Source organism: Rhinatrema bivittatum, chromosome 8 (assembly GCF_901001135.1).
Source record: "Rhinatrema bivittatum chromosome 8, aRhiBiv1.1, whole genome shotgun sequence".
Lineage (NCBI taxonomy): Eukaryota > Metazoa > Chordata > Amphibia > Gymnophiona > Rhinatrematidae > Rhinatrema > Rhinatrema bivittatum.
In genome coordinates, this window is record NC_042622.1 from 48,626,276 (window position 1) to 49,713,012 (window position 1,086,737).

A 1,086,737-nucleotide genomic window follows, 5' to 3' on the forward strand; every position below is an offset into this window, starting at 1 on the left:
GACCCTTGGTCTGACCCAGCATGGCAATTTCTTATGTTCTTATGTAGATCTGAAACCAATTTCCAGACTCGCTGGGTAAGAGAGCAAAGGTTCTTTATGACACCCCAGTCCTAGGGCTCTGCTAATGGCTTTGGGTTGAATTAAGGACCTTTCCAAGTTACATTTCAGGTACAGTAGGTAAGTCCCTGCCCCAGAGCTTACTATCTAGTTTGTACCTAAGGCATCAGAAGGTGAAGTGACTTGCCTAAGCAGCATTGGTGGGAGAAGTGGGATTTGTTCCCAGCTCACTGCTCTAACCACTAGGCAGTTTATTCCACTCCTGCACCTGAGTGTTAGCCTGCCCTGCTATAGCCCCAAAGCACACTGCTCAACAAAATAAGATAAATTATAAGATTTGGAAACTCCTGCTACTTTATCAGTTCTTCCGTTGTTCCTATAGGCAAAGATTTGTTTTTGATGAGATTACAGTTCCTTAGGACTACTGTACACAAACTTTGGATGTGTTTGCCCCTTCATACTTAACCCCTGCTTCCCCTTTATTGTGACCAAGGCACGGAATAAACATAGCTCTTGAAACACCTTCCTCACAAGAGCAAAGCCTAAATGTGCCTGTATGGGAACTCCCTCCTCTTGCCAAGCTCAAGCAGTTTGAAGAAGGTCAGTGGGTGTTGCTATATAGTCAAGTGTACGCCATCCTTTTCTTTGACTTCAGGACTGTAAGATGTAAGAGTAAACTTAAGAACAACTGATTGTGCAATACAACAGAACAGAAATATCATACAGGAATTGCTAGCATATCTGTCAGGGGTATATATTTGCAGAACTTCAACATTTAAAATTTAGTAGCTGTGGCTAAAATGAATTAGACACCACTACGGAGACTCTGTGCATGTATGACTTACAGCCTCACTTATCCATAAAGGGAGGATGAATATTGCTTAAAAGGTAACTAGCATGGCCAATCTCTGCCAAGACACATGAACCAAATTATTAGTTTGTTCTGTGGTCTGTTTCTGCCATCTTTTACAATGCTATTATATCTCCAGTTCATCAGGCCTTGTTTTGCCCCACCCTACTTATGCATGGCTAGTCCTGTTGGAACTACAACTCCTTTTAATTCCAACAGGACTAGCCAATCAAAAGTATAATGGGGCACAACCAAGCCTGATGGATTGGGGATATAATAGCACTGTAAAAGATGGTAAAAAATGACCAGCCATTCAGTCTGCACTGCTAAGGATACGTGCCAGCTGCCAGCCACCGAGTGTGGCCACTTGCAAGGATTCTCCTTATCCAGGACAGTCGTTTTCACCTTCCTCCTTTGCACGTCACTATCTTGGGAAGAACAGCAGTGAAGATCCCCTATTACTTCCCACCAACACCAATCTTTCCCATGCCTAACCACAAAATGTTGTAATGATTTAAATAGCCTATTCTTTAGCAATTAGACAGGATGATCCAGAACAAGTGGGTTATGCACATCTACCAGCAGATGGAGACGGAGCAAAGCTAACATCACAGTATATATACACACCTGCAGTGACATCATACCACCTCCAGCAGATGGTGAACGTGCATCTCCCTACTGGAGATTGTTTAAAGTTTTAGAAGGCGAAAAGGAGGAAAATAATTCATCTCACTCTCCTGTGGTAATACCATATGGTCCCTCCTTCAATTGCGAATTCCTGAGGTGAGATGAGTGCCTTGGTCCATAGCTGGTTTTCAGCTGGCATGGAATTAGCTGTAAAAAAACAAACAAACCAAAAAAAATCCAGCTGAACGACAAGCAGGTGCAAGAAGCTGAGTGCAGCAGTGTCAGTATGTGCTCTTCCCCCCCAACAGCCTGAGACCGACTCTGTACTCAGCCGGGATGGGCTGAGCTCAGGTAAAGAAGAATTTAAAAACCGAGTGATTGGAGAAGAGTGGTGGTGGTCCCGCTTCACAAGAGTGGGAGCAGAGAGGAGGCTGGAAACTCAGGCCGGTTAGCCTCACCTCGGTGGTGGGAAAAGTAATAGAGTCGCTGCTGAAAGAAAGAATAGTGAACTATCTACAGTCTGAAGAGTTGCTGGACCAGAGGCAGCATGGATTCACCAGGGGAAGGTCCTGTCAGACAAATCTGATTGACTTTTTTGATTGGGTGACTAGGGAATTGGATCGAGGAAGAGCGCTCAATGTCATCTACTTGGATTTCAGCAAAGCTTTTGATACGGTCCCGCACAGAAGGCTTGTGAATAAAATGAGAAGCTTAGGAGTGAGTGCCAAGGTGGTGGCCTGGATTGAAAACTGGTTGACGGACAGAAGACAATGTGTGATGGTAAATGGAACGTACTCTGAAGAGAGAGCGGTGTTAAGCGGAGTGCCGCAAGGATCGGTGTTGGGACCGGTCCTGTTCAATATCTTTATGAGAGACATTGCGGATGGGATAGAAGGTAAGGTTTGTCTTTTTGCGGATGATACTAAGATCTGCAACAGAGTGGACACACCAGAAGAGTGGAGAGAATGAGACGGGATTTAAGGAAGCTGGCAGAGTGGTCGAAGATATGGCAGCTGAGATTCAATGCCAAGAAGTGCAGAGTCATGAATATGGGGTGTGGAAATCCAAAAGAACTGTATTTGATGGGGGGTGAAGGGCTGATGTGCACTGAGCAGGAGAGAGACCTTGAGGCGATAGTGTCTTTTGATCTGAAGTTGGCGAACAATATGACAAGGTGATAGCTAAAGCCAGAAGAATGCTGGGCTGCATAGAGAGAAGAATATCTAGTAAGAGAAAGGAAGTGATGATCCCCTTGTACAGGGCCTTGGTGAGGCCTCACCTGGGGAACTGTGTTCAGACCTGGAGACCATATCTCCAAAGGGACAGAGACAGGATGGAGGTGGTCCAGAGAAGGGCAACCAAAAAGGTGGATGGTCTTCATAAAATGACTTATGAGAAGAGATTGAAGAACCTAAATATGTATACCCTGGAGGAGAGGAGGAGCAGAGGTGATATGATACAGACTTTCAGACACTTGAAAAGTTTTAATGATCCATGGTCAACAAACCTTTTCCATTGGAAAAAAATCAGTAGAACTAGGGGTCACGATTTGAAACTCCAGGGAGGAAGACTCAGAACCAATGTCAGGAAGTATTTCTTCATGGAAAGGGTTGTGGATGCCTGGAATGCCCTTCTGGGCATCCACAATCCTGTGAAGGATTTCAAAGGGGCATGGGATAAACACTGTGGATCCATAAAAGCTAGAGGATGGGAATGAAGAGAAGAGGCATGGGGGTGGCTTGCTGGAATGGTGACTACTACCTGGTGATTGCTACCCTTACTCAATAAGCCTTCACACGGTTAATGCAACTCCAACATTGCTCTCTGCTTCAACAGCAAGGGGAAATGTGGAAAAGAGGATTTGCATTCAGACAATAACCAACAAGGACTGAACTACACAGTCTGGGTAGGCAGATAAGCGTGGGGGTAGCTTGCTTATTGTGGTGGTTACTACCCTAAACCAATTAAGCCTGATACTTCACTTTGAATGCATATACAGCATTGCTTTCTGCTTCAACGGCAGGGAGAAATGTGGAAAAGAGGATTTACATTCAGACAACATCTAACAAGACATTGATCTGTGCAGTCTGGGTAAACAAGCATTGGGGTAACTTGCTTGATGCGGCAGTTACTACCCTTAACCATTAAGCCTTATGATTCACCTATGATGCAGCTCCAACATTGCTCTCTGCATCGGCGGCAGGAGGTGGCGGGAAGTTCAAGTTGGATAGTTGCCAATAAGGGCCCTGAACTTGGTGGTGGGTGAGACAGATAAGTATGGGAAAATAAGTGTGGGAGCTTGCTGGATGGGCCGTTTGGTCTTTTTCTGCCATCATTTCTATATTTCTATGCTAAGGGTTTTTTTGTAGGGGTTCCTCTTCCCTTTAGTCTCCGTGCTTGGTGCACGGATCCGATGTTCATTCCTGCCTCCGGAGGAGCTTGGGAGCCATGGGCAGCCTGGCAGATTGAGCGGCCATTTTTGGCTAGGCCCTGCTCTCAGGTTTTGCTTGTTTGTGGCCTGGTAGACCGAGGCAGCATTTCACGTGCATTTCCTAAACATTAGGCTGCCCTCTGCAGTTCTGTTGGTTCGTGCAAGTATGACGAGTTGTGCACCCAGTTTATGCGTCTAGTTGGGCGCCTGGTTGGGTGTCCAGTGATAGAGGCATCTATCTGAGTGTTATACACACACACCTACATGCACAATCTGAGTGGCCTTTCGGGGAGCTCAGTTTTTGGACACTTATAAAGGCACAGGGTTGTACGCCTAAATTTTGGATACCTAGTATTTTGTAGCGGGGATACAGCTGGATGCACACTTCAGTTGCCTGTTAAAGCATACTGACAGACTGATGGCGCCTATATTGAAGAAACCTAAATGCCTTACCCTTAGTGCTGCTTGTCATATTTGGGCATCTCAGCTTGGCGTTCCCTCTAACTTATGTCAGCGCTGCTTGGAAGATCGGGGCATTGCCTTTGTCTGATTTTACTAAGCCTGGTTCCTCCCAGCCTGATGCGGGCCTGGGTAAAGAGATGCCAGAAGGGTTGCCTGACTTTGGAGCTCCCTTAACTAGTTCGTCAGGGAGGGAAGATAGTTTAGTAGGCACAGGACAGGTGCCCCCTGGATTTGGCATGGATCCCTCTACCTTTTCTTGGGTGAAATGTTTTAAAGGATTGTAGACTTTTCTTCAGGCGCAGTCCTCGGCCCCATCCAATGTTACCAGGTCAGAGTCTCAGGCGCAAGCCTAGTGCTGCAGCTAAGCTTCAGAGTAAATCTAGATTGGTTGCCAGCCTTCTCGATAGGGATCCAGATGGCACGGATGATGAAAACAATCCTTACTCCTTGGAGGATGGGGAAATTCCTCTGGGATTGGAGCCATATAGAACTATATTGCGATTCTTTCATAGGGATGAGTTACTAGCTCTGATTTCCGAGACCTTGAAGATGCTGGGTGTTCCTGGGGCTGGATCTGTGCTGAAGAAAGATTCCATTTTGATTTCTTTGCATAAAGCCTCATGTTTCTTCCTGATTATGGAGGCCATTCAAGAATTGTTTGATCTTGACTGGGGCACCCTAGAAGCTAATTTCAAATGGAGACAAATCTTGGAAGGACTGTACCCCTGGATCCAATGGCGAAAGAGCAATTATGTTTTCTGAAAGTGGATGAGCTTGTGTATGCTTGGGAACCGGCAGCTGCCTTTTTGGCAGATATGGGCTGCAATTTGGTCCACACCTCAGCCAGAGGGGTGGCTTCAGTAATAGCAGCCAAGCATCAGTTATAGCTGAGAAATTTATCGGCCAATGCTCCCTCCAAGGTTAACCTTATGAAATTGCCCTTTAAAGGCTCGCTCCTGTTTCAGAGCCAGCTGGAGAAAATGGCCAATAAGCGGGGTGAGTCCCAGGTTTCTCAGTTACCGAAGGATAAGAAACAGACGCTGTGCTCCTTTAACATTTATTTATTTGAAAATTTTTATATACCGACATTAGTAGGGGGACATCACATCGGTTTACATAAAACTGTAAATTTAGCAAACAGGCTTTACATCAAACTCGGAACTGAATAATGAACAGCTTAATAAATAATGAACAGCTTAATTGTGCTAAAGAAATGGCAGGAGGGATGACAGGGAGAACATAGGGTAAACAACTGATTATGCTATACTATAACAACATTGGTAGAAATGTAGAAATCAACTGATAGAATTAAAACAACACGGTAGTAATCAACTGATTGTACTATATTAAGAGTAAAAATGTGCGATAAAACAGGAGGATGGGAACAAGAACAGAGGAAGAGAATATGAGAGGTCGTATTAGGGAATCCAAGCATTTTAAACCCCACAGAGGAGTGGCTTTCAGAGGGCTCGACCTTTGGGTAAGTCGAGTAAGTAGTGGAGCCTCCCAAGCCTCCTAATGAAGGTGTGACAACCCTCCTCTGGGAGTAGGAGATGGAAGGGGGGGGGGGGGGAATTGCCTCTCTTTCTTTTATTGAAGGTGGGTTGAAATCATGGGAGGTGATATGAGATGGATATGCGCTGGAGTTTCATGGTATTTCTCAGGATTTTTTCATGGTGTCTTCCTGCAACTCCCCACAGAAGAGGCAGGCAGTGGAGTGTATTTTTCCAGGACTTCTCAGTCTGAGGGCTGTGGTCCCAGTGCTCATGTCTCAAGAAAATATGGACTGATATTCCATTCATTTTGTTGTGCCCAAGAAAGAGAGCTCTTTTTGTCCCATCCTGGATCTTAAGGGGTTCAACCTTCATTTACGAGTGACCCGTTTTCACATGGAAACCTTGTGCTCAGTGATAATGGCAGTGCAGTCAGGGGAATTTCTGACGTCCTTGGATTTGTCCGAGGCATACCTGCATATTCCCATCCGGCTAGAGCATCAACTATTTCTGCGCTTCACGGTTTTGGAGCGTCATTATCAGTTTCAAGCAATACCTTTTGGTTTGGCCACCGCATCCAGAACTTTTTCCAAGGTTATGGTGGTGATGGCAGCGTTGAGAAAGGATGGTATTTTGGTCTACCTGTACTTGGACAACTGGCTGATTTGGGCCAGGACTCTGGAAGAGAGCCTCCAGGTGTCTCTTTGTTGCAGAAGCTAGGTTGGGTGTTAAACCTGTCCAAGAGCAGTCTTCAGCCATCTCAGTCACCAGAGTATCTCTATGTTCAGTTCAAAATGAAGCAGGGCAGGGCAGGATATTCCTGCCAGAGGGTCATATTTAGAAGCTGATGGCTTAGGTGAGTTTATTGATAAACACAATATGCCCAACAATGTGCTACAGGTGCTTGGATTGATGGTGCCGGCCCTGGAAGATGTGCCGTGGGCAGGGGCAAATATGTGACCTCTTCAGCACACTCTGCTGTCTTGTTGGAGCCCACAGTCTCAGGACTATTTGATTCAGCTTTACCTATCGATGGAAGTCTGCACACCTACAGTGGTGGTTAGATGCGGATCATCTGAGAAAGGGGGTTTCCCTAAGATCACTGGACTGGCTAGATGCGAGACTCCAGGGTTGGGGAGCTCACTGTCAGGAGCTGACAGCACAAGGGCTCTGGAGTACAGAAAAATCTCTCTGGAGCATCACTCAGCTGGAAGCCTGTGCCATACAGTGATCGTTTACAGGGCTGAGCAGTCTGAATAATGTTGGACAATGCAATGACAGTGGCTTACATCATTTGGCAGGGAGGAATCAAGAGCCATCAAGGGTTGCAGAAAATTGTCCAACTTATGGAATGGGTGGAAGTGCAACTTCAGGAGATCTCGGCCTCGCACATAGCAGGAAAAGACAATGTAAGAGCAGACTTTCTCAGCAGACAGACCCAGGAGAATGGGAATTGTCAGATGAGGTGTTTCGGCTGATAGTGAATCACTGGGGCCTTCCATTTCTGGACCTGATGGCGACTTCTCACACTGCAAAGGTTCATCGTTTCTTCAGTTGCAGGAGAGATCCAAAGTCCCAGGGCATTGATACCCTCATGCAGGAATGGCCGGAGGGCAAACTGCTGTATGCCTTTCCCCCGTGGCTCATGTTGGACAGGATGGTTTGGAAGATTGAGAGTCACAGGGGGATGGTGCTTTTGGTGGCACCAGATTAACCCAGGAGACCATGGTATACAGATCTGTTAAGGTTCCTGGTGGACTTCCCCTTTCAGTTTCCAGCACACAGAGATCTGCTGCAGCAGGGGCCTATTCTTCACGAAGATCCGAGTCAATTTTGTCTTACGGTATGGCCCTTGAAAGGGCTCAGTTGCTGACATGGGTATTCTACTGCGGTGATTGCCATATTGCTACGAGCAAGAAAGTTCTCCACTTTCTTAGCATACATGCGGGTTTGGCGAGTATTTGAGGCTTGGTTTGAAGATTGAGGGTTTTTTCCTTGCGGTTAAGATCCCGCTCATTTTGGAATTTTTGCAGGATGAACTGAATGATGGGTTGACCCTTAATTCCTTAAAGGTGCAGGTGGCGGCTCTTGCCTGTTTCAGGGGTCAGTCATATGAATCCAGAACAAGAGGGTTATGCATTCCTACCAGCAGATGGAGATGGAGTAAACTGACATCACAGTATATATACCCCTGCAGTTAAATCAGCCTGCCAGTGTTCTCTTCAAAAGTATCTATGGCCAGAGAAGCAAAAAACATGATGAAAAACAGATAACCATTGCAATAAGAACATAAGAACATGCCATACTGGGTCAGACCAAGGGTCCATCAAGCCCAGCATCCTGTTTCCAACAGTGGCCAATCCAGGCCACAAGAACCTGGCAAGTACCCAAAAACTAAGTCTATTCCATGTTACCATTGCTAGTAATAGCAGTGGCTATTTTCTAAGTCAACTTAATTAATAGCAGGTAATGGACTTCTCCTCCAAGAACTTATCCAATCCTTTTTTAAACACAGCTATACTAACTGCACTAACCACATCCGCTGGCAACAAATTCCAGAGTTTAATGGTGCATTGAGTAAAAACTAACTTTCTCCGATTAGTTTTAAATGTGCCACATGCTAACTTCATGGAGTGCCCCCTAGTCTTTCTATTATCCGAAAGAGTAAATAACTGATACACATCTACCCGTTCTAGACCTCTCATGTTTTTAAACACCTCTATCATATCCCCCCCTCAGCCGTCTCTTCTCCAAGCTGAAAAGTCCTAACCTCTTTAGTCTTTCCTCATAGGGGAGCTGTTCCATTCCCCTTATCATTTTGGTAGCCCTTCTCTGTACCTTCTCCATTGCAGTTATATCTTTTTTGAGATGCGGCGACCAGAATTGTACACAGTATTCAAGGTGCGGTCTCACCATGGAGCGATACATAGGCATTATGACATGTTCTGTTTTATTCACCATTCCCTTTCTAATAATTCCCAACATTCTGTTTGCTTTTTTGACTGCCGCAGCACACTGAACCAATGATTTCAATGTGTTATCCACTATGACGCTTAGATTTCTTTCTTGGGTTGTAGCACCTAATATAGAACCTAACATTGTGTAACTATAGCATGGGTTATTTTTCCCTATATGCATCACCTTGCACTTATCCACATTAAATTTCATCTGCCATTTTGATGCCCAATTTTCCAGTCTCACAAGGTCTTCCTGCAATTTATCACAATCTGCTTGTGATTTAACTACTCTGAACAATTTTGTATCATCTGCAAATTTGATTATCTCACTCGTGGTATTTCTTTCCAGATCATTTATAAATATATTGAAAAGTAAGGGTCCCAATACAGATCTCTGAGGCACTCCACTGCCCACTCCCTTCCACTGAGAAAATTGTCCATTTAATCCTACTCTCTGTTTCCTGTCTTTTAGCCAGTTTGCCTTCCATGAAAGGACATTGCCACCTATCCCATGACTTTTTACTTTTCCTAGAAGCCTCTCATGAGGAACCTTGTCAAATGCCTTCTGAAAATCCAAGTATACTACATCTACTGGTTCACCTTTATCAACATGTTTATTAACTCCTTCAAAAAAGTGAAGCAGATTTGTGAGGCAAGACTTGCATTGGGTAAAGCCATGCTGACTTTGTTCCATTAAACCATGTTCTGTGATTTTGATGTTTAGAACACTTTCCACTATTTTTCCCGGCACTGAGGTCAGGCTAACTGGTCTGTAGTTTCCCAGATCGCCCCTGGAGCCCTTTTTAAATATTGGGGTTACATTAGCTATCCTCCAGTCTTCAGGTACAATGGATGATTTTATTGATAGGTTACAAATTTTTACTAATAGGTCTGAAATTTCATTTTTTAGTTCCTTCAGAACTCTGGGGTGTATACCATCCGGTCCAGGTGATTTACTACTCTTCAGTTTGTCAATCAGGTCTACCACATCTTCTAGGTTCACCGTGATTTGATTCAGTCCATCTGAATCATTGCCCATGAAAACCTTCTCCAGTACGGAGTCAACAGGCAACATTGAGGTCAGACAAGAATGTAATTAACACTAGTCTAGGGACTGGAGTAACACTTACCAGTAAGCTCTGTAACACCTAGGCACACAGGAGGATAATTATGTGATCATACAGCAGCCAAGGGAGGGAAGCTGGATTCAACTGACTGTCCTAAAGAAAAGGAAATTATCAGGTAAGTAGTAATTTCTCATTTCTTAGCATCCAGTCAGATGAATCCAGAACAAGAGGAATATACCCAAGTTACTCCTGAATAGTGCAGGAGGCTCCCCGTGGTCCAGTCAAAACCACACTTGCAAAGACTGTGTCCTCCCAGGCTTGCACATCCAGACGATAATACCTGGAAAAGGTATGTAAGGAGGACCATGTTGCAGCTCGGCAAATATCAATTGGAGACAACAATCTAATCTCCGCCAATGACACTGCCCGAGCCCTAGTGGAAATAGCCCTAACCTGACTGGGCAACGGCTGACTAGCATCCACATATGTGCCTGTGACCACCTCCTTTAATCCAGCGGGCTATTGTAGCCCACAAGACTGGCTCTCCCTGTCTAGTACCACCATGGAGGATAAAGAGACGATTTGGCCTATGCAAAGGCCAAGTGACCTCCAGATACCTGACTATATATGCCTCTTGACATCCAAGGGCTGCAACAGGTAAGACTGTTCTATATCTCTCTCCCTGACCAGAGATGGCAGGGAGACAGACTGGTTCAATTGAGACTTAAAGACCAATTTCGGTAAAAAGAGAAATGGCTCCTGGCAAGACAAGGCCTGCAGCTCGGAAACCCTACTCGCAGAACAATTTGTCACAAGAAACACTATTTTCAAGGTAAAAAAATGCAAGGACAGAGTTCATAGAGTCAAAACATAGGGCCTACCAAAAAATCCAAAACCAAATTGAGACTCCATAGGGGCACCGGAAACACAAAGGAGGATGAAGATGTTCCACTCTTTTCAGAAAATAGACCACATCAGAATGAGCCGACAAGGATCCATCTTTGACCAGACCCCTGAAACAGGCAAAAGCAGTTATATGTACGTTGAAGGAATAAAGGGCCAAGCCTTTATTCAAGCCATCCTACAAAAATTCTAAAATGAACGGTATCTTGACCGAAAAAGGAAATTACCGAGATCCTCACACCAGGCCTCAAACACTCTCCAAATCTGCACATAGGTCAAGGAAGTGGAGAACACTCTAGCTCTTAGCAAGGCAGAGATCACTGCCCCAGAGTATCCACGGTTCAGCAAGCGAGCCCTGTCAAGAGCCATACCGTAAGACAAAATCTAGTCTGATCTTCATGAAGAAGAGGCCCCTGCTGCAACAGGTTCCTGTGTGCCGGAAGTCGAAGAGGCGAATCCACCAGAAACCTACTCAGATCTGCATGCCATGGTTTCCTGGGCCAATCTGGAGCAACCAAGAGCACCATCCTTCTGTGGCGTTCGATACTTTGAATCAATCTGCCCAACATGGGCCATGGAGGAAAGGCATACAGCAGCTTGTCTTCTGGCCACTCCTGCACTAGGGCATCACTCTCCCAATGACCTCAGATCTCTTCTGCGGCTGAAGAATCGCAAAACTTTTGCCGTGTGCAAAGTCGTCAACAGGTCCAGGAACAGGAGACCCCAGTGATCCCGAATCAGCTGAAACTCTTTGTCTGACAATGCCCACTCTCCTGGGTCCAGACTCTCCCTGCTGAGAAAGTCTGCTTTTATGTTGTCTTAGCCTGCGATGTGTGAAGTTGAGATCATCTGGAGATGCAGCTCTGCCCATTCCATAAGATGATCTATTTCCTGCGACACTTGCTGGCTCTTGGTACCTCCTTGTCGATTGATTTAAGCCATGGTCATTGCATTGTCCGACATTATGCGGACTGAGCGACCCTGCAGCTTGTCATCAAACTATAAATATGCCAACTGGCCCGCCCTAGGCTCCAGAGAGACTCTCTGCACTCCAGCGCTCTTGTGCTGTCAGCTCTTGACAGTAAGCTCCACAACTAAGGAGACTCACATCTGTTGTCAGGTCTAGCCAGTTCAGAGGGGATAGCGAAACTGCTTTCCGTAGATGATCTGCCTGCAGCCACCACTGCAGGGGGGAGAAAACCTTCATCAGCAGGTGGAGCCGAATCAAATAGTCCTAAGACTGCAGATTCAACGAAACAGCAGGGAGTGCTGAAGAGGACGCATATATGCCATCACCCATGGCATCACTTCCAGGGTCACTGCCATTAAGCCAAGGACCTGCAGGTAAAACCATACGGTTGGGCGCAGAGTGCTCAACAACAGATGGAGTTGAGCAAGCAATTTCTGAATTCGAGCTTCCAGCAGGAACACCTTGCCCTGCTTTGTGTCGAACTGAACCCCCAGGTGTTCCAGCAACTGAGCAGGCTAAAGACTGCTCTTGGCTAGGTTCACCACCCGCCCGAGCTCCCGCAACAGGGAAATCACCAGGCAGCTCTCTTCCAGCAACTTGGCGTGAATCAGCTAGTCATCTAAATACTGGTGTACTAGGAGTCCATCCTTGGAACAGGTTCTGGGAGCAGTGGCCAGACTAAGGGCAGCACCCGAAACTGAAAGTGGCATCCCAGAACTGCAAACCGCAGGAAGCGTGTTGTTCTAGTCAGATGGGAATGTGGAGATATGCATCTGACATTCCCCCATCTGCACGACCATTATCACCGAGTGCAATGTCTTCATGCACAAATGCTTCACTCGCAGATGATGATTGACGCCTTTGACGTCCAGGATGGGACAAAAAGAGCCATCCTTCTTTGGCACAATGAAATAATGAAAAATCACCCCATATTTTCTTGAGACGTGGGCACTGGAACCACAACCCTCATACTGAGGAGCCTTATCAATGCAGTTTACACTGCCTGATTATTTATTTATTTATTTTTATAGTGAATGGCAGGAAGACACCATGAACATGTCCAGAGGAACACTGTGAAAGCCTGGCGCATATCCTCTCATTTCACCTCCAGGGCCCACTGATCCGATGTGATTTCACCCCACCTCATAAAGGAGAGAGAAATGTCCCCCTATCTCCTGTTCCTGTGGGTGGGTAGGCAAACCTTCAATGGGAGGCTCAGGAGGTTCCACTACCCGAGCCTGCACCTCTTCTGGGTTGTCAGGGACGAAGGACTGAGACCCACTGAAGGGTCGAGTCCTCTGAAGGTCCCTCCTCTACAGGGTTAAAAAAACTTGGATCTTCTAGCACGCCCTCTTGTGTGAAGGGTGTGCTGCACCTGCTTCTTATCCTCCGGAAAATGAGGAACTGGAAATTCGCCCCACTTGCCAGTTTCTCCAACTCGGAACCAAACAAAAGTGAGCCGTTAAGGGGCAATTTGGTGAGGTTAGCCTTGGAAGTCGCATTAGCCAACCTATTTCTCAACTATAACTAATGCCTGTTGGCTACTATCGAAGCCACCTTTCTGGCTGAAGTGCGGATCAAATTGCAGCCTGCTTCCGCCAAGAAGGCAGCAGCTGGTTCCACAACTGCCCTGGAGTTTACCCCAGAGTCATCAACCTCCTGGGAGAGAAGTAAACAAGAGCGAGCCACCAAGGAACAACAAGAAGTGATCTGCAAGGTAAATGTCACAGCTTCAAATGCTCGCTTAAGGATAATCTCAATTGTTTTAGCATGAGCATCCTTCAAGGCCACTTCTCCTTCCAGGGGAATAGTGATCCCCTTGGAGACAGCATACGCAAGTGCATTTCCACCTTGGGAAAAACATAAGCGTTCTCTTACCACTGGATCCATAGGGTACAGGCCTTCCAAAATCCGATCCCCTTTAAAAATAGCCTCTGGGGCAACCCACTCAAGATCAATTAATTCTTGAATGCCCTCCATTACGGAGAAAAAACATGAGGCTTTATGCAAGGAAACCAAAATGGGATTTCTCTTTGGCGCAGACACTGAATCTGCCCCAGGAACTCCAGGCAATTTTAAAGGTCTGGGAAATCAGAGCAGGCAGTTCATCTCTATGAATGAACCGCAACATAGTTCCATACTGTTCTAAGCCAGGGGATTTTCACTATCCTCAAGAGAGGCAGGATCGGCATCATCGTCTGTGCCATCCAGATCTCCATCCAGAGGATCTCCTGCTGCTCCAGGAGTGCTCTGGCGCCCAACAAAAAATCCAGGCAAGGTTTCCCCCTGCGCCTCGGCTCTAGGAGCATGGGACAGGGCCGAGGACTGCAGCTGAAGAAAGGACTGCACCCCCTGGAAAAATTCTACCGCTGAAAAAGTAGAAGCATCCAGACTAGATGGGACCTGAGGAGGACCCACTGAGCTACCTTCCCCTGCTGAGGAACCAGTTAGGGGAGTTCCAAAATCAGGCGCCCCACCTGAATCAGCTTTACCATAAACATAAGAACATGCCATACTGGGTCAGACCAAGGGTCCATCAAGCCCAGCATCCTGTTTCCAACAGTGGCCAATCCAGGCCACAAGAACCTGGCAAGTACCCAAACATTAGATAGATCACAAGCTACTATTGCTTATTAATTACCTTAATGGCAGTTTATGGATTTATCCTCTAGGAACTTATCCAAATCTTTTTTAAACCCAGTTACATTAACTGCTAAAACCACATTCTCTGCAATGAATTCCAGAGCTTAACTATGTGCGATTTGTTTTAAATGAGCTACTTGCTAACTTCATGGAGTGCCCCCTGGTCCTTCTGTTATCTGAGAGAGTAAATAAATGATGTACATTGACTTGTTTAAGTCCTTTCATGATTTTGTAGACTTCTATCATATCCCCCCTCAGTCACATCTTCTCCAAACTGAACAGCCCTAACTTCTTTAGCCTTTCCTTGTAGGGCAGCCGTTCCATGCCCCTTATCATTTTGGTCGTCATTCTCTGCACTTTCTCCAGTACAGCTATATTCTTTTTGAGATGCGGTGACCAAAATTGCACACAGCATTCAAGGTGTGGTCTCACCATGGAGCGATACAGAGGTATTATGACATCCTCCGTTTTATTTTCCATTCCCTTTCTAATAATATCCAGACCCACATCCGCCTGGCAAGTACCAGGCTTAGTGAAATCAAAGGAAGACAATTCACTCTGAGTCTCCAAACAGCACTGGCACAAATCAGCGGGCACTCCTGGCTGAGATGCCTGTATATAACAAGCAATAAACAGTGCAAAGAGAAAGATGCTAAGGCTTCTTAGGCACAGGTGCCATGATGGCCGACAACATGGTGAGCAGCAGCCAGAGCATGTGTCTAGCTGGGAATTTTTTTATTTTTTTTAAATAGGCACTCAACTAGGCGCCTAGAAATTATGCGTCCAACAGTTAGGCGTACACACCTAGGCGCTTACCTAGGCAGCCAAAACTTAAGCCCACCAAAAAGTTTTAAGACCTCCAGGAACAAGTTCAACTCTAGCTAGCACCCCTACTCCCTGCTGGGGACTGTCATGTGAAGGCTGCATTACAGAGGGAGGAGAATAGGGGCTCCCCTGATAGCTGTACATGAACACCCATTATACCTCAGTTTCAGTCTTTTCCCCACCCGTCACCAACGACAGTGTGTGAGATTGGGGATAGGTTCCAGCTGGGGCAGAAAGTCAACCGTCCCACCCTCCAAAAGTTATAGAGCAGTAGATACCCCCAAGACTCACTCAATGTCCCTGGTGGTCCAGCAGGGGACCCGAGAGCTCAGAGCCATCTCCAGCTCCCGGGGGCCGTCAGCTGCCAGTATTCAAAATGGCGTGGGCCATCCATTGCTCCTACCATGTGAGAGGAGCCATGCAATGGCATCGGTAGCCCCTGTCACATGATAAGGGCAAAGGGCTGCCGGTGCCATTTTGAATACTGGCAGCTGATGGCTCCCGGGAACTGGAGATCGCTCTGAACTCTCAGGCCACCCGCTGGACCATCAGGGACATTGAGTGAGTCTTGGGGGGAGTGGGAGGGTGGGGGGGGGGCTTTCCATTTAATTAAATTTGAAGGACGGGGGCTTTTTTCGGGGGGGGGGGGGGGGTTAACAAAATTGGCAATAGAAGAAAAATTTCTGATTCGGGGATGGACCGAAATGGCCCACCCCCAAACCGAAAAACGAACCGGCACAAAATTCTTTTTTATGCTCTTCTCAATACCATTACTGCTCTTATACACTATATTTGCTATCTACTGTTCCATAAATTTTGGAGGGTGGGACGGTTGACTTTCTGCCCCAGCTGGAACCTATCCCCAATCTCACACACTGTCGCTGGTGACGGGTGGGGAAAAGACTGAAACAGAGGTATAATGGGTGTTCATGCACAGCTATCGGGGGCACCCCTATTCTCCTCCCTCTGTAATGCACCCCTACTCCCAGCAGGGAGTAGGGGTGCTAGCTCTAGTTGAACTTGTTCCTGGAAGTTTCATACCATGGCATAATGGCTGTAAATGTAATTGTAGCTCATTTATTGTGGAGAGAACAGCATCAGGCTATGTGTGCATCAGAATTTCCTGTCTTTGCAAAGTCTGAAGCCATTGCATGAACAAAACAATATTTAATTATACCTCATAACACCATGAATCCCTTTTACCACATTTAATGAAATAAGAAAGCACTTATGTATTCAGCATGTCTGTCTGTGACACTGATGTCACAGGCAGCGAGCAGTGGGGAGCAGGTGGATCAGGCAAGCACTAAGTGCTGATGGAATAACAGGGTGGTGTTGAAAGCAGCAGGGCTGACGGACCTCCCCAGGCCTTTCCAGCTGAAGAAGAGGAGGAAGCTGGAGTAGCAGAGCTGATGGAGTTCTCCAGGCCCCGCCATCCAAAGCAAAGAAGAGCTGGCAGGCAAGCCCCTTGGAGAAATAGCTACCGCCTCCAGCGCCTAACCCTGCCCTGAGCCCTCTGCTGTTTCTACACATACACCCCTATTCCTTAGTATGTGCGCATCATTCAAAAAGAAAAGAAAGCTAGATAATTCAGACTGACTGCTAGAAAAGAAAAGTAGTTAATTCTAAGGGTGTCTCTTTCCCTCCCTTCCACTCCCCCCATTAGCAGATTCTTTGATTTATAGACTATCCCAATTAAAAGGACAAGAGACATTCTCCCACCAAAAATCAATCAGGGATTTATCTAAAACAAGAGAGTGACCCAGCCCTTATCAATAGATTAATTATTGTCCCCTTGCAGGCCTTTGCTAAATTAACATTAAATACACCACATAAATTTAAAGGACTATAGTTTACAAATCCCTACTCCCTTAGCAACCTAAATTAACTAAGAACACAACAATATTAAGATGCAGACAGCAGTCTAGCAGTGAGATGGTGGCCTTCCAATTTTTGTATCAAGTGCCACCTGCATGATTATTAGGGACCTGCATTTTTGGGTTTTATTGTTCTTTTTTCCCCCCAGGAATTTATCAGGGTTTATTATAAGAACAAAGGAGAAAATCAGTTGACAAAAATGACTAATTTTTCCAGGTAAATATCAGTTTATTTTGGTTGATAGAAGCCAGGACCATAAAATATTAAACAGGTGCTTCTGGTGGATAGGGCCTGCTTCAAATGTATTCCTGGCACCAGACAGCTGGCACTTTGGCTGCTTGCGGGGGTGAGGAAGCAGGACTTGGAAATGGTAAGGACAGCACTGGAGGATGAGCGCTTTAACTGGTAGGGAGTGGGACTTGAAACACAGCAGGCTGGCCCCAACTGGCTTCCAGCAGTTGCTGGAGACCTTGAAGCACTGGATCTGCAACTCTAGAGCAGCTTTTTAATAATCCTAAAATCTGGGTGAATATCAGTTTAAACTCATTGTCATCGTTGGAAAAAATCCAGGAATTTATGGGTGAAAATCAGTTTAAACTGAAAACGAAGGACCCTAATGATTTTCTACCAGTTGGTGAGAGATTGGATGTGCACATCTGCTATAAAGAGCTCCTGCCTCAGTCCAGTCTCTGGAGGATAGACCTAGAGGGGCTGAGGCAGACAAAGAGATATATAGAGGAGACCTTCAGGGACAGAGTAGCCAAGTCCCAACTTCAGTCTAGCAGCCCCTGTATGCTTTTGCAGAGCAAGGTCACCTGGGCAGAGAACACACAGTTGTTGTAGTAGGAAGTGATCCTGTAGCTAGGATCTGCTCTCCAGATGATCCATTATCCTCTCACATGGAAGATGGGTCCCCAAGGGCTTGTGCCCTGGAGGGAAGGGTTAGATTGGCATTCATACCAGGTCATTCAATCATTAGGAATGTAGGTAGCTGGGTGGATGGTGGACATGAGGATTGCTTGGTTAACTTGCCTGCCTGGTGTGAAGGTAGCAGACCTCACCCATCACCTTGGTAAGATTTTAGACAATGCTGGGGAGGAACCAACTGATATGGTACATGTGGACACCAGAACCTCCAGGGTAGCATTCTCAAAATTGCTCCCTGTTTCACGCCCAGGTCCCCAGAGGTAGGCAGAGCTCCAGAGTCTCAATGATTGGATGAGACGATGGTGCAGAGAAGAGGATTTGGGTTTTATTAGCTTATTTTGAAATTATGATCTTTTCTTAACTGGAGTGGAACTAGGCTGCTGGCGCTAAGCTTTAAAAAGAGGATAGAGCAACTTTTAAACTAGAACAAGGGGGAAAGCTGACAGTTGATTCAGCAGTGTATGGTTCGATGGGAGGTATCTTCAAAGAATACTAAAATAACAGGGGAGTTAGGGCATCCCAATAGAAAGGTTCCTATAAGTAAAGAACAGATTGAGAAGAGATTGCTGAAAGAACTGAAAAATGAAATTGCAGACTTGCTATTAGTAATTTGTAAACTATCATTAAAATCGTCTGTGGACCTGAAGACCGGACGGTTGCCAATGTAACACCAATTTTTGAAAAAGGATCCGGAGATGGTTTTCAGGGGTGATGAGTCAGATGAACTGAACGAAATCATTGTGAACCTGGAAGATGTAGTAGGCCAGTTTGACAAACTAAAGAGTAGCAAGTCACCTGGACCGGATGGTATGCATCCTAGGGTTCTGAAGGAACTAAAAAATGAAATTTCTGATCTATTAGTTAAAATTTGTAACCTATCATTAAAATCATCCATTGTACCTGAAGACTGGAGGGTGGCCAATGTAACCCCAATATTTAAAAAAGGCTCTAGGGGCGATCCGGGTAACCATAGACCAGTGAGCCTGACTTCAGTGCCGGGAAAAATAGTGGAAACAATTCTCAAGATCAAAATCGTAGAGCATATAGAAAGACATTGTTTAATGGAACACAGTCAACATGGATTTACCCAAAGGAAGTCTTGCGTCACAAATCTGCTTCATTTTTTTGAAGGGGTTAATAAACATGTGGATAAAGGTGAACCGGTAGAAGTAGTGTTTTTGGATTTTCAGAAGTCGTTTGACAAAGTCCCTCATGAGAGACTTCTAAGAAAACTAAAAAGTCATGGGATAGGAGGCAATGTACTTTCGTGGATTACAAACTGGTTAAAAGACAGGAAACAGAGAGTAGGATTAAATGGTCAATTTTCTCAGTGGAAAGGGATAAACAGTGGAGTGCCTCAGGGATCTGTACTTGGACCGGTGCTTTTCAATATATATATATATATATAAATGATCTGGAAAGGAATACGACGAGTGATGTTTCTCCCGGCAAAATGGTAGAAACTATCCTAAAGAACAAAATTGCTGAACATATATTTATTTATTTATTTAGAAACTTTTATATACCGGTATTTGTGGGGACATCATACCGGTTCACATAGTAACTGAAAAAGATTGGAAAATACATTGCAACAGGGGAATGTAACTGGGCGGGGGGAAGAACAGAAAGGCAGTAGGAAGGATAGGAGAACAAGAAGGTAATAACCAAAACAATTTACAATGAAAGTCTCCTTAATATAAGGAGGTCACCTGAAAGGGGACTGCGAGGGGGAGTGGAAGGAGTTATTCTGTGTAAGCATGGTTGAACAGGAGAGTTTTTAATTTCTTTTTGAATTTAAATGCACAGGGTTCAAGTCGCATGTGGACAGGTAGTGTATAGATAGGCATAGTTTAATGTGACAAAGCCAACATGGATTTAGCAAAGGGAAGTCTTGCCTCACAAATTTGCTACTTTTTTTTGAGGGCGTAAATATGTGGATAAAGGCGAGTCACTTGATACACTATATCTGGATTTCCAGAAAGCATTTGACAAAGTCCCTCATGAAAGACATCTTAGGAAATTAAAAAAGTCATGGGATAGGGGGCAGCCTCCTATTGTGCACTGAGAACTGGTTAAAAAATAGAAAACAGAGAGCAAGTCTAAATGGTAAATTTTCCCAATGGAGAAAGGTGAATAGTGGATTGCCCCAGGGATCTGTTCTGGGACCACTGCTTTTTAATAAATTTAGAAAACAACCTGGAAATAGGAATAAGAGAGGTAATCAAATTTGCCGATGACACCAAATTATTCAAAGTTGTTAAATCACATGAGGATTGTGAGAAAAGACTGCAAAACTGGGAGATTGAGCATGCAACTGGAAAATGAAATTTAATATGGACAGGTTAAAGTGATGCACTTAGGGAAAAGTAACCCAAATTATAGCTATACAATGCAAGGTTCCACATTAGGACTAACCATTCAGGAAAAGGATCTAGGTGTCATTGATAATGTATTGAAATCTTCTGCTTTATGTGCAGCAGCAGCCAAGAAAGCAAATACAATGCTAGGAATTATTAGAAAAAGAATGGAGAATAAAATAGAGAATATCATAATGCCTCTGCTTCGCTCCATGGTGTGACCTCACCTTGAATATTATGTGCAGTTCTGGTCATCACATCTCAAAAAAGATATAGCAGAATTAGAAAAGATACAGAGACATGATGGAAAGAAGATAACCAATGGCCGGGGTACAAGTAATATTGCAATGACAGAGAGGTGGTGCTTTATGTCCGGGATGGCATAGAGTCCAACAGGATAAAGATCCTGCATGAGACTAAATGCACAATCAAATCTTTATAGGTAGAAATCCCTTGTTTGTTGGGAAAGAGAATAGTGTTAGGAGTATACTACCGTCCATCTGGCCAAAATGGTGAGACGGACAGTGAAATGCTAAGAGAAATTAGGGAAGCTAACCAAACTGTTAGTGCAATAATAATGTGAGATTTCAATTACCCTAATATTGACTGGGTAAGTGAAACCTGGAAGATGTGGTAGGCCTGATTGACAAACTGAAGTGTAGTAAATCACCTGGACCAGATGGTATACCCCAGGGTTCTGAAAGAACTAAAAAAATGAAATTTCAGACCAATTTCAATTAATTTGTGACCTATCATTAAAATCATCCAATGTCCCTGAAAATTGGAAGATGGCCAATGTAACCCCTATATTTAAAAAGGGATCCAGGGGTGATCTAGGAAACTATAGACCAGGGAGCCTGACTTCAGTGCTGGGAAAAATCATGGAAACTGTTATAAAGAATAAAATCACAAAACATTTAGATAGACATGGGTTTATGGGATACAGCCAGAAAGGATTTACCCAAGGAAAGTCTTGCCTCACAAATCTACATTTTTTTGAAGGGGTGAATAAACATGGACAAATGTGAACCAGTAGATGGTGTATTTGGATTTTCAGAAGATATACGGCAAAGTCCCTCATGAGAGGCTTCTAAAAAAACTAAAATGTCATGGGATAAGAGGCAATGTCCTGTTGTCCGTGCCGGTGGAAGGGTGTCCAGCCACCTTAGACAGAGATGTTGTCATGTGATAGAGTGAGAGGAAGAGAGAGATCACATTCATTGCACACAACAAATGACCCCCAACTCCTCAAAGAAATACCCACCCAAAAATGGAAAATGACCTCCAGCTCCATGTCGTACCTGCGCCACTTCTCATCTCATCCGTTCTTTCAAAACTGCTAACCTTACCGGCTACTCTGACACCCTGCCCACTTCTAGCACCCTAGGCTACTGCCTATCCCGCTTAATGCTTCCACTTGCCCTGCCTATTGTGAACTGCAAACTGGTTAAAAGACAGGAAACAGAGAGTAGGACTAAATGGTCAGTTTTCTCAGTGGAGAAAGGTAAACAGTGGAGTGCCTCAGGGATCTGTATTTGGATCGTGTATTTTAATATATTTATAAATGATCTTAAGAACATAAGAAATTGCCATGCTGGGTCAGACCAAGGGTCCATCAAGCCCAGCATCCTGTTTCCAACAGAGGCCAAACCAGGCCACAAGAACCTGGCAATTACCCAAACACTAAGAAGATCCAAGCTACTGATGCAATTAATAACAGTGGCTATTCCCTAAGTAAATTTGATTAATAGCCGTTAATGGACTTCTCCTCCAAGAACTTATCCAAACTTTATTTGAACCCAACTACACTACTGCACTAACCACATCCTCTGGCAAGAAATTCCAGAGCTTTATTGTGCGTTGAGTGAAAAAGAATTTTCTCTGATTAGTCTTAAATGTGCTACTTGCTAACTTCATGGAATGCCCCCTAGTCCTTCTATTATTCGAAAGTGTAAATAACCGATTCACATCTACTCGTTCAAGACCTCTCATGATCTTAAAGACCTCTATCATATCCCCCCTCAGCTGTCTTTTCTCCAAGTTGAACAGCCCTAACCTCTTCAGCCTTTCTTCAAGTCATTGAAAAGGGAATGACAAGTGAGGTGATCAAATGTGCGGATGACACAAAATTATTCTGAGTAGTGAAATCACAAGCGGATTGTGATATATTGCAGAAAGATCTTGCATGATTGGGAGATGGGCATCCAAATGCCAGATGAAATTTAATGTGGACAAGTTTGTAACATGATATACATGGGGAAAAGTAGCCCCACTACAGTTCCACAATGTTAAGTTCCATATCAGGAGTTACTACCCAGGAAAAAGATCTGGGCATCATTGTGGACAATACTTTGATATCCTGGCTCAGTGCAGTGGTGGTCATAAAAGCAAACAGGAATTATTAGGAAATTGTTATGGATGTGGACCCTTGGACTGAGATGAAGTTGGCACAACCTGCAGAGTGAAGCCCTGCAGGTCCTCACCGTCAGCTGGTGGAGTTGGATGAGGCAGAGGACTAACTGGAGCTTTGCTATATCAGCCCATGTTGCCCTTACGTTGAGCCCTCGGGTGCTGGGGCCAGCAGGTCTTAGTTGGGGGCCTCTACTGAGGGACAGAAGATCCGTGGATGAGGTGGAGGCGAGCAGGAGCAGTCGGCAGGCTCGGGTCAGTGCAGGTGGCGTTCAAGGAGATCCAGGAACAGACAGTGGTCAGTGGTAGGCGGCAATCAAGGACAGTCCATAAGGCAGGCTGAAGAAGGTGGGACAGAAGGCAGATCAGGGAAGCAAGGAGTAGCACAGGAGGGCAAACGAGATGAAGAGAAACATTGAAGAACTGAAGAATTGACCACAAGACCTGAGGAAGAACTGAAGACAAGACAAAGATCAAGAACTGAAGGTCAAACGAGGATTAGGTACTGAAGACATGAAGGAAACCAGGAATTGGAGAACACTGAGGAAATTCACTTTACACAGGCTGTAGAGAGACCTGTTGCTGAGGCACTGGGAGGGGCATCTGCAGAGGCCTTTTATAGGCCTGAAGAATGATGTCATCAAAGGGTTCCTCCAGGCCTTTCCTGCCGCTGGCCCTTAAACATGGAGAGGTTGCGCATGCGCGTGCTCTAGGAAGAACGGGGCCTGCTGCGGGAATTGTTGTCGATGTCCAGCCGCATCATGGTGCGGCATTGGAGAGAGAGGCATTCAGGCAGCACTGGAGATAGCAAACAAGGTCCAACCCAAGGGGTAAGTGCAGCGGTTTGCGGGTCCTGCCCGAGGACTGCCAAGCACAACAGAAATGAATGGAGCATAAAACAGAGAATGTCATAATACCTCTGTATCACTCCAAGGTGAGACCGCAACTGTGTGCATTTCTGGTCACCACAATTCAAAAAAGATGTAGCTGAACTGGAAAAGGTACAGAGAATGATAATGGAGATGAAATAGCTCCCCTGTGAGGAAAGGCTGTAGAGATTAGGGTTCTTCAGCTTGGACAAGAGACAACTGAGAAGAGTATATGATAGAGATCTATAAAAGCATGAGTGGAATAAAATAGGTAAATGTGAATTGGTTACTTACACTTTCAAAAAACACAAAAACTTGTTGACATTCTATGAAGTTAGGGAGCAGCACATTTAAAAAAAATCAGAGAAAATTATTTTTCACTCAATGCAGAATTAAGCTCTGGAATTCAATGCCGCTGGATGTGGTAAAGGCAGATAGTATGGATAGGTTTAAAAAAGGTTTGGACAAGCTCCTGGAAAAGAGGTCCACAAACTGTTATTAACCAGACAGACTTGGAAATGCTACTGCTTATTCCTGGGCATTAGAGGCATGGAATCTCTTTACCTTTTGGGATCCTGCCAGGAACTTGTGACCTGGATTGGCCATTGTTAGAAACAGGATACTGGGCTTGATGGACGTTTGGTCTGACCCAATATGGCAATTCTTATGTTCTTATGACCACCTCTGCTAGTATATGTCTTATAAAGAACAGAGATAATACTAGTTCATTTGGAAAAGATTGTGATGAGACATACATGTAGCATGTGACATTACATACATAACATTAACATAACCTTTAATAATTAAATGTAGGGGTTTTATTCATTCTTGTATTACATATACTGTATAACTCTACACATATCCTGTTCCTAGGGACCTGTTTTCATTTTACTTTGCCTGGAATATCAATGTTGTATCCAAAAACGTCAGTGAAAAAGTGACTTTTGATATAATACACAGGAGAAAAATCAGTGGAAAAGTCATTTTCCTCTGATTTCTTTTTTGTTCTAAACATTGAAATTCTCACAAAATAAAAACTGAAAACGAAGGTCCCTACGTATTCCTTATACACGTTCCCTCAGCCTTCCCACCTTTGATCTGATCCAGCTGTGCAGTTCTCAATTGCCTCCCTTTGCAACACAGAACTGCAGGTAAGGCTCATAAAGCCCATCTGGTCTGCCTAATTTACTTCCTGGGGCAGTGCCATAGACCCAAGGCCGGTGCAAGGGTATTAGGCTCCCTAGGTGAACCTTCTGTCTTGCTCCCCCGCCCCCCTTCCCCGGTCCAGGCCTCAGTTCTGGCACCGACCTCATTCACTCAGACACACACTTAGGTTCACTCTTACACACACTTAGGTTCCCCGTCTCATTCACACACGCACCTTACACAGGCTCTCTCACTCTCTCTAACACCATTGCTCTCTCATACACACAATCCCTCCTACTCAACACACACACACACACACACAAAGAGAAGCTGCTTGCCGCCTGCCGAGCCTCTGCTTCGCTTGGCCATGAGTGGGATGGGCTCCGCTCGTGGTCCCACATGGCTGCTCTCTGCCTCCCCCTAATGGCTGGCACTCCAGGCGACCGCTTAGTTCGCCTATTGGGACGCACCAGCCCTGCATAGACTCCACTGACTAGGGATCCTTCTGTGCTTATCCCAATACCATTTTGCTTGTACTATCTCCTCTGCAAAGCTGTTACATCTATCCACTAACTTGAGAAACATCCCTCTTGTTTGGAGTAAATGTAAGTCCACTGTCCCTGACTAATTTCTCTTTTCCAAAAGGATCAGCTATTGCAAAGTGTAGCAGTGGTGTAGGAGAAGTGTGTGTTGAGGATGGGGGAACAATAGGGGAAACAAAATGTTCTGAATAGCTGTCAGAGGTTGGCCTGTTGGTTTGGATGATCTATCCTTATCTGAAGCAACTGGATCAACCAAGAGACTTGTGAACAGCTGGAGTCACAGATCTTCTGTCTTCAGGTCTGCAGTACAATGGGAACAAGACTCTGGCCATTAGCAGAGATTGGAAAGGGGATTAATTCTAAAGCAGGCTCAAGCACCCAAGTTCACGCTGCATTTCTAGAGTCTTTTTTCATGGTGATTAGCTGATGACAGCGTCCGAATGGGGCCCATTCACACCTGATGCGCTCTCTACTTGGGCTACTCTTCCCTATAACAAAAGACCTTCTTCTGCTCCTAACAGTCTCTAGCTCGGGCACAGCAGGGGGTGTTATCAGTCCCCATAGGTAAACACGCATCTCTTAATAAAAGCAAACATTTTGTACATTCCCTTCTAGGATAAGCTTACAAGGTGTATATTCTTTCTGTTAAACACCATTAGGGAGACAACCAGTGCTATCAATGTGTATTTTTCATACAATTTTTTTTAAACTTCAAATCTAGGCTGGCTTTGAGGTCACATGACCTTCCATTGATTACTGCCATTCCTGTAAGAAGGACCTGTGTACAAGCTGCAGGAGCCCAGATTTTCCTGACTAATGCACTGGGGGGGGGGTCTCTTTGCTTGCACTGGCTGCCTTCCTGCTGTGTTCTTTCTTAAAGACGTGTAAATCAACACAATCTGCTTAGTCTTTCTTTTGCTCTCCTACCCAAAACTGATTTTTAATTTTGCATTTGGTTAATACTCTGCCTTTTCAGGAAGATGAGGTGTAGTGGGTACTATGAGCACTGAATGTCTTGAGACGTGAGTCAGAGCACTGTTTCGCAGGGGCCAGCCGGTTGCAACGATAATGGTGCGGGAAGGGGGGAGGGGTACTGGGGTATAATCCCTTCCCCACCTAATCTTTTTTTTCAAGCTATTTAACCAAAGTACACATAATAGAGGAGGCTCGCTGCTCGCTCTACAAAACCTCGGTGCCCTACAATACAAAACAAGTACATCACTAGCATAACGTGATAAATGGTTCCCTAAACATTCGCATAGATCCCGGTACGTGCCCGTTTGACCTCGGAAAGCACCCACCAGCTTTTCTAAACGAGCAGTTTCCAGCGCTTTACATTCCCAACCAATCTTCCACATCCGAGCCGTGGTTAATCTTGCAGCATGTAACAGTTGGTTTGTCAGCTTCCACCGACCACGCATAATGGATCGATTAAACCACACGGCCAATACACGCAAAAAGGGATCCGCATGTCCCTTTTCTCCACGAATGGTAGAAAAACAATCCAGTACGGATCCCCAGAAGGGTCTGTACTTCCCTGCAGTCCCACCGCAGGTGTAAGGAGGGCCCCTCCCGCCCACAGCCCCTCCACCAAAGAGGACTGCTCTTACTACATTTTGCGAAAAGCACTGGAGTAAGACACATACGGTTCAACCACTTAAACCGCAGTTCTTGCCCTTTAACGCACTCCTGGATGCTTTTCAGATAAATGCGCATGCCTTAGTGTCCAAATCCCCCGACGATCCGAGTTCCATTGCTGAATAGCCACCCAGCCATGGGCCAGCCCTGCAGCTGGTCTGTGTCAATTTGCAAAGGATTAACTAACCACTGTAAGAAAATTATTTTTAAGAAAATGTTGCTCTTATTTAAAAAATAAAGTCCTTCCCCTCCCAGTCAGGATTGTCCTCAGAAAAGAAAAGACCTCTCCTTCCCAGGCAGCCATCAGATCAATGGGGGGGGGGGGGGGGGGGGGGGGGGTCGAGTCCCTTCCCTCTCTCTTCCTCCTCTGCCAGCCAATTAATACCCCGCCCCATGGACCTTTTATCCCTGTTGGGGGCCAATCCTGAAGACTTGGTTTCTGGAGAGGAGAACCTGTAGCTGACTGTTAATAAGCCAGTAATATAGACTGAGTCAGCATTTGCTCTGCTCTGGTTCAGCAGTCTCCTCCCCTATCCCCGTCCTGGCTTCTCCACAGGAGGCGGGGCCTGAGAGCAGAGCGGATGCTGACTCAGACTTAACGCTGGCGCATTAACATTCAGCTGCAGCCCCAACTGGAAAAAAAATAACAAGGTCTACAGGACAGGGTAGGACTGGGGGAGTGAGTTAGGGGAAGTCTCTGCTGCAGTACAGCACGTCCAGTTGCAGGGCAGGTCTTGCTTTCTCCTCAACCTTCTGTAATTCACTGCCGCTCTGTGGACCAGCAGAAATGCTGCTAGGGATCAGTGGTGAGAAACACTGATTGAGGGCGCCCAGGGCCTGATTTATCTAGGTCAAGGATGGTCAACCGGTGTCTTGCGAGCCACGTGCGGCTCTCTTAACCCTGAAGGATGGCTCCTTTAATGCCGCCAGCATCAACGGCTGCTGTAGCAGCAGTGGAGTGATCAGGCCGCATGGCTGAAGCAAGGAGGGATGGTGTCATCGGGTACATGGTCCAATGAGAGGAGCAGGAGGTACGTCAGCAGTCTACGTGGCGAAAGTTAAGCTAGTACATTGCACGAACCCTGCCTCCCTACTGGCGTGCTGTCCATACTTTCAGAATCACAGAGATTGCAGCTTGAGTGGCTTCCCATGCTGCCGTGTTTCCCCGAAAATAAGACAGCGTCTTACTTTCTTTTTACCCCCAAAAGTCCCACTATGTCTTACTTTCAGGGTATGTCTTATATTGGAAAAAAAGTCGAATTTGGTTTTAACGGTGTAGCTCTTCCTTTTACCACTGGAACCGGAAGCGCTCATGTCTAGGGGCAAAAATATAGGGTACGGTAAAAGCACTGCTTATGGTTCCATATCACAGTCTCCCATAGGGTTACAGCCTCATACAGTATCCCAAACAGGGATAGTATATGTGTTATGCGAACAGGGGACATAGGCAATATACTATAGGTGTTATGTGAACAACAGGGGGCAATATTACCCCCTGCTATGCACACAGGACACAGAACAAGTACTGTATGGCGATATCTCACCGCTGCAACAGCTACCGTACCTCTCTATCCTGTGTCTTCGCAGACAGCGCGATATCAGTGCGGGAGATCGCGCGGGGCACATCCAATGAGAGCTGCCGGAGACACATGACGCTATGTCTCTGACAGCTCTCATTGGCTGTGCCCATGTGACCTCCTGCTCTGCTACACAATTCAATGAAGCCGGCGCCACCGTCCTCCTCCGCGCTATGCCGTAGCTACCTTTTACTTTACTACGTCTTACTTTCGGGGGATGTGTTACATTAGCCGACCCCCCTAAAATTCCCACTACGTCTTACTATCAGGGGTGTCTTACTATCGGGGAAACACGGTACCACCAACTTCCTGACTTTTTTCCCCCAAGTCCCAGACAACCTCCTCACGAAAGTAACCACAGAGAGCTGCTGGCTTTGCAGCCAAGAAAGCTGCTGCTGCTGAATCCAGGCCCCTTAAAAGGGGCAGAATCCCATACACTGGCCTCCACTGTGAGTATTTTAAAAAATTACTTTTTGACTCCTGGTTACACAGAAACTGCAGTGGAAACCAACAAGTTGAGGAAGAGAGATGGAAGATTCAAATTGCCTGGAGAATGATTGGTTGAAAGTAACAATTTGTGGTGATGGGGCTGGCTAGCTGGCTGGGGGTGGTAACTGGGGAGTGGAGGGTGATTGGTTAGTGGGAGGGGGGATTGACTGGTCAGTTGAAGGGGTGAGGGAGGAAGGGAAAGGCTGCGTGAGAGTTGAGACTGGATGGGGCAAGGGTGGGAATGAGAGAGAGAGGCTGGTAGGGGCTATGGTGGGGAATTGAGAGAGACAGATTGGTGGGGGCTAAAGTAGGGGATTGATAGACACTAGAGGGGGCTAGAGTGGAGGATCAAGGGTGAGAGTTTGAGGGTAGCTAGGGATAGGGGACAGAGAGAGAGAATGGTAGGGGCTAGAGTGGGGGAATTGAGAAGAAAGACTGGTGGGGGATAGGGTGAGAGATAGAGAATGGTGGAGGATTGAGAGAGACTGGTGAAGCCAGGGTGGGGGCATTGAGGGAGACTGGTGGGGCTAGGGTGGGAGCAATTTGTAGAGAGTGATTAAAACCTCTACAGTATGGATGAGGAGAAGGTTTAGAGAGTTGGCCTTTTCTTTTGCAGGGGTGCCTTCTTTCCCTCCTCCTCCCCCTGTCTGCTTCTTAAAGTAGAGGTAGCGCTCTCTTACTGTGAATCCTGGGTTCTTGATGTGGGAAAGACTGACCTCTCCAATCTAGGTAGTTCCCATAGACCAGGGTTCTTAATCTGAGTCCATGGATGGGCTTCATGGGGGTCCATGAATCAGGCACCAAAATTTCTGCATTCATTTTTGTTTTGTGCATTTTTCTGGGGAGTGGAAGCCAAAGCTTTCATCAGATTCTCCCCCCAAAAAAGGTTAAGACTCAAAGAATGATTAAGAACCACTGCCATAGATACAGAAGAGAGCATTGAATGTCTCAGGAATGTCATTTCATTGTCTTGTATCTCCCAATTGAAAAGAAGACATTTCTCACAAGCTATTTATTTATTTGTTCTTATTTTTTCCTCCTCCTCCACTGGACTAATTTTCCTCTACTGGGCCCTTCCCTCTCTTCTCCTCAGCTAAGAAAAATCACAGTTTCAGAATGTGAAAAAGATGTGTCATGATTCAGTAGAATCCATGCAATGAAACAGTCTGTGTCTCAGCCCATGAGGCTATGCCAGCTCCCATCCCATTGACCAGTAATTAACTGTCAGCCTGTTTATGAGGGTCTGAAGTGAATTCCTTGAACCCGACTGAGCTCCACATTTAAATGCTGTAGACTTTGCTCTAAAAAAGAATGTGACATTTCTGGTTTGCAGGGCCAGTGAAAGAAAAGGAGAGCGCTTGACTGGCATCAAACACAAATGATTAAAAATAAAAATCCTGGAGGAGGAGGGTATTAGTATTAGCAGCAGACAGTGCCAGGAAGAAAGCTGATGGGGAAACAAGAGAAGCCTGAGCTTTGTCACCGGGTGTTAAATGATATATAGGGTAGACGTAAATACATAAAAAGATCCGTCCTGCTCCAGCTGGAGCAGGTGACTGCGGCTCTGGAGGGTCTCTTGCTGGTCCCGTTGGGAATTCCTTGGTCCCAAACATGATTTCCAGTCTGCATCAGCATAAAGTGTGAGAGGAGAGTAATATCATCGGATCATATTTAGTTATTTATTTAGATTTGATTTCTCTCCTTTTCCTACCTACTTCAAAGCAAGGTCAATTAAAAATAGTTGAATATAAATGCAATATTAAAATGGAATTAAAAAAAAAACCATAAACACGTCGTCATCATACTTCGACATGATTATGCATGAAACGCCATCATATCAACCTGGACCTGACTCATCCTCCAGGGAGGAGGAGTGGCCTAGTGGTTAGAGCAATAGTCTACAACCCAGGGAACTCATTACCCTCCACTGACACTGCTGGTGACCTTGGGCAAGTCACCTTATTTCCTGTTGCCTCAGATACCCACCTAAATTGTAAGCTCTTTGGAGGAGGGATTTATCACATTTTAATTTGAACAAAGCCACCTTGAGTATTAATTGGAAAGTTCAGCTAAAAATAAACACTTTCAGCCTCAGACTATGACTGGGAAGGGTGACCAACTGGACAGCCCGGTTTTGCAGTCTGTTGCACAGTGTCCGGTTACACAGCGCTCCAATCACCTTCCGGTTTTCAGGGCTCAGTCTGATTCTCCCCCTCCTCTGCCTCTCCCATAGCTGCGCCACACTTGTTGCTACTTCAGGCTGACCTCCTGAGAGTCACAGAGGAAGAGGAGAGACAGACAGGTGGAATCTGCCTGGGAAAAAATCAACGCTCGATTTGAAAGGGGAATTGGGAGGGGGGGGGTGACTGCTGCTGCCCCCCCAAGTGTCCAGTCCTGCTCCATGGAAAAGCTGGCAACCCTACTGGGAATGCCTCTGAGAAGCATTGTTTGGGATTTTGTGAGGATACTGGCTTGCCTTGTCACCGCAAGATCACATGGAAAATCTGACTGCGCTGGGTTCAGCTCCAGTTCAGGATGGGAATGTCGGGGAAAGCTGGAGCGTAGAGGAATAAGACTGAAGAAGCTGTGTACTCTTCCCGATACTCCCTCAAGCTGTGTGTGTTCTCCCTTTAGTTAACCAAATTCACTAATTCATTCCAAATGTCAGCAAAAGTATAGGATCATGCACGGCTCCTATTTGACTTCACTTTACAGCCGAGCAACAGCAAATTCTCACTGGGGGAAGTTTATGGCTCAAGGTCGTTAGCAGCCTCCCCCCTCCCCTTCCACCCACTGCAAAAAAAAGGAAAGAAAATGTCCTTTGCAGTGAGTAGACCTGAATCTCCCAGCCAGCCTAGAACAGTCAAGGCCAAATGTGTACCGTCTGAATACAACAACACGATCCTCCCAACCAACTACCAGCAGCAGAGGCCCAGGGCAAATGCAAACAAATCCAAGCAGAGGAAAACGTCTTGGCCTTATAGTCAGAGTCGCTGGTCCTGGTGAGATGATTATTAATAGCGACCCCTGGTTTCTTGCTCAAATGTGCACACTTTGCTTGGCTTTGCTCACTGTCTGAGGAATTTTTATTCTTTAACACGAGGTTTAGAACTCCAGCTTTGGCCGTGGCTGTAATCGTGTCCCCCGTTTAGGAGCAAGATGTCAGCCCCCATAATGTGCACAAGTCCTCAGACTCAGCTGAAGGTTAAGAAGGAATCGTCCCTCTGCTCCAGGCTCAGATCTTACAAAAGGGAGGCAACTGACAAACGGGCCGATACAGGAAGATCGCGGGAGAGCACAGGCCACTCTCCTGTGCGCACGATACAGTATTTTAATTTATTTAAATTAGGCCCGGCGGTAAAAAGAGGCACTAGGGACACTAGCGCGTCCCTAGCGCCTCTTTTTTTGATGGAAGCAGTGGCTGTCACCGGGTTTGACAGCCGATGCTCAATTTTGCCGGCGTCTGTTCTCGAGCCCGTTGACAGCCACGGATTCAGAAACCGGAAGCCGGCAAAATTGAGCGTCCGGTTTTCAACCCGCCAGCCGCGGGCCCATTTTAAATTTTTTGATTTTTTACTTTTTTAAACTTTCGGGACCTCCGACTTAATATCGCCATGATATCACCTGCCAGTTTTTGGGCCTCAGCCTGCCTCTCCCCCCTCCTCTGCCTCTCCCATAGCTGCGCCGCACTTGTTGCTACTTCAGGCTGACCTCCTGGGAGTCGCAGAGGAAGAGGAGAGACGAACCGAGCCCCAAAGACAGACAGGTGGAATCTGCCTAGGAAAAAATCAACGCTCGATTTGAAAGGGGAACCGTGGGGGGGGGGGTGGGGGGACTTAATATCGCCATGATATTAAGTCGGAGGGTGCACAGAAAAGCAGTTTTTACTGCTTTTCTGTGCACTTTCCCAATGTCTGGAGAAATTAGCGCCTACCTTTGGGTAGGCGCTAATTTCTGAAAGTAAAATGTGCAGCTTGGCTGCACATTTTGCTTTCTGAATCGTGCGGGAATACCTAATAGGGCCATCAACATGCATTTGCATGTTGCGGGCGCTATTAGGTTTCGGGGGGGTTGGACGCACGTTTTGGACGCGCTATTACCTCTTACTGAATAAGGAGGTAAAGCTAGCGCGTCCAAAATGCGTGTCCAAATGTCGGCTAACAGTGCGCTCCATCGGAGCACTGTACTGTACTGTATCGGCCTGAGTGCGAGGAGGCTAAAAGTTTTTCTTCATATGGAAATCTCGAATTCTGGTGTGCAGCTGTAAAGTCACAGATGTCTGTGACTATGTGTGCTCTTTCCGCTCTTCTGAATGGCCAATGTTTCCTGCTAAAAAAAAAAAAAAGCCACGCATCTTCCTGTCTGTGGGTGCAATGGTAGAAACGAAACTTTTTTGGGAGGGAGGGGATATTTTCAAATGGTCCGCATTAATTCAAACACCTAATGCTTACATTTTACCTGTGGGCTTTGCACCAATTCTCAAAGCGAAAGGATGTGTGCTCGTTCACGCTGAAATTTTCCGCGGCTGCGAAGTGCACAAGGATATTTGCGTTCACTTTTTCTGCGGGCAGAATTTTTTGCTGGTTAAGTCATGCGAAGATTTGGAAATCCCATCTAGGCACTTACTTTTCCAGTCTCTTCCCCCCCGGTAAAGCCTCCTCTGAGGCTAAAAAGCACGCGTGTTGTGTAGCGACACTCGGATATCTCGCTACGTCGAGGAAAGGCAATTTCCAGACGGCCGTCGAGGGCAGGAAAAATGCTTTTTGACTGGGGAAGTCACTTTGAAAATGTTTCTCTTTTCTAGGTTTTGTGGGCAGACATTACTATAAATAAATTCAAAAAAAAGGTAAATTATTCTGACTCATGAATGCTCCAAGGCCACATGTGAAATGACACAATCAAATGAACATCTTGTCCCCCGAACAGTGATTTTTCCACTGGATATTACACACAAGGATTTGCACTATTTTACATATCCAGGCCTATCCATTTTCTGCTCTGTGAACGGACATCCTTGCTGTCTGGCACTATAAAAAAAAAAACTATTTTTCTCTGTTGTCCCTCTAGTAAACGGCCATCTTTCAGCAAACTTGAATAGGAGATTAAGAGATCTTCCTTTTCAAGAAGCACTTCAGCTCCTTCAACATGAAAAGCAGGACTGCATGTCCATAGATTCAGTGGGGAAAAGTCAGGGCTTGTTCCATCTGTCCCATGATGACCTAGAACCATCTGATATTCCTCATCAAGCAGATGGGTTGGTACAAAATTCAGGACATATGAGGCAAGAGACACATGGCTGCAAATAGTGGAGGATACCCCAGAACCTTTCCGTTTTCTTTTTTGACCTGTCCAGTTCAATCAGAACCAGGGCTGGGATCCAATGCCCTGAGTATTCATTTGCAATTACCTGGGGATTCTTCTCCTATTTGATATCACCTACCAACTTGCTTTTGTCCAGTCATTGCCGCGAAGGTCCTTAGCCAGGGTCTGTGCATCGGGGCTCCTCTCTGGAACCCTGCAATTTTGGTCCACAAATCCTGTCACTAAGTGCCACCGTTGTACAATGACCAAGTTACCATGGATGCCCCTTGGTGTCCAGTGGTGCATAAGGCAGCCGCCGCTCCTTGGTCCTCGTGCCCTAGTGTGTATTTGGCATAGGAGTCTCAACTCCTAGCTGTTGGGACCCCTGGGTTGGGGGAACAATGGTAGGTGGCCATAAGCAAGAGGGGAGAGGCTGGCCTGGGCACTCAGTACCCCAGGTCTAGTTGGCTGATAAATGTGGGGATGGGTTAGTCCAGAAAGTTATAAAGGCACAGAGTGGGAGAGAGAGGGTGCAGAAATATTAACTACAGCAGCAGGAAAGGCTGGGAGCGACAGAAGCCCAGAGACAAAGTTACACAGTCGGCACCGGTGGCGAGCGAGTAGCAAGAAAACAGCAGGCGGATCCTGTGCAAACAAGTCAAGAAATCATAATGGTAGCAAACAGGGTGTCAAGAAGGTGTAGGAAAAGGTATTTAAATGGTGGCATGTACCGGCAGCCAACCACCCACCCCATTATCCGGTGCGCTCTTTATGCAATTGTGGCATCCAATCTGAGGGGTCACTGAATAGTGGGCATTGATCCGATCATCGGAGGAAGAAAATAGTCCAGTTAGTTAATGCCTGGCTCTTCAGCAAAAAGACATAGATTAACTTACTTTGCCTCTGGATCCCCCTCCCTGAGTATGCCGGCGGGCTGCCTGGTGCACAAGAACCATTCGCGGATTGAATTCCACTGAGTTCATTCCCAGTTCAAGCCACCAATACCTTACCCGACCTACCTCAAGTTGCAGCCTGCCCAGGACCCCTCTCTCTGGTCCTCACTTCTGGCAGCCATCTTGAACAGGAACCCCGTGGTCTCACCTCCGGGATCAGTGGGCAGATCTGTGAGGTCACGACCAGTGGCCATTTTAAGAAGTCTTCCCGCGGTCACTTCTAACAGCCATATTGTGTATACCTGGCACATTCAATTCAGAGGCCATCTTGGGATTGGCTTCTAGTGAGACAGAGTGCTCAAGTCATCAATCTGCCTTTATTATAATGGCATCAACAACCAACCATCAAGGAAACTCCCCGATGCGTGGTAATGTGCGGTTGCTATATATGAGGAAACCCTTTGTGATCCCCTCTTTAATAGCTGCCGACTTTATTCTTTCAATGGTTGTATTTTTTATTTATGCAATCCTTCATTTTATATTCCACAATGAACCGTGTTTGTAGCTTCCGTTTCAGTAAGTGTCCTTCCCCTGGCGGTCAAATTGACCTTCTTTAGCGCTCCCGCTCTTTTAAATGAATACTTATCGGTTCTGCCCGAACTCCTGTGCTTCTATAAGGTCGAAGCCGCCTGCCCGACACCGGCCATGTTTCGACTGCTTGTCTGCTTCAGGGACCATGGAGGGGTCTTATTTAAGGCTTACGGTTCAAGCTTCTCCCCCGCTTTGTGGTTTCACCACCTTTCAAGTGTTTTTCTATCGAGTTTCTTTTATAACTTTCGTTTCAATGAGAGATGCCTTCAGCAGCTCCCCCCTCCAAAGCCAAGTGACATGGTACCCCCTCAAAACTTTGGGGGAAGGGAGCAAGGAATGAAAATCAGCAAGGAACTAAGGTCCTGCACAAGAAAAGGAGCCACAGTGATGCTGATACCGAATACAAGGAAGGAGATGTGGGAAGCAGATTCACCCCTTTGGCTGGACACCCGCCCCCTACCCTCCATGAGATCCATGGATCCACTGGAGCTCCATTCCAGCAGCTTGACCAGCTGCAACAAAGATGCAGGACTTGGCTGTAAGGAACCCTGGGTGGGGGGGCCTACTCTAGGCACAGTACCCCACTTTCCAGGGGGAGCTTCTGCAGTCACTCCAGCCTCCATGGCTTCCGATCCCTCATTGCAGCAGCTACAGGGAAAGCAAGGAACAGCAAGCGCACAGCCACAGACATCATCACCACAGTGAGTACCAACACAGGCACGAAGACATATCCTGCCAGCTTTGCCACAGCCATAGAATCCAGCAGGCCCCCTGTAAGCGGTGGCCTGAATGGTGGTATATTAAGTCATAGAACACACAACACAGATTTGTAAAAAGCAAAAACTCAGTTGACTAAATATGGTAAAATATAGTAAAAAATCATCAAAGAAAAATACCACACAACATCACAGCAATATTGTAAAAATCAGTAAAAAGCCAATAGTGTTACAATAATAAAAGATAAAGATTTGTACAAGAAGAAAAAGAGATACCTTCCTCACAAGTCTTCCTATTGCGAGTCAACGTATCTGTAAATAAATCCTGAGACAACAGGCCTGGAGATAAGACAACGGGGTGGCTAATGGCGCTTTCCCTCTGGTAATTCTAAAGACACTGCAATTGCTGTTCTTCTATTCTGTTTTCTGGCTCTAATTCAGGTTTTGCAAGTTTAGTTAGTATAATTAGAACTCATAACTTCAACAAGATTTATGTCTCAGCTGTGATTCATTAAGGATCCTGCTCCTCCATAGCTCCAGACAGCTCAAACACTGAACCTTATCTGACAGAAAAAAACCTTATCAGACAGAAAAAAAACAGATGTTCCTGGAACGCAGGATTTGGTGAGAGAGGTAACGGTGGTGGGGCCACTTGGCAACAGTAATCATAACATGATCAAATTTAAACTAATAACTGGAAGGGGGACAATAAGTATATCTGCAGCTCTAACACTAAACTTTCAAAAGGGAAACTTTGATAAAGAGGAAAATAGAAAAAAACTGAAAGGTGCAGCTGCAAAGCTTAAGTGTTCAACAGGCTTGGACATTGTTTAAAAATACAAACCTAGAGGCGCGGTCCATATGTATTCCACGCATTAAGAAAGGTGGAAGGAAGGCAAAACGATTACCATCATGGTTAAAAGGTGAGGTGAAGAGGCTATTTTAGCCAAATAAACATCCTTCAAAAATTGGAAGAAGGATCCATCTGAAGAAAATAGGATAAAACATAAGCATTGTCAAGTTAAGTGTAAAACATTGATAAGACAGGCGAAGAGAGAATTTGAAATGAAGTTGGCCATAGAGGCAGAAACTCATAATAAAAACTTTTTTAAATATATCCAAAGCAAGAAACCTGTGAAGGAGTCGGTTGGACCATAAGATGACCAAGGGGTTAAAGGGGCTCTTAGGGAAGATAAGGCCATTGCAGAAAAACTAAATTAATTCTTTGCTTCCGTGTTTACTAATGAGGATGATGGGGAGATACCAGTTCCGGAGATGGTTTTCAGGGGTGATGAGTCAGACAAACTGAACGAAATCACTGTGAACCTGGAAGATGTTGAAGGCCAGATTGACAAATTAAAGAGTAGCAAATCACCTGGACCGGATGGTATGCATCCTAGAGTACTGAAGGAACTCAAAAATGAAATTTCTGATCTATTAGTTAAAATTTGTAACCTTTCATTAAAATCATCCATTGTACCTGAAGACTGGAGGGTGGCCAATGTAACCCCAATATTTAAAAAAGGCTCCAGGGACGATCCGGGTAATTATAGACCAGTGAGACTAACTTCAGTGCTGGGAAAAATAGTGGAAACTATTCTCAAGATCAAAATCGTAGTGCATATAGAAAGACATGATTTAATGGAACACAGTCAACACGGATTTACCCAAGGGAAGTCTTACCTAACAAATCTGCTTCATGTTTTTGAAGGGGTTAATAAACATGTGGATAAAGGTGAACCGGTAGATATAGTGTATTTGGATTTTCAGAAGGCGTTTGACAAAGTCCCTCATGAGAGGCTTCTACAAAAACTAAAAAGTCATGGGATAGGAGGCGATGTCCTTTCGTGGATTACAAACTGACTAAAAGACAGGAAACAGAGAGTAGGATTAAATGGACAATTTTCTCAGTGGAAAAGGGTAAACAATGGGGTGCCTCAGGGATCTGTACTTGGACAGGTGCTTTTCAATATATATATAAATGATCTGGAAAGGAATACGACGAGTGAGGTTATCAAATTTGCAGATGATACAAAATTGTTTAGAGTAGTTAAATCACAAGCAGATTGTGATACATTATAGGAGGACCTTGCAAGACTGGAAGATTGGGCATCCAAATGGCAGATGAAATTTAATGTGGACAAGTGCAAGGTGTTCCATATAGGGAAAAATAACCCTTGCTGGTTAGGGCTGTTCAGCTTAGAGAAGAGATGGCTGTGGGGGGATATGATAAGAGGTCTGTAAGATCATGAGAGGTCTTGAACGAGTAGATGTGACTCAGTTATTTACACTTTCGAATAATAGAAGGACTAGGAGGCATTCCATGAAGTTAGCAAGTAGCTCATTTAAGACTAATCGGAGAAAATTCTTTTTCACTCAACGCACAATAAAGCTCTGGAATTTGTTGCCAGAGGATGTGGTTAGTGCAGTTAGTGTAGCTGGGTTCAAAAAAGGTTTGGATAAGTTCTTGGAGGAGAAGTCCATTATCGGCTATTAATCAAGTTTACTTAGAGAATAGCCACTTGTATTAATTGCATCAGTAGCATGGGATTTTCTTAGTGTTTGGATAATTGCCAGGTTCTTGTGGCCTGGTTTGGCCTCTTTTGGAACAGGATGCTGGGCTTGATGGACCCTTGGTCTGATCCAGCATGGCAATTTCTTATGTTCTTATGTTCTTATCTCAGCTAGTTACTGAGCTAAAGAAGAAGAGGAAAAAAAACAGTATGCAGCAGTTTCATGTCTTACTCTAAACTATGCAATATATATTGATCCACATTTACTAGTTTATTGATTTATTTATTGATTGGTGATTGCTTTGTTCCTCTATTATTATTATTTCCCACCTGTGTTTACAAATCTCTTATGGTCCACTAATTTACTAACTACCTATATCTTCCAATACCCTGGCGGAGGCCAGCAGTCTGAGAAACAATGATGTTGACCAGAGCTGCGAACCCCATGGAGCCAGAAACATCAAGAAGGGTGGGGCTAGTAGCATCTCCAGGATGGAGATGGAAACCCCGGCACCAGAATAGAAAAGAGCAAAGCAGTAGAATTGTGCAGGCAAGGAGGACAGTGGTAAGCAAATTCAAGAAGGATGGAAAAAGCACATGCCAAGAAGGATGGTAAGCGAAAGAAAGGAAAAAACAGCAGCAAAGAAGGTCAGGAGCGAAAAGGGAAAGAGCATAGAGAACAGGAACACCGGAAAGATGGAAGGGCAAGCTGGTGTGGACATCATAGATGGCAGTCAGCAACAAAGACTGGTTTCCGGTGAAGACCAGCAACTCCTGGACTTACTAAAACTGTGGGGAGCCGCAGCAGCTAGACAGGGCAGGGAAGAGCTGCAAAGTCTCATCGCTGCGGCACAAAGCGCGTCGCCATCACAGCCGTCCGCAACCAGGGAGGCTGGACCACCAGGGACTACCCGGTCCGGAAGAAAGCAGGCAATGGCAGAAGGCTTAGAAGAGAATATGGGAGGAGGCACCCAACAGCAGAGTGAGTGCGAATATTCAGGAGGCGCAAAGGCACACGTGGGCGAGAGCCCTCCAGGGGAAGGGGGAGAGGTTAAAGGGAGGGGAAAATGAGATGTCCCTGGAGCGGGGGGGGGGGGGGGGCAGATGTGTGGCAGGGTAACAAAGGGCAAGCTGGGGGGGGGGGGCGACTCACTGTTGTTGAAAGCAATGAACAAACTCCTAGAGAAAACGGACACCTTTGGGAATGCAGGAAGAGTCAGGTGGGTGCGGGAGAGGGTGGGGGAAGGACGGAGAAGGGAGGGCTCAATTAAAAGGCAGTAACTGTGAGCAGGGCAAAGGGGTGGGGGAGTAATGCTGAGCCAGCAGCGACAGCTACTGAGGGAGGTGGGAAGGTGGCACAGATAGAAAAAGGGATCAAGGGAGAAATGAAGAAAAATATAAAGAACCTGTCACCGGGGAAGTAGTGGGGAGAAGGTCAATGGAGGCAGCAGAGCTGGTTTGTACAACCCGCCTGATGAGCTGTCATGTGCAGGTATCAATCGAAGAAAAAAATCCTGAACATTGAATATGTTGATATATTTGAGCTATTGAAAAAAGAAATTGAAACGTGGGGCTTGGATTGTAAAGAAAAACGTAATAAACTGGTAAAGCGCAAAAGCCTGGTGGTAAAGATTATAGTGAATTGGTGCGCAGCTTTCAGATAATGGCCAGTGTCATCGGGGAGCGCTCTCCAGAAAAGCACTGTGCCTTGTTTACATACAAGGACGACGTCAGTGAGGGGGAAATGCATGGCTAGATCATGATGAGCATTTTAGGTGCAATGAGGCGAGGAAGAGTAACCTCGACTGGGACAAGAAGGACATTGATTTGTGGCTAGCAACAATGACAAGGCCAGCCCGGGAACAACAGGGCTGTGACGAGCCAGGCAGGTGACGCCCCGCAGTGCAACAGCATGGGTTGGAGGTTAACAGTTTTTTCAAGGCCCCAGACTGGACAGGGTTGGACACCCAGCCGGGTAAAAGGGGCAGGTGCCACAAAGGGCCAGGATATGCAGGTTATATAACATATAACACGGGTTTCTGCAGGTACCAGGATAGCTGCAGAGTCAAGCATATCTGCAGTGAGTGTAAGGGGAATCACCCACAGGCAAAATGCTTTAGAAGAGTAGGCAGGGGAACAGGGACGCCAGCTATACAAGAGCTTCTACACCAATTAAGATAGATAGACTCCAGGAGGAGTCAGACACACAATTCATTCTAAATGGCTTCACTATACCATATGTGAGCCCACAAGCAGAATATTCCACTATCAACCTCAAATCAGTCCTGGAAGATGGGTGTCCCCCTAGCACAGAATAAAACTGAAGGGCCAGTACAAGCAATTACTTTCTTGGGGATTGAGATTGATTCGGTTAGCATAGAGACAAGTCTACCAATGGACAAAATGGAAACAGTGAAGGAGATCAATTGGGGTTACAACACAAAACAAGAAAGTAACACTGAAGCACCTGCAAGCCCTCATTGGTCATCTTGATTTTGCTTGTTGAGTGATGCCCATGGGTAGGGCCGTTCATAAGGAGGCTAGTGAGTGCTAGAGCTGGAGCCGAGAAAGCGCACCACTTCATTAGAGTCACGGAGGGGATGACAAAAGACCTAATGGTATGGAGCCAATTCCTGGAGGGTTACAATGGGAGAACAATGATTAAGCACCCAGCAATTAGCAGCGAGCACATGCAGCTGGGGGAAAGGACTTTGGAGCATAGCTTAAGGGAAAATGGTGGCCAAACAAAATGGCAACTTGAAAGTAGAACCAAGGATGTTACATTTCTGGAATTGCTTTACATATTTGGGAGGCAGATTTAAAAAAATAGGAGAGTGGTGTTCTAGGCCAATAGCATGGCAGTAGCACAAGCAAGAAAGAGGCAAAAGCGCACTCGAATTCGGTGATGAACCTACTCAGGCAGCTAGTTTAGAAATGCCTGGAGCTAAACACCAAGTTCAAGGCGAAGCATTGCCTGGTAAGAGGAACGACATTGCTAATGCTCTTTGTCACTTCCAGTGGTGTGGGTTCCGGCTGCTGGCACCAGAGGCAGAAGCACAGCCTACAAGAGTACAGCTGTGGTTCAGGGGATGGTATTAGAACATAAGAACATGCCATACTGGGTCAGACCGAGGGTCCATCAAGCCCAGCATCCTGCTTCCAACAGTGGCCAAACCAGGCTACAAGTACCTGGCAATTACCCAAAAACTAATTATATCCCATGCTACTGATGCTAGTAAAAGCAGTGGCTATTTTCTAAGTCAACTTAATTAACAGCAGATAAGGGATGGAAGGGGAAGATAATTACAGAAAGGGGGGGGGGGGGGGGGGAGCAAGACATAGCATTTTCTGGTGCACATGACAAATAGAAATTGCCATGCCAATGCACCTGCCAGTCAGGTAGGTGCCACCAGGATGGGTCTCTTCCCATTTCACTGCTGCTCCTGTGCCTGCACCCCAGAAAACACGGCGTGAATCCCTTTCCAAAACCTCGGTTCCCAGGTATGAATATCTGGATATGACCATGTATGGGGGAGAGTATAGGGAATATCATTAAACACAGAAACAGAGAACCAGGTGGCAGATAAAGACCATCAGACCCATCTAGTCTGCTCAGAGTACCTACTCCTTCATCTTCACCTCCCTCTTCCGTGCTGCTCCCAGGCTTTCTCAAATTCTGATGCAGTTTTTGTCTCCACCTCCTCTGCTGTGTGTGAGGTTGTTCCATGCATCCACCACCTTTTTCTGTGAAGAATCATTTCCACAGATTGCTCCGGTGTCTTCTCCCTTTCACCTTCAGGATCTAAGGAAATATTCTGCAGGTGAGTTTGACCGGGTGGCAGGGTGGATAGATGTAAGGGTGTGAGTCTGCAACACGCAAATAGTGGTCTGGTGTGTGTCCTGTGTGTGCCACATTGCCCTTATGAACATGAGGTTTCCAAACTCCCTTTCTAAAAAGAGGTGGAACACTGATGCCCTGTCACAGAAAAGCAGGAGAACAGCTTAAGGCCAATGAAAAGATGACAACACAAGCAGGAAATCAAATTTAAGGAAGCAAATTGTCCGATGGAAGCACAGCCTCAGAGGATCTCTCTCAAGCTATCTTTGCACAACTGTTTGGTGGTTTGTTTTTTTTTGGAGGGGGGGGGGGTGGCGATGCAAAAACGCTGAGCATTAAACCTGTACACTGAAATTCAGCGCAGTTTCTTAACCTACAAGCTCATTTTTTTGAACTCCGAATGCAGTAAGCTAACGGTATGCTAATGCATCAGGAGTTAAGAAAAGGCACATAAACTGAAAAATGTGCTCAAAGAAAAGGCTTAGAGCACAGCAAAACTTGATTTATACATATAAATCTAATTTTATTCACAAAAAACAGAGGCTAATTTTAGGACAAGTCTTCGGTGCAACAAGAGTTAGCTGGATACGTTATTCAGCTAACTCTGCATTTGAGAGTCAAAACTTATCCGGCCAAGAGGCACTGAACATGGACTTCATAGTTTATGTGCACAAATCATATTTTCTGTGAATAAAATGTGCTATCTACGTAAAAAAAAAAACCCCGTTATCTGCATATAAATACAAAGCACAGGGCCCGGCACTGGAACTTCAGCTTCCCTTCCGCCCATAGACTAGCGTTAGCCCTGGAAACTTTACTCCACCTTGGACTCGCAGTTAAGTTTCCAGCATTAAGAAAACAGGAGGTAAGGCGGCACATGGCTCTGCATGCAACCTCCATGCAAGGACGCTAATGTAAACACACATTGTCAAGTACAAAACTCCTCTCCAGTGAGCACAAAAATATATGTGTACCACTGACTGTGCGCTGCGTGGCGCGCACCTTATCGCATCGGCCTCTGGGTCAGCTAATTTCAAACAGACCTTTAATGCCCGGAGCACAACGCCTTGGTTGAAACACAAAGTAGCCTTGCAGACAAATATCACCAAGCCCAACTCGTCTGCCCATCTCCCCCCTACCCAATGGCCAGAATACTGTGGACCCTGCTGGGTCTCTGGCTTTACCCTTGCTTCTGGCCGCACTCTTCTGTCTCCGCTATGCTTGCCTCGTGCTTTCCTGAATTCCAAGAGAAGAGAAATGCTTTGATTTAAAAGTGTAGGGGCAAGGGGTGGACTTTTTTGCTGAGAAGGCAATTTTGAAAAAGCCATCTGTAGAGGTAAATGGCTATTTATCTGGATAAAAGTCCGTGCGTTGTGGCGCACCGGGTGGAGGCGTTTCCAGAGAGAGGACGGAGAATGCATCAGCGCCTGGAGCTTTGCAGGGGAAAAGTTATCTGCAAACAAAGCGGGTGCAAATCTCCGCGGGTGTTTGACTTTATTTTTTTTTTCCCTGAGGCAGTTTTCAAAGGGAAACTAGACAAGCGTTTTCCTTCCGAGAATGGTGCAAAGTCTGCAGGTAACGGGAGGACTCCTGGACTCTGCAGCTGATCTGAAAATTGCCACCCACCGTTTTCCAAATTCATCCCTACATTTTTCAGATGCCGTCACTGGTTCACAGCTGTAGCACCCATCCTGTGGAGGTGCCGGTGTCAGAAATGCTTAGGAGAATGCAGGCCTGAAGAGAGCTGCGAGGAAGCATTTCCTTTCTTTACTCTGTCTCATCTCCCTTCCCCCACCTCCTACCCTAAAGCCTTTCATTAAGTATTAACTCTATTTAACTCTGTCTCCTCTGATCCCCTTCACCCTCCCCCCCACTCTCATCCTTGTAACAATAGAGTAAACACCACAGAGAAAAACCTGCTAACTTTTTTACCCACTGACAATGTCTACCCTAGGGCACCTAATTAACTATTTGGAGTCTGCCTGGCCTCTGCTGTTTACCATGGCATTAATTAAAATGCATTTTGCTAGTCAGAGAGAAAAAAAACCCCTAACACCAGGCAAACGTTTTATTCTTTGCTGCTCAATATCTCCAGTTTATCTCTTTCTCGGCCTCAGGTCATCTAGGTCTGTTGATTAAAAGTGGATTTGACTCTGCCAATGAAACTTAACATTATTGTTACTACAAATACTATTATTTTTCTTATACAATATCCAGACCTACAAGCTATCTAAAGTCAACAAGGTCACTTTTAAATAGCTGGAAGTAGGAGAGCACCAAGGCAGTGCAACTCCCCCCCTAATTTTTGCATTATTCTGAAGGGAGCTAGTATCATCCTGACCCACTGAATCTCACCAGACAGCTAGGTAGGGTACAGGATCACAATCTTGCATCCCGGTTGTTTTGCCCATACTTAATTCTTAATTATTGTGTTTGCTTTAACAACTACCAAGTTTATTTTTAATTATGTATTTTTACTTTTATTTTTTTGTGATTATTATTGTATATTTAAAATGTGATTTCATTTGTTGTAATCCACTTTGAAGTAGTTTTGAACTGTGTAAGGCAGAATATAAATATGTAAATTAAATTGCATTAAAACTGGGTTACCTAAAAAAAAGTGTTGTCTGTACTGCTGAGGATGTCTGGGATTTGCAGTCCTGTGTATTGGAGTCTTTGTAGAGTGCAACATTTTTTTATTGAATCAACATAAAGGGTAAGTAAAAAGAATCCAGGATCTATATGGCTACTAGAACTCTATATTATACTAATAAGAACAAAACTACAATTCCTAAAATTCCTACAGTGGAAGTTAAAAACAAAAAATCAGGATGAATTCATAGTACCTGATAGCTTGTTGGCAGGACAGAGCAAATCCTTAATATATGATTGAGAGAGATTAACTCATTTATTTACTTATGGATTGCCATACCCAATAAGGTTCATGGCGATTTATATGCCTAGGGGAATTCTGCACAGCACAGAATTTCCCTCATATGCAGTATTTGCTGACTAGCATGCAGAATTTACCTCAGGGACCCACAAGTGGTGGTATTAGTATGGATGGGAAGAGGAGGGCGGTACAGCATCGCTCTGTGAAGGACCTGGAGAGGAGGGTCTGACAGTGTCTGTCTATGCGGGGGAATGGAGAAGAGGGAGGCAGCAGCAACTGGGGCTGGAACACTAGGGAGAGGGCAGTGTTGGCCTGTGTGGGGATGGAAGAGAAACTTCGGCTGCACAGGATGGAGAAATTACTACTTACCTGATAATTTCCTTTCTTTTAGTGAACAATCAAGTGGGTTATGCACCTCTGCTAGCAGATGGATCAGAGCAAAAGCTGATGCATTGGCTATATAATCCCGCCCCGACATCAACCCGCCAATATTCTCAGGAAAGCCAAACTGTGGACGAACCTGATTAAACTTGAACATTATTAGCAACAGGCAACCATTTGGGTTTCTCAACCAACGGGGACACTGAGCTCAGCCAAAAGAAGGAACACATCTAGAAAACGAAGAGCTAGAGAAGCCACTTACCAGTTATCAATGAAGAGCAGGAATCGTACTCTGTATCACTCACACTAAGAAAGCTAACCACGAAATCCAAAACCGGGAGCCGAGGGATTGATCCTTCCTTCACCAAAGGAAAGGAAATTATCAGGTAAGTAGTAATTTCTCCTTCCTAAGCATTCAGGTAGGTTCATCCCAATGAGTGGGATGTACAAAAGATAATCCCGTAAAGGGTGGGAGGCTGGCAGTGGCCCGGTCAAAACCGCCGGCCCAAAAGCGGCATCCTCCCTAGCTCTAATGTCCAAGCGGTAATGCTTGAAGAAAGTGTGCAAAGATGACCCTGTCGCTGCTCAGCAAATTTCAGCTGGCGACAACAAATGAAGCTCTGCCAATGATACCATCATGGAATGTGGTCTAATCTGCTTCAGTAAGACAACCTCAGCAGCCACATAGGCCGCCGTAATGACCTCCTTAACCCAGCGGGCAATTGGTGCCCATGTTGCTCTCTAGCTCTATCATATCCCCCCTTAGCCGTCTCTTCTCCAAGCTGAAAAGTCCTAACCTCTTTAGTCTTTCCTCATAGGGGAGCTGTTCCATTCCCCTTATTTTGGTAGCCCTTCTCTGTACCTTCTCCATCGCAATTATATCTTTTTTGAGATGCGGCGACCAGAATTGTACACAGTATTCAAGATGCGGTCTCACCATGGAGCGATACAGAGGCATTATGACATTTTCCGTTTTATTCACCATTCCCTTCCTAATAATTCCCAACATTCTGTTTGCTTTTTTGACTGCCGCAGCACACTGAACCGACGATTTCAATGTGTTATCCACTATGACGCCTAGATCTCTTTCTTGGGTTGTAGCACCTAATATGGAACCCAACATTGTGTAATTTAAAGCATGGGTTATTTTTCCCTATATGCATCACCTTGCACTTATCCACATTAAATTTCATCTGCCATTTGGATGCCCAATTTTCCAGTCTCACAAGGTCTTCCTGCAATTTATCACAAAAGGAGAAAATAGAGGAGCAAGAGAGAGAGCTGGGGGACAAGTCATAGCAGGAGTAGAAGTGAGAGAGAACAAGAACATTATGAATGGGTCAAGCCTGGGGAGAGGAAGAGCTGGGGGCACAGTGGGCAAGCCTCCAGCAGTGGCTCCAGAAACTTTTGTACATGGGGGCACAGAGGGGACCCTGTGAATTTCAGGATGGGCAAGCGCCAAGTGCCTTTCCTACCAACCGATGAAAGTGGTTAAGCCAGAATGGAAGGGCAGCTGGCAGGGTCAAGCTTATTGTCGGGGGAGGAGGACCCTAACTCACTCTCAGGCTGATACAGTAAAGTGTGCTCCAGCGGAGCGCACTGTTAGCCCACGTTTGGCTGCATGTTTTTGACACGCTATTTTGACCCCTTATACAGTAAGGGGTAATAGCGCATCGAAAACGCACGGCCAACCCCCCCCCCCCCCCGAAACTAATAGCGCCCGCAACATGCAAATGCATGTCGATGGGCCAATTAGTCATTCCCGCGCGATACAGAAAGCAAACCAGCACCGGGAAAGTGTACAGAAAAGCAGAAAAAACTACTTTTCTGTACACCCTCTGACTTAATATCATAGCGATATTAAGTTGGAGGCCCCCAAAATTAAAAAAAAATTTAAATTTAAAAAAAAAATAAAATTTTTAATTAAAAATCTGCCCGTGGCCTGCGGATTGAAGACGAACGCTCAATTTAGCCGGTGTCCATTTTCCGAACCCATGGCTGTCAGCGGGTTTGAGAACTGACACCGGTAAAATTGAGCGTCGGCTGTCAAACCCGCTGTCAGCCACCGCTTCTGTCAAAAAGGAGGCGCTAGGGACGCGCTAGTGTCCCTAGCGCCTCCTTTTACCTCGGGCTCTCATTTACATATTTTTCTTTTCTGAATCACGCGCCAAGGAGAGCGGGCACTCGCCGGCTCTCCCAACGGTTTTTCTGAATCGGCCCGTCTGCTAGCCTCCAGAGTAGGGGAGAAGAAAGCAAACTATGGTGGTTGGGCCTGGGGAGAAGAAGGACAGAAGAGCAAACTGGAGAGGTCTAGACTGGAGAGGGGGCGGGAAGACAGCAAGCTGTAGGGGAGTTGAATCTGGAGAGAGAGGAGGGAAGAGAATAAGCTGAGGGAGTGGGTGGGGTAGGGAGAAATTGCAAGCTGGAGGGGTCAAAGCAGGGAGGGGGAAGCTGGGGAAGGAGAGCGCTGTGAAGGGTTTTCAAGCCTGGGGCATAGAGGCCTGGCATAACATATATTTGCAGTACTCCTGGAGGAATTCAGCACCTTTAAGTAATAATTTAAAATGCAATACCAAAAAGAGTTAATTATTACTCAAAGTCAGTGATTACAATGTGTTGTTTTGACAATAGAGTCTGCAGAATTTTGCAGTATTTTTAAAAATATTTTTTGCACAGAATTCCCCCAGGAGAAATGATTTATAACACAATGAAACACATACAGTAGTGACTTATAATCAATAAGGTCACTTTACAGCATCACATATAATAAATTGTCAGAATAATAATGTTATAGATACAATATAATAAACATTATAATTGAGAGATAAATCCATTCTAAACTAAAACACATTACAAAGTAAAATATAAAAATCAGTAAGATGCAAGAAAGTCAACCATCAACAAAAAATAAAACAAATGGCGCAGTTAAAAGCCAGGAGACTGATATTCAGCGCCACTTAGCCAGTTAAATGTCAAGCACTGAATATTCAGCTTCATTCAGCAGTCAACACTTAGCCAGATATATTCTTATCTGGCTAATTGGTGGGCAAGAAACAGGTGTTTTGGGGAGGAATTACTTATCCGGTTAACTTAGCTGGATAAGTGCTAATATTCAGGCTTATCTGGTTAAGTTAACCGGATAAATTAGACTTGCTCAATAGCAGGTTAAAATTTAGCCAGGTAAGACTTTGACTTTTACAGGGATATGCAGCAGCATAGCCGTGCTGCTGACTATCCCTTGTAAGTTACATAGATAAGTCTTATCCACCTAACTTACTTAACTGTTTAGATTTGAATATTGACTGCCAGGTTTTTAGGGCTTTTCTAAAACGAAGGCAGGCTTATTGCAAACATATCTCTTTGGGCAGACCACGCCACAACTTGTGAGCCACTATTGAAAAAAAGAGAAATTTGTTCTTACCTGATAATTTCCTTTCCTTGAATCCAGCCAGACTAAGCAGATGAAAAACATAGCAGAATTAGAAAAGTACAAAGAAGGGCAACCAAAATGATAAAGGAGGTAGAATGATTCCCCTATGAGGAAAGGTTAAAGAGGTTAGGGCTCTTCAGTTTGGAGAAGAGATGGCTGAGGAGAGACATGATAGAGATTAATAAAATGAGTGGAACGGGTAAATCCAAATCTGTTGTTTACGCTTTCAAAAAGTACAGAGACTAGGGGACATTCAATGAAGTTACTAGGTGATACATTTAAGACAAATAGGAGAAAATATTTTTTTACTCAACACATAATTAAACTTTGGAATTTGTTTCCAGAGAATGTGATGAAAGCTATTAGAGTAGTTGGGTTTACAAAAGGTTTAGACAAGATCCTGGAAAAAAAAAGTCCATAAACCATTATTAAGGTGGACTTGGGGAAATCCACTGATTATCCCTGGGATGTAGCATGGAATCTATCAACCTTTTGGGATCCTTGCCAGATACTTGTCACCTGGATTAGCCACTGTTGGAAACAGGATACTGGGCTTGATGGACCTTTGGTCTGACTCAGGATGGCAAATCTTATGTTCTTATGTAATGGGTTATGTCCACCAACCAGCAGAGACTCCCATGCGGTCCTCAGCCTGCCAGTATTACCTGAAACAAGCTAGCTCACGAGAAACTTAATTCCTCTCATACATAATTAGGGAGCTTCCAATAAAAACATAAACAAGAGGACAAATTAAGTACAACATTAGAGTAGCATTTACCTCTTAACTGATTTAATAAATCGCTAGGTTTACTTCTTTTACTTTTTTAACCAGTACGACATTGCAATGTTTGGCAGACCACGGAGCATTCTAGACTGGTCTGGCTGGATTCAAGGAAAAGAAATTATCATGTAAGAACAAATTTCTCCTTCCTTTTCATCCAGCCAGATCAATTCAGACTAAAGAGATGTACCCAAGCTACTCCAGAATTGGCTGAAATACTTCCAAACCCATTCTCATCACCTCAGAGGCAAAGAATGCTTCCTCCCTGATTTTTTTCATTCAAACAGAAATACATAAAGAATGCTAGGACTTCCTGCCTTCTTCTTACAAACCATCAATGGATGAACTAAATGAAGCTCCTCCCATGACAACAATGGATCCCTAGGCAAAGGCACCCTGAACCTCCTGGGTGAAAGCTTTCCCAAATAATGAATACCTCAGTAATCACCTCCTTAATCCAACTAGCCAAAAGGATTTAGATGCTGCTTCTCCTTTCCTGGATCTACAATACAAAACAAAGATGAACTGACTTCCCAAAGACATTTGTCACTAGCAAACACTGGACCAGAGTCCTCATCGTGACTAGGTGGGGAAGTTGAGTATAATCTCCTTCATCAGACTCACTACAGAAGAAGGCCACACACCCACCTGGTCAAATGAAAGGACGACACAATCTCCCGAAGAAAACCCCGCTTGAATCTTTATTTCATCCTTAATAAAGACAAAAACGGTGCCCTACAGAAAAAGCCCTCAACATTTAATTATGTTGAGGACATTTAATTAGCCAAACAGATAGTTACCAAACACTGCTTTTACAGTGAGAAAACTGCAACAAAGCCACTCAGAAGTTCTGAAAACAAGAGCTTGTCATAAGAACAGAAACAATTCAAACCCCCAGGAAGATTAAAATCCCTGACTGGAAGTCTAATATGGTTGACTCCTCAAAGGAAATGAGAAACATACAAATGAGAGGACAAAACCCTCTCAAAACTTTATCGCTGTAACAAGAGATAGTTGTGCTCCAAACCTTCAATAAATTAGAAGCCAATCCTTTATGAAATCTTACTGCAAAAATTCCCCAAAAAAGCAAGGAACTGAGGTACTTCTGAACACTAGATGCCAACCTGCGCACCATGGACCAAACTTTCACTAATTATGACATGTCAAAGAAATTTCCTCTAGCACTTAACAGGAATACCTTTTTTTTTTCCCCTAAGACCTCTCTGAAAAACAAATTAATCCAAACCTTGAAGAAGAAATGGACCCTGTGCCAGTAGCTCCTTGTGCTAAAGGAACTGTAATTGTTTCACAATCAACATTTGGATGAAATCCATAAATCAAGGTTGCCCTGACCAATTTCGAGCCACAAGGATCACCAAACCTTGATGATCTGAAAACAGGTAAAATTTCTGCTCAGTAGTAGATAAGAAAGAAGACGGACAACATCTCTCCTAACAACCATTTCTGAAATTAAGGCATCCATACCAGATACTCCTCGTTCTGTCCTTCAAATGAAAAAAAACAGTGCACCTTCATATTCTTTCAGGCCACTATAAGGTCCATCCCAGGCTCTCCCACCTGTGCAAAATCTGACTGCATGCTTTCATGGACAACATTCATTCGCTGGGACCCATAAAAATGCAACTGAGAGAATCTGCCTGAATAAACTACACTTCCGACTGCTGGAACTTCTCTGATAGTTTACATATGTCATTGCTGTTACATTGCCTGATACACAACCTGACAGTTTTACGTCTGAAAAAAAGCAAAATGCAGGAGCACCAAACAAATCGGTGTACTGTCTCCAACAATTGATAGACCCCTTGATCTTCTCTTCTGAGCAGAATCCCTGAGTCACTCATCTCAGACATTGTGCTCTCCATCCTGACAGACTAGCTTTCGACATCACCTTCAAGCAGGATGGCATCTCAGGATGTAATGTACCTACAAATACTTGCATTCAGACACCACAGTAAACTGTATCTTACTGCATCTGGAACAGGAAGCTTTATTGTGCAGTCTGTGAATGAAAGGCTATGTGGAAAGCAATGTTCACTGTAGAAATCTCATGCTCTCTCTCGCCTGAGGACTAGCTCCAGTGCTCCTACTATAGAACCCCCAAACAGGTAGATTTTAAAAGCGTTGCTCACACAAAAACGGCTCCATATACGTGTGTGGGTCACAAAGAGGGGCACTTTCAATTTAGGATGGATTTGGGGGGCGGGGTGTTACATTGGTCTGCCTAGGGTGCAAGGGTCTGTAGACCCTTGTAACACTACCCCTACAAAACCTACTCTAAGTTAAAAGTGCCCCTCTTACAGCAGGAGATATATAGAGAGTATCAGATTCTCTCTCTCCCCCTCCCCCTCATTCCATGGTCACCTGTGCGAGCAAGTTATTAAAATATGCGCATAAAGGCTACACGCATATGCGTGGCAGGGATATTTTAAATAATACGCATGTTTTTGCACGCACAATATAAAATCAAGCGTATCTGTGCTCGCGTGCCCAATGCGCGCGTTTATGGGCACACGCACGTTCCTTTTAAAATTTCCCTGAAAGTCTGAAGCAAACTTCGTATCATTGGAGTCCTGTTGCAGCTCCAAACTCTCCACCCTGTGAAATTAACTCCACTGAACTTCGTGGGAAACAGAGCCCCAGCATTCCAGAGACTATGAGGGAACTAGGACTGCTCTTACCGTAGTAAGGTTCACCACCCATCCCACCTCCTGCCGTAACTAGATTACCCTTTCCGTGGCAGACACACTCTTTCGATCAGACTTTGCGTCTGCTGCCACCGATCTCATTACATTCGCAAGGCACTCCTTCTTGAGCAGCCACCAAATAAACTGAATTCTGGCCCTGACTCTGTTTGTCTCCTGGAAATGGCACCATCTGAGAAAAATGGTGAGAGTTGACCTCCTTTGCTTCCTCCTTTTTCTTTTTTATATGAAGTGACAAGGGAAAACTCTGAAAATGACAAAAATAGGATGGGAAAACATCCAAGGCATAACCATCCCAATTTCTATCCAAACCCCACTGATCTGAGGCAAATTGGATCCCTCTCCAATAAAAACTTAATGGACTCTCTCTCTTTTTTTTTGTTCACACAGGCCTTTCCTAACTCCAATATCACTTAACTCTCTTCAACTACCACGCTTCTCTAGCTATAGCATTAACAGCCACCTCGTACAATGTTATTATTTACATATATAATTATCTGATCTTCTTTTTCCTTCTTAATCCAAGTTATTGTTTCCCTGTTATATGTAACTGCTTCTCTACACTACAGTTCAAATTGTAATGTTTATTATATTTACACCCCTGTTCTTTGTGAACCAGCATGATGGGACTTCTGTCTTGAATGTTGGTATATAAAAAACCTTAAATAAATAAAAATAAATAGTCACAATTTAGGGATAACAGATAACACAATAAAGAAACAGTGCTCTCAGACGGTTCCATATGAAGATAGGCATGAAAGTAAACAAAGTAAATCCCCCACCTACGTATGGATTGTCGTCATACTAAAGAAACAGTCCCCCACAAATGCTCACAATAGTCCACATTCGGCCTCCATATACGCATAAACTTAGAATGAGCATTCATGTGATCAAACTGTAAATGTTCAGTGTCAGCAATATCTTGGCTTGTGCGTGTCAGTAGTTCATATTGGAATTGGATTACCAGAATTTAGCGATCGTGAATTGAGCAGCCAATAGTAACTGCCCAACCAACAATCTGTTTTTTACAGGTATTGTAGAGCCAGACCATCTTCCCAAAAGTCCAAGACCTGGTCCAATAAAGATGGGTTGGCCTAAAATATCAGCCATGACCTAGGTGACCCGAAACCAGAAAAACTGGGTACTTTGACAACCCCACCACATATACCAAAAGGAACCAATCTCCTTACAGTCCCACCAGCATAATCTGCTAGCCTCAGGATATAGTATAAAGTAGAATAAGGGCAACCAGTAAGTGCGATGCAAGAGCTGAATCATAGGGGAGACCCGTTTTGCACAAATTGAGACATGATGAGCAGAAGTCATAAGAACATAAGAAATTGCCATGTTGGGTCAGACCAAGGGTCTATCAAGCCCAGCATCCTGTTTCCAACAGAGGCCAAACCAGGCCACAAGAACCTGGCAAGTACCCAAACACCAAGAAGATCCCATGCTACTGATGCCAGTAATAGCAGAGGCCATTCCCTAAGTCAACTTGATTAATAGCCTGACATAGCTGCGTATATTGGGCCAAGAACTTATCCAAACCTTTTTTGAGCCCAGCTACACTAACTGCACTAACCACATCCTCTGGCAACAAATTCCAGAGCTTAATTGTGTGTTGAGTGAAAAATAATTTTCTCTGATTAGTCTTAAATGTGCTGCTTGCTAACTTCATGGAGTGCCCCCTAGTCCTTCTATTATCCGAAAGTGTAAATAACCGATTCACATCTACTCATTCAAGACATCTCGTGATTTTAAAGACCTCTATCATATCCCCCCTCAGCCATCTCTTCTCCAAGCTGAACAGCCTTAACCTCTTCAGCCTTTCCTCATAGGGGAGCTGTTCCATCCCCTTTATTATTGTGTTGCCCTTCTCTGTACCTTCTCCATTGCAACTATATCTTTTTTGAGATGTGGCGACCAGAATTGTACACAGTATTCAAGGTGCGATCTCACTATGGAGCGATACAGAGGCATTATGACATTTTCCGTTCTATTAACCATTCCCTTCCTAATAATTCGTAACATTCTGTTTGCTTTTTTGACTGCTGCAGCACACTGAGCCGACGATTTCAAAGTATTATCCACTATGATGCCTAGATCTTTTTCCTGGGTGGTAGCTCCTAATATGGAAACTAACATGCTCTTCCAATCCCTGGTATTTAATACCACATCAAGATCAGCGTTCCAGGCGTCAATTAGATTGGAAGACGTCCCCGTATTTACTACACAAAATACCACAATAAATAAGCGCAAACACCCTGCAGTCACAGCTTAGGATCACACAAAAATAATTCCATGCCATTCAATGGCCTAAGAGGGCTAGCCAGCTCGAGACGCCTGCGCAAAGCCTGACATAGCTGCGTATATTGGGCCTCCGAATTTGTATCACTGTCAATATCCTCAACCAGAGTAGAGAAGGGTGCCACTCCCTCCCCCTCCTCTTCGCTCCACATATGCACTAGAGAAATCAACCCTTGCTCCCATCAGGCTTTAAAAACTGAAGAAAAAGTACACCTAGACAAAAGCGAGTTACGGTATAAGGGAGAGAGGTGAAATCTCCTCCCCATCCAGCCGAAGAAACCGAGAGACTTGACGCCAAACCTGCAAAGTACGTGCCAAGATACGGCTTCCACGGCACACCTTGCAACATACGGGAGAGACCTGCGGCAAAAAAAGGTAACAAAGCCAGCTGGGCAACATCAGCCTGCTCCCGTTCTAGTGCAACCCAAGATGTGTCTGGCCACAATCCAGGCCTGCAGACACACCAACCTTGCAGCCCAATAGTAAATTCAAAGATTTGGCAAGGCCATTCCAACTTGTTGCTTGCTTAACCACAGCTGACTTAACCGGATCTGAGCAGGTTTATAATTCCAGATGAACTTGCCCATCAAACCATGTAAATCTGCAAAGACTTTGTTAGGCACATCACACGGGACATGCTGAAAATGATAGCATCCTCTCTCTTAATCATCTTTTTACTAAGCACTTTTGCACTCCTTGTGGAGAAGGAAAGACCAGAGTGGACCTTGGGACCAAACTTCACCCCTTACTGAATGCCTGGTGAATATTTATCAAGAACTTCTTGAAAACCAGACAGGGGGAGACAATGCTAAACTGAGAATGAAGGTGCTGTATCTTTAAAATTAGCAGGCACCATGAGTTCCAAGTGGACCAGTCTGCTGTGTCCTGTGCGACCGAGAGAGGAAAGCTGTAGCTCCATGTCTCCTTGCCATGTTAAGATGGCCACCGTTCCTGCTTCAGCGAGACCGTTGCCAGTGGGAACTGTGACAATGGCCAGCTCCACTAGCGCTCAAATGCATCGGGCGCCCACAACCACAACGAGAACTCAGTACGAGCATCTGATTTATCCCGCTTCAAGTTGATTTCGCCCAATATACACACACACAATATAGCATGGGGCAAAATCGGCCTGGAGCGTGTCTCTTGTGCGTCCAGAATTATTTTTTATCAAGCCATTACATTATGCTTTTATTCTTAAACACCGCAAGCAGCAGATTTAAGTATCACAATGATACTAAGAAGGAGGAACCATAGAGGACAGTATTTTTTTAAATTTCTCCTGAGCCCTTGACTCACAGATTGACTTTACGGCACCTCCGGGGCTGGACTTAAATTTGCCGTGTTAAAAAGCGATTTTCTGCATGGGAGGGGGAGGGTGTAATAGCGAATAGTCTCATCTTCATGGAATTCACATGTGATGAGCGCTGTCGGTTACGCATGTGTTTGGGCGTGCAATTTGGATGCACTAATCTCCTTATTTTATCTAGCGCGTCAAAAACGCACGTAAACCTGTGTGCTAGGCTAGGCGCCCTTTATTGCATGTGCTCCATAAAGTGCTGCACACACTGATGGCACTCTATAAAGGATAATAATGAGCGCTTGTGACTTTAGCCACAGGAAGGCAGGGAAAATAATAAGCCCAAGAGATGGGTAAAAGGCACAGGGAAGTGAGCTGGCTGGCTGGAGGTGATGCTGCAAGGCAGAGGTTAAAGGCAGGACTGGAATCCATATGGCCCCTTGGAGTTCACACCTACCAGAGTTCCTTCCTCCTAGATTTATCCTGGCTGTTGACATCTTGGAATGACAACTTGATCACTTCTCCTCCCTGGACTGCCAACTAAAATACCATGAACAGGAAATAGAAAGGGCAGCAAGAGCTTCCTCCATGAAGAGAAAGCCAGAGAGAGAGATGCAACAACATGGATCTAGGAGAAGCAGATATGAAAACCAGGGACTGAAAGAAACATCAGAATATATAATGTTTGGCATAATCTTACTAATGACTTTCAGATTACTCAACAATACTCAGCTTTCCTGAGAAGCAGAAGAGACACTGTTTTATTTGGAATTGATAGCAAATAAGATACATAGAAAACTAACAAATGCAATTAGATTTTGGGAAGAATCGCTCTGCTATTCGCCCTAAAATGAAAATAAAAGCTAAATGTGGATTTCCCACATAATTCATTTATTTTCTGGTCTTCTGTCTTAATTTTGTCTTTTTGCTCCTGTTATGGCTCTGCTAAAATTTGCCAAATTGGAAGCTTGTAAAGAGACTGCACAATTTGAAATAAATCAAATAGAGTAAAACTAACTATCCCGTCCCCTTTGAAAGGCTGTGTTTGTCAGTGACAGACTGAAACGCAGCTCCCATCCCCCACTTCCTTGACAACAGTCAAAAGTCTGATCCCACCTCCCAGTCTCCAGCTCTTAATGGGGGCGGGGGTGTTCTGCCGGATCCTGCTTTCCAGCCTCCAGAATTTAGTGAGAAATGTTTAAAATCTGATTCTCTCCATGAAGGGGGGGGGGGGGGGGGCTGTCGAAATGCCGTTGACCCTTTCTGCTTGATCCCACTCCCAGTCTCATTAAGGTAGAGGCAGTTTGAAAGCTGTTGATCCTCTGCTCTATCCCACCTCCTAGTTTCCAGCTCCTAATTAGGGAAGGGGGTTGTCGATCTTTTGCCTGATTTTGGATTCCCAATCTCCAAACTTTACGGAGGAGGGGGTTCAGTTTGAAAGCTGACTTTCCTCTGCCTGGTCCCACCTCTGGGGGGGGGGGTGTGAGGGGGGGGGTGTTAGTTTGAAAACTGTAGTCTCAGTCTTTCTTGCGGTGCAGTCCGGCAGCAGCAGACGCAGCCATTGGAGGGAGGGGGAGCGAGTCCGTGACGTCACCGCCGAGAGGTGGTTTCCAGGCCGAGCTGTCAGACGGTGTCAGGTATTAAACACGTTCAGCTCGGTCTCAGTTTAAAGCTCTCCCACACACCCCCCGCCCCTCTTCTCCCCAGGAGAGACGGGGCTTTGAGATCTTCGCTCCCTAAAGGACGTGCAATAGCCCCATCACCCCAGGCCCGGGGAACTAGCAACATGAGGCCGGCGATCAAGCTCCAGGAGTCAAGTAAGTTTGCTTTTTTTTTTCTCTCTTTCTCCCCCTGTTTAAAACAAAGCGAAATCCGTGCGCGCCATTGCCATGTGCTGCAACGCTGCTCACGTGGCTTTTGTTTGAACATAACTTTTCTTTTGCTTTACTGCTAACCAGATCGCCTCTAGATCCAGGTAGGGAGGGGTACGCAGAAAAAACTCTCCCCCGACAGTATAGATCGGAAGCCGGGAAGTAAGAGCCCTAACTTTAGGGAAAAAAGAAAAACAAACCAATCTTCACATCACTCAGCTATGGAAAGGGGGAAAAAGGAGAGAGGCGGAAAAGCGAGGGCAGGCTTTTGTGTCTGTTTACATTTATTGCAGGAGAAATGAACATACAACTAACTCTTCATGACTATTCTCCTCCCCCCCCCTCCCTCCCAAAAAAACCCCCCCAACTCTGAATACAATAAAAAATAAATAAATACAACTTTCTCCAAACGGATCTCTCGGCAAAAATAACGGGAGGGAGCCCGTCCGTCTCCGTTTCAAACCAAACAAACGCAAAGTTTTATGTTTTTATGTGCTTCTTGCTGAGGCTTGTAGTGAAGTGACAGCTGGGGGGGGCGGTTGATGGTGGAGAGACGAGGGAGGGTGAAGAAGCAGGGAGGAGGGCTGGGGGAGCCCGCGCAAGTTCCTGTTTCTTTTTGGAAACAAAGAAAACTCTGTGCAGGCATCTGTCACTGAGAGGGAGAGAAAGAGAGAGAGAGAGAGAGAGAGAGAAAAAACTTCGGCCTCTGCAGCGCCAGAAAACTTCTTTTTTTTTTTTCATTGTTGTTGCGTCCTCCACCCCCCCCCCCCCCCGTCCCTTTGTTGCCGGGCGCCGCTGATACAAAGTAACCAAATAAAGCCCCTCATGGAAAGAGACGGCAGGAATTTTCTGGGTGAGACGGAATTTTTATTTAGAAGGGGGGGGGGGAGGGAAAACATGGAGTCTGCGGGATGGCAGCAAAGTTTGTTTTGTGATCGAGCTGGTGGTAGGGGGTAGAGATTTAAAGGGCAAACGGCAGAGAGACGGTTTGGGTCGGGGGTAGCTGCACTGGGGGGTGGGGGGAGCGCCTCTCTCGCGCCCCCTTTATTTTTCTTCACAGAAAAATAGCTTTTCGGTCGTCCCCCCCCCCCCCCACGCACTTTTTTTTTTTTTTTTTTTAAAGAGTGGCAAGCCCCCCGCTCCCTCCCTGTGCTGATATTTTCTATCGGGTTTGAAATCCATTTAATTTAAAAAAAAAAAAAAGATATTGGCTCTTTTTTTTTTCTTCTAGAGATTCAGGCTCGGGGCAGTTTGAAAAATAACTGCACATTGTGTCTGTTAGAGCAGGCCTCGCCGCCCCCCCCCCTCCTCCCCGAGCCAATGTGAGGGAGGGGGCTTTTGTTATGGCAAACAGAAAAAGTTGCTTGTTTTGTGTGTAAACTTTTTTTTTTCCACTTTAAATCTCTACTTACTTTTTCTTCTTGTTTCTTTCTGAATCCGTTAAAGAGCTAAGCAAAAAAAAAAATTAAAATTTTTTTTTTTCAAATATCACAGTTTGATGTTGGGAGGGAAATAGCTGTTCATAAAAAAAAAAAAAAGTTCTAAATATGAAAATGAAACTTAATTTAGCTTCCTGAAATTCCTGGTTAATTTACTTTTTTTTGTTGTTGTTTGACGGGGGGGGGCTGCCATTTTCCGGCCCAGGGGCCGGTGGTGAAGTGGATGCAGGAGGGGGAGGCTGCTTCTCTCCCAGGCCCTGGCACAGGCTGGATCCATACTCGGAGTTTCTCACATGCTCGGCCTCAGACGCCCCCTTGACTGCCGGAGGGAGGGGAACAAGATCCCATTAGGGAGAACACAATGGCATTTTCGCCTTGTTTCAGAGGCGCATTATTCCCTGCTGATTTGGATTCAGTTTGTTTAGGGAGGTGGGAGAATGCCAATACTTATGTTCATTTTCTAAGATTTGAACTTTTTTTTTATTTTATTTTTTTAAACCACGTGTCGGACTTCTTGTATCATTTTTTTTTAATATGAGATTTCTTTCCAGGATTCAACCAGTTAATTAAGAAAACAATTTTAGAAGATCAAATTTTCTTGATTTTTTTTCTTTGTTTATTTAAATATTAAAATCATAATTTTGAATGAATTATTAAAACACCTTTGCAAACCTTCTCCTTGTTGAAAGTAACATGATTTTGACAGTTCAGGATCTGAATTAATCTGTGGTTAATATCATCTTCATCTTATCCCATTTGCAAGAATGGTTTTACTTGCAAAAATCTGGAAAGTGAATTTTATAAGCAGGGTGGTAGTAAACTTCCAAAAAACAATTTTTCTTTTCTACCTCAAAAAATGGAAATTGATTTGACTGCCAAACTGTTTGTTTGGTTTTCTTTTTTTTTTTTAGTCTTGCCCATACTCCACAGTGTGTTACAAGACTTGAGGGGGACATAATAGATTAAAGTAGTATTTGGAATTTAAATAAAAAGGTTTTTGCTCTGTCAAAATTTGACATTGAAAGTAACAATAATAGAAAGTGTGATAGTTTTGGAAAGTAGGGTATGTTTCACCTGCTATTTATTTATTTAAATTCTTTTAATATACCGATGCTCAAGACCATGTCTTATCGTACCGGTTTACTAACAACAATACTTGGACACAAACTTAAAATTGTGGTTCTAGTTCCAAGCTTCACCAATTAACAAATCAAGTTCCATGAAGTCAGTAAAACCTTTTCACCCCTTGTTACCTGCATGATTTGCAGATGCTTTGCTGTAGGCTTGCAATCACTTGTCTACAGATCTCTTCTGTAATGTGCTAGATAACGTTAGCAGTATATAGAAAGGTAGAAATACATGCAGGCTTTAATAGTTCATTTGACAAGCTAGAACAAGCACATCCTTTCAGAGGCCATGTGCTGCTAGCATGGATTGTTGAGCAGTGCTTTTGCTTCCTTTAAGGTGCCTGTCCACTTTAGGTCTGGAGCATACTTGCGCCAGATCATGGAGGGGAGGAGGGCTTGATGGTCTCTGATTTCTTTGCTTTCCTCTCTGCGCACTCTAGTATAGTGATGGAGGCCTTCCCAGCAGAGGCATCCAGTTTGCTGATTATAGAGAGGGTTTGTTGTGTGCAGCACACCATGGACCTTTGCTTTTGTTAGCACTCCAGGAGGAGACCTATGTACTAAAGGGTTTCTTTAATTTTGTGCCTCTGGGAGTGGGGAATGCCAAGTACACCTAGCCCTAGGTTGGTTATAGAGGGGCTCAGCATATCTGTGTTTCTGCTTCCACCTATGAGAAGGGAGCCCCCATCCTTATTTATTTATTTTTTTATACTTTTCTGTTATTAGAGAGCTGTACAGTGAGCTGCTTTTAAGAGTGACTCAAATCTCAAAGGCACCCCTCTCACTCAAGTGACCTTAACATTTAAGTGTCAGTTCTGATTCTGTGTGGTTTGAAGTTCTTTGTGGTGTAAAATAACCACACAGAATACTCTGAGCACCCAAATGTGGTTTCCGAGCCACAGGCTGAGCATGGATGGGTTCACACTTTCTTTGAGAGAATGAGAGATTCTGTGGCCCAGATGGAACACTTGTGTGACCCTGCAGTTACTCGATGGTTGCATGACTGGGAATTAATAGCCTCCGAGGTGCTTGATGTTATAAACAAACATGAATCTCCACAGCAACCAGAGTTGGGTTTTTTTTTGGGTTTTTTTCCTCTGGCATCCTTATGTTATAATTTATTCTTTCAGAATAAAAAAATTAATTATAGCAGCATCTCTCTATTTGTTAATGACTCAGGGACTTCTGACCCTCTTCCTGGACTGTTAAATATGAAAGTAGCTACCCACTTCATTGGATATCATTTCTTAAATAAATAAATAATGCATCAGAACAGAACCTGGGGATAAATCAACATTCAGGCTGAGCAATTTTTACATTTTTCCATTCTGAATGGCTAATTGGATAAGAATTCTTATACAAGGTGTGCGGAACAAGCTGTAATAATCTTCCTTGATGGCTGAAGTATCTTCTGCTGACCAGTTCTTCCAGGGTGCAAGGCCATCTCAGTACTTGTATTAGCATCTCATAGGTTTTCACTGTTAGTGACTTCAAACACATGAGTAAGCTATTAAAAAGAGAATGAGACAAATTATTGGAACATTAAGAGACAAAAGCGATTGGTATGGTGGCCTTAATTGACTGAACTTGTTGGATTAAAACATCACTGGCATATTTCATAAGGCCTTACCTTGTGCCTGGACTTCTCAAACTTGTCCCACTGATCCTAGTCAGTCAGGTTTTCAAGAGATTCACAATGAATATGCATCAGATACATTTTCATATGCTAGATCTCCACATGTATGCTTGTCTTTCTCTCATGCGTATTCATTGTGAGTCTCCTGTAAAGCAGCTGGCTATAGGGTCCCCAGGTCAGGTTTGAGAAGCACCAAGATACAGTTTACACATTGCGATTATAGGCAACTGACCCACTGGAATCAGCCATTGAAAGGCAAATACTATTCCATTTCTTGGTGGAGAAGGCATGGAAGAAGCAGAGGGAGATCATGGATGCATTTTTTTTTTTTTTAATATGGTAATGCTCAAGCTCTTTTGATACTCTCTGCAACTCCATGCATGCCTCATACCATGCACTTGTAATATGTTTATCTACAATACAAGCCAGTCTGATGCCTGCTCCTACACAGCACTTATAGATGGTGTTTAAGCACAAAAGGAAATCAATTTCAACAAATTGCCCCTCCACCAGCGCCAAAAAAAGCAAAAAACTTGATGCACAACATGTTGAATAATAAATCTATTTTATCTTAAATACCGAGTTGCTGTCTTGTGTGTCACCAAGCGCTGATCATTGTTACTTCATGTATGTATTTCTCAGTGATCAGCTGAATAACAAAAAATTATTAAAATGAAGGCATCTCTAAATACAAAGGGGGAAATTTTCAAAAGCATTTAGAGGCTTAAAATTGAGTGTAAATGGGCTTTTGAAATTAGCTGCAGTATATGCCATTGAATTGCCCTTAAATTTTATGCGCTACGATAGTATTTTACATATATACGTGTAATTCCTTTCAAAATTACCTTCCCTGTGTACAGCCCAAAGGGCATCTAAATACATGATTTGTCCAGGTAACTCACCAAAATTATTTCAGAAAAAGCTGGAGTGCTGTTGATTTAAATGTCTGTCCCCCTTTTTTTTTTTTTTAAGGGAATTTTATGCACCAGAGGTGATGATAAAAGCTTGTGTTGCATTGCACATTTGCTGGATCCTCTCATAAGGTTGAGTAGGGTTTACCGGGGTGTCTGACAGAAAAGTTACAGCTGATTGAGAATAGCACCGTGATACTGGTATGTGGGAAATCCTAGAAGGGAACAAATTTTCCCGATGTTGGCCTCATTGCACTGGTTATCATTAGTGGGGAGGGCAAAACTTTAGCTAATTGTTAGCTTAATTTAATTTTTAGCTTAAATTTTCATAGCTTATATTTGAAGGGGCCAATATTTATCCTCCAAATTGTTTGGCATAATTCTAGATAGCCTATGCAGTCATCAAAGTCTGCACAGTTAGATCTGTCACATAGAACTAGTAGAGGTTCAAAGTGGGCTTTTACTGCTCTTGTTCTTTGACTCTGGAATGATTTACCTGTGGTAACTAGGAATGACTGTAATTATTTACGGTTGTGAAAATTGGTTGTTACATCTATTTCCTAAAATTGTGCACTAATATCAATAAGGTCTGATAAGTGATGGATTGTGGGGTGGATGATGGGTGGAGAGCTGTCTGTACAGTCTAGTGTGTTTTTTGTTTTTATGTTCTGTATTTGGTTTTGTTATGTGAACTATTGTAAGTCACTTATTTTTTGACAGGTTATGTGGTATATACATTTTAAACATTAAATAAGCTGTTCTTTGAGATTTATATCAATTTGTTTTTTATTTATTTATTTTTTGTTTGTTTTTTTCCTCCTAGCATTTAGCCAGGAAAAGCATGTAGACTTTTCCACAATGTCAGACAGTGACCTGGGGGATGAAGAGAGCTCAATCTCTTTTGACCTCCCCCAGTCCAATAAGAGGAAGAGGCGAGGAAACCTGCCCAAGGAGTCTGTGAAAATCTTGCGGGACTGGCTGTATGAGCATAGGTTTAACGCCTACCCCTCAGAGCAGGAGAAGCTCAGCTTATCTGGGCAGACCAGTCTGTCTGTGCTGCAGGTGAGTAATTCTCTCTCGCTGTTTCTCATCATAAGTCTGTGACAAGATGTGTAGTAGAATTCTCAGATTCATGGGAATCTGGCAGGAACCACAGGGGTAGATTTTCAAACTATGCGAATAGGCCTACTTTTGCTGGCGCATCAGGCGCAAGCAAAAGTACGCTGGATTTTAGTAGATACGCGCGGAGCCGCGCGTATCCACTAAAATCCTGGATCGGCGCGCGCAAGGCTATCAATTCTGTATAGCCGGCGCGCGCCGAGCCGCGCAGCCTACCCCCGTTCCCTCCAAGGCCGCTCCGAAATTGGAGCGGCCTCGGAGGGAACTTCCTTTTGCCCCCCCCTTACCTTTGTCGGGGGATTTACGCCTCCCTCTGGGAGGCGTAAATCCCCGCGCGTCAGCGGGCCTCCTGCGTGCCGGGACGCGACCTGGGGGCGGGTCCGGAGGGCGCGGCCACGCCCCCGGGCCGCCCCGGGCCGTAACCACGCCTCTGGGTCCGCCCCTGAAATGCTCCCGGCATGCCCCCTAAACGCTGCGCGGTTCAGGCCCGCCCCCCGACAGGCCCCGACACGCCCCCCTCGGAGAACCCCGGGACTTACGCGAGTCCCGGGGCTCTGCGCGCGCCGGTAGGCCTATGTAAAATAGGCTCACCGGCGCGCAGGGCCCTGCTCGCCTAAATCCGCACGGTTTTTGGCGGATTTAGGCGAGCAGGGCTCTGAAAATCCGCCCCACAGTGTGAACACTTCTGCTGTGGCCCTGGAACTGAACTGAGAGCACTGGCTCATTTCACATAGGCCACCTGAGCTGGCATTTGAACAGTGAAAGTCTCTATTATGCTGTGTCCAGTCCCTTGAGCCATCCAGTCTCTAGAAGTGAGTAGTGAATAGATCCCACTGAAAGTTCTGTTACATTATTAGTTTTCCCTTTCTAGAAAAGATACTTCTCATATTGCAGCAATTTTTCTGCCTTTTCTCCTCCAAAATGTTATCTAGATTTCAAGCTTCTTGGTGACATTAAGATGTCTCTCTCCTTTTCTCCCCCTAAACCAAGAACCTTCGAATGTCAACAGCGGCATGATCTGTAATTCAGATGCTTCCATCACCTTGCACAGGACACACTTTGGGATGTTTTTTGATCAAGAGATTTACACAAAAAACTGAATCTATGTAAAATGTAGGCAGATAGCTCCCCCAGTCATCTTGACACCAACATGAAAACATTATGATGGGAATGACTTACTACATAATACCTGGCTAAAACAGCAGTGGTAGCTGCATTCTTCCAAATATTAATTTGTCTGTATATTAGCTCAAATGCTTACTCCTATCCTTTTTCCTCTTTTGCTCTTCCATTTTATTTCTCTTCTGGAATAGTTGGTACACACCAGTATGTTCGCAAGTCCTGTTTTTATATGCCTGTTTTTTAAGCCTCCTCTGATTCTAGTTTGCATGCCTTACATGCATTGGTGTGATGCCTGCATGCAGCTCTCATATGAATCAACTGTGGGAAACAAAATAAAATACAAATTAATAAAAACATAAAATGCAAAAAAAATAGCCAGTAAAAACTACCAAAACAGCAAGCCATTAGAAACATAGAAAGGAGGCCAGCTACTACAAACAAAAGGATCAGACTGGCCTCAAGCGCCTCTATAAACAAAAAAAGTTTTTATAACTTCTTAAAGGTATGGTAAATTTTCTGGCAGAGAATTCCATAGAACAGTGCCAGACACAGAAAGCTCGCTCACATGTCTCTGTAACCTAGGCTAGAGAGGGAGAAGGGACCTCTAAAAGATTTTGATGTACTGATTTTATAATCTGAGAGGGCTTGTAAATGCACAAGGTTGCACTAAGCCAAGGATGGCATGGAGATGTTTAGCAAGTTAAGTATCAATGAAAGAACTTTATATTGCCTAGGGTACTGGAAGCCAGTTGTAGAGCTTATAAAACAGGTGTAATATGTTATTTATTTAGTTATTGATCTGTTACTATGTTCTAGGTTACACAATGTTCCTTGTAAAGGCTTTGCCTATATATATCCTTGTTTTAAGTTATCTGTAAACCGGCACGATGTGCAAACGGTTGCCGGTATATAAAATTAAATAAATAAATAAATAAAATAAATAAAGCGACCTGAGGATGTGTGCTGGTCCTCCTAAATAGATGGCATTATAATAATCTAGACTCGGGAGAATCAAAACTTGCAATGCAGAACAGAAATCTGATTTCAGCAAAAGCTTTAGCTGTTGAATCATACAAAATTTCAAAAATATTGCCTTGGCAACAGATTTAGCTTGAAAACAAAGTGATAGATTGGGCTCAATCCAGACTCCTAAATTCTTGACCTGTGACAAAATCGATCTATTACAGCCATTAAACTGAAGTTGGTGGGGGCATCTTTTGGCAAAAACAACTAAGAATGATAATTGTTGGGGAAGCTTTTAAACACCAATATTTTGTTAAGACTGAAATAACTCTTGGTCCATAGTAATTTTTCTCATTTTATTGGGATATTTATTACTCGTCTTACTGCAGAGGCACCCCAAGGTGAGGTACAAAGGCAAAAGATAAATCCAAATGATAAAAATCAAACTTATGCACCAATAATAAAATATCATTCAACTTTTAAAACAATAAGATAAAAATGAAAGACAATTGCCAAACTAAAGCAAAACCTTCCCCAGAACAATATACCCTGTATTACATAGTAAAATATTAAAGCAAATTAAAACATGCAACAGTTTTCATTTTAATTTTGTTTTAAATACCAACTGGATTGGGGTGCCTCTGCTAATGCTGAGAGCTACGATCACTTTTTGTACTGGCATAAAACTGCACTATATCTTTCAGTTCAGTGCACAAACAGCAGTTTGAAAGAATTCTTCTGTTCTCAGGGAAAATACCGTAAGTAGTTCCCTGCTCTGGGGCAGAGCATAAAATGTGTGCTTCACAATACTGTCACTCTAAAATATCCGGTGAGTTTTTTTTTCTCCAATGCGGAAGGCAAATCTAGTAGATGTGTTTCATTTTTTTGAAAAAAAAAAGAATACAAGATTTTTGTTTGGTTTCTTTCTTACCCGATCTGTTGGCTCCAAATGGAGCAGGCGTGATCTCCAGTCGCTTCTGCCCTGCTGTGGCTAGTTTTCAAATTGGTGTTTGTGCCATTTTGCTGTATGGTGTCGACAGGCTACACTGCAAAACGGTGCGAGCATTGGGTCACCAGCACCATTTTGAAAACTAGCAGTAGGAGATTGCTACTGCCACATTTGGAGCCAACAAATGGGGTAAGATGCTGAAAGGGTTGGAGAAAGGAGTCCTGGATTTATTTTTGTTGGCGGGAGGGGATAAAATCCAAGTTCTGACACCATTTTTTATTTTGTATTTTATGGGGATTTTTTTTTTTTCATTTACAAATTCTTATATTCTGCCCAATCCAAGACCCATAGTTCTGGGTTAATATTTAATTTATATTAAATGAAACAAAAAAAATAAGGGAAAAAAAGAAAATGTGCAGTGCATACCCTTTAAAAACAGTATTTTGACTGTTTTACTGAAAGCTTTGTGACTTTGATCTGTTAGGGTTTTTTTAAATTTCTCTTTATATCTAGCAGAGATATTATCTTTAACTATTTTTGTAAGCTCTGTGGCCTGGTATGAATGGTCAAATTTATTTAAAAGTTAGTTTTGCCATACATGTAGAAAAGGAACACATCATCGATTTTTACTTTGTGGGTTGTTTTTTTTTTTTACCCTGTTAGTTTTTGAGAATGCTCTTGGCTGTGCTACTTGTAAGAGAAGCAGGAAGGCATGACCCCTGCTGGGATGTAATGTCCCTCCCCCACCCTAGGAATGTAAAGAAGCAACTGAATGGAAAACACTTGAAGGTGTCAATTAACAGCAAATTGTAGGCAAATTCCTCCATTTCCATGTGACATCCTGATGCACACCCTAGCCTGTAACAATTGAAACAGTTTGCATATCAAAGGCCATACCAGTAGATTTGTGTGCTATATATTTGGGATATCAATGGCCTCTCTGAAACAAAATGAGATTTGGTTTTTAAATATTGAAGTGTCTTTGTGGGAATCATGGGTAGCACTGGTATGAAGGAAATGACAGAGACCTTGGCCACAAGCCCTAGCTATATCTCACACTTTCAGGAGTCTGGATGATTTCTAGTAGTGGCCCACATCTCTTATCCGTATAGGACATGTAACAAGATCACAGGCTTCCACTGAACAGTTTTTTTTCTTTAGAAATCTCTACATTCTCTTCTCATCTCTCCTCCCATGTTTCCCTCTCTTATCATCTTTCTGCCCCAGACACTTTGCCGGAGCAACACTAGGACCCTTGTCAACCCGGAGGGGATGTCACCTTAGAGACCAGCCTTCAGCACTGCTTTGTGGCCAGCAAGGGTCACCCTAGTAATGGCAGATGCCTTCCCACTCTCCTGGGCTTGAGTGATTGAAAGTTTCAAGCATGTTCTGGAGCCTTCTCAGACAAGAGGTTTAGTACAGTGCTGCAGCCTGATTCATGGGGCCAACCCAAGATGTTACAGGTGTTAATTTTTCTTTTCCATGTTTTTAGCCTCCGTTCTATCTGAAGAGAAGCTTATGAGATTACATATAAACAGAAAAATTGCCATACTGGGTCAGACCAAGGGTCCATCAAGCCCAGATCCTGTTTCCAACAGTGGCCAATCTAGGTCACAAGTACTGGCAAGATCCCAAACAATAAATAGATCCCATGCTGCTGTTGCATAGTCATAAGTAGTGACTATTCCCTAACAAGAAAATTTTCAAAGGCCGATGCGTGCAAATGCTGGGCCCTGAATGCCCTGTGAGCATTTTCTAAAGGGGCTAGCCACACATGTTATCACCTCTCAGAAGGGGCGGGGTCTGGGTGGGGGTGGGCTCACTGACTGGCACGTGGAAAAAAATTTGAGTTAGGTAGGGGTCGGGGAGGAGAGGGGAAGAGATAGGAAGGGTAGGCCTAGACATAGGAAAGTTCCCTCTAAGTCCGCTCCTTAATTAGAGGGTACTGGGAGAGACATGATTGCATCGCCACGCGTGGGCTTTTAAAATCCCACCCCCCACATGCGGAGGTGGCAAACCATCCGCACATGCGCGTTCGGATATCATATTTTATAACACGCGTGAGTGTTTATAAAATAGCCACGTCCATGTGCACACGGGCCAGGAACTGCATGCACATGACGCATGCATGCGTGTCTTAAAATTGATCCCCTAAGTCTGCTTGGCTAATAACTTGTCCAAACCTTTTTTTACACCCAGCTATGCTAACTTCCTTAACTACATTCTGTAGCAATTAATTCCAAAGCTTAATTGTGGGTTGAGTGTGAGAATTTTTTTCCGATTTTGTTTTACACGTGCTACTTGCTAACTTCTACTCTCTCTTTCCTATCTTTTTAACCAGTTTGCAATCCGTAAAAGGACCTTGACTTTTATCCCCTGGCTTTTTAATTTTCTTAGGTGTCTCTCATGGGGTACTTTGTCAAACACCTTATACTACATCTACTGGCTCAACTTTAGCCACATGTTTATTAACCCCTTCAAAAAAAAATGTAGCTGATTTGTAAGGCAAGACTTCCCTTGGTTAGATATGTTTTGTGATTTTGTTCTTTAGAATAGTTTCCACTATTTTTCCTGGCTCTGGTCTATAGTTTCCTGCATCACCCCTGGAGCCCTTTTTAAATATTGGGGTTACATTAGCCACCCTCCAGTCTTCAGATAGAAAAGATGATTTTAATGATAGGTTACAGATTACTAGCAATAGAGCTGAAATTTCATTTTTTAGTTCTTTCAGAATTCTGGAGTGTATACCATCTGGTCCAGGTGATTTGCTACTCTAGGTTGTCAATTTGGCCTACTACATCTTCCAGGTTCACTATGATTTGTTTCAGTTCATCTGAATCATCATCCTTGAAAAACATTACTGGAACGGGTATCTCCCCAACATCCTTATTAGTAAACACCAAAGCAAAGAATTTAATTTAGTTTTTCCACAATGGCCTTATCTTCCCTAAGCGCCCCTTTAACCCTTCTATCACCTAACAGTCCAACAGACTGCCTCTACAGCCAGCTTCTTTTTAAATTCTCTCTTAGCCTGCTTATCAAAGTTTTTTACATTTAACTTGCCAGTGCTTATGCTTTTTCCTATTTGCTTTAGATGGATCTTTCTTCCAGTTTTTAAAGGAAGTTCTTTTGGCTGTCTTAAGGGGTATCAAGGGACAGAGGCAGGGATGTGATCATTGTAGTTTAGTTGGGTGGGACACAATTTCTCAGGGAGGTGTGTAGCAAAGAAATGTGTGCCCTGGGTGATTTGAATGTGAATCAATATGTATATGTAGAATCAAGGTTGTCTTAGAATCTGTTGGTTTCTGCTTGTATAGGTAGGGGGACATTTTCAAAAGAATTTTTTGCATAAACTCCAGTTTGTATGCAAATTGGATTAGGAATATTGGGGGAGGGGGCTGTTGTGGGGAAATATACACATCCTTTTTCTCACGCTTACAGTATGCATTCCAGGGGGGTGGAGTTAGGATGGGGAAAGCATTTGCGCTCTTAATTTCAATTTTCAAAAGCATGCATGTAAATGTACAAAAAGCTCAAAGGAGGGGCTAGCCAAGCACGCGAGTGAAAAGAACAATGTTTTTATACTATATAAATATAAAAAATGGTGAAAGAGTATGTGTAGCTTACTGCTGTGTGATAGAGAATGGTAAAGCATACCCATACAGCCAGAGGCTTCCATCAGTTGCAGCGTTTGAGTTCTGCAAATAATGTTGCTAAAGGCCATTAACGTTTATCCCTTCATTAGTATTGACTTGTCATTATTTATTATTTACTGATTGGTTTATTTACTATTCAGTTTTTTTTGTGTTTAAATGACATTTAAGTGACTGGTTAGCAGTCAGATTTTTATGTACACTGTTTGATTTGGCTTTACCTTTACATTCCTCTCTCTCTCTCTTTCTTGGTCACCACCCACATTTTATTATTTTCATGCAGGAAGCTACATCTGTTGGGGAGCTGGTATAACTTCCTGTGTGCATGTGCGTGTCTGCTCTGGGGCCACCTGCAAATTTTCAGCTGCATAATGCAGCTTTGAAAATTTGGGATAAAATCTGTTCCTCCGGACTTTAGCCATACGTGGGCTGCAGAAAATGACCCCCTCTCTCTCTAAACTGTACCTTGTGGTGATTAGCACATTACCGCCCTGCTTGCCTTGCTTTTCCTTATAGACTGTCCATGATGCTGAGGGAGGACTTTGTAGCCCAGAGCAGCTGCACCTAACTGAAAGGTCACAGAGTATGGTGGATCCTTTTTCCAGACAGACTTATTGAGGCTTGAGCTTTCAAGGACAGAGTCCACTTCCTCAGATGCATCCAAGAAAATGGATTCTTGTCCTCGAAAGCTGACGTCCTAGTTTAATCTGAGACCATGAGGTGCCACCAGCTTCTGTTTTTGCTATTACTGATTTGAACATGGCTATCCTCTTGCAGATAAAACGTGTTCGGCACATTCTCCTGCATGCTGTGACTCAGTAGCTGGAACATCCCAAAGCTTGATAGGAAATGCTGCTTCGCCTTTTTCTATTTATAGGTTGATGCATCCGCTTGCTTTTTAAGTCAGATTATTTACATTTTCTGCTATTGGTTCCTCCACCTTCTTCATTAGATTGTAAGGAAAGACTTCAATTGGATTTCCCTTGCCCATGAGGAAGTGGATGGACACTGTCTTGTACCCTCTGCCCAGCAAAGAGAACAGTAGTATTGGCTCCTTCTCTCTTTCTCAATCACAATAGCTGCCATTAAATTGGTTTTGATGCTTTCCATCTCAGAGGTGGCTGCATTCATGTTTCTGAGGTGCATTTAGATTCCATTTGGATTTATTCATTTCATACTTCTTATATTCTGCAACCTGCACAGTCAGTGTGGCGCACATGACAGCCATACACAATATAAATTTAAATAATACAGCACTTCGGTCTACAGCATAACATACAACATGAATGTAGTAATAAAACTACTACTGAACACATCTATAGTGCTACACGACATACACAGCACTGAAACTATCAACTAAAATACTAGCAAAAAAACATTAAAACAGATAATGTTCGGGTGTGTGGGTTTTTTTTGTTTTTGTTTTTTTTCCTTTCTAGAGCGTGGCGCCCTTACACACTTTCAAGGTCACAGGCCAAAAATATTTCCAGCTATCCCTGAATGATGCTTGTATGTGTCAGTAAATGCTTCTAGGGTTGTTCGTATCTTTGATTAGTTCTAGCACAACAATTGGATGATTAATTTGGACTTTCTTTCAGATTTGCAACTGGTTCATCAACGCAAGGAGGCGACTCCTTCCGGATATGCTGCGGAAGGATGGAAAGGATCCTAACCAGTTTACCATTTCGCGAAGAGGAGGTAAAACTTCGGAGGTCATCCTGCCTCGAGGGGGGACCCCAGGTGGTGGTCTGCTGGTGGTACCGCCTGTCGCAGCAGTAGGTGCTTCTTCTGATGCGTCTACCACGGCCACCACCCCCACTAATGTACTGTCCCTGGGAGTCGGCCCACAGGTCATCTGCCATCCTGGATCCCAGCCCTTGATTGGCAACCTTGCCATGATTGGCAGCCACAGTACAGACTTGGCTGAGAAGCCAAGCAGCCAACGGCGAGTGCAACTGGATCATCCCAAACCACACATCCCGCCCGGAAGCACCACGTCTCTGCTGGCCAGAACAGATGCAAGCAGCCCCACCACAGGACTTTTCAACACGCCACCACCAACGCCACCAGAGCTCTTTGGCCAGGACTTCAGCAGCTTTCAGCTGCTGGTGGAAGTGGCACTGCAGAAAGCCGCAGAGTTAGAATCGCAGCGTCAGAGTGAGCAGGTGCCTCTGTTGCACAGAGAAATGCCAGTGGGTAGCAGAAATCCCAATTAATCTTTGTTTGTTTGAATAGTTCCAATGTAACTTTTTACAATTTTTGTTCGAGATTTATTGCTGGAGTTGTGGGAGGTTTTTTTTTGTTTTGTTTGTTTTAGTACTCTCTAGTGGACTTTTTCTATTTGCAAAAGCAATGGCAGTGGGGAGAGAGACAAATACCCTCCCTTCCCCCCCCCCCCCCCCCCTTCTGATACACGCTGTGATGTGGCATCTCCTCCTGTGCCCCTTCTCCTCTTTACAGGGAGAATATGCCAGAAGTGAGCAATATTTTAGGACCAAGAACATTTTGAACCTTTTTCCATGTGGACTGTACTGGAAGCCTCCCCTCTCCCAGGATTTACATCTTCAACTGGCAAAACATTTTATATTATATTTAAAGAAAAAAAAGAAATGGTCATTGGTTTATGAACTAGTGAAGAGGTGACTCTCCTCTCCTCCCCCCCCCTCACCCCCACCCTTTGTAAGGATGATTGAGCGCATTATACTTTTGCCAAAGGAAGCTGGTAGTTTCTTCATGAATCTAGACTTGTAAAATCTGACCTACTCCAGCTTCTGAAGGTGGGACCATATGGATGCTAGTTTGCATTTTGCAGTGTCTTCCAAAATCATCATCACTACAGGGCAGATCTTGAGAGAGAGAAAACGTTCTGTCCAAATCCTTTATTTTCCTGTCTCGTCTTCTGTGTTTCTAATCCATTCTCCTGTGCTTTTTTTTGTTTGCTTTTAAACAGGAGCTTAAACTTTTAGCTGATTTAAATGAGTCAGTTTGAGAAAAGATACTGCAGTGGCTGGACTTGGCTTGCCCTCTCCAGATAACGTTACCTCTTGTTCACCCATTTCAGATATTACATCATAGAAGTAGCAAATATCAAATACATTTCATGGAACCATTTCTGGCAGTAGAGGCAGTTAATTTTTGATCCCTTGTTCCAGTGCTCTGTTAACTATTTGCAATAATATGAAAAAGCCATTAAATGAAATGAGTTGCCTCGGCTGTAAGTACAGGGCATGTTTCTAAATATGCACAGTGGGCTAGAATAAGCGGTAACCACCACAATGACTACAATTTGCTGGTCACAGATGTCATTACTTGCAGAAATTAATGGGCAAATGTTGTTTTAATGGTTGCCATTGGCTGCGGAGTTATTGAATTTCTGTTACTGTGCTTAAAGTCTTCTGGGTTGGCTCCCTCTGAAATACCCCCTTACGCCTCCTTTCAGAGAGAGGTTATCTGATTGTATAGCTCTATGGCAGGTTCTTAATAGTAGCTCAGAACCCAGAATGAATGTGATTTTGTTGTGTTTCGTGTCACCAATTCTAAAGGCAATCTAAAAAATTTCATGGTTTAGTTTTTGGCCAGCAGATTTTTAATAATATTTAGCAGAAAGGTTCAGTCCTGTGTATAAGTAACTGGTTCTCCACCTCTACTGTTTGGCAGTTGTGATGTCAGGTAGCAGCTATTAGAAAGAAGGGGCTTAATTTTTCATATAATGTGAGTTAGATCAATCCAGCAGAGTTACTATTAAATCAGACTGTATAAGTAAAAGGCATAATTGTTTGCAGATCACCCTTAAGGTTGAGATGGTGATAAGATTATTGGCTGCAAGTGCCCCCTGAGCTCCCACTTTCCCCAGCCGGCAGTATATACCAAAAGGGGTTCACTATTTTAATCTTCTGGTTGTGAGTCTTGGAGTTATTGTAAATAAAATTCACTGGATGGCTTTGAGAGGTGGGAGTTGCAAGAGGATTATAAGGCAGGGGCAAATGGAAATTAAAGAGGAGCAAAAGAAGAAAATGTCATTCCAGTTCTGTATGGCAGGAGGAAAAAGGCTAGATTTCCTGTCTCTGAGGTTTGAGGCCTTGAGAAACAGAATTTCACTCTTTTTTTTTTTTTTTTTTTTTTTTTAAACTGTATTTTGAAGCTCAGATGCTTCTGCTGTGAGTACAGGCCTCTGTTCCCTTCCCTCTCTCTGATCTGTGGGCTGAGAGGGGGGGCTTGGATGCTGTGGCAGTGAGGTGATAAGATAACAACAAGGGGTGGGAATGGATGGTGGAACTGAAGGGGACTGAACTCTTGAAATGTTACACTAGGGAGAGGAGGAGGCGTTAAGGCTATCAAACATTTGTGTCTGAACTTCATTTCAGTCTGGGGAAAAAAGATGTGGGGGAAGGGACAGAAAGGGGCTCCTGATCATGTTTACACTAGAACTGAGCTGAAAGTCCCCATATCCAATCTTCTTCAGGAAGTGCAAACCTTGTTATTGTGTGGGCCACTGCACTTGCATGCGGTGTTATGGTGCTCAGAGACACAGCACCATCTAATGGTCAGTATGCTTAAGAAGGAACAGGACCTAATGTCCCACTTTGTCTATAGTTCCCCTGCATTACCTACCTGCCATCACCTCTTCCAGTGATTTTTGTTTTGTTTTCATCCATTTTATTTGCCCTTCAGATTTTGTTTAATTACTGACAAAATAATCTTCTTATAATCAAGACTTAGGATTTTTTTTTTCCTGCCTTTTATCTTCCCCCATGCAAAGATCTAATTTTCACTCCTATCCATCTGGCTTCCATCGCGAACCATCATGTACAGTCTCTGGTATTTCTCCCATTACCTTACATTTTAAAGTTTGTTTTTTTTTGGTAGCTGAAAAAAAAGTCAGACAATTCTATTTGGTGCTGTATCCACTGCTGCCCTTTGGCCCTACACTAGGTGCTGCTGTAAGAGCAACTGTTTGCTTTTCTGCGCCATGCACTCAGTACTACTGCTCTGAGAGCTTGTCGTAGGATCAAAGTCTTCTTGGCAGTTAACAGTACTTATTAATGGGCCATCGAGCTAATAAATTTCAGGTGAATAAATGATAACCTATGGTGTGATATCGTAAAACGACACCACCTTACCTGTTTCTGGCTTTCTTTCCTTGAGGGGTATAGCTGATATGTCTTCCATTTGATGTCTTGTAGTACCCTGGTGTAACACTAGAATATCTCTAGGCATATTCATTAATGATAATGTGTATTAATTGCCAGTGGCTCCATTATTTGTAGTGGGGCCAATTCACTAAACCTGTGTTGGGTACATTAAGGTTAGTGTGGGTTACTGCGCTTTAGTGAATATGTCTCTGAGCCATAATATAGGCATTAAATAGTCCCTTCTCTTTCCACGGCCCCAGAATCCTTTGGAGAAGACATTTGGGGTCCCTGTGAAACAAGAGGCCCTGAGTATTTAACGTCTACTAGAGCTGATCCCAAGTCTCCTGGTTTAACATTGACAGCCAATCAGATTATTGGAGGTGAGGAATTTACTGGACTTTTGAGGCTTAAATAAGCAAATGACTTAGTGTAGAAATAAACAATTGAGTTGCAAATTCAGGTAGATTTGATTATTATTATTTTTTTTTATTTTGCAGCTCTTTACCCTGTAGCCTTTAGAATTTGGTGACTGGGTTGACATTAGTAACCAGGTGTCAGCATTGATTGATTGGCATTACAATTCCTCCATTCTTTTGAATTCAATGTGAACAAAAGATGGCAATGTACACGATTACAAGAAACAATCCTAGTTGATGGTGTAATTCTTCTATGCCATGAATACTGATGTTAGATTCTATATGGCTTTTTTTTTTTTTTTTGTAGTAAGACTACCATTGAACCCAACATAGTCCAAACCTGGGGGGGGGGGAGAAGGTGTGAGTGTGAACTATGTAGCAGGTTTAATAAAATAAGGAAGGGAATAATGCACAATGTGATGGGAGGTGCTACGACAATGTCTCTTGCCTTCAGTAGCAGGGAAGAGTAGGTTTTCATGATGGTACACATTGTGGATTTATTTTTAAATTCAATAACTTCTCCTCCACTGCCATGCAAACTGATGTGTATTGATTTATACTTTTTATTTTGAGGCACAATTTGTACCTTTAAATTCTCAGTCTGTTTTACTGCAGGATGTCATTGGCCACTTCCAGCAGAAAACAAGGCACGTGTTGGTCATAAACGGCTCTGCCTTTTTCTGTTGGTCAGAATCCAGCATTTATAAGTGTGTAATGGGCACATTTAACTGTAGCTGGAGCATGTGTGACCAAGGTGAAGGTGGGGGCAGTCATTAACATGCAGTGTGCTCCTTGCAATGGAAGAATTCCTGTTCTAAGGATATTTTTCATCTAGTTACGTACTGTTTTTGAAATGGGGGGGGGGGGGGGCGGTGAGGATCATTATGTTCAACCACCTTTCAATGTCCTGGAACAACTATTGTGTTTGGTCTCGCTCTCGTTTCCTCCCTCCCCTCCTGTACTTGCTGATGTTATCAGTTAAGAATCTGATCCCAAATGTGTCATCGGAAGAGGCAGCTACTGTACAAATTTTTATTTTAAACGTTCTTCATGACTACTGCTGGATAAGTCTCTCTACAATGGTTGGCCTACAATCAAATGTGCTAAACTCCAGCATGCTGTTTGAATACCTCTTTAGTTGCTAACCAAGGCTATTTAGACAATTTGATAAGTGCAATAAACACCTGTTCAATAAGCCCCAGCTCCATCCCCACCCCTATCTTTCTAATTCTGCTGGTGGCAGAGAAGCTTGGTTTGCAAACCAGTTTTTTCAGAGGCCTGGCTGTGCCTTTGTAATGTTACATGGGTTAAGGGGTGGGGTGGGAATAGAATAACATTTCTCATTGTGTTTTTTTTCTTTATCTGCAGAACCATGCTGCTGCATCCTGTTGGGCATCTTTTTTTTTAATTTTTTTTATTTTGTGAGTAATGAATGGCTTATTGGCTAAGGCTAGACCTCTTACTGGGATGTAAAGTGGCTGACATGATGGGGTGGGGAAGGGGGTGATGTGAATGGTAGTTGTCATTGACTGTAACTTTATTGAGCAATAGACTACTGTAAATAACTTTTCAACCTCTGTTTTTGTTAAATAAAGATTTTTTTTTAAATAGAAAGTTTGTCCTTACAATCCTTTAGCTGTACTTTTACAGTTTTGTAGTCAGGATGTACAGTCTAAATGTTTTTGCAGAACTGCAAAATAGGAGTTTTTTTGCTCGCTATCAGTACCACTCACAGATGAATTCCACTAATGCTTTATAATCATAAATAATTGTACTGTAATTTAGCAGGGGGATGCTGGATTGTTCTTATGGGATCAAAGTACACATTTGATGTTTGTAAGCCTTCAGCCCAGAGACTTGTGCAAGAATCTTTGCTGACACAGGTTTGGAGGCTGCTAAGTTTTTAATATAAAATGATCCTAAACAAGAAATGGCTCTCTTTGCATTGCTGGCCATCAGAGGAGGGAGATCTTGTCAAGCAAACGTGATTGAGTTCTTTGGTCACCTCCATCAGAGTGATGTAATGGATGTGGGCCATCTAGAATTCAATAAAGCCTTTCAGTAAGAATTGGCTGAAGATGAATAAAGTACTAACAGATAGCCTTGTCTGTAGAAATATGAAGGAGGGTGTTGACCAGGGACACAGTAAATAGGGCCAGGGCTTCTCAAACCTGTCCTAGGGCCCCCACAGCAAAAATGCATGAGATAAATATCCTTACATTGTAGACTGGGTCTATGCACATTTTTCTCCTGTATATTCATTGTGGTTACCGGGAAAACATCACTGGACAGCTTTGGGAAGCCCTAACATAGGGTAATTTTGGCATGCCAAGTGGTCTTTATCTGCTGTCAACTGCTGTGTTAAACCCAAACATAAACCCTGGCTGCACCGGTTTTCAGTATCACTTTATATTTTATGCCACCTACTGTACAACTGCACGCACCTTACCTTAGATACAAGATGCAGAGAGGCTAGATGTACAGCTCAGAGGCAACTAAAAGTCAAAAGGATTAAGATTGGCAATATTTACCCAGTCTTGTTTTATTTCTTTTCCAAAGCATTCTGAAGGCTGTGTGGAGTGCTCTCCTCAGTAACGGCAGCATACTTTTAGGATTGGGGAAACGAACGTGCTTGACACTTTGTAATATGGTGCAAGGTGGCCATCTGCCAGTTAGCATTAGAGTTCTAAAAAGACATTTCATAGCAAACTTTCAGGTCGATACAGTACAGTGCGCTCCGATGGAGCGCACTGTTAGCCTGCTCTTGGACGCGCGTTTTCCCTTACCCCTTATTCAGTAAGGGGAGGAAAATGTGCGTCCAACCCGCGGCACCTAATAGCACCCTCAACATGCAAATGCATGTTGAGGGCGCTATTAGGTATGCGCGCGGGATACAGAAAGTAAATGTGCAGCCAAGCCGCACATTTTACTTTCACATTTTACTTTCAGAAATTAGCGCCGACCCAAAGGTCGGCGCTAATTTCTTCCAGTGCCGGGAAAGTGCACAGTAAAAACTGCTTTTCTGTGCACCCTCCAACTTAATATCTTAGCGATATTAAGTTAGAGGTCCCGAAAAGTAAAAAAATAAAAAAATAAAAAATTGAATTCGGCCTGCGGCTGTTGGGCCGAAAACCGGAAGCTCAATTTTGCCGGCGTCTGGTTTCTGAGTCCGTGGCTGTCAGCGGGCTCGAGAACCGACACCGGCAAAATTGAGCGTCGGCTGTCAAACCCGCTGACAGCCGCCGCTCCTGTCAAAAAGGAGGCACTAGGGACACCGCTAGTGTCCCTAGCGCCTCCTTTTACCCGGATCTACCGCGTCACCTAATTTAAATAGAGAATCGTGCGCACCGGCAAAGGGCCGGTGCACGCGCCAGGAGAGCGGGCGTTCGTCCGCTCTCCCGCGGACATTACTGTATTGGCCCGTTTGACTTTCTCTAGAGTTGATAGTCCATCAGGGGGCAGTGTCTATCTCCCTGTGATAAATGCATGCCCCCCCCCCCCACCCCACCCCACCCCCTCATTCCACATTAAGGCAAACATTTCAAACAAAAACAAATAGTGATCAAAGAAGCAAACTTAACACTGGAGAAAGATTGAATAAACTCTGAAATCTAATACAATTGTAGGTCCCTGGCTAGATCCTATTTTTTTTTTGTTTGCCTTTATATACAACAGTTGCACAGTCCTTTTTAGTCATTGTGCAGTTCGTCTGAATGGGGGAAGCTGTAGCTCCCCAGTTAAGGCCCCTTCAGCATTTACCACACAGTCTTCAGCCTTGAACTGTGAGTGCTTTGGAAAGTAACAGTATGAGAAATGTGCAACTTCTGGCTCAGATTTCTGTGCAATAGAATTATAGGAATTAAAATATTGGATCTGTCTTCAGCTACTTTCCATTCCTTACCCACCTGGAAGAAGAGCTGAGGTTCATAGCCTCCTTTCTAGATTTGTGAGGATTTATTTATTTGAAATTATTTCTAAACCACAGGCTCACATGGTTTACAAAATCTAAAATTAACATACATGATTTAAAAGCAATCCTTAAAAACAGAACTGACAATACCAAAAAGCTTACATAACAGAAATAACATCTGTGTTTCCAGCTGAGTCAGTTCAGGTTATAACCATGGAAAAGTAGTAGGTAAGTAAGTATGCTCTTATCTGCTTTAATCTGGCATGCTTGCTCCTTAGATATTTACTTCAAATTCCCATTGAAACAACCTTGTTTTTAAAGCTTTTTTAAAATGCCTTGGTGTCTACCTTTTGTTCCTAATGCTACTGCCATGGTGTTCCAAAGATTTGGAGCGGCCACTGAAAAGGCCTGGTCTCTAATTTCCCTTAGGAGACCAGGACAGTCAGTACCCGTAATAGTCCTTGATTTTGAGAACGTAATACATGTGAAAGCTTGTATATTTGCAAAGCTGCACCTAGAAATGGATCAAAAACCACTCTGTGAATCGAAACTCATCTGCTTCCCCCTGCCCTGGCCAATGAACCTTGAATCACAAGATATAAATGAGGAAAGACCCAAACAAATTGCAGATATGCCTGGAAGGTCTGCGGGATCATATGCTCCAACTGGCATTTCCTAAACCAGTGTCTCTCAATCATATGCATGCCAAGGACTGGCTAGCTATCTTCCTGAAATTGTATGGACTGGCTTCAGCCTTGATGAGTGGAGGAGGAGGGGGGCTGTCTCACAGAAAATTAAACAATAGGGGTGAGGAGGATATCATCACTCCCTCATTCCCAGCTCTTTAATTTCATGGGTCTGCCCTGCAGCTGGTCTGTGTCATTTTAAGAATGTAGCTAACTATTCCATGCATCAACCACCCTCTCTGGAAAGAAATATTTCCTGAGTCTACCTCCTTTCACCCTCATCCCATGCCCCCTTGTTCTAAAGCCGCCTTTCAATTGAAAGATGCTTGTCTCCTGTGCATGGAAACCTTTTGAGATATTTAAGTCTATCATATCTCCTCTGCCTTGCCCTCTAGATGTACATGTTTAGATCTTTAAGTCTATCCCCAAATGCTTTAGAAGTAAGACCATTGATCATTTGGGTAACCACTCCCTGGACTTACTCCAACCGGTTAATATCCTTTTGAAGGTGCAGTCTCCAGCATTGTACACAGTATTCCCAATGAAGTCTCACCAAGCGCCTATACAGGGGCAATATCACCTCCCTTTTTATTGCTGACCATTCCTCTCCCTATGCAGCCAAGCATCTTTCTGGCTTTCCTTGTTGCTTTATCCACCTTAAGATCATCAGATACAATGACCCCCAGATCCCGCTCCTCTTTGGTGCTTAGAAGAATATCACCTCCAATACTATACCTCGCCCTTGGGTTTTTGCAGCCCAAATGCATTACTCTGCATTTTTTTTTTGCATTAAATCTTAGCTGCCAGTCTCTAGACTATTCCTCGAGCTTCGCTAGACCCCCTTCTCATATTTTCCTCACCTTCCTGGCTGTCTATCCTGCTGCAAGTTTTGGTATCATCGGCATAAAGACAAACCTTTCCGACAATCCTTTTGCGATGTCGCTCATAAAAATGTGGAAAGGAACCAGTCCCAGGACTGATCCCTGAGGTACAGTGCTTGTAACAGCCCCCTCCTCCGAGTAAACGCCACTTACCACTACATTTTGTTGCCTCCCACTCAGCCAGTTTCTAACTAGTTAGCTACTCTAGGTTCCATACCAAGGGTGCTCGATTTATGTCTCTCCTGCAAACTGTGTCAAAAGCCTTACTGAAATCATCTAGAGCTCTCCCTTGATCCAACTTTTCCGGTCACTCAATCAAAGAAATAAATCTTGTCAGATGAATCTGATCATTATCTTTAATAAAAGCAGGATCGTCATTGGCACACCGTGTCCTGAATCTAAAGTTAAGTGGCCCGGGTTTCAGCTGTGGCCACTGCTAAGCTTTTTCTTTCTTTCTTTCTTTTTTTTTTTTTAATTCCCTGCCGCTTTTGCTTACTGGGCCCCTACCCCATGCCAACCAAAGGGAGGAGGCTGCCGCATCTGCAGGGCCCCCAAGGCAGAAGAGAGGAAGGTGCTGCTGCTGTCTGCAGAGCTGAAGAGAAGACTGCTTCTGCTGGCTGCAGACCCAAGAAAAGAGGCTTCTGCTGCCTACATCTGGGGGGAGAGAGAGTGTCTGTGTGTGTGTGTGTGTGTGTGTGTGTGCTGCTGCCTGCACATTCTGGGAAAGAGAGAGAGCGCAGATATGTGTGAGCATGTGAAAAAGTATGTGTATATGTGAAAACATGTTTCAGGGAGAGAGAACTTGTGTGCCTAAGGAGGAGATTGCTGCGGCCTGCACATTCTGGGGCGAGAGGGCATGTGTGAGTGAGTGAGTGAGTATGTGTTTGTGAAAGAAGAGCAAGTTTGTGTGCCCCCTCCCCACTACACACTAACCTGCAACAATCTCAAGGTGGCTGGAAATCAAAAGTTCCCAGATATGGAGAGCGGTGGATTTTAAAATCTTTATTAGTTTTAATTATTGTGTGTTATTTGATGTGTCTGCTGTTTTGAAATATTTTATTGGTGCTTGGGAAATTTTTGAAAATGTTATGAGCTTTGAATTATTGGATATTCTTTTTGTCAGCTGTCTTGAAATATTTTTATGAGTATATTTTGACTATTATGATTTATAATTCTTGATTTTATGGTTTGATGTTGAATTGGAATGGTGATTTTTCTGTTTTTCCATTGTTGCACTGCATACACAGTTTGGCTTGTTGTGGTTTCCAGTTCAGTTTTTGTCTACATATTTCTATTTAGACTTTATGGTGTCTTTATTCTGTATGTGATGAGAATTTGTCTGTGTTCTGCATGTTTGACCAAAGTGAGGTATTTTACTAATGTGTAGTTTCTGTGTAGGGATCTAGAGCAGCTTGGCTTCTTCATAATAGGAGGAGTATTGATGTTTTAGGCTTAGTATCATTTTTGTGTTGCTTTTTCATAGTTTGGGTTGTTACTATTTGAGTAGTGGCAGTTAGTGCTGTTTTGGTATGGGGGGGTTACTATATTGTAACTGTAATTCACTTTTTCATAGGATTAATTGTCAATTTGTTTTTGGCATCAAATTAAAAAGACAGCATGGAGTTACGCTTGGTGGCTGTGGCAGGCTCTTGCAACCAACATCACTGACCCCGCGCCGGTCACACTGTCCCGACGCAGCAGGAAACATGGTGGTGATCTTGCAGGTCCTAGCCCTAACGCCGGCTAACTCAGTTCAGCTGCTGTTGGGGCTGGACTACGTGCCCCAGTACAGCTTTTAAAGGCTCTGCAGCGGGAACCTACATACGGTGCCCCTTGATGAAGCAGGCCCCTTGGGCCATTTAAACCCCGCAGAAACTCTGATTTATCGCCTCAGTAACAGGTCCCCTGGTGTGCCTTGTGTCCTAAAATGTGTTGCTTCATCCTTGCCTTATTCCTTGCCTTGCTTGTTGCCCTGTTCCTTGTTTGACTTGATGTCTTGTTCCTTGCCTTGTTCATGCCTTGCTGTGTCTTCGTCCTGTTTTCCTTCAGCTTGACTTCATGGACTCTGACCTGACCCGCTGCCTTGGACCTGACTCTGCCTTGACTGCTGCTTGCCCCGACCTCCAGCCTGGTACCCATATATGCTGCCTGCCCTAACCTCCAGTCTGGTATTCTGCATCTGCTACCTGCCCCAACCTTGGGGACTCACTCTGGATAGCCCTAGGGATCCACCTAAAACCTGCCAGCTGCCAGAACCCAAGGGCTTAACCTGCAGGGGAGGCAACTGGAATAGATGAAGCTCTAACTGGTCCTGCCCAAGGGCTTCTCCGCCAGCTTCCGATGTGAGCCTAGTGGGCTCGCTCGTTAGGTAGCACATCATACCGCAGCACTAAGGGTCCACTATTTTCATCAGTTTACAGGTTGCTGAGGGCATGGACCTGGTGGTTCTGGCAACCCTGCAGGCCATTCCCGGTATGGCCAACAAATATAACAGCAGCAAAATGTATTAGACCAGGTTATTGAGGTTCTGGACACAGTCTGGTGACTCGTCTGCCCCAGACTGGTATTGCAGCTTCTACCTCCACCTCATTTTCATGGGAGCCCACAGAATGCAAGGGCTTCCTCAACTAATGTCATATGCTCTTCAACCTATAGACAATCCTCTTTCCTTCAGACAAAGTGAAGTTGACCCAAATTCTGTCCCAGCTAGGAGGATCAGTGTTGGCCTGGGCCTTTCTGCTCTGGGAAAGTGTTGATCCCCTTCTCTCCAACCTGGACCAGTTCCTTAAAGAGTTCCACCTCATCTTCGATGAACCCAACCACACTACTTCTGCTGCGAAGGAACTCCTCCAGAACTGGCAAAGCTCCATCTTGGTAGTGGAAGATGTGGTTTGCTTTTGAACCTTGGCCTTAGAGCTTCAATGGAGAGAGGACAGCCTAATGGTAATCTTCCACCAAGGCCTCTCAGAGTCCATAAAGGATAAGCTTGCTGGACAAGACTTTCCAGCCACCTTGGAGGGCCTCATCAGCCTGGCCATTCGATTGGAATCACAGATCCAATCTTTGGACTGCCTCCAGGATCTCCAGCCCCTCAGCCCTGCCCAGCCACCTCAGCTCAGGAGGGGTTACTGCCCCACAGGAGGAGCCCATGCAAGTTGACTGATGCTGACTTTTGCCTGAAGAAAAACCAGAGGAGGAGGCGCAATAATCTCTGCCTCTACTGCGCTGCTCCAGGGCACTTTGCAGCCCGCTGTCCTGTCAAGTTGGGAAACACCAGGGCCTAGGGTTGGTAGGGGAGGCCACACTACATCATTCCAGTCCCTCTCCCCAAATTCCAGTCCCAATTTCCTTCTGCTGGGAAGAATCCCACATCCATATGCAAGCTTTTCTTGACTCAGGAGTGGTTGGGAACTTAGTTGCTGAGGATCGAGTATGCTGACACAAGATCCCTACGGAATCATTGGAAACGGCACTCACCACATCTTCAGTCACCGAAGAATCTCTGTCTGGTCAAGTTGCCAGGACCACTGGACTCCTGAAGATGCAAACTGGCCAGCTCCATTGGGAGCATATTCACCTATATGTTCTGCCGGGGACCATTAATCACGTTATGTTGAGCCTTCCTTAGATAAGGAAGCACCGGCCCCACATTGAATGGGGCACTCTGTAGATTTCCCGATGGGGGATCTCCTGCCAGACACTATCTAACCCAGGGTCAACCGAAGAAGCTTCTGGGCCAGATGTCAGGCCTAGATTTGCCAATAGGCACACTAGGCTTATGCCTAGGGCAGTAAATTCTGGGGGGACGACGACGACAGCAGAGCAGCTGAAGATTTCTTCCCTCCAGGCTGTGCTGAATCCCACTCAGCAGAGAACAGGAGGGAAGGGGTGAGGCTGGAAGGGACAGAGCAAAGAAAAGCTTCTCTACTCCCTATTCCAGGTTGCACTTCTCCATGCCACCCTGGATTGGCGTGGGGGGGGGGGGGGGTAATCTAAAAAAGCCACTCTGCTCCCTAATCCAGCCCTTCCTTTCCTATCATTCAGAGACATAAAGAGAGGAGGTGAGCAAGGAACAGGTAGAGCAAAGTAAAGAAGGCTGTGCCTTAGACCTGCTCATTGTCCCTTGTCCAGGGGAGGGAGGGAGGGAGGCAATATCACCACTAGTGCCCAGGGGTGGCAAAATCCTAAATTCATCATTGCCAGACATCTGTCGTTAAAATGTCTGGCCTGCCCTCCCAATAGTTGGACTATTCTGATGTATTTAGTAAGCAGCAGGCCAAGACCTTACTGCCTCTTTGAGTCTATGACTGCGCCATAGAACTGCTCCCAGGCAAACGTCCACCTAGAGGCCAAGTCACCACCTTTCTGCTCCTAAAACAGAAGCGATGACCAAGTATATTAAGGAAAATTTGAACAGAGGCTTTATCCATCCTTCCTTGTCACCCATTATTAGTACATAAGAGGTTCTTAACTTTTGTTGCTTAATTTATTACATTTTATTTACTATTTTGATTTTAATTTCCTTTATTGTTCTTTTATAACATTGACTAGCCGTTAAGCCCGTAACAATGGGCTACATTAACATTTTTTTTCAGTCCATTTCCTTACCCCTCATTCTTCCCTCCCTCCCCCTCATTCTCCTTCAGCCTCTAGACTCTCTCCCCCCTCCCCTCACTCCCCCTCCCCCCTCCCCTCAGTCACTCTCTCCTCCCCTCCCCATGAGCCTCACTGTCAGGAGGCTAGGTCTCAGCAGAGAAGGCACAAAATGAATAGTCTTTATTAAAGAGATAGAAGCACTACCCGTGGAACAGGGGGTGTCAGGGAGAGAGAGAGAGAGTCCACACAGGCCCTGAGACACAGGGTCGATGAGATAGGTTGTGCCCTGAGTGAATACTTCCGTAGGCCTCGTAGGAGTCCGTGAAGCGAGTATACCGGAAAGGTCTCCAGTAGAGATGGTAGTGGCCTGCGAAGCGGGGTACATCGAAGAGACCTTGAAGGAGATGGTAGTGGCCTGCAGGGCAGGATACACCTATGATGTCCTCGGTAAGGATGGTAAAACCTGCAGAGTAGGAAATGCAGATGAAGCCCTCAGAAGAGGTGACAGCAGTCCGTAGAGAGAAGAGCACAGTTGAGGCCCTAAGTGGAGGTGGTAATGGCCCGCAGTGCGGGGTACACCAGTGAGGGTCCTCGGTCAGTCTGGTAGTGGTCCGCAAGGTGGGCTGCGCCTGTGAGGTCCTCAATAGCGTGGCAAAGATCCGTGGAGCAGGCACTTCTGACGGCGCTCTCTGTAGTGATGGTAATGGCCCGCAGTGCTGGGTACACACGATAGGCACTTAGTAGGTAGAAAGTGATTCGCAGGGCGGAGTACTCACAAGGAACGAATTGGTTCCAGGAAGCCCCGAGGAACGGAGCAGACGGAGTTCCAGGCGTCAGGCCCTCTGGGGAGCGGATAGCCAGGACGAGAGAAAGGCCCCCTGAGGAGTGGGTATCTGAGACGTCCACGTTGGAACTGGAATTGGAACGCAGGGTCCTCAGGAAGCGAGGCGGAAATAACAAGGATGTCACTCTTTGCTAAATCATCTTTGGAGAGGGCCAGCAGGTTTAAATATCCACAGATACTGACGTCATCTGGAAGGGACGCCCCTGAGGTTCCCGCCATGACGTGGATAAGACTGACCTGTGTGGGCGTGTGTGCGCGCACCTAGAGAGATCAGATGGCAAGATGGCAGTAAGCGGCATTCATGTCGACCCTGGAAGAGGTAGGCAGGTCGTAGGTAGCTAGCAGATGCTGCCAATCTACCCCATAGAGTTAGGGGGGGTGAAGATAGAGGTGAGCAGAAGTGGTCGTAGCCATCTGCAACCGACGGGCATAACAGCCGCATTGTATTGTGAGTATGGGCTTGGTTCTTCAAAGAAATTAAATTCCTGGGGTGCTTGAATTTACTGCCTATGTTCAGCATTTAACAGTCTGAAGGGAAGGAGCCTGTCTCAACTCTGAAGAAAGGGAAAAACACAACACAAATCAGCCAACCCTCGCTGTCTCAGAAGTTTACTGTTTTCCTGGGCAATGGAACCAACTGCTGACCATGGCAAGGAGGGAAAAATTAAAGAATGTTAATTTTACCTTCCTTCCTAAAGAGAATTATACAATACATCAGTATCAGAGGATGCAGAGAGAGAAATAAAAATGAACGCAGACTGTGGAACTTAGTCTTGGTTTTGCTGAATTATATATGGCACCTACTCCATGGGGCAAGGTTCCAGGTACAATTCTGCAGGCCGAAGACAAGACTCCTGCTAATTTCTGTGACCCAAGATGACATGCTACAAAATGCTGGCGCTAGTGAAAAAGCCAGGATCAACGTCGTTGCTGAAACTGCTGAGAACTGTCTCTAGCTCCTTTTGTGCATGCAGACGCTGCAAGGCCACTCTCCTGTTCCATCTGCTTTACCAAAACAATTGCAGACAGATCTCTTTGCAAAGCCACAACTGCTAAACAGAAAGTCATAGTGACTCTGTCCAGAGTGCACGTAACATGATCCATGCATTCTCCCATGACTGTCAGAGAGACACACTGTTGAAAAGATACAAGAAAAGAGATAAGACAAAGGAACTTTGGAGCTGTCAGCATCGTCATCATGAAACAAATTCAGGTGCAGACTGATGATCTAACCCCCTACAAGAAGCAGTTTTGGCCAAACTTCTGGTAAATCCTATTGTATTGCTCTTGCAAAGATAATTTAGCAGAACCTTACTCTCTGTTTCAAATTCTCTGAGATCCAAAGTACATACCAATATCTACATTTCTGTATACATATGCACTATAAGCTAATTTGTATTGTAAGTGTAGTAAATTATAATAAAGTGTCTAGTCTGGTGACTTTCTAGACTCCAACAATTATTTTTTTTATTCCTTAATTTTGGCATTACCTTTTTTTAATTGAATAAAATGTTACATTGCCAGATGAAAGCAGATAAATCTGTATAATTGATATATATTGAAAAATATCTCATCTGATCAAAAAGAACTAAAGCAAAAAGGCCAACAGACACCATTCATTTTAAATCTTTATGCAATCCAAGTATCAATGGAGAGATGGGCTCCAGAATACTAAAATCTCAAAAAGAGATAATCAATCACTCCCAAAATTACAAATTCTTGCTATTGTAATTATACTTACACTCAATGTCTATATGTCAAGATATGCCTCAATTTCCCAAACCACACACAGACCAACTATAGCACTGAGAGCAGAAGAAGTGTGATTTTGGAATGAAAACGCTCCCAAAACTTAGGTACATTAGGATGGAAACCGATCTCCAGTGGAAAGCAACATTTTGCCTGGCTGCGACTAACAGATGATTTGCCAGACTACCGGTAATTCCCCCTTCTTAACCGGAGGGAAAATACCCTGCAGTTCATCCGCATGGGGCGGATTTTAAAAGGGTTAAGCGTGTAACCGCGAGTACCCGCTCCTGCGCGTGCCGAGCCTATTTTGCTTAGGCGTGGCGACGCACGCAAGCCCCGGGACGCATGTAAGTCCTAGGGCATGAAAAAATGGGCGGGGCGGTCCAGGGGGTGGGCGTGGCCAGAGACCTCTCCACTGCCGCTGGGCCTGGGGATTGGGTGCCGGCACTTGGCTGGTGCATGCAACCTACGCCTGACCAGAGGCAGACTTAAATAAAAAAATTAAAGGTGGGGGGCATTTAGGTAGGGCTGGGGGGCGGGTTAGATAGGGGAAGGAAGAGGAAGGGGGACGGAACGCGAAAAGCCATCAGGGCTCCCCTAGGGCTCAGTGCGCACAAGTGTGCACCCCCTTGCGCACACCGACCCCAGATTTTATAACATGCATGTGGCTGCTCGCGCATGTTATAAAATCGGGTGTAGATTTGTGCGCGCCGGGTTGCGCGCACAAATCTACACCCGCACGTAGGTACGAATATCTGGCCCATAGGCTTTAAGGGCAGTTTAAGCCCTGTAAAGTGATGTACTGTAACCAAGAAAGAACCTCAGACCAGTACACTTGTATTTTAGGACATGTCCACCAAATATGGGAAAAGGTGCTTCTATTTCCACAATCATGCCAACACTTATGACTCATAAGACCTTTTTTTTTTTACTTATTTGGGGTTTAATCCATTGATACAGGATTTTGTATCCATTTTCTTATGTAGTGACACTGTGAGATAGATCTTAAATAAGTACGCCAGATTTTATAAGATACACGCGTAGCCGTGCGTATCTTATAAAATCCGGGGTTGGCGCTCACAAGGCTGCGCAAAATCGTCAGCCTGCGCGCGCCGAGCCGCGCAGCCTGCCTCCGTTCCCTCCGAGGCCACTCCGAAATCAGAACGGCCTCGGAGGGAACTTTCCTTCTGCTTCCCAGCACCTTCCCCTCCCTTCCCCTCCCTTCCCCTATCTACCCCACCCCCCAGCCCTAACTAAATCCCCCCTCTACCTTTGTTGTGCAAGTTACGCCTGCTTGAAGCAGGCGTAACTTGCGCGTGCCGCCTCGGTATCCCCTGGCACAGGCCGCAGTGCCGGGGAACTCGAGACTGCCCTCCCGGCCCGCCCCCGCCCCCGGACCGTCACCACGCCCCCGGACCGCCCCCTGACCCTGGACACGCCCCCTCCCGCCCCTTTTACAAAGCCCCGGGACTTATGCGCGTCCCAGGGCTTTGCGCGCGCTGGCGGCCTGTGCAAAATAGGTGCACCGGCATGCGAGTGCCCTGTGCGTGTAAATCCAGCAGGATTTACACGTGCAGGGCTTTTAAAATCTAGCCCAGAGGGAATTACCCTTTTTAATATGGCAACAAATTTTCCCCCAGCTCAAATCGGGTATTCCCCTCCCTAAAATACCTTCCCATTTCTCCTTTACTTTTCTAATTTCATCTTCTTCCTAAGATTGCAGAAGGCAGTATATTTTAGAAATTAGGCCTTTACTATGATAGGTGCAAGTGTGAACTGCAGGAATTTCCAATGGGAACTTTAGATAAAAAGCCTTTGAGTTGCAGGTAGTGGAACCCTGGTAACTTTTCACCATTTCCTAACCATTGCAGTAGTTGAATGAAGAAAATTTCTCCAGTCAGATTGTAGCATCTTCCATCTGCCAAAGACCCGTGAACAGAGGTGTACCTAGAATATTTGGCACCTGGGGCAGATCCTTCTTTGGCCCCCACCCCTCCCCCCAATATATAATTTTAAAATGTCCTCAACATCGATAACATATTTCAAATAACACACAATAATTAAAAATCTCACACTCTCCATCTCAGTCATCCTAAGATTATTGTAGACTGGGGGCACACATGCACACACTTTACAATATGCTCCCTCTCTCTCATACACACACATACATGCTTGATGAGAGACAGAGTTGAGCATGTGTGTGTGTGAGAGAGAGAGAGACACACACACACATTCTCTCTCTTTTCTCTGTACCTCTCTCACACATCCACACACGCTTCTCCCTCTGTGTCTATCTCAGTCTTTCTCACATGCAGACAAAAAATGGACTGGAAACTACAAGCCAGATTCTGTATTCAGTGCAACAATGGAAAAGCAGAAACAATAAAATCAAGAAATATAAATCAATCAGAATAGTAAAACCATACTAAAAAATATACATTTCAAAACAGTTGATAAATAGAATAATATTCAATAATTAGAAGCTCCTGTACAAATTTTTTTAAATTTCCTAAACATCGATAAAATATTTCAAAACAGCAGACACCAAATAACACCCAGTAATTAAAACGAATGATTTTAAAAATCCCCCACTCTCCATAACTGTCATTCTGAGATTGTCGTTAACTGGGGACACACACACACACACGCTCAAGTTCCCTCTGTCTCTCACCAAGCGTGTATGTGTATGAGAGACAGAGGGAGCATATTTTGTTTGTGTGTGTGTGTGTGAAAGAGACAGACACACAGATTTCCTCAGTCTCTCTCTCACATACATACACACTTCCTCTTTATTTCTCACACAAGATTCCTGTCTCACCTATGCTCACACACATACATGCTTCCTCTCTCTCACCCCCACCCCCCACACAGGCACCCTCTCACACATATGCACCCACAGACACACACCCTCACTCTTCTATCCACTCACCATCTCATACACACAGGCATCCTCTCTTACACATCCACACACACCCGCACCCCCTCATACACACTCTCATACATTGGTACTTACTCTCACAGGGCCAGTCTCTCCCTTCTTCGGCTGCTGGCGGCACTGCAGAACCTCTTCTTCTGCCGCCAGCTTCCGGAGTGCCGGCGGCAATGCTGGGTCTGTTCTTCTGCCACTGCTCCCCGGATCGCCAGCGGCAACACTGGGACTGTTCTTTGTCGCCACGCCAACTCTAGGAAATGCCAGCAGCACCGCTGACCTCTGCCACTGCAGCTCCTTGCTTTTGCTGGAGGGGTTTCCCCTGCCACGTCACTGTTCCGCGCCGCTGCAGGACCTTCCTGCCGGCGGCAATGGCACTCCTCCCCCTGTTGCCACCTAGGGCAGACCACCACCCCTCACCCCCCACCCTAGCACGCCTCTGTCCGTGAACTAGATTGCTTTGCAAAATCTGGATTAACTCATAGAGGAGACAATGGGGAACGAATTGACGAGACTCGATTACCAAGAAGCACTCTATTCCAAGTGCTCAAAATAATTCCTAAAAAAGGAGTGCTTATCACAACTGTTATTAAAGTCATCGGATGTAAGAATGTTGGTATATAAAAATAAAAAATAAATAAATAAATAAATATAAATGAAACCCAGGGAGGCAAGTTCTAGCCCTTATCTGTAGCCCAATCTTTCTCCAGCTTGACCCAATGTTTTTCCTCAGGACAGATATGCCAAGCAATTATACTTTTCAAATGTACTGCTTTTTGATAAAGCATAAAATCTGAGTTTTGGGGCACAGATGACATTTTCCAAGAGATTCTCAGCTTCTTCCCTTGCCAAATAAACGTAGATATCGTTAAGTTAAAAGAGGTGAAGAATTTATTTGGAATTTTAATGGAGAGCATTCAAGTGGCAACTCTGCCCAGCCTAGAGATTGAATATGGGGGCCATACTTCGAAGTCCTCCTTTAACTTCCTCAACGGAGGTACAAATTTCAGAGAATACAGATTTTCCAAGTTACTAGAAATAAAAATTCCCAAATACTTAATAAAATCCTACAAGCTCTTAAAAGTGTAGAATTTTCTTATAGTATCCGTAACTTCGTTCCTAATGTTCACTTCTAAAATATCTGTCTTTAAAGCAGTAATTTTATAACCTGATAGTTTGCTGAAACACTCAGTGAAGGTTATAATGGCCCGCAACAAGATGCATGGATCTGAAACATAAAATAAGGTGTCACCTACAAATAATGCTAGTTTATGATTAATTCCCAGATTTGTAGTAAACACCTTGATATCCATATGGACCTTAATTTTGGTTGCTAAAAGTTCCAGAGCTATTGCAAAAAGAAGAGGGGAAAGCAGACAGCCCCGTCTAGTAGGGGTGTGCAGGGATAAAACGTTTACATAAGAACAGAAGAACATAAGACCTGCCATACTGGGTCGGACCAAGGGTCCATCAAGCCCAGGATCCTATTTCCAAAAGTGGCCAATCAAAGTCACAAATACCTGGCATTACCCAAACATTAGATAGATCACAAGCTACTACTGCTTATTTATTACCATAATAGCAGTTTATGGATTTTTCCTCTAGGAACTTATCCAAACCTTTTTTAAACCCAGTTACAGTAACTGCTTTAACCACATCCACTGGCAATGAATTCCAGAGCTTAACCATGCACTGAGTGAAAAAGAATTTCCTTTGATTTGTTTTAAATGAGCTACTTACTAACTTTATGGCATTCTCCCTAGTCCTTCTATTATCTGAGAGAGTAAATAACTGATTTACATTAACTTGTTCAGGTCCTTTCATGATTTTGTAGACTTCTATCATATCACCCCCTCAGTCGTCTCTTCTCCAAACTGAACAGCCCTAATTTATTTAGCCTTTCCTCATAGGCAGCCATACCATGCCCCATAGCTTTTTGGTTGCCTTTATCTGCACTTTCTCCAGTGCAACTATATCTTTTTTGAGATGCGGTGACCAGAATTGCACACAGTAATCAAGATGCAGTCTCACCATGGAGCAATATAGAAGCATTATGACATCCACTAATAATTCCTAACATTCTGCTTGCTTTTTTTAATCGCCACAGCTCATTGAGTCGACAATTTCAATGTATTATCCACTATGACACCTAGATCTCTTTCCTTGGTGGTAACTCCTAAGATAGAACCTAACATTGTGTAACTACAGCAAGGGTTATATTTCCCTGTATGCATCACTTTGCACTTGTCCACGTTAAATTTCATCTGCCATTTGGAAGCCCAATCTTCCAGTCTCACAAGGTCCTCCTGTAATTCATCACACTCTGCTTGAGATTTAACTACTCTACATCATACCTCTTTCCAGATCATTTATAAATATATTAAAATGCACCTATCCAAGTACAGATCTCTGAGGCATTCCACTGTTTACCTTTTTCCACTGTGAAAACAGACCATTTAATCCTTTTAACCAGCTTGAAATCCACAAAAGGACATCACCTCCTATCCCATGACTTTTTAATTTTCTTAGAAGCCTCTCATGTGGGACTTTGTCGAACACCTTCTGAATATCCAAATATACCACATCTGCCAATTCACCTTTATCCAATGTTTATTCAGTCCTTCAAAAAATGTAGATTTGTGAGGCAAGACTTCCCTTGGGTAAATCCATGTTGGATGTGTCCTATCAAATCATGTGCATCTAAATGTATTGTGATTTTATTCTTTATGACAGTTTCCATGATTTTTCCTGGCACTGAAGTCAGGCTCACCGGTCTATAGTTTCGCGGATCACCCTTTTTAAATATAGGGGTTACATTGGCCATCTTCTGATCATCGGATGATTTTAATGATAGGTTACAAATTAATTGAAATAGGTCTGAAATTTCATTTTTTGTTCTTTCAGAACCCTGGGGTATATACTATCTGGTCCAGGTGATTTACTGTTCTTCAGTTTGTCAATCAGGCCTACCAAACCTTCCAGGTTTACAGTGAATTGGTTCAGTTGATCTGAATCATCACCCATGAAAACCTTCTCTGGAACGGGTATCTCTCCAACATCTTCTTCAGTAAACACCGAAGCAAAAAAATTGTTTAATCTTTCCACGATGGCCTTACCTTCTCTAAGTGCCCCTTTAAGCCCATGATCATCCAACGGCCCAACCAACTCCTTCGCAGGCTTTCTGTTTCAGATATATTTTTAAAAGTATTTATTGTGAGTTTCTGCCTCTATGGCCAACTTCTTTTCAAATTTTCTCTTAGCCTGTCTTATCAATGTCTTACATTTAATTTGCCAATGCTTATGCTTTATCCTATTTTCTCCTGTTGGATCCTTCTTCCAATTTTTTAATGAAGATCTTTTGGCTAAAATAGCCTCTTTCACCTCATCGTTTAACCATGTCGGTAATCATTTTGCTTCCTTCCACCTTTCTTAATGCATGGAATACATCTGGACTGTGCTTCTAGGATGGTATTTTTTTTTTAACTATGTCCACACCTGATGCACACTTTTTACCTTTGTAGCTGCACCTTTCAGTTTTTTTCTATTTTTCTCATTTTATCAAAGTTTCCCTTTTGAAAGTTTAGCACTAGAGCCGTGGATTTACTTACTGTCCCCCTTCTAGTCATTCATTCAAATTTGATCATGTTATGATCACTATTGCCAAGCAGCCCCACCATCGTTACCTCTCTCACCAAATCCTGCGCTCCACTGAGAATTAGATCTAATATTGCTTCCTCACTTGCTGGCTTCTGAACCAATTGCTCCATAAAACTGTCATTTATTCCATCCACAAACGTTATCTCTCTATCATGCCCTGATGTTTCACTTACCCAGTCAATATTGGGGTAATTGAAATCTCCCATTATTACTGCACTACCAGTTTGGTTAGCTTCCCTAATTTCTCTTAGCATTTCACTGTCTGTCTCACCATCTTGGCCAGGTGGACGGTAGTATACTCCTATCACTATACCCTTTCCCCAACACACAAGGAATTTCTACCCATTCAGATTCGATTGTACATTTAGTCTCATGCAGGATGTTTATCCTGTTCAATTCCATGCCATCCTGGACATAAAGCGCCACCCCACCACCAAGATGCTCCTCTCTGTCATTGCGATATAATTTGTACCCTGGTATAGCACTGGTATAGCACTGGTTAACCTCTTTCCACCATGTCTCTGAGATGCCAATTAAGTCTATGTCATCATTCATTGCTGTACACTCTAATTCTCACATCTTACTTCTTAGACTTCTAGTATTAGCATATAAACATTTCAAAGGGTGTTTTCTGTTTGTATTTACATTCTGTTTTTCAGTTAACAGGGATAAATTGGAATCTTTTAGCTCAGGTAAGTTTTTAATTATAGGCACTTGGACTACTTTTCTTATTATTGGAACCTCTCTGTTGGGATGCCCTAACTCTAATGCTTCATTAATATCCTCTCAACCATGTGCGGCTTTCCCCTTTGTTTTAGTTTAAAAGCTGCTCTACTTCCTTTTTAAAGGTTAGCGCCAGCAGCCTGGTTTTACCCTGGTTAAGATGGAGCCCATCCCTTCATAAAAGATTCCCCCTTCCCCAAAAAGATTTCCCACTTCCTTACAAAACTGAATCCCTCTTCCTTGTACCTTCGTCTCATCCACGCATTGAGACTCCAGAGCTCTGCTTGCCTCTGGGGACCTGCGCATGGAAGAGGGAGCTTCCCTGGAGGTTCTGGATTTCAGCTTTCTACTTAAGAGCCTAAATTTGGCTTCCAGAACCTCCCTCTCAGATTTTCCTATGTCATTGGTGCCCACATGTAACATGACAGCCAGCTCCTCCCCAGCACTGTCTAAAATCCTATCTAGGTGACGCGCGAAGTCCACCACCTTCACACCAGGTAGGCATGTTACCAGGCGATTCTCTCACCCACCAGCCACCCACAAGCACACAAACTTCTGTTTGTTGCCTGACTTTCTGACTACCTTTTTAAAACAAAAATACACAAACACACTAAATAATATATCCCAATAGTTTATTTCTCCCCAATACTTTTACGTTTTAAAAATTTCTCCAAGCAGTACTTACTGATTCTTTCCAGCCACCAGCAAAGTGATCCTCTCTTCTCAGTGCTCCCACTGTTTGTTTTGGGTTTTTTTGGTTCATTTTGGGTTCTTTTTCCCACTAATTTAATTTCGTGGAATGTTTGAGTCATTTAATTCATTTAAAAAAACAAATCAAACATTTAAAAAAAAGAAAAATAATAATAAAAAACATAGGGCTCCAAGGCCTCCCATCCCCACACCCAGAAAAATGCCAGGGCCAGGCTCTCCCCTGCCCATACTTACCTGGTCTGGTAGGGATCCGCCAGCAAGGCCTCAGCTGGAGCCTGGGCCCAGGCCCAATGCCACAGCCCAGCCCAGAGACCGGGTCCCGATGCCGGGGCCTCAGCCCGGACCTAGGCCTGACACCGGGGGCCCAGCTTGAAGGCCAGGTCTTGACACCGGGGCCCAGCCCAGAGGCCGGGTACAACTCCTGGGTCTTGGCCTAGGGACAGGCCCAGGCCCGGATCCCAGAGACTTTGGTGCTCCGATGATCACGTCTTCTTCTTTCTTCTTAAACTGATGCCATCTGCTGGGGAGGTAAAAACCTACATCCAAGGTTACAGTATATTCCCAGCGTAAATTCCTCTTCTAGGAATGGGAGGTGTGAACTTATTATGGTGTATCTGGTAGCAGGGAATATTGAAGACTGTAATCTGCTCTTGTTCATTGTTCAGCAGAGGAGAGCTTCTCTACATTGACTCCTTAATGAAAGTGGAATGAGAGGGAGTTTTAAGAGCAAGAATGACAGGAGGATAAAAAGTAAAAGATAAAAGAATGAACAACATGGGAAAGCTACAAGCAACTTGGTTTGTGGGGCAGAGAATGCTCTAGACTGGGGTTCAGAGAGGCAGGAATTTGAGAAACATAATTAGAGGTGGTCCCTGTAAGGAATCTGTTTCTCCTGAGGTTCAAGCCTGAGAGCTATCACTCAAAGAAGCTTTCTTGTACCATTTGACTCATTTCACAAAAATAGTCACTTTTATTCTCCCTTGTAACCTGCTGTCTTTGCTGCCCCTTTCCCAGATGCCACGCCTGGGTGGCTCAAGGCTCTCTTGTTGGCTCAAGAGTTGGAGGGTTGCCTCCTCCAAGGCATTCCTTCAACCTCACTCGTTGCCAGTCAAGGGCGATACACTAGTAGCAGCCATGTTCCCATTCGCCCTGGCTCCGAGCACACCACAGCCAGGCGCAGTGCATGTCAATAGTTTGTTATGTATCCCTCCTTTTTAGACAACCCATTAGTGCCTTCATAACATCTGAATTTTCAGCTCCATGAACGCTACCACTACATTTCAGAAACAGTCCTGCATGCTGCTCTTTTGAATGTTGAACAAGGGAGCACAGCACCTGTGACACAAAAGTGCAACTAGTGCTAGGCATGTGCATTTCCTCACATGCACACGTCCTTTGTGTACACCCAGAAAGGAGATGATTTATGGCAGAAATCTCTGGCTCTCTGTTTTCAACCTTGTCCCAAAGTAACTCCTAGCCAGATGGATTTGCATGCATTGCCTTCAGTGCATGCAAACTCATCTCATAAATATTCCTTGTGAATATCCTGAAAATACCAGCTGGCTAGGGAAGCAATTGAGGATGGAGTAGAAAATCCTTAGAGTGACTAATATACCTTTCCATCCACTACCTCTGGCCTGAGTAAATAGAGCCTAATCTTTCCGCTGTCAGATACTGCAGAGGCATCTATACTTGGATGTCAGAAGTGCAAGACAGCAAAGCCAGGGAAAGCAAAAGGAAGACTAGGGCAGATGACTGGCTAGCTAGAGTGCCTCAGTTTTGGTGGCGGTAGGATTGGACTAAACTGGTGACTGGGGCCTGAATCGTGCCATAGAGGTGGGAGCTTTGCCAATGTGCCCTCTTTTTTATTATTATTTTCAATCAGCCAATAAATAGTAATCTTGCATTAAAAATTGCAGAAAGATGTCACGTTTACAGTAACTTTGTACAATGTAGAGGCTGTATCAGTTTCTGTATCGCTCCATGGTGAGACCGCACCTTGAATACTGTGTACAATTCTGGTCGCCACATCTCAAAAAAGATATAATTGCGATGGAGAAGGTACAGAGAAGGGTTACCAAAATGATAAGGGGAATGGAACAACTCCCCTATGAGGAAAGACTAAAGAGGTTAGGACTTTTCAGCTTGGAGAAGAGACGACTGAGGGGGGATATGATAGAGGTGTTTAAAATCATGAGAGGTCTAGAACGGGTAGATGGGAATCGGTTATTTACTCTTTCGGATAATAGAAAGACTAGGGGGCACTCCATGAAGTTAGCATGGGGCACATTTAAAACTAATCAGAGAAAGTTCTTTTTTACTCAACGCACAATTAAACTCTGGAATTTGTTGCCAGAGGATGTGGTTAGTGCAGTTAGTATAGCTGTGTTTAAAAAAGGATTGGATAGGTTCTTGGAGGAGAAGTCCATTACCTGCTATTAAGTTCACTTAAAGAATAGCCACTGCCATTAGCAATGGTTACATGGAATAGACTTAGTTTTTGGGTACTTGCCAGGTTCTTATGGCCTGGATTGGCCACTGTTGGAAACAGGATGCTGGGCTTGATGGACCCTTGGTCTGATCCAGTATGGCATTTTCTTATGTTCTGTTCGCTTAGAGATTCATTGAAACACATTCAGTTTCATCAAGGCTGCCTAAACGTTTGCACACAGCCATACCTAGAATCTGTTAGATGTTCATATAGGGTACTCTGACAGTCACACTCAAAAAGACATATTTATACTGCCTTTTGGGCCATTTAATGATTCATTTTGTTTCCTTAGAGGGTACCTGCCTTATCCTATTCAACACTGGAGCTTAGGAATCGTAATTTTATTTATTTATTTATTTTACAATAATTGAAGAAATATGATAAAAATGGATTTCTCACAGTAGCACCTAAGGATGTACAGAGAAAAAAAATGTTTGTTTTCATTATTCGGTTCATTTTTGTGAGTTTTTCCCCACAAATTTTGGTTTCTGCATTGTTTGATTCATTTTCATTTATGAGAAAAAAAAAGAACCAAACAATTAAAAAAACAAACAAAAAAAACCAAAACAAAAAAAAAAAACAAAACCCCAAAAATGAAGCCTCCCACCTGCAAAAATGCCGGAACCAGGTATGGCTAGACATCTCTCTATAGGAGCAAAAGGGGTGGGGGGGTCAACTTAGTTGGAGGCTAAATGAATCCCTACTTAAGGATAAATCCTGTCTCCAAAAGCTTAAAACCCAGTTACAGGAATATTTTGAACTTAATGCCCAATCAGTTGCCCCTTGGGAACTGTATGGGAGTGCTCAAAAGTTGTGATGAGAGGCCTACTTATTGCTAAAAGCAGTGGCCAATAAGTGCAAGCGAGATTCTCTGCTCAAGTCTCTGTTGTCCAAAATTGACCACCTATTTCGCTTACCCAGGCATACCCAATCTCATAAGATCTACAATAAACTGCTTGCCACTAGAGCAGAACTACACCAGCTAGATGATCACAAAATCCTACACTCGTTAGAACTTAAACAACAAGCCCACTTCGAAGGTGGAAACAAGGCAGCCAACTCAAATCAAGAACTGTCCACAACATGGTTTCTAAAATCAAAGACCCCTTGGGGAATTTCTGCACTGATTCAACTGACATAAGGAAGTGTTTTTCTGCTTTCTATGCTAGCCTATATAGAACAGATTCCTCAGTTCAAAACGCTGACATAGATCAATATTTACAGCATATTGATTTACCTACTTTGACCACGTCTCAGCAGCAAATACTTATTGGCCCTATCTCAATCGATGAGATACTCTCAGTGATTAAATCCCTAAAAGCCAATAAAGCTCCTGGACTGGATGGATTTTCTAGTGTGTATTATCGTACTCTCCCTAGCACTTCGGTCGATCCTTTAGTCACCTTTTTTAATTCCCTCCGGGAGGGAGGATCACTTCACCCTCATACTAATGTTGCCGGTATTACTATCATCGCTAAGCCTGGGAGGGACCCTTCCTTGTGTGGGTCTTATAGACCTATATCTTTAATTAATCTAGACTTGAAGATTCTAGCCAGAATTCTAGCCCTCCAGCTGAATCATTTCCTGCCACACAAGTACACCCGGACCAGGTCGGCTTCATTCCCCAGTGTATGGCCTCTGACAACGTCCGTAAGATTTCTGAAAGAGGAACTGCGTGTCCTTCTCTCCATTGATGCAGAGAAGACCTATGACCTAGTCCATTGGCCTTTCCTTTTTGCTACATTGAAGAAGATGCAATTTGCCCATTTTTTTCTACATTGGCTACAACAGCTTTAGTCCTCTCCTATGGCCAAAGTGAGAGTGATCAGTGAATATGGTCTGGAATTTCCTATTGGGAGAGGTACCAGACAAGGGTGCCATCTTTCTCCCCTTTTATTTGCCCTCTTTTTAGAACCCTTTTCCATGAGAATTAGATCTTTCCCAAACCATTAAAGGTCTTGGCTTGGGGGAATCTGAGTATAGGTTATAATTATTTGCAGGCGACATTTTGCTTACACTCTCAGACCCCTGAGCTTCTTTAGAAGAGGTTGTCTCTGAAATAACTCTAATTTAACAAGGTCTCTGTGTTGTGTTCCGCGCCCCGGCAACATCGGGAGAGGAGCCTACGGACACGGGCCTCGGGTTGACCGCCGGGCTGGGAGCCGTCCCTGCTCCTCCCGCGTGGCATCAGACAGCTTATCCTCCACGACCGGAATCCAAGATGGCCACCGCCATCTTAGGCGCGAGGCCGTGCCTCCTCACCAGATTTAAAGGGACCTGATCCCTTTAACTATCTTCAGCTGTCTCCAATGAGCCAGAGCAGAGGAAGTTTAAAAGGAGGCTTCCTCTGCTCATTCCTTGACTTGGCAACATCCTCCGTTGGTCAGGTCTGCTTGCCTCGGTGAGTTCTTGTACTTCGGACTCTTGCTCCTTGGTTCCTGTCTCGTCTTAGTGATTCCCAGTTCCTAACTTCGGATTGGCAAGCAGTGATTCCCGGTGTGTGACTTTGGACTGGCAAGCAGTGATTCCTGGTGTGTGACTTCGGACTGGCAAGCGGTGATCCCTTGGTGTGTGACCTCGGACTGGTAAGTGACAACCCTCTGGCACTTGACCTTGGACTTCTTCTGGACCACCGTCTCCAAGGGCCCACCTAAGTCCCAGCGGCCCGGGTCCCTACGGGCTTCTCCCGGGGGGACCGCGGGCTTCCAGGGGTGAAGCTCCAGTTAGCCCTTGCACCGAACTCTCGACTCCTTGACCTCTCAAAGGTCCACCTAAGTCCCCGCGGTCCGGGTCCCTACGGGCTCCTCCTGGGGGGACCACGGACTTCCAGTGACGAAGATACCGTTCCTCTCCTCGACGTCACGACTCTTCGTTTGCCTCCACAGTCGCCTCAGTCTCCAGTGCCGGGGGTCAGCTGGCCGCATCTTCTGTTCTGCCTCGCCACCTGTCAGGAGAGCCTACGGATCCACCTCCTCAGGTATACCATCCTCCCGTCAGCCCAAGGGTTCACAAACCTGAGCATAACACTCTGGATTGAAAGTAAATGCGGAGAAATCTGAACTCCTTAATATTAATCTTCCAGTCTCAGAAGTCTCTATAATCGGCCGCCAGTTTCCTTTCCGCTAGGCTAAGTCTTGGGGTCTTCCTTAGCTCGCATATTTCTGAATTTTACTCCAACAATTATGTACCCTTACTCCATGCCATCGGCAAAGATTTGGAGAAATGAGATAGAGGACAGTTTTCGTAGTTAGGATGAATTGCAATAATTAAGATGAATGTTCTGCCCCGCTTTTTATATTTGTTCAATACATTGCCAATATATCTTACAGCAGCCAACTTGCACAAGTGGCAGAAAAAGATATTTGATTTTATCTGGCGACGGCACCCCGCGGGTAGCACTTTGCACTTTCCAGCTTCCTAAAACACGTCGGGGTTTGGGAGTCCCCAACTTATTATTATGCAGCATCTCAACTACAAGCCCTAGTCGATACACATCAGAGTGGGGATAAACAATGGATAACAATAGAACAGTCTATATTAGGAGTCATGCCCCTGAACTCTTTATTTTGGCAACCTCGAATCACCTGGCGGTCAATTCATTGTATTCCCTGCTCCACTCTTACTACACTAAAGCTCTGGGCAAGCTGGAGGGTGAAATTGGTTGGGAAATTTTCCTTTTTCTATCACTCATTTATTCCATAATATTCAATTCCCGGCTGGGTTTCAAACCTCATTATTTCAGAGTTGGCACTTTTCAGGGATTACCACTATTGGACATCTCTTTATACAAGGTACTATTGCCTCAATAGATCAACTTACATATAAATATTCCTTAGAGGTTTTCTTTTTAGCTTATGCTCAGGTTAGACATTTTATTGAATCCCAGATTCAAAGGCAGGTGCTGCATCCATCTAGATCACTTTTTTTAAATTTTAGTATGCATGCAGCTACTATGAGAAGCATAATCTCAAAGATCTATGTGTTGCTCATTGAACCATCCTCATATAGTCCTGCACATATTATTAACTGGGAGATTGATTTGGGAAAATCTCTTGACCTGATAATTTGGAGGAGGATTTTTCTCACTGCTAGTAAATGTTCTATCTCTACTCGATTACAGGAAAACTGTTTTAAACTGCTATACCGTTGGCATTATACTCCTGAGAAACTTCACAAAATATATCCCAATCAATCCAATTTATGCTGGAGGAAATGTGGGTCTACAGGCACTTTCCTTCACCTATGGTGGGATTGCCCTAAAATTGCCTCTTTTTGGTGCTTAGTCTTTGATTGGCTTGGGAACATACATAAGACAGATTTGCTTCCTGGCATAAGCTCTGTTTTACTCAATGTCCCTATTCCAGGATTACCAATTGTACAACAGACATTTTGTCAACAAGTGTTTATTGCCACAAACTTAGCATTGCTTCACGTTGGAAATCAGAGCGGATCCCTGAGTTTGTTGAAGTCCTTAATCGTGTTTATGCTATTGGTCAACTACCTTATCTTACTGCAGCCAATCGATTAGCCCCTTTCCAATCAGGCCTCATGAAGCACAGCGGCTAAGCTGAGGCTCAAGTTGACTATTCTCTCCATATGTGAACTAAATATTTTTGTCTTATTGCTGGCTATATGTTTAACTTCATGCTTATACTTTACTCAGGGTATACTATATTTATCCATTAACATATTTGTTGTTGCATATTAGTATAGAAGTGAAAGTAATGGTCCTCTTATGTTAACTGAATCATAATAGAGAACAGAAGGGGGGGGGGGATGGGTTAACTGCCTGCTGTCTTTTTAATACTTTTATCAGTTATATTATATTTTGGCTATATTGGCATTATATCCTTTTAAAAACTAATGACATGTGAATTGAAAAAAAAAAAAAAATGCTGGAACCAGGATCCTCTCCCCCAACCCCACTTACCCAGTCTGGTGAGGATCCGCTGGCTTCAGCCTACGCCCAGGCCGAAGGCTTCGGCTTCAGCCTGACCCGGAGGCCAGGTCCTGGTGCCAGGGCCTTTGCCCAGACACAGGCCTGATGACACGACCCAATCTGTCCCGGAGGCATGTCCCAATGCCGGATCCTTGGCCTGGAACCAGGCCCGTCACTGTGACCCGAACTGGAGGCCGGGTCCTGCCTTTGGAGCCTTGGCCCGGACCCAGGCCTATCCCCCTATCTCGACCTAAAGGATCTCCCCCATCTGATGCCTTCTTTCTTCAGCTCTTCATTGCCAAATGATGGCGTCCACTGGGGTTGCACTGGAGTGAATTAACTCCAGCGTATTCACCTCCATGAATGACGCCATTTTGATTTACAGCAATGTATGGATTGGGTTGTGGCATCGAGCCTGGGTCTGTCCCGAGGCCCTGACATCAAGACCTGGCCTTTGGGCTGGATCATGGTGTCAGGCCTGGGTCCAGGCCCAGCCTAGGGAGCTGGCCCTCGAGTCAGGTCATGGCCTTGGGCCTGGTCTGGGCCCCAGGCTCCGGCCTCCATGTCAGGTTGCAGTGTTGGGCCCGGGTCTCGGCCTCTGACAGATCAGGTAAGGTCTTTTGTTTTTTAAATTTTCAGGGGCCTTGGCTGAGATGCCAGCATCACAGTCAGGCCTAGCCGTGGTCCCTGCTTTGGGCCTCAGCCTATGCCCTGTGCAAGACCCTGGCTTCAGGCCTAGAACTAGGCTCAATGCATTTTTAAAAAAAATGAAATTAACGAATTATCCTTATTTGTTGCATTTTGCAGTTTTGTTTTACACGAATGCACATCCCTAATAGCACCTGCTTCTGAACGCTGTCTGGCATCCGTGTGGATAAAAGTGTTCGTGCTCTGCAACTGCACACATGAATGTGCACATCTATCCATGGTGGAGAAAAGGAAAACCAAGCATTGGCAAAGGCAGGGGAAGGTTGAGGGAGCCTTGGGTTAAGAAACTGGGCCAAGTTTCAGCACACGATCTTAATGCCAGCACTAATAAGAAATTTACTTCCGAATGCATCAGGAGTTAAAAATGTGTGCAAACATACAAATGTGCACACAAACCACAGTTAAAATGTGTTCAGCACAGGCTGATTTCACATTATTCCTCTTCTACCAGAGTTAATCTCTTTGGCAAGATTTATACACATAAAAAAGTTTATTTTATTTATTTATTTAACATTTTTTCTATACCGTCGTTAAGTTAAATACCATCACAATGGTTTCGTGCACATAAGAATTTTATGTGCACGAACCATGATTTATGCTTGTTCTGTGCACATAAAATATGATTTATGTGCGCAAAAATGCTTTCAGCACAGAAAACATTTTTTCCACACCTAAATCCCGACTACAGGTCTGGGCACCAGAACTTCTGCTTCTGCCTATAGGCTAACACTAGCGCTGGAAACTTTATTCCACCTCTGACTAGGAGTAAAATTTCCAGTGCTAAGAAAAACTGAGTTAAACCAGAGCACCTCTCTGCACTCCCTGCAAGGCTGCTAACCTTGTGCACAGTGTTGTGAGCACATTTTTTTGTGTGCAAAACGTCTTGTTGCATTAGACCTACAGTTTAATGTGCACACCACTTTCGGTAACTAAACGTACGAGGATAAAAGAATTTCCCCACGCTAAGTCTTCCACTTCACTCTTACCCCCTTTTCCCTTTCCCTCTCACCCCTTCCCTTTTCTTCTCTCTTACTTTTCACTCACTCCCTTCTCGTCCCTCTCACTTGCACTTCCTGTCGATGTATTCATGTGTGTGGCAGAAGGAGGTGGGGAGATGGTTTAAGATGGATGAAGGGGGAAGCCAAGGACCACAGTCCCCCTCACCTCCCCTCTCAGCAGGCATAAACTGCAAGCATACCAGACCAACACTTTACCCCCACTCCTGACAGTTTAAATTTAGCTTTTGCTCTGGGTCTGTTGTACATCGCATGCATATACTGAATCGTTAATATTAATATGCTGGCATCTTATCTAAACAATATGGGTTTTAATTTTTTCTAAACATCAGGGGCCTTTGTACATCATCTGTAAAATTAATGAAAATAGTACCAGGAACTAGTGCATGCCTGCACTAATTGTAATGCACATTTGGTAAATTAGCCTCTAAAAATGTTTCTTTTGCAGCCTTTGGGGTGCATGCCTCTCTCCCAGCTTTCCTGATAATAACCCTATTAGGTTAACAACTGTTTAAAGATGCAAGAGTTTAGGACTGGTGAGATCACTGTCAGAGCAATGGAGAGACACTTTTCTCTCCTCTCCCCCCCATCCCCTAAAAAACCCAAACTAAACTTTTCAGAACACAGGTGCTCATGGGTAAACTTGGGATCAATTCTAGAATACAGCATGAGATTCAGCTAATGCCTCTTTTGGCCTGAACTTAAGGATCTCCATGTCTCATTTGAGAAAAGTGTATATTACGGACTCTAAAGTGCTGGCCAACATGGTTCTTAAAAATCAGTACACTCTGGGGTAGATTTTAAAAAAGTACGCCCGCGCAAACAAGAGTACGCCGGATTTTAATAGAAACGCGTGTAGCAGCGCGTATCCTTTAAAATCCAGGGTCGGTGCGCGCAGGCTGCCAATTTTGCACAGCCTTCAACATAGGCTCGGCGCACGCAGGGGGAACTTGGGGCAGGTTTGCGGGGGGTACGCGTGTATCTTACGCGCGTACCCCTTTGAAAATCTGCTCCTCTGTATTCTTATGCAAAGTAGCCAACAGCACATAAGATATCATGAAGCAGAGGCCAGTGCCAGGCATCGAGCAGGGTGTTAAGAGTGAGTTATTTCATAAACAAGGACAGGGCAGAGGGAACGGTGGAAGGATACAAGGCCACCACACTGTGCTGCTGCAGGACCTCCCAAACCTGACTTCATGACCCCCACCGCCAGTTAGGTTTTTAGGATACCTGCAATGAATATGCACGAGATTACTTTACATGCACTGTGTGCAAATTTAGGTAATGTATTTCACTGTGGAGAGTGTGAAATTGGAACGCCCTGCACAGAGGTTCTCCATTCCAGTCCTTTTGGGCTGCCTCATGGCACATTTCCAGAGTAAACATAATATGCAAGTTCTCAGTTCCTGGACACACTTTATGCAAATATATCTGCTAAATACAACGCGAGGGGCCAGGTATCTCCCATCTGGTGTCTCAGAAAATGCACAGTGCCTCCCAAACCTGTCCCACAGATCCCACAGCCGGTTGGGTTTTTAGGGAATACGGAATGAATATGCACAAGATAAAAGTCTGCATACAATATGTCTGTAATGCCTGCAAATTTATCTCAAGCATATTCATTTTGGATACCCTGAGGCTTCCTGCTCTCTGGTGCATTTGCCACAGTAAGAGAAGTTAAAATGCTGCAGGGAGGAATGTTGTTGTTTAAAAATACCATTTTGGAAGCCCAGACCAGATGTTTTCCGCACACTAAAAAAAAGGGGGAGAGGTCAAACAACTGCAAGCATGGTTAAAAGGTGAAAGGCGATTATAGGCATAGAAACATTATGGATGAAAAAGACCGTATGACCTATCTAGTCTACCCATTATCAGTATAATTCTCATCACTTCCTTAGTGATCTCCTATATTTATCCCATGCTTTCTTGAATTTCAGATATTCTTTAAAAAAAAATGGAAAAAAGGGATTTGAATGAAGAAAACAGGAAAGAACATAAGCACGGGCAAGTTAGAAGCAAAGCATTGATAATGAAGACAAAGGGAGAATTTGAAAAGAAGTTTGCCGTAGAAGCAAAAACTCATAATAAAAACTTGTTCAGGTACATTCAAAGCAAAAAGCATATGAGGGAGTCAGTTGGGTCATTCTATGCTCAAGAGGGAAAATGGACACTAAGGAAGGATAAGGCCCGGGAGCGATCTGCCGCTCATCAAAATGGCGCCGGTGGCCTTCAGCCCCTACCATGTGACAGGGGCTACCGGTGCCATTGATTGACCCCTGTCACATGATGGGGGCTAAAGGCCACCGGCGCCATTTTGGTTAGTGGCAGCCGAGGCCCCGGGAGCGGCAGATCACTCCCGGGCCCTCCGCTGGACTACCAGGGGGGCGTCGGGAGGGGATGTCCCCCGAGAAGTCCATGAGTAACGGCAGCCGTGGGTGGGATGCTGAGTCCATCTATCTACACTAAGAAAAACAAAATTATCAGGTAAGTAATTTCTCCATTTTCTAGCATGTAGCAGATGGACTCAGAACCAATGGGATGTATAAAAGCTATTCCTGAACCGGGTGGGAGGCTGCCCGTTGCCCTTGCAAATGCGGTGTCCTCCCGAGCCTGAACATCCAGGCGGTAAAACCTGGAGAAGGTGTGGATGGAGGACCATGTCGCCGCCCTGCAGATCTCGGCGGGTCACAGCACCTTGGTTTCCGCCCAGGACACTGCCTGGGCTCTAGTAGAATGGGCCTTGACTTGTAAAGGCAGTGGCTTGCCTGCGTCTATGTAGGCCGCCTTGATGACTTCGTTGATGCTTCTTTAAAAACTCACTTTTTCAAAGAAGCATTTGGGAACTAGATTTTATTTAGTCTTGTTTAATCTAGGTATGAAAGTTAATCATGTGTTGCCACAGTTAACCAGGTTTCAATTATTATTTGTTATTTCTATCTCTTATTTGTAAGATAGTGATTAAAGTTATTCTATCATAATATATTTTGTTGATATTGATCATGATGTTAATTGTACTTTTTATTCTTTTATATTTAAATTTTTTTATTTCATTTAATTTATGTTAATTTAATTTAATTTTTATTTATTTTTATTTTTAGAAAAATTATTGTAAACCGTTTCGGTCATTCATGGATTGGTGAAACGGTATATAAATGTACTAAATAAATTGATCCAGCGGGCTATGGTTGCTCGTGAGGCCGCTTCCCCTTGCTTCTTCCCGCTGTGAAGGACGAACAGATGATCCGTCTTTTGTGCGGATTCCAACATTTCCAGGTATCTGGATAGAAGTCTGCCGATGTTGAGGTGGCGTAGACTTCTGGCCTCTTCCGAATTCTTATATTCATCTGGCGATGGTAATGAGATGGTTTGGTTGAGATGGAAGTGAGACACCACTTTGGGGAGGAACGAGGGAACCGAACTGGATGGTTCCTGGGGTGAACCTGAGAAACGGCTCACGACAGGACAGTGCTTGTAGCTCGGATATACGACGGGCCGAACAAACTGCCAGCAGGAAGGCAACTTCAATGTTAATAGTCGGAGAGACAGGCCGCGGAGAGGTCTGAAAGAGGCTCCGGCTAAGAAATCCAGGACCAGGTTGAGGTTCCAAAGAGGAACCGGCCACTTTAAGGGTGGTCGGATGTGCTTAACTCCTTTCAGGAAGCGGGAAACATCCAGGTGAGAGGCTATGCTATCGCTCTCGCTCTTGGTTCCGTAGCATGACAATGCGGCCACCTGTACCTTGATGGAGTTGAGAGACAATCCATTCTGTAGGCCGTTCTGTAGGAATTCCAAGACCGCAGGGATTTTGACTGAGCGTGGTATGATGTGTGGTCCTCGCATCAGGCTTCAAATACTCTCCAAATCCTTATGTATGTTAGAGATGTGGAGAACTTGCGTGCCCTCTCAATGGCCAGACCTTAAGAGAGAATCGAGCTGGATCCTCGTGGAGGATCGGTCCTTGTTGGAGCAGGTCTCTGTGTGGGGGTAGTGGCAGGGGGTCCCTGTCAATAGTCTTCGCATGTCTGCATACCAAGGTCTTCCTGGCCAGTCCGGGGCCACCAAAAGTACTGGTCCCCTGTGTTGTTCTATCTTGTGAATGATGGCGCCCAATAGGGGCCACGGTGGGAAGGCATATAACAGAGTCTCCTGTGGCCAGGTCTGTACCAGGGCATCGATTCCCTGGGACTGGGGTTCCCGCCTGCAGCTGAAGAAACGGGGCACTTGGGCATTGAACCGGTTTGCCAGGAGGTCCATGGTTGGTGATCCTCAACGGTTCACTATCAGTTGGAACGCTGTGGTCGACAGCTTCCATTCTCCTAGGTCTAGACTTTCTCTGCTGAGGTAATCCGCTGTGATGTTGTCTTTTCCGGCGATGTGGACGGCCGAAATCTCCTGGAGATTCACCTCCACCCATGACATTAGGGGGTCTATTTCCAGAGACACCTGTTGGCTTCTGATTCTTCCCTGATGGTTGACGTAGGCTACTGTTGTGGCGTTGTCCGACATTACTCTGATCACTTTGTCTCGGAGCCTGTGACCAAACTGTAGGCAGGCTAGTCTGACTGCCCGGGCTTCTAGGCGATTGATGTTTCATCCTGACTCATCTGTGTTCCACTGCCCTTGGGCAGTTGAACACAGATGAGTCAGGCAGTTAGCTCTTCGCAGTGTGCTCCCCATCCTCGTAGGCTGGCATCCGTGATGAGCAGGATCCAGGTCGGTGAGGATAGTCTTGTTCCCTGGCTCAGGTGGTCATCTTGTAGCCACCATCGTAGTTGGGTCCGAACTCTGCCTGGGAGCTGTAGGCGAAAGGTGTAGTTCTTGGACAGTGGATTCCATCGCAATAAGAGTGAGCACTGTAGGGGTCTCATGTGAGCTCGTACCCATGGCACTACTTCCAGTGTGGATGCCATGAGACCGAGGACTTGTAGATAATCCCATGCTGTGGGGCGAGGTTCGCTCAGCAAGGTTTGCAACTGGTTCCTCAGTTTTGACCTCCTTGTCGGTGTCAGGATGGCCTTGTCTTCTTTGGTGTCGAATCAGACTCCCAAGTATTCTAGAGACTGTGAGGGCTGCAGACAGCTCTTGTTTGTGTTGACTACCCATCCGAGGTTCTCCAGTAGAGTTTTGACTCTGTTGGTTGCTTGGTGGCTTTCCTCCGGGGATTTCGCCCTGATCAGCCAATCGTCTAGGTAAGGGTGTACGAGGATTCCTTCCTTCCTCAGTGTTGCCACCACCACTATGATCTTGGTGAACGTCCAGGGCTCTGTCCGGAACTGGTAGTGACGGTCCAAGATTTTGAAGTGTAGAAAGTGCTGATGTTCTTGATGAATCGGGATGTGTAGGTAGGCTTCCGACAGATCCAGGGATGTGAGAAACTCTCCCTGTTGTGTCGCCCTTATTACAGAGCGTAGGGTTTCCATGCGGAAGCGAGGAATCCTCAGGTGACGGTTGACAGACTTGAGGTCCAGGATGGGCCTGAACATTCCCTCTTTCTTGGGGACGATAAAATAAATGGAATAATGCCCAGTATTTATTTGTTGTGGAGGCACTGGGGTTATGGCCTCTAGGGCCAGTAATCTGGTCAGTGTAGCTTCCACTGCCACCCTCTTGGAGGGGTCATGGCAGGGGGATTCCATGAACTTGTCTGGAGGAAATCCAGGTAATATCCCTCTCGAATGATGGTTAGGACCCGCTTGTCCGAATTTATCTCGACCCATCTTTGGTAGAATAGGGCAGGTATGCCCCCTATGGCTTCTTACTTTGAACTGGTCGGTTGATTCTTATTGTGGGGTGTGGCTAGGGCCTGGTCCCAAGCTGGTTCCCCTTTTGTTGCGCTTGTTTCGAAAGGACTGGTTCCTGCCTGTAGGACGAGGTGCTTGATAAGTGTTTCTGTATGGATTGAAGTGCTATGAACCTCTGCCCCTGGAAGATCGGGGGAAGGGTCCCTGGCTTCTCTTATTCCTGTTCTCTGGTAGCCGCGGCAGTGAGGACACGCCCCATTTGTTAGCAAGTTTCTCTAGCTCGCTGCCAAACAGGAGGGATCCCTTGAAGGGCATCCTTGTGAGTCTCGTTTTGGAAGACACATCAGCCGACCAGCTTTGGAGCCAGAGTTGCCTCCTGGCTGCCACAGCTGATGACACTCCTCTAGCTAAGGTGCGCACCAGATCGGAAGCAGCATCTGCGAGGAATGATACTGCTGGTTCCTTGGCTTCCCCAGGAGTGTTGCTCCTGGTCTGTGATAGGCAGGCACTTGTCACCACGGTGTAGCGGGCTGCTATCTGTAGGGACATAGCGGCGACGTCAAAGGACTGTTTAAGGATGGATTCCAGACGTCTGTCTTGAGCATCTTTGAGTGCTGCCCCTCCCTCCACTGGGATAGTAGTGCACTTCGAGACCGCGCAGACCATGGCATCCACTTTTGGGCATGTCAGAAGGTCTTTGGCTGCCGGGTCCAGAGGATACATGGCTGCCATAGCCCGTCCCCCTTTGAAAGTTGACTCTGGAGCAATCCATTCCAGGTCAATTTGCTGTTGGACGGTTTGTAACAGGGGGAAATGGCGGGAGGTCTGACAGAGTCCCTCTAGCAGGGGATTCGTCTTAGGCTCCCCCGAGGCACTTGTGCCCGGGATAGCAAGTTCCTTCAGGCTGTGGGTGACCAGGTCAGGAAGCTCGTCCTTGGTGAAGAAGCGCCTCATGGTTCGGTGAGGCTCTGTCCCCGGAGGAAGTTCCCCCTTCTCCAGGGGCTCTGACTCCTCCTCCGAGTTGTCGGTGTCCCCGTAGGTGAGGCTTCTGGGCGGTGGATTCACTTCTCTGGGCCTAGAGGGGCCCAGGGTGTAAAGGTCCTCTGGTGGAGGCTGTGGCCCTGTTATCGGAGGCTTCGTCTGCATGTGAACGAAGGTGTGCAGGCCTTTGAAGAATTCCACCCGGGAGATAGACGCTGGGTGCAAGCTAGGAGGCGCTGTGTCCCTGGGGGGGTCCCGTTTGAGAGGGGTCCCGCTGGGGTTCGCTAGGTCCGGGGTACTTATTGAGGAGCTAGCACTCTGTCCCGATTGGGGCTGGCCCTGGGCTGGATCCCCCAGGGCCTCCTTGCACTGGATACACAGGGCGTTGGCCTCTTCGTGCTGGGCGGCTCTGATGTGGCATGCTGGGCAGAGGCCCTGAGCTCCTTTTCCGGTGGTGCAATGGGTATAGGCGCGTAAAATCTGTTATGCGCTCCGGTGCTTCGAAGATGTGCGTGTGGATTAGGTGTGCGCTCAGGATGTGCGCGCTGGTGTGCGCACAAGTTGCAGTTATGCGCCCGGCACAGTAAACGCATGATACGCGCGTATCTTGTGCGCACGGTACTTGTGCGTGCAATGTTGTGCGCACGGATCAAGATGGCGGACAGGGCGATGAACAGGGCCAAAATGGTGACGGCGACCACGCGGACAATATGGCGACCATCTCGGAGGGTCTCCACGTGGGAGGACCCTTGGATCTAACCGGGGTCTAGCCCTGCTAGGGCGGATTAACCCGGTGGCACTGGTCCCGGTCGGCAACCTGTGCGACTCCTCGAGCTTTGGAGACCGGAGTCTTTAAAGAAGATTTCTACCTTACCTTGTCTTCAGCGCTTCCCGGTTTCATTCCAGGCGGTCTCCAGCTGCTGGGGGAGAGGGCAAACACCTTCACTGCCAAGCTCTAGGTTGTACCTGCTGCCTCTCAGCCACACCCGAAATCGGGGGCTAGGTCCCCGCCGAGGGTCGGCCGCCGGATCGAGACTTACCTCCGAGGAATCACGGAAATCATCTCAGGAATTCTCAACTGGGGGAGGGACCCGAGGGTGTCACCACAGGAGAGCGGGGCTCGTCTGAAGAGGTAAGATTTCTTATTTTGGGTTTTCTCCGTTTAATTTACTCTAACGCTGTGAGAGCGTGCATAGAGTCCCTAACTGCTCTGGAGACGGAAAATACTGAAGAGCTGCACTTCCTGCAGGGGTATATGTACTGGGGGCTGACGTCAGATTGAAATCTTATCCGTCTCCAACTGCTATCAGGAGTACACTATACCCATTGGTCCTGGGTCCATCTGCAACACGCTAGGAAATGTGTATATTTATTTTATTTGTAATGTTTGCTTTTATTATGTATTGTTTAACTTGTACAGTGCACCAGCCAGTTTTCTCCGAGTGAGCGGTTAATAAGAATGAATAAATAAAATACTTAAAACACACACCCTGCATTAAAATATGTTGGATTCCTTTTGAGGTAGGTGGTGATACTTCCAAACAAATGGCACCCAGGGGGCTCATTGGAGCTGCAGCCCAATAGCCTTAATTTGTTTAAAAAATAGCAGTAAAATGTGTAAGTAATCCATGAGGAATATTACTGCTAGATGTGTGTACATCTGAGCTATTACGTGAACAAGCAGCATCGTGCTTTCTATTGCTTAAAAAAAAAAAAAAGACAAAATGAACATAGCTGTACAAAAGCTTCTTACCCTATATTTAAAACAAACAAACAAATACATTGAAGTAGCTGCTGCTCCAGCTACCATTCGATGAGGGAGAGGGACCTGGCTGGTGTACACCCAACCCGGAATTGCTTACCCTACACATGCATGGAAGGAAGGATTGGGTGTGCTTAGAGTATTTTAACATTAATATTCCTACTCCAACGCTAGCCTCTATGGTGTAGGGGTCATACTGAGTTATTTTCACTTTGGCTTCTGGGGCCATTAAAATCAAGGTAAGCAAGAGCTCAGGAGAATATACACGAGCTCTTGTGCCCAGTTCAAAATAATACAAACGGATGATCACATGCACAGTGTAGCCTAACTTCACCGATAGTAGCAGATACAGCTGGGTTTTTTTAGCAGAATAAAAAAAAAAAAAGTTCAATTTATTGCAGGTGCAGAGCATCCCCACTGCTGGCCTAGACTAGAATTAGAAAACTGTTAGCAGCAGAGATGATGCATTTCACAGTAGACATTATAACCACACAGAACTGGCAGAGCTCATCTTAGGGGAATAGAGGTTTTCCATCTGTAACCAGGGCTGGTGGCAAGTTCCTGCTACAGCTCAAACCAGGATGTAAAATAACTATACATAAAGGAGTGCTCACTACACCTGTTCATACCTGGAAACGCTCCAGATTTCACTTGGCAACTACACAAAGTTGTAACAATTGCTAAAACTCCAGGGAAACATTCAGGGCCGGTGGAAGCACTAGGCAGCCACCTGGACAGAGCATCACACTTTATAAGGCAGCCCACCTAATACTTCCACCATCCCTGCTCAGCTGTAGGATTACCAACCAGCCAGTTTTTGACCAGACTAGCAAACTTTTTGGCCACTGTAAATGACAGTTTTCTGGCATCTTTCATCTGCCAGACTGGCTGGGACTCCCAACACCTGCTTCTCCTCTGTACAGTACTGCATACTGGCCTGGGGTACTCAGCTCACCCTCCGGCAGACAGGATGCCAAGGCCTCTTCAAAGCATTCACTGCTCCCGATTGCATCAGTGCTCAGTGACACGGAACTGCAAAATCAGTTTTAGAAGAGAAGGTGCAGGCAGCAGCTCCACAGGAACGGGGACAGACTCTGCCCTGCCTCTTGCTGGCAGGAGGAAGATGGGGCTTGTTAGAGGAACACGTGCCAACTCCATCCTTCTCCTTCTGGTCTGAAACTGATTTTGCTGCAGTGGCACACACTCCCCTCAGCCGAGCCTAAAGTGCACAGCAACACAGTGCACCTTGCACTACTGCCACACCATGTGCAGCCTGCAGGAGCACTGCAGGAGCACTGCCCACCCCCAGCCAATCCAAAAGTGCAGAATGCACTTCTTTGCATCATGTTATGTACTGCTCAGCCCGATAGAGTGTAGGTGCATGAATATGAGTGTGTATGCAAGAAAGATAAGAACGTTTGCACATAACCCCTTCTCCTCTCCCCCCACAAAAAAAAATAAAAAAAAAATCCACAGTATCAGCATGATTGGAAATCAAAAAAGTTCATAAGTATTAAAAGTTTTTATTTGTTTTTAAATCCTTATTAGGTCTAATTATTTGGTATGGCTGTTTTAAAATATTCTTTTTATTACTATTGTTTTTACTTTTATATGAGATGTTTTATATTTCTTGATTTTTTTTTCTGAGGAATGGGAGCAATTGCGTTTTCCATTGTTGCACTGCATGCAGAATCTGGCTTGTTGCAGTTTCCAGTTCAGTTTGTCAGCACATTTCTGTTTATACTTTATTCTGTATTAGGCAAGGATGTCTCTGTTCTGCACATGTGACCAACACAAAGTCTACTAGCATGTAGTTTTTGTGTAGGGATCAATACCAGCCTGGCTTGGTTTGTTTTTCTAACCAGAGGTGTATTGGTGTTTTAGGGTCAGGTGTAATATTTGCAGTGTTGCATTTTCACAGGTAGGGTTTTTAGTGCTTTGAGTGTTGGCACTTAGGTTTGCTATATTGTAATTGTTTACTCATGCTTTATGAAGGCCAAGCCCACCCTCAACAAGTGTTAGAATAGGCTTAAATGGGCTCCACGAGTCTGGTTAGCCCGACAATCGTAGAAGTAAATATAATATACACGTTGGTGGGATATTTTCCCTCAGATTATCTTTTCATATAACATTTTTTTTTTTTTTTTATAAAAGTATAATTTTTAAATCGTGGGTGTGGGGTGTTGGAGTGCTAGGCTGCTATGTTCACCTAGGGCACTTAATACCCTTGTAATGGCACTAGAAGCATCAGAATGCTCCAGCCCCTCCCCTTCAGGAAGCCTATACGGAACAAGAAAAGAGGGGCTGAGACTAGAACAGACACGGGAGGCTGCATCTGGAGAGAAAGTGGAGGGCAGCAGCTAGAATAGCCACAGCTTAGCCTGCAGCTGTATTACAGGAGTCAGGATTCAGCTATGAATAGAGTAAGGGAGTATTAAAAGGATTTCATCCCACCTATCAACTGCAATATGAGGATGACCATAATCATTGCTGGCAGGTATGCCCCCATTTCCTCTTAAGTACTCCAACGGTGAATAAGACTTGTAAAAATAAGTGCCCATTAGTTCATACACAAATTATTCAGAAAGTGCCAAAACTGCTGTGATGTTAGAGTAGTAACTACTTCCGTTGTTAAACACTTGAGAGCTGATGCAATAAGGTGCAGCCAGCCTAGAACACGGATTTACGGGTGGTTGGGCGCTCAAGACTAGCACTGATGCAGATTAGCGCATCCAAAACGCACACCCTAACAAATGCGAACCTGAAAGCGCCCAACGCATGTAAATTCCATGTAAATGAGGACATTAGCTATTACCACCCGATACAGGAAAGTACAAGGTGCCCAACACAATTTTTAATGCAGTGAATTTAACTCCTGCCCCAGAGGTGGAGTAAAGTTAACTTGTAGTCAAGGGCTCATGAGAAACCTTACAAAATATGGTGCTCTGGGTTGGGATAAATGTGTCCTCCTGCTTAGTATTATCCTAGCTCTTAAATTTACTGCTTGTGGTGCAAAAAATACACATATATTGATTTGTTCAAAAGTTGCACATTTCTCACGCCCACACAATTTAGCTGCCAGTAGCAATGGGCACCTGCTATAATAAACTGCAGCTTACAAAATCCACCCCTTGGCAAAATAACCAAAGCAAGCACTATCAAAACAGACGCTCATATTGAGCGCCCATTGCACTTGTGGGCATCTGATGCAATAAGCTGTTTTGAGTGCCAAAGACGCACATTCTCCCATACCACGCCCTTTTTTTTTTTTTTTACACTGTCTCATTTACATATTGCATCAGGGCGCATCAGGATGTGGCTGCATGTGCATTAGGGCACTCAATATGAGCGCCCATTTTCAGCACACATCTTATTGCATAATAAGAGAGGCAGGTGTTAGGGAAGAAGAGAAATAAATCTTCAGTTGAATTAAGCACCACAGAATGGGGGAAGGGAGGGTAAAATGTAACCATATACCTGGGAATAAGCAGCATGGAATCTATTTACCTTTTGGGATCCTGCCAGGTACTTGTGACCTGCACTGGTCCCTGTTGGAAACAGAACACTGGGCTTGATGGACCTTGCTCTGACCCAGTGTGGCAAATCTTGTCTTCTTATTGCCATGTGCTTTCTGCAGCTGAGAAATGAAAGCAGATGCACACAACTTCAAGAATCTCTACAGCATTGGCACCTGCTACTCCTTCTACTCCTTCTAAAAGGGGGGAGGGACAGTCTGATTCTTGGTAAAGAAGATACAATATATATCTGTTCTACTTCTCTAATACAACCATCTCTGCTCCTTCAACACTAGCGCAATATCAGCCTTTGAATCAGCAAATTTAAACTTAAATAAGGTTAAATCAGTTTGTGTGTATGAATAATTATTCCTGAGATCTCAAGAACCAGAACAGGTAGCATTTAACAGAACTAAAGCACTGTTCGATATAAAAAAACCCCAGCAACTATAATTGCTTTCAGAAGCTGGCAGATTAGTGAGGATGCTCCCAAGGACAGGGAGACAAACCACTGTACTAAAAATGCATTATCTTAAATCAATCGTTATCAGCTCAACGTCTGGTTCACAGTACAACCAGTCTAAGGGTACAAGCCCAATTCTTAGACCTAGGGGTAGATTTTATAAGAGTACGCCCGTGCAAACAAAATACGCCGGATTTTAATAGATACGCGCGTATCCTTTAAAATTCAGGGTCGGCGCTCGCAAGGCTGCCCAAAATCGGCAGCCTGTGAGCGCCGAGCCGTGCAGCCTGCCTCCGTCCCTTCCACCCCCCCTTCCCCTACCTACCCACCCCCCCCAGCACTATCTAAACCCCCCTACCTTTGTTTTAAAAGTTACTCCTGCCAGAGGCAGGCGTAACTCGCGCACGCCGGCTGCGCGATTCCCCGGCCCGGGAGCTGTTTCGGAGGCCTCGGCCACGCCTCCGAAACGCCCCCGAATGACACATCGCCGTGACATGCCCCCCCCCCAGGAAAGCCCCGGGACTTACGCGTGTCCCGGGGCTTGTGCACACCACCGAGCCTATTCAACATAGGCTCGGCGGTGCGCCCATTTTGAAAATCTGCCCCCTAGTATACACCATCCCATTTTGTGCATATTAATTGGGGATATCCTGAAAATGTAGGCAATGAACCATGCCCTTAACTCCTAAAGCCTATATCTGGCACAATCACTGCACTCTTTGGAAAGTCACGTGAGCATTCCGATAGCCATATTCAGCATCAATTGTCTGGATTACATTTGGATTTAGCCAGCCACATAGCACTATTTCAATATCCTGCCACACTGAGCGGCTGGCCCTTATCTGTCCTGGTTTTTTTTTTTTGCCATTTATGAATAAACGATTTTTATTGAGCAGAAACAAAACACATGACCCGGGCGGCTGTGTGGACACTTCTACAGCCAGAAGATACATAAAAAGAACAGTATACTCTCTCATTTACATGTTCACTGGGACCCCACCCTCCTCCTACCTCCCTTCCTTTCATCCTGGATTCACGACTCTGTCACATCTTGGCCGTGGGCCCAAGAATCTAAATGCAACACGAGGCCCATGTTAAATATCCAATGGTACGCAAACCGACCTGTCCAGCGTGCATTGGGCCCGCATACCGTCATTTAAGATCAAGCTCCGAGCTCGGTGTGTTAAAGAGTGGATGTAAATGTTCCAAATCTTCAGAAATTTACGGCGGTGCAGCAGTGACAGTCTGGATGCTAACCTTTCCATCTCCAACAGTCTATGAAAAGCATTCCTCCACATCCAATATGCGGGGGCCTCAGAGGAACGCCACTGAAGTAAAATCAATTTTTTCCCAACTTGACAGGCCTTATAAATGAGCAGGCGATGCTCTGACCCCCTCATCATGGCCGAGGTTATGCAACCCAACAAAAGGGCTGACGGAGAGAAGGGAACTCGAACATCCATTAAATCCCCCAAATAATTTGTAATGCGGGTCCAGAAGGAGCGGATGCTCGGGCAGCCCCAAAAAGCATGCGAAAGAGTGCAGGTGTCGGCGAAACATTTCTCAGACTGGTCTGAAGCTTTTAACTTGGCCTTAAATAAAATAAGCAGGGGACAGATAGGCTCTCCACAGAAATTTGTACTGCATCTCCCAAAAGGTACATATTGCTGGAAACCCATGGGATCCATTTAAAGCTACCTTGCAGCATCCCCGGGGACACTACAAACACCCTGGCACTGTTCCATCTCTCTGCCAGCTTCACACGTGAGTCACAGCCAGCCATGCTCTTTAGCCCCTTATGCACCCCTGCCAATGTCAATTTTACTGATTTCTCCAACTGCAGCATCTTGTTCACCGCCCCAAAGACCGTTGCCGCCCTGCTAGTTATCAGGAAGGAGTTCACAGTGTTGCAGCTGTAGATAGGGGAAGACCTGATTGGGTCTTAACTTATAAATATCACCGAGGTGGGGAAGTGGAATAAGTGCCCCCTCTCCATCCAGGACGTGCCCTAATTGAGTGATTCCCTGCTTTGGTCGTTGTCAGAAAGCCATGGTGTGTGAGCTCGGCATAAATTGCACATTCCCCTGTAAGGGAAGAAGGTAAGCACATTGGGAGGGGATGCCCAAGATTTTGCACAGCCTTTGCCAAGCCTGCGGTATGGGCTCCAGTAGGATATGTTGCCTCAGTGTGTCTGGAAAGTGGGAGGTCCATGCCTGCAAAACAAATCTTAAGTCCAGGAGCGCCATCAGCGTTTGGTCAGCCTGGATGTACGTATAACTCCTCACATTATGAAGATTGCTAGCCAAATTATAAAGAGCAAGGTCAGGGATTCCCATACCAGCCTGTCCCCATCTCTCTCGAAGCCGCACCAAGACAATGCGTGGGTGCTTGCCCTGCCACAAAAATTTACGGAGGAGCGCTTCCAAAACACCCACGTCCATCCGTTGGAGATGGAGCAGCAGGTTCTGAAGCACATGCTGCCATTTAGGGAACAAAATAATTTTAAACATATTAATACGGACCCCCAAAGCGAATGGCAAATCCTTCCATGCTTGGCGTTTGGTCCTTGTGTGCAACAACAGGGAAGATATATTAAGAGCATATAAGGCCTCCAAATCTGTGGACACCAAGATCCACAGATCCACACCAAGATCCCTAAATATCTAATGTGTTCAGTCACCCAGCAAAGCGGGAAAGGCCCCTGCCACTGGTCCCTAACTGTAGTGGGAAAACTTAGAGCTTCTGATTTATCCAGAGTCTGGAAAAAAAACAAACCCCCCAAAGTCTGAAAAATCCGTAGGGATGGAGGGAGCGAGAGTTCGGGCACAGTAAGGAACAATAAGATATCGTCCGTGAAAGTGGCCTACTTGAACACTGGCCCCTGAAGCCAGATACCTCTAATGTCTGAGGTGGCCTGAATACTCCACCGCAAGGGCTCCAGTCAAGAGAAATAGCAGGGGGGACAGCAGGCCTCCCTGTCTGGTGCCTCAGTGGACTGAAAATGGGGAGGACGGCGAATTATTGTCAATAATGGAGGCTGTTGGGTCTGCGTACAACAGATGGATATTATTTTTAAAAAAAACCAAAAAAACAAACACTTCTCGAGGCCCAAACGACAAAGAAGAAACATATAGCTCCATTCGACTTGGTCAAATGCCTTTTCCACGTCCAAGCTAACTACCAGGAACGGATCTCTCACCCTCCAGCACAGTGCCATAGCGGTAGTAACCAGACAAATATTATTGAGGGTGTGGCATCCCTGGACAAAACACACCTGTCCCGATTGTATCATCTCTAGCAATATAACCCCCCCAGCCACTCCGCCAAAATCTTGGAAAGCAGCTTCTGGTTGAAATTTAAAAGGAAAATGGGGTGGTAGGAAGCTGGGGACAAGGGGTCTCTACAGAGTTTGGGGATTAATGTAATGTACACTGTGTGTTGGAGTGCATCGGATATGCCCGTCTGAATTAATTCATTGAAGACAGAGGACAAAAGTCCCCCAGTTCCGCGGTCAGGGTTTTATAGAACTCCACCGTGAACCGTCCGGGCCGGGAGCTTTAAGACAAGGCGCTAGCTGGATAGCTGAAGAACCTCCTGGGTAGTAATGGGACCATTTAAAGGGGCTTGCTGCTCTAATGTGAAATTTGGAAGGGTCACTTGGGAAAGAAAACTGTCTGCCTCGATTGAGTGCACTCCATCTGAGGAGTAAAGAGTCGAATAAAACAGATGAAAAGTGGTCAAGATTGTGGGCATAATCGGTAATGACGTGCCCAGTGGGATCACATAGCACCACAATGTGTCTGGAGCAATGGGCTGTGCGAATTAAGTTGGCCATCATTTGCCCCGCCTTATAGTGATAGGAGTATACTACTGCCCACCTGGACAAAATGGTCAGACAGATGATGAAATGCTAAGAGAAATCAGGGAAGCAAACCAATTTGGCAGTGCAATAATAATGGGAGATTACATTTACCATCAATATTGGGGTAACTGAAACATCAGGACTTGCTAGAGACAAAGTTCCTGGATGTAATAAATGATTGCTTCATGGAGCAATTGGTTCAAGAACCAACAAGAGAGGAAGCTATTTTAGATTTAATTCTTAGTGGAACACAAGATTTGGTGAGAGAAGTTAACGGTGGTAGGGCCACTTGGCAACAGTGATCATAACATGATCACATTTAAACTAATAACTGGAAGGGGGACAATAAGTAAATCTGCAGCTCTAACACTAAATTTTAAAAAGGGTGTATTCTGCGCATTAAGAAAGGTGGAAGGAAGGCAAAACAATTACCATCATGGTTAAAAGGTGAAGTGAAAGAGGCTATTTTAGCCAAAAAAAACATCCTTCAAAAATTGGAAGAAGGATTCATCTGAAGAAAATAGGATAAAACATAAGCATTGTCAAGGTAAGTGTAAAACATTAATAAGACAGGTGAAGAGAGAATTTAAAATGAAGTTAGCCATAGAGGCAAAAACTCATAATAAAAATTTTTAAATATATCCAAAGCAAGAAACCTGTGAGGGAGTCGGTTGGACCATTAGATGACAGAGGGGTTAAAAGGGGTTCTTAGGGAAGATAAGGCCATTGCAGAAAGACTAAATGAATTCTTTACCTCCGTGTTTACTAATGAGGATGTTGGGGAGATACCAGTTCCAGAGATGGTTTTCAGGGGTGATGAGTCAAACGAACTGAACGAAATCACTGTGAACCTGGAAGATGTAGTAGGCCAGATTGACAAACTAAAGAGTAGCAAATCACCTGGACCAGATGGTATGCATCCTAGGGTTCTGAAGAAACTAAAAAATGAAATTTCTGATCTATTAGTTAAAATTTGTAACCTATCATTAAAATCATCCATTGTACCTGAAGACTGGAGGGTGGCCAATGTAACCCCAATATTTAAAAAAGGCTCCAGGGGCAATCCGGGTAACTATAGACCAGTGAGCCTGACTTCAGTGCCGGGAAAAATAGTGGAAACTATTCTCAAGATCAAAATCATAGAGCATATAGAAAGACATGATTTAATGGGACACAATCAACATGGATTTACCCAAGGGAAGTCTTGCCTAACAAATCTGCTTCACTTTTTTTGAAGGGGTTAATAAACATGTGGATAAAGGTGAACCAGTAGATGTAGTGTATTTGGATTTTCAGAAGGCGTTTGACAAAGTCCCTCATGAGAGGCTTCTATGAAAACTAAAAAGTCATGGGATGGGAGGCGATGTCCTTTCGTGGATTGCAAACCGGTTAGAAGACAGGAAACAGAGTAGGATTAAATGGTCAATTTTCTCAGTGGAAAAGAGTAAACAGTGGAGTGTCTCAGGGATCTGTACTTGGACCAGTGCTTTTCAATATATATATATATATATATATATATATATATATATAGGGTTTATTTGAATGAATTGTATTTTCTCTTTTTCATTACTATTGTTTTCTTTCTTCTATTTTATTTTTATTTTATCTTACTTAATTTAGTTATTATTTAATTTAATTTAATTTTCTATTTTAATATTTGCTTATTTTGTAAACCGTTTTGGTGAGCGTTCTCTTTTTTGAAAGACGGTATATAAATGTTTTTAAATAAATAAAATAAATAAATAAATGATCTGGAAAGGAATACGAGTGAGGTTATCAAATTTGCGTATGACACAAAAGTATTCAGAGTAGTTAAATCACAAACAGACTGTGATACATTACAGGAGGACCTTGCAAGACTGGAAGATTGGGCATCCAAATGGCAGATGAAATTTAAGGTGGACAAGTGCAAGGTGTTGCATATAGGGAAAAATAACCCTTGCTGTAGTTACATGATGTTAGGTTCCATATTAGGAGCTACCACCCAGGAAAAAGATCTAGGCATCATAGTGGATAATACTTTAAAATTGTCGGCTCAGTGTGCTGCAGCAGTCAAAAAAGCAAATAGAATGTTAAAAATTATTAGGAAGGGAATGGTTAATAGAACGGAAAATGTCATAATGCCTCTGTATCGCTCCATGGTGAGACCGCACCTTGAATACTGTGTACAATTCTGGTCGCCGCATCTAAAAAAAGATATAGTTGTGATGGAGAAAGTACAGAGAAGGGCAACCAAAATGATAAAGGGGATGGAACAACTCACCTATGAGGAAAGGCTGAAGAGGTTAGGGCTGTTCAGCTTGGAGAAGAGATGGCTGAGGGGGGATATGATAGAGGTCTTTAAGATCATGAGAGGTCTTGAACAAGTAGATGTGACTCGGTTATTCACACTTTCGAATAATAGAAGGACTAGGGGGGCATTCCATGAAGTTAGCAAGTAACACCTTTAAGACTAATCAGAGAAAATTCTTTTTCACTCAACGCACAATAAAGCTCTGGAATTTGTTGCCAGAGGATGTGGTTAGTGTAGCTGGTTTCAAAGAAGGTTTGGATAAGTTCTTGGAGAAGTCCATTAATGGCTATTAATCAATTTTACTTAGGGAATAGCCACTGCTATTAATTGCATCAGTTGCATGGGATCTTCTTAGTGTTTGGGTAATTGCCAGGTTCTTGTGGCCTGGTTTTGGCCTCTGTTGGAAACAGGATGCTGGGCTTGATGGACCCTTGGTCTGACCCAGCATGGCAATTTCTTATGTTCTACATTGATGATAGACAGCAAAAAAGAGCTTGTTCTAACGAATGCTGCTTGGACCACCACCAAATGTTCGATTGGTTTGAGTGTGAGAGTGAATAAAGGATCGTTTGGCCTTATAGAATTGGGCAGTCAATGACAGCAAACGCTTGTCCAACACTTTCCGGCAGTAGGCCAAATATGAAATATCACCGTGGATTACAGAACAGGGTCCTTTGCATGTTCCCGATTGCGTTACGAGTAACCCGATCACTTAGCCCGAAGAAACTCCTGAAAATGAGTGTCCTCGGCTAAAAAATATGGATATCGGCACAGTTTAGAAGAGGACCAAGAAAGCTGAATCCATATAGGTGCATGGTCTGATATACTAAGCTCCTCTATTTTGGCATCCAGCACTTTAGGGAAGGCATGGTCACTAATGAAGAGGTAGTCCAAGCTTGAGTAGGAGGCATGATCCCAAGAGAGATGGGTAAAAATCAGTCTCCGTAGGGTGAAGTGTCCGCCGTACGTCCACCAAATGCAAGGAGTGTTCTAAAAAAAAAAAAAAGCAGTTCCTTTACTAGGCAGTCGAGTAGGATGGGTCCCATGCGATGAATCCAAAATGGGGTCCCTAACTGCGTTAAGGTCTCCTCATACAATTAAAATATGATCCAAGTAAGGCACAAACTAACAATAAATGTCCCTAAAAAAGGCAGGAGTGTAATTATTCGGGGCATATACGTTACATAACACCAATGGAGTATTAAAAAGTTCTGTAATTATGGATTAGTATGGCCACCCCTGTGGACTGTGTGGTAGCAGAGGCATAATGCACCTCACCCACCCATCCCTGCTTCAGTTTAAGGTGTTCATGATCTGAGAGGTGAGTCTCTTGGAGGAAGGCTATGTTAGTGAGTTTCTTCCGCAAGACTGTGCGGATCTTAGTACGCGTGACCGGGGAGTGAATTCCACGAAACCACCAGAGGCCTGAGGGCCATCAGAGCAAGGGCCTACAACCATTAATGAAAGCATAAAACTCCTGAAAGGAGGCAGGGGTGCCCTCCCAGCACAAGCAACACCCCCCCCCCCCCCCCCCAGCTCCAAACTAACATTGCCTCAGCAAACCAGACAACAAAGACCCCACATATCAATAAGAGATAAAGAATCCAAGACTAACCCCAATGTTTCCCCCTCCCCCCCACCCCCAAGTCCCATACCCACATCCCGCTATCCCCGTTGACTACTGCAACGGGAGATCACCACTGTGCAAACCGGGCCCTCTCCCCCCACCATCTGTTTAAAAAAAAAAAAAAAAAAAAAAAAGGGATGAAACAAACCTATGTGGATCCCATCTTTGCAAAACTAATCAGAGACATTTACAATGATATCCCAGACCGCTGTACGACATTTTATAAATCCGGACACCTCGGCAACCCATACCTATTCAGATAAATAATAAAAAGAATTAAAAAAAAAAAGACCAGATTGGTTGCTGAGCCTGCACTTCCCTAAGTCTGCCATCGCATATGGGGAAATCCTGTGTAATGCCGGAGTCCCAAAGTGTAATAAAACTCCAGAAAAACCTATATATTGAAAAAAGGAGATGAGGAGAAAAAAAAAATACAAATGTTCCCATCTGCCAGGTACACTGTTGTGAGAGTGTTAAGTGAGATTGGTGGCAGATCCTGGGGAAGTTATTCCGTTCTCCTTGAGCTAAAAATGAGCTGCTAGGCAACCAGAAAAAACAAGAGGAAACCGGGGGAGTAGAAGCATAAAGCTCCCCCCTACTATGACCAGAACAAACCATGGCCTAAAGCTGAAGACACAAATTTTCTCAACGGCAGCCCTCACTTCCACCATGGACACATCAGGTGTCACCCGAAGCATTGTTTCGGACGTCTTAAGGGGGGCCCCGTCGAGATGGTGCAAAGATACTGTTGAATTGCGAGAGCATCAGAAAACCAACGGATCCCAGATGGCATCTGCACCCTTACTTTTGCCAGATTACTGCACGCTGGCCCAGAGCAAACAACTGGGTGCAAAATGGGGCCATCACTTGCTGTTGTGCCTAGAGAGACACTGAAAAGTCAGGATTTTAGTATTTGCATGCGTCAGCGTTTTCCCCTGCTGAATGGCACGCGTCAAAAGTTCAGGAGCTTTGCGATGACCACCCTCGGCTTTTCTCCTTCAGCTCTCTTGGGGCCCAGCCGATGCGCGCATTCCACCTGAAGCGGGCCGTGCACAGAAGTCAGCTTCAGCTCTTCCGAGAGCCACTTTTCAAGAAAGCATTGTAAGGTTATTCTCCTCTATGGTTTCGGGCAGCCCAACGAACCGCAAGTTGGACTGCCGGGCACGATCTTCCACCTTAGCGCCTTGTTTTTCCACGGTGGCCTTCAAGGCCGCGATGTCAGTCTGTGCAGTATGGAGGCCATTCTTTGTTCGCTGCAATGCGCGCCTCCACGTCTGCAAATCTTTTTTCGAATCCTGCCATGGCGGTTGAGAGTTCTGCGAGTTGCGCAGAGATCTGTTTAAACTCCGGGGACAGAGCTGCGACGACTGCCGCTGTCAGTTCTGCTAGCATAGCCAATGGTGGAGCCACTGTGTCTGCCAGCCCTGTATCCTCCTCAGGCGCATGAGTCTTCTATCTTTGTCCTTTTTTGTGCTGTGAGATGCCATCTGCCCACAAAAACGGCTCAGGATGCTGCAGGATTGCTGCCCCCGCAATGACAAATGGGATAGGTGGGATGGGGTTAGATGGTGCAGTCAAACCCAGAGAAGGAGATCACATCTGCTCCCTGCAATGCGACACGTGATCTCCCTCATCTGGCTTTTTATCTAGCTAAAAAGTTAGCTAGGTAAGTTGGGGAGCGGCAGGAGTGTGGCAAGGCAGAGTCAGCGAACTGGCTAGCTTAGCTGGATAAAACAGGCAATCAGTGTTACCAGCTAAGTAACCAGATAAACTACTTTCCTGTAGTCCTGAAATTATCAGACTAAATTTGAAATAGCTGGGGCTATTCAGCAGCACACTGATAACTTGGCAATTCGGCCAGCAGATGAATATGGACCTCTCTGCCCCTAGTTTTAGCTAATGACTATGGTGTTTCATGTGTTGCGATCAGCAGCTATGAGATCCACCCCAGAGAAAGCTGCCTCCGAGTTTAACCTGAATAACTATATATGCTTTTTGATACTCTTGGAATACAAAGCGCTACACCGAAGCTAATGTCAATTTTTAGATGCCACCACTCCTTACTACGTTTCCCAATATATATATTTACTTTTAAATCACAATACCGGCAGCATTTAGGTTCTTAGCCTAAATGACCAGAGTTCAGCAGCCCATTTTACGAGGCTGTGTATGGTTCCCAGTCGTTCCCATCCCCTACACCTTGTTGCACCCTTTCAAACTTTTTTTTGTGTGGGGCTGAATGAGACACTATCACAGCCCATTCTTTCCTCTGTTTAACAATTTGGGTTTGGTCCCAAGGGCTAGCTCTAGCAAAGAAGCAGGAGCCCTTCTCAGTGATGACCAGAGGAGTCAATAGCCCAAGTGGTTGCTTGAAAAGGCGATCACTACAAGAATCTCTCTTTAACATGAACAAGACAAACTGTTTTGATGGTTCTGCAGCCCTACCAAGTCTCTTCAAGCTATCAAGGGCATTCCTGAAGTTCAGCTGTGAGTTTTCAGGGCAGGCACTAAGCATTCTGGGAGTTGCAGTCCTGTTTCTCCTCAATACAAAAAGCAGGAGAAGTCCCAGAGCTTTCCGAAAAGGAAAAGAAGAAACCCAAACTGAAACAAGAAGCATCCTCAGTGGTTTGGATGTAACTGGCAGCAGATACGAAGGTATTTCTCTGTGCGAGGTAGGGGATAAAAAACCAACTCTTTCCACCTACTGCAAAAGTAAAACACAAATAGTAAAAAAAAATTCCCATTGTGTCACTTTTAAAGAAACGCAGAGCAGAGACAAGAAGCAGCTGTCTGTACCTGCTCACACAGCTCAAAGCAGAATGTAAGCCGTGTGAACAGAAGAGGTGACGCATGATGTGGCTGCCACACAAATCTTTCTCTAGTCAGCTACTGCATTTCCCCTCAATTTTACAACGGAGGCAAATGTGCTTTTCAGATCTTTTACTCTTACTGTTCTGAAGTGCAATTAAGCACATACATTCTTTTTTTTTTTTTCCATTTATAAAAACAGGCGGGGGAACAAACATACAGGCTGTGTTACAAGTGTTGTAATCCATTACACGCCCCCGGGTTACTCCTCCACTGGCAGGAAACTTTTAGTGCGTACGGGGAATATAGAAAGGAATTTGCTACGAAAAGGGCTTCCATATATAAAGATCTATGAACTATTAAGTTGATAACACTCAGTTAAGCCGACAGTGGAACCCGCAGGTCAAAGCCCTTTTCTTTTTTTACAGAACTATTTTATTTACATTAAGGATGGAAGGTTATGGACAGCCCTTACTAAGCTGGATTCTTGCTCATTCTGCATGTGGATAATGAATCTAATCTAACGTAGTTACAGCAGCTGCTTCCAAGGCCAGAGAAGCAAACACAGATCATACAAATTAGGTTAAGTGTCTGTGCTATAGTGAACAAATCAGGATTTTAGTAACCTGGGCGTGGGGTGCAAAGACAGCTTTTTTTTTTTTTTGTTGGGGTTGGGGAGGAAGTAGCCCATGGGCATCAAAACAATGCAACAGGAGAAGCTCCCCCACATAGTCAAGAAAGAAAAAAAAAAAAAGTTACACACATGGTTTATAGGTGTATATATATTTTTACACACACTTTAACAAACGTCTAGAATAGTACTTATGTAAAAATATATGCTGTACATACAGACATACACACACAGGTTCCGCCAGATGCTTTCTTATTGAATGCACAGGTGTGCCTGGGTATGGTATGTATGACTGTGTATGCATTAAATATAGAAATCCTAGTACACATGATCTTTGCATATGTACACATACATACAGGTCAAGAAGATGGGCAAATCCTGCAGTAACAGGGTGAGGGAGTGGTCACTCCGATACCACCAAGGTCAGGACTGTATACAATCCGTCACCCCCCCGTTCCCCCCCCCCCCCAAAAAAAAAAAAGAAACACACATCTCATTATGCAACCCTTTAAAAAATTAAAAAAAAAAAAAAGTCATGATTCCGATAGCGTTGGAGCAAGCTACGCTCCCAAGAGAAAAAGGGAGATTTTGTGCGTTGTGAGAGGGCTAGACGTGTGTACTGTCCTCTCCCCAGCAGTGGGGCGAGCTCACCACCCTTTGCTGCACCTCAGCTTGCAGACTGAATAACTGTCTTTACATTCTCTTCGTTAACAGCTGCTGGTTGCTCTGGTTTTTTTTTTGTTTTGTTTTTTTTTTGCACTTGTCATTTTAATAAAATACAGGATAATGGTACACCTCTCCCTATTCTGCAAAAATATATTTAAAAAAAACCCAAAAAACTAAGGCATAACGCAACACAAAATTAATATGCTCTTTATAGCCTCTAAGGGAAGACATGCCTGTCCTCGGAGTGAACACCCGGGAAAGGAGAAAGGTCAGTATAGCAAACTGGGTTATTAAAATGCAGAAAGACAGAGAAATGAAGAGAGAGAAGTAGAGAGGTGGAGATATAAGAACATAGAAAAACAGGTGGTGTGAGGAAAAAACATGGGAAAGGGAGGAAGAGAAAGCAAGATGAGAGAGATACAGGGCAAAAGTAAAGAAAAGAGAAGAGCTACAACTAAAGAAAGCTTGAAAGAAAGGCAGGACAAGTAACAAGAGAAGGGGGAAAAAAAAAAAAAGAGGGAGCAGCAGCAAGGCATGAACACAGAACAGGTACTGAGACACGGCAGAGGAAGGGAGGAGGAGAGAGACTGGCGAGCCCAACACCGGCTTCCCCCTTCACCAGGGTCTCCTAAACAAGCCCGTAACAGTTCATATTGGAAAGAACAATATATCTTAACAAGAAAAAAAAAAAAAAAAAAAAAAAAAAAAAAAAAGATTGCAGTTCTCCGGCAGCAGGGAGGGTGTGTGTGGGGAAGGGGAGCGAGTAGGGTGGGCACAGGAGTTCCTGCTTAGTGTGTAAGGACATTGCCGCTCACAAGATCAAAAGCCGCAGAGGCCAGGAGAAGGAAAGGGCCTGGGGGGGGAGGGTGCAGGGATTCTTTTTTTTCCCAGAATCTTCCTGAAGCTGAAAAAAAAAACGTGGAATCGAGTGCTCTTTTCCAGGTAGCCCGAGGTCTCTTGAATAACACTAAAAGTTTATAAAGAACTAGTTTTTGTTTCTTATAATTTTTTAATCACTTTTGTTTAGATGGGTTTTGCTCCCCATTGTTCAAAGTCGGGTCTGGGCTTCAGGGACGTAGATTTCGATGCTGTCAGCACTCTCTGTGGCAGAATTCTGTCGGACGGAGGCGGCCCGCTTGGCCGCCATGAGACGCTTGCGGGCCTCCTGGCGCTGTTTGTCCACAGAGTCGGAGGCTTTGTCACGGTTTAGAGGGGTTTTGGACTTGGCTGGCTTCTTTGGCACAGGAGGGGGCTGTTTCTTCACTTCCTTAAAAAGAGAAATCATAAAAACGAGACAAAAGATCAAAACACACAAAAAAAAAGCAGGTCTCTCCGCTTTAAACTAAAAAAGAAAGACAGAAGAGCCCAATGGCAAAAGGAGATCACAGAAATGGAACATGATGGTAGATGAGCACCGTTCAAATAGTCCCTGCCCTTCTCCTGTCGATGACCCCAAGAGATTCGGGGGGGGGGGGGGGGGGGGGGGGGGGGAGCTCTAAAAATTTCAAACTAAAATGTCCTAAACTCATTTTTGCAACACAACAGAGTCACAATACCCAAGAACTGGGAACTTGGTCTTGGATAAGACACAGAACACGATGGCAAATAAAGACAATACAGTCCATCCAGATCCCCCATTCAGCTTAATAGTCTCTTCCTGAGATCCTCTGTGTGCTTCCTTGTCTACACCACCCCCTCCACTAGAGGCTGCTCCATTCATCCAGCACAGGAGTCTACCCTCTTTCACCCCCATCCCTCACTCCAGAGCCTTTCTGCTAAAAAAAAAAAAAAGAGAGAGGCCATTTTCCTGTACATTTAATCCTTGGAAGTATTTAAATGTCTGAAATATCTTCCTTTCCCTCCAAGTTATAAATGTTTAGGACTTCTTATGATGAAAGCCAGTAACCACTATAGTAGCTGCCCTCTAGACACCAACTATTCAGTTTATATCCTTTTGAAGGTTCAGCCTCCAGAATGATGCACAAAATGCCAAATGAAGTCTCAGAGTCTTATATCCTCCTTTTTCCTGCTAGCTATTGCTCTCTCTCTGAACCTAAGCACCCTTCTGGCTTTTGTCGTTATCTTAAGATCAGCTATGATCATCCCCTCAGATCCCATTCCCGTTTCATGTGCAGAACACCTTCACTCCCTAGACTGTACTGTTCCCTTGGATTTTGGAAAACCAAATGCAGGACCCTGAAATTTTTAGCTTTCGATCTTAGCTGCCAGACTCTAGACCATTCTTCAAGCTTCACTACATCCCTCCTTGTGTTTCCCACACCTTCCAGGGAGGTCTAACCTGTTGCCGATGTTTATTATCTACAAAAAGGCAAACCTTTCCCAATATTGCTAATGAAAGTGTTGATGAAGTCCCTTTTCCACTCTCTTTTGTTGCCTCCCACTCAACCAGTGTTTAACCTAGTCGGTCACTTTAGGATTCATACCCCGGGCGCTCAGTTTGTTTACAAGTCACCTATGCACAACTTACTGAAACCCATCCAGCGCTCTCCCCTGATCTAACTCTTCTTGGTCACCCAATCAGAAATGCTCGCCATTGCTCAATGTTCCAGTAAGAAAGCTCTGTTGAGAGTGGGGGCCAGAGAGATGCAACTCCTCTTGGTTCTGCTGATCTCAGTAACTGCCTGAAAATAACTGGATTGAAAAAATGTAAAGAGCAATTTTTTTTTTTTTTTTTTTAAATAGCTCTTGTAACTCATCCTGTAGGGTGAGTTGCCTGATTACATAGGCTCTATTATTATTAACTTAAAGAGTTTATTGTCCAAAATATGACAGTGTATGTATTATTCACATTAAAATAAGATTATAGCAACTTGAAGCTACTCCATGGCAGGTACATAGAATAGAATTTTAATATTTCTTTTTTCTCATCTTACAGATTTATTTACAGATGCCAGTCTTATTACACGTCGAGGACTGAAGAGGACAAAATTACTCATTTAAGAAAAACAGTATAAGTAGCAAAGGCTAAACGTTAAAAATCATTTATTTAAAATCTTTTCTATACCGTCGTTAAGTAGTATACCATCACAATGGTTTACAGTGAGGCACATATATACATATTTGAAAGCTGTATAAATTAATTCAAACTATAGGAAGTGCCAATAAGTTCCGGTGACAGTTATGTAATAAAGACTATTTGCAAAAGTTAAAGATCATGTCCTTTTCATCACTTCTTAGTTATAACTGTATATATATAGCTCTATTGTGAAATGCGATTTTTTAATAAAGCGCTAATTGATCTTAAAGGTGCTGCGTTCTGCTGTGCTGCTGCCAGAATTCATATTCCACTATCCACTGCTCTCTTTGTAAAATGCTTGCTTGTAAAGCCAGGTTTTTAAACTCTTTTTAAATATTTTGAAATCTCTCTGTAGTCTGTATGGGCATGGTGTTCCATAGTATTGGTCTGGCTAGGGATAGGGCCCGTTCTCTAACCTGGGTTAGTCTGGCTGTTTTAACTGAAGGGATGGTTAGGAGTGCTTTGTTCGCAGATCTGAGGTTTCTATTTGGGACTTGAATGCGCAGTGCTGTGTTCAGCCATTCTGCTTTTCCGTCGTGTATTAATTTATGTATTGTGCAAAGTGTTTTGTATTGAATTCTGTATTCGATGGGCAGCCAGTGTAGGTCTGCTAGAGTTTCGGTAATGTGATCATTTTTTTTGTTTACCAGCAAGTATTCTTGCGGCAGAGTTTTGCAGTATTTGGAGTGGTCTTATTGTTGTGTATGTTAATCCAAGGAGGGCATTACAGTAATCTGTGCTAGCAAATATTAGTGCTTGTAAGACTGTTCTGAAGTTTGTCAGAGTTAAAGGTTTTAATCTCCTAAATACCATGAGTTTGGCGTAGCCCTTCAACTTTTAGCGCTGTGTTTGAGGTTCAGTTCTGTGTCAATAATTACCCTGAGGTTTCGTACTTTTTCAGTTAATTCTATTTTCTGATTATTTCTGAGCAGTATTGGGGTTTGGACAATAGTTAGATTTTTTTCGCTCTAAATGTAAGAATTCAGTGTTCGATGTTAATTACCAGCTCCATTTGGTTTAGTAGCTGTTTGATGATGTCTAGGTACATATTTGCTAGATTAAGTGTTTTTTCCAATGTGTCTTCAATTGGTAGTAGTTGAATGTCGTCAGCATACATATAGTGAATGACTCCCTTGCCTGCTAAGAGGTGGCATAGCGGCAGCAGGTAAATATTAAATAGTGTGGCTGATAGTGCTGATCCCTGTGGGACTCCTGTTTGTAGATTTATTTTTTCTGACAGTATGTTATTTATACAGACTTGGTAAAATCTGTTACTTAGGTATGATCTGAACCAGGCTATAGTCTTTTTCTGTAATCCAATTTCTTCTAATCTTTTTAGAAGTATGTCGTGATTTACTGTGTCAAATGCTGATAGATCTAACATCAGGATATAATGTTTTCCGCTATCGAATCCTCTCAGGATGTTGTCAGTCAGTGAGAGCAGTACGGTCTCAGTGCTTTAGTGTTTACGGAATCCATGTTGTGCAGGGTATAGTATATTGTGCTCTAAATGTTCAGACAGTTGCTTTTGTACAGTTTTTTCTATTAATTTTGCGATTAATGGTAGGTTTGAGACTGGTCTGTAATTGCTTAGAACCAGGGGGTTGCTGTTTTTTTTTTTCTTTAGAATTGGTTTAATGATTGCTCCTTTTAGTGTGTCCGGCATGGATCCTTCTGTAAGCTAAAATATAAAACCTGCTCATTTACACAGCTTTTTCCATCACTAACTGTCAGAATGGAACTGGTATTCCCCATCTGTGAGCTTCTTCAAATGTCAAAACAGCCCATGTTTTAGTTAATCAACCTTCCCTGTGGGCAGGCTTAAAGGTTTTCCCTTTTCTCACAACAGAGCACCAGGGATATTTTTAGATGCCAGGCAAAGAAATAACCTTTGAATGCCAAAAATGGACAATCTGCACCAACTATGTGTTAGATCTTTTTATACACAGATTCCCATAAGGGCTTCACTTCCAGATGTGTCCATCCGAAGAGGAAGTCTCAGGCCCAGTCCTCCACATTTCCTTCAGTCACTGGGAATCCAAAGCTGCTGTTCGCACCCTTTCACCTATGACTCACAGTGGCCCACGCTCACCTTTTTCTCTGGCGTTTCAGCCAGCTGCCAGTTGTTTGCCTTTAGGTGGTAGAGCTCATCAAATTTCATGCTGATATCCTCAATGGAGAGCTGCAGGAGGTCCCAAAACCCAGCAAGGTCCTGAGCGGTGGGTCTAGGATTGGAGTTGGGGTTCTATAGGGTGAGGGGAAAACAGAGGAGGGTCAGACAGCTCATACCATAGGGTGGCTGGGCAATGCTCGATATTCCCCCTTTATCAACCCCTAGACGTTGTACTATACAGGGGACCACACCCAGAGCGAACAAATGACAGCACTGATGCTACTGTCTGTATGAAACAGACTTTTGTAGAGATAAGACAGACCAAATTAGGTATTTTAGTTTTTGGTTTTTTTTTATTAAATAAAATGGAATCTGAAAAAGGCTTTTATTAGAATAGGCTTAAGGGTGGCCAGCACAGTAATCATCATTACCCCTAACTGCCTACTGCTCTCTAGCATAATAAAACATTACAAACTTGCAATAATGACCAGCAAGGGATGCAGTCAGCTTCATGGAGGTTTTTGGTTTTTGTTTTTTTTTAAATTGGTCTCAGATGAGAGGGATGAAGTAACATGCCCTCTGCCCTTACTGCTGAGTTATACCATTTTATTTAAACATATCAAAAGAAACAGGGTGGAACCTGCACGTGAGACAGAAAGAGACCAACGTCCAGCAGCTCATGCATGTCAAACGGCCAGGGGCAGAGTGGCTGAGCTCTACGCTCTGCTCTCAGAGCTGGCTCACCATGTGCAGTGGAAGGGCGGCTCCTTCAGTAAAAGGGAATTCTCTGCCTGTAAATCCCTAGAGCCTGGCACCATTGGGTCCTACTCACCAAGTTCTGCTCACAGAGGCCACGAAACTGCTGGAATTTCTGAGACATAAGAAGCTGTGCGCTCCCAACCGCACTCAGCACTTTTCCAATCACTGTGAAGAGAGAAAAAAAAAAGAGGGGAGGAGAATAGGAAAGAGAGAAAAATCAAACAGAGAAGACGACACGTCTAATAAACCTTTTCGGGGTGGGAAGGAAACAAGGCTGTGGCAGAGTGGGCAGCGGACCCCAGTTCTCACACCCCCGGCTTTAAGGCCTGCTGTGCTCAGAATTTTCTCTGCGGGAAACATCTTTTGCAAACCTGCTTTTTTTTTTTTTTTTTTTGTTTACCGGTACAGGACAGCTTTCAACATGTTTGACAAAGCTGCAGGTTGGTTTAGCAAAACAAAACAAAAAAAACACACAAACAAAAACAAAAAACCTTGTCTTTTGCTCATTTAGTGCTCTTCGAAGCCCATCAAAAAAATAGCTCTCCAAGAATGGAAAGTTAACGGGATCACTCTTGCTTTCCGCTGGCCAGGTGGTTAGGGGAAAGCACTACAGCTCTTCGCAGCCTCAGGCAGAAGTGACCTTTGTTGTGACTCACAACCAGTACACTACATAACCTTTGGGGGCAATCATAAGACAAGTCCAGCACTGCTTTCCCCAGACTCTCACCCCCAGGAGGACAAGGACCAGACAAGGCAACATGAATTGAACCAAAATTTTTATAGGCGTCTTGGATTTAGATTAGTGACATTGGTTTGGGTCTTTATTCTTCCCCTTCTCACCCACCACTTAAAAAGTTACAAACGTTACCTCTGCAGATGAGCAATCAATCGTCACCAGCCCGAGGGTGCCCCTGAATCTCTGCTTCCCAGGCTAGTAATGAAAGCTCCACTTGTTTTTATAACAGCTGCTTCTCTGTTTACTTGTCCTGGCCACAAGCAAAGCACTTCCACTCCTATACCAATGTCTTAAATGACCTGATTATGAGGACCAATTTTCTTTTTGTCTCCTTTAATTCTGCCTTGATCTGCTGCCAAAAGTCAGAGCCACTGCTGCTCTGCCCATTACAGGATGGCACTTGGCCAGGATATTTCTGCTATCCAGACCACCACAGAGCATAGGTTTTTCTGCCCAAATCTCCTCCTCCTCCCCCCCCCTTCTTAACCCTAATTCTGAGCTTTTCCACAATTTGCTAACCTCTTCACCCCTCGTCCCAGGAAAAAAAAAAAAAAAAAAAAAAAAAAAAAAAAAAGCATGGGTAAAAATAAAATTAAACATAAAACAATGCCAACCATAACATGCAGGCTGCTCCCTATTCTCGTCCCCCTCTGTATAATGTGCGCAGCTGCTCTGGGCAGATGTTCCCTTACCATTGAGCAGAATAATGAGGCACTGCACGGCATCTCCACCCACCAACCCAAGTCACTGGCTAGGCTGAAACCGAGACCAGTCACTTAAAAGACCATGATGTTATATTCTTCAGCGTTCTTAGCAACACAGACCATGATGGCACATAACGTCCCATTTAAGTCTGCTCAATTGCATTCTTGATGCAATGGCATTAGACCCCCAGATGTCCTCTAGCTTTCCTCCCCCCCTCACTTCTTCGGGCATATTTCATGTTGTTTTCTCGAATTTGGTTACTGTTTGACTTCACCAGCCTTTTCCACGACTGCTTTATTCCCCAATGTTGCTTGAGTTTGCCCTCCTTGGAGCCTTATATGAAGACCTCATACTGTGAAAAAGGTTTGCTTCTTGTGTCCGATTTATACTTTTTTTGAATGTCCAATCGATCACATCCATAATCATTTCTCTAGGGCACAGGTGGGCACATTACAGCTCACTGTGGCAAGTGCCAGCATCACCGCCAGATGGAAGTGATGCTGCCGCTGCGCCACCAGTGGGACCCTGCCCCCTCCTCCCTTCACACCCCGACTTCCAGGGGAGACCCACTGCCCTCATCCAGATCTTTAGCCCTCCCACTCCCTTCTTGGACCAGGCCCCCACGTATCTCCCGGACTGAAAAGCTCGCCCACCATTACTCTAGAGTGCCCATAGTTAGATGACATTCGGTAGCCTCTTTGTCCCGCCCCCACTTTTGTCTGTATCCTTTCAGAAGTCCGGCCTCCGGAGCTGGACATGCTACTCCAGATGAGGTCTTACCAAATGGCCTAGAGGGGCATCTTCATGTACTTTCTGGCAAGCCAAGGGAACATGTGTGGGCCGTACACAATCCAGCACAGAGGTTTTGGGGGGGGGGGGGGGGGGGGGGGGGGGGGCTCGAGCACAGTCAGACGCTGAAACCGAGACGTGCCTTCAAGCAACATGTGGTACCATGAATTCTGGGGATGTCCACAAGAAGGGCGAGAGGCGCCTTATGGCGTTCCTCTCACAGAGCACACCTATAGCCTGTGCTAATCTCCAGTTAAGGTTTCTCCTTTCTGCGCCTCAAACAAGATAACCCCACAGCAATTTTGGGAGGGCTTCAACTCTGGTCCCGTCCCCCATCACAGGCCTTGCACAACTGGCACTGGGCAATGATTCTTCCAACTGGCAGAAGTTCAGCAATGTGCAAGAACATAGCAGAAGGGAAAGGCTACAAAAAGCAGCAGCAAATGCTGTCAAAAAGGATACAAATGAGTGTTCTGCTCTCAGCCCTGGCTCCTGGTGCTATTTTTAAGAGGTTTCTAATTTTGGACATGGTTTCTTCTTATTTATTTATCTTCCCTCTCTCATCACAGATTTAAGTGCCCAGAAGAGCTGGCTTTGACCACCGCTATTATCAGCCATCACGCCAAGTCCACAATTGAGACGATGGCCCTTTTTCCCCGCAGGCTTTGCCAAATAAGAGAAAAATCTGTTTACTGAAGAAATATTTCTAAAATGATATTTACTGTCAGCTTATTTACAGGAAGCTCAATGCATCACAGCAGGATGAACCATTACTTTGGAGTTTTTTTTGTTAAAGGATTCCAGGACTTTGCATTCTGCCAACTGCAAGTTTGTAGATTTGTTTAATGTTATAGAATATTAACCCGGAGTCAAAAGGGTGTAGAAAACCCAGTCCCTTACCAGGGCAGACAAGTCTAGTGTTCAGGGTAACCAAGATATGCAAATTAACTTGCTTTATAGATCAAATGGTTGTAAATACATATCATGAACACTTCTAACAAATATCCTAAAAAACAGATAAACCACCTGTCCCTAGCCCTTTAGACTGGCCTTGCTTATTCCTATTTGCCCAGTCGGTGTCACTGTTGTGCAATACTGCAGGAGTCCTACCACCACTGCACCAGACGGCTATGGAGCCAGGCATCAAATCTGGGTCTCCCGACAACAGTATTCCTCAGCCTTTTGCATGTCAGGGACCGGTTAGCTATCTTCCTTAAATTACATGGACTGGCTGCAGCACTGATGAGCCAGGCAGTGGGGGGGGGGGGAGGTGGCAGAGGGTGCCCCACACATTAAAGAGCGGGGGAGGGGGAATATGTGCATTCTATCTTTAATCTTATGGGTCAGCCTTCATTTTAAGAAGGCTACTGGCCAAATTTTCTAACAAAAAAAGGTGCTTATATTAAAAAAGCCAAACAAAAAAAACCCCCCAAAACCTACCTCCTCTTCCAACTCCCAGTCAGTCAACAGCATTGTCCTCAGAAAATAATAAAAAAAAAAAACAAAACACACTCCCCCCAAGCCGGCCACCAGTTTTCATTAAGAAAAAATAAAAATAGATGATATAGAGATATCCCTCCCTCCCTCCCCTATACCAGCTATAAACGCTACAATTATCGCTTCCAACCCATGGAAATTTGTTTTTCTAGCTGGGGCCAGTCCCGAGACCCCAATCTCTGGGCGGGGAGCAGCTGTAGCTGAATATTAACAAGTCAGTGAGAGACCGAGTTGGCATTAAGCTCTGCTCTCAGGTCCTGTGGTGGCCCCATTTCCTCCTGGCTTCTGCACGGGAGATGGGGCCTGAGAGTAGAGCAGAGCAGAAGGAGGTGGTCTTCGGGGCATGAGGGGGTGGAGTGGGGGGGCAAGTTGCAGGGTAGGGTCTTGCTTCCTCCTCCTCATCCTCCTACCAATCACCACGGCTCAGCCTAAGGGCCGGTGGTCGAGAGACACTATCCTGCAGAGTCAGAACTACATTTGGGGTGAATTTCAGGCCATTAAACTGTGTTTGCAGTCAGGCTCTCTCCCTCTGAGAGAACATGCGTCAACCCTGACCAGAGGCAGCCCATGGCTAATCAAGCCCTGGCCTCCACAAAGTCACTTTGCCCATGGCCAAAACACCTCCAATCTTGACCTGCCACACCCCTTGGTTTCTGACTTGAGCCATTCATGAGACAAAATTCAGACATACTGAACTATGCCCCACTTTTGGAGTGATCATCAACTGGGTCAGGTTGCATCTAATTTCTATATCATTAACCCGGCGACGCGGAACGTTCTGCCTCCTCTGCCCAGTTCCCTCCCTTCTCAATCTTTACCTTCTTCACACAGGTTGTTTTCTTTGGTCTCTTTCTCCATCTGACGACACCATCCTTCTAACCTCTCGGTCTCCGCCTGCAATAACTTCAAAAACCAATGCCCATCTCGCCGACATGCCCCGGGTTGTGTTGGCTCAGAGGGTGAATTGGACGACATCTCCAGCCAGGGATCAGGAGGTGGGAGGGAGTTAGGCTCTAGGGCTGGGTCCGTGCTATCTCCATAGGAGAGGTTCCGCTTCATTTCGGAGATCTTGGCTGGTGGCCTGTTGCCTGTGTCCGTGTTGTTAGTGTTGTGTCGCGACTGTGGGCAGTTGGAAAGACTTTTGTCGGAGGATTTACAGCTGGAGTTACTTTGCTCTTGCGTGTCAGAGTCTGTCTCTTGTTTGGAGGTCATGCTGCTGGAACGACTATGTCTGCAGGAAATTAGAGCAAGAGATAACTATTGTAGCAACTTAGCTAGAGGGTGCACAGAATTAAATATCGGCCCAGAGAAGTAAGGCTACTGACCAGAGGTGAGTAAACTCTAAAAAAAAAAAAATGTAGACACCCGGCCAAACCAGGCAAAGGTCTAGTATAGGCTAAATGACCCTAGAAATTAGGCCAACTGAAGTCAGTTGTACAATTACAACTCTATTCAAATTTGACAGTATCAAAATTTCATCAGTACAAGTGCAACTTTCCTTTCTGGAAGCTGGAAATTTGAGATGCACAATGCCAGATCAACTATTTCATGACTGAGCTGTAAGTAGGGAATTGTTGTAGTGGTCTAGTTTCCCATTCTCACATTGAGATGGTGTCAGCACCAAGCCGTGCCGTGACCTCACACGAGGATGAGCCCAGTGTCTTCCACTTTCCATACATTGTGCAGTGCTCAGGAAGCACAGATGGTAAATTCAGGGACACACACACATCACAATCCAGGTTTCTGTTGTAATAAGGTTAGGGTGGGGGCATTCCTGCAAACAGTTTAACAGATGGAGCAATATGGTAAAGCCACATAGAAAAGTGACTAATTAGTCCAGGAAATAAATTGATCCATCCGATAGTATAAAGAGAAATGATACTTCAACCTAATCTATGTGCTTACCTCCACTCGTCCTCCACCTGAACTCCAATAGACTGGAATTTGGTGGGGGGAGGGGGATCCGGAATCAGCACTGGTTGAATGCAGTCAACCTTAATAAAAAATAAGAGAGACAAAAGCAATCAGCCTTAATGATGAAACAAAAAAAGCAATTGAAATGCAGCTATCACATGACTAGTATATATACATTGTGCCCCTACAGTCACATGTAAAAAAGATAGGCATATATATGCACACACATGAACATACATGTGTTGACAAATGCATGCATAGGAAGAAATGGAAACACACAAATGCATGCCCACACTCACTCAACACACTGTTACACTCCACACTGAAAATATACACTTCCTAGCAATTTTTCCACATTTGATATCTGGATTCGTCTGAGATCTTACTGAAAGCTGAATTTGTTATACTGTTACAGTGGTTTCTGCTTCCATTTTTTAATCCTATTGCACACCATGGCATCGGCAAAGCTCTAAATAAGGAGAACAAGATAAACACACACCACCGCCCACGACAAAGAGTGCAAAGTGCTGCGTACTTGTATTCCTATCGATGACAGTTTCCTTTTAGGAACAGTCACTTCCACCTTCGGCTCCTCGTTGGTTATGGTCCCTTTATCGCTTTTCAAGGCTGCATTTTTGGGTGGTACAGGCGGCGGTTCTCGGGCCGGGGTTACCAGGCTGACTTGCGTCACGCTGGGTGCTTTGGTGCTGTCCAAGCTATCCGAGGAATTGCTGAGGCCGGACTGGCTATTGGCGTCGCTCTTCTGGTCCTGGCTGTCCAGGTACGTATCCTGGGCAGACTCTGTGCTGCTCTGCACCGTGACCGAGATAAACGGCTTAGACGTGGTCCGAGGTGGTACAGGGGGTGGAGTCTTTTTATATGCCACTATGCATGATGAACCTGCAGCAGAAGGGGAGAAAAAAAAAAAAAAAACAAACAAAAAAAAAACAGATAGAGTAATCCAAGGAGAAAAATAGTGTATCTGGGAATTCACCAGGACTGCAAGGAAAGGATCCAATACAGGCCCCAAAACAGTTTCAATCTTCTGCATTCAATTTTAGTTTTTGTAAACATGTGTTATTTGCCAAATAAAAAAAAAAATTCTAAAGGTACAATATATTAAATACAATTAAAAAAACAAGAAAACAAAAATACAGAAATAAGATACCAACAACAATATGAAATAAAACAAATTAAATAAATGAAAAAATATAAAACTAAATATAAAAACAAAAACACAAATTTCATAAATATGAGTAAAATAAAAATTAGAGACTTGAGTTTTGAGAAAAGTCAAATGATTCTCTTCAACAAGAATAAAACATTAGAAGTGGAGGCACACAGATGTGTGTTGGTGGTAAAGGAATGCCCCTTACACTCCGACAGCCTGGTAGGTTGATCCTTAGTTCTTTTTTATAGGATAGAGAGCCTGGGGCTGAAATATGCTGGTGTTTGATCCTACAGGAAAGGATGCGTTGATAGTCCTATTAAAAAGTAGAAACGTGGTTGGCAGAATAGGAAGGTGGGAATAAGATAGCAGCACAGTTCTCCTTAAAATGAGTCAGGTACTCATGATTATGTGGACTAATGGGCAGCGTGACAATCACCTGAGAAGAACAAATACACCCTGACAAACCCTCCTGCCAACTTCTCAAAACCATCCCTAAAAAAACACCCTCAAGGGGACACATTTTGTGCCGTTTATTGACAAATGTATGACAATTAGCAAACAGGGAACTCGTTCTAGTTTCTAGATTTCTAAAATTTCCATTAGAAAACAAACCGCAAGGGATCAGGGCAGACAAAGATACCCGCCCAGAAAACAAAGCATTCTGAGCTTGGTAAAGCTGTTTCACCATACAAACGCCAACATGGGAAGAAGCAAGCTGAACTAGGTGCAGCATGTCACATACAGGTCGGAGGGTCCTGTTAAATCAATTCATCAGCCAAAGGCATCACAGGTTCCATCTTCTCCTGAAGGAGAGCTCCAAGTCTGGAGCGCTCATGTATATCAACTCTGGATCTATCAAAAAGGTATCACCACCACATTGGTGGTGGCTGGGAAACGTCCAGCAGGCAAGGAAGCAGGGACCTAGATGGCCAGCTGGATGTTCAGGCAACAGCCTCGAAAGAGGGAAAACAGCACAAAAGGCTGAATAAAGTAGTAATATCTTACAAGTGTTTACGCTTCTGTGGCTGGTATATCACAGGAATCGCTGGACGGCTCTCGCACGGTCTCAGTCTGCTGCCCTCACCCGCTATGCTGTTGCTACTCTATTAACTTGCAGAAAATCTCTGTTTCCCCACCAGCACCAAATACGACCAACAAAGCTCTGTACTATCGCCAAAGACCGAAACATTTATTCGGGGTCACGTACCACAGTTTATTTAAAATGTCAATTTCATTCCGTTTTTAAATTCAGCTCTAGGCAGAAAGTTTAGTAAATGATTTTCCCCCATGATATCTCCTGCTCTGATTGCTCACCATGATCTTCTCTTCCAGTCATTTGTTACAACGCACTTAAGAATTACATTCATCGGGACAGGGGGACTCCACCTCAGAGCGAGTCCCTGCTCCATTCATTATTACCACAAACACAGGCCGGTATAGTTTTGTGTTAAGAACTTGCAGCAGAGTCACTGATGTCAGTCAGGCAGCCTGCAGGACTGAGATAAGAACCTCCATAATTACAGCAACTGGGACTGGGTCCCAGCTGTTGCCTTTTATGTCAGACTCTCCCCCCCCCCCCAATCACATCAGGGAGTCTATTAGATTTAATAGGATCGACTTCTACAGAGGTTTTCAATGAACTGGACAGAATCCTCACTGATAAAGGAAAAGGATATAATGCACGAGAGTCTCCGAGGCAGGCTCAACATGCCCTCTTTCTATCCAGGGGGGCGTGTTACAAACATGTACCCATGCACGTAGCACTGCTCCGAGAAACGTGCAAAGCAATGGGAAGCACACTGCGACAGCTTCTGCAGGGCTCCTTCAGCAGCAGCACTTCCAGCCATGCCAGGTTTTACACAGCACACCTGAAGGGTTTTGCTATTTATTTTTTTATTTATTTAAACATACAGAATATATAGCTGATGGATTCTTGCTTGTTCAAGTCTGGTTAATTAAGCTCCCGGCGAAAATTTGGAATGATGAAGTCCTTTGGAATGGGAACCTTCCAAAGTTTCCTGCAGGTGGGCTGAAAATGAGCCTTTGTGCACTGCCACGCTGTAGGGTTAATATGAAGTCAGAATCCCTTAGAGTTAAAGCACTGTGGGAGAAGAGCTACAGCGTCATGAGGTGCACGTGGCTAGCTAACCAGACGTTCACGGCTCCCACCGTGCACTGGGGTGCGGTTCTCCGTTCCAGTAAGCGACCAGCACTCCGGTCGCACCACAGGCTGCTGCTGCCATGTAAGTGACCAGCGCTTCACCCTAAAGTGTTGGAGTGTGCCCTACGGCAGAAAGCCAGAAATCGTTCCCAGACCTCCCCATCTGCATTCAGGCTGTGTGATAGGGGCTCTGGATGCCGATTTTCCCTTGAAAAGGGAGATAGCAGCTTTGCCTAGGTTAAGATGGTGAGGGGTTTAAGTCAAATAGAGGATGAGCAGCGAAATTCTGCATCTCCTGAGAGCCAACAAGATCAAGACTGGAATGCTTGCTTACCTCGTTTGCCGTTGGTCCATTGCTCTCTCTTTTGTGATGGTGTCATTCATTGCTGTCCCACAATGATGCAGCAAATGCTGGGAATTGACAATTTGGTGTCTTCTTCTCTTCTTTATAATAGAATAGCAACTGAGATTTGCTATAATAGTATTTATTATTTTTATTTATTTACTTTTTACAACAGAGTGCGACTCACTGAATAATACACAGGAATTTTTTCTGGGGGAAATGTCTTCACTTTGCTAGAAATAGGGATCACTATTTCATTATAGAACACCTGCATTTTTTTTTTTTTTTTTTTTTAATTACAGCTATGTTTGAATGTTTCCTCACGAGTACATTTTGCAGTGCAATTCTACTTTAAGAATATATATCTATGAAAAAACAAACATGCAAACCACCCCCCCCCCCCCCCTACACACTACTTTTTATTCTAACCATATCAGCAGCAGTCTCCTGGCTCCTGGTCCCATAGTTGCCTTCTGACCTTCCACATAGCCCTATCGGGCCCAGACAGGGTACCAGAGCTTTGCCAGACCAGCAGTAGGAAAGAATCATCATTCCTGGCATGCATTCTCTAAAAATAGACAGCGACAGCCTAAGAAGGGGCTACATGCTGCCATGCAGGAGACCTGAGCCCCAAGTCCAGCTTCTCCAGCACTTTGCATTGGCTCCAGAGGCCTTCGGGGAAGAATAGCCCAGTCACCACTCAGCAGCATCCCTAATACCCAGACATCGGGTGCAGGCATCCCAGCTTCTGCACCACACGACAGGATGGCCAAGAAGTGAGGGAAAGAACCCCCCCTGGGAGTTGTGAACCAAGGCTTGCTTATGGGGGATGTAGTCCCAGCTAGGGGCTGGTTTCAACTAAGCTGCAAGTCGGAAGGAGGGAGTCAGTGGTATAAAATAGGCCCTAGACAAGATGAAGAGCACTGTATGTTTGTAGCGCAGCTTTAAGTGCACTTACCGGGTCCTAAAGCAAGAACCAAAAGAACAATATTTCATTTGGAACAAGAGAGACTTTCACAATGAAAGTGAGGCAGGTAGTATTAATATTTTGCCTGGGGACTGTGTGCCTGTCGTATTTAGCCAGAGGGTGTGCAGTTCTGGTAGACAGACAACGTGCGAGGAGAATTCTGCACTTTATTTAGAATCAAGAGGGTAGAGAGGTATCTGTTTTGAGGCAAAAAGAGTACTGCGTCAGATTTATGATCTGAAAATCAGCCAAAACCCAGATCAGTCTTTTACCCTGGAGAAAATCTTTGATTCACCTGCCTCTGAAAATACTGCAATATTCCTCAAAACCCTAAGAGTTGAGCAGGGAAAAAGAAAGGATGGGCTCAGCAGATGCTTTCACCTTACCCAGAGTAAATCTTTTATTAGAACACGATACTCGCTGGACAGCTTCAGTGGTACAAGATCCTACGGGCTCCAACTCTGATAAAGAACCATGCAAGCTGCCGTCTTACCCCAGGGTCAGCATTTCTCTGCTGCAACCAAATTTTCTTTTCTTTTTTAAAAGACTTTTTTTTTTAGTACTGGAGAAAACCAAAACGTTCAGTAGTTTATCAATATATGAATTTTAAAAAGCCATCAAGAGAATCTAAAAAGTAATCTGTGATCTCCCCCACCCTGAAGTATATAAAAAAAAAAACAAAAAAAAACCTTATTCATGGCCCCTAAAGTGGCAATATTAGTCCTGAACAAAAAATAATAAAAGCCCCTCTTGCTCCCCATTAGCAATGTTTTATTTCCACCACGTGACTTACCCACTTGCTAAGGTCCCCAGCTGTCCAACCTGCTGACTCTCCGCAGCTAGCTCAGCACTTACTCACTGGCGACTGGTTAGGTCCCTCTCAGCACAGGAGATGATTCATTGCTGCTCTAGGTCCTTGTTCACCATTCAAATCACAGAGCTCTCTCCGGGCACTGCCGGGCAACAGGATGCTGCACACAGAGAGCTTAATGAAGGGAGACAAAGAGCGCTACAGGAGCGAGGATCAAATGAATGCAAGAGGGAACTCTGTCCGGGCACACGGTGCCATACGAGATTAAATAGCATCTAGGTACAAGGAGCATATTGTAGTGGAAGTCAGAGTATACAAGAGACCGTCTGTGTGACAGAGAATAGACGAAGTGGGATTCCAATCAGGGACCAATGAACTCAACTGTGCACGCTTTTTGCAGACTGGGTCTTAAACCTGTAAAAATGTGCGAAAAGACGCTGGCGTTTTCGGCATTTGCACATTTTTTCCATAGCCTGTTTGTGAAAACACTTGCAAAACGTCCCCATGCCCTCCATGCATAGTAAACCAACATGCGCAAGTTTACAAAAAGTAAAAAATGAGCAGCTGCAACGCCTCAATTCAGAATTCAGCAAATACCAGTTTTGCATGCCAGCTTTCACAAACCAAAATAAATATATTAAAAAAAACAAACCAAAACCTACTACTAATCTGGAGCCCAGATTCGCATGGGAAATTTCTACACAGGTGGTTGGCACAAACTAAGCTGCCAATCCACAGGAAATCCCACAGGTTAGTAAGTCAGCTTCTAGATCTCCCATGTTCCTCTCTCTATGGCCTTACAAATATAGTCAGCCCAAAGACTGCCTCTGAAGAGACCCTGACTGCCAGAAGAACCTAAGAAAAATACATTCTAGGTTTTCTAGATTTCAAATAGTTAAAAAAAGCCAAAGAAGCTGTAGGTGATAGCCCTTTATATAGTCAGTAAAACGTATGTGACTAACTTTCGAGGAGATGTAATAAGTCAATCCAATAAAAAAAGGTTCTTCCCGACAATATGTTTGACCTTTTTTTTTTTTTACCTATCCAAGTGGAATAACCTGGCATCCACAAAACCCCACTCTAGATTTTAGTATTGCTCTGCTTTTAAGCTCTAGTTCTGCTGCCTTTTGAACGTCCAATACAATGGCGTTTTACCTGGCTCCCCTTTCACCTAGACGAATGATCCAAGGCCATGTGTGCGTGCTCGGAAAAAATGAAGGACTGTACTCACCGGAGGTCACCAGGCCTTATGCAGGTTTAGACAAGAGGAACAAGAACACATGGGATCACTGCAGGCCCCAAACAAATCCTGCAAGCAGGTACTGGGGGCTTTTCTTTAGGCCAACTTCAGAATTTCCCACGCAAGATAAATTCTAATGAATTCTGTGCATGCCAAAAAGGTGCCCGGCCGATTCGGTGCACATGAAATCCTGAAGGAGGAGGTCGTCGTACAAAAGAGAAGGGAGGACTTACTAGAAGATCCGAGAATGGCTCTCAGACCCATGAAATGCTAACAGACACTACAAACAAACACAATGAGGAGGCATCATCTAAGTGTTCAAAAAGGAAGGCACAGTGGCATAAATCCATGGACTATTTTGTCAGCAGATGTAATGACTACAGCACTATGAAAATTAAATTGGAGAGGTTTGCAGAGAAAAAACATGATTTTGGTAGATGCAACAGGGAAAAGTCCTAATCCAGACATTCCAAGCGGATCACCATACTTAGGGTTGGGAAGAGGACTTTTTTTTTTTTTTGCACCATTGCAGAACTGGCTACGGATGCAGCATTTTACTGCCTTCCCTTGGATCATCACCTAGCGAAAGCACCTGGGCAACCAGGAGGCGGCTGGACTTGAAGGAAGAGCCGGGAGTACGTAAGCATGCAAGCAGTGCAATCACAGGAGGTTCAGCTGAAGCTACTGCAACTGATGTTCCAACTCCCATCCTGAGAGGAGAGACACTGGGAAAAGGAAAATCCGGCCTTCCAGATGGAAGATGAATACTACTAGTTCAGTCCAGGTGGATTTCCCAAACAAGATCCCCAGGACTTTGCACAGATTCTGAGTTTCAGAATATGCACAATTAGTGAGCATGAGCCGCACACATGCATATAAATTTGGTCAATCAACCAGGCTAATCTGCATAGTTTTTCTTAAAAACCAGAAACAGTTGGGGGGGGGGGGGGGTCCTGAAGAGTGACTTTGGGAGAGTATTATTGACTTTGGTAGTTACTGCTCCCCACAGGAATCACCTAGGGGGGGGGGGGGGGGGGAGAGAGAGGGAAGACTATCAAAATACCTCAAAAAGGTATAAATCATGCAGAGAAAGCAAAGTTTAGGAAAGGAATTTTTAGAAAAGATGTCAAAGGAAGTCCAGGAAGAATCTGCCTTCGCAGGGTGTGGTGAACACACGGGACAGCTTCCTGGTGGAGGCCAAAGCAGTAACGGCATTCAAGACAGGAGCGCGCTGCGAAAGTTAACTTAAAGCCAGAGATCAACTGGAATCTACGGCATTGCAAAAGGAAGCCGACCCGCATGGGGGGGGGGGGGGGTAGTGGCGATTTGCTGCCAGGTTACAAGCCCGGGACCTTTTCCCCACGCTGCAGCATGGAAGATGGAGACCACCGCAGGCCCCAGCCAGAAGATTACCCCTGCGCGGGGTCCTTACCTGCCACCCTAATGTCTGCCTCAGAGGATTACATGGTGACGTCAGAAACGTGAACTATCAGTTTCCACCTATGTAACAGGAAACGTAATTTAACTTGTGATCTCACCAATCAGGTGCTTCATCCCTTCCCGAATTACTGCGCACAAAAATAAAAAAATAAACAAACAAACAAACATGCAGAGACTGGGCTCATGCAAAGACACCAGGTTAATTTCATTGTAAAAACAGCGCTAAAAATCAAATCAAGGCGGCTAAAATGTTATTAAATCAGTTCCTCTACACGTCAGGTAAATCTATTTCTATCTCCACCAGCAGGATGGTCTGTGGGGGGGGGGGGGGGGGAAGATTAACAAGCAGCACAGGGAATGTCCTGGGGGGGGGGGGGGGGGAGCAGCAAGTGGGACCCCCGGATTTACACAGGAGATTACAGGGCTGCTAGCAAAATGGGGTTTTTGGGTCCTCACATGGAAAAAGTGCACGCAACATTGGTTGTTGCTAATAGCAACAATTATCCAGTCTGCAAAGAGCCTCGGGAGTTTTACTCCCCTTGTATTAATGATTTCTGTGTAAGTGCCCAATGAATGGTTTTCTTTTGGGGGGGGGGGGGGGGGGGGGGGGGGGAGAGAGATGCGGGGGTGCACAGCTCCTATTACTGCCTCTAAGTAGAGCTAAGGGGCGCTGTGTGGGTCAGTAATACGTACCTGTGAAAGGAGGGGCTCAAAGCTGCAGCAGGCAGAGAAGCACTGAACTAGCAAAACTCATCTCACATCATTAAATTTAGCGCTGCTCCATTGCACGAGAGACATATGGAAAAGGGAAGGGGAAAAACTATCCTTAGATGAGGTTGTTACAATATAATTCTGAAGGTTTATGAGTCACACTTAATATTTTTATCCAAACGGTTTCTTTCTCTGTCTAAAATAAAAACCGGAATGATAAGAGGGAGTGTTTATTATTATTATTTTTTTTATTCTACAATTAAAATGAACACAAATGTTTTTAGATGTTCGTACTGCTGCTAAAAGGCACAGCAAAGGTAAGCACTGGAAAACTAGCTGGTTCCACCTTAACGGGATGACTACCTTTTTCCTGCTGACTGGGCGTGAGAGAGGCAGATTACCATGAACTGCTGACAAGGCAGCACACCTGCAACACCCAAAACAATGATATCGGCCTATAAATTATAGCGACCTGTAATTTCTCTTCCTTGTCTGGCACACATCCGTGCGTGCGCTCCCGCTTCCCAATAAGATGAGTCTTTTTTTTTTTTTTTTATTTTGCTTAAAAAAGGGGCAACATCTGGAAAGCGGTGAACACTGATGATCGTAGTATAGGACACAAAATCCATGACCTACAGGCAGTCACGGAAGAGGGGCGACTTCAATAAAGAGGCGATCAGAGAGATGGTACAAAGAGAACCATGACTGGGATACAGTTATACCAGGCTATAATCTATTCAGGAAGGTCAGGGCGGCACTATATATGAAATTAAATATTAATGCAACAGAACTACAGGGCTTACTTATGAGGTAAGGAGGGGGCACTGGGCTAATCTGGAAAGAGGAAAATAGAATATCCATTTGTACGGTGCGATATACACAACGCCACTGCAGGCAGAAGAAAGACAGACAGGGATCTAATTGAAGACATTCGCAAAATTGCTATGAAAGGGGAGGTGCCCTTGGCTAGGTGATTTCACGCTCTGACTGAGACGTCCCGTCTGTGGCATCATCTAGAAGCAGGGAGGGTCCTTGGATTGTTTGCCAGAAGAATCGTTCTGGCAACTGTTGGTAAAAATCAGCATCGGGAGGGGGAAACGATACTGATTCTGATACTTATGAATGGGGGAGAGGGTTTCTGATGTCCTAGTGAGTGATCATGCGGGATCCAATGATGACAGGATGGTCCGGTTCGGTATTAAGAGTGCAGCCATTCAAAGATGAGTCCTGGACTTTGCTAAAACTCTGTCACGATGATTCCTCAACGAGTTAACCGGATGGGATAGGCTACGGAGAAGAGAAGAGCACTAGGCAAAACCGAAAGGAGATATTGTAAGGGTGATAAACTTGTTAGGAAAATAAACATAAGGGGGGAGGGAAGAGAGGCTTATTAGTTTTCCAAAAAAGGTGTATGAAAAGTTAAAGGGAAAAAAAAAGTGGTCAAACTCAAGAAATCACAATATCTGGAAAAGCTAAGAAGCTGGGAGAGCAACAGTGCAAGTGAAAAAAAAATAGCTAATACGTTTAAAAAAAGAAGGGGTACTTTACATTTAAGATGTTTTAGTGACTGGAAGACGTGCAAAAGTGGAACTGTATGTCTCAAAGGTGAAAGGGGAGCCGGGGGAGACGGAGGATTACTTACATTTCTGTTCAGCATTCACCGACAGAGAGCAGAGAAAGCTGCCACAAACACAAACCAAAGTGAAGCAGCCTTCAGCTTTCAGAAGAAGACGGTGCTCATGAGCAGCTAGCAAAAGTAAAAAAATGGCTAAAGCAGTGGGGATACATCCGAGGGTACTGAGGGAACTCAGATAAGTCCCGACGCCTCTGCCGTCTTGACTCTTGAAATGCTTCTTTAGTATCGGGAGTGGTTCCCAAAGACCTTGAGATAGGCAGATGTGGTCCCTCTTCAGAAGAGCGGAAGTAAGGAGTCAGAATTACAGGCTGGTTAGTTTGTCCTCAGTGGGGGAAAGTTTGTGTGTTTTGTGGATAATACCAAAATGCGCAATGGGGTAGACACCCTGGATAGTGTGGAAAGCACAAGGGATCTAGTGAAGCTTGAGGAATGGTCTACACAGTCTGGCAGCGAAGATTTCATGTTAAAAATACAAGGTCATGCATTTGGGTTGTGCAAACCAGAGTATAAAGAGTATGGGTGGGTGACGTTCTGCATACAAACCGAGAGAAGGGTCAGAGGATGATCATATCCAATGAGCTTAAAGCGGTTAAAGGTAGATAAGGTGACCGTGAAAGCCAGGAAGAGGAATAGGTAGCAGTAAAAAGGAGGTGATATTGCCTCTGTATAAAGTCTTTTGCAAGACCTCATTTGGATGTCTAGACTGCACCTTCAAAATGGATATAAACCAGATGGTGTCAGTCCACAGCACAGTTACTAAAATGGTCAGCACATGGAGATAGACAAAGATCTAAACATGTATACTCTGGAGAACAAGGGGAGATATGACAACATTTAATACTCCTTGAAGGTAAGGAGGCTCTAGAACATGGGGGTCATGAGATGAGGGTGAAAGAAGCTACTTCTGGGGTAATTTTGTGCAAGAAAAAAAAAAAAGTTAAAAATTGCACAGCCTATTTAAAAATTCTGCACATAATAAACATTTTTTTTCTGTTTACATTACATTATTCAAAGATGCAGAACTTTCCCATCATAAGGCCTGGACTCTCCAGACTGCTCTCCTCTTTCCTCAGGCTCAATGGATCCTCCCCCAGCTCTCTCCCCCCCCCTTATGTCTTGAACCCCCTTCCCCTTGGATCAATCCCCCAGTTCACTCACTAACTCTCCTTCACCCCAGGGTGGACTGCTCTCCCATCCCATTCCCTCCAACCTTTTCTGCTCCACCAGGCTCAACCCTTCATCCAATTCACTCTCCCTTCTGTCCCCTAAGATCACCCCCCAAGTTCACTCTCTCTGCATTCACCCCCCCCCCCCCGTACTCTCCCCTCTCCCCAGCAAGACCTCCCCTAGCTTTCTGTCTGTCATGCCCTATTTAGCAAGACCCCAACTCTTCTACCTTCTCCCAAGTTTGCTGTCTACCTCATTCGTTCAGGCTCCACCGGACCTCCACTGCTTTCTTCTTTGTTCAAGCTGCATAGGCCAAGGCTCGTGTCTTCTGGCCTGGTCTTCACTTCCACTGGCATTGCTACTGTTGCTGCCTCCTGCTCTCAGTACCTACTTCCATGGGGCAAATGCAGAATTATACGAGGGGAGGGAATTCTGCCCAAACATTGGGCTACTGCATAATGCAAGATTTCCCAAGGAGCATGAAGTGGAGGAGGAGGAGTAACACGGTGGTTAGAGCAGACTGGGAACCAAGGAAGCCAAAGTTAAAATGCTGCCGACACTTCTTGGGACTTTGTACAAATTACTTCACCCTCCATACCTTAGGTACAGACAGACTGTAAACCCTCTGGGAACAGGGAAATACTTAGGGGACCTGAAATGTAATCTACTTTGAAGTGACTGACCAATGCACAAAAAGGCAGAATATAAAATTGGAAGCTGAATCAGTCAAAAAGATGATAAAATCAGGAGTAATCTAAGGGACTATTTCTTTATAGACATGGTGTTAGTTCACCCATCCACCACCGAGTGGAGGTGCTGGAGCTTAATTAAGAGAGCCCGACGAGGACCTTGGAGGGAGAGGAAGGGATTATAAAGCTGTGTGAGAGCTGTGGATGGACAGACTGGATGGGTCATATGGTCTATGTTTCTAGGAGCCAGAAACAAGAACAATTTAAGAAAGTCCCACCTTCAACTTGTTTTTTGGTGGGTACGGGAGTTCTAGAACAAGGAGTCCTGACAGAAGCCCGGAACAGGACAGACTCAGGAGTAGTGCAAGGACTTTTCTTCACAGAGAGGCTGTGCATACGTTAAACAGACTCTCACAAGAGATGGAGCAAAAAAAAAAAAAAAGAGAAGATGGCAGAGATGAGAAAGCAGGAAAAACTGCTTTATTGCAGTCGGAAGTATAAACCTGAAGGTTAGACAGAACTGCAAGCCTTTTTCTGCTGTCAAGTTCTGTGTTTCTATATTTAAGAACACAATTCGCAATGCACAGATCACAGCAAAAGCAGAACGACAAGAGGAAACAATTTACAATAAAAAAAGGAAAGTAAATGCACTGCTCTGAGAGAGGATGCCAAGTTCTACGTTAAGTGCATACACATCAAGGACGCAAACGGCTCCCGAGTAATCACAGACTGATCTCTTTCCGATAATGCACCTCAAGCACTCACACGCTGCACAGGAGCAGATCGATACAAGCAGTCAGGACAGAGATGCTTTCGCTCGGCTCACTGCCTGCAGTGCAAGTAAGCTGCAGTTTATCCAGAAACAGGAAAATTAGGGATTGCAAAGGAAGATATCCATTTGTGATGGCGTGCGGAGAAGATATAGTTTGATGGGGTTAAGCCGGGGGACCGTCATGGACAGAGTCCATGATGGAGGAGAAAGTACCTTCTTGCAGAAACTGGAACCAGAAGTCCGTGAATGCAACTGGATAGCTGCACGACTGGCTTAGCCGCTCCCTTACGACAAGGCGTTTGCTGGCAAAATCCTAGCTCTGAACTGAAAGTGATTCATACAGCTGGAGAGGTTTCCTTCCTTCCCTAAACTGGTATCGTGGGATAAGTGCTGACCTACAGTTTTTAAGAGGTCATACCAGAATACGGCTGCCCCAGGAGCCTGGAACCACTAGCAGTAACTAGGCTGTAGCAAGATGTACTGGTTACCTAGGCAGAATGCTCCGTTGGGGCTTTCCTCCCATTTACCTTGTGTGTCCCTAAGGTGTAGGAGTGTGCAGGGTGTCTCCCTTTCAAGCTACAAGGATGTGTTGGAGGGATCTCCCCTCAGAAGCTGCAGGACTGAGGCTCCTCCAAAGATGTGAGGCGAGGCTCCTCCTCTCCCACCTCAGACCTGGAGCTGCCCCTCTGTGTCTCTATAAGCGTTCCCCTCCAGAGGCCTTCCTGCTCCTCCTTCCCCACTGCTGAGCACCCACCCTGGGGGTCAGTAACCAGCAGTAACAGAGTGATGCATTTGTAAAGCGGTGCAGGGAGGGTCACTGACCTGCCTGGAACTTAGCAGACCTGCGCACCAGGGTCAACGGGTCACATAAACCACCGAAGAAACACTAAAAACAACAAAAAAAAGAGACAGCAGGTGCCCTCTCATTACTGTACAGTTCCCGGCACTGTTTGCAACTCAACTCCTGAGCCAGCTGGATTTATGCAAGCAAATGTTACCACCCCAGAAAAAAAAAAAACCAAACACCACAACCCAGCATGAGTCAGGTGTGCCACCATAAATCAGTGCAAACAAACTATGTGCAGAAAAATAAAGATCTGACCTACCAGGAAAAGCAGAAACAGCCAGGGCGCACTCCCCTACGACAAGGATTTACAGTACAGATGGACAGAATGAAAGAAATGCGATGCCGAGCACCACAACTCCACAACCCAGAAAAGAAGCCATAAGCAAAATCCTGGGAAACTAGAAAACGGCACAGGTCAAAATGGACAAGTTATAGAAAGGTGAGTGTGGAAGAAGTGGCCATGCGATTCTTGAATATAAAGTTTTTCTTCAGTTTCGCCTAGAATAAGAAACATCTTTACAAACTTCTTTCTACACACACACACACACACACACCAATGGTTACTGGCCAATATAATTATGGAAAAAATATGTGATTGTTTATAGCACAGCACTGCTTTGGAACCAATTATTTTAGCTGCGAGGTGCTGAAAACTTTAATTAGCTCATCAGAAAAACAAGGCACTTTTTTTTTTTAAACTCTGGCTACAAAAAAAAAAAAAAAAGGCAAGCAGCTATAAATGAAAGTGAGCGCTAGTCCTTTAATAAATGGCAGACTGCCAACGCGCAGGGCACGTGCTACCTATGCACTTTTCCACCCTGGCTAGAAGGTGGTCTCGTTATCTCCTATTGCTAATCTCTCCATTTCCAGCGCTACACATCACAGGTTCAGGTGGCGCTCTGCCAGCCATGACTTCACTGCACAAGGAGGAAATGACTCATCGGGCAGACCAGTGGGGACGGACGGGTTTTGCAATTATAGGGGTCAGGCGCAGTACGGTGTAACTGTGATAGACAGTTTGCGATAGAAAAAAAAATATATTAGGGGAAGGATTCTTTCACCCCTTTCACTGCCTGCATTTCTTGGCACAAAAAAAAAACCCCCCAAAAACCGACAAACACAGATGTTCCGAACAAAACATTTATTGCTGTTTAAAGCCAACTATCTCACTTTTCTGCAGTGTAGGTGGAAAATGCAGTTGGTTTAAATTTTTTTTTTAAACCACATAAAGCAGTAAGATGGTAAGGTGGATGGTGAAAGTTTAATATACCAAGAACTGGAAAGATTTTAAACACCCCCCACCCCCCCAAAAAAAAAAAAAAAATTCAGACTAGAGTCCTTATCTCTCATCACATCAATGGGAAGAGGATTTCCACTTTAATGCAAGTGGTCACATACAAAGAAGGGATGTAGATGGCCTCAAAACTTGATGCACTGCACAGCTCTGGCTCATGTTGGTCCAATGAAAGGCATCACAACGTAGAGAGAAAAGTCTGCTCCAGAAGCAAACCACTAGAACCCCATACCACGGAACTGCAGTTAGCAAGCTCGTCCTTCAGCACTTCAAAAACGCCTTTATTCCCAAAAGATTGTAGTATCAGCCAAGTGGGCACCATAGGGACATAAGATGGGAGCCAGAGGCTAAATGACAACCACTGGGCAAAAAAATCAGTGAAGTAACCAAAGTCGAGGGGTGTAGGGCACCTCTGTCTTGGGAGTTACAATCTTATTAGTGGGGCAATGGATCACTTTCATCCAACGGTTCTAGCTCCTATGAACTTAGGTAAAAAAGGTGTTAAATATTTTAGAAAAGGCCATCGAAATGAAATTAGCAAGAACATCCCTGCCCCCCCCAAGTCAAGAGATCAGGAAAATTTTCTCCCAGGAGTTTGACTTGTTACAAAAGCTGGCACACAGGCCCCTGCTCTTCTCCCCAGTTTAGGTCAACTCCTAACCAAAAGGATGATGCATTCTTTTCTCCAATACTGTTATAGTCCTAGCTCTCCAATGGGATGCAATGCAAGCATCTGACTGCAGCTCCTTGTGCATAACCCAAATCAGTTATACAAAAGGTAGATCTAGACACATTCCAGGTAAGAACCTGAAATCCCCTATTGCTTTCGGTTTCCAGATTCGTTTGAAACAGTTGACGCATGAGCTAAATGGAGAGCTAATGTAACTGTTTACAAAAACTAAACAAAAACATACCCCCCCCCCTTTTCTTAAAAAAACCAAACAAAAACTGTTCAGCTTGGGTTTGCAAAAATTAAGGCTACTGTGGGGGGGGGGGGGGGGGGGAGGGCAGAACAAGCCAAGCTTACGGTTCAGCCCAGTTAAGTTTGAGATCTCCCGCAACACCTTAATAGAGCTTTTTGGATGGAATCCTGTTTCTAAGATTACTCAGTGTAAAAAAACATTTCCTCAAATCTGGTGTGTGCAGTGATAAATGCACTGTATTAACTGTTATAGCATATTCACAATTACATTGCAGCAACAAAATCTGGAGCTTCTGGACACCAGCTATAAAAATTACACCAATAATAAGAAATCAGTCCCATTGTTAACAGACTAGCCATCGAACATTCCCCCACTGAAATCCGGGTAGCAATCAAGATCTTTCAAGAAGCTTTTGACGAGAGGCACTAAAAATATTTTTCATGGACAAACAGCTGAAGAAACCCCCTGAGCCCACTGATTTTTCGGCTAGTTTAACTCCACCCTTCCACTTCAGTCCTGAACTGGATAAACCCCTCTTCTCGTGGGAGGAAAGACCATTCACTGCCCATCGTCTGCTAGCCCTGGGTTTAATACCCCACTGCTCAGGATCTCCATTTTTTCTCCTGAGACAAGGGGGACCCGGGCTCCATGTACAAGTAACCACAAGTTCCTCAGGCCTTCACCAAGCATAAGCCAAACTGTTGAGAAAGGATTTGGGCTATTTCAGTCTCTCGTTTATTTGCACTTGTTCTGCCTATGGCCTGTTATTTTGCAACTAACTCATGGAATATCCATTGCATAAATACCCACAAAGTTGTATTATACACTTGTTCCTAAAAATGGTTATTATTACACACCTTTTAGAGCTGTTTAGTTCCTTCAGTAGGGTCAGCATTTCTCATCGGTTCCTTATCTGTCTGGCAGGTTGTGCAAGAGAGCCTAGGATGCCAAAATGTCTGGTATTGCTGGCTATTTAGATTTGACTGTGATGATGGAATTAAAGTTAGCAGGCTGCAAGCAGAGCAATTAAGACATCCTAGGAGAAATGCAGGTGCTTGTGTGGCAGGGTCCCTCTGGCAGGCTATCACAGGGACCTAGGCAGCAGGCTGACACCGGTAAATATTTAGATTACAAAACTTTGTGGATAGACAAGGAAAGGGAGGGGTGCTGGGTGTGAACGAAGCAGGATCTTGCATGCTCATCTATCTGCCTAAGAAGGTAGAGTACAGGGGAGAAAGAGGAATTGTCCTGGATAAGGAGAAACCCTACAAAGCAGCCACCCTCATTACAGTGTGGACAGGAATACCTGGCCACATCAGCAGAGGACGGCAAGTAGAGACCACGTAAGATCAAATTGCAAGCCATACCTAATGTTTGTATTTGTACCTGCTTGCTAATGTTTGAATGAGTTGTATGTTTCACAGTTGGTTCTTTGAATTAAGGCAAAGTGCCCCAGTTTAAAAACCATGGTCACTTAGGTCAAATTCAATAAACAAAAGGATGCAGATTTATGAGAAAATTAAAATCCCACATCATTTACTAAAAACAAAATATTCTATATTCCTGGAACTTAGGGAACTGTTCTACTTTAAGGAACTTAGTGCCACTATTTTGTCCTATAAATAAAAGAGCGACAGTTCCAAGAACTGAAAGTTTCTAGAGACTGACGCAGGGAAGAAAAAAAAAAAAAAAGCACACGTACTGGAGACAAATTATGATGGAGGTGGCTGAGGCCATACATTGCTTCATCCCTCCAACAGGCGAGCAAGTGCGACCTTGCCCTGCAGAAATCTTGTCCCATTGAGTAGCCTACAGTGTACCTGTGGTCTAGGTGGTGATAAGTTGGTACCTGTATATCTCAGACGGCTAAAAGTTGTGCTACTCCTCTCCCCTGCATCTATTCAACTAGAGCAGTTTAGCCGATGCAGAGGAATAGAGCAAGTAGTTGTAATTTGAGGGTTTTAGGATTTTTTTTTTAAATAAGAAGGAGAAAGATCTCTATTTTATGCAATATTTAAACCCCTCTAAATTATTTCAGATTGTGAGTGCATTACTGGCATAACTTAAGATTCAAAAATTGAAAAAAAAAAAAAAAAAAAAAAAAAAAAAAGGGGTCATAGCTTTATGCCTCTGAACTGCATTCCCCACTCAGGGGGTGGGGGAGGGATCACCATCGCCTGGATTAGTGAAGAGAAACAAACATCCCACATATATCTGTGCATCTTTGCTCTCAGGTTTCATCAGCTGTAATACAAACAGGAACTTTGACAATCCAGCAAAAAAATAAATAAATAAATAAATCCGTCACACGATCCAGCAGGGCTCGCCGAGACCAGCTGCGATGACTTATGCCGTCGCTATGGGAAACAGAAAGCAAAATAAGCGCCTGTGGTACACCCACACCTGGAAAAGGACATCCTAGGAAGCTCACAAACCAGCCACACCCCAGCCCTGGCAGGCTGTAAACAGCAGCAAAGCGGATCACAGCAAAGAGAATGTGAGAAAATGCTTGAGAGCGAGCAGTCATCATCCACACCCCACCAAAAGAAAGGTTTACTGTCCCATCCAAGAACCCAAAATCAGGTCTTTGGGAGGCCAGCGGACTGTTGGACCTGCCCCACAGTACGGAACCAGCTCATAAATCTGGTCCAGCCGCCAGGCTTCTCTCAGAAGAGGCCCCAGGCTATCACAGCATTATGCAGATCTTTGTACCTGTAATATCTGTGATATTTAACCAATTGCAACGCCCAAATCTGTCCTCTCACACTCCATGCCCGACTGGAAAGGAGTGATGATGAGGATGCAAAATGTCAATGCTCCTCCAGTCATCATAACGCAGCTCCTTTCTTGCCCTGCTACTCACTCAATGGGGAATGAAGATGTGCACCTTTAATTGCAACTCTGCCCCAAATAAAAATATCTTCCCCACTTAAGCTCAGTTATTTTATTTACCCTACGATACCTGAACACAATCCACTCTGAAGAGGCTGACCAGTCACGAAAGGTGAAACAGAAAACGTTTTGGAATTTATGCAGTGCCCCGGTTTAGGATACTGGATAACTAATCCCTGCCGTCTTATACACAGAAAGGAGACACCTTAAAAAGAAATTTAAAAAAAAAAAAAAAAAAAGTGATTTGCACAGACTGCTCGCTCTTTCAAAGACCCCGGGAGACCTCCTGGCCCTTGCTGATTCTTTATTTTGCAGGGGGATTGGGGAGGGGATCCCTGGGCACACAATGCCCATGCGACACAAGGGTGTGGATGCACTACCCCTGCAGCTCCATTTTTACAGCTAAAATAGAAGACAAAAAAAAAAAAAGTACGATAAAGAAAAACAAACACAAAACCCTATTTATTTAGGGCAAAACTTGGCCTTTTAACCCTCTCTAAAGGAAGCAAGATACAATCATTAGGGGAATGGGAAACCCGGCAGCAGAGATTCCTTGTAAATGCTATGGCTGTGTTACTACCGTAGTACATAGCTACAATGGCCGTGTCCTTTTGCACGCGTTAGCATATGTGCCTACGTATGCGCCCACTCGCCGCTTTTCAAATTCGCTAAATAGGGGCACTGTGTGTTCATCCTGTAGCTATGTAAAAAATAAATTAAAAAAAGACTGTGAAGCAGGAACAACACACCCAAGTACAAGAAGCAACCAGGTAAGCCTAGAACAATTTCAGCCTGGCTAAGTGACGCCCCGTGTTAAAACCAAATTCTGGCGCCCCTCCCCACTCCGGAAATGGCAGCGGCTTCAGCACAGTGCAGCCACCCCCCCCCCCCCCCCCAACCCTCACCCGTGACCCTGCTCTGGAGCCCGGCATCTTCCCCCGGGCTGACCGATCCTTCGCCTACCACCAGACACAGGTGCCTCGCCGCCTCCTCTCGCGCAGTGCGCTCCTGAGCGGGCCTCCCAGATTCCTAGGTGGCCGCAGGGCCCTTGAAAGCTGAGCCCTGCGGTCAGGGCTGACACCGGGAGGGGCCATCTCTCCCGGGGCGGATCAACCGCAGCGAAGATCTGGGATGCTGAAATGTAGTAATCGGGGGGTGGGTGGGGGGGGGCTACCCATGAGGCTGCGGGACCCAAGGCGTGGCTGTTATTTGCTGCTGCTCCCCCCCCCCATCCCCTGCACAGGAACGCCCTCAAAAAAAAAAAAAAAAAGGTACACACAGAAATGCCGGCGTGGTGTGTTTAGAGGCTCGGTACTGCTGTGGAGGCAGGGCAGGAACAAAACCCACATGTGCCCCGTGCAGACTACACTCGTCTCCCTTTCTTGGGGGAAAAAAAAAAAATTAAAAAATTCTCAGACGACTTAAAATCAAATGTGGTATAGCAAGGAGGTGGAACGCCGGTACAGATGACGGTAAATGATACGCTGCGCTGTCTACCGAAGCTTTCTACCTGCTGGGAGGCAGACACGGGCAAGCCAGGCCGCACGTCACTAGCGCTCCATGCTGGCGGCGGAAATTCTCGGCAGCAATCTCCACACCCCCCCCCCCCAAAAAAAAAAATGTACGTGTATATATCTATATATATCATATACAGTAGGAAACACAGGGCCTTATTTTTTTTAAAAATTCTCATTCTGTACCTATGAGGGGGAATGGGGAGAGGAGATCGACTTTACGGAATAAGACTCAAAGGAGGCAAAAGCAAACAAGAAAGGAAGGTGAAAAAAAAAAAAAAAGACAAAACCTCCTGGCAGATCATTTTTCCTCCTCCACTTCCATTCTCTTACAGACTCATGGAAAATGTGCCATACAAGGCTACGGTTCTGCTCTTCCTGTAAACTGCCGGCCCTCGCCTGCCATCCGTGACTTCACCCAGCAAAGAATCTGAGCTATCGCAGGCATCTGAGAGGCTGAATTCCTAGAACAGGATATTTGGGTGGGCTGGCAAAGTTTTGTAATTTATAAAAGGAGTCCTTCAGCACAAACAATGGCATTTGAGGTTGGGGTGGGAATCTCAGAAACAGATGAGGTACGGCGCGAGCTTTGTCACACGTTTTTCAAGGCTTAGAAGTATTCCAGGAAGCTCCCTGGATCTCTGCCAGTCAGCAATGCCAAGACGTCCATCTTACTATGGCATTTTACTTCCTCTCTCTAGCAAAGCTAACTTAGGGCACTCATTGATAGGGTAGAGCTGGATTCCCAAAACTTGCCATTAATCATTGCCCGAGTCTTTCTGATTTATGGTACTCTCCTTCTTCATGGCCAAGCTGCAGACTCGGGTTCAGTTTCTGGGCCAGCCGGGGTTGGAGGTGCTGTGGAGGCAGCGTTCGCAGTCCCTGGCTGTAGTGGGGGTGGAGTCTCAATCGCTGCACAACCGTGAAACCTCGTTGCCAGACGTAGGGAGCAGGGGTTCTGGCCCAAGGCTCCTCACTGCAATGGCCAGGCTAGCTGGAGGGGGGTTAGGGACGAGGAATGAAGGCGCATGCTATCCTAGCCAAGTACAAACAGATTCTGAATGAGCTGGAAGCCCAAAGAAGGGGAAACTTCCAGGCATAAAAAAAAAAAACCCCAAACAAAAAAAACACAAAAACAAAACAAAACCCAAAAAAACACACGCAGCACTGGAGAGAACAAATAGGAAATAGCACCATGCAATGACTAATTCTGCATGCACTCTCTCTCATTCTTACACATTTCTTGTGGCATGTCAAAATCAGGTCCTCTAAAGTCCTAGATACGACTGAGTTTTAGAAAGAAAACTATTTAGCAGCAGATGTGCACAGCACCAGACCAAGGAATATGTTTTACTTTCAGGCAGCAATTACTCTGTTGACAGTCAACTGCATTAATTACAAAAAAAAAAAAAAAAAATGGCTCTGCAAAATAGAAAAAGGAAGCAGTAATATATTTTGACTTTATGACAGCGAGAAATTAGTACTGAATGATTGTTTCTTCCCCTCCCCCCACTGATAAATAATTCACTCCCAGTTTACAAAGAACAAAATGCCCCAAGCTCTTACTTCATTGCAAAGATGATTCAGCTCACGTGCTGCTATTAAACAGACCAAAATATAGAATACAAAATCAGCATATATCTAAAAGCTAAAAGTAATATATTCACTTTATTAACAACCATCTCTGGCCCTGGCTATACCCCAAGGCCTCCCCAATCAATAATGTTGTGTGTTGGCGGTAGATAATGGAAGCGCTTGCTTTTACAGAACTTTTTGCATAGTTTGAGGGCTCTTAGATGTTACATCAGCTCACAAATTGGGTTTGAAGAACACTTCTGGGATAGCACAAAATGAGCTGGAGGGAGTGGAAGTAGAGGCTCTAGTGTTAGTGGCCGGTGGTGGCCTCCTCTAGTTAGGTCTCAGCGACTTCCTTATTTCTGTTGATCACCACCTGTGCGCCCCCCCAAAACCGTTTTATAAGAAATGCCTCCGGAAAGAAACCACTTTTTTTTTGCCGGGCCAGATTCCTATCATCATCTTTTGTGTGGTCCTAATCCCCTGATGGGTGAGAGGGCCGGGGGAGGAGACTGGAGCTGATGGAATGTCAAAGGCATCTCCCTGCTGTTCCCCCGCTCCCCCTCCTCGCTGACGCTTACTCCCACAACACCCGGCCCACTGCTCTGAGTCATGAGATCTGAGGAGGCTGAAGCAGCAAAGCGCCCAACACGTTGAGTCACCCTGGGAGGTTTTTTTTGCAAGCTCCAAACACGTAAAAGCAAAATCATATTCTGCTTCTGAATTGTGCTACGTATGGGCTTAAGAGAGAGACTGTCTTTCTAGGAGGGTGGTACCTTGCAGTAAGATACAGGGCAGGCTGAGAGGTAAACTTAGGTTGTTGTAAAATGTGATGGGATCTCTATCCATACTCTACTAGAAAAATCAAAAGCAGCCCCATCTGCTTTTCTACAGGACTGTAAAGTGCTCCGGCAGACATAACCAAGGACAAGAGGCTAAGAACATAAGAAATTGCCATACTAGGGGGTCAGGCCAAGGGTCCATCAAGCCCAGCATCCTGTTTCCAACAGAGGCCAATCCAGGCCACAAGAACCTGGCAAGTGCCCAAACATTAAATAGATCCAATGCTACTAATGCCAGTAATAGCAGTGGCTATTCTTATAAGTCAACTCGATTAATAGTTTATGGACTTCTCCTCCAGGAACCTATTCAAACCCAGGTTTGTGAAAGCGACAGAATATTTAAACATATTAAAAACAAAAAGAACAAAAATGGAGGGGTAAGGCTTAAAGCGTATAAAATTACTGCTTAATATACCACACTAGGACATTTGAGGCAAATGTGAACCTAGATCCCAATGTCAGATTTCTGTAAAATAAAGTCAGACAGTAATGGGCTTACTGTGCGGCAGAGCTGGAGAAACATGACCCTGGAGAACTGACTTCAGTTCTTTTATCCATCAATCATCTGGGGACCTTGATCAAGTCACTTTAAATTTCCTGCAATTTAAAAGACTGTAAGCTCTTAATATTCATATTTTTTTCTACAGCTCTGTGCACACTGATTGCTCAGTATATAAATATAAAACGAAGGTCATCACCAAGGACAAGATACATCTACTAAACAAAACCATGTTGCTCAGCTTAGCAGATTTCTCCCATTCTGTGACTACAGAAAATAGGAACTGAAGTCCCCCCTAAGCAGTCTCTTCCTCCCATGCACAGTAGCACATGGATATCCCCCACCTTTGCTAAGTTACATAAGTGCTGCAAATCTTTTCCTGAGAGCCTGCCACTAATCTGAACAATATCAGCTGTGCGGTTTTGCATTTCTCACCGCTACGACGACATCGTCTGAGCTGTCAGTCTATGCAGCGCCGATGACACAGATGGCTACAAGGTGCCGTGGCTCGAAGCTTTATGATCTGCTTGAATACAGAGGGCTCGATGTCACAAAGTGCATGGTGGAAAGGTGGCTTGAATTTGGGCCATTAGAAATTCACAGCTCTGGAGCTTTCCTGTCACTTAATTAGCCTACATACGGCGGAAAATGGAGTACATTATAGGCTATGTCATTTTGTTTTCCTTTGGGTGGGGGCGGCGCGAGGATATTTTCTTCTCTTTATCCTATTTTCCTTTCAGGATACATCTTCTAATGTTTGGTACATTTTACTTTTTTTTTTGTACAGTTTCCTTTTTAAATGTTTTAAAACGGGGAAAGAATTTTATATACGAGTGAAATGCCATACAAAAAAATTGCTTTCCCAGTATCAATAAGCACAAAAAAAAGGGGACAAAGACAGATCAGCTTTCAGGACTGACATCCCTGCCCCCCTTCCCTGCAAACAAAAAAAAACAAAACAAAACACACACACACACTATAGGAATTTTGCTATGAAGGAGATCAGATGAAACATTATAAAAATATTGCAGCAGTCAGGGCAGCCTTGTCCTTTCTCAGCATACCCTCAACTTCAGCCATTAATCCCCCAAATCATACTAACTTCAGTAAAATAAAAACCACCACCAACCAAAAAACCCAAACCACCACATATGGCTCTTCGGCCACCAGATAAAGGCTAACTGCTCGATTCCTGGTCCGCAGCTACAAGACGAAGGTGGTTCAGTCGTACAACACAAAATAAAGTCCAAAGAGATCAATACTGAAAAGAAAAACCGAAGCAATACCTGGACCACTTACCCGTCCCAAAAAAGGCTGCAAGAGGATTTTTCTGCGGTGCAGAGAAAGCAAGTCACCTGAAGAGCTGCCGCCAGCCCCAGGCTTCCCGGGGGGTGAGCGCTCTGCTGCTGCCAAGGAGGGACAGCATCAGAGTCTCGGCATGGGACCCGATGCAGATCTTCTGCTCTCGCTGTTAGCAACACCACTGTCAAACTGACCCGCACAAACAAGGAGCCCTCAATTTATTAATTTTACAAGTAAATGAGATCCACTCCCCAACCAGGCATTGGGACCACGAGAAGTCTTGTGAGCAACCAAAAAAAAAAAAAAAAAAAAAAAAAGAGGGGGCGTGGGTAGTTATCGATTCTGGGCGGGGTGTCCAGACTGTTCAGGAACACTGTCCTTCCCCCTCCTCTCAAACATGTTCCAGGGAGGACGGTCATTTCTTGGGTCATCAAGCCGGTCCTGTCCGGTGACATTCACAACATGCAAAAATTAACCAAGGAACTGCTCGTCTCTTGAACTTTAACATGCAAGCACAGCTAACAAGAGTGCCCAAACGCTCCCCTGTGGGTGTCCGTCCTCTAGTATAAAAAGTGGCTACCTAATGTCCTCCAATCACTGCTTACAAACTCAAGCACCGATGCAGAAAGGCGCATTCAGCGAAATGCGCCATTTTACCTGCACTTCAAAGCACATTTCCTGCACACAAGACGCACTGCCGACGCAGCAAGGAGTTCTGCGCTCGCAAAAAGTGCGTTCTACAACCAGAGTACTGTTTTAGCGCTCTTGCATGGAAATCCCAGGCAAATGAGAGCATTAAGCAGTACTCCCCGAGGCAGGGAGGTGCGTTGGCCCAACTCGGATTTTCTTAGTAATGGGGGGGAAGGGAATAGATAAGAACAGATTTATCCAGCTGATTGTGGTTTATTTATTTATTTAACATTTTTTCTATACCGTCGTTAAGTTAAATACCATCACAATGGTTTATAGAAGGGCACGATAAAGAGAAATATGGGTGGTATAGATTACAAATTACTCGTGTGCCATCATAGTACGGTTCATCTTAGCTTAACAAGTCAGCACTTATCCAGCTAAGTGGCAGCCACTGCTCTCTCCCCCTACTCCACACTTCCAGAGTTAAAATGTGTGCTTGCCCTGTGCTGAACGCACATTTACCTTTCAAATGCACTTTTTAAAACTCCCGATGCATTAGCTTACTGCATCGAGGAGTGTAAACAAAATTGTAATCTGCACATTAAAGTCGTGCGCTGAAATCCAGATTACTGCATTAGCCTGTCAATAAGCAATAAAGTATGGTCACTCTAGTTCAGTTTCTTCCAGCAGTGTACACGCTTCTGCTACTTTTTAATGTAAAAAAAACAAAACCCAAAAACGCAAGTTCTCAGAATTACTTCCCCTACAGCTCAATTAACTTCCCCATGATAGTTTTCAAAAAAATATGCCAGGATTTGCAGTTCTGAATTTTCTGTGGAGGAAACTGGAGAGTAAAGTTAAAAGACGGCACTTGGGAGGGAGGCAGGGAGTTTACAGTCACTCGCTCTAAATTAGAGTAGCACTTCCATGGTGAGCTAAACTCCAGAACAGCTCTTCTGCACCCCTATTCTCTTGTACGGAGTGAAATAACTACCACTATATATTAAACAAAACAAATCATCTCATCCAGCAAAAGACTATTTGGCATGGCGTACCCTACAGAACACAAGATGACTCCTGCATCGGAATTTTCAGTAATTTAAAAATTTAATCGTTTAAAAAAAAAAAAGTCCATACTACTCATTATCACAGACCATACAATTTTTAACCATGCATCTCAGGATTACAGTTTGCAAACCCCTCTGGCTTCAAATTAGAAACTTGTATCACCAAGTAAATTGGAGCTCTTCATTGCTTGAAGCTGCTCATATTCAGGAGGTAGGCAACCTCCAGTCCTGTGTACACTAATCTGCTCAGGATTTTCTGGATGCAGTGTGCATGCAAAGTTCTCAGGCATACTCACTAGAGATCTTGAAAACCTGAGCAGATCAGTTTCCATGGGGGACTGGAAGTTGCCCACCTTCGCTCATATTTCCTCATCTTATAACCAGTGCCCCCCCCCCCCCGCGACTGTGCGGCCACAGCAGAAATTGCATAAATTAGCTTGCCGCTGCATAATTGACAACCTGCCACAAAATCAATATTCCTAAAATGTTCCCACCTCTTAGTTCAATCTCTCTGAAGGGTGCCTGCGGTCAGTCTCTCTCTCTGCTCCCTTTATTTGTATTTTAAATTATTTTTCAACCGCCACATGCGCGAGCATGTTATAAAATACATGGGTCGCGCCCATGGGGGGGGGGGGGGGGGAATTTATGCAATCTTTGTGTGGAATTGCATCCCGGACTTCCCCAGTTCCCTCCCAGTCCCAGGAGTGGACTGGGAAGGAACCTCCCTATCCCAACCACCCTTTCCCTCTCCTCCCCAACTCCTAAATCCTACCTTTTTAATTTTTTTGGTTTTCCAACTTACTTCAGGGCACTGTCCTGGCCCGCCCTGCCACTCCCAGAACATGCCCCCCCCGGCCCGCCCCTTGCAGGAAGGCCGGCACTCGTGCAAGCCCCGGCTTTTAAGCATGTGGTTGGGTCTTTTGGAAAATAGGCCATGCGCATAAAGGCCGCATTTTACATGCGCGGCCTATTTAAAATCTACCCATTAGTGTACAGACATGGCGTTCCACCTTGCTAGATGGTTATTTCTTCAAAGGCCTGTTGAAACAGCCATGTTCTTCGTGCTTTTTCAAATACTTTTGGGTCAAGCAGTATTCTAAGGTGCTCAGGCACAGTATTCCAGATTACTGGACCAGCGACAGATACTGCACAATTTCTTACCTTGAGCCCAAGTGAGTTTGTGGAACAGATGGGACCCTGAGGCTGTAATAGATGAGAGGCACTCTGCTCCCTAATCCAGCACCTTCTGTTGTTCCCTACCCCCTTCTCCTGTACTGAAGGGAACAGGAGGGCAGGGATGAAGTCAGAGTGGACAGAGAAAGCAGTCTATATTTGATCCCTCAAAGATCACTTAAATCGAACCAAAGATGATTTGGATATAAGTCCTGAAAGGAGTGCTTCCCCTTTAGAAGAATTCCATCTTTATGTAAAAGGTTCTTGTACCTGTATGTGTGTGAATTTATTTCAGAGAATTCCTTAACTGCATTATATACAATGCTAGGCAGTTCACAAAAACCAAACAAACATTCACAATGAAATTAATCACAATGCATCTCAGAGCAGTTTGCCATGTGGCCAATTATACAATTATACAAAGACTTGGATGTGTTTTTTGGAAATCTGCAACTGCTTGTGTCTCACAGCTAGCAGGGAGGGAATTAATTTATAGAAGCCCTGATGACTGGCTTTACTGCGGACAAGTTTCAAACTTGTGTTAGTTCAACCCCCTTTTTGTATCTGCTAAAGCTAACATGTGCCCAATATGTGCGCACCCAAGTTTGTGTAATTAACAGCAGGACAAACTGCTGATGTTGACGGCATTTTTATCGTACATAAGCTCATCTACTCAGAAAGATGAGGGCTCTCAAGAAAATATATATATAAAAAAAAGGATGGCTGCATGCTCAACTCAAAAGAAAAAAAGTGATTGTTACGAACTTAACCGTGAAATATCCTGTGAATAAGTTGTTGATTTTTGTACTTGGTACTTTTTTTTTTATTTGCGTACAATTTAAATACTGCATAGTCAGGAGTGGATCTTTATGAAGAATTATGCTAATCTGCCATAACTACTAAAGAATTTTGAAAAAAAAAAAAAAATCTGCCACAGGAAATTGGGGGATCTTATAATCATAGGTGGCTCATGACACCCCTTTCAAAATGATTTTGTTAAAGGAGGGTGCTTCCGCTATGAAAAACACACTTCAGAGAATAAAAAGGGCAATGGAAAATTGATCCAGTCGGGCTCTCTAGTCCAAGGGTCCCACACTTGGTCCTAGAGGGCTGCAACCCAGTCAGGTTTTCGGGACTGCTCCAACATGAGACATTTATATGCAGTGAAGTCACAGTGCATGCAAATCTCTCTCATGCATATTCATCATGGACAGCCCCAACTGCCTGGGTTTGAGAATCGCTGTTGCAGGGAATGCTTGCCGGGCACCCCAGACCCATGATCCAGTTTCTGCAGAACTCATAAGCCCTGCCGCTCTCTCTTAATATGCAAGGGCATTTGGGGAGACAGCCAGAGGCGGAAGGAGGTCTAGTGATCTGCAAGAAATCCCTAAATGAGTGGGCTGGTTCTCCTGTCAAGTCTCTCGCAAGAAAAAAAAAAGTTCAAAAGCAATTGTTGTGGCTTGCTCAGCTCTCCCAGTTCCCAGGCTGCTGCTGCCGCCTGTCTCACTTGTACATAATTTTATAAAAAAAAAAAAAGCGGGAGCGCGTACTTTTGTTCGCACACCAGGCGCAAACAAAAGTACGCCAGATTTTATAAAATCCGGGCTTGGCGCACGCAAGGGGGTGCACATTTGTGCACCTTGTGCGCACGCAGAGCCCTGCCTTTTCCCTCTGCCTCCCCCACCTTCCCCTACCTAACCCACCCCTATCTACACCCCCACCATCTTTATTCCCAAAGTTACGCCTGCTCAAGGCAGGTGTAACTCGAGCGTGCGGGCCAGCTGCTGTCGCGCAGGTTCTGGTCCGGAGGCCACGGCCACGCCCCCTGGAACGCCCCCGGGCCGGACCCACACCCCTGGATGACGCACTGCCGCAACATGTGTCCCGGGGCTTGCGCACGCCGCCAAGCCCATGCAAGATAGGCTCGGCGCGTGCGGTGGGGGGGGGTGTTTGGGTTAGGTTTTCAAGGGTTACAAGCGTAACCCTTGGAAAAATCTACCCCAATACATTTGTGCATCATTCCTGATCATTCAAGAAATGCAACTTCTGTGTCAAAGCAAAAATCGGTCTCAACCAATGCCTAGCAAAGTAAAACAAGTACCGCCAGGAAGTGCTATCTTGCACGTATGAGCAGTGGATTTGGTTCAGCTTGGTGCCTCCCAGTACTTCTGGTGCCGCTCAAAACAGCAAAGAGCCTCGAGTACTTCCATTTACAAAAGTCTTCTCCCAGGAGTACACAGGCCGGCGCGGATTTTCAACCCTGTCCTCAAGTACCTCCCCTAGCCAGCTGGGTTTTCAGGATATCCACAATGAATATGCAAGAGATAGATTTACATACAATGACATAAAACAAACAAGTCACTCTCGTGCATATTTCATTGTGGATATCCTGAAAACCTGACTGGGTTGGGGGGGGGGGGGGGGGTGGGAAGGACACTCTGGGATTGGGAACTATCATCCTTTGCAGACTGAAATCCTAACTCTGCAAACCTTGCTGAGCTCCTTCCCTCCTCCACATTGCTATTCTAGATATCCTCCTGATAGTCTTCCCAGTGTCTCTGAATCCTTTGCACTATTTAACTATATTTTATAGAATATAACTGAGAACAGATACCTTGCTAGTAAAAAAAAAAAAAAAAAAAAGCCACTAGCTGAATATACAAACTGACAAATTACTACTGCAAAAGACCAAGAGCGTCACACCCACCCACCCACCCTCTGAATCCTGCTTTCTGCATTGAGGAACAGTTGCACTTCTAACTAACTAAGCAACTGGAAAAAAAAAAAAAAAAAAAAGAGAGCACCAAAAGCTAACACACACCTAAAAAGAGCATGCCCTGATTCAAGCCTACCTCAGGGTAGCGTGTGTGTGTGTGTGTGTGTGTGGTAGTAGGGCAGCTCCCATGCACATTCCAGGAAAGGGGAGCTAGCTCCAGATGCCTGTTGCCTAGCAACAGCCCACATTCCTGGTTGCCCAGGGAACGCGTTGCTTGCCTTCTCATTAAACAGCTGTCTGCTGGAATTGGCGCTGCTGCAGCCCCTATCCTGCCTGCTTGGAGGAGAGCCCCTCTGCACCCTGCTGAAGGCTAAGGCATCACTTCCAGTCCGGCTGCTGCTTTGCAAGGGGGGGGGGGGGGGGGAAGATTTAAAAAAAGGAGCAACACAGCCCTAAAGCAAACCCTAAAAAACCCCATCCTTCATGGTAAATGATAGAGAACAGAAGGAGCTGTGTGCTAACTTGCCAGCTAGCTGCTTCACTCCCCCTTATTTGCAAATAAAGTGCTTCTATAATTGCTATTGTAAGGTGCTGGCCACAATGGCTAACAAAATTCATCAGTAGTCTGGTATCCTTTGGAGACTTTTAAAGGTTTGCGCTCTTAAGGTTTTGCACCGACCTGAAGGGAGCGTAGCCTTTGAAATTTAATCACAAAAAAACCATGAACGAAAAATAGGCAAAAGCTGACCCATTATTAAAGTATCAGCACCAACCCTGCCAGTGTGTACCCCGGCCCGCAAGCCTCCGAGACTAAACTGAGATTTACTTGTAAATCAGTGACAGCAGCACATCTCCCAGGTTTACCGATAATAACCGGCATCCCCACCGATGCCATGAGTCGTTTTAGGGGTTTCTTAGAAATGCTCAGTCAGTCCATGTAACCAGAGCCGCTGGTCCTAAAAATACTTGCTCCTAGCAGATAACAGCTAAAAAAAGATTAAAAAAAAGACTGGTTTCCATAAACCAACCCTGCTCCAGTAGGGCAAGCTTGTAGTCCAGAAATCCTGCAAGGCCACTGCCACATTTACTAGCTGCTAGAGGCAGGGCTGTAACTGGGGGGGTGTAAAACAAAACAAAACAAAACAAAAAAAAAAAACCAACACACACACACAAAACTGACATGCAAGTATGGGTCAGCAATGGACCAAGAACACAAATATGTGTTTACTTGCCCCGAGGACGTCTGAATTCCATTACTGTTCTCATCTTCTCTACCTCTTCTGGGAGGGCATGTCACACAGCCACCACCCTTTCCGCAAAGAACTATATAGCGACGTTGTTCCTGGAGTTTCACTGGAAGAGAGTTTTGATTCTTGTATAAATCGATACCTCACGGTCTCACTCACTACCAGATGGGACTGCTCTCTCCGCCAGCATCCTCACCACTTTTCTTCTGGCCTTCCTACACTTACTTTTGTAATGCAAACTGCCATTTTAGCCACGCAATATCCTATCCTTTGCATCAACCTGTTCATTTTGCCCTAATCTGACAATAGACCGCAGTAAGGCTAATTAGAAATATATTATGTTAATCAAAAAAAAAAACAAAACACCTACAACGGACGACTTTTATTGCCAGGAAATCAAGAAATCCAAATCTTGCTTTTACAAAAAAAGGTCCTTGCTCTAACCCGTCACTTATACCTTAATTTACAAGCTTCGTTATCTGTTAACCTACTGCATGAAAAGGGTAGGCGTGCTTTTGTTCCTGCACGCATCACTACATAGTACAGCTAAATATAGCCTCCTTCCCAGCAGGACCACTTTTGCTGCTTATTGTGGTTCCATGGCAGCCACAGTACATCAAGATCTCCCCTTATTGTACTCCAGAGCTCTCTACAACCCTGAAATGCAGGCTCGCATGTCATGCAGAGTTGTTAATAAGGCCAGAGTGTCCGAATGATAGACTCCGAACCACTGCCCCGCTGCTTGGGTGCTGATTTAATGAGGTGCACAGCAGCCAAGTGACAGCAAAATTTACACAAGGCAAACAAAAAAACAAAAAACAAAACCCGCTTCTACGAAAAGCACTGCACACCAGCACAAGGGTTGTGAAAGGCTCGCTGCAAATCTGCAGGCGTGAGCTTGCCCCTCAAGCATGTGCATCACGAGGCCAGATACTCCAATTTATAGTAAACATGTTCTGCCATGAGATGAATAGTCATTCCAGCAGGATTCCTCTCTAAACACCGCAGATGGTAAATTAAAGTTGAGGGAAGGGTCAACTAGGGCTTGAGACATTAAAAATTCATATCATCTTAAGTGATCAAGAGTGGGCAAATCTTTTCATATTAAATCTACTTGCAGGGGTAAAAAAAAAGAGTTTTTTCAAATTACTCCCTATACATGTAATAAAGCCAGATACCTTCAAAGGAACAATGTGTGAACTTTAATGATGTCCAATTTCTTCATTTGGTGCAGAAATACTAAGAGTTACTGCAACATTCATTATGTGAATTTCTGTGCAGTAAGTACCTCTGGGGGAATTAAAATTCCTCAAACTTTATATTGGTCAAAACAACACAATTTACATGACAGTCTAAGTAATTACATTTTAAATTAATACAGAAAAATGTTATTACTTAAAGTTGCAGAATTTTAAATATTTTGAGCAGAATTTCCCTAAAATTCACTGGCCACTTTGCCCCTCTCAGGCCCAAACTCCTCCACCTGCCAGTATCTTCTCTCCTTTCCCTCTAGGCTCAACCCTTTCCACTATCACCACTCCCAGAGTTTGACCCTGCTCTCAGTACTGCCCCTCACACAGGCTCCCTCTGTCCCTCCCTCTCTCACACACATGCTCCCTCGCTACAGGTATTAAGACAAACGCTCCAAAATTCCAATTTTAAAGGCAGAACTAACTAACTTTTATGTTTTGTGTGTGCAATATTTAATGTATGTTTTATTATTTTGTCTTAATTTGTCTTAACTTTACCCTTGAAAACCACACTGAGGAATAGCAATCTATAATTTTTATCTTTACTTGTACAGCTATATTTCTATGTGCTTTTAATTAATTTTAGCTGTCATCTTTTATTGAATTGTTTTACTGTATTATCTCTAATTTGTATATTGTAAACCGCTGTGAAGGCTAACGCCAATACGGCGGTATAAAAAATCTAATAAACTATAAACTCTCTAATACACATACACACACTCTCATACAGGCTCCCTTACTCTCTCACACACAACCCCTCACACAGGACCCTCTTTCTTGCATACACACCCACACAAGCTCCCTTTCTCTTACACATACATCCTCACACAGGCTACATGTGTCTCTCTCTCACGCACCCGTTCATACAAGCTCTGTCTCACACATACACAATCCCTTCACACCGGTTAGCACCCTCACACACACACACATGATCCTTTTTTCATACACATGAGCTCCCAATCTCTCACACACATACACACTCCTTCACAGTCTCCTCATATAGGCTCCCTCTTTCTGAAACCCACACACAAGAATTCCCACCCCCCCCACCCTCACTGGGGCCTTCCATCTTCACTTCGAGCGGAGCACTTCCATTTCACTATGAACAGCATGCCGGGGTCTCCTCTGCCACTTTCTGTGCAGAATTTGGCAATTCTGCCCAAATTCTACGCTCCACAGTAGCTCAGAATTCCCCCAGGACTAAGTAAGCACTTTAGAGGAGAGGAAGCGAGAAATGGAGTCGGCAGGTGACCACCAATGGCAAGGCAGCTTTAAAAATGCTCAGATTCAACCAAGGGTAGGGCAACTTTCAGTATACCCGATGCCATCCCAATATGTGTTTTACCTTTACAAAGGAACTGGTCCACTTCTCTAGAAGAAATAAAAAAAAAAAAGTGGTTTCTGTCTGGCAGGACACAGGCATCTAGGCAGATCCCATGGAAGTAGGCAGCCCTCCACATTTGGCTTTGAGAGAAAATTCAGGGTAGTACAGAAATTAATGCTCCGTAGCTTGCCCCATTTTTTAAATTTTTAGTGTTTCTGTATGACATTTTATCTGCTGTGTATTATGACTGTGGCAACTCAGTTTCTACACGGTGTTCGATTTTGCATGGGCATATGCCTGGAGAAGCAGTTTCCTGGCAAATGCCTTCTCTTTTGGAGGCTCCCCTGACTTGTTGCTATGCACTAGCTCTTTGGCATGCTTGACCCTCTGGATGTTTGGAAGGAGAAATTATTATTTTCCCTATAGGAAAAACTAAAGAAAAAAAACAAACCAAACACACAAAAAAAACAAAACAAAAAACACAACCCACACATTTTCTGTTTGTTAAATTAAAAAAATAAATAAAATCCTTCAATATTTTAGAGAGCACCCATACCTAGAATGGCTCATTCCATCCCGAGTCCCATTTAAAAAAGGAATCACTCGTAGGACCCAAACAGCAGTCAGAACCTGAGAGAGGGTCTGAAGAGAGACTTTAGGGCAAAAGGTCCCACCTACTTAGCTGCGGTGTTTGCTTCGTTTGACATGCCGCTTTCATACTGAGAAAAAAAGCTTACTATAAAGGGAGGGGGTTGGAAACAGTTCTAGTTGTACTCCTGCCGATGCCATTCCTGGTGATGATACTTTGACTTTCCTCACGGTTGTTTCCTGAATTACACAAGCCTTCAAAATCCTGGCGCTCCCTCCCGCTCAGACACCGCGACACATGTCGACTGGTTGAGGGAGACGTCAGAGACCTGTTTTCGCACCACAGGCACTTAACATAGCAGATGACGACCCAACACAGATACCCCCGCTCGGTGTCTAGAGCTTAGCATGGGATTTTTCTGGAACTTTGCTAGATATCGGCTGAGGACTCTTAGATGCTGAAAGGGCCGGAGGTGCCAACAAAAACAGAGAAAGCAGGAAAGCCAGAGGCATCTCCAGGAGATTTAGATGGTATAAAGGACATTTATTTAAAAAAACAAACAAACACAAAGTCGTATATTCAGTTATTTCCTAAAATAGTTCAATGCGGATTACATATTACACTCCTAAAATTTCAACAAAGCTTTTCCATATTACACCAATGTGACTCAATATTGTACTCAGGCAGCATGAAAGGGAAACTGATTCGCTGCTTTAAAAATAAAAAAAAAATATGGAGGGAGGGTGGTATAAAGGAGCACCTTATGACCAAACCCAGACTAAGAGGGGACAGCAGCCACAGGGCTCGGCTGATCCGGGGGACCCTCCAGCCTCTGCGTAATACGGAACAGAATTCTGAAGTCCGGTTAAGGTCACCTCGCTTTTTTTATTTACTTAACGATGAAAGCCTGTCTTCATTTTCTTAATTCAGCTCAGACGTCAAAATCTTGATAAGAACAAAAAAAAAAACCCCCAGAAGCGCATATCAAAAACATCTAACACATATCAGCTTAACCCAACTGTTGAGCTATGATGGATTTTGGAACTTGGAAACTAGATCCACTCTAAGATAACAAAATGTACTGCTGGTAGCTGCATGGCTACGTATTCCTCGGACCACAGATCTTTACTAGGCTGGCATTACTCATTCCAGGGACATCTCTTCAAGGCCACAGAAGCCAACTTTTCAAATGACTGGCGTGCTAAGCTGAACATGCATTACCTCTCCCTGGAGACAGTGAAGTTTACCCTAAACTAGGCACGCTCAAGCACTCAGAGCTGGCACCTATGTCAAAGGGAGGACTTCATTTCTCTTATTTCCAATTCATGAGTTTGTTGTAAATTCCTCTGACCGCGCCGTGGGTGTGTGTGGCAGATGAACGTGCATCTGCAGATCAGAACACCTCGTTTTTATATACGCGGGCAGGGGGATACAGACTGCGATGTGTTATCAAGGTTTTCATCAGCTCTGCCCCCGCCGGACGAGACGCTTTGGTTCTGAAAACATTTAACAACGGGGCTGCCTCACAGCAAACAGACATTGCAATGAAACAAGAGCTGAAGAAAAAAAAAGCAAAAAGCAACAAACACCCTGACAATGCTGACAGTAAAGGGAGGCTGCAGTTTTCCAGGATTTTTTCACAATGAGGCCCCTGCATCCAGAACTTTCATAGTCTCGCTTGACAGGGAATGTGACAATAAAGGGAGTTTTAGAGAGTATGAGAGCCAGTCACTCAAAAGGGACCCCCCCCCCTACCAGGACCAAGATTAGGGGACTGACCAGAGAGGAAGAATGAGCTCCGTGGAGGTTTAAAGGACTATTGGAGTAATTTTAAGCAGGAAGAGACGGCGAGTCAGTGAAGCTTTCAACACACAGGACAAATGCAATTATGCTGTTGAGTGAGCTCAGCAGCAATATGAAGCAATTTAAATGTGTAATATTTATGAATTTGTATTTTAAACTTGTTTATAACCTGTCAGCAAACCTTTGATTGATAAGGCAAGAGATTTGAGTATGCCACAGAATGGGAAACAAACCAAAAAAAAGGTTAAAAATCAAGGCCGCTCTTTAAAGACGGATGAGGAGACATTTTGCAGAAATCAACTTGAAAACAGCCTGGAGTCAATGCAGGAGAACAAAGTAGCGAGGGGACAGGACTAAAAGAGCTGAAGGAGACATAATATCAGGGAATTTATCTATAAGAGTAGCAATGGAGACTGAAGTCAAAAGCAGAAGGTAAAGAGAAAGAAAAAAAACTTAAGAATTTAGCACGAGATGGAACGTGTAGAAAAGAAATGCACGGTAGAAGCAGACGTTAAGAGAAGACAGACAGACAAGGAACCAAAGGCTCCAGGATGCTCTGAAGGTCAGCTAAGCCTAAAACAAAGAGCAAGGAGCTACAGCATGTACGGGAATGGTTTCAGTCCTGGGATTGTTCTGGTCACGCTGCTGAAAGCTATCGAACATCTTAAAAAAAAAAAATAAATAAAGTAAAACTAGAAAGAGATACAAAGAAAGGACAACAAAAAATGATAACGTGGATTGAGTGGCTCTTATGAAATAAGGGAAAATAGATTAGGGCTCTGCGGCTTGGGGACGAGATGACAGAGGGAATAGAATAGGAAGTTTATAAAAACGATGAGTGGGGTGGAACAGGTAGATAGAGAATTATAATTTACCATGGCACACAGTAATGAAGCTAGGAGACGCTCCATGAAACTTAACAAAATCTGAGTAAGTACTCTCTCTCTCAAGCTGTGGAAATTGTTGCCAAAGCAGCATCCATAGGCTTTGCCGAGTTTAAAAGGGGGTTGGACAAGTTCCTGGAGGAAAAATTCATAAACAATTAGGCAGGTGGATTCAGGGAACCCCACCGCTTACCCTTGGGAGCGAATTACAAGGAACAGCCCTAACTGACAGCACTCAAACAGTAAGTGTCCTGCTTATGAAAAGGCAACACTGTAAATATTATACCATGTCCTAAAACACCAATATACCTCCTATTAGGAAAACACCACAAGCCAGGCTGCTATAGATCCCTACACAAAAAATACATGCTAGCAGTTTTCCTCACTTCTGATACATGTATAGAACGTAGGCAGACCCTCACTAAATACAAAATAAAGAGACCATAAATTATAGATAGAAATGTGAAGACAAATACTGAACTGGAAAATGCAAAAAGCCAGACTCTACATGCAGTGCAACAAGGGAAAAACATTCCTCTCAAAACAAAAGAAATATAAAACAATCATAATAGTAAAACCATAGTAATAAAAAGAAATATTTCAAAATAGCTGACAAATAGAATGGCATCTAATAATTAAACTCAAAACTTTACCATATGGCAATAAAATTTCTAAACAGCAGATATAATTATTGGGTATTATTTAATGTAACTAACAGGGATTAATAAATCCCCCGCTTTCCATACCTGGGAACTTTTGATTTCCAGATGCTCTAAGACTGTTGTGGATTAGTGGGGGGGGGGGGGGGGGGGGGGGGGGGGAAGCTGTTTGTTACACACAATTGTTCTCTCCTCTAACTCACTCACACGCTCAACCATACAAACACACACATGCTTATTTGCTCTATTTATTTTATTTACATATTTTATATACCATCGTTCCATGTAAAGATCACGTTTACAAAAGTAACATTCATAGCTAAGTGTCAACACAAAGACAGGTTACAGAGTTAGTATTCATCAACTGAAATGTTTCATTACATTTTAACTAAACATCTAGGACATAAGGCAAGAGATACAGAACACAATACAGCAGATTTCACATAAAAGCCAGTGCGTTGCATTGGGGTGCTTACATTCACTCATTAGATTTATACCTCATGCTCAAAAAGTCACACAAACCACTCATTTCACTCTCACATGCTCAGTCATACACATGTACACACTCTCCTGTGCTCACATGCTCATTCACAAACTCTTTGCTGTCTCGTGTTCAATTAGACATACACACGCTCATTCGCTTTCTCACAATCACACATGCTCGCTCACTCTCAAATATACAGACATATTTGCTCACTCGCACACGTTTGTTTTCTCTTTTACATATACAATTATACACACAAATGCTTCTTTGCTCTCACATGCTCAATTATATACACAAAAGACGCTTGTTTGCCTTCTCACATTCAGGTCATACACATGCTCCAGTCTCACACATGCACATAGACATATGCTCATTTGCTTATTCACATACATATGCTTCTGCGCTGTCTCTCACACACACAATCAACCATACATGTGTGCTCAGTCATACACACACACACACACATATGTTCCTTCTTTCTCTCTTTGCAGGCATGCTTCTTCTGACTGCAGGGGCAGAATATTTTTTGGGGTTTGCTTTTTTTTTCCCCTTCGGGTGGAGCAAGCTCAGAGTCTTGCCCATGCTGGAAGCACTGCTCAGTCTTATTTTCTTGTGCACTAAATTTTAAACACAGCAAAACCAGACCAACCCCCTTTAGCTTGGACATCAAGCAAAATGACAGAGCAAGGAGAAATTTAAATATGCCTACGAGGATTGCCCATCATGTTTGTGGATCACTTTCATTCCAACAATTTCCTGCCCATCTCCCAACCTCTAACACACACACTTCCTGTGGTCTCCTGCTATCACGCAATGCACACGAGTTACCAAACAATGCAAATGATAAAACATCAGGCAGACTAATACTGTAAAAGAGGATTTAAGTTTAAATTTAATTGACTGGTTTTAGAATATAAAATGAGCCAACAGCTTATCCCAAGTATCGATTCTGATCACAACGGCAGCGCAATGCCAATCACGTGTACCAGTTAAGCCTCATTAGCTCTTTAAACTCTGCATTTGCTGCTCAGTGACAATACATTTCTGCAGCTGTGTCATCTGGAGACATTAGCACAGCTGGATGGTAAGTATTTTTATTTCCCTGCTGCACGATTTATTATAAGGTCCATAGCAAGATGGACCCAAAACATTCTAGACATAGGAAGTGATGCTGACCAGCCCTGCTAGACTAATTATGAACGCTATAAAATTAAGCGTTTACAAAGGGCATCAGAATGGGACTCTAAAAGGCAGCTTTTCTAAAAAGGTTAATTTAGAAACTAGCCCCTCATTCCAGGCTTTCAAGACATAGATTTGCCAATGTCTCCCTCCTCAACAAGTGCGTTTTAACGTGTCCCAGCCGTGCGTGCACAGGATTACACTGGTCACACCGCTAAGCACATGTGCAGATTAAAACCAGCTGCAAAAAACAGTGGAAGCCTGCAGCTGGATCTAAGACATTTCCAGCTAAAAAAAAAAAAAAGGTGGCCGGGTGTTAAGAGTGGGGAGGGAGGAGAGGAACAGTTTCTCCAATGGAAATTCCATTGGCTTCTGTATTATTAACGTACCCATTACGGTAACCACCAGGGGTGGTGTGAATGACTGCTAACTTTTTCCACTCTTGTGTTTTTCTAAGAGCCTAGGTTGCTGGGGGTGGGGACAGGGAGCAGGAGACAAAGGCTGTGGGGTGAAAGCACGTTCATGCTGCTGAAACATCAAAACGACACTACCAATAGGCACTGGTTTTGGGTAGAGCTCGTTATGTTTATTCCTTCCCAACCACCATTTACACGGAAGCGTTTCAATGCAAGCCTATGGGCATACCATGCTTCCTTATCCAACCGCTCCTCTGCGGAGCTCTTCAAACCCGAGCAGACTACAGGCAATAGTTTTACCCTCCCCCACACGGCATCCCGTAATATTACCTTTCCTCAAAGTCACATATCGCCTCTTGCAAATGATAAACACACCAGGAGAAAAAAAGTTGACAAAGTCAGCCATTAAAAAGAAAAAAAAAAAAGAAAAAAAAAGCTGAATCCTTGCTTGCCAGCTCCAGTGCCCGTTGAGAAATTTAATATTTTAACCTACTTTACCACCTGGAATCTGGCTGTGCCGATGCAGAAGAGGGTGACAACATTAAGTGAAGGAAATAAAAAGATGTCAAGATGTTTCTTTTCGGGCAGACGACCTGCCCTGAGATAGTACGAAACTAGTCAGGGGCATTCAGAGACCACAGTGGCAACTGTCAAATTATTGAAGCTTTAACAGCACTCTCTTTTGGGTTATAAAACCAAAAGCCTATTAAAAAAAAAACCAAAAAAAAAAAAAAAAACCCCACACCCCCCAGTCTTAGTTGGAGTTGTACTCATTGTGCTCTACTTCCCCCCAGGAGGATGAACATGCATACCTGCCCATATTGGAGTATTTTAGTACAGACACGTTTTGCACCAGTACACAGCACTTGGCCAAAAGTCTCTTTACCACTTTAACCAGTGTCCTTTGTTCTGAGCCAAGCACCATGCAGTGTCCTTGAAGCGATCATCCCAAGGGAATTTTTTTGTGTATATGAAATAGGGAAACTGGATCATTGAGCACGGACATGCTTTTATGAATGCCTCATGTAGGATGAAACACAAACACCCCCCCCCCCCCCAGCGTTTGGTTCAGGATGGGGGGGGGAAGGGTATAACTCACCATGGCATGCAGTAAGCATACAAATGGGCAGAGACAGCCAGGGCTGAATGTTTCAGTCACTCAAGAAGCCGCAGTTACTTCCCCAAATACCTAATCCCCGCTTGCAGGCTTAGGGATCAGATGAAACAAGATTAGTAGAATGGCTAAGAGCAACTTTGTTTTTTCTATTTCTTATGCTACAGTTTTCTCCTTGCACAGGGAACATCAACGGTGAAAACCCCTCACATCACTCAAAGTCACACAACTCCTCACATCTCCATGTTGGAGGGTGCAAGGCAACAATTTTCTTTGCCTCTCTCACCAAGAACAACTTAGGGAAGACTCACTCAGGTTAAAAGCAAATGCCTAAATCTTAAAGTGATATCTCAATTGAGATTGAATGTTGGTATATAAATATAATAATAATAATAATAATAATAAAGGTTTTGATCCAAGCTACCATTCAGTCTTGCAAAGCTTTGCGTGAAGGGCAACACCGGCTCTGGAAGCAGAAAAAGCACCTTGCACTGTTGAGCAACTGAAAAATCGGTGCCACAGAGCATTCTATAATGCTCCTCCAGTTCAACACGGCTGCCGTTCAGTGAAATCGTAAAAGGCCTGATAGAGAAACTTTATAGCTCAGATCTTCTCCTTTGAGCTGTTCACAGCCGACCAGAGCATCAGAAGGAAGGGTCAAACTTGTTCCAAAGTTTCATATAACATGCACCAATTAAAAAAAAAAAGAAAAAAAAAAGGCAGGCTTTTCTTGGTTTGTTTTGTTTATTTAAAACCAGTGTGATGGTCATGGAATGTTTTTGCTCCCAGGGGAAAATGACTTAACTTCAGTTCTGTCCCTAAGCAAAACAAGCTGAACAGGTTGCTGCTGGGTGACCAGGGAAACAGCTGGCAAAACCTTGCCAGGAGTGAGGATTCTCAGCCCAGAAGAGTTAGCTGTGCGATGGAGCTGGATATGCATTGCCAGACAGTGCAGGGGATGCCAAAAAAAAAGTAAATAAAAAAAAGCAAACCGTGAACGTAGATCCTGAGTGCTTTTCATCGATGAGGAGGGGTGCTTGCTGCTTTCTTTTAAAGACAATTGTGGGAATGCATGGGGTGTCAGAGGGAACATTGCAGAAGGAAAGAGTCAAGAATCCTTACTGAAGTCCAGTCTTGAAGTGGCAGGAAACCGTAGGTGTATGGCGGCCAGTCTTAAGCCCATGGACTCTGCCAAAACCTCTTACAGGACACTGCAGATGTCCACTGCCTATCCTTAGGAGAATGACAGTCAGGGCAAACTCCCATAGAATCATTAAACAAAACAAAAGTTTTTACTGCAGAAATTCTCTTGTGGTAAAACCCTGCAAGGCCAAATACACCCACAACCAAATCCTACACCAGAAGCAAGCCCTTCCTGAAGAGGAGATGTGAATGACTAATTACAGACTTACAGGATGTGGTCTGAGCACCAGGACAAGGAGCTGCCATTCCAACTGGCTGAGCAAGTCATAGAACCGGGCATAGAGAGGAGCAGTTCTGCAAGGTCTCTGAATAACCAGCAACCCTTTAACCTGTTACCACCATTATGAACCTGCGCAAAAATGGGTGCGATCGTGCCGACACTTCAGTGCTGCATTCAGTGGCTACACCAATTCATGGAAAGCAGAAACGGGGCACAAATTAAGAGTAAGCTCAGGGAACGGCATTATAAAAACAAAATGTGGTTACAACAGAACATGCACAGCTTTTATTCCAAAAGGATGTAAAAATGTATAATAAGAAGAGTGCACAAGAGAAAGGAGGAGATCAAAAGATAGATGAAATAACTGAACAGCAAAAAAGAGGCAAACTGAGCAAGGTTTTTAGGTACAGTACAATCAGTGTTTAAAGCAGCAGAGTCTGACCAGGGGCCAAGCCACCATGGTAGCTAGTGACATGGCCCATAACGAGTGGCAGAGGTAACATAAAACATGCCAACATTATTGCAGCCAAGAATACTCATTTATGAAGTTTTTTTTGTTTTAAGACTGTCCATCGAAAACCCTTTATTAATCTGTTAATAGCTCCATTTGCAGATTCTCTGTGTTTCTGGTAAAGCCCTCAATACATCCTCTTGAATGTCAACAACCTTCATACCAAGGTTCTTTTCTGAACATATCTCCCATTGTTAATCAGTTCACGGTTATTCTCTGTGTTTCTTATAAAGCCTGTTGCTGCATTATGTTACTTATAAACAGAGGTGATGTTCCCAACGTGCCACGGTATATAAATACTAAATAAAATAAATATTCTTGAAACAAATCTTGATTTTTTCTTTTTTTTTAGTATGCTTATTGCAGTGGAGACAGGTATAGGACAGGCACGTCAAGCTGATCTCTGATGGTTTCTGTAAGTCACAAGCATCCTAAAGGTAGTTTCTACTTTCAAGTTGGCAGCGAACTAGGAAGAGCGATGCTTTAAACTCTCTCAAGATACATTCTAAGCCACAGCACACCTGCATTTACATAAATGTTGTGTAGCACACCAACCCCCATGGGGCAGGCAATGCAGACACGAAGAGAACGCATAGGATCAAAATGAAGAGCTAGGGAAAAACTGAAAGCCCAACCAGTCTCTCTGCAAATGTTAAAGAAAAAAAAAGTGGGGGAGACACAGCAGAGAAAGGCAAACTTGCTACAGTGGGCGAGTTCCTTCTATATATACCAGTGCAGGAGCAGGAATATAGGTAGTCTGCTTGGCTGCTGCATGTGACTGCCAGAGCTCCTTCACTGCTTCCACTCCCAACACGCAGAGTGCGTGACATCCAGTGCTCAGTACATGCTCACTATCTCACTCAGCCTGGAAGGACTCAAAAGAGGAAGGTCAGAAAGGGCAATATGAGAAGGTGCTGTGTGTACTGAACAAAGCAGAGCCTGGCTATCCATGCCCTGCATGCTTCCCACAGCTAACACTCCGGGACTCATGCATGATTACAAATGCTACACATTCGAGAGCCACTGCCAGTGACCCTTGTTGCTGTGAGATGTTAAGAGCAGAGCTCAGATGCTGAACATCAGACAGTGGGAGCTTTGCTGTGGCACAACAGTTAGGAAACACTCTTCTAAGCCACTTTCAAAATGCTGGCTGAAAGCCCTTAGCTTTGCAGTTAAAACCCATTAAATGCTTGCTTCCAGACACTCCTTGAGGTGTAAAAGGTTAAGTGAGGACTGCACTGTAGCAATGTGTGCTAAGATAAGACTTGCACATCAGTGGTGGTGGAAGGGCCTATCTTTATAGCGAGCCTCATTCTTCTAACTTCTTCCAGCAGGCTGGAATCCAGGGAATGAATCAGACAGGCAGGGGTGCCGACTGCACAAGAAAAGTTTGAGACACAGAAGAGTCTTCAGTTTTACAACAGTGAACAATAGGAAAAGAACGAAAGAAAAGCATACCGCCCAAGATCATTAAAATGAAGCTCTGCTTAGCACCTCGGAATGAGTAATTCTCAGCCTGTCAGATCACCGCATGTAGAAAGAGCATTTGGGAAGCAATTAAAACAAGTTGTGCTCAGATCAGCAGACAGTCCCTCAAATAGCTCAATCTTTTTAAGATGGAATGAAAAAAAAGGAGTTGTAATGTCGAATTTCAGTTTTACTTCTTGCTCTGACTTCACATGATCAATTTAGTTGGTAGCTTCTGCCAGATCATCTTTCCAGGGAAAAAGGTTAATTGCAGGGCAGAAAGACAAAAAAAAATGCTAAAACAAAAAAAAATTATTTTCCCTATTTTTTTTAATCCTGCAATCTAGGTAAACAACGCATCACTCTAAAAAGACTACACCCTTCTGAATAAGCTGTTTAGCAGGAAATATGAAGTGTCTTGCTTTCTACATACACAGAAAAAAAAACAAAAAACACAAACGAGATCTTTTTTCCTTCATGAATTTAATGTTTGTGGAAAATGCCAGACAGTGAGCTGGAGCCAGCTGACCGCGCCAGTTATAATGTGGGCACCTGTCCACTGGAAACCAGACCGACCATCAACTTACTTCCAAGCTCAAGATCTCAGCTGAAAATAAATTGCTGCTTTGCATGAACAGCTGCTTTTCATTACTCATTTTTTAAATAACTGGGAACTTCCTTATTGGCAAAGCTATCAGGAATGTCAGAGATTCTGTGTGCCTCTGATGCTGGTCACCAACACAAGATTAAAACAGACCTGCTGGTTAAAGCATTTTCACAACCCAAAAAATGCACCCATTTCAGTTTTGCTCTCTTTTATAAAGAAACAGGATTTTCTCAAGCCTGTACACATGCTTTGAACACTTTCAGTGACCTCTAATTAAAACTGTTACTTTTGATTCATGAGCCACAATTTCCAAAATAAAATGTGACTTTTTGTAGATGGCATGAACATCTGCAACACAGTGGACACCTCAGAGAGCAGACAGAATGAGAATTCATCTAAGAAAGCAGGAGTGGCTGAGTGCTTGGCAGTTACAGTTCAATGTAAAAACAAAAAAAAAAAATATTCACAGATATATCTGAGGAAGCAGAAGAGGGGCAGGGCAAGATGACTACATGCACCACCCAATGGAGACTAAGGTGATTAGGTCTAATCTCGAGTCCGTGAAAGGGTGATAATGCAGTGGCCAGGAGGGATGCTGGGGTACATATGACAACATATAACCAGTACAAATTGAAGTTTCCTATCGTGACACCTAGTTCTAATGTTTGCTTTCCTCTGGAAAAAGGTTCAAGGAAGATGCATCATTAAAATCTTTCAGGTATCTGAAGGTCTGGATCATATCTTCCCTGCCCCTCTCCTCTCTTCCAGGGTATGAATATTCAGATCCCTGAGCCTCTCCACATAGGTTTTCCGATACAGACCCCACACCATTTTGGTTGCCCTTCTCTCCATCCTGTCTCTATCCTTTTTTAGATATGGGCTCCAGAAATGAATACAGTACTCCAGGTGAGGCCTCACTAAGGACCTGTACAAGGGCACCACTACCTCTCTTTTTTTCTTACCACTTATTCCTCTCTCTATGCAACCCAGCATTCTTCTGGCTTTAGATATTGCCCTGTCACAATCACCCTAAGCGCCCTCTCCCAATCTATGCACATTAGTCTTTCAACTCCCATTACACACAGCTCTTTTGGATTACCATATGCCAGTCCAAAAGCAAAGCACATATAAGCAGCAGCACTGTATGAATTAATCAAGAAGACTGCTCACCCTGTAAAAGTGTTGCTAGCAGTAGTTTTGTTATGGGTTTGGCAGTTGCTTGGTTTTCACAGTTAATACTACCCTTAACAGAATCAAAGGGTTAACTTGCATGGAGCAGACATTACTACCATAAGAAGCTTTCTGGGCAAACTGGATGGACCATTTGGTCTTTTTCTGCTGTCATTACTATGTTACTATAAGCCCTCTGTACAGGTCACTGGCGAGATCTGACCTAGTACAGCACACACAATTTTAAAAGGTGCACCAGGAACTGGTACCAAACACCAAAAGTTATACGAGGAAGACTTAAGGATTTAAAATATACAACCTGGATTTTAGGAGGGTGCGGGACCTAGGGTGACACCCACTGCGGAGCCCTGGAATATTGAAATTATATAGTGTTGAGGATGGCATTACCATGGTAGCCATCCTTATTCACCCCAGGGTCAGCCCTGTAAATATATAAAATATGACCCAACAGCATCAAAATATTTCTTCCCTGTTATGCACTCAGAATGGCCTCCCAGGGGAGGTGATGGAGACAGTAGTGGTAATTTTCAAAAGATTTATGCATGTAAAATGGTCATTTGCTACTTTTACACATGCAAATCCTTTGAAAATTATCTCCAAAAGAGTAACAAATCAAGAAAGCACATAAGGGCATTTGACGGGCTATTTTTACCCCTTATACAGTAAGGGGTAATAGTGCGTGGAAAACACGCAGCCAAACCCCCCCCCCCCCCCCCCCCCCGAAACTAACAGCGCCCGCAACATGCAAATGCATATTGATGAGCCTATTAGTTAGTCCCATGCGATCCAGGAAGTAAAATGTGCAGCCAATGTACACCCTCTGACTTAATATCATAGGGATACTAAGTCGGAGGACCCCAAAAAAAAAAAAAAAAAAAAAAAAATATAAAAAAATAAATCAGCCCATGGCTTGGAAGACGGATGCTCAATTTTGCTACCGTCCATTTTCCTAACCCGTGGCTGTCAGCGGGTTCGACAACAGATGCCGGTAAAATTAAGTGTCAGCTGTCAAACTCGCTGACAGTCGCCGCTTCTGTCAATAAGGAGGAGCTAGGGACGCGCTAGTGTCCCTAGTGCCTCCTTATTACCTTGGGCCCTAATTTGCATACCTTTGCTTAGTGAATCGCACGCTCAGGAGAGTGGCCTGGGTGCTTGCCGGCTCTCCCGCACGGTTTACTTTATCGGCTCGATAATAAGCACAGAGAATTCCTGGTTGCAAAGAAGTGAGGGGAAAAACCCAGAGATCATCTGGGCTCTATGGCATCACACCACATTTAAATTAAGTAAATTATACAGGCCTAATGGTCTTTACCAGTTATTCTAAATTTTCAGATTACCATAAAATCAAATAGCTTGGCCAAAATCCCATCAATTAATTTCAAGCTTTTGTTTGCAACATTAATTTGATTTCCAGTCCTTGGTCATAACCACCAACTTTGTCTTCATACCGATATAAACTCTCAAATTAGCAAAAGATGTCAAATCTCCCCATAGCAATTATGGTAACTGATGTTAAAAACATTCAAAAGGCAGTTTTAATATCGACTCAACATACCTACCAGGTAAAAAATGTACCCATTACAAAAACAAGGAAGCCAAAGGAGGGAAGTCCTTTACACATTATCGTCCATCAATGTGCTATTTAAATAGCCACATGCCAGTCACAACCCACAATGAGGCCATTACAGAAAAAAATGAAACCAAGAAAATCAGCATCTCACCAAACGAAAAAAAAATATAAAAGTTCTGCTATGTTGATCCTCAGATAAAGACTAAAGCCTAAACCCTCCACCTAAAACCCCGTTAAGAAAATCTAAAGTAACAGTCTGTTTAGATGGGTTTAGTTAGCGAAGCTGTCACTGTAGCTCCCGTTAAAGTTGAGTTACAGTGCTCAGACCCATCCTCTCAATGCCGAATCGCAAGAATACTTCCAGAACACTAGCTACACCTTAAACACACACTACCCCATCCAGCACCTGAAAAGGACGTGTCAAATTCTCAATAGAAAACACGGGGCAGAACTGAACGTGACAGCTTAAATGATAAAGACCCACATTTTGCATTTTTTCAGTCTTCTTAAAAAGAACATTATAAATTGCTCTTCCCTACCAGTGAAATAGCAACTACACGCTGCCGCCGGTCGGCGTTTCAGACCTTTTTTTTTTTTTTCGCCTCGCAAACTGTGGCGACCGATCGGTGCAGATAATTGCATCTCCCTTTTCTTTAGGCTTTGGAGAGTGCAAACAAAACACCACAAAAAAAAAAAAAGTTAAGGTTGTAACACTTACCTTGTTATTAAAAAGGTGCACACATTTCAACCCTCTTCCCTCATTGGAGAAAGTGAGAGGGGCTCACAGGCAGCGTTACAAGAAAAAGAGCTGGTCGGTTAGGCGACCGGTGCTCCCCCTCTCCTCCTATGAATGAAGCTCCGGGATGTGCTAGCTCACCCCTCCCATTGTCGGAGGAGGCGGCCGCGCTGGAGCCCGCATCCGCCTCCCTCCCCCTCACCGAGTCACGTGCTTGAAGGGCCCAGCCTCAGGATCCAGGGAGAGTGACGTATTTCCTCCCTCGTGACATCCGGCTCCGACTTGTTCTTTTAGCCTGTGCCAACGGGGTCGAGGCTGGGGCAGCTGAGCTGGAGCTTGGAGGGAGAATGGTAGCCATATTGCGCCCTCTTCTGTTGGGAAAAAGGAAAAAAAACAAACCACCTTTTTGTACGCTGCTTAAAGAGCTTCGCTAGCTGCGGAAGTGAAGTCAGGATATATCTACGCCCGTGACGTCATTTAAGAGTTGCGATAATCTTGGTCCGCTAAGTCGCTAGCACGGGACGTAGAGGTGAAAGGCGCCGAAGGCTTTTTGCATTCGCTGCCTGGTTGAAGAACGGCCTTTACAGTACCTAAATCTAATGCGCTTTGAAGCACCGAAAAGCGGAATATAAAATTTTATCATCAGATCCTGTAGGGGTAGGAGATGGCTGTATGCAATGGGGCTAAAACTAGAACTAGCTCAGATTATGTGGAGTACTCCGATAACACTCACAGGAAATGACTGGAACACTAAGCCTTCATATAAGAAATGACACAGCGGACCCGCTTCTTATGGTTCTATAGATCTCCCGCGTAGCCTTCACGTTGATAAAAGTAATAGGTGTATCGTATTTTATTTTTCAGCACACCTGGAGCCATCTCGTACCATACTATTATAAATGAATACTTATTCTCGCTGCACTAATGGGAGCATATTAAGAGTGATTATAATGAACAACTTACAAAGCACCTGCTCAAGGGCACCTTGCTGATCTCACTTTTACTCATCATATGAACGATATTTTTAGAATAATGGAGCTGCACCACAAAGGGAAAAAAAAAACCAGACTTCAACAATGCTTAAGCTCCCAAAAGCAGCTGAAAAATAAGAAGGTAATCAAAAGCATGCATATTCATAGAGAGCTGGAGAGCGTTTGTTTGTTTTTTTTAATGATCGAGTTCTGTGAATTCCATACCTTCAAATGGACAGATGGAAGTCATGTAAGTGCTTTTGAGTGGTAAAATTAAAATAACCAAAGTTTGAAAATTGCTTTTTCTAAAAAAAACAAAACAAAAACCCCCCCCCACATTCTAGACTTAAAACCCCTGAATATTTTTTTAGAAAATGGGAGCAGATAAGGACTACAACGACCTATCGAGCCTGCCCAATAGCAGACTTTACCCTCATCTCTAAAGGACCCCATGTGTTTCTGCTCTTTCATTTCAGGAAGGCTTTTTCATATATTCTCTCTTCTTATTCCTAACCTATCCCTTTCGAGCCTAGATGACCTCTTATTCTTGAGTTTGTGCCACTGGAAAAAGGTTTTAGCGCTTGTACATTCTACCTTTGAGCTATTTTAATGTCTCATTACTTCTACGGGTATATATTTATGTCCTTAAATGTGACATTTTAGGGTTTAAGCTCCTGAGCAGTCACTGCATACCTGGCAGAAAAATGATAGAAATGCAAGCACAGTTCTTAAAGTACCAATTTCATTGGGCCTATGATGCAGACACTGCACCATTTTGGCTCAGGACTGCCTCTAAAGCTGACACTATTGGAGATAAGGTCTCACTTATAACCCCACAGCAGAATTTAATTACTAGTGGAAAAAAAAAAAGTTCTCTCTTTTTATGGAGTTTAGTATTCTTCCATCCCTCACCTCTGCCTTGTCACTTTTGAAAATGTATAATTCCCCACTCTCTTCAGTTTGGTACACATCAGCATATACAGCCAGTTGTACATTTGAAAATTTTCTTTAAGAAGATCAGCTAAACACTCAGACACTAATGTATTACAGATATACAAGTAATGACTACACACTCTCACTGTCTACACACGTGGGAATGGCATGTTTGTTGCAATAAGGGCTAATTTATTTTCCTATGGCCAAAACACAATTAGTGCACGTAAAACCTGTGTAGCTCATAGAGCAGGCACATACTATGTTAACACAAACCAGATCAGAAGCAAATGATACCCCCCCCCCCCCATCCTCCTCCCACAAAAAAAAAAGTTTGCAGCATTGAGATTAGACCATAGCATTGCCCAAAGTGTGCAATCTCAAATTTCACTTCAGTTAGTTCACTAGTTTGACTGCTACTACAAAGTTATAGACTGATGAATGGACACAATATCTCCCATAGGTAAATGAATGCCACAAAAGGGCACAAAATGTCTTCAGTGAGAGGGTGGAAGGCCATGGGCAATAAAAGTGCTGGTTTTAGTCTGATATAATCAGAAAACACAAGTACAGGAATACTAACCAAGGGTTCGGCCCAGAGGTAGCGGCAGGCAGAGGATCCACGTTCCATTCCTGGGTTGGCTGGGAATACTGCAGGGAGAGCATTCACAGCTCCCAGCTGGGAGACTGTTCCAGCCATTATTCCAAATCTCCTAGGGATCAGAGTTGGTAGGTCCACCTTATCCTGTTCCAATGATCTGTAATCCCTCCCCAACGACTGTAGGTGCAATTGGGAATAAAAGCTCATGGTGCCCTAGCTCCAAAATCGGGTGCTGACTGAACTGAAAGTCCAAAAAAGGAGGAAACTGCCAAGCCCTCCACTCCACACCCCCCCCCCAATTAAAAAAGGCAAGGCTTGTAAAAAAGGCATGAAATGCAGTTAAATTCCCACAAAAAAAAATGATATAGACTAGCATAATACAGTGGCACAATTCCTTCAAACTGGTTTTAATGGCAAGAGAAGAATTCAGAGCATAGAGGAACAGTGGCAATTTAACAGCATCCTATTGCTCTAGATGGAAGGCTTGGTTTGCATTTTATTCACCCCACTTGTTCTATTAAGATAAAAATGTTTCCTCGTAGTTGTAACTGAATTTATAGATTTCTATTGCCATGGGGCACTAGAACCAACCATGGAAAAAAAATGAAGTTATCCAAAGGGACTAATAAAACATTGGAGAGAAGAGAAAAAAAAAAAAAAAGCAACACTGAGCCATTTCCTTCTGTGACTCATTTGAAGTTTTCAAGACTGATTTCCCCTCCCCATAAAAAAACAAATGTTTTTAATATGCCCTTACACCAAATCCTCATGAATTAAAAATATGGAATGTTACAGCAGGAAAGTATGAGTGGGATATTTGAGATCATGTACAACAGTCTGGCTTAAGTTCATTCTGTCATTAGCAGAGAGGGCCCATCACTAGCAATGGGATGAAAAAGTTGGATGTGAACTCCCACACTATAGTTTGGATTTCTCCTGAAAAATTCATCTTGATCCATGAACTTCAAGAATGATTAGGGGGAGCATCCCATCTTCAGCAAACAGAGTGGAATCTCTGCATTCCACTTTAGGAGAAAAGGTGCAGAATGTTAACAGAAGGCATGGGAGTAACCTACACCGAGCAGCAGTTATTATCCTTAACAGAATAAAAAAAAAAAGTCTTACTGGATAGACCACATGGGTGTTTTTCTGCCATCATTTACTATGGTACTAAGGTAGCCTGAGTTGTTTTGGTCAGGCTTTCACTGTACAGAGCTAGAGGCTACAGATTATGCTTTTATTCCTGGAAGTGCTGTGTACATCACTTCTTCCAGCAAGTTGTGCAATAACTTTCCTGGAGTATGGCTAGTACTTTTCCCAACAAGTTCATTAAAAAAAAAAGGGGGGGGGGGCCAAGGTTATAGAGGCTGTTTGCTAGGTAAATTAACAAATGAAAAATACTGTGCAATCTTAAGAAACACTGAATATGAATGACAGCAGATAAGGACTAGAAGGCCTATCGTGTCTCTTGGTGTAATATACTGTAGACCAGGAGTGGCCAACTCCAGACCTCAAGGGCTGCAAACCAGCCAGCTTTTCAAGATCTCTCTAATGAATATGCATGAGAGATTTGCATACAATAGAGGCAATATTTCATACATAAGTTTATCCTAAAAACCTGAAGGAATGTAGCCATTGAGGACTACAATTGCCTACCCTTAGGGGTAGATTTTAAAAAAGGGCGCCCTCGCGTACTTTTGTAGGCGCATCAGGCGCAAACAAAAGTACGCTGGATTTTAGTAGATACGCACGTAGCCGCGCGTATCTACTAAAATCCTGGATCGGCGCGTGCAAGGCTACCGATTTCGTGTAGCCGATGTGCGCAGCCTACCTCCGTTCCCTCCGAGGCCGCTCCGAAATTGGAGCGGCCTCGGAGGGAATTCGCTATCGCTCTCCCCTCACCTTCCCCTCCCTTCCTCTACCTAACCCCCCCCTACCTTTGTTGGGGGATTTACGCCTCCCGGAGGGAGAAGTAAATCCCCGCGCGCCAGCGGGCCACTGGCGCGCCTAGACGCAACCCGAGGGCGGTTCCGGAGGGCGTGGCCACGCGCCCGGGCCCGCCCCCAAAACGCTGCATCAATCGGCCCCACCCCCGACACGCCCCCCTCGGAAAACCCCGGGACTTACGCGAGTCCCAGGGCTCTGCGCGCGCCGGCAGGCCTATGTAAAATAGGCGCACCGGCGCGCAAGGCCCTGCTCGCGTAAATCCTGGCGGATTTACGCGAGCAGGGCTTTTAAAATCCGCCCCTTAATGTAGACTGCATTAGAGCCATCTGGTTCTTTGACACTAAACACAGTCTGGGATAAAGAGTTTCTTGAATTCCTTTACTTTTTTTGCCTTCACCATCTCTATTAGAAGGCTGTTCTAGGCATTCACCATCCTTTCTAAGGATGCCTTGTTCTAGAACCTTCAACTGAACCAGATCTGCTTCTTGTGCACTATTTACAAATGCGATATGTTTAAATGTCTGTTACTTACTTTGAAGCCTTGGTAGACAAGAGCCTTAATAAATGAAACTGATGATCATATCCCTTATTTACTCCTTGCTAAGACATACATATTTAGTTCACTTTGATATAGAGTTGGTACTAAAAGCCCTACCATTTTTGTAACTCTTCTGAGCTACCTCAATTCTGTTTATAGTCCTAGCTAGCAGGAACTGGATCATATTTCAGATGAAATTTCACCAATGCCTTGGAGAGTCGTTATCACCTTTTTTTCCTCGTTTAGAGCTCTTATCAATTGTTTATTACGCACTAACAGAGGAGATCAAAGCATGTTACAATGCAGCAGAAAAGGAACTGCCGCGGTAACAAAACAAGATAGGGATAATGCCACAGGATCAGGCCATATGCACAAACAGCATCAACAGAACACCAACGGAGAGGCAAGCATATGAGAGAGAGAGAGAGAGAGAGAGAGAGAGAGACACACACACACACACACACACACACACTCTAGAGGGCAGGTCCAATGCACACAAAGAAGAGGGAACACCCCTCTGCTAAGGCCTCCCTGAACAAGGTTTTCCCAGATTCCTCCTGTAGGTCAACTGCAGATTTCACCTTACGTCCGGTGGCAGGAGTTCCTAAAAGCCAGGACCGTGCAGATGGGTGAGATTTCCTTAGGGGCAGGGCCTAGCAGGCATGTGTTTGCTAGCATAGAAGTCATTATAGAGCAGGGCTTTGGCTTGTCACATTGTTCTGCAACCTTGAGCTTATCAGATATGACCACCTTTAGGTCTTTTGCTTGGAGCACATCAGTATCTCAGCCCCAGTTTATAACTCTACATTTCTGTGTGCATTTCTTAGCTGCCAAACAGGTGACCACTCCTCAAACTCTTATCAGTGCTAGTAGTTTGAGACATGAAGGACTAAACATCAAAAAGCCAGGTACAGAGACTTTCCTGTACAGCATCTTCTATTCTTCCTAACTCCTAAAATTCTTTTTTTTTTTTTTACAGGCAGTCTGGAAAAGGGAAACAATAAGAACACAGTAGGTCAGGGGTTAGTTTTAAAATGCTTTTTTTGATCATAAAGATCCAACTTCAATTCTATTTGAATTCCCAGTTTCTTACAAGGGAAGCAGCCAGTCAGGAAAAAGTAATGCCATCTCCTATGAGGACTTTAAGGGTTACACGGGTAACCCTGGAAAACCTACCCCAAATACCCCCTGCGCACGCCGAGCCTATCTTGCATAGGCTGCCAGCGCACGCAAAGCTCCAGGATGCGTGTAAGTCCCGGGGCTTTCCTTGGGGATGGGCCGCAGCTTCCGGACCCGACCATGGCGCGCCGGCATAACTTGTGCAACAAAGTGGGGGGGGGGGGGGGGGGGGGAGGGAGTGGAAGGAAAGTTCCCTCCGAAGCCGCTCCGATTTCGGAGCGGCCTGGTAGGGAAAGTAGGCAGGCTGCGCGGCTCGGTGCGCACAGGCTGCCGATTTTGGGCAGCCTTGCGCGTGTGCCGAGCCCGGATTTTAAACGGCTACGCGAGTATCTACTGAAATCCGGTGTACTTTTGTTTGCACCTGGTGCGCGAACGGAAGTACGCGCGCACGTAGTTTTATAAAATCTGCCCCATTATGCATCTTTAGGCAGCCTGGATTGGCTAAACTGGTGGTTCTGGCATCTACTAGGTAACTTTATTGCAGAATGTTCATAGCCCTTAAACTTAATTTGCAAAAGCAAATTAAAAGCATGCACAGTGATTGGATCACTTTAAACCAGCTGTTTCTCTGCAGCTGAAATAGACTTATCCTATTACATTGCACTGCATCCATGCTTACCAAAACATACAGATATCAGCCAGTCTACTGTGGCACAGCAAGCCATTAACAAACATTTTACACCATCTATTATAGTCTAAGAAGTTACAATAACCAAATGACATTTTTAAAGAGGTTTGGTTTGGGTTTTTTTTTTGTTTTTTTTTTTAAATTATACCCACCCTGATGTCCCTTCAATTTGTTATATCAGAAAAATCTTGTGAGGCCAGTGGCATGGCCAGCCACTGAAAATATCAAAACAGACTATTCCTGTAATCTGAACAGCATATGCTGTTCACATGCTGGGGACCTCTTCACCAGAATTACCTGCAAGACAGAATTAGAGTTGCTCAGAACAAGAACTCATTTCCTGACTGTTCCTATTGAATTAAGAACTACTTAAGCCGCAGAACAGGCTACCAGCCCTAATAAAAAACTGGTGTTCAAGAAAACCATAATGGAGGCATAACAAAACACAGGGTATTTGGCATATTACTGTAATTCACTTTACTCTGGGGTTAAGGGTTTGTCACTCCATCAGTTATGACTGGATCAGAACATGGATGCACAGATCTTGTTGAACTCAAGACTTTATGATCATACTTCACCTGCCTAAGTGTTCTTTACATTGGTTACCCAACAGGTGACAAGCAGGTGGGATTGGTCTCACATAGTGACAAGTGTTCATAAAATTGCTTCTGTGGAGTCGATCCATCAGCAGATACCATCTTTTTTTTACTGAGCCTGGATGTAGAAGCCTTCGATAGGCTGGAGTGGGATTTTATGTACTGAGCTTGTCAAGCCTTTGATCTAGAAGGCTTGTTTGTAACCCTGTATAATGATTTAAAGATCTGCAGGCATCCATCTGTGTTAATGGTTAAATCTGATAATATTCATCTGGGACATAATACCAGGCAGCGTACTCCTTATCTTCATTATTTATTTTGTCTTTGGTTCCCTTACTATTTAAAATTAAAGAGTCCCAATAGGCAACGTCTTAAGAGTCTGGGTTTAAGCTGACAGTTTTTGCTGCCAACATCTTCCTCCACAAGGCAGATCCAGTGACTTCTTTGGAAGCTTTTATGGAGATTTCAGTATATGGCAGAGTAGGAGGTCTGAAGTTGAAATATGGAGAGAAAAAAAAAAAAAAATCAGACGTTACTGATTCAGAATCAAGTGCACCAACTCTGGGGTGTAGATTTTCCAATTACACTGGGTAACAGTCAATTACATATTTGGGGACACTGTTGCAGTAGGATCAATCCCAAATATATAAAATTTCAGTAATTACTGGAAACAAAAAATGTTTCAAAGTTTGAAAGATTATCCCTTATCGTTGGCAGATAGAATTAACCTATTTCAGATGATTTTCTTGCCTAAATGGCAATAATATGGGAGAATTCGAGAGAGTGCTGTGGGGATATCTGGACACATAGGAAACCACAAATTGGGATAAGGGAGGTCTGGGAGTAACAAATTTAAAGTTCTATTCATTGCTTGCAATCAAACATGTGGCAGATTGGCTTCTTGAAACCAGTTTTTATATTCTTCTGGCTTTGGAGAAAAAGAGCTCTTTACAATGAGTCCAGGGTTTGTGTTACATTCCTCTCTGGCAGCTTTGCCAGACACCCTTACAGATAATGGTTTAGTAACACTTGTTCAAAGCTGGATGTATGTATGTTCTACACTTCCCTTTTTGCCCAGTTCTCAGAGCTGCATCTTCACTAGCTGGGATAAGGAGGATCATATAAAATCATTTCAGGAGATGCATACAGAAGAATCTGACCTAGGTAACAGCTGTTTTTGCATACTTGCAAGCACGAAATTACATACAACTTGGGGCAAAAGACTGGACACGTGAAAATAGTGAATTCCTATCCGAAATAGGACATGGAAGATCCAGATTGCCATATATCGTTTTTATACTGAAAATTGGTGGAGAATTAAAAAAAATAAAAAATCAGAGTATGGGACAATTATACAAAGTTGGAGATGTGTAACCGAGTGCCAACTTCCAGATAAGCAGTATATGCAATGCTTTAAACAAGTACGCTCTGTTACTTGTGGGTGGCTGAAACGCAGTATACATTTGTAATGAGATTTTACATTGCACAGCACTTAGCAGATACAATGAAGATTGCATTTGATACTAATCTCAGAAGTGGCAAATTTGTTCCAAGCATGATAGGACCCCAGTTCTGGGAATGTTCACATACTGCTGTGTTTTGGAGAAGAAAAAAAAAAAAATCACATACATCCACATAGTAACATGGATACAGCTTCCCTTTCAGTCTAAGGTGCTCCTTTTTGATAATTTGGCAGGCATGTTTTTGGTCAACAATATTTGAAGCTTTGGATACGCAAAGCATTTTTGTGGGCAAAGAAAGTTATTTTGCAACGTTGGGTACAAGACCCAGCAACGCTAACCCAGTGGAGAAATCCACTATAAACCATGTGCATGTTTGAGAAGCAGATTAAAGAGAGTGGCATATTGTGGGAAAGAAAAAGTATTTTTGTGGATATGGGACTCCTATTTGCAATCATTGCCACATAAAGCTCGTAGTGAAATTGTTAATGATTTGAGACTAGCCAAAATTAAAAAAATTTATGTAGGCAGAGAGTGAGACACGGAATGAGAGGTCTTGCCTGGGGAGCACTGGAAAGAACTCAGTGTACGCAGTATGTTCAAGGTAAAGAGGAACATGTTAACTGATGTTGAAAGTTTAATAAAACTCATTTAAAAAAGCTTTACATTGGCTACCCATCTCTTTTAGAAATTGGTTTGCTTTTAAAGTTCTTCATAAATTGAGCTCCAATAACTTAGTATTTAACAAGGAGTTTACCTTCTTCTCAGGAACTATTACTAGAAATTCCCTTCAGTAAAAGATGTTAATAGAAACTTTAAAAAAGTTCTTGCTTTTTAACTCCTCTTTGGAACACAATACCTAGTGATTTGTGTTTCATGGATGATGATTATCTGTTTTTTTAAATATCTATCTATATCTATCTCTCTCTAACAACTTTAGCATTTTATGAGAACTGTAATTTTTTTTGTAAGCCGCTGTCAGCTCCCATACGGAACATGCGGGATGAAATAATTTTTTTAAGCAAATAACTAATGCAATCGGAGTTCCGTGCAGCATCGTTCATGCAAAAAGAAGGGCTGAATGCAGTTTGAAAGCGGGTTAGTATATATGGAGGTCGTCCATGGTGCAGGACTAACACCAGGTAGAGGGTAGGCTGTAAACTAACAGGCTAAGGATGCGGCAAAATAGCGGATTACAAAGGAGATAATCGGAGCGTGCGTCACAGTATCGGGAGGGAATAGCTAATTCCTTCACTAAATAGCTAATTCGTTCATTTACATATGATATACATGCTGGGTGCGAAAAGGGTTATGCGTCGGTTTCAAGAAGCGCTAAGGACGCGTGAAATTGGAGACTGTATCGCTGGATCGCTTTACGCGTCCCAATTGTGCGCCCACAGCGAGTTGCAGACGGGGAATCTCCAACCGCACTTTACAGTATAGACCTGACAGTAAGTCAGCCATTCTACCCTTTATCTGCCATCATTTACAATGTTTCTTAATCCCCTTACTATGGCTACAAGGCTTTGAAACATTTCTCAAGAGACATGCTCTGGAGGTCCTAGACAGGACCGAAGACTACAAGTGACTTATCCATGTCACCACCGTAGGAATCCCTGTTCCTACAAGGAATACACACTCAACAATTGCAAGGGTTTTAATATTTTTCTCCAGCACTACATCAGCCTAGTGGTCCATTTCATTGTGTGTGTTCACGACTAAGGTGGATTGAAGTTTTTTTATTCACACTAGCTCTCTGTCTACTTTGGCCACAGTGAGCAACAATTCTGGCTAGGGCTATTTGATTTTATCAGGGCAGAACATCTTATTCAAGTATTTTCTGTTGGAATTTTCCCACTCTTGGCCATTATGTAATTGAAAATATATTATACACCAATTTGATGTTCTTGAAAAGTCGGTTTATTAAATAAAAATTGCCATTTCTGCAGGTGCAAGAATGAACTAGCAGAGACAGCTTACCTTTACATGAAGAGGCCAGATTGGGGGTCTCCCTGCAAAGATTCTTTTTGCTAGTTTAAAGAGAATACATATTTACTGCCTTTTAAAAAAAAAGTGCAGCCTCAATTTCATCCTCTCAATAACCCAGCATGCTTAGGATAATATGGTTCTGCCTCATTAAGATCTTAATCTGAAAACCAAGGGTAGTTGACCTCATGATATTCTGCAAAGCGTTGCATCTTCAAGATCAGATTCTGAATTATACAGGTACTTAATTCCCCCCCCCCCCCCCCCCATTTACACTTCCTTGCAGTTTCCTCTTGATCTTTTGAGATTCCCCCCCCCCCCCCTCACATACACAGTTCTTTACTGGCTGTCAGTTCACCTGCCACACCTACCCCTTCCTCTCCTGTACAGATGTGTGCATTTCTCCTCTCTCCCCTTAATTCCATTCCACCCTCTCCAGACATGATCTTTTCCCTTGTGAGAGCATGTCTTACTTACATCTGCCTGCAGCAATCTAAGTTTGAATCTGCGGTACTCAGTCCTGTGGGACTTTGTCACATGCCAGAACGTCACAATGAAGCCAGTAAGCAGCACTGTTCTCTCCACCCCAAAGGGGTCACCCCAATTCCCACTATACTATGGAGAAAGCCCCCCCCAAAAAAAGTGGCCCCCAATTCAACTGCTGCTATTCCTTTGAGAAGACGGCAGAGGCTCCCCTACTGCAGCTGGTAACTCACTCAGTTGTGTGCCACTGGCAAGCTCCTCATTGCCAAAGCAACCCACCCGTGGCTGCCTCCAATGGGCATCTACAGCCCATAAAACCATATAGGGCTGGTGAGGGAGTGGGAAGAGGAAAGCAGGTTTGCATGTCACAGTGGGCTGCTAGGTTTTTGATTTTGTTTGGAACTATCTGTGGATGAACTGCACCTCCACCTTGCTGGAGGTAGATCAAGTAAGCATGCCCTTTATACAGGAAGGAGACTATAGTACCTGAATGTAATCCACTTCGAGAGATCAAAAAGCATAATATTGAAAAAAATCAAATAAATGTGCCTGACTTTGGTTAGTCTCCATCTAATGAATTTGAGGGAAACAAAAAAAAAAAAAAAGCCTGTCAATTTAATAAAGAATATTTAAAAAAAAAAAAAAAAGCAAAAAACAAAACAAAAAAAACACAAACACAAAACCCAAATGTCTTTTGTGGAAAAGCATATATTACTTTCGGCAGCTCATCTCTTCACACCGTAACTTTTCCATATACAATGCCTGTATAGAAGCTACCTCAATTAGAGCTGATGGCAAACTAAATATGCTTGGACTATTACACACATTCAAAGTAAAATCTATTTTTGTCTTTAAAAATTTGCAAAGCTAAGCAAGCAGTACAGATGATCATCATGATGTAGCTAGTAAAACAGAATTTTTACTTAAAAGCAGTTTATTCTCGCCTCCTGGCTTCGAAAGAGGGGTTTCCCTAATGGCACTTTAGTCCAAGGCCCACCTGCTGGTCTCTTTTCAAAAACTTTCATAGGCTTGGGATAGCCTCTAAAAGCCAGACCAGTCTGTAACCCATGAGGGCACGAATTATCCACCAATGCCCTACTATCTCCATATAAGGGTTGAGAGACTTTCTGTATTTGATAGCTCCTTGATGCAGAACAATGTTTCTCCAATTAAGAGCTCTGGATGAAAGCCTCACATTTTCTGTCTCCATACAATGATATCCAGTCAGCAAAAGGGGCAACTTCCAAAACCAAGCTATTTTAAGCCTGGCTGATCATTTTTCCCTTAAAAATTCCCACCACGCCAATCTGAACACTGTCAATCAACCCTTTAGTAATTTTATGAAGGCTAAGGGGTCTGTCTTCTAGTCTCTCTGCCTGGAAGATTTCACACATACTAGAAATAGGCTGTGGCAACAACTGAGTAACCAGATACTCATGGACATTTGACAAAACGCCACACTAGGAGCCCAATTGTGTGGCAGCATGATGGAGGCCACCTTGAGAAGAAAACCCAATGGTAAAAAAATGCCAGCAGAAGCCTAGAGAAAAAAAATAAAAAATGGTAACTATTGAATTTGACACATGTGGTGCCCATTTGCTTCAATTTAATTTGACACTTGGGGCCTTACACAATGAAGATCGTGTGGATAAAGCACAGAATGGGAGCATGTTTTTTGGCCTTACAGTTCCCCTCCTGCTCCTTTGGGCTTCCAGTTCAATTCGTACCAGCCTCAGTTGGGCTAGGTATGGCACCAGCCGCCTTCCATTTGCAGCTGCCGAATGGTTTTTCCCTTGCCCAACTCAGTCGTCATTATGGTGACAATCCTTTGACAGCTCCATAAGCCCTGGCTCGTTCTCCAGAACCATAAAAATATGGAACCTAGTTCTGGCCAGTAGACGTCACCATTGAGCAACAGGGACTCTGCACCCCAAAGGGTGCATCCCCAGCCAACTGGACGACATGCTGAAGCCTGGTTCTAAAACAGAATCTACATCCCCTGCATGGCACTAGGCAGCACTTGCCATGAAGCCTGCCCTTGAAGAAAAAAAAGAAACCCAAACATTTTTATTATGGTCCTAGATGCTTAAGCATTACAATATAAACAAAAGCAAAGGGAGGTAGCTTTCTGTAGTTGATGGGAAGTACTTAAAATACACTGGCCAACAATAGTCCAGCATAAAACATAGGGGATTAAGTTTACATTTAAGATCCGATATCCTGCAAACTGTGGCCACAGCAAGGTCCAAATACTCAGGCCCCCTATTGTGGAATTCTATGGTGCCTATTGAAATTGCAGGAACTGAATTTGGAAGGTGCACATCCTCAGACCATTCCGGTAAGTCATGAAATTCTACGCAGTCAGCGTGAACTCAGACCATGTTTGCCAGCACATGCATAGGTGAGACAAACTATCTGCATCAGAAATGGACTGTAGGACCTTTCGGTAGGCTGCGATTCTTGGCTTCTGAGACTATTTGTTTAATACTAAACCATGAAGAGACCAGAAGCGTGATGTGGGCTGTATCGAGTGGCCCGTGGTATGCAAAAAATGCCACAACTATAAGTATGCATAACAGTCTGAGCTAGGAAGAAGGAATGTCTCTTGGAGCTCTGGAAAGGTGAGCAATTGTCCCGTGTCTTTAGAAAAACATTGATACATCCAAATCAAGCCCTTACTCCTCCATTTTATGGAATATGGAGCCAGAGCAGGCAGGGGGAAAAAGGGAGTGATCGCAAATATCTAAGAACGCGGTCAGTTTCGAGCACAAAAAAAAAAAAAGTCCAAGCTTTTCAACATGCCTGAATCAGGGGTTGGGAGGCCACAAAGGGTGGCAGGTGATTTCTGGGCATTTGGACCACCGAATTAAAGGACCTAACCCCCAGCCAGGATTGTAAAGCCGGCAAATGTGTGTAATAGGTGGTGCCCACAATCATATCTCGCAGGTGTCTCATTAGAGATGCCAGATTCTATGTGCGCAAATTAGGACAATTCAGACCCCCCTTATGATATGGTTGCATTAAAATCCTCAGAGCTATACGTGCCTTCTTCCCGTTCCAAAGGAATTTGCGTAACGGAGTGCCCAGCTCTTTACAATCTCTAGAGGTAAGCCACACCGGCAGCATTTGTAATACATATAGCCATTTTGGCAAGATCATCGTTTTAAGCAGTTGAATTCTGCCTGTGAGTGAAAGAGGTAGGCCCTGCCATTGCTTGAAAGCCTGCCCCATGGAGAGAAGGGCACACATTAACCTTGTATAAATCTGTCAGTTCACTGGGAATCCTGATACCTAGATATTTCATAGTGTCTTTGACCCATTTCAAAGGGAAGTGACCCGGCCAAGAGCCCCTCACTTGGCCCCCAATATCTAACGCTTCGGACTTGTCCTGATTCACCCATAGACCCACAAATTTACCATAGGCTGACTGTATGGACAAGAGCAGGTGCAAAGAATTTTGAGGATGGGACAAGAATATTAAGTGTCGTCCGTGAATATGGCTACCTTAAATTCATGTTCCCCTTGGCCCACACCTCTAATATTTGAATTCTGAGCTATTTTCCTAAGCAGAGGATCTATAGCTAAGATGTAAAGGAGAGTGGAGAGAGAGGACACCCTTGCCGCACTCCCCTTCCAATGTGGACAGCCTCTGCTTTGTAGCCATTGGCTACTATGGGGGATTTGGGATTCCAATAGAGCAAGGATGTGTGTGTCAAAGTTACCCTGAACCCCATATCTTATTTGTATGTTTTTATATACTGAAGTTTAGCAATGGGTCTTCACTCTGGTTTACAGGTACAACAGTTTACATAAAAGATCAACTGTTTACATTCATAACTGTGGGAGGTGGCGCAGGCCTTCACTCAGAACAATTAGAAAACACAGGTTTATAAGAACGGGCCTGCGGGTTATAAGGTAACTGTGGGAGAGGTTAAAACAAGAGAATATATGAACCAATGTATAAAGCAAGGCAATATATGAACCATCATACTATGTATGTTAATACAGCAGGGTATTGTCATGGTATTTATATCATCTAGTATTAGTGGTTTCACAGCGTGGTGATGTCTCGTGTTGAGTATAATTTACTATTGAGTATATCTCTGCAAACTAGGAAACATATATGGCCACGACTCCCGGTCAAAAGCTTTTTCAGAATCAAAGCCTATTGCTAACGCCGAGGTCTTGCAATGTAAGGATGTCGCCATGGCCTTTAATAGCCGTATAATGCGAGTGTAAGCAGGTCTGGTTTTTTTTTTGTTTTTTTTTTTACAAAGCCCATCTGGTATTCTGATATAAGATTGGGCAACAGGTGGCTAAGCCTATCCGCCAGAATCTTAGCCAGTATTTTGAGATCGCAATTGAGCAATGATATAAGGTGATAAGAGACTGGGGACTGCGGATCTGTCCCCGGCTTGGGCAAAAACGTAATATATGCCATATTAAAATCGTCCTGCAAGGAATCTCTCTGCACCACATCGTTAAAAAGTGTGTGAGTGGCGAGACCACCTGAAATTGTAAGAGTTTATAAAAATCAAAAGAAAAGCCATCCGGACCAGGGGCTTTCCCACTTTTACTGGTAGATATGGCATGCACATCTCTCCTTAATTCCTCCTCCCTCATCCCCTGGGCTCCCTTTTGCACACTTCTAGCTAGCAGTATTAAAGCAATAGGGGGCTTCCTCCATGAACTTTGCAGGCCTACAGTGTCCAGCTCAGCAAAGTAGGCAGAGAGGAGCAAGAGATAATCTGCTCCCCCTACTGGCCAGACCAGTGCAGAGAAGGGGGAAGAATAGTGCCAAAGGGAAGGACAAAGATGACGTGGAGGACAATGAGAGAGAGGAAAGATACCTTCTTCCCTCCCCCAATCCAGAACAGCCTTCTCTTTCTCCCTCCAAATCCCAAAACCTCATTCTCCTCTCACATCAATACCCAATATCCCTTCACCCAAAAATAGAAGTTATACAAAATACAAGCCAGGTTCATAAGGATTTATAAAATAAAAACATAAGATATTTAACTAAATGCAGAGTTTATGCATGTGTACCAACTGCCTCCAACTTTGTTACAGAATCTACTCCAGAGCTGCAGCAGAAAATTGAGGGTTGCAGATAACATTACACAGAGACCAGGAAACTGCTTCCTGAAAAGATGGCTCGGATGTGACTTGAAGGGCACTCACCTACCCCAGTGAAGGTATACTAAGGGCAGAGATATTTCTTTTGGCAATGGGTAGGATGCACACAGGAGAGAGAAATTAAAATGGGCAAAAAAAGTGTCCACTTATGTGTCAGCCAGCCATAGCAAATAACACCAGAACCTCGGAATACATTAATTTTTCTTTAATGAATTTTGCCTTGGGGAAAATACTATTCCACGCTGCATGGACATGACCTAAACCTCTCTTAATCAAACACCACAAGACAAAATTACAGAGGCAATATTGAATTTATTTTAATAAAACTACTAAACATAACAAAACATGATGATAAATGATGGCGAAACCGAACGACGGTATATAAAACTCGATAAATAAATAAGACCATCAAGGCCTTTTAGATTAATAAAAATCTGAGGCCACAAGTTTGTCTCGGAATTGCAGTGAAACTGAGTTGTGCAGGATTAGAAAGCTTTGCCCAGTTGTGGACTACAAAAAAAAAAAATAGTTATCTAGTAAGAACGCTTGCATCATTTTTAATATTCCAATAATATATATGTGCCATTTTCTCGAACAGAGCATCCATCCTGTCACCTTAACTAAAAATAAAGTGTAGCAATTTAGACAAATTCAAAACCTCGAATTAGCAATCATTCTGACAATTATAATCAGAGAGCCATGCAACGGGAGACCAGGACACTGGCAGAAGTGCCACGAAGTCTGATCTCGTCGATTGTCAAAATTCATCTTTAAAAAAAAAAAAAAAAAAAAAGGAGCAGCAAAACCATCACGACGGCAAACAAAAATCCCAATAAGCAAAATATAAAAAGCAAGCTAAGCAGAATGCTGTTTTCAAGCCTGAGGCCAACTGCCCAACATCTCACCACCCACCCAGCTTATACAGCGCCTCGGATTTCAAATGCGATTTCGCGACCATTTTATTTTGCTAAAAAAACAAACAAAAAAACCCCAAAGCATTGATCGATTTCATACATACGTTTTGCAAAGCGAACGCAAAATGAAAAAAAAAAGTCAAACAATACCAATGCAACTCCAACATAGCATGCAACACAATGCAATGAAAATCCCCCCCACAATATCTGAAGACTCACATTGCTTAAATAGTTCCAGACACAAAGCCATGAGGAGACACAGAGAACGGAGAGCGTGTGAAGGAAAAAACAAGAGAGACACAGGCTGGGGCGGCTCTTCGTCTGCCCGGAGAATTAAAAACAAAAACCAAAACAAAAACACTACTGAAGGGAAAAAAAAAAAAGACACGGATCCCAGAAAATGAGCAAGAAAAAAAAAATTACAGGGATCCGCCCTGTTCATTCATAAAACAAAGAACGGACCGGACGAGAAAGACAAAAATAAAACAAGAAAACCGCTGGAGATGGGGAGGACTGGTTCCCCCGCGATCCGGAGCGTGATGGCGGCAGCAGGTGCCGGATCGGACAAACACAGTGGTGGGCAGAGAGGAGATGCACAGACAGACGCCACAAGCACTCACCCACTCCGGCCCTGGCCGCTTCCGTTATGTACTGCCGAGGGGGGCGGAGCGCCAGGCTTAAAGCGCCCCGAGCTCGCCCCGCCCTGCCGGCAGCCAGCCGCTGACGTAGTTTCAAAGCCCCGCCTCTTCTGCCCCAGCTCCTTTACAAACGGGAAACTCGCTCGATTTTAGAAAGAACCTTCAAACTACCATGCCAGCTCCTTTCTCCAATAGCGGGGGGGATCATGTTAGCAGCAGCGTGACCTACGCCATTGTAGTACCAGCAGGCTGCTGCCTTTATTGCACTGGGGGATCAGGCATAAACATAGGCGACAGCTCTGTGGGTTAAACACCCCCAATATTGAGTAAACCTCTAGAGCCCAGTTGGAAAAGTTGGCTCCTATAGACTTAAGCCCCCTCCCCAGTGCAGAAAGACAATCCGGGATACATTAGCCCTTTCAGAACCCCCCCCCCCCCAAACCTATTTCTTATTCGCCAAGTGATTTGTCCTGTGTTATGTCTATGAGACAAATGATTAGTAGATTTTATTTTTACTTCACTTCATTAGATTTGTGTTTTTATATGTATTTCATCCTTTCACAGCTGTAGCCAGGCAATTTGGCGCCTATGGCCAAGTGAAAAACTGCACCCTCACCCATTACACAATACATGACACCAGGAGCTGGGAGAATCTGTTCAATGTTTGTACAGCAATGCTCATGGCCAGTGCAAGGTGCCCTAGGAAAACTTTACAGCTTTGCACCCCCTACACCTTTACACCCCCCTCACACACAATTAAAAATTAGGCATTTATAATATATTTTACATGAAAAAGAACATTCAAAGCACAGTTTTCTGAGGTAAAAATATCACTTACAATATGTATATTATATTTACATGCACTGCTGAGGCCAACCAGAAAACCCTGCAAAAAAGCAAGGGATACTAGGAACCTATATGGTATTAGGCCTACTGTAATGCATCTTGGGCATGGGCATGACCCTCAGAGAGCCTCTCAAACAGCAACAACCCTACCTATGAAACATAAGGCCATACCAAACTGGGTCAGACCAAGAATTTATTCAAGCCCAGTATCCTGTCTCCAACAGTGGACAATCCAGGCCATAAGAACCTGGCAAATACCCAAAAACTAAGTCTATTCCATGTTACCGTTGCTAGTAATAGCAGTGGCTATTTTCTAAGTCAACTTAATATCAGATAATGGACTTCTCCAAGAACTTATCCAATCCTTTTTTAAACCCAGCTACACTAACCACATCCCCTGGCAACAAATTCCAGAGTTTAATTGTGCATTGAGTGAAAAAGAACTTTCTCCGATTAGTTTTAAATGTGCCCCATGCTAACTTCATGGAGTGCCCCCTAGTTCTCCTATTATCTGAAAGACGGGCCGATAGAGTAAAAGCCGCGGGAGAGCCGGTGCTCCGAGGCGAGCACCCACTCTTCCGACGTGCGCTCAGGCCATTCTCCTGGGCGCACGATTTAGTATCCAAATGAGGGCCCGCGGTAATAAGGAGGCGCTAGGGACTCCTTTGGCAGGAGTTAATTTCTGAGAGTAAAATGTGCGGCTTGGCACATTTTATTTTCTGGATCACACAGGACTAACTAATAGGCTCATCAACATGCATTTGCATGTTGCAGGTGCTATTAGTTTCGGGGGGGGGGGGGGGGGGGGGTGTTGGCCGTGCATTTTCCACACGCTATTACCCCTTACTGTATAAGGGATAAAAATAGCGCGTGGAAAACACGCAACCAAACGGGGGCTAACGGTGCGCTCGGTCGAGCGCACCATACTGCATCAGCCCAAGAATAAATAACCGATTCACATTTACCCGTTCTAGACCTCTCATGATTTTAAACACCTCTATCATATCCCCCCTCAGCCGTCTCTTCTCCAAGCTGAAAAGTCCTAACCTCTTCAGCCTTTCCTCATAGGGGAGCTTGTTCCATTCCCCTTATCATTTTGGTAGCCCTTCTCTGTACCTTCTCCATTGCAATTATATCTTTTTTGATATGCAGCGACCAGAATTGTACACAGTATTCAAGGTGCGGTCTCACCATGGAGCGATACAGCGGCATTATGACATTTTCCATTTTATTCACCATTCCCTTTCTAATAATTTCCAACATTCTGTTTACTACTATAAAAATTACACCAGACCTAAAATAGTAATAAACCCCCTTATTAGAACAATCCAAGCTGCTATTTTTCCCTACATAGAAACTACACACTAATGGAATAACTCACTTCAGTTACACATGCAAAACACAGAGAGATCCTCAAATACAGAATATAGAGACCATACAGTATAAACAGAAATATATAGACAAAAACTGAACTGAAAACCGCAACAAGCCAAATTCTGTATGCATTGCAACAATGTAAAAAACAGAAATATTACCATTCCTCATAAAACAAAATTAGTAGAACCATACCAATAAAAAGAATAATTCAAACAATGAATAGAATAATATTCAATAATTAAAAACTCATATAAAAATCTTCCAAACATCAATACAATATTTCAAAACAGACACATTAAATAACATCCAACAATTAAAATAAGGATTTAAAAAAATTCCCCGTTATCCATAACTTGGAACTTTTGATTTCCAGATGCCCTGAAATTGTCATAGATTAGCAGGTAGAGAGTAACTGGGGTAGTTGTGCACACACATGCTCCCTATCCTACACACACACACACACATACTCTCACTCTCAAACACATTCATGCTCTCCTTCTCCCAAACATAAACACACATGCTCGCACTCTCCCATACACAGACACACATGCTCTCTTACTCTCCCACACACATGCACACAAGCGCACATGCTCTCTCTCACTCTCCCACACATAAGCTTGCATGCTCTCTCTCCCACACACTTGCACACATGCTATCTCCCTCTCCCATACACATGCTCTCTCACTTTCCCACAAAGAAGCACACATGTTCTCTCTCTCCCACACTGAAGCACATGCTCTCTCTCACTCATTTCCAGCAGCAGTCTCCTTCTTCAGCGCCTGTGGCCAAGGGGACGACTTCCGGCCACAGGGCACTGGACTCCTTCGGGCAGGGCATGCTCCTCCTCCGATGCAGCGCAGCCCCGCCAAAATCAGTGGCATGGTAGGCGGGCATTATTAAGTGGAAAAGCAGCATGGTCCCGCCAGAATCAGCAGCGTTGCTAGCAGGGTCATGCTGCTTTTCCACTTACTAAGGCCGCGCTGGGTACACGCCAGCCGCACTGTTCTCCTCGGCACATGGCAGCGCTAGCGGCATCTTTTGATAGTGGCGCCTAGGCTCGCTACGGCTCTGCATCCCTTTATAACATTGGAACTGCTAAGCCAAGCTTTGAGTGGAGGGGGGTGAGATGGGGCCAGCGGAGAGACGTCTGACTTTTCCCACTTCTTGAAGTTGGTAAATGAGGGGGGTGGGGGTGGCAAAATTGACAGTTTTGACATTACAAACCGTGTGTGTATTCCCCCCTCCCCCCCTTTATAACTTTGGAACTATTGGATCTAACTCTATCAGACTTTTTTGTGGAGCAAAATCCTTGCTGGAGACATCAGAATTTTCCATTTTTTAAAGTTGCTGAGTGATCCAGTGGGGTGGCACAGGAGTTGGGCAAATTTGGCACCTTTCAAAAAGAAATGTTCCCAACTCTCAGATTTCATCGAAGACAACAATCTTCTCTTCACACCACAACACGGCTTCCGAAAAAATCGAGGCACAGAATCCCTCCTCACCTCGCTGACAGACCATATATTACTGGGCCTCGACAAAGGAAACTCTTTCCTATTGATCTTGTTAGACCTATCCGCAGCGTTCGACACTGTCAACCACGCCATCCTCCTAAACCAGTTGTCGTCCATAGGAATCTGCGGCACCGTCCTATCTTGGTTCAAAACCTTTCTCAATAACAGAAGTTACAAAGTTAAACTCCAAAACAAGGAATCCTCAAGATTTGACTCTGCCATAGGAGTCCCACAAGGTTCTTCATTATCTCCGACTCTATTCAATATTTACCTGCTTCCTCTCTGCCAACTTCTCACTGACCTCAATCTAAAGTACTTCCTATACGCAGATGATATTCAAATCATCATCCCCATCAAAGACTCATACTCTAAAACTCTTGACTACTGGGAATCATGCCACCAAAAAATCAAACATCTATTCAACAGCCTTCACCTCATCTTAAATTCCTCCAAGACAGAAATCCTACTCATCTCTCCTGAGAACAATACACCTAACATTGCTCTTCCTACCAACCTACATACCACACAAGTTAGAGACTTAGGAGTGTTATTGGATAACCGGCTAAACTTCAAGGCACACATCAACAAAACAACCAAAGACTGCTTCTTTAAACTCCAGGTCTTGAAAAGGATAAGACCTCTCTTCCATGCTCAAGACTTCAGAACGATAATCCAGGCAGTCATTTTTTCAAAATTAGACTATTGCAATTCCCTATTGCTAGGTCTGCCTTCTTCCTATTCCAAACCATTACAGATGGTGCAAAATTCAGCAGCCTGACTACTAACAGGCACAAGAAAAAGAGACCACATATCACCCATCCTGAAAGAGCTACATTGGCTACCCGTATACTTCCGTATCATGTACAAAGCCATATGTAACATTTTCAAAACTATACATCAATGCACTTCCCTCGATCTTCAATTCCCTCTCCAAGTATACAACTCGACAAGACCTACCAGAGATGTTTATAGAGGCACACTCCAAGTTCCCCCTGCGAAAACGACTAGACACATTACCCTAAGAGATCGCGCCACCTCCACAGCTGGCCCCCTTCTGTGGAATTCCTTGCCCACAGATCTCAGACTAGAACCCTGCCTCCTAACTTTTAGGAAAAGACTTAAGACTTGGTTATTCAAGCAAGCTTTCCCAGACACAATTTAATGACACAATCCAAGGACACAATCCAAGGACTCCTCTAAAACATTCAGCCATTAATCATGCCATTTGCACATAACTTGTAATTTGACTTGTATATCGTTTAACCAGTTTATTCTTTCCTATTTCTTCCTCTTCACCAAGTTTTGCTACCCTTGTTAATTGTAACTGTACCTTCGGTCACCTCAGTTCTAGTTTGATGTATTTAATGCACTCCCGTTTCATGTAAACCAGCAAGATATGTTCTCATGATTGCCGGTATATAAAAACCTTAAATAAATAAATAAAATAAATAAATGTATGGTGTTGAAAGTCACATCTACTTTTTTAAGGTTATGTTTTTTTCTTTAGAACAACTGTAGTCCACCTTTTTTTCCATTGTGACAGACGTGACGAGCAATGTTCACATGTGTGACACACTGCTCAATACAGTCCATGGTGAACATTTTATTATTATTATTATTATTATTATTATTAATAATAATGACACTAGGGAAAGATAAGAGTACTCTTTCTGAACAGAAATCACATAAGTAGTAAATCTCCCATACCAGAAGAGCAGTACTTGCCAACACTCAAACAGAAACAACCCCACCTATGAAAAGACAATATTACATCAGGTCCTAAAACACCAATACTGGTGCTAGAAATCCCTACACAGAACCTACATGGTGCTAGAAATCCCTACACAGAACCTACATGGTAGTAGCATACTTCACCTTGGTCACATGTGCAGAATGCAGACAGGCCTTCACTTAACATAGAATAAAGAGACCATAAAGTGTAAATAGAAATGTGCAGACAAAAACTGAACTGGAAACCACAATAAGCCAGACCCTGTAGACAGTGAAACAATGGAAAAACAGAAACATCACCAGTCTTCATAAAATATCAAGAAATATAAAATTAATAGTAGTAAAATCATACTAATAAAAAGAACAAAGTATTTCAAAATAGTAGATGAATAGAACATCCAATAATTAAAAGCTCATATAAAAATGTTCCAGATAACAATAAAATATTTCAGAACAAAAACATGCAGGTCATATTCAGACACAGTCTGGCTAGTAAAGTTAGCTGGATAAATTTATCCAGTTAACTGTGGAGAGAGAGAGAGAGAGACAAGCCATAATGCCCTCACGCTAGATAGGTATTTATATCTCTATGGGAGGCCCACCTAGTAACTCGAGGTGAGGTGTAGGTATTAGTGTAGGTGGTTAGGGGCCACTTTGACATTCAAAGTGAGACGTACGAACAGAACAGTGCTCTCTTGTGAAGATTTGATGATCTTCGGAGTCAGGAAACTCACTCCAAGATGATATTTGTGCAAGGTTAGCTTGATGGACTCTCTATCTGGGTAACATCAAGCTAGGTGGAGAGAACATTGCACAAATCTCAGTATTTAGGGAGAAGACATTATGGCTAGTCAGTCAGTCAGTCAGTCAGTCAGTCTCTCTCTCTCTCTCTCTCTCTCTCCCCAATGGCTAGGCTGGTGGTCCGGGAGCTTCAAACCTACTAAAACAGGCCTTTCAGGTGACATCGCGAAATGCACTAATACCTTGCCGCCCCATAATGCAAGCTATCGCACGGCTTAACGCTACTGAACAAGGTGTAGTTAAAATCAGCGTTAAGTCTGTGCGATAGCACTTCGCAGACTGGCAAACCCAGCCCACCCCTAACTCCTCCTCTTTTTCGGATTTGCATCGCATCATATGATATGGTGCTATCGCATGCGTTAAAGGCATTTTCGCATGCGTTAAGGGCCTATTGCATGCATTAACAGGGCTTTTCACATGCAATAAGCCCTTAACAAATGTGAAAACGCATTACCGCATTTTGATAAATGACCCCCTAAGTCATCTGGCTAACTCTGAATCAGAGTTAGCCAGCTAACTCAATTCCTCCCAGTTAGGTCCCTAACTTACCCTGCTAAATTCTAGCTGGCTAATAAGATAACTGGCTAGAATTTAGCTGGATAATTTCCCAAATATTCATTTAGCCGGCTAAAAAAAAAAGCTAAATAAATAAATAAATAAATAAATAAATAACTAACTAACTTCTGAGTTAGTCGGCTAAATGCTTTTGAATATGGACCTCCTAATGATTAAAATAAATAAAGATTTAAAAAAATCTGCTCTCCATACCTGTGAAATTGTCATGAATTAGCAGAAGAGGAAGGGGATTTTTGCTTGCAGACTTTCTCCTCTCTCTCTCTCTCACACACACACACACACGCACGCACACATATACAAATGTGCTCTCAATCACATACATGATCTCTCTCTCGTTTACACATGCTCTCAATCACACACACACTCTCAATCATATATACGGTCTCTCTGACACACACATTCTTGATCACACACACACTCTCATACACATGCTTTCAATCACATAGGCACATACACACTCTCTCGCATAGTGAATGACAGTAATAGAAGCCAAAATAATCTATTTGGTCTGCCCAACAAGTTTTATTTTAAGAGTAGTAACAACTGCCCCCCACATATGCTATCTCCAAGCCTTCTGTTGAGGGTAGTAGCAACTGCTGCTCCATGCAGGCTATCCCCAAATCTGCTCTTAAGGGTAATAGCAACTGCAGCTCTATGCAGACTACTCCCAAGCTTTCTGTTAAGGGAGGTAGCAACTGCTGCTCCATGCAGGCTATCCCCAAATCTGCTCTTAAGGGTAATAGCAACTGCTGATCAATGCAGGCTACTCCCAAGCCTTCTGTTAATGGTGGTAGCAACTGCAGCTCCATGCAGGCTATCTCCAAGCAGAAATGTAAACCTCAGGTGTAAGAGTAAAGCTTCCCCATTTGTTCATTTCCATTGTTTAGCCAGCAAGGATCCTCTGTGTTTGTCCCATGCCCCTTTGAATTACATTACTGTTTTTGTCTTCATCACCTCTTCTGGGAGGGCATTCCATACCTCCACTACTCTTTCAATGAAAAATTATTTCCTGACATTGAGTCTTCCCTCTCGGAGTTTCATATTGTGACTCAAGTTTTGCAGCTTCCTTTCATCATGAAAGATTTGAATTTTGAACATCATTAATTCCTTTCTGGTATTTGAAGGTCTGTATCATATCTCCCCTGTCTCTTCTCTCTTCCATGGTATACATGTAAAGATCCTTCGGCATCATCTCATATGGCTTTCTACACAGACCTCCACACTATTTTTGTTGCCTTTCTCTGGACTGCTTCCATTCTATCCTTATCCTTTGTGAGATGAGGTCTCCTGAATTGAACATTGTATTCCAGGTGAGACCTCACCAAGGATCTGTACAGTGGCATCAACACCTCCTTTTTACTGCTGGTTATGCCTCTTTCTCATTTACACATACATTCTTAAGACGCACATACACACACACACCTTCTCTCACTTATGCATGCACATGCACACATACACACACACACACATACATACACGCACACACACTACACGCTCTCTCTCACACACAACTCCTCACCTCCTGCCTCCCCTCTGAAGCACAAGTGCAGCATCCTCCTCTTCCAGCCTCCACAGACCCATGAAAGAAGAAGAGTCCCATCGGCTGCAGTTGACGCTGCTTTGCCTCCTACTCATGACTACTGGCTGATCCTCATTTTCCTCCGGTCCCACATGCTGCTCCTTGTTTTTAGTTGGGCCTATGCTGCTGGTATTTCTGCATGGTTTCTCCTTCTTCCCATGAGCGCATGGGGGCCCACTGCACACCACTTCCTCTTCTGGTCTGTAGGGACAGGAAAAAGCAGAGGCCATACCCCTATTGCCCCTGCTTCCACTAATTCTTCTGCTGTTCTGCCCTGGTAGAGGAAGAATGTGCATGTCTGGAGGAGGGGGAGGGAAGAGCAGTCAGGCCAGCAGGAGACCAGGAAGGGCAACACACGTCTGTGCTTGGCGACATACTGGAGTTTTGTGACACTTTGGTTGAGAATTGCTACTTTAGAAGATGTGACAAAATAATATGATAGAGATGTTTAAAATCATGAGAGGTCTAGAACGGGTAGATGTGAATTAGTTATTTACTCTTTCGGATAATAGAAAGACTAGGGGGCACTCCATGAAGTTAGCATGGGGCACATTTAAAACTAATCGGAGAAAGTTCTTTTTCACTCAACGCACAATTAAACTCTGGAATTTGTTGCCAGCAGATGTGGTTAGTGCAGTTAGTGTAGCTGTGTTTAAAAAAGGATTGGATAAGTTCTTGGAGGAGAAGTCAATTACCTGCTATTAATTAAGTTGATTTAGAAAATAGTCACTGCTATTACTAGCAACAGTAGCATGGAATAGACTTAGTTTTTGGGTACTTGCCAGGTACTTATAACCTGGATTGGCCACTGTTGGAAACAGGATGCTGGGCTTGATGGACCCTTGGTCTGACCCAGTATGGCATGTTCTTATGTTCTTATTTCTTACTACCACTTGGGCCGATTCAGTAAAGTCCATGGGAGAGCGGACGAATGCCCGCTCTCCCGGCGTGCGCACAGGCCACTTGCCTGTGCGTGCGATTCTGTATTTAAATTAGGTGGTGCGGTAGAAACGGGCAAAAGGAGGCGCTAGGGACACTAGCGCCTCCCTAGCACCTACTTTTGACCCGGAGCGGTGGCTGTCAGTGGGTTTGACAGCCGACGCTCAATTTTGCCGGCGTCGGTTCTCGAGCCCGCTGACAGCCACGGGCTCGGAAATCGGATGCCAGCAAAATTGAGCATCCGGTTTTCGGCCCAACAGCCACCGGCCCATTTAAAATTTATTTTTTATTTTTTTACCCTTCGGGACCTCCGACTTAATATCGCCATGATATTAAGTGGGAGGGTGCACAGAAAAGCAGTTTTTATTGCTTTTCTGTGCACTTTCCCGGTGCTGGCAGAAACTAGCGCCTACCTTTGGGTAGGCACTAATTTCTTAAAGTAAAATGTGCGGCTTGGCCGCACATTTTACTTTCTGTATCGCGCGGGCATACCTAATAGGGCCATCAACATGCATTTGCATGTTGAGGGCGCTATTAGGTGCCGCGGGTTGGACGCGCGTTTTCCGCCCCTTACTGAATAAGGGTAAGGGAAAATGCGCGTCCAAGGGCAGGTTAACAGTGCGCTCCGTCGGAGCGCACTGTACTGTATCAGCTTTACTGTTACTTATTTCTAAAGTGCTACAAGATGTCTGCAGTGCTATAAAGTAGTACTCAATTAAAAGGTATCATTTACAACCTCATTGTTCATATTTATTTCTTATATATTGTGCCATAGATGCACCTCTACAATCTGCTTTATAAATACAGTTGCAAGATGCCACTGTAGAACCTTTCACCCTCTTTGCTTCTGATTGGACTGCGTAAGATAAATGACTCTGTGCTGGGGAATCTGGTAAAAGGCTTAGCAACAATAACTGAACAGCATCAAAGGTTAGATGTCAAACAACAATAGCCCTCCACATCCTTAAGAAGCACTCCTAAAGTAAACCACAGGCATATGCCAAATACACAGAAAGACAAACAGCTCCAGTGTACGAAAAGCCTAAGTCAAAAGGCAATCTTACATTTCTCTTTACTGTTGTTGTTTGGCATGGATCTAACTAACTACCTTCCAACTGTTTACTTTCAAAATGCCTCCAGCCAGTGATATTATTATCCTTCAGCAAACCGTGATTTTTGTTCTGGTGGATCCTGTTTGACTATTGTTTTGAAATTCACTGACCTGCCTGGATTCTTCTCTAGATAATCGTTTTCTCTTGGAACACTGAGTGGGAGGTCGGTTCTGTAAAGATGTGACTGATTCCCCTGTAAAACATCCTCACAGGACCAGAGGTGCCTCTGCTGCACTGTCCCACCTAAGCTTGTGGAGGAGTATCTTAATAACTAGAGCAGTAGGCTGCGAATCAGGAACACCAGGGTTCAAAGAATGCTGATGCTCCTTGGGCAAGTCGCTTCATCCTCTGTTGCCTCAGATGCAAACTCAGAGGCTGATACAATAAGGTGCATTTGGCAGACTGCACACTTTACCTCTCAATTGTACACACATTATTTGTGCGCAAACTTTACTGCTGATGCAGCGAGGAGTTTCCACACAAAAAAGTGCATATGACAATATGCGTTTAAATGAGAGCCCTGGCATGGAAACCTCATGCTAATAATGTCATTAGCTACTACCTATAGTAAGCAGAAGTGTGAGAGTAGTCTTTAAGATTTCAGAAGACATCTATTCCCAGAGAGATCATAATAACGTCACAGAAAACCAAACACAGTTTATTAAACATTCACAGATATGTCTTCAGAGTAAACAATCACAGTCAGTCCCGCTGCATCCGGAGGAACCTTTCTGTCAAATAAAAACATAATATAAACCAACTCCTAGCTTATTTGTTTTGATTAGCTTTTACCCTTCAAGGCAGAGAGAGAGTTGCGCTAGCTTACTTCATGTTTTCTTAGCGCTGGAAATTTTACTCCTACTCCGAGGTGTAGTAAAGTTTCCAGGGCTAATGTTAATTTATGGGCTGAAACAGGAATTCCAGTGCACAAAAAGCATGTTTTCCATGCATAAAATATGATTTATGTGCACAAAAAATGCTTTCTGCATATCATCTTTCACATCACCCACCATGTTTAACTGGAAAAGTCAGCTGGTACTCTGATTAGGCTTAAGCCGAGGCAGACCTTGCTTTTTTTGCTCGGACCTTGCTTGCATCCTGTCTCTGCTGCTCTCAGACTTTGCTTTCTGTTGACTTTCCATTTCTCACACTCTGCCTAGCTAGGATTTCTTTGGTTCTTTGTTTTTTTTTTCTTTGCCTCTGGGAACCTACTCCATCTGCTGCTTTACCACAGTCTTATCTGCAGTTCTGCAGAGCCATTCTCTGGCACCATTGCTCCATTAAGAACAGCAACAGTAATGCATATTAAAGTAGTAGCACTAAGCCCGAGTACTTACAGTATTAATCTGCCTGCTTCCTGGCTCTGCAGTTTCCTTTTATATTCCAAGGTCTTTTCTTTGCTGTCATAATATTTATTTCTTTTTTCTTTACAATATTTTTTTTAAATAAAATGCCTGTATATGTTATTATGGCTACTCACTTCCTGTTTCTATAAATTCCCTTCCCTGAATCCAGCCTTGGGTTAATTTTTGCTGTAGTAGTAGTAGTAGTAGTAGTAGTTTGTTTTTATTTTTTTTTTTTTTAGCATAACAGCCACTTGGCCATATTGCTCCAAGCACATAGTTAAAAGTTCATACTGTAAGATGCCCCCGGCCCCCCTATATGGCCTAGGTGGGTACTTCCCAAAAGGATCAGCCCAGCAGCTCTCCATTTGCTTAGGTTGGGAACCGTGGAAAACAGCCAAGAAGGAGGAGTTTCCAAAATCTGTAAACATTAGTATTGCCTCAGGAATTACATTGATGGCAATATCAATAGGAAATCTTAATACATTTGTTTTCTCCCTTCCAGTGTCTCCAAATAATAACTATTTAATACAATTTTTTTTATCCCAGCTTTTCAAATGAAACTGAATTCAGGTACAATAAGTCCATGCCCTACAGAGATTATAATTTAAGTGGATACCTGAGGCAACGGGAGATAAAATGAGTTGCTGAAGGAGGCTCAGTGGCATTTGAACCCCGGTTCCCTTGCTGTTTAGTCTATTGCTCTAATCACTAGGATAGCCCTCCTCTAAAGTCCACCAATGTGGGAATATATGACGATTTACTGTTGTACACAACTTTGGGCGCTTCCTTTTGGTCAGGGGAAGTGGTATAGAAATGTAAAAAAATAAAATAAATCAAATTAAACATGCACGAGCATGCCTGAGGCTTTTAACAGGCTTTCTGCTCCCGGAAAGCCATGAATCACTTAGCAGACAACATTCATCCTCAAGCAGTTCATATTAAGTCCCTACTAGGGCCAGATTTACAAAGAATTTTCCCCATAAACAAAGAACTGGTGAAAAGCCTTAGCAAACCAGGCCTTGCATGTTCTTCCTTCCACTGGCTTATCTTCAGCAGCAGATTTATACCCCCTGGTTGCCCTTGCGCATGTGGACAGTCGGCCTTCCCCCTCAACCCCACAAGGTACTGCGGGGCGGCAGCTGATGATGTAAAGCAAGAGACTCACACGGCACTGCGCCTGCCCACAGGCACTCACTTACTCTGCCTACTGGCATTCCTACTCACTGCTGCTCGTAGTTGCTATTTCTTGTGCATGGATTACGGTGCAGTAGGTTTATCACCACAGATATCTCTATGAACCTTAGGGTATTCTATCTGTTCTATGATCTCCAGTGATCCATGCAAAGGTAAATTTATGCTTCAGTTTCCCCCAATCCTGACCAACAGCACAGTTTATTAGACTAATCCTAGGCCCTCATGCAGCTCCAATACACTTCTAAGCTAACCTGCAGTATTTTCTGCTGTTTTATTTTTTTTGTCTGGCGACTTCTTCCTGCTTCTTTGGGTTTCTCAGTTTAATTGGAACTTACCTCTGCTACGGCTACGCAGCCAGGAGTCCCCATTTGCGGTTACTCAAGATTTTCCTGTGAGTATAATTTTCTCACAGGTTCATAACCCTCTAGTCACTACAATAAGTCACTGCAAGCAAGCCTGGATTCAGGTGTAACAACTGCCTAGGGTGCCAGATTTGGGCTGAAAAGGAGCCATCTCCTGCCTTCTTCAAAGGGTGGCTGCTGTGGCATTTTTGTCCATCCCATCCCACGGCCACTCTCCTGTGGTCCTGCCTACAGGAGTCCGTGCAAAACTGCCACTGAACCCTCAGGCCAGCGCCCATTCCCTGCTACTCTTGCTCCTAACTGTCTCATGGAGCTCTCACATCCCTCTACTCATGAACACGTCTTGATCTGCAGAACCCTGTGCTAATCAAGTAACAACAGCTCTCCCACACAGCTCTTTCTCCACAACATACTGGGGCCACCCCTGGTCCCTCCAAGCTCACCCCGCTCCCTCTACTATGATCCTTAAAATCTCAAACAACTCTGCTATCCAGTCTCTGTCCTGATATTCCACTAGTGACCAGGTTCTTGATTTCTAAAATGAAAGATGCCAGAGTCCTGACTATAACTGTAACAGCTACAGCACACGGCCAGACAGCAGCAGTCTTTTCAGAGGTTAATATATTCGAAATGCACTTCCAGCTCAACTTGCATTATCCAAAATCTCTGAAATTCATACTTCTGTGCTTCTAATTGCTTTAGGTATAACATCCACAAAGCCATGAAGTAGAAAGAGAAGAAACCGGGGTTTAAGAGCTGATCAAAAGAAGTAGATAGAGCAAAACAAAGGGGATGGTACTCTACTATAAGGTGCATTTGAATTTTGGCAAAAAAAAAATAAAAAAAATTCATGTATTCAAATGTACAAGTCAGAACCACAACAAAGACTCTGGAGTGTCAACCCTGCTGAAAAACAGCAGTACCTCCCCTTCCAATCATGCTGTGATATGGAATACAAAAACAAGGAATGGAACCCATTCCAGGACAGAGATCCCTGTGGCACTCTACTGATCACCCGCCTTTCCTTGGAGTGAGCTTTGTTTACTACCATCCTTAGTTGTTTTGGAAATACTAACCTTCAATACACAAAAACATAGAAACCAATGGTAGATAAGAGTTGTAGGAACCATCTAGTCTACCCAGTTTGCTTCCTGGTGCATTGCCATTGAATCCAGTCGATCTCCTTATCCTTATCTTTTCAGCCATCACTTTGAAAATCATACAGGACTTGTCCTCATCTTGCTTTGTTTACTTTGTTAGTGTAAAGGCACTTGCCTTTGTACCATCTGATTTTGCTTTTGTTCTTACATTGGACCATACTGTCTGGCTATCACTGAACCCCAAGCAGGGCTGATCTTAGGGGAGTGCAAGTCCCAGGGCAAAATGACCACAGCATTGTCCTGCACTGAAGTGAAAAGTCAGCCGGTAGAGGAAAGGAGTGCCATGTCTTCCCGAGGAGCGTTGGAAAGGGTGGTATTAACACTTCACGCTGCACATCTCTGCCACTACCGATGCTGGCCTGCCAATACTCTAGTACTCCTCCTACTGCCTCTTACAGCAGAGGAACTGGAAATGACCGGGCGGGTTGTGCCAGGGTGGGGTTAGTGCATCAATGCCCCCAAAGAATGGTCTCTTCTCCAAGTAGCCACCCACCAAGAGTAACTACTACCCTCAATACCACGTACTCATGTACGGACTTTGGAATTAGTTATATAGTACTAAAATAGCTTTTGGCAGATAAAGGCCACTTGGCTCATCTAATCTGCTCAGTCGTCTCCGCTTACACTGCTCTAACTAATGATATCTCCCAACTCTCAGATGTATAAACCTAACAGCCTCTAGGAGATTGTGCCTTCTCAATTTTGTCCTTAGCTGGTAAGTGTATCCTGCCACTACTGCATGCTCGTTGAAGGGAGCATCCTGCAAGGGTCTAACATCAACCTGCTCCAAGCTGCAGCTGGAATGTTCCAATTAACATTAGGGAGATTTAACTATACCTTTGTCAACACCTTCCCCTTCCCCTCACTCATGCATAGGATTTACATCTTCTTATGTCACTTAATCTTTATTACGAACTTTGAACATATAGTATCCATATGCACATTTGTATAATTTAACCATAAATAATATATTATCTCTGTATTGCAAATTGAGCAATACATTATTTCCATTGGGCACAAGTTAGAAAATATATTAAAATAATGCTGAACCCACAACAGTTATGACAAATATCCCTATACCAAGAACCCAGGTTTACATCTGATGGATGGTTTCCACTATCTTTTCTCCCTGTACTGTAAGTCTGCAGATCTCACCAAGATGAGAGGCAGGTCCATTCCAGTCTCTAGTCTCTAGCTTGTTGCCTATATTTCTTGTGTTTTTATGCTGTCCTTCATAAAGATCCACTGTATCACTTCTGAATGAGACAACAAGATAATTATTGTCTAGTGAGGTCTGATGAAACCCATCATTTAAACCCTATCATAAGTTTAGTATCAACATGCAGAACTGGGACATCTTACAAATATTTTAACCAGCATTATCAGATGTGAGCTGGAAGTCACAGAGCAAGCAACATGTACAACCCATAAATCTCAATTTTACAATGTTAATTTTAGGACCATAGGGCAAATGTTAAGCACTTCTCTGGGTGATGTCATGGCTATTGATAGCATTGGGACACTGCACAATAACCTAAGAAAAGGAAAAAAAAAACAGTATATTGTTTGACAATGCTACTCAATTTCATTTGAGATTACTTGAATCTAGAAAGCATCAATCGGTGATATCATTGAGGAATATTTGCCACTGTCACACTTGTAGAAAAGAAGGGACAAGAGTCTTCTTTCAGCTTCAGATTATGAATGTGGGCCAGTGGCTTGCAGAAGGTCTGCAGTTTTATCTCCAGGTCTTCTGGGTGCCCTCCTGGGGTCTGTCTGTGTGAGAATGGGTGCCTGCCTGTTTGTGTGTGTGTGAAAATAAATTGGTGCCTGCCTGGGGTCTGTGTGTGAGAATGAATGTGTGCATGCCTGGGGGTAGGGGTGGGGGGGGAGCAGTGTGAGAATGAATGGGAGCTTGCCTGGGTGTGTGTGTATGTGACAGAGCCAGTGAGAACATAAGAACATGCCATACTGGGTCAGACCAAGAGTCCATCAAGCCCAGCATCCTGTTCCCAACAGAGGCCAAACCAGGCCACAAGAACCTGGCAATTACCCAAACACTAAGAAGATCCCATGCTACTGATGCAATTAATAGCAGTGGCTATTTTCTAAGTCAACTTGATTAATAGCAGGTAATTGACTTCTCCAAGAACTTATCCAAACCTTTTTTAAACCCAGCTACACTAACTGCACTAACCACATCCTCTGGGAACAAATTCCAGAGCTTAATTGTGCATTGAGTGAAAAAGAACTTTCTCCGATTAGTTTTAAATGTGCTACATGCCAACTTCATGGAGTGCCCCTATTCCTTCTATTATCTGAACGAGTAAATAACCGATTCACATTTACCTGTTCTAGACCTCTCATGATTTTAAACACCTCTATCATATCCCCCCCTCAGCCATCTCTTCTCCAAGCTGAACAGCCCTAACCTCTTCAGCCTTTCCTCATAGGGGAGCTCTTCCATCCCCTTTATCATTTTGTTCACCCTTCTCTGTATTTTCTCCATCGCAATTATATCTTTTTTGAGATGCGGCAACCAGAATTGTACACAGTATTCAAGATGTGATCTCACCATGGAGCGATACAGAGGCATTATGACATTTTCCGTTTTATTCACCATTCCCTTTCTAATAATTCCCAACATTTTGTTTGCTTTTTTGACTGCCGCAGCACACTGAACCGACAATTTCAATGTGTTATCCACTATGACACCTAGATCTCTTTCTTGGGTGGTAGCTCCTAATATGGAACCTAACTTTCTGTAACTATAGCATGGGCTATTTTTCCCTATGTGCATCACCTTGCACTTATCCACATTAAATTTCATCTGCCATTTGGATGCCCAATTTTCCAGTCTCACAAGGTCTTCCTGCAATTTAGCACAATCTGCCTATGATTTAACTACTCTGAATAACATGTTCTCTCTCACACACACACACACACGTTCTCTCACACAGGATCCCACTCTTCCATGCTCTCTCTCACATACACACATATAGGCTCTCACTCTTACATGCTCTCTTTCACACAGGCTCCCACTCCCACAAACACACACACAGGCTCTCATTCTCACATGCTCTTACACACATGCTTTCATTCCCACAAACACAACACACAGGCACTCACTCTCACATGCTCTCTCTCACATGCAGGGTCCTGCTCCCACTTCTATACATATGTACACACACACAGGCTGTCACTCTCATATGTAGGCTACCACTCTCACACAAACACATAGGATCCCACTCTCACCTGCTCTCTCTCACATGCAGGCTCCCACTCCCACACATACAAGTTCTCACCCTCACATGCTCTCTCTCTCACACCCTCCCCCCAGCTAGGCTATCATTTACATCGCCCTCAAGCAGGCTCCCATTCAACACCCCCCCCCCCCCCAGTCCACCAGGCAGGCTCCCATTCACACCCCCCCAACCTCCCAGGCAGGCTACCATTCATACACACATACACACCCAGACAGACTACCATTCACACACACAGTCACACCCAGACAGGCTACTATTCACATTCACACACACACACACACACACACACACACACACACACACACACACACACACTTCTCCAGGTAGGTTACCATCCACATACACACTTACACCCAGGCAGGCTACCATTCACATTCCCCCCCCCCCCACCCTAAGGCCAGCTACCATTCACACACACTCCCCTCCCCAAGCAGGCTACCATTCACATCCAGGCAGGCTACCATTCACATTCTCACACACACACACACACACACACACACTCCCCAGGCAGGCTACCATCCACATACACACACACCCAGGCAGGTTACCATTCACATTCACACACCTCCATCCCCAGGCAGGAACCCATTTACACCCCCCACCACACCACCAGGCAGGCTCCCTTTCACATACACCCCCCCACCCCAGGCAGAGTAACATTTTCATACACACACAGACAAACATAAAACACAGGCAGGCTCCCCATCGGTAGCAAAATGGGGATCCTGTTCTGCTGCTGCTCGTGTGCCTGCTCGCGGTATTCAAAACTGTCGAGATGCACAAGATCAGCATAGAGCACTTACTGGCTGCACGTTTTTTGAATGCGCAGGGCCAGCACACGTGGAGGAGCAGAACGAGCACCCTCCAGTGAGGTGTTTGACTGCCTGCCTCCTGGTCCTACTCCTCGGCAGCGTCATGGGCCTCCTCCTCTTCTCAGCTGCTGGTGGGATGGGGGTCCACTGGCAGCCTCACAGGCCTCTTCCTCTTGGCCGTGGTGGGATGGCAGCTTCGTGGGCCTCTTCTCTCGGCCACAGTGGGATGGGGATCCACCATCTGCCTCGTGGCCTTCTTCCTCCTCTCGCCCAGCGAGTCTGCTGCAGCCGTGTGACAGGACCTCTCTTCTTGGGCCACTGGGCAACATTGATTGGGTGGGCCTGAGCCCAAAATGGGTGGGCTACAGCCCACCCAGTCCCACCCATGCTGTGCCACTGGCCCTGAAAGTTAACTCTTTCCCTCCACAAAAAGAATCTACACTCTGGGGAAGGAGTCCGAGAGAAGAGCTAGTCAAGTGTCCCTGCCCTGAAGAGCTATAAATAAGTTTATGGCCCTGCTGGAGTATGACAAACCTCCCAAGGGGAGGCCGGAAGGGGATAACAGCTACATTACCAACAGATGCTCAAGTATAATTTTGAGGCTTGTGGTTGATTATAAAAACAATATTTAATAATCCATCATCAGAATCATCAGATCTCATGCAGCAGCGATTAAACACTTGACGAATATATATATATCTTGCAGTAAATAGTGAGTAATTTGTGGCTCTATCTATATTTAATATTCAAAATCGCTGGCAAATGAAAAAGGTCCAGGGAAGCACTGAATGGTTTATAATAAGGAATTTAGAATTCTCCTCTCTCCCCTCAAAATTTACACTGCATTGGTGAAAAAAAAAAAAACAACCCAAGAATATAAACCAGCCAAAACGTGTTAAGTATTGCCTTTGTTGTGGATGTGTTATGTTTGTTCAAATTCTAATTAAAGAAAGTTAGCAGCACAGGAAAAGTGTCATAAAATTCTAGTACTGAATAAATACAATCTGATGAAAAGTTGAACAAATCAACATGAGGAATATCAGTTTTTGCACATCAAATAGAAAAGGCTTGAAGAGCTCATGATTATTCTTGGGGGGGGGGAGGGGAAGAGGTGGGAGCTAGGTTTGTAACTGAGTCAGAAAATTAATTTCTAAGGCTGGCAAACAGTTTATTTTTCCTTCATGTCTTCTGTGCTATCACAGAGATGGCTGTCAGCAAGCTACAGCACCTTAACACATGCTGAAGTGAGAAGAAAGGGCGAGAAAGAGTGACAGAGCAAGAAAGCAAGTGCGAAAATGAGACAGGACTAGCGACAATGCAGAGAAAAAAAGGAGATAATAAGATTGACAAAGAGGAAAGAGAGTGAGATAGGGTGAGAGAGTGAGAAGAGCAGAAGATAACCAGGGCAAGCTAAATACAGCATACCAGAGAGGGGAAGAAAAACCAGGTTTAAGGTACAGTGAATGTAGGAAAGCTAAAATGGGAAAAAAATCACTGGGGAGAAGAGGGGAGATGGAAGAGAGAGTTAGAGCTAGTGAGGGGAAGAAAGCTAGAGAGAGAGAGAGAGAGAATGAGCAGGGAAGAGTAAGAGGCAGATTCAGAGTGTGCATGAGGAAAAGAGACTTGGTTCACATGGTCATGAATAGGAGAAACCATTTGAAAAATATGGTGGAAAGAAAAAAATCAGAGAGAGAGAGAGAGAGAGAGAGACAGAAAACCAGTGACACCCAGAGCTTGGTATTTAATTATCTGTGAGCTGCCTGTAGATACCTCAGAGACCAGACAAACCCTCTTATCTTTCCTTCTAGAGGAGAGAAGCAAAAAGGAAAAAAAAAAGAAAAGACTGCAGCTGACAACATTGCCAGTCTTCTGCTTTGCTCCGTACATTCAAAGCCTCTTTCAAAGAGAAGATGCATTGACAAAGGAGAAGATGAACTCCACCTGTCAAATATCGTGCAGGCAGGGAATGAGCAGAGAAGAGAGAGAACTGGGACTCCCTGAATACCCTCAGCTACGTCTGCAGGTAGATATTTAAAGGCCTTATGGCTAAGTAACTCAGCTGGATATTACTTATTCAGCGGCATGGCTACGAGCAGGTCTAATTTAGAGGGACAACTTTTCCCGGCAAGTCTAACTATCACTGCTTAGCTGGATAAGTTATCTGGCTCAGCAGTGCCGCCTCAATCCACCCACTGCCCACCCATAAAGTTCTCTGGCTAAGAGATAGTCAGATAAGTGACTTATCCGGCTATCTAGCGGCTGCTAAACTTAAGCGGATATTCAGCAGCCACTAGATAGTCGGATAAGTTCTACTTATCTGGCTAACTGCTGGCTGAATATTGGGCCCATGCTTTCTAGGATGTGAGGCGTGAGATTTTTTTTTTCTTAAAGTGGCTTTCAAAAATGACTTTTATTTTACAATTGCGGATTAGACATCGGAAAGCTACAACAGCCTACCCAGGTAACAAAAGAGCAGGAAACTAGCTGGGACATCAGCAGCAGCCCATTGAGAGGATCTGATGAGCAGAGCTGCCAATTATCCAGTTCTGGGAGGGACAGTGTGTTTGGTCAGTCCTGAACTTACATCCCAATGCATTGTGGGACTTGTAGTCCCTGCTTCTACTTCCACCATCTGAAATCAGCGCTGCAGGTACCGCTATGCGACAGGATGGGGGCTCTCAGAAATCCAGGACTGCTCTCAAAATCTCCCTCCTGAAACTGGGTAACCTGGCACCTCTGGGAGAGGAGAAGGGGAAAGGAGCAGGAAAAAAAAAAATTACCGATAAAAAAAATCTCTCTTTTTATGTCATGGCTGACCTACACCAGCTCCAGTACCCCGTGGTGGGCCTGATTCAGCAACCAAGTTCATGATTTTCTTTTTTTTTTTTTTTTGTAATATATTTATTGAGTTTTTGAACAGGAACAATCAACAAAAAACACATCATCCATTAAGGTAAGACATCCACATCCGGGAAACTTCCTCAAAATACAACCATAACATAGAGCAGATGCATCCTACAATGCGTTAAATGCCCTGAACATTTTTGCCCCCCTCCCCTTAGTACCTTCCCTCCCCCTTCCCCCTAGGTTGCATGGTCGGCAATAACCCAGCATATCTTAGAACATCGCCAAAGCGCATGTGAGCTAGGGCTTTCCACTCGTATGGTCGGGTTTGTGGTATTAGTGGTAGAAGTATTGAGTGAGCCACAAAAGAAAGTTGGGACATTAATTAGGAAGCACCAGGGAACCCCAGATACTTTGCTCAGCACGGATGGTCGGGATGGGTAAATACAAGTGCAGTGCTGACCTGCCATCCATACCCTTTCACCCCTTATCTGGAGACGCCGGGGACGGTGAGGGTTTCAAATATTCCAGGAACGGGGCCCAGATCACCTCATTCAACTTGCCCCCACTTATATTTTGATGTTTAAGACAATACATCTCATGGGTACAGAGAGTCAGCATCTGTTTAAACCATTGATCCTTAGCCGGTACATCCGCATCAAGCCACTTAGTGAGAATGACTTTCTTGCCAATCACCGCTGCTTTCAGAAGGAAGCGCGGCATACCCGACTTTGCTGTTGACCGCGCTAATTGAGAGGTAGTCCCAAACAACCATGTGCCCGGGTCCAGGGGTAACGAACATTTCCACAGTTGTGTACAAAACTGTAATACCTCACCCCAAAAAACCTGTATAACAGGGCAGTCCCAAAAAACATGGTAGAAGGATCCTGGGAATTGTCTACATTTCCTACAAAGTGGTGAGTCAGAAAGGCCAAATCGGAACGCCTGGTCTGGAGTAATGTACCCCTGCCATAGAAATTTGAATTGGGTTTCACGTAAGGTTTCATTAACAGTGATTAGTGGAATCTCTGAGAAGCCCTTTAAAAAAACTGGATAGGTAAGAGTGAATCCCGGCCATAAACTCCATTTGTCAAACAAAGCTTGCAGTAAATGGGGCTGATTACTTTTAGACCTTACCGCCTTGTAGTAGGGTTCATGATTTTCAAATGTGTTCCCACTGGAAATGGGTATGTGGGGAGGGGAGAAGGAGGAATGTCATCATATCTGAGATTGTCTGAATATTTCAGCTTTGAAATAATAATAAAAAAGCACCAAACCAAATAGCGGGGAAGCAATCAAGATTTATTCATTTTATTTTGATCAGCTGCATTAAATAAGCAAAAAAAAAAAACCAAAACAAAAAACAAACAAACCCCAAAAACAATTAGGCTGGGAATTTGTTTCTACAACATGAAACACCCTTTGTCCCTGCTTTTCTCTCACTTTTTAAACCCCCTCCCTAGATCTGGCCGAGGGCTGGAGTCATAGTCTCCTCTGCCTTGTGCCAAGAGGGGGGCAGGCCCAGTACCAGCAGTCACCCGCCTTCCCAGCCAAGGCTCCAGCATATCATTTCGTTGTGCCCTGAACGTGACTCTCCTGCACTGCAATGTGTGTAGTGCTAAAGTTGAGCCCTGGGGTTGGTGGTGAAACGCCCTTTTAAAACCATACATAGGCCTATGCACTATGAAATATATGTTGAGAAGAAAACGAATGGGTCACGAGAAGTCGCAGAAAATGACATCAAGGCTCCAGTCCTGGCAATTCTGCCGCTTTACAGGGTTATCTTTCATCTCCAGTGAATTTAGTGCTTGAGAAAATGTTAAGGTGACAGCGCTGGAAGCAATGGCAGATTTAATCCTCTGGCTGCCCCTTGGCAAGGACAGCTGGCCTTCCTCTCAGAATGGGTCTTGGGGGATGGAAATCAGGCCCTCCTTTGAAGTCACAATTTGCGGCCAGTCGGGGTGTCACCTCTTAAAAATACATCAGCTGTGATGCGGCCCCACAGGAGCAGCCGTTGGTGCTGGTTTCAGTGACCGGGTGGACGTCTGGTAGCAAGACGGTCTCTCCTAGAAAGTTGCCTACTCTTCCTAATGGGAAGTCCGCTCTTGATTAGAAACTGAAGTCCTCTGTTCTTCCTCAGAACAGAGCACGGGTGACGGCAATACAAGCTTTCCCACACAGCTCTGCCAATGGGCGCCTCAGCCCTGCACCGGCAGGACCACCTTTAGGGGTGAAAAGGGAATCCAATCTCCAAGCCTTCTCCACCTACCTCTGAGTCTTCTAATCAGTGCCAAAGGAGGGCTCCTGATTATTAGTCATGTAGACACCTGTCTAGTGCCCAGATCTGAAACCCCTAAATCATTCCTCATAGCTCAGAGAACAGCCTACAGATGAGCACAACGTCTGACTCCATGTGGGTTTCACTTTAGAAATATACTAAGAAAGCATGACCCTCTCATCCTCTCCCCCTCTTACTCTGCACGCTCATGTTTTCTCTACATTTCAATTACAGCTTACGTCATGAACCATTTTTTTTTCTTCTGCCCACGTATCCAGATTAGTAATATGATCAGCTTAGACTAATTTCCCCGATATGCTGATGTTGTTAAAGCAGCCCACATCCTAGCTTCATACGCCCGCCTCTCTCTTTCTCTGGCTCCGAGAATGACGATAGGCAGGTAGATCAGCAGGCACAGTGGTGGGCTTTGTCCCTGTGCTCGGGGGAGGGGTGTTCAGGCAGCCTCAGTAACACAACCTCATAAGTGCTACAGTGTGCGAAAGCGAATATTAGAGACTCTGGAGGCGGCGAGATCTGGGCACTCATCTTTCAAATGAAATGCAATAGAGCAGATCAACATTTTATTTTATTTTATTTATTTTCTATTTATCATTTTACAATATTTCAACAAAGATTACATTTTGTATGAAAAATGTAAGAGATTATGACAAGAAATTTTAACAACCAAAACTTCTATAAAGGTAATTAAAGGGCAGGAGTACATTATAAACATGACCCCCATCCAAAACTTCATATCTCAAACCCATAAAGGAAACATGGGGGAGTAATTTCTAGCATGCATTTAAGGAGATAACAAAATCACTATCCAAACAAAGTAACAGATAAGACGATTATTACAATCACGGTATATTTCTCTTAGATCCACAGATATTATTCATTTGCAGTGCTTTACTTTCTGCTATCTAGGAACTCCTTCAAGTGGTCAGGGTTAAAAACAAAATAAAGGTATTATTAGAAATTTTCATGACACATCTGCACGGATAGCGCAGTTGGAACGTCGCCCCAACTGCATTCACTTCAGATCTCATAGAAAGAAACACTTTTCGTCTAAGTTGCATTGGTCTTGCCAGGTCGGGAAATACACGAACAGGCTGCCCTTGAAAGGATATATTTAAATTTTTAAAGTAAGCCTTCATTATAAGAGTAAAGTCCTGTTTGGAATAAAGAGAAACAAATAATACGACTCTTTCTATAACTTCTAGATCTGAATTTTCCAGATATTGGGTTAGATTAAGGAAATCAGGCCTATTCTCTACTACATTTTGAATATTACCAGTTCTCTGTACCAGAAAGCTGATTTTCTTTATAGGAGGTATCTGTTCTAAAGGGATTTTTAAGACCTCTTGAAGATATCTTTTGAAAGTTATAATCGGTAATTCACCCATAATCTTTGGAAAATTCAGCAGTCTTATATTTAGATGCCTTAAAAAATTCTCAACCGCCTCTAATCTTCTTGAGGAAATCAAAGTGTCCCGAACAAGACTCGCAGAGGTGTCCTGCAATTTCTTAACATCCGTTTTAATGGTCTCAGTAACTTGCACTTGCTCTTGCAATGCTAGTTGGTTTTCTTTTGTTACAGACTCCAATTCCTTCCCCAATGCTTCCACTCAACAGGTTTGTTCACGAAGTAGCTTAGACATACCTGCCACCAGGTCCCACAGAGAGTGCAGCGTGACAACCTCCGGTTTGGAAATATCCTCTATCCACGAGTTGGTCGTTCCGGGTCCTCTCACCATGTCTCTCTCCTCTCCTACTGAGGGCCCGACACCACCAGCCGTTCCCTCCTCCGTAGGATCCTCAGACCGTGTGACCCCAGAAGTGGTCAATTCTTCCGGGTAAACGCCAGCGTTCCCGGCTGGCTTAGGTTGTCTGATGAGGTCGTCATCCTTCGCTTGGTGCAGCGACGGCGATTCTGGGAGAGAAAGCCGAGGGAGGTGGGCTCAGTGAAATTTCCCTGGGCGAAAACCAATGGGGCTGGAAGCTCGCAAGTCCTGCATTGGGACGGCAAACTCGGATATCAATCTCTGCTCCAAAGGAAGAACGGGCTCAGCCTGGTAAACCCTTATTTTCCCCTTAAGTTTATGTGGCATCTTTCTTAAAGAGTATTTCAACCAGAACGTCTCAGGTTGATTTTTAAAGAAATTCAAGAGGAGTAGCACGTCTGTTCAAATTGCCATCTTGAACTAGCACCTTTCTCCAGATTAACATTTTAGATGAAATAGGCATGAACAGGCTAATATGTGATCCATGTCATGAAAGTCGGTATAGTAAAAATTATAAATAAATAAATAAATAAAATAATAGGTATTTGTGAATCAGATTGAAGTAGGCTTCTTTGCCTTGTTTCTTCTTTAGAATTTTTTTTCAGCTCTTCTTGTAGTTTTTATTTTATTTTTTCCTCCTTCACTTGAGTTAAGTAAAGAGTACTTAGATTTTAGTTTATAAAGAAAGCAAATAAAACTAGCAAAGGGATTTGAAATGAATTGTATTTTTCTCTAACTTTTACTATCTTTTGTTTTATCTTTATTTTATTTTAACTATTTTATTTTTACTATTTATGTTTAAACAAAGTTGGAAAGTAATTAGTGCATTTCTTATGTGCAACCATTTGATTTCTATTTATTTTTAGTTGTTTTATCTTTATTTTTATTGACTATGTAAACCGCTTTGATCAATTATATAATTGCTAAAACAGTATAGAAAAAAAATTAAATAAATAAATAAAGATTGTTTTGGGCTGTCGAAAATTGGGGTCTGTATCCCAAGGGTGGTTTAAAACTCTGCCTTTAGTACAATGCAGAGAGAAGGATATGCAGGTGGCACTAGGCACCTTGGAGGGTGTGAAGGAGTGCCAAGGTCCATTACCATTACTTGTGCATCTGGAAACAGTGCCACTGCTTTATAGCAATCCTGACCCAGGTTTCTCTTTTCAAGGGACCTGTTTGGCTCCCCTTAGCTCAAACACAAATATTTGGAGGTACAGTCACCTGAGGCAGATGCAAGTCTTTCCTAGTACTAGCATCCATTCCACACCTGGTGTCCTGAATGTTAGTGTTTGGGTCACATAAGTGAAAAAGTACAGGACTGCTTCTAGGGCCAACTCCATAAGCAAAAACATGTCGGTACTCTGACTTTTCAAGAAGTCTCATTGAATAACTGCACGGAGTGGCAGATGCTACCCTTAATAGAAACATGGCTGAGGCAGATATACTACCACAAGATGTTTGCTGGGTGGACTGGATGGATCATTTGGTCCTTTTCCGCCATCATTACTATGCCTTCTTCACTTTCCCACTTAGCACCTACACCCACTGTGGTATAAATCTTCTATATATATATAATGCTCTTAGGACCAAGTGATGACTGTCTGCAGTAGAGGACCTGAAGGCTTATTTGCATACAGTAATTCTTCCAGCAACTGGTTCCAGAGAACACTGCAGGCTGTCTAGTTTTCAGCTTTCACAGCCTCCACACTGTTTCCAGCTGCAAAAAACTAAAGGCTTATTTGCATACTTCTCCTAGCAGAGAACACTGAAGGCCATCTAGGACAGAGGACCTACTTGTTTATTTACATATTTTTGCTCAGTGTTGGATTCCAGAAGACACTGTGAGCTTTCTAGATTTCAGCTTTCACAGCACCTGTACTCTTTATAGTACCAGAGGACCTGTGGTCTCATTTGCATACTTTCCCCAGCAGTTGGAGCAAAGGCTTCCAGAAGATACTAAAAACAGTCTGGATTTCAGCTTTTATAGCCCCTGTACTCTTTTTAGTAGTAGTGAACAAGAATGCTCATTTGTATACTTTTTCTAGCAGACTTCTCGGAGAATTCCAGAGGACACTGCGAGTTGTCTATGTTTTAGCTTTCATAGCCTGTGTGTTCTTTCTAACACCTGAAGGCTCATATACAAACTTGCTCTAGCAGACGACACTATATGCTGTCTAGGCTCAGCTTCCACAACCTCTGCATGGTTTATAAATATAAAAAGCTAAAGGCTTATTTGTATACTTCTCCTAGCAGAAAACACCAGTGAGTGGTGCAGGCTATTTAGGATTCAGTTTTTATTGCTCTCTCTCTCTCTAATCCCATAGGACCTATTGGTTTATTTATATATTTTTTATATATATTTATATATAATATTTATATATTTTTTATGCTTATGTTTTTACTCATCAATAAGAAATTTTCCCCCTTCTTCCCCCCTCCACGAACAACCTTCCTTCCCCCTCCCCCCCATTAGCAAACCTCCCTCCCCATGCGCTAGTTTCACTCTAATAGTGCATACTGCTACTGTTCCTAGTTATGTTATGTTATATTATCCAAGTTGTTCACTCCCTTGTTCATTGTAAGACATATGTTGTCATTGTTTTCTACTTGTTATAATGTAAACCAGAGTGATAAGTAATTCTGTTACCTGAACTTCGGTATAAAAAAAAAGTTATAAATAAATAAATAAATATTTTTCCTCACTGGTGGATTCCAGAGGACACTGTGAGCTTCCTAGATTTCAGCTTTCACAGCACCTGCACCTTTGTAGCACTAGAGGACCTGAGGTCTCATTTGCATACTTTTCCCAGACTCCTGAAGACACTAAAAATAGTCTACTTTTCAGCTTTTATAGCCCCTGTACTCTTTCTAGTAGTAGGGGACAAGAATGCTCTTTTGTATACTTTTTCTAGCAGACTTCGCAGAGAATTCCAGAGGACACTGTGAGTTGTCTATGTTTTAGGTTTCACAGCCTCCACATTCTTTGTAGTATTAAGGAATTTATGGGCTAATTTGTTTACTTCTCTTTCTTGCTAAGAGAGGGTTATTGAGTATATTGTAAGCTAGTTAATTTTCAAGTCTCTGCATTCTTTCTATCACCAGAGAATCTAAATGCTCATTTGCATACTTTTTGCAGTAAATGTTATACTAGAAGGCTCATTTGCATACTTCTCCTAGTAGCCCTGTCAGAGTATTCTTTCTAACACCAAAAGACCTGAATGCCTATTTGCATACTTGTTCTAGTAGAGGACCATATGAGTTGTCTAGGCCCAGCTTCCACAGCCTCTGCCATGTTTTCAGAGGCAGAAAACTGGCAGTCTAATTTGCATACTTTTCCCAGTATCCCCAGCATAGGATGCCAGATGACACTGTGAATCATCTAGGTTTCAGCTTTAATAGCCCCTCTACTTTTTTTTTTTATTATGGTAGCAGAGAACCTAAGGGCTTATTTGCACACTTTTCCAGCTGAGGTTGCCAGAGAACACCCTGAATATAAGGGGCTGGTTGATTTGGGGATATTCCCAAGCAGGCAGGTTAGGTGTATAGTCTGCTGTAGATGCTAAGAGCAGGCAGCACTGGGGAAAAAAAAAAAAAACCAAACCCTTTTCTGTCTGATTATATTTTCTTTGGGTTGAGTCCTCTGGTGCTGGTGGCTAGCAGGTCTTCTGGAGGGAGCTCTACTGGGTCAGGAACAAGAAGTGCACTGGTGAGACAGGCCACTGGTAGACCTAGAAGGGAGACAGGATGGCTATAAGAAGACCCACAGCGAGCAGAAGCACAACTGGGAAATGTACAGACAAGGGAGGTCACTGGAGGACTCAGACAGGACAGAGAATACAGGTAGATAAAATAGGCCCAAACAAGAAAAGAGACAAGACTAGGCCTTCTAGCCTGTCTGCTCTGCCTTAACAGGGCAGGAGCTATACTCAGAACAAGGAGAAGGTTAAAAGGCAAAGGTCCAAGAACAAAAAACAAGGGCAAGGTTATACAAGCAAGAGCACCAGAACATGTGGCCAAAGGCAGAGAGAAGACGCCACAAGGAAGAAGGGAGTATACTGTGAGGGAGATTCTTACAGGGTTGGTCTCACTGTGTCATGTAACCTCCAAGGCAGTGGCTAGAGCAGGTCTGAACGTGGCCCAGTGAGGGCCCCCACTGGCTGAGGGGGGCTATCCAGCAGTCAAATTCATGTCATTGAAATGTCTAGGCTTCAGTTTCCGCAGCAGAGGAGACCTGGAAGGCTCATTTACATACTTTTCCCAGCAGCCCCATCAGAGGATTCCAGAGGACATTGTGGGCTGCCTATGTGCAGCTTCCACAGCCTCCACACTGTTTTCAGCTGCAGAGAACTGGAAGGCTCATTTGCATACTTCTCCTAGCAGCCCTAGCAGAAGATACTGTGAGCAATCTACATTTGAGCTTTCACACTCCCCACACTCTTTCCAACAGCAGAGGACCAGAAGGCTCCTCTGTATACTGCTCCTAGCAGCAGATGCTGAAGGACACCATGACCCATCTAGACTTCAGCACTCATAACCCTGTTTCCACATCTCCCTTCCTTTCCAATAGTAGAGGATGGGCAGATGTGCTAGAACAGTAGTTCTTAGAAATTTTCTGTAAGAGATTTATTTGCTATAGTAACAGAGCGTTAGTTCAAAACCAGGGTTGATAAGGTGTGTAACTGGGTTAAGCAGGTTAATTGTAGTCTCTATAGGGTTAGTGACAAATATAAAATAAACCAATAGATTAAAGTACTTTAGACTAGTTTGAACATCCCTACTGCCTTAGAAATTTTAAATTGCTATTAACTGAAGAAAAGTCAGATGCAGACAGTAGTCCAGGAAGAGGGGGGGAGGGGATACCCAGTCTTGTGCACTGAGTGCTACATATACGATTATCTACCAGTTGGCGAGAGGTTACATGTGTTTACTTGGTGCAAAGTGATCCTAGCCTTTGGAGAACAAATACAATATCTAGAAGACAGAATGGTTGGGAAAGGGGAGGGGAGGGGGGAGGGGGGATGGGGAGCAGGCTGTGCTGGGGCTAAGGGGAAGGGGCTTGGCCTGGGGGGGGGGGGGGCTTGCTCTGTTGGGACTGGGTGAGTGCGGACTGTGCTGAAGCTGCTAGGGGGGGTGAAAGCAGGCTCCTCTGAGGATGGGGCTGCAGGGATAGGCAGTGCTGGGGCTGGAGAGCAATACATTGGAGCCTCTGGGGAATTTCCATGGGTGGTTATACTTCAGCTGGGAGTGGGAGGGGGAGGGAGAAGCCAGCAGTGCTACTTCTGGGGGGAGAGCAACCTGTGAGGGGCTGAGTAGACTGTACTGGGGCTCAGAGCGGAAGGGTGGGCTGTGGGGGAACGGCAATTCGTAGGGGACCCTGGGAAATTTCCACAGATGTCAGCTATTTGTGACATAATTACAGTATATTTCTAGAGTATTAGAGCTGGCAGATGCTAAAACTGCACCTAGCAGCTTCATCAGCCCTAGAGTTTACTGGATTACAGATACAATATAACAGAGGTCTGTAAATCATTGCTTGTCTGCATTACCTATTAAATATGTCAGAGATCTGAATATACATCAGAATGATTATGACTGTATATATCCTTTATTAGCATCTTCAAACTATTTAGACTTGTTTTCCCTGGATCAGCAGGATACTATAAAGGTAGGTACATTATCTTCTTCTCTCCTCAACACAAGCTGTTACAGCTTCTATTTTGGAGACCAACAGATCCTGTCTGTGGATCCGCTGACCGCTTCCCTCCTCAGGGCTACTAATATTGTTCCTGCATGAGTACTGAGAACTTTCACTTCTGGACAACAGAAGGATTCCCCCGTGGGCACTGAGAACATCCATCCATAGCGTGGAGTCACATTTTACGGTGGCAGTAATTTACAGGGCAGGAGATGTCAAAATAATAATGGCTGGAGAGCTGCTGAGATGGAAAACCTTCCACTTGCCAGGGGACTTGAAAACTAAGAGGGAATAATTCCTTTTGAAAATTCAGGTCAGCGCACATAGCGCAGGTGCAAAGTAACCACAAACTTTGTACTTGCATTGAAACAGGTGCAAAGTAATCACTTGAGAGAGTATGTGCATGGATTTCTGAAGGAAATCCCCATGTACACTTTCCTATGTCTGTCCAAGCACCGCTCCCAGGACCACCCACATTCATGCACTGGATGACAAGCATGGCCATCCAGCGCACTGTCATCTAGCATGCAGACTTCAAGCTGCATTCTCACAATTTTCAAACCTTGTTTTTATACAGGTAAACACGCAGTTACCTGCATAAAACTTTTGATGAATGCCCCTCTATTGCACTAATTTTAGCCTCTGATACACTGGGCAACAATGAAAGTGTTACTGACCTAAAAAGGTCCTACTCTGTAGTATCTTGAAGTGCTGAACACGAATATGACCATGAAAAGTTTTTATTGGCTCTCGTTTTGAAGATATTTAATATAGTTCACTTTCTATGTTTAGTTATGTAAATGTATCCAGTAGGACTGTAAATAAGCCTAGAATGATGTAATATTGCATCATATTGCATAATACCATCATGCACACATCATCCAGAGTTTATTACATCATTTTCTGATGCAATGCAGTTCTACTGCCATGCTGCTGCTGAGTAAGCTGACGTCAGCAGTGTACTGTATGAAGCCCAGTCAGAAAGGGTGAGCATTTGAAATATTCATGCTGGCTGACTACTGCTGGACACGCCGCAGAGATGCTCCCGAACAGGTGTACAAGAGACAAGCAAAGAAATCTAAGACGTAGTCTATGACTTCATTTTTCAAACGGTAATAACCATAGGTCTCCTACTATTAGCATACAATTCAAGATGTAATTATATTATGCATATTACAAAAAAACTAGAGCCAATTTTGCATTTTCACAGCCACATTCATGTTTAGCACATGGAAATTTATAAGAATTGACTAATTTCATTTCCGTAACATGACTTTTGTGAAAATTTGTTGCCCAGTGTATAATGTTTAACCCTATGGGGCGCCAGGACTTGTGACTTTCCAGTACTAAGAACAAATGCAGATTCCTGGATCATGGATGTAACCTGTGCAGTCTGGCCTCTGGAGATCCAAGGGTTACTTGCCAAATCAGCGCTCAGTGTCCCTAAGTTCAACCCAAATGCTTCTTTACGGCAACACCTTGATGAAGAGGAACACTGGATTTTGCTTTCTGTCAGGCTGTAGACTGCTTTTACACGCACATGGAAGATCAATGTTGTGTTTGGTCTATAATTATTAGAAAGCAGTGCGGGAGAAAATGGAAAATACTGGAAGCCAGACATGACAATCACTAAGGAAATCTACTTAGTAAAGAGTCAGAACACACTACAGACCTGGCAGAAGAGGATGTTTAAAAAACCGGGTGCAAGCAACCTGTGATGAAACATACCGGGTATGATAACATGTGATCCTGGATCTCAAATTCATATTGCAATGCACTTATTGTTAGTGCTTCTGATACTTTTAACTTTTATTGCTACACAATCTTGTATTTATCCTTAGCCTTCATTTCATTGAACTGTGTGGCCTGTCTCATTAACTCTCATCACAATGCATTCTGGCTCCAATAGATCTGCCAGGCTTTAACAGGACGATGATATCATTTATGTGCCAAAATGGAACTTGAAATAGATTTGTCTGAAAACACTCCTTTTTGGACAAACAAATGAAAAAACCTTGAAACCCTAGACATATTGCTTTCATGGGAAACATCCATTATATACAAGAACAAGTCATTTTAGCTGGAAAAAGCAATTCACTCATTTATCTGTGTTGGAAATGCATGACAGGGGCCTGCCCGATGGTCCAGTTGCTGCCCTGTGGCAGATCTGATTTTGACTCTCAGACTCAGCCACTATTTTAGGCTGGTGGGAGCTGGAGATTCTACATCTGCAACCCCATGAAAAAGAACTAAAGCCATCGCTCCAGAGTGACTCCCCCTGGCTGGCTCCAGAGCGTGCTTGTGCAGGGGTTTCAGAGGGAACCACAGAACATGTCTCTCAGTCAGAAGGACTGTCACTGCAATGGCTGGGCTAGATGGGGAGGAGTGAGAGGGAGTAAAATAACTGTGAATAAAGATGCTGGTGGCCAACAGAAGCTGGCTCTAATTTGAGACGGACGTCCCAAAGGAGCAGGAGGGGAGTGCCATGGAATAATAACCCCTCCACAAAACCTCAAATGCATAAAAACACACCAGGTTCAGATTGCAAAAAATGCAAGAAACACACGGCTCTTCAATCTTACCTTTTCCCGACGCCACTGCAAATTGCATACTTTCTGCATAAACAGCTAGATCATGAAACAAATGACATGACTACCAGTTCTACCATGGCAACAGCCTGTGTCACTGTGATTTATTACTGCAAGGAGACTCCTTCACTAGAAGGGTATTTTTGGAAAAAATGTTTGAAACAAAATCCAATTTCAGGCACAGATTTGCTATAAGGGGTTTCCACGAGACTGTGTGTAATTTCGCAGCACAGCCATCTTGTTAGAGTAGGACTGAAAGAGACCATGTCTAGGGTTAGCGTGCACATGTCCTGATGGAAGACATATCAGGTTGAGGGAGTGGGGGAGGAGAGGGGGTTGCTGGAGGAAGGATGTGATGGTACCTCTTTCTCACATCAGATATGGTTTTTGACAGCCCGCCTGGTTATATTCTCAGTGGAACATGAGAAATTAAAGAAGACATATCAGGTAGTCAAAAACCAAAAGGATTTATCCTCGATAATAAAGAGTGAGGGAAAGGTCAGTGCTTCATGGCAGAGTCACCAGGACTTTGTAAACTTCCGGAGTTCCAACTTTTTGGACAGCCCCCCCGTTATCTTTCTTGTCTATTCCATGTACAATTGGCAATTTTTTGGTGTTTTTGTTTAAGAGGATGTTACACTATCTCCTAATGTGGCTGCTGGAAGCTGTGCACAGTGCCCCTGCCATTGGTGCAATGCCTTTTGATGTTAACCTGCGAAATCATTAGCTGTCTCAGGCTGTCTCACAGGGTCAGCCTGTGGCAATACTGCAGTCCAATTGCAAGGCAGTAGGGACGTGCAGCCCACCATATGATTTGCCATGCTGGGTCAGACCAAAGGTCCATCAATCCCAGTAGCCTGTTTCCAACAGTCGCCAATCCAGGTCACAAATACCTGGCAGGATCCCAAAAGATAAATAGATTCCATGTTATTTTTTTTTTATTTTTTTGTTTGTTTAATGTTTTTTTTGGGGTTTTTTTTTCCCCCCAAACCTTTCCAATCTGCTCCCACCCCCAGAACATCCATGGGGCCTGGGCCTACCCTGCTGGCCCTCTTGAATCTAATGAGGCCTCCTAGGATTCTCAGACCCTCCTCCCTCCCACCCAGTAAAAATCAAGGCCAGAGCAGGGCCTTCCCAGGCCCTTTCAACCCCCCACTCCCACCTCAACAATCATTTCTGGGCCCGGGGACTTTCCAGGCCTCAACCTACTCCATCCGTTAGGCCACAAAGTACAAAGGGCAGGAGCCTTCTGTAGATTTAAAAATGGTGCCAGCTGCCTGGGCAACATATTGGCCCTGCTCACACTTCAGACAGGTGCCAAGGTGATGTCACTTTGGTGCGGACATCTGGGCCACTGGTACCGTTTTAAATATATGAAAGGAAGGGCAGGAATGAGTGGGCATCACTCCTGCCCTTTGGACTTTGTGGCCCTATAGATGGGGGTAAGTGGGGGCTGGGGTAGTCCCTGGACCTGGAAATGATTGACAGGGTGGGAGCGGGTCAGAGGGGCCCAAGGAGGCCCAGGCCCTGATCCTGATTTTTACTGGGTGGGAGAAGGGGGCCTGGGGAGGACCTCTCTGGTCCTTGGTTGCCCAGTCAAGTAGGCCTGGGCCACGGACTGATTTTACAGGCTGGAGGGTCTCGGGAAGGCCCTTTTTAATATGAAAACAAAAATACGCCATCATTTTCAGGCATCTTCATGAAAGGCCATTTTTGGTTCATTCCCAAAATGGCCTCATTCCTCTTGTTTTCAGCATTTGTTTTAAACAAATTCACATAACTTCAAATCAGTACTTTAAAAAGTAAAAACAAAAAATATAGGAAAAAAATACCACATGATGTTTTCTTGAAGCTCATGAATGCTTCTTGAAAGTGTATTTAAGAGATACACAAAGAAAGTTTTGTATAAGGCGGCCACTGACCCCACACACTTGACACAATTAGATTTCACTTATTTATTCTTGCATTGGTATTTAGATTCCTCCGTTGCTCTGATTGGCTCAGGGTACTCACCCCTCCCACTGGATTAAACCAGTGTCCGTGGAGCATGGGTGGGAGATAATCACTGCTGCGGAACAAAATTGATCGCAGGGAGATTGCCAAGCGTCATCCCAGGTGCTGGTACTTCTGTGAACTCTAGAGCCTAATGTTCTCCTGGCATCTCCCTTCCATCCCTCAGACTCAGAAAAATGGCTGCTATGATTAACAATCATTAGCCAACTTCTAGCTCTTTCCCGAGCCTTCCGGAAGCTTACTTCTTTATTTACCCAGAAGGCAGCAGTGCTGTGTACTCAGGTACCCAAGAGGAGCTGAGATTTCCTGTTCATAAACTATAATACTACTTTCTATGAATAAAAAATCAGCTGCAGTTTTGCTACTGCATGCTACGAGAGATTTCTCTCCAACTGTGGGGAGGTGGCATTTTAGAAGCTCAGTAACTGAATTTCTTTGACTCACAACAGGCTTTGCAGTGTTCCTTTGTTTGATAAAGGGCTGGGCACAGCATCCATGAATGCCACCCCAAATGGATGCTGGATTGCCTCAGAAGAGAGTTGGAGCCAGTGAAAGCCCTGCCTGGAAGCTGTTATTGGGGAATCGGTGCTAGAAGGAAGCCCTCTGGTGCCACGCTGTGCATTGCTTGATAAAGAGAACACCAGCAATAATCCTTGCACAGCATATTTACTCAATCTGATGTGAGCTGATTACAAAACTATGCACTACAAATCAGGCATGAGGTTTCAACATCTTTTAAATATATAGGCCTCACTCAATTCCACAAAATTTGGAGGTGTGTCTGGTCAGGAGATAAATAACCTCTGAACTAGCGCAAATGGTTTTTGGTTTTTTTTTTTTTTGTAGCAGTAGAAAACTGTCCCGAGCTGACTATCTCCAGATATTCAGCCATTTTCACACAGAATTCAAACCGCAATTTCTTTTTCACAAAAGTAAGAAAACTGGTAGAGGCCGCGAAGAGAGGCCCTGGGGTTGGGGTGGGAGGAAGAGAGATACATGGCAGGGGTAAGAGGACCAAGAGATTGGAGCGAGAGAGAGAGAGAGAAAAGAGCTTGACTAAGTGGCAAGAGATAAAGATGCTTAGCAAAAGGGAAGCCAGCTGGGCGGAGGAGGAAAGGAAGAGCAAGCTTGACAGGAGAAAGGAGAGCGCAGAATCCTGGAATTGTCCTTGTCACGGACTTTCATACCCTGTGTGAGAAAGAGGTAGCATCACCTCCTTCCTCTAGTAAATCCTCCCCCATCCCCAGCCATCCCCTAACCTCATCTGTCTTCCTTCCAACCTAACTGTATTTTACTATAATCTTTAAGCCTGGAGAGAGCAATTTTTGGAAGTATTTACCCGGGCAAAACTTTCCTCCTCAAATGGTTATAAAAGTCCATGCGGGTTTTGCAGCATGTGCACGTTTAGCTGTGGGGGAAAAGAGGTTGGAGGAAGGCAAGCAGCATGCGCACATAACATTTTCTAATGCATGCACCACATTTTGCCCCCCCCCCCCTCGCCCGCTCGCTTCTCCTGGCCGCACAAGCAGCAGGTGCAAGGCAAGGAAATGTTACTGGCATGCACGCTTTGCACTGGCTGATTTTCAAAGGGAAGCAGCACGGGTAGATTTCTCTTTCAAAATCTGCGTAAAGTACCACGTGCTGGAAATGCCCATGTCATTTGCAGCTAATGTGGGCCGTTTGGAAACTTGCTCCCTTTTAGGCATGACTTTGGCAACAGAGGCATAAAATTGTCATAATCGATAAAGTTTCTTGAATTGGGGACTAGGCTTGGGAAGTGAGGGGGGGGGGAGGGGAAGACTTGGGGATGGAAATCTGCAAACTGGAGAGAGGACAGACAGACCGGGAGAGAGAAACATAGGCGGGTGAGTGAACACGAAGGATAAGAAAAGACAAGGAGAGAAAAATGAGACAGGAACAAGGGCGATGGCCCGAGAAGAAAAAAAACAGGATGATTTAAAAATAAAATTCTAAAAAAGGGCACAAGCAATACACAAGAGTTAAAGAAAACGGAGATGAGTAAAGTCGTGGGCAGGGCAATTTTTGAAGCCACTTACTTGGGTAAGTAGCGATCTGCACGGGTAAATAGTCTGTCTGATAATGCCACCCCCTGAATGCTGATGCACAATGAGCCTGCTTTTAGCTGCCTTTTGGAGGAGGCCTTCCCAGGGACAGGTTTAGTTCAGGTAACATGCGGAGCTTTGCATGTTCCATAGCAAAAAAAAAAAAAAAAAAAGGTACCCGCGGAAAAAGCAGGGGGAACTCTTTGCAGGTACTTTGTGCCTGCAGAAAGTTTCTAAGCAAAAATGCCCACTTTCCCTTTGAAAACTGGTGCCAAGCTGACAGGTTAAAAGTACCCGGGGACTTTGTCTCATTGCGGACAGCTGGGAAACTGTTCCCCAAGGAAAACAGTAGAGAAGAAATTGTGAGAAAATGCACCAGGGCAGGTAAAGGAGAGGCTATGGAAAAGAAGAAACAAGTAAATAGAAGTAAAAATAAATACATTGGCGCCAGGCAGCCAAGGATTAGAAATGTTATTTTTCTCATCTGAAAGATTATTTTGCTATTGCTTACATTCAGAGGTTCTGTGGAATTAGTTCTTTGGAGGTAATTTTTTTTATTGAGCTGGCAATTTCCACCTGCTCCTTTGGTCTGTGAGCTTAATCAGAACCCGTCTCTATTGGATCCTGGTGCCGTGAGACTATCATGTATACCCGCCCAGGCGTTTCATTTTTTTCTCCTAGTTTTATATCCCCATCCAAAGTCATCTGAGCCACTGCAGTGACAGCCATTGGCCAGTGGCCAAAGGCCATGAACTCCCTCAGGAGCCCAGCTAGCACGGACCCTAACTCTGGCCATTAGGTGTCAGCACAGAGCAATGGCAGAGGTTTACCTCCACGTAAGAGGATGTGCCTCCTCAGCATCCCCACAGCTAGTCTGGGGATCACATGGCAGTGCACAGCAATTTCCATCAAGCCACTGGGCAGGCCTCAAATATTTACAACCAGTGCGGAATTTGTATTTTTTTTTTTTTGTCGACCATCTGGTAACTTCCTCCTTTTACGGCAGTTGCTGTTCTGCAAAGCCCTAATATTTCAAATCATCAGCCGCCCCCCCTCCCCCAGAAGGCCAAAAATCGTGCTCAGTAGGATTATCTTGTTATCTGCAACCTCAAATAGCATGACAAGGCCTAAATGCCTGTTCAGTAGTGGCTTTGTGCTACTAAAAGTTGCAGTCTTGGTAATGAGATGTTTCAAGTCTAGACAATGTCACAGCAAATGAGAAAAGCTTATCTTCCTAAATCCAACTGTCTTTTAAAGCTTCCCTCCCTAAAGAGGCAGAACAATGATGATCCTAAGTGCCTGAAAGACTATGAATTATTTTTTTCAGTTCTGCTTAGAAGGGTAAGATACCTACAGCAGGAGAAATTACATCGGAGCAGTGCTGTGGTTTGGTTTATGCAGAACACAAGAAACTAAGCCTTATTACACCGCTTAAGAGCTGCTGCCTCTGATCAAGTAGAGACTGGTTACATGGCGGCAGTGAAGGGAAGTCTGCTCCTTGTGCATATCATGTAGTGAAGGGTACAAGGAGTCAACACTGGTGCTGGTGAAACCTAGATTCTTTCAGCTTGTCATACTTTTGAATTACCCAGTGAAGTTATTTATAAGCTATCAAGGCTGCAGCGCTCCCATCTTCGGATGTACAGACCTATGAGCTCTTGAAAGTTCACATACAATGCTGGATAATTTTTAGGGCAGGTCTAATTGAAGATACTGCAAGCCGCAATGATTCTATATATCTGGGACAGTACAAGAGCCCAAGGGGACCACTGTTATGATTCAAGAAGAATCTAATCTAATACGGTTTCACTGTAAGTTGAACACCTGGCTGATGATCACTGAGTTATAATTAATAAAGGATTAGATGGGCCTAGCAGCAAATTGTTTTGTTTTAATTTTAAGTTAATGGTAGAAGTATGTTTCTTTGTTGGGGTAATGTTTTTATCTATTTTATTGTATAATTGGGGTGTTCTATTTTTCTGTTTTATTTTATTGTACATTGCTTTGGGAGATTTTACTATAAAACCTGGAAAGCGATTCATAAATTGTATAAATAAATAAACTCTGAACTGAAATCTCCTTCCAGTCTTTGCCTGCTCATGGCCCTTAGCTTGCAGGGAACTCACCGTTATTCCGGGGCAGGGTCCTGCTGGCATTAGCGGCAAGGGGCGGTGACATGGATTGCATGGAAGTGGTGTCCTCATCCTGGGAGCACCCTGCTTGGATGGCACGGAGGTAGCTATGGCTCCGGGAGCGAAAGTAGTTGGGCAGCGGCAGGTCCAGTACCTCCACAGGCAGTGACTCCGGCTCACTGTACAAGGAATCGCAGGGCATTTCATACGGCACAGGCAGCTCAATCTCACGCACCTGTGGGGGGTACTGGAATAAAAATCAGGACGGCAAGATATGTAATTGTTACATCTCAGCGATCACAACACCTTGTGCATTCCAAAACTGTCTGATGTGCTAAGAGTGGGTCAGGGGAATCCGGTGATATCTGCAGTTCTTTACTCCCATACCTTCCCATTTTAAGACCATCACCGATTCTCCTGCGACTCCTCTCCTAATACCTTTAGTTAAACTTTTCAGGAATTTTATCCTGATTCTTCTCATCTCCACCTTTCATAACTTTTGGTAGGTATATATATCTATTAGGGATGTGAATCGTTTTCCATATCGTCTTAACGATAGAAATCGTGTGGCAGGGCAAGAAAATCGTCTTAGGCATGATTTTTTAGTTAAAAAATCGTTAAAAATCGTTTTTTCCGATTAGTGCGCACTAACTCGAGTTAGTGCGCACTAACTGGGAGTTAGTGCGCACTAACTGAAAATGATACAATTTGACACTTTTCAGGTCAGTTAAGGTCAGTTTAGGAATGAATATGTATTCCTATTGGCTGCCCTCTTATTTATTCATGTTACCAAGTTTCCTACTGACAGTATATGGGGGATGGGAAATGGAAACAGTTGGTAGCTTGACAAAACAAGTAATGTGATCAGTCAATGTGACTAGAACTTGTGCCCTAACCCTGATACCAGGGGTATTGTGATCTTCCTGCACACAGTGCCCTATCCCTATTAATACCAGGAGTGTTGTGATCTTCCTGCACACAGTGCCCTATCCCTAATACCAGGGGTGTTGTGATCTTCCTGCACACAGTGCCCTATTCCTGATACTGGGGATGTTGTGATCTTCCTGCACACAGTGCCCTATTCCTGATACCGGGGGTGTTGTTATCTTCTTGCACACATCCCGATATCAGGGATAGGGCACTGCATGCAGGAAGATCACAACACTCCTGGTATTAATAGGGATAGGGCACTGCATGCAGGAAGATCACAACACTCCTGGTATTAATAGGGATAGGGCACTGCATGCAGGAAGATCACAACACCCCTGGTATCAGGGATAGGGCACTGTGTGCAGGAAGATCACAATACCCCGGAGGAGTGAGGGTCAGGCAGCTCCCCCTGTCTGTGAAGCCAGCCTCTCACTAGTAATGCAGGGAGGGAGCTGTCTCAGACTTCACCATCCTCCCCCCCCCCCCCCCTTACCCACACACCATTCACTAGCTGGGACAAGGGGGAAGTCAGGAGTGAGGGTCAGGCAGCTCCCCCCTGTCTGTGAAGCCAGCCTCTCACTAGTAATGCAGGGAGGGAGCTGTCTCAGACTTCACCATCCACCCCCCCCCCCTCACCCACACACCATTCACTAGCTGGGACATGGGGGAAGTCAGGAGTGAGGGACAGGCAGCTCCCCCCTGTCTGTGAAGCCAGCCTCTCACTAGTAATGCAGGGAGGGAGCTGTCTCAGACTTCACCATCCCCCCCCCCCCCTCACCCACACACCATTCACTAGCTGGGACATGGGGGAAGTCAGGAGTGAGGGTCAGGCAGCTCCCCCCTGTCTGTGAAGCCAGCCTCTCACTAGTAATGCAGGGAGGGAGCTGTCTCAGACTTCACCATCCTCCCCCCCCCCCTCACCCACACACCATTCATTAGCTGGGACATGGGGGAAGTCAGGAGTGAGGGTCAGGCAGCTGCCCCCTGTCTGTGAAGCCAGCCTCTCACTAGTAATGCAGGGAGGGAGCTGTCTCAGACTTCACCATCCTCCCCCCCCCTCACCCACACACCATTCACTAGCTGGGACATGGGGGAAGTCAGGAGTGAGGGGTCAGGCAGCTCCCCCCTGTCTGCGAAGCCAGCCTCTCACTAGTAATGCAGGGAGGGAGCTGTCTCAGACTTCACCATCCTCCCCCCCCCCTCACCCACACACCATTCACTAGCTGGGACATGGGGGAAGTCAGGAGGGAGGGTCAGGCAGCTCCCCCCTGTCTGTGAAGCCAGCCTCTCACTAGTAATGCAGGGAGGGAGCTGTCTCAGACTTCACCATCCTCCCCCCCCCTCACCCACACACCATTCACTAGCTGGGACATGGGGGAAGTCAGGAGTGAGGGTCAGGCAGCTCCCCCCTGTCTGTGAAGCCAGCCTCTCACTAGTAATGCAGGGAGGGAGCTGTCTCAGACTTCACCATCCTCCCCCCCCCCCCTTACCCACACACCCTTCACTAGCTGGGACATGGGGGAAGTCAGGAGTGAGGGTCAGGCAGCTCCCCCCTGTCTGTGAAGCCAGCCTCTCACTAGTAATGCAGGGAGGGAGCTGTCTCAGACTTCACCATCCACCCCCCCCCCTCACCCACACACCATTCACTAGCTGGGACATGGGGGAAGTCAGGAGTGAGGGACAGGCAGCTCCCCCCTGTCTGTGAAGCCAGCCTCTCACTAGTAATGCAGGGAGGGAGCTGTCTCAGACTTCACCCATCCTCCCCCCCCCCTCACCCACACACCATTCACTAGCTGGGACATGGGGGAAGTCAGGAGTGAGGGTCAGGCAGCTCCCCCCTGTCTGTGAAGCCAGCCTCTCACTAGTAATGCAGGGAGGGAGCTGTCTCAGACTTCACCATCCTCCCCCCCCCCCCCCCCCTCACCCACACACCATTCACTAGCTGGGACATGGGGGAAGTCAGGAGTGAGGGTCAGGCAGCTCCCCCCTGTTTGCGAAGCCAGCCTCTCACTAGTAATGCAGGGAGGGAGCTGTCTCAGACTTCACCATCCTCCCCCCCCCCTCACCCACACACCATTCACTAGCTGGGACATGGGGGAAGTCAGGAGTGAGGGTCAGGCAGCTCCCCCCTGTCTGTGAAGCCAGCCTCTCACTAGTAATGCAGGGAGGGAGCTGTCTCAGACTTCACCATCCTCCCCCCCCCCCCCTCACCCACACACCATTCACTAGCTGGGACATGGGGGAAGTCAGGAGTGAGGGTCAGGCAGCTCCCCCCTGTCTGTGAAGCCAGCCTCTCACTAGTAATGCAGGGAGGGAGCTGTCTCAGACTTCACCATCCACCCCCCCCCCTCACCCACACACCATTCACTAGCTGGGACATGGGGGAAGTCAGGAGTGAGGGACAGGCAGCTCCCCCCTGTCTGTGAAGCCAGCCTCTCACTAGTAATGCAGGGAGGGAGCTGTCTCAGACTTCACCATCCTCCCCCCCCCCCTCACCCACACACCATTCACTAGCTGGGACATGGGGGAAGTCAGGAGTGAGGGTCAGGCAGCTCCCCCCTGTCTGTGAAGCCAGCCTCTCACTAGTAATGCAGGGAGGGAGCTGTCTCAGACTTCACCATCCTCCCCCCCCCCTCACCCACACACCATTCACTAGCTGGGACATGGGGGAAGTCAGGAGTGAGGGTCAGGCAGCTCCCCCCTGTCTGCGAAGCCAGCCTCTCACTAGTAATGCAGGGAGGGAGCTGTCTCAGACTTCACCATCCTCCCCCCCCCCCTCACCCACACACCATTCACTAGCTGGGACATGGGGGAAGTCAGGAGTGAGGGTCAGGCAGCTCCCCCCTGTCTGTGAAGCCAGCCTCTCACTAGTAATGCAGGGAGGGAGCTGTCTCAGACTTCACCATCCTCCCCCCCCCCCCTCACCCACACACCATTCACTAGCTGGGACATGGGGGAAGTCAGGAGTGAGGGTCAGGCAGCTCCCCCCTGTCTGTGAAGCCAGCCTCTCACTAGTAATGCAGGGAGGGAGCTGTCTCAGACTTCACCATCCTCCCCCCCCCCCTTACCCACACACCATTCACTAGCTGGGACATGGGGGAAGTCAGGAGTGAGGGTCAGGCAGCTCCCCCCTGTCTGTGAAGCCAGCCTCTCACTAGTAATGCAGGGAGGGAGCTGTCTCAGACTTCACCATCCTCCCCCCCCCCCTCACCCACACACCATTCACTAGCTGGGACATGGGGGAAGTCAGGAGTGAGGGTCAGGCAGCTCCCCCCTGTCTGTGAAGCCAGCCTCTCACTAGTAATGCAGGGAGGGAGCTGTCTCAGACTTCACCATCCTCCCCCCCCCCCCTCACCCACACACCATTCACTAGCTGGGACATGGGGGAAGTCAGGAGTGAGGGTCAGGCAGCTCCCCCCTGTCTGTGAAGCCAGCCTCTCACTAGTAATGCAGGGAGGGAGCTGTCTCAGACTGGTATCAGGGTTAGGGCACTGTGTGCAGGAAGATCACAACACTCCTGGTATTAATAGGGATAGGGCACTGTAAGAGATGACTGTAGTAGATTGAATAAAGATCTGATGTTTCTGCTCTCCTCACACCAAACAAAAACAACACACAAGCAGAGAAGCCCTTCTTACAAAGCTGAGCTAGTGAGTTAAGTAGGAGGAAAAGTAAACATACTTGTGCCAGTGTGGCTACTTAAAAAATACACTAACCAACAATCAATTACATATATTTGAACTGTGTACAGTTCCAGCCAGGACCACCTTTCTAAAATGCACAGTGATTGGCAAATTCAACATGCACTAGCATTTCAGGTGCCTGCTAACAAAAATAATAAACAAACAAGTTCTAGTCACGTGAGTGCTGATCATTACATTACTTTTTTTGTCAAGCTTCCAACTGTTTCCATTTCACATCCCCCCAACCATATTGGTAACATCAATAGATAAGAGCACAGCCAGCCAATAGGAATACATACATACATATTCATTCCTAAGTGACCTTTACTGACCTGGGAAGTGTGAACACTTTGTTTCATTTTCTGTTGGTGTTCGTTAGTTTCCAGTTCCATTTCCCATCCCCCCAACCATCACCTCAGTGGTAACCTTGGTAATATCAATAGATAAGAGGGCAGCCAGCCAATAGGAACACATATTCATTCCTAACTGACCTTCAGTGACCTGGAAAGTGTTTATTTGTATCATTTTCAGTTAGTGCGCACTAAATCGAGTTAGTGCGCACTAACCGGGAGTTAGTGCGCACTAACTCGAGTTAGTGCGCACTAACACGATTTAACGATTTTTAACGATAAATCGTTAGAATTTCTATTGTATCGTGTTCTATAACGATTTAAGACGATATAAACATTATCGGACGATAATTTTAATCGTTGAAAAACGATTCACATCCCTAATATCTATTCCCTTGCCTGTGGAACAAATTTGAGTAGAGTGTCTGTAGAATAGCCATAGATTTATGGCCTGTGCACATCACCGTGGAATGCATTCCACACATTTATGAAGAATATTCAAACCAATGGAATACAAGTGGAACAGTATGGTAGAAAGGGGAGAGGCATGGACACAACACAGGGAATTTCAACCACACATGAGCATAGCGTTTGGATGATGACAGGATGTCCTTCTCACCCAACTCATTTCGGACAGTTTAGATAACAGAAGTAAATGTTGAAACATTCACTACAGATGTGCATTCATTTTAAACAAATTTATAAATACGTTCTTTGGTTTGTTCCAAATGGAACGAACCAAATCAGCAGTGCCTCTGAAAAGAATGAAAATTTTCATTTGCATTCACTTTTAGAAGTTTGTGTGTGCAAGTCATAACCGTGTGCAAAAAAAGCACTTTGTTTATGCTCATCGAAGGTGTGCGCACAAATTGCCAATGAGTGCACACAACTTCCAAGGTGCACACACAAATATGTTTCTTTAATGCTTTCTACTACGGAACTATGTGCACAAACTTCTGAACATGAAAAAAAAAAAGAAACAGAATGAAACAAGAACATGGAACGAAAATAAATTAAAACCCCTACCAAAATGAATTAAATCAAATCCAAAGAAATCTTTGGCCTGAACATCCCTAACATCTACATCCTTGTGGGATACAAATGGATGTTAGAAGCTCACTATATGGAATGCTTGGAGGAATGATCCCGTACAAGTTCTTTATTGGAAGCCTTCCTCCATAGATCATTCCATGTGAAACAGGATGACTATGTAGTTCCAGATCAAAAGGGACTGAGCCAGTCCTAGGTTTTCCTCCCATCCCATCCATAGACCTCTAGTTCCAGTTTCATAAGAAGTCCACAAATGTGATGGAAGGAAAACCAGGACTGGCTCAGTCTCTCCTTTTTTTGACTTGGAATAAACATACATAGCAATTTGGCAGATGAAGGTGGAAAAAGAGCAATTATTTCATCTCATTTGCCCGCTTATTTCTGCCCATACTTCAAGGACATAGCTCGGCTGCTAGTCATGGAAGTCTGACTGCTCATGGGGAATCACTCCTTAACCTTGTCAGTTTTTATTTGCTTCCGCATTGAACCTGGTTCTCTACCCTCCTGGATAGATGACTGTACAAGATCCCTTACTTAATCCAACACCCAGCACCTCCTTCCCCCATTGGCATGTCTTAAGTAAGATTTGTAAACATCTACAGCTACCAAATCTAGTGAGGCTGCTGACTGAATATCCAGCAACAGCCCAACTGGGTTTCTGGGGAGCTGAAGCCTGCTGCTACCAGTCCAGCTATTTATTTTATCTATTTACTAGGGATGTGAATCGTTTTAGGACGATTAAAATTATCGTCCGATAATTTTAATATCGTCTTAAACCATTATGGAACACAATACAATAGAGATTCTAACGATTTATCGTTATAAATCGTTAGAATCGTGAGCCGGCACACTAAAACCCCCTAAAACCCACCCCCGACCCTTTAAATTAAATCCCCCACCCTCCTGAACCCCCCCCAAATGACTTAAATAACCTGCGGGTCCAGCGGCGGTCCGGAACGGCAGCGGTCCGGAACGGGCTCCTGCTACTGAATCTTGTTGTCTTCAGCCGGCGCCATTTTCCAAAATGGCGCCGAAAAATGGCGGCGGCCATAGACGAACACGATTGGACGGCAGGAGGTCCTTCCGGACCCCCGCTGGACTTTTGGCAAGTCTTGTGGGGGTCAGGAGGCCCCCCCCAAGCTGGCCAAAAGTTCCTGGAGGTCCAGCGGGGGTCAGGGAGCGATTTCCCGCCGCGAATCGTTTTCGTACGGAAAATGGCGCCGGCAGGAGATCGACTGCAGGAGGTCGTTCAGCGAGGCGCCGGAACCCTCGCTGAACGACCTCCTGCAGTCGATCTCCTGCCGGCACCATTTTCCGTACGAAAACGATTCGCGGCGGGAAATCGCTCCCTGACCCCCGCTGGACCTCCAGGAACTTTTGGCCAGCTTGGGGGGGGGCCTCCTGACCCCCACAAGACTTGCCAAAAGTCCAGCGGGGGTCCGGAAGGACCTCCTGCCGTCCAATCGTGTTCGTCTATGGCCGCCGCCATTTTTCGGCGCCATTTTGGAAAATGGCGCCGGCTGAAGACAACAAGATTCAGTAGCAGGAGCCCGTTCCGGACCGCTGCCGTTCCAGACCGCCGCTGGACCCGCAGGTTATTTAAGTCATTTGGGGGGGGGGTTCGGGAGGGTGGGGGATTTAATTTAAAGGGTCGGGGGTGGGTTTTAGGGGGTTTTAATGTGCCGGTTTTGCGATTTTACGTTTTTTTCGATTTTTTACGATTTTTCACGATTTTTCACGATATTTTTACCCCCCAAACGGCAAACAATACGATTCCCTCCCCCTCCAGCCGAAATCGATCGTTAAGACGATCGAGGACACGATTCACATCTCTACTATTTACATTTGGCTATTGTAGCTCCTCCTCAGCCTGCAGTATCCTTAGGTCAGGCTTCCTTTCTCTGCCCTATTTTCGGCCTTGTCTCCAGCTCTCTTCCTCCCTCTGCTGTGGAGTGAGTGATGGGTGGATTGTTTTTAATACTGCAACCTCCTAAGCCTGTACCTACTACTGCCATAGAATATTTATTTAAAGGTACATTTTAAAAAGGCCGCGCTGATTTTATAGTATGCAGGTGTCGCCGCATGCATGTTATAGCAGGAAGGAAATAAAACACTCTAATAATTAGAAGGCAAGCAATGACTTGAGAAGTTTTAACATCAATGAGCTCTTACCCTACTCCTTTTAGTTTGTCAATTTTATCCATTTTTGGTTATCGTATATTAATAATTTTTATTTGATTTCTTCACTGTATTTAATATTTTATTTCAGGGATTCATAATTTTATTGTTTTATATAATGTATTGGTTTTATAATTTTACTTTTTAATTGTATAATGTGTTTTCTTTTAATGTTTTATGCTTTGTTAACCGTTGTGATAGAATACTGGATGATGGTATAGCAAACCAATAAATAAAATAAATGATAAAATCTGATACCTGCACGTGCATGTGGGGGGGAGATTTTATTTAAAAGTGGGCGGCGATGTGCTCGGGCCTTCCCCAGTTCCCTCCCAGTCCGCTCCAATAAAGGAGTGCACTGGGAGGGAACTTCCCTAACCCCCTAACTATCCTTCCTCCCTTTTCCCCTCTCCGCCCTGACCCCTAGCCCCTCCTTAACTCACCTACATTTTTTTACTTTAAAACTTACCTGCTCTCACGAGCAGAAGTAAGTTCCACGCACCGGCAGCTGGCCAGCGCGCGCTTCACCAGGACAGTGACTAATGGCGTTGTCCCGGCCGCCCCCCCCCCCCCGCTCCCGCCCTGGCCCTCCCCCGGCCCATCCCCTTTTTAGGAACCTGGCACTTCTGCGTGTACCGGGAGATATGAGCATGGCCGGGCCGCTTGGAAAATGAGCGTGGTCCGGCCACGCGTGTATCTCCCGGTATTTGCGCTCGCCGGGGATTTAAAATTGACCCGTTATTGTATATTCTAATTTTCAGGCACCTCAAAAGAAATTACTTTCAGGTACTAATAATCGGTATTTCCCTGTCCCCAGAAGGCTAAGGGGGTCATTTACTAAAGGTTTTCTCCCATTTTGTGCATATAGGAAAAATGATTAGTAAACAGGGCCCTAGATTTGTATTTGAGGCAATAGTGGATACAGCAGCAGGATTTGAACCCTGGCTTACAGCCCACTGCTCTAACCAGCAGGCTATGCCTCTATTTAATCTGGCGACCTTCACTCCTGGTGCAAGACCACAGATTCCAGCTTCCCCATTAAGCAGTGTGAAATGGTGCATTGTTCTGTTTGAGAAATATGGCCTCTGGGACTTTATATCAGGGACTACCAGCCCAGGGGCTACCTCTGCATGGCTGCGGAATGAGGGACAGAGGAGGTAGGTGGAGGGAGAGCTTAATGACCTGGAATACTTTGACCTCTCTCTTCTTCTCAATAAGCACAAACCTTTTTTCCCTTTGCAGGTTCTCTCCCACCTTACACCTTACGAGGACCCCCCCTCCACCACTACTACCACCACCACCACCACCACTTAGGTACCGATACTGCGCAATAAAGAGCCGTTTTCTTGCTCTGAATCCCCGTGGACTCTCACTCACCTGGATTAAACTGCTGGATTCAATGCTGCATGAGATCTGATTGTACTCTTCCTCCCAGCTCGGAAACTTTGGTGGCAACAGGATTTCCACTGAATCCATGTGGTCGAGGCTCCTGGAAGGCAGAGACGGTACCCAAAGAGATGAGACACAGGATGCGGAGTGACACAAAAGGTGCTAGGAGAGGCTGCTGTATGTAACGCGACAGTTGAACGCAGATATAAACTGATATTACCACCTGTAAGTAGAAAAAAGCACCTAGGATTTTTTAAAAAGGGCAGAGGATTTTTCCCCTGGAATTAAAGCAGCAAAGCTAGCAAAATAAATTAAGATACTTCAGTTGGCAATTAAAACAGTCATTAAAATATCTCATTTTCATTCTGATTTTTATCTCACACCTGTGCATATTACACTTTCTGAAATCTGCCCCCCGTTTAGCCATTCCCATGATTATGAATCTAAATATATTTGTGCACAACTTACACAGATCCTTCTTAGATCCTCAGGAGAGATTTCACATGGATAAATGAAACTGGAATATAGCATGAACACCTGAAGAGAGGACTCATGGAGGAGATTTTGAAAAACATGAGATATGGCCAAAATAAAAAAGAGCACACCTGTAAATCCAGACAATGTAAAAATATGAGAAGCACTATACATTAGGAAAGAAGATAGACGAATAAACCCAACAGTGCATTAAAGCTCATTTCTTGGAAACTGGAAGGCCTTTGGTGATGTCTTTAGTCCTCTGTGGCCGTGTGGTTGCTTGACTGAGGGAAGGGGAGCGCTGGAGCAGCATCTCCTTGCTAGAGACCGGGACACAGTGAACTGTCCGTCTCAGTGATGTCATGGAACGCATAATCCCTGCCATTATGATGTGCACTGATTCTCCATCTCTTATTCTTGGTGCACAAAAATTGCCATAGCTTACTACAGTGGCATACATGGATCTCCGGCACCCGGAGGCTAATGCTTGCATTTGCACCCCCTTCCTCCCCATTCTGGCTGCACATCAGCTAAGTCTGACCCCAGCAAGCTCCCCCTTCCAAAGGCCCCATCCCGGCACTCTACCCCCATCTCCAGGCCTGACTCTAACATTGTCCTTCATACCCCCTCACTTCAGCTCCAGCATCAACCCCAACAATCTCTTTCTCTACCTCCACAGGTCCAACCTCAGCACTCTCTGTATCCCCCCCCCCCCAACTCTTAATCTACTGCACTGCTGCCATTTCCTTTGGCCTCTGCAAACCAATTTACCCCCATGGTCACCAGAGCTGCTGCTTCTGGCCTGCATGGGCCGTTGACCACCTTCTTTTCCTTCCAGCCCGCATGGTCTGATGTGACACCAGCTCCTCCTCCTTCCAGCCTGTATGGACTGGTGATGTCCCTTCTTCTCTGTACATGGGCCAGCACCCCTCCCCCCAACCACCACCACCAGGCCAATTCTTAGGAGCCAAGACCCTGCTCCATCCTCCTCAGTTCACCTCTGGCTCACTGAAAACTCTCACAAACCTAACAAATCCTGTACATTTAACTTCATATGCCTTTTCCGTTATCATCTGTTTTCAATCAGCACTGAAGTTGGAAACATTTCTTGCATGGCAGGGATAAAGACAGCAATGCAGATCTTTCCCATCTGATCTTTCATAAAAATAAATAGAAGGTTTCCAGGGGAAAATTCATATGTCAAAATACATCCCCTCAAACAATATCTAGGAGCTGTTCAGCACCATGCTCTGGACAGCTCCTGGGCCAGATGGAAAAAGAGAAATGAGTACAGTACTGCTTTTCACATTTCTGAAATGCATTCACAAAAGAAATGAGACCTATGAATAAGACAAAAAGGGACCAAGTAAGCTAAGAAAGGCAAAAATGGTAATTCTGCTTCAGTTTAACCTGCTAGTATTTCAATTTGATAAAGCAAACTGGGCCTGGGATATTTAAATGTATTTAATACATGAAGCTCTGTATTTTCCATTTAATTTTTTTTTATAAAAAAAAATTCTTACAAATGTATTAGTATTTCACTACTTCAAATATGGTTTAAAATCAACATAAACAATATGAAGTCAATATTCAGCAGTGCAGTCAGTGGACAATTTATTTGACTAAAGTTAGTTGGATAAATTGTCACGGGCATTCAGCGACTATCCAGCTTGTTGAATATAGCTAGATAAACACCTAGATAGCTGGATAAACTTATTTAGCTAACTTTAGGACTGCTCTTTGGCATGACCAGACTTATCTGGATACGTTATATGGCTAACTCTGAATATTGGAGTTAACCGGATAAGTTATTCAGCTAACTTAACTCCAGCCCAGAATGCCTTTGACTTATATGGATAACTTTTATCCAGCTAAATAGGCATTCAGAGAAGTAGAAATTTAAACCCGCAGTTTGTCTGGCTTAAGTCCCAAACTTAGCTGGAAAAATTGTCTGAATATTGACTCTTTTTTTTTTTCAATATTTTTGTACCCAAAACATGCAATAATAAGCAGCAAAAAAAAAAAAAAGAATTATCTTGTTTCTTCTTTGAAATGTCACTGAAGTTAAAAGACAGAAAAACTGTAACAAACCTAGAGGAACATAAGCTGAAAGTGCAGGTAACAGACAAATCTCATCGAGGGCAGGGACTGGGCTGAAGGGGATCTCCAGGAGTCTCTTGTTAAATTATGATGTGATATATGTTATTTTATGTATTTTATGTTATTTATGTTATTATATGTATGCCCTCTCAGAAGAGGTGGTAAAGATGGGCAAGATCCTAAAAGCTTAAAGAAAGGGATGGAATAACAATTCTGCATGGAGGTAACCTGCACGGAGCAGCAGTTTCTACCTTTAACAGAAGGCATGGGGTTAACCTGCACGGAGCAGCAGTTACTATCCTTAATAGAAGGCATGGGGTTAACCTGCACGGAGCAGCAGTTTCTACCTTTAACAGAAGGCATGGGGTTAACCTGCACGGAGCAGCAGTTACTACCCTTAACAGAATGCATGGGGGTAACCTGCACGGAGTAGCAGTTACTATCCTTAACAGAAGGCATGGGGTTAACCTGCATGGAGCAGCAGTTACTATCCTTAACAGAATGCATGGGGGTAACCTGCACGGAGCAGCAGTTACTATCCTTAACAGAAGGCATGGGGGTAACCTGCACGGAGCAGCAGTTACTATCCTTAACAGAAGGCATGGGGTTAACCTGCACGGAGCAGCAGTTACTACCCTTAACAGAATGCATGGGGTTAACCTGCATGGAACAGCAGTTACTATCCTTAACAGAAGGCATGGGGGTATCCTGCCCAAAGCAGCAGTTACTACCCTTAACAGAATGCATGGGGGTAACCTGCAAGGAGTGTCAGTTACTACCCTTAACAGAATGCATGGGGTAACCTGCATGGAGCAGCAGTTACTATCCTGAACAGAATGCATGGGGGTAACCTGCAAGGAGTGTCAGTTACTACCCTTAACAGAATGCATGGGGATAACCTGCATGGAGCAGCAGTTACTATCCTTAACAGAATGCATGGGGGTAACCTGCATGGAGCGGCAGTTACTATCCCTAACAGAAGGCATGGGGTTAACCTGCATGGAACAGCAGTTACAATCCTTAACAGAATGCATGGGGGTAACCTGCATGGAACAGCAGTTACTACTTTTAATTGAAGGCATGGGGGTCTAACCTGCATGGAACAGCAGTTACTACTTTTAATTGAAGGCATGGGGGTCTAACCTGCATGGAGCAGTAGTTACTACCCTTAATAGAGGTAGTTACTACCCTTAATAGAGGTAACCTGCCAGAGTGCCAGTTATTACCCTTAACAGAACGCATGGGGTACCCTGCATGGAAGCAGTACTATCCTTCGCATGGTGTCTAACCTGCACAGAGCGGCAGTTACTACCCTTAAAAGAAGTCATGGGGTAACCTGCACAGAATGGCGGTTACTACCCTTAACAGAAGGATTGGGGGTAACCTGCATGGAGTGGCAGTTACTACCCTTAACAGAAGGCATGGGAGTAACCTGCACAGAGTGGCAGTTACTACTCTTAACAGAAGGCTTGGGGGTAACTTGCATGGAGTGGCAGTTATTATCCTTAACAGAAGGCTTGGGGGTAACTTGCATGGAGTGGCAGTTACTACTCTTAACAGAAGGCTTTGAAGTAACTTGCATGGAGTTGCAGTTATTATCCTTAACAAAAGGCTTGGGGGTAACCTGCACAGAGTGGCAGTTACTACCCTTAACAGAAGGCATGGGATTTGGAGTAACCTGCACAGAGTGGCAGTTACTACTCTTAACAGATGGCTTGGGGGTAACCTGCACTGAGTGGCAGTTACCCTTAACAGAATGTAAGGGGGTAACCTGCATGCAGCAGCAGTTGCTGGGTAGACTGGATGGACCATTTGATCTTTATCTGCTGTCATTACTATGTTACTATGTTATTGGAATTCACAACTGAACAGAGTTTTCTGGAATATGCAGAGCACAAGATTAAATAAATAACTAACTAAAAGACCATCTCATCCCATGGAGCTGAGCAGCTGAGAGCCCTCAGGAGCTTCTCAAACACGAACCTCTACACAAAACTAATGAAGCCTTCTTTCTGGGATGTGAAAGCAGGATAAAAAGATATAGCAGAATTAGAAAAGGTACAGAGAAGAGCAACCAAAATGACAAAGGGGCTGGAATGGCTCCTTTATGAAAAAAGGCTAAACAGGTTTGGGATCTTCAACAGAGAGGAGATGACAGAGAGGGGATATGATGGAGGTTTATAACAATCATGAGGGGTATGGAACAAGTTTGTACTTATTTACCCTTTCCTATAGTTTCACGGAGAGTCTCCTACTAGTATTTTTACTAACTGATGTCAGATTGAAAACAAAATTAACTAAGAATTTTTTCCAGTCAGCCTACAATTAAGTTGTGGAATTTGTTGCGGGAGCATGCTATCAAGCTGAGCTGAAAAAAAAAAGGTTTGGACGTGCTTCTGAAGGGCTGCTCCATCGGGGGCAATTAGCCAGGTAGATGAGGATTTGCCAGGAGTGGATTTATCATTAGACAGAGTAAGCAAAGGCCCATGGGTTGCCACCCTGTTGTGCGAGTCACTTGTTTTACATTATCAGCCGTGCTGCTGTGCTATCTTGTGGGGCGGAGGAGACAGCTGGCTTGTCCACATGCCTAACGGCAACCAAGGGTATAAATCTGACACAAGGGGTTGTCACGTCTGAGAATGAGCGATTAGGATCTGCTGGGTAAGTCCAAACGACTCGGCATGGCCACCAGCCAGAGGCAGGATGCTGCGCTCAGTGCAGCCAGCAGGGTACTTCTTATGTTCTTAAGAAACCTGACGGCAAACCACTGGGCAAGGGATATAAAACACAGGCTTCTTAAACCAGCGAGGAGGCTTCAGCGTCACTGCTGTCAGCAGAGCTAGCCTTATTATTCATTCAAAGTGATTGTTCAGCACTCACTGAAAGAACCTCTCCAGGAAACTCACCAAAAACCAGGGGGGGGAAAAATAAAAAATAAAAACCCAGCAGCCAAATTCCAGACACCTGGAACCTCTGAGGAAAAACTGGTAAAATCCTTAAAAGCCAATGCCTTTAGAGAAAGAATACCCATCTGTGTCTAACTGGAGTGACCACAAGGTGGCACTGCTGTTTCGTTTAAATCAGGTATCATGACAATATTCCTATGTCGATTGCACAAGCCAACTCCAGTCCTTAAGATCCACAAACAGGTCTGGTTTTCAGGATATCCATAAAGAATATGCACGAAATATATTTGCATACAATGGAGGCAATGCATTCATATCTATCTCATGCATATTCATTTTGGATATCCTGTATACCAGACCTGTTTATGGTGCTTGAGGACTGGAGTTGGCCACCCCTGGTCTATGATATTATGAGGCCAGAGGTGCTCAGACCGGTCCTTGGGGGGGTCCATCCCCCCCCCCCCCCCAAGAAAGTCAGGTTTTCAGAATATCTCTAATGAATATGCATGAGATTTATTTGCATGCACTACATACTATATATACAAATATTTCTCATGCATATTCATTAGGGAAATCCTGAAAACCCAGCTGGCTGAGGTGAAGGACCCAAAGACCGGTTTGAGCACCCCTGTTATTAGGGTTGCCACTTGACTCCATGACATAAGGCACAGGCTAATCCAACTCCTGGTTTTACCTCAATGTATACATGAACTTGTAGTTCTGATTGTCCCATTGATTATTATGAAAACCAGAATTGCAAAGTCCATGCATGTATTGGTTTAAAGCCAGGACTGGATTAGCCTGGTTCTTACGATAGGGAGCCAGGTGGCAACCCTAAGCACTAACAGGCCGATTCAGAAAAATGCGTGGGAGAGCGGGCGAGCGCACAGGCCACTCTCCTGGGTGCGCGATGCAGGAGGGTGGCCTATGCAAATTAGGGCCCACGGTAAAAGGAGGCGCTAGGGACACTAGCGCGTCCCTAGTGCCTCCTTTTTGACAGGAGCGGCGGCTGTCAGCGGGTTTGACAGCCGACGCTCAATTTTGCCAGCATCGGTTCTCAAACCCGCTGACAGCCACGGGTTCGGAAAATGGACGCCGGCATAATTGAGCGTCTGTCTTACGACCCGCGGGCTGATTTTTAATTTTTACTTTTTTTTTACTTTTGGGGCCTCCGACTTAATATCGCTATGATATTAAGTCGGAGGAAGCACAGAAATGCAGTTTTCACTGCTTTTCTGTGCACTTCCCCGGCGCCAGCAGAAATTAACGCCAACCTTTGGGTAGGCGTTAATTTCTGAAAGTAAAATGTGCGGCTTGGCTGCACATTTTACTTTCTGTATCGCGCGGGAATAACTAATAGCACCTGCAACATGCATTTGCATGTTGCAGGCGCTATTAGTTTTGGGGGGGGGGGGGTTGGCCGCGTGTTTTCAACGCGCTATTACCCCTTACTGAATAAGGGGTAAAGCTAGCGCGTCGAAAAACCACGTCCAAATGCGGGTTAACAGTGCGCACTGTACTGTATCGGCCTGAAAATAAGCACAGTCTCTCTTCTAGATTTTCCTGAGAAGGCAAGGGTCACACTCAATCCCAGGGCTAATTCCTTCCATAATCAGTGGGCTATAGAGCAGTAAAGCCAGGGTTCAAACCTCAGTACTGCTCCTCGTGACCTAAGACACTTTCCCTTCTCCTGCCTCAGGCACAAACTTAGATTGTAAGCCCTCTGGGGACAGGGAAATACCTACAGTCCCTGAATATAATCTGCTTTGAAGTGTCTGAAAGGCAGAATATAAATCAAATAAATAAATAATCCCAACAGCCCTGGGGTGTGGATTCTCTGAAAAGGGGGGGAAGGACAGCCTTCCAGTCCCCAAAGTGCGGGGGGGGGGGGGGGGGGGCAAAACTCTTCACTGGGTGTGGTTTATCTAAATGCTGGGTGGATGTAACTGCCGGCTAATTAGAATGGAGTCCAACTTAATCCTTACTGAAGCCGTTCTTCAAGGGGAACTGACTGGCATCAGACACATTTCTTCCTTGTTACAGCCATGTTCCAATTCAGTTTTTCCAGAACGTCTCTTTATCTGTGACTATGTCCCTAGTATTTGGGATATCCAGGATATCCTATGCTCCAGGGGCACGGGAAAGTAACAATTTCAGGCTGGCAGGAGGCTCCTGGATGTCGCAGAATTCCCTTTCCAAAAACACCTGAAGTCCTGAAGTCTCTTGTCTGCAAATCTTCATTTCCCTAGGCAGAGACTTTAGTGGAGTCCACCCAGATGAAATCCTCTTCCTCTAAGTTCTCCTTTTTAGAGGGTGAGAACATCCTTATCTCCCCACTCCTGGGCAGGAAGGATGGCAGCAAAATCCCCCTCTCAAAACCAAAAAAGGGCAAAAGCTTCAGAAAAATACTCAAATCAAATTCACACTATGCAGCGTCGTCATTGTCCATCCACTGGGCATGAGGTGGGGCAGCTCTTCCTACCCTTCCCAAGGCAGAGGACGTCCCTCCCCGAGCCGGGACTAGGGAATCCAAGAAAGCTCCCAAAAATAAACTCCGAAAATTCCTTAAACAATCGTGAAACCTGAGACTACCTCACCGAGCAGGCTGTGGACTAGAGAGGCCGGACGTGTGAGGAAAAATAGCTCCTTCTCTGTCAGCTGTTAAAAAAAGATCTCTCATCAGAAGCAAAGCACTGCATATCACCCCTGCCCGCATTCAGCAGGCAGGAGCAGAGCACTGCAGCCAGCACACAGGAGTGCCGTACCACTTCTAAATGCCTCTGCTGACTAAGGCCAACTATTGGAGATCCCAAGGGGGGAGGGGGCCTTTCTACATAGGTATACCTGACGTGCTCAGTGCCTTTCTTCTGTGTACAATATTCATATCTGCTAGAGAAACAGATAAGGCTTTGAGGACAATAAAACAAGAGCTTTAGTACTGGTGCTCGATATTAGTTGGCCATTTAGAGAAAAAGAAAAATATAACTTACCCCTTTAGTTTTTTTTGGTCTCAGTCTCATAGAGTTAAAAAAAAAATGCCTATTTAATATTTTGCCAAACCCTTCCGACCTTTCCACTGCCACTGCTACGAAGCTAAAATATTACAGCGTGACTGTGCTGTTCATCATCAGAACGCCTTCTTAGGCCTAGATGCACCATTTTTCAATAAATATAACAAGAATAGTGCCCATGAGAAGAAAAGGGGCATGGATAGGGTAATTTTCCTGAAACTGCTTCTCATAGCTATTTTACCACAACGTAGAGAGAAACAGAGAGAGAGCACTTCTGTAGAGGATCCTCAAAACGTTAACTATTTATACTACTGTAAGAGGGGGCACTAGTAACTCGGGGTGAGGATTGTGGGGTGGGGTGGGGTTTAGGAGGCAGTTTTACATGCGCAGTCGTACGTACGAACAGCACAGTTACCATCAGTGAAGATTTAATGTGATTTAGAGTGATGAAAGGTGAAAGAAGAGTAGATTGCACCCTAACGCAATTTGATGAATGACCCCACCTTAGTGATAACCTTCTCAGTGCTGAAGTATGATAACTGTACACCACACAGAGCTGAAGAGTAACAAGCCAAAAACAAGTGAAAAGAGCACTAATATAGTAGCAAATGCAAAGAGTTACTTTGACAATCATTTGCAGATCAAGAGCTGACACATAAGTGATTAAAAAGAGGTGAACCTAACCCAAAAGTTGAGAGATTGCTAACTGCAGCACAGGAAAGTGGACAGTATAGAAAAGGGTTTACAGGAAGCATGGGGAAAAAAAAAACTGGAAAAACAGACGACAGACACCATAGCACAGAACTGGCGAGGGTTTCCTGTCTCGTGACTGAGTGGGAAGTGCTGGCATCAGAGGGCCTGTGCACAGAAAGCCACAATAAGGTAGCACAGCTCCTCCTCTGGAAACTGTGCAAATACTAGTACAAACTTCCAGTACCAGCCAAGCACTGACATGACAAAACCTGACAGCACCGCAGAAGATGAAGACGTTGTGATCACCTCAGACATTTCCGTACCAGCTGATGAAAAAGCTCAGTGCCAGAAAAGCCAGACATAATGAATGGTGAAGGAGGAAAACACAAGAACAGTAGGGCTATGCAGGGAAAATATTTTCATTTTGTTTTCAATTTGTTTTTGTTTTCTATTGTTCTTCTTTCATTCCAGTTGCTCCATTTAAAACTTATTTTTCGTTTCAGCCATTCCCTTTCTGTTAGGGTCAATGAGTGCCTTCCTCCTCATTGACCTTAATAGAAACAAAAGGATACCCCCCTTCCGGAATTTGTCCCTGCCCCATGGTTCCCCACTCCCCCAGACTAATCCATTCCCTGGCCTGGAAGCCTGGCAGTTCCAGCCTCTTTTCTCCTCTTTGGCCACTGGTGGGATCAGCTCTGCTAGCGGTACTGGGCCATCTCTGCTTCTCTTTGGCCACTGGTAGGATGGGCTCTGCTATCGTCCCAGGCCTCCACTGACAGGATAGTTCCTCAGCAGTCCAGACCATCTCCCTTCTCTTATGAAAATGAAATGCTAATGAAATTAAAACAACATTTTGTTACCTTTTTTTTTTCTCATGTCGTTTCCAAAACAACACAGCTTGTTATGTTGGAGTTTTCATGCCTTTTGAAAATGAAAGTGCATACCTAAAGAACAGCATCACTAATAGATATATATCAGCTTCCAGTGACTACACTGTACAGTGTATGGAGAGACAGAAGATCCTCAGGGACCAGGATATGAAATGAGAGAAAAATACAGAAATTGTCCTAATTATCTTGGGCACCACAAGAACCTCTAAATGCACCTCTATATGTTTCCTGTACATATTACATCCTATGAGCTCTAGAAGGATGCCCTTAGGCACAATCAGGCCTATCCTGTAAAGTGCGGCCGCGTTTACCCTGCTCCTAAGCCGCTTTTAACTCACGTTCCGGCCGCGTTAGCCCTTCCTGCGATCCCGAATCCCCTTTAACCTACTCCTACCGCGTCCTAAATTCCCCAAGTAACCCCTTCCGCCCGCGGCATGTATATTGCATGCAAACGAGCGAATTAGCTCGATATTGCATGCAAACGAGCCAATTAGCTATTCCCCTAGCATCCCATAACCCGCGCCCCGACTAACGCTACCTTTCCCTGCCATTTTGTCGCGCGTTTAACCTGCAAACTTACCGCCTACCCTGACCCAGGCGGTAGAGGCATGGGTAAGGGTAGGTGGCAAGCTTTCCCCCCGCTCACCTGCCACGGCCGCGATCATGGGTGCCGGTCTCCGTGGCAGCCCCAGTCCTCTCCCCTCCTCCCGAAGCCAAAAAAACATCACGTCTTGAGCGGCCAATTGCACGCTTTCCCCGTGTAGGCGGCCATCTTGTTGGGAGGAGCTACGGGAGCCAGATCGTGTTCCTGCTCATGGCTGGCTGCAAAAAAGTAAGTTTTTTGCCGGCGTCCGGGCTGGGGGAAAGCTTCACCGTTGCTAGTGTCCCCCCTCCTCCCGGAGCAAGGCGGCTTTTCCGCCCTGCTCCGAGAGGAGGGGGGACACTGAAAAGTCATTTCGCCGCTGTCTTCGCCGTTGCTTCGCCGCTGTCAGTGTCCCCCCTCCTCCCGGAGCAAGGCGGCTTTTCGCGCCCTGCTCCGAGAGGAGGGGGGACACTGACAAGTCGTTTCGCCGTTGCTTCTGCGCTGTCAGTGTCCCCCCTCCTCCCGGAGCAAGGCGGCTTTTCCGCCCTGCTCCGAGAGGAGGGGGGACACTGAAAAGTCGTTTCGCCGCTGTCTTCGCCGTTGCTTCGCCGCTGTCAGTGTCCCTCCTCCTCCCAGAGCAAGGCGGCTTTTCGCGCCCTGCTCCGAGAGGAGGGGGGACACTGACAAGTCGTTTCGCCGTTGCTTCTGCGCTGTCGCCGCCGTTGCTTCCTGGTATCTGTCATTTCAAATGACATTTGAAATGACAGATACCAGCGTGGCGTGAAGCCTTAGGCCCGCGCACCCAGGATCCTGTATAGGCGCTCTATCCAGTATCCTGGGTTGCGCGGGCCTAAGGCTTTTCGGACGCGGCTTACATTTACATATAATTAGGCTTCAGGATCGAGCGGTAGGTGAGCTGCACTGTGCGGGCGGTAACCGCGGGTGCCGTAGGCACTAACGCAGCTCTTCCTACCGCTCGGTACTGGATAGGCCTGAATGTAAGTATTATGAAGAGTATTAGATCTTACCCTACACATTCTGGCCTACGAATGAGGTTCATTCCCGACACGATATGTGCAAAACAAAACCCATTTAGAGACACGAACTGAAGAGTAACCATATGAGAAAAGATGAGCAGAGAACTTGGCACTCCTGTTGTGGTGTATGATTAATTACAGACCTCTTGCTTTACAAATGGGCAAGTGAATTAAAAGCACCCCAAGGAGGAATTTAAAGATGTCAGTGAATACCTCACTGCTTACTAAAAGGACAAGGATTATTTTGCTAGTCAGCTAGTCCTGTTGCACTCAGGACTGGGAACTCTTTAGCGCACGGATTCAGTGCACTTGTATAGAATTTGTTCTACGGCATCTTGGTTTAGGGTAGCACATGCACACCAAAATAAATCAATACAAATAAAGGCAGAAGATCACCCTGGGGCTGAGACAGCAGGTTGTCACGATGTAGCTTGAAAAGAAAGATCCTGCGAAACGCGATGGGGCAGTTCTTATCTTTGTTGTAAATCTGTGCCCCTTGCATGTGCATCAGAGACAAGCTCGTCGGTGGAGAAGGCGAAACGTTGACGAGCCCTGCGATAAGGCCTCTGCTTGGACTATGGGTGTTCTCTGTGCTGCCTATTGCAGCAGGACGATCATACAATTGGGCCATGGCTGAAGGTGAATGACACCCCCAGTCCAAGTCTCACAAGGTCTTTAACAGCAAACCTGTTTTATTTAGCTGATTGACTTCTTTTCACCTTTTTACTTCTGCAGAAAGGACCAATTCAGGGGTATATTAACAGACATAATGACTATCCAGAGTAATCAGGAGCCTGAGACAAAGGATCTTTACGTGCAGTATAAAGGGCCAAATAACTAGTGCCTGAAGTAATCAATATAGAACCTGCTCAATAGAAGAACCAATCGAGTGTAGGCTTGTTTACTTCAGTCATCCTTCGCCCATACGGATGGAGATTTTACTCAGATCATTCAGTTTCCCTTTGAAAATTAGCCTGAAGGTATGCGGACCTTCAAACTACCCACCCTGCTGAAAAGTGCTGGCTTTGCCAGCGGAAGTAGTTTATGGCTGCAACACCAGATCCATTGGAGAGTGTAAGTGCTCAAATATTTAGGGGAAAGCAGATACTGGCAGGTAGGGTGATAGGATCCTCCCTTCGCGTGTAACTCTGTTACACTTCTGAGCCGACTGCCCTAACTGGGGTTAGGTAAGCACTTATTTCACTGCCGTGGAAGTGCCTATAGATGCCAGGGATTTTTCACCTTACCCTGGAGTAGGGTAGAGAGAGCTCTTCGATAATCAGAAGGTAGGACTTGGTCCTCTGTCCTCAGTTATATATCCATGTGACTAGCTCCGGGCCTGACAGGCCAATGCTATTTTGTTTTTAGTGCCTGCTATTTTGCTATCAAGCATTCTATGCAAATCAGCTCAGTAGCTAAACAATGCAGGCAGTTTTTCTTCTGGACTTTATCACAGAATGCGCAACAACAACATCCTGTGGGATAGTTACGTTTCTTGTGTTATAACATTTGCAAAGCATTTTTCACGTGTAGTTTAACTGTCCATACATAGTCAATGAACTGTTTTGCATAATTTTGCATCACAGTCACTCTTTAGCATTGAATTTGTGTGAAAACTTGCAAAAGGAAAATTCTGCACACTAAAAATACTGGCTGTGAGAAAAGTACAACTTTGCGCATTAAAAGGTCAAATAGCGCAGGTTATCCCGTTTAATGCATGCTAACACAGATTTCAGCAAACAAGCTTGCCTTTGACAATTTCGGCAGAACTTAGTCCATTGGCCTCCCAAGTGAGGAGAAGCAGAATTTAAGGTATGATTCAGGAACAAAGGCTTGCACATATTCCTGACACAGACACATGGAGAGCACATGGATTGCTGCTGTAATAGACAGGTACAGAGCTAGAATATTCTAGGTGGCCACCTAACCATTGGAACTAACATTTACCTGCTATACAGAACTGTAAATGTGGGATCCTGGCAGTTGTCCTCTGGTACTGATCCAGCTTACCTTCGTAAAAGCTGCATCTCCCCACCCTCTGCCCTGCACTGTATCTGCACTTTCAATGGTTATTTGTACCGCACAAGGAACCCCTGTGTGGATGATATCATGAAATATCCACAGATTATTAATACTGCTGAATTTAATTAGCCAACACAAATACTACCTTTGCTTTACTGACATGCCAGCAGGATTAGTATTAAACAATAAGACATTGTGAGGTCAATATTCACTAATGCAGTGAATGGAAAATCTGTCTGGGGACTTATATGCATAAATCTCCCTCTGAATATCTGCGGATAAAGTTATGTGTATAACTTTGTGCATAACTTGATCTGGATAAATTTAGGGCTGTGATTTCTCCGAACAGACTTGCATGCATACAGGCTGATGCAATATAGTGCACTCAGCCTAGCACACTATGACATGCGGTTGGATGTGCGTTTTGGTCATTCTAGAATAACTCCCGATGCAATAATGGGATTAGCATGTCCAAAATGTGAGTCCAAACCAGTGCGTAGATAATATTTTCCGGTGATAAGCAGGGCATTTAGCTTTGACGTGCTCATGACCTCGGGTTCCCGTGCTCCTCGAGCTCCCTCTCAGTTTTAGTTTTCCACGGTTACACTCGGATGTGTGGCTACTCTCGCCCTGACTAAAATTCAAACTGAAAAAAAAACACCCAAAAAACATTGCGCCGGACAACTGGAAGAAGAAAGAAGAAAAAATGCCAAGAAGCCCAGGTTTTAAATATTGTATCTGCGGCAAAATTATGTCGGTGACCGATGGGCATAATTATTGCTATTTATGCCTCGGTCCCGACCATGATCAGGCCACGTGCAGGGACTGTGGTAAAATGTCCCCACGGGCCAGAAGACAACAAAAGGAAAAAATGGAAAGGTTGAGGCAAACATATGCCCCCTCTCCGACGGATGATCGATCGACCAAGTCTTCCCCGGGTGGGCATAAGCCCCAATCCGAGGCCCCTCGACGCGCGCACTGCGTCACATAGTGAATCGGCATCCACACATCATGCGTCGACTCGTTCCGCAGACTACGACACATGCGCCGTTAAAACCGGCATCGCGTCCTGCGTCAATGCCTCGTACGATGTTACCGACGCATGCATCGACTCCATTAAAGAAGTCGATTTCTACGACGCATCTTATCAATCTACGACGCAATTACCAAATAAATCGGGGAAATCTTTTTCAAAGATGAAACATACTATAACTCCATCTCAGCAAGGAGGTCATCACTCTCCCTTATCAGTTTTGTCAGATGTTGTTATTGAGAACTCTCCAGGGGGCTGGGAATCATCCCCAGATTGTGGAGCTCGTCCTAAACAATCCAAAAAGAGACCAAGGTCTCCTCATTCATCAGTCCCTAAGACGCCATCTAAACAATCAAAAAAATCGACCAGATTACCTGACCATCCACATTGTCAAACAGCTGAAGAGACAATATCTCAAATAACTACGCTGTTACATACATTTTTTCATGGTTTACCATCTGATCCTAATGTTTTACCACCAGATCCTCAGATTCATACATCACCTCAGGTTTCTCCGGATCCAGCTCATAACCAGCCATCTCCACAACCATCACATTCCCCTCTCTCTTCTGTTCACACTATCTCACCAGATCCTTCTCCGATATCATCGCCTGGAAGTTCAACAGGTATTCCATTGGACCCTCCACAAGATCTTCCTCAACCAACTTCTCCACTGGAAGATTTAACTTACGCTAAATTCCTAGAGAAATTGGGGTTAGCCTTAAATATAGAAACTCGAAAACTTCCAGACCCAAGAACTGAAGTTATGGGGATTCTCCAAATACTAGACACGTTCCATCTGAACCAACTGTTCTACCTCCCCACCAAATATTGGAGGGTCTTATGGATAAAGCTTGGGATACTCCACACCTTCTTCCATCTATTTCTAAGAAAATAGATTAAAAATACAGAATGCAAAAAGCCTCCTACTACTAAAATGTGCAGGTTCCTCACAATTCAATAGTCGTTGAATCGGTAATGAAGAGAGCCAAGAAAAACCGACTATACTCCAATACACCTCCCAGAAAGGACAATAAACTCTTAGACGACTTTGCAAAAAAGATTTACCAACATCCTATGCTTAATTCTAGAATTAACCATCACCAGTTTTATATTATGCAATATGTATTCAATTGTACTCAACAGCTGCAGCCCTTCCTAACTACCTCACAAGGAGATGCTCCACTGCCTCAGCCCTTCCTGGACCTGCAGGAAGGCTTACGTCATTTGTTGCGGATATCATATGAAGCCTTGACACCTCTGCGAGATCATCAGCTACTTCCATTTCTGCTAGACATCTGGCATAGCTCAGGGCCAGCAGTATTAGAGAAGATGTACATGACCGGCTAACCAATTTGCCTTGCAGACCAGATAATCTCTTTGGGGAGAAGCTATGAGAGACAGTTTCTCTTATTAAAGAACAGAATATAGCGATCCAGTCTTTAACGACACCTCTGGATATGCCTTCAACATCTAAGCACTTCTTGGGTCAATATAAAAGAGGTTACTACTATCGCAGACCATACCGCTACTATCAACCTTACCAACCTAGTTATAGGCAACAGCCTTTCCAACCTCAGAGACAGCAATCCCAGCTGCAAGGACAGAGACCATGGCAAAGAACACCAAGACAACAAAAACCACAAACCTCTCAACAGACACCAATGAAGTCTTTTTAAATCATCTTGCCACAACAACAGTTCACGTGGGGGGAGACTATCCTTATTTCATTCCCAGTGGTCCACAATCACCACAGATCGATGGGTGTTAAGTATCATACTTCAAGGGTACCAGCTACATTTCAGCTCCTTCCCAGCTCTTCCACATCTCATCACTTCCAAGACTCCTCAAAATCAAGTCCCTTCTCTCATGACGGAAGTTTCCATTCTCTTTCGCCAGAGGGCAATCAAACCAATTCCTTCTTCTCAAAAGGAGAATAATTTCTACTCCCAATATTTCCTCACTCTCAAGAAGTCGGGAGGCTTACGCCCTATTTTAGACCTTTGAGCCCTAAACAAACACCTCACAAGAGAAAGATTCAAAATTACTTCTCTCAAAACAGTACTTCCCTTTCTACATGCGAACGACTGGATGTGTTCACTGGATCTAAAGGATGCATACACTCACATACCAATCCACAAGGATTTTTGGTGTTACCTTTGTTTTCAAGTTGCGAATCATCACTATCAATACAAGGTACTCCCATTTGGTCTTTCCTCTGCCCTGCGAGTATTCACGAAATGTCTTGCTGTTGTTGTGGCACACTTACACAAACAAGGAATAAACATATTCCCTTACTTGGACGATTGGCTTCTGGTATCTCCCAATCCACAACACCTGAAGCAACAAGTGGAATGCACGCTCCTTTGTCTACAAGACTTGGGATGGATAGTGAATTACGAAAAATCTCAACTCCATCCCTCACAAACCATTCAATTCATAGGAGCATTGATTCAAACACCAATATCTAGAGCTTTTCTCCCTCTGGACAGAATCAAAACCTTTTTAAATCATCCCTTTCTCAGACTCTTTTACGTCGGACTCTTTTATGTCCAGCTCATCAAATAATGGTGTTCTTAGGACATATGGCGGCAGCAATTCATGTAGTCCAGAATACCCGTCTACACATGAGATGTCTCCAGTGGAGTCTAAAATCTCAATGGAACCAGCTGAAGCAGCAACAGGCCCACAAAGTATGGGTGACACGCTCCATGAAAAAAGACATCAAATGGTGGCTCCAACCGCCTGTTCTGAATGAAGAAAGTCCCTTCCAGCTTCCCCCTCATCAGATAATACTCACAATAGACGCATCTACAAAGGGCTGGGGTGCCCATCTCTTACATCTAGACACTCAGGATCTTTGGTCAGAAACAGAACAAGGTCTCCAAATAAATCTGCTGGAATTAAAAGTAATCAAGAACTCTTTGATTGCATTCCAGTCATGGCTACAAGAGAAATCAGTAATAATCCATACCGATAATCAGGTAGCCATGTTCAATATCAACAAACAAGGGGGATCGGGTTCGTTGACACTTTGCAAGGAAGCGGTTCAGATATGGGAATGGGCAGAACGCAACAAGATCTTCTTACAGGCGTCCTTCTTTCCAGGTCTTGCGAACACGAGACCAGACAAACTAAGCAGAGTTTTCCATCCCCACAAATGGTCGCTCAATCAAGTGGAAGCAGATAAGATTTTCGCACACTGGGGAACTCCGGACATAGACCTCTTTGTATTAGAAAACAATCGGAAGGTGCAAAAGTTTTGTTCTCTTCTTCCCAGTGCACACAGAATGTCACAAGACGATTTCCTGATTTCTTGGGAAAAAGGCCTTCTGTACGCATTTCCTCCCATTCCGCTAATTTCACGCCCAGTCCAGAAATGTGTTGCGGACAAATCAGACCTAATCCGAATCACTCCAGTGTGGCCGAGACAACTGTAGTATCCTTATCTACTTCGTCTCTCAGTCACTCATCCAATACTCTTACCGAAAGACCCCTTTCTCCTTTCTCAAGACGCAGGGAATCTGATTCACCCCATGCAGTCCACCCTTCATCGGACAGCATGGAGATTGAATGGCAGTTACTGAGTTCCCTGAACCTTTCTCCAGACATTTTGGATGTCCTCATAGCATCACGAAAGCCTTCTACCAGAAAGAATTATGCCTTCAAATGGAATGGATATTCAAAATGGTGCACCAATCAGAGGCTTGACCCTCTATCTTGCCCACCTGAGACACTGTTAACTTATCTCCATCATTTATCCCGTTCAGGCCTGGCAGTAACTTCTATTAGGGTACACCTTAGTGCTATTGCAGCTTACCATCTCACGAATGAAGGCTGTTCCATCTCTACCCATCCGTTAATCTCCAAGTTCATGAAAGGCTTGCTTCGTCTGCACCCGCCTTTCAAAAAGCCAGTAGTGCCATGGGATATTAACATAGTCCTTGAAGCATTGATGAATCCACCTTTTGAGCCCATGTTAACCTCCACACTTAAATTCTCGACGTGGAAGGTGCTTTTTCTAGTGGCTATCACTTCGGCCAGAAGAATAAGTGAACTTCATGCGCTAGTGATCAATTTTCCATATCTTCAATTTCACCATGATAAGGTGGTTTTACGAACCCACCCTTCATTTCTGCCGAAGGTAGTATCTGCTTTTCATCTAAATGAAACAATCTCCCTTCCGGTTTTTACCCCAAAACCACATTCTGACGATTGACAGAAGTCTCTTCATACCTTAGATTGTAAAAGAGCTTTAGCGTATTACAAGAACAAGACAACCTCACTCAGACATTCGTCTTAATTATTTGTCTCCTTCAACCGAAACAATCCAGGTCAAGCGGTATCAAAGAGAACACTCTCTAACTGGCTTACCGCCTGCATCCAATACTGTTATTCTACAAAAGAAATGCCTCTTACTGGTCCTGTGAAAGCTCATCAGATTAGAGCCACTGCAGCTTCTATAGCGCACATTCAAGGAGTGCCTATCCAGGAAATTTGCAGAGCAGCAACCTGGTCGTCTGTTCATACGTTTACATCACACTACTGTCTCGATCAGAAGTCTGCTTCAGATTCCTCCTTGGGATCTGCAATTCTAAAAACCTATCCACCTTCCATTGGTTGCAAAAAAAAATAAAATTTCAATTTGGTAATATCTTTTTGCAACCTATGTTCTTGAGACTCCCACTATGCATGGCTAAATGCCCTGCTTATCGCCAGAAAAAAGCAAGTTTGCTTACCGTAAACGATGTTTTCTGTAGATAGCAAGGAATTTAGCCATGCATTCCCACCCACCTCCCTGGACAGCCTTCCATCCTCACAACACCTACACCAGTACTTAGCTTGGAAAATCAACTGAGAGGGAGCTCGAGGAGCGCGGGAACCCGAGGTCATGCACACTTCAAAGTTCTTCGAGCTAAGAGAGTAGCTCCGCCTTCGTGACATCACGGATGACGTCACCCGCTATGCATGGTTAAATTCCCTGCTATCTACGGAAAACACCGTTTACGGTAAGCAAACTTGCTTGTACTCATCACATTCCACATTGATGAGGCTATTAGCTAATACTCCCGATGTAAAAATTCACTGTGTGCATATCACAAAAATTAACACCAGCCCCGAATACTGCTTTTCTGTGGTTCTTCCGACTTAATATCATCGCGATACTAAGTAGGAGGAACCACAGAAAGCAGCATCATGAAAAAAGTCTCAACGCAGTCAGGTTAGGAAAAACGGATGCTCAATTTACCAGCATCCGTTTTCCTAACCCGTGGCTATGTGCCATTATTTATTCTCAAGTGAGCAGTGGAGCACCTTTTATCTGAAGATCCATTATCACGTCTCCTGGGCGCCCGATGCCAAGGACGTGCTAGGGATGCACAATTTATCCCCAGCGCATCCTTTTTAGCGCGACACCTCATTAACATATCCGCTTCGGGTGCCCAGGAGAGGTGGATGGACGCGCATTAAGAAAACAGGTGCGCAGTGTGAGAGCCCATTTTCTAAGCGCTTTTATTGAATCAGCCCCATAATCTTTAGCCTGACTGTGCTGAATATTTGTGCTCATCAACTAATGTTTACCCCCACCCCTAGAACATGTACACTGAGGCCCCTTTTATGTGTGCACAAAATGTATGCAGTCGGTGAAGGGGAAATATTGAAAGCTTGACTTTTCGTGTGCGAAACTTGAAAAGTTAACAGCACAAAAGCTTTCAATATTGACCTCTATGGTGTTTGAAGGGTCTTGTATCACAGCTTATATGAGCCTGAGACTACAGACAGATATTTTTAAACAGTCAAGAAATGTAACTATCCTCAGAAATATCCAAGGCAGTGCTGTGCTACTGGCTCTGTGAAAGGATTTCAATGGAAAGAAGCAGGCTTTAATGCTCCAGGGCCAGTTTAACAGCCAAGAGGATAGGTGAGGGGAAGGAAGGAGGAGATGAGAGCCTGTCAGACATACACTTGGCTTTAGATTAAATGAATTTTAATCATGGCTGTTTCATGAACAGACTGCTTTGGAAAAGTGGTTCTACAGTGATTCTTTTCCCTTGGTGCAATAAAGGTCATCCTCCTAACTATCGGAGGCACACCGGCTTTAATAATTATCTGTCTATACTAAGTACAGTAGAGCATCTTTTATCTGAAATGGATGTTTTTTTCCCAGATAATGGGAGTTTTTCCAGATATCGGAAGATATGAAGCCAACCAATTTTTGGATAATAGAAGGCTTTCTGGACAGTGGAACATGGCTGGGGGACTGCAGTTCTTTCCGAATAATGGGAGTTTCCAGATAATGGATCTCAGATAAAAGGTGCTCCACTGCTCACTTGAGAATAAATAATGGTATCTGCTTTTTAGTTTGCCACCCTAGTTTGGGTGTACGCCGGGCACAGGATTCTGGAATTTGAAGCACGTCTAAAAAATAAACGAGTAAAAAACACAACGAAAGGCAGCACAGTTTGACAGGTGAGTGGCCAGAAGGTGGCACCACGTCTCAGTTTATTGGACACAGGCGGTATCACTCAGTGGATATGTAAGGACGTGGTGGGGGAATCTTATATTGGCTGCCAGTGACACAGAGGTTGCAATATAAAATTGTAATGCTGGTGTATAAGTCCTTACAGATGGAGTGTCCCTGGTATTTGAAGGAACTGCTGGAGGAAAATATGCCTCCCCGCAGACACTGCGGTCAGAAAATAAACTTTTGCTCAAAGTTCCAACATATAAAGTGCACCACTTGTAAAAAAATTTGAAAAGGGGGCATTTTCAAATATTGGCCCTGTTCTCTGGAGTGAACTTTCACGACAGATGAAGATAGAAAATGATATTAATATTTGAAAAAGAAGTTGAAGGCTTTGCTTTTTAAACAGGCTTTTGATGTTAATTATAGACAGCAGTTGGGGTGAGCCGAATCATTGTTTGAATTTATGTGTGAAAGTTAGTCCAGTTTGTCAATGTGCTTGTTTTATGTGTAATTTTATGAATGTTTTCAAATGTAACTCGCCTTGAACAAGTGTTGTATAAGTGGGCTCTAAGCAATTAAATAAAATAAACCTTGCTGAGGGTCACGTTTCAATGTTTTTCTGAACTGTGTGCTCCTCCAATTTCCCAGCCCATGACTGGGACCTCCAGTACCGTGCGTGACTTGTGCTGGGAGCAGGAAAGGGGTGTTCGGTCTCCATCCCGCCTCTGAAAGCGCTTGGTCCCTGCCTGTGGCTTCTGCTCTGCTGGATCCCTAAGGCACAGCAAACTGAGATTGCGGGGAATCAGCGGAGTGGGTGACTTGATGGGAGTCATGCAAGAGCGAGCTCGCCTCTCTTTCCATAAAAAATGAAGAGCAACAACAAACTCCTCTGTCCTTCCTTGTGGCTTCTAGGATTAGTTTGCATGATCTTACGTAGATCGGAGTAAACTCAGAAATAATTTACCAGAGATAATGCATATGTGATAGGATACAGTAGCCCCAGGCCTCTTGATGCCTTGTATGCAAAATGAAACACAAAATCTAACGAGTAAGGGAGAGAATTTCAAATGTGGAGTGAAGAGAGAACAATAACATCCTCAGGGTCAGGGAGAAGCTGAAGGAAACCTCGGCAAGATCTGCTGCAGAGAGCCTTCTGTCACCTGACTTCCATACCCGATCAAAGGGCAGGATGGACAGGGGAAAAATGTTACCAAGTAGAGTAAAGCAGCAGGCAGCGTAAGATTATAGCGACCATGTAGCTCCATACAGTAACGGGTAGGCTGATCAAGTCCTGGTTTTACTCCATTTTCACTTCTGGACTGGACTTGCACTTTCAGTTTCTTTAAGAGCAACATGAATACAATTCCAGAAATGCAAAAGGCATCAAACCAGGACCTGCCCTTTAAGACATGGAGCTACCTGGTCACCTTAGAATAATAGTGCACAGGAATACTCCCTGCCTGCCTCCAGGCCATTACAGGCAAGTGAACCCGCCCAGTTTTGAGAACTCCCATACCAATACAATGCAATGCAATACCTGGCTGGTATGTAAGTTAATAAAATACAGCAATACCCTAGGCACAGGGAACAGCAAAAGCATTCCCAGGAAGTTCATTTCCCTATATTCCTGGGATAAGCCAAAGCTGGCAAGAGTGGGAAAATGATCAGTGCAGCTGGGTCCTCACTGCTGGATGCTGAAATGGGTTTTTGAAGGACTCCAGGACATGATTTGTAGTGGATGTAAGGAACTCTCATACCAGCTTTTCTCCCTATTATTCCAGTTAGGGTCAATATTAGGGTGAGAAGTTAGCTTTCCAGTTCAATTTTATTTTTTTCTAATTTCTAGCCTGCATCTTCCTGATGCTCATGGTGGGGATACAACAAACAAATAAATAAATATTTATTTATTTATTTATTTATTTATTTATTAGTTTTTATATACCGGGGTTCCTGTATAAAATACATATCACCTCGGTTTACAAGGAAATAAAACTACGATTTACATTGAAACGAGAAAAAAATATCATCAAATAACAATAACATGCTAAATTTATTTTCTTCCGCTGCTTAAAAAAAATGTAAGAAATGCTCATGAATCATAGGAAACTTGTTTGATAATTAAAAATTTTACTTATGGTCTTGTCTGAATGAACTGAGATGGGAATTAGGAAAGAAGGCAGTTTATGAAAAAGCTCATAAATAGTTATTAGCCAGGTAGGCTTGGGAAAGCCATCGCTTATCCCCGGGAGTGAAACAGATCAACTTTTTGGGATCTGCTGGGTACCTGTGACCCAGACTGGCCACTGTTGGAGACAGAATGCTGGGTTCGGTGCACCTTGGTCTGACCCAGTGTGGCACTTCTTATGTCCTTATCTGTCCCAACAGCAAGATTCCAGGGAAGCATGGAACTGAGTGTGTGTAACATGTTTATAAGAGAGATGTCCCCTCCTAAGTGTCAACAGAAGGTGGGAAACCGAGAAATGTTATAGGAAAAGTGCAGAAATCTTGAAAGCTGATCACATTTATTTATTTATTTATTTATTTATTTATTTATTTATTTATTTAGATGTTTTATATACTGTCATCATGCCAAAATTCAGGTTATGGTAGTGTAAAGAGTTGTCAAACACGTACACTGCGTGAAAAAAAAATAATGAAACCCCATGTCTGTTGCAAACACAATTGTTTGAGGAGATCCAATAAAATATGAAACCTGCACTGGTTAGCAACACCAAAATGCTATATATTTAACAAGAACATGTCTGTTCTTTGCAGATTTGTTGCATTTTTTTTTTATGAGGCAGTTTCCTCCTACTCCTTTGTATTTCCAGCTCAGTTGGAACCAGGGCTGGGATCTGGCACTATAAGCTTTCATTTGTGAATGCCCGAGGATTGCTTTTCTCCTATTTTATATCTCCTCTCAGCTTGCTTTGGTCTCATTATTTTGGTGACAGCTCAAGGCCAGGCGTGATGCATCAGGAGCCCTGCAATCATGGGCAGTTATAACCCTTAAGAGAAAAATGGGGGTAACCTGCACGGAGCGGCAGTTACTACCTTGGGAAGCTTGCTGGGCAGACTAGATGGACCATTTTGGTCTTTTTTTGCTGTCATTACTATGTTACTATGTAATCTGGCCCCTAGGTGTCACTGTTGCATGAAATCTAAGACCCCATGGGACTGTCTCCCATGGGATACTTAACTGCCACTGCACAGACTGTCCTCCATGGGTTTGGTACCTGGACAATCTCAGCTTTCTGCAGGGATATGTTGAAATTTTGGGCTCCCTGGTAGCACAGCTAGGATTTAGATAACTCTTCGCCTTTCAACCAACACCAATGAGCTGAAGTGACTTCTTTTCTCAATGCTTTTATGTGCTCCTGTGATACCTCACTCTCTAAGGGTGGTGCCATGTTGCAGAATTCATATTAATTCCTGTTCCATGGAGAGTCCACTGCAAAGTCAAAACACATACCTGCTAGTTTAGGAACTTGTAATTATTTATTTATATGAATTAAGAAATATTATTCTTCCTTCTCTTCTCTCCTTGTTAGAAGCTGTCACACAGATTGACAATCAAATCTGGCAGCCAGACTTGTCAACTCTAAGGTGGCTCTATGTATATTTCTGAAGTATTAAATTGCAAAGCATGCTGTTGGTTATGGCTACCAACTCGTTATTTATTTTTTGTGATTTTAATCATTGCGCTTATTGTTACAATGCAGCATGCGTGAACTGCTTTGACTGTGCACAGAGAAGTGGCATATAAAAGTCAATAATTAAATAATTCCATTCAAAATTTATAATTAAATTAACACAGAAATTGTTTTCTTAAGATGCCTGAGATGTCCTACAGATGAAAAGTGGAACCTTTTGTTGGAAGATTTGCCACTCACATCTGGGTCCTGAGTGCCCGTAACTGAAGCGAGAATAGGGCAAATTCCCTGGAGGAAGAGGGTCATAAAGCGACTTGCCCAAGGTTGCTCAGAGAATCAGCAGAAGGGGAGTTTTGAACTCAAGTCCCGGGACGTGGGCCTGAAACACGGTTCCCATGTGTCAACCTCAAGAGCAGGACTTCCCAATCCTGTCCTGGTGAGCCCTCAGCCAGTCAGGTTTTCAGGTAAAGTTGCCTAGACTGGGTTTTCAAGGAAAGCAAACCTATCTCATACATATTTTGCAGGCCTCACAGCTGATGCCAGGATAGTTAAAACAGAGCCCGTGTAGAATGCCAGAGTCACAGGCTGACCGTGGAAGATCCTGTCACAGTGGAATATATCACACGTTACATTGCCAGCCTTAAGCAGCGCTATACCCAGAGTAATGGGCGCAGACCCTTTGGGATATCTGCCTTGATTGTAGGGTTTGACTTTGATGGGACTCCCAGGCTCTACCAGACGGATCCCTCTGGCACGTACCACGCGTGGAAGGCTAATGCCATTGGCAGAGGAGCCAAATCCGTGCGAGAATTCCTGGAGAAAAATTACACTGACGAAGCTATCGAAACGGATGATCTCTGTATTAAACTCGTTATCAAGGGTCTTCTTGAAGTTGTACAGTCAGGGGGCAAGAACATAGAACTAGCGGTCATGAGAAGAGATCAGCCACTTAAGATCTTAAACGTGGAAGAAATTGAGAAGTATGTTGCAGAAATTGAGAAAGAAAAGGAAGAAAATGAAAAGAAGAAACAGAAGAAGACAGCATAGCTGCATTGTATTTTGGTGATTTTAGTTCCCTGGAAGAATCCTTCAGTTACTCTCAACCTATCTAAGTTCAACACAAGGACATCAAATGTTCACTTTGATTACCATTTAATTCAATTTTGTATAATTAGTTGACTCTCTTGACAATGTTATTTAATGTTGCATAATTGTTCATTGTTTTATGTAATGCCTTTTTAGCAAGTTTCTTCTTGTTCTATGTAAACCGGTTTGATTTGCATCTAATGTAGGAAGATCGGTATATAAAAACCAAAAAAAAAAAATAATAAATATTCATTGTGGGGATCCTGTATATCCGACCGGCTACGGAGTCCCCAGGACAGGTTTGGGAAGACCTGCTGCTCTACGCCACTCCTTTTTTTTTTTAATTTGCTATTTTGGTTTTCCTGTTGCATCCTGATCTTGGCACCTTACAAGGGATGAGGCAGGGCACGAATGGGAGTTCCTTGCAGGCCTTACCTGTTCGTGGTGCTTTGCTCACTCAGGGACTGCTGGGTAGCCTTGAGGTAACTCTGCCTGCGAGCTGCCGTCTTGGGGGAAGGCTTGGGGCTGCCCTCGGAGTCCTCGCTGTCGTCGTCCCCCATGGCTTTGATGTAACTGCCGCTGCGCATGCGTCGGCAGGGGATCTCGCTGTACTTGCACAAGGCGTTGTTCCAGTCTCCTCCCGGCACCTGTAGGAAGCACAAGACCTTCAGTCTTTCCGGAGAAGGGAAAGCAAATGCTTTCTGAAGGAGAGAAGGAGGGCTTTTAAATTAAATTACAGTTGGGGGAGAAAAAAAAAAAAAGGCACACTAGTACCTGCAGACACATTCTTAAATATTTTATATTCCATTATTGTTGCTCGATAAGATATTTATGTGCAAATGGAAACACTCACTTTCATCATCAGCTTTTTTTTTTTTTTTTCGCTGCCACTACTCTTTCAGAAGTGTCCTAAGCCTGTTTTTCAGTCATATCCATGGTAACATGCTGATGCCACAAATAGTGGAGGCTGGCTGGCGGAAAAAAAGTAATCAGAATGGAAGGACAGTTTAATGATCAGAGTATAGCAACTGGAACTGGGAGAACTCTTGCAACTGCCGGGTTATATTCCTGGCTCTGCCACTGTCTAGACCAGCGTTTCCCCCAACATTTGCACTACCACGGTACACCTGCATTAGCAAAAACGTCGCGAGGCACACCATCCTCCGCACAGCAGGCAGTGCGGACACGGACAAAGCTCATACGACCAAAAGGAAAGCTAGGAAAGTACTAAAAGCCTCATCAGTCTCTCTTTCAAATTTGAAAGCAAAGGGACAGAAGGGGAAGAGACACACATGAATCCATCAGGATGGATCAGCTCCCTCTATATGCATGTGCAGAATAAGGGAGAAGTCAGTATGGTGAGGGCAGCCGACTAAGGGGCCGATGCAGTAAAAGCACGGGGTAAAACAGGCGCTCGTATCGTGCGTCCGTTTTCCTAATGTGCACACATCCACAGCCCCTGGGTGCCCGACAGTGGCGGATTCCGGATGAAGACCGGCCCGGGGATTCGCCACCCAGGCCGGCCCAGGAGATACCATGTGCTCTGCTGAGGGCGGCTCTGTCACGGCTGCGCTCGGCAGACCACGTGACTAGCGCGACCGGTCCACCGGGGGATGCCCAATCCCCCGATAGGCCAATCCGCCCCTGGTGCCCGATGCAGTATGTAAATTAGAGGTCGCAATAAAAAGGACGCGCGAGAGACAAATTGTGCATCCCTAGCACTCAAAAGCACCGGGCGCTCTGAAGACGTGGCTGTGGGTGGATTAGGAAACCGAATGCTCATTATGAGCATCCATTTTATCCTGCCACAGATAACCCACATGCACAATATACATGCACACCTGTAGCGTGTACATTGTGTGCCCACTGTTTGCTTTTTTGGTTATCATACCCTTCCTTTTTTTTTTTTTTTTATAAATTTCAGTCCTCGCAAGCAGTGGGATCTTAGTATGGCAACGATACTAAGTAGGAGGAATCACTGACAGCAGGATTTTTTGTTTTTTCTTGAGCCCCTGGCTCACGGTTCAACTTAACACCAGCTCCGGGGCTGGCATTAAATTTGCCACATTAACAAGTGTGCATTGGGTGCTGGGGGGGGTTTCCACTTCGGAGGTAATAGCTATTAGCCTCATCTACAAGGCATTTACAGATGATGAGCGCTATTAGCTGCACACTTGTTTGGACACGCAAATCCCATTACTGCATCGGGAGTTATTCTAGTGCGTCCAAAACGCGTGTCCAGCTGCATGTTAAACTATGCGCTAGGCTGAGCGCACTATATTGCATCGGCCTGAAGGTTTGTTACCTTCACTTGCCAGAGCTCCTTCATTGCTGCTATTCTCAATACTCAGAGTAAGTCACATCCAGTGTTCGGTGCATGCTCTCACAGCCTGGGGATAGACAGAGGCTACTGCACAAAACAGAGCCTAGCTATGCATGCCCTGCAGGATGCCCATTATTTACCACACTCTGGGGTTCGAAGAAGAGGCATGCATGAGGACACATGTTCTCAGAAAGGCACTCCTACATGTTTGAGAGCCACCTCTGGTCTTTCGTTTTGCTTCAAGATGCTAACAGCAGAGTCCAGGTGCTGTCCTGGATCTGAGCATCAGGCAGTGGTGACTTTTCCGTGCACACCTCATCAGGTCTGAAGGCACAACAGCGTGCCATGGCACACAGGTTGGGAAACAGTGGTCTAGGCAAGTGTTTCTCAACCCAGTCCTAGGGCACCTCTAACCCAGAGGTGGTCACCTGGTGTCTTGTGAGCCACATGTAGCTTGCTGACACTGAAGATGCAGCTCCTAGTAGAAACAGCATTATTGGCCTTCATGGGAAAAGTTGAGAAGCAGCGTCATTAACCTATGTAGGCTGAAGCAAGGAGAAGGAAGCATCATTTGCCCAGAGAACAGAAGGGGAGAGGTAGGGTTGCAGTGGTGGTGGCTGTTGCTGCTGCTGATAGGGTTGAAAATACAAAATTCCAGCACCTGACGGGACCAGGTGGGGAGTGGCAGAATTACAGTGGCTGGCAATGTCCCGCTGGGGCGGGGGAGAGCTGCAACAGGTGAGGGAGCCTGAGCAAAGAGGGAACGTTTGCAGCAGCTCCTGTGGGCAAGGCTGGGAAATCATGGTGGCAGGAGGAGAAAAAGAGCAACTGAAAGGAGAGGAAACAACTGGGCATAAGGGGATAGAGGGAGAGTGTCTGAGAGGAAAGGGAAGGGTAAATAAAAGAAAAAAAAAAGTAAATATATAAAAATGGAAAAAATCCACAAAAATAGATACAAAAAGCAAAATAATTAAAAAGAGAGAGAACACAATTACCTTGGCTTCTAAAATAGTTTAACTGGTGCTCAAATTTAGAAATATTTTTCCATCCTTGGATGGAGACAGGATGAGTGGTTGAGAAAAAAGAGAGAGACAAGTGAGTACCAGGTGAGGGATTAAGAGAAAGAGGGAGACTGGGGTGAGAACAGGGTGGGGGGATTAAGTCAGAGAGAGACTGGTAAGGACAGGGTGGGGGGATTGAGAGAGAGAGATTGTGCCTTACTGTTTAACATTATTCTTTTCTCCAAATGTTATGCTCTGACTGAGATGTGGCTTCGTGTGCCTCTCCAAAGTGCTGTGACTGTTCAGTGGGATGGGATGTTATTTTGATGCAAGAAGTCTAACGCTCCTAAATGACTGTTTTTGCACAAAATGTTCAAGAATCGACAGTGATGGTGAAGAAAAAAAATATATGTTTTAATAAGTTCCAAAGCACCTGAATGTGAAAAGGCAATTTATTAAGGTTTCCTTGAGAGGAAGTGTTGGCATATAAGGGTGCAATTTTCAAATAGGCCAGTGTCGTATAGTACTGTACATGGGTTCTTTTACCGCATGTACTTGCAGCTACACAGTTTGCCACATATATACCACAGAACTGGCCTCTTTTTGGGCTACAGTGCAAGTATGACCCCTCCATCCCATTTTTATACCACCCCCCCCCTTCCTGTCTAGTCCAGCCATCATAGTGACAGTCTTTGGCCAGAGGCCATGGTCCATGGGACATGTGCAGCCTGATTCTGACCTCTGGATGTTGACATTCTGCAACAGCCGAGATTCCCTTACCCCAGAGGTTGTGAACGCTGCCTATGCAGAATCCTTGGCCCAGGTTGGAGGGACAGTTTTAAGTGGAAGAAGACATCATCTCTGTCCCTCAGCATCACGGCATGATGACCCCAGTGCCTGCCCTCAGCACCAGCTCCAGGAAACGCAGCAGGATTCAGACTCAGAGAGAAGTTGCAGAACAGCCCCCAAACACCCTGGATGTGTGTCTTTCAGGCGGACAGTGTCAGATCACTGACAGATTATCCTGATAAGAGTCTTGTTCTCTTCTTGGATCTCTGCAGGGCTGATTGATTTTGACCTTTTCTAATGAAGGAGACATCAGTCTGCCTCCTGCCTCACGTCTGGATAGAGAGTGGATTTCACCTGATTAATTGCATGTCAGGAGCAACCACTTGCCTGGCAGGGGCAGTGCCCACTGGTGGAACTCTGCTGGTTGTGTGCCCTGCTTTGTGGGGTGGTATGCTGGGTGGGTAGGGGGCTTGGGGGGAGGGAATGATAAATCAATGGAAGCAGAGCAATTACAACAGTTCCAAATATTCATCTCTCTCTCTCTTTCTCTTTGTCATGGATAATTTACTACAGTGCATCTCCTTTACAGTGTCCTCCCAAGGAAAACTTATTGTAGGCACTACTCCATGCCAACCCCTAAATCTGTCCTCTCTGGCCATTGATTCTCTAAGTGGACCTCACTGTAAAGAACTCGGTTTTGTCTTCACTAAATTTCCAGCTGTATAGTGACTCCAGGTCACTATGTGTAAGCTCATCTACTTCCACTTTTCTGAGTTTATTTTGACACTTCTACAGTGGAAATGTGATAATGGCAAATTCATTTAAATAAGCATTTTAGATGTTGTTGTGGTGGTGAGGAAGGGTTTACTAGACAAAAGTGCCAAACAATGCTAATTGTGATGAGGCTTAATCTTGTAGGGTTGTGGACATCCCTCCACTAGGCATAGTCCTGTGACTGTCTGCTCCTTTGCACTGGGCCCTGAATGACTTTTGCATCTACCTGTCCAAGCCAGATATGTACTAGCAACAGAGGTAAAAGTCTGAGCACCCCCCCCCCCCCTAATGATCCCCAATCTGGTCCTAGAGAGCCTCTAGCACAGGGGTGGCCAACTTAAGTCCTCTAGAACCACAAACAGGCCTGGTTTTCAGGATATGCGTAGTGAAAATACATAAGATAGATTTGCATGGACTACAGGCAATACAGGCAGATGAATCTCGTGCACATTCATTGTGGAAATCCTGAAAACCTTCACTGGCTTGTGGCCCTTGAGGACTGGGTTTGGGAACCCCTGTTACAGAGAAACAGGTCAGTTCAGCTGGGTTAAAATCACAGGGAGGTCAGTGCATATTGTGAGGTCATTGATCATAGTGAATGATCCCTGACATCGGCTGGCAAGAGGCATTTTTAAAGCTATCAAGCCATTGGTTAGTGCCTGCGGTCACCAGATGATGCCATTTCTGGTCTTGTTTCCATCTCTAATGTTTAACAATGTCCATATTACACAGAAATTGCACATAACCATGTGCAAATTTCTGTACCAAATGTAACCTCTGTCCTGATCTGGTCCTGGGCACAGGGACTCTTGGAGGAGATGGGGGAGCTCATGGCCTAGCACAGATCCCATGACCACCTGGTGTTCCCACATGGGGAAGGGGTGATTTAACCCTTTAAGGCCCTTATAGTTTTTCCTTGTTGGGGCTCTTCCGCCCTTCGGCCCAGTTAAGGTACAAAAACACCACATGGACTCAAAAATTGCTGTTCAAAATAAACGTTCTTTACTAGCACCGATGACAGGTAAAGCAAAGTCCAAAAGAAGTGATACACCAAGGCTAGTGCACCAAACAGCAAGACAAAGCCCAAAATCAGAACCAAAATATCTCAGTCCCTTTCAGCAGCAATAACAACTGCCCTTCCAAAACAAGTCAGCTCTACAGGACAGGAACCCTGCTCCATTGGGTCTTCCCAGTACCTGCTTTGAAGGCAGCTCCCTTTTTCCCTCTCAGCAGCTTCTCAAAGTCTGGGGCTCTTTTGGCTGACTCCTCTGGAACCATGAACTCCTCAGGACTCCTTCCTGTTTCAAAGCTCCCACTGTGGACAATACGCACTTTTCCAAAACCTCTACCAAGTCAGATGAGAAATGTTAAACTTCTCCAATAACTGACTTCTTCTTTACTTCAATCCTCTCAGGGTTCTCCCTGTTGAACCCCAGGACCTTTTTCCTACCTGGACATACTGGGTACCCCTCCCTTGGGTTTCGATCCACTTCACTGGACAGGACTTCTAGTCTCCAGACCAGTGTTTCCCAACCAGTGCGCTATAGCACTCTGGTGTGCCTTCACACCTGATCAGGTGTGCCACAGAAAAGTAACCACTGCCTGATGCACAGATCCAGACCAGCACCTGGGCTCTGCTCTCAACATCTCTCAGTAACAAGAGACACCAGTAGTGGTGCTTAGATACACAGGAGCTCCTTTCCGATAACATGTGTAATCACGAATGCCTTTTCTTCCTAGATACAGCATGAGCTCTGGAGTGTGGTGCTCCGTACAGCACATACACTGCACACAGGACCTCCTCATATTCTGTGACCTGAATCTCCTCTTCTGAGCCCTTCCAGCCTCGGTCTTATTCCCAGGCTGAGTGAGAGGGGGGAAATGTGCACTGAGCACTGGATGTGTCTCACTCTGAGTACTGGAAGCAGCAGTTGTAAAGAAGCTCTGGCAACCAAGGTAACTAACTTGGCTGCCCGCACCACACCGACTTCTCCCTTATCCTGCATTTGTATATAGTGGGAGTTGGTCCATTGTGGCAGGTTCATGCATCTTCTCCACCCTCTCTCTCTTTGCTTTAAAATTTGAAAGAGAGATGGGGCGCTCAGTGCTTCCCTGGCCCTTCTTTTGGCCATCTGAGTCCTTTTCATGTCCACATTGCCTGCTCTGTGGAAGTTGGTATTGCCACACAACATTTTTGTTAATGTAGTTGTAGCTTGAAAAGCTTGTGAGAAGGTTCCCCTGCAGGTACTTTCCCTGTGAAAGGAAAGACCACATTAGCACTGTGGAGAAGTGGTACCTTAAGACTGCGGTGGGCAGATTGACTTTTCCTGATTCCAATCTCTCAGGAATCCTGCTGCATACTCCCCTTGCATCACATGGGTGCAAGAGTTTGATTAAACCTATGATCCTTTCCACCGGGGAGGGTCAAACCTGCTATCACACCCATCTACACTGACCTCACTATAAGGGCAGGGTCTGTTGAGACCACCGATTTTGCACTACAGGCAAACCAGGACTGTAAAGACCTCTGTGGCAATAACAGTTAAGGGCAACTCTTCCAGTAAGATGGAAATTTGGGGAAATTTACACAAAGAAGGAAAAACAGTGCCATCTCCTTGGGGTTTATTTTCCAGGACAGGCTGATCCAGTCCTGGTTTTAACCGTCGACTTTATATGGACTTAAAAGCAGGGCTGACAATCCATGCACATGTAATCCTCTGGGCTGGTTATTCACGCTAGAAGTTCTAGAGGCCCATATCTCGAACACAGTTATTGATGGTGCACTTCCCTTGATGCTAACACACGTTAATCTCCAGGATTCCCTGATCAGGGGGAAACTAATCTTCTAGGCCCTGTGCATTGCAAATAATTATTTCTCAGAACAGCAGTGTGGTATTCAGCACTGAGGAGTGCTGACTTACCTATGTAGTAGGAAACACACTGGAAGCAGTTTTGGTTTCCAACAATACTTTTACTGAATTGATGTGCAATGATGAAATGATTTTTACAGCTGTCTTTTCAGATATAGATGTTAAAATCAATGCTTCATAATATATTTGTGGCTTCCTTGGTTCTTTCATGTATTTATAGATGTAAGAGCCAATTACTCAAATTCCTGAAATGTATCCTTTGTCTCCTTTCCACTGGCAAGGGGCAGTTGTAAGTTTCCCTCCCATGAAGTTGGTAAGTTAAGTGTCCAATCCGTCACATTATATCTCCTGCCTCTCCAGTAGTTTTCTTTCACATCTTCCTTTCTCCTCACAGGATCAGAAGGATACTACTTGTACTCCTGTTCTCTGAACAGATGCAAGTGAGCCCTTTTAAGGGGCCACGCAAACTCCTTTCTCCTCTCTGGATGGCTGTAAGTCATCTCTGCTCAGGATCCAGATGATCTCGGGTTCCTTCACAGTGAAGGGAACCTCTCCCTTTTTGGAATTCAAAACAAAAAGTCTGAGCCCCTAGTCAATGGGAACCCAGGTGAAGCAACATAAAAATAATTTTACAGAAAAAAGGAAAAGGATACATAAGTCCAGGAGGGTGGGAAAAACTCCCAGCTCAGCAAAAAATATCCATAAAAATGGTCTTCATAATAAAGGAAAACTCTTGGACGCCACATCTGTCCCAGGTCTCAGTGAGAATCCCAGAGGTTTTCCTCCTACAACACAATCTAAACAGGGGACAAGCACAAAAGGTTGCCCCTAGGAAGGGTAACAAAAATGCCACAAAGTAAAATGGTGGTCAGAGGGTTATATATGACAGGGACTCACCATTTCACATCTCCCACACGGGGGAGCTAACTACCAATGTTCCTTCTCAGTTTTGAAAGGCTACGAGCAACTTTTTATAAGCTGAGTTCAAAATGTGCGCGCTACAAGACAATATAATGCAAATATTATCGGGATTTCTTGTGCGCACTCTGTTTTGTTGTGTGCACGGTGTTCATGACCTGTATGAGCGCAAGCACACGCACACAGCATAAAGGGAACAGCGCTAACCACCCATGGTATTATTAGATTTCCTCTCCAAACAAGAACTGGTTTAATCCTGAAATAGTAGAGAACTAAAAGGGGGCTCTACACTTGCCAAGGAGGAAAATCAAGAACAGACTGGACTGGGTCAGGTGTCTGAAAAAAAACAGTGGAGCCAAGTGGTAACTCTGGACATGGCCTCAAACCAGATGCCCTGCATGTTAAATCTGGCCCAGTGTCCCCCAGGTGAAAAAGGTTGTCGATGAAATGAACACACAGTGTAAGAGCTGGTTGCGTTTGCAGACAAGAAAATATTACATTCGTTATTTATGACCTTGCAGGGAAACACTGCAAAGCAAATAAAACACTGCTGGGATAACATCTTCACTTCTGTTTAGTCTCGGCCATCAAAAGTCCATAAATAAAACAAGACTGGCTCGGCTTGTGCATTGCTTGGTGCGCTTGCATCTCCAGCGTGTCCCTCCTGTGATGTTATCATGTCCCAGCAGATCCAGAACTGCATCTGCAATTCCACAGGCGCTGCCCAGGCCACTCGGAAATAAACCATTTCCCTGCCTCTCTGACGCTTGTTTAAATGGTTCTGTTCTTCTTCTGCAGATTAATGGCTTAAGATGCCTCTGATATTAACTTCTCGGGCTTCAGATTTTCCCCAGCCACCCCTCCCTGCCTCTTTTGCCTCCATTTCACGAGCCACAAGACAGACTTTTCTCTGGACGGAAGAGCAGAAAGACGCACGTGCCAGTTACTCCGGTCCCACTCACTGCCAAGCCATGGATCCCGGGATCATCACCACCAGTATTTACAAATATTTATCAATCCATTCTGGGCAACAATATTATTCCTTCTAGTATTACTAACAGCAAACTAATAATTATTATTATGAATCACATTCAAGAAATCAGTCATCTTGCGGAATTTGGTAACGTTCCAATGAGAGTTAATCTCATGCCTGGAACACTCTCTCCTCACTCCACGCCGCTGAGCACTCAAACCGGTTCATTATTCAACAGATAAATGGGAAAGAGGATAAAGAAAAAAAAAAAAAAGCCCTTAAGAAATATAATTAAATCTATCCTTTGATTTTCAGTGCAATAAACATCTGAAGCTCATCCTGCACAGGAACTTCATTTCTCCAAATAACGTGTGCTCCGGTCAATATTTTTATCATTCGTGTGCCCCCAACCCTAGGAAACAGCATGTTTGAAAGAACAGCTCAGAAATCGCATCACTCATGCCGCATTCATCTCCTTGTCAGCTATGAAATTATAAATGAATGAACCTATGAAATACCAGTGTAATACGTCAAGTAAACCGTGACTTGCCAAAACAACTACGTTTGTGAATATAAAAGAATTTAAGAACTAACTTACAGAAACAATATTTTTCACTCTATGGGAACAGGTTCCTTTATAAGAGAAAATCTCACTTTACATTTAAGGATCGTGGCCTACTTTGAAGCTGATGGATGAATGGGGGAAGCATATGTTGCATCATTACACAGGAAGCATCGCTCTAATGTCACAGGATGCACAGTTATGCATTTAGTGCATGCCCCCCAGTAAGGCATCTGCTCACACTAGGATTCAAAACAGGGACTTTGGACGTGCTCATTTTAACTGATGTTAAACCGAGTGGCTGGTTGCTGTTTTAATCTTCCCAGTTATGTTTTTGATATTGTATGGTGTATTTATAATTACTGTGTAGCACTGTGAGTTGCCTTGATTGTTTTCAGAAAAACGGCACACAAATATAGTTAATCAAATAACTATTGTAGGTTAAAGGAGATCTCCAGAAACTCTGGGCTTTCAGAGAAATCCAATGGAAAGATTTTAGTCACTTGGATGGCTCATCATACAGAGAATCCTACACATCATGTTTGTCAGACAGATGCAAGTCAATTAGTCTGTGCTAGTGTTAGACAGCAAGATAGCAATCTTTCCCTGCTCCAATCTCTACTAGCATCAGACAGTGAGAAATTCCCCCACCAATCTCTACTAGTTTTAGGCAGCAGGATGAACCCCCCTCCTCACAACCTCTGCTTGTGTCAGACAGTAAGACAGCCCCCTCATCAGTCTCTGCTAGCATCAAACAGTGAGACGCTCCCCCTCCCTCACCATCCAGCTTTCTCTAAGGTCAGACAGTGAGACAGCCTACCCCCCCAACAGGGTCTGTTAGGATCAGACAGCGAGAGACCGCCCCCTCCACCACCAGTCTTGGGTAGGGCCAGACAGCAACATGGCTCCCTCACCAGTCGATGCAAGCATCAGAGAGTGAAATGGTTCCCATATCAGCCTTTGCTAGTGTCAGACAGTGAGATGCTTCCCCTCTAGTCTCTGCTAGCATGAGACAGTGAGACCCATCACCTCCCCACCCCCCTCTGTGTCTGGTGGGGTCAGACGTGGAGAAAGGTTCTTTCACCAGGCTGTGCTAATATGAGAGTGGAAGGGGGGCTCCATCAATTTGTGCTCACGGCAGGTAAGGAGCAGGATCCATAGTAAGTGCTAGAGTCAAACTGAAGGAGGGACTTCCTCAGACTGTGCTAAGAGCTGGCAAGGAGCAGGTTTCTGTCAATCTATGGTAGAGGCAGGGTAGATACCGAGGTATCTCAGCCTGTGTTAGTGTCAGACAGGAAAAGGTTTCCATAACAGTAGCATTGTTTAATGCTCTTTTCTTTTCTTTTTTTTTTTTGGCCTGGCAGTTTCCACCTGCTCCGTTGGACCTCCAGCTCCTTGGGAACCAGCTTCCATTGGGCCGTGGTGCCATAAGCCTTTCCTTGCAACCATCCAGAAACTTTCCCCCCCCTATTTTATATCCCTTTCTTAACTCACTTGGCCCAAACATTGCAGGGCCTATCCTTGGCCGGGAGCTACATGCCATGGATGGGCAAACTAGTTAGGCCATATGGTTTTTTTTCTGCCATCACACTTCTACGTTTCTATGGCTCATTCTAGATGGCTCCAATCTCAGCCACTGCCCAATGACTGGGATTCTTTCCCTCCTGGGATCGTGAACACTGCCTCTGCAGCATCTCCAACCCTGGCTGGGGTGGGGAACAGAAGAGTCCACTTGGTAATTAAACCCCTCCACTGGGCAGTAAACAGAACTGATCCTAAGCCACCAGGCCAATGCCATCTAAAGTCTTTTATCCTGTAATACTCACAGGTAAAAAGCAGATCTCAATTTTTAAGGCTGTGTTCCTGAAATGGGCTCAGACTTGCTTCTGACTTTGCTGAATAACTTCTGACCTTATCGTCTTACCCAAAAGAGGGAAAGAGGGGTCTATTCATGGTTTTTATTTCAGGAAGCATTATGGACCAACTAAAAATCAAACAGAATGCTTTGCCATCTAAGTAAGAAAGACAAAACTGGTCCCCAGATTGCACAGATAAACCTGGTATGTTGGAAAACCTTGAGAATCACTGACCTGCCAGGCCTTTCAAAAGCAGAATCTGAACCCACCTGTAAATAATGGTAGGATATATCCTGATGACAGGACTTAGACTTCAGCAGAGCTTTGTCAATAGTTGCTGAGGCCTTCTGGCATGCCTCCCGTGCATGGCTTAGGGTGAGGGTGGACCAGGAGCCCCTCTTGATATAGTTGGAGTCAGTAGAGTTGATGGGGATGTTGGTACAAGGAGCACACTTGAGGTCATTATTGCTCTTAGAGGATTTCAGCATGTGCTCACTGATAGTGTTATAGGCATGCATGAAGTACCTGGGCTGACTGTGGTCCGGTTGCCTACCCAGGGTCATGAGGCCTAAAGGATTGCGGTAATTACAAGTGTCACTGTCCAGATTGTCATCTGAGCTCCACCAGCCTGATATGTTGGTCCTGGACCTGTGTTTAGTTTCAGTCTTTGCTCTGTCTTTGCTCTTACTCCTTCGGTTTTCCTTGGGGTCCTCCAAGCCTTTTTTCCCATTGACACTTCCTTTGTTGTTTCCTTCCAGGGACTGAGACTTAGCAAACAACTTCTGGACGGAGTGAACCAAATGCCGGATGCGTCCTGGGCTTTCGCTTCGGTGCTTGGAATCACTCCTCTGAAACTGAAGGGTGCTGAAACCATCCCGATGAATGGGTAACTGCTTTTCAAATTGGTCCAACAGTTTGGCAGGCAGGCGGTTAATTTTGGCGGGTGGCGTATGGGTTGGGAAGGGGTTCTCTTCTGGGAGATCAAAGTGGGAATTATAGTGGATTCTGGGAAAGGTACTACTGGTGGAAATCTGGTTGTTGAGGGGAAGGAGGCAGTCGCCATGGATGGAATTCGTAGTGGAAAACCGGGGATCCACTGCGTAAGAGTCCGTAGGGCTGAGCAAGTAGGGGCTCCTATCCTGGGCGGCATACAGAGAGTCTTGGGGTGAGTCCAGGTTATCGGAGAGGTGGCGAGCTCTGTTATCTCCTAAACCTTTCATGATTTCAAGGTTCCCTAGAGCATAGCTTCAGTTCAGGTTGGGATACAAAGGAGTCCTCTTGCTAATCTCTTGCTCTGAAGGTTCTCCTGCAACTACAAAAGACAAAAGGGGAAAGAATCAGTCAGCAGCAAGGTTCCTCTCTCCTCTATTACTCTACTTTTGTTCCTAATTATATTTGCATGATCATTGCTTTTAAGAATTTATCTGACATTGCTACCTTCTCCTCATTTAAAGTCACAGTCCCAAAACGAGAACCCAGTCTTTTTGTCAGACAAACATCTTTATCCACCGAAGGGGAGCCCTGGTAACCTGTTGTTATTCACAGTCTGCAGGGCATGACGAGCCATTTTAGACAGAAGGCCAGCTGTACTAAGCATTTTTCCCATAGACACAAAATGGGAAAAACTCTACAGTACATCAGTCCCAGAGTAAGGAGATTTTCATGCCAAAGCCTTCCCCAGACTGACTCAAGCTGTTCTTAAGGAACCATTATAGAATTACGCTGAGCTGGGACATAACCTTCTCAAAGTTCTGACCTGAATTGGTTCATATACAATAAAGATTTTTACATGGTCTTTACCGTACGTATACTGTGGATTGCCTTAGGTGCCTGACCTGTACCTGTGCTGTTTTTCTTCTGCACATGTACAGAAAGTCACATATATAACATTCAGCTTATGTACCTAACAGCTCTAAGTTAGGCACCTGTCTTTGAGAGACATGCATGGCAGTTGAAAGTTAGGCATGTAATAGAGAATTATGCATGTAACTTTTCAGAGTTGCTCACATAGCTTAAAAAAAAAAAGACACGAACACATTACAAACACACAGAAAGAATCTGGATATTTGCGCCCAACGTAAAGTACACCTTTGGAAATGTTGTGTACTCCATGGAGTACACCTTTCCAATCTTGTTTCCATAAGCACAGGAAGGGGAAAAAAAAAAAAAGGCCCCTTAGGGTCACATTTTCAAATAGTTGGATGCCCAAGTCTTATGTTAAGCAAATCAGGCACTTCAAATTTGGAACTTTTAAAGGCTACCAGGCACTTAATCTTGTTGCAAGAATTTCTCCATTTTGATACATAATGTTATGGGCCCATAGAAACAGAAGTACATTTTCAATGTGTTAGGCAATCAGTGAAAAGAACGTATGCATCCAGACCTTTTAATAGCATATTCTATATATTTAACTAGATTAGCTGGAAATAAAATAGCCATATAAGCACTTTTGGGTGAGGAAAACGGAAGTATTATTGGACATTTTTAAGAAATATACAAATTTGAAATATGCAAGAATATTAACATAAATAAACCAGAGTTTTCAAAAGTAATGGTTTCTTTCATACTAATCTTAATATAGTGGAAAATCTAAAAACAAAAAAGGTTTGTTATGTAGAAATGGCAAACAAAAAAAGTTGATCTGAATCAAGGAATTCAATTATTATGGAAGGAAAATGCATCACAAAATACAAAATATTTATAATATCCAAATGGACATGGCAGAGACTTATGTGAGAATTAAGAAAATCCTTATAGAATAAGTAAAAATCTTTACAAATGGATACAGTCAAACAATTTAAATAATTTTTATGTAAAGTGGGTGTAAACTGAAGCTAGAAATGTATTAACAAGAAATAATGCTCTCTCAGCTAAAGCACCTTCACAGTTAAAACACAGTAAGACCCATATAAATGATGTTCCACTTAAAGAACTAGCATTTTGAAAATTATAGCTAAGTGTCAAAAATGAAACCTCATCATCAATTAAGCCAAGACCTTAATCTTGGGTGTCTAACAAACAAAAAAATTTAGCCACTGAAAATTCCTTAGGCTCCTAGGTCAGGTGCCCATGCCCTCCCCCCCCCCCCCCCCCCCCCCAAAAAAAACCCCAAATTGTGAAAATTCAGCCCATAAGGATGGCTGCTGGTATAGACCGGAAAAAATTCTTTTTGAAGGCAGTGCCTGCACTGTAGATCAGATAAACCTAATAATTCATACCAGATAACAGAAGAAAGCCTTTCAAAGCATAATCTTCAAGTGCCTCAGAAGATATAATACAACAGGAAACTAAATTGTAAGGTACTGTAAAGAATAATTGCTATAGGGATACAGATTCTGCGCTGCATACCCGACCAGAATTTATGTCCCACCCTAAGAGTAATGGGATGACTGCCAGCCACAGTCCATCAGCAGAGCTGAGGCGCAAGCAAAATGGTGCAGGGTCTGTATCAGAAGACCTATGAGGAGAGGCTGAAGGATTGTGAATATGTACACCCTGGAGGAGAGAGGAGGTGCAGGGGAGGCATGATGCAGACGTTCAGAGATCTGAAAGGTTTTAATGATGCACAATCCTCAAACCTTTTCCGTTGGAAAGCAAACAGTAGAACTAGGAGTCACGATATGAAACTCCAGCAGGGATGACTCAGAACTAACATCAGGAAACATTTCCTTACAAAGAGGGTGGCGGACGCCTGGGATTCCTTGCCAGAAGTGGTGGTAAAGATTAAACCAGTAAACAAATAAAATAAAAAAAAAAGACATGGGATACATACTGTGGATCCCTAAAGGCTGGAGGTGGAATGAAGAAAAGGGGGCATGGGGGCATGGGGGTAACCTACAAGGAGCAGCAGCTACTACCCGTAACGGAAGGCATGGGGCTTACTACCCTTAACCAATTAAGGGTAGTATCCAATTAGCTTTGACACAACTTCAACATTGCTCTCCACTTTGAAGGGGGGTGTGTGTGTGTGTGTGTGTGTGTGGGTGGGTGTGTGTGGGTGTGAGAGGTAAGTGGATTCAGACGACAGCCAATACTGGGCCCTGACTTTTAAGGTCCAAGGTACTAATACACAGACATTAGGGAAAAAGCACAGGACTGCTTCTATGGCCGTCCAAAAGCAAAGCATGTTCAAACAGCATTGTCTGAATTATCAAGAATGTTGCTCACCCGGTGAAAATGTTACTAGCAGTAATTTTGTTACAGGTTTGTTAGTTGCTTGGTTTTGAATGTTAATATCACTACCCTCAACATAAGGCTTGGGGGCAACCTGCACGAAGGCACTGTTATTACCCTTAACAAACACATGGGGGGTAATCTGCTCAGAGCGGCAGTTACTACCATAAGAAATGTTCTGGGTAGACTGGATGAACCAGATGGTCTTTTTTCTACCAGATTACTATATTTTTTTAAATGTTATTATGGAAACTATCTGGCTTTCACCTGGGGGTCACAGATTTCAGCAAAATCACTAGATCTTTGGAAACACCCAGAAGATCTCTGGGCGCCACCCCCACAAGCTTGAGGGAGGAACCTGCAACAAGTGACTTTGTGAATCAGAAGGAAGGAGGAGGCAGCAGCTGTGGGAGGGTAGGGGGAGGTGGGGACCGTATCAACCCATATAGACTGGAGGAAGCTATAGCGGTGGCAACTAAATCGTTTAGGGAAACCAGCCACATGTTCTGATGTGAGTTTGAGGCTGGTGGGGTCTGGTTTGGGACGGAAGAAAGGGAGAAATGCTGGGATCCAAACTGGAAAAGAAGAGAAAGCTGGATTTGGGCCTGAAGGTCAGGAGAGAGAGAATGAGTACAAGTATGTGCATGTGTATGTTTGATAAAATCCGGGGTCGGCAGCGCACAGGGGGGGTGCACACTAGTGCACCTTGCGCGCGCCGAGCCCTAGGGGAGCCCTGATGGCTTTCCCCATTCCCTCCGACCTTGGAGGGAACTTTCCTTCGGCCCCCCCCCTTCCCCTCCCTTCCCCTATCTAACCCACCCCCTAACCCTATCTAAATCCCCCCCACCTTTATTTTGTAAATTACTAACTTGCGATCCCCCGGCACAGCTACTGTACCAGAGGCCTCGGTCCCACCCCACCCCGCCCCGTTCACAAAGCCCCGGGACATACGCGCGTTCCGGGGCTTTGCGCTTGTTGCTGGGCCTATGCAAAATAGGCTCAGCGCACGTAACCCTTTTAAAATCCACCCCTCAATGTGTGTGAGTCCGTGGAGAGAGTAGTGAGAAAGAAAGTTTATGCACCTCTATCACCCCAGTAAGCCACACCAATCTTGTCAGTACTGAACACTTTTATTTACAGTAAATGTATTTCTTTGTTGGAACACCAATCACTGTGTGAGAGTGATTATTTAAGACTGGAACCTATGGGATTAGGAAAGAGTTCTTCCTCCCTGTTTGGAATGAACATTGGAGCTGAAAGCGATTGCATTAAATCCCAAGAGCTTCATAGTCACCCCTTCACTGGTGCAGGGGCGGGAGGGATACAGAAATATAAGGAAACTTGAACAGGAAGGTGTATATAAATATCTAGGAGTAGATTAAGGTGCAACAATTCAGCAAAACACACTGAGAGACAAGATAACAAAAGGAGACTGAAACTAATATTGAAAAGTGCTTTAACAGCAAGGAATAAGATATAAACCATCAATCAACTTACAATCCCAGCACTTTCATACATATTTGGGATTGTAGACTTGCTCTTGAAAGACATCAACTAATTAGATATAAGAATAAGACAACTCTTCTATGCATCTATAAAAACTAGTGTGTGCACAGATTTTATATTATGCTGGTGGACCCTTGGCCTGAGGTGTAGTTGACACTACCTGTATGGAGGAGCCCCAAAGGTCCCCACTGTTGGTAGGCGAGGCTGGTGGACAGCAGAGGCCCAGCTGGAGCTTCACCACTACCAGCCCATGTTCCCCTTAGGTTGAGCCCTCGGGTGCTGGGCCAGCTGGATTTAGGGGAGGCATCTGAAGCGAAAGGAGTCTAGCTGTAGAGATGAAGCCAGTGCTCAGGCCAAGGTCCAGAACAGGCAGGAAGCTTGAGGTCAAGGGTCAGGCAATGGTCGAGGCAGACAGCGTAGCTTGTGGTCAAAATCCAGGCAAGGGTCAAGGCAGGTGGCGTAACTCGTGGTCAAGGTCCAGGCAAGGGTCGAGGCAGGCAGCGTAGCTTGTGGTCACAGTCCAGTCCAAAGTCAAAGCCAAGATCAGTCCAAGGAATGAAGGAAGAAGGCAAGGAACATGGGAGGCAGGAAGGAACTCAGGAAGCCAAGCCACACTCTGAAGAGAGAAGACTATTGCCAAGACAAAGGCTGGAGGCAGGATCCAGTCTTAAGAAGTCCTGGGTTGATGATGTCATCGGCCAGGGCCATGGAGCTTTTCCCGCCGCGGGCCCTTTAAATCCTGCAGAGAGGGCATGTGTGCTCCTAGGCGGTCAGGTGCAGGGGCAGAACTTTGGTGGTGTTCCTCAGCTGTGAAGAAGGCAGTGGTGGTGGCACCGTCATCTAGAGCTGAATGGGAGCGGCAGCGGCATAATGGCAGTGGCACTAAAGGCCGCAAGGAACAGGAACAGCATCAGCGGCAACTTCCTGTCGCTGCGAGGGAACCCGGGGATGCGACGGCACGGCGTCGGGTAAGAGAAGCCGGCCGCGGAGCCCTGCAGCCGGCAAGTGTAACACTTTACATTTCAAGAGCTGAAAGAAGCATTAGTCTTACAGAAAAAGATTACACATGAAAGCTACTATCATAGGCTTCCAAGCACATAACAGCATTAACAGTCCCAAATACTCAAAAAGTGCAGAAGTCTGAAAGTAAATGACCACAATCTCATCCAGGACAATTGTTCTGAAAAATACAAAGAAAGAGTGAAAATTTACAAGTGCACATGGGGAAAGAAGGGACAGAATTTGCAAAATAAGAGAAACAACTTTAACAAGCTGGAGCAACAAGCAATATTGCAGAAAATAGAAAGAATTACTTCAACAACCACATGTGAATCAAAGCTGGCCAATCTGAAAGTGACTAGAACTCAAAATTTCCCAGATATGGTCCACCTTGGATTGCAGCTGAATACTTAGATTTGTAAAGTATGCCCTGAAGTGTGAGCAGCTGCTTCATACAGGAACTTAAAACTTTAAACCTGTTACACACAAAAAGCTTTTTATTTTGCTCCTATGCATAAGGGCCTTTTGATTTACTAAAAGGGTAAAGGCATTCTCTAATTTAGAGATTGGTACAGTCCTGTGCCCACCACTGAGTGTGCAGTAGGTGTTTTCTGCCAGTAGAGGGTATATGGAGACCCTTATGGGGAAAGTTCCAGTCTTGATCTTTCCTCTGAGAATTGTGGAACTGTTCCTCCCCAGCACATTGAAAGAAGGGTAGATCATCTCTGCATCAGCATATCTGAGGACTTCACATGTCATGTCTACCTCTGGAATGAGTTCAAAAACCTGAATTTGTCCAATTCAGGATCTGTAATCAAAATACATTCAGGAGACCGAATCCTCTAAGGCCCAGTATTCAAATTCACGTGGGAAAAGAGTGAAGACACAAAGGTATTCCTGTGATGGGTAAAGAACAATATCCTACTAGAAGTAATAAACTGGATAGGAAGTAGGTTATGATTGAGCTGGAGGAAGAGAACGTTCTCATTCAATTAATATCTACCTTGCATTTATAAAGAGACATCTAGGGAAACCAGACCTCGTAACAAGAAGCAGAAAAAATGTAAGCTCAGATGTAAATACTTATCTATGATCTACCTGGACTGAGTCCGATTCACTCCTCACAACCCTAGCCAGGTTCTCTGATGGGGTGGGGGAGGGAGAATTTTACCTTCAGGATCCAAGGTGCTCGATTGATATGCTAAAAAGACTCTCTACACAGTTATGGTGTTCCAAAAATAAAAGTCTTTGCTGAGAAATTTCTTCAACATAAATTATTTGGCAAATGGTACATTTTCTCCTTGTGGCATCCATGACCAATAGTTACAGCAATAAATGAGGGTTTCTGACCCTTCTCTGTACATCTCCTGGGATTCTCTTGCTTCTCTCCTAGAATTAAGGTTGGATGATCGGTTCCCACTCCTTAGACAGTCTGTGTTGTACCTTGGTTCCAATGCTTGATCTATGCTTCACTTGATCTCTGTTGCCTCTGAATGAGCATCTGCTTTCTTTTTTCCCTTCAGTAGACTTGGTCCAGGTTGGCACCTTAATTTATCAGCTGGGTTAGCTGATGGTCCTCTCCTTCACATCTCCAGAACAAAATCGCATTCCTTAGCCAAATCCTTGCTCCTGCATAGGGTCATTGTTCAAATGTGAACCCTGACCAAGGGTTTTCTTCCTCAGAAGACAAAACAGGAGTGAGAAGATGTACTCCTTCCACCTAGGAAAACTCTCCCATCCAGATCATATCACAGGAACAGCAATTACAGGGGCTTCCAAGTATACCACCACCTAGGAAACCTGTGTGGCACCACTGGCAACCTACTCTAGACTAGGAGACAAAAAGTGGGCTTATAGTACTCCAACATCAACTCACTAGAATCTTCCATAGGGTCACTTTGTGAAACCCAGGCCTGTACTATTGAGGCCCTTTCTATGGGGAAAGCCATGGCTGTGCCCTCACCATATGGCTTCAACTCCAATATTTTATCCAGTGGAAGGAGCACAGAACTTGGTAAAAGGTCCATAGACGCCTTTACATAAACTAAAAGGAGAAGCCTTTGGGAACATGAAGCCTGTGTGGTGTTTTATTTGTGAAATCATCTGGTGTTAAACAAGAGTAATGTTTCCCCAGTGATGGCTCTGGAGATTATTCTATTTATTTTTAGTTGTGACATTTTATTATGGCTGTTTTTATGTGCGCGCTTGCCTAGAGCCACGGCAGCAGACGGCGTATGCATTGTAAAATATTCTCCCCCCTAAGGGACTAGAATCCGTGCGCTCACCTCATGTTAAAGAGTGCATCAGGGTTACAGACGGTGAGTTTATCCAACAAGCCAGAGGCTTACCACAAGGAGTAGCGAGATAAGTTTCAAAGAGCCCCCTCGTTTAATCTGAAAATGAAAAACTGCATCCCCGTTCTGTTTTGTGCCATTTTCCAAATTCTGCGGCACAACCCAGCCAGACGGCGAGCGGCGCACATGTTCCGCGCCGCCGGCGGCGGGCCCAGTCCCTAGCGCTGCAGTGTGTCACTTGGGAGGAGCCTCGGCGCCCCTCCGCACGCGTGCAACTCCTTGCGCCTGTCACTGAGAGGAAGAGATTTGGCGGGGAGTTAGTGAGAGCGGGGGCTCTTTAACTGGGGAGTAATACGCGTCTTCTGTTGTTGCTGGAAAGCTGAGGCCTTGCCCTCCCCTCCCGGGATTTGTTCTGCGTGTGAAATTTACAAGCACGCCCTGTCCTTTCTGCTGTCGCATTTCTAAGTGCTCCAGCAGAGGAGGACCTCTGCGTTCCTGTCAGCCCTGAAACAGCTGCCGGCGTGTATTCTCAACCAGCATTATCCTTTATTAATTTCCTCAGAAACTGCAGCTTCTGACATCAGAGCTTTCCAGCTTGGCTCTTTTTGTACCTCCGCCTCCTTTTTTCCCCCTTGTTAACTTCTTTCTGCAGTCTTTTACATCCTTCCCACTTATTAATCGGTGTCTGAATTAGACGTTAAACATTTTTGTTTGATTGACAAGGCTCTAGAGTCCTCTAGCTTGCTCAAACACGGGTATTTTACCCTGACCCTTGTAACCGTCATTTGCTTCATACTGCGAAATTGTTACACTTGCAACCATTCATGCTTCACAAAACCACACTGGGCTTTAAAGCACAGATCATATCTGCTTAAATGCATTTAATTTTGTCTAAATAAAAAGTAGAAAGATCTACCACTGCCTTTTATGTGTTGAAAACAGAACTAAATTAAGGCTAAATACAGACCATCATATATGGGACTATATTTTTATAACTCTATGTGCTTTGTAAATTGCAATACAAATTGTCCAGCCAAAATTTATGTACAAACTCTTCTTGCAATAAAAATTGTCCAAACACGTGCATGCACTTCACTCGTGGATATTACCAAACGCCACAGTACAAAAATACGGACCACTTCCTCAGAACAGATACTCATCTTGTATTTTGACAACATAGTTGTTCATCCCGATTTCATTCAGTTTCCAAAGGTCCCCACTGACATGATAGCTAATCTCCACCTGTGTCTACGTTCCGCAATCCCCTCTCATCATGTAAGCCTTGAACATATAAACTGCCATTTGAAGACAGTACTTGGTTTTGTTTTTTTTTCGCAAATGCAGGTCAACTTGGAGTACCCCAACAAAGGCAAAGCAACAGATGGCAAGGATGTGCCCCAGTGTTGTATTGCCATAGGGAAGGAACTTCTTAAGCAGGCAGGGTGCAGCCAGAAAGAGAGCAATTTGTAATGTTAGATGCTGGAATTGGAATAGTGGCTGCTTGGATCCAACCAGCATAACTAGAATCTCAGAGGGCCATTGCTCACAGGTAAGAGAACAGCAAGAATGGAACACGGGATAGCAGGCATGGACATAATGTATATATGCATATTTATCTCCTGTCGATGGGATCTCCGGGAGATGTTTGAAAGTAAGTTTGGCTCTACATGTTATCTCTTCCAACAACGTTTGCATTGTACATTATTTAAGCAATACAGAGCGCAAGGAAGGCATCGGCCAAACAGATGCATGCATTCTTTTCCAAGTAATACACAGTATAAGAAACAAGACAAAAAATTGAAAGAAATGTTTAGGAAGGGCAAAATTGTCTGAAATTTGGACAGACTTTGCTATCCCTCACAATGAATAATTTTTTAAAATCTGTTTGTTTTCCCTGTAGTTTTTGTTAGGGACATTTAAGATTTTCTGTATATATTTATTTATATACGGCCTTCAATATATATTAATCTATCTCATGCATATATGGTGGATGTCCTGAAAACCTGAGTGGCAGTGGGATTACCAGGTCAGGTTTGGGAAGCCCTGGTGTAAGGTTTTCTCCCATTTTGTCTCTGTGGGAATAATGATTAGTACATAAGCATCTTAGTTTTGGAGCTTGTACCTACAGTACGTGAACAAAATGAGAAGCTTGGGAGTGAGCGGCAAGGTGGTGGTGTGGATTACAAACTGGTTGATGGATAGAAGACAGTGGGTGATGGTAAATGGAACCTATTCTGAAGAGAGAACAGTGTTAAGTGGAGTGCCGCAGGGATCAGTGTCGGCACCGGTTCTGTTCAATGTCTCTGTGTGCGACATTGTGAAAGGTATAAAAGGTAAAGTTTGTCTGTTTGCGGATGATACTAAGATCTGCAATAGAGTGGACACGCCAGAAGCAGTGGAGAGAATGAGATATGATTTAAGCAAGCTTGAAGAGTGGTTGAAGATATGGCAACTGGGATTTAATGCCAAGAAGTGTAGAGTCAATCATCTGGGATGTGGTAATCCAAAAGAACTGTATGTGATGGGGGGGTGAAGCACTGCTGTGCACGGAACAGGAGAGAGACCTTGGGGTGATAGTGTCTAGTGATCTAAAGATGGTGATGTAATGTGACAAGGTGATAGCTAAAGCTAGAAGACTGCTGGACTGCATGGAGAGAGGAATATCTAGAAAGAAAAAGGAGGTGATAATCCCTTTGTACAGGTACTTGGTGAGGCTTCACCTGGAGTACTGGGTTCAGTTCTGAAGACCGTATCTCAAAAGGACAGAGACAGGATGGAGGCGGTCCAGATTGGGGGGGGGTCTTCATCAAATGATTTATGAGAAGAGGTTGAAGGACCTAAATATGTATACCCTGGATGAGAGGAGGAGTAGAGGAGATATGATACAGACCTTCAGATACTTGAAAGGTTTTAATGATGCACGATCAACAACCAACCTTTTCCACTGGAAAGAAACCAGTAGAACTAGGGGTCATGAAATGAAACTCCGGGGAGGACAACTCAGAATTGTCATGAAATATTTCTTCACGAGAGGGTGGTAGACGCCTGGAATGCCCTTCCCGAGGAGGTGGTGAAGACAAAAACAGTGAAAGATTTCAAAAGGGCATGGGATAAACACAGTGGATCCCTAAAGACAAGGCAGAGGGGAATGTAGTAAGAGGCATGGGGGTAACTTGCTGGTGTGACGGATACTACCCTTAACAAATAAGCCTTCATACTGTTGATGCAACTCCATCATTGCTCGCAGCTTCAACGGCAGGAGGAAAAGAGGAATTGGATTCAGACAACCAAAAAGGACATTGCACTGTACAGTCTGGGAAAACAAATAAGCATGGGGGTAACTTTGCTTGATGCAGCGGTTACTACCCTTAACCAGAAAGCCTGATACTACACTTCTGATGCAACTCCAATATTGCTCTCTGCTTCAGCTGCAGGGGGTAAAGGAAATTGAACTCAAACAAACAAGAGCATGCACGCGCGTAAGTTTATAAAATCTTCCCCACAGTGTGTACAGGAACCTAAGAACAAATGGATTACAGTGGGCTCTGGTAGAGTAAGACCTGTGATGCGAAGACACACTCTCTCAAGTAACACAAGTACAAAATGCCTTCTCTGTATTAGATAATGATGAAGCTCTAGCGATGGAGATTGAAGTGGTATCTGAAAGGAAAGAAGAAACCCAGTGCACACAGAAATTCCATAATACAACCAATAAGTGTGCTGGGTGATTCAGTCATCAGAGGCACTAATTTGGGAACTCTTCGAGGGAAACATTATAGTTAAAAGCCTTCCAGGAGCATCAGCTGGTAGAAATGCTATTCAGGTAGTCAATGCAATCAAAGAAGAAAGTAAGGGCTCTGAAGATGATATTATCATCCATCTGGGAACCAATGACCTTGCTAAAAACATCCAAGTGGTACAGAGAGATTTCCAAACTGGCGAAGCAGATTAGTCACATGGCGAAGACTACTGCCTTTTCAGAAATGTTACCTGTTCATGGAAAGAGGAAAGAGAGGCTAAGCCATATAGATAACCAAGCCATATAGATAACTTCAATGCATAATTCAAAACTTGGTGTAAAGAACAAAGTTTTGGATATATCGGGGGCTGGGGTCATGTAATGAGCAGGAAAAGGCCCTATGTCAAAGATGGCTTACATCTGTCTCTGGCAGGAAAAAAGATCCTAAGTGATAAATTCAAATCCAATGCCATAAGGCATTTAAACTAGAGGACGGGGATGGCAGAAGGAAATTGGAATGTCACCTCCCCAAATCTTAAAGAAATGGGTGAAGGGGATAACAAAAGTCAGCTGAATAAGGCACAAAAGAAGTCCAAGAAGAGCAGTAATGTGAAGGAGAGAAGCTGAAAAGCTATAAGCACAAATGCTTGAAGTTTGGGCAATAAAATCCCAGACCTGCAGGCTCTAATAGTGGAAGTGGATCTGGACATCATTGCTGTTACAGAAACATGGTTTACGGAATCACATGACTGGGATATAGCTATCCCTGGCTATAACTTATTAAGGGAGGACAGAGAGGACAGGAAAGGGGGAGGAGTAGCGCTTTATATCAGGAACAATATCCAGGCAATTGAAATGTAGAGGATGTGGGGTAGGGAAGAAGCATTATAGGCTATCCTGAAAAAAGATGATGATGCTTCCATTTACATCGGTGTGGTCTATAGGCCTCTTATTCAGACAGAAGAGCTGGACAGAGATCTGATCAAAGACATGGGAAAGAAGGGATAAGTGTTGCTTGTTGGAGATTTTAATCTGCCGGTTGTAGACTGGAGTATCCCTTCTGCGAAATGTACAAGAAGTAGAGAGATGCTGGATGCCCTCCAAGAGGATATGCTCAAACAAATGGTAATGAATCCCACAAGGGACAGGGTAATCCTGGACCTAGTGCTCACAAATGGGGATAATGTCCATAATGTGGAGGAGTGGCCTAGTGGTTACAGCAGCGGGCTACGACCCAGGAAAATCAGGGTTTAAATCCCACTATCACTCCTTGTGGCCTTGGGCAAGTTACTTTACCTTCCGTTGCCTCAGGTACAAAATTAGATTGTAAGCCCTGTGGAGATAGGGAAATACCTATAGTACCTGAATGTAATCTGCTTTGATGTACACTTTGAAGTGCTGAAAAGCGGAAAATAAAAATATAATAAAATAAATAAATAATGCCAGGACAGGTGCCTACCTGAGTAGACGTGATCTTCAGACATTATGGGATAGATTTTAAAAGCCCTGTGCGAGTAAATCCTGCCGAATTTACAGGCGCAGGGCACTCGCGTGCCGGCGCGCCTATTTTGCATAGGCCGCCGGTGCGCGCAAAGCCCCGGGACGCGCGTAAGTCCTGGGGCTTCATAAAAGGAGCGGGAAGGGATGTGTCCGGGGTCAGGGGGCGGTCTGGGGCGGGTCCGGGGGCGTGGTGATGGTTCAGGGATGGGCTGGGAGGGCGGCCCCGAGTCCCCCGGCACTGCGGCCTGTGCCGGGGGATGCCAAGGCGGGGCGCGCAAGTTACGCCTACCTCAAGCAGGCGTAACTTGCACAACAAAGGTGGGGGGGGGGATTTAGATAGGGCTGGGGGGTGGGTTAGCTAGGGGAAGGGAGGGGAAGGTGGGGGGACGCGGAAGGAAAGTTCCCTCTGAGGCCGCTCCGATTTTGGAGCGGCCTCAGAGGGAACGGAGGCAGGCTGTGCGGCTCGGCGCGCGTAGGCTGCCGATTTTGCGCAGCCTTGCACGCACCAACCCCGGATTTTACAAGATACGCGCGGCCACCTTTGTTTGTGCCGGTTGCGCGAACAAAAGTACGCGCGCACATACCTTTTTAAGATCTACCTCTATGGTTTGATATTGCGAATAAGATACAAAGAATTCACATGAAAACCCAAGTTTTGAATTTCAAACATACAGATTTTGACAAAATAGGGATGTACCTGGAGGAAAAACTAGAAGGCTGGGAGAAAATGGGCAAGGTGGAACAACAGTGGGCTAAACTAAAAGGAGCTATTACAAAGGCAACAAATCTATATGTTAGAAAAGTAAACAAAAGTGCAAGGAAAAAGAAACCAGTTTGGTTCTCAAAGGAGGTGGCTGAAAAAATAAAAGCAAAAAAATCAGCGTTCAGGAAGTATAAAGTATCCCAATCAGAGGAACACAGGGATCAATACCTGGTGAAAATGAGGGAGATGAAAAAAGAAATCAGAAAAAACAAAAGGTCAAGCGCAAGAAAGGATTGCCCAAGAGATAAAGAGAGGTAACATAACATTTTTCAGATATATAAGAGAAAAGAAAAGCCCAAAGTAGTATAGTGAAATTGAAAGGTGACAGGAAATGGCAGAAATATTAAACATTCTTCAGTTCTGTGTTCACTAAAGAAGACCCTGGAGAAGGACTGTTGCTGGTTGACAAGACCGTAGAAGGGAATGGGCTACACACAACTCTTTCTACAGAAGAGAATATAAAGGAAGAGCTAGGAAAACTGAATGTGCACACGTCCAAGGGGCCGGATGAAGTACATCCCAGGATACTACGAGAACTCAGAGATGTCCTGGTGGGTCCGCTAAACGACCTTTTCAGTAGATCCCTGGAAACAGGAGTGGTGCCGTGAGATTGGAGAAGAGCGGTTGTGGTCCCACTTCATAAGTGTGGTAGCAAAGAGGAGGCTGGAAACTACAGGCTGGTTAGCTTCACTTCAGTGGTGGGAAAATTAATGGAGATGCTGCTGAAAGAAAGGATACTAAACTATCTACAATCCTGTAAGTTGCTGGACCCGAGGCAGCAAGGATTCACCAGAGGAAAGTCCTGCGAGACAAATCTGATTGATCTTTTTGATTGGATGACTAGAGAATTGGATCGAGGAAGAGTGCTCGATGTCATCTATTTGAATTTCAACAAAGTTTTTGATACCATTCCTCATAGGAGATTTGTGAACAAAATAAGAAGCTTCAGAATGAACGCCAAGGTGGTGGAGTGGATTACAAACTGGTTGACTGATAGGAGACAGTGTGTATAATGGTAAATGGACCCTACTTTGAAGAGAGAGAGCCATGTTAAGTGGAGTGCCACAGGGATCGGTATTGGGACCAGTTCTGTTCAATATCTTTGTGAGCGACATTGAGGAAGGGATAGCAGGTAAAGTTTGTCTATTTGCAGATGATACCAAGATCTGCAAGAGAGTGGACACCCCTGAAGGAGCAGAGAGAATGAAAAGGGATTTTTGAAGGTTTGAAGAGTGATTGAAGATTCAGCAGCTGGGATTCAATGCCAAGAAGTGCAGTCATGCATCAGGGATCCTAAACTGGCATATCTGAAATACAATATAGCTCAAAATGGTATAAGACAACGCTGTGTCATTATTCCAAACCTCCAAAATGACAGATTCAAGAAAGAATTTCTTATTTTTGTAAAATATTTCTTTTTCTTCAACAGAAGCTTTTAAATACTTTGAAAAAAGGAGGTAATGATAAGTGAACAATATCAGATCAGTTGGATGCATTGTAGCCATCTACTTTCTGAGAGCTTTGGATCATGACAGCCCAGCTTCAGAACCCAAACTCCTCACAAGCTGCTCTCTAACAGTGAGTCTAATATTGCCCAATACCCACAAGCTGCTCTCTAACAGTGAGTCTAATATTGCCCAATACCCGTGCATAAACGAAGGGCACAGTCAGATGGAGTGAAGGGACTGGGCACAAATTCTATTTTACTGCACAATCATCTGGGATTTCTCACTTTTGGGATATTTTTGGAAGGGACTTTTAATTAGTCTTTGTGTGGATAATTTTTCTAACAGCCGCATACATTTTAAAAGAAATGTGCACGTAAGTTATACCGATTTTATTAAAGAGAAAAAGTACACACGTACTTTCCCTGATGAATGTGCACGTAAGTTACACCGATTTTATTAAAGAGAAAGGAACACGCACACAGTTTCCCTGATGATTTGTGCACAGATTTCTTCCTGGGAAAATTTCCATGCAGACTTTTGAAAATGCAAAAGTCTATGTGCAAGTGCAAACCCTCTCCTCAACTCCACCTCTGCTCATCGCGAGTAAACTAACACCCATACAGGCATAGATGCATATGTTTACCAGCATATTGGGTGGGCAATTTTGTAACAGACCAGATCCAATGCAAAGCACTCTTTTACCCAAGGAAATGTCTTTGAAAATTTCCCCCCATATGGCCAGTTAGATAGTGATATAAAAAAGCTGCTATGACAGCATGAAACCTTGTTTGTTTTGTGACTTGGACTAGTATTCCTCCCGACACAGCTACTACTGCGAAACATAGCCTTATCTTTTGCTGAAGTTTGGAAATAGTTACTTCTCTGAATAAATTTCTACTTGCCTGGAAAAGAAGGACACTTATTAATTTTTTTACAAACCTGTTGTCTTAATTTATTGTGTGGTGTTGGTATTTATCACTTGTCTGCTCATGCCAGATGGCTAGTGAGCCGTTTTGTAATGTCAGTATGTCATTCTTGGGTATGCCATAAGACAAATCTCTCTTTGTGTCCTGGGTGGCTGTAAGTCTTCACAGACACATGCCCAGAGCATACAATAACACCTCTCAGCTCATATTGTATATTCTAATGCTATGGTGTGTTAGTTCCTGCAGACAGTACTAATATCACCTCTAACACCCAGCCGTATTGCATCTAGCCCCAGTGGGATCTATCTAGGCTGCAAGTCTAATGATCACCTTAAACTAAGCTCTTTTTATTAGATTTAATTTTCTTTTCCTTTCTATGTTCTTCCTTTCGAGGAAATGAAACCTTCTTCTGGCATTTCTTTAAGTCAGGATGAATACAAAGCATAAAAATTCATTTTTGCAAATCCTGGTCTCTTGCAGCATGGTTTTAGAAATATGTCAGGATCCCAGGCTTATGAATGCGGCTGAATTTCCCCCCGAGGGGGAATCACTCAGCTCTTTCATTCATTTCAAGACTTACAAGCTGAAAACCCACCCAGATTGGTCCCAACCAAGTATAATCTATCCTTTGCACCAGAAAGAGAAAAGTGAATAGCAATAGGAAGATAGAAAACAAATGCTACAAACAAAAACAGGCTTGGGGAAGGATACAACCAAGCACTAGTGACAGATATAGTGGATGTCAGAACATTCAGATTTAACAAACACCACCACTACACCTTTGTGACCTGTAATCATCTTGCATATTAGTGTAGCAGAGCGAGCCTGTCTCGTTCTGCATATATAACGGGAGGGAAGCGAGAGGAGGGTAGTGATTAAAAGTTGAGATGGGGGGGGGGGAGGGTATGGTTGAGGAAGAGCCTATAGGAAGGGAGAATTTTGAATAGTGATCAGGGATTGGGCAGGAGAGGAAGGGTTAGAAAGGGTTTTGGTTTTGCGCCTCAGTCGGTGAGGAACGGCTGAGGCAGCGAGCAGAAACTTTCGCTCCCTCCCGCCCTCTAAAGTGCAAGGGGGTAGGATCGGTTTGGAGGGGTTGCGGAATTGTCGCAGTGGGCGGTAAACCCGAGGCCAAAGGTTGTTGATTTGATTGTTGTTAAAAGTTGAAAAGGGGGGGGGGGGGGAAAATCTTGTGTAGCGCGGGGGGGCTGCTGCACGAGATTGCCAATGAGCAAGAGGGGGGGCCGATGCTCAGAGGCGGTGATTAAGGGGAGCTCTACCACTGGAAGAGGTGGGGGGCTCAGTTAAAATGGGGGTCTTTGAGTATTGTATTAAAATTTTGTGGGCTCGGGTCTTGTTAATAAACTGCGGCCTTGATTTACCAAATAAAAGATGTCTGTAATTTTTGGGAAAGGGGTTAAAGGGAGGGGGTGAGAGAGAGAGATTAATAATGGTAAGCGAGTCTGACATCTCCCAGTTATTGCAGCTTTATGCCTAGCTCATCTCATATTCATCCGCGGAAGGGAGCATAGCTCTCAAAACCTAGTCACAAATGCGTGAAGTTAGTCCAATAAAAAGGTCTCACCTACAACTTTTTTATTGACCCTTTTTTCTACATATCCAAATGGACTAACATGGCAACCACGTTACTTTAAATTTTCAGATTTTAAATCCTGAGATTGCACCAGCAGTTGTCAAACATTCAGGTTTCTGGCACTGGTGATATATAAATAAGAAGTACAGATCCTTCGCTTCATGTTGGAGCTTTGTCACTAGCAGGTGAGTAAGTGAGATTTATTTTTATCTATGCTAATGCCATAGGAAGTGTACAAAAGGCATACAAATATGGAATTTCATCATGAACCTGCTAGCACAGAAGAAGCAGGATTCTGGGAATTTACTATGAATCGGCTGGCACAGGAAGCACATAGGCACATCCCAAAGTTTATTGGTGTTCCTGTATTTTTACATAATTGTGTATGTTGGCGCTATAATTTTCTGTAGATAGGAAGCATATAAACATCATTATTAAAAAGCATGGGATATTCAACCAATCAAATGTCCATATCATAATGTGTGAGCAGTTTTTGACCTTACAAGGGGTCCTGGAGGACAGAGTAGTCTGGACTCCAGCTTTTTCTCCACAGCACCAGCTTTATTATTTACAACATAAAATAAATACAGGCAAAAAAGGGCTGCTTACCTCAACAGTTCTAAATCAAAAGGTTACAGCAGTAGGTCCGTCTTGTAGTAGGCGCTGCCTTCTCCTCATCCCCAGGCAGGCCTGGATTTGTCAATAGGCACACTAGGCCTGTGCCTAGGGCGGCAAAAATCTGAGGGCAGTAAGCTGGCTGAACATCTACTGCCTTCCAGCTATGCTGAATCTCACTCAGCAGAAAACAGCTCTCAGTTTCCTTATCCAGCCCTCCCCTCCTCTCCTTCCTCAATCCCTCTCCCTCCTTTTCTCCCATCCCAGATTCCTAATCTCACCCCATTCACCTTTCCCCAATCTCCGGTCCTCCACCCTTCCTCTCCCCATCCCTAAGATCTCTTCCCTGTACTGATACTTGAGATCCTTTCTCTTCACCCAATAAAAGGAAAATAAATTATACTGACATAAACAAGGTTTATAACATAATATAAAGGATGTAAATACTTCAGAAGTTTCTAATTTTTGCCACAGAATCTACTTCTGAGCTGCTGCAGGAAACTCTGGGGCTGTGCCTTTGACTCATTCTCTATTGTCTGATCTTTCTCGGGAGTGGGGGAGATAGCACCATCAGTGCCTAGGGGTGACAAAATCCTAGGGCCTGTCTTGTTCCCTTCTGGGTTTATTCTTTTATTCCTCTGCTTAAGGAAACACCCTAGAACCAGAATTCCTTTCTGGGCTGCCTTAAGGTAGACCAGGCCGAATGCCTGGTCCTGGTATTTTAAGTGGGTCCTCATATATACTCTTTACAGTCTAGTTATCTGACATCCCCTCCCAGTCTTTAATTTTCATACATTGTTGGGGTAGAGTTGGACAGCAATTGTGGGGACACGTGAATACTTTTTCAAAATTAAAGAAAATAATTTGTTACAAAGCAATTGAACAATTCATAGGAACTTTATAATAAGATATATACTAAAGACCTTGCTAAAAGCATATAAAAGTTGATTTTAAAAGACCTACATGCACCAAAGCCAGGAGATGCATGTGTGTGTTTTTTTTATATACCGACATTCGATCTGAGATATCACATCGGTTTACATTCAGGTACTGTAGGTATTTCCCTATCCCCAGAGGGCTTACAATCTAAGTTTTGTACCGGTGTGCGCTGTGCGGATTTTAAAAAGCGTGCAAGTATGCGCGAATCTCCCACACAAATCAAAATGTTAAGAAAGGGGTAGAGTGTGGGCGTGGTCTGGTTGGAGCATGGGCAGGACATGGCCGTTCCAGGAAGTTACCTGGAAATATGCGCGTATTTTTGTGCAAAAGCATGCGCCGGGGTCCCCTACCATGTAACTTTATTCCCTGTACATACCCGGATCAGTCCAGATTCCTGGGTTTTGCCTCCCCACCAGCAGATGGAGACAGAGAAAGTTTTGACAGACTCTGCCTTATATACCTAGGTGCCACCACAGCCTGTCAGTATTACTCTGTCTCCAGCAGATGGTAGGAGTGCTCAACCCACAGTCTGTAATTGCTTAGTGTGATTGGATGTTGGTAGTTAGCTTCAGGTGGCTAAATTTGGACTTAGTTTAATTTCAATTTGAGGGAATTTTCCTAAAAAAACCCCAACAACAACAACAAAAAAACCCAGCAAAAGCAACAGCAGAAGATCTCCTCAGCCTCCCAGGGGAAGGGACCTTCCCCCCTGGTTCGTGAGGCAGCTGCGGCTGTGGTCGAGGACCCGATAGCCATTCCATAGCAGCTTAGGGGTTGACACCGGGGAGCCCGGCTCACTCACCCCAGGAGACCTAGCAGCAAGACCTTAGCTGTACCGGGCAAGTACAAAAAAAAGTAATTACTAGTATTTTTTTGTCTTGGATATCCCTTCCCTCCTGTGGTGCTTATTTTGGTTTTTCTTTCTCCCGCTCGCGGCGATTTAAAAAAAAAAAAAAAAAAGGGTATTTGGTTTTCATTTTCCTCTCTTCTGCCCAACATGCCGCGAAGGTCAGCGTGCCAGGCGTGCGACTCGGCGCGCACTCGTTTGTCGCGGGACAGTTTGTGCACTGCTTGTCTGCTTGGGGGGAGGGCACCTCGACGACCGCCGGGGGGGTGTCATGCTGTGGGTTACTTCAGTCTCCCATGCGTTCGGGGAGCTGCCTGCTGTTTCTTCTGCCCCGTTTCCGCTAGGCTCCACTGGGTGCAACAACTGCAAGCCAATATGTCTCTCTCTGAGGAAGAAGCTCTTCAGGCAGAGCGCCTGGAGGCGGTAATAGCATATAGTGTGGATGCCCTTTATGATCTCTTGCGGAATTCCGCTCGATCCATGGTCTCAGCGGTTTCGGCCCGAAGATTATTGTGGTTAAGAAACTGGGTGGCGGATGTGTCTTCAAAATCATAATTGGGCTCTCTCCCTTTTAAAGGCAAGTTGCTGTTTGGTAAGAAGCTGGAGGACATGATACAGTCCTTGGGCGAGAATAAGGTCCATCATCTGCCAGAAGACAGACCACGGTCGAGAGGATCTTTTTCTTCTAGATCACGCTTTCGTGGGGGTTGTAGATCTTGAACACCCCGCACGCCCACTTCTTCCTTTCGACAGAGTGCTGGCAGGCAGCAATCTTGGCCTCAGCCCTTTTGAGGACGATGTTTTGGTAGGCCCGGTAACTCCCAGTCTACCCAAGGTGGTAAAGCTTCACAATGACGGGCAGCCGGTTCATTCCTCGGTTCCAGTGGTAGGGGGCAGACTGTCTCTGTTTTATGAGGAATGGACCAAGATCACTTCGGACCAGTGGATTCTATCTGTGATAAAAGACTTTAGGTTTTGCACGCCAACAGTTTCTTATTTCACCATGCGGGTATGCCGCAAAACGTCGAGCGGTAAAACAGACATTGCAATGCCTTCTCGATCTGGGCGCCATTGTTCCGGTTCCTCCATCAGCACAGCGAAGAGGCCGTTATGCCATTTACTTCGTGGTACCCAAAAAAGAATGGTCCTTCCGGCCCATCCTCTATTTAAAGCGAGTCAACAGATGCCTTCGAATCCCTTGATTCCACATGGAGACACTTCGGTCAGTCATCGCTTCTGTTCGTCCGGAGGAGTTTCTAGCGTCTCTGGATCTAACGGAGGCGTATTTTCATGTCGGGATCAGGGAGGATCATCAAAAGTTCCTGAGATTTGCCATTCTGGGTCGGCACTATCAATTCCAAGCACTGCCCTTCGGTCTTGCTACAGTGCCCAGGACATTTACCAAGATCATGGTGGTGGTGGCAGCACAACTACGCAGGGAGGGGTTGTTGGTACATCCCTACCTGGACGATTGGCTGATTCTGGTGAAGTCGGAAGTACTTTGCCATGCAGCAATCCAGCGGGTGTTGCAACTCTTGAAGGTGCTCGGCTGGATGGTCAATATGGCCAAAAGTCACTTAATCCCCTCCCAATCATTGGAGTATTTGGGAGCTTTGTTTGACACTCAGAAAGGAAGAGTATTTCTGACGTCCGACCGCATTGTCAAATTACATGGTCAGGTGAAAATATTCATCTCCAAAGCTCAGCCGAAGGTTTGGGATTACTTGCAAGTTCTAGGTTCTATGACTTCAACTCTGGAGCTGTTTCCATGGGCCTTTGCTCATATGCACCCTTTACAGTCAGCTTTGCTTTCCCGCTGGAGACCAGTCTCCAAACAATTCCATCAGCGCCTACCTCTGATGGACTCTGCTTGTTCCAGTCTGCATTGGTGGCTGCTCTCGGACAATTTGAGCAGAGGAATTCCCTTGGTGGTCCTGGATTGGACGGTGGTGACCACAGATGCCAGCCTCTCTGGCTGGAGTGCAGTTTGCCTGCGGAACTCTGTGCAGGGGCAGTGGACTCCGGAAGAATCTTGGTGGTCCATCAGTCATCTGGAGACCAGAGTGGTATGACTGGCTTTGCAGGCGTTCCTTCCACTACTCAAGGGAAAGTCGGTCAGGGTGCTGTCCGACAATGCGACCACAGTGGCTTACATCAATCGGCAGGGAGGAACCAAGAGTCAGCCGGTGGCGGAGGAAGCTCATCTGTTAATATGCTGGGCGGAACAGAATCTCCTCAGCATAGCAGCATCCCACATAGCCGCGGTCGACAACATTCACGCGGATTTTCTAAGTTGGCATCAACTCGATCCTGACAAATTGGAACTGGTGTACAGATTCTTTTAACTCCTCTGCGACAGGTGGGGCACTCCTCACATGGATCTGATGGCGACGTTTAAGAATTCCAAGGCTCCGCGCTTCTTTGCTCGCCACAGAGACACAGGAGTGGTAGGAGTGGATGCTCTAGTTCTTCCCTGGCCAACGACAGTTCTACTATACGTATTCCCTCCTTGGCCTCTAATAGGCAAAGTACTCCGGTGAATAGAGAGATACCCGGCAGAGGTGATCTTGGTGGCTCCCGAGTGGCCACGAAAGCCGTGGTTTGCGGATTTGCTCAATCTGATGGTGGACGGTCCCCTGCGGTTTCCTTCTCTCCCGAACTTGCTTCATCAGGGACCCGTCTGTTTCGACCAGGTCGATCGCTTCTGTCTAGCTGCATGGCTTTTGAGAGGCAGCATCTGAGGGGCAAAGGCTATTCCGATGCGGTGGTCACTACTCTCTTGAGATCGCGTAAGACTTCCACTTCCTTATCTTATGTTCGCGTCTGGAAAGTCTTCGAATCATGGTGCGGGGACCGGCGGATTCTTCCCACCTGGGCGTCCGTGTCGGATATCTTGTGTTTCCTTCAGGCGGGATTAGCTAAGGGATTGTCCTGTAGTTCATTGAGATTGCAAGTGGTGGCTCTTGGTTCTTTACACGGTACCATTGAGGGTGTAGCATTGGCAGCGCATCCAGATGTTTCTCGCTTTCTTAAGGGTGCAAGGCATCTGTGTCCTCCGGTGAGCTCGCCATGTCCGTCTTGGAATTTAAACTTAGTACTTAAGGCTTTGTGTGTGCCGCCCTTTGAGCCCTTAAAAAGTGCAACATAGAAGGATCTAACGTTGATGGTGGTATTTTTAGTGGTGATTTCCTCGGCTCGTAGGGTTTCCAAGCTTCAGGCATTGTCATGCAGGGAACCTTGCTTGAGGATCTCAGATTCGGGTATCTACTTGCGTACAGTTCCTTCCTTTCTGACAAAGGTAGTTTCCTCCTTCCATTTGAATCAATCTGTGGAGCTTCCATCATTTTCCGAACTGGACAGTCGGATCCTCTTTCTAAGGATTTGCAGAAGTTGGATGTTCGCAGGACTCTGCTTCATTATCTTGAAGTTACCAACGATTTTCGAGTCTTGGATCACCTCTTTGTGCTCTGAAGTGGTCCAAAGAGACCACTCTCTCCCCTCCTCATGTATCTATAGCTTTTCTTTGGGCCCACCATCGACCAGCAGAAGGAGCGGTGCAAAATAGCACATTGGCTTCCTCTACTGTGGCTCATACTGCAAGACTGGCCCTAGACAGCAGAGGAAGCTGATGCGCTATTAATCGCCACCACTCTAGCCAGCAAGGTACGTGGCAAGGGCTGGGCCAGATCATTCTCCACATGAGATAAAGATAGATCCTGCCCAGTCCAACAGACAATGCTGGTGGCACTGGGGTGCTTTTTGTCTCTCAGCATCCCAGGGCAACTAACCGGCTCATCCTATCTTAAGGCCAATCTTGGCGATAGGTTGTAAAAATTCTCTCGCCTAGTAACAGTCAACATCATTACTCTTTTTTATCTTTACTTAAAATTTATAAATAGAAAAATTATTGTTACAATACAAAAATCAATTTTCCTTAAAAGAGCCCTTATTGCTTTTATAACCACTCTGCCTACAAACTAGACACAGCTGCAGAAAAATGGCACCCAAAAGGCAATCTTCTTCCAGCTACTATCTTACATTTTATAGCTAATCTTGAGTTTATTTTTTTAGGAAAAAAAAATGCTTTTATTCAATTAGATAATTTTTTCTTAATGTTGTTACCATCACTAAATAAGAACATATACTTTTTACATATCATATGATAAAATACAACAATCTGAGTTTGAATCCAACTCAATGTCTTTTTAATGTATAATAATTTATACGGGCATTGGATAGCATATATATGACACCTTTTACTGCAAGTCAGCCTGATTTATGTGTCACTGGATGCACCCACTCTGAGAACCGTAATGATTACAAGCAAACAGTGTGATGGCTGCACTGAAAATGTTCAACCAGTTTCTGTATTCTTGGTTAACCCTGAGTTCTCACATTCCACAAATAGGTTTGTTTTTCAGAGTTCACATAATACACAAATTAATCGGTTCTTGCAAATATATCTGGTGAATATGCAAGAGGGACATCCAGAAATCCAGGCCTACTCAAGGCCCTTGACGACTGTATTTGAGTACTTCTATCCTAGATATTCAGGAAGTTTCAGCATTGTGGAGACCAACAACCATGTCTTTCTAGTTTTTCAATTTTATATCCTGGAGAATGTAAAGGCTGATCATGCTACAAAAGCTTCATTTATATGTAACACGTCCCAAAACCTCAGGACACTGCAATGGATTTGGAAAACTATTTGTCAAATTGCACCAATGTACGTTAACACACATTGTTAATAAATAGGCCCCATTGAGTTTAATGGGTCCTATTGCTGTTAGCAGGCCCCATTTAATGGGGCATGATGTTAATAGGCCACATTGAGTTTAATGGGGCCCACTAAAAACATGCATTAATGCGAGTTAGTGCAATTTGACAACTAGGCCCCATTTTTTGCATATAAAGCACATTGCAAACAATTTTTGGCAGATTCTCCTCTGGTTTTATTTCTAACAATGCCAGAGTACAGAACTCTTTTGTCTTGAAGACATATTTCTTAGGATAACCCCTTTCTTGAAACCTGGCTCTAGAGCCTACATCTAAATTCCTCCCAGCTATATAAATGGTTTTCAAGATTAGCTTTCAAATGTTTTGGATTTAAACTGTCAAATTGGAAGTAAAATCTTCCTGTCTGCTTTTTTCTAGAAGATGCTTTCATAATGTACGTTATCCTATCTCTAACAAAAAAATGAACTTCTCCACAATAAAGTTACACAGTAAATCTCAAATTACCGTCATAATTATTTAACCAGTGGTGAAATGCATGAAATTCTTCAACTATCCCATTACTTACCTGAAATATGTCATCTACACTCTACGGTATATACCTTAATCAATAAACTATGTGGTCCATGTCATTAGCATAATATATGAATTTAGATTCAACATTTCCAACAACGGGCTTGCTAGATATGAGGCCATAGTGACACCCGTGGCTGCCTCTTTAATCCGTCAGTAGAATGACTTTTGAAACAAAGAACTTCTTGCTCAATGCAATTTCTGCTAAATCACATAAAACATTTGTCAAAGGTCTCCTAGGGACAAAGTCAATTATCCAGCACATTTCTAATGGCGTCCACAGTTAAATCTTGTGGATTGCTTGTACAGGACGATTCTGTGTCTAACATTACTAAATGTAAATACTCACACAGGCCTAAAATAATACCTATATCAATATTCTAATATTATTGTGCAATGGACAAAAAGCATCTACAATTCATACAAAAAGTCCAATGAATTCTATATTTAAACATGGATTATTTAATCCAAATATTTTAATATATTTCTAAAATAATCCTCCCAATTATCCTCATCCCAAATATCCTAAAACAAATAGAGAAAGTGTGAAACACACTTATAAAATCACAGTATTATCCACTCTTTCAAAGACAAGAACACCTAATTACAAACAATATTTTACTAATTAATTCGCACTAACTCATATATTTAACTTAGCTGCTATTTAAGAAATGTATTGGTCTCTCTCTAAAATAGCACCACACGTCCATACTATTTGTCTGACTGAGTGCCAGATTCTCATAAACCTCTTCCAGAGACAAACACTGTGTTTGTGTCCTTTTCATAGTGTCTCCCTTTCCAACGTCCTTCAAAGCAAGCAGCAGTATGTTGTATCCCTTCAAAATTGTGCCCCTCCTACGCGGCCATGTTTCCCCTGTTATGGCTTCCTCAGGGAGGTCCAGAGCAACTGATACAAATTGCTGCTTCTCAAAAGAGGAAATGTATATAAAATGAATGTTCTAAAACAAAACATAGATTGATTTAGCATATAGTCTACAGAAATTCCTCACAACTCAATAGACTAGTGTTATTTTCTAATAAAAGTCCATACCTTAAACAGTACATCGTTCATTCACTCCAATTTACAAATGCTAGTCAGCGTCAAAAAGAAGAAAACTCCACTTCCTTCCTGTTTATTTAAACCATTTCAAAAAGCCCACCAAAATGTTTTCCCTAATGGCACCCAATTGCACCACCTCCCAACCAATCATTTTTAAGTGAGCAAATGCCACACAATTTCTTTATTCAAACCCTCTGGAACAGTAGTGTGCATCTCAAAAATTCAGCGCTGCTTTCTCCATAGGAGAACCCAAGTTAAATCACACTGATGTTGCAAAGTGACCACATCCAATACAAAAAAAACCCACAAGTCTGATATTGCATGTTGTAATTGCAACTAGTGGTTCTTCTCTATGACCATGTCTGATCCAGCTGACATGTTCCACGTTTCTGTTGTGGAGTCAATAGCCACTCATGGTGGGCTTAACATGCTCTCTTATAGCCTGCTTTCAATATCTTTACTGGATAGCCATGATCCCAAAAGTAGGAGTACATATTCTGGGTTGACACTGTATATTTCTCAACTTAGTGCACAGATGTCTCAATCTCAGAAACTGCCCTGCTGGGCTTTTAGATGATGGCTTTGGTAGAGCAATAAGTTGTCTGTAATTTTTCTAAATATTGATGTTGCTAGATCATGTGGAGTAACTTCAATTAAGATATCCAGAAAAGGTATCCTGTTACAACTGACTTGAAAGGAAAACTGCAAATAAGTAGAACACATATTAATCCACTTCATGAAATCCTCAAAATGTTGGTGTGCACCAGTCCAAATAAAAACTATATCATCTGGATATGACTATAGGCTGTTCAAAAAGACGGGGTCCAGTTAGAAAAGTGGCGTTTCTTCTGCATTAAAGCTCAAAATATTATCTCAACCAAAAGTACTCACATTTGCCCTAAACACTTGAAAATACAGAGAATGCAAATACTGACATGGGCCTAAAATCATATCTATACCAATATCCTAATATTATTGTTCAGTGGAATAAAACATCTACAATTCAGAAATATTAAAAATATTTTGATTAAATAATCCACTTAAATATAAAATTAATTGGACTTTTTTATGAATTGTAAATAACATTACTAAATTACACTGCATATGATCCAATATCTCTACTGTAAATACTCGTTGAATAAAGTGTGCCAAATCCTAACTAAACAATGGTAACAAAGGAACAGCAGTTCAATAAAGTAGTTTTATGTTCTTAATAATAATAATAATAATAATAATTATTATTATTTTAACAATGATAATAATATGAGGGTGGGAACAGTTGCAGGAATGGTGAGGTAGGAGTGGATTTCATGGACACTAATGGTAAGTTTTTGAAGAAAAATATTTTAAGGCCAGAGTTATAAGCAGAGAAAGGGATAGACTGGTTTTACTGCAAGTGTGAATGAATTTCAGACCTGGGGGGACAGTGAAGGAAAAGCCGGAGAGAAAGTGGTGAGCTAAGGATAGAATGGGAGGAGCCTGTGCTGACAGGCACAGGACGTGGGAGGGAGCATAAGCAGAAATGAAATGAGGGCTATGGGAAAGAGACAGACAGAGAGGGGAGAGACTTACAGAGGATGCGGAAAGAAGTATAGTGAGGTCTGAGATATAGAAAGGGGCAGAGGAAAAAGAGAAGGCTAAGCTGAATTTAATGTGGCAGGGGATGGAGAGCCAATAAAGGGACTTAAAGAGGGAGCAGTAGATACAGATTCCTGAGAGAGGAAACCAGCTCTTGCTGCTGTTGGTATAAATGTCATAGAAGCTGATTTATCTGCAGTGCAGTACGAAAACATTTAATATCAGACTCCAAGGCTCTCAATAATTACCAAACCAAGACGACGAAACAGCAGCAAAGTCAAAGGGAGTCTTCCGTGGAGCTCTAGACCCTGACTGTCCAGGTCAAAATGAATTCTAAGAAATCTTGTTAACTGAAGAAATAAGGACACACTACAGAGTTCCCTGGCTGCAGAAATGTGAAAAGAAGTCAGTGGCCTAGGAAGTGCAATGAAAACTAGATACACTGCTCCAAAGACACGACACCTCTCCTCCCGCCAACACAGAGCACCAGCAGCATTTTAAGATCACAAAGAAGGATTGCAAGCTTAAGCATGCCCTAGCTCCTGCCAACAGATCCTGGGCCAGATTTAACTTTTGGGCAGTTACAGGTCCAAAGACAAGTGCATCAAGCCTGCTGGTTAACTGCTTGAACAGTTTCGAAATGGCAGATCTGTTAGCCAAAGATTTAATGTTCTACAGTTTCGGCAAGGGAGAAAAAAAATCAATAGAAAAAGGTGCAAGCAAACAATTTTTGAAAAAGCACAAGGAGATTTTTGCTCTGAAATTGTTAAATTTAGGAATTGGGAAAAAGCTGCTGCACAAGATTTTGCTTCTGTGGACCTTTTTTTCCTTCAGGAAATTGCAGGAAATTAAATGCATGGGCAAAATATGCAATGTTTCAAAACTGTGCATGCAAGTGTATGGCACACTAGGCCTTCACCAATGAATATTATGTGGAAGTTTCCAGTAAGAGGTATCAGTGGAGAATGTGACTGTGTTTATGACCCATCCTGTAGGGAGATATCTCATGTTTTACCCCTGAAGGCAGCAAATATGAATCATAATAGCCAAAGAAATATGCAGACAATACTGACAGGCCCCAAAAGCACTGTCACAGCAAGAAAAAGAACTTTTGCCCAGATGAACTTTAAAACAGCACTGTCTCAGTGGAAAGACAAGAACATTTGCTTGATACACTGAAGTATACTTTATCAAGATGTGCCTATTTGTAAGTGCCTGTTTAAATAAAAAGGCAGACAGAGAGACAATGCAATAAGCTCATAAGCCAGGAGTCAGGGATCAGCCAAGGCAAGGTCCAGAGGTCAGAAAGACCCCCACCCTTGGAAGAGAAGGGGGGGGGGGGGCAATTGGAGATGGAGAAAAACATTCTAGCATAACAGCCTGTCATACAGACATGGCAGTTCTCCCCTTGAAGAAATGGGGAAAATGAGAAAGACCTGCAATGTAGCAAAGACCTTCCACCTACCACGTGATTATGCATGAGCTTATGCATATTTATCAGCTGTAAAGTATAAGACAGGGGGGCAAATGAGAAAAAAAAGCAAAGGATCCCCTGGAGGTGGGGGGGGGGGGGGGAGGACCCTAAGAGTGAACCCTGAGAGTGACCCAGGAAGGAAGAGCGAAAGGGGAGCCTGAAGCAGACCAACACCCCCTGCTATCGAGGAGGGAGAAGACAAGGTGAGAGTGAAATGTTAGGGGCGAGAGCAAGTCCCAGATAGCCCGGCAAGAACCAGAGCCAGAAGCTAGTTTCCTTCCTGGATTGCAGCCAGTAGTTCTGCCAGAACCTATCCCAGAGTCAAGTCTCCTTGCCTGTCCACACTCTCCAGCTCTCCAGACAGAGCCTGCTTCAGAAGTAATCAGGGGAGATCACCTGAAGCTGTACCAGGAATAAGTAAGTTAGCCATACATTAATATCTTAATCAGGCTAAGGTTTATGGCATGTTTGTTACCACCCATGATACAAAACTTTTTTTAGGGAAAACTGGTGCTTAGTGGCCAGGATGTTAGAGACAGGAATTTTTGTTATTTTCTAAATGCCATATCCTGCCAAATCTGATACATAAGTCTGTTTCTGAGGAGAATTCATGATGTCTTTTCCTGATTTATGATCGTAAAGTAAGGTGGGAGGGCAATTGGAAGTGCCCTGTAGCAGATAGGACTCTGCACTGCTAAACTTGCTTACAGTCCCCTCAGGGAGGGTCTTTCCCACCAAAATGTGTCAGTTTTCAGTGAGCACTAGGGGAGAGAGACATCAACAGAGAGGAGCAAGGGAGAAGCAGATCTTTCCTTTCCATTGGGAGAATAGGAGATAATTCTTCTGTCATAAAAAACTAAGGTTGGAGAGAGTTCTTCAAGGGGCTCTGCAAGCAGTGCTCTGTAGGGTTACTTTCCCTGATCCAAGGATTTAATATGCTGCAGCTTCAGCAAGGGAGAAAAAAAATCAATAGAAAAAAGTGCAAGCAAGCACTTCTAAAAAAGCATGAAGAGTCTTTTGCTCTGAAAGCGTTAAATTTAGGAATCTGGCAAACATTGCACAGTATTTAGCTTCTGTGATTTTTGGATGCATCAACCAGGTAATGTGATACTAGTTAAGTTTGGGAGGAAAGGATTTCTGTGCTCTGACTTCTGGATCTGCTCTTTTTGGGATCCTACTCGCCACTTGTGATCCAGCTTGGCCACTTTCGGAGACAGGATGGTGGGCTCGATGAACCTTCAGTTTGACTCACCTGGAATGCCTTATTTTTTTCTGATCAGGACTCTGAGAGGATCAGGAGTTGATGGAGGATCCACTTCTCCTTTAACTTTACTCATGTAGCATTGAGACATTGTGCTTTGTGATCTTTCTCTTTCTAACAATTTGGATTGTGTATCTTTTGTGTGCCATTTTTATGAATGTTTTGCATATCTTGAACATAAGAACATGCCATACTGGGTCAGACCAAGGGTCCATCAAGCCCAGCATCCTGTTTCCAACAGTGGCCAATCCAGGCCATAAGAACCTGGCAAGTACCCAAAAACTAAGTCTATTCCATGTTACCGTTGCTAGTAATAGCGGTGGTTATTATCTAAGTCAACTTAATTAATAGCAGGTAATGGACTTCTCCTCCAAGAACTTATCCAGTCCTTTTTTAAACACAGCTATACTAACTGCACTAACCACATCTTCTGGCAACAAATTCCAGAATTTAATTGTGCGTTGAGTGAAAAAGAACTTTCTCTGATTAGTTTTAAATGTGCCACATGCTAACTTCATGGAGTGCCCCCTAGTCTTTCTATTATCCGAAAGAGTAAAAAACTGATTCTCATCTACCCATTCTAGACCTCTCATGATTTTAAACACCTCTATCATATCCCACCTCAGCTGTCTCTTCTCCAAGCTGAAAAGTCCTAACCTCTTTAGTCTTTTCTCTTAGGGGAGCTGTTCCATTCCCCTTATCATTTTGGTAGCCCTTCTCTGTACCTTCTCCATCACAATTATATCCTTTTTGAGATGTGGCGACCAGAACTGTACACAGTATTCAAGGTGCGGTCTAACCTTGGAGCGATACAGAGGCATTATGACATTTTCCGTTTTATTCACCATTCCCTTTCTAATAATTCCCAACATTCTGTTTGCTTTTTTGACTGCCGCAGCACACTGAACCGACGATTTCAATGTGTTATCCATTATGATGGCTAGATCTCTTTCTTGGGTAGTAGCACCTAATATGGAACCTAACATTGTGTAACTATAGCATGGGTTATTTTTCCCTATATGCATCACCTTGCACTTGTCCACATTAAATTTCATCTGCCATTTGGATGCCCAATTTTCCAGCCTCACAAGGTCTTCCTGCAATTTATCACAATCTGCTTGTGATTTAACTACTCTGAACAATTTTGTATCATCTGCAAATTTGATTACCTCACTTGTTGTATTTCTTTCCAGATCATTTATAAATATATTGAAAAGTAAGGGTTCCAATACAGATCCCTGAGGCACCCCACTGCCCACTCCCTTCCACTGAGAAAATTGTCCATTTAATCCTACTCTCTGTTTCCTGTCTTTTAGCCAGTTTGTAATCCATGAAAGGACATCGCCACCTATCCCATGACTTTTTATTTTTCCTAGAAGCCTCTCATGAGGAACTTTTTCAAATGCCTTCTGAAAATCCAAATATACTACATCTACTGGTTCACCTTTATCCACATGTTTATTAACGCCTTCAAAAAAGTGAAGCAGGTTTGTGAGGCAAGACTTGCCTTGGGTAAAGCCATGTTGACTTTGTTCCATTAAACTATGTCTTTCTATATGTTCTGTGATTTTGATGTTTAGAACACTTTCCACTATTTGTCCTGGCACTGAAGTCAGGCTAACTAGTCTGTAGTTTCCCGGATCGCCCCTGGAGCCCTTTTTAAATATGGGGGTTACATTAGCTATCCTCCAGTTTTCAGGTACAATGGATGATTTTAATGATAGGTTACAAATTTTTACTAATAGGTCTGAAATTTCATTTTTTAGTTCCTTCAGAACTCTGGGGTGTATACCATCCGGTCCAGGTGATTTACTACTCTTAAGTTTGTCAGTCAGGTCTACCACATCTTCTAGGTTCACCGTGATTTGATTCAGTCCATCTGAATCATTACCCATGAAAACCTTCTCCAGTACCTTCTCCCCAACATCCTCTTCAGAAAACACCGAAGCAAAGAAATCATTTAATCTTTCCATGATGGCCTTATCTTCTCTAAGTGCCCCTTTAACCCCTCGATCATCTAACAGTCCAACTGACTCCCTCACAGGCTTTCTGCTTCGGATATATTTTAAAAAGTTTTTACTATGAGTTTTTGCCTCTACGGCCAACTTCTTTTCAAATTCTCTCTTAGCCTGTCTTATCAGTGTTTTACATTTAACTTGCCAACATTTATGCATTATCCAATTTTCTTCTGTTGGATCCTTCTTCCAATTTTTGAATGAAGATCTTTTGGCTAAAATAGCTTCTTTCACCTCCCCTTTTAACCATGCTGGTAATCGTTTTGCCTTCTTTCCACCTTTCTTAATGTGTGGAATATATCTGGTTTGTGCTTCTAGGATGGTATTTTTTAACAATGACCAGTAATGACTTGCCTTCAGTAAAATCTATTTTTGTTCTGAAACTTTCCTGAGACTTTTCTTGGAGTGCATGCTTGATCCCCTTGGGCCTAGGAGTAGGTGCTCTCCCAGTCCGGAGAACTTTTTCTCAGGGCTGCAGCCAGTTGTGCTTGGACTCTGCAGCACCTGCAGGTGGCTCTTGCTTTCTACACAGAGTGCTCTATTAAAGGGGGTTATGAAAGCAAATTAAATTTTTTGTACCTTTTTTTTCTTTGCTCTGCATTCACTCAAAACTTAAATCAAGGACCTACTTTTTCTTTCCTTTGACCCAGCACTTTCCTCCTTGGGCTTCCAGCTGGGCTGGGATCTGATACCTTGAGCTTTCATTTGCTATTACCCGGGGATTCTTCCCCTAATTCATATCTCCTCCCAATTTACATTAGTTCTGTTATTTCAGTGACAACCATGGGCCCTAAATTTAGTCACTGGGTGTCTCCATCATACAATGACTGGGACTCCTTCTCCCCCGGGGGCTATAAGCACTGCCCCCATATTATCCTGAGTCCTGGCTGACCTAGGGAGCTGAAGACCTGAGCCAGGAAATTTAATCCAGGTCCTCCGCATGGCAGTGAGCCACCAGCCACCAAACCACCATGACCCAGTGTTTTACAATGTTGTTTTATTATTGCTTTGTAATGTTGTGTTTTATTATTGTTTTTGTTGCTTTGGTGTAGGAGAGATTGTGTTCTGGATCCTCACTGCCCCATCCCACCCTAATGCCCCTGAGATAAACCAGGCAAGGAAGAAGCAGGGCAGGCAAGGCAATGATGAATAATTGGGAAGGGCAATTTTCAAAGGCCATTTACAGACGCAAACAGGCTCTGGAAATCCCTATGCGCTGATAAAAGTAGGCACGGGGGATCCAAAAAGTGCTTGCTTTTACCTGTGGGAGAAGTAGGTGGGATCAGAGGTGGGGTTAAGGGTTTCAAGGAAAATCTTATCTGCAGAAAAAGCAAAGGCAAATTTCTGTGGGTACTTTATTTCCCTAGGAACTGTTCAAAGGAAAGGAACCTGCATTCTTCCCCTTTGAGAACTGGTGCAAAGACCATAGAGAAAAGTCCATGCAAACTATGCATAGTTTTGAAAATTGTCACCTGTATGTTTCAGAACTAAAGAGGATCTGTCAATCTGCTTATCAATCTCTGATCTGCTCGGAGGGGAAGCCGTTTTTATCATCATTTTTACACAGTCAAGTTTACTAAACTGTTCTAGAGTGTTGCCACCCTTGTTCTCACAGTATGAAAAGTGGTTTTGGTGCCTTACCACAGTTTTACCTTTTTTCAGAGAGTCCTATTAGCCACTGGTATTTCCTTCTCTTATGCCTTGTTTTGTTGACTCATGAAATGCCTCAAACACTTTAAAATAGCCTCATCAGATTTGGTATACATCAGAAATAAGCCTTTGCATTAGACATTCCAGCTGTTTATGTTGCCCTGAATGAACTCCCCTGTGGAGTGCTGACCTGCCCCCCCCCCCCCAAAAAAAAAACCCCAAACCAAACAGCTTTTCAAAATGGAAGTCCAGGTGAGACCGATTGTAACATGCTAATTGGGAAGGGGTTACTTAACCGAACTAAAATGGGGAGAGTGCTGGACAAATAGGTGGGGGTTTTATTTATTGGTAATACTGTTATTTACAGATGGCACCAGCATACACAGCAAGTAACAGCATACCTGCTCTATGAGTCAGTAAACTACATTCACAGCCAAGGTGGGGTGGGGAGTGTGGGGGAACCTCAGCCATTGCTCAGGGGTTATTCCGAGTCCCACAGCGTACCGAGTCCCACAGGGAGCTGTGGCCTTTGACTCTTGGCTGATGACCATCACCACAATGACAGGGCAAGGGGGTGATTTATACAATAGGGGGAAAACCACAAGATAGCTACAAATAAAGGTCCATGTTGCTGTTGCCCAGTAAGAGGCTGATTCTGATTGCGCTGGGAACCCGAAAGGAGCAGGAAAAAAACTGCCAGGCGAAAGGAAAAGAGCTGTTAAACTAAATTTAAGCACAGGAATTACTGAAATCCGCTTGGTGAAAGATGTGCAAGAGAAACAAACCAGAGGCCACAGCTTCTTGCACAGACCACCACATTGCTGAGTCAGACATATTTTCTTTCCCAGCTTCACTATCATGTTGTTTTTGATTGGTACGTTTATAATACTGGGGCCGATGCAATATGACGAATGGTAAAACGGGCGCGCATACCAACACCTCTCCTGGGCGCCCGATGCAGTATTATAATGAGCTGCCGCGCTAAAAAGGATGCGCTAGGGAGCAATTGTGCGTCCTTAGTGCTCTGCATCAGCGCCCAAGAAATCGCAGCGCGCGGGTTAGGAAAATGGACGCTCAAGAGGAGCATCTGTTTCCTCGCCCCGCAAAAGAAAAGCTGGCGTGTAAAATCCCCTGCAGTGACAAAGAGCAGCCGTGCTCAGAACAGGGATAGAGTTGCAAGTAGCCCCTCGGCAAAGATTTCAGAATCCTAATATTGGCTGATATCACTTGAGATTATCCGTCGAGTATTGCAGCCTTGCAAAATATAAACCAGGCAGACAGTAGGAGAAAGCAGAAAATCGTTGCTTGGCTAATGGATTTTTGACTTGCGCTATGACTTAACACCAGCTTCGGGGCTGGCGTTAAATTTGTTGCGATAACAAGGGTGCATTAGCCGAGCGGTGATTTTTTTGCATTGGTGGGTAATAGCTAATAGCCTCATCTACATGGCATTTACATGTGATGAGTGTTATTAGCTATGCGTGAGTTTGGATTCACGTTTTGGATGCGCTAATCCCCTTATTGCATCGGGGATTAGGCTAGCATATCCAAAACACGCGTCCAATCGCTCGCTAAGCTGTGCGCTAGGCTGAGCGCACTTTATTGTGTTGTCCTCTTTATGTTTAGTCTTCTTGAAAGGGATCAAATAAGACATCTGGCATCTTTCTTCCACTTCTTGATGAGGACAATGGAGGGTTTCAAAGTATTACCCTGACCTTATCTGACCTTAGCAAGCATATCATGTCTCTCATCCGCTTTCCGTGAAACTTGAGCCAATTTTATTGTGACAGATGAGTCTGCTTTCCTTCTAGATGATTTCTTTTTTGCTCAGCTATTATTAAAAAATGCTTGTATTTTAAAAATAATCCAACTTCACAAAGCTCTTTCAGGCAGGATTAAAGATTTTGAATGCTCTCTTCTCCCCTTTTCCATTGCCATTGGTCAGACTCTTGTATTTTATATATTCGCTTTGACTAATTGCCTTTTATGCTTAGAATTAACCTTGTAACAGCACTGCACTATATTATTGTGCTGATCAGGTGCCCATAGACCGTTTCTGAATGTATCAGGTTTTATCTAAGTCCTCATTTTAATTTGCTAGCCTGTGAATTTAATCGTACTTACAGTATCTTATCAACAGTTGCTTATGGTAGACAGTGACTTAAGGGATGGCAAGGTCTGATTCCATGTGCTCTTAAGTGCTGATGTCCAACACATGCACATACCATTGCTGAAAGCCTGTTTATAGAAGACATGGAAACCCTTGCACATTTTTTATAGAAACATAGAAATGACTGCAGAAAAAGACCAAATGATCGATCCGGTCTGTCCAGCAAGCTTATGGTAGCACCAACCAACTCATAATGGTATCTCCAGGGGTGGTGTTACGTAGGCGGCCTCGAAAGGCCTGGCAATCTGTTGAGAACGGGGTGTTTAGTGTGCCCTTGGGCTTCAGCCCGACCCCAGACGGATCCAAGACCGCACCGAGGGTTGACAGCGTGTTCCACTATGGCAGACGGTCTTACCCTCCGCCAGGCCGGCAAGCTCCCAAGGCCAACAACAGGATGATGTTGGAATGTGAATGGTCCTCTGACCATTCCGAGCCCTTTCGGACCTGCCGCTTGGAACGGCATGGAGCAGCAGGCCTGGCCTGAGGATGAGGGCAGTTGGGCCTTGACACGAAGACATGACACCAAGATCCATGCTACGGCATCACAGACGAAGACATGACACCAAGGCTGATGCGGACAGCATCAGAGACGAGGACTGGAACAAGACATGACACTAAGGTAGTTGAAGAGAAGACACCAAGGCTGATGCGAAGACATCACGGACCAATGGTTGATGCGACGGCATCCCGGACCAGGGTCGATGTGACGACATCAGGAACAATCCGTTGACATGACACCAAGACTGATGCAACGGCATCCAGGACGAGACGAGGAACTTGACGAAGTCCAGACAAGACGAGAAGCTGGGCGGAAGGACATTGGCACTGTCTCTCAGGGCGCCCTACACAGTCCACCCATGGGCCTGGTCGTGGACCACCCTGTCCCACTGCGCGCCCTACACAGCCCGAGGAGGCTGTTCACGGACCACGCTGAGAACAGGACAAGCACAGGGAAGAATCCAGTCAAGGTGGGACTCCGATGACGGAGCCAGATGTCGCTCGAAGCACCACAAAGGCTGGCAGGACATGACAGCTCAGGAGCACAGGACACCGGTCCACCTGCAGGCCACTCCACGCTCGGGAAAGACCTCATCCGAGGAAGTCGGGTCTGACAGGTATCAGAAGGCTCAGGAGCACTGAAGCAAACACCAAGAAGGGCAGGACACCAAGGAACCTGGGACATCAGGAAGCGGAGGATCAAGACGAGACACCAGGACACCTGGACGAGGACCTCAGGCACGAAGACTTGACTTGACTTGACTTGATATGACATGAAAACGAAACGAAGAGGAGCTCAACGAAGAAGACCTGATGGAGCTCTGGCAGGCAGGAGCCTCCAGAGTGAAGTAACTCTGATGCAAGGCGAAGATGTACTGTGAAGACAGCCCTTTTATAGGGCTAGGCAGGAAGTGCAATCATAGGTGGGGCCAGCACACTTCCTGTGTCTGGCCCTTTAAATTCAGAAGAGAGATGCGCCCTGGCGCCGAAGAGAAGGAAGCAGGAACTTGTGCAGGACTACGGACAGTGGCCTGCACTGACGTCAGATGCCAGAGACGCAGGGCTGGGCCTGGAGGCAGGCCCCGAAGACAGCAGCAGCTCCAGCCGCTGCAGGAGACCCCGAGGGCGGCTCCAGCCACCAATCCAGGCCGGGGCTGGCGGCCTCAGGCCGCGAAGATGTTCATGGCATCTGTGGCGGCTCTGTGCCGTGAAGAAAGCATGAAGCGCGGCTCCCATGCCGCGATGAATGCAGGAAAGTCCGCGGCTCCAGCCGCATAGTGAAGGCTCAACTTCGGCGGCCACAGCTGCATCGGGAAGAAGCATGGGAGGTGAGTAGAGCCTGCTTGCGGGGGGACCCACGGGCAGCGATTCATAACAGTACCCCCTCCTCAAAGCCCCCTCCTCAAACCTCCTATCAACAGTTCGAGGATAAGTGTAGCAGTCCATACCGGATGGAGGCATTCGAGGGTCCAAAAAATGGAAGCTGGTATATCCGGGGACAGCATGAAACAGAGCAAAACAGCAGGAAACTACAGAACCACAAGAAGAGAATGACGAGAGACCAAAGAAGATGAGACGGAGGGAACACGGGACCGAGCGAACGGTGACCGCGCGACCGACACACAACAAAAAACAAAAGAGGGAGCAAGGGAACAGAGAGCAAGGGAGCGGAGAGCAAGGGAGCAGAGAGCAAGCAAGGAGCGAGAGAGCGGAAAGCGAAAGAGCGAGTTGCTAGAGAGCTAAAAGCAAGGAAAAGAGAACGAGGGAAAGAAACACGGGAACGAGGAGGACAGGAAACACATAACTAGAAAGCAACAAATGGGAAACAAAACAAACGAAGAACAAACAGAGAACAGGACAAACGAACAACAAACAAAGAACAAGGCATAACAAGCAACAAACAAGACCCTGACAAGAAGCACCAAGAAGAACTGAGGGAGCGAACCCAGGGTGGGCAAAAAACCAGCAACACCAGTAGGGGTGCAGGCGCCTCCTGCAGGTCGTAAAGACCCCAAACTGGCCAACATGACAAAACGGTCTGGATGCTGGCGCCTCCTGCAGGTAGTATTATCCAGAAAGCTGGTGCCTCCAGCAGGTTGTAACAATGGCAAGGCTGGCACCTCCAGCAGGTCGGTTAAAAATATCCTGAAAATTTTTTTTTCAGTCCATAACCAGTCCAGGAATAAACAAGACTCTGGAACAAGGTGGATCCATCGGTGAAGCACCACCGTCGGGCACATGGCCTTGCATTCTGTTGAGAACGGGGTGTTTAGTGTGCTTTTGGGCCTCAGCCCGACCCCAGACGGATCCAAGACCCACCGAGGGTTGACGGCGTGTTCCACTATGGCAGACGGTCTTACCCTCCGCCATGCTGGCAAGCTCCCAAGGCCAACAACAGGATGATGTTGGAATGTGAATGGTCCTCCGACCATTCCGAGCCCTTTTGAACCTGCCGCTTGGAACGGCATGGAGCAGCAGGCCTGGCCTGAAGATGAGGGCAGACGGGCCTTGACATGAAGACATGACACCAAGATTGATGCTACGGCATCGCAGACGAAGACATGACACCAAGGCTGATGCAGACGGCATCAGAGACGAGGGCTGTAACAAGACATGACACTAAGGTAGTTGAGGACATGACACCAAGGCTGATGCGAAGACATCACGGAACAATGGTCGATGCGACGACATCAGGAACAATCCGTAGACATGACACCAAGACTGATGCAACGGCATCCAGGACGAGATGAGGAACTTGACGAAGTCCAGATGAGACGAGAAGCTGGGCGGAAGGATATTGGCACTGTCTCTCAGGGCACCCTACACAGTCCACCAGCGGGACTGGTTGCGGACCACCCTGTCCCACTGCATGCCCTACACAGCCCGAGGAGGCTGTTCACGGACCACGCTGAGAACAGGATAAGCGCAGGGAAGAATCCAGTTGAGGTGGGACTCCGACGACGGAGCCAGATGTCGCCCGAAGCACCACAAAGGCTGGCAGGACATGACGGCTCAGGAGCACAGGACACCAGTCCACCTGCAGGCCACTCCACGCTCGGGAAAGACGTCATCCGAGGGAGTTGGGTCTGACAGGTATCAGAAGGCTCAGAAGCACTGAAGCAAACACCAAGAAGGGAAGGACACCAAGGAACCTGGGACATCAGGAAGCGGAGGATCAAGAAGAGACACCAGGACACCTGGACAAGGACCTCAGGCACGAAGACTTGACTTGACTTGACTTGACATGACATGACATGACGACAAAACGAAGAGGAGCTCCACGAAGAAGACCTGATGGAGCTCTGGCAGGCAGGAGCCTCCAGAGTGAAGAAACTCCGATGCAAGGCGAAGACGTATTGTGAAGACAGCCCTTTTATAGGGCTAGGCAGGAAGTGCAATCATAGGTGGGGCTAGCACATTTCCTGTGTCTGGCCCTTTAAATTCAGAAGAGAGACGCGGCAGCCACAGCCGCGTCGGGAAGAAGCATGGGAGGTGAGTAGAGCCTGCGGGGGGACCCGCGGGCAGCGATTCATAACAGGTGGCAACTGCTGTGCCATACAAGTTACCCCCATGCATTCCTTTCTTCATTTTCATCCTCTAGCCTTTAGGGATTCACAGTGTTTATCCCATGCCCCTTTGAAATCTTTCACCTCTGGAAAGGCATTCCAGGTTTCCACCACCCTCTCCATGAAGAAATATTTCCTGACCTTGGTTCTGAGTCATCCTCCCTGCACTTTCATTACATGACCCCTAAAATTCTACTGCTTTCTTTCCAACAGAAAAGGTTTGTCGATTGTCCATCATTATAACCTTTCAGGTATCTGAAAATCAGAATCATATCTCCCTTGCACCTCCTCTCCTCCAGGGTATACATATTTAGGTCCTTCAGTCTCTCCTCATAAGTCATTTGATGGAGACTTCCCACCATTTTTGTCGCCCTTTCCTGGACCATCTCCATCCTGTCTCTGTCCCTTTTGAGATACGATCTCCAGAACTGAACACTATATGCCAGGTGAGGCCTCACGAAAAACCTGTACAAGGAGATTATCACCTCCTTTTTCTTACTGGTTATTCCTCTCTCTATGCAGCCCAGCATTCTTTTGGCTTTAGCTATTTCCTTGTCACATTGCTTCGCCATCTTCAGATCACTAGACAGTATCAGATTTATGCCTCTATAAATAAACACAACAAAGAGGTTGAAAAACATTCTTACAACCCTTGGGAAAACTAAGACCCCAATAGAACAATAGCCCAATGAGGCAAAATCAACAAATTAAGACTCTTGGGAACCAAGACTCATTCATCAACCAAAATTTCAAGACGCCTGGAAGCAAGAAATGACTCCTCCCACCACCCAATATGCAGAACAACAATGCACCCAGAAACTAGCAAGAGCCTTAATCAACAGATCACCATCCTACCATGCCTTTGTAAGTCAGGCTCAGCTATGAAAGAATATCAATAAAAATGGGAACCATCAAGCTCTGCTCAACAGACAGCATGTGAACAAGTAGCAGAACATCACATTTCCTGAAATAACCAGAATATCAGCACATTTTGAAATCATTTAGCTAACAAACCAGAATATTACTACTACTACTGTTATTTATATAGTGCTACAAGATGTACGCAGCGCTGTACAGACACCATGAACAAGTCCTGGTTTTATAACACTTCTCATATTAATTAAGAAAGAGAGTCTCCACTGTGGCATGCTTCCCGGCCATGACATTAAACTCCTTGATTCAGAGACTTAGAGATACAATCATAAAGTAAATATAGAAATCTCCTCTACATAACAACTCATTATCTTTCAGGTCTTCCTAGTTCCTGTCAATGCTTAAGCTCATTATTTCTCTCCAATATTTGCTATCATCAAGGACTTTTTTTCTAAATGTCAAAACTTGCAGTCAGCATCATCTACAATTAATTCTCTGGCCATTTTCTGTTTCTTGTTTTCCATCAGAATTATCACTGGACGTACTGCATCTTTTAAATGTCAGAAAGCTGCATGTTTCGGCAATCATTAAATAGAATTTCGATGGGCAGGGAACTGTTGGCAAATTATGAACAGCCAGATGTGATTCTTGGCTTACATTTTACACATGGAAACTAATCTGGAGTCACAACATCTAGTTAATTTCTTTAATTAGGGCTACTGTCATGATGCAACATGTGAAAATTAAACACAGCAACTTTGTTTTTTATATTTGTCCCCTAAGACCTCTGTTCTGGTTTTTGGTTTATTTCTAATGGGGTCCTACCTGAACCACACAGGTGTCCTCGTTTGAAATGCACAGATAGGAATTCACTCGACAGGTCTCTCACTTAAACCATGCGTTGCACTGAAATTTTAACCCACATGTTCAAAAATTAGGAAAGCACTGTCTCTACTTCATAATCATTTTTAGAACAATGTTTTTTTTTTCTCATGAGCGGTTCACAAAGGCTCTGCCTAAATCTAAGGCCAGATAGAAGAGATTGTCAGCTCAGTATCTTCATTTTCCTATTAGAATCAAAGAGAATACTCTTTGCAGGGAGCCTGGCACTGAAGAATGGCATTTTCATGTTGATACAGAGTGGGGAAAACTAAATTTTGCCACCTTCAGGGATAGTTCATGGGGGAAGACAGGGAAGGTTATCTTTCTTGAAAGGCATACAATGTGTATGATACTGTGTCAAGCAATAATGGAAAGCCCCTGTATTGTAATCTTAGCATAATTTTGCTTGGACTATGCCATTTTCAGATACTGTTTCATCTATGGAGTTTTTACTTCACCCCCTGCTGGTAGTCAGCAAGTAGAACTGATATGACAGGAAAAGAGGAGTAGCACTTTATGTCAGAAGCAATATCCAAGCAATTGAAATGCAAGGAACGTGGAGTAGGGAAGAAGCATTATGGGCTAGCCTAAAAAAAGATGATGATGCTTCCATTTACATGTGTGGTCTACAGGCCTCCAATTCAAACAGAAGTGCTGGACAGAGATCTGATTCAAGACATCGAAAAGATGGGAAAGAAGGGCGAAGTGTTGCTCACTGGAGATTTTAATCTGCCGGATGTAGACTGGAATATCCCTTCTGTGGAATTTACTGTTATGCTCAGGCTTGTGAACCCTTGGACTGAAGAGAGGATGGTATACCTTAGGAGGTGGATCCATAGGTTCTCCCGTCGGGTGGCGAGGCAGAACAGAAGATGCGACCGGCTGACCCTCGGCACTGGAGACTAAGGTGGCTGTGGAGGCAGAAGAGGAGTCGTGACGTCGAGGGGACAAACTGTGTCTTCGTCACTGGAAGCCTGCGGTCCTCCCCCGGGAGGAGCCCGTAGGGACCCGGGCCGCTGGGACTTAGGTGGACCTTTGAGAGGTCAAGGAGTCGTGAGATCGGTGCAAGAGCTAACTGGAGCTTCACCCATGGAAGCCCGTGGTCCCCCCGGGAGGAGCCCGTAGGGATCAGGGCCACTGGGACTTAGGTGGGCCCTTGGAGACGATGGTCCAGAAGAAGTCCAAGGTCAAGTGCCAGAGGGTCGTCGCTTATCAGTCCGAGGTCACACACCAAGGGATCGCCGCTTGCCAGTCTGAAGTCACACACCAGGAATCACTGCTTGCCAGTCCGAAGTCAGGAACCAGGAATCACCGCTTGCCAATCCGAAGTTAGGAACCAGGAATCACTAAGACGAGACAAGAACCAAGAAGCAAGGATCCAAGGCACAAGAAGACTCACCGAAACAAGCAGACCTGACCAACGTAGGACATTGCCAAGTCATGGAATGAGCAGAGAAAGTCTCCTTATATACTTCCTCTGCTCTGGCTCATTGAGAACAGCTGTGAGTAGTTAAAGGGACGAGGTCCCTTTAAATCTAGCAAGGAGGCGCGGCCTCACGCCTAAGATGGTGGCGGCCATCTTGGATTTCGGCTGCGGAGGAAAGGCTGCCTGACACCGGGCGGGAGGGGCAGGAATGGCTCCCAGCCCGGCGGCTGTCCCGGAGGCCCGTGCTGGAGCGACAGGCACGGACTCAGCAGCTTCCCTTGATACTGCCGTGGCGGGTCACCGCCACGGGTGAGGTAGGGAGCCACGGCCGTGGACATCCACGGCCGTGGAACACAACATTTACGAGAAGTAGAAAGAGAGTGGATGCCCTCCAAGGGGCTATGCTCAAATAAATAGTAATGGATCCCACAAGGGATTGTGTATTCCTGGACCTAGGATGAGGATAATGTCTATAACAGGGCTTCCCAAACCTGTTCTGGGGACCCCACAGCCAGTCGGGTTTTCAGGATATCCACAATGAATATGCATGAGATACATTTGCATACCTGTATTCATTGTGGATATCCTGAAAACCCGACTGGCTGTGGGGTCCCCAGAACAGGTTTGGGAAGTCCTGGTCTATAATGTCCAGCAGGTGCCCACCTGAGTACAAGTGATCTTCAGACAGTATGGTTTGATATTGCAAATAAGATACAAAGAAATCACATGAAGACCCGAGTTTTGAATTTCAAATATATGGACTTTGACAAAATAGGGATGTACCTGGAGGAAGAACTAGAAGACTGGGAGAAAATGGGCGAGGTGAAACAGCTAATTAAAAGCAACAAAATTATATGTCAGAAATGCAAACAAAAGTTCAAGGAAAAGGAAGCCAACTTGGTTCTCAAAGGAAGTAGCTGCAAAAATAAAGGCAAAAAGATCAGCGTTCTGGAAGTATAAAGGATCCCAAAAAGAGGAACACAGGGAACAATACCCGGTGAAAATGAGGGAAACGAAGAAATAAATCAGAAAAGCAAAGGGTCAAGTGGAAGAAAGGATTGCCCAAGAGATAAAGAGAGGTAACAAAACATTTTTCAGATATATAAGATATATAAGAGAAAGAAGGAAAGCCCTTAGTGGTATAGTGAAATTGAAAGATGATGAGGAGCAATGTGCCAAGACAAACAAAGAAATGGTGGAAATATGAAAACAAATACTTCAGTTCTGTGTTCCCTAAAGAAGACCCTGGAGAAGGACCATTGCTGGTTGACAAGACTGTGGATGGGAATGGGCTACACACAATTCCTTTTACAGAAGAGTATCTAAGAGAAGAGCTAGGAAAACTGAATGTGAACAAGTTCATGGGACCAGATGAGGTACATCCCAAGATACTCAGAGATGTCCTGACAGGTCCGCTAAATTACCTGTTCAATAGATCCCTGGATACGGGAGTGGTGCCGTGAGATTGGAGAAGAGCAGTTGTTGTCCTGCGTCATAAGAGTGGTAGCAAAGAGGAGGTTGGAAACTACAGACCGGTTAACCTTACTTTGGTGATGGTAAAATTAATGAAGATGTTGCTGAAAGAAAGGATACTGAACTATCTACAATCTGGTAAGTTGCTGGACCTGGGGCAGCATGGATATACCAGAGAAAGGTCCTGTCAGACAAATCTGATTGATTTTTTTCATTGGGTGACTAGAGAATTGGATTGAGGACGAGCACTCAATGTCATCTATTTGGATTTCAACAAGGCTTTTGATACTGTTCCACATAGGAAGATGCTTGTGAACAAAATGAGAAGCTTCGGAATGAGCGCCATGGGGGTGGAGTGGATTACAAACTGGTTATCTGATAGGAGACAGTGTGTATAATGGTAAATGGAACCTACCCTAAAGAGAGAGCCTTGTTAAGTGGAGTGCCACAGGGATCGGTATTGGGACTGGATCTGTTCAATATCTTTGTTTGTGACATTGTGGAAGGGCTAGAATATAAAGTTTGTCTATTTGAGGATGATACTAAAATCTGCAACAGAATGGACACGCCTGAAGGAGCAGAGAGAATGAAATGTGATTTATGAAGGCTTGAAGAGTGGTCAAAGATTTGGCAGCTGGAATTCAATGCCAAGAAGTGCAGAGTCATGCATCTGGGATGCGGTAATCCAAAAGAGCTGTGTGTGTGGGGTGGGGGGGGGGGGGGGGATGGTTGATGTGCACAGACCAAGAACAGGATCTTGGGGTGATAGTGTCTGGAGATCTGAAGATTTGCGATGCATTGTGACAAGGCGATAGCTAAAGCCAGAAGAATGCTGGGCTGCATAGAGAGAATTAACCAGTAAGAAAATAGAGCTAGCCCTTGTACAGGTCCTTGGCGAGGTCTCACCTGGAGTATTATATTCAGTTCTGGAGCCCTTATCTCAAAAGGGATAGAGACAGGATTGAGGCGGTCCAGAGAAGGGCTATCAAAATGGTGTGGGGTCAGTATCAGAAAACCTATGAGGTGAGACTGAAGGCTATGAATACGTATACCCTGGAAGAGTGGAGGTGCAGGGGTGATATGATATAGACCTTCAGATACTTAAAAGGTTTTAATGCTGTGCAAAGGTCAAACCTTTTCCATTGGAAAGAAATCAATAAACTAGGGATCACGAAATGAAACTCCAAGAAGGACGCCTCAGAAGCTTCATGGAGAGGGTAGTGGATGCCTGGAATGCTTTTCCAGAGGAGGTAGTGAAAATCAAAACAGTGAAAGAATTCAAAAGAGCATGGGATAAATACTATGGAACCCTAAAATGAAAAAAAGAGTGCATGGAGGAACTTGATGGTGTGGTGGTTATTACCCTTAATTAATAAGCCTTGATACTGTTGATGTGACTCCATCACTGCTCTCTGCTTCAATGGCAGGGGGAAAAGGAGAATTGGATTCATTCAGCAGCTGAGGGCCCCGACTTTTACCCTCTGGGGAAACAAGTATGGGGGTAACTTGCTGATGCTGCGGTTACTACCCTTAACCAATAAGACTGATACTTTGATGCAACTCAAACATTGCTCTCTGCTTCAACAGCAAGGCATAACAGGGAATTGGGTTCAACAGCAATCAACAAGGGCTAGTGTGGGAAAATGATAAGCATGGGGATAATAGGGAATTGAATGTAAACAGCAACCAATGAGGGCCCTGACTTTTATGGCCTGGGAAACAGATAAGCATGAGGTAACCTACATAGCATAGCAGATACTACCATAAGCTTACTGAGCAAACTGGATGGGCCATTTGGTCCTTTTCTGCCGTCATTTCTATGTTTCTGTATGCTCCTGTGTAATGTTTGGCTAGCTGTGGGACAGCCCTGTGACCAGCCACCCTCACCTCCTGATGCCACGGCAGCAGGGACACTGCCATACTGATCCTCTCTCCCTTAGGTAAGGGAGGGAGGGTCTGCTTTATCTCTGAAGCTCCTGTACAAGGAAAACATCTCTTTCTACATTCTGTATTACCCAAGGCAGTCAATCCTATCATCCTCGGTTTGCCATGGCTGATGTTACATAATCCGTCTACAGATTGGCAGCTCTGCAGATTTCCCACCGGGGTCCCTCCTGCCAGCACCATTGTCTCTCTCGGGTCCTTCCACCGGTGCCTCTAACCCAGACTCAGGTATCGGATCTTCCGGGCCTCCCACCTCAGTATGCATTGTTTGCAGACATCTTTAGTAAAAAAACAAGCTGAGACACCTCCACTCCATAGATCTTATAATTGCCCGATCAAACTGCTCCCGGGTAAGATGCCTCCTAGGGGCAGGGTCTATCCTCTATTTGATCCCAAAACTGCAGCCATGTCAAGTTACATCCGGGAGGACCTGGAGCGGGGCTTTATCTGCCCTTTGTCACCTCCAGCAGGGGCAGGCTTCTTCTTTGTTGGCAAGAAGGATGGCTCCCTTAGGCCAAACACGGAATGGGCATTATGAGTAACTTGTGATGCCATTTGACCTTTGCAACACCTCTGTGATTTTCCAACACATGGTCAACGAGATCTCCAGAGACCACCTCTACTCACATGTTTTAGTGTATCTGGATGATAGCCTCATCTTTTCATGCTTCCTGGCACAGCATCAAGAGCATGTAAACAAGTACTGCAGAGGCTTGACAGAATCACTTGTATGCCAAACTAGAAACGTGTACTTTCTATCATGATGAACTGCCGTTCCTGGCTATATTATCTCCCAGTGTGGTCTACGCATGGATCCAGAGAAAGTGAAGGCCATTCAAGACTGGTGTCAGCTTACTGGGCTCAAGGCTTTGCAAAGATTTCTTGGTTTCGCCAATTACTATTGGCAGTTCGTGCATGGATATTCTTCACTTGCTGCTCCTCTCACTGCTCTTACAAAATAGGGCGCCAATAACAGACATTGGTCTGAAGAGGCAATCCAAGCCTTCCATCTCCTCAAGCAGGCATTCCTCAGAGACCCCTGTCTCCAACACCCGGACCCATCTAGACTCTTTATCGCGGAAGTAGATGCCTCTGCACAGCATCTACGCCATGCTTCTTCTTTTCTAAGAAATTCAGTCCTGCAGAAAGGAATTATACCTTCAGTGTCAAAGTGTCTTAGCAGTGAAACTAGCCCTGGAAGAGTGGCACCAACTGTTGGAGGGGGCTAGACATCCAGTTATGATATTCCCAGATCATAAAAACTTGCAGTACCTCTAACAAGCCCGGTGGTTAAATCCACGCTAGGCCCAATGGTCTCTATTCTTTAACACTTCGACTTCGAACTCTGGTATCGACCAGTAGAGAACTAGTGGACTGATGCCCTTTCACGGTCCTTCAAGACTGAAGAATCCATGGAACCTCCTTGCCACACTGTTGATCCAACAAGAATTGTGATCGCTGCGGCGATACTTGTCCCTCCAGGGAAGACAGTGGTCCCCAAATGCCTGCAGGAAAGCGGGCCCATGATTCCCACCTGGTAGGCCACCCTAGGGTCACGAAATCAATGGAACTGCTTCTTCTCCACTACTGGTGATCTCAAATATGGCATGATGTGCAATGCTACATGAAGTCCTGTTCCAATTTTTCAATTAATAAGAGCTCCCATGCTCATCCTTGGAGGCTGCTACAGCCACTGCCAGCCCCCGAGAAATCCTGGACATGTATATAGCTATGGACTTTAAAACCGACCTCCCTCCTTTTAATGGCTGCACTTCCATCCAGGTCGTGGTAGACCGATTCTCAAAAATGGTTCACTTTATATCTCTTCCCAGACTCCTTTCAGCTCTGGCTTGTCTCTTTTTTCAGCATAACTTTCGCCACCATGGTTTCCCAAACATATTCTTTCTGATCAAGGAGTGCAATTTATGGCAAAATTCTGAAGAAGCCTGTGCAGGAAGTTTGGAATTTCGCGGATTTCTCTTCAGCAAACCACTCCCAAAGTAATGGACAGACAGAAAGAACTAATCAAACCCTCAAGGGGTTCCTAAGGGCCTATGTAAATAAGCAGCAGGACTATTGGGCATCTCTCATCCCCTGGGCAGAATTTTGCCACAACAATCACGTTGGAGCATCCCCCTTCCAGATCCTGTACAGCCAACATCCACGGGTATCACTTCCCATGCTAATAATGGTCCCTTGTCCCACAGCCAACGTCATAGGCCAAGACCTTAAGAAATTGTGGCAGAAGACTCCCTAACTCCTTTCCTTGGCCACTGAAAAGTATAAAAAGCAACCTGACAAGAAATGCTGGCCGGTACCTCTTCTCAAACCTGGGGATTTGGTATGGCTTAGTACCCTCAATCTACAGTAAAAAAAAATCCATCCACCAAGTTCTCAGCATGGTTTGTGGGGCCATTTCTATCACTCGAAAGGTTGGGCCAGTGGCATATCAATTTAAACTACCACCTCCCATGTGTCACTTCTCATGCTGCAACTCTTGTCTTAGACCTCACGAACTCCCCTTAACCCGATGAAGGTGACTTCAGAAGAGGACATGGAATATGAAGGTCCAGGAGATCCTCAACTCCAAGTGTATTTGGAAAATCTCCATTACCTCATCATCTGGAAAGGATATGGGCCTGAAGATTATTCTTGGGTACCGGCATTGTTAAGCCCCTCAGCTCTGATCCAAAGTGACTCTGGCATAACCTCCAGAAGCATGCTGATCCAAAGACCTGGGTTAGAACTTCCTCTAACTCTGGACTGCCTTTATAGGTCCCTTAGCCTGGACTTCCTGTGATGTTGGCTGATGAAGTCACTTCCTCCAGGGTATATAAGGAAGTCTCTTGCAAACCTGCCAGCACCTCAGCAACAGGTCTCCTGAGTAGCTTGCTCCTCAGTGCGTGTTGCTAGTTCATGTCTTCTGCCTCTGTCTTCCTGGTCTTGCTTGTGTTCTTGTTTCCTGTGATTGTGCCATGTCCTGTCCTTGGTCCTCTGCCCCTTGTCTGTCAGAATCCTTGGCTGCCTTCTTGGCTGATCCCGGTTTCGGACCAGACTCCTGCTTGCCTGCTGCCTGCCCTGACCTTGGACTGACTTCTGGATTCTGTCTGCTCACTGCCTGCCACAACCTTAGATTGACTTCTGGATTATGCTTGTTTGCTGCCTGTCCTGACCGTGGACTGCCTGCTGGACATTGCTACTTGCCACCGGCCCCAACCTGTACTTGGATTTGGACTCTCACTCCTGCAGTGCCCTGGGACCTGCCTAAGTCTGCTGACCATCCACAGCAAGGGCCCAACCTGCGGGAAAGGCGGTTGGTATAGGTGAAGCACCCGTTGGTCTCTTCTCAGCACTTCTGCCGGTGGCAAAAAGAGCCACACAGGCTCGCCCATATGGCATGTTCCATTACCTCACCACACAGGGGTCCACATCGCTATCAGTTAGTCCAAAAGGGCTCACAGAGTGACCGGAGGGCTACCTCCCTAACAGGCATCCGACATCCAAGCCTCCACTTTCACCCAGGAGCTCCACTGCTGCTTCCCAGGCAAGCCTAAGCCTAGATCTTTGGTGAGGGGCTTAAGAGAGGGAGTATTGTAACATTTGAATTGACACAGGATGGCCCCACGACTGGCCACATTCATCTCCTGATGCGATGGCAGCAGGGATGCCACCATGTTGTTCATGCCTCCCTTAGGTGTGCACACACATGCCGGAAGGAAACCTGAAGGGTCACTCCTTGATGACATTGGTGCTGGGTGGATATTTAAAACCAAGTTGTACGTCCAGCCGGCACCTAAGCAACAGGTCTTCCTGCCTTGCAGTGCATGTTGCTACCTCTTTGTAGCTTCCTGTGCCTTGTCTTGCCTCCTCGGGTTCTGCCTTGATATTACTTAGTCCTGCCTTGTTGTTGCTGTGCCCTGACTTCCCCTGCTGGTCCCTCCATGTCCTGGTCCCTTAGTGTCTTGTCTTTGTCTTGCCTGTCCGCCTCTGACTGACTCCTGGCTCTGACCTCTGTTTGGACGCTGATTACCCTTCTGGACTGCCGCCTTCCCTGACACCTTCTGATTGCCATGTGCCCTGACCTTAGACTGGACCTTGACACTGCCTGTTTGCTGCCTGCCCTGACCTCGGCTTGGAACTCGACACTGTTTGCTTGCTGCCTGCCTTGACTGCTATCCGCTACATGAAATCCTTTGACTGTCTCTTACAGGACACTCGCTTAAATCCTGCCGGCCCCTGGAACCCAAGGGCTCAAACTGTGGGAAACGGGGCTGGTACAGGTGAAGCTCGAGTACCAGTTCTAGTAAGAGCAAGTTTACCTGCTTTCGGCGTGGGCCTAGCAAGTTCGCCTGCAAGGCTGCGCCAACCTTGCCACAGCCCAAGGACTTCCATCTGTGACATCCTGGAGCCATGCATCCATGTTTTGCTATATGCATATGACTTGCATGTGTATAACCACAGATATCGAGGACCTGGTCGGGGTCTGTCTCAAGGTAATATTTTTCCCCAACACAGGGTTATACTCCCAGCAAGTAAGAGTTGGAGCTCTCCTTACTGGACACATTCCTAGGTTGTACTGCATCCACAATGTGATGAATTATGACCTGTGTTAACCTGCATCCTCTTTGAATCAGATGGTCACTGTAGACTGAATTGCTTGGCTGCTTAGCTAGGAAGCTACAGCAACCCAACACTCCTTCCTATTGATTCTAAGCCTCCTGGGTGGGATTCTTGCATTTCGACTAACTGCAGTACATAGCTGAGTGGGCTCTTATTAATAAGCTGTTGGTGTAAACAGTACTAGCAAAATCAATCAAATGCTGAAAGCACAAAATTTCAAGTGTCTTAAAATAATTCTGAGTATTATTTATATTTAGAAACTGATGGAAACGCGACCGTCCCATAACAGGAATGTTATTGTTATGAGGAAGACCCATTCCATTCAGGTCCTAACGTGGTTAACCTTAACTGTTGATGTCGTGATTAATTGCTTAAAAACATTTGAATTACTGACAAAAATATTGTTTTCAATCATATCATTATGATTAATAGATCAACAAGAGGAAAACTGAGCTACAGGACATTAGAAATAGAAGCTCAATGATACAGTGTATGTTATAATTTCAAGTTTTAAATGATCTTTTGGTTAAATACTCTTCTAACAAAATTCAATTAATATAGGCAGCTATGACACCATCCCCCCAAACCCATGCTTCTTGCTCCTTGAAAATTAACACAACAGGAATCCAAATATACAGAAAGACATGCTTGTAAGGAATTAACAAGGCCACAGCTTTATTAACAACAGGGAGGATAAGTTTCAAATAATTTACCCAGGTAATTAAGCAGTTATCCAGGTAAATTACCAAAGGCTGACAACCAACTTCTCCTCCCCTCAGCGGTGAATAGGGGCAAGGCCCGATCAGGGAAGAGGTAAAGCACATGCACAGGTTTAAATGTGAAAAGCAGGTTTAAAATCTGCAGGTCCAGAAGTACTCAGAGACCCTGCCAGCCCTGCATTTTCAAAGGGAAACTCTCTAGCTTGTGTTAACATATAAGAACATATCAATTCATTGCCCAGAACCCACCCCTTATGGGATAAACTTGGCTGAAATCTGTAATCTGGGTGTGTAGGTCAGCAATTGTCCCATGTGGTCTCTGTGCTTCTGATGTCATTTCTGCTGAAAGCTTGGGTCTTCCCCTCATCATAAAATGGCAGCTCAGCCCTTGATCTGGTTGGCAACAATAATGCTGATGTTGACTCTGCATATCGGGCCCCGTCAAGAAGTTGCCGGCATGCCTGTGGCTTGCATGATGCTGTTGGCATGGGGCATGGGAACTGGACTACATGATGCCTACTGAAAAGTGTGCGGATCGATGGGCATTGCCTAAAATGGCTGCCTAAAGATTTGCTATTTCTGTGTGCTGAGGACTGCTTCAGGAGGATGAGTAACGATAATGTCCTGCCACCCTCACTTTTCAGTGCTCGGGCTGCTCTGCTCCCTTTACCCCAAATCCCCACAGGACTCCTAAGTTCTTTTGAAGATTTTCCTGCCAGAGCAAGGGCTGAACAAGCATAGGGCAAGGTGGAGTGGGAATGGGATGTGGGGCAAGGCACCATATTATTTTCCGCTGCCATGCCCCTGACCTGGCACCTCACATGTCTGTGTTACCCTTTGAAAAGACATCGCATGCTCAGCTCTGGTTTAAAGAGGGCCTTGTGCTTATTAAGATGTTACATCAAAATTTGAATTGGACCTCTCAGTCCTCTGCTTATCCTAATCATCTCAGATTACCCGGTCATCTTCATACTAAAAATTCAGTGCTCGAGCTCAACGGGTCAAAGTCAAGCTAAAATAAGAAATGAAGTGCAAACATCTGTAACTGAGCCTTGGAAAAGAAAAGAGGATCCACTGAAGGCAGAAGAATGATGAAATCAGAGATCTTTTAAATCTAATGAGCCATCAGCAGTACAGGAGGTGAATGCTACATCACTGTACTCCAAAAATTTAGAAACAGACATAGATGGTAACTTTCAAACTGGTGCTGGGGCGCATTTTGGGGTATGTGCGTCGGTTCACGTCCAGATACGCGGTCATTTTATAATTTGCGTGCACATTATAAAATAGCCTGGTCGCTCGTACGTGTGCATCCAATTTTAAAGGGGAGCGTGCTTAGGCCCACAAATCCCGATTCTACCACAAAAGTCAGGCTATTTTATAACAGGCGCGCATCCACGCCATTGCCAGTTCATCCACCAGTTCTCCCAGTTAACAGCTAGATCCTCCAAACCCCCTTGGTTTCACAGCCTGCACCCCCCCCCCCCCCCCCCCCCCGGTTACCATAGACCCTTTAAACTTGGCAGGAATGGCTAATTTCTTTTGTTTTTAAAGTTACGCCTCCTCCATAGCAGAAGTAAAGTTATGTGGCAGTGGCACTGGGACGTGTAAGTATTTACGCGCTCATTTCTTGGCCACACTCTGAAATGCCCACGCCTGGCCTGGACCACGCCCCTTTTTTTGAAATCGAGTGAGATGTGCATGCAGTGGGTCACGTGCACATCCGGGCAGCTTTTAATTTTCGGTGGGCACGTGCGAGCCCGTCTTGTGTGCCCATCTCCCTATTTTGGTGCAATCTGGGCTTTTAAAATTCACCTTTAAGGTGCTATTTGCATGCAATATAGAAACATTGTAATATTTTTAGAGACTTTCTTGGTTTCTCCTTCCTAGTGCACAATCCTGCAGTCACATAACTGATCAAGCATCTGGAGATAGTCAACCTGTATCATTTGCTTGGGGGGGGGGGGGAGGAGGAATATTTTATGCTCCTGCAAATATAATTGAATTGAGGCCTATAGTCGCATGTCAGACTGCTGACACCAGTGCATAATCTCCACGTTGAAGGGCGTAAGCACCATCAAAGGTGGGACTAGTCTGTTGAGCCTCTTCCTTTCTTTGGGAAGGAAATGGGTATTGGTGTCTGAAGTTTGACTTGGGGAGCATGTGCACTGTCTCATCACCTAAACTAGTCCCTGTTTATTTCATTTCACAGCACAGTGAGTGGCTGGTGCAGACCACTAGAATTTGTAAAGTGCTTTGGGAGACCAAGTTCCTTACCCTTAGGTTAAACCTGGTTGTTACCCTTCATCCAGTTTTTTTCCTTTCTTCTGCTGGGATTGTCATAGGTCTGGTAGTTACTGTAGATTAGAATACAAACTCTTAACATGACATATACAGTATTTAGCATGTTCACTTTTGCAGAACTATCTTAGAGCAACATATTATTATTGTTCAGACACGGCATGCAATGCAGTGAATAGTAGAATTTAATATTAGCAGTAACAAATTTGGAGTCTATTTACTAAAAACGGAGTTTTGTGTAAATGCACTTTACTCGTGTAAGTGGGCTTTTGAAAATTACAATGATGTATGCTATTGAATTGTCCATATGTTTTGCACGTGTAAGTGCACGTTAAAGAGGAAACTGCAACATATTATTAAAGCACTTACACGTGCAAAACTTATGGACAATTCAGTGGCATATATCGTAGCAATTTTCAAAAGCCCACTTCCAGGGCTAAAGTGCATTTACATGCGTAAAACCCAGTTTTACGCATGTAAATCCTTTTGAAAATTACCCCCATAGTGCATAAATGGGCTTTTGAAAATTACTACAATAGAATGTTACATTTACGCACCTTACTCCTTTGAAAATTACCCCCTGAGCTTTGATAATGAAACAATGTACCGTACTTGTGTGGACTTTGTCAATACCAAAAAGAAAACTCAGACCAGCGTAACGTATTCATGAGCTGCGTTACATGCAAATGCATGCAAAACAACTCATGAATATTAAAAGAGAGCAACTTAGAAAGCAATAAACTTCATGAGCTGCCTTATTCTGTGGAAAGTTAATTGGAACTTAAGAGGTGTAGTTAACTCCTCCCACTCCTGAGGCTAACAAAGCTGCTGATGCTCTTTTTGGGGGGGGGGAGCCCGGCAGAACTGTGATCTTAAAGGGACAGTAAGCTCCAAGAGGCTTGCCTCCCTGCCCCCGCCAATTAACCCTCGAGCCACATATGTTATCAAAGTACAAGTTTCTCTCAGCCCACGTTTCCACCCCTGGCACATCACCATGTTCCAAATCTTTTTATTAATGTTAGCATAGGCAAAATACACAGTAACATGAAAGAGACGTGAATGAGGATGGGGAATCTGCGTACCCTCAGTCACGTAAACCTCTCAGGAAGGCCTCCTCCCCCCCCCCCCACTCCTTGCTCACAACCTTGCCGCCACCCAATATGACTAAAATGACCAACGCCCTACTAAGCTGGCCCCTCCTCTCCTCCTCCCCCATGTAAATTAACTTACGGTAAAGCAGTGTGGGAATGCAGCACTTTACTGGAGATTGTTTAATAGAGCCATTGGTCCAAACACAATCCAGGGAATATAGTGCAACCATCGCTCTAGAAATATTTGTCATTCAGAGGTAATGTTGTGACACGCTGTGGCAGGAAGGGTATAGAATATCACACCTCTGATGGCTCTTCATCTCTCTAGAGACTGTAGTCTCGGGAGGGCAGTTACAATGATTACAATGATGTATGCTATTGAATTGTCCATATGTTTTGCACGTGTAAGTGCACGTTAAAGAGGAAACTGCAACATATTATTAAAGCACTTACACGTGCAAAACGGTGTGCGCACGTGGAGTTTCCAAAAGTATGCTCGCTGTTTGCCCCCGCCTGACAAATAGCAGCTGCAAAGCGTGCGAATGCTTCTGATGTGTGTACTTTGCAGCTGCTCATCTTTGAAGGGAAACAAGGTGAGGTTGTTTGAAAAATGGTGCTGTGCGCCCAGGCTAATTCAGCCCACATGATTTGCGTGCGGTGCGAGCTATTGAAAGATTGCCTCCTGAAGGAGTAACAGTTTTGCATCTTTCATGCAGTACATACCTTATCACTGGTTTCCAGCCTGGATTCTGCATCAAAATGTCTTATTTTTCCCTCTGAAATGCGCTGTGAACCTTCATAGAAGTCTGCAAATTAAATAAACATCATAATGAAAAAGCAGATCAGAATAAAATATATGGAATAGAGTAGTTAAGTGACTACTTGAAACTTCATATTTGCTGGATGTGGGGCAGTAATAAGGCACCTCCATTCACATGATTAAAAGATAAGGTAAGAAAGAAAGAAAGAAAGATATGTAGATTTCTATGGTTATTGTTACATAAAATGTGTACTTAACCTCTTTTACTTAACTTCTACCTTCATTTTCTATGGGAAGCTGTAATTGTCATTTTGCCTTTAAGGAGTATGGTATAACAGATAATCTCTAGGGAGGGAATTGTAAGATCAGTTTTCTCAAGTGAAGAGGAGTTTTCTAAGAGAGTCTGCATTTGGAACCCAAGGGAACAGGACCTGTCTTGGGGTTCTGCTAATGTCCATAGAGTCTTTCTGGTTTTCCAGGTCTAGAAGGTTCTTAATTGTCTTGCCATTGATGATGGCATGTCAAGGTACCTCTTCTAGGTGCCAATGCCTGGTTTCCACTCAAGAAACCTTAGAAGGAAGTACAGACGCAGCCATTTGCAAGATCCAATTTTCTTTTTTGGGATAATTCTGAACTTGATGCACTCACTGCTCATGAGTGAGTAATATCTGAGTTATCTGGGCAGATAGACTAGATGCCTTTTTTTGTTTTCTTGTGGCTATTTGAACTCCTTATCGGCTCGATCCAGTAAGGCCGCGGTAAAAACAGTGAGGTAGTGTCAGGCGCACCCTTCCTCCCCGCACGCACAGTTCTCTTCACTAACTCCCCGATACTCTCCTCTAATCGCATGCAAATGCATGCCGCGGCTGTGAAGCGTTAGGGAAGGGTTATGCCCGCGCAACCCATTTTACTGTATAGGCGCTGTAACAGTCACGTCTTCAGCGGCCAATTGCACGATTTTCCCGTGCAGGCGGCCATCTTTACTTTGCCACCTACCTGCCTGCCCGATCGAACATGCTGCCGCTGCTGGCTCCCCGGATCTCGCTGCCACCCCCGGACCCCGCTGCCGCTGCCCCCCCAAGACCCCGCTGCCGCTGCCCCCCCGGACCCCGCTGCTGCCTACCCGCCGCCGCCCCCCCCCCCCCCGCTGCCGCCCCGCCCGTGCGATTTTGGCGCTCATCCAGGCAGGGGGAGGGAGGGAGGAAGGGAGAAGGGACTACCGGATGCCGCTGATGGCTGCCCGCCGCCCACCGGCCGCCTGGACCCACGGCCCTCCGACAGGTATTTAAAATTGTTTTATTTTTTTATATAACACACAGGTTTTTTGTTTTTTACACTTTTTACACTTACCATAGCAGGCCCGAGCCTTGCTACTTTTTCGTTTGTTTTTTTTTGCCCTGGTCCCGTCCGGTCTCCTGCAGCCCCGTCCGGTCTGGACGGGGCTGCAGGAGACCGGACGGGACCAGGGCGGGTAAGCAATGTTTTTACCCTACACTACACTACACTAACTCCTACTAGGGGGAGGCGGTAAACTAGCAGGTTAAGGCCGTGGCAGAACAGCGGGTTACGGAGGAGATAATATCAGCGCCCGTTACAGTATCGCAGGGGAATAGCTAATTCCTTCATTATACAGCTTTTTCGTTCATTTACATGCCGGGTGCGGAAAGGGTTATGCGTCTGTTTTCAGAAGCGATACGGACGTGTGAAACTGGAGACTGTATCGCCGAATTGCCTTGCGCGCCCGAATTGTGCGCTACGAGCACGTTACAGACGGGCAATCCTCGAGCGGACGATACTGGATCGACCTGTATGTCTGGCTCCTAAGCGGTAGAGACTTTTTTTAATTGGCCTGGCTGTTGTGCTGTTATGTCTTCTGTGGAAGCTGGTAACTCATTGTTTCGTGTATTTTTCTGCTGATTCTACAGAAGTGTGAATGCATTGTTTTGCAAGTTGGTGCCACCAAACATTTATGTGGACATGAGTTATGGATCCTAGGATGTGGGTTTGAGAGCCTGAGTTTGGACAACAAAGAATTGAAGAGTATGGTCAGAATAAGAGTCACAGAGGGGAAATCAGGATTTATTTTTTTTTTACTGTTTTCCTGTCTAGCATGAGACTCTCATTCCCTCATGCCTTCTGAGTACGGTCCATTTCACCAGCTACTTGACCACTTTTTGAACCCACAGACCAAGTGCCAGGAGAAGAACCCTTGGTGCCAGGGCTTCTATTTTATGTGCCTCTGCTGGGGGTTAAAGATGCAAGAGAATAAAATCAGGATGGGCTCTTGTTGACATGAAGCCAGTTGACAATTTGTAGGAAAATAGAGTGAGGGCAAAAAGGCAGGTACATGTGATGATATAATTAAATTCTAGGGAAAAAGTACTACTGACCCAGGATCTTAAACTGATGACCTTATGGACTGGGAAGCAATTTGTTTTCACTGTGCTGCAGAGCTGGCTACAGAAATGTAAGGGTTTTTTTTGTTTCCCACTGGATAACCCTGTAGAGAGAGATCTGCCAGGCAGTAAAAAGGAAGGTCAGAATCAGAATACTTACGATTAAACCTAAGCAGGATAAGTTTGAACGAAACCTTTTATGTGATAGAGGGTAAGCATTCTTGCTATAGTAATGCATTTTTAGGACACCTGACACTTAACAATGAGATCATTTTTGTCTGTATTTGTTTTAAATTGTATTTTTTATGATTTTTATTGTAATCTCCTTTGTTCAATTTTTTTTGTAAGGGCAGAATATATATATATGTATTTTTTTAAATGTAATTCATTTTTCTTTTGTTTCCTTGTAGTCTTTCCAATTGCTCTCGCCTCTCTTACTGTAATGGAGTGTTTGATTCATCAATAATGGAATGAGTTCATTCTAAATAATATAATTCTTAATCAAATCTTTACTCAGTTTTACCCCTCTCATTGTGACAGCTATAAAGATGGCTCGGTAACACTTTAGAAACCTACAACTTTGCTCTCAGCTCTCCATGGCATCTAGTTGGGTTTGGCAGGGTCATGCCTCCTCCTTTCCTTCATCTTCTTGGGCACCTGCATCAGATCAAAGGACCAGTAAGGGAAGAAGCGGACAAGCCAGGGATATATTTAATCGTGTAAATCCCTTTTCCTTTTAAGGATACAAATGACATAATTGTGCCAAAACAATTTTTCATGAGCATGGTCTTGTGGCGTTCCTACAGCGGGGTGTTCTTTCTGTTAAGGCCCTGCCTTCTGATTTCCCAGGGGGGGTTTCCATGAGCGTGCAGTAACTAGCATCACTGCTAACCCCCGGCCCCCTCCGGCACACAGCTTATTACAATAAAATAATGGTGGCAGTAGGAACTGGGAGGAGATAAAGCCCGCGGCTCAACAATTCAGCCTTTCTTTTCAAGTCCCACAATTATGTGAACAGTGCAGTGCTGTAATTACCTTTAATTAATAGCACCATCACAAATTTAAGGCAAAGCAAAGGAGCAGTAGACTGTGCATTGTAACTGGACTTTGCTTGTATTCAGGGCAAACAGCACATCTAAGCTGTAAGAAATCATCTGTCCTTCTCTCTCTGACTGTAACTCTCCTTTTGTTTCTATCTTTGTCTCTCTCCTGTTAACTGCCTCCTCTTTCCTCTCTCTGTTTTACATGCCTGCCATTACTAAAGAGAAATGTGATGTTTTATAGTTTTTGAAATGTGGACATATAAGAACAGGACTTAGAAACATCTCTTTATAAATGTCCATGCTTATTAAGTCTATCTCGGTCAAAACTGCCCGTTAGTCTCTTAGGAAAGTAGAGCGTCTTTGGAAGAAGGCTCCCTTATCATAGTATGCAAAATCCTTTCGCTCTCTCCTAAAAAACTACCACTCTCTCATCAATCTTGCCAAAAAAACAACATTTTTCACAACAAATTCATAAAGTAGGTTACAACCCCAAGGTATTATTTGCCATTGCCAAAAGACTTATGACAATTAACCCATCTACGGTAATACCGTTCCTACTGATTCTCCTTCTGCTGAGTCTTTTCTCATTTTCTTCAATTTAAAAATTGAAAAACTATGTCTTGCTTTCTCTACTGTGCCTATTTGGCATACCAATGCCTGTCCCCAAATTTCTTCTCTTTGGGAAACCTTCGGCTTTGTTTCCTCTACAGAAGTTGAGAAATTCTTAGTAAAATCTAATGTTACTATGGTCTGGATTCACTATTCTCGCAGAGTTCAAAACGTGAGTTCAAAACATCCTCTATGACTCTAAGGGCAGCATCCTGGGGAATGTTCGAATAAAGCAAGATCACATCCAAGGTAACAAAGAAAAAGTTCTCAGATGGCACCACCAAGTCAGCTAAGACAGGATAGTCTTAGATGAACTTAGTATGAACTAGTCGCGATCGACTAGTTCATACTATGCTTCCGAGGGCATCGATACTACCACGCTTAGGAGGGACACATAGGCCCTGTGGGCACTGCACGATGTGCAGTCATACTGATATGGTTTCATCTTTTGAACATCCTGTCACTAAACGCATCTTTCAACTACGCTCTGATTCAGACTGTACCACCCATGGCTTTGTATACGGAGTGAGATGCCCTTGCCCCCTTCTATATGTGGGCAAAACTATTCGGATGGTAAAAACACGCATGATTGAGCACTGTTCCAATATTTGGCATCAGAGAGAGGACGAACCCTTGCTTGCTCATTGGTCTCACACAGGGCATTCCATCTCTGATCTCTTCTTCTTCGTGGTGGAGGTGGTCACACGCCCCTCCCGGGGAGGTGATTTCACCGAACATCTAGGTCGAAGGGAACAGAGATGGATACACACCCTTGATACTGTATGTCCAAAAGGTTTGAATAGAGAGATTGAGTGGTATTTGTTTGTATGACTGGTTGGACAGCCTCTATCTCTGTAGTGATTGGTCCGTATGAATCTCACGATGGATTCCCGTTTCGTGCCTTTCTTTCCCTTTAAATGCCTGTCACCTATGAGAGCGTTTGCGCTCCCTGGTGAAATTTTCAATGCCATTACAAAAGGTATGTGTTTATACTGTTGTTTGAAACATGGTAGCTATCTCTTTTCGTTCCACTATTTGTATGTATATATTTTTTGCAGATCATATTGAAATCTATGATCCCTCCCGACGCAGCCACGGCGAAACACGGGACCATGTTGGGGGATTTTTATAAGTTATTTGCTGTTTAAAAGTGGAGTTGCCAGTTCAGCATTGTGAAATAAATATACACCATTTGAAATTCTTGGTGGAACTCAGACTTTTCCTTGCACTATTGGTTTCTAGTACTTGCTTAAGTGCAGGTTGTTGCTTCGTTGGATTTCTAGATTTCAATTACCCCAATATTGACTGGGTAAATGTATCATCGGGACTTGCTAGAGAGATAAAGTTCCTGGATGGAATAAACGACTGCTTCATGGAGCAATTGGTTCAGGAACCAACAAGAGAGGGAGCAATTTTAGATTTAATTCTTAGTGGAATGCAGGATTTGGTGAGAGAGGTAACAGTGGTGGGGTCACTCGGCAACAGTGATCATAACATGATTAAATTTAAACTAATAACTGGAAGGGGGACAATAAGTAAATCTGCAGCTCTAACACTAAACTTTCAAAACGGAAACTTTGATAATATGAGGAAAATAGTTAGAAAAAAACTGAAAGGTGCAGCTGCAAAAGTTAAAAGTGTTTAACAGGCATGAGTTAAAAGTGTTTAACAGGCATGGACATTGTTTAAAAATACAATCCTAGAGGCGCAATCCATATGTATTCCACACATTAAGAAAGGTGGAAGGAAGGCAAAACGATTACCGTCATGGTTAAAAGGTGAGATGAAAGAGGCTATTTTAGCCAAAAAAACATCCTTCAAAAATTGGAAGAAGGATCCATCTGAAGAAAATAGGATAATGCATAAACGTTGGCAAGTTAAGTGTAAAACATTGATAAGACAGGCGAAGAGAGAATTTGAATTGAAGTTGGCCATAGAGGCAAAAACTCATAATAAAAGCTTTTTAAAATATATCTGAAGCAAGAAGTCTGTGAGGGAGTTGGTTGGACCATTAGATGGCAGAGCCACGCAGCCTGCCTCCGTTCCCTCCGTTCCCTCCGAGCGGCCTCGGAGGGAACTTTCTTTCCGGCGCCCCCCACCTTCCCTTTCCTTCCCCTAACTAACCCGCCCCTCAGCCCTAACTAATTCCCCCCCACTTTTATTTCAAAAGTTATGCCTGCCCGGACCGGCTGCCGGCGTGCCATGTTCCGGTCTGGGGGCTGGTCCGGAGGCCGCGGCCATGCCCCTCGGAACTCCCCCGATGATGTGCCGGCCGTGACACGCCCCCGACACGCCCCCAGGAAAGCCCCGGGTCTTGTGCGCGCCGCCGAGCCTATGCAACATAGGCTCGGCGCGCTCAGGGGGTGGAAGGGGCAGCTTTTCGGGAGTTACGCGTGTATCCCTTTGAAAATCAACCCCATTATTGTCTCTATAAATCTTCATCAGTCTCTGGAAATCATAAGATGCATATTTAGACTTATCTTGAGATAAAGTTAGTATTGAAAGTAAAATAATCTTTATTATGGAACTCCAAGTGATTCTTGCAATAATCTGTAGTTTGCATACAACATAAGAACATAAGAAATTGCCATGCTGGGTCAGACCAAGGGTCCATCAAGCCCAGAATCCTGTTTCCAACAGAGGCCAAACCAGGCCACAAGAACCTGGCAATTATCCAAACACTAAGAAGATCCCATGCTACTGATGCAATTAATAGCAGTGGCTAATCCCTAAGTAAAATTGATTAATAGCCATTAATGGACTTCTCCTCCAAGAACTTATCCAAACCTTTTTTGAACCCAGCTACACTAACTGCACTAACCACATCCTCTGGCAACAAATTCCAGAGCTTTATTGTGCGTTGTGTGAAAAAGAATTTTCTCCGATTAGTCTTAAATGTGCTACTTGCTAACTTCATGGAATGCCCCCTAGTCCTTCTATTATTCGAAAGTGTAATTTGCTAAATTATTCCCGCCCTTGCGCTCGCCGACCCGGTATTTCTTAACAAGCAGTATTGTTAATGAGAAAGTCCTGCTGCACTACTGTTACACCCCTACACTCCAGAATTTTAAAAACTGGAGAACTGGAGGAGGGTGGAAATAATGGATTACCCATTAAGAACAGATAAAAAGAAACCTCATGTGATGATGACATCATCTCTCTAATATATCTCCACACTTTCCTCATGGATTTGATAACCACAGAGGTAGCTTGCTTCTCTGGTAATTTATCAGAGTGCACATGAGAACATATTTTAGAATTAGAGGTGCAATCCTCTCTCCCTCACCCACTCCAAAACTACAAAATTCCTAGTATTCAGCAACCAGTCCCTTAGAAATCGAAGCAAGGAGGCCATATTGTAAAATTTAAGATTAGGGAAGCCCAAAATACTATGGGCCGGATTTTAAATCACTTACACGCATAAAACCCAGGCCTTACGCATGCCGGGCCAATTTTCAAAGGGCCAGGGACGTGTGTAAGTCCCAGAGCGGGGAGGTCCGGGGGACGGGACGGGGTGGTCTGGGGGCGGGGCGGGGATAGAGGCGCCCAACACAGCGGGCATTTGCCTCTGTGCCAGGGTGCCAGTGCGTGCAACTTGCTCCTGCTCAAAAGCAGGTAGGATAAAGAATTTGGGGGATTTAAGATAGGGATATGGGGAGGGCAGAATAGGGGAAGGGAGGTTAGGCTAGGGGGTTGGGAAGTTCCCTCTCTGTCCGTTCCTTAATTGGAAAGGACTGGGAGGGAACTGGGGAAGGCCCTGATGCGTCACTGCATTAATTTGCTAAATTATTCCGTCCCTTGCGCTCGCCGACCCGGTATTTCTTAACATGCGCACGCAGGATAGGGATAGGGGAGGGGAAGGGAGGTTAGGCTAGGGGGTTGGGAAGTTCCCTCCCAGTCCACCCCTTAATTGGAGCTGACTGGGAGGGAACTGGGGAAGGCCCTGATGCGTCACTGCGCTAATTTGCAAAATTATTTCCCCCCTTGCGCGTGCCAACCCGGCATTTTATAACATGCGCGCACCAGCATTTTAGATAGTATGTACTGTCTACTTTTTTGAGTGTTTACTTTATTTTAATTGTTGTGTGTTAATTGTTTTTTCTTTATATATGTTTTGTTTTATATTGTTTTATCATATTGAATTATGTATGTTAATGTATACTGCGCTTAACACATGGAAAGCTGCAGAATATAAGAACTACTAAATTAAAAATAAAAATAATCTTGTTTTTATCTCCTTCCAGATAAATTTAACACAGATTTTATTTAAAAATATTAATATCCCTTTTTAAGAGCACCAAAGATAATATTTCCAAAATTTAAGCAATTTATACACAAGATCATTTTAATTATTGATATTCTTCCATGCAAGGATAGCAGGAAATATATCCACCTATCCAATTTTTTCTGAAACTCTTTAATAACTGATGAGCTTTTGTTTGCTGTTATATAAACTTCTCAAGTTTTTTTTGGAATTCTTATACCTAAATATTTAATATCTTCCCCAGCCCATTTTAATGGAAAGTTTGCTCATCCCCTGCTAATTACCAGAAGTATTTAATGCCTCTGATTTGTCTAAATTCAATTTAAAACCAGAATAACTTCCATAGAGTTCAAATGTCTTCAAGGCTGCTGGCAGGAAACGCTTCACATTTGACAGGATTAACAGAAAATCGTCTGCGAATAAAAGAGATTTAATAGTCTTGTCGCTAATCTTAATATCTGCTGTATTTTCATCTAATTTTATCCTTCTGATGAGGGGTGATAAGGTCAAAATAAATAAAAGCAGTGATAAGGGTCAACCTTGTCTATTGTCCCTCTCCAAAGCAAACTGCTCTGACGTACACCATTAGCATTAATTTGAGCAGTTGGGAAGGAATATAATAGTGTAATGTGTTAAATATTGGTTCAGAAAAGACATTTATTTTTAGCAGAACTGCCTTCAAAAAGTCCCATGAGAGTCTATCAAAGGATTTCTCTGTGTCAAACCCTATAAGCAAAGGATCTTCAATATTCTTATATTTACATCACTTTATAACAATTAATACTTTTCGCATCTTACCACAAGATCTCCTATTGTAAACAAAACCCACTTGTTCCACAGAAATAAGATCAATTATAATCTAATTGCCATGATTTTGGCATAGATTTTTATGTTGTGGTTTAGTAGGTTTACCAATGATATGGACCTATAAGATCTAGGACTAGTAGGATTCCTACCCACTTTAGGAGTAACAGTAATAATTGCATTTTTCACGCTGTCAGGAATATTCTTCATATGCACCATCTCTTCATAAAGATCCCTCATAGACTCTGGAATATGACCTCTCAAAATCATGCTTAAAATTCCAGCTTATCTCCGCTTACGTGCCAATATGTGCATGTATGGGTGCACGCGTGCTCGTTTTATGAGCATTACTTAGCAATAACCACTCTGGACCACAATTGCATATTGTTTCTTGTGCAAGTCTGAATGCTCTTTCAAAAAACATCTTGACTAACCATTCCATCAGGCCCAGCTCTTGAATTAACCAAGTTTCCAGGCAGGTGACCAAATCACAATCAGCTATTGTTTCCAATTTTCCATCAGATCAAAGGTTACCTATCCTGGATCTGTTCTCTAGATCCTTCAGCTTGGTATCGCTTTCCCTTGTGACTTTCTCCAGCTTTTCAACTTTCTCTTTCAGTTCCTTCATTTCATCCTCTGTATTTGAGATTTGTGTCTCAACTCCATCAACGCATCTAGCAATTTCTGCTATACAGGTATTTATTATATTAGTTTGATCATACATTTTCTCAAATATGCTCTTCAATGCCGCTACTTCAGACTTAGTGCCTGCTATCAGAGCATCGCCATTCAGCCCTTCCCTTTCCATCTCCCTTTTGTCAGCCATTTTGTACACAGCTGGTTTCATTTTATCTTTGTTCTTTTTTTTAAAGTATTTATTACCATTTCTTGAAAGTGAATTTGTGGGTACACTGCAGGAGAGAATAATCTGTCATTTGTGCATTTAAAAATGAAAAGTAGAAGACTGCAAAAGTCATTTTAAGGTGGATGGCACCTGGACCTCTGCTGACATACGACTTCCCGAGCTCACTGTATCATGTGACCTCCAAGACTCTGGAATTTTAATGCAGGTGCCTTCTCCCCAGTTTTACTAGGAAAACAATCTTTTTGCTCATTCTCTACTGATGGCTTCTCTTTCTTAGAAAGTACTATCCAGTGAATCCTTTCTGTTCCAGAGGTACCACGTAGAAGGGACTCACGTTATCTTTAAAGAGGGTAATTTTCAAAGATATTTCTGCGGGGGAAAATGGTGCTCAGCCCATAGAAAAGGCTTGTTACAAAACTGCCTGTCCAATATTCATTAAACTTATGTGTTTATGTCATGTATGCACATAATTTTTCCCAAACTGAATGGAGGTATTCCTGGGGGTGTTATTTAGAAACATTTCTAGTCAAGACTTATTCATAGACATTGCTGAAAACAAATTAAGCTACGTGTTCAAAAAAACAAGCTCAGAGGACTTAGTTATCTTAGGAAAACCAAATAAAGCACCTTAATCAGGCCTTTTGAGTAGTCTTTCAGAATAATATGATACATTATTTGCGACCCTACAATATGTATGTTCTTTTCCCAACATGCCAAGTTGCTCTCATGATATTACCAACACCTGGATTTGGACAAAAGAGAAACATTGAGCATGTTGCCTCTGGGATGTCAGCTTGATGGATGGGAAAATACATGAGAAACCTTGACCATATTTCAGTCACTGCTTTGCACACAAGGACATCTGTCCTAAAGGCTAACCTCCAAGGCACTGGGTGTATATTAGCTGTTAGCACACAATCTTGGCATATAATCAGGGATGTGTCAACATCAATACTATTGTGACGGGGCTTTGTCAGTCCTTATGTATTTTTCTACCAGTGGGCAATGGGAGAGGGTGTTTTTACATTTTTGATTCCTTCCCTGAACATGGCCCCATTTTTTGGGGGGAAAGGCTTGCGTGGGATATAAATGACCTCATGAACATGCTCGGTCTTTAGTGGGTTAGTGTATTGCAGAGGCAAGAGATCATCCCTGGGTCTCAAGCAGCTGTAGATTGGAGAAGAGAGTGGAGAGCTGGAGATTCCCCCAGGATCCCAAGGAAAATCAAGCATTCAAGCAAGTGTTTTTGAGGAAAGATTTTGAAAATATTTTTGGAAAGATTGACCAGTGCCAGAGGGAAGGACATACCCCCAGTATCTCAAAGGACTAGATCAAAGATCTTTTTGCTCAGTCGACCAGGTAACAGCATGGGTGAAGAGAAGGATTAAGACTTTTGAGAGCTCAAGAGACTTGAAGATTTTTGAGAGTTGCATTGCAGTTAAAGTTTTTGATTTGTTGAAAGCCAGTTGATATTTTTGTGCTTGCAAATCTTTTTCCATCTGAACAGTTTATGCTGGAGCTACTCTCCAGTTCTCCCATCTTCATTGGTGAGGATATGTCTTCTATGGATGAAGGTGCGAAAGATAGGAGAGAGGTGAGAAGATCTAAAATGGACAAGGAAACCATTTGTTTTGTTTTGGTGATCTGCTGTATGCTGACTTTGATTTTTGTAATTTCGGCTTGGATTATTTTCTTTAAGTTGCAGTAACCACTTTTGGATTCCTGTTTGATTTTCTTCTCGGACACCCAGTGCATGGACTGAATGGATGAACACTGGTTTGAATCCTGATTTTCTCCTCTTTTGATAGTACTGTCTTCCTTGCTCCTGTTTTGGCAGTCTGGCACCTTTTGGAGATTTTTCAGCTAGAGTGTTGACTAGAGACTGTGATAGTGACTGACTGCACCAGGGGCCCTAAAAGATAGTTCTTTCTCCTCATCCGGACTTGGACCTGGACCCAGACCCAGACCTGTAGCATCCTTGGTTGATGCACAGAGCACAAATGGGGGACCGGCTACACTATATTGTAATATATATTTCTATTGGTATTCGTCTTTCAAGCCACTGTGGAATTCTCTTATCCATGTTCTAAAACAGAGTACCTTCTTTGGCTTCAGTAGTGTTGTCTGTACCAGAGAATTCGTTGCTGTCTCTCTAAGTCTGGTAATGGACCGAGAGAAATTACCCAGCTGAAACATGGCAGAGATACTAGTAACAAACTCAGAAATTAAATAATCCAGTAACGAAGGTATTCGTTTACAGCAGCACACATATGACATTTAGGGTGATGCCTTCCAATTCTAGAAGTCAGTTTAGCATCTTTGTGTTTCAGAGTGGGCATTAAAAGCTTGACAGAAGAACCAGGCTTTATTTGCTTCCTAAAGTATGAGTAGTCATGCATTTGTCAGAGCTCTTTTGGAAGGGAGATCCTGAGGGCAGGTGTTGCTCTTGTGAAGGATTGGTTGCGGTATCTTTTCTTTTGATTTCTTTTGACAACAGAATTGATATTGAGGTTCTGGGTGAGTTTCTCAGTGGTCTAGAGGGCCTGTATAAGGATAGCTTTTTGCTCAAGTAGGAAGGCCTGCCTCCTCTTAGAGCCTTGAATATCAGTGTCAAAGTTTTGAATTTTGTTCTGTATGGTATTGGTAACCAGTGTAGTTTGCGTAGGATGGGTGTGATGTGGTCACATGGTTTGCATCCTTCTATCAGTTGTGCAGTGGAGTTTGTGGAGGGCTTTACCTGTAGACCCTTGTAAAGTGTGTTGCAGTAGTCTAGTTGTGTGATTGCCATAGCATGATCCACAGTAAGATTGTTTTCTCAATGAGTGGGTGCAGTTTTTGTAAGTTTCATACTTGAAAATGACAGCTCTCTACTGTTGTCTGGATTTCTGGTAACAGGGAATGTTCTGAAACTAGTAGGACGACTTCAAGGCTTTTGATCTGTGTATTTAATGGGAGCTAATAGACTTCGAATGGGATCTTCAGGTCAAGAACTTGCCTATGTATGTTTTATACTGAGAGAATCTCTGTTTTATTGGGGTTCAGATGAAGTTTGTTGAAGGTACCATATTTTCTAGTGTATAATTTGCATTGGTGTATGTCACATCCTTCTTTATTCTGGTCTTGTAACAAAAACGTTTGTAGATAAGTCACATCTTTGTATAAGACGCACCTGTGACATCACTACAATGTAGTGTGTTAATCATTGTCTCTTGAAGAAGAAGCCAGTAGCCAGATACTGCTGGTTGTGAGAATGTCACTGGTTCGCGCAAGGAGTAGGTGCTCTGATGGAGTTTCGAGTTTATTGCTCATTTTGGTGCTGTAATAAAACTTTGCGAGATAGTGTTGAGTGATAGCGACAGCACTGTGAGGGAGAGACCGGATTGCTGGGGATGTCAGCATGTGTGGGTCGTGGTAAGAAAGGCACTCTAAGATGGAGACAAGGTTGCCGGAGAGAGAGAGAGAAAATGAATGTGATAATAGATAGGTCGTACCAGTGTATAAGTCGCAGTCACTGAAATCGCTGAAAATAAAACAAAACATACACCGGAAAATACGGTATATGCTTAGCTTAGTTAATCAATTACTAAGATCAGGGTCAATTACTCACATAATGATGTAATTGACTCTTATTGTGAAGAATTTCCCTCTTAACCTTACAATTTGTATGACAGTTTATAAATGTAACTTAGTGATTGGGGTGGGTGGGAGATGGGGAGGTTGGCTGGAAAAATCTAACACTGCTAATTACTTTTCCAGGAAATAGTTTTCACAGCCTTTCCATAGCAAAAGAATTGACTTATATAATGCCTTATATAATGCAATTTAGGGCCCACCCAGTTCTGGTCCAATTGGAATGCTGCAGAGGCATGTCTAACTCTCTCAGGCAACTAAGATAAAAATGTTAGAACTTCCTGGAAAGCCAGCAGCCTCTGCAGTCATGTGGCAGGTCCACAGTTGGAAATCCCCAGGGCTGTGGGTTCAAACCCTGTCAACCCTGACATACGTTCTGTTTATTGATCAGTAGGTGTAGCTTCTGCTCTCATCTGTCTCTCAGGACTAAAAGTTCTTGCCTCCCTATTGTTGTAAGACAATTACTTTGAACAAAACTTCTTTGATAGCTGACACTGTATGTACCTTGACAAAGAGAACCTCTTAACTATTCCTTTCTTTGTCTAACAGTACTTGCATTTAACACTTTTCAAATCAAACACTGCTGATTACTTCTTCAGCAAACAATTCTCACACCTTTACACAGCAACACATTGACTTTTGCAAACTCTTAAGACACACTCAATGATTTTAACATCTAACTGTTTTCCTTAGCATACTTTATAGACACACAGAATAGGATGAACAGCAAATTGTTACTGTTAAATCATATGCTAATACCTTAGGTGTGACCTTGATCCTCTTCTGGGTCTTAAAAAACTTACCATATTTTATTGATTTCTCTAAAAGCATCTCTCATGCTTCAAATGTTACATTCCTTGAAGCTTTTCCTGTCCAACTTTCAACTTGAAACTGACTTACATACATTAGTGATGTCATCTATTAATTATTGTTACTATTACTATTTATGGATTTGCCATTGGAAACTTACATTTGATCCAAAACACAGCTGCAAGGATGGTTTCAGAAGTAGTGTGAGAAACCTTATCACTCCTATTCTGATTAACATTGGCTACCCTTTTATTTAGGACAAGAGCAAACAGTATGTTCCCAGACATAACTTGCAGTCCTGTAATGATCTTTTACTCTGTGTACCCTTGGTTAAGACTGATAGAGATTGGAATATAAGCCTTTTCTTGTGTTGTGCTGATCCTTCGGAATTCCTTCCCAAGGGAACTCCACCTGATGGAGAGGTTCAGGTGCTTATTGAAGGCTCATTTATTTATTTATTTATTTAATTTTTTAAGTTTTATATACCATCAATCTGTAGACAATGTAGATGGTGTACAATAAATAAATACAAAATTAAAAGAAAACCATTTTAAAATAATCACCTAAAAAAAATGATAAAAACTTTTACTCAATTTCATTAAAATAAAGTAAGATAAGCTTCTGACCTGACAAGCTGTGTATAATAATCCTATAAAAGAAATAATATACAACATTAAATTAAAATTCATTAAAATACAATAAAAATATTAACTAAAAGGTATTTCTTCAGGAAAGCTTTCCATGGACCTTTGCTATGCTGTTCTATATTCTTAATTTAGTAGATCTCCTCTGGGATTTCTTGGAGAGTAAGATGTTTACATTTTCTTCACTTTGTTAGGATTATTTTGTATTTCAGAGGTTGGATTTGGTTAGGTTGATTGATAGTTATTTGCTCCCTTCTTACTCTTGTTTATATAGAGTCATCGATTTGTAATTCTTAGTGTTGTTTGATTTGAGTTATGATTTTTTTTATATTACTGTTTGTTGCTGATAGGAGGATTTTATACGGTATGTTGTCTTATAATGGGGCAGATTTTCAAAGGGTTACGCGCGTAACTTACGCACATAACCCCGAAAACCTGCTCCTGCGCGCCGAGCCTATTTTGCATAGGCTTGGCGACGCGCTCAAGCCCTGGGACGTGCGTATGTCCCGGGGCTTTGAAAAAGGGGTGGGAAGGGGGTGGGGCTGGGGCTGGGGGCAGGGCACCGGTCCGGGGTGGGACCGAGGCCTCCGGCACAGCGGCTGTGCCGGGGGATGGAGCGCCAGCAGCCAGCCGGCACGCGCAAGTCATGCCTGGCAGAGGCAGGCGTAAATCGTGAAAGAAAGGTAGGGGGGGATTTAGGTAGGGCTGGGGGGTGGGTTAGATAGGGGAAGGGAGGGGAAGGTGGGGGGGAGCAGAAGGAAAGTTTCCTCCGAGGCTGTTCCCTCCAAGGCCGCTCCAAAATTGGAGTGGCCTTGGTGGGAAAGAGGAAAGCCATCAGGGCTCCCCTAGGGCTCGGCGTGCACAAGGTGCACAAGTGTGCACCCCCTTGCGCACACTGACCCTGGATTTTATAACATGCGCGCGGAAGCGCACGCATGTTATAAAATCAGGTGTACATTTGTGCGCGCTGGGTAGCGCGCACAAATGTACCCCGCGCTCGCAGGTTACAAAATCTGCCCCAATACGTATATTTATTATATGATTGTCAATTTTATATTTCTGATTTTTGTAATTTTCTTGTTATTGTAACTATATCTTGTACATCACCTTGAACCTGTGAGATAGGCAATAAATCAAGTTTAAATAAATAATAAACCATCTAGCTATTTTCCTTAATAGACACACAAAATAACATTAACCTTCTATTTTCCTTATCACACTTTATAGAAACGCAAAATAACTCTCTAAGTACACTTTTTGTAAGTTTTAAACACACACTTTCCCCTGAAAACCAATAGTCACAAGGCCTGCTTCACCCACCAGCAGATGTAGTTTCTGCTAGCAGCACTCCCTCAGGGCTGTTACTATGAGAATTGATCCAAATTTGTATACAGTACAAGGAATTTCTTTTACTTCAAAAATGTTGTAATGCACCTAAGCTGTTTGGTGCAGGCGAGTTAGTTTTAGGGGCAGTGGCATTTCCAGAAATTAATTTTTGGGGTGGCCCAAGGTTAACCTGGGTGGTTAGCTGACATACAGGTCTATCCTTACTACATGTACTTGATAAGTAAAGCCTTAGAAAGCACCTGACAATATGTTAATTCTATTATTTCAAGCACTTACCAGCATTGAAAATACCTTAGTAATCTGTTTTAATTTATTTTATATTTATTGAAGTTTATAAATATACATCAGGTAAAAAGTAAACAGAGAACACTTAACAGAAACATCAGATCCAATCACATAAGAAAACAAATATCAATGTATTCTTTCATGAATCCCCTTTCCAAGAATGCAGAGAATAGCCCAGCTACAGTAAACAGCAATAATCATAATAATCATCTTAAGAATTTAAGATCTGCAACAGGTGCAGAACAGAACTAGGACGTTAAAAAAAATACATTCAAATTATGGTTCAACCTCCGTGACAGCAAAACAAACTCCCTTCAATGCCAAACACTTTAGACCGGATTTTCAAAAGGTTGCGCGCGCCGGGCCTATTTTCAAAAGGCCCGGCGACGAGCATAAAGCCCCGGGACGTGTGTAAGTCCAGGGGGCTTTACAAAAGGGGCAGGGTGGGGCGGTCCAGGGGCGTGGCGGGGGCATGACCAGAGGCCTCTGCACGGCCGCTGGGCTGGGGATCGCGCGCTGGCAGTTGGCCAGCGAGCACAACTTATTTCAGCCCCAGGGCTGAAGTAAGTTTTAAAACAAAAAAAGAAAGCAACAAAGGTAGGGGGGAAAGGGCGGGGGAGGTAGGAGAAGGGAATGGAAGGTGTGGGGGGGGGGGGGTAAGGAAGGTCCCTCTGAGGCCGCTCCGATTTCGGAGCGGTCTGGGAGGAAACAGGGGAAGGCAGCGGGGCTCGGATAGGGCTTGGCGTGTGCAAGGTGCACAATTGTGCACCCCCTTGCGCGCGCTGACCCTGGATTTTATAACATGCACACGCATAAATGTGCACGCGCCGGGTAGCACGCGCACAAGTAGGTTGCGCGCTTATGTTTTAAAATCCGGCCCTTTGTGAAGTAAGACAAATCCCTACAAAAAAAATATTCAGCCCCCTTAACTTATATTCAGAAATTCCCCACACCTTATCAAGAGTTTAATCATTCCCTTGTAGGTTACTACCAGATATATAGGGGTAGATTTTAAAACTTGCTCGAGCGAGTCCATGTGCACGCACTATCCGACGCGCACATTTGGACACGCGATTTTCTAACATGAGCGCTCAGGCGCGCGCATGTTATAAAATCGGGGGTCGGCGTTTGCAAGGGGGTGCACAATTGTGCACTTTGCGCGTGCCAAGCCCGCACCGAGCCTCGCTACCTTCCCCTGTTCCCTCCCAAATCGGAGCGGCCTCGGAGCGAATTTCCCTACCCCCCACCCCACCTTCTCTTCCCTTCCCCTACCTCCCCCGCCCTTTCCCCCCTACCTTTTTCTTCTTTTTTGCTTTTGTTTTAAAAATTATTTCAGCCCTGGGGCTGAAGTAAGTTGCGCGCCGGCCCACTGGCAAATGGCCGCTGTGCCGGGAGCCTCTGACCCCGCCCCGCTCCGCTTCCCGGCCTGCCCCACCCTGCCCCCTCCCCACCCCTTTTTGCAAGCCCGGTGTGCGTAACCTTTTGAAAATCTGCCCCATAGTGAATACACTAATACATTTAGAGGACCCTAATTGTACACATTCCTACTCCCATAGCAACCTAAAACTTAACTAGGAACTAATCAAATTTAGGATGAAGGCAGCAGCCCAGCAGCAAGAGGGGGGCCTTCCAGTCTTTTGCATCGAGTGTCACATGTATGATTTTTTTACCTACCGCTGAGAAACTGACATGTGCATCTGATGCAAAGAGCTCCTGTCTCTCAGAGAACGAGTCCGATCTCTGGAGGCTAGAGAGGCAGACCTGGAGGAGCTGAGGCAGACAGAGAGGTATATAGATGAGACCTTCAGGGACATAGTAGCCAAGTCCAACTCCAGTCTGGCAGCCCTGGTGCTGCCTTGGAGGAGGAAGGTCTCATGATTCTGGTGTAGCAGGAAATGATCCTGTAGCAAGGACCTGCTCTCCAGGTCCTCTCGCACTGAGGATATCTCCCCAAGGCTACTGCCCAGGAGGGAAGGGTTAGGTCGGCCGTCATAGTTGGTGATTCGATTATTAGGAATGTAGACAGCTGGGTGGCTGGTGGGCGTGAGGATCGCCTGGTAACATGCCTACCTGGTGCGAAGGTGGCGGACCTCATGCGTTACCCAGATAGGATTTTGGACAGTGCTGCAGAAGAGCCGGATGTTGTGCTACATATGGGCACCAATGACATAGGAAAATGTGGGAGGGAGGCTCTGAAAGCCAAATGTAGGCTCTTAGGTAGAAAGCTGAAATCCAGAACCTCCAGGGTAGCATTCTCTGAAATGCTCCCTGTTCCACATGCAGATCCCCAGAGACAGGCAGAGCGCTGGAGTCTCAATGCGTGGATGAGACAATGGTGCAAGGAAGAGGAATTCAATTTTGTAAGGAACTGGAAAACCTTTTGGGGAAGGGGGAGTCTTCTCCGAAGGGATGGACTCCAGTGGCATACCTAAAGTATTTGGTACCCAGGGTGGATAATTACTTTGCCCCCCCCTCCCCGAATCATTTATCTGTCCCCCCACCCAGTGATCTGGTTCCCCTCTTCCTCATACAGGCTCTTTCTCTCTCTTGCACACACTTTCACACATCCCTGCACACAGGCTCCCTCCATATCTCTCTCTCTCACATATACACCCCCTTCAACAACTCCCTCTCTTACACACAAACATGCACTCTCACTCCCATACACAGACAGACAGACATGCTCTAATACACAGACACACACACATACAGACATGCTCTCACACACACATAGACACAAACACGCTCTCACTTCCTACCATGGTCCCCATCAGAAGCCCTCCTTCAGGCCCCGCGACAGACGAGGACTCTTCATTTTTCTTGAGGTGGCACGAGGGCTGGTGTGGCTCTACTTCCTGCATCTGCAGTGGGGAGGGGGGGGGGGGCAGCGCTATTGCTCTTCCTCCTCTTCGGGCCGCAACTGCAAGACCTTTACTTCTTCCTGCCCGCACGGACCCACCACTTCCTCTTCCAGGCCACGGGGGGTGGAAGAAGAAAAGGCTATACAGTTGCCTGCTTCAGACCCGTGTCACTCTAGGTGGCTGCCCAGTGCTTCCACCGCTCCAGCCTGGAGGCCTCCCTCTTCTTCTACCGTGAGAAGGATGGGCTCCACTCACGGCCGCCGACCTCCCGGCTGGCACCTCCTCCTGGCTGTCACCCGGGGTAGACCGCACCCCCACACCCCCACTTAGTACGCCACTGATTGACTCCACCTTAACCAGGGTGGATCCAGGCTGCTGGTGCTAACCTTTAAGAAGGAGATAGAGCAGCTTTTAAACTAGAACAAGGGGGAAAGCCGTCAGTCACTCAGCAGTGCATGGTTGGGAGGGAGGTATCTTCAAAGGATACTAATGATGCATTAGAATTAGGGCATCCTGACAGTGAGGTTCCAATAATAAGAAAAGTAGTCCAAGTATCTATAATTAAAAATTCACCTGATCTAAAAGATTCCAATTTATCCCTGTCAACTGAAAACCAGAATGTAAATACAAACAAAAAACCCACTTTGAAATGTTTGTATGCCAATGCCAGAAGTCTAAGAAATAAGATGGGAGAATTAGAGTGTATAGCAGTGAATGATGACATAGACTTAGGGGTAGATTTTCAGAGCCCTGCTCGCCTAAATCCGCCCAAAACCGGGCGGATTTAGGCGAGCAGGGCCCTGCGCGCCGGTAAGCCTATTTTACATAGGCCTACCGGCGCGCGCAGACCCCGGGACTCGCGTACGTCCCGGGGTTTTCGGAGGGGGGCGAGTCGGGGGCGTGTCGGGGGGCGGGCCCGGTCGTCGCGGCGTTTCGGGGGCGTGTCGGCAGCGTTTTGGGGGCGGGTACGGGGCGTGGCTACGGCCCGGGGGCGTGGCCGCGCCCTCCGTACCCGCCCCCAGGTCGCGGCCCGGCGCGCAGCAGGCCCGCTGGCGGGCGGGGATTTACGTCTCCCTCCGGGAGGCGTAAATCCCCCGACAAAGGTAAGGGGGGGGTGTAGACAGGGCCGGGTGGGTGGGTTAGGTAGGGGAAGGGAGGGTAAGGTGAGGGGAGGGCAAAGGAAAGTTTCCTCCGAGGCCGCTCCGATTTTGGAGCGGCCTTGGAGGGAACGGGGGGAGGCAGCGCGGCTCGGCGCGCGCAGGCTATACAAAATCGATAGCCTTGCGCGCGCCGATCCAGGATTTTAGTGGATACGCGCGGCTCCGCGCGTATCTACTAAAATCCAGCGTACTTTTGCTTGAGTCTGATGCGCAAGCAAAAGTAGGCTGATCGCGCTTCTTTTAAAATCTACCCCTTAATTGGCATCTCTGAGACATGGTAGAAAGATGATAACCAATGGGACAGTGCTACACCGGGGTACAAATTAGATCGCAATGACAGAGAGGAGCACCGGGGAGGCGGTGTGGCGCTTTATGTCCGGGATGGCATAGAGTCCAACAGGATAAACATACTGCATGAGACTAAATGTACAATCGAATCTTTATGGGTAGAAATCCCTTGCGTGTTGGGAAAGAGTGCAATGATAGGAGTATTGTCCACCTGGCCAAGATGGTGAGATGGTGAAATGCTAAGAGAAATTAGGGAAGCTAACCAAACTGGTAGTGCAGTGATAATGAGAGATTTCAATTACCCCAATCTTGACTGGGAAAGTGAAACATCAGGGCATGCTCAAGAGATAAAGTTCTTGGATGGAATAAATGACAGTTTTATGGAGGAATTGGTTCAGGAGAGGGGCAATTTTAGATCTAATTCTCAGTGGAGTGCAGGATTTGGTGAGAGAGGTAATGGTGGTGGGGCCGCTTGCCAATAGTGATCATAATATGATCAAATTTGAATTAATGACTGGAAGGGGGACAGTAAGCAAATCCACGGCTCTCGTGCTAAACTTTCAAATAGGAAACTTTGATAAAATGAGAAAAATTGTTAGAAAAAACCTGAAAGGTGCAGTTGCAAAGGTAAAAAGTGTGCAACAGGCATGGGCATTGTTAAAATACCATCCTAGAAGCACAGTCCAGATGTATTCCATACATTAAGTAAGGTGGAAGGAAGGTCAAATGATTGCCAGCATGGCTAAAAAATGAGGTGAAAGAGGCTATTTTATCCAAAAGATCTTCATTCAAAAATTGTAAGAAGGATCCAGCAGAAGAAAATTGGATAAAGCATAAGTTAAATGTAAGATATTGGTAAGACAGGCTAAGAAAGAATTTGAAAAGAAGTTGGCCGTAGAGGCCTTTTTTATATACATCTGAAGCAGAAAGCCTGCAAGGGAATCAGTTAGACCATTAGATGATCAAGGGGTTAAAAGGGCATTTAGAGAAGATAAGGCCATCGCGGAAAGATTAAATGATTTCTTTGCTTCGGTGTTTACTGAAGAGGATGTTAAGGAGATATCTGTTCCAGAGACAGTTTTCAAGGGTAATGTTTCAGATGAACTGCACCAAATCATGGTGAACCTGGAAGATGTGATTGGCCATATTGACAAACTGAAGAGAAGTAAATCACCTGGACTAGATGGTATACACCCCAGGGTTCTGAAAGAATTAAAAAATGAAATTTCAGACCTATTCCAATTAATTTGTAACCTATCATTAAAATCATCCATTGTACCTGAAGACTGGAAGATGGCCAATGTAACCCCAATATTTAGAAAGGGCTTCGGGGGTGATCCGGGAAATTATAGAGCAGTAAGCTTTACTTCAGTCCCAGGAAAATTCATGGAAACTGTTATAAAGAATAAAATCACAAAACGTTTACATAGACATGGTTTAATGGAACACAGCCAGCATGGATTTACCCAAGGGAAGTCTTGCCTCACAAATCTCCTACATTTTTTTGAAGGGGTGAATAAACTTGTGGCAAAGGTGAACTGATAGATGTGGTGTATTTGGATTTTCAGAAGGCGTTCAACAAAGTCCCACATGAGAGACTTCTAAGAAAACTAAAAAAATCATGTGATAGGAGGCAATGTCCTTTTGTGGATTGCAAGCTGGTTAAAAGACAGGAAACAGAGAGTAGGATTAAATGGTCAGTTTTCACAGTTGAAAAAGGTAAACAGTGGAGTGCCTCAGGGATCTGTACTTGGACCGATGCTTTTTAATATATTTATAAATGATCTGGAAAAGGGTATGATGAGTGAGGTGATCCAATTTGTGGATTAATGAAATTATGCAAGTAGTTAAATCTCAAGCAGATTGTGATAAATTGCAGGAGGAACCTGCGAGACTGGAAGATTGGGCTTCCAAATGGCAGATGAAATTTAACATGGACAAGTGCAAAATGATGCATATAGGGAAAAATAACCCTTGCTGTAGTTAAACAATGTTAGGCTCTATCTTAGGAGTTACCACCCAAGAAAGAGATCTAGATGTCATAATGGATAATACATTGAAATCGTCAGCTCAGTGTGCTGTGGCGATCAAAAAAGTAAACAGAATTTTAGGAATTATTAGGAAGGGAATGGCAAATTAAACAATGGATGTCATAATGCTTATGTATTGCTCTGTGATGAGACCACATCTTGAATACTGTGTGCAATTCTGGTCGCCACATCTCAAAAAAGATATAGCTGCACTGGAGAAAGTGCAGATAAAGGTGACCAAAATGATATGGGCTTGGTACGGCTGCCCTATGAGGAAAGGCTAAAGAAGTTAGGATTGTTTAATTTGGAGAAGAGACAACTGAAGGGGGAATATGATAGAGGTCTACAAAATCATGAAAGGACTTGAACAAGTTAATGTAAATCAGTTATTTACTCTCTCATATAATAGAAGGATTAAGGGGCACTCCATGAAGTTAGCAAGTAGCTCATTTAAAACAAATTGAAGAAATTCTTTTTCACTCAGCTCATAGTTAAGCTCTGGAATTCATTGTCAGAGGGTGTGGTTACAGCAGTTAGTGTAACTGGATTTAAAAAAGGTTTGAATACGTTTCTAGAGGAAAAATCCATAAACTGCTAATAATTAATAAGCAATAGTAGCTTGACATTTATTTAATGTTTGGGTACTTGTCAGGTACTTGTGACTTGGATTGGCTACTGTTGGAAACTGGATACTGTGCTTGATGGACCCTTGGTCTGACCCAGAATGATATATCTTATGTTATGTTAAAAAACCCCAAAACAAAACACAACGTCTAGGACCTTATCATACCAAACCATACCATAACAGCAGTAACTCAAACAGCAGTAACCTTAACTACAAAAAGGCAGCAAACGCAATCATTACACTAAGCCCTAGAACACTAATACATCACCTAGTGGGCAATCAGAACAAGGTGAACTGCTACAAGTCTCTACAGAGAAACTACACGCTAGCCAAAATACTTCACTTCTGTATCACATGAACAACCCAATACAGAATAAGTAACTACAAATTAGAAACAAACATGCAGACAAAACTGAAATGGAAAGCCTGAGAAACTAGAGTACTGGAATACTGAAGAAACTGAAAAATACAAATATATAAGAAATGCACATTCCCAAGGATGGCATATTCCATCACTGAAAGTCAAAATAATTTTTTTTTTTTACCTTTGTTGTCTGATCTTATTTTTGTAATTGGTTGGTCTCAGTTTCTTTGTTCACCTTGTCTGTCTTTTCCTAATTCCTTATTCAGGGTCTCTTTTATTCTTTCTGTTTCTTCTTTCTCTTCTTGTCTTCTTTCCTTCCTCCTTCATACATACATTCACAGGCTCTCTCACGCATGCATGGTCTCACGCACACGCTTTCTGTCACATAGGCTTCCACTCTTGCATGCTCTCTCTCATATATACACTGGCTCCCACTCTCACACACTCAAACTCAGGCTCCCACTCTCATATGCTCTCTCTCATATGCAGGCTCTCAATCTCACAAGCAGGTTCCCACTCCTACACACATGCAGGCTTTCGCTCTCACATGCTGTATTTCACAGGCAGGCTCTCATTCCCCCTCACAGACACACACAAGATCTCATTCTTACATTCTGTCTCATACGTAAGTTCATATTCACACACAAACACACAGACTCTCACCTGCTCTCTTTCACAAGCAGGCTGCCACTCCCACAAACACAGAGACTCCTACTCATGCTCTCTCTCACACGCAGGCTCCCACTTCCACACACATATGCTCCCTCATATACAAACAGGGTCTCACTTCCACATGCTCTCTCTTTCAAACTCAAATGCTTGTGCTATCTCTTACACACAGGCTCTCACATCCACATGCTTTTTCTCTCTCTCTCACATACACACAGCTTCTCCACTCCTACATGTTGTCTCTCATAGAAACACATGCACATTCCCCAGGCCTGCTCCTATTCATGTCTCTCCCCCAGGAAACTTACCATTCACATTCCCTCCCCACTCCACAACAGGCTCCCATTCACACACCCAGGCAGGCTCTCAATCAAACACACACATACACACACACACACACACACACACACACACTCTCTCTCTCTCCAGGCAGGCTCCCATTCACACAAACACACACCTAGGCAGGCTCCCATTCCCTCACAGACACAAATCCCAGGCAGCCTCCCATTGGGAGCAGAAGGGGGAGCCCATTCTGCTGCTCCTCCTCGTGTGCCGGCCCTTGTGCTATACAAAACTCTTGCAGGTAGCACTACCTCTGTGCTGTTCTTGTGCATCAGAAGATCAGCACAGAGCATGTGCTAGCCTCCAGAGTTTTGAATTCCATAAGGCTGGCACATGGGGTGAAGCAGGCAAATGGGCTACCAGCAGTATTCTCTTCTTGGCCACCGGTGACATGGGTTCCACCAGAAGCCTCTCAGAGCTCTTCTTTCTTTGATTGCCGGTGGGATGGGGTCTCTGCGGTCTCTTCTTTCCTTGCCTGCCGGTGGGACAGGGTCCGACGGCCTCCTGGGCCACCTCCCCTCTTTGGCTGCTGCTCTGCTGTTTGTGCATGCCTGGCAGCGCTGGGCCTGGTCTGAGCTCAAAGTGGGTGGGTGTGCCACTGTTTAGGAGTGAAGCTTCAGGACATGGCATACAGGAAACTCGCTAGTTGTATTTGAGTCACTTAGGGAAGAGTGCAAAAGTACTGGCAACATTTCCACCAGTGAAGACAGACTTGCTAAATAATTAGTTTGGTAGTCAACAAAAAACAGCCTCTCCCTGACACTCACATGTAGCAACAGTAGATTGACCACAACTGGAAATAAAGACTTTTCAGGTGCTTTCTTCCCTACAAAGATTGACAATCCTGGTGTGCAAATTGTGTCTGTGCTCAGCTTTCATCTTTACTTCCCTCATCTTTCCAGATCTTGACCATTTTTATTTTAATGTCATCGCCCCCGACTGCTCTCTGCTTTCCTCTCTCTTCTGACCTCTATCCTGCTCCTCCTGTGTTAGATTAGCTAATTTGCTCCCAGAGCTTCTGGGCACATAACCAGCAAGACTCATTTTCCTTTCGCCAGGTCCTCTAGCAGACGTCTTCCACGTTCTACCATCTCATGAACCCTTTCGTTTGAGGTATTGTCCTTCCCTCTATGCTTCTGAATTATTTATAGACTCATAACAGATACTTGTAATATTTTTCCTCCTTGTTGTCCTCTCAGCTGCCACCTCTATGCAAATACACCCAGGCATGCACCAACACACACACACACACACGGTCACCAGCAACTTTTTTGCCAGTAATGAGCAGTAAAAGGTCGGCACATATTGCTTTAATGAGTTAACGGAAGCTTTCTTCTTTTATCAGGCCTTTGCTCCGTCTGACAAATGTATCAGATCTTCATGCCAGCACATATCGTTTACTTAGCAAGATGGGCAATTATGGAGCAGCACTTTGGTATTTTAAAGGAGCAATATTTTTTCATTCGTACTCTTTTCTTTAGCATTTCCCTTTTCCCACAATCAAACCATCATCCCAAAGAGGGTCTCAGTGTGGATGTAAAAGCAGCCCAAGCTTTTCTGGTATTGCTGTGATGGACTCTGCCAAGCTTTCATATAGATGCCATGGCTAGGTGCAAGGATGCCTGTACATGCAAATATTCCCAGTTCTGCTAATCTGCCACTCAAAAAAAATGGATGTTTTGGGAGGCACGTATACTGAATTTTCAAATAAATAAGCTTACTTTTCCCCGCACAAACCCATCTGCAGATTTAACAGGGGCAAAGTACTTGGGGTACTTTTGTAGCCATATAAATGTTAGCACATTTGCAAAGAACAACTATTAGGTAATTTCTTTTTTGAATATTAACTGACATTTACACAGGTACATAAGTACCTGCATGCTTTGCCACCAAAGCACCTTATCAAAAACTGCCCTTGGGGAAGACGATAATGAAAGCCCTTTCTATGGATAAAATAGCATTTTACCGAAAGAAATTGGGGATTTCATCATTGCCTCTCCTGCCCGTAGGTAAAAGCATGCACAATGGTCCACAACAGGCATAGAAGTCAATTTTAAAAGCATTGCTTGTGCAAAAATGCCCACATATGTGCATATGTGGGCAAGTGCACACATGATTTAAAATCCCGGCGTACCTCAGCTCGCACGCCAACATGCATTCATGGGCGCACGCACACTCGTTTTAAAACAGGCCTGATGGTTTTTACCTGCAGAGTGAAGAGGTGTTCCTGGGGGCAGAGATCAGAACAATAAAGAAAGCAATGGCCTATGCAGGCTTTCACTTTGATTATTGCCCCTAGAAAAATGACCCCGCAGAGATCTCGTCTGCTTGCTTTCGTGTGGATTCCGGCGGAAAAATTACCCACAGAGAAAGCAGGTGCAATCTTTGCAGGTCTTTTTTTTTTTTTGGGGGGGGGGGGAAGGGGGCAGTAGGCAAAATGAAACTCTCTGTGGACATTTTGCTTTGTTCATTGGTGTACAGCCCTCAGCGTTTGGCAGAGCGACATGTAACTCTCCCCTGCTCTTCTAAGCAGCTGCTGCTTCAGTTCTGTGCCTGATTTCCAGAGGCACCATTCCTGCCAGATACGCCAGCTAGTGTATAGGACATAGGGGTTGAGGGAAGGGTAGGATTGCTTTACATGGGACCAAGGCCGGTGCAGTAGCATGGAAAGAACATATGCCACAGGTCATGAGACTGTAACAACAACCCACAAAGTGGCACAGATAAGCAAGGATGGCAAGGGGACAGGAGAGGGATGAGAGGCAAACTGAAAGTCTGATCTTTCATTTCCACCAACCAAAAGGGCAGCAGTACCATTACCAACATGCACAGAGGTGTTATAAATGGAAATAAAAAGATGGCAAAAAGAGAAGGGTGCTAATGGCATACATGACAAATGACAGACAGACAGATTGATCCAACTGTGGGATAGTGCTTCAAAACCCAGTCTAAAGTGTGCATTATTCCACATGCAGGCAAAAAATATTTCCTGACTTTTGTGCACAGAAATCATGATGAGTCTGAGAGAATCCTTCCCTCCCTGAGTTAAAGTGTACAGTCCCCATATGCAAAAGGCTGAGCACACATTTTGCACATACTACAGAAAGTCTCTTGAGGTGTGAAGGCTACACATTGATGTCCAAAACAAGTTTTTATCTACTGTGGTATGATGACTGTATATTCGATGCATATCTTTATATCTGGCAAAAGAAATTACAAATAATATGATTCCAAGCAGCAAAACCCACTGGGAAAGATGTTCTGTATGTGATGGGATCCTAAAACAGGGCCTGATTATTAGATGGGCCTTTGGAGAAATTCAGATGGAATTGCACCTGGCCTCTACTTTTGGGGCTGAGCAATGTGTCACTATGGTAGACATTTATAAAGGGGATGGGATATCTCTTTAAGTGGTGTTGCATGGGAGAACGGCTAGGGGGAGTGTGCATGGGTTCAATATAAGGGGCTGCTAAGACCGGGAATGTGCTTTTCGTTTTTCTTTTGGATCTGATTCAAGCTGGAGTCGAGGTTGGGGAGCCTCTCTCTCCTTTGTAGCCTGTGCTGGTTTACAGCAAGGCCATGGCTCCAGGACATGCAGAATATACTCTTACTGAGCCAACTGGGAGGAATCATGGATCTTAAGCATGGGAGACCCCATTCCTTGATTGGGACGATGATGTAATACAATTTTGTGAATACTGAATGAGATTTCTTTTGAAAAGAATGGACTAAGAGCTAGTCCCTGTGCTAAAAGGGGAGAGAGAAAGGAGTTGATGCTCTGCTAGAAAGGATTTTTGAAGGAAGTGTGTTTTGTTGTTGCCGCTGTTGCTGCTACTAATGCTGTCAGAAACCTGTGAACCCTGAGAAATCAGATGAGCTTTACTTTGACTTCTGGTAACCCCAGAATTATGAAATAAAAAGTTTCTTTTGAAGATAAAATTTGGAGTAATACCCTCCTTTATCCCAAGGTGTGGGCTTGACAGAGGCCGTTTTCCATTCATGAAAGAAGTTGGGGAGGAAAGGAAGCATTTGTGAGTTCGTTTTTCCATTTTGCTGTTACATTACCTGCAAAGCCAAGTCTACCGGGGGTAGGAGAGCCCTCCAGCCCCGACGGAAACAGCTGTCCAGCGTCGCCCACGGAAGGGGTGGAGCCGAGGAAGGCCGATAAAAACAGGACTTTGGACATTTGTTCTGAGGTGAAGCATTTGTGAGTTCATTTTTCCATTTTGCTGTTACATTACCTGCAAAGCCAAGTCTACTGAGGGCAGGAGAGCCCTCTAGCCCTGACAGGAACAGCTGTCCAGCAACGCCCACGGAAGGGGCAGAGCCGAGGAAGGCTGATAAAAACAGGCCTGCATCGGCGCGCAGCTGAGGCTGGTGTGCCGCCAAAGCTGTGCACACTTAAAAGGCGCACGGCAACGGCTGGTTTAGCCTGGCTTTGCCTGGACTTTGACTGGAGATTGTTTACTAGAAGTAAAAATGTATCTTTTGGTTTCTACACTCCCCTCAGGTATGTGAAATTTACTTAAGTTTTTAATTTTCCATCAATTGCTTCCCTCCACAAGTGACTCCATCATATATAATAAGTGCTGAAACCACTGAGGAATATCCTATTGCAAAGAAACTATTGCATTGAATATTACGCTATGCCACATACAAAGAGAAAGGCCAAATTAAGGCCAGCCTCGAGTACTGTGGATATCGATTTCAGGCAAAGGACTGTCTCAGATTGGCTTGGATCCCCTTTAATTACCCCCGAGGGGCAGACCGCTTTAGGGGAGGATTTAGAGCAAATCCCCCCCCCCCTTTATGGTCATTGAAACATCTTTAAGTCCGCGGGCGCTGGAAACACCACCACCACCAGGCATTGAAGAGTTTTCCTCTTCGGGAATGCCTGGTGTTACCAGAGGAGCTTCTAATGAATTAAACCTAACAGGGGGAACCCTGGAAGAATATAAAGAAGTAATCATTATGGAATCAGAATCTCAATTATCCACAAAATCATCGGAAGTTATACAAAGTGGAAATCTTCAAATTATTCCTAGAGAAGAAAGTACTCCTAAATCAATTGGACTCAGTAAAATTGAAGTGATTAAACCTATTGCTTTGAAAACTGGCAATATTACATTAGAGACTTTAATGAATTACATAGTAAAGTTAGATAGATCTATAGCAAAATTAACAGAGGAAGTTAGGGAAACTAACAATTCAGTAAAGGAAAATAATGGGAATCTAGAAGTTCACAATAAAAAGATAAATGACATAGAAAATAGGTTGGTACAATTTGAAAAGGTACAAGGACAACAGATTAAAGTTGACCCTGAAGTTCAAAAAAGGTTAGAGAATCTTGAAAACACTGTTAGGTCCTTAAATATAAGAATAACTAATTTCTCTATTATAAAACATCTAGGGCCAACTGAATTATTTAAATAATATGTTTTGCATGTTCTTAAAGTGCCTGAACAGTGTTGTCCGGTGATAGTTAGAGCTTTCTATGTGGGGGTAAGGAAAAAGCAACAGGAGGAAACAGATAACACAAGCTTCCTTAAATATCTCTGATTTACTGCAGAAATCACAAGAAGAAATAGAAATTAAAAATAGAGGTACATTACTAATACATCTAAAACTAAAACTAATACATCTAAAACTAAAACTAAAACATCTAAAATAGAGGTACATTACTAATACATCTAAAACGGAATTACTAATCATCGATCAAGAGGACAACAAACATGCTCGGACACTCCACAACCTCTCTTCACTCCAAATATCTACTACCACTAATGTAAGAGATTTGGGAGTAACTATAGACAATCGGCTGAATTTAAAAAAATTCGTCAACAACACAACAAAAGAATGCTTCCATAAATTACTCATTCTAAAAAATCTGAAGCCCCTCCTTCACATGCAGGACTTCCGAACAGTTCTCCAAGCCATCTTATTCTCAAAAATAGATTACTGCAATGCTCTGCTAATCGGCCTCCCAGCTATCACAACCAAACCATTGCAAATGCTACAGAATTCTGCAGCAAGAATATTGACCAACACCGGTAGAGGAGACCACATCACTCCTGTCCTTATGTATTTACATTGGCTCCCTATCAAATACAGAATTCAGTATAAAGTGCTAACTATGATCCACAAAACGATTCACTCTCTAACTTCCCTCGAACTATCCTTCCCCCTGCAACATCACTCAACCTCCAGACCAATGAGAACAACATACCTAGGTACACTCTATGTTCCCCCGGCCAAGTCAGCTCTCAAGAAACGAGCATTCTCAATTGCAGGACCATTACAATGGAACAATCTGCCCTCGGAACTCCGAACAGAACCCTGCCTGTGGACGTTCAAAAAAAAACTGAAGACCTGGCTCTTCACAAGAGCATTTACTTAAAGTCCCATACCTGTCCTTACTTTTTAGAACTTAGGTTCAATCGTGTCTAACCGATCGAAGTTCCCCGTAACCTCTATAATGTACTCCCTGTGCTGATTATCATGTTTTTCCCTTTTTCGATATTCCCTATATTCCACTCGTTATGCTTGTTCAACTACAGTTCTACTCTAGTACAATTTTGTTAATTATGTTCTTATTGTTTGCTGTACAAGGTTTAGTTGAATTATGTTCTTATTGTTTGATGTAATTTCCAACTGTTGGTTCACTGTAAACCGAACCGATATGTACTTGTACATGATCTTCGGTATAGAAAAGTATTTAAATAAATAAATAAAATAAATACAATTTGCATTTATAACTGATAAAGACCATATATTGAAACAGTTCTTCCGTAATAGATTGAGTACCCTTTATGGGCAAAAAATTTGGATGTTCCTTGGTTTAATTAGAATAACTCAATTACGCAAGAGGGAATTCCTAGCTTTAAGAAAGGATGTGGTGGATAAGGGAGGTTTTTTTCTTCTTAAAATACCCTTGTAGGTGTATTGTCAAACTTGGGAGAAAGATTACTCCTTTTTAGAACCAGACCAGCTTAGAAATCTCCTTGGTTTACAGGTAACCGGTTAAAGTATGAATATAGGGGTATCTTAAGCACTTTTTCTGAATATTATTAGATATATGCCTAATTGTATTTGCTCAATTTTTTCCTAGAGAGGAGTCTCTTAAATTGACCTTATATTTAAGTCAGAACAAATATTATTTCTAGGGTCAATGGTAATTTGTTTGTTTGAGATTTCAAATATTGTATAAATTTGTTCTGTAAATTGCGAACAACAAGAATATTCTTGTAATTATAATTGAAATTCATAAATAAAAAAAAAAAAGAAAGAAGTTGGGGAAAGTCAGACAGGATCACAGAGGGGAAAGAGGCATTTGGTGGAATCTTCCCTGTTCAGCCTGGTAAGTACCACCCTTGCCTCTGAGCCAGGTTCACTGCATCATCTGCTTGATCACTATTGATTTTGAACCCACATAGATTTGCAATTTGTATTGTAATTTTGTTATGTTGTAATCCACCTTGACAATAATTTAGGAAAAAAAAGTAGAATATCAAATGTTTATAAATAAATAGAGACTGCTATTCAGTTCACAAACAGGCATCAGACGCTCTCTCATTTTATGTACCCCAAAAGAGGGTGTTACATGAATTTGTTACATTTAATTATTGGTTAGCTAGATCACAAAGAGATGGGAATGAGTTAATTGAAGATGAAAGAACAATCCATCCCACTCTGCTCCTACATCTGGCTGAGTGAGCAGAGAGTGTCCCCATAGCAGCAGTGAAGTGCAATGCACTGACCTCCCTGTGGGTCGAAGAGCAATCACTGAAAAAGAAAGACGGCGATTCAGATGAATGACATCCCTGCTCCCACCCCTTTCACTCAGTTTGGCTGAGTTATCCCACTGTTGCCGGATACACACATCTGTATCCCACATGGAATTCCATCAGTCGAGACAGTTGCGATAACTGATGAGTGCTCTGCTCTGGAGCATTGTCTGGTGAAGGGGAACTGGAGGATTCCACCTGGACCGAAATGGAGGGGGTTTCTCCAATTCCACTTGAACCGCAACTGAATGAATTGATTTACCTTGAATGGAATTTGTACCTGTAGGTTTGATTCTCCAGAATTCCAGTCAATCATGGCTCTCAACTTGTAACTTTAGATCTAGCTGGGACAAGAGTGGCTCTGATTTGGATATTTACTTGATGTTAAGTGCCTACAGGACAGAGACTGAAAGTCACAGATTAGACTGTGAGCTGCTTAGGCCATGAGATCCTCCTAGTCAACCACATCCTGGTGAGCCTCTTATCTACCATGGTTTGCTTAAAAAAGATTCAAACTCAACCGAGTTAGCCACAAAAATATTGATTTCTGTTCAGAATGGACTTCAGACAAACCTCTTTGCTGGGATTACGTTATCTGACTGGAAACTGAGCCAGGACACCCTTTTCTAGATGAGATGATGACAGCATGCATTACTCCTGTATCCTACTATTTACTTCATAGTTACAGTGAAGAGGATGAAGGCAGCCTCACAAATTGCTGGGAGAATGTTTGACTGTTTCTTGTGTATTATGAATAATGCCCAGTAGGTGGAATTAGTTTGCTCTGGAGACTGTGCAGATTTGGTATGGCCAAGAACACCCCTAGAGATTTGTAGAGATTAGAGATCCCATGAAGGGAAAGACGAGGAACCTGGGTGTAATGGGGAAAGCAGGACCTGGTGGCAGAAGTTGAAGGAGCTGAGTTTCAGTGACGAGAGATGAGACCATGCTTCACAGACATTCTGTCCAGAGGAGGAAAGCTGCAGCCATTCTGGGACTGCAGGAGAGCTGGTCTGCAGACAATGGAGACCTGGAAACAAAATCCCGTGAAGTCCGGGGAGCTCAAGGAAATGAAAGATGGACCCCTTTGAAAGCAGAAAGGACCCGTTGAGGAGCTTCACAGCCATTTGAAAGAGAGAGGGAGCTGAGTGGACAGATATTGGAGCAACCTGAAGCAAACTGCCACAAAGATAACAGATTATATAAACAGCAGAAGAGCTGCATTGCAGTTTGTTGGAAAATAACCTACCTCATGTTTTCTTGTGAAAATACAAGGAAGCTAGATAGTGTGGAATCCTCCACTCAGTCTCAAAAGTGTGTATAATTTGTGGACTTGTTTCCTGAAGCAGAGGGAGGAAAATCCCATTCTAGAAACCCCCTGCTTCACAGTTAGCAGCATGGTACTCACTGCTAACTCTGTGAAGGGCTGCAGGAGTTTGCCAAGAGAGGAGGCTACCTGTATCTCATCCCCAGACCTTACAAACGGGATATTACACTCTCAGGATCTAAGGCTTCACCACTGGTTCTTGATTGATGACTGGGAAATGAACAATCTTATTTTTTCTCTTCCTGCTGTGGTTGAAGGGGAAGACAGTACCAGAAAGGGCATTGTTCAATGCTGAGCTCACTCTTGTAGAAGTTACTTCATGGCATACAAAGGTCAGTGAAATAATTACCTGCTCTCTCCAAGCTCAGCGGAAATGAACAAGAAGGTCAATTTTCAATTTCCCAGCTGTGCTCCTGCAGCTTGCACCTTGAAGCCTGTGTATAAATCTCCACCAGAATGATTGCTTCTTAATTAATATCATTATCCACAATAAATATTCTCCTAGCTTGGATGGTGCTACAGCACTGTAGCCATTGATTTTGTACCCTACAAACTGATGGGAGTGGTGCTTGCTTACCCCATAGAATATTTCTAACCCTCCCCCACCCTTCCATGAGGAGCACCAAAGCCTGAAATGCTTTAAGAAAAGTTATCTGTTACAGAATTCCATGCAAAAAATATTAACCTTTCATACAATCAGTTAATTCACCAATACATTTTATATATTCCTTAAAAAATGTCTTTCTTCAACTACATGCTACATATTATTCAAAGCATTTCAGAAAAGTTGAACCTACCTCACAGTTACCAAAATCACTTTTTTATAATAATATGGGTCCACTCAGTTTTGAAAAATCCTCATCTGTGACTTTGTACTTTGTGATTTTTGTTTGCAAATTGAGGGCTTGACATTAAAAGTGACTTACACGCATAAAACCCTGGTTATGCACATGGCTGGAGTTTGAAAATCAGTTTGGGGGTTGTGCATGTAAAAGTATGCACAAAACTCCATTTAATGAACATTTTTACCTGCGCTAGGAAAAGGCATTCTGGGAAGCGAAATCAGGGTTAGGAAAGAGTTGAAAGGAGTTATGTGCAAAAATGTAGCATACTATCATGGCAATTTTCAAAAGCCCATTTACACAGCTAAAGTGCATTTACATATGTAAAAAACAGCTTTAAGCATGTAAATCCTTTTGAAAATTACCACCATGATTTTGATTTTTGAAGGTATGCTTGTAAATGTATTTGCAGAAAGGTACGCCTGCTCAGAAGCAGGTGTAACTTTCTGCACTTATGTGTATGCATTAGGGATGTGCAGTCCCAACATTTTTTATTTCGTTCATTTTTGTTGTTGTTTTCAATTTATTGAATGTTTTTTTTTTTGTTTGGTTCATTTGCCAAATCAAAAAAAAAAAAATTAAACAAGAAAAAAAAATCCCCAAAACAAAAACAAATCAATAGAAAAATAAGCTTCCAGTGGCCCTGGCTGGGCTTCCCTGGCCAAAAGATTGCCCAAGCTTGGATCCAAGGCCTATGCCTGAACTGGACCTGGCACCAAAGCCTAACCCCATGCCAGGACCCCACCCCTATGTAAAACTGCCAGGGCCAGGGAACTCTCACCCTGGCCTCCATTTATCTCTTTCCAAGTTCCTGCTTGTAAAAGGGCAGGAGTGATGCCCAACAGAAATGTATGGCCGTGCATCAAAATGGCACCAGCCACACTGGTGGAAAGCGATAAAGTGATGTCACTTTGGTAAAATCCTCCAGGTGGGTCCTGGGTTCAGTGCCAGAACCGAGGTAAGAATGATGCTCCAGGCATAGGCCTTGGCGCCAAACCTAGCCTGGGCCTAGAGGCTAGGTCCAGGGCTTGGGCAGCTTTTTGGCTGGAAAGGCTCAGCCAGGGCTTCTAAAAACTCATTTTATATTTTTTTAAATGCTAAAAATACAAAAATACCTGAAAATTTTCAGGTATTTTCATAGAAGGCTATTGAACCAAAAATAGGCTCATTCATTGCATTTTTGGCATTTGTTATAAATGACTGCACATCCCTAGTACTCATGTACCAGGACAACCAATGAATTTTCAAAGCAGACTTATGTGCATGAATCCACTATGAAAATTCAGGCTATTATAAAATGACTCTCCACATTCAGCTGCTGTGCAACTGTGCTAGTTAGCCAGTTATACCCCAGATAAGACGGGGGCGGATACGAGGTGTTGGGGGAGGAGTAGAGTTAGCCTCACAAGTTAAAGGTTAGCTTCTATGGCTTTAGGGCTGTCCTAAAGTTAGCTGGTTATACATAACCAGCTAACAGGGTATATTCAGCGATGCAGTTGCCCTACTGAATATACCCTGCTATCTAAAATTAGCCAGTTACGTTCATTACTAGAAAAGCCCTAGTAACTCCTTGAGCTAGGAATAGCAGTGCTAATAAGTTAGGGGAGACAGCATTTGGTACAATCCCTGCCTTTGGGGGTGCTGAGATGGCCATCTTCCATGAGGTATAAAAGCAGTGTTCTCTCTCTAAGAGAGTGCAAGAGTGCAGTTTGATCTTTGGACTTATAGGAAGAAGAATTTAGCTTCAGTTGGACTTTTGGGTCTACCTTTGGCGTTCAGGCACTGCAGCCTGGTGTTTCTGAGAGAAATTCAGTCCACTCCTTGGCTGGATGGGTTTGTTTTCTGAGTTGTGTTTTTCAGGATTTTTGCTATAGTCATAGGAAGCCTTGTGAGACCCCTGATTTTTGGCCTGGAGAAAGATTACAGGGAAGTTTTTTTTTTCTAGGGTGGGGTGCAGGACAGTGAAGACTCTGCCCCCTTTATCTTGAGGGTCATGGCCTGGTGGTGATTGGCTGCAAATGGATTCCGGTGTATGAACTCAGTTTTAGGGAAAGAAATGTTTGTGCTAGAAGACCTTGGAAAGAAGCTTTTGGTGCCTCCTTCTTGCCCGGAAGGAGCAATATCTGAGAGCTGTGGTGTTCGATTGGATCCTTTTTCCAGCGAGAGATCCTGAATGATTGAGACATTCTGGAGAACTGTGAGACCATTTTGACACATTCTGAGAACCCCCCTTCAGGAGTTTTTACCCTTGGGAAGAGAGATTTTGGGACGCTGTGCAAGCATTAACATTTTTCTCACCTTTTTAGAAAGGTTTTTTTTTTTTTTGCCCAAACAAGGATACCCCTGGCCACTTGGAAGCCTCACTTTACCACATCCTGGAGGATGAGTGTTTCCCTTGCCTTGGTAAAGAAAGAGACCCTTGCACATATAGAGGAAAGACTGAGAAATTCAGATGCCACCTGTGGTGTCAAGAACTGATGTGAACCGTGCTATTGACTTATCTAAGAACACTTATAAGAACATGGGTATTATGAGTATATTACTCATTTTTCCTAGTGTTATGGAAATGAGTGTATCAGTCGGGAGGAGTCAAGATGGTGGCTTAGCTTGTGCACAGCGTTGCCCGCTCGCTATTTTTCCCCGACAAATTTCCTGTTATCTGAATCGAAATGCCTGTGAAGAGGAAAGGGAGAATCAGATCATATCCCTTGATCCCCTCAACTTTGTCTGGGCAGAAGACAATCTTGCAGTGCACAGGAGTGGCAGCACAGTTAGGGGCTCAATTTCTGACTGTCTCGGCATGTAGAGGAGAACCTGCCTTGACCTTGGACAAGGTTTCGATGAGCCCCCAGGATGAGAGGAGACCACCAGCAGCACGAGAAGCCATGACGCCGCACCCCGCATGGAGTCCCGAAGAGGTGACCCAGTTGTCGGAGGTTGAGGGAGCAGCGTCATTGGAAATGCCCATACTTAGCTCTTCGTTGATTAATGGAGAGAATGCTATTTCAGCTTCACCGGTTGGTCCGTTAAATCGGATTGAGAATGGTGGTGGAAGATTACCTGCAGTGAATGTTTCAACTAATGGATTACCGGTATGTTTGGAAAAGCCTTCGGTAGTCAATTTATACTCTTTGTGGGACTTGATGTCTTCTTTGTTTGTGGAAAGCTTTCTCAGACTGCTCGTTGAAGATTAATTTGTTTTCACAGCAAGTGGATATTATTGTTAAAAATAATTATGTGATTTCTGATGAATTCAAGAATATGGAAGAAATACCATATATTTAAAACATTCAGTCTACGATTATTCAAGACTGCTCAGTTTTAAAAAGGAAAGTGGAATTTATTGAAAACTCTTCAAGACATTTGAATTTACAAGTACTGAATTTTCCCAGGGTTGTGGGAGAGATTCCTCGAGTTACCAGTAGAAGATATTTCCTAGAAATTTTGGAATTTACAAATGAATCGGCTCCCCCTCTGGATAAGGTGTATTTTTTACCTTCTTACACCAGTGCCCGGGCTCAGATATCTCCTGTTGATGCAGATAATTTATCTGAATATTTGGAATCATCTAATTTTGAAATATCGGAACAAGGTCCCTTGCTGATATCTCTATTCACTGAAAAAGATCTCAGTATTGTCATGAAGAATTACTTTAAAAATCAAATGCTTTGTTCATGGGGCAAAAAAATCAGGATATTTCCTGATTTAACTAAAACAACTCAGAAGAGAAGGAAGGGTTTCCTGGCTATTGGAGCAACCTTCTTCCTAAGATTCCCATGTTAATGTATTATTAAATATAATAGAGATAATGATGTATTCTTTGCACCAGAACAGCTTAAAAGCTTTATGGAAAATCTTCATTCAAGCCAGTAACATCCGAGTTTTAAAAGTCATCCAGTATTGGAATGTGCATGTCTTGTAAGTTAAGCCATTGCTATTTTTAGTTTCAGTGATGTTCTCCTAATTTTGCTGATCTCGCCCCCAATTTATGGTGGTCTAAAGGGTATTGGCTGTTGCTACCAAGTGAATTTCCTTTTTCTATGTCTTTTTCTTTTTGCATTCAATGCCATGTTTCTTCACAAAGTGGATACTTTGTTTGAAAGTTGTAAAATTAATAGATTTCAAAAAAAAGAAAGTGGATCAATCGTCCACACTCTTCACTAATAACTTCTTATGGTGCTCCCATCAGCTGGCTGAGGGTCCCTGACACAGCATAGCATAGCACACAGCCACTTGCATACAACCTTTGGGTTACACTATTGTAGACATTTAAAAATTGTCTTTAATTTGATGCTGAAAACAAAATGACAATGAATCCTCTCAAAAAACTGAATTATAATACAAGTATAGTAAACCTCCCATACCAAAACAGCATTAACTGCCAGCACTTAGTAACAAACCTACCTATGGAAAGGCGACACTGCAAATATTATACCAGGCCCAAAAATAATACATACACTTATTATTAGGAAAACAGAACAAGCCAGGCTACTATAGATCCCTACACAAAAACTACATGCTACCAGAATACCCCACCTCAGTCACATATGCAGAACACATACAAATCCTCACCAAAAACTGAATAAAGAGACCATAAAATATAAACACACACGTGCAGACAAAAACTTACCGGAAACCCCAACAAGCCAGAATCTGCATGCAGTGCAACAATGGGAAAAACAGAATAACCACCATGTTATATGAAACAGACTATATAATCGAGAAATATAAAACATCATGATAGTAAAACTATATTGATAAAAGAAATATTTCAAAACAGCTGACAAAAAGTATATTCAATTTAAAATTTGTGAATCCTTGCTGCTGTGGTAGGGTTGGCTCAACCTACAGGAAGGGCCCTGTAGGTCCCCACCAACAGCAGGCAGACCTGGATGAGGAAGAGACTGGTCAGGAGCTTCACCTATACCAGCCCCCAGCCCCTTTCCCCTTGGGTCGAGCTCTCGAGTTCCAGGGCTAGTAGGTCTTAGGTGAGAGTCTCTCAGAAGAAGGCTATAGTGCAGGTCCAGCATCAAGCTTGGGTCAGAGGGAGGTGGCAGTAATTGGGCAGAGGCCAGAGGTAGATGGAAAGAAAAGAACGGTCAGAGTCCAAAGTGAGGTTAAGTCAGGTGGTAGGCATAGGAAGCAAGGAGAAAGACTGACGGGGACTGGAAGAGCTGAGATAGGCTGGGCTAGAGAAAAGAGGCAGGCAGGAAATGGAATGCAGAAGCTGCAACTCACACTACTAGGTAGTCGAACAGTTGCTGAGGCAAAGAGAGAATGTAACCCAAAGTCTAAAGAGGTTAGGGCTGTTCAGCTTGGGAGAAGAGACAGCTAAGGGGGGGATATGATAGAAGTCTTTAAAATCATGAGAGATCTTGAATGAGTAGATGTGAATCAGTTATTTACACTTTTGGATAATAGAAGGTCTAGGAGGCACTCCATGAAGTTAGCAAGTAGCACATTTAAGACTAATTGGAGAGAATTCTTTTTTACTCAATGCACAATTAAGCTCTAGAATTTGTTGCCAGAGGATGTGGTTAGTGCAGTTAGTGTAGCTGGGTTTAAAAAGGTTTGGATAAGTTCTTGGAGAAGACCATTAACTGCTGTTAAGTTGACTTAAGGAATGGCCTCTGCTATTACTAGCATCAGTAGCATGGGATCTTCTTAGTGTTTGGGTACTTGCCAGGTTCTTGTAGCCTGGTTTGGCCTCTGTTGGAAACAGGATGCTGGGCTTGATGGACCCTTGGTCTGATCCAGCATGGCAATTTCTTATGTTCTTATGTTCTTAACATAAGACTTGCCATACTGGGTCAGACCAAAGGTCCATCAAGCCCAATATCCTGTTTCCAACAGTGGCCAATCCAGGTCGCAAGTACCCAGCAGGATCCCAAGGGAATAGATAGATTCCAAGATGCTCATCCCAGGGATAAGAAGTGGATTTCTTCAACTCCACCTTAATAATGGTTTATGGACTTGTCCAAACCTTTTTTAAATGTAGCTACACTAATAGCTTTCACCACATCCTCTGGCAATGATTTCTAGAGCTTAATTATGCAATGAGTAAAAAATATTTTCTATGATTAGTTTTAAGTATATTATCTAGTAACTTAATTGTGTGTCCCCTAGTCTTTGTATTTTTTGAAAGAGTAAACAACTGATAAATGTTTACTTGTTCCATTCCACTCATTATTTTATAAACCTCTATCATACCTCCCTTCAGCCTTCTCTTTTCCAAGCTGAAGAGTCCTAACCTCTTTAGCCTTTCCTCTTAGGGGACTCGTTCTATCCCCTTTATCATTTTGGTTGCTCTTCTCTGTACCTTTTCTAATTCTGCTATAACTTTTTTGAGATGTGGTGACCAGAACTGCACACAATACTCAAGATGAGGTCGCACCATGGAGGGATACAGAGGCATTATGATATTCTCTGTTTTATTCTCCATTCCTTTCCTAATATTTCCTAGCATTCTGTGCTTTCTTGGCTGCTGCTGCTGCACAGTCAGCAGAAGATTTCAGTTTATTATCAACGATGACACCTAAATCCTTTTCTTGAATGGTGACTCCTAATGTGGGACCTTGCATTGGGTAGCTATAATTTGGTTTACTCTTCCCTTAGTGCATCCCTTTACACTTGACCACTTGCAGTAAAGTTTATTTTTGGACACTCGACCAGAAACTCCTGAGTTGTTTATTGGCACTCACATCCCCAAAGGTGAAAAGAAAACCATACTTCTCCCAGGTAAAACAAGAAGTTTCACCTCTGCTACCCAGGATTTTGGAGAGTCCTCCCCCCCCCCCCCCCACTCCCCCACAACTCTCCCTTGCCAATAAAATAATCCAGCCCTGGGGCTAAGAGACTTGAGAGAATGTGTTTGGAGTTTGTATATTGGCCCCAAGAATCCTGTGTGCCCCTGAACCTATGCAAACCACAAGCAGGGGGTTACAGTAAGTTTAGAAGTTTCCTTCAATGCAGAAGATGTGTACAGCGGACCTCGCTGGACATTATATATTAAAGATGTCATCAGAGCTGTAGCCAGGCCATGTGGCACCTATGGCCAAGTGAAAAGGTGCTCCCTCACCCTGAGTGCAACACACGACACCACGAGCTGGGAGACTGTGAAATGGAGGGGGCTTTGAGTTTATTTTCACCCAGCAGTTCCTTCGGTTCCTTTGGGCTTCCAACTCAATCAGAACAAGTAGAGAGATCTTGGTGCCAGGAGCCTTCATTCATGACTCCTGGGGATCTTTTTTTCCCCTCAACTTTCTTTGATCCAGTCATTGCAATGTCAGTCCTGGGCTGGAAGCCGTGCACCCGGGCTCCCTTCAGAACCCTGCACTCATGGGCCCCCAATCCAACCACTAGGGGTCACCCCGCTCCTAGTCCTGCCCTCCCCAAACACAAAGATTATTCAGATTTTACACTGAAAAGGCCATTCTGAGCTAAAAATATCAGGGAAATATTCAGCTAATTAAGTTAGCCGGATATTCAGCAGCGTACCCAGGACGCTGAATATACCCGGATAAGTTAGAGTTAGCTGGGTATGTGGCAAGTTAATTAACCGGCTATCTCTGCTCCTCCCTGGAACTCCTACCTCAGGAACACCCCCGACTTACCCGGCTAAATTCATGGTGAGACCAGATCTTCAATACTGTGTGCAATTCTGGTCGCCACATTTCAAAAAAGATATAGTTGCACTGGAGAAAGTGCAGAGAAGAGCAACCAAAATGATAAGGGGCAGCATGGAATCATTTCTGTGAGTATATTGTCTAGACACATGGTAGGATTACCTATAAAATGCTACATCATCCACGAATAAACAAATAATAATACTCTTTCCCCCTATATTTATTCCTTGGAAAACGTTCACATGCTCAGTTTATTGCCAAAGACTATTAAGTACATATAACAGGGGGATAGAGGGCATCCTTGTCTAGTGCCTCTGGTGAGATGAAATTGGATTGATAGGACCCCATTGACCAATACTTGTTCCTTAGGATTGACATAGAGAAGTAGTACCAACCCAGAAAATTATGCCCAAATCCATATTGCTGTAGCACCCACCACATATAAGACAATTCTACCCTATCAAAAGCCTTTTCTGAAATCCAAACTGACCAATCTTCTATCAGGCTGTTTTGTATTTTGTGAGGGCAGAGCTAGTATTGCCTTAAGAATATTTGTAGAGGAATGTCTGCCTTTAATAAATTCAGTTTGGTCAGAGGAAACAATACTACGAACTACACCATTTAATCCGTGTGCCAGAACAGTCACTAAAATTTTAATGTTCTGGTTCAACAGGGAAATTGGATGATAAGATTCTGGCAAAACTGAATACTTATTAGGTTTGAGTAATAAAATCAAAGTAGCCAAAATGTGATGTGCTTCAAAAGACCTTTTTCTTTAGCCAAAGAAAATATGTCTTTTAGAGGTTTGATAATCATATCCCCAAGGCGCCGGCGAGCGGGGAGGCCACCCTCCATCCTGTGCCCCCGCGAGAACTAAACAACAAACTGAATGGCAGGAAAAAAAAAAAAAAAGATACGGAACCAACAACCAACAGCAGGAGGTGAGGGAAATTGAATGACTGAGATCTATGACCACGCCCCCCCTGACGTCACTGGGAGCTCCGGCGACGGTTGAAGAGCCCTCCCCTTCGTGCAACCCTTGTGCTTGTAAAAAAAAAAAAAAAAATCTTTTATATTTTTCTTTTATTTAAACTGAATTCCAATTCTTTACCTTTTCTTTTCGCATGTTAATAATTTTAATTAGAAATGTTCTTTGTATTAGACTACGGAAATTTATTTCCTGCTATTCTGTTTAATGTAAACCGGTATGATTTACATCGGATGTAAGAATGTCGGTATATAAAAATTAAAAATAAATAAATAAATAAATAAGTATCTTGTATATTCCAGGCCTGTACCCATCCGGCCCTGGAGTTTTTCCCAATTTAAGCTCTCAAATCACCCAGGAAAGAGATCTAGGTGTCATAGTGGATAATATATTGATATCGTCAGCTCAGTGTGCTGTGCTGTGGAGATAAAAAAAAGCAAACAGAATGTTAGGAATTATTAAGATGGGAATGGCAAATAAAACAATGGATGTCATAATCCCTCTGTATCGCTCCATGATGAGACCGCATTTTGAATAATGTGTGCAATTCTGGTCACTGCATCTCAAAAAAGATATAGTTGCACTGGAGAAAGTGCAGAGAAGGGTAACCAAAATGATAAGTGGCATGGAACGGCTGCCCTGTGAGGTAAGGCTAAGGAAGTTAGGGCTGTTCAGTTTGGAGAAGAGATGACTGAGGGGGGGATATGATAGAAGTCTACAAAATCATGAAAGGACTTGAAAAAGTTAATGCAAATCAGTTATTTACTCTCTCAGATAATAGAAGGACTAGGGGGTACTCCATGAAATTAGCAAGTAGCTCATTTAAAACAAATCAAAGAAAATTCTTTTTCACTCAGCGCATAGTTAAGCTCTGGAATTCATTGCCAGAGGATGTAGTTACAGCAGTTAGTGTAACTGGGTTTAAAAAAGGTTTGGATAAATTCCTACAGGAAAAATCCATAAACTGCTATTAATTAATAAGCAATAGTAACTTGAGATGTATTTAATGTTTGGGTACATGCCAGGTACTGGTGACTTGGATTGGCCCTGTGGGAAACAGGATACTGTGCTTGATGGACCCTTGGTCTGACCCAGTATGGCAATTCTTATGTTCTTATGTTCTCTCTCTCGTGCATGCTCAATCATATGCACATACACACTTGTTCATTCTCTCAGTTATACACATCCATATGCTTATTCATTTTCTTTCATATGCTTATAGTCACACACACACACTCATACCTCTCTCACACATGTTCAGTCATACACACACACACTCATAAGCTTTCTCTCATATGTTTAATCATACACACACACATATAGGTTATCTCTCACAAGCTCATACCTCTCTCACATGCTCAGTCAAACACACACACACGCTCATACCTCTCTCTTGCATGCTCAATAATATATATACACACACACAGGCTCTTTCTCACATCCTCAATCATACACACACTCATATCTCTCTCTCACATGCTGAGTAATACACACACACATTCATAGGCTCTCCCTCATAAGCTGAATCATATACACACACACACACACACACACATAAGCTCTCTCACAAGCTCATACTTCTCTCACATGCTCAGTCAAACACACACATGCTCATACCTCACTCTCGCATGCTCATTCCTACAGAAATACACACACACACACACACACACACACACACACACATAGGCTCTCTCTTACATGCTCAATCAGACACACACACTCTCACAAACTCTCTCTCTCATCTAGCCTCCAGGTATGCTGAAGCATGGAGAGGGAGGCCACTGCTTCTTGGCATCCCATGGGATTCGCTGCTGTTGCTCATTGTTTCTCCTTGAGGCCCTGCCAGCTGCACTACTTTTCACTGCCAGGCAGGGAAGGGAGGAAAAGACCAATGCTTTTTGCATCCCATGGCCCGCACTGCTCGGCACTACCGGGGTGGGGAGGTGGGGGGAGAAGGAGGCCGATGTTTTTTGCTGCCCTATGGGCAGCGCTACCCTTCATTGCCAGGGTGGGGCAGAGATGGGGCAGGAGTGTGTGCCGCGCTGTTCTTCATTGTTCTGGTGGGAAGAGGAGATCGATTATTTTTGAGGCTCCATGGGTTGCGCAACTATTTACTGCCAGGGCAGGGGGAGGGAAGAGGAGGCTGGAGTCTGATAGTTTTCGTGCGACGACACCCCTAGAGGATGGCCCCTATGGCCAAGGCCACATCGGCCATAGGCTAGCTACGGCTCTGGATGTCATTTTAAAAATGACGAAACTGATTGAGATTTGCTGTTCTTTACTTTCCTCTTACCCTTCTTTGCAGAACCTTGCAGCCCTCCATCTATTTCTCATCCAGAAAATTCAAGGCTTTTTAGTTTTTGCCCACATCCTGTTAAGACCAAGTGATGGACTTTGACCACAAAGCAGCTTCCTCAAGAGCTAATCCCATGCCACTCTAAAGCAATTTGGTTCAGCTGCTAGGCATCCCACCAGTTCATAACATCACTCAGTACTCTCTTTCTTTGGCAACATTCCTAAACCAAAAAGAAAACTGCCAATTGAACTTAGGTGACCTTGCAATCTCTTAACTGGAGTGCATCAGCCTGTGCATGCATATTAGTGCAATAAAAAAGTTAAATAGTAATAACAGTAGTATTGGTAGTCTGGATATACTATTATTCACTTAAACAGAATTACCATACTTTTTTTTCCTATAAACCTGTTACCCATAAAGCAAACATGACAGCTGGTTTTCTCTGTTTGGATACAGATGTAGGGAAGGCAAGTTTTAAAAGTCATTTTCATGGGTATTTGCCTGCATAATATTGGCTATCCAAAAGATGTCCACCCTCCCTATGGATAAAAGTACTTGCATTGAACAAAGGAGTTCCCAAGGATGGGGAATGCTACAACATGCATACTTTTGAATTTTCAAAACTAGGCGTGCTGTTTTGCAGAGAAATAGTAGCTGCATCAAAAGCAGGTGCAAATCTCTGCAGTTACTTTTTCACTAGGCAGTTAAAGGGAACGACCACAGGTTAAAGTACCCGCATACTTTGCAAATACCCATATTGCATTGAAAATTGCCCCACTCATTTTTAATTTGAATGTTGCTTTTTAAGAGCATCTAAATCGGGGTCATTTGGTCCCACCTCTAGCTGCTTTCACAACAGGCTATATAGCAGGGTCAAATTTTCACACACCAAGAGCCATGAAACTAAAATGCACAGTAAGAGAAAGCCTCCCCTTTGGGAGTGAGGTCGGCGGAGGTGGGGGGAGAAGAAGGAGAAGAGGAATGGGAAGGAGGAATGGGAAGAAAAGTGGAGAGAGCCCTACCTCTCCCCTTTCTTGTCCTCTCCCCAAGACATGACTAACTTTCATTCTCCCCCTTGTCCCCACCAGTCTCTACAATGTAGGCAGTGAATGCAAATAGATCTCATGCATATTTATTGTGGAAATCCTGAAAAAACGACTGGGTTGTAGCCCTAAAGGACCAAGTTTGGGGAATCCTGGTTTAACCATACTTCAGTTGCCCACATTTCCATGGCTCTTGTTCCCTTAGCACTACATTACCCAATAGCCTCTTGGCTATAGTGACATCACATCCTCTAACCCTTTCATTTTTCTCTTTGTGTATAGTACATTCATTTTTCTCTTTATAGCAGGGGTGTACTTAAGAGGGGGCCTCAGGGCCTGTGTCCCCTCTCATTTGGCTCAGGCGCCCTCCCCTAGAACAAGGTCACGTCACATCTGTGTAGGCCCTTAAAAGGTGCAGTAGTTAGAGGGCCTGGAGGCAATGGAAACACTGTCAGTCCATGATCCCCTGTACCTTTAAAGAGGCTAACTTGAACAGGGAAACAATACTGCCCATGGGCTAGTCCTGTAAAGATTTGAAGCCATCAAGCTTTTATATTTATTTTTGACAGGTAATTATCTCCCTCCTAGCAACATCTTAAAAGTTCAGGAATGCCTGGCGTGGTTGGAAGCCTATTTACCTAATTGCTCTGTAAGAGCCTGAGGGAGCAACACTGATATAAAGTGATTGCATTAACTGCAGAGGGAGAGTGAGAAACAACAGATACAGTCAGGGCAAGGTGAGAGTGAAAAGACGGAAGATATAATGTGCTCCTAGAAATTAAAGGGTTTTATAGCTACTGCCGTGAAGATCCACATAGGATGGGGTAGGGAATGTGGGCAAGGTGGGGGGCTAGCACAGCATCCCCCATGTTAACCTTGCCCCCCCCCCCAAAGATTCAGTTCTGGCTACACCCCTGCTTTGTAGTGCTCTTCTATTCACTGGCAAGCTAATTGTACCTTATCCCTGCTCTACTCCCAGTTGGGCAGAGTCCTAACTCTACTGTAAACTACATTGTACTAGAGCCTCTTCTTTAAAGCCACAATGCTTCTTTCTCTTCTCTTTAATTTGATTTTTATGTCTCTGATAACCTTCAGTGGAGTCCTTCCGGGAAAGGGATGTGTTGCAGAGTGGGTCTATAACAAGGTGTGGGGGGGGGGGGGGGCTAGGGTCTGTCCAGAGAGGAGCGCTATATGCAAGATCTCTGCTAGGGGGAGCTCAAGGACACAGCTTTTGTATTTATTTAATTTAGTTAAATTCCTAACTCACCTTTCAGGAAAAATGCTCAAGGAGGATAACAGTAAATCAAGTAATACAGATTCCAGACAATAAACATAGCCTTAAACAGATAAGAAAAGCATGAAAAAAGCTCACTAATCAATCACTGCTTCATAAGGTTCTCCCTACAGGAACAGCAGTTTCTGGTGGACCGAGTTAAGACGTCTTTCATCCTCTCCTTGCTGGATGGTAAAGCCCTGGCCTGGGCAACTCCACTTTGGGAGGGTGGAGGCTCCATTTTGAGGGACCTGCCTCGGTTCGTCCAGACATTCCACCAAGTGTTTGATGAGCCAGGTTGCCAATATATTGCTACTTCTGATCTGCCCAACCTCCGCCAGGGTTCATGCACACTGGCCGACTTTGCGGTAGAATTCCGCACGTTGGCATATATAACTTCTGCCAGGAAGTCACCACTGCCTACGACACCAGTGAGTTACCATCTCTCTCTCAGAGCTTTCCCTGGAACCAGGTACTCGCTCCTCGAGGGCCTACTTCATTCCAGCTCCTGGGCTGTTCACGAGGCTATTGTGTGAGTTTTACCATCAAGGTTCTGTTCCTGAACTCCGCATACTCTGCCTACTCACTATCTCAGTTTCTCTACAGCTCAGCCATCCTGGGATCGCTGTTCCAGTGCCTGAGGGACTACAGCCCAGCCGGGCTCTTCCAGCTCACTACTGCCACCTGTGGCGGTTCTCTAAAACAATTTAATAAAAGAACTAAGTGTGTGTCTGTTTCTCAACTCTGAGCCTGACCAGTGGTCCCTCTCGGGATCTTTCCCCGTGGGCGTGGTCTTCTGCCACCAGCCCAAGGATCCACCCACAATTATCACAAATATTTATTTATTTATTTAAAAATATTTATATACCGCAAACAATAAGACATTTGCATGTCCGTCTAGGCGGTTTACAAATATACATACATAAGTTAAAAAGTAAAGCACAGCAAATTTACCTACGAAGGTTAAAATAGACAAACACAACTAATTTAAACATAATAAAGGTCTAGCGGTATATTGTGTTATTGTATTTAAGGTATGTTGTATGCTTCATTGAATAGATATGTCTTTAGCATTTTTTTAAATTTTTACAGGAATTTTATTCCTTACTATTCTCACATCGTAGCACCCTTGACAGCATTAACTAAGAAAGGGGCAGATACTAAGCATTGGCCTGCTGAGGCACTCCATGCCTTTGGAGAATTAAAAAGAGCATTTCTGCAGGAACCTTGTCTTCACCATCGATATCCAACTCGCCCGTTCATTGTTGAAGTGGATGTCTCTGACTTTGCAGTAGGGGCAATACTCAGCAAACACTCTCCTCAAGGGACTCTTCTCCCCTGCTCCTTCTTCTCCCGCAAATTTTCCTCTGCAGATAGGAATTATGGAATAGGAGACAAAGAACTACTGGCTATCAAAATGGCCTTTGAAGAGTGGCGACAATGGCTTGAGTGGGCGCAGCACCCTGTTACAGTTTACACTGATCATAAAAACCTTGAATTCCTCAATAAGGCTCAAGGTATGAACCCACGCTAGGCCTGCTGGTCGCTCTTCTTCAGCCGGTTTGATTTCACACTACGCTATTGTCCCGCGGCTAAGAACACACGAGCAGATGCCCTTTCCAGACTACACAAGGCTGACGATGCACCGGAGTTACCTCATTACATCCTGGACCCTGCCAAGGTCCTCCTAGCAGCTACCAACACTGTAATTCAAGGAAAGACAGTGGTCCCTCTTCACCAACGACCAAAGGTATTAGCTTGGGCACATGACTCCCTTACCGCTGGGCAGGGCCCAAACATTGGAGTTATTATCCCAGTATTATTGGTGGCCTCAGATGACTCAGGATGTGAAATCCTATGTTGACTCCTGCCCGACTTGTGCACAGCCCTGGGGACTTCTACAGCCTCTCCCTGCTCCTCAAGAGCCTTGGACACATATCTCCACTGATTTCGTGGTTGACTTACCTACCTCAGCTGGTAATCACGTGATCTGGGTCGTGATCAACAGGTTCTCTAAAATGGCACATTTTATTCCTCTACCTAAACTACCCTCGGCTCCTTAACTAGCATGACTGTTTATGTTGCACATATTTCGTTTGCATGGCCTTCCCCGGCACATTGCATCTGATTGGGGTCCTCAGTTTATGGCCAAGTACTGGCATGCAGTATGCAGGAAATTTGGGGTACGCTTGGATTTCACTATGGCCTTTCACCCACAAGGGAATGGACAAGCCGAACGGCTTAATCGAGGGTTGAAGACCTTTCTCCGATCCTTCGTGGGAAGCCGCCAAGATGATTGGTCTTCCCTGTTACCTTGGGTGGAGTTTTCACACAATTCACACGTCGATTCTGCTACCGGATCATCCCCGTTCTTTGTGGTCTATGGGAGGCATCATAGGCCTCCACTATCGCTGCCACTATCAGTGCCTTCTCCTGCAGCATAACTCACTGCTGACCAGATGCTTGACCTATGGGAGACCACCAATGTTAACTTGAAAAAGGCCTCTAACTCCGCCAAACGCTCTTCTGATAAGCATCTCTGTCCAGCTCCCCTCTTTAACTCGGGGGACCGGGTCTGGCTCAGCACCCATCACATCCGCCTTCGGGTCCCATCCATGCAACTGGCTCCTAGATACACTGGTCCTTTTTCCATTGCTGAACGTCTGGGCCCAGTGACTTATCGCCTACAACTTCCTTCCAGTCTCCGGATACACAATTCCTTCCATGTGTCCCTCTTGAAGCCGTTAGTGCTTTCTTCTTGCCATGCTGCGCCACCCAAACCCCCAGAGGTAGTTTCGGAGGACGACCCAGTCTATCAAGTTCGGGAGATCCTAGATGTTCGACGACACCATAGACATTGGGAGTATTTGATTGCCTGGGACGTTTCAGAGCTGAAGAAAATTCTTGGGAACCCTCATCTAACATCCTGGACAATTCTTTTCTTCACCACTTCCATCATGTACATCTTGGCAAGCTCAGTCCTTCTAGGAGGGGGCGTAAGAGGGGGGGGTACTGTTGTGGTGCCTGGCCCCCCTACCTCTTCCATCGGCCCGGCGTGGTGGCCCACCCTCTGCAGGAGGCTGAATGTTCACGGCCACGTGAGCCGGGCTGCATCGTTCCAGGCAACATCGGGGCAACCCCTGACGTGCGTGCACGGGAGGCCCCGCCTATTAAAGGGGCCACAGCGGGAGAATCAGCCCGGACCTGGAAGATGACACCAGCAGGAGGGATATTTAAACCCCACTGCTGCTAAACAAATTTGCCTTTGCAACAGTCTTCTCTGTTGCTGCTTGGCTGCCTCTGAGTTCCTGCCTTGCCTTGGCTCCAGGTTCCTGCCCAGATCCAGTGCCTGCCTCCATTCCTGTACCCAGTCTTCGGCTTGATCTCCAGGTTTGACCTTGGCTTGTCTTCTCGTCTATGATCCTCTGCTGCCTGTCCTGACCTTTGGCCTGTGACTCCATTTCGCTTCTGCGCTGCCTGCCTCGGATCTTCTGCCTGCCCTCCTTTCCACTTCTCCATGGAGCTCCGGTTCCTGGTTCCTGACTCGCTGGGTGAACGCTCTGAGCACCCACTCCTCGGGGGCTCTCCCGCGTTCATAGGCTATCTGCTCCTCGGAGGGCTGTCCCGCCTGATCTCTTGGAACCATTCCTGTGAAGTGCTTCTCTTCTCCAGCTCCATCTCCCGGAGACAAGTCTCACCGGGGGCAATCCTTCAGTGGTCACCACCGCTGGCTCTGGCTCAAGGGTCTACAATCAAAACATTGAGGGTTTGTGGGTATAGGAGGGTGAGTTTATATTTTATTTATTTATTTATTGCTTTTTTTATACCAACGTTCGTTAACACATCAGATCGGTTTACATAGAAATAAAAGCATTGAAAAGAAATAAAATACAATTTTGCATTTCAAATATTTAAGAAACAATAAATAATATAGGTAAAAAAATAAAAAAGTCTCACTAATACATAATCATTACGAGCAATAAAAAAATATAAAGCATAATAATTCTCTAAAACAGTAAAAAACAATAAAAGACTAAGAAACTAAAAGGAAGACTCAGCTTTAAGGCTTTGACTGTCAAATTAAGTAAAATGATAAGAGATGGCCTGCTGGAAAAGCCAGGTCTTCAACTTTTTCTTAAAAGTGTGTGAATTAGATTCAAGCCTCAATTCCTGTGGCATGGTGTTCCAAATAGATGGACCTGCCAGTGAAAGTGCACGTTCATGAATGGAGATGAGGTGTGCTCATTTTGGTGATGGGATTGGTAGAGTTCCATTGCTGGATGACCTAGGGCCTTATTTTCTAAGGCTATCGCAGGCTTGCGCTAACAGAGCAAGCCTGCGATAGCTAGCGAAGATAGCACACCCCTGCGCTACCTACATCGGGGCGGAGTTGGCCCCGGAAGAGGAGGAGTCGGGGCGTCACCGGGGCCAACTCTGCGAGGACGGCGCAGACAGCGAAAAGGTAAGGGCCTTTTCACTGCCTATTTCGCACCCAATAACTACACCTTCTATGGTGTAATTATTGGGTGCGATGCCGGCAGCACCGCGAGGTGCAATCGCTGCCGGCTAGCGCAGGACCGCCCCCCCCCCCGTTTCGGCCCCCCACCCCTCATTACCGCATTTTTCTAAAGTACCGCAGGCCTGCGATACTTTAGAAAATGAGGCCCCTAATGATTCTTTGCGGGGTCTGGAAGTGAAGGGAGGCGTTGATCCACTCTACTTTTTGATTATAGAGTGTTTTATGAATTAAAGTTAGGGACTTAAACAATATTCTATATGATATCGGGAGCCAATGAAGATCTTTTAAAATGGTTGTGATATGTTTGTGTTTTCGTGAGTTTGTAAGTACTCCGGTGGTGGCATTTTGTAAGAGTTTAAGAGGTCTGAGTGTGGATGCTGGAAGTCCTAACAATAAGGTGTTGCAGTAGTCTATTTTGGGAAAAATTAGTTCCTGTAGCACTGTTCTGAAATCTACTTGATGGAAGAGGGGTCTTGCTTTTTTTAAAACTTGTGATTTATATAATAGCAGTCTTTGATGGTCGTACTTATAAATATTTTTAGGTTTAAGTCAGAGTCAAGAATTACACCGAGGTCTTTCACCTCTTGTGCAATATGATGTTTAATTCGATTGTCGTTAATGTCAGATAGGATTTTGTCGTTTAGTTTGTGACAGATTAGTAGCAACTCTGTCTTGGAGGAATTTAGCGCTAAATTCATTTGAGATAACAGTTGGTTGATGGCGGAAAGGTAAATCTCCCAAAGATTGAGGGCCTTGGCTATGGTGTCAGTGATGGGAATTAGGATTTGCATGTCGTCTGCAAAGATGAAGTGATTGAGACCTAGTCCAGATAGTAACTTGCACAGTGGTAACATGTATATATTGAACAAAGTGGATGAAAGTGATGATCCTTGGGGGACTCCCTGCTTTAGTTCAGTAGGATCAGATTTATAGTTGCCTATTTTAACCCTGTAGTGCCTATTGTATAAATATGACTCAAACCAGCGTAACATTGTACCTGTTAGGCCACTTTCGATCAGTCTGTCTAATAGAATTTCATGGCTAATGGTATCGAATGCTGCGGAGATGTCAAGTATAACAAGGATATAAGATTGGCTGTTGTCGATTCCTCGAAGGACGGTGTCAGTGAGCGATATTAAGAGGGTTTCAGTGCTGAAGAATTTATGAAACCCAAACTGAGAAAGATATAAAATGTTAAATTTTTCCAAGTGTTCAATTAATTGTTGATTTACAACCTTCTCGAGTAGCTTGGCTAAAAATAGAAGAATAGAAATTGGCCTAAAATTGGCTAGGTCAGAGGAATTTAGATGCTTTTTTTTAAAAATTGGTTTGACTATGGCACCTTTTATTGACACTGGCACCAGACCGTTTTCCAATGAGGTATTTAAAATCTCAGATAGGGGCTTGGCTAAGATGTTTGGAACTAATTTTAGTAGTTTTACAGGGATTGCATCAGCAGGATGTATTGCTGGATTTATTTTTTTTATGAGCGACTCTATTTCCATGGAGGATATACTCTCAAAGGAGTCCCATCTGGCATCTGGATTTTCTGGTAAACATATAGGGCTAAGTGTGGGGTGTGTGAGTGAAGGAGGGTGTGCTTGGGGGTGTGGAGGGGTGGGAAAGGCTGTATGTGTGTGTAGAGGGTATGTGGAGTGAGAGGTGGTGGTTAGAGGAGGGTGAGTGAGTTTATAGGGGTATGTGTGGGGTGTGTGAGTGTAGGAAGGTGTGCTTGGGGGTGTGGGATATATGTATGGGGGAGTTGTGGTGCATGTGTGAGGGGGTATATGTTGTATGTAGGATGAATGTGTGTTCTATTCCTCTCCCCCTTCTCCCTCTTTTCTACCCCACCCAACCAAGCTCTACTCCCCTCCTTCTCTCACCCGACCCAATTCAGCCTGCTCACTTTATCTGCTGCTGGGACCTCTTTGGGTGGTGGGGCCTGGGCTGTATATGCTTTAAGAGTGGCAGGCTACAGCTTTCAAGGGAACTTTTGGTTGTTGCAGGGAGTTTTAGATGGTAGGATGAGGAGAGCAGCAAGTCTTCATCCCTTAAACTTCATTGGTTAAATAGCCATCTTGCCACCTTGCACTTTAAACTGTATGCTCACATCAATGCTGCCTTTTTAGCTCTCAAGAGCTCTGCATATAATTAATTTAGTGTGTTGGGCACTATAGTCCAATGTACAGTACTATACACATTAAAACCAGCAGATAACATGCGTTATCCCACTGGCTTTTATGCAAGTTGGAAGGCCCAAAATATGATTACCAGCTTCAGATTCTCACCTCATGATACAGGGCACAATTAATGCTGGACAAATACAAGTGCAAGTTACAGTATTTAGTGTCTTAGTAAAGGCTGCTTTACAGGACCATGAAGAAGCAAACGAAAAGGGACCATCAGTTTTAGGGTATGGAAAAAAAGACATGCTTTTACATCGTATGAGGGACTTGATGAGGAAGCAGAAAAGAGAAATGGACATTTTTGTGTTAAACTCAAGGACTGTCCCTGAAACTTTTGGCTCTAGGCAACCCTACACATTCTTCAGCAAACTGCACACAACAATGAGCGATTACATTTTCAGGCCCACGTCCAAAGAGATGACAAGAAAAATCGACTGACACTCAGAGTCAGGAAAGAGTGCAGTGTCTCAAGAAAAGAAGTTAATAATATCAAGCTTTACTTCATAGCATTTTTAGAAAGACAGCCATGCCTCTGGACTGAAAGAGAAGCCAAGGACTTACTACTATCTGTTTCACCAAGGTCTCTTTGTCCTGGAGGGTATTTGCTGTTCTTTCTTTGGTTTGACTGCTGGTTACTTAAACACCGGCCTTGGTTCAGGCCACATCCTCATGCACCAGTTGCCAACTTCAATAAGAAGAGAGCAGTAGCCAGGCAAGCACTTGCATGTACAGTTAAGTCAGATTCAAGCTAAAGCAAAACCCTTCAATATGTAGCATAATTTAGGATTAAAAGAGAGCCTGAACCACTTTTTAGCCCATCTGATGGATCAAGTATATAACAACACATACTGAAGAAGGCAAAACCAGGATTGTGATCTATCCTAGTGGATATGACAAGTCATTGATTGACTGGGCAGGTAGGCTGAATTCCATATGCTCCTAGAGATTGTCCTTAAACAATAAGATTAAGGAAAGCTAATGGCAACAATATACGGGAGGTTTTAACTGCTTCTGTCAAGTCTGCATTTCTCAGTTCTGTCAATCTGTCACCACCATTAACTGGTCCTTAGCAGAACTTATTTCATATCACTAAATGACCTCACAGTGACACAGATGGCAGCCTCAGCTCAGAAGAGGTCCAGGACTGGAGCTGTGTCATTTTTGAATGAATTATGCACAGAAGCTTTCACACTGCTTACCCACCCTATTCTAATGACCTTTGTTGCTAGGGAAAGCACATCTCTGCATGAAGTACCAAAATGAGACCAGTTTTCAATGTGGGTGAATATTTTCTGTCAGCTAAACAGAGCCAAAGCAGTGATGGTCTTTGGTTCTCCTTTGCCAAACTATGTCAATCTCTTCAAAAATGGAGGGATAGTTAACCAACGCCCTGCATTTGTAATGAGGGTGTTGCCCCTGAAGACTCTTGTGGTCAAGTCTGGAGATAAGTAGTTTTTGTTTTCCCCTCCTAAAATCACAGTATCAATGAGCCATGGAGTATTCTTATGATTATAACAACAACTCATTTCCAAAGGCACTGGCTAATGCTTCTGCTCTGATTTCTAATGTATTATAATCTATTTTTTTCTACCCTTTAAAACAGCGGTTGTTGGTGGGGGAAAGTAAGGGAAGGGAGGAATTCCATTTCTGACCCAAAGGGCACTCTTACTGACAGGATGATATGAAGGAGGCAGTTCAGAAGGTCTGTCTGTCAAGGTGACTAAAATATGGTCAGTAATTGGGTTCCTAGCCCAAGTATATGCAAATAAATCTGATGAATATTTAGTGTGATTATCCAGATAACGAAAACCTGGACCTCAGGTACAGATAGCTGACACCTATAAGTCAACTTCTGAATGCTACCATGTCAGGTATGGGACAGATGGAAGGCTTCTGAAGTACCTTCCAAATCTCAGGTCACCTGTAATATGCTCATGTTAGTCGCTAAGGACAGGTTGGCTCAGTTCTGCTTCTTAATTTCCAAACTAATGATTTGTGTTATATATAGTTCATAGTCTCTTTAAAAAAAAGATAAACAAAAAACCCTTAGCCTAGAATTACCAGAATGCTTTGGGATAGATGTAAATCTGAAGTGAAACTGGTAAGTGCAGGAAAAACTAACAGTTATTGTTAGAAAATAAAGCAGCACCTCCATTCATTTTAGGGCAGATCACGTGAGGACACCCAGACTTCTTTTACCTCCATCCTTAAAGCAATGACAATAAGACTAAAAAACCTACCCCATAATCTGAAACTGGCCAGAGCATCCAGTGCCTCAGAGCCAGTCAGTTGCCCACCTTACCACAGTATACGCAAAAGCTAACAAACATGGTAGAGTTTACATCTTAAAAAAACAAACCTGAGATCAGAGATTGAATCTGCTAATTAAACTGCAAAAGGTACTTTTCCACCCCACAAGTGATTCCTGCATTGTCAGTCAGTGAGACTAGGCCGTCATCTTTTTCAAAAGGGAATTATATTAACACAATCTAACATTTGTTTACTGTGGAGAGCACAGCAAAGAGAAAAGAAAATTGACAGTAGTTTAATTTGGGAGGCAAACGTACCTTTTAGATCAATACTGCTGCCGGTTCAGCGAGTGCCTCCTACTCCTTTATCGCTCTCCCCTCATCTCTGTTGCTAGGAAAGGAGGCCCGTTGCCAAGCAATGCGAGATGCTGGTTCCAGCATGTGGAAACATGGAGTCCAGAGTGCGAGATGAAAACTAGGAAACAGGGATTTCCCCCCCTTTCCCCGGTTCCCCAAAATAAAACTACATATTCCATAGGGTGTGTGCAGGGGCAGGCAGGGAGGGGATGGAAAGGTGACAAGACAGCAACTAGGGAGACTCCTACAACAGGGATAGAGCAGAAAACACTCATTAAAAAAAAAAAAAGAATCTAATTCTGGTAATGTTTCCAGCTCTATTTCTTGACTATGACACAGAAGAAGAATCTAACAAAGTAAAAGAACGTGAGTTTCAGTGATCCCTGTCTGAAGTTTCTGACTGACTTTTTACACTTGCATCTCAGAACCTAGGAATGTGTCTCAAATTGTCCACCAAGGAATTATGATGTCATAAGTGCTGTGTTGTATGGCATCACTGACTGAACCAGGATGGGGCTAATGCTGACTGGCATTAAGAAAAAAGACCTATCAAAGAACAAGCACGAATTGCAAAAGCAAATTAGCAAAATGTCACCAAAATAAATTGACTTATTCAAATAGGACCATCATACCACCCTTTGGATTTAGAACATGACAAGTGTTCAAAAGAGACCAACTGGGTCTTAAAATAATCATTGGTCCAAATGTAACCAGTTCAAAAAATAATTTTTAAAATAATTTTTCATTTAGTGATGCTTCTACAAAAATATATAAATATCTACTTCCTCTTTAGTATATCCAGTGCTGCCAAGTCAGACATGATATCATGTTTTGCAATAGCTGCTTCAGGGGCTCTAAAGTGTACATAAATGTGTTGAAACGAATGGTATTGGTTTGCATGGATCTTTGCTAAAAGATTGCAGTTGGAAATCAGTTCCGTTCTGATGGAGGCTCTTTAAAGCTCAGTGGTGTATGCTCCAACCTCTGGCTCAAAAGACGTCCTGTGTGCTGTTCTGTGTGTACTGTTTCAATGGAAACTAATGCATGGAGAGTTGAAAACGCAGCCTCTGCATGTTATGTTACTCCCCTGACCTAAAACACGGCCCTGGAAGTGCCTCCTCTAAATGCAGCTGGCAGGATGGATCTTGTGGAAGAATGTGTGCCCTTTTAGCTGTGTGCCCTTCACTGGGAGGGCCAGTTGACCACAGGTAAATCACTCTGTAGCCATGTGAATGGCTTGGAAAATTATCTTCTCAGACAATTGCCTTCTTGGTCAATTTTCACAGCTATTTCCACTAGGGATGTGAATCGTTTTTGAACGATTAAAATTATCGTCAGATAATTTTAAAATCGTCCAAAATCGTTAGATACGCAATACAATACAAATGCTCCCGATTTATCGTCAGGGGCATTTGTATTGTATCGTTAAATAGGGCGCGGGAAAACCGGCACACCAAAAAAACCCTAAAACCCACCCGAACCTTTAAAACAAATCCCCCACCCTCCCGAACCCCCCCAAAATGTTTTAAATTACCTGGGGTCCGGTGGGGGGTCCCGACGTGATCTCCTCCTGCTCTCTGGCCACCGCTGCGTTGAGAAATGGCGCCGGTGGCCCTTTGCCCTTATCATGTGACAGGGCAAAGGTAGCGCCAGCGCCATTTTGTTTCCTGGCTCCCGACGTCACGCGTCCGGGAGATCGCCCCCGGACCCCCGCTAGACCCCCAGGGACTTTTGGCCAGCTTGGGGGGGGGCCTCCTGACCCCCACAAGACTTGCCAAAAGTCCGGCGGGGGTCCGGGAACGACCTCCTGCACGCGGGCCGTATTGGCAATCTTCAATCGCCCGTATGACATAGTGTGGGCAAAGGTAGCGCCGGCGCCATTTTGAAGATTGGCAATATGGCCCGCGTGCAGGAGGTCGCTCCCGGACCCCTGCTGGACTTTTGGCAAGTCTTGTGGGGGTCAGGAGGCCCCCCCCCCAAGCTGGCCAAAAGTCCCTGGGGGTCCAGCGGGGGTGACCTCCCGCACGCGTGACGTCGGGAGCCAGGAAACAAAATGGCGCCGGCGCTACCTTTGCCCTGTCACATGATAAGGGCAAAGGGCCACCGGCGCCATTTCTCAACGCAGCGGTGGCCAGAGAGCGGGAGGAGATCGCGTCGGGACCCCCCACCGGACCCCAGGTAATTTAAAACATTTTGGGGGGGTTCGGGAGGGTGGGGGATTTGTTTTAAAGGTTCGGGTGGGTTTTAGGGTTGTTTTGGTGTGCCGGTTTTCCCGCCCTCCCCTGATTTACGATTTTTAACGATTTTTAGAAAAAAAAAAACTCGACGATCAGATTTCCCTCCCCCCCAGCCAAAATCGATCGTTAAGACGATCGATTACACGATTCACACCTCTAATTTCCACAGGGTGAACAGGTGCTTGCCCAAGTAAACCGGCCCATCTGAAAGTTGCTCTCTTTTTCCCAGCTTCCATAGTGCAGGCACTGTTAGCTGTGTTAAAAGGAAGCATTCTCGTCATCGCGTTTAATTTGGGGGACTAAAACAGCGAGGACGTTAAGATTTCAAATGCACGTGTGCTGGTTTGCCCCTTGCTCAGTCTCCTGCACAAATGGCAGGTGCAAGGTATGTGGGCACATTTTACATGTGTACTTTCCGGCTGCTAATTTTCAAAAGCAAAAACCATGTATGTGGTTTGCCTTTGAAAATGAATTGCAATGTAATTGGTATAAAAGTTCCACCTGTATTACAAACCATACAAACTATTCAAAATTGCCCTCTTAATACCGGAGTTTTGAAGGCGAGATGTCTGCCTTCCAAAATTCCAGGGTTCGTCCTGTTCCAATGAAGGAAGCTGATGGAAGTGGAGGGACAAAGCCTGGCACTATAGATTGATGAATGGTATTTGTGCCTATCAGCAATGACAGTATTCATGTAATTGCATGGACTGTTCCACTCTCAAATCAACATCTAGATGTACAGCTGGTCAAAACATACTTGTACTTAAACTGTAAATAGGAGATGCTAGTAGGGACTGCCAATGACATAAAATATCAACAATATTTTTTATGTTGTTTGCATCTGAAATGATACAAACCCAAACCCTATAATGAAATTTTGTTTGTGCTATTTCAGATCCTTTCCTTTTAAAAACATTTCTGTCTGTGCCCTCCTTCCCACTCACCCCCACCCAATTTATATGGCTGTGTGGCAAGAGGAGGGGCAAGAATGTCTAAGGCTGAAGAGAGCATATTTATTGTAAGAAGGAACTGCTTCATCAACAGATTCAGACAATGTCATGGAGGAAAGGAGAGATGAAACAGCATGGAAAAGATACAAGGGTCAACAGCTTGGAGATTCCTAAAGGTATAAGGTGGTGACTGGAAGAGTCTGTGGGGGAGGATGGTTTTGTGTGAAAGTTATCAGGTAATGGTCTGAGATGGGAAGATCTGAGGTGGAGAAGTCTGAGGGACAGCAGTTGGAAGCAAAGACTCGGTCAAGGCAGTGGTCATGCTGGAGAGTAGAGGTGGTAGAGCAGAATTGGAGATCAAATAAAGAGATTAAAGAAAGGAGTTTTGAGATATAAGAGTTAGAGGGGTCATCAACATGCAGGTTGAAGTCACCAAGGATAAGAGAAGGGGAAGACGGGGTCAATGAAGAAGGACAGCCAGGACTCAAATTCAGGGAGAAAGGAGGAGGGAGATTTATCAGGGGGTCGATAGATTACAGCTACTCGGAGAGGTGGTGGAGTGAATAGGCAGATGGAATGGGCTTCATAGGAAGACAAAGTGGGAGATTGAGGTGGGAGAAGGGGTTGAAATCTACAGTCCAACACCATCACCACAACCTACCAGGTGAGGTGTGTGTGAGAAGAGATCACACCATGACAGAGAGCACCAACTGAAGCAGAGTGCTCAGGGGGAAGCCAGGTCTCTGTTAAGGCAAGGAGATGAAGAGGACGAGAGGTAAAAAGGTCATGAATAAAGGCAAGCTTCTCGGAGATAGAATTCTTAGTCCATAGGGAGCATGAGAAAGGAAGAGAAGAGGGAGAGAAAAGGGGAATAGTGATAAGATTGGAAGGGTTCCAGGTTGATATGGGATGATGGGGTGAAAATTGCCTTGAAGGGGCAGGATTGGGATTGATATCCCCAGCTGAAAATAGAAGAAGAATACAGAGACGATAGGCAGAGGTGTGCTGATAGCGACAACGATGAGATGGTGTTAGGGATAGTAAAAATGGCAGGATGAGGGGAAGAAAACTTTGATATTCAAGAGCAGTGTACAGTGCAGATAACAGAATGGCAGATGAATGGTCTAATGCTACACCACTGGCTAAAGGATAGCTAGTGTAGTGTTACACCTTTGTTAGAAGAATGGTATGATATTTGTGTAGCACTATGCTACTCTATTGATGTAGAACTACTCTGACAACATCGCAGTAATATCCTGGCTTCAGGGCAGAGTAGCTTAGCATTAGACCAGTGCTGGACACCGAGCCAGTAGCAGATAAGGGAAAGTCCTGCTGCTATCTTGGCTTGAAGGGCTCTAGAAGGATGGGAGATAGGAGTGGAAGGGCTAATTGGGGTCCCAGAGCTATGTGCCTTTTACACATATTGGGGGGGGGGGGGGGGGGGGAGGGGCAGCTGGGAAGAGGAGGAGCAACAACACAAACTACAGGAAATAAAACATGAGGATAACAACATGAACAAAATGACACAAACTCAACAACACAAAACTAACAATATTTCATGCACACCCAAAAGTGCTATTCCCAGCATTTACTGTAGGGAATGCATGTGAACACCTTCTGCTTTTTATTTTGAAGGAATAAGAGTGTATAATGGTGGAGTGTTTCTCTGGCAAGGGGAGTAGGACAGGGGGTCCTGTGATCTATTGTAAATGACCCAGGAGGCTTTATAGGTGCTAAAGGTATTGACAGTTTTGATGAGAAGAATGATATGGTTGCCTGATTGGGCTTAGACCTCTTCATTGGTTTATCTCTCTGCTCATTCAAAAGATGGAACCAAGAAAAGAATCACAGCAACAATGTACTCATCTGAGCTCCAACCCTAAGAAAAATTATGAGCCTGCAGCATCTATCACAGCTTGTAAGTCATTAAGTTAGGGGAAAATGCAGCACGTATTGTGAAATTGCAGTTTCCTGCATTGGAAGGACCGTTAGATGCTGCTTATTGACTCTGGCTTGATCTCGTCTTAATTCACAAAACCAGGCCAGAACGCTTTGGCCAAATCTGGCATTGCTCTGCCTATCACTTTTCTCTTGGTCTTTCGCTTGCCTAGAACATAAGGCTGGCATTCAGGTGAACCCCAGGAACATCTCGATTCTGGCTGACTTTTCCACTGACTTATGGAAACCGTCACGGTGGACGTGGACAGAACCACTCAGTTTCAGAGTTCCACTTGCACAATCCTCCAGTGATACTGCTCTGCTGCAAATTTTATAGAAAAAAATTAAGTAGCAAATAAAGAACCAAAAGGAAGGCAGTTCGGAGCCGCTCCCATTTTATTCTCCTGTCTACCCAAGTCCAAGCGAAGGATAGGCTGGGGAAGGGATGTATCATGGAGCATTTTAAAAATGTGTTCTGAGAAGAAGCTGGTAAGAGAGAGAATGAACCTTCTTTTCAAGAAGAAGCAGAAATCAGACAGCTATAATGTTATCATCCCTCATTTCCTCTACATCTGTGAGTATTTAAGAGCACCTGGCAAATTACTGCTCTGCTGGAAAACAGGATTAAAATGGAAGAAGCTCAGACAAAAATCAGAGAAAGCAGGAGAGCCTATCAAATACAGCCTACACCTAAGGTTACCAACTGACCCCATTTTTTAGGACAGGTTGTTCCATGCAGGGACTTGTATTTCTGATTTCCCTAACGCAGTCCCTAAGAAAAGTAAGACTACAAGTCCCTGCATATAGTGGAGTAAAACCAAGACTAGATCAGCCTGTCCTGAAAATCTGGAGCCAGTTGGCAACCCTATCTACACCCCTTTCAGTTATTCCACGTTTATCCTTCTAACTGTTACAAGAGTCGGGAGAAAGGAAGGATGTGCCTGATATACACACAAATAACTCTCTATGGGACAAAGATAAAGTTGTACATCCTCTGAGCTGGCCTGAATATCTCTTTCTAGCATAAGAAAAAAATGCTGAACATTTTCAGGTATTTGGCATCTACGTAATGCGGGAATATTGTAAAATAGAATCTACGGAGAGAGAGAGACATGCCGCCCCTCATGAGGCAGTGCTGTCGTCCTTCTGCTGTTTCTTGCCCATCAATAAAACTCACATGTTCCTCTTCTGAAGCGGCAGGATTAAATCCGAAAGTGCCTCATCTGGCAAATAAAGTACAAATAAAGCACTAGAATACCTGCTCCTGTCCATGTTTCATTTCAAATCTGGCTAATGCCAAGGACTTGTACTGACAGGTGCCTTCTCCCACTCAACGATTTTCTAGAAATGACTTGATAATGCAATGACCTCTGACCCTACAGCCAGGGTCCAATCACAGAGCTGGTTGCAAAGTAGTGCTTTGACAAATGGATTCTGCTAGTCTAGGACAATGTCTGGAAAGAGGGAAAGATGAACATGAAATGCTGCTGAAATTTTGTTAAGAATTTTTCCCATTATTTAAAGGTTTGGTTTTTTTTCAAAGGTTTATAGCACAGCTTAGTGTGGCCTTCATACAGCTTTATACAGTCCTTCCCATCCCACTCTCCCACCTCCCAAAAAAGTCTAGATTAAAACTCAGTTATTATATTTAGGCACATCACCATATGTTAAGTTATTTACATTTATATACCACTAATCACATCCAGAGATGCAATCTAAGTGGAGCACAACACATGGAACCAAATCCAATAGTAATTCAGTAAACAATCATAAAAACATACAGAAAAAAAATACAGAACAATCATAAAAACATACAGAAAAAACCCACCAACTAATGGAATTATTATCTAAACACAGCACCCACTAAATGCCTCCCCCCCTTCCGATTCCACCCAAAACTAACCATGCCACTCCATGCCTCCAAATCTCATATTTAACACAACCTAAAGAATCTCTAATACCTCATCTCATACTCTGAAAAACGCCATCCCTCAAAAACCAAAAATTACCCCAAAAAATCAAATAAATTACTGCTAGAAGACCATAATCACTCACCAAAGCCTCTAATGCTCTATCCTAAGAGAGCAATCCAATTCTCCATCAGTTCCAAGAATATTAATTAGGAAGGAAAAAATAAAATGGTTTTAACTAATTTCCTAAAGGAAAAATAATCTGCCATATCACAAATATTAGTAGAGAGTGCATTCCATAAAGAAGGGCCAGCATGCAAGAAAGTCCTCTGCTAAGTTCACAGATCTCGAGGAATGGAGTTTTAATAACTTCTTGTCTGCTGAATGCAGGGCCGTCAGGTCTATAAACTTCCAATATACCTATCAAACACTCAGGTGCTAAAACCATGCAATGCTTTATTTAATGACAACATTTTACCAAAAACCCATTTAATTTACATACGTTTAGTGGTATGTTTAATGCATTGTCTGAGATGCCACGGTCACTCTCAACTTGGTGGCAGATTGTGACATACACTGAAGTACACAACATGAGAGGGAACATAACCTCACGGCTGGGAACCAGAAAAGCCAGGGTTAAAATCCTGCTTCTCCTACCAACGCTCCTCGTGACCTTGGGCAGATCACTTCACTCTCCATTGCCTCAGGGCAATGGAGGCAGGGGACCTACCTGCTGTACCTGAAATGCATCTCATCTTGAGCTCAGCTTTGGGAAGGCAAGAAGCTAAATCCAAAAATGATGAAGCACATTTCCGTCACACACAACAAGTTTCACAAATCAGGAGGAAGAGAAGGGAAACAGAAAATGTGAAATTGTGGGAGAGCTCCTGGAAATGAACAGAAGAAGCGAGAATCGTGGATTGTTCACCAACTGAATCTGCGAGGTAGTTTCAGTTCAGCCAGAAACCGGAAAATAAAAGCACCTTTGACAGTCTCAGAATGCAACTCATTTACAGCCGGTCGGAAAACTCCAAAAGGTGATTTGACAGGGTCTCCTGTAAGCCTGAAGCTAATGGCCATGGTCGGGTTAAGCGAACACGGCCCCCTGCGTAGCGTCTTCAGAAATCATCCATAGCTGGCTGGCTGTCCTCAGTACTGACTGACATCAGCAAAACTCAGGAAAATGTGTCTGCTGCTCAGCTGAAAAGAGAAAATGGAGTTAATGGTATTCTGCAAAGATGACAGACTGTGGATCGTGAGGCCAAGGCAGACGCATTCATTTCCTACAGGTGCTCATACGCTGTGCAGCCAATCAGAGCCCCTGAATCGGAGGAGAAAAAGTTATACATATTAAAATATTTTTGTTCGTTGCCTGGTGTTCCTACCGAACGTGTAGGAGATAGTCAGGGAAGCAGATGGCATACTGTAATATAGAGGGCTCTTAAATGGCAAATATTAGCTAGATACTGAAGTATCAGTAAACTGTTCTCTGTGGGTAAAAAGACCAAAAGGCTATAATCTCAAGTACAAAAGTCAGTAAATCTGTCTGCAGTAACATGTTTATATATTCTGCATCCTTTCAGTGATGTTAGCAGGAACTGGCTGTGACATCATGACATTTCCCACAATGGTAATGCAGTCGTCGTCCCTTTTCAGGTACACCTTGATACCCAGGTGTGCCACTCAGTACCGAGGCTTAGTCCCAGCTCGCTGCTACAAAAACTGCCATGGACTCCTCTCGGGGAAGGCGGAAGGGAAAGGGAGAAGGATGTATCTTTTGGGCCCAAGGAATTTAGGTGGAAACAGTTCCAAAGGAGACCCTGCACTCAATATTGCGATTCCAGAATAAAAGTTTTCACTGGAAAACTTCTAAGTAAAATAGGTTGCAAATTGTAACTGTCTTGGCTACAATTTTCAAAGTATAAAGCTATGGGCAAGACTGTGATTTCTGATCCTTGCTGCGAAATTCTCACGCTCCTTCTGAAATTTAGGCTCCCTTTGCCCTGGTGCTGGGCTCCCTGACTCCTAACGGACCCTTGAGGTACCTTTTTTTTTTCACCAAATGCTTAAATCTCTCCTTTCTGGACCAGAGCACCAAATGGGCAGCTCTCTCTCTTTCCTCCTTTCTACTCTCCTTATGGCCTGACACCATGACAACACACTTCTCACCACTCCTGCCAAGATCTTCATTAACCGCTGGAACTAGGATCCGAATCCTCTTTCCCCATGAAAGACAGACCTAGAGTGAGAGGTTTATTCTCCACTCCATGGCTGGATCCCTCAGAAGCAGCTGCTTATAGTGTGATGCCAGAAGCACCACCACAGGAACTTCACTGCATGGACACTATATCCGGTACTCTACTATGGAAACAGAAGGCTGGCTTTCTCCATGTCAAGATTTCTTATCCTTCCTAGAGACAAGAGACCAACTCATCTTTCTCCTGGCTCCAAACATTTTCTCTCTAGTCTCTGACCAATATCCTGGACTACATTATTGTGGCCACTCCTGGAGGGGAGTATCACAGCAAATGGTTCAGTCCACTCTCTAAGAATCTCAATATGTCTTCTGGAGGGAGGAGCATAGACCTTAGTAAAGAATCCTTAGACCCCTTTACCGGGATATGACAGATGCCGGATGTTGACAACACTGAAAGCTGGTTTTGTAGTAGCATAAGGGTTGTAAGAAATACTCCACTACTCTATTCAATGAGAAAATATCTGTAAACAAGCCACAAAAGTAACCCATGACATGGTTATTGCAGCACTGTAAGATGACGCATTCCAACAGGAGGTGAGGAAAGGAATCCACCTTGCTGATTTTCCAAACTCTAACCTTCCTTCAGTGGCTAAGCTGATTCAGAAATGGATTCTCCAGCAGATGAATGTTCCTGGAGGAACACAATGTACTTGACCCCTTCCAATGCAGATTCTGAAGGGGCCATGAGACTGAAACACTGTTGGTGTCTTTATAGGACATTCTACGTCATGTTCTGGATCATGGGTAGTCCATGTTTTTAGTTTTCTTAGATATTTCTGCCACCGTTGGCACTATATGTCACCAAATCACTATCTATTGGCTACAGTCAGTTGATCTGGGTGATGTAGTGGTCACATGCTTTATGTCAATTCCTGCTGATAGAAAGCAACAGGTAAGCATTGCTAACAAGTTCTCCTCCTGAAAGTCCTTAGGCTCGGGTGTCCCACAAGAGTCAGTGTTTTCAGCATTTAACCTCTATCGCAGCCTTTAGCCTCACTCCTTTCATCCCTAGGGATATTTTTTAGAATTTATGCTGACGACATCCAGCTATGCCTGCCAGGTGCTGCTTGGATGAGGCATTTGCTTCTGCCACCCTTACTAAGCAGTGAATAATTGGATGACGTGCAACAAATTAATTCTGAACCTTCAGAAATCTGAAATTCTTTGCATTGGTTGGCCCCCTTTTCTAACCCAGCTGGTAATAGGGAATTTTTTTTTATCTACCCTTATTATCTGAGGCTCGTGATTTTGGGATTCATTTAGATTCCTTTCTGGCTTTGAAAGGTCAGGTTAAAGCAGTTGCTAAGTCTGCTTTTTACAAGCTCAGAATGGCGAGGTGCTAGAAATATATTTTGGACTTGGCTGATTTTTGCACTGTGGTGCAGTCTTTTGCCTTAAGTACAATCGAATATTGCAGTTGCTGTATATTTGGGCCTTCCCAAATCATTGCTTAGGGTATTGCAATTCATGCAAAATGCAGAAGCTAGCCTTGGGATAGGGTCTAAAACCCGATTACTCCTAAACTGCAGGATTTACACTGGTTACCTGTCACTGCCAGAGTTCAGTTTAAGATCTTGGCATTAGTCCATAAGGGTCATATTAGGAGATGCTCTAAAGCAGAGGTTCCCAACCCTGTCCTGGAGGACCCCCCCCCCCCCCCCAAGCAAGTCAGGTTTTCAGGATATCCACAATGAATATGCATGAGTTGAATTTGCATGCCCATCATGGATATCCTGGCTGGGGGGGGGGGTCCTCCAGGACAGGGTTGAGAGCCACTGCTCTAAAGAGATTTTTCTCCCATTTGTTACCAACCATCCCTTGGCTTCATCTGGGAAAGTGCTTCTTGCAGTTCCATCTTGTCCTAAAGCTTTTCTGAAAGCCTTTTCCCTTGCTGGTGAGGGTCACCCCCATGCAAGCGTTACAAAGATTCTGATTATTTGAGTTTTAAAAAGAAGACCTTTGAATTAGGATCTTGATATTTTTCTTTTTTCATTGATAGGATTGTTCTGTTGTTTGTTTTAAGAAGAATGCAGTTTTTATTTTTGGGTTTGCTTTCCTTTACATTTGAAGTTGTTTGTCACTTATGATTGTGTTATATTTTAATCCATTATGGACAGGATACCGGGTAAAAAGAGACCTTCATTTTCAGTTTTTGTTTTATTTTTCCCTGGGATTTTCAATGTTGTAACCAGAACGTCAGTGGAAAGATGTCTTTGATATAACATACAGGAGAAAAATCAGTGGAAGAGCCATTTCTCCACTGGTTTCTTTTTTTGTTTTAACATGGAAACGTCCAGGCAAAAATGAAATAAAAACTGAAAACAAAGGTCCCTATGGATAAAGCAGAATATAAGTACCTTTCAAATAAATAAATAAAAGATTTTACATTTGCTTATGAGGACGTAAATTCTACATGCCCAGCACCCCAGGCGTCTACTTAGCCATACAAAGTAAAATCTATATACACAAAGCTGCACACAGCCAAGTCATTTTTAATGCACCATTCACCAGTGCACAAGGCAGTAATTGTATTATCTGCTACCTGCCTTTTCATTAAGCTCCTTATGCAAATGTTGTTTCCTCGGCACTGACATAACATTCATTTATCTTCATCAAGGATACGAGTAGGCAACCCCCCCCTCCAGCCCAGCTCCACCAGTTCTCGAGGAAGATTGTTTTGAAAAGGAGAGAGAAAATATTGCCAGTTCATAGAGGGTCATTCCCGTGGAAAGAAATCAGAGAAGCAGCTCAGAGTGATCGATGAGCTCAGAAGGTCAAATGCCCAGAACCCAAGTCTCAAAGTCACCATCACCTCCAGCTTCACTGATATAGCAAAACCGCCCGAGTTCTCTCTCTCTCTCTCTCTTTTGTTAAAGCAAAAAGGCATTAGTTCTCCAATCATTCTGGCAGAGGAAAACTCGATCATGGAGAACAATAATAGGTGCAGACACTTTGACCCAAGGATAAAAAGAGTCCAAAGGGGTTGCAAGCAATTCACCTGCAGAATTTGAAATATTGCATCAGAGCACAGTAACGACCGGTTAGACTGAATTATGTGATTAATAAGTCTTGAGGGACCACCCACTAATGTGACAGATCATTAGTAGTGATGGGGCTAATGGGAAGACACCTTATTTTCAGTCTCTACAGATCAAACAGCCAGGTTATGACAGCCTTTTGAGCTGGCACTTTGGGCAGAAGGATGGTGAAGGTGAACAGGCCTAACCTGGATCCGTTTCACAGAAAATGCTAGTAAATATGATTACCAGGACTCTAATCTCCTTCTTTCTAATGCACAGCGTGTGGCATTTCTACAGATCTGCCAATAAAATTTGATAATTTATTTTATTTATTTATAGGCTTTTCTATACCGACATTCGTAAGGCACATCATGTCGGTTTACATTGAACTGAAAGGAGGAAAATACAATCTGATAATAGGAGGTAGGGAAAACTGGGTACAAAGGTAATAGACCAGAGAGAAGCAAAAGTAAAAGTAACTGTAAAAGGTAACTGTAGAAATAACTATGTACATCTTATGTAATAATGTAATAATATAATAATCTTATGTAATAATGTAATAATCTTATGTAATAATGCGCAACAAACCGAAAGTAAGTAGGTAGATCGTGCAAGAAAAAAACCGGGTGCAAAAGTCACTGCCGGACGTTTGCCTACAAGGACATAATTTGAGGGTCTGGCAAATATCCCTATCCCGTTGTGATATCCACACCAGGATTTTGCATGTGGTATTAATCCAGGTTTGTTCTGAACACCTGCAGTAGCCTTACCTTCCTTGTCCCCATAAAAAAGATCTTTGTAAAACTGTGGGTTGAAAGGTTGTCACAACCTGACTTTGTGGTCCACAAAGAAAAAAAAGCATCCTCTCATTAGCCCAATCACTGCTAACAATACTGCCTGATCTCTTGATTATTAATCCCATAATTTAGTCCTAACTAGTTGATATTATGCTTTTCACAGTAGGTCAAGGAGTTCCAAGATAGAGAGCATGACACTGAGGAGTACATTTATCCAAGTTTGTTTCACTGAACTTGCTACAGCTTTATCAATGAAATTATAACAAAGTAATGGCAGCAGATAAAGATCAAATGGTCCATCTAGTCTGCCCAGCAATTTGTTTATAGTAGTAACTGCTGCTGCATGCAGGTTAATCCCATACATTCTGTTAAGGGTAGTAAGTGGCACACCCTGTAGGTCACCCCCATGCTTTCTGTTAAGGGTAGTATTTGCCGTTCCGTGCAAGTTACCACCATGATTTCTGTTAAGGGTAGTAACTGCCGCGCTGTGCAAGTTACTCCCATGCATTCTGTTAAGGGTAATAATTGACCCACGTGCAGGTCACCCCCATGCTTTCTGTTAAGGGTAGTATTTGCAGTTCCGTGCAAGTTACCTCCATTATTTCTGTTAAGGGTAGTAACTGCCGCGCTGTGCAAGTTACCCCCATGCATTCTGTTAAGGGTAGTAGTTGCCGCTCCATGCATGTTTCCTCCATAGATTCTGTTAAGGGTTGTAACTGCCATTCCATGCAGGTTAACCCCATACATTCTGTTATAGGTAGTAACTGCCACATCATGCAGGCTACCCCCATATTTATTTTATTTATTTATTTTATTTAACTTCTTTTACTATACCGACACTCAAGACCAGGTCTTATCGTACCGGTTTACATTAGAACAAGGGGAAAAATCAATTAACGTATAAGTGGAAAAGAGAAGTTACATTAAAACAGGGAGAGTAAAAACATGGATGTCGGAAGATAGGACAGAATTAAGTAATTGAACAATAAGTTAACAAAATTACAAACTATAAATTAACATAAAACAATAAATTAATAATACAGAAAACATGGATTATAATCAGCGGAAATATACATGGAAATATATATATATGGAATATATACAGCTGGAATATACATGTTATGTCAGATGGGAGGAGTGGCGGGGGTGAGGGAAAAGGGTGGGTTGAGGTTGCGAGTGGAAAAGGGAAAAAAGTGAAAAAAGTTTGGGAGTGCGGGGAGGGAGAAGGGTGGGTTGGAGGGTGAGAGAGAGTTGGTTAATATGGAATCCTTCAACGATAGGCTTGTGTGAACAGCCAGGTTTTAAGTTTTTTTCTGAAGGTTAAATGGCATTGTTCCTGGCGTAAGTCTTGAGGAAGCGAATTCCAATGTAGGGGACCTGCTGTTGAAAAAGCTCGCTTGTGGATGGAGTTGTGAACTGATGATTTGTTGGGAGGGGCCTTGAGCTTACTTTTGTAGGCAGTTCTTATTGGTCTTGAAGATGTAAGTAGTTCCAGAGGGAAGGTGAGTTGGAGAGAGGATTGTTGGTAGACCGATTTGTGGATGATAGTGAGAGCTTTGAACAGTATTCTATGTTGAATAGGAAGCCAATGTAAGATTTTTAGGATAGGTGTGATGTGGTCCTTGCGCCGTGTGTTTGTAAGGATCCTGGCTGCTGCGTTTTGCAGCATCTGTAGAGGTTTGGTCGAAGAGGCGGGGAGACCGAGTAGAAGAGCGTTGCAATAGTCAATCTTTGAAAACAGTATTGCTTGAAGCACAGAACGGAAATCCTGGAAGTGTAAGAGCGGTCTTAGATGCTTCAGGACCTGTAGCTTGAAGAAACATTCTTTAGTTGGCAGTTACGTGTAGTAACTGCCATTCTGTGCAGATTATCCCCATATGTTCTGTTAAGGGTAGTAACTGCCGCGCTGTGTAAGTTAACCCCATACATACTGTTAAGGGTAGTAACTGCCGCGCTGTGTAAGTTAACCCCATACATTCTGTTAAGGGTAGTAACTGCCGCGCTGTGTAAGTTAACCCCATACATTCTGTTAAGGGTAGTAACTGCCGCGCTGTGTAAGTTAACCCCATACATTCTGTTAAGGGTAGTAACTGCCGCGCTGTGTAAGTTAACCCCATACATTCTGTTAAGGGTAGTAACTGCCACGCTGTGTAAGTTAACCCCATACATTCTATTAAGGGTAGTAACTGCCGCGCTGTGTAAGTTAACCCCATACATTCTGTTAAGGGTAGTAACTGCCGCGCTGTGTAAGTTAACTCCATACATTCTGTTAAGGGTAGTAAGTTCCCTCATGCAGGCAACCTGCACGGAAAGGCAGTATTATCAACGGGGCAAAAGAGGGGCAATTTTTGTATACTGGAGCAAACCTTTTCGTTTGGCCCAGCAGTTTCTTGGGCAGCCTGCCCCAGTTTATACACTGACACAACAGGGGCTTGAATGGGTCTCAAACAAACCAAAACAAAAAACTTTCCCATTGCACATCCCTGTGTGGTTCAGCTGCTGCATTCTGGGCTTGAGAAGGGGTGAGGGCACTAACTCTCAGACAATACAAAGTTATGTCATTCAGACTTCATGGAGTGCTGCATGTCCCAGTGCAGAGGGGATTTACATGCTCGAAAAACTGTGAATCTGGTTGGTGTCATCTGGTATTTATTTATTTATTTATTTATTTTTCTATACCGATATTTGATGTGAAATATCACACCGGTTTACATATAACAGGATGTCAAAGGGCGAGCCTTATGGTGACATGATACAGTATAACAAATGAACCGAGTAAATATAAAGAAAAACTTGCTTTACATAACTTCACTAACAGTAAATAAGTTCTGAGTTTAAACTTGCTATGTACAGAGGCGGGGGGGGGGGGGGGGGGGGGGGGGGGAGCTGTTGGCAGTGCCAGTGAAGGGGGACAGGGAGCCGGGAGTTAGTTTTCTGTAGAGAATGCTTTTCTAAAGAGCCAAGTTTTGAGACTCTTTCTGAAGGAAGGTGTAGAGGGGTCAGTTCTGAGAGGAGCCGAGTGGTGGTTCTTGGAGCCATCTGGTCTTGTTATTGTGGATTGCTTTGTGGATGAGCATGAGGATCTTATATTGAGATCTGAATGGGGTAGGTAGCCAGTGGAGTTGTTTGAGTAGGGGCGTGATGTGATCTGTTTTTTTGCTGGAGGGGCTTGAGGGTGGCAGCGGGAAGGCCTATTAGGAGGGAGTTGCAGTAATCTAACTTGGCAAAGAGGAGGGATTGTAGCACTGTCCAGTAATCTGGAGGATGTAGCAAGGGTTGGAGTTTTTAGAATCCTTCTTTTATCAGAGTGTTGATATGATATTTAAAATTTAATTCCTTGTCCAAGGTGACTCCGAGATCTCTAACTGTTGTGAGCAGTTTGTATTTGAGCGGTGATGTAGGGTCAGTGGGGGGAGTTGAGGTTTTGCTCGAAAGGTAAAGAATTTCCGTTTTGTTCTGGTTGAGCATGAGTGCCATTTGGGTGAGGATACGTTTTATATCAGTAAGGTATGTTTAAATCTAAAGGATATTTAAATTTAAACTATTTAAATCTAAAGGAAAAAAAACGGCCACACTCTGCTGTACAGGTGGGCCAAAAAATTCAAATTACCTAGAACAGGTTACATTTTTAAGGTTAAAATAATAATAATAATAATAATAATAATAATAATAGATTTATAATGGAGCTAGCTAATAATTTGACTAAAACTCTCTTTTACAGATTTTCCTGCTGCTGGTAGCTTCATATCTCAATCAGTCTTTGACATGCTAATTTCTGTCTCACTGTCTGTTTTCTTTTATAGACTCTTAAAAGGCAAAGACCTCTTGCTCTAATGAATACTCTAAAAAAAAAAAAATTCCTTTTCATCAACTTGAGTGGCTAATAATATTGACAATGCTTTCTCTCCCTCTCCCCATCTCTTGTCTGAGTGATCTATTTTTAGCTTGACCACGGCAAGAAACGAAGTGCACTACTTGAGAACGTCCGGAGTTGGGTACACATGCATGGTAGGCTTCTGCACCTTCCACATTCAACTGCATCATTCATGGGTTCTCGTGGACACAGGCTGCACTGTCAGCTACATGAAAGATGCAGTTGAATGTGGAAAGTGTTGAAGGGAGACCTGTGTTTATTGCACTGACTTGCATCTTGACATATTAGAATGCTCAGTGCTGGTTTTCCCCCCCCTCCTCACTCATCCCTTAATTATTGGTGTAAACTACTTCTCATTGAACTGTCCATTATCTCAACAGAACCCGGTTTGATGTAGCTGTAAATATTCATGGGATAATCCTCTTTTTACTGTTATGATAATTCTCTCTTACTTTGGTGAACCCAACCTTAGATGGTAGGCAAAGGTGGTGGTTCCATCAAAGTTTGTCCGACTATAGGAAGATAGTCAGATGTAAATAGGAATGTCAATGATATTTCCTATTTCATTTCATTACATTTTCAAAACAAAATGATAGGAAATCTGGCCTGAAGGCCAGAGACCAGGCCGTGGAGCTCTTCATTGGTCTTCTTCTTAAATTGATATCCTCCACATGAGACGCGCCAGAGTAACTTCACTCTGGCACCTTCCTCCTCAGCAGAGGGTGCCATTTTGATGTACAGCCATTCATTTTAAACAGCCATACATCAAAATGATGCCCTATGCTGAGGAGGAAGGCGACAGAGTGAAGTTACTCTGGTGCATCTTTAAGTGGAGGACGTCATTTTAAAAAGACTAAAGACCGAAGAGGAGCTCTGCGACCTGGTTTCCAGCCTCCAGTCTGTCCCCCCCAGGGTCGGGCTGTGGCCTAGGCGTAGGCCAAGGGCCTGGCATTGGGAACTTACCTCCTGCCTCCAATCCACCCTCCCAGCATTGGGCCTTAGGCCTAGGCCTAAGCTGAGGGCCTGGCATTGGGAACTGGCCTCTGGGCTGGGTCAAGGCATTGGACCTGGGTCTAGGTGTCAAGACTCAGCTTCTGGGCCAGGCTCTGGAATCGAGCCTGGGCCTAGGCTGAAGTTTTGGTGTCAGGATCTGGCCTCCAGGCTGGGTCCTGGCATCAGGGCTGGGCCCTGGGCTAGGCCAAGGCCCCAGCATCAAGATCTGGCCTCCGGGTGGGCCCTGCTCCAGCATCTGGCTTGAGCCTTGCTGTAGGCCTCAGCCTCTTCCTCAGTGTTGGGACCTGGCCTTCAAGCTGGGCCTCGGAGTCAGGGCTGAGGGTTTCGGCCTTGGCCTAGACATCTTCTTTGGATCCCCCCCAAGACTGGGTTGGTGGAGGCCAGGAGGATCCTACCCCTGGTAGTTTTTGGAGGGTGAGAGGGTTGAGCTGCAAGGCAGCCTCCGGAGTCCCTGTTTTGCTTTTTTAAATTGTTTTGGGCTTTTTAAAAAAATGTTTTAATAAACTACAGAAAATGAAATAAAAATTAAACAAAACAAAATTCATGGGGAAAACCCCTAACAAATGAAACAAAATGTTTTTTACCTGCACATCCCTAAAAACTCCATTCACAAGTGCATTCATGACAACTTGCTTAGCTTTCAAGCTCTAAAACTCCTTTTTTGCTCTTTCAATCAATGTAGTTCCCAGAAATTAAAATTGTAGAATTTCAGCCTTGTAGTTTTCTTCAGTTAGTGTCATCAAGTGGCTGACTCCTTTCCCCAAGAACTGACAGGTTGTCTCTTTGCTCCCATAGCATTGAAATGCACATAAAGCAAGGGATTCAGCCTTTGCTCTCTTAAAGGTGAATTTTCAAAAGTTGCGCGCGTAAAAATGAGCAGTTGCAGGTGTATAATAGCATATACGTGCTATTTTAGAAACCTCATCATACACGCATAAATCAATGTGAGTAAATCTGTGCATGTAAAAAAAGGGCAGGTCAGGGGCATTCTAGGGCAGGGACAATATTTATGCAAGTAAGTTGCTATTTTACAAGATATTTACATATGTAGATTTTGCAGCTTACTCCTGCTTTATATCTGGAGTAAGTGAGAGTAAATGTCTTAAAATTGAAATATTGACTTGATGGGGGGGGGGGGGGGGGGTCTGGGTGAAATGGAAGGACTTCTGGCTGAAGAGCCAGGAGGGTCTTGATGACCTGCAGATGGACTGGGCAAACTGGTAGACTAATATTAAAACTGGTAATTTCATTGCCACATGAATGTTAGAAAATCTCCTGATTTACACATGTATTTTGTGCTCCTGCCTGTTATACAGCCTCCCAACCACCAGAAGTCCGCATGGAGCTGCTTCTACTCTCGCTCCAGTCATAGTCTCCACGATCTCATCACTCAGCAGGGCTCTGCCTATTTAACCCTGCTACTGGCTTTGCTCACTGCCTTGTCATTGAGTCTTGCTAGCTCTCTGCTTGGCCCTATCCTGCAATGGACTGCGCTCTGGCCTTTGGGCCTTCCAGCCTTGTTTTAACTTGTCCTGTGGCCTTCTCAGGCCTTCTGCCTTTGCCTTGTTATGTGGCCTTTCAGGTCTTCTGCTATAGTCCTGCCTGGTGGCCTTCTCAGGCCTGCTTTCTAGTCTGTTGCCTAAGGGCTTTTGTGTTCCTTGTTCTGTTTTGTCTGGTCCTTGTCTTGTCCTGGTCTGTCTGTTCTGTCTGTTTTGTCTGTTCCAGCCTTACTAGCACCCGGCTCAGTCTGTTCCAGAGTTCCACACTTAATTGCACCTAGTTCCAGACTCCAGTTCCATGCCTGCCTGATTCCAACCTCGGCTTGTTTCAAGTTTCCAGTCCTGCAGCCACAATCTAAGTCCTGCTGGCCACCAGAACCCAAGGGCTCAACCTGCAGATGAGGTGGCTGGTATAAGCCAAAGATAGTCCTGTCTGCGTCTGTCCTGAAGTCCTGGCCTGCCCCTGTGGAGGTTCACAGGGGCGAGTTAAATCTACTTGCATATTACTTTAAAATTAGATGTAAAAATACATCAGTATACCAATTGCACACATTTATCCAGCTAAATTCTGATTTATTTAACTAAGTAGCAACATTTTTGTACTTGTCTGGATAAATTCTGAGTTATCCAGCTAAGTAGCAGCAAAGCCGGATAAGTCAACAAAAGTGTGAAGGGTAGTGGATGTGTGAGCCCTTCGTGCTGCAGCTTAGTTGATGCAGCCTTGAGGGAGAACCTACGAGGCCTACGCTGGCAGCTGGTGAACGCGGTCTGTAGCGGGACAGTCTGCAGTTTTACCTTTACCAGCCGCCTTCCCCGCAGGTTGAGCCCTTGGGTTCTGGTAGATGGCAGGTCTTAGGCGGGTCACTATGGCGGCGAAGATAACTAAAGTCCAAAAACACACCGGGGTCAGGGCAGGCAGCAGGCAGCAGACGAACGGACTCAGAGACAGGCCAAGGTCGGGGCAGGCAGCTATTAAGAGTGGTCAAGTACAGGCAAGAGGTCAAATCCAGGAAGCAAGCAATCATGGTCAGGTCCAAGCAAGAGGTCAAGATCCAGAGAGTCAGGCCAAGTGAGGACGAAGACACATTGATGATACTGGATAAGATGGCTAAGATAAGGCGAGGCTGGACAAGGTGGGCTGGATGAGGAAAGCTGGAGAAAACAAGGCTGGACGAGGTAAGGCCGGAAGGAAAGGCTAAACAAGGCACAGAAATGCAGGAAACATGAACACTAGGCATCACGCACTGCAAGGCAGAAGACCCATTGCTGAGGTGGGGTACTGTTGAAGATCCTGGCTTAAATAGACCGGTCGGCCTGATGTCATCAGGGGCACTACTTAATGTATCCTACCATGGGGCCCATAAAACGTAGGGACCATATGCGTGTGCGTATGCCTAAGGAGGTTGCTGGACAGGAGCAGCATGTTGGCTTGTGGGGGCTGCACTCAGCAGTGCTGAGGAGACGGCGGCGTCCCTGCTTTGGGAGCATGACGATGGCGACCTGGACTGCTCGCGGCGGCATCGGGGGTGAGTACAGGGTTCGCGGGGCCATGCTGTGAGCCCCGATTATCCAGGTAACTGATTTAGCCAAATAAGTAGCACTTTTTGACTTATCCAGCTATGTGACTTAGTCGGATAAGTAGCGCTTTTAAGACTTATCAGGCTTTACTGCTACTTAGCCGGATAAATCAGAATTTATCCGAGAAAGTGCAAAAATATATTTTTGTGTTTTTTAATATGCGTACATATATTCCCGGGTACATTTATGTGTATTTTATAACCTGCGTGCATTGTATATGTGCAGGTTATAAAATACCAGAGTTTTGCACATATCCATATAAACACATATATAAGCACGTGTGTGCATATTTTAAAGGTATCCTGTATGTGTTGGAAAATCCATAAGCAGGGGATTTCCCTGTGAATGATCCACAAAGCACAAAACATTACTCAGTTCAGTAGCTGTTCTCTGATCTTAACTCTGAGAGCTTAGGGAGATCTGGATTGTTGCGCACTATAATCATGCTAGAGGCAGGCCCAAGGCCAGCCTAGGTAGGAGTTCAGAGCTCCTGCAGAAATGGCGCACTAGGTTTTCTCCGATGAGTTTTCTGACAGCCTACAGGGTTGGCCAGATTAGCTGTTGAATCACATACAGGCCAATATAGTAAAAGTCGCAGGAGAGCGGGCGAGCGTACAGGCCACTCTCCTGTGTGCGCGATTCAGTAGTCAAATGAGGGCCCGCGGTAAAAAGAGGCGTTAGGGACACTAGCACATCCCTAGCGCCTCTTTTTTGACAGGAGCGGCAGCTGTCAGCGGGTTTGACGCTCAATTTTGCCGGCATCGGTTCTCAAACCCGCTGATAGCCACGGGTTCGAAAACCGGACGCCGACAAAATTGAGCGTCCGGTTTTCAACCCGAAAGCTGCGGGCTGATTTTACATTTTTTTTAAATTATTTTTTACTTTCGGGACCTCCAACTTAATATCGCCATGATATTAAGTCAGAGGGTGTACAGAAAAACAGTTTTTACTGCTTTTCTGTGCACTTTCCCGGTGCCCGGAGAAATTAGCGCCTACCTTTGGGTAGGCGCTAATTTCTGAAAGTAAAATGTGCAGCTTGGCTGCACATTTTGCTTTCTGAATCGCGCGGGAATAACTAATAGGGCCATCAACATGCATTTGCATGTTGCGGGCGCTATTAGTTTTGGGGGGGTTGGCCACACGTTTTCGACGCGCTATTACCCCTTACTGAATAAGGGGTAAAGCTAGCGCGTCGAAAACGCGCGTCCTGATAGACTGACCAGATAGACTGACCAGAGCGGGCTGAAAACACTAAGCAAAAAATTCTCAGGCACCCCTGCTTTCCAGTCGAGGTTAACCCTTTAGAGCCGTTTTTAAAATGTAATATTGGGCAACAACAACAACAAAAAAACCTCTTCCAAACAAACTTCATGTTCTCATTTTTTCTCCAAGCCACCGCTGCTGCATCTCAGGCGGAGGGATGCTTGCTAATGGGACTAGGAATGATTAGGGAGGAAGATAGACTGCTTCATTATAACAGCAGCTTTGCTCTTTGTAGTCTCATTTTTATGTGATGATTTAAGTTTTGTTTTTTTATTTACCCTTTCTGAAAAAGTCCTTTTTAAATTCTGCTCCCATGTGGTGCTGAAGAGGAGCCATTGTGGGGGCCTTTGCAGTAACATGCGCAGCAGCTAGCACAGGCCTTAACGCGCGATTGGGCCTACGTCCCTAACCCCTGATGCAAAACAGGGATTAGCGCATCCAAAATGCGCGTCCCAATCACCGCGTAGCTAATAGCGCTCGTCACATGTAAACCGCAAGTAGGTGAGGCTATTAGCTAATCCCCGCGATGCAAAATATTCCCCGCGTGGACAATGCGCTATTGCAATGCGGCAAATTTTACGCCAGCCTGGGGCTGGCACAGAGGTATGCCACACTCAAGGGCGCGTTGAAAAAAAAAAGGAAAATCCTGATTTCTGTGATACTAACTAAGTAGGTGGAACCAAAGAAATCAGATTTAGATAAAAAATAAAAAGTTTTTGAAAAACAAAACAATTCTGGATGCCCAATATACACGCACATGATATACAGTCCAGGCCGTGGAGCGTGTGCGTGTATATGCTGGAAGACTGAGCGTCTGTTTTCCCAACCCGCACCGACAGCCACCACTCCTGTGTGCCCGATGCCGAGGAGGTGCTTGGGACGCACAGTTTTCCCTAGTGCCTCCTTTTTTAGCACGACCCCTATTGCATCATGCACCCAGGAGACGTGGACGTTTTCTGTGCACAAATATTGCATTGGCCCGTGTGGGGCTTTCGACAGTTCCATGAGCTAATCCCAGAGCTGGCCACCTCTTCATTGGCCAGCAGAAGGCAGCTTCTCCAGGAGATATGTTTTTCATTGCTGACTTTTTCACTCTCTAGCAGTTACTGCAGTGCTTGGGTTCCTGCTTGCCCCTGAGACTTTCAGTCCCGATTCAGCAGCCAGCCCTGACCATACCTAGGAAGAGAAGGTAACGGTCTTCCTTTCAGTAGTTCAGTACAAGAACAGCTGAGCGGATCTGAACTAGCCTGCATCTGTTTTATTTTACTATTTCTGCTCCTTGTTTTCTTGCACCAGTCCTCGTGGGAGTGGCCCTGAAGTTATCTTCTCTGTGCAAATACTTCTTATTCTGCAGGTTCTGGTTAAGAGCAACAGGCAGGAGCAGAGATCAAGGCACACGAAGTAAAGGGAAAGAATCAAGGGTTTGTCTTGGATGGAAGGGACAGGAGAGACTTATTTATATTCCACTGTTCAGCACTTCAATGCATACATGAAAGTGGATTACATTCAGGTATTTCCCTATTCCCACAGGGTTTATAATCTAATTTTTGTATGAAGCATCGGAGGCTAAAGTGACTTGTCCAAGGTCAAAAGGAATGACAGTGGGATTTGAACGCTGGTTTCCCTGGGTTATAGCCCACTGCTCAAACCACTAGACTACTTTCTCTATTCCACTTGAAAATCTGCTCTAGAATCAGACATCTTATTTACAGTTTTGCTCCTAAAGCTTCTCTTCTGGTTTTTGGATTCTGTACTGATTCCAACACAACTCACTTTGGTTTATTGGCTACAAGGGTTCAGACATGAAGACATCAAACATTATTGCGTCTCTTCTTCCTCAGACTGACTCTCTGGGCAACTGCAGCAACAGATGCTTATTGAACTGGAGATTCAGTGCATGATGAGAATATTGCCCACCACATTAAGAATATTGGTTCATATGGGATCATCGATGCCTGCAGTTTCTATTTCTGAAGGGAGAGGGCATGGCCTGCTGGTTAAAGTATTAGGTGGGAAACAAGCAGGCTGAAATTCAAGGCCTGCTCACCATGATCTCAGACAAAGTCCCTTTATCTCCTATGCTACAGACATGTAATGTTATATTATACTTTTATACTGCCTTCCTTGAAACGAGTTCAGCTCAAAGCGGTTTATATCAAATACTTAAATGCAATAGTCAAATGCAATATAATAATACATCAATATCATAATAAGTTATACATCATCAAAACCCATAAATAATACATCAATAAAACATAATGCTAAATTGTAAGCTCACTGGGACAAGACTTAACTGTATTTGTATGTAATTATTTGCAGGGTGAAATTATTTGCATTTGTCTAGGACATCATATAGATGTGAATATATAAATAGTAATAATTTGGTATATTATCTCATCTCTCAGCCATCCTGAATCCCAACAAGTTTGATGGCTTAATACATCAGAAACATGCACGCAGCCACCTCTGTAGTAAAAGGCATGGCCGGGGCTTTTTTTGGTGCCTGATCTGTTGGACAGTTTCCAAAGCTAAGAGGAGAACAGAAGCAATGCCATTATTATAATTACCCAATTACCATTATGGAGGCCCAGGGAGAGAAAATGACTTTCACGGCCTACCCCCATGTTCAGGGCCTCTCCTTCCCTTATTTTCTTTCTCTTCTGGAAACTGACTCAAGTTGCTCTGTGCAAATGAAGGAGAAATACCAAGAGGCCGGAGAAAGCAAAAGACACAAGGAGAACACGCGGGGGGAAAAAAGGAGAGGCGGAAGAGTTAGTGAGAAGAAATGTGAGGTAAAAGAGAGCAACAGGTGACAGGAAAGATGATGCGAGAAAAGAGAAGGATGGAGGGCAAAAGAGAAAGAAGAAAAAGCCGGAAAGGTAATGAGATGGGGCGGCAGGGCACAAACTCGGTCTGGCTACTAGCGTAGAGTGGATGAAAACAGAATTAAACTGGAGTGAGGAGTAATGGGGGGGGGGGGGGGGGGGGAGAGAGAGGAAAAAGGAGAGCTTGAGGAAGGCGCTAAACTATGGGTTTAGGTTTGAGTCTCTCTATTGACTCCCGGGAAGGGCTTGTACTGCTGCTGCTGTTTTATTCTGAAAGTGAAGTCTCAGATCTTTCCGGACGACTGGGGGAGGGGAGTATGTGGGGATTTGGGAGGGGACAGCACAACACGTTTTTCTGCATGAGTGGCGTCACATATGGAGCATAGTCTAATGCCAGTCATAAAAGGGACAAGGAGGGAGCTCTCTCTCTTCTCAGTCCTGACACACGCGGTTTTAAGCAAATCTGTGCCATCGGCGGGAAATCTACAACTTTTGTAAGCACTGATTTTTACCTAAAACTCCAGGGAGATTAATTGACTTAAAAGACAGCTCTCCTAGTTTTATTTTTGGAAAACAAAAATCAAAGAACAAAACCAAAAAAGGTTTCCTGCGTTCAGAGTTGGTTTCACACATTTCACCATCAAAACCCTGAAACAGTAGTGCCGCTGCGCAGTGTGCACTGCCATGCAAGGGGCTTGGGCTTGATTTGAGGAATCACTTTTTTCCCTTTGCAGGACTTGGGACTGCTATGTAAGCAGAGGCCCCCAGGAGCGAATTCCAACCACCACACAACAGTGCAGATGGGATTCAGGATGCATACAAATCAGTTTCTGAGGGTATCTTGGGTCTGAGGCGCCATACCGGGAACGGCTGCTGTGATGGATGAATTACAGAGGGAGGATGGTGGGGCTTAATCAAGGAGTAACCCTGGTGGCCAGAAAAGCCAACCCATAGTGCTTTACCAGGGCTGGTGCAAGGTTATTAGGCACCCTAGACGAACCTTCTGCCTTGTGCCTGCCCCCCTGTCACACCGCACCCCCCCCCCCCCGCCGTTGCACCCCTCCCTGGTCTCAGCCCCGACTCCTACCTCATTTGCGCCCACTGAGTGTATGCTTCTCTGGGCCACAAGCAGGATGGGTACTGCTCGCGGCCCGCTGAATCTCTACTCCTCTTTGCTACGAGCGAGACAGGCTCTGCTGGCGGCCCCCCCATGGCTGCTCTTCGGCACCCCCTAATGGTTGGCGCCCGAGGCGACCACCTAATTCGCCTAATAGGACGCGCTGGCCCTGGACCCCTATCATAAAACATCAATGAGTAGGTTTGGCATGGGCTCCATCTTGGCTGGTAACCCAGGCGTGGAGGAAAGCAAGCCAGAAATTCTCTCTTCCTCCACCCAAATCTTTCTACATGTAGGTGAGAAAATACTCTGATACCCACACCTAGGTTGGAAGCTTATGAAAGGCACACGAGATGCAAAAATCCTGGAATAATCTATGCCAACTGATCAGTGACACCCTCTAATAGTCTGAAAAAGAGAAGCCAGATCTTTCACATCATTTCCCCGCCCCCCTTTTTTTCAGTAATATAGACTTTCATAGGCTTATGGAGAGGTGAGTGATGCCTTACATGGAGGTGTAGCAGCATGATTGCACTTTAAAATATATTGAGAAACCAGATATCTAACTGAGCAATCGAGAAGGAAGATGGATAGTAGGTGCGCAAACCTAATGTTATGTGCACATTTGTGTGGCCAACTATATACGCACATATCATCCATTTTGTGTGCCTACTATCCATTCGTGAGATATGTGCGTACCGCCGAAACGAATGATACAAATGGAGCAATGAATGCATATCCCTAGCACACACACAGACCCACCCATACAGACACACACATACATATAAACAAGGCCTCTCTTCAGTCACCGCCAGACCCCTTCTTCATCTGATATGGGATGCAGTCTGCAGCAGTCTTCTCCTTTGGCCACTGCGGGATGGGATCTGTGACGGCTGCCTGCAGGCATCTTCAATCCACGCAGGACAGAGTCCTGCACTGGGCTGGCAACAGGAGATATCTAATATACTGTCAATGGAGAGAGGTTCTCTAAGTTTCTATATGCTTTTTGTTAATTAATAAAATTCAGCAATATATATTGTTGTCACATTTGTTCAATTTTAAAATATATTTCTGTTATGGGCAGACAACTCGAGCAATACAGGTACTTTTTAGTAACATATATATGTATATATATTTATATATATATATATAGAGAGAGATAGATTATATCTATATCTTATCTCTATATCTATATCTATATGTATATACAATAGAACATGCATGTGACAAACTTTGGCATTGTGTATCAAAGTTCATTAGCAGCTAATCTGTACAGATTAAAATGAATGAATGCAAAGAGCCTTTATCTATAAAATTACATAGTCCATTCCTAAGAACATACAAAAGATATGCCTTACTGGTCAGACCAAGGGTCCATCAAGCCCCGTATCCTGGCTCCAAAAGTAGACAATCCAAGTTACAAGTAACTGGCAAATACCCAAACATTAAATAGATTCTATGCTACTAATCCTGGCAACAAGCAGTGGCTATTACCTATTGATTAATAGCAGTTTATCGACTTCTCCAGGAACTTATCTAAACCTTTTCTAAACCCAGCTACATTAGCTGCTTTAACTCCATCCTCTGGCAATGAATTTCAGAGCTTAATTGTGCATTGAGTGAAAAACAATTTTTTTCTGATTCATTTTGTACGTGCTACATGCTATCTTCATGGAGTGGAGTGCTCCCTAGTCCTTGTTTTATTTGAAAGATTAAATAACCATTTCACATTTACCCGTTCAAGTCCTTTCGTGGTTTTGTAGATCTCTATCGTATCCCTCCTCAGCCATCTCTTCTCCAAGAACAGCCCTAACCTCTACTGTACTTTCTCCAGTGCAACTATGCCTTTTTTGAGATAGGCGCACGGAATTGCACATGATATTTAAGATGTGGTCTAACCATTGGGCGATACAGAAGCAATGACATCCTCCATTTTATTTGCCATTCTCTTCTTAATAATTCCTAACATTGTTTGCTTTTTTGACCACCATAGCACACTGAGCCGTTGATTTCAATATAATATCAACTATGACACACAGATTTTTTCCCTGGGTGGTAACTCCTAAAATGGAACCTAACATCGTATAACTACAGCATAGGTTAATTTTCCCTATATGTATCACCTTGCACTTGTCCACATTAAATTTCATCTGCCATTTGGAAGCCCAATCTTCCAGTCTCGCAAAGTCCTCCTGCAATTTATCACAATCCATTTGTGATTTAACTATTCTGAATAATTTTGTATCATCTGCAAATTTGATCACCTCACTCGTTGTATTCCTTTCCAGATAATTTATAAATATATTAAAAGACTCCAGTCCAAGTACAGATCCCTGAGGCACTCCACTGTTTACCTTTTTCCACTGTGAAAACAGACCATTTAATCCTATTCTCTGTCTTCTGTCTTTTAACCAGCTTGCAATCCACAAAAGGACATTGCCTCCTATCCCATGACTTTTTAGTTTTCTTAGAAGGCTCTCATGCCTGTTATAAGAAGTAGGAACTGTCCATTCTATGTCTCTGTACAATGCTCCGTAATCTGGTATGCACTATACAAATCATGATACCAACAATACCCTCCCAGTTCTGAATTTCTAGCAAGCATTCCCTGAAAAATGAAGTGATATGGGGAGAGATCATAACCCTATCAGGCCTGCCTGTGAAAGTAATTTCTCATGGTGTCACTTTCAATTTATACTTTATCCGTCTCCAAGTTCTGATGCCATCACTATGGAGAGCTAAGCAAGGGGATGTTTGTGAGTGTGTGGGCAATATTTGTAGTGGAGAGGGCTGTGCAAGCAGGGGTGAAGAGAACAATATTATGTGGGATGAAAGAGGAGAGGGGCCCATCTTACTAATACCAATCTGAATTAGGGGGAGGAAAAGTAGATGTTACAAAGCTGAATTGCATTCCCATATAGTTTCTAATTTGGCCATTCCACTGGCAACAAGCTGTATTGTGGGAGAATTCAACAGAACATTGCTGCAAGTACTCTGTTCCATATCAATTTGTAGTTTATTGTAATTACACAATAAGTGCTTCACTCACTACATGGACAGCATTATGGAACTCAACAACATGTATTTTTATTGAACAGTGCATCTTCAGCAATTTCAATGCATTTAAATGCGAGAAGGTGTGGCCTAGTGGCTAGCATACTAGGGAACTCTCTGGATTTAGCCCAGAGTCTCTGAATACTTACACAGATTTCCAGGACTCCAGGCAGGATGCTCATATCTCCAGGTGCCGTGCTGACTCGCTGAGAGGCTGGTGGGTGCAAGCACAGCGCCACTGTTTGCTTCCTCAGCAAGCTACCAGATTTTGCATGCACTCTGCGCCTCAGCGCACACCAGCTCCGCCCCCAGCTGACATGACGAGTCAGTGATCCTGCAGGGAACACAACTCAACCCAGCCTTCACAGTGGATCAGCGTTCGTCACTCATGGCCCAAAGCAAGTACAGTCGCAGTGACTGCACATGCACTGACCATCTGTGCTGTGCTGTCAGTGCAGTGCAGGAGAAAGAAAAAGAGTAACACTGAGCCAGACCCCACCCCAAAGGTACTGCAGCCTAAAAGACTAGACAAGGAAGGTGATCCAGAGGGCTGTTCCATGCTACTGCAGCAGTGATTGTGAATAGTGAAATCATGGAGACTGACACATGACACACACACACTGTATAAGCAGGAGGGAGGGAAACAGTCAAGAGAGTGGCCTCGGGTGGGAAGAAGGGGAGATGGAGAGGCCTGGGGAAGGGAATGTGGGATTTAGGGATTGGGTAGGGGGTGAGCAGTGTCTGGGCTGGTATTGAGTAGCAGAGCAGAAATGCAGGGATTGGGGGGGGGGGGGGGGGTGGAGAGAAAAGATGCTTGGGAGGAAAGTTTGTTGAGGACTCCGGGATCAGGTTGTTTGGGGAGAATGATCAGGGACTGGGGTATTGAGTAGGAACCTCAAAAGGGAGAGGAGCACGGCCTTGGGTTTTGAGTGGAAGATATGTGGTAGGGGACACCAGAGATTTGGATTGTGTGGGAAAGGGTGCAAGCAGGGACTGGGGGATTGTGTAGGACTCTAGGGTTGGGTGAGAAATTTGGAGAGTAGGGATTCGGGGATTGAGTCTGCACATTTTCTAGTTTGTGGTTACTTATTGTCTGTTTGGTGAGGGTCAATGGATGCCCTGCATGTATTACCCGATTAAGGGGTTCTGCTAGCATGTAGCTTCTCTTGCAGCATGTGTAGTTTCTGTGTAGACTCTGTAACCGTCTAGCTTGTTCTGTTTTCCAGTAAGAGGTGCAATGAGTTAATCCTGAATAGATCTCCTTACTACTGCGTGGAGCATCCAGTGGGTAACAGCAGCAGTAGAGTAGCCATTATTATCACAATGTCCCACCTCTCCTTGACTCTGGAGATCTGCTGGAGCCACTGTAAAGTAAACTAGCACACAATCCTATTGGGTCTAAAACTCACGCTAGCATGTTTTCAGCATGCACATTGATAAAAAATGTACATATATGCTAAAATCCTACTTGGTGTCCTATGGTGTATATTTATCCAACCGTGTAGAGCATTACTGTGTATTATTTGTAAATAGGACCTATTGCAAACAGTAGTAGCTGTGGTAAATAATGTATGGGATGCACTAAATTTGTCTATGCACCTGCTAAAATGAAGCCTTTTTTAGCAGGCATGCAAAATTAGCATGAATGCTAAACCAACAGCTTTCGCACATGCATGGTGTGCCTCGAAATCCCCTGTTGCAACTGGTCCAAAATGAAAGGAATGATTCCTTAACATTCCTGAGGGTCTGGGCTTTAGCACTGAACTTCTGCTGCTATGGTGGGGTGCAGTGACGGATTTAGAATTTTGTCACCCCTAGTTGCTATCGTCCCCCCCCCCCCCATCCCCCACACCCGAGAAAGGTCAGACAACAGAGAATGGGTCAAAGGCACAGCCCCAGAGTTTCCTGCGGCAGCTCAGAGGTAGTGTCTGTGGCAAAAAATGTGAAAATTATGAAGTACACTGACAAATATTTCCATCTTTTATATTTTATATCTCAAGTATTAGTACAGGGAAGAGATCTTAGGGATGGGGAGAGGAAGGGTGGAGCACTGGAGATGGGGAAAAGTGAAGGGGGTGAGATCAGGAATCTGGGATGGGAGAAAAGGAGGGAGGATTGAGGAAGGAGAGGAGGGGAGGGCTGGATCAGGAAACTGAGAGCTGTTTTCTGCTGAGTGAGATTCAGCACAGCTGGAAGGCAGTAAATGTTCAGCCAGCTTGCTGCCCTCAGATTTTTGCCACCCTAGGCACAGGCCTAGTGCACCTATTGACAAATCCAGGCTCGGGTTCAGTGGTGTCAGCAGGCGGAAGTCAGAGCCCTTGTGCCGATGAAAACAAAATGGTAAGAAATTATTCAGGAAGGGCCAGAGATAAGGGAGTCCTGGCCTTGGGTAATAGAGAGGGTGGAGATCCAGCTTGGATGGGAAAGGATGTCTTTGATGAGATATCTGGCCTTGATGAGGGGGGGGGGGGGGGGGTGGTGGTGGTGGGGGTAATGGGCTTGGATAGAGAAGTTATCTTAATCAAGGGAAAGGGGGGCTGGCTTGATCTGGGGGATGGAGTGATGTGGGATGGGAGATCTTTGAGAGAACCCCGGGCCTGCAAGCTCTGTGTGGGGGGAAGGATCTGAAAATTATTATGCACAACACTCTGTACACAGGCCCTTAAAACTTACCATTCGGCCAGCAGGGTGCTTCCACCTTGAATTCAGGGTGTAGTGCTCCCTTTGAAGCAGTGGTGAACTAAAGTGGGGGGGGGGAGGGGGGGGTGCTGGATTGTGGACCACCCCAGGTGACAGCCAGCAGGGAGGGTACCAGCCGGGAGCAGGATGCCATCAAGTGAAAGGTCGGCACCCACAAGCAGAGCCCATTCTGCTCGCAGTAGAAGAAGAGGAAGGCTGCCGGGCCATGAGCGATGGAAGACAGTGAAAGGAAGGCAGCTGAAGAGGAAGAGAGCCAGAATGACCACATGTGAGCCTATGTGATTGAGAGAGGAAGGGGTGTGTGAGTGTATGTATGTATGGGAGTAAGAGATTCGGAGCTTGCATTAGTGTATGGGAATGAGTGTGTGTGTGTGTGTGTGTATGGGAGTAAGAGATTCGGAGCTTGCATTAGTGTATGGGAATGAGTGTGTGTGTGTGTGTGTGTGTGTGTGTGTATGGGAGTAAGAGATTCGGAGTTTGCATTAGTGTATGGGAATGAGTGTGTGTGTGTGTGTGTGTGGGAGTAAGAGATTCGGAGTTTGCATTAGTGTATGGGAATGAGTGTGTGTGTGTGTATGGGAGTAAGAGATTCAGAGCTTGCATTAGTGTATGGGAATGAGTGTGTGTGTGTGTGTGTGTGTATGGGAGTAAGAGATTCAGAGCTTGCATTAGTGTATGGGAATGAGTGTGTGTGTGTGTGTGTGTGTGTGTGTATGGGAATAAGAGATTCAGAGCTTGCATTAGTGTATGGGAATGAGTGTGTGTGTGTGTGTGTGTGTGTGTATGGGAATAAGAGATTCAGAGCTTGCATTAGTGTATGGAAATGAGTGTGTGTGTGTGTGTGTGTGTGTATGGGAGTAAGAGATTCAGAGCTTGCATTAGTGTATGGGAATGAGTGTGTGTGTGTGTGTGTACGGGAATAAGAGATTCAGAGCTTGCATTAGTGTATGGAAATGAGTGTGTGTGTGTGTGTGTGTGTAGGTAAGAGACTGGGAGAATTTGTGTGTGTGTGAGTGAGGGTGCATGTTTCTGTGTGAGAGGGAGCCTGTGTGAAGGGGTGTGTAAAAGTGGATGCAAGAGAGAGAGGGAGCCTGTGTGAGGGAGAGGGGAACCAGAGAACAGTGGGCAGCGAGGGACGGAGAAATTAATCTTTGGGGGGGGGGGGGAGTGCCAAATACTTTAAGTATGCCACTGCTTTGAAGTAGTAAACAAGTACAGCTGTGAAAGGGAAGTACTAAAGCGTGTGAGTGCAGTATCAAAACAGTGTCACAAAACAGAACCTTACACCTCTTTCTTTTTGGAATAAATATTGCATAGCCTTCATTAAACTAACACCCCCAATCTATTTACAAATCTCTTTCCTTGCGTCCATTCTTTGCTGCTTGCGTTCTCTTTATACCGAAAACAAATTTACACAATGTCTGCATAGGGTTCTGACAAGAAATCTGCAGAGAAGTACCTTCATTTAACCCCTCTGTGCGACAGCTGGTGTGGCAAACCAGAATGTTAAACACTACACAGAAATGAAATCATCTGAAGATTAAAAAGGTATTGTCAATTTGCCTGTTGAACTGCCAGCTGAAGCATCTCTTCTGTGCTCGCACTGCAGCTTTAATACGACTGGGAAACAGAGCCAAAAATGAAACTGCAAAGGGAAGTCCTGGTTAATTGTTATTCTACAGAAAAGATTGTAGCTGATGAAAGCATAAATCATAGGCTGCAGATAACCTTCAAGCCGGCTGATATCTTAACCATGCACAAGTTGGTAATTTAGTTTTGGATCATACCAAACTGTCCTTCAACACCACGCTGGCAGCTCTCAATGCATAATTAACCTCTTGCTATCTTGGATACCTTTCCACAGTCCTGGCCTTTGCTGACAAAGTAAACTTTACATTTGTGTCTTGCCAATCAATGTAAATTACATTTCTCTGAGAAATATTATGTCAAAAATGTCAGCACAGCACTCTCACTGCCTAGGAATACACTTACATATTAAGATTCATGGGGATGGCCTGATGGCTCGGCAGTACTGCTGCAACTTGCCATCTGCCAGATCTGGGTTTGATTCCTGAGCCCAGATTCTTCATATTGGGCCAGCCGGGGTAGGAGATGCAGCAGAGCAGCACTGGATGGGGATGGGAGATGCAGATGGGGAAGCCCAGCCTTCACGCAACGGCAATATCTTTAGTGGTTAAACGCAGAGTCCTAGACGCTGGGTACTGGAGGGACAAGTGACCTATAGACTCTGAGGGGGAAATTTTGCTCTCATGGCTGGGTTAGAAGGGAGAGGGAAGGGGGTTAAAAATGATGAAAGCCTCTGGATAGTTGCAAATAGAAGCTTAGCTGGTTCTGTTTGAGCAGCTGCTTTTACAGCAGCACCACTGGGAGGGGTAACCGTTGGTTCTTTAAATCTCATTTTGGATCAAAGGGGGCCAAGGTAATACAGTGCACTAATGGTAAAGGTAATGTTAAAGGTCTGCGTTATCTAACACAGGTATTTAATGCACGGTAAAACGTTGTTATTATACATTCACTAGCTTGCAGTAATCTATGCTGATTAGGTAATAAAATGTAAAATTATGTTAAATAGCTCTTTACCTATTAGTGCAGCAAAAAACAATGTGTATTAAACTGGGCAAAATTTAACCCAGACCTGTTATTGCAAAAAACTTAACTATACCTGAGAGAGGTGTAATTAACGTTGTGCATTAACACCCATATCAATGCACCTAATGTAAATGCATTAACCTGCATTAAAGTGCACTTCATTTGCATATTATTAACATCAATCATAAATGCGCTAAGAACTTCAGTAATGGACTCTAGATTTATGGATTAAATGGAACTAACTTATCCTTTTCTCTGAAGTGTGGACTTTTCGTTAATAGCACATAAATGAATCCTAGACTTTACAGTTAATATGTGACCTATAGTAATATCTTACAATAAGACAGTGAGAAAAGAATGAGAGAGTACAATGGAGTTGACACAGAGGTGAAATACCAAAATGTTCAAGGATCTGGATCTGGAAAATGGAAGAATTCTGGAGAAGGGACAAGAAGAATCAAAGTAAAAAAGGCAAACAGGTGATTTTTTTTTTTTTTTTACTGAGGTTTTGAATTGTAGAGAGAATCAAGCCAAGGGTGGAGCTAAACGGTTAAGACCCTGTTTTTAAAATGTTTTTCCCCCTTTGCTCAGCTAAGAGGGCAAATTTAGCTGTGGGACAAATAAGGTGGCCCCAGGGGGCATTCCTGGGGTGGGCTGAAGGCTCAGCTGCTTAGCTCTGCACAAACCAAAATCTTAAATCAGCAGTGCTTTGAAAACGTATCACATTGTAACCATGAGAATTACTGCACACACTGATGGCACCGTATCACTCAGTAATGTCATTTTGCTTTAGGAACATCTGTCGGTCAAGGACATATGGCTATCAAAACTGGCTCCTGATTGCCTGAAATTACAAGCGCACACAATACTAATCTGAGTAACAAGGCCAATGGATGACTTCAGAAGAGTGTGATCAGATTCAGATGTATTTATTTATTAACCTTGTTTTCAGAATATATTCTTGGTGGGGGTGGGCGGGGATCCTGCATTTCAGACACAAATAATGGTGGATAAAGACCACAGTGGTCATCCAGACTTCCCACTTGGGGTTTGGGTACGGGTACGTGTGTATATAAATTCCTGTTACGCAACCAAACACCAGCTGTCCCCTCTCCTATGCCTTTTACCTGACTTCTCAACCCCTTTCCTACCACTGCCCTCCATATCCTCCCGAGCATGCCCAAACTCTGTTACACTGATGGCCTCCACCATCTCCACTGGTTGGCCATTTCAGGGCTTGCCGTCTTCAGCTTTGATTCTTATCAGACCAATACTTAGGGCGACATTCACGCACCCTTCTGTGTCTTATTCCAAAGATTTGTAGTAATCCCCATGTTCCCCGAGGTTTGGATTGTATCTTGGGGCCTCCATGCTTCTTCTTGAAAGCCCGACACTGTTGTAGGGTTGTAATTCCCACCCTGTGCAGGCTGCCTCAGTGCTTCCTTACTGCTCTTTTGCCAATAGAGATCCTCTGTGTGTATCCCATGGGTTTTTTTATTTTTAATTCCGTTACCATTTTTGTCTCCATTACTTCCTCTGGAAGGGCACTGCAGGCATGCATGCACCACCATTTCCATGAAGAAATACTCCCTGACACTGTTCCTGCCTTCTCAGAGCTTCATATCATGATCTCTAATTACATACACTCATTTCTATTGAAAAAAAGATGTGTTTCTTGTGCATTTTCAGGTATTTAAACATCTCTATCATCCCTCCCCTGCCTCGGTTTTTATCTAGGGTATACATATTTAGGTCCTAAATCTCATCTCATATGGCTTTTTTTTCTAATGTTTTATTTATGCTTATAGAGAAAACAAAATACAATTATTTGTTTACAACAAATCAGATGTCCTTATTATCAGTCTACCAATACCACTTATACAAGTGGAAAAATAAAAATAAAATACATCTGAAACTCAAGGCAATATACAGAAGGATAAGTATTAGAAAGAAAAAAGAGTGGTTACTAGGAAAACATTGAGGAACACTACTCCTCCTTGAACAATTGACAAGACTGACATCTAGATATCTCTACTTGCATCAAGCCCTAACACTGCAGCTTCTTGGAGATGGGAGTCAAGAAAAGCTTTAAGTTGTGACAATTCGAAGAATACATATTTTTTATTTTTATAGGCAATTTCACATTTACCCGGAAATTATAATAACATTTTCCCACCCTTAGATTCTACTTCTGCTCTCTTATCAAGAAATTTTCTTCTTCTATCTTGTGTCATTCTAGAGAAGTCAGGATAGATTTGTATTTTATCACCATGGAACGAGACAAGACGATTCCTCATATAGAGTCTAAACACAGTCTCCCTATCTGATGCAAAAGTAAATGTTACATGCAATGTAGATCTAACCGTTATTATAGTCTCGACTGATAACTCCACCAATTCGGACAAATTTAACTGACCTTCACCTAAAGTACTCTTATCAGCTAATTTATCTTTAGGTAACACATAATAAATCTTAGATAAAACTGGGAGTGTTTGCTCAGGCATTTTCAATATATGTATAAGATATTCTTTAAACATATCGTAAGCTGAAATCAAATCATGTCTTGGAAAATTGAGTATTCTTAAATTTAAATATTTTAGTGAATTCTCTATTCCTTTAAATTTCTTCTCATATAATATCTTTGCTTTGGCAAACTTTTGCTGCCAACTTTCTAATTTACCCACTTTAATCCCCATTTGATCAATCTTTTCCTTATTTTTGCCAGTGGTAACTTCGATATTACTGAAACGTTGATTTGAATCTAGTCAGTTTTGTCAAATTGATGATTGCACCTTCTAAAGATTTTATTGCAGTCCATAATGCATCCATCATAATTTCTGTAGGTGTATCTAGGGGTAGCGCAAATCCTTTAGCTACTCCTTAATCCAACTTCCCCTCTGCAGTTAAGGTTCTCTCTCCTTGCCCCACAGATGATATTCCTAATTTAAGAAAGTCTGGAGGAATAAAATTAGGTGGGAGGGAGGGGGAATGCTTGGTGCACCAGGGCTCAATGATGTTTCAGCCATGGGGTCTGTTATCCGCTCCATATCAGTACCCTCAGTGGCTACTTCCCCTGGTATCATTCCAGATGATGGGGTGAAAAAGGCTGGTATCCGCAATTGAACAGGATCTGACAAGGGGGAAGAGGAAGCCATCTCCCTTATTTTTGCCTTTCGTTTTGTGTAAGGCATTTATCGCCCAAGCTAAATTAAAGACGCAAGTCTTTCTACTCCACACTCTAATTATTTTCTACTATCCTCCTGTGTGTGAAGGCTGAGGTCTTAGGGAATTAACAAAATTCAATATTACTCACGTTTAAGGAAAGTACTTCCCTAAAATGAAATTTTTCCAACAAAGCCGCGCGCCCCTTTAGTGAGCGCAGCTTAGGCAGCGCGCCGGTGTCGACTGCGCGCTGCAGGGGGGCCGGCTTTGAAGCTCCAACCGGTCCCTCCCCCCGATGACGACAGGATCAGGAAGTGTTCACGAAAAAGTCCACCGGGACTGGTAAGGCTCCTTCTTACCCCAGTTCAGGTAATTATTCTAGGCAATAATGCTTCCCGCGTCCCTCAGCCTCAAGGGAAAGGTGCAGGGGGGGCCGGCTTTGAAGCTCCAACCGGTCCCTCCCCCCGATGACGACAGAATCAGGAAGTGTTCACGAAAAAGTTCAGCGGGGCCGGTAAGGCTCCTTCTTACCCCGGTTCATGTAATTATTCCAGGCAATAATGCTTCCCACGTCCCTCAGCCTCCCTCATATGGCTTTTGTGGCAGACTCCAAACCCACATTCAGACCTGAAAACTGCCATTCATTTTGGACTGCCATTCATTTTGGACCACATACTTTCTAGGTATAGAGATCAATATTCAGATCAATATTCAGAAAAACAAAAAAAGGTAGCTAGATAAGTTATCTTGGATATTCAGCGGGACAGAGCTGGCCCAAACAAGTTTGGGCCAGCGGCCAGGGCCTCCCTCCCCCTTCTGGGTGGTGCTGAAGATGGGGGTCATGTCCCCTACCCTCCAAACCCCCCAAAATATTTTGAAAAAGTGGTGGATCGATGGACCCGATTAAGAAAGGTCAGCTCACCCCCTCAGAGTTTTGAACAGTGGCCAAATGTAAAAATGCCTTCTACTCCCTCCAACCCCTTCCAACCCTTGCTCAACCTTCCACACCCTCCCCTCATTCAAGCCAACCCCAACCCTCCTGCTCCTGCCAGCATCCTCTGCATATATATAAGCAGTCTTAATAAATTTGCCAAGATCTTGGAAAAGGAGAAATATATGCTCTAAGTTATAATAAAAATAGCATTCTTTCTGCAGAAAACAATTTTCTCTGTATCACAAGTCTTGAACTAAATAGAACAGCAATATTTATAACCACCTGAAAAAATGTGCATGCGCTAAGCGACATTGTCTTGTTTCCAAGAAATGGAAAAGGTTAGCAATACGTTTTTCCAGTTGCAGAAATAGTGATAGTATTTTATTTCATTTTAACCTTACAATCGTTTTGCTTCAGGTACAGGAGAAGGACAATTCTAACGGTAGAAATATGGGACTGGGGGCTATCCGTATGGAAACTCCTCCATTCAAGGCCCTGGAGGTGCACACCATTTTTTATCCCAGTTCCAAGAAAAACTTGAGGCCAGGTTTCTAAAAGCCACTGACGATATCTGGTTAATTGTATCCAGTTATTTTTAGCTTCATTTCCTGTAGAACCTAACCCACTAGGTTTTCAGCTGAAAATTCTCCTAAATATAAACGGGAAAAATGTGACTATTTTTAGGTGAGCAAATTTGTCTAACTAGAGTTGCCCATCTAAACTTAGCACTGAATATCAGCGCTATCTGGCTAAGTCTTAAGACTGCCCCAGAAATGCCCCTTGAGTCACCCACTTCTTTTTCTTAGATATGCAAATTTAGCCAATCAGTGGGAGGAGGAGGGGAATTGTAACTCCTGAAGATACCCAGTTAAACCTTTCCTCAATTAACCAGTTTGCCTCATTGTGCCTTAGCAAAACCAGCTGTGGTGGTGTAGTGTATAACATTGATCCTGTTTCGCACTCCTGTTTTGAAGTCAATAGTGTATTATTGCCAATATGCATTCCTGAATATAGGTACATGTCTATTTCAGATGTACTGATAGTAACGTGTGAGGAGCTTGTCTTGATTACTATGAGGGTCTCTTATGTTTGTAAGAATATCTTATGTCATCTAAGAATGAGAGGTGTATAAACCATCTGGCATATGCATGGCATAGTTTAACTCAATCAAGCAAAGAAAGAGACTAAGGGGCACATTTCCAAAAGATTTAAATATCTAACTTTTGATGTTAGGCACATAAATCAGCCCCTTTGAAAACTGACAGGGGATGAGCACCTACATTTAGGTTCCTATTTTCACTAGACACAACTATAGATTCCTAAAACGTGGGAAACTACAAGGAAAGGAAAGATTAGACACGTGTATATCCTGCAAGCACTTACATGCACATGTTATAAAGTAGCCCTGGCATGCGTATGTGTACTCTTAATTTTAAGATTGTGCGTGCACAGCAGCTTAATTCGGCTTTGGGACACACAAGTAACGGAATTTTATAACAGGTGCGCATCCAGGCATGACCTATTTCACCAGTTCGTCCACCTGTTTGCCCAGTCTAGAGCTAGGTCTTTAAACCCCCTTCTCCCAGTTCTTTATCCTGCACGCCTCCCAGTTAATCCAGACCCCCCCCCCCCCCAAATACTTCAGAAAAGCCTGTAAATAGTTTTAAGACTTACTCATCTCTAGCCAAGTGTCCAAGTCTTCCTCATCTGTCAACGCATGGACTGCGACCTGCCCGTGGGCTGTGTAGGTCGCATCGCGGCACAGGTCCTGTCTCCATCTTTGCTTGGTCAAGTCCACAAGGGCTTCGCTATCTGTTGGGAATCACGAGGGCCCTCGCAATCCACTGTGAATGATGGGTGTGCCATGTTCCTTGTCAAGGCTGGATCTCTGTCTGAAGCCTGTTCCTCATCTCAAGCCATTTCCAAGTCTTCAGTGTCATGTCCAAGACCTCCGAGTCAAGTCCAAGTCTTCAGCAGTAGTCCAAAAGGGCTTTCAGAGTGGCCGGAGGTCTACCCCAGAGACCAGCATTACTTTGCTGGATCTCAGTTACAGTTTCAAGCTAAGCCTTAATCTTCAAATCTTGTCTCAGTCTTCAAGCCATACCTCTGTTGTCAGCTGATCCTCATCTTCAGTCAAGTCATGCTTCAGTTTTCAGCTGACCCTGTCATTGCCCAGTCCACTCCAGGACATGTTCGCATGTGACCATAACAAAATATGCCTGGTAGCGCTCCCAGTTGTGCAGCTACTTGCATGCACATCTGTTGGCCCCACCCTGGAATGCCTATGCCCTGCCCACATTCCGCCCCCTTTTTCCCCAATGCAAGATTTTCGCATATCGGTACTTGTGCACACATGTGGGTGGCTTGTAAAATCAGGTGGACATGTGCATGTGATAGATGTGCACCCATTTCCTAATTTTGGCGCATGCTTGGCTTTTAAAATTCACCTTTTTGTTAAGATCTGCATGCGTGTGAAAGGAGCTGCTTGAAAGTGCTCATGTACTTTCCTAAAGCCCGTGCTTTTGGCCGCATTAGAAAGAGGCGCGTGGAAGAACGTGTGTAAAATAACTGATTGGTGCGATGGTAACTTTGGTATTGAATTATGACATCTATTAACACTCTTGGTAGCCTTGGTTATTAGATTATTTGTAATTACCTTTCTTATAACGCCAGATTATCTTCTGGATTCCCCCACTTATTGAGAGCTAGGAATAAGTATCCACTTTAATAATTTGTCTTTATAAATTTTTGTTTATTTTTCGATGGATGTAAGGAATGGACTTTTTAAATTTCTGTCATGTGATGCTAGAAATTTTCTTTCAAGCTGGTCTATAAATGTATGAAACTCATTATAAATAAAAATTATAATGAGGTATTTCAAAGGGGAGGAGGTTTGGAAGCCAATTTGAAAACTAGGTGCATTTAAGTTGAAAGATTGTGCGCTAATGCCTGTATTTTACATCTTTATGTGCACTTGCTTTTCATTTACATAAGAATCTGACATTCAAACTCAAACTATGTGGGCACTTTTGGGCCTATACACTAAATTTATTGATTTATTTATTAATGTATTTATTTTAAACATTTTTTCAAATAATTCTGATTTATATGTTTAAGTAGCATTTGAATATTTACCCCAATAAAACATACACTTACACCTGCAACAACCACATATAAAATAATAAAAACAAATAAAGCTACTTCAGAATTTGCTTTTCATACTGTGCACAAAACTGACCACCTCGTTGCCCACAGACCGTCCCTGGGAACAGCTATGTCTTCACTTTCTTTCTAAACATTTGTAAATTTAGATGAATTTCATCTATGGCTCCCCAAGTCTGTTTGAGCCATGACATTCTGGACCACTTGTAGCCCAATCATGAGCTGTTGTGAAAGGCCCATATGTAGACCATTGCAAGTTGGGAAACAACTAATGAATGGGACCATAGTTTTGAAAGCCTTCTGGTCTAAATAAGGGTGAAGTGGTTTCACCCTACGTAGTTTCAAAAAGGTGGCCTGAATAGGTTCTGGAAACAGGCTTCCAGACTGAATTTAGATTCAAAAGTGACACCACATTTTTAACTGTCTCCAAAGTTTTTAGTTGTTCTCCCTCCATCTCCACTGTCAACAACAACTCTGGCCTCCCTTCCTACCTATCCAGTCGTAAGAACCTTTGGTCGTATTTAGCAATAACTTACTCTGTTACGCGTGCTGGCCGCGGCAGACTCACAGCTCAGCCCCCTCACCTCTCTCAAGTGTATCCAGTGCCTGGTCCCTCGTCCCTGGTGGCGGTAGGCTGCCGGCTCCATCCTCGGGCCTTCCCTGGTGCCTCTGGATCAGCTACTAGTCTTTGTGGCCCGCGGAGAGACGCCGCTACTCAGCGCCGCGCCCCTCCCTAGGCACGCACATGCCCATCTCTGTGTCTTAAGTAGGGTCCGCAGCGGGAACCGAGTCACAGCCCCGGATGATGATATCAGCAGAGCTGTGGTATATAAGGCCTTTGCAACAGGTCTCCATGCTGGTTGTGTACTCGTTGCCGCCTATGGCTCTCCTTTGTTCCTGGTTCCTGATCCTCGTTGACTCCTGTTTCCAGTTTCCTCATTCCTGTGTTCCTGATCCTCAGCCTATCCTCGGATTGTCTCCTTGGACCTTGACATCTGTTTTGCCTGACCATGCTGCTGACTCTCTCCAGACCCAGACCTCTTCTTTGCCTGACCACGCCGCTGACTCTCTCCAAGCCCGGACCTCTGCTTTGCCTGACCACACCGTTGACTCTCTCCAAGCCTGGACCTCTGCATTTCCTGACTACTCCGTTGCCTTTCTCCAGACCCAGACCTCTGCATTGCCTGACTACTCCGTTGCTTTTCTCCAAACCTAGACCTCTGCATTGCCTGACTACTCCGTTGTTTCTCTCCAGACCCGGACCTCTGCACTGCTTGTCTACATTCCTGACTCTCTCCTTGTCCTGATCTCAGCCTTGCTTGCCACTGCTTCCAGATTGCCACCGGCCCTGACTCCAGCTTGCCTTACGACGCCTCTTCAGTCTACATCCTGGACTTGGCCTATTCAGGCTTCGGCCTGTTCTTACTCGGGCACCCCCTGTCTGACTTTGGTTCTATTGGCGCCCGGGCCTCCACCTCATCCCAGCCCAGAGACAGCAACAGAGAAGAGGACGAAGACATACAGAGGTCCACCTAAGTCCAGCTGGCTCCGGCACCCAAAGGCTCAACCCATGGGGTACGAGTGCTGGTATTGGTGAAACGCCAGCCAGCCTCCGTCCTTCAGCCCACTCTGCCTGCCAACGGTGGGGACCCGTAGGATCCGTCCTATGGATTGTGTCAACCCCACCTCGGCCCAAGGGTCCACCTCTGGCGTAACAGGTTGCAAAGGCCATGGACTCGGCAGAGCTGCGTGCCCTCCAGGCTATACCTGGCCTGGCATCAAAGGTACAAGAACAACAACAGTTTCTTGAGGCATTGGCCTCCTCCTTTGAGCGTCTACATGTTCGGCTTGGTACCTTATCCAGCAACCCAGTTCCAGTACCGGCTTCCTCTCCTCAACAGCCATCTCCTTCCACTCCTAGAGCCTTGTTGGCCCCACCAGCTCCACCTTGTTTCAATGGTGACTCCAAGCTCCATTGCAGTTTGCTCTGCAACCCTCCATCTTTCAAGAGGAATTGATGAAAGTCACCTTTATTTTGTTTCATCTCGAGGGGAAGGGGCTGGCCTGGGTTTCACCGTTGTGGGAGCGATTGGACCCCCTCCTACAGGAACTGTCCCGATTTGTGGCTGTGTTCTGGCGGACCTTTGATGATCCTGGGTGGTATGCCGTGGCAAGCAATAATTTGCTACACTTTCATCAAGGCCAAAGAAGCCTATTTGATTATACCATTGAATTCCGGACCTTAGCTTCAGAGCTCACTTGGCAGGAAGACTACCTGCGAGTGATCTACCTGGATGGACTCTCTTTGCAGCTAAAGGATGAATTGGCAACTTGGGAGCTCCCTTCCTCTCTCAAGGATCTTATCGCTCTAACTGGCTGAATTGATCATCGTCTCCAAGAGCATCACCGGGAGAATCGGATGCCCAAGAAGCCCTCTCGGGTTCACTCCCGTTCGCCACTAGCCACCAGCCCTGCCTTTGGTAGGGTCTCTATTGTGGCCAAGACGGAAGAACCCATGCAGCTGGGCTGTGGGTGGCTGTCCCCGGAAGAGCGCCTCCGGCGGAGACAAACAGGCCTGTGTCTGTACTGCGGAGCACCTGGCCATCACCTACAGATCTGCCCAGTCCATCCAGGAAACTTCCCAGCCTAAGTTCATTTGGGGTCCTGAACATGGGCGCAACATCACTGGCCCCTCAGCTATCCATGCCTGTTACCTTGACCTGGGACTCTCGGTCCTTTCCCATTCTTGCTCTGGTGGATTCTGGAATAGGAGGCAATTTTATTCTCAAGGATCTAGTTCAACTTCTGGGTATAAATACCCATCCTCTAGAAACCTCCTTGTGCATTGCTTCAATTTATGGAAAGCTGTTACCCGGTCAAATTTCCTTGACCACAGAGCCAGTTCAACTCCTTATTGGCGCTCTGCATACTGAAGAAAAAGAACTCCTGGTGTTACGGCTATGGCTGCTGTGCAACCGCCTCACCACCAGGGGTCCCTCTAGAGCTGGATCTCCTGACAGGCCCAGTCCATCTCCCTTCTCCTCTCTATGTTCTGGGCTGTCCCTTATAACCCTGCCTGACAGTTCCCTCAGTGCTTCGGCATCGAGCTCGCCTGGGCTTCCTGCTCTAGCCTTCCTTGCTTGCTGTGCATTTGGTCCCTGGACCTTCCCTTGCCTTGCGCGGCCTTCGGGCCTTATTCCTTGCCTTGCCTTGCGCGGCCTTCGGGCCTTATTCCTTGCCTTGCGCGGCCTTCGGGCCTTATTCCTTGCCTTGCCTTGCCTTGCGCGGCCTTCGGGCCTTATTCCTTGCCTTGCCTTGCCTTGCGTGGCCTATGGGCCTTCTGACCTGCCTTGCCCTGCGTACTGTGTGTAGCTTACGGGCCTTCTGTGTGTGTGTGGCCTACGGGCCTTTCTGACCTGCCTTGCCCTGCTTACTGTGTGTGGCCTACGGGCCTTCTGTGTGTGTGTGTGTGGCCTACGGGCCTTCTGACCTGCCTTGCCCTGCTTACTGTGTGTGGCCTACGGGCCTTCTGTGTGTGTGTGTGGCCTACGGGCCTTCTGACCTGCCTTGCCCTGCGTACTGTGTGTGGCCTACGGGCCTTCTGTGTGTGTGTGGCCTACGGGCCTTCTGACCTGCCTTGCCCTGCTTACTGTGTGTGGCCTACGGGCCTTCTGTGTGTGTGTGTGTGGCCTACGGGCCTTCTGACCTGCCTTGCCCTGCTTACTGTGTGTGGCCTACGGGCCTTCTGTGTGTGGCCTACGGGCCTTCTGACCTGCCTTGCCCTGCTTACTGTGTGTGGCCTACGGGCCTTCTGTGTGTGTGTGGCCTACGGGCCTTCTGACCTGCCTTGCCCTGCTTACTGTGTGTGGCCTACGGGCCTTCTGTGTGTGTGTGGCCTACGGGCCTTCTGACCTGCCTTGCCCTGCTTACTGTGTGTGGCCTACGGGCCTTCTGTGTGTGTGTGTGTGGCCTACGGGCCTTCTGACCTGCCTTGCCCTGCTTACTGTGTGTGGCCTACGGGCCTTCTGTGTGTGTGTGGCCTACGGGCCTTCTGACCTGCCTTGCTCTGCCGCCTGCCCTGACCCAGCCTGGACCCAGACACTGCTACTTGCCGCCTGCCCTGACCCAGCCTGGACCCAGACACTGTTACTTGCCGCCTGCCCTGACCCAGCCTGAACCCAGACACTGCTACTTGCCACCTGCCCTGACCCAGCCTGGAACCAGACACTGTTTCTAGCTTCCTGTCTCTCTCCACCTGGAGCCACCCTGCGGGTGGTGTTCACGACTCCTGACCGGAGCCCAAGCATAACACCTGGTATTAGAGAAATCTATTCACCCGGTAGTCTTAGGACTACCCTGGCTTCAACGTCACTCCCTTCAATTCGATTGGGGGTCGCTCCAGCTGGTGAAATGGGGTTCCACTTGCCATCAGATTTGTCTATGTAAAATGGTGCCATCACCCGGGGTTCCTTTGGCGACCACCACCTCAGGTATACCAGCTCCCTATTCAGACTTTGAAGATGTGTTTTCAAAGCATAAAGCAGACCTTTTACCACCTCTTTGGAGGTTTGATTGTCCCATCGAGCTCTTGCCTGGAACTACGCCTCCCCGAGGGCATACTTATCATCTTTCTCTTCCTGAGACCAAAGCCATGATGGAATACATCCAAGAGAACCTTGCAAAAGGATTCATTTGTCCCTCTACATCCCCTGCCAATGCAGGATTCTTCTTCATTACGAAGGAAGACGGATCTCTAAGGCCATGTATCGATTACCGCAGCTTAAATGTGATTACCTGCAAAGACAAATATCCTTTGCCCTTAATTTCTGAATTATTTGACCGACTGCACGGAGCCTCTATACTCACCAAGTTGGATCTATGCGGGGCTTACAACTTGGTGCGTATTCACCCTGATGACATCTGGAAGACAGCTTTCAACACCAGAGACGGGCATTACAAATATCTGGTGATGCCCTTCGGCCTTTGTAATGCGCCCGCAGTGTTCCAACGAATGATTAATGACATTTTCAGAGACCTACTATACATTAAAGTTGTGGCATACCTTGATGACATCCTTGTCTTTTCTAAGGATCTGGCTAGGCGCCGTACCGATGTTTGCACAGTTCTTCAACGCCTCTGCAAAAATCATCTGTTCGCAAAATTGGATAAGTACTTGTTTGAAAGGTCCAGTCTGCCCTTTCTTGGGTACATAATTTCACAACGGGGATTCTTGATGGATCCTGAAAAACTCATAGGAATCCAAGACTGGCCACAGCCCGTGGGATTTAACACGATACAACGATTTCTAGGATTACGAATTACTACCGCCACTTTATCCCACACTACTCAACATCGGTGGCTCCTCTTACTGCATTGACCTGTAAGGGTCAAGATACCCAGAACTGGACCCCGGAAGCCATTACAGCCTTTCATCGCCTCAAAGAGGCTTTCCTAGCAGGATCCTGTCTGCACCATCCAGATCCAAACCACCCCTTTTGGTCGAGGTGGATGCCCCCGCAATTGGGGCTGGGGCGGTCTTGAGCCAATGTTCTGCTTCTGGATCCTTAGTCCCGTGCTCATTCTACTCTCGCAAGTTCTCTTCAGCGGAACAAAATTATAGCATTGGAGATCGTGAGTTACTCACCATCAAATTGGCTCTAGAAGAATGGCGGCCAACATAAGTTCACTGTTTTCACAGATCACAAGAATCTGGAACATCGAGCCATGCCCAGCATCTTAACACCCGTGAAGCCCGATGGGCCCTGTTTTTCTCTAGATTTAACTTCGAACTTCGCTATCGTCCAGCTGGAAAAAAATCTCTGGGCAGACGCCCTATCATGCTCCTTTGAACCAGAAGATACTCCAGAAGAACCCGGTCATATCATTGACCCAGCTTGTAATTGTCTGTCTGCAACTTACCCAGTGCCTCGTCGACTCTGCGAAAGAGTCCTCCGGTGGGCACATGACTCTAAGTATGCCCCAGCGGTTCTTCTGGTGGCCCACTATGGTCTCTGATGCTGAAGCGTACGTCGATTCCTGCAGCACTTGCGCTCAACAAAAACCCCGGTCGGTCGACCACGGGGTCTGCTCCAGCCACTTCCAGCTCCCAAAGTACCGTGGACACATCTCTCCATGGATTTCATTGTGGACTTACCACGGTCTAAGGGTCATATGGTCATATGGGTTACTATAGATAGATAGATTTTCTAAAATGGCCCATTTTGTTCCACTACCAGGCCTACCATCTGCTCCCGAATTGGCACGCCTGTTCTTTCTTCACATATTTCGACTTCATGGCTTACCCAAGGATATTGTCTCCGACAGGAACCCACAATTTGTTGCCCGATACTGGCGTGCTCTTTGTAGTAAATTTGGCATCAACATCAGTTTAACAACAGCATACCATCCACAAGCCAATGAACAAGCTGAGCATATGAACCACTCCTTAAAGTCATAGTAATAGTCATAGTAATAGTAATAGACTTAGCTTTTGGGTACTTGCCAGGTTCTTATGGCCTGGATTGGCCACTGTTGGAAACAGGATGCTAGGCTTGATGGACCCTTGGTCTGACCCAGTATGGCATTTTCTTATGTTCTTATGTTCATTTCTCCACTCCTATATAAACGACTGCCAAGATAATTGGTCTGAACTCCTTCCTTGGGTGGAGTTTTCTCACAACTCCCATATTGCCACTGCTACAGGTATGTCACCCTTCTCCATCGTCTTTGGGAAGCAACCATGATCACCATTGCCCATACCATTATCAGTAACCTCTCCTGCTGCGCAAGCTACTGCTGATGCCCTCAAGGCACTCTGGAATCAGATGAACCTCTGCTTACGCCAAGCTGCATCCCGGGCCAAGAAGTCTGCAGACATCCATCGACGCTCGGCTCCTGAGTTTCTTCCTGGCCAGACAGTCTGGTTGAGCCCTCGGTATATTCGGCTTAAGATACCTTCCCAAAGGTTTGCACCAAGGTATATTGGACCTTTTCCAATCATTCATTGTGTTGGACCAGTTACATACCAACTTCGATTGCCACCTATATTGGGTATCCACAATACGTTTCACGTATCACTCCTGAAGCCAGTAGTTCTATCTTGGCCTTCGCGAAAAGCTCCTGAACCACCTCTGTTGGTTGCTGAGACCGACACTACCTACAAGGTTCATGAAGTCCTTGATGTTCGCCATAGGGACCGCCGGTGGGAATACCTCCTTTCCTGGGAGGGTTACAGCCCCGAAGAAAATTTGTGGGAGCCAGCTTGCAACATCCTGGATAAAACCTTCCTCCTGCAATTTCATCGTGCCCGTCCTGGCAAACCCAGACCTCAAAGGGGGGTGGGCATAAAGGGGGGGGGTACTTTTATACGTTCTGGCCGCGGAAGACCCGCGGCTTGACCCCCTTACCTCTCTCAAGTTATCCAGTACCTGGTCCCTCATCCCTGGAGGCAGTAGGCCACCGGCTCCGTCCTCGGGCCTTCCCTGGTGCCTCCTGCTCAGCTACTAGTCCTTGTGCTCCATGTCAGGCCTCTCCCCATGGAGAAACACTGCTACTCAGTGCTGCGCCCCTCCCTAGGTGTGCACGCGCACATCTCTGTATCTTAAAGTAGGGCCTGCTGCGGGAACCGAGTCTCAGCCCCGGATGATGACATCAGCGGAACTTCGGTATATAAGGCCAGGCTCCGCTTCCTAGGATTGCCTTTGCAACAGGTCTCCATGCTGGTCGTGTACTCGTTGTCTCCTGTGGTTCTCCTTTGTTCCTGGTTCTTGATCCTCGTTGACTCCTGTTTCCAGTTTTCTCGTTCCTGTGTTCCTGATCCTCATCCTATCCTCGGACCTTGACCTCTGCTTTGCCTGACCACGCCACTGACTCTCTCCAGACCCCGACCTCTGCTTTGCCTGACCACGCAGCTGACTCTCTCCAAGCCTGGCCCTCTGCATTGCCTGATTACTCCGTTGTAGAGATGTGATTTGGGCTTCATTATCAGCCCGCTGCGGGAAATTTTGTTTTCCCACGGTTTGGGCTGATTTTATTTCGTCTGCCCCCCGAAACAAAGCCCGAAACTCTTCAAATTTAATTAATTGCAACCCCCCACTCTCCTGACCCCCCGACTTGCCTGACCGCACCCCCCCCCCCCCCACCAAGACTTACCAAATGTACCTGGTGGTCCAGCGGGGGTCCCAGGAGTGATCTCCCGCTCTCGGGCCATCGGCTGCCAGTAATCAAAATGGCGCCGATGGCCCTTTGCCCTTACTATGTGACAGGGGCTATCCATGCCATTGGCCGGCCTCTGTCACATGGTATTGTAGTCAAAAAGAGGATACTAGCCACAGGGCAATAATTACAGCATAGTGAAACATCCAGAGAGGGATTTTTTTTTTTTCAGAATTGAAGTTACCACTGACATACCAACCTTTGGAGGGACATACCATCAGCTAATGATATGTTTATAATCTCTATTTATAATCCCTCCAGTTTGCCTATAATGTTGAGGCTCAAATGATCTCTGATATTTCATCCAGAGAGCATATTATTCCAGTCCTTAAAACAATTACACATGCTACCTATAGAATGTCAAATAAAATTCAAGGTATTAACCTTGATCTTTAAAGCCATTAATGGACTTGTTCCAGTTTGCTTTAATGCTGTATTAAAAATTTATCATCCAGTGTGCGGCGGCTGTCAAAAAAGCAAATAGAATATTAGGAATTATTAAGAAAGGAATAGAGAATAAATCAGTGAATGTCATAATGCCTTTGTATCATTCCAGAATGAGGCTGTACCTGGAGTACTGTGTGCAGTTCTGGTCACTGTTGCATCTCAAAAAAGATATAGTTACATTGGAAAAGACAGAGAGAAGGGTAACCAAAATGATAAAGGGGATGGAATGGCTCCCCTATGAGAAAAGGCTAAAGAGGTTAGGGCTATTCAGCTTAGAAAAGAGAAAGCTGAGGGGGAATATGATAGAGGACTATAAAATCATGAGTGCAATAGAACAGATTATAAATCCGTTATTTACACTTTCAAAACATACAAAGACTAGGTGATAGTAACATAGTAATGACAGCAGAAAAAGACCAAATGGTCCATCCAGTCTGCCCAGCAAGTTTCTTATGATAATATCTGCTGCTCAATGCAGAATACTCCCATGTTTCTCTTAAGGGTAGTCTGTGCAGTTACCCCAAGCCCCATGATAAGGATATTTATATTTACAATAAAAAAAACAAGCAACTGTCAAACCTATAAAATAATTACTGCTAGCAACATTTTTACTGGATGTGGAGCCTTCTGGATAATTCAGACAATCCTGCTTGACTTGCGCTGAATTTGGACTTAGCTGTAGAAGCAGTCCTGTGCTTTTTCCCTTATGTCTGCATATCAGTATCCCAGACCGTGAAAGTCAGGGCCTGTGTTGGTTGCATCTGAATCCAGTTTCCTTTTCCCCCATCTCATTGTCAAAGTGGAGAGTGATGTTGCAGTTGCGTCAAAAGTATCAAGGCTTATTGGTTGAGGGTAGTAATCCCCATGCTTCTGCTAAGGGTAGTAACTGTCGCACAAGCAGTTTACTCCCAGGTACTCTTTTCTTCATTTCTGTTCTTTAGTCTAGAGACCCACAGTGTTTATTCCATTCCCCTTTCAATTCTTTGACTGTTTTTGTCCTTACCACTTCCTCCAGAAGGGCATTCTAAGCATCCACCGCCCTATCTATGAGTCGTCCCCCCTGGAGTTTGATTTCATGATCCCTAGTTCTACTGTTTCCTTTCCAAATGAAAAAGTTCAAAGTTCATGCATCATTAAAACCTTTCAAGTATCTGAAGATCTGTATCATATCTTCCCTGCACCTCCTCTCCTCTAGGGTATACATATTTAGGTCCTTCAACCTCTCCTCATAAGTCATTTGATGGAGCCCCTCTACCATTCTGGTTGCCCTTCTCTGGACTGCCTCCATCCTGTCTCTGTCCCTTTTGAGATATGGTCTCCAGAACTAACACAGTATTCCAGGTGAGGCCTCACCAAAGACCTGTACAAGGGGATTATCACCTCCTTTTTCTTACTGGTTATTCTTCTCTGTATGCAGCCCAGTATTCTTCTGGCTTTAGCTATCACCTTGTCACATTGCTTTGCCGTTTTCAGATCGCCAGACACTATCAGCCCAAGGTCCTTCTCTTGGTTTGTGCAAATCAGTCTTTCACCTTCCCATCACATATACTCCATGAAGTTAATAAGTAGCACATTCAAAACAAATGGGAGAAAATTCTTTTCACTCAACGCACAATTAAGCGCTGGAATTCACTGCTAGAGGATGTGGTTAAAACAATTAGTGTAGCTGGGTTTAAAAATATTATGGACAGGTTCCTGGATGAGAAGTCCATAAATAGTGGCTATTCCCAAGTAAACTTAGAAAATAGCCACTACTTATCGCTGCATGATAGCAGCATGGAATCTGTTTGCTGTTAGGGATCTTGCCAGGTACTTGTGACTTGCATTGACCATTGTTGGAAACAGGATACTAGGCTAGATGGACCCTCGGTCTAACCCAATATGCCACATTTTATGTTTTTATATTACGATCTTCTTTTCAAAATTTACTAGATGTTCGTTCAGTGAGGCAGACCAGGCTGGGAAAGTCTTGTGAGTGAATTTTTGGGGTAGCAGGAACCATGCTATGAAATACCTTGGAGGAAGAGTTTTAAAAAATGGTCTCTTTACTTCATTTTAGGAAGAATTTGAATAACGTTTTTATTGAACAGGCATTTAGTTACTAGTAGTATCAAACTGGAAACTCTGTGGCTAAAATATTATAATATCGGGCATAGTTATTGGATATTGGCAAGGCTTCTATATTACTTTTGACTCAGTGGGGTGACTGCATGGTGGAACTATGTAACGCAGATGTCTTGTATGTATTAATGATTTTCTTAGTGTGATTTGCAAATGGCTGAATATTCTAGATTGAGCAGGTATAAATTTTCTAAATAAATAAATACATCTGGAGTAGGAATTCCAGTTCACTATCTGACTCAGCCTTAACTGACTCCGCCAGGCATGAGTCCAGGAGGCAGAATGTATGCCTAATCTGTGCTAAAACCTACTTGAGTGCTAATAATCCTTGCCCCTTAAATTCTCCAAAAATGCTACTCTTCCTCTCTAATTCTAAATGTATCTTAACCACTTTCTTGGGAAAAAATGGTGCAAAGTCAACACTTTCTGGAATAACCGAGCTCTCTGGCTCAGCAACCACTTCTTGACCCAGTGGTTTATTTATTGCACTCTGAACAAATCCTTGGCACTCGAACTAGCAGCAGCAGAACAGTCTTATTATTATTTAAAAAAAAAAAATTCCCTCTTAGCCTTCACTAAGGCTGCATGATAAAAATGAGCTTTCTTCTGGTAAAGCCATTTGTGAAGTGGCGATTGTCAAAACTATGGGCAGGTGTAAAGGATGCGTGTACTTTCCTTTTGCAAAATACCCAAGGAAAAAGCACCCACAGAAACCTGCACCACTCTCTACGGATACGTTTTTCCAGCCAAAACAATGCACATACTGTGCCTTCCCTGGTCTAACCCTGTCCCAGGAATGCCTCCTCTGAATGTGGATAAAAGTGTGCACATTATGGATCAATTTGCAAACTTTTATTTGCATATGGGATGGGCAACTTTTCAAAAGCCCTTTACAAGTAAAAAGGCTTTTGAAATTTGCCTTCTGAAGGTTATCTGGCATGCTAAGATTGTTTAGCATGCACCCGGAAGTTGATATTCAGCGCCACTTAGCTGGATAAGTAAGGATTTATCCAGCTAAGTGGCAGTGGCTGAATATCTGGCCACGGTGAGTGGATGCCATGGATCCGGATTAGTACTCAGCTGAATATTTACTTAGCTGGATAAATTTTTATCCTGCTAACTGATGGGTGGGAAATGGGTGTTTTGGGGAGGAGATATTTATCCAGTTAACTTAGGGGGTCATTTATGAAAGGCTTATTGCACGTGATAGCATGCAAATTAGGGGAAGGGGAGGAGTCGGGGCAGGGAGGGGGTGGTGTTGCCTGTGTCTTCGCTGCCGGCAATAATTTTAGTAATATTATCGTCGGCAGTAGCGCGCCGAATAGCACCACCTTTCACAGTGGCGCTATTCGGTGCGAAAGCTGGCAGCCGGCGCACCGCCGTGGTGCAAAAGCTGCAGGCATTCTGCGAAGAATGATGAATCCTGGCCTTAGTCAGATAAGTGCAAATATTTGGACTTATCTGGTTAAGTTAACTGGATTATGTTAGACCTGCTCAATAGTAAGCCTAAAATCAGCTGGCTGAGATTTATCTGGCTAAGCAGCAATTTTTATAGGCATGCTTAGTAGCATAGTCGTGCTGCTGAATATCCCTTCTAAGTTAGCTGGATCTGGCTAACTTACCTAAACATTCAGCTTTGATTATCTATCTCCTGGAATACCAGCTTTGCACAAAGGTACTCAGGGTTAGAAGACACTGAAGGGTTCATTCTAAAATTAAGGTGTGCCTTCATTTAAATGAAGGAATGGCACATGAAATTAGACTTTAGCAGTTGCATGGGAATTATTGTGGTAGGGTCTCCTCCACATGCTGTTTTGTATGCACCCACTAAAGTCTAAATTTTAGTACCCACAGTGTCATTGTCAGAGGAACACTGGACACCACGCCCACTAGGCATTGATGGTCAGCAACCAAGAATCTACTGGAAGTTCTGACTCTTAAATTAGCAAGACTAGGCATTACCAGAAATAGAACGATATCAGTTTCCAGTAACACCATTCCAGAGCAGTTATAAGCTGCCCCTACTTTGAAATGTTTTAAAAAAAATGACCTAAGACCAATCTTTTTTCATCAGCCTTCAAATCTAAAGATGGAGACCAAAGATGATGATCTGCTTTGTTTATCATGTTGCTCCTGTTGTATCTGTTTGTAATTTTATTATGAATATATTCTCTGTAATCCACTGTGAACTACTAAGTAATGTGCAAAATATACATTTTAAATAAATGAAATAAAAGCTTGTCTTAGAGAGGTTTCGGGGGCCTTTGGACAGAGGGTCGGTGATGAGGTATTTTCCTAAGCAGCTGGATGGGAGGGAGGTGTGGATCATGGGGGGATGTCGGCCCCTTGTTGAACTTTTGTGTTTGGTTGGGAGGGAGGTGGACTCACAGGATGGCTGTTGCCTACCCTCTCCCATTGGACTTTAACCATCAAGTGTGCAGGGCATGCAGGAACCAACAGGTCAACCAGTTCCATTTTGAAATAAGGCACCGGTAAGGCAGGTGTGCGTAAAGATCGCTCCCACCCCCTTGGGTATAGAATTATGGTACATGGGGGGGGGGGGGGAGTGTTGTCCAGGAGGGTGGAGGAGATTTGACTTTTTTGACAGGGAAACGGGGTTTCAAGGCTGAGGGGTGGGGCTTAAATGCAGCAAAAGTAATTTTAACATTTTTCTGCTGGACAGGGGCAGAGACATTTTTTAGAGGGAGGTTGGAGGAGTTTTTACAGGGTTCTGTACAAGACAGCGCCTTGGTGTTATTGCCAGGCACATCAGCCTGGTGATACCCCTAGTTAGCTTTACCTCCTGAGTACCAAAGTTCACAAAGATTTTTTTTCCAAGCTGCCATACTCATTGCCATGCAAATGCGCTGCTCTGAATGTATTTGCATTCAATGCAGCTCATTAGCATGGCCACATGGTGCCTGATTTAGTGTTCGGGAAATAACATGTGAAGGTTTGCGATAACTGAAAGTTTCGTGCATTATTTCAGATTAGCTAGTGATAACACATTTCACCACATGGTAAGCAGTGCCTACAAGGCACGAAGGAGACAACACAGCTTAGTAAATAAGGTCCTTAGTTAGGCGGCTAGATTCCTATGAAAATTCACCCCTTATTGCATAGTTCATTATTCTGTGCAAGTTAAATGGCCTTAGCATGCATGCTAAGCTCTAGTACATGGGTTCAGCATGTGATTCTGATGATCTCACATACAGTAAAAATATCTTCCTCTTAGCAAATGGATCGGAAGCTAAAATTAAATACAAATTTTCCATTTCACTTAAGGCCTCGTTTACTAAATATTTTTCCCATAGACACAGAACGGGAGAAAAGCCTTAGTAAATAAATCAGGCCCTTAGTTTGTCTGTAATAGTAACAATACTTTTGGATTCAGTCAGCTTAAAATGAAATTCTCTTTTAAGGAATTCATGGAGAATGGCGGGTGTAATTTTTTTTTTTTCTGGAGCCATGTTTATAAATCTATAACACATGGGGAAGACAATTTTCAAAAAGTCATTTTATCCAGGCAAAATGACTTCACTTTTAACTGCTATCCTCTGCCTGGCTAAAACGTACACAGGGCTTCCATAGCACATGGACTTTTAGGCGGGTTACAAAGAGGCATTTTAGTTTCAGACATGTCGAGGGAGTACAACAATGCACATATTTGATATTTCAAAAGAGCGTGCACTATTTTGCACCCTCTTGGCCGCCCGCACGTAGAGTTGACAAGAAGTATGCATTCTTTCTTAGCGCACCTACGGGACTGCAATGTCCGTGGGTTGACGGTGCCCGCATCCACGGCAAATAGTGGGGCTACTCAAAAGCACTTCCATGATTTTTCAAAATCTGTGGATTTCTGTGGAAAGCAGTCAGGATAAGACAGATTGACTAGACCAGTGTTCTACTTTCAGTCCCAAAGTATTACATCACCCTGCTACTCTAAGTGGGTGTAAATGTTAAAATGCTAAATTTATTTGATTCCATTAAGCGTATATACTAAAATAAAAGCGTAATATGTAATGTATGCAATCATTATCAGCAGTGCAGCAATTTTTCTTGCTATTACCAGACTTTCTCCCTATTTAAACATGTTTTTCTTATAATTATTTCAAATTTTGATAATAGCATTTGATTGCTTAATTCACTATAACCTAGTTTCTTTGATTAAGAGACAGACATGTTTGGAAGAGGCAGGTTAAGAAAAATACCTGAACACACTTACATGCTAACATCAGTGTTTTAAGGTAAGCAATGCCCCTCCTTGAAATGTTATCAGAAGCCTCTTCCATGACTTCCCATGGTGGAAAGATTATTATCCATTTAGTTAGCCTTCTTCTGCCCGGGTCTCCGTACTGACAGGCTCTCACACTCGCTTTAGCACTAACAGGCATGAATGGGAGCTAAGGCTCACGTGTGAAGCACGGTAGCACATGCCAAGTGCATGCATATTAGCACTGCTCCTGGCTCTCCAAGGGTAGTGCTCCTGCGCGTGCTAACAGGATATCAATTTATTGTGGCTTCCCAGTTATTAATGCTGGGTGCGTAAATACCTGGAGGGGGACATTTTCACAAGTACCCATACTGATGCAAACGTTGCAGGTGTTTTTTTACTCGTGGACTTTGCACCAGCTCTCAAAGGGAAAGTATGAGACAGCTTTCCCTTTGCAAGCTGCATTGGGGAAAAAAGTTCCTGCAAAGATTCGCCTCCGCTTTTCTTGTGTGTACTTTTTCCGTGGACAGCAACACACATAGGGGGTACATTTTAAAAGGCATGCGCGTGCACATGAGCACATGAACATACCGATTTTATAATCCGTACGTGTATGTGCAGGCGGCGTGCTCAAGGGGGGGATAAAATTTAGCAAATTCACGCAGCGATAAGATCAGGGCTCCCCCGGTTCCCTCCTAGTCCACTCCAATTTAGGAGCGGACTGGGAGGGAACTTTCCTACCCCTTCTTACCCTAACCTCCCTTCCCCTTCCCCTCTCCTCCCCACCCTCTAAATCCCCCCTGACCTGAAGTAACTTGCGCGCGCCGGCAGCCAGTTGGCGCGCGAGGCTCCGGGACAGCGATGAATGGCGCTGTCCCGACCCGCCCACCCTGCTCCACCTCCTGGACCGCCCATCCTCGCCCCCCCGGCCCGCCCATTTGGCAGGGCCCGGCACCTATGCGCGTAAGTGGCGATTTCTACGCGCGCGGCAGATTTAAAATCCGGCCGATAGGTTTGAAAATGCAAAACTATGTGCGTCGTTGCCTCTCCTAACTCCGCTTCCAAGCTTTGATTCACATCCATGCTTTTACCTGGGGAAAGGGTAGGCAATTTTCAGGCAGCCAATTTACCTGGGTAAAATGTTTTTGAAAATGACCCTGTATGTGGTTAATATGGGCCACTTACGGCACGAAAGTTAATTACATGTCTGGAGGTGGACTCAGTCTGGTTCATGCATGCCACTGAACTATAACATGGGCCTCTAGGCTACCTTCCATGAACCGAAAATGGCCTCCATGATGCATACAGGTCAAAAAGAGTGTTGCTGGACAAAACTGCACCCTGGGAAAGGCTTGCTTTGGAAGCCCTCCTTTGCTTTCAGGTTCAAATGTTCACTGAGCCCCAGACTAATTCAAAAAGGTGCTATGGCACTTCCCTCTGGCTTTGTGTCCTGGGTGCTTAACATTCTTGCCCACCCCTTGCTGCAGTCCTGGTCAGTAGAACCGACTTATACTGATGCTGCAACCAGCCAAAGCGAAGCAAGTTTCCTGCTGCTGGTGAAGATTCAGGGGATCTTTGTAGCCATAAGTGTGGGTGTGGGGATTTCATGGAATCAGAGGCCCATAATGAAGATTGGATGGGACCCCCATAGGTTGTATTTCTGTTTGGGAGTATCAAAGCCCAATTTGTCTTTTTTTTTTTTTTTTTTGGGGGGGGGGGGGTTTATTTGTGTGGAGGAGCCCAGAGATCATATATCTGATGGTGGTGGTGGTGGTGGTGGTGGGGGGGGGGGGGGGTTGCTGGTATATGTGTATGGGAGGTCATGGGCCTAGAGGCTCAGTTTGTATTGGTATGTGTGGGTGAGGGGATACCTGGAGAACAGATATGTATTGGTAGAAGGAGAGGCCATATTGAGGCTGGGTAGGTGGTTCCCTGCATTAAGTGGCTCTTTTAATCCAGATAGCATAATGCAAACTTTATATATATAGAGCACAAAAGCATTACCATGGCTGCAGAGTCTTTAACACAGTGTTACGTTCGTCATTCGTGGGACTCACCCAAAACTGGTATCACTACCCCACCTCACCCCGGCTCATGGCATCACCTGGAAGCTGTCTTGCACCTCTCCTGCGGCAAGACACCACCAGCACCTCTGCCGCAGCTGTGCCATTCTCTAGGTGCATGTGTGTATGCAGCCTGCTGGCTCTTGAAGGTGGGAAAGGCCAGTCCTGTCACTCCTAGATGATGTCATACAGCTGGGTTTTTAAACCAAGCTGCGGCTCTTGAGAGGAGCCGCAGCAATGAGTCACCTACCTAAGAAGCAAGGCATTTTGCTCCTGATTGTCCTGCACTCCTGACTGTGCCTTGCCTTGCCCAGCCTGCCTCGTCCAACCTTGCCTTACCCATCCTGTCTCATCAAGCGTTGTCTCCTCATCCCAGTCTTCTAGTGTCTCTCATGTGTCTTCACTTATCCTTGACCTGGCTTCATGGTATTGACCTCCTGCATTGGACCTGACCACAACTGCCTGCTACCTGGACCTGACCTCTTGCATTGGACCTGACTACCCCTAGATTCATCAAAATGCTATAAAATAACACCTGCAGAAAGAAAAAGGATGCGGGGGCCAACTAATAGCTCAAGGTGAGGTGTTGGTGGTGGCAGAATGAGTGCAAACAGCACAGTACAGCTTGGTGAAGAATGGACGTCATTTGGAGTGAAGACAGTCTCACAAAGATGATATTTCTACAATGTTCTCTCGCCCTAGGCTCTGCATGAAAACCTGGCCCTAAACCCTAAACCACCAGCAACACCTCACCTTGAACTATTAGCTGGCTCTCCTATAGTGATATAAATAATTGAATATTGTGAAGGCCTTCCTAGAGGTTCTCTCTCCTCCTGTTACGACTGTCGCTGCCTTACTGAATAAGGGGTAAAGCTAGCGCATCGAAAACGCGCGTCCAACCCCCCTGAACCTAATAGCGCCCGCAACATGCAAATGCATGTTGATGGCCCTATTAGGTATTCCTGCACGATTCAGTAAGTAAAATGTGCAGCCAAGCCGCACATTTTACTTTAAGAAATTAGCGCCTACCCAAAGGTAGGCATTAATTTCTCCGGGCACCGGGAAAGTGCACAGAAAAGCAGTAAAAACTGCTTTTCTGTGCACCTTCTGACTTAATATCATGGCGATATTAAGTTGGAGGTCCCGAAAATTAAAAAGACGCGCTATTACCCCTTACTGAATAAGGGGTAAAGCTAGCGCATCGAAAACGTGCGTCCAAATGCGGGTTTACAGTGCGCTCCGGAGCGCACTGTACTGTATCTGCCTGACAGTGTCCAAGAGTCCACCCAAAACCTTACAAACAATAACACCTCCCCAAGCCCAGAAATGGGCAAAATGCACTTTGCAATCTTTAACACAATTTGCATTATGGCCATTTCAGACATATCACACAGCTTAATGCCAGGAAAAAAGGTGTAGTTATTTCCAGCGTTAAAAACATGCAATAACATGTGTTTTGCTATTGCACAGTGCGATATTGGCCCTCATTTTAACTATTCCCTCCCCAATCCCGCCCCTTCTAAAAATTTGCATTCGCACTGTGCAGTGACACAATTATTGCAGGCATTAACACCATAACACATTTTGATGAATGACCCTATATGTTTGCCTGCCACCTGGACCTGACCTCCTGCATTGTACCCTGCCTACTCATGTCTGTCGCCTGCCCTGACCATTGGCATATTCCTCATCTCTCCAGTCTGCTGCCTATCTTGACCCCGGTGGGCCTCTGGATTCTTGCTTACTCCACCACACTAGAAAGTCCTGCTGGCCGCCAGAACCCAAGGGCTTAACCTGCGGGGGAGGCGGCTGGTATAGGCGAAGCTTCAGTCTGTCTCATATCAGGGCGCATTCGCCAGCTGTCAGCATAGGCCTTGTAGGTTTGCCAACGGGGTAGCATCAACTATGCCACAGCAACAAGGGCTCACTCTCATGCTGTTCATCACACAGAGCCATGAAACTGCTACTGAATTCTGCATAATCATTACTTTAGTACAGTGGGCCTTAAAGCAGTATGTACTGCTGGCACTAAAACCAACAGGTAACTCATAATGAATGTTGGTTAGTATTCAGATCCCTATAAATTTATTGAGAAAAAGTGAGCATATGGCTAGCTTTTGCCCTGTAGTCTGACCAGTAATAGGAAAGGTTTATTATATATATATTGCATCTGTCATGCAGTCAGGATTCCAATAGGCTTTATACTTTTTGCCCTGCATACCTCTGAGATAGAAAACCTGGCTGCACCTGGACTACAAGATAATCCCCTGAAGGCAAAGAGGAATGGGAACAATATTTTTAGCCTGCTTTCCAAAGGGAAAAGAAGGCTTATGAGATCACTGTATCTGTTTGTGTGTATCCCAAACAACTTTTGTGCACTCTGAAAGAGGTAATTTTTTGATAACACTCAAACGTGCATGTACCATGGGCATGTGCATGCTTACATCCCCGAAAGTAGGCTCCTTCAGTTCTGGGTGAAACAGTTTAACAGTGAGTACAGAAAACACAAAGAGCCATGGGAGGAATGGGGAAATCACGCAGCAGGTTTCCTGACTTCCTGTTCTACTTGCCTGACCAATCGCCTTCAATTCTCAGATTCTGGCTATCAGTTATTTTACGAATACTATTTGCTTTAAGAATAGTGTTTTGTTTACTTTATGTTATCTTTTGCTGGTGCCCCTATGATGGATGGTTACAATATTTCTGTTTACATTTTAAAATGTTTGTTATCTGCTGTGAGCCCTTCTGCCTCGGAATCAATGGGAAATAAATGTAACTAAATGAAATGACAATAACTCCAACCAGGGCCATTCAATTCCATTTGTCATTAGACATAGGAGGATCCAGGGGTATTAAAGACAGAGACTTGTCAACTTAGGAGACGGAAAGGGGGAAATTAAAAAAAAACAAAACAGCAAATACATATACCATGGTTGCAAAGTCTGTGGGTACTGGTACCCTGGACTTTGCAGAAATTCTTTAAAGGGGCAGTATGTGCATTACTTTCCTTTTTAACATTGCCTAGGGAACAAGTACCAGCACAGATTTTCACCTGCTGCTTCTATGGATAATTTGTTTCCCTTCACAATAATGTGCACCATTTTGAAAAAGAAAAAACTACACAAGTGTTTTGCCTCAACTGACCTAACTGATTCTGAGCACACTTACTTTTTCTGTGGCTAAAAGCATACGTTTACCTGTGGAAATAGTGGAACATTTTCAGACAGCCAATTTACCAGGTTAATAGCCACTGATCTGGGTAAATGGCTTATGAAAATGCCCCTGTTAAATGAATATTGTCCAGATGGCACGTCTGCTACAGTTTTCCTGTCATGTCATCACCTAAGACTACTGAAGTAGATAATTCTCTACAATCATCTGTAAAACACAGTCTAATGAATACTTCTGTAGTATTCAATAATTAAATACCTTATTTCCATAAACACAAAAATAAAAAGTTTATACCTTTCTTAGCATATGATGCTTTTGCTTCAACAACCACCAGAACTTTTCAATTATGGTTGGAAAAACAATGGTAATCCAGAGATGAGTCATCATCACAGCATATTAACAAGTGAAATTATTTCACTATTTGCCAAAACTTTTCTCACTGTGAAACAAAAAGGTATCTAGCTTCCTTCAAGCCTTGCAATCAGAGCAAGCCGGCATAGAAAACCCAGAAGCAAATGACTCCATGCATCCTTGTTTGTCCATATATGTTGGGAGCTACCCAACTGAATATTCTAATATTTCATAATAATGTTGTTGACTGCAGAATGACTAATTTCATATAATGCACGGCTGCCTGAAAACTGTTTTTCAATGTACAGAACATGTGTCGGGGTTCATTCATTTTCATTTGAGAAAGCCAGAATTGCTTCCAGCACCATAGACAGCTCCTTAATGGTACTTTTTTTTTTTTGTGACTGAGTAGCAGTTATTGCAGTGAAAATCTTGGGTCATTTATCATTTCTTGTTAGAGCCTTATAAGCGCTCGTTAGGGCCCTAACGCCTGCGATAACGCCATAATGTGCGCGATAAATACCGCATTGCAAATGTGAATGCAAATTTGAATGCAAATTTGAAATTATTTGAGTGGGAGGAGTAAATGGAAAAGAAGGTCACTTAACATAGCATTTTTATCACAAATGCTTGTTTGGGGGGAGGGGAAGGGAGAGAGAGCGTCTGTAGAAGCTCACTTCTAAGTTAACTTTTTATACCACTGTAAGAGGGGACATTAGTAACTCGGCGTGAGGTTTGGGAGGAGGGGTAGGTTGTGGGGGGCTGTTTTACATGCACAGTCATGAACAGCACAGTTGTCATCAGTGAAGATTTTATCTGATTTGTTTTAAATGTTTTAACTGTTTTAAATGTTCTTATTTGTTATGTTACTCTTATAATTGCAATGTTCCATGAAAACCATAATCAGAATGTTCCTTGTAAACCGATACGATGTGCCAACGGTTATCGGTATAGAAAAACCAGTAAATAAATAAATAAATAAATTTGCAATGATGAAAGATATAAGAAGAGTATGTTTGTACAATGTTCTCTCTACCTAGCTGCCTTTTTTTGTAACAGGTGCCAATGTCTTGCTTGGCAGCTGCAGATTGTCATAGAAGACCAAACGGCCCATCTAGTCTGCCCAGCAAGCTACGCACTTTATCCATTTTTTCCCCCTTTTTTTCTCTCCCACCTGTTACTATTGGCTTCCAGTACCCTCCAGCCCTAATTCCCCTCCACCCCACCACCAATTTAGAGAGCAGCGCCGTATCTGCATCCAAGTGAACGTCCAGCTCAATTAGGGGTAGCAACTGCTTAACAAGCAGGCCACACCCTTACCCCATACTCTTACCCACCCCTGTTTTTATTTTTTTCTTTGTTTTTTTGTTTTGTGTTTTTTTTGGAGATAGCAGCCCTCCATCCTTCCGCTCCGTGAAGGTGGAACACCAACTACTGGCCACTGGCATCCCACTCCGTGAATGCCTCTGTGGCTACTGCCGCTCCGTGCAGTGTTTTGCTGCCTCCTCTTTATTCACGCCCTCTAGACTTGATGGATCCACAGTGTTTATCCCACGCCCCTTTGAAGTCGTTCACAGTTTTAGATTTTACCACTTCCTCCGGAAGGGCATTCCAGGCATCCACCACCCTTTCCGTGAAGAAATACTTGTCTGCTATTCCCATAGGGGGTTGATCCTGAGGCTGTATCCCTGAAGATGCTGGTTGGTTTTCTTCTGCGCCCTTCTGTGTCAGGCACCTCTGCCTCCACTGGCTGATGTTCACCTGGACCCCCCCCCCCAAAAAAAACCAAAAACAAACCAGTGCCAAGTATGGAGAAACTATTAAATCTTTCTGCCCCCTTCAGTCAGGCCTCTTCCCACCAGAGATTCAGTCCCTGCCATACTAACCTACATCTGCAGCATCCGTATCAATGCTGCCAGCATGGACAGCAGCATGAGTCCAGCTGAAGAGTCCCCCAGACCAGGCCTCTATCACCATCAGCTGCACATCAAGGTTACCTCCTGTCTGGCGCTTGGATCTCTCGATCAGTGCCAGCTTGGCCTTGACAGCAGTCCCTGCTGTCAAGCCAGCAATGCTTCAGCTAATCCATTGTTCTGGTTGTCACTGACAGGCTGCTGACATCTTTGGCGATGCCCTTCCAGATCTTCCTCTTGTTCTTAAAGGGTGTCTTCTGACCAAAGAGCGCACCGTGTTTCTCACAGACCTGCTACAAAAGAAGGTCCTTCTCTTCCTCTCTGAAGTGCACATCATGTTGACGCTGCTTCTTCTCCAGCTGTTCGCTGCTAGTTCCCACCTGCTTGTCACTCACAGATGATGATTAGTGTAGGTCCCTACCTTTCAGAGCACTAATCCCATTATCTGCTCCCCTCTGTCCCTTCCCCTCTCCATGCTCTAACCCCTCCACCCGCCTTCTTTTCTTTCCCCCCTCTAATTACAGCTTTCACCTCTACCTCACACACACACACACACCACTCTCCTTCCACTCCATCTCCCTTCCCTGGCTACACTCCACTGACGCATGTATTACACTCCTCTTATCCTCTCTGTCACCTCTCACCCGCCTGTCATGCTCGTCCATTTCCCCACTCGCATCCCCTTTGTCTCTCTCTCCAGTCCCTTCACAACCACAAACACCCATTCCACTTCCATTTCAGAAACCTAAACACAGAAGTGTACAAAAAGACAATCAAATACACTCTAAAGATTCACTCAAAGACGCAGACAAAAGTCAAAAAGATGAGAAACAGCAGGGGAAAAACAAGCAATACAAAGGCACCATTCAGCAATCACAAATGAACCACAACCACCAACTTCAACACCAAGAAAACCTCTAGCTCCTAGCCCAGAGCTCAGCTAACACCACCCAGCACTGACAAAATGGCCCCAGGAGAAGCTGCCTTTTATATCATAAGAACATAAGAACATGCCATACTGGGTCAGACCAAGGGTCCATCAAGCCCAGCATCCTGTTTCCAACAGTGGCCAATCCAGGCCATAAGAACCTGGCAAGTACCCAAAAACTAAGTCTATTCCATGTTACCGTTGCTAGTAATAGCAGTGGCTATTTTCTAAGTCAACTTAATTAATAGCAGGTAATGGACTTCACCTCCAAGAACTTATCCAATCCTTTTTTAAACATAGCTATACTAACTGCACTAACCACATCCTCTGGCAACAAATGCCAGAGTTTAATTGTGCGTTGAGTGAAAAAGAACTTTCTCTGATTAGTTTTAAATGTGCTACATGCTAACTTCATGGAGTGCCCCCTAGTCTTTCTATTATCTGAAAAAGTAAATAACCGATTCACATCTACCCGTTCTAGACCTCTCATGATTTTAAACACCTCTATCATAACCCCCCTCAGCCGTCTCTTTTCCAAGCTGAAAAGTCCTAACCTCTTTAGTCTTTCTTCATAGGGGAGCTGTTCCATTCCCCTTATCATTTTGGTCACCCTTCTCTGTACCTTCTCCATCGCAATTATATCTTTTTTGAGATGTGGCGACCAGAATTGTACACAGTATTCAAGGTGCGGTCTCACCATAGAGCGATACAGAGGCATTATGACATTTTCCATTTTATTCACCATTCCCTTTCTAATAATTCCCAACATTCTGTTTGCTTTTTTGACTGCCGCAGCACACTGAACCGATGATTTCAATGTGTTATCCACTATGATGCCTAGATCTCTTTTTTGGGTGGTAGCACCTAATATGGAACCTAATATTGTGTAACTATAGCATGGGCTATTTTTCCCTATATGCATCACCTTGCAGTTATCAACATGTTTCATCTGCCATTTGGATGCCCAATTTTCCAGTCTCACAAGGTCTTCCTGCAATTTATCACAATCTGCTTGTGATTTAACTACTCTGAACAATTTTGTATCATCTGCAAATTTGATTTTCTCACTCGTCGTATTTCTTTCCAGATCATTTATAAATATATTGAAAAGTAAGGGTCCCAATACAGATCCCTGAGGCACTCCACTGCCCACTCCCTTCCACTGAGAAAATTGTCCATTTAATCCTACTCTCTGTTTCCTGTCTTTTAGCCAGTTTGTAATCCACGAAAGGACATCACCACCTATCCCACGACTTTCTACTTTTCCTAGAAGCCCAAGAAAAAAGGTGGACATCTATGCACCACCAATCACAGCACAGGTGAAGCCTAGGTCGCTTCTGTCAACCAATAGGGAATACTGCAGCATTTTTCAAACTAGAGGCATTTTTCACCACCATTTTTACGTGGTTTTCTACTTGTCGACTTTAATGCCAGTTTTGGCACACTTTATGGAATTATCATGGATTTTTAGCACTGGTTTGATTTGCATATCATTAGTATACTGTATTGTACAGGGCTCTGTTTAAACACACAAGGTATGAAAAATCACCACTAAAATTTTGCACCAGTTGTGGCGTGGGTTTTATTACATCTGCCCTCAAAGAAAATATTCATTGCAGCTTGAAAAAAAAATACTTCAGTTCTCCATTAAGATGGAGATTTTTTTTTTATTCAGTCAGATAAGAGAGATTAGAGCAGCAGTTCTCAACCTAGTCTTCAGATGCATGCTAGCCATCTGGTTTTCTGGCAATCCGGGATGAATATGCATGAGAGAAATTTGCATACACTGCCTCTTAGAACCAGGTTGATGTATGCAAATACAGCTTATGTATATTCATTATTTCATGGCCTGAAAAAAAAAAGACTGTTTCGGGTATTCCTAAGGACTAGGTTGAGAACCACAGTCAAAGTCTGCTCCGCCGCTGAACATATAAGATCTTAAATACAGAACTGAGGTACAACTATCGCAGCAGACAGCATGTAGTACTTTCAGAAGCAAGTCTGCCATCTCCTGCTACTTAATGTCTGAGAGGCCAGGTAGTCAGCCGACACCCATATTTAAGGGGTGAAAGATCTTCTTAATTGCTCTCAGGCAGCAGAATGTTAAAAGCTTTAAAAACCTCCATTGACCTCCTTTAAAGGGGTAATGTTTCTGTGGGGATGGCCCCATGGCTCTGTACTGTGCAGGAGGCTGTTGTAAGTCTCTTTTCCAGCGAGGCCAGCAAGGGCCAGGCATACTACAGAGATGACATGCTCCATCCTGGGATTATTGTAGTCACAGGCTGCAGCAGTGCCGCTGGATTGAGATGGCTCAGGCTGTTGGCTGGAGCAGCTCTGTGGCGTGGTTGCTTGAAGCTGAGCAGCGCTCTGGGCTGCACAGCTGTTGGAAGCTGGAGGAGCAGGCTGTTTGAACTGAGTAGGAGTAGGCTGCAGCAGCAGGGCCCCGTAGCTATCAGGAACTGAAGAATGGGGGGCCACTTGGCCTACCCCCCTGTTGGCAGCTGGAGCAGGTTGTCAGGAGGAGCAGCATCATTGTCTAGGCAGCTGAGAGAAGGAAGAATCCTGTCTGGTCGGGACTTAAGGAGAAAGCTGCTGCTGCTACTACTATTATTTCTGCTTCTGGGGTGGGGGGAGTGAATGAATGAAACTAAGAGAGACTGTGTATCTGTGTCTGTGATTGAGTCTGTGCCTGTGCTAGGGAGAGGCTGCGTGCATCTATTGTGTGTGTGAAAGAGAGGCTGTGTGTGACTGTGTTTGTGTGATCGAGTCTGTGTGTGTGAAAGAGAAGCTGTGTGTGTGATTGAGGCAGTGAATGTGTATGTATGAGAGAGAGGCTGTGTGTGTGAGAAAGCAAGAGAGGAGCTGTGTGTGAAATTGAACATGTGTCTTTAAGATGGAAAAGCTATGTGATTGAGTGTCTGTGTATATAAGAGAGAAAAAAGTTGGTTTATATGCCACACCCTCTCCCCCCATACTCCTCTTGCTAATCCATGACAATCCCAGTGCTTCTATAAATCAAAAGATCCCAGGTATGGAGAGGTTTTTTTTTATCCAAAATAATTGTAATTATTGGGTGTTATTTGATGTCTGCTGTTTTGAAATCTTTTATTGGCATTTGGAAATTTTTTATATGAGTTTTTAATTATTGGATGTTATTCTATTTGTCACCTGGTTTGAAATATAGTCTTTTTATTCATATGGTTTTACTTTTATTGATTTATATTTTTTGATGTTTTATAAGAAGTGGTAACATTTCCGTTTTTCCATTGTTGCACTGCTTATAGAATAGGAAAATTAGTTCTTACCTGTTAATTTTCGTTCCTGTAGTACCACGGATCAGTCCAGACCGTGGGTTGAGCCTCCTTTCCAGCAGGTGGAGACAGACTAAAACTGAAAGGGTGTCCTACATGAGGACAGAGCCTATCCTGTAACCCTTCCGTATAACCATTGTCAAAGTAGAAAACAACAAAACCAGAATAGGATCAAGCAAGTAACCATAACGCTCAAATGAGCAACTGCAGAACAATGTAAGAAACATGGTATGACTATACGCTCTTTCATATACTTGGTGCTTGAACAACCAAGGCTTCAGTGTAATTGCTCAGTATTTGGACAAAGAATGAAGTATCAAAATCTGTGAATCTGCAAGAACAAGCTTCGAGAGGACAGAAAGAAAAGACAAACAGGGAAGGGCGTCTGGACTGATCCGTGGTACTACAGGAATGAAAATTAACAGGCAAGAACTCATTTTCCTTTCCCTGTACATACCCGGATCAGTCCAGACTGTGGGATGTACCAAAGCTTCCCTATCATGGGTGGGACCGAGACAGTCCCGCTCGAAGCACTTGCCACCCAAAAGAACCAAAAACCGGTGCTTGCACATCCAGACGGTAGTGTCGAGCAAAAGTATGCAAGGACGCCCAGGTGGCGGCCCTGCAAATCTCTTGCGGAGAGACCGATTGGCTCTCTGCCCAGGAAGTAGCCTGAGAACGTAGCGAATGAGCCTTTAAGCCCTCCAGAATTGTCCGTCCTTGGCAGAGATAAACCGAGGAAATGGCTTCCTTCAACCATCGAGCAATAGTGGTCTTAGAAGCCGGCTTGCCCCGATTGGGACCACTCCAGAGGACAAAAAGAAGGTCCGAGACCTGAAAGTCATTGGTAACCTGCAGATACCGGAGGAGAACGCGTTTGACATCCAGCTTACGAAGGTTGCCTCCAGCGGTACCCGCAATTTCGTCCGGAGAAAACGCTGGAAGCTCTACCGACTGGTTGACATGAAAGGCGGACACCACCTTAGGAAGAAAAGAGGGCACCGTTTTGAGAGAGACACCAGAGTCGGAAAATCGCAGAAAAGGTTCCCTACAGGACAACACTTGAATCTCAGAGACCTTCCAAGCGGAGGCGATCGAAACAAGGAAAACTGTCTTGAGCGTAAGGTCCTTTACCATAGCCCGATGGAGAGGTTCGAACGGAGCAGAGCAGAGGGCTTGGAGGACCAGATTGAGACTCCACAAAGGACAAGTATTGCGAGCGGGAGGACGCAGGTGTTTGATTCCCCTCAAGAACCGAACTACGTCCGGGTGAGCCGCTAGAGGATGACCCTCGACCCGTCCGAGAAGAGAGCCAAGAGCGGAAATTTGCACGTGGAGAGAACTGAAGGAGAGGCCCTTGGAGAGACCCTTCTGTAAAAAAGAAAGAACTAACGAGACGGGGGCGGACTTTCCAAACGTGTACGTAGGCTAGAGAAGTCGACTGCTTTCGGGCTCGCAGCAAGATGGAAATGACCTCTTCCTTGTAGCCCTTATGTCTCAGCTGCCACCGTTCAAAAGCCAGGCCGCAAGACAAAAGCGATCGGCCTGGTCGAAAAATACGGGCCCCTGCCGCAGTAGACGAGGAAGATGGCCCAGCCGCAGAGGTCCGTCCGTCGCCAGGTTGACATGATCTGCGAACCATGGCCTGCGAGGCCACTCGGGCGCTACCAGAATCACCGGCCCCCTGTGGAGTTCTATTCTTCTGAGGACCTTTCCCACTGGGGGCCACGGAGGGAACACGTACAGAAGGACGTCCGCAGGCCAAGGAAGAGCCAGAGCATCCACTCCCTCCGAGCCGTGCTCCCTCCAGCGGCTGAAGAACCGATTGGTATTGGGCATGGTCACCATTAAGTCCAAGTGGGGAGGGCCCCACCTGTCGATGATCAGATCCATGGCTACATCCGAGAGTTCCCACTCTCCCGGATCGAGCGATTGGCGACTGAGAAAATCGGCCTGAACATTCTCCTTGCCCACAATGTGGGAGGCTGCCAGGCAATCCAGGTGCCGTTCTGCCCAGGCGAAGAGACGGCTGGCTTCCAGGGCCACCAGGCGACTGCGGATGCCCCCCTAACGATTGATGTAAGACACGGTGGTGGAGTTGTCAGACATCACTCTCACCGCTTTGCCACGTATGAGGGGGAGGAACCGCCCGGGCCTCCAACCGATTGATGTGCCAGCGAGTCTGAATGGGTGTCCAGACTCCCTGAGTGGACCTGGACAGGCAGACCGCACCCCAGCCCAAGAGACTGGCGTCCGTGGTTATTATCGTCCACTGTGGAGACTGAAGGGGCATTCCCCGGAGAAGATGGAGGAGCGAAAGCCACCACTGCAAGTCGGCGACGGTAGAGGTTGAGAGGGGGAGGACAATGTGGAACTGTTCCGACACCGGCTGCCAACGGGATAGTAAAGCTTTCTGTAATGGTCACATATGAGCAAAGGCCCAGGGAACCAGATCGATGGTGGAAGCCATAGACCTGAGGACCTGCAAATAGTCCCAGGCCGTTGGCAACGGCAACAAGAGCAGATTCTGAATCTGGCCGATCAACTTGAGGGCTCGCGCAGGAGGAGGACAAAATCCGACGAAAAACGAGCCCTGGAATTCCCGGGGGAGGGTGGCGAAGGGGGGGAGGGGACCACGTCCTGGGAGGCCTCGGGGCTTAAATCGGAGGGGGAAGGGGGGTAGATCAAAAAACTTCAGCTCCCCTGCCCCAAGCAGCTCCGAAACGGGAGCTGCTGAAAAATCCAAGATGGCCGCCATTCCCAGGCTTTGCCGACCCGGGAACGGCCTGGCCATGCGTTGGGGACGCGATCCCCGGGCTAAATTTGCCTGCCCTGTCGAGGAGGGGCCTTTCCCACCCGGCAGGCAGGCAGGCAGAGCAGAGTCCCTCGCGCGAAAAACACAACGAGGACTGCCCACAGGCGCGGCTGCCGCTCTGTGAAGAAAAAATCTAAAAATAAAGATGATTGGCAGCCTGCCGGCAGGAGTGAAGCAGGGGAGCGACCTGCTGACTCCTGCCTGTCTGGCTGCCGGTTCAAGCCCCCGGAGTACCAAAAGAATAAAAAAGTCAAAAATATTCTGTGAGTGCTGTAAAAAAAGTTAAATAAAGAACTTTGAAAACTTTAATACTTTTATTTTTCTTGTAAAAACTGAGCACAGCACTGGGGCTCTAAGCCCCCTCGGCAGCCAGAGGAGGGGGAGACGAGAACTGGACCACCAGACTTGGTCCCCAGGCTCCGCACAAGGGGCGAAGCCCCCCTGAGTCCGGCAAGAGCCAGGAGACGGTGCCATCTCCTGCACGGAAAAAAAGACTGTCTTAAATTTAATTTTTTTTTTTTTTTAAAGAAGAAAGAGCCAATTTAACTCCTAAAAAGAAGTACTTGCTTGATCCAAGGAAAAGAAGATAGATAGCTGGCTAACTAGCCGAGATCAGGAGACCGAAGGGTGAGCTGATGCACCTGCTGGAGACAGACAAATACTGAAGGGTTACAGGATAGGCTCTGTCCTCATGTAGGACACCCTTTCAGTTTCAGTCTGTCTCCACCTGCGGGAAAGGATGCTCAACCCCGGTCTGGACTGATCCGGGTTCGTACAGGGAACTGGCTTTTTGTATTTCCAGTTCAGATTTTGTCTGCACATTTCTGTTTATTCTTTATGGTCTCCTTTTCTGTATTTGGTGAGGTTGTGTCTGCGTTCTGCGTGTGTAACCTAGGTGAGTTCTGCTAGCGTCTGTGTAGGGATCTATAGTAGCCTGATTTGTTCTATTTTCCTAATAAGATATGTATTGGTATTTTAGGGCCTGGTGTAATATTTGCAGTGTTGCCTTTTCATAGGTTTAGTTATTACTGTTAGAGTCCTAGCAATTAGTGCTTTTGGTGAGGTTTACTATATTGCAATTGAAATTCAATTTACTCATGTCTTTCTGAGGGCCAAGCCCACACAAGCATGCGTTACAAGGCTTAATGCCATATAGGCTCCAAATGCCTTTTTGCAGGGTTTTTTTGGTTGGCACCAGAGCAGTGCATATAAATATAATGTACATGTTGAAAGTGATATTTTTACCATAAAAACTGTATTTTGAATGAACATGTAAAATCTGGTTTTATAGAAACATAATTTTCTTTTAATTGCATGTGGGGGTGGGAGGCGCAAGGCTGTAAGTTTCACTTAGGGCGCCTAATATCCTTGCACCAGCCCTGGAAATGATAAAAAAAAAAAAAAGAATGTTACTTTAAATTTATTTTGTGATCACTTACATTTGGAGGCTGTGATTTTGGAAACAGAATCTGTTTTAAAAATAAGTCCTTCCTATTTAAAAATATTTTTGAAGGTGGTAGTTTTTACTAATGCATTTCTATTTTTAAACTATCAAAGGAGGACTATGTTTTGGCAAGTAATTACAGTGTTCATTCATAATGGGTGCCACAAAAAAATCTTCTATGTAGAATCTGTGCGGGCAGGAGATGTATCGAACTGTTAAATAGCACTGCACTTTCGTTGGAAGTAAATGCTATAAATCTTTTGAAGGTAAAAATAACTTTCTGTGTTATGCTGTTTTAACAGATCTGACCCAGCTTCACCAACAAGAAAACCCATTGACCCAATGAAAAGAAGGCTCTTGGAAGACAATAATATATTTTTATAAACAGTTTTATGTGCAAAGAAGGGGTATTTAACAGTTCCTCTTGTTGAAAGGCTGTTTTTATAGTCTGCAAACAAGATTTAACAAGAGTATTAGTACAGCTCCTGCTTGGAAGTATTTTCTTCTATAATTAAGAAAAATATTCCGGCTGTGAGTATTCGGACATTTGAAGGACTGGGAACAGTGGCTGCCTTCTGCTCCTTAATTGGTTCTAGAGAAAGGTTTAGATCTGTGTTTGCCTCTTTTCTGGAAGCGGCTGCACTCCATTGCTGCCCAGCTCCCTCCCTCTGCTTCTCGCATCCGTTTGAATCAGCAAAGTTCAATTTTGTGACTCAGCAGTTAAGCTGCATGCCGCACGGAGTCGCATCTCCACGTCCCTTCCTGCTATGCTTCGCTAGGAAACGTTTGCACGGTTTTTGCATAAGCATCCGTTCTGGAGGCATTCTCGCCCTTTCGTAAAGCCTCCTGCCGGAAAAGGCAACACAGATCCAAATCGCGTCTACCCAAAACTGCTACCCTCTTTACACTTCCATCTCCCCGTCATGCCTGGGGGGGGGGGGGGGGCAGGGGGAAGAGGTGGGGAGAGGCAAATAAACACGTGCTTTGCCAGGGCTGCCTTAGCCTTACACAAGTTCCCATCGGACGCTCATCCGTCAGCCTCCACTCCTTTCTTTCAAGATTTTTGCCCATTTCCTCTCCCACTTCCGGACCAGCAGAGCAGATGCCTTCCGTGGCTAAAGTAAGACATTGCAGCTCCCTTCGTAACCACTTCCAGTGTGGAACGTCACCCTGGCCTTTTCCCTTCCCGCCTTAAGTCTGCCGCGCCTCTTTCCCAGCAGCGCCTGCCACATATCAAACCCCCGTGACAGCGCTGATAATTAAACAATGCAGCAGGCCAGCCCCACTGGCGAGCAGTGCTTAGTAACCGTACTAAAGAGACATAACCTTCACAGGAAGGCAGTTTATTAAAAAAATATATTTTTTTTTACTCCGTCTCTACAGCTCTGTTTATCATGCTCCACCATGATTCCGTGCTGCCATCACTCATCTGTCGTCTTGCTTGCCCATATAAATAAGCTGTTTGTGCTACACAGAAAGCTTTGAACAATGAAGTCCCCTGCTTCAAATCTCTCGCCCTAGTCGGGCCCGCCGCTCAGCAGGTAAACGTTTGCTTGATGTCCCAGATCGCATATTAATTAAGCCGGCTGAAACATTACAATGGTGGCTCCTATGTTATGGACTGGGCTCCTGGAGTCACTGGGGAAGGAAGCAGGCATGGAAACGCGCAGGACGCACGGGGGACTCTGTTTTGTTCTTACAAGTGTTTAGGCTGAACTGAGGAAACATCTTTTAACGGCTGTGCAAGGAAGGTTGTTTTCTAATCACGCAGAAACCGCGTCTTGTACATTTGTTGACGTTTCCGAGTTCTTTTTTGTGAGTTTGTCCACTCTTTTTATGGGTGTAACATTGTGAGCCGCTTAGGACCTGGGATAATGAGGCATATAAATGTTTTTAAATAAATACAAAATTACAACCTCTCGCCCATTATACCTTTCCTGATAAGGACATACTACTGGCATACCCTTCGAGTATTTCTTATAGAACAGAGTATTTGTACACTACCGGGAAAATATAATACTTTAGGTAGGTTTATTCCCTATAGATGCCTAACCAACCTGTTAGCTTGGTATCAGCCATACTACATGCTAAAAAGATTCAAGCTTCACAAGTGGACAGAAACTAGGGTGGTCATGATAGTCCCTTTGCACTGCTACTTATCAGACTGGTTGAATTTCCAGAGTCAGTTCTTTACACTAGCTGGCACCAAGAGTGCTTTGAAATCAGTGCTAGCTCTTTGGTGGGAATGAGAGATCACTTACAGGCCGATACAGTACAGTGCGCTCCGGCGGAGTGCACTGTTAGCCCGCGTTTGGACGCGCTAGCTTTACCCCTTATTCAGTAAGGGGTAATAGCGCGTCGAAAACGTGCATCCAACCCCCCTCCAAAACTAATAGCGCCCACAACATGCAAATGCATGTTGATGGCCCTATTAGTTATTCCCACGCGATACAGAAAGTGAAATGTGCAGCCAAGCCGCACATTTTACTTTCAGAAATTAGCGCCTACCCAAAGGTAGGCGTTAATTTCTCTTAGCACCGGGAAAGTGTAGAGAAAAGCACTAAAAACTGCTTTTCTGTACACCCTCTGACTTAATATCATGGCGATATTAAGTCGGAGGTCCCAAAAGTTAAAAATAATAAAAAATAATAAAAAAAAAAATTTAAAATCGGCCCGCGGGTTGAAAACCGGACGCTCACTTTTGCTGGCGTCCGGTTTCCGAACCCGTGGCTGTCAGCGGGTTTGAGAACAGATGCTGGCAAAATTGAGCGTTGGCTGTCAAACCCGCTGACAGTTGCCACTCCTGTCCAAAAAGAGGCGCTAGGGACGCGCTAGTATCCTGAAAACAAGACTGGCTGTGGGGTCACCAGGATGGGTTTGGAAGGCCCTGAAGACTCCTTCCTGAAAAGCCATATGCCATTCATTCCAGAGCAGACGTTTTCTTCTTTCACATGCTCAGTTGATACCGAAGCACAGCAAAGGAACAACCAGGCACCAGGGGACTCCACCTCATAATAAGATGCAACTAATAGAGGAGGGAATTTATTGCCAACCAAAATGTGAGCTAATGAGTTCTCTCTCCAGACACTGCAGTTGCCTCTCTGGAGGAAAAGTAAAACAGGAACATAAGGGGGCTGTTAAATCACCCTTTTGAGGCCACAGCCAGCTTAGGCACTGTTTAATTGCCTCAGACTATGATTTGTGTTTGAGTTTCACAAAACTAATACACAGCCTAGGGTAATCATAAACAGGAGTCAGCCTGTGTCCAGAGAGAGCCTATCACTGAGGGATATTTGCTGAGCTATAATGGAGCAGCCAGGAGTAGTAAAGTCAGAGTGAGGAGGTGATGGTGAGGGTACAGGTTCTGAGATGTGTGACAGTGTCAGCACAGAGTGGAAAAGCAAAAGGTGCTGCAAGGCCAGATCAGGGGGCATTCTCAAAGTTGTGTGGGGCCGGGAAAGGTATAACATGGGGGGATTTTACAGGTTGGAACTGAGGTATATTCACAGAGCTATGGGGGTTGGATGGCTCAGTAATAGAACAGTAAAGAGTTTCATTTATAAAGCACGGTCTGAGGACTGTAAATCCAGATTAGAGACTACAGTCGAGGTGCTATGGCACTGTACTAAGGAGGAATTTTATTTATTTAAAAATTTGTAGACCACTTATAATTTCTAAATGGTTAACATAAGAACATACATAATTAAGCATAAAACATCAACAGTAGCACAAAATCAGTAATATATAATAAAAGTATAAAACCATGAGACATAAAAATAATACATAAAACAACCTTTAGGACCTGCTCAGAGTCTCTCCTTCCTTGCCACCCTAAATGTGCCTGGCTAAAGTCAACAACAGTAAAAAAAAACAGCCAAAAGCATAAAAACATAAAATTATGCCTGCTCTACCCTAGTTAAAAACGTATGTAAAAAAGAAGCACTTCACCAGCTTCCTAAATAACATTATAGACCTCTCTTCCTTTACCTCACGTGGCAGGAGGTTCCATAATTGTAAAACATTCTCTCACGTACTTCATCTAACCTGACCACGCAAAATGTAGGGACGTCAAGTAAGTTCAAAGATGCTGATCTCAAAGGCCTAGAAAGTCAAAAGATCTTAAGCGCAGAATTGAAAGATGGAGGGGCAAGACCATTCAGGCCTTTGAAGCCTAGGATCAAGATCTTACATTTAACTTGCCACTGTATATGCAGCCAATGAAGTTTTATTAGGCTGGGTGTAATATGTTGGTGATTTGAAATCCCGGTCACGATACGAGCTACTGAATCCTGGACACACTGAAGAGCTCTCTTACAGGCCGATAGAGAAAAATGCGCGGGAGAGCTGGCGAGTTTTTTCTGCTTTTCTGTACACTTCCCCGACGCCAGCAGAAATTAACGCCAGCCTTTGGGCAGGCGTTACTTTCTGAATCGCGCGGGAATAACTAATAGGGCCATCAACATGCATTTGCATGTTGACGGCACTATTAGTTTCGGGGGGGGGGGGGGGGGGGGGGTTGGACCCGCGTTTTCGACGCGCTATTACCCCTTACTGTATAAGGGGTAAAGCTAGAGCGTCCATACCTGGGCTAACAGTCGTTTGGGGAAGGCCGAGCATTACAGAAGTTTAAGGTTGACAAAACAAGTGAAGGCATAACTGTCTTTAAATCAAACTCATTAAGGTAGGGTCACATTGCCCCTGTCTGTCCCAGGCCTGGCTCTTTTTAATATTATGAGTCAGAGATTCTTACCAATTAAAAGTCATTCAGCTTCTAGCAACAGGAGAGAAGAAATGAGATGTTGGAAGACAAACTGCTTTTACAGCAAGCTTTGTGGCACACAGGAGCTACAGCTTTCTTGAGTTGCCAGTTGCTTGAAATCAGCATCCTTCATATTTTAACAACTTTGATTTCAAATTCACAAGTCATAAGGCTTGTATAATTCCATTAAAAATTATTACCAGATAGCTTAATAATGTGAGAACAAAGAATATCCCTGGTATAGCAACCTTAGGTGTGCAATAATTTTGCATACGGGGGGAGGGGGGGAGACGGGACGGACGGACGGACACACACACACACCCATGCATGGGTTAAGTAGGTATCATCATTGTTTGTAATGCAAAATAGGGGCTGACAGGGTTGCAATTAGCAGCAGAACTCCTGGACAGACTCTGGTTTGACAATAAGGGTTTTGCCAACAATACAAGTGGGGCCAGTTTTTAAGAGCCCTTTACCAGGGTCAATCCCAGGAAAAAGGGGCTTTCAAAAACTGGCCCCACTGTTTGGAAATTGGGCTGTTTGAGAATTGTCCACACTCAATCTGACTGCAAGGACATGTGGGCTTCCACAATGTAAGGGCTTTTAGTGGGATTAAAAAGAGGTGTTCCCGAGGGCAAGATTAGGTTGGGGGAGAAATACACAGCCCACGTGCTTGACATTTCAAAGCAAGTTCACTATTTCCCAGCCAAAAATCAGTCCATGGAAAAAGCAGAGGCCTACAGCTTCATATATTTTGCACCAATTTTCAGAGAGTGAGAGAGAGAGGAGTGTTGCTTTGAAAATTCACCCTAAGAAAGCATGCAGAAAGCTGCTGCATGCTTTGCACCAGTGTGGGCTGTTTGGAATTTCACCCCAACGTGATGAGAATGCTTACCATTCTTAAACGGCAATCATAGAAACATACATAGAAACGTAGAAATGACGGCAGAAGAAGACCAACGGCCCATCCAGTCTGCCCAGCAAGGTTTTACACTTTTTTTTTTTCTCATACTTATCTGTTACTCTTGGCCCTTAGTAACCTTTTGGTTCTGTTTCCCTTTCCCCCTCCATTAATGTAGAGAGCAGTGTTGGAACTGCATCTAAGTGAAATATCTAGCTTAATTAGTTAGGGATAGTAACTGCCGCTATAAGCAAGCTACGCCCATGCTTGTTTACCACGACTATGTAATTCAGCCCTTGTTGGTTGTTGTCTGTATATACATCCACTTTTCTTCATTCCCCCTGCCATTGAAGGAGAGAGCTATGCTGGATATGCATTGAAAGTGAAGTATCAGGCTTTCTCCCTTGCCGTTGAAGCAGAAAGTAATATGCATTGAAAGTGAAGTATCAGACTTTCTCCCCTGCCGTAGAAGCAGAGAGCTGTGCTGGATATGCATGAAGTATCAGTCTTTCTCTCTTGCCGTTGAAGCAGAGAGCTATGCTGGATATGCATTGAAAGCGAAGTATCAGGCTTATTTGGTTTGGAGTAGTATCCGCTGTAACAAGCAAGCTACTCCCTGCTTTTTTGTGAATGGAAATCCTTTTTTTTTTTCCCCCACATTACCTCTTGCGGTTGAAGCTTAGAACAGTGTTGGAGTCACATTAACTGTGTATGTTTATTGAATAAGGGTATTATCTCCGGTAGTAACTGTCATTCCCGCGAGCCACCTACTCTTCATACACATCCTCTAGACTTTATGAATCCACAGTGTTTATCCCACGCCCCTTTGAAGTCCTTCACAGTTCTGGTCTTCACCACTTCCTCCGGAAGGGCATTCCAAGCATCCACCACCCTCACCATGAAGAAATACTTCCTGATATTGGTTCCGAATCTTCCTCCCTGGAGTTTTAAATCATGACCCCTGGTTCTGCTGATTTTTTTCCGATGGAAAAGGTTTGTCGTTATCTCTGGATCATTAAAACCTTTCAAGTATCTGAAAGTCTGTATCATATCACCTCTGCTCCTCCTTTCCTCCAGGGTGTACATATTTAGATTCTTCAATCTCTCCTCATAAGACATTCGATGAAGACCCTCCACCTTTTTGGTCGTCCTTCTCTGGACCGCCTCCATCCTGTCTCTGTCCCTTTTGAGATACGGTCTCCAGAACTGAACACAGTACTCCAGGTGAGGCCTCACCAAGGACCTGTACAAGGGGATAATCACTTCCCTTTTCTTACTCGATATTCCTCTCTCTATGCAGCCCAGCATTCTTCTGGCTTTAGCTATCGCCTTGTCACTTTATTTCGCCGACTTCAGATCATTAGACACTAGCACCCATAGGTCTCTCTCCTGCTCCCTGGACATCAGCCCTTCACCCCCCATTGAATACAGTTCTTTCGGATTTCCACACCCCATATGCATGACTTGGCACTTCTTGGCATTGAATCTCAGCTGCCATATCTTCGACCACTCTTCCAGCTTCCTTAAATCCTGTTTCATTCTGTCCACTCCTTCTGGTGGGTCCACTCTGTTGCAGATCTTAGTGTCATCCGCAAACAGACAAACCTTACCTTCTATCTCGTCCGCTATGTCGCTCACATAGATATTGAACAGGACCGGTCCCAACACCGATCCTTGCGGTACTCTGCTCAACACCGCTCTCTCTTCAGAGTAAGTTCCATTTACCATCACACATTGTCGTCTGTCCGTCAACCAGTTTGCAATCCAGGCCACCACCTCGGCACTCACTCCTAAGCTTCTCATTTTATTCACCAGCCTCCTGTGCGGGACCGTATCAAAAGCCTTGCTGAAATCCAAGTAGATGACATCGAGCGCTCTTCCTTGATCCAATTCCCTAGTCACCCAGTCAAAAAAGTCAATCAGATTTGTCTGACAGGATCTTCCCCTGGTGAATCCATGCTGCCTCTGGTCCAGTAATTCTTCAGACTGTAGATAGCTCACTATTCTCTTTCAGCATCAACTCCATCACTTTACCCACCACTGAGGTGAGGCTAACCGGCCTGTAGTTTCCAGCCTCCTCTCTGCTCCCACTCTTGTGAAGTGGGACCACCTCCGCTCTTCTCCAATCACTCGGCACCACTCCCGTTTCTAGTGATCTATTGAACAGGCTGCACAGCGGACCTGCCAGTACATCTCTGAGCTCCCTCAGTATCCTGGGACGAACCTCGGGAGCTTTGTCCACTTTCAGTTTTCCCAGCTCTTCCCACACATTCTCCACTGTAAACAGAGTAACATCTACTCTACTCCCCTCCAGTTTCTTGTTAACTAGTGACGGTCCTTCACCTGGGTCCTCTTTAGTGAACACCGAACTGAAGTATTTGTTTAGTATTTCTGCCATTTCTTCGTCTCTCTCTACACATTGCAATGATCGGATTCTGACAGCAGGAAGATCACACCAGGCAATGGAGCTGGGTCCAGGTATCCGTTAGTCTGCTTGCATACTCAGCGCTTCAGAGAGTCATCGAGGATGCTGATGACTCAAGAGACTGGCATATTCCAAAGATGACAATCCTGGGGGACTTTGCTGTTCTGTCAGCTGTGCATGAGCACTGTAGAGCCATACTCGGCATGTTTACCTTCATGAGACAGATGCACTTACTACAAGCTTGAAATTTGATTTTTCACAGGAGTTCCAGGAGGAGGTACGGTTAGTAGTTAAAAGGATGCAACTTGGATTTAGGAGAACTTTTTACACTCCAGGGTCCTGCTGTATGCCCTTTATCTTTATATAAAAAGCAAACTTAAAAGAGCTTTATTGACATGCTTACATGTGTAACCCCTTCTTCATTGTGAGACTGAATAAAGGGTTACTATTTCCCCATGGCTGCATTACAAATGTCCTAAACCTCTCTATTCTCTTTTGCAATATGAACCAATAGCCTCTGGGCAGCTGGAGCCCTCAGTGCAGTAGGGGAATAGGCCAACTTTAGTCTCCCTCTCAAGGGTTTTTCAAATGATTCACTGAATACTCAACTGCGATAGAATGGTAGACAATATCAGAGGCCAAGAAAAAGTACTGCCAGAGTCTTTTGGTGGCGTTCAACATAAAACTGGTTTACTGCAGCTTGAAAAATAAGATCCAGGCCAAGATCACAAAAATGGTGAAAAGAAATAGGGCAATGACAACTAAAAGAGGAGCAGTATTTCTATTCATAATAGCCTTTCTTCTTGCCCTCCTCTGATCTGAATTAGGACCCTCCCTGTGAAGGGTGGGTTGCTGTAGCTCTTTCTTAATCATGAGCCACCATAAATAGATTGGAGAAAACAAAAAAAAAAACTTCTTTCCCAAATATGTCTGTCTCTGCTATTAACTGAGCATAGAGAATCAAACAAGCTGGAATGCAGTATATCCTGGAAGGGGTAATGTAGCCTTTAGGTTGAGACCAGACTCTCAATTTCCAAAAATGATTGCTTTATTAATTTTATATTCCACCTTTCAGACATTTCAAAGTGGATTACATTCAGATACTGTAGGTATTTCCCTATCCACAGAGGGTTAACAGTGTTATGGGAATGGATCCTTGGACCGACGGGAGTAGAACCACCAGTGGGGAGGAGCCCCCACAGGTGCCAGCCGTCGGCAGGTGAGGCTGGAGAGACCTGAGACCCCGCTGGGGCTTCACCAATACCAGCCCTTGTTCCCCTCAGGTTGAGCCCTTGGGTACTGAAGCCGGCTGGACTTACGTGGGGTCTCAGGCAGGTGGCGAATCTCATGGTCGGGCTGGCAAGGGTCTTGGCAGGCAGCGTATCTCGTAGTCTGGCAGGCAAGGGTCTTGGTCCGAAGAAGGCAGAAAAACAGGAACTTGAAAACAGGCGTATGGAGAGTCAAAAGACTAGCAGGAGCCAGGAGCAGGCCTTGCCTTAAATAGTTGGAGGCCTGGGAGGAGGAGTCCTGACCCCTCCCATGGTGACCCCTGAAAAGGGGTCATGTGGCGCGCGCACGTGCCTGGGAGACCAGGGGTCAGGAGGAAGGCCTGAGCAGGGCCCAACAGCATGCCGGTCCGCACGTGGCGTCGGCATGGCAGCCCGAGAGTGGGGCAGCAGCAGAGCGCATCGGCCGTGGTACCCGGCCGCAGCAAGACGTCTGGGGCCGAGGAGGTGGAGCTGGCCCTGCTGGTAAGAGAGGGAGACCAGTCGCGGTTCTCTGTGGCCGGCTCCCATAACACACAGTCTGTTTGTACCTGAGACAATGGAGAGTGAAGTGACTTGTCCAAGATCACAAGGAGCAGCTGTGAAATGTGAACCCTGGCTTCATGGATTGATGCAGCCCACAGCTCTAACCAGTGGGTTACTCTCCTTGGCGGTGCACCCAGAGTCCTTCCAAAACACAGCAACCTCAGACCTGTTTGTCAAGATCTGACTCCAGCTCCTACAAAATCTCCTTTTCCCTCTCCAAACATAGCATGGCCAATCCTTTTTATAGAAAGACCAAAACCCATCCCCATGAAGGGTGGGACCAAAGCAAGGGGAGGCCCCCAAAAAATGCAGAACCTCCCATAACCGGAAAAACTGAGCTGGAATAGAGGAGCAGCGGCAAAGCCACTATCTTATGAGGGTCCCACTGATTTTCCTAAGAGCCACAAAGAAACAGAGAATATGATGGCAGATAAAGACCTTAAGATTAATCTTATCTGCCCAATTTTATTTTTGGTGCAATGCCAGAGACAAAAACAAAATAAAAACAACAACAACAAGAGGGGAGCTTTCAATTAGGACTGCACATTCATTAAAAATATTGAACTGGAACCACTTTTTTTTTTTTAATTTTTCACTATATGATGTAAGTAAAGATCACGTATATACTACCTACAATTACTAAAGAGCCATCGTGCTGGCCAAATCTTATAATCATGTTTTTTTATTTCAAATCAGAACCAGCAGAATGTTGATAAACAATACAAGTCTGTTCCATCTTGAAATCATAGGCAGGTGCAAACATCCACTTTACAGCAGAAGGACAGACAGCCATCTCTGAACAAATTCTGATAAGAGAGGAAGTAATAGGAGGAGAGCACCCAGCATTTCAAATTTGGCTTTCCCCTCACTTCTTCATAAATAGGAGTCTTTTGTACTTTTCCCATGCTTTCTTAAATTCTATCCCATAGACATCAACTGAGAAAGTCCCCTTGGTATATTTGGCCATAGGTGAATAACCTGGGTTTTGTTTATCATGCAGTTCTACAAATGAGTGAATTTCAAATCACCAGCTTGTCTCATGAGTTGCCCTAAAGTCTGCTCTGGAGGCATAAAGCTGTACGGGACTCAGTTTTCCAAAAGGTAGAGCAAATGCTTGTGCCATTGACTGATCCTCAGCTATCTCAGATATATATCTGCAAAACAAAACAAGCCCTGGAAGGTCCTAAACATCTTATGAAATGAATCTGTGGATTTAACCATTTTCTGTCTTTCTAAGAAAAGTATCCTCTATTCACATCTTACTCACCTGTGCCGTGGAAAGCAATAGTAGAACAACACTACGATCATCTTGGTTTTCCTTTTTCAAGATCTTGATTAAGTTCCATATGTAATCCAGCCAATATGAAGTCACATTTTGAGGCTGAGGTTCTGATGTGCAGATAAGTGTACGCACCCTTTTTCTACTGGGTCTTCTATGCAAATAAGCCTGGAAGAAAAAGAGTAGTGTAGTTTTGCTATGAACATTTTAGAAAAAAATATTAACCTTAGTAAGGGGTAGTTAAAGTTTTTGTAATAACTATTTTGCAAACCTCCTTTCCAGTGCAGTTTTACTATGCACTTTGAGGACAATTTTCAAAGGCATTTCTGAAGGTACAACGGCATTTTAGATGTGGAAATAGGTGCTTTGAAAATTACCGATTCTTCATGTGTAAAAGCAAGTGTACAGTATCAATTTTCCTTTTGAAAATTGATTAAGTCTGTAAGTAAAAAGTATCTGCTGACTTTACACTTCACACAGTTTGAAAGTTAACTTTCAATATAATGCTAAAAATATACAGTGTCATGCATTTGAGTGATGCAGTATAGGGAGTGAAATATTTCTATGTACAAAACAAGAGGGAAGGTCAGATCTGATGATCTTAAGGTGGCTAAACAGGTAGATAAAGTGATATAAAAAGCCAGAATGATGTTTGGCTGCATAGGGAGAGGAATGGTCAGCAGAAAAATGGAGGCGATATTGCCCCTGTATAATTCCTTGGTAAGACCTCACTTGGAATACTGTATACAATTCTGTGACTGCACCTTCAAAAGGATATAAATAGAATGGAGTTGGTCCAGAGGGTGTCTACTAAAATGGTCAATGCTCTTCATTGTAAAGCATATGTGGACAGACTTAAAGATCTATACACGATTACCTTAGAGAAAATCCTGGATAGGACAAGTATAACAGAGGCATTTAAATACCTCCAACAGAAAGGAGGCTCTGGAATGAGGGCTCAAGGGATGAGGGTGAAATAGGGTAGACCCAGGAGTAATCTAAGGAAACTTTTCTGTACAGATATTTGAATGCATGGAACAGTCTTCCAATGGAGGTAAGGGGAACAAGTCAAGGTCTTTCTCAGTCATCATGTTTCTCTGTTTCATCTGCCATTATTTACTATATTTCTATGGTGCTGTTTATTACATTGGCTTCATTATGTCTTATTTCAGCATATGCCCATACAAACTGCAGCATTTTACTTTAAATTTATATTAAATGATAAATAACTTCAAGGCTTGAACAATTGTAAGAAAGTAAGAAAAAACATATCCATGGTTTTGTACCAAAGTGAGAGAATGCATGCCATCAATGATATCACTGTCAAACAAAATGGCTCTCCCCTTTATTTATTTATTTACAAATGTATTAACCACAATCCAAAGGTCTATGTGGATTACAGTTAAAACACTCATAAATAAAAACATAAACATACCTGAGATAATAAAATAATCAAGAGACACTCTGGAAGAATAAATAAAGCCGAAAGCATGTAAATCAGGCCAATAACAATATAGTTTGTCCCTCCCATGCTTTGACTAATACATCATCCACTCAACCCTCTCCCTGATAGTTCAAATGTCTGAGTATTAAAGAGTGATTCTGGTTACGTTTTGAATGATGGTAATAATGACTCAACTCGCAGGTTCTCAGGAAGTGAGTTCCACAAAGTAGGACCTTCAGAAAATGTATCCCCATTAAGCAAAAAGCGCATGGAGGTCTATAAGCCCTCAACAAAGTGCTGAAGAATTTCAGAGCATCACTGCTTAAGGCCTTATGAATTAAAACTAACGTTTTAAATCTAATGCAAGCTTGAATGGGAAGCCAATGTAAGCAGGGAAGAAATATGTTCCTGCATCAAGGTTCCTGTCAAACTTCTGGCAGCCACGTTTGAACGGCTTGCAAAGCTCTGATAGATGTAACTGGTTATCCAAGAAATACAGAGTTACAATAATCAATATAAGAGAGCACCAAAACTTGTAACACGGATCTAAAGTCATCAAGAGGTAAGTATAGTTTTGTTTTGTTTTTTTTATAATTTATATCTTTATTGATTTTTACAAATTAATACAGAAACCATAACATTCACAAGATAAATCACACCATTATACTTCCATAATACTCCCTTATTGTTTTATCAATAATTGCAATATTTACCCATCAACTAAACTTAACTGAGGCTACTAGAATATGGGAGTTTACATAAAACAAATTAAGATTATCTCTTCAACTAATTTAATTCACAGTTAAGCTCTGACTATATTCTTCTATTCATTAGAGAGTGGGGATGATGTGACTATCCTCCTTTGCTCAATAAAATTCTTTAATTGTTCGGGCAAGAAAAATATGAAAACATCCTGTTCTTTTTTAAGCGTACACTTGCATGGAAATTTCAGGGTATAGGAATATCCCAAATTAATTACTTCCTGCCGAAATTGCAAGAACTCTTTTCTTTTTTGTTGTGTAGGATATGATAAATCCGGAAATATTTTTACCATATTATCACAAAAAGTGATAGGGTAGGCAGCAAAATAATTTTTCATTACCTTGTTAAGGTCTAGGAAATTTTGAAAAGTAACTAACAATACCCCCCTATCTATTATTCTTTCTGAATTCTCCAAAAAGTTTGATAGGTTACCTTGAAACGGCAACTCCAAAGTATTTACTACAGGGTTCTTCTTTGGAAGGAAATAACATATATTTATTACAGGTAGTTCTCCTATTGGAAATAATAGAACTTCCTGAAAAAACTGTTGTAACGTTTCCATGGGTACTTGTCCAACCACCCTTGGAAAGTGTAGTAGTCTTAAATTTAATCATTTGGAGTTGTTTTCATAGGTTTCCAAACGTCTATACATATATTCCCTGTCCTTCACAACTACAACATGAAACTCCTGATTCTTTTTCTCTAAATCTTCTAGTTTTTGTATTCTTTCAGCGGATTTCTTTACTTCCTCCTTAATTGCTGTTACATCCTGAAGATTATTCCCAGCCATGTTATCAATCTTTTTCTCCAACCCTTTCATATTAACATTCATTTTAGTCATCAAGTCCCACAACAGATCTAATGTAACCACCTGAGGGCGTGCTATGATCTCAATTGCTTCATTTCCGGTAGCAGAGATATCCCCCCCAGTCCCATTCAATGATGTTAATGATGTTAAACGGGCTGGCATATGATCTATAACCTCTAGATCCATGCCACCCGTAGCTGAGGGATTTTCACCAACTTCAACCAAGTTTACCTTGGTTCCATTAGATGTTATCTGTTCTTTTATACTCCCGGTAGAAGCTTCACTTTCCCTCCGCTTCGGTGGAGGTCTCAGATTAGGACTCAGTGATGCCTCGTCTAATGTCCCAGTATTTTCTCCCACAAATACTGAGTCTGCAGAGTCTTTGGCAACTGGTGTTTTCAGAGCTACATTAGACATATAGCGTACTATTTCCTGTTGTATAGGCGAGGGGAGGGGTGCCGGGGGATAAACCCTTACCCTCCCCTTACGTTTAGGAGGCATAACAAATCAAAAGTCACTTACTTCAGGAGACGCTATTGTACTAAACAACTGCGATTTCAGAGCCTCAGTGGCAGGTGAGTCTTGCTAAGGTTGGTCGCCCTTCCGTCCCGCGCCGGACGAAGCCGGACAAAGCCGGACAAAGCGGCGCACGCGGCTTTGGCGGTGCGCTGGCGGCTGCGGTGCGCCGTATAGCGTTGATTTTGTAGGCGCTGTCCCCTCAGCTGACGTCAAACGGGGCATGAGTTTAAAGTTCTTTTTCCTCACCGAGTGGCTCCCTCCTCGCTCAGGCTCAGCTGCAGCCTGGGCGTCTCAACGCGCCGGTTTTGTAGGCGCTGTCCCCTCAGCTGACGTCAAACGGGGCGTGAGTTTAAAGTTCTTTTTCCTCACCGAGTGGCTCCCTCCTCGCTCAGGCTCAGCTGCAGCCTGGGCATCTCAACGCGCCGGTTTTGTAGGCGCTGTCCCCTCAGCTGATGTCAAACGGGGCGTGAGTTTAAAGTTCTTTTTCCTCACCGAGTGGCTCCCTCCTCGCTCAGGCTCAGCTGCCGGTAAGTATAGTTTTAATCTGCACAGGAACTTAAAAAATGTGTTCTTCGCATTTTTAATTTGAACACGCATTGAAAGGAAGGAGTAAAAAATAACACCAAGGTTTCATATCTCATGAGAAATAGAAATTTGAATATTCTCAAACTTGAGAAGAGATTGTGTTTCTACAGTGTGGAAATGATACAAAATGAGAATTTCAGTCTTAGCAACACTGAAAGCAAGTTTGTTAGAAGAGAGCCAAGACTTCACCAGGGTGAGGCACTTAATGACTTTAGAATAAGCATCGTGAAAGGTAGATGAATACAAAACGAATAAACAACTGAATATTATCAGCGTATAATTGGTATTCTACCTCTAAAATAAGAACATAAGAACATAAGAAAATGCCATACTGGGTCAGACCAAGGGTCCATCAAGCCCAGCATCCTGTTTCCAACAGTGGCCAATCCAGGCCATAAGAACCTGGCAAAAAGAACCTGGCAAAAACTAAGTCTATTCCATGTAACCATTGCTAATGGCAGTGGCTATTCTCTAAGTGAACTTAATAGCAGGTAATGGACTTCTCCTCCAAGAACTTATCCAATCCTTTTTTAAACACAGCTATACTAACTGCACGAACCACATTCTCTGGCAACAAATTCCAGAGTTTAATTGTGCGTTGAGTAAAAAAGAACTTTCTCCGATTAGTTTTAAATGTGCCCCATGCTAACTTCATGGAGTGTCCCCTAGTCCTACTATCCGAAAGAGTAAATAACCGATTCACATCTACCCGTTCTAGACCTCTCATGATTTTAAACACCTCTATCATATCCCCCCTCAGTCGTCTCTTCTCCAAGCTGAAAAGTCCTAACCTCTTTAGTCTTTCCTCATAGGGGAGTTGTTCCATTCCCCTTATCATTTTGGTAGCCCTTCTCTGTACCTTCTCCATCGCAATTATATCTTTTTTGAGATGCGGCGACCAGAATTGTACGCAGTATTCAAGGTGCGGTCTCACCATGGAGCGATACAGAGGCATTATGACATTTTCCGTTTTATTCATCATTCCTTTTCTAATAATTCCCAACATTCTGTTTGCTTTTTTGACTGCCGCAGCACACTGAACCGACGATTTCAATGTGTTATCCACTATGACACCTAGATCTCTTTCTTGGGTTGTAGCACCTAATATGGAACCCAACATCGTGTAATTATAGCATGGGTTATTTTTCCCTATATGCATCACCTTGCACTTATCCACATTAAATTTCATCTGCCATTTGGATGCCCAATTTTCCAGTCTCACAAGGTCTTCCTGCAATTTATCACAATCTGCTTGTGATTTAACTACTCTGCACAATTTTGTGTCATCTGCAAATTTGATTATCTCACTCGTCGTATTTCTTTCCAGATCATTTATAAATATATTGAACAGTAAGGGTCCCAATACAGATCCCTGAGGCACTCCACTGTCCACTCCCTTCCACTGAGAAAATTGCCCATTTAATCCTACTCTCTGTTTCCTGTCTTTTAGCCAGTTTGCAATCCACGAAAGGACATCGCCACCTATCCCATGACTTTTTACTTTTCCTAGAAGCCTCTCATGAGGAACTTTGTCAAACGCCTTCTGAAAATCCAAGTATACTATATCACATTGCACAAAGAAGCCATATAAATATAAATAAAAGTGCTAAGAGAGATGAACCTTGGGGAATACTAGCATCTAATGAAAATGAAGCAGATAAGGAAGATCCAAAAGCCACTTTTTGAGAGAGAATTAACAGAAAAAAGGTAACATAGAAACATAGAAACATAGAAATGACGGCAGAAGAAGACCGAATGGCCCATCCAGTCTGCCCAGCAAGCCTCACACATTTTTTCTCTCATTCTTATCTGTTACTCTTAGCTCCTTGTTCTATTCCCCTTCCACCCCCACCATTAATGTAGAGAGCAGTGATGGAGCTGCATGCAAGTGAAATATCTAGCTTGATTAGTTAGGGGTAGTAGGGGCAGTAACCGCCGCGATAAGCAAGCTACACCCATGCTTATTTGTTTTACCTAGACTATGTTGTACAGCTCTTGTTGGTTTTTTTTTTTTTTTTTTTTTTTCTTCTCCCCTGCTGTAGAAGCAGAGAGCCATGCTGGATATGCATTGAAAGTGAAGTATCAGGCACATTTGGTTGGGGTAGTAACCGCCGTAACACCAATGGTAGTAAACCATTGGAAAATGGTAGATGAAATGCCACAGCTACGAAGGTGGGTGTTGCGTCCGTCGATCTCAGACGGCTTTGACCTCTGTACCTCACCTTTCTCTCTGCTCTCCCCGCTAGCCATGGGAAGATGGCTACTGCTGCGTCTGCATGCCGCTCTCTCCGGCGTCCCCAGAACGGCAATGGCAAGGCAATCCGCCATGTTTCTCCTAAGGGCCTCCTAGGGTGCATGCGCGCATGCCACCCACATCTTTATCCAGGGTGTCCCCCCTCAAGTGACGTCACGCCATCCGGGTATTTAGCCTGCCCTTCGTTTCCTAACAGTTCGAGTTAGCAAGGATTGGACTTGTCCAGTCTAAGCTACTCTGCCGCTTCTCTGCAGCCGCTGGAAGCTCTCTCTGCTCTTCGGGGTAATTCTCTAACCTGGGTACCCGCTCCTTCGGGGCCCTTTGCTTTCTTTCATGTGTCTATCAGGGATCAGGTACTCACTCCTCGAGGGCCTGCTCTCCCTGCCTCAGTGCCTGTATTCAACTACTTCTGCCTGCTGGGATCTCCATTTATACAGCTACCATCTTAGTGAGTAATCTAACGTTGTCAGTCTGTCTCATCTACAGATGAGCACTGGGAACCTGCATTCTGCACTCCCTATGCTATCATTGCGAGACGGGTCTCCTTTGCCAAGGGCCCCTGGACTACTACCTCTGGATCACCTCACTACTGCCACCTCTGGTGGTATCATTCTGCTGTATAATAAAAGACAAATCTCTGTGTTTGCGTGTCTAGAGTCTAGCCTAGTACTGTGGATCCTCATGGGGCTCCTCCCCGTGGGAGTGGTCATCACCACAGTACCCAAGAATCCACTCCAACACCTCAAAACCATAACAGTGGGAGAGCAAAATGAAATGACTGAGAGCGTCAAAAGACGATGAGATGTCGAAGAACACAAGATGTATCTTGTCCTTGTAGCGAAGCCACTCTGAGAGATGTTGAAACGGGAAAGCAACAAAGTCGCTCTACTGTGAGAAGGTAGAAGCCAAATTGAAACTTATCCAAGATGTGGTTGGAGTCCATAAACCTTTGAAACTGCATTAATACAGCCTTCACAATCAATTTAGCAACAAAAGATAAAGAAGAAATAAGTTAATAATGAATAGGAACAGTAAGATCCAAAGAAGGCTTCTTCAGATTTGGACGCACAGTATCTGACTTCAGGGTAGAAGGAACAATGCCATCTAGTAAAGAAACATTTACTAAGTCAGCCAGAAATGGACTAATAATATCTGCATGAAGAAATTATAACACTGCAGTAGAATAGGAAGTAACAGGGCAAATTGAGTTATTGCGACAAGAAATTAAATGCTCAATTTTTGAAGTTGAAACTGGAGGAAAACCAGACAGTGTCTGGCTCAACAAAAAGGGAAATTCAGCTTAGCAATGTGGGCAAATTGAGCAAAATTGCTTGATTTTTTTTTTACTGAGCTAATATTAGCATGAACAGTGATATTTGGAGAATGGTTACGAGTCAGCGAACTTATGGTCTTGAACAACATTTTAGGAACGATTGATAAAAAACTGGATACAAGCAGAAAAAAATTGTTTTTTTGATCCATTCTGGTGACTAAATCTCTATACTTAGCTAGTTTAAGTAATAAGTCTTATCTATGGGGGATGATAATTTACGCCAACATTGCTCAGCACAAAGTACCAGACTCTTAGCTAATTAAAGTTTGCTGAAAACCAAGGAACACTAATAGAACAAGACTTCATACCAGCTATAATTGGAGCTAGGTGGTTTGCATATTGAAGGGTTACATATAGACTTGACAAAGCAAAATACTATTAGTGATGTAGAATACTCTCCATAGCCTCCCTGCTACAGCCTGAGTAAACTACAGCCCTGCTTTAAAAGCCTGACATTCATGCATAAGAGATCTGAGGCTTATGATATCACATCTCTTCACTAGTGATGTTGAGTCTATCCATTAGCTAAGCAGATCACCCTGTTCTAAAAGTCAGCCACACTAAAGCTGTGCAGAACGCACGCTACGTTGTGTTTCTGTTCTTTGTTCACTGGTCACAATGGGGCAAGAGGAACTGAGAAACCTCTTCCCTTTATCCTAGCAGAAGAGAATTGCCAGCCTAGTTTACAGACAGTGTAAGAACTCCGCTCACAAAATGGGCCAAGCGTGCAGCAGATGTCTCCCTTCAGGTGGAAAGCTGAGGTACTAAAAACAGCAGCAGGAGCGGCAGCCGTGACCTTGCCACTTGCCCTTTTGCCGCAGCCAGTGGAACGCTCCCTCCTGCCGGGCATGGCCATCTTCACAGATCAATGTTCCAGGGAGAGATCCAGCGAGGGCCTGGGTGGACACAACCCCTGTCCAGCAGGCTGATCTGCAGACAACACTGCACAAAACCCATTAAACAGCATTCATGAGTCCACAAAAATCTGTCTCAACTACCTTTCCTTAAAATTCCCAGAAGCTCCCTTTAATTCACGTATCAATCCTACATTTGGATAAGAGTTACAGATCAAAAAATAAAAGGAAAAAGGACATCCAGTGGTTTCTATATTTTTTAAATTTATCAGTATCATTGAAAATGAAGCTAAGAAAAACTTGTCATCTTTCTATTCTACCTAAGATCAAATAAAGTTTGTTTCCTTTCTATTTTTTAAATAAAACAACATTATATATAAAGGGCCAAATGTAACCTTTTTCACCATGGCCAACTGGCCCCTTTCTTTAGAGACTGGAAGATCTGGTTCTGCATTCACTCCATGGCACGCAAGGACTTGATGAGCTGATTAATTTCCCTGAAAATCGTAACCCAGTTGGTCCCTCAAACCCAAACTGGTCAATAGGATTAAACAACTGCATCATTTCCAGGGTGCAAATATCCAGAGGTACTGTGTGAGGTAAGAGTTAAATTAGTTTGAAGCAGGTTTTATTTAATTTAAATAAATAGGAGAAACTTAGGGGTAGATTTTAAGACATGCGCGTCCATGTCTGCGCGATTGCCGGCGCGCGCAGATGGACGCGCCTATTTTATAACGTGCGCGCATCGCCGCACGCATGTTATAAAATACGATAACCACGATTTTAATATCAGCGTGCGGGCGGCTCACGATTCACACGCGCGGGGGAGGGGGGGGGGGGATTTTTTAAGTACGCTTGGCGACGCAATTGAGCCTTTGCCCAGTTTCCTCCCAGTCCGCTCCAATTAAGGTGTGGACTAGGAGGGAACTTCCCTAACCCCCTAACTACCCTTCCCCCCTTTTCCCCTCTCCACCCCGACCCCTAAGCTCCTCCTAACTACTCTGCTTTTTTAATTTTAAAACTTACCTGCTCCTTTGAGAGGAAGTAAGTTGCTTGTGTCAGCTGCCGGCAGGCGCTTCCCCGAGACAGAGCCTAAAGGCCACTGTCCCAGTCGGCCCCCGCCCAGACCCCACCCCCCAGCCCACCCTTTTCAAGGAGTCCGGTACTTCGGCGTGTATCGGGAGGTACACGCGTGGTTGGGCCAGTTTTAAAATGCACTCGGCGCATGCATGGCTCAGCCGTGTGCATATCCCCTGGTTTTTATGCTCTGAAAATTTGGGCTTTATTGTCTGAAAAAATGTCTTTCTTGTTCAGGGCTGACAGTTTTTTGCTGATCATTCTTTCACTGCTGAGGTCCCTGTTGAGTAAGGATTATTGGCATAAGCATGCAAGGACATGTATTTTGGATAGCACCAAGTTCTTCTGTAAACCATAGGTTTGATATTTCTACAGCAGTTCATAAAGCTGTTCACTTCATGTGACGACCTTGAGCTTTAATAAGACCCCTTTTATTATCTGCAAACCCATGTTTAGGGATGTAATATCCGTCCACACGGAGCAGGTAAGCGCCTGACAGATAAACTCTCGCTCAAGAGCAGAGGATCTGCCAAAGGGTTAACTGCTAGCAATCCACATACACCCGCGATCTGCACAGTCATCCCGCTGATCTGAAAACCTGCTCTGACAAGCAGCAGAAAATCATTTTTCTAAGCTCAAATAAGTGAATTGCTTGGGAATTTCTGGTAAAAAAAAAAACCAAATCAGTAAAATCTGATGACTGTCATTTCCACATTACTGCAAGGCCTGCACTAGGCTAACAGGTAGTACTGGTGAGCTAAAATCAAATTCAGAGAGTTTGCTTTCTGTTTCCTACAGTCCAACCAGGACTGCTAAAGGGAAAATGGAATCTTTATGCAATCTGTGATCTGCAACAGGGACATTGAAGACGGATGACTTTTTAGTAAAACCTTTTAAGTTATGAGGTCTTTTTAACGTGAAGATTTTACTCCTATTGTAGGTAAGAATTACATGGCATTGTATTACTTTCTTGTCACCCACTCACTAGCTCTAGCTCTTAAGGCAAATAATTGATACACTGAAAGTACCTATATTTCACAAAGGAGACAAGGAGTGCTGGAGTAGCCTAGTGGTTAGAGCAGTGGTTCTCGACCTTTTTTTTTCCGTCTGACAGATGATACTCACATGCATGACACACTGCACAGTACATTTAACAGCTATACTAAAAAAAAAATTCTAGATATTATTTTATTGTTGAAAATAATGCAGGATAAAGATAAAATATTCTTTAATTTCAATAACTGCTTATACAAAATTATTAAATGTTATTTTTTTCCACAAAAATTTTAATCTTTGCTTACTGCATCAGTGAGAAATCTGGGACTGATATGCATATGCAGCACACAGTTTTTCAATACAGACAAACTCTCATGCATCTCACTGTCAACCTCAGAGAGCTCTTCTGGAGTTTATACAGAGCAGAGTTAGGATATTTCCCCTTTCAACTTACCATACAAAAAACATATTCAAATTCTGGTATCCCCTCAGTAATAGTTCTTCAAAATCCCTTCCCTGCCAGCCACTTTGTGAAATAACATGAAAACCTGCTAAAAAGGCATTTAGAAATTATACAGCATACCAGCCATACCCAGGACTTGAACAGTAACAACCTGACCTATGAAAAAGCAAGACTGCAAATATAGAACACAGAATACTTACTATTGGGAAAACAAAGCAAGCCAGACTGCTCTAGATCCCTACATAGAATCTGCATCCTAGTTAGCAGAATCCCTCATCTCTGTCAAATATGCAGAATGCAGACTGACCCTTATCTAATACAGAATAAAAGACCATACATTATAAACAAGCATACAGAGAAAAACTGAAAGTCCAAGAAGCAGGGTGGGGAGAGGGAGGTGTGACGAGAAGACGGGGCAGGATACAGCATGCCTGCAACATTTATGTCTTGGACTGGTGGAGGCAGTGATTGCCAGGGTTGAGGGAAAAGCAGCAACAGGGAGCGGTGATGAGGAATTTTAAGTAGCAGCTCCTTACTCTGCACTCTCCTCAAGCAGCAAGCACCTGTGGCTGTTATAGAAAGCATAGGCTTGCTATGTCAAGTTTTTGGTGACACACCTTCCATCCCTTGGCGACTGCCTGGTTGAGAACCACTGGGTTAGAAAAGTGGGCTGCAAACCAGGGAAGCCAAGATTCAAATCCTGCTGCTGTTCCTTGGGTCCTTAGGCAGGTCCAGAGACAGATTTAGGGATTTGCACCCCTAAGCACTGTTGCTGCTGTTTCCCTCCCGCTTCCACCCCTCAATCCTGGATAAAGTCAGAGAACAGTAAGCAGGAGGTGTAAGGTAGAGTCTCCACAGTTTGCTGCAGCAGCTCAGGCATAGATTCTATGGCAGCAAATGGAGAAATCTGAAGCACATTGACAAACATTTCCATCTTTTATATTATAAAAATTAAGTATTTCCTAGCGAGTATGCCAGATGGACTCAGGACCAATGGGTTATGTGCTCTTCTGCTAGCAGGTGGGAGACAGCGTCAGATTTCAAAGCTGACGTCACTCTAGATATACCCCTGCAGTAACATCAGCTTTTCAGTATCTCTCCGTCTCCTAGCAGATGCGGACACTATCCCACATACTTCAGAGTGTTAGGAAAATTACAGCAAGAAGACAAAATTACCTTAAAGAAGAAGCCACTCTGACAAGACTATTCAGTTTGAAGGCAATAACTCCAGTTCCCATGCCCCAACAAAATAAGGGGCGCTATTCCGTCTATTTTATCGTTCCCAAGAAGGAAGGATCATTTCGACCCATCTTGGATCTCAAGAACGTCAACCGTCATCTACGGATACTACACTTCTGCATGGAGACTCTTCGCTCCATCATAATGGCAGTACAACCAGGAGAGTTTCTAACCTCCCTGGACCTCTCCGAAGCCTACCTTCACATTCCACTCCATCAGGATCACCAGCGTTTTCTACGCTTTGCGATACTGGGTCACCATTACCAGTTCCAAGTGCTACCTTTTGGCCTAGCAACCGCCCCCAGAACATTCTCCAAAATTATGGTGGTCGTGGCGGCAACATTGAGGAAGGAAGGGATCTTGTACACCCTTACCTGGACGACTGGCTGATCAGGGCAAAGTCTTCGGAAGAGAGCCGGCAGGTGACCAGCAGAGTCAAGAGCCTACTGCAGGAACTCGGTTGGGTCGTGAACACGGGCAACAGCAGTCTGCAGCCCTCTCATTCTCTAGAGTACCTGGGGGCCCATTTCGACACCAAACAGAACAGTCTTCCTCCCTCTCCCGAGGAGAAGGAAACTGATGGAACAATTATGAAGCTTGATGACCAATGCATGCCCCAAGGTATGGGACTATCTTCAAGTCCTCGGCCTCATGGCATCAACCCAGGAGGTTGTCCCATGGGCAAGGGGCCTTATGCAACCGCTCCAGCGCTCTTTACTGTCACGATGGAACCCACTGTACCAGGACTACTCAATTCGCCTCCAACTACCAGCAGAGGTACATTCTCAGCTCCAGTGGTGGCTACAGGAAGACCACCGAAGCAGAGGAGTAAGCCTATCTCCACTGAACTGGACCTTGCTCACCACAGATGCAAACCTGTGAGGGTGGGGAGCCCACTGTCAGGAACTGATGGCCCAAGGACAATGGAACAAGAAAGAGGTGGAATGGAACATAAACCTCCTGGAAGCTCGAGCAGTCAGACTAGCGTGCCTGCGATTCAGCCACAGACTTCGAGGCAAAGCGATTCGAGTAATGTCGGACAACGCTACAAAAGTGGCTTACATCAACCGCCAGGGAGGAACCAGGAGCCAACAGGTGTCTCTGGAGATAGACCCTCTCATGGCATGGGTGGAGATAAACCTTCAAGGGATCTCGGCCTCCCACATCGCAGGAAAAGACAACGTCTCAGCAGACTTCCTCAGCAGAGAAAGCCTGGACCCGGGGGAATGGACGCTGTCGACCACAGCCTTCCAACTGATAGTAAATCGCTGGGGCCTCCCAGCCATGGATCTACTGGCCACCCATCTCAGTGCCCAAGTTCCTAGGTTCTTCAGCTGCAGACGAGAACCACACTCCTATGGGATCGACGCTCTTGTCCAGACTTGACCAGAGGAAGACTTACTGTACGCCTTCCCCCCCATAGCTGCTACTGGGCAAGGTCATCCACAAGATAGAACATCACAGGGAACTAGTTCTACTACTGGCCCCGGATTGGCCAAGACGACCATGGTACGCAGACATGCAAAGACTCCTTGCGGGGAACCCTCTGTGCCTATCTCCACACAGGGACCTTCTCCAGCAGGACCCGATTATGCACAAAGATCCGTCTCAATTCTCTCTTACGGTCTGGCCCTTGAGAGGACTCGCCTGAAGAAGCGCAGTTACTCAAAGGCCGTGAGTTACTCCGAGCGTGCAAGTTCTCCACATCCCTGTCATATATACGGATCTGGAGAGTATTCGAAGCCTGGTGCAAGGACTGTGGGATATTCCCGCAGACAGCCAAGATCCCCATGATTCTGGAGTTCTTACAGGACGGTATGAAGAAGGGTTGTCACTCAACTCCCTCAAAGTCCATGTAGCCGCACTGTCCTACTTCAGAGCTGAAGTGGACGCTATCCGGCTATCAACTCATCTGGATTTGTCCCGCTTCCTGAAAGGGGTTAAACAACTCCGGCCACCCCTAAATTGGCTGGTGCCCCTATGGAATCTCAATCTAGTATTAGACTTCCTAGCAGGGGCTTCCTTCAGACCAACGCATGGTCTGTCACTCCGCCTCTTAACATTGAAGACGGTATTCCTGGTGGCAATATGTTCAGCTCGTCGCATCTCAGAACTACAGGCACTATCCTGTCGGGAACCGTTCCTTAGGTTCACTCTTGGAACGATACAGCTGCGCACCGTCCCCTCCTTCCTACCGAAAGTGGTTTCCGATTTTCATTTGAACCAGGCCATCTCCCTGCCATCTCCGGATGAACATAAAGACTCTGAAGACTCACGCCTTCTTCACCATCTGAATGTCAGACTCCTGGTGCCATACCTGGAAAGATCGGAACCGATGCGCAAAACAGATCGCTTGTTTGTTCTTCACAGCGGGAAGAAGCAAGGAGAAGTGGCCTCGCGGGTGACCATAGCCCGCTGGATCAAAGAAGTAATCAAGGCTGCCTACATAGAGGCAGGAAAGCCCTGCCCACTACAGTTTAAGGCTCATTCTACGAGGGCACAGGCAGTTTCTTGGACAGAAACCAAGCTGCTGCCGTCCGCCGAAATCTGTCGGCTGGCAATGTGGTCCTCCATATACACCTTCTCCAGGTTCTACCGCCTGGATGCTCAGGCCCGAGAAGATGCAACCTTTGCAAGGGCAGTACTAAGTGGGCCTCGGGCAGCCTCCCGACCTGTCCGGTAGTAGCTTTTGTACATCCCACTGGTCCTGAGTCCATCTGGCTACATGCTAGGTAATGGAGAAATTTCCTACCTGATAATTTTGTTTTCCTTAGTGTAGACAGATGGACTCAGCATCCCGCCCACGGCTGCCACAGAGAAGGAGAACCTCGGATAGTGAACTTCGAGACTAAGCAAATACGGGTAAGCCGCTGCCTACTCCTAGTTCAAGATACCCACAGTTTGTCCGGTGTTGGCGTTAATTGGTTGAGTGCACTGGCGGTCTCCAGTTTTGAAATCAGTCGAACCAATTTCAATCGTTTTAATCAAGTTAATTAAGCAAGATATATCCACAATGGCTTTTCGAAGAGAATACTGAAGAACTGAGGTCACTGCAGGGGTATATCTAGAGTGACGTCAGCTTTGAAATCTGAATCCGTCTCCCATCTGCTAGCAGAAGAGCACAATACCCACTGGTCCTGAGTCCATCTGTCTACACTAAGGAAACAAAATTATCAGGTTAGTAATTTCTCCAAGTTTTCCAACCTTGTTTGTGTCTGTATAATTTATTTTTTTATTGGGGGAGAAGAAGGGATCTTATCAGTACAGGGATGAGACCTCAAGGAAGGGCAAAAGAGAAGGAGAGGGTGAAAGGACTAGGGATGGGGAGAGTAAAAGAGGAGGACTAGGAATGAGGTGAGGAGAAGGTGAAAGGACTGGGGATAGGAGGAAGGAGTATGAGAAGGCAAGAGGACAAGGGCTGGGGAAGAGTATGAGAAGGAGGGAGGACTGGGATAGGAGGGAGGAGTATGAGAAGGAAAGAGGACTGAAGATGAGGGGAGGAGGGATAGAAAGGGATGGGGAGGATGGGAGATGGGGAAGGTAGAGGAAAGGGGGAAATCAGGAATCTGAGATGGGAGGAAAAGAGGGATGGAGGTTCTGGGATTAAGAAAGGGAATCTGAGATCAAGGGAGAGAGAACTTCAATTGCAGTGAGTTGTGGAAGGGGAAGGAATCCCTACTATGCTCTGGCCTTACAATTCCTTTCTAACCTCTCAATCTGGCACACTCATACTAGCATCAATCCCTTCTCTCTCTCTCTCTCACACACACACAAACATTACCCCTTCACTCCATCTGTCCACTCTCATTCCTCAGTATCTCTTCTCACCCAATGATCCCCATCCAGCCCCTCCTAATCTTACCAAAATGATCCAGGTTCACTCTCCTCCTATTTTGATCCCTGCATGCTGCCTGGGAAGGGAGGGGCTAGGTCAGGAAGCAGAGGGCTATTCTCTGCTGAGTGAGATTCAGCACAGCTGGAAGGCAGTAAATCTTAAGTCAGCCTGCTGCCCCCCCCCCCCCCCCCCCCCGAGTTTTGCCGCTCTAGGCACAGGCCTAGTGTGCCTATTGACAAATCCAGGCCTGGGCAAGTCACTCTTCGCTTCCTTGCTTCAGGTACAAAACTTAGATTATGAGCCCTCTGGGGACAGAGAAATTCCTAAAGTACCTGAATGTAATCCACTTTAGAGCATCTGAAAGGTGGACTATAAATAAATACTAACAGTATTGGTCTTAACTTCTATCACAGTGCATACTGACACTTGGACACACATAACCTTTCCTTTTAGAATCGGGGTCCCTAAAGTCCTCAGTCCAGTCCCTCACCTGCACTTACTCCAAGTAGTGAGGCCAGAGGGTCAGGGTGGTGTTAAAGCTTCCTGGCCGGGACCTGGCACAGGGTAACACTGAAGGTAGCAGTGTAACCCTACTGATTTATTAAAGCAGATTTCTTAGGGGGGTCATTCTTCAAAACGCGATGTGGCCTTATCGCGTGAGATAACACCCTAATGAACGCGACTGCAACCGCATCGCAGCGTTAACATTTAAATGAGGGAAAGGGGAGGGGTTTGGGCGGGGTTAGGAACATTTTTTTTCTGGTACCGCCGGCAGCAGTGCCGGAAATAACACCACCTTTTACGGTGACGCTATGGAGGTGATAGTGTGTGCCGGACCATCGCGATGCGGCCGGCTGCACCCTATCGCCGCCCCCCCCCCCCCCCCCCCCCCGGGTCCCTTTTTTCTTCGCGGCTCATCATTCCGCTACAAATATAGGCCTTAGGCAGAAGAAACTGATGAAGATGTTCTGGAAGGTTCTTTATATGAAAAATTTGATTTTATTTATTAAGATTTAGCACATTCCTTTTCATTGGTAGCAGGTACAATAGGTATTTTCCCTATCCCCAGAGGGCTTACAGTCATGAAGCCTAACTTTCAAACCTAGCCACGATACAGCGTTTGCATGCGTAAGAAGAGATTAATCCTAGTATTTTATAAACAGTGTATAGAATACCACGTGGCTCTGCTCCATAGGTAGATGAGTGTGTTTCAGTACGTGCAAATATTTGCAATGCAAGAAGATGCATAGTTTGTCTCTTATGAAAACATATACAGGTATATGTTACATACATAAAAAATGTATTATGCATGTCTTCTTTGTATACAGAGGTGGGTATTTTATAAAGTATGCGTGCATACTGTTTTGAAATGTGCAGATTCTTGAAATCACTGGTTTGCCTAGACCTTCTCCAGTTTATCTAGACCCTTTAGTGCTTCATGCTAAACCTCCACCACTTCATCCAGCCTTCTCACCCCAAAACCGCAGACAACAGACAAGTCCAGTTTCACTTGCATGAGTCATTAAAAGTGTTCAGTAAAGTATATGCAAGTATATGCAAAATATCAACTACCGCGCGCACTTCTGAGCCCTGCCCAGGAAGGTTCCTGGCGCACCTGTTTTCTGCTAATAAAATGCACGTGTGGAATGAAAAATGTGTGTATCACTCTTGATGTCTCTAAAATAGCGTAATTCAAATACTTGCTATTATTCGGCACAAAACATCTTTAAAAATGTACTCCAAAGTTTGTACCTGAGGCCAGGGCTGGTGCTAGCTTTTTTGTTGCCCTATGCAAACAATTACTGTGCTCCCCTTCCCCCCACCCCCAGTCATTCATTCTCTGTCCCGGGCCCACCAAAAAAACACCCAGCTCCCTTCAGTGATACAAATTGTAAAACTGACACCACCCCCCTCCCCCGAACCCATGGCTGGTGCAAGGGTATTAGGTGCCCCAGGCTAACCTTATAGCCTTGCACAACGCCCCACCCCATTCCCTACACACACAGTTAAAAGTTATGAATTTATACATGAAAAATATCAAAGTACATTATTCTGAGGTAAAAATATTACTTACATTATGTTTACATGCACTGCTGTGATGCCAACCAGAAATCCCTGCAAAAAAGACGCTTGGAACCCATCTGGTATTAGGCCTTTTGTGATGTGTGTTGGATGTGGGCTTCACCCTCTGAAAGCCCGAATACCCTAATATACTTCCTTTTAGGAAAATGCCTCATCTCAGTCACACATGCAGATCATAAACAGACCCTCACCAAATACAGAACAGAGCAACCATAAAGTAGAAATACAAACGCGCAGTCAAAAACTGAGCTGGAAACAGCAAGAAGCCACACACTATATGCAGTGCCACAATGAAAAAATAGAACCATCACCATTCCTCAAACATTAAACAATAAAATAAATATATAATCAAAATACTAAAAACATACTAATAATATTATTTCAAAAAAAGCTAATGAATAAAAAATCAAGTAATTAAAAACTAATTTACCATTTTTTAAAATGTCCCAAACACTAATAAAATATTTCAAAACAGCAGACACATCAAATAACACCTAAAAATAAAACTAAGAAGGATTTTAAAAATTTACGCTCTCCATACCTGGGAACCTTTGATTTCCAGTCACCCTGAAATTGTCATGGATTAGTGGGAGTGGGGTGTACAAACTTTCTCCTCTCTTTCATATGTACCCACACAAGCTCATACACACATACGCTCCCTCTCGGACAAACCCACAGGCATCTCCAGCTCTTTTTTGGTTTGAATCTACCAGCAGCCCCAAGCCCTCATCTTCATTTCAGCTGCTGGCAGGTTGGAATTCACCTGAAGCCTAGGCAGCTCCCATTCTCTCTCTCTCAGTCTCTCACACACACACACACAACCCAGGCAGGCTCCCATTCTCTCTCACACACACCCATACATTCCAGACAAGCTCCCATTCACATCCACCCAAATCCCAGGCAGGCTCCCATTTTTACACATACCCCACTGCCTATCCCAGGAAGGCTCCCATGCATGCATGTGCACACACCTCCACCCATCCTAGGCAGGCTCCCATTCATATACACACCTATCCCAGGCAGGCTCCCAATTACACACACACACACACACATACACAACCTGGACAGGCTCTCATTCTTACACCCACCCATCCCAAGCAGACCCCTATTCACACACCTATCCCAGGCAGCCTCCCATTCACACACACTCATCCCAGGCAGCCTCTTATTCACACACCTCCACCCATCCCAGGCAGGCTCCCATTCACATACACACCTATCCCAGGCAGGTTTCCAATCACACACACACACACACATGCAACCTGGACAGGCTCTCATTCTTACACCCACCCATTCCAAGCAGACCCCTATTCACACACCTTTCCCAGGCAGGCTCCCTTTCACACACCCACTTATCACAGGCAGCCTCCCATTCACACACACAGACACACACACACATCCCAGGCAGCTTCCCATTCACACATACACACACACACACACCCATTATAGGTAGACCCCCCATTCACACACCCATCCCAGGCAGCCTCCCATTCACACACACTCATCCCAGGCAGCCTCTCATTCACACACACACACACACACACACACACACACACACACACACACACATACACCTATGATAGGCAGCCTCCCATTCACTCGCACACACATGCAGACCAGGCAGACAGGATCCACGGGTAATTCCTCCTCCACCACTGCTGGCAGCCTGTACCTTCTTCTTTGTGGAGAGCAGCCATTCTGCAGCACCTCTTCATGTGCTGGCCCTGAGGTAATTCAACACTTGTGGTGCTAGCACTTCCTGTATTCTCATCTAGTGCATCGTGACATGAGAATACAGGAAGTGCTAGCACCGTGAGTTTTGAATACTGTGGGGTCAGCACATGAAAAGGAGCTGCTGGATGAGCTTCCTCTTCTGGTGTGGCCTCCTGCTTCAAATTGGGTCCACCGGCAGCACCATGGGCCTCCTGCTTCTTCCTCCGCTGGTGGGATTGGGTCTACCAGCGGCAGCACGGGTCTCTTGGTCTTTCACCACCAGTGGGATTGGGTCCACTGGTGGCACCACAGGCCTCCTGCTTCTTCCACTGGCAGCAACTCGGGCCTCTCCCTGCTCCCAACGCTGTCCCACCGGATGTGCCACCCTGTGCAATTGCACTGTTTGCACACCCGATGACGCTGAGCCTGCCTGAAGCGATAGAAGTTGAAGTAACTTGCCCAATATCATAAAGAACAGCAATAGAATTTGATTCCGGTTTCCATTGTTCACAGCCTGTTGCACTAACCCAGAGGAACCTGACATTCAAAACATGCTGAACACTACTTAGCTGGATAAGTAGGACTTATCTGGCTAAGTGGCAGCTGCTGAGTATCCAGCTACATTTAGCAGCCACCACTTAATTGACTTATCCAGCTATCTGGCTAAGTAGTTAGCCAGATAGTAAGCTGGTGGGCAATGGACGTAACTGGGCATCACTACTTATGTGGCTATTTTAGATGGATAAGTAGCGATATTCATACTTATCTGGTTAAGTTAACTGGATAAGTCAAGCCTGCCATAGAACAGGCTAAGTAGCGATTAACACATGGATATTCAGCAGCATATGTGCAGGTGTGTGTGTATTCACAGGTCAGGAGGGGCATTTCACTGCTGTTCAGTGCCATTATGTGGCCAGCTCCTATGAAAGACAGATGGACAGATGCCCATACAGTTAATTGTTTTTCAATTTTTTGAAACACGCCACACAAAAAAAAAAAGTACAAATGCCTTAGAATTTAATATTTAAAAACTCACATAATCCAATATCTAATTTGAATTTGAATTTTTTCCCTTGTCGTATTCTCGGTCTCTCTTTTTCCAATTCCTTTTCTTGATTCTTTTCATCTTTTTTGGCTTGGCAATTTCCTCCTGCTTCTTTGAGCTTTCAGCTCAATTATAACAAACATCTGCTGGGCTATGTTTTACCAACCTTCGCTGGCAGCTATCTGAGGTTTTTCCCTTGATTTTATAACACCCCCCCCCCCCCACACTCAGTCCAGTCATTGCAGTGGCAATCCTCGGCCAGGGGCCACAAACTGTGGCTCATTCTGGAATCTGGCTAACATGGACCTGAAGTCCAGCCACTTGGTGCCACCACTGAATGATGATTGAGTCTCCCTGCCCTCCAAGGACTATGAACTCTCTTCATCTGGCAAGTGGCTCTTATAGATTCCCTTCCCCTCTATCGCCAGCTTATGCCTTGAGTGTTATTTGAAAAGGCAGGCTAAAAATCAAAATGTATTATTAGCAATACAAGCCGGAGTACGCAGAAACTACACATTAGCATACCTCACGTTGTCATCCAAGCAGGACACTAAAAAACCCTCACCAAATACAGAGTAAGTGACAACAAATTGTAAAGAGAAATATGCAGACAAACCGAACTCTTGTCAGCTCCAGCCTTATCTTCTTCCCACCTGTTCCCTGCTTGGCAGAATGGAAGGGGGCAACAACAGGTGGAAAAAGTTTGGATAAAGGAACAGAGTAGCTCTTCTTTGCTTTGCTCTGTCCACTCTAGCCTCACTCCCTTCCATCCTGTTCTCTGCATGAGAGTAAGGGAGGAGAGAGGGGGCCTGGATTAGGGCACAGAATGTTTCTTTCTTGATCTGATTTGTGCTTTGCTGCTCCAGGCTCTCCTGTTCTCTATAAGCTGCTTCTTTGCTGCCTGAGATTCAGGCACTGACCAACAGAGTCATCCAGTAGAGCCCTGAATGCTCATGCACAGAAGATTCTGGTGCCACCCCCAAAATTGCTGCATTCGAGGCAATCACCTCGTATGCCTAATGGAAGAGCTGGCTCTGCTCACAGCCAAATATTTATATTTACTCTATTGTAATATTAGTTGTAAGTCTGGCTGGAATATGCCAGGCGTGAAAGCCAGACCTAAGAATTAAATTTGGAACTTCCTCACTGACGTGCAGAGCACTGCATTGCTGCTGAGCTACTGGTCCAGGCGAAAAAAAATAGTTTAGCAGCTTTTCCCTAATTTTATACATTGGCTGCACATTTGCAGGCATAAACTAATTTTTAGAAGGATCTGAGCCTCTTTCCTGCCAGAAATTGATGCGTTTGTCTTTTAGAAAAAGCTTAGGCATATCCTAATTATTAGAATCCCAGGCATAGTATTTTTTCTCAGAATCTAAACCTTGTTCCTTACATCCTCATGTCTTGACTCCATCTTGACCAGCACGTCCAGTCAGTCACATTTCAGGCACTCCCACTTGTATTCTGAACACGTTCCACATACATCCAGATCCTTGAAATCACAACAATATTTTACATGCCGATAAACAATAATGTATTCTCCAAACTTTAGCCAGCATACTGTAAATACTGCCATCTGTACTTACAGCGCTGTATAAAAGATTTTCTCAAGATGCATGTTGCACATATAGCCATTGATATCACACACCCAGCTCAGCAGCGATTTCAAACCAACTTCTCTATTTACCATCAGGAAAACTAACAGCTGTCAAACTACAATCCTTGTGTATTCACTTAGACATTCTTCACTATGGACTGACACACACAGAGCTGAACACAGAGCACTTGGCAAAATAACATATCATCAAATGCTTTTCTGTACCAGCAACTCTTTAGTATGAAAGCAGGTGGGGAAGAGGGGGACTCTGGCCCATTACTCATCCACCATAAGGGGCTGGGGTAGAAACCAGCAGAGCAGGGTTTAATTGTATTTATTTGTTTATTATTTGCTTTATATTCTGCTTTTTGGCACTTCAAGGTGGATTACATTCAGGTACTGTAGGTATTTCCCTATCCCGGAGGGCTCACAATCTGGGTCGGTAGCTTTTAAACAGGTGCTGGGCACACATGTGCACACATTCATTGGCCCACACTCAAGGCCCTGGCCATTTTATAACATATGCACATATATGCGAACATGTTATAAAATAATCTGACCACGCACATGTGTGTGCAATTATTGTGGTCATGCACCTATGAGCACAAAATCTGCTTTTACCACGCACCGACACCATTACCAGTTTTACCAGTTCGTTCCCAGTTCACCCAGGTAAGGGATAGGACTTCCAGAACTCCCTAGTTCAATAGCCTTCTTTCTCCCCTGTTATCCCCGACCCTTAAAACCCCACCGGTCTATCTATTTATCTTTATTTTATAACTTGTACATCAGCCTTCAGCTGTCTGCAATTAAAATGGAGCTGATTCATCTAAGGAAGGAATTGTCCAGGTTTCAATTAACCTCCCCCTTCCTTGAAACATCCAGCATCTGTCGCCCACCTCCCACAGAGGTTACAGAATCCCAGGAAAAAATGGTTTACAGTGGGATCTGGTAGAACAAGACATGTGACAAACAGGCTCTCACCTTTCACAACTTTACAGCAACCTGTGCATCAACCCCCAACTCCCACAGAGAGGTCAGACATCCAGGATTCAAAAACCCAGGAACAACTGGATAACAGTGGGCTCTGGCAGAATAAGGCCTGTGATGAAGAGACACCCACTCTCCCCGCTGTTACCCCTCCATACTGCTTTTTCTGCATTGGAGAGTGAAGAAACCTCAGCAATAGATTTTGAAGTGATTTCTAAAAGGGAAGTCACCCAATGCACCTAGAAGTCCTGCAACACAATCAGATGTCATAAAAGAAAGTTGCTTCTGCTGGAGACTTGATCATTAGAGGAACCAATTTAGGAGCACTTTTTGATGGTGACACAAGAGTTAAATGCCTTCCAGGATCCTCAGCTAATAGAAATGCAAACGAGATAGTCCAAATCATTGAAGAAGAAAGTAGGAACTTTGATATCAATGTTATCATCCATCTGGGGACCAATGACCTCAATATAAATGGTATCCATGAAATACAGAAAGATTTCCAAAATCTAGGCAAGATGATAAGACACACTGCAAAGACTACTGCCTTTGCAGAAGTATTACCTGTTCATGGAAAATGAGATGAGAGGCTTTGCAATATAAAAAAGTTCAATACATGGCTCAAAACCTAGTGTACAGAAATGGTTTTGGATACATTGGAGGTTGGGGTCGTGTATGGAGCAGTAGAAGTTTATATGGTAAGGATGGCCTACATTTGTCTGTAGAAAGAAGGAGGATGCTAAGTGTGAAATTTAGATCAGATATTATCAGACACTTAAACTAAAGAATGGGGGTGGTAGGAGATGGCCAAAGAAAGTGACATGTCACCCCCAAGCAATACAGGAAGTGGAAGGCGAATATAAAAATCAATCAGTTCAAAAAAGCAGAAAAAGGGTCTAGGAAGTGCAACAAATCAAAGGAGAAAAATTGGAAAGCTATGACCACAAATGCTCATAGTCTGGGCAATAAATTCTCTGACCTACAGGCCCTAATGGTGGAGGCGGACTTGGACATTGTTGCTGTGTCAGAGACATGTTTCATGGATTCTCATGATTGGGATACAGCCATACCGGGCTATAACTTGTTAAGGAAGAACAGAAAGGACAGAAACGGGGGAGGAGTTGCCCTTTATGTCAAAAACAATATCAAGCAACTGAACTGCAAGGGAAAGAAGGGAGAAGTGTTGATTGTTGGAGATTTTAATCTGTCGGACATAGACCAGAGAATCCCTTCTCTGGAATCTACCAGAAGTAGAGAGATAATGGATGCCCTGCAAGGGGCTCTGTTCAAGCAAATGGTGATGAAACCCTCGAGGGAGGGAGTTATACTCGACCTAGTGCTCACTAATGGGGATAATGTCTCTAAAGTCTGGCTGGATGCCCACCTCAGCATCAGTGATCATCAAACAGTATGGTTCGATATCGCAAATAGGATACAGAGAAGTCACATGAAGACCCAAGTTTTGAATTTCAAAAATAAGGACTTTGTCAAAATGGGAACGTATCTGGAGATAGAACTAAAAGACTGGGAGAAAATGAGAGAGGTGGAACAACAGTGGGCCAAACTAAAAGGAGCAATTATAAAGGCAAGAAATCTATTTAGAAAAGCAAACAAAAGTAAGAGAAATAAGAAACCAATCTGGTTCTCAAACGAGGCGGCTGATAAAATTAGGAGCTACCACCCAGGAAAAAGATCTAGGCATCATAGTGGATAATACTTTAAAATCATCGGCTCAGTGCACTGCAGCAGTCAAAAAAGCAAATAGAATGTTAAGAATTATTAGGAAGGGAATGGTTAATAGAACGGAAAATGTCATAATGCCTCTGTATCGCTCCATGGTGAGACCACACCTTGAATACTGTGTACAATTCTGGTCGCCGCATCTCAAAAAAGATATAGTTGCGATGGAGAAGGTACAGAGAAGGGCAACCAAAATGATAAAGGGGATGGAACAGCTCCCCTATGAGGAAAGGCTGAAGAGGTTAGGGCTGTTCAGCTTGGAGAAGAGACGGCTGAGGGGGGACATGATAGAGGTTTTTAAGATCATGAGAGGTCTTGAACGAGTAGATGTGACTCGGTTATTTACACTTTCGAATAATAGAAGGACTAGGGGGCATTCCATGAAGTTAGCAAGTAGCACATTTAAGACTAAACGGAGAAAATTCTTTTTCACTCAACGCACAATAAAGCTCTGGAATTTGTTGCCAGAGGATGTTGTTAGTGCAGTTAGTGTAACTGGGTTCAAAAAAGGTTTGGATAAGTTCTTGGAGGAGAACTCCATTAATGGCTATTAATCAATTTTACTTAGGGAATAGCCACTGCTATTAATTGCATCAGTAGCATGGGATCTTCTTAGTGTTTGGGTAATTGCCAGGTTCTTGTGGCCTGGTTTAGCCTCTGTTGGAAACAGGATGCTGGGCTTGATGGACCCTTGGTCTGACCCAGCACGGCAATTTCTTATGTTCTTATGTTCTTAACAGCATTCAAGAAATATAAAGGATCCCAAAAAGAGGAACACAGGGAAGAATATCTGGTGAAACTCAGGGAGATGAAGAAAGAAATCAAGAAAGCAAAAAGTCAGGTGGAAAAAAGGATTGCCAAAGAGGTAAAGCGAGGTAACAAAACATTTTTCAGATATATCAGAGAAAGGAGAATGGTCCAAAATGGTATAGTGAAATTGTCAGGTGACAAAGATTTATGAATGAAAAGAGACAAAGAAATGGACAAAATATTAAACAAATACTTCAGTTCGGTGTTCACAAAGAAGACCCTTGAGAAAGACCGTCACTAGTTAACAAGACAGTGGATGGGGGTGGAGTATCTTTAAAAATGGCGCGGGCCATCCAGTGCTCCTACCATGTGACAGGGGCCGGCCAATGGCACGGATACCCTGTCACATGGTAAGGGCAAAGGCCATCGGCGCCATTTTTATTAGTGACAGCTGACGGCTCGAGAGCGTGAGATCACTCCCGGGACCCCCACTGGACCATCAGGTACCTGTAAAAAGTTTTTTGGGGGGGGGTCGGGAGGGTGGGGGAAGCTAAGGGATTAGTTTTAAAGGGTCGGGGTGGGTTTTTTGTTTATCGGCTTGGGCGCAGCCAATAAACAAAACCGCGATCGGGCCGGACGAAAAAAAACAAAACACGATTCCGGTTCCGATTCACATCTCTAGTTGGTACTCTTAACAGTTAAGCCTTGATGATGTTGATGCAATTCCATCATTGCTCTTTGCTTCAATGGAAGTGAGAAAAGGGCAATTAGAATCAGACAGCAACTCCATCTTTGCTTTCTTCTTCAACAGCAGTGAGAAAAGGGAAATTGGATTAAGATAGCAACCAACAAGGGCCATGACTTTTACGGTTTGGGGAATAAATAAACATGGGGATAACTAGCTGATGTGGTGCTTACTACCCTAAATCATTAAGCCTGATACTTTTGATGTGACTCCAACATTGCTGACTGCTTTCACAGCAATGCTTAAGGGAAATTGGATTCAATCAGCAACCGAGGGCCCTGACTTTTACGGTCTGGGAAAGTGATAAACATGGGGGTAACCTGCACAGTGCAGCAGATATTGGCATAAGCTTGCTGGGCAGACTGGGTGGATTATTTGGTCCTTTTCTGCCACCATTTCTCTGTTTCTATTTGTAGAAGAAGAAAGTTACATGGCAGGGGACCCTGGCTCGTGCCTGTGCACATAAGTATTTACACGCTAATTTCAACGTGAAATCCAGGAACGTTCATGCCCTGACCCTTTTTTTGAACTTTTCATTTGTGTATGTAGTGGCAAGTACCCGCGTACTTGGGCGGCTTTTAAAATCTGCTCGGTGCACGCTGGCCCAACTTGTGTGCACATCTCCTGGTTTTGGCGCATACTGAGCTTTTAAAATTCACCTTAAAGTTTGGATCTGAGGCAATAAATGGTAAAGTGACTTACCAAGGTCACAAGGAGTGGCAGTAGGATTTGAACCCTCTTTTCCCTAATGTGATTTTTCTGATTTGGGCAGGGCAGTCGAGTCATGTTTTTCTAACATAAGGTGTGATTATTTGTGTTTGTCAAGATCTTCCAATATGTTTTGACTGTAAAATTTTTAAACATAGAAGTGACGGCAGAAGAAGTCCATACGGCCCATCCAGTCTGCCCAGCAAGCTTTCATAGTTATTTTTCTCATACTTATCTGTTACTCTGACCGCTGAGGTCAGGGCCCTTATTGGTAACTTTTTGGTTCTAATTTTCCTTCCACCCCTGCCATTGATGTAGAGAGCAGTGCTGCAGCTGCATAAAAGTGAAGTATCAAGCCTAATTGGTTAGGGGTAGTAACCGCCGCAATAAGCAAGCTACTCCCACGCTTATTTGTTTACCCAGCCTGTGCAATTTAGTCCTTGTTGGTTGTCTTAATGTAAATCCTCTTTTCTTCATTCCCCCCTGCTGTTGAAGCACTGAGCTGCGCTGTATATGTATTCAAAGTGAAGTATTGTTTCGGGGTAGTAACCGTCACAACAAGCAAGCTACTCCCACGTTTACTTGTTTTCCCAGACTATGCAATTCAATCCTAGTTGGTTGTTGTCTGAATGTAAATCCTCTTATCTTCATTCATTCATTCATTCATTCATTCATTCATTCATTCTGGACTTCATTTTAAGTCCAGATTTTGGATGACTTAAGTCCTTACCAGTGCAATGAAGTAGAATCACAGAGGTCCATATTCAACTGTTGTGCAGCTTGGCAAGTTAGTTGTATATATTTATCTGGCTGATTTTAGCCAGGATAGTCAGTGGCATGACAGTGCCACTGAATATACCTGGCTATCTTAAGGACAACCTGTGCCTGACCAGAGTTAGCTGGATAAGTTATTCGGCTAATTCGACTCCTCCCCGATCCACCCATTCCCTTCCCGAGTTATGTGGCTAAAACTTACTTGGGTAACTCATTTATCTGCTTAGTGGCGCCTGCTGACCATATCTGGATATTCAGCAGTGCCACTAGTCAGATAAGTCCAACTTACCTGGCTATGTTTTGTTTTTAAATATTGGGCTCACAGTCACTAACCTACATGTATTGTTTTTATTTGTATTTTTATGGATGTACTACTTTGTGAACCGGAATGAGCTTCTTGTCATGTGTGGGTTAGACATTCTTTCAATTAAAATAAATAAACATAAACAAATGACACTGTGGAATTTGGGAACATGAAAAGGGGAAACATACATTTGCCTAACACTTCAGGGAAGAGCTGGGATTAGAGCCCAGGAGCCCTGGATTCATAGCATTGTGCTGTAACAGCTTTCGCATCTGTCCTCCCCTTACATCTCTGCCCTCTGTGGAAGCTTTCTAGCATGCAGGATCAGAGCAGGGCTATTAATATGGTCTTATTGTCTGAACTATGAGAGATTACCTGAAAAGGAGAGACAGTAGGAGCTTAGCACTGAGAAAATTAATCATGTCAGAATTCCATTCCAGATGGCTTTCACACAAAGCCTCATAACCTTAGAAAGAGGAAAAAAAAATCATTCATTGCTTTTCTTTAAATTATTTCTTTGTCTCTCTTTTAGCAACATTAAATCTATCAATTTAATCTTTAAAGCAGATCTCGGTATCTGTTTGAGCATGACGCACGGTTTGGACAGGAAAATGTGCCATACTGACGTGGCGAACAAGCTACAAGGTGGAGGTAACAAAATCAAGGGGAAAAAAAAAAATCAGTCTAGCAAAAGCCATTACTGCAGGCATCCAGGGGCATCTGGGTATTGATTGGCACAAGATCTATGCCGAAGCAAGACTGTGATGCAGTTGCAGGAGAAGCCAGGAAAAAAAATGTTTACATGCAAGACTACAGATACTGAAATTATCACGCCAGCTCCTTCGGGGTTGAGGACCTGGGCTATCTGTTTTTCTTAATATCATACGCCATTATTGTATCAGAGCTAACAGCTCAGAAAATAAGAGTTAAGTGCTGTAGCAAGCAGCAAGATGTGAATGCACCGTGACTTTATGAGCTAACTATAACATTAATTTTTATTGAGGCAGGATCCATGCCAAATGGTTTGGGCCTTTTTTTTATTTTAAATAATTTCTTTTTTCCACTTCAAATTAGGATTCAGGTTGTGATCCACTGATTTTACTAAGGCAGTTACTTTCTTCCAAGTAATTACGCACTTAGGAGGTAATTTTAAAAAGGATTTACATGCTTAAAACTGGGTTTTATGCATGGATGGAAAAATCATTTTATTGTTTCAGCAGGGTATACATGATTAACATCCAAACTTCCTTCACATCAGCATATTAAATTTAACATTTATAGCAATTTTCGTGCACAATTGAACTTTTGAAAATTGCTATGATGTATGCTATTGACTTGCCAATAGGTATTACACGTATAAGCGCACTTTAAGTGCTTATATGGGCTTTTGAAAATTGCTACACTATATGCTACTTTTACACACAAAGCCTTTTGAAAATTATCCCCTTATTATGTATCAGTTGAAATGAATTTCATTAAAGCTGATAGGTCTTTAGAGAATAGCCACTGCCATTAGAAATGGTAACATGGAATAGACTTAGTTTTTGGGTACTTGCCAGGTTCTTATGGTCTGGATTGGCCACTGTTGGAAACAGGATGCTGGGCTTGATGGACCCTTGGTCTGACCCAGTATGGCATTTTCTTATGTTCTTATTCACCTTGATTTTGGAAGAAAAGATTTTTAAGACTTTATCTCTTGTGAATGTTAAGTACGGCGGTCCATGGGCCTGTCCTATGGACTACCGCTCTTACCTCCAACTGAGTTGCACCAACATTGGGGTAGATCCCCTGGACGGAAGTGTGGCAGATTGCTGTGCCTGAACAGGCCTGATGTGCAGAACTGAGGGACACTGCCACCAGCTATTCCGGGCTTCCCCTAGGCACTTGCTGGACTTGCCACCCCGCGGCAGGAAAATCCCCGTGGTGCTCTCTGATGACTCAGGACCTGCTCTGTATAAAAGGTTCCCTCCAGTGCTCCACTGACGCATTGGCAATAGGTCAACTTCTCTGGTGTGCATTGCCTCAGTGTTCCAGCATTCCCATGTTCCTTGTGCTCTGATCCTGGTTCCTGTTCCTGAGTTCTGTGTCTTGTTCCTGGTTCCCTGTTGGCAATCAGGGCCATGCTTTGAGTTCCTGTCTTCTTTGTGGTCAGCCTCCCTTCTTCTCTGTCCTTCATGTCCTCACTCCTGCTGTGTGGTTTGCCTTCCATTCTTCTTCTTGTTTCTCGTCTCCCTTGGATGGACATCTTGCTTTGACATCTGCTTGGATACCGACTCTGCTTGCCTTCTGCCCAACACTGACCACTGCCTGGACACCGACCTTGCTTGCCTTCTGCCACTGACCACTGCCTGGACTCCATCTCTGCTTGTATCCCATCTGTGGTAGACCCTGGCCTGCAACTTCACCTATCTGATCTTCACCTCTGCAGAAGCCTGCGCCTAAGTCCAGCTGGCCCCAGCACCCAAGGGCTCAAGCTAAGGGGAACGTGGGCTGGTATTAGAACATAAGAACATGCCATACTGGGTCAGACCAAGGGTCCATCAAGCCCAGCATCCTGTTTCCAACAGTGACCAATCCAGGCCATAAGAACCTGGCAAGTACCCAAAAACTAAGTCTATCCCAAGCTACTGATGCTAGTAATAGCAGTGGCTATTTTCTAAGTCAACTTGATTAATAGTATATAATGGATTTCTCCTCCAAGAACTTATCCAAACCTTTTTAAAACACAGATACACTAACTGCACTAACCACATCCCCTGGCAACAAATCCCAGAGTTTAATTGTGCATTGAGTGAAAAAGAACTTTCTCCGATTAGTCTTAAATGTGCTACTTGCTAACTTCATGGAGTGCCCCTTATCCTTCTATTATCTGAAAGAGTAAATAACCGATTCACATTAACCTGTTCTAGACCTCTCATGATTTTAAATACCTCTATCTCATCCCCCCTCAGCCGTCTCTTCTCCAAACTGAACAATCCTAACCTCTTTAGTCTTTCCGCAAAGGGGAACTGTTCCATCCCCTTTATCATTTTGGTCGCCCTTCCCTGTACCTTCTCCATCGCAACTATATCTTTTTTGAGATGCGGTGACCAGAATTGTACACAGTATTCAAGGTGCGGTCTCACCATGGAACGATACAGAGGCATTATGACATTTTCTGTTTTATTCACCATTCCCTTTTTAATAATTCCTAACATTCTGTTTGCTTTTTTGACTGCCGCAGCACACTGAGCCGACGATTTTAAAGTATTATCCACTATGACGCCTGGATCTCTTTCTTGTGTGGTAGCTCCTAATATGGAACTTAACATCGTGTAACTATAGCATGGGTTATTTTTCCCTATATGTATCACCTTGCACTTATCCACATTAAATTTCATCTGCCATTTGGATGCCCAATTTTCCAGTCTCACAAGGTCCTCCTGCAATTTATCACAATCCGCTTATGATTTAACTACTCTGAATAATTTTGTATCATCTGCAAATTTCATTTCCTCACTTGTCGTATTCCTTTCCAGATCATTTATAAATATATTGAAAATGTTACGCTCCACGGCCACAGATGGCTGCGGCCGCCATTGCTCACCTCCCTTTTCACAACCTTGGCTCCGCTGGGTGAACTCGCGGCTTCGGCCAGTTACCACCGGCCTTCTGGCCTCCGTTCCCGGGCCTATCTGAGCAGCGTGGAAGCTCCCGACCGCCATCTTACCCGTGGGGTTCCTTAGGTGCGTGCGTGTGCTTCCCGACCAGCTTTAACCACGTCATGGTGGGAACCTCGGGGGCGTCTCTACCAGATGACACCACTCTGCTCTCATATTTAATTTGGCCTGCCCAGACAGCTGGCGACTTGGCAACAAGTTCACTTGCTGATGTTCCAGCTTCTACTCTGCTTGTTCCGGTTTGCTTCCGTGGTGTGAGACTACTGGGTACCCGGGTCCTCGGGGGCCCCCTTCGTCTCTTGGCTGTCCGCTCCTCAGAGGGCCTTCACCCGGTTTCCAGCCTGCCTTCTCCTAAGGCTTTCTACGGGACTTCTGCTTGCTTCCTGTCGCTGTGAGTACCACTACTGGATCTGTGCCTTGATTGCTACGTGGGAAGCCCCGCCAGTCTACCCCACTCTGCGGACCATTGCCGTGAGGACTCCCTTCCGGGTTCCCCCTGTTTTGCATACTCACTCAGTGATATCATCTGAGGAACCCTCGCTGGTTTACCCCACTCTTTTTTTTTTTAATTTTATTTTTATTGAAGTTTCAATTCAAATTACATTGAAAACAATATTACTGAAAAAGATAGAAATGACATCTTTACATATTAAATCCCCAAAGAAATACCATTCACCTTATATTATAGGTAATGTGGGGGGAACCATATAATCAAGCGGGTCCACAAGAAATAAAATTCTTATTAATCTATTTAGCTGCAACACCGTGTAAACTCCAGATTATATTTATCAACACCTCTTGGATTATTCAGGAGTGTGAGTCCAAGTATGCACGCAATTGTTCCAGCTCAGAAAAGATGTATCTATCATTTTCATAAACCAAAATACACCTACACGGAAACCTTAAATAGAATTTGGCTCCCCGAGAGGTTACTTCGCCTTTCATCATCAGAAAACTTTTTCTTTTCTCCTGCATTTTCTTAGTTATATCCGGAAATATTCTTATTTGTTGTCCGTAGAAAAGCTGAGACTGGTTCCGGAAGAATATTCGTAGAATATTATCTCTATCTGACTGTTGTATAGAAGTCACCATCAATGTTGCTCTGGATTCTGTTTTGCATTCAAAAGATTTTTCCAGTATCTCAGTAAGATTATCTGAGGAAATATTATCCTGATTTTGTGATCTCCTTTCTTCCCTTTTTTCCGGTAGGTAAAATATTTTAGAAATCGGTGGCATAAGTGCTTCTGAGAGTCCCAAAATATTAATAAGATAACTTTTAAGAAGGTCTTTGGGTGCCATCCATCTGGTTTTTGGAAAATTCAAGAGTCTTAAATTATTTCTTCTTAAATCATTTTCAATAAGATCCAGCCTTCTCATCATCAAGCTCTCAGATTTTATCAAATTAAATTGTACCTCTTTCACACTATTTATTTCAGTCTCAACATTCTTCACTGAACTTTCCACCATTTGAATCTTACTGTCCAATCTATGTGTTTCTTCCAGATTTTGTTTTACATTTGTTAGATCATTTATGGCTCTATTCATATTCATTAATACCTTCCAAACCTCTTCCTAAGGTAATTTTTTATCAGGAATTTCCAATATTGGATTCAAAATTACGCAAATCTCAGTCTCTTTACCTCCCTTCTCCAAGAAGACAGGCTCGTCTAATTCAAAATGCCAAGCCTCCTCTTGCTTACCCTTGGAGCCCGAACCCATCGGGCTCACCGAAGCCGACTGTTGTACTCCGTCTCTTCTCGGGGTGTCGCATGTCCTAGGAGCAGTTTGTATCAGAGGATATGAAGTAATTGTTGTTCCGTTCCCTCAGTTTCAGAGGGCCTGTATAGCAAGGCTGGTAGGGTTGGTGCGCCAGGACTGAGCGATGTTTCCTCAGCCACAGTGTCTGGCGACCGCTCTCCACCGTCAACACTTGCGGCCCCTCCCTCTGGCCTCAGGAGTTTATTCCCGAAAACGTCTTCAATCCGCGGTTGACAAGTGGAAATATTTGAAGTTGAGGTAAGATTTTCACATATTCGCACCTTTCTTTCAGTGTGTGGCATCGCTAATCATAAGAAAAAATATTCAAGGCAATAGAAGGACTTCAAAATTCACCGCGGAGCCAAGATGTTTTCAGTGCTCACGATGTGGCAGTCATCTTGGTTCCCCCATGGTTTACCCCACTCTGCAGACCATTGCCATGAGGACTCACTTCCGGGTTCCCCCCTGCGCTGCAGACCTGTGCCGTGTATCAACTGAGGAACCCTTGCCGGTGCGCCCCGCTCCGCGGATCACTACCCTATTCTTCCACCAAGGAACCTCCCTGCATTCTCCACTACTGATTCAGTGTGTTACAGTGACTGTATTTCTCAGCACCCCTGCTCCTCGGGTATTGCCACTTCCTCCTTTGACTCTTGTCTCAAGCAAGACTGACGTCAGCAGTTGCTGCCATTCCTTGGCCCACCTACAGGGGTCACCCTCCACGTCTCCACCTCTACGTCTGCTGTATCTCCATCCCTCAGCCGAGACTCTGCCTCACAACGGTGAGGCCCCACGGGGCTCCTTCCCCTGGGTGATTCCACCTCTTCCTCGTCCAAAGGGTTCACTCACTTATCCAAACAGAAAAGCATAGGTCCCAGTACAGATCCCTGAGGCACTCCACTGCCCACCCACCTACTGAGAAAATTGTCCATTTAATCCTACTCTGTGTTTCCTGTCTTTTAGCCAGTTTGTAATCCATGAAGGGACTTTTTACTTTTCCTAGAAGCCTCTCATGAGGAAATTTGTCAAATGCCTTCTGAAAATCCAAATACACTATATCTATTGGTTCACCTTTATCCACATGTTTATTAACCCCTTCAAAAAAGTGAAGCAGATTTGTGAGGCAAGACTTACCTTAGGTAAAGCCATGCTGACTTTGTTCCATTAAACCATGTCTTTCTATATGTTCTCTGATTTTGATCTTTACAACACTTTCCACTATTTTTCCTGGCACTGAAGTCAGGCTAACTGGTCTGTAGTTTCCCAGATCGCCCCTGGAGCCCTTTTTAAATATTGGGGTTACATTAGCCACCCTCCAGTCTTCAGGTACAATGGATGATTTTAATGATCGATTACCAATTTTTACTAATAGATCTAAAATTTCATTTTTGAGTTCCTTCAGAACCCTGGGGTGTATACCATCTGGTCCAGGTGATTTACTATTTTTCAGTTTGTCAATCAGGCCTACCACATCTTCCAGGTTCACCGTGATTTGGTTCAGTCCATTTGAATCATTACCCATGAAAACCTTCTCTAGAATGGGTATCTCCCCAACATCCTCGTCAGTAAACACCGAAGCAAAGAAATTGTTTAATCTTTCCGCGGTGGCCTTATTTTCTCTAAGTGCCCCTTTAACTACTCGATCATCTAACGGCCCAACTGACTCCCTCGCAGACTTTCTGCTTCAGATATATTTTTCAAAATTTTACTGTGAGTTTTTGCCTCTATGGCCAACTTCTTTTCAAATTCTCTCTTATCCTGTCTTATCAATGTCTTACATTTAACTTGCCAGCGATTATGCTTTATCCTATTTTCTTCTGTTGGATCCTTCTTCCAGTTTTTGAATGAAGATCTTATGGCTAAAATAGCCTCTTTCACATCACCTTTTAACCATGCTGGTAATCGTTTTGCCTTCCTTCCACCTTTCTTAATGTGTGGAATACATCTGGACTGTGCTTCTAGGATGGTATTTTTAACAATGTCCATGCCTCTTGCACTCTTTTTTTTTCCTTTGTAGCTGCTCCTTTCAGTGTTTTTCTTATTTTTCTCATTTTATCAAAGTTTCCCTTTTGAAAGTTTAGCACTAGAGCCATGGATTTGCTTACTGTCCCCCTTCCAGTCATTAATTCAAATTTAATCATATTATGAATACTATTGCCAAGCGGCCCCCACCACCATTACCTCTCACACCAAATCCTGTGCTCCACTGATCTAAAATTGCTCCCTCTCGTGTCGGTTCCTGAATCAATCGCTTCATAAACTGTCATTTATTCCATCTAGGAACTTTATCTCTCTAGCATGTCCCGATGATACATTTACCCAGTCAATACTGGGGTCATTGAAATCTCCCATTATTACTGCACTACCAATTTGGTTAGCTTCCCTAATTTCTCTTAGCATTTCACTGTCTGTCTCACCATCTTGGCCAGCTGGACGGAAGTATATTCTTATCACTATACTCTTCCCCAACACACAAGGGATTTCTACCCATAAAGATTCGATTGTGCATTTAGTCTCATGCAGGATCTTTATCCTGCATGAGACTAAATGCAATCCCGGACATAAAGCACCACCCCACCTCCCAGATGCTCCTCTCTGTCATTGCGATATAATTTGTACCCCGGTATAGCACTGTCCCATTGGTTATCCTCCTTCCACTATGTCTCTGAAATGCCAATTAAGTCTGTCATCATTCACTGCTATACATTCTAATTCTTCCATCTTACTTCTTAGACTTCTTGCATTAGCATACAAACATTTCCAAGTGTATTTTTTGTTTGTATTTTCATTCTGCTTTTTAATTGATAGAGATAAATTAGAATTTTTTAGCTCAGGAGAGTTTTTAGTTACAGGCACTTGGACTATTTTTCTTATTATTGGAACCTCACTGTTGGGATGCCCTAATTCTAATGCATCATTAGTATCCTTTGAAGATACCTCCCTCCGAACCATGTGCTGCTGAGCGACTGTCGGCTTTCCCCTTTGTTCTAGTTTTAAAGCTGCTCTATCTTCTTTTTAAAGGTTAGCGCCAGCAGTCTGGTTCCACCCTGGTTAAGGTGGATCCCATCCCTTCGGAAAAGACTCCACCTTCCCCTAAAGGTTCCCCAGTTCCTTACAAAACTGAATCCCTCTTCCTTATACCATCGTCTCATCCACGCATTGATACTCTGGAGCTCTGCCTACCTCTGGGGACCTGCATGTGGAACAGGGAGCATTTCAGAGAATGCTACCCTGGAGGTTCTGGATTTCAGCTTTCTACCTAAGAGCCAAATTTGGCTTCCAACACCTCCCTCCCACATTTTCCTATGTTGTTGGTGCCCACATATACCATGACAGCCGGCTCCTCTCCAGCACTGTCTAAAATCCTATCTGGGTGACGTGTGAGGTCCACCACCTTTGCATCAGGTAGGCGATCCTCACGCCCACCAGCCACCCAGCTGTCTACATTCCTAATAATCGAATCACCAACTATGATGGCTGGCCTAACCCTTCCCTCCTGGGCAGTATTGTTGAAGTTCCTGTTGGGCCTCTGCTTCCGTCATTTCCGCCAGCCGACGGTGGGGACCTGCAAGGCTCCTCTCTGCAGGTTGCACTAACTTCACTTCTGTCCAAGGGTTCATGCCCACAACAGAGAAAACAATGCTCCCCTTTGTATATGACTATATTCTTGACAAATCAAAAGTAAACAAGTATTCATTGGTGTTTTATAAATAGGTAATGTCAATAAGGATAATAAAAAATATTCCATTTATCACATCTGGATCCCCACCCAGTCACTGGTTTCACTAAGATGTGATGTGTTCTGAGTTGTTGCAGCTAGAGCTAGGGCACAAGTCTAGAACAACTGCATCAACTCGATGTTTCAGGTTCAAGACTTCAGCCTCTTGTAGTTGAAAGGAGAACAAATTATACCCGGATAATAGTAATTACTTTAAATTGCCTCTAATTGAATCAAGATCTGTTGTTGGTTTTTTCTTTTTGTTTTGTCTTTCTCTGGACTGGCACAAACACTTGCTCAAAAAGTGTAACTGCAGGAGAGTAGGCCTTAACAGATTGATGTCTTCTTCCAACCAAACTTTGTCATGTTCTCTGGCAGAAGTGGCATCACAAACAGGCCGATACAGTACAGCGCGCTCCGGTGGAGTGCACTGTTAACCCGCGTTTGGATATGCATTTTCGACGCGCTAGCTTTATACCTTATTCAGTAAGGGGTAATAGTGCGTCAAAACACGCGTCCAATCCCCCGAAACTAATAGCGTCCGCAACATGCAAATGCATGTTGATGGCCCTATTAGTTATTCCCACGCGATTCACTAAGTAAATGTGCAGCCAAGCCGCACAGTTTACTTTCCGAAATTAGTGCCTACCCAAAGGTAGGCCTTAATTTCTGCCAGCACTGGGAAAGTGCACAGAAAAGCAGTAAAAACTGCTTTTCTGTACACCCTCTGACTTAATATCATAGTGATATTAAGTCGGAGGTCCCAAAGTAAAAAAAACAATTAAAAAAAAAATTTAAAATCGGCCCGTGGCTCGTGGGTTGAAAACCGGATGCTCACTGCTGGCATCCGGTTTCCGAACCCGTGGCTGTCAGCGGGTTTGAGAACAGACGCCAGAAAAATTGAGCGTCGGCTGTCAAACTCACTGACAGCCGCTGCTCCTGTCAATAAAGAGGCACTAGGGATGCGCTAGTGTTCCTAGCGCCTCTTTTTACCGCGGGCCCTCATTTAAATACTGAATCGTGCACACAGGAGAGTGGACTGTGCGCTCTCCCGCGACTTTTACTGAATCGTCCTGCAAGTAAGAATACACTTGTGTAGAAACAGTGGTGATGTTAAATGGTATCTTCAGGTATTTTGTCATAGGGCTGCTGTACTGTACCTTAATTTAATCTCATAAGAAGCTATTGTTCCCTATCCCAGCATAACACGCTAGAGTTCCAGAATATTCTAAAGCAAATCACATTACAACATCAACTAACCTTTGTTGCTATTATTACATATATTAAGAATTGGCAAGCTGGTTCAAAATTAGGGGTCATGCACCACCATCTTCCAATCTGGTTAACCAATACTTTATATCAACACAGGTGTAATAACACATCATATCACAAGGTTTTACAGACTCTGAGTTCTTTCAGGTCTTAAGAAGCTTCTTAACCCCTCCCCTCCCCCCGATTTTCACACTGCCTTGCAAGCCTCTATTTTCCCCATTATAGACTATTGCAACAACCTATATCTGGGGATTCCCTCTGTTTCTCTTCATTCACTTCAGTTGCTCTTAAATTCAGTGGCCAGTTTAATCTCAGGCCTGAGAAGGAGTGATCACATTACCTTGACACTAATCGAGCTCCACTGACTATCCATCCAGGAGAGGATAAAATATAAAATGGGAATGTTGATTTTTAAGCTCTTAAATGATCATTCATGTGCCTGGGCTAATATGATTTTAAAATTTTATCAGCGTACCAGAACTTTGTGTTCATCTCAAAGAGGGCTTCTGAAGATTCCCTCCCCACGAAATGCATGATTACATACTACCTGTGAGAGTACCTTTTCAGTTGCTGGACCAATTCTTTGGAATTCATTTCCTTTTGAACTTAGTGTGACTCTCTCGAGCTTTAAAAAATAAATTAAAACCTTTTTTTTCTAATTAGCTTATTTTTAAGTTAACTTAGGAGTGAGTTAAGCTTGGGAGTGAGTGCCGAGGTGGTGGCCTAGATTGCAAACTGGTTGACGGACAGAAGACAATGTGTACTGGTAAATGGAGCTTACTCTGAAGAGAGAGCGTTGTTAAGCAGAGTGCCGCAAGGATCAGTGTTGGGACCTGTCCTGTTCAATATCTTTGTGAGCGACATTGCGGACAGGTTAGAAGGTAAGGTTTGTCTTTTGGCGGATGATACTAAGATCTGCAACAGAGTGGACACGCCAGAAGGAGTGGAGAGAATGAAACGGGATTTAAGGAAGCTGGAAGAGGAGTTGAAGAAATGGCAGCTGAGATTCAATGCCAAGAAGTGCAGAGTCATGCATATGGGGTATGGAAATCTGAAAGAACTGTATTCGATGGGGGGTGAAGGGCTGATGTGCATGGAGCAGGAGAGAGACCTTGGGGTGATAGTGTCTAAAGATCTGAAGTCGGCGAAACAATGCGACAAAGCAATAGCTAAAGCCAGAAGAATGATGGGCTGCATAGAGAGGAATATTGAGTAAGAAAAGGGAAGTGATTATCCCCTTGTACAGGTCCTTGGTGAGGCCTCACCTGGAGTACTGTGCTCAGTTCTGGAGACCATATCTACAAAGGGACAGAGACAGGATGGAGGCGGTCCAGAGAAGGGTGACTGTCTTATGAGGAGAGATTGAAGAATCTAAATATGTACACCCTGGAGGAAAGGAGGAGCAGGGGTGATATGATACAGACTTTCAGATACTTGAAAGGTTTTAATGATCCAAAGTCAACGACAAACCTTTTCTGTTGGAAAAAAATCAGAACTAGGGGTCTCGATTTAAAACTCCAGGGAGGAAGACTCAGAACCAATGTCAGGATGTATTTCTTCATAGAGAGGGTGGTGGATAACTGGAACTCCCTTCCGGAGGAAATGGTGAAAAACAAAACTGTGGATCCACAAAGTCTAGAGGATGTGAATGAAGAGAAGAGACATAGGGGGGCTTGCGGGAACGACAGCTACTACCTGGTGATTAATACCCTTATTCAATAAACATACACATGGTTAATGCGACTCTAACATTGCTCTATGCTTCAAAAGCAAGAGGAAATGGAAAAAAAGATTTGCATTCACAAAAAAGCAGGGGAGTAGCTTGCTTGTTGCAGAGGTTACTACCCCAAACTAAATAAGCCTGATACTTCTCTTGGAATACATATCCAGCACAGCTCACTGCTTCAGCAGCAGGGGAATGAAGAAAAGATGATTCATATTCAGACAACAACCAACAAGGACTGAATTGCATAGTCTGGGTAAACAAATAAACATGTGTAGCTTGCTTGTTACGGTGCTTACTACCCCGAATCAATTAAACCTGATACTTCACTTTCAATGCATATCCAGCGTAGCTCTCTGCTTCAACAGCAGGGGGAATGAAGAAAAGAGGATTTATATTCAGACAACAACCAACAAGGACTGAATTTCACAGGCTGGGTAAACAAATAAGTGTGGGCGTAGCTTGTTTATTGCGGCGGTTACTACCCCTAACCAATTAAGCTTGATACTCCACTTAGATGCAGCTCCAACTGAATATAAATCATCTTTTCTTCATTCCCCCTGTTGTTGAAGCAGAGAGCTATGCTGGATATGCATTGAAAGTGAAGTATCAGGCTTAATTGATTCGGGGTAGTAACCGCCGAAACAAGCAGTCTATACCCATGCTTATTTGTTTACCCAGACTATGCAATTCAGTCCTTATTAGTTGTTTGAATATAAATCATCTTTTCTTCATTTCCCCTGCTGCTGAAGCAGTGAGCTGCACTGGATACATCAATGGTGGGGGTGGAATGTAACTAGAACCAAAAAGTTATTAATAAGGGCCAAGAGTAACAGATAAGTATGAGAAAAAATAAGTGTGGAAGCTTGCTGGGCAGACTGGATGGGCCGTTTGGTCTTCTGCCGACATTTCTACGTTTCTATATATATATTTATTTCATCTGTTTTTTTGATAGTTTTATTTTATGAATGGGTTTTTATTTATTGTTTTAATGTCAATTATTTTAATGCTTTAATATGTTTTTGTCTTATGTTTTAGATTATCTTGTGTCTTTTATGATTTTATATATGCTTCTTTTTTACAATTTGTGATTGTGTATGTTATATTGTTCATTGTCTCAGCCTTTTGTGTGAGGTGATTCATAAATCCTAATAAATGTAAAATGTAATAAGAAGACCATCATATAATGAGCCAATTGTGACATATTCACCTGCAATGGATCAAGCATTATAATCATCAGTCCATATAAAGTCAAAAGTCTCAAAATATACATGCTTCTTTTCTTTTTGAATTTGCTTATAAAAATAACCACATAACAGCAAATTCAGAGGCCACATGACATAGATATAGAGATGCAGGAAAACAAATCTTCCTCTATCGCCTGCTGAAATCTCTGCTAAATAACTATTTTCAATTCAAATTTTCTAAAACTTAAACTGATCAAACATGAAGATGAAACTTAAATTCATTATCAACTCTAAACCCCACAAAAAAAAAAAAATCCCATCCCTCTACCGGGTCATGCAACACCATGTCGGAAGTGTTCAATAGGCAAAAGAGCTTTAGTTGTATTATCCAGTAATCAATGATTGCTGATCTGTTATCTGAAAGAGGTGTAGCCTACAAGCCGAGTACCAATGAAATTTGTGAGTTCAAATCCAATTCTTCCATTGGCTTTCTCGTAACCCTGGGCAGGTTATCTTATCCCCCAGTGCCTCAGTAGCAGGTAAGTACAGAAAACAAAATTCTATTCTATTCTTCATCTTATATACCACTCTTCTCAAAAGACACAGAGTGCTTTACAATAGATTAAATAACAATTATGTCATCATAAAAGTTATATATGGCAAAATATGATGTCAATACCAAGCAAATGTAGTGGGTCTCTATGAAAAATAGTTAACACAAATTGATTTTTAGAGACCCTTCGTACTTGTTTAGCATTGATTTATATTATGGTTACTTCTTTGTTTAGTTTTGAAGATATGAATTCATCCAAATCTCTATATATACCTCAGGTACATTGTGAGGCATTGCAATCCTACTTTAAATTTTATTTATTTTGATTGGATATCCCATCTATGGACCATAGGCCTGAGGCAGCATACAAAGTCATTATACACAATATGCAATAATATCATAACATAAAAACCATCACAAAATACTGAATAATCACAAAAATCACAATTAACCATACATTAAAAATCTGCTAAAACTCCTTACCTCCTATCCCACTCCATCCCCCTCCCCAAAAGCCCTTTACCTTTTATCCTACTTACTCCACCATCCCTAGTCAATCCCTCCAAACCCAACTACTAAATTCCCCATAACGCAACCCAAAAAAACATAACTCCCCATTCTCCTTCCTCATAATCAAATGCCCTTCCTAATCAGCAAACCAAGTTTCCTTTCCTACATTTCTTCCATAGTACAATCACAGAAAGTCTGTCTAGCATATATACAGCTCAAAGAGCCACACTACAACTGCTTACAGAACCTCAGATAATTATTGTCCATCCGAATCTCTTGTGGGACAATGTTCCACATTTCAGGGGCATAGCAAGAGAAGGTTGTTTTCCTGGTTGAAACGAGTTTAGCTATTGACAGAGCCAGAATTGCAGCCAATTGCTTCTGTGAGGACTTCAAGGCCTACTAGATGTATAATACTTATGTAAATTCTTCCCTCTTGCTCTTTCCCCGCCCATCTCTTCCTTTCCTTTCCCTTCCTCTGACTCTCTTCCCTAATCTCTTTCTCTCTCATACATCTCCCTTCCCTCTCATTCACTGTGCCTTGGGTTCTGCTTGTTTTTCTGCTGGCAGGGCCTGACCTCCCTGCCAGTGGATCTGTGCAGGAGTGCAGGTCTGGCTGGATCTTCTTCGGCTGGTGGGGCCTCTCTGCCAGCTGTTTTGTGCTAGGGTGTGGATCTAGATGATTCCTCTTCTGCTGGCAGGGCCTGACTTCCCCGCCAGTGGATCTGTGCAGGAGTGCAGGTCTGACTGGATCTTCTTCGGCTGGTGGGGCCTCTCTCCCAGCTGCTTTGTACTAGGGTGTGGATCTGGATGACTCCTCTTCTGCTGGCAGGGCCTGACCTCCCCGCCAGTGGATCTGTGCAGGAGTGCAGGTCTGGCTGGATCTTCTTCGGCTGGTGGGGGCCTCTCTACCAGCTGCTTTGTACTAGGGTGTGGATCTGGATGACTCCTCTTCTGCTGGCAGGGCCTGACCTCCCCGCCAGTGGATCTGTGCAGGAGTGCAGGTCTGACTGGATCTTCTTCGGCTGGTGGGGGCCTCTCTACCAGCTGCTTTGTGCTAGGGTGTGGATCTGGATGACTCCTCTTCTGCTGGCAGGGCCTGGCCTCCCTGCCAGTGGCTCTGTGAAGGGTAGTCTAGTTGGAGCCTCTTCTGGTGGCGGGGCATTGGAAACCCCACCAGCCTGCATCGCTGTCATGCATAGTATATAATAAAACCTCCTCCATGGGCTGCATTCAACTATGGGAAGGAAAAAGTAAGATGGGCCAAAATTATGAACTCCGGGGACAAGATCTGGTCCAAGGGCCATAGTTTGAGGACCTCTGGCCTAAGATGTGGAAACACCCCATGCATCATTTCTGAAACCTGACATTTTTCTGAAATATTCAACTAGGCATCTAATTTAACCCCCAGACCTAGTAACATTGTCCTTAGGAGGAATATTTACTTCTGAAATAGAACACTAAAACAAATACTAATTAGAATTATATTATCATATAACTCTGTTTGATTAGGACATTTTTATGTAGCTGCATGTCACTTTTAAGGAACCAGCTTGACTGACCTAATTCATATTAGGCTAGCATGTCAGATAGGATTTTGAAAACCACAGCAATGACCTATTTTCCACCATAATGCTATGCTGCCAGTTACATTTCCTCACTTCATGAAATCATCCCTTTAGCCCCTGAAGTCTGATTGCCGCTTTTGTAATTCACAGTGTCAATGTCATATCCATGCATTGCAGAAGTCAGGATATCCTTCCTGTAAAATATGAAGTTGTCCGTTCTGATGTTTACCATAGTTCTTCAGTTATTGGGGGCTAATGTACTAAAGTACATTAACACTACTGCAAGCAAATCTATGCTAATGTAATGAGATGCAAAACTATGCAAAATAGTAAATTAGCCATTAGCCCAATAGAACAGTATGTGCACAAAATGCTTTGCAGATGCACTACTGACAATACCGTTCACATATACGTGCATAGTTTAGCATCTGCATCTACATCTTATTAACCATGGCCATTAATACACATAATAAATGCCACTTTTACACACATTAACGGCTGGCAGTGCACTTTTATTTCTTTATAAAATTTATAACCTGCAGTACTTATAAGAACATAAGAAGTGCCATGCCAGGTCAGACCAAGATCCATAGAGCCCAGCATCCTGGCTCCGACAGTGGCCAATCCAGATCACTAGTACCTGGTCGACCTCAAAAAGTAGATTTCATTCCTAATTCCTGTTACTCATTTCCAGGGATAGCAATAGCTTTCTTTACTCTGCCTGGCTAATAATACTGTATGTTATGGACTTTTTCTCCCGGAACTTGTCCAAACCTCTCTTAAACCCCCACTATGCTAACTGCCTTGACCACTGTCCTCTGGCAACAGATTCCACAGCTTGATAGTGCACTAAGTAAAATAATACTTACTACAATTTGTTTTGAATCTGCCGGTTGTTAATTTCATGGAGTGTCACCTTGATTTAGTATTATTTGAAAGTGTAAATACCCACTCATGATTTTTTAAACTTGTATCATGACCCCTCTCAGCCATCTCTTTTCCAAGCTGAAGAGCCCTAGGCTGCATAGCCTCTCACCATAGGAGAGATGTTCCATCTCCTTTGTCTTTTCTGTCGCCCTCCTCTGCACCTTTTCTAGCTCTGCTATGTCTTCCTTGAGATGGGGTGACAAGTAGAGATGTGCATTCTTTTATCACGAATTAGGCAATTTCAACGAAATTGCCTAATTCGTCGTGGTTCGGGGGACTCGAACCCCAAAACGGATTTTCCCCGAACTTCGGGGGAAATTCATTTTTTGGGTTACTGCGGGGAGGAGGGGCACTTTCATTAAAAAAAAAAAAAAACAACCCACCCCAACCCTTCAATTTAACTTTATTACAACCCCCCCTCCCCCCACCATCCCAATCCCTCCCCAAGATTTACTAAAATCCCTGGTGTCCAGCAGGGTCCCACGAGCGATGTCTCCCTCTCAGGCCGTCGGGCCTACCACGAATCAAAATGGCGCCGGTGCCCTTTGCCCTTACCATGTAACAGGGGCTACCGGTGCCATTGGTCGGCCCCTGTCACATGGTCGAAGCAATGGACGGCAGGCACCATCTTAGAAAAATGGCGCGGGCCATCCACTGCTCCTTCCATGTGACAGGGGCCGACCAATAGCACCAGTAGCCCCTGCCACATGGTAAGGGCAAAGGGCACCGGCGCCATTTTGATTCGTGGTAGGCCCAAGAGGGAGACATCGCTCACGGGACCCACTGGACCACCAGGGCTTTTAGTAAGTCTTGGGGAGGGATCGGGATGGTGGGGGGGTTGTAATAAAGTAAAATTGAAGGGTAGGGGTGGTTTTTTTACGATTTGTTTTTCAGGTTCGTTTTCCCGATTCGTACCGCTGAAAAATGACCTGCGGGAAAACGAAATTTCCCACAAAGCGCATGAACTGAAACCCGACCCGACACGGAAAAACGAAGCTCATCTCTAGTGACAAGAACTGCACACAATTCTCAAAATGTGGTCACACTATGGTATGAGACAGCGGCAACATGATATTTTCCATTTTATTCTCCATTCCTTTTTCAAATCATTCCTAACATTCTGTTTGCTGTATTGACCACCAGGTACACTAAGCAAGGATTTCAAAGAAATGTCCCTAAGGACTTTAAAGTCCTTTTCCTGGGTAGTGACTCCCAATACAGAGCCCAGCATCGTGTATTTTTCCCCTGTGTGCATCATTTTGCACTTTTCTACATTAAATTTCATCTGCCAGTCAGTTGCCTAGTCTCCAGTCTCACCAGGTCCTTCTGCAATTCCTCGCAATCCACTGCTATTTTAACAAATTTTAACAATTTTGTGTCATATGCAAATGTGTTCACCTCACTTGCCGTTCCCTTTTCTAAATCATTTATGAATCTGTTAAACAGCACAGGTCCCAGTACCAATCCCTGTGATGCTCCACTAATGATCTTTTTCTATTTGAAAAACTGACCATTTAATCACATCCTCCATTTCCAGCCTTTTAACCAGTTTGCAATCCCTGATAGGATATTGCTTCCTAACTCATGACTTTGTAATTTCCTGAGAAGTCTTTCATGGGGTACCTCGTCAAATGCCTTCTGAAAATCCAAATACGCCCTATCAACTGGCTCACCTTTATTTACATGTTTATGTACACTTTCAAAACATTCTAAAAGATTGGTAAGATAGGACTTCCTTTTGCTAAACCTATGTTGACTCTTCCCCATTAAGCCATGTCTATTTATATGGCCACTGATTTTCTGTTAAGAATGGCTTGTACCATTTTACCTGGTATAGACATCACCCTGGATCACCCTGGAGCCATTTTTAAAATCTGGCGTTAGGTTTGCCACCTTCCAGTCTCTAGGGATCATAGCTATTTTAAATGAAAGGTTACAGATTATTAGTAATAGGCTCGCAATTTCATGTATTTTAGAACTCTGGGGTGAATGCCATCTGGCCCCAGTGATTTATTACTTTTTAGTTTGTCAGTCAGATCTATTACATCTTCCATTGCACAGATATTTATTTTAGTTGCTCAGAATCTCCACCATTAAAGGATGTTTCAGGGTGGTGGTGCTAATATAGTCCCAACATATTCCTCCATAAAGGCCACAGGAAATAATTAATTCAGTTTTTCCACTATGTCCTTGTCCTCCTTAAGCACCCATTTTGCCCCTTTGTCATCTAGTGGTCCAACTGATACCTTTACAGGCTTTTTGCTTTGAATGTATTTGAAAATATTTTTATTATTTGTTTTAGTCTCACTGGCAAGCTTTTTCTCAAAGTCTCTCTTTGCTATCTAACTACAGTTTTATATTTAACTTGCCATTGCTTATGCTCTTGCCCATTTTCATCATTTGGGTCTGCTTTCCATTTCTTGAATGATGCCCTTTTAGCTTTAACTGGCTCCTTTACCTTACTATTAAACCATGCTGGCAGTCGTTTGGTCTTACTTTGATCTTTTTTAATACATGGAATATATTTTATCCTGGCTTCCAAAATTGTATTTTTTTAAAAATGTCCATGCCTCATGCAAACTTTTAACCCTTGCAACCAGTCCTTTTAGTTTATTTCTAACTAATTTCCTCATTCTATCATACACTTCCTTGTTAAAGTTATATGAACGTTTATTAAATAAGGGTATTAATCACCTCATTCCCACAGCCACCCTCCATACCTCTTCTCTTCATTCCCATCCTCCAGGCTTTATGGATCCACAGTGTTTATTCCTACAAGCCACCCCATACCTTTCCTCTTCATTCCCATCCTCCAGGCTTTATGGATCCACAATGTTTATCCCACGCCCCTTTGAAATCCTTCACAGTTTTGGCCTTCACCACTTCCTCCAGAAGGGCGTTCCAGGCATCCACCACCCTCTCCATGAAGAAATACTTCCTGACATTGGTTCTGAGTCTTCCTCCCTGGAGTTTTAAATCGTGACCCCTGGTTCTGCTGATTTTTTCCAACAGAAAAGGTTTGTCATTGACTTTGGATCATTAAAACCTTTCAAGTATCTGAACGACTGTATCATATCACCTCTGCTCCTCCTTTCCTCCAGGGTATACGTATTTAGATTCTTCAATCTCTCCTCATAAGTCATTCAATGAAGACTATCCACCTTTTTGGTCACCCTTCTCTGGACTGCCTCCATCCTGTCTCTGTCCCTTCGGAGATACAGTCTCCAGAACTGAGCACAGTACTCCAGATGAGGCCTCACCAAGGACCTGTACAAGGGGATAATTACTTCCCTTTTCTTACTCGATATTCCTTTCTCTATGTAGTCCAGCATTCTTCTGGCTTTAGCTATCGCCTTGTCACACTGTTTTGCCGACTTCAAATCATTAGACCCCAATGTCTCGCTCCTGCTCCGTGCACATCAGCCCTTCACCCCCCCATCGAATACAATTCTTTCGGATTTCCACAGCTAGGGTTGTTTTGGTATGGGAGGTTTATTATTTTGTAATGGTAATTCTGTTTGTTCATGGCTTTCTGAGGACCCGGGTCACACCCAATACAATTTACAAAAAGTCTAATTTCAAAGGAGTTCCAAGTGTCTTTTTTGCAGAGTTTTTTGGTAGGTACCACAGGAGTGCATGTAAATATAATATGCATGTTCTGTTTTTTTTGCCTCAGCAGACTGTACTTTTGAATGTTCTTTTTCATGTAAAATGTATTGTAAATGCATAATTTAATTGTGTGTGTCTGTAAAGTGTTGCGTTTGGGGGTGGACCCTTGTCCTGGGGCAAGGATGGAATAGCTCCTGAAAGGGAACAGGAGGCAACTGACCCCAGGGGGCGGAGCACTGAAGGAGGCAGAGGCGAGGTAGAGTTCTACCACTGGAAGCCTGAGGTCCCATCGGGAGGAGCCCGTAGGGACCCGGGCCGCTTGGACTTAGGTGGGCCTCGCAGGGTCTCCTGGGAGAGTAGAAGTCCGGCGTGCCCACAGACACAGAAGGAGCGCGGTCGGGTTCGAGCTGGAGCAGGGAGAACCAGAACAGAGTTGATGATGACAAGACGAAGAACAGCCAGGATCTGGAGGCGAGGTCAGGAAGGCGAAAGGTCAATATCCATAGGTCAGTCCGAGGAGTGGTCACCGAAGCAAGGGTCAGATACCGGAGGTCAGATGTAGTCAGAGGGAAGCAGAGGTCTAGAGGCAGACGGCAGACAGGTGAGCAGGTCTGGAATAGGCTGAGGTCTTGAGGCAGGCGGAAAACAGACGAGCAGGTCTGGAACAGGCTAGGGTCTTTGAAACAGGTGGCAGACAGACGAGCAGATCTGGAACAGGCTGGGGTCTTTGAGGCAGGCAGCAGACAGACATACGAATCAGGAACTAGCTGGGGTCATAGACAGGCGGCAGGCAGGCAGGTCAGGAACAAGACGAGGTCAGTACCAGAAGTCAGTCCGAGGGTACTACCTGGGAAGGCAGATAGACAAACACAGGAACAGGCAGGACTCGGGAACAAGGATGCAGGAACAAGTCAGGAACGGAACTGGAACAGAAGGATCCTGGAACGAGACTAGGAACAAGCAAGAACAAGCGGGGAGACAATCTAGCATACAAGCCGATCCGATTGCCAAGGCAAGGAAGTGGTCAGGAACTTCCTTATATTGTAGATCAATCAGGGCTTGCCGTGGAACCCAGGCTTGCCCTCGGCCCTACAAGTATCGGGACAGGCCGTGCGCGCTTATAGGCATGGCTAGCATGGAGGAAGACACTGAACCTTGGCGTGAGGCCTGGCGCACAGTGGAAGGCCCAGCGACCGCCGCCGTGGGACGCCGGGGACTAGCTGAGCTAGCAACTACCAGGAGGGAGGTCGTCCCGGGACCCGCTGAGGAACTATGCAGGTGAGTGATCCCGTGCGCGGGACGGCCACGAACAGGTCGCTTAACATAAAGGATGTGGGGGTTTGTGGGGTGGCACGTGTGCAAGGCTGTAAGGTTTGCCTGGAATACCTAATACCCTTCCCTATCCATGGGTTCCGGGGTGGCGGTAGGGTGGGTCAAGCCATACGGGACCACGGAAAAGCCCATCCTGCCACAGCTGGGAGAAAGGCTTGCGAGGCCATGGCAGAGCCCATCCTGCCATGGCTGGAAGATAGGCCTGCAAGGCTGCATGATCAGCGCAGTAGCAGTGGCCTCCTTTCACCTCCCTTCTGGCAGTGAGGAGCGGTGCTGCCATCCAACAGTGGTAAAGACAAGGCCCAGAAGAAAGTGGGAGGCCTGAAAGCTGTAGGTGTGTATGCTTGTGCGTGTATGAGAGATAGACTGCGTGTTTATGTGAGAGAGCGTGTGCCTGGGTGTGTATGTGAGTAAGAGAGAGCACCTGCATGTATGTGGCAGTCTGCATATGTGAGTGTGAGAGCCTGCATGTACGAGACAGTGAGAGAGCCTGCATGTGTGCACGAGAGAGCGAGCAAGCCTGTATGGGTGTCTCAGAGCCTGCATGTATATAAGAGCAACAAAGCCTACATGTGTGTGTGTGTGTGTGAAATCGTGCATGTGATTAAGACAGCGAGAGAACCTGTGTATGTGTGAGAGACTGCGTATGTATGAGAGAGTGAGAGAGCCTGCATGTATCTGTGAGAGTCTGTGTGTATATGAGAACGAGAGAGACTGCATGGGGGTGTGAAAGCAAGAGAGCCTGTGTGTGTGTGTGTGTGTGTGTGTGTGAGGGGGAAGAGAGAGGATAAAGATTGTGAGGCACTTCTCCCCAATCCACAACATTCTGTGGGTGACTGGAAATCAAAAGATCCCAGGTATGGCAAGCTGGAGATTTTTAATTCTATTTTTTTTTAATTTTGGGGTGTTATTTCTTGTGTCTGCTGTTTGAAATATTTGGTGTTTGGGAAATATTAGAAAAAATGTGAGTCATTTTAATTACTGGATGTTCATTGGCTGTTGCCTGCTTATCATATTTATTTATTTATTTATTTATTTATTTAACAGCTTTTCTATACCGACATTAAAGTACACATCATATCGGTTTACATAATAATAAAAGGTGGAAAGTACAATTAACAAGGGATGGGGGGGGGGGGGGGGGGGGGGGGGGGGGGGAGACAACTGAAAGAAGGTTCCATAACAGCGAACCTGACAAACTAAATGAAGGAGAGAAACAGGATAGAGGTAACATGATTAACAAGTGTGGGAATATACAGATTATACAAGATTACTTGATTTAAAAATTTACAAATGGAACTGATAAGATTACTTGGACTACAGGGTTATTTTACACTGATTACAAAGGGTTTAACAGGGTTACAAGTTTACTAGATTAAGTAGGCTAGAGATGGGGGGGGGGGGGGCAGGATGCGGGAGGAGATGGGGAGCCAGTGTAGGTCTTTGAGGATGGGGGTTATATGGTCTGATTTACGTGCATTACTGATTATCCTTGCTGTCACATTTTGAAGTATCTGGAGAGGTCTGATGGTGGAGAAGGGGAGGCCAAGGTACAGTGAGTTGCAGTAATCCAACTTAGATATTAGGGTAGCTTGGATAACAGTTTTGAGATCATGAGTATGGAGTAGAGGCTTGAGTTTTTTTATGACCATGAGCTTATAAAAACTTCCTTTTATGACGGAGTTAATGTGGCTCGAGGCTTAGATGGGGGTCAATTAGAACGCCTAGGTTTCGTACAGAGGGTTGTGAGCTGAGAGAGGTGGTCGAGGGGTCATTAGAAGGGGTCAGCTTAAGGGTCTGCTGGTTATGAATGAGGAGGAGCTCAGTTTTAGTAGAAATGAGGGCAAGTTGAAGGGAGGTGAGCAATGTGTTAATAGAGGCAAGGCATTTCTCCCAGAAGGAAAGGGTGGCAGTTAGAGATTCACGGATAGGGATGATGATTTGGACATCATCTGCATAGATGTACAATCTGAGACCGAGATCAGATAGATGATGGCAGAGGGGGGGGGAGGTATATGTTAAATAGGGTGGAGGAGAGGGAGGAGCCTTGGGATACTCCTTGTGATAGGGTGAAAAGGGAGGATTCTGAGGGGCCAAGTTTTACACAGAAGCGTCTGTTAGTAAGGTAGGATCTGAACCACAGGAGGGCGGTGCCAGAAATGCCGATGTCGACTAGGCGGGGGATGAGCAGATCATGGCTTATCGTGTCGAAAGCCGCGGAAATGTCGAGGAAAGCGATGAGGAAGTTATTAGTATAGTTTTAATGTTATGAATGATGTTTTATATTTCTTGACTTTATTGCTTAATGTTTTATGAGGAATGATGATGTTTCTGTTTTTCTATTGCTGTGGTTTGCAGAGCAGATGTGTGAGCGAGAGTGAGTGAGCCAGTGAGCATGTGTGTGAGAGCGAGAACGAGTGAATCAATGAGCATATGTGTGAGCAAGAAGTCTATTTAAACCAGTGAGCATGTGTATGAACAAGAACGAGTCAGTGAACATGTTTGTGAGCCAGTCAGAATGTGTTTGAGAGACTATAAGAGTTTGTGTAAGAATGAACATGTATTTCATTTCATTTCATATTTATATACCACACAAACCATGCTTACAAAGCTGAACAAGGTGGTTCACAGCAAAAACAAATAAAAATGCATTATTTAAAACACATAACAACAATTTAAAATTTAAAACCTCTCCTATGTTAGAAAGTGTATATATATGAGAGAGAGGAGAAAGTTTGTGCACACCTCCTATCCCTGACTAATCAATGGCAATCATAAGAACATAAGAACATGCCATACTGGGTCAGACTAAGGGTCCATCAAGCCCAGCATCCTGTTTCCAACAGTGACCAATCCAGGCCATAAGAACCTGGAAAGTACCCAAAAACTAAGTCTATTCCATTATACCGTTGCTAGTAATAGCAGTGGCTATTTTCTAAGTCAACTTAATTAATAGTAGGTAATGGACTTCTCCTCCAAGAACTTATCCAATCCTTTTTTAAACACAGCTATACTAACTGCACTAACCACATCCTCTGGCAACAAATTCCAGAGTTTAATTGTGCATTGAGTAAAAAAGAACTTTCTCCGATTAGTTTTAAATGTGCCCCATGCTAACTTCATGGAGTGCCCCCTAGTCTTTCTATTTTCCGAAAGAGTAAATAACCGATTCACATCTACCCGTTCTAGACCTCTCATGATTTTAAACACCTCTATCATATCCCCCCTCAGCCATCTCTTCTCCAAGCTGAAAAGTCCTAACCTCTATAGTCTTTCCTCATAGGGGAGCTGTTCCATTCCCCTTGTCATTTTGGTAGCCCTTCTCTGTACCTTCTCCATCGCAATTATATCTTTTTTGAGATGCGGTGACCAGAATTGTACACAGTATTCAAGATGCGGTCTCACCATGGAGCAATACAGAGGCATTATGACCTGCATTATGACTGGAGTCTAAAGTTCCCAGTTGTGCAAAGCAGGAGAAATTTGTTAGCCTTAGTTTTAATTATTTGGTGTTATTTGATATGTTTGCTGTTTTGAAATATTTTATTGATGCTTGAAAAATTTTACAAAACAATGTTATATGTCTTTAATCATTGGATGTTCTACACATCAGCTGTTATGAAATATTTATTCTTTTCATGAGTATGGTTTTACTATTATGATTGATGGTTTATATATATCTCTTGATTTTATTGTTCGATGTTTAATGAGGAATGGTGATGTTTCTGCTTTTCTATTGTTGCACTGCATACAGAGTCTGTCTTGTTATGGTTTCCAATTCAGTTTTTGTCTGCATGTTTCTAGTTAAACTTTATTGTCTCTTTATTCTGTATTTGGTGAGGGTCTTTTTCTGTTCTGCATGTGTGACTGAGGGAGAGGTATTATGGTAGAATGTAGTTTCTGTGTAGGGCTCTTAAGCTTGGCTTGCTCTGTTTTCCTAATAACAGGTGTATTGATGTTTTATGGCCTAGTGTAACATTTGCAGTGTTACCTTTTCATAGATAGGGTTGTTACTGTTTGAGTACAGTTAATGCTGTTTTTGTATGGGAAGTTTTCTATATTGTAATTCAGTTTACGTAAAGCTTTCTGATGGCTGACATGCTTTACAATAATCTCAATAAGATATGGCTGCAGGTGTCTTTTTTTTTTTTGCAGAGTTTTCTGGTTGGTACCACAGTAGGGATGTAAATAATACACATACTATAATTGATATTTTTACCTTAGAATACTGAACATTTTTTTCATGTAAAATCTGTTATTATAAATGTATAATTTTTAAATTATTTGTGGGAAGGGTGAAGCTAGGAGTGTGTGCAAGGCTGTAAGGTTTGCCTATGACACCAAATACCCTTGCACCAGCTCTGGCTGCACAAGAGAAAGCAGGATTCCATCTGGAGCTGTGCTACTTTGGGTTACTGGCTCTCCCCAGTCTCGGACAGGGATTCATTTTCTCTTTTTATAAGCCCAGGGAACAGTAGGAGTCACTTTTTGTCTCCTCTCCCCTGGAGTTGGTAGGTAGAGCAGAGCCTGAGGAATCATTAAAGCAGCAGACTGTGTAGCCTGCAGTCAATGGGTAATCACTAGAGTGGTGGGAGATTTGCAGAGAAGTGGAGGCAAGCTACAGGCACAGGAAGGAAGGGGTAAGCCAGGAGGAAGTCCTGTGCAGTACTGGGGAGACTTCTGTCTGAGGTGACTGTACTGAGCTCTGAGAGAAGCAGCTGGAAGTGGAATCAGCGAGTCTCCTAGAGAATGGGATTGGGAAAGGGAGGGGGAGGCCGCAGAATGGGGAAGGGCTGGCAGCAAGCAAGAACTTTATACTTGGAGAAGAGACGGCAGAGGGAGGATATGATAGAGGTGTTTAAAATCATGAGAGGTCTAGAACGGGTAGATGTGAATCGGTTATTTACTCTTTCAGATAGTAGAAAGACTAGGGGGCACTCCATGAAGTTAGCATGTGGCACATTTAAAACTAATCGGAGAAAGTTCTTTTTCACTCAACGCACAATTAAACTCTGGAATTTGTTGCCAGAGGATGTGGTTAGTGCAGTTAGTGTAGCTGGGTTTAAAAAAGGATTGGATAAGTTCTTGGAGGAGAAGTCCATTACCTGCTATTAATTAAGTTGACATAGAAAATAGCCACTGCTATTACTAGCAACAGTAACATGGAATAGACTTAGTTTTTGGGTACTTGCCAGGTTCTTATGGCCTGGATTGGCCACTCTTGGAGACAGGATGCTGGGCTTGATGGACCATTGGTCTGACCCAGTATGGCATGTTATCATGTTCTTCTTACTATGATGCTGCAGTGTTGGAGTCATTTTTTGTTACTTTTGCTGAGGATGTATATAGAGGATAAGCCGTATGGATTCAGAGTTTTCATCCAGACACAGACTAGTTTGAAGGCCACAGGCCAACCTCTGCGTGAACTCCTATTTACTGTCTTGCACTGTGAAATGTTTACGAACAGGCAAGAGTCTGTTTATTTAGTTATTCCACTAAGTCTATGATGAGAAAGCAAGCAATTAACTTATACTGAAGCCTGAGAGAGAGTGAAGGCCACACAGCTGTGCCTGAAATTTGATAAGAACTCAGAGGAAGGGAACATCGCTGCTTTTCCCAAGCATTTAGTGTATAAGGAGAGGGGGGAGGGGGGGAGTGCACAGGACGTGAGAGCATAGGCTGATCCTTTGGAAACATGTAAGCTTTCTATATGTAGTTATTGTTATTATCTACCATTACTACTTCTGTATAATATGATTGTATTTGTTCTATCCTCCTATTACTCAAATAAACTCACTTTCCTAAATACCTGGAACCGTGATGTACTGAACCAAGGTTTGTGTGTGGCAAATTTGTGTAGGGAGTAAGCTCCTGGATCAAGCCCCAGGTATAATCCCAGTAATTGTGTGTTTATATGGGATAAGACCCTTAGATAGCCCCAGTGTAAACCTCAGTGAGATTAACTCCCCCTGGTTAGAGCTCCTGGGCAAGATACCAGTGTGCACAGTCTGGAGGCACTCAGTGTGTGAGCACATAAGCAGCAATACAATAGCAGCATGTCAGAGAGAGTGTTTGTGTATCTGTGTCAACAGAGTGAGAGAGAAGAAACACACACCCATACACATTTTGTCTGTGAGAGAGTGTGTGTGTTGGTAAACATTTCATCCTGGCAAGTTCTGTTGGTGTGTCTTTGTGTCTGAGAAAGAGTGTGTGTCTTTGTGGGTGGTAGTGTGCATGTGCCAATAAAGTTTCTGCAATCTAAAAATCTGTTAGTGACTGAGCGCATGTGTGTCTGACACTGGCTGGCAGGGTCATTATTTGCAACTGGTTCAAGAGCCATTCCGGGAACCCAGGTTATATCTCCATTAGTGATTTAAGCAGATGTGTAGGGGGCCCAACCAATTTGCATGGATGGAACGGGGGCTGCAGTTCTGCTCACTCATGGTCTCTAGAATGTGTTTAACTTCTTAGTTATTTAGGAAAGATGAAGTTTATTTTGGAGATATTTTGGCTCAATTCTGCCAGGTTCCAGGGCTGATTTAGCATGCTTTTGAGAGCTGTTGACACATCTGCTGCAGGGAAAGTGCATAAGGACTTCAGATACCCCATGGGCCAGTTTAAAAAAAATCCCCCGACCAATATTTCCTGCAATCTGCTCCTGATAATTTATACCCTGGTATCACAATTTCCCATTAGTTATCCTCCTTCCACCACATCTCTGAAAAGCCTATAATGTCTATGACCTCTTATAATGCAATGCATTCTAACTCACCCATCTTACTGCTTAGACTTCTGGCATTTGTATACAGACATTCTAAAATATGTTTTTATTTATACTTTTAATTTCTCTTTGTATTCACAACCTGCTTGTTAGTTAATGGCACAGGCAGTTTAGTGTCATTCATATCTGGTGCTCTTTGTCTATGTCTGTCTGTGCTACTTCAGCCTTAAATGCACCTCTCTACTGAGATATTATAACTTCCCTGTTTTGCAAGTATCTTTGGAAGATACAAGTACGTCCCTCCGAACCATGTGTTTTGAGCATTGGATGGCTTTCCTGCATGGTCTAATTTAAAAGCTGCTCTGTCTCTGTTTAAATGTTAGTGCCAACAGCCTGGTTCCATTTTGGTTAAGGTAGAGCCCTTCCCATCAGAATAGTCTTTCCCTTCCCCAGAATGTCCAAATCCACTAGACACTGCACACTAAGAGACCGGGCTTTCTCTACTGCCATTCCACCGTTATGGAACTCCATCCCCTCAAATCTAAGAACAGAACCATGCATCTCAACTTTCAAAAAAAGACTAAAGACCTGGATATTCACACAAGCTTTCCCGGACATCAATTGATAGAACACCGCCAAGCTACCCCTAATCTCCAACTATACCATGGTTAACTAATCTCCAACATGGTTAACTAATCTCCAACTCGGTTAACTAATCTCCAAATACACCATGGTCATCCTTATCTTCTATCGTTTACCTGTGTGAATTTTAATAACCTTTCCTTTCTCTTCCTTCTCAGCCAAGTTCTTATCACCCTGTTATATGTAACTGCCTTTTCAACACCATTGTTATAGTTATGTTTACTATGCACCCCTGTTTTATGTGAACCAGCACGATGTGACTGCTGTGTCGAATGCCGGTATATAAAAATCTGAAATAAATAAATAAATAAATAAATGTTCCCCAATTCCTAAGAAATCCAAACCCCTCTTCCCTGCACCATTGTCTCATCCGTGCTTTAAGTCTCTGGAGCTCCGCCTGCCTCTGGGCTCCTGTGCAGGTTACAACAAAAACATTCATAATCAATTAAATCAAATAATACATATGAATACATAAAAAAGTGAACTATTCCCATTTCTGCTGTATAGATCTTAAATATACTCCACTAATACTATGTTCTCTTTACTACAACATTCTACACTCATTTTTGTAAATTTAAGGACCATCATAACTCGAGCTAACTATATCGCAACAACTCATATGGCAACTGTTGATTGCTTTGTCATCTTGTAATTAATCATTGGTCCTAGTATGTACTCTGTCTTTGCACTATTTTTGTTAATTTTTGTTTGCATTTAAAATAAAAGTTTCTCCTTATCATCTTGTATCTTACACTTGTATACAGTGTATTTATCTCAATGTCTGATAGACTGAAGTCACTGGCCAATTGTCCGAAGTCAAAGTCCTGAAATGTTCTTGAAGCTCTCTCATATTAATGAGCCCCCGACCCAAGCCGTTTTTCGGAAGCAAATGCTTCCTGCATCAAGGGGACAATGGTTCGATCTCCAAAATTTGTACTTCCCAAATTTCACATGTGAGAAGATCATCTGCCGTGAGTGTGACACCAACCATTTGCTGTTTATATATAGGTGGTGTGCCTTTTAATTAGGGACTTTGCTGTAAAAAGAATTTTATGCAGACTGAGCTACATATTAGTTCTATATAATGACTATTGAGTTGATTGGGCTCTTTAAATGGAAAAAAAAAAGAGTCTCGATGTAGCTAGTATCAAACACGGTCCATTTCTATAATTTGTACAAACACTGAAACAACTCTGTAATTGCAATGGCACTTCAGAACATTCTCATCAATTAGTGATTAACTCTAGTGCACCAATAAAATATAAGCAATACAAATTATTCAGTTTGCTGTATTAGTGCTTCAGCACCCACACATAGCTGAAAAGTGTTTCATCAAATGAAAGCTGCAGAACACAATATATTCTCTTGGTTTCCTTCATGAGATCCTATTGTACTGGAAGTGAGCCCTTGTGCTGTGACGTAGTTGATGCAGCCTAGCAGGTGAACCAACTAGACTCATGCCGACAGTTGGTGGACATGCCTTTGGATGGCACTGAGCTGGACCTTAATTTATACCAGACCTGCTCCCCGCAGGTTGAGCCTTTGGATTCCAGGGGTTGGTAGAACGTAGGTGAGTGACCCTAGGGGTGAACAGAAAGTGAGAGTCCAGGGACAAGCTAAGATCAGGGCAGGCAGCAAGCAAAGCATAGTCGAGGTCCATGGCAGAGGTCAGTGGGAAGCGTCAGGCAAGAGAGTAGACCGGGTCTGTATCAGGAGTCAATACCAGGCAGACAAGCAAAGGCCTGGAATAGGGCAAGGCTGGAATTCAGGCAAGGAGGACTGTAATAGGCAGGGTGGGAAGGACGAGGCAAGGTAGGCTGGACAAGGCTGGATCACTGGAACGAGGTAGGATCAGGAACACTGGAGCAACATGCACTGCGAAAAGCAGGAGGACCTGTTGCTGAGGTGAGGGCTAGGAGTGTGGCTGGGGTTTAAATACCCAGCTGCACCAACATCATTACTGGGCACCTGAAGATCTTTTCATGCTGTGGAGTCTTAATAAAAAAAGTAGAGAGTGAGCATACACACCTAAGGAAGAGGCGCGCTGCGGTGGGCCTAGAGCGTGCTGGCAGTGTCCTGGCTGCAACAAAATCTGGGGAGCATCTTTAGGGCCCATTGGTGCTACGAACCTCCCTACGTCCAGCCAAAACATTACAGAACACCCCCCCCCCTTCTAAGCCCGCTCCCCAGGCCTCTTGGCATAGGTTTCTGGAGGAGGCATTGATGGGACATTTTTTCCGTATAGGGGGCTTGGCGGCTAAATGCAAGTCCAAGAGAAATTTCCAAGGAATCTTTGGTTCTGGAAGCACATGAATGGGCATCAACTTGCTGGCCTTCAGCTGAAGAGGTGACACTTTTGGAGGAATGAAAGCATGGCCATGAGTCCCTTGGTTCTTCTGGTGAGTGAGGACAGCACTTACCCCAATGGTAGCAGCTTCTACCCCCAAGGCAAAGGATTTAGAGGGATCCAAATGGAGAGTAAAGAGATCTTGTAGGATATCCAGTTTGAGAGATTTAAAGGTCTGCATTTCTTCTGTCTCTGATGTGGATGATGGTTGGGCCCTGCCCCTAATGGGATCTCCCCTGGGAATACATCACCTGGGAGGTCATCCGATCTATAAGGTGGCTGCTCCAGAATCTAGTAAGGTCTTGGTTTGAACGGTGGTCTCCCCAAAGGTGAGGCAAACAGGTACCATCAACTGTATAGAGGAGACAGTTTGCCCTAGGACTACCTCTCTAAGCACACCTAGGTTGAAGAACTTTTTCATCTTCTCGGGGCAGTGGCTGATGAAATACCCCTGTGCCGCACAGTAGAGACAGGTTGTGCTGTCTCAGTTTTTGCTTTTCTTCATTCAAGAGCAGGGATCGATTCACCTGCATGGGTTTTTCAGTAGTGACTGGCATCAAAGGGTCCAAGGATAACAAGGAGTCCTGAGAATAAGTGGGCAGGTCAACAGGATTTCTCCCGAGCCGGCTTCTGGAACCTCAAATCCACTTGGATGGCTAAGGTGATGAGATTCTTCAACGTGGGTAGAATATTTCAGCCGGTCAACTTGTTTTTGATCCTTCTGGTCAATCCTTGCTAGAAGATGGCCATCTGACTATCTTCACTCCAGTGGAGCTCAGAGGCCAGGGTACGAAAGTGTACCACATGCTCACCCACAGTGCGAATACCCTGACAGATTTGCAGTAATTCCCTGGCTGTGGATGAGGTATGCCCCGGTTTGTCGAATATGAGACAGAATTGTTGAAGAAAGTTATCCAGATTCCCAAGGAGTGAGTCATCATGTTCCCAAAGAGGGGATGCCCATGCAAGCTCAGGACCACACAGTAAGGAGAGGATGTAGGTAACTTTAACTCGGTCTGAGCAGAAGTGAGCCACTTGGAGTTCAAAGTCTATCTTACACTGGTTTAGAAATCTTTGGGATCATCAAGATGCCTGGAAAGAGATGAAAGTTGTGGCATGGGCCCTGGACAAATGGCAGTAGGGATAGTCACAAGAGCAAATATAAGTGCTGGTGCTAGTAGTGGGGCCTGCATGGCATCCACACAACTTGCAAGGCTAGGATGCAGACCATTTACTTGATTAATGAGCTCCTGCTGTTGCTGGGCTTGCAAAGCCAAGCCTTGGAAGAGATCTGCCAGGAATTTCAACTGGTCCGGTTATAGTTGCATTTGGAGTCCCAGCCCGGTGATGGCCTGAGCAGTGGACAGGTCCACCAAGCTCATGGCCTCAGCAGTCTGTAATGGAAGTGAGCCCTTGTACTGTGACTGGGTTGATGTAGCCTAGCAGGGATCCTACTAGGCCCACACCAACAGCTGGCAGACACAGCCTTTACAGGGACTGAGCTGGACCTTCACCTATACCAGCCCTGTTCCCTGCAGGTTGAGCCTTTAGGTTCCAAGGACCAGCAGGATTTAAGTGAATGTCTCTAAGAGCAGTCAGAAAGTGAGAATCCAGGGACAGGCTGAAGGCAGGTCAGGCAGTGAGCAGATAGTTACCAGTTCACACCATGGGTCAGGGCAGGCAGTGAGTGAAGCATAGTTGAGGTCTATGGCAGAAATCAATGGCAGGCGGCAGACAAGAGAGTAGTCCAGATCTGTAGCAGGGGTCAATTCAAGGCAGACAAGCCAAGGACTGTGAAACGGAATAAGACTGGAAGTAAGGCAAGGCCCATTGGAATAGACAGGGTGGATAGGATAAGGCAGGGCAGGCTGGAACACTGGAACTAGGCAGGAACAGGAATGCTGGAATGAGGAAGGAACAGGAACGCTGGAGCAAGGCAGGATCAGGAACACTGGAGCAACACACACTGCAGAAAGCAGGAGGACTTGTTGCTGAGGCGAGGACTAGGAGCATGGCTAGGGTTTAAATACCCAGTTACGCCAATGTCATCACTTTGCATCCATGGAGCCGTAATAAGGGGCAGAGGGCATGTGCGCCTAAGGAGAGGCCTGTCGCAATGGGCCTGGAGCATGCTAGTGGCGTTCTGGCCAGGAGAGAATCCGGGGAGAGTTTTTAAGGTCTGGCAGTGCCCTGGGTAAGTGCAGCCTGTCGTGACACCCCCCCACCCCTCAACAACCAGTCAAAACGTTACTCCTATTTTTGCTTATTCATAAATTATTAAATGAAGAATCCTTCAACTGACTCGCTTCTACACTTCATTTTTATAAGCCTACTCATCAGCTCTGATCAGCAGAGAAAAACCTCCTGGAAGTTCCAACTCCAAAATTAGTGCATCTGGACATCAGCAGGACCACACCTTTGGAACTCCCTGCCTGAATCAATTTGCACAGCCTCATCTCAGAAATCCTTTAAGAAAATGTTGAAGACTTTCCTTTTCTTGCAGGCTTACCAAGCCTTAAGTAATCAGTTTTGGTTTTTTTTTAATTGACATTGCACTGTTATTCTATATATATAGGTGAAACTAAGGTTATGGATGTGTTGATGTAAACAATCATGCACTGTGCATGAAACTTGCAGGTTATAAATTTAAAATAAATACATAAATAGTGTTAAGCCTTCTTTTATGTCAGGTTGCCTGGAAGACAATGAATCTTGGTGCCAGCTGCAGGGGGGGGAAATAAGGTCTAGCAATACCCAGGGAAGAATTAATGAATGATAAAACAAAATTGCTTTCTAGTATTTGATGTCATGAATTTTGGATAATTGGGAAGGAGCAATGGTAATCATTATGGTAAACGGAAGAAGCAGTGGACATTTCAGCAAATCTAACTTGCTTGATTTATAGGTGTACGTGTTTGTATGTGTTGGGGAAGAATCACCCTAGCGCTGCATCTCTGCTGCTTCGACAGAGATACCACACAAGCACCATTAGAAAGCACACATATGGGAGAAGGCTGATGGAAATGAACTGTGGGATTGTGATAGCAATGGGTTAAATGGCAATTGGAGAGAAGTTGTAGTTGCAAGCCCAGCACCATGGAACTCTCCTCCAGAAACATTAAGCATAAAAACTTGTATTTGCTGTTTCAGAAAACAAGTATAAGCATTGCTTTTTTCACTGTCATTTGAATCTGTATACTCACAGGCTGGAACTAATAGTTGAAGTTAACTGCTTGAGATAATTAATAGTTGGTGGCCTGTCTGTTTTGGGAATTGATTTTGAGAGTATGGGACCATGTTAGTGGGTGACAAACACTGAGGAGAAGTACGCAATGATGGGCGATTAGTGTATGAATTTCTATTTTGTGAAATGGATGAATATTTAATTATGAAAGTATATATATATCTTATACTTTGCTTAGAACAGAGGATGGAGTGGGGTAGACAATAAATAAACTGAAGTCGTCGGCCCAGGGTGTTTTGGCGATTAAAAATGCAAACAGAATGCTAGGAATTATTAGGAAGGGAATGGCAAATAAAAGGATAGATGTCATAATGTCTTTGTATCACTCCATGGTGAGACCGCATCTTGAATAAGAACATAAGAAAATGCCATACTGGGTCAGACCAAGGGTCCATCAAGCCCAGCATCCTGTTTCCAACAGTGGCCAATCCAGGCCATAAGAACCTGGCAAGTAACCAAAAACTAAGTCTATTCCATGTTACCATTGCTAATGGCAGTGGCTATTCTCTAAGGGCCGGATTTTAAATGCCCTGCGTGCGTAAATCCGGCCGGATTTACGTGCGCAGGGCCCTCGCGCGCCGGCACGCCTATTTTGCATAGGCCGCCGGCGCGCGCACAGCCCCGGGACGCGCATAAGTCCCGGGGCTTCGTAAAAGGGGCGGGGGAGGGGGCGTGTCCAGGGCGGGACCGGGGTCAGGGGGTGGTTCAGGGCGGGACCGGGGGCGTGGCGCTGGCCCGGGGGCGTGGTCGAGGCCTCCGGACCAGCTCCTGGGTCGGGTGATGGCGCGCCAGCAGCCCGCTGGCGCGCGCAGATTTACGCCTGCTGAAAGCAGACGTAAATCTGGCAACAAAGGTAGGGGGGGGGTGGGTTAGGTAGGGGAAGGGCGAAGGGCGAAGGAAAGTTCCCTCCGAGGCCGCTCCGATTTCAGAGCGGCCTCGGAGGGAACAGGCAACGCGCGCCAACCCTGGATTTTATAAGATACGCGCGGCTACGTGTAAAAAAAAAAAGGGACCTTGGGGTGATAGTGTCTGGTGATCTGAAAACGGCAAAGCAATGTGACAAGGTGATAGCTAAAGCCAGAAGAATGCTGGGCTGCATAGAGAGAGGAATATCTAGTAAGAAAAAGGAGGTGATAATCCTGATAATCCCCTTGTACAGGTCATTGGTGAGGCCTCACCTGGAGTATTGTGTTCAGTTCTGGAGACCATATCTCGAGGGACAGAGACAGGATGGAGGTGGTCCAGAGAAGGGTGACAAAAATGGTGGAGGGGTGTCCATCAAATGACTTATGAGGATAGGTTGAAGAACTTAAATATGTATACCCTAGAGAAGAGGAGGTGGAAGGGGGATATGATACAGACCTTCAGATACCTGAAAGGTTTTAATGATGCACAATTGACAAATCTTTTCCATTGGAAAGAAATCAATAGAACTAGGGGTTGAACTCCAGGAACAAAGACTCAGAACCAACGTCAGGAAATACCCTTCTGGAGGTGGTGGTGAAGACTAAATCAGTGAAAGATTTCAAAGGGGTATGGGATAAACACTGTGGTTCCCTAAAGGTTAGAGGATGGAAATGAAGAAAACCGTGCATGAGGATAACTTGCTGGTGTGGAAGTTGCTACCCTTAACCAAGAAGCCTGATACTTCTGATGCATCTCCAACACTGCTCTCTGTTTCAGTGGCAAGAGGTAATGGGAAATTGGACTCAGACAGCAACCAACAAAGGCCCTGACTTTGACAGTTTGGGAAACTAAATATGGGGCGACCTGAATGGCGCGGCAGATGCTAACATAAGCTGGCTGGGCAGACTGGATGCACCGATTGGTCCTTTTCTGCCATCATTGTCTGTGCTTCTATGTTTCCATGAGAACAAGTGTTAAACAGGAACGACAATTTTTGGAGAGTGCAGGGAGGTTGTTACTTTGCTCCAGTATTCTTGCAAGTCAATTTTGAAAGGGAAACTACTCCCCTCAGAGTTTTCCTTTATAAATCTGCTGGCCAGCTGATGCAACGCGCAAATCTTACTGTGCTTTACTTTGCAGGTGACAAGTATGTGGGGGGAAGTATGCACCAGGGTTTCAAAATGAAATCCCTTCCTCCCCAGCTGGGAATAGTACCCACATTACTGACAATGGGGATACTTTTCCCCATTGAGTGGAGAGGGCATTTTTAAAAGGAGGTAAACATTTAAGATGTATTAATGGTGAACTTCTATACTTTCTTCTCTAAGGGATCTTTGTTCCTCTAACCAGAGTGTGGGTTGTGACTAGGGACCGGGAATCAGGACAGAAAGGACAGGAGGTGGGCTACTGCGAGGCAAATAGGAAAATCCCCAGCACTTGCATGGGGATTATTGTATGGGGGAAGGGGATATCCATGTTAACAAAGGCCACTGACAGGAACTTCACTACACCCCCCTGAGGTTCTCTGAATTACTGGGCCTGCAGTAAAGCTTATAGATGTTCATGCTGGATAATATATCCAGCAATAATGCCTAATGAGTCAATTAGCATAAATTTACTTCTACTCAGTTATGTTAGTGCACGGTAAAAGCAAAGCGCATGTGAACAAAAACACGTTCAGTGTGGGCATTAAGCCTAACATCGATTAGTACATGGACCCCTAAATATATGCTTCAAACCATATAATTAGAATATATTTCTGTGGTGAAATAAAAGTGTACCACCAATGTTGAGCTCCCAGAAACATTACACGAGAGTCGCATCTTCTTCACCTCAACATTTTCTTCCTAGAAAAATTCTGACTTTACTTCTACCTTTTAGATTACAGCACAAGTTCACTGTCCTGCCACCCCATGACTGTACCCCTTCATTATAAAATTAATAGCAGAGTGCGGCAAAACATTAGACTCTATTGTCCAACACGGGTCTTGAGATCACAACAAAGAGAGTTACCGGATGTACCCTCAGTATGTCAGGTTCGCTTACCTGTAACAAGAGGTTGTTCCTTTTCTGTCACTGCTCCAATATTTTGGAATACATTACCAGAAGAAAGCAGGCAACTGGAATGTATCAAAACTTTTAAGTCATTGCTCAAGACCTTTTTATTCAAGCAGGCTTTTTGCTGAGTAGTTTACCATTTTTAGGATTTTTAACAAGCTGGTTTGGTTTTAAAGAATTTGTGGTCTGCATTTATTTATTTTAACTCCATCAGACTAGTCAACTTTTTATGTTATTGCAATTTTATTTTATGTTCTAATGTTTTATTGGTCTTATGTCATTATGTTTTTATGTTTTTACTATGTATTATCTTAGGCGATTAAGACATTTTAATAAAGATTTATGATCCACTCTTTCAGTCTCCCTCTAACTCAGGTGTTCCCCACTTTTTTTTGATTTTATGACCTTTTTCAATCTCATCTCATTCCAATCACAGTCTCCCTCCTCCCTCCCTGAAGTCCCTCCACATCAACCTCTTTCCCCCAATCCATCCCTACAACTCTTTTTCCCTATATTTCACCTTATTGCTGCTTCCATCAGCAATCTCCCAAACTGCATGGGCTATAGCTGTCATTGCTGATCTCCTGACCTGCATGGACCAAAGACAATGCCACCGATCTCCTAGATCATGGTGGCCAAAGCTACCACCGCTGATCTTCCAGCCCACAGGGACCAAAGCTAGTGCCACCAATCTCCTGGCCCACAGGAACCGAACCTATTGCCATTGATCTCCTAGTTCCTGTATGCCATTGCAAATGCTGCCACCACTGATTCTCTCAAGAATAAGGCTTATTATTATTTTTTTCTTTCTCACAAACACCCTGTGATGGCCTTGTAGACCACCAGGGGGTCTACTGACCACAAGTTTAGAACAACTGCTCTAATCTCTCCTCGTCAGTCAATCCTCTCTTTCCACACACCCCCTCAAAGAAACTGATCCCCTCTCTCACCAACCCAGGATCTTCAGTTGATCCCTTCACAGACCACCCCCTCCCCCCCAGCTGATCAGGTCCCTTCTATCACTGGAAGGAGGATTATAATAGAAATGTAATCCTCTAGTGAGCTTAACCAGTACAGTACATGGTGAGGGTGGGCTGAGTGGAAAGGCCGTCACCAGTGTGCAAGCTCAAATAGTGCAGCACGGCAGGAAATTTTGTAACAGCCTGCATAAGGAGGTCAGCTGATAAGTTACAGCAATTTTCAAAGTGAACTTACATGCGTACGTTCAATGACCCCCCCACCAAAACTACCCACACACAGCTACCCTGAAAATTAGTATGAAAATGTCTGCACATACTTTTGAAAATCCAAAATTATAAACCCCTCCCAAACTTCATTCTTTTTCATTTCAATGTTTTCAATGTGTATGTCCCCTGCCTCCTCTCAGGGCCACACTAGCCGGTCGAAGGGTAACCCCCCCAGGACAGGAGCAGCGCAGGTGTGCAGGATCACGCCGGGAGATAATCTTCACTTGGGGACAGGAGGGCATCCACTAGAGCAGGACAGGCCTTCAGAAGCAAGGGGAGAACAAAAAGGTGGCCACAGCAAACCACAAGACAGGACACGGGAGTGCACCGCAAACTGAACACAAGAGCAAGGCAAAAATAACAAAACAAGCAGAACAGGGGCCACATAAGAACAGAGAGGCAAATAATAGTAAGGCAGAGTCTGAAGCAAAATATCTATTTTTTCTTGGGAACACGTGCACTCAGTTTGGATAAAGTTCCATGCATGCAGGACATGCATGTGTGAGTTTACCCGCGTATTGGGCAGACAATTTTATAACAAACCAGCTAGAGATTTGCCTTTGAAAATTACCCTTCCTATAGTGTGGGCGGGGCCCCTGAGTGGGAGGATCTAGCGCCGTGACATCAGCAGACGGCATTCCCAGGACAGATAAAAAGAAAAGTGTATTGTAATAAATTATCGAGCTGCAAACGCAATACTTTATTACTTTTACACATATAGCGCAAATAAAAGCATTAACTGCTAATGTTCCGTAAGCCTGTGGTCCATTCATAGAGCTGAGGAAGATCTATGGTATTATAATCACATCCCAGACACTTAAGATATTTAGAAACTATTCTGTTTTTGACTTGTCTTCTTTATTCTCTCCCAAGGACAATGGAAGTTTACCCAGAAGGAAACCATGAAAGGCTATTTTTTTTTTCTTTTGACCTGGTGGCTTCTTCCTGCTCCTTTTTTACTTCCAGCAAGGGCTAGGATCTGGCACCACGAGCTTTCACTCACAAGTACCCGTGGGTTTTTCTCCTATTTTATATTTCAACTCCCCTTACCCCCCACCTCCCCCGCCCCAACCCCATCAACATATCTCGTCTGATCACTGCAGCAGCAGTCCTTGGGTGGGGGTCAGAATGGGAGGTGGGGGAGCTGCAGGGTAAAGGATCCCCCCCCCCCCCAATTTCAGCCCACCCTAGAAAAAGAAGACACGGGTGGGCAAGGGCACCCACCAACTCATATCATTGTGAAACAGAGAACCGCTCCTCCCTCCTCCCCTGCCAGTGCCTGAATGGTGCACTCTGAGCCACAGCAGTTCAAAGCACAACCCTCGGCCCCCACCCCCCAGCAGGGGAGGAGGGAAGAGAGCAGGACAGCATGGAGCAGGCTTTGTTTCAAAATGATATGAGCTAGTGAGTGAGTGAGGGGATCCAGAGGGGGGCAGGGAGGGTGGGAACCCGGGATCGTTGTGAGGTGAGTGTAGTGGTGGTGGGGGGGGGGGGGGGGGGAGGAGTAAACTGGAGAAAGTGAGAGGTTTTGTAGGGGGAGGGAGAAAACTGGGGAAAGGGAGGGGTTAGGGGAGGGAGGGAGCGGAAAAAACCAGAGTGAATGGGTGGCAGACCTCTCCACTTCCCCCATAGCATCCCACTCCCCCCCCCCCCATCCACCTCTTCCCACCCCCTCCCTATCACTACTCCTACACCTACCCCACACAAGAAAACAGCAAAGGCACGGCAGGACCAACATAGCACCGCATTAAGCCTGGGCTGCAGAGCCTTTGTTGTTTTTCTTGGAGGCAGGCCTCTCTACCTGGTCCCTGGAACTCTCCTCTTTCTCTCCTGATTCACCCCACCTATGTCCCCATCCCCTTCTCCTTCAGCATCCCACCTCTCTCCCTATCCCCATGCCTGCCTCTCTTCCCATCTTCCTCTTCTCCCCCTCTTCAGCACCATACATCTCTCCCCATTCCACCCTCTCATCTCCACTCCCTCTTGCTCTCACCTCTTGTCCCCTCCCCCCTTCTATCCCTTTGGCCTCTCTTCTTCCTGCTCCCACTCCTACTCCTCTTGTTCTCTCTTATCCCTTCCCCGACTCCTACCCACCTCCCAAAAAATACCCCAAAAAAAAACAAAACAAAGGTTCAGTGACTCCAGCATAATTCCATATTATGTGGGCACTGCAGAGCTTTTGTTGTTTTTCTTGTGGGGTTGATATTTAACCTGACAGACCTCACTCCTGGTACTTGATGATCTTCTCCATGCAGTACAGAATAGTTGCGTAGTACTGACATTTCTATTAGTAATGCTGTTTTTGTCATGCTCTCCTTTACCACTATGTCTATTTTTTGTTTTTTGTTTTTTTTTTTTAGCATCAAGCATTTATTTTGTCTGGGAATGAGAACTTATACTCTATGATGTATGCAAAGAATGTATTTAAAATACTATGATAAACTATAAATGTAATGTAAAAAATTGGCATTAGAAATGTGGGCGGAGCTTTATTGGCCCCACCAACTAGAAGTGTGTTTATGTACCAGGGCTCCTTCGAGAAACCTTCAAGGCCCTGAATCTGACCACTAGGTGTCACCCTTAAGCAATGACCCGTGATTCCCTCCCTCTGCGGCATCCCCAGCCTCAGCCAACACAGGCAATGAAGATCCAACTTGGAGGCTGAATCGAGGATTTTTCACATGCTACTAAGGCCACTGGGCCAGCACAGAGAGGCTTTTTGTTTTTGTTTTTTTTAATAAACTGAAATATTCCCAGCATCGAGGTGCGGACCGCTTTTGTGGTTAGTGGTGTTGCACACAGTAGCACTCACACTAGCGGATCAGGTTAAAGAAAATATTTGCTTCAAAGCTGCATAATCTTAAACCACTAACAAGAAACTTGCCAACCCTATAATTCATTTTCTCATAATTCCTGATGGCTTTTCAGCATTGATTTTTCGCATCTTGGTCATGAACAGTATCTGAGATCATCTTGTTACCATATTTGTCTCAGCTCTTCAGGACCATGGAGAGCTCTTAACAGTTCAAACTGACCCTATTTCTGCTTTACTGCCACTTCCCCAAGGTGTTAATCCTTTAATTCAGGCGAACCTAATGTCCTGCTGATAAACCTAATTCATATTACAGCGCTGTAAATAATCCAGTCCACAAGTCGTATAGCGAACAGAAAATCTCACTCATTTTTAAAACAGGTTACTGTATTTACGGAATATGAAAGCCATCTGGAATGAAATGGCTGCAAGATTAATTTTCTCTGAGCTGCAGTAAATCATTTACTTTTAATAATTTATGAAATGAGATAACTTTACTACCCATATTTTAACTATAACACCATCACAAAAAAGGTCAAGTTATCCTTTGAAAACACAGTTACTAGGATTTTTATTATCGTTTTCCGATTTTAAAGAGGGAGTCATGACTATTATTTTTGGGACACAAAATATTACTATTCTCGGGTATTTCCAGATTAACCCAGGTGAGATTTCTTTGAAATGAAATGTTGTCATGAAATGCTGAATTTCCTTTATTATATTCTTGCAAATGTCAGGTTAGATTTGAGGAAGAAAAAAATATATATTTTTGATTCAGATTAGTTTATCTTCTTTATGTTAAAATAATCTTATTAGCCAACAAAATGTGAAAGTATTTTTGCATTTGAAAGTAATTTGGTTCAAAATTGGATTATTTCAGAGATAATGGATGATCTGACTCAACATTATTTCCATTAATAAGAATCCAAGTTATGCTATGAATGTCACATGAGTTTTCAAAGGGTGACTTGATTTCACAGGCTGTCAGCTCTGAATATAAAATAGATTAAACATGAATACGAATTTGTTGTTTGCTTAAGCAATGTTTGATACTTTAATAAACGCCTACAAATATTTTCAAATGTGAGCTGCCCCGCCCCGCCCTTGTCTATTGGTCTGTATCACCTTAGTTGGAGGATCTGTCCAGACCATGGTGTTGAACATATATTTTGTGATAGTAATCTAGGATGCTAATGTACAAAAGTGTGCAAATGGTTTTAGAAGCTTTAATCCATGATAAAAGCACTGTTATGAAATCTAATTTCCACGTTAATAGCTCTTTTAATGCATGTTAATTAGCACACAAGAGCTTTCATGCAAACCCTGTGCTAATGAGATAATAATATACAAAACTATGACAAACAGTTCATTATCTATTAGTGCACCGAAAAAAAGAGTCAGGCCTATGTTATATCATGTGCTAAGCCTAGCAAACAGGCTAAGGAGCTCTTGGATGCATATTTTGGGTGCACTAGGCTAACACCCGATGCAATAGGATGATTAGCACGTCCAAAACATGCATCCAAACCAGCACATAGCTAATAGCGCTCATCACATGTAAATGCATGTAAATGAGGCTATTAGCAGTACCCCAATGCAAAAAATCACTCTATGCCCGATGTGCATGTTTTAACACGGAAAACTTAACGCCAGCCCCAGGGCTGGCGTTAAGTCTTTTCGCACTCTGAGCCATCTGAAAATCCCCCATAAAAGCACAGAAAAGCCCCAAATACTGCTTTTCTATGGTTCCTCCTACTTGGTATCATCCCGATACCAAGTAGGAGGAAGGACAGAATGCAGCATGAAAAAAAAAAAATCCTGCTGGCGGTCAGATTAGGAAAACCAACGCCCGTTCATTGAGCATCTGTTTTCCTAAGCAGTGCACAGCCACTTCTCCTGGGTGCCCGATGCCATGGATGCACTAGTGCTGCACAATTTATCCCTAGCACGACCTTTTTAGTGCAGCCCCCTCGTTTAAATAAAGCTTTGCGCGCCCAGGAGAGGTGGCTGGGCGTGCGTTAGGAGAGCGGGCGCTCAACCATGAGCTGATATTGCATCGACCTGCGTGCGTGGTGAAAGGCACTAATGTAAACACAGACTTAATAACACAAAAGAGTTAACTGTACCTTAGAGAGGTATAGTCTTGTGATAACATCCACTTTGATGTGCTAACCTCAATGCCATTAAATTAATGCAAAATTCATTTGAATGTCATTAACATGGGCTGTTAACACAAGCTAATTAAGGAACATTAATGGGCAGTTTTAATGGCCCTTAGTGCATTGGCATTGATGTGTGTATACCCCTACATCCAGGAGCTAGTAGATTGGTCACATTGCCTCTATAATGCCCCCAAAATGCACTTCAATAAACCCCTAGCTTAATTGGTTGTTGTTGTTTTTTATTGATAAAAATAATTTTCTATGAACTTTTTTCAGCTAGATATTTCACATACATTCAATGAAATGTTTAAGACACTTACTTGTCCATCTCTTTTCAAAACATTTAAGTGGATTTATTGGAGGCTGAATTCCAGGAAGACATCCTGAAGAAGAAACACATGACTGTTGTATTGTTTACTGGATTCTGGATTACTACAGGAATAATTCTTCTATGATGTGAATGGAAAATTGATAACACCTTGCTTGTAAAAAAAAATCTTATATAATATTTTAAATATCTTACTGTAAAAGTCAGTAAGAAGAACAAATATCTATTTCCACCTTTCTGCTGGGGTTTTTGTTTTGTTTTGTTTTTTAGTAATTATATTATTCTAAAGTAATACCGCATCATCCATAGTCTATTCTGCCGAGCCTGATAGCAAGAGATGCTGCTGGTCTGTTTATCATCAGAACCTATGGTATCGGCACCACCTCAACTATATCCTAACTACAAAAAAAAGCATCAGTCTCAGTTACTGCACAGCAAACATTGTTTTGTGAAACTCATGCTGAGCATATGTTGCTCATATCACTACCAGACCATTAATAAGATAGTGCCTAATGACATCATGTGCCGCAATAACACAGCTTGAATTTTAAAGCCCATTTTCTCTGGACAATAGTGGTGTTACAATACAAAAAAAAAGCTACTTTCATTGATATAATGAACAGAAGGGACCTGAAAGTCACAGGATGAGACACACATATGCAACCAAAGGGTTTCATTAGTTTTCAAAGTGACTTTTATGTCTACAGAACCACTAGAAAGCCTATGAACGTGGCATTCTGTCCATTTAGAATTCACCAGCAGTGAGAAAACAAATCTCAGCACCAATAAAGGGGACTCTGCAGCACCAAAAGAAATAATCCTTTCTGAATTCTTAATGGACTCTGGCCACTATGGGGTCAGTTTTCAGTATGGCACTGACTTAGCCAGCCAATATTTGGCCAGGTACAGGTGGGGGCAAAGAAAGGCCCAGCCCCATTTTGGAGTGACTGGATTTGAGCTGGCACCACAGTGGGAACGTGCTCAGCATGTATCCTCCACTCAGCTCCAGATGTTGGTGATGCCAGGGCAGGGGATCACGAGGTCATGCTTACTGTAATGAAGCCGATAATGTATTATTACATTGTCAGTTGGCATAAAGGGAGTTTACTTGCTTTTCCTGAGATACATAGGACCTTTGCAGTATGTTACATAGGATAAGAAGAGAGAACATGGGAGTGATGCAAAAACAGGAAGAATCCCAAAAGGGGAAGGGTCACACATCATTCTGGGGAATCATCAAACTTTCTAGGGAAAGTTTTTCTAACTCCTGAATTTGTGTGAATCAAGGCCTTAGCTACTATTTATTCTTCCTTCTGCTCTGTTCTCTCGCTCTCTCTGATCACAGAAACAAACTATATTTAAGGCTAAGGAGTCCTACGCTCTGCTACACAAAGCTCTTCCAGGAAGTTCTCCTCTAAGGCATTCAATAGACACACCAGGAATAGAGGATTAATCTCCCAATGGTCTAAATACACCTCTAATATGAATTATTATTCTCTCTCTGCATTCCATAGTGTCCAAGGCAAATGATTTGATTCCCAAAAGATTAAACACATTGCAAGAATACAGGATTCATCTCTGAACAGCACGTCTAAGAACATAAGAACATGCCATGCTGGGTCAGACCAAGGGTCCATCAAGCCCAGCATCCTGTTTCCAACAGTGGCTAATCCAGGCCATAAGAACCTGGCAAGTACCCAAAAACTAAGTATATCCCATGCTATTGTTGCTAGTAATAGCAGCAGTGGCTATTTTCTAAGTCAACTTAATTAATAGCAGGTAATGGACTTCTCCTCCAAGAACTTATCCAATCCTTTTTTAAACACAGTTATACTAACTGCACTAACCACATCCTCTGGCAACAAATTCCAGAGTTTAATTGTGCGTTGAGTGAAAAAGAACTTTCTCCGATTAGTTTTAAATGTGCCAAATGCTAACTTCATGGAGTGCCCCCTAGTCTTTCTATTATCCGAAAGCGTAAATAACTGATTCGCATTAACCCGTTCTAGACCTCTCATGATTTTAAACATCTCTATTATATCCCCCTTCAGCCGTCTCTTCGCCAAGCTGAAAAGTCCTAACCTCTTTAGTCTTTCCTTATAGGGTAGTTGAGTGAAGGAGATATCTTCAAATCAATTAAAACTTCCAGGCATGGAATATCTTTGACTTGTAAGCAGGGTTTTTTCAAGAAAGGCTAACCCAGTCCTACCTTTACCCCACTGCAAGCTTTGCAGTCCTCCTTCTCTTCACTATGGAAATCAGAACTACAAATCCCTGCATGCAATGGAGTAAAGCCTGGACCAAATCAACCTGTCATGAAAAAATGGAGCTGGCTGGCAACCCTATCAGTCAGCAAACGGAGTCATTTTATTAGGCACTAGTCCTTTGCAGATTGCTTGCAGATATGACACTGTTCCATATTGTGTTTTTATTTACAGCTTTTAGGGGGATTATTTTGAAGGTTTTAAGCAATAAGTGGGCTTCTTTGCTATTTGGTTACGGCAGACAATTTATAGCATGGCACAAAGGAAAGGTAATAGAGAAAGTTTCCGAGCTCATCTCCTCTTGATGGATCTGTTGCAGAGACGCTGTGGACAAAAGGGGTCGGGAACAGGTTTACTCGTCTCTAGGCAATTTGCAGATGCACCTCTTCCTATTTAGGTTTTATGACTCAGCAACTGGCTGAATTAGACATTTTTATTGTCAGCCCCAGTGGCAAAGTTAGCTTGGATTGGGAGGGGGAGAGAGAGAGAGAGAATGTATGAAGTGGACAGAAGCAAAGGCCGGAGGGGGTGCAGGTTCTCCTTGGAGGCAGTGTGCTCCGGCCCCCAGGGAGGAAGATTGCAGCTGCAGAGGTGAACCCCACTGACCCAAGAGCAGTGCAGGGGGTCTCAGTCTCAAGAAGACATTTCACTTCTAGCTCTCCACTAACAAGGGGCATCCACACAGTCATCCTCAGGATGGAGGGGAAAGAGAGTCAGTTTATATGAGGGTCATCTTATATGAGTTCGGATTATGCCTTTCAAATTTGTAACTCCACGCAGCAGATTCAAACACATTGTCTTAATTGTATAACTAATGAAGTTGAAACTTGAACCAGGGCACTGATTAGTATTTCATTTTTACGGTGCCATTATCCAGGATGTGCTGCAATGATTCAGCAAAGCATGCATGCAAAAGAATGAGGCAGAGCTTAGCGAGCTGGTTTTGGGTTTGTGTACAGGAGGAAATTCGGCAGGTGCCAGATTGCATAACAGGTGTCGGAATTCACTTGTGGTGCCAGGTTTGTATTTGCCACTCTTGGGAAAGTGGCCTCCAGAGCTTCATTTTCTGCATAAAAAGAGCGAATCTTGGCATAAAAGCTCATCCAAGGTACCTTAAACAGCACATTACTCTCAATCACAATGCTGGGGCACTGACTCAAAGGAAAGTGATATCTGTCTCTGGGCACCCTGGAGAGTACCTGAGTCCAGCAGGAGCCAGGGCAGTTTTCCTCGCTGCATGTCTGATCTATTGCCCCTAGAGCAGTGGTTCTCAACCTTTTTTCTGTCGGGGCACACCTGATAGTGCTCACATGCGTGACACAGTGAACACATGACAGTTGCAAGGCTAAATGTAAATGTACACTTTGTATCCATAGGAATCCCACCCCCACCCCTCAGTAATGGGTATAAAGCAGAACTAGAACATTCCCCGTACAACTCGCCATACAAAAAAGAAATTCTGGTGTTATCTCAGTAACAACAACACAAACTCCCTCTACTACCAGGTGCAATAGTTCTACTTATAAAAAGACAGCAGTTCACCCCCAATGCATGTCCTATTAGGAACATACAACAAATAAGGTGAGGTATTTTACTAGCCTACATGCTAGTTAAATACCTCACCTCAGTAATACACACAAGATCGACCTTCACCAAGTACAGAAAGACCACAAATTACAAATATGAAGACAGAAACTGGAATGGAAACCCAAAAAAGCCACTCTGCATGCAGTACAAAACTGGAGAAATGGAAACAGAAATATAGCACCTAACACACTCCCAGGATTTGCAATATTGCTCACAAACTAATCTACACAGTTACACCTGCATTATGGCATACACTCAAATGGAACAACCATACCTATAAAAAGGCAACACTACAAATATTAAACCAGGCCCTAAATACCAATACACCTTCAATTAGGAAAACAGAAAAAGCCAAGCTATTATAGATCCCCACACAGAAATAATTGTAAAACTATATGAATAAATGTTTCAAAACAGCTGATGAACATAACAAAACTCTTAAAAATTATTAAAAATTCTCCAAACACCAATAAAATATTTCAAAAGAGCAGACACATCACATAATACCTAATAATTAAAATGGCAGTCAATCAAGAAACATGAACTTTAAAAGTCACCTTTACTTACCCTCTCCAACAACTCTCCTACTCATTTCCCTTGGAGGCCACACCAGGCAGCAGTAGTTGCTGAAGGTGTCCTCACGGTCCTCTTCCTTAGGGACCACAACCAGTCTCTTCTCTCACACACACACACACACCAGTCACACCCTCAGGACCAGTTTCTGTCTTTCACACACCAATCATCTCCCTGACCAGTCTCTCTCTCTCTCTCTCCCTCACACACACACCAGTCACCTCCCTGATCAGTCTTACTCACACATACACCCATCACCTCTATGACCAGTCTCTCTCAATTACACAATGCTCTCTCTCTCTCTTACTTACACACAAGCTCTCAATCACAAACATGTTCTCTCTATCTCACTTACAAACAGGCTCTCAATCACATACATGCCCCCTCTCTCACAGCCACAGCCAGCCAGAAACATACTCCATCTCTCTCGCACATTCACATAGAAGCACCCTCCCTCTCTCACATGCACACACAAGCAACCTCTCCCTCACATACACACCACACACATAAGCACCCTCCCCCTCCCACATACACACTACACACACACCCTCTCCCACCCACATACACACCACACACACACACACCCTCCCCCTCTCACAAACATACCACACACACACACACCCTCCCCCTCTCACATACACACCACACACAAGCACCCTTCTCCTCTCATACACATCACACACACACAAACAAGCACTCTCCCTGTCTCACATACACACCACACACACAGAAGCACCCTCCCTGTCTCACAACCACACCACGCACACACAGAAGCACCCTCTCGATCTCAAATATAAAAACACACACACACACTTGCCCCCAGCTGAACAATTCATCTTTGGGTCTGCTGGGTTGGTCTTGGGTGGCAACGGCCACCGCCTCCAATGTTCAGCCCTGCCGGCCTGGTCTCCGGCAGCAGCTCCAATCTTCAGGTCTTCGGCCCCACTGGCCTGGTCTCCAGCGGCGGCCAGCAGTTCCAGTCTTCGGCCCCACCAGCTGTGGGTAGCACTCAACACACCTGCCGGTGCGTTGCGACACACAGGTTGAGAATTGCTGCCCTAGAGGCTGCTGAAGCTTTCTTGTCATATGCGGTGGTAGAGGTCAGAAGGAAACAGGATATACCTTTGGCTACTAGCAGCTCCTCCCACTGTTAATTTTATTCCCCTTCCTCCCCTCTACCTTGCTCTTCCACTCCTTTGACTGAGGTGATGGATGAAAATGGTGCAGTGTAAAAGGACTTGGAAGATCTTCCACATTCAAAGAAGTGAAGAACCTCCTCTGACGCACATTTAACTCACCACCATGTTGGGGCTTAATAATATGCTGTATCCTGCTGAAATAAGATATTGTTTGTTTTAAAAACAGAAATATGGAGAAAAAGATTCAGCACTAATGATTCTCATTTAATTTGGGTACATCTGGACCTATGATTAAAATTTAGAAACTTCCATAGCTTTTTTATGTGGCAGTTTTTTTGATATGATGATCCTCACATTCACATGTAATTAAGAGAGACCTTTATTTAAACATTTTTGAGGGAAGAGTTCACACAATATTTGTAGTTCTTATTTTTGGGGTGAGCAGGATAGAAGGAGTCATTTAAAAATGTCATAACACAAATTATGCCCCCCCCCCCCTGCTGAATTGCTATAGTTTGATTATTGAGGTGCTCCTGAGGGAGACATAGGTAAGGATGTCCTTTCACAATGGCAGTTCTGTGGCTACGAGGTAAGAACTGGTCACGGTAGCCTGGTGGCAAGGGCTCTGCAGTTAGCATCCAGAACGTTATTGGTCCTACAAAGAAAACATCCTATCATGGCAGCACAATGCTCTCCCCAATTTATAGCTGTTAAATCGCAACAAATCTTTCTCCACATTGGTCAACAAGTCTGTCAACACCTAGGCTGTGCTCAGATTGAACCAGGGAAATATTTTATGTCTGGAACCACGACACTCAGTAAATCAGGCAGCAAACACAGTCACAGAGGAAGACTGCAGGCTCTACTGTTATTGGGCCACGTAGCTGCCGAAGGCGGCGATAAACAACGGGGGGGAGAAGTGATCATTATCTCTTTTGCTTTGCTGATCCCATCTCTCTGTTGTTCTGCCAAAACTTGAAAATGTTTCATTGCTGCTTCCTCCTTCTGTCACGTTCTCTATTTTTATTTATTTCATTTTCCTATTCTTTTCATCTCAGGGTTTTCCTTCATTTTTACACCTTCCCCCATCCTCGCGCTTTCTATTTTTCCTTTACCTGGGAATACTTGTTTACGCGTTCCAAAACACAGCCAAGTGCAGAGAAAGACGCGATGCGTAGATCGGCCTGAAGCACGGCGGTGGAACCAATGCAACCCTAGACTTCAACATAGGGAGGATAATTTTGAAAGACTTGCGCGTGTGTGCAGGCACCCATCCATGCATGTATATGACCTCACACAGATCTACCCCAGTATTTTATAACTCCATGCATATCATATACATGTGAGTTATAAAATACGCTTAACCCTTCCCTACAACATCTGCACATATGTAAAAACTATGCATGAATAGATTTTCATGTTAACCAGATAAAGATTAAAAAGCGCTACTTATCTGGCTAAGATAGCCAAATAAGTCTTAAATAGTGATACTTATCCTGTTAAGTAAGCTAGCTGGATAAGTATCAAATAGCGCTACTTATCTGGTTAAGTAAGATAGCTGGATACGTCTCTAATAGACTTCTCTGCCTTTGGCTCCTTGTTCATGTATTTTTTTTTTTTTGCCTGGTATCCTTATTCTTGTTCCTTGCCTTATTCTTGCTCTTCAGACTTCACAGTGGCCTTCCTAGCTTTTGTACTCCAAGCATTGTCCTTGTTCTGTCTGGGTTTCTCAGGGGCCTTCCTTTTCTGTGTGTTCCTTGTCTTGCCCCTGTCTTACCTTTGTGTTCCTTACCCTAACAAGGCCTTCCAGTGGCCTTCCGTGCTTGTATGTTCCCAGCCGTGCTCTTGCATTGTCTGGGTTTATTGTGGCCCTTCCTACCAGTGTATTTTTAGCTTTCCCCTTGTTTTTTCTGTGGTCCTATGCTGCCCTATGTGGATCTGTCATCTCTGTTTTGCCAGTGTACTCCCTGATTGTATTCAGTATGTCCAGGGCACCTTCTTGTCCCTTACCTTCTGCTGTTGGCCAGTCCCTGTGGGTGCCCTGCCACTGATCCTGTGTACTGCCCACCATAAGTCCTGCCAGTCACCAGCACCAGAGAGCCCAACCTAAAACCAAAATGGCTGGTCAGGCAGAAGACTTCATGCCTGATCTGCCTGCTCCTGACCCCTGCACTCCACTGCCTTGGGGGTATCGCCAAATTGGCCAGCGTGGCCATGACGCACTCCCACAGTTCGCAGCTTTCAGTATCTTTTGCACAATTTGCAATAATCCTCAAAAAACCTGGCATAAACTATGAGACTCAATTGCCCAACTTGTTGGGTTTAATTCATTCAACAGGGATATATAAGTGAATGGCGATGGCAGGGAAGGGGCACACATTTAACCAGGAAGCCAAGATAAACTACAAATTCTACCATTTGCACTGGTACCATTGTTCCCCCTTATCCCTCACCATCATTTTTTCCTCTCATGGTTTTTGACCTTTGTTCCAAAGGGAAGAAGGCACATGAGGTCACCATATTTGTGTATGTACGCCCCCGTGTTCTCATCAAATAACTTTTGTGTTTAGTGTCCTATTCACACCAAATTTTCATTAAGTCCTAAGGCCCAAGGGGATCCTGAGAGGGTTTTTTTTTTTGGGGGGGGGGGGGGTCATGCATACTGTATGTTCCCAGAAATTAGGCTGCAGTAGCTCTGCATGGGACATCCTGTAATTTAATTCTTGCCTTTAACAACCTCTAAAAGGCAAAGGGAAGCAACCTGTACTGAAGAAAAGCCTCAAATATATACAGTTTCCCTTAAATATGAATTTCTACTGCTTTACATCTGAGGATGATCACATCAGAAATATCACCAGAAGGCTCACTTTAGCCACATATTTTCTTCATGAATGTTTTCCAATATTTAAAAATCAATGCACATAAGACATAAAAAGCAGGGCCCTGGGGCTGTGTAGGTGAAAATCCCTCTCTCCCTTCCTTCTACATCTTCAACCTACAAATGGTTATCTAGGAAGAGAGGACTTTGCAAAATGACACTGGGCCCAAGTTGCAGGGCTTTCTCCAATTTTGTGTCCGTGAGAAACATTGCCTTGGTCAACTGAGCACGGCAGCTGTCTAAGGAAGAGCTTTTGCTGCACCTGTGCCTGGCTTTAGATCCACAGCCCAGCTGGATGGGGACTCCATGCCACGTCTGTGTGCTTCTCAATTTAGTAGGCAGAAAGGAGAAGAGGGGAGGCCCAGGGGATCAGCGCTGGGAATGTTTTCCTCCACAAAGCACAGAGAATTGCAAACCTCTCTCATTTGCTTTGTTAGAGCGTGCATTGTTAAGAAGTAATTAGGCAGCATAAAGGAACCGGAAAGCACAAGGGAACAGGCCAGGTGTGACATGAGATATCATAAGGGAGCTGGCTGGAGCCCATCAGAATCGGGTGCAATGCCAGCATTCTTGACCTTTAATCATAAAGGGTGGGTGCCTCCTCACCAAGAAGTCTCTGACAATCATGTGCTTTTTCATATTCAAATAGCAGCAGTGGAGATGCATGAAAATGTTCCCAAGGAAAAAAAAAAAAAAAAGAGGCAAAACTGAACTTTTCACAGTTGCATATAAATTCACAAAAAAGTAAATAGGAACACTTTTTTTTATTTATTTAAAAAAGGCAAAATTATTCAAAATCCTGTTTTTTCCTCTCACTTTCCTTTTTCTTTTTTCTTTTTTTTTTACAAAAGTGAGCGAAAAGCTGGAACTGGCAAATTTGACCATTTTGCTTCTAGCATGCAGTCTACAGTGAAAAATCTTTGCAGAGAAATTCCGTAGAATAACCGTAAAATGAAGCTTTACATGTTGCGCCCCCATTTCTTGGTTTAGCTCTTGCCTTTGTCTGCTTTCTTTCATACCTACCCACTTCAGATCTGTCTGAACCTCACTCATGTGACAGGAAGGGAGGGGTCCGAAGCTGAGCTGCCGCCCTGACTTGGCCTAACGTTTCCTAACTGAAAGATGTGGCCAACTGCAGGGGGATCACTGGGACTGACAGACTATGGGAATCCCATAAAGGCTCCGTTGATTTTAATGGAAGCCGTGGGGAATTTTTGGATGGCCAGCTGCGGTCAAGCTGGGGATCTCCTATGTCTGACTGCAACTTTCCAAAGACCTGGCACTGTAATATAAATCTAACTTCATGGGTAAAATCTTGTGAGCCTGTGGCTTCAATTGTGGAAACAGAGAAAGGAGAAAAAACCATAATAATTCTCCATCTGTCAGGTGGAAGGACTATGTTAATACCATGTCTGGTGTCAGACAGTAGCATCAGGCTGTGCGAGCCTGACAGAAGAGCAGTCTAATTAATGTACATCCCCAGCTTACTCTTGTAAGAGAAGACCATGGTAGTGATCATGGTAATCAAGGGAAGGGAAAACTGTCACCATCCACTAGAGTTCATGAATAACTGCTGAGATGGGCTCAGAGGTCCACAGTGCATGCTCTTCAGCATCCAGGACTACAACTCCCAGAAGGCAAGAGGATGAACATTAAAACCGCAGTCTCTGGCAGGACAAAATAAGCAATCAGAAAATAGAGATAAAAGGATTCACAGGAACATTGTTGGCAAGCTGAGCAGATTTCTGGTTGGTCTTTAAGGAGAAAAAGAAAGTCTGCTTTGTTAATCTAATGGAACAGTTCAGCAATAAAAATGAATGATCATCAGCCTAACTCTGACAACAAAGTAACATAGTAATTACAGCAAGAAAAGACTAAACAGCCCAGCAAGCTTCCCAAGCTAGCAACTGCCGCGCCGTGCAAAATGCTCTCATGTTTCTATTGAGGATAGTAACTGCCGCTCCAAGCCGGTTATCCCCATGTATTCTGTTGTTAATAACTGCCACTCTGTGCAGGTTACTCCCATAAGTTCTGTTAAGGGTAGTAGCTGCCACTGCATGCAGGTTATTTATTTATTATTTTTATATACTGACATTTGATCTCAACTGAGATATCACACTGGTTTACATTCAGGTACTGTAGGTATTTCTCTATCCCCAGAGGGCTTACAATCTAAGTTTTTGTACCTGAGGCAATGAAGGATAAAGTGACTTGCCCAAGGTCACAAGGAGCAACAGCAGGACTCAAACCCTGGTCTCCTGGTTCATAGTCCACTGCTCTAACCACTAGGCTATTCCTTCCCCCCATATGTTCTGTTAAGGGTAGTAACTGCCACTCTGTGCAGGTTACCCCCCCCCCCCATATGTTCTGTTAAGGGTAGTAACTGCCACTCCGTGCAGGTTATCCCCCCATATGTTCTGTTAAGGGTAGTAACTGCCACTTCATGCAGATAACCCCGATATGTTCTGTTAAGGGTAGTAACTGGCACTTGGTGCAGTTACCTCCATGCATTGTGTAATAACTGCAGCTCTGTACAGGTTACCCCCATGCATTCTGTTAAGGGTAGTAACTGCCACTCCGTGCAGGTTACCCCCCCCCCCCCCCATATGTTCTGTTAAGGGTAGTAACTGCCGCTCTGTGCAGGTTACCCTCATGCGTTCTGTTAAGGGTAGAAACTGCCGCTTCGTGCAGGTTACCCACATGTGTTTTGTTAAGGGTAGTAACTGCCGCTTCATGAAAGTTACTCCCATGTGTTCTGTTAAGGATAGTAACTGCCACTCTATGCAGGTTACCCCCATGCGTTCTGTTAAGGGTAGTAACTGGCACTCCATGCAGATTACCCCCATATGTTCTGTTAAGGGTAGTAACTGCCACTCCATGCAGATTACCCCCATATGTTCTGTTAAGGGTAGTAACTGCAACTCTGTGCAAGTTACCCCCATGTGTTCTGTTAAGGGTAGTAACTGGCACTCCATGCAGGTTATCCCCATGCATTTTGTTAAGGGTAATAACTGCCACTCCATGCAGGTTACCTCATGATAAGGGTAGCAATAATTACAATCCAAACCAAGGAACTGTCAAAACTCATTACAAAATTATTGTTAGCAACGTTTATAAAGGGCTAGGAGCCTTCATGATAATTCAGACCATGCTGGTTGAACATGCTTTGCTTTTGGACTTGGCCATAGAAGCAGTCCTGTATTCCATCCTTAGTCTCTGCTTATCAGTTCCCCGAACCATACAGGTTCGGACCCAACTTTGTCATCTGAATCCTGAGCTTTATCCCTATTGTCTGCATATCAGTACCCCAAACCGTAAAAGTCGGGGCCCAGTGTTGGCTGTCGTCTGACTCCTTTTCCCCCTACCGATGAAGAGCACAGAGTGATGTTGCAGTTGTGTCACAAGCATCAAGGCTAACTGGTTAAGGATTTTAATTCCCATGCCTTCTGTTAAGGGTAGTAACTGCTGCTCTGTGCAGGTTACCCCCATGAATCCTTTTCTTCATTTTTAGCCCCTAGTTCTTAGGGATCCACAATGTTTATCCCATGCCTTTTTGAATTCATTTACTGTTTTCATCCTCTCTACCTTTTCTGGAAGGGTATCTCAGGCATCCACTACCCTCTCCGTGAAAAAATATTTCTTGATGTTGGTTCTGAGTCGTCCCCTTTGGAGTTCCATTTCATGAACCCTAGTTCTATAGTTTCCTTTCCAATGGAAAAGATTCAGTGATTGTGCATCATGAAAACCTTTCAGGTATCTGAAGGTCTGATTCATGTCTCCCCTGCACCTCCTCTCTTCCAAGGTAGACATATTTAGATCCTTCAGCCTTTCCTTGTAAGCCTTCCAATACAGACCCCACACCATTTTGGTCACTCTTCTCTGAACCACCTCTGTCCTGTCCTTATCCTTTTTGAGATATGGGTTTCAGGACTAAACTTAGTACTCCAGGTGAGATCTCATCAAGGACCTGTACAAGGGCATTATCTCCTCCTTTTTCCTGCTAATTATTCATCTTCTGGCTTTAGCTGTCACCCTGTCACATTGCTTTGCTGCCATCAGATCATCAGAAACTATTACCCCAAGGTTCCTCTCCCAGTCCATGCACATTAGCCATTCACCCCCATCACATATAACTATTTGGATTATCGCACCCCAGATGCATGACTGCACATCTTGGCATTGAGTCCCAGCTGTCAATTCTTCAAGCACTCTTCAAACTTTCTTAAATCACTTTTCATTCTCTATATTCCTTCAGGCATGTCCACTCTGTTGCAGATCTTAATATCATCCACCAATAGACAAACTTTACCTTCTACTCCTTCCGCAATGTCACTCTCAAAGATATTGAACAGAACTGGATCCAAAACTGATCCCTGTGGCACTCCACTTAACACTGTTCTCTCTTCAGAAAAGGTTCCATTTACCATTACACCCTGTCTCATGTTAGTCAACCAGTTTGCAATCCACTCTACCACCTTGCCGCAACTCTCAAGCTTCTTATTTTATTCGCAAGCCTCCTATGTGGGGCCATATCAAAACCTTTGCTGAAATCTAAGTAAATTAAATTGAGTGCTTTCCCTTGATTTCTCTGGTCACCCAATCAAAAAAATCAATCAGATTTGTCTGTTAGGACCTTCCCCTGGTGAATCCATGCAGCCTCAGGTCCAGCAACCCACCAGATTGTAGATAGTTCACTATCATTTCCTTTAGCAGCATCTCTATTAAATTTTCCAACACAGAGGTGAGGCTAAGTGACCTGCAGTTTCCAGTCTTCTCTCTGCTTCCACTTTTGTGAAGTGGGACCACCACTGAACTTAAGAACATAAGAAATTGCCATGCTGGGTCAGACCAAGGGTCCATCAAGCCCAGCATCCTGTTTCCAACAGAGGCCAAACCAGGCCACAAGAACCTAGCAATTACCCAAACACCAAGAAGATCCCATGCTACTGATGCAATTAATAGCAGTGGCTATTCCCTAAGTAAACTTGATTAATAGCAGTTAATGGATTTCTCCTCCAAGAACATATCCAAACCTTTTTTGAACCCAGCTACATTAACTGCACTAACCACATCCTCTGGCAACAAATTCCAGAGCTTAATTGTATGTTGAGTGAAAAAGAATTTTCTCCGATTAGTCTTAAATGTGCTACTTGCTAACTTCATGGAATGCCCCCTAGTCCTTCTATTATCCGAAAATGTAAATAACCGATTCACATCTACTTGTTCAAGACCTCTCATGATCTTAAAGACCTCTATCATATCCCCCCTCGGCCGTCTCTTCTCCAAGCTGAACAGCCCCAACCTCTTCAGTCTTTCCTCATAGGGGAGCTGTTCCATCCCCTTTATCATTTTGGTTGCCCTTCTCTGTACCTTTTCCATTGCAACTATATCTTTTTTGAGATGTGACGACCAGAATTGTACACAGAATTCAAGGTGCAGTCTCACCACGGAGCGATACAGAGGCATTATGACATTTTCCGTTTTATTAACCATTCCCTTCCTAATAATTCCTAACATTCTGTTTGCTTTTTTGATTGCTGAGCCAATGATTTTAAAGCATTATCCACTATGATGCCTAGATCTTTTTCCAATCTTGTGGCACTACTCGCTTCTCCAGGGATCTATTGAACAGGCCTGTCAACAGAACCGCCAGCACATCTCTGAGCTCCCTCACTATCCTGGGATGTACCTCATCTGGCCACATGGTCTTGTCCACTTTCATTTTTCTTAACTCGTCCATACATTCTCTTCTATAAACGGGGTCTCATTTACACCACTGCCATCCATGATTTTGTCAACCAGTAATGGTCCATTTCCAAGGTCCTCTTTAGTGAACACAGAACTAAAGTATTTGTTTAATATTTCTGCTTTTTTTCTCATCTTTCTTCATATATTGCTCTTTGTTACCTTTCAATTTCACTATACAACCATAGGCCGTCCTCCTTTGTTTGATATATCTGAAAAATATTTTGTCACCTCACTTTAACCTCTTGGCAATTCTTTCTTCCACCTGACCTTTTGCTTTCCTGATTTCTTTCTTCATCTCCTTCACTTTAACTAAGTATTCTTCCCTGTCTTCCTCTTTTTGAAATCCTGGTGCTTCTTGAATGCTGTTATTTTTGCCTTTGGTTTTTCAGTCACCTCCTTTGAGAACCAGATCAGTTTCTTTTTCCTCTTTTACTTTTCTAAGATATGGATTTTTGTGGCCTTTGTAATAGCTTCTTTTAATTTGGGCAACTTTTGTTCCACCTCACCCATTTTCTCCCAGTCTACTAGTTCTTCTTCCATGTACATTCTCATTTTGACAAAGTCCGTATTTTTGAAATTCAAAATTTGTATCTTCTTGCGACTTCTCTGTATCTTAAGAACATAGGTCTTGCCATACTAGGTCAGGCCATAGGTCCCTCAAGCCCAGTATCCTGTTTCCAACAATGGCCAGTCACAAGTACCTGGCAGGATCCCAAGAATAAGCAGTGGATTTCTGCAACTCTAACTTAATAATGGTTAATGGACTTTTCCTCCAGGAACTTTTCCAAACCTTTTTTAAAAGCAGCTATACTAATAGCTTTCACCACATCCTCTGGCAATGAATTCCAAAGTTCAATTATACATTGAGTAAAAAAGTATTTTCTCTTATTAGTTTTAAATGTATTAACTAGTAACTTCATTATGTGTCTCCAGATCTTTGTACTTTTTGAAAGAGTAAACAACTGATTAACATTTAGTCATTGCAATCCACTTATTATTTTATAGACCTCTATCATATCACCTCTCAGCCATCTCTTCTCCAAGCTGAGGAGTCCTAACCTCTTTAGCCTTTCTTCATAGGGGAATTGTTCCATCCCCTTTATTATTTTGGTTGCCCTTCTCTGAATCTTTTCTCATTCTCTATATCTTTTTTGAGACATGGTGGCCAGAACACAATACTCAAGATGAGGTTGCACTATGGAGCGATACAGAGGCATTATGATATGATATTATGATATTCTCTGTTTTATTTTCCATTTCTTTCCTAATAATCTCTAGCATTCTATTTGCTTTCTTGGCTGCTGCTGTACACCAAGCAGAAGATTTCAACATATTATCAATGATGAAATCTAGATCCTTTTCCTGAATGGTGACTCCTAGGGATGTGAATCGTTTTTTGACGATTTAAAATATCGTCCGATATATTTTAAATCGTCAAAAATCGTTAGAGCCGCGATACAATAACAATTCCCCCGATTTATCGTCAAAAAATCGTAAATCGGGGGAAGGGGGAGGGGAAAGGGGAGAGCGGGAAAACCGGCACACTAAAAAAACCCTAAAACCCACCCCGACCCTTTAAAATAAATCCCCCACCCTCCCGAACCCCCCCAAAATGCCTTAAATTACCTGGGGTCCAGAGGAAGGGTCCCGCTGTGATCTTCCACTCTCGGACCTCCGGTGCTTGTAGAAATGGCGCCGGCGCTACCTTTGGTTTTTCCGTACGGAAAAACGATTCGCGGCAGGAGATCGCTCCCGGACCCCCGCTGGACCCCCAGGAACTTTTGGCCAGCTTGGGGGGGCCTCCTGACCCCCACAAGACTTGCCAAAAGTCCAGCGGGGGTCCGGAACGACCTCCTGCAGTCGATTCGTGTTGTCTATGGCCGGCGCCATTTTGCGCCGCCATTTTGCGCAAAATGGCGCCGGCCGTAGACAACACGATTCGACTGCAGGAGGTCGTTCCGGACCCCCGCTGGACTTTTGGCAAGTCTTGTGGGGGTCAGGAGGCCCCCCCAAGCTGGCCAAAAGTCCCTGGGGGTCCAGCGGGGGTCCGGGAGCGATCTCCTACGCTCCTGACCTTGGGGGACAAAAAGCAAAATGGCGCCGGCGCTACCTTTGACCTGTCATATGACAAGGCAAAGGTAGCGCCGGCGCCATTTCTACAAGCACCGGAGGTCCGAGAGTAAAAGATCACACCGGGACCCTTCCTCTGGACCCCAGGTAATTTAAGGCATTTTGGGGGGGTTCGGGAGGGTGGGGGATTTATTTTAAAGGGTCGGGGTGGGTTTTAGGGTTGTTTTAGTGTGCCGGTTTTCCCGCCCTCCCCCCCACTGGACCCCAGGTAATTTAAGGCATTTTGGGGGGGTTCGGGAGGGTGGGGGATTTATTTTAAAGGGTCGGGGTGGGTTTTAGGGATGTTTTAGTGTGCCGGTTTTTGATTTTCACGATTTTCACGATATTTAAAAAACCCAAACGGCGACGATCCGATTCCCTCCCCCTCCCAGCTGAAATCGATCGTTAAGACGATCGATCACACGATTCACATCTCTAGTGACTCCTGATGTGGAACCTTGCATTATGAGGCTATAATTTGGGTTACTCTTCCATAAGTGCATCACTTTGCCATGGTCCACATTACATTTCATTTGCCATTTGCATGCCCAGTTTCCAAGTTTTGCAGTGTCCTCTTGCAGTTTCTCAAAATCTTCTTGTGATTTAATAACTGGGTAATTATGTGTCATTGGCAAATGTGATCATCTCACATGTTGTTCCCATTTCCAGGTCATTTATAAATATATTAAAATGCAGTGGTCCCAGAACAGATCCCTGGGGCAATCCACTATTCACCTTTCTCCCTTCTCTGTTTTCTATCTTTTATCCAACTGGCAATCCACAGTAGGAAATTGCCCCCTATCCCATGACTTTTTAATTTCCTAAGAAGTCTTTCATGAGGGACTTTCTCAAATGCTTTCTGGAAATCCAGATACACTACATCAACTGGCTCAACTTCATTTACATGTTTTTTTATGTCTTCAAAAAAATGCAGTAAATTTGTGAGGCAAGACTTCTCTTGAATAAATCCATATTGGCTTTGATCCATTAAACTATGCCTATCTATATGTTCAGCAATTTTGTTCTTTATGATAGTTTCTATCATTTTGCCTGGTATATTTATGTATTTATGTATTTATTTATTTTTCTTTCTATACCGACATTCGATTTGACATATCACATTGGTTTACATATAACAAGATGTCTAAGGCCAGCCTTATAATGACATGATACAGTGTAACAGGTTAATTGAATAACTAGCTAAGTACATATAACTGTTATACAAGATAGTATTACGAATATAATTTGCTTACCAGCATAACATTTTTACAGAATATGTTATGTTCAGAGTTGAATTTATGTACAGAGGCAGAGAGGAAACTGGCGGGGCTAGGGGGACAGGTGGTATAGTCATCAGACTCATTGGTCTCTAGTTTCCTGGATCACCCTTTGATCCTGTTTTAAAAACTGGCATTACATTGGCAACACGCCAGTCTTCAGGTACCATAAACCATGTTACTGATAGTTTACAAATTTCCAATAGCAGATACGCAATTTCATTTCATTTCATTCCTATTGTGATATCAAACCATACCATCTGATGATCACTGGTGTCCAGGTGAACACCTACATTAGAGACATTATCCCCATTAGTGAGCACTAGGTTAAGTATTATACCCCCCCTCATGAGTTCCATTAACATTTGTTTGATACTCCAATCCACATCCAGCAGATTAAAATCTCCAATGAGTAACACTTCTTCCTTCCTTCCTTCCCACCTTTTAGATGTCTTAGATCAGATCTCTGCCCAGTTCTTATGTTTGAGTCAGGGTCCTGTAGACCACACTAGTGTAAATGGAAGCACCATCTTCTTTCTTTAGGATAATCCATAATGCTTCTTCCCTACCCCATGACCCTTGCGTTTCAGTTGCTTGGATATTGTTTTTGACATAAAATGCTACTCCTTCCCCTTTTCTGTCCTTCCTTAACAAGTTATAGCCCGAGATGGCCATATCCCAATCATGAGACTCCGTGAACCAAGTTTCTATAACAGCAACAATGTCTAAGTCTGCCTCCACCATTAAGGCCTGCAACTCTAATACTTTATTGCCCAGACTATGAGCATTTGTGGGCATAGCTTTCCAACCTTTCTCCCTTGGTTTGCTGCTCTCTCTAGTTACCTTTTTTTGCATTTTTGATCTGTTTGATTTTATTATTTTCACCTTCTCCTTCCTGTATTGCTTGGGGGTGACATGCCATTGGCCACCTCCACAATCTAGTTTAAATGCCTAATATTTAATTGGAAGTTTTCGCTTACCATCCTCTTTCCTGCCACAGATAAATGTAAGTGATTCTTACCATATAACCTTTTATTGTTCCATACACAGCCCCAGCCTCCAATGTATCCAAAACCACTTCCTTTCAACTCATGTTTTGAGCCATGAATTGAAATTATCTATAGCCTTTCCTTTCCCTTTCCATGAACAGGTAATACTTCAAAAAAAGGCAATAGTCTTTGCCATGTGTCGAAACTTCTTCCCTAGAGTTTGGAAGACTTTCAATACTGTATTAATATCATTTCTAGTGAGATCATTGGTCCACATATGAATGATCACATTGATATCAGAGTCTCTATTTTCTTTTATCATTGCTTTGATTACCTGGCTTGCATTTCTATTAAATGAGGATCCTGGAAGGCATTTCACTTTTATGTCCTCTTCAAAATGAGTTCCCAAGTTAGTTCCTCTGATGACCAAGTCTCCCAGTAAGAAGCAGCTTCCTTCTATGACATTTGGAAATGTTTAAGGGGTTCTGGGTTCTGGGTTCATTAGGTGACTAAATCCCTCTCAGATATCACTTCATATTCTATTTCTGGATCTTCTGTGTTTTCCATTATGCAAGGGTAACAGCGGGGAGAATGAGTGTCTCTTCATCTCAGGCCTTATTCTGCCAGAATCCACTGTAATCCATTTATTCTTGGGCTCCTGAATCCTAGATGTCTGACTCCTCTGAGAGTGTAGGGGTTAATATACAGGATGCTGCACATTAGGGGAAACCAGGGGTCTTTTTATCACTGTATACCATTTCTTCCTGGGTTTTTTAATCGTCTGTGGGAGTTGGGAGAGATATTCTGGATGCTGCAATGAAGGGGAGGTTTTGTGAAACCCAGACAATTCCTCTTTCAGATGAGTCAGTTCCTTTTTCATTGCAGACTTCTGAAGGCAGATTGGACAATCCTTAATCCTCCAAATGGTAGGCCTTGGGACATAAACACTACAATTGTTTCACTGAGTGAAAGACATTGTGTTGCAAGGGCATACAATTTTGTTTTGGGGTTAGCAGAATTGCAAATATCACCCTTTAACTCCTATGAAGAAAGCATGGCCAAAGCTATCTCTCAATTTTCCCTTTCACAGTATACAGTTGCACCATTTTAGCTTTCTTTTATCTTTATTAACCTACCACACCCCACTGTAAACCTTGATTCCACATTGATATTTACTGTATACTTCCTCAGGAAACTCCATAGGAGCGGCCACCAGAATGCCCAGCCTTCTCTGTTCCAAGCATGAGGTAAGTGAGTGTACGTGTAATTTCATTTGAGATGGATTTCTTTTGCATTTTTAGGCTAATTGAATTGAATTATCAATATACTGAATTACGAATGTATATGAAAGATGCCCAAGTGGATAATAGCTGCAGTTGAAGCCTTAGTGATTGGAGCTACTGCTCACAAGTTTCAAGCTTATGCTAAGTCACCTCCCCCCCTCCCCCCATTTCTTTTTTTATCAGGTGTCCAATAAATAAATGTGGACGTAGATTTCTTATTTCCTAGCTATCTGTGGTTGTTGTAGAGAAAGAAATCCATTTATAGTCAAAGGGGCAGTTCAACCACCTTAACATTTAGGAAGCTGAAACCTTTCCAGGCATTCAGATTTATACCCCCCCCCCCCCCCCAATCCAAGTGAGACGAGGTGGAGGGTACACGTGAAAGGTGACCCTTAGAAATCTCTTTTTTTTCGCCTGGGTCAAGAACCTGGAAAAGAAATAAAGATCTGCTTTTGCAATGTCCTCTTGATTCTTTTTTTAAACCTCCAGTTGGCTAAAAATATTCTAAGTGTGTATTTTTTTCACTACTTGGATAAAGCCATATTATCATTAGTGGCTAACTGCTGGGAGATGCGACAGTTTTTGGTACTTTAAATAAATGCCATGTAGAAATAAAGAGCTGTGAGCAGTGGGCACGCTTTGAAGCAAGAGGTGTTTCACATGTCTGAAATAGCTTTGCCAATGGTCCGTCTTCTGTTACTTTGCTTCTTTTCATATTCCTAATGCTGCTCTGCTGTGCTAGATTATTATTATTTGTTTGGCCGCCAGCCTGCAAGCCGAACTCCATGGCTCTGACTTTGCTTTCACGGTTCGTTCCATGAAGAGGAGGAGGAGGAGGAGGAAGAGAGCAAACGCAGGAGGCTCTGCACTTGTTGATTTCTTGGAACAGAACAAACTGAGAAAATGTGCTCTTGCTATTTTTAAATTTGAAAAATAGCTTCATAGGTTGCCGTGCAGATGATTGAAGGAGATTCATATGCTAGGATGTGTCAGGTGCTTGGTTAGTGCCAGCACAGTGCGGGCAGCTGTTTTGCATGCTTGGCTGACTTGTGCTGCCAGACTGTCAGCTTACTTGGGTCATCGTGGACAGGCCTAGTTTTCAGAGTTCTGTCACACTTCTTTCTGAGTCAGGCTTTTAGCAGGAGAAGTACGACTACACCGTTATGAGAGCGACCCTGCTCTTTTGGCCACCATGATGGCTCCCCTAAGAAATATAAATTGAAAGGAGCGAACCGTATCCAGCAGATGAATTTTGCAATGAAGGACATGGGCATACCAAGCAAGAGGATCTGGTTCTGGAGCTCTAAGTAACCTACCAGGAAGAGTTACTTTACAATAAAGCCATTCAGAGTGGAAATATGGACCCCCAGAACCTTGCCTGTGTTTGCCGGGTGTACCTTACTTTGCTGTACTATGAAGCCACCTTACCATGTACACATAAACAAAAACCCTTACACACCAGAGAATGCCATGCTTTCTTCATAGGAGCTAAAGGGTGATATTTGCAATTCTGCCAACCCCCAAAACAAGAAATGGTATGCTCTGCCAACACACCTTGATTCTGAGCTGCAGGAATCTCTGCTAAGCTTCTACTCAGTCTTCAGCAGTCATATTGACTTACAGTGTACTCTGCTCATCCAAAACTATGCCAGCACAAAGTATGCCACAGCATCCCAGTCCTAACCTGCTCTGAGGTTTACTACTTCAGAACAGTGCCAACAGACCTTGGCCCTGACTTCTAGCAGCTTCTGGTGTGCCAATACTGTGCCCTCCATTTGGTTTTGTCATTGAATCTCCGTCCTGGCTTCTAACATCTGCTATTCTCCAGACCAGAGATGGCCAATAATTACCTAATGGTTCTGTTCAGGGACTGAGATGAGAGAAAACTAATCTCTGTTCAACTAGGATACAAGTGGAATTAGAATCCTGCTCTCCACTGATGAAAAGTTTGTATAGTCATCATCCGTGCAGTCATTTACTGCCCCATCCAGGAATATTTCTAATAAGGAAATAACATGCAGATTTGGCAGCTTAGTTTGGAACACCATGCTGTGCTCACCTGACTTGTCATAATAGCATTCTAACACTTGCAGTACTATATAATTAAGAGTGCTCCATTGCTGAGTTTAACTTAAAAAGTACACACAGTGCAAATTGCCCTCATAGATAAAAATCCCTCTACTGGAACATGAGCTACCAAAGAACCAACTTTTATGTCTTCCAGCAAAACTCTTGAGTCAGTCTGGATGTTTGTGCAAGTGCTGGGAGTAATATGATAAAAAAAAAATCATAAATCGGATCTCTAAGGACAATTTGTACAATGCATGGCTCACATAACAGGAACATGGCTACTTAATAGAGCTGATTCTCTTAGAACCAATCTTATTCAGTACTGTGCTCCTCAAACTGAATAATCAAGACCCAATTTTGTGAACTCAGCTTATGAAGGATGGATTGAGGACAGGGCTTCCCAAACCTGTGATAGTGACCTTACAGCCAGTCAGGTTTTCAGGATATACATGAGATCAATTTACATACATTGGAGACCTGATATATGCAAACTCAGCTTATGCATTTTCATTGTGGGTATTCTGAAAACCCAAGTGGCTGTGGGGTCCCCAGGACAGGTTAGAGGGCAGCCCTGGGTTAGGATTACCCTACAGCTCAGGGGTGGACAATTCTGGTCCTCAAGGGCCATCAACTGGTAGGGTTTTCAGAATATCCCCAATGAATATAAATGAAAGAGATTGACATGCACATTGCCACAACTGTATGCAAATCTCTCTTATGCATATTCTTTAAGGGTATCCTGAAAACCCAACCAATTGATGGAACTGTTTTCTTTGTAAATTGGATTTTGTATAAATTTCTTATGATGAAGGCTTAGACAAAGGCAAATAGTTAAGTAAGGTTGTTGCCAGGTGTTTATTATTGTTGTTTTTGTTCTACGTGAAGGATTTGTCTGCTTTGAATTTTGTGTTCGAGAACAACCATGTCATGTTATCAGTTTCCCGGAATAAACTTTTCTAAAAAGTAAAAAGTAATTGATGGCCCTTGAGCCGGACAGGAGTTGCCCACCCCGATATAGTTTCACATCAGTAGAGAAAGACTGAGCCATTCCTGGTCTTCTTCGTTGCATGCACAGACTTCAAGTTTTGATTCAGTAAAAACCAAGTCTATGTGTGCAAGGGATGTACAACCAGGACCAGATCAGCCTCTTGCTGGAGTTATACAATATTGCTAGATGGGATGAATCTATAGGAAGAAACAAACTGGTATAAAAAATGTCTTTCTAAGGATATAGTCTTACCCTTTGGTGGACTGCATCAGATTACAGTTTTACCCTAAGGATTGTCATTAAAATATATGAAATGCTTCTTTTTTTAAGATTGTGAAAGGATTTCTCACTCATCCTGCCTACAAATCCATATCCCATGTAACAGCTATGAAAGCTGAATATGTAACAGTGTTTTTAATTGTATTTTTTTTTTTTTATTCGGGACCGTCACAGGAATGAGTTGGCAGAAACAACAGTGCTGGCATTACATACATTTTCACTGGAGCTCATTTCCCAGACCTGCAGAGTTATTAGGTTACTCCCCCCTAAGCAGTGATGGATGGCTGGCTCCATGTAGTGCAGCCAGTGTTGGACATGATGTGCTCCATGCTGAGATCTAGGAAACTGAGTTTGGTGAATTCCTTTAAGGTAAGCATTAGTCCCAGTCCAGAAGGTGAAACATCATACAATACTGGCAGTGGCGACACCTTTTTAAAACAAATGGACAGGAAACCATTTGTTGTAGAAGGATGATTGCTGTAGTATACACTGCAAAATAATTATTTGGTGGTACAGGATTTCATAACACACCTTTACTATGATGAACAGGGCGGGGAGGATACGATGAAGAAGAAATGCATTTAGTTTCATGCAGCTCAGAAGCAACAGCTAAAGCCTGTCTGTTAGTTTAATTGGGATATTACTTAGAGCTTAATACAATAGGAGCTTTTCTCCTATTCCATGACTATGGGATAAGACTTGATAAATCAGGCCCTTACAGTGTTGCCAAGTGATCCAATTCAAAGATGAAGAGTTTTGATTTGCATAGTGATATTTGTAGTTTGTGCTTCTATTATTTGAAACCGGTGCTGCAGATGCCAATGTTTATCATAGTGGGGTAGAGGGAGGATGGGGGTGGTAGAAATCCAGGACTAGGCTAAAATGCACCTCCTTGAACAGGGTCATTTGGTAGATATGCCCAAGAGTTTCCAAATGACCCCAAGTCATCTGAGCAGATTTACTTTAGCTTATTAAATCTGATTGTATTGCCTTTCATTCAGTATAACAAAATGATTTACAATTAAAATATAAAATATTAAAATACATCAAATTCAAAAACATGAAGAACATAAAACTACTAACCATACAAAACATTAGAATACATCACTTACAGTGACAAATAAAAGCACCATAGACATATATAAAATAAAAACATAAAATAGTACTAAAACCCTCTAATCCTCTTGACTATAAAGTGGTACTGACTCATAGAATTAAAAGAGTAACCTAGTTCTAGTTTTGCCCTATTACATTCCCATCTTTTAGGGAAGAAAGGCAATATATAAACCACAAATAGAAATAGACTTGCAGTGCTAGAACTGCAAGACCATTGATGCACTGGGGAAAAAACAGCATTGGCTCAGCTTATCCCTCAGGTTGGTTGACAAGACAGGGAACACAGTGAAATTGTGGAAGTTCTAATTAACAACACTGTAAAACTTAAACGTCATTCCTTATTGATTTCACATCATCAAATATTTTATGGTGGTGCAAAGTGAGGCATGTGTATCCCATCAGTGCTGGGTCTGCACAGTCTTCTTTCTGTAATTTACATTTTTTTCCATTGAATCTGTTGGACAGCTCAAGGTTGGGGAGAGGAACCAGCGCCAACAAGTGAAAAAAATATATGCAGGTTTTAGAAAGTCCAAGGGCGCAAGTGAAATCTTTGCCTATCTTGCATAGATTCATAAGGCCTTAAGTTGAGATGCCCGGCATGTATTAGCAAAATATTGGAAATCTATTGGCCTTCACATGCTCTCAGGCTGAAAGTTATTAGATATCTCTCCACCTAGGTTATTTCACTTAGATGAGACATGTGAGCAGATCTTGTTGATAGCTGGCCAAAGGATGTGGAACTCTCTCCCAGATGAATTAGCAAACCCCTCCCCAGGTTTAGGTACGTTAAAAAAGAAGTTAAAAACCTTTTTGTTCAAACAAGCTTACGGTAAAGCTTGTGGTTAAAGCCCTCTGAGGATTGGTATTCAGTCTGAAGACAGCCTCTCGGTCTGAAGGCACCTCATGTTCTGTGCTTTTATTGTATCTCACCCAGCACTTCTGGATGGAGCAAGTAATACATTTATTACATTAAATAATTAGTAATAAAAGAGGATAAGAGTTGGCCCTGTCAGTGCTGGCTGAGACAAACTTCCTATCGTGTCCGATGCCGACCTGTTGAGTGTCTGTGCTGCCTCTACAAATACTTTCTGCAGTCTGTGACAGGGATAGGAACCACCAGCCTCGCTGACCCTAAGGTCAGCTCCACAAACTGTACTGTATGACATAAAAACGCCTTCACCACTGCCAGCCTGCTCACCGGCATGGAGGTGTCCAGAACGCTAACAGCCTGTATGAGCTAAATGTACTCCCACACTGACTCACCAACCTTCATTCTATTCCAGGAAGCAGCTCGCTTCTCTTATCAGACCCACTGATTGTTTCTTTTCTAATATAGTAAGGTGAGGGAATGCAGAGGGCTGGAGCTAAATACAGAGCTCGTACAAAGATGTGTGGGTACGCATACACACATACACACACACACACATACAGATGTGCACATATGCATATATGCGCACGCATGTGCTTGCAAGCTCACATACACAGGCTACCATACACAGGATGGCATTTCATTCCTGGTATCATATCCCTGGCTAACGGACAGTAGCATTTAAAGCGTATCCCTAGCGATAAAGATGACAATTTTCACAGGCCAAAAGTTTACAGTCCTCTCACAAGACTCTACTCGAGGTGCCCTCTTTTAAGATGGAGAGATTTGCTCAGGCTGGGGCAAGAGCCTTCTTGGTGGTGGCACCTATTTGCTGGAATAAGAGGCCTGTGGCTGTGAAGCAAGAAGTAGATTATTTGACGTCCCACAAAAAAATTAAAGATGTGCATTTTTCCTGAGGATGAAGTGGGTTAAGAGTAAAGCTGTAATTGGGAATGGTGACAGCATGCTCTGGAGGATTGAGATGTTTTTTTGAGGGGGGATGGGGTTGGATGGAATTTTGGGGATTTTATTTATTGATAGAATGTAAATCGTAATCTGAGATTTTACTGATAGATTGTGCACTGCATTGACTGGCTTAGGTCAGAAAGCAGTATATACGATTTTCTAAAATATGTAAATAAATAACTACCTGGCTAGATCAAAGGATTTGAAGATTATCCCCTACTGAGTAGCAGGCCAATACAGTACAGTGCGCTCCGACGGAGCGCATTGTTAGCCTGCCCTTGGACACGCGTTTTCCCTTACCCCTTATTCAGTAAGGGGAGGAAAACGCGCATCCAACCCGCGGCACCTAATAGCACCCTCAACATGCAAATGCATGTTGATGGCCCTATTAGGTATGCCCGTGCGATACAGTAAGTAAAATGTGCAGCCAAGCCGCACACTTTACTTTAAGAAATTAGTGTCTACCCAAAGGTAGGCATTAATTTCTCTTAGCATAATTTCTCCGACTTAATATCATGGCGATATTAAGTCGGAGGTCCCGAAAGTTAAAAAAGAAAAAAAGATTTAAAATGGGCCGGCAGCTGTCAGGCCGAAAACCAGACGCTCAATTTTGCCGGTGTCCCGTTTCCAAGCCTGTGGCTGTCAGCGGGCTCGAGAACCGACACCAGCAAAATTGAGCGTCGGCTGACAAATCCACTGACAGCCGCCGCTCCGGACTAAAAGGAGGCGCTAGTGTCCCTAGCGCCTCCTTTTGCCCGTTTCTACCACACCACCTAATTTAAATACTGTATCGCACGCATAGGCGAGTGGCCTGCGCGCGCGCCGGGACAGCAGGCGTTCGTCCGCTCTCCGCGGACTTTACTGAATCGGCCCGTAGGTAAATATAGACACCAAATTTCACTAGGTGGCTATATTTATCCAGGGAGAAAACGGGTGGTCCAAGAGACAGGGTTAAGCCAGGGGAGGAAAAATACCTGCGTGTGTATTTTCCTATGCACTGTGACCCAGCAGGAATAGTGGGTGCTACATATGTTCAGGTTGCATTGGCTTTTTGTTTATGGAGAATTCAATGTAAAATTCTTACTACAATGTTCAAAGTGGCTTGGCTCCATCGTGCCTAGATTCAGCCCTTAAGATCTGTCGGCCATCTCACCCGCTGAGTTCTTCCCAGTATAGTCTACTTGATGCTGCAGCTGTAAAACTGGTGAGGCTAGCTGAATTTAGAGAGCGGCTTTTGTGTGTAGATGGCCCCCCTCCCAGCTTTGGAATACCTCGCCACGGAGAATGAAGTCAGCCTCCACAATTGTGCAGTTCAGGAAACTGCTTAAGACATAGCGTAGCTATTCTCCCAGGCCTTTGAGGAGCTGCAATAATAATCACAGGTTAGTACTTTGGCGTGGTCACTCGTTGGCCAAGGTTGAAGTGAGCATGGGAACTACACTGTGTGATACATGAGCTGGAATAGATTTACGTCCTGAGTGTCTGCTAGGTAGATGCCATGAGGTCTTTCTACATCAGTAACATTTTGGGCTGTTAGCACATTGATTATTCTTGGGTCTGTTCCTAGCAGGGCCTATCCATCTTGAGTTGCCGAGTCAGTTTTAGGTTTTGGTGTGCATGTTGATTCATTTTTAATGTTTGTTTTCATGCAGCCTGCCTAGAACTGGTGGTAGAGCAGGCTAGAAGATTTTTAAATACTTAAGTAAAATAAATAAATAAATGTGAGCACAGAGCAGCCTTACATCTTCTACCTAGGCAGACAGCTGGTGCAAGGGTATTAGGCAGCCTAGGTGAACCTTCGGCTTCATGTCCCCCCTCAACGCCATTAACTTTCAGGCTCACAGGCCCTCCCCCCCCCCCTCTCATTTGCAATTTTGATACTTAAACAACAATTATGATAACCCCCCACCTCCATCCCATCCAGAACAATCCTGCAAAAAATACATAAGTGGACATTGTGAGGTCAAACTCCAAAAGCCTATAGTACCTGAATGTAATCCGCTTTGAAATGCCAAAAAGTGGAATACAAATCAGGTACCCAGAGAAAGGGGATTTTTGAAACTTTCCATACTGGGTCATGGCATGCGAGTGACTGGGTTGCAGCCCTCTTCCTGACGTTCCTTCTCCATTTAGCTCAAAGTGACCAAGCTGCCATGGTGACTGTATGCCCTGGCTTCCCGGACTTCATCATGAGAACAGCACCAAGAGTGTGGGTACCAGATGGCCTAAGCCTTCTGAGAACCGCAGGCTGCCCGTACTCCCAGTGCTGTTCCCCCAGTGAGGGCGGAGAATCCCCAGGGTACAGGCACTGTGCTTGGGCTCATAGGCACTGAGCACGGTGCAGGAGTATGAGAGACAGTGAGGGGGACAGGAGTGGAAGGGAAAGTGGTGAGAATGAGCAAAGGGGGCTGGGAAGATGAGCAGCGAGGGCTGGTGGGGGTCAAAGTAAAGTAGTGGGTGATGGGGGAGTGAAAGTTAGCAATGGGGGCTGGAGAACGCACACATGTACATGCATGGGGAGGGGGGGGGGGAAACTTGAAAACCACTGCTCAGTGATGCCTAAGTCTGTATAATGGAAGGGTCCGACCTTGCCTAGGCAGGCAACTGAAAATTATCCCTGAAAAGCTCAAACAGTCTATTGTGAGGCTTTTCTCTTTCCATGTATCATACCTCCTTAGTTTAATGGCTAAAAAAACTCTTTTTCTTTATATATATTGACTGCTGCTATACAGTGATCCAAAAACTCAGAGTTCAGAAACACAGCCACAGCATCAGATTCCATTCTCACTGTGCAGTAACCGTGTATTTAAAACCAGTGATTTTAACCAGTAAACTGAGCAGATATAGAACAGTCAGTCTCCATCTGGTCCTCGGGGACCACACAGCCACAATGAATATGCATGACATATACTCGCAAGCAATGGAAGCAGTGAATGCCAATGTGTCTTGTGCTTATTCATTTTGGATAGCCTGAGAACCAGATGGGTCCTGTGGTCCCCAAGAACTGTGTGGAAAACCACTGAGCCAGAAGAAAGCAGCAGCTCAGGCACCCTGAATGAGTGAGGAGAGGCCGTATGGCATTGTGGCAGTGCAGGGTTACACAGATGCTAATGGCCTGCAGATGGTTTCTTAGACAGACAGAGTCAGAGAGCTGCTGCAGCATAGTAGGCAGTTTAAATGTGCTCTCACTTAGAATATAACTGACTGCCACTCCTGGTTTAGAGCTAACATTTGCATCAGCAGTTCTCAAATCTACCCTCATTACTCCATCTATTGTCGCTACCCCACCCAATGTCAACTGAACTGGCTGATCAGGTCTTGATTTTGCCCCATTATATGCCAGGATTTGTGGTTCTGATTTTCGCATTCTTTTTCTTAAGAAAAACATGGCTACAAATCCATGTTTGTCATAGAGCACAATCAGGACTGGATCACCTGTTTTGGTATTTGCTATTAATTAAGTTGACTTAGAAAATAGCCACTGCTATTACTAGCAATGGTAGCAAGTACCCAAAAACATAGACTTAGTTTTTGGGTACTTGCCAGGTTCTTATGGCCTGGATTGGCCACTGTTGGAGACAGGATGCTGGGCTTGATGGACCCTTGGTCTGACCCAGTATGGCATGTTCTTATGTTCTTTTGGTAGACCTGGGGTGCAAAGCCAATTCTAACTCTAGAGCCAGTTGGGTTTTCAGTATATCCATAATGTATATGACGTTAATTTGAATACACGGGATCTCTAATGTATGCAGGTTTATTTCATGCACATTCCCTGTGGATATCCTGAAACCCAGACTGAAAACCAGGACTGGTTTACTTAGTAGGTTGAATATATAGGGGCAGATTTTAAAACTTAAGCGCAGGCGTAGATTTGTTCACGCAACCTGGCGCGAACAAATCTACGCCCGATTTTATAACATGCGTGCGCTGCCGCGCGCATGTTATAAAATCCAGACTCGGCGCGCACAAGAGGGTGCACATATGTGCACCTTGCGTGCGCCAAGCCCGAGGGGAGCCCCGATGGCTGTCCCCGTGAGGGAACTTTTTTTCCGGCCCCCCCCACCTTTCCCTCCCTTCCCCTATCTAACCCACCCCCCACCTTATTTTATTTCTTACGCCTGCCAAAGGCAGGCGTATCTTGCGCGCACTGGTAGGCTGCCGGTGCGCGAACCCCCGACACGGCCGGAACAGAGTAGAGCTCGGGTCACGCCCCCGGACCGCTGTCATGCCCCTGGACCCACCCCCAGACCACCCCCTGACCCCCGGACATGCCCCCGGTCCCGCCCCCAGACCGCCCACTTTTGAAAGCCCCAGGACTTACACGCGTCCCAGGGCTTGTGCACGCCACCAAACCTATGCAAAATAGACTCGGCGTGCGCAGGGTCATATTTTCTCAGGTTACGCACATATGTTACGCACGTAGCCTTTGAAAATCTGCCCCTCAATGCACACTTGCCATGATTTCATAATTTTGAATAAAGTTTTATGCCATTGTTGTACCGCACACTGGACACCACTGGTAGCAAAGTGTGTTATAAGTAAATGTTATTATTATTACCTGATGGTCTTATTTTTGCATAGAGCTTCTTGCCCTAGAAGAAACCATGCTCATTGCTCATCAGATTTGTAAATATCATCAAAAGATGCCAGTGACGGTACAGATGCTTAACTTGTTTTTATATCAAAAAAAACCCCAAAACAAAACTGTAATCTGCAAATCACAAATCCTCTCTTATGAAAAATGTTCAGGTTCCTTTTTCATATTAATCATTGGATATGCATATGAGGAGTTGTCTCAGTGCTTTTTTTCAGTTAAGAATATCAGTGTGAATTGACAAACATGTTTTTTTGACAGAAAAGCACAACATGAATTTTCAGCCTTGAAGTGGCACAAGATCATTGTTAAATGGCTGAATTTAAGATATTGAGCTTCATATGTACATCAATCTTTCTTGCCCCAGAACGAAATGTCAGTGTCTAAGCATCTATCTGACCACATGGCATGAAATGAGCACTCTTCTGTTTTGAAGCAAAATCAGTGGATTTTTTTTGTCCTCAAAAGTGAGGGTCATTCTGTCCTCAGAGCAGACACCATGTCTCGGACTTCATCTGATGGTCTTTCTGATGTCGGAATTTATTTGCTGCTTTCTTACAGGCCGATGTAATAAGCAGCACTAAAGCTGCCGCGTTTGTGCTGGGTTTTGCACACGTTTTTCCCGCGCTAGGCTTACACAGGTATGCAATACAGTGTTCAGCATGGGAAAAATGCGTGCATAAACCCACGGCTGGTTTAGCGTGAGTGCATGCAAGTGAGGCAATTAACTATTCACGGGCTATGCAGGGAGCCGCGCATCAATTAGTGCAGGTTTTTGAATGTGGGCTTTTTAGTGCCCGAGGGCAGGAGTTAAGTTAATGTGTGTGTCTAGAGACCGGTTCACGCCGGGGTTATCATGGATTGCCTTCACTTTTTCTGGAGTTTTGGAACATTTTTGTGGGTCAGATGTAGAAATCACTGCTGCATTCCAGCACCTGCCGGCATCCGCCAGAACAGCTGCCATGCGATCGGAGACAGAACATGAAGGGGTTAAACATTGCTCTACCTACCTTCAGTTTCACTCCCGGACCATTCACTTCTTCATTGTTTTATAAAAAGAGAAAGCTTTCACCCTGAGAAACACTCGCGGGTCACCACATTAATGTGGGTTTCGGTGTCAGTTTTTGTGTGGTTTATTACATAGGGTCGTGAGTGCGCCTTTCTGCGTGGATTTCATCTTTACATGGATTTTCTGCGTGCATCTCATTTGCATACTGGCCATTTATTACATCCCGCAGAGGCGCCTACTTTTGTTGCACGCGCTAAAAAAAAAATACGCACTGACAATTGGTGCTGATTTCACCGCGGGTCTTATTACATCTGCACCTTTTTTTTTTGTAACCAAGGATTCTACCAAAGATGATGCAGGCAGATCTAAAATCCGTGATGCACAAAGGCACCTGACTTGGTGGCATGCGATCCGTTTGGATTTTCTCCAGTTCCACCCTGTCATTTGCAGATCCTGATTACTGATTTGTGGACTGCACTTCATGATTTGCAGAATCACCGTTTGGAATCTATTGACATTGATACCAGTGACTGGACCTACCTAAGAATTATGCAAAGATCAGGCCGTGCCTGCTGAGAATCCAGTTTTCTCCTACATCAATGCAGCTGTTAGAACTCTGCTGCAGACATTCCTGTTTGGCAGCTTTTGTGATGTTAATGCACAGAAATTAAACATTCAGATATGTGGCATATACAAGCTGGAGGTGGGTTTGAAATTTTACTCAGACAGATGTGGCAATTCAGGAAACGTAAACTGAAACTTGTGTCGGGTACATCACAAATCCTGAACTTTGTGAGCAGTGAATGGAAGTTTCATTATTAGTTTTTCATGCATACGGCAAAGCGCATAATTAAATAATGCACCCTACAATATAAGCAGATACACAAAAGCAAATTAATGACATTGAATAAGGAAGCCTAGTGTTGACCAACATTTGGATTCAGAGGTGAACCCCTCGTGATGGTGCAGTTTGGAGATAAAACACTGCTCGACTCTACTTGTCTTTAGTGTGGTTCTTTCACTTATTTTGGTGGATCTGCTTCCTGCTTATCCTGTTAGAGTTCCCTTTCGCCATCCTGCCTGGTAATGCAGCAGGGGCTCGCAGTTGGAGGTGGGAGTTCCAGTTACTATAGGATGCTCTAACCCGTGCACGTCTGCAGATTCCTCGGCACCATTATTTCCAGGTCCACCCAACACCACAAAAGGGATCGACATGCCCCGCACCATCAGGGACTGGAAAATCTCTGCCTTGATTGATACTCACTTCTGGTGGAGCCTTGTTTGTATAACACAGAAACAGTAAAGTACCACAGCTGAGAAAAACAAATGCTTAGAAAGGTTCAGTAGCATATGGAGCCCTGCGTTTACAGACGTGCAGGGTATGGGAATTTAGGAATTATACATCTCCAGGGAGTGCTTAGCCAATCCGATTGCCTGACTGAACTGAAGGGGGCGAAACATTGGAGAAGGAAGGGTCCTCTCACTGCCGTCGGTGCAGCGTGGACTTCTTGAGTGCTCCGCTTGGCTGGATTGTCAGCAGTCATTCAGTCCCTCCACATATCCTATGCCATGAACACTTGTTGGAATAGTCTAGTGGTTAAAGCAGCATACTAAGATTTGAAAAGAAACCAGGGTTCAAATCCTGCTTCTCCCACTGATGCTCCTTGTGACCTCCAGCAAGTCACTTCACCCTCTATTGCCTCAGGCATAATCTAAGGGCCTAATTTACTAAGGTTTTTTCCCTATTCTGAGACTATAGGAAAAAAAGCACAGTAAATTGGGCCCTTATTAGATTGTAAACTGATGGGGACCTACTAACAGTATCTGAATTTGCAACTTGGCTTGAGTTCAAATTTGTAAAAGCAAGTAAGCACGTTGAAAATCTAAATATCAAATCCTAGTCAGGGCTTCTTTAGTAGCAGTGGTAAATTAGCATACAGTAAGCACAGGACTCCTTGCTCCTGCACAATTTACTTCAGTCCAAGGTGATTTAAAGTTCTAATCCATATTCTGTGCACAAGAAGCTTTTATGAGGTTTTAAAGCACCTAACAAGATAAAACGTATAAATGCTATACATGTTAATGCGGTGGCAGGCATAATACTTCTTATCATAAACCCACCCAGTTGCTGGCAGATAAAACGCACATGAAATGTTTCACTTGGTGCTCAGTCTCAGCTGACAGTCAAGTGAGGCACTTGGCACATTCTCTAGCAAACCAATACTCAGAATGCATTTAGGCGTCCACCCATCATAAAAAATTTCCTTAAACTGAAAAAAAAACCCCATTTGTATGCAGCAAGCAGATGTACATGGAAATAACTTCTCTTCGCAAGCGAAAGGAAGGGTTTTCTCAATAGCTCACCACCATCCTGGTAGTGCCACCATCTAATTGCTAGGGTACCCCACCACTCACTCTTTGACCCCGAGCCAGGTTGCATTAATTTTTGATACTCAACGGCATTTCTTTCAGATAAAGTGGCCTGATTGAAAATTAACCTCCTCTAAAGCGACTAAAAGTATGGGTGGATCTCTATACTGTGCACAGTTTTGGCAGTGTTAAAAGAGGCACCACTATGGATGCGTTTAGGAGAGAAAACCAGCGTGCTTACATTTGATTTTCAAGTCTATGCATACTAATTTTTCACCTCCTCTTCTACCTACATAAATAGCAGGTGCAGAGTATGCAGATGCTTTTAATGCGAATGTATGTATGGCATTAAATAAGGATGATAATTTAACTTCCAGATATTGTAGGTTCAGGGGTTCACTCCTAATTTTGAATCTCTCCTTCAGTGCCCTACAGTATACAAATTTTTTAAAATGTTTTTGTGGTTCTCTAGAAACAGGTTTCAGAGGTCTTTGAAATGCATTCCCAAATGGCTGAAGTTCGTCCATTTCAATATCTGAAGTTCAAAACGGGAGGGAGCGGGGCACAAAATTCAAGGTATTAATAGCATCCGGCTTTATTCAGAGTAAACAAGAAAAGATGGGAGAAATAAATAGTTTGAAATCAGTTTCTTTCTAGACTTTGATACCTTCTATTAGGATCAGACAAAATCCAGAGCTCAAATCTGAACAAAACCCAAGTAACAACAAATAAAAACTCCCAGAGTTGGAGAGAAGTGGAGCCGCCATCGTTTTGGACCTGGAGAAACCTTTCCTATTCACTTATGCACATGGAATATCTCTCGTCTCGCAGTTCGCCTCGCCAGAGGAGTCATTTCTTGATTGATGGGGAGCCCTATATTCAGACTCTTCTGCATTGGGCCCGCAGTCGACTGCTAAATGGAATGTCGGCAGTGGCTCCAGCCGCGAAGAAGAGGCAGACAGCGTGGGAAAGTCCGCGGCTCCTGCCTCGGTGAAGCAGGACACCAGGAGCGGCCTCCGGGCCGTGTGAGAACTCAAGTCCGCGGCTCCAGCCGCACCGGAAGGCCCAACTTCGGCAGCGTCCAGCCGCGTCGGGTGAAGGCAGCAACGTGGTAAGCGGAGCCTGCTCACGGGGGGACCCGTGGGCAGTGTTCCTAACAGAATTAAGGCCATTGGGCCCAGGGGATTTGTGTAATTTTAACTCTTTAATGACACAAGCAATTTCCGAACCAGAGAAAGGCCTATTCAGGCTATCCAGTTGGTCAGACATCAGCTTGGGTAAATCCAGGTTGTTAAAAAAATGTCCTGGTTTTCCCTATTGGAGTTTTCAGAGCTATATAGAATTTGGTAGAATTCTCTAAAAACGTCTCCTTCTTGGGAAGTCGAGGTGACCAACGTCCCATCTCATATGCGGATATTACTGATAAATTTAGAAGGACATTGGGCTTTAGTCAAATTTGCTAACATGCACCCTGGCTTGTTCCCATAAAGAAAAAGTTTCTGCCGAAACATGAAAATAGAATTTTTAGCCTTCTTATGTAATAGATCGTTCAGGATGTGTAGAGTAGTGAAAAATGTATCTCTCCAAAGAGGCAATTGAGTTTTGTTCCACTGATCCTTATAAGTAGTTAGTTGTTTCCCAAGAGTTAAGATATTTTTATTCCTAGATTTCCGCTTGAATGCTACAAAACTTATAATGTCCCCTGTAAGCATAAACTTGGCCGCTTCTCAGAAAAGGCTTGGATTGTCTCGGTGTAAAATGTTAGCCTCTTCATAATGCTGCCATTTCTCAATCAAAACATTTCAAAATTCCTGATCCAGGTTTAGCCACTCTGATATATGCCACTGGAATAAACCGGGAGGATCCCCCAATATATTTAATGTGCAGAATACAGGGCAGCGGTTTGATATGAGCAAATGCCCAATCTCAGCAGGGGCTACAGTTGTAAAAAGTGATTTGAAAAGAGGAGACAATCAATTCTAGATTTAGTCGGATGGACCTTGGCATAGTGTGTAAAGTCTCGTTCACCTGGAAGTAAAGCCCTCCAAATGTCCACTAGGAAGAGACCATCACATAGAAATTGAACCATTTTATGATTCCCAAATTTAGAAATCATTTTAGACGAGCATCTGTCTAAGTCAGGGTCCACAACACAATTTAAGTCCCCACCCAGGAGCACTACTCCACCTCCCAGCGTTGCACAACCCATCATAATGTTTGTGAAAAAAGAATGATCATATTGATTAGGAGCGTAAGCAGAAATTAAAACGACTTCTTTCCCAAAAATAGACCCCTTCACCATAATAATGCGCCCGTCCTTATCTGTCCAAGAACATAGAGGTATAAAGGATACCTGAGATTGTATCAGTATCATCACCCCCTTATTTCTGGATGTCCCAGACGAGAAAAAAATACTTGAGAGAAGCAACCTCTGCACAACTTAACAAGTTCTTTGTCAGATATATGTGTTTCTTGAAGAAAAATAATCTCCCCTATAGATCGTTGTATATGGGCCAGAACATTTTCATGGTTACTGGGGAACCCATACTAGTTACATTCCAGCTCATGCAGTGTAATTGCTTAGCAATTATTCCATATCAGCGATAGGCAGCAAACACATCTACTGTTATAAGGACCCAAGAAATTATGTCTCAAATATGCCCCAGCCAAGGAAAACAGTAAATTGGGAAAGTTGCGACACCAAGCAGCATGCAATGTGGCATATGGAAACAGAGACTGGTAAACATAAAACTGAAAAGGAAAATCTCAGCCCCCCCCCCATCCCCCAATCCCCCTCCCTCCCTCCCCTAACACCCAGGTTCCACTTATAGTACCGCTCTCACTGATGCCCTTCAATAGAAGAGCCAGAGTTACTAACTTGGGATCGGGTTGCTTGCCCCAACGAAAATGTAAAGAAACAAATGTACAGCTGATCACAACACCATAAGAAAAGTACATTCTGTCTCTGCATTTACATAAGCAGTAAAATTATGAAACAAGAACAGTGCAAATAAAATAGTTATAGCATTAAACTTTTCTGCCGATGCACAGACTAAAAGAGTAGTGTACGCCATGGGTCGACAAAATTGTCCAGCAAATATAAAGGCACAAGCCCCAGTCTCCGAACTCCATGTTCCATGGCCACTGAGGGGGCCATGAAAATGGTGGCAAAAGTAAAAGAACAACATTGAAAATAAAAAAAAAAAAAGAAGGTCACTAGCCGACATAGGTAACGAAAGAGCCAACAAGTTATAAAATTATTTTTCTTGTTGTTTCTTTCTCTTGTTGTTTCTGGCTACAAGTCTACACGAAAAAAAGAACAGGACTTGCGCAGGAGCATCCAATGCACATGGTAAATCTTCATGAAGACTCTAATTGCTTCATGAATAGTTTCATCATTGTATGAGAGTCAAAAACATGTACTTTATTATTGTGCCAAACTCTGAGCTTCACCGGGTACTGTAGTGAGAACCGCATTTGTTTTTTTGCCAATAAGGAACACACAGGTGCAAATTCTTTTCTCTTAGAAGCCACCGTGGAGGAAAAATCTTGAAACATTTTTCCCTGATATTGCAGCTGGGGCTGTTGGAGAGAGGCTGACCAAATGCTCCACTTGTGCTTGTAATTCAAGAATCGAGCTATAACAATTCTCAGTTGTTTATCGCCGCTTTTACATGCCCCCTGTCAGTGCACACGTTTCACCACCAGTATGGAGGATATAACCGGTAAGTTTAACACCTCTGGCAACCACGATGTTAAGATCGCTCCCAGTTCACCATAGTCTACGTCCTCAGGGAAGCCAACAAACCGCAAATTATTGTGGGGCGATCTATTTTCCAAATCGTAGATTTTTTCCTTGTGCTCAGTTATGAGTTTCCTTAGCTGGTTTAATTGTCGCGCGTGATCTAAATTGTTGTCCTCCACAGAAGAAACATGTCCTTCTAGCAAATCCATCCTGGGGCCAAATTCACGTAGATAATTTTGTAGCTCAGATATTTGCCCCAGAATCTCATCCAGCTTCACATTTATTGCCGATGTGACTGCTTGTGTGTGAGTGCATTCACCACTGCATCGTCTATTGTGCCCTGCAAGGCCTTATCCGCTGCTGCGGCCAACTTTGAATCACCAGGCCTCAATTTCTCTTTGCCCCTTTTGGCAGGTCTTATCGGCATACCCAATGGTGATTTTGACATATAAGTGTCAATGCTCATGTGCACTGAAGATTTACAAAGTGGCCAAGTTATAATGGGCTAGGGCTCAGCCAGGATGGCTTAGATTGGGGCAAGGACACCCGGAGCCTGCAAGGAGCACTTCCTCACCAGATCATCACATCACGTGATTCCTTAACCAATTTATTAAAGCATGAGATTTCCAGAAAGAGTGTCCTCCACTATACTTCATGCATCTGACAAAATCTATTCTTCCCTCAAAAGCTCATGTCTCAATAAATCGGTTAATGCTAGTCTATAAGGTATCCCAAACTCTTTGTCATTTTCACTCCAGGTAAAGCGTAAGTAGAGACACCTTAATCAATTATTCTAAAAATAATAGGTCAACATCCAATCACAGAATCAGTCCACCATAGGCCATGAAAACTGGATGTTTTGTAGACTGTGGTACCGTTCACTGGGTCAATGCAAGAGTTATCCAAAGATAAGAACATTAGAAGTTACCATACTGGATTAGACCGAGGGCCCATCAAGCCCAGCATCCTGTTTACAACAGTAGCCAATCCAGGTTACAAGTAGCTGGTAAGTACCCAAACATTAAGTAGATCCCATGCTACTAATGCCAATAATAGTAGAGGCTATTCCCTAAGTCAGCTTAATAAATAGCTGTTAATGGACTTCTCCTCCAATAACTTATCCAAACCTTTTTTAAACCCAGCTACACTAAATGCCCTAACCACATTCTCTGGCAACAAATTCCAGAGCTTAATTGTGCATTGAGTGAAAAAAAAATTTCTCCAATTTGTTTTAAATGTGCTACTTGCTAACTTCATGGAGTGTTCCCTAGTCTGTCTATTATCTGAAAAAGTAAATAAACGATTCACATTTACCTGTTCTAGACCTCTCAAGATTTTATAGATCTGTCATATCCCTCCTCAGCCATCTCTACCCCAAGCTGAATAGCCCTAACCTCTTTAGCCTATCCTCATAGGGGAGCCATTCCATCCCCTATATCATTTTGGCCACCCTTCTCTATACCTTCTCCAGTGCAACTATCTATTTTTTGAGATGTGGCAACTAGATCTGTACACATTACTCAGGGAGAGGTCTCACCATAGAGTGATACAGAAGCATTATGACATTTTCCATTTTATTAACCATTCCCTTCCTAATAATTCCTAACATTCTGTTTGCTTTTTTTTTTACTGCCACAGCACACTAAGCCGACAATTTCAATGTATTATTCATTATGACGCCCAGATCTTTTTCCTGGGTGGTAGCTCCTAATATGGAACTTAACATTGTGTAACTATAGCATGGGTTATTTTTCCCTATATGCATCACCTTGCACTTGTATACATTAAATTTCATCTGCCATTTGGATGCCCAATCTTCCACTCTCACAAGGTCCTCCTGCAATTTATCACAATCCGCATGTGATTTAAGTACTCTGAATAATTTTGTATCATCTGCAAATTTGATCACCTCACTTGTCGTATCCCTTTCCAGATCATTTGTAAATATATTGAAAAGCACCAGTCTAAGTACAGATCTCTGACGCACTCCACTGTTTACCCTTTTCCACTGAGAAAATTGACCATTTAATCCTACTCTCTGTTTCCTGTCTTTTAACCAGTTTGTAATCCACGAAAGGACATCACCTCCTATCCCATGACTTTTTAGTTTTCCTAGAAACCTCTCATGAGGGACTTTGTCAAACACATTCTGAAAATCCAAATAGACTACATTTACCAGTTCACCTTTATCCACATGTTAATTAACCCCTTCAAAAAGTGAAGCAGATTTGTGAGGCACGACGTCCCTTGGGTAAATCCATGCTGGCTGTGTTCCATTAAACCATGTCTTTCTATATGCTCTACGATTTTTATTTTTAGAATAGTTTCCATTATTTTTCCTGGCACTGAAGTGAAGCTCACCGATCTATAATTTTCCAGATCACACCTGGAGCACTTTTTAAATAGTTTAGTTACATTGGCCACCCACCAGTCTTCAGGTACAATGGATGATTTTAATGATAGGTTACAAATTTTTACTAATAGGTCTGAAATTTCATTTTTTTGGTTCCTTCAGAACCCTGGGGTGCATACCATCCAGTCCAGGTGATTTGCTACTCTTTAGTTTGTCAATTTGGCTTACTACATCTTCCAGGTTCACCGTGATTTGGTTCAGTTCATCTGATCTTTCCGTAATCTCAGATACTCTATGCCTGGTCTTGATAACTCCTGCAATCAAGGAAACCACTCTCAGTAAATTAGAACGGTGGTAACAGTCGTATGAAAAAACACACCAAAGTGGAACTGTAAAACCACACAGAGTTTAGAATAAGTATAAACACCAAAGGTGTTTTTTATCTCTCATTTAGCAGACCTCATACAGACACGGACCCGTGTTTCGGCTGTGCCTTCGTCAGGGGGCCGAAAGTTGATGTTATCCGCGGCTTAAATCGCTGGCCTGCCGGTAGTGCGTTTCTTCTACCGTGTCCGTATGAGGCCTGCTAAATGAGAGATAAAAAATACTCCTCACCTTTGGTGTTTATACCTATTCTAAACTCTGTGTGGTTTTACAGTTCCACTTTGGTGTGCTTGATAACTCCTGAACATTGACATCTTTGGATACATCCTTATATCAGTGAAAAAGAAAGCATCGCAATCTACAGTTTTTCACCAGGACAGATAGTAAAACTGCACTAGTGAAAAAAATGTTTTTGTTCTGATTTGCTCTTGTTTTCATGCTCTTTGGGCAAGGAAAAGTTAATGAGACCTGTTAGGCATGAGCATTGCTAGTAGAAAAGAACTGCAGATCATAGCACAAGCTTCTGATTACCAGCATTCATTTATCCCTGCTGCAGTTTTCCACTGATTTAAGCTGTGTTGCAGTTTATGCTTTTCGATGAAAGACAAAAAAGCATACAAAAAAGGATAAAAAAACCATTGAAGACATTTTCTAGGGTGTACGGTGAGGACCCTTGCAATCCAGTCTGCACTGACTTTCCCTGTCATTTTCTATTTATTTAATTAGTTTCGCACGTCTGTTTGTTTCCCCCTTGCTGCTTGTTCTAAATGACTGCTGAATTTGGGTGATTTATGCCATTGTCCAATTGGTTTTGATCTTTCACTGCTAAATGGATTTGTCTAATGGACATTTGTAAATTGCAGGAAGTTTCATCCGTCACTTTTTCCTCGCACCCAGAAGCTGACAAGCACAATAAAAACCTAATAATAATTAAATCAGGATCAGCAAAATCTGAATGGACTGATTTCTGCACAAGAATCCCAAGAAACTATGGAGCAAATTTCAAAGGCATTCTCCAGTGGTAAACAGGGGTTTATCCAAGGAGAACCCTTTGAAACGTGCTCCTTCCATGCTAAAGAGAGTTCTCAAACTTTTTTTTTTTTTTTAAATAAGACCTTGCAAGCAGATTCAAACGGAGGGACAATAATCAAACTTCTCAGGAAGTTTCCCTTAGGAAAGTTGAGTTAGTGCACACACACACACCAAGTCCTTGCTAGTGCAGCAGATGCAAAGTGTGTGCTCAAAAGTACACATGGCGATTAGAAAATGAAGTTTCCCTCCCCTAACCTAACCCCATCTACTTTTAATGAAGGTCAAGGTACCCACAGAAAGGGGAAGGACCACATTAAAACTATGCCTTTTATTTGTGTGAAATCGTCTAGATATTGCTGTCAGGGATGGTAACTTTCAAAGGTCCGCGAGGGCATCCATGTGCATGTGGTTGCCGGCGCGCGTACATGGACACACCAATTTTATAGCATGCGTGTGCTGATGTGTGCATGTTATAAAATCCGTTACCCACGCGCCCGATTTTATATTGGCGCACGCAGGTGCACACGAGTGCTGTGTCGCGCGCGTAAGTGGAGGGGAATCTAGTAGATGCGCGTGTCGACGGAATAGGCCTTTTCTCCAGTGCCCTCCCAGTCCGCTTCAAGAAAGAAGCGGACTGGGGGGGGGGGGAACTTCCTAAACCCCCTACCTAACCTGCTTCCCTTTTCCCCTACTAACCCCGACCCCTAAAAGCCCGCTAATTACCCTAGATTTATTTATTTTTTTTTTTTTACTGCCTGCAGTCCGGAGCAGCAACAACTTGCGCAGTCCGGTGGGCTCCAGACGTGCGCTTCAGCGGGACAGTGTCTAATGGCACTGTCCCAGCCTGCCCACGCCCCACTCAGACCCTGCCTCCGGGCCACCTCTTTTTCGAAAAGCCTTTCTTGTGTGCATACAGGCAGATACGCGCGTGCCTGCGGGAGTTTTTAAATCCCCGTGGGGCGCGCGCGCGCGTCCCATCCACACGCGTATCTGCCCGTTTTGGTGCGCGACGGGCTTTCACAACTTGGCCTTTAGAGAATAAAGTGACATAAGTTTTGATATAATGAAAAGGAAAGATTCTTGCTACCCCAAAGTTGATTTTTAAATATAGACTTTCAGCATTTAATTGCATGTCCGCAGTGATGATGGGGGCTGAATCCCAAAGTTTCCAACTGACCCGGTGTGATGCCTTACAGCCTAGACAGGCACAAAACAAGGGAAAGACAATCCAGGTACAACCACAGTAGCCTAGAAACAAGGAAGAAAGCTAGCCAGAAAGTTTGAATGCAAGAATACAAAGGAAGGGAACCAGGAGACCCTGGATGGCGCTCAGAGAGAAGGAGCAAATTTCACCCCCAGCAGCCATGTTTGCCATCCTAGGAAAGTCGTGACAGTGGCGGAGGCCCAAAGAAGGCCAGGGACCTTGAAAACCTTAGGGTTTGTCTTGCCAGCAGACAGACCAGGAGGGTCCTCTGAGAGGGGGACAGCTGTGTCACAGGAGATGAGGGTCCAAATGCCGCAGCTAGCAACTAAAAGATTGAATTTTGGAAGAAAAGTAGGGGCGGATTTTTAAAGGGTTACATGCATAACCCTTTAAAACCCCTCCTGCGCGCGCTGAGCCTATTTTGCATAGGCTCGGCAACGCACGCAAGTCCCAGGACGCGCGTATGTCCCGGGGCTTTGAAAAAGGGGTGGGGAGGGGGTGGGGAGGGGGGCGGGGCACCAGTCCAGGGGCGGGACTGAGGCCTCCGGCACGGCGGCCGTGCCGGGGGATCGCGCACCAGCCGCCAGCTGGGGCAGGCGTAAAGAAGAGAACAAAGGTAGGGAGGGATTTAGGTAGGGCTGGGGGGTGGGTTAAATAGGGGAAGGGAGGGGAAGGTGGGGGGGAGCAAAAGGAAAGTTCCCTCTGAGGCCGCTCCGATTGTTTGGATGTATTATTTGGATCATCCGCATCCGATTTCGGAGCGGCCTCGGAGGGAACGGGGAAAGCCATAGGGGCTCCCCTAGGGCTCAGCGCGCGCAAGGTGCACAAGTGTGCACCCCCTTGCATGTGCCAATCCTGGATTTTATAACATGCACGCGGCTGCACGCGCATGTTATAAAATTGGGCGTAGATTTGTGCGCACAAATCTACGCCCGCGCGCATGTTATAAAATCTGGCCCATACTGCGTAAAGACAAATGCTACTTGGCCACATAAATGAGTCTGTAGGCTGTGAGTCTGAAAGGGTTTACGGAGAGAGCCAGAGGGCCATATCATCAGTTTCCTAAGCGTCTTTATAGGCTTAGTCCTGCTGCATTTTGGCAACTTTACTGCTGATTTCAAAAGAAAGAAGCAGGGTCACAGATAGCACAATGCATTGGGATGTGTGTTAAGAAGAAGCAGGATTGGTCATAAAATCTCCCTTCAGAAAAAGATTTGCTCAGCAATACTGGAAACCCAACAGGTGGATGATCCAAACAATGCACCTCCGCACCCATGGGCTGGCTCACAAAACGGGGCAATTCTCAAAGGGATTTCCACAGGTTAACTTGCTGCAGTTGCTCCGAAAATGACCCTCAAAATGTTTTTAGCACCTTTTATGAAAGGGAAAACACTTAGGTTCTTGGTTTGTCTGTGACTTGTGATCTCACAAGAGGGAGCAGGAGGTTCAGATGGATAAACCAATACTATAATGGGTAGGCGAAAGCCAGAAAGCTCTTTCTAGCCTTCAGGTCCACCGCTATTGTCACCACTGGGCCAAAGAAAGGCAGCCTGGAAGAGCCCATCCCGCTGGGCCGAAGACCAGGGCCTACTGTCATTCTCCTCCCACAGCCTCAGCTCCTTCAACTAGGGGTGCTGAGACTGGTAAATGGGCAGCGACACCACACAGATGGCAATGGTGGCGCGGAGAAGGCAGGGAACTAGGAGGCACCTCTGGAGCAGGAGGGACCAACAGAGAGGTTGGAGGGCAGCATGCCTCAGTGTGGGGACTAGCACCCTTCTATTGCATACACGACCCTTTCTCTGAACCCTCTTGGTGGGCTTGAGCACTGCTTTCTGATAGACGGGCTTAGGATCCGCCTCTCTCCCCAGCTTGGATAGGGGAGAGATCCTCAGTGCTGGTCACTCAAACTTGCACGGGTGCAGACTTCTAGTGGAATCTGGGGCAGGGCCAGGCTGCTAAAGCTCTGCGACAGGCACCGATCAGGAGTTGAAGCCTTAGGATACAGACGCATCGCTGCAACTTGGCTGTTGCCGTTTATGTCTGGTAGGTTGAAATCTTGCTTGTCCCCTTTCAAATGTCCCTATTTGAGGAACCACATGGAAAAGCCCATAAAAGGTCCATTAAAAACACAAAATAAGGGTTTGGAGGGTTTTGTTAAAAGTTTCTGTTTCAGCAACAGGTCCCAGTCTTGCCAGTAGTTTGGTCACAAGCGTAGAGAAAATGGTAGCAGATAAGGACTGCCAGGCCCGTCTGGTCTGCAGAGAAGAACTGCTAATGTGGCTGCCAGCCCTGAAGAGGAGGAACAGCGCATGCAACCCGAGGAGAGAGGGAGCAAGAGAAACTGTGAAACTGTGAATGGTAATGAAGAAGAAAAGGGGAGAAAGAAGAGCCAGTAGTTCCACATTCGGCAAGCCAGCAAGGGGACAAGTTATCCGCTTAATGTTAGCGGGATAATGTGACGAATATTCAGTGGGACAAGTCTCACACTGAATATGCTGAGTTAAAGTGATCCGATGAGTTTACTCAGATAACTTTAATCTTAACCGGCTACGTAGCCCGTTAAAGTTAAAATTATCCAGGCTCACGTCCTGCAGTGCTCTAGAAAGGAGCATATTTCACTGTTTTAAGAGAGCTGCACTGGCTTCCTGTAGCATATAAGAGTAAGGTTTACAATGCTAACGCTAATGCATACAATATATTAGAAAGGTGGTCCACTTTAGTTCCATAATCTTGTGCAAAATTATGTTGCCACTCATCAAGTCAGCTCGCCATCGAATTTCTTGGTTGTAGTTGCCTCACTGAGAGAGGCTGGCTGTCAAGCAAGGCGCAAGAGAGCATCCTCTAACTGGCCCAAGTTCCTGGAATGAATTACCAATTGACATCAGGGAAGAGGTTGACTTTGGATCTTTAAAAAACAAAAAAAAAAAACCCACGGAGGACATTTCTTTTTGTTCAAGCTTTTTCAGTGGCATTATGAAGAAATCATTATGGGCCTTTCATGATAGCACATTGCATTTAGTCTGTGGTATTCGGAAGAATGTATTTTATATTCTGTTTGTTTGATAAGTCCATACTATATGCATAAATACAGTGTTTATGTGAACTGTAATCTGCTTAGGACATTTGTTATTGAGTGAAGCAGAATATGCATTTTTTAATTAAAAAATAAATAAATTATAGGGGCTGCTTTGAGGCAGCATCCAGGTACAAGAGGGAGCGAGCGAACAGGGAAGAAAACAGGGATACAATCAGAACCAATGCGGTGTGCAGAGAGAAAGAGGAAACAAAAGAGAGGGGAAAAGAAAAGACAGAGAAAATAAGGAGCAAAGTGTGGAAAGAATTGTAAGACATTTACTTGTCATTGTTGTTATTGTTTAAAATGTAAACCAAATTGATCAGTAATTCTGTTATTGGAAAGTCGGTATAGAAAAATGCTAAATAAATAAATAAATAAATAAATAAGAAAACCAGAAAAAAAAGCGACAAATCCTGAGAAGGGAATTCTGAACATCTGAAAGAATGTGAACATATGGCAAAATAACATTAGCATTGGCTCATGGACCTCCACGCAAGAAACCTGCTCGTTTCTTCTTCCTCCAGCTCTGAATTATTAGCCGGGTAATATTAACAAAAGGCTGAGCCCAGACCTGCACCTGCAGATCAAGCCTGGGTCAGTGCCAGCCATTGTGATCCTTTTAGATGTGCTTTCAAGCTTTGCTATCTCACAGTTCCTTTTCCATCCAGAGGATTTGATCCAAGCCACCACACAAAGCAAGTGTTGGAACAAATGTTTTTATTATTCCATATGCCATCTAGATTTTCACTCTCTTCATTTATGTAAATCTTGTTTTTCCTTAGTCAACAGAAGGACCAGCGATATAAATCCCGATGACAGCGGTTACACATTTTTACCATGTATTTCCTGCTTCCTAATGCTGAATCTTTAGTAGACCAAAGAAGATGAGGTATATAGCAGAGCCTGACAAACCTGCCTTGCAGACTCCACAGCCAGTTGGATTTTCAGGATATCCACAATGAATATTGCATGAGATTAATTTGTGTGCATTAGGTCTCTAACGCATGCAGACTTATCTCAAGCATATTGATTGTGGATATCCAAAAGCCTGACAGGCTTTGGGATCCCCAGGACAGGTTTGGGAAATCCTGAGGTATATACAATGGACTTTGCTCAATATGAATTACAGTCCAGGCAGCTCTTAGTGTGTGCTGCTCTAAACATTGCCTCCAAGATATGATGAATGGCGTGAGAACGGGACACTGCTGATGGCCATTCACATGAACTTAAATCATGCTTCATGACTCTCTAATGCCCAAATTAATTCAACTGAATTGAGTTCAGGGAGAGGATAGTTCACCGAGGGGGCAGGAGGCATCTGCATCTGAAAAATATACTTAAATCATGCACAGAGTCAGTGCAATCTGGATGAAAGGGACCAAAATTAGAGATGGATAGTGAAATCAGGTACAGTGGCACGGTAGCCTGACTGAGCTTCCAAATTAGTCTATGTTTTAGAGAAATATCAATAGTAGGAACATGGTTTGCACTGTCTGGAGTTCCTGTTTTGGGCATGCTTTATTCTACACCCTACGTTGCCCACTTCTAGGCTTTAAATGCTTAGATTGTGTAAGAATTGGATGGTTACTCCATTAGCCAAAGATGAACACAAAATCATTATTCATATACAGGTAGATTTTAAAAAAGGTGCGTGTGGGGAAAACGGGGATTACGCGCGCGGCTGGGCCTTGTGTGCACCGCGTGCATTTTAGAAGGGGCCCGGCCATCCACGTAACTCCTGTTACGTGCAGAAGTGCCAGGCGGAAGAAAAGGGGTGGTCTGGGGGGGCGGGGAGGGGCGGGGCTGGAGGCGGCCGGTACAGCGGCCATTTGCCGCTGTACCGGGGAAGGGACTGACAGCACGTGCAAGTTGCTACTGCTCCAACGGAGCAGTAAGCAATGAAATAAAATTTTAAAAAGGTAAGAGATAGGGTTTAGGGGGTGGGGAGGAAAGGGGAAGGGAGGTTAGGGTAGGGGATAGGGAACTGGGGAAGGCCAGGATATGTCGCTGTGAAAAATTTGCAAAATTATACGCCCCCCCATGCACACGCGGATTACAAAATCTGGCGCGCATGTGCGCGTGGCCCAATGATTTTATAACAGCGCGCGTGTGTTATAAAATCACAGTGTCCATGTGTGCGAGCTGGGAAGCACGCGACATGGACATGCCTGCACCTTTCAAAATCTACCCGATAGTTTTCAAAAGATTTATGTGGTTAAAATTAAACTGGCTTTTAATGGCATAAATCTAATTGGTTAAAAATCCCCTCTCTCACCCCCATCCAGCTAAAATCTGTTTATAGAAAATTGCTGTGCAAACAGATACAGATGGACAAAAAAGCATCTAGGTCAGTGAGTACCTGGGGTGAGGTTTTCAAATTTACCCCTAGGTGCACTAAGCCGTGATGTTTTATCACTATCGCGAGGGCGGGGAGGTGTTGCCACGATAGTGGGGCCCCTGCTCCAAAAAATATTGCGGCTGCATGGCAAGTTCTTTTGTGTTGCAGCCAAAGAATGCAGCACAAACAACATGGACAGAGGCCATTTAAAGCGATAGCGTCCCCAACCTCATGGGACCACCACTGCCTTAAAGGGCCGCTGGCCTAAAATGTAAAAGATGCGGCAAACGGGGAAGTTGAGTGCTGACCCCCAATTCAACCTGGGGCCGCCAGACAAGGTGGTTGTCAACTCCCCCAAAATGTGAAAAAAAGTTAAAAGTATGCACGCCGTGGCGCCCTCCCCTAACAAACAATTCCTTCCAGGCCCCGGAGCCCCATCCCATACCGACCCCCATCCCAAGTCAATCCTTCAAGCCTCCTCAAGTAAATCAATCAAGCCTCTCCTTCCCATACCTACCCCTCACCCCTGGACCTTACCCTGGTCATATGGCTAGGGCAAGGTCAAGTTGATGCCATTTTGGAAAACGGCACCGACTAGGCCAGGAGCAAAGGTGCACCTGGCCCCAATGTGGGATCTGATTTAAAGTATGGGAAGGTTCTGGAGGGGCGCTCGTGGTGGATTGTTTTGTGGGGTGGGGGGTGGAGTAGGAAGGAGTGCCAGGGCCTGGAAGTAATTGTTTGTTGGGGGAACTGGAGCCTCAAGTTGATTTTATGGATTGAAGGGTCTTCTGGATGGACTTGGGGGGGGGGGGGGGGGGGGTGGATGGGGAGCCATCACCATGCACTTAAAGCTATCTATTTGATAATTTTTTGGGGAGTCAGGGTAGCCTCAACTGGCAGTCCTGGGTTGAGATGGGGGTCAGCACTGACCCCCGCTCAACCTCCGATTTGCCACTATTTATTTTTTCTGCCGCTTTAAATGGTAGGCAGGAGCTCGGGACCCACGTTCGGCTCCCAGGCCTCCTGCTGCGCACTTAATGCATTTCTTGGTAGGCCGCAATAAAATATTTGCATATAATTGACCAGTAGTGACCTTCTTAGCATGCATTTGCCTTATTCATGCATGCAAATTGCATGTAAAGAAAATAATTGTAATAGGGGAGGGTATTTGGGTAGGGAGATGCATAATATCCCATTTATCACGCGATATATGCTATAAAACGTGCATTTGAGCCTTAACACGGCTTGATGAATCAGCCGGTTACCTCGTCAACACAATATTTAATGCTAACTGGCTAAAACTGCCCATTTAAGTGTGGCCACACAAATGGCTGAGCTAAATCTAACTGCTTAAAGCATGTGCATTTAGATATAACCTGATATTCATTTGTAACTTTAAACCAGTTACCTGAGGTTGAATATCCCAAAACAGAGTTATCTGTTTAAAACTGACCAGTTACTTTCACCATTCAGTGACTCATTGAAAATCTACCCCATGGTGTTAGGCTCCTTAACTCCCACCCTGGCTAGAGGCAAATCCGGCCCTGTTTTTATTCTTTTCTCTTTCACTGTTTCCTGTTGGGTCACTCCCTTCTTCCCTCTAGTCATTGTGTTGTGTTAAACATGGCCACCACAGGCAGTAAAGCAGGGTTTACGTGTGCATTCCCTTAAACCCTGCACCTGTACAATGACAACAGTGATGCTCCTGCTGCAGGAAGAGGAAGAGGAGAGAAGGAACTCCAGCAAAAGCCTTCATTGGGAGGAAGGGCTCAGCTATTCTCCAACCCCTCATCTTATAAGGAAACAGCCGAGGATTTAATTTGTGCTCTTATTTTCTGAAAAATATAAATACATGTGCTATATTTTTTAGTGTGGGTTGATTATTGCAATGGCTTTAAAAGAAAAGATATGAATGCTAAACAGTAGTGTCAGTAGTTGCACATGAATTATGGAGGGGTGTGACGGATATATGAATGCAATGGTTAATGTACTAGAGAAATTCCTTTATGATGTGGTGAGACCTAGTGCTATGAGTGGTCATTGGGTGTGATTCATAAGCAGGAGTAAACGTTCAGGTCAAAGAACTGCTGGAAGCAAATTAAAGGCACACACATAAATATATATTTTGCAAATACTTTTGTTTGGGCTTGCCTGTGAGCAAAGCAGAGGGCGTTAATGGAGCGCCTTTGGTGATTCCTCCTGTGAACACCACATATTTATCAGGGCTATCACAAATATTTGCCAAGTATTTACTGTTACAATAGCTGCTGCTCCCCCTTTTCACATTGCCAGATTTCATTTGGATGAATTGGCCAGAGCCCTTTAGCTCCTATACCATGCAGAGTTTCCTTAGGACTGTGTCTCCAGTCTGATAGTGGCTTTCCTTGTGCAGGGATAAGCAGGCTTCACTAAGGAATGAGGCACTTTCTGCGGATAGCTACACTGGGTCATCATCAGAATCTCAAAAGATACTTGGACCATGAAGGATGCAGACTCCTTTGTGCCGCCAATGCCAGAATAAATGGAGGACCTACCAGTATTTCTGCTCGAATACTTGCCTACATTTGCCAGCAGAGAAACCCTTGAGGATATTGGAATCTTTCTGATATATCGAAATGAGCAACTGCATTACTTCCTGGTTCAGAAACATCAGGGCAGGCACTCTGTAATATCCCAGAGAGGATCTCCAGTGAGCTTATTTAAGGCACGTCCCTCACACAGCAGGCAAAAGGATCCAACCTCAGAAACTGGAAGATTTGTTCCCCAAACAGTGGTGACTCACTCTTTGAAAAGGTTTGCAATTATCAATCAGCCATAGTGAAACTGGTCCCAATCCCAAGGAATCTTGATGGTCCAGCCCTCAAACATGGGTGCAATCTGCAGTCCCCCACAACTGGGAATCTCCTGAGGCTGCCAGCCTCACTGAGGAAAGTTATGCTGCGGTCCAGGATCGATCTATGAAAACCAAGAGGTTGATTTTCAAAAGTTAGCCAGAGATTTGAAATTCTCACCCCTCTCATGGAAACATTTTAGCCAGGTTAAGTCATGTAGCCAGATAAAGAGGCAGGGGTCGTTCTGGAGGCGTGGCCACAATTTATCTGGCTAATGCCTATATTCCGCACTAGCCAGATATACTTAGCTGGGAAAGTGTCCACTTTCCTGTTCCCTGGCCTGCTGTATATCAACTCCCTAAGTGACCAGGGAGGCTGAACCAGAGGGCCTGCCTTAATCATGAAACAATCCAAAAAACTCAAGCCCCAGGCACACAACCCACCGAGAACATTGGTCAAATGCATAATATAACTTGCGAAAAAAAGGGAATCTTTCCTGTTTTTTGTAAACAAACATGTACTTCTTATTATTTCTTTTCCAATCCCAATTAACCTGATTCACAAGTAGCACAGTCCTTCAGTCCAAAAATAGATTTGAGTGGAAAAAAAAAAACCCAAATCAAATTTCAGTGCTCCGAAGTTTTATGGTTTTGTAATCTGTAAAACCTGGCTTCGAGATTTTTCCCACGAGGACATACCATGCAGTTTGCCTACTGAGATGGTGGCAGTAAGGAGCCACATGTGGTATGCCCTTGCCTCACCTCTGGGAAAACCAGCGATCTGCCTGGAACTTCAGGCATCTCTACTGTTAGACGGTGCTTCCCAGCCACCTCCCTCCATCACCCTGGGAACCCAGAAAGACCATTCTGCAGGAACTGTGGCTACTGCGCTCCTTCCCTCTACCCCACAAGACCAGCAGAAGACTGACCGGGAAGGAGTTTGAATCTGCTGGTCTCCATTACAATCCCTGAATAGTAGGGCTCAGCTCACTGCTCACAGGTCTTGACTGCTGGGCAGTGTTATAGAATAGACTTATTCCAGCACTGTACCTATAGGAATGCCAGTGGCAGTGAAGAATACTTCAGACACTATTGAGCCTAGTATATCCCTCCGCTCTTTAGTAGGTTTCAGTCATGCACCTCCCTCCCCCAATTTACCTAATGTGGCACCTCCAGCACTTTGCTCCCTCTTACTAGTGATGAGGGCTCCAGCATGTGCTCCCTTCTCGGTACTGGCTGTGGCACAGCATCCGTCTAAGCCTTCTGTTGGAATGATTTGCCACCCTCAACATTTTGGTGCTCTAGGCGACTGCCTAGTTAGCCTAATAGAAGCACTGAGCCTGCTCTTTAGGAATGAATGTCAGTAATATTCCATGGCCAGCCTTTAGAAAGATCACCTGGGCACATCAGAGAAAGCTGTAGCTAGCCTATGTACTGAGCTGTGATAATGTAGCAAGGCATATGAAATGCTAAATAAGGTAATTAGCATGTTAAGACTGCGGTCTTATGATATCAGCAATGCTTGCATAAGTTCTGTCAATATTATAAACCAAAGTCTGATCAATGTAAGCAAAATATTAATTAACTAGTAGGAAAAGCCCATCCAAGGATGAGGAAATACTGTGAAATGTAGGAAGTGCGTAACTGAGATATATGGTGCATGCTGAGCTCGGGTGTGCATGTGGTAGTAGAGACTGGATAGACCAGTCAAAGAGAGAGAGGTGGAGCTCAATTTCCATATGTGGTAGTATAGAGTAGATTGGACAATACAGAGAGTGGGGTGGAGCTGGAGAGTACAGGGAAAGAGGGGCGGAGCTCAATCTGCGTACCGACTATGCAGGTACTGGGCAACATTGCCCTTTATTATAGTTAGATTTATTTTGGATTTAGTTCACACCCTTTTCATTGGTAGCTGAAGGCAAGTTAAATTCAGGTATTTCCCTGTCCCTTGTACCTGAGGCAATGGAGGATGAAGTGAGTTGCTCAAGGTCACAAGATCAGCAGGATTTGATCCTTGGCATCCCTCATTCTCAGCCTACTGCTCTAACCACTAGATTTCTCCATATGAATGAGCTCCACTGCATGCAAATTCATGGCTCATTAATATTAAACCAGACTAGCATGAATGTGATAGAATCTGTGAGCCATGTTTTTTTCTTTGAAAGTTAGCACTGGCAGGCTAATATTCTTGTCGATGTTCTCGAGCACTCCCCCTTCCAAGATGCCTAAAAAGGCATGTGGCCCCCGAGTTTCTTACCCCAGCCCGGTATCTAAATCCTGGTTCCCCAAAGAAAGCTTCCCTCTCAGCCCCCTAATTCACCCCAGCTACCTGTCCCTTTAAAGATTGCGGCCCAGGATGACAATTGTGCTTTGTCATGGCCAGGAATGCATGTACATTCTTGGCCTGAGTAAGGCATGTCCTTGGGGCCATTATGGGATTTACTAAACTGTGCTACTCATGTAGGAATTAACTCACATTAAAATGCCCCAGTAATGCACCAGTTTATTACGGCTTAGTAAACAGGTCCCTGAAGATAAAGGTGCTAAAGGCAGAACTGATGCACCAGTAGTAATTCTGTAGATTTACTAAATGCATATTTTAACATTTGTTTCCAGTCTTTATGCTTGCTCCCTTCTCTCATTTGGCTACTCCGCCACTCTACCCTCCTTGGTTTCTACCTCAATCTCTTTTTGATGTCTGATAATCAGAACCTAAAAGAAGAAGGCATAAATTGGAGACAAATGTGGATTTGATCTGTTGTACTTGTTATGTGCTATAATTTGTTTTATTATGTCAAGATTCCTAACTGCAGCAGGTGTTGCTTGCAAGCAGAAAATAGAGCACACACACACACACAAAAAATCAGGCTGCCCTCAGATTGAACTAACATGAAAGATAGGAGCTTCACCTCCCTGCTTTTCAAGGACCAAGGACAGTTCCCCACCAGTGAGATGTGAGTCAGCAGCACTCCAGATCCAGATCATCAGGATGACCCACTCATGCATTAGCCATCAAGATGACTGCAGTTAAATAATAGTACTAAAGACGAACCACAGCAGCAGAAAAAAAAAGATAAGAAAATGAAAAATAATGACTTTGTTAGGAGGCCATTTCTCTTATAATTCAAAAGCAAAAAAAAAAAAAAAAGAACTCATCCCAGGAGAATAATTAATTTTTACAGCAAAACAGAAGTGTCAGGAAAAAAAAAATCCCTGACAACACACGCTGAAGTTGGATAAAGCAAAATGCAATTAGGAGAGGTAAGGTAAGAGAGGCTGGAGTGGGCACTGCTGGCTGCTAGTATCACTAGTGCAGAGGACCAACTGTGGTCCTGAGGATAGAGCAGGCCGTGCTATAGAAGATCACAGACCATCTTGCCGCCACTACCGTGTGCAGCTTATTCATTGCATGACAAGATGTGTGGGTAACAATGTACTCAGGCCCAGGAAGTTCATGTGAATTTGGAGTTCCTATTTCACATGGTGTCTGGCCTCGTTGGTCTACATATGGACAGATACAATTTCCTTTTCAGTTTCTCCAGAGAGTTGTTTTGGGTTTTTTTTAAAGCAAGGGAATGTATCAAATATATTCAAACAATAACAGCTTAAAAGGCATCTGTATGCATTTCAATCCACCCAGGGATGAATTTCTGTTAATCAGGCTACTGTTCAGTATTTCAATTCTTGCTCGTTTAATCTACAGTTTTGTTAACTCTACTGACGTTAATAGACAATTCGTTTGTATTGTTTGCTGAAATCGGCTCCTGGCTTTTTCACCGCAGGGCTATTTGAAATACATTTCCAAGAACCACAAAAGGATTTTTTTTTGTATTTGTCTTCAGAACTTTAAGAACAGCCTTGGAACTGAAATCCATCAACTGTCTTCTCAGATTGATGACATCACAAAGGATATCTTGATAGTGAAAGTCAAATCAAAGCAGTCTTGACTAGGACTTCGTTTACTAACTTACTAACTAAAAAAACCCAAACAAAATGCTATTTGTATACATCATACATGAAATTAATATATACTATTTGTCCATTAGGAAAAACGTTTTATTATCACTCTTTATTTGCTAAGGAAGAGGGTTCCAAAATACCACTATGCAAGAGTTTTAGAAATCGCCACATATTTACAATCACGGAATAGAACATGATTGCCCATGCTATATACAAATATTTACATGTTAATATAATAGCACCTCCCATTGGTTTAGACAAGGTCATGTGAGGTGTACAGCTTAATAATTGACCAGTTGATACGCTATGCAATGGAAAAAAATCAATAAGTTGACAAATTTGCTCTGGCTTGCATTAGTGGAAAGCTAATGGCCAATAAAATCTTCTGACAATCATTTTTCCTTCCCTTGGGAATCAATATTGTCCATATTTGCCAACCTAACTCAAGCAATGGCATTGCCAATGTGCAACACAATAGGTAACAACCTCCCATCTCCAGGCTGTAGTAACGGGTGAGGCAGGGCAAAAGGGGATTCCTATGCTTGTAATTGCCAATACGCTGATACAAAATGAAGAGATTTCAGCATTGACCTTGCAACAATGATAACAGATGAGCTGCAGAGAGCTAAGGTACCTGATGCCAATTTCAACCACATGCTATCAGTTTAAAGGAGTATTACAAAATAAGTAGGCTCCCTGTGATTTGTGATTACTAGGATTTTCAAATCAAATAGAATAGTTTCTACAATTCACTCTGAAGTGTTGAGACTGCGAGTACAGAGTGAGCTGAGAGGAAAGGGCTAGAGAAGAGACATGGCTTCAGCTATGGAAGATTTCACCATGGCTCGTGAAAAGAGCCGTTTTTGCAGCATACAGCCATCCCAGGCTATGAGAAGAGTGGCAGATTCTTCAGGGAAAAAAAAGCCTTTCAGCTGGAAGACTCATTCATTTTTGTTTTATAAAAAGGAACCCGTGAAGAGCAAAATGTGAACGCTTTATCAACAGAGGATTTTAGTATTCCTTGCGAAGGGGGGTTTCCCAGCTGACCCTCAACATGAAAGGGCTTTCTTCTCACCCTTTGTGAAAAACATTTAACTAAGCTCACCATGGAACACTCATGAAATCTGTTTACAAAACAAGTTAGAACTGTGTAAATAAAAAATCACGATGGTCAGTAAACTAATAAACTAAGCTAACACTTCTTGATAATCCTGTGATAACTTATGGACTAGCCCAGGTGATAATACTTAGCTCAACACCCAGAAAAAAAGCATGCGGGTCATGGGGAAATAGCATTTTTCAGTAGCTGCATAGATGATAAATAATCATTTTAAAGACTTAGTTAAAGGTAGACAAGATCATCTGCGCTAATAAGAGCCTAAAATAATTAAAGGAAAGAAATGCTCAGTCAAGTTACAGTCGATAAGACTCTCCTGGCATCTCTCAGCTAAGGGGGTGGTTCCTTTACATCGGTAGGAAGGCTTCTTGGAACAGTAAGGCTGAAAGTACAGTTTCCAAGATCCCTAAGCCCTTAAATAGACAACAGAGGCTGTACTCAGGTAGTGTGACTCTCTCACTGTTGTAGGATAATTGGATTTTCCACTGAAAACTTCTTTACACTTCAAGTGTGTGAGGCAGCCGTCCCATTCCGATGAATTTAATCAGATAAAGCTAAACTATGTTCATTCCTCGGTTCAAACAAGTCATTTTCCCTTCCATTACTTGTTCTTCTGTTGAAAGGGGGAATGTTATCAAAAATCGCTGTGGGTCTGTATTCTTAATCATGTCAAGGTCCACTGACTTCCATCATTTTCCCCCATGCCAGTTAAGTAATTCCCAGCAGGCTTCACTCGCCTGTGAACTGCAGGTGGGGAGGGGAAAGATCTGCCAGGAGATCTCTGATAAGACCAACGTATAAGCTTAGCAAGACAGCATAAAACCATAGCAGTCTCGAAAAGGCAACCTATAATCTCAGACGGCCAGGGCCGATCGCTCTCATAACATCTGTGAGAACTGTCTTTACTCAAGAGGGAACATCACTGCATTCCAAGAAAAAGAAAAAAAAAAAAAAGAGACAACTGTTTTACCCCCATCCTCAAAATAGTTTTTCTAGTGCAATGCATTTTGAACGGGGCAGAGGTATGTCAAGCCTTCTGCATCACAAATGTCCTGAATGGCAGGTTTCGAATGTTGGCACTTCACAAAAACAAAACAACTCATGGCATTCTTAATATCAAGAATAATAATAATAATAGGTGGAAAATCCATTATATACCCCCAGACCAGTATTTCTTCTGTTTCCTTAATAATGCAACTTCCTCCCTGCGTGCTGCTGACCCTGTGCATCTTATCTGTCATGAAGATTTTCACTGAGACCACAAGCCTCGCGCATAAGGGAACCATAACCTTCTGTAGCTCTCCTCCCGGTATACAAAACAACTCGTATGCCTTGTTCTTTAACAGCAGAGGGGGTCAAACAAAAATAAAAAATGATCTGTGTCTAAAGTCGCTACATACATTTTCGGAACCTACGTTTAGAAAGATTTCCAGCTGAAATCGGGGGCTTACATTTTCAACTTAGATTTCAACTAAATTTGGAGTTTGAAATTTAGACCAGCAGTTCACTGCCCTAAAGTTAGGATCCTAAGTGGCCGGTGCTGAAAACCATTGCAAAATGCCTAACTTTCATCTCCGCCCCCAACTCCACGCACCATTGCCACCCACTTTGTAGACCCTAAATTTAGTCGCTCAGCCCTAGTCCACTTTCAAAGGAGCCGATTTAGGTGCCTAACTCCCAATGTTATGCGCCTATGCCCTTTAAAAATGTCCCCTAACGCAGACACTGATGATAATTTAGAAATAATGAGAGGTCGGGTCGGCTTCATGCCTGCCCGGCCAGGATAATATGACGAGTGCAGGGGGGGGGAGGGGAGCCTCTAGGTGGCCGGCTGGCCACCCGGGCTCCTCGTGTGTCCTGCTGCGCCGGGATTGGGTGGTTCTTTTGAACCACATCGTGGTGGGAGCTGATTGGCTCCCGAGGGGATTAGTCGGGGGGGGGGGGGGGAGCTGGAAGAGGGATTACCTGAGTTCTCCGGGTCAGTCCCTCTTCTCAGCCGGGCATCTGGTGCTGCATCCCACCCGCCCGCCCTTGTTGTTATTGTTTATTGTAGGGAGCTTTATCGTTGTCGCAGCTTCAATGTGGGATGGCAGGTAGCCCGAGCTGATTGGTGGGGGGTTATGCTTGCATAACTGGTGGCTGACCTGATGGGGGGGCAGGTCAGTGGTCCCTAGCCAAACAACTGGGTACAGTTGCAGCTGGTACGGCTCCTTGCTGGATGGTAGTGGGGGTTGATTTATTCGGCTCCTTGCTGGATGTGGTGGGGGTCGATTTATTCGGCTTCTTGCTGGATGGTGGCGGGAGTCGTGGGGGACGTGATAAAGGTGGGCATTTCATAGAGGCTGGGGTAGCCTGGGGAGCGGCCATCTGGCAGGCTGGGATAGCCTGGGTTGCCCATCTTGCTGGCTTGTGGCGGATGGCTGTGAATGGGGGAATTCAAGGTTGTGTTGTATGGCTCGGGCTCCAGGGTGTTTAATAAAGCTGCGGCCTGTTCACTCCCAAATCTGTGCTTGCGTACTATTTGGTTGTAAAGGGGCGGGCTTGGACAGAAGCGTCAGTCCTAGCTGCCCATATTATAAGAATATGCAAGAAAGTCAGAGAATGTGATGGAAGCTCCAGAATGAAACCGAAAGTTGTTTTGTTCGTCAAGCTCGCCATCAGGTCCTAAACTGTTAGGTGGAGGATACATTTTCAAAATGGCGAAGTGCATGGGCAGTTCATTTTCAAAGAGAAAGGATCCTGGTCCCCGCACTTAAAAGCACCTGCTGAAGGGGGAAGGGGGGAGGTAAAATAATGAGTAGACTGTTTAAAATGCCCAAACAATTCCTCCCCCCCGACCGGGGAACACCGCTTCTTAAACCGGCGAAAAGTACCCGCGCAACTGAAGCCTGCGCAAACATTTAGCTGGGCAGAGGGGCAAGAGTTTTAGTCAGGCTGTGTTAGCTGGCGAAATCGCGATTTACCCTGCTTAAATGACCTGGGTTCTCGCAGGCGGGCAGCATCGGCTCGAGTAACATTAGCGATGTGCTGGACAAGGTTATAAAAGCTCTCGGCTCTGGACCACTGCTTTCAAAGTTCACAGTCGGGCTGATCCTTTCTGCCACTCGGTTTGTGCCACCCCAGCACTCTTCCCGGACGTCCGCATCGAGCTGTGTAGCTTGGGCCACACAACCGGAAAGTGAGACTTTGTCGGGTGAAGTCGGTGCTGGGCAGCCCTGTTTTGTAGCACATGGGCTCTCCCCTTCCCCGGTCTGTGAATCCGAAACAGTGACGTTTAAAAAAAGTTAGGGATCTTGTGAGAATTTCAGAGCTCTTCCTCCCTGCTCCTGTGGGGGCGATGCGGTATTTTCTTTTTTTAAAACTTCTTATTATACACTGCGGGGGCTGTGTCAGCAGGAGTTGCTGGCTCTGAATGAAGAGATAAAGAGGAGAGGCTCGGAAGCCAACGTTAAGGAGGCAGAGGCTGTGATTGTCGTCAGTGGAACACCAGAGTCCGTTTACCTTTCCGATCGCCTTCTCTTACCTGCTAAGAAACTCAGCTCGCTACACCTCTTTAACAAGTGAGAACTCCCTTTGCCTGTTTAATGAGAAAGCCGTTTCCCTAGACATCATGCATACAATCCTATAACTCTCTCCCTGTCCCAGGTACTGGTTCTGCACAGGTACCGTTCATGTCCTATTGGGACAGCGCTGTGCGCACAGAACTTAACCACCACAGTCCTTCTGCCTCGGGCGGGCTTGGAGGTGAGAGGCTCCTAGCACATAGATTGTGCTTACTCCTTTTTCACTGGTAGTTCAAAGTGAGTTACATTCGGGTACAGTGGAGATTTACCTATCCCCAGAGAGCTTACAAATCTAAGGCTTTCCTCCCCATTCTGTATCTATGGGAGAGAAAAAAACTGCAGTAAATGACCAGCTAAGTTTGTACCTGGTGCCTCTAACTTGCAGCATTCTTCTCGTCCTATATCAGGACGGTGCGACCTCCTCAATTCTAGCCCCAAATCCTCTCCGTCATTGGGAGGAAGCTGTCTTGACACAGACCTGTCCATTGAGGACCGACGGGCATATGCATGCCGGCAATACCAGTGAAAACAAGAGGTCTGTCTCCGTGTTCCTCTGGGCTGGTGCTTCCATTAGACAAACTGGGCAGCCGCTTAGAGAGCCTAGATTTTAGGGGATGACAAAAATCCTGCCAGCGTGAGGTCCAGAGGGGCAACTGCACCAGAGCCAATACCAGCAAAGAAGGGAGTGCTGTGCTGGAGCCACTGACACCACTAGTTTCAGTTTGTGGGGAGGGGGTGATGAACGACCAAATATGCTTGCATGGCCCTGGTGCTCCTGCAATCATTCGTCACTGATCAGTGACTGCTAGAACAGAACACTGGGAGAAACAAACTCCAAGCACTTCCCCTTTAACCCATAATAAGAAAGGAGCTGAAACTGGAACCAGGATCACTGCACCTTTCCCCAGATCAAATGGAATCAGACAAGAAGGAAAAACACCACAGAATAACTCCCACACAGCCAGCTTATCTGGAACGCCATCAAGGTCACAGCTGATTTTCTCTGTCCTAGACTGAATGTCCCACGTAGTTAAAAGTCTTATGATTTATACTAGCAGCCACCACAGGCTTCATTGCAAGCAGAGAGCCTGACCTCATAAACATGGCGCCACACTGCTCCACCTGCAAGAAAATCAAACTTGTCTAGACAAATTTATTCTAGTGAGCAGAAATCCTGTCTTAGAAAGTGGACGTTTTCTTTTCATCACCTCAAGCAATGCTGCACCTCGGAGGACTGACCCAATACGGTAACGAATCTGATTTCAAAATTCCTGATGTCACAAAGAGTCCATGGGACCCACGGTGGAAATGGGTCTGCTTTAGTCAACCAACATGCGGCTTCCCCCAGAGCAGTGATTAATCTGGATAATGTTCTCAGAGGATTATGAGTTCAGGTAGAAAAAAAATAAATAAAGGAATTTAGCCATGCATGTGTTGAAGTGATCCTCTGGGTGCTAATGTGTCCCCTAAATAAAATTGGCAAGTGGCAGAAAGGCACACAAAAACCCATCAAACATAGAGGCCTACTTACTAAAGGATGAATTTTAAAAGCACAGTGTGCGCCAAAACCGGGAGATACGTATGTCTGACTGGTGCATGCCAAGTGGATTTTAAAAACAGCGCATGTATACGTGTGTATATCCCTCTACGCCAGAGGTGCTTTGCAGGAAAATATCGGTACGGGGGATTTTTTCAAAACTGGCCCATGAGGTATCTGAAGCCCTCACGCACTTTCCCTGCAGCACGTGTGTCAACAGCTCCCAAAAGCAGGCCAAGTCAACCCTGGAGCCTAGTAGCATTGAGCCAAAATATCTCCAAAATAAACATCATCTTTCCTGAATAACTGAGCACATTTTAAATCAGGGGTGAGCAGAGCTGCAGCCCCGTTCTATCCATGCAAATTGGTTGGACCACCTACACATTTGCTTCTCTCTCTTATAGAGATATAACCTGGATTCTCAGTCTGGTTCTTGAACCAGTTGCAAGTAATGACCCTGCCAGCCAGTGCCAGACACACACACTCAGTCACAAACAGATTTTTAGATTGCAGAAACTTTATTGGTACATACACAATGACACATATTCTGTCTCAGATATAAACACACACATACACACTGAGAGTGTGTGGGTGTTTGTCTCTCATTGACAAAGTGCATAAGGGTGTGTGTCTCTCATTTTCTCTGGCACAGACACACATGCATTCTCTCTGACATGCTACTTTTGTATTGCTTACACAAAAGCACACCAAGTCAACCATCATGGTGTAAAGTTCTTGCTTGCTGCCAGCCTTTCCCCATTCTGCGGCCTCCCCCTCCCTTTCCCAATCCCATTCTCTAGGAGACTCGCTGATTCCACTTCCAGCTGCTTCTCTCAGAGCTCAGTACAGTCACCTCAGACAGAAGCCTCCCCAACACTGCACAGGAGCTCCTCCTGGCTTATCCCTTCCTTCCTGTGCCTGTAGCTTGCCTCCACTTCTCCACAACCCTCCCACCACTCTAGTGATTACCCATTGACTGCAGGCTACACAGTCTGCTGCTTTTATGATTCCTCAGGCTCTGCTCTACCTACCGACTCCAGGGGAGAGGAGACAAAAAGTGACTCCTACTGTTCCCTGGGCTTATAAAAAGAGAAAATGAAGCCCTGGCTGAAACTGGGGAGAGCCAGTAACCCAAAGTAGCACAGCTCCAGATGGACTCCTGCTTTGTCTTGTGGAGCCAGTGCAACCAGGGCTGGTGCAAGGATATAAAAAGAATATTCAGTATTCTGCAAAAATAAATAAATAAATAACACCTGCAGCCATATGTAATTGGGACTATTGTAAAGCATGTCAGCTATCAGAAAACTTTAAGTAAACTGAATTACTATATAGTAAACTTCCCATACAAAAACAGCATTAACTGTCAGCACTCAAACAGTAATAACAGGAAAACAGAGCAAGCCAAGCTTAAGAGCCCTACACAAACAGATTTTTAGATTGCAGAAACTTTATTGGTAGAACGTTAGACTCCAGTCACCTTGAGATTGTTGTGGATTAATCAGGGAAAGGAGATGTGCACAAACATTTTCCTCTCTCTCTCTCTCTCTCTCTCATATATACACACTCTCTAGTATACATGTTCATTCTTACACAAAATCCCTTATATTCTCTCACATACATTCTGACTGGTTCACAAACTCGGACTCACACACATGCTCACTGGTTTAAAAAGCCTTCTTGCTCACACATATGCTATTTGACTCACTCATTCTCTCTCACTCACACACACTCACTCTCTCTCGCTCACACACATGCTCTGGAAACCACAGCAAGTCTGACTGTATTATTATGCAGTGCAACAATGGAAAAACAGAAACATCATTATTCCTCATAAAACATTAAGCAATAAAGTTAAGAAATACAAAACATCATTCATAATATTAAAACTATACTAATAAAAGAATAAATATTTCAAGCAGACAACAGCCAATGAACATCCAGTGATCAAAATGACTTTTAAAAATATTTCCCAAATTCCAAATATTTCAAACAGCGGACACATGAAATTTAAAATAATAGGATTAAAAATCTCCAGGTTTCCATATCTGGGATCTTCTGATTTCCAGTCACTCACAGATTGTTGTGGATTGGGGAAGGGGGCCCTCACAATCTTTATCCTCTTTCTCCCCCCCCCCCCCCCACACATGCTGTCACACAAACTGGCACTTTCTCACTCAAATATATGCTGTCACATGCACAGGCTCTCTTATTCTCACACTCCCACACAGTCTCTATCATTTTCACATACACACAGACTCTCACAGACATATGCAGGCTGTCTTGCTTTCTCATGCATACACAGTCTTTCAGATATACACAGGATCTCTTGCTCTCTTATAGACAAGGAGGATCTCTCTCACACACACACACACACACACACACACACACACACATGCAGGCTCTGTTGCTCTCATATACACGCAGGCTCTGACACACACATGCTTGCTGGCTCACTCTCTCATGCAGGCTGACTCATACATACATGCAGGTACTCTCTCTCTCTCTCACACAAGCATACACATGTACGGCTTTCAGGCCTACCTCTTTTTTCTGGGCCTTGTCTCTGCCACTGTTGGATGGCAGGGCTGCTCCTCACTGCCCAAAGGGAGGTAGAAGGAGACCACTGCTACTGTGCGGCTCCTGCAAAGTTAGAGAGGAAGGGGAGGAGGAGGAGGATCACACGGCCTTGCAGGCCTCTCTCCCAGCCCCGCACTGCTGTCTTCTGGCCGCAGCAGGATAGGCTCTGTCGTGGCTTTGCTGGCCTCTCTTCCGGCCCCACACTGCTTTCCTCCAGCCGTGGCAGGATGGGCTCTGCCACGGCCTTACAGGCCTCTCTCCTGGCCCCGCACTGCTGTCTGCTGTGGCCCTGTAAGTTTTTCTACAGGCCAGGAAGTTTAAAAAAAAAAATCACGTGATGGGAGCAACTGGCCCACTGGAGAAAGGCCAATCCACCCCTGCTCTATGTGCACAAATAAGAAGTTACAAAAAAGGGTGGGGTCATGGGCAAGTTCTAGGCGGGGCATGGGCATACCAGGACTTTAACATGAAATATACGCATATTTACATGCACAAGCACGCGCTGGTGTCCCCTGCTGTGTAACTTTACTACTGTTGTGGTTGGCATGTAAGTAATAAAATAAAAATATCTAGGTTAGTCAGCAGGCTTTTGAGGATTGGAGTTGGCCACCCCAGTGTGCCAATATAAAGTTTATCAATTATCTTCAATATCATCAATAATATTGAGTCATCTCCTCCCGGAATTTCAATACAACCTTACAATCCAACAAGAGACCTAAGATCCCAAAACAAAGGCATTCTTTCAATACCTTCCATCAATATTGCTCATCTTACCCAAATTAGAGATCATTTGTTTTCTATTGCTGGTCCCAAACTTTGGAACTCCCTACCTAGTCCTCTAAGACTAACAACTGAAAAAAAGAAATTCCAACAAGATCTAAAAACATGTCTATTCAAAAAAGCCTAAGAACTCACCTGAATCTATTCATTTATACTTAGTATAAAGACTGATCTCACACTTAATTTTCTTTGCTTTGTATACTTTTAAATCTTATATTTAAATAATTCATTGGAACTATCTTCCTTTGTTGCAGTAATTAATAACTTTCTTAATCTGTTTTCTTACTCATACTTTTATATTAATGCAGTTTGAAATTTATTATATAGAAACATAGAAATGACAGCAGAAGAAGACCAAACGGCCCATCCAGTCTGCCCAGAAAGCTTCACATTTTTTTCTCATACTTATCTGTTTCTCTTAGCTCTTTGGTTCTATTTCCCTTCCACCCCCACCATCAATGCAGAGAGCAGTGATGGAGCTGCAACCAAGTGAAATATCAAGCCTGATTAGTTATGGGTAGTAGGGGAAGTAACCGCCGCAATAAGCAAGCTACACCCACGCTCATTTGCTCTACCCAGACTGTGTTATTCAGCCCTTATTGGTTGTTTTTCTTCTCCCCTGCCGTTGAAGCAGGGAGCTATGCTGGATATGCGTGTAGTATCAGTTTTTCTTCTCCCCTGCCGTTGAAGCAGAGAGCTATGCTGGATATGCGTGAAGTATCAGTTTTTCTTCTCCCCTGCCGTTGAAGCAGAGAGCTATGCTGGATATGCGTGAAGTATCAGTTTTTCTTCTCCCCTGCCGTTGAAGCAGGATATGCATTGAAAGTGAAGTATCAGGCTTATTTGGTTTGGGGTAGTAACCGCCGTAACAAGCCAGCTACTCCCCGCTTTGTGAGTGCGAATCCTTTTTTCTTCTCCCCTGCTGTTGAAGCAGAGAGCTATGCTGGATATGCGTGAAGTATCAGTTTTTCTTCTCCCCTGCCGTTGAAGCAGAGAGCTATGCTGGATATGCGTGAAGTATCAGTTTTTCTTCTCCCCTGCCGTTGAAGCAGAGAGCTATGCTGGATATGCGTGAAGTATCAGTTTTTCTTCTCCCCTGCCGTTGAAGCAGAGAGCTATGCTGGATATGCGTGAAGTATCAGTTTTTCTTTCTACATTTTATCTTTCTACATTGTAATTCATTGCTATATTTGTAAACCGTTGTGATCTACTTTTGGAATGATGATATATAAAAAGCATAAATAAATAAATAAATAAATAAATAAATAAATACACAAATAAATAAATAAATAAATACATAAATAAATAGTGTGTCATGGCGAAACGTCAGGTATGCCATGATATTTTGCACCCCTGCTCCCTCCAGTGGAGAGAAGGCAGCAGAATTGGCTAATTTTGGGTGTGATTTAGCTGTATCCGGCAATTATATCATGCAACAAAAGCTAAGTAACTTTTCATGTTGATGTAAACATTTTTTCAATCTATTCAGAGGATCTTAAGAAAGGACCTATGTGTCTTCAAAGGTTCAAGCATATAATCTTGGAATAATTCTGATGCAAGGAACATGCTCTATAAATATGCTATATAATTCTCACTTTGGTGAAATACAAGACACACTTCCTGCAAGGAATCCAACTCCTTGAACTCTGCACTGCAAAGTGGAAGAAAATCATTCACCTTTCTCTGCCCTTTCCAATTCAAGAATTCCTATTTTACCCATCAGTTATGACAGTGTGTTTTGTAATGTTGTCCTACTACACAGCAATCTTTCACCCAGGGCCTTTGCAAAGGGCAGGAAAGGCAGGTACCAGGCCGGGGCACGGGTATCAGAACAATGGTGAAGGTATATCCCAAACAACCAATCTGAGCAGTGGAACAGCCATATCAAAAGAGGCACCTCCCCTGTGCCAAATGTATCATTGGAAGGGAACCCTCACATCCCTGGGGTGCTATTACATCCAAGGATGGTCTTACTGACACCATTAAAAAAAAGCACCAAACAGCTGTGTGGCAAAACAAGAGTTTTAACTCTTAGTATTATTTGTCTGTCTTGTAAAACTCCTTTCGCTTCAAAAACCTTTTTTTTCTGTCTTGAACTGAACAGCAGGTGGTAGTATATCAGTGCACTGTTCCATGGTTACCAGCAGCTGGTGCTGACGGGGTTAAGAAGAACATAAGAACATGCCATACTGGGTCAGACCAAGGGTCCATCAAGCCCAGCATCCTGTTTCCAACAGTGGCCAATCCAGGCCATAAGAACCTGGCAAGTACCCAAAAACCAAGTCTATTCCATGTTACCGTTGCTAATGTCAGTGGCTATTTTCTAAGTCAACTTAATTAATAGCAGGTAATGGACTTCTCGTCCAAGAACTTATGCAATCCTTTTTTAAACACAGCTATACCAACTGCACTAACCACAACCTCTGGCAACAAATTCCAGAGTTTAATTGTGCGTTGAGTGAAAAAGAACTTTCTCCGATTAGTTTTAAATGTGCCACATGCTAACTTCATGGAGTGCCCCCTAGTCTTTCTATTATCCGAAAGAGTAAAAAAACGATTCACATCTACCCGTTCTAGACCTCTCATGATTTTAAACACCTCTATCATATCCCCCCTCAGCCGTCTCTTCACCAAGCTGAAAAGTCCTAACCTCTTTAGTCTTTCCTCATAGGGGAGCTGTTCCATTCCCTTTATCATTTTGGTAGCCCTTCTCTGTACCTTCTCCGTTGCAACTATATCTTTTTTGAGATGCGGCGACCAGAATTGTACACAGTATTCAAGGTGCGGTCTCACCATGGAGCAATACAGAGGCATTATGATATTTTCTGTTTTATTCACCATTCCCTTTCTAATAATTCCCAACATTCTGTTTGCTTTTTTGACTGCCGCAGCACACTGAACTGACAATTTCAATGTGTTATCCACTATGATGCCTAGATCTCTTTCTTGGGTAGTAGCACCTAATATGGAACCTAACATTGTGTAACTATAGCATGGGTTATTTTTCCCTATATGCATTACCTTGCACTTGTCCACATTAAATTTCATCTGCCATTTAGATGCCCAATTTTCCAGCTTCACAAGGTCTTCCTGCAATTTATCACTATCTGCTTGTGATTTAACTACTCTGAACAATTTTGTATCATCTGCAAATTTGATTACCTCACTCGTCGTATTTCTTTCCAGATCATTTATAAATATATTGAAAAGTAAGGGTCCCAGTATAGTTCCCTGAAGCACTCCACTGCCCACTCCCTTCCACTGAGAAAATTGTCCATTTAATCCTACTCTCTGTTTCCTGTCTTTTAGCCAGTTTGTAATCCACGAAAGGGCATCGCAACCTATCCCATGACTTTTTACTTTTCCTAGAAGCCTCTCATGAGGAACTTTGTCAAATGCCTTCTGAAAATCCAAGTACACTACATCTACCGGTTCACCTTTATCCACATGTTTATTAACTCCTTCAAAAAAGTGAAGCAGATTTGTGAGGCAAGACTTGCCTTGGGTAAAGCCATGCTGACTTTGTTCCATTAAACCATATCTTTCTATGTGTTCTGTGATTTTGATGTTTAGAACACTTTCCACTATTTTTCCTGGCACTGAAGTCAGGCTAACCGGTCTGTAATTTCCCGGATCTCCCCTGGAGCCCTTTTTAAATATTGGGGTTACATTAGTTATCCTCCAGTCTTCAGGTACAATGGATGATTTTAATGACAGGTTACAAATTTTTACTAATAGGTTTGAAATTTCATTTTTTAGTTCCTTCAGAACTCTGGGGTGTATACCATCCGGTCCAGGTGTTTTACTACTCTTCAGTTTATCAATCAGGTCTACCACATCTTCTAGGTTCACCCTGATTTCGTTCAGTCCATCTGAATCATTACCCATGAAAACCTTCTCCAGCACAGGTACCTCCCCAACATCCTCTTCAGTAAACACCAAAGAAAAGAAATCATTTAATCTTTCCGCGATGGCCTTATCTTCTCTAAGTGCCCCTTTAACCCCTCGATCATCTAACGGTCCAACTGACTCCCTCACAGGCTTTCTGCTTCGGATATATTTTAAAAAGTTTTTACTGTGAGTTTTTGCCTCTATGGCCAACTTCTTTTCAAATTCTCTCTTAGCTTGTCTTATCAATGTCTTACATTTAACTTGCCAATGTTTATGCATTTTCCTATTTTCCTCTGTTGGATCCTTCTTCCAATTTTTGAATGAAGATCTTTTGGCTAAAATAACTTCTTTCACCTCCCCTTTTTACCATGCTGGTAATCGTTTTGCCTGCTTTCCACCTTTCTTAATGTGTGGAATACATCTGGATTGTGCTTCTAGGATGGTATTTTTTAACAATGACCACGCATCTTGCACACTTTTTACTTTCGTAGCTGCTCCTTTCAGTTTTTTTCTAACTATTTTCCTCATTTTATCAAAGTTTCCCTTTTGAAAGTTTAGCACGAGAGCTGTGGATTTGCTTACTGTCCCCCTTCCTGTCGTTAATTCAAATTTGATCATATTATGATCACTATTGCCAAGCGGCCCCACCACCGTTACCTCTCTCACCAAATCTTGTGCTCCACTGAGAATTAGATCTAAAATTGCTCCCTCTCTCATCGGTTCCTGAACCAATTGTTCCATAAAGCTATCATTTATTCCATCCAGAAATTTTTATCTCTGTAGCGTGTCCTGATGATACATTTATCCAGTCAATATTGGGTTAATTGAAGTCTCCCATTATTACCGCACTACCAGAACAAGCTGATAATGTCACTCTGTTGCTGAGGCTCTGAGAGAGTGACAATTAACAGTGGCCCAGAGAGAGAGCTGTTTCAGCTGGGAAGTGGGTTGCCAGCCTAAGGTCACTCAGAACCCTCACATCTGCCTGAGAAAGATGCAGCGTTTCGCTCTGGAACTAAACTGATTTAAATGTAGCAGTTAGTGTTACTGTGACAATTCCTTTTCTGTTTCCCTGCTTGTTGCTTACAGCTTTTCAAGCCTTTTTTGTTAGCTCACTGTACATCCTTTTTAATAATAAACTTATTCATTTATTAGCACTGTGGTTTTTTGTGACTGTTTAGCGACCCATAGGATCCCATTACTTTTAGTAAATGGTCTGTGAAAGTCTTTCTGAGAGCCTCGGGTTGTTGTGAGGTCGCAATGTCCCTAGAAACCCTCAGGAAGTAGCTTGTGGACAGGGTACCTGCCTCATAGGCAAGTGGAAACCTGGCTGACGGATGGGAGGTTGCCAGAAGAGAGGTGCATGTGCAGGTGCAAGCGAGGCCTGCCCAGACCTTGCTGGGACCCTCAAGTGGCTTAAGGGTTTAGATCTCTGGTGTGTGGTAAGGATACCACAAGGGCCCTTACATGACACGACTCTTCCACTCACTGCCTACCCAGAATCATAGTCAAGCAGCGTCCACGCCTAAAAAAAAAAAAAAAAAAGTCATCTTCATTTACAGGTTTAAACTTACAAAAACAAAAAATGCAGCAGGGAGCAAAAAGATCCACGAAACAGCTTCTGCTTGCAGGAGTGAAAAAGAAATCTAATTTTATCAAGGAACAGTGTATTTAAAAATATAATCAGATACTTGACATAAATTTCCTGCCATGTTCACAGCTCTTTTAATGTTCAATATAATAAATTAGGCTTCTCTAAGCCGACAGGAGCGTGATATTAATGCTTTTGGCTGCACTGAGTAATCAGAACCGGCAACGGTTTCTGACAGATCTGCTCTCTGGCAGAGCGAGGAGCATCACTGGGGGAGTCGGGGGAGGGTTATAACAGATGGTCAAATAATTTATGGATCCAGAAGACCACCAAGTAAGAGAAAGACTGGAAAGGAAGGTAAAAAAAGAAATCAATTAGGATCATTTCAGTAGTGACGTGGGTGAATCACAGCTCCTCAGAGGAAGACTCATGAGAGAAAGCCCCTGTCTTTTGTATCCGTTTAAAGAGTGGCTTACTCTTTGACAAGGATTATCATTAGGACATTTTACTGCAAGAGACTGGAAGGGATTTAATAGGAGCGAGGGCTTCTGAGAATGTTTTTTATTTTTTTTAAAGAAATGCTCGGCCTGGCTGGACCCGTGGCCTGCATTGCGTGGGCCGCGAGAGGGTTCAGATCTCCTCTCTCCAGAAGGGATTTGCAGCATTGTGGAGGTGACATCCTCAGGCACCGGGGGAAAGGAGGATTGCTGTTAGGGGTAAGGGCGACCTCCCCCTGCAGCTCTGCAAGACCTCAGTGAAGGGCTTAGCTTCTCGGGAAGAGGTTTCCCTTCCAGCTGTCGACCAGTAGGGGGGATTTGAACCGCTCAGCCTCGGCGGAAGTGGAGAAGAGAGAAAAAATGCAAATAAAAAGCCAGCAGGTAAATGCACTGTTACTTCGGCATTAGGGTGCTCACAGTTCCCCTAAGTGCTAGCTTTCCTCAGCATGGCTGGCGGCTGGAAGGCACACCGCAGTGAGTAGTATCCAGAGCTGCCTGCGGAGGAGCTCCCAGCTCTTCCAGGGCTTGGGGGTCCCACCACCCGGTCACAGTATCAGCTCACACACAATAGCTTGTCCTAACAGAAAACAGGTCCCACAGTGGACACAGGAGAATGTGCTGCTCCAGTCATCCCTCACTCCCTGTTTAGTAGTAAACACCCTCCATCTGACTGGAATTCATTTCCATAAGTGGAGAGAGAGAGCCAGCCATGCCCTGAGCAGGAAATCGGTGGTAATAAATGCCTAGAGAAGCAGTGGAAAAGGAAATCGGGCAGTGGAAGGGCTGGAGAATGACAGCAGAAGGCACGTCTTCTGCGTCTTAGAATAGGAGGACATTAAATACAAGGGGGAGAGAGGGAGACAGGGAACTAAAAAAACGATGACCAGGTTATGGGGGTGGTGGTCAGGGGGGGGGGGGGGGGATGGGACGGAAAGTGAAATAATACAAAGGGCTGGCTTGGCTGTGAATTGCTGCCCGGCTTGAAGGCATCAATAGGGCAGGTTCCCAGGATCAAGCGGCGTGCCGTGGCCTTTCCATGAATCCCAAGCAGGGTGCACGGCTGGCAGCGGCGTGCGGGTGCTCACACTCTCTGCTGCACCCACTTTACTTTCAAGCCCTGGCGCCATTTCCGCTTTTTCCTTTGCTTATTGTAGGAGCATATATTACTTATATATTAAAAGGCATCCTTAAAAATCGTATTTGATTCCAGAATACATTAATTTATGTTCAGTGGTTGCTGCTATCGTGACTGAAACATTCCAAAGTTTGAAATCTTTAAGCATTCCCTAGCATTGTATGTTCTGTGAACCTGCCTGGAACCTACACTGGCAAGGCAGGGCATAAGCAGAAGAAAGAAATATCTACCAAAATGCTTATTACAGTCAGATAACAAACCCCCAGTGCCTTAGCAAGCTGCAGAGCATGAGGAACTGCAGGCAGGCAAGGCCAGCATGTGTCCAGTTGTAGCAAAAGCCTTCCCCCCCCCCCCCCCCCCATCTACACAATTTTTATTCTCCATCCTACAATCACTCTGGTTCTCGCCATAAAGCTCCAGCAATCACAGGATACCAGGCACACACCATACAATCCTGAATGCCAATATCGACGCAGGTCAGCGAGGCTCAGAGACCTGGGCACTGGAGCCCCCATCATTCACACACACACAGGGGTCTGTCACCGCCTCACCTCCTCTCTATCCCCCTGCAGCCGTGCCACTAATCAGGAACGTATGCCTTTGCACATCCTTCTCAAGGACTCTGCCACTTCCTATGCCACATCCATTATACATAGTGTTCTCTAGGCCCTGCACGCTTCCTGTTGTGACCCTTCTGGACAGGGATTGCATGTCAGGTTACCACAACGTGGGGAGGGCAAGGGTGCTCCTGAATCTGTCTGGAGGATGCTCAGGGGTCTGAGAGTCCAGAATACTAGCTCTAACTGGTAGAGGGCATCCAGCCAGTGGGTACTTCCCTGTAAATGTCTGTTGTTATTTATCATGGCACCTTGCGTGTGTTTCCAAATGTCTTGTCATGTGATGCCTGTCTCTTACTGGCATGCTGGTAAGGCACTTGCTGAGTGTTCCTGTCTTGTCTGCGGGTGTTATTTGGTTCAACTTTTCCAAAGTGCATAATCCCTCCTTTTATTCCCCTGTCGTGCCTATGTGTGCATGCGCTGTGGCGTTGTTTCCTTTCTGTGCTTTGGCTACAGTCCTTTGTTGCGTGCATTTTGTGTATTATTCCTGAGCAGAGTCTCTCATGGGACAAGAGATAGGGAAGGCCCACCTAAGCTTCTGCCTTTTTCCCCCTCAGATGAACTCATGCAGGAGATGCTGGGTGGCTGGTGGCGTTTATCTCGCCAGGTGCCAAAGAGAAGAAGCAGCCCATTCCACCGTGCCAGCGCCAAAGAAGAGAAAAAGGCAGGGACAGAGCAGCTGGCAGAGCCCACTCAACCACGGTGGCCACTGAAGAGAAGAGGTGTGGAGAGGGCACCCAGTACAGCCCATCCCGCTGGCCACTGAAAAGGCAAGGCAGTCTTGGCCAGCGCTGATCACCAAAGAGAAAAAGGCATGGGGATGGAGTAGCTGGCAGAGCCCCATGCCACAGTGCCACCCACTGAAGAACAGAAATGGCAGAGATGAGGTGGCCTTGGTCGGCTCATTTATAAAGAAAGGCTAAACAGGTTAGGGCTCTTCAGTTTGAAGAGGAGACAATTAAGAGGGGAAATGATAGAAGCTTATAAAATAATGAGTGGGGTGGAACAGGTAAATAGGGAAAGGTTATTTTTCCTTTTAAATAGTACTAAGGCTAAAAGAGAAAATATTTTTCCACTCAAAGCACAATCAAGCTGTGGAATTTGTTGCCAGGAGATGTGATCAAAGCAGCTAGCAAAGAGGAACAAGGAATGGATATACTCTCTGGAATCTGCCAGGTGTCTGTGACCTGAATTGGCCACTGTTGGAAACAGGGCTTGATGGACCTTTGCTCTGACACAGCATGGCACATCTCATGTTCTCAATTACACAGTTTCCCTTGTCAAAAGAGAAGTAGTGGGGATGGGGCAGCTGCAAGATCCCATCCCACAATGCCAGCCACCAACAAGTGCCTGAGCAACCTGGCATTGAGAATCTCACGAAGTGCAAGATTAGCATAGCCAGCCCATGAGTTTTAAAGATACTCAATGACTACCAGCCTGCTCAGTCACTCACTAGCAGATGGCACTAAAGAAAGGACTCCACCAAGTTGACTTCTCTTTGGTGACTGGTGGCTGGCACCATAGGACGGACTCTGCTAAGGCTGCTTCGTCTAATGAGGCTCCCCGAATAAGACAATCAATCCCAGCTTATTGTGGTGGTGGGGGAGGGGGGGGGCAACAAGGTGCTGGTTCCCCAAAGGTCAACCTTGATAATGAGGAGGCACACAGTGGCTATAGAAAATCTATACCTCCTTCCAAAATGTTCACTTTTTGCTGCCTGATAGCCTTGAAGTCATTAAGACAGTAGGGATGTTTGTTTGAAACAAAATGCAATGAATGAGGCCATTTTTGGTTCGTTCCAAATGGAACAAACTGAAAATAGCCTCCTACAAAATATCCAAACATTTTGGGGTATTTTTGTATATGCGCCATTAAAAAAAACTCCAAAATAGCCTCCAGTGGCCCTGGTTGGGCCTTTCCGGCCAAAATACTACTGGGGCCCAGCATTAGGAACTAGCACTGGGCTGCTCCAGGTGCCAAGACCTAGGCCTTCAGGCCCAGGCTCTGTGCTAGGTCTAGGCCTGGCTGGGACTGGGGCAAGGATCCAAAGGATGAGGCTGGGGCGAGGTGTCAAAGGCAAGGAACCAGCACCAAGGCTTAGGCCCTGGGCTCAGCTATTAAGCCTCAGCACTGGGTCTGGCCTGAACCTAGGCTTTGGTTCCAGGCCTAAGCAGTCTTTTGGCCTGGGAAGGTCCCATTCTTTTTTATAGGTTCATTTTTTGTTTGTTTTGTTTCAGGGGTTTTTTCTTGTTTAATGTTTTGTTTTTTTTAAGTTTGGCAAATGTACTGAACCGAAAAAAAAATCATTCAGGAAACGGAATAAAACTCCCTCTAAAAACAAAAAAATGAACCGAACCGAAAATTTTGGGACTGCACATCCTTATAAATAGTGTTTGTTCTATGTATCCATACACAATATATTCTAGAATTCCTTATGAAATGAAGTAGAAATAAATACATAGCTACATAGAATAGCTTGATTGAATAAGTGTCCACTCCTCTTGCACTTCTACAGCAATCCTAAATACTTAAAGCTCTGGTATAACCAATCATCTTCAAAAGCACACACCAAGTGAATAGGCCCCACTCGTATTAAACTGCACTGACTCCCACACACAAGGCAATTCAGTAAACTGCGCGGGAGAGCCAGCGCTATTCAGTATTTATTTATTTATTTATTTATTTATTTATTTATTTAAAGAGTCTTCTATACTGATATTAGTAAAAAAAAAAATCATAATCGGTTTACAATGAAACTAAAGAGCGGAAAATTACAAAAAGCAGGGGAAAGGGGAGGGGATGCAATTAAACCAATAGGAAAGAAAGGAAGGCGCAGGGGCAAAAACAACAGGAAAATTTGAGAAACCCTGAGAACAAGTGCAATGGCAATTCAAACATTATAACATTATAAAGCACAGGGGGAGTTGCTGAGGGGGGGCTGTCAAGGGATTTGGGGGAAGGCTTGTTTGAAAAGCCAGGTCTGAATTTTATGATGCATGGGTTCTAGCCTGAGGTAGGTCGGGAGTGAGTTCCAGTGCGTGGGGCCGGCAATGGAGAGCGCCCGACCCCTCGTGGATGTGAGGTGAGCTTTCTTTAATGAGGGCACATGGAGGGTCCCTCATTAAAGAAAGTCGATTAGGGCGTGTGAGGCAGAAGGGCTCGTCAAGCCAATTGGAATTGTGTGCATATAAGGCTTTGTGAATAGTGGTGAGGTCAGAGTATTCAAATGAGGGCCTGCGCTAATAAGGAGGCACTAGGGACACTAGTGCGTCCCTAGCGCCTCCTTATTGGCGGAAGCGGCGGCTGTCAGCAGGTTTGACAGCTGACGCTTAATTTTACCTGCGTCGGCTGTCGAACCCACTGACAGCCACGGATTCAGAAAACGGACGCCGGCAAAATTGAATGTCCATTTTCCAACCCGCGAGCAGATTTTTTTTGGGGGGGGCCTCCGACTTAATATCACTATGATATTAAGTCGGAGGGTGTACAGAAAAGCAGTTTTTTCTGCTTTTCTGTACACTTTCCTGGTGCCGGCCAAAATTAACTCCTGCCTTTGGCAGGAGTTAATTTCTGAGAGTAAAATGTGCAGCTTGGCTGCACATTTTACTTTCTGTATTGAGCGTGACTAATAGGTTCATCAACATGCATTTGCATGTTGAGCGCGGTATTAAGTTTCGGGGGGGGGGTTGGCCACGCGTTTTCCATGCGCTATTACCCCTTACTGTATAAGGGGTAATAGTGCGTTGAAAACACGCATCCAAACGGGGGCTAATGGTGCACTCGGCCTGAGCGCACCATACTGAATTGGCCTGAATAATAGATAAATTCAGCGGTTCCTTTTGGTTCTCTTTGCTGGATAGTGCATTTCAAGCAAAGACCAATCATGATCTTGAAGGAGCTGTCACAAGAACTGTAGGACAAAGTTATGGAAAGGCATAGATCTGTGGATGGGTATAAAAGAACTGCAAAGTCTTTGATCATCCCTTGTAGCACTGTCAAAACAATTATTAAGAAACAGAAGGGGTCTAGCACAACCTCAAGACCCTGCTTACATCAGACCATTCCTCCAAACTGGATGACCAAGCAAGGCGGAGACGATTAGAGAGCCAACCAAGAGGCCAATGGAAAGTTTGAAAGAGCTTCAGACGTCCATGAACAAGACTGCAAAGTGTGATTGTGATAATAATATCCCAAGCACTCCACAAATCTGGTCTGCATGGTAACATAAGAAGAAGAAAGTCATTACTCAAGAAACCCATTTGAAATATGCAAACCAACATTCAGAGGATACTGTAGCCATGTGCAAAATGTTTTTGTGGTCTGATGAAACTAAAACAGAATGTTTTGGCCTGAATGCAAAGCACTGGGTGTGGATCCAACACAGCATATCATCCAGAGAACCCCATTCCTACTGAGAAGCACAGTGATGGCAACATCATGTTATGGCGATCTCTCTCATTGGCAAGAACCGGGGACCTGTCAAGACAGAAAAATAATGAATGAAGAAAAGTGCAAAAATGTCCTTGAGGAAAACCTGTTGCCCTTTGCAAGAAATGTGAAGGCAGGACAGAAGTTCATCTTTCAGCTTGGTGACGACCCTTAAGAAACAACGAGGGGTTTATTGTATTGGGGGTGGGGGCGATGGGTTGGGTTTATGTGATTTGGTAATGATTAATTGTAAGCCACTTTGATGTGTTTGTAAAGGTGAGGTATTAAGTTATATAAATACTATATAAAACATTTTTGGCTTTGAAAGCTGTGGAGTACGGTTGAAGGGGTTATAAACGTTTGATAGCCTCTGCATGCAGATCATGAGTGCATTGGGATGCTGCCTAGGGGCTCCTTTTAAAACAAAAGTGCTACGATTTGCTGCAAAGATCATGATATACTGCTCTCAAAAAAAGGGTGAGGAACGGCTCCAGACGCAACCTTTTCCCAACTCTTTTTGAAGGCATCTCCCCGCAGAACATGATGGCAAATAAAGACCACACCTTCGGCTTAGCTTTACAATCCCTGATGGAAAAGCCTATAAGGAAAGAGGGTGGTACAGCCAACACCCGTGATTTTTTGTTAGGTGGAAAAAACATATATATGGACCAAAAGGATGCTTCTTGGACTTACTCCCTGTCCTGAGCTGGAACAAATCTATTTGGGGTAGAGCCTTACTGGAGGGTAAACGAACCTTTGTTGGCAGGGCTGGAGCTGGTGCAGAACCTGATAATGTAGGGTGGAGGTGGCTTCCATTTCCTGTGCAAGCCAAATACCTTTTTTGGTCCCTTCTGTGTAAACGTTTGAGTGTTTCAAATCAGCATGAATAGTGGCCAAACACCTCCTCCTTTAGGTCTCCAGAAAAACATGATATTCACCTGCAGTCTGCCTGCTGGAATCCAGACCCCTGGGAATGATTAGGAAAGATTCCTGAGTTCTTATTCAAAAGGCCATGGAGTCATCGCTGGGGTGGCAGTCCCCGCAGCTGATTTTAATCCTTGCTAATTGTTAGCCTTTGAAGAAAGGAGTAGGGTGAAAGAGCATTACTATCATTGCCCAATTACAGCTGAGGACTGCAGACTCCAGTTACAACTGAAGATTACAGGCTGTAGCTAAAGAGGTCAGAGTGATGCACAAGAGTCAGGCAGCACAGACAGGCAAACGTCTTTAAAACAGGTTCCTGCAGGGCTCAACAAAACAGGAGAAAATTTCCCAAGGCTCTCTGGCAGTCAGTTCAAGGAACTGCTTTTAAAGGAGAAGCATCAATACTCCTCTTCCTCCTTGTCCCACCAAAGTCGCTGCTTGGGAAGCAGGTCTCACCTCAACCTTTCCCATGTGTTATACTAGTATAGCACTTCAACTTACACTATGAAGGCACGCAGTTCTTCCTTGCAAGGGATTTTCAAGCTTAAAACGTTATATGTAAGCCCCTCTATGGTGGGCATTTTGTACCAGATTTCACTGCTAGGGATGTGCATTCATTTTGAAATGACCTGAAAAATGCAGCGATGCAGACTATTTAATTTTGTGTCACTTCAAAATGAAACGAGAACAAAAAATAGCAATGAAATTCATTTCTATTTCATTTTATTTTCTGTTTTGTACACACAATTTGGAAAATATGCATGTAAAATGCAAATGGTGCACGCAAAATGAATTTTGTTTTTGCACTATTTGGTTTTGTTTTTTTACACACAATTTGCAAATTGTATGCACAAAAATAGAAAACAAAATTAAAGAAAATGGAAAGAAAATAAACAACCTCCCAGCCCCAATGAAATGAAATGAAAATAATCAGTGTACATCCCTCCCCTGTTCATTGCCATCACTTGACAGCTTCCAAGGAGCGACTGGAGTACTATGATTATATTATCATCACAATATTGTCCAGTTACAACAACTTGCCTAAGAGTCATGGAGAAGAAGTGGCAGTCAGTCAAACTGACTTTCACCATTTTCCTTCTGGGTATTGCAACAGACACAATAAGGTAAGAGACACAAATAGCAAGGGAAATAGGGAAGTGGATGAATGGAAGCAACTGAGGGGCATGGAAGGTAAACGAATTTACTTTCCATGAAGCATTGTTTTAATGTTTTACTGGAGCATTCCTTCCATTTACAGTGCACGGCGGGCTTCATGATCCTTCGTATTTCCTGCTAACGGACTGGTGGGCTAAGCAAATGCTACCTGCCTGGAGTGAAATTGATCTGAAGTTCTGTGCCACCTTGGAGCAGGTCCCTGGTGCAAGTACAGCAGCTGCCAGGAATGTTCACGTTCCCAGGGCTAGGCATGTTTTCTGCTTCCTAAACTCATCTGCATTTCCCTCATTCAAGACATACTTGGTGGTCTGCTGCTTGAAGACATGACTGGCAGTCTTAGCGTAAGAGACTATAAAAGCAGTTGGTTCTCTGAATCAGGGACCAAAATGTAGCCGTGGCTCTGTGTGTGAGATGAAGGCTGAAATAGCAAGGGCTGCTTGGGTTCCCACAGGTGACACATGGCCAGCACCTGCAGTGGTCAAGGATTGGCACATCAGGGGCCGATGCTGGTCATGACTGATGGCAGAGATGTAGAGATGTTCAGTGCTGTACCAGTGTAGGATGCTGTGGGTCAGGACTGTAGAACATAAACAGGAGAACAAAGGGTTGAATAGCAGTAGGTACTTCAAGTCAAACTGGAAATATAGAAGTAGAGATGAAGACTGGAGCAGCAAGGGTGCAGGAAGTGTTTATTTATTTATTTTATAGACCATCATTCAAAGTGAAGATCACAACAGTTTACAAAAGTCACATTCATATTTTTGTTCAACGCATACTATGGGAAACACAGACTTAGGTAAATGCGTTTAGGTATAACAAATACTTCGGTATTACATCCTTGGCCAACTCATATTTTAGTATAACACATACTTCGGTAGTACATTTAATTTGATGAGATATGTTTATTTTGGAGTAACCCAAACTTTGGTATAGTGCCAAAGGGGGGGGTCATGTGAGTCTATAGTTATGTACCTAAGTGTCATAGCTAGACGTATGGGGCGATATTCAGTCTATAGTTATGTATCTAAATGTCATAGCTCGGGAAAAGGGGATATATTTTAAGGGGTGTTGTCATGAGATACTTTCAATCTCTCATCACTTAATATTAAGTGTCTCCTTGTTGATGTCTCAGAAATGAAGTACGCTGCCAGAGATGCAGGAAGAGGCAAGACTAGAATAGATGGGGTGTTACATGTCAAGATTCAGGGACACAGTTTAGGGAATAACGGCTAGTGCTGACTGAGATACATGTCTTTATGAAGTTGCTCGAGAAAACAACAGTATTGCATATTCCAGGTCAGGCATGAGGTGCTTCAACAGAACGGTGTGGTTGGTCCTGAGAGACTGGTAAAGCAGGACTGGGATTGCACAGAGCTGGGGATAGAATTTCATACAGCACGTGCTTGCCAAAAACCTGCATCTAGCAGGAACTCGGTTCTTCACATTCACATCCAAATTTACTTAAAAATATTAGAAAATGCAAAGATAACTTGTTTCACAGTTCCCATCGCCATTTATTATTAATAGGTGCTCATATGATGACAGCTGTGTGTGTCATCAGCGACAGTTTAACAGCAATGACCTTGAATCTTTTCAAGGGCAACTTTTTCCCCGAGACTGAAAAATCAAGGAACAGAAAGATCACTCAGAAGGGGAGAGGTCTGTGGCACCCTACCTAGGAAGCAATGGTTTCCCAGACAATCCAGAGGTGCGCTCAGGTCAGTTCCCGGGTTTTCCATGGCTAACCAGCACTCTCAACCTCTGCCTTGCACAGTGGAATACTATTAAAGGCACACAACGGCGCTCTCTAGAGTGTGCAACCAATTCAGTTTTTTAACTGCTTTACTTTGGTGGAATTTATCATAGGCACATCAGATGTGCCATGACGGGTCAGACCACGGTCCATCACAGCCAGCATCCAAATGGGTCACAAAGTAGATTCCAAAAAGCTCTATTTCTTGTCCTTCACCATTAGGAATAATCTAAGTGATGTTTTCCCAAGTCTACCTAGCTAATAATGTTTTATGGCCTTTTCTTCCAGGACCTTGTCCAAACATCTTTTAAAACCTGCTATGCCAGTTGCCTTGACCACATCCTCTGGTAATAGCTTGATTGTGCGTTGTGGAACAATATTTTTTACGATTTGTTTTAAAACTGCTGGTTCTTAGTTTCATGGAGTATGCCCTTGTTTTAGTATTATTTGAAAGGGTAAAATAACAGTCCCTCATTTGCCCATTCTACCCCACTTGTGATTTTATAAACTTCTATCATGCCCCCTCTCTATAACTGTGATTGTGTGAATGAGACTGCTCATCTCTGCTCTAGAGTCAGAGGAAGACCATTACATTGCCCGCTGGAAATGGGACAAGGTCACCCCACTGCTCTTGAGAGGTGCAATTTCATTCTCCTTTAGAAGGAACGGTGGAGCATATCATTCTCATACAGAAATCAGATTAAATCATTGGATCAGCATTTTTCCCTAGATTAACTATGCCTTTATACCTGCTGATCAATAACGTTTTCTTCTAAGAATGGGTTGGCCAGTATTAGCGCCGATGCCCCGCGGAGAACAGCAGGGATTCCCCATCGCGGGAATGACGTCGGAGGAAGGCCCTGCCGTGTTGATAAGTGGGGTCGGAGTCACTTTCAACTCAAGGTGGTTTTGGGGGGAAGGCAGTGTTACAAGGGTCTACAGACCCTTGCGCCCTAGGCAGATCAATGTAACACCACCCCCCAAAACCCATGCTGAGTTGAAAGTGCTCCTCTTACAGTGGAATATATAGAGAGTGTCAGATTGGCCTTTTAAAAGTCTCTCTCTCTCTCTCTCTCTCTCTCTCTCAAACATCAGGATGTGCGAACTTCCTGGCTTCTTAAAATTCACAAGTGTGTGTGCATGGGGCCGTTTGTGCGTAAGCAATGCTTTTAAAATCTACCTGTTAGCCTGCATTGGTTATTATGGTCATATCCTTTGAAGCACCTTACAGCTTATGAGCAGGGGAGCAATGGGAAATCTCTGTGTTTGGTTTATTTTCCCTGACTAGGAACCCAGATCTGATGTCCATTATACCGACAGGACTGAGACCACAGGAAAGCCTCTCAAGTGACATTTTTTCAATTGCACGGCGGTGGTTTTCAGTCCTTCTCCTGATCCCCCGCACACACACACACACACACACCAACCCCAGATCAATTAGGAATCTAACAAATTTGACTGTGCATGCTAATGCTAACACAAAAGAAGCATAAGGCAGGCAGATACTGAAACAAAAAGAGAAAAAAAAACCCAAAGCCAAAACAAAATACTACACAGACATTAATGGTAGTGGCTATTGTGTGACCTCGTGGCCATACATCATCGCAAAGGAAATGTTATGTTACATCTGTTGATGCAGATCATCAAGTATTAAGGGTTTTACGTCAGCCCAGCTACCCCAAGTTGCCTGCAAAGGTCCATTAATGCCCTTTAAACCAATAATTTTTTCACATAATATGGAAAACTCACGCACAAACTGCCTTTTATTACAAATCTGGAACAAAGAGAGAAAATCTTGCAGTGGAATAGTATGAATGGAGGAATCAGAGACAGGAGAGGAGGGGCTCTGCAGCGGAAAGAGAGTATCGCACTGGAAGGATGTGGGCAAAACAGAAACATTTCTGGCATGAGGAAAAGTATAAAAGCACAAGGATGCAGGACAGATAAAATGAGAAGCAGGCCTTCTTTAAGCCCTGCAGACATTATAATAAGACTGCCATCACTTTTGACTTTAGCCGCTGACTGACTGTATTCGTACTTGTCTGACTTGCAGAAATAAGGCAAAAATTCTTTGGATAAAGGAGGTGGCACTCTTTCAGCCATGGCTAGGAACAGGGCGCTGCAGCACTGCCAAGATTAATCCGAGCATGGAGCATGGGGAAAGTCAGGAAAATGTCAATCAACTTCCTAGAGGTGCCAACAAAACTTGCTTGCTTTAACTCTCGTTGATCCTTGGGCCTGGACGGGTAAGTTTGCACACAGTGGAAGAAGTCCTGCAGTGATAAATGCAGGCAAAAGAGCTGGAACGACCTGCCAGAGATGCAGATAAAAGCTCAATAATCCAATAGCAGCAAATACAAGGGCCAAAGGGTAAACTGAAAGAAAAACCTCTTTTTGTAAAATATGTCGTTGTAACTCATAGTGAAATCCTTGGGGTTCAAAGTTTCTTAGCTCATACTGCAGATTGGGACAAATGTTCCAGAATCTAGGACCATTTATTTTTGCATTTATGTCCTACTGGTCAGCACATGACCCAAGCCACAAGCCTAGGCATAATGCCAAGGAATAACAAGAAATAACTAACCAAGCAAAGCTTTTATGAAGAAAACCACGGAATCTGTGACTTAGACATAGCAATCTATATGGAGATATGATATGCGGGAGCACATTGGATAGCTTTATACTGTATGTAAGAGCAGCACCACAGCAAGCATCCTGGGAAAGACCACAGAACCCCCTAGAAAGAACCCCTAGACTCTAGCAGAAATGCCACTAAGCATGCACAAAGGAAAGAACTGCAGTTGGCATATAAAGGGTATAAATGTACCATCTGAGAAAAAGCTTTGGATTTCAGGAGACCCACCCACCAGCAGGATGGAGACTGCCATAGGGAGGCAACCATGGATAGTGAGAAAAAAAAGACTGCTTTTTTTTTTTTTAGTGAGTTAACTCATGAGTCCCTCACCTTTCCCCTCTCCTGAGTCCATTTAGGGAAAATATATTTAGTTTGTATTAAGTACATGTAAACTAGTTTTCCAGTAAAGGAGAAAGCCTTTGCTTCCAATATTCTCACAGGGATTAATTATCAGTCAATTGGATAAATCATATCATGCTTTACTGCACTTGGAATTGGGTTCATTTGGATTTTAGATTTAATTACTTGCCTGATTAAAAGACAGGAAACAGAGAGTAGGATTAAATGGTCAGTTTTCACAGTAGAAAAGGGTAAACAGTGGAGTGCCTCAGGGATCTGTACTTGGACCGGTGCTTTTCAATATATTCACAAATGATCTGGAAAGGAATACGATGCATGAGGTAATCAAATTTGCAGATGATACAAAATTATTCAGAGTAGTTAAATCAGAAGCAGATTGTGAAAAATTGCAGAAGGACCCTGCAAGACTGGAAGATTGGGCATCCAAATGGCAGATGAAATGTAATGTGGACAAGTGCAAGCTAAAAATAACCCTTGCTGTAGTTACACGATGTTAGGTTCCATATTAGGAGTTACCATCCAAGAAAAAGATCTGGGCGTCATTAGTTGATATTAAATTGAAATGGGCAGCTCAGTGTGATGTAGTAGTCAAAAAAGCAAACAGAATGTTAGGAATTATTAGAAAGGTAATGGCAAATAAAAAGAAGGATGTCATAATGCCTCTATCACTCCATGGTTAGAACGCACCTTGAATATTGAGTGCAATTCTGGTTGCCGCATCTCAACAAAGATATAGTTGCACTGGAAAAAGTACAGAGAAGGGTGAACAAAATGATAAAGGGCATGGAATGGCTGACCTATGAGGAAAGGCTAAAGAGGTTAGGGCTGTTCAGCTTGGAGAAGAAAAGGCTGAGAGGGGATATAAAATCTTGGAAGGACTTGAACGGTGTCATAAATTAAATTTAAAAACCTCTTGCTGATTGGAAGTGTTCTTGTTGCCCTGGCTTTGAGTCCAGAAATTATTGACAACGGGTAAATGTGAAACGGTTATTTACTCTTTTGGATAATGCAAGGGCTAGGGGGCATTTATTTATTTATTTATTTATTTGAAAGCTTTTTTATACCGACATTAAAATACACATATCGGTTTACATCATAACAAAAGGATGAAATTACATTGAACAGGGAGGGGGGAAACATGGGAACAATAAACAATAGAAATAGGGCTCTGAGGAAGAGCCAGAAATCAAGCGGGGAGGAAAAAGGGGGGGGGGGGGGGGAGGAGAGGGATATGAAAACATATTTACAGAATTGAAAATGATAATACATAACTTATTTACAAAAATTGAGGGTGGATATGAAATTGGACAAAATTTACAGTGAAGAAAAGGGGGGGGGGGGTGAAAGGTGGGAAGGGGCGTGGGTTAGTCAGGGAAGGCCTGGTGGAAAAGCCATGTTTTGAGCATTTTTCTGAACTTCATGGGGCATGGCTCAAGACGGAGGTGGGCAGGTAGGGCGTTCCATTGGGTTGGGCCGGCGATAGATAGGGCACGGTCCCTGGTTGCGGAGAGACGGGCCTTCTTGAGGGGTGGGACTTGAAGGGTGCAGGCGAGATTTGCTCTAGTAGGGCGTGCCGATTGGGAGAGTTGGAGAGGTTCGCTGAGCCATGAGGAGTTGCTCTTGTAAATAGATTTGTGAGTGATGATGAGGGTTTTGAATAGGATACGGAAAGAGATGGGGAGCCAATGCAGGTCCTTGAGGACTGGGGTTATGTGGTCTGTTCTGCGTGTGTTGCTGAGGAGTCTCGCTGTAGCATTTTGGAGTATTTGGAGGGGTTTGAGGGTGGAGTGAGGGAGTCCAAGGTATAGAGAGTTGCAGTAGTCCAATTTGGATGAGAGGGTGGCTTGGACAACTGTTTTAAGATCATGGGTGTGAAGTAGCGGCTTGAGCTTTTTGATGGTGTTAAGTTTGTAAAAACCTCCTTTCAGGACGGAGCTGATGTGAGTTTTTAGGTTCAGGAGGGGGTCAATTAGGACACCAAGGTTTCGGACAGTGGGCTGTGCAGTTAAGGAGATGGTTTGGGGGTTGTTTGGGGGTAGGAGCTTAAAGGTTTGGTGGTTGTGGACGAGGAGAAGCTCGGTTTTGGAGGCGTTGAGGGCAAGCTGTAGGGAGGAGAGTAGAGAGTTGATGGATGTAAGGCATTCCACCCAGTAGCTTAGAGTAGCGGAGATAGTTTCATGGAGGGGTATGATGATCTGTACATCATCAGCATAGATGTAGAATTTGAGACCGAGATCTGAGAGAAGATGACAGAGCGGAAGGAGATAGATGTTAAAGAGGGTGGAGGAGAGAGAGGAGCCTTGGGGTACTCCTTGAGCGAGAGGGAGATGAGAGGACTCAGAGCTGCTTAGTTTCACAGAGAAGCGTCTGTTGGCGAGATAGGATTTGAACCAGAGGAGGGCAGTGTTGGAGATACCGATGTTTGCGAGACTGGAAATGAGGAGATTGTGGCTTATCGTGTCGAAGGCAGCTGAGATGTCTAGGAAAGCTATGAGAAAGTTGTGTCCCTAGTCAAGGCCGATGAGGAGGGAGTCTGTGAGTGAAAGCAGGAGGGCCTCAGTACTCAGGTTCTTGCGGAAGCCAAACTGGGAGGAGTGGAGGATGCCGTTGTCTTCTAGGTATTCCATTAGTTGGGCGTTTACTACTTTCTCCATAATTTTGGCGCGCAGTTGTGTCATGGGTTTCGGGGTGGATGCAGGGGGGAACCTGAGGAGTAGGTTAGCAATTTTGTTTTGGAAAAAATAGGCTAGCTCTTCGCACTTTGTGCTTGTGTCGATTTCAGAGGTGGGTGGGGTGATAGGGTTGGTGAGGGTTGCAACATAGCTGAAGAGGGCCTTAGGGTTGAGTGTATATTGGTGTATTTTGGTGGCATAGTAGTCACGCTTGGTTTTTTGGATAGCGATGCGGTATGAGTGGAAGTGAGATTTGTAGGCGGAGGAGTTAGGAGATGTGGGGTCTTTACGCCATATTCTTTCTTTGAATCTAAGGTCGTGTTTCATTTGGCGTAGTTCAGCATTATACCAGGGCTTCTTGCTTGTGGGGGGAGAGTGTTGAGTGCGGGTGATGAGGGGGCAAAGGTTGTCGGCTATGTCTCGGGTGAGGTTATCCCAGGAATTGAGTGCGGAGTCGGGTGAAGAGAGATCAAGCTTGACAAGGGATTCTGTGAGTGCTGTGGAGAGTTCCTCAGAAGAGCAGGGTTTACGGAATGAGAAGGAGTTTAGTAGAGGTTTGTCGGTGGGGTTAGCACTAAAGGTGAGGTTTATGTCAATGAGGGAGTGGTCAGACCACGGCACCGGGGTGCATGAGGCTGCAGTGGGGGTCTGTATGTAGGAGTTGATGAAGAGGAGGTCTAGGGTATGTCCTGCCTTGTGGGTGGGGGTGGCGATGACTTGAGCAAAACCAAGGGCCTGCAAGGCAGCTAAGAGGGTTTCGCAGGACGGTGATGGGGGTTGGGAGTCTACATGTAGATTGAAATCTCCCAGTAGAATGGCTGGTTTTTCGTTGTTGATGTTATTGGATATCAGTTCAATGAATGGGGAAGGATTCTGTTCCAGGAGGCCTGGAGGGGCATAGACAAGGCATATTTGTAGCTTTGTGGATTTGAAAAGGCCAACTTCTAGCCTGGGTGGGGGGCTGATGTTCAGAGGCCTGAGGTTGAGGGTTTTTTTTGGCGAATAGGAGTAAGCCACCTCCTCTTTTTTTGGGCCTGAAGTTAGCAAGTAGCACATTTAAAACGAACTGGAGAAAATTATTTTTCACTCAGTGCACAATTAAGCTCTGGATGTGGATGTGGTTAAAGCAGTTCTTGTATCTGGGTTTAAAAAAAGGTTTGGATAAGTTCCTGGAGGAGAAGTCCATAAAATGCTATTAATCAATAGGGAACAGCCACTGCTTGTGGCTTGCATTAGTAGAATGGGATCTATTTTTAACCTGTGTATTTTATTTAGATGAACAAATTAATTTTACTGTTTTAAACTTTGTATGCACTTTTTGTTGTAATCCTTGAACAATTTGTTTGGTAATGAGTGCAGAATATTAAGACTTTGCAAATAAATAAATATTTAATGTTTGGGTACTTGCCAGGTACTTGTGACTTGGATCGGCCGCTGTTGGGCATAGGATACTGGGTTTGATGGACCCTTGGTGTGATGCAGTTTGGCATATTTTATGTTCTTATGCCTTTCCAAATCTGAGCTCAAGCTAAGATATACTTCTAATTTAATGGTACTATTATTATTAAAAATGTTCTTTTGCCAATTGAGGCCCTTGAATATTGGAGGTTAATGATCCTATAATGCCAAATATCTAACTAGGGAATAGCAGTTTAAGCACCTGGGCAGACCGATAGGGGTGTCTGAGTCTAATCCTAATCCAAGTGCTCTGTAGTCAATTTTCTTCCTTTTTCACACTTTATAAAACCCCTCCCCAGAAGGTACAAATTTGGCGATACACGATTTCTTGCCAGTCAAAGATGGGCAGGAAATCTCTGAGATTAACTGAACATTACTCTTGTTCCAGCAGGGGTCGCCACGGTAACAGTAGTGGCCATCCTTCCATTCCTGGAGAACTAGGCCATCAGCCTCCATGGTGCACTGAAGCTCTATCAGCTCTGGCAGTAGAACTAAATCCAAGTTTCCTCTGCCATACTGCTGTGGCTGAAGCATAGGACCAATTTCGAGAAGCTTATCATTAAAAATGGGGGAAAATCTGGTCTCCCCTGCTCTATCATAGTGAAAGGTTCCACCTACCATTTTTTTTTTTTTAAGAAACACTGCATTGTACACAATTTAAAAAATGGGAATAGCCAGGGCTGGTGCAATGGTATTAGGCACCCTAGGTAAACGCCCACCCATCCCACTCCACAATAACCTTTAGGTCCAAAGCCACCTCTTCACCTAAGAATTTGATAATTAAATTCAGCAATCATGATGACTCCCCCCACAGTCCCTCCCAGAACAGTCCTGCTAAAACACTTAATTGGACATAAGATGTTTAATGTAACGCCTTAACCGCGACAGTTTTGTTCTATGGAAACCGACCTGATTTGATATTTGTATCGAGAATGTCGGTATATAAAAATCCTAAATAAATAAATAAAATAAATAAGATGGACAATTCTCAAAAAACATTTCTGCAGGCAAATACCAATTTACCTGGTTAAAAAGGGCTCTAAAAAAACTGCCCACTCTATTTACAGCAAAATGTAGGCATGGTAGAAAGGGAAAGTATGCTATCTCCAATTACGGTGTGTGTTTTTACAGGATTGCTCTAATGGAAGAGCTGGCCTTGCCTGCCAGAAACAGCACTAACTCCCCAGAACTCAAACAGCAACATCCCTACCTATGAAAAAGCAGCAATGCAAATATTATACCAGGCTGTAGAATAGCTTCACTGTTCTGCCCAGCAGGGAAATGGAGCAGCCTAGTGCTTAACACTTAAAGGGAAACCAAGGTTCAAATCCCACTGACACGCCTTTTGACCTTGGGCAAGTTGTTTTATCTCCGGTTGCCTCAGGTACCACCATTGTTGAAGCACTTGAAGTACAGCAGAGAATGTGCAGTTATAAAACAATGAACCCCTGACGCAGGTAATGTACATTGCCAAAATATTGTCAAATATGGGTTTCCTGTTTAGCATGAGCACTATCTGTGGTCAATGACCTTGAAGTGCAGAAGTTTTTGCAGACTTTAACAAGCAAAGAGTTTTCTATATTCAAAAGATTTGTTGATATGAACAAAATATTTTTTTTCTATAGAAATATAACTATTGCTGGAAATATAGTTTTCAAGCTGGTAGATGATTTGATGTCAAATGCTCTTTTATGATACAGTTTGTAGCCCTTTGCAGGCAAGAGACTGTGGATTAGTTTCTCAAGCACAGTTGTCATCTGATTAAAAATTTGAATATAATAACAAAGAATTGCTATCTACACCTTTTGCATTTTTTTGCAAAATGATTTTTTTGGATAACAATGCATAACAATGAGAAAAATAGAAGCAGCTTAAAGCATAACATTCATAATCATATGTACAAACAAAGACACATACAAACAAAATAAACATCAAAACAACATGAGAACAATACCATCTTAAAACATAATAATTAAATTGACAATTAACCTGCTAGTACAATCCAATCCTCACCTTCTTTCAGCAAAAAGCTAACTTTAAGGAATTTATAGCAGTGCTAGCAGATATTAACAAAGATTCCAGATATGTAAAACCCGAGTTACATATCAAGAGTCTATCTGCTCTTAGAGCCCAGCTATCCCATTTATTTTGGAAACAGAAAGATCTTAACTTGCTTATGAAATTTTAGGATATTTAACTCAACTCCAGCAGGTGCAGGTAGTGCATTCCAATGCAGGTAGTGAAAAGGCCTGAGTTGCAGATCGTTCACATCATAACTTTGGGACTAAAGCGCTTATACCACATATGTTTCTCCCAGAGATATTGTGGACTGAAACGCCAGGGTCAACAACTAAAGTTTGGGTCTCTCGACAATCAGAAGCCAATGAAGTGTTTAAAGCAAAGGAGAAGCACTTTTGAATCGAGCCTTTCCAAATATGAATCATGCCGCTATGTTTTGAAGCAGCTGAAGTCTGTGGGATAACCTGTGGATAGCCCCCCAAACAGCACATTACGATAGTCTAAGACTGAGGTAACTAATTTATATATACCACCAATGTTAAGGCTTCAAAGTCCAGATATAGGCTTAGCTGATGAACCATTCTTAACTGCAAATAAGCCTGCTGTGTAGGCAGATGAACATAGGGCTCCAAAGAAATGCTAGAATCTAATACATTATTGGTCCTTTCAGGTTTCGGAATGTTTACATCTGACCTCTTTTCTAGGGTTCACATATTTAGGTCTTTTAGTCTCATCTCATAAAGTTTTTGGTGCAGACCTGGCACTATTTTTGTAGCCTTTAGCTGGAATGCTTCCACCTTGTCGACCATTTCCTTCTGGGGGTGCATCTTCTAGAGGGACACAATACTCCAGGTGAGGATTCGGCAGTGAGCCGTACAATAGCTGTGCCTCTCCCAAATGCAGTCTAACGTCCCCTTGGCTCTGGCCACCGCCCGCTTCGCTACCGATGTGGAAATCCATCAGTCATAAGGCTTCGCTCCTGTTTGGTGGACATCAGTATCTCAGGCCCCCCTCGACTACCGCTTCCTTGGATTTCTGCACACAGATATAGAAAACACTACATTTTTTTTTACCACTGAAACTTAGCTGCCAGGCAGTCGGCCACACCTCGAGCATCAGACACACGCGCCACACCATAGTCTCATACGCTCTACATGGACAATCTTTAAAAAGTAGCTATTCGTGTAAATGGGTAATTACCCAGGTAGCTGAAAAACCGCCCATCCCACCAGAACGGCTGTAAGTGCATGCAGGCTTTCACAATGCACATAATTTTAGTCGGATAACAGAGACATTTCGGGGGGGGGAGTGAATGGTGTTTAGGTCAAAGTGGAAAACAGCACACGTAGATTTCCTTTTTCAAAACTGCATGTGCTGCTGTACACCTGATGGTTTGCCTGCAGTCAGCAGGTGCACATGTACGCACCGCAATTAGTGTGCGCTTGTAGCCAATTCAGAAGGAAACTACACTGCAGAGCATAACTTCCGTTCATCTCATCATGTCTTCCCCCTCTCCCCCCGCCTCGCCCTCCAACCATCCCTTAATCTCCCTCCAGTTGTCTGTTAAACCCGACTGTAGCGCAGAAAGCTGTGTTAGTCTCTTCCGCTCCTTACAGTGCCAGAAACAACACTAATCCTCTTCCTAGAGGGACACAAAACAATCCATCACGCAGGCATTAACTTTACAGACATCAGGCTGCTGCCCCTCTGCTCTGTTCACACAATGACACCTTCTAGGTCCCTTGCCCATCATGTTTGCCATAATCCACTTAGTCCTTTTTCTGATTGGAAGGTGTCACATTTGGCACTTCCTAGTAACTAAAACCAGGACTGGGATTCATATGCCAGTAAAAGAAAAAAAATAACAAGAGCAATTCTCTGGCTGACTGAGCAGCAGACACTGATGGAAGCACAGGGACATCAGAGGGGGCCGGCCTGATGGCTGAGTGGCAAGTGCTATGCAGAGGACTGCGGTTTGATTCTTGCCAGTGGTGAAACCATGGTTGGGCCTGCCCACCTAATTTCTACCCAGGCCCACCCAACCGGAACCGGAGGAGAAGCACCGGAACTGCAAGGTATTCAATCAAGCTCCCATTCTAAACCCACACATACGCACAATCAAGCTCCCATTCTCACCCACTCATGCAAGAATCAAACCCCGTGACAGCGAAGAGGAGTGTCAGAACTGCAAGGCCGTTGCAGGATCCCATCCCTGCGATGACGAAGAGAGAGAACCCAGGCCCGCAGCTGACTGGGTGTGCATTCCATGCATTTGCACGGCCAAGGAGAGACATACCCAGGGAGGCGGCAGGCCACCAGCTGGATAGGCTCCACTGGCCAGTGGTAGCAGGATAAGCCCACCGATCTTCCTGGTTGGGGGGGTGGAGAGGAGGGAGCGGAAGCCATGCGCGAGCTTGAATGCGTGTATGTGTGGGTGAGAATGGGAGCTTGAATTTGTGTATGTGGGTGAGAATGGGAGCCTGGGTGTGGTTCTGTGTGTACATAAGAATGGGGGCTGAGAGAAAGTGTGTGGAGTATGTCTGTGTCTGTGTGTAGAGAATGTGAGCTTGTGTGGGGGGGAGAGCATATGAGAGTGAGAGCTTGTGTTTGTGAGGGAGTCTGTGAGAGAAAGTGTGTGTGTGTGTGTGTGTGTGTCTGAATTCTGTTCACATGAACTTTCTCTATAGCAGTATGGCTTGTTCTGTTATTCCCGTAGGTGATGTATTCATGTTCTAGGGCCTGGTGTAGTATTTGCATTGCTGCTTTTTCATAAGGTTGCTATTATTTGAATCCTGAGAGTCAGTGCTGTGACTGTATGGTATGGCAAGGTTCTAGATGTCTCTTTCTTTGCAGGAGTTTGTGTTACTTCACAAAACAGCAGTGGAGGGAAATTTTTTGCTGAGGTGACACCAGAATTTGAATATTTTTTAAAAATGTTAGTTGTAATGTGAATTGTCCTAGCTCTGCCCTGCACCTGATCTGATGATTAATACTATTTTATTGTAGTTCTGATGATTTCTGGCTTTCTGCAATGAGGATTCATGAAATAATACATTAATTTTTGTTTTATTAGATGATTGATTGGATCTGATTGTTTTGTTTGCTTTTGACATGATATACTTGTGCATTTATAAACTGCAATCAATATAAAATAAATTAATACGGATTAATTGAGGAATTTTTAATGCTGGTAAGTGCTTGAAATAATTGAGGTAAAATATTTTAAAGTTTCATTCATGATGCATAATGGCTGTTGCAGACTACTTAGAAAGCCATTGTAGGGTGCAGTATATGGCATTATTTATCAGTAAGAATACAACTAGAAGGTCTCAGACCTGCATGCCTACAGCCCACCCATGTTAACCTTGTGCCCTTCCAAAAAATAAATTCTGGCTACGCCACTGATTTTTGCACCAGGTCTTCCATTCCTCAGGCTGATCCTGAGGCCTGCAGAGCTTCTCTTTATAAAGAGGCGCTGCTCTGTCCCCTTTACTGCTTTGTTGCTCTTCTCCGTTGCTTTTCTAGTTCCATTTTATTGGGGTTTTTTTAGATGAGGTGACCAGAATTGCACACAGTACTCAAACTGCAGTTGCACCATGGATTGATACTGAGGTAGAGACTTTATGATATTCTCCTCTTCATTCTCCATTCCTTTCCGAATTATTCCTAACATCCTATTTGCTTTTTTTTTGACTGCCGCCACACACTGAGTTGAGGATTTCAACTAAAACCTGTAACTTCTCTCCAACATTCGCATCGAAAAATAACATGTGAAATGAAATGTGAGATAAATAATCCTTGACGGTGGTCCTGGAGGTCAGGTGGAAGAGTGAACCTCCTGTAGCAATGGCAAAAACCACATAATGCAACACTTACAGCGCTTGACTGTGGCCGAGTTCAAAAGAAGTGGCTTATTTTCCTTTTGCCTGTGATCAATGTAATTTACAGCAGCTCTAAGGAGGAAATGATAAAAGAGTGCTGAAACACTTTCGTCTTTGGCTGAGCACTAGGACATGCTGACAAAGAAGGTCAGTGCCTGTAATCCCAGATGCCTTCTGAGGCTGAAAAATGGAATACCCCAGTCCAGAGCTGTAGCTAACCTATGGTCAATATGGCCTCGGCCATAGGCACCATCCAGCAGGGGCGCCATCTCTCTCACCTCGTACAACTTTGGGTTCTTAAGAGCTGAGCTGCCGAGGGGAGAAGAGTTGCTGAGCCTTCTTCTGGTGTCCTGCATACCCTCAGGGCTGTCATTTGGGGGCGGCAGCCCAAATCGGGACAAAAAAAAAATCAATGCTGCTGCCCTCCCCCTTCTGCCCGCACTTGCGATACCAAAAGAAGCATCGGCCCTCCCACTTCGCCCCGTCAGTTAGAAGTGCGGCCCGCGGAGTGGCAGAAAGCAGCATCAGCCCTCCTGCTCCACCCCGGCAGTTAGAAGTGCGGCCTGCAGAGCAGCAGAAAGCAGCATCGGCCCTCCCACTTCGCCCCGGCAGTTAGAAGTGCGGCCTGTGAAGTGGCAGAAAGCAGCATCGGCCCTCCCGCTCCACCCCGGCAGTTAGAAGTGCGGCCCGCGGAGCGGCAGAAAGCAACATCAGTCTCCTACCCCCAGAAGTCAAGAGGAGTGCAGTCTGCGTTGTAGCATTGGCTTCCTCCAGCCCCTCACTCACGCCACACCCAGCATTAGGAAGAATGAGGCACGGGAGCTGAAGATGGAACATTGGCCTCCTACTCCCTGTCCCCCCGCCAGTCAGGAGGAGTAAGTACATCGTGTGTATGTGTGAGCGAGCAGAGGAGCACATATGTGTGTGTATGACTGAGCATATGTGTGAGAGCAATAGAGTGAATGTGTGTGTGTATAGGATTGAGGATGTGTTTGTGAGAGAGCAATAGAGTGAATGTGTGTGTGTATACGATTGAGGATGTGTTTGTGAGAGAGAGCAAAGGAGTGAATGTGTGTGTGTATACGATTGAGGATGTGTTTGTGAGAGAGCAAAAGAGTGAATGTGTGTGTGTATATGATTGAGGATGTGTTTGTGAGAGAGCAAAAGAGTGAATGTGTGTGTGTATATGACTGAGGATGTATTTGTGAGAGAGAGCAAAGGAGCACGCGTGTGTGTATATGATTGAGATTGTGTTTGTGAGAGAGAGCAAAGGAGTGAATGTGTGTATATGATTGAGATTGTGTTTGTGAGAGAGAGCAAAGGAATTAATGTGTGTGTGTGTGTGTGTGTGTATATGACTGAGCATATGTGAGAGAGAAAAAGAGCACACGTGTGTGTATATGACTGAGACTGTATGCATGAGTGAGTAAAGGAGCAAATGTGCGTGGATATATGATTGAGAATGTATTTGTGAGAGAGTAAAGGAACAAATGTGTGTGTGTATATAAGCATATGTGTGAGAAGAGAGCAAAGGAGAATGTGTGTGCGTATATGATTGAGAATGTATTTGTGAGAGAGCAAAGGAGAAAATGTGTATGTGCATGCATGTATGATTGAGCTTATATGTGTGATCGATATGCGTGATTGATATGATTAAGAATGTATGTGTGAGAGCAAAGGAGTGTGTTTGTGTGTGTATATGATTGGGCATGTGAAAGAATGAATGAGTGTGTGTGATGGTGCATGTATGAGAGCAAACATGACTATATATGTGTATGAGCATGTGTGAGAGAGCAAATGAGTGTGTGTGTGTATATGATTGAGCATGTGAGAGAACAAGCGTATGTGTGCATGACTGAGCATATGAGAGAGTGAACGAGCATGTGTGTGTCTGGTTGAGCATAAGAGATAGCGAGAAATTGAATGAGCATGTTTATGTGTGTGTATGACAGAATGTGTGAGACATAACAAGCATTTGCATGTGTGTGTCTGATTCAGCATGTGAGAGAGTGAATGAGTATGTGTGTGTGTGTGTTAGCGAGAAAGTTTGTGTGCAACAATCCTCTCCCCTCTCCCAGTTAATCTGCGACAATCTGGGGGCATCTGGAAATCAAAAGTTCACAGGTATGGAAAGCAAGACATTTTGAAATCCTTATTAGTTTTAATTACAGGATGTTATTTGATGTATCTGCTGTTTTGAAATATTTTATTGCCATTTGGAAAAGTTTTATACGAGTTTTTAATTATTGGATGCTGCTCTATTCATCAGCTGTTTTGAAATATTTTTTACTATAGTTTTACTATTATGATTGATGGTTTATATTTATTGATTTTTTTTTATGAGGACTGGTAAAGTTTCTCTTTTTCCTTTGTTGCATTGCATACAGTGTCTGGCTTATTGCAGTTTCCAGTTCAGCTTTTCTCTGCATGTTTTTATTTATACTTTATGGTCTCTTTATTCTGTATTCAGTGAGGGTCTGTCTGTGTTCTACATGTGTGACCGAGGTGAGGTTTTTCTGTGTAGGGATTTATAGCAGACCAGCTTGTTTTGTTTCCCTAATAGGAGGTGTATTGGTGTTTTAGGACCTGGTGTAATATTTACAGTGATGCCTTTTCATAGGTTGGGTTGTTACTGTTTGAGTGCTGGCAGTTAGTGTTTTGAAATTGATGATTTATTATATTGTAATTGTAATTCAGTTTACTCATGGCTTTCCCAGGGCCAAGCTCACACCCAAAATGTGTTACCATGTGTCCAAATATCTTTTTTTCTTTTTTTGTAGGGTTTTCTGGTTGGCACCACAGTAGTGTATGTAAATATAATATACATGTTATAAGTGATGTTTCTGTGCCAGAAAGTCCTTTTTCATGTGAAATCTGTTATTATAAATATATAATTTGTAATTGTGTGTGGGGAGGGCATGACCTGGGAGAAGGGGGGTGTAAGTCTGTAAGCTGGAAGATGAGAGAGGAGGAAGGAGAAGGAGGATTCGGGGGTAAGGGGGTTTCAAGAGCAAGGATTCAGCTGTTCAGGGGATGGACAGGGGGGCCAGAGAGCTGGAGATGGTAAAAGGAGCAATTCAATGAGGGGGCGATGGAGGACTGAGAGGAGAGAGTTGGCGAGGTGTAGGATCGGCTCAGAGAACTGGAGAGAGAGAAGGGGATTGAAATGTAGAAGAATGAATAGAGAGGAAGAGATACAGAGAATGAAGAAAAAGGAGAAGAAAAGGGAAGGATCAATATTAGACAAAGATGTAGGGAAGCAACTGAAGAAGACAGGAGGAGAAGATGAAACAGAAATTGAACAAGAGACCCTGTGTAAAGGAGTTAGGAAACCAACAAGAGATGAAGACCAAAGTGATTAGAAAAATCAAACGTCCAAACAGCCAGAGTAGAAAAAAGCACTTTATCTTCATTTTAGTGAATGGAAGATGTCATCTTTGGGAATGTGCAGCTCATGATAGCTTATTTTGCACAATACAGGAGGAAATGTATTTCTGTTTCTCTTTCTCTGGTGTTGCATAGCATGCAGATTCTGGTTTCTTGGGGTTTCCCATTCAGTTTTTGAATAAAGGCTCATGATGGCACCAGGATTTCCCTTACTGGATCCAACTGAGCTGGAAGCCCAAAGGAGCAGGAGGAAACTGCTGTATCAGAGTCTCCCAGCTTGTTGTGTTTTATGTTGTGTTCAGGGTGAGGGCGCACTTTTTCACTTGGCCGTAGGTGCCTAATGGCCTGGCTACAGCTCTGCTCTGTTCTAAAGAATGGGAAAGTTGTGCCTTTTACTACCCAGTCTTCATGCAGAAATTAGCTCATAAAGTGAAAAGGGAAGTCTCCTTTTTGGTTCAGGCTCTCCCCCATTGGTTGCCAGCCAGGTCCCTTGAAGTACCTGTCCTCTGCTTTGTCTCCAGACTCATTCCTGCCACTGTCAGACGGTCATTGTACAGCAGGGATTTACATTTGTTTAAAAAAAAAAAAAAAAAAAAAAGTAATCCAAATCAAAATGGCCCATTTTTCTTTATTTGATTTGGATTAACTGAAATGAATGAGCCGTCTCTTCAAAAACCCTGAAATTGTTCAGCTGTTTTCATTTCGGGAAATACTGTGTGCTATTAGCAAATGGAGTGCGCTATTTCCCAAGAGAATTTTGAAAAAACGCAGCCCCACCAAGACTGGGGAGCCTGAATCTACTCGGCAGAGCTGAGCAAAACCCAGCTGGGGCCTCCCCAGACCCATTCCAACGCCGTAAAGATCCCAGGGCCTGAGCCAACTCTGCGAGTGGTCCTGCAAGGCCAAAGTGGCAGAAGTGATGCCAGCTCACGCCTACCTCTACCGCAACTCTTTAAAAATGGTGCAGCTCTGAGAGTGGCGCCAAACCGCCATCACAATGGTGCCAGTTTCAGGGTCAGCCAAGTGCCATTTTCTTACATGGCCGTATGTTTATTTGGCCTTGCAAGAAAATGGTACAGCTGCCAGGCCAGCATCCTTTTGAAGAGTTGCGGTGGGGTGAGTGGGCATCGCTTCTGCCCCTTTGTCCTTGCAGGACACCAATGGAAGGGGCAGGCGGTGGCCAGGGAAGGTCCCCGCCCGTGGCTGCTGTTTCTGGGGGGAAAGCCCTGGCCAGGATTGGGGAGGTCTGGGGAGCCCCTGGACATGTCTGGGAAGTGGCAGCGAGGGCCAAGGGAGGCCTTGCTACAGTGGTTTTAAAACATTTTTAAACTTCTGTTTCAGTATGTTAAACAAACCCAACACTAAAACATTACATTTTAAATGAAATTAAAAAAACAAACCCAGGTCATTTTAGCTCCCGTACTCCTGGGTTCTTTTCGCATGGGGGAGGGGATTGGAGCACAAGCCTTTCAAGGCTCTTAGAGCCTGATATTCAGTACCACTTAGCTGGATAAATACGGACTTATCTGGCTAAGGGGGCAGGGGGGAGGGGGGCTGAATATCTGGTCCCATTCAGTGGCCACCACTTATCAAAATAAGTGGTGGGCGGTATATGGCGATCTGGGGATGGGGAGGAGCTACTTATCCAGTTAACCTAGCCAGTTAAGTAGTGATCGTCAAATCCATCCGGTTAAATTAACTGGATAAGTCAGATCTGCTCAATAGCAGGGGTAAAGTTAGCCGGATAAGACTTATCTGGAAAACTAATGATTTATTTGGGGATATTCAGAGGCAGAGCTGTGCCTCTGAATATCCCTTGCAAGTTGGCTGTTCATCTTTGAATATCTACCCCTTAAGAGTTTCTCTGCATCTTCTGCAACATTCCAGTAAAATAAGCACACTATCACTTTAAGGGCTGTCCAATAATAAATCCTTTTACTGGCAAAACCGGATTGCAGGTGGAAAGTCACAACACACAAAAAATAAAGCTGCAAGGAATGATAGCCTTAGTCATACATAAATCTGCACACCCTGGCAATAGGTACTTTTGGTAAGGAATACCCTTTCTGGGCACTTCAACTGGTAGATCCTGCAAATCTGGATGCAGGTTTCTGTAATCTAGTAGATTGGACCTGGATTTTCCTCTTCAGACAAAGACAGAAGGGCCTCTGACCAATGCTTTCCTCAGACAATACCTCTAGGACGGCTTTCCCTAAGCTTAGCAATCCTCCTTATGACTCCAGCTAGGAAACTCCACTCTACTCAATCTCCCTGGAAAGCAAAGAAGTAGGGATATACCCCCCTCTCTTCTTTGAGACTATCACTGGTTCTTCAGTAGTGGGTGGTGGATGCCCAGAATGGACTCCTAGTAGAGGTAGTGGAGGCAAAAAACAGTATCTGAATTGAAGAAAGCATGGGATAAATATAGAGGCTCTCTGAGGGAGTGAAGTAAGTTGAATGGATGAGCAGAGTAACGAGGCCTAGGATTCTAATAAGCATCTGTCCCAAAACGGAAAAAGAAGGCCTGGGCACTCCGACCTTGGGTGCCTAACCAGGACAGAAAGTTCACTCCCTAGAGAGAACACATCCCACCCCCCCAAGACACTCTCTCTTGGAAAAAGAGGTCTGAAGAAGAAGAACCTTCCATCATGAGAGCACAGGAGGTTTTGTTAACCCACCGACATTTCCCGCTGGGGAGTGTCAATCCCTCTACCACTCAGTCACTCTCACATTCAGGATGTACTGAAACTCACTAGTAAGGGACAATTTTGTGATTCCCCCTTACAATTGCATCTAACTAATCTGAGTCAAAAAAGATGCTACAGGACCTATTCTTATCCCATCAGTGATGATTTTCTTTGCCTTAAACTATTTCTTCTTGACTGTAATTTATCATGTAATAGCCATAGCTCCAGACTGAGTTGCATGGCAGCCAGAACAATGTGGATGTTCATAACTGGACATGATGAAGATGTCCACATTGAGAACAGAGGTGAAGACCAGGACTGGAAAAGCGGAGCTACTTCTGGACAAGACTGAGGTAAGGTACCAGGCAGAAGACATTAATTATATCTCCTGGTCACTGCAGGTGTGGATAGTGCCACTGCTCTTTTTTTTCTAGACCTTTAGTGTAAGGTAGATAAATAAAGCTTGTACCTTAGCAATATTTGGAGTTAAAATGACATCTGCCCAATAGGCTTAGCCTTGTCTTTGTTGCGCATTCTTGTTACTCATTGTTGGATTCTACTATTCACACTTTCCAATATCAATTTCTGTTCTTAGCAGTTAGGAACACGCTCGGCTTACTCTCAATCTGTATTGAATTCTCCTCAGATAAATCCGACAATAGACTTATTACCTATACTGTGAGTAATTCCTTTTTAGAATTTAAATTAGATTCTTTGCAAGACATGATACCTCTTATTATACCTAATATAAAAGTTAGCAGACATGATGGTTTACATGTGTTTTCAAAACCACAAGGATCCCGTCTTCACATAAGAATAACCAGATTTAAAAAAAAAAATAAAAAAATAAGACTCCCTTTCTGTTATAAACTCCCCTCCCCATCTCAGACAGTAGGGATGCGCCTGGCCAAAATGGTTGTTTCAGCATGTTTCTTTCGTTTTTGGGCTGTTTTTGGCCTGAACGCACGTGCTATTTAATGAAACAAAATGAAAATAGCCACTTTCGGTTCAGATTACCATTCGCTTTGAAACAAATTCACATGCCTCCCAGTCAACATGCCCGGGCAGGACCGAGAGCTCTCGCTTTCTCTGAGGGTTGGCGGGACATCCTCTTTAAGGCAATCTTCCAGTGATGCTCTTTATAGTTAGCAAAGCCAGGAAAGAGGCAGCAACTACATTCCCTTCATCCTCCTATCCGACGGCGCTAGCTGAGGTGAGGGACATCTCCATGGTTGGGCAGGAGACTTAAACTTGACTTGTCTGCGCTGTACCACTCAGTGTTGCATCTTGGGTCATGGGACTAGCCCTACCAAACAGGCTAAAATAAATGTGTATTTCATCAATTTCAGCTAATACTCCCTGGTCTCATCTGCTGCATATATTTTTTGACCTGGCAGTTTCCTCCTGCTCCTCTGGATTTCCAGGTCAGTCAGACTGAGGGCTGGGATCTGGCACCCTCAGTCTTCATTTACAGCAACCCAGGGATTTTTACCCTATTTTAAATAACCTCCCCCTCCAACATACCTAAATTGGTCATTGCAGCATGGCCCTGGGATGAGGGTCCACGCACCAGGGCCCCATCTGGAACCCTGCAGTCATGGATCCTGAATCAGGTTAGTAAGTGTCATCCTTAAGCAATAACCATGACTCTCTTACTCCCAAAGGCCTGTGAGCGCTGCCTCTGCAGCATTCCCAGCTAATCTGGGGAGCAGAAGACCCAACACTGGGATCAAACTGGGGAACTTCCACGTGGAAATGCACAGCAGCACTACCACTGTGCCAACAGGATGTACCCTCCTTTTTTTAAACAACCCTTTACATAAATGTTTGTAGGGTTCTTCTAAATACCCTCATATCACCTTTTCTAATTTTTATAGTGGCTATGGAAGACAAGGGGATCAATATTCAAATCCTGGCTGGCTAAGTAACTTAACTGGATAACACTTATAAGAAGATAACATGTGCCATACTGGGTCAGACTAAGGGTCCACCAAGCCCAGAATCCTGTCTCCAACAGTGGCTAATCCAAGTCATAAGTACCTGGCAAGTACCCAAACATTAAATAGGTGCCATACTACTAATGTCTGCAACAAGCAGTGGCTTTTCCCTATTGATTAATAGCAGTTTATGGACTTCTCCTCCAGGAACTTTTCCAAACCTTTCTTAAACCTAGTTATACTAGCTGCCTTAACCACATCCTCTGGCAATGAATTCTAGAGCTTAATTGTGCATTGAGTGAAAAAGAATTTCCTCCAAATTGTTTTAAATGTGCTACTTGCTAACTTCATGGAGTGCCCCCTAGTCCTTGTATTATCCGAAAGAGTAAATAACTGTTTCACATTTACCTGTTCAAGTTCTTCCATGATTTTGTAGACCTCTAGGATATCCCCTCGCAGCCTTTTCTTCTCCAAGCTGAACAGCCCTAGCCTCTTTAGCCTTTCCTCATAGAGGAACCGTTTCATGCCCTTTATAATTTTCCTCTCCCTTCTCTGTACTTTCTCCAGTGCAGCTATATCTTTTTTGAGATGCAGCGACCAGAATTGTACACAATATTCAAGGTGCAGTCTAACCATCGAGCAATACAGAGGCATTATGGCATTCTCTGTTTTATTTGCCATTCCCTTCCTAATAATACCTAAAATTCTGTTTGCTTTTATGACCGCCACAGCACACTGAGCTAACAATTTCAATGTAATATCAACTATGATACCCAGATCTTTTTCCTGGTTGGTAACTTCTAAAATGGAACCTACAATCGTGTAGCTACAGCATGGGTTATTTTTCCCTATATGCATCACCTTGTACTTCTCCACGTTATATTTGATCTGCTATATGGATGCCCAATCTTTCCATTTCGCAAGATCCTCCTGCAATTTATCACAATCTGCATGTGATTTAACTATTCTGAATAATTTTGTATCATCTACAAATTTGATCACTCCTTTCCAGATCCGTTATAAATATATTTAAAAGCATTGGTCCAAGTACAGATCCCTGAGGCAGTCCACTGTTTACCCTTTTCCACTGTGAAAATTGACCATTTAACCCTACTCTCTGTTTCCTGTTTTTTAACCAATTTGCAATTCACAAAAGGACATTGCCTCCTATCTCATGACTTTTTAGTTTTCATAGAAACCTCTCATGAAGGACTTTGTCAAACGCCTTCTGAAAATCCAAATGCACCATATCTACTGGTTCACCTTTATCTACATGTTTATTCACCCCTTCAAAAAAATGTAACAGATTTGTGAGGCAAGACTTCCTGTGGGTAAATCTTTGCTGGTTGTGTCCCATTAAATCATGTCCATCTATATGTTTTGTGATTTTATTCTTTACAATAGTTTTCATGATTTTTCATGGCACTGAAGTCAGGCTCACCAGTCTATAATTTCCCGAATCACCTCTAGAGCTCTTTTTATATATCACGATTATACTGGCCACCTTCCAGTCTTCAGGTACAACAGATGATTTTAATAATAGATTATAAATTACTTGTAATAGGTGTGAAATTTCATTTTTGTGTTCTTTCAGATCCCTGGGGTGTATACCATCTGGTCCAGGTGATTTTCTACTCTTCAGTTTGTCAATCTGGCCTACTACCTCTTCCAGGTTCACTGTGTTTTGAGTCAGTTCATCTGAATTGTCACCCTTGAAAACCATCTCAAGAACATGTATCTCTCCAACATCCTCCACAGAAAACAGCAACGCAAAGAGTTCTTTTAGTCTTTCTATGATGGCCCTATCCTACCTAAGTGCCCCTTTAACCACTCAATCACCTAATGGTCCAACCAACTCCCTCGCAGGCTTCCTGCTTCGGATATATTTTTTAAAATTTTTATTATGAATTTTTGCCTTTACAGCCAACTTCTTTTCAAATTCTCTTTTAGCCTGTCTTATCAATTTTTTACATTTAACTTGCCAGTGCTTATGCTTTTTCCTATTTTCTTCAGATGGATCCTTCTTCCAATTTTTGAAGGAAGATCTTTTGGCTCAAATAGACTCTTTTACCTCACCTTTTAACCATACCGGCAAGTGTTTGGCCTTCCTTCCACTTTTCTTAATGTGTGGAATACATGTGGACTGTGCTTCTAAGATGTTTTTTTAAAATAATGTTTACGCTTGCTGTACACTCTTAACATTTGTAGCTGCACCTTTCATTTTTTTTCTGTTTTTCTCATTTTATCAAAGTTTCCCTTTTGAAAGTTAAGTGCAGAGCCGTGGATTTACTTAATGTCCTCCTTTCAGTCAATTCAAATTTGATCATGTTATGATCACTATTGCCAAGCGGCACCACCACCATTTCCTCTCTCACCAAATCCTGTGCTCCACTAATAATTAGCTTCCTCGCTCGTGGATTCCTGAACCAATTGCTCCATAAAGCTGTCATTTATTCCATCCAGGATCTTAATCTATCTAGCATGTCCTGCTTATCTGGCTAAGTTACAAGGATATTCTGTGGAATAGCTATGCTGCTGAAAATCTGCGTATATTGCAAATTGGCCGGATAAGTTATATTCTTCTAAGTTTATATCTGCTATTGAGCAGGTCTAACTTAGATGGACAACTTATTCAGCTAAGTATCAATATTGCTACTTAGCTGGATAAGTTATCCAGCTAAGTAGTGCCGCCCCAATTCACCCACTGCCCATCCACAAAGTTGTCCGCCTAATAGGTAGCCGGATAAGTGACTTATCCAGCTATCTAGCAGCCATTGAACAAAAGCGGATATTCAGCAGCCGCTAGATAGCTGGCTAAGTCCTACTTATATGGCTATCCACTGCTTAAATATCAGGTTCACGGGAATTCACATTTTAAAAAAAACCAAAACATAGAAACATAGAAATGACGGCAGAAGAAGACCAAACAGCCCATCCAGTCAAAAGAAATAGATATTTGAAAGTTCTAAAAATGCATCATCACTTACTTATCATAAAGTAGATAAAATATTGTACTTTCCCCAAACTACAACTGTCTACAGTCGCCTTCTATGAGAAGCATATACTCCATTTACAAAATGCAGTAGATTCCCAAACAAATAGATATTAAAAGCGTTGGTCACGCAAGGCCATACACAGATATGTTGGCCATGAGCAAGCAACGCGCATTTTAAGAAGCCAAGAAGTACGTGTGTACATACTTGTGCACGCATGAAGAATAAGGAGGCAGAAAAGGGGTGTTCCAGGGTGGGGTCAAGATGTCCATGCGTAACCCCCGAATTTTGCAAGGCTGACGTGTAGCTTGGCAACGTGTGCCAAGCTACACAGGTAACTTTACTACTGGTCCTGATGAGGCGCAAGTTGGGGAGGGAAAGAGAGAGAGAGAGAGAGACTCTTTTAAAGGGCCAATCTGACACTCTCTACACTCTGACACTCTCTACTCTGTTACATTGGTCTGCCTAGGGCGCAAGGGTCTGTAGACACTTTAACACTGCCCCCCCAAAATCCACCCTGAGTTGAAAGTGCCACTCTTACAATGGGATATATACAGATTGTTAGATTGGCCCTTTAAAAGAAGTGTTCTCTCTCATAACTTGTGAGTACATGTGTAAGGCTCCAGCACATATACACAGTAGGGATATTTTTTGCTCGCGTGCCCAATACACACGTTTATGGGCGCACATGCACACCTTTTTACATTTTCTTGATAAAGCATTTATAAAATATACATATCTATAATGTCTGGCACTGAATCAGTCCAGCTTAGAGCAAGTGTTGGTAATTTATTACCATTGGGGATAGATTTTAAAAGAAGCACACGCTACCCGGCGCACGCACATGTACGCCCGATTTTATAACACGCACACACAAATAGCCTATACACTTAATACACAAATAGCCTATACACAAATAGCCTATACACTATACATAAGTGTATAGCCTATACACTTATGCCTCTTCTCATCATATTATTGTATTATCTAACTTGTTCAGTTATGCCTTCTATCGCTCCGGCTATCCTAGCCCTCCAGGTTAATACCCCTTGTTATATGTAACTTTCATTTCTTGTTATATGGTTGACTTTGTTATTCCCCTCATGTTATTTGTAAACCGATCTGATATGAATTTCTTTCATGAAGGTCGGTATATAAAAATGTTAAATAAATAAATAAATAAATAAATACGCCCATGTTATAAAATCCGGGGTCGGCGCGCACAAGGAGATGCACAATTGTGCACCTTGCGCTCGCCAAGCCGCACTGCCTTCCTCTGTTCCCTTCCCCCTAACCTAACCTTCCCACCCCTCCCCCCCCCAGCCCTACTCTAACCCCCCAAAATGTTTATACTACCTCTTGTGCCTGCCGGCAGCGTGCCGGCATGTGATCCTCCAACACAGCAGCAATGGCCGCTCTGTCGGAGGCCTCTGACCCCGCCCCCGGACCACCCCTTTTGTAAAGCCCCAGGACTTACATGCGTCCCGGGGCTTTACACGTGTCGCCGGGCCTTTTGAAAATAGGCCCAGCACGCATAACCTTTTTAAAATCTGGCCCTTAGGGCTCTACAATCTGTACAGAGAATGCCTGTTCCGGATCTCCATCTATCTGAAAGGTCCACATTGAGTAAGCCAGCAAGCAGGAAAGTTATCTGGATAAATTCATCTGAATAACTTTAGGTCAGGTATTTCTCTGACCAGACTTACTCAGTTAACTTTGCCCGGACTGCACTAATATTCACTACTCTGCACTGCTCAGTCAAAATGAGAGTGCTCTAGGCAGGCCCCAGTACCACCTTGTTGTACCTGGGTAAGTTTTGTTTGCACAAATTGTATCCAGTCAGCAGTGAGAAATATTAACATTTCAGGGTTTGTCTGGCTAACTCCAAAAGATAACAGGACAAATCCTTTGAATAATGACCTCAAAGTCACATAGGAGTAGATTTCCAAACACATGTATGCCCGATTTTATAACATGCGCGCAGGCGCGCGCATGTTATAAAATTGGGGGTCGGCGCGTGCAAGGGGGTGCACAATTGTGCACCTTATGCGTGCAGAGCCGCACTGCCTTCCCCCGTTCCCTACCCCACCTTCCCTTCCCCTACCTTTTTCTTTGTTTTTCTTTTATTTCCAAACTTACTTCAGGCCTGGGGCTGAAGTAATTTGCTCACGCCGGCCAAGTGCCGGCACGCGATCCCCCACATAGCAGCCGTGCGGAGGCCTCTGGCCACACCCCCACCCCTGGACCGCCCTTTTTTTGCAAGCCCCGGGACTTACACGCGTCCCGGGGCTTTATGCGCGTCACCTGGCCTTTTGAAAATAGGCCCGGCGCATGTAACCCTTTGAAAATCCGGCCCATCTTGTCTGCTCAGTTATTCCTGTCCACACTACTAAAAAAGACATTCCAGCTGCCAGCCAAAGAAAGCAACAGCTTGCGAGATCTTGCTGCTTATCCAAGACAGCTGGTTTTGTCTTCTTCCTCTGTACCCCCCCATAACAGGTAAGATCCACTCTTTAGTTCACTCCCAACAGCCCTCCCTTCTCAAATCTAACCAAACAAAAAATACTCTGTGCTAGAAACAAGATTCACATGCGGAAGAAAAAGAAAGTGGATAATTTCAGATAGTGACCAAAGAAGGCAGAGAGGAAGGAAGTGTGGATAAAAGTAAGTGTGAGTGAGAGTGGAGCTCTTTTTCCAGTGTTTCAGTCTGTACAGCAAGGTGGAAGTGCCCTAGCTCTTAGACCCAATAATTGTACACCAGGGTCAAAACATTAGTGTATCAATGAATTAGCTCTTAGCAATTTCCCTTTGAAATGTGGGCAGTTGGGGTAGATTTTCAGTAAGGCACCTAAATGCAAAGTTATAAGCATGCTGGCTAGAACAAGGCACTTGTCAAAAACAAGGTACCTGCATAAACTGACTTGGAAAATTGGGTTGTTATTTTGCTAAATATATGTGCATAAATTTAGGTGAAGTGATAGCAAAATTAGGCGTGCGATTGTCATGCTGTCTATGGGTGTACTTTCTGAAAATGTTAGGTCCGCCTGCATATGAAACACACCCTCAAAACGCCCACAAAACAACTCCACCGCACGCCTTTTTTTTAAGCAGCCAAGTTTGTGTGCTTTATGAAAGCACATGCACACATTCAGGTGGCTAAAAGTCCACCCTTCCCTTAAAGTCATCTCACTCATGGATCTAAGCTCAGACCACACCCTTTGAGGGCAAGGAGCTTCGTCTTTCTTTCCTCCTGCCAAACCTCAGCCTAAGTCACTGGATTTGCGAATACTGAGTGCAGCCACCCTCTGCCTATCAAGACACCATTCAGAGGGACAGGGAAGGGATTACATCAGTGCAGCACCAGGTTGGAAAGACACGGACACATCAATTACAGTGTCCTCGCATGCTGAGTCTGCCCTCCTCAAAGGCAGGAAGCATTAACTAACTTATTCCTAATCTCAGTGCAATTTTAAAAACAAAAAGGGGGCCTGAGCTAAGTGGGAGGTAATTTAAAGGCCCTCTGGTTATTAATAAAGTTTTCCTTGTGTTGAGCTGTCAAGTCAACCAATTTAATTACCCTGGCCTGAGCTAATCCTGGCTTTTTAATTCCCATATGAAAGCATTTGGTACTTGTAGTCTTTTTAGTAATAGGATAAACTAGACTCAATAAATAAATGCAGGTATAAATGTCAATAAAGATGAAAGCCCAGTACTTTCTGCAGCCCTCTTTCATGCTGGGTATGCTGACAGCTAGAGGACTGAATTTTAAAGGGATCGACCTAGCTGAAGAAAGAACTGAGCCGGCTACGTCAAAGCCTTTGGAAAATTCCCAGGGGTTGGGTGGCTGCACTTAAGCCTCCTAGAGCAACGCTGGATGCCTAACCAGGGACAGGGAAGCCTGCACCCTCCCCTCCTGGTTTGCCTTAGGGAGATTTTAGGGGCCTTTCGGAGGAGTCAAGTGTCAATGAGGGGGTATTTTCTTAAGGAATCAGATGGGAGGGAGGGGTGGGATTGCGGGGTTACGTCAATTTCCCCCTCCACCGCCGCATAAAACGTTTGCCTTTGAGAGCAAAAGGGCAGGGAGATCTTGCTTCCATCTTTTGAACTTCTGCCTTCAGGAAGGATGAAGGGTGAATGGGGGGGGGGGGGGGCAAAAGTGTATAGAGGCCGTCAGACCCACACTAAATGTAACTGGGGCAGGTGGGAGAAGACTTAGATGGATTTATCATTGATTTTCAGTGTTAGCCAACTAAGTTTAGGGAACCATGATTGAGCACCATAAATCTAACCAGCTAGATTTTAGCTAGCTCAGTTCAGGATGATTTTCAGCTGAAAATCCCGCTGACTAGACTCAGATGAAAATAAGCTTAACTTAGCCAGTTATGCAAGGTGCTCTGCTCTTTTTTCAAAGTTGACCCATCTTCCCATGGCTCTTTTATTCACCTGCCTGTTGTCTGTGTAGGAAGTCTGGGGCTTCTCAGTCTATAGCTTCTTCTTCTCTTCTAACACCCATCTTTATGCTCCCTGTTTTTTGTAACTTTGCCTTCTATACCGATGTTATTTGTTTTCCCCCTAGTTCTATTGTAAACCGGTACGATAAGACTTGGTCTTGAGCATCGGTATATTAAATGAATTTAAATAAATAAATAAATATAGCCCTAGAGGGGACAAGATTACACTGTCAGACTGCTAAACACCCTCCGTCAAAAACAATTTCAAATAAGAGCCTGATCTTCTAATTAAGAATGAAAATAGGAGGACTGTGGATGACAGCAACAGTTAACACACATTTAGAAATTGTTTGGGAGACATTTAGCTGTGTTTAGCATGGAGCAGCATCAATCTACATATGGTTTTTGATGGCTGGATCATAAATTGAATAGCTCACCAGCTCTCCTGGTTCCCCTGTCCCTCATGTACAAATTAACCCTGGCATGTAGCTCTCATCTTATCCTTTATTCTCCTTTTCACAGCTCTCTACAAGGCACCTGCTGAGTTAACCTAGAGTTTTTCCTGTCTATAAGGATCTATTTCTGTTCTTACAGAGAGCCTCAAGGCTGCTAGGCTGCTATCTCTACTGTGCTACGTGCATAATGCATATTTATGTATTAGAATTGGAAAATGCGCTCCCGCTGGAGACGAGGAATTTCATTCCTGTGATGCGTCCAGCGGAAACAAACTGGCACATACAACATTTAGAAAATGGATGTGCAAGTTGGGAGATGTGCATGCATAAATAAACAAAATAGAAACGGATGCAGTACAATTTAGCACAAGCAAAATACAAAGGCATACAGTGCACTCAAATATAGTGGCAGGCATGGAGTACAAGCAGGAACAGAGAAAAAGCAAAAATGCACAGACGACAAATATGGGTTACAACAGTGCAAACACACAAAAAGAATACAAGATCAGACATATGAACCACAAAATTACCCAATGCCAACTGTGGTAGAACCTCCAAACAGAAGGCAATGCCAGCCATACCCTAATCAACTTTAAATATATCAGGCCTTTTGCTCAAAGACATTTTGCTATAGACACGGAGTGGTAGAAACACATTTGAAAACGAGACCTCTGGATATTTCTTTCTATACCATCTGCAAAAGCTGCACATTTGTTGATCAGGAAAAGAGAAACAGAGAATTTGATGGCAGATGAAGTCTATCTAGTCTACCCAATCTGAGTCTTCAAAGCCATAAATCACAGTTCATCTCTGGCTTTCCCTTTACTTCTTTGCAATTAAGGGTCATCTGTGATTATGCCCTCTTGATATCTATTTTTATTTTTAACCTCACCACCTTCATTCCAGGCATCCACCACCCTTTCCATGAAGAAATATTTTCTAATATTACTCCTGAGTCTACCCCCTTTGACTTCATATCCTGTCCTCTTGTTCTATAGTTTCTTATCCATTGAAACAATGCTTATCTTTGAGATATCTGAATGTCTAGCATATCTCTCCCTCTCCCCTCTCTTCTACAGTATACATATGTGACACTGGTTCTAAATGGACTGTGCTTAACTTCTTCCTTCAAAGTGGGTCTAGTGTGCTTGTACCTTTAAGCCTTGACTATGTCATATGGTGATATCTAGTGATATAATAGGTGAAGCTTGCAGTGATGGTGTGCTCCTTTTTGGCTCAGCCTTTTCTTCAGGTCTTTTTTGTTCTACCTTTTTGCCTGCTTGCTTGCTGAGTAGGTTTGCTCCTTGGTGAAGAAGCCAGTGAAGGTGATACACATTTTCCTACTACAGCTTACTGCTAGGCTTAAGACCTAGCTGGGAAGAATCATGAGGACAACACCAGAGAGAATAGCCTGCCTTTGGAAGTCTCATCTTTTTTCTCACTTGCAAGAACTGAGTAAGTAATCTAGTTACCGATGAACTGTGCTGATTTTACCAAGCTTGGATTTCCTATGCTGAAGAGTTTATTGTGCTGATAAGGATGTTTTGGTTTTGCTACTGTCTACTTATGTTTACTGTGGAAGCCTGTAGAATGTGAAACTTGTTATTTTAGAGTTTAAATGAATTTGGCATTATTGGAATCACCAATCCATGTTTTTTTTTCTCCAGGGTTTGGATTCACCTGAGAAGGAGGTTGCCAGAGAGTAACTTGTCAGAAGAAGCCAATTACTTGGAGGAGAGAAGTTAATTTACCCTCTCTACTAAAGAAAAACCTCTGAGCCCAGTCCATTACACCATCTGCTCGGCCATCTTTCAGAACCCACTGATCAGTGCAAGGATTTGAACTTTCCCAGTTCTTGGTTTTACTTTTCGTACTCTAGTAGAAATTTCACATATTTAAGTTCTTAGTTCTCATTTCATAGAGCTTTTGGTGCAGAAGCTTACCAAAACTTATTAAGAAACAAATGGCTAATATGGAAGGAGAATATTAGAATGTATCTAACAAAGTTTCTCAGTTTTTGTTAAAGTCCTGCACACTCTCTGTTGATTGCCAGGCAGTTGCATGGTTGGAATAGAAAGACAGGGAAATATCAAAGGCAACTAAAGGCCTATGTCATGTGTTCTCAGAGTTGCAAGGGTGCTATTTGTTGGTTCTTGTCTTTGAAGGAGCAGCTCAGATGAAGACAGAAAGCAATAGGATGTGCAAATGACTTGAAAACAGGCATTGAGAAAAGGACAGATGGGACTGCCCAGTGAGGAGTCAGGGTAAAACAAGAGAAAGGTCATACTAAGAAAGAGAGTCTATTCTAGTTCATCTCCATTACGGTGACACTGGGCAGACTGAGCCGGACCTGGGTTTAGCTCATTGCATGTATGTGGACTTGCGGCTCTAGTTTCCCTAAAGAAATGCAGCAACTGCATTGCCATGCATGCAACAGAGCAAAACCAAGACTGGCTCGGCCTGCCCCTTAGGACATAAAGCCCTCTCATCTCCTTTATCTCCAAACTTTGAAAGAAATAGATTGTAGGCTATAGCAGCAAAACTCAAATCCCCACTTAGCACAAATATTTTTCTCTCTCTTTCTTCCATGAAAATAATATGTTCATGTCTCAAATACATCCCAGAATGTTCCCCATTTACATGTGAGAAATGTCCAGCTTCCTCCCTGACATATTATCTTAATAATCTCAGTGGCAAAAATCTAGCCTTTCCTATAATACTTTTGTCGGTGGCTTTTTTGGGCTGGAATACAGGCTTTGGGAATGGAATAGCAAATTAATGAGAAAAGGCTACATAGGTGAGGGCACCTCAGCTTTGAGAAGAGAGGACCGAGAAGGGATATGATAGAGGCTTATAAATCATGAATAGGAGTGGGCAATAAGAAACGGATCTTAAGGCAGAACATTAACTAAATAAATAAATACTCTTTGGATCGCCTGGGTACTTTCTAAAGGTAAGGATTAGCCACCGTCAGACAGAGAATAATAATAGGCTTGGTGGACATTTGGTCTTACCAGGCACAGCACATATGTACTTATGCTATGGGATGATATTGACTCAGTCTTGGTATTTTAAAATCCTCATATTAATATTTTTGTGCTACCTGTGGGGCTGATTGCAAATTTAAAGAAGCAGAACTACAAAATTCAACAGTGCATAAGGATAAAAGTTCAAAAACCAGGATTAGCCAAAAAGCCTTCCTCCAGAAACTGGGTCATATCACTGATGCCTCCATGTGTGCCATTGAAAGAATCTTCCCTCTATCTAATTTTACAATTGCATGGAGAATCACACCACATCAGGAAGCCTTTCATATTTTTTCTAACACTAATATCCACTGCTCTGCCTCTTTCACGTTTTTCTTAAATTTGCATGGGTCACCTTAAAAATGTATGTAGTTCTGAACCAGGAAGGAAGGGAGTAGAATAATTCAAGCAGTGCAAGGGTCCCCAAAGCTATACGTAATGCAGACAAATGCATTCAGCACTTTGAGAACAAGAGACATACACCATTATATTCAAGAAGAAATTCTGTACTACCCCAAAGAAGCTGATTAGAAGGACTAAATCTTTGAACATTCTAGATCATGCTCTACAAAAACATTCCAGTTTCCTGTTGCACACTAGGGGTGTGCAGAGGAAACATTTTCATTTTGGCTCATTTATTCATTTTGGTTCATTAGTTTCAAATGAAAATAAAAATGTTTTATTTCTTCATTTTATTCATTTACCATTAAAGTCTATGTGGGAAGCCATGCAGCTTATTTGTGCTCCAAAATTGGGGTTTTCTCATCAATTCTAATAAAACTGATGGTGGACATCATCAGAAGGGAAAAGGCATGAGAACACATCAAAACCATGTCAACATAGCACCAAAAGTGGCATGAATGGCCTAAGACAATGCAAAGAGGCAAAAGGGTACCAGTAATGGCAGAAGTTCTCCAAGGCAACATCAAAGGAGCAAAGAAGTAGCAAAAGTGAGAAGAACACTCCAAGGCTTCAAAGGAAGGCACCAACAACAGTGTCATGAACCCTCGAGGCCAGCTTAAGAGGCAAAGTGGCACCAAGAGTGGCATCAACATCCCAAGGAATAAAGCAGCAAAATTGACAGGAAAACCCCCAGGGTACCAATAAAGGGACAAAGGAGCACAAAAAGGGGCATCAGCACACCAAGGTACCATGAGAGATGTAAAGGACACAATGGCAAGAACACCCAAAGGTATGCAGCAAGGCAGAGTGGTAGAAAGACCCATAAAGTACAGCATGAGGTGTATGGCAGCAAGACAGACAGACATGAGGGATGTCTGTCTTCCTGTTGAAGCACTTGCCACTTGTCAGATTTAGTACAAAAGAATGATCTGTCATCAGCATCACTTTTGTTACATAAGTTGTTATTACATTCCCTACTTGAAATTGATCTTGCTGCTGGGTAGCATTTTGGGTTTCTTGGGAAATTTGCTTTCTGATTGAAACTTTTGTCATTATCAGAACTGGTAAATGGTCTTTCATTCGTGTGACTTTCCTGGCAATTTGTAAGGTTTGTTTTATTAAGAAAGCTTTTCCCATATTCTATAGCTAAATACAGTCTCTTTCCTCTGTTGATTTTCTGGAGCTGCATTAGTTTTCTCTTCCTACTGAAACCTTTACCATATTCAGAACATGTAAAAGGTCTTTCCTGTGCATTTTTCTCTTGTACCTGCATTTTTTCCTTCTGAGGGTTTTTGGGGACAACACACCAAGAAAGAAGAAGGGTGGGATGCTGGAATCCTAGAGATGTACAACAAAACAGTAGGGCATAGAACCAGAAAAGAGATGGGGTTGGAGGAGAAATTTGGGTTTTTTTTTCTTTTTCCATTTTTTTTCTGGGTACAAAACACCCCAGTATAACCAACAAATAAACAGATTGGGAGAACTATTTATTTAAAACCACATATATTTGCATATTTTGTCCAAAAACAATAAAAGCTGTTCACGTAGCATCACACATAATAATATAAAGTCAATAAAACAAGCATAATAAATGCAACACAATAATATATAAAGTAACAATACAAAAATAAAATATAATTTGCGGATATTAACAAATACTTCTTTCCTCTTTTTAAGGGAATAGATGAGCCTTAACCATCTTCCTAATCAATACAAGCAAACAATAAAAGTGCCACTGATGAAAATGTTCTTTTAAAGCCCTGACTCATTCGAAACTGAACTCCAAAGGACAACTGTATCTGGGCAGTATGTGAAGATCTAACAAAATGACTGGAAGCATGTTATCATAGTTTAGTTGCTGATCAATTCGGAGTTAACAGTCTGCTTGGAATTAGCAATCTGTTGTTATTTAGGAGAGTTGTGGGTGGATCCTTGGACCGGTGGCAGATGACCATGCCCCCGGGGGAAGATCCCGAAAGGGACCACCGGTCAGGCTCAGAGTATGGAGACAGACACACACTAGTTTTTTATTAGACAGTATACTGAACCACCAGAGGTGGCAGTAGTGAGCTGGAATGCCCGGCTGGGCTGTAGTCCCTCAGATACTGGAACAGCAATCCCTGTAGGCTGAGCTGTAGAGAAACTGAAATATAGTAAGTAGGCAGGGTATGCAGAGTTCATGTACTGAACCAGATGGTAACACTCACACAATGTCTCATAGAAGCCCAGGAGCTGGAATGTATAGGCCCTCGAGGAGAGAGTACCTGGTTCCAGGGAAAGCTCTGAGAGAGTGATGGTAACTCACTGATGTAGTTGGCAGTGATGACTTCCAGGCAGAAGAGAATACGGAGCAAGTCTGGGAATGAGGGCCCTCGAGGAGCGAGTACCGGTTCCAGACTGTCACCTGAAAAACAAAGGAGAGAGTGAGGCCCCTGAGGAGTGGGTACCCCTAGTAAGTCCGAGGAGTCAGAGTAGCTTAGGTAGTGTAACCCTTTTAGTAAGTCCGAGGAAGCAGAGTAGCTTGGAAAGTTGAAGCAATTCCGTAGTCATTCCTTGCTAACTCAATCTGTTAGCAAATTCTAAGACCTTATATATCCATTGCGGGTGATGTCATCTTCGGGGGACGCCCCCGAGGTTCGCACCATCGACGGTACTTCAGTCAGGGCTGTGCCGCGCACGTGCCCCTAGGCCTCCAGGAAACATGGCAGGTTGCAGCGTCTAGCCAGTCCGGGGACGCCGGAGGGCCTCGGCAGAAGGACGCCGTGGCAGCCAATCTTCCCATGGACGAAGAGAGAGGCGCCAAAGAGGTAAGGAGGGTGGAGAGAGGGCGTCGGGAACCGACGGACACAACAGTTGCTAAGTACAGCAGACCATTACCACGTAAGCAGTGAAAAGTCATCACAATCATTTTAAACTGCGCTTTCTGCCACCGGTAACCAATGCAATGAGGCTAACAATGGTAATATCCGATCCATCCTAGTTTTCTTACATATCAAACATGCCGCCATATTCTGAATACGTTGTAGTTTACTTATCAAACAACTTGACATGCCCACCAGCAGCCCATTAAAGTAATTTGTGTCTAATAAACGGACCATACTAATATTCTTAATGTACTATTATCAGCTGTCTAATTCTCTTCAACTATAAATAAGCCTTCCTACAAGTTTCATTCTCAAAAAGTATACTAAGACTTCTTGCCTGTGACTCCACATTCTCCGTATCCATCCTTATAAAACTTTATTGCACACAATGGATCTAGAAAAGCCTGACCAACTCCCATAACTTCAGTCTTTGAGGTTGAGATGCAAACATCAAACACCACAGAGGAACCAAAATTCCCATGCTGGTACATAATAGGCATGGCAGGTAGGCATATTAGCAGCCTGACCCCCAAGGTGGTATATCAGGAGCAAGGCAGATAAGCAAAGCAGTAGCAGCAAGACCCTTAAGGTGGTACTTCTGCGGCATGGCAGGTAGACAGAGTGGTAGAGCAAAACCCCTAAAGTGGTACATCTGGAGTCTGGCAGATAGGACAATAGCAGCAAGACTATTTAAGTAATACATCTGGGGCCTGACATGTAAGAAGAGGAATAGCAGTAAGACCCCTAAGGTGGTACATCTGGAGCCTGGAAGGTAGACAGAGTGGTAGTAGAAAAACCCCTAAAATGGTACGGAAGGGGCATGGCAAATAAGCAGAGCGGTAGCAGTAAGATCCCTAAGGTAGTGTATCAGGAACTTGGCAGATAGGCAGAGGGGCAGTAATAAAACCCTAAGGTGGTATATCAGAAGCATGGCAAGTAAACATATTCAGCAAAACCCCTAAGATGATACAATTGGGCATGGCAGGTAAGCAGTGCAGCAGCAAGGCTTCAATGTGCTTTCAGTTGTCTTGCTACTTGCATGGAAATTCTGGAAATTCAAGCAAAGGCAAAGTGATTTTCAAAAAGGCCATCTTTTCCATTATCTCTGGTGCCAGCCTTGAGTGATGAGGGCTCACGATGGCCCTTGCCATTCAAAAGCTATGTTCACTGGGCACACTAGTTAGTGAACTGGAAAGATAATGCTGAACCACCTTGGCTAGGTCTGGCCAGACTGAGGACTTGTGTGTCCAATATGCTAGTACACCTGTGTCTGTCTCCTCAATGGCCTCTGTAAAATAGTGTCTCACAGAAATGTGTGCTGGGGTCTCCTTTGCTAGGATGAGGCGAAGGTCTCTCTTGCTAGCTGCTTTAGCTATGGCCTGTGTCAGGAGAGATGGTTCTTTGCAGGCAATGTAGGTGCTGTATAGAGATGGGAGAGGAAGTAACAGCTGACCGGGCACCACTTGTGCTTGCACTATTCTCTGAGGTAGCCACTCTTTCCTGTGCTACTTCACCAATGTGCCTCTTCCTCTGGCACTCCTATTCAAACCCCTAGCTACCAGCATCTCCTTCATGAATGTAAGATACTGGGACTGGAGAATGAAACTCCCTTTCACCCATGAATCACAAAATATAGCAAACATGTAAGTATTGGTTTTTGTTCAGTTTCCTTTGCACCTTCTTTTACAAGGAGTCCAGAAACTTCAACACCACCGCTTCCAATCCCTCTTGCTCATAGAAGCCCTCTAACTTTTCCTCCACAATATATACTATGGGGTGGCATATCTGGCACTCAGCTCCTTCACAGCATCCTTGAAGGGCTCCAGGATTTATTCCAACTGCCTTATCACTACCCAATCATGATGCCCCAGGTGGCGAGCCACATCTGTCTCCGTTGCCAGAGACAGATCATACTCCACTAACCTCTGCAGCATCAGATAGCTGGAACTGAAATGGATATACCAACAACCTGATGAAGATGCTTGCGAGGCATCCCAAATTCTTCCTACTTCTCATGAAGAAGCTGCCCCGCCTCCACGCTTTGATGGAAATGGCCTTCTATTTTCCTGCACCTCTCTTTCAGGTCCATTAGGAATAGATTCCTGTCAGTATTGGGCCCCAGTCCCAGAGCATCCCTCACTACTAGATGCAGCAAGCATGCAAAGCAATGTGTACCCTGAAAGCTCCCATCTTCTATTGACATTACTGTACCGCTGTCTGTCAGAGAAATCTGGCTCAACACTCCTGTCTCGCTGTCAACTCTCCAGCCTCTTCCTTATGGCTGATAGAATATTCAATGAGGTGTGGGGGATTCTGCTCATCTGAGTGTGCAACGAAGCCCACCTGGCTAGAGCTTCTGCCAGTCCCTGTCTCAGCCAGGTCTCACTAATTTATTTATTTATTTTACAGTTTTTATATACCGGTATTCGTGGGTACATCATATTGGTTTACAGAGAACTTAACAAAGTTACAGATAACAAGGGTGGGGAGAACAGGAGAAATCAAGGGACACAGAACGCTATGTGCAAAGAAACACGGAGAAGTAATTTTTTATACAAGGTGATAAAAATACTGTACAGGGAATGTGTGGTCAGGGAGAGGTTAAGCATTACATAGCGTTTGTGCATGCTACCCCCCTCCCCCCCCCCCACTTCAGCCAGTAGTGCCTGCATGCAACTATGGCACTTATAGAAACATAGAAACATAGAAATGACGGCAGAAGAAGACCAAATGGCCCATCCAGTCTGCCCAGCAAGCTTCACACATTTTTTTTCTCTCATACTTAACTGTTTCTCTTAGCTCTTGGTTCTATTTCCCTTCCACCCTCACCATTAATGTAGAGAGCAGTGATGGAGCTGCATCCAAGTGAAATATCTAGCTTGATTAGTTAGGGGTAGTAGGGGTAGTAACCGCCGCAATAAGCAAGCTACACCCATGCTTATTTGTTTTACCCAGACTGTGTTATTCAGCCCTTATTGGTTGTTTTTCTTCTCCCCTGCCGTTGAAGCAGGGAGCTATGCTGGATATGCGTGAATTATCAGTTTTTTTCTCCCCTGCCGTTGAAGCAGAGAGCTATGCTGGATATGCATTGAAAGTGAAGTATCAGGCACATATGGTTTGGGGTAGTAACCGCCGTAACAAGCCAGCTACTCCCCGCTTTGTGATTGTGAATCCTTTTTTCTTCTCCCCTGCCGTTGAAGCTATGCTGGATATGCGTGAAGCATCAGTTTTTCTTTTCCCCTGCTGTAGAAGCAGAGAGCTATGCTGGAAATGAGTGATGTATCAGTCTTTCTCCCATGCCGTTGAAGCAAAGAGCCATGCTGGATATGCATGGAAAGTGAAGTATCAGGCACATTTGGTTTGGGGTAGTAACCGCCGTATCAAGCCAGCTACTCCCCGCTTTGTGAGTGCGAACCCTTTTTTCTTCTCCCCTGCCGTTGAAGCAGAGAGCTCTGCTGGATGTGTGAAGTATCAGTTATTCTTCTCCCCTGCCGTTGAAGCAGAGAGCTATGCTGTATATGCATTGAAAGTGAAGTATCAGGCATATTTGGTTTGGGGTAGTAACCGCCGTAACAAGCCAGCTACTCCCCTCTTTGTAAGTGCAAATCCTTTTTTCACATTTCCTCTTGCTGTTGAAGCTTAGAGCGATGTTGGAGTCACAGTAAGCATGTGTATGTTTACTGAATAAGGGTATTGTGTCCAGGCAGTAGCCATCATTCTGGCGAGTCACCCACTCTTCATTGGCGGCCTCTTGACTTTATGGATCCACAGTGTTTATCCCACGCCCCTTTGAAGTCCTCCACAGTTCTGGTCTTCACCACTTCCTCCGGAAGGGCATTCCAGGCATCCACCACCCTCTCCGTGAAGAAATACTTCCTACATTGGTTCTGAATCTTCCTCCCTGGAGCCTCAAATCGTGACCCCTGGTTGTACAGGGTGGGGATGACTTTCCAACTAAATGCAATCCTGGAGGGGACTTTGTAATTGGGGGCTAACATATGTAGCAGACACAAGGCCACATTCTCCGCTAGCTGCAGGGCCTGGTCATCAAAAGGTCCTCGTTACTACTTTAGAGGTTGCTTGCCTCTTGCCCCAGGACAATCCTAGTCACATCATGCCATTTCCTCTGTGATGGGTTGCTGCTTCTGCTGCATGGCTGGGGACTGCCAGAAGGGGCCATGGGATCAGCCTGGGGGAAACATTCTCCTCTTTCACAGCCTTTCCTCTGGATTTTCCTTTGCTTGACAGAAAGCGTCCCTTGGCTAGCACTGCCACCCTCCCCTGACGCCAGTGCCGGTGGGCGCTGCTTCTCCACGTGATGCTGCATAACAACGTTTCTCAGATGCCCCACTTTCTTCCCTCGACTGATATCTTTTCTGCAGTGACTAGAATGTCTTTAACACCTTCTTAAAGACCCGTCTATCTGGTAATATCCCGAGGAGGGCAGGAAGTGCATTTCAAGCTGTAGGACTGGCCACAGAAAAAGCTTGTTCTCGCGAGATGTGTGTGTCGGACAGATGGAATTTCCAACGTCCCTTGTTCACCAGATCTTAAAGCCCCAGGAAGGGCATAAATCCATAAGATATAGTTAATCCATGGCAACTTTGCATTATTCTGCAGCTTATAGACAAGCATAGCAATTTTAAAGTCAATGCACCACTAAATAGGAAGCCAGTGCAGAGAGCAAAAAACATGCCCTCACACTCAGAGACCCTGTCGGCAGGCGAGCAGCAGAGTTCTACACTATTTGAACTGCTTATAATAACCTTGTGGGTAAACCAATATATGGCAAATTACAATAACTGATAGCTGGAAAAATCAACATCTGCAAAACATAAAATGAGTAAAAAACACTCAACACTGGGCAGTCTGCAACCTTCAAACTTGAATATGACTGGAGCATCAGCAAGAATCAGTTCAGTTTTCTCAATATTCTTTATTTCAGGGAAAGATTTTCCAATTACCACACAGAGCTATGTCATAGGAGCAAGGCAGTTACCACTTTGCTTTTTTCCAATTACATTTTTCCCAATTCTGAAACCATTTCCGCTAAACACTAATAGAAAGAATTTGTATTCGTTTCCATAATATCAAATCTCAGTCATTGTACTGCTAAAAATGTAGCTATCTCGATCTTAAAATCAGCAGTTATTGGCAAGTAATTGCCCAGGAATGTGTTGAAAACAAAACTATTATGATTATATGTGGCATTCATTGCTTTGTCAGCAGTTTTAACACTTTTTAAATAGATTTAATAGTTCATGCAAATTAAATACCTGTCAATCTAGCTCAATTAGCAGGTATTTCAAGCACATGAGCGCTTGTGATCCACATATGAAAATGAGAAGAGAAAAGCATTTTTTTGGAGTGCATGCACTGTACTCCAGTTGCTTTTAATAACTTTTAGAGACTGCTCCGTAATACATGTACTTTAAAACAATAAAGGTTAATGCACAATATTAAAGACAGCTAATGCTACTTATAGAAAAATCTGTCCTTCTGTATATCAGCTTTATTAATGTTGTGCATTCCATAGTAAAGCAGAAATATCACAACTATAAAACATTTTTAAAAATTGTCATAAAATGCTAGGATAATTTTACAATGTTCTTATATTGATTATTTAGTAATACTCAAAAAGCAATAAGATGGTGACAGAAAGGTGACCATCTTGTTTTCCCATAATGCATCACAATGTTGTCAGCAGAGTGGAGGAGCCATATCTAAATGGCAGGCTTGGGATAAAGGAGCAATGGTGATTCTAATTGTCATGGTACACTAATTGTTATAGAAAAAAAGGATGAAATCTTGAATGTTTGCAGCTTCTTACTGAGAATGGAAATAGTCTGCAAAGTTAAGAGATGCTTCAATTATGGTAATTCATATTGCTAGTCAAACTCTGTCTCTCGAAATGCCACTCGAGTCCTGGATTTCGTACTCTCATGCCAATAAAAAATGTATTGGGATAGCATTAGAAAATGCAGAGTGGTCAATAATAATTATAGGATGCAACTCAAGCACTATGACCTTATCAAACTGATGTTGGATTCGTGGACCCTTGGGCCGATCGGAGCCGGAAGAGGAGCTGCTGTAGATGTTTGTAGCAGCGACCCCGACCGGGAGGCGGAGCTGACAGACTAGTGGCTGGTCGAAGGTGGAATCCTGGGAGCTCTATGCGACCAAGAGCTCTGGCGAGGAAGGCGGTGATGAAGGCGCTGGCACTGTGCTGAGAGAACCTTCGCCCTGGAAGCCGATCCTCCCCCGAGAGGAGCTCGTAGGAGTTCGGCCGCTGGGACTTAGGAGATTCACCCTGGAAGCCGGAGTCCCCCCAGGAGGAGCCCGTAGGAACCCGGCCGCTGGGACTTAGGAGGGCCCACGGGGGCCTGGTCCGCTGCAGTCCAAGGTTGAGTGTCGAAGGGTCTTTGCTCGCCAATCCGGAGTCAGGAACCGATGGATCACCGTCAGCCAGTCCGAGGTCAGAAGCCAGAGAATCCACGTAAGCCGGTCTGGGGTCGGAAGCCAGGGGGTCAACGGAAGCCGGTCCGAGGTCAGAAGCCAGGGGGTCAACGGAAGCCGGTCCAAGGTCAGAAGCCAGAAGAAATCCAATTACCAGTCCGGGGTCCAGAAGCCAAGAAGAAACGTATGCCAATCCGAGTCAGGAACCAAGTGGAAGCCGAGACAGCAGGAACGCAGCAACTGGAGACAGGAGCAAGCCTGGGAACCTCGTTGCAAGGCGACGATTAGGCCTGGCTGCAGGGTTTAAGTACCCTGGAGGCGTCTGACATCATCAGGGGCGTCCCCAAGGCTTTCCCGCGCTGGCCCCTTTAAATAATCAAAAGAGACGCACGCGTGCGTCTAGGGGGCGGGGCTTAGCGCCGCGAGGCGCCGGCTGCTCCGGCGAGGCAGGGGAGTGGCAGCAGAAGCGGCTGTAGGCCCGGGCGAGCTGGGGGAACGCCGGGCCTGCGGTCGGCGGCGTCCCCGGGGCCCTGGGGAGCGCGGGATCCGCGCCAACCCGCGAGCCGGTGAGTGGCGATTCCGGGGGCGGCCCGGAATCGCAACAGTACCCCCCTCCTACGCCCCCTCCCGGGAGGCCGTGGCTTATCCGGATGGGCCGAATGAAACTGACGAAGGAGCACTTTGTCGAGTATGTGGGTAGAGGGCTCCCACGAGTTCTCTTCAGGGCCATAACCCTCCCAGGACAGGAGGTATTCCCACCGACGACGATGAAACCGGACATCCAGCACCTCTTGTACCGTGTAGGTGGTATCCGGATCTGAGGAAACTTCGGAGGGTTCTGGCGGAGATGGCCGGAATCGGGAGAGCACCAGTGGCTTGAGGAGGGACACATGGAAGACGTCATGGATCTTGAGCGTGGATGGCAGGCGCAGTCTGTAGGATACAGCCCCAATGCGTTCGGCCACCGGGAAAGGTCCGATGTAACGCGGCGCTAGTCTCATGGACGGAGTCCGCAATTGGATGTGTTTAGTGCTTAGCCATACCCTCGTCCCGGGTAGGAAGACCGGAGCGGGCCGTCGAGCCCTATCTGCATAAGCCTTAAAGCGGGTGGCCGTCCTGCGAAGTTTTTCCTGAGTAGTAAGCCAGAGGCGTTGGAGCTGACTGGCTGTTAGTTGTGCCGCCGGGGAGGTAACCTGCACTGGTAATGGCAACGGAGGTCTAGGCACCCTCCCATAAACTAGCTGGAAGGGAGGCTGTAGTGTAGCGGAGTGCTTGTGGCGATTATAGGAGAATTCCGCCCAGGGGATGAGAGAGGCCCAGTTGTCTTGAAGCTCATCTACAAAGGCTCTGAGAAATGTCTTCAGGGAGCGGTTAGTTCGTTCCACCTGTCCGTTACCCTGGGGGTGGAATGCCGTGGTAAAATCCAGTTGTACCCCGAATTTCCTGCATAACGCCCTCCAGTACTTGGCTGTGAATTGCGGGCCTCGATCTGAGGCGATATGCGACGGTAGGCCATGCAATCGGAAAATATGTTGAACAAATAGATCAGCCAACTCAGGGGCCGTAGGTAGCTTGGGAAGCGGGACGAAGTGAGCCATCTTCGAAAACCGATCAACGGTGACCCAAATCACGGTTTTCCCCTCAGAGAGCGGCAAGTCCACCACAAAATCTGTGGATAAGTGGGACCACGGTTCCGTGGGAATAGGGAGTGGCTGGAGCAGGCCCCAGGGGCGGCCCGGAAGTGGCTTTTGTTGAGCGCATGTGGGGCAGGACTGGACATAGAGCCGAACATCCTCCCTCACTCTTGGCCACCAGTAGAACTCGGTGAGCAAGTCAAGGGTTCGGGTAACTCCGGGGTGGCCCGCCGTCAGGGAGTCGTGTGCCCATGCCAGGACTCTTCTCCGGGAACGAGCCGGAACCACCGTCTTTCCTTCGGGACCCAGTTCCGTGGCCGCCAGTAGCACTTTAGCTGGATCTAGAATGTATTGAGGAGTTTCCTCCCCATCTTCAACCTCGGTAGTGCGGGAGAGAGCATCCGCCCGAACATTCTTGGCTGCGGGTCGGTAGCGAAGCGAGAAGTCGAACCGACTAAAAAAGAGAGACCACCGGGCCTGCCGAGGGTTGAGCCTCTGTGCATGTGACAAATACTGTAAATTCTTGTGGTCGGTGTACACCAGAACCGGATGTTGAGCTCCCTCCAACCACTGGCGCCACTCCTCAAAGGCCAACTTTATGGCCAGTAATTCTTTGTCCCCAATCCCGTAGTTCCTCTCTGCCGGTGAGAACTTACGGGAGAAGTATGAGCAAGGCCAGGTTTTGCCTGCCGGGGAGGTTTGGAGCAGCACCGCCCCTACCGCGACGTCAGAGGCATCCACCTCCACGATAAACTGACGCTGAGGATCTGGATGACGGAGACAGGTGTCCTGTAAGAAGGCGTCCTTGAGATCCTGGAAGGCCTGTGTAGCAGCGGGGGACCAGTTTCGCGCATCCGCGCCCTTTCGTGTAAGGGCCGTCAGGGGGGCTACCAGACTGGAGTAATGCGGGATGAACTGTCGGTAGAAATTAGCGAATCCTAAGAATCGTTGGAGTGCTTTCACCCCCGACGGCTGTGGCCAGGTCCTGATGGCGCTCACTTTGTCGGGGTCCATACGGAAGCCAGTGGAGGAGACAATATACCCCAAGAATGGCAGAGACTCCTGTTCGAATTGGCACTTTTCTAGTTTGGCGTATAAACGATTCTCCCTTAGTTTCAGTAGAACTTGGCGCACATGTTGCCGATGTGCCTCGAGGTCCTGAGAATATATCAGTACATCGTCTAAATATACGATGACGGAAGTGTATAAGAAGTCACGGAGCACCTCGTTCATCAGGTTTTGGAATACCACGGGGGCGTTGCAGAGGCCAAAAGGCATGACCAGGTATTCATAATGGCCGTCCCTGGTATTAAAAGCGGTCTTCCACTCGTCCCCAGGGCGTATGCGGACGAGGTTATAGGCGCCTCGGAGGTCCAATTTAGTGAAGACGCGAGCGCCTTGGAGGCGGTCCAGCAGCTCTGGAATCAGGGGCAACGGATAACGATCCCTGCGAGTGATCTGGTTCAAGCCCCGATAATCTATACAGGGGCGAAGAGACCCATCCTTCTTTCCCATGAAGAAAAACCCGGCTCCGGCCGGGGATTTCGATGGCCTGATGAAACCCCGATCCAAGTTCTCCTTTATATAGGCTGACATAGCTTGGGTCTCTGGCAGAGACAAAGGGTAAACTCTCCCACGGGGCGGTGTAGTTCCTGGAAGTAAATTAATTGCGCAATCAAATGGTCGATGCTCCGGGAGCAACTCTGCCTTTTCTTTGGAGAAGACATCCTGGAATGCATGGTACTGGGGAGGAACCGTTAACGGGGCTGTGCAGAGTGAGACGGGTTGTAGTGGGCGTGCGGGAAGGCAATGACGGCGGCACGCCGGACTCCAGGAGACGATCTGAAGGGACCTCCAATCAATCACCGGGGAGTGTTCCCTAAGCCAGGGTAGACCCAGGATGACTGGGTGGATGGATTTTTCGAGAATAAGAAACGAGATTTCCTCCTGGTGGAGGGCTCCAACCTGGAGCTTCAGAGGACTGGTGCGAGTGGATATTAACCCAGGAAGGGGGTTCCCTTGAATGGAAGAAACCCGCACAGGCGGTTCCTGCGGACGGACCTCGAGCTGTAGCTGCTGTACCAGCTCCTGGAGGACGAAATTCCCCCCGGATCCAGAGTCGATTAGGGCTAGGGTGTCGAAGTCTCCCTCTGGAAGGCAAAGTCGTACAGGAACGGTGCATGGGGAGCTGGGAGAAATGTTGCCTAGAGTCAACTCCCCGCTGAGCTCTAGGTTCGGGCGTTTCCCGGCCGTTCGGTACAACTGGCCAGAAAATGCCCCTGGGCCCCGCAGTAAAGACACAGTCCTAAGGTACGGCGGCGTCTGCGCTCCTCGGAAGATAGAGGGCCGCGGCCCAACTGCATAGGTTCCTCTGTAGATGGAGTTGTGGCTGCAGGTGGTGAAGGCCGAGCTCGAGGCGGAGTGGTCCGACGGGTGGAGAGCCCCTGGGCGGGCCTTCGCTCTCGGAACCGGCGCTGGATACGCCGGTCCACGCGCCCGGCCAATTCAATAAGTTCCTGCAAGTCGTCCGGAAGATCTCGGGCCGCCAGTTCATCCTGGAGCCGAGAAGACAGACCCTCCAGGAAGATCCCATGCAAGCTGTCCTCGCCCCAACCCAGTTCGCTGGCCAGGGTTTGGAATTCCATTGCAAATTCTTCAAGGGGGCGATTTCCTTGCTTCAGTTGAAGGATCTCTGAGGCAGCTGTGGAGGCCCGGGATGGTTCGTCAAATATCCTGCGGAAAGCCTTGACAAATTGCACGAGGTTATTTAAACGGGAATCTTGGCGCTCCCAAAGGGAGGAAGCCCAAGTCAAAGGTTTCCCATCCAGCAGAGAAATAATGTATGTCGTCTTTGCTCGGTCTGTGGTGAACTGTGCTGGCAGGAGGTCAAAACGAATGTAACAGTGATTAAGGAATCCCCGACAGGTCTTCGGATTCCCAGAGTACCTAGGAGGTGCTGGCATCTGTACCGGAACAGGGGAATTTGAGTGGCTCTGAGTCGTGGAAGCTGCGGAGTGAGCTGCAGAAGTCCCTCCTACCCGGTCCGTCAGGCGTTGGACGGCAGACATCAAGGTATCCAGGCAGGATTGCTGTTGCTGCAGCTTCTGGGCAATACCCGGAATGGCTTTTAGGCCGGCAAGGTCCGCCGGGTCCATGGCCTTGCAATCTGTTGGATTCGTGGACCCTTGGGCCGATCGGAGCCGGAAGAGGAGCTGCTGTAGATGTTTGTAGCAGCGACCCCGACCGGGAGGCGGAGCTGACAGACTAGTGGCTGGTCGAAGGTGGAATCCTGGGAGCTCTATGCGACCAAGAGCTCTGGCGAGGAAGGCGGTGATGAAGGCGCTGGCACTGTGCTGAGAGAACCTTCGCCCTGGAAGCCGATCCTCCCCCGAGAGGAGCTCGTAGGAGTTCGGCCGCTGGGACTTAGGAGATTCACCCTGGAAGCCGGAGTCCCCCCAGGAGGAGCCCGTAGGAACCCGGCCGCTGGGACTTAGGAGGGCCCACGGGGGCCTGGTCCGCTGCAGTCCAAGGTTGAGTGTCGAAGGGTCTTTGCTCGCCAATCCGGAGTCAGGAACCGATGGATCACCGTCAGCCAGTCCGAGGTCAGAAGCCAGAGAATCCACGTAAGCCGGTCTGGGGTCGGAAGCCAGGGGGTCAACGGAAGCCGGTCCGAGGTCAGAAGCCAGGGGGTCAACGGAAGCCGGTCCAAGGTCAGAAGCCAGAAGAAATCCAATTACCAGTCCGGGGTCAGAAGCCAAGAAGAAACGTATGCCAATCCGAGTCAGGAACCAAGTGGAAGCCGAGACAGCAGGAACGCAGCAACTGGAGACAGGAGCAAGCCTGGGAACCTCGTTGCAAGGCGACGATTAGGCCTGGCTGCAGGGTTTAAGTACCCTGGAGGCGTCTGACATCATCAGGGGCGTCCCCAAGGCTTTCCCGCGCTGGCCCCTTTAAATAATCAAAAGAGACGCGCGCGTGCGTCTAGGGGGCGGGGCTTAGCGCCGCGAGGCGCCGGCTGCTCCGGCGAGGCAGGGGAGCGGCAGCAGAAGCGGCTGTAGGCCCGGGCGAGCTGGGGGAACGCTGGGCCTGCGGTCGGCGGCGTCCCCGGGGCCCTGGGGAGCGCGGGATCCGCGCCAACCCGCGAGCCGGTGAGTGGCGATTCCGGGGGCGGCCCGGAATCGCAACAACTGAGGCCTGGATTTATCAAAATGCATTTTGAGAGAGAGAGAGAGAGAGAGAACTTAGCCATAATGCCCTCATACTAGGTAGATATTTATATCTCTATATGAGACCTTCCTAGTCACTCAAGGTGAGGATTAGGTATTAGGGTTATATCTCTATATGAGACCTACCTAGTCACTCAAGGTGAGGGTTAGATATTAGTGTAGGGGTTAGGGGCCACTCTGACATTCAAAGTGACACGTACGAATAGAACAGTGCTCTCTTGTGAAGATTTGATGACCTTCGGAGTGAGGAAACTCACACAAAGATGAGATTTGTGCAATGTTCTCTCAACTTAGCTTGATGTTACCCAGGTAGCGAGTCCATCAAGCTAGGTTGAGAGAACATTGCACAAATCTCACAGGTCATCAAATCTTCACAAGAGAGCACTGTTCTGTTTGTACGTGTCACTTTGAATGTCAGAGTGGCCCCTAACCCCTACACTAATACCTAAACCTCATCTCGCATTATAGAAACATAGAAATGACGGCAGAAGACGACCAATCGGCCCATCCAGTCTGCCCAGCAAGCTTCACACTTTTTTTCTCATACTTATCTGTTTCTCTTAGCTCTTAGTAACCTTAGGTTCTATTTCCCTTTCACCCCCACCATTAATGTAGAGAGCAGTGATGGAGCTGCATCCAAGTGAAATATCAAGCTTGATTAGTTGGGTAAACGGCAGCATAGCTCTCTGCCGTTGAAGCAGAGAGTAAGATATGCTGGATATGCGTGGATATGCGTGAAGTATTAGTTTTTCTTCTCCCCTGCCGTTGAAGCAGAGAGCTATGCTGGATATGCATTGAAAGTGAATTATGCCTTGAAGGTCACATTAACTATCAACAAATATTGAATAAGCCTAATAATTGGTAATTGAATAAGCCTAATAATTGGTAATACCTATAGCCCATGAACCCACCCCTGTTTTTTTGTTTTGTTTTGTTTTTAATTTGGAGATGGCAGCCCTCCATCCTTTCGCTCCGTGAAGGTGGAACACCAACCACTGGCCACTGGCATCCCGCTCCGTGAATGCCTCTGTGGCTACTGCCGCTCCGTGCAGTGTTTTGCTGCCTCCTCTTTATACGCGTCCTCTAGACCTGATGGATCCACTGTGTTTATCCCACGTCCCTTTGAAGTCCTTCACTTCCTTTGGACTTCACCACTTCCTCCAGAAGGGCATTCCAGGCATCCACCACTCTCTCTGTGAAGAAATACTTCCTGACATTGGTTCTTAGTCTTCCTCCTTGCAGCTTCAGCTCGTGACCTCTGGTTCTGCTGATTTTTTTCTGACGGAAAAGGTTTGTCGTTGTCTTTGGATCGTTAAAGTTTTTCAAGTATCTGAAAGTCTGAATCATATCACCTCTGCTCCTCCTTTCCTCCAGGGTGTACATATTTAGATTCTTCAATCTCTCCTCGTATGACATCCGATGAAGACCCTCCACCTTTCTGGTCGCCCTTCTCTGTACCGCTTCAATCTTGTCTCTGTCTCTTTGTAGATACGGTCTCCAGAACTGAACACAGTACTCCAGGTGAGGCCTCACCAAGGACCTGTACAAGGGGATAATCACTTCCCTTTTCTTACTCGATATTCCTCTCTCTATGCAGCCATTACTAGGTAGGCCTCATATAGAGATAGAAATATCTACCTAGTATGAGGGCATTATGGCTAGATGCTCTCTCTCTCTCTCTCTCTTACCCCCCCCTTCCCCCCCCCATGGTTGTAGGAAGCTTGGCCACTAATCCCAAACTCCTCCCCTTTTTCTAATTTGCATCGCACTGTGTGTTATGGCGTTTTTGCATGCGTTAAAGGCGTTTTTTTCATGTGAAAACCCCTTAACGCATGCGAAAATGCCATATAGCACTTTGATAAATGACCCCCTGAGTCTCTTAAAGATATCTTGTGCAATAATAGGAGCCTCCCTTGCAATCAAGTTAGGCGTGCTCTTAGTTGATGATGAAAACAGAGCGATCCAACGTGGAAAGCTCCAAAATAAGTTATATAATATATGCAGTATGGAAGTGAAATATACTTAGTCACACCATATTAATTCAAATTCCCTGCTAGTGTAGCCTTGCACAGTTACTTTATAGTGGGGGGGGGCGAAGAAGAATCTCCTCTATTTCCCTACAAACACAGACTTCACACAAATGCAGCATTGCCTATGCTTCCAAATGCTTTTTCATTTATTCCAAAATAGCTGCAGTAGATAACTCCACAATATTTACAAAAGATGCAGCCTCTCTCTCCAGTGTCTGCAGTTAAAGTGGTGGCTCCTGAGTGTTTGAGAGCAGACTCTTCACAAGGTCTCCACCCCGATTCTGAGCCACAGATGTTAATCATGTATAACATCTCCCCTTTTCTCCAACTTGATCTCCAGCAGCCTCCTGCCTACTCTGACATCTCAAGGAGTGTGCTGTCCTCAGGCCACTAGTGAAAAATTATGGGATTTCTGCTTGCTTCCCAAAAAATAATACGCTCTAGATAACGAGGAACATTGCTTCCCACATGAAGCTTACTTGCTGCCATCTTGACAGATGGGTTTCAGGATTGTGTTGGGATCTGTCCACAGACCAGCATGGAAACCTCTGGGTGGCAATCATGCTGAACGTAGGAAAGCTCACGGCTTCTTTGTGTCCTCTATCCAGGTGGAGGGCTTTCTAATCTTTTTACTCTCTCTCTCTGCTCTAATGGAGATTGTTTAATCTCATCATTTGATTCTATCTGTGGCCACTTCTGGGCACAGCATGGCTCACATCCAGTCAAAGCAAAGGGGTGTCTGGAATGTACCATTACCAATTCTGCCAGCTGGGCGAGGACCTACGCCCACAAATCGTCATTTAAATTGATAAGATGGACACAAAAGGGTAATGATGATGATGTCATTCGGTGCCATTTGCCACTGCACAATGCTTAAAAAAACCCCAATAAATATGCAATGAAAACAAATAATTTAGGGAGTAACATGGATAGATTTGGTTATTCAAAAATATATCTCCGCTTAGAGGGTGAAGAGTACACGAGTGTTTCAGAACATACATACTTTTACTCTTATTTTTAAAAAAGGCATTCTCCAGGCCTGGATTTGCCAATAGGCACACTAGGCCTGTGCCTAGGGCGGCAAAATTCTGGAGGCAGCAGGCCAACTGAAGGTTTGCTGCCTCTCTGCTGTACGGTATATCTCACTCAGCAGAGAATAGCCCTCTGCTTCCTGCTTCAGCCTCAACCCCTCCTAGTGCAGAGGACAAGAGAAGTAGGATGAGGCTAGAAGGCATACGGCAAAGAAAAACAGCTCTGTTCCCTATCACAGTACGCCCCTCGCTAGCCACACATCCTCCACCATCCTGTGCAGGGAACAGGAGAAGGTTGCGAGGCCAGAACACATAGTAGGGAGCAAAAACACCCTGGCTCCCTAATTCAGCTCCTCTCATCAATTCAGGGACAGGAGAGGAGGAGGAGGTGAGCCTGGAGCAAACACAGCAGAGCAGGTGTGCCTTACACCTCCTGCTCTGTTGTCCCTTATTTGTGGGGAGGGAAGTGGGGAAGTGGGGTGACAGCACCAACAGTGTTGGCAAAATCCTAAATCCGTCACTGACATTCTCATGACTGTGCTTAGGTCGAGGGAGTAAACTGCATGTGCATAACTGAATTTTCAGATATATGCCTGTAATTTTCCAAATCTGGGCCATCCACAGAAATACCAGGACAAACCCAGGAAGTTTCTTTTTGCAAATTTGCTTAGAGCTACACAAAAGTACCTGTGTGCATTGCTGTTAGGCAGTTTAGTAAAATTTGACTGGTCTATGTCAATTAATAAGTTAATGCATGGGGACAGCTCAGGGAACAAACCTAGACTGAGTGCCATTTGTTATATGATAATTTATTCATTTTATTTTGTATTGTTTTCAGCAAACCTAAACAGATAAAAGTGATACAGCTGCAGACCACAAGTAGATCCTTTAAAAATATACCTTATAATGTTGGAATGCATATTGAATGAGGGCCATGACAGTCACAGAAATGTGTAACTAACCAAAGAAAATCACCTCAAATAAAGGACAGCAACAAATAATAAGCAACTATTGGGTACAATGGGAAAAACTATGAGACAACAGAATGTTTAATATGAGCACAAATTTAATGCAAATCCGAAGGAGGCCACTCTGTTCATTCTAAACCAAACTCTTCCATGGCCTCATTCCTCACTTTGGCCTTCACTGTGCACAGAAAAAACTAAAATCCCTGTAAAGTCTATGAGGAAAGAAAGAGATTAAAGGGAGGAAAATGACTTCCTGACTTGTTAAAGCGAGCTTCCAGGAGTTTAAAATAATATCCTTCAGATTATCTCTTTATGACTTTCATTCTCAGATTTATGGCTACATATTTTTTTTTGGTTTACTCATCCAGAATAAAAATGCATAATGAGGCCAAGACTTAAATAATTTGCCAAGAAGCATCTTATTGTCTGATGGTACCAGGCCCTGACAGCCTTATCCCAGGTTCTGCATCCCCATCGCTGACATGACATCACACACTGCCCAAGATCATCTTTCCCTCGGGCAGTCCTTCCTTGTAACAAATGCATCCACCCTCCTTTTGAAAGAGAACATAACTGGGTCTGTTCTTCAGCACAGAAACAGACCCTTTTCTCAAGGGTCAAACTTTCTAAGAGCTCGCCTCTTTTACTTCTTTTCATGCCGCTCAGTTAGTTCTTACCTTGGTCATGCTTAACTCATTAATCAACAGTAGCTCTACAATTCGGGCTTCTCAAAGAAACCAGGCGCACAGCGTGCCCTTCCAGAACCTCTCTGGGAGTGCTGAGGTTTCACTTTCCAAATAACCTTCAGAGCCCCTGCTTAAATCTAAGCCATCTAGGTTCTAATCAAGGAAAACAGATTCTTTACTTTTCTAAGTACATCTCTTGATTATTTTCTCCCGTATTCAGCTTACATCTAATCAGCTCCTCAGGCGTGACTTCCTCCAGGCAGCAGGCCAGGCAGTTTTTCCACTGCACTTTCATATAATCCCTTTTAAACTGGATTTTCACATTTCCTACCTGTAAAGGCTGGGAGGAGAAATCCAAATAATTCTACCCTATTCATGCTTGCAATCCAATGACAAATGTGTTTTCCTCACCAGGAACAATATCAGGAAATATTTTTTTCATGAAAAAGGTGGTGGATTAGGAGGAAAACAAGAAGGCTACTGTGAACGGACATTAATCACAGCTCTCTGCACCAGTTTGTCTGTTTTTGTGGCTTTTTATCCTAAATTTTTTATGGTGAAGCACAGAACTCAGGCTCAGCCTGGTGCTATTGTCTGAGCGCCAACAGACCAACATCTAAGTGGCCAGCAATTTTGTCCAAATGCCCCGATGAGTGAAGGACAGAAAGCGAGTTCCCTGATCCTGGGAACGTCTCTTAGCTGAAGCCCTCCAACCCCTCTGCAACCGCCGATGTCTCAGTTTTTGACTGTTTCTCCTGCAGCAGAAACACCGACAGCCCAGGATGTGGGCAGAGTAGAGCCAACAGCTATGGGAACAACTGAGCCCGGCATGGTGAAACCCAGAGGTCTCCACTTTTATACCCAAGAGCCCAGACTGGGTATGATGGCTCTGGGCAAGACACTTCAGTGTTGGACAATGTCCCTGCACAGATTAGTCTGGGCATTTCTGTATTGCTCGGGATCCCAATGCCTGAAGTTTGTTTTTTTCCTTTGGGCAGTATGTTTCTCATATTGAGGCCCCTGTGACTGCCAAGAAAGACTTTTCTTTGGTTGATGTCTTGGAAGTAGTCACTAGATCTGAGAACATTTTGATAAACTCTGTGTCTCAGTTGTGTTCCTTTACCAAAGCCTCAGGTATCAAGTTGGTAGACCAGGAGAAGAGTATGTAAGATGAGAATAGCAGGATGGGCTCTCAAATATCATCACTGCAAGGTGCAAGCTTGACTCATATTAAGGATATTTACACTCCAAGCCGGAAACATTGGATGTTGCTTCTAGGGCTAAGAATCTGTGCCTTCTCAGCTTTCCTAAGATTCGGCTGTTGTTACTCAAGAACTTTTCAAAAACCCTCTGAGGGGAGTTCTCCAGATTGCAAATGTGAATACAATTGGAGTATCCAAATTATAATATATTCCATCTGGAGTGTGGAGTGAGAATTTGAAAGTGGGGGCATTAGACACAATTTCAACTATTGACAGCCTGGACATTTCAGCTTTTTTTGCATTCCTGCAAGACAAGATTGCTACTAAGGCAAATGTGCTTGTCTCCTTCTGCTCTGAAACAGAAAAAAACCTGGTTTTGCAGCTACACAAGTTTAAAAATGTTCCCTTTTGTGGTCAAAAAGTGATGATATTCCCAGATATGGCATGGACTACTCAAAAGGGAGATTTTTCTTGAGAAGAGAGCTCAAGAGCTGGAAATCGGTGCCTCTTCCTTTTTGAAACGTTCAGTCAGTTTTCATGGGAACAAGGACACGTTTTTTGACCCTTCTCGGAAAGGTTTTTGAGGGATAAAGTTTTATGATCTCAAGAGTATTGCAGTAATGGTGGTATGAATGAAGATATCATGGCTGGTGGGGTAGCATTCCTATTTCTTGACCTATTTATTTATTTATTTTTCCTCTCTCGTTTCTTGTCGTCCCCCTCCGATTAAGTGGGTCGTCAGGATCTTGCTCTTTGTTTTTCTTGATTGATGCATGTTTTCTTTTTTTTTTTCTAAGTTTGATTTGTGTTTTCTTATGATTTACTTGTGAATCTATACAATTTTGAGAAATTAAAAATGTTTTAAAAAAAGGAAAAAGTTGGTGGATGCCTAAAATGTCCTTCTGGAGGAGGTGGTAGAGGCTAAAATGGTAATGGAATTCAAAAAAGTATATCAAAAGAGATAAATAAAAGATCCATAGTGGCAAGAGAAGGAAAATAAAGGACTGGGGTAACATTTATGCAGTGGTTTTTCAACCTAAAACAGGTGCTTGTTAGACATAGGGGTAAACTACATGGCATGGAGGTTACAACCCTAAACAGAAGGTGAGGAGGTAAACTGCATGGAGCGGCAGTTACAACCCTAAACAGAAGGTGAGGAGGTAACCTGCATGGAGCGGCAGTTACAACCCTAAACAGAAGGTGAGGAGGTAACCTGCATGGGGCGGCAGTTACAACCCTAAGCAGAAGGTGAGGAGGTAAACTGCATGGAGCGGCAGTTACAACCCTAAACAGAAGGTGAGGAGGTAACCTGCATGGAGCGGCAGTTACAACCCTAAACAGAAGGTGAGGAGGTAACCTGCATGGGGCGGCAGTTACAACCCTAAGCAGAAGGTGAGGAGGTAACCTGCATGGGGCAGCAGTTACAACCCTAAACAGAAGGTGAGGAGGTAACCTGCATGGAGCGGCAGTTACAACCCTAAACAGAAGGTGAGGAGGTAACCTGCATGGGGCAGCAGTTACAACCCTAAACAGAAGGTGAGGAGGTAACCTGCATGGAGCGGCAGTTACAACCCTAAACAGAAGGTGAGGAGGTAACCTGCAAGGAGCGGCAGTTACAACCCTAAACAGAAGGTGAGGAGGTAACCTGCAAGGAGCGGCAGTTATAACCCTAAACAGAAAGTGAAGAGGTAACCTGCATGGAGCGGCAGTTACAACCCTAAACAGAAGGTGAGGAGGTAACCTGCAAGGAGCGGCAGTTACAACCCTAAACAGAAGGTGAGGAGGTAACCTGCATGGAGCGGCAGTTACAACCCTAAACAGAAGGTGAGGAGGTAACCTGCATGGGGCAGCAGTTATAACCCTAAACAGAAAGTGAAGAGGTAACCTGCATGGAGCGGCAGTTACAACCCTAAACAGAAGGTGAGGAGGTAACCTGCAAGGAGCGGCAGTTACAACCCTAAACAGAAGGTGAGGAGGTAACCTGCATGGGGCAGCAGTTACAACCCTAAACAGAAGGTGAGGAGGTAAAGTGCAAGGAGCGGCAGTTACAACCATAAACAGAAGGTGAGGAGGTAACCTGCAAGGAGCGGTAGTTACAACCCTAAACAGAAGGTGAGGAGGTAACCTGCATGGGGCAGCAGTTACAACCCTAAACAGAAGGTGAGGAGGTAAAGTGCAAGGAGCAGCAGTTACAACCCTAAACAGAAGGTGAGGAGGTAACCTGTATGGCGCGGCAGTTACAACCCTAAGCAGAAGGTGAGGAGGTAACCTGCATGGAGCGGCAGTTACAACCCTAAACAGAAGGTGAGGAGGTAACCTGCATGGAGCGGCAGTTACAACCCTAAACAGAAGGTGAGGAGGTAACCTGCATGGAGCGGCAGTTACAACCCTAAACAGAAGGTGAGGAGGTAACTTGCATGGAGTGGCAGTTACAACCCTAACAGAAGATGAAAGGGTAACCTGCAGGGAGTGGCAGTTACAAATCTAAACACCTTACTAGGCAGAATGGATGGGCCATTTTGGTCTTTATCTGCCTCATTTACTACGTTTCTCTGTTAACTTGAATATCTGATTCTGTACCATGCAACTAATTCATGTATCCTGCTAGAAGCATTTCTCCTTTAATACTTTCTCTGCATCTCTGTATTCTAAAGTCAGAGCACACAGGCTGCAGCAGAGGGAATGTCAGTAGGGTTCAGCTGACTTGGCTGTATAAGGCTTCTGTGTAATGAACTCGTACCTTCTCTCTAAACGTGACAGGAAAAAGGATAAGGGAAGTTAGCCCATGAGCATTAAAGCCCTTAAAAAGTGCAATAACCAAAGAGCATGAACTGAAGTTCGAAAAGAGTCATACCAGAAACTCTAAAGGCAATGAGGTAGGATACCCCTATAAAATACAGGAGTTAAAAGAATTTTTGTGATTCATATAGTCATACATATTCCATGATAGATATGTGGTAATATAAGTTAATTTAAAAGATGTTGCACTGTAACATAGACCTCTATAATTACTCCGCTGAGTATGTCTTGATAATCACGTTGTATCACAATATAATGCAACAGCTTCCACTGTGAGTCATATTCAGATGCAGAGATGCTGTACGTAAATTGGGTTGGAAGGCAGGAGAATTCCTGGGTTTTAATTCCAGCTGTGCCACTGATTCATTTTCCTGAGTCATTTTTGCCCAAGCTTATCCAAATGTATTTGGGTAGTAAAAACATTGTCACTCCTCTCTTTTGAAAGATATTGTTCAACTGGAAAGACCATCTGTCCTAGAGGCGATGGTCTCCCTGATGTAGAATGTGTTATATATTCTGCCTCATCCCTGGATATTAGTTCTGGATGTTTTGTGGCAGCCAAGTGTATTATGGCCGAAAACCAGCTGTACCTGTTCATGCCTGCATACGGCAGCGGTTTCCTGCATTTCGTTGTATTTATACATTTTACAGTTATTATTACAAGCATACATTTCACAGAAATTAAGTTTATACAACAAAAAAACATTCAAGAAAATATAAAGAAGAAAAAGAAAAGATAAGGAAGCACTCCTAAATAGCTGCCTTAGCTTTCTGTGACGTCCCAAATAATAAAGGAAGACATGTTCAGAAATAAGAGGAAACACCTCAAAATAGGAAAACATTCTTATAACTAACCACTGCTGGGAGAGAGAGAGAGACAATTGATTGCTTGACTATGTCATCTGGCATTCTCAGAAACAGTTGTACATTTTTCATACTTTTTTTTTTTAATTTAAGAGAGCTCTTAAATATTTAGATTCAAAGGAGAGATACCTAATGTTGGAAATTCTAACCAAACACTTGGAACGATAACGCAGGAAAAAAAATCACCGCCTAAACCCTTTACACTTCCTGATGCATTTGCAGAAATAAACCTTGCTTATCTTGTGATAATTTACGTACATCTGGAAACAACCATATCTTCTGAGCCATAAACATGCTATATGTCGAAAGAAAAGTCTCATATCAGACTCTTTGTCTCAAAGACAAATAAAATCAACAAACTAGTGTGGGTGGTGACTTCTTCAGCAGAACCCTCCAGAAATGTGGTCAGATCTGAACTTTCCTCAGAAACCTATGCAATATAATGTGACAATGTCCTCTCTGTACGTTTCTTAAATTGAAGAAACTAGATCTTTTTTTGGGGGGGGAGGGGCGAGAGAATAATGTGCCCCTCCAGGTATTTGAAAGATTTCCTTCAGATACTTCTTAAACAGTTCTTTTGGACCAAGAGCAGGCTCACATGGTAAGTTGAAAGCCCTTATATTCAGATGCCTCACCCTAATCTCTATCATCTCCAACTTATGTTGGACCACCTGTGCCACAGTGCCTATACATTCTTGCATTGAAGCACACAAAGTTCCCATGGCTTCCCAGCATGATCCTTAAGGAACCTTCAGCTCCAATCATTTTCTCTTTCAAAATCCCCACAGAAGAGTACACTTAACCCAACGTATTACTTACAGTTCTTTCAAGTGTCACTAGTGCTAGCCAGCTAGCTTCTAAACTGATTGTTGCAGGTTTCTCTAGACTAGACAGTAAGGGTGCTGGAGATGCTGCTCCTCAAACTAGCACTTCCCACTGCTGTCCCCATTGATTGTTCCAGGCCTGCACTCCCTCCAATTTTAGTTCCCTTCTGGAGAAGCTCGAGCACATCTGAAGAGGCATCTCTTGAGCTTCAGAGGAACATGCACTCCTCCTAAGGCTGAAGCTGGTGGAGGGACATGGCTCCTTGGGCTTATTAAAGATGGTTCCGCCTTCAGCTGGTGCGAGTTCCCCTCTTCAGTGCCAGCACCAAGGATACTCCCCCTAGTCTGTCTGCTTCACTGCAGCAACTGCTGCAAGTATGGAATAGTCATCTGGGAGAAAAGCCGAGTCCCAGAGGACAGCCACCTGTTCTTGCCTTTCCTTTTCACCTCTGAAAAAGGTACAATACAAACTCCAAAGGGGGAAACAAAAAAATGCACAACTCCAAGCTGAAGTCAAGCATCTCAGTCCCCCAGGACCATTTTGGATCTTACCTTTTCAGGGTTTCCTCCATTCTGTGTAAGCACCATGGGCATGGCAGACCTTCGATCCTGAAGGAACCTGTGCTCTCACGCCTCCTGCCTCTCCTTACTAGGGAAGCGCCTTCATTTGAAACAAATGGGTAAAATGCAATGAATGAGAATTTTCATTTGTGGACTCGCAAAATGAACGGAGGGTGCTCGCAAATTTAAACTAAAATTGTTGTCTCATTTGTTTGTGTTCCCCATTCAGGTCAAGAGGGTGGCTACTAAAATGGTCAGCAGTCTTCGTTCTAAAACATATGGGGATAGGCTTAAAGATGTAAACATGTATACCCTAGAGGAAAGGCGAGATAGGAGTGCTATGATAGAGATATTTAAATATCTCAAAGATGTCCATGCACAGGAAGTTAGACTCTTTCAACAGAAAGGAGACTCTACAACAAGGAGTCATAGGAAAAGAATGAAAGGGGTTAGACTCTGGAGTAATTTTAGGAAATATTTCTTTATAGAGAATGAGGCGGATGCATGGAACGGTCCCCCCAGTGGAGACAAAAAAATTATCTGAATTCAAAAAAGCATGGGATAAATACAGGGGGATCTCTGAGGGCGTGATGGGAATTGTAAGGCCTAGATAAATTGGATGGATGGGAAGACTAAATGGGCCATATAGTCTTTTTCTTCCATCATGTTTCTATGTCTCCAAGTCTATGGTATATTGAAAAATGGTGTAGAGAGAATGCTGCAGAGACTAACTGGTAACTATAGCAACCAACTCTTGCCTGTGTGAGATAGCAGCTAGGCTGGAGCTGAGGCAGAAGCCCCAGGCAAAGAGACAGCACAGAGGACCAATCAAGATGAAGCATTTTTTTAACTAACCTGTGGCTGCCATCTGGATCAAGTGATGGTGACATCCTCCCATTGAAAAGTCTGTGCAAAGAAAGGTCATGTGTTCAGAAGCTCTTTTAGATTGAAAGAAAAGTTTAAGAATTTTGTCAAATAGTTTTTTTCTGATCTTCATTGCTGCAGTCACAGTGCTCTCACTCACAGTCTGTGACACAGAGACAGAGAGGCACTGCTTTCTGTCTGTTCACTGGGCAAGGGTAAGCAGTGCCAGTGAATACTGATTTTTTATGCCTTTCTGTCTGACACAGTAGAGTGCACTTAATTCAGGTTATTTCCAGGCAGGCTGAAGTAAAGAGATGCACAGCCTTGCAAACCTTCTTGTTTTATTCTCTAACAGTTTTTGTGTGTGTATGCATACACATATACAGGCTGATGCAATAATTTTGGCACTAATAAAATGTGTGCTAGTTTTTACTGCATATTTTTAATGGCAAGATTTTTTTTAAATTCCCAATGGAGTAAGCTAATGATATGTTAATGCATCAGGAATTAAAAAATGCACATTTTAACAAGGGAAAGGGGTGGAGGCATCTCTGACAGGCTATCTGGGTCTGCTGCCACCACTTACCCGGATAATTACTGATTTATGCATCTATCTGGCAGCAGGAAGCAGCCGCCAGATAGACTTATAAATCATAACTTATACGGCTATCTGCCGTGGGTTGCCGCTACTTAGCCAGATAAGTACTTTAGACGGCTAAGTAGCAGTGAACCGCACCAGAGAGTCATATAAGTACTGACTTATGCTGCTATCTGGTGACTGCTACCTGCTGCCAGTAGGATGGATAAATCAGTACCTATCTGGTTAAGTGGCAGCAGTTTCTTTTACTATTTTTTAAACTTTTTAAAAAACTTTTTTACTCTTTTTTTCATAGCACTGGAAACTTAACTCCAGCACTAAAAAAAAAGCAAGCTGGACAGATAAAGTCTCTCTGCATCAGGAGGGTAATGCTTAATGCCCTCATTTGCATGGGATTTCCATGCGAGGATGCTAAGCAGTACTCCCATTTGGAAACACATTTTTGGCATGTAAAACTCCTGGCTGCATCAGCAGAAAATATTGCAAGCAGAAAATGCATTTGAAGTACGGGCAGAGAGGTGCATTTGGCTGAACGCATTTTTCTGTATCAGCCTGATAGTGTGTGTGCGCATGTGTGTACACTGTGAGGAATAGCCCTAGAAAGACAGAGTTTCTGCCACTAGCAAGCTGCTATCTCTACTTGCCAAGTTAGCACTATGCTTACTAAACAATGAAGTTAACTCAGTCTGTGAACCTATGTGTGACAGACACACTCATTCAGTACTAGAGTGGTACTGGTGAGTGCTGGTGCAGTATCAATAAAGTCTATTGTGATATCAAACCCCCCAGTAGCCACTTCCAATTTCATCATGCCACTGTGAGGAAAGGGAAGAGGAGGGATTGGTATGGCAGAGAATTGGGTGTTGCTGCAGAGCCAGCCTAGCCTGTCAGAAGTACAATCAGAACTATCAACAGTGAGAAAAAAGCAAGTCCTGCCCCTAAACATAAAATAAACTTTTTTAGCCACAGAAAGCCAGGAGTGGAAGTCAGCTCAAGCCATAAGAAATTGAAATTAGGAGAGCATGTGCCACCACCACCACCTATTCTTCTCCCTCTTGTTTTGGAGCAGGGGAAAAAGGCAAGAGAGCCATTTGAGGCTGGCATTAGGAAGGCAGGGGCATGGAGAGGGGTAGCAGAAGTGCAACATCCAAAACCAGCAGCAAGCTCCTTGATTACTGTCATCCATGCCTCTGCTGTTACATCTTGGAGGTCTTGCTGCGACTCTGTGTTGCTGCTACACTCTTTATGTTACACCTTGGGGGTCGTTCTGCCACTGAGCCTTTTTGCCATATCCCAGAGTTTACACCTTAGGTGTCTATCACTTTGCCTTGCTGCCATACTCCAGACTCTACACCCTGGCATGTTCATGCCTCTGTGGGTGGCTGCATTGCACCTCTCATGGTGTCCTGGGGTCTTCATGTTACTTTGTGAACTGCTTTGTCCCTCTATCAATGTCTGTGGGGGAGAGGATTTCTGGCACCTTTGCTACTTTGCTCCCCCTTAGGATGTTCATGCCATGGTTACTGGTGCCTTCTTTTGAAGCCTTGGGGTGTACTTGCCACTTTTGCTGCTCTTGTGGTGTCTTAGAGAAGTCCTGCTACTGCTGGTATCCTTTTGCCCCTTTGCAGTGCCTTAGACTCAGGGCTTAATTTGCAGACAAAAAAGAAATGGAACTGGGGTAGGAGCAGGGGCGGGGAGATGCAGTGAGGAAGCAGAGCCAGGGTAAAGTGTGATCTGTGTGGGTGGGTGAGAGCCAGGACTAGAGCCAGGTGTGATCTCTCTCTCCTAAAACGAACACGCTCTCATACACATATATGTGAACCCACTCTTCCTCCTTATCCTAGCAACTCATCATCCCCAGACCCCACCAGTGCTCAATCCCCAGTCATTCTTCATACCTTCAATGCTCAACAAGCACTGGCAGATGAAGGACAGTTGGGGGGGGGGGGGGGTGGAATACTGTTTGCAGTAGTTGTGGATGATTGATCAGTGAGGAAGAGGAGGAGTGTAGAGAGAATAGGGACCTTCTTGCCTACCCCTCCTCCTCCTCCTCCTCTCTGCCCTGGTGATCCTGGTTCTCTTTTTCCAAGACAACCCCCTCCCCCATTTCCTCCCGATTCCTCCAGTGGTCCTCATCTGCCCCTAAGCGCTCAACCCCTAATCCCTGATGGTTCTCGAGCCCCATTCCACCCTGATTGTTACTAATTCCCCCTTCCTGGAAAACTTTCCTCTCAAGCATCCTCTCCCTCCCTGACCAGTACACTTGAGCTGGAATCGGTTGGCTACCCTCTGCCTTGGGGAGCGGGGGACAGAATAACATTCACCTGCTCTCCTCAGAGAGGGTGGAGGAAGGATCTGAAAATTTAAAAGTGCATCCTGCTCTCGTCCTCCTTTGGGGAGGAAGTAAGGGAGCAGCATCATGTGTTATCCTCCCTTTCATCACGCACTCTCCTATCCTTTTTCCTCCCTTCATTCCTTTTTCCCTGCCTCCTCCAGTCGCCTCATTCACAGACTGCCCCCCCATTTTTTATCTCACTCACACCTCACAGTGCCTCTGATCCCCTCACACCCCACAATGGGAAGCCAGCACGACGATATCCCCACTGCTTCTGCTGCTGTTGGGTGCGACAGGTATTTACCCTGTGCCTTTTGACCTTGGCCATTACCCCTCAGGGCCTCCCCTCAACTGTACCAGGAAATTGCACAGAAATCAAGGTTGCTCCATCTCCTCTATTCCACTTTCTTGGGGCCCGGAAAAAAGGTGGCAAAATGCCCTTCTGGGTTGTTCCACCATAAATTAAGCCCTGGGTAAAAGAGACAAAAGGGGGCTGAATTAGCTCAAATTTAGAAACTCACCGGGGGTTTGAGACCTTGATGACTGGCACCATTGCGATTCGCACCCTTTCTGTGTCTCTTCTTCTCGCTGCAGTTTCCTGCTTCAGTAGCTCTCCCTCCTCTTCCCTTGATAACAGGAGGGGAGGGGGTTTCATTAGGGAGCACTGTCAGGCCCATGCAATATCGGCGCGTGTTAAACGGGCTTCCACGACTGAGTGTCCTCTCTCTTTGTGCGCACGCTGATCTACCTCTCCCTGGCGCCCGATTTTATATTAAAATTAGGTGCCGCGGTGAAAAGGGAGGCGCTAGGGGAAACTGCGAGCCCTAGAGCTTCCTCAGCATCGGGCACGCAGGAAAGGTGGCTGTCGGCAGCAGGTTAGGAAGCGCACGCTCAGCACAAGCATCCGCTTTTCTCCCACTACCAGCACAATGAATATACAGGGCCAATCGGGGGTTGAGCATCGGCCTGCTTAGTTGCTCTCTGCTCTGTTGGCTCTGGCCAGGGAGGAGGGGTTGGAGAAGACCCCTGCTACTCTGCCTCTTAAGTCTGAAAAGAGGTGCTGGAACTGTGTCCCCACAAATTAAGCCCTGCTTAGGCTGTATTTATGCCACTTTTAGTGTCACTTGTTGCCACAGTCTTGTTGCCCTGGAGTTCTCTTTTCACTTCTAATTATATATCTACCCACAAGCTTCATTAGAACTGATTACAAACCCCAACTTTGAAGCTCAAAATAGGCTGCATTGCTTACCCCACCGACTTTAATGGGAAATGAAAAAAAAAAAAAAAGGGATGGAGCGAATAAATAAAAAGATGTTTTTCATTTGAAACAAACCAAACTTAAGGGACATGACCTACAAAATGAATAAAACGAACCAAAACAAAGTTTCACCTCTGTGCATCCCCATTCCTCACTCACCCTGGATGAGGACCACTGTACGACTGTAAAACCTCACCAGGCATTCCAGGAATTAACAAATCAGCATTTGAAAGGGTCACTGTGGATTTCAATAGGCAATGTCTGAAGGCTTGTACTGCATAGCCATTTCAAATACTCCTGCACTGCTTATCCAAACACGGCAACATCATGCAATTTAGGGAACATTCAGGCCCATACAATAAAGACGCGCGGAAAACGGACGCTCAGTGTTGAGTTACCCGCTTTCCTAACGTGCGCCCAACCACCTCGCCTGGGCGCGTGATATGAAATTTAAATAAGGGGTCGTGCTAAAAAGGAGGCGCTAGGAACAATTGGGTGCCCCTAGCGCCCCCTTGGCAGGGGACGCCCAGGAGAGGTGGCCGTCAGGTGACCCGTCAGCAGGTTAGGAAAATGGACGCTCGTTAATCAGTAATAAGTGCTTTCTGCTTTTCTGTACACTTTTTTGGGCTGCTCAGAAAATAACGCCTGCTCTGAGCTGGTGATAATTTTTGAGTGTTAAAATGTGCAGATCGGGCGCACATTTGTTTTTTTTTTTTTATATCTGGGGCAAATACCTAATAGCCTCATCAACATGCATTTGCATGGGGTATAAGGGGTTGTGAATGTGCATCTAAGCACAGGTTAAACAGTGTGCTCAGCTGAGCGCACTGTATTGTATCGGCCTGAAAGTCATTTAAGGCAAACTAAATGTTTATGTTGCAAATAAGAATGCTGGGTGACAGATTTGACAACTGTGACTCCCCCCATGTCCTTAATATACCTGATTTTGTTAATAGGAAATAAATATGTGTGTCAAAGAATAATCACCAGACCACCCATCATGCCGTCGGTAAATACCTGTCCTATCCTAAGGATGTCCTGAGTGCTCAGGCTCCATTGTGCTTTTCTGTTGCTTTGTCCGTCCCTCCAAAGAGTTTATATATATAGTAGATTTCAAAATGGGAAAGGGTGTTTGGCAGCTCTCCCCTTCCTCTTTAAATGTCTTCCTTAATAACCTTGAAATATTGACAGGTTCAGTGTGAAGACATGCTTCTTTTTCACAGACATAGTCAAAGTCCCTTTTTTTAGAATTTCCGGTGCAAAGTTATTCTGCGAACCCTAATGGTAACTGGGGACATTTAAAAATTCTTCATAGATTTGTCACGGGAATTTATCTCGCCACCCTGAAGCCTCCGTCTGAGGGGACCATTGCTTCTTTGGAAGCAGGCAGAGAGAGAATGTCCTTGGCATCAAGAAGCTTTCTCTAACAGCTACAATAGTGAGCATTTTGGGCTTTCAGCAGGAAGGGCCTGTTTCTGAAAACAAGAAGCAAACCCCCAAGGTAAGCTGCATTTGTCAGCAGTCTCCCTACCACAGCAGGCCTGGCCCGGAGCTAAATTCCTCAGGGAGGAACTCTCAGCTTTATCCAGTCCTCTTCCACCACCCCCTCCCCTTCCCCCTCCCATTTCCCCCTCAGATTGCTGTCTGACATTGAGAGGTCTACCGCGCTGCATTTTATTGCTTACATAATTAATACCTGCAAATTTATGTGAGCAATGAGAACTCTACACCGCTCCCCCTCCCCCACCTCCCACATACAATATTTGCATTGGCTTATTCAGCAAACTTCACCCTCCAGCTTACTTTCTCTTTTTTTTCACTCTATTACATACTGCTGGGTTTTTTTTTTTGGTTTTTTTTTACCTCTTAGGGCTCGCCTTTGTGTCCCTTTTCCAGTAAATTAAAATCCTCAGGATACCATACAGCAGCCTCCCGGACATTTGTTCCCGAGGAACATCTTCTAAAGCTCTGGCAGAGCAGTTTTCAGGATGCCACTGTGCTGCTATCATGTTACTGCAGTAAAGATGGTTTTACCTCCCCTGGAGTGCAGACTCAAGGTTTTATTAGAGACCAAACAAAGTTAAATCTATTACAGAACACAGCACTGTTTGGGCTAAATATATATCTCATCTTCAGCCCACTTGCTAAACTTTGAGAGGCAGCTTCCTCCTGTAACAACTTTTAGATGCCTTCTCTTTTGTTGTCTACTATTGCTAAGGACCCAGTACAAAGACTCCCCCCCCCCCCCCCCCCCCCCTCAGACCCAGTTAAACTAAGGAGCTGGTCTGAAAAGAGATTTTATGATAAGAAGTAGACTCTAGAGCCACTGCACTGCACTGCTCTAAGATATTTATGTGGGGACTCATTTAATAAATTTCCTGTAAGTACTGCATGCATAGGTTTCTTTAGTCTTTTTTTTTTTTTTTCAGTGAGAGGGAGGCAGCCTACACGAGTAATTGGTTGCCAACAAAGTCAGATAGCCGGTGACTCAGGAGAAAATCTCTCTCCTCTGTCGTCATAGGCAGTGTAATAGTGAGGCTCACACCAAAACAGCACCGAGCTGCAATATCCAAAGTTCCTTCTAAGATCCTTTAAAAACAGAAATGACATTCATGCACAGTACACATGCAGGCAAAATTTAAATGTCCTACGTGTGCCGAAGCTGGGAGATGCAGGCGGGAGTCATTCCGGCGCCCGCTGCGTGGATTTTAAAAAGTGCACATGTCCGCGCACAAAATTTTTTTTATGAAAAAGAGGTGGGGCATGGGCATGGTCTGGAAGGGGGAATGGGCGCGCCTGGATTTATGAACGATACCAGCACGTAAATACTTACGCACACGAGCACACGCCAGGGTCCCTTACCAGGTAACTTTACTTCTGCTAAGGATGGCATGCAAGTCATAAAACAAACAAACAAACAAACAAAAAACTAGGCTAGAGAGTGGGATTTTAAGGGTCGGGACTAACAGGGTCAAAGGGAGGCTATTTTGTTAGGAAGTCCTATGCTTTACCTGGGTAAACTGGGAACGAACTGGGGAAACTGGTAATTGCGTCTGCTCAGGTGTCTCTTAAAATCCCCCCCCCCCCCTTACACGGTAGAGGCAGCATTTGCGTGCACATGCACACCCCCATAGACAACTGTGTGCACGCGTACGCGTGTACAGCCGATTTTATACCATGCACGCATATACACGCGTATGTTATAAAATGGCTGCGTCCTATGGCGCGAGCTGGCATACATGTGCACATGCGCATCTGCTTAAAAGTAAGCGTCTAAGAATATACAAAGCGGAACACTCTTTGTGAAAATGCAAGTGGAGATTTCTGGTACTGTCCCCCCCCCCCCCCCCCCCACCTAATAGATTATAATGACGAGGTCATGTTCCCCGACAGAAGTATGTGTGCCTTATAGCAGGCATAAATATTTTGGAGCCCAAGAGCTGCCAGAGGTGAATAAAAGGCATGTGCATATTTGGGTGTTTGCGAGCATGTCTGCATCCCATTTGGTGGCCGCTCCTCCTCCTGCCCGAACTTTTACTTAGGCGGAGAGAAACAATTTCTCCCCTCCCCGCCCCAGATATCCACTTTTATCACAGTTGCCATGTGGGTTCTATCCACTATTTACCCTTCAGAGGCTAAGAGGAAATCAAGCCTTTTATCTAAAACGTCCGAGAAGTCTATTTAAAGGGAGCTCTGATGAAGGTTTCTATGTGATGGTCACTGAGCCCACAGGCCTAGTATAAATAGACAGACTGCCAGAATGAAATCTGTCAGTATAGGCTACTTGACTAATATAGCATACAGCAATATGCTCACTCTTATGACATATATGTAAATTGTAATAAGACTATTGGAGACCATGTGGACCTCTATATATATATCCATGGAAGAGACCCTTTTTTGTACATTTTTCTACAAAGGTGAAGCCCTTGATTTTTCCTCCATATATTTTGCACATCTCTAGTAAGGCATCATGGAAACATCGTAGCATCCCTTAAATCCAATTTAATCACAATTTTACAGGTGAGCCTGTACAGCAGTAAAGTCTGCATGTACATGGTACACCTAGACTTCCTTGAGTACTGCAAAGTGAATCTGCACGCATAATTGGCCAAGTACGGTATGTGCCAGTACACTTACTCGTGTAAATCGCACCTCCTCTTTGTACACTTGTGCGCCTATTTTCTTTTAATCCAAAAAGTATGGGCATAAGAGCTGAGGACGCCACCCCCACTGTCCAGAACACCTCTGCTCAGTGTGCATAAAAGAAAAGCATGTACTTTTATATGCATTGAGTCCCGGTCAGTTTTAGAGCTGACTGGGCTTTATACACATAAATGGCTTGAAAAATTACAGCTGCTACGTTTGTAGGGGTTGCCAGTCTTAAAGGCAATTTCCGCACCGGAACAGGCTGAAGTCGCCCTTTTGATTGGGCTAATTTAACCTTTTTTTTTTTTTTGTCTGCATGCAAACATTTTCTATGCGGGAAATATGTGACATTCAAAAGACAGGATGAACACCGTGGTGTTCAGCTGAGCTGAGGGACCCAGACTGGATCATCCAGTGCTTTCCAGTCCATATGTACAGGTAAAAAGGATGATATTATCTGACGGAGTTACCTGTATGTTTCCAGTCCAAGTGCTAGTAGGAATGCCTAGACAATCAGGGCACAAAATAGTGGAGCTTTATGGGCTCTGTCCCCCTCTTGCTCCTCTTTTGAGTCACAGAATTCACCCTGCAGGTTGTGGGGCTTTGTATAGATGCCAGGAGTTTGTGCTGTGGTGATCAGTAGGCCAGCTCTGCAGCGTAGTCAGCCCTGCACGCAGCAAGCCTTCCGATTGCTCCCTGAGGATTTCAGGCTTGCCGTTTTCTTCTTGTCCCAGCTGCCTATGTTTGTGGAATGCGAAACGGCCTGATCCGTCACTCGAGGTGCACTGCCCCTGTAATTTCCTTCAGATTGTTAACAGCAACTGATGCGTCACTAGGGATGGCATTCACAGAACAGCTGTGCTGCTTCCGGTGAGGTCGTGCCAGCACCCATTTTAGCTGGCTGCAAGCTAATGCTTTGCTCAGGACTTGGTAAGTTTCTCTGCAGAAAACAGCATAGGACAGCGTTTCTCCAGCCAGTCCTGGAGTACCCCCTAACCTGTGGGGTTTTCAAAATGTCCACAATGAATATGCATGAGATGGATTTGCATGCCCTGGGTCTCCAATACATGCAAATCTATCTCATGCATATTCATTGTGGATATACTGAAAACCAAACTGACTAGTGGGATTAGTGCAGAATTGCTTTGAGAAAAAAAGGCAGGAATATCCTTCACACATCTCCAAATCTTATTATATGAGAGTCACCACTGACTTTCAATTCCTTTTTGCCTTTTTTTTCCCCCTATCCTGGGCTTTCTCTCCACTTTGATACATGCCAGTCCTCTGTAGCCCAGTCATTACAGCAATGGTCCTCAGCTGTGGGTCACAACTGGCATCCTCTGTGGAAAGTGTCTGTGAAGCACCAGACTGTCCAGAAGATGTCATTGTTGTGTGATGGCTGAGACTCCCTACTAGGAATGCTGCCTCCTTTTTGGGAACATGGCGGCTGTGACCTACTAATGTTTTTTTTTTGCATACATTTTTCTCTTTCTATTAACTGCTTTGCTGCTAAGGGCTAGTACAAACGTTCTGTATTGAGTCCATTACTCATCAACTTCATCATCATCAACATCAACTTCATCAACATCAACTTCATCAACATCATCAACTTCAACTTGACCTAGAAATACCTTTCAAACTTTACTCCTCTAACAGACCAACTAGAGACATTTACAAAGGCACTCTTAATGTTCCACCCACTAAAGCTACACGCCTCGCTACGACCAAAGACAGAGCCTTTTCAACAGCAGGCCCTTCCATCTGGAACAGTATCCCATCAAACATCAGACTGGAGCCATGCCTATTAACTTTCAGGAAAAGACTTAAAACCTGGCTCTTTCTCCAAGCCTTCCCTGAACCACCAGACAATCACTAGCTGGCCTTCCTTCTTACCCAGCCTGTCACTCCGTTTCTCAAAGAAAAAAAATAAATGGACTCTTAGACTTCAGATTAAAGCACCGTTCTTAAGTTTTTAACTTGTACTCTACGGTAAAATTACTTTACTGGCCTTTTCTTCTTTCCAGCTTGTTGCAAGCTTCCAAGTTCCCGCCCCCTGTTGATTGTAACTTTGACTTATTCCTGCTTTGGTTATCTTTCGTTTACGTGAATTTGTTACTCTAGTTTTTTCCCTCTGTTAAACTGTAAACCGATCCGATATGGTAATCTACTATGAAGGTCGGTATATAAAATTGTTAAATAAATAAATTAAATAAATTACTCATCAGATTCCTTAGAATGGGAAAGTGGTTAGAAGTGTATTTACATATGTTCCTTATTAAACAGGTTCCATGGTTTCTGTGCATAAAATCCAAATGCAAAAAGCAAGAATAATGGCATTGTATCAAGATGCAAAATTTGATATTCAACTTACTATCCATGTCTCATCCAATAGCAGATGGGACGAATGGGCAAGATGGTATTCAAGCAGCCAATGAGAAGCAGGATAAAATATCATTTATATCCAAACTTGATATAAACAGGCTTTGCCATATTTTGCCAAATCTAATCTCTATATGGAACCAACGTACAGAGCCAACTTCACTATGTGTTTGCGGAAGAGGTGAAAGAGGGCCCTTACTGTGCAGCACTGGTAGAAGTGAATTAAAACAAAGGATATCATCTGAAGGAAAGAGTCAGAGGGAAGCTGGCCAAGAATACATAGTTGATGAGTAATAGCCAGAAAGTAACTGTATATTCCTTCACTGCCTCTTCCAGCACATTCAGTTCTGTAAGGCAGTTAACAAGGAGATAAGCTTGGGGATGGCTCATTGGCAGTACTGTATACTGTATCTAGGTTCAGGTATTGAGCCCAGTTTCTATTCTTTGAGCTAGCTGAAGCTATATAATGCTGTATTCACAGCTCCCTGGGGGTGGAGGGCTGGCATAAAGGGAGTCCGCCATCACTTGATGGAGACACCAAGTGGCCAAACACATAGTTTGTGCCCTGCATCTATTTTGGATAGGGTTCTATACAGAAACCCTAAATAAAATAAATAAAAGGTAATAATACAGGACAACATGTCAATAGTTAACCTTTCTTGCAAGGGTTTTCATGCCCCCTAACTCCCTCGCCCTTAATATCATATTAAGGGCATGATTTTCAAAAGCATTTGCCTGCTTAAAAGTGGGTTTTACATGTGCAAATGCACTCCAGCCCTGTAAGTGGGCTTTTGAAAATTGCTACAATATATGCATTGAAGTGTCAATAGGTTTTACCCATGCTAAGTGCGGGTTAACACGGGTTAATGGCTTTGGGAAATTGCTACGAAAGCATGTTACATTTACACGCGTAACTCCTTTGAAAATTCACCTCTCTGCCTTTATCTTAGATTCTTATTCCATGCAAAAAAATGGAAGAATTTCCATCTCTTCCGATGTTTCTCAGCTCCAGGTACTGATGACAACGATGTTTCTCAGCTCCAGGTACTGATGATGACAGCCGACCAAATTCTGGCTCTGATAGGGATCAGCATACTGTTCAACCACACAGCCAACTCTTTCCCAAGCACAACAGTACCGTCCTACACTAAAAATGGAAAATTCTGCAGGGGAAAGATATTTATTTTAAAAATGTCCAATAAAATAGCCTTTCAGAAAGAAAGAAGCAGAAATAAGACTTTGTGTGAGGTAGTTCCGGAGGATACATTTAGGTAGGAAATTGAAATCTAGAACCTCTAGGGTTGGATTCTCAGAGATGTTCCCCATTCCATGCGCTGGACCCCAGAGGTAGGATGAGCTCTGGAGTTTCAATGCACAGATGAGACGATGGTGCAGGGAAGGGGGTTTTTAGATTTGTTAGGAACGGGGGAGCATTCTTGGGAAGGGGGGAGACTATTCTGACAGGATGGGCTCCAGCTTAACCAGAGTGGAACCAGGCTACTGGCGCTAACCTGTAAAAAAAAAAAAAAAAGGCAAAGCAGTTTTTAAACTGGGACATGGGGGAAAGCCAACAGTTTGGAGGGAGGTATCTTCAAAAGGATGCTGGCAAACCAAGTAAGCTACAACGTCCTGATAGAGGTGTAGTTGTACAAGCTGAAAAAGTGCAGGTGTTTTTAAATACAGAGCATGCAGATAAGAAAGACTCCAAAAATGTAAATGCAGAGCATGCAGTTAAAAATGACTCCAAACTGCCTGTATCATCTCATAATAAGCAGGTTGTGGGGACATATAAAAATAGAAATACACATAAATCTACTTTAAAATGTCTGTATGCAAATGTCAGAAGTCTGAAAAATAAACTGGAGCGTTAGGCTGTTCGGCACTAAAGGAAGATGGGGAGATAATTTTCAAAGGATTTGCGTATGTAAATATAACATACTATTGTTGCAATTTTCAAAAGCCCATTTACTTGCTTAAAGTGCACTTGCACGTGTGAAACCTATTGACAATTCAATGGCATATATTGCAGCAAGTTTCAAAAGCCTACTTAAGTGCGTAAAGTGCATATACACGCGTAAAGCCCAGTTTTAAGAGTGTAAATCCTTTTGAAAATTAACCCCATGGATATAATAGGCAATCTCGGAGACCTGGTGGAAAGAGGATAACCAAAGGGATACTGCGATACCTGGGTACAAATTATATCGACATGACAGGGCAGATAAAATTGGTAGAGGGGTGCCACTACATGTTAAGGATGGTAAAGAGTCAAACAGGATAAATGTTTTGCAGGAAAGAAGCTGCACTCTGGAAACCTTATGGATAGTAATTCCAAGGGTGAAAGGGAAGAGCATACTAGTAGGGATATATTACCACCCACTTGGCCAGGATGAGGAAACGGACTGTAAAATGTTAACAGAGATTAGACTGGCTAGTAAAATGGGCAACACAATAATAATGGGAGACCTCAATTACTCGAGTACTGCTTGGGTAAATGTCACATCAGAACATGCAAGAGAGGTAAAGTTCCCAGATGCTGTCAATGACTGCTTCATGTAACACTTGTTCATGGAACCAACCAAACAGGGAGCTATTTTAGCTCTAGTTCTCAGCAGAATGCAGGACCTGGTGCAAGAGATAAAGGTGGTGGATCCATGTGGCAACAGTGAGGACCAGGAAGAGGAAATGAAAACAGTTTTTTCCAAGGGTTGTTTCTCAGGCTTGCTGCATGCAGTGAGTCCTCATTGCAGTAGCACAGGTCACAGTTATGGAACAACATTTACAAACATATGGGGATAGACTTAAAGATCTAAACAGATACATCCTAGAGGATAGGGGAGAAAGGGGAGATATGATAAAGACATTTAAATATCTCAAAGGTTTCCATGCACAGGAGGTGAGCCTCTTTCAAAGGAAAGGAGGCTCTAGAGTGAGGAGCCATGCGATGAGACTGAAAGGAGTAATCTAAGGCCATATTTTTTTTACAGAGATGGTGGTGAATGCAAGGAATGGCTTCCCAATGGAGATGTTGGCTGCAAAGATGTTATCTGAATTCAAGAACGCATGGGATAAATGCAGGGGGGATCTCTGAGGGAGCGATGGGAATTGTAAGGGCTAAATAAATTAGATGGATGGGCAGACTTGATGGGCCATATGGTCTCTTTCTGCTGACATGTTTCTATGTTTGTACGCCTGGCTTCTCTCCCCATCCCTTTCCCCACCTCCCTAATTATAATCAACTGAAAATAAGAAGCCGGTGCAGGCATTGTAATAGAATGTTACACAGGGAGTTAATCTTTCCAGCAAAGTAACCAATATTACTGCAGTCAGTAATCAGTTGAAAGAAGTAGTTAATAAGAAGCTGCAGCCTTCATTACCCCAATGCAAGAGACGAGCCTATCTTATTAAAAATCATCGTTCCGCATGACACTCATGGCCCATTTAAGTACTGATCGCTTGGCAGGGAACATTAGGAGCCTGTAAATATTTACCTGGGGGCACATATCGGCACTGCTGAAATCTCACAAGAAGCGCAAAGCCTCCAAGGACCTTGCAAGGGGGTTTTCTGCGTAATTCAGAGCTCATTCATCATGCCCTCCGCTCTCTGCACTTAACGGGCACATAACTGACCCTGAGGGGGGAATTGCTGATACTAATCAGAATTTGCATTCAGACGGTGCCTGCTCATTGAAATGGTTCCTGAGGCTTTTTACATGCGGAAATCTATGGCGTGTGCAGCCTTCTCTGGGGAGAATGGTCCGGCCACCCACAGTAACTAGTACCACGTGACGATTTTTAAAGGACAGCAGGGAAAAGCAACAATATTCCTGCCCAACTTTAGCTAACCCTAACCCAAACCCAAACCCTAACTCTACATCCGCAGCAAGCCACAGAAGGTTTGGTTCATTAATGGGGGGTTTTCCCCCGTAGGCATAAAATGAGCAAAATAATAAGATTCCATCATTTCTTCTTTTTAAAAAAAGCTGTCAGTTTGTGGAAGTTGAATGCTTCCAGCCTCTTTATTTTTGAAGATTTTGTACATTTTGGGAAAGCACTGATGGTTTATACAGATTACATTTAAAACTGTAAATGAATAATATATTAAGTAGGCTCAGTGAGATCCCCTTCAGCGATGGACTTGGGCTAACGCTATCCTTACGACAGTGACAGTGCTAGTACCTTGTCGGGCCCCCTCCTCAATCTTCCAGCGCTTCCCTCCCGCTGCCACTCCTGGACCACGGCTCCAGCAATGTGATGCTGTCCTCGGATTTCAGGAAGTGCAGGGGCTGAGCCTGTGCTCACAGTCCCCACTGCCCAGAAGAGATGTAGCCTGTGAGTTCAGGCTTCTCCCCACACTCACTGCAATCTGAGGATAGTGTTCCCCCTATCCCTTCTTGGCTTTTGCTCCTGCTGTGTTTATAGGGCTTTGTAGCCCAGGTTCTTGGCATTTAGGAAAGGAGTTACCGTCAGTAAGACATAACAGCTCTAGAACTTTGCTGAATACACTACAACTAGGTAATTCATTTCTCTCTAAAGCCTTCAGAGATAAGACAGATAGAATGTGCTACATGAATGCTGTTGCAGTATTATAATAAGAGCTTTATTTATTTAGGTTTATATTCTGCTAACGTGGATTACATTCAGGTACTGTAGGTATTTCCCTATCCCCAGAGGGCTTACAATTTAAGTTTGAACCTGAGGCAATGGAGGGTAAAGTGACTTGCCCAAGGTCACAAGGAGCAAGGCAGGACTCAAACCCTGGTCTCTTGGTTTATAACCCACTGCTCTAACCAATAGGCCACTCCTCCACAGCTGGGAAAAAGCAACTAAGGTTGCCAACTGGCTCCAGATTTTCAAGACAGCATGATCCAGCCCTGGTTTTACTCGACTAATTGGTCTTTTAGTCTTGCTTTTCTTAGGGGAATCAATGGGGACACCAGATCTACAAGTCCATGCAGGCAGTGGGGTAAAACAAGGACTGGATCATCCTGTCCTGAAAATCTGGAGCCAGCTGGCACCTCTGAAAACAATAAATTTGGAGTGATATGGCTTGGAGGTTAGCTAAACTTGGCATATGGTTTCAGAGACTAGAAGGGTTTGAGACTGGAGGAAAATATCTGTGCGGGGATCAGGTTAACTATCAGGAAAACAAAGAATGGACTAAACAACCTTCTCCTGCAAGAGCAACTCACCAACTACATACATCAGCCAAGAGTGGTCTGTGGAGCCATGACTTCAGCAGAACATATGAGTTCTGTTATAGGAGGATATGAGGGAACAGAGGGTCTCAGAATCATACACTATGGAGCCTATGCACTAAGGGTTAGTGTACACTCTATGACTGTTTAGTATAAATGCAGTACAGCATGCTATGCACTAAGGCCCCAATCCCTGTACACACTAAATTAATGTATACATACATGTATGTGAAGGAACAACAGATGCAAATTAGGCTTTAGTGGGCACATGGAAAATAGCATGATATAGTCTTTTCCACCTCCTATTCAGGGGGTGCTCGCTAAGGCCTAAAATGTAATCCCTGACTTGGGCCAGGTGTTAACTTTTTTGTAATTGTGCATCCAATTTCAAGGGCAAAGCTACCAGCAAACATTATGGCTGAAAGATGAAGGTGATTTACAGGAGATGACACTGTAAGAGTTTACCCACATGTCTTTGAGCTAGTACACATTTTCCCACACCTCTCTTTGGAAAAGAAAAATGCAACACACACGCTAGACCTTCCTAGACAAATCCGCATCTATTGGTACAGCAAAAATGACTTTTCAACAAAAGGTTAACAGATAACAAATGGTTTTCAAACATTGTTATACAATTCACAAAGCATTAGGCACCATGAGCCCGATATTCAGCCAGCAGATAGCCAGATAAGTAGGATTTATCCGGCCACCTAGCAGCTGCTGAATATCTGCTTAAGTTCAGTGGCCGCTAGAAAGCCAGATAAGTCACTTATCCAGCTATCTCTTAGCTGGAGAACTTTGTGGGCGGGAAGTGGGCGGATCAGGAAGGCTCTATTTAGCTGGTTAATTTATCCACCTAAGTAACAATATTTAGACTTAGCCGGATAAGTCGTTCGTCTAGGTTAGACCTGCTTAATAGTCACTTATCCAGCGAAGAAGCTACTTCTACGTAAACAGTCAGCAGAATAGCCATGCCGCTGAATATCTATGTAGCTTACCTGGATAAGTTACTTAGCCATTTAGGATTTAAAGACCTACCTCTCTGGTTTTACTGTCTCTGATAAAAGTCCATTCCACAAGGTCCCATAGAATGGCATTCCCATGACGGTCAGTGCTGTCTTTGATGTGGTTTATCAGTACAAAGACTACTTCATCAATCCAAAACCGAGGACTTCTTTGAAGTCAACAGTTCTTTTTGTTTACTTGAAGAGCTCTTTTCAGACAGTTCAGAGGCCCTCTAAAACTGTATCATTTTTCTGTTGCAGCTTTAACCACAGTTAGCTCTTCATTTTTTCAGGTGGGATCCCCACCCTTTCCCATTTATCTTCAGATTGCATAACTGGAGCTAAGGACAGCTCTGCCCTCAGCATTATGGGGCAATCGTACAGGGTGAATGGTCAGATGCCAGTGCCTTCCTGAGTTTGGACTGCTATAGTTCCTTCTCTGATGCCAGTCCCTCTCTTCCTTTCAGGCTCTCCTTCCTGGATGTCATTTGAGAGTATGGGCGAGTTCTCCTGGGTGTGTATGGCACAACTTCCAGGATGATACCTTGGACCTTCAAGGTGCTTTTGGTCTGGTTTTCATCTCCACTAGGCACACCAAAGTTTAGGTCTGATTTCCTTAAGAAAAGGAAGACCCTAAGTCCATGCATGCAGTGGAGTAAACCAGACCTGGATCAACTTATTGGTAAAAACCGAGGCCAACTGGTAACCCTAATTGTCAACCTAATATTATATTAACATAAGATTCTGATCTAGTCCTAGTTTTTTAAACTCCATTCCCAATGCATTCTGCAAAGGAATCAGCATTGGATTCAGTTTGCATTATGATGGAAGTTACAAAACCAGGGTTGGACTGCCATTTCATGATAACAAGGAGTTAGGATGATAACACTTTGCTCAACAGGACTGACAATGAAGACATACTGGAAGTATTACCAAACAGCTGAAGGCCAGAGTGCTTAAAGACAAAAGCAATTCTGATTTCCCAAGAATAGCAGATCACAAGCCCAAATACAGTTGTGTACAAGTGGAGTTTAAAACCAATGTTAGTTTAGCTTGGCTCCATTGTCCTAGATTAATCTGATAACCAAATATTTTTAGAGAATCTAGAATATACTGAAACTAGAGAGGGGCAAACTGAATTTGGATTTCAAATGCAATATTTAGCCTGATACAGATTTGACAGATGTTTCCACTTTATATATTATTACCTGCACACTTAAGGATATTTTTCACATTATAAGTATTGTGTTTTATTAATTGTATATATTAGGAATGTAATCTATTGTAAATCACCCTGATCTACATGGAAGGACAGTATATAAATGTTTGTAAATAAATTAAATTTAGAGAATCTCGAGTACAAAAAAAATTCCTAATCAATTTTACAAATGTCTCATGGAAAATTGAAATATAGACATATTGTTACAGTTCTGGCCGCGAATACCGCGACCAGACCCTTACCTCTGTGTTCCTGGACCTGTTCCTGCTTCTGCTGGCCTAGTTCGCGGCCTGTTCGGTGGCGTCTCCGTGGGGGCCGCGCTGCTGGGAAGCCTCCCATGGATGCTCTGTCTCTAGGCGCGCGCGCCACTTGGGCGCTTTTCTAGGCCGTTTCCCGCCAGTGGTGACTCTGTCCAAATCCTGACGTCAGACGCCGCGGCCTTGATAAGCCGCCGCGGACATTCACTTTTTGCCTTGCAACGGGGTTACCATCCGGTTCCCAGTTGCGCTGTGCCCCGGAGTGGGTTGCCTTTGGAACTCGCTCCGTTCCTGCCTGCTTGCTACATTACCTGCCTGTTTCCTGCCTGCTTGTTACAGTACCTGCCTGGTTCCTGCCTGCTTGCTACAGTACCTGCCTGGTTCCTGCCTTGTTCCTGCCTGCTTGCTACAGTTTCTGCCTGGTTCCAGTACCCGAGTCTTGCTACAGTTCCTGCCTGGTTCCAGTTCCCGTCCCTTGCTACAGCGTTGCTCGCTGTTCTTGTCTGGTTCCAGTTCCTGTCCAGCTCACCAGCCTGCCAGTCTCAGTCTCAAGCTTCGCTACTCGCCTAAGTCCCAGCGGCTGGGCCCCTACGGGCTCCTCCCGGGGGGGCTTCAGCTTCCAGGGGTGAAACCTCACCTAAGTCCCAGCGGCTGGCCTCCTACGGGCTCCTCCCGGGGGAGCACCAGCTTCCAGGGTGAAGAGCACCATCCACGTCCTGCCTGACATCTGCCTCCCGACCTGCGGTTTGCTAGAGACAGTGAACACCTTCTCCCAGTCTCTGACAAGTCGGCCCAAGGGTCCACTAAAACTGAGACTCCATAACCATATTTAATATTTTCTTTTTCTATTTTTTTTATAATGCTGCTTTTCACAAAATATGTCTCAGAGCAGCTTACAGCAGTAAAAATACATAATACAATAATAAAATACATAATATAGCAATAAAATATAGAATACAATAAAAAGTCACAATACAAACAACATCTTTGAAAAATTACATTTAATCCAACTCCCTCTCTCTCAGATTGATTAGGAAATAATTAGTCCCCTCTCCCCTAGTATCACATTTTCAACTGGAAGTGTTATTAACCTGGGTGAGATCTGAAACAATAATTGAGAACAGTAGAAACTTCTTGGGGGGGGGGGGCGTTGGTTTTTTTTGTAATTAACCACTGAGTCCTGGAATTTATGCTCTCAAAAGAGAACAATTTTATTTTTAATTTGTAACAAACCCCATGCTATGGAAGCAAATGTGTTAAAAATAGTGGGGAAAGTTGATTACCCCGATTGTGATTATGAGAAAAATTATTGCAAGGAAGGAAGGGGATATATGATGGCCCACTCAACAGCCTGAAAATCTAAATAGGCAATCATTGCTACAACTACTGGTGGCTATTGGAGATTCCCCTTTAGCTCAAGAGGAGTGAGTCGGAGGCCACTTGCTCAAATCTGAACAAAGGCGATTTCCTCGCAGACCTAAGAACGCAGTAGATGCATACGCCAAGGTGCCCAGAACAAGCGCCGGCATTAAAATCCTTTCTGTCTTATTTATAACACCATTGTGAATTGGGTTTGTTTTACAGTTGTAATTAAAAGGGCAGATCACACTGGAGGAAGACTTGGCTGCAAGGGGACGCATCTCCGCTGTGCAATTGTTCACTTTTATCAAAGGGAAAATGCTCGCACGCACCCCCACCAGGGGAGCAAAAGGCACATCAAGAACACCTCTCTGCATTGGTTCATTTACTATCAGATGGTCCCCATGGATGACAGATACTCAGTTCCACAGTGTGAAAAATACCAAGTTTCCTCAACGGTGCTCTCATTCTCTGCTTCTTTGACTCCTTACTTTGCTGCTCTCCTCCTCCTTTTCTTCCTGTTCTATTTCCTTCTTTCCCTCCACTGGGAGAATACGTTATTAATCTTTCACCGGTGGTCTCTTTTGCTCTATCCCTGTTGTTCTTTCTTTCCCTATCATTCTTCTGCCTTGTCCTTTCCTGCTTTTTTTTTTTTCCCTTTCTACTCGTCTGCTGGTGAGAATAAACCATAAAGCTCAGCCCCCTTACTGATTGCCCCTAGCCCTTCTGTCTTTTGCTCACGCTATATTTTTAGGGCATTGTAGCCCAGGTTCTTGGCATTTAGGCACGGAGTTGCCAATAAGACATAATAACTCTGGAAGTTTGCTGAATGCAGCCACTGCACTACAGCTTATGCAATTCATTTCTCTGAAGCCTTTTGAGATAAGCTGGATAGAATGTGCTACATGAATACCACTGTGATATTATAATAACAGTAAGGAGAAAAAAAGAAAAAAAAGGTGAGTTTTAAAGGCCGGGCGTGTGCCAAAATCGAGAGGCGGGTGCACATCTGGCACATGCATGTGTCCACCAGTTTTATAAACTGCCCACATACGCGCACAAATACGATGCCTGAATTTCCCACATCAGGAAGAAAGGGGCAGAATGTGGGCGGGGCATAGGTGTTCTGGGGCGGGGCCAAGAGATGTGTACACAAGTGGCTATGCGCTTGGGTGCATGCCCAGGTATATTTCAACACAGAGTTACTTCTGCTACGGATGAGGTGTACGTCTTAATAAAACTATTTCCAGGCATCTATGAAGTGTTTGAGGTATCTGGGTTTAACTAGGGGAGTGCAAGCTAAAGAATCAAGAGGGTTTGGAGGACCTAGCTCTAGACTGGACAAAGTAGTGGATGAACTGGTGAAACTGATCATGACCTGGATGTGCATCTGTTATAAAATACTCTCATGTGCGCGCCCCAAAGCCGACTTACACTGCTGTGTACTCACAAGCTTAAAATCAGAAGCACACATAGGCACACCAGGACTATTTTATAACATGCACATATATGTGTGCGCAGGATATAAAATTGCCATGTATCTGGTTGTATACCCATATACACATGTATATGTGTACCCATTTGAAAGTTACTGTCATAATGAATTTGGAGGCACTTTATCACCGACCAATCAGCAAACAAAAAGCAAGGATGTGGCCTGGATGTGAAAAAATATGACATACGAGAGGGGGAGGGCATATTACCTGCTCTTCAGTGCTTGCATGGGGGGAATCTCCTCATCCTCTCCCATCTACATTCAGAGTACCCTCAAAGGGCACAGCTGGAGCAAAGGCCAGGTCTGCTCTCAACATTATAGGGCAGAGGTTCGCAAACCTGTCCTGGAGATCCCCCAACCAGTTTTTTTTCAGGATATCCACAATGAAAATGCATAAGATAAAATTTGCATACAATGGAAGCAGTGCATGCAGATTTATCTCATGCATATTCATTGTGGATATCTTGACAACATGAATAACAGGGGATCCTTCACTATTATAGGGTGGTCATAAAGCAGTGTTTCCCAACCCTCTCCTGGAGTCACATCTAGCCAATCAGGTTTTCAGGATTACCAGAATGAATATGCATGAGATTGCATATCCTGGATCTTCAATATATGCCAGTCTATCTCATGCATATTAATTATGAATATCCTGAAAACCCAACTGGTTAGGTGAGCTTCCAGGTGACGGTTGAGAAACATTGTTATAAAGGGTAGCTGGTCAGATGTCGGTACTCTTTAGAACTAGGACTGTCCTATTTCTTCTCTGGTATCAATCGGATAGAGCTGTGGGGACTGGCCAAGGCACCTCCTGATGCCAGCCCTTCTCCTTCTCTCCTGCCTGGATGTCATGTGAGAGTATGAGTTGGTCATCCTGGATGTGTATGGCACAGCCATCGGGATGAGACCATTACCCTTCCTGCTCAAATTCCTCTACACGTTTCTCCTCTTCCACCTCTTCTCCCTCTTTGGTGGATATCTGAGGTGCATGCCTTTGGTCTGGCTTTCCTCCTGAAGTCTCTTCTCTTCTCTCACCTCCTCTCCTGGGGTCCAGGTGCTCTCTGCTTCTGCCCTCAGCCTCCAGCCCCATGTGTCAGGCTTATTTTTATGCAGGTTTTCAGCAAGGAGGCTGAGTCATGTGAAACAGAGGACTGTGCATATTTAGTTTAGCACTTACCTGCTAATTGTGTGGAGTGTGTACAAGCTATTCAGCAATTGGATACAATGAGGAAACCTTGTACTTTTAGATTAGCATGCATGTGCTATTGAGGTTATTTTTAGTGCATGTGCTAAAAGATGTAGTGTGTTGCATGTTAAGTAACATTTTAGTGTGCACATTTACATTTTAGCGAGTACATGCTAAAAGATGTTTAGCATGAGTATTAGTACATAAGCCCCTTTGTTTCAAGAACACACACACATATATTATTTTTTTTAAGTATCCTCCATTCTTCATATCCCACCATCCTACACTGTTACCAGGTCAAGCCTATATACCACCATAGAAAGCAGGACTACAACACAAGGAAGTCTCAGGTAGTGATGTTGAGGAAGGGACAACTGAAGTCACTGGGCTGAATTCTCCTATGCCCTTTCCTTTCATCCCAACTATAGCTGCTCTTTAGGAAGCCAACATGGTGTCTGAGAGACCTCTGTATACCTCTCACGGAGACACCAGCAAGTTTTCCTTGAATGGAGCTCAGTATTCCTGCTTACTACCAGAGCCCTGAGCCTAGCTCATTTCCTCCACAAGCCCAGCACTCGTTATCTTGAGACCTGGAAGACATAGGTTACTCCCAAACTTGGATCTTCCTCATAGATTGGGACAACGCTTCCATCAAATACTGAAACAGCAGCCAGTGTGGTGAGTGAGCCAAAATAAACTTTCATCTGAACCTCCATGTTCTCATAGCCTGCCTGTGTTTCCATATTTCTTTCTATTGTATAACAAAGAAGTGCTTATGACATTAATCAGAGGGTGTCAGTCTCATTAACAGATGCAGCTTTCGTAAATTAAATCTCAGATTTAAAGAATGAAAGCCCCATGTTTTCTCCAATAAAATAATTCTGGCCTGAAGACAAAGGTGAATCAAGACCGTTCACACCAACAAAGGCACTGAAGAGCCTTGAAGAAATGGTGAAGACACCAGTTCCTCTGGATCTCCTTCTCTTTGCAAATGTCTCCCTTAAATTGTCAACGTTCTTCACTGATATTAATGGAAAATAAAGTTCTCGGCTGTTTTTCCACTTTTTGCATGTCTTCCAGTAGGCCACTACCAGACACATAGTGAATTCACTAATACATTTAAAGGACGCTAATTAGACACATTCCTACTCCCATAGCAACCTAACATTTAACTAGGAACTGAACAAATTTAGGATGAAGGCAGCAGCCCAGCAGCAAGAGGGGGGCTTCCCAGTCTTTTGCATCGAGTGTCACATGTATGATTTTTTTACCCACCCGTGAGAAGTTGTATATGTGCATGCGATGCAAAGAGCTCCTGGCTCTCAGAGAACGAGTCTGATCTCTGGAGGCTAGAGTGGCAGACCTGGAGGAGCTGAGGCAGACAGAGAGGTATATAGATGAGACCTTCAGGGACATAGTAGCCAAGTCCCAACTTCAGACTGGCAGCCCTGGTGCTGCCTTGGAGGAAGAAGGTCTCATGATTGGAGAGCATCAATCTGTGCAGCAGGAAAGGATCCTATAGTAAGGACCTGCTCTCCAGGTGGTGCATTGTCCTTTCGCACCGAGGATGTGTCTCCAAGGGCTACTGCCCAGGAGGGAAGGGATAGGTCGGCCGTCATAGTTGGTGATTCGATTCCCATAATGAGTGCATATGCAAGGAGCAAAACAAATGTATAGTAGCCTGAATGTACAAAGCCTCAAGGACAAAGTGAACTTAGGCCCCATGCTATCCGAATAGCATAGAAAAGGGATGGCCAACTCCTTTTTTAAGATGGCGCTAGCCATCCATTGCTCCGATCATGTGACAGAGGCCGACCAATGGCATCGATAGCCCCTGTCACATGGTAAGGGCAAAGGGCCACCGGTGCCATTTTGTTTACTGGCAGCTGACGGCCTGAGAGCGGGCAATCGCTCCTGGGACCCCAGCTGGACCATCAGGGACTTCAGGCAAGTTTTGGGGAGGTTGGGAGGGTGGGGGATTGTAATTAATTAAATCTGAAGGGTTGGGGTGGGTTGGGTTTTTTTCGGTTTGGGACAGCCGAAAAAATATCGGCCCGAACTGCAGGAAACAAAATTTCCTGCGGCGGGCCAATAACAAAGGCCAAACCAAAAGGTTCAGCTGAATCACATCTCTAGTATTTACCCCATCTCACTGTTTCACTTTGACCTGTTTTTTGTATCTCCTAAAATTCTGCTTTTCCTCCATTTTTAGAAAGGACTCGTTCTGTTCCCCAGGGCATTGTGGGTTAATGGGCTCACTTTGATGAGGTCACAGTGCTGGATGTTGCGTCCATTGGTCTCAGACGGCTTCGCCCTCTGTGCCTCACCTTTCTCTCTGCTCTCCCCGCTAACCTTGGGAAGATGGCTACCGCCACATCTGCATGCTGCTCTCTCCGGCGTCCCCGGAACGGCAATGGCAAGGCAATCCGCCATGTTTCTCCTGAGGGCCTCCTAGGGTGCGAGTGCCAATGCCACCTAAGTCTTTATCCACGTCATGACGGGAACCTCAGGGGCATCCCCCTCAAGTGACGTCACGCCATCCGGGTATTTAGCCTGCCTTTCATTTGCTAACAAATCGAGTTAGCAAGGATTGGACTTGTCCGGTCTAAGCTACTCTGCCGCTTCCTTGCTGCCGCTGGAAGCTCTCTCTGCCCTTCGAGGTATTTCTCTAAACTGGGTACCCGCTCCTTGGGGGACCTTTGCTTTCTTTCAGGTGCCTATCAGGGATCAGATACTCTCTCCTCAAGGGCCTGCTCTCCCTGCCTCGGTGCTTGTATTCAACTATGTCTGCCTGCTGGGATCTCCATCTATACAGCTACCAACTTAGCGAGTAATCTAACGTTGTCAGTCTGTCTCATCTACAGATCAGCACTGGGAACCTGCATCCTGCACTCCCTATACTATCATTGCGAGACGGGTCTCCTCTGCCGAGGGCCCCTGGACTGCTACCTCTGGATCACCTCACTACTGCCACCTCTGGTGGTATCCTTCTGCTGTATAATAAAAGACAAATCTCTGTGTTTGTGTGTCTAGAGTCTATCCACTCCAACACCTCAAAACCATAACACTGGAGGCGTTTTACAGTGCTGCCAACCAGTTCTCTGTGTTTCATAATTTTATGGAGTTTACTGGAATTATGGATATAAGAATATTTTACAATAGCATGATATTTCTCAGCTGTGCAGACTATTTCCCATCCTAGCAGGCATTTCTTGTCATCCAGTTCCATCTTTCATCTTTAAAAATGCAAACTACTGCATCTAAACAATTAGTATCACTATTGTTCTCTATCCCTGCGCCTGACATTCATGTAGGCTTCCTCTAGCTCTAAATACTATGACATAACCTGCAAAGCATTGCCAGTTAAGGTCAGGAGTCTGGGTTAAACAATTGTTGCCCTCTGTAACCAATTTATTACTGTTTCAAGGTTAAATTTTGTCTAACGAGGCATCCAAACATTATATCTGTGAGACCAATGACCAGAGTACAAGAATGTGTATTCCTGTGCTTTGTAATGGTTCTTCCTTTAAATGAGATGGTAAGACACATGTTGAACGAGACCTACATGATATAATCATAAGCCCCGCTGGCTTGTTTATTGAAGAAATGGTCTGCCTGACTCCACTATGACAAGCTGGAACTCAAATAAAGCTGAAGGATTATGGTTTTGCTTTTTGACTTCCTTGTGGAGGAGGATGAGAATCCAATCAACAAACTGAGGGAAGATGCACATCTTTTAGTCCCATGCCCTGTCACACACAAAGTTACATGTTATTTTTAAGGCATTAGACCAAGCTAGCAGTACCAGTTAGGGCTATCAACTGGCTTCATTTCCTCTGGTCAGGCTGATTCAATCCTGGTTTCACCCTGCTGCTTGTACAGTGATGCAGATCTATAGGTCCATGCATGTAAGGTAGAAAACCCAGGACTGGATCAGCCTGCCCAACTGGATCAGCCTTCCCTGCATGATGACTGGTACCAATCATCATGCAGGGAAATTCATCTTCTAGTTCATAAACAGTAATGTATTAAAAAAACAACTTTAGGTTCTTTCCTGGGAAAATATAATTCACTCAGCTGCAGTATTTGAGAAATACATGCTGTCATTATGTTCTGCAATTAGGGATGTGCCATAATAAAGATCATAGTGTCCTGATTTTTTTTTTTTTGTAATTCCCTTCCCAAAGGTCATTCTTTTGTAGATGTGCAAATGTTGTAGGGGGATCTTCTATATGTTCATACTTAAGAACAGCACAGCAGTTGTCTCATTGCATAATTTGCTTGAAAAAGGGACTTTGATACAGCAGTGTAGGTACATGCAGGGTGACCATGTGCTTCTGGGTCAAAAGGACTAGATGAGTCATTCTCAGCTCCTGTGAATTATCTTATGCATTGCCATGTGTACACTCGCAGCACTGTACAAATAATATCATGATTAAGCTTTTTATACAAAGGCTTTGTAATGTGTGTTACAGCACAGCACAGCACAGTGCTGTGCTGGAGCTACACACATAGGGGGCAATTCACAATATCCCAGGCTATGTGCAAAATGCATGGATTTATTCTACTGTGCACCAGTGCTCAGGGAGGAAACAGGCCAGGTCGTTTACCTTCAAAAAATGAGCAGGAACAGAGTCTGTGCATTAAGAGGATCCACTTGTTTTGTGCCTGCTATCTGTGCGTATGGCCAAGCAAAGACAAAAAAAATTGCATGCATGCACATTGTTGGCGTCCCCTGGCCTAAACGTGCTGACAGGAACAATTCCTTTTAAATGTGCACAATTTTCAATCCAGCCCTTTTACCTGGGTAAATGCCCTTGAAAATCATCCTCAAAATAAACATTTTTTTCACATCGGTTGGGCCTACAAATTTAGAGGTCCTTCCTTTTGCCCATATTGACTGGTGATCTGATTATTCTCAAGGTTAGGATTACTTGCTTATAAAAATACCATTGACATCCAATAAGAATGTTTCTATCAGCATAGGAATCAACAAACATGGTTTTCTTTTAAACTAAATTTATCAAGAAGATACAAAAGTTTATTTCTGGCAGCAGAAGGAAAATATTGAAAAAATTATATAATAATCACAAGCCATTACAGAAGCCCTCTCCTTGTCACCAGCTACTGCAGAGCTGGTTGACTTTGTCTATACATGGTAGTTTCTTTTAAAACATAAGAACCTTCATACTGGATCAGCAAGGGTCCATCAAGCCCAGTAGCTTGTTTCCAACAGTGGCCAATCCAGGTCACAAGTACCTGTCAGGATCCCAAATAGGAGAGAAATTCAATGCTGCTTATGCCAAGGGATAAGCAGCGGCTATTCCCAAGTCTACCTGGTTAATAACAGTTTATGGACTTCTTCTCCAGGATCTTGTCCAAATCTTTTTTAAACCTAGCTACACTAACTGCCTTTACCACATCTTCCAGCAATGAATTCCAGAGCTTAAGTATACATCGAGTAAAACATTATTTTCTCTGATTTATTTTAAAAGTGCTGCTTAGTAACTTCATGGAGTATCCCCTAGTCTTTACCTGTTCCACTTCACTCAGGGTTTTATAGACGTCTATCACATCTCTCCTCTGTTATCTCGTCTCCAAACTGAACAGCCCTAACTTCTTTAGCCTTTCCTCACAGGGGAGCCATTCCATCCCCTTTCAAAATGACAGTTAATATTGCTCATGATCAGCATAATTTATAGCATGCTTTTCATTCAAACAAAGTTTTCTTGTCAGCTAAGGCAAAAGATTAAGATTTTCAGTACAATTCTGCAGCCATCTCCATGATGGAAGTTCTAGTTACTAATTTGGTGCAGGAATGGCACAAACAGCAGTCAGTAGGGCACAGAGATCTTATTATTATTAGCTACAAACACAATTTTGATAAGCTGAGACATGGGGAGAGAAAGCCACCAGTTTAATTTCAAGTAAAGAACTAGAAGGAAGGAAGGACTGCTACTCATATGTCTCAGAGGTTTTCTTGACCCTGATTTAACAGGGATGTGCATGTGTTTTTTAGACACCATGAAAAATGCAATGAAAAACTCGTATTTCATTTCATTTGAAAGCCATTTTGAAACTGGGACCCAGTGGGGTAGGTGCAACCAGGGGTCGTTCGCACCCCGTTTGGACTGCTGTGACTCCATCGATGGGGGAAGCTTAGCTACTGCCTGTGGGGATGGGGGCAGGCCCGGTGTTATTGTTATTACAGTGGCGCTTGAGGTGATGGGAACCATTTATTTTCGGGGGGGAGGGGGTTCTATTTCTTTTTCTTTCAGTTTTATGATTATTTCATTTTAAGAAAACAGAATGAAAGAAACATAAAATGAAACGAAAAATAAAGAGAAAAAGGAAAACAACAAACAAACTGGAATTTTTTTTTCCTCTGCCTATTCCTCCTAGTATTTTCCAGAATCATGCTTCCTCCCAGCCAGATGGTTCAAGGTATGAAATCAAAAACACTATTTTAACCTCCCACAAAGGAATTCTGCAGAGGTCAGCTAATAGGCGTGATTTAAGGGTTTTCCCCTTTAGCCGCACACGGTAAGGATGGCAAAATTCCCAAGATCAATTTCATTCACGTGCACAAAATGCCCAAACATCGCATACGATTTGCATTCACTGAATAAGCTTCAGCCAGACCGGGATGCACTAGTTTTCATCAAATAAATGTCACATCTTTACAGACTTTTCCCTGCACTTCTTTATGATCTATAGTTTTATGGATGTATCTGTGCCCGTCGCTTAGCGCCCTCGGCATTTAGCAGTTAATAGAATGAATGCAAGAAAAAGTGATATGTAATAAGATCACATGCACTGTTAGCAGCATCTCTTATTGTGTAAGATGCACTTAGCACTTTTGGCTTGCCACAAATGGTTTGCGCTTCCGGCATGGGCCTAATAACAAACATGGATTCTGTGACACTTAAACCGTAAGAAGCACCATCGACTGTACAAGATACAAGAGAAAGCAGTTAATATGCTTCTAATAGCAGTGTCCAATGCAATGTGCCCCCCTTTCCCTTCCCACACACACACACACACATAGATTTTTTTTTTTCGAGAGGACTACTTCTCATTGCAAGAGTTCTCATAGTCTAAGAAGTCGATCGACTCTGCATACACAAACCTGCAAGAAGCACCGTGCTCTTTAACTGGTATGGAAACCTTTAGTGCACAAGCAATGACATAAGAAGAATTTCTTAGGCTAAATATATATTGCAGTGGATACACTCATGCTGTTATGACAAGGAGCAGCATCGAGAGTACACCCATCGAAATAAATAACAGAGGTCTGAGTATATTCATGGGGCTATAAAAAGACTCACTGTGCTAAAAATAAAGTGGTAACTTTAAAAAAGAAAGGCCGGAAACTGGGTTCTTAGTTGAAACTGTGGCATCGGGAGTCTGAACCCAGAACTCATGAGGGGAGAACAGCAAGCAGCCTAACTCTTCAGCTGCTTCACTCTGGCACTTGCTTCCTCCAGCCTTGGTGCCCTCCTCACCTCCCACCCTCCCTCCGCCATTATACTGTGATTTCTCTCTTCCTCGTCTTCTGATGCTTACCTTTCTTTCCAGTTTCCTTACAGCTCCTCTCCGTGGATGCTTCTAACCTGATGCTTACTTGTCCATTCTTCTCTTCGCTCCTTCTCTTCCTCTCCCTCCACTCTTTTGTGTGGCCTCGCTCTCTCTTTCTCCCTCTCCCCTCTCTCTCTATCTCTCGCTCTCACCCAGCTTTATTCTCCAACCCAAATTTGCAAAAGGAAACAACGAGGAATGACCCCTAAACCTAAGGGTTTGTTCAGATTCAGATAACTTTATCGGTATGGCAGTTTTACATGTTTTGCCAAAGTGATACATAGAATGATTTAAAATAAAAAGGGGGGGAAAGACAGGGGAAACAATAGCAAAATAATAATAACAGTAAAGTTACAGGTTAGCGAAAATACTATAATAAGGACAAGTCTCGGGTTTGTGTTAACGCCGTGATGATCACTTGCTGTTCAGGACCACAGTGTGGACAGCTCCCACGACAGACAGAAGTCCACATCAAAATAAGCAGCGCTTTTCAACGTTACTGAAAAGCCTGAAGGCGAAAAATGCAAAATGTAAAACGTGCTTCCCTATGCATTAAGAAAAAACCCCCTTTCACCTTATTTTTTTTTTTTATATTGTACCAACTCATAAAATCCGATTATAAATGGTCGTTCGGGGGTTTTTTTTCAGAGATGTTACCAGAATTTTTATTTGCACCGTTATTTTTTGCAGGAAAACTTTTATTTTGCCTGTTTGCATGAAACATTTTGCATTTAATCCCATAGCAAACGCTTCAGTAAGAAGTTGAAGATTACTACGGTAAGTTCTCCGTCTCTCTGGTCTCAGTTTCACTCTCCCTTTTGATTTCTCCTCTCCTTTTCTGCCCCAAGCCTCTCCCCTTTCTGTTGCCCTCCCAGACCTTGCTCCGTCTCTCCTTCCCCTCGGATTCCTCTTCCCACACCCCAGCAAAAGTCCGGCAAAGCTTTAAAATACTATGCTCTTCCTGTTCTTCCTCTGTCCCTTCTTCTCATCATTAGCGATGAAAAGATGAATAGCCCTCTCTCTCTCACACACACACACAAACACTGCTGTTTCTGTGAAATATGTTTTTTGCGTCATCTTACTTTCCAAGGTAATGAAATGTATTCTTAAAGGCAATATCTGCGCAGGGATCGGGCAAGGGTGGCTTGTCATAAAGACGAGTGCTTTTGTTGTACAATAATAATAATACATCTCCAATAACCAAAATATGAAAAGTGCTTGTCGATAAGACAGACAGTATTTTTTTTTTTCAGAATGTGCTTGAGTCTGGTGGTGAGGAAACCCTGCTGCTGTTATGATCGATGTTCCTCAACCCTGGCACGCTGCTCCGGCTGACTCCTGCTCCAGGCTGTTCCTTAGGCCAGGGAAAGGAGCTCTCCCTTAAACAATCGGCTTCCGCTCCTCGCATTGATCACCCGGCTCCCTTTCGGTCTTTCCTTTACGCTCCCGCTGCCGACGCGGACACGCGGACATCATCCGCCACCGAGGAGCCCAGGGCGGCGCACTTGCCGCATGGGCGCCTGCCCGGCCCCCGCGGAGATGAACGTGACGTCAGCTCCCGCATCGCCAGGCGGGCTTGCGTTGCACGGCCACAGGAGGGGAAATAAAAGCACCACCCACGCGGAATCCACAGGCAGCGGACTTTGGAAACGCACGGGCGTGAATCGGCGTTCACCAAAGCCGCACGGTCATGCTAACTCACACCCCCCTCAGCCTCCATACTCGGAGCGCCTCCGGAAACTCGGATTCTTGCCCTAGGAGCCTGCTAGTGCCGGGGCTTTTCCGAGGGCAGTTGGAGGATGGGAAATGGGTAGACTATCGGTGAGTTGGCTCTGCTTTGCCCACGTGCCCTGAGCTTTTCCCCAGCCTCCTTTGCTACCATGCAAGAACATGTGAACTTGGCAGGAGACTGCTTGGCGCGTTATTAGCTTAAGCCGGCACTGGGCCGGCCTGTACTTATCCTCAGCTGGGTCTAGAGTTACAAGTCGCACTGTTGCTGGACGCTCCCTCCCCCTCCCCCACCCCCACCCCAAACGCGAAAGCAGCTCACTGCAATCCGAAACTAGCAAAATCCAAAAGCAATCGGAGGGGGCAATGGGGTCATTCCAGTAGCCCATTCTTGCTTTAACCACATTAAACACCGCCAGATAAAGAAAGTTTTAGGAGACGACACAATAACAGAAATCCCTTTTCTTCCCCCCAAACATGTGAAAGCGTCCCCTTTGTAAGTAAGGACGACAGGCAAAGCCTTCCCTATTTTGGGCTCTGCGTGATAAATGGCGTTTCCACCGGGGGGGGGGGGCATTCCCCTCCCCGTAGAGCCGAAGCGGCCGGGACCAGTGGACAAGGAGATCCTGGACACCGGACCGACTTCTGCCTGCACTCCTGGCACTGGGTGCTGCTGGCAGGGGCAGGGCAGGGCAGCAGCGAGTACATTTCAAGGTCTTTGCTTTGTGGGATCGCTAAAAGGCATGAAAGTAAGCTAGGACTTTGGCGAGAGGAGACGGCACTTAGGTGAGTAAGGAGTACGCCAGTTTCTAAAGCCTGCCAGAGAAACAATCAATAACAATAATAAATACCAATCATAACAATACAATTTAAGTTGGGTTTCTCTTCAGGGCAAAAAAACCCCCCAAAAAAGCCTTTTCTCTTTCAGAAGGTGGAGATGACAATAGTCATGTTCTCAGCTGGTTTCTTTTTTTTTTTTTTTCTGCTGAAAATACGGCCATTTCCTCCCACTCCCACAAGCGTCTTACACCAACAACACAGCTGCCAAAACGACAATTGTCACCTCCTGAAGGCCCTAGAACAAGGCTCGGGCAGGCACCGCCAGCCTGGCGCAGATCCTGCCCCCGCCGCTCCGACCGATCTCACTCACCTGGCACGGCGGCGATTCGGGCTCCGCTCCTCCGGCCGCCGAAAGCCTCCGCCAGGCAGCCAGGCTGAGCCCTTCCTAGGGCAGTGCTGCCCGGGGCAGGTGCCGGCTGGGCGCCTTCCTCTCCCGGCTCAGTGGACCTGGCATAGTCCCTTCGGCCCCCCCGGTAGCTCCCCGTCGGTGGCCGCTGCGAAGCCCATGCATTCAGCTCTCGCTCTTTCTCCCGCTTGCCCCGCCGCCGCTCCTTTGCTTTCCTCCCCCGTACCGACCGAGGCTGCAGCGGCACCGAGATTCTCCCCCCCTCGAGAGCCCAGCAGTTCTGTGCAGAGAGGGGGCAGAAGAGATGCTCGCAGGAAGGCTGCTCCCAAGATCAGGCGTGGAATCCACCGAGGACTCGGGGATTTTTTTTTTTTTTGTGTTTTGTTGTGTTTTGCTTTCCCCAAAAGCAGAAAGGAGGACAAAGCCCCGGAGGAGCTGAGCCGAGCTGCCAGCGCTGAGCGCACTTTCCTGGTGCGCGCGCGCGCGCGGAGAACGGAATATCCAGGCAAGCAGCTCAAGGGCTGGCGAACTTGGAAGAACACGGCTGCAAGTTGCACGCACCTAACCTCTCGCTTTTCAGCCAGTCACAGTCACGTGTCTGTTTATTTATTCAGATCCATCTACAAGACTGTACCGTACGATTTTATGCTCTGTAGCGTCTGCTTCTAACCTCTTTACAGTCACTGTGGGGAAATACAGTAAATGAATTCGGTGCCAGGAAGAGGGCGCGCAGTGGAGCTGTCAGGGATTAAACGTCACAGCGCGCACAGGTCCGGGCCAGGAGGATGGGAAAGCATAAAAGGCACCGCGAATTAAAATATCGCCGGTTCTCTAACGTGACATTCTCCTCTCCCTGCTCGCAGCAGATGATGCACGTCTGGGTTAATCCCATGCACTATCAGCTTTCCAGTACTTAGCCCAAGGCATTCTGAGCATCCTGTCCTGCAGACTGTACAGGGGAAGGTCAATAAGCAAGTTGTAGGTGAGTCCTTTTTACTGGACTAAGGCAGGGCCAGTGCAAGGTTATTTGGTGCCCTAGGTGAACCTTGGATCATGCACCCCTCATCCCCAATTGTTGGCAGCTCCAGCACAGCGCTCCCTTCCTCGGCACTATTAGCTTTCTCCCTGTGGGCCTCATGCTGGTGGGATTTTGCAACACCGAAAATTTTGACCCCCTAGGCGACTACCTGGTTTGCCTAATGAAAGCACCAATCCTGGTGACTGAAAAGTCAGGTCTATCTGACTAGAAACCTGTTTTTTAAAAAAACATGAAACCACAGTGGACGGGTAAGACAGGCAAATGAATACATGCTGTGCTCCAACCAACGACAGACAGCATAACTGGGATGCCTAACATTTCCAGCAGTACCAATGGGCAAAGCCCTGAAATATCCAGGGGGCGGCGGGAGACACCTGACATAACGGGTTATGACTGTGATCATTCACATGCTCAATGTGGAGAAACACTTACAGAATTCCAACCTAGGCCATGGGACACAAAATATTTACAGTAACTTTACATTGGTTGTGTTGGATCTAAACCAGGCTACAGGCTCTTCGCCAGCAGAGGGGACTAGGCCTAAGTAAACAACCCGTAGGATGCCCTACAGAGGGCAAGTTTCAAAACCGCCTACCCAGATAAAATCCTCTCCTCTGCCCAGCGAAAAGCAAGAAAAGGCTTCCAAGGCTCGGATTTCTTTTTTTTTGTTGGGTTAGGAAGAGGAGGACCTCCCGGGGAACTGGAAGTGGGGTGAGTGTTTAGGTTGGGGGCATAAAACTGCACACTTACACTGCATTTTCAAAAGTCTGCCTGCCAACTGTTTTATTGCCATGGACCACTTGCACAAAGAGCAGACGGGTTTTTAGGGCATATCTATTTTACATTAGCTCTTGTTCAAAGTGAAAAGACCTAGACAGCTGTGGAGTCTGACTGGTAAAAAAAATACCCACCTACTTCACAACTGCCTGCGTTATTTGAAAATTGCCCCCCCCCCCCCCCCCCCCAACACACACAGGCTTTAAGGCTCGGGATCCATGTAAAGGGCATGTTATTTCCACTAATTAAGTCAATGCACTTTGGTGTAAGATAATATATAATTATTAGTCTTGGGTATAATGTAGTTATTTATTTATTTATTTATTTTTGGCTTTTAGATACCGATCTTCTTACATTAGATGCTAATCAAACCGGTTTACAATGAAACAACAGAAACAGAAACAACAATGAAACAACAGAAAATAATACAGACCTATATTCTTTGTTCCTTTCTCCACTTCTGACTTTTCAGTGAGCAGAAATAGCTACACCTAAGGGAAGAAGCTGATGTGAAAGCAGCATTCTGATTGGTCGCCTGGGTTACAGCTGTTTACTGATTGGAACTTCAGTTGCTGGTTGATTGGCCAAAAGGAAACAAGAGGAAATGCTGTGTATCAACAACCTTTGTACCAGGAAATTTATTATTATTATTATTATGCTTCAAATAAAGCGATTAGCACTCAGCATTACCCTATCTCTCTCTCTCTCTGCAAAATCTCAAAAAATAAACCCAACCCCCTCCCTCCCCCCTGCAGCCATCATGCATTGCGATTTTAAATGTCACAGTTTATATTCTGAACTAGACTGCAAGTTTTCAGACAGCAAGTCTGATTACAGCTCTGTTGACCCAAATTTCTGAGCTGCAGGTTTTGGTTACTTGTGCCAGACAGGGCCAAACACCAATATGGGCTGAAAGTAAGATGTATCACATTATTTTGCTGGTATTGATTTACTGTATTCTAGGTGCTATGGTTCAATGATTTTGCATAAAGGCATGTAATGTTGCACGCAGACACTTTTAAGTATAATTTACCTGTTTAGACAATAATGTTTTATATTTCTACACTGCCTTTTCAATTTTAGTGTAAGGTAGTTTACAACATTTTTTTTTTTTACAAGTGTGAGAAGTCTCTGCCTGAACAAGCTTACAGTCTAAAGAGGTATCTGACACAAGAAGGGTGTGGGAGAAATGGGATTTGAATCCTGGGGTCCCTGGTTTGCATCCTAGTGATCTCACCACTAGACTTTGTGCAGAGATATTTTGTAACCATTTAGATTTGTTTTTCCTGTGACCTTTTCTGTTTTGCTTTCAGTATTTTGCCTTTTGATCTTCACTGTTCCGTTTTATTTTTCTCACTGCTCTTGTACGACCTACAGTTATTCAATTTCCCTTTAATTCTTTTGTTTATATGCTGGGCATTGTAAACTGTTGAACACAACATGTTTATTTATGATTGTCTGTGATCACATTTACATAAAACATCCAGTAAAAGATCTGCCCCTGGAAGCCCACATCTGGGATTGTGCTGACCAACCACTCTCATGCCTTCCAATAAGACACGGTAATATGCAGGGCTGGTGCAAGTTATTAAGTGTCCTAGGCAGACCTTTGGTCTTGCATGTCCCCGGTAGCAGCTCCAGCACAGCGCTCCCCTTTGGCAACATTGACTTTGGCAGGGCACCCCCTCCATTTTTCCCTTACCCTTTGCCCAGTATCTGCCTCTTTTTTGCCCCTTGCCCATAGTGCCCAGCATCACTATCCCTCCTTGTCCAGCATATCTTCATTCCCCCCCCCCCAAAGCATTCTTCTACTTTCTCTTGCACGCCATGCCTAGCATACCAGCGTCAATACCCGCCAATTGTTCAGCATCCTCTTGCTTTCTCTACTCTGTCACTTGCTTAGCGCACTCTCTCCATCCCCCCTCTGCTCAGCATACACACTCCCCCTGCTCCCACAACATAGTCTTTTTTTTTCCACGCCTCACTCACTTAACAATCCCTCTCACCACCCACCCAGCAGCTTCTCTTTTTTCTCTATGCCCCCACCTGCCCAGTCCTCTCCCTCTCCAACCTTCCATAGTTACCCAGCATGCATTTCCTTCTCTCTCTCCCCCATAATATGGAAGCTCCATCCCTCTTTCTGCAGCTTTATTTAAATTGATAGCCTGTTATCAGCTTCTGGTGTGAGGCTCCATCACTGGCCCTGCCTCTGGACTGTTTCTTGTTTGTAAATCAGGATGGGCTCTGTCAGTAGCTCCGGGCCTTGTGCTGGCAGGATTTTGCTGCCCGCAAAATTGTGAAGTTCTAGGCAGCTGCCTAGTTTGCCTAGTGGAAGCACCGGCCCTGGTAATATTTCCTGCAGTGTATCTATTCAGAAGACACCCATGGGATTAATGTAACAAGTGCGCTGTCATTAAATATAAAAACACAGCACACCAAGAGGAAATATCCGGTACTGCACGTTGAAACCCTCTTATTGTTTATAACAAGAATCTCTAATTCAAAAAATGTGAATGCAGGCAGTCAGTAGACCAGGAGAGGCAACAGATACCCCCTCAGCATTTCACAATCTACGTGGATCGCATCAGTCTTTGTCCTTTCAGGACAGAAAAGATTTCATTGTTAAAGGTGTGAAGGCTTGAATGTGTCTGGTGTTTCCTGCTAGTAAGAGTCCTGTGGGTTTCTTCTCCTGCCCTGCACTCGGCCAGTGTGTGTTGTTTCATATTTTAAGTGACAAAATTGGGATCTGGCCTTCTCTGATATTCAGAGGGAATATTATACACCTAGGATTATCTGACCCAGGCAGCAGAGCACACATACACACACGCACATTCTGTGGACAGCTGTGGATATGACTATATAATACTTACATGGACCAAAAGGCTTTCAGAACATAGCAATTGGACAAAGCCTGAGAAAGTGTGGGATGGCTAACCAGGTTCTAGAAAATCCTTTCAACATTATTCTTCCCCAAAATTTATATTATCGAAATGTTTTAATGCAGAAATATTAACATTTTAATCAGAAGTCCCATGTGCATTGTGAACTATGCTCAAGCACAGTTTTAAAACAGTAAATTTTCACCTCCGTGCAGTTAATTTGGTATCCTCACAAAGCTAGCCTGGCATGCATGGGTATGTCTGTTTGTCTGTCCTTCAGTATACATGTAGATCTGGATTTGTGTATGTATGTCCCACTAGCTCTTACCTTTTTTCTATTTCTGACACTTTAATTATTGGGTTTAAGGCAATGCTTCTTATGGCTTTTACTACATCAGCATTTTTCCATATTAAATCCATTGGGGCAGACCAAGTGTCCTGGGAGATGGAAAAAAAAACCCCACAATAGGGGTAAATGGACTGCTACCCAGCTGAGGTAAGATAAATAGCCTACAAATCCAAGCCGGTGAGGACCTGCTTAGCATATATATGAAAAAGGCTGAGTTAAATAGGAGACAGCATGTTCTCCCATGTCTGTGTGTCAGCGCATGGAGTGGAAGAGTTGCAGCACTGTGGCACCTTCACGCCATCATGACTAAGCCCCTGGTTACATCTTTTTTTTAGATTATATATATATATATATATCTGGGAACACCTGGGGCCTTTGCCTCCAACACTCAGAAGAGAATAGTTACCAGAGGAGGAATGGGAATGGAAAAGCTGTATCTGACTATTTAAATTCCACTCTTGCCTTGGAAATTAACTCTGTCTTATAAGTGGGTTCTGAAAATATGTTTTTCCTGCAAAATGTTAAAAAGAAAAAGAACACATTGTAGAGTTTGTATTGCTTTTCAAGAGGTTCCCTGTCTTCATGTCAGATTAGATGATCTTTTTAGGTTCAGCTTAAATCTTATGACTGTTGGATGAGCTGAGCTCCAGAAAAGGGAATGGGTGAATGAAGCAGGCAGGCTTTTACCCTTGGGAGAGGAGAAATCTCCAAAGTCAACTTTCAGGAAGCATTACAACTAATTTAAAGTGCTCCCCATTGCTACATACTGTACTTATATGTTGTAATGCTATAAAACCTGATAAGAACACTATATACAGTTATATATTTTCACACTTTATAGGAAGAGTGTTGTAGGATGTGAAAGTTTCTTCTCTGCTGATGCTCGAGGGCCCTGTTAGGTCCCAGAAGAGGGCCATGCTCCCAAAAGAGATCAGCGGGAGCTCGGTGTGCTCAGGAGTGAGGCTTCTAGAAGAAAATTCCTCTTTGGGCCCCCACCCCTATAAAAACATACAAAATGTGTAACAGATTTGCACATATTTTAACTACTGAAACAAACATGCTTGATTAATATTAACAATAATCCAATGAAATCTGTTTTCAGCCCTAAAAACTGTCTCAATCATTTTAAAATTAGTTGGCTTCTCAGAGCCTAAGAATAACTGGGCTCAGGGTAGAGGACTATGAAAAGACAGAAGGTGGGACCATAGTAAAAAGGAACTCATCCTTTCCTCAGTCAATTGTAAACATTAAGAAATAAAATATATTAGGAGAAAAAGGAACGGAAGCCTAGGGATAAGATCTCTCCAGAGGACGCACTAGAGCCAATAGATGAGCCGGTTGATGTTTTGAGCAGGTTGGATAGTTGGGCTGCTTTAGAGCAATCCGCTTTATACATTTTAGGCACTCAGAGCAAGAACAAGAGCAATGCTTTGAGACTGAGCTTAGATACATCAGAGATAAAATAACAAGCCATAGACTGGTCTAACATGGAACCCCTACAGAGAAGCCCAAACTATTATCTTTAAAGATTCAAAATATACTGCTTAAGATGCTTCCCTGTGTGCACTGTGAGTGAGGGCCTAGTTAACACATCCACAGAAAGTCTTGAGTATTCCTTTGTGTGGAAATAAAGGTCAAAACCCACAAAAATAAATGACGTGATACCTTTTAATTGGACTAACAATCCATTTCTTGACTAGCTGGTGGGCACTGACACTGCCTTCCTCAAATCCAAACAACATGAGCATGAAAATAAACGTTATCAGGTAGAACTACCAAGCAGCCGCACTGCTTTATCCGGCATCCAGTCTGCCCATCCACATTTCCTGTTCACCTCTACAGGGAGGCTGCTCTATGCATCCACCATCCTTTCCATAAAAATATGCATATATTTCCTTAGATTACTCCCCAGTTTCCCTCCTATCACCCCTCCTTGTTCCAGAATCTCCTTTCTATTGAAAGAGGACTGCCTCCTGTGCATTTATTCCTTGGAGGCACTTAAAGGTCTCTATCATATCTCCCATTTCCTCTAGGCCAGGGTGAACATGATGTTTAGATCTTTTAAGTCTGTTCCCATATGTCAAGGGCCCCCAAACACGATCCTCAAGGGCCACAACCAAGTTGGGTTTTCAGGATTCCCACAATGAACATGGTCTACCTCGATTGTATGCAAATAGATCTCATGCATATTCATTGTGGAAACCAGCTGGCTTGTGGCCCTTGGGAATCCTGTCGTGTGCTTTAGGATGAAGTTCATTTTAGTAGCTGTCTTCTGGACCAGCTCTATTTGGCTTATATTCTTTTGAATGAGGTCTTACCAGAGACTTACAGAGAGGCAGTATCACCTTCTTTTTCCTAGTAGCTACTCCTCTCCCTATGCACCCAAGCATCTTTCTAGCTTTTGCCATCGTCTTATAATATCTACCTGTTTGGCCACTGTAAGATCATCAGACATAATAACTCTAGATCCTGCTCTTCTTTTGTGCACAGAAGAATATCACCCCCTTTACTCTACTGTTCTCTTGGGTTTTTGCAACCCAGTGCATTACCCTGCATTTTTTTTTTTTAGCATTGAATCGTAGCTGCCAGATTCTAGACCATTCCTCAGACTTTCCTAGATCCTTCTCATATTTTCCACATCATCTAAGGTTTGGTTCATCCTGTTGCAGATTTTCGATATTATCTGCCCAAAGACAAAACATTCTGCAACGGCAGGGTGTGCATTCATTTCAAAGAATGCATATGTCATTTAAAAAAAAAAGTCTATTTTTGGATAGCTCCAAATGGAACCAACTGGAAATAGACTTCCTCAAAATATTGGAAAATTCTCAAAGTTTTGTATTCAATACGGAAAAATAAATAAATAAAAGGAGGTCTCGAGTTGGGGCCCCTGCTGATGTCTGTTCTGACTGGACCCTGACTGGGGCCTACCCAGCCCCCAAGTATCTCTTCCATGGGGTTGTTGGGAATGGAAAGGGGCCAAGTGATCTCCAGTCACTTCTGTCCTGCTGGATCTCTTTTAAAAATGGTGCTGGCATCAGGGCTGGCTGGCACCATATTATTTTATGGTCAGAAAACAAGCTTGTGCTCCCCCCATCTTAACAAAGTTGGTTTTTCATGAAGTTCAGGACCCTCTCCTTTGATACTGAAGCATAGCATTCTGTGATCGCTGGATCCCTGGGGATCCCCCACTGTGAGATCCCCATTTGTGAGCACCAGGGCCAGTATTGCCCCTTTATGTCAGTCCTTTACTAGCTGCGTGAACAATTCTTCCTGCAGACAATCCAGGATCTCCCTGCTTCTAGACAGCACCGCAGCCGGGATGTCCCAATCAACACCTGGCAGATTGAAATCACTTAGCAAAAGCACTGTCCCCTTTTATAGCAATTTTCTGAATGTCTTCAATTAAATATCTATCCATTTCTTCTGCCTGCGACATCAGACTAATGCAAATGGATTACGTTAGTGTGATTAATTCCACATTAATCTAGGGTGCTTCCTCCTTACCTGTAGTTCTGTTGCTTTAATATTGTTTTGTTTTATATGTAGTGCCATTTATCCCTGGCCTTCCTGAATAGAGTATTTGATATAATTGTATATGTTTATAATGTTCTTTGCTGAGAATTCAGGATTGTACGTTCTAGAAATAATTTTAAATAAATAAATAGATTACAGCCTGGTATAACTATATCCCCAGTCATGGCTTCTGTGTTCAGTTCTCTGACCACCACTATATCCATAAGAAATACAAGAAATGCATTACTGGGTCAGACCAAAGGTCTATTAAGTCCAGCATCCTATTTATTTATTTACAAAATCTTAATATTCTGCTCTCATTACCAAACAAATTGTTTGAGGCAGATTACAACAATAATACATTCAGTTTTACAAATCCTATCTTCCCACAGTGGCCAATCCAGGTCACACATACCCAGCAGGATCCCAAAAAACAGATCCAATCTTTCTTACTCTTAACCAGGGCTAAGCAATGGCTTTCCTAAGTATATAAGGATAATAATAGTTTATGCTTATTTCCTCCAGGTACTTGTCTAACCCCTTATTAAACCTAGCTATGCTAACTGCTTTCACCATATCTTCTGGCAATACATTTCACAGTTTAATTGTGCACTGAGTGAAAAAATACCTTCTCTGATTTGTTTTAAATGTGCTACCTATTAGCTTCATGTCCCCTAGACCTAGTACTATTTGAAAGAGTAAATAACCATTCCCTGTTTACTCATTCTGCCCCACTGAAGATTTTATGGGCCTCTTAGTCATTTATTGTCAAGTCTGAAGAGCCCTAATCTGTTTAGCCTTTCCTCATAATGGAATCGTTCCATTCCTTTATCATTTTGGTTGCCATTCTCTGTATTTTTTTTATTTAGTTCTACTTTATTTTTCTTGAGATGGGGTGACCAGAAGTGCACACAATATTCAAGGTGCAGTCACATCATGGATCAATACAGAAGCATTATGATATCCTCTATTTTATTTCCCACTCCTTTCCTAATAATACCTAACATTCTATTTGCTTTATTGACCTCCACTGTGCACTGGGCAGAGTATTTCAAAGTATTGTCTACAATGATTCCATGATCATTTTCCTGGGTGGTAATGCCTAATAAGAAACCCAGTATCATGCACATTTAGTTTGGATTATTCTTCCCTATATGCATCACTTTGATTTTGTTCACATTAAATTTCATTTGTCATTTAGATGGCCAATCCCCCAGTCTTTCAAGTTCCTCTTTCAATTCCTCACAATTGATTTGTGATCTAACAACTCTGAATAATTTTGGGTCATCTGCAAATATTATCACTTCACTTTTTTTCTGCATCATTTATAAATATATTAAAATGCACAGGTCCCAGATGCATAGTGGGCGCACTGTGCCTCCTTTTGAACTTAATAATGATTTTTTTTTTAATAGCTATATAGACATTAGCTTATTTGAATTTGATTGACACTTGTTGCATCCCATGTTTTTTCAGTACCATTTTGTGTGTTCTGTTACCAGACTGAATGATGTCTATGAGGTGTTTTTTTTGCCCATTTATGGTTCTGTACGTGATTGTTCTGAAGATTTGTTGTAAATTTCCTCCAAACCACTGATGTTTGGAATTGAGGATTACATCAGATTTTAGTATGGATTGCATCACTTGAATGGTGATTCATAGTGCATATTTTGATAAATAGCCTTGCACTTCTCAGTCTGACTTCAGGGTGACCATTTTGAATATTGTTTTTTATTATTTTGAAGTGTTGATTTGAAAACATATAAATGGGATTCCTGGATTCACAGCATTTTATATGTAGTAAACTTTAATTATAGATGTATGATTATACCTTTGGGTGTTTAGCTACTCTTATGTGGTGGCAGGGAAATGCCTGTGATCACCCTGTTATGTGAGAATTTCAACAACCATTTTTTTTTTTTTTAATATTTAGACTCTATTGCTTTTGCTTCTATTTACAGCACCACAGGCTAAACTATTTGCAGGTTGTAAGAGGTTTTCCTTGGAGAGGGGCTGAAGGATCGTAATCAGAAAACCTACATAAGTTCCAATGAGATCGTTAACCAATGAAACTGGACGGCTAGTGAATCCTGAAATTACGGAGGCGGTTAAGTATCATGATCATGGATTGGGGCTTTCCACTCCACCTTTGGTTCTACCACATATAACTATGGGCAGCTATTAACCTGCAGCTCATCGGGCCTTGACGCTGCTGCTATTTACTGGAACTGTCGATTATAACCACAGATCATCTCTCCATCATACTATCGCTATCCCAACCATCAAGATCCATCGACCTTCTGTCAACCTGTGTGTGGGAAGAAATAACTCTTTTCTGTCAGTGCCTGCCTTTTTTTTCAGTGTATGCATGTTTGTACCTACGAAGGAATTCCTGGGCACCTAAGCCCAGCATTGTTTTAATGTAAACCGATGTGATCTGTATTTTAATACAGGAACACCGGTATATAAAAATCTAAAAATAAATAAATAAATAAATATGGTGATATATGAAGTGTTTCTGACGGTGCTGGGTGTGAGGAATGTTTCACATGCACTCCAGTATTGTCTTGCATATCATCTGTTGAGCTTTTAGAAGTTGTTTATTATTATTATTATTTGCATTTGTATTTGCCTTTGGCTGGCAGTCTGAGAACCCTGGGCTAGACTTCAAGGGGGGTAAAGCAAGTTTACTTTTTGGAATATGGAAATGGAAAAAAAAAATAAAGTGAGAGTGCAAGGAATCTACAGAGCTTAGGTAAAAGCATAATAAAAGATTAACTGGCATGTCTGTAGTTATGCTAAATGAGGTCAAGGTCTGGACAAGCCAAACATTATTCAGTAGCCTTAGACACAGTTTACTAAAGCAGCCTGACTTGAAGCAGTTACTCTGGTAATATGTGCTTATGCAACAGTATGACCGCCAAACCATTTACTTTCATATAATTAATGAAGATTCATTTTCCAATAAGTGATAAAACATGCCAAGGTATACAGTAATACTATTCATAGCAGGCTAGTTAGTAGGCACAAGAGAAGCTGGTGGGGTCTTCAGTTTTGGGGAATCACAATACACTAATTTTGTCATGGCCACACGTCCCTGAAATAGAAAAAGAGATTTTATAGGCAAAGATTTATTGTATTTTAGAAGTCCCCCCTAGAAGGTGTGATACTTAATGAGTTCCTCCTGCCCCTCGCCCCCCCACTCCTAAAATTGCATTTGGAACAGGGAATCCTACTCAGGGCGAGACTGTCAAGGCACCCTAAGAACATATCCAAGCAGGATTAGACCAATGATAAATCTAGCCCAGCATCTTGACTCCAACAGTGGCCCCTGAGATTTATTAACACCAAACAGACATGAATCAGAGTTCATCTATGTACTCCCTATAGATATTTAAGTATGGAGCAACCCTTTCAGTCCTTCTCCAACCATCACTAGACAGCACATAAGTTTCTGAGGGTCGGGTAGTTGAGGACTTGAGACCCAGATAAGCTGCAGAGCCAGATTCAAACCAGGATTTAAAGTCCAGAATTAAGTTGGGAAAGCCGACAGTCACTCAGCAGTGCATGGTTCGGAGGAAGGTTTTTTTGAAAGATACTAATGAAACAGGAGACTCAGGGCATTCCAACAGAGAGGTTCCAACAAAAGCAAATGTAGTCCATGTGCCAATAAGTAAAGAATCTCCTGAGCTAAAGGATTCCAAATTATTCCTATCAAGTATAAAGCAGTATGTTAATACAAACAAAAAGCACACTTTGAAATGTCTGTATGCCAATGCCAGAAGTCTAAGAAGTAAGATGGGAGAGTTAGAGTGTATGGCAGTAAATGATGAGATAGGCATAATTGGTATCTCAGAGACCTGGTGGAAGGAAAATAACCAACAGGCCCGGCACTACCAGGTGTGCAATCCGTGCAATTGCACAGAGGGGCAGACCCGGTGGGGAGGTGTCGGGAGCAGGTAGACCCCATCGCACCCCCGGTGCCTGGAAGAGGAAGAGACCCCTAAGGCCACCGGTGGACCTCACTGTTGGCCGAAGAAAGAAGGAGCCCATTCTCCTACTCCTTCTTGGTGCCGGTGTGGGAACCTTTCTGGGAGGTGTGCGTGCATGTGTATGTGAACCTGTATCGGATGTTATTCTATTCCTTAGATCACTATAAAACTAATATTTCCAAGGTTTACTAATATGATTGATTTAGATCCTTGATTTTATTGTTTGATGAATGATTTATGAGGACTGGTGATGTTCCTGTTTCTCCATTGCTGCATTGCATACAGAGTCTGGCTTGTTGCAGTTTGCAGTTTCTGGTTCAGTTTCTGTTTATAGTTTATAGTCTCTTTATTCTGAATTTTGTGAGAGTGAGTCTGTATTCTGCATGTTTAATTGAGGTGGGGTATTCTGTGTTAAAAAAAAAAAAAGCGAGGAGGGGGGGCAGCACAGTAAGGGGTCAATTTTAAAAACAGCGCGCGGCCGTCCATGTGCGAGCGGTTCCTGGAGAAAGTACATGGATGTGCCAATTTTATTACATGCGCTTGCCAAGCGCAGGGGGGCAAATTATCCCTAAATATGCGCAGCAATATAATTGGGCCACCTCCAGTTCCCTCCCAGTCCACTCCAATTAAGGAGCGGACTGGGAGGGAACTTCCCTACCCCCCTACCTAACCTTCTTCCCTTTTCCCCTCTTCTCCCCAACTCCAAACCCCTTCCTATCTACTTACTTTTTTTTTTGTTTCATTACTTACTGCTCCTCTGCAATAATGGGATTAGCGCCTCCACGTAAATGCACATACAAATGCATGTGAATGAGGCTATTAACTATTCAATCCGCATGCAAAAAAAGGAAATGTACGGAGCAGGTGTTAACTGCTGTGCGCTCCTAAAAGTAGTACAGAAAAGCAGAAAAAACTGCTTTTCTGAACAGCCTCCTACTTAATATCAGTGCAATATTAAGCAGGAGGAAGAAATCTTTCAAAGAACAATTTAAAAAAAAAAGTTTTTAAAAAAACGCTGGCAGTCAGGTGCAGGAAATGGATGCTCAGTTGACAAACATCTGTTTCCTGAACCCCTGGCTGACCGCCGTTTAGCAAAACCAATGCCGATAAATTCGGCGTCATTTTCCTAACCGGCCGATGGCCGACGCTCACAGGATCCCGTTATCAAGGAGGCACTAGGGGCAAGTAATGAGGATGTTGGGGGGGACATACTGGTTCTGGAGGCAGTTATCAAGCATGATGATTTGAATGAACTGAACCAAATCACAGTGAACCTGGAAGATGTAGTTATTGAATTTATTTTATTTATTTATTTATAAAACTTATCTTCCACAATCTCTCAGCACAGCTGTCCATTGCAGTTCACATAATAACACATTCAGAACAAGATATAAAACAAAATATAACATATAAAACTTAGCATAACAAAAACTAAAAAAACAAGACTAAAAAATTCACTGAAGTGCAAGCACTTCAATGAGATTATGAAAGAGAAGGTAGCATCAATTAATCCTGAAAGCTTCTTGAAACAGTAGAACCTTAAGACTTTTATGGAATTTCCTTATATCCATTTCCTCTTTCATATAACTTGGAAGACTATTCCAAAGGGTTGAATCAAGGGCAGAACATGCCCTTTTCTGAGTGCTGGATAATAGACAGGTCTTGATAGTAGGAACAATTTACAAGTCTTAGTCCAATGAATGTAATGACTTTCTAGGTTTATAAGGAATTATTAATTTCCCCAAGATATTTAGGACCACCATTTTGACTATCATAAGGCACTGAAACTTTTTTCTCTGTGTAATAGGTAGCCAATGAAGGCTCGCCAATGTAATAGGCCAGATTGATAAAATGAAGAGTATCAAATCACATGAACCGGACTGTATACGCCCTATGGTTCTGAAAGAACTCAAAAATGAAATGTCAGGCCTATTAAAAAAAATTTGTAACCTATTATTGAAATCATCCATTGTTCCCGAAGACTGGAGGGTGGCCAATGTAGCCCCCAGTATTTAAAAAGGGCTCTAGGGATGATCCAGGAAACTATAGACCTGTGAGCCCAATTTCAGTGTGAGGAAAAATAGTAGAAATTATTCTAAAGAACAAAATCACAGAACATATAGATAGTCATGGTTTAATGGGACATAGCCAGTATGGATATACTGAAGGGAAGTCGTGCCTACATTTTTTTGAAGGGGGTTAATAAACATGTGGATAATGGTGAACCAGTAGATGTGGTGTATTTGGATTTTCAAAAGATGTTTAACAAAGTACGAAATGAGAGGCTTCTAAGAAAATGAAAAAGTCATGGGATAGCAGGCAATGTCCTTTTGTGGATTGCAAACTGGGTAAAAGACAGGAAACAAAGAATAGGATTAAATGGTTAGTTTTCTCAGTGGAAAAAGGTAAACAGTGGAGTGCCTCAGGGATATATACTTAGATTGGTGTTTTTCAATATATTTATAAATGATCTGGAAAGTGATACACCAAGTGAAGTGATCAAATCTGCAGTTGATACACAATTATTCAGGGTAGTTAAATCACATGTGGATTATGATAAATTGCAGGAGGGCCTTCATCCAAATGGCAGATGAAATTTAATGTGGACAAGTGCAAGGTCTTGCATATAGAGAAAAATAACACATGCTGTAGTTACACGGTGTTAGGTTTCATGTTAGGAGTTACCAACCAGGAAAAAGATTGAGGCATCATAGTGGATAATACATTGAAATTGTCAGCTCAGTGGGCTGCAGTGGTCAAAAAAGCAAACAGAATGTTTAAGGATTATTATGAAGGGAATGGTGAATAAAACGGAGACTGTCATGCCTCTATATTGTTCCATGGTCAGATGCACCTTGAATACTGTGTGCAATTCTGGTCACGGCATCTCAAAAAAGATATAGTTGCACTGGAGAAAGTACAGAGAAGGATGACCAAAATGATAAGGGGCATGGTACAGCTGCCTATGAGGAAAGGCTAAAGAAGTTAGTGCTGTTCAGCTTGGAGAAGAGATGGATGAGGACAGATATGATAGAGACCTATAAAATCATGAAAGGACTAGGAATTGGTAAATGTAAATCAGTTATTTACTTAGAAGGACTAAGGGACACTCCATGAAGAACATAAGAACATGCCATACTGGGTCAGAACAAGGGTCCATCAAGCCCAGCATCCTGTTTCCATTCATCAAGCCCAGCATCCTGTTTCCAACAGTGGCCAATCCAGGCCATAAGAACCTGGCAAGTACCCAAAAACTAAGTATATTCCATGTTACCGTTGCTAGTAATAGCAATGGTTATTATCTAAGTCAACTTAATTAATAGCAGGTAATGGACTTCTTCTCCAAGAACTTATCCAATCCTTTTTTAAACACAGCTATACTAACTGCAATAACCACATCCTCTGGCAACAAATTCCAGAGTTTAATTGTGCGTTGAGTGAAAAAGAACTTTCTCCGATTAGTTTTAAATGTGCCACATGCTAACTTCATGGAGTGCCCCCTAATCTTTCTATTATCCGAAAGAGTAAAAAACCGATTCACATCTACCCGTTCTAGACCTCTCATGATTTTAAACACCTCTATCATATCTCCCCTCAGTCGTCTCTTCTCCAAGCTGAAAAGTCCTAACCTCTTTAGTCTTTCCTCATAGGGGAGCTGTTCCATTCCCCTTATCATTTGGGTAGCCCTTCTCTGTACCTTCTCCATCGCAATTATATCTTTTTTGAGATGCGGCTACCAGAAATGTACACAGTATTCAAGGTGCGGTCTCACCATGGAGCGATACAGAGGCATTATTACATTTTCCATTTTATTCACCATTCCCTTTCTAATAATTCCCAACATTCTGTTTGCTTTTTTGACTGCCGCAGCACACTGAACAGATGATTTCAATGTGTTATCCACTATGACACCTAGATCTCTTTCTTGGGTAGTAGCACCTAATATGGAACCCAACATTGTGTAACTATAGCATGGGTTATTTTTCTCTATATGCATCACCTTGCACTTGTCCACATTAAATTTCATCTGCCATTTTGATGCCCAATTTTCCAGCCTCACAAGGTCTTCCTGCAATTTATCACAATCTGATTGTGATTTAACTACGCTGAACAATTTTGTATCATCTACAAATTTGATTATCTCACTCATCGTATTTATTTCCAGATCATTTATAAATATATTAAAAAGTAAGAGTCCCAATACAGATCCCTGAGGCACTCCACTGCCCACTCCCTTCCACTGAGAGAATTGTCCATTTAATCCTACTCTCTGTTTCCTGTCTTTTAGCCAGTTTGTGCAAGCAGCACATTTAATGCAAACTGGAGAAAATACTGGAATTTGTTGCCAGAGGATGTGGTTAGTGCAGTTAGTGTAGCTGTGTTTAAAAAAGGATTGGATAAGTTCTTGGAGGAGAAGTCCATTACCTGCTATTAATTAAGTTAACTTAGAGAATAGCCACTGCTATTATTAGCAACAGTAGCATGGGATAGACTTAGGGGTAGATTTTAAATACTTGCGCGATCGCGTACTTTTGTTCACGCACCAGGCGCGAACAAAAGTATGCTGGATTTTATAAGATACACGCGTAGCCGCGCGTATCTTATAAAATCCGGGGTCGGCGCGCGCAAGGGGGTGCACATTTGGGCAACCTGCGTGCGCTGCCTGTTCCCTCCGAGGCCGCTCCGATTTTGGACCCTTCCCCTTCCCCTACCTAACCCCCCCCCCCCCCCCCCCCCCCGGCCCTATCTAAACCCTCCCCCTAACTTTGCGCGCGTCGCCGGCAGCCCCACTCCATCCTCCGGTCCCGGGGGCTGGTCCGGAGGCCTCGACCATGCCCCCGGGCTGGCACAACGCCCCCTGGACACGCCCCCTCCCGCCCCTTTTCGAAAGCCCCGGGACTTACGCGCGTCCCGGGGCTTTACGCGCGCCGGCAGCCTATGCAAAATAGGTGCGCCGGTGCGCGAGGACCCTGCGCGCATAAATCCTTCCGGATTTACACGCGCGGGCCTTTTAAAATCCGCCCCTTAGTGTTTGGGTAATTGCCAGGTTCTTGTGGCCTGGTCTTGGCCTCTGTTGGAAACAGGATGCTGGGCTTGATGGACCCTTGGTCTGACCCAGCATGGCATGTTCTTATTCCATGCACAATTAAGCTATGGAATTTGTTGCCAGAGGATGTGGTTAGGGCAATTAGTATAGCTGTTTTAAAAAAAGGTTTGGATAGGTTCCTGGAGGGGAAGTCCATAAACTGCGATTAATCTAGTTGACTAAGAGGATAACTTTTAAACAGATGCGCAGATACACATGCATGCATTCGTCGGACTGCACCTAGGATCATGAGCATTTTATAATATAGTTGTGTATATGCATGCATGTTCTAAAATAGCCTGAATGTGTGCACATGTGTGCACAATTTTAAGTGAACGTGCACCTATGTGCACAAATGCTGCTTCTACCGCATAAGTGGGGGGATTTTAAAACACACACGCGCTGATGCCATTAACAGTGTTCCAGTTCATTCCCAGTTCACCCAGGTAAGGAATAGGACTTCCAAACCCCCTAGTTTAATAGCGTCCTGTGAGAGAACGCCCCTGGTTTCCCCCTATAAACCTGTGCAGGACCAGGAGAGATGTCTAGTTTACCTTAAATCCCCAAAAGAGAGAGTGCTGTATGGGTGGGGGCAGGAGGGGCTCAGAGGAGGTGATCAGCTAGATGGATATAAGAGTAGAAGCCCAGCTGAGATAGGGAGGCCCGAGTCTCCAGCAGCAAGGAGCTCCTGAAGGTATGGAACGTACGCTGTCCTGAGCTAAGGCAGTCTACTTCGATATTGTTTGTTGTTATAGTAATAAATGTTTAACAGGCCAATTCAGAAAAACGTGCTGGCCACTCTCCTGGGCGCGCGATTCAGGAGGGTGGCCTATGCAAATTAGGGCCCGTGGTAAAAGGAGCGTTGGCTGTCGCGGGTTTGACAGCCAACGCTCAATTTTGCCGGTGTCAGTTCTCAAACCCGCCGACAGCCACGGGTTCGGAAAACGGACGCCGGCATAATTGAGTCTCCGTCTTCCAACCCGCGGGCCGTAGGCCGATTTTTAATTCTTTTTTTTTCACTTTTGGGGCCTCCGACTTAATATCACCATGATATTAAGATGGAGGGTGCACAGAAAAGCAGTTTTTACTGCAGTTTTTACTGCTTTTCTGTGCACTTCCTCGGAGCCGGCAGAAATTAACGCCAGCCTTTGGGCAGGCGTTAATTTCTGAAAGTGAAATGTGCGGCTTGGCTGCACATTTTACTTACTGTATCGCGCAGGAATAACTAATAGGGCCATCAACATGCATTTGCATGTTGCGGACGCTATTAGTTTTGGGGGGGTTGGACGCGCGTTTTCGACGCGCTATTACCCCTTAGTGAATAAGGGGTAAAGCTAGTGCCGCCGGAGCGCCCTGTACTGTATCGTCCTGTCAGTTTGCAAGAGGAAAAGGCTGGGGTTGGAGTGGTTACTGCTCCAGCCCAGATGACTTTGCTCGGCCAGGCTTCATATACGGTGTCACACATGGGTTGTTTTTTTTTCTCAGAAACCCAGTAAAGAGAAAAGCCCAAAGCCTCCAGAGGGAAAGACTGAAGAAGCTTTTTCTGAGTAGCGCTGCTGAGGGAGGGTGGGGCTCTGGCAGGGCACTGCAGAAGGCAGCTGATCTTGTGAGGCTATGGAAGCACACAGAGGGAAGAGGGAAAAGTTTGTTTCAGAAAAGAAGCAAATCTCTAGATAGTCTGCCAGGAGTTGAAGGCCACCACTGCTGTAAAGGCAGCAGAGCACAAGCAAAAGGAGAAAAAATAATTTTGTTTGTTGGGCTGCCTGCCAGAATCAGCTGAAGTAAATGGATGTGGCTCACAGACCTTTGGAGCCCTGCAGCACTCTTAGCCTGCAGAGCACAGAGAAAAAAAAAAGCCCAAACCCAGAACCGCTTTCAAAACAGAGAGAGGTCTGAGGGGCCTGTGCAGAGAAGCAAGGGTTAGGTTTTTGGATTGTACTAAAAGGGCAAGCTCTGTCCACAGTTAGGACTGCATCAAAAGTATAGTAATAGCTGGTGAGGCAGCAGCAGGACAGGCTCCTCCTTCTGCTCCTCATGGGGAGATTGCCTGTCTGGATGTGTTTTCGCCTGCTGTGTGTGTGAGCTTGCCTGGGGGAGGGGGGTGTTGGTGTGTGTGTGTGTGTGTGTGTGAGCTTGCCTGGGGGAGGGGGGTGTTGGGGTGTGTGATCCTGCCTGGGGGAGGGGGGTGTTGGTGTGTGAGTGTGTGATCCTGCCTGGGGGAGGGTTCTGTGTGTGTGTGTGTGTGTAAGCCTGCCTGGGGGAGAGGGGTTTTGGTGTGTGTGTGTGTGTGTGAGCCTGTCTGGGGGGAGGGGGGTGTTGGTGTGTGTGAGCCTGCCTGGAGGAGGGGGGTGTTGGTGTGTGTGATTCTGCCTGGGGGAGGGTGGTGTTAATATGTGTGTGTGTGTGTGTGTGTGTGTGTGTGTGTGATTCTGCCTGGGAGAGGGTGGTGTTGGTGTGAGTGTGTGATTCTGCCTGGGGGAGGGTGGTGTTAGTGTGTGTGTGTGTGTGTGCATGTGTAAGCCTGCCTGGGGGAGGGTGGTGTTAGTGTGTGTGTGTAAGCTGCCTGGGGGAGGGGGGTGTTGATGTGTGTGTGAGTCTGTCTGGGGGAGGGTGGTGTTGGTGTGTGTGTGTGAGCCTGCCTGGGGGAGGGGGGGTGCTGATGTGACTGGGAGCCTGCCAGGAAGTGTGAGAGAATGTGGGAATGGAGAAGCTGTGTGTATGTGTGAGGGAGAGTATGTACATGGAAGTGGGAGCCTGCATGTGAGGGAGAGTATGAGAGTGGGAGCCTCTATGTGTGTGTGTGTGTGTGTATGAGCCTTCATGTGAGAGCCTGTGTTTGTGTGGGAATGTGAACCTGTGTGTGAGAGAGAATGTAGGAGTGAGAGCTTGTGTGTATCTGTGAGGGGAAATGGGAGCCTGCCTGTGAAAGCAAGAGCCTGTGTGTGTGTGTGTGTGTGTGTGTGCGCGCGCGCGCAAGTGGGAACCTGTGAGTGAGAGCCTGCATGTGACAGTGAGAGCCTGCATGTGAGACAGAACATGTGAGAGTAGAATCGTGCATGAGAGAGAGCATGCAAGAGTGGGAGCCTAAGTGAGAGAAAGCATGTTTCAGAGAGTTCGTGCAGAGAGAATATATGTGTATGTGTGTATGAAAGAGGAAGGAAAGAAGACAGGAGACAGAAGAAACAAAAAGAATAAAAGAGATCCTGAAAAAGGAATTAGGAAAAGACAGATAAGGGGAACAAAGAGACTGGGACCAACCAATTAGAAAAATAAGATCAGACAACAAAGGTAAAAAAAAAAGATTTTCCCTTTCAGCAACTGGAATATGCTATCCTTGGGAATGTGCATTTCTTATATATTTGTGTTTTGCTGTTTCTTCAGTATTCCAGTGTTCACAGAGGCTGAGACTGGTTTCTCAGGCTTTCCATTTCAGTCTTGTCTGCCTGTTCCTGTTTCTAATTTGTAGTCCCTTATTCTGTATTAGGTAAAGGTCTGTCTGTGTTGTGCATGTGTGACAGAGGTATTTTGGCTAGTGTGTAGTTTCTCTGTATGGATTGGCTTGTTCTGTATGCCCATTACGTAGTGTATTAGTGTTCTAGTGCTTGGTGTAATGCTTGCCTTTTATACTTTTTTGTAGATAAGGCTGCTGCTGTTTGAGTCCTGAGAGTTATTGCTGTTATGGTATGGCATGGGAAGGTTCTAGGTGTTTGTTTTTTTGTTTTTTTTTAACAAATTTGTTTTACTTCACAAAGTGTTTGGCATTGGAGGAAGTTTGTTTTGCTGTCACTAAGGTGGCAGCAGCATTTGAATATATATATATATATTTTTGTTTTTGCATTTCCTAGTTCTGTTCTGCACCTGTTGCAAATCTTAAGTTCTTATGATAATTATTATGATTATTGCTGTTTTATTATAGTTATGATATTCACTGCATTTTTGGAAAGAGGATTCATTAAAGAATACATTGATATTTGTTTTATTACGTAATTGGATCTGATGTTTCTGTTAAACTTCTATTACTTTTTATATGGTGTATTTATAAACTGCAATAAATATAAAATAAATTAATATTGATTAATAAGGTATTTTTAATATTGGTAAGTGCTTGAAATAGAATTAAAAACATCACTCACGATGAAACTACTTAGAAATCCATTGTCAGATGCACTCTAAGGCATTATTTATTGAAAAGAGTACAAATAGTAGGGCCTAGACTTGTATGTCAACTGCCCACCCATATTAACCTTGGGCCCCTCCAAACATTTCTGGCTACACCACTGTTTCAGACCCATTTGGTTTTTCATCCTACATGCCCCAGTTGACCCAGGCTCCTCACCCTGTTCTATAAGCCCTAAAACTCGAGATCTACAGACTTGCTCATCAGGAGCAGCAGTAAAGTTATTAGATATCTAGCGTAGGCACACTACGGTTTTTGGTTTTAAAATTCGGTTACACATGTAAGTTTTGGCCCATGCCCTGCCCCTTTTCTACACTCTAAAAGGTAGATTTTTAAAAAACGTGCGTGATTCCTGGCGCGTGCACATGGACGCAGCTATTTTATAACATGCACACGTCGGCACGTGCATGTTATAAAATACGGGTCCCATACGCAGATGCGCACCAGTTATTCATGTCTGTGCGCGTGCATGTGCAGGCAGGTGGTCTGCTCTGCATGGGGGGGGGGGTGTTTTAGAAAAATACACACAGCGGTACAATTGAGCCTCCCCCAGTTCCCTCCCAGTCCGCTCCAATTAAGGAGCGGACTGGGAGGGAACTTTCCTTTCCCTAACCCTACCCCTCCTACCTCGTCCCTTTTTCTCCCTGACCCCTAAACTAAACCTAACCTTCCCCATTTTTTTTATACTTACTGCTCCTTGGGAGCAGAAGTAAACTCCGTGTGCCGGCCAGCTGCCAGCGAGTGCTTCCCCGCGGCAATGGCTAATGGCGCCCCCGTGCCCACATCATGCCCCCCCCCCCGGCCCACCCCTTTTGCAGAGCCCAGCACTTCTGCGTGCAATGAGGGTTACGCGCGTGGCCAGGCCTGTTCTAAAATGCGCGCAGCTATGCGTGTAACCCCCAACATTTATGCGCATAGCCCTTTTAAAATCCAGGCTTTATTCCTTACATGCGTACAGGTACATATGAGCGTATTTTGCAGCTTTTTAAAATGTGTTCTTTGTGAGCGGCCCATATACGCGTGTATGTGGGCATTTTTGAGCGAGCAATGCTTTTAAAATCGAGCTGATTGTGAGCTTCAGACATTTTCCTTTCTTTCTGCTTTGCTTCTTGGAGAAAAGAAAACACACATCACAGATTAGCTGATTATGCCAGTCACTTTGGAACCTTATCAAGAACAGGATTCATATACAATTTCTGTGGTGTAGCAATGCTGCCTTCTCTCTCTCTCTCTCTCTCAGGCTGCTTCCTGCACCGGGAGCTCTCTATGCCTCACAACTCTACCAGGTGCTCCTCTCTGGCACTCTGCTCTCTCGTGCCACTTCTCTTATCTCTCTCCTCATTGGAGGACAAGCTTGTTCTCAACATTCTACGACGGACTCTGTATGCCAATTGGCTCACAACGCTGTCCTGCTTTTCAATATCTTTATTGACAAGGTTGTTGCCTTCAAAGTGGCTGTGCATAGGAAACTGCTGATTTTCAATTTACAGTGCCCTTAACTTTTGGATCCTTAAAGCCAAGGTGAAAATAACATACCCCATCCAAGCAGATGTTTTAAAGTAGGGTCTCATGCAACTTCAAACGAACTATGTGTACATATCAGCAGGTATGTGGGTACTTTCAGTGGAAGAATTTTCAAATGAAAAATACATAAGTGCTTTCTTTTTAGTGAGTGATGTAAAGTTGGCAATTATAAAGACCCCATGCTATAGTTACAAAATTACCACCCAAATGCCAGGCAGCCAGGACATTCTGGGGTAAATGTTCAGAGAGGAACCTAACTGGAAAGTTCCATGGGTACAGGTAAGCCCGCACAGAACACGGCAATTTTCCAAAACTGGATTACCCACTTATATTATTGAGTTTGAAAATCAGGTTGTTCTGAGGGTAAATGTATGTGTATGCATTCGGGAGACATAAAATGTGGGGGTAGAAAGTTGGATGCATTAATTAATTAATTATTTAATTTCAATTATCTGTCCAGGATCGTGATCCAAAAGCCAGATGGAAACTCAGATCACCATGGTTGGACTAAAGTCCTTGGACTGTAATTTTCACAATCCAAAATCATTCTGACGCCAGCACTTTGGGAAAAAATAAGTCCCCCTGTGTTTAGCAATAAAAGCACAGTCAATTTTTCAGAGGTTGTTAAGGTTCACATACTTATGTCTTTATCAAAGTCACAAATATCTTTATTACTGTTTCAGAATTTACAAATCAAGGCACTTTACAACAAATGACATACAGGTACAGTGAGTTCCTGTCCCAAAGAGCGTACAGGTACCTAAGTCAATGGGAGATAAAGTGACTTGCTCAAGGTCACAAACAGTGCCAATGGTAGGAGCAGGATTTGAACCGTGATTCCCAGTCCTTGATTGTAACTATTAGGCCACCTGTTCTCTGCTGTAAACCTTTATATAATATTTGACTGCTATTGCCTCCACAACTAGATACATTTGCAAAAGCTATTCTCCTTCCTCAGTTCATTTTAAATTTTCTATAGAGGAAGTAAGATGGAAAGCTGCTGAGTCCAATCTGGCTTTCTATCAAGGGGAGCTGTGGGAGATAAACATCTGCAACCTTAAAGGTGAATTTTCAAAGGGGTTCCTTGTATGAAAATAGCACATATATGCTATTTTATAAACATATAAAGTGTGTGTGTATTTTTGGTTTCATGCACTTTACCAGATAAAAAAAGGGGGCAGTTGAAGGCCATGCCAGAGTGGAGTTCAGAAATATACATAGTATATTTTGTATGAGATATATGAATATACATCATCAAAGTTGTTTATGCAATTTTACCCCTGTTAACTTACCAGCGCAAGTGAAATCGGATTTGTTTGTTTACAATTTTTGGGTAGGAGGCTTGGGTGAACTGGTGGGGGTTTAGGATGAACTGCTAAAGGGTGTAAGTGAACTGGAGAAGGACTGGGTGATCTGGTGGAGGTATCAATGAACTGGTGATTCCAAGTATACGTGTATGTATTTTGAAATTGCAATATGCACATTACTTTACAAAACACCTGCCTCTGGGTGTTTATTTGAATGGTGTTAAGATTTTCATGTAAAATATACATGTGTATGTTTAGAACATGGGTAGAGAAAGTATGGATTTTCATACATTGGAAATATTCATGTGCATTGAAACATAGGCACATAATTTCAGGGCAGAAATGTATGGTATTTTATAAACTGTGCAGCTCCTGCCACACAGTTTATAAAATACTAGTATAAATCTCCACATGTCCACATACACATGCAAATGTTGTACCATGGATAGGCTTGAAATTTGGATTCCTGATGCATAACCCAATAAGATCATAAGAATAAACTGAATCCTGAAATAAAAGGTGAGAGAAGTGGTTAGGTAGGCATCAATAAATCACTAGGGAGTTATCTTTCATCCCTTGGAAAGGAGTAGTTACTAGGGATGTGCATTTGTTTAAAACGAATATGCATTCAGAACTAAATGAGGCCATTTTTATTTTGTTTCATTAAAATGCCTCTGAAAAACCTGACATTTTTCAGATTTTTCATTTCAGTAACTAGCGTGCACAATTTGCATGTAGTGCACGCTGTTTGTGGAAATTAGAAATCCAAATAAAACAATACCTCCCCCACCTAACAAAACAAAATTTGGCCAAAAAATTGTGCCAAAAACAAATGAAACGAACCAAACCGAAAATATTTTGCCAGCATAATCCTAGCAGTTACAGCCAGGTTTCTATGCCAAATCTCTACCAAGAAGGAGGCCCTCAATGTAATAAGACATGAGTAGAAAAGGTGCACTGAACTTCAGCACACATTTTCTTTACTCTCACACTAAAAACCAATTAGCTCCCGATGCAGTAAGCTAATGGAAAGCTAATGCATTGGGAGTTAAAAAAAAAAAAGTAGATTAACTTGAAATTTTGCATAGAAAGACATGCTTAGCACACATAAAACATGTTTTTTTTGCATATTAAACGTTTATTTATTCTAGATTTAGCTCACACCTTTTCCTTGGTAGTTCAAGGCGAGTTACATTCTGATACAATTATACACATGAACCATAATTTGTGCACCTCTGAACAGGAGTTAAATTTCCCAGCACTAAGAAAACATAAGTTATCCCAACCCACCTCTCTGCATTGATTAATATGGGATTTTACATGGAGGCGCGCTAAGTGGTGCTCACAGCTTTACTCCCGTTTGTGCACACACATTTCGTTGGGCGCTACACTCCTTGGACAATCAGGGGTACCCGTGTACGCACAAAAGTGTGCACACAACCGCATGTTAACATGTGCACAACCGAGCACACTTTCTTACATCAGCCTAGAGAGAGATAAAGGGAGAGGCACATTGTTGGGAAAACGCAGGAACAAACCTGGGCATTTGTTCTCGCCACTGGCCAGGATATGAAGTAGCCACATACAGCTGATGCATCAAGAAAAATTCAGGAATTATAGTATTGGGACACAATTCAAGTTTTAATTCACATTATAAATGTATCGAGCAAGCCAGCGTGAAAGAAACTATTTGATTGGCCATTGTGGTGTAGTATTAATGTGCACTACAGCAATCACCATGGCAACTTGCTCTAAAGGCACACTGCCTAAGAGCAGCCAAGAAGAATAACTTGCAATAAAAAAAATCTAGTAAAATTTTTTTTTTATTTTTTTTTACCATAGAAACCCAGAATATGATGACAGATAAAACCTAGGAGGCCCATCTCGTCTGCCCATTTTCCTGTCCTTTTGCAGTACTGCAGAGCCTACCTGATTTTTATTCTCTGGCTTTTTCTTCACTCCCTTTCAACTAAGGATCCTCTGTTCTATTTCTTTTTTAAATTCTGATACTATATTTGCCTTTACCACTTTCAGTGGGAGCTCGTTCATGTATCCACCACCTTTCCTGTGAGTTATCCCACCCTCTTTAAGCTTCATATCATGATCCCTTCTTCTAGAACTGCCTTTTTTTCCAAAGCATGCCTGTTTCGTGTGTATTTATATCTTTCATGTGTTTGAATGGTTCTGTCATATCCCTGTCTCCTCTAAGGTGTACCTATTTAGGTATGTGCAGACTCTGCGCTGTTTTTGGAGTTCCTTGTCTGATGTGCCTCTATCTGTATCCTTTTGCAGATACAGAATCAAAACTTCAGACGAAGTTTTGGTGACGACTTGTAAAGAGGCATTATCATCTCCTTTTTTCTACCCTTAATAATTCTCCCTAGGCACAGTAACATTTGATCCCAGTCTCTCCAAGATCCCAGGCAGTGCATGCAAATATATCCAATCTATCGCATGCATATTCATTGGGAATGTCTTCAAAGCAGACTGACTAACAGGCCGATACAGTAAAAGTTGCGGGTGAGCGCCCGCTCTCCCGGCGCGTGCACAGGCCACTCTCCTGTGCAAGCGATTTAGTATCGGCCCGCATGCAAATGAGGGCCCGCGGTAAAAAGAGACGCTAGGGGCACTAGCGTGTCCCTAGCGCCTCTTTTTTGACAGGAGCGGCAGCTGTCAGCGAGTTTGACAGCCGATGCTCAATTTTGCCAGCATCAGTTCTCAAACCCGCTGACAGCCACGGGTTCAGAAACTGGACGCCGGCAAAATTGAGCGTCCGGTTTTCAAGTCAAGGGCCGATTTTAAATTTATTTTTTTTTTAATTATTTTTAACTTTTGGGACCTCTGACTTAATATCGCCTGGTGCCAGCAGAAATTAACGCCTACCTTTGGGTAGGCGCTTATTTCTGAAAGTAAAATGTGCGGCTTGGCTGCACATTTTACTTACTGAATCGCGCGGGAATAACTAATAGGGCCATCAACATGCATTTGCATGTTGCGGGAGCTATTAGTTTCGGGGGAGTTGGACGCGCATTTTCGATGCGCTATTACCCCTTACTGTATCGGCCTGCAAGTGAGACCCATGGACTGCTTTAGTTGTGATTCTTAATTTACCCACAGCTGCGGTCAGATTAACTGGGCTGTAATTACCAACATTCTTCCTACTCCCCTTTTTGTGAAGAAGGAAGACATCTGCCCAATCTCTGGTCCACTGAAACAACTTCTCACCTCCTTTCTCTAAAAAAAAAAAATGATTGAACAGAACTGTCAGTGCAGCTGCCAGGACCTTTCCTAAGATATCGCAATATCCTGGGAGGTAGCCCACCTGACCTATTGCCTTCTTCACATTCCAGTTGTATTTGGTCCATGCAAGCTCTCTCTCGTCTGTAAAAGGAGTGAGGTCCAGCTCGCAATCATTTGTACTTCTGACATTCAGCTGTGGTCCTTCACCAATTCCTTTTATAGTAAACACTGTAAAAGTATTTTTCTTTGTCATCCTCCACAGATTCTTCTCTTTTACCTCTCAGCCTTACAGTCCAGCTCTGCTGCGCTTCCTACATTCTCTAATGTATCCACTAAAAGTCACCTCATTACTTGTCTTTTTGTTGTTTTAGAATACTAACAGTTGAACAGTTTTTAGCGGTAATAATGACTTTCAATGAGGGCCGTTCTCATCTGACACAGACAGGGCCTAGAGCGCCAAGGTTTTGGGGGGGGGGGGGGGGGGGGGGGGGGCGGCAAAATCCTGCCGGCGTGAGGTCCAGAGCAGTGCTGTACCGGAGTCAGTACCATCAAGGAAGTGAGCACTGTGCTGGAGCCACTGCTGCTGGTAGTTTAGTTGGCGGTGGAGGGGGGAGTGAATGACTACAGGTTTGCCTACACATTTTACTCTCAGAAATTAACACCTGCCCAAAGGCAGGCACCGGGAAAGTGTACAGAAAAGCAGAAAAAAACTGCTTTTCTGTACACCCTCCAACTTAATATCATAGCGAATTGATATTATTCTAATATCATATTCTAATATCATAGCGATATTAAGCCGGAGGCCCCAAAAAAAAAAAAAAAAAATCTTCCCGCGGCTCGTGGGTTGGAAAACAGACACTCAATTTTGCCGGCGTCCGTTTTCCGAACCCGAGGCTGTCAGCGGGTTTGACAACTGACGCCGATAAAATTAAGCGTCGGCTGTCAAACCCGCTGACAGCCGCTGCTTCTGCCAATAAGGAGGTGCTAGGGACACGTTAGTGTCCCTAGCGCCTCCTTATTACAGTGGGCCCTCATTTGAATACAAAATCGCGCACCCAGGAGAGTGGCCTGGGCGCACGTCGGGAGAGTGGGCGCTCGCCTCGGAGCGCCGGCTCTCCCGCGCATTTTACTGTATCGGCCCGCATGTTCGCTACCTGAGAACCTCCTCAGGTTACCAAGTTGTTTATGAATCCCCTAAGGTTGGCCTGACAGAGTACAGAATATGAAGTATTGACAAAGCCTTTAAACTTCCTAGCTAGAGTCAAACCTCCTAATAAATGCCTATTGAATTGTACATAATTATCTCCATTGTTGTATTTACATAATTTTCACTGGAACTGATAAGGCAGTGGTCCCACCTACTTGTGTTCCTGCTTAGCTCTCTGCCTTCACCTCATCCTTTGTGCTCTCAGCATGAAGCAGGATTTGTGGTTCCTCCTTTGAAGGTCCTGCATTTGAAGTCTCCCTGTAATGGAGCTTTTATCTGTGCCATGGCACCCAGTTATATTTTACCTTTGCCTTGCTGGCTAGACAGCAGCTTCTTGAAATTCAGGAAACTGATAAAGAAGTTTTTAATTAGTGTAATTTGAAGGCTCTGGCAATCTAGTTTGTTAGAGATTAGCTCCCTGAATCAGTTTTAGTTGCTAATATTTCTCATTTTGATATGTTTTGTATCTCTGTTTTCTTGCTGATATTGTTTTTTGTTTTTGTTTTTTTTATTTTGTTGTTATCTGCCTGGAGGTTTTTGAATGATGTAATATAAACATTTATAGAACATAAAAATACATAAAGAAGCCAGTTCAACATTCTCCATGTAATATTCCTGCACCGGGAACACCTATTGTGAAAGAACACTTGCGTATCAGTAGGACTATTCCATTGCACCTGACAGTGAAGAGGATGTATAATTCCTTTAAAAAGAAGGAAAAAAAAATAACCCTCTGGGAGAGCTTGTAATGTGTTTGCAGGATCCCCAAGGTTGCTTATAATTGAATTATAGAGATTGCATTTACCCTTCTCCTGCCTATTTCTCTGAACAGCTCATCAGATGCCCTATAATTCAATTATGGGAAATCTCAGGAACATTTCAAACTTATTATCCACATGCAACTTTCTCTCACTTTGCCCTTTCTCAATAAGGGTGTTTGTGCAGTAAAATTTTAGCCACTGCTTATCCTCGCTACAGAAGCGACATCCCTATCATTTTTTTCATAGCAGTGGAGTGTGAGATCACGGGGCTGACGGGGATCTTTTTGGGGTGTTCCATATTTCTACGGCCACTGTTCTCAGTCAGTACCTGTCCAGTAGAGTGAAGTTAATGCAGGGTGAAAGTGTGAGGAAGGTTTGTTTCCTGGGGATAAGTATGTTTCTGTGCGAGGCAGGGAAAGAGATGGAGGGGGAAAAGAGCATTGATAGAGTATTATGGCTTATTCACTGCAGCATGTTTTAACCAATTAGATGCGGTATTTTAATATTTCAAATTCTGCTTCTGTTTTGCTTCCTCCAGTGCAGGGGCCCTGCTTGTCTCTGGTTCCCATGAGCACCACTATGAAAATATCTGCATAACGCCCTACCTTCTTTCAGCCTCAGAAAACACAGCTTACTTTTTTCCTCTGGTTAACTAACAGTCAATTCCACAGCCAGGATGAAACAGGAAAAACAAGTAATAGAAAATTTACTGATGGCCGTTAAAAATTGCCATCTTTTCTGAGGTCTGAGAGCAAGGCTAGCAACTGCTAAGCATGCATCCCCAACTTTCAACCCCCCCAAAAGCAAAGCAAGGAAGAAAGCGCTGACAAAAAGAGTTAGGTGTCCTAGCTTTTCTTGGGAGCTGGAGGTAAAACTTGAGGTCATTTTACTGAATGCAAATGTTCTGTTCTCCTCCAAGAACCTCAACACATATGAACTGAAATTAAAAAAAAAATAATGTCTCATCATAAATTAAGTATTCCAAAACGTTTGCTCTGCTGACTGTGTCAATTTACTTTGAATGTATTAGGAATAAACTAAGGCTGAGAAACAGTGTTCACAGAAGCAGAAAGCTTAGAATAATTATTAGAAGGAATTCTTATCACTAAAATCCACTTCTTTTGTGTACAGTAGATGCTGCTGGCATCTTTTTTTTTTTTTTTTACAGCAAATTGGAAATTCTCATTATAGCATTAGGTATGAAAGGTTTAACAGATTCAGATTTATCTTCATCAGGTTAGGTGCTCTTAAAAGCTGGTACTCAACCAGAGCTAGGAGTGAAGTCATCAGCTCTAATGAAGAAAGACCAATAAAAGCACACGGAGAACATAAAAGTCCTCAATCAGGTCTGGAGGAAGGGTGGGGGGAGGGAGGTTAGATGTTGCCTGTTTGAGGGGATTAAAGCAGTGTTGTGCAGGAAGGGAAAGAGGAGAGGGGCATTGTAGACCTCAGGACCCTGTTCAGGCAGGAATCTCAGGGGGGAGGGGTGAAAGAAAGTTTGAGAAATTGTATGAGACGTGATTGGTTAAAATGGCAGGATTTACACAAGCAACAAATGGGCAGCGGGCACTTGGTATATGGTAAAGCTTTAATTAAAAAAAAAAAAAAAAGATTAAACATAAAAAGTTCATATACCACAGCTTCTTTGGATAATAAAGGCTACCTCAGCCTGCAGAGAATTAAATTTCCTGCAGGACCAATAAGGCTATTGGAACCCTGCACTTTAACCTGGAGCTTATGGGTGCTGATGGGTGTTCAAGTGGGAATGGGTGTGCTGGCCACCTCACTGCCCCACTTGGGCTCCAGCCAGAGACGGAGAAAGAACTGAAGCCGAGGGACGCGTCATCTCTGTGGAACCCTCTCCCATTCTCTCTTGCTTCCATCAGGGCCACCGTAGGGCCGGCAGGCAGCGTGGCGACCAGTAACAGGGTGCTCTCTCATCCCCGGGGCTAATCTTCCTCCTCCTTCCCTGTGCTTCCTGTTAAAAAGAGAAAATGCTAAAGAACAGTGCAACAAACGGAAATGCAGCTGACGGAGGTGGAAAAATATTTTATATACGTGTTGAAATAAGTACTGTATGTACAATGTTAGAGCCTCATTTATGTGTGGGACCTTTTATTAACATGTTCAGATTAACAGAGACAAAACATAATCAGAGATGCAGTTTTTCCTTATGCACCCCCAGGTACAGTTGATAGAGTAGACATATCGTTGTACATCAATCAGCCCTCAGTATCCGTCCCCCTGGATCCTTTCCGTAAACCAATTAAGGCCCCAAAGTCACCATATGTGCCGCCCACCGGCTGGCGTATGTGCGGTGCTCCAAACCGGACCACTGGCTCCAGGTCATTCAGTACCAAACTTCTGGAACGATGTGGCAGTGCCTGCAGATAGGTGTCCCACGTCAGCAAGAAATTGCGGCAATGCTGAGGCGAGGTTCTCGAGGCCATATTGTCCATCTGCATCATGCGGTGGAGATGAATGCGCCAAACCCAGAAAGAAGGAGCATCTCTCTCTCTCCAGTACAGTAAAATAACTTTTTTCCCCCCACCACACACGCCTTCTTTATAAATAAGCGCAGATCTATACCGCGAACAAGTGACTGGGGAATGCAATCAAATAACAGCAGGAGAGGAGAGACCGGAATACAGACGTCTAGTAAATGCCGCAAGTAGGTCACAATTCTCCCCCAAAAGTTGTGAATGGGGGGACAGGTCCAGAATGCATGGGACAACGTCCCCAGGGACACTTGACAGCAGGGGCACGAAGCTGACTGGGCTAGTTTAGTATGGTATGCAATGTGTGGGGACATGTAGGCTCTCCTCAGGAATTTGTATTGCATTTCCCAATTCCTGGAAATACATATTGCCAGTGACAGTGGCTACGTTTCTCATACAAGCAGAAAAGGCCTCCACAGTCAAGGAGAATAACCCTTCCCGATAACCAGTAATTAATAAAGAAAACAAGGAGGAATCTCTGTGGATGAGCGACCATGCTCCTGTCCACTAGAGTTGTATAAGGAGCTTTGGGTGGGGGGAGAACCAGGGTGTCCTTGTTCAGTAGCGTTATGAAAACTCAAGCGTATGTCCTGGCACTACTTCTAAGTGACCACTGGACGGCATTTAGGGTACTGTGGAGCTGTGTGTTGTGTGGCATTTTAACTGGACTTTTCATTAAGAGGTTTTCCCCTTATTAACAATGGGAAGTGCTGATTGTTGGGGAGGGCCACTGGAGGGTATAAATCTGGCTGGACTTGCCCTTTCCAGAGTATGGAGTGGAGGAGGAGAGGGACCTCCAGGATATAAGAAGCTGGTGGGCCTGAGGAAACCCCTGCCCCCAAGTATGGAGTGGGTCTTTTCCCCTCAAGAGAAGAGGCTGAGGCCATGAGTTTGGAGAAAAAGCAATTCCTCCCCCTGAGGAAAAAGGCCAGGAGCTGGGAGGATGGGGTTGTTCCAAAAAGAGTGCCCCAAGAAGGACCAGAACGTGGAGGAGACCGGGGATACCGGCGCGCTCCTAGAAGGGTGAGTGACAAAGGAGATGCGAGGGGAAATGGAGTGCGAGGCTCCTAGGAACTGGAAATGTGAACCTCATGTCCCATGTTTGGTGTTTAAAAAGAAGAGGAATCTGAAGAGTGTGAGTCACCTGTCCCTTGTGAGATGGGGCGGGTTTGACTGTGGAACACAGATGTACCTGCAAAGTGGGAAGCTTTTGAGTACTGGAATATTAAGGGATGTAAGTCCTACGTGCTGCTGACTAGCATTTAGTGAAATTTATGAGTAGTAAATGGAAGAAAAACATATTATTGCAAGCTCTGGGATATCTATGTATTTCTTTTGGTTGCAAATGTTTAACTTGACTGAGTATCCCATGAGCTCTGAGTAATTCAGTATGCTCCGTTCACCCTCCGTAAACGCTGTACCTAGGTGCTGGCTGGACATTCCAGAAATAAAGCTGAGTGATCGGACCTGAGTGGAGTGACTTTTGTAGAACCTGAAGGGTGGTCAGCACTTAATGTCCTAAGGAGGGACAGGGTTCATGAATGACTGCCTGACCACTTTAAGTCAATGCAGCCTATCCCACTGCCTATAGCTGGGGTTACTTCACTGTCTACATGACCCCTTTTTTGAACCCACCAAATAAAATAAGAGATTGATGGCTAATAAAATGAGTCAAATCCTCTCATTATTTTACATGCCCTTGAGTAGGGGTTTACACATGGATAACATCATATATCTCATAATTTTTCATTTAATCTTTGTTCAGTCACTTAAAGGTAGGGCTGCCAGCTAGCTCCAGATTTTCAGGGTAGGCTGATCCAGTCCTGACTTTATCCCACTGCTTTTTTTTTCAGGAAATCAATAGGGACCTCAGAACTACACCTCCATACAGACAGTAGGGTAAAACCAGGACTGGATGTCTTGGATGCTTCTGGCAGTCCTGCCTAGAGGAGCATGAGAAAAAGCCCCTGATGTCTTCTGGAAAACTGTCGCAGAGCTAAAGTAATTAAACCCTCATTTATAAATGATGAATAAAAGACAATTTATAACAGGGCGAACAACAATGGAAAATGAAAAACACAGCTCATTATTAAATACATTATACCGACTGTGCTTTTCATCAACTAGAGCAAGACTGAAAAAGCTCTGGCACCAAATTAAATAATTTACTTTTAATTATAAAGGCAATAATGAGAAAATGGAATCCAGACCTCAAATTTTATGTAAAACTGGATTCAGCTAAATACTAGTTTGTACAGTTAAAACTGATGCCTTCAGATATACCTTAAACCTCAGACTAAAGGTTAAAGTCAAGGTTGTACTTTTTATTGAAAACTTTATTCAAGAGAATTCACACAGTACAAATAACTGCAACAAAGCTCATAATACAATTGTTTAAGCAAATGGGTTGTGGTCTTACTTCCTAACTGAGTCATCTTTAAAGTATCCCAGTAGTACAAAAAAATGAGACGTGCGCTGCTTTGCAACATCTTGGTTGTAGTTGCTTAGTGTCTGCGCTTAAATTCCTTTTTTTGCACAGGTACTGCAGGGCAAAAAACTAAAATCAGAAAGTCGAGGATATCTCAGCAATTAGCCAGCACCGTTAAACCCTGACCTCCCCGTGGCTGAGGAGGACATCTGCCACAGAAACAGTAGGTCTAAGGTGTTTGCTTGACCAATGACTGAATACGTAAAATTAGATTTTAACCAGAAAAAAAAAAAGATTCAGGAGATCACACACACAGGCAACTTGAAAGTTCCTGTTTTACACTTTCACCAGAGAGGCACCTTAATAGCTTTAAGTAATGCCTGGACAGTGGTCGATTTTTGCAGACCGATGGTAGATATCCTAACCCTGATCGACGGTGACAGCTCCACCTATCCAGGGAAGGAAGAGGAGGGGAACGATGGATGTCGGAGTTCAGCCTTGCAAGTTTGCTTTGGTGCCCGTCGCAGCTGGTCAGCCAGAAGGTCGAGCTCAATCAATGAGGTCATCTCAGGTCAATTCTGTCATTTATCCAACTCAAAATAATTCGCTTGGAATCTCTAAGAGCTTGCGCCAGTTCACAGAAAACAAAGCATTTGGTAAACATGATTTAAACCAGGAATAAATATGATATATTCTTTAAAAAAAAATGTAATTCACCTATTTTGGCTTAAGAAGAAGTATAAGGAAATAAGGGTGGGGTCCAGAATGGAGAGATCTCTCTTTTGAATAAAGTCTCGGGGAGGGGCGATTTACCTGCAGAAAATGGGGAACTTGTAGTTTCTGCTCCCCACCCCCAATAAACGGGCTGGGCAAGGTCGAGGTGGACGAAAGCGCCGGGCAATACTTTCTTTTCCCACAGTAACTTTTTGTGCCTTACAACTTCCCCTCGGCTGCCCAAGTTTGCGAAGGGAAACTCCGCGGGCTGTTTGGCAGAACACTTGAACTTCGAAAACCTTTGAAAATCTCCCTCACCCCACCCTAAAAGACAAAATGTTTCTCCTAGTGGTAGTAAACAGGAAAAAAAAAAAAAAAAAGCTAACCACTGTGCTCTAGAGGTTAAACTGCCCCTTCCTGCCCTTCCTCAATCACTAACCTGCTGGGTCAGCCTCAGAAATAAGACAGAAGACACTGGATGTAGTGCTGAGGGTACCTGAAACCAGACACAGCCCCGGGCTGTGGGTGGGGTTTTTTTTCCCCCCATTGCTTAAACATGTCCCTGCTGCTATCAACTTTGGCTAAAAGAGAAACTCAAACAGCAAAATCAATAAAGCTTCACAGGGATCTGAATTGGCAAAAACAGGCTCCCTTATCTTTCTCGAGCAGCTCTTCAGCTAACCTACAGAAGTTAACTGGAAAGGGGGTTAATCTTGGGTAAATCAACCAATAAGCAACTGGGCTAAAGTGCACGATTCACAATTGAGTTACGATTTGGATTTTGAAGAAAGTGATCAAGCCAGCTCCTTTTTCATTTTAGCCAGATCAGGATAGAGGGGTCTGTGACTTGGATTACCTGATCTGTACCCTTCTTACCCCTACTCCCATCAGCTACACTGAACGTTAAGGAGCCTGTTTACTAAATGGAGTTGACTTGCCTGTGTTAGTGCTGAACGCATGTTAAAGTGGTATTAATGTGAATTAACCCATCCACGTTAACAGTAATGAGTAATTTTTTTAATACTTTTTTTGCTTTACAATTTAAATGAGCTGATTAATATGCAAAATTATTCAGAGCAGCTCATTTAAATATCAGTGTTTTGCATTAATGTGTTTGGTTGCCTAAATGGGCCAGTGATGCAAAAATGTAATCTCTAAAGGTGTAGTTAACTCACTAAACATGCACGCTCATGTGCAAAATTTAATACACGTCTTAGCAGCACCCTTCAACAAATCATGCATTATTTAAACGATAATGCAGGCATTAGTGTGTGCACTTAACAAACTTTGATAAATAGACCCCTAAGAACATAAGAAATTGCCATACTAGGTCAGACCAAGGGTCCATCAAGCCCAGCATCGTGTTTCCAACAGTGGCCAAACCAGGCCACAAGAACCTGGCAAGTACCCAAAAACTAAGTCTATCCCATGCTACTGATGCTAGTAATAGCAGTGGCTATTTTCTAAATCAACTTGATTAATAGCAGGCAATGGACTTCTCCAAGAACTTAAATCAGAACCAACTCCCGCATCCCTAAACTGAGAACAAAGACAGGATTGAAACCCTATCTAGCAATGGTGGAGAAAAATGAGGGAAGGCAAGCAGAACAAGCGGAGGATTCAACTTCAGGGTTAAGGAAATAAAAATATGCTATTTTAAACCTGTAGACTTCAACTTCTTGCTTCTGTTTCTTAGCTCTCCCAGGCAGAAAAAGGGTCGGTGCTTCCATTAGGCAAACTAGGCACTTGCCTAGAGCGACAAAATTATGGAGGCGGCAAAATGAGCCTGCATGAGGCCCATAGTGGTGCTCTTCCAGAGCCGATAGCGCCAAAGAAGGTTGTGTTATGTGCTGGAGCCACTGCCACCAGTAGGAGGGAGCTCTGTGCTGGAGCTGCCATCAAAACGTGAGCTGGAGAAGCGATGAATGACTGAACGTTCACCTAGGGTGCCAGATTCACTTGTACTGGCTTTAGAGAGATAGTGAACACACAAGGCTGGCTCTAGATTTGCACTGTAAAATAACAGAATTGAGCAGCAGGTATGTGAAGAAAATCTTATTATCTCAGGGTTACGGAGACATTTTAAATCATTCCAGCTTTCAGATTTAGGATGCCATCAGAATCCCTTGCTGGACAGATTTCCTTATAGTTCAACGAAGCTCATCTTCTCTACACTACATTTCACCTTCACCGAAGGCTTGATTTCACCCAATTCTTTGTGGGCTCTGGAGGGCGAACAGAGGGAAATATTTGAGCTTAGTAGAACAGCAACTACTCTACAAGGAGACATTCAACAAAAAACAGAAATACATGTTGTGGCCTGGGACAAGATATTTGAGGCCCACAGGAGGAGGACACACCATAGATGGCGTGTTATGTTATAGTTACAAACCCAAAGACTTGCGCAGAAACACTGATTCATCAAAAGACCTTTTTCCCCTCAGACCCTATTGTGTGCACTCCTACCAGAGGCCAAGCTGGATTGCTTTGTATGGATGTGATATTCATATGCTTCAATATTTTTTTTCATCCTTTGAAAAATAGGAAAGATACTGTCACTGAATCAAACTGTCTTCTTCTAGAGGACAATATTCATAGCCATTTGCAAGCGTAAGTAACGGTTTATGCATGTAAATCAGCAGTTTCAAAACAGCCCGCCCACTACGTGGCTAACATTGCGTACTTTAATCTGCGTGTAGAGGAGGCATTCCCAGTTGGGGGAGGAAGGTTGGAGGTTGGAGTAAAATAACGCACGTAGATCGTGTTTGCTATTGTACGCACGTGCAACCCCATCCCCGGGGGCGGACGGCACACCGATGGGAGCCATAAAAGATTTAAAGTCTCTCTTTGGGGCTAACTTTTTCATTGTCCCTCTTTTCCTCAGGGTTGGGGGGGGGGGGATTTACTTCCAGGACCCAGGGTGATGGGGGGTGACTTTACTTGTGTTCCCTGTGAGGGGTAAACGTCTCCCCACTGTGCAGATGCTGTAAGTGCCAGAAAGAATATACACAGGAGACTTTGGGTTGAGGGTCCAAAATCAAAGCTTTTCCTGATGGGTAACCTGATGAAATAGTGGCGCAGTTCAACTTAATTCCTGTGGTTTCCACAGGCGGCTGTTACAGTTCTCTCTCTTTCTATCTGTGCAAGGGTTCTCGTTATTTTGCTCCAGGGACAAGGGAAACACTCACCATCCAGGACTTGGATTAATGAGGTTCCCAAGTGGGCAGGGATATCATGACTGGGATGGAAAATCCCCTTCCAGCTGGCCAAGAATCTACTGCACACTCTCTGTACAGATTTCCCCGTTATCTCTCTTCCCAAGGATGAAGGCTCCAAGTGGGGGTCCTCAGTTCTAACTCAAATTTGGTTTTACTCTCAGTTCTTCTGAGTTCTTTTTGATCTCATGTGGGATCCCTATCCCATGTTGGACAGGGATCCCCTGGGACACACAGCTCTCGATGTTCCATCTCGGGGTAGGAAACAGAGGTAGCTAACATTCTTCCTCTCAGTTCTTCTAACCAAAATGTTTCTTTATTCCAAAAACTGATCTCAACACCAGAATTGTTCCTTGCATCAGGTCACCACCTCTGAAGGGCAGGTCTTCCCTATCCGTGGGCACCCCAAACATGGGGTTCCCAGTGCCCTGTGCTCAGGAAAAGCCCAGGTGTCTCACAAGGCTCCTACCACAAAAAAAAATCCTCCAAAATATCCCACGAACAACCCAGCCGGCCAGTTAGTGGACTGAAAGGGATGCTCCCTCAACTTTGCCCAGGAACTGCAGGCAGATGGTACCGGAGTCCAAGGGTAGGCCCAAAAACCAACGAAGGCAAAAGCTCCTACACTTCCTCCAAACTCCAACTCGAAGCTGCACTGTGCCCAGAGCTCACTGTTACAAGCCGCTTTTTTTAATTCACAGGGGCTGTACCGAATGGCTCCTCCCCCTTTTCTAACCTACACTGCTGTATCCTTAGATAATGGGAAAACAAAGGGTTTACTGATAATGTGTCCGTAGTGTCCGTTACACGTAACATTTTCCATGGGGAAAAAAAGCGCCCACACAATCAAGCAGGTGCAAGAAGTCAGTGGGCACTTTCTACCTAGAGTCAATTTGAAAGTGGAAGGCCTTTGTGTGCATTCTCCTTAAACAAAAACCAGTGCAAAGACCCCCCCATGTAAAAAATACCCGCAGACTTCCTGCCAGGGCAGATGGTTTGAAACTCTCCTACTTATTTTCTCAGAAAACGTGTACAAATATTTTCAACCACCTTCCCTCTATTTCTGTTATAATCTGTTATGCTGATGGGTGGAGCAAGCAGATGGGAGTAGCAATCTGTTATGAATCGCTCCTCCAGAGGGGAGGAGTTGGCAATCTGTTGAATACGTCTCCTGTGAAGGAGGAGTTAGCAAACTGTTATGCTCCATGGGCGGAGTAAGCAATCTGTAATGGATCTGCTAGGGAGTAGCCATCTGATATGCTCAGCTCCTGTAGAGGGAGTAGATAACAATCTGTTACCAGCGGAGTGCTTGGAGAGGGCACACAGCTGTAGTAGAATGTAGAATGGTGGATTCTTGGGCTGATGGCAGATGACAGTGCCCCCAGGAGGATATCCTGAGAGGGACCACCGGCTAGGCTTGGGTATGGAGACAGACACAGATAATTCTTTTATTAGACAAGTTAGTAGAACCACCAGAGGTGGCAGTAGTGAGCTGATATGCCCGGCAGGGCTGAAGTCCCTCAGGTACTGGAACCACGATCCCAGGGTTGCTGAGCTGTAGAGAAACTATAGATCAGAGGTCGGGAACCCATGGCTCGCGAGCCAGATATGGCTCTTTTGAGGGCTGCATCTGGCTCGCAGACAAGTGTCGCCATACTTTGCGGTTCCCCGCTGACCCAGCTGCTCCCCGGTCCTCCGCCGCCCGGGCTTAAAATGCTGTCAGCGCGGGCGGAACGCGGCAGGACAGCTGGAGTCAGCGGCACCGGCGTGCTCTCTTCTCCCCCCCCCCCCCCCCCCGCGGCCCGGAAGAGGAAGTGGAGAGCATCGGGTGCCTGCGCGGGAAGAAGAGACCACACTAGCGTGGTCTCTTCTTCCGCGCAGGCACCCGATGCTCACCACTTCCTCTTCCGGGCCGCGGGGGGGAGGAGAAGAGAGCACGCCGACTGGAGTCATCCGGGTGCCTGCGCGGGAGTCATCGGGTGTCAGCCGGGTGCCAGCGCTGGAGTCATCGGGTGCCTGCGCGGGTCTTCCCGCGCAGGCACCCGATGCTCTCCACTTCCTCTTCCGGGCCATGGGAAGAAGAGAGCACGCCGGTGCTCTCTTCTTCCCGCGGCCCGGAAGAGGAAGTGGAGAGCATCGGGTGCCTGCGCGCTAGTGTCCGACGGGAAGAAGACTGCAGCGCGGCTCGGAGGAAAATGAAAATCTTCAACCGCGGCCGATGGGACTCCGCCTTCGCCTCCGCGAGGGCTGAAAATGAAGGAGGTTAGCGTTGGGAGGTGGCTGCTGCTGCGGCGAGTTCCCGGGGGGGGAAGGGGGAGAGAGAGAGTGAATGAATGAGCGAGCAAGCATGTGTGTTTGAGATCCTGTGTGTGTGAGTGAGAGATTGCATGTATGTGAATGATTGAGAGCCTGTATATGTGAAAGAGAGTATGTCTGTGATTGAGATCCTGCCTGTGAGAGAGAGAGCATGAATGTAAGTTTACCATTGGGAACCTGTATGTGTAAGTTTGTAATTGAAAACCTGTTTGTTTGAAAGAGTATGTGTGTATGATTGAGATCCTTTGTGTGTGAGAGAGATCATGTGTATGTATGATTAAGAGCCTGTGTGTATAAGTAAGAGAGAGATCATGTGTGTCTGTGTCTGATTGACAGCTGGTTTAGGTGATGGAGCATGTGAGTATGTGATTGAGAGCCTGTGTTTAAATGAGAGAGAGAGACCATGTGTGTCTGTGTGATTGAGAGCTGATTTAGGTGAGGGAGCATGTGAGTATGTGATTGAGAGCCTGTGTGTAAATGAGAGAAAGAGAGGACATGTTTGTAAGCATGTGAATGAGAGTCTGTGTGTGAGAGAAAAAGACAGCATGTATTTATGTGATTGAAAGCCTGTGTGTGTGTAAGCGTGAAAAGATAGACAGCATGTGTGTAAATGTGTAATTAAGAGCCTATATAAGTGAGAGAGAAAAAACATTTGTATATGTGAGTGACTGAGAGCATGTGTGTATAGGTGTGTCATTGAGAGCCAGTGTGAGAGAGAGCGCTGGTATGTGACTGAGAGAGGAGAAAGTTCCAAGCAAACCACCCCACCTCCTGCTAATTCAGAACAATCTCAGGACACCTGGATATCAAACGTTCCCAGGTATGCAGAGCAAAAAAATTTTTGTATCCTTATTATTTTTCATTACTGGATCTTTGTGTCTGCTATTTTGAAATATTTTGTTGGTATCTGGAAATGTTTTATATGAGTTTTTAATTATTGGATATTCCACTCATCAGCTGTTTCGAAATATGTTCTTTTTGTTAGTACAGTTTTACTGCTGATGATTTTATATTTCTTGATTTGTTTTATAAGGATGTGTGATGTTTCTTTTTTCCTTTGTTACACTGCATACAGAGACTCTGGCTTGTTGCAGTTTCCAATTCAGTTTTTGTCTGCATGCTTCTTGTTATGCGTTTTGGTCTCTTTATTCTATGTTAGGTGAGGGACAGCACGTGATTCAGGTGAGGTTTTCTGCTGGCGTGTAGTTTCTGTGTAGGACTCTATAGCAGCCTGACTTGGTCCGTTTTCCTAATAGGAGATGTATTGGTGTCTTAAGGCCTGGTGTAATATTTTCAGAGACTTATTGTACTTTAAAAGTGTGATCTTACATAAAATGCACACATTTACTTGTATTTAGTTTTAAACATATTGTATGGCTCTCATGGAATTACATTTTAAAATATGTGGCGTTTATGGCTCTCTCAGCCAAAAAGGTTCCTGACCCCTGCTATAGATAGTGAGTAGACAGGGTATGCTGTATACATAGCCAGTACTTAGATGATAACTCACATAAGGTCTTGAGGAAGCTCAGTAGCTGGAAAGGGTTAGGCCCTCGAGGAGCAAGTACCTGGTTCCATGGAAAGCTCTGAGAGAGCGATGGTAACTCACAATTGTCTGTATCTGTGATAGCTTCCAGGCAGTAGAGAATCTTCAGTGTATTCAGGAACATGGGCCCTCGAGGAGCGAGTACTGGTTCCTATCTGCAATCTGAAATAGAGAAAAGAGAGCGAGACCCCCAAGGAGCGGGTACCTCTGGTAAGTCCGAGGAGGCAGAGTAGCTTGGACGAATCCATAGCGAGTCCGTATGTTTGTCCTTATCCAGAAGTCCAAATATTGTCCTTGCTAACTCAAATCGTTAGCAAATACTGAGACCTTTTATATTGGAAGCGGATGACGTCATCTCGGAGGTCGCCCCTGAGGTTCGCACCCTTGCTGGTACATCAATGGGAGCGCGCGCGCGCCCTACGTCTTCGGGAACATGGCGGATCCGCAGCATCATGCCAGTCCTGGGACACGGAAGAAGACAGCATGGAGACGCCGCAGCAGCAAACCGTCCATCAGACCTGGAGGGAGTCGCCACAGAGGTAGAGAGCGCGGAGTGAGGGCGTCGAGCAGCGATGAACGCAACAATTTCCCAAACTGAACTTCTTATGTTTATAGCGGGCGACTGGCGCTTTTCCTGCTTGCCATGGGATTGCGTGAACAGGGATGAGGGATATGTCCGATGTTTAATTCATAGGAGCTTATATGCAATGTTAGAACCCTGCTAAGCTTCGGCAGCGGCTCTGTGAAAAACATTTATTTTTTTCCTGTGAACACTGCATTATTTTTATAGCTAGAAGAATATAAATGTGTGTTTCCTGCCTGTTAAAAAAAAAAAAAAAAAATCCCACTTTGGCCTGTTCTCATGCCTACATTAGACTCTTCAACATTCACACTGTCTCTCTTACCCTAATCCAAGACTCTACATTTGCAGTTGTACACCCTCATCACCTTCTTCTCTCCTGCACTCCTTCTGTTCCATCTCAAATATCAGCAATTGCACTCTGCACGCTTTCTCCACACAAGCAAACCTCTCTTCTCCATTACACAGGACACATCACTGGCATGTTGGATGACATCTAGGATGTAGGAAGACCTGAAAACGCAGAAGCCAGCATGATTCCTCAGCGACTATTTACAGCATGAGCATAACGTCCATATGCTCGTGGAATTTGTTGCCAGAGGATGTGGTTAGTGCAGTTAGTATAGCTGTGTTTAAAAAAGGATTGGGTAAGTTCTTGGAGGAGAAGTCCATTACCTGCTATTAAGTTCACTTAGAGAATAGCCACTGCCATTAGAAATGGTAACATGGAATAGACTTTTTTTGGGTACTTGCCAGGTTCTTATGGCCTGGATTGGCCACTGTTGGAAACAGGATGCTGGGCTTGATGGACCCTTGGTCTGACCCAGTATGGCGTTTTCTTATGTTCTTATGTAAGTGCACAATGGCGCACAGGCACTACCAACTTTAAAACGGGGAGTGCCATGCACCACCAACAATGTGCACATCCAGGAGAGCAGCAATAGAGAAGAGGAAGAGGTCCACGAGGCCACCAGCTGACCCCATCTCGCTGGTGGTCGAAAAGAGGAGCAGGACCGGAAGGACACAGGTGGATTCCACCCTGCAAGTAGCCGAGAAGAGGAAGAGGCCTGCAAGGCCAGTAGCCAAAGAAAGAAGAGATCGAAGAGGCGCAGGCCCAGGAAGCCGCCAGCGGCTGAGAAGAGGAAGAAACCCATTCTTCCACTTCTTTAAGTGTGCCGGCCAGTATGAGCTCTATGCTGATCTCGTGCATCATGTGATCATCATAGAGGAAGTGCTAGTCCAGCAAGTTTTGAATAGAACAGGGCAGGAACAAGAGGAGCAGCAGAAGAATGGGTTCCTTCCTCTTCTTGGCCATTGGCGGCCTCCTGGGCCTGCGCCTCTTCTCAACCACAGGTAGAATCAAGTCCGCCAGCAGCCTTCTGGACCCGATGGAGAGCCTGCCTTTGTTTTGCCTTTGTGTATTTGAGTGAATGGGAATCTGCCTGGGTGTGAGTTTGTGTGTGCTTGAATGGTATCCTATCTGGGGACGTGTGTGAGAGAGAATGGTAAGCTGCCCGAGTGTGTGTGAATAGTGGGTGTGAGGGGGTGTGTGAAGTGTGAATGGTAACCTAACTGAGTGTGTATGTGCTTGTGTATAGGAGCCTGCCTAGGTGTGTGTGAATGGGGGCCTGCTTGAGGAGGATGTCAATGGGAGCCTGCGTGAGTGTGCGTGTGAGAGAGAGAGTGTGGGTATGAAAGCCTGTATGTGAGAGAGAGCATGTGAGAGCCTGTGTGTTTGCATGGCAATATGAAGCTGTGTGAGAGAAAATGTGTGTGTGTGTGTGTGGGGAAGAATGGGAGCCTGCATGTGAGAGTGAGAGTCTGTGTGTGTGTGTGTGTATGTACATATGGGAGCCTGCACGTGAGAGCCTGTGTGTGAGAGCACATGTAAGAATGAGAACCTGTGTGTGTGTCTGAGGGAGAATGAGAGCCTGTGTGTGAGACAACATGTGAGAGTGAGAGCCTGTGTGGGTTTTTGTGGGAATGGAAACATGCATTTAAGAGCATGTGAGTGTGAGAATCTGTGTGTGTGTGTGTGTTAATGTATATGTGTGGGAGTGGGAGCCTCTGTGTGAATGAGAGCATGTAAGAGTGCGAGTTTGCAAATGTGTGTAGGAATGAGAACTTGCGTATAAGAGATAGCATGTGGGAGCGAGAGCCTGCATGTGAGAGAGAGCATATTTATTTATTTATTTATTTATTAACTTTTATATACCGACATTCGTAGGACACATCATGCCGGCTTACAATTAACTGTAAAAGATTGGAAATTACAATGAACGGGGAGAAGGGCGTAGAGGAGAAAAGGGGGAGGGGGCAGGGAGAGAGAAAAAACTAGGGGGAAAAGAAAAAGGAACGAAGTTAAGAAGTGAGATGGAAAAAACCATATTAGAAAGTTAACATCACATCACGAAATGTGTACAAGTTATAACTGGATTGAACATATACAAATATACAAAAATACCGTGGCGAAATTCTGGTGAGACCAGGGGTAGACTGTGTATGTGAGAGAGAGCATGCAAGAGTGGGATCCTATGAGAGAGAAAGCTTCTGTGTGAGACCGTGCATGCGAGAGAGAGCCTGTGTGTATGTATGGAGGAAGGAAAGGCGACAGGAGAAGAGAGAAGTAACAAAATAAAAGAGATAGACAAGGGGAACAAAGAGACTGGGACCACCAATTAGAAAAATAAGATCAGACAACAAAGATAAAAAAAATATTTTGACTTTCAGCAATTTGATTATGCATCCTTTGGAATGTGCATTTCTTATATATTTGTATTTGCTGTTTCTTCAGTATTTCAGATTTCACACAGTCTGGTTTCTCTGGCTTTCCATTTCAGATTTGCCTGCATGTTTGTTTCTAATTTATAGTCCCTTATTCTGTAATAAGTAAGGGTATGTCTGTGATGTGCATGTGTGACAGAGGTGCAGTATTTTGACTAGTGTGTAGTTTCTCTGTAGGGATTTGTAGCAAACTGGCTTGTTCTGTTTGCCCGGCAGGTGGTGTATTAGTGTTCCAGGGCCTGGTGTGTCACAAACAGGCTCTCGCAGGCATGCGCAAAAGAGAGAGAGAGCCTATGTGTGTGAGAGAGAGGAAGTGTGTGTGTGTGAGAGCATTGGCATCTATATGAGAGAAGGAGTGTATGAAAGAATGAATGTGTTAGCTATCTATGATAATCTCAGAGCGAGTGGAAATCAAAAGGTCCCAAGTATGGAGAGCAGGAGATTTTTTAATCCTTGTCAGTTTTAATTATAATGTAATTTGATGTTTCTATTGTTTTGAAACGTATTGTTTTTTGGGGGGAAATATTAGAACATTTTTTAATTATTGGATGTTTTATTCATCGGATGTTTTGAAATATTTTGTTGATGTATGGGAAATATTAGAACAAATTTATGCAAGTTTTTTAAAATCATTGGATGTTCATTGGCTGTGTTGACTTTTCATTAGCATGGTTTTAATATTATGAATGATGTTTTATATCTCTTGATTTTATTACTTGATATTTACTGTCGGGCTTCTGGTTTTCAGTACAGTTTTTGTTTCTATTTTGTATTTGGTGAAGGTTTGTCTGTATTTTAAAGGTTAAATTCTGTTGCAACTTGAATTCTTGCTGTGAAAATGATGGTTCTTATCATCACTGGCCTTTATGGCATTATGATCCTCGCTTCCTCATTTCTATTTTAAACACTAGTTTGCTCTTTATTAATTCCATTTGCATGCAAAAAACGTTTTAAATGTTCTTGCAGAAAATATTTTTTTCATTCACATATTTTATTGTAAATGCTGTTAGTAGATTAGGAGATTATTTTAAGGGATAGATTTAGCTAATTTTCCCTCTAACAATTGGGTTGCTCTGAACATAGAAGTGATAGGCTTTTTGCTTCAAAGAAAGTAGTGCCTACAAGATAATGTAGGAGGGTGAACAGTGTTTTAGGGCACCTGGCAGCAGCAAATTTTCTGATGCACCACCAAATTCAGCAGTCACCCCATGCCCCTCTACATGCAATCGCATTTCTGTTGTGCACGTTATTCAAACCTGTACATTAACCTACAGCATAGCACTCAGATCTTTTCTGCACTTCTCTGAGAATCGTGCCTACAATAGGGATGTGCTTTCATTTAGTTCTGTAAATAAAATGAAAGAAAAATGAATTACATTTTGTTTCTTTTTCCATTTTGTTTCTTTTACAAAAGCCCCATCCCCTCCACCCCCACTGCAGAAACAAAACAAAATTTCGTTGTTTATTGTGTTATTTTGGATTGGAAATGACATGAAACAACAGATCACTGGTGTTTTAAATGTCGTTTTAAATGCCTACACAACGCTAATTGCTACCTGGTGCCATAGCCTCAGACACTCAGAATGGAAACCCACCCAGAAAGATTTAAATAGGTGGTGATATCAATGACTGCACCGTGAGACGGACCCAACAATATCAGCAGAGACCGTGCCCTTGCTGAAAATTCTCTGTGACAAATACCCCTAGAATCCTTGAGAACTTATTCAGAAATGAATTTAAAATAGGAAAATAAAAGGTTGGATGAAATACAGAGTCCCAAAGGGAGAGTTGAAAAGCAAATTCAAGAACCTGTAAAGTCGGTAAATTCTCAAAACAAGACTAGATAGCCTTTGGGGACTGAGGTCAAATGTTGACAAGTTGTACATTTTGTGCTAATCTAAGAACCTTTCTTGATGAGAAGGAAGGAAGAGAGTATTTAGAAAACACACACACACTCAGTTGAGGACTGCCTGTGTCCTCGGGCCATTTGGAATATCCCCATTGACTCTTGAAGAAATAATGAAAGATTTTCTGAAATGGAGAGAGCTAAATATGTCAATTGTAAAGGCATAATTATTTTTAAGGATCAAGATGGGCTGTGATATAAAATAGCCGGTGGCCCAAGTTACCTGCTTTAGAAAATGAAATGCAGTTTCCTGTTGACTCAGGCAGTTCTTAAATTAATCTCATAGTTTTGTATCATGCTTTTTTTAAAATGATAGACCTATAAAAGGGACTGTACCTCAGTTACACAGAAAAAAAAAGAGAAAACTGGAAAATAAAAACAGTTTTTTAGAAGCAAAAGAATTTAGATTTTTTTTCCTCTATCTTTTGAGGTATACAGACTAGAGGAAGGGCATCTGTAAATTAAAAAGATTTTAAGAGCTGGAGGCTGAATTTTATATGTCATGAAAACCAGCTGCTAAGGGTCTGCAATCCTGGCATTGGTCAAGCAGATGGTATGGTGGAGCAAACACCGAGGTGTCTCTTTAACTGGACAGGGACAATCTTTCCCCTCTAGTGAAGAGTGACCCAGTACTTGGCTTTCTTCAGACTGGCACCAGTCAAGGCAATCTCCACCTTAGCTGAACCCCAACCCTGGGGAAAAGGATTCCGTCCTCTCTTCTTTGGATGTTTCAATAACACCGAAGATGATTAAACACAAAAAAATAAAAGGTTGTTTCACACACGTTCAGTCTTCTACAAACCTCCACAGTAAAATATCGAGACAGTAGAAAAATCAAAACAAGCTGAGCAAAAGAACAAACTCCTCAGCACAGAAAATTCATTCCTGTTAAAAAAAAAAAAAGCCAGTCGAGTTCATCGATAAGAAATCAAATCACTTACTCCCATGGGAAGTTAGGATAAATGATGAGATGTCCAAGGTGGCTCTTCTCTTTGGTGGTGTTCCCATAATTCCTCCCAGGGCCTCTTCCAAAAGAAGCCGGGCCTTAGAGCTAGGAGTAGAGGGTAAGATTTACTCCATCCATGAACAAAGATGTCTCCCTTGATTTCTGCACCAGGAAGCAAAAACACAGACTGACGCTCCAGTGCAAAAAGGAGCATGTCCTTATTGCAAGTCTCATCCTTCATACCACTAGATATCACCATTGACATCCTCCAGGCTTGAAGGTACAACTAACATATTATACCATCTACTTCGGAAACCTATACAGTCCATTGCCTTCTATGGGGAGAAGTTAAAGCATAGATTAGAGGTTAAGGGATGAAAATATTAGTGGCATTTGGACCAGATATGAGACCTGGGCCACAGCTGTAATAACCTTTTAAATGTACAATTTGTCTTCAGACTGTGGAATACACTTTTTTGTGAACTGGATCAGTTTTCCAGGCTGTAAAATGAATACCGTCCTCTGCTAGCTGCATTGTACAAATCAACTCCTCTAGTTATACTTTTTATCCATTATAATGACTACAAATGTTTAGTGATGTCAATAATATTATGAATACCTCAGAATGTTTCTGTTACAACACCTCCCAAACGCCACCCCACCTTCCGAAACCCACTCCGATTCAAAGTGCCCCTCTACAGTGGTACCTATATATAGAGTATCAGACTAACTCTATACAGAGGTTCTCTCTCTCTCTCTCAAAAAGCACAGCTGTAATAAATTTATCACACTTTGTGGAAATTGCCTGAGCAGGTAATTAGCCTAACCATGTCCCCTTTTTTTAATCATGGGCACTATTTCTGCTATATTTCATTGAGTAAAGGGTGTTAAGCTGCAATGTAGAACTGAACATTATATCCTCATGCTGAACAGTTTGGGCTTCATTATTTGCTAAGATATGTTGTTAAAATCTAAAGGAAAGATATGTGACAAACAGAGGGGGCAAGATGGCATCTCCAACCTAAAACGCTCTGCAAGCTTTACTGTCTCGGACCATTCATTTGCCTTTTTTTCTTGCAATATTCAGCTTTTTGCTTGGGGAAACAGGAGAAAGGGAAGCCTTTTTATTCTGTGGTTTCTTCTGTGCTGACTGCTGGCCCTATAGCTTTGTGATTTCATGGAAGAGGCAGCACGGACCTTGCTGGGACTTTGAGCCCAGCATCAGCATTAATTTCTGATCCCAATGTGTCCAAAAGTGCAGGTTGTCTTCTGCCTACAAAATGTCTGAAGGCCGATATCTCTATTGCTTCAGCAACTTCTGAGCTTCAGATCGGAGGTGAGCCGTTTGGATTCTCGGCTAGTAGCCCTGAGTGCTGCTTTGCTGAGCTGCTCTCAGGTTTCTATAGGAGCCATTGGCTTAACAGATGTCTGTAGAATTGCCTGAACAAGGAGCAGCTCTGTGCACCAGCATGCAGTTTTGGAGTACCTGTGAGCCACTCGGGGATAGAGCCTCTAGAGGAATAAGACACTGGCAGTTAATTAGTGAAACTTGGACTACCATGAGGAGAGGTAAAGGTGCTTATATTTTCTCTGGATGTGTTGTGAAGTGGATTAATTACTCAGTATATGTCACCCTTGAGAAAAGGTTTCAAAGGAGTTACTTAAGTAACTGGCTATTTAGTTAAAAAAATACAGCTCTGTGTGACGGAGTGCACCGCCAACACCCTCATTTTACCTTAAGAAGTCCCACTCAGGGTTTTAATCCAGTCCTCCTTAAGGCGGAACGCTGCAAGGGATTCTGGGTGAAGGGAGGCTCCCTTCACCCTACCATATGAATCCAGGCCTAGAAAGCTTGGGGAGACCCTAGGGAGCTGGTAGGACCTCACAATACACCTGGACGGCGTATGTTTACCTAATAGTTGTGCCTGGCATAAGATGAGCTACTGTTTTGGTTTCTGTATCTTTGAGGCACTGTAAATAAATACTTGCACCAGTATGAAGTTTTTCCAGTCCTATTGTGTTCCTGAGCTATTCATGAGGCTACTGCAGACCCGAATACACTACACTCTCCCTAGGTCAGAGGTTTCCAATAGTTTACTTAATCCAATTAAAAAATAGGCTGTAGGAGGGAGCTGAAGCCTTGCTGGTAGTATAATCTGAAATCTCCCTGCAAGACCCCTGTACGTGAGAGGAGAGAGCCTCTAACAGATTGAAAGGCTAGCACAGTGAATTGCCGAAGGTTGGACTGCAGGCTCAAGGCACTAGGCTATTAAACCTAAATTGTATCACATCTTTGAGAGGTTAGTTATATTGAATCTCTACTAATAAATTCCCATGTAACCTCTGAGGCCACACAGATTAGCAGTTTAAGGAAATTAAACTTGTTAAGCATTTCCCACTCCTTTTAATAATCAGAAAAAAAACAGCAGTCCAGCAGCAGTGTGCGAGCCATCCAGTTCTTTGCACTGAATGTTGGGACAGATGCACCTGGCTCTCAGAGAATGAATCTGATCTCTGAAGGCTAGAATGGCAGACCTAGAAGAACTGAGGCAGAGAGAGAGAGATATATAGAGAGGAGACTTTCAGGGATATAGGAGAGTGGCTCCACCTGCACTCTGGCAGCCCTTGTACTGCTTTGAAGAAGAAATGCCACTTCGATGAAAACATCACCTTGAATTGGCAGGAAGTTATCCTGCAGCTGGGACCAACCTTTCAGGTGACTTGTTATCCTCTCACAGCAAGGATACGTCTCCAGGGGTATATGCCCAGGAAGTCAAAGACAGAACTGGGGAGGTTGTAGCTCATCTGCATGCTTCCTCAACTGGTCAACTCTGGAAGTCAGCACAATCCACCTTGGACCAGAGTTGCTCCCTCCCTGAACAGTCAGCCAGGTCCTGGGCAGGTTGCAGCCCATCTACATGCTTCTCCCAGCTGCTTCAGTGGTCGACTCTAGAAGTCACCACAACCCAACTGGAGCCTGAGCTGATCCCAGCCTGCGCTCCCTGAGGAGCAGTCCAGATCTTGCAGAAGTAACAGCTCTCTGGCATGCTTTTCCTAGCTGTCTTGGTGGCTGATTCTGCAAGTTAGTGCAACTCACCTTAGCCCTGAGCTGTAACTTCCCTGAACCTCCAACCAGGCAGTGGTACTGAGGAGTTTGTAACCCATTTTCATGCTTCTCTCAGCTGCCTCAGTGGTTGACTTGGGAAGTTACCCACAACCCACCTTGGGCCTGAGCTACTCCCACCTTGGATAACCAATGGGACACTGATACCAGTTTACAAAAATGGCAGAGTGTGATGGTGGGTGGCATAGAATCAAGTAAAATAAAAATCTTAAAGCTCACCCATTTTCTACAGCAAAAATGTGCAATGGCACCAACCTCAGTCCGCTAGCACCATCTGCAATAGCAGGAGCTGTGGGGCAGGTACGCTCGGGAATCACTCCTGCCCTGTGAAGAAATTTTCAACAAGAGGGTAAACAGGTCCAAGTGTGGGAACCTGAGTGGATAGGAAGAAAGCCTGGGAGTGGGGAGAGGGGGTTATTTGACTGTGGACACATTTTTCTCTTTTGTTTTTCATTGTTGTTTTAAAGTTTGGTTTGTGTTTGTTTCTTTTTTTTTTCCATTTTAAATAAATGAAAAGAAATGCACAATAAACTGGGTGAAAAAAAAAAAAAAGAAAACCAAAATGAAATGAAAAAAATATCTTTGCACACTGATATGGACGCCAGCTTTGTGTACCTAGAGTTAGGATTTTTTTCCCCTATGTGCTTCACTTTGTACTTACCCAAGATAAATTTCTTTTGCCATTTATCAGCACAAAGATCAGTGCAAGTGACCGCACATGTTTTGTACCTGTGGCAGTTTTCAAAGTGGAAGAATGCACATTTTCACTTTGAAAACTGATTCAAAATCCACAGATAAAAGGTGCGCACAGCCTTTGCGGACAGGTTAAAAATTATCTCCTAAGGATCGGCTCTCCCAATGGAGAGAGATGCATGGTGGAGTGCCCCAGGGATTTGCACTGGGGCCGGAGCTGTTTAACTAATACATTACCAATCTGGAAAAGGGAGCAACGCGTGAGGTGATCAGACCTGCAGATGATACAAAATTATTCAAAGTAGTTAAAATATGAGCAGATGGTGAGGAACTGCAGATGGACCTTGTGAGAGTAGGGGACTCACTGGGCATCTAAATGGCAGATGAAATTTAATCTGAACAAGTGCAAAGAGATTCACGGGGAGGGGAAATAATCTTGAATATATGTACACAATGCTGGGTGGTTTTATTGTATGTAGGAGATGTGCAAATTTCACCCCCAAAAATATCATAAAATTCACCATACAGATCTGCAGCAGTCTGGCAAACAATTTCTGAATTCAGTGGTTCTTGGATTGACAAATTGTGCTGTGCAAACAGCACAAGTTGTGGTGTTTTTACAGTGAAATTTATTGTGAAGCTGGCTTACTGCTTAACTTTTGTGATCAGCCTGTGTAAAATCCACGGGGGGGGGGGGAAAGAATTGTACATTTATTTATCTGCATTTGCTTTCAGCTTTTATACAGTGTCCTTATCCAGGGAGCCTTACAAGAAGCAGGGCTACAGGACAAGGAGAAGTCAGGACAAAGAAAAGGGAAGGCCAGGCAATAAACCTTGGATTTTGGTTTAGATTTGAAAGTGGGGAGGGCGGACGCATCCAAAATGTCCAGGGACAGATGATTCATCGCTATCGAGCAGAACAGACTGCAGCCATCCTGTATCATTTCCACTTGCCTCTGCTTTGACTAGTGGACCTTTGGAAAAGGATTGTGCAAAAGGATCTAAAAAATGGGAAACCAAAATACATCGGAGGAGGCGTTTTCCCCATAGCCGGCGTCATAGCAATCCATGTGGCTGCATCTCGACCCGTGTACTTCAGGCAGATTTTCAAAGAGAAGCAACCCATGACGTTTCCCTTTGAAAATCAGCAGGCGCCTTTTTTTTTTATTTGCAAAATGATTTTTTTTTTGACAAAAGGAAGAGAGTACATGCCACAGCAAGCAATAACACATACAATATAAACAGAAATGGGTACATAAAAAGGCCTCTTTTTAATGAGGATTGCATACTATGGAACCCACATTTACTTTTAGCCATGTTTGAGGAGGGCAGTATTCAGTCAGGTCTGCTAAGCACAGTCCCTGTATGATGTTATATTTGATGCATTAAGTCAGAGCTTTCCAAACTTTTCATGTTGGTGACACACTTTTTAGACAAACATAATTTCGGGACACGGTAATTCAGTCTATTAGCAAACCGGAGGTTAAAGGTTAAACGAATGAAATGTATTTCGACAATTTATGTATGTTTCCTTAAATATATACATAATATATATGGTTACATATATATACATATATATATATATATTAACCAACCTACTATGTTTTAACCCACGTTAAACCTCCAATTAATCTCTTGTAATTACCTCTCAGTTCCTGTGCTTTCTCAGCTGCTATCCCTTCCTCCTTTACTTTCTCCCCTTCTCCCCCTCCCCTCCTTTTTTCGAGCCTACTCCATCACCCGCTCCCTGTTTTTTGTAACTTTCCTCCTTTCTCAAGTTTATTGTAAACCGGCGCGATGTGCTCGCACGAACACCGGTATATTAAAAGCTGTTAAATAAATAAATAAATAATAAAATGTTTCACGACACAACCTATCTTGTGAAAACCTTTCATTTATATTAAAACTATATAATATTCCAAGATTAATGTTATTGTTCTAATTTATGAGTAACAATAATAAAACAAAGTTATGTTATTCAATTTACCTCTTTAATGAGATATATGAGCTTGATGGGATGAACACAGATTTGAATATTTGGTGTTAATAAGAAAGTCCAAAGGGTCTTCTGCATAATTTTAAAAAGCTGGCCAGTTTCACACTATATAATTATTTGATAGCCTCATTCAACTAATTCTATTTGGCTATGAGAGTGAAGTCTGGAATTTATAGGAAGGGACAGAATGTCAATATAAATCCTGCACCTCCAGTTCTGTAACTCTGTGCATCCACTGAAATTCCCCCAAACAATGGAGCTTGGATGTTTCCCTTACAGCTCATCATAGTAAAAGATATTTTCAAATGCTGGTGTCACCTCACAGTAACAGCAGCACAAACACTTTCCTCTGCCAGGCACATTGTGAACTAAAATAAAACCTCGCAAAAAAGACACTCAAAATCGATACTGCAATCCCATTGTAACATAACAGTAATAACACCAAGGACTCAAACAACAATACCCCTACCTGTGAAAACGCAAAGGTAAATATTACACTGGGTCCTAGAATACAAATACACCACCTACTGATGAAACAAAACAAACCCGATTGCTATAGATCCCTATGCTAGTAGAATCTCTCATCATGGTCACACACACACAGAGCAGAGACAGACCCTCACCAAATACAGAATACAAAATAAAGGAGCACAAATTAAACAAAAACTGAAATGGAAACCCCAAGAAGCCAGACTCTGTGTATTAACAATGGAAAAACAGAACCACCATTCCTCATAAAACAAATAAAATCAAAAAACAAAGCATCAGTTATAATAGTAAAACCATACTAATAAAAGAATATTTTAAAACTACTGATAAATAGAATTTCTATTAATTAAAATCATATACATTTTTTACAATTTCCCAAACACCAATAAAATATTTCAAAACAGCACATATATCAAATAACACCCAATAATTAAAACTAATAAGGATTTTAAAAAGCCCCTGCTGTCCATAAGTGGGAGTTCTTGATTTCCAGTCACCCTGATATTGTCCAGGATTAGGAGGTTATCCTCTCTCACACAGACTCACATGTCCATTCTCTCTCACACATACACTGTCACATACATACACATTCATGCTCTTATACCCACCATAACCTCTCGCTCTCACAGACACTGACACACTCTCAGGCTCTAAGACACTCTCTCCCCCTCCACACACAAACTCTTACTCCCCTGGATTTTCTCATACACACACACCCAGGCAAGTTCCCAATCATTCTCACACACTGAAACTGACCCCCAGACAGGCTCCCATTCATTTTCACACCACTCCCTCACCATCCCCCAGGCATGCACACATTCATTCTCACACACACACACACATACACCACACACAGGCCGGCATCTATTCTCACACATACAAACCCCAGGAAGACACCCATACATTTTCATGCACTGACACACCCTCAGGCAGGCACCCATGCATTCACACACATACACCCCCAGGTAGACTCCCATTCATACACATGCACACATTAAAGGCAGACCCCCTCTCTTTCTTTTGCCAGCAACCTTGGAGCCTCTGTCATTCCTCTGCTGCCACTGTCACTGCTGCCACATGGCTATTTGGGAGGCGCTGATTGCTGCTATTGGCACTGAAGCCCATTCTGCTGCCTCCTCTGTGCAGGCCCCGTGGGCTTCCACTTCCTCCATGTTGATCTCGTACATTGTGAGATCCGCATGGAGAAAATGCCACTCTTGCACATTACCAAAGATTACATGTGCCAATCAGTAAAAAGTAATTTATTTCTTTTTTTTTACCTTTGCTGTCTGATCTTAGTTTTCTAATCGGTTTTGTCACAGGTTTTTTTTGTTCCACCTCCCCTTTCTTATTTTTTTGCCAATTCCTTTCATATTGTCTTTTTTTTCTTTCTTTTCTCTCCATCTATCTTCTTCCCTCATACATTCAGTCAGGTTCTCATTCTCACATGCTTTCTCTCTCACACACACACACACACACACACACACACAGGCTCTCACATGCTCTCTCTCATACAATCATTCATACAGTCTCTCTCTTGCACATGCTGTCTGACTCACACACCCAGGCTCTCTCTCACTCCCACATGCTGTCTTGCTCAAGCACAGGCTCTCACTGTCACATGCTCTCTCTCATACAATCATTCATACACAAGTCTCTCTCTTGCACATGCTGTCTGACTCTCACACACCCAGGCTCTCTCTCACTCCCACATGCTGTCTTGCTCAAGCACAGGCTCTCACTGTCACATGCTCTCTCTCATACAATCATTCATACACAAGTCTCTCTCTTGCACATGCTGTCTGACTCTCACACACCCAGGCTCTCTCTCACTCCCACATGCTGTCGTGCTCAAGCACAGGCTCTCACTCCCACATGCTGTCTCTCACACACACATACACACACACACACACACACACTCTCACATGCTGTCTCTGCAAAAATTCAGGTCCTCACTCCCACACCCAATCTCTCAATTCACCTCATACAGGCACCCAATCTCTCAACTCACCTCATACAGGCACCCAATCTCTCAACCCACCTCATACACGCATACAACTCATCGGGCCCTCAGCCTCTCTCTTACCTCTGGGCCTCCTCTTCATGGGTTGCTGCAGGATGGGCTCTGCAGCGGCCCTGATCTTCTCCGGCCGATCGCGGCGACTCTGATCTTCTCGGGCCGATCCACGGTGGAGACCCTGCTACCTGGCCTGCTCCTCTTCTGCACGTGGCTGATGCTCCACCTCCTTCCTGCCCGTACGGCTCCGGCAACATTTTTCTTCCGGGGCCGCACGGGCAGGAAGGAGGCGGAGCACCTGCTCTTCCTCTTTTCTGCCCGCGCGGCTCCGGCAACATTTTTCTTCCGGGCCGCGCGGGCAGAAAGGAGGCGGACCACCTGCTCTTCCTGCTTTCTGCCCGCGCGGCTCCGGCAACATTTTTCTTCCGGGGCCGCGCGGGCAGAAAGGAGGCGGAGCACCTGCTCTTCCTGCTTTCTGCCCGCGCGGCTCCGGCAACATTTTTCTTCCGGGGCCGCGTGGGCAGGAAGGAGGAGGAGCACCTGCATGACATTTTTCTTCGGGCCATGGTGACGTAAGCTCCACCACGGCCCCGCCGATCTTCCTGCTGTGCGTCTCCGGCACACAGCACAGCGATACTTTACTACTCAGCTGCCAGTGGGATGAGGTCCACTGGCGGCCGCATTGGCTCCCACTTGCCGATGTGTCACGTGCACCGGGCTTGCGTGACACACCGGCACACTGCAGGCGACACACTAAAGTGTCGCGACACACACTTTGGAAAGCTCTGCATTAAGTGATCAACAAGGCTGGACAAGCTGGAGAGGGTGCAGCAGGGCTGGACAATCTGGAGCAAGGACTGGATACTGGAACTGAACACGGAACAAGGACTGGGGATGTACACAGACAGAGACAGGGCAAGGATACTGTGCATGAACTGGGGCTGGGAAAAGGATACTAGGTGGGGCAGGGCAAGACAAGGACTACTCAAAGTCAGGTCTAGGCTAGAACAGGACCGGACAAGGACTAGGCAAAGTTCAAGACAAGAATGGCCAGATCAGAGAGGCAAGGTTCTGGCAAAGGCTGGGTTACAAAGGGCTGAGACTTGGGTGTGACGAGAGCAGCGAGGAGGAGTTTAGCAAGGCTGGTGGCGAGGCTCGCTGAAGGCCTCTGCAGGCAAGGAGGGGTCATAGCAGGCAAGACCAGGGCACAGAGAGGCCGCATAGCAGGTGAATCCGTGACAGTAAGGACTCCTATGACTATGTTAGTTTTTAAATTTAAAAAGTGCTTTGAATATGTATTTATTTATTTAGCTTGCGCCTTTTCGTTGGTAGCTCCAGGCGAGTTACTTTCTGGTACCCTAGTATATCCCTGGCCCCAGGAGGCTCACAATCTAAGGGCCCTAGTATTTACTAAACATTTTTCCCAAACACAAACATGGGAGAAACCCTGTGGTAAATACCGGTAAGTCCCTACCTTTGTCCCTTAGACTCTCACAGCTTGTAATGTAACTGTTAATATCCATAGGAATGGAAAGAAATAATCATGAAGACTGACCTTTTGCAGTCTGACACCTCTTCCATCCTTGGGGAGGCATTTAAACACATTTTTCTTAACCGCCGGTCTTACTGCTGGATGCACGCAATGTTACTGTCGGAGCTTCTGCAGCTGTAGCCGCAGAGCACCGAGTCTCTCTCTCCCGCAGTCACATCAGATCAGAGAGGATAAGAAAAACAATTGTTTGGTGTGATCTATGGCACAGCGATGGCACTGCCTGCCTCACTGGTCTATGTACAACATGGTGCTGGATGGCTGTGTAGTGTGGATAACTCGTCATGATCATGGTAAACTACAGTTTTGTTTTTTATTTTTCCTGGGAATATATCTGAGTTTATTAAAACAAAAACCGGAAAGATCAGTGGGAAAACAATTATTTGTCATTTGTTGGGGTAAGTAGCACTTGTGTTCTTGCTGTAATAAACACTGATAAATTCCCTGGAAAAATAAAATAAAAACTGAAAACGAAGGTCCCTAACTATTGACTAGGATGTGCATTCAAATTATTTTCACTTCATTTCTTTTGTTTCTTTCCCATTTTTTAATATGCACTAATCCCTTTAGCACCTGCTAATTCATTAAAATACAAAAACAAATACTTTGGGGTTTGTATTATTTCAATAAAGAAAACAAAAAATTCCCATGGTGTCTTGACATTTAAAACAGCGGCACATCCCTACTACTGCCAGTCCTAGCTGCCTCCCAGCTGGACGCACAATGCCAGGCAAAAGCTCCTAAGTAGAGCACAAGCATAAGAGCAGAAGGGGAAGGGGGATGGGGCACTTGTGTTGCTTCTTTTCAGCTCTGTCTGTACTTGCTGTCAGGACACACAGAACTGCTTCACTCAGTCTTCCTCAGTGAGAACTGATTTAAACTATGGCGGTGGGGGGAACCAGTTTTGTTCTAAGTGCTGTCCACTGCCATGCAGGCGATGAGGATTTGATTCCTGGGCCAGCCAGGGATGCTGCGGGGACAGCGCTAACAGCCCCTAGGAAGAGGTAGTTTCAGCCATTGCTCAACACTAACACCTGCAAGCCAGGCTTAGGGCCCACATTAGCTGAGTTCCGGAGGGAGCTGCAGTATGTGGCCCCTGGCTGGGGACGGTCGCTGCGATGGCTGGGCAGAGTTGGAAGGAGGGGAAATAAGTCCTGGGTAATTCTGAATGAAGGCTGATAGCACCATGGCCCGGAAGAAGCCTGATTTCAACTGAATGGAAACCCAAAATAACAGGGGGAAAATCCGTGCTGGGAAGGAAGGAAGGGGGATAGTGCTGAGCACACTCAGACCTGCAAAGGAGGCTGAAATACTCCCGAGAATAATCAAGCAGAGGTCTTTCACCGCCAAAGCCACGCTTGTGATTTCAGATTTGGATTTCTGCTGATTCGGGGATTTGCCGACATCCAGAAACCAAGGATTGAAGAAGGTAGTATTTAAAAAAAATAATAGTTGCACGTACTCGCTCTTCTGTAGTACCTAAAGTGTGTGTGTGACGGTGGAATGGATCTGGCTGAGGAAAGGCGCGCTTTAAACTGATGGACTGCCTGCCTGACACCTGGAGCAGTTTCCCTGCACACACAGTGCATGCTGTACTCTGTGGGAGTCCCAAGCCACAGAAAATGATGCAATTACAATGACAAGCAATAAAGCACAGTGTGTCCCGGGCCTAATGAAACCTGGGCCAGAAGAGCGCTGTGTCAGGGCCACGGAGGGCCTCAGGAACGTCAGCTTTGCTTAAGGCCTGAAAGATGCTCGGGTGCTTTCCCTCCGTCAGATTTTTGGTTTTTTTTCAGCTGCTACCTCTCCTTTTGAGGCCTATAAATCTCCCGCCTTCCGTGATGAAGCGGTTGCCCCCCTGGCCATTTCTTGTCAAGAGAGCGAAAAGGAAGAGTGATGAGGCCGGCGGCTGCCGAGCTGCTTCGGCGCACAGGAGTGAGGTCAGGGGCAAGAGGGACCAGAGAGAGAGAGAGGGGAGAGGGGTGGGGAAGGCCGAAAGGGACAAGAGGAGGGGGTTACCTTGTGCAAAGGAGGAAGAGAATGGCGGGGGGTGGGGCGGTCATTACCTTGAGAACGGGAAAAGAGAAGAGAGTCATCTCCTGGAAGGGAAGAGCCAGGACGGAAGGAAAGCCATTTGTGGCGATAACGGCCCTTTAGAAGATATAGTGTGGCACTTATTCCTGGAGAGCCCATGTATTCATTTAATTTTTTCTTTATTACGCTGAGGGTAAGCTTTCACCTAAGGCGGTGTACAATGGCATTTGGTGAACTGAAAGATGGAGCCTGTATTCCTAGAGCACATTTTAATTGAGTGGGAAACGGCAGCATTTTAATCCCCAGCTGGTTTCTTTGTTCCTGGAAAATCCATCTAGCATACCGCGAGAGGAGTTTATATTCCAGGAAATTATTAATCTAGTCTAGTGGGACTTGAAACCTTTAACTGCGGACGTGAATTTTTTTTATTTTTTTTATTGTGTCTCTAAACAAATAGCATCATAGAGAACTCATTAGATTCGCTTTCTGGAGACACCGTGCACCTCCCAGTCTAGCTCCCGTGGCTTTCACAAATGCTACCGTTTAACCCCTACAGATAAAAGCTGCCGCTGAGTACGGAGGTGAAGGTGAAAAGGGGCGCTGTCAGCTGCTAAAAGCTAATAATTAGATAAAGAATGCATTTCTGTTTGACTTTCCAGGCTATCTCTTCAGGCATTTTCCTTAGCTCGATTTGCACTGACCCGATGACGCCAGTGTAGTTCTTAAAAACGAGTCACAATTGTTAAACTAGAGCAGTAAAAAAAAAAAAGAAGTTTCACCTGCAGCTTGTTCATTCACCTTTTATTTATATGAAAAGTAGACTGGAAACTGGCAGACCTCTGCCACTGGCCTAACAGACCAGGTCTTCTGGGAGAGTTAACTGAAGATCTCCTGCTCTAATCGTGTTTCCTACTTCTCTGTCCTTATACGCCCATTCCATCTTCCTGAGCACCCTGCCATGGAATGGCGCAGGCTTAATGTCCATAACATGGTTTGCCTGCTTTTGCACTCGGCTTCTTGATACTATAAAACAAATCTGTTTCATACTTTGGGGGTAATGTTCAAAGAGCTACACGGTTACGTGTATAAAATCAGCATTGACCTGTAAGTTGCCTGCACAGGAGTATGTGCTATTTTGGAAACATCAGGAGTATGGGCATACTTGAGGTATCATGCTTAAACGTTCATTGGGTGGGGGGTGGAGAGTGGTTTAGGGAGGGCTTTAGAAATACAAGCACAAGTTGCTATTTTGCAAGCGGTATATGCGCATAAATTACTGACTTTACCCATATTTATTTACTATTTAACTGATTTATTATCTGCACAATCCAAAGTACTTGGCGGGTTTCAATGCATACGTATAATAATCAAACAATTATGTAAATACACAAAAATGAATACAATCTAAAATTTAAACTAAAACAATAAATTAATACATAAACAAATAAAAGAAATAATAAAGCCAGGGATGATAACTTTCATACTGGCGCGCGGGCACACATGTACATGGGTATGCCAGCTTACGTGAATGGATGCAGCCATTTTATAACATACAGGTGTATATGCGCGCATGTTATAAAATCAGCTGTATCCGCATACGTGTGCATGCAATTTTATATGAATATGCGCATGTGCGTGCAAATACCACCTCTATCACGTAAGTGGGGGGGATTGTGCTAGGCCCGCGCTCTGACAGAAATACTTGTTTCCCCAATTCGTTCCCCAGTTAGCCCCGGTAAAGGATAAGACTTCCTAACCCGCCTAGCTAGATAGTCTCCCTTTTACCCTGTTAGCCCTGACCCTTCAAACCCCGCTGACTAGCCCTGATATTTTTATTTTAAAACTTTACATGCCATCCATAGCAGAAGTAAGGTTATGCAGTGGGGGACCCCGGCGCGTGCTTGTGCACGTACGTACTTACACGCATACTTCAGGTTACAGACCCGGAACGTCCATGCCCCACCCAGACTCCACACACACCCTGCCCCTTTTTTGACTTCCCAATTTGTTCACATACTGGGAGATGCGCGCGTACTCGGGTGACTCTCAAAACCCATGTGTTGCGTGCTGGCTCGAGATACTCGCGTATCTTCCAGGTTTGGCATGCATAGGGCTTTTAAAATCAGCCTTTAAATACATATACTTTTTCTTCTGCTAATTAAGTAATGGAAGTAAAATTTGCACTTGTATTTTGTCTGCAGTTTTGGATGAGAAGTCTGGTTAAGTGATGGGGACTCAGGGTGAAGTGCTGGAGGGTCTGGGTGAATTGATGGTGTAAGTGTAAGTGACTTGCAAAAGTTCCAGTTATTATGTATGCAAAATTACTTGCACAAGTTCAAATTATTATGCTTGCAAAATATTTTTAGAAAATGGGTAGAGAAAGTATGTGGGTTCTTGTATAACAAATATGAGAGCATGCTGAAATGTGCACACACATTTTTGGGTCAGATACATGCAGCATATAATAAAGTGTGTAGCTTCTGCCGTAACTGCAGACGCAACAACTTAAAACACTTCCTTATGTGCCGGCTTACACAGACTGCTGAAAACTGCTCTCTTTATGACGAAACAGGGTGACCATATAGCTGCATGGCCAGTAGGGACAAGCGTCAGTCCTGCTTTTACCTCAGTGCATGCACAAAGATGTGGTTCTGTTTTATTTTTCTTTAGGGAACTCAACTAGGTGTTACGACTGTCGCTGCTCGACGTCTCCACTCCGCCCTCCTTATCTCTCTGTTCGACTCCTCCCGCAGTTGACGGACGTTTGGCTGCCACGGCGTCTGCCTGCCGTCCTTTCCGGCATCCCCAGTCCGGCTTGGGCGCTGTCTCCTGCCAAGCTGTCCAGCTGCCTTAGGGCGCACACGCTGCGCGGCCCTGCTTCAAATACCTTCTTTGGAGCGAACCTCAGGGGCGTCCCCCTGTGATGACATCACGCATCCCCGATACAAAAGGCCTACCCTACTGCTAGCTAATCGAGTTAGCAACAGGTATTCATACTGGTGAACTCCTTACGGATGGGATTCACTCTCCGTACCTAGCTACTCTGCCTCTCCATTGTTGGACTTACTCTATTTGGGGTACCCGCTCCTCGGGAGCCTCTCTCTTCTCTTTCAGGTCGCTGTCTGGAACCGGTACTTGTTCCTTGAGTGCCCGCTCTCCCAGCGTGTGCACAGGACACTCTCCTCTGCGCGCGATACAGTAATTTAATTTATTTAAATTAGGGCTATTACCCCTTACTGAATAAGGGGTAAAGCTACCACGTCGAAAAAGCACATCCAACCCCCCCCCCCCCCCCCCCGAACCTAATAGAGCCCGTAACATGCAAATACATGTTTATGGCTCTATTAGGTATTCCCGTGCAATTCAGTAAGTAAAATGTGCAGCTCCACCGGAGCGCACTGTACTGTATCGGCCTGTGTGTTGTGTGTCCTAAGCTGAGCCTGACCTGTGGCCCCTCATGGGACTCTTCCCCCTGTGGGTGTGGTCAGCAGCCACAGTGTCCAAGGGTCCACCCAAAACCTTACAAACAATAGATTGCTAACTCCATGGATCCAGCACAGCTCAATGCCCTGCAGGCCATTCCGGGCCTCGCCCTGCGCATTTCTGAACAGCAAGACGCATTGGAGAAACTCACTTCAGCGTTTCATCAGCTGCATACACAGAAGACCCAAGGCACTAATTCCAGCAATGAAGGTCAGTTACATGAAGTAACTTTAAAGACTGCTGTACCGCAGGCTGCTCCAGTTCGTTTCTCGGGAGTGTACGGATTCAGAAGACCAGGAGCTTTTTAAACCAGTGTTGCAAGCATTTTGCATTACAGCCTTCTCAGTTCCCCACAGCTTTTTCCAAGACTACTTACATTCTATCTTATCTTGTTGGAAGGGCCTTGTCTTGGGCCTCTACACTGTGGGAACGCAAGGATCCTATTTTGCAGGACATAGATGGATTTTTGGACTTATTTAAATCCGTTTTCGATGATCCTGCTCGAGTGACCGTTGCCGGTTCTTCTCTGGTGGACCTGAAGCAAGGTAACTGACCACTGGCTGATTTTGCGATAGAGTTTAAGACTCTTGCTACAGAACTCTGCTGGGACCCCAAATGCCTGAAGACCCTCTTCATCAGAGGTCTGGATACTCGCTTGAAAGACGAACTGGCCGCTCGTGAAACACCTGACTCGCTGAATGAACTAGTGGCTTTGGCTACTAGGATTGATCACCGGCTTCGTGATAAGGTGAAAGAGCTCCGGCCTAATAGAGGACCTGGTCAGAAGGAGGTTAGTGCTAAACCTGCACCTCGGATGGTTCCAATAATTCCTGCTGCCAGTGGAGATGAACCGATGCAACTTGGTCGCGGACATTTGACTTCCAAAGAGAGAAGACTTCGGAAGAGGCATGGTCTATGCATGTACTGTGGACAGACTGGTCACGAGGTCCCAACATGCTCAATTCGTCCAGGAAACGGACGGGCCTAAGTCCTGCAGGAGGACTGTTCTTAGTCCTTACAACGCCCTCTCCTCCGCTCTCTCTCCCAGTCTCCTTGATCTGCGGACCGTCTAAGGTTCAAACTCTTGCCCTGGTGGATTCAGGAGCAGGAGGCAACTTTATTCTTCGATGCCTAGTGGAACATCTGAGGATTCCCCTCGTCACATTGAAGGTTCCACTACTCCTATCCTCCATCCATGGAGAGTCCTTACCGGGTGACGTAACTTGCCAAACTGTACCAGTAACTCTCTGCACCGGAGCTCTCCATATTGAGTCAATTCCCTTCTTTGTGTTAGAGAAGGCCATGCACCCTATCGTCCTGGCTGCATTTGCACCAACCCCAATTTGACTGGGCATCCTTGAAACTCTCCCGCTGGGGCCCAGGTTGTCATGGGAAGTGCTTTAAGGAGATTGTTCCTATCATCTGCATGCCTACTACTCCAGCGATGCCAGGACTGCCGCCCCAATACGCATCTTTCAGTGATGTGTTTTCCAAAGAAGCTGCTGACATCCTTCCTCCGCATAGGTCCTATGACTGTGCCATAAGACTGAAACCCAATACTGAACCTCCTAAAGGACGTGTCTATCCACTCTCAGCGATTGAGAACAAGGCGATGTCCGAATACATCAAGGAGAATTTACAGAAGGGGTTTATTAGACCATCGACGTCTCCAGCCAGCACAGGCTTCTTCTTTGTGGGGAAGAAGGACATAAGAACATAAGAAATTACCATACTGGGTCAGACCAAGGGTCCATCAATCCCAGCATCCTGTTTCCAACAGAGGCAAACCCAGGCCACAAGAACTTGGCAATTACCCAAACACTAAGAAGATCCCATGCTACTGATGCAATTAATAGCAGTGGCTATTCCCTAAGTAAAATTGATTAATAGCCATTAATGGACTTCTCCTCCAAGAACTTATCCAAACCTTTTTTGAACCCAGCTACACTAACTGCACTAACCACATCCTCTGGCAACAAATTCCAGAGCTTTATTGTGCATTGAGTGAAAAAGAATTTTCTCCGATTAGTCTTAAATGTGCTACTTGCTAACTTCATGGAATGTCCCCTAGTCCTATTATTCGAAAGTGTAAATAACCGAGTCACATCTACTCGTTCAAGACCTCTCATAATCTTAAAGACCTCTATCATATCCCCCCTCAGCCGTCTCTTCTCCAAGCTGAACAGCCCTAACCTCTTCAGCCTTTCCTCTTAGGGGAGCTGTTCCATCCCCTTTATCATTTTGGTTGCCCTTCTCTGTACATTCTCCATCGCAACTATATCTTTTTTGAGATGCGGCGACCAGAATTGTACACAGTATTCAAGGTGCGGTCTCACCATGGATTGATACAGAGGCATTATGACATTTTCCGTTCTATTAACCATTCCCTTCCTAATGATTCTTAACATTCTATTTGCTTTTTTGACTGCTGCAGCACACTGAGCCGACAATTTTAAAGTATTATCCACTATGATGCCTAGATCTTTTTCCTGGGTGGTAGCTCCTAATATGGAACCTAACATCGTGTAACTACAGCAAGGGTTATTTTTCCCTATATGCAACACCTTGCACTTGTCCACATTAAATTTCATCTGCCATTTGGATGCCCAATCTTCCAGTCTTGCAAGGTCCTCCTGTAATGTATCACAGTCTGCTTGTGATTTAACTACTCTGAATAATTTTGTATCATCCACAAATTTGATAACCTCACTCATCGTATTCCTTTCCAGATCATTTATATATATATTGAAAAGCACCGGTCCAAGTACAGATCCCTGAGGCACTCCACTGTTTACCCTTTTCCACTGAGAAAATTGACCATTTAATCCTACTCTCTGTTTCTTGTCTTTTAACCAGTTTGAAATCCACGAAAGGACATCGCCTCCTATCCAATGACTTTTTAGTTTTCGTAGAAGCCTCTCATGAGGGACTTTGTCAAACGCCTTCTGAAAATCCAAATACAATACATCTACCGGTTCACTTTATCCACATGTTTATTAACCCCTTCAAAAAAATGAAGCAGATTTGTTAGGCAAGACTTCCCTTGGGTAAATCCATGTTGACTGTGTCCCATTAAATCATGACTTTCTATATGCTCTAAGATTTTGATCTTGAGAATAGTTTCCACTATTTTTCCTGGCACTGAAGTGAGGCTCACTGGTCTATAGTTACCTGGATCGCCCCTGGAGCCTTTTTTAAATATTGGGGTTACATTGGCCACCCTCCAGTCTTCAGGTACAATGGATGATTTTAATGATAGGTTACAAATTTTAACTAATAGATCAGAAATTTCATTTTTTAGTTCCTTCAGAACCCTAGGATGCATACCATCCGGTCCAGGTGATTTGCTACTCTTTAGTTTGTCAATCTGGCCTACTACATCTTCCAGGTTCACAGTGATTTCGTTCAGTTCGTCTGACTCATCACCCCTGAAAACCATCTCCGGAACGGGTATCTCCCCAACATCCTCATTAGTAAACACTGAGGCAAAGAATTCATTTAGTCTTTCTGCAATGGCCTTATCTTCCCTAAGAGCCCCTTTAACCCCTCTGTCATCTAATGGTCCAACCAACTCCCTCACAGGTTTCTTGCTTTGGATATATTTTAAAAGTTTTTATTATGAGTTTTTGCCTCTATGGCCAACTTCATTTCAAATTCTCTCTTCACCTGTCTTATCAATGTTTTACACTTACCTCGACAATGCTTATGTTTTATACTATTTTCTTCAGATGGATCCTTCTTCCAGTTTTTGAAGGATGTTTTTTTGGCTACCCTACGTCCTTGTATCGATTACTGAGGTCTGAACGAGACCACGATTAAAGACCGCTACCCCCTGCCTTTAATCTCAGAGCTGTTTGACTGGCTTCAGGGGCCAAAATATTCTCAAAACTTGACCTAAAGGGAGCCTACAACTTAGTTCGCATTCATAGTGGCGGCGAATGGAAAACAGCCTTCAACACTCGAGACGGCCATTTTGAGTACTTAGTTATGCCCTTCGGCCTGTGCAATGCACCCGCTATATTTCAGAACATGATGAACGACATCCTGCAGGACCTGCTGTACAAGAGTGTCGTGGTATACCTGGATGATATCCTGATATTTTCCCAGGATTTGCCCACTCATCTAGAGGATGTCAAGCAAGTACTAAGCCAACTCCGTAAACACCGGCTCTACGCCAAACTCTCCAAGTGCGAATTTCATAAAGACTCAGTGCCTTTTCTTGGCTATATCATGTCTAAAGATGGCTTCCAGATGGATCCTCAAAAACTCGAGAGTATCAAAAATTGGTCCCAACTTACCAGCCTGAAGGCCCTGAGACGATTCCTGGGGTTTACCAACTATTATAGAAGCTTTATAAAGAACTACTCTTCTTTAACAGTACCTTTGACCACAATGACCCGCAAGGGTGCCAATGCTTCAAAATGGTCTGCGGAGGCCATTTCCGCGTTTGAGAAACTAAAGACTGCCTTTTCCACGGAACCATGCTTGCGGCATCCTGACCCCAACAAGCCCTTTATTGTCGAAGTTGACACTTCAGATGTCGGCGTGGGGGCTGTATTGAGCCAGACTGGAGACTCTAAAGCCTTACGTCCCTGCTCTTTCTTCTCACGACGTTTCTCCCCGGCAGAGAAGAACTATGGGATCGGTGATAAAGAGCTCTTGGCAATAAAGCTTGTATTCGAGGAATGGCGGCCTTCACTCGAAGGCGCTCAACATCAAATAACCATATTCACAGACCACAAAAATCTAGAGTATCTCCGCCATGCGCAACGTCTTAACCACAGACAAGCTAGATGGTCCTTATTTTTCAATCGTTTTGACTTTGTGCTTAAATATCGCCCCGGAGACAGAAATACCAGAGCTGATGCCTTACACGCCCTTTTCTCTCTGAGGATGTGCCTGAAGAACCTCAGCACATAATTGACCCAAAGAAAGTCATCTTGGCGACTACACATTCTGTGCCCGCTGGTAAGACCATCGTGCCTAAGCACCTCAGGAAGAAAGTGCTCTTTTGGGCACACGATTCCAAGCTGGCTGGCCATCCTGGTCAACGCCGTACCCGGCTCAAGATCCAGAAGTTTTATTGGTGGCCTACTATCAAGAAGGATACCCTATCCTACGTGGCATCCTGTACCAACTGTGCCAAACACAAACCTGCTTCTGGCCAACCGTGGGGATTGCTGCAACCACTGCCAGTTCCGGAACAGCCCTGGTCACACATCACTACTGATTTTGTAGTCGATTTACCCCCTTCTGGAGGAATGAATACCATCTGGGTAACAGTCGATCACTTAAGCAAGATGGCCCATTTTGTAGCGCTGCCTGGCTTACCTTCAGCCTTGGAGCTTGCGAAGCTCTTCATATCGCACATTTTTCGCCTTCACGGCCTACCAAGACACATTGTCTCAGACCGAGGATCTCAATTCACGGCAAGATTCTGGAGGGCCTTGTGCAAGTTATTCAACATCTCTGTAGACTACACTTCAGCCTATCATCCGCAATCAAATGGCCAAACAGAATGGATAAATAGAATCTTAAAACAGTTCATTCGAGCCTAGGTGAGTTGCTGTCAGAATAACTGGGCCGAACTGTTACCTTGGGCTGAATTCACCATCAACTCTCATCCAGCAACATCAACTGGATCAACACCCTTTGAAGTGGTATATGGACGCTCTCCAACACCGCCACTTCCACTGACGCTCTCAGTGATGTCCCCAGCAGCTCAGTCTACTGCTGATGAAATCCATAACCTGTGGACTCAGACGAAAGACATGATAGTTAAAGCGAGTGACCGCGCTAAGAAGTTCTATGACGCTCACCATTCTCAAGCGCCTGTCTTCAAACCCGGTGACAAAGTCTGGTTATCTACCAAACATCTCAGACTGAAGTTACCCTCCACTCAGTTCGCTCCTCACTACGTTGGACCATTTCCAATCCTCCAACTTCTTGGCAACATCTCCTACAGTCTGAAGTTACCACCTGGACTAAACATCCACAACGCTTTTCACGTTTCACTTTTGAAACCTCTCATACTCAGTGAATTCTCTTCCAAGACTCAGGAACCACCTGCCATCAATGCAGAATATGACCTAGAATTCAAGGTCGAAGAGATTCTTGATGTCCGAAGATGAAGCAAAACACTTGAATACCTCCTTTCATGGGAGGGTTTCGGCCCCAAAGAAAACTCAAGGGAGCCTCAGGCTAACATCCTTGATAAAGAGATGCTCAGTCAAGTTCATCTCGCGCATCCTTCAAATCCTAAACCTGGTACCCGCAGAGGAGACCGCCCTTTGAAGGGGGGTACTGTTACAACTGTCGCTGCCCGATGTCTCCACTCCGCCCTCCTTACCTCTCTAGCGACTCCTCCCGCGGTTGACGGACGTTTGAATGCCGCGGCATCTGCCTGCCTTCCTCTCCGGCATCCCCGGTCTGGCTTGGGCGCTGCCTCCCGCCATGCTGTCCAGCTGCCTTAGGGCGTGCGCGCGGTGCGGCCCTGCTTCAAATACCTTCTTTGGCGTGAACCTCAGGGGCGTCCCCCTGTGATGATGTTACGCATCCCAGATACAAAAGACCTACACTACTGCTAGCTAATCAAGTTAGCAACAGGTATTCATACTGGTGAACTCCTTACGGATGGGATTCGCTCTCCGTACTTAGCTACTCTGCCTCTCCATTATTGGATTTACTCTATTTGGGGTACCCGCTCCTTGGCGGCCTCTCTCTTCTCTTTCAGGTTGCTGTCTGGAACCGGTACTCGCTCCTCGAGGGCCCATGTTCCTGGACTCGCTGCCTGGACCACTTCTGCCTGGAAGATACCGCTGCCTACACCATCAGTGAGTTTCCATCTACTTCTCTCAGAACTGTTCCCTGGAACCAGGTACTCGCTCCTCGAGGGCCTGCCTTTACTTCAGCTCCTGTGTTTCCTACCAAGAGAAACCACTGTGTGTGCACTCAAACAACGAGGCTCTATTCCAGAACCCTGCACATACTTCATTGTACTCACTATCTCAGTTTCTCTTCACTACAGCACAGCCATTGTGGGATCACTGTTCCAGAGCCCTGAGGGGGCTCTGGAACAGTGATCCTGATTCTTCCCTTCATTTTCACAGCAGGTTGCCGCTCCTCTTCGGGCCTCCCATGCGGCAGGAACGCCGCCGACATGCCTGCTCTCTCCAGCTTCAGTATAGGCGTGGGCGCATGCCTCTCTACTGCTTTTAAAGGGCCAGTGGTGGGAAAAGCCCCCGCGGCCCTCAATGATGACATCTTCGACCTGTTTTGCTTCAGCCCTATAAATAGGGCTCTTTGCCAGTCCTTGGTTGCCTTCGCAAGGAGTCAGTTCGCTCCTGGATGTTCCAGTCCATTGGTCCATGTCTGAACCCTCTGAGTACCGAAGTCTACATCTGAGTCTTCATGTTCCTGCCCTCAGCGTCCGTCTGGCCTCACGCACTCTTGCTCCCAAGCGGCGGGTCTGAAAGGGCTTTCGCATGGCCGGAAGGCTACTCTCGTGACCAGCATTGCATTGCTGGGTCACGCTGGTGCGTGCAGGTCCAGCGGAGACCAGGTCCAGCTTGGTTCTGTTTCTGGATTCCCTCGCTTGTCTTCAGTCCAGACTCGCTCCTGTCCTGCCCATGCTCGGGCACGCCTCGCCTGCCTCAGCACCTCTTCGGAGTTCCTCTGGGGTCAAGCCGTGGCCCAAGAACACACATTCTCCTAGGAAGTGGAACCACTCTCCTAGCACTTCCCAACAATATCCCTAACATCCTCCTCAGTAAAGATTGAGGCATAGAATTAATTTAGTGTTTGTGCTAGTTCCTTGTCATTCCTGAGTACCCCATATACCACTTGGTCATCAAGAGGTCCAGCTGACTCTCTCACAGGCTTTTTACTTCAAATGTACTTGAAAAACATTTTATTATTAGTTTTTATCTCTGGCAAGCTTCTTTTCAAGTTCTTTCTTGGCTTGCCTTAATACCATTTTACATCTAACTTGATAATACTTATGCTCTTCCCCGTTTTCCTCATTTGGGTCTGTTTTTCACTTTTTGAAAGATGAAGGCCTGAATTTAGGCATAGGCAATATAAGCGGCATCCTCCTGTGATAAATGCTCATAGATATGAAAGTGTTGCCGCTGCCATGCTGCTATCTGGGCCTTACCCCCCTCCCCACCACGGTGCCACTTTTCTTGCAGAGCAGTCCAGACCCCCAGCCCCCCCCCCCCCGCAACTCCTTGTAATAAATGCAGCACTGAGCCTGGGAACTCACATGCTGACAGGCCCAGCGTGTAAGTTTCCACAGTAACAGAAAGCACGTATGAGACAAGGGATTAGGGCTGTCACAACACTGGTCAGCAGACGAGCGCTCCCAGATCCCATGCTGAATTTGCTGCAAGGAATTGCTGCTACTGCAGAGCCAACTCTGAGGTAAGGAGAGGATGCCAATAGAGGGGAAGATATGGGCAGAGGGGTCTGGGTCCCCGTCCCCCCCTCCATTATCTGTGAGTATACTCTTTACAAACTTGTTCTTGGAAAGCATGCATAATCCTGTCCAATAAAGCCCTACTGATATTTGTTTGGTCTTCCTTCAACCTTCTTTAATGCATGGAGTATATTTTGTCTGGGCTTCCAAGATAGTATTTTTAAACAATTTCCATGTCCTCATGCAATCATTTAAACTTGGCAACTGCTCCTTTTAGTTTTTTTCTAACTTAATTTCTTTATCATAGTCTCCTTTTTTAAAGTTAAATACTGCTGTACTAGTTTTACTTTTTATCTGCCCTCTAGTGATAGTGATTAGGGTCAAATTTAATTGCATTATGACCACTATTAACAAGTGGATCCACCAACCTTTACTCCTTTCACCAGGTCTTCTGTTCCACTGAGAGCTAGATATAAAGTTGCCCCCCCCCCCCTGCTGTTTCCATGACCAGTTGCTGCATGAAGCAATCATTTAGAACATCTAGCAACTTCACCTCCCGAGCATGTCCTGCTGTAACATGTACCCAATCAATACTGGAGTAATTGAAATCTCCCGTTAATATTGTGTTGCCAGTTTAATTCACCTGTCTAATCTCAGCTACCATTTTACAGTCTGCTTCCTCAACCTGTCCAGGCAGGCCATTACTGAACTCTTCCCCGTCACACTTGGAATTTCTGTCCATAAGGATTCCATAGTTCAGTTTGTTTCCTGCAGAATTTTTATCCTGCGTGACTCTCTGCCATCCTTAACATATAGTGCCTCCCCTTTCCCAATTCAATCTGTCCTGTCATGTTGATGTCATTTCTACCCTGCTAGCAGTGTCCCATTGATTATCCTCCTTCCACCAGGTCTCTGAAATGCATATTATGTCTGTATCTTCCTTTAATGAAACACATTCTGCATCTTCAGTCTTATTTCTCAGAATCCTGGCATTTACATTCAGACATTTTAATGCATTTTTTAAAATTTTTATTTCTATTTGTATTTGTATTTGCAATCTATTTATGAGCAGGTGAGCAGTTTGGAGTCATTCACATCTGTGTGCTCTTCATTGAAATCAATTTGGGCTACTTCAGCCTTTACCACAGCCGCTCTGTTTGGGATATTCTAACTTCCTTGTTTCGCAAGTATGCTTGGAGAACAGCTCCCTGTGAACCATGCACTTCTGAGTGACTATCAGCTTTCCCCCATGACCTGGTGTAGAAGCTACTATCTCCTTTTTAAATGTTAGTGCTAGCAGACGGATTGCACCCTGGTTAAGGTGAGGCCCATCCCATCAGAATAGGCTTCCCCTTCCCCAGAATGTCCCCCAGTTCCTAACTGATCTGACACCTTCTCTGCACCATTTCTCATCCACACATGGAGGCTGTGAAGCTCTGCCTGCGCGTGGAACAGGGAGCATTTCTGAGAACAGAGCCTGGGATGTTCTGGATTTCAATTTCCTACCTTACAACCTATATTTGGCCTCCAGAAGCTACTTCCTGCACCTTCTGATGCCACTGACACCCACAGGGCTTAATTTATAGACAGAAAGGAAGAGGAGCTGTAGAAGGGCGGGGCCTGGGTCAGGTGATACTTGTGCAAAAGGGTGGGACCAGGGCCAAGTGTGAACTCTCTCTCAAACACACACACGCAAATCAAAGCCATGTGGCTGCTAAGCAACTCCAGCAATCTCTTTCTTCTCTGCTTCATCCAAAGGCTATGGAGCCATAAATGATCTATGCAGCAATACTGGCTCTGTTCTGTTTCCTCAGGAAAGCCAGAGCTGATATACGCTGCCGGCTCTGCTCCGCTTTCATGGGTCTCAGAAAAGAGGTGGCGGAATGCTGTTCTGCTAGAAATTAAGCCCTTGGTAATGGACACAAAAAGATGCTAAATTAACACAAAGTTGAGAGTTGTGAGCAGTAGTGTCATTCATGAAGGCCAAGGTTAAAGCCTTGACAATTGGCATTACAAGCTTCAAACTTGTACTAATTCAAACCCTTTTTGCTGTCTGTTCTTTGCTCTGCAGTGGCTGCTTCAGTATCACCCCTTCTCCTTCTGTTTCCTGCAATACAAGAGAGTAGGAGGAAGGGGAACAAATTCAATAAATAAAATAGTGCAAAACACACTGGGGGACTTTTGCTCAGAAAGGATTTATGCTGAACCATGACTTATGGGAAGGCATAAAATCAAATTAAATTGAATTGAAACGAAAATGTTAAATTTAAGAAGATAAGACCTGCCATACTGGCTCAGAAAAAGGTCCATCAAGCCCAGTATCCTGCTTCCAACAGTGGCTAATCCAGGTCACAGGTACCTGGTGGGATCCCAAGAGGGTAGATAGATTCCATGCTACTTATCCCAGGGATAATCAATGGATTTCCTAAGTCCACCTTAATAATGGTTTAAGGACTTTCCCCCCCAGGAACTTGTCCAAACCTTTTTTAAATGCAACTACACTAATAGCTTTCATGACATCCTCCGGCAATGAATTCCAGAGCTTAATTATGCATTGAGTAAAAAAATATTTACTCCTATTTGTCTTAAATATATGACCTAGTAACTTCATTGAATGTCTCCTAGTCTTTGTACTTTTTGAAAGAGTAAACAACTGATTACTACCCTTAACAGAACCATGGGGGTAACCTGCAAGGAGTGCACAGAGCGGCAGTTAATACCCTTAACAGAATAATAGGGGTAATCTGCATGGAGTGGCAGTTCCTACCCTTAACAGAATCATGGGGGTAACCTGCACAGAGTGGCAGTTACTACCCTTAACAGAACCATGGGGGTAACCTGCACGGAGCGACAGCTACTACCCTTAACAGAATCATGGGGGTAACCTGCACAGAGCGGCAGTTAATATCCTTAACAGAATCATGGGGGTAACCTGCACAGAGCGGCAGTTATTACCCTTACCAGAATAATGGGGGTAATCTGCATGGAGTGGCAGTTCCTACCCTTAACAGAATCATGGGAGTAACCTGAACAGAGCGGCATTTACTACTCTTAACAGAATCATGGGGGTAACCTTCGTGGCGTGGCAGTTACTACCCTTAACAGAAACATGGAGTAACCTGCACAGAGCAGCATTTACTACCCTTAACAGAAGCATGGAGTAACCTGCATGGAGCAACAGTTACTACCCTTAACAGAATCATGGGGGTAACCTGCACAGAGCGGCAGTTATTACCCTTAACAGAATCATGGGGGTAACCTGCACAGAACAACAGTTATTACCCTTAACAGAAACATGGAGTAACCTGCACAGAGCAGCAGTTATTACCCTTAACAGAAACATAGAGTAACCTGCACGGAGTGGCATTTACTACCCTTAACAGAAACATAGAGTAACCTGCACGGAGCAGCATTTACTACCCTCAACAGAAACATGGAGTAACCTACACGAAGTGGCATTTACTACCATGGGAAGCTTGCTGGGCAGACTGGATGGACCATTTGGTCTTTTTCTGCCGTCACTACTATGTTACTATATATATGATTTACATTTACTCGTTCCATTCCACTCATTATTCTATAGACCTCTACCATGTCTCCCCTCAGCCATCTCTCCACTTTATCATTTTGGTTGCCCTTCCCTGTACCTGTTCTAATTTTGCTATATCAACTTTGAGATGCAGTGACCAGAAATGCACACAATACCCAAAAGTGTGGTCTCACCATAGAGTGATACAGAAGCATTGAGATATTCTCTGTTTTATTCTCCATTCCTTTCCTAATAATCCCTAGCATTCTATTTGCTTTCTTGGCTGCCGCTGTACACTGAGAAGAAGATAATAATGCCTAAATCCTTTTCCTGGGTGGTGACTCTCAATGTGGAGCCTTGCATTGTGTAGCTATAATTTGGGTTGCTCTTCCCTACATGCATCAGTTTGCACATGTCCACATTAAATGTCATCTGTTATTTGGATGCCCAGTCTCGCAAGGTCCTCTTGCAATTTCTCACAATCCTCTTGTGATTTTACAACTTTGATTAATTTTGTATCATCAACAAATGTGATCCCCTTACTCGATGTTCCCATTTCTAGTTCATTTATGAGTGTTATAAAGCAGCAGTGCTAGTACAGATCCCTGGGGCACTCTACTCTTCCCCTTTATCCATTGAGCAAATGGACCATTTAACCCTATGCTCTGTTATCCATCCTTTAATCACTACTCAATCCACAGCAGAACATTGCCTCCTTCCCATGACTTTTTAATTTCCTCAAAAGCATCTCAAGAAATCAGCCAGCGTCCTATAAGGTTTTTTGCAAAAGTTTTGCTTGGATATTTTTTTTCTGTTGAATTTTTGTCCTGTAAGAAGTTACAAGAAATTAAATCCTTGAGAAATAATGTGGTATTTGAAAATTGTGTTAGAATTTTTTAAATGATTACCCCCAAAATATAAAACTGGTCTTATATGCACTTTTCTTTTTTTCCAGCCTTTAAATATTTCCCTCCCATTTTTTTATTTCCTGCCTCCATCCTTCTGTAATGTTTTAGAATCGTTATGGAACCTGAGCCTCTTTTCCTGTTATCTCTTACTCAAAGATGCCAAGTTACCCAGTTCAAGCAGATGTGAGGCCAGTCTTGGATTTCTGAGAACCCCATCCCGTTGCACTCTGGGATCTGCAGTGCTGATTTCGATGGCAGAAGCAGCAGGGACTACAAATACCCACAATGCATTGGAATGTCATTCAAAACCGAGGCCTGGCCAGAAGGTTCTCTCTCCTTGAGCGAGGTCACTGGGCAGCTCTGCCTATCTGCTGTGACCTAATTCTTCCTGCTTAGTTTAGTTGCTTTGGTTTAAAGGACAAAAAGATTACAACAAACATGACATGTCATTGCCGGCTCTCCAATTCCAGAAAACATCCATTCCTCTGTAATTTTATTACAAAGCTGTCGCTTTATGCTCATTGCTGTCTGGCCTCCGTTCTTCTACTCTCTATCTCCACTCACTCCATGGTCTCATTCCTCCTCTCCTCTCCCCGTTCTCCTTTCCTTCGAGCCCAGCCCTTCAAGTTGCTTTACCCCTTCCCTTGAATGCTTCAGATTTAATGCAAAAGCTTCCCTTTCACTTACTCTGCTTCTCAGTTTGCAGGTCTGTCTTTACCTTTGATCCTTCCTTGCTCCCTCAGTCCTCTGCTTTCTGATCCTTTTGCAGACCTCTTCCTCTCACTACTGCATCTTCTCTTGTCCTGGTTCCTTCAGAATAACATAGCCTTTGCCATTTGTTCTGGCACCACCCATCTTAACAAGATGTTACATTCAGATCTGTTTACTCTCTAACTCTCTCCCTTCTTAAAGTGCCTGTACATCTCCCTACCTTCTCCATTTAATTTAGAGATTAGTTGTGCTCCTGCCCCCTTTGTTTCACTTTCCCATTATGGGAGAGGTACTACAAACATTCTCATTATTAATAATAATAATAATAATAATAATAATTACTATTATAGGTAATGGCAAGCACTATGAGCCAGATTTAAAGACTGGCCAAAAAATATTTCAAACCCATTGCAAAAGTGCACATATTTTTTGGTTATATAATGAATTTTATTTTTGCCACAAATTAAAGGTTAGCACAAACCAAAAAAAAGCCCTTGGTTTCTAGTGCTGCATAGTGAAACAAATCTGCACACATTCCACAAGTCTTTTAAACTTACAATAATTTTGAAGCTGCACAAGATTTCTCCCCAGTATAAACATGGTGCGATGTAAAATCTTGCACACACAAAACTGGACACCTTTAAATGTGCTCCGAAAACCACTATGGGACTTCTGCCTAATCCTTGATAAACTGGACCAAAAGTGTGGTACTGTGACTACAATAGAAAGAGGGAGAGTAATTCGCAAAGATACCTGCAAAAAAGTAACCATGCGTTCAAGGTGTTTTGAACCGGGAAAATTCTTGCCGTGGACAAAATAATAAGTGTCTTTGCTGCTCTTTGCATTTTAATTATACGTGTCTCAAGTCTTTGGAATCAGTTTAATTATCAGTTAATTATTAAACAGGAGGCTTTAGCGTTTCTCTGTTTCTGTTAAGAGGCGATGAAATTGTTTTTGTGCGGAAGATTAATTCTGAAAGCTATTAACTAAATCCTGGCAGAGCATCAGACAGAAGCTTCTTGGCAGTGGAAGCCTCTGAGTCTCCTCCACTCAATCAATCCGAGCTTCAGACATTGAGAAAAGCTGAGATAGAGATGTATGGAGCCTCGCCCCCGCCCCCCCCCCCCCCCCATCCCAAAAAACAGACAAGGATGGGAGAGGTGCAGACAAAGGGGCTAGTGGCAGTGTCATTCCAAAGCCTTGTCAACCTGCATCTGCATGCTTCTGCTCTGGGCTTTAAACTTTTCACGTCTGCATACCCATATAATCCCGAATCCCCAGGGTGGGAGGGAACTAAATAATGGATTGCTCTTCCTAGTAGGATAGGAGGCTGCAGAGTGGTTAGTACTTAGTAGTGAGTCTTGAGAGGGGACCAAGAAGAGACAGCAGCATGCATGCGCTGGGAGTCTGAGAGAGAAGAAGTTGCAATAGGGAATTATTCCATTGCTCTACTAGAAAGAACACCCAGAGAAGGGTAAGCCATGTACCCAGAATACAAGATGGAATGTATTACAGACTGCCAAAAAAAAGGAAGGTTATATTTGCTCTGAAAAAAGCTGTGAGTCAATACCACCCAGGTGAGAAAAGGATATTGTCACCCCAGGTCCTAACCGAGGCAGATCATGGCTCTCAGAGTTTTGAATGAGATATTATACACAGGGGAGCGAGGAGTTTTCCAGCCAAGAGCCTCTGGGATGGATTATCTATAACCTGTAATATTCTACCTTCTGTAACCCTTTCTTCTATTGATCATCCTTTCAAGTACAAAGAGCCATCTGGGAACAAACATTTGATGGTGTTGTTGTGAATCATTCCCTAGCAGTTGGAAGTGCCGTGTAATCGACCTTGCCAGCAGGATCTTGAAATGAAGCTTCCCCCCCTGAGCGGAAAGGACCCTTTAATCCTCCCCTTTCGTGCAGAGGACAGAGGAAGGTTTTGCAGAAGACATCAGGCAAACAAGGAGCATATTAGCAGAGAAACCTTCACACAAACTGTCCGAGAATGCTCTGCAAAGTTATGGAAGGGCAACTGTTTCTACAGAGCTTTTCCCCAGCACCACAAGCTTTGTTTTTTGGGGGTTTTTTTAGTTAGATTGCATTTATATAATTTCATCTCTTCTCCAAGCATCAGAGCCATATATACAAAGCTACAAATAACTAAAGCCATCGGCAGCATATCCCGTGTCAGTTTGTTCTGGGGACCGTTTCATCAGTGAATGGAAAGCGACATTTGACATTTGAGTCTTGTTGAAGGTCACACGGTGAGAGCTTGAGATACAGACTGGAACATGGGTCTCCAGGATTCACAGATTGGTGCAGCAGCATGGCTGGTTTATTTTACTGAAGCAATGTAATTGCTCTGATTTTCTTTTTTATTACGGAGGTGGGTCTTTTTAAAACAAAAATATCAAGAACCAATCTGCGAGCAAGCGGTTTTACAGATGCAATTGCCTACATAGTTAATTATGCAAATACTAGCCACAAAATTGCACATGCAGAACTCATGATGCCATTACCAGATGCATGGATTTTTTATTTTCATTTCAGTTTATAAGACAACTATTAAACCCGTGTCCTCCTGAAATGAGGAAATATAATGCAGGCCTGAACTGATTAATGGAAGATCTCTGCCTATCACGCATCTTTGACAGTGTCGCATGCACTGCATGCAGCTCCTAAAAATATATCACAGGACAATACATTTTAGAAAGGACCAAAAGTGCATGGCAGATTACAGCAAAAGTGGAATTATTTGCTGTAATCTGCCATGAGCAAGCTTTTTTGGAATAGCGGGCCATAAATGCCTTAAAATAAATAAATACAGCTCTGTAGTGGTACCGCCTTTGCAACACTGGAGCCGATGCAGTACATCTGGAAGCACCTGGTGTGGTGACTCATCTGGATCGCCTTCTAACAAGAGTCTGTATTTTGTCACTGTGTGAACGTCAGATCTCGCAGTAGTTTATTATGTTTTACCCCTTTATCCCTCTCTCTCACTAGGAAAGCATATCCATGTTAGGACGATTTAAGGACTGGTGGTAAACTTTCCTCCTCAGTACCACTTTAGGGCCCGCAGAGGTTGACACTGCACCAGCAGCTGCGTTCTCTCCCTCTTTTCCGAGACTGGAACATGGTGCTTTTTTTCTAGATAGAAAAGTGCTGGCACTGAAATCCAGGGTAATTCTTAGAAGGGGCTCCCTGTGTTTGGGGGCTCTGTATTCCTGCAGCGGGCTACAGAGCTTAACCACAATATGATCCCTCCCCCCACCCCTTCCCATCCTCCCTCCCACCAGCAGGAGGCATAAGAGAGCAGAGCTGTTACTTACTCTTCTGTCACCATCGAGGCACAGAAAAAGCCATGATGGTGACAGAAGGGGAGAGAGGGAGAAAAGCACTAGGGATGTGAATCGTTTTTCAACGATTAAAATTATCGTCCGATAATGTTAATATCGTCTTAAATCGTTATAGAACACGATACAATAGAAATTCTAACGATTTATCGTTAAAAATCGTTAAATCGTGTTAGTGCGCACTAACGGGAGTTAGTGCGCACTAACTGAAAATGATACAAATAAACACTTTCCAGGTCACTGAAGGTCAGTTAGGAATGAATATGTGTTCCTATTGGCTGGCTGCCCTCTTATCTATTGATGTTACCAAGGTTACCACTGAGGTGATGGTTGGGGGGATGGGAAATGGAACTGGAAACTAACGAACACCAACAGAAAATGAAACAAAGTGTTCACACTTCCCAGGTCAGTAAAGGTCACTTAGGAATGAATATGTATGTATGTATTCCTATTGGCTGGCTGTGCTCTTATCTATTGATGTTACCAAGGCTAACACTGAGGTAATGGTTGGGGGGATGTGAAATGGAAACAGTTGGAAGCTTGACAAAAAAAGTAATGTAATGATCAGCACTCACGTGACTAGAACTTGTTTGTTTATTATTTTTGTTAGCAGGCACCTGAAATGCTAGTGCATGTTGAATTTGCCAATCACTGTGCATTTTAGAAAGGTGGTCCTGGCTGGAACTGTACACAGTTCAAATATATGTAATTGATTGTTGGTAAGTGTATTTTTTAAGTAGCCACACTGGCACAAGTATGTTTACTTTTCCTCCTACTTAACTCACTAGCTCAGCTTTGTAAGAAGGGCTTCTCTGCTTGTGTGTTGTTTTTGTTTGGTGTGAGGAGAGCAGAAACATCAGATCTTTATTCAATCTACTACAGTCATCTCTTACAGTGCCCTATCCCTATTAATACCAGGAGTGTTGTGATCTTCCTGCACACAGTGCCCTAACCCTGATACCAGTCTGAGACAGCTCCCTCCCTGCATTACTAGTGAGAGGCTGGCTTCACAGACAGGGGGGAGCTGCCTGACCCTCACTCCTGACTTCCCCCATGTCCCAGCTAGTGAATGGTGTGTGGGTGAGGGGGGGGGGGGGAGGATGGTGAAGTCTGAGACAGCTCCCTCCCTGCATTACTAGTGAGAGGCTGGCTTCACAGACAGGGGGGAGCTGCCTGACCCTCACTCCTGACTTCCCCCATGTCCCAGCTAGTGAATGGTGTGTGGGTGAGGGGGGGGGGGGGGAGGATGGTGAAGTCTGAGACAGCTCCCTCCCTGCATTACTAGTGAGAGGCTGGCTTCACAGACAGGGGGGAGCTGCCTGACCCTCACTCCTGACTTCCCCCATGTCCCAGCTAGTGAATGGTGTGTGGGTGAGGGGGGGGGGGGCGGGAGGAGGATGGTGAAGTCTGAGACAGCTCCCTCCCTGCATTACTAGTGAGAGGCTGGCTTCACAGACAGGGGGGAGCTGCCTGACCCTCACTCCTGACTTCCCCCATGTCCCAGCTAGTGAATGCTGTGTGGGTGAGGGGGGGGGGGGGGGGAGGATGGTGAAGTCTGAGACAGCTCCCTCCCTGCATTACTAGTGAGAGGCTGGCTTCACAGACAGGGGGGAGCTGCCTGACCCTCACTCCTGACTTCCCCCATGTCCCAGCTAGTGAATGGTGGGGGGGTGAGGGGGGGGGGGGAGGAGGATGGTGAAGTCTGAGACAGCTCCCTCCCTGCATTACTAGTGAGAGGCTGGCTTCACAGACAGGGGGGAGCTGCCTGACCCTCACTCCTGACTTCCCCCATGTTCCAGCTAGTGAATGGTGTGTGGGTGAGGGGGGGGGGGAGGAGGATGGTGAAGTCTGAGACAGCTCCCTCCCTGCATTACTAGTGAGAGGCTGGCTTCACAGACAGGGGGGAGCTGCCTGACCCTCACTCCTGACTTTCCCCATGTCCCAGCTAGTGAATGGTGTGTGGGGGAGGGGGGGGGGGAGGATGGTGAAGTCTGAGACAGCTCCCTCCCTGCATTACTAGTGAGAGGCTGGCTTCACAGACAGGGGGGAGCTGCCTGACCCTCACTCCTGACTTCCCCCATGTCCCAGCTAGTGAATGGTGTGTGGGTGAGGGGGGGGGGGGGAGGATGGTGAAGTCTGAGACAGCTCCCTCCCTGCATTACTAGTGAGAGGCTGGCTTCACAGACAGGGGGGAGCTGCCTGACCCTCACTCCTGACTTCCCCCATGTCCCAGCTAGTGAATGGTGTGTGGGTGAGGGGGGGGGGGAGGATGGTGAAGTCTGAGACAGCTCCCTCCCTGCATTACTAGTGAGAGGCTGGCTTCACAGACAGGGGGGAGCTGCCTGACCCTCACTCCTGACTTCCCCCATGTCCCAGCTAGTGAATGGTGTGTGGGTGAGGGGGGGGGAGGATGGTGAAGTCTGAGACAGATCCCTCCCTGCATTACTAGTGAGAGGCTGGCTTCACAGACAGGGGGGAGCTGCCTGACCCTCACTCAAGCAGAGAAGCCCTTCTTACAAAGCTGAGCTAGTGAGTTAAGTAGGAGGAAAAGTAAACATACTTGTGCCAGTGTGGCTACTTAAAAAATACACTTACCAACAATCAATTACATATATTTGAACTGTGTACAGTTCCAGCCAGGACCACCTTTCTAAAATGCACAGTGATTGGCAAATTCAACATGCACGTGTCTGCTAACAAAAATAATAAACAAAGAAGTTCTAGTCACGTGAGTGCTGATCATCACATGTCAAGCTTCCAACTGTTTCCATTTCACATCCCCCCAACCATTACCTCAGTGGTAACCTTGGTAACATCAATAGATAAGAGCACAGCCAGCCAATAGGAATACATATTCATTCCTAAGTGACCTTTACTGACCTGGGAAGTGTGAACACTTTGTTTCATTTTCTGTTGGTGTTCATGAGTTTCCAGTTCCATTTCCCATTCCCCCAACCATCACCTCAGTGGTAACCTTGGTAACATCAATAGATAAGAGGGCTGCCAGCCAATAGGAACACATATTCATTCCTAACTGACCTTCAGTGACCTGGAAAGTGTCTATTTGTATCATTTTGAGTTAGTGCGCACTAACTCGAGTTAGTGCGCACTAACGGGGAGTTAGTGCGCACTAATCGGAAAAAAACGATTTTTAACGATTTTTCAACGAAATAATCGTGCCAAACACGATTTTCTTCTCCTGCCACACGATTTCTATCGTTAAGACGATATGGAAAACGATTCACATCTCTAAAAAGCACCAGTGATGAGAGGGAAAAGTAAAAAGCATCAATGTGGGGAAGGCAGAAAGAAAAGTGCAGGAAAAGGGGTGTTTGAGAAAGAGAAAGGCATCACTGTTGCTTTTCTCGTTCCCCTGTCTCCCCCACCAGTTCTTTTCTCTCTCTCCCCTCTACCCCCCCCCCCCCCATGCCTATTTTTCTCTCTACCCCCTCAGACTCTGGTGCAGTACTTAATGTCTCTCCTCCTGCCATCTCCTCAAGCAGCCAGGCCCTCTTTACTTTCCCTAAAATTCACCCCCTTCTCCTCACTTCTCCCCCTGCTGGCAGCTGAGTCCTGAGTCCCAGAAGCCCAGAGAGCTGTGGGCATGCTGCCATGTCTGCTCCAGTCCCCTTCCTCTGTCCCTAAGCAAAAGGCATCTGGGGTGGGGGAGTGGCTGCATTAGAAAGCAGAGGTCTCTTCTCTGCTGGGTGAGATTTGGGTCATGAGCTGGGGGGGATGGAAATACAAGGCTGATGTCCCAAGTCTGCTGGCCAGTACCCTAAATCTCATCACCATAAAACAACCTTCTGCTTCATTCTCCACTGCCAGGCAGCTCCAGAGAACAGAAGGAAGAGGGGATGAGGCTGGAAGGGATATAGATTGCAACAGGGAAGAGCAACTCTACTGCTTAATCCAGCCCTGCCCTCCTGTCATTTCCCAGGGTCTGATGCAGAGGAAAAAAGGTGCCAGTACTAGATACTAGCAAAAAAACAAAAACAAAAGGCTGTGTTTGAAGGTGGATCCTTTGCCCCCATGCAGAATTCCTTTTAGTTGTTATTGTGCTGTAGCTAACCTATACAATCTTCATGCCCGCTCCCCCATGCTAGGCATATACATTGGCTAAAATTAACAGGTTAGCTTTATCTGATGAGCAGATCTATCCAGTAGGATAGAGTCCATCTCAGTGATCCTGGGAACAGCCAGGCTACAACTGTAAACTAGTTTTCTGCTGATATTCACCAAAATGGGCTCCCATCATTGTAAAATATTTTGGCACATTGGATTTACTTATTTCATGTATTTATTTACATTTATGTATTGCCTTAAAAAAATCCTCAAGGCCATTTACAGATGATTTAAAACAATAAAAGCAAAGAAAAATTAGTTAATATACAATAATCAATATTCCATCTCCAAGTACAATTTTCTACCACACAATGCCTTTCTCACAACATTCAGGCCAATACAGAACGCACATTTTATTTTCAGAAATTATCTCCTGCCAAAGGCAGGAGTTAATTTCAGACAGGGCAAGTGTACAGAAAAGCAGAAAAAACTGCTTTTCTGTACACCCTCCGACTTAATATCATAGCGATATTAAGTCGGAGGCCCCAAAAATTAAAAAAAATAAAAATCTTTAAAAAAAAAACAAAATCTGCCCGCGGGTTGGAAAACGGACGCTCAATTTTGCCGGCGTCCGTTTTCCGAACCCATGGCTGTCAGTGGGTTCGACAACCAACCCCGGTAAAATTAAGCGTTCGCTGACAGCTGCCGCTTCTGCCAATAAGGAGGCGCTAGGGACGCGCTAGTGTCCCTAGCACCTCCTTATTAGCATGAGCCCTAATTTAAATAGTGAATCGCGTGCCCAGGAGAGGTGCCTGGGTGCACGTTGGGAGAGCGCCGGCTCTACTGCGCACTTTACTGTATGGGCCTGAATGTGTACTTCACCTTTAAATATATAATAACAGTTCTGCGTCGTGTTCTCTCATAAAGCTATTCTCCCCCCACTTTCAGAACTCACATCATCCATCTCCAGTCATCTCAACTCATCCACAAAATGTTTTGAAAAGCCAGGTTTTTATACCTTTCCTGAACGGCAGACACTTCTATTCTAAATCCAATTCAATGGGAAGACTACTCCACAACCTAGGCACAGCTATTTGTTTATTTAAAACACTTCTAGGCCATGTACTAGGTTGACTGACATCGCAAAAACATTCATAATCAAATAAGACAGCACAATAAAAACAAATATAACAAACAAAGCAGGCTACTCCAGCCTGTAATATTCATTACAAATTGTCAATCTCCCAACCATTGTGGGCAAACGCCAGTTGAAACAAAAAGGTCTTCACCATTTATTTAAATGACTTTGTACAAGTCATCAATCGTACAACCTCCAGCAGAGAGTTCCGTAATGTAGATCCGATGAAAAAGGTCCGTTTGTGACTCTCATAGAGTTGTGCACAGCGATCAGATAGAATATCTAGTAGATGCCTTTGAGATGATCTCAGTGTCCTTGATGGATTATAAATATGTAGCATTGAGTTCATCCATGGTAATGCCTCTGAGCTGGTCATTTCATGAACTAACAGGGAACATGTGTGCGCCCATAAACGTGCATGAGCGGAGAGATGCTGCAGTTTTAAATTGTGCTTGCAAGAACTCGGGTATCATTTAAAGTACCCCTCCCGTGTCGTCTTCGGCTAGGGCTTTACCAGCTTTTATGCATGTATGCAGCTGGATTTGAAAACATGCTCGCCAGGTAGTCCACCAGTTTGCCTAATTCATAGCGAAGGCCTCTGGTTCTTCATCCTGCAAACCCCCCACCTCACGCTGTGCTAAACACCCTAAAAGTCGAGCTCTCCAGACTTGCTCCGCATCAGGACCAGACATAAAGCTGCACGGATAACAAGCTGACGCGGCCATGGTCAGTTCTCTTACAAGTATAAGTCTTGGCCCCACCCTGGAATGCCCATTCCCCACCCTCCCCCTTCTCCCCCCCTTTTCTGCTCGCTTCTTCTTCTTGACATATGCAATGGTATGTACATGTGTACTTCGTAGCTTCTTAAAATGCGCGTTGCTCAAGCGAGGACTGCATACGAGTGTTTGCGGCCATTTTTCCGCGAGCAACCCTTTTAAAATTTTCCCATAAGAGAGCAAACTTAAACAGAACCCTCCAGCTAACGGGTAACCGATGTAGTTCTTTTAATACCGGCATAATATGAGCTCTCCTATCTAACCCAGGAATCAGATGTATGGCTGAATTCTGGAGCAGTTGCAGAGCCTGTAAAGCTGGAGTCAGTAAAATGATAAACATACAAATGCATTGCAGTAGCCCAAGCTGGGAAGAATCAAAGCTTGGACCACAGATCAAACTTCATTTTTGCCAAATACATTTTTTTTAAGTCTGCAATAGGAGTAATTTGTAATAGCTAGTTTAAATTACTGCCTTAATTTGAGGAAACATCAACAGCTGCTTGTCAAAAATAATTCCTAAGCTCTTAACTTGTGCGACAACAGGGATCTCTAAATTTTCAAACTGAAAGCAATCTGCAGTTGTGGTCTTGCTTGATTTCTGCAGCAGCATAACTTTGGGTTGGTTTTTTTTTCACATTTTATGACTAGCTGATTATGACCTAACCTTTTTTTTTTTCTTTTTACTGCAGAGAGGCAAATGAATAGTGACTCAAATGTGGCAGACCAGGACACGGAAATAGGGATGAAAATTGAATATCATCCACATAAAGACAGTAGCCTGCAGAGAGCCCAACCAAGAGCTTGCAAATTGGTGCCATATAGATGTTAAAGAGTGTGGTCAACGTACGACACCGAGTCCTGGGTGACCCCAGCTGTCCTGGTGTTGCCACTGAGAATTATTGGAACTAATAAGTGATTCTGTTTGTTAAATAGGAGTTAAACCAGTCTCATACCACACCAGAAATGCCACACTCTCGCAGCATATATAGAAGAATATGATGATTAATGGTATCGAACGCTGCCAAAATATCGAGCAAGACCATTGAAAAAGCAAACACCTCATAATGATAACAACTCCAGCGAAGATGAACAGAGCTGGGGATTTAGCCTGTACTCACTCTTGTGAGCCTGTGGTTTAAAACCTTATTCAGAAAGTGCCAGTAAATTAATTTTTTTGCATACAAAAACTACATTTGCAAAGTTAATTTTTCATTGCATTTCAGATTTTAACTTTTGCGGAGATTAATAAGACTATCGGTAGTTTTGCTTTCTGAATACTTTCTGGGGATAATTATCAAACAGCCCAAGCAGTCGCAGGCGATTTTAATGCACGTACGTACTTTGGGGTAGATTTTCAAAGGGTTACGCGCATAATATATGCACGTAACCCTTTAAAAACCCTCCTGTGCGCACCGAGCCTATTTTGCATAGGCTTGGCGGCGCGCGCAAGCCCTGGGACGCGCGTATGTCCTGGGGCTTTGAACAAGAGGCGGGGAGGGGGTGGGGCATGGCCGTGGTGCAGGTCTGGGGGCGGTCCAGGGGTGGGCCCGAGGCCTCCGGCACAGCGGCTGTGCCAGGGGATGGTGCGCCGGCAGCAGGCGGCCAGAGGCAGGCGTAACTATTGAAAACAAGGTGGGGGGGATTTAGATAGGGCTGGGGGGGGTTAGATATGGGGAAGGGAGGGGGAGCGGAAGGAAAGTTCCCTCCGAGGCCGCTCCGATTTCGGAGCGGCCTCGGAGGGAATGGGGAAAGCCATCGGGGCTCCCCTAGGGCTCGGCGCGCACAAGGTGCACAAGTGTGCACCCCCTTGTGCTTACTGACCCCAGATTTTATAACATGCATGTGGCAGCGTGCGCATGTTAGAAAATCGGGTGTACATTTGTGCGCACCAGGTAGCGCGCACAAATGTACCCCGCGCGCACTTCTTCAAAAATGTATCCCTTTATGTACATTTTCAAAAAGAAACTACCTGCATTCTTCGCTTTGAAAATTAGTTGGGACATGTTTGAAATAAAACTGGAAATTTTTAATAAAATTTCCCATTTCAATCTGCTTGTTAAAATGAAACAAAAGAAAAACAAACTCAAAGCTGATGCACCTCAAACCTATGCTTGGGCCAGAAGAGTTCCTCACGCTTCTACAGACCTTGTTATTTGCTGGATTTGCCTATTGTAATGCCTTGTTGTTAGGCTCAGATCCTTACAACTGCTCCAGAATTCTGCAGCCAGAGTATTAACAGGCCACTCAGGATGTGGCCACATTTCACCAAGCCTGGCTAAGTTACATTGGTTAACGATCCATTTCTGAACAGAATACCAATCCATAAGATAATTTAAAATGATGCAATTTGATTAGGCGCTGCACTTACATCATTGTATGTTAAGATCAGCTAACAAAGGTCTATTATCTATTCCCAGCGTCCCACAAGTGCATCTCGGTGAAGTGAGAAATCGTACTATATTAGTAGCAGGTCCACTGATGTGGAACAAAATGCCAGAACAACTGAACAGAAACAGATTCAAAAGCCTTTAAAAATTATTAAAGACATGGCTATTTCAACAGGCATTCAATGAAAACAACTGATTGAGCAGCTCATGGATAGAATTTTGCAGTAGCTCCATGTGTATTAGGGCAAATGGTCTGTCACCATAGTTAGGGAATGCAGTGAATATCTACGTATGTTTTATGTGGTTTTTATGATGTATATGAGCGTTCTGTGCAGTAAACCATCACGATCTTTGGAGTGACAGTAAACAAATAATTTTAAATAAAAAAAAATAAAATACATTTTGTGTTCCTTCATTATTCTTTAAAAAACATGGACGGTAACTTTAAAATCAGCATGCGGGCACCCATACATGCGCTTATGGGTATGTAAGCGGACATACGCTGGAGTTTTAAATCATGCACGCAGTTGTGCACAAAGGGGCAGATTTTAAAACCTGCCCGTGTGGCCTACATTTGTGCACGCTACCCGGCGCACACAAATGTACGCCCGATTTTATAACATGTTATGAAATCTGGGGTCGGCGCGGACAAGGGGGTGCACACTATTGCACCTTGCGCACCAAGCCCTAGGGGAGCCCCGATGGCTTTCCCCATTCCCTCCGAGGCCTTGTAGCGCGAGCAACGCTTTTAAAATATCTTAAGGATGCCAGTCTGCCACAAAACAAACAAAAAATATACTTCTGGGTCCACCCCATCCCTACCATGAACCCTCTTGCTGAAAATGTTTTCATGAAGCAGGAGCAATTTGAATTTGAATTTATTAAAAACTTAGATTCTGCACTTTCATAGGGAACCATTGCAAGGCAGATTGTATAAGAACATTCACGGTAGAAAGCGCCATTCTCAAAATTAGAGAAAAGAGAGGAATACTGCACGTTTCAGGCTGGCCTCAGCTTTCAGTACTACAGCTAGCAATTCCCAGTCGCTCCTGCCCCTCGGCGACTGCTATTGCAAAATGACTCTAGCAGGTTAAGGCCAGTTTCACTGTACATGTTCGCCATACAGAAATCCCATGGCCTGGGCCTTAGCCTGGCTGGCACAACTTGTATGATAAAAATGAACAAAAGTACCAGCCTCAGTCTGTTAGAGCCATTTCAAAATAGTGGCACGGGGAACTTTAAAATAAGCATGCGGTCACCAGGAATAGCTCCTTCCCCATAAAGAAATTTTCAATACAAGGGTAAGAGGGTCTGAGACGGGGGTGTAGGCAGGCCTGGATTTGTCAATAGCACTCTAGGCCTGTGCCTAGGGCGGCAAAAATCTGGGGAGGCAGGAGCTAGCTGAAGATTTGCTGCCTTCCAGCTGTGCTGAATCTCACTCAGCAGAGAATAGCCCTCTGCTTCCTGATCCAGCCCCTCCCTTTCCAGGCAATATGCAGGGGACAAAATAGGAGGAGAATGAGCCTGGAGCACAGAGGTTGAAAATTGCTTCATTTTTATAATGTGAAAGATGGAAACGTTTGCCAATGTGCTTCAGTCTTTTCCAGTTTTTGCGACAGAATCTATACCAGAGTTGCTGCAGCAAACTGGAGGACCCTGCCTTACACCTCTTGCTCGATGTTGTCTGACGTTATCGGGGGAGGGGGCATGCAACAGCAGTAACAGACAGTGCCTAAGTGTGGCAAACTCCTAAATCCGTCTCTGGGTGCAGGGATAATCCAGTGACCCTAAAAGGAGTGCACAAGTGAACCGATCTGAGTGCAGGTCTGAGCAACACAAAATGGAAGACAAGCAACATGATGGCTTCTGCAGTTTAATGTGAATGCCTGTGAGAACTGTACTGAGGAGAAGAAGCTGCTATTCTCCATATTGAGCAATCTGTTTTCACCTTAAAATGTAGCTGATATTGCCAAACACAAATTTGCTAGCTTGTGGCCTTGACAAACTTTGTATCTTTTAATGAGACCCAGTATTAAACATCCATCCAGCTAATTTAACCGGGATATTCAGTGGCACAGCTGCTGAACCTACCCCGCTAAATTAAAACTTAGCCAGATAGGAATATCCGGCTAACATTAGACCTGCCTGCAATGCGGCCAGAGTTAGCTGAATAGGTTCACTGGCTAACTCTGAATATCCTAATCAGCTAACTCCGCGTCTCCCCAGAATGCCTACTGCCCACCCCAGTAATGCCCCCGACATAAGTCATTGAACATTGTGGCTAAGCCATTTAGACAGATAACTTGTCAGTTATCCATCTAAATAGCTTTTGAATATCTACTCCTAGATGTCTTCTAACTCACATTTTCACCCATGTGAGAGTCTACCTACATGTTCCAGCTAAGAAGTCCTATTGGAAGCGCACAAGTCCTATGGCAGTGGATTGGGGTAATCTCTAGTCAATATTGACTTTTCAATCCTAAACATACTCGTATGCATGAAGTCCTGATGAAGAAAAAGACTTTGGATTTACAGATTCGGCACCCCACATCCACTTCCACACACCCCTCACACAAACCTTGCACTCCGAGACTTTGCATGAAGCCTCGTACCAAATTCTGAGCTCCGTTCCCAGTCCTGCTCCATTAACTTTGGAATACCTGCGTCTAAATCATACTTATCAGTCCTATCCTTGCCTAAGTCTTTACAGGCCAAGCCAATCTTTGTTCCTGTCCCTTGCCTGCACAATTTACAGAGACTTCTGTAAGCTTTGGGTCTGCCACCTTGATACCCACCGGAGGGCCAGCTTTGGGTCTGCCCACCGGAGGTCCAGCTGGCTGCCTTTTTTGCTAAAATAGGACCCTGATTCTCCAGAAGGACGACCTGATTGCAGCAGAGAATGAGAGAGCCTGAGACCATCCTTGAGACACCTTCATGCACTCCGGGATTAGCATAAACACAATAGCTACCATATATGAAGCCATTATATATTTCATGCAGCTGTACTAAAACTCTTATCTACCTCTAAAAGGGGTAGACATTCTGCTCTCTTATATGAACTTGAGGCGCATGCTATCAGATAATCCATAAATCTAGTTGATTCTCCACAGGGGGAGGAATGGGAAAGGATCCAGGAGTTTTTTGTTTGTTTTTTTTAATTAATTTTTTTTAATTTTATTTTTCATTTCATTTCGTTTTGTTTGGTTTTTGAAATTTCATTTCTTGGGGAGGGGTTTTCGGTTTAAAGAAAGAAAAAGAAAGAAAACAACCAACAAAGCAAAACACAAAGTAAAAGAAAAAAAACACCTGTGCACACCCCTAAAAATTAGCCAGCGCCAAGTGCGCACATTAAAAGTGTACATGCGGGCAATGGAGGGGGCGTGAAATAGCAGCACATGCATTTTAGAGTCAAATGTAGTCAAATGCTGCTTTCCTCCCCCAACCTAAACACAGCGACAGGAATTCCTTTTTGAAATAAAGCTTGAGGTACCTGCGCCAAGGATCCTGGGCACTGTTAATCACATCCCAGTTAGGCCATTTTACCCGAGTCAATGCCTTTGAACATTGCTCTATATAAAAGTTGGGAATTTCAGTTCAGTTCTCCAAGGCTCTGCAGAGCTAAATCCATAACAATCGATGCTGATTGGCATTGGAATCGTTGTTGGTAGTTTCTGAGGAGACCCTCTAGATTTTATTTTGATTCTTACTTCCTTTTCTCCCTTCACCTTTGAAGAACAGTTGCTCAACAAATGTTTCATTTCATTTCATTTATTAAAATGTATCAATCGCCTAACACTTAACAAGGCCTAGGCGATATACAAGGGTACATACATAATAAAAACAAAATAAAATACAAACAACAGATTTCAGCTTCACAGAAACCAAGCCGCAAAATACCAAATATTAATGGCACATTTACTATTTTAGACATAAGAGCATATTCCAAAAATTCAATATTCAATTAATAAATCGTCATATATCTTTTAATGAGCAGATTAAGAACATTCATGCAGCCTCATTTATCATTGAACGCACGATGAAGCAGATATTCCTTAAATGCCGTTTTAAATTTTTTAACATCTTCTAAAGATCTGAGGTCAAAAGGAAGACGGTTCCATTGAATGGGTGCCGCAATGGAGAAAGAAGTCTCCCTAGTACAGGATAAGTGGACTCTGACACTTACAGGTTAAAGCACCTATTAAGCTTTATCCCGTGCATTATATGGTAACATTTATAGTTATTTCCGGCCTTATCTTCTTTCCAGCTTGTTGCAAGCTCCCAATTTCTCTTTCCCTGTTGATTGTAACTTTGACTTATTCCTACTTATTGTTATCTATCGTTTATTTGAATTATTCTCCAGTTACACCCTTGTTAAATGTAAACCGATCCGATATAGTTATTTACTATGAAGGTCGGCATAAAAAACTGTTAAATAAAATAAATAAATAAATAAATAAACGGGCATGGCGAATTGAGGGAATCTCTAGCAAATTAAATTGTGAAGATCTCAAACATCTAACTGGATTATAAATCCGTAACAGTACATTAAACCAAAAGGTAGAATCTGACGCACGAAGCTTGTACACTAACATGCTTATTTTGAACACTATACGTTCATTCACTGGTAACCAGTTAAGTCTACATAGGGTTGGCGAGATCTTTTCAAAGCGCTTTGTGTGAGAAACCAGCCTGGCAGATGAGTTTAGCAAAAGTTGTACTGATTGAATTAAACACTTCGGTAAACCAATATATAACCCATTACAGTAGTCAATGTGCGGAAAAATAATGGCACGAACAACCATCAAAAACTCTTTGTCATACAACAAATGACGAAGGCCTCTTAACAGCCGAAGTTTAAAGAAGCCTGTTTTAATCAGCAATTTTATTTGAGGTTTAAAAGATAAGGTAGAGTCAATCATGATACCTAGACTCTTGATAGGTTTAGTAAGAGAAAATGAAAAATTGTCTATTGAGATAGTGTCCTGTAAAGGTTCGGAGTGAGGTCGATGAATTAACAGCATTGTGGTCTTACCAGTATTTAGCAACAACTTATTGTGCTTCAACCATCGCTTAATAGTATCCAAACACATGTTTGTCCCCATTACTGACCAAAGCTGGAAAGTATCTGTGTCAGGGCTGAACCCTTTGGTGTGAATCATCAGAAAGGAAGAAGGCACCCAAATTATTAATGCAGAGCACGCCTCAGGGCTATATTAAAAATAATAGGGCTTTCACAAGTTCATTCATGTACAAGATAATCAGTTCGCACCATTTCATAAGTCAGTGGTTCACAACCCAGACCTTGAAGACCACCCAGCCAGTCTGGTTTCCACAATCAATATACATGAGATATATTTATATATATAATGGAGGCAGAGAATGCAGATATAACTAATGCATATTCATTATAGAGCTCCTGAAAACCAGACTGGACAGGTAGTCTTTCAGGACCAGGCTGAGAAACCTGTCACAAAAGTGCCGCCTGCCAGGTTTGGTGTGGCTTGGGGCAGCCACTTCACCCCAATTAACTCAAACAGGTTGATCCAGTCCTGGTTTTGGCCCCATTATATGTATGGAAATGCAGTGTTGGATTGTATTACTAGATAGGTCAGTGTTGGATTCATTTTTTGTTACTTTGACTGAGGATGTGTGGAGGTTCTCACGCAGACACAGACTAGTTTGAAGGACACAGGCCAACCTCTGAGCGAACTCCTATTTACTGATTTGCACTGTGAAATGCTTATGAACAGGCCAAGAGTCTGCTTATTTTAGTTATTCCAGTAGGTCTATGATGAGAAAGCAAGAAATTAACTTATACTAAAGCCTGAGAGAGAGTGAAGGCCACACAGCTGCTCCTGAGATTGATAAGAACTCAGAGGGAGGGAACAACGCTGCTTTTCCTTAAGGGGCGGATTTTCAGAGCCCTGCTCGCCTAAATCCGCCTAAATCCGGGCGGATTTAGGCGAGCAGGGCCCTGCGCGCCGGTGCGCCTATGTTCAATAGGCCTACCGGCGCGCGCAGACCCCGGGACTCGCGTAAGTCCCGGGGTTTGGCGAGGGGGGCGTGTCGGGGGCGGGCCCGGTCGGCGCGGCGTTTTGGGGGCGTGTCGGCAGCGTTTTGGGGGCGGGCTCGGGGGCATGGTTACGGCCCGGGGCGGTCCGGGGGCGTGGCCGCGCCCTCCGTACCCGCCCCCAGGTCGCGTCCCGGCGCGCTAGCGGCCCGCTGGCGCGCGGGGATTTACGTCTCCCTCCGGGAGGCGTAAATCCCCCGACAAAGGTAAGGGGGGGGTTTAGGCAGGGCCGGGCGGGTGGGTTAGGTAGGGGAAGGGAGGGGAAGGTGAGGGGAGGGGAGGGCAAAAGAAAGTTCCCTCCGAGGCCGCTCCGATTTCGGAGCGGCCTCGGAGGGAATGGGGGTAGGCTGCGCGGCTCGGCGCGCGCCGGCTATACAGAATCGATAGCCTTGCGCGCGCCGATCCAGGATTTTAGCGGATACGCGCGGCTACGCGCGTATCTACTAAAATCCCGCGTACTTTTGCTTGCGCCTGATGCGCCAGCAAAAGTAGGCCAATTCGCGCGGTTTGAAAATCTACCCCTAAGCATTTAGTGTATAAGAAGTAATAACAGCGAGAGAGAGGGAGAGCGCGCTTCTGGACATGATAGCACAGGCTGATCCTTTGGAAAATGTAAGCTCTTTATATATATGTAGCTTTTGTTATTATCTACCATTACTTCTTCTGTATGATCTGATTTTATTTGTTCTATCCTCCTATTGCTTGAATATACTTACTTCCCTAAGTACCTGGAACTGTGATGTACTGAATCAAAGTGTATGTGTGGCTATTTGTGTAGGGAATAAACTCCTGGGTTCAAGTCCCCAGGTATAATCCCAGTAACTGTGTGTGTTTGTTTATATTGGGTAAGCCCCCGAGGTAGGCGATAAGCCCCTCAGGTAGCCCCCAGTGAAATTAGCCCCCCCCAGGTCAGAGCCCCTGGGCAGAATGCCAGTGTGCACGGTCTGAACCCAGAACAGTTGGTCAGATGAATTCCTATGTTGTAACCATGGAAGGCAGTCTTTGCCTAGAATAGAGTTACAGGGCTATAGGACGTGTCAACCATGAACAGTGCCTGCATTTTCTTATGTTGCTATCTTTAACACAAGGAGTCAAGACATGCGCTCAGCTCAATCCCCCTTTCTCCCCCAAATAACACGTGACACAGTATATTTCTTTTGGCGTTTTACCAGGCCGCAGTTTATTTACCTAACCCGAGCCCAAACAGTCAACTAACATCAAAACTTAACGATGAGAACAAAACAACCACGCCCCCTTTTGACTTCCCCCACCTCCCCCCCCCCCCGAATCCTTTACCACCTCGCCCCAGTGATATAGCCCACCCCCGTTCCCCCCCCCCCACCCCCCTCCGATTTGCCCCGCCTCGCTACCAGCATGGGCAAACCTGGCCTCGAGCTTTAGCCCCTCAGCTCACTGGCCATCCCGTGTAACAGCCCCCCCGCTACACAAGCTCCCCCCCCCCATTTCCCCTTTTAACCCCACATTCCTCCAATAATCCCTTGGGCTTGGGTTTCCGCCTCTGACTGCGACAACATATCAAACCAACAGCAACACCAGCGCCTAATATAGGGAGGGAGGGAGGGAGGGACATCGCGCCAAGCAGCTCTCTCACTGCTAAGCCGCCCAATGCAGACAGGCTGAGGAGGCTGCGTGCACCCTTATGCCCCGCAACCAATCCTGAGCCTGTATTTGAAATCCCTAACCGTCCCAACACACTCTCCCTACTCTATCCCCTCCCCTCCTCCCCCCCCAGCCTGACTCTAACCTCTCTCCTTCGCTCGCTTTTCCCCGTGTTATCAACGGCAATGCGGGACAAGCCTGCACGGCCTTTCCTTTATTAACTTGCTTGACTGTCTTGTATTTTTATCAGGTACTCTTTAGGGTTCTTTTTATAAATATTTATCTGTTTACATTACCATTTGTACTTTGTATATGTGTTAGGATGTTAGATTATCACCATTGTTTGCCATTTCATTACTGATGTTGTGTTGACCCTTATTGATCATATAGTTTGTTATTAGATTAGGTTTTTATGCTTAATTTTTATTGGTATGTTATTTTGGGTGATCTTAAATAATGTTGTCCCGTGTTCCCTGAGCACCTTTTGCGATAAAATCTTGTTAAAAATATTTAAAATAAAATTAATTTTCTTCAGGAAATCAGAACTAAGATTCCAAAGGTGCAAAACCAGAAATGGGATCGGCCTGTTTGGGTTGACCTGGATGAGGTGATATACGCCCACTCCTGCCGCCTCTCCCCATAGTTAGGCTGTACAGTGCATTTATGGTCTCTTGAGAGACTGGAAATAGAGGTCCATAAATGCAGCAGGAATAAAAGCAGGCTTGACTCGGCCTGTTCCTTATGCCATGCAGCTCTCTGGTTACCTCAGTGGTGTAGCAGGGACAAGCTGCTGATGCCTCACCTCACTCTTGAGGAATCCGGTGCTTTCAGCACGCGTATGCTTACTGTGTATTTTTGCTAATGTCATCCTCATGAGGCATATAGCTAATGTTGTGTAAGAGAAATACAATCCCATTTTGCAACTGTGTAAGGCTCAAACCTCGCCTTACTATTTTGACATTAAAAAAAAGCTACATAAAAACTCCCAAAACAATTAGCCTTAATTAAAAATGCTTGGAAGACCAGAATGTAATCACTCTATTCGGGGATAATCTGACTGGATGCATTCCAGAAACAGTGTGATGGGATAAGGTGCTCTTAAAATACCTCTGCTGTTTGTTTAAAGATGGCTCTGTGGTCTTTTCATTAGTTTTGATAACTCGTTTTTGCCTTAGCAAGAAGGCAGCAGAATGGCATTAGCTCAGAATGTAAACAAAAAAAGCTACTTTATCTGAATCAATATTTGGTGCAAACAGTTATTTAATGAAAGCCTTGAGCATAATTGTCAGATGGGTTACTGCTTCACCCAGGTCAGCCGTAACAGGCTGGTTTTGCTCCATTGCATGCATGGGGATGTAAACTTGCTTTTCTTAGGGATATCAGAACTATAACTCCATGCATGGAATGGAGTAAAGCCGGGACTGGATCAGCCTGTTTAAGTTGAACCTGTGCGAAGTGACAACTATATGTGCATTGCTGGAGCAGCACAGTGTGAGGCCAGAGGCCTAGTATGGATCAGAGAAGAGCTTTTAACTGGCATACTAGCTAGATTCCTCAAAAAGTTGATATTTTTTTGGTTCTGCTTAGAATTATTAGTTGACTTTCAGGGCATCAGTTTGCCCCTATAGAACTATAAGTCCACAGACGCAATCGGGCAAAACCAGGGCTAGCTCAGCTTGTTCCGATGACATGGAGCTGGAAATAACCCTAGTTCAGGCGTGGGCAATTCCGGTCTTCAAGGGCTTCAATGTGATCTAGGCTACCCCTAATGAATATGCATGAAGTGCATTTGCATGGAACAGGCAATGTGCATGGAAATCTGTCTCAGGCATTAGGGATATCCTGAAAAACCAACCAGTTTGCAGCCCTCAAGGACCAGAGTTGTTTACCCATGCCCTAGCTTCTTTTTTTCCTCTGCGAATCTTACTCATAGGCAGGGGTAGACAACCTCCAGTTCTCGTGGACAACAATTTACTCAGTTTTTCAAGATCTCCTTAATGAATATGTAGGAGACAGATTTGCAGACACCCTGCAAATCTGCATATTCATTGTGGATATCCTGAAAACCAGACCTGTTTCTGGCAGTCCAGTACCGGAATTGCGTACCTCTGAGTTAGAGTCTTACTCTGCACAATAGTGTATCAGAATATGGTGTATCATATTGAAAAGCATCTACTAGGCCATGGAGAATTGGCAAGTATGCTATCTCAGCATGAGATAGGAATTCTCAATCACTTGCTGGCTCCCAAACTGTTCTTTAATGGAGACGTATTTCCTAGTTGTACCCGGGGGGGGGGGGGGGGGGGGGGGTCAGTATGACAGAAGTCTTGGAATAAAAACAGCTGAAAGGCATCATAAAAATTCCATATGACTGTGCTTCTCAATCCATTCCTGGAGGAACTCCTCAGTCCGGCTTTCTGGATAGCCATAATGCACATATGACTGGTTAGGCATGCTTCCAGAGTGTGGTTGGGAATCATTGTCATAAAGCAAGGAGAATTTCACTGGAAAAAGCCAAATCAGCTAAGCAGCTTAATTGATTCAATATTTTCCAGCATCCATTTCCTGCATGTGGGAATATGTCCTCCTCCAACGATGAGTCATATCGTTCATTGTATATGCAGCATGCCAATGATGGACCCTTCCATCCCTCAAGGGTTGCAAATTAGTCTAGTTTTCACGATATCCCCAATTAATATGTATAGAATTGAATATGTATGAGATATTTGCATGCACTGCTTCCTTGTGAATATCCTAAAAGCCTTACAAGTTTTCAGTTCTTGAGGACCAGAATCGCAGCATCAGCTTTATGATTACAGGGAAGCATTTCAGGAGACTCCATTATGCTGCTTTATGACTTACTGAAGGTATGTAGAGTAGTATAGTAAATAATGGGACAAAGTCAACATGGATTTAGCCAAGGAAAGTCTTGTCTCACAAATCTGCTACATTTTTTTGAAGGCACGAATAAACATGTGGCTAAAAGTGAGCCAGTTGATATGATATATCTGGATTTTCAGAAAGAGTTTGATAAAGTACCTCATGAGAGACTCGTGAGGAAATTAAAAAGTCATGGGATAGGAGGCCATGTTCTATTGTGTATTGCCAACTGGTTAAAAGATAGAAAACAGAGAGTAGGGCTAAATGGTCAATTTGCTCAGTGGAGAAAGGTGAATAGTGGAGTGCCCCAGAGATCTGAACTAGCACTGCTGCTTTTTAACATATTCATAAATGACCTAGAGATGGGAATGACACGTGAGAATCAGGTCTGCTGATTACAAAATTATTCATAGTTGTTAAATCACAAGAGGATTGTGAGAAATTGAAAGCGGTCCTTGCAAGATTGGGAGACTGGGCATCCTAATGGCAGATAACATTTAATGTAGACAAGTGCAAAGTGATGCATGTAGGGAAGATCAACCCAAATTATAGCTAAACAAGGTTCCACATTAGAAGTCACCTCCCAGGGAAAGCATCTAGGAGTCATCATGGATAATATGTTGAAATCCTCTGCCTAGTGTGTGGTGGCATTCAAGAAAGCAAATAGAATGAAAGAATTATTAGGAAAGGTATGGAGAATAAAACAGCAAATATCATAATGGCTCTGTATCGCTGCATGGTGCGACCGCAACTTGAGTATTGCATATAGTTATGGTCACTGTATCTCAAAAAAGATATAGCAGAATTAGAAAAGTTACAGAGAAGGGCAACCAAAATGATAAAGGGGATGGAATGATTCCCCTGTGAGGAAAGGCTAAAGAGGTTGGGACTGTTCAGTTTGGAAAAGAGACAGATGAGGGGAGATATGATAGAAGTCTATAAAATAATGAGTGGAGTGGAACAGATAAATGTGAATCGGTTGTTTACTCTTTCAAAAAAGTACAAAGACCAGGGGACACACAATGAAGTTACTAGGTGATACATTTAAGACACATAGGAGAAAATAATTTTTTACATAACACATAATTACATTCTGGAATTTGTTGCCGGATGATGTGGTAAAAGCTGTTAGTGAAGCTGCATTTTAAAAAGGTTTGGACAAGTTCCTGGAGGAACAGTCCATTAACAATTATTAAGGTAGAGTTGCAGAAATCCACTGCTTATTCTTGGGTTAAGCAGCTTAGTATCTATTCTACCCCTTGGGATCCTGCCAGGGACTTGTGTCCTGGATTGGCCTCTACTGGAAACAGGATACTGGGCTTGATGGACTTTTGATCTGACCCAGTATGGCAAATCTTATGTTCTTATGTAATGATGATGGAATTCAAATATGGAATTGATGTATCAGAAAATAGAATTTGAGAGATACAAAAACTAGAAGTAAGCCTAAATTTAACAATCAACAGATTGGAAGGAAGTTCCTCTCCTTGAGAAGTTTGGAAAGAAAACTTGCTCTCTCATCTGTAATGTTCCCATGGCAACCTTACTTAACAAAATAATTCAATATTCGTGCAATGACTACGTGCAGTCTTCTTCCATCTATGCCCTCAGGTTTTGGGCCTAACCTATGGGCCCGTTCAATGAGACCTCCAGGAAAGACTTGCAACAAAGGAATTGCAGAAGCCAGCCATGTTTCCAGAAACTGCGCCAGTTCTCCTTCAGCGATGGATTCTGGAAGCCCTATAAATCTTAGGTTATTTTGCCTTGCCTGATTCTCAAGATCATCTATTTTGTCATCAAGGGCCTTCGTGGCCTTCTCGAGATCTATGACACGGCTTTCTAGGGCTTCCACATTGTCTTCGGCCAGCGCAATCCTCCCTTCCACTCGCTCTAGCTAAGTATCGAATTCCCCCATTGCCATCCATACCTCTGCAATCTGTTCCGATATTTGATGCAGGTGGGCGTCCAGCACGTTCACAACCGTTTGGGAGATTTTATCCTCCAAGGATTCTTCCCCAGCTGCTGATTCAGGTGAGTCTGGAGACATGGCGGCCATCTTGGGATCCAGGGGTTTCATTTTAACTTTGTCTTTTTTGAGCGATTTTGAGGCCATAATGTTGGGTGAATCGCAGATTTGAGAAAACAAGTGTGCGAGGATCATGCAGGAACCTTTGGCTATCACAAGAGACTTCGTGAAACAGATTCAAATGATCAAAAATGTGGGAGGCTGCCGGAGCTCAGTGTTCTTGCTGCTCACCGAGCCCACCACATCACGTGACTCTCCTTAACAAATAATAAAAGAAGTTGACAAAATAATGGGAGAAAAAGAAACACTGGAGGGGTGGATGGACTAGCAGGTACCAGGCACGGCTAAGGGTAAATGAAAGATGAAATTCCTTAAAAGAAGGAACATTCAACAGCTGCCTCTCTGCAGAATGGAGTGACCAAGAGCAGCAAGATAGGTAGGATCCTCCCTCTGAAGAGCTTTATATACAAGGATGAGCATCTTAAAAACAACACATTGTGCAGTAGACAATCTATGCAATTGTTTCAAGACAGGAGTAATATGATGCGCTAGCAGATGCCAAGGAGCGAAACAATGAGATAAATAACCTCACAGAGAATCACAAAAGTCTGTAATAGAAATTAGCAAATACTTCAGTAAAAGATTCTTGGACAAGGACAAAGTTGGAGCTTTTTAAGAGACCACCTTGTAAGGAACCACCTGACCCAGCTCGTAAGACCTGGCTTTTGCACTCAGACACTCTGGGAATTTCTCACTTTCTCAATATGACATAGCAAATGCAATTCACATATTTCTGTCATATTAGCCAGTATAATCTCTAGACACTGTGGTTGCCAGAATAATCTTGGTCATATGGATCTAGTTCATGTCAAGCTAATTCTGATTTTGTTTCATTTCATATATGTGAGGAACCCCACTAGGTCTCTACTAAGAAAACTATTTCAGCAGCATAGGTAGAGGGAAGCATTCTACCTATTTGCCAGGCCTCCTATGCAGGTTGCTTCGGTGGTTGCGGCTTGACTTTATAAAAGCTGGAGATTTCTAGCGAGTGTGTCCATTCTTAGTTTGATTTTGGAGAAAGCAGGAGTGCTTCTGTTTACTTCCTGTTTCTTTTACTTCTGATTGTCAGGCCGATACAGTACAGCGCGCTCCGGAGGAGCGCACTGTTAACCCACGGTTGGACGCGCGATTTCGACGTGCTAGCTTTACCCCTTATTCAGTAAGGGGTAATAGCGTGTCGAAAACGCGCATCCACCCCCCCCTCGAAACTAATAGTGCCCGCAACATGCAAATGCATTTGATGGCCCTATTAGTTATTCCCGTGCGATTCAGAAAGTAAAATGTGCAGCCAAGCCGCACATTTTACTTTCAGAAATTAGCGCCTACCCAAAGGTAGGCGTTAATTTCTCTCAGCACCGGGAAAGTTTACAGAAAAGCAGTAAAAACTGCTTTTCTGTGCACCCTCCATCTTAATATCGCCAAAGGTTAAAAATAATCAAAATTAAAAAAAAAAAAATTTGAAATCGGCCCACGGCTCACAGGTTGTAAACCGGACGCTCAATTTTGCCGGTGTCCGGTTTCCGAACCCGTGGCTGTCAGAGGGTTTGAGAACCGATGCTGGCAAAATTGAGCGTCGGCTGTCAAACCCGCTGACAGCTGCCGCTGCTGTCAAAAAGGAGGCACTAGGGACGTACTAGTGTCCCTAGTGCTTCCTTTTACCATGGGCCCTAATTAGCATATTTTTATTTACTGTATCGCGTGCACAGGCGCTCGCCTGCTCTCCCGTGTTTCTTTCTATATCGGCCTGTTTGTTTGAGGGAACTTATTTTCCAGTTTTGGATTCAGTTGAAAGAAGTTCTCAACCCACCCCTTCTTCTCTTTTGCATTGGTTGGCCAGTCTAAAAGATTCAATTATCCACCCAAGAAAGATTCAATTACTTGAGGTTTAGGAGGAGGCTTGGACTGCTATTCAAAGCCCAGGAAAAGAGGAGCAGCAAATGAGATGAATGGCACCCCAGCAGTGTGGATCTACTTAAGATAGTCAAATGATATTCAGAAAAAGAGATGGAGTAGTACTTCCCATCCCAAGTACACCAATGAGTGAAAGGAACCTGAGGACTGTGAGGCATGACTAACAGAATACCAAGACTTCTGATCACAAAAACAGCATTTTTGAAACTTATAATGATAAGAACACTGCCATACGTTCTGCCTAAAAGTGACTTTCACATGGTTGTTTAAGCTTTCATCTTAACAACTGTGGATTATTTCAATTGCTTTTATGTAGGCCTGCCAAAAGATTCACTGGGGCCTAATATTCAGCGCCACTTAGCCAGACAAATTGGGACTTATTTGGCCAAGTGATAGCGTTTGAATATACGACCACAGTCAACAGCCACCACGTAGCCAGATAACTATTTATCTGGCTAAATAATTAATTTATCTAGCTAAATAGCTAATTTAGGGGCTTATTTACTAAGCTGCAGTATTTTTCCCAGCGAGAGGGAAAAATATCATGAGGTTCACAAAGCGGTTGAAAAGAGCTCCCACAAAAAGCGTTTTGCAGCCTCAAGACTGTGGGGCCACCATGGCTTAGAGGGGTCACTCGGCCCTGACTAACCCCTCCATGGAAGTTAAGATAAAACCCCAAGGGTCTCCATAGTCACTCTGTGTACACACACACACCTGCCACCCCTGAATGTGGCCATGGTAAGAACATTTTTTAAAAATATCCCGGTCAGGCCCCACCCACAACACACCCAACTCCTCCTGATCAAGTATAAATTCTGGCCTCTGTAGGTTGGGACCCCTCCTTTGAACTCCTCCCAGAACTTACAGTTTTAGCCCTAGGGGTCTAGACTCCAGGCCTGGCAGTGGCCATTTTTCAAAATGGAGCCAGCTGCACTTATCATGTGAAAAATGGCTGCCCCCAGGCTTGAAGGCCAAGGGATGCTCTAGGACCCCACTACACCATCAGGGCTAAAATTGTACATTTGGGGAGAAGGGTCCAGAGGGTGGGCTAGGGTGATGAGTGGGGGTCCCAGCTTGCAGGAGCCAGAACTTGTACTTGATGGGGATGGGTTGTGAGTAGGGCTTAACTAGGATCTTTAAACAATTAGCTTTTATTTCTTATTATGATCACCTCCAAGGATGGCAGAGGGGGTGGATAGGATGGGCTCTCTGGAGATCCCCGGGATTTTTTTGTAACTTTTGGGAGGAGGGGACTTACTTGGGGGTCAAACAACCCCTTTGAGCCTCTGGGAGCATCAGGACATGCGTTAAAGTCTTTATGTTCCTGTACAACTCTTGAGTTGTAGCTAATTTCAAATCAAATAATGCAGCTTGTGATTTTTAAGGCAAGCCACATTATTAGATTTGCATTGTTTAGGCTATTAATGAGCTGATTAACATACATTTGCATGCTAATCAGATCCTTATAATATGCACGGTGCCGGCAGCAGAATAACGTGAGGTATTTGTAAATGCCATTTACTGCATGACATGGTAAACAGCCTAACACAGCTTTATGAATGAGTCTCATAGCCGGATAAGTAGTGATATTCACACTTATCCAGCTATCCAGGTCATTTATCAAATTGCATTAGGGCCCGAATGTGCATTAAATGAGGTCTAACGCGCACTGCGCATGCAATAAATAGCGCAATGCTAGCTAGCATGCACATTTTAATTTTAGTGTGCAAGTGAGAAGAGTTAATGCAAATTAAGGTGTCCTACCATATTCTGTGATAGAATAGCACACTCTAATCAGGATTTAACGGCAGAAATAAATACACCATTTTTTTAGGTAGCACAGGAAAAAACTTTTTAGCGCGGGTCCGTGGCCGTTATTGCAGATCGTGGCTAATATCGCAGTGATTATCGTGGGCGATAAAAAGACGTATTTGTCAGACACACCTACCAGGCCCTCCTGGGCCATAAAAACACTTTCTTACCTGGCCTGTCTTCCTAAATCCATAATGTTTGTGGCAAGTTTACGTGTTAGGGGATACTTACTGGATGCTTCAGGGTGCTTGCCGCACGCAACAACGAAAGGAACAACAATAATCACAAGAAAAGGCAAGGGAAGTTCCAACCCCTGCTAGGGAAGTCCCTGGCCCTGCAGGGAGAGGGTCGTGGGCCACGGCAGCACCTGGCACATAAGCAGGCATGGCGGAGGAGACACAGGGAGCGCACCTTTCCTCTACAAGCCTCATTGCTGGGCATGCCAGAGGATTATGTAGTTAGCAGCTCTCATCTGTCCTGGAATTATATGCAGAAATCAGAGGGGATCTAGGTCCAGGCACGGAAACATCCCACGCTGTGCCGGGCCTCACCAAACTATTGGCCACCCTGCATTTCATGGCAACCGGCTCCTTCCAAACGACAGTAAGGGTCCTGGGGGGGTGGGGGGGTGGCCCAAACGACTTTTTCCTGCTGTCTGGACCAGGTCATAACAGCTGTATCTGACTGCATGAATTGCTACATAGCATTCCCTCGGGACAGGCAGGACTTGATGGAATTGAAGAGAGGATTCTTTGCCATCGCAAACTTTCTCAATGTTCTGGTAGCTATCAACCACACCCACATGGCCATCATCCCACCACGTGACAGGAGGAGATCTTCCGCAGCAGAAAGCCCTTCCACTCCATCAACGTGCAAGTGGTCTGTGATACTCGAATGCGCATCCTTGACATGATGGCCTGGTACAGGAGGTGTGCATGATTCCTTTATACTTAGGCAATTGGGCCTCTTTGAAACTTTTAAGGAAGGCCTCTACGGTGACGGTTGGCTCGTGGGTAAGACAGATGCTTCTTTCTCTATTCCATCTCTAGCTATGGGTTTGCAGGAAATGGCACGGACATGGGTGTGGGTGGGGGATGAGACAACATCGCTGACATGACAAGTGGCTTGTACAGTTAGGTGTGCAGGCCATTGCACCAGGGCCTAGCTTTCTTTCCTCATGCTCAAGAGGCCTGCTAATTTTGTGAGGGCAAACAATAAAGCCTGGTGTGTGAGCAGCCACTACAAACTTTCTGTGGGTTCACTGTAAAAAGTTCCCTTTTCTAATCCTCCCATTTGGACCAGTAGAAATCTCACAGGTGAATCACAACTTTTAAGTATCCACACTGCTGGTACTTGCAGATCAGGTGTGGGTTGTTAGTGATGGGTCAGTCAGGATGTCAGGCAGTTTGTCTTGCCCATCACACAGGTAAAGCAGAAGCAGTGGCTGGTGCATTTTGGGGCCTAGCATATTCCCTGTGTCAGGGCATAGTGCAGAGGAACCAGGGACGTGCACATTCAGACCACAAGGCTGGAGGCTTTTCTGCTAGGATAGGTGTGGTACCTCTGATGTACGGCTTCAGGGTTTGATGACGTCTATGAACGAGTAGCCTTAGCTTGGTTGTGAGGGGCTGGCACACATTTGGTGGAATCCCCAGACGCAGTTTATTAGTCTGGAAGATGTGACCTAGATTCAGCTAATGCTACTGCTTATATGATGTTCCAGAAAAAAGTGGCATGGAAATAGGCTTTTAAGACTGAGGCTAAGCTAGAGGCTAGCTTCTACTGTCTTACAGCATGCTGTGCTTTGGCAGCAAGATGTCAAAGTGACTGTGGTATGATTGATGCTCCCATTCTGTCTTTGCCACAGGAGATTTAGGATACGGTTGCAGGACCTGGCTTCTCACCCTGTTGCTATTCCCAACACGCCGGCAGAGACGAAGTATGTTCTAACCGCTGTGTCATAGAACGCACCTTCGGAGTTCTGAAAAGTAGATTTCGCTGTTTGGTCAAAATGGGTGGAGCTTTAATGTATGCCCCACCCAAAGTAGGAGATATAGTGCTGTTCTGCTGTGTATTCCATCATCTCGCTCTACACCATGGCACACCAATGGAGATACTTCTGGATCTGCCCCCCAGATCTCCCATGTGCTCCTGCACAGGCCGAATACACCATGCTGAGTGGCAGTCAGCTTCGGCAAAGCCTCATAGAATGCTTCATTGCCTGTTAGGCCGCAACTACCCCTTCCCCTTCCATGGAAGGGGAGCCAGTAGAGTGTAAGCAGCTGCTCTCCTCTCTATCATATTTCTTTCTGTCACTGCTCCTCTGTCTGGGTCAGTGTGTAACAGAAAACATGTATGCCTACTTAGGCTTCATCTCAACAGTGGAGCAGTAGACTGTACCTGAAAGATTGTAGTCAAATTAAAGATAACACCAAATACATGTGGATGGCCTAATGTTTCCTGACTGATACTGAATCTAAAAGAGGCATGTGTCGTAAGATAGTTCATGTACGACTGCCAACACAGGGTACATAGCTTGGCCTAGCTTGCGGCGTTTGGCTTGGCGGGGCTCCCCCTAGGACCCTGTCCTTACCCTCACATGTGGGTGAGATAGTGACGTAGGTGTGATGGGACTCCAGCTGGGCCTTGAACATGGAGAGCAACAGCTTTAGAAATCCTATAAATCACAATTAGCTCTGAAGCTTAAAGGCACAGCCTAAAGCTACAGGTAGACAGTTTAAGGTATCAGTCACAGAATTTCCATTTTAAAGCCTCATCCCATAGCTGACAAACATCTGCTTGTGGAGTTATGCACCTGTACTTGGGATGCTTTCTGTCGCATGGGCTTGCAAAGACAGCTGTTTCAGAGCCACTACTGACATCAGAGTGCTCACCTAGCAGGCCTTCACTTACAGCCTTTGGTAAAGCACCTGTGCAACATTGTGGCATTCCCACAATACTCACAGGTCCTTACAAGCTACCATGCCTGTTTGTGGTTGCACGCACCCATACACAGATGCTCTGTGGCAAGTTGTCAACTATCATGTCCAGATGGTGAGGGCCTTGGTCGTTGGGATGTCATGTTGGTGAGGTACGCTTATCATGGAGGCGACACAAGGATGCTGGTCAGACTGTGTGAAGGCAGGATTGGGAATCAGATGGTGTCATGTCTTTACTTGCAAGTCACTTCAGAAATGTCAAAGTCGCAGGATAGTTTCTAATGACTCTAAGAGCACCCACATGTCTCCTAAGAAAAGGTTCCCATCATTGAACCCAATGTAAAGGTGCGTTAGAAGCTATTTGACTTGTCTGACCCATCACTGTTAGCCTTAGTTAGATATGGGGATGTCACGGTGCTGCAAGGTTCTTGGCGGACCGAGGTCAGGGCTAGTCATGTGGTGCTGCTTTATGTAAGTTTATATGTACCTAGAAAAATATGCTGAGTACTTTGTTTGTTGCGATAGCTAGTATCAGTTACTGTCCTTATGCTATCTGTAGCCACCCTTAAAGCACATAGGCTGAGGACTCCTTGAGCAAACAGTTTGCAGAAAGGTCCTCTTCCAAGGTCAGTCACCACCTTTCAGGGGTTTTATGGTTGCAGGATCTTGTTGATCCACATGGCTGGCAGGACTTGTGGCCAAGCTGGAAGAGTTGCCGGCCTATAGGCTGTGCCTCATGTGTTGTTTGTCACTTTTACGTTAGTGGTGAGCAGGGCAGGTGCGCTGATAGACTCTCAGTCATCAGCTCTGTGTAAAGCATAAAGGACAGAGAAGCTATTGTCAGCTGATGACCTCAGGGGCCCTCAACCTGCCTCATTCTCTAACCCCCTTCCCTTTTCTGTGTAATATGGTGACCCCCTTTCTGCTACAGAGGCTGAGGAGCAATAATGAAAATGGGGTTTCAGATGTTTTTAGAGAACTCACCCTATGAAGGAAACCAAGAAAGGGAGGACAGAAAGGGAATACTCTTTCCAACTGAGTCTCCCTTAAAATGGAAAACATGGATCCAAAACCCACCCAGCACGTCCCTCAGGGGTCGAGGGGGGAGGCAGAACCAAAATCACAAATGCAAAATTTAAATGTAACCAAATGAAAACCCTTAGAGCATTGAAGATACTTCAAAACTGATTAATTTTATGTTCAAGCAAGGATTAACAATATTGTATCTACCATGCATAATATCTTACCAACTAAGCAGGATAACAGATATGCCTGTAAACTAATAAGAACTCTTTTCTAGATAACTATCAGATAAGTCCTCTCCTTTAACAGTGGACTATTAAAGATGGAGCTTTAAATCAATAGTTGTTTAAAGAAGCTGATTCTTTGGGTAAACTCTTCTTTCAGATGTTGTTATTGGAACCAGCTGATGAATGATACTTTGAAAAGATTACTAGGAGACTTCTTCTCTGGTAAGTGGTATGAGTTTAATAGTCACTATTCTGTCTCTTTCTCTTGTTGTCTCCTTTTACTTTTTCAGTCAGTGAGTGTCTTTTCTTTTTCTTTAAAACTCTCTGAAAGTATAAATGGCTGTTGGTCTAGCTAGATTTTCTGGCTACCAGATTATTCTGGTAGCCAAAGTGCCAGTGCACACCTAGCTGTGTCCGTATTTGAGTAATTTGAGTACAACGAGCTGGTGTTAGGGTGCGCTGGTTCTTTGTCCTCTCACCTAGTCTGGGGTTCGATGATAAGGGGTGCTGTTTGCGTTCGCTGCTTAATTAGCTGAGAGGCACTGATAGATGTTATCTCAGGAACTCTTTTTATCAAAATATGCCGATCTTCGCCTATGCTGTACTTTAAACAAATGAAAAACAGGATTCCTGACTATACTAACGCGATAAAGTCTTCCAGTCTGGAAAACTAAAGTGTATACTAAGTGTTGTCTTCCTGCTTGGTGTCACTTAATACTAGAGATGTGATTCGGCCGAACCTTTTGGTTTCATTTTCCTGCAGTTTGGGCCGATTTTAATTCAGCTGCCCCCGAAACGGGGTTGTAAAAAAAAACAAAAAAAAAAAACCAAACCCACCCCAACCCTTCAAATTTCATTAATTACAACCCCCCACCCTCCCGACCCCCCCTAAAACTTGCTGAAATTCCCTGGTGGTCCAGCGGGCCATCCATTGCTCCTACCATGTGACAGGGGCCGACCAATGGCACCAATAGCCCCTGTCACATGGTAAGAGCAAAGGGCCATCGGCGTCATTTTGATTAGTGGCAGCCGACGGCCCGAGAGGGGGAGATCGCTCCTGGGACCCCGCTGGACCACCAGGGACTTTCAGTAAGTCTTGGGGGGGGGGGGGGTCAGGCAAGTCTTGGGGGGTCGGGAGGGTGGGGGGTTGCAATTAATAAAATTTGAAGGGTTGGGGTGGGTTTGGGGTTGTTGGGGGGGGGGTTTTATGTGTCCTTTCTCCCTCCCCCCAAAATGATAAGAAAACCACATGAAATTTCGTGGGTTTTCTTATCGTTTCGTCACCCCCCCCCCCCCAAAACACGACGAAATAGGAAATATCATCTCGATTTCCTATTTCGTCGCAAACAAATGCACATCCCTACTTAATACTAGCTATGGCTTCAAAAAATAAATGATAATTCAGTATCCCTATTCCTTATTAAGACAAAGAGGGAGCTTTAGGCACGTATTTCTTACCCAAACACACAGAAGATTTCCTCTCATGCAGTATGTGTAAACAGTCTCAGTGCAGGGTTTCCACAAGAGTCTTAAAGTTGTAACCTGTACAAATAAATCAAGTGCAGGTTTGGATTGTGATGGGACCTTTATGTCTTTTCACTGCAAATTATCCTGCACTTTTCCCTCTCCAAACATACAAGTGTTTAATCTAGCACACCTTTGATCCTGTTAAACTAAAGCTGTATAAAAGTCAGGGATCACTATTTTCTCCCTTTCTGTCAGCTCGATACTGTAGGGCCGCGGTAGAAAGAGTGCGGCATTGCCAGGCGCACCCTTCCTCCCCGCACGCACAGTTCTCTTCACTTACCGCTCGATACTCTCTTCAAATTGCATGCAAATGCATGCCGCGGCTGCGAAGCCTTAGGCAAGCGTTAGGCCCGCGCAACCCATTTTACTGTATAGAGCGCCTATACAGTATCCTGGGTTCGCGGGCCTAACGCTTCACGGCCGCGCTGGTATCTGTTATTTCAAATGTCATTTCAAATGACATTTGAAATGACAGGTACCAGATGTTCCCCGATGCTCAGCAAACTTTCCCCCAGCCCCCGCTTACCTGCCCTGGCCCCGTCCGGTCTTCGGTCCAGCCCGTCCGGTCTCCGGTCCAGCCCGTCCGGTCTCCTGCAGCCCCGTCCGGTCCCCTCCTCCCGAAGCAAAAAAAAAAAAACCGAAAAAGTAGCAAGGCTCGGGCCTGCTACGGTAGTCCCTTCTCCCTTCTCCTCTCCATGCGATTCTCCTCCGTGTGATCCTCCCCTCCCCTCCTCTCCGTGCGATTCTCCTCTCCGTGCGATCCTCCCCTCCCCTCCTCTCCATGCGATTCTCCTTTCCGTGCGATTCTCCCCTCCGTCCCTTCTCCCCTCTCCTCTCCGTGCGATTTCAGCGCTCAAGGCAGTCACATGCCGTGACTGCCTTGAGCGCTGAAATCGCACGGCCATTCATCCAGGCAGAGGGAGCTGGCCTGCCTGGATGAATGCACGGCAGTGAAGGAATGGCCGTGCGATTTCAGCGCTCAAGGCAGTGAGCGCTGAAATCGCACGGCCATTCATCCAGGCAGAGGGAGCCTCTGCCTGGATGAATGCACGGCCCCCGCCGGAATGGATGCCCGTGCGATTTCGGCAGTCACGTGACTTGCTACAGTCACGTGACTGCCGAAATCGCTCAATTTGATGAGTCTAGGCATAAGTTAGCTGGAAAAATTAAACCTGCTATTGAGCGATTTTGAGCAGGTCTAAAGTTAGCCGGATAAACTCATCTGGCTGACTTTAAGCCTTACTGCTTCTATAAAATACCACAACATGATTCATTGTTTCTTGTTCTGTTAAGCATCATATGACTCCTGTCTTTAAAAAATGACATGGGTTGTCTACTGCACAACGTGTTGTTTTTAAGATGCTCACCCTTGTATATAAAGCTCTTCAGAGAGAGGAGGGTCCTACCTATCTTGCAGCTCAGCTTGTGAAATATGTACCATCTCGGTCACTCCGTTCTGCAGAGAGGCAGCTGTTGAATACTCCCTCTTTTAAGGAATTTCATCTTCCAGGTACCCATAGCGGGGGCCAGTTCTACAGAACAGTGGGGCCGATGCAATACAGAGTGCCCAGCCGAGCGCACTGTTTAACCCACTGTCGGACGCGGGTTAAATAGGCGCTAATCCACCCCCTAATGCAATAGGGGGATTAGCGCCTATTTAACGTGTGTCCGACGCGGAGTGAATGAGTTAGCGCTCATCACATGCAAATGCATGTAAATGAGGCCATTACTCATGCACTCCAAATGCAAAGAAATAAATGTGTATCTCAGATGAACATTTATCGCTCAGCTATTAACGCCTGCTTTTCTGTACTTTTTTAAAAGTAAAAAAAAAATCTCTGCTGACCGCTTTGAAGACCGATGCCGGTTTTTATAACCGGCCGGCTGCAGTAATGAAAAGTCAATGCCCGCTTTCCGTGAAAAATATTGCATCGGCCCCAGTGTGCCTCTTGACCTTCGGGAATAGAGAATTATGAGTTTTTTCAGAAAAAGCTAAAAGGCCATCTATTTGAAATCACTTTTCCTAATGAACCCCCACCCAAGAGACTGAAGTTTGAGTGAGTTACAGGAGAGAAGAGAACAGAGCAATACATCTATGTAACCTGAGCCACAAGCTCAGGAGATTGAAAAGGTTGCCAGACCTCCTGCTGAGAGAACAGAGAACATACTTAACTGATCATTGAATGGATTAGTCAGACATTCAGGTAGGGGATTTGCAAGTCATAGTAGGAATTATCACTAACAAAAAATCCAGAGGGTTTAAACTTCTAAATTACAGAATATGACTGGGGAAGGGATTTGTGAGAGAAATGTGCTGGAAGACAGTACTGGGAGGCCGACAGATTTTCACCCCGACTAGCAGAGATATTCAGTCATGTTGGGTGTGAAGTTCACAGAGAGGTAAAAATAAAAAAAGAGGCAGTGTAGAAGGGTGTGTACATGGATCTTCTCTCTTTGTGGTCCTGTCTGATATTTAGCTTTTTTTTTTTTTTTTGGTTGAAAGGTGACCCATACAAGTTTAGGCAATAGATAAAGCAGAATTCTGGGTAACAACACTTAGTTAAAAGCAGCTATAATCACTGATTGTAGAGGGCCAAATACACTAAATGAGCCTAGAGGAGCTGTAAACCCAAGCTGGGGATAAAACGTTCCTGCCAAGGAAGGAGAGCTGAAGAACAGTGACAGAGATCAAGCAGTACCTCCTGGAGCAGTCTGGGAGGTGGCGTTGGGTCCACCAGCAGCAGAGATGGGTCCCCTGAGGGGAGAGAGGACCCCAGCGCCAGACCAGGAGGCAGAGTCAGGTCCCTGGACCCCAGAGGCAGATCCTGAGGTCAAGTGGTCCCCCAAGAGCAAAGGGACCCCAGTGGCAGTCTGGCAAGGCAGAATCGGCTCAGGGTCCCCTCTTTTCTATAGGGTGGTATACTGTGGGGACCAACAACCCCAAATTGCCAAATATTAAATGTTCTTGCTACCTTGTAGAAATGTATATAGTTGTGTAGACTGAGACTATTAACCACTAGTAGACAAGTGTGCTGTTTGACATTCTATTAGCAATGTACATAGTCATGTAGAAAAGTATATGCTTGTATAGTCTAATAAACTTGTATATATTTGTACATATTGCCAGCCTTGTTAACAGTCCCATTTGTTTTTCCTGGGCTGAAGAGAGGGAAATCCCATCCACTATCACCTTATTTCCCAGGTGGAGGCTCCAGGCACCAAGAACATGAGGACTGACAGAGTCTGCCCTAGGGGGGGCTCCTGCCAGGTTGGTCCTGAACCCAGGAAGGTAAGCGGTCAAGGGGGTGTTACACTAATGATTTTATCTGTACTTTCCTTTTAAGATGTATTTCCGAACTGTTTTACATGTTCTATTTATTCTATTGAATTATGCTTGCTTGCACAACATTTTTTGATTAGTTTTATTTTATGTTTATGTTTATATGTAAACCTCTTAGCATGTTTTTTCTATTGGACGCAATATATAAAACCTCTTAATAAATGCATAAATAAATCTGATCAAAGGTATTGCAAATCAGGAATTGAATCAGGAGGAAGCTGGAAGGGCGCCTGGTTGGGAGGTTTATTCTGGAAAAAGTGCAGATTCACAAATGTACCCTCAGTAATGTTTGTGTTATGGAGTGTATGAAGAACAGGGCTTGTAACCAGGATTATTTTCCATTTGGCAACAACCTATCAGTAAAGTTATGTTGGAATGTTATCATGGAGTCCAGAGACTAACCCGACTGAACAATCAGTGCCTTCCCTGGGGCTGATGGACTGCCTGGGAAGAGAAGAGAGTTGTAACCCCAGGATCTACTGTGTCCCTTTCATCTCCAGAAGTTACACATGGAAATGTAGCCCTGCTTTTCTTCTACAAGTCATATATGTATAGGAAAAAAACAAATCAAGACGGGCACAGCCTGCCCCATATGGCCTACAATCGCCAGGTAAATCTCCTGGACACTTAACAGAATATCTAATCCTCTATTTTTAAAAGTTACTAACAAAAGATGCAGAATTTCTTTGTACCCAGAAATTATCTATCTGAGGTTCAAAATAGATACAAATTGTAGTCCTGGCTGATTTTCTCTCTTATTCAGATTTGCCAGTACATTTTCTCAAGGATGAGAAGCACATTGTAGCCCTTGTGTCTAAAGCATGAGGCAGGCAAAAGAGAACAGTGGACTTCAATAAAGGAACTGCGGATTCTGCCTCCTCTCCAAACCCAGCAGATTAGGAATGCTGGTGCCAGTCTGAGAGGTCCCCGTAGATCCCACCTCTCGATGATCTCAGTACTGCTGTAATCCAGACTCTACAGAAGGATTCTCTTTAGATCCACCATTTCCCTTAGCTTTGTACAGGACCCCCACACTCTTCCCAGTCCCTGCTGGAAAGGCTCACAATTTGTTACTCTGTAGGTGGACACTGTATGCACCACTCCCTCTTGTAAGGACTGGCTTTATCTTTCAGTAAGGCAAAGGGTCTGTAACATAAAGCCCGGATCAGGGGCAGATTGTGGGAAAACCTGGCCTGGGTAGGGAGGGGAGAGGCACTGACCTGAGGATGCAGGTGTCTCTCTCTCTCTCTTCCTACTCCCACCCTCACCAGTGTCTCATTCTCATCCCTTCCTCCTCCTCACCTTACTGCTGGCCCTGTGGTTCCTGCACTTGACTTGACAGTGCTGTACTGTCTGCAAAAGCCCTTTATACAGTAGGCTTTCTCCTCACATACCTGACTGGTCCACGTTCTCAGCACATTTCACTGCTTATTCTCTTGCTAGATTTCTCCTTTTGTCACAAATTCATCTCTTCTCCTTCACAGCTGGTTAGATTTCTAACCTAATCTTTCTATGAATGGGATCAGCACAGACACCACTTTGGCAGATACTGCTGGGCCTGGTTATATTTGTAGTGCGCAGTGATTGCATCTAGTATGAGACAGCAAACCCTCCCTCCAACCCCTTAACCCCACTCAGCCACCTCTCTGCAAACACCATACCCACTCCAGGAGAGAGGGGGTGCCAGCATGGCCATTTGGCTAAGGCCTACAATGTTCAAGGGGCTTACTTTTATTGGGCAAAATTTAAAAAAAAAGCTAAATATATCTATTTCAAACATGTATAAATAAAAATTTCAATTGTAATTGAAGAATTTACTAACAGAAAAGCTCGTAAAACCTTCTTAAATAAAATTTATTTGGGAAATTTAGAAAACGATTTTTCTTATTAAGTATCACATCAGAACCTTACATAGGGACCTACTTTTCTTAGCTGGCACGGGCCTAATTCCTGCTCTCGCCGGCCCTGGCCTTACCTGTGAACCTCTGATTTGTGATCACTCTGAGACTCACTGTGGACTGGGGAAGGGGTGGAGGGTGGGTCTGTCCAGGGCCGGCGCATCCCAATAGGCAAACTATGCAGTCGCCTAGGACAGTGGTCCCCAACCCTGTCCTGGGGGCCCACCAGCCAGTCGGGTTTTTGGGATATCCTCAATGAATATGCATGAGAGAAAATTTGCATGCACTGCCTCCATAACATGTAAATTTTCTCTCATGCATATTCATTGTGGATATCCCAAAAACCTGATTGACTGGTGGGCCCCCAGGACAGGGGTGGGGGACCACTGGCCTAGGACACCAGCCATTAGGGGGCGGCAAAGAGCAGCCAAGTGGGGCCGTGAGCAGAGCCCATCCCATTCATGGCCGAAAGGAGTACAGACTTGGCAGCAGAGGGGGGAGGGGGGTGGGTGCAAGGCAGAAGGTTCACCTAGGGCGCCTAATACCCGTGCACAGGCCCTGGGTCTGATAACTTTCTCTTTTCTGTTCTCTCCCTCCATACTCTCTCACACACACATATATTCTCTCTCCCTTTCTGTCCCCTCTATTTCCAAGCCAAATACCAGCACTCTCCTCCTTTCCCTGACTCCAGCACGCTTCCCCTTCCTAGGCCTGGGTACACAAGACTTGGGCAATACATTTCACTCAGCTCTCTGCTTCCTGCTCCAACTCCTCCCCTCCCAAGCAGTGTGCAGGAAACAGGAAGGGAGGGGTGAGGCAGAGGCTGGAGAAGATACAACAAAAAAGGGAAGAGCCACTCCGCTCCCTAATCCAGCTCCTCCTCTCCTCTCTTGCAGGGAACAGGAGGGGAGGGGGAGGATCCGTCTCTCCCATTCTACCTCCTTCACCTCATGGAGATTATCAGGAGGTGCCCACAGCATCAGCAACAGAAACCAGAGTCAGCGCGGGGCCTGTGAGCCGATACACTTATAGTCCCTAGGTGAATATGACCCCTCCTACTGCATGGGCTCCTTGCTGAGGGGCTGTTATTACTCATTAATTAATTAATGCAAGATAATGGCCCATTTTATCTCGTCTGCACCAAACTGTAAGCAGGAGCGAGGTGAGGGTGTTTTATTAGAGCTGGTGCACCTTTGCTGCCAAAGCAGAGGGCGTTGTGCCAGAGCAGCCACTGATGAGTCAAGCGTGTGCGTGGGGTGGGGGGGGGGGGTAATAATTCTGAATATCTGCCCCGGGCGCAGAAAGAACTGATCCAGATACTGACCTCTTTTCTGCATTTTCTGAGGGTTTCGGTATCATCATTTCCAAATGTGTTGGGATGGAAACTTCCTTCAGTGTCTAAGACAGCTGAAGGTGGATTTGTAAATGCAACGCGTGAGCCTTTGTTTTTCAGTCTGCTCTCCACTGTCTATTCTGGACCTTAACCTTCAATCTCTGGGCAATGACACCACCAAAATAAACCCTTTTCAATCTTACCTGTTGAAATGGAATTGGAATAGACACGGCCGAAGGAGGCAACTCGCTCCCCCCCTTCCTCTCAACCAGAACTAAGTGACATTGAAACAAATCAATGTGTCCATTTCCCAAAGCCCTAATCTCCCTCACAGCAAACAGAGATATCAGAGGAAGAGGAAGTCAAAGACGCCATCAGATGCCCAGTCCCTTGTTACACTGTTCTTCATCTGTACAGTGCTTTCCTTCTGGGGAAAAAAGGTGCCGGTGCTCCGTACTGGCATGACAAAAAGCCCTGCATCTGTATTTTATTCATGCAAGAGCCTCCCAAGTTTTCGCTCTCTTTTTTATTTAAGACACTATCTATTCCAGAATGGAAGATTCAGTCACTGATGGTTTGAAATAAGATTTAAAAAAAAATGCAGAGTTGAGACTTTCAGCTAAGACTCATCTTTCTGCTGTTTTTTTCACCCCCTCTGGTTGGAGAGGGTGAAAAATATTTAAAAAATACGACTACACATGTGCCTAAAAATTCTGAATCCTCACATTGGCTGTTGGTCTGGGTTTAACAGACTATCCCACATGGGCTGCGGGTCTGGGTGATGCCATGATTGGGATATCTCGGACTAGATACATGATAGGATCTTTGCCTCGAGACACTTTCGGTACATATAAAGTCTGAATCTAGCTTTATTTAAACAAACGCATAATCCTTGCTCACAATTAAGGCGCAAAGAGCCCCTCTCATGGAGATCTGATTTCCAACAGTTTCCAAATAGTAAAGAAAACTGATAGCTGGTCCAGTTTCTTATTAGGCCCATTTTCAGCTGCTGTGCAGCTCTGCAAGTTAGCCAGATAAATGTATCCGGCTAACTTTGTCTATATATTCAGTGGCACGGCTGTGCGGAATCCGGCTCTACCTTATGCTAATACTTTTTTATTTAGAAAAGTATGCGCATAAGAGTACTCGTGTAAGTTGTATCCTCCAAAGAGGAGATATAAATTTACGTGAGTGAATGTGTGCGTGTACTCTGTCACTCACTAGAGTAATTTCAAAACGAACTTACACATGTACATGCAGACATTACCACTACATACTGGAGTACTTTCAAAGTGAAGTTACGCATGTACATGCAGATATTACTGCTAAGTACTGGAGTACTTTCAAAGCAAAATTACTCATGTATGTGTAGACATTACCGTTACGTACCAGAGTACTTTCAAAGTGAACTTACACCTGTACTTACAAACATTACCACTATGTACCAGAGTAATTTCAAAGCAAAATTATACATGTACATGCAGATATTGCCACTATGTCCCGGAGTACTTTGCCAGCGTGGGCTGTGAAAGCGGCCCCCGCCGGCGAAGATGGATGCCTGCACGGGCCCTCTGCCACGATCGCTCCCGGGCGAATTCTTTACTAAAGCGCGGCCTCTCCTCTGAAGCTTCTTCGCTTCTTCGCTCAAGCCAGCAAAGCGCACGAACGTACGCCGTGACGTCACGCATGGGCGTACGTTCGTGTGCTTTGCTGGCTTGAGCGCCCAAATTGACGTCACGGCGGAAGAGCGAAGAAGCTTCGGAGGAGAGGCCACGCTTTAGTAAAGAATTCGCCCGGGAGCGATCGTGGCAGAGGACCCGTGCAGGAATCCATCTTCGCCGGCAAGTAACACTCACATAATAGTCTCTTAAGGCAGCCCAGGAGATGGTATACATTAGGCCCTCGAGGAGCGAGTACCTATACCCAGGGAAGGCTCTGAGAGATAGATGGAAACTCACAATGTTGTAAGCAGCGATGACTTCTTAGCAGAAGTGGTATTCAGGAGCAAGTCCGGGACATGGGCCCTAGAGGAGTGAGTACTGGTTCTGGACTGCGACCTGCAAAGAAAAAGAGAAAGCGAGGCCCCCGAGGAGCGGGTACCTCTAGTGAAGTCCAAGGAGGCAGAGTAGCTAGGGTTTCGGAGAGCGAATCCCATCCACAGCAACCAGGAGGAAGCGAACCCTTGCTAACTCGTCTTGTTAGCGAAAACTGAGACCTTAAATATCTGGAGCTGGTGACGTCATCTCAGGGGGACACCCCTGAGGTTCGTGCCAACGCTGGTACATTAGTTGGGCCGCGAGCGCCCTTAGGCATCTGGTCAACATGGTGGCTTGCAGCATTGAGCCGGTACGGGAACGCTGGTGGAGGACGGCCTGGAGACGCCGCAGCAGTTAGCCTTCCATCAACCCCGAAGGGAGTCGCCAACGAGGTAAGGTGGGCGGAGCAGAGACATCGGACAGCGACGGACACAACAGATTCCATCAAGAACTCCCCCTACCCCCAGGTTCCAAGACCCCAGCAAACACTCCCCCCATCCCTTTCAGGCACATGTTGGGACCAATATAATAAGGCCTGTGCTGAAATTGGTGCTATTTTTCCTGCGCATATTTTTTTGACCGCGAGTAGCAAGAACTGGCGGCCCCCTGGGATGTAATAAGAGAATGGCATGTAAATGAGATACACGTAAAAAAACACGCAAGACCAAATACATATGCCAATACCCACTTAAAAGCCCCGATGCAGAAAGCCGCGGGAAAAAGAGGCACTAAAATAGACGCTAATGGAAAAACGTTGCAGACTCATTTTTAACTATTTGAAGTTACTACTATTCAAAAATAAATTGTTTTAGTTCCTACTGCTTTGGCCCTTTTGCTTCATTGCTGACATTAGTGTGGTTGTGTGCCCGTGCAACCTTTTCCTCACTGATCATCCAGTGGATCAGCCCCGCCGGGAGAGAATAGAAGCCAGGACAGACGGACTGGTGATCTTGGGGGCTACAGACAAAGCGCCGACACCACTTGAAGCCGCAACATTACCGGGACCAGGACTGAGACCAAAAGCCGCCAAAGCGGTAGGAGTGATCATGATCAGCAAGCTCTGGGTGCCCAGCGAGGAAAAGGCTGAACGGGCACGCAGTGCCAGCCATGGAGTAAAAGGGCCTCCAGACAGTGCTTTAACTTAACTCCTGCCCTCTCCCGGGCACTAATAATCCCGCTTAAAAAAAAAACCCTGCACTAACCGTTCTCCCTGCCAGCACAGCTCCCTGCATTGCCGTACTCCCGCAAAACCAGCCACAGGTTTTTGAACGGGTTTGTGCGCGCTTTTTTCTGTGCTGAACACGTTATTTCGTACACGCATAAAATCAGCGCGGGAAAACCACACGTAATTACGTGTGCAAAAAAAAACAAACTTGTGGCATGTTTTGTGCAGCTTATTACATTGGCCTCATTGAGCAGTGGCAGTCTGAGTCCATCCTCTCTTTCTCTGCAGCAGATGGGCCAACACTCGCTGACGACGCTGCCTCTTTCTCCGTGGCGTGTAGGGTAATGCGTGGCTGATGAAGCCACCTGTTCCTTCCTGCAGTTAGAGGAAGGCATCTGTGCGGGTCCCCCAAAGCATGTGGCCCAGAGTGACTGTCCCGTGCGGATGGCCCTGCATGTGACTGCTACTTTAAGATAGGGGGGAATTCTAATTTTCTCACTGCTTATAGTGATTTTATTGCCCTTGTCCAAGCCATCTCCATTAGTCCCAATCTAATTAGATTCTGGTTTTTACAGGGATAGGATTAGACCAAAATATTTTCAATTTGTAAGATTTGACATTATCTGAAATTAAACATGAGCGAAATGTGCTCAAAGCAGACAGTTTGAGTTTGGAGCAGGGGAAGAGCCATTACATTCCTCTGCAATCTAATATACAATCATCTCGCCATAGCCGGTTTGCAATTCTCAATATTTCACATTTCATCTTGCATCAGACCTGCACTGCACAGCAGCGTGAGCCGGCAAATGTTTTTAAAGGCAATGTTCACTGCTTTCAAAGAGGTTCAGCATTCCAGGAAATACAGAGATTCAGGACTCTTGCAAGAGACCGAGAATATGCAGCTACAATGCACTGTTATATGTCCAGTGAAAGCAATTTTTCATATGCAATACAAATTATGGCAAATATATTCAACAACATTTAAAGCCAGTGAATGCAGTGTAGAGTTAATTTCTGGCTCCCTTCATAAATCAGCACAGCAGGGTCTCTGACGTGCTTCTCTTGAATGTGATCATTCAGTTTCAGCCAACAAAACAGATCATGATAAAACCATCCACTGGGACTGTAATAGGTATAGTGGGATGTGTGTGTGTGTACGTATATATATATAGAGAGAGAGAGAGAGAGAAAAAAAGAGAAAGAAAAAGAAAGAGAGAGCGAGCAAGCGAGCCATCCTTTTTCCATATACAGAGTGCCATCTGCTATAAACTTCCGGCAATCCACTGCAATTTTATAGTCAGTTGTGCTGGGCTGACTTTAGAAGGGGGTGGAGTCCAGGGCAGATCCACCGCAACGGGGCCCCGAGACGCTGAAACTATAAGGCTGAGAATGGGGCTGTCATGGCAGTGCGGGGCCTAGGGCAATCACATCTATTTGCCCACCCCTTCCCCATTCAAGATCCTGCATTTGTGGCTAGCTGCGGAAAGCCATACCAAGCCAAGATCCCCTCTGTTTTTTTAAATTCTACCATGTATTTATTTTTACTGTTAGTTATTGGTTTTAAGAATTTAACTGGGAGATGCATCAAGCTGCGACAGAGCTCTAACGTGAGTTAAAAAGCATATCTTGAGTGATATACGCTGTTTATAACACCATATAGCCCCATTGTGGCAATATCGCACAATTAACACAATAGTTTGTGTGTCCCTGCCCCCTATTCCCTACCCTATTACAATGAGCTGTTTTGCATGCGATTTGCATGCTTAAATCTTGCAAATCCATACAAAGCAGCTCATTAATAGGCAATTCCATAGTAACATAGTAATGACGGCAGATAAAGACCAGATGGTCCATCCAGTCTGCCTAGCAATTTGCTTATGGTAGTAACTGCCACCCCGTGCAGATTATCCCCATGTGTTCTATTAAGGGTAGTAACTGTCGCTGTGTGCAGATTACCCCAAGGTATTCTGATAAGGGCAGTAACTGGCACTCCGTGCAGGTTGCTTCCATGCAGAAATGTTACACCATCCCTTTTTTTATGCCTTTAGAGATCCGCAGTGTTTATCCCATGCCCTTTTGATTTCATTAACTATCCTCATCTTCATCACCTCTTCTGGGAGCGCATTCCAACATCCATCACCCTCTCTGTGAAGAAATATTTCCTGATATTGGTTCTGAGTCTTTTCCCCTGGAGTTTCATATCATGACCCCCTAGTTCTACTGTTTCCTTTTCAGCAGAAAAAGTTTAAAGTTTGTGCATTGTTAATACCTATCAGGTTTCTGAAGGTCTGTATCGTATCTTCCCTGGGGAATACATATTTAGATACTGCAGTCTCTCCTTGTAGGTCTTCTGAAACAGACCCTCCACCATTTTGGTCGCCTTCCTCTGGACATTTTCCATCCTGTCTCTATCCTTTTTGAGATACGGTCTCCAGAATGAACACAGTACTCCAGGTGAGGCCTCACCAAGGACCTGTACAAGGGCATTATCTTCCCTTTTCCTGCTAGTTATACCTCTCTCTATGCAGCACAGCATCATTTCTGGCTTTAGCCTTGTCACATTGCTTTGCCCCCTTCAGATCACCAGACACAATCAGCCAAGGTCCCTCTCCGGGTCCATGCATGATAGTCTTTCACCCCCCATCACATACAGATCTTTTGCATCCCAGGTGCACGACTCTGCACTTCTTGGCACTGAATCACAGCTGCCAAATCTTCGACCACTCTTCAAGTTTTCTTAAACACTTTTCACTCTCTATTCCTTCAGGCATGTTCCTTCTGTTGTAAATCTTAGTATCATCTGCAAAAAGGCAAAATTTTCCTTCTAACCCCTCCGCAATGTCACTTACGAAGATAGTGAACAGAACCGGTCCCGAAACCGATCTTTGAGGTACTCCACTTAACCCCATCAGAGCGGGTTCCATTTACCATTACACATTGTTTCCTGCCTGTCATCCAGTTTGTAATCCTCTCCACCACTTTGGCACCCACTCCCAGGCTTCTCATTTTATTCACGAGCCTCATATGCGGGCAGCGGGACCGTATCAAAAGCTTTGCTGAAACCCAAAGTAAATCACATCGAGCGCTCTTCCTTGATCCAGCTCCCTAGTCACCCAATCAAAAAAGCAGAAAGTGGTCAGCTGTGATAAATGGGAATCATTAAATCTGATGTTGGAGCCCCAGAACCCTAACATGGGCTCTGAGGTTCCGCCTTAGATTTAAAGGGCCATGCTGAAAAATAAAAAATGCCATGGTGAAAAAAAAAGACACCCAAACATTAACAAAAGATTAAAGTAGCTCATTCAGCAATGGCCCTCCCCACCCCCAACCCTGTCTTCAATAAATAAAAGGTCCCCACCCCCTGTTTCCATTGAAATAAGGGCTGTCACTGGCCCCCCCATACTCCCCCCAAACTCAAACACAATCATTGGGGTATAGTAGCCCCCAATAACTCCCCTACCCTATCCCCCAAAGGTAAAAAGAATCATTGGTTTTCAGTGGAAACCCCTCCGGCCCCCACCTCCCACACCTCCCACACCCCCAAACTTTAAAAGGTTGCCCAAGATTCCACAATGGGAGCCAGGGAGCCCCATAGCCCCTGACCTGGTTAGCACCATTTCCCAAAATGGCACGACCTAACCTTGCCCAGTGATCAGGATTTTATATACCTTAATCATATCTCCCCTCTGTTATCTCTTTTCCAAGTGAAAAGCTGTAGGTTTTCAAATCTCAATTTCCACAAATGTGCTAGAATACAAATCACAATATAATACTTAAATGATGGTGAAATCTCGCTAACCATTTTGTTGGCATCTGCTTTTCCCAACATTTGACTTGCTATCCATTAAATATTTGATCTTCCAAAGTTAACTGATGAAAATGAGACCTTATTGAATGTCTTCTACCCCTTTACTCAGCTCTGAATCAGAAGACAATGCTTCCTACAGTCACTGCAATCCTATTGGTCCCTTACCACATAAATATGCAGCTCTTGGAGAGGAGATGAAGGATAAGATTTAAAGCTCCAGTAAATATGTGGGCTCACTCTTCTGCAATCTTACAGCGTATGTAATATCTCGGCTGGCCGTGGGAAGGCCCCCGTGATCGGCTGCACCTATTCTAAGCATCGCCGAAGTCACGGGAAGTTGCTGTGCCACCATCACTTGCCAGGCCGGTCATGCCATGTCTCCCCCATTCCTTCTGCCCTTAAAGGCCCCATGGTGCTCCCCCCTCATGATGACAGCGCAGCTGATATTTAAACACCAGCCATGCTCTGGCCCATTGCCTCAGCAGCAGGTCCTCTGCCTTGCAGTGCATGATGCTGTCTCTGTGTGCCATGCTTCATTGTCCTTGTGCCTGGTCTCCTTGTCCTGCCTCCTTGCTTTGTTCCTGCCTTGCCCTGCCTCTCCGTTGTTTTGCCCTGTCCGCCCTACCTTATCTTGTTTCCCAGTGTCTTGCCTTGCCTTGTCTTGTCTGTCTTGGCCTGATTCCAGGTTCTGACCACTGCCACGGACTCTGGCTTCTCTTCTGGATTGCCACCTGCCCTGACCCTTGACCGGATACGGACACGGACTACTCTTTTGGATTGCTGCCTGCCCCAACCTAGGCCTGAAACCAATTACCCTTGTCCGCCACTAGCCCTGACCATTGCCCGCACCTTGACTTCATTCGACTGCTCCTTACGAGACTTTCGTTTAAGCCCTGTCAGCCCCTGGAACCCAAGGGCTCAACCTGTGGAGAACAAGGGCAGGCATTGGTAGGAGCGAGTCCACCAGCTGTCAGCATGGGCCTAGCAGATTTGCCTTCTAGGCTGCGTCAACCATGCCACAGCCCAAGGGCTCACATCCGTGACAGTTTGTATTCTCTTTGTAGTACCTTCTCTTTGTAGCAAATTTCTAGACTGTGGAAAAAAGGATGAGTTTGGCATTTAAAAAGGTTAACTCTGTATAGTAAGTCACAATCTTTTTTTTTTTTTTTTACGTTGCCCATAATGCTTTCTCTTTTTTGCCCAAATTATACAAATCAGGATCTCAAGAAGAAAGCTGCTTTGTTCACACAAGATAAAAACTCTCAGTCAGCAAAACAAGGTGCGATGGGAAAGGTTTTGCTTGGAACGGGGTAGGTAGAATGGAAGGGCCCTCTTGAAAGATCCCTGTCCTCGCCAGGTATTGTGCCGTAGTGCAGTACGCAAAAGTAACTGATACAGCAAGATGTCGTGATGAAGCCATGCGGAAACAGGAATCAGCATGTAAAGTGCAGCAAACACTGGCATTGCATCAGCATTTTTACTAAAACCTTGGAATCTTGCCAGAAGCAACGGGGAATAGGATTATTTAACTGACAATCAGATGCTGTAAAATTTCAGTGAATATCTGAGATCCTCAGCATTCTAAAGTCTTCAAAAGTTTATTGTCAGAGCGCAATCCGCGTCAAGGCTTGTTTCAACCAATATTTCCATTTCTTTTCTATTTCTTTTATAATGCTGCTTTTCACAAAAAAAAAAAAGGCTTCTATGGAACTTAGAAAAATTACCAGCAGATAGTTATGAACCAACCTTGGCAAATAAAAGTATTCAAGTCCTATATTTAAAAAATGCGATTCGGAGACCCTGTATCTCTTAAGGAAAAAACTAATAAACCCACTTAACATGGGTTACTAGAAAATACCCCACTTGGAATTACCTAAAACATTATTGGCTTCCTTACAATATCATAATTAGAAGGCAATTAAAGAGAATGTTATACAGAGAAGGTTCACAGTGATTATAAAAGCCAGTCAAAGAACGATAATACAGCTTAACCAATGAGAGGACTTTGTACTGGCTGATCAGCATAGCGGCTGCCTTCTGGTGATTGCTGATTTTAGTCCTGACAAAGATGTTACCTCCCAACATGTAGGGAGAAATAAATACACACTTGAGATTTTTAACCACTTTAAAGCATCTCTCTCCACTCAGTCCCTCCAAGGATATGATGCCCTGACACCTCAGAATTGTATTATACAGACAAATCTAACACAGGAAGGGCAAGGGGTCAGGGGAAAGGGATTCTCTTCTGCCTCCAAAAATATAGGCACCCATCCCTTAACCTTCAACAGTCCTCAGCTTGAAAAAAAAATAACTCAGGGAGGCACATTGCAAGCTGGACAGCTTATATATATATATAAATGAAGATTATTATTGCAGAACACTAATGAGAAAATAAAGCAACTTTTATTAGAACATATTCAATGAATTCAAATCAGTATACAAAAATACAAGATATCAAAATAGCATAATCTTCAATACAAAAATATTTAAATGTCATAATGAATTAGAGTCCAACTAAAATAATCCTTAGATGAATTATTTATAACAGCCGATGCTGAACATACAGATGTTATTCTGTCTTCAGATAAGAATCTATCCGTAGCTGGCTTGTTACTGCAGTCATTTCTGATGTCTATAATACACATAAGATATCTTCCCTTTACCAGAAACCCTGACAAAGGCTGAATGTTTTGCTCCCATGGGCTTCCTCAGGGGGTAAAATCAATAGAAAGCAGCAAACTCTATATTTGAATGTTAAGCAAATAATATAATCCAATGTTCCGGAAAGAATATCTGAAACTTCAGTGTATTACATTCCACATCACCTCACAGAGCTTTAAAGAGCGGGCTCTCAGCAAGGTGGCAGGAAGGCAGGTTGGACCGTTAGAAGATCGAGGGGCACTTAAGGAAGATAAGGCCATCGTGAAAAGATTTAAATTATTTCTTTGCTTCGGTATTTACTGAAGAGGATGTTGGGGAGATACCCGTTCCGGAGACGTTTTCAAGGGTGATGATTCAGATGAACTGAACCAAATTATGGTGAACCTAGAAGATGTGGTAGGCCTGATTGACAAACTGAGGAGTAGTAAATCAACTGGACTGGATGGTATACACCCCAGAGTTTTGAAAGAACTAAAAAATGAAATTTCAAACCTATTTCAATTAATTTGTAACCTATCATTAAAACGATCTGATGTACCTGATGACTGGAAGATGGCCAATGTAACCCTGATATTTAAAAAGGGCTCCAGGGGTGATCCGGGAAACTATAGACCGGTGAGCCTGACTTCAGTGCCAGGAAAATCAGGGAAGCTGATATAAAGAATAAAATCACAAAACATTTAGATACACATGATTTAATGGGACACAACCAGCATGGATTTACCCAAGGGAAGTCTTGCTTCACAAATCTCCTACATTGTTTTGAAGGGGTGAATAAAGGTGAACCGGTAGATGTGGTATATTTGGATTTCCAGAAGACGTTCGACAAGTCCCACATGAGAGGCTTCTAAGAAAACTAAAAAGTCATGAGTTAGGAGGCGAGGCTATGTCCTTTTGTGGATTGCAAGCGGGTTTAAAGATAGGAAACAGAGAGCAGAATTAAATGGTCTGTTTTAAAAGTTAATACAGATTACAGATAATCAGTATAATGATTTTGCTTGCTGTAGGTCATCCTTACTATTCTGAGAATCCACTGTGACATGGATGCACGCTGTGTAACAGACAAGAAAAAAGGCGACCATTTGAGAACATATTTGCAAACATCCAGAAAGTGTGGCACACGCAAGTATGAATGCAAGACTGAGAGAGACTTTTAGGGATGTGCATTTGTTTGAAATTAAAAATGTCCCATTTCATATCAATTCATTTTTTTTAAGTGAAAGGAAAGTGAACAACATTTTATTAGTTTCATTTCAAAAAAGTGTTTGCCACAGCTGACAAAAAAACAAACAAACCCTTCAGGACTCCCCTTCCCTCCAATCCTGCCTAGTCCTTTGAACCCTCTTCCCATATCTTTCTTTCTCTGCAGGCAGAAGCGATGCCCGGTCGCTCGTGCCCTGCCAGAAGTATTACTTAGAAATGGCCTCAGCTCACCGAGGCCGGCGCCATTTTGAATTTATTCTGTACAAAATGGTGCTGGCCAGGCCCAGACCCAGACTGGCTGCCATCTTGCATGGAAGAAATGAACAGTGGTGTTACCCTTAGCCCGCTAGCGCCATTTCTAAGCCAACCAGCAGTGGGAGAGGAGTGAGCGGGGAATTACTCCTGCCCTGTAAAGAAAGAAAAGTATTGGAAGAGGGTTCAAGGGAGTAGGGGGGAACTGGAGGGGAGGCCCAATGGGGAGGGAGTGCTGCTTCTCTAGTGGGGACTGACAATTTTGTTTGGGGGGGGGGGGTCTTTGTTTTGGATTCTTTTCATTTATTTAAAATGAAAGAAAACCAAATAACACCTGAAATGAAACAAGCAAACAAAACCGAAGATTGTCTGCGCACAATCCTAGGGGGGCGATAAAGTTGTAATGACTTGGGAAAAGGTTTAGATGAGGGCAAGAGAAGTGCTGTGCAAGGTGTGGAGGGCAACAGAGATGTGAGCAAAGGCTTTTCTGTCGTTCCCCCCCCCCCCCCCCCCAGCATGATAAAAGTTTGGAAAGTGTCAAACGTGCTCCCCTAGAAAATGGTGGGGGCTAAAAGCCTGTAAACGAGCCCTGGCGGGGAATGCCAGCAGCCTTCAGCAGGAGTAAATACATTTGCATCTGAGCACGCCCAGCAGGAACGTACTTAGGTGAACGCATGCAGCCGGGCACAGTGGGGGATATTCATGAAACATCTGCCCTGCAAGCTCCAAATATTTCCTCAGTCCATGGCAAAGTCCTTTTTTGGCCACTTTTCAAAAGCTGCCCATGTAAAAATCCGCGTATACATATGTAAATAGCTTACACTCATATATCTGCTATTTTATAATCCTCAAAATATTTGCGTAAGGGTCTGAGAGTAAGTTTGTGCCTGCAAAAAAAAAAAAGGGGCAGGCCAGGGGCCCTCCAGGGCAGGGCCCACATTTCCGCCTGTGAGTTGCTATTTTGCGAGAGATTTCCGCGTGCAGATTTGGCAGCTCACTCACATATATTGACCCCTGCTCTATATCTGGAGTATGTGATAGTAAATGTCTTAAAAGTGAAATACTGACTATGGTGAGGGGTCTGGGAGTAGAGGCCAAAGGACCAGGAGGGTCTCGATGACCTGCGGATGGACTGGGCAAACTGGTAGCCTAATTGGTAAAACTGGTAATTTCATTGCTACGCACATGTTAGAAAATCTCCCGACTTACACTCGTAAGACCCAACGTATGGGGTGTAAATGTGTGCAAATTATGCAAATAAAGTCTGCACACGTATATTTTAAAGTTAAATGTGAAAATATGTGGATATAGCAGTTGTGCACTACTTTTCCAGATAAATTCCAATTTATCCTGCTAAATCTTGAAAGTGGCCCTTATCCAGACAAGTTTCAACTTATTTGGCTAAGTAGCAGCAAAACTGCTATATAGCTCCTTATCCAGCTGGATAAGCAGTGCTATAAGACTTGTCCAACTAAGTAGCAGCTTTGCCGCTACTTGGTTGGTTTAATCAGAATTTATCCGGATAAGTTCTACTATTTAGCCGGACAGGTGTAATATGTATTTGCATGCTTTTTTTTTATATGCACACACATATTACAGGATACATTTGTGCGTATTTTATAACCTGCGTATATTGTATACATGCGGGTTATAAAATACAGGAATAGATTTCCGTGTGCTCATATATACACATATACGAGGGTGCGTGTTGCTGTTTGAAAGTTATTCTCCCTGAGACCAATTTTTCCCCAAACTATTCACCTTCCAGAAATGCTAAAGAATTTGAAAGAATGGAGTTCATTATGAAGGTACTATGGCATAGTGAAAAGCTGTAAATGTATTTATTCATTTATTCATTCAACTTTATATACCGACTTTCAAATTAATTTCAAGGCGGTTTACATTAAATTGAGTTGCAGTAGCAACACTCAAATACATATACATATATAGGAAACATATCCTTGCACATCTTACATCATCAATAAATTAAATTAAAACTAAAACCATTTTAGGTACAATCATAAGTAAAACCCTGCATTTACCATTGTATTCTACAATGGTAAATGCAGGGAGTCCCCTTTAAAAGTGAGCTTGCAAGCCTACAGGCACCATAGGACAATATCAAAATGTGTTTCCTAAAGAACTATTCACTATCTAAAAGCAAATAAAAAAAGGGAGAGTCAGACTGCCAAAGTTCAGCATCCAGTGCGGGTAAAAGTCTTAAATAAGGACCCAAAGCAGCTGTATGAATCTTTTTAGCAATGCGAACACATTTTCTTCACAAATCCCCATTTTCCATACCACTACCTACTTCGGTATCTAATCTCTTGCTGCAGGACACTTGAGACTTTCTCACTTATAGGTTATAATTTTTATGCTCAATAAGACCTGTCAACTTAATTGTTTAAGTCTTTTTTTTTTTTTTTTTTCTCCTTTATCTTTTGGTCATCAATGTTACAACGTTATTGTTAAATTTTGAACTTATGTACACTGTTCCAAGTTTCATAACCTTGTTCTATGTAATGCCTTTTGGCAATTTTCATGTTCTGTTTCAATGTAAACCGATGTGATCTTTATTTCATATAGGAACACCGGTATATAAAAATCTAAAAATAAATAAATAAATAAATTACAATATTTAAGAGGTACAAACTGAAACGTGACTAGAAGATGTGGCCCTGTCAGGGAGCTCTTACAATCTGCCCCAGTCCATACTTCCTGCCATTTTCGAGTGATGCCACAACACTATGAAGGTCATCTCGCAAAGTCCAAAATAAGCTTTCAGTTCATGCCTGTGACTCTCGTACTTTTGACTAATCTGAAAAGGGCTAAAAAGACAAAGGCGTGAGTTTTTAGCATGACGCAGTCCTCTCTTGGGTTGCAGTCCTGCAAACTGCGTGAATGCCAGGCTTGCTGGAGAGATCCAGCTAATGGCATTTGTTTTCCATGCAGCAAAGCAAAACATATCTGGGCCAGCACGAGGGATATTTGAAGCTGTTCCGTAGAGATTTGCTCCTTTGCATAATTTATGGTTCACCTCCGAATTTTGCACAATAGATGCCTTTTTTTTTTGTAATAGAAAGAACGAGCAGGAAAGTCTCTGAGCGCTACTCTGCCTTGGCTACCAGGAGCAGCACCAGTTTGGCCAAGTGATGAAGGGGCAGAGATATCGATCAAATAATGCTGGGTACGCCAGTCCCCGGTAAGCACTAAGCAGGACTGCTCCTGCTTCGGCAGAACAGGATTGCTGGGCTGGCTTCTCCTGAAACTGTTTAATGCAGAAACAAAGGAACAATCGGATTAGTTCTCAATCTCAGCAGAGGTGACCATTGACAGATCTAGTTTGAAAGCTGCTGCCGTGCCTCCTGTCTACTCGCGGTGAATAAACAGGAACTGGAGGCTCTTTCATGAGGAGGAGGAGGATGTAGGACAATCCGTTCAAGGTAAATGGATGATGCCCATGTGTACTGGCAGTCATGGCTCAGGCATGCTGAGCAGTGTGTTTTGTATGCTAACAAAGCAAAACCAAGAACGGAGGCCCCCTGAACCACAATCAACAAACTCCTAAACAGTGATCGAGTAAAGAAAAGTCATGCATAATATCGCCACACATCACATTAATGGCAGGTATGTGGGACAGTAACCCAAAGCCTGCACAATATTTTATGTAATCAGTGTTTATCAGATGAAACAGAAAACATGATTTTTTTTATGGGGGGGGGAGGGGGGAATATGCTAATAAAAATCCAGTATTTTAACAGTACAGGTGCAGATTTCACAGCATTTTTTCATGAAACTGAGCACTTGAGTCTCCGAGTTTAGTTCAATTCGTGGGTACAGTGATCTCTCAGAGAAGTAATGACCTCTCCTATTTCCGGATCAGCTCCCTCACTCCCGAGTCAATTATGACACCAGCTACAACTAAGTAATTCAGAATCCCTGAAGTTTGAAGGGGAGGGGAGGGGGGTTTACTATTATTCCTAATTTATTTTATTTATTTGTTTACATTCCTTATAGTCCAAAATCAATCGATCAACATGGATCACGACCAGTCATTCACTATTTTAAAAACAACTCAGAACATAAAACACATTCATATTAAAAATGCCAGCAGACTCCTCTCTTAACACAACCAGTAATCCAAATTACATGCCTGCACAAATAAACAGGCCTTGAACAGTTTTCCAAACCATAAGTAATTAGTTTCTTGTCCAATAGCCCTTGGTAACTTATTCCAAATCATTGGTCCAAAGAAAGAAAGGAATTGGAACAGGTTTCTTGCAACCTGCAATTTCCAAAGGGCAGCAACGACCAGAAGATTGTGCTCACAGAAACGAAGCAGGTACACAGGCTGTGCAAATTTCCAAACCGTAAACAATTTAAGGGTGGATTTTAAAAGCCTGGCATGTGCCAAAATCGGTCCACTGCCACGTAACTTTATTTCTGCTATGGAGGATATTAACTTAAAAAAATAAAATAAATTAGCCATTTCAACTAGGTTTAAAGGGTCTGGGGTAACTGGAGGGAGTGCAGGCTATCAAACCAGGGGGGTTTGGAGGGCCTAGCTCTTAACATAAGAACATAAGAAATTGCCATACTGGGTCAGACCAAGGGTCCATCAAGCCCAGCATCCTGTTTCCAACAGAGGCCAAACCAGGCCACAAGAACCTGGCAATTACCCAAACACTAAGAAGATCCCATGCTACTGATGCAATTAATAGCAATGGCTATTCCCTAAATAAACTTGATTAATAGCAGTTAATGGACTTCTCCAAGAACTTATCCAAATCTTTTTTAAACCCAGCTACACTAACTGCACTAACCAAATCCTCTGGCAACAAATTCCAAAGTTTAATTGTGTGTTGAGTGAAAAAGAACGTTCTCCAATTAGTTTTAAATGTGCTAGTTGCTAACTTCATGGAGTGTCCCCTAATCTTTCTATTATCCAAAAGAATAAATAACTGATTCACATTTACCCATTCTAGACCTCTCATGATTTTAAAAACCTCTATCATATCCCCCCTCAGCCATTTCTTCTCCAAGCTGAACAACCCTAACCTCTTTAGTCTTTCCTCATAGGGGTGCTGTTCCATCCCCTTTATCATTTTGGTTGCCCTTCTCTGTACCTTCTCCATCACAACTATATCTTTTTTGAGATGTGGCAAACAGAATTGTACACAGTATTCAAGGTGCAGTCTCATCATGGAGCGATACAGAGGCATTATGACATTTTCTGTTACACAATGATAGGTTCCATATTAGGAGTTACCACCCAGGAAAAAGATCTAGGCATCATAGTGGATAATACATTGAAATTGCCGGCTTAGTCTGCTGCAGAAGTCAAAAAAACAAACAATCAGCCCGATCCAGTAAAGTCCGTGGGAGAGCGGACTAACGCCCGCTCTCCCGGCGCGCGCACCGGCCTCTCGCCGGTGCGAGCGATCCAGTATTTAAATTAGGCGACGCGGTGCAAACGAGGAAAAGGAGGCGCTAGGGACACTAGCACGTCCCTAGCGCCTCCTTTTGGCCTGGAGCGGCGGCTGTCAGCGGGTTTGACAGCCGACGCTCAATTTTGCCGGCGTCGGTTCTCGAGCCCGCTGACAGCCATGGGCTCGGAAACCGGACGCCGGCAAAATTGAGCGTCCGGTTTTCGGCCCGACAGCCGCGGGCCGAATTCAAAAATTTTTTTTTTTTTTTTTTTTACTTTTTTTTACTTTTGGGGACCTCCGACTTAATATCGCTATGATATTAAGTCGGAGGGTGCACAGAAAAGCAGTTTTTACTGCTTTTCTGTGCACTTCCCTGGCGCCGGAAGAAATTAGCGCCGACCTTTGGGCGGCGCTAATTTCTTAGAGTAAAATGTGCGGCTTGGCTGCACATTTTACTTACTGGATCGCTCGGGAATACCTAATAGGGCCATCAACATGCATTTGCATGTTGAGGGCGCTATTAAGTGCCGCGGGTGGGCCGCGTGTTTTCCTCCCCTTACTGAATAAGGGGTAAGGGAAAACACGCGTCCATAGCAGGCTGACAGTGCGCTCCGACGGAGCACACTTTACTGGATCGACCTGAATGTTATTAAGAATGGAATAGTGAATAAAACGGAAAACATCATAATGCCTCTGTATCGCTCCAGTGTGAGATTGCACCTTGAGTACTGTGTACAATTTTGTTTGCCGCATCTAAAAAAAGATATAGTTACACTGGAGAAGGAACAAAGAAGGGTGACCAAAATGATAAAGGGGATGGAACAGCTGCCCCCATGAGGAAAGGCTAAAGAGGTTAGGGCTGTTTAGCATGGAGAAGAGATGGCTGAGGGGGGATCTGACAGAGGTCTTTAAAACCATGAGAGGTCTAGAATGGGTAAATGTGAATCAGTTATTTACTCTTTCAGATACTAGAAGGACTAGGGGTCACTCCATGAAGTTAGCAAGTAGCACATTTAAAACTAATCGGAGAAAATTATTTTTCACTCAATGCACAATTAAGCTCTGGAATTTGTTACCAAAGGATATGGTTAGTGCAGTTAGTGTAGCTGGGTTTAAAAAGGGTTTGGATAAGTTTTTGGAGGAGAAGTCCATTAACTGCTATTAATCAAATTGACTTAGGGAATAGCCACTACTATTACTGGCATCAGTAGCATGGGATCTACTTAGTGTTTGGGTACTTGCCAGGTACTTGTAACTTGGATTGGCCACTGTTGGAAACAGGATGCTGGGCTTGATGGACCCTTGGTCTGACCCAGTATGGCAATTTTTTCTGTTCTTATATTATCAGCATATACATAGTAATGTACTCCCAGTTGGACCAGTAATTTATATAATGGCTGAAGATATAAATGAAATGATACCCAAGACAAAGAAGCCCCTTGAGGAATTCCATAACCCATGGCCTTCCATGTTGAAATATTTCTTCCTATACTAACTTGCTGATGTCTAGCTGAAAGAAGTGATGAGAACCATTTTAACCCCCTAGACCAGGGGTCAGGAACTTTTTTGGCTGAGAGAGCCATCAACGCCACATATTTTAAAATGTAATTCCGTGAGAGCCATACTAACTACAACCCCCCCACCCTCCTGACTCCCCCAAGACCTACCAAATTAATCTACTACAACCCCCTACTCTCCTGACGCCCCCAAGACCTGCCATAATTAATTTACTACAACCCCCCATCCTCCTAACCCCCCCCCCCCCCAAGACCTGCCAAAAGTCCCTGGTGATCCAGTGAATCAGTGGGGGTCCAGGGCTCGCAGACAAATCTTTAATAAAAAAGTAAAAATCTAACAAAACCCCCCACCCTCCTGATGCCCCCCAAGACCTCCAAAATTAATTTACTACAACCCCCCACCCTCCTGACACCTCCCCAAGACCTCCAAAATTAATTTACTACAACCCCCACCCTCCTGACCCCCCCTAAGACCTGCCAAAAGTCCCTGGTGGTCCAGCGGGGGTCCGGGAGTGATCTCCTGGACTTGGGCTGTTGGCTGCCAGTAGTCAAAATGGCACCAACAGCCCTTTGCCCTCACTATGTCACTGGGGTTGACCAATGGCGGCGGTAGCCCCTGTGACATAGTAAGGGCAAAGGGCCGTCGGCGCCATTTTGACTACTGGCAGCCGACAGCCCAAGTCCAGGAGATCGCTCCTGGAGTGCTCCTGGACCCCCGCTGGACCACCAGGGACTTTTGGCAGGTCTTGGGGGGTCAGGAGGGTGGGGGTTGTAGTAAATTAATTTTGGAGGTCTTGGGGGGCGTCAGGAGGGTGGGGGATTTTGTTAGATTTTTACTTTTTTATTAAAGATTTGTCTGCGAGCCAGATGCAGCCATCAAAAGAGCCATATCTGGCTCCCGAGCCATAGGTTCCTGACCCCTGCCCTAGACCAAACATGTGAAAAGGATCTTTGGTTTCTCCTTTTAAAGGCGTGTACCTTTAAGCTGGGAAGGCTCAATAGGAAATAAATGAGATAGATTCGGGTTTTGCCCCTCCATGGGTGAACATGCAGGTGGTGTGTCCTAGCTGTTTATCATCCCACAGCACAGTCTGTCCTCGTGGATTTTTAGTTACCCTTTCAAGGAAGCAGGTTTCTCTCTTTTTCCTGCTTTAATTTTTCCTAATTTATGGGACAGGAGTAAGGACGAGTTCCCATTTAGGAGTTAGCCTTCCATTGACTTGATTATCCAGTATTGCTTTGGACTCTTTTAAGACAAATTTTGAGAATTTCCTGTGAGAGCCAATACCCCTGGCTGCAGTGGATTGGGGCATGCCTGTATTCTAGGTTGGATTTGGGGTAAGGAAGACCTGCAATCTGTCCAGAGTATAGACCTGACAGTGACCTGATACTGATATTTTTGCATTAACTGTCTTTTTGCACTGTCTCCTCTGTTTGGAGGCAATACGTTTTATTCCTGTTTCTTGCTTGATTTTTTTCCCCCCCCTTTTTTGGGTTCATTCTAATATTTTTTCCACTTGGAGCTGATAATCCATGGTACCTGGAAGTCAGCATACGAAACGTTTGGAAAAGGGAAGTCTTTCATCCAGAAAGATACTGATGTGTGACAAATTCCATCTAAAGCAAGGGATCCCAGTAAAGTGTACTACCAGGAGAAACAAGGAAGATACAGCATAAAGGTGACAAGAGCTTTGTTGCTATTGACGGAAGTTTTACATGAAGGGGAGAAATGGCCACCAGGCACTGCCTAAGGAGTTAACAGAATCAAGAAAAGAGAATGAAGTGCCCTTCTGGTGCTGTCTGAGGGGTTAAAGGATTTCTTGGCAGATATTAAATCTGGGACTAAGTTCTGATTAAATATTTGGACTGTATATGTTTTTAATGCTGGAAATAACTATCATTTTTCTCCTGGTGTTAAGCCTGTGCAAACTGGAGCAGGGGAGAGAGTGAGAGAGAAACTTTTTATAAGGTCTTCATAGTAGTCAACTATTTATATCACTATAGAAGGGCCAGCTAATAGCGCGAGGTGAGGTTTTGGTGGTGGTTTAGGGTTTAGGGGCTCAGTTTTACATGCAAAGTTAAACATACAACAGCACAGTACATCTCGGTGAAGATTTGACATCATTTGGAGTGAGGAAAGTCTCACAAAGATGAGATTTCTACAATGTTCACTCACCCTAGCTTGATGGACTCTATAACAGGGTACTATCAAGCTAGGGCAAGAGTACATTGTAGAAATCTCATCTTTGTGAGACTTTCCTCACTCCAAATGACGTCAAATCTTCACCGAGGTGCACTGGGCTGTTTGTATGAAGGCCTTATAAAGAGTCTCTCTCTCTCTATAAACATGCCCCTTTTTCTTACCACAGGTGTTATCCATGTGTTATTTTAGCATTTTGATTAATCTAGGGGTAAAATAGAAGGTAAAGGAGGACTGAACTAACTGCAGTCTACATAATGGGGTAGATTTTAAAAGCCCTGCGTGTGTAAATCCTGCCGGATTTACGCGCGCAGGGCAATCGCGAGCCGGCACGCCTATTTTGCATAGGCCGCCGGCACGCGCAAAGCCCCAGGACGGCATAAGTCCCGGGGCTTCGTTAAAGGAGCGGGAGGGGTCATGTCCTGGGGGCGTGTCTAGGGTCAGGAGGTGGTTCGGGGCGGGTCCGGGGGCGTAGTGACGGATCGGGGGCAGGCCGGGAGGGCGGGCGGTCCCAAGTCCCCGGCACTGCGGCCTGTGCCGGAGGGTGCCGAGGCAGTGCGCGCAAGTTACGCCTGCTTCAAGCAGGCGTAACTTGCACAACTAAGGTAGGAGGGGATTTAGGTAGGGCTGGGGGGTGGGTTAGATTGGGAAAGGGAGGGGAAGGTTGGGGGATGCGGAAGGAAAGTTCCCTCCGAGGCCACTCTGATTTCGGAGCGGCCTCGGAGGGAACGGAGGCAGGCTGCGCGGCTCGGCGCGCGCAGGCTGCCAATTTTGCGCAGCCTTGCGTGCGCCGACCCCGGATTTTTGTTCGCACCGGTTGCGTGAACAAAAGTACGTGCGCGCGTACTTAAGATCTACCTCAGCGTGAGGAAATTGAATAATTAGAAGACGAAATTTCAGTGTAAATAAGGAGTGCTTTCAAAGTGATTAAGAGACTTTGCTAGAAGATGTGAAGTCACAAGTTTATTCTAGCTGCTGTCTTATTTTTTATTGCTGCTAATCAATCGAATAAGAAAATTATAAATATAATTCAATCATCTGATGAAACTATCAATGAAGACATTGGAAACCACCATTCTTCTCCAGTTTATTGGATGCAAAGACAGTGTGAATTGGCAATACTGTGATTTAAAGGACAGAAACAGGGCTTGATTGCAAAGAAGCAGGGTATCAGAGCTATTGTTCATCCCCACAAATAGAAGCCTGGCCTCAGACACTTAAGCTATCCGTGGAACAAGGGAGAGGTATATAGAGACTGTGGAGGTGTTTTAAGCAGTAGGGGTCCATCCTTTATTTTTTCTATATGCCCCTGAGTGCCAAGTAAAGGATCCATCCTGCCCAAGGGTTACATATGCAAGCATTGGATGAGTAAATTCTGGTTAATCTTATTAAACGCTGCAGAGACATCTAACTGTAGTAAAAGAGCTGCTGCTTCTCCATCTAAGGTACAAAGTCTCTATGCCATGTGTCCTTCAGAATCTACATTGAAATGGATCAAATATTCCTTGTTCTCCTATAAACTCCTCTACTTGAAGGAAATACTTTTAATTTCAAGTAACAGATAATGTTGGCAAGTTAGAGATGGGACTATAATTTGCAACTATATCCACTAGCAAACTTGTATTTTTTTTTACCAGGATGAACCAAAGCTTTTTTTTAACTCCTTAGGAACCAACCATTGCATTAGATGCATATTAATAGTGACCTGAAGAATGGGATAAAAAAGTTATCCAAAGATTTCAATGATCCAAAAAGTGCTGGGGCCCATTTGGCAATAAGTTTAGATACCAAATTTTCTACTTCCATTTAAGATAGAGGCTGAAATTATGTCCATATATCCATAATAATACTAATATCTATTCCAACAAAGAGAGTTCTGCCACATGGTAATATTAATCGCAAGTCTTTAACCTTCTCATCACAATATTTAGCTATAGCTTCCACATCCACTGCTACTAAATCAACAACCTGAGGCTTCTTAGTTAATTTATTCACCACATGGAATAACCATTTATGGTGATTTATAGCCTTTATTATCAGATTGAAATAATAATTTGTTTTTGTCTGCTAACTGCTAGCTTAAAACTTTTTAAATCAGCTATATATCATTCTTTTTTATTTTGCTCTTTACTTTTATGCCAGCTCATTTCTAATCGGTGCATCTTTTGTCTCCATTTTTATCAATTCAAATTAAATCCAAAATTGATTCAATGGCTTTCTTTGAGCCGAGATCTTCCTGGGAGGTGCCAATTCATTATTAGTCTTAAATAAAATGGAATACCATATATCAACGGCATCAGTTACATCTTTAAATTCACAGGCATCTACTGAGGATTGCCAGGTGCACAAAAATTCATGACCATCTGGTCTTTAACAAGAAACTCAATCTATTCTTTCATAACTTTACGGTTTTGTAGCCCACCTCAAAGAAAACAGCAAGGCCACATGGTCTGACCATAAAATTGGCCAAAAACATAAACAATGCACAAGTTCAATTCTATAAGTGATTCATGATGCAGTAATAAATCAAGGGTGTCTAGAACACTGAGTAGAACCCTTCAAAAGTTGCTCTAACTCTATAGCAAACATTATAACTAAAAATGTCCATGGCAAAGAAGAATTAGCGTCATCCATCCACATGTAAATTAAAATCCCCAATAAACATTAGTTTACTCAAATTTAATTGTAACAATGACATTTTTTCTGTTAAAAGCCCAATCTTATTGATATGCTGGCCAGAGGGACAATATAAAAGACACATTTTCTAGCTTTGCTCCATTACTACTAAGCTTCTACCTGGTAATTTGCTCCTGTTGCTTCAAACCTAAGGATTTTTTTAAATTAGCAACACACCTCCCACCCCTTCTATCTTCTCTAGTTTGTCCTTCATAAGAAAAACCAGGGGGGGGGCCTGCTTGTTGGAGTAGTACAGTCTCAATATTTGTATGCCATGACTCGTAATTAACAATATAATCCAAGGAATGTTTGTATAATAAAATTGGTTATTTCAACATCTTTATGCCTAATAGATCTAATATGAACATAAGCAATTTTAAGATTACTAAAACTCATTCTCGAAGAAAATTGCTCAGTTGAGCTTAATTTTAAGGATACAGCAAACTACTGTAGGCATTAACAATACACCCTCTACTTCTACCTGACAAACTTCCATAATGACCTTGCCCTACATTAACTTCAATTGGATGATTTGAATTACCATTACCATCTATCATATACTTATACATTGTTTTTAATGACATCATTATCTTCTGCAAATTATTCACAAAGGATAGATAATTTGGTTAAAAAACAGATAGAACACAAATATAGTATCATCAACCTTACACCACAACTAACTCATGACTTATCTGGGTTAGTCTGCCATCACAACACAGCCTTGCTACTGATTTCCGGAAGGATGCATTGAGATGGAACTTGGTAAATCTCTACTAAATCAAAATCTCGTAATGTCATGGAGCAGCACTGAAACATTGCTTCCTATACTAACCTGCTGTTGCCTAGCTGAAAGAAATGCTACAGAGTGAGCTTGCTCCAACGTACTCAAGAACAAGAGGCAGCAGGAATCTGAAGCAAGACTGTGTTTAGCTTGCAAGGCTTCTCAACTTCTTACAGCTTGAGACAGAGGATGAGTAGAATCTCCTCCGAGAAGGTCCAGTAAGAACAGTATCTGAATAGAAAGCAGCTAACACACAAAAAGTGCAAATGAGAGGCAATGAGAGAAAACATTTTCCCTTCTTAGTTGAACTCCTTAACTCTTACCACCTGTTTTGACAACAAAACTGTTCGTGGATATTTGGACCCCATAAATTGATATTGGTTAAATTCTGGGATCCTTTTAGACCCTGACCCAATAAATAGTACAAAATAACTGGAAAAATATGATATATTTTGTTAACATTAATTAAATTTTTTATTTAGTAAGAAAACCAAAACATTATTTTCCAAGAAAACATATTTTTATTTTTTTTATGAATGTAGGAACAATTTTTTTCTCAAAAATAAACATTTTCAGTGACTCAGACAGAAAGCATTAAGCAAGAACATCACACATCAAAATGAATTTTTTTCACTGAGCACAACTTTATGGTACTTATGTGCTCTCTGCACATAAACCTTCTGCTATCCTCACAATGTCTTTGTGATTTGCAATCTGCTGCTCTGGGACAGACAACACAATGGGTTCTTTTTCCCTCTATAAGTAGTGCAATTGATGCAGTTCTGATTGACCTGGTCAGATTATCAGTATTTTGTATTCTTTATTTGATCAGGCCATTGATCTGCTGCTCTTCAGCTGAGTAAGGAACAGACACCATCTTCCTCAAGGTAAGCTGCTGTTCCAAGGAGGATGATTTCTCAACCAAATAAAACATCATTCAACTTGAAAAACATTGTCATTGGTCACCTGTTTGCATTTGCAAGTAGTCATCCGTGCTGAGTGATCCAGGCTGTCCACCCAAACTTTGGTTTTGCTATAGTTCATAATAAGTGGATTTTTCCCTCTCTAACTACTGTCATATCATAGTGCATTGTTGATAGCAACCTTACTGCTTGAGGCTTCTTGAGTCAATGTAAAACTAAGGTGAGATCCTCATCAACAAGAAAGATGAATGAGAATTCTCTCTTTTGCAATCAGACAGATGGTGCCTGGGGTAGGTCAGTTTTTCACTTCAGCTAGGTCTCACCACTAACGGCATTCGTTCCTGATTTGTACCAGGTCCAAACAAGTTTTTTGTACAACATGGCTACCTAACTGTGCTGCTCTTCTCCAACATATTTGCCCAAGCAGATATCCTCTTTCGAGGGGGGGAGGGGGGAGGAGTTATGAGGTTGCAGCATCACAGCATCACCAAGTCTTGATACCATATTTTGAGGGTTTGCATATAGTGTCTGAAGGCACAGTGACCCCTGAAAGCTACCAGCTGCTTGTCCACAATCAGGTGTATCCATGGAACATACCATATGCAAAGTTACTCCATAAACAGTGTCCACATTTCACAAAAGGCAGCAAATCTGTACACAGCTCTCCTTTCCTCCTGTGAAACTTTATTATCAAAACACAAGTGCCCTGCAATTTGTTGGAATCTTTCCAAACTCTTTTTGGCATGAAAACCAGGATGACCGGTGCATGGAGACCACAACTCTTTACAGTTTTGTGGCATCCATGGAACAAGCTATCAAAATAAGGAGGCCTGTTTATGCCTTTAGTTCACTATCATCCAGCTGCTTCCATATTTTTATGTTATCAGGATGATTTCTGGTGCACTCCATGAACTTACGCTGTGCCTCCCTATTTGTTTCTCTCACAATGAACACAATTTTCTCACATATAAATAACGGTAAAAGTTTCTGAAATATTGTCCCGCCATCCTGCTCATGTTGACCCATCTCATTCATGAACAATGACTTTGGCCAGCATTTTGCTGCACACCTGCTGTTTATAACAACTTGCCATTTCTGTCTCTCATGGTGGCATATCTAGATGCTCTCAGGAGGAGGTGGCTGTACTTCCCTGGACTGTGAAACCTTGGGTCTGCCTCTACCACATCAGCCATTGGATGTTCTTCTCTGTACCACTGGAGAACTGGCATCTTGGCTACTAGCACCATCAACTCTTCACCATCACTGTTGGAAAAACTTCAGGGTCAGAGCAGTTTCATCCCTTGAAGGAAAAATCTGGATCATCATCAATGAAATATCCTTCAAATAATGAATCACTGTTACCATTCATAAAAAAAACAGTCTAATCATTTTTTCAAATATGCAACTCCATTTTCTTGACTCTCTGACATGTAGAAAACAAAACAAAACAAAACATAAAGGCACAATGAAATGTAAGCAATAGGACACCTTCCTTCTGTGAAAATCTACAAGCATGGCACAGTTTTGCTAAGCCAGAAATAGGATAGGATTCCCACCCACCCGCTGGAAAGTGCAGGCAGAAACAGAATACAAATTATTCCCTGCAACTTGTGGCAGAGAAGAAATCAGAAGTACTTAGAGTTGAAGCAAAGTCCAGTCTGTCCAAGATCTGTTCTCTTTCTGTATAGATTCCTCCTTCTTTCTTGCTTCTCCTTCTTTACATGCACAGATGGGTCAAAAAAGCCCATATTTATATGCAAAAGCAAAGACTTTGGTAGGTTAAAGAGATGATAACTAGGCCTCCTGGAATCAGGAAGGTCATCATGAGGCTACTATGGATATCTTTCAAGATGTTCAAATACTTGAGGAGAGGTGATAATGAAAATTCCTGAGGGCAGAGTGACACAGGGTTCAGATGAGATTTGTATTTGATTAGAGGCAGAAAAGCAAGATTTTGTTTCCTGCAAAAAGGCACTTTTCTTCTTTGTACCCAGAGGTCACCCACAAAAAAAAAAAATCATGCTGAGACATTCCCAGAACCAGAAACAGGTTTGATTGGAATATTGGGTGTTATGCAAGTTAACCCCTTATGGGAAAACTAATTCAGATGAAGGTACAGCTGGACTGCCTGTAGAGATCCAACCAGCTTTTCAAGTGCAGAGGCCAAACCATTTATAGTAATTAAATCAGACATGGTGGTACTGTATACTGAGGAGTCATTGACAAAAGGACAACATTTTAGAAACAAAGTCAAATAATGTATTCATCCTTTAGGCCTCATGGAAGTCAGAATGTTCCCTAAAACTTGTACAAACAGAACAGAACCACTGGGAGGCCTACAATAGATTATAAGCTTATGGCTGTTATATATCTCAGACATATTTCAGAGAAACTATCAGATGGCATAGCATCAAGCAGGTGTCCACTGACTGGTTTCCATGGATCTTTCCCGAGCTCTTGTCTGTTAAGCAAATGTACTAAACAATAGTTCCCAAAGAATGAGTGCTTCTAGTACTGATAACTAGCAAAACTCTTTCCTCCTCCAAAATCTGAAAACCCAGCTACAGAAATAAAACAAGAAAAACTGAGCATTTTATTCATAAATGTTAGTGGTGTCTTCAGCCAGCATTTGCATAGATTCATTTAGTTCTAAAGAAAAAAACAGAATCTGCAAAAAGAAAAAAAAGCAATTTTGATAAATTTTCAAAAGTTGCTCAGTCAAACAGAGGAAATGGTGACAAATTATTTATTGTAGAAAAATGAAAGACTCGGGCATTCATGAGTAAACACAGGTCTAGCTGTATTTTTTCTGGGCTAGTTCAAGTCGTGATACACTAACATATGCTACACGCTATCCAGATGCTATAACTATTAGGACAACTGGTAAAAGAACAATGCAGCTTTAACTGAGGCAATTAACTGATATGACACCCAACCACTGGCTGTCTCCTAGGTGCTTGCTATATTTTGAGGTAGATTAAATTGGGAGTTCAATACTGAAAGGCTTTTTGCATGTAACTTGAAAAGTTACATGCACAAAAGCCAAGCTTTCAAAATGTCACCCTGCAGACCTCATACATTTTGTGTGCACAAAATTTCTGTGGACAAAATGAGGCATCGATTGAGGTGTTCCAGAGGTAGGGCTAAACGTTAGCCGATAAGTGCACATATTGATAGTAACTTTCAAACTGGTGCATGGGTGGACATGTGCGCGTACATTATAAAATAGCTTGGCCACTCGCGGATGCACACTTAAGTCTGGGAGCACAAATTCCACTTCTACCGCGTAAGGGGAGGGAGGGATTTTAAAAGGGGCGTGCACCTACCCCATTGCTTGTTTTACCAGTTCATTCCCAGTTCTCCCAGTTAAGAGAGAGGTCCTCTAAACCCTGCACTCCCCCTAGTTAGCCTCTACCCTTTACACCCTGCAGCTCTGCCTAGTTTTCTTACTTGAATGGCATCCATAGCAGAAGTAAAGTTACGCGGCAGGGGCCCTCGGCGAGCACCAGATCGCGTGAGTATTTACGCACACATTTATAGTTCAAGCACTGAAACTCCCATGTGCCACCCATTCCCTGCCCAGGCCATGCCCACTCCCCGCCCCTTTTTGAGGAGCTCCGAGATGTGCGCGCAGCAGCATTTACACGCGTATTCAGGCGCATCCCCTAACTAACGCGCATTGGGCTTTTACATTTCACCTTATTGAGCGCACGCTGGGTAAATTACGTGTACAAGTCTGGTCAAAAAAAATGGCAGGTCCTAACTTTACATAGGGTAAAGTTATGTGCTTAAACTGTATCCGAGTATTCGCAGCAGGAGACTTGTGGCCTAAGTCCTGCTGAATACCAAGGAAAGCTACGCATGTAACTTTAATCCAATGTTTTTGCCACTCACTGACTTGCTGAAGATTGACTTCATAGATGGTGGAACAAAGCACAGCCCCAATTCTGCAGTAAAAGGATTGCTATAATAAAGCGAGGCGTAGAGTTGCAAGATGCAAAATGACAGGGTTCAACTCTATTCGGGTGACATAAGAGATAATGGTCTTAAATTTCAAGGATGGCATTTGCCTCTGCCTCTTCATCATAAAAATATCTGACCCATGGCTGAATAAGTACCTTCCAGTGGTGCTTGATCCAATCAGCTAACTCTAGTACCAGTTATAGCCAAGCCAGTCCTGCAGAATTTTCATCTTCATCCAAGATCAGCAAAGCAACAGAGGGTTCAGTCCCATTCCATAAATGGATTTTACATACCAAGCCCATCAGATAGGGGCTGCCTAGGCTAGCAAGCAGCCAGGAGTCATTTTCTAAAAAACCAAAATCCAAAATGGGTACCGGGTCAAGAGTGATAGGAGTAATGGGGGTGGAAAGGTGGAGTCTCCATTTTATCCCCCCCTCCTTTCAGCAGTGCAGGCCTTTCTCAACCCCACATTAGCAGTCTCTCTTCTCTCTCTCTCTCTCTCCCCCTCCCTTCTTTCCCATCTGTCCCCAGCCCATCTCCACATCTCTTTTTCTTTCTCCAGTCCATACCCACCAGTTTCTCTCTCCCTCTCTCTCCATCCCATCCCATCCCATCCCATAACTCTCTCTGTCCCTTCCAAACTGTCCCCTCCAAACTACCTTTTTCTCTCCCATCCCACACCACTCCCCCCCCCCCCCACACACACACACACTCTTTTTGTAAACCAAAATAACAAGGAGGCGGGGTGTTTGTGTTTACTTGTTGGGATGGTGTCCCTTTAAGAGCCAGCAGCAGCATGGTTCATGGCTTATTCAGCCTGATGTGTAGTTGTATCCCATGCAAGATGAAAGGCCCTTTAGCTGTAGGCCTGCTCCTGATCAGCTGTTGTTACCCACTGGCACGAGGAGGGGGGGGGGGGGGGTAGCAGATAGCTGTTAAGGGCCAGGGGGACCCAGAGGAGCACCAGAACAGCTCAGCAGCATTGGGTAGAGCGACAGCAATGAGCATTGTACTCTGCTCCGAGCAGCTGGTCAGTGGGGAAAGAGAACGTACCCAAAGCAGGGGCTTCGGTATGACCTGGCAGAAAATCACCACTGCTGGTAGCACTAGAGGAGCACCACTGCCTCAGCACTTAGGATCCCCCTTCCAGGAGGATTTCTATAGGTTGTTAGCCTTGACTAAGGCACCAGATATAATCACCCTTTGCCAGTTTACTGGTTCCACTTCTAATATGGATCCACTACAAGTTCTAGGTTCAAGCAGCAGATCTTTCCTCGGATCAGACTGATCTCTCCCCCTTCTAAGTCAGAATTCTCTCCAATCACTTCTGACCTCTCCCATCAGTGATATATATCATCATGTGTAGGGGGGGGGGGTCTGGGCTATAATATTTTTTTCCAGCCTTCAGTAAAAGAGAACCCAGTTTAGGGACTCCACTGCATTCTGTGATCTGGCTTATATTTATTTACTTATTTATTAAAGGCTTTTATATACCGACTTTCTTGATACAAATCAAATCAACTCAGTTTACATCGAACTAAGCAGTAACTATAACCAACCAATCAACAAGAGATATATTAAAAGGAGCATAAAGTTACATTATAACAAGGAAGCCTTAACTGGGAGTGGGAAAAAAAGAGAGGGAGAACAAGATATAGTACTATCCTCCTCCTACACTGGCTTTCAATTTAAAGTCAAAACTGTGCAGAGGTTGCACCATGAGTAGGATGCCTAGGGGCTCGTGAGATACAAATCAAGCCCTGCCAATAAATTGCATCTTCAGTTATTCTATATATATATACATTTATGCATGTACATACATGTACACACTCCTTATCTGTACTGTGCATGGAAAAGGGAATTCCTAAATAGAATATGTACAAGTGCATGTATCCTTTAATTTACTCTGAGTCGTTGATGCCTTTAAATAAACACTTACCATTAGCACTAGTAGTAATAAACGTGTTAAATGAATTTAAGAAAAAATGCAAATGTGAGCAAGTCTCTCTAATTATAATTATGACCCAAACAGCACTGCGGAGGGAGCTACATTCATCAACAGCAGGAGTGGGGGAACTTATTCTGCCGGTTCGCTGCCAGTGTTCCAGGCTATTTTTAATTCTCTCTGTGTTAAGCAGCTAGCTGATAAGAAATATATATGCACGCTGTCACAGGAACATAAAAAAAATACACTTACCCCCTCCCCCAATATGTTTCATTTGCACACAAACATGCATATCCATGACAATCACAGACATATATATTCAAGTGTGCAGGTACAGAGCGAAAATGCCACATCCAAACTAAACATGTCTCGATTACAAACATCCAAATGCACACAATAAAACTCACAACACTAACATACAATATGTCCAAAACACATAAAATCATGCAAACGCACACAAATCCCCAACTGCACATATCCTGACCACATGCAAATGTACATACTAAAAATACATACAAACCGACAAACAACCCAATCGCTAATCCTGTGCTATCTTGCTAAAATTTACTTTTAATAAGCAAATTAGTATAGGGAGTGAATACACTATACCTAATATCACCTTGGGAGAATGCTAAAAGAAAAGTGACAATTCAACAGGGTACAGTGATTCTTTTAACTATGTATGCAATGATGAAAGGAAGAATACTTTGCAGGTTCATTAGTCTAAGGACAAATTTATTTGTAATGGAGGCAAAGACAGTTCTTTTAATGGGAAAACCAGTAAATGTGCTATTTTAAATTTTGGAAATTTACTGTGAAAATGCATTTTTGTTAACACCTCTTGTCTTCTTAACAGGTGTAACAAAAAGAAGACTTCCTGTGAAAATAAAATGTAATATTTTCTTTTAATTGTTGCGTTGTCGATCCATTTATAGAAGTAATGTAAATTATACTGTACTTTTGTTACAGTAATTTTAGGAGGTTTGAAGAAACTTTTTATTTAAACCAACAACCAATACAACTATCTTAGAAAACATACAGAAGGTCAGAGATGTGAAGAGAAATACGATAGAATACCATAATCATCTCGACCCCGCACATAGCGCACCTCCATCTGACCCCTAGGGAACTAAAAGAACTTCAGTGTTGTAATAAAAGTACAGTCTAAGGGGAGACGTTAAACGTTCTCCTGCACATTTTTTATTTATTTATTTATTTAAGGTTTTTATATACCGGCAATCATGAGCACATATCTTGCTGGTTTACATGGAACGGGAGTGCATTAAATACAACAACTAGAACTGTGGTGATCGAAGGAGCAGTTACAAATAACAAGGGTAGCAGAACTTGGATAAGAAGGAAGAGATAGGAAAGAATAAACGGTTGAACGGTATACAAATAAATTAAATGCTATGTAAAAATGGCATGATTAATGGCTGAATATTTGAAGTCCTTGGTTTGTATCTATAACGTGATATTAGATTGTGTCTGGGAAAGCTTGCTTGAATAACCAAGTCTTAAGTCCTTTCCTAAAAGTTAAGAGGCAGGGTTCCAGTCTGAGATCTGTGGGAATGGAATTCCACAGAGAAGGGCCAGCAGTGGAGGTGGCACGATCTCTTAGAGTGATGTGTTTGGTCATTTTCGCAGGGGGAACTTTGAGGGCGCCTCGGTAGACATTTCTGGTAGGTCTTGTCGAGTTGTATGCTTGGAGGGGGATTTGTAGATCGAGGGAGATGCGTTGATGAATAGTTTTGAAGATGATACAAATGGCTTTGTACATGATACGGAAGTGTACGGGTAGCCAATGTAACTCTTTCAGAATGGGGGATATGTGGTCTCTCTTTCTTGCGCCTGTTAGTAATCGAGCTGCTGAATTTTGAACCATCTGTAGTGGTTTGGAGTAGGAAGAGGGCAGACCTAGCAATAGGGAATTGCAGTAGTCTAATTTTGCAAAAATGACTGCTTGGATGATCGTTCTGAAGTCTTGGGCATGGAAAAGAGGTCTTATCCTCTTCAGAACCTGGAGTTTATAGAAGCAGTCTTTGGTTGTTTTGTTGATATGGGCCTTGAAGTTTAGCCGGTTGTCTATTATCACTCCTAAGTCTCGAACTTGTGTGGTAGGTAGGTTGGTGGGAAGAGTAGTGTTGGAGATGTTGGTTTCCGGAGAAATGAGAAGGATTTCTGTCTTAGAAGAGTTTAAGATGAGGTGTAGGTTGTTTAGTAGTTGTTTGATTTTCAGGTGGCATGATTCCCAGTAGTCAAGAGTTTCAGAGTATGTATCTTTGATGGGGATGATGATTTGGATATCGTCTGCATAAAGGAAGTACTTTAGATTGAGGTTGGTGAGGAGTTGGCAGAGAGGAAGAAGATAGATATTAAATAGGGTCGGAGATAATGAAGAACCTTGAGGGACTCCTATGACAGAGTCAAATCTAGAGGATTCCTTGTTTGGATTTTAACTTTGTAACCTCTGTTATTGAGAAACGTTTTGAACCAGGATAGGACGGTGCCGCTGATTCCTATAGACGAGAGTTGGTTTAGGAGGATGGCGTGGTTGACCGTGTCGAACGCTGCTGAGAGGTCTAACAGGATCAATAGGAATGAGTTTCCTTTGTCAAGGCCCATTAAGATATAATCTGTCAACGAGGAGAGGAGGGATTCTGTGCCTCGATTTTTTCTGAAGCCGTGTTGTGGGGTGAAGAGAAGATTGTTGTCTTCGATGAAATCTGAGAATTGAGAGTTCACTAGTTTTTCCATGATCTTGGCGATGAATGGGAGGTTAGCTATGGGGCGGAAGTTGTTGGGTTCCTTCGGGTCAAGGTTAGGTTTCTTTAAGAGCGGTGAGATTGAGGCCATTTTGAGGTCATCAGGGCAGATTCCTTGGACTAGAGAGCAGTTGATGATATTTGTCAAAGATGAGGCTATTGTGTCTGGAATAGATAGAAGTAATTTGGAGGGGATGTGGTCTGCAGGATGAGATGAAGGTTTCATTTTTCTCAGGATGGCTTGTATCTCAGTGGAGGCTACAGGTTCAAAGGTGTTTAAGCTGGCATTTTTGTGTGCAGGTTGTTGATATGTCTGGAGGGCTGCTGTGTCGGGAGGCAGTTGTGTTAGGAGATTGGAAATTTTATTTTGGAAAAACTGAGCGAGTTCTTCGGCTTTGGACTGAGCCATATTGCCGGGGATTTCTCGCGGTATGGTTAGAGTGAGGCTGGAGACATAGGTGAAGAGGGCTTTAGCGTCAAAGACCAGGTTGTGAATCTTGGATGCGTAAAAATCTTTTTTTGATTTTGAGGTGAGGGATTTGTACTGGTAAAGTGTGGATTTGTATGATGAGATGGTGGTGTCGCAAGGGGTTTTACGCCAGGTCGCTTCTTTTTTTCTTAAAGTTTGTTTAAGTTTTCTGAGTTCGTTGGTGAACCAAGGTTGTCTGTTGGCTGCATTGGTGTGAGATTTTTTTGTAATTGAAGGACAGAGCTTGTTGGCTATGTTTTCTGTTATGTTGTTCCATGAACGAATGGCAGCGTTAGGGTCGGATAAGTCTAATAGGGGGAGCTGGGAGACTAATTGGGTGTTGAGGTCTTCTGGAGAACATCGCTTTTTGTAATGGAATGAAGGTGAGGGGATGTTAGGGGTGTTGGTTTCTTCCAGTGCAAAAGAGGTGGAAATAAGAGTGTGGTCTGACCAAGGGACCTTTTTGTTCTTCAAGTTGTACGTGTTCGTAATCCCTTTGTTGAAGAAAATCAAGTCCAGGGTGTGACCCGCTTTGTGTGTGGGTTCATTGACTATTTGTTGGAATCCCATGGCAGATAGGGCTGTGAGGAGGGTTAAACAGCTGTTGGATGGTGAGGGGTTGTCAATATGTAGATTGAAGTCTCCTAAGATGATTGCTGGAGAATCCAGGTTGATGAGCATGGTGGAGATTTCAAGGATAGGGGAGACATTGGATTCTAGGAACCCTGGGGGGGCGTAGACAAGAAAGATTTGAAGATGTTGTGAGGTGAAGAAGCCGACTTCCAGTTTTGAGTTAGAGCTGAATGGATGTTGGGAGAAGTTCAGACTTTTTTTGGTAGCCAAAAGGATTCCACCTCCTCTTTTTTTCAGTCTCGGGAGTGAGAAGACGTCATAGGTATGTGTAGGTAGTTGGTTTATTAACGCTGTATCTGAGGGCTTGAGCCATGTTTCAGTTACTCCACAGATGTCTGGCTTGGCGTCGTTGAGATAATCATTAAAGATTAGGGTTTTTTTTGTTAGGGATTGTGCATTGAAGAGTGAGAGTGAGAAGAGGGAGAGGCCTAAAAGCTGTGTGATTGGAGTAATCGAGATGGGGGTGAGGGTTTTTAAGTTCTTGAGGAGGGCTCGTCTGGCAGATAATCTTTTAGGTGGGAGGCGGTGTTGTAAAGTTGGTATTGGGAATACTAGAGACATTGTGAATGGTTAGCTGGCTGGTGCCGTGGAAAGGCGGATGACTGATGGCTGGTGCCGTGGATAGGCGGATGACTGATGCCGTGAATAGGCAGATGACTGGCTGGTGCTGTGGATAAGCCCAGTACTTTGCCCAAAGTTTATCATATTTATCAGCCTTCTCCCTCAGAGCATAGGTGAGTTTCTCTATCAGTGCTATAACTGACAGCTGGTTTTTCCAACGTGGAGTATCAGCGTTTTATTTTTATTTATTAAAACACGCCAAAAAGAGTCAACCCACTTGGACGAATGCTCTTCTTCCAAAATTTGCATCTCATCCCTCCTCCCAATCTCTGGGGACATCATAAAGAGTGTGCGTTAAGCCATTATTCCCAGTACGCTGTCGGGGAGTGACACTGCGGAGAAAGGTAGACTTACTTCTCTATGTAGGTCCCCTTAGGAAATTAGATAAGACTATTATAATGCCATCTCTTAACACCAGCGAAATGGGAGGTTCTTGTTCTTATAGGCATGATTTTATACATATAGCTAGCTAGATAGATATACACACATACTGTACATAGGGATGATAACTTTCAAACAACTACTCGTGGCAGTATATACGTGTATATAGTATTTTATAACACGCGCATTTTATATCCACATGTGTTATAAAATACGCATATTTCTACCCTGCAACATACACGCATATCTAGGCTTATGCGTGAATACATTTAATATCACTTATGCCAGATAATTAGCAGGTGAAAATCTACGCGCACAAGTTTGAAAATGTATGCGTGTAAGATAGCAGCTTGCACGCGCAACTGATGGCCCCACCTGGGAACACTCTTAGACCGTGTCTTTTTCACACTTGTATAAGTGTGCGTGGAAGTGAACATAAGCACGTATTTTGGACTTTTATAAAATACGGAATATGTGGCAAGAGGCTACTTACATGCGTATATACTAAATTTTATGTGCGAAATGTGTTGAAAATTCACCTTTAAGGATTTATTTTTGTTAAAACAAAATATGAAAGGTCAATGATGTTTGCTATTTCATTTCATGTTGTAAATGAAACGAAAGAAAAATGAACAAAATTTGGTTTTCTTTAATTTTGTTTACAATATCCTTCCCCACTCCACTGATTAAACCTGAAACCCACCACCAAACTTTAAAAAAAAAGCCCTCCCTCCCAAGCTTACCACAGCCTCCCTACCTTCCCAGAACCTCCCCTCCCCACATCTTACCCCATAGCCGCATGGTCCAAAGGGAACAGGAGGGATCGCCAGTTGATTCTGCCCCCACCAGTGCCATATTCCAAAATGGCGCTGGCTGCACCATTTTGGAGTATGGCCCATAAGCCCAGGGAGGCACTTTTTTAGTCAATGGCTTTAGTTGGCAGGAGGAGGATGGGATTCGTAGCCAGTTTTTAATGTGTATTAAAGAATGAAAAAAATCAACAAGTGAAACAAAATAAAACACCCCCCTCCCCACCAATGAAAACTTTTACACATCCCTAATAATCATACATCAATATACACAGTAAATGTATTCACTCATAAAACCTACACATCTGGATCACATATTCACAAATATCACAAAGATAGGCGACAATAAGTACATCCTAGTGTAGTTCTGGTCTAACTTTGGAGACTGTATGCATCCAGTTAATTGTGCTTCACCGCTACTGTTGGACTTCTATGATTTGTCAAATTAGGTAGATGGTTCTACAGTACAGGATGACCTTCTTTCTCTTTGACTGTTCTTTTAAGGAACTGTGTGGAGAAGTTACCTCTAGAGGAAATATATGCCAGATTTATATAAGTCTGAGTTCTGGGTGGGAGTGCTGTTTCTATGCGAAAGATTCTAGGAGGGAGCAGGACCCATCCTGGGTTCTAAATCTCTCCCTTAAGGTCTGCTGGTTCTGCCAGCTCAGTAAAGCCTGTCCTTTACCATGGATGCTGGTCTGCCAAAGGACTGCTGCTAGGCGCACATATCTAGCTACTTATCAAAAGCCCTAGGGGGATTATGGACATAGTAACATAGTAATGATGGCAGAAAAGATCCAGCCACTCTACCAAGCAAGTTTCTTATGGTAGTATGTGCTGCGTCGGGCAGGTTACCTCCAGGTTTCTCTTAAGGGTAGCAAGTCGGCGAATAGAGAGAAAGTCGGCGAATAGAGTTGGCGCCTTCATGCTTCTGGAATGGGAGTTCCTCAAACAGGACAATTGAGGAATTGGGAGAGAAAGCCATAGAGTAAGGTCGGCATTTCTGTGCTCTTGTAATGGGAGTTTATCTAATGGCATGCTCCATACCTTAAAAGTGATTGGCCAATTTTGACATGGGCATTGTTTGTCTTTTATCAAAACCATCCCAATAAGTGAATGGAATTTGAGACATTGGTCCTGATCAGAAATTGCTAAATATTGGTGCACCTCTTTACTTATTAAAATAATTGAAGTGAGGAGGTTTTTGAAATGGAAAGTTGGTGATGACTACTACTGATGCAGCATGATCAAGTAGCGTTGGAAGATTACACACTCAATATTGAACTTTGAACACCAATCATTGCTAATTGTGATCTAGTTTAAGATCGGACCTAAGTGTTCTGTTTGAGGTGCTCTTTTTTTTAGGAGTGGACTTTTAAAGTTCAAGCATTTTTTAATGTGATGTTTTTTAATTTTGCACTTTGGGCATATTTTAAGCAATGAATGAATGTGTGTTGTTAGGAGTGAATGAATGTTTTTTGCAAGAGTGGAGTAAGTGTGGACATGAAGATGGGTTTCAAAATTTATATGTGCATTTAATCTTGATATTAAGAGTTTCTTTAAAATCAAAAATTTCTCATTGATTGAATAAAAGGTAATATATTTGGGATTGTAGATCCAGGCTGTTCTTCTTTTGTTAGTTTGGTTTCTCACATATAGGACAGAAAGTGTGGTTTGGGTATTATTATTTAATAGTGATATTTTGAGTTCTGGCCACAGCAATGCCTTTTGAATGGAATGATACTCTTAGTTTTACTGAAGCTCAACTCTACGAGGTACTCAACACCCCTTCAATATCCATACAGGGTATCTTAAATTTGAATAATTTTTATTGGGAAAAGATTCTGCAATTGCATAAACGGTTAATTTGTACAGAGTTACACTCTGGCACCCTCATCGAATATTGTAATTCCCAGAGGATACCCCGGAGTCTTAGAATCCAGAAAGAACCCCGTCTATATAGTGAAGACACAGATTTTGTATCAGATTGTAATAAGATCCTTAACAAATGTGCTTTGGATCTTATGTTATTAATTATTAAGAAAGCACAAAAGATGGCAGAATACTGAACTAATTGAAATACAGGGTCTTCTTTTGGGGGATGCCTTGGAGAAGTTCAAGTGGGATTTAAAGACACAAATGGATGATTTTTCTAATGAACTTCACAAATACAAACATGCGAAGTTTGTTCGAGATGAAAATGATTATAAAAGAGGAAATGTCTATCAATGGATGAGTCCACAGGGACATAAGCTTAAATACAAGAAAGTTACGTTCCAGGGATCCTCCAATGATTCCTCAGGAGAAGAAGGGGGTTAGAGTTTTCAAAATGATAGCACATGTTCTATTTTTAGCAGATCCAGGGAATCCACCCCCATCCCCATGGCAGGGAGGGAGCTACAGGGAGTATTATAGAATGTTCCAGAGGTCCCAGGAGACACCAACAAGAGGGGTACTGTCCGAACACCAGATCACAGATGATGAACACAGAGCAGTGGTAAACCTTTCCTCTAAACCTTTATCTGACGATCAGCTTGAAGTGTTGAATAAAGGCCGGTCCTTTGTACCTATCAGTTTTCCTGATGAGTTTCAATTTCACGTAGCGTTGCAGAAATTCATATGTACTTTGCGACTCAAGTTATGTTTTTAAAAATCAGGAACATATGGGGCATGATTTGTTGGTAGTAAGAGGGCACTCGTCTTGGGTCCCTCCGGGTCCTATGGATCCCATTATTGCCACATTTTTTGATTTGGTAAAAAGGGATTTGTCTGCAATTATGAGACATAGCCAAGGGAGAAAATATAGACAAAATATGTCATCAAACGAGCGGAGGGCCTTACTTCAACTCCAAAATTATATGGATATTATAATAAACCAGCTGATAAAGGGGGTGCTGTTGTGTTGTTCGATGCTAAGGACTACATGGAGGAAATTTTTTCTCAGTTAGCACTTAAGACATGTGGGTTCTGTTGCCATTTGTTTGAGCAGAGCACCTTGAAGGGCATCCACATCCAGCAGATTAAAATCTCCAATGATCAACACTTTTCCCTTCTCTCCCACCTTTTGGATGACTTTTACCAGATCTCGATCCAGGTCTTTAGTTTGGGTTGAAGGCCTGTAGACTATGCCAGCGTAAATGAAAGAACCATTGTCTTGTTTTAGGATAGTCCATAATGCTTCTTCCTTACCCCACATCCCTTGTATTTTGTTGCATTGATATGGTTTTTAACATAAAATGCTACTTCTCCCCCTTTTCTGTTCTCTCTGTCCATATAGGTTGGGACGACTCTAAGAACCATGTGTCTGTAATGGCAACAATGTCCAAATCCGCCTCCACTATTAGGGCCTGCAGATCTGGGATTTTGTTGCCCAGGTTACAAACATTTATGGTCATAACTTTACAGCTTTCCTCCCTTGGTTTGCTTATCTTCATAGTCCCCTTTGCTTAAGCGTGGACGGGCGGATTTTAAAAGCCCTGCTCGCATAAATCCGCCTGGATTTATGCGAGGCCTTGCGCACCGGCGCGCCTATTTTGCATAGGCCGCCAGCGCGTGCAGAGCCCCGGGACGCGCATAGGTCCCGGGGTTTTCTGAAGGGGGCGTGTCGGGGGCGTGTCAGGGCGGGGACGAACGACGCAGCGTTTTGGGGGCGGGATGCGGTGTTTCGGGGGCGGGCCCGGGGGCGTGGTTTCGGCCTGGGGCGTTCCGGGGGCGTGGCCTCGCCCTCCGGAACCGCCCCCGGGTTGGGTCCCGGTGCGCCAGCAGCTCGCTGGCGCGCGTGGATTTACGTCTCCCTCCGGGAGGCGTAAATCCATGGATAAAGGTAGCGGGGGTTTAGATAGGGCCGGGGGGGTGGGTTAGGTAGGGGAAGGGAGGGGAAGGTGAGGGGAGAGCGAAAGAAAGTTCCCTCCGAGGCCGCTCCGATTTCGGAGCGGCCTCGGAGGGAACGGAGGCAGGCTGCGCGGCTCAGCACGCGCCGGCTGCCCAAAATCGGCAGCCTTGCGCGCGCCGATCCAGGATTTTATAAGAGACGCGCGGCTACGCGCGTCTCTTATAAAATCCAGCGTACTTTTGTTTGTGCCTGGTGCGCCAACAAAAGTACGCAAACGCGCTTTTTTTAAAAATCTACCCCGGAATGTAGAGCTGATTGAATTTGATATTATCTACTCTTGCTTCCTGTATTGCATGCAGATGGCATTCCAGTGTCATTGGCCACCTTCTGCCACCCCCAACCTGTAGTTTAAATTCCTGATGATATATGACCAGAATTTCTCACTTAGGATCTTCTTTCCTGCCACTATCAAATGTAGGCATCCTTAGGGCCGGATTTTAAAAGCCCTGCGCGCGTAAATCCGGCCGGATTTACTCGCGCAGGGCACTCACGCGCTGGCGCGCGCATAGCCCCAGGACGCGCGTAAGTCCCGGGGCTTCGTAAAAGGGGCAGGAGGGGCGTGTCTGGGGGGCGTGTCAGGGGTGGTTCAGGGCAGGTCCGGGGGCGTGGCGCCAGCCCAGGGGCGTGGTCGAGGCCTCCAGACCAGCCCCTGGGTCGGGTGATGGCGTGCCAGCAGCCTGCTGGCACGCCATCACCCGACCCAGGGGCGTGGTCGAGGCCTCCAGACCAGCCCCTGGGTCGGGTGATGGCGTGCCAGCAGCCTGCTGGCGCGCGCAGATTTACACCTGCTTTTGGCAGGCGTAAATCTGCCAACAAAGGTAGGGGGGGTTTAGATAGTACCAGGGGGGTGGGTTAGGTAGGGGAAGGGAGGGGAAGGTGAGGGGAGGCGGAAGGAAAGTTCCCTCCGAGGCCGCTCCGATTTCGGAGCGGCCTCGGAGGGAACAGGCAGCGCGCACCGGGCTCGGCGTGCGCAGGTTGCACAAATGTGCGCCCCCTTGCGTGCGCCGACCCCAGATTTTATAAGATATGCGCGGCTACGCGCATATCTTATAAAATCCAGCGTAAATTTATAAAATCTACCCCTTATTGTATAATCTTTTACTACTCCATAATCGCCTCAACCTCCAATGTATCCAAATCCACTTTCTTTACACCATGTTTTGAGCTATGTATTGAAACTTTCTATCTGGCTTATCCTTTCCTTTCCCTTTCCGTGAACAGGTAATATTTCAGAAAAGGAAATATTCTTTACCATGGATTTAATTTCCTTTCTCAGATATTGGGAGGTCCATATTCAAAAGCATTTAGCTGGCTAACTCAGATGTTAAACCAATGTATAAATCAACACCACAAAATCAGCGATCTATTAATTAAATGAACATCTAAAGAACAGTGTTTACTGTTCTATCACTGTAAATTGTAAAAGCTGTTTTTAACCGAGCTTGTTACCCTAATATTTTGTGCATTAACCTCCTACCACCTTCATGAGAAATGTTATGCTCTATTTTTGGAAAATTTAAAGTCCCAAAACTTTCACGACATCCATGGTATTATTGGCTGGATGTTACCTTCATTGATGATTGAACTTGTAACTTGATGATTTTCAAACCTCAATCCCAACACGCTCGTGTTTCAGACTTCGTGTCTTTCTTCAGGGGAGACTCTCTGTAAAGTGAAGCTCCAACAAGCAGGATTATTACCTCGCTGCATTTTTATTCAAGCTGCCAATATTGAAAATACTTTTGAAAATAATTTCTCCTCTCCATACCGTCCAACGCCGTGGCAGCTTGAATAAAAATGCAGCGAGGTAATAATCCTGCCTGTTGGAGCTTCACTTTACAGAGAGCATAAAATTTCTCACAGAGGTGGTAGGAGGTTAATGATTATATTGCATTAACAGTGCAGGGACACCTACATACATGTATGAAACCTTCTACCTACTCCAAAATAAGTTGTGGTTTTAGATGGGATAAAAAATTTAAAAAAATATTTCCATTAATTGTGTAGGTATTGAGAACAAAGGTGAAATGCACAAAATATTAGGGTAACAAGCTCGGTTAAAAACAGCTTTTACAATTTACAGTGATAGAACAGTAAACACTGTTCTTTAGATGTTCATTTAACTCAGATGTTAGCCTGCTAAATTAATATTTGGGCTTATATCCAGCTAAATTCTAGCTGCCTTATAGGTTAGTCGGCTAGAATTTAGCTGGCTAAGTTAGGGACGTTCCGAGGGCATAACTGGGAGGAGTTAACTGGCTAACTCCATTATTCAGAGTTAGCCAGATGATTTAGCCAACTAAGGCCAGGATTCATCATTCTTTGCAGAATGATGAATCCTACGAAAACAGGGGGTGGGGGGGGGGGGCCTGCGAAAGCCCACAGCCTTTGCACCACGGCGGTATAATTTCAGGGGCCACAGTGCGCCAGCTGCCAGCTTTCGCACCAAATAGCGCCACCGTGAAAGGTGGCGCTATTCGGTGAGCTACTGCCAACGATAATGTTGAAACATTATCGCCAGCAGCGAAGACACCAAGGACTCCGCCCCCCCTGCCCATACTCCTCCCCTCCCCCTAATTTGCATGATATCGCATGCGATAAGCCTTTGGAAAATATCCCCCTAAGTTAGGTGGCTATAGTTAGCTGGCTAACTTTAAGATAGCTGGCTATATTTATTAGTGTGGTTTCACTACTGAATATACCTCCAAAGTTAGCCAGATAAGTTTATCTGGATAGCTTTGCTAGTCAGACTGTGTCTGAATATGGAGCTCTGGAAATGTTTCTGTACAGCTTGGATACTGTTTCAAGTGAGGTCGTTGGTCCCTAGATGAATGATAACATTGATATTAGAGTCTATTCTTTCTTCTATAAGTGCGCCAACTTCCTGGTTTGCATTTCCACCAGAAATCCTAGAAGTCATTTCATTATTGTGTCTCCTTTGAAAAGACATAGGGGCGGATTTTAAGAGCCCTGCTCGCCTAAATCCGCCCAAATCCGGGCGGATTTAGGCGAGCAGGGCCCTGCGCGCCGGTGCGCCTATGTTCAATAGGCCTACCGGCGCGCGCAGACCCCGGGACTCGCGTAAGTCCCGGGGTTTGGCGAGGGGGGCGTGTCGGGGGGGCGGGCCCGAGCCGCGCGGCGTTTAGGGGGCGTGTCAGCAGCGTTTTGGGGGCGGGCCGGGGGCGTGGTTTCGGCCCAGGGCGGTCCGGGGGCGTGGCCGCGCCCTCCGGACCCGCCCCCAGGTTGCATCCCGGCGCGCTAGCGGCCCGCTGGCGCGCGGGGATTTACGCCTCCCTCTGGGAGGCGTAAATCCCCCGACAAAGGTAAGGAGGGGGTTTAGACAGGGCCGGGCGGGTGGGTTAGGTAGAGGAAGGGAGGGGAACATGAGGGGAGGGCGTTAGAGGATTCCCTCCGAGGCCGCTCCGATTTCGGAGCGGCCTCGGAGGGAACGGGGGTAGGCTGCGCGGCTCGGCGCGCGCCGGCTATACAGAATCGATAGCCTTGCGCGCGCCGATCCAGGATTTTAGCGGATACGCGCGGCTACGCGCGTATCTACTAAAATCCCGCGTACTTTTGCTTGCGCCTGATGCGCCAGCAAAAGTATGCCTATTCGCGCGGTCTGAAAATCTACCCCATAGCCAGCTGCCAGAGCAGTTTGGTAAAAGAAAGACCCTTTTGCCAATGAACTCAGGACTGTTAGTGAGTACGGCCTGGAGTTAACATGGGGTCAGGCTGGAGATTGTATTTTTCCTTCTTTTTGATTACTGGAGCTGTCTGAAGATTTTACGGCTGTTCTGCCATAAAGAAGTTTAAGATTTCTGCAGTTTGGTTCTTGTGAGTCACTCTAATGTTTTGTGATTACTGCTGCTTTTCACTGCTGGTAACCCCAGAAGATAAAATGAAAGAGCCATTAAAGCCCTTCCGTAAGCCTCCCTTTGCTGGATTCCAGGGGGTGGGTTTGAGGAACAGGAAGGACTTTTCTGTGAGCAGTGTTGAAGTTTCGCTATGCGGGGGAGACAATTAAATGGTCAGATGGAATTTTCTCTTCCTTATGCTGCAGAGAAATGTGCCCCATTGCCCACTGACACAGACCAAAAAATCTCACTCTACAAAAACATTATACTGCTGTTATTATTTCAAAAAAGAGTACTTTGCATGCAACAGACCTCGTAAACAAGGGCACCGACCCTGGACCGTGTTTCCCTGGAGCCTGATTTGCTACCTCATCTTGATCTGACAGCCACTCTCAGATCAAGATGTGCCAGCAGTTTTGGGAGTCGGATATGTTGTGAATGTTGACAGCCAACAGACTCCTGCAATCCAACTGCTGTGGTTAAATCAGTCCCTGATGAAGATAGGTAGCTTCGAAACGCTGCAGCGTCAGGCTGCAGATGAGATTGCACTTTTGAAACTTTGAGTTCATCAATCCCTAAGATAAATGGTTTCTCTACTTTATATACCTCACTTAAGAACAACGTTTTGAAAAAGCAGAGTTGCTTACCTGTAACAGGTATTCTCACAGGACAGCAGGATGTTAGTCCTCACATATGGGTAACTTCATCAGGATGGAGCCCAATCACGGAACACTTTTGTCAAAGTTTCTAGAACTTTGACTGGCACCTACTGGGCATGCCCGGCATGCCAACAACCCTGCATCCAGCAGGGGTCCCCCTTCAGTCTCGTTTATAGTAAAAAGTACGTGCAAAAAATAAAACAATAAATCGTAAGCGAACCCAACTCCACGGGGTGGCAGGCGGGTTTTGTGAGGACTAACATTCTGCTGTACTGTGAGAACACCTGTTACAGGTAAGCAACTCTGCTTTCTCACAGGACAAGCAGGATGGTAGTCCTCACATATGGGTGAATGGTGAGCTGAGGATGCCCGAGCAATGTACCAAATGCACCCAAAGACGTGCAACAGGCACAACAACAGGGGTGGATTTGGGTAGGAGGGCATCCTGAAAACCCCCAGTGGGTTGCTGGAAGGATGTTGGGAATTTAAGCTGAGAATAAGCTGCTTAGAACAGACTGGCCAAAAATGGAATCTTGCCTGCCAGCCTTGTCTAGGCAATAATGGGCTGTGAAGGTATGGAGAGAACTCCATGTGACAGCCTTACAGATGTCAGTAAGCGGCACTGAACGGAGGTGCGCCACTGAGGTCGCCATGGCCCTGATAGAATGTGCTTATACACAATCTTGTAGTGGAAGGCCTGCTTGCTGGTTGCAAAAGGAAATACTGTCCGCCAGCCAGGAGGAGAGAGTCTGTTTGCCCACTGGATTACCTAATTTGTTTTTATCGAAAGAAACAAATAATTGAGTGGACTTCCTGTGGGCTGACGTGGGCTCCAAATAAATGGCTAGGGCACATTTGCAGTCCAAGGAATGCAGCGCCTGCTCTCCTGGATGTGAGTGGGGCCTGGGAAAGAAAGTAGGTAATATCATGGATTGATTGAGATGAAACTCCGATACTACTTTCGGCAAAAGTTTAGGGTGAGTGTGAAGCACTACCCTGTCATGCAGAAATTTCGTGTAAGGCGGGTAGGTGACTAACGCATGTAACTCACTAACTCTGTGAGCTGACGATATGGTGAGGAGAAATAGAACCTTCCATGTGAGATAATGAAGGTCGCATCAGTGGAGAGGCTTAAATGGAGGTTTCATGAGTTGTCCTAAAACGACGTTAAGGTCCCAAGCGGGGGCCGGGGGGCACAGTGGAGGATGTAGGTGGAGTAAGCCTCTCATGAAGTGCGCTACCAAGGGTTAAGTCGAAATAGAGACATCTCCTACACCTTTATGGAAAGCGGCAATCGCACTGACCTGTACCCGTATGGAGGAAGTCTGTAGACCAGACTCTAACAGATGTCAAAGGTAGTCTAGGAACTTCGCAGTGGAACAAGTAAAAGGGTCTATGGCCATGGAAGCGCACTACATGGTAAACCGCTTCCATTTGGAACGATAAGACTTTCTAATAGAAGGCTTTCGTGAAGCTACTAAGTCTCGGGATACCGACTCTGAAAGGTTAAGGGGTCGGAGAATCAACCTTTCAACATCCAAGCCATCAATGACAGGGCCGGGAGGTTGGGGGTGGCGTAGCCGCCTGTTGTTCTGTGTTATCAGCAGCGGGTCTGCTCCCAGACGAATGTGCTGATGGACTGAGAGGTTTTGAAGGATTGGAAACCATACTTGGCGCTGCCAGTGAGGGGTTATGAGAATCATTGAGCCCTTGTCCTTCCGTAACTTCACAAGAGTTTTGGGAATGAGTGGAAGAGGAGGGTATGCGTAGGGGAGACCGCTGGACCACGAGAGGGAGAAAGCATCTCTCGGCAGTGACTTGCGGCTGCGATGGAGGGAGCAGAAGTTGTGCACTTTGCGATTGTAGATAGATGCAAAGAGGTCTATGTGTGGATAACCCCAGTGTCGAAAGATTGTGTCCGCCACCATGGGGTTGAGAGACCACTCGTGTAGATGAAAGGTCCGACTCAACTTGTCCGCAAGAACATTGTCCACGCCTGCCAGATAGGTAGCGCTGAGGTACATAGAGTGGGAAAGAGCCCATGCCCATTTCTGTGCTGCTTCCTGACACAGTAGGTAAGAGCCCATTCCCCCTTGTTTGTTGATGTACCACATCGCCACTTGGTTGTTGGTTTGGATCAGGATTGCTTTGTGGGATAGGTAATCCTGAAAAACCTGAAAAACCTTCAGGGCATATCTGATTGCTCGAAGCTCCAGGAAATTTATCTGATGTTTGGATTCCTCCGCAGACCAGGTTCCCTAAGTCTGCAGGTCTTCAACATGTGCACCCCAATCAAGGTTGTAAGCATCCGTTGTCAACGTAATTTGAGGTTCTGGGGCTTGAAAGGGAAGGCCTTTTAGGAGATTTGAATGTTGAATCCACCAGGCCAGCGATTGGCGGAGCTGTATGGTGACTTAGTCTCTTAGTCATTTAAAAATATACATTTTCTAAAGGCTTAAAAAAAAAAAAAAGCAAAACCATTTCAGATTCTATTCTAGTCTTCATGCTTAAATTATGCTTAAAAAAAAACAAACCCCACCTGGCATCAGTATCTTAAATTTGTGATTTTGCTGAGATGAACATTTTAAATACTTTAATTTTTTTTTTTGCTTTAGTATTTGTCTCTACCCACTTTAAGTTACATTTTATTTTCCAGAAGAGGGATGCTATAAATGCATAATTTAAAATTGTGTATGGGGAGGGGGCGCCAAAGTGTAAGGTTTGCCTAGGGTGCCTTGCACCGGCCCTGCTGGGTATGCTATGATTTAATGGATAGAGGATAATTTGTTAAAGTATATCCCTGTGTGTTTAGTGTACCAAGTAGGTAGCATCTGTTTTTCGATTCGCTGGTGGTACAGAACCTGGATGCTCCCAGTTATGCTTGAGCAGGTCAAGAAGGACTTCATGAACAGGTATGGACATGATTTCCTTGGGTGCGTCTACAAATTGAAGCACCTCCATCATTAGGATGGAGCCCAATCACGGAACAAAAGTGTTCCGTGATTGGGCTCCATCCTAATGATGTCACCCGTATGTGAGGACTACCATCCTGCTTGTCCTGTGAGAAAGGAAGTTTTACTTGCATCTTTTTAAAAAATTGCCTAAAAATATAACCAAGGATCTTGCAGAAATTATATTTTATCCAGACCGATGATTATATGACACTAAATATTTTTATATGAGCAAATCAGGCACCAGGGAAACATGATCCAGGATTGGTGCCCTTGTTTATGAGGTCTGTTGTATGCAAAGTACTATTTTTTGAAATAATAACAGGAGTATATTGTTTCTGTAGAGTGAGGTTTGGGTTTTTTTTGGTCTGTATCAGTGTTTTTTTTCACTCTGAAGGGTTCTATTTGATTCCACTGAGCTAAGTCCAGTCCAACATCTTACCCGATCTTTTTTTTTTTTTTTATGAAGCCACAGGACAGAAAAGCCGCCAGCATCAGGATTCTTAATTTTATGTGCCCCTAGCAGGGGGTGACACAGGCATACAAGCAAATACAACACAATAGGAAGCAGGAGCACTGACACTGTTTCTAAATGAATTGCCCCACGAGACGAGACGGTGTCTCCATGCAGCACAACAGAAATTTAATGACAAGGATCTCTGTACTGCAAGCTCTGCAATAAAGAAGAAAAACAGCAACCAGGAAGATTTCTTTGCTCCCTCAGTAACAAACAAACACTTCCTAGAGAGATCTGTGCCTGTCACTGAAAGCAGAGTCGTCACTTTCCCCAAGAACCATAAATATTTATAAATCTATTCTTCTCAAGTGCAGATTGTAAAAATAAAAGGAGTTAATGATGAGCTTTTTCAAGAGCTTCATTTCAGTCCAGAAAACCGTGAACGTTTTTAAAGGTAGCTATCATTAGACATTTTCCCCCTCTTATCCCTTCTTAGCAGCTCTTGCTCAATCAACACTAAAGGCTGGGGAGGTGAAACTCTCTCCTTCCCAGATCTTGGGCTGGCAGAGCGCTGTCAATCTCAAAAGGCATCTTCCCTCTCTCCCTGTTGCTAGCGCTAAATGTTACCAAGCCTTTGCAATGTCTAAAAGGAGACAGTGCTGGAAGGGAGAAATGGGGAAATTCTCCCCCCCCCCCCCCCAAAAAAAAAAATAAATATGAGGATAATAAATGATCCTATGTACGGAAGTTTTCTGGCTCTAGACTCACAGAAGATAGATGAACCCAATGAATGCCAGTCTTGCCTTTTCCAGTCTAAGAAATAGGGGGGCAAGTTGCAGCAGCCAGTCTAGGTACGGAGTGCATAGGTAGTTTTGCACCCCAGAGCTGACAGGCAATTTTCAAAGAAAACTCGGTGCGTAGGGGTTTTTTTTTTTTAATCTGAAAATTTGCTTAGATGGGGTCCACTGGCACAAGACTCCCAGCGGTCCCTGCCTCTCCTTTTTCTGCCAGTGAACAGGGGAGGGGGAGGGGTAAGGTGCGCACGCGGATGTGAAAATTTCCATTCTGCGCACGCGCTTTACTCCCCCAATCTAAACGTGCTCCCACTCCCCCCTCCCCCCGCACTGTGAACCCCACAGGTACTTTACAGCTAATCTGAGGAGGGCAATTTGCAGACAGGCTGAAAGCATTTTTTTCACTGTGTGCACTATCAAGCTGTGGAATCTGGCGCCAGAGGACGTGGTCAAGGTGAATAGTGTAGCACGGTTTAAAAGCAGCTGTACAAGCTGGAGGAAAAGACCACAAGCACAGGTAGATTTGGGAAAGACATCTCTATCCCTGGGAGTGAGCATCAGGAAATAGATCAACTTTTTTGGGATCTGCCATTTACTTGTGACCCAGACTAGCCACAGTCAGAGACAGGATTCTGGGCTCAGTGGGCCTTGGCCAGACCCAGCATGGCACTTCTTGTGTTCTTATATATACTATTGCTACTACTATTTGTCACCTCTGTAGAGTTCCTCCATATACACAGTGCTGTACAAATATTCACAAGAGGTAGTCCCTGCTCCATAGAGCTTACAATCTAATCAAGATAAACTGGCAAGACAAAAGAGTTTGGGAATTTCATGTATCAAGAGAATGTTTAAAACCAATAAGGCTAAGGGGGCTAAGAATTACCCTGGTAAATGGCTTTAAAAGTTATCCTCTGAGATACCGAGGGCCTCACTTACCACAGTTTTATTTCCAATAGCAGAAACCACATGATAAAATTGGGCTCTGTGTGACCTTCAGGAATCAGCAGTGCCTCCTACCATGAACTGGAGGGTCTTGTTCTTCTAGGGATGATTTTATACATATATAAATATGTAGCAGGCTCCATGCTTTCCAGTTAAGTAGGACAAAATGCTGCCAGGTCAAAAAAGAAGAACTGCAGGCCAGGGACCAGGTTTTCTAATATAGTTCCATAAACGAGAAAATTGTGGTTTATTTTAAACTCGGTGGGAAGCGAGAACGCAGCTTCCCCATTTCATTCAGGCCACCCAGAGTCATGCTTCATCTGAATTTTGCAGCCAGTGGGCTGAACTGATGTGCTGCTGCCTATTCCAAAGAGCTCTCAACATTAGCTCTGCTTTCTCAATGACAAAAGCAAAGCTACAAATCTCAGAGAGTTCAATGGTCTTCATAAAAAGGGGGAAACCGTCCGTTTTGGCACCTGCTTTAGGGTGACAGATTACTTAGCTTTGGGTCATAAAGATTTGATGTATAAGCCCTGGGTTTTCTGTTTTGGGTTTTTTTTTGGGGGGAGGGGGAGGGGGTTGCCCACCATTTCCTCCTGGTCTTTGGGCCTTGAGGTCAGGCAGAACCTACCCCAGCTAAGACTATGGCACCGTGAGTCTTCATGCACAGCTTCCTGAGGCCTAGAACAGCCACTGCAGTGACACTCCTCTGGCACTGGTCCTATATCAAGCCTGCTACAAGTGGTCTTCGTGATTCACTCAGTACATGTTGCTCAAAAGTGATGGCTGGGACTTGCTCACTTGCCCTCTGGTGGTATTTTCAGCCCTTGCCAACCCTAGAAACAGGAGCTGTGACTGAGAATCGAACCAGGCTGCAGCATGGAAGTACACAGTATTGGACCGTGTGGTAGGCCCCTCAACCCTGTTTTAATTTTTTTTTTTTTTTTAACTATTTTCATACTGAAAAACTTTCAGAATGCTTGAACATAGTAACATAGAAGGTGACAGGAGATGAGAACCAATTGGCCCATCGAGTTGTCTTTCTTTCTGGTGCTCTACCCTATAAATTCACAAACTTAAACCAACAGCAGCTCCCCCACACCATTTCCATGTCTGCAAATTTTCCGGATTTGGCCTGGAGCTTCCGGGATTCTAAAGGAATTGCCGGGCCTCTGGGCCAACATTGGAAAACTTTGAGTCCTGCTGCAGAAGCAGCCTCCGGAAGAAAAAGTTGCTGGGACCTGCGGATAGGAGAAGATCCATCGGGCCTGTACAGACAGAAGAAGGAGGAGGAGTGTAAGCTTAGCACCAGAAGGAAGAGAGAGGCTGCACGCAAGGAGGAACAGTATGGATCCCCGCACGCCTGAAGAAGGAAGCAATCCCTATCTGTGGCAAGAACAGAGAATTAATGTATAAATTATTGCACTCTACTTATAGATACCCTAAGTATTTTGCTAAATGTAGTGGTAGGGAGTCCTCCTACATTCACATGTGGTTGGATTGTGATAAGGTCGCAGGATTCTGCTCAGATGTATAAAGCATTAGTCACAATATGACTAATCATCCTTTATGTCTATCAGCTCAATGATGTTTACTGATTAGGTGGGAATGAATGGATTGCATCTACTGTGCGCATTGACCATCGCCTTTCATTGGAAATCTACACCCTGTGTGGCTGGGATGGAGCAAATTGATTACCTTCTGAAAGACACTGTACATCGATTTAGGGGGCCTTCTCAGTCATGGCGCAGGGATCTGTATAATAGGGCTTTTTCTTATGTAACTCCTGTTTATTGGAATGCATTAACATTACAGTTACGAACAGAGTCAGATACCAAAATAATTAGAAAGCATGTACAGGCACTGCTTTTTAAGAAGGCAATTGCATGATGTCAAAAATTGTAAATATGTTGCTTGTTTTATAAGTCATGCTTTTATGTTATTATATGTATAATCTGTGGATGTTCTTATGAACACTGCACTGAACTCAAAATTTGCTGGAAGTTTGCGAGTTTTTAAATAAATAAATAAATAAATAACTATTGTTTGCTTGGGTACTGGGCTGTCTTCTGCTATCCTTTGTTTTATGTACTTGTCATTTATTACCTGCTGGTCACTTTTAGGTGGCTTTTTTGAATATATTACCAGCTTTTGTATTGTTTGTCTAATGGACTCTGTTCTTACTGTGCACGTTTGTTTCAAAAATGAACAAAATAAAAAGTTTTTTAAAAAGTACGTGATCCATTTGGGCTGTGCGGCTGCAAGGAGGAGTGTGAGCCTCAACAACAGAAGGAAAGAGGAGGAGGAGATCTATCGCAAGGGAAGAAGATGAAGGAGATCTGTCCTCCCTGAAAGAGGAGGCCACTGTCATTGTGGAGTTCAAGGTGAGGAGAGAAAATGAATGAACATGTGTGAGAATGAAAAAGAGTGAGCGCGGATATGAGAGAGAGAGAGGAAGGAGAGAGTGTGAGTGAGCATGGGTGTGAGTGTTAGAGGGAGAAAAACAAATGCATGAGGAAGAGAAGTGAGTGGGCATGTATGTGAGTGTGTGTGGAAGAGGAAAAGTGAGTGAGCGAGCATGTGTGTGGGAGTGTGTGTGTGTTGGAGTGAGAGTGTATATGTAGGTGAAAGAGTATAACAGTGAACATGTGAGTGTGTGCGTGCATGTGTATATATGAGAAAGTGTGTGTGCATTCTTCTGCTGTCTCCCCGCTAATCCACAACAGTCTCAGGGTGACAGGAAATAGAAAATTCCCAGGTATGCCCATTTGTTTTACCTGACCTCTAACCCTGTTCCCACCAATGTCCTCTAAATCTATATTTGACCCAAGCATGCTTAAATTCTGATGAAGTGATGGCCTCTGTGTCATAGGCAGAAATAAAGATGATTGAAAGCTGTTAGTGAACCATGTGGAAGCCAGCAACATAAAAGCTTAAAGTAAGAACAGAAACAGGAAGTAGAAAAACAATGAAATATTTATTTAAGTATTTTTCATCCACCTATATCATAGTTGTGCTAGGCGAAGTGCAATTAAAAAATTATAAAATAAACATTTCAATAAAAACATGATAATAAAACAAACAAAATAAAATGTAATGCAAACATATATTAAAACAATCCATAAGTTGGCATCAACCTACAATTTACCATCTGTAACAGACTCCATCACCTCCAGTGTTTCAGGTCTGACTGTCTTCCTTACAGGTCCTTACAAGCCCCAAACTTAATGCAATACCTGAATGCCCCTCTCATATATTTACCATCAAAATATGGCTTTAGAGCCTCAAGACATGAAAAACCTGGCCTGGTTCTTTATCATCTTTTGTGCTGTCAGCACCGATGGCTCATTCTCCTTCCTCTCCACCCTCTGACTATTTCAGAACTGCTAAGAGGAACTGGCCATTTTATAGCTCTGTTCCTCAAATACATTTTCTAGTCTAATCCATTTCTCCTAAAATATCCCTCATCAGAGCTTTCAAATGTTGGCTCTTCCACTCAAGCCCCTGACCAGAAGGGGTGGTCTATGCACTTGGCTCACATTGACACACCCCAGTAAGATTTGAGAGTGGCAAGATGAAAAGAAACGCATGTTGCTTCTAAATCTGCAGGGGAACAATGACAGTTAACATGTTTATTTATTTATTGCTACAGTTCACGGCGGTTTACACAGGTAGCATGCATAAATTATGGACCAATAAAAAATATAGTACCACAAAATAAAGGCCACATGTTATATATAATCATGCTGCATCTCCAGAGTCAGTGAAAGGCAGGCACAAATAAATGACTTTTTAATGCATTCTTGAAGGATGCAAGCGCGGGTGCAGCACGGAGTGCCTCTGGTAAGGCAGTCCAGGGGCAAGGGCCAACGACTGATAAAGCTCTCTCTGGTGACCTCCAGTCTTGCCAGTTTAGGAGCTAGAATGTCCAACAAATTCCTTATTAGTGTTGCTCCCCGTCACATCCCTACACCAGCATGTTACAGAAACGCATTCAGGATTTCATACAAAACAATCTAAAGTTATCTACTGATATAATAACTGCTTTGCCAGGTTTAAGCGTACATTCCCCATTGACAAACCTCTCGTCTCCTACGACAGAGGAAACAGCGCTGCTCATTTGGCTGGGCAGAGCTGGAGCTCTGGATGACATTGCTTCAGGTAGCCTTTCTAACATCCTTCAGAATGACCTTCCCCCTCGCTCCACGAAAGCTGAACAGACTTCTGAGATTGACTGTCATCCCAAATCCAGCATGATATTGGCCAGGACAGTCAGTACATTCACTGTGCTAGATGTGCTGTGCGTCTTTATTGATGAGTTTCATGCTTTATTATCCAATATAAATTATAGAGGAGCCCTTTGCAAGTCTTATTAGCCCCAGCATGAGAAGTCGGCTGCTCACCACAGGAGCTGATCTGTCTGTGCCAGACACTGTTGAATGCGAGGAGCTCAGTGGACTGACAATGATGCTCATTGCAAGTGAATGCTAAAAAAACCATAAACAAGACAGACAATGCTTTGAGCCCAGATCCAGGCACCATTGGGGCAGATTTATACCTGCATTTGCCCTTAAGGAATGTGGACAATCAGCTGATACATCCAAGGTCACACTTGGCTGGTGGGAGGGTCCCATGTCATTGATACGCCAGCCAGCCGGTCTTGCCTACAATGACATGGCTGCGCAGGAGTAACTGCTGGATTGTACTTCCACATTCTGCCAACAACGGCGCACAAGCCAATTGCCTACGCTGCCTATTGATATATCTATTTCTGGTTATCCATGGAGAAAAGCCAAGAAGGAACCTTAAGCACAGATCCTGCCATTATAGCTCTGGTCACCGTAAGAACAGCACATCTATAGTGCTACTACGTCCCTTAAAGTGGAAAGCCATCTAGCCAACCAAAAGTCATTTAAATGCCTCCTCCTCCATCCTTACCCTTCCACGTAGGTATGCAATGCTACAATATACATCCTCATAAGCAGAAAATCATTTAAAAAATCATTCTATGGGCTCTTTTGATGGCCCAGAAGCAATGCTATGCAGCAGAACCAGATTACAGTGTGGCTTCTGTTTCTTAGGCCAGTAAGGGCTGGGAGTGCTTTGGATGACCTGATTATTCACCAGAAGGGAAGGAATCCTAGTCATCATGCAACAGTGCAAAAGCTCACTTTTTTAAAGCTGGTTTTCAGTCCTAAGCACTTCTCTACAATAAATAACACTTCCCACATGCTCTTGTTTGTCAGATTTGTTTGTCTTGACAAAACTGTAAGCTCCAGTTCGTGTAACTGGGTTTAAAAAAGGTTTGGAAAAGTTTCTAGAGGAAAAATCCATAAACTGATATAGCTAGATCTATTTAATGTTTGGGCACTTGCCAGGTACTTGTAACTGGGCTTGGCCACTGTTGAAAACAGGATGCTGGGCTTGATCAACCTTTGGTCTGACCCAGTCTTATGGTCTCATGTTCCATGGAGCAGGGACTATCTCTTATTTGTATCTGCACTGCACTGCCTATGTCTAGTAGCACTTTAGAAATGATAAACAGTAATATAGGAAGTCCTTGACTTAAAGCGTTTCAAGTTACAATGATTCAGACTCACACCATTTCTAAACTGACGCCCATTATCCAGCTCACAACAATTGTTTTGACTTTAGCCTGCTCGAGCATCTCCCAACAGGCCCACATTGATGTGCTGAGCGCCATAAGGCCTGGCGAGGTGACATCAGTAGGAAGAGTTTAACAGCATCACCAACATCACCAGCTCAGAGGATTGAAACTGAGCTATAGCTAGGACCACATTGTGGACCTATGTTTTTATATAATATTTTTGTAATGTCTCTGTTTAGTTTTGCTATGTATGCTTTTACTGTATGCCGCCTCCAGTGAAATTGTAAAGAGTGGGTTATAACATTTTTTAAATAAAATTGAGTACCAGAGACTTCATCTCTTAGAAACAGTGTCAGTGCAGTGTCCTGCAGGCAAGCCTGGGCACTTTCCTCTTCAGACTAAAACAAGTAATGCTTTAAAATGTCACTGCTTTTTATAGAATTCTATATTACTAAATTCCAAGCTTTTATATCCCGTTCCATGTCTCTTGCTTGTCCTCTGTTGCTTAGAAAGCAAAGAAACAGATTCCTTATAGCAGTGGTTCTCAACCTTTTCCCCATCGTGACACACCTGACAGACCACGCTCACATGTGCGACACACTGCTCATTACAATCCATGGCGAAAATAAAACATAAAAGTCCAGTATTATTTTTATTGTTAAGAATGACACAAGAGAAAGATAAGTACTCTGTCTGAACAGAAATTGCATAAATAGTAAACCTCCCATATCAGAACAGCACCAATTTCCAGCACTCTAACAGTAACCACCTTACCTAAGAAAAGGCAACACTGAAAATATTACACTAGGCCTTAAGACACCAATACACCTCCTATAAGGAAAACGGACCAAGTCAGGCTGCTAAAGAGCCCTACACAGAAACTACACGCCAGCAGAAAACCTCACCCAAATCACATGTGCTGACCCTCCCCTAACAAAGAATAAAGAGACCAAAATGCATAACTAGAAGCATGCAGACAAAACTGAACTGGAAACCGCAACAAGCCAGAGAGACTTTATGCAGTGTAACAAAGGAAAAAGAGAAACTTCACCAGTCCTCATAAAACAAATCAAGAAATATAAAATCAATCAATGTAAAACCATACTAACAAAATGAACAGATTATTTCAAAACAGCTGATGCATGGAACATCCAATAATTAAAAACTCATATTAAAAATTTCTAGATATAAATACAATATTTCAAAATAGCAGACCCAAAGACCTAATAATGAAAAATAAGGATAAAAAAATGCTTTGCTCTGCATACCTGGGAACGTTTGATATCCAGGTGCCCTGAGATTGTTTTGAATTAGCAGGAGGAGGGATGGTTTACTTACAACTTTCTTCTTTCTCTCTCACACACAAGCTCTCTCTTTCACTTACATAGGCTCTCAATCACACACATATGCACATGCTTTTTCTCATTCACTTATATAGGCTCTTAACCACACATTTACATACATGTTGTCTGTCTTTTCACACTTACACACATACAGGCTTTCAATCACACACTTACATACATACTGTCTCTCTCTCATACACATAGACTCTCATTCACACACTTACATACATGCTCTCTCTTTCCCTCACTCATGCACAGGCTCTCAGTCACATACTTACATGCTCTCTCAGCTATACTGGCTCTCAATCACACACAGACACACATGCTCTCTCTCTTACTTATATACACAAGCTCTTAATCATACATACATGTGATCTTTCTCACACATACAGGTTCTCACTCATACACTTACATTCATGCTATCTCTCTCACACACAAATGATCTCAATCACACACACATACTCTCACATAAACAGATTTTCAATCACTCACTTACATACATGCTGTCACACACACACACGATCTCAAACGCATATGCTTGCTCACTCACTCACTTTCTCTCTACCCCCACCAAACTAGCAGCAGCAGCAGCAGCCTCCTCCACTTCCAGCCCTTGCGGCTTTGAGAAAGGACTCCCATCTGCCGCGGGGGCAGACATTGCTCCTCTTTTGCTCCGCGCCATGCTGCTCTTCTTCAGGCTGCGCCTCTCTTCTTCGGGCCAATGATGCACGCACTAGCATGGTCTCTTCTTCCCGTGCGCGTGGCCGCTGCCCGCCACTTCCTCTTCTGGGCTGCGGGAGGACAGGAAGAAGAGACCCTGCTGGTGCCACTGACTCCAGCTCTCCTGCCGCGTTCTGCCCAGGTTATCAGCATTTTAAGCCCGGGCGGAGGAAGAGTTCCATTTCGCTGGGGCAGAGGGAGCAGTTGGGTCAGCGGATGACACAGTAATATGTCGCGACACACCGGTTGAGAACCGCTGCCTTAGAGTATGCATAGAAAGGGCATAGTGTGCTGCCAAGGAGGAAGCAGAGTTCCTGGTGTATGGTGCTACGAATAATAGGGAGAGCATTAACCAACCAAAACGTTGTTTTCCATGCACTGCCCGCTCTCTCAGTGGACCCCATGCAGAGGCTCCTGGGATTTCATTCAGGTCTGCTCCCCAGGTCAGCTGGGGATAGGGATGCTGCGGGAAAGCCCCTGGGGATGGGAGTCACGGTCATTGACTGCCTTGCATCCCTGCCTCCACGCTGCGAGCTCTACGGACTGCTCAAAGCTCAGTAGCGTGCATTGTGGTCAGAGTAGCTGGGTCTCAGCACATCCCACCAATTTCGTAGCCACTGCTAGACGTACCATCACTTAAAAAGCTACGCTCATGCACAACAAGACCGAAGACATTTGATCTGAGGACTATATAAAAACATTTAGGAAAAAGGTCAAAGGCATCACTGTTTAAACAGAATTTAGGTGGGTATTCATTTCAGTTCAGTGCCAGTGCAGACATGATTATGACTCAGACAGTGGATTTATTCATGTATTCTTAGAGTCAGTTTTTTAATGGTTTATGTTATGATTTGCACTTAGGCTGTGTTTTTAGTTTTTTATTTTAAAATTTTGTTATGTTAGTGTTTTTATGTTTTAAATATTTAATATCCCCAAATACTTCTAGAAGACATAGTTTGGTTCTTTTAGCTTTTGGATTTTTCTTCTCAATTTGGCTAAGCATAAAACGTTAGTCACTAGGCCTAATGTTGTGCTGGGGGGGGGGGGGGGGGGGTACTGGTCCTGGGAGCCCCTTGGTCAGTTATTTTATGATAATGAAGAGGGTCTCACCAGGGGGTTAATATTGGTAGCACATCACTGGTCCAATGCGTATCAATGGAAATCTTCTCCCAGCTTCGCACAGAGAACCTGCACAGGTTTTCATGTTTGTTCTGTTATGATATTCCTGATCCAAGTACCTAAAGCGCAATTATTTGAAACAGAAATTTCCAGCCCCCGCTTTCTATCCTCTTAGTCGGGAGCTCTCCACTGCTCCTTGCTTCCTGACAAGCTTTTCTACAGTTCTCTCCTCTGCAGGCTAAACTATTTTACACCAGTCCTGCAGAGTTTCCATTGGCTCCTGATTGGTTAATGAATGGATTTTAAAAACTTGCTCCTTGTAATTTTACGGTCTCTCTTTCAGAGCCATAAAGCCACTCAGTGTGACTTCAGCTGATACTGGCAAACAGTCAGGCCGTCCTGGCTAAGGAGGCCAAATCCTCCTAAACCTGAATACAGGTTTTACTATGGGATTCTTAACCCCTAAACTGAGCAGCTATGACCTGCAAGAGACAGCCTTCTCCGGGGCTGTTGGAAGGGGAGGGCGAGACAGGTGAGGAGCCATGCTGCTGCTGCTGTCAGGAGAGCGGTAGAGGTCAGTTCCTGCTGTCAGCACACAGGACCCAGGCTTCATCACTGGAGGGCATTTACGTCTCCCCATAACCACCCAGGGCACGTTTTACCAGGTGACAGTCCTGGCCTTATCACTGAAGACTGGCTTTACTGGCCAAACCCAATCTTTCTGATTGCAAGCAAGAGACGCCATGTTACTCATTTATAATTCATGATAGCTATGTCTTATTCATTTATAATTGATCTGCTTATACTTTAATTCATGTTTAATTCATGCAACCTATATAAATGCAATTTTATTAAGTGTATATAGGTTATCAAAGCCAGGTTATGTGGCTGATTGACACATACTTTTACTCATTTTTGAGTTGCACTCAAGTGTAGCTACCAGTTAAGTAGGAAAAATCTCTCTTAAGAAAATATATATTGAGGTAGCCTCCACGGCACATTCAGTCCTTGTTCCCCTCCCTTCTTCCATTAACTAGGATGGAATGTAATACTGATTGTCATGGGAAATGGTAGAAACTAATCAATACAAGGTAGACACTCAAAGTTTGCGATCTGCAAGTGATTTAGCATTCGTTTTCCCTTCACCGAAACAAATCCAGCTTGTAAAAAAGTGTTCTCGGGCCTTTTTCATCATTGGCCTAGTTTTATGGAATTCTCTTCCAATTAAGTTATGGCTAATTGATGAGGTTAAGTAGTTTCAGATGCAGTTGAAGGCATGTTTATTTCAGGAGGCCTATGATACACTATAATTCATCTATATTATTGCTTTTTTACTGCTCTTGATTTTTATGCTTTTATAATGTGTTTATATTCGTCAATTTTATTTCATGTCTTCTTTCTATTATGTCTTCATGCTGAATGTGAAAGTGTACATCACTTAGTATAATCCATTTGATTTAAGGAGTTTATAAAAATTGTTAAATAAAAATAAATAAATACAATAAATAAAATATATAATTTAATTTTTTTTTGCATTTTACTTGCACATAAAATCATTGACTATATCAGTCTAAAAAAAAGTGATGATGGACCACAAAATGAAGTACTGTATATAATATCGCACATGTAACTGGTGGTTGTGGTGGAGGAAGCAAACATCCGCAAGGCGCTGTAGAGTGCCAGTGGTCCTGCCCTATAGGTACTTATGAGGTTTGGTTGGGACCCAGCCACAGACATTGGCATCCTGCTGGGCCAGGCACGGGCTGAGAAACACTCAGGAATCAACACTTTCATTCAGATAGACAGAGGCCTAGACCTTGGAGTCGGCAGGTAAAAAGAGTTGGGGGCGGAATAGGATCTGCAGCTTGGAGGCGGGCTAGGAACTGGAATCAGCAGGCAGATTTCAAGACTGGAACATGTACTAGTTGCAGGCTGGAACTGCAGATCAAGCACCAAAGCCAGGAAACGGATGACAAACATTAGCAGGACTAGTAAATGCCAGCACCGATACAGCTGCAGGAAGAAAATTAAAACCACAAGACTGAAGTGTCAGACTGGAACCAAAGTTCTGACACAAAAGGTCTGGAAAGTCAAAGGAGCAACTCTGAAAGCAAAAGGGCGAGTCAGCCTTGGGCTTTCTGCGAACAACTTCCTGTTCTTCTGCAACACTTTCTGACTGAACTCCAGTCAATCCCTGAGGCCGAGAGGTGTGGGTTGAGAGCAGAGAGAGAGGAAATAGTACCTACGCAGTCTTCTTCTCTGCTGCTTCCTCTTGCTTCAGGTCCTCAGCTATTCTGAGGGTTAGGAGTCCTACCCTGAACGCTGGGATTCACCCCCTCCCCCAGTTTAAGTTCCTGCCTGGGTTTCACCCTAACATAGATTCTGTATCAGCACAGGACACTGCCAATGTTTTGGCATAATGTGCGTCTGCTCCAGAGGGCCAGAAAAATCAGTCAGTGTAACCAATAAAAAACATGCAACATGTGGAAAACCACATCAGTTCTATAGAACTTAAAGAGATCACATTAGTGAAATACTTACTGCTTCAAAAGTGGATGGTGGCCTACAATAAACCACTAAGAAGTAGCAATGAAAATTCGAGAGAAATAAAACAGGAAATAAGAAGAAATTTCCTATTTCATTTCGTTCTCAAAGCGAAACAATTGAAAATCCAATGAGATTTCCTAGGTTTTCATGTTTTGTTTTAAAAACAAAACAAAATTGATATATCAGACCTAGGCCCAGGGCCAAAACCAGGGTCTTGCCTAGAGAACAGGACGAGGCCCAAAATAGGAGCCACAGCCTAGGCCCAAGTGGCTCCTATTGAGACCCCAAAAATAAAAAAAAAACCGTACCTCTTCCATTGGGGATCCAGCATCGTGGTCCAGGCCCAGGCCCAATGCCTTGGCCTAAGCCCAGGCCCAGGCCTGATGCTGCAGCCCAGTCCAGAGACTGGGTCCCAACACCATGGCCTTGGCCCAAACTCAGGCCCAATGCTGGGACCCAACTCAGAGGCCGAGGCCCAACACCTGAGCCTTGGCTAGGGCCCAGATCCAGGCCTAATGCTGCGGCCCAGTCCAGAAACCAGGTCCTGACATCAAGGCCTTGGCCAGGACCCAGGCTCGAAGCTGAGACACTGCCCGGAGTCTGGGTCCCAACCGAAGGACCTCGACCCAGGGTTAGGCCCAGGCCTCGGAGGTACATCAAAATGTCGCCCTCCGCTGGGGAGGAGGCGCCTGAGTTAATTAACCCAAGCGTATGGAGTCATTTCATTGAAGAAGAAAGAAGACCTCCGAGGCCTGGGCCTGACCCTAGGCCACTGTAGATCGTCACAATTTTGGTCTAGGCCATACGCAATGCCCTGGCTTTGGCCTGGGCCTAGGGCTTGGCATTGGATCCCCCCTGGTCTGGTTAAGTGGGAACCAGGGAGGATCCTGGCCCTGGTAGTTTTTCGGGTGGGACAGATAGGTGGAGGGCATAGGAAGCCCTGTTTCTTTTTTTTTTAATGTTTCTTTCATTTTTTTAAATGAAAGAAACAAAACAAACATTAGATGAAAAACCATGGAAACCAAATCCCCAAATCCCCAAAACCATGGAAAACCAAGTCCCCAAAAATGAAACAAAGAACAAAACAACATTTTTTCTTCCCGCCCCTACTAATAAGGCCGTGAGGAATTGACAATTTTATATGGAAAACGTTAGGATAAATATTAAGCCCTGTATATTTCTTAGAAAAAGTTTCCTTTTATAACCATTCAGATCCTTCTGAAGCCGAGAGCCTTTTATTAGCTGTAATGAATTTAGATTTGTGGAAAAATCTTGATTCTAGACATCAGAGCTGAAGCAACACTATATTTAAAGAGAAACTCCATTTTTGTTTGTGTCTATCGTACAGATTGCAAGCAATCCTTCCCAAGTTTTCAAAAAGAGAACCGTTAGGGTTAACAGCTTAGATTCATACAAGATCCTCCTATGCCAATAAGACTGCCAGAGGGGTAGTCATGTTAGTCTGTAGTAGGAAAAAAATGACACAGAGGCTGGTGGCACCTTAAAGATTCATGGAGTCCTCAAAAGCTCATGCTTCAATAAGACTCATGCTTCAATAAGGAATTGTCAATTCCTCACGGCCTTATTAGTAGGGGCGGGAAGAAAAAATGTTGTTTTGTTCTTTGTTTCATTTTTGGGGACTTGGTTTTCCATGGATTTGGGGATTTGGGGATTTGGTTTCCATGGTTTTTCATCTAATGTTTGTTTTGTTTCTTTCATTTAAAAGTGCGTAGCTTGCTGGGCAGACTTGATGGGCCATTTGGTCTTCTTCTGCCGTCATTTCTATGTTTCTATGTTTCTATGACTGCTGTCTATAAAGATACCACCAGTCTCTGTGTCATTTGTGCTGATAAAAAGTTGTGTGACTGAGGTGAAGCTTTCTCCTAATAGGAAGTGTATTCAGGCTTTCAGAGGATCAAGTCCACACCCAACGCACAACACAATAGGCCTAATACCAGATGGGTTCCAAGTGTCTTTTGCAGGGATTTCTGGTTGGCATCTCAGCAGTGCATGTAAATATAATGCAAGTGATATTTTTACTTCAGAATATTGTACTTTGATATTTTTCATGTAAAATATAAATGCATAACTCTTAACTGTGTGTGTGGAATGGGGTGGGGGGGGGGTGCATTGAGCAAGGCTATAAGGTTCATTCTAGGGCACCTAATACCCTTGCACCAGTTCTGGTGGGAGGATGGTGTCAGTTTTTAAAGTTTGTATCACTGAAGGGAGCTGGGCTTATTTTTGGTGGGCCCGGGACAGAGAATGAATGAATGGGGGTGGGGGGCAGCAAAGTAATTGTTCGCACAGGGCAGCACCAGCCTTGGCAATAGGTTTAGGTGATAGACTTAACTTGAAGGATGAAAAAATCCATCTTGCTCTGATTCTGTCTCTTCTTTTTCAGCACTTTTTTTCATGGGTACCCAAGTGCTGTTCATTTGTGTTCTCTCTCTCTCTCTCTCCTCTCTCTTTCTCTCTGTCTCTCTCCACCTCCTCTCGGCTGTCTCTCCCCAAATAGTAGGCGGTCCCATTTATTTTAGATGCAACGCTGCCTCCAGCTGTTCCCTAATCAAATCCTCCCTATGGATTCTGGGACTTATAGTTCAAAGCAACCAAGTTACGGCCTGCTGTTTGGCTCAAGCAAGCCTGACCAAGGCAAATTTTACTGAATTATTCATTTTTTAAAGTGCAGGGACTAGTCTAGATCTGTCAACTCACTACAGGCGGTCAACACCTATATGCATAAGTTGCTATTGAGTCATTCCATATCAAGTGGAACAGGGGGTCCATGCTCAACCTCCTCCAAATCAAACAAAATAGGGTCTCAAACCAAACCATACTAGATTTTTCACCTGGATCTCCATTGATTGGAGAGCTAGAGACAGATGAATGGAAGTCACCTCTGAGTACCATGCTTCACACAACCTAAAATGGCCATTTTGTCCAGGTGCTGCAGCCCAACAACACCTCTCAAAAATCCACGGCTTTCCATACCTGGGAATTTTTTATTTACAGAGATTGTCGTGAATTAGCAAAGGGAGAGTAGGGGGTTGTTGCACACTAACTCACTCTCTTACTATCTCTCATGCTCAGTCACACTCACACACTCAGTCATAGTGACATGCTCTCTCCCATGCTCAGTCACATTCACATCTGCTCTCTCACATACTCAGTCACACAAACACACACACATGTTCTCACATGCTCAGTCACACACATGCACACAAATACATGGCATGTGCTCCCTTTTACAAGCTCAGACACACATATACCTTCATGCTCAATCACACACACACACACACACACTTGCTTTCTCATTTATTTCCCATCCTCTGGAAGCACAAGATCAGCAGCAGAATCCTCCTCCTTCGGCCCATCAGACTTTTCCTTTTTCATCTAGCCTGGGGCCCTGCAGCTCCTGTTCCTGACGATAGGGAGGTTAGACCGATGGCACTTCTTTCTGCCAGCATCTTCTCCTGCTCCTGACTGCCAGGCACCAGTGTAGGGAGCACAGGCCCTCGAGGAGTGAGTACCTGGTTTCCCAGTTAGGTACCTGAAAGAGAGAAGAAGGGCCCCCGAGGAGGGGGTACCCAGGTTAGCGATGAATTACCCCGAAGGGCAGAGAGAGCTTCCAGCGGCTGCTGGGAAGCAGCAGAACAGCTTAGACCGGAGTGAATCCAATCCTTGCTAACTCAGTTTGTTAGCAAACGAAGGGCAGGCTAAATACCAGGATGTGCTGACATCACTCGGAGGGGACGCCCCCCGAGATTCCCGCCATGAGGTGAATAAAGACCTGGGTGGCGAGTGCGCACACACTCTAGGAGGCCTTTAGGAGAAACATGGCGAACGTCGTCGCCGTTGCCGATCCGGGAACGCCGGGGAGAGCAGCATGAAGACACGGTGGCAGCCAACCTCCCAAGGCGTGAGGAGAGAGAAGGAAGAAAGGTGAGGCACAAAAGTCAGTCGTCTGAGACCGACAGATGCAACACCCGCAGGCCACACTGCTCCTCACTGCTGAGAAATAAGCACCTGCACAGGCTGCCTCTGAACTGAGGAGCAGTGCTGTCCTGATTTAGCTTCCCCCCCTCCCACTTCCACCTTCACGGATGGCCCTGAGGGATAGGGGGATGTGAGGAGCCGGTGCCTCAGTTCTTCCCTTGGGAGGCAGAGCTCTGGTCTTGAAGAGAAAGAGCTGTATTGGGAGGAGGGGAAGCGGCTTGTCAGCCACATTATGATAGCCCAGTGGTGCACCCTGGTGGATGGCACCTATGGCCGTGGCCATATCAGCCATAGGCTAGCTACAGCTCTGATGTACATCATGGGCCATGACTACTGATCCATTTATGGCCTGAATCAAAGTATACATCAGGAACAACGAGGAGTCAAAGTAGGCCTTAAATGTCGTTTGTAAAATTTTTCACGTAGTTTGCTGGCCCATAAAAAGGGTGGCAAGCTCATGTTAGGTTCCAAAAATTTTGCACAGAAAGTTAGCACCAGAGACTCTAATAATCCACAAAATTTCAAGCCCCTAACAGGGATGGTTTGACTGCAGTGTCCGGACAAAGTGGCCATTTTGTGTTGCATGGAGCACAGTTGTCTGAGTGACCCTCATTCAGCTGCTTCTAGCTCATGAACCAATAGAGATCCAGCTGAAAAATGTTGCATACTTTTGTTTGAGGCTGTAGCAAACATTCACACAAAATTTTATTCAATTTGAAGGAGGTCGAGCATGGATGATTTTCTAAATTGGTCCACTTGACATGGAATGTCCCATAGATCTGCTCGCGGCAAATATGCAAATATGTAGCATGCATTTGTTTGCAAGCTATCCTCTTGGACCGTAAGCTCTTTGGGGATAGCTAAATACCTACTATACTTCCATGAAGCTTGCCTTGAGCTAGCAATGAAAAGGCATCAGCTAAATACTTAAAAAAAAAAAATTTCATAAACAGGGGATTCGTGGGCCAGTGCTAGCTCCTCTTTCCATGGTCCTTGGACCTCAAAACCATAGTAATGTCCCTGGCAGGTTAACACAGAGCACCTCAACCATTTTCACAGCAGCCGGTCTAACAAATGCAGCATGGCCAGTTCTTCTTAACTGAACTTTTAGAGCATATGTAATAATTTGGGGGGGTAAAACAAAACCTTGCGACCTACAGTTTTAAAAAGACATCTCAGTCATGTATGGAGCAACAGGAAATGTCTAAGCAACCATCCAAATCCACAAAATGTGCTTTTAATGTATAGTTAAGAATGAAATAAGATATGAGATCTCTTTCTTGTCCTATCATTAGGAGAATAATGTTTTAGTAAGATATTTTTTGTGTATGTGTGCCAGTTTTGTAATTGGATGAATTCATTTTTGGATGGATCACTTGGTCTTTTTCTGTCATCGTTACTATGTTACTGTGTTCTATGTTTATATGTCTGAGTTTTTTTTCTTGATGATTTAAATTGTAACGATAATAATTAAATGGTATTAAAAACATGACTTGTGTAGCTTGTGTGGAAATGAGGCAGTAGTTTCCGCAACAAGCTGTTTTCCTCTCATTTTAGTTATAAACCATGAAAATGGTTCGGCTGCCGAACATTGTCCCCTGAAAATCACAGAGCCACCCAGCCATCTGCCAGGTCCCTTCATTTGTTCACAGCTGGGCTCTCCTCACAGGAACGTCATGGCATTTTGCAGGGTCAGGTTATCCATTTCCCACAATTGGTTCCAGCCATTAAAATAAGTAGACCATTAATTACTGCTCTGTTGCGCTTTCCAAACCTGCCCTCTGGTTTTCATCACTTGTCAAAAACACCTATGCAAGGCCTAACACCAGTTTCTTCAGTTCTCTGGAAGTCTCCCAAGTGAGACAGTCAAAACTACTAAGAAAGGAGCCAAATGCAAATCCTTCAAGCCCCTTTTATGGGGATGAAGTAAGTTACCCCAATTAGCGTGTTATGGGAGTTGTTATCTTTTAGAAAGGCTTTGAAACCTTTTAATTTAACCCAGGTTAGGGGAAGTTTTATGGAAATGTTCTCCTTGTTAAACAAATATTTTATTGTGGATTGCCTTGTTGCTGTTGTTTTTATTTTGTATTATACATTTTGTTTACTTTGCATTCACTGTTATTTTTATGTTTCTTTTGTAACCCGGTTTTGTAAGGATAGAATAAATATCCAAACAAATAAATACTTTTAAATTCTATATTGACACCAAACAGTCATTTCAGCAGAGGACATATTGTGGATCTCAATGTCAGAGTAGTACCTTGGACTAAACCATTTGCTATAGCACTTCCCTTTAGGAGTGGCCACAGTGCTGTCCTGGGTTGGGTTACAGCAGCTTGATGATTTTGTATTCAAAAGGCTGAGAAGAGAGAGAAAAATTAAGTCTCCCATCTCTTTCACCAGTGGAGTACATACAGCACATCCCTTTCCTGCAGGAGTAAATCTCTCATCCTGGTCTTGTCTTCTTATGCGGGGGGAGGGGAAGAAGAAGAGCTTGGTTCAAGTTCATGATTAACAAGGATCTCCACAAGAACCGGTCAGAAGGAAAGGGTCTGGTGCCCAGCCAGTGGTGACCACATGTTGAAGAAGGAGAGGAGGTAAGCAAGAGGTTCAAGATTTAGAATAATCAGTTACCAAAGAGGTCCTTGAGGGTTAGGGGGACAACCAAGCGTCCAAGGGAAGCCTGAAATACCAGACCCAAGGAGTAAGGGGAACAAATGCATAGATGATCAGTGATCATCTATGCATCTGTGCACCCGTATATTAAGCAAAGAGTACCAAATTGCTATTTTCCCACTCTCAAACATTTTTTTCAGTAATGACTTTAAATTTTGTAACATGACACCACTGTCCAGTGTCTTCTTTGCAATATATCTTGGGCCCTGGGAGGTCAACCTCCCCTGCGTTTACAGAGAATTCATTCTAGGGTTAAGAGAGAGGGAGCCAGGAACTCAGCCCTGGTATTGTTTGCCCCCTGCTTCATGGAGTGCCCGGACTGAGGGATATATAAAGAAGGGGATTACAGGGAGATGTCAGATCCAAGTTGTTTGCTCGGAGACAGTGTTAACAGCAAAACATTTCCTGTTTGGCCAAACTGCCTCTGGTCTCTTCCGTGAGTGAATGGCTGATGCCCATGACAGCAAGCATTTTTCCATTGAGTGCATCCAAGTATCAGGTTCTGGAAAGATCTGAAGTTTGGGGTTCATGAAAAAAGGATTGTTGGTATGATGGCTGGATAGAATTAGAGGGGAAGGGGAAGAGTTACAAATTTTTCCTAAAACCCGGGAAGTAGTGAACGAAGGCTCATGGTGCTATAGTCCAGTAGAGGCTGAACTAGAAGCCCAAAGTAGCAGAAAGGAAAGAAATTGTTTTTTTTTTAAGAATGCTTTTCATTCAAACATAACCACAAGTGAGGCTAGAGTTGAAAAGAGTTCATTTTTTGTCTGCATATTTCTATTTTTAAATGTGTGGTCACTTACTCTGTATTTGGTAAGGGTTTTTTGTGTGTGCTGCCACCACCCCTTCATGCTGCAGGATGCTCTCACCATCTCTGTGGAACACCATAATACATGGCATACTGTGCAACCAGCAAGGCAAGATCTAGGCCTCTTGACCGGCCAGGTCATCTGGTTGATTGAAGAGTGCAAATCAAATGGGAGAAAGTCCAAATGAAAATAGTTTTCCTGCTTGGAGGAATACCTTTAGCTCTTCTGAACAACCACCATTCTTCCCTCAACCGCCATACCAGGTCAAAACATATGTATTTATTACATCGATACCCTTCAAGGCCTGGGTAAGCAAACCTTGTCAAACAGAACATATTTATCACGTTGCATAATAAAACACTTTTCTTTACTACTCTGCACGACATTAGTTGAAACTAGGTGGTGGCTCACTGTAAGGCTTATAATAAGCTGGATGAGGCTTATTAATAACCACTCCACAGGGCAGGTGGCACTCAATAGAATACTCTTTAGGGGGACCCGATACATGTTGGACAACCACCCCATGCTTATGTTGCGGCCCAAGCACATTTCGCGCATCCGCCTGGCCAATTCTCAGGGGTAATCAGGATAGGCTCTCCTGAACCCAGGATCAGAGGAGTTCTTCACGATCCTTCAATCAGGCTCCTCCCACAGCTACTCCTTGTGGTTGTTTTCCACAAACTTCATTATGTGCATGAGTACATAAGGGTAATGCAGTCCGCATTCGGCTAACACCCTCCTGCAAACCAGTCTCTCCACCTGAGAGGCTCTCAGCAGATCTTGTGGTTTGCTGCAGGTGCTAGGTGCAACCCATATCTGGTTGCAGACATTGGGGTGCATAGCCTGATTGAATAGCTCACTGGGTATGGTGACTTAGGTAGCGGCTGCTGGATAGTAGGGTTCACTGGGGACTGGAGACTCTGACATTCATGAATCCTGCAGCCCCACTCCAAGAGAGCCACTGCCTGCTAGGGATATGCTCCCCGATGAGATGCCAGAGCTAGTAGACACCACGCACCCCTTAATGGCCATGGGCAGTATTCTTGGTAGCTTTGCATTTCTTTAGCATAGAGGTTGACTTCTGGGGTGGTGATCACATATCTCTCCTGTGCCATTCGGGCACTAATAGCCATGTTCCTGGGGGCAACCCAGAGACGTCCGTCACTGCAGGCGAACTGGAAAACCAGGTCTCAGTGTAAAGTAGGCCCAGATACTGGAGGCACTGGAGCTGTAACAGCTACGCTGGCTGAAGGGTGCAGCAATTGGCACATTCCACAGCACCCATCAATCTCGCTCATATCAGTGTAATTTTCATCCTCCCGTGAGGGATGAAAAACATAGGAGTATCTCCTGCCACCATAATGGTCCCAGCTGCTGCCCTGGCGACAGAAACGATGTTCCACTCCAGCGACCCGTGCTGCTGCCCGTCCTGGGATGGTCACTTAGCCCCTCTTCTGAGCCGTAAATTGTTTTGTGGCACCAACGCTGCCGGATCACATCAAACTGGCCATTGACATTCGCATTCGAAGTAGTGCACATGGGTTTTAATGCTCGCTGTTGCTTCTCCTCCTGTGTCGCCACCCAGCTCTAATCAGGCTGTGCCTCATGCTGTGTGGTTAATGTGATGACATCGCTCATGTGTCCCAGAGTTGACGTGGCTGATGACATCAGAAGCCGATGCATGCCTCGCTGCTCCCCCCTTTTTGTTTTGGCGTGTTTTGATTTGGCAAGAATGATTTCGGTGGGATCGGCTTTGGCGAAACAATGGTCATCTTGGTAAAGGTTACATTTTTTCTTTATAAGGTTTGACTACGATCAGCAGCTGTAACACGGCAATTATGAAGTCCATTTGGACATGATGCGTACCCCACACTCATTTGAGCCCCACATTGGGTGCCATTTTATGTAACTCCCAACTCCGGGTATGGACTGCTACCCGATGAGGCCACAAAAATATTTTTTGTTCTAGTGGGGACAGAAACCCTCCCAGGCTAGCTTGAACACTGACTCTTCCTTCCAGGACCTGGATCCTAGGTCGAATGGGGGGAGGTGACTCCCAAAGCCCCGAGTACTAAGGGTGGCTTTCTTGTCTCCTTTGATTATTTCCCTGGGGCAACAAATGTATGTCTGTCCCATAGCATGCTGGGTGTGCCAAAGAAAGACTGGAGTCACTGGGTTAGTGTCCAAATGAATATTTACTAATAAAAACTGGCACAATCTTAATTCACAGCAGCACAATGATATTTCTTGTCACAATTTCCTCCTCAATCTGTACAGGAAGATCAAATCCAGCCAGGGAAATTCCTACCCTCCAGAGCTTGGAAAAATATGATTCCCAGGTGGGCAGAGTGTCCTATTGATGGGCAGAACTACCCCCTCCAACTAGCAAGGAAATTTTGTTGCAGTTTCTGCATAGAGAAATAAACTCCTCTCTCGCCCCAGGGTTTGGAAGCACCGGTTGGGTGACTTCTTGAATAATAGGTTTTGCCTTTACTCACAGTTTATTGGATTAGTCTTGGTTACTGTTGCAGTCCTTGTTCTTTTCTTTCTTTTGGATCCCTGATGGGAGGAACCCCAGGAGCAGGACACTTAAGGCTCCCAGCCATGGCAAATCCTGCAGAAAGAGGGGCTGCATCTGCATGGACCTCCCAAATCCATTCTCCACTGACTAGTTGACATTGTCACTAAATACACAGGGCTTGCTGGTAACCCGAGAAGTGGCCGAGTAACATTTACATAGCTGCATTTTCATAGATAGGTTGTTGTTGTTTGAGTTGGTGCTGTAGATTCTGAATGACTTTTTTGCAGAGCTTTGTGTTATTTCATCTGACTATTCCTGGAAGGAGTTTGTGTCATTGTTACTGAGGGATAAAAGAATTTGAATTATTTTTGTATGATGAGCAGTAAAAAAAAACAAAAAAAACCCAACACTCTAGTTCAGCCCAGCCAGCAAATCATTTCAGAGACTACGTTCAGCCTTTTATTTATTATTATTAAAATAGTTCTATTCTGCAACAATTAAAAATCAAATTGTTCTGAGAAGATTACAATAAAACATAAATATTCTGTGCCATACAAACACAGACAAAACAACAGATCATTCTAAAACATCTAAAAATCAGAATTAGTGGAGAACCAGAACATCTGATTGAAATTAGTTTCTTTAAATAAGACTATTTTGACATTTTTGCTAAATGTTTTATTAATTTTATGTATTTCTTGATTTTTTTTCATTTTGCAGTCTACCTCCGAAACTTACAAATGACATATTTATCAGACACTGTTCTGAAACATACTTGTTTTTTTTTGTTTTTAATTTTTTATTTATTGCATTATGTAAATACATTCAAGAAATACTTGAAAAGAAAATAATTGACATTGCAACATTTAAATCAAAAAGAAAGAGCCTGGAATTTCAGGCCACCAAATAACAGGAAAATATCAATGCCAAATATATAGTCCTAGTCCTCAAATATAGGGGTCCAGACACTGTTAGGGAGCACTAGGAGAGCGGTCCCATTTAAGGGAAATGTGTGTCCTTGGGCCATGCCACAACCCCAGAGGGCTCCAAGGCGGTACCAAGGCAGGCGAGACGTGTCCAAGCATGGGTGGAAACTGAAGGTTTGAACTCTCCACTGGACCTGCACGCTTTCAGGAAGACCAACAATGCAATGGTGGTCTTTGAATGGTCCTCCGACCATTCCAACCCCTTTCGGACCTGCCACTGGGTAACGGCAATAAGTGACAGGCCGGACGGAGGCCATGGACAGACGAAGGCCTTGGAACGTAGAAGGCTCAGACGAGGAACTTGGAACGTGGAGACTCAGACGAGGAACTTGGAAGAACTCTGAGCACTAGGAAGACTCAGACGAGGATTCAGAATCGAAGTCAAGTACTAGGCTGAGGCTGTGACGCAGCGCGCCCTACACAGCCCACCACAGGGTGGACCCACAGGGCTGGTCGTGGACCACGCTTGATGCGAGGCAGACTCCAGACGAATACGTGGAAGTTGAAGCTGGAACATGGCGAAGATTCAGAAGAAGCCTGCACCGAGACGTGCCCTAAACACAGCCAACCATGGCTGGCCACAGACCACGCTGGAGTGGAGCAGGTTCAGAGTCTTAGGCATGGACAGAGCAGCCACAAGGGAATCCGAGGGCTGGAACGAGATTCAGGACGGAGGACCAAGACGAGACTTGGCTTCAAACAGGAAGATTCAAGAGACAAGATCAAGACGAGACTTGACTTCGGGCAGGGTTACCCTCCGGAGACTTTTGCTGCGGATGAGAAGGTGGCCTGGTGCCATGACATGACACGCCAGGAAAGGTGGTGACGAGGAACCAAGGGCTCAGGACATCAAGACAGGATCATCACGGAACATCAGGACTGGATCACAGAACAACAGGAACATGAAGACTGGATCATGGACATTAGAACAAGCAACAAAGACTCAGGAATCAGGACATGGAGCTCCAAAGAAGACAAGAAGACCTGACGGCGCACTGGAAGATGAGATTTGCAGGAGCAAAGAACTCCAATGCAAGGCAAACAAGACTGGAAATGAAGCCCTTTTATAGGGCTGGCCAGAAGACACCCAGGATGATGTCATCAGGTGGAGCCCGGGGCATATCTGGCCACGGGCCCTTTAAATAAGGTTAAGAGGTGCGCGTTGGCGCCTAGAGACAGGCAAGAAGCAGAAAAAGCTGATGGCGGCGTTCCTGCCGCAAAGATGAAGAAAAACTGCAGGCAGCGGCAGAGACGGCCTCTCTGCCGCTCGAGGACCCTGGCAGCGGCTCCAGCCGCGAAGAGGACGCGTCAGAGGCCCAGGCTGCCTGCGCTGAGCAGGAGCCGGCTGCGGCCTCTGGGCCGCGGGTGACGACGTCAGCGGCAGGCCCTGACTGCCGCGGAACGCGGTTCAGATGTCGGTGGCCTCCTCGCTGCATCGGGAACACGGCTGCCAGCTGGAGAGGTGAGAGGCTGCTTGCGGCAAGCCCGCAAGCAGTATCACAACAGACACAATTCCAAAATGAAATTACAAAAAGTACAGGTAATGCTAGCAAAAAGGAGGAGCATAATACATATAAAGGACTCATTCCTGGCCATTGAGAGGTCAATTAGCAATTAAAGGTGAAGACTCTTCCACAGAAGGTAATTTATCACTAAGAAAATTAGAAAGCCGAGAAGAATGGAAGATATGAGACATTACAGTATTTAATAAGATATTTACATGGGTAAATTAAAAGGAAATAAAGCACCCAACTGCAAACCTCTGGGCCTCATTAAGAGAAACTGCTTCCTCTTTTTCTGAGTTTATCTCGCTAAATCGGGAAAAACTCGAACCTTTAAATGATGGAAGGAATCCAAGCAGTGTCTAAAAACATCCTTAGAATCCAATCTATATCTGATTCAAGTAGAAAAGAAACAATCAAGGTTGCTGGTTGAGCTAACTCACTGTCAGAAGTCTCAAGAACCTCTGATAGATTTAAATTGCAAGTATCTATCGGTGACAAAGACTGCACATTCTGACCCTCTACATGTCTTTTCTTGAAAGGAAGCAGATAGTAAATTCTTGTAGTAGGTGATATTGCTTATTCCAGCACCTTTAGTGTTTCTAAAACATCTCTTTCACATATCTTTAGCTGAAATAAGAGGGACTTTAGGAATGTTAATAAAGCATAAATTCCTTCCATGTGTTTGGTTCTCCAGGTTTTCTATTCTATTAGACAAGAGCTGATTTTCTTTCATCAGAGCTTGTTGGAAAGCTACTGCAGTTTCCATTTCTGGTCTTAAAGTCTCACATACTCATCCGAATTTTGTATTCTCCTTTTGTAGAGTCTTTATTTGACTATCTATCTTATTAACTTTATTAACCATAGGGTTCAATTGTACAGTAACGGTGGTGTTTAAACTCACAATTGCTTCCCAGATTGTTACAAGAGAGATTACAGAAGGTCTTACCATTACGAAGGGATTCTTCAGCGAGATCAGTATCCCCATGGAAGAGTTCACCTTCATAATGTCATCGGAGTCCTCTAGCAGGAATTTCCCTTGGAATGCCTGCGATGCCATTGCCAGGCTCTTAGGCAATTTGCACAGATGTCATGATCTCAGAACAAGTCTCTGCAGGTTCAGAGTCACTGACGCACACCGGGTCCTATCGCGGCCTTAAAATTCTTACCATAGTAGGGTTAGCAGGGGCTGCCCTTTCAGCTGCGGATAACAATACTAAAGAATCAGGGAAGGAGCTGAGTACCTCTTCTTCTCTACCAACTTCCAGCGAGTCACCTCCTGGTAGCAAAACCCCTTGCTGCACTTGGGCATCCATCGGGCCAATAACGGAATTCTCCAGAGGGGCAGCTGAGACATCCCTCTCCTTGGCCCTCCATTTAGGACCAGAATGTGGCATTATAGCTACAGATAAGAGCACAGAAAAAAAGCCAGCAGCTCTATGTTGTGCTAGGATGCCATCTTGGATCCATCAAAACATATTTGTTTTATACATACTGTATATATTTATATAAAACAAAGTTTAATATTTAAAAGTATGGGAGGGAATTTTCAAAACTTTATATTACTGGTGAAAAGTCATGGGTCAGAACATAATGTTTTGAATTCACACCAATGTGGTTTTCGATTTAATCATAGTACCAAAACACTTTTGTTATCATAGGATACTATTCTTCATGAATCGGACAGAGGAGGGGCTATGATAGATGGTCTTTAGATATAAGTGACACGTTTTACACAGTTAGTCACTCTATCATGATAGAAAGGTTAGTTAAGGTAATGGAATAGGTTAGTTTTAAAGCTGACTAAGACTGAAGCTGGGTGGGTAGATCGTTCTCTACCTCCCAAGAGCTGTTCACAGATTTTAACAAGGAGCATATCCTTGTTTTTTTCAAAAGTTGCAAGAGACTTGGGGGTGCTTCTGGATGCTCAGTTGTGTTTAGTGCCACTTAGTAAGGGTGTTTTGAAAAGATGCCCATTGACATCGCTAGATGTGATTTACTTGAATTTCAGCAAAGCTTTTGATATGGTCCTGCATAGGAGGTTCATGAATAAAATGAGAAGCTTGGGACTTGGCGCCAAGGTGATGGAGTGGACTACAAACTGATTGACTGATAGGAGACAGTGTGTAATGATAAATAGAGCATACTCTGAAGAGAGAGTCATGTTAAGTGGAGTGCCACAGGGATTGGTTTTGGGACGGGTTCTGTTCAATATTTTTGAGAGTGACACTGCAAAAGGGATAGAAGGTAAATTTTGTCTATTTGCAAATGATATAAGATCTGCAACAGAATGGAGATGACTGAAGGAGTAGAGACAATGAAAAGTGATTTAAGAAAGCTTGAAGAGTAGTCAAACACTTGGCAGCTGGGATTCAATGCCAAATGGTACAGAATCATGCATCTGGGGTGTAACAATCCAATAGAGCTGTATGTGATGGGGGAGGGGGGGTGAAAGACTAATGTGCACAGACTGGGAGAGGGACCTTGAGATGATAGTATCCGAAGATCTGAAGACGGCGAAGCCAGAAGAATGCTTAGCTGCAAAGAGAGAAGAACAACCAGTAAGAAAAAAAGAGATGATAATGCCCTTATACAGGGCCTTGGTGAGGCTTGACCTGGAGTACTGTGTTCAGTTCTGGAGACTGTATCTGAAAAAGGATAGAAACAGGAGGTCCAGCGAAGGGCAACCAAAATGGTGTAGGGTCTGTACTGGAAGGCTTTTCAGGAGAGGCTGAAGGATATGAATATGTATACCCTGGAAGAGAGGGGGTGTAGGGGAGATATAATACTGACCTTCAGATATTTGAATGGTTTTAATTATGCATGTTCCTCAAATATTTTCTGGAGAAAAGCAAACAGTAGAATTAGGGATCACAATATGAAACTTCAGGGGGGATGACTTAGAACCAATGTCAGGAAATATTTCTTCATGAAATTGGCTTATCACCCCCAAGCAATACTAGACATGGAAGGAGAAAATAACAAAATCAATCAGCACAAAAAAGCAGAAAAGGTGCCTAGGAATTGCTACAAATCAAGGGAGAACAACTGGAAGGCTAGGACTACAAATGCTCGTAGTTTGGGCAATAAAATCCCAGACCTGCAGGCCCTAATGGTGGAGGTGGATTTGGACATTGTTGCTGTTACGGCGATATGGTTCACAGGTTCTCATGATTGGGATAAGGCCATATCGAGCTATAACTTGTTAAGGAAGAAAAGAGAGGACAGAAAAAGGGGAGGAGTAGCTCTTTATGTCAAAAGCAATATCCAAGCTACTGAACTGCAAGGAATGTGGGGTAGGCAAGAAGCATTATGGGCTGTCTTAAAAAAAGATGATGATGCATTCATTTTTATGGTGTGGTTTACAGGCCTCCAACTCAAGCAGAGGAACAAGACAGAGATCTGGTTGAAGACATCCAAAAGTGGGAAAGAAGGGAGAAGTGTTGATTGTTGGAGACTTTAATATGCCGGACTTAGACTGAAAAATCCTTTCCACAGAATCGACCAGAAGTAGAGAGACAGTGGATGCCCTGCAAGGAGCTCTCTTCAAACAAATGGTAATGGAGTCCACGAGGAAGGGAGTTATACTCGACCTAGTGCTCACTAACAGGGATAATGTCTCAAATGTCCGGGTAGGTGCCCACCTCAGCACCAGTGATCATCAAACATATCCCAGGATATGGAGAAGTAACACGAAGACCCGAGTTTTGACTTTCAAAAATATAGACATACCTGGACGTAGAACTAGAAGACTGAGAGAAAATGGGAGAGATAGAACAACAGTGGATCAAACTAAAGGGAGCAATCAAAAAAGCAACAAGGTGGCTTGTATGGCCAGTAGTTACAACAATAGGCTTGCTGGGCAGACTGGATGGACCATTAGGTCCTTTTCTGCTGTCATTTCCCTGATTCTATATTTCTATATTTCATGGGGAGGGTAGTGGACGCCTGGAATGCCCTTCCAGAAGAGGTGGTGAAGACAAAAGCAGTAAACGAGTTCAGAAAAGGCATGGGATAAACAATGTGGATCCCTAAAGGCTAGAGATGGAAATTAAGAAAGGCGTGCATGGGAGGCATGGAGCGGCAGCTGCTACCTCTAACAGAAGGTGTGGGGATTACTACCCTTAACCAATTAGTTTTCATGCTTTGACACATGGGTACTGCTACCCTTAACCAATTAGCATACACGATTTTGACGCAATTGCAGCATCACTCTCCACTTTGATGGCAGGGGGTGGAGAAAAGGGGAATAGGATTCAGATGACACCCAATAATGGACTCTTGACATTTTCGATCTAGAGTACTAATATGCAAACATTATGGCCAAGTCCAAAAGCAAAGCACTTTCAAGCAGCAGCATTGTCTGAATTATCAGGAAGGCTGCTCACTCTGTAAAAATGTTGCTAGCAGTAATTTTGTTGTGGGTTTGATAGTTGATGGTTTTGATTTTTAATATTATACCCTTCACAGACCCATGGAGTAACCTGCATGGGGCAGTAGTTATTACCATAAGAAGCTAGCTGGGCAGACTGGATGGACCATTTGGTCTTTTTCTGCTGTCTTTATTATGTTACTATGTTACTATTGTTGAAAGAAAATTTTCATTTGATCATTCAGGCATTTGTATTAACTTCTAAGGATTATTGTAACTCCCTCTTTGTTGGGCCAGATTTTGCAGAACACCACTTCCTGCCTTACCTTGGACCACCCCCTGAAGGATCATGTAATGCCCATGTTGGAGCATTTACACTGGTCACCATTGGTCGAAAGAGCTAAGTTAGAAATTCATATTGCATAGTTTTAAAGTCCATGAAGGAAGACAGCCCATTTTAAGGAAAAGTTAACTGGATATGTGCCTTCTCGAGCATTATGATTTGCCGACTGGTATTTACTATTGTTCTTTCAATGAGAGAAGTGCGTCTACAGGAGACCCATCATCAGGCTTTTTCTGTAGTGGGCTTTGTTTTGTGGAACACCTACCAACTGATCTTCTATCATTAAAAGATTATACCCAGTTTCGTAAAGGGCTGAAACTACTACTGTTTTGAGAAGCTTCTTAAGTGTCCATTAATTGCAGCTTAGTGAGATGAGAAATGGACAATGCTGGGGCTGTATTTCTTGGATAATAAACATTGTTTGTGTTTTTATGTTGCTTTGTGAAGTTTTATTTGCATATGTTAATATATAATCCACCTAGCACAGCTGGTCCAATATAAACAGAATATAAATACTTTAAAATAAATAAATAAGAACAACATAAGAACATAAGAGATGCCTTGTTGGGTCAGAACAAGGTCTACTGAGTGCAGCATTCTGTCTCCGACAATGGCCAGTCCAGGTCACAAGCACGCAGCAGTTCCCAAACAGTTGAACTATTTCAATCTCAGGGATAAGCACTGGCTTTCCCAAGTCTACCTGACTAATAACTGTTTATGGATTTTTCCTTCAGGAACTTGTTCAACTCTCTTTTGAACCCCACTATGTTACTTTCCTTGATCATGTCCTCTGGCAACAAATTCCATAGCTTGATTGTGCATTTTGTAAAAAATTACTTCCTACAATTTGTTTTAAATCTGCTAGTTGCTATTTTCATGGAATGTTCCCTAATCCTAGTGTTGTTTGAAAGAGCAAATAACCATTTCTTATTTACTCATTCTACCCCACTCATGATTTTATAAATCTCAATCATATACCTTCTCAGTCATCTCTTCTCCAAGCTAAAGAGCCCTACTATGTATAGCCTTTCTCCATAAGGGAGATTTTCCATCCCCTTTATCATTTTTCTCACCCTTCTTTGTACCTTGGCTATGTCCGCTATGTATTTTTTGATGAGGAATTTTGTTAAATGCCTTCTGAAAATCCAAATACACTATATCAACTGGCTCACCTTTGTCCATATGTTTATTTACATCTTCAAAAAATGCTACCCTGGAAGTTCTGGATTTCAGTTTCCTACCTAAAATCTTAAATCTATCCTCCAGAACTTCCCTCCTGCACCTTCCTATGTCATTAATATCCACAGGTACCACAACAGTTGGTTCCTCTTGAGCACTTTCTAAGATCCTATCTAGGTGGCATGTCAGATCTGCCACCTTCGCACCAAGTAAGCAAGTTACCAAATGGTCCTCACTCCCATCAGTCACCCAGCTATCCACATTCCTAATAACAGAATCACCAACTACAACAACCATCCTAACCCTTCCCTCCTAGGCATGGAGATTTGAAGACACATCCTTGGTGCGAGAGGATAATGAAGCACCTGAAAGGCAGGTACTAGCTACAAAACCACTTCCTTCTATTCTGAAGTGATCTCCTTCCAAATGACCATGGCTCCTCCACAGCATCACAAAGGCTGCTAGAATGGAGCTGGGACTACTTTACTAAGTTCCTGAAGATCTGCTCTATATAACTATCTCCCTCTCTGAAGATATCTGCCTCTGTGCCTCCAGGTCTGCCACTCTGGCCTCCAAAGATTATCGCACCCCAGTGCAGAGTCATGCATCTGGAGTGTGGCAATCCAGAAGAGCTGTATGTGATGGATGGTAAAAGACTAATGTACTTGGACTGGGAGGACCTTGGGGTGACAGTGTCTGGTGATTTGAAGATGGTGAAGCAATGCAACAAGGTGATAGCTAAGCCCAGAAAAATGCTGGACTGCATAGAGAGGAATAATCAGTAAGAAAGAGGAGGAGGTCAACTTGAAAGGTGGCACATAAGGACCAAAGAGTATATGTAAAGCAATGAAGGTCAAGTTGACCGGTAGTACTTAATATGATGCTCCAATAGAGAGTCCAAAAAATTGATATATTGTTGGGACTAAGTCCTATTGTTCTTGTCTATTTTCAAAAAGCCCATTTATCTATGAAAATTGGATTTTGAAAATTGTCCTCCTTATATTCAATTTAAAAAATTGTTCTGGCAAGGATGGTAGTGGGGAGTCATCAAGATTGTTGAGTTTATCAGATCTCAGAAGAAGAGGTGTCCTATGAGTCTGAAAGTTAATTGAGGGGGGGGGGGGCATAAAGCTGAAGGTTCACCTTGGATGCCTAATACCTTTGAACCAGCCCTGCAATCATCTCATTCAGACATCTCAAGTCTGAGAATTAAAGTAAGAACAGAAAATTATTCCATGTAGATTGTCTGCAAGGATCTAAGAAACAGAGAAAAAAAACAACAAGTTTGTCACTAGAATATTTTGAGATCAGATTACAAATGTGCTTTGGCTGCATTTGGGAAGTAGACACAACTCAGATGTGGTGTAATCCCAAAAAATATCACGCTGCTTTATATTGGATTACAGAAACAAAGTATCTCTTTTCTTTCCTTAGAGTCGGTCATAGGGTGTGGAACAAGGCCTCCCAGGACTAAGAGCATTGATGAGCTTGTCAGAGTTCATGGTGATAAATATTCATGAGGTTTCCATTTATGCATTGTTGGGGAGACTAATGGACCCATTACTCATGGCCACATGTCTTTACTAGTCTTATCTTTTGTGAGGATAGAGGAAGGTTGCAAGTCTAATTCTGTAAGTGAAAATTAAGTAAGTAAATAAAGGATAGAACAAACGGAGCAATAAATCTTATGAATGGAATCACTGACTTTGAAAAACATTAACAGCAAATAGCAGATAAAGCCTACAACATGTATGTCAGTTTAAAGAAGGCACCCAGTAATGGAGTATAAAATAGGGGGAGCATAGAAAAAAAATATTGTTTTGGATCATTTTGTAATTTCCTCTTGTTTGATTTTTATTTTTTGTTTTGGTTTGCATACTAAAACCTGAAAATGAAATGAAAGGAAATTTTTTTTATTTTATTTGCTTCAAAACAATATGAAACGACAACATATGACATCACTGTTTTCAAATGATTGCACACTGTTAGTATAAACAGACTAGTCCTTTCATACAAACATTTCCTTACCTGGATGATTATTTCAATGCGTGAATAATGTTGGTCTCAGGGAGGCTTGCTAGGTGTCTAACACTAGGACATTGGTTTCAAGGAACAAGTAAAGCTAGTTTTATGGAGATTAGCCCTCAGTCTTAAAACAGGCCAACACACTGAATATTGTTGTGTCAAAGAGCAGAAAGAATTACTATTTTACATTTCTATGGCACTATCATACTTACTCAGTACTGTTCAGATACACATAAGAGACAGTTGCTGCACTATAGAGTTACAATCTAGTTGAGATACACAGACGCAAGGATCATAAGTCAAAAAGCCGGACGGTTAATATTCACATCACACCGCAGCCTTCTGAGATGCTGGTCTTAGTGGTCATATTATTTGTTATAGTGAGGTGAAATATAATAGGATTTATTGAACTAGCCTTATGTTAGACACTTTTGTAAGAATGGCCCAGCATACCATGTTTATTCTATTTATGTATTAAAACTTGGATTGTAAGCCCTCTGGGGATAGGGAAATACCCACAGTACCTGAATGTAAACCGATGTGATATCTCAGATTGAATGTCGGTATATAAAAATAATAAAATAAATAAATAAATAAATGTTTAACACTGTATAAAATCAGAGACTGAAAATTGCATGCTCCCTTTGTGAGAACAAGTGCCTGTGCTATGAAACAGTACAGGTAGGTTTCCAGGTGCTGCTAAGGAGTGAGGAATAGGCAGAGCTGGCAAAGGTCATCCAGGGATTTCATTGTGAAATCCCTGCATTTATTTATTTATTTATTTAACACTTTTTTTTATACCGACCTTCATAGTAAATAAACCATATCGGATCGGTTTACATAAAACAAGGGTATAACAGAAGCAATAAATAAAAGTAATTAACAAGAGAAGAGAATAAAATAAAGTTACATTTAACAAGGAGTAAAAAACTTGGGAAGCTTAAGAGCTGGAAGGAAGTTAAAGGCCAAAAAATAATTAAAGAAGCATAGTCCAAAAGGAATTTGGATTAATGCAAAAGATGCTTTATTCAGTAAGTGCCAGAGTTCTTCGTTTGAATGGTTGTAGGACTTTAATCTTCTACGTCCAAGTGAGGAAAAAGAAGACTAAGGGTTGTCTGGAGGATCATCGAAGGCTTGGTGGAATAGCCACGTCTTAAGTTTTTTTCTGAACGTAATGAGACAGGGTTCTAGTCGGAGGCTTGAAGGAATGTTGTTCCAAATAGATGGACCTGCTGTTGAAAAAGCTCGGTCTTTGGTCGAGGAAAGGCGTGAGGCTTTAGTTGGGGGGTAATTCAAAGTACCTTTATGATTATCTCTAATTGGCCTATTGGAGGAATGAAGTTTGAAGGGTATTTCAAGGCTGAGATGGAGTTGGTGATGGATGGATTTATGTATTAGGGTAATTGCTTTGTAAAGGATTCTGAAATTTACAGGTAGCCAATGTAGGTTTCTGAGGATGGGTGAGATGTGATTTCCGCGGCTGGTGTTGGTCAGTAATCTCGCTGCAGCATTTTGCATCATCTGAAGCGGTTTAATGGTCGATTTGGGTAGGCCAAGGAGGAGGGCACTGCAATAGTCAATCTTGGAGAATAACAACGCCTGGAGTACTGTTCTGAAATCTTTGAAAAAAAGAAGTGGCATGAGTCTTATGGTGCCAATTTTGCACCTGCTTTGCAGAGGCTTGCCAGGTCAGAAGTGACTGGGAATAGCTCCTGCCCTGTAACCCCCACAAGTGGGGTGAGTGGTTTGGGAGGTGGGTGGCTATCTGTGGTAGGGCGGCGCTATGAGGGGCTTTGGTGGCAGCAATAACAGTCGAGGAGACGGGACAGGGTGGACACGACATATCTTTTGTTTTTATCTTTTTCATTTGTTTTAAGTAGATGAAATGAAACAAATGTAGCCCTGTTTTGGGGTTGCAGCTAACTACCAATGGGGGGGTGGTAACATTTTTTATAGCTCTTGGAGCTGGCTCCACTTCCACCGTCTCTCTCAAACGTCTCTTTCCCCAGGGCCCTGGTTCTTTACTGGCGGAGGAGGAATTTTTCCTCCAAGGCTCCGAGTGGCAGGGGTGACGCTTTAGCTCTTTTACCTTGGAGGGGTATAAATTAGGGAGCACTGTGAGCAATGTAGGTAGGTGCCAATAACAATGCAGGAGGCTCTGATGGAGAATCCAAAACTGACTTTACTGAAGGTGTTCTTAGATGAGTCAATGGCACAGCTCAAACAATTCTTATCACCACAGATGGTTCGCAGGGTTACCTCTATCTGTGCAAGGTCTTTTTCCATCAGGGCAAGGGAAGCACTCACCCTCCAGGGCCTGAGTAAATGAGGTTTCCCAAGGGGGCAGGGGTACTCTTGTTTGGTCAGAAAATCCCCTCCATGTTGGTCAGAAAAAAGATAACAGTCTCTTCTCAATTTTCTCTTTCTCCAGGAGTGAAGATTTCAAGTGGAAATCCTCAGCCTTAGTTCAATGTTGATCTTACTCACAGTTCTCCAGATGTCTAGTTTCTCAAATCTTTTGATGGGAAAGGATCCACTTAGGAGCACACAGCTCTCCGATGTTCCTCTTCGGACCAAACGTCTCTTCCCAAAAACCGACTCCAAAAAACCACCAGACGGTCCTTGCAGCAGGTTACAACCAACCATACCTCTGTCTTTCAGGGAGTGGCAAAGGGGCAGCTTTTCCCTATCAGGGCCTCCCTCCCCCCCCAGGGAGAGGCTTTCTTGGGACCTTTCTCCAGGCAACATGCAAGGTTTTCACAGAGCTTCTTACAAATAAAAGTTCAGCAAAGGCCCAAAACAACCTGGCATGCAGGTCCTAAAAGCCAGAGAGTGGTCTTGAAGGACAGCTTCCCATCCTTTCTTAGAGACACCAGGCTGGAGTGCCTGAGCCCCAAGAATCAGCCAAAAAAAATCCAAAAATAGGTAAAAGCTCCTGCACCTTCTCTAACTCCAAACCTTAGACTGTTTATATGAGCACAAGAGGACGGCCATCCCAGCTCCCTCAAAGGGAGGGGCTGTACTGGATGGCGCCTCCCCTTACTTCCTAGCATGTACTGTTCATAACTAAAGGAGTTACTAGGGCAAATGATAGTAATGAACCCCAGGGGCTCATTACACAAATGACAAAATACATTTGAAAAATTTGAAAAAAAATTAAATAAAATGAAATGAAAAAATGTTCAGTGCACACCCCTGGCCTCTGCTAGCATGATTGGTTGGTAGCTCTTCCCTGGGGCTGTTCTCTTCATGCATATTTATTAACTTGTAGGGTTTGTTCATCCTGTCACAATATCTTTATTCCTAGCCCCTAGAACGCCCTCTGTCTCACACTAAAGAACTGTATTCGTATCTCTATTCCCTTGACGCCTATATCATAGAGAAAGAATAACATTCAATGCCGCTATACCCCTTAACCCTCAAATCTCCTCCATACCACAGAGAAAAAACAGCTGTACATAAAAATGGTGCAGGCCACACCGATGGAAGGCACCAAGGTGACATAGCTCCAGAGCTGTCTTCCAAGTGTATGGTGTCATTTTCAAGCACCAGGGCATGGGCAAGACTGCTGAAGGCCCAGGCCTCAGGTTCAGGCTCCAGTACCAAGCCCAGGCCTCACTGCTGCATCAGGCCTCATTACCAGACCTGACCAGGGCCTAGGCCTAGGCATCGGGACCAGGCTTCAGTACTGGGCCCCAGGACCCGACCATGGCCTCAGAGCCAAGACCAGGTCTCAGGGCTAGGACCTGGCACCAGACCTGTCCCGATTCTAAGCCTCAGCACGAGGACCAGACCTCAGTGCCGAGCCTCATTACCACACTCGGGTCCTAGTGCTGGGACTGGCCCAGGGCGTGGCCTGTGCACCAGGCTAGAGCCATTTCTTTGGCCTGGGATGGCTCATCCAGGGCCATCGAAGGCCTGTTTTTTGTTTTTTTTTAGCAGTTTGAGGTTTTTTTGTTATAGGGTTTTTTCTATTTAATAGATTTTTTTTTTCAATTTGGCATATTAAGCAAACTAAATCCAAATGAAAAAACCCACAACCAAAAGACAAACTGAACCAAAAATTTTGGGACTGGACATCGCTAATGCTCACTGAAGTTTGAGTTTTTCCATGGTTCTTCCATGCAGATCCCCCACCCTTCCTGAAGGCACAATACAATCTTATCAGAGCTATTTAGATTTGAAACCACTGCTCCTTACAGGTTGCCTGAATGCCTTCTAGAAAGCAGATTATCTGAATGCCTTCTAGGATGTACAAGGCATTGCTAATGCTCCTTTGGGACTGTAATTGCTTCTCCATGCAGATTACCCAGTGTTTCTTTCCCATTGTTGAGTCACCAGGGATCTTCTGTGCATATCCCATGCTTTTGTTAATTCCCTTAACAGAAGAGAATTGAATAAATCTATACCCCTAACCCTTCAATGCTCCTTCATCGCAGGATGAAACAAAAGCATCCACATCTCTATACCTGTCTCCTGTCTTCTAGTGAAAGGACAGCAGTCAGCATTTCTATACTCCTGAACATTGGTGTCTCTCTGTCCCATAGTAAAAGAACAACGCTCAATGTCTCTTCAGCCCTAGCTCTTAGAGTCTATTCTTTTTTGTTTGCATTTATTTCATTTGAAGGACAATACCAAGAAATACATCTTGTTAAGAAAAGTACTAGAAAAGAAAAACATTTTTTTTTGTATTTTATCTTTATTGATTTATATTACACACTCAAGGAATAATCTTATATAGATAGTTTAAGAACAACTCCGGAAAAAAGTACATCAATAATAAAAGAAAAAAGGAAAATAATAAAATATTTCATAACAGTCGCCACGCAACTGAAGGGAACCCAAAACCGCAATCCGAAGTGAACGTAAGACATAAAAAGTTAAATCAAGCACAACAGGCAAACAATGTATGAGAAATTTTAAAACCGTTGGAGTGTATCCCACCAACCACTGCTAGAGCCCATATGTACAATGTTATAACTAAGAAAGAGGGTAAGTTGTCTAGGCTAAAAAAAAATAATAATAAATGACACATTATTATATTTAACCAAACATTTGCATGGAAATTTAAGAAAAAAGGAAGCCCCCAAGTTGGAGTACTCAGGATCTCATTAATAGAGATATTTCCTCTTCCTTTGAGTTGTTTTTTGCAACATCAGGAAAAATCCTAATCTGACATTGAAGAAACAACTGTTCACAATGTCTGGAAAATAATTTCAAGAACCAATCTCTATCTGGATCTGCAGCAAGTGTTACTATAAGAGTAGATGGCTTAGCCAAGTCCGTATCCAATGCCTACAAAATAGCAGATAGATTTATCCGAAATTGGAGACACACTGCCTAATGGATCCATACCTTGCTCCTTATTAGATGGTGGAAGGTAAAAAAATTCTAGACGCAGGCAGGAGAAATTGATTAGGAACTTTCAAAATATCTTTATCTTTTAAACATATCCAATGGAGTAAACAGAAGGGAGATGAGGAAAATTAATTAGGCACAGATTCCTATGCTTAACTGTATTTTCCACATTTTCTAACTTGGATGCAAGAACAACATTATCCTGCACTCCTGCCATATGCTTAATAGAAGAGTCAAGAGTAGATAGTGAACTTCAGCTTCTTTCCTGAAAGTTTCTAAGTCACCAATTCTCTTTTCCATGTCTATGTTCTTTGCAGAAACTGAGGCTATCTGAACAATTAATGCCTTGCCTAGACCCAGAATAGCCTTCCAAATGTCTTCTAAAGTAAACGTATAAGATCTTTCCAAGTCAAACTCAAACCCTCAAGTCAAAGAGGAAGGCATAGAAACAGACTGCACCTGGGCTTCAGCCTCCGCAGCGGGTATATCTGATGAAGAGTCCAGCCAATTCACTCCAGGCTCTGATAGGGAATCAATTTCCCTGCTTAGTAGACCAACTGCCTCAGCTTCTTCCTCTGCAATCGCAGCGACTACCCCGGAGTCACAGCTTGATGACATCACAGAAGCGTGCATGTCAGCAGGATCCTCAAAGTGGCTTCTTCCTTCAGTGCTGAGCAAGACGCTATGTCCTGCAGAAGATAGAGGCACTTCTCCCCCCATGCTTCCTAGCGAACTAAGACCTGAAGAAGCTGCTTGCAGTTCCAGATGCCAAACAAAGAAATCCATTGAGCCGGTAGATGGAGGGTCTAAAGACACCGCAGGGAACATCACAACCCTTCCTTTCCTCCTCCGAACCATAATTTGGCAAAAGAAGCAGGACATTTAGAATTTCACAGGAGGAGCAAGGAGGACGTCCACCCATTCCGATTCCATCTTGGACAGGAAAAACAATTTAACATAGCAAAAATTACTAAATCTTCAATTAATAATACATCCATTACTACAGTTAACCAGACTAGGGGGAAAGAATCATATAGAAAAGGATCAAATAAAAAATAAAAACTCTGAAAGAAAATAAGACTAGACATAATACTCTAGAGAGGTACACCAAATCATAACATGGTCAGGAGGATATTTCAGGTAGAGTTGCCAACTGGTTCCATATTTTCAGGACAGGGTGATCCAGTCCTGGTTTTACCCCATTGCATGCTGGGTCTTAATTTGGTTCCCTATTGCATTCCCTAATAAAATCAAGGCTATAAGTACTTGTATGCAGAGGAGTAAAACCAGGACTGGATCAACCTTCCCTGAAAATCTGGAGCCAATTGGCAACCCTAATTTCAGGGAAATTCCCATTGCCACTCTTTAGAGTCTATTCTGCCTTACAGTGAAATCTTTCAGTGTCTACAATATATCCACTATGCTCTAGTCCAGGGATGTTGAAACCTGCCCTCATGTACCCCCTAGCCAATTGGGTTTTCAGGATATCCACCCTGAATATGTATGAGATAGATTTGATATACACTACCTCCATTGAATTCATTCTGGATAACCTGAAAAATCAACTGACTGGTCTGTGGGGGAGTACTCAAGGATAGGGTTCAAAACCCGGCTCAAGAGTGTTCACTGTTCTATAGTGAGAGAGAGCTGTCAGTGCCTTCTCCTAACTTCTACAGCTTTCAGTGTCTCCATCTCTCTAACCTTCAGTCTACTCTGTCCCACCATGAGAACGCAGTCAGCCTTCCTATCTCCAAACTCAGGGACTTAATTCCCAGCATACGAGGGTGCTATTTCTCTATCGCTAGCCTCCACAGCTACCTATGTCTCCTACGCAGAGCCACACCTGACCTCTGTGTCCTATTTGATGTCTTGTTCAATTTCACATGGAATTTGCTTCTTGGATTCTATTTGTGTCTTATGATTCCACATCTGCGGGGCTGACAGCTGTATCATCATCAAATCATTATGAAGTCCTAGTACACCATGTCCTTATCAAAAGGCACTTTCTGAAATGAAGCATTTGCTACGTTAGGATATTACAACTGTGTAATTGAATCTTCACCGGAGTCACTTGATCTAGGGGGTGGCTAAAAGGAAAAGGATTTAAAGAGGTTTTCAATCTAGCCAGTTGAATAAATCAGCCAGGTTGAATATCCGAAGACGCATAGAATCAAAATATCATACTGTAGAGCCTCATAAGCAGGAAATTACTTTTCAAACTGTTTTTACTTTAAGCCTGAACTCATAGGGAGGTATGGAGCACTAAGGGGAAATTGTCTGGTAAGCAATCTTGCACATTTTGAGGGCAATAATAAAACCTCATGGCCAGTTTTGTACCCACCTCCCTCGGGCCTCCAAGTGAATTTTGAAAGGGAAATTCTCCCCAGGGTTTCCCTTTGAAATTTCAAGTACTGAAAGTACTTTTGTAGCCATGTACTATGCACCTGCACAGAAGCACATGCAATGTATAGACTGAAAAGAGCATGCTGTGATTTGACCTAACACTGCCTCTTTAAACTGCGGCAAGGGGCACTAGTCAAACTGGGTTTTTGTGCGTGTGGACACGTGTTTACCCATATAATTGCCCCTTCTGCCCTGCGAGGCCAACCAATCTCCTCTGCTTTCCTTCTCCCGTGTGAGCCCCACACTGACCCTGTTTCTTCTTCTGCTGAGGGGGCCCGATGCTCCTCCTCTTTCTCCTTTCTACCCCACTCCCGCACATGGTCCGAGCAACTTCGCCTTTGTGGTACCTGCTTCTGCAGTAGCATCCGGAGTTTCTGAACGTTGGCATGGAGACTCGAAAACTCCTTTAGAATTCTGGACTCTCCAGGCCAAATCTGGAGACTTGCCAGGTATGCCAGTGGACAAATCCAAAACATAAAATAGAGAGCAAGCCAGGCCAGGCCAGCCCATGCAGAGAGAAAGAGAAAAGCTGAGAAGACCACGCAGACAGGTCTGTTCAAACAGCAGATTCAGATTTAGAAAATTTATTGGCACCTCACTGTTCAGTCTAGTATTTGAGTCTAGAATCTGTCATTCTTAGAGGAGCCCAATACAAGCATAGGTATTTTTCTGGCTGTGAGGGAGTCAATTGGACCATTAGATGATCGAGGAGTTAAAGGGGCACTTAGAGAAGATAAGGCCATCGTGGAAAGATTAAATGATTTCTTTGCTTCGGTGTTTACTGAAGAGGATGTTGGGGAGGTACCCGTAATGGAGAAGGTTTTCATGGGTAATGATTCAGATGGACTGAATCAAATCACGGTGAACCTAGAAGATGTGATAGGCCTGATTGACAAACTGAAGAGTAGTAAATCACCTGGACCGGATGGTATACACCCCAGAGTTCTGAAGGAACTAAAAAATGAAATTTCAGACTTATTAGTAAAAATTTGTAACTTATCATTAAAATCATCCATTGTACCTGAAGACTGGAGGATAGCAAATGTAACCCCAATATTTAAAAAGGGCTCCAAGGGTGATCCGGGAAACTACAGACCGGTTAGCCTGACATCAGTGCCAGGAAAAATAGTGGAACGTGTTCTAAACATCAAAATCACAGAACATATAGAAAGACATGGTTTAATGGAACAAAGTCAGCATGGCTTTACCCAGGGCAAGTCTTGCCTCACAAATCTGCTTCACTTTTTTGAAGGAGTTAATAAACATGTGGATAAAGGTGAACCGGTAGATATAGTATACTTGGATTTTCAGAAGGCATTTGACAAAGTTCCTGATGAGAGGCTTCTAGGAAAAGTAAAAAGTCATGGGATAGGTGGCGATGTCCTTTCGTGGATTGCAAACTGGCTAAAAGACAGGAAACAGAGTAGGATTAAATGGGCAATTTTCTCAGTGGAAGGGAGTGGACAGTGGAGTGCCTCAGGGATCTGTATTGGGACCCTTACTTTTCAATATATTTATAAATGATCTGGAAAGAAATACGAAGAGTGAGATAATCAAATTTGCAGATGACACAAAATTGTTCAGAGTAGTTAAATCACAAGCAGATTGTGATAAATTGCAGGAAGACCTTGTGAGACTGGAAAATTGGGCATCCAAATGGCAGATGAAATTTAATGTGGATAAGTGCAAGGTGATGCATATAGGGAAAAATAACCCATGCTATAATTACACAATGTTGGGTTCCATATTAAGTGCTACAACCCAAGAAAGAGATCTAGGTGTCATAGTGGATAACACAATGAAATCGTTGGTACAGTGTGCTGTGGCAGTCAAAAAAGCAAACAGAATGTTGGGAATTATTAGAATGAGAATGGTGAATAAAACGGAAAATGTCATAATGCCTCTGTATCGCTCCATGGTGAGACCGCACCTTGAATACTGTGTACAATTCTGGTCGCCGCATCTCAAAAAAGATATAATTGCGATGGAGAAGGTACAGAGAAGGGCTACCAAAATGATAAGGGGAATGGAACAACTCCCCTATGAGGAAAGACTAAAGAGGTTAGGACTTTTCAGCTTGGAGAAGAGATGACTGAGGGGGGATATGATAGAGGGGTTTAAAATCATGAGAGGTCTAGAACGGGTAGATGTGAATCGGTTATTTACTCTTTCGGATAGTAGAAAGACTAGGGGGCACTCCATGAAGTTAGCATGGGGCACATTTAAAACTAATCGGAGAAAGTTCTTTTTTACTCAACGCACAATTAAACTCTGGAATTTGTTGCCAGAGGATGTGGTTAGTGCAGTTAATATAGCTTTGTTTAAAAAAGGATTGGATAACTTCTTGGAGGAGAAGTCCATTACCTGCTATTAAGTTCACTTAGAGAATAGCCACTGCCATTAGCAATGGTTACATGGAATAGACTTAGTTTTTGGGTACTTGCCAGGTTCTTGTGGCCTGGATTGGCCACTGTTGGAGGCGGGATGCTGGGCTTGATGGACCCTTGGTCTAACCCAGTATGGCATTTTCTTATGTTCTTATACCCTAGAGCAGTGATTGCGAACTGTAACCCAGAACCCACTTATTTATCGCAAAATGCCAACATGGCAATTTAACCTGAATACTGAGGTTTTAGTTTAGACAAAACAACTCGTACATTAACATCTTTTGTCTTAAAAGAAAAACACAATAACAGCTTTTCGTTGAAAGGTAAAAGTTTGCATTTGGCATGCTTTTGAACAATTAATGTGATTTTTGCTGTTGTATGCATGCTGATAATTTGTCTAACTGTGGCTCATACTTTGTAAGTTTGAGAGCAACGCATGCAGCACTCAGGCCATCTGTTAGTCTGTTTCTGCCCATGCCCATGCCCATGCCCATACCCCCCAGGCCTCTTTACACTGAGCCTCAGGCAGGAGGGAGGAGAACACGATGGCCTTGCCTAGCTTCTTTCTATTGCGCCTTGGGCGGGAGGAAATATATATAAATGGTCCCCACGGGCATCTTTCTACTGCACCATGGGTGGGAAGGCGAAAATGCCAACAGCCCCTTCAGGCCTCTTTCTGTAACTTAATAGCAATCAGGAAAGTTTAGGTCTGTATAGACTTAGTTGACATGGGGACATCAAATTGTAAAGAGATTCCTTGACCTCAACCCATCATCCAGCTCCCTTGAACCCTATCTAGCTAAACTAGTTAAAGTGGCCAAACTTGGCCTGTCTAGCCAGATTGCCCAATTTGTGAACTGCTTATGCCAACTGTGTTAAAAAAAGCAACTGTCGCCCATTCCTCAAGAAAGCTTCCCTAAATCCTAAGATCTTAGACATCTTCAAGCCCATATCAAACACCTCATTCCTGGCCAAAATCGTTGAAAAAGTGGCCTTCCATCAGCTCCAGACCCTGCTGGAGGAAGGACAGCTTTGCAACAATTCCATTCAGGTTTCAGGAAGGGCCACGACATAGAAACAATTCTTCTAGCCGTACTGGATAATGAACTCAGGATTCCTGATGCAGGAAAACCCTCTGCCCACTGCATTTTTATACCATTGACCTTGATATTCAATAGCGAGATTGTCAGGTTTTGGTCATAACAGGAAGAGCACAATGGGTCATTGTGGGTAACTCCTCCTCCTCTGCCAAACCCTTTTCCTGCAATGTGCCATAAGGATGAGTCCTCTCACCAATACTTTTCAACATCTGTTTCAGTAATCAGAAAATCTGGTCACCAATATTTTATCTATATTCAAAATACCCAAAATATCAAAACAAGCTTAAATAGGTAGAAACAATAACTTACAAAAAATCCTCCTATAAACTAAATGTGCACAACAGTTGTAAATATTGAGACCATTATATAGCTGAACATTTTTTTTTTAGATTTATATTCTGCTTTTTGGCAGTTCAAAGCAGATTATAGTCAGGTATTGCAGATATTATTTTTAATTCACAAAATCATAAACCAAAAATATACAGATTGGCTGAGTGCTAAAATGCACTTTCATACACCACAACACCACTTAAGATCTCCAAATAAACGTTTATTGAGTGTACCCGCACTTCAGAATGCCCACTTAAGTGAGGTAAGAGATAGAGCATTGTCAATAGGAGGTCCAAGACTGTGGAACACCATGCCAAAAGAACTTAGGGCATAACAAAATCGTCACTTGGTTCTAATATTTATCTAAGGTATTTACTGTAGCCTTACTCAAGGTTTGTCTGTGAAATCAAAAAAATTTTTTAGAAGGATGGGGATGGTTTCATATAGTTATTATCTGGCAACCCCCTCGGTGCCTTTATCGTTTAATCATCAACACACCCTCCAACCTCCATGTTTTTATTTCAAAAATGTATTTTAAAAACTTTTCAGAGATAGGCATCAGTAAATTCCATTCTTTATTCTTTTTTATTTGTTTTATCTTATATCCTTATTTTCTTCATGCAAAAACACTATCAATTATTACCCCAAACCGTCAGAAATTGAGTTGCTATACTTAACTTTGAAATGTCTCGAATAATCCCGACTTGCGCAAGTTTCGACATCCAATGTCTTCCTCAGGGTTTATCCATATGCATTTTCCTTTTACCAAAAACCAGAAAGGTGTTCACTTGTCTTTTGACTTTCCCGGTGCTTAAACAAGCCTCCATCTAACGCTCTTCCTGACGGTCTGTATAGACTTAGTTGACACAAGGACATCAAATGATTGGTCTGGAGATCAAATTGTAAAGAGATTCCTTGACCTCAACCCGTCATCCAGCTCCTTTGAACCCTCGCTAGCTAAACTAGTTAAAGTGGCCAAACTTGGCCTGTCTAGCCAGATTGCCCAATTTATGAACTGCTTATGCCAACTGTGTCAGGAAGAGCCGGTCTGGGACCACCCGAGGACTTGCGGCAGGAGGACGCTGAGGCAACCAATCTTCCCGCGGATGAAGAGGGAGGTGCCAAAGAGGTAAGGAGGGCGGAGAGAGGGCTTTGGGCACCGACAGACACAACAGTTCCTGTTCCTTGCTGATCCTGGTTCCTGACTCCTTGCTTCTATGTTTCTGCTCTTCACCTTTCCTTGGACTGCCTACACGAATGTTGACTTTGCTTTGCCTGACCATGCCATCGACTCTCTCCAAGCCTGGACCTCTGCTTCACCTGACCACACCGTTGACTCTCTCCAAGCCCAGACCACTGCTTCACTTGACCACGCCATTGCCTCTCTCCAGACCCGGACCTCTGCATTGCCTGACTACGTCGTTGCCTCTCTCCAGACCCAGACCTCTGCATTGCCTGATTACGTCGTTGCCTTTCTCCAGACCCAGACCTCAGCATCGTTTGACTACGCTTGACCATCTCCGTGTTTTTAGACCTCAGCCTTGCTTGCCACTGCTTCCAGATTGCCACCAGCCCTGACTCAAGCCTGTTCTTTGACGCCTCTTCAGCCTACTTCCTGGACTTGGTGTATTCAGACTTCGGCCTGCTGTTACTCGGGCGCCCTCTGTCTATGTTCCTTTGGTGCCCAGTCACCAGGACACTACCTCGTCCAGTGTAAGACTGTATCATCTCCCTTCTGCTGTCTCTGGGTTGATCACCATCTCCTCATCGACGACATACTTAAGCCCACTTAAGTCCAGCCGGCCCCGGCACCCAAAGGCTCAACCCACGGGGAACGAGGGCTGGTATTGGTGAAGCTCCAGCTGGCCTCTGTTCATCAGCCCACTCCGCCTGCCGACGGTGGGGACCCATAGGTCCCTACCTACAGGTTGCATCAACCCCACCTCGGCCCAAGGGTCCACCTCCGGCGCAACACCATGAACAACCCCATCTATGAAAAAGCAAAACTGCAGATATTACACCAGGCCCTAAAACACCTCCTATTAGAAATGCAGAACAAACCAGGCTTTATAAATCCCTACATAGAAACTACATGCTAGTAGAATGCACCACCGTGTTCACAGATGGTTAACACAGACAGACCCTCACAAAATACAGAATAAAGAGATCATAAAGTATAATTAAAAATGGATAAACAGAAACTGAACTGGAAACTGCAACAAACCAGAACATGTATGCAATGCAGCAATGGAAAAACAGAAACATTCCTCATAAATTATGAAACAATAAAATCAAGAAATATAACTCAATCATATATATATTTATTTATTTAAAAACTTTTCTATACCGATATTAGTGGGGACATCATATTGGTTTACATTGGAACTACAGTGGGAAAGGAAAGGAAATTACAATGAACAGGTATTGGGGGAGGGGGGTCACATAGGGACAAGAAGATAGCAAAGGGATAAAAGAGTACAAAAGCGTCTGGCTGCTCGAGGGACAATTGAGAGCCATTAAACAGCAACATAATAGTGTAACAAATGTGATTAAAACTTTGTACAAGAGTTAAGTTAAATATGGCATGATGGTGTGCGGAGAAGGGGGGCCAGGGTTATTGAGGGTAAGCTTGTTTGAAGAGCCAGGTTTTTAAGTTAGCTCTGAATTTAGATGTGCAAGTCTCAAGCCGAAGGTTGGTGGGTAGAGAGTTCCAATGTGTGGGTCCAGCAATGGAGAGGGCTCGATCCCTTGTAGAGGTGAGGTGTGCCTTTTTTAGGGAAGGCATGTGAAGGGTCCCATTGTTAGAGGCTCTGGTGGATCGGTTGGAACGTATGGGGCAGAATGGCTCATCAAGCCAGTTAGAGTTGTGCGTGTATATGGCTTTGTGGATCATGGTTAGGGTTTTATAAAGGATGCGAGAGGGGATCGAGAGCCAGTGCAAGTCTTTAAGGATGGGGGTGATGTGGTCATATTTACGTGCGTTGGAAATGGTTCTCGCTGCTGCATTTTGCAGCATTTGGAGAGGTTTTAAGGAAGAGTAAGGGAGGCCTAAGAAGAGGGCATTGCAGTAGTCCATTTTTGCTGTGAGGGTGGCTTGAATGACGGTGCGGAAGTCACAGGCGTGAAGTAATGGTTTTAGTTTTTTTGTCACATTGAGTTTGAAGAAGCCTTCTTTGAGGATTAAGTTGATATGCTTTTTTAGGTTCAGTTACTGGTCAATCTGAAACCTGAGATTTCGTGCACAGGGCTGCATGAGACCGGCGTTATAGGCAGGATCGTTTGCACGGGCGGGTTTAGAGGGTGTTGTGATATAAGGAGTAGTTCCATTTTAGAGGTGTTTAAAGCGAGGTGAAATTTAGAGAGGAGTGAGTTAATGGAAGCAAGGCAGTTTTTCCAAAATTCAAGGGCATTGGTTAAGGAGTCCTGAACGGGTATGATGATTTGCACGTCATCAGCATATAGGTAGAATTTGAGACCGAGATCAGATAGGAGTTGGCAGAGGGGAGTAAGGTATGTGTTGAATAAGGTAGATGAGAGGGAGGAGCCCTGGGGGACTCCTTGGGAGAGTGCATAGTGGGTGGATTCGGCATTGCCTATTTTGACTGAGAATTTTCTATTAGTAAGATAAGATGAGAACCATTGGAGTGCAGTGCCTGAGAGGCCAATGTCGGCTAGGCGGGAGAGGAGTAGATGATAGCTTATAGTATCAAAAGCGATGGACATGTCTAAGAGGGCAAGGATGTAGCAGTGTCCTTGGTCCATGCCTCTGATAAGGAAGTCAGAGAGAGAGAGAAGGAGGGTTTCTGTGTTAAGATGCTTACGAAAGCCGAATTGGGAGGAGTGAAGAATATTATTGTCTTCTAGGTAGTCTGTTAGTTGGGTGTTGACTACCTTTTCCATGACTTTTGAGATAAGGGGAGATTGGAAATGGGACAAAAGTTGGTTGGGTCCTTTGGGTCCAGAGAGGGTTTTTTTGAGCAGGGGTTTGACTGCTGCATGCTTGAGTGTGTCAGGGTCTGTGCCTGAGGAGAGGGAGCAGTTAATGATATCGGCTAAAGGTTTAGCTATGGTGTCAGGTATCGTAAGGAGGGCTTTAGTGAGGACCGTATCAGAGGGGTGGGTTGCAGGTTTCATCTTTTTAAGGATTGAGGCAATTTCAATGGATGAGGTGAGGTCAATGGAGTTGAGGGTAGCAGTTGTCAGGCGTGGGCCCAGGGATGGGGAGTGGGGGTCGGGAGTGAATCTGAGGAGGATGTTTGCTATTTTATTGTGAAAGTATAGTGCCAGTTCTTCACATTTGCTGCTTGCCTCATTATTGGGAATGACTGGAGGGGCAGATTTGGTAAGTTTAGTGACATAGGAGAAGAGGGCTTTCGGATTGTAAGTGTAGTCGTGAATTTTCTTGGAGTAGAACTCACGTTTGGCATTGAGGGTGGAGGTTCTGTAACAGTGAAGGGCGGATTTGAAGGAGGAAATATTTTTTGGCGGGACGGGTCTTTACACCAGGCTCTCTCCTTTTGTCGGAGTTCGTTTTTCATGTGTTTTAAGTCATCTGTGTACCAAGGTTTTAGGTTTTTTGCAGAAGAGTTTAGCTCACATTTGGTGATGGGGCATAATTTGTTTGCAATGTCGAGGGTGAGGTTGCTCCAGGATTTCATCGCAACATCAGGATTGGTGCAGTCAAGATTGGACAGTGATTCAGAGAAGGCTGAGATGAGATCCTCACTGGGACAGGGTTTTCTGAAGGCAATAGAGGTATTGGAGACAGGATGGTCCAATGGGGGTGTATTGATGGAGAGAAAAGTTTTGATAAGTGCATGGTCTGACCAGGGAAAGGGGTACATGAGGGAACATAAGAACATAAGAAAATGCCATACTGGGTCAGACCAAGGATCCATCAAGCCCAGCATCCTGTTTCCAACCGTGACCAATCCAGGCCATAAGAACCTGGCAAGTACCCAAAAACTAAGTCTATTCTATGTTACCATTGCTAAGGGAAGTGACTATTCTCTAAGTGAACTTAATAGCAGGTAATGGACTTCTCCTCCAAGAACTTATCCAATCCTTTTTTAAACACAGCTATACAAACTGCACTAACCACATCCTCTGGCAACAAATTCCAGAGTTTAATTGTGCGTTGAGTAAAAAAGAACTTTCTCCGATTAGTTTTAAATGTGCCCCATGCTAACTTCATGGAGTGTCCCCCAGTCTTTCTATTATCCGAAAGAGTAAATAACCGATTCACATCTACCCGTTCTAGACCTCTCATGATTTTAAACATCTCTATCATATCCCCCCTCAGCCGTCTCTTCTCCAAGCTGAAAAGTCCTAACTTCTTTAGTCTTTCCTCATAGAGGAGCTGTTCCATTCCCCTTATCATTTTGGTAGCCCTTCTCTGTACCTTCTCCATCGCAATTATATCTTTTTTGAGATGCGGTGATCAGAATTGTACACAATATTCAAGGTGCGGTCTCACCATGGAGCGATACAGAGGCATTATGATATTTTCCGTTTTATTCACCATTCCCTTTCCAATAATTCCCAACATTCTGTTTGCTTTTTTGACTGCCGCAGCACACTGAACCGGCGATTTCAATGTGTTATCCACTATGACGCCTAGATCTCTTTCTTGGGTTGTAGTACCTAATATGGAACCTAATATTGTGTAACTATAGCATGGGTTATTTTTCCCTATATGCATCACCTTGCACTTATCCACATTAAATTTCATCTGCCATTTGGATGCCCAATTTTCCAGTCTCACAAGGTCTTCCTGCAATTTATCACAAACTGCTTGTGATTTAACTACTCTGAACAATTTTGTGTCATCTGCAAATTTGATTGTCTCACTCTTCTTATTTCTTTCCAGATCATTTATAAATATATTGAAAAGTAAGGGTCCCAATACAGATCCCTGAGGCACTACACTGTCCACTCCCTTCCACTGAGAAAATTGTCCATTTAATCCTACTCTCTGTTTCCTGTCTTTTAGCCAGTTTGCAATCCACGAAAGGACATCGCCACCTATCCCATGAATATTTACTTTTCGTAGAAGCCTCTCATGAGGAACTTTGTCAAATGCCTTCTGAAAATCCAAGTATACTACATCTACCGGTTCACCTTTATCCACATGTTTATTAACTCCTTCAAAAAAGTGAAGCAGATTTGTGAGGCAAGGCTTGCCTTGGGTAAAGCCATGCTGACTTTGTTCCATTAAACCATGTCTTTCTATATGTTCTGTTTTGATGTTTAGAACACTTTCCACTATTTTTCCTGGCACTGAAGTCAGACTAACCGGTCTGTAGTTTCTCGGATCGCCCCTGGAGCCCTTTTTAAATATTGAGGTTTCATTTGCTATCCTCCAGTCTTCAGGTACAATGGATGATTTTAATGATAGGTTACAAATTTTTACTAATAAGTCTGAAATTTCATTTTTTAGTTCCTTCAGAACTCTGGGGTGTATACCACCCGGTCCAGGTGATTTACTACTCTTCAGTTTGTCAGTCAGGTCTACCACATCTTCTAGGTTCATCGTGATTTGATTCAGTCCATCTGAATCATTACCAATGAAAACCTTCTCCATTTTGGGTACCTCCCCAACATCCTCTTCAGTAAACACCGAAGCAAAGAAATCATTTAATCTTTCTGCGATGGCCTTATCTTCTCTAAGTGCCCCTTTAACCCCTCGATCATCTAATGGTCCAACTGACTCCCTTACAGGCTTTCTGCTTCGGATATATTTTAAAAAGTTTTTACTGTGAGTTTTTGCCTCTACAGCCAACTTCTTTTCAAATTCTCTCTTAGCCTGTCTTATCAATGTCTTACATTTAACTTGCCAACGTTTATGCTTTATCCTATTTTCTTCTTCCAATTTTTGATTGAAGATCTTTTGGCTAAAATAGCTTCTTTCACCTCCCCTTTTAACCATGCCGGTAATCATTTTACCTTCTATCCACCTTTCTTAATGTGTGGAACACATTAAGAAAGGTGGATAGAATGACCACGCCTCTTGGACATTTTTTACTTTTGTAGCTGCTCCTTTCAGTTTTTTTCTAACAATTTTTCTCATTTTATCAAAGTTTCCCTTTTGAAAGTTTAGCACGAGAGTCGTGGATTTGCACACTGTTCCTCTTCCAGTCATTAAATCAAATTTGATCATATTATGATCACTATTGCCAAGTGGCCCCACCACCGTTACCTCTCTCCTCAAGTCCTGTGCTCCACTGAGAATTAGATCAAAAATTGCTCCCTCTCTTGTTGGTTCCTGAACCAATTGCTCCATAAAGCTATCATTTATTCCATCCGGGAACGTTATCTCTCTAGCGTGTCCCGATGATACATTTACCCAGTCAATATTGGGGTAATTGAAGTCTCCCATTATTACTGCACTACCAATTTGGGAGTGTTGGTGGAGTGGATAAGGGAGTTTAGGAATAATAGGTCCAGGGTGTGACCAGCTTTATGAGTGGGGTAGGAGATGATTTGTTTGTATCCAATGGCGTCAAGGGATTTGAGGAAAGCTTCACAGAATGAAGAGAGAGTGGAGACGTCGACGTGGAGATTAAAGTCTCCTAGTATGATGGCAGGGGCTTCAATGTTAATATTGTCGGTAATGAATTGAATGAGGGGAGGTGGGTTAAGTTCTAGGAGGCCGGGGGGGTGTAGACAAGGCAGACCTGTAGTTCGTGTGATTCCAAGAATTATGTAAGGGGGGATATGAGGATGGGGAGAAGGGACTTAGGGTGGGCAGGAAAGTTGTGGAGGGTGGGGTGGGGGGTTCTGCGGGTAGGGTAGTGGATGCGGGGGATGGGGAAGCTTGTGTAGCTGGCCATTGTGGAGCAGAGGGGATGAGGTCTGCGACAGTGTACCAGGGTGCTGGTAATAGGTGACTTAGTTAAAGGGGGGGGGAACTGCTGGGGGTAAATGGAGGAGAAGAGGATCTAGCATAACGGGGTCAGATATAGGTGTGTGATAGGGAGCAGCACAAGAGGAATGCAACGCAGGTTACAGGTGTGGCGAAGGCAGGCATGCAGAGAGGGCGCAACGCGTGCGTTAGAAAAGCAATTGGGATGGTGTTGTCAAGGAATTGCATCAGGATCTATAATCATTGGATTGTTGGATCATTGGATGAGGAAGCTGTAGAACAGGAGGAGCATAAATGCTGAATTACCATGGGAGATATCTTGGGAGTGCACATGAGCTATTTGAATAACATTTTCAGTATAAGACAATATACAAACAACATACAGTGATGATGAATGAGGTTAGCAAGCAGTTGGGCAGTCTGTGAAGAAGGCAATGGTGGAGTCGAGGTGCAGTAGCAGTTCTGGATAAAGGGAAGGTCAAATCAGTTATGGAGAGAGTAAGTGGAGCAGGCGGGGGAAGCACAAAGGGGAGCACTAAGGGGCAGGCCCCTTAGTTGTGCTCCTTTGGTGCGCGATGCCCGGCGCGCGACGCCAAGGAGCGTGGCCTGCTTTTCAGGCAAGTAGGAGGTCCCTTGCGCTGAGGTCACTACCGGGGCGGAGACTCATGGTAGGCAGGTCTGGTCAGGGTCCGGTTGGTGCAGTGTCAATCGAACCGGTGGTGGGCCGCTTTCGAGCAGGGCACCCTGACCCCGATGGGTCAATGTAGATTACACGGGTGCGGCGGTAGTGGCAAGCGCGGCCGAGAAAAGGAGGAACTGTGTGAGCGTGGCCTGCTTTTCATACTAATCATACTAATAAAAAGAATATTGCCAAAGAGCTGACAAATAGAATAATGTCTGGGATGGCATAGAGTCCAACAGGATAAACATCCTGCATGAGACTTAATGTACAATTGAATCTTTATGGGTAGAAATCCCTTGTGTGTCGGGGAAGACTATAGTGATAGGATTATACTACCGTCCACCTGGTCAAGATGGTGAGACTGACAGTGAAATGCTAAGAGAAATTAGGGAAGCTAAACAAATTGGTAGTGTGGTAATAATGGGAGACTTCAATTACCCCAGTATTGACTGGGTAAATGTATCATCGGTACATGCTAGAGAGATAAAGTTCCTGGATGGAATAAATGATAGCTTTATGGAGCAATTAGTTCAGGAACCGATGAGAGACGGAGCAATTTTAGATCTAATTCTCAGTGGAGCACAGGATTTGGTGAGAGAGGTATTGGTGGTGGGGTTGCTTGGCAATAGTGCTCATAATATGATCAAATTTGATTTAATGACTGGAAGGGGGACAGTAAGCAAATCCACGGCTCTAATGCTAAACTTTCAAAAGGGAAACTTTGATAAAATGAGAAAAATTGTTAGAAAAAAACTGAAAGGAGCAGCTACAAAGGTAAAAAGTGTGCAAGAGGCATGGTCATTGTTAAAAAATACCATCCTAGAAGCACAATCCAGATGTATTCTACCCAGTATGGCATTACTTATGTTCTTATGGGGTAGATATCAGTTTTCCGTCTAAGGGCTGGATTTACTAATGCTGCAAGGCATAGTGAATCCCGCGGTAACGGGGGGGGGGGGGCAAAACCGGGGGGGGGGGCAGTCCTGCGATAGCTGGCAGCGATTGCACCTCTGTGGTGCGATTGCTGCTGGCGTCGCACCAAATAACTACACCATAAAAGGTGTAGTTATTCGGTGCGAAACTGACAGCAATAAAGATGCTTACTTTTCGCTGTCGGCGCAGTCTTCGCAGTGTCAGCCCCGATGCTGCCCCAACTCCTCCTCTTCCAGGGCTGACGCCGCTCTGACTCTGCCCCCATCTTGGTATCGCACACGATAAGGGACTTTTCACGTGTGAAACGTCCCTTATCGCATGCGATCCGCTTAGTAAATGACCCCCTAAATTTAGCTTCGATATTCGGTATTCCTGGGGTGGGCGGTAGGCGTTCCAGGGAGGAGCGGAGTTAACCAATTAAGTTAACCGGCTAACTCCGATAGTCAGTTAGCTAGTGAACCTAACCTGCTAACACTGGCTGTGCTGCAGGCGGGTGTAAAGTTAGCCAGATATATCAATCCGGATAACTTTTAAGATAACTGGATATATTCAATATATACTCCAAACATTCCTCTCTCCTCTCAAGTCAGAGACTTAGGAGCTACAATCGATAACAAGATGAATTTGAAAGCATTTGTTAGCCGCACCACAAAGGACTGTTTCCACAAACTCCAAGTGTTGAAAAGGATAAAACCGCTTTTCCATTTTCATGACTTTAGAACAATACTACAAGCAATAATCTTCGCAAAGTTAGATTACTGCAACGCTATCCTACTAGGACTCCCATCCTCATACACTAAACCTCTGCAGATGGTCCAAAACGCGGCGGCAAGAATACTCACGAATACCAGAAGAAGAGACCACATCTCACCCATCTTAAAAGATCTCCATTGGCTCCCTATTCACTTCAGAATCATCTACAAATCCATTACCATCATATATAAGTCCATCCACCACCTTACGTCACTTGACCTTCAATACCCGCTCAGCCCACACAACTCCCTTAGACCGACCAGAGAAGCCTACAGAGGATCCCTCCAGATACCCAATACGAAATTCACGTGGCACATAACCTCAAGAGAACGGGCTTTCTCGACAGCCGGACCATCACTCGGGAACTCCATCCCCACGAACCTTCGCCAGGAGCCTTGCCTGCCAACCTTCCGAAAAAGATTGAAAACTTGGCTATTCAAACAAGCCTTCCCTGACCACACCTGAATCACAACCTATACACTCAAAGAATGTAGCCACTCCGGTTCTGTAAATAATTATTAATTTATGATGTTAACCTTCTTCTGCTTTTTTCTCTCTTGTCCCAGTTCCATTACCCCTGTTTCATTGTAACTGCAACTCCTCTGCACTAGATTCAGTTTTTGTATTTTTTGCACACCTTGTTCGAATGTAAACCGGCATGATGTGATTTTATCATGAATGCCGGTATATAAAAAAACCTAAATAAATAAATAAATAAATAAATAAATAAATAAATAAATAAATATTCCGCGGCACTGAGCGCTGCTGACTATTCTGGTTGAATTAGCTGGATAAGTATATCCGGCTAACTTATCTAGCTGCTCAGCAGCTGAATATGGACCCCTTTGTGGTTAACTACTTTGAATATTCTTGCAACATCTGCCAATTTGTTCACTTCACTCGTTGCTCCCTTTTCCAGATCATTCCAGACCGATGCAATGCAGTGCGCACAGCCAGGCGCACTGCTTAACTCGTGTTTGGATGCGGGCTTTGGACTTGCATCCACAACCCCTTATTCTATAAGGGGATTAGTGCGTCCAAAATCCGATTCCAAACCCCCCCTTGAAACTAATAGGGCTCATCCCATGGAAATTCATGTTGATGAGGCGATTAGATATTCTCCCCCGATTAAAAAAAAAAAAAAAAAGTGTGTGCCCAAGGTGCACATCTTTAGCCTCAGAAATTGATGCCTGCTTAGAGCGTTCATTTCTGAGCAGCCCCAAAAAGTGTACAGAAAGCAGAAAATACTGCTTTTCTGTACTTCCTCCGACTTAATATCGTGGCGATATTAAGTCGGAGGAAGCTTCCACCATTTTACCCAGCGCCGTCAGGCTCACTTGGGTCACCCTTGAAGCCCTTGCTGAAAATTATCATTACACTGACTATCCCCCAGTCCTCAGGAACAGAGGCAGATTGGAAGGATAGGCTACAGATTACCACTAGCAGGTCTATAAGTTCCTTTCGACCTCTGGGAATGCCAGAGTAGGTTGTAGTGCAGCGGTCATTAGTTTGCTGGGAAAGGCTGTGTAATGCAACCCATTCTCAGGGCATACATATCATACCAGTTCTCCAGTCCTGGCACATCCTCTAGTTCTCTGACTGTGCAATATTCCCAGGCCTGTTTTCTTTATTTTTTTTTTTTAAAGCAATTCCAAGCAGAAGCGGCAAAGCATAAATAATACGTGTGGGATAAAATAAATACGTGACTTTTCTACCAATGCAGAGATTACCTTGAAATTATTGAGTAAATAAGATGTTTATCTTGGCCACTTGGAGACCAGCAAAAATGAGGGTGGCTAGAGCTAAGATGCTTTGCTGAAGAGGGACGGTCCCTGGTGAACAGAAGCAGCCTGCTCAGTGCCAGCCTCCTGCATTTTTATCATATCAACACCCCGCAGGGAAACCCCGGTACCGTTTTACAGTGAAAAACTGGAAACATCTAACTAATCCAGACGAAACAGAGACACCCTTATCAATCAGAAATAAAAATAATGAAAAGAAAGCCTGCTTCCTGATATCAGGCTAAGACATTAGCCTGCAGAAGATCGCTGTGTCAGGGAAAGCAGCCGTTAAGGGCAAACATGCATCTTCCTGCCCAGGAGCTAGCAAAATCTTACTGTCCTGAAAATTGCCTTCAGGAGCGAAAAGCGCAGTCCTTCGCTTGTAGGCCCGCATTCTGGGTCGTACATCCACATGACAACATAGCAGGTATGACCATTATGCTGAACACCCCAACATTTCCAGATTTGCCTCCTCAGCAGCCTCACCTGAAAGCACAACAGAATAGTAAATCGCATGGCTGGGGCCAGACCAAGTCCTGGCAGCGCCTCTGCCCAATATGAATTGGCATGAAGGAAGGTGAGATGAGTATGAAAGACCCAGTACCTCCGGCCTAATCTTGTGGGTATCATTTTTAACTTTGCTTTGAGTGTCTCATGCAAATGTGTTGAAAACAGAATGGGGAAGATGTAAGGGCAAAAATGCTCTGGCTGGCCTGGGATGAGAGGCTGGTGGCTCTACATTTCAGCTACTGGGCGGTTTGTATAAATGTAAGGTTGAGCAAGCTAACAGGATGTGCATAGAGTCTGAGGCCAAGCCCTGCCACCCCAGCCCTGACGAACTGGATTGCTCCTCAGGGCTTACAGAAGGGATCTCTAGGAACAACTTGCTGTTCCCAGCAACTTGAGGGCTGTTCTGTGGTGCAGGAGAACCCAATGAGAGATCCACAAAGCCTTGCTATTTAAAGAAAGTCGTACGCATGCTTGTTGAAGGACTGACTACCTACAGATTCTGACCTTGGAATGGAGCTGAACTTGTATCTGTTTGCCTGCAACTGAAATCCCTCTTGTGCTTATGTTGAAACCTGCTCCATGTCAGCCCCGGCATTATTATTGTGCTGTCATTTTGAATAAAGCCAAGTTGTGGCTTGCAGAGGCAGAGGGGAAGGAAATAGGTCAGACTATCGGTTTCAGCACTTTGTTCAAGTCTGCCTGGTACTGCCACAAATCCACACAACTGGTCTGTTCTGACCACCATAAGATTAGAGCGAAAGGACATTTGCGCAGGTTTGGGATGGAAAAGACGATACAGTGCAGTTCTGCAGCAGGTGACACTGCTCAGAGTCAGTTCCCTTTGCTCTTCTGCACAATTGGTTATAGTGCACTCCTAGCCCCGCTAGCTCTTTTGCTCCCTCCCTGTATTCTTCCTCCTCTCATTTTTTGCTGGACCTTGGCACTGTCCCCCTGCCTTCAGACTTTGCTCTCAGCCTTCCCTAAGCAGCTGTGGATCTTTATTTATTTACTGCATTTCTAATCCACCTTTTGCAAACATATTGTACAAGGCAGCTTACAAAATGAAACCTATAATACTGAGAGAGAAATGCATTAGGTTTAACAAACCAAACCTATACAGTATGTTATGATTTCAAGACATGACACTCGCCAGAGCTGACAGGACAGAAAGCCATGATGGCTTTAGGCCATCTTTCTGCAGCCCCTCTGCTTTGTTTGTCTTCTCCTCCCCTCCTTTTCTTGCTTTCTGAGAGGGAGAAGAGCAAGGGATGTGAGGGCTGGAAACTGTTTTGGGTGCAGGTGGTACTGCATTACCTCCATCTGTCATCCCGTAGGCAGCTTAGTCATGCATTTCAGCTAAATAGCAACCATCAGTAAAAAAAAAAAAAATACCATGTCCTAGGAGAAAGGGGAGAAGGCATTTCTGAAGGAAAGACAAATAGAGGCTTTGTCAAAAACAAGAGGCCAGGTCGTTGTACAGAGGCACTAATAGGTGCAGAAGGAAGCACGGACGCCAGGATAAACAAACTCCCGGGCAAATGGGGCCTATCTGAGAAGTGACCTCGTATGCCCGGGAGTTCACAACACGTATACTTTAAGCCCGTATTAAAAAGGGTGTTCCTGGGGGGACGTGTTTAACTTGGAGAAGGGGTAAAGTGCATGCATAAAATGGATCTTTCACATCTGCACGCTCACCTTTCTCTCCCCCCCCCCCCCCCCCATTTGCCTGTAAAATTAAAGGAGGTGCAAAGAGCATTGGGGATTTTTGTCAGCGGATGCCCGCATAAGCAAATCTTCAAAACACAAGCTATGCGTGGGGTTTTGTTTTTTTTTGCAAAAAACACCTACCAGGTCCACAGGTGCCTTGCGCCTCTCCAGTTTTCTGAAAATTACCTCCTCTATGACTGGATTGGCTGAACGTTGCAGGCTCTTTTCTGCATTCAAAGCCCAGTGATCCCTTATCAATGCGACTCCTCATCTCTAACTGTCAGGAATCATCAAACCTTTCTAGGCCTTTCATCTGTAAAGAAATCGCAGCGCCTTTGTTCCACATTAATGGCAGGGCTAGAACAGAACCCTGCCTCCCTAGAAACGGCTCCGAAGGGTCCTATGCAGTGAGCCCTATAGGCATTGCACAGAGGGGACAATTTGCAGAGCCCTTACCACAAATAAATGAGTGGTCAGAAAACTTCTCTTCCTCAATGCAGTGGAAAGCACATACGAGGGCTTCCATAAAGCGCAGACTTTTTACCATGATTGGAGAAAGCATCCTCGGGAGAGGGTAATTATACACATCGGTCTTTTAAATCTGCATGTGTTATTTTTCATGGGGGAAAAAAGTACCCACAGAGAAATGCAAGCAAACATCCACTGGGTCCTTTGTACCCAAGGTTTAATTTCAAGCAGTCTCAATAGTAGGCATACAGAGCACTAATAATGCCCTCTGTCAAACACTGAACTATCTAGAATGATTTTGCCTTCAAATCTTTCTTCAATAATTTAATTTCCCCTTCCGCCACCATAAGAACATAAGACTTGCTGTCAGACCAAAGGTCCATCAAGCCCAATATCCTGTTTCCAACAGTGGCCAATCAAGGTCACAAGTACCTGGCAGGTTCCCAAGGGCCTAGAGAGATTCCAAGCTGCTTATCGCAGGGATAAAAAGTGGATTTCTGCAACTCCACCTTAATAATGGTTTATAGACTTTTCCTCCAGGAACTTGTCCAAACTTTTTTTAAATGCAGCTACATTAAGAGCTTTCACCGCATCCTCTTGCAACGAATTCCAGAGCTTAATTATGCGTTGAATAAAAAAATATTTTGTGTTAGTTTAAATATGTTACCCAGTAACTTCATTGTGTGTCCCCTAGTTTTTGTGCTCTTTGAAAGAGTAAACTACTGATTAATGTTTACTCGTTATTTTATAGACCTCTATCATATCTCCCCTCAGCCGTCTCCTCTCCAAGCTGAAGAGACCTAACCTGTTTAGCCTTTCCTCATAGGGGGAATTGTTTCATCACTTTTATCATTTTGGTTACCCTTCTCTGAACCTTTTCTAATTCTGCTTTATCTTTTTTGAGATGTGGTGACCAGAACTGCACACAATACTCAAGATGAGGTCGCACCATGGAGGGATACAGAGGCATTATGATATTCTCTGTTTTATTCTCCATTCCTTTCCTAATAATTCCTAGCATTCTGTGTTTTCTTGGATGCTGCTGCTGCACACTGAGCAGAAGACCTTAATGTATTATCAATCATGACGTGCAGATCCTTTTCCTGAAAGGAGATTCCTAATGTGGAACCTTGCATTGTGTAGCTATAATTTGGGTTACTCTTTCCTAAATTACACTTGTCCACATTTAATTTCATTTGCTTGCCCATCCTTTTAGTTTTGCAAGATCCTCCTGCAATTTCTCACAGACATTTTAATTTATAATATCTGGACAGGGTCTTTGATCTTGAGTAAAAAACAAAAATGCCCTTTGTATGAGGAACTTCAGCTCTTCCAGGTAGAACATTGACAGACAGAAAATATTTCACCTATCAGGATTGAATCATTGCCTCTCCATTTTGATATGATGTTTTGGAAACCCTGTACAAGCCAGGCTTCTGATTCAGACCCCGAAACTAGAAATCAGCACCAGATTCATCAGTACCTCTGTTTCATGTTGGTTTTGGTCCCTTATCTCAAGGATTATTAATCCTTTTGCACCTGCAGAACCCTCAGATCTCAAATATTACTCATGGACCCCCACACAATGTATACAATAAAGCGCCAGTAAAAATCTAGGAAAGAATAAATACTCAGGGTAGGTATTTTCAAACACTTTATCCTGGCTCACCAGGAAGCAAATCAAATTCAGTGCAGCAAGACGTTTACATAAAAAATTGCACAGAGCTCAATAAGAGGACTGCTGCTTCTTCAAAGCAACCAGGACATGAATCCAACCTGTTTCAGGATCTGAATCTGATGGCCAGCAATGTTGAAAACTGCTTCACAAAGTTAAATTATGTCAAATAGGATGAGAGACTGCAGAGTTCACTTAGCAGGAACAAGATATCCCTCCTTCAGTGAATTCCAGAATTCCATAAAAGTTTTGCCTGGGACTCATTTTTCACCATTTCCTTGGCTTGCCATATCATCATCATCATCATCAACATTGTTCAGGTGAATGAGGACTAGATAACCCATACATTGGGCTTTAACTTTGTTGAGCCAAAATAATTTTGAAATGCATTTTTCGGGGTTGTCAAATGGGCAAAAATTCATCAGCATATTCATGCACCAGGAGAAGCCTTTCTACGTTTGAAAAATTTGCGAAATTTTCCTTCTCCAACTACCTATTCCAGAAGGGCAATTTGGGGAGATATACTTTCAGCTTCTCCACACCATCCATGATTATCATATCAGGCCTCTGAATTGAATGATTCAGATCATTCAAATGAGAACAATTGTCCGCCACATAAGTCTGGCCCAGGACAAAACCTGGATTCTTTAATTTTCCAGAGATTGTTCTCTTTTTCTTGGAGAAAACTGGCAATTTCCATCCAACGTTCCATGAGCCGAGTGAAAACCTGACCTTTGAAGAACCTGTGAACTTCTGCACCATATTTGAGGACATTACAACCTGAGCCATCTTCCTGGCAGAGAATTTTGAAGAGGTAATGAATTGTGGCATGAGCTTGTCCGGTTTATGACCTGCACGGCATTGAACATGGCATCCTTAAAATTTTGAGGCACATGCATGTCAATGCAGGGCGCAGTGAGTGTCAGCAATGTGAGCATCTTCTGCTTTCAACAGGCCTTGATTCATTCCCAAGCACTAATGATGCTCTATTGAGTGCAAATCATCGCCAGTTTCTTGATCCAATTTGCAAAATCTTGATTTGCAAAACATGCCTTGACAAGGCTGAACGCCATTCTTCCTTAATTGAATCACTGTCCACGTTGTATGAAAACCAGCAGATGAATGTGCTGAGCCACCTCACTGGTTTCAATCTACTGTTGAATAGGAAATGGTTTGCTTTCAATTTTGTTACTTGTTGAAGAATATCGAAAGATATATCTTGAATTAATGAGTGAATCAATTTCTTTCAGATGCTGTTTGCCACATATTTAAACTGATTGTATTAGGAAATAGCCACAGACACCTATCTTGGAATGATTTCTTGTTTTAATGATATATGATTATTTCCTAATACAATCATTTTAAATGCATATTGAGAAAATGAAAAAAGCAGACTAAAAAGACCAATGATTAAAATATTCTTGGCCACTATTTCATCTTAGTGGTTCAAGGCCAATTCAATATCCTTATAAACCACATATAAGTGATTTTTTTAGTTGCTCAACTACATATGAGGGTCTTTTATATTAGCAGTTATATGAGTTTTTCTACATATATGGCTCTTTTTGATTTGTGATCATTATTTGCCATAATTCTGTTAGGATTTGTGAGTATGTGGGCCCTGGGCTGAGGTGAGAGATGGCACTGCCCACGGGGAAGAGCCCATGAGCCTCACTGTCGGGAGGCGAAGTCTCAGCTGCGATGTGCACAGGACAACCGGTGGTGAAGAGAGAGAGAGATGAAGGGCTGAGGTAGCCAGAGAGAGTGACCCCAGGTGGTGGAGCCATGGAACGTCAGCTCAGGCACTGACGTCAGGTCAGGCTAGAAAGTCCTTAAACTTTATTAAAAGAAGTAGAGTGCCACGGCACGTGGAGCGGGGAGCATGGCAGAGACACACATAGACGCTAAGGTGTACCAGGTCTGTGAAGTGGGGTATTCCCACGAAGGAGTCCTCTTGTAGTGAAGAGTCGGCAGTGGTCCATGGAGCGGGGTACACCGATGAGGGTCCTTGGTAGCGATGGCACGGAAATGGTCTGCAGAGCGGGGTACACCGAAGAGGGTTCCTCTTGTAGCAGTAGTATGGTAATGGTCCGCAGACCAGGGAATGCCGAAGAGGATTCTTCTTGTAGCAATGGTCCGCAGAGTGGAGTACTCACAAAAGTAGAGCGATAATTCCAGAGAAAGCCCCAAGGAACGGAGCAGGCAGCAATCCTAGGAAGAAGGCCCTCCATAGAGTGGATAGCCAGAGACGAGAGGGGCCCCTGAGGAGCGGGTACCCGGAGCGTCTCACACCAGGAAGCAGGAATTGGAACAAGAGTCATAGCGAAGTGGATTCAGTAATGAGGGAACTCGTTGCCAAGTCATAGGTAGGCAGAGCCAGCTGGCTTAAGAGTCCTTGAGAATTGACGTCATCCGAGGGGAAGCCCCCAAGGTTCCCACCATGACGTGCATAAAGACTGGACTCCGGGGTCAAGACGGCGGTCAGCAGCGTCCATGCCGTCCCGGAAGGCCCGGGAACCAGGGCGTGCAGGCCGGCAATAGCTGGCTGAGGCTGCGAGACGGCCCAACGGAGACAGAGTAGTCAAGCAAGAGTTGAGCAACAGCGGTTGCAGCCGTCTGCGACTGACGGGCATAACAAATTCATTCAGTTTTTTCATAATTCTTGTAGCTTTGCAGGCTTCATGCTCTGATCATTGCAGAGAGCCTTCACACTCAGAAACACTAAGATTTGAGTTCTGTCATGACTAGTAATGAAGATAACTCCAAATTTGATAGAGCTCTCACCATATTTCTGTTTTTGTATTGGACATGTTTAATATGCTGAACAATTACTTTAATCAAGGATATACAGTATTCTAATTATATCTTTCTTTGCTGCCAAGATGCATTAGTGCTAGGATCCAGGGCATTTTGTAGGTCAATTTGTAGAGGAGCAACAAACGTTGGAGAAGCTATGCAAACTGAGGTGAGCAAGAGAGATGTGGTTAGAGCTAATGGAAACAGAGTGGGAAGACATAGCATTGGTTATGACCATACCTGGGAACTCTCCGGATTTGACCCAGAGACTCTGGATTCCAAAGGAATTGCTGGGTCTCCGAGCCAATACTACAAAACTCTGGGTTTGGGGGGGGGGTGCTGCTGCTGCTGCTGTTCAAGCTCCTGTACGGGCGCAGAAAAGGAAGTCATCTGGGTCTGTGCGGGCGGGAAGAAGACAGAGCATCAGGGCTGCACTGAAAGGAGCAGGGGCAGCATTGGGTGCGCAGAGCAGCACCCCATCAGTCGGTCCTTGCTGGAAAAAGGAGCAGGAGTGTTGGGGCACGCCAAGCCAAAAGGAGGAGAGGGAAGCATTGCCCACATGTCAGGAAGATAAGAACAGTCCCATGGGCCTACAGGGCTCCAGCTGATGTGACTTCAAGCTGGGGAAAGAGCGAAGGAGAGAGAGGGGTGTGAAAGTTAACGTGTGTGTGTGTGTGTGAATGGACATGTTTGTATGCCGCAGTGAGTGTATGAATGGGAATCAAGTGTGAGGGAGTAAGTGGGCTTGTGTGTGTGTGTGTAAGAGAGAGTGAGAGTGGGCATGTGCATGAGAGCGTATATGTGTGAGCCTGTGAGAATGAGCTTGTATGTGTGTGTATGTTAGTATGTGCCCTATTTCCCCCTCCCCCACCCAACTAATCCACAACAATCTTAGCTCGACTTCAGATCAAAAGTTCCCAGGTACGGTTATGACTAGCATTGCTTGTGGAGGAAAGAAGAAACAGGGACAGGAAGTTGAGAGGGATTCCACCATGTCTCTCTTGTCAACACTATCAGCAGTAAGGATAGAAACATAAAAGATGCACCTTATTCAATTATAAATGTTTTTTGGGACTGCCTTTAATTAATTATATTTCATTTTCCATAGACCGTCCATGGACCTCCTGGATCTAAACCATGAACCCCTGGTTAAGAAGAACCCCTGCCTTACCTCATACACTGGAGTTTTCTAGGGGTATATTACAAACTCTGGTAAACAGAATATTCTGTTCAAGCAATCGGATTGGTTGAAACACATGGTGACAATTCCCTAGAGATGGGGCAACGTCACAGACCGAACTGTGTTGAATTTTCAAGGCTTCTACCCGTCTTTCAAGAATGATATATTGAAAAATAAATAAAGCAAAGAAGCAAGCATGTCTTGGCTTTTGATCGCAAAAATATCCACTGGGCAGGGCACTAGCTGCCAGTAAATGTCCTGTCTAGAAGAGAGTGATGCTTAGTATAATAAAAAAAAAAATGTGTGCCGAGGAATCATAAACTAACTTTGATGATTGCCACTCTGCCGAAAGACAAAGTTAAAAAAAAACCAAAGCGCCTACTCCGATCAGTTAGCACGAACGTGGGGAGCTGCTGCCACCTGTCTGTACCTGGGGGGAGCTGCAGAAGCAGGATGGATTACGGCAGCGCAGAAGGCGCGCTGTGTTTCCCACTGGCAACGCGTTCCTCCTGGCTCCTCCCTCCCCAAAAGGGTTTTGCTGGGCCCTGGGCAAAGAAACGAAGCCCGCCTACCCAATCCGACAAAGAACAAACTGACAGCATGGCAATTAACCGAAGATGAACCTTTGTTACCTAATAAACAACACAGCAACACGAAAACAGTCAAGGCCCTTCAAATTGTAGCAAAACATCCCGGAAGAGTGCTGAGACATGAAAGCAGCAATTAGAAACTCCGTCTTTTAAAAAAAGGAAGGACTACCATGCCCTGCCTCAGCCTTTAATCAATGAGGGCGTACTATAACACAACCACAGCATAAAATCATACAATAAAACTGCTTCCTATTGTATAATAGTTTTGTCTGTTTTACAGTTTGCTTTTGAAGTCAAGTGAGAAACATCTTGCCATATTATTTTGGACAGTCCAGTGACCGGCACTATTCTGCTTTTTCAACCAATTTCATGGAAGTGCTTCCTTCAGGCTTATTCATCTCTCTGTAGGCAATTGTCACCATTGATTGCTTAAATATTGACGGAGGCATGACAAGCTATGATGTTTTATGATCCTGCCAGATCTTAATTACTGTACCTGTACTCAGTCAAAAAGACATATGCAATTGAAGGGGTCTGAACGCTTCAACCTGACAAAGGACTTCATGTACCAGAATTCCCTGCTTCATGACGGGTTTACTTACAGTCTGCAATACAGCTGTAATTAGGACATTGAGAAACTCTCTGTCAGCACATTGCACATTTTCATTTTTTGGCTTCGCTGTTCTTATTCTCTGATAAGCTTTCACTGCTGTAACCTAGATTAGAACAATGGATGTATTATGTGATGGGCTGTATTACTGCAGACTCGCGAATTCCTTTCCAGAACTGCAAGTCCCAGCAGCCTCTCCTGCAGAACTTGGGAGAAGTTTCACGAAAGTTCCAGGGTGTCTAGGGAGGGGGTCAGTAGCCCCTTCAGCCGGAATATGCTTGCTCAGCAATGCTTAGAACGCATGTGTAAAAGATAAGAACTGTAAAGTGCTTAAGAGTCTGTTCCTGAAGGGGAGGGGCATGCAGTTGTACTGAGCCTTTGTCTTAGCTGCATCTTGCTGGCAATAAAAGTCTATCTTTACGGATCAGTTGTCTGGACCTCCTTACTGACTAAAAAGAGACGGTTACATTTGGCGAGCCTCAGCCAGGAGGTACCGGGGACGCTATTTTAGCCCCCCAGTTGGTCCAGGGGATTTTGTGGCGGAGTGATCCCCCAGACTTGCCTGGTGAGTGGCCACCGCTGAGTTCAGTGATCAGGTATCTGAGGGGGTCATTCCACGGAGATCCTCTGAGACCTTTGGGCTGGTGATCTGGGAAGAAGGCTTTCGTGACGATCGGAAGAACCCTGCAGGCGAGTATTATGGGAATGATGGGAAAAGTGAAGAATAGCTAAAAGAGTAGCAAATAACCGGTCCATCCGTGAGGGGACCGAGGGGGCTTTGATCACACCCCAAGCGGTGGTTTGGTAGGAATTGCATTCCGAAAGCCACGCGCATAAAAAGAGGAAAAAGAAGTAACGCATACGATAGTGGGAATAGGTTTCTTGTTGTGTGAAAGTGACCCTTTTGTGTCTGACGGATACGGACCCCTTACCTATCCGTCTTCCCTTCCCTCCTTTGTCTGTGACTCTATCCTAATGGGAGGGGGCGGTTCTACTCCATTAAAAATCATGACGGAGCACTATAGTGAAGTGTTCGATAGGCATAAATGTACTAAACCCGGAATGATTCAACAATGTACCCATAGGTGGCCCAGTTTGTGTGTAAATTTGCCTCCGGTAGGAACTTTCAATTTCCAAACGGCCACGAGGGTCCAGAAAATAGTTATACAAGAAGGGAATCCGGGTTGCCCTGAGGATATTCCGTATATAACCGCATGGATAGCAGTTATTGAAAATCCTCCGACGTGGGCAAAAAAAGCTAGTAGAGGGAGCCGCCCTCGTAATGGTAACTCAAGTACGCAAAATGGGGAACCGGAAGTCCCCAGTGTCTGTCTGTCTGTAAGGTACTTGTAAAAAAAAAAATTCTACTGTGTTTGATCTACTCTGGTGATGCAGACTATTTTTACTTAAGGAAAATTTATTAAAAGTGATTGTGAATTACTTATCTGTATATGTGTGCTGAACAACGGCAGTTAGCTGCTGCTGCTGGGAGCTTGACAGTTAACTAATTTGGCTGGGCAGAGACTGCTTCTCAGCGGGACAGTTTAACCCCTATAACATTTCTCTGGTACGTTTGGGTTTTCAAATTATTAATTAAGGATTGTAATGTATGTAACTGCTATCTGTGAATTGCAAGCACATGTACCAGGGATTTTTTTAATTGTTTTAAACCCTAATAAGAAGAGTTTTGGTTTACAGATGCTGCACAAGACTACTATACAACTAATTAATTTACAGTGTTAAGTTAAAATACTGATTTGATTGCTGAAGAATGCATTTACTGGTGTTGAAGTTTAGAACTTGATGGCAGTTAAGGGTTAACAGCAGAGATAATTACAGGAGAGAGGAGGGGATCGAGCCAGAGAGAGAAGAGAGAAAGAAGAAAAAAAAAAAAAAAAAAGGACATTGGGCTAGCCTGGGTAATGAAGACAAAGAGAGAGAAAAATTGTTTCGTTTGTTTTAACAGAACATTATTGAAAGTTAGTTGATGGTGTGCGTATGTGAATAAAGATAGAATTGTGGCTGTTTCACAGAAGTTGAAGTTTTTGTAGCTCCGAGTTTCTGCTGATTAAATTTACTCTCCAAGGTCCTTGCTAAAACTGTCTGTAATCTGACAAAGGATTGCTACTTGCAAAGAAATACCAGAACCAAGGGTCCCTTACAAATCATTTAGTGCCTTATGATGCAGGCTATTTTTAAGACATTTTATAGCAGCAAATTAATTGTTACAGTACAAAGTGGAATGGTGGTGCGTCCCACTGCGCGTCAGTACGTAGTGCGTAGGCATTCAATATGGCTGTGCGTTTCATGCTGGCATTGCTAATCAGAAGTTTTAGTTTTCTCATATGCTTATCTTTCTATTCTCTAATACCATGTTAATTATTGTTCTTACTTGTCTCCTATATATTATCTGTTATTTAAAAGTTACATTGGAACGCATGATAAAGTATGAACTCTCTTTTGCTGACGCAGTTTATTTTGAAGCTGTCTCTGGGAAAATTAGAGGAGAAATGATTAAGAATGGGACCTTTGTTAAAGCTTTGTTAAATATACAGAGCATAGCAAGCGGCAAGATAAGACAGCTGCAGTTCTGACTGTGGGAATTACAGGATGCCGTTTGTAAAAAAAAAAAAAAAAAAAAAAAAAAAAAAAAACCGGAGAAAACAAAGACTTAATATTAAAAATTTTGATTCAGTGGCAGGCGCAAGTTAAGGATTATTGGAAGTTGTGGGCAAGAGAAGGGGCCACTATGCAAGATTAGGAACAAGAGCAAATATGAGTCGGCCCAAATGATAAAGTGGTGGCCCCCCCCCCCCCCACACATATATATATATATATATATATATATATATATATATATATATTGCAATTATGTTCTTTTACCACTGGTGGGGGCTGGGCTCTGGCTATTACCATATGTTCTTAGTGGTTGCAATGTAATTGGTACAAGGCTTCCAAGGGTTTGATCATCACTCCTGCACACCTAAAGCCTGCAGATCCAGGTTGACTTTATTGAATTAACCCAATGCCAAACTTACAAGTAAGAAGGAAGCAATGTTTTGCAGCTTCTCAGCCTCGTCAGAACTGACTTGCCTCCAGGCGCAGGTCACCTATTCAATTTCCAGATGGACAGTGATCTTTTCATCGTATTTTGAGATGTATGGGAACAGGGATCAGGAAGAGAAGAAAAGGGCCCGTCCCTGCAACCAGGAACTTAATAATAGAAACCCGACATCCGAAAGAAGCTGCAGAAGGCCGAAGGCTTTGAGGGCATGAGCCTCAGCCAGTTAAAAGCTATAGCAGACTAGGTATGTGGAAATAGAGAAGTGGAAGAGAAAAGAGAGAAGCAAGTAGACATATGAAGGAGAAAGTGACTGTTAGCCGCCGCTCTCGAGGACACTCGGACGGGAAGGAGCCAAGACAATGGCAGACCGCGAAGAGGAGGGGGAACAAGACCCCCCTTTGGGAAAGAATCAGTGTGCGTACTGCAAAAATGAAGGCCATTGGAAGAGAGACTGTGAAGAATGGCAAAAGAAATACGGGAGCCCTGCAGTGAATACTAACGACAAAAATGGACCTGCACCGACACAAAGGGGCCGAGGAGGAAGGAGATCGGACAACCCCCACTGGCAGGGGGAGGCGACAAGGAGCATACAGCCTGAAGAGACCGGGAGGGAAGAATCCCCACTGACCCTCTGGTGGAGATCCACGAGGTAACACAACAAAAATCAGGGGCCTGTTGGACTCAGAGGCCAACGATCTACGAAAGAGACTGTTTCTATAGTGGGTGCCTCAGGTCAGGTACTCACTGCCCCTCTGCAGAAAGAATGAACTATACAAGTAGGCGGGACCATGGTATCCCTTATCGGATGGAACCTGCTGTGTAAGCCTCAGACCACATTGAGATTTCAACCAACAGGGGAAGTTAAAGCCTCCTTCGGGGACCATCCAGTGATACTCATCTATCCCCTCCAAGAAGAATGGAGACTACATCTTACCATAGTCGAACGAACCATCAAACATCGATATGAAAACAACACCCCCTCAACAAAAACGAAGACAACTGATGGATAGTGTACCCCAAGTATGGTTCGAACAGAACCCGGGAGGAATAGCTATCGACGCTACCCCCATATGGATAGAGATGAAACAGAATGCACAGGTGATTAATCAACCTCAATACCCCATTCCATATATGGCCAGGCAAGGAATCCAGATACATCTGCAAAGACTGTATGATTTGGGCATTCTCCGGCGAATCCGATCTGCTTGGAACACCCCTTTGTTGCCCGTAAAGAAGCCTGGATCAAATGACTATCGACCAGTACAAGACTTAAGAAAAGTGAATAGTCAAGTAGCAGATCTAGTAGCCCTCGTCCCAAATCCATATTCAATCCTTGCCCAAGTCTCTCCTGCATCAAAGTGGTACAGTGTCATTGATCTGAAAGATGCCTTCTTCTCCGTTCCGGTAGCGGAGGAATGTCAAAAGATTTTTGCTTTCACATGGGAAAATGCAGATACTAGAGTAAAAGCAGCAGTACACATGGACTAGGTTGCCTTAAGGGTTTAGGCACTCACCTACGCTGTTCGGTGAGCAACTGGCAAAAGACTTAAAGATGTATCAAGTAAAGTATGGGCCAGTCATACAATACGTGGATGACCTTCTGTTGTTTCGAGAGACGTACCTCGAATGTGCGGTATCCACTCGTCAGCTGCTAAAGACGTTGTACTCAAAAGGGTATCGTGCAAGTAAAAAGAAAGCGCAAATCTGTGAATTGGAAGTAGAGTATTTAGGCTTCCAAATACGTGGAGGAACCCGATGTCTGGGGATTTCTCGCACCAGTTCTATAAGAGATCAACCTGTACCCACTTGCAAGAAAGAGCTCCGGGTGTTCCTTGGAGCTGCAGGATACTGTAGGCTGTGGATTGCTAACTATGCAGTTATTGCCCAACCCCTATACGACAAGCTGCGGGGTAAAGAAGCAGGATCTCAACCCTTCCAGTGGGAAGGAAACGAACTGGCAAGCTTACGTCAACTAAAAGAAGCCTTAATTGAACCACCTGCTTTAGGATTGCCAGATGTAATGAAACCATTCCATCTATTCGTCGATGAGAAAAAGGGAATGGCCATTGGGGTATTGACTCAAAGTTTAGGATCATGGGAACGACCTGTTGCATATCTGTCAAAAGGAATGGACAATGTTGCAAAAGGATGGCCGGGATGCCTCCGAAGCATTGCTGCTGCATGCTTACTGATACCCGAAGCTGTTAAGCTAACATTTGGACAGATTTTACAAGTAACAACTCCTCATACTATCCAAGGACTGCTAGAGACCCATGGACCAAAATGGATGACTAATTCACGTCTCGTCAAGTATTAAGCCTTACTGTGTGAAACACCTGAACTTCAAATACAGGACAGCAAAAACTTGAACCCGGCCACTCTTATGCCGGCACCTGAACCAGTTGCCCATGATTGTGAAGAAGTCATGACTACAATACATTACAGTAGACCAGACCTGAGGGATCACCCCTGGCAAGGAGCTTGGACTTTATTCACTGATGGGAACAGCCAAATCATTCATGAGATACGTTCTGCTGGATATGCTGTTGTATCCGAAGATGAAATCATTGAGGCTCAACCTCTTTCCCCAGGAACGTCTGCACAAAAAGCTGAACTAATTGCCCTTACTCGAGCTCTGCAGTTGGCAGAAGGAAAAACTGTAAATATCTATACAGACTCTAAATATGCCTTCCTTACAATCCAAGTGCATGGAGCATTATAGAGGGAAAACAATTGAACAATGCATCAGAAGTACGTGAATTACTAGACGCAGTTTGGCTACCTCGCAAGGTGGCTGTAATGCATGGAAAAGCACACACCAGGAAATCAAACCCTATTGTCAAGGAAATCAGAGAGCAGATGAAGCAGCAAAAAGGGGCAACTCGGGAACCCTTCCAAGCAGTATTAATTGCATCGAATCATCAGGCTTCAGGCAGTCCTGGAGCTCATCACCAACGACTGCTTTCGCTCTTAAACTCTGGGCAAAACAAAATACCAAAATTATGACTGCAGTGTACCAGAATAGATTGGTTTTAGATTACCTTCTGGCCCAGAAAGGAGGGTTTGTGGAACATTTAACCTCTCCAATTGTTGTTTACAGGTAGATGACCAAAACAAGGTTATCCAAGACATCACTGATCGCATGGTCAAGATGGCACACGTCCCTGTCCAGCAATGGAATAGTGCTTGGGACTGGACCAATGGATTCCATGGTTGGTTTTCCATGATCGGTGGATTTAAGAGCTTGTTTGTTATCCTAGCCAGTTTAATTCTGTTTTGTCTTTTAGGACCCTGAATTATTCCTTTCTTGCTCAAACCGCCTTCGTCGGATGATGGAGGACATTGCTGAACGCAATACAGCCACGCAGCTCCTGTTACTGTACATGTATTCCTCTGAGCCTATAGAACCTGTTTAACCATCCTCATGTTTTATCCTGGGCCATCTTCCCATACATGACAAGTTCGGGCTACAAAGGGGGGTGGAGCCATTAGGGCCCATCCGTCTCAAACCCGTGAAGAAACCATCGGACTGTTTGGGAAATTAGGGCCCCCTGAGAACTCAAATTGCTAATTTTTCTTGTTTCTGTTTCTTTCAGCTCCACAGTTGCGTTGTGATGGTGTGATACTTTTCATAAAGAATGATAAGTATCAAAGGGGGGAATGAAGGGGTCTGAACGCTTCAACCTGACAAAGGACTTCATGTACCAGAATTCCCTGCTTCATGACGGGTTTACTTACAGTCTGCAATACAGCTGTAATTAGGACATTGAGAAACTCTCTGTCAGCACATTGCACATTTTCATTTTTTGGCTTCGCTGTTCTTATTCTCTGATAAGCTTTCACTGCTGTAACCTAGATTAGAACAATGGATGTATTATGTGATGGGCTGTATTACTGCAGACTCGCGAATTCCTTTCCAGAACTGCAAGTCCCAGCAGCCTCTCCTGCAGAACTTGGGAGAAGTTTCACGAAAGTTCCAGGGTGTCTAGGGAGGGGGTCAGTAGCCCCTTCAGCCGGAATATGCTTGCTCAGCAATGCTTAGAACGCATGTGTAAAAGATAAGAACTGTAAAGTGCTTAAGAGTCTGTTCCTGAAGGGGAGGGGCATGCAGTTGTACTGAGCCTTTGTCTTAGCTGCATCTTGCTGGCAATAAAAGTCTATCTTTACGGATCAGTTGTCTGGACCTCCTTACTGACTAAAAAGAGACGGTTACACAATCACATCCCGCATTCCAGTCCACCGCTCACGCACTGCCTGCCTACCACCACCCCCTGCAATTTGGCATTGTAGTATATAGAATATAAGGCATTTTTCATAAAATATTCTTTTTATTTATTGACTTAGATTTATATGTCACCTCACTCCAAAACAGCTCAAAATGATTTACAATTTTTACCAAAACATATAAGAGCAATCAAATACCATATAAAATATTTTGAATTCTGGCTTTATTATTTTTTTTATTATTATTTCACCATTTCCAATTCATCTTTGCTTGCTTTCATTCTTACACCATGAGGTCCATATTCAAACACCATTTGGATGAATAACATAATAGTTATCCGTCTACATGACTTACCCCGCTATATTCAGCTCGTATCTGGCTACACTCTAGCTTGATAAGTCAGAGGTGTTCTGGGGAGGAGCAGAGTTAGCCGGATTATATTTGGAGTTAGCTGGTTAACTTATCCGGCTAACTCTGCTTGGACTGTAGGGTGGTCTAAAGTTAGCCTGCTGGGCTGCTGAACATACACTAGTTAGCTCATCATGTGTAACCATCTAACTAGCACAGCGGTGCGGTGGCCGAATACGGACCTTCTTATTATTATGGTTTTTTAGTAGCATTCTTTCATCTTCACATTTTTCTCTTGTGCAAATTATACCATATATTTCAGTTAATGTACAGATAAAAGTAAATTTAGAGACAAATATGTCTTTTACTAGCGAGTAGCTGGTGCAGTCTTAACGATAAAGCTAATTTCTCTGCTAGTGGAAGAAGTCTGGTACTTTTGAAAAATGTCTGTGACACGCCTTACTGAGAGCAGGCAGGCTTTCTAGAATAAAGTCCTCTCCTTACGATTCTCTGATCGTCCCTGGCATGATTTAAGGAGACCAATGGTTTATGGCTTTAAGCACCCAGGAGGGTGCGTGAGAGCACGAGACACATGGTAGCAAAAACATGAAGGGCAGGCAGTAGTCAGGGCTGTGGCAAAGGAGCAAGGCAAGCTTCAGCCACAGGGAGAATATGATTTGGCCATCTGGGGTCCCCCCTCCAATGATGCAGCAGCAGCATCAGAGGAGGACTCCCCTCCTGCCCCTATGGCTGGCCAGTACTTTAGAGGGAGACTCTAGCCCCTTTGCATTGCCCAGGATGCCAGTTAGCCTAGCAATGGGCCTAACAGTGGTCCATGGCACGTATACATGACCACATAGACTGTGGGCTCGCCAGAATGTTGCCATGATCTATTTGCAATAAACTGGTGATAAAACTGGGGCTGAATATAGACAGCAGGATATAATATATGAATCCAAGATCTATGTTGCACAGTTATAGTGTAACTGAGAGCTGCAGTGAGCCACTGGCTAGGATTGCCTAATGGGTTACTGACTGGGAAAGCATGCTGTGATAAATGCAAAGACCCCCCCCCTAGACAACCACCATCTGATTCACATTATGTCCATTATGGGAACAGTTGGGAAAGGACAAACGGTCCCGCATCAGTTCTTCAAATGCAAACCAATTTGGCTAAGTGCAAAGGAGCATAGTGTTTTGAGAGTGGGGAAATTGGAAACATTTGGATTAGAGTTGAGCAATGTGTTTTGCCATGGATTGATAATGTTTTACATCATCAACATCTTTGTGGGGTGTGAGGGGGGGCTGAGGCGGGTGAAGGGGGCACTGGGTAGGAAGAAGAATCTTTGGGAAGACAAAAGATTGTTAAGATTCTGTAGAGGACTGGTTTGGCTGCTCAGGGTTACTGCTGTGCACTTCCATGTAGAATGTAGAAGGAACTGGGTTTGATTCCGGGGTCAGCCCAGCTTGGGTTTCCAGTCAATACAGCACTCCCAGTCCCTGGAGTGCTGGGGCAAAGGAATCTTAGTCATCGTGCAATGGCGACACCTAGTGGCCAGATTTAGAGCCCATGATTGCAGTGTTCTAAAAGGAGCCTTGACAGATGACTCCTAGCAGAGGACTGTCCCTGCAGTGACTGGACGAAGGTAAATTGAGAGGGGATGTGAATCACCAGTTAATTGAGAACAAAGGCTCATGGAACCAAGTCCCAGGCCCAGTTGCTAGAAATCCATAAGGAACAGAAGCATGTTGCTGGGTCAAAAAAAAAAAAAAAAAAGATTCTGCAGAGCTAGTGGTAAAGAAGGCAGGATTGGGCCATAATCAATGACAAAACAGAGAAGCAAGAGCCTGTAGAGTAAATGCCTGGGCCCAGGTGATTTGTGTAACCCACAGGATCCCATGATCTTTCCCTGAAATCTCCTTTCATTATTTCTGGATCATGGGTGCCACAAATACTGGGCTTTGAACTTCCCTTCTTCGGTAAGGTGTAAAAGTGCTCTCTAATCTTATTATATTTGATTAATACATTGCAACGAGCATCTAAAGCTAGAATCATACTTTCAAACACAGAGCTGTTTTTGTAATGCCATATTCCTGGTGAAATAGCTGGATAAAAGCATTCTGACTGATGGATGACTTTACTTCTGAAATCACATGAAACCAAGAAATGCTATACAAATCAAATTATCATGCTTTTAGCAAGGAAGCACAGAAGTATGATAGGACTGGAATAAAAATAAAATCCAACATACAATCCCCCCCCCCCCCACACACACACACACACACACTCTCCCCATCCCCCGGAGGGGCCGAAAACTTAACTCATGATTTGATAGAATTCTGCACCAGCTTCAGCCAGGCTTATACTGATGGATCCATTACAATTATAGCCTGGATGGTGTGGGGGGGATTTCCCCCTGACATTCATTCTCCCTAAAGCCACCCGAAGAATGTGCTGTTTCACAGGGGCTGGCAGTTCCTCTTTTCATTGGCCTGGGAAGAATAGTTGGCTTCCAGCCCTAGCTTTCAAACAGTGGCTAGACCCACTGGCAACCTGCACTCTTTGTTTCAATCCATGAAAGACTGCAGGGCTCGTGCACATGATGCTGTGGCGAGCATTACTGCTGTCTGCAGATAAGCTTAGCAGCGGAGCTGGGGGATCCCCGAGCCCTGGAATCCGACTGGGCAAGATGCTTCTGGTTTTGGACCCCCCTTTGCCGTGTTCCTATTCAGCTCGGGCATAGGCAGCCTGAAGGCATTTAAATGCTAAAAAAAAAAAAAAAGTCATCCAAAGCAGGTTAAAAATGAAATGCAGATAAGAAAGTAGGTCACAGTGTATTACTAAACACAGAATACAAATTCTGAATCCAATTAAAGCAGGAGCTTCTTCTGAGACACAGCTTTGTGCAAGGGAGGCGAATGTGGAGACAGGTAATTGCTTCTTTCTGTCCTCTGGCATCAGGAAAGAGCAGAGGGCACACGTACAGTGCGGGGTTTTTTTTTTGGGGGGGGGGGTTTGTTTTGTTTTTTTGAAGAGCTGTGAAGCTCTACTGCTATTCCAGTTCTGCACCTTCACTCAGCTCTGCCAGCACCTTTCACCTCTACCCAGCATCCTCCCTCGTGGCTCCAGGAAGGATGCCCACACAGCTCTGTCAGTGTCGCTCCGTTCCAGATTCCAGCATGCCCACGTTTCCCCCACAGCTCTGCTGATACACGGTAGTACGAATCGGAAGCGCTCCCATTGTTCTAATTCTGGGTACTCCCCACAGTTCCCCCTTCATGCCAAGTTGCAATTTGTTCAGTTTCCCTGGACCAGGGGGCACTCCATGAAGTTAGCAAGTAGCTCATTTAAAACAAATGGAAGAAAATTATTTTTCATTTGGTGCATAGTTAAGCTCGGGAAGTCATTGCAGAGGCAGAGGCAGTCAGTGCAACTGGGTTTAACAAAGGTTTGGATAAGTTCCTACTGGAAAAATCCATAAACTTCTATCAATCAATAAGAAATAGTAGCTTGAGATCTATTTAATGTTTGGGTTCATGCCAGGTACTTGTGACTTGGATTGGCCACTGTTGGAAACAGGATGCTGGGCTTGAAGGACCGACCCAGTATGGCATAGCTTATGTTCTTATGTTCCTGTTCTTCTGTATCCTAATATAACACGCCCAGTGCAGTCCTAATTTCCAGCCTGCTGGTGCTGGTCAGCCCCAGACCCTAACAGCGACTGTCATGCTGTACACCTCCATGCAGACCCCGCAGCTTCAACGATATTCCAGCAGGCCAGGGATCCTCACATTACTTTGACAGTACGTGGATCCCAAACTGCTGTCAGAGCACCTCCCCCTTGGCTCATGGCAGCCCCTACAATCCTGATAAATCATGCGCTCATTAAGTAATGATGGCAAACCATTGAAACAGCTGCATCGAGACCCACTAAACTCATCTAACCATAACCTAATCCACATTTGAACACAGATCACTGGAGGCAAAATGCCGGTGCCATAATTCACTGTACTTCCTGTAGCCCTTGGCAGAGCCAGCTGCTGACTGTGAACATTCAAAGCAATATAAATCCTGCAGCTATGTTCACATTCCGCATTCCACTTGTTTCTACGAGTGTTGTCTTCCAAGGCAGGATGACAGGATGGATGTGTATTCAGCTGTTCTTCATAGCTAGGAGGGAGGCAGGAGTAAAGGCAGCTGTCAGGAACAAAGAAAAAAAACAAAGGCCTGATGATAGACTGCCGAGAAAATGGACTGTCATTAATGAATGAACCCACAGCCTGCTGGGAAGGCCTCGTTGGATGCAGATACCACTACGCAACTGATGTTTCTATCCCATGCACCTAACAAAGGGGACAATGCGAGAACTGATGAGCACCCAGAGCATAGACATCAGATGGAAAGCTGACAGCCAATGGTGATTCCAGATTCATCTTTGGTGAGGGGAGATGGTAAAGAGATTGATGGGAGGAGGATAAGCAGGCCTGAATTTGACAATAGGCACGTTAGTTTTGTGCCTCGAGCAGCAAAAATCTGTGAGGCAGCAGGCCAGATCTGCTGCCTCCCAACTGTGCTGAATCCCACTCAGCAGAGAACAGCCCCTTCCTCCAGTGCAGAGAACAGGAGGGGAGAAGTGAGGCTGGAAGAGACTATCAGGCTAATTTTAAAACAAACACGCGAGCGCCCATGCATGCACAAGCGAAGAAAGGCTGGAATTTTAAATCGTCCGAGCACTTCCATGCGCATGTTTTAAAATACACCAACCGCATGTAAGTATGCTCCTAATTTTAAGAGATTACGTGAGCTCAGAGCATGCGTATCTTCCATAGGATTTTGTCGGCCTTTATGTTCGTATGTAGGCGGATTTTAAAACATGCTTGCGTGATGGACAACCCAGTTTTTCCAATTAGTCCACCAGTTTGCCCAGTTAATATTGAGGTCTTCCAGACCCCTCTGGTTCTTTATCCTGCAGGCCGCCCTGTTGACCCGGAACCTTTACCCTGTCCTGTGAGCTTTAAAACTTGAGATCTACAGACTTGTTCCTCATCTGAGGCAGTAGTAAAGTTTTGCGGTGTAACACTGTTGAAGGAAGTGGACCCTTCTGGCTGGCGCAACCTAGTGAGCTCCCTTGCTAGGCTCATGTTGGTAGCTAGCGAAGAAGCCCATAGGCAATATCGACTGGCGCTTCGCCTACACCAGCCACCTCCCCCGCAGGTTGAGCCCTTGAGTTCTGGTGGCCGGCAGAACTTAGGTGGGTCCCTAGGGCTATCCTGAGCGAGAGTCCGATCTGAGCAAGGGTCATGGCAGGCAGCAGACGGCAGAACAGGTAACAGACCAGAGGTTGGGGCAGGCAGCAGACAATGGAAGGTCAGGGGCTAGGCCAGGGTCAGGATCCAGGCAGTCCGTCTGAGACAAGCAGGACTGACAAGATAGAAAAAGTCAACAGGGCAAGCAAGGAAGGGAACAAGCAGGACCAGGAACAAGGACGGACAGGCAAGGAACCATACAAGGTTCACGAGTACTCGCAAAAAAGAAAAAATTGCTAATGTGGCCAGAAAACAGAATCGCTGGATGTGGGAAAACCAAGAGGTATTGGTCTATGCCGACCTCTTGCAAGCGACCCTTCAAAATCGCTCAGATCTACGAGAAGTAACCCAATTCCTGCGCAAAGAAAATGTGAAGTATCGATGGCTACACCCGTTTGGGCTTTCACTTACGTGGGATAGAGTAACTTCTCAGATACGCTCCGTACACGAGGCGGCGGCCATTTTGCAGGACTGATATAATTCCAATCGCCTGGTCTGACCATGCGGCTGTAAGCATAGATGTTATCTTTGACAATTATGATAAAGGTACCAAATTTACAGGAAGTTCTATCCTGGGTCCTTGGAACAGCATGCTGCCAGAGGCTATGCCGGAGATGCTTCGGATCAGAGGTGAGGGGCTTAACACAAGGATAACAAGCTGATGCATGCTGCGGTCTCTAGTTTTAAAATATGGAGTTGCGCATGTAACTGTTGTCTCCCCCCCTCCCCTCAAAACGTCCATGCTCCGCCCCTTTTCCACCCTCTTATTTTTGATGCGCATATTGCTATATATGCGCATACTTTGCGACTTTTTAAAATCCATGGTGCTCGTGCACGGCCCACATACGTGGGCGTTTTTGCTTGAGCAACGCTTTTAAAATCTACCTCTAGGCAAAGAAAAACTGCTTTCCTCCTTATTACAGCCCCTTACCTTGTGTCCTGTGCAGGAAACAGGAGGAGAGGGGCGAGGCCTAAGCTCACAGCAGGGAGCATAGGACAGCTGCTCTGCTTCCTAGTTCAGCCCCTCTCTTCCTGTAATGTATGTGTAACCCCCTTCTTAGTTTGAGAGTCCCTAAATCCCAAAGAATAAACTTCACCCCGTGATTCTGTACATTAAAAGAAATACCTCAATCTAATCCTCATACAATTTAATGGTGATATTAATTAATAATATATTAGTTATTTTATCTTCTGTATTCATCAAGGTCCATATTCAAACACAGTCCAGATAGCGAAGTTAGGCAGATAAACTTATCCGGCTAACTTTAGAGATATGTTCAATAGTGCAGCAGCTATCTTTAAGTTAGCCGGCTAACTATATCCGGCTAACTTTAGGACCACTCTTTGCCCCGACCAGACTTAGCTGGCTAAGTCATCCGGTTAATGCTGAATATCAGAGTCAGGGGGTTAACTTAGCCAGTTAACTAAGTCTTCCCGGTTATGATCCCAGAATGCCCCTAACTTATCCAGCTAAATTCTAGCCACCTAACTTATTAGCCGGCTAGAATTTATCTGAACATGTGCCAAAATATTCATTTAGTCAGCTAACGTCTCAGTTATTCAAATGCTTTGAATAAGGACCTTCTCTCTTTTGTAGGGAGGAAAAGACCGCAGAAAACAATGCAGGCAAACAATGACCGTCCATTGACATGTCAATCATGGGTCCTAAAAACCTCCCCTTTCTTAAAGTGAGTACAGTGGTGTACACATTTTAAGAAGACATCTGCTTCAGCGATAAAATGTGACATTTACTATTGCTGTTGATGTTGTGAATTCAAATATGACAATTAAACCAGCTGATTTGTTACTGCTTCCATGCTGTTTAAGTTTATACATTTTACATCTATGTCTACTGTGGGTAATAGAGTTTTAAACATAAATTGTAAACTTAGGTCTTTTCGTGTATTTAGGGTTGCCTAATATTTCACCTGTCCTGTTTATGTAACACTTTAAAACTTAAATCAGCAAAAGAATTAAACAAATAAAAATTATCTTGAAACAAAAGGCCAAAAATTATTATGTATGAATATGTGCAAGGTTCAGTCCTTATTCAGTGGCCCCTCGACTCTTCTTGCCTTGTCTCTTGAATTCATTAAATGGAACATCTCTTGTCACTGCCCAGCAATTGTCTGCAAGCAGTGATGGGCTCCATTTACCCTGATATTGTTTTCCCATTGCTGCAATGTCCTGGTTAAATTGCTCGCCTTGCTCATCACTCACTGCTCCACAGTTGGGTGGAAAAAAAAAATCTAGCTGAGAGTGCGAAAAATGTATCTTTAGTGACGTCGCAGCCAAGGCTTTTGTACGCCTTGAGGAGGTTTTCCACCAACTCCTTGTAGTTGTCTGCCTTGTTGTTACAGAGAAAATTTGTTACCACTAACTGGAAGGCTTTCCACACCGTCTTTTCCTTTCTACACAATGCATAGTTAAATGCATCATCTCAAAGAAGAAGTTCATGAATCTGAGGGCCAACAAAGACACCTTAAGAACATAAGAACATAAGAAATTGCCATGCTGGGACAGACCAAGGGTCCATCAAGCCCAGCATCCTGTTTCCAACAGAGGCCAAAAACCAGGCCACAAGAACCTGGCAATTACCCATACACTAAGAAGAACCCATGCTACTGATGCAATTAATAGCAGTGGCTATTCCCTAAGTATAATTGATTAATAGCCATTAATGGACTTCTCCTCCAAGAACTTATCCAAACCTTTTTTTAACCCAGCTACACTAACTGCACTAACTACCTTCTCTGGCAACCAATTCCAGAGCTTTATTGTGCGTTGAGTGAAAAAGAATTTTCTCCGATTAGTCTTAAATGTGTTACTTGCTAACTTCATGGAATGCCCCCTAGTCCTTCTATTATTCGAAAGTGTAAATAACCGAGTCACATCTACTCGTTCAAGACCTCTCATGATCTTAAAGACCTCTATCATATCCCCCCTCAGCCGTCTCTTCTCCAAGCTGAACAGCCCTAACCTCTTCAGCCTTTCCTCATAGGGGAGCTGTTCCATCCCCTTGCATATCTTAGCTTCACTTAACCTTGGAAATTTACCTCTGAGGTACTTGAAGGCTGCTTTAGTTTTGTCCATGGCCTTGACAAAGTTCTTCATCAGATTTGCTTGATGTGTAAGGGTAGTAACAAAACCTTCCTTGATTCAACAAGTGCTGGATGCTGAACACTTGTCCTCCCAGTCTCTCCTGTTGTAGTGGGAATCTCTCTCATGATTCTCCCATTCACGGAGGAAACAGCAGTCATAGATTTATTCACAGATTTAGTCAAATATGTATATTAGTCATTTCTGGTTTAATTTCCCTTATTAAATCACTTATCCTGCACAATTCCCAAGTCAAAGGTTTTATATATATACTGACCCAGTAGCATATTTTGAAAACTAAAGCCAATTAACAATTTTAAGCATCATTTTGGTTCTCAGTGACCCAGATAAAGTTTGACTACATTCATTTTGTAAGCATTTTAGCTGTAGACCAATGTTATTAATGAAATATCAAAATGCAAAAACATTTTTAAAGTCCCAAAACGCAACCAGAAAACAGACTGATTGAAGAAAAGCCATGTCACTTAGGCAATAATTTAAAGTATATCACTTAAGCAATGATTTAAAGTCATTTAAGAAAATGCCACACTTATCTTAGGCAGAAGTGGCTCAAAGATGTAAAAACCAATTAGGCTGAAGAGACGCCATGCTAAAAGCAGGCTAATTGAAGCAACGCCGATGTACGCACATTTCATCAGGACAAAACTCTAGTTATAGTTGCATCTCTCTCACGGTATGATAGCCTAAGTTTTCCTCAACTAAAAGCAAAACAAAAATGCTATAAATCAATCAATAAATCTATACAAATCTGAGGTATTCACTCGTCTACTTACTAAATCGCTGTTCTTTTCCAGCTTCTACTATGACATGATGTCTACTGACATTGGCAAGAAACAGTTGAATAAAAAATATAACTGAAATATAATTAATTAATAACACCATATAAAAATTGTTTATGAATTGTATAAGGATTAGAATGAGGTATTCCCTCTAACGCAGAGAATCATTGGGTGAAGCTTATTCTTTGGAATTTCCAGTTTTGGATTTCTTCAGTAGCATTTTTGGGTTTTTTTAAGAGTTCCTAATAGTGGGTCACTGACCTCAGGGAAGTGAGCATATTTAGTTTCACATTGTAAATATAGATATATTCTCTAGTTTTGATTTACTTATTCTATGCATATACTTTCCTGTATCTTATCTTCCATTACAATTGTATTATTTTTCCTTGTTTACATTATACCTTATTCTTATGTGCATTGCAATTTGTAGTAGTCCTAGATTATATATATATATATATATATATATATATATATATATATATATATACTCAATTTACTGGGACAATAAATGTGAAAATCAGCTAAGCACAGTTTATAGATATTTCTGTTTGAGTCTGTGAGAATTATGAAAGAGAAAAATGCTACCTAGCGATCTTAACCACTTCCTGGCCATTACACTCTGCACTACCAAGAAGTAAGAGAATGGCTGGATGGGCCCTTGGTCTTCCTCTGTGTTGCCACAAACTGAGAGCCACTTCAGAATTGTTAATGATCAAGAGTACAAGGAAGGGGAAGAGAGATGCAGAGATTCTATCAGATGCAAATTCTGTTATTGTAAACCGACATGAAATTAATTTGAATGTCGGTATATAAAGCTGATTAAATAAATAAATAAAATAAATGTTCTTTGTTTTTTGTTTTTTTTTAATTGTTTCCCAGTTAATTTATCAGGAACCAGTTTTGTTTCTAACTTGGGATGGTTCCAGAAAAAGTGGCCCAGCAGTTTATCACTATAGTAAGCTGCAAAAACAGCACCCTTGTGTCATTGACTTTAGGGGAACAGGTTGAGGCCAAAGTCAAAATGTGGCCTTTTCGGAAACACTGTGCTAACCAACCAAAGAAATTCTCTAGTAGCTCCAGGGAAGCTTCCTCCTTTCTTTTGGTTGCAGTGGAACATTACAGTATTTTTTTCCTTTTTGTGTGAGGAGACAGAGGGTTGAAAATTAACGAATACCATGCCATGGCAGGAACCTTTCTTGCAGGCTGGCATAACAGAGGGAGCAGGCCACTGGATAGGGCTAGCAGGTGGCCAGGTACACTAGCAGCAGATGGCACTGCGGCTCAAATTGTACATTGGCTAAACTGTGTATAGTGGGAAAATGCCAAGTACCGTATCTATAACAGCTCTAACCATATTATGAACACCTCACATTCCTACCAGAGATACTTCACTGAGTAGAGAAGTTATAATTTCAATCCAAGTTTAATTGAAAAGATATTACAGTCAAGTGGTTTCATTTGTGCCAGAAAGAAAGGGGGTTTTTTTGTACTGTAAAGGACACCTTGCCTGGCAATTATTGCAATATAGGGAGATGAAGTGAAAAGCAGCAATCGGGCTAAACAATGGGAGCAGCTCATTTCTCGTCATACTCTACTGGCAGGCACTCTAAAAGTACATAAAATAAGGAAAAGGTTCAAACATGTTCCCCAAAGACATAATCAAGTCGCTTACATGGAAAAAAAAATGTTTACTGAAGGATTTCTCATTGATCAGCGAGGGACTGGAAATCCTGACTAGCTGGGAACAGGCTATGTAGATGAACAAGACACACTTTCTGAGCCAACTAGTAGAATACAGTATGTGCAATAAACCCTAGAATCTACTTGACAATAAGTTGAGCTCGGCTTTCTTATACTACTAGAACTCTTGGCAGGAAGACAAAGCAACATCGAATAAAGAGCAATTGTGACGCGGCTGTCTTAGCTCCTCCATGTAACATGTGATCAAGGTTCCTGGCAAATTAAATACTCTGCTCCCCTCCCCCACCTTTTTTTTTATGGTACTAGTGGTTAAGTGTTAAACTGTGAGCACTTGTCCAGTAGCCAAATGAACTGACAACGGGCTGTTGCCCCCAGTGAAGAAGCTTCCCTTGAAAGTCACAGAGGCAACCACGGTAAAAAGCCTTGAATCGATGCCTTTGGTGAAAGATGAGGGAGGTTCTCTGCTGCTAGAGATCCGAAGCACACAAGTACTTCAAATTATGTTTCACTGATGCTTCTCATTGTGTGGGTTGGGAAGGAGCGGAGAAAGCTACAACTGAGCAGGGGGCACTGGGGAGAGAAAGCTGCTGCTGTCTGTGCATGCGGAGATACAGGTGGGTGGGGGGCAGCATAGGAGAGGAGTGGGTGGGGAGCAAGGGGGCATCAAAGCAAAATGTTGAGATCCCACCTTCTTTCAGATTTGGGGGCTTATACTTACATGTAATACTGAAAATTAACTGAAAGGGGTTTTTTTTTTTTGGGGGGGGGCATTATTTATTTTCACCCTACTTTATTTTCTGTTTGAGATGTTTATCTTGAACATATTTTGCAAATAAATACATAAAGCTGTGTTTTTTTTCGCGGGGGAGGCACCAATTTCAGTTTTCGCACGGGGTGCCGGTTCCACTAGAGCCAGCTGATCCCAGCTCTGACTTCAGCACCAGGTACTTAGATTATGTGTTTCGCTTTTGTTGCCTTTCCTTGTTTAGATCTCTCAGCTCCCTGATCTAGTGCTCTCCCAGAATCCTCCTCTTCCTACTCCCCCTCACCATGTCACGCTCCGGGAACATGTCTACCTGATGATTAAATTCATTTGTACGCTTTGCTTCAGTGACCTCACTTGCTAGCTTGTTCCAGATGCTCCCTGCTTGGTGCGTAAAACATTTTGACCGAATTCCTCGTTTGCACTAGAGAGAAAGCCCTCGCTGTCTTCCCTGCATCTTTCTCAGCAGCAAACTCTGCTGGTCTATATCGACCTTATTAGAGAAAAAAAAATTACACAGCATGAACCAAGTACAGGGCCAATTTCTCAGCAGAATGGTTTGTGGTTAGCTTAAAATCCCATTTTTTTCTGCCACATCAAAGCTTAGGGTAATTAAAAATATTGCCTTACTGGGATCCTATATTCCATGAAGGAGCTTTTATTTTTTTCAGATTTCTCAGGAACTAGAAGAGGTTGTTTTTCAAATAAAATTAATCTAAACTTTTTAAAATGGCTTTTATGAAGGAAAAATCCATGCATTAAAAAAAAAACCTCTGACATTTCCTCAGGCAGAAAAATTGGGAGCTGATGGAAAATTCATTACCAAATGATGGTGAAAATATTTGTTCTCCTTATGTCTACAAATCAAGTTGGGGAACCTACCATCCAAAAGGGTTTTCAAGAGGTGGAGGGAAGCTTTTCACTCTGGTGCCCCCCTGGTTTAGTTTATGTAAATATTTGATTAACTCCCCGTTTCATAGTAGCACATCAAAATGATTAATAAAGCATAGCTGGTCCAGCCACCTCTCTCCCTTCTGATCACGTGTGGAGAGGGGTGGCAAGGCAAAATGCAAGAGACCTCTGAGGACCAGTGCAGATTTTGCCGGTGGGTCTGACGAATCGGTTCGTGGTGCTGCAGCCCAGGGTGCGGGAGGCTGAGGGAGCCGCTGGCCTGCGGAGAAAGCCATAGCTGTTTATATACCAGCTCTCTCTGTCTAGCTATGAAAGAAGATGCAGTGCATAAGGGTTGCAAAATATATTCTAATTAGCTGGGCAAATATGTTTTAATTAAACTGCCAAATCTGATATCTCCTAGTCAGGTAGAACAGGAAACACAGTATTAATGTATGCAAATTGATCCTTGCATTAGAGAAACGTGAAACTGGCAAGGGTTAGAAGCCCTGCTCATTGATTTTGATGCAAAGAATGCCTTCAGTGGGGTTTCTTGGCCTTTTCTAACATAAGTACTTCAAGGCTGTGGCCTTCATGAAGACTAGAGACTCAAACTCTATGGCTCAAATTAATACTAATGGAACCTTTCAGGCCCTTTTGATATAAAAAGGGTGTCTGACCAGGATGTCCACTTTCACTGCTGCTATTTATTCTTACCCTGGTTAGGAAACTTGAATCTGAAATGAGGACTACAGGTAACAATTGTTTTACTTTTATTCACTGTACAGGAATCTCTCCCAGAGGCACTTGAGGTAATCAGGAAGTACAGAAGATTTTCAGGGCTAAAAGGGAACCTAGGAAAATCAGAAACGTGGATATTTGTCACAGTCCGTGAGTCCTGGGGACTGAGGCACGATTGATATGGCCTAGCTGACCCCACTAGGCCCATACCATCAGTAGGCAGACACGCTCACGGACTGGGTCTGGGTTTCACCTTTACCAACCCCTTTTCCTGAAGATTGAGCCCTTGGATTCGGTGGCCGGCCTGATTTAGGCGAGGTCCCAATGAGCAGAGGAAGTCCGGGAACAGGCCAATGGTCAGGGCAGGTAGCGTATGGGCAAAAGTTATGATCCAGGCAGGGATTGGGACAGGCAGCATGCAGGCAGAGTCAGATAACAGGCTAAGGTCAAACACGAGAAATCAGTCTGAGAGGAAGCAAGGGTCAAGGCAAAGAGAAGAGGCAGGTGAGAGCAGGGAAAAGGCAGGAGCAGGGATCACAGATGGAAATAGGAACACAAGAAGCACATGCAGATCAGGAACAATGGAATAGCAACACACACTACAGAACAGGAGGACCTATTGCTGAGGCACTGGCTGGTTGCAAAGGATTTCCTTATATACTAATAGAGGATGTGATGTTATCAGCCAGCACCACAGGAAGTGCCAGCTGGAGGACCTATAAAGGAAGTCCAGAGCTACAGGAAGTTTTAGCCAGGGTCCTTGGAGAAGTATATTGCTGGAGGCTATTCCAGAGTTGCTTCAGATCAGATGTGAGGGGCATTAAAGTACCCCCCCCCCAAAAAAAAAAACAAAACCCAACCCATCCTCCCCAGGCCCGTAGCTTTGGCTTGTTCTTCATATTCTGTTGTTTTTTGTTTTTTTTTTGAGAACTCACATCATAATTAAGTAAAACTCAATACTTGTTCACTTTCCAAGATTCTAAAACATTTATACCCAGCTGGGCCAGGCTCTTCCTGGAGCAGCAAGGCTGAACCGGTAGGAGCAGGCTTCTACCAGAGCAAACTGGCTAAGAATACTGGTTCTTACAAGTGATGGCAGTAAGACCTGGAAATTCATACACGGACTGAGGGTTGTCTTTCTTTCCCAGTAAGAGGTCAGTGACACAGACATGATGTTAGAGGCTGTATGATCTTGAAGCGGTTGTACAGATGACATCAGTGAAGGCAGTGCCTTCTGGTGAGCATCCTTGAGGCACTGAGATGGGTGCCTGAGTCTCATTCAGTGGTGGCACAGCAGGACAGAGGCATTCCTGTTGGCATCTGAATCCCCAACAGGAGATCTTGCGGACCTGCCATTCAGTGCCAGAGTTATGCTTCATAAAGTAAGGTAATCCCAAAATAATTGTGTTTACAGCCCTACAGAGGACAAAAAGAGTAATCTGCTCCTGCTGTGATGCTATTTGCAAGAACAGAGGAACCATTGTCTTTGCCAGAAGACCCGAGAAAGGTTCCCCGTATACAGAGCAGGAATTAGGAAAACTAGTCCCTTATTTCCTAATAAAAATTCCTGGCTTCAGAAAAAAATAAAAATCCAGGTTTTCTCTTATTTCCAAAGAGCAAACATTTAGACAGGCTGCACTTAAAAATAAATGAAGACAGGCCACTTCTCCTTTTGTGGTTATTGCAATGAAAGCCAAGCTTGGATAAAAATCAACCATTGCGCTTGGTCATAATGACAGGAACAGAACATTACATACATTTTCATTAACATTACAAAAAATACTTAACCAGTGAAATAATTCTCTTTTCCAATTTCTCATACACTTCTGTTTGCATCACACCATGGACCCAGTCATGGACTAGGTTTATACCTTCGTCACCCATTACACTGATTTACAATCATGTGACATAAACTAATATACGCCCTTTCTTCTTCCGTTATTAGATCTTGTTCTCCATCTTAGCTTCAAAGACAAGTTGGAGAGAGTTCTATATGATGTATTTCATTTCTTTTTCCGTAACCATGTTTGCTTAGAAGACATAAAAAGGGGATCTTCTTGCTAGTTTCACTATGATTTCATTCCAGGGCATTCTAATAATAAAGCATAGTTTCAGACAGTTATACTTCTATTTCTTAAATCTATTGTGTCATTACCAAATGCAATCAACTTATTGCTTAGCTTAGCTATAATTGTTCCACATTAGCACTCCATTTTGTGTAGCTGGCTTTAATACCTAGGCCCAAGATAATAACTAGATGGGCTTAACCTATCTAAATTCCTCACAGGAGGTATCAATGGAACCACAGCCAGGTTATACTAATGCACTAAGGCTTCTTCAATGAAATAGCCTGCGGACCCGGAATCCATGAAAGATTCCGTGATATCCTCTTCTATGGCAGAGCTGAAGCAGGCTGGAACTAGCAGTTGCAGAGAGGAGGGGGAATGACCCAGGGAAGCCTCTCTAACCAACCCTAGGATTCCTAACTTCTCAGGACACTGCATGGCATAGTGTCTTTGGCCGGCACAATACAGGCACAAATTGAGACATTGGCGCTTCTGCTTCCCCTCAGCTCTCCTGAGCTACGAGGGATCCTCAGTGGTAGGAGCAGTTGCGGGTTCAATAGTAAGCATGGTAGGTGCTGGAGTTGGGAGGAGGGGCAGTTGCAAGTGTCAACCATTGGAATCTTGTTCTCTCGCTCACTCTTGAATGGGACACCAATCTTGATGCAGGCTGATGAGGTCATTCAGGCCTGTTGGAACTTCTTTTCCTGTAAGCTCATCTTTATTGCAGTCAGCCTTGCCAAAAGATGCCCACTAAGTTCTCCTTATTCCTTCTGAGGCCAAGGTTCTAAACTGGATAGCATAATCGCAGACAGTCTTGGTTCCTTGCTTTAGGTGAAGTAATTCTGCAGCTGCAAAGGAAGAGCATCCAGGCTCATTGAAGATACAGTGGAACTGTTTGAAAAACTCCTCTGGGTTCCCCATGAAGGGGGAACCTAGAGGAATTTCGCTCCCGAAAAGAGCTAGGGCCAGACCAGCAAACAAGAACATCATAAACATACCTTGGACCAGTCAGATGGAAAGCTCGTTGCTCGAAGCTCAAAATGCATGAGGCACTGGTTGATAAGCCCAAGGCAGGTCCTGGGATTTCCATCATACCAGGGCAGAAGCACCACATGGAGTATAGAGGTCAGCACAGGTGAGGGTAGTTACTACAGGGACAGACTGTGGGGCTTGAGTTTGAAGTGTGTCTACGCATGCGGCCAGGCCTTGAAGTAATCCAGCAAATTGCAGCAATTGCTCTCATTGCTGCTGTACCATGTAGGCTATTTCTGGAATGGCTAGAAGTACATGTCTATAGATAGGGGTAGTGCAGGAAGTCGAGCCTGCATGGTGTCCATTCAAACAGCGAAACAGACCAGCTATTTGATTCAGCTGTTTCTGCTGCTGCAGGACTAGGTAAGCCAATCTGAGTATGGCATTGGCTAGGGGTGAGTCCACTGAGCTCATGGCTTCAGAGTCTGTCATTGTCAGTGAGCCCTTGGGATAGGGGTGTAATGGCTGCAGCCTAACAGACGAACCCACAGTGGTTCTCAACCCTGTCCTGGGGACCCCACTAGCCAGTCGGGTTTTCATGATATCCACAATGAATATGCATGAGAGAAAATTTGCATACACTGCCTCCATAGCATGCAAATTTTCTCTCATGCATATTCATTGTGGATATCATGAAAACCCGACTGGCTAGTGGGGTCCCCAGGATAGGGTTGAGAACCACTGCACTAGGCCCTCGCCATCACTAGGCCGATACGCTCAGGGACTGGGTTTCACCTTTACCAACCCCTTTCCCTGCAGGTTGAGCCTTTGGGATCAGGGACCAGCAAGGACTTAGGTGAGGTCCCAAAGTGAGGAAGAAGTGTGGGAACAGGTCAGTAGTCAGGGCAGGCAGTTTGTAGGCAAAAGTCGTGATTCAGGCAGGAGTCAGGGCAGGCGGCATGCAGTAGAGTAGAATACCAGGCAGGGGTTCAGGCAGGGCAGCATTCAGGCAGAGTCAGATAACAGGCCAAGGTCAAGGACAAGAGATCAGACCAAAAGGAAGCAAGGATCAAGGCAAGGAGAAAAGGCAGGTGAGAGCAGGCCAAGGGCATAGAATACAGACTGAAGTAGAAACACAGAAGGCACACACAGGATCAGGAATGAGGCACACACAGGATCAATACCAATGGAGTAGTAACACACACTGCAGAGCAGGAGGACCTATTGCTGAAGTGCTGGCTGGGTGCAAAGGACTTCCTTATATATGGAGGATGTGATGTCACATCAGGAAGTCCCAGCTGGAGGGCCTTTAAAGGAAGTCCAGAGCTACAGGAAGTTTTAGCCAGGGTCCTTGGCGCAGCATGTTACTGGAGGCTATGGCAGAGTCACTTCAGATCAGAGGTGAGGCGAGTTACAATATTACTGGTAAGCTAGCACAGACATGGCACAACTTTCTATTATGGTGGGCCAGAGCTATGCTTAAATGCTTAGGATTAAAAATTGCTAAAAGGCCAACTCCCACAACAACAATTTGCTGCAACAACTAGGGCTTTTGACTGTCATACAGTTTTTTTGTAAATATATTATGTAATATAGTTGCTATCTCAACAAAGTTTTAAGTTTGCTGTATCCTTCCTGCTATTACTCTCACTTAGTCCCTTAGACCATTCCACATTCTCACCCCGTTCTTCATGATTCCCTGTTAATTGTAACTTTATCCTTCCTTTCTCCCTACTAGTTTTTTGGCTTCCCAGTTGTATGTGAACCGATGTGATATTCATTTGAATGTCGGTATATAAAAGTTATAAATAAATAAATAAAACTAACATAGTTGCACCATTACACTGGTTATACAAGAAAATAAACTAGATTTGGAGAGCTAGATGCTATTTCCATTGGCTCTGCAGAGAAGAATAGCATTAATTAAGATGATTATAGTCCCCCAGTTACTGTATTGCGGCAAATGCTTCCTTTGATTCTGTTAAAAAATAAGGATATTAAAACTATTAATAAATTCTGCAAAAGATTTCTGTGGAGTAGAAAAAGAACACGTCTTCCAGTTCAGAATCTCATGGTGCCTAGGGAAGGGGGAGGCATGAATTTTCCAAATTTTACATTTTACAAGCAGGCATGCTTATCAAGAGCTGTTGGCGACAGGGCGTTCAGTAATCAGAACCAAGTGGATTTATTAATGGAAAAGGAGAGGGCTGCACCAAGAAACTCTGAAATCTATGCTGAAAGAGACAAAGTGCCACCTGTCCTCACTAGCTTTGTTGGCTATTAAAGCTTGGAGGTGCATTCAAAACTCAATGGGGCCGATATAATAAGGTGCGCTGAAGCTGCCGTGGGTTTGTGTGCGGATATACGCGTTTGTATGCGTGTTTTCCCGTGCAAAGCCCTATATGGGGATGTAATAAGGGTTTTATGCGCAGGAAAAATGCACGTACAGACGCGCTTACAGACCCGCGGTTTTTCCTGCTCGAATGCATGATAACGGCATGCAAAGGAGGCAATTAGCTAATCATAGGCAATGCAGGGAGCCCCGCTAATGCTAGTGCAGGTTTTTACTGCCATGGTCAGGGCACGAGTTCAATGTCAGTGCCAACTCGGGTGGGGGTCTATGTCGGCATCCAAGTGTCCTGAAAATCACCTTGCTGAGCGCCTATCTCAGTGTCCGAGTGGCCAACTTAGGGGGTTATTTTCCAAGCCATATTATGGGCTTTTCGCATGCGAAAAACACCTTAACACATGGTGCAATGCTAATTTTGAAAAGGGGGAGGAGTTTGGGACATGATTTCTAGCCAAGTGAGCTGGCTTGCAAATTGCGAAGCCATATCGCAGTTTTAACGCAGGAAATAACTACACCTTTTTCATTTGCGTTAAGCTGTGCAATATGGCTTTATCGCACTTTGCAATGTTTTCACAAATAGTGTTTTCAGTATTTTAAGCTGTTGGAGAGAAAGAGAGCGCCGAGCTATAAAGGTCCTCATAGTAGTTAAGTATTTATACCTCTATATGAGGCCCACCTAGTAACTTGAGTTGAGGTTTAGGTAGTAGTGTAGGAGGGTTAGGGGCCACTTTGACATTCAGAATGAGACATACGAACAGAACAGTACACTCTTGTGAAGATTTGATGACCATTGTACAAATCTCACACAAAGATGAGATTTGTACAATGTTCTCTCAACTTAGCTTGATGGTAACTCCAGAGTTAGAAAGGGGCCTCGTGGAGGGTTGTCCCTTGATAGAATACCTGGATATGAGCATAGACTTTCGAGTTAAGCAGCTTGGATACTTACACCAGTTTTCTGGACCTCTGTCCCTCCCGACACAGCCCATCTGATGAAACACGGTCCGTGTCGGGGGAGCGAACCCTCTGTTTAAGAATCTTTGAATAAAAGGTGAAAATGCTTGATCCAAGGCTTCATTCATTGTTCTTAATTCACCACAAGGATTCGTGAACTTTCTAGTGCTATACCTTCTCTAAATATGGCTATTGGAGATGCTACATTGGAGATGCTACATTAGGCAAGAGGAATGCCTGAAATCCTTCAAGCGGAAGCTTAAGACCTGGCTATTTGCCAAAGCATACACCTAATCTCCACTCTGCCTCTCCACGGCCCCCCTTTCGGTACCCCGCTTTTGCCCCATCCTTCTTCTTTCCGCCCCCTTCTCCCCTTTTCTCCCCCCTCTGCTCTCCACTCCCCCCTCCCCCCCTAATATTCCTAAATCCCTTTTCTCTCAGTTCTCTCAACATTGTACATATGTATATAATTGCAATTCTTGTTTAATATTTAATGCAATTTATCCCATGTTCTCTTACCCCTTTATTCCCTTGTTAACATGTTTTATCTGTTCCATGTAAAGCGCCATGCATGGCGTATATTTGCGTTACACTGTGAACCGATGTGATATCCTGGATGAATGTCGGTATATAAAAATTTTAAATAAATAAATAAATAAATAAATCTCCATCCACTCACCACTAGTGTGCCCTAAGGTTCTTCTCTATCCACCACTCTATTTAATTCTACTTTGCTCAGTTCTTAGCCTGGGTGTGGTGTTCAGGGTGTATGCCTATCAGTGAAACACTGCAGTTGACCTTCGAGAAGCTCGACAACTGCCTGACGCAACTAAAAAAATTGGCTCACCCTGACCAAATTGACTTTGAATCTTAACTGAAATTCTCTTCCTAAGCTGCACAATTTCACATTTGCCAGTCACCTCTTCTTTTGAAGGCCAGCTTATCCCTATTTCCATGCAAGTACACAATTTAGGGATTCAGCACTGGCAACGTTACCACAAACCAAGTCTATAATTCACTCCTTTTATTACAAAATGCAGCTGTTAGGCTCTGTTTGGAATGCAGTAATCCAAAAGACCTGTATGTGATGGGGCGGGGAGGCTGCTATGCACGGACCAAGAGCAGGATCTTGGGTTATAGTCTCTGGCGATTTTAAGATAGCAAACCCCTGTAAAAAGGCAATAGCCAACGCCAGAAGAATGCTGGGTTGCATAGAGAGGATTAACCAGTAAGAAAATGGAGATAGTGATGCCTTTGTACAGGTCCTATGAGGCCTCACCTGGAGTACTGCGATCAGTTCTGGAGTCCTCATCTTAAAAGGGATAGAGATAAGATGGAGGTGGTCCAGAGAAGGGTGACCAAAATGGTGTGGGATCAGAATCAGAAAACCTATGAGGAGAGACTGAAGGAAATGAATATGTATACCTGGAAGAGAGGAGGCACAGGGGTGATATGATACAGACCTTTTGCTACCTGAAAGGTTTTAATGATGTACAAACATCAAACCTTTTCCGTTGGAAAGAAATCAGCAGAACTAGGGGTCATGAAATGAAACTCCAGGGAGGATGTCTCAGAACCAATGTCAGAAAATATTTCTTCACAGAGAGGGAAGTGGATGCTTGGAATGCCCTTCCGCAGGAGGTGGTGAAAACAGAAACAGTGAAAGAATTCAAAAGGGCATGGGATAAACACTATGGATCTCTAAAGGCTAAAAGATGGGGGGGGAAAAAAAAGAAGAGCGTGCATGGAGTAACTTGCTGGTGCGGCGGTTACTACCCTTAACCAATAAGCCTTGGTACTGTTGATGCAACTCCATCATTGCTCTCTGCTTCAACAGCCGGGGGAAAAGGGGAATTGGATTCGTACAGCGACCAACAAGGGCCCTGACTTTTACGGTGTGGGAAACTGATAAGCATGGGGTAATCTACACGGCGCAGTAGATGCTACCATAAGCTTAGTGGGCAGTGTGGATGGACCATTTGGTTCTTTTCTATGTTTCTGTTAAGCCATACCTATGCTTAGCAGGCTCATGTAATTATCCAAGCTCTCGTCCTCTCTCTTCTGGACTATGGTAACACACTCTATTTAGGTCCCCCACTTTTCTCTTTCTTAATTCTCTACAGATAGCTAAAAATTCTGGTCCTTGCTTCTTAACCGGTGCTTCTTCACGGGAACACATTACCCCATTGCTTGCAAAGCTTCAGTGACTTGGTGTATACAATTCAAGGTATGCTTAGTGTTCAAAGGTTTGTATGATTTTGCCCCACCCTATGTTTTTTTCCTCCAATTATATCAACCAAACCCTTCTTTACACTCTTCCTCAGGAAATTTGCTTCAGTTGCCTCCGCTAAGTTTTTACAACTTGCTCACCACTGGAAGAGAATATTCAGTGCAGCTGTACCTTACTTATGGAATAAGCTCCCATATTGAGAATAATTTATTTCATTTCAGGAAGCTATTGAAAAGCTATTTGCTTTCATTCAGGGGCAGTTCTATCATGAGGCAGGGTGAAGCGGTGGCCTCAAGTGGCAAAATTTTAGAGCGGCAAATAGTACCCCTCAAAACACACCTGAGGTGGCCACCTCAGTATGCATGCACACCCAGACAGAAAAGAAAAAAATCGCCAAGTGCCCCAAATAATGGCATTCCCGTGGGGATCCTGGGCCCCATGGCCAAAAAAACAAACCTAGCATTGGCAGCACAAAAGTCTGACATGCCGCAGCCAGGAGTATGAATTGACAATGGCGATCCCAAGCCCCATGGCCAGAAAGTAATTAGCGACAGCAGCACAGGATTATGACGTAATGACGTATTGTAATTTCTGCCTGCTTCAGTTTTTTGTAAACCGGCGTGATGTGACCTACGAATGTCGGTATAGTAAAAGCTTTTAAATAAATAAATAAATAATAAATAAAATGGCGTGCCCGATGGGATTCCAGGCCCACAGGCTCCCAGGCCCATGGGAGGAAGACACACCTCTGGGCCAGTGGCGCAGAATTATGAAGTGCCTGTGAGGATTCCAGGCCCTGCAGATAGGAGGAAAGAGATACAGTGATTGAGGTGAAAGGGAAGAGGTGAGGTGGGAGCAGGAGATGGCTGAGTGAGAGAGAATGGCATGAGGAAAGGGGTTACGTGAATGATATGGGATGGAGGGGAAGCAAAGGAGGCTGAGTGAGTGAGAGGGAAAGAAAGGGAAAGTGGAGTAAATGAATGAAGAAGAAAGGAAGAGAAGGGGTTGAGTGAGGGAATAGAAGGGAAGGTGAAACAAGAGGGAGCATGTGAGAGTATGAGCGAGCATATGTGTGAGAGCATGTGAAAGATGGACTGTATGTGGGTATGAGCATATGAGAGTGTGAATGAGCATGTGATGAGAGTGTGATTGAGTGCATGTGGGTGTTTTGAAAATGAACATATGTTTGTTAGAAAGTGTGTGTGAGAGAGAGAGTAGACAATGTTTATGTGTAGCTTCCCTTCTACACTAATCAAGGACAATTTCAAGGCGACTAAATCAAAAGTTCAAAGTTATGGAAAACTAGGAATTTTTTTTTTATCTTTATTAGTTTTAATGATTGTTGGAAGTTATTTGATGTATCTGCTGTTTTGAAATATTTTATTGGCTTTTGGGAACTTTTTAAAAAATTGTATATCAATTTAATTTCATTATATAATGGTATTCTATTCATCAGCCATCTTGAAATATGTATTTTTTTTTTTATTAGTATGGTTTTATTATGATTGTTTTATATTTTCTGATTTTAATTATTTTATAAGGAATGGTGATGTTTCTTTTCTTCCACTGATGCACCACATACAGATTCTGGCTTTTTTCCGGTTTCCAGTACAGTTTTTGTCTGTGCGTTTATCTTTATACTTTATGGTCACTTTATTCTGTATTTGGCGAGGATCTGTCTATGTTCTGGTGTGTGATGGAGGCGAGGTATTCTGCTACTGAGTAGTTTCTGGGTAGGGATCTATAGCAGCCTGGCTTGTTCTGTTTTTCTTAATAGCATTGGTGTTTTAGGGCCTGGTGGAATATTTGCTGTGTTGCATTTTTCATGTGTAGGGTTCTTACCGTTTGAGGGCTGGCATTTAGTGTTATTTTAGTATTGAAAGTTTACTATATTGTACTTCAGTTTATTCATGTCTTTCTGAGGGCCAAACCTAAGACACTTTACAATAGGCCTATGGGCTCCCAGTGTCTTTTTTGCAGGGTTTCCTCATTGTCACCACATGTAAATATAATATCCACGTTGTGATATTTTTACATTAGAAAACTATACTTTGAATGCCTTTGTTCATATAAAATCTATTATAAATGCATGCTGTTTTAATTGCCTTCGTGGTGAGATTTGGAGGGGGGGGGGGGGAAGAGATGGGTGCAAGGCCGTAAGGTTCACAGCTCCTAATACCCTTGCACGAGCCGAAAGCGGGCTATGCACAGACACTTGCCATTCACTTATCTCCCACATTCCCAGGCTGCAAATGCTAGGGAAGGTTAGGAAGCAGATGATAGGGTTTCCAGCTTCCTCCAAGTATTAGCACTGACATTCTTATCTGGGAACTCAGACCTCTGCCTGCCCCAGTTCCCAGGGCCATCTTCTTGGTGACTTGACTTACCATCATGCTTTGGGGAGGGGAGCACCCTCTCATCTTTCGCCTCAGGCAGTGGATGGTCTTGAGCCACCCCAGCTTCCATTAGCATTCAATCCGTTAGGTGGTTAGTTAGCAGTCACACAGTATAATTTATTAAGAACCTCAATTCTTTGTAATATTGTTTAAGACATTTTTTACTGTATTTTTGAATGTATGTTTGTTCCAATTGATTTGTGTAGATTGCATTGTTGTTTTTGCCTTGTGTGTTACATTGGAATCCGCTGAGATTTATGGATCAGCAGAATTTAAATAAATAAAAATGATCCTGAAGTCTGCAACAGAGAAGACATGCAAGAAAGAGTGGAATAAAAACAAGAAGGGATTTGAAAAATCTGGAAGAAAAGGGCATAGGTTTAGAAAATGCTCTTCAGGGCAGAAGAGTGTAAAATCCTGCATTTGGAATATAAAAATCCATTTATCAATTAGGACAAGAATTGCAGACTGCCAAACAAGAAAGAGATCTAGGAGAAATCATTTCAGCCGAGCTGACAGTAGCCAGCCATGTAATAAAGTAAATGGAAAAGTTAACAGTAAGCTTGGCAGCAAAACAAATTTTACTAGCAGGAAAGATGAGGTAAGATTGTCTCTCTATACATCCCTTTTAAGACTCCACCTTGCTACTGTGCTCATTAAGACTCCACCTTGCATACAGTGCTCAGTTCTGGAGGCTGCACCTCATAAGGATTGAGGCAGTTCGGGAAAGGGCTAGTAAAATGGTACGAGGCCTGGAACATGTTGTATCAGCCTTTCCCTTCATTCGGCCTAAGTTCTCCACAAGTCTCCTGCAGACCTGAGCCAATCAATAACTAATTACCTCTTGCTATGTCCTAATGCTCCTGGCAGCAAAGCAGCAGTTCCAAGCATAAGACAGGGCACAGGTCACATTCTTCCGAGAGTAATCACTGGGGGCTACTGGTACGAGAAACACGCCTCAGCGGGGTCAAGGGTTAAAAGCACAAGTTGCTCAGCATCTGTGGAATTAATGAGAGGCGCTCTAAGAATCCATATCCCACCCTCAGCTCCCCCCAAGACTACAGCACATACACCACAGAATGGGAATTTCTTAAGAGGAAAGAAACAGCTTGAGACAAGTGTGAAAGTTACACAGGATAAAATTTTGGTATCCAGGAAAAGTCAACACATTTAGCAAGGTCACAAAACCAAAAGGGCTCGTTTCCCCCAAACCAAGGTACTGCCGTGCTCAGTCCACCAGCACGCCTTCTGGGATCTCCACCACTACCGGCGCCCAATCTTCAGGCTCGGCTTCAAAGTCCCATTTGAACTTCTTGGTGAGGTGCATCTTAAACTTTTCCACCTTCTTCCTCAGTGTCCGGTCCACAGCAGGGCTGCAGGTGTAGGAAAAAAACACCTTTGAATGAAAAAAAAAATAGAATTAAAAGCACCCACTCCTGCCGGTCAATACACTGAAACACTAATCCCACGCCCTCTTTTATGCAAACCGCCCTCGGCACTGATGGAGATCCTGTGCTAAAGAGACGTTATCCCTGCAAGCTCTGACTTTAGGGATTCTGGTAGTTGCCTTATGTGGGTATTTTTATTTATCATCCATGCATTTTTTGTTTTTGCAGAAGAGACACCAAAGAAAATAAAGAAAAACTATTTTTGCAATGAACACATTCGGTTCTACAGTAACTGCTGTTTCAACATCTGATTGCTGAAGAAAAGGTTCCACCGGTATAGTCAAAATGTGGCAGAGGCCAGGGCTGGGCCAGCAGCGCAGGGGAAATGTTGTGCACTGTCTTGCAGGGAACCTGGGTTTTCCCCTCCCTGGGCCAGTCATAACTACGGATGCTGTGGAGACAGCATTCACAGTCACTGAGAAGGGGATAGGGGGGGTGGGAGGCATAGTCATTGTGCAATGGTGACACCTAGTGGCTGGATTTAAGGTCCATGATTGCAGGAATCCAGAGGGAGTCTCTGTGCATGGTCCAGAGCCAAGGATCATTGCTGCAATTACAGGGCCAAGTGAGTAGGGAGGGGATACAAAATGGGAGCAAAAAAAAAAAAAATCCCATTACGTGTGAATGAAGGCTCATGGCACTAGATAACATCCTGCTCTTAACGGAGCAGGAAACCCAAAGGAGGAGGAAGAAACTGCTGGGTCCCCATCCCCATCCATGTCAAACACTGCAATGCATGATTCCATACTTCCTTATAAAAACAGTTCTGATAAACAGGGCCACGTGTCTGATGCTGCTTGATCAAGTAAAACCATGGATGTGGAACACGGTGGGGAGTGGAGGAGAAAAGGCTTGCTTTACTAGCGCTCAGGATGAGTTTTAAATCAAGGAAAGTCACAGCAGAACAAAATACTGGATCGATAACTTATTCAAGTCTAACAGTGAATCCCAGGGGCCGGGAAAGCAGAAGGTGAAAGGAGGGAGATTTTAGGTATGGTTTTGCCAAAAGACTTTATCCTAGCCAATTTTTCCTCTCTAAAACAGCACCATAACAGGATAAGCTAACAAACTACAACCAATTTGTTCACCTCTGGCCAACTCGACTGGAGTTCCAGAAGAGAACAGGCAGCACCCCCACCGCTGGTAATGAATGACCACTGTCACTTCTTCCTCTTTGTACTCGAGAGCTCCCCATCTCTGAACATTCTCGTTTTTCTGCATTTGATGTGCACATGAATACCAAACTGGAATATCGTTAGCAATGTGAATGCTCGGTTCTACTTTGGGGACAAAGGGATGTGGTTTTTGGAAGGAAAAAACAGTTTACAATTTCATGGGAAGTAAAAAGGAAGTAGAAACACAGAACACTGTATGGAGTCTAGATGTGATTAAATATGAGTGCTTCCTATCTCTGAGCTTTTGACCTGTAACATTTACCTCATGCTAACATAATGTCTGTCTGGCGGCATCAGATTTCATAAGCCTGTCCAAACTAAATACAGATAAAGTGACGTTGAACAAGTGAACAGAGCAGACAGGGAGAAGTCAAGGAGCAGCCACCCGAGGCATCCCTGTCAGACAGTTCCTTATTGGCCACCACTGTGGGACCATGCAGGCTAAATCCTGGCTAGGTCACTATGGCTCATAGCAAAGATGCCAAAAAAGCACATTCCTCTGCACTCAGGCAGGCCAGGCCAGGCCAATCCACACCAGTGGGTTATGCACTCCTACCAGCAGATGGAGACGGAGAAAATTGACTCACCTGACATCACTGATATTTAGCCCTGCCCCGATATCAGCCTGCCAGTATTCACCATCTCCAGCAGATGGTGGACATGCATCTCCCTAGTGGGAATTGTCAGTGTTAAAAAAAAACAAACCCCGGGAGGAAGTGACGTCAGCCATCTTGATGGCTGCTTAACTTTCGAGCTCCCGCAAGCTTCCCGATAAAAGCAACTGTTTGCTAGGCGAACCGGAAAATATAAACCTTTATTTTGTGGCGAAAACGCTCGGGCACTGTTGGACATGGCAGCGAAACGAAAAACGATCGATTTCCACAGTTTTTCCTATCGCAAAGCGGGGGACATGGAGACAGGGCAAAATCAGTCAGCCGCGATAATGGCAGCGCAGTCGGAGTCTCCAGACACCGAAGATGATTTCAACGTAGAATCGGAGGACGCGCCCTCCCGGACTGAATTTCGCAATTGATTTTGTAGCATCAGGCAAGATATTAAAAATTATAAAAAAGAGATGCATGAAATGATGGAGGACTTCAGAGAGGAACTTAATACTGTCGGCAGACGTGTGGATGAGATTGATGGCAGGATGGATGAGCAGTCCATTGTCACTAAACAGCTTCAGGACACTTGTGCTGACTTACAAGATGAAAATACCGCCATGCGGGCCAAAATGGCCGACCTGGAGAACAGGGCTCGGAGGGGGAATCTGCGGTTTCGTGGATTTCTGGAAAACTCAGACAACGCGAACTGTGAGCAATTAATCTCTCGCTTCTGTGCACACTTGTTAGAGGTGGACGGCAGTGACCCAGGACCGAGTGTGGAGGACATTAAACTAGATAGGGCGCATCGAGCAATACGGCCTGCTAGAGCAAATACAACTAGAGACATCATAGTCTGTTTTCACAGCTATGCTCAAAAGGAGAAGATCGCGGCAGCCGCTCGCAAGCAAAACAAGTGGCAGTGGGAGAACCAGGAAATCTCCATATACGCAGACCTATCTCAAGCAATCCTACAAAATCGCTATGAATTTCGGGAGGTTACGCAGTTTCTGAGACAAGCGAATGTTAAATATCGCTGGATGCACCCCTTCGGACTCACATTTATGTGGGAGGGGGTGACTACGCAATTGCACACGGTGATAGAAGCGGCGCAGCTCCTGAAAGAAAAAGGATTTCGTCCTTCTGCAGCTTTGGGCAGCAATTCTCAGAAACCTATCGCCAAAGGTCAGCCTCCCCGATGGCAGAGAGCTACCTCCAGAAACAGCAGGCTGAAGAGACATTCGGATTCCAACAGACCTGTTGAAGGGACAACTTGAAATGGAGACTGGTTTCACCTTTTTCCATTTTTTCTCTTGCCGTGGCGCTTAGACGGCTGAATGATGTGGAAAAGGCATTTCCATAAGTCTATTTATCCACTGGTTATGTTTTCACAAATTTTCATTACAGCATCTGTATTTATCATGTTTTGGTCAAGTTAGATGTGTTCGCCTTTTATTGTATGGGAAGGAAGGGAGCGATGTTAGTTATTACCTTCCTCACTGGTTTAACACCATGAATCTACGAAGACAACGTAGATTCTGTAAGGGTTTGAGACAGGGGGTGGGGAGGGGGAGGGAACAGAATGGAGTTAAGAATCCCGTATGTTTGTTCTTTTGGTGGCGCCTGTGTCGTGCTTGTATGTGTAGCGGCAGCCATTTTCAGGAGGTTGTGGGTACAAGAGCTTTCAGGGGGCTAGAGCTCTTTATTGCTGTGGGGTTCCTGTATCATAGATAGGATGTCCGCCATACGTATTGTCTCCCTTAATGTAAAGGGATTGAACACACCACAAAAGAGACGTTTGCTCTTTAGGGAAATGAGACACCTGAAAGCGGATGTCATTTTTCTACAGGAGACCCACTTGAGGGCTAAATATGAAAAACTCATGGGCTCCTCAGCTTACCCGCATCAATTTTATGCTGCCAGCTCCAAGCAGGCTAAATATGCTGGGGTGGGCATGTTGTTAGCTCAGCACCTGGTGTTTGAATGCAAGAGTTGCATCCGGGACCCTATGGGCAGATATTTGGTCTTAAGTATCTCCATAGATGGGGTGCTCTACACCTTAGTTAATATATATGCACCTAATACGGATCAGGGGAGGTTTTTCGATAAATTACACGCCACTCTTCAACTCCACACCGGGGGATACTTACTGGTAGGCGGTGATTTCAATCTGGTCCGATCACCCCCCATTGATGCCTCCAGAGGGCACGTTTCAGCTCCACGCACCCACAGGGTGAAATTACAAGGTTTGATGGATTCATGGCAGCTCCTAGATGCTTGGAGAATGCATTACCCAACTTCGCGCACATACACATATTATTCCCCGGTGCACCTATCCTACACTAGGATAGATTATTTCTTATCCGATAAAGGACTCTTCCATCAGATTTCTAGGGCTGACATCCACCCCGTGGTGTGGTCTGATCATGCCGCTGTGATGGTGGAAGTCCGTTTACGGGGTTATGATCCTGGAGTAAAGTATTGGCGCCTGAACGAATCTTTACTGGGAGATGAGGCTTACAATAAGGTTTTAATAGACAATATTAAGCAATATTTTTCCCAGAATGATGGGGACGGAATTTCTCCCCCGGTGGTCTGGGACGCATTTAAGGCCTATATTAGAGGGATACTGATCTCCAGAGGAACCTATATTAAAAAAAGGGATTCGAGAATTGCCCAGGAATTGCGAGACACTATACAACAATTGACATTGGCCCATCAACGAACTGGTTCGGGCCGACTCCTAACAAAACTTTCCACAGTGAGGGAAGACTTACTTAAATTGGAATCCCGTCAGATTAACCATTTATTGTTATTGACCAAGCAGGAATATTTCGAGGGAAGCAATAAAGCTGGGAAGCAGCTGGCTCATAAGTTGAAAAAGCTGCAATATCAGAATAATATAGCAAGGATTAAAAGTGATACAGACGTTATGCTTACTACCAATACAGAAATCCGAAAAAGGTTTCTAGAATTTTACTCCCAGCTTTATGGGACCAATGAGTCGATACAACCAATTAATGTGGAAGAATATTTATCACAGACGCCATTACCTAGCTTAACTCTGGAAGCTCAAACCGAGTTAGATGCTGAAATTACTGTAGTAGAGATATTGGAGAGTATCCAATCCTTGAAGGTGGGGAAATCACCGGGACCCGACGGTTTGACTGCTAAGTTTTATAAAACAGTTTGGCCCGTATCTAGTAGCGTATTTACAGAAAGTGTATAATTCCTTAAGGGAGGGGACTCACCTGGGACTGCATGCAAATCTGGCAGGGATCACGGTACTCCCCAAACCGGGCCGAGATCCCACTGCATGTGGGTCCTACCGCCCTATTTCTTTGATAAACCTTGATCTCAAGATCCTGGCGAAAATCTTGACAGGGCGTATGAATAAATATATTACAGACCTTATTCACCAGGACCAAGCTGGGTTTATACATGGGAGGACAGCAGGTGACAACATCCGTAAACTGGTGAACCTACTATGGATTGCCCATGAACGCAACGATGAAGCGCTTTTCCTCTCCATGGACGCAGAAAAAGCGTTCGACATGGTGCACTGGCCATTTCTATTCGGGGTACTAAAGAAAATGGGTTTTGGCACTTATTTTTGTGAATGGTTGTATCAATTATATGAACACCCTAAGGCGTGTCTCAAGGTCAATGGAGGCTACTCTGATAGTTTTGAAGTGGGTAGGGGCACGCGTCAAGGGTGTCCCCTCTCGCCTATTCTTTTTGCAATTTTCCTGGAACCTTTAGCGATCAACATTAGGAATCAGGCTGATATCCAAGGTTTTAGGGTGGGGGGCATGTGTCATAAATTGTGTCTTTTCGCGGATGACATCATTTTTACGGTCTTGGATCCGCATCACTCCTTGCTGGGGATAGAACAAGAAATACATATGTTTAGCGCAGCATCTGGGTACAAAGTTAACTGGGAGAAGTCGGAGATTCTCAATGTCTCCTGTTCTTTAACATCTGTTCAACATATGAAACCCCTACACCCATTTCGTTGGGCTTCCCAGAAACTAAAATATTTAGGGGTATATCTCACTTCACATCCTAAAGATCTGTACTCTCAGAACTACCCACCGCTCATTAAAAAAATATTTCTGGACCTGGATAGCTGGAGCAACCTGCAGATCTCATGGTTGGGTCGTATTGCCACCCTTAAAATGACTGTCCTTCCTAAATTACTTTATCTGTTCCAATCGCTCCCCATTGCCATTCCTAATGAAGCCCTTAAATTATGGCAGCGTAGATTCTTTGGCTTTCTCTGGAAAAGACGACCTCCCAGGGTCAGCAGACAGGTACTTTATCAAGCTAAACTGGATGGAGGCCTTAATGTGCCTAATTTTCAGTGGTACTATATCGCTGGTCAAATTCGCCCTTTTGTGGCCTGGCATGAAACCAATGACATAAAGCACTGGGTACTGATAGAGCAAGATAGGGCCACTGAGATGTCGTTGGCGGCTATGCCATGGCAACCACGCAGTTCGTGGAGAGAGTGTTCCCGCATGCTTCCCACTACAAAACACACTCTTTTGGTGTGGGAGAAATGGAAACATAAACTAGCTGGTACGAAGGTATACTTTCACCTTACCAGCCTGTACCACAATACTAATTTTAAACCTGGACTCCCATCTTGGGCTTTCCAGGCTTGGAAGGTGAGATCAATCAGCCGATTGGAACATATTTGGGGGGGGAGATCAGTTACTGTCATTTGCTCATCTAAGGGATACCTTGGGCCTCCCGATCTCTGAATTTCTCTCATATCATCAACTTGCGCACTTCTGTCGTACAAATAGAATATCGGCGGACTTGCTTTGTGGGAAAACCTTATTTGAAGGGTTCTGTTCAGTCCCCCAGAGGAGTCGGGGCCTCATTTCTAAAATCTATAAACTGCTGAACTCCAAAAGCCTGGGGGTTCCACATTATATTTCAGCGTGGAAGATCGATCTGGGGAGGGACCCCGCACCTAGTGAATGGGAACATATATATACGCAGATTAGCAAAGCATCAATATCTTCGACTCTTATAGAAAATGGCTATAAGCTTCTGTATCGCTGGTATCTTACCCCAGATAGGTTGAGGAGAATGCTCCCCACATTTGATGGTAATTGCTGGAGGGGTTGCGCTACCAGGGGCACATTCATGCATATGTGGTGGGAGGGTGAATGTGTAAAACCCTTGTGGAAACAATTAGAGGCCTGGCTGTCCAAGTTGCTAGCCCAACCAATGTGTCTTTCTGCGGAGGGTGCCTTACTGAATGCGCTAGATCAAAGGGATTCACTTACGTCTCCAGAGTTTTGTGTCCAGGCTTGTATTGCGACCAGATTGGAAATTGCAAAATTATGGAAACATACCTCTGGACCGACTTCTACGGCAGTGTTGCTTCGTCTAGATCACATTTGTACATTGAATAAACTCACTGCCGACAAGCATAGACGGCTGCAACACTATTACAAAGTTTGGGGCCCCTACCTGCAGTGGAGGGCCTCTTGGAACTCTTTCTAGGGATCTAGATTATTTTAATGTGATGAGTGCTGGGCTAATCCTGCTTGGGATATACTCTCTCTGTTGATAGCGGGGACGGGTGAAATACCTTCTTGTCCCACTAGTTTGCTTTACCGACACTAAGATGATGGGTGTCGCTACTTACTTGTAAGTTTAAGACTCTGACACAAGGTGGTTAGTATAGGAATGATTCTTGACTCACTGTTATACATAATGATAGCTTTAATGTTTAGTTACAATGTGTAGGGGGATGGGTGGGGGGGTTGGTTGGGGAACCTATGGGAGTGGTGGGAGAAACGAAGGGGTCGTTTATTATTGCACATGTGATTGTTTACCTGTACAACGCATTACATGTCTTTGCACTGTTTTTGTGTGTGCTCCAATAAAAAACTGTTAAAACCAAAAAAAAAAAAAAAACAAACCCCCCCTTCCCCCATATGATTGTCACCTACATAAACCATCAAGGCAGAACCACAAGTTATCAGGTGTCAGTGGAGATAATGTTCACGGTATGGGAAGAGAAACATCTTCAGGAGTTATCTGCTTCTCACATTGCCAGAAAGGACAATGCGAGGGCCGACTTCCTCAGCAGGCAGGTGTTAGACCTAGAGGAGTGGGAGCTGGCAGATTATGTTTTTCAGATTATGGTGTCTAGTTGAGGTCAGCCATATCTGGACTTAGTGGTGAGCTACAGTAGCAAAAGGAACCCGAGAGCGCTGGGAATCGATGCTATCATCCAGCTGTCGCCGCAGAGCAGGGCATTATATATTTTTCCTCCCTGGCCAATGACTGGCAGGGTAATTTAGAACATTGCGAGTCATATCGAGACTCCAGCTTGGGAATGGAGACCATGATACACCAATTTCCAACGACTCCTAATGGACAATCCTATGAGGAAGTAACTTCACCTTTCCTGATATATCCATGACTATACTAAACATTGTAATTTTTTAAATTATATTGGGAGTCTCCTCCTTTAAAGGGACACAGTGCACTGCTAGGGACATCTTTATTCAATGCGAATGCATCAAGAACTAGCACTGCCCTGCCAACATAAGAACATAAGAAATTGCCATGCTGGGTCAGACCAAGGGTCCATCAAGCCCAGCATCCTGTTTCCAACAGGATGGCCAAACCAGGCCACAAGAACCTGGCAATTACCCAAACACTATGAAGATCCCATGCTACTGATGTAATTAATAGCAGTGGCTATTCCCTAAGTAAACTTGATTAATAGCCATTAATGGACTTCTCCTCCAAGAACTTATCCAAACCTTTTTTGAACCCAGCCACACTAACTGCACCAACCACATACTCTGGCAACAAATTCCAGAGCTCTAGTTTGCGTTGAGTGAAAAAGAATTTTCTCCGATTAGTCTTAAATGTGCTACTTGCCAACTTCATGGAATGGCCCCTAGTCCTTCTATTATTCGAAAGTGTAAATAACCAAGTCACATCTACTCATTCAAGACCTCTCATGATCTTAAAGACCTCTATCATATCCCCCCCTCAGCCGTCTCTTCTCCAAGCTGAACAGCCCTAACCTCTTCAGCCTTTCCTCATAGGGGAGCTGTTCCATCCCCTTTTACATTTTGGTCACCCTTATCTGTACCTTCTCCATCGCAACTATATCTTTTTTGAGATGCGGCGACCAGAATTGTACACAGTATTCAAGGAGCGGTCTCACCATGGAATGATATAGAGGCATTATGACATTTTATGTTTTATTCACCATTCCCATCCTAATAATTCCTAACCTTCTGTTTGCTTTTTGACTGCTGCAGCACACTGAGCCGACTATTTTAAAGTATTATCCACTATGATGCCTAGATCTTTTTCCTGGGTGGTAGCTCCTAATATGGAACCTAACATCCTGTAACGACAGCAAGGGTTATTTTTCCCTATATGCAACACCTTGCACTTGCGCACATTAAATTTCATCTGCCATTTGGATGCCCAATCTTCCAGTCTTGCAAGGTCCTCCTGTAATGTATCACAGTCCTTTTGTGATTTAACTACTCTGAATAATTTTGTATCATCCACAAATTTGATAACCTCACTCGTCGTATTCCTTTCCAGATCATTTATATATATATTGAAAAGCACTGGTCCAAGTACAGATCCCTGAGGCACTCCACTGATTACCCTTTACTACTGAGAAAATTGACCATTTAATCCTACTCTGTTTCCTGTCTTTTAACCATTTTGTAATCCACAAAAGGTCATCGCCTCCTATCTCATGACTTTTTACTTTTCGTAGAAGCCTCTCATGAGGGTAGAATGTGAAAGACATACAAGAGTGGACATAGTATGGAAAGGCTATGGTTTTGCTTTGGCCTGAGACTGTACAGACGCAGGAGGGGGGGCAACGAACAACAGTGCTAAGTTGGTGAGCAAATACGCTCAACGGCAGCAAAGTACAGTGTGTCAACTCCAAGCTTTTCACTTCTGAAGGTTTCCTTGGTAGTTACAGCTGGTAATTGAATGCTTGGGTGCTGAAAGCAAAGACACCTCCTACTCACGTGTGGCCTGCCCACCCACCCTATTCCTTTCCGACACCGAAGGGTTCCATAGCAACCAGAATGGTGTCATGGCCCAGAAACAAAAACAGAAAAGGAATTCCCCTCCCCCCCCCCCCCTTGGTATGGAAAACAGAGGAGAATGAGTGAGAAAACTCACTTAAAAAAAAAATTGATCTCACAAAATCATGGTTCCTGTACGCTGCGTGCATTGACTGACTGCCTATGCCTTGTTCAATTTAAGACTGCATCAATCACTTTTAAGGCTCTCTTTAATGAATGAATCACCTACACATTTCCCATCTGCTTTAGCTGGTTATTTTCTGGCACACTCTTTACAAGCTTTTGGGTCTCAGATGTAGGTACTTCTCTCTTCCAGAGCCCACCGACTGGCTTGCTTATTCTGTAACTGCTCCACTACGAGCGGCTTTCTCTACCCAAGGAACTAAGAAGCTTGATGTGTCATCTCACATTTAAGAAACAGGTTCAAGCCTAGCCTTCTGCTCAGGCCTTTGCAGATGGACATGCTTTGATTTCTTTGTAGCTGACCTTTCAAAGGTTTTTATTATAGTTTATATAAAACTTACTGTTAGGGAGGTACTCTGCCAAGATCATCGTTGGATTGACAAATTATAAATGTTAAACGGGCAACATAATCTCTCCCATTCAACAGAAAAGAAAAAAAAACTCTAAGTGTAGCATCGTTCACACATTAGCAGAAGGCTCAGGATGACACCTTTAAATCATTCTAAAATTCGCATGCCAGGATGGCAAGTCACAGGAACTTGTAGTGCTCAGTAACAACTCGACGGGCAAAGTCACCCCAAATCTTTCAACTTTGGAGGTCAAACAGGAGGGAAAAAAAACCCAAATAGCAAGTAGGTATTTGGTTAAAAAAATGTACCTAAGTTTGGGGGAAAAAAAGCTAAGAATTTATAGCATACCAGAGAAGCCACCATAGATGCTCCATTAAGGCCTTCCACACTGCCTAAAAAGAGTGATTCACACAAGTACATACATCTCTTTTATTCAGATCTGGGAGTCCACTTAAAATACATTAGCTCCTTCTCAGGCCTGGAGCACTCTACATCTATACAACTCCCCATTAATACTTACAGGAGCAATTTTGACCCTTTAATATACCAACTAATTGATCAAACTTTCCTCTTTACACTATTAGTTTAAAGTCTAGGAGTTGTATCTATTTTCCCCTATTTGTAAACACTGGCCACAGTTAAAAGGACCCACAACTCGTTTCTTGCTGGGGTGAAGATAGCAGGCTTTCAAGACCCACACTAGTCTACCCTAATACCTACATTATCCTATACAACATTCAAAGTATCTTTTTTACCCAATTCAATCATTCTTTTTCCTTTTACTCACATCTTTACTCCCTGCTTTATTCTGGTCTGCATTTTGAGAGCAACCTAATAGCTCTGTTTGTGCCTGAAGGCACTTTGGGAATTCCCATCCTAGAGAGGATGCCATCAGGAAAGGACAGATCTTACAAATGGAAACCAGAGGCTAGGAGGAAATCCTGCCCTTCATGCTACAAAGATGTGGCTTCACGTGACGCGTGCCTCAGACTTACCAGGGGAAATCTTCCTCAGCCTGGAGAAAAAAAAAAGGGGGATGCCCAATGTTTCCACTGCAGGCTGCATCACTACTGGAAGAGTCCTTTTGCTAAGGTACCCCCAGGCAGTACAAATGTACTGCTGGACTTGAAGACCAGCTGTTCCCTGGCATGATGCCAAATCTCACAATGCAAACTGTGCAAAATTTGAAAGGCAAAACTTGTAAGACATTAGAGCAATGGGGACAGAAAAACTGAATACTGCAAGAAGTAATAATCAAAGATTAAAAATTGCAAAACTCGCCTGAAAGGCTGGAAAAAAAGCACAAACTAGAAAATTTCAGCAGGCACTGAATTATGTATTTAAAAAAAAGCAAAGACTGGTGCATGCTGACCACAAAGGGAAGGCAAGCTGAAGAAAATCTAGCAATGGATACTGAAGTGGTATCTGAAAGGAAAGAAGAAACCCAGTGCACACAGAAATTCTGACACTCCCCCACATAGGAAAAAGCTCATTGTGCTGGCAGACTCCGTCTTCAGAGGCACTAGTTTGGGAATTACTTTTAATTATTTATAGATAAAAGCCCTCCAGGATCCTCAGCTGGTAGAAATGCAAATCAGATAGTCAAAGCTATCAATGAAGAAAGTAAAGACTCTGAAGCAGACCTTATGGTCCCATCTGGGAACCAATGACCTTGCTAGAAACCGCATCCAAGCAGTACAGAGAGATTTCCAGACTCTGGGGAAGCAGATTAGGCACACAGCGAACAATATTGCCTTTTCAGAAGTGTTGCGTGTTCATGAAAAGGGAAAGGAGAGGCTAAGCCATATAGATAACGTCAATGCAAGGCTCAAAACCTGGTGTAAGGAAGACAGTAATGATGGCAGAAAAAGACCAAATGGTCCATCCAGTCTGCCCAGTAAGTTTTGGATATAATGGGAGATGGGGCTGTGTATAGGACTGTAAAAGGTTCTATGTCAAAGATGACTTACATCTGTCTGTGGCAGGAAAAAGGAAAATCATATGCCTTCAGGTCTGGGAGAGAACTGAAAGAAGGAATTCCGGCTAGGAGAGGAGGAGAGAAACTGAGGGGATGAGACGGATTGAGAAAGGGGACATGGGCTGCGAGAACAGAGGAGAGGATAGAGTCAGAGGGAGGATGTGACCTGCGACAAGATAAGGAGCTGGCATAGGTGCGAGTATGTGATGTGCCACCCAGGATTTGCTTCAATTGACTGGGGGATTGTGGGGTACCATTCTCCCTTGTGCTGGAGTGTAGTAGCCTAGTGGTTAGAGCTGTGGGCTATAAACCAAGAGACCAGGATTCGAGTCCCGTTGTCGCTCCTTGTGACCTTGGGCAAGTCACTTTACCCTCCATTGCCTCAGGTACAAACTTAAATTGTAAGCCCTCTGGGGATAGGAAAATACCTATAGTACCTGAATGTAATCCACTCTGAAGCTCTGTGAAAAGTGGAATATAAATCTAAATAAAATAAATTTAAACTAGAGGATGGGGGGAGGGTGGCAGAAGGAAATTGGAACGTCAGTCCCAACTCCTCCAAGAAATGGATGAAGAAATTAATAAAAAATCAGCTGAACAGGGCAGAAAAGATGTCCACAAAGAGCAGCAGAGGGAAAGAAGCTAAGAGAGAGAAGCTGGAAAGCTATGAGTACAAATGCTCGAAGTCTGGGCAATAAAATCCCAGATCTGCAGGCTCTCTCTAATGGTGGAAGTGGACTTGAACATCGTTGCTATTACAGAGACACGGTCCACGGAGTCTCATGATTGGGATACGGCCATCCTGGGCTATAACTTATTAAGGAAGGTCAGAGAGGACAGGAAAGGGGGAGGAGAAGTGCTTTATGTCAAAAACAATATCCAACCAACTGAAAGGCAAGCGACGTGGGGTAGGGAAGCAGCATTATGGGCTGTCCTAGAAAAAGAAGATGGCGCTTCCATTTACATCGGTGTGGTCTACAGGCCTCCGATTCAGACAGAAGAGCTGGACAGAGATCTGGTTGAAGACATTCCAAAGGTGGGAAAGAAGGGAGAAGTATTGGTCGTTGGAGATTTGAATCTGCCGGATGTAGACTGGAGCATCCCTTCTGCGGATTCTACAAGAAGTACGGAGATACTGGATGTCCTTCAAGGGGCTCTGTTCTAACAAACGGTAATGGAACCCAGGAGGGAGGGTGGGAACCTTGGCTTGGTGCTCACAAATGGGGATAATGTCTCTAACATCTGAGAAGGTGCCCAACCTGAGCACCAGTGATCATCAGAAGGCATGGTTTGATAAGATACAGAGAAGTCGCATGAAGAGCCTAGTTTTGAATTTCAAAAATAGACATTTTATTGAAATGGGGATGTTCCTGGAGGAAGAACTAGAAGACTGGGAGAAAATGGGTTAGGTGGAACAGTATTGGGCCAAATTTTAAAAAGCTATTACAAAGGCAATGGTAAGGTTAGTGCTGGTTGAGACAGCGTAGTAGGCGAACCTACTAGGCCCATACTGATAGCTGGTGGACGTGCCCTAGACCGGGACAGAGCTAGACTTTCACCTATACCAGCCCTCTTCCCCGCAGGTTGAGCCTTTGGGTTCCAGGAGCCAGAGAACGTAGGTGAGAGTCCCAAACGATGGTCAGGAAGAGAGCGCCTGAGACCGGTCTGAGATCAAGGCGGGCTGCATTCAGACAGTTACCAGGTCAGGCCAAGGGTCAGGGCAAGTAGCAAGCAAAGCATATATGAGGTCTGAGGCAGAGGTCAGTGGCAGGCAAGATAGTAGTTCAGGTCCGTAGCAGAGGTCAATACCGGGCAGGCAAGAGAAAGGCCAGGACGAGGTAAGGCTGAAGACAGAGCTAGGCAAGATGGACTGGAAGAGGCAAGGCAGGCTGGACCAACGAGCAAGGATGGATCAGGAACATGGCAACACGTGCTGCTGCACAAGATGCAGGAGGACCTGTTGTTGAGCGCCAACTGGAAGCGCAGCTGGGGTTTAAATCCCCAGGAGGCGCCGACATCATCTCCCGGTGCCTTGGCTGATTTCCTGCCGTGGGGCTTTTAACATCTGATGTACTCCTAAGGGGAAACCAAGAAGGCAGGAATGTGGCATCTATGCCACGAAGAGGCAGTCTGGCGTCGGAGCAGGCCAGCAGTGTTTTGGGGCAAGTGCAGCCAGTCACAGAACATCCTGCGATGGGCCAAACTTTACAGCAACAGATCTATATGTTAGAAAAGTAAACAAAAGTAAGAGGAAAAAGAAACTAATCTAGTTCTCAAAGGAGGTGGCTGAAAAAATAAAGGCAAAAAGAACAGCATTCAAGAAGTATAAAAGGATGCCAAAAAGAGGAACAGAGGGAAAATTATCTGGTGAAAGTGACGAAGATGAAGAAAGAAACCAGGAAAGCAAAAGATCAAGTAGAAAAAAGGATTGCCAAAGAAGTAAAGCGAAGTGACATAACATTTTCAGATATATCAGAGAAAAGAGGCCAAAAGAAATATAGTGAAACGGAAAAGTGATGAGGAGTAATGTGTGGAAAGAGAAAGAAACGGCAGAAATATTATTAAACAAATACTTCAGCTCGGTATTCACTAAAGACAACCCTGGAGAAGGATCATCACTAGATGACAAGACCGTAGATGGTGGTGGGGTAGTTGCAACCCCATTTACAGAAGAGAATGTATGGGAAGAGCTAGGAACACTGAAAGCGGACAAGGCCAAGGAGCCAGATGAGGGACATCCCATGATACTGAGCTCAGAAATGCGCTAGCGGGACCGCTGAAAGACCTGTTCAACAGATCCCTCGAAAACGGGAGCATAGTTCCTGTTGAGTACTGAGCAATCGCTCGTACATTCTGGAGCATCGCTCACAAGCTTTACATGGTCGCTCACATACATTTTTCTTTGCGCTATATAAAGAAATGCAGCGCTAATTCTGGCAGCTCAAATTGTTGGTTTAAAAAGATTGCTGCTCACAAGAAAAAAAATTTGTACACACTTAGCACTTCTTGGAGGGAACACTGAACGGGAGTGGTGCTGGTCCTGCTTCACAACGGTGGTAGCAGAGAGGCTGGAAACTACAGGCTGGTTAGCCTCACCTTGGAGGTGGGAAAATTAATGGAGACACTGCTGAAGGAAAGGACAGTGAACTATCAGCAGGACTGCTGGACCCAAGGCAGCATGGATTCACCGAGGGAAGGTCCTGTCAGACAAATCTGATAGATTTTTTTGATTGGGTGACTAGAGAATCGATGTGATATTCTTGGATTTCAGAAACGTTTTTGATAGGGTCCCGCATAGGAGGCTCATGAATAAAATGAAAAAGCTGGGAGTTGGCACCAAGGTGGTGGTGTGGATTACAAACTGATTGATTTAACAGGAGACAGCAGGTAATGGTAAATGGAACCTACTCAGAAGAGAAAACGTGTTAAGGGGAGTGTCACAATGATCGGTATTGGGACAGGATCTATTCAATATCTTTGTGAGTGACAATGCAGAAGGAATGGAAGGTAAAGTGTTTCTATTTGCAGATGATCTGCAACAGAGTGGACACGCCTGAAGAAGTAGAGAGAACGAAAAATGATTTAAGAAAGCTTGATGAATGATCTAAGGCTTGGCAGCTGGAATTCAATGCCAAGAAGTTCAGGGTGTGGTAATCCAAAAGAGCTGTATATGATGGGGGGTGAAAGACTAGTCTGCACAGACTGGGAAAGGGGGCGATAGTGTCTGGTGACCTGAAGGCAACAAAGCAATGTGACAAGGTGATAGCTAAAGCCAGAAGAATGCTGGGCTGCATAGAGAGAGGAATAACCAGTAAGAAAAAAAAAAAAAAAAAAAGGAAGTGATGATGCCCTTGTACAGGTCCTTGGTGAGGCCTCACCTGGAGTATTGTGGTCAGTTCTGGAGCCCATATCTCAAAAAGGATAGTGACAGGATGGAGGCGGTCCAGAGAAGGGTGACCAAAATGGCATGGGATCTGTATTGGAATATTTATGAGGAGAGGCTGAAGGATCTGAATATGTAAACCCTAGAAGAGAGGAGGTATAGGGGAGACATGATACAGACCTTCAGATACCTGATAGGTTTTAATGATGCACCATCTTCAAACCTTTTCCTTTGGAAAACAAACACTAGGGGGGTCACAAAATGAAACTCCAGGGGGTATGACTCAGAGCCAACAGCAGGAAATATTTCTTCATGGAAAGCGTAGTAAATGCCTGGAATGCCCTTCCAGAAGAGGTGGTGAAGATGAAAACAGTAAACAAATTCAAAAAGGCATGGGATAAACACTGTGGCTCCATAAAGGCTAGAGGTGGAAATGAAGAAGAGGGTACATGGGGGTAACCTTCCCTTAACTAATTAGCTTTCATGATTTTCAATATTGCTCTCCACTTCGGTGAGGGGGAAAAGTTAGGGCCCTGACTTTTACAGTCCGGGATACTGATACACAGACATTAGGGAAAAAGTGTAGGACTGCTTCTATGGCCAAGTCCAAAAGCACAGTACGCTCAAGAAGCGTTAAGTCATCAAGAAGGCTGCTCACCCTGTAAAAATGTCAGCAGTAATTTTGATATGGGTTTGACAGTGCTTGGCTTTGATCGTTGATATTACTATCCTCAACATAAGACTTGGGGGTAACCTGCATGGAGCGGCAGTTACTACCCTTAACAGAAATATGGGGTAACCTGCATGGAGCGGCAGTTACTACCCTTAACAGAAATATGGGGTAACCTGCATGGAGCGGCAGTTACTACCCTTAACAGAAATATGGGGTAACCTGCATGGAGCGGCAGTTACTACCCTTAACAGAAATATGGGGTAACCTGCATGGAGCGGCAGTTACTTCGTAAGAAACTTGCTGAGCAGACTAGATGGACCATTTGGTGTTTTGCTGCCATCAATACTACGTTACTATATGATATGTTATAACTCAGAGATGCAATACTGGGTTGCTCTCTCTTTTTCCAGATCCAAGCACGCACCTCTTTGTGCCTCGCTCCCTTCGGAGGCTAGCGTTTACCTGCAACGTGCTGGTTAAGAAGTTGTCCTGAGAGACTATGTCCACGAAGAAGTCCGCCGGGATCTCACCCAGCTGGTGGTACAGGACGGAGATGAGGCTGTTATAGAGGGCCCCGTGCTTCCCCACCGCCTCCTCCGAACGGCACAGGAGTGTCAGCAGCTGCTTCCAGTGCTCGAAGGCCTCGTACACATTCCCGATCAGGAAGCAGACAAAGGCAAACTGAAGCTCCGCTAGAAAACAACAAATATCAGAAAGATGCATCAGCTGAGCACTTGTTCTCTCATGGAGAATAAGGTGGCAGGGAAACTTGATTATAAAAAAAAACAAAACAGGACTTCTATTAGATGCACCATCTACAATAATCAACAATGGGAAAGCAAGTTTATATGGTAGATGTGATTTCTGTAGCTGTGTTAAAACATGTGTCCTGACAGCATGAGGCTCCCCTTTTAGTTAAATAGGCAAAAGATAGGAAGATTCCTGGTAGCCTTTGTAAATTCTATATTCCTGTAGTAATATACATATATATGTTTCATTTCAGTATGCCATGTGGCACAAAGTTGTCCTTTGCCTTTATGGCACTGGAAACTTTTAAAAACGACTGCTGGTCTCCCTTCTTTACTAAGGAGAAAGGGACCCTGTACCACTGAGAGCCGTACTTCAAGCATGAGCTTTCAACAAATGACTTTCCTGAAAAAGATTAACAAAAACTAGCGCTATGAGAAAGAAAAAAAAAAAAGAGAAATCTAGGCACTCAAATAAGGCAGTGCCAACTCAGAACAGTAGAGGTCACCAGCAAAGCAGGAGCCACGCTTCATGTGGCTGGCAATGGCAGTGTTTAGGGTCACTGTCAACGTTCCCTGCAAGCTGTGAGCGTGCGCAGCGAACACAAGAAAACAGGGCACGCACGAGGAAAGGAAGATAGACTGGTGTTTCAAAGAACACACTGCACGTGAGAACCTGTTTGTGCACACGGCCCACAATAATTCTAAAAAGAGGAACTGGAAAGAAAAACCAGACAATTTTGTTTTCTGACAGCTGTAACTGTACATAGAAAATACAACTCACTGTATAGAATCTCGTGCTGCAAGCAATTCTGAAATAAACTCAAGATTCCACATCTGTTCTATGGATAAAGCAGTGCTGTTCCCCTGTTAGTTCATGTCTGTGCATCAGTTCTAGAAATGCAATGATGACACAGCCCTACATAAATGCCAAATTTACTTTTCACCAGATGGCAATGCAGTGTGCACACACAGGCACTCAATATCATAAAATTATTGTGTGACAAAGTCTGCTGTCAGACAGTGGATGGACTTTGTGCTAAAGTGCATTCAGGTGGTACTTACGCACAGCTGACTTGTGGAGGTGACTTCACAAGTGCTGCCGTACAACCCTCAGACTGATCCTTGTTTATTGTAACTTTTGCTTCTTGTTAAATGGTCTGTTAAAGTTATAACCCCATGTTCCTTGTAAACCGATGTGATATGACACCGATCATGAATGTCGGTATAGAAAAGAGTTAAATAAATAAGGTAGAGAGATAAATAGCCACATGGCTATGAATGGCCCATAGGTGACAGAGATGGACAACATGGTTCATATTAAACCCAAATCCCAGCCAAATCTAAGGGAGGAAGAGGGCAGCAAAGGATGGGGATAATCAGAGCCAAACTGGAATGGGCAGTGACTCACATTAATACATCTGGACTGCTAACAGCTTGACCTAGTGCTCTGTATTCATCTAAATCAGATTTGTTTTTGGGTGCCAGCATTTGCAGATTCACATTTATGTTCATCATGTTTTAATATTTTCATGGTCTTCAAAATACTTTGAATGGTTTGAACCTGTAAAATCTCACAGTCAACCTCTGTAAAACATGGATTTTTCATTAGAGGTAAAGTCAAACTTCAAGCTGACTGTCAAAATCAAATATCTGCGGCGTGCCCTTGGACCTGCTCAGTTTGAATGCCAGCAGATGTGCAGCCCTCCATACAACAGCAGCAAGACACAGCCACACAAAGGCATTCAAACCGCCCCTTGCTCAGGCCAGATGCTGCAGGACTGCTTTAATCCTACTGTACAGTTAATTGCGTAGCCACGCACAAATACTATTTGGGCTAAGTGCTAATTACACTAACATTTTGGGGGTAATTTGTACATGCATAAAAATTGGTTTTATGCATGTAAATGGCCTTTTGAAAATTGCCAGGGGGGTGGCGGCGGCAGGGGGTTTGTGCGCATAAATGTCCACACAAAAGCAGTTTCAAAGGATTTTGACGGGGGAGGAGAGAAGAGATGGGAAAACCAATTCCATGCACATTTTTTATTTTCAAAAGTATGCATGTAAATTTGCAAACAGACACACACGCACACATTTATACCTGCTTCTGAGCAAGTGGCTATGTTTGCCGTTTATGCTGGCAGTGTTTCCCCACACACCCAGGAATTTTCAAAGTTGGACTTATGCACATAAGTCTGCTTTGAAAACTCAGGTTGAAGTCTGCAGGTACTTTTCTACACAGTCTTCAGTACTATATGGAAAATTACCTTCCCTATGCTCTGTGCTGTCAGGGCAAAATAAAGCTCGAGCTGGAAGCTGGAGCTTTGCCCTTAAGCCACGGGCAGGATTAAATGAACTGCAGTAGAACAACCCCTAGGAGGCTGTCGAGTGTGTGAAGGCCAGACATGTGGTCATACCTCTGAGGATGCAGAAGGGCCCTCAGGGGTTTAAAACAAGATTGCTAGGAACAATACATTATCGGGCCGATACAGTAAAATGCGCAGGAGAGCCGGCGCTCAGAGGCGAGCACCCGCTCTCCCAAAGCACGCCCAGGTCACTCTCACGATTTATTATTCAAATGAGGGCCCGCGGTAATAAGGAGGCGCTAGGGACACTAGCGCGTCCCTAGCACCTCCTTATTGGAAGAAGTGGCGGCTGTCAGCGGGTTTGACAGCCGACGCTTAATTTTACCAGCGTCTGCTGTCGAACCCGCTGACAGCCATGGGTTCGGAAAACGGACAGTGGCAAAATTGAGCGTCCGTCTTCCGAGCCGTGGGCTGATTTTTTTTTTTTGGGGGCCTCTGACTTAATATCGCTATGATATTAAGTCGGAGAGTGTACAGAAAAGCAGTTTTTTCTGCTTTTCTGTACACTCTCCCAGTGCTGGCCGAAATTAATTCCTGCCTTTGGACAGGCGTTAATTTCTGAGAGTAAAATGTGCAGCTTGGCCACGAAAGGACTGAGAGTACGCCTGCTGCCGACTGGCATTATGCCGAAAGGAAGAAGCTAAGCCTCTGGACGTGCGAGGTCTCCGACCTCCACGAAAACGAGCAGCAAAAGATCCCCTAGATCTTGGCCTATCTTCCGGCAATCAATGCATCTTATTCTCGCCGAGAGACTGAATCAGATCCTCCAGTTCTTTACCAAAAAGTAGCTTGCCCTTAAAACGGCAACGAACCTAGCTGGGCCTTGGATGACACGTCGGCTGCCCAGTGACGGAGCCACAACAGACGCTGCGCCGACACAGCCGGCACCATGGCCCTGGCTGAGGTACGAAGCAAATCATGAAAGGCATCTGCACTATAGGCAATCACGGCCTCAAGCCTCCCAGCCTGAAGCGCTTCCTCTTGCGAAAGTGACTCGTTGGGCAGTAGCTGCTGTACCCAACGAAGACCCGCACGTAAGAAAAAAATTACTGCAGACAGCCGCTCGGACTCCCAGTGCAGAAACTTCAAAAATCTTCTTAAGCTGAACCTCCAGCTTGCGATCCTGCAAATCCTTAAGGGCTGTCCCCCCCTGTAACCGGGATGGTAGTCTTTTTCATGACTGCTGCTACCGCTGCATCCACCTTAGGGATTCTCAGCAAATCCAAGGCGTCCTCTGGCAGGGGGTAGAGCTTGTCCATCGCCTTTGCCACCTTAAGACCTAATTCCGGCGTATCCCATTCCTTGAATAGTAAGTCCTTAGTGGCAAAATGGAAACGAAATGCCAAAGGGGGACCCCTCAGGCTCAAGACTACCGGATCCGTAGCCCCTAACCGGGACTCTTCCTGGGGGAGCTGGATCCCCAAGTTCCCTCAGAATAGCTGGAATGAGCAGCCCCAGCTCGTCTTTCCTAAAAAGGCGGACCACCTTCGGGTCATCACCGTCTGTCCCGTGTGATCCTCAACCTCCCTTGGAGGCCTCGGAGGCAAATCTTGGACCTCCTGGTCATCTGTGTCTGAAGAAGAATCCGGATCCACGAGGAGGGTCCGCAAGCCCAAAGGACTCGCTCCTCCCGGCGGACCCGGGTCCCGGATGGACTTAGCATGCTTCTGGGACCCCAACGGGGAACCTTGGCTATGAACCCTCTTTTTTCCAGCCCTCCAGCCTTAAAGGCCTTATGCACTAACAAAATGAAATCTGAAGAAAAAGAAGAGTCAAAGGACAAATCATCTCCTCCCCCCTCCCCCCCGGGGTCCGCATTAAGAGGAGCGCCAGACTCCGCAGATTTGTCCCCCTCGGGGACAGTGCGCTGCGGCGACAAACGGAGGGGAGGGTTCTCATCCCCCCAGCGCAGATCGCGCTGCTGAAACCATCGGTACACTCGGCGGTAAAATGGCGCCTGCTGCCTGAGGCTCTGAATCAAGCGTATTCAAAATGGCGCCCGTTCCCGAATCCCCGAAGGCGCCTGCCAATGTTTGGACACGAGAAACGACATTAGCCCGGGTCGTGGAGGCTCACTCCCCCCCGGGAGGAAATCAGCGCAGACCTCATTGCCCGGTGCAGCATGCTGTCTCTCACTAACACCTGGAGCTCTTAAGGAAAAAACAGCAAAAAAGGCGCGCAAGGGCCCCCCGAACCTGAAGGAAGAGAAGGGAGAGTCAAGCCAGGCCAGGGAAAACTAATAAAAAATAAATGGTTACTACTTTTATTAAGTTATCTATGAAATACCTGACCAAGCCTCCTGGTCCTGGATCAAACCGGGGGGAGTGAGCCGGGCTCACCGGTATCACCCCTAGCGATCTCCTCAAGCTGGTAAACCGGGGTTACCACCCCGCACGTCAGCTGCCTCTGAAACCAGGGGGGATGGTTCCCTCAGAACTTCCCAACCCCCTGGGAGGCTCCAGCCATGACCTGCAAAACACTCTGCAGTCTTCAGCACTCCAGTGTCCGTCTACCTAAAATCCTTCTCTTTTTTTTTTTTTTGATAAATTCACTTAACTACCCTGTCAGCAACAAGAAGCTAGACCCTAGCACAGACTGTAGGTTTTGCACCTCTCCACCTGCTGGAGACAGAAGAATACTGCCAGGCTGTAGATGGCACCAGCCTATATAAGGCAGAGTTTTGTTTGGTAAACTTCTGTCTCCATCTGCTAGAGGGGGGACAAAACCCAGGAGTCTGGACTGATCCAGGTACGTACAGGGAATTCAGCTTTCTACCTAAAAGCCTAAATTTGGCTTCCAGAACCTCTCTCCCATATTTTTGTATGTTGTTAGTTCCCACATGTACCACAACAGCCAGCTCCTCCCCAGCATCCCCACCACTATTATGGTCGACCTAACCCTTCCCTCCTGGGCAATAGCCCTGGGAGAGACATCCTCGGTGCAAGAAGACAATGCATCACCTGGAGAGCAGGACCTTGCCACATGATCACTTCCTGCTGTACCAAGTTGATGTTCTCCGACTAGGAGACCTTCCTACTCTAAGCAGCATCGGGCCTCCCAGACTAGAGTTGGGACTTGGCTACTATGTCCCTGAAGGTCTCATCTATAAACCTCTCGGTCAGCCTCAGTTCCTCTTCATCTGCCACTCTAGCCTCCAGAGATTGGACTCTGAGAGCCATGAGCACCAGGTGCACACATACAACCTCTCACCGGCAGGTAAAAGCAAGTTTGCTTACCATAAACTGTGTTTTCCGTAGATAGCAGGATGAACTAGCCATGTTTTATGGGATGTCCAGCGGCCTCGCATAGGACCATGTTCCCTCAATCCATAATAAAGCCAATATCAATAAAAGTTGGTGTCATCTTCTTCTGGCTTTTTTTTTTTTTTGCTCTCTTGCCTGTCCAGGGAGGTGGGCAGGCCAGCACAGCTAATTCAACCTACTATCTACGGAAAACACTGTTTACGGTAAGTAGACGTGCTTTTTTCCTGTTGATAAGCAGGCTTTCCAGGAATCCCAGGGCCTCCAAGCATTGGATGGTCGAAATCAGGTGACATTGCAACTGGGAGGCACTCGACGCAACTATGAGCTAGTCATCTAGGTAGGGGAAGAGCTGGATGCCCTGCTTCCTTAAGTGGGCCACCGCTACTGCCAGACATTTCATAAACAGGAGGGGGAGGACCTTGTACTGGTAATGGCATGCATTCTCCTGGAAACATAGGTAACACCAGGACCCAGGGTGCATCGGGATGTGGGAGTAAGCATCTTTTAGATCCAGCGAGCACATCCAATCACTGGGCTGGAGGAAAGGCAGAATAGACTTGAGAGAAGTCATTTTGAATTTCTCCCTCACTAAGAATTTGTTGAGGGACCATAGGTCCAAGATTAGATGGAGTCACCAGTTTTTCTTGGAAACGAGAAAGTACTGGGAGTAAAACCCCTGGTTCCGCTTGGGAATGGGTACCTGCTGGATGGAACGGCGCTGGAGCAGGTCCCGAACTTCAGCCTGGAGCAGGGTTGTCTGGTGTTGGAACCCAGGGCCTCTCACCAGGTGTGGAAGAGGGGGTTTGCTTTGGAAGTTGAGTGAGTAGCCTTCTTCGACAATGTAGAGCACTCAATGGTCAGAGGTGATTGCCTCCCAAGAGCTGTAGTAAAAGGATATTCGTCCTCCCACTGGCAGATATGGCAGCGGCCCTGCCCCAATCAAAAACCCTGTTGTCCCTTCGGGTCGGTGGGCTGAAGGAGATGTTGTTGCAATGCCCGTGGCCTGCCTCGAATTGTGGGCTGTTGTATGGTTGTCTGCTAGGCTGGAAGACGGGTGGGCGGTAGGACAGGTAAGGGCGGAATTGGCACCTTTGCTGGTATGAGCGCCGGTAGCTGGAGGGGTACCGCTTGCTGGTATTCCGCTGCTCCCCCGGAGATGTGAGAGACAGGACCGCCACATTCTATTCTTTCAACAAGGAGACAGTCTCCTGCAGATTTTCATCAAATAAGATGTCGCCCTTGCAGGGAAAATCTGTGAGCTTTTCATGGACATCTTCGCGTATGGCGCTGGCCCTTACCTAAGCTAGCTGTCGCACCACAATTTCTCCTGCTGATGTTCGGGCGGAAGTGTTGAAGGCTTTGTAGATGGATCGAAGCAGATGCTGCAAACCTTCCTCTAGATCAGTAAATGGCTTCGGTGGAGTCCTGTCCGAGGCAGAGGGGATGAGGTGGGATTTTAAGGCTTGAAAGCACTCGTACAGATAATGAGTGATATAAAATTGGTGCTGCTGCTATATTTTGGCATTCAATATGAATAACCCAAAAGAGGCTGAAATCTAGAGATCAATCACAAGAGAAAAAAGGATGCATCCTCCAGGATTTCGCATACCAATTTCCGAGTTGTGGATCAAGATAAGTGCACGCATTAGTTATATTACACTGCTTGCCTTTATTATATATCTCTGTCCGGAGAATCATATATTTCACACAACCTATGATTAGACAAGCCCAGTGCTCCACGGGCTTGACAATATAAGCCATTAAGCATATGTGGCCAGATATGACGGTTGCTAGACTCTTCCTTCTATAGAGTTCCTACAGAGCTGAATTTCTTCTCTTGTGATATTTTGGCATTCAGCATGTTCACCTGATACGTCCACTTCCCAAAGTCATCCAGATATTTACAGTCCTTGCCCGAGGTGTTGGAGTGGAGGCGAGTATTTTTTGAGAGCTTCATCGCAGACTGCACTACTACTGAGGCATGGGGGAGCTGTACTGTGTTGTAGTAAGGGGACTGCCTCATATGGAACTTCAGGTCAATCTTTCTTGAGGTAGGCTGAATCGAGAATGGGTAGTCCCAAGCTTTGGCCATTATTGCATCCAAAACCACATGGTAAGATAAGGCAGTGGGCTGAGTTGGAACCTCAAGTATTTTTAGAAGGCTCATAACTTCTGCTCGAGGGTCTGGGATCATCTTCGTTTTGATACCAAGCCTAGAGCCCACTTTCTCCACAAATTTCGAATATGAAAAGTCTTCTAGGGGAGAGGAGGGCTCTGGTTGCCCTTCAGGTGGGTCTGAGGGGATCCCCGTGGAGGAACCTGGGAAATCCTCTGGAGGCGTGTCAGGCTGAGGTGACGAATGGAGATGTCTCTCCTGGTACTCCACTGGGGAGTATTACCCAGGAGATGGTGAATTACTTGGTCTTGGGCCCAGAGGAGAGCCCAATGAATCCTGCTCTACTGCCTCCCATGTGTGGAAAAACTGAAAGAGAATTTGGGAGATTTGCGTCATGGCTTGCGACGCTCTAGGTTCTAACCAGTTCCGTGCGTCACCCTTTAACTTTGGTGGGCACTGCTGCCCTCAGGATGTCCGAAGGCGGCCCATGAGCATAGTGCTCTATTTGATCCTCCCTCCCAGAAGATTTGTGCTGCTTGTGCAGGGGTTCCTGAAGTTGAGGGGAAGCTCTCCTGTGTTTGAAGACTGAGGACAGGTCAGAGAAAACTAGCTCAGAAGAGCTGGAAAAAAGATGCTCCGAAAGCAGCTCCACATCGGACAGTTCAGCGTCCAAATCTTCCAGGGGGCATCATTTGTGATGGCATGACTCTGCAGGCTGGGGTGTCAGAGTTGCCGAGTGCGTTGAGCATTCTTCTTGCGTCGACTGTGCCGCAGTAACCTGCATTGGGTGGGAAGAATGGTGCCGACGCGCCGGTGTGTTGGCAGCACCCGATGCTTCCTTGTGTCTATCATCTCTTGGCTTCGCCATCGATGCATGTGCCAGTGGATGTACAGACAGCACTGGTATGGCCTCTTTCTCCAATGGCAAAACACTTGTGCATCTATCCAGCACGTCTCCCAACGCATACCGCTTTTTTTCCCGCTTGGGCCCTATCCCTGGCCTCCGGGTCCTTTCTAACTTTGCCTGATGGCCCTGGGGGCTGTAGAGAGGATGCCCATTGGATTTAGCCAGTCTTCCCCCCCCCGAGGATCCGGCAATTAGTGGGAAGAATGCTGGTCTAAGCCCCCTTCTTTCAGCAGCGTGATCTTCTGGGCCCTTTGCCGCTGGGCCCTGGGGGACATTCGGCCACAGTGCCGACACTTGGCCTGGTTGTGGTCCGGGCCCAGGCATATATTGCAGCGGCTGTGGCCATCCCTGGCCAACATAATTTTGCCACATGGGCAAAATTTAAACCCTAGAGGGTATGGTGGCATGGGGTCGAAGAAGTAGGCAATTTGCAGCAACAAACCATGAAAAAGGAGTCTGAGCCAAAGAAAAAAGTGGGAACCGAAGGATCTCTCAGAAACTCCACGTGCGCAGAAAAAAAAAAAAAGAGACCGAGGTGAAAATGGTGCAGCCGCACAGAGCAAAGCTCTGTGAACTTTTGGAAGCTCAGTCGAGGCCGCCACCTAGTGGATGTCCCAGAATACATGGCTAATTCAGCCTGCTTATCGACAGGAAAAAAATCATACATGTGACATTCGAATCAGAAGACTGGAAGACCCCCCTGTTGTTGCTGGATTGCAGCCTTCATCTGAATTTTGTTGTGTTCTTAGTTAAGTTTAAGTTGCCAAGGGAAAGGAATGTGTAAATAAGGGTCCTTTAAAATTACTGGTATATTCACTATTAATCTGGTAGTGACCTGCAACGGGATAATTAAACTTTTGATAAGGGCTGGGGCAATCCTGTGTTTTAGATAAAAGGTGGATTGATTTTTAATATGAAAGCGTCTCCTGCCTATAAATGAAAGGATGAGCTAGGGGTGGGTGGGAAAAGAAACACACAGAAACTCTAAGCTATTACCTACTTTTTGGCTAGCTTTTTATAACAAATACAGGAGATCCATTCTCCACTACCTGGATCTGTACTTATCGACCTGGTTAAGTAGTTTTTGACCTGAACCATTCCAATTGTGTATCTGCTGTGCGCCAAGCAGAGAAGGAGCTTAAATTTGTTGTTAGAGGTGAAGTTAACCAAGTGTTTAGTAGTTGTTTTGTAAATAAATGAGTTGAACCTGCATGACTTGGGTTTAATATTTCCAGGCTGGCAACCTGACATATACTAACAAGCAATACTTTGCCTAGCATGGCAGTCAAATAGGATTTTAAAGTGTCAATCATAAAATTCCTTACTCTTCAACCTAACCTGAGGTGGCTTATTTCTTTTTTTGTTAAGTCTTCTGCAATCCTATTTTGAATATTAGGCTCTCAAACTCAAAATTATTGTGCAGCTATGGACATTATCCTAAGGCAGCAGATTCATACTAACCAAGTATATCCTGGGGCTGGCTGGAATAGTGCTCATTGATTATCATTTCAAGGGCATAGCTAAGGTCCATGCTGTGCCGTGTTATCTCTGCTGGTGTGGCCCCATCTGGATACATCTGGGTGGGTACGCAGGTGAACCGTATCTCTGTTCCCTTTCTCTGTTTCATTTCAGGCAACCGTGCCAGGCCCTCCTGGTAGCTCTTGCACTCAGCATCATAACGGGGCAGGTTCTGCTCTACCCTGTCCTTCGTGTGCCTCATGGCGGCCACTGGCAACACCTCAGCAAAGGCACAAATCTGCCCACTCTCTGGCTGCAGCTTCTTCATCACCGGCTCTGTGATCAGGCTCGTGAGCGAGATCCACTTCTTCAGGGTTGCATACGGGTAAGGCCCCAAAAACTTGTCTAAGTTCTGGAGGTCTGCACGCATTCTTGATATCACCTCTTCTGGTGCTGGAGTGAGGTCCACCTGTTCTTCCTTAGGGTCCCAGTGCAGTACTAGAAGGTCTCGCGGCTTCAGATTTAAGAAGAAGCCTGTGCGTGGCCCAGTTTCCTTGCTGTTATGTGGGCTGGTGGAGCTGTAATAGATGAAATGAATACCAGGGGGGATCATCTTGACTCCCTTGAACCTTGGCCCCACCTGCCAGTTGTTGTAGTCAATTCCAAACTCCATCCCGTTGGGCACATTGAGGATTATAACGGTGGCCCCCTCAAAGAAGAGCCGTTTTGCAAGCTCTGGGTCCATATCCATGTCTTTGTCTCAGCCTTGCCTGGCCACCCTGAGTGTAAGAAAAGAAAGATGAAACTAAGTCGCCTTTAAATTGACAAGACTGAGTTTCATGACATTCTATTGGAAGGAATATATGAAGATAAATTTCCTCCAGGTCTTAAAGCATGGGCATTTGCCATCAGCTCAGCCACACTCACCGTTTATACCATCATCACAATCATAATGAAAGGACATCAATAAAGTGACTCAGCAACCACAAAAATATAATATACATCATAAAAATAACAAAATAATCAAATGGAGATGTTCTATTTACAATTTTTAAATGTGTTTTCATTTATTTTTCTGTATTGGTTAATTTGCTTTTATATGACTTATGCTCTATAAATTTTAAATGTATTCCTTTGCATTTTATTCATAAACCAATTTGATGATATGCAGAAAAATAAAAACACAACTAATAATTCCTATTTAAGTACACGCTACACACTCCTTTCCTTCCTCTCATGTCCCCTCTATGAAGTATCAGCACTTATATGCAACAAAAAATGAAAGCCAAGTGTGGGATCTTAGAATGAGAATTACTATGAAGCCAAAGAGCTGGGATTGCCTAACCCTAAGAGTACCAGGTATAACATGCTTCTGAAACAGAGTGCGCGTGCTGTAGGGGAAATCCCCTCCCCTAGGAAAGCATTAAGGTCCTTTCTTTGTGATATAAAAGTCCAAAACCTTTCCTCAATCTTTCCTGTTTTAGAACAATGGTGAAGAATAAATATGTAATAATATGAACTTTTCCCTAGTAACTCTAATTTATACAGCACTCCTGACACAGTTTCAGAAGAGACAAATTTGGCTATGCCAGTTTTTTAAATTTATGCTGCACTGCATTGTGGTATTTGTAGTCCTGTTTTTTTTAAAATTTTAATTCAGTACTACAAGTACCAAACTGCAGCAGGAGGGAATATAAAAAACTAGGGCAGGCTTTAAGTTGTCTTCCAAAAACTAGATCATTAGACAGCTATTATTTCAATATTTATACTGCACCCAAACCAGGGCACTTTACAACAAATACCATACGAACAAATCCCTGCCTATAGAGCTTTTACAATCTAAGAAGGTATCCGAGACAGTAGCTGTGTGTTATCTTTAACTGTGGGCCAAAATATTTATGATTTTAGTGATAAATCTGACACTTATTTGGCTGGTCTAATATTGTTCAGAACACTTCAGCCCTCCCCTCAGCTAAATAACCTTAGCACTGATTTCCCACTTACAATGGCAAACATTTCCTAGAGACAGGACTTTTTTTTCTTGGCATACTATTTTAATAGATACGATTTTGATTTTGGTTGAACGGATCGCCTGATAGCACCCAGAACCCTCTCTTGTTAAAGAAAAGCTAACATCCATGTAATTCTCCTTGGTCCATCCTTTCTAGATCACAGAGAATAACTGAAGGAGCTGGGGAAACAGTTTTCAAGTGCCAGATAGATGGTGACACCTGCTTCTTGCTGTTAGCAGAGAGGGAATGAGATGTCCATGGAGATTAGGCTTGCCCTCTTACCCTCGGGTCCTCTGAACAGTCTGATCAACACCTGGTTCACCTACGCCAGTTCATGCACTGAGCTGTAGATCTGAGTTCCCCATTGTTCTTAAGGAATATCAGAATTACAACTCCATGCATGCACCAGGGTAAAAGGGAAAATGAATCCGCCTCCTTGGTTGAGCTGGAGGATGATGTGGTATCCCTAATAGCCTAAATTATTGAATTTTAACCTTAGCCTCCAGGCTCTTCTCCAGCACCGGACAAGCCCTGTCAGCTGGCTAGAAGGCACCAAAGAAAAGAGAGAGCATTAGAACGTACCCCATGACAAAAACCAGTTTAGATCCAGTCCTCTACTTACCAAGTACGACCCTATCCTCCGGTGCTCTACTTGCGAGCAGAGCAGACCAAGCCACTTCCTGTGTGCAGCAGGAAATAGAGCCCTGACTGCCCCCAGCGCTCCACTACAAAGGATCCTACCGACGCGATCGTGTACACAAGACTTCACTTTTTGTTTTTAAAGGTGACGTCACCAAGACTGTTTGGGGGTTGGTTGGTTTGGTTTTTTTGGGCGGACCCGAAGAGGTTAACAGGGACGGGCGGGCGAGCACTAGATATAGAGGTCTGAGCCTTACTAGTTATACACTTTTTCTCTCAGCTCCCATCATTTCCCCACCAATCTCTCCTCGACAAACCCCGCAACACACTGTTCCCAGCAATCGCTTTCTCCTCGTCAATCTATCCTCAGCAGTCTCTCTCCCAACATCTGCCCTGTCGCCAGCAATTTCATTTTTCTCTCTCAACCTACTTCGCCCCCGCCATCCCCCAAGCAGGCCCTGGCAGTCTCTTACCTCCATAACATCAAGGTAAGAAAAAGTAAACAATGCACAACATAATAATAAAAATTACTTACATCACTTTACAATAGCTTTATTTTAACAAAAAGATATATATATATGAGATCACAATATAATAATCTGTAAATGCAATATTATAACGCTGGAAGTATCCATACCAATATACTTGCCACACATACATATTCATTCATACCACCCCTAAACTCACAAGTAGAACTAAAAAGCAATAAAAATATTAATATTCATGCCAAGAGTACATCAGGAAATGCTGGGGAGGCTGGAAACCAACCATAAATATTTCCAAAGAAATTGGAATTTCCTCCACTTTTCCAAATTATTTTTACGGGTATTTATAAAGCCAATGAATATCGCAAATAGGATATGGAGAAGGCACATGCAGACCCGAGTTTTGAACTTCAAAAATACAGACTTTGTTGAAATGGGGAAGTACCTGGAGGTAGAACTAAAAGACTGGGAGAAAATGAGAGAGGTGGAATAGTCGGCCAAACTAAAAGGAGCAATTACAAAGCAACTAATCTATATGTTAGAAAAGTAAACACAAGCAAAAGAAATAAGAAACCTATCTGGTTCTCAAAGGAGGTGGCAGATAAAAGAAAAGCAAAAAGAACAGCATTCAAGAAATATAAAGGATCCCAAAAAGAGGAACACAGAAGAATATTTGGTGAAACTGAGGGAGACTAAGAAAGCAATCAAGAAAGCAAAAAGTCAGGCAGAAGAAAGGATTGCCAAAAAGGTAAACAGGTAACAAATAATTTTTCAGATACATTAGAGAAAGGAGAAAGTGGAATCATGGAACTGAAAGGTGAAAAGGATCAATGAGTGGAGAGAGACGAAGATAAGGTGGAATTATTAAACAAATCCTTCAATTCGGTTTTCACTAAAGAAGACCCTGAAGAAGGATCGTCGCTAGTTAACAAGACATTGGAGGGGGGTGCAGTAGACAAAACTCCATTTATAAAAGAGAATGTATGGGAAGAGCTAGGAAAACTTAAAGTGGACAAAGCCATGGGGCCTAATGAGGTTTATCCCAGGATACTGAGGGAGCTCAGAGATGTGCTGGCGGGTCCACTGTACGACCTGTTCAATAGATCCCTGGAAACGGGAGTGGTGCTGAGTAATTAGAGAAGAGTGATGGTGGTCCTGCAGTGGGAGCAGAGAGGAAGCTGGAAACTACAGGGGATTAGCCTCATATCGGTGGTGGGAAAAGTAATGGAGACTCTGCTGAAGGAAAGGATAGTGAACTATCTACAATCAGGAGAATTGTTGGACCCGAGGCAGCATGGATTCACCAGGGGAAGGTCCTGTCAGACAAATCAGATTTTTTTGATTGGGTAACTAAAGAATTCGATTGAGGAAGAGCACTCGATGTGATCTACTTGGATTTCAGAAAAGCTTTTGATACAGTCCTGCATAGGAGGCTTAAGAATAAATGAGAAGCTTGGGAGTGAGCATCAAAGTGGTGGCATGGATTACAAACTGCTTGATGGATAGAAGACAGCGTGTGATGGTAAATGGAACCTACTCTGAAGAAAGAACGTGATAAGCGGAATGCCGCAATCATCACTGTTGGGTCCGGTGCTGTTCAACATCTTTGTGAGCGACATTGCAGAAGGGATAGAAGGTAAAGTTTGTCTTTTTGCGGATGATACTAAGATCTGCAACAGAGTGGACATGCCGGAAGGAGTAGAGAAAATGAGATGTGATTTAAGGAAGCTTGAACGGTGGTCGAAGATATGGCAGCTGGGATTCAATGCAAAGAAGTGCAGAGTCATGCATCTGGGATGTGGTAATCCAAAAGAGTTGTATGTGATGGGGGGTGAAGGGCTGTTGTGCAAGGAGCAAGAGAGGGGCCATGGGGTGATAGTGTCTAGTGATCTGAAGACGGCGAAGCAACATGACAAGGCGATAGCTAAAGCCAGAACAATGCTGGGCTGCATAGAGAGAGGAATAACCAGTAAGAAAAAGGAGGTGAGAATCCCCTTGTACATGTCCTTGATGAGGCTCACCTGGAGTGTTGTGTTCAGTTCTGGAGAGAGGATGGAGGCAGTCCAGAGAAGGGCGACAAAAATGGTGGGGAGTCTCCATTAAATGACTTATGAGGAGAGGTTGAAGGACCTAAATATGTTCACCCTGGAGGAGAGTAGGTGCAGGGGAGATACGAGACACACCTTCAGATACCTGAAAGGTTTTAAAGATTCACATTTGACAAACCTTCTTTGTTGGAAAGAAATCAGTAGAACTAGGGGTTACAAAATGAAACTCCAGGGAGGATGACTTAGAACCAACGTCAGGAAATATTTCTTCATGGAGAGGGTGATGGATGCCTGGAATGTCCTTCCAGAGGAGGTGGTGAAGACAAAAACATTGAAGGATTTCAAAGGGGCATAGGATAAACACTGTGCATCCCTAAAGGCTAGAGGATGGAAATGAGGAAAAGAGCACATGGGAGTAACTTGCTGGTGTGGTGGTTACTACCCTTAACCAACAAGCCTTCATACTGTTGATGCAACTCATTATTGTTCTCTGCTTTAATGGCAGGGGGAAAGGGGGAATTTGTTTCAGACAACTACCAATAAGGACATGAATTTTCTGGTCTGGGAAAACAAATAAGCATGGGGGTAACTTGCTGATGCAGCTGTTACTACTCTTAACCAATAAGCCTTATTGATGCTCTCTGCTTCAACAGCAAGAGATAACGGGGAACTGGACTTGGACAACAACCAACAAGGGCCCTTACTTTAACGGTTTGGGAAACTAAGTATGAGGGTAACTTGTAAGCCATGGCAATTGCCATCCGCTGATGGTACCTTTATGGGGGAGACATGTATGGCACAGCTGGTGCTACCATAAGCTTGCTGGGCAGACTGGATGGACTATTTGGTCCTTTTCTGCCATCATTTCTATGCTTATGTTTCTATGCTTATTTTTATGAATAAGTAAGACTGTGTCTTCCTCTTCTCCTTTTAACACAACACAATCCATAATATCTAATGTGTCTGTATCCAACCATGATTACTTCAAAGAAACTGGAATCTCCTCCACTCTTCTAAATTCTTCTATATTCTGTATTCTTCTAAATGTTCATAACAAATGAAGTCCACGATAAGGTGATGCCTTCCTTTCTCCCTTAATACAGCATACCCTATATGCGATGCAAAGAGCTCCTGGCTCTCAGAGAACGAGTCCGATCTCTGGAGGCTAGAGTGGCAGACCTGGAGGAGCTGAGGCAGACAGAGAGGTATATAGATGAGACCTTCAGGGACATAGTAGCCAAGTCCCAACTTCAGACTGGCAGCCCTGGTGCTGCCTTGGAGGAAGAAATTCTCATGATTGGAGAGCATCAACTTTGTGTAGCAGGAAAGGATCCTGTAGCAAGGACCTGCTCTCCAGGTGATGCACTGTCCTTTCGTACCGAGGATATCTCCCCAAGGCCTACTGCCCAGGAGGGAAGGGTTAGGTTGGCCGTTATAGTTGGTGATTCGATTATTAGGAATGTAGACAGCTGGGTGGCTGGTGGGCGTGAGGATCTCCTGGTAACAATCCTACCTGGTGCGAAGGTAGCGGACCTCACACGTCACCTAGATATGATTTTAGACAGTGCTGGGGAGGAGCCGGCTGTCGTGGTACATGTGGGCACCAACGACATAGGAAAATGTGGGAGGGAGGTTCTGGAAGCCAAATTTAGGCTCTTAGGTAGAAAACTTAAATCCAGAACCTCCAGGGTAGCATTCTCTGAAATGCTCCCTGTTCCACGTGCAGATCCCCAGAGACAGGCAGAGCGCTGGAGTCTCAATGCGTGGATGAGACGATGGTGCAAGGAAGAGGGATTCAGTTTTGTTAGGAACTGGGGAACCTTTTGGGAAAGGGGGAGTCTCTTCCGAAGGGATGGGCTCCACCTTAACCAGCGTGGAACCAGACTGCTGGCGCTAACCTTTAAAAAGGAGATAGAGCAGCTTTTAAACTAGAAAAAATGGGAAAGCCGACAGTCGCTCAGCAGCGCATGGTTCGGAGAGAGGTATCTTCAAAGGATACTAATGATGCATTAGACTTAAGGCATCCCGACAGTGAGGTTCCAATAATAAGAAAAGTAGTCCAAGTGCCTGTAACTAAAAACTCACCTGAGCTAAAAAATTCTAACATCCCTATCAATTAAAAAGCAGAATGAAAATACAAACAAAAAACACACTTTCAAATGTTTGTATGCTAATGCCAGAAGTCTAAGAAGTAAGATGGGAGAATTAGAATGTATAGCAGTAAATGATGACATAGACTTAAATGGCATCTCAGAGACATGGTGGAAGGAGGACAACCAATGGGACAGTGCTATACCGCTGTACAAACTATATCGCAATGACAGAGAGGAGCACCCGGGAGGCGGTGTGGTGCTTTATGTCCGGGATGGCAAAGAGTCCAACAGGATAAACATCCTGCATGAGACTAAATGCACAATTGAATCTTTATGGGTAGAAATCCCTTGTGTGTCGGGGAAGACTATAATGATAGGAGTATACTACCGTCCACCTGGTGAAGATGGTGAGACTGACAGTGAAATGCTAAGAGAAATTAGGGAAGCTAACCAAATTGGTAGTGCGGTAATAATTACCCCAATTACCCCAATATTAATTACTTACCCCAATTAATTAATTACCCCAATAATAATTAATTACCCCAATAATAATTACTTCAGTTACCCCAATATTACTGGGTAAATGTTAGAGATGTGAATCAGAACCGGTATTGGTTCGGATTCCGGTTCCGAGTCACATCGTGAAATTTTTATCTTGCAGTCCGATCGGGTTTTTTTTTATCGGCTGTGCCCGAGTCGGCTGCCAGTAAACAAAATGGCACCAATGGCCCTTTGCCCTTAGCATGTGACAGGGTATCCATGCCATTGGCCGGTCCCTGTCACATGGTAGGAGCAATGGACGGCCGGCGCCATCTTTAAAAATGGCGCGGGCCATCCAGTGCACCTACCGTGTGACAGGGGCCGACCAATGGCACCGATAGCCCCTGTCACATGGTAAGAGCAAAGGGCCATCGGTGCCATTTTGATTAGTGGCAGCCGACAGCCCGAGCGCGGGAGAATGCTCCCGGGACCCCCGCTGGACCACCAGGTATTTAAAAATTTTTTGGGGGTGTCCGGAAGGTGGGGGGGATACTAACAAACTCATTTTAAAGGGTCAGGTGTTTTTAGGTTGTGTCCTTTCTTCCCCCCCCCCCACCATAACGATAAGAAAACCCACTAAATTGATCGTGGGGTTTTCTATCACTTTTGGGGTCCCCCCGATATCTGACAATATTGAAAATATCGGATGATATTTTCAATCGTCGGATAAACGATTCACATCCCTAGTAAATGTATCATCGGGACACGCTAGAGAGATAAAGTTCCTGGATGGAATACATGATAGCTTTATGGAGCAATTGATTCAGGAACCGACGAGAGAGGGAACAATTTTAGATCTAATTCTCAGTGGAGAATAGGATTTGGTGAGAGAGGTAACGGTGGTGGGGCCGCATGGCAATAGTGATCATAATATATTCAAATTTGATTTAATGACTGGAAGGGGGACAGTAAGCAAATCCATGGCTCTCGTGCTAAACATTCAAAAGGGAAACTTTGATAAAATGAGAAAAATAGTTAGAAAAAAACTGAAAGGAGCAGCTACAAAAGTAAAAAGTGTGCAAGAGGCAGGGTCATTGTTAAAAAATACCATCCTAGAAGCACAATCCAGATGTATTCCACACATTAAGAAAGGTGGAAAGAAGGCAAAACGATTACCGGCATGGTTAAAAGGGGAGGTGAAAGAAGCTATTTTAGCCAAAAGATCTTCATTCAAAAATTGGAAGAAGGATCCAATAGAAGAAAATAGGATAATGCATAAACGTTGGCAAGTTAAATGTAAGACATTGATAAGACAGGCTAAGAGAGAATTTGAAAAGAAGTTGGCCGTAGAGGCAAAAACTCACAGTAAAAACTTTTAAAAATATATACGAAGCAGAAAGCCTGTGAGGGAGTCAGTTGGATCGTTAGATGATCGAGGGGTTAAAGGGGCACTTAGAGAAGATAAGGCCATCGCGGAAATATTAAATGATTTCTTTTCTTCAGTGTTTACTGAAGAGGATGTTGGGGAGGTACCCATACTGGAGAAAGTTTTCATGGGTAATGATTCAGATAGACTGAACCAAATCACGGTGAACCTAGAAGATGTGGTAGACCTGATTGACAAACTTAAGAGTAGTAAATCACCTGGACCGGATGTTATACACCCCAGAGTTCTGAAGGAACTAAAAAATGAAATTTCAGACCTATTAGTAAAAATGTTTAGCCTGTCATTAAAATCATCCAATGTACCTGAAGACTGGAGGGTGGCTAATGTAACCCCAATATTTAAAAAGGGCTCCAGTGGCAATCCGGGAAACTACAGACCAGTTAGCCTGACTTCAGTGCCAGGAAAAAGTGGTAAGTTTTCTAAACATCAAAATTACAGAACATATAGAAAGACATGGTTTAATGGAACAAAGTCAGCATGGCTTTACCCAAGGCAAGTCTTGCCTCACAAATCTGCTTCACTTTTTTGAAGGAGTTAATAAACATGTGGATAAAGGTGTACTTGGATTTTCAGAAGGCATTTGACAAAGTTCCTCAGTAGAGGCTTCTAGGAAAAATAAAAAGTCATGGGATAGATGGTGATGTCCTTTTGTAGATTACAAACTGGCTAAAAGCCAGGAAACAGAGAGTAGGATTAAATGGACAATTTTCTCAGTGGAAGGGTGTGGGCAGTGGAGTGCCTCAGGGATCTGTATTGGGACCCTTACTTTTCAATATATTTATAAATGATCTGGAAAGAAATACGACAAGTGAGGTAATCAAATTTGCAGATGATACAAAATTATTCAGAGTAGTTAAATCACAAGCAGATTGTGATAAATTGCAGGAAGACCTTGTGAGTCTGGAAAATTGGGCATCAAAATGGCAGATGAAATTTAATGTGGACAAGTGCAAGGTGATGCATATAGGGAAAAATAACCCATGCTATAGTTACACAATGTTAGGTTCCATATTAGGTGCTACTACCCAAGAAAGAGATCTAGGCGTCATAGTGGATAACACATTGAAATCGTCGGTTCAGTGTGCTGCGGCATTCAAAAAAGCAAACAGAATGTTGGGAATTATTAGAAAGGGAATGGTGAATAAAACGGAAAATGTCATAATGCCTCTGTATCGCTCCATGGTGAGACCACACCTTGAATACTATGTATAATTCTGGTTGCCGCATCTCAAAAAAGATATAATTGCGATGGAGAAGGTGCAGAGAAGGGCGACCAAAATGATAAAGGGAATGGAACAGCTCCCCTATGAGGAAAGACTAAAGAGGTTAGGACTTTTCAGCTTGGAGAAGAGACGGCTGAGGGGGGATATGATAGAGGTGTTTAAAATCATGAGAGGTCTAGAACGGGTAGATGTGAATCAGTTATTTACTCTTTCGGATAATAGAAAGACTGGGGGGCACTCCAAGAAGTTAGCATGTGGCACATTTAAAACTAATCGGAGAAAGTTCTTTTTCACTCAACGCACAATTAAACTCTGGAATTTGTTGCCAGAAGATGTGGTTAGTGCAGTTAGTATAGCTGTGTTTAAAAAAGGATTGGATAAGTTCTTGGAGGAGAAGTCCATTACCTGCTATTAATTAATTTGACTTAGATAATAACCACTGCTATTACTAGCAACGGTAACATGGAATAGACTAGACTTAGTTTTTGGGTACTTGCCAGGTTCTTATGGCCTGGATTGGCCACTGTTGGAAACAGGATGCTGGGCTTGATGGACCCTTGGTCTGACCCGGTATGGCATGTTCTTATGTTCTTATCTGACATCCCTGTTCCCGACAAAGAATTATTTGTTTCACCCCCACACATAAGGCTTCTTCAAGGGAAGCGTGGCTCTCACCCCGATCTCTTAAATAAAACAAACATTATTATACAATGTGAAATATACCAAAGTCTAACAACAAAACTAAAAATGTCATGCATACTTATCAAATGTCGAAAATATCTTCATTTAAATCTTCTTCATAATGCCGGTTCAATGTAAAGGTAATGAATGCATACTGCTAAAACCATGACGGCACTATCCAGCACAACCCATTTGCAAACTACAAAATCAATAAGGAAACAATCATAAATTCAACCACAAATATAATATACCTTCCATGGAATGTAGAACAGACACAAAGTGAACATTTTTACCTTACAGCTCTCAAACGACACTGATCATAACGAGACCACGTCAACGGTCCGAAGCGATGCAACGTCAGCATCACAAGTGTGTCTGTTATATAGCTATAGTCTCCCCCACCAATCAACTCCAAATCATCTATAGCCATCTAAATAACAAGGTTAACCCAATAATTTATAAAAAGGCTGACCATTCAATTTGATTGTTTAATCCCGCTGGACTGACAGTACGCCACTGAAAAATGAATCATTGTTCCATTCTTAATAGTTTCTGAGATATATTGCCCCCATCGCTCAAATGAACAAAGAATTTTAGATCATCCACAGAATGATGCTTAGAATACCAGTGATCGACCAATGGGGCATTTTCCTTTTTTAATTTAATACAACTTTTGTGTTCAATAACTCTCAATTTAATCTGTCTTTTAGTTTACCCAATGTAAATCAGATTACATGGGCAAATAATCGCATAGCTCACACGCTCATTTTGACAAGGGAAATGCTCCAATAGACTATAGAGATGTTTTAAATGGGGATGACTACATTTTGGTAAAATTAAAACATTTGAACATACAGAACAATCTGATTACCGGTAAGGGAAGCCTCCCTGCTCCAGTGTTTTAAATAAGCCCTCAAGTTCCTCCATTTTGATACTGAAAAAATAGGGCCATCACCGCACTTGAATAAGGAAAAAACAATTGGCCAAGATTGTCGAACAATGTTTTTAATAGCAGCAGTCTTTGTGGAATAAGGGAAGGTACATACTACATGAGTCAGGGGGTCCCTAATAGATTTAATAAGAAGATTATCTCTATTGGCATATAATGCCTTTTTATAGGCCTTCCTGATAACAGATTGAGAATATTCATGAGCTATAAACTGGTTACTTAACTGTTGGGCTTGAGTCTTATATTCTGCTGTAGTAGAACATAGCCGCCAGAATCGTAAGAACTGTCCAATAGGGGTGTTCTCCCTCAGATCACGTGGAAACTAGAATTATGTAATAACGTGTTCTTATCGGTAGACTTCAGGAATACAGTGGTACAGTACTCTCCGCCATGTTTATATATGCAGATATCTAAAAATAATATTATTAACACAGTGTCTCGTGAAAGTAAATGTCAAATTATTTATATGTCATATGTATATCTTTTTGATAAAATAAAGCTATTGTAAAGTGTATGCAAGTAATTTTTATTATTAAGTTCTACATTGTTTTCTTTCCCAGCTATTAAACTAGAACAAAGGGGAAAGCTGACAGTCGCTCAGCAGCTCATGGTTCAGAGGGAGGTATCTTCAAAGGATACTAATGAAGCATTAGAGTTAGGGCATCCCGACAGTGAGGTTCCATTAATCACAAAAGTAGTCCAAGTCCCTGTAATTAAAAACTCACCTAAGTTAAAAGATTCCAATTTATCCCTGACAACTGAAAAACAGAATGTTAATACAAACCAAAAACACACTTTGAAATGTTTGTATGCTAATGCCAGAAGTCTAAGATGTAAGATGGGAGAATTAGAGTGTAAAGCAGTGAATGATGACATAGACTTAGTTGGCATATCAGAAAAATGGTGGAAAGAGAATAACCAATGGGATAGTGCTATCACAATAACCAATGGGATAGTGCTATCACAATAACCAATGGGATAGTGCTATCACAATGACAGAGAGGAGCATCTTGGTGGCAGGGTGGCGCTTTATGTCGGGGATGGTATAGAGTACAACAGGATAAGGATCCTGCATGAGACTAAATGCACAATCAAATCTTTATGGATAGAAATCCCTTGTGTGTTGGGGAAGAGAATAGTGATAGGAGTATACCACCGTCCACCTGGCCAAAATGGTGAGATGGACAGTGAAATGTTAAGAGAAATTAGGGAAGCTAACCAAACTGGTAGTGCAGTAATAATGGGAGATTTCAATTACCCCAGTATTGAATGAGTAAGTGAAACATCAGGGCATGCTAGAGAGATAAAGTTCCTGGATGGAATAAAAGACAGTTTTATGGAGCAATTGGTTCAGGAACCTACAAGAGAAGGAGCAATTTTAGATAATTCTTAGTGGAGCGCAGGATTTGGCGACAGGTAACTGTGATGTGGCCGCATGGCAGTAGTGATCATAACATGATAAAATTTGAATTAATGATTGGAAGGGGAACAATATGTAAATCCACAGCTCTGGAACTAAACTTTCAAAAGGGAAATTTTGATAAAATGAGAAAAATAGTTAGAAATAAACTGAAAGGTGCAGCTACAAAGGTAAAAAGTGTGCAATAGGCATGGACATGGTTAAAAAATTCCAGCCTAGAAACACAGACCAGATGTGTTCCATGCATTAAGAAAAGTAGAAGGAAGGCAAAAAGATTACCAGCATGGTTAAAAGATGAGGTGAAAGAGGCTATTTTAGCCAAAAGATCTTCATTCAAAAATTGGAAGACAGATCCATCAGAAGAAAGTAGTATAAAGCATAAGCGTTGGCAAGTTAAATGTAAGACATTGATAAGACAGGCTAAGAGAAAATTTGAAAAGAAGTTGGCCATAGAGGCAAAAGCTCACAATAAAATCTTTTAAAAATATATCCGAAGCAGAAAGCCTGTGAGGGAGTCAGTTGGACTGTTAGATGATTGAGGGGTTAAAAGGGCACTTAGAGAAGATAAGGCCATCGTGGAAAGATTAAATGATTTCTTTGCTTCAGTGTTTACTGAAGAGGATGTTGGGGAGATGCCCATTCTGGAGAAGGTTTTCAAGGGTGATGATTCTGATCAACTGAACCAAATCACAGTGAACCTGGAAGATGTGGTAAGCCTGATTGATAAACTGAAGAGTAGTAAATCACCTGGATCAGATGGTATACACCCCAGTGTTCTGAAAGAACTAAAAAATGAAATTTCAGAAGTATTAGAAAAAATTTGTAACCTATCATTAAAATGATCCGATGTACCTGATGATTGGAAGATGGCCAACGTAACCCCTATATTTAAAAAGGGATCCAGGGTGATCCGGGAAACTATAGACCGGTGAGCCAGACTTCAGTGCCCAGAAAAATCGTGGAAACTGTTATAAAGAATAAAATCACAAAACAGGCTACTTGAAGATTTGCTGCCTTCCAATAAAAATAATATAAATTATACCAATAAATATAGTGTAAAATTACAGGGTGGCCTATGGAAAAGTAGCCTGCTTCCAATGCACTGGTATTAGAGGCAGGCTACATTTCCATGGGTCACCCAGTACTTTAGTTTCATAATATAATATGAAAATAGCCACTGCTATTAGTAGCAGCAGTAGCATGGAATTGACTTAGTTTTTGGGTACTTGCCAGGTTCTTATGGCCTGGATTGGCCACTGTTGGAAACAGGATACTGGGCTTGATGGACCCTTGGTTTGACCCAGTATGGCATATTCTTATGTTCTTAATATAAAAGATGGAAATGTTTGCCAATTTGCTTCAGAATTTTTTAATTTTTGCCACAGGATTTATTCTTGAGCTGCCACAGGAAATAAGGGAAAACTTTGTCTTGGACCTTCTGCAGGCCCGGCGCGATGGAATGTACACATGTGCATTTGCATGGGGCGGCATACCTGGGGGAGGCAGCGAGCCAGCGGCATCAGGAGAACTCACGGGGCCGCTGGCAGCTGAAGAAGGAGAGAAGTGCAAGCCGCCACCGGTCATTGGAGAGGCCGCTCTCCGTTTGCATGTGTACGTTCACCTGCACGCATGCATAGCTTCTGCTCTCCTCCCCCAATCAGGAGAGAAAGATGGCGGGGTGGGGGTAGGAGATGGACGCTCAGCATGATGGCTTGCCTAGGGCAGTTGAGCCCCTCACATCGGCTGTGAACGGGGGGGAGCATGGAAATTGCACAGGGCAGCACAATCACTGGCACCAGCCTGACCTTCTGCCCCCTGTTAACCAAACATGGGGGGAAAGAAGAAGGTGATGATAGGAGCGACATTACCATAAGTGCTTAGGGGAGCCAAAATCCTAAATCTGTCACTGACCTCCCCCTTCCCCAGCAGTCTCTTCCTGTCTCCTTCAACCTGCCTAGATGTTCCTGACAGGCTCTCTCCCTCAATCCCCTTCACTGTCCTCAGCAGTGGCGTAGCCACGGGTGGGCCTGGGTGGGCAGGTGCCCACCCAACTTAGACCCAGGCCCACCCAACTGGCACCGGAACTGCAAGGCTGTCGCGGGATCCCATCCCCGCGACAGCGAACAAGAGAACCCATGCCTCGCGCGCCATCACGGCACACATGGGGAAGCAGTGCTGCGGCCGTATGGCCAACCGGTCTTCCTGTTGAGGGGGGGGGGGGAGCGGAAGCGCCGCGCGCAGCTTCCGCTTCCTCCCCCCAATGCAGGAAGATCAGCTGCCTCTCCTGCTGCCACCCGTTCTCCTGCTATCTTCGGGTCAAACGGCCCGCCGAACTTCCTGTTTGGGGGAGCGGTAGCGCCGCGCACAGCTTCCGCTTTCTCCCCCAAAGCAGGAAGATCAGCTGCCTCTCCTGCTGCAACCGGCCTCCTGCTATCTTCGGGCGTCGGGCCGTACTGCCCGCCGATCTTCCTGCTTGGGGGGGGGGGAGGGAGGAAGCGGACGTTGTGCGCTGCGCTTCCGCTCCCCCCCCCCCCGACAGGAAGTTCGGCGGGCAGTACGGCCCGACGCCCGAAGAAGATAGCAGGAGGCCGGTGGCAGCAGGAGAGGCAGCTAATCTTCCTGCTCTGGGGGAGAAAGCGGAAGCTGTGCACGTGCTTGAATGTGTATGTGTGGATGAGAATGGGAGTGTGTGTGGGTGAAAACTGGAGCCTGGGTGTGTATGTGGGTGAGAATGGAAGCTTGAATATGTGGGTGAATGGGAGCTCGAATGTGTGTATGTGTGGTTGAGAATGGGAGCCTGGGTTTGTGGGTGGGTGAGAATGGGAGCTTGAATGTGTGTATATATGGGTGAGAATGAGAGCCTGGGTTTGTGTGGGTGGGTGAGAATGGAAGCTTGAATATGTGGATAAGAATGGGTGCTTGAATGTGTGTATGTGTGGGTGAGAATAGTACCTTAAATGTGTATATGTATGGATGAGAATGGGAGCTTGAATATGTGTGGGTGAGACTGGGAGCACGGGTTTGTGGGTGAGAATGGGAGTCTGGGTTTATGTGTGTGGGTGAGAATGGGTGCCTGGATGTGCGTCTGTGTGTGCATAAGAATATAAGCCTGGGGAGGGGTGAGAAAGTGAGAACTTGAATGTGAGCTTGTGGGGGGGGGGGGGGGGGGGAGAGCATATGAGAGTGACAGCTTGAGTGTGTGAGAGGGAGTCTGTGAGAGAAAGCGTGTATGTGTGTATGTGTGTGTGTGTGTGGAAGGGAAGAAGACAGTAATAGAAGAAAGACACTGAAAAGGAATTAGGAAATGAGCTATAAGGGAAAAAATGGGAAAAAGAGACCAGGACCAACTGATTAGAAAAATACAAAGATCAGACAACAAAGGTAAAAATATATATCTATATTTTGAGATGTTAGCAATTTAAATATAAGCAACACAACCGCTCTCTCAAAATTTATGGACAGGTAGGAGCCGTGTATAAAATCGTAATAATAAGAAGGCTAAAGTACCACAAATCACCGTGAATTATGTTTGTATCATTAAGTAAACCTCATACTTAGGCGTAGATGTGAATGCTATGCTGCATAATTTGGCATTATTTATCAGTAAAAAAACAACTAGTAGACCTGCATGCCTACAGCCCACCCATGTTAACCTTGTGCCCACCCAAAAAATCAATTCTGGCTACGCCACTGGTCCTCAGTAGTTTCTCTGTCTTTCTCTCAACCCCCCTCACTGTCCCCAGCTGCTTCTCTCTCCCTTCATCCCCTCACTGTCCTCAGCAATCCCTCTCTCTTCCTTTATCACCCCCCACTGTCCCCAGTAGTCTCTCTCCTTCATCCTCCTTACTGTCCCCCAGCAGTCTGTCTCTCTTCCTTTATCTCCTCAGGGGCGGATTTTCAGAGCCCTGCTCGCGTAAATCCGCCCAAAACCGGGCGGATTTACGCGAGCAGGGCCCTGCGCGCCGGGAAGCCTATTTTACATAGGCCTCCCGGCGCGCGCAGAGCCCCGGGACTCGCGTAAGTCCCAGGGTTTTCGGAGGGGGCGTGTCGGGGGCGGGCCCGAACCGCGCGGCGTTTTCGGGGCGTGTCGGGAGCGTTCCGGGGGCGTGGCTACGGCCCGGGGCGGCCCGGGGGCGTGGCCGCGCCCTCCGGACCCGCCCCCAGGTCGCGTCCCGGCGCGCAGGAGGCCCGCTGACGCGCGGGGATTTACGCCTCCCTCCGGGAGGCGTAAATCCCCCGACAAAGGTAAGGGGGGGGTTTAGACAGGGCCGGGCGGGTGGGTTAGGTAGGGGAAGGGAGGGGAAGGTGAGGGGAGGGCAAAGGAAAGTTCCCTCCGAGGCCGCTCCGATTTCGGAGCGGCCTTGGAGGGAACGGGGGTAGGCTGCGCGGCTCGGCGCGCGCCGGCTATACGAAATCGATAGCCTTGCGCGCGCCGATCCAGGATTTTAGCGGATACGCGCGGCTCCGCGCGTATCTACTAAAATCCAGCGTACTTTTGTTTGCGCCTGGAGCGCAAACAAAAGTAGGCTATTCGCGCTCGTTTTAAAATCCGCCCCTCAATGTCTACAGCAGTCCCTCTCTTTCCCTTTATCCCCCATCGCTGCTCGCTTCATTCCACTTACTGTCCCCAGCAGTCTCTCTCTCCCTTTATCCTCCTCACTGTCCCAACAGTCTCTCTCCTGTTTATCTCCCCTTACTGTCCCCAGCAACCTCTCTCTCTTTATCCCCCTCACTGTCCCCAGCAGTCTCTCCTCCCTTTATCCCCTCATTATCCCCCAGCAGTCTCTCTCTCCCTTTATCCTACTCACTGTCCCCAGCAGTCTCTCTTTTATCCCTCCTCACTAGCCTTGGCAGTCTCTCACTCCCTTTACACCCCCTCACTGTCCCCAGCAGTCTCTCTCTCTCCCTTTATCTCCCCTTGCTGTCCCCAGCAGTCTCTTTCCCTCAACCCTCTCACTGTCCCCAGCAGTCTCTCTCTCCCTTTATCTCCCTTCGCTGTCCCCAGCAGTCTCTCCTTTTATCTCCCTTCGCTGTCCCCAGCAGTCTCTCTCTCCCTTTCTCTCCCCTCGCTGTCCCTCAGCAGTCTCTTTCCCTCAACCCCCACCCCATTTTCTCCAGCAGCCTCCCTCTCTTCCTTTATCCTCCCTCACTGCCCCCAGCAATCTATCTCTCTCCCTTTATCCCTCCTCACTGTCCCCAACAGTTTCTCTCTTTTATCCCTCCTCACTAGCCTTGGCAGTCTCTCACTCCCTTTATCCCCCTCACTGTCCCCCAGCAGTCTTCTTCTCTCCCTTCATCCCCCTCACTGTTCCCATCTATTGCTTTCTCTCCTTCAACCCCATTGTCTGACCCCCAGCCATCTCTCTCTCCCTCAACCCCTGTCCTCGACAATTTCTTTCTCAAGCCCTAACCCTGTCCTCAGCAATTTCATTCTCTCTTTAATTTTCCCTTCCTCCCTCCCTGACCTCCGTAGTGTCTCTTAGAACTCTCTCTCACCCCTTCTCCCTCAACCCCTGTTCCCAGCAGTCTCCCTCAACCCCTGTTCCCAGCAGTCTCTTCCTATCTCCCCCTCACCCCGTCACCCAGTCTCTTTCTCGCCTCTTCTCACCCTGTTCTCAGCAGTATCTCAAGACTCAAATACCTTCTCCTTGACTCTCTTTTACTGAAAGTAACATACTGACAGTTCTCTCCTCTTCATCTTACATCTGCTGACCCCCAAGGTGGGGGTCTTCCCTTCCTTCTGCACATGTGGACCCTTCGTTTTTGGCATTAGACTGCCCATACCTGTTGTTTCTGCTGCTGCCTCTTCTTCAGTCTTCAAGGACTCAAATCCTGACTCCCCCTCCATTGGTCCACATGGTCACAATGCTAATGCCACCACCTCTTCCTCTCATTGGACCACGTGACTCTTGAGACCTCCTAATTGCATGGACCAGATCCAAAGTGGGTGAGCTATGGCTTATCCCTGGCCACCCCTCTGTTTTTTGTTTTTTTTAAATTTATTTTTCCTTGGAATTTATCAGTGTTTATTACAACAGCATGAGAAAATCAGTGAGAAAATGACTCAATTTTCTGGGTAATTAGTGGGGTTTATTTTGGGTATTCAGAAGTCTGATGCATCGCTTAGCTTAACAGGGGGGAAATCAGGACTTTTTCATGACCAGCACATTGCTTAAATTAGAGATAGCCTCCTTTTTACTTATTAGAACTTTTTATTTTTTATTGCTAAAACTCTTTTATTGAAGTAAGAATAAAATATAATACCTGGCATACATTTATTTCTTTTGAATACCAAACAACAGTGCTCTGTACAAGTGGTTGCTCACATCTTGGAACTTACATGCGGCTTGTGTATGCCACCTTAAAACTGCTCCTCTGCAATTGGTCTCAGATCCTAGCAGTTGCTGCAGCTCTGGGCTTTGCAGTTGAATGGCTTGGTACCTAGAGTGAGGGAGGGGGACAGCCTTGGACCAGTCTCAAATTCTGCAGGACCAAAACAAACTTCAGCAGGTTGAGTGTTACAAAATTAGGGTGAAAATCTGTAAAAAGTGAATAACAGTTTTAAACTATCAGGGATGCCTTTCAGTAAAAATTAGTTTAAATTGAATTTTCTCACAGTTTTGATGATCTTAAAGCTTGTGTGGTTGAACAGATTCAACTTTCTTGGCACGGTGGCGATTTGAATTTACAGTTAGAGCTGAGCAGCGATGGATACATCAATTACATACAGTTCATCCTTTTGGTCTAAATGCATCATTGGAATTTAATGAATTTCTGTAATTTTTAACAACGTTTTTCTGATTAAATCCCAGTACTCCACAATTTTTAGACCGATCACCTATTTTCACTTAGATGACATACAAGCGGTGGCAGATGTCACTCCGTAAGTAAGCTGAAGGCCATTTAAACTGTGATGAAGTAATGAAGCGGTCTCTGTCCCGATGGTAAAACATTATTGAGACATGATGTCCTAGAAGAGGTTGGTCTCACCGCAACTAATAAGTTAAGTAACACAGTTCCTTTTGCTAATATGTTGTCTGACATTTCCACCGTTTTGTCTTATTCGGTAGGTTACTATATACATTGTTTGCAGCACGTTTGGGCACAATGTTTTTCTTCATGTAATGGCTCCTGATGAAGCAACTTTTGTTGCAAAACACCGGCCGTTGTCGAGCCATTAGTGGGAGTGTACAGACTTACCTTTAAAAAGTTGATCTTGGAAATATTGTGACAAAAAATTTGAAAGCACTCTGTGATTCACATAAATCACGGATGATTAAACAGTCTGGACGGCTTTGGTTTGTGGCAAAGCACGTTGTCAGGCTTGCTGATGCGGTAAAATATTAAAAAGTAGAAATACAAATAAAGCAAAAAAAGCAAAAAATTAATAAAATATAAAATAAATACACAATCTCGACACAAATATTGAAGTGAGTGGTGATGCTTTTTGATAGTTCTTTTGGCAGATCCCTTTTGTATTAGTGTGATCTCTGTTACTCATGGTTTGGTATATGGACAGGCATTTGATGGTTGAGTTGGGGGGGGGGGTGAGGGGCATGGAACTAGGGTGAGATAAGGGAAGTGGAGTTGTATCACTAGGGAGAACAAGAATGGGTATTGTGGAAAGAGTGGGGCTAGTGTGGAAGCTGGGTTTCAATTGGAAACTAGAGATTTGGGTCCAGGCTGGAGGACCCAGACCAGAAATGGGTATATATCAGTGCATCACTTGAGGTACACTCTGATGGGTCTAGGACTCCTTTGTAAGTCATTAGGTCTGCCACTTGGAATGTGTCAGGTAAAGGCTTGGTTGTCAAATGATACAAAATTCTGCAAGCCCTATAGTGGGTGAAAGTTACTCTAGCACTGATTCAAGAAACACATTTGGACAAATCTGAGCATCAAAAACTTTATAAGTAATGGGTGGGGGCAGGTATTTTCCTCTCAATCAGGGAATAGGAGGGCAGAGGTGGCCATCGTGGTAGGCAAGAGGGTTCAAGTTTCGGGTCTGTAAAGTGGTGGATGACCCAGAAGGTAGATTTCTGTTGATCTCAGGAATGCTATCTGATAAGCCTTTCACTGCATGCAACATATATGCTCCCATGGAAATGAACATGCATTCTTCGCTAAGCTGGTGCAGCTGCTGGCGGATTACACCAGATTGCCATTTTACTCAGTAGAGAATTTAATTGCGTCCAGGACGCTAAATTGGATAGATCTTCACCTATGTGAGCAGCACAGGTCTCAAAGGGCATTGCCTATCTGTGTAGTAATTTGGGTTGGTTTAAGTGTGGAGAGCACTGCATTCCTTATAAAAAGGATGCACGCACATTTTGAGAGCCCATGACATGCATTCTGGAATAGACTACATCTTGCTGCATAGGGAGGACTTTGGCTTGGTTGCAAAAACAGATATTGGGCCCCTCAAAATCTGGGATCATATCTCAGTGTGGGTGGACATCAAGGGCCTTCAACCCTCTGAGGGGCGGGGGTTCTGGTGGTTCCCTAAATTCTTTATATTGATCAGTCTTTTAAGGATTTTCTACAGCAAAACTGCAAGGAGTTTGCTGAAAACAATAAGAAGCCTAGGCAATCTCCACTGCTTTTTTGGGGAAACAGCCAAAACTGTTTTGCGGAGGGGACGTCATTGCTTATGTCAGTATGCTGAAAAAAAATGCTACTGAAATTTTGAGGCTCAGCTCAAGTCTACACAAAAAGTATATGAATTACATTCTACACTGGCCACAAAGGCTGATTTTATCACGGTTCAAGTGGCATTAAACATACTCTTACATCAGACAGCCAAAAAAAAGCCTGCTCTACTACAAGAGTAGATTGTAGTAGAACTCTGTCCTGACCAAGTGCACTAACTTAATGCGCACTTGGTCAGGACAGAGTTACATTCTGGCCATGAGGGATAATCAGGGAAGAGTGGGAAATTCCAAACGAGAGATTGCTGCTTTTTTCCGCACTTTTTGCGACTCCTTATATACTAGAGAACCACTGGATGGGGCCAACATACGAGACTAGCTTCAGTGGGGCTGCAGTGGGCCAGATCAGGTGGCGTGGTTAAACGCACCTCTTCAATTACAGGAGATCCAAAAAGGAATTCAATAAGCTACACTGTTGAAGGCCCCAGGTCCCAATGGGTACTCAGCCAAATTTAATAAAATTTAGGCTGGCAACATTTGCTCCCCCTTAGGGGCTCTGTATGAGCAATTTGTTAGCACGGTGTTGCCAAAGTCAGGGTGAAATCCTATGGCCCCGGGTTTCTTTTGCCCAATAACTATTAAATTGGGACAGATTGGCAAAGATAATGGCTGATGGATTAGCTAACATGATACAGTTGCTTATTAGGAAGGACCAAGTAGGTTTTGTTAAAGGTAGATACTCTGTCTAATATGTCATGCCAATGGAAATTAGCAAATGGTGATGCCTTCCTTCTCTGTTGTTGAGTTTTGATGCACAGAAAGGGTTTTGATCGAGTAAATTGGGATTTTATGTTTGAAACCATGTAAGTGATGGGAATAGAGGGTTTCTTCGCACCGTTTCTCAAAGAAAAAAAAAAAATGGACTCTGAGACTTTCAGGTTAAAGCACCGTTCTTAAGTTTCTAACTCTATGGTAAAAATACTTTTACCGGCCTTTCTTCTTTCCGGCTTGTTGCAAGCTTCCAAGTTCTCTCCCCCTGTTGATTGTAACTTTGACTTATTCCTTCTTATTGTTATCTTTCGTTTACGTGAATTTGTTACTCTAGTTTTTTCCCCTTGTTAAACTGTAAACCGATCCGATATGGTAATTTACTATGAAGGTCGGTATAAAAAACTGTTAAATAAATAAATAAATAGGTGGTTCAGACTCTATACAGTGGGCCAATGACATCAATACTGGTAAATGGTCTCCCTTGGTAGGGGAAGACGTCAGGGTTGCTCCTTAACTTCTCTTTTGTTTTTGATTTCTTTGGAACCACTTTTAAAGAAAATTCAAGATAGTGATGACGTATTAGTGCATATAGGTGATGCAAAGTGCTCTCTTCCATTTCTTTTAGGGGAATTCTCAGGTTTCAAGTTAAATCTAGATAAGTCTGAGGCAATGCCTATGATGGATGGGGTAGCAGAGATGTGTGGCTTTGACTTCCCTTTGCAGTGGGCCAGAGACTCATACAGATATTTAAGTGTCCATCTACACAGAGACACCGCCATGCTGCAAAAAGTAAATTACCAATGTTTATTAATGAACTAAATTCCTGATGGAAAGATAAATGGAGTATTCTCTCTCTTTCTCACACACACACACACACATTTATTCACACTCATGCACCACCTCTTATGCAGGGGTGGTTCTATAATGAGGGAAGGTGAGGTGGCCACTTCAGGTGGCAAAATTTGGAGGCGGCAAAAACTGCCCCCCCAGACTCCTCTAGTGGCTGTCTCACCCTGCCACCAAAACAACAAAGGACCTGTGGGCTGCTGGTGGAACCCAACCTGCTGACAGCCGAAAAATAAACAAAGGCCCAGTGGGCCACCGGCAGAGCTCACCCAACTGGCAGCAAAGAAAAAGAAAAGGCCCAGTGGTTGCTAGTGGAACCTTAACCCTCTGGCAGCCGCAGAACAAGCAAAGACCTCATGTGCCACCAGCAGAGCCCAACCTGCTGGCGGCTGAAAAACAACAAATGACCGTGGGCCTCCGGTGGAGCTCAACTAACCGGTGGCAGAGAAACAATGAAGGACCCGCCAGCAGTGGCCAAAAAACAGACTAGGCTTAACGGTGGCAGAATAAAATATGAGGCTACAGCTGACTGCTGACCTCATCTGTCGACAGCCTGACAGCGTGTGAGTGAGGTAGAGGGAATGGGTATGCATTTGAAGAGCACGTGTGTATATATGGATGTGTGCAAAAGCTAATGTGTGCGTGTGTGAAAACACATGTGTGTATGAGCAAGTGAGAGCATCTGTGTGTGTGTGAACATGCGTGGAGAGTGAGAACCTGTGTTTGTGTGAGAGCATCTATATACATGAGTGTGAATATACATGTGTGTGTGTGTGTGTGTGAGAGAGAGAGAGAAGGAAAGGAAAGTTCTCCCTTCCTGCCACCATGTCCCCTTTCCCACTAATCCACAGAAATCCCAGGAAGAATGGAAATCAAAAGTTCCCAGATATGGATTTTTTAAAATTCTTACTAGGTTTATTATTGGGTACTATTTCATGTAAGAACATAAGAAAATGCCATACTGGGTCAGACCAAGGGTCCATCAAGCCCAGCATCCTGTTTCCAACCGTGGCCAATCCAGGCCATAAGAACCTGGCAAGTACCCAAAAACTAAGTCTATTCCATGTAACCATTGCTAATGGCAGTGGCTATTCTCTAAGTGAACTTAATAGCAGGTAATGGACTTCTCCTCCAAGAACTTATCCAATCCTTTTTTAAACACAGCTATACTAACTGCACTAACCACATCCTCTGGCAACAAATTCCAGAGTTTAATTGTGCGTTGAGTAAAAAAGAACTTTCTCCGATTAGTTTTAAATGTGCCCCATGCCAACTTCATGGAGTGCCCCCTAGTCTTTCTACTATCCGAAAGAGTAAATAACCGATTCACATCTACCCGTTCTAGACCTCTCATGATTTTAAACACCTCTATCATATCCCCCCTCAGTCGTCTCTTCTCCAAGCTGAAAAGTCCTAACCTCTTTAGTCTTTCCTCATAGGGGAGCTGTTCCATTCCCCTTATCATTTTGGTAGCCCTTCTCTGTACCTTCTCCATCGCAATTATATCTGTTTTGAGATGCGGCGACCAGAATTGTACACAGTATTCAAGGTGCGGTCTCACCATGGAGCGATACAGTTCATTTTCTGTTTTATTCACCATTCCCTTTCTAATAATTCCCAACATTCTGTTTGCTTTTTTGACTGCCGCAGCACACTGAACCGACGATTTCAATGTGTTGTCCACTATGACACCTAGATCTCTTTCTTGGGTTGTAGCACTTAATATGGAACCCAACATTGTGTAATTATAGCATGGGTTATTTTTCCCTATATGCATCACCTTGCACTTATCCACATTAAATTTCATCTGCCATTTGGATGCCCAATTTTCCAATCTCACAAGGTCTTCCTGCAATTTATCACAATCTGCTTGTGATTTAACTACTCTGAACAATTTTGTGTCATCTGAAAATTTGATTATCTCACTCGTCGTATTTCTTTCCAGATAATTTATAAATATATTGAAAAGTGAGGGTCCCAATACAGATTCCTGAGGCACTCCACTGTCCACTCCCTTCCACTGAGAAAATTGCCCATTTAATCCTACTCTCTGGTTCCTGTCTTTTAGCCAGTTTGCAATCCACGAAAGGACATCCCCACCTATCCCATGACTTTTTACTTTTCCTAGAAGCCTCTCATGAGGAACTTTGTCAAACGCCTTCTGAAAATCCAAGTATACTATATCTACCGGTTCACCTTTATCCACATATTTATTAACTCCTTCAAAAAAGTGAAGCAGATTTGTGAGGCAAGGCTTGCCCTGGGTAAAGCCATGCTGACTTTGTTCCATTAAACCATGTCTTTCTATATGTTCTGTGATTTTGATGTTTAGAACACTTTCCACTATTTTTCCTGGCACTGAAGTCAGGCTAACCGGTCTCTGCTATTTGGAAATATTTTATTAATGTTGGGGAAAAATGTTATAATTTTTATGAGATTTTAATTATTGGTTGTTATACTATTCATCAGCTGTTTTGAAATATTTTTTCTTTTTATTAGTATGGTTTTACTATTGATTGTTTCATATTTCATGATTTTATTGTTTTGAGGAATGGCATTTGTTTTTCCATTGTTGCAGTGCATATAGTATGGCTTGTTGCGGTTCTCAGTTCAGTTATTGTCTACGTTTCTGTTTATGCTATATGGTCTTTTTATTCGGTATTTGGTGAGGGTCTGTATGTGGTCTGCATGTATAACTGAGGTTTCTATTTTAGGATCTATAGCAGGCTGGCTTTTTCCGTTTTCCTAATAAGAGGTGTATTGGTTTTTAGGACCCGGTGTTGCCTTTTCATAGTTCAGGTTTTTTACTGTTTCAGTGATGGCAGTTAGTGTTTTCTTAGTATGGGAGGTATATTACTGTAATTGTAATTGTTTACTTATGGCTTTCTGGAGACAAAGCCCACACCCAACATGCATTACCGTAGGCCTAATACCATATGCATGCCAAGTGTTTATTTTGCTTTTTTGTAGAGCTTTCTGAATGGCACCACAGTAGTGCACGTAAAAATAATATGCATGTTGCTGTGATATTTTTATCTCAGAAAACTATACTTTGAATGTCTTTTCATGTAAAATTGGTTATTATAAATGCAAACGTTTTTATTGTGTGTGGTGAGGGCTGGGAAGAGGGAGGGGCGCAAGGCTCTAAGGTTCACCTACAGCACCTGATACCCTTGCACTAGGCCGGTGGAGAATTTGCCACACACAGACCCTTATCATTCACCCATCCCCCACTTCTCCAGGGCAAATGCTGGGGAAACATGGGAGACAGGTGGCAGGGTTGCCAGCTTCCTAGAAATACTGAATCATCACAGATACTCTGCTTCTCCTCTGGGAACTCTGGCCCCTGCTTTCCTCCTTCGGCAGCATTTCAAATCACCGAGAGGAGCAGACTATAAAGAAACCCTACCGGCCTTGCCCCTCTTGTTGATTTGACCTGTACCATGCTTTGGGGGGTGGGGGATGCCATCTCATCCCTAACCTCAGGCAACAGATTCCCTTGAGCCGCCCTTGCTCTTATGCATGCAAATATTTCTCATGCATATTCATTAGGGACATCCTGAAAACTCAACTGGCTGTGGGAGGGCCCAAAGACTGATTTGAGCACCCCTGAACTAAATGTTCACATTAAGCAACTCCCATCCTCAAGTGCTGCCAATAGGTCTGGTTTTTAGTATATCCTCCATGAATATGCATGGAGATATATTTGCATGCACTGCCTCCACAGTATGTAAATATATCTCATGCATATTCTTGCTGGATATCCTGTTTGTGGCACTTGAGGCCTGGATTTGCCCATCACTGTTTTAGAAGCTTGAAAACATTGCTTCACTCTGCAGGTCATTAGGTACTTTATAAGAAAGCTTTCACGCTCTGTTAAAGGATCATCTTAGGATCTGGTCCTGGCACAGGAAGGGACCCTGAATGATCCACTTAATGTTACTTTGAAAACAAACAAACAAACATTTTTTGATTCAGAAGATTAAGCACATTTCAATTTTGCTGTCTCAGAAAGTCAGCTAGATTATAATACTCCCTGAGGGTGTTCCATGCCATGCCAAACATCCACAAAGGGCAAAAAAAAAGGTCATTTACATGTTTTAGTTCTTTTCTCAGTGATCTGGTATCTTCTTTCAGATGCCACACACCCATCTCCCCCCTAAGATCCAGCTGTAGGATCATGCGACTCCCTAACAGCTCTGCCTGGCCTTGGACAGCCATCAAGAGGGATTAGGAGTACTCCTGGGTCATTGGTCAGATCTCACGTCAGAGAAAAAAAGAATGTAAATATTATGCTCTCCTTCTGAAGGCCTGCAGCTCTGTGTTTTCAGGCTGCATCTCTTGATGCTTTGCACGATACCTCAGTTAAGTTGAAGTGCCTCTTTAAACCCATTTGCTGTAGCCTCTGAGTATCCCCATCAGGTGCCCAGCAGTGATGGGCATTGCCTGCTCAGTCAAATGTGGTGAACAAGTCAAGATCACTGCTCCTCCTGTCAGTTAACATTTTTGTTTTATTTTTTTTAATCCAGCATCCAGCCTGGCTAGACTCTCACAAGTTCAGACTCTGGGCGTTATAATGCACTACAATGCTCTTTTCATAGGGCTGCATTCATTGCATATGCTTAAGCAAAAGCACAGAATAGTTTATGCCAATATAATACTTTAGTTATTACTCCACTTTCATTGAGAGATTAAAAGGGAATTGCTGTTAGATAAAACACTCTCAGTCCTATTTTGTTAGACCAGCGGTTCTCAACCTGTGGGTCGCGACCCCTTTGGGGGTCGAATGACGATTTGCCAGGGGTCGCCTAAGAGACCATCGGAAATATGGGTTTTTTGTCGCTCCTCGAGTCACTGCCTCCCCTCACCGGATGCAGTAAAAAAGTTCATTCTGCGCTCCCCAATTGGCCGGTGCTGGGCAAAAGGGGCTTGCCGAAGCAAGCCCCTTTTGCCCAGCACCGACCAATCGGGCAGCACGCCTTCGCTTCTTGAGTCACTCCCTCCCCTCACCGGATGCAGTAAAAAAGTTCATTCTGCGCTCCCTCGCTCCCTGATTGGCCGGTGCTGGGCAGCGCGCCCTCACTCCTCGAGTCACTCCCTCCTGAGGTAAATGTTGGAATGCGTTGGAAGAGGGGTAGTCTTATACGGCGAGTATATCCCAAACTCTATATTTTAACTGTAAAAGTTGGGGGTCGTCTTATACACCGGAAAATACGGTATATACAGTACAGTTACTTAGGCCTATGAACGAAAATAATTTTATGGTTGGTGTCGCCACATAGTGGGAAATTGTATTAAAAGGGTCACAGAACTATAAAGGTTGAGAACCGCTGTGTTAGACTGATGACAAGAGTATTTTGAAAATACATAGGATTGCCTTCTCACTCAGGACAACCCAAACAGGCTGATCTAGTCCTGATTATAACCTGCCCTACTGTTCAGAGGGAAGTTAGAACTACAACTCTATACATGCAATGGGGCAAAATCAGGCCTGGATCAACCATCTACAAGCCTAGCAGCTCGTGCTTTGATCCTTTGAGATCTAAGAAACTACAGCAAGTAGGATCAGGCCCGGCCAGCATGTAGGAGGTGGGTGCTGCAGGAGGTGGTGGCTCAGTCAAAAGCTTTCTACATGAGCTAATGCTGAAATCATGTGTCAACACAGTGTTACAGCTGTGTTGCTGAGGACATATATTTTTTGTGCTGTCCTGGTGTTTGAAATTACATCCCAGTACATTGTGATATTTGTAATCGCTGCAGGTACATTAATGCAACAAAATGGGGGCTGTCAGAAATCCTTAACGGGCCTAAAAACTCCCTCCTTGAGCTGGATCACTTTGCATATCTGAATCCCACATTGGCAGGAGATATTGTAAACCGGCATGATGTTTGCACACTAATGCCGGTATATAAAAAAATTTTAAATAAATAAATAAATAAATATTTATACAAGGGTCCCTCTGAGGGAGTGCATAAGGAAGATCAGCTTTACTTGGTTATCTGACATTTAAATCAGATAAATTAAGGTCCAAATTCATGTAGAGAGCAGAATGTCTACATCTTTCTTGAGGTAGATAATTTTTATTATAGCAGCATAAACTATACATGGTTTTATAGGTGGTAGATCTTGTTTTAAGTTTATAGGCTTAGCAGAGTACATCACTATTTTTATAAAGGTTATGAAAAGATCTTATATCTGGTCCTAAGTCAACTTGCACATTTCAGCACAATGCCAATTAACTAACCAGCTTAAAAGTAGTAATTTAGCTTGTTAATCTTAGACTTATCAGGAGTGCATGATGACATCTTAGGGATAGTCTCAGGCTCTCACTCTCCGCAGCAATCGGGTCATGCCTCTGGAGAATCAGGTCAGAGTCCTGTTTTAACATGGAGGCAGGCACTGGAGCTCCAGCAGGCAAACAACAGGGGCAGGAGACCAAGAGTACTTACCGAGGGCTCTGTAGGTTGTGTAGGTAGGAGTAAAGGTTAAGCTTAGTTTGCAAAGGATGTTTCAGCAGGTACTTCAAAGTTAATGGAGCAGGGCTGAGCCCAGTCTCAAAGCTTGGTTGGCAACTTTGTTAAAGATTTTGTTAAAAGTCTCTTGTGTCAATATCAACAGTCAAGAGAAAAGTCCAAAGTCTCTTTCTTTTCATCAGGCCTTCATGCACTGATATTAATTGGCTATTATCACACTCCACTGGCATAGGATTGGTGGGTTTCCAATGCTGCTGCATTTTAGCTGGTACATATATGCAGATTCTCACATGTATGATAACATGGGCTGGAAGACATCTAATGAAAAACCTTGTGCCTTACAACTAGATGCAAAGTTTGTCAAGGCCACAAGCTCAGCAAATCTGTGTCCAGCTGTACCTGCTAAATTGTAAAATGAAGACAGATTATTATAAGGAGAACAATTGCAGGTTTCTGCTCCTCCGAGAATTCTCACTGGCATTCACCTTAAAACTACAGGGGCCATCACGCGGCTCGACTTCCATCTTGTGTTGCTGGGCCTTCATTCAGTTTGGCTCACAGCTCTACCCACTCCTTTTCAGGGTGACTGGCTTGTCACACAAACTATGATAATCTCAGGGTTAGTGGAAATCAAAAGGTCCCAGGAATGGAGAGCAGGAAAGTTTTTAATCCTCATTAGTTTTAATTATTGGTGTAATTTGATGCTTCTATTGTTTTGAAACATTTTGTTTGTTTGGTTTTTTTTGGGGGGGGGGGGGGGAATATTAGGACTTTTTTACTAAATCATTTTTATTCAGTAAAACAAGAGATACAAGGAAAAACATGAAAAGAATGCTGTGCAACATGGTAAAGAATATGATACAGTAAGAATAGCATCACAACATTGAGATAATATACATAGCACATATAATACAATGCACTCCCATCTTATAATGTTTTATTCTATAAGCCCTCTAAATCCCTTTACCACCCACAGACCCATCCCCCTATATCAACTTATCCATCCCCTCCAGGAGTGCATGTTCTGTTGTGTATACTCTTTACTTTCTTTCCTATTGGAGAATACCCCCTCCCCCCTTTCAACCCTCCTTGCCAACCTTAACCTTAAAATATCCTCATCAACAAGTCATTTATGTACATATGTTATATACTATATCAAATGTTCCATGTAATCCTGTTATTTGTTATAATTCATTATATTTTATTACAATGTTATAATCTATTATATTTATTACAATGTTATAATGTAAAATAGGGCTGTTACTACCCTATTCTTTTAGTTATCTGGAAACCGATGTGATATCTCGATCGAACGTCGGTATATTAAAGAAATAAATAAATAAATAAATAAATTTTGGAGTCTAAATCTCATATTATGGAGTAACAATTGTAAAAAAAAACCCCAATTCCCAGGCTTTCACATACGTTTCTGACATTGCATGAGCTAAATGGCAGACATCATTTGCATGATACTAGACATTTGCTCTCTCCATACGGCAGGAAAGGGAGATCTGACATCCATTTTTTCAAAATACACTGACGTGCCACCAACAGAGCAACAGTTGCAAAGTGACACTTGCCCCTTGGTCATTTGAGGATATAATGTTCTCATCTTTTCTACATCATCCAATAGTAGAATCTCCCCTTTTAGAGATAAAGTTACCTATACAGGTATTCAAACATAAGATAATTTCTTTCCAAAAAACAGAAATTTTAGAACAGGCAAAAAATAAGAGCCCAGAGTTGCTTTACATTTGTGGTATTTGTCGTTATCTACCAGGCCCATTTTATGTAGTCGCAATCTAACTGCTTGACTGAAGAAAAAACGTTATATTGCATTTTCTTATAATTAACCGCCATTGGGATTCTATGAATTCCCTCAAGCAACACATTGAACTCCTTGAGAGTACAGAACACTCCAGTTTTGCGCTTCCAGTAATCCATGAGACCTCCCACAAGTTCAGGGGCACTTGCCAGGGTACTTGCCAGGTTCTTGTGGCCTGGATTGGCCACTGTTGGAAACAGGATGCTGGGCTTGATGGACCCTTGGTCTGACCCAGTATGGCATTTTCTTATGTTCTTATATGACTTTTACAAATCCCATTCCATTGTGATATGGAATTCTTTCCCATTGCTATCCTCTCCATCTTGTCAGTCAACAAGCATGAGAGAGGCCACAGAGACATCCATAGGAAGAAAATGTCTCACTTGTAAGAAACCAAATGTTTTCCCATTCCTACTAAACACTCTGAAAGAACTCTTCCAATTCTGAAGGTACAAAATGTATATTATTCTGGATAGGCAAGCCCAAGCTGGAAGCTCGTGCAGGCAAGTCCAATTGTATTCACAGATATCTCCAAGCTGCTATCGCAAGCTTCATCAATATATTTCCCCTTATTTCCTTAGGTAGAGACACATCCAAGGCATGGATGAGTCCCATTGGGGAACAGGGGATGGTCATTTCCTTCAATATTCTGAATGCATCATATTTGAATTTGCCCCCAACATATTCCCTAATAAGTTTCATTTGACATGCCAAACTGTAATAATAAAAGTTAGGGCCAACAATATCACCTTGTTCCTTGGGTTTTCCTAATTTTTCATAACCTATTTTTGGTTGTTTACCCCACCATAAAAACCATATGTACATAGATTTCAAATATGCCAAATCATTCATCAATTGTTCTGTTGTTATCCTCCTAGCAATGGATCCCATTTTAAACAGAATATAAACATTTTAATAAATAAATGGTAACATCTGCAAACGGTATAACAATTTAGGTAATGGTATCATTTTGAAAAGAGCATTTCTTCCAAATAAAGAGACAGGCTGATCTTTCCATGTTTGAAGTTGGTGGGCAAATCCATCTAGCAAATCCCTAAAGTTAGACTCATGGAGAAAGGCTAAGTCCTTAGGTATCCAGACTCCCAAGTACGTGAGTCTATGCACATTCCATTTAAATGGGAAAGAGCCCTGCCATTTGTTTACCAATTCCGAGTTGAAAGGCATGGCTTCTGATTTATCAAAATGTATAGTGAGACCTACAAATGATTTAGAGGTAGAAAAACATCCCATGATATATCCCATAGCTTGTATGGCATTATCCAAAAAAAGCAAAATATCATCTGCAAATAAACATTTTTAGTTTTTGCTGCCAGTGGTTATTCCCATAATATCTTCGGTTTGCTGAATTCCAATGGCAGCAGTTCTATCTATATAAATAAAAATGTAAATGTTCGTTTGTTCAAAATCTTAAATCTCCGAAAGTTCTTCACCTATTGCTTTGAAATTTTGACACAACGTTGCATTTGAATACGCACGCGTTTTTATATACCTATATTATATAGATGTCACACCTGTGACAGGTAAAAACATGCTTTTTTGGAAAAACAGCGCCATCTGTTGGACGTACAAGCAACACACGCTATCTACAATATAAATGGGCTCTGACCCACGGCCCGCAAATGCGCAGTAGAGAGCAGCTCTACCGTGCAAGTGCGGACTATTGAGCTCTGTGCTACGTGCTGGGTGTCACAGAGGGGAGGAGGAAAGGGCAGACGAGTCACCGCTCCAAGAAACGGCTCAGCCTGTTCCTCCCCTGCTGGGGAAGGGGGGAGGGAGTAAGGACTGCCAGACAGTTACACACAGGAGGAGGAAAGGGTAGAAGAGTCGCTGAGCCAGTCCGTCCACTGCCGAGTTGGGACGGCCAGAGCAGAGCAAATGCAGTAGAAAGCAGCTGTGAAGAGATCACAAGCAGCTGCAGCCTGCAGCAGCCAAAGTGCAAAGAGCTGAACAGAGAACAGCTTGCCCTCCTCCCCCGCCCCCTGAGTCCCGCAGTTAAGGAGAAGCCAAGTAAATATCCCGCAACTGCGGGGGGGGGGGGGGGGGGAGGCAGTGCTGTCAGCCTGCCCCTGGGTCTCAGCCACCACAGGAATAGTTTACATGGGCATCGCTCCACCCCCACTCCCAGCAAAGTACCGTGATGAAAGTGAAAGCCAGAGCCCTGCTCCTTCCTCCCTCTCAAGCCCCCAATCGGATTTCTTAAAGGCACAGGTCTGCCAGAAAAAGCAAAGTAAGCTAGGCAACTTGTCCCAAATCTGTTGCAGTGCCTGCCGCCTGCCCTTTGTGAGGGGGGGGGGGGAATGGAGTGTTTTCCTTTCTCTCCCAGACACAACTGGCGTGGGAACTCTGCAAGCTCTTGCGAGTGCAGAGCAAAATCTTAGGTGTGGAGGGGACAAAAATCCCACCCGTTTTAACTGTGTGAGAGAGAAGTGTGGTACTGTGCACTGAAGGCGAGTGTGAGTGCCAGAGAGAGAGGGAGACTACGTGAGGGATTGTGTATGTGTGTGAGAGGGATTGGGCGTGCGTGTGTGAGGGACAGAGGGAGAGTGAGCAAGAGAGAGAGAGAGAGGAATCCTATGTAGTGGGCTGTATGAGACAGAGATTCTCTACCCCCCTCCCCAGCTCTCCACTTATAGGTTACAGTGGAAGGGGTTCAGTGTAGAGGGGAATGGGAAAGCAAAGGAGTTGGGGCCTGTAAGGATAGAGTGAAAGGGGTCTGAGCCTGTCCCTCCGCCACCGGGGAAAGGGGGAGGAAGTTGGGATGGCAGGACCATTACGCCTCGCGAGATCCCCCTCGGCCACCGCTGCAGCTCCTACCACTGCCGCTGCCTCTGGCCCTTCGTGGTGCTGGGGGGGGGGGGGGGAGCGGAGCAGAGCAAAGACGTAGGAGGAGAGGGGACAAAAATCTCACCCGTTTTAACGGGCTTAACGGCTTGGAATAAATATTTTACAATTCCATTTCAATGTTTCCGATTGCATTGTTAAATTGAATTTTCATAGATTTCGATTTATTTTCATTTTGATTTAATTATTTCGTGTGACATTGTGTTGGAATTGAGCTGTGTCGTTTACCATACCTTTCATTTAGTGAGTATAGTTTATGTTTTTTCTTTTTTCATTCGTTTTCATTTCTAGAATTATGCGGTTTACATCTAGACACGGATTGCTTCTCACATGGACAATTATATGTTGCGTGTTCTAGAGTCGGCAAACCAGACAATCTCTATATCTGCACAGACAATGGAACAACAAAAAATATTGTACACCCACAAGCATTGTGAAATTAACCATATTCGAAACGTGTGCTTTCTTTTTTCTTTCTTTTCCATTTAACCAGACTGAGCCACAGCAACGCGTGGCCGGGTACAGCTAGTAGTTAATATAAAGAGATGAGGGGATAAAGGACATCCCTATCTCATTCCTCCAACAGAAACTCCACATTAGCTAAAATACATGCCCTAGGATTAGGATAAAGTAGTTTAACCCAATTGAAAAAAGAACCCTCTATGCCATACTTATCCAAACACCCAAAACATAAACTGCCAATTGACCTTGTCAAAGGCTCTCTCTGCATCCAGGCTAAGAATCATGCCTGCCTCATGAAACACCCTCTGTCCATTCAGTAGCGCCAACACTTTTCGAACATTGTTAATTCCATATCTACCTGGTACGAAACCAGTCTGTCCTGAGCCTACTAATGAGGGAACTACTATCCCAAACCATGCTGGAAATATAGAAGCCAGCATCTTAATATCCACATTTAAGAGCGATATTGGATGTTAGGATGCAGGACTCCCCAGATCACTCCCCTTCTTAGGTAAAACTATAACAGCTTGATTAATAGAAGGGGAAGCAAAGCCATGATGACGAGCGTAATTATACATATGCTGTAGAGATTTGTAATAAATGAAATTTGAGAATTTTGTAAAATTCCAGTCCAAAACAATCTGTACCTAGTGCCTTGCTCCGAGATGAGCAATGGCTCTGAACACCCCTCTCTCAGATACAGGTGTATTTAATTTTGCCAATTGCTCCTGGAAAACTCTAGGCAATGAAATGTCTTGAAAGTATTTATCTCTTGCCTCCTGATCAGAGGGCTCAGCACTGTACAATTTTCTATAGTAAGTCCAAAAGATCTCCAAGATCTTTTCAGAGTCTGTAAGAGGAAGTCCATTGCCATCCCTTATACCCAAAGGGGTAGATTTTTAAAGGGTGCTCACGGGCGTACATATGCGCGTATACACCTGATTTTATAACTTGCGCGCGCAAGTTATAAAATTGGGGGTCGGCACGCACAAGGGGGTGCAAAATTGTGCACCTTGTGTGCGCCGAGCCGCGCTGCCTTCCCCCGTTCCCTCCCAGGCCGCTCCAAAATCAGAGTGGCCTGTGAAGGAACTTCCCTTCCCCCTAGCCTGACCTTCCCACCCCTTCCCCTAACCTTTTCCCCCCTAGCCCTACTCTAACCCCCCCAAAAGTTTTATCATACCTTTAGCGCCTGCCTGGATGCAGGCGCAGGCTGCGTGCCCCAGCAGCCTGCCAGCATACGATCCTCCAACACAGCGGCAATGGCCGCTGTGTCGGAGGCCTCTGGCCCCACCCCCGGACCGCCCCATCCCCTCCCTGCCCCTTTAGTAAAGCCCCGGGTCTTACACGCATCCCGGGGCTTTACGCCCGGCATGCGTAACCTTTTTAAAATCCAGCCCATAATGTTTTTTGACATGCCCCCTTTATTAGATGTAACATCTTCCCTGTCTTATTACCAAATTTATAAAACTGAAATTTAAACAAATTAAGGAAACAGCTAACTTTGAGATAAAGCAAGTGATTTAGGGAGGATTTTGTAACATCCATGTCCTTCCTATGGTTCTCTGACATCGAAGAGATATGTATTCTTTTTTGTCTTTTAATAAGCTTGTAAAATTTCTGCATCATATTTCCCTTTCTTGACTACATATGCCAGTATTTCTCCCCTCCTTACTGTCTTCCCCGCCTCCCATAATATTGTAAGAATGATTTCTGAGGTATCATTATATTGATAATATTCCTTCCATTTTGTTCTTAGTAGCTCACAAAATGTTTTGTTCTTTTCGAGCCCTGGACTCATTCACCAGAGAAAATTTGTGCTTCACTTTTCCCCCCAGCACGAAGGGGCCACCCACTGGGTCTGAAACGGTGGCATTCCCAATATAAGATCCACTTATCCTTAGAAAGAGCTTCTCTGCTATCAATATAATCTATTTGAGAATAGCTTTTATGTGGATTAGAAAAAAACGTAAAGTCCTTCTCACCCGGATGCAGAATTCTCCAAATATCAAGTACTCCCAACTCCCATCCTAAGAGATTAATCCCCCTATGTTTATCCTGAACATTAGGTTGTCTAGCTGGTCTGCAATCTTCTTCACTGTTCACCACTAAATTAAAATCAACTTCCTACAACAAACTGTTTTCAGGATATCTCAGAACAATAATAATCAGAGAAGAAAAGAACTCTATGCTCCTAACATGTACTCTTCAAACAAGAATTTCACCCCATAGAGGCTGCCCACTAAAATATATATATCTACCTTCTGTACCTTTATGGAGGAGAATGACCATCCCTCTTTGTCTACAAGAAAATGAGGCATAATAGCAGGAGCCCACCCAATCCCTTTTTAGTTTAGCATGCGCCTCATCACAAAGATGAGTTTCCTGCAGGTAAGTCATCTGCACTTTTCCCTTCTTTACCATGGTAAGCAATTTAGTTCTCTTCACAGGAGAAGGTATCCTATCTACATTAAGTGTGACCAATTTGAAATTTCCTAGTGTGTAGACAGATGGACTCAGGACCAATGGGTTTATGCTTCCCTGCCAGCAGATGGAGATGAAGCAAGCTGATGTCACTATATATATATAGCCCTGCAGTGAACCCAGCCTACCGGTATTCTCCGTCTCCAGCAGATGGTGGATGTTCATCTCCCTATGGGGATTGCTTTCAGCTTTTGGGAAGGAGAAATTCTAAATTCAGGAAAAGGAAGCCCTGCTCTCCTGTGGTGATACCTAAAGGTCCCTCCCCCAGTTGAGAATTCCTGAGGTGATTTCCGTGGTCCTTCAGAGGTGTACCTTGGTCCGGTAGCTGGGTTTTCCAATGTGGACTTAGCTGCTAGTTCAGCTGAAAGGCAGTGGGGTGCAGGAGGCTGAGCGCAGGAGTGACGGCAGATGCCCTCTCCCTCCCCCCCCCCCCCCCCCGCAGGCAGAAAAAGTCTCTGTACTCAGCCAGTAAGTGCTGAGCTCATTTAAGGTTTAAAAAAAAAAAAAAAAGGGAGGAAAGTTTACCCTGAATCAGAGACAGAGGGGTTTCAGGACTTCCTCCGGTTTCCATTCTTGGCACAACATTCGTTAACGCTCCTGTTGGGGGTTGGGAACTGGGCAGCCTGGCAGGTTGAGCGGCCCACAGTGGGCTAGGCCCCTCACTTAGGCTTTTATCTTGCACACTGCATATAGGCTGCAGCAGCCGTTTTCGCATGCTCTTGTGCATGTTCTGCTGCCCTCTATAGGTCGATGTGTGCAGTGCATTGGATCTGTGCACGCATTGTGTGCTCTGTTTTTGGGCATGCTTTTATAGGTGCACAAACTTTTTTACACACATAACTTGGTGCACAGATTGTGCGTGTACCTTGCAACAATTATTTTTGGGCGCATTTCATTTTTGAGTGTGAGTTTTTCTGACACACGTTTACAACAGTGAAGCAAGAAGCCTATTTCTATTTGTGTTGTCTGTCATATTAGGGCTTCTCAGCCTGACTTGGCTTCTAACCTGTGTCAGCGCTGCTCAGATGCTCAGGGAGAGTTGTCCTCCTCAGATTTTGTAAGCCTGGCTCTTCCTATTCTGATGATGGCTTGGTCACGGCCTTGACTAGAGGGATGCCATATCTTGGTTCTCCCTTGACTGGCTCCTCCACTGGCGAGGGCAATTCTGTGGGACCAGCTCCAGTTCCCGGCTGCTTTTTCTTGGGTGGAATTTATTCAAGGCTACAAGTCTTTTCTTCAGGTGCAGTCCTCCGCGTCCCCCATTTCTGTCCGGTCGGACCCTCAGCCGGTGGCTGCTCCCTCCTCCAGTCCTATGCTTAAGCGCCAGGGCTCACCTCAGCTCCCTGCGGGTGTTCCCGACAGAAATCCAGATGGCACTGATGAGGTTGATCCTAATTCCCTGAAAGATGGGGAAATTCCTCCTTGGCTGGAACTGTATCGAACCCTGTTGTGGTTCTTTCATAGAGATGATCTACTGGTGCTGATTTCTCAGACCTTGAAACAGCTGGGTGTCCCTGGTTCGGATGCTTTCTCAGAGCAGAGGAAGAATCCCATTTTGGTTTCCTTATGTAAAACCTCTTATTTTTTTTCCCTGTAATGGATGCCATTCAGGAATTGATTGATCTGAAATGGGATGCCCCACAGGCAAATTTTAAAGGGGGCTGGACATAGAAAGGCTTCTGGATCCAGCTGTGAGAAAGTGTTTGCAGTTTCCCAAAGTTGATGCTCTGTGGAGGGAGGAACGGCCTTGAAGGATGTGCATGATAGGAAGATTGAGGCTATTCTTAAGCAAACCTTTGAGGCAGTGGTGATGAATGTACAGATTGCCTCCTGTTGCACCCTAGTGGCAAGATCTTGTCTGCTTCTCTCTCAGGAAGTTGATGAGTCTGGAGGGAATTCCAAAGTGGTTATGGAACTTGCTGCCACCTTTTTAGCAGATGCAGGCTATGATTTGGTCTGGATCTTGGCCAGAGGAGTGGTTTCAGTGATAGCAACCAGGCTTCAACTCTGGTTGCAAAATTTGTCAGCTGATGCAGCTTCCAAAGCTAATCTTACCAAGATGCCCTTTAAAGGTTTGCTGTTTGGGAGCGAGACGGAGAAACTGGCCAGAGAGTGGAGCGAGTCTCTGGTGCCTCAGTTGCTGGAGGATAAGAAACAGTTACAGTGCCTCTTTGGTATGAGGGGTAGTTTCCAGGGTTCCAGGCATTTTCATTCCTACAAAGGGATAACCTTTCAGTGGTCTTGGTCTTTCGGTAGGTCTCAGTCCTTTCGTCCGACACCCCAAGATAGAAGTGGGCTCGAGTGGTGGACCTTCTCAAGCTTCCCAATGAAGGTGTGCTGACCCACCTTCCGGAACAGGAAATTGGAGGACATCTCGCTCTGTTTTATCGACGGTGGGTCGAGATCACATCAGACCAGTGGGTTCTGGAGGCAATACGAGAAGGGTATGCACTGGAATTTCCCAGTATTCCTCAGTACGTGTTCATTATAGCCCCTTGCCACTCTTCACAGAAGACACAGGCAGTGGAGTTCAAGCTTCAAAGGCTCCTCAGACTGAGGGCTGTGGTTCCAGTGCCCACATCTCAAGAAAGTATGTGGCGATATTCCATTTATTTTGTTGTGCCCAAGGAGGAGGGCTCCTTTTGTCCCATCTTGGATCTCAAGAGGTCAACCGTCCCTTGAAGGTGACTCATTTTTTAATAGAAACCTTACACTCTGTGATAATGGTGGTGCAGTTGGGGGAATTTCTGACCTCCTTAGATCTGTCAGAGGCTTACCTTCATATTCCCATCTGATTGGAACACCAACGCTTTCTATGCATTGCGGTGTTGGGGCGCCATTATCAGTTTCGGGCACTGTCTTTTGGTCTAGCCACCACTCCCAGTACATTTTCCAAGATTATGGTGATAGTAGTGGTGGCCTTGTGAAAAGAAGGAATCCTGGTGCACGTATATTTGTACAACTGGCTGATTTGAGCCAAGTCTCAGGAAGAAAGTGGCCTGGTGACACACAAAGTGATCTCATTATTGCAGGAGGTCGGTTGGGTGGTGAACCTGACCAAGAGCAATCTTCAACCATCCCAGTTGTTGGACTTTCAGGAGATCCAGTTAAACATGGGACAGGACAGAGTTTTCCTACTAGAAGTTCAGATCCAGAAATTGATGTCTCAAGTGCGTCAGTTGATGAACACCATACACCAGACTGTGTGGTCCTACTTACAGGTACTTGGCTTGATGGCAGCTGCCCTGGGAGTGCTGCAGTGGGCAAGGGGACATATGCATCCTTTTCAGTGCTCTCTGCTATCTCGTTGGAACACGCAGCCTCAGAATTATGTGATTCGGCTCCACTTGCCCATGGAAATCTGCTCCCACCTCCAGTGGTGGTTGCAGGAGGATCATCTGAGAAAGGAAGTTCCCTTGTCCTCTCCAAACTGGTTGGTACTCACGACAGTCACAAGTCTTCATGGTTGGGGGGCTCACTGTCTTGAGTTAACGGCCCAGGGGTGTTAGGATGCCGAAGAGTCCTGCTGGAACATCAATCGCCTGGAGGCCCGAGCAGTACAGCTAGCATGCTTGTAGTTCAGCCACAGGCTGCAAAATCAAGTGGTTTTCGTGATATCGGACAACATGACAATGGTGGCCTATATCAATTGCCAGGGAGAAACCAAGAGCCAACAAGTGTCGCAGGAAATAGACCAGCTGATGGAATGGGAGTAAAGTCATCTGCAGAGATCTTGGCCTCTCACATTGCAGAAAAAGACAACGTAAGAACAGACTTTCTCAGCAGGGAGAGTCTGGACCCAGAAGAGTGGGTGTTGTCAGCCGAGACGATTCAGTTGATTGTGGATTGCTGGGGATTTCCATTCCTAGACCTGCTGGCGATTTCTCGAAATGCGAAGGTTCCTCGATTCTACAGTTGCAGGAGAGATCCATGGTCCCTGGGAATAGATGCTCTTGTACAAGTCTGGCCGGAAGACAGATTGCTTTATACTTTTCCTTTGTGGCCTTTGCTGGGCAGGATAATTCACAAGATCGAAGGCCACAGAAGGCTAGTACTCCTGGTGGCACTGGACTGACCCAGGCATCTGTGGTATGCGGATATGTGACAACTCCTGGTGGAGGACCCCTTTGTCTTCCGCCGCACATGATCTGCTATAGCAGGGACCAGTTCTTCATGAGGATCCGACTGGATTCTATCTTATGGTTTGGCCCTTGAGAGGACTCGCCTATAAAAGCGTGGTTATTCCTCTGCAGTGATTAACACCTTATTCTACACTCGCAAGTTCTCCACTTCCTTGGCCTATGTGCGGGTTTGGAGAGTTTTTGAGGCTGTTGTGAGGAGTGGGGTGTTCTTCCTCATTCAGTTAAGATCCCTCTCATTCTGGATTTTTTGCAAGATGGATTAAATAAAGGCTTGGCCCTTAATTCCTTGAAGGTGCAGGTTGCAGCTTTTGCCTATTTCCTGGTGAATGGTGTTTCTTTGTTGTCTCATCCTGATGTGGCCTGTTTTTCGAAGGGAGTGAAGCATCTTAGGCCTCCCTTGAGGTTACTGGTTCCATTGTGGAGTCTTAATTTGGTGCTGGACTTTTTGGCGGGCCCTATGTTCCAACCACTGCATAGACTTTCCTTACAGTTGTTGATCTTAAAGACTGTGTTCCTGATGGCTATATGTTCTGCGAGTTGGATTTCTGAGCTGCAGGTCTTGACTTGCTGGGAGCCGTTCCTTCTGGTGACTCCTGGGGCATTACAGCTGTGTACTGTTCCATCATTCTTGCTCAAGATAGTCTTGGACTTTCATTTCAATCAGTCCATCTCCTTGCCATCCCTGGATAAGGTCAGGGATATGGAGGAATTTTGCCTTTTGCGCTCCTTGCAGTATCTGGAAGTCTCTGAGTCTTTTCGAAAGACTGATCGCCTATTTGTTCTCCATGGCGGGAGCAGGCAGGGCGCTTCAACTTTGCGAGCTACCATTGCTCATTGAATTAAGGTGGTAGTCATGGCTGCATATCTGAATGCTGAAAGCCGTTGTCTACTCAAGATTAGGGCTCATTCCACTATGCTCAAGCAATGTCATGGATGGAGGTTAGTCTGGCTCCTGTCGATATCTGCCGAGCTGCAACGTGGTCCAACTTACACACTTTTTCCAGGTTTTATTGTCTGAATGTGCAGGCCTGAGAGGATTCAGCCTTTGCGTTATTGCCTGGACCATGGGCAGCCTTCCACCTGGTTAGGGAGTAGCTGTGGTACATGCCACTGGTCCCGAGTCCGTTTACATGCTAGGAAATGGAGAAATTACTTACCTGATAATTTCGTTTTCCTTAGTGTAGACAGATGGACTCAGCTTCCTGCCCTCAGCTGCCACATGAGTGTGTCAATAGTTCTCCTCTGGGGCTCTGGGTCATCCAGTCCCTAGCTTGGGGTACCTAGAATCTTACGTGTGTTCAGTGTTTATGGTTGGTTGAGTATAGTTACCTGTTTTTAAACATGTTTTTTAATCACGTTTTTGCTATTCTGTCAACAGTTGCTTTTGAAGAGAATACTGACAGGCTGGGGGTCACTGCAGGACTATATATACTGTTACGTCAGCTTGCTCCATCTCCATCTGCTGGAAGGGGAGATTAAACCCACTGGTTCTGTGCCTGTCTACACTAAGGAAAACAAAATTATCAGATAAGTAATTTCTCTATTATCCCCCATTCCCAAGAAGAGAGTATTGAAAATACAGGAACCCCATGTGGGACCTCCCATGTAAGTCACAATTATAGTTCAAAATGCCACCAGCTAAGACATAGAGAATATGAAAAATATACATCTCCTAATCTAGTTGAAATTGCAGGCCCTCACCCAAAAGTAATTCTCAAATCTCCCACATTTACTGCCACTCCAATCCCTCCCCCTCCCCTCATCCACACAAAGATCGATACACACACTGGCAATTTAAATGTAAGACATTGATAAGACAGGCTAAGAGAGAATTTGAAAAGAAGTCTGCCATAGAGGCAAAAACTCACAGTAAAAACATTTTAAAATATATCCGAAGCAGAAAGCATGCGAGAGAGTCAGTTGGACCGTTACATGATCGAGGGGTTAAAGGGGCACTTAGAGAAGATAAGACTATTTGCTTCTGTGTTTATTGAAGAGGATGTTGTAGAGATACCCGTTCCGGAGAAGGTTTTCATGGGTAATGATTCAAATGGACTGAACCAAATCACGGTGAACCTAGAAGATGTGGTAGGCCTGATTGACAAACTGAAGAGTAGTAAATCACCTGGACCGGATGGTATACACCCCAGGGTTCTGAAGGAACTAAAAAATGAAATTTCAGATCTATTAGTAAAAATTTGTAACCTATCATTAAAATCATCCATTGTACCTGAAGACTGGAGGGTGGCTAATGTAACCCCAATATTTAAAAAGGGCTCCAGGGGTGATCCGGGAAACTACAGACCAGTTAGCCTGACTTCAGTGCCAGGAAAAAGTGGAAAGTGTTCTAAATATCAAAATTACAGAACATATAGAAAGACATGGTTTAATGGAACAAAGTCAGAATGGCTTTACCCAAGGCAAATCTTGCCTAACAAATCTGCTTCACTTTTTTGAAGGAGTTAATAAACATGTGGATAATGGTGAACCAGTAGATGTAGTGTTCTTGGATTTTCAGAAGGCATTTGACAAAGCTCCTCATGAGAGGCTTCTAGGAAAAGTAAAAAGTCATGGGATAGGTGGCGATGTCCTTTCGTGGATTACAAACTGGCTAAAAAACAGGAAACAGAGTAGGATTAAATAGACAATTTTCTCAGTGGAGGGGAGTGGGCGGTGGAGTGCCTCAGGGATCTGTACTGGGACCTGTGCTTTTCAATATATTTATAAGTGAAAAAAAGGAATACAACTAGTAAGGTAATCAAATTTGCAGAGGATACTAAATTATTCAGAGTAATTAAATCACAAGCGGATTGTGATAAATTGCAGGAAGACCTTGTGAGTCTGGAAAATTGGGCATCCAAATGGCAGATGAAATTTAATGTGGATAAGTGCAAGGTGATGCATATAGGGAAAAATAATACACAAGGAAGGCTAGAATACCCAATACACTGTGAGTTACGATTTTTTAAAATAGACCTCATACATAGGCGTAGATGTGAATGCTATTTCGCATAACGTTTTATACCAATCGTATAATCATAGGTCAAGTAATTTTTGTATGCTGAGTGAGTACCAAATATAGAAAATAAGATATTTATAACATGATATTCTTCATCGTATTCATTAATGATCTAAAGCTGATATAGCCACTTAGCTTTTTTTTGATGAGAAGAAATGCCCGAAAGTCAGAGATGTTAATGAAGCTCAAGCCCGATGCCTTCACGCCGATGAAAATGCCGTTGATATCATCTAACATGCTTTCGCCCCCTTGAAGAAAGCAGCAGCCAAAACACGGTCAGTGTCGGGCTAACAGACTTTGAGCCTCATTAACATCTCTGACTTTCGGGCATTTCTTCTCATTCAAAAAAAAGCTAAGTGGCTATATCAGCTTTAGATCATTAATGAATACGATGAAGAATATGATGTTATAAATATCTTATTTTCTATATTTGGTACTCACTCAGCATACAAAAAGTACTTGACCTATGATTATACCATTGGTGTAAAACGTCATGCTAAATAGCATTCACATCTACGCCTATGTATGAGGTCTATTTAAAAAAATCGTAACTCACGGTGTATTTACTTAAAAATTTTGGGGTATTCTAGCCTTCCTTGTCTATCATTTTCTGGAGAGCTGTGGTGGTTATAGGGAAAAATAACCCATGCTATAGTTACACAATGTTAGGTTCCATATTAGGAGCTACTACCCAAGAAAGAGATCAAGGCGCCATGGTGGATAACACATTGAAATTGTCGGTTCAGTGTGCTGCGGTAGTCATAAAAGCAAACAGAATGTTGGGAATTATTAGAAAGGGAATAGTGAGTAAAACGGAAAATGTCATAATGCCTCTGTATCGCTCCATGGTGAGACCGCACCTTGAATACTGTGTACAATTCTGGACGCCGCATCTCAAAAAAGATATAGTTGCTATGGAGAAGGTACAGACCAAAATGATAAAGAGGATGGAACAGCTCCCCTATGAGGACAAACTAAAGAGGTTAGGACTGTTCAGCTTGGCGAGGAAATGGCTGAGGGGGATATGATAGAGGTGTTTAAAATCATGAGAGGTCTAGAACAGGTTTATGTGAATCGGTTATTTACTCTTTCGGATAATAGAAGGACTACGGGGCACTCCATGAAGTTAGCATGTGGTACATTTAAAACTAATCGGAGAAAGTTCTTTTTCACTCAACGCACAATTAAACTCTGGAATTTGTTGCCAGGGGATGTGGTTAGTGCAGTTAGTGTAGCTGGGTTTAAAAAAGGATTGGATATGTTCTTGGAGGAGAAGTCCATTACCTGCTATCAATTAAGTTGACTTAGAAAATAGCCACTGCTATTACTAGCATCAGTAGCATGGGATATACTTAGTTTTTGGTTACTTGCCAGGTTCTTATGGCCTGGATTGGCCACTGTTGGAAACAAGATGCTGGGCTTGATGGACCCTTGGTCTGACCCAGTATGGCATGTTCTTATGTTCTTATCCATACCCCCACCCAGCTTCTCATACATTCCCTTCTTCATGCTCATCTACATACATCCCCAATCGTCTCTCATAGACAGAGATGGACCCATGTACCTCCCCTGGCACCACACCCAGACTCATATCAGTTGCCATCAAACTCCCCCAGCATAATAGCAATTCCCTATTAGGGATAATCAAACAAACAATATTACACACAGCTGCATCTCACAAGAAATAAAAATTCAAGGAATAATAGTAATATGCATCTGAACTTAAAGTTAACAAAGTGCCTTCCAATATAAGCTGCACAATTTTTGAGTGTCCCCAACGGCATCCAATGTCAGGCACAGAATAGACAAGGCAGGTCCTGTAGATTGCCTCCTCAAGCCGCCACGAACTTCGTGAAGGAACAATTCGTAAAACAGTCAATGCTTTGCATGTCACCAACATGGAGATACTTCTTTTCACCTTCAATTGTCTACATGGCCCAACATGTTGAACATTACAGCTCGAATACCACCAAATTCTATGCCAGTCTTTGGTGTATCTTCCACATGTGCACAGCAACTAATTCGGTCTCCTCTCAAGATAAGGGGGGCTTGCATAACATTTATCTTGTGGAGACCTGTTCATATGGCACGCTGATCCATGCACCGCTCAAACCCAGTGCATAACATTTGATTTTAAATTCCAGGAAGTTAAATCAAAGAGAACGATCATAACTCAGTATGCTTCATAATCTTTTGAGACATCTATTTGGCCTGGGAGACAGTCTCCATCCTCCCGGCTAAGTTAATCCGCATAGCGTAGATCAACAATTGTGCCAAATTAGGACCCATGCGACACACTAGCTGCCACTATGGTAATTTACGTAAAAAATGTTGAATTTGCTCTTTCCCTGACAAACAGCATTTCCCCAGCATGCTGAACTCTGAATTTAGCAGGATACAAAGCGTATCCCATGTTTTTGTAGCTTGGTGCAGATGGGTGACAATTCCTTCATTTGGGCTGCTACACGTGCCAAGAAATCAATAAACATCAAAATTCTGGCCCCTTCATATTCCAGAAATCCTTTAGGTTTATAAGCAGCGACAATTTTTTGTCTGCCTATTTTAACATTCAGGCCATGACTGACTTTGGGCGATTATCATCTGTCCCTCTTGTTTGACCTAGTCAATGGGCATATTCACATAATATAGACTTTACCATTGTGCCTAGGCCTAGTGTCTCCGGAAGCCATTTCTCCAAAAAAGATACCAGTTCCTTATCTTTCAGCATTTCCAGTATTCCGATCACTTGTAAATTATTGCACAGATTTCTGTTAAATTGGTCAACAATTTTTTCGATCAATTCTGCGTTTGTCTTCTGTAATGCTAATATCAGTGCATCTACCTGAAAGCATTGGTCTTCCCGCTCCACGATGAACTGCTCAACATCCCTCAGTCATCTTGCCTGCATTTCCAGCCCTTCTTTTGTTTCGTCAATTGTCAACTGTATTTTAGATAGTCGATCCTTCAAAGCTGCTGAGACCCTTTTAGACATGACTTGAATCATCTCGTCGGACATTATCGCCACAACCTTCTCAGAATCAGCTTTGGGTGAGTCAGGCGCCATCTTAGAATCAATCACCTGAACTTTCTCCCATACTGAATAAGCCAATTTAATGCTCATCACTTCCTTTTTGCTAGATAGTAATTGACAATACTCTTTTAGCAGGTAACCTTTTGCAGAGGATATTGTTGATAATAATGCAGTGGGCACCCCACAGAACTCACCCTCTACACTTCCTCTCAGTTGTGCCTCCATAACCGGACCATTAGAACATTTTTTAATTATTGGGTATTTTATTCATCAAATGTTTTGAAATACTTTATTGATGTTTGGGAAATATTAGAACAAACTTATGCAAGTTTATTTTTAAATTATTGGTTGTTTGTGTTTATATTTATTCTTTTTATTAGCATGCTTTTAATATTATGAATGATGTTCTATATCTTTTGATTTTATCACTGGATGTTTTGCATTGGGTTTCTGGTTTCCAATACAGTTTTTGGTGGCACGTTTCTATTTTGTACTTGGTGAGGGTTTGTCTGTATTTTAAAAGTCCAGTTGTGGTGTAACTTGAATTCTTGCTATGAAAATTAAGGTACTTATCACTGGTTTTAATGACATTATGGTCCTCTCTTCCTCATTTCTATTTTAAACAGAAGTTTGCTCATTATTAATTTCATTTGCATGTAGAAAATAGTTTTGAATATTCTTACAGAAAATGTTTTTCATTGACATTTTATTGTAACTGATGTTAGTAGATTAGGAGATTATTTTAAGGGATGATTTAGCTAAAATTGATGTTTCTGCATCAAAGAAAGTAGTGCACACAAGGCAATATAGGGCAGAGGTTCTCAACTGGTGTGTTGCAACAAACCAGTATGTTGCCACACTTCCCAGTCCCCCTCTGGCCCAGCTGCTCCTCCTGCTCCAGTGAAATGCAACTCTTCCTCAGCCCGGGCGGAACGCGGCAGGAGAACTGGAGTCAGTGGCACCAGCATGGACTCTTCTTCCTGCCCCCACGGCCCAGAAGAGGAAGTGGAGTGCAGTGGCCTTAGGTAAAGTCTCTGCAGAGTTGGCCTAAAGGAGAGCAAAAGCACCAGCCCGAAGGAGAACAGCACCGGCTCAGAGCAAAACGAGGAGCAACATCAGCTCCTGTGGTCGATGGGACTCCTTTCTCGAGGCTACGAGGAGGCTGTTGCTGCCACTAGTTCGGTGGGGAGTGAGCGAGCGTGTGTGACAGCATATATGTGTGTGATTAAGAACCTGTTTGTGTGATTGAGAACCTGTATGTGTGTGTATGATTAAGAGCTTGTGTGTATAAGAGAGAGAGCATGTGTGCAATTGTGTGATTGAGAGCCTATGTAAGTAAGAGAGCAATTAATCATAATTATGTTATTGAAAACCTCTGTAAGTGAGAAAGAGAGCATGTGTGTTGACAGAGAAAGGAGAAATTTGCAAATACCCCCTCCTCCTCCTAATTCACAACAATCTCAGGGCACTTGGAAATCGAATGTTTCCAGGTATGGAGAACAGAGCATTTTTCAATCCTTATTATTTTTAATTATTGGGTCTTTGTCTGCTGTTTTGAAATATTTTATGTGTCTAGACATTTTATGAGTTTTTAATTATTGGATATTCATCAGCTGTTTTGAAATAATCTGTTCTTTTTATTAGTATGGTTTTACAACTATTGATTTTATATGTCTTGCTTTATTTTATGAGGATTGGTGATTTCTCTTTTTCCTTTGTAACACTGCAAAAAAAGAGACTCTGGCTTGTTGCAGTTTCCAGCTCAGTTTTTGTCTGCGTGTTTCCAGTTATGCTTTATGGTCTCTTTATTCTTAGTTAGGTGAGGATCTGCACGGGTGACTGAGATGAGGTATTCTGCTGGCGTGTAGTTTCTGTGTACGACTCTATAGCACCCTGGCTTGGTCCATTTTCCTATGGCAGAGGAAAGCCACTATGACTATTTTAACCCTGGGACCGAATAAAACCGGTCCTCTCCCCCAAATTTTGTCAGATGCTCTCCTTCCATTTCTTCTTCTCTTCTTG

At 44.2% G+C, this 1,086,737-nt stretch overlaps 3 protein-coding genes across 8 annotated transcripts; 1 reads left to right on the forward strand and 2 right to left on the reverse strand.

The window, feature by feature from the left end:
- Positions 1-58,403: 58,403 nt before the first annotated feature.
- TGIF2 (TGFB induced factor homeobox 2) lies at positions 58,404-78,726 on the forward strand. Of its 2 annotated transcripts, none has more exons than XM_029613258.1 (3): positions 58,404-58,598; positions 64,589-64,827; positions 73,170-78,726. In XM_029613258.1, exons 1-3 carry the CDS (start codon positions 58,568-58,570, stop codon positions 73,785-73,787), a joined length of 888 nt encoding a protein of 295 aa, XP_029469118.1. In that variant the 5' UTR covers positions 58,404-58,567; the 3' UTR covers positions 73,788-78,726. The 2 variants fall into 2 exon arrangements, with proteins under 2 accessions (XP_029469118.1, XP_029469119.1); XM_029613259.1 differs by lacking the exon at positions 58,404-58,598 and adding an exon at positions 59,387-59,505.
- Positions 78,727-130,153: 51,427 nt separating this feature from the next.
- DLGAP4 (DLG associated protein 4) lies at positions 130,154-742,971 on the reverse strand. 4 transcript variants are annotated; one of them, XM_029611583.1, is made up of 14 exons: positions 742,703-742,971; positions 496,908-497,087; positions 355,291-355,373; positions 353,453-353,532; positions 297,589-298,631; positions 285,689-285,900; positions 259,288-259,399; positions 249,714-249,966; positions 143,394-143,758; positions 142,850-142,938; positions 141,763-142,175; positions 137,291-137,382; positions 136,438-136,590; positions 130,154-132,575 (listed from the first exon to the last, which is right to left on the reverse strand). In XM_029611583.1, the coding sequence occupies exons 5-14, from the start codon at positions 298,537-298,539 to the stop codon at positions 132,357-132,359; spliced, it is 2,859 nt and encodes a 952-aa protein (XP_029467443.1). In that variant the 5' UTR covers positions 298,540-298,631; positions 353,453-353,532; positions 355,291-355,373; positions 496,908-497,087; positions 742,703-742,971; the 3' UTR covers positions 130,154-132,356. The 4 variants fall into 4 exon arrangements, with proteins under 4 accessions (XP_029467443.1, XP_029467444.1, XP_029467445.1 ...); XM_029611584.1 differs by lacking the exons at positions 285,689-285,900; positions 297,589-298,631; positions 353,453-353,532; ... (1 more) ...; positions 496,908-497,087; positions 742,703-742,971 and adding an exon at positions 259,768-259,943; XM_029611585.1 differs by lacking the exons at positions 249,714-249,966; positions 259,288-259,399; positions 285,689-285,900; ... (3 more) ...; positions 496,908-497,087; positions 742,703-742,971 and adding an exon at positions 209,289-209,430.
- A 264,599-nt stretch (positions 742,972-1,007,570) lies between these two features.
- AAR2 (AAR2 splicing factor) lies at positions 1,007,571-1,039,446 on the reverse strand. 2 transcript variants are annotated; one of them, XM_029613141.1, is made up of 4 exons: positions 1,039,312-1,039,446; positions 1,036,681-1,037,456; positions 1,026,284-1,026,513; positions 1,007,571-1,008,823 (listed from the first exon to the last, which is right to left on the reverse strand). In XM_029613141.1, the coding sequence occupies exons 2-4, from the start codon at positions 1,037,426-1,037,428 to the stop codon at positions 1,008,656-1,008,658; spliced, it is 1,146 nt and encodes a 381-aa protein (XP_029469001.1). In that variant the 5' UTR covers positions 1,037,429-1,037,456; positions 1,039,312-1,039,446; the 3' UTR covers positions 1,007,571-1,008,655. The 2 variants fall into 2 exon arrangements, with proteins under 2 accessions (XP_029469001.1, XP_029469002.1); XM_029613142.1 differs by having other exon boundaries at positions 1,039,272-1,039,326.
- Positions 1,039,447-1,086,737: the final 47,291 nt, after the last annotated feature.

What these genes read in the sequence shown, in the direction of transcription:
- AAR2 (XM_029613141.1), bottom strand. Translation starts at nt 1,037,428, where the DNA reads ATGGATATGGACCCAGAGCTTGCAAAACGGCTCTTCTTTGAGGGGGCC. An exon ending in CCAGCCCCAGGATATACTTG is followed by an intron (nt 1,026,514 to 1,036,680) that starts GTTAGTATGAAT and finishes GTTGTTTTCTAG; the next exon opens with CGGAGCTTCAGTTTGCCTTT. An exon ending in TCTTAACCAGCACGTTGCAG is followed by an intron (nt 1,008,824 to 1,026,283) that starts GTAAACGCTAGC and finishes TTTCATTCAAAG; the next exon opens with GTGTTTTTTTCCTACACCTG.
- TGIF2 (XM_029613258.1), top strand. Translation starts at nt 58,568, where the DNA reads ATGAGGCCGGCGATCAAGCTCCAGGAGTCAA. An exon ending in GATCAAGCTCCAGGAGTCAA is followed by an intron (nt 58,599 to 64,588) that starts GTAAGTTTGCTT and finishes TTTTCCTCCTAG; the next exon opens with CATTTAGCCAGGAAAAGCAT. An exon ending in CCAGTCTGTCTGTGCTGCAG is followed by an intron (nt 64,828 to 73,169) that starts GTGAGTAATTCT and finishes ACTTTCTTTCAG; the next exon opens with ATTTGCAACTGGTTCATCAA.
- DLGAP4 (XM_029611583.1), bottom strand. Translation starts at nt 298,539, where the DNA reads ATGAAAGGTTTAGGAGATAACAGAGCTCGCCACCTCTCCGATAACCTG. An exon ending in AATCCAGCAGTTTAATCCAG is followed by an intron (nt 249,967 to 259,287) that starts GTGAGTGAGAGT and finishes TTTTTATTCCAG; the next exon opens with TACCCCCCACAGGTGCGTGA. An exon ending in GCCTCTGTGAGCAGAACTTG is followed by an intron (nt 136,591 to 137,290) that starts GTGAGTAGGACC and finishes CTCACCCTATAG; the next exon opens with AACCCCAACTCCAATCCTAG.